Source organism: Bos grunniens, chromosome 9, assembly GCF_055505025.1.
Source record: "Bos grunniens cultivar Pamir isolate PY7600 chromosome 9, Bosgru_T2T1.0, whole genome shotgun sequence".
NCBI classification, from domain to species: domain Eukaryota; kingdom Metazoa; phylum Chordata; class Mammalia; order Artiodactyla; family Bovidae; genus Bos; species Bos grunniens.
In genome coordinates this window covers 8,196,031-9,349,463 of record NC_141173.1, presented here as the reverse complement: position 1 = coordinate 9,349,463, position 1,153,433 = coordinate 8,196,031, and the positions used below count along the sequence as shown (strand labels likewise).

General features: G+C 38.9%; 1 protein-coding gene, 1 long non-coding RNA gene and 3 pseudogenes across 5 annotated transcripts; 1 reads left to right on the top strand and 4 right to left on the bottom strand.

The window, feature by feature from the left end:
* Positions 1–216,081: 216,081 nt before the first annotated feature.
* ADGRB3 (adhesion G protein-coupled receptor B3) lies at positions 216,082–1,104,992 on the bottom strand. 3 transcript variants are annotated; one of them, XM_086316215.1, is made up of 32 exons: positions 1,104,301–1,104,992; positions 1,102,702–1,102,867; positions 1,100,855–1,101,626; positions 754,628–754,738; positions 748,672–748,833; positions 742,186–742,350; positions 723,440–723,604; positions 722,802–722,966; positions 705,906–706,007; positions 705,463–705,569; positions 675,181–675,375; positions 654,109–654,177; positions 648,777–648,885; positions 612,241–612,390; positions 611,360–611,435; positions 590,836–590,938; positions 578,060–578,103; positions 386,864–386,990; positions 385,144–385,247; positions 380,755–380,857; positions 282,077–282,227; positions 279,351–279,420; positions 276,418–276,484; positions 273,817–273,902; positions 266,137–266,235; positions 265,648–265,819; positions 252,313–252,408; positions 250,532–250,571; positions 244,813–245,456; positions 233,830–233,865; positions 223,737–223,841; positions 216,082–216,889 (listed from the first exon to the last, which is right to left on the bottom strand). In XM_086316215.1, exons 3-32 carry the CDS (start codon positions 1,101,609–1,101,611, stop codon positions 216,701–216,703), a joined length of 4,569 nt encoding a protein of 1,522 aa, XP_086172341.1. In that variant the 5' UTR covers positions 1,101,612–1,101,626; positions 1,102,702–1,102,867; positions 1,104,301–1,104,992; the 3' UTR covers positions 216,082–216,700. The 3 variants fall into 3 exon arrangements, with proteins under 3 accessions (XP_086172341.1, XP_086172342.1, XP_086172343.1); XM_086316216.1 differs by lacking the exon at positions 266,137–266,235; XM_086316217.1 differs by lacking the exons at positions 216,082–216,889; positions 223,737–223,841; positions 233,830–233,865; ... (10 more) ...; positions 385,144–385,247; positions 386,864–386,990 and adding an exon at positions 436,587–437,018.
* On the bottom strand, positions 764,461–765,497 carry LOC147365555 (elongation factor 1-alpha 1 pseudogene; annotated as a pseudogene). Its single transcript, XR_015132279.1, has one exon. The product of XR_015132279.1 is annotated as an elongation factor 1-alpha 1 pseudogene (transcript).
* LOC147365554 (elongation factor 1-alpha 1 pseudogene) lies at positions 765,485–766,198 on the bottom strand (annotated as a pseudogene).
* Positions 959,065–960,456, bottom strand: LOC147365553 (cAMP-dependent protein kinase type I-alpha regulatory subunit pseudogene; annotated as a pseudogene).
* Positions 1,015,688–1,021,189, top strand: LOC147365552 (uncharacterized). Its single transcript, XR_015132280.1, has 2 exons — positions 1,015,688–1,016,078; positions 1,021,048–1,021,189. It is a non-coding gene; the product is annotated as an uncharacterized LOC147365552 (long non-coding RNA).
* Positions 1,104,993–1,153,433: the final 48,441 nt, after the last annotated feature.

Genomic DNA, 1,153,433 nt, shown 5'->3' with positions numbered 1-1,153,433 from the left:
GAAGCCCTCTAAAACATATGAAAGTGAAAGTGTTAGTTGCTCAGTCCTGTCCTACTCTATGCAACCCCATGGACAGTAGCCCTCCAGGCTCCTCTATCCCTGGGGTTTTCCAGGCAAAAATACTGGAGTGGGTTGCCATTCCCTTCTCCAGGGGATCTTCTAACCCCAGGGATCGAACCCAAGTCTCCCACACTGGAGGCAGATTCTTTACTGTCTGAGCCACCGGTGTGTTATTTCGAACAAACAATGAGGGAAGGGAAAAAGGAAGGAAGGAAGGAAGAAGGGAGGGAGGAAGGGAGAGAGGGATGAAGCAGGAGGGCAGGAGTAGGTGAGAGAGAGAAAGAGGAAGAAAGGGAGAAGAAAAGAGAGAGTGACGGAGGGAATGAAATGAAGAAAGAAGAGTTCCGAGGGGGCAGACCCTATAAATCAGTAAGAAATGTATAAAAGACCTAAAACTCCAACAAAAGAATATCGACAAAAGACATGGAAAAAAGACGAGGCAGCGCAATCACAGCATATAATGGAATGATTAAGACCTTCACCCGCCGCAGAATATATCAACTACTCGTATGTGTTAGAGGATGCTGGGGTAGAGACGAAGGGGTGAGCTTTTCCTCTTAGGAGCTGAAATCTCCACCTCTTTGTCCTTACGGTGAGAATTGAACACCCAGCCTCACTTCCATTGACACGGGAGCACACCACCGAGGCTGATTAGGACTAGCTCGTGCTTCTGTGCAAAGCGATTGGTTCAGGGATGGACACATCATTGATACAGATTGATATGGATGCTGGGGGAGGCAGTGTGCCTCTTTTTCCTCTGGTTTTCTTAGCTCTAACCTGGAGGGCTTCTGTCTATGGGGTCGCACAGAGTCGGACACGACTGAAGCGACTTAGCAGCAGCAGCAGCAACCTGGGGTTGCTGGGGATCATCTTTGCTGTCATGTGACTGAATCTTCCCGGAATACAGCAGATGTAAGGGAAACCGGAGGGTAGAAATAGACAGTCTCAGATACGGGATGATATTGTACCTAGATTTTATCATGCTTGAACTATGTCAAGAGTCCCTTAGTTACCTCTGCCAATGTATCTCTTTTGTCCTTTGGCTAGTTTGATCTGGCTTCTGCCCTCTGCCACCCAGCGTTCTCAGCAGCAGGGAACCTTAGCCCCATTCTCCATCCCCTTCTCCTGGCTCGTTCACATCACCAGCTTCAGGCATCCAGAATTCTCTTTTGTGAAAATCCACATTCAAAAAATCTTCATAAACCTAGTTTTGAAAGCAAATTAACATACTATCTTATTTGGAGGTATCTGGATGTTGATATGGCATGAAATGTAGGTGAATATTCTGGTGTCTTTTTATTTTAATTTTTTAGGATATTTAATTTATTTATGATATTTATATCCTAAAGTATAGTTGATTTACAATAATATTAGTTTCAGGTATACAGCAAAGTGATTCATATATAGATATATACATATTGCTTAAGATTAATTTCCCTTATAGGTTATTACAAAGCATTCAGTTAGATCCCTGTGCTGTACAGTGATCCTTGTTGGTTGTCTGTTTTTTAAATAATTTATCCATGTCTGACAGTTCTGGGTCTTTCCTCACTGTGGGCTTTTCTGTAGTTGTGGAAAGCGGGGCTGCTGTCTAGTTCTGGTGCCTGGGCTTCCCATCACGGTGGCTTCTCTTGTTTCAGAGCACGGGCTCTGGGATGTGCAGACTTCGGGAGCTGCGGCTCGTGGGCTCAGTAGTTGCAGCTCCTGGGCCCGAGAGCACAGGCTCAATAGCTGTGGTGCATGGCTTAGTTGCTCTAACGTAAGTGGGATCTTCCCAGACCAGGGATCTTCCACATTGGCTGGTGGGTTTTTCACCACTGAAGCACTAGGGAAGCCCCGGTTATCTATTTTACATATCAGTTCAGTTCAGTTCAGTTCGACCCCATGAACTGCAGCACGCCAGGCCTCCCTGTCCATCACCAACTCCTGGAGTTCACTCAAACTCACGTCCATCGAGTCAGTGATGCCATCCAGCCATCTCATCCTCTGTCATCCCCTTCTCCTCTTGCCTCCAATCCCTCCCAGCATTAGAGTCTTTTCCAATGAGTCAACTCTTCGCATGAGGTGGCCAAAGTACTGGAGTTTCATCTTTAGCATCATGCCTTCCAAAGAAATCCCGGGGCTGATCTTCTGAATTAGTACTGCATAAATATTAATCTCATATTCCTAACTCACCCTTCCCCTGCTTTATTATTCATTTATATTTTCTTAAAAATTTTTGTATATTTACAGTGATGATTTAATAGTTTGATGCACACATACATAGTGGAATGTTTACTACAGTCAAGTTAATCAGCATATCTTCCTCCATACCATTCGTGTGTGTGTGTAGTGAGAGCACCTGAAATCTATCCTCTTAGTAAATTTCCACCTTAAATCCACTCTTACTAACCACAGCTTGCTGTACACTAGATCTCTAGACTCTTTCATCCTTCAAAAATGCAACTTTGTGCCCTTTGACCAATCTCTCCCATTTTCCTCACCCCCCTGGTAATCTCTGTTCTACTGTTTCTATGTATCTGACTTTTTCAGATTCCACATATAAGTGAGGTCATGCAGTTTTTTTTCTTTCTATGTCTGGCTTATTTCTCTTAGAGTATATCCAAGGGTGGAAGGAATGAAATTTGTCCATTGAACTGTGGTATATAATACCACAATTTCTCCAACCATCCACTGATGAACATGTAGGTTATTTCCATGTCTTGTCTATTATGAGTACGGCTGAAAAGAACCTAAGAGTGCAGATATTTTTTTTTCAAGATACTGATTTAATTTCCTTTAACTATAAAGCCAGCAGAGGTATTGGTGGATTAAAGTACAGCTATATTTTTAGTTTTTAAAGAAACCATATACTGTTCTCCATTGCAGCTGCACCAGTTTGCATTCCCACCAATAGCATCCATGAGTTCCCTTTCTCCACATCCTCACCAACACTCTCCTTTTTTCCATCCTTAGGATATGTTCACTGTCTGGCAATCTAGGTGATAATTAGTTAAGCTTCATAAAACATAAAGAAAGAAGTAGGCTTTAATTCTTGCAAACAACCTGAAATGTTGTACTCTGCATATAAGTTAAATAAGCAGGGTGACAATATATAGCCTTGATGTACTCCTTTTCCTATTTGGAACCAGTCTGTTGTTCCATGTCCAGTTCTAACTGTTGCTTCCTGACCTGCATACAAATTTCTCAAGAGGCAGGTCAGGTGGTCTGGTATTCCCATCTCTTTTAGAATTTTCCACAGTTGATTGTGATCCACACAGTCAAAGGCTTTGGCATAGTCAATAAAGCAGAAATAAATGTTTTCCTGGAACTCTCTTGCTTTTTCGAGGATCCAGCAGATGTTGGCAATTTGATCTCTGGTTTGAGCATTCTTTGGCATTGCCTTTCTTTGGGATTGGAATGAAAACTGACCTTTTCCAGTCTTGTGGCCACTGCTGAGTTTTCCAAATTTGCTGGCATATTGAGTACAGCACTTTTACAGCATCATCTTCCAGGATTTGAAATAGCTCCACTGGAATTCCATCACCTCCACTAGCTTTGTTCGTAGTGATGCTTTCTAAGGCCCACATCCTTGACTTCACATTCCAGGATGTCTGGCTCTAGGTGAGTGATCATACGATCATGATTATCTGGGTCGTGAAGATCTTTTTTTGTGCAGTTCTTCTGTGTATTCTTGCCACCTTTTCTTAATATCTTCTGCTTCTGTTAGGTCTATACCATTTCTGTCCTTCATCAAGCCCATCGTTGCATGAAATGTTCCTTTGGTATCTCTAATTTTCTTGAAGAGGTCTCTAGTCTTTCCTATTCTGTTGTTTTCCTCTATTTCTTTGCATTAATCACTGAGGAAGACTTTCTTATCTCTCCTTGCTATTCTTTGGAACTCTGCATTCAAATGCTTATATCTTTCCTTTTCTCCTTTGCTTTTCACTTCTCTTCTTTTCACAGCTATTTGTAAGGCCTCCTCAGACAGCCATTTTACCTTTTTGCATTTCTTTTCCATGGGGATGGTCTTGATCCCTGTCTCCTGTACAATGTCATGAACCTCAGTCCATAGTTCATCAGGCACTCTATATATCAGATCTAATCCCTTAAATCTATTTCTCACTTCCACTGTATAATCATAGGGATTTGATTTAGGTCATACCTGAATGGTCTAGTGGTTTTCCCTACTTTATTCAATTTAACTCTGAATTTGGCAATAAGGAGTTCATGATCTGAGCCACAGTCAGCTCCCAGTCTTGTTCCATCTTTGGCTGCAAAGAATATAATCAATCTGATTTCAGTGTCGACCATCTGGTGGTGTCCATGTGTAGAGTCTTCTCTTGTGTTGTTGGAAGAGGGTGTTTGCTATGACCAGTATGTTCTCTTGGCAAAACTCTATTAGCCTTTACCCTGCTTCATTCCATATTCCAAGGCCAAATTTGCCTGTTACTCCAGGTGTTTCTTGACTTCCTACTTTTGCATTCCAGTCCCCTATAATGAAAAGGACATCTTTTCTGGTTGTTATCCAACCAGTCCATTCTAAAAGAGATGAGTCCTGGGTGTTCTTTGGAAGGAATGATGCTAAAGCTGAAATTCCCTTACTTTGGCCACCTCATGCAAAGAATTGAGTCATTGGAAAAGACTCTGATGCTGGGAGGGATTGGGGGCAGAAGGAGAAGGGGATGACAGAGGATGAGATGGCTGGATGGCATCACTGACTCAATGGACGTGAGTTTGAGTGAACTCCAGGAGTTGGTGATGGACAGGGAGGCCTGGCGTGCTGCGATTCATGGGGTTGGACACGACTGAGTGACTGAACTGATTGACTGAACTGAAATGTTAGCAAAAGCTGAGGCTACTGTTAAAAGTCACTGACCTTGTGGTTGAATTAAAGAACTTATTTCAGTCAGTTATTTGCATCTTTTTAGAAACGAAACCATATGTTTAAAATGTGTAGATAGTCAAATAATTGATTTTTTCTTTTCAAAATTCAGATACATGCCACGTATATATGTAACAATACTTTTCAAATATTTCTCTCCTTGATCATTTTTTCATGCCTCCTATCGTCCTATCCTTGCTAGAAATTTTAAGCCAACCAGAGATAATTTGTTGTTTCACACTTTTTCTCCACCTCCTCTTTCTCCAGGGTGAGTACCTTGACTCTGAGCTGGCCATGGTGACAAGGCATGTGTGAGATGTTTTCTTTGGATTGGTACAATGTTTGTACAGATCGCTTTTCTGAATGAACTTTTTTTGCTAAAAAGCTAGCAGAAACTGTAGTTAAAGGAGCATTAATATATAAGGCACTTTGTGATCTCTGGACTCATCCTGTTAATCAAAAGGAAGTCACTGAATTGAGCCTCTTAAAAATTTTTAATTGGAAAGTTCTCAGAAATCAGCTGTAATATAAATTATCAAATGGAAAAACTGAAGATCAACAAAACTGAAAGTGCACTTAACTAGATAAATGCATTTGTGTTTATTTTGCACACCTTGATTATAATCATAAAATATCTGCCATAAATAGGGTGAAATTTTTGGTAACTTGGCACGATTGTACATATTTACTGCTGATATAGTCTTTATTTAGATTTTATGAACTCTTTAAATTCTCAGTGACTTAGCCTGAAACAACATTTTCTTTGTGAATGAGTAGCTTTCTATTCACAAGTATAGCATTTTTGCAGAGTACCGTTGTCACACAACCTCCTTCCTGTGCCAGGTGAAGGTCAAGCTCAGGAACTTCCTGTTGCAGTTGCAGATACTACTCTGGAGCCTTCATTACAGGAAAGATAAAGGTCGACCTGGAACTGAGCCAGCACACATGTTATGTGGAAGGATATGTCAGAACCAGATGGAGGACAGCGGAATTTATATCCATGATGTAGGGGTGACCCCATCACTCTTGAATGGTTCTGCAAATTGGCAATGAGGACATCTCTGTGTGTAATTAATGCCAATTCTTCAGCATGCAATATTTGTGACAAGTTCAATTATGAAGTTTTCCATGTTTAAACTTTTCCAGAGTTTAAATTTAGTGCTAACTGCTCCTAACTCCTCACTTTTAGGATTCATGCTGCATCAGAATTGACCTTCAGAAGTATGAGAGAAAGAAGAATAAAAGATACGCTTTCTTTACAATTAACCTATGAGCATAGGAAAGTTATCCTCCCCTCTTCTTCACTGCCTCATTTTGACATCTTGCTCTTTCTTTGCATCATAGAGATTTCTAATAATCAGCATTAGTGTTTTAAAACAGTAGCCCATATACTATTGAAATAAAAAATTGTTATTTTTAAGGAAAATATTTCCCAGAGTCACTGAAAGAAGATCACAGAATATCAATTATTAAGTGCAAACTGCTAGGATACTTTTCTCTGATAGCAAAGCAACCTGAGATAGATTATGATGCATCCTTCTCCAAGGCTCTCTGAGTATGGAGACTGTACTAAGGTCTATAGAAGCCTCTTTCTTTTACTGGAGAATTGATGCTTTTGAACTGTGGTGTTGGAAAAGACTCTTGAGAGTCCCTTGGACTACAAGGAGATCCAACCAGTCCATTCTGAAGGAGATCAGCCCTGGGATTTCTTTGGAAGGAATGATGCTAAAGCTGAAACTCCAGTACTTTGGCCACCTCATGCGAAGAGTTGACTCATTGGAAAAGACTCTGGTGCTGGGAGGGATTGGGGGCAGGAGGAGAAGGGGATGACAGAGGATGAAACGGCTGGATGCCATCACTGACTCGATGGATGTGAGTCTGAGTGAACTCCAGGAGTTGGTGATGGACAGGGAGGCCTGGCGTGCTGCGATTCATGGGGTCGCAAAGAGTCGGACACAACTGAGCAACTGAACTGAACTGAATTGCTTTACAATGTTCTGTTGATTTCTGCCATACTACAATGTGAATCAGCCATAAGCATTTACATATGTCCCCTGCCTCTTGAGCCTCTCTCCTACCTCCACCTCCCACCCCTCTAGGTCATCACAGAGCACCAGGCTAGGCTTGTGTTACATAGCAGCTTCCTATTATCCATTATACACATGGTGCTGTTCTTATGTCAGTGATACTGTCTCAACTTGTCCCAAACTTTCCTTTCCCTGCTGTGTCCACAAGACCACGCTCTATGTCTGTGTGTCTATTCCTGGTCTGCAAATAGGTTCATCAATACCATTTTTCTAGATTCCATACATATGCACTGACATGCGATATTTGTTTTTCTCTTTCTGGCTTACTTCACTCTGTATAACAAATTCTAGATTCATCCACCTCATTTTAACTGCCTCAGATTCATTTCTTTTCATGGCTGAGTAATATTCCATTGTATACATGTACAAAAACTTCTTTATCCATTCATCTGTTGATGGACATCTAGGTTGCATCCATGTCCTGACAAAGAAGACATACAGATAGCCAACAAACACATGAAAAGATGCTCAACATCGCTCATTATTAGATAAATCCAAATCAAAAGTATGATGCGGTATCACCTCAACATTAAAAATGGCCAGTCAGAATGGCCATCATCAAAAAATCTACAAGCTGTAAATGCTGGAGAGGATGTGGAGAAAAGGGAACCTTCTTGCACTGTTGGTGGGAATGTAAATTGGTACAACGATGATGGAAAACAGTAAGCAGATTTCTTGAAAAACTATTAATAAGACCACCATTGCAGTTACTGTTGTTCAGTCATTAATTCGTATCAGACTCTCTGCGATCCCATGGACTGCAGCACTCCAGGTTTCTCTGTCTTCCACTATTTCCCTGAGTTTGCTCAAACTCATGTCCACTGAGTTGATGATGCCATCCAACCATTTCATCCTTTGTCACCCCCGTCTCTTCTTGCCCTTAATCTTTCCCAGTATCAGGGTCTTTTCCAATGAATTGGCCATCAGGTGGCCAAAGTATTAGAGCTTAAGCTTTAGCATCAATCCTTCCAAGGAATAGTCAGGGTTGATTTCCTTTAGGATGGACTGGTTTGATCTCCTTGCAGTCCAAGAGACTCTCAAGAGTCTTCTCTACGACCACAGTTCAAAAGCATCAGGTTTTGGTGCTCAGCCTTCTTTATGGTCCAACTCTCACATCCATACGTGACTACTGGAAAAACCATAACTTTGACTATTCCGACCTTTGTCTGCAAAGTGATGTCTCTGACTTTTAATATGCTGTCTAGGTTTGTGATAGCTTTCCTTCCAAGGAGCAAGCATCTTTTAATTTCGTGGCTGCAGTCACCATCCACAGTGATTTTGGAGTCCAAGAAAATAAAATCTGTCATTGTTTCCACTTTTTCCCCATCTATTTGCCATGAAGTGATATGACTCAGCAATCCCACTACTGGGCATATACCCCAATAAAACTATAATTAAAAAAGACAATGCATGACATACTCAAGTGTTTATTGCAGAAGCCTCTCTTTGAATGTTATCTCTATCAACAAATCATTCTAATCTCTAAGTCTCTTCTTAATCACAATATGAGTCTACTTTCCACCTTATATAGCTCTCGTGGTAGGGGCAAACCTAGGAAGTGCCCTTTATATAAAAATTTCCTACTTTTTAAAGTAGTTGTCATCCCATTACGTTCTTTTCTGAAGATTAAACGATCCAAATGCTTTATTATTTCCTAATAAGCTTTATCATCCTACTCATAATTTTTAAATTAATTTTTATTGGAGTATGGTTGCTTTAAAAGGATGTGTTAGTTTCTACTGTACAGCAAAGTGAATCAGCCACGTATATACATATCTCCTCCCTTTTGCACTTCCTTGCTATTTAGATTACCACTGTGTAGCACAGAGAACTCTACCTACCCATAATTTTAATCTTCTTTTTCCAGCATCTTTTTCAAGTTATCCAAACTTAAAATACAGAGATCAACATTAAGAGCATGCAAGTATAGGGAAAACAGTGCTTCCTGTCATCTGGCTGACTCCTCTAAGTAGGAGTCCTTTAATAACCCATTGCTCACTCACAATGAACTCAAGGTCTGTTATCAGTTGCACCATTTTTAAACTGTGGTCCTGATGCTTAGCTAGTCAGTGATTTACAGAATTACAATAGTGTTTGGTTTGGGACAAAGTTTAACCAAAGCTTCCTTTATTTCTAGCCTATTAATGATGTACTGTACCCACCTTGTGGAAGTGTCAAATTTCTTTATCCTACATTGGTGAGTATAGCCTCATTAAGAACACAAAATGTGTAAATACTTCCGGAAGAGGAGAGCTATATATATGTCAGCTAGCTTGACACTGTTGTGTAGAGACACCTCCTCAGTCAGTAGAAATAGACCTGTGGTTATGTTTAACAAAAACTGCCAATCTGAAATTCTCTTCAAATTTCATATGCAATTACCTGCAATTTGTACTTTATCACATTTATAGCATACATGTATGTTTATTGCGTATCTTCAGTGTGCTAGGCAGTGTGTATAAAGGAAGCATGGTTCTAGTCTTTGCAAGATTTTGGGAAAAAAAAGGCTTCGCAAAATTGTAGCATGTCACAAACATAATATGCCTCTGTATAAATATGGTCACATGTGTTTAAAATATATAAATGCTACAATTCTACTTTTCTATTTTGGCACTTAAATTTTTTTTTTTTCTTATTAAGTTGTTTTTGTTTAGTTGCTCAGTTGTGTCCGACTCTTTTGCGACCAGTAGACTGTAGCCTGCCAGTCTCCTCTGCTCATGGGATTTCCCAGGCAAGAATACTCAAGTGGGTTGCCATTTACTTCTCCAGGGGATTTTCCCAATGCAGGGATTGAACCCGTGTCTCCTGCCTTGGTAGGCAGATTCTTTATCACTGAGCCACCAGGGAAGCCCCACTCTTATTAAGCAGACCCAGGTAGATACACAGTACAGTACCAGACACATGAATCAAAATTTGAGACTCACTGCTTCCCAGACTCATACTTTTTCTGAAATGAGCTTGAATTTTAAAAAGATTTTTTAATGAAGGAGGAATGATGTTTTAACAGATGGCAGATGGGAACTTGTTCTAGGTTTTTGAAATAGCATAAACTGTCCTATAAAGTATCTATAGAAAGAGAGACAGAAGGGGAAGGGAGTGTTGTTTCTTGACTAGTGCGCTGGAAACAGGTGGGGGAAGCGATCATGGTGATACAGGTAGGTGGGCTGCGGAGACTGATGTGGACATCCAGACTGACTGGCAGTTCAGGATAGAGTACCATCGAGAGCTGTAAAGGAGGAAGATCATTCTTTTGCCCAGCAAATGAAGGACTAGCTATTTTCTAAGGGAGAAGAGATAGAATACAGAAAGTGAAAAGAGGAGACTTAGCATATGGTGAACATTCAACCCCCTAGAAAGCACTGCAGCTGCCCTCTCTAACTTCCCATTATCATCTAAGCATCAGCCTCTGAACTGAGTGCAATGAGAAGCCAGTTTAAATGAAGACTCTACTTTCCGTAAACACACACCTATCAGCAGCCCCACGCAGGCATGCTTCAAGTCCACCGTGCTGTACTCACACTGCTGAACAGGAGATGCTGGCCCCAGTCCTACAGAACTTGTAGCCTGGGTAGAGACAAGAAAATAAGTAAGCAAGCAAGCAAATATCTAATCAATTATACTATTAATGGATGGTGTGAAAAGGAGATAAAGCATGCAGTAAGAGAGACTATTGAGAAATGTTGTGGGGGGTGATAAAACTGTTTTGGACAGCATCGTATTAATAGAAGGTGCCCTGGGGAGGAGACATTTGAAATTAGTTATGAGACCTGAGAAGTCTGCCATCAGAAGAAAGAGTGTTTCCGGTAGAAGGAACAGCCTTTGTGATGACCTTGAGGAAGGGAAGAGCTCAGTGTGCTTGATAACCTAAAGCAGGCCAGTGTGGCTGGGTCAGGAACTCAAGAAAAGGAACACGAGAGACGAAGCTGGCCTGATCACAGTCCTGTAGGCCTTAACAAACTACTTTATTTTGTTCTAAGTGAAATGGGAATCATTAGAGTGTTTCAACAGGAGTGTGACATGTTCAGACTTATATTTTTAAAAGACTGCTCTGGTTACTGTAGCAAAAATAGCTGTAGTAAAGTAGGAAGGATTATACATAGACTTTATAATAACTTAGGCAAGAGTCATTAAGCAGTGGCAGCTAAGAGAATCGAGACAGGTTTGTTGTTGAGTGGATAAGACTTGAAGATTGATTATACATAAGTGCTGAGAAAGAAAGAGGGATCAGAAACAGCCCCAGGGGAGTGGTGGTGCCACACAGGGAAAATTGTGGAATATATACAGCAAAAAACCTGGGGACTGAGTATTGTAGGCACTATATTTGAGATATATATGAAGTTTGAGGTGCCTGTAAGACATTCAGCTGGAGCTATCAAACAGACATCTGATATCACAATGAACATCTGCGTCTGGAGCTCAGGGGAGATGTCCGAGTTACAGATACACAGGTGGAGGTTACCAACGTGTATGCGATAGAGGAGACATTCGTATGGACATACACCTGTTCTGTGGATGCGAAACACCCAGGGCACGTAAATGGGTATGTCTTACTATAAAGTTAAATTTGCCATCTTTGCTATCCCAGGTCCCATAAACTTTGGATTTTACTCTAGAATGGGTTTTAGTGCCTAACAGGATTTTGTGGAAACGTCAGGATACATTTAAAGACGGAAGGATTACTTTGTTTTGAAGACTACGCTCTGCCAGGCAGAAGGTGAAGAATCCAGTTAGGACTGTTTAACAAGAAACCCCATCCGTCTTCAGTTCTGAGTTTGTTACCTTGCTTCTGCTGTTGGGCCCAAAAGATTTTTTCTTTATCCCTTTCACAGATGGTTGAGGGCATCTGCATTAAGTCACCAGTTAGAATCACTGCATTATATTATTCTTCTTGCCTTTTAGCTATTATGATAATAATCAAAATTAGCATTTGGAGTGATCTTTTATAGCTTCAAATTGTTTTTAAAAACATGAACTAATTATTCCTCAGTACATTCTTGTGTAACAGAGTTTATGGATGTAAAGATGGGAGAGCAGGTAAATCGATACTGTTTTGACAGATGTTGTTTATTCAAACCAGCACTGAAATTGCTGGGTGAAATTTCTTAGCTGATAAGTACAATGCATTTACTTTTAAAAGAATGACAAAGAATGAATTCATGGCCATAGAAAAGTTATATTTCAGTTATTCTGAGAACTAAAACTGAATCTTAAATACATAATTATATGGATAAAATTACATATAACTACATATTCACTTAAAGCTTTATAATGCTATTTTTATTATATTTAACTGTACCTTTATATGGGCTTCCCAGGTGGCACTAGTGGTAAAGAATCTGCCTGACAGTGGTGGAGACATAAGAGATGTGGATTTGATCACTGGGTTGGGAAGATCCCCTGGAGGAGGATATTGCAGACCACTGCAGAATTCTTGCCTGGAGAATCCCATGGCCTGAGGAGCCTGGTGGGCTGCAGTCCACGGGGTCACAAAGGGTCAGACACGACTGAAGTGACTTAACATGCACATACCTTAATATATGATATATAAAGTATAACTTTATATACAACTATATATAAATATAATTAAAAGTTTGCCTCTTTATGAGTCTTGGAATGTCAACCATTTCACATAAAATACCTGGAATAAACCTTTATGTATTCTTAATCAGAACAAAATAATAACATAATAAACATAATTTAATGTTTTCTAGATGACAGGATCATCATTATAAACATTTGTTGTCGCACTGCCCTACACTATGAGGCCCATGTCCCAGGAGCTGTAGATTTCCTTCTGGTTTGCCCACAAGAAGACAAAGAAGGGGAGGACTCTTGCCTTCATCAGCTTTTGGCACTTTGCTCCATGATCCTGCCTGTAACTATTTTCCTAAATTCTCCTTCATTTAGGTATTTCTCATCAGTCTCATGCTCAAGCCAATGCCCAAGGAACTCTATTGGGTAAAAATCAGTAAATTTTAGGAAAATGTAAACTTTTTTCTACATTTAAATATTCATTTTTTATTAAGTTCCTTAGCTTTGTTGGAAAAGTGAGCTATAATCAGAATAATAGAAATCCACTGTATTTATATGCATACATGCACAAAAAAATGATTCTAGATTATTAAATTCAGATGGCCATTTGGATTATCCTCCTGGTATCATAACCCCAAGCTAAGATGGTAACATAATAACTGCCTGGAAATAGTGAGCTCCATAGAGCCATGAACATGGCTAATTTAAAATTTTGCTTGCAAACATGGATAGACCTAGAGATCACCATACTGAGTGAAGTAAGTCAGACAGAGGTAGAGAAATATCATATAATATTGCTTATATGCAGAATCTAAAAAAAAAAAAAAAATCTGATACAAATGAACTTATTTGCAAACCAGAAACAGGCTCACAGACTTAGAGAACAAACTTATGGTTACCAGTAGGAAATAGTTGGGGGAGATACAGTTAGGGAATTTGGGACTGACATGTACACACTGCTATATTTAAAATGGATAACCAATAAGTTCCTACTGTTTAGCACAGGGAAGTCTGTTCAATGTTATGTAAGAACCTAAACAAGAGCAGAATTTGAAAAAGAATAAATACATGTATTTATTTTGAATTACTTTGCTGTACACTTGAAACTATTACAACATTGTTTACCAACTAGGAAAGAAAATGAAAGTGAAGTCGCTCAGTCGTGTCCAACTCTTTGCGACCCATGGACAGTAGCCTGCCAGGTTCCGCCGTCCATGGGATTTTCCAGGCAAGAATACTGGAGTGGCTGCCATTTCCTTCTCCAGGGGATCTTTCCAACCCAGGGATCAAACCCAGGTCTCCTGCATTGCAGACAGATGCTCTACCATCTGAGCCACCAGGGAAGCCCTTACCAACTATACTCCAATCTAAAATAAAAAGTCAAAATTTTTGCAGTATGGATTTGTTTCAGGTATATATGATTTAATAACTTTTAAAAAATTGATAAATACTGCAGCACTGTTTACAATAGCTAGGATATGCAAGCAACCTAAATGTCCATCAGCAGACAAACACCGATGTTGTGGTACACATACACAATGGAATATTACTCAGCTATAAAAAAGAACAGATTTGAATTAATTCTAATGAGGTAGATGAAACTGGAGTGTATTATACAGAGTGAAGTAAGCCAGAAAGGGAAACACCAATACAGTAGATTAACACATATATATGGAATTTAGAAAGCTGGTAATTATGACCCTACATGCAAGACAGGAAAAGAGACACAAATGTAAACAGACTTTTGGACTATGTGGGAGAAGGTGAGGGTAGGAAGATATGAGAGAATAACACTGAAACATGTATATTACCATATGTAAAATATATGACCAGTGCAAGCTTGATGTATGAAGCAGGGCACTCAAAGCTGGTGCTCTGGGACAACCCAGGGGGATGGGGTGGGGAGCAGGAGGAATGGGGTTTAGGATGGTGGAACACATGTGCACCCGTGGCTGATTCATATCAATGTATGGCTAAAACCACCACAATATTGTAAAGTACTTAGCCTCCAACTAAAATAAATTAATTAAAAAATATTAATAGAATTTACACCAGACCACTTTACCTGTCTCCTGAGACACCTGTATGCGGGACAATAAGCAATAGTTAGAACTGGACATGAAACAACAGACTGGTTCCAAATTGGGAAAGGAGCACAGTCAAGGCTATATATTATCACTCTGCTTATTTAACTTATATACAGAATACATTGTACAAAATACCAGGCTGGGTGACTCACAAGCTGGAATCAAGATTGCCAAGAGAAATAACAACAACTTCAGATATACAGATGATACCAGTTTAATGGCAGAAAGTGAAAAGAAACTAATGAACTCCTTGAGAGGGTGAAAGAGAGTAAAAAAGCTAGCTTAAAACTCAACATCAAAAAATGAAGAAAATGGAATCCAGTCTCATCACATAATGGCAAATAGATGGGGAAACAATGGAAAGAATAACAGACTTTATTTTCTTGGGCTCCAAAATCACTGAGATGGTGAGTACCGCCATGAAATTAAAAGACACCTCCTCCTTGAAAGGAAAGTTACAACAAACCTGCTGCTGCTGCTAAGTCGCTTCAGTCGTGTCCGACTCTGTGTGACCATAGATGGCAGCCCACCAGGCTTCCCCGTCCCTGGGATTCTCCAGGCAAGAACACTGGAGTGGGTTGCCATTTCCTTCTCCAATGCATGAAAGTGAAAAGTGAAAATGAAGTCGCTCAGTCGTGTGCAACTCTAGCGACCCCATGGACTGCAGCCCACCAGGCTCCTCCGTCCATGGGATTTTCCAGGCAAGAGTACTGGAGTGGGGTGCCATTGTCTTCTCCGACAAACCTAGGCAACATATTAAAAAGCAGAGACATCTCTTTGCTGACAAAGTTCAAATAGTCAAAGCTATGGTCATGTACAGATGTGAGAGTTGGTCCATAAAGAAGACTGAGCACCAAAGAAGTGATGCTTTCAAATTTTGATGCTGGAGAAGACTCTTGAGAGTCCCTTGGACTGCAAGGAGCTCAAACCAGTCAAACCTAATGGAATCAATCTTGACTATTTCTTGGAAGGACTGATGCTAAAGCTGAAGCTCCAATACTTTGGCTACCTGATGCAGAGAGCCAACTCATTGGAAAAGACCCTGATGCTGGGAAAGATTGAGGGCGAGAGGAGAAGAGGGTAATAGAATATGAGATGGTTGGATGGCATCAGTGACTCAATGGACATGAAGTTGTGGAAACTCTGGGAGGACAGTGAAGCCTGGCACACTGCAGATCATGGGGTTGCCAAGAGTCAGACACAACTTAGTGACTGAACACCAACATCCACATTAATAGATAAAAGGATGAAAATAATTTTATTATCTCAACAGATACCTATAAATAACTGAAATTCAACACATCTAGAAAACTAGGAATAAAGGACAAAATCTTACAAAGGTTAGCTATTAAAAACTCTACAGAAAACATACTTAATAGTGAAATATTGAGGGCTTCATCCTGAGGTTAGAAATAAGACAAAGATGTCCATTCTCACCATTTAAAAATAAAATAAGTCATTGGGAAGCCTTTTATCTGAAGGTACATTCCATCAGAGAGGAGATCACAGAAAGAAATTGCAAGGTATGCAACAAAGTCCATGACCAGGAGAGAAAGGACTTATTCCCAAGAACAGGAAACTGCACAGCAATATGAAACAAAGGTTAAAATAACTATGTTTAAAATCAAAAGGGTAAATCAAGGGTTTTTCAGAGAGAATAACCAAGAAATAGAATCCATGAAACAAGACAAAATATTTTATGTATGTATATTTGTAAGTATGTTGTTTGTATGTATCTATGTATCATCTTTCTCTCTCCCTCCATTCTTCAAGGTCTGTTTAAATCTAAAATCCATGTCTTATTCCTTTGTTTCAATAAACTGCCTCCAGAAATCATTAAAAAATTAGGGAAACTATTTCAATATCCATACTGTTGGTATTGAAGTATTTAAAGTTAGATTTTTGTGAAAGAATTAGTAAACGTAGATTAGAAAGTTGTACATTTGTTATTAAATCTAGAAAAGTGAATTTATATTCAGTTTTATATTCAAATTTATATTCACAATTAGTTTTTTTCAAATAATGAGACATAGCCATGAAATATTTTAAAACTGAAATAATTGAATCTGACCATTATAAAATTAGTTTTTTTTAAATCTTAAACCTAAGCTAAAAACCTCATCGTCTTTTGGTGCAGGTTGAAAAGTACAGGTTGACTTTTTAATTGTACTTGTTTAAACATAAATATTAACTTTCCCCATGAAAGAAACTAATAATACAATGAACAAATTTTGTAAACATGACCAATACAGTATTTTGCATTTTTCTGATATCTGTGTCCCAAAATGTTTCATCTACTCTGACATTCTACAAATCTACAAAGAAAGTTCGTGGGGTTAGCACCTTTCAGTTATTGCAAAGAAATATAAATAAAATGTTTATAAGATTCTAAGAGTTTATTGTTTGTATACCAGAATGCTAAACTCTAGGTCATAACAATCTAGTAAATGTAGCTATAAAAATGAGTCAAGATGGAAACATTGGCCTTTTAGCCAGTAAATGAATCACTTGATAGGCTCGGCAGTATAATAAGCTTACCATTCAGAAAATTCACCAGGATACATTTTTGTCTTATGCAGACAAGCCATAAATTTGGGCAATATGCTATATTTTACCTTTTGTTTTGTTTTGGAAACTGTTATTGAGAGTGATTTATTGACAATATTTAAGTTAAGTTTTTTACATTAAGTGATGGATTTTTTGACTTGAAGACAAAGTATAGCTTCAGTTCAGTTCAGTTCAGTTCAGTCGCTCAGTCTTGTCTGACTCTTTGCGACCCCATGAATCGCAGCACGCCAGGCCTCCCTGTCCATCACCAACTCCAGGAGTTCACTCAGACTCATGTCCATCACGTCAGTGATGCCATCCAGCCATCTCATCCTCTGTCGTCCCCTTCTCCTCCTGTCCCCAATCCCTCCCAGCATCAGAGTCTTTTCCAATGAGTCAACTCTTCACACGAGATGGCCAAAGTACTGGAGTTTCAGCTTTAGCATCATTCCTTCCAAAGAAATCCCAGGGCTGATCTCCTTCAGAATGGACTGGTTGGATGTCCTTGCAGTCTAAGGGACTCTCAAGAGTCTTCTCCAACACCACAGTTCAAAAGCATCAATAGTTGCTTTATTTTGTATCCTGAAGATTTTTGTGTTGAGTAAAGCCGCTCTCAGATCCGGAAAGAATAGAGCTAATCCCACGTGAGCTGACATCTATGCTCTTCTATTTCCTCCCTGACACTTCATTTATGATTAGTGTTAACTCTTCAACCATGCGGAGTTGCTACATTACAGAAAAGACAGCAAAGACTCATCCAGGGAGACGTGCAGGCCAGAGTTAGCTAGGCTGGGGATATATTCCCAGGTTTGGGAAAATTAGTCCAGCATTAGTCTGAAGGAAGCAAGGATCTTCGTGCACTAACAGCTGGTGTTGCAGTATCTGCCTGTATCACAGTAAAGAAAGAATTGATTTTAATTTTTTACCCATTTTGGAGTGGTATTCTGGTTGGATTACTTCTAGATGTCTAGTATCAGCTGGGAAGGAAAGGGCATTTATTATGGATCTGAGATTTGGGGTGATAACCAATCAGAGAACCCACACTCCTCATATTATTAAATTATCCTAAAGTTCACTGTCCATGTGTGCTAAGTCGTGTCTGACTCTTTATGACCCCATGGACTATAACCCACCAGGATCCTCTGTCCATGGGATTCTCCAGGCAAGAATACTAGAGTGGGTTGCCATGCCCTCCTTCAGGGGATCTTCTTGACCCAGAGATCAAACCAACATCTCCTGTGGCTTCTTCATTGCAGGCAGATTACTGCTGAGACCCTGAAGAAGCCAGCCCACCCCTCACAAAGCTCACTACTTTAATAATAATAATATTAATAGAAGTTATTATTTATTGAGCCTTGACTAGGAAAATTTTGTCCTAACCTAGTTGATTAAATGAAGCCAATGTGGACTTTTTTCAGTTTAAGGTATTTGTGCTTTCATTTGGTTTTTGCATATATTTATAAAATATATTCATATTTATGTTGCAAATATATTTAAATATCATATTTTAAAATTAACGTACTGTAGTTGTGCTGTGCTTAGAAAATTTGGCCCTTTCTGCTCTATGTGGGTCCAGGCCACTGTTGTTATTTGAGTTATATTTGAAACTGGTATCACGTATGATTAGTTTTGTATTACTGGGCCCACTGCCTTATCTAATGAAGATAATTGTGCCAGCTATGCTGGGTTGTTATGACACATTTAGGACAATGTGTGACAAAGAACAATATACAACAAGCAGCTGTTAAACTTCTTTTTAACATTTTAACAAGGCTTTGTTTTCACAAGGAAAGTTTCTAGACATCAGAGGTTATATTCTCTTGGTAAAATTCCCAATACTGGAAAGCATCCCAGGAGACTTCTGATACATGCTGTTCAGCTTCTTGATTCTGAATGATCAAGTAAGAAGGATTCAGAATTTAGGAGCTTTCTGGTGCCACAGATAAATGAGTCAGTAGAATGCAGTGATAATAAATTGGAAGATCCCATGGCATAATTTAGTACCCGTTCAATGATCTGCTAGCTGTTCATTGATAATGGTGTTGTCCTGCCTTAACCAAATTTACTACTGACATTAAGTGGGGAAATTAAATTCTTGTGATTATCAACATCCTATTGCTTAGCATCAAAAAAGCAGCTTTCTGGTGGGATTGGGTGTTATCATAGACCTTAGGCCTTAGAACAGGAAGGGCCATCACTTTTAGGGAAGCATCATGGAAATGTCTATTGATTGTGGAAGTGTCAGTAGGTATTTATAGATATTACTATTTTTTTTGCAAGACAGGCTCTATGCCAATAGACACACAATCTCACATTTATCAAATTAAAAAAAAAAAAAACGAAGTGAAAATACAGACCACTGGGGTGGCATGGAAGGCAATGTCACTGTCATATACTCAATTTCATCTCGGAAGAGATAGAAGACCTCCATGTTTCAATGTTGAGCGTCTTCTAATGGTTCTCTCCAGAATAAGCATTGTAGTTCTATTTTAGACCCAGTCATCAAATTCTCTTTGGAGTTTTGACCATTCTGTTAACTCAGAAATGCTAATATCTTTCTGTTAGCTAATCTACAATTTATGTAGGAATTTTTTTTCTTGTGACCTTTTCAGCTACATAACTGATAAACTGGGATGATCCTTTGTGTTTATTTAGTTTTAAGGCTTTCTGTTACTCTCTGTGCACCAACTTTTCTAGCATCATGTGCCTGATATAAAGTTCAACTTTTAACTTCAAGATAAAGTCAAAATCCTTTCCTTTGATAATTTCATAATATGTCATTGTGAAAATAGCTCATTATGGCTAGAAAAATTATATATATATATATATATAATACATATATTTTTATATGTAATTTTCTATATTTATATGTAAATACAGAAAGTGAAGTCACTCAATCATGTCCGACTTTTTGCGACCCCATGGACTGTAGCCTACCAGGCTCCTCAGTCCATGGAATTTTCCAGGCAAGAGTACTGGAATGGGTTGCCATTTCCTTCTCCAGGGGATCTTCCTGACCCAGGGATCGAACCCTGGTCTCCTGCATTGCATGCAGATGCTTTACCGTCTGAGCCACCAGGGAAGCCCAAATACAGAAAATTACATATCTATTATTTACATATAAATATTGAAAATTACATATAAAGATATATGTATTATTCATATTTATCAGGGAGAAGGCGATGGCACCCGACTCCAGTATTCTTGCCTGGAAAATCCCATGGACGGAGGAGCCTGGTGGGCTGCAGTCCATGGGGTCGCTAAGAGTCGATCACGACTGAGTGACTTCACTTTCACTTTTCACTTTCATGCACTGGAGAAGGAAATGGCAACCCACTCCAGTGTTCTTGCCTGGAGAATCCCAGGGATGGGGGAGCCTGGTGGGCTGCCGTCTATGTGGTCACACAGAGTCAGACATGACTGAAGTGACTTAGCAGCAGCAGCAGCATATTTATCAGCAAATTCATATGAAAAGCAAGAAATGTGTTTAATAGCAAGCATTGTATAGAAATGTTAACTCCATGGGGTAGGAGACTAATTGCACTGATATTTTTAAGATACAAATTATACATTATAGGAATTCTGGCCTTCTCTATTTTACACAGGGAGAAATGAAGAAACCAGACTCTAATTTTTGTTTTTAATATAAATTTATTTATTTTAATTGGAGGCTAATTACTTTAAAATATTGTATTGGTTTTGCCATACATCAACATGAATCTGCCACGGGTGTACGCGTGTTCCCCATCCTGAACCCCCCTCCCACCTCCTTCCCCATCCTAATTTTTGTGTATGTACTCTCTTCCCAAGATTGATTTCAATTCCTAGGAATCCCGGAAAGAGATAAGCAAGAGAGAATGTCATAGACCTTCAGATTTCTCTCTCCTTTTCAGTTTATTTTCCTTTGAATTTATTTTTGGAAAGTGGTACAGGTATGTTAGAAATTTAGCTTTGCTGATATTTGAATGCATTGCTGAGTCCTCTCTTTCCCCTCTAAAGAGTCAAAGTAATCTTTCATCTCGGTGATCCTTTAGTTTTATCTGCATCTCCTCTTTTCACCTCCATTTTTTTCTCATGTAGGTTCTTTTTGTTGTTCTGCCATCATCATACTTTACAGAAAGATTTAAAAGGCAGTTTTTTTTTTTTTTTTTTTTTATCAGTGTAGTACAGTCCACTAATTGCCTATTCAAATGCCATCTTTCCTACTTCCTTAGGGAATAACCCTGCATTTCCTCCAAGCTGTGATGTGTATTAGGTAAAGGCTCCTGGTCACAGCCTGCAGACCCAGTGGCCATGAGTGTTACTGGGCAGGACTCCCAGCAGGCTCCTCACAGGGCTTACCTTGCTATGAGGTGGGCCCTTTGCCCACCTTCTTTCATCCCTCTTCCTGCCAGGAAAACAGATGGAATGGACGGTAAGGTGACCCCAAGCAAGGAGCGCATGTTCTACTTGTAGAACAAAAACATATGAAGAGCCCTGGCCACCGGTAGCCTGGACCTGCCAGACTCCAGACTCCCTACCTTCAGACCTCAGTCAAGTGAGAGAAAAACCTTTGTCTTGCTTAGGCAATGTATTAGGATTTTCTATGGTGAGCTGCCAAATCAAATCCTGTATATGCATAAGTATACATGTATACAGGATTTGATTTGGCTGCATAAGAGAATATGCAAATATATCTCAAGTTTTAGAAATGTCTATATTGAATAGAATTTGTATGTGTGTATGGTGTGTGCATAACATATACCTGTGTAATACATATATTCATTGTAGAAATTTGTCAGAATATGAAAGAGCATAAAAAATTTATGTAGAAACCACTAATAACTCCATCACAAAGAGACCTACATTGTTAAAAATTTTTCCCTCCATTCTTATTTTTTAAGAAAATTTTTTACAAAACTTTATTTACTCTATATCTTTTTATATCCTGTCTTTTTTCACTTACAGTTATATCATTAAATTTTGTTCCAAAATCTAATTTTAATAATCACACAGTTGTCTGTCATTTAGAGTCACTGTGATTCATTTACCTAATCTCCAACTGTTGAATATATAATTGTCTCCCACTTTTTACTAGGCTAATTTTAAATCAATCTTTCTGTACATTTATGATTATTTCTTTAGAATAAATTTATGAAAATGACATAGTTAATCATATTTTAAAGCAGTACAAGCATTTCTAAAGTCCTTGACAAATTCTGTCAAATGGTCTTCTATAAAGAGCATTCTCTTCACCACTAGTACAGAGTACAGCCATTTAAAATACCTTGTGTAACTTGACTGATAAAAAGTGACCTCTCTTTTTTAAGTTGTGCTTATGTGATTACTAATGAAGTCAAATCTCATTTCATTAATTTCTAAAAAATCATCACTTTTTATTATCAGTTTATAAAAGTGCATTGTAGATTAAGAATTTTGACATTTTGGATTTGCATTGTATTTTCTGACACAATACTGGCACCTCGTAAGTACTAACAGATGTTTCCTTTTTTTTTCCTTTGGAGAGAAAACTGTTCTTTGAAATTTTATTCTTACATAACCATAATTACTTATTAATGAATATATGAGACTTAGGAAACTGCACAACTTCTTCTTTTTTCAGAATGTTGTTACTTTTGGGGGCTTCCCAGGTAGCAATGATGATAAAGAACCCACCTGCCAATGCAGGAGACATAATCCCTGGGTTGGGAAGATCCCATGGAGGAGGGCATGGCAACCCTCTTCAGTATTCTTGCCTGGAGAATCCCTTGGACAGAGAAGCCTGGTGGTCCATAGGGTCGCAAAAAGGAGGCCATGACTGAAGTGATTTAGCATCTAGTTACTTCACAATGTTGTGTTAGTTTCTACTGTACAGCAAAATTAATGAGCTATACACATACAAATATTGCCCTGGAGGAGGGCATGGCAATCCACTCCAGCATTCTTGCCTGGAGAATCCCATGGACAGGTCATGGGGTCGCACAGAGTTGAACTGAAGCCACTGAGCACACACACATGCATATACATATCCTCTATTTTGGGGGGATTTCTTTCCCATTTATGTCACCACAGAGCATTGAGTAGAGTTCCCTGTTCTATACAATAAGTTCTCATTAATGATCTATTTTATACACAGGATTGGTAGTGTATATACGCCAATCTCAGTTTCCCAACTCATCCCACCCACTTTTCCCCTTGGTATCCATACATTTGTTCTCTCTATCTGTGATTTGGAGCATTTTCTTTTAATATTTAAAGATAGGAACACAGGAAAGGGGAGCATTTTGGTTTGTGGCAGAATATAAAAAAGAGAAATTCTGTTTTGGGTAAACTGTTTAGAGTGTCAATAGGGCATCTAAGTTAGAGTTGTCCACTCAGCAATCTCCAGGAAGGGGTTGGGCACCACTTATGGTGCATGGAGAAAATATAAGAATCTCTGATTAAATTTATTTTTAATTTTTTTTATGAAAAGAATTAAAATTTACTAAATGTCATCATGGATGGGCACTGGGGTTCCTGGGTTGTCCTTCTGTTTTTTTTTTTTTTTTTTAATAGGATTGATTATACATAGTAAGTAAGATTCCCTGCATGTAGAGTTTAATTTTGCACTGAGACTGGGCTGACAGTGGCCCCTCACAAGTCTAATCAGGGCCTTGCCACACAGTAACATTATTGGATAAATGGATTTACCAAGCCTATTATGGAGTTTAATAAATATACCTCAGGGAACAGAAAAGAGGCTTAAAATATTAGTATGGAGATTACAGTTTGAAAATGATATCTATAACATAAGCACCCATGCACACAAGAAACTGTCAGAGTAACACTTGTGGCTGGAGCTCTGTGTCAGCCACACTCCGTGGTTAGAAACAGTGACAGTCTGCTCAGATCTAATAGAGTCTACCAAATGCATTCACATTATCCACATTAAGTTTTCTTTTTTTTAATTGGAGTATAATTGCCTCACAACTTTGTGATGGCCTCTGCCATCAACATGAATCAGCCGTAGGCATACCTGTGTCCATACCCTCCTGAACCCCCTCCCCCTCCCCCTCTACCCCTTCAGATTGTCACAGAGCTCCGGCTTTGGGTTCCCTACAGCATACATCAAACTCCCGTGGCTGTCTATTTTACATCTGGTAATGTACATGTTTCAGTATTATTCTCTCAAATCATCCCACTCTCTCCTTTTCCCACTGTGTCCAAAATTCTGTTCTTTATGTTTGTGTCTCTTTTACTGGACATAGGATCATTAGTATTGTCTTTCTAGATTCCATATAGGTATATACATGAAGTTTTGTAATAACATTAAGTGAGAAAATAACTGCCTTGTGAACTATAGAGAAAGTATATTCAAAGTGAACATCTGGATGTCTTTCAATCATTGAGCAACCTGTGCCATTGACATACACATATATACATACACTTATACACTCACATGTACCCCACACCCATTTTTCTTTTCCCCATACACATCTAAGAAATTTGGAAAGGGAATATTCTAAATACAGAAAAGATCTTCATGACCCAGATAATCACGATGGTGTGATCACTCACCTAGAGCCAGACATCCTGGAATGTGAAGTCAAGTTGGCCTTAGGAACCATCACTATGAACAAAGCTAGTGGAAGCGATGGAATTACAGTTGAGCTATTTCAAATCCTTGAAGATGATGCTGTGAAAGTGCTGCACTCAATATGTCAGCAAATTTGGAAAACTCAGCAGTGGCCACAGGACTGGAAAAGGTCAGTTTTCATTCCAATTCCAAAGAAAGGCAATGCCAAAGAATGCTCAAACTACCGCACCATTGCACTCATCTCACACGCTAGTAAAGTAATGCTCAAAATTCTCCAAGCCAGGCTTCAGCAATATGTGAACTGTGAACTTCCAGATGTTCAAGCTGGTTTTAGAAAAGACAGAGGAACCAGAGATCAAATTGCCAACATCCACTGGATCATGGAAAAAGCAAGAGAGTTCCAGAAAAACATCTATTTCTGCTTTATTGACTATGCCAAAGCCTTTGACTGTGTGGATCACAAGAAACTGTGGAAAATTCTGAAAGAGATGGGAATACCAGACCACCTGACCTGCCTCTTGAGAAACCTATATGCAGGTCAGGAAGCAACAGTTAGAACATGGACATGGAACAACAGACTGGTTCCAAATAGGAAAAGGAGGACGTCAAGGCTGTGTATTGTCACTCTGCTTATTTAACTTCTTTTTTTTTTTTAATGTTTTTAAATTTTTATTCCTTTATTTCTCATGTGTTCCCCATCCTGAACCCTCCTCCCTCCTCCCTCCCCATACCATCCCTCTGGGTCGTCCCAGTGCACCAGCCCCAAGCATCCAGCATCGTGCATTGAACCTGGACTGGCATCTCGTTTCATACATGACATTTCACATGTTTCAATGCCATTCTCCCAAATCTTCCTGCCCTCTCCCTAAGCCTGTTCTATACATTAGTGTCTCTTTTGCTGTCTCGTATACAGGGTTATCGTTACCATCTTTCTAAATTCCATATATATGCGTTAGTATACTGTATTGGTGTTTTTCCTTCTGGCTTACTTCACTCTGTATAATAGGCTCCAGTTTCATCCACCTCATTAGAACTGATTCAAATGTATTCTTTTTAATGGCTGAGTAATACTCCATTGTGTATATGTACCACTGCTTTCTTATCCATTCATCTGCTGATGGACATCTAGGTTGCTTCCATGTCCTGGCTATTATAAACAGTGCTGCGATGAACATTGGGGTACACGTGTCTCTTTCCCTTCTGGTTTCCTCAGTGTGTATGCCCAGCAGTGGGATTGCTGGATCATAAGGCAGTTCTATTTCCAGTTTTTTAAGGAATCTCCACACTGTTCTCCATAGTGGCTGTACTAGTTTGCATTCCCACCAACAGTGTAAGAGGGTTCCCTTTTCTCCACACCCTCTCCAGCATTTATTATTTGTAGACTTTTGGATCGCAGCCATTCTGACTGGTGTGAAATGGTATCTCATAGTGGTTTTGATTTGCATTTCTCTGATAATGAGTGATGTTGAGCATCTTTTCATGTGTTTGTTAGCCATCTGTATGTCTTCTTTGGAGAAATGTCTATTTAGATCTTTGGCCCATTTTTTGATTGGGTCATTTATTTTTCTGGAGTTGAGCTGTAGGAGTTGCTTGTATATTTTTGAGATTAGTTGTTTGTCAGTTGCTTCATTTGCTATTATTTTCTCCCATTCTGAAGGCTGTCTTTTCACCTTGCTTATAGTTTCCTTTGATGTACAGAAGCTTTTAAGTTTAATTAGGTCCCATTTGTTTATTTTTGCTTTTATTTCCAATATTCTGGGAGGTGGGTCATAGAGGATCCTGCTGTGATTTATGTCAGAGAGTGTTTTGCCTATGTTCTCCTCTAGGAGTTTTATAGTTTCTGGTCTTACGTTGAGATCTTTAATCCATTTTGAGTTTATTTTTGTATATGGTGTTAGAAAGTGTTCTAGTTTCATTCTTTTACAAGTGGTTGACCAGATTTCCCAGCACCACTTGTTAAAGAGATTGTCTTTAATCCATTCTATATTCTTGCCTCCTTTGTCAAAGATAAGGTGTCCATATGTGCGTGGATTTATCTCTGGGCTTTCTATTTTGTTCCATTGATCTATATTTCTGTCTTTGTGCCAGTACCATACTGTCTTGATAACTGTGGCTTTATAGTAGAGCCTGAAGTCAGGTAGGTTGATTCCTCCAGTTCCATTTTTCTTTCTCAAGATCGCTTTGGCTATTCGAGGTTTTTTGTATTTCCATACAAATTGTGAAATTATTTGTTCTAGCTCTGTGAAGAATACCATTGGTAGCTTGATAGGGATTGCATTGAATCTATAAATTGCTTTGGGTAGTATACTCATTTTCACTATATTGATTCTTCCAATCCATGAACATGGTATATTTCTCCATCTATTAGTGTCCTCTTTGATTTCTTTCACCAGTGTTTTATAGTTTTCTATATATAGGTCTTTAGTTTCTTTAGGTAGATATATTCCTAAGTATTTTATTCTTTTCGTTGCAATGGTGAATGGAATTGTTTCCTTAATTTCTCTTTCTGTTTTCTCATTATTAGTGTATAGGAATGCAAGGGATTTCTGTGTGTTGATTTTATATCCTGCAACTTTACTATAGTCATTGATTAGTTCTAGTAATTTTCTGGTGGGGTCTTTGGGGTTTTCTATGTAGAGGATCATGTCATCTGCAAACAGTGAGAGTTTTACTTCTTCTTTTCCAATTTGGATTCCTTTTATTTCTTTTTCTGCTCTGATTGCTGTGGCCAAAACTTCCAAAACTATGTTGAATAGTAATGGTGAAAGTGGGCACCCTTGTCTTGTTCCTGACTTTAGAGGAAATGCTTTCAATTTTTCACCATTGAGAATAATGTTTGCTGTGGGTTTGTCATATATAGCTTTTATTATGTTGAGGTATGTTCCTTCTATTCCTGCTTTCTGGAGAGTTTTTTATCATAAATGGGTGTTGAATTTTGTCAAAGGCTTTCTCTGCATCTATTGAGATAATCATATGGTTTTTGTTTTTCAATTTGTTAATGTGGTGTATTACATTGATTGATTTGCGGATATTGAAGAATCCTTGCATCCCTGGGATAAAGCCCACTTGGTCATGGTGTATGATCTTTTTAATGTGTTGTTGGATTCTGATTGCTAGAATTTTGTTTAGGATTTTTGCATCTATATTCATCAGTGATATTGGCCTGTAGTTTTCTTTTTTTGTGGGATCTTTGTCAGGTTTTGGTATTAGGGTGATGGTGGCCTCATAGAATGAGTGCTTATTTAACTTCTATGCAGAGTACATCATGAGAAACCCTGGGCTGGATGAAGCACAAGCTGGAATCAAGATTGCCGGGAGAAATATCAATAACCTCAGATATGCAGATGACACCACCCTTATGGCAGAAAGTGAAGAAGAACTAAAGAGCCTTTTGATGAAAGTGAAAGAGGAGACTGAAAAAGTTGGCTTAAAGCTCAACATTCAGAAAATGAAGATCATGGCATCTGGTCCCATCACTTCATGGGAAATAGATGGGGAAACAGTGGAAACAGTGCCTGACTTTATTTTCTTGGGCTCCAAAATCACTACAGATGGTGACTGCAGCCATGAAATTAAAAGATGCCTACTCCTTGGAAGGAACGTTATGACCAACCTAGACAGCATATTAAAAAGCAGAGACATTACTTTGTCAACAAAGGTCTGTCTAGTCAAAGCTATGGTTTCTCCAGTGGTCATGTATGGATGTGAAAGTTGGACTGCAAATAAAGCTGAGCACCGAAGAACTGATGCTTTTGAAGTGTGCTGTTGGAGAAGACTCTTGAGAGTCCCTTGGACTGCAAGGAGATCCAACTAGTCCATCCTGAAGGAGATAGATCAGTCCTGGGTATTCATTGGAAGGACTAGTGTTGAAGCTGAAACTCCAATACTTTGGGCACCTCATGCGAAGAGCTGACTCATTGTAAAAGACCTTGATGCTGGGAGGGTTTGGGGGCAGGAGGAGAAGGGGACGACAGAGAATCAGATGGTTGGATGGCATCACCTACTCAATGGACATGAGTTTGAGTGAACTCCGGGAGTTGGTGATGGACAGGGAGGCCTGGCATGCTGTGATTCAAGGGGTCACAAAGAGTCAGACATGACTGAGTGACTGAACTGAACCGAACTGAAATTTTATAAAAATATTTCATTTTATTTGGTATTTGAAACCCCTTGTTAAAAACAAGCTATACTGTCTAATGAGTTTCGAGCACAATTAGATGAGATCAAGGAAAAACATATTTAACAGTTGAGTATTTGCTTTTAATGATGGCCAGGGCCTAATGGAAAATGCCTCATGTAGATATCAAAATAAACTGAACTTAGAAACTGACCTGGAATCTAATTAATCATAACAAGATACTAAGCCAAGAGTTTAAAAAATAAGGCATTATATTTAATCATATTGTACTCAATATAGTTGGGCAGTTTTGGTAAATAAAACTTAAACGTACTGAAAATTATTACCTTGAAAATTTTAATTTAATCTCAAGGTAAAATATTGTATATTTGGACAACTGTCACAATGTATGTAACAGTTAATATATTAGTATAAAATGATCAATAAATATACATGTATTGGTATTGCATTGTCAAAAAATTATGGACATACAGGAACATTAAGCTCAGAGACCACTGATTCAGGAGACCACTGGCAATAAGAATGTGAGACTGCCCTTTTGAAGATAATTGGGTGATTAAGTCATCAGGGTCAGCATGTCAGACAAGAAAAGGGTTAATAAGAGCTCCTCTGTCTCATGACCATTTAGAATCAGTTTCTAGAGTAGAAGCCTAGAGGACACACAGTCCACAGAATTGATACTAGAAACCAGGGTGAAAAGATCTCCCCACATTCAGTTTTGCCCCCACCATCTCTCATTGCATAAGTCTGAGCAATGAATTCCTCAGAAATTTAGACTCTGTATTCGTAAAATGTAAATGATACCTAATTCTTATAATTACTCTGAGCATTTCTGAGACAACCTGTGCAGGATACTTCGCCTCTCGCCTGGCACACTGGCGGTGCTCAACCATAGCAGTATTTCTCACGGCATCTTTACAAGCACATTTTCAGTAGCCTGTTTGCTCAATGTGATGTTGTTGGAGAAATCGGGTATCTACTAATTATCAGAAAAGGCTGAATTTCGTCTGAGAATAGGAGTCACTCCCATTTTTTTGTTTGTTTGTTTTCATGACTCCAGCGATATGAATTGGTATTTACTCCAGTTTTGAGGTTTTTGGATGGATATGGTTCTGGTTGGTGGATAAGATTATACAAGGCTCATATTACCTATAGTGGGCTTCAAAAAGCACTTATGTTTAATGTCATCTCTGATCCCAGTCCGTCTTGAATTTAAATCCTTTTATTAGGTCCTTTTGCTTTTCCCCTGTGATGTTTATTAAATCATATTGCTTTATAAAAGCATCCCTGTGCACTCTTATCTCACTGCTGCGTCTCTCCACCCATCCCACTGTGCTCAAGATCCTACTGCTAGACCATCTGTTTCTGAGACAGAACACTGTTACTGAACAGTGCTGCTTCCCTACCAGGAACTCTCGAAAACATCTTTTGTAGACTTTCTAGTCTAAATACAGGGGCTGAGAAATTGATATTTTATCAGCCTCCAAAGGTCCAAATGGTACTCAGAAAATGCAGCCTTCAACCGATCTTTGTCCTTAATTATTGCTGTCAGTTAACTGTCAGAAGAAACGATGCCTTAACCTTTGGCTTTTCATCATACATCTAACGGTCTGGGGACTTCCCTGGTGGTTCAGTGGTTCCCTAGTGGCCCATGCTTCCACTACAGGGGGTGTGGGTTCAATTCTTGGTTGGGGAACTAAGATCCCACAAGCTGTACAGTGAGGCCAAAAAATAATAAACACATAAAAAATAAAATTCAAAAAATCTGCACTTGAACAAATGAAAGTCTGGATGAAGGCAATCAAGAGAATGAGGTTGAGGGTAATGGTAGCTGATCTGAGTTTCCACCCATGTCTCCTTCCCTCAAGTCTTTCCCACCTCCTGGAAGCATCCTTTTCTTGTGACTATTAGAGACCTCTGTGTTTGGACAGAGGCAGACTCTGTGTCTGCCTCCTCTGAAGCCCCAGGGCCTTGGCTGACATCCACACCTCAGACCCCATGACATACAGAAGGGGAGCAGAAATCACCTGTGGGAAGAGCTCTCTATTGTTTTTTATTGAAATATAATTTGCCGGGAGCCAGCATGAGGAACTCCCTCCGCCCGTGGCAAAGGTCATGAGGAAGGAGGCTCAGCATATGCAAAGGTGGGATCGAGCCTCAGGAGTCCCCCTGGAAATTCTCGAGCATCTTCCCCCAAAACCAGAGTCTGCCTACTTTACTACTTTGTGCTCTCACCTACACCTCTGACTTTATGGGGGGCTGTCCCCCACCACCTCTCTCTGAAAAAGAGTTAACTTACAGCTTCAGTTAATAAAGTTCCTAGGCGTGACAAGAATGTTTCAACCTACAAACTCCTTTGGAAGTCCTCTAGCCTGCCTGAACAGGTTCTTCCAGCCACATGTGATTGTTCACAGCCTCCCAACCGTGAGAGGCATGAGATGTTCTAAACTTTCTAAATACAGATTCCTTTGAGCAGTTAAAAGATTGATTAGAAATTGTATTGGTGAAGGGTTTTTCACTTGTTGGGCCAATGTTTGCTGCTAAGTTTCCATATCCCTTACCTACTGTGTCCCTGGGAGTGTATTGATTAATATAATTGGTGTATAGAAATGTAAGTAATAGCTTTAATGTTTGTAACCTTGGACCTTTGAGTTAATTCTTTTCTTGTTATAGCCCACCACAACTTTGCCCTATAGGAATGCAACTTTATCTAATGCTTTCGGAGGGTGGCGCCTGACTTTAGAATAATCACCTTTAGATAAAAATAAGTTTTCTGAAGAAAGGATCATAAAATGTTAACAGGCCTCCTGGCCAGAAGATGATGTAAATCACCTAAACTTTTGCATATGATTAGTTTGCAGGAAGAAAGCCTGGCTTACTGCTGACTCTACCCCTTCCCCCATTATCCTCTATGCACAACTTAAGGTATAAAAACTACTTTGGAAAATAAAGTGAGGGCCTTGTTCACCGAAGCTTGGTCTCTCCATGTCGTTCTTTCTCTCACCTTCTGGCTGAATTCCCATCTGGAGCATGGAGGCTCGTCAAGCCTACTAATTTTGCCTGGGCTTCTAAGATCTGACCGGGGAGGCCTTAGTGTCTCCATTCCTTCGGGAGAACGGGAGGATGCCTGCGGCCTATGTAGGTGACGCAAATTCCTTGTCTTGGAATTTAATTGACTTTCCACGTAAACCAAGTTATTCAGCCTCTTTTCTTCACTAAATTTCTTCGCTGCTCTATCCTTATTTAATCACTCTTTATATCTTTAATTCTATTGTACCCTGATCGCAGAAGCCGTCTCCCCTTCGAAACCCCTGAATCCTGCTGGGGCTGGACCCTGGTAATGATTGATGTAGAACGTCATGTAAGTTTACAGTATATGATGTGTGGAATCAATACATTTACATATCATGTTGCAGCAACCACTGTAGCACCAGCTAACACCACATCATATCCCATCATTGTCCTGTCTTTTTTGTGTGTGATGAAAACATTTAGGTCTAGTTTCTTAGAAACTTTGAAGTTGTTAGATACAATCACAGTGCTGTGCGCTAGATCTTCAGAACATATTTATCTTCTAACTGCAAGTTTATACGCTTTGACCAATATTTCCCCAGTTCCTCCACTCCCAGTCCCTGGTAACCACCATTCTATTGTGTCTCTGCAAATACAGTATGGTATCACTCATATGTGGAATCTAGAAATGCACTATATTCTATGGGAGGAAAAATATTTTTAAATTCTGTTTTTAAAATGTTCAAATGGAATGGCCTTTGCTTATTTATCTTTTAATATGCTACTAGTTTATTTATTTATATCTTGGTTTCTCCAAGATCTTAAGGCAAACTCTGTAGGATAGACTCAAGGGAAAGATGGGAGAAATGCTCATGCTGTTATACCCCCAAGGCAATTGTTCTTATACCTGGCTGCATATAAATATCATTGGGAAAAGGTTTTCATCTCTTCCACTGCTAACTGATTAAGCAATAAGTAAATTTTATTGAAGTATCATTGACTTACAGTATTAGTTTCAGGTACACAATTTAATGATTCAATATTTTATTGATTATACTCCATATAAAGTTATTATAAATTAATGGTTATATATCCCTGTGCTGTACAATATATCTTTGTTATTTATTTTATCCATAGTAGTTTGTATCTCTGAATTTCCTATACCAATCTTGCCCCTCCCCACACCCCCCCCCGCCACCTCTCCCAACTGGTAATTACTAATTTGTTCTCTACATCTGAGTCCATTTCTATTTTGTTATATTCATTCATTTCATTTCTTAGATTCTACATGTAAGTGAAAACATACAGTGTTTTTTTTCTTCTATGTCTGACATTTCACTAAGCATAACACCCTCTACGTCCATTCATGTTGTTGCAAATGGCAAAATTTTATTTCTTTTTATCCTGAGTATTATTACAGCATACAAATATATAATGCACCTATTTTATTAATTCCTCTGTTGATGAACACTTAAGTTGTTTCCATAGCTCAGCTATTGTAAATAATGCTGCTATGAACACTGGGATTCATGTCAATGTACTAAAGATCCCTTTGTACCACATCCTCATCAATGTTTGTTATTTGTAGACTTTTTGATGATAGCCATTTTAACAGATGTGAGGTCATATCTCACTGTGTATTTCCCTGATGATTAGCAATGTTGTGCATTTTTTCATGTGCCTGTCAGTCACCTACATAGTTTTTTAGGCGGGGCGGAATATCTATTAAAGGTCTTCTGCCTATTTTAAATCAGTTTTCTAATATTAAGTGAATTAAGGAGTGTTCTATCCTCTTTATTTTATTGGAATAGATATTAGTTCTTCTTAAATATTTGGTAGCATTCCCTTGTGAAGCAGTCCAGTCTTGGACTTTTGTTTGCTGGGATTTTTTTGGTCACAACTTCAATATCATCACTAGTGACAGATCTGTTCAGACTGTCTATTTCCCTCTTGATTCCATCTTGCAAGGTTGTATGTTTCTAGAAATGTCTCCATGTCCTCTGTATTATTTAATTTGTTTACATATAACTGTTTATAGTATTCTCTTTGGAGAAGGCAATGACACCCCACTCCAGTACTCTTGCCTGGAAAACCCCATGGATGGAGGAGCCTGGTGGGCTGCAGTCCATGGGGTTGCTAAGAATCAGACTCGACTGAGTGACTTCACTTTCACTTTTCACTTTCATGCATTGGAGAAGGAAATGGCAACCCACTCCAGTGTTCTTTCCTGGAGAATCCCAGGGACAGGGGAGCCTGGTGGGCTGCCGTCTATGGGTCACACACAGTCAGACACGACTGAAGCAAACTAGCAGTATTCTCTTATGGTTTTGGATACCTCTATGGTATCAATTGTTATTTCTCCTCTTTCACTTATTTTGTTTATTTGGGACATCTCTATTTTCTTCTTGGTGACCCTGGATAAAGGTTGATCAATTTTCTTTATCTTTGCAAAAAAACTTTTTCGGTTTCAGTGATCATTTCTAATTTTGTCTCTATTTTAATTGTTTTCTAATTTTTATTAATTCCTTCCTTCTGTTTACTTTGGGCTTTGGTTATTCTTCATTTTTCTAATCCCTTTAAATAGTAGGTTAGGTTGCTTTATGATATTTTTCTTATTTCTTGATGTATTGTTGTAAACTTCTCTCTTAGAAGCTTTTGCTTCACTTCATACATTTTGGACAGTGGTGTTTCCATTTTCATTTCTCTCAAGGTATTTTTTAAAATTTCCTCTTTGAATTCTTCTTTGACCATTTGGTCTTTTGGTAGAATGTTGTTTAGTCTCCATGTGTTATATGTCTTTCCCTATAATTTTTAATAATTTCTATTTTAGTGCTTCTGTGTTCAGAAAAAATGCTAATATAATTTATATCCTCTTAAATTTGTTGAGACTTGTTTTGTGGCTTAACGTGTGATCTATCTCAGAGAACATGCTGAGAAAAAAAATGTGTATTCTGCTGTTTTTAGGTAGAATCCTGTAGATATCTAAGTGCAACTTGCCTATTGTGTCATTTTAGACCAATATTTCCTTATTGATTTTCTTTCTGGATGATCTGTCATTGATGTCAGTGGTACATTAAAGTTCCAGACGATAATTGTTTTATTGTACATTTCTCTCTTAACATCTGCTACTGCTTGCTTTATATATTTAGGACCTCCAGTATTGGGTGCCTATATGTTGATAAGTATAATATCTTCTTCTTTTTATGTCTTTATCCATATATAATAAATACCCTTCTTTGTTATAGGCTTTCTTTTAAAGTCTACTTCATTGGATATTAGTATAACTATCCATGTTTTTGTTGTATTTTCCATTTGCATGGAATAACTTTCCTTTCATTCACTTTTAGTCTGTGTGTGTCTTTAGCTCTGAAGTGAGTCTATTGTAAGTACCATATAGAGTTTTTAAATAAATCATCCACCCTATGTCTTTTGTTTGGAGCATTTACTCAACTGACATTTAAAGTGATATTGATAGGCATGTACTTCTTGCTATTTTGTTCAGTTCAGTTGCTCAGTCATGTCAGACTCTTTGCAACACCATGGATGCAGCATGCCAGGCCTCCCTGTCCATCACCAACTGCCAGAGTTTACTCAAACTCATGTCCATTGAGTCGGTGCTGTCATCCAGCCATCTTATCCTCTGTCATCTGCTTCTCCTCCCACCTTCAGTCTTTCCCAGCATCAGGGTCTTTTCAAATGAGTCAGTTCTTTGCATCAGGTGGCCAAAGTATTGGAGTTTCAGCTTCAGCTTCAGTCCTTCCAATGAACATTCAGGACTGATGTCCTTTAGGATGGACTGGTTGGATCTCCTTGCAGTCCAAGGGGTTCTCAAGAGTCTTCAACACCACAGTTCAAAAGCATCAATTCTTCAGTGTTCAGCTTTCTTCATAGTCCAACTCTCACATCCATACATGACTACTGGAAAACCCATAGCTTTGACTAGATGGACCTTTGTGTTTTCTTCACAAGGGTAATACAGATTTCTTACAGGTCTATATCAGTCCCATTGGATTTTAACCAGCTGAGTGGACTCCTCTTCCCTGGTATTGGATCTCAGGACTTGGTTTCCAACACGTGGCTCCAACCACTCACTCTCCAGGTGGTCCTCAGGTGTGTGATAACCCTTTCCCTCTGAGCTCCTTCCCATGCTCCCAGAGCCATGGGTCCTGACCTTGTCACTTCTCCCTCCTTACCTGGATCTGTTTGAATCTTTCTTACAGCCTTGATTGTACAGGAGTCTTTCTCCCAGTCTCCAGTTTGCTATCATTGAGCATTGCTCCATCTCTAGATGGAGATGTATTTCTGATATGTTTGTTGAGGGAGATGAGCTTGCCATCCTCCTACACTGCCATATTGATCTCTTCAAGAAATTTTTCTTTAATTGTATGTTTTGAACCCTAAATTTAAGTTCCTGAAACTTACTGAATGCAAATGTCTGTGGTGGGTCCCAAGAGCCCACCTGATACTTCATCCATCAGTGACAATCAGTGTTTCTGAACTGCATTCAAGAACCATATTTTCCTCCTGCCCAAGAGCAAGGTCTATGCTTCTTTTCTCCTTGGTACCTCTCTTTGTTGTTGTTGTTGTTTAATTGCTAAGTTATATCTGACTCCTTGCAGTCTCATGGATTGTAGCATACCAGGTTCCTGTGTCCTCCACTGTCTCCCAGAGTTTGCTTAAATTCATGTCCACTGAGTCAATGATGCTATCTAATAGCCTCATCCTAAGCCACCCTCTTCTTTTGCCTTCAATCTTTCTGAGCATCAGGATCTTTACCAATGAGTCAGCTTTTTGCATCATACGGCCAAACTCTTGGAGCTCCAGCATCAGCATCAGTCTTTCCAATGAATATTCAGGGTTGATTTCTTTTAGAATTGACTATTTTGATCTCTTTGCAGTCCAAGGGATTCTCAAAAGGCTTCTCCAGCATCAAAATTCTAAAGCATTAATTCTTTAGTGCTCAACCTTCTTTATGGTACAACTCTCACATCAGGACATGACTACTGGAAAAACCATAGCTTTGATTAGATGGACCTTTGTCTACAAAGTGATAACTCTGCTTCTTGATATGCTGTCAGAGTTTGTCATAGCTTTCCTTCTGAGGAGTAAGCATCTTGCAATTTCATGGCAGCAGTCACTGTCTGCAGTTATTTTGGAGCCCAAGAAAATAAAAACCTGTCACTGCTTCCACTTTTTCCCTTTCTATTTGCCATGCTGTGATGGGACTGGATGCCATGATCTTAGTTTTTTTTTTTTATGTTGATTTTCAAACCAGATGTTTCACTCTTCTCTTCACTCATCCTCATCAATAGGTTCTTTAGTTTCTCTTCATTTTCTACCATTAGATTGGTATCATCTGCATATCTGAGGTTGTTGATATTTCTCCTGGCAATCTTGATTCCACCTTGTGATTCATCCAGCCTGGCATTTTGCAGGATGTACTCTGCATAGAAGGTAAATAAACAGGGTGACTATATACAGTCTTTTTGTACTCCTTTCCCAATTTTAAACCAGTCCATTTTTCCATGTCTGGTATAGTTGTTTTTTCCTGACCTGCATGCAGGTTTCTCAGGAGACAGGTAAGATGGCCTGGTACTCCCATCTCTAAGAATTTCCCACTATTTCTTGTGATTCACACAGTCAAAGGCTTTAGTGTAGTCAATGAAGCAGAAGTAGGTGTATTTCTGGAACTCCCTTGCTTTCTCCATGATCTAATGAATGTGAGCAATTTGATCTATGGTTCCTCTGTTTTTTTCTGAATATAGCTTATACATCCTGGAGTTCTCAGTTCACATATTGCTGAAGCCTAGCTTGAAGGATTTTGAGCATAACCTTGCTAGCATGTGAAATGTGTTCAATTGCATGGTAGTTTGAAAATTCTTTGACATTGTCCTTCTTTGGGATTGGAATGAAAACTGATCTTTTCCAGTCCTGTGGCCACTGCCGAGTTTTCCAAATTTGCTGACATATTGAGTGCAACACTCTAACAGCATCATCTTTTAGGATTTTAAATAGCTCAGCTGGAATTCTGTCACCTCCACTATCTTTGCTCATAATAATGTTTCCACTTGACTTCAGACTCTATGATCACATCATCATGATTATCCAGGTCATTAAGACCTTTTTTGTATAGTTCTGTGTATTTTTGCTACTTTTTCTTAATCTCTTTTGCCTTTGTTAGGTGTTTACCATTTTTTCCTTTAGTATGTCCATCACTGAGTGAAATGTTCCCTTGATATCTCCAATTTTCTTGAAGACAGCTTTAGTCTTACCCATTCTATTGTTTTCCTCTATTTCTTGCATTGTTAATTAAAGAAAGCTTATTTATTTCTCCTTGCTATTCACTGGAACTCTGCATTCAATTGTGTATATCTTTACCTTTCTCCCTTGCCTTTTGCTTCTCGTCTTCTCAGTTATTCTCAAGGCCTCCTCAGGCAAACACTTTGCCCTCTTGCATTTCTTTGGGATGCTTTTGGTCACTGCCTCCTGCACAGTGTTATGAATCTCTGCCCATATTTTTTCAGGCACTTTGTCTACCAGATCTTATCCCTTGAATCTATTGGTCACTTCTACTGTGTAATCATAAAGGACTTTATTTGACCTGCCCATCTCAAGTGGCCTTGCATGGCATGACTCATAGCTTCATTGAGTCAAGCCAGCCTCTTTGCCATGACAAGGATGTGATCCATGAAGGGGTTTCCTCTCTACAGTCTCCTTTTTGGAGCTTTTCCATAAGTGGCCTTCATACTTCTCCTCCCTCATTACCCATGACTGCATTAGTTAGAATAAGGAGATTAATGTTAAGGTATAATTGTCATGACAAATTTAAAATAAGAAGCCCAATTCTCTCTGCAGAAAATAAGAAAAGAGACATCCCCTCTCTAATTTATTTAGAGCACTTACTTTAGTAAGCTCTTTCTCCATTCTGTAAGATTTTGTAAATCCTTTTGAGTGCTAGATAGGCTTTTGGTCAGCTTTATGACACAGGAATGACTTTCTCAAGACCCATCCTTTGAAATGTAAACATCAAGAGTCATATGCCCAGGCTCTCCATCTCTGTGGGAAGGCTGGAGACTAATTTTGAGGGTGCCTGCCTCCAAGCTGCAAAATTGCCTCCTGTCACAAAGAGATGAGGAGATTATTTTTCCCCTGGATAAAGCCAATTAGCTAATACAAATGGTCACCCCAATAATCAGTTGAGCCAGGATGAAGTCTGTGTAACAGACGGTGCTGTCAAGCCCTCTTACTTAAGCACTAGTCACTGTTCATCCTGCACACACATGGAGCATGCTGTATCTGCACTGAGGTATAAAGGGTGAGATTTCTGTCTTTGTACCTGTTTGTGGACTGCCTGTGATGCACATCACACTCTGGTTTAATGCTTATTCCATAAGGAGGCTGTTTCTTTTCTCCTCTTCCTCTGTGGGAAGGTTTTCTGGGTTGGGAAAAGATTTGGTTTTTAATTATATTTTCCTAACATAATCAGTGAAGGGAGGACTCATGAAGTAAGGAAGAATATTTACAGTGAATAAGATAAGTTTTACAGCTGGGGAAGTCCCTGACAAAGGTGGGAGTGGAAATATGGAGAGTGGTCTATAATAGGGTATTGAGGAATGGATGGGAGCTGAAGTGTACACGTGACTTAAGGCACCTAAGAAGAACTGCTACCTTAAAAATAAAAGGCAGTGTGTAACTTTTGTTCCTGTTCCATTGGTGCTGAGGTCTCAGAATGCTCTGTGGGCTTCTGGCTTTTCTAATTTTCTAAAGTAGGCAGATCTGGGCTGAAAGTGAGAAGCCAGATAAAGGAGTATGATTTCTGTCTCAAAGTTGGCAGAAACAGTGCAAACAGTCATAACTTAATGGCATAACTTAATGACATATGTCATTAGGTCATAACTTAATGACTTGACATTAAGTCACAACTTAATGACATATTCTGTTTAAGAAAAAGAGAACTTCTGACAAGAACTTCAAGAAAGCAACAACTAATGAAGAAATCAAGACAATTTGAACAAAATGTTCAGTTCAACCTGGAGAAGAAGGCTTTGGGGATCTGGACAGGAACACTTTCACTACAATAAACAAAAGACTAGAGAGCTGTTCTGTTCCTGAGCCATCTGACAAACTGCTGCTTCTTCCATAATTTCACTCCCTCTACAGATAGGCAACTGTCTGTCTCCCCAGGAGGCTGGCCTTTGGGCTACCCTAAATGGTGAATGAAGAGAATTGGGAGCAAGCAGCTTTCATGTATGCAGAAATCAGGGTTCATGTGGTTTTCACTCACTTCTACCTTCAGCAGCTCCTGGCACTTATATGTAGGTAGGCTTTTGTCTGGCACTGAAATCAATTCATTTGTAAGAATGTTCTAAGGGCTCTGCTGTCAATTAATGTGAAGATACAGACTACACATCACCATTTAAGAACTGCAGGCTGGGTTTTTCATGAACGGCCCTATTCCTTGTAGATAAACAAGCTTTAACCTACCTTCCGTAGTTCCACAGGGAACAAGCTGCCCGTGTCTTGGCTCAGGAAACATTTGAGCTCTGCTATTCAAGTCCTTCACAAGTCAATACTTTCTATTTTCTTCATGAGCTGGGACAAATATAAACAGTACCTGAGTAGCTTTTTGTTCCAGCATTTAAATATATCTGTTTCATGTGCAATCACCTTGGCAGAAGGTATGGCTGTATAGCTTCCAGGGCTTCAGAGCATCTCATAAATAAAGGGAAGAATTTGAACATAGAATTGACTTACTCACTTCAGTGAGAACATGGCACATCTGGCCAGTTTATTATCCCTCAAGGTGATGTTCATTTTCTCATGATGCTGCTACTAGACAGCATACAACTCTGCCTAAATGTCCATCACATACATTTTCAAATGACTTATCCTGGGACAGATTTTCATTTGGATAGTTTGTACATTATGATTCAGGTGTTGGGAGACATCCAGTGTTTAAAGAATGAGAACTTGTGAGCTCATGAGTATGTATGACTACTTTTGCCAATATTTATTCAAACAAATCCACCAAACAACCTGAGGTTATGTATGGGGACCCTGGAAATAAAGATTAAACAACAACAACAAAAACAATCCCAATCTTTCATAAGGCTATGTCATCATTGAGCACAAAAGTTCAAAACACTTTACTCAAAGAATGTAATGCAGTGTATAATCTCAGTTGCCCAAATTCATTGTACTTACTCTTAAACAGGAAAAGAGAAGAAAAATACCTCAGGATGTGGCCAGAAAATCAACTGCTTTGACTAGTTCATACAATGTGGTCAGATGGACAGGAGTGAAGGACCAGTCCAGCATGAGCAAAAATATGGAGATGTGGGAGTGGGCATGGCTGATTCAGCAAGTTCTAAAATCACTGGCTCGTCTGCAAGAGAAATTTCCTCTTGCAAAGTGTATCACTTGGGATGAGTTATAAGTGTGGAGAAATCCTAATTATTGGAGGGCTTTGTTTAAAATAGAATTGCATGTGTCTCTCACGTAAAATCCCAGAGCTATGCGATATGAGGGTGGTTGAAACACTCTGACACCAAAACCCAGAATCTTTCTATCTTGTGGCTCTGGTTGTGCAAGCTAGATTTTCCAGTCATATTGGCATCATTCTAGCTGGAAGGGAGGAGGTAAAGAAACAAAAAAGAGACTTTCATTTTTAAAGACACTTTCTTCCTTTGAGGACAATTGCTGGAAATTGCACACAGAAGTCCACTGGATTCTCATAGATTTCATTGGGACACCAGGGAAACTAAAAAATGTGGTCTTCATTTCAGGCTAGCATGTGCTTAGCATGACAAGCACATGAAAAAAAAAAGAAAAGAAAATTTTCTTTCTGTTAAAAGTAGAAATAAATATAGGCATCAATAAGAATAAACTAGACATCAGTGCCACAAGGAATAATGTGGAGTAAAGTGGAGTATTTAGAGTGATTCTGGATCAGGACTCTGCAAATGTCTTCTCTCAAGGACTAGAGAGCAAATATTTCAGGCTTTGTGAGTTTCTGATGTAACTTCTCAACTCTGCCACAGACAGTAATGCAAAAGCAGCCATAGACAATAGGTAAGAAAATCACTGTGGCTGAGGTCTCAAAAAGCTCAGTTTCCAAAAAGCAGGAGGAGAGCAAAACTTGGCCAATGTACTACATGTTTTTTTTTTTTTTAATTTTATTCCTGGTCTAAATTATAAACTTTTCTTGGAAACGCTGTGTACAGGACAATATGAACAAAGAACTCGCCATGGTGGAAGGATCTCTGGAGAGATTTGGAGTATCCAATAATATCCAATAATAATTTGGATATTATTTGGAGACCTGGAGTCCAGTCCTAGTCTATCGGTTTAGATGTGCAAATTTAAGGAAGTTATTTTGCCAGTATGGACTTAACAGAAGAAGAAAATAGTAAGAAGAGTGGCAAAAATACACAGAACTGTACCCAAAAAAATGGTCTTAACAGCCTGGATAATCACACTGAGGTGATCACTCACATAGAGCCAGACATCCAGGAGTGTAACAGTCAAGTGGACCATAAGAAGTATTACTACAAACAGAGCTAGTGGAGGTGATAAATTCCAGGTGAGCTATTTCAAATCTGAAAAGATGATGCTGTTAAAGTGCCGCACTCAATATGTCAGCAAATTTGGAAAACTTAGCAGTGTCCACAGGACTGGAAAATGTCAGTCTTCATTCCAATCCCAAAGAAGGGCAATGCCAAAGAATGTTCAAACTACCACACAACTACACTTATTTCACATGCCAGCAAGGAAGTGCTCAAAATCCTTTTTTCTAGGCTTCAACAGTACATGATCTGAGAACTTCCAGATGTTCAAGCAGAGGAACTATAAATCAAATTGCCAACATCTGATGGCTCATATAAAAAGCAAGGGAATTCCAGAAAAAAAAATCTACCTCTGCTTCACTGAATATGCTAAAGCCTTTGACTGTGTGGGTCACAACAAACTTTTGACAACTCTTTAAGAGATAGGAATACCCAGACCACCTTACCAGCCTCCTGAAAAACCTGTATTCAGGTCAAGAAGCAACAGTTAAAACCAGACATGAAATAGCAAACTGGCTCAAAATTGGTAAAGGAGTACATCAAGGCTGTATATTGACACTCTGTTTATTTAAATTATATGCAGAGTACATCATATGAAATGCTGGGATGAATGAAGCACAAGATGGAATCAGGATTTCCAGGATAAATATCAATAACTTCAGATATGCAGATGGCACCACCCTAATGGCAGAAAGCAAAGAGGAACTAAAGAGTCTCTTGACGAAAATGAAAGAGGGGAGTGAAAAAGCTGATTTGGAACTCAATATTCAAAAAACTAAGATCATGGCATCTGGGCCTATACCTCATGGCAAAAATAGATGGGGGGAAATGGAAAAAGTGACAGATTTTATTTTGGGGGCTCCAAAATCACTGTGGATGGTGACTGCAGCCATGAAGTTAAAAGACGCTTACTCCTGGGGAGAAAAAGTATGACAAACGTAGACAGTGCATTAAAAAGTAGAGACATCACTCTGCTGACAAAAGTCCATATAGGGAAGGCTATGGTTTTTCCAATATTCATGTACAGATGTGCGAGTTGGACCATAAAGAAGGCTGAGTGCTGAACAATTGATGCTTTTGAACTGTGGTACTGAAGACTCTTGAGAGCTCCTTGGACAACAAGGAGATCAGAATAGTCAATCCTAAAGGAAATGAACCCTGAATAGTCACCGGAACAACTGGTGCTGGAGCTGAAGTTCCAATACTTTGGCCACCTGATTTGAAGAGCCTCAGCTTCTTGAAAGAGACCCTGATACTTGGAAAGGATTAGGGCAGGAGGAGAAGGGGGCAACAGAGGATGAGATGGTTGGGAGGCATCACTGAACTCAATGGACATGAGTTTGAGCAAACTGTTGGATATAGTGGACAGAGAAATCTAGGGTGCTACAGTCCATGGGGTCACAAACAGCCAGACAAAACAGAGTGGCTGAATAACAAGTTTTGCCTCAGAGAGTAACAGTGTCCTCATTTTTCAAATGAAGAGATTGAATAGAAAGTCTCTAAAGTTATTTTCAATTCCAAAAGATGAAGGAGATAGTGGAATTAAGATGTCTAATTGGAAAAGTGCTGCCCCTGCAGCAGTTTGTCTAATTGTGAAGATACGAATCTTGCAGGAAAAGTGGAAGAAACGGGGGAAAAAAAAAAAACAACTGATGATGAGTTAGATAAGGTGATTAAGGAAAATCATGAAATGCCTACCAGATTTTCAGCAGTGGGGCTGAGAGTTTGGTCCCACATCAAAGACAGAAACAGAGGGAGATTCCACCTTCAGTAAAAATGTCAGGAAGAATGATTCTTCCCCACTCAGATTTTTCCCCTCTTTGTCAAGGGTCAGCAAACTTCTTCTGCAAAGGGCCAAATAGAAAATGTTTTAGGCTTTCCATGCCATATAGTGTCTGTCACAGTCAACTCTGCCCCCTTGCAATGACAGTAGATGTAGACAAATGGGCGTGGTTGTGTTACAATAAAACTGTATATATAAACTCTGAAATTTAAGCATTCTATAGTGTTCAAGGGTCACAGAATATTATTTTTTATTTAGTTTCTTTTTTAGTTTTTAAATTAAGAACGTATGATAACACATTTACAGGAGACTTGGAAAACAGAAAGCTTGACTATATATTACAATTATTTTTAAGGAGATGAATTAAGATTTTAGTTGAAGTTTCAATATCAAACTCTCAAAAATTTGTAGAATAAATAGTCCGAAAAAAGTAGGATAGAGTAGACCTGAAAAGCACTATGAAGCAATTTAACGTAATTAAGATTTTATATAATTTCCACACAACTGGAAGATACAAATTCTATTCAAGTTCCCATAGACTTTAAACCAAGAGACACTGAAACACATCCAAGAACATAAAACAAGGGGAAAAGTTGTCATGATCTAAACGTCTTGAAATCATACAGAATTTGTTCTCTTATCACTGTGGAATTATGTTAGAAATTGATATCAAAAGATATCTTAGAATAACCTACATATTTTCAAGGGCAATGTGACCTTTACCAAGAGAGATCTTTGACTTAATCATTGAAAGCCTCAATAAAGTTAGAAGACTGAAAAGACACAGGGGGTGATCACAGAGAAAAAAGCATTTAAATGAAAAATTAATATCAGAGTGAGAAATTAATATCAAACATACTTTAAAATCCCATATTTTTGGAAATTAAATCTTCACTTCTAAATGATGGGTGTTTGTAAGAACCCTTAACAAGGAAAATTAGAAAATATTTGGGTGTTTGTAAGAACCCTTAACAAGGAAAATTAGAAAATATTTGTAACAAAATAAAAATGAAAGGAGAATTTATCAGAATTTATTGCATGCAACTGAAACTGCTCAATGCAACTAAATACAGTGTAGAATTTTGAATAAGATACGAAAACAAATAATGGACACACATAAAAGTTTGTGAAATTTGAACAAAATCTGTACTTTAGTTAATAATACTGCATTACAGGTTAATTTCTTTTTAACAGCAGAGTATTTCTTTATATTCTCAGAATTGAGTTAGAAGTTTCAAGCCTCATTCAATTTTTTAAAAAAGTCTCTAAAATAATAAACTTTCTAGACTTTTAGCAGTAATAGTATTGCTAGAATAAATGGAACTATATCAAAGTTTTATGTGAATATATATTAGAGATACAGCATTCTATTCATATTTAGTCAAACAGTGGAATCAACATATCATAATTCTTTAGCTAGGAAAAATTCATACATTTTCTAGAATATATATTATGCATATTTTATATGTATATACACACAAAAGCTTTATTACTATCCTTAATAAAGGCCTGAGAAAGAACAACAAAAAAAGAGACAGAAAACTGGCAAACATAAACTAAATGAAATGGGACCACTGAATATAAAATATAAAAAGTGAGACAAACTAGACAGAAGTAAAAGATCATCATATGGTTCAGTTGTTATTAAACATAGCTATTCACCAGAATCATATCTGGAGCTTTGCAGGAAAAAACAATATCTGGGCATTTGTATTTTTCAAAAAATTCCAAGATAATTCTGTTGTGCATCTGGATTTTAAAAACTGATTACAGGCTTTTCTATTAAATGGTAGTTTTAGTGATAAAGAATTCTATTATTTTCTCTTGACCAATCATCATACAACAGTAGTATTAAAAATACAAGTTACATAATCACAATAGTAAATAATACTTAATCAGTTTTCACAATCAATAGCCAGACAAAATATAGAAGATAATTACAGTTGCAAGTCATAATGGAGACCTGATTAACCTAAGAGTGTAAATAACTACTTATAATTTGGGGACTTAAATAGAGTGATGTAATAAGTAGAAGTGCTTACATGCACATGTTTTCACCCACACAGCCAGTCTATATCTTTTGGTTGGTGCATTTAATCCATTTATATTTAAAGTAATTATCAATATTTATGATTCTATTACCATTTTCTTAATTGTTTTAGGTTTATTTTTTTTGTAAGTCTTTTCCTTCTCTGGTGTTTCCTGCCTAGAGAATTAGCTTTAGCATTTGTTGTAAAACTGGTTTTATGGTGCTGAAATCTCTAAACTTTTGCTTGTCTGTAAAGCTTTTGATTTTTCTGTCAAATCTGAATGAGAGTCTTGCTGGGTATTCTTGGTTGTAGGTCCTTCCCTTTCATCACTTTAAATATTTTGTGCCATTCTCTTCTGGTTTGTAGAGTTTCTGTTGAGAAATCATCTGATAACCTTGCAGGAGTTCCCTTGTGTATTGTCATTTTCCTTTGTTGCTTTTACTATTTTATCTTTGTCTTTAATTTTTATCCGTTTGATTACTATGTGTCTCAGTGTTTTCCTCCTTGGGTTTATCCTACCTGGGATTCTCTCCACTTCCTGGACTTGGTTGACTGTTTCCTTTCCTATGTTAGGGAAATTTTCAGCTATTATCTCTTCAAATATTTTCTTGGGCCTTTTATCTCTTTTTTCTCCTTCTGGGCCCCCTATCATGCAAATGTTGGCATATTTAATGTTGCTCCAGAGGTCTCTTCATTTTTTCATTCTTTTTTCTATAGCCTGTCTTGGGGCACTGATTTCTACCATTCTGTCTTCTCTGTCTCATCCTCAGTTATTCTGCTATTGATTCCTTCCAATGTATTGTTCATCTCTGTCCTTTAGTTCTTGTATGTCTTTGGTAAATATTTCTTGCATCTTCTCCATCCTTTTTCCAAGATCGTGGATGATCTTCAATATCATTATTCTGAATTTTTCTTGAAGGTTGCCTATCTCCATTTCATTTAGTTGTTTTTCTGGAATTTCAACTTGTCCCTTCATCTAGGACACAATGCTCTGCATTTTCATTTTGCTTAACTTTTTGTGATGTGGTTTTCTTTCTGGCCACTGCAGGACTGTAGATTTTCTTGCTTCTTCTGTTTGCCCTCTGGTGGATGAGGCTAGGAGGCTTCCGTAAACTTTCTGATAGGAGGGACTGGTGGTGCGAAAAAGTAGGTCTTGCTCTGGTGGGCAAGGCTGAGTTCACTAAAACTTTAATCCAATTGTCTCTTGATTTGGCCTGAGGCAACCCAGCCCCAGAATCTGCAGGTTCTATGGTGGGATTAATGGTGAACACCGAGAAGGCTTATGCAGAAGAATGCCTCCCAGGACTACTGCTGCCATTGGCAGTGAGCCCCTGCTAACCCACACCTACACAGGAGACCCTCCAACACTAGCAGATCGATCTGGTTTAGTCTCCTATGGGGTCACTGCTCCTTTCCCCTGGACTCTGATGTGTGCAAGATTTTGTTTGTACCCTCCAAAAGTAGAGTCTCTGTTTCCCCTGTGAAAAGTCTTGTGGAAGTCCTGCAATCAAATCTTGCTGGTCTTAAAAGGCAGAGTCCACGAGGATTCCTATTCCCTTTGCCAGATTCCCAGGGAGGGAATCTGACACAGGGATCAGAACCTTCACAACAGTGGGAGAACTTCTTTGGTTTTATTGTTCTCCAGTTTGTGTGTTGCCCACCCAGTGAGTATGGGATTTGATTTTATCGTGATTATGCACTTCCTATCATCTCATTGCAGCTTCTCTTTTGTCTCTGGACACAAGGTACCTTTTTTTGGTGTGTTCTAGCATCCTCCTGTCCATGCTTGTAAACAACTAGTTGCAATTTTAGTGTCCTTGCAGGAGATGAGCACATGCCCTTCCACTCTGCCATCATGAACCAACTCCCCCACAAGATACTACTTTTATATTCATTTTTTTTCAATCATTAAAAAATAGACAACGTATTTTTAGTTTGTAGGCTGTAGAAAAACATGTGATGGGACAAATTTGGTCTGTGGACCATAATTTGCTGACTCAGTCTATGTGTAAGTAATTCTCTAGAAAGCAATTCTCTAGATTTCTGATCTTTCTCAACAGTCTTGGTTTGGAGCTCTGGAAAGAGAAACTGGGTATGTGTAGCTCTATCTCTTCTATTCTCTTTGCTCTTAGAAGCTAGTGGTACACTCTAGTTTGCTCCCACCAAACTGAGGATGTAATCAACACATAATAAAGCAAACTATTCTGGTTAAGACAAGGTAATTTTATTTATTTCATTTGCCTTCAGATGTAAAACACATCCTCCGACCCAGATTTACCTGCTTGCTTTCTGACCTGCAACAAATTGATCTTATTGGATCCAGAATTTGAACCGTAAGAGGAGAGCTATTTATCAGGCAACCTCAAAGAATTTGGAAGTGGACACATGTTCCTAGAGGACAACAAATCTTTGTTTCAGAGACTTGGTCCCAGACAGTAGTGACTGGACAAGTGCCTAGGACTTAGGAGTTACTGGGTAAAGGACTGAGTATGTGAATACAAAAGTGTGGGAATGTCCATCTTGATACTAGAAATAGGATTCTGAAATGGGGGTAGGGGACAGAGGTAGGTTGACTGTAAAAAAGAAAAGAAAAGAAAAAAACTGGGGCTATCCTCCTTCAGCTCCAAAGCTTCCCGTCAAATGATGCACAGAATAATCAATGATTTTGACTCAAGCCATCAGGATCAATAAGGAAGCCTGGGACAATTAAGAACTTAATGGAAATCATTAGGTTCTTCCTGTTACAGAAATACGGATTTGACTTTAGAGACATGAACATAATCAATATATATTTTTTTTAATTTTGAGGAGCTGTTTGACAAAAAAAATCGTTAACTCCCTTTTACTACAAAGCACATTTTTGTACATCTCACAGGAGTGAAAATCGCTCAGTCATGTCCAACTCTTTGCAACCCCATGGATTATAGAGTCCATGGAATTCTCCATGCCAGAATATTGGAGTGGGTAACCTTTCCCTTATCCAGGAGATCTTCCCAACAGAGGGATTGAACCCAGGTCTCACACATTGCAGGTGGATTATTTACCAACTGAGCCACAAGGGAAGCCCTCAGAAGGACAGAGGGAGAAAATTCATTAAAAGAGATTTATTTAAATTCTTAAGTAATGTGTATAAATACAACAGGCAAATTGACAGCAATTATTGGAACTCTTATGCAGATTTAAAACCAGTGCTAAATGAGCCTGCATTTTAGTTTTGTAAGCAATCTTATCTCTTGTTTTCATTCACCTTTTCTTCAGGTTTTCTTGCTTTTCTAGAGAAGCTGTTCTGGAAAAGACCGGGGGCCCGTGTCTCACTCCCTGCAACTGTGCATGGTGTTCCCCTTACTTGGTACACACTTCACATGGCTGATCCAAATGCAGCCCTCTCTTTAAAACAAAGTCCAAGTTTCACCTCCTTTAGGATGCATTCATTGACTACCCAACTGGCATTCATGTCTCCCTTCTCTAAACACTTACAGCTCAAAAAATCTATTCCTTTTGTTCAGCAAGATGGATGCTGTGAACATTCAAGTTCAGTCACTCAGTCGTGTCCGACTTTTTGCAATGCAATGAATCGCAGCACCAGGCCTCCCTGTCCACCACCAACTCCCGGAGTTCACTCAGACTCACGTCCAATGAATCAATGATGCCATCCAGCCATCTCATCCTCTGTCATCCCCTTCTCCTCCTGCTCCCAATCCCTCCCATCATCAGAGTCTTTTCCAATGAATCAACTCTCCCCATGAGGTGGCCAAAGTATTGGAATTTCAGCTTTAGAACCAGTCCTTCCAATGAACATCCAGGACTGATCTCCTTTAGGATGGACTGGTTGGGTCTCCTTGCAGTCCAAGGGACTCTCAAGAGTCTTCTCCAACACCACAGTTCAAAATCATCAATTATTCAGGGCTCAGCTTTCTTCATAGTCCAATTCTCACATCCATACATGACTACTGGAAAAATCACAGCCTTGACTAGATGGACATATGTTGGCAAAGTCATGTCTCTGCTTTTTAATATGCTGTCTAGATTGGTCATAACTTTCCTTCCAAGGAGTAAGCGTCTTTTAATTTCATGGCTGCAGTCACCATCTGCAGTGATTTTGGAGCCCCTCTTCCCCCCAAAAAAGTGACACTGTTTCCACTGTTTCCCCATCTATTTCCCATGAAGTGATGGGACCAAATGCCATGATCTTAGTTTTATGAATATTCAGCTTTAAGCCAACATTTTCACTCTCCTCTTTCACTTTCATCAAGAGGCTTTTTAGTTCTTCTTCACTTTCTGCCATAAGGGTGGTGTCATATTTGAGGTTATTGATATTTCTTCTGGCACCTTGATTCCAGATTGTGCTTCTTCCAGCTCAGCGTTTCTCATGATGTACTCTGCAAAGAAGTTAAATGAGCAGGGTGACAATATACAAACTTGACGTCTTCCTTTTCCTATTTGGAACCAGTCTGTTGTTCCATGTCCAGTTCTAACTGTTGCTTCCTGACTTGCATATAGGTTTCTCAAGAGGCAGGTCAGGTGGTCTGGTATGCCCATCTCTTTCAGAATTTTCCACACTTTATTGTGATGCACACAGTCAAAGGCTTTGGCATAGTCAATAAAGCAGAAATAGATGTTTTTCTGGTACTCTCTTGCTTTTTCCATGATCCAGCGGATGTTGCCAATTTGATGTCTGGTTTCTCTGCCTTTTCTAAAACCAGCTTGAACATCTGAAAGTTCACAGTTCACGTATTGCTGAAGCCTGGCTTGTAGAATTTTGAGCATTACTTTACTAGCATGTGAGATGAGTGCAATTGTATGGTAGTTTGAGCATTCTTTGGCATTGCCTTTCTTTGGGATTGGAATGAAAACTGACTTTTTCCAGTCCTGTGGCCACTCCTGAGCTTTCCAAATTCGCTGGCATATTGAGTGCAGCACTTTCATAGCATTATCTCCCAGGATTTGAAAGAGCTCAACTGGAATTCCATCACCTCCACTAGCTTTGTTCATAGTGATGCTTTCTAAGGCCCACTTGACTTCACATTCCAAGATGTCTGGCTCTAGGTGAGTGATCACACTATCATGATTATCTTGGTCATGAAGATCTTTTTTGTACAGTTCTTCTGTGTATTCCTGCCACCTCTTCTTAATATCTTCTGCTTCTGCTGGGTCCATACCATTTCTGTCCTTTATGGAGCCCATCCTTGCATGAAATATTCCCTTGGTATCTCTAATTTTCTTGAAGAGATCTCTAGTCTTTCTCATTCTGTTGTTTTCCTCTATTTCTTTGCATTGATCGCTGAAGAAGGCTTTCTTATCTCTTCTTACTGTTCTTCAGAATTCTGTGCTTAGATGCTTATATCTTTCCTTTTATATTTGTTTTTAGCTTCTCTTCTTTTCACAGCTATTTGTAAGGCCTCCCCAGACAGCCATTTTGCTTTTTTGCATTTCTTTTCCATGGGGATGGTCTTGATCTCTGTCTCCTGTACAATGTCACAAACCTCCGTCCATAGTTCATCAGGCACTCTGTCTATCAGATCTAGTCCCTTAAATCTATTTCTCACTTTCACTGTATAATCATAAAGGATCTGATTTAGGTCATACCTGAATGGTCTAGTGGTTTTCCCTACTTTCTTCAATTTCAGTATGAATTTGGCAATAAGGAGTTCATGATCTGAGTCACAGTCAGCTCCCAGTCATGTTTTTGCTGACTGTATAGAGTTTCTCCATCTTTGGCTGCAAAGAATATAATCAATTTGATTTTGGTGTTGACCATCTGGTGATGTCCATGTGTAGAGTCTTCTCTTGTGTTGTTGGAAGAGTGTGTTTGCTATGAGCAGTGTGTTCTCTTGGCAAAACTCTATTAGCCTTTGCCCTGCTTCATTCCGTACTCCAAGGCCAAATTTGCTTGTTACTCCAGGTGTTTCTTGACTTCCTACTTTTGCATTCCAGTCCCCTATAATGAAAAGGACATCTTTTTTGGGTGTTAGTTCTTAAAGGTCTTGCAGGTTTTCATAGAACCATTCAACTTCAGCTTCTTCAGTGTTACTGGTTGGGGCATAGACTTGGATTACTGTGATATTGAATGGTTTGCCTTGGAAACAAACAGATCATTCTGTCGTTTTTGAGATTGCATCCAAGTACTGCATTTCGGACTCTTTTGTTGACCATGATGGCTACTCCATTTCTTCTAAGGGATTCCTGCCCACAGTAGTAGATATAATGGTCATCTGAGTTAAATTCACCCATTCCAGTCCATTTCAGTTCGCTGATTCCTAGAGTGTCGACATTCACTTGCCATCTTGTTTGACCACTTCCAATTTGTCTTGATTCATGGACCTAACATTCTAGGTTTCCATGCAATATTGCTCTTTACAGCATCGGACGTTGCCTCAATCACCAGTCACATCCACAACTGGGTAGGTGCCCAATATGCTTCTGGAGATGAGTGAAGAAATAACTCCAGAAAGAACATTCAAGACCTACCCCCATTTGGCAAACATGAATCTTGACAAATCTAGAGGGGAATATTTTCTGAATGTGCAAACTTATTCTGTTGCACAGTATTTATAAAATCACTTAACATATGAGTAACTATAAATGGTGTACTGTTAACTGTTACTATTTGTGTGATTGTGCCTAATTAAGACAGGTTGTGACTCATGTTCATTCTTCAGGGTTTTGATGTAACTCCATCCCTTTTTCTATTGATGGAAGCCTAGCTGAATATGAGTGAAGTTTGATATTATGTGGTATTCCATGTATCTACTGCTGAGAAAGAAACCAGTCCAAATTTTGTAGCTTCAAACAACAATATTGATTTTGCTCACAAATCTGCAATGTCAGCATAGCTGTTGGGATGGGTCCACTTTGTGCCACTAGGGGTGGCTCAGCGCAGGGCTGAAGGGTCTGCAAGCAAGCTCATGGATGGAACACTGATGGCAAGTTTTTGGGGGCAACTGGTCAGAAGAGTAGACTGAGCAAGGAGGGGAAAGCCTCGCTTCCTTCTATGTGGGTCTCTCCACGTGCTGCTTGGGTTTCTCACAGGGAATAACTGATTTCCAAGAGCAAACATCCCAAGAAAATAAGGCGAGGGCACAGGACACTTTTATGACCTTGCCTCAGAAGTCACATGAGTCCCTTCTCCATTGGTTGAGGCAGTCTCAGAAGCCTACTCGGGTCCAAGGGGAGGGAGCAGAAATGTGGCCTCTTGATAGGGAGTAGCAATATTCTAGAAGAAGATGTGTTATAGGAGGTATTGCTACAGTTTTCTTCGGCGTGTATAGCCTGTCACAATGTGTTTATTTTGAATGAATGGATTTCAACCCGCTAGTATTTTAACCACACTTTAGCTGGTTTATAATCCAGTGTTCTACATTTAATTTTATATTGGCCTTAAGTTATTTTCTGCTGGTCTCAGTTGTATGTGGCTTATTCCCCAAAACCAGTTTAAAGAGCAAGGACCACATCTATAGTTTTTAACTGCTCACTAGGCTTGCTGGGATGCAGGACACCTAGGCAATTCAAAAGTACTCATTGAAAGATGAGCAGAGTTTTGTGCCATAAATTTTGTCTAAATAAAGAACTAGTGCTTTAAGCAAAATCTGAAGAAGTGGTTAAAAAAATAAAAAAGACTCTCCTACAGCCTCTCCCTCACCTCACTCACATCACACACTTGTCTCTTATACTCAGGAGTATAAAATGGTGCAGAATTCAGGAAGCAGTTATGATGGAGCAATGGTGGGGATAAAGCCCAGTGTGACTACACACCTTGAACCATTTGATAAATCCAGAAAATTGGGCAGAGGGAAGCAGTTATGAAAATCAGATGGTTTCTATCTCTGTCCTAAGCATCACTTTTTTTTTTAATTTTATTTTATTTTTAAACTTTACAATGTTGTATTAGCTTTGCATCACTTTTTAAAAAAATTTAAAGAAATGCCATACAATATTCTGCTCCTGTCTTGGAACTTCTATAATTTAAATCTCTCTGTCATATGTGTGTACGTTTAATACCTTGGAATGATTGTATACCTTTGAGGAAAGTTACTTTTTAAAATTCAGTATTTATTTCATCTGAGCAGGGTCTTTGTTGCAGAGCTCGGGCTCTTTGTTGTGTAGGCTTTGCTAGTTGCAGTGGTCTCAGCAGTTGCAGTGTGTGGGCTTAGATGTGGCATGTGGGATCTTAGTTCCCTGACCAAGGAACAGATCTGGGCCCCCTGAATTGGGAGCACAGAGGCTTACCCACTGGACCATGAGGGAAGCGCCCAAAATTACTTTTTAAATAGAGATTAAAAATTCATAAGGCCTTGGTTAAAAAAAAAGAAAAAGAAAAAAATTTGGTTCAAGATGATGGACTATAAGGACATGTGCTCATTTCTTCCTGTAAGAGCACCAAAATCACAACTAGCTGTTGAACAACCATTGACAGGAGGATGCTGGAACCCATCAAAAATAGGCACCCCACATCCAAAGACAAAGGAGAAACCACAGTGAGATGGCAAGAGGGGACAATCGTGGTAAAATCAAATCCTATCCCCACCTGGCAGGTACCCACAAACTAGAGAACAGTAATACCAAGAAGTTCTCCCACTGTTGTGAAGGTGCCAATCCCAATGTAACACCTGACCCCCAGCCTGGGGAGCTCGCAAGGGGACTGGGAATCCTCAGGCAATCTGACTTTGAAGGCCAGTGGGATTTGACTGCAGGACTTCAACAGGACTGGGGGAAACAGAGACGGCACCATTGTGTCATTATTGGTCAAACAAAGACGGTCACTACATAATGATCAAAGGATCAATCCAAGAGGAAGATATAACAATTATAAATATATATGTACCCAACACGGGAGCACCGCAATATGTAAGACAAATGCTGACAAGTATGAAAGGAGAAATTAGCAATAACACAATAATAGTGGGAGACTTTAATACCCCACTCACACCTATGGATAGATCAACTAAACAGAAAATTAACAAGGAAACACAAACTTTAAACGATACAATAGACCAGTTAGACCTAATTGATATCTATAGGACATTTCATCCCAAAACAATGAATTTCACCTTTTTCTCAGGCGCACATGGAACCTTCTCCAGGATAGATCACATCCTGGGCCATAAATCTAGCCTTGGTATATTCAAAAAAATTGAAATCATTCCAAGCATCTTTTCTGACCACAATGCAGTAAGATTAGATCTCAATTACAGGAGAAAAACTATTAAAAATTCCAACATATGGAGGCTGAACAACACGCTGCTGAATAACCAACAAATCACAGAAGAAATCAAAATTTGCACAGAAATGAATGAAAATGAAAACACAACAACCCAAAACCTGTGGGACACTGTAAAAGCAGTCCTAAGGGGAAAGTTCATAGCAATACAGGCATACCTCAAGAAATAAGAAAAAAGTCAAATAAATAACCTAACTCTACACCTAAAGCAACTAGAAAAGGAAGAAATGAAGAACCCCAGGGTTAGTAGAAGGAAAGAAATCTTAAAAATTAGGGCAGAAATAAATGCAAAAGAAACAAAAGAGACCATAGCAAAAATCAACAAAGCCAAAAGCTGGTTCTTTGAAAGGATAAATAAAATTGACAAACCATTAGCCAGACTCCTCAAGGAACAAAGGGAGAAAAATCAAATCAATAAAATTAGAAATGAAAATGGAGAGATCACAACGGACAACACAGAAATACAAAGGATCATAAGAGACTACTATCAACAATTATATGCCAATAAAATGGACAACGTGGAAGAAATGGACAAATTCTTAGAAAAGTACAACTTTCCAAAACTCAGCCAGGAAGAAATAGAAAATCTTAACAGATCCATCACAAGCACGGAGATTGAAACTGTAATCAAAAATCTTCCAGCAAACAAAAGCCCAGGTCCAGACGGCTTCACAGCTGAATTCTACCAAAAAATTAGAGAAGAGCTAACACCTATCCTGCTCAAACTCTTCCAGAAAATTGCAGAGGAAGGTAAACTTCCAAACTCATTCTATGAGGCCACCATCACCCTAATACCAAAACCTGACAAAGATGCCACAAAAAAAGAAAACTACAGGCCAATATCACTGATGAACATAGATGCAAAAATCCTTAACAAAATTCTAGCAGTCAGAATCCAACAACACATTAAAAAGATCATACACCATGACCAAGTAGGCTTTATCCCAGGGATGCAAGGATTCTTCAATATCCGCAAAAAAATCAATGTAATACACCACATTAACAAATTGAAAAATAAAAACCATATGATTATCTCAGGTTCGATGCACGATACTGGATGCTTGGGGCTAGAGCACTGGGACGACCCAGAGGGATGGTATGGGGAGGTGGGAGGGAGGAGGGTTCAGGATGGGGAACACATGTATGCCTGCGGCAGATTCATTTTGATATTTGGCAAAACTAATACAATTATGTAAAGTTTAAAAATAAAATAAAATTTAAAAAAAATAGATGCAGAGAAAGTCTTTGACAAAATTCAACATCCATTTATGATAAAAACTCTCCAGAAAGCAGGAATAGAAGGAACATACCTCAACATAATAAAAGCTATATATGACAAACCCACAGCAAAAATTATGCTCAATGGTGAAAAATTGAAAGCATTTCCTCTAAAGTCAGGAACAAGACAAGGGTGCCCACTTTCACCATTACTATTCAACATAGTTTTGGAAGTTTTGGCCACAGCAATCAGAGAAGAATAAGAAATAAAAGGAATCCAAATTGGAAAAGAAGAAGTAAAACTCTCACTGTTTGCAGATGACATGATCCTCTACATAGAAAACCCCAAAGACTCCACCAGAAAATTACTAGAACTAATCAATGACTATAGTAAAGTTGCAGGATATAAAATCAACACACAGAAATCCCTTGCATTCCTATACACTAATAATGAGAAAACAGAAAGAGAAATTAAGGAAACAATTCCATTCACCATTGCAACGAAAAGAATAAAATACTTAGGAATATATCTACCTAAAGAAACTAAAGACCTATATATAGAAAACTATAAAACACTGGTGAAAGAAATCAAAGAGGACACTAATAGATGGAGAAATATACCATGTTCATGGATTGGAAGAATCAATATAGTGAAAATGAGTGTACTACCCAAAACAATTTATAGATTCAATGCAATCCCTATCAAGCTACCAACGGTATTCTTCACAGAGCTAGAACAAATAATTTCACAATTTGTATGGAAATACAAAAAACCTCGAATAGTCAAAGCTATCTTGAGAAAGAGGAATGGAACTGGAGGAATCAACCTACCTGACTTCAGGCTCTACTACAAAGCCACAGTTATCAAGACAGTATGGTACTGGCACAAAGACAGAAATACAGATCAATGGAACAAAACAGAAAGCCCAGAGATAAATCCACGCACATATGGACACCTTATCTTTAACAAAGGAGGAAAGAATATACAATGGATTAAAGACAATCTCTTTAACAAGTGGTGCTAGGAAAACTGGTCAATGACTTGTAAAAGAATGAAACTAGAGCACCTTCTAACACCATACACAAAAATAAACTCAAAATGGATTAAAGACTTAAACATAAGACCAGAAACAATAAAACTCCTAGAAGAGAACATAGGCAAAACACTCTCCGACATACATCACAGCAGGATCCTCTATGACCTACCTCCCAGAATATTGGAAATAAAAGCAAAAATAAACAAATGGGACCTAATTAAACTTAAAAGCTTCTGCACAACAAAGGAAACTATAAGCAAGGTTAAAAGACAGCCTTCAGAATGGGAGAAAATAATAGCAAATGAAGCAACTGACAAACAACTAATCTCAAAAATATACAAGCAACTCCTACAGCTCAATTCCAGAAAAATAAATGACCCAATCAAAAAATGGGCCAAGGAACTAAATAGACATTTCTCCAAAGAAGACATACAGATGGCTAACAAACACATGAAAAGATGCTCAACATCACTCATTATCAGAGAAATGCAAATCAAAACCACCATGAGGTACCATTTTACCCCAGTCAGAATGGCTGTGATCCAAAAGTCTACAAGCAATAAATGCTGGGAGAGGGTGTGGAGAAAAGGGAACCCTCTTACACTGTTGGTGGGAATGTAAACTAGTACAGCCACTATGGAGAACAGTGTGGAGATTCCTTAAAAAACTGGAAATAGAACTGCCTTATGATCCAGCAATCCCACTGCTGGGCATACACACTGAGGAAACCAGAATTGAAAGAGACACGTGTACCCCAATGTTCATCGCAGCACTGTTTATAATAGCCAGGACATGGGAGCAACCTAGATGTCCATTAACAGATAAATGGATAAGAAAGCTGTGGTACATATACACAATGGAGTATTACTCAGCCATTAAAAAGAATACATTTGAATCAGTTCTAATGAGGTGGATGAAACTGGAACCTATTATACAGAGTGAAGTAAGCCAGAAAGAAAAACACCAATACAGTATACTAACGCATATATATGGAATTTAGAAAGATGGTAACAATAACCCTGTATACTAGACAGCAAAAGAGACACTGATGTATAGAACAGTCTTTTGGACTCTGTGGAAGAGGGAGAGGGTGGGATGATTTGGGAGAATGGCATTGAAACATGTATAATATCATATATGAAACGAGTCACCAGTCCAGGTTCGATGCATGATACTGGATGCTTGGGGCTGGTGCACTGGGACAACCCAGAGGGATGGTATGGGGAGGGAGGAGGGAGGTGGGTTCAGGATAGGGAACACATGTGTACCTGTGGAGGATTCATTTCGATATTTTGCAAAACCAATACAATATTGTAAAGTTTAAAAATAAAATAAAATTTAAAAAAAAGAAATAGAGTTTTATATCACTAAAAATATCATTTAATTTGAAAAAAAAATGTGTAATCACCTTTTAAAATCTAGATGTACATTAGAATTACCTTGGAGTTATTTGAAAAATGCAAATGTCCAGGTATTATTTTTTTCTCCAAAGCTTCAGATGTGATTCTAATGAGCCGCCATGTTTAAAATATACTGGACTGGATGATGATCTTTTACTTCTATTTAGTTTGTTTCACTATTTCTGGTATATTCAGTTCTCTCATTTCATTTAGCTTACATTTTCCAATTTCTCTGTCTCTTTTTTCTTGTTGTTCTTCCTCAAGTCTTTATCTAATATGGTAAAAACTCTTTTGTATATAATATATAAAATATATTTTTTAGAAGACTTGTGAATTTTTGCCTAGTTAAAAAATTATAATATTTTTATTTCATGTGTTTGACTAAGTATGAATAGAATGTTATATCTCTAATTTATATTCACTCAAAACTTTGATATATTTCCATTTATTCTGGCATCTACTATTACTGCCAAAATTCTAGAAAGCTTATTACCTTAGTCATTTTTTTAATTGAACAAGACTTGAAACTTCTAATCCAGTTCTGAGAATATAAAGAATACTCTGCTGTGAAAAAAAAAGAAAAAGAAAAAGAAAAAACAGGATATTAACATGTGATGCAGTATTATTAACTAGAGATTTTTTCAAATTTCACAAAATTTAATGCTAGTGCCATTATTCAAGATTCCACATAGTAATTGGAGCAGCTTCAGGTGCATGCAATAAAATCTGATAACTGTTCTTTTTATTTTTATTCTGTTACAAATATGTTCTAATTTTCCTTATTAAGGTCTTTGATACATTTTTCGTTTAAAAGTGGACATTTAATTTCCAAATATATGGGGTTTGTTAAGTATCTTTGATGTTAATTTCTCACTTTGATATTAATTTCTCATTTAAATGCTTTCTTCTTGGCGATCACACTCTATATCTTTTCAGCCTTTTAACTTTATTGAGACTTTCAATGGCTAAATCAAAGATCTTTCTTGGTAAATGTCACTTGCACTTGAAAATTGGTGGGTTATTCTCAAAAATCTCTTCATACTGATTTCTAACATAATTCCACAGTGATAAGAGAACAGACTCTATGATTTGAATATGTTTAGACCATGACATTTTTGCACCTTGTTTTATGTCCCTGGATGTATTCCAGTGTCTTCTGGCTCATAGTCTGTGGAAACGAATAGAACTTGTATCCTGCATTTGTGTAAAAATTGTATAAATGTTAATTATTTTGAGACTTCCCTGATATCTCAGTTGGTAAAGAATCCGCCTGCAATGCAGGAAACCAGGTTTCAACCCCTGGGTTGGGAAGATCCCCTGGGGAAGGAAATGGCAACCCACTCCAGTATTCTTGCCTGGAAAATCTCATGGACATTGGAGCCTGGCGGGTTACAGTCCATGAGGTCACAAGTGGCAGACAGTACTTACTGACTAAACCTCCGAAACTCAGCTGGTAAAGAACTTGCTTGCAATGCAGGAGACCCTGGTTCGAGTCCTGGGTCAGGAAGATCCACTGGAGAAGCAATAGGCTACCCACTCCAGTATTCTTGGGCTTACCTAGTGGTTCAGCTGGTAAAGAATCCGCCTGCAATACTGGAGCCTGGGTTCAGTCCTTGGGTTGGGAAGCTCTCCTGGAGAAGGGAAAGGCTACCCACTCCAGTATTCTGGCCTGGAGAATTCTACGGACTGTATAGTCCATGGAGTCGCAAAGAGTCAGACACAACTGAGTGACTTTCACTTTCACACTTAATTATTTTGAATTGGTTCATAGTGTTTTTCAGGTCTACTATATTCTTCTACATTTTTGCCTATTCATTCCATTAATTTTTGAGAGTTTGATGCTGGAACTCCAACTAAAAATCTTAATTTATCTACTTTAAAATAGTTGTAATATATAGGTGAAACTATATGTAAATTTTTTCCATATTTTTCAAATCTCCTGTAAATGTGTTATCATACTTTCACAATTTAAAAAATAAAAAGGATGAAAAAAATTTAAAAAGCCTCATGATGAAAGTGAAAGAGGAGAGTGAAAAAACTGGCTTAACACTCAACATTCAGAAAACTAAGATTATGGGATCCAGTCCCATCACTTCATGGCAAATAGATGAGGAAACAGTAGAAATAGTGGCTAACTTTATTTTTTGGGCTCCAAAATCACTGCAGATGATGATTGCAGCCATGAAATTAAAAGACGCTTACTCCTTGGAAGGAAAGTTATGACCAACCTAGACAGCATATTAAAAAGCAGAGATATGACTTTGTCAACAAAGGTCCATCTAGTCAAGGCTATGGTTTTTCCAGTGCTCATGTATGGATGTGAGAGTTGGACTATAAAGAAAGCTGAGCGCTGAAGAATTGATGCTTTTGAACTGTGATGTTGAAGCAGACTCTTGAGAGTCCCTTGAACTGTAAGGAGATCCAAACAGTCCATTGTAAAGGAGATCAGTCCTGGGTGTTCGTTGGAAGGACTGATGCTAAAGCTGAAACTCCAATACTTTGGCCACCTGATGCGAAGAGCTGACTTCTTGGAAAAGACCCTGATGCTGGGAAAGATTGAGGGCAGGAGGAGAAGGGGATGAGATGATTGGATGGCATCACCAGCTCAATGGACATGGGTTTGGGTAGACTCCGGGAGTTGGTAATGGACAGGGAGGCCTGGCGTGCTGCGATTCATGGAGTTGCAAAGAGTCAGACACGACTGAGCAACTGAACTGGAATTGACTTGTACAAAGTATGTACAAATATCTTTGCGCTATTGCAGGCTTAGGTCCAGACCACCAGAATAAAGCAAATGTTGCAGTAAAATTATCCACACAAATTTTGGGGGGTATATAAAAGTTATGTTTACACTCTAGTCTATTAAGTGTGTAGTAGCTTTATGTTTAAAAAACAATGTACATATCTTAAAACTACTTTATTTTGCAAAACTACTAACCATCCTCTAAGATTTTAACATTATGTCTAAAAAAACAACTTACATACCTTGATTAAAAAATATTTTATTGTGAAAGAACAGTAACCATCATCTAAGCTTTTAGAGAGTAAGAATCTTTTTGTTGATGGAGGGTCATGCTTTGATGTTGGTGGTTGCTGATTGATCAGGGTTGTGGTTGCTGAAATTTAGGGTTCAGTTCAGTTCATTTGCTCAGTCATGTCTGACTCTTTGCGACCCCATGAATCGCAGCACTCCAGGCCTCCCTGTCCATCACCAACACCCGGAGTTCACTCAACCTCTTGTCCATCGAGTTGGTGATGATATCCAGCAAACTCATTCTCCGTCGTCCCCTTCTCCTCCTGCCCACAATCTCTCCCAGCATCAGAGTCTTTTCCAATGAGTCAACTCTTTGCATGAGGTGGCCAAAGTATTGGAGTTTCAGCTTTAGCATCAGTCCTTCCAAAGAACACCCAGGACTGATCTCCTTTAGAATGGACTGGATGGATCTCCTTGCAGTCCAAGGGACTCTCAAGAGTCTGCTCCAACACCACAGTTCAAAAGCATCAATTCTTCGGTGTTCAGCTTCCTTCACAGTCCAATCTCACATCCATACAAGACCACTGGAAAAACCATAGCCTTGACTAGATGGACCTTTGTTGGCAAAGTGATGTCTCTGCTTTTCAATATGCTATCTAAGTTGGTCATAACTTTTCTTCCAGGAGTAAATGTCTTTTAATTTCATGGCTGCAATCACCATCTGCGGTGATTTTGGAGCCCCAAAAAATAAAGTCTGACACTGTTTCCACTGTTTCCCCATCTATTTCCCATGAAGAGATGGGACCGGATGCCATGATCTTAGTTTTCTGAATGTTGAGCTATAAGCCAACTTTTTCACTCTCTTCTTTCACTTTGATCAAGAGGCTTTTTAGTTCCTCTTCACTTTTTACCATAACGGCAGTTTCATCTGCATATCTGAGGTTTTTGATATGTCTTCTAGGAATCTTGATTCCAGCTTGTGCTTCTTCCAGCCCAGCGTTTCTCGTGACGTATTCTGCACAGAAGTTAAATAAGCAGGGTGACAATATACAGCCTTGACGTACTCCTTTTCCTATTTGGAACCAGTCTGTTCCATATCCAGTTCTAACTGTTGCTTCCTGACCTGCATATAGGTTTCTCAAGAGGCAGGTCAGGTGGTCTGGTATGTCCATCTCTTTCAGAATTTTCCACACTTTATTGTGATCCACACATTCAAAGGATTTGGCATAGTCAATAAAGCAGAAATAGATGTTTTTCTGGAACTCTCTTGCTTTTTCCATGATCCAGCGGATGTTGCCAATTTGATCTCTGGTTCCTCTGCCTTTACTAAAACCCGCTTGAACATCATGAAGTTCACGATTCACGTATTGCTGAAGCCTGGCTTGGAAAATTTTGACCATTACTTTACTAGCCTGTGAGAAGAGTGCAATTGTATGGTAGTTTGAGCATTCTTTGGCATTGCCTTTCTTTGGGATTGGAATGAAAACTGACTTTTTCCAGTCCTGTGGCCACTCCTGAGTTTTCCAAATTCACTGGCATATTGAGTGCACCACTTTCATAGCATCATCTTCCAAGATTTGAAAGAGCTCAACTGGAATTCCACACCTCCACTAGCTTTGTTCATAGTGATGCTTTCTAAGGCCCACTTGACTTCACATTCCAGGATGTTTGGCTCTAGGTCAGTGATCACACCATCATGAATATCTTGGTTGTGAAGATCTTTTTTGTACAGTTCTTCTGTGTATTCTTGCCACCTCTTCTTAATATCTTCTGCTTCTGTTAGGTCCATACCATTTCTGTCCTTTATCGAGCCCATCCTTGCATGAAATGTTCCCTGGTATCTCTAATTTTCTTGAAGAGATCTATGGTCTTTCCCATTCTGTTGTTTTCCTCTATTTCTTTGCACTGATTGCCGAGGAAGGCTTACTTATCTCTCCTTGCTATTCTTTGGAACTCTGCATTAAAATGCTTATATCTTTCCATTTCTTATTTGATTTTCTCTTCTCTTCTTTTCACAGCTATTTGTAAGCCCTCCCCAGACAGCCATTTTGCTTTTTTGCATTTCTTTTCCATGGAGATGGTCTTGATCTCTGTCTCCTGTACAATGTCACAAACCTCCATCCATAGTTCATCAGGCACTCTATCTATCAGATCTAGTCCCTTAAATCTATTTCTGACTTCCACTGTATAATCATAAGGGACTTGATTTAGGTCATACCTGAATGGTCTAGTGGTTTTCCCTACCTTCTTCAATTTCAGTCTGAATTTGGCAATAAGGAGTTCATGATCTGAGCCCCAGTTAGCTCCCGGTTATTATTTTTGCTGACTGTATAGAGCTTCTCCATCTTTGGCTGCAAAGAATACAATCAATCTGATTTTGGTGTTGACCATCTGGTGATGTCCACGTGTAGAGTCTTCTCTTGTGTTGTTGGAAGAGCGTATGTGCTATGAGCAGTGTGTTCTCTTGGCAAAACTCTATTAGCCTTTGCCCTGCTTCATTCTGTATTCCAAGGCCAAATTTGCTTGTTACTCCAGGTGTTTCTTGACTTCCTACTTTTGCATTCCAGTCCCCCATAATGAAAAGGACATCTTTTTGGGGTGTTAGTTCTAAAAGGTCTTGTAGGTCTTCATAGAACCGTTCAACTCCAGCTTCTTCAGTGTTACTGGTTGGGGCATAGACTTGGATTACTGTGGTATTGAATGGTTTGCCTTGGAAACGAACAGAGTTCATTCTGTAGTTTTTGAGATTGCATCCAAGCACTCCATTTCAGACTCTTTTGTTGACCATGATGGTCACTCCATTTCTTCTAAGGGATTCCTGCCCACAGTAGTGTGTGGCAGAAGCGTGCTGGCTGCGAAGAACCATGCAGCAGAAGGGCAACGGACCACACAGAAGCATGGCCTAGAGGAGTTACCCCACGTCTGAGGTCAGGACTGGTGGCCAGGAGGAGCTACCCCATGCCCGAGGTCAGGGCCAGTGGCCAGGAAGAGCTACCCCACGTCCAAGGAGCAGTGGCTGTGTGGGCACAGGAGGGCCGAGAGGAGCTACTCCACATTCAAGGTCAGGAGGGGCAGCTGTCAGGAGATATCCCTCGTCCAAGGTGAGGAACAGCAGCTGCGCTTTGCTGGCACAGCCCTGAAGAAATACCCTACGTCCAATGTAAGAGAAACTCAAATAAGATGGTAGGTGTTGCGAGAGGCATCAGAGGGCAGACACACAAACCATAATCACAGAAAACTAGTCAATCTAATCACACGGACCACAGCCTTGCCTAACTCAATGAAACTAAGCCATGCCGTGTGGGCCACCCCACCCCCCCCCCCACCAAGATGGGCAGGTCATGGTGGAGAGGTCTGACAGAATGTGGTCCACTGAAGAAGGGAATGGCAAACCACTTGAGTATTCTTGCCTTAGAACCCCATGAACAGTATGAAAAGGCAAAATGATAGGATACTGAAAAAGGAACTCCCCAAGTCAGTAGGTGCCCAGTATGTTGCTGGAAATCAGTGGAGAAATAACTCCAGAAAGAATGAAGGGATGGAACCAAAGCAAAAACAATACCCAGTTGTGGATGTGACTGGTGATAGAAGCAAGGTCTGATGCTGTAAAGAGCAATATTGCATAGGAACCTGGAATGTTAGATCCATGAACCAAGGCAAATTGTAAGTAGTCAAACAGGAGATGGCAAGAGTGAATGTCGACATTCTAGGAATCAGCAAACTAAAATGGACTGGAATGGGTGAATTTAACTCAGATTACCATTATATATACTACTGTGGGCAGGAATCCCTTAGAAATTTAGGGTAGCTGCAGTAATTTCTTAAAATAAGACAACAGTGAGGTTTGTCATATTGGTTGATTCTGTCTTTTATGAGCATTTCCTCTGTAGTATGCAATACTGTTAGATAATATTTTACCTACAGTAGAACATCTTTCAAAATTGGAGTCCATCCTCTCAAACTCTGCTAGTGTCTTATCAACTAAGTTTATATGGTAATCTAAATCCTTTGTCATCATTTCAATAATCTTCACAGCATCTCCACCAGGAGTAGATTCCCTCTCAAGGAACCACTTTCTTTTCTCATCCATAAGAAGCAACTCTTTATCCATTAAAGTTTTGTAATGAGATTGCAGCAATTCAGTAGCATCTTCAGACTCCATTTCTAAGTTCTCTTGCTCTTTCCACCACATCTGCAGTTACATCCTCCACTGAGGTCTTGAACTCCTTCAAAGGTTGAAATCAATTTTTTCAAACTTTTGTTAAAGTTGATACTTTGACCATGAATGTTCTTAATGGCATCTAGAATGGTGAATCCTTTCCAGAAGGTTTTAAATTTATTTTTCCCAGATCCATCAGAGGAATCATTATATGTGACAGTTATAGCTTCATGAAATGCATATCTTAAATCATAAGACTTGAAATTCAAAATGACTCCTTGATCCATGGGCTGCCAATCGGATGGTGTGCTAGCTGGCATAAAAACGAATTGCCAGTCCAGGTTCAATGCATAATACTGGATGCTTGGGGCTGGTGCACTGAGACAACCCAGAGGGATGGTACAGGGAGGGAGGATGGAGGGGGGTTCATGATGGGGAACACGTGTATACCTGTGGCAGACTCATGTTGATGTATGGCAAAACCAATACAATATTGTAAAGTAATTAAAAAAGTAAAACAACTCTAAATATAAAAAAAAAAAAATTCTCATTGTCCATCTCCATCAGAGCTCTTGGGTGAACAGGTGCATTATCAATGAGCAGGAATATTTTAAAAGAAATCTTTTCTGAGAAGCAGTAGACTTAAAATATTCAGTAAACCATATTGTAGATGGATGTGCCATCATCTTGGCTTTGTTGCTCCATAAATAGAGCGTGGGCAGAGTGGACTTAGCGTAATTCTTAAGGGCTGTAGAATTTTTGTATGATAAATGAGCACTGGCTCCAAGTTAAAGTCACATTAGCACCTAACAGGACAGTCAGCCTGTCCTTTGAAGCTTTACAGCCAATCATCAACTCCTTCTTCATAGCTACAAGTCCTTAATGACATTTTCTTCTAGTGGAAAGCAGTTTCATCTACATTGAAAATCTGTTGTCTGTGTAGTCACCTTTGTTAATTCTCTTAGCTACATCTTCTGGATGACTTGCTGAAGTTTCTACATTGGAACTTGTTACTTCACCTTGCACTTTCTTTAAACTTCATTAACCAACATCTTTTTGCTTTTTCATACTGTTCCTGGGGTTCTTAAGGCAAGAAAACTGAAGTGGTTTGTCATTCCCTTCGCCAGTGGACCATGTTTTGTCAGAACTCTCTACCATGACGCATCCATCTTGGGTGGCCCTACATGGCATGGCTCATAGTTTCATTGGGTTAGACAGGCTGTGGTCCATGTGATCAGTTTGGCTAGTTCTCTGTGATTGTGGTTTTCATTCTGTCTGCTCTCTGATGGAGAAGGATAAGAGGCTTATGGAAGCTTCCTGATGGGAGAGACTGAGGGGGAAACTGGGTCTTGTTCTATTGGATGGGGCCATGCTCAGTAAATTTTAATCCAACTTTCTGTTGATGGTTGGGGCTGTGTTCCCTCCCTGTTGTTTGACCTGAGACCAAACTATTGTGGAGGCAGTGAAGATAATGGAGACCTCCTTCAAAAGGTCCCATGCATGCACTGCCATACTTAGTGCCCCAACCCTGCAGCAGGCCACTGCCAGTCTATGCCTCTGCTGGAGACTCCTGGACACTGACTGGCAAGTCTAGGTTAGCCTCTTGTGAGGTCACTGCTCCTTTCTCCTGGGTCCTGGTGCACACAGTTTTGTTTTTGCTCTCCAAAAGCCTGTTTCCCCAGTCCTGTGAAAGTTCAGTAATTAAATCCCACTGGCCTCCAAAGTCAAATTCCCTGGGAGTTCTCAGTCTCTTTTCCAGATCTCCAAATTGGTAAATTTGTTGTGGGTCCTAAAAGTTTCTTAACAGTGGGAGAATTTATTTGGTATAATTGTTCTGCAGTTTGTGGGTCATCTGTTCAGCAACTCTATGGTGGGGTTAATGGCAACCTCCTCCAAGAGGGCTTACACCACACTCTGTGTGACCTCGGTCTACTACACCTAGAGCCTCTGTCCCTGTGGCAGGCCACAGCTGACTGGCATCTCTGCAAGAGACACTCAGACCCTCAAAGGCAGGTCTGGCTTTGTCTCTGTAGGGTCTCTGGGTCCTGGTGAGCACAAAGTTTTGTTTGAGCCCTCTGAACATCTCTGGCAGGTATGGGATTTAATTCTGAACAGGATTTTGCCCCTCCTACCCTCTTGCTGGGGCTTCTCCTTTGCCCCTGGACTTGGGATATCTTTTGTGTGTGTGGGATCCAACATTCTCCTGTCAGTGGTTGTTCAGCAGTGAGTTGTAATTTTGGAGTTCTCACAGAGAAGATGAGTGCACATCCTTCTACTCCACTATCTTGATTCAAAAAACGAATCCAAAATGTAGCACTAGGGTGCAATCTCAAAAATGACAGAATGACCTCTGTTCACTTCCAAGACAAACATACAGTATCACAGTAATCCAAGTCTATATCCCAACCACTAATGCTGAAGAAGCTGAAGTTGAATGGTTCTGTGAAGACCTACAAAACTTTCTAGAACTAGTACCCAAAAAAGATGCCCTTTTCATCATAGGGACAAGAAATGCAAAAGTAGAAAGTCAAGAGGTACCTGGCATAACAGGCAAATATGGGATTGGAATACAAAATGAAGCAGGGAAAAGGCTAACAGAGTTTTTCCAAGAGAACACACCGGTCATAGCAAACATCCTCTTCTAACAACACAAGAGATGACTCCACATATGGACATCACCAGATGATCAATACTGAAAGCAGATTGATTACATTTTTTGCAGCCAAAGATGGAGAAGCTCTATACAGTAAGCAAAAACAAGACCAGGAGCTGACTGTGGCTCAGATCATGAACTCCTTTATTATACAGTTCAGACTTAAACTGAAGAAAGTAGGGAAAACCACTAGATTCATTCAGGAATGACCTAAATCAAATCCTTTATAAAAAAAATAGTGAAAGTGACAAATAGATTCAAGGGATTAGATCTGATAGACAGAGTGCCTGAAGAACTATGGACGGATTCATGACATTGTACAGGAGGCAGTAATCATGGCCATCCCCAAGGAAAAGAAATGCAAAAAGGCAAAATGGTTGTCTGAGGAGGCCTTGCAAATAGCTGAGAAAAGAAGAGAAGGGAAAGGCAAAGGAGAAAAGGAAAGATATATCCATTTGAATACAGAACTCCAAACAATAGCAAGGAGAGATAAGAAAGCCTTCCTCAATGATCAATGCAAAGAAATACAGGAAAACAACTAGATGGGAAAGAATAGAGATCTCTTCAAGAAAATCAGAGATACCAAGAGAACATTTCATGCAAAGATGGGCACAAAAAGGAAAGAAATTGTATGGACCTAACAGAAGCAGAAGATATTAAGAAGAGGTGGCAAGAATACACAGAAGAACTATAAAAAAAAGAATTTTCATGACCCAGATAACCACGATGGTGTGATCACTCACCTAGAGCCACACATGAATGTGGAGTCAAGAGGGCCTTACCAAACATCACTAGGAACAAATGTAGTGAAGGTGATGGAATTCCAGTTGAGCTATTTCAAATCCTAAAAGATGATGCTGTGAAAGTGGTGCACTCAATATGCCAGCAAATTTGGGAAACTCAGAAGTGGCCACAAGACTGGAAAAGGTCAGTTTTCGTTCCAATCTCAAATAATGGCAATGCCAAAGAATGCTGAAACTACCACACAATTGCACTCATCTCACACGTGAGCAAAAGAATGCTCCAAATTCTCCAAGCCAGGCTTCAACAGTATGTGAACCATGAACTTCCAGATGTTCAGGCTGGATTTAGAAAAGGCAGAGGAATCAGAGATCATATTGCCAACGTCTGTTGTATCATTGAAAAAGCAAGAGAGTTCCAGAAAAATAACTACTTTTGCTTTATTGACTATGCCAAAGCCTTTGACCTTGTGGATCACAACAAACTGGAAAATTCTTCAAGAGATGGGAATACCAGACCACTTTATCTGCCTACTGAGAAATCCATATGCAGGTCAAAAAACAACAGGTAGAACCAGACATGGAACAACAGACTGGCTCCAAATAGGGAAAGGAGTACCTCAAGGCTGTATATTGTCATCTTATTTATTTAAATTATATGCAGAATGCATCATGTGAAATGCTGGGCTGGATGAAGCACAAGCTGGAATCAAGACTTCCAGGAGAAAATCAATAACCTCAGAAATGCAGATGATATCACCCTTATGGCAGAGAGTGAAGAACTAAAGACCCTTTTGATGAAAGTGACAGAGGAGAATGAAAAAGCTGGCTTAAAACTCAACATTCAAAAAACGAAGATCATGGCATCCAGTGTAATCACTTCATGGCAAATAGATGGGAAACAATCGAAACGGTGACAAACTTTATTTTCTTGGGCTCCAAAATCACTGCAGATGGTGACTTCAGTCATGAAATTAAAAGACACTTGCTACTTGGAAGGAAAGGTATGACCAACCTAGATGGCATATTAAAAAGCAGAGGCATTACTTCGCCGACAAGGGTCATCTAGTCCATCTAGACAAAGGTCCATCATAGTCAAAGACTATGGTTTTTCCAGTACTCATATATGGATGTGACAGCTGGACTATAAAGAAAGCTGAGTGCCTAAGAATTGATGCTTTTGAACTGTGGTTTTGGAGAAGGTTTTTGAGAGTGCCATGGACTACCAGGGGATGAAATCAGTCAATCTGAAAGGAAATCAGTCCTAAATATTCATTGGAAGGACTGATGCTGAAGCTGAAACTCCAATACTTTGGCCACCTAATGAGAAGAACTGACTCCTTGGAAAAGAACCTGACGCTGGGAAAGACTGAAGGCAGGAGGAGAAGCGGACGACAGAGGATAAGATGGTTGGTTGGCATCACCAACTCAATGGACATGAGTTTGAGCAAGCTCTGGGAGTTGGCGATGGACAGGGGAGCCTAGCGTGCTACAGTCCATGGGGTCTCAAAGAGCTGGACATGACTGAGCAACTGAACTGAATTGAGCTGAACCAACATCTGCTAGCTCCAAAATTTTCTTCCATCATTTCCTCACCTTTCTCAGCCTTTAGAGAAAGGGAGTTAGGGCCTGGCTTTGGATCAGGCTTTGGCTTATAGGACTACTTTAGCTGTTCTGGTCTTCCATCCAGACACTAAAATTTTCTCTATCTCAGCAATATGGCTATTTCCCTGTCTTATCATTCATGTGTTCACTGGAGTAGCACCTTTACCTTTTTTCCAGAACCTTTCCTCTGCATTCATCCCTTGGTTGTTTGGCACAAGAGGCCTAGCATTCTGTTTTGGCTTTTGACCTGCCTTCTTCACTAAAATTAATCATTTCTGGCTTTGATTTAAAGTAAGAGATGTGTTCCTTTTCCTTTCACTTGAAAAACATGGGGTTTTCAAGTATAGGGTTATTAATTGGCCTAATTTCAGTATTGTTGTCTCAATACTGAACAAGGGAACAGGGAGCTCCAAGGAAAAATGAGCTGGGTGGGAGGGCTAACTTGGGAGTAGGGCAGCCAGAACACAGGCAACATTTACTGATTAAATTTGCCATCTCACATGGGCACTGTTCATGGAACCACAAACAATTGCAGTAGTAACATCAAAGATCACTGATCACATATCACCATGATAAATATAATAAGAATAAGAAAGTTTGAGATATTGTCTACATTACCAGAAATACAAAGTGAGCAAATGCTGCTGGAAAGCTGGTGCCGATAGAATTGCTCCATGAAGATTTGCTGCAAACTTTCAGTTTGTGAAAAGCACAGTATCTGTAAAGCACCATAAAGTGAAGTGCAATAAAATGAGATGTGTCTATAATTGTAGGTGAAGAAAATTTTTCCCTTCTTCCTTTCTAGATTATTTGGTTGGTCTAATACTTTGGCCCTGGAGAAGGCAATGGCAACCCACTCCAGTACTCTTGCCTGGAAAATCCCATGGATGGAGGAGCCTGGTGGGCTGCAGTCCATGGGGTCGCTAGGAGTCGGACACGATTGAGTGACTTCACTTTCACTTTTCACTTTCATGCATTGGAGAAGGAAATGGCAACCCACTCCAGTGTTCTTGCCTAGGGACGGGTGAGCCTGGTGGGCTGCTATCTGGGGTCGCACAGAGTCGGACATGACTGAAGTGACTTAGCAGCAATACTTTGGCCACCTCATGGGAAGAGTTGACTCATTGGAAAAGACCCTGATGCTGGGAGGGATTGGGGGCAGGAGGAGAAGGGGACGACAGACAATGAGATGGCTGGATGGCATCACCAACTCAATACACGTGAGTTTGGGTGAACTCCAGGAGTTGGTGATGGACAGGGAGGCCTCGTATGCTGCGATTCATGGGGTTGCAAAGAGTCGGACACGACTGAGTGACTGAACTGAACTGAATGATTAAATTGACATAAGACTCATTGGAAAAGACCCTGGAAAAGATTGAGGGCAGGAGAGAAGGGAACGACAGAGGATGAGACGGTTGGATGGCAACACCGACTCAATGGACATGAATCTGAGCAAACTCCAGGAGATAGTGGAGGATAGGAAAGCCTGGCATGCTGTGGTTCATGGGGTCACAAAGAGTCAGACATGACTTAGTAATTGAATAAAAGTAACAAGACACATTAACGGGGGGTGGGGAGGGGAGAAGTAAATTTAATTTTGTAAATGTGGGAACTCGAAAGATAGGAGACTCTCAGACAATTACTCGTGGTTTATATATCATCCTGGGGCTTCCCTGGTGTCTCAGTGGTAAAGAATCCACCAGCCATGCAGGAATTACAGGAGACACAGGTTCAATACCTGGATCAGGAAGATCCTCTGGAGGAGGTCATGGCAACCCCCTCCAGTATTCTTCCCTGGAAAATCCACCGACAGAGGATCTTGGTGGGCTACAATCTATAGAGTCGCAAAGACTCAGACACGACTAAAGCAACTTACCATATGTACACATACCATCATGAGCTACAGACAAGGGGTAGGTGTCTGGGTGTTCAAAAGGGAGAAAGACAATTCAGAGGAAGTGGAAGGTGAAACGATCACTAAACAGATGTTTCTCATCAGGTGTTGTGGGGAGAGAGAAAATTAGCCAAGATGGCTTGGTCAGGCTTTCACGCCTCACGTTTTGTAAATAAGGACTATGTAACAGCTGAGATCATTTATAGCACTGCACATGTGCATCACGAGGTACTCACGTGGAATCAGGCAAAATTACTTTTATAACAAAAGTAATTTTTACAACAAAGTTACTTTTGTTATATGCTGCTGCTGCTAAGTCACTTCAGTCGTGTCCGACTCTGTGCAACCCCCGTAGACGGCAGCCCACCAGGTTCCGCCGTCCCTGGGATTCTCTGGGTAAGAGTACTGGACTGGGGTGCCATTGCCTGCTCCTTTGTTATATGAGCTCCACCCCAAAAAGTGGTGTCATTACTGCTGCCCCACGACTGTGTCCATTGGTCAGCCGCGAGAGGAGAGAATATAGCGTGTCTGCTGCTATGACTGCTGCGTCAGCCAGGAAAGAAGACTGTTATGGCCACTGTGCTAGCCAGGCCAGAGGTTGTGCTGTGTTTGTTTATGCCATGGCTGTTGTCCTGAGAGAATAAACATGTCTGCAGTTCCTACGGGTCCTCGAGTCTTCTTCCAGCCTCTTAGCTCGCCCCTTGCCTTCCCTGGGTTCAATGAACAGTGTGAACAGCAATGGCATCATGAGCAGATCAGCAAGACAGATGTCTTTCTTACATAAAAAGTTATCTTTGGTAATAGCTCTGGTAATAGTTCCTGGTCTAGGCTCCCTGTGTAAACTTTTTTAGGCAGTTAAAGAGGAGGCTAAAAAAAAAAAAAAAAAAACACAGAAATCTTTTCCTGAGAGGCATGTTTTAGGGTCACTTTTTCTGCTCATCTTCATAATACATCTCAATCTGAGCATTTTTTAATTCACAACTTCATGGTGGGCAGATTTCTAAGATAGTGTTCACACCTTTGCTTAATCCCCTCTTTTGAGTATGGACGGAACCTAGTGACTTGGGCCTAAAAAAGCAGAATGTATTAAAGTGATAGGATGTCACTTCCATGATTTTATCACCAAAGACTCTGCTGGATATCATGGTGAGATGTTATCTCCTGCTAGAAAGTTCTCTCTTGCATTCTTGGATTTCTCACTTTGATAAAACAAGTTACTGCATTAAAGAGTTCATGCCAAGAAGCCAAATGTGTCTGCCAACAACCAGGAAGGAAGACTCTCAGTGCAAAACCCAGAAGGAATTAATTCCTTTTGTCAAACTCACAAATAAGCTTGGAAGTAGATTCTTCTCCAGGTGGGCAGCCTGGCCGACACCTTGATTAGAGCCTGTGAGAGACCCTAAAGTAGGAAAAGTAGCTAAGTTTCATCTAGTTTTCTGACCTTCAGGAACAGAGAGAGAATGAATTTTGTCACTTGAAGCCACTAAATTTTGGAGTAATTAGTTATAACATGGCAATAGCTAAATAAAGTTAATGAATACACTGTGATGACTATAGCAAATCTTAATCCTAACTTCTATAAGAAAATGAAATGCAACTGTGTTTTGGAAAATATAACTACCCCAAATCAAGTTATTGATATGCAACTATATATTTATTTTCTTTTTCATGACTGTTATTCTCTTCTTGAAATGGTTCATTAATGAAAAGACTGGTATTGGAGTGAAAAGACAAAATATACTAAGTTTAAAAGCACTGGTTGCCGGTGTAAATTATTTCAAATTTCTTCAGGTGCTGAGTTTTGGTAAATGTTTTCAGTAGCATTTTCTTTTCACTCTACACTTAATGATACAAATTTATGTTTGACCTCAATGATAATTCTGTCAGTAAGTCTATATCATAAACAAATGCTGGTTGACTAGAAAGCAATAAATGTAAGAACAAGAACTGAGATGGTTTGGGGTTTAGGTCACTCGAGCAAATGAGCCATCCTGTGGGCACCAAAGTAATGTGTAGGATTGTAGAGTCCCCGTAGCAACAAGAATTTATATTTAGCATAAAGTTAATTGCAAATCTTTTTGGAAATCCTCCTGCCAAGCCCATGTTGAAGGAAAAGCAGTTAAATGAATTCATTTCCTTCATTAAGAAATAATTGTCAAGTGGTGTTAAAATGATGATTGTATAAAATGCCAATTAGTCATTATTTCTCTCAAAACTTTGGTCTCACAAATCAAATTTGAGTTTGTCAGGCTTACTTTGCTTCCTTTGGTGTGATGAAAGATAGCTTGTAACATGAAAAGTTGCTTATGGAGGAGTGGGAAGCCCTGAAAAGGCAGGAGTAAGTTACTTTTCCACCAACAGTTGACAGTAGCTTGCAGTGATCTTTGTTGTGTGCATCTTTTTAAGAAATATGGACCCCTTTATGGATTAGAAACATTCATCCTGTGCTATTTGTACCAGATTCATATTGTTTAACAGTTTTAGTCTATGAACTAGATGTTCCTGGGAAATACCTGTTATGAATGAGTTATTAAGATAACCTCATGGGAAAAATTAAAAAAGAATGATTGCTTTTCAATGATGACAATTTGTTTAATGGGGCAATATTTTTCCTTATAGAACTTACTGCTTTCTGACTAAAGGTAAGGAGTGAACACAGGCAGAGCTGCAGCCTGATGGTTATTTTCAGGTTGTAAGGGGTGGAAAATTGCTCCCAGCATCACCTGTAACTGACAGTGGGAATAAAGCTGCTGCTTTGGAATGGCTTACAACTTTTGATTTTTGTTTTCACAGAAACAATTTGGACAGGAAAATGTAAATCAATACAGAGAGTCTGTGCTAAGTGTCTGGAATTTGGTAAAAAAATTTATGTGAAGAGGGATATGCTTTTGCAATACCAATGATTAAGTAGGCTCTTTTCCTTCAACTCTTACAAGAAACATTAATATTCATCTTTATAGTTATACAATTTATGGGATTTACTAATAACTGCTCATTTGGGGATATTTGGAGAACAAAAAATATGCACAAATATGAAACAAAAATGATGCACACTCCCACTGCTTAGAACTACATGTTATTTTCTGGCATAAATGTGTGTATGTGTGTCCAGTTTTGCCTCTTACTGTCCAGTTTTAAGTGAATAACCTAATCTCCCTGAGCTTTGGCTTCTCTACCTATAAAATGATAACAACAGGATTTTCATAAGATTGTTGTGAAGATTAAATTTATACACAAATAAAAGCTATTTTCTTATGTACATAGATTTTGATTCAAATTGATATGTTCTACACATGATTTTTAAAGCATTAGAATTATGTTAGGAAAATTACTTCTAGTTCATGAAATAGCCTTTTAGGATATGATTTAAAATGGCTAGATAGTATTTTGTCAGATGAATGGATCATAATTTATTTAACAAATACCTTTTTGTTAGAGATGTCATTTTGTCATTATAAATAACACCCACTCCTCTTTTTACTCCATATTTACCACAGATCTGACTCTTTCTTTAAAATAGAGGAAATGTTTTCTTAAAATGTATTTATTTTTAATTGAAGGATAACTGCTTTATAGTATTGTGTTGGTTTCTACCAAACATCAACATGAATCAGCCATAGAAGAGGGGAAATTATTTAACCCAATGGTATTTATGTTTTTAAAGACTCTTTGTAAATATCGTCATTACTCACCAACCTATACTCCCATAGGAAATCTTTGAGACTTCCTTTTACCCAAACCCAAATATACTAAAAAAAAAAAAATCCCTCTTACTCTTCTAACTCCTTAAAAATCCACACAAACTCCAAAACCAGAAACTTGTAGCAATTTTAAGTGGATAAAAATGATATTTTAATTTCCATTTTTTGTTACTAGGGAAGCTGATTTTTGTCTTTATTGCTTATTTCTATTTATTATTGTTGTTTTGGTCTGAATAGTTACCTTAGAAAGCTTTATTTAGTTGCTTTAGATACAAGTTTAGAGACACTGATAAGGAAAGAAAAAGTAATTCTTTTCTATATCTTTGATTAAGGGCACACAGCCAATGCCACAGCAAACTGCTACTCTGTTAAAACACAGGTAAATTAAGTTTATTTCAGCTTAACTGAAAATTTAGCTTAAAATTTAACTTAAAGTTAGCTTTAAGTTAACTTAAAATTTAATTTAAAATTTCAGCTTAACTAACAACTGACAAAGTTTATTAAATCAGCTAATGTCTTTACTGATCTGTTTTAAAAACCAAACTATAAGTGAGATTTACTTGACTTGTGTCCACACGAGGGCTCTCATTGCTGTTAAACGTCACTTCTGGAGGAAACTTTTCCTTTTAGAGAAGATGCTTAATAGTAAATCTCATTTGATGATTAAATACCTTGGTCTTTAGGAATGTTCCACTATTCTATGTGAAATAAAATGTAAAGAAAAATGTTATAGATGATGTGATTAACTGCCTAGAAAATCCAAGAGAATATACAAACTATTACAACTGGGAAATGAGTGCGACAAGTTGGCTGAATACAGAAATCACTGTGTGCATTCACGCTAAATCGCTTCAGTTGTGTCGGACTCTTTGCAACCCCATGGACTGTAGCACACCAGGCTCCTTTGTCCATGGGATTCTCCAGGGAAGAATACAGGAGTAGGTTGCCATTTACTTCTCCAGGGGAACTTCCCGACCCAGGGACTGAACCAGCATCTCTTACCTCGCCTGCATTGGTAGGCAGCCTCCTTATTACTAGGGACAGAAATCACCACAAGAAATCAAATGCATTTGTATATACTATCAAAACCAGTTAGAATGTGTAATGTTAGAAGTTATTTTGATATACGAAAAAGCCCTAGGTAGTAAAATTAAAATATAAACTGAAGCACATTAAACTTTTCAAGAGTTATTTCAGCATACATCAGTTTGAGCTAGGAAGCTTGGCTTTCCCTGGTGGCACAGTTGGTAAAGAATCCACCTGCCAATGCAAGAGACACAGGTTCCAATTCCTGGGTCAGGAATATCCCCTCAAGAAGGAAATGGCTACCCACTTCAGTATTCTTGCCTAGAAAATCCCATGGACAGAGGAGCCTGGTAGGCTATAGTCCAGGGTGTCACAAGAGCTGGACCTGACTTGGTGACTAAACCAGCAACCACCACCAGCACCAAACCAGAAGTGGTTAAGAGTGTTCTAACACCAGGAGCTAGGGAAGAGATTTTTACAGAGAAAATATGGAAGTCAAGCCAGAAAATTGTTTGACTGACTGCAGCTTAAGCAGTTACCTTATTTGGGAAAGTCTAGTTGGCTGTCGGAGAGGGCAATGGCACCCCACTCCAGTACTCTTGCCTGGAAAATCCCATGGATGGAGGAGCCTGGTAGGCTACAGTCCATGGGGTCGCTAAGAGTCAGACACGACTGAACGACTTCACTTTCACTTTTCACTTTCATGCATTGGAGAAGGAAATGGCAACCCACTCCAGTGTTCTTACCTGGAGAATCCCAGGGACAGGGGAGCCTGGTGGGCTGCTGTCTATGGGGTTGCACAGAGTTGGACACGACTGAAGTGACTTAGCAGCAGCAGCAGTTGACTGTGATTGGTTTTTATTGTTTGATTTTCTCAGACTCCAGTGTGCTGAATCTGAGGTTTTGATTGCTTATGTAGCTACCAAGGTATTGGGGCTGCCTCAGTTTTACAGCCTCCTTCTTTAATTATGGTCACAGTATCTAGGGATAAATATAGCAAGTCATTTGGATCTATTATAGAGAAAATCTTAAACCTTTACTGATGATAGACCTTAATAAATAGAGAGAAATATCATGTTCCCCCTGGTTTCACTTTTTGTTGTTGTTGTTCAGTCACTAAGCATTTCTGACTCTTGCACACCAGGCTCCTGTGTCCTCCACTATCTCCAAGAGTTTGCTCAAATTCATGCCCACTGAGTCAGTGATGCTATCTAACTATCTCATCCTATGCCACCCCCTTTTCCTTTTGCTTTCAATCTTTCCCAATATCAGGGTCTTTCCAATGAGTCAGCTCTTCATATCAGGTGGCCGAAGTGTTTGAACTTCAGCTTCAGCATCAGTCCTTCCATTGACATTCAGGGTTGATTTCCTTTAGGATTGACTGATTTGATCTCCTTGCAATCCAAGGGACTCTCGTGAGTCTTCCCAGCACCACATTTCAAAAGCATTGATTCTTTGGTGCTCAGCCTTCTTTATTGTCCAGCTCTCATATCTGTACATGACTACTGGAAAAAATGATAACTTTGACTGTATCTTTGTATCTTTGTTTGCCAAGTGATGCCTCTGCCTTTTTGATACACTATGTTTGTCATAGCTTTCTTTCTTGCTTTCTTTCCAAGAAGCAAGCATCTTGTAATTTGATGGCTGTGGTCACTGTCCACAGTGATTTTGGAGCCCAAGAAAATAAAATCTGTCACTGCTTCCACTTTTTCCCTTCTATTTGCCATGAAGTGATGGGACCAGATGCCATGATCTTAGTATTTCGAATGTTGAGTTTCAAATCAGCTTTTTCACTCTTCTCTTTCACCTTCATCAAGAGGTTCTTTAGTTCCTCTTCACTTTCTGCCATTAGGGTAGGGTCATCTGCATATATAGGGATATTGATATATATCCTGTCAATCTTGATTCCAGCTTGAGCTTCATCCAGCCTGGTATTTTGCATGATGTACTCTGTATATAAGTTAAATAAGCAGGGTGTTAATATACAGCCAGCCTTGACGTACTCCTTTCCCAATTTTAAACCAGTTTGTTGTTCCATGTCTGACTCTAACTGTTGCTTCTTGATCTGGATGCAGGTTTTGCAGGAGGCAGGTAAGGTGGTCTTGTATTCCCAACTCTTTAAGAATTTTCCACAGTTTGTTGTGACCCATACAATCAAAGGCTTTAGCATAGTCAATAAAGAAGAAATAGATATTTTTCTGGAATTCTCTTGCTTTTTCTATGATCCAGCAGATGTGGCAATTTGATCTCTTGTTCCTCTGCCTTTTCTAAATCCAGCCTGTACATTGGAGGCTCTTGGTTCATGAACTGCTGAAGCCTAACTTGAAGGATTTTGAACATTACCTTGCTAGCATGTGAAATGAGTGCAATGGTGCAGTAGTTTGAACATTCTTTGGCATTGCCCTTATGTGGGACTGGAATGAAAACTGACCTTTTCCCGTCTTGTGGCCACTGCTGAGTTTTCTAAATTTGCTGACATATTGAGTACAGCATCTTAACAACATCATCTTTTAGGATTCCACATCTTTAGCCAAGACAATTTTAAAAGAGAAGAAGGATGAGGATTGTTTATTTCTTTCAGATTAAAGAAAACATAAGGAAAGGAAAGTGAAGTCACTCAGTCATGTCCAACTCTTTGCGACCCCATGGACTGTAGCCTACCAGGCTCCTCAGTCCATGGGATTTTCCAAGCAACAGTACTGGAGTGGATTGCCATTTCCTCGTCCAGCGGATCTTCCTGACCCAGGGATGGAACCCAGGTCTCCCGCATCGTAGACAGACGCTTTACCGTCTGAGCCACCAGTGAAATCTTATGCACATAAGACTTGAGACTTATGTTTATAAAAACTTGTTAAATGCTGAGTTTTCATTATAAATTAACTGAGAAACTAATATATGGTGCTGGAAAAAAATCACTACATATGAAAAACGATAGGATTTCATTTTCAACTTATACTCTCTTTACCTCAAAATTGCAGGTATAATAAAGCATCAAATATAAAAAAATAAATTCTAAAACTTTTGTTTGACAATTTTTTGTGACATACAAATAATGAAGAGCTTCTTAAAATACAACGTGCACAAATCATAAATGAAAATATTTATCAATTTCTCTATGTCAAAAGACATCATTGAATATGAAAATAAGTTATAGCTTTGGTTAAGATATTTGTAAACTATAGATCTAATGAAAGATAAGTTTCCCAAATATATAAGGAACATCTACCTTCCCTTAAGAATAGGAACACATATATCTGTTATCTAGCTAGTTAGCTAGCTACATACCTATGATTCAGAGAATACTGAAAAACCAGTAACTGAGGGTTGAAAATAAGTTCAACATCAGTCATTGTACAGTCAGGAGACATTATTTATACCAAACATTTGAATACAGAGATTTTAAAACAAAAATTTAACTCTTAAAGTGGTTAACTGATAACAGAAGTTAGAAAGGACTCTAAGGGCATAGAAGTTACTAATGAAGAAAGCAGCTACCACCTCCAGGCTGAGGGAAAATGAACAAGAAAGGAACTTAGGTTACTCTGTCTCCCTTCTCTGTAAAGTTGCCAACAGGAAGACATTTTCTGGGCTAGAAGTGGCCTATAAGAGTGTCCAGCCAGGCAGCTGAGACACTTGCCTAAGGGGAAGAGTAGGCTGGAGTCAGGCCACACAGGCCACTGAAGTGAGTACACACCATCAGGACTCTTTCACACCAGTGTGCTGGCTGCTGTGGTAGATAAGAAAAGCACACTGCCCTGAGGGAGGGACATCCCTTCCTCTTGCTGTGGCTTTACACTCCTTCCAGGGGCCTCTACAGATAGAGCCATAAGAGGATGAAAATTTAGAGGGTGTTGCTCCAGTCCCATAGAGTAGGATAAAAAGGGTGGACTTGGAGCTGAGAATCAGTAAAATTGGTGCACTGGTAATCAGGAAAATGTACATAAAACACGTGGTTACCACTAACAAAACTTCAAGTGGTTACCACAAAGGTATGGTAAGGATAGCAATCATGCATTGCTGATGAGAATGTAATCAATGAAGATGCTTTAGAACTCAAAAAACTGTCACTGATTTATTTTGGCTGTGCTGGGCCTTTGTTTCTTTGTGGGCTTTCCCTTGTGGTGGTGAGCGGGTGTATCCTTTATTGCGGTGGGCTTTATTGCATGGGCTTCTCATTGCAGGGGCTTCTCTTGTTGCAGAGCACAGGCTCTAGGCGTATGTTCTTCAGCAGTTGCTGCACACAGACTCAGTAGTGGTGGCTCACAGGCTTAGTAGTTACGGTGCGTGGACTTAGTTGCCCTGTGACATGTGGAATCTTCCGAGACCAGGGATCAAACCCATGTCCCTTGCATTGGCGGAGGAATTCTTATTCACTGCACCACCAGGGAAATCCAAGATTTTTTTTAATGTATTTCTTATTGAATGACAAATTCCTTAAATTCTGTAGTGCTTTACAATTTTCAAAAGGTTCACATACATGATTTCATATAATCCCATGATAATCTTAAAAGAAACTCCTACTGTGCTTGCCCACTCCCCTCTCCTCTCCCCACTGGTAAGCACTAATTTCTTCTCTATATCTATGGGTCTGTTTCATTTTTGTTTGGTTTACTACTTTTGTTGTACTTTCTAGATTCCACATTCAATATTTGTCTTTCTCTTCATAATACCCTGCAACTCCATCCATGTGGCTACAAACAAAATGTCATTCTTTTTTATGGCTAAGCAACATTCCATGATATTCCATACACACACACACACACATAAACAATGGAATGAAGAAGATGTAGTGTGTATATGTATACATATATATACACACATAGGAATAAAAATACACATAATGGAATATATAATATTATATCTATATAAAATATAGAATATTATATATATTATATATTATACAATAGAATATAATATGATATATAATATAAATATAATATTGTAATAAAATATTGGGTATTAATATTATTATATATTAATTATAATTAATTAATCTATAAATAACATATTAATTAATACATAATATATTAATATTATCACATAATGTATATAATATACATTATTGTTATATTAATATTACATATTATATATCTAGTATATTTAATATATATTTTATACATTTTATATATATTTGAAAATATATAAATAATATATAAAATAAAAAATATATAAATAAAGAAAACATAAATATAAATTATATATATTCTATATTATATATACATTAAATGTTATAATAATTGACATTAATATGTATTATATATATTGTGTATATATTATTTATATATTATAATATATTATAATTATAACAATATAATAAAATATTATATATTATATATAATATATGGTATAATATATATTATAGAATATACATAATAATTACAAAACATATATTATAATTATAATATATATAACATATAAATGTATATAACATATACATTATACATAGCATATATATAGTATAAATATTATATATGCTATATAATATATATTAATATATTAACATACAATATATAATTATATATAATAGATATATAATATATAAGATATATATAATACATAAATAATATAATATATAATATATATTAATATATATCATTATAATATATAATATATATGTGATATATATATTTTATAATATGTATATTATATATATAATATAATATATAATATGTATATGTAAATATTATATATTTATATTAATATAAACATATAAATATATTAATGTAAATATATATTATAATATTATAATATATTATATATATTCATACTTATATATTTATATATATTAAATACATAAAAATATATTTTTATATATGTGTATATACACATATATAATATTATATATTATATTATATTGTATATTATATAAATATTTCATATATATATAAACTAAATATGTTATATAAAATATATAATTACATATATTCATATAATATATTCATATTATATATTTATATTAATATATACACAAATATATATGTTATTTATATTTTTTATATAGAATACAATATATATTAAATATGTATTATATATCAGATCAGATCAGATCAGTCGCTCAGTCGTGTCTGACTCTTTGTGACCCCATGAATTGCAGCAGGCCAGGCCTCCCTGTCCATCACCAACTCCCAGAGTTCACTGAGACTCACGTCCATCGAGTCAGTGATGCCATCCAGCCATCTCATCCTCTGTCGTCCCCTTCTCCTCCTGCCCCCAATCCCTCCCAGCAAAAGAGTCTTTTCCAATGAGTCAACTCTTCGCATGAGGTGGCCAAAGTACTGGAGTTTCAGCTTTAGCATCATTCCTTCCAAGGAAATCCCAGGGCTGATATCCTTCAGAATGGACTGGTTGGATCTCCTTGCAGTCCAAGGGACTCTCAGAGTCTTCTCCAACACCACAGTTCAAAAGCGTCAATTCTTCGGCACTCAGCCTTCTTTACAGTCCAACTCTCACATCCATACATGACCACTGGAAAAACCATAGCCTTGACTAGATGAACCTTTGTTGGCAAAGTAATGTCTCTGCTTTTGAATATGCTATCTAGGTTGGTCATAACTTTCCTTCCAAGGAGTAAGCGTCTTTTAATTTCATGGCTGCAGTCACCATCTGTAGTGATTTTGGAGCCCAGAAAAATAAAGTCTGACACTGTTTCCCCATCTATTTCCCATGAAGTGGTGGGACCGGATGCCACGATCTTCATTTTCTGAATGTTGAGCTTTAAGCCAACTTTTTCACTCTCCTCTTTCACTTTCATCAAGAGGCTTTTGAGTTCCTCTTCACTTTCTGCCATAAGGGTGGTGTCATCTGCATATCTGAGGTTATTGATATTTCTCCTGGCAATCTTGATTCCAGCTTGTGTTTCTTCCAGTCCAGCGTTTCTCATGATGTACTCTGCATATAAGTTAAATAAGCAGGGTGACAATATACAGCCTTGACGTACTCCGTTTCCTATTTGGAACCAGTCTGTTGTTCCATGTCCAGTTCTAACTGTTGCTTCCTGACCTGTATACAAATTTCTCAAGAGGCAGATCAGGTGGTCTGGTATTCCCATCTCTTTCAGAATTTTCCACAGTTCATTGTGATCCACACAGTCAAAGGCTTTGGCATAGTCAATAAAGCAGAAATAGATGTTTTTCTATTCATATATATTATACAATATATATATAAATATATAAAGATATATATTAATATATAATATATATGCCTGGGAAATCCCAATGATGGAGGAGCCTGGTAGGCTGCAGTCCATGGTGTCTCTAGGAATCGGACACAACTGAGCGACTTCACTTTCACTTTTCACTTTCACGAATTAGAGAAGTAATGGCAACCCACTCCAGTGTTCTTGCCTGGAGAATCCCAGGGACTGGGGAGCCTGGTGGGCTGCCGTCTATGGGGTCGCACAGAGTTGGACATGACTGAAGTGACTTAACATAGCATAGCATAATATTATAATATAATATTTTAATATATATATATATAATATTATAATAGAAAATAACATATAATATATGATAATATTATAATGTATATTATAAATATCATATTATTAATATATATTAATATATTATATGTATAATGTATGCATTATATTATATATAATATATTTGACAATATAAAATTATATTATATATAATATATATTGAATATATAATATAATATATATAATATGATATATAATATGATATTCTATTAGAATATTATATTCTAATATATATTAATATATAATATTATATTCTATATTCTATATAATAGAATATATAATATATTCTATTATAGTCTATTCTAATATTTTAATATTATATTCTATCTTTTTTATCCATTCATCTGTTGATGAAGCAATCTAGGTTGCTTCCATATGTTTACAATTCTAAATATTGCTGCTATAAACACTGAGGTACATGTATCTTTTTGAATAGGTGTTCTTGTTTTTTTCAGATAAATACCCTAGTGGGATTACTGGGTCATATGGCAGTTCTATTTTTAGTTTTTTGAGAAGCCTCCACATTTTTTTCCACAGTGGCTGAACCAATTTGCATTCCTACCAACAGTGTTGGAGGGTTCCTTGTTCTCCGCATCCTTGTCAGTATTTGTTGTTTGTCTTCTTTTTGATGATAGTCATTCTGACAGATGTGAGGTGGTGTCTCACTGTGGTTTTGATTTTCATTTATCGGATGATTAGTGATGCTGAACATCTTTTAATGTGCCTGTTGGCCATCTGCATATGCTTGTTGGAAAAATATCTACTCAGTTTTTCTGCCCATTTTCAAATACCCAGGTTGTTTGTTTGCTTGTTGCTGAGTTGTTTGTTTATATATGTTTGATGTTAACTGTTTATCAATCATACCATTTGCTAATATCTTCTCCCTTTCAACAGACTGTATTTTCATTTGTCAATGGTTTCTTTTGCTGTGAAAAAGCTTTTACATTTAATTAGGTGCCATTTGTTTACTTTTGCTTTTGTTTCCTTTGTTTTAGGAGATGGATCAAAAAAAAATATTGGTGCAGTGTCAAAGAGTGTTCTGGCAATGTTTTTCTCTAGGAATTTTATAGTATTCAGGTCTTTAAGGCATATTGTTTATTTTTACATATGGTGTTATAGAATGTTCTAATTTCATTCTTAACTCTCATTCTTTAACATGTATTGCCATGGTTTCCCAGCACCATTTATTGGAGATACTGTCTGTTCTTTCCTCCTTTGTTTTAGACTAGTTGGTCACAGGTGTGGGTTTATTTCTGAACTTTCTATCCTGTTCAATGATCTATATGTCTGTTTTTGTGCCAGTACCATCCGTTTTGATCACTGTAGCTTTGTAGTGTCATCTGAAGTCAGATAACACGATTCCTCTAGCTTGATTCTTCTTTCTCAAGATTGTTTTGGTGGTTCAGGTTCTTTTGTGTTTCCATAAACATTTAAAAATTTTGTATTCTAGTTCTGTGAAAAATGCCATTGGTGATTTGCATTGAAATTGTAGATCCCTTGTACAGTACAGTCATTTCAACAATATTGACTCTTTGAACCCTAAAACAGTGCATCTTACCATCTGTTTGTGTCATCTTCAATTTTTTTTTTGTTTTTGTTTTGTTTTGTTTTTGGTCCATCATATGGCTGGCAGGATATGAGTTCCCCAACCAGACACTGAACCTATGCCCCTGGCAGAGGAATTGTGGAGTCTTAATTGCTGGACTGTCAGGAAATTCTCTTCAGTTTCTTTCATCAGCATCTGATAGTTTTCTGACCATGGGTATAATACTTTCCTAGGTGGGTTTCTGCCTAGGTATTTTATCCTTTTTGATGCAATGGTAAATGGAATTGTTCCTTTAAATGAAGTAACTTTGAATAGTAATTGTCAGTCGAGCAAAGCTGAAGATGTGCAGTTCTCATCACCTGTAATTCCACTTTCAGGAACACACAATGCAGAAAACCTCCCACATATATACAAGAAGATGTGTATGATGGTATATATTTCCAGATTTATCTTTGATAATGAAAAATTGGGCAGAAAAAAATGTACACAGGGGCATTACACAATAAATTGTGGCTTTTTCAGTATTTATGCAATAATTTGAAAGTATAAAATGTCTACAGATATCCATATTGATAATTTTTAAAAACAATGTGAGTTTAAAAAACAGAAGTCACAGAGGCCATCTTTAATATGACATCATGTATATATATATTTTAAAGATGCAAACTAGTCCTCTATATCAGAGATCAATAAACTTTTCTGTAAAGGGCTAAACAGTAAATATTTTAGTGAATATATATAGTCTTTGTTGCATATATGCTAATTTTTTTCAACCCTTTAAAAATATAAAAACTATTCTAACTCATGGGCATACGTAACAGGCCATGGCTGGATTTGATACACAGAGTATATATTTTGTATACCTCTTCTCTGTTTTGTTTATGGAAATGCATGCATGTGTGTATTGCTAGCCATCCTGTTTGTGACACCAATTGTCCCACAGTTGTTCACACTGTCCATACTGTTCGCTGAACCCAGGGTAGGCAAGACACGATCTAGGAGGCTGGAAGGAGATTTGAGGAGCCATGGGAACTGCAGGCTTGTTTATTCTCTTCTGGCCAGCATGGCAGCCAAAACACAGCCTCTCTCCTGGCTGATGCAGCAGCCATAGCAGTAGCCACAACATAACCATAATGTAGCAGTAAAATAGCCATGACATAGCCTCATATAACATAATCATGATACCACTCTAATGTGGCCCTAATGCTGTAGCAGCCAGGGCCCTTTGATGAAGCTCTTACAGGCATACCACACAAAGCAGCTGGTGACCGAGCAAGTACCTCGTGACTGAGCAAGAACCTCCTGATGTGCACGCACAGTGCTATAAGTGATTTCAGTTGTTACGTAGTCATTATTTACAAAACATGGAGTAAGAGGACCTGAACATGCCATTTGGACTAATTTGCTCTCCCCCTACAATGGGAAAGCTACATACATAGGTATGTGAGAAGGCTACATAACAACTTTACAATTTTAATATTTCCTAGTCTGGGGAAGCAAGCGCATGATATTTCTCCCTTATTTTGTATCTGTATTTTCTATATATTTAGTATGTGTTTCATAATTGAACATAACCTGAAGAAACTATAAAGAAAACCATTCGCATACTTAACTAACAGAGTGGGACTAGTATATTGCAGGTATAATCTAGTTGAAATAGGCAATTGAAAAGTATTTTTCTATTAATTTTTTTTATTATTTATATAACTATTAGAATTAAAACTGAAAGTATGTCTCATTTTTAATATGTTTGTAGTTGTTTCCCATAATATGTAAGAAGTGATAAGGGAAAAACTGCTTAAGAAAACAAAATGTGAAGAAGATAAAAGTGAGGTCTAGAGATAAAAGAGAAAATTATTTGAGACAGATAGAGCCCTTGTGATGAAAAAAGATAGAGAAGGCATAATAACAGAGAAAGCAACCATTTAAAAGGATGGGTTTAAATGGAGACATTATCTTCATAAACAATGCCCATATCATGCATTGGGGGATAAGAAAGTTATTTCTGTTCTCAAATCCTTATGGAGAAGCACTAATACTTGAATTATAGAGTAAAACTCATGACAGATTTTATTTAACAGTGGTAGTTATTTGCATTTAAAACTATTTTGGAATCCAGTTGTTTGTTATTGGTTTGGTAATAATAAAATTCAGGTCACAGAGATCCATGCTTTGCAGAAATGCCAAGGAGATAGTCATAGTTCCTTGTCAAATGGTTGGCATTCTTAAGTTTCTGTTTCATTTTTGCTGAAGGTCACGGCACATCCTTAACTTATGTGCAGCGTAATGTAGTTTAACATTAAAAATGAGTGTCTTCTTTTAATTGTAACTTACCTAATATCATTGTATTATCTGCCAGGAAAGCAATTTTAAAAGCAATTTTAAAAATATGACCAAGCCAAAAATAGAGATCATTATGCAGAAGCTAGCACATGTTCAAGGAGGTCAAATGCTCTTCAGAAGCATTAATTAAAAATTGTAGCCCTCTAGAGAAGTAAATAAAAATAATTTTTCCTATAGTGCAGTAATCTTGACAGAGTAGAAGACTGTATTAGTGTGAACCTTAGTTCAAAGTCAAACGATGAGTCATTACCAGGGATGCATAGAAAACTCAAGATTCTCATTTCTCTTCCCTTGAGAAGCTCCTGTACAGCTAAGTCTCTGAGTGCTAATAACCAAGGAGACAGACAAACAAATAAAAAGACAATGAAGTCTAGATCTAACTACAGCACTTACATAATGATACAGGTCCTACTCTGCTTTAATCACCGCTGTCCTGGCCCTCCGGGTTTGATTTCCCTGAGTATAGTTACTGCTAAGTACTCATAGGCATTCTCAGCTTATTACATGATATATGAGAAACATCTTTAGCCTTGGGGGAGAAACCTACTCCAGAAATTTGACATTTGTTTTGGGTGATGAAACAGGTGATTACATCTACCGATGTAAATGAATTGCTCATTAAGAGTACATGTACGGTTATGTTCACAGTAAAGTGAAAATCATTGTGCATGAGGAAGTTTAACCATTTACACAAACACTTGAAAGATAAGGTCTTTTAGAGCATTTAAAAATTCATATCATTATATTTCAAGATGAAGGGGTAATTGTTTTCAGGTTCTATGATATATGGACAATAATCCCTCAGCAAGATTATTAGCCAGATATGTAACTGATATGTTGCAAAATCCACAGTTAGTAATATGGAACAAAGGAAATATTAACCATACATTTTTGGTTGTAAATGGGACATCCCATTGTCAAGATTGACAAAGTGATCACTTATTAGTGGTCATGAACAAGATCAATTGTTCATTAATATATTTTTATTAAATCAGTAGATTCTGTTTAGAGGCTTCATTCAGGAATTTGTTTTCTTAAAAAGGTATTACAATTGCTCCAACCAACTTAAAAACTAACCATAAAATCCAACCAGCAAGTATAGGAAAATCATTCACATTTAGAGCACAATTTAGCAAATTTCCCCTTGTAATTGATTTCATGGAATATTGCCGGGCTGGCGTGTTTCTTTTTCTACTTCTACTGGAAATACTGGACAGACAGGGCAGCAACACTTAGTGCAGGGTTATAATAATAAGTCAAATTAAGTTAAAACAACATTTAATTAAGATAAAGCAACATTAATCCAATGGTTTAGCTTTGAGTTTGGCAGCACCTCTTCCTCCATGTTGCCAAAGTCGTAATCTCATGAGTGTGTCTCTCAGCTTGTATACAAGAGCTGAATGTGGGTAGTATCCTTTTAGGCTTCCTTGAGGATCACGTGCTTTCCTCTGTTCAGGCCATTTTCATGTTTACTCAATGCAATTGTTTCTAAGCCTCTTGGGACCAGTAAAGTCCCATAGTCACTATGTCAACCTCATAACTGTGATACTTATCTAAAATCTAGACTTACATGACAATGAACATTTCATGATTTGCCACAGGATGAGGAACTTCTCTTTCTGGGAAAGACTGAGGGCCGGAAGAGAAGAGGGCGACAGAGGATGAGATGGTTGGATGGCATCACTGACTCAATGGACATGAGTTTGAGCAAACTCCAGGAGATAGTGAAGGACAAGGAAGCCTGAAGTCCATGGGGTTGCAAAGAGTCAGACACGACTTAGCAACTGCACATCAACAACAGTAGTTGATTTACAATATTGTATTAGTTTTAGGTGTACAGAATTGTAATTTAGTTATATATATTATATAATGAATATATATAATTTTTGGATGCTTTTTCATTATAGCTTATTATAAGATATTAAATACAGTTATCTGTGCTATACAGTAAGTCTTTGTTATTTATCTATTTTATATGTAGTTCACTTCAGTTCAGTTCAGTTCAGTCGCTCAGTCGTGTCCGACTCTTTGCGACCCCATGAATCGCAGCACGCCAGGCCTCCCTGTCCATCACCAACTCCTGGAGTTCACTGAGACTCACGTCCATCGAGTCAGTGATGCCATCCAGCCATCTCATCCTCTGTCGTCCCCTTCTCTGCCTGCCCCCAATCCCTCCCAGCATCAGAGTCTTTTCCAATGAGTCAACTCTTTGCATGAGGTGGCCAAGTACTGGAGTTTCAGCTTTAGCATCATTCCTTCCAAAGAAATCCCAGGGCTGATCTCCTTCAGAATGGACTGGTTGGATCTCTTTGCAGTCCAAGGGACTCTCAAGAATCTTCTCCAACACCACAGTTCAAAAGCATCACTGACCTAGAGCCAGACACCCTGGAATGTGAAGTCAAGTGGGCCTTAGAAAGCATCACTACGAACAAAGCTAGTGGAGGTGATGGAATTCCACAGAGAAATCTTCTGGCATAGACATCAGAAGGGTATGAAGTGTTTGAGGGTCAGATGTATTATATTTTTACTTCATTATAATTTGTTTTTTTACTGTGTCGGGGCTTTCTCCAGAGGAACAGAATAAATAGGATGCAAATATATTAATATAAAGAGCTTTTTTTTTTTAAGAAATTGGCTCACAGGATTAGAAAGCCTGACAAGTCCAAAACCTCCAAGTTAGGCTGGCAGGTTAAAGATCTAAGGAAGCGTCATTGTTGCAATCCAAGTCCAAAGGCCATTTGCTTGCAGAATTCTTTGCTCAGGGGAGGCCAGTTTTTGTTGTATTCAGGCCTTAACTGATTGGATAAATTTCACTCACATTATGGAAAGCAATCTGTTTTAGTCAAAATTAATCCACCAACTTAAATGTTAATCTTACCTAAAATACACCCTCACAGAAACATCCAGTATAATGTTTGATCAAATATTAAAACACCATGGTCCAGACAAGCTGACATAAAATTAACCACCTCATTTACCACCATGACCATCAGCTGGAAGAAGACATGAAAAACCTTATTTGTGACTCCAGTTGCTTCCCTGGAAGAGGAAATTTTCCACTCCAGTCTGGAAAATACCATGGACAGAGGAGATGGTGGGCTACAGTCCAGGTTGTCATGAAGAGTCGGACATGACTGAGCAACTAAGCATGCACACGCCCAGACCACCCTACATAGAAAACCATGTAAGTAGTAGGAGAGACTCTGACAGCTGAGACTATTCTGGTATAACTTACAATCCTTTGTCCATATTGTTTTGAGAAGTTGAAGCCTCATTGCGTAGAGTCACCAAGGTGGGTGGGAAAGCATGTAAGAACAGTCTTCAAAAGAACCCTTGCAAAGTCTGAAAGGCATAAGGTTCTGTAGAAACACGTGGATTAATATCAAAATTTTTTTTTTACTCTACAGTGGGTAGGGGGGCTTCCCAGGTGATGATAGTGGTAAAGAACCTACCTGCCAATGCAGGAGACTAAGAGATACTGGTTCTATCCCTGGGTCAGGAAGATCCTCTGGAGAAGGGTATGGCAACCCACTCCAGTATTTTTGCCTAGAGAATCTCATGGACAGAGGAGCCTGGCAGGCTACAGTTGGTCCATAGGGTTGCAGAGTCAGATATGACTGAAGTGATTTAGCACAAATGCACATGGTGGATAGGAGATGGTGCTAGTGGTAAAAAAAAAAAAAAGAACTTGCCTGCCAATGCAGAGATGTAAGACACACAGGTTTGATCCCTGGGTTGGGAAGATCCCCTGAAGGAGGGCATGACAACCCACTCCAGTATTCTTGCCTGGAGAACCCCATGGACAGAGGAGCCTGGCGGACTACAGTCTATAACATCCCAAAGAGTTGGACACAACTGAAGTGACTTAGCACACACACATGGTGGGTAGGAAGAGGCACAAGATGAAGATTTTAACTCATGTTTTGTTCTCCACCTCAAATTTTATGGAAACTTCTGGCCATTTGATTTTTCAAAAAATCTTTGTGTATCCTCCAATAAATTTTGTATAACATCTGAATACCTTTGCTATAATTTCCACATACCCTTTAAAAAGTAGACTTTATTTTTTAGAGTAGTCTTAAGTTCACAGAAAAATTTAGCACACAGTATATTTATCTACTGACTCCACACATGCAAAGCCTCCCCCACCAACAGTCCCCATGAAATCATGGTACTTTTCAAGGGAAGTAAGACAGCCAACCTTGTGGGCAGTGAGGCTCCTCAGGGATGGTCACTGGGTGCCTCCTCACTGCCATCTTCTGCTCTCTGCCAGATAAGCTTTCCCCTGAACTTTGAGTCTGCAATTATCCAGATGAATCTTCCCAATACTGTGAAGGAGACTACCATCTATAACAGTTGTTAGGCATCAAGGGGATAGTTTAAAACCACTGCAATTAGCTCCTCCTTTCATCAATATTGGACTTCCCTGGTAGCTCAGACGGTAAAGCGTCTGCCTACAATGTGGAAGACCCAGGTTCAATCCCTGGGTTGAGAAGATCCTCTGGAGAAGGAAATGGCAACCCACTCCAGTACTCTTGCCTGGAAAATCCCATGGACAGAGGAGCGTGGTAGGCTACAGTCCATGGGGTCGCAAAGAGTCGGACATGACTGAGTGACCTGGGAGGTGTTGAGACATCAGTCCATACACAGCCATTTGAGGTGAACAGGGATCACTTTGCTTCCTCCAAGACAATACTCCAGGAAGATGGCACGCTTCACAGTCAGCCCTCAAGAGAGTTTTAACCACCTTATTTTGCTTTTCCTCCCAGGGGTGGTAATGAGACGCTATAGCTAGTGCCAAGGTGTTTCATTAAATATTGTTTCCTCATAATTTTTCAGAAGATGCATCCTTACCCTCTGCGGACCAAAACTCACAGTCGCTTTTAACTTGAGATTGTTTCTTTTCTTCCGAATCGCATTCTTTTCCTCTCTAACTTCTTTACACTGCCTGTGGTTCTCTCCCCTCCACAGAATCATTTTCTTCCTGGTTTCCTTTCCTCAATGGGCAGGACCTCATGGTTTTGTAGTGCATATGATAATCAGTGGTATAATTATTATAATTATTGGGCTGGATTATGGTAAGTGTCCATATTTGTAAAAACGATTTACTAGGTGTTCACTCTGTGTCTGGTCCTGTAAAAGCACCTAAAAAAATGCTCGCTCATTGTGTGCCTCCGTGTGTGCATGTGTGTTTGTTCGGCTGTGTCTGACTCTTTGCAACCCCATGGACTGTAGCCAACGAGGCTCTTCTGTTCATGGGATTTTTCCAGGCAAGAATACTGGAGTGGGTTGCCATGCCCTCCTCCAGGGATCTTCCAGACCCAGGGATTGAACCCATGTCTCCTGAATTGCAGGTGGATCTTTTCCACTGTGACATCTGGGAAGCCCACTATCTCATTATCTCATTTAAATCCTTACATCAACCCTGAGGGGTAGTTACTATTATCTCCCTGACAGATGCTGCAATCAAGGCACAGAGAAGCTTTTTAAATTTTAGTTATTTATAAACAATAATAGACACAGAACACAACATAAAAAAAACATCTTTTCATGCTGTGTGGATGGTGTCATTTGGTCTCCTCACTTCAATATCTTTTGACATGACTGCATGGATACATGCTATGAGAAGAACACCTGTGTCTTCTGTTGACAGGTACCTGTCCAAGGCCATCCATACTGCTCCACGAAGGGACTTGTGGTTACTGTTCTGACCTAGATTTCAGACCTCAGCAACAACAGTCTCTGTGCAACAGTGAATTCCATATCAGATAGAACTCTATTTAACAGCCTCAAATCACTTTCTTTCAATTGCAGGGGAAAGTCTCCATTCAAATGGAAGTTTCAGAGAGTTCACATTGCTTTAGATGGGTTGGAAAACACAGTTGGGTTTAAATGCTCACATGGTGCCTTTCTCTCTATCACTATGTAGTTTGATCTGTAAAGCCACTTTCTGGGAGGGATTGGTCTCTGTCGTAGTAATTAAGTGAGCAGGCTCTTGAGTTAGCCTGGCTCATCCTGTGCCTGCTTCATCAATGTCTGGGAAATGCGTGTGGATTGCAGAACCTAAGTGTCAGTGTGTTCCTCTGTGAAGTGGAAGCAAACTCATAAAATCGTATGGATTAAATAAAATATGTAAAGCATTTAGTGCAGTGTCTGATACATAAGAAGCACTCAAAATATACAAGAAGCTATAATCATTAATGGGCTTCCCAGGAGGCACTAGTGGTAAGAGAACCCTCCTGCCAATGCAGGAGACTTAAGAGATGTGGGTTTGATCCCTGTGTTGGGAAGATCCCCTGGAGGAGGGCATGGCAACCCACTCCAGTATTCTTGCCTGAAGAAATCCATGGACAGAGGAGCCTGGCAGGCAACAGTCCACAGGGTCACACAGAGTTGGACACAACTGAAGCCACTTAGCATGCATCATCATTAATAATAATTATTATATTAATGAATAACATTATTAACAATAAATATGTGACTTCATTCTTTTATATGCAACACAGTAGTTAAAAGTCTGGGCTCCAGAGCAGGGTCCACATTTTCTGTGACCCAGAAAACCTTCACTACCTGATACTTGGCACCCTCACCTGTATAATGGAGCCAATAAGAACACAGACTTTATATGGTAGTGAGAAATAATTTGGATTAGATAATATACACAAAACACTTGCTTAAAAACTCAATAATGATTGCTATTGTTATTCTTATCTTTCCTTCTTGCATTTATTTATCTGTGATGGTTTCCTCCTATAAAGAAAAAAATATATATCATTTATTTCAGCAAATAGCAAATGCGAAGCTTATCTTGTTATAGAAGTGCCCTTTCCCTAACAGGGGTCTAAGTCTCTGCACAGAAGGCTTCCTGCTAATGTTGCCATGTGCATAGACTGCCCCACATATAGCTCTATGTAATATTTGCATCTGATTGACAGCAGTGTGCATATCCTGTATGAATGCTCAGGAGATAAGTCATTTTGAGTGACTTATATATTATTCATTCTTTTAACATACATATTGAGAATTAGCCTATTAACACACTTGTAGGTTCTGGGGCCACCACAGCACAGAAAGGGGGTCTATTTCAAAGAAGAAAGTTTGGTGTATCATCAGTTCAGTTCAGTCACTCAGTCGTGTCCGACACTTTGCAAACCCATGGACTGAAACATGCCAGGCTTCCCTGTTCATCACCAACTCCTGGAGTTTGCTCAAACTCATGTTCATTGAGCTGGTGATGCCATCCAACCAGCTCATCCTCTGTCATCCCCTTCTCCTCCCGCTTTCAATCTTTCCCAACATCAGGGTTTTATCAAATGAGTCAGTTCTTCCTATCAGGTGGCCAAAGTATTGGAGTTTCAGCTTCAGCATCAGTCTTTCCAATGAATATTCAGGACTTACTTCCTTTAGGATAGACTGGTTGCATCACTTTGCAGTCCAGGGAACTCTCAAGAGTATTCTCCAACACAAAAAGCAATTATGAAAAGCATCAATTCTTTGGCACTCAGCTTTCTTTATAGTTCAACTCTCACATCCATGCATGACTACTGGAAAAATCATAGCTGTGACTAGATGGACCTTTGTTGGCAAGGTAATGTCTCTGCTTTTTAATATGTTGTATATGTTGGTCATAACTTTTCTTCCAAGAAGCAAATGTCTTTTAATTTCATGGCTGCAGTCACCATCTGCAGTGATTTTCAGTTCAGTTCATTTCAGTTGCTCAGTTGTGTCTGACTCTTTGCGACCCATGAACCGCAGGATACCAGGCCTCCCTGTCCATCACCAACTCCCGGGGACTACCCAAACCCGTGTCCATTGAGTTGGTGATGCCATCCAACCACCTCATCATCTGTTGTCCCCTTCTTTTCCTGCCCTTAATCTTTCCCAACATCAGGGTCTTTTCAAATGAGTCAGCTCTTAGCATCAGGTGGCCAAAGTATTGGAGTTTCAGCTTCAACATCAGTCCTTCCAATGAACATCCAGGACTGATCTCCTTTAGGATGGACTGGTTGGATCTCCTTGCAGTCCAAGGGACTCTCAAGAGTCTTCTCCAACACCACAGTTCAAAAGCATCAATTCTTCAGCACTCAGCTTTCTTTATAGCCCAACTCTCACATCCATACATGACCATTGGAAAAACCATAGCCTTGAGTAGACGGACTTTTGTTGACAAAGTAATGTCTCTGCTTTTTAATATGCTGTCTAGGTTGGTCATAACTTTCCTTGCAGGGAGTAAGCGTCTTTTAATTTCATGGCTGCAATCACCATCTGCAGTGATTTTGGAGCCCCCCAAAATAAAGTTTGGCACTGCTTCCACTGTTTCTCCATCTATTTGCCATGAAGTGAAATGGCTATCTGAGGAGGCCTTACAAATAGCTGGGAAAGAAGATAAATGAAAAGCAAAGGAGAACAGGGAATATATATCCATTTGAATGCAGAGTTCCTAAGAGTAACAGGGAGAGATAAGAAAGCCTTCCTCAGCTATCAATGCAAAGAAATAGAGGAAAACAATAGAATGGGAAAAACTAGAGATCTCTTCAAGAAAATTAGAGATACCAAGGGAACACTTTATGCAAAGATGGGCTCAATAAAGGACAGAAATGGTATGGACCTAACAGAAGCAGAAGATATTAAGAAGAGGTGGCAACAATACACAGAAGAACTGTACAAAAAAGATCTTCATGACCCAGATAATCTTGATGGCGTGATCACTCACCTAGAGCCAGACATCCTGGAATGTGAAGTCCAGTGGGTGTTAGGAAGCATTACTACAAAGAAAGCTAGTGGAGGTGATAGAATTCCAGCAGTGATTTTGAAGCCCCCCAAAATAAAATCTTTACTTTTTTCCATTGTTTCCCCATCTATTTGCCATGAAGTGATGGAACTGGAGGCCATGATCTTCGTTTTCTGAATGTGGAGTTTTAAACCAACTTTTTCACTCTCCTCTTTCACTTTCATCAAGAGGCTCTTTAGTTCGTCTTCGCTTTCTGCCATAAAGGCAGTGTCATCTGCATATAAGGTTATTAATATTTCTCCTGGCAATCTTGATTCCAGCTTGTGCTTCATCCAGTCCAGCATTTCTCATGATGTACTCTGCATATAAGTTAAATAAGCAGGATGACAATATACAGCCTTGGCATACTCCTTTCCCGATCTGGAAACAGTCTGCCATTCCATGTCCAGTTCTAACTGTTGCTTCTTGACCTGCATACAGATTTCTCAGGAGGCAGGTCAGGTGGTCTGATATTCCCATTTCTTTAAGAATTTTCCACAGTTTGTTGTGATCCAACAGTCAAAGGCTTTGGCATAATCAATAAAGCAGAAGTAGATGTTTTTCTGGGACTTTCTTGCTTTTTCCATGATCCAATGGATGTTGGCAATTTGATCCCTGGTTTCTCTGGCTTTTCTAAATCCAGCTTGCACATCTGGAAGTTCATGGTTCACATACTGTTGAAGCCTGGCTTGGAGAATTTTGAGCATTACTTTGCTAGTGTGTGAGATGAATGCAATTGTATGGTAGTTGAAGCATTCTTTGGCATTGCCTTTCTTTGGGATTGGAATGAAAACTGACCTTTTCCAGTCCTGTGGCCACTGCTGAGTTTTCCAAACTTGCTGGCACATTGAGTGCAGAACTTTCACAGCATCTTCTTTTAGAATTTGAAAGAGCTAAACTGAAATTCCTTCACCTCCACTAGCTTGTTCATAGTGATGCTTCCTAAAGCCCACTTGACTTTGCATTTCAGGATGTCTGGCTCTAGGTGAGTGGTTGCGCTATCGTGGTTATCTGGGTCATGAAGATCTTTTGTGTATAGTTCTTCTATGTATTCTTGCTACCTTGTCTTAATATCTTCTACTTCTGTTAGGTCCATACCATTTCTGTCCTTTATTGTGCCCATTTTTGCATGAAATTACTGTATCTTACTCAGTGGTAATTTGGGGTTGAGGACAAACTAGTGAAGTATGAATGTGGAAAAAGGAGTCTGGAAAATATCTGCTGATGAGAAACTGAGAATGGGAAGTGCAGATATTGATGATGTGGGGACGCCTGAGGTGTTTTATCCTGAGTCATGAATGGCTGTTCCCACTGCCTTAAACAGTGAGGTTTCTGTTTCCCTGTCTTATTACTGCAGTCCTGCTCTGGCCCTGCCTGTCTCCCTGTCCATCACCCATGACTGTGTAATTTAGTAGACTTCTCAGTGACTAAGATGTTTGCTAAATTGTGTCTCTCCTTTGATATTTGTCTGATATTTTCATAAGGGTCAGAGAGAGAACCTGATTTATCCCTTTTTCCATTTTTAAGTTTGGTAATTATTGATTAGAGGTAATCTATAAAAGAAAGGTGGAGAAGGCAATGACACCCCACTCCAGTACTCTTGCCTGGAAAATCCCATGGATGGAGGAGCCTGGTAGGCTGCAGTCCATGGGGTCGCAAAGAGTAGGACATGACTGAGCGACTTCACTTTCACTTTCATGTATTGGAGAAGGAAATGGCAACCCGCTCCAGTGTTCTTGCCTGGAGAATCCCAGGGACGGGGGAGCCTCGTGGGCTGCCATCTATGGGGTCGCACAGAGTCGGACACGACTGAAGTGATTTAGCAGCAGCAGCAGCAGCATAAAAGAAAGGGGAGGTTCAGATAATCAGATCCACTTTCTATGGTGTTTTTGTTTCTGTAATAGCCATCTGACTAGTTCATAAAGATCAATCTATGCTTAAAGTGCCTGATGATGAAGTGCTCAGGATTACATGTAGGTCATATGTACTCTCTTGTTTTATTAGGAATGAGGGTGGAGAGGAGAGATTATTAGGTATTGAGAGCTTCATCTTGAGCAGATATCTCTTTAAGCTTCTGACAAGTCAAGAATTAAAGCGGGCTTTTCTTTTTGTTACAGTTGTAAGAAATCTAGGTCAACAAAAAACCTGCACAGAGATGCTCTATTTTTTAACTTTTTATTTTATATTGGAATATAGCTGATTAACAATGTTTTGATAGCTTCAGGTGGACAGCAAAAGGACACATATACACACATGTATCCATTCTCCCCCAAACTCCCCTTCTATTCCAGGCTGGCACATGACATTGAGCAGAGCTCCCTGTGCTATAGAGGAAGACCTCATTGGCTATCAATTTTAAATATAGCAGTGTGTACATGTCAACACCAAATTTCCTTACTATCCCTTCTCCCCACCCTTCCTCCCTGGCAACCATAAGTTCATTCTCTAAGTCTGTGAGTCTGTTCTTTTTATAGATAAGTCCATTCATGTAATTTCTTTTTAGATTCTGCATATAAGGGATGCCATATGATATTTCTTCTCTGACTTTTTGCTCTGCATGACAATTTCTAGGTCCATCAATATCTCTGCAGATGTGATTATTTCGTTCTTTCTAATAGGTGAATAATATTCCATTGTGTATATGTACCACATCTTCTTTATCCATTACTCTGCCAATGGATATTTATGTTGCTTCCATGTCTTGGCTATTGTAAATAGCACTGCAATGAACATTGTATTGCATGTATAATTTGTTTATTTATTTTAATTGCATGATAATTACTTTACAATATTTTGGTGGTTTTGACATGAATCAGCCAAGGGTGCACATGTGTCTCCCCATACTGAACCCCCTTCCCACCTCTCTCTCTACCCAATCCTTCTGGGTTGTCCCAGAGCACCAGTGTTCAGTGCCTTGCTTCATGCATCGAACTTGCACTGTTCATCTATTTTACGTATGGTATTATACATCTTTCAATGCTATTCTCTCAAATCATTCCACTCTCATTTTGTTCCACATAGTCCAAAACTCTGTTCTTTACACCTGTGTCTCTTTTGCTGCCTTTCCATATAGGATCCTTGTTACCATCTTTCTAAATTTGGTTCAATTCAGTTCAGTTCAGTAACTCAGTTGTGTCCAATTCTTTGCAACTCCATGAACTGAAGCATGCCAGGCCTCCCTGTCCATCACCAACTCCTGGAGTCTACCCAAACCCATGTCCTTTGAGTCGGTGATGCCATCCAACCATGTCATCCTCTGTCGTCCCCTTCTCCTCCTGCCCTCGGTCGTTCCCAGGATCAGGATCTTTTCAAATGAGTAAGCTCTTCGCATCAGGTGGCCAAAGTATTGGAGTTTCAGCTTCAACATCAGCCCTTTCAATGAACAACCAGGACATATTGTATTGGTGTTTCTCTTACTGACTTACTTCATTCCGAATAATAGGCTCTAGTTTCATCCACCTCATTAGAACTGACGCAAATGTGCTTTTTTAAATAGCTTAATAATATTCCATTGTATATATATGTACCACAGCTTTCTTATCCATTCATCTGCCAATGGACATTTAGGTTGCTTCCATGTCCTAGCTATTGTAAACAATGCTGCAATGAACATTGGCGTACACATGTCTCTTTCAATTCTGGTTTCCATAGTGTGTATGTCCAATAGTGGGATTGCTGGGTCATATGGCAGTTTTATTTCCAGTTGTTGTTGTTGTTGTTGTTGTTTTTTCCCTTTGGGAATCTCCACACTATTCTCCTTAGTGGCTGTACCAGTTTCCAATCCCACCAACAGTGTAAGTGGGTTCCCTTTTTTCCACACCCTCTCCAGCATTTATTGTTTGTAAACTTTTTGATGGCAACCATTGTGACTAGTGTGAGATGATACCTCATTTTGGTTTTTATTTACATTTCTCTAATAATGAGTGATGTTGAGCATCTTTTCATGTGTTTATTAGCTATTTGTATGTCTTCTTTGGAGAAATGTCTGTTTAGTTCTTTGGCCCACTTTTTGATTGGGTTGTTTGTTTTTCTGGTATTGAGCTGCATGGTCTGCTTGTATATTTTGGAGACTAATTCTTTGTCAATTGTTTCATTTGCTATTATTTTCTCCCATTCTGAAGGCTGTCTTTTCACCTTGCTTATAGTTTCCTTTACTGTGCAAAAACTTTTAAGTTTAATTAGGTCCCATTTATTTATTTTTGTTTTTATTTCCATTACTCTGTGAGGTGGGTCATAGAGGATCTTCCTGTGATTTATAACAGAGAATGTCCTGCCTATGTTTCCCTCTAAGAGTTTTATAGTTTCTGGTCTTACATTTAGATCTTTAATCCATTTTGAATTTATTTTTGTGTATGGCATTAGAAAGTGTTCTAGTTTCATTCTTTTCCATTTGACCAGTTTTGCCAGCACCACTTGTTAAAGAGATTGTCTTTTCTCCATTGTATATTCTTGCCTCCTTTGTCAAAGATAAGGTGTCCATAAGTGTGAGGATTTATCTCTGGGCTTTCTATTTTGTTCCATTGGTCTATATTTCTGTCTTTGTGTCAGTACCATACTGTCTTGATGACTGTAGCTTTGTAGTATAGTCTGAAGTCAGGCAGCTTGATCCTTCCAGTTCCAATTTTCTTTTACAAGATTGCTTTGGCTACTGAAGGTTTTTTGTGTTGCCATACAAATTGTGAAATTATTTGTTCTAGTTTTGTGAAAAATACTGTCGGTAGCTTGATAGGGATTGCATTGCATCTATAGATGGTTTTGGGTAGTATACTCATTTTCACTATATTAATTCTTCTAATCCATAGACATGATATTTTTCTCCATCTATTTGTGTCCTCTTTGATTATTTCATCAGTGTTTTATAGTTTTCTATATATAGGTCTTTTGTTTCTTTAGGTAAATTTATTTCTAAGAATTCTATTCTTTTCATTGCAGTGGTGAATGGGATTGTTTCCTTAATTTATTTTCCTGTTTTTTTTTCATTGTTAGCGTATAGAAATGCAAGAGATTTCTGTGTACTAATTTTATATCCTGCAATTTTACTATATTTTATCTTTTTAAATCATGTTTTTCTCCAGATATATGCCCAGAAGTGGGTTTGCAGGGTTATATGGTAGCTCTATTTTTAGTTTTTTAAGGAAACTCTATACTGTTATTCATAGTTGCTGTACCAATTTACATTCCCATCAACAGTGTAGGAGGGTTCCCTTCTCTCCACACCTTCTCCAGCTTTTATTTGTGGAATTGTATGTGATAGCCATTCTGACTGGTATGAGGTGAGATAGAAATGCTCTGCTTCACTCACAAGACTTTTGGGTAAACTATGGCCTATCTTCCTCCAATCTTATCATATTTATTCTGTCATCCAGCAGTTTCTGTTTCCCAGGTTATTTTTCATTCATTTCTTTATATCCTGGAGTATTGGGATATGATGTTCAAAGAGCAGCTTAATACTTACTGAGAGAGTTAATAGTGCTGAATGGCATCCCTGTTGGTGACTTGGATATGTTTAATGGCAAAAACAGTAATGCTGGATTGGTGTTTTTTTTTTTTCCCCTCAAGTTTGACCTAGTCAGCCCCTGTATTTATACCCATCACACAAGGGATAAATCTTTTTTTATCTTTACCTATCTACTCCTTCTGAACTGGAATAATATCCTGAAAGGAAAGTTTCAGTGCTTTTAACATATATTCATTTTTCTTACCTCATTGCAAGCCCTCTGATTGAACATGGTGAATGCATGCATGCTTAGTCCTGTCCAACTCTTTGTGATGCCATGGACTGTAGCCCACCAGGCTCCTCTCTCCATGTAATTCTCCAGGCAAGAATACTGGAGTGGGTTGATATTTCCTACTCCAGGAGATCTTCCCAATCCAGGTTGATCTTTTCAACCCAGGGCTTGAACCCGCATCAAATGCAGTTCTTGCACTGGAGGGCAGATTCTTTACCACCTGGAACATCCAACTGAATATGGTACCATTTCCAAATGTACAATAGGTCTTCATGAAGTTAATCTGCCTTATGTATAATCTTGAAATCATTCCAGAGAACTCACAGAAATCTCACAGGAAGTAATCAAGCCAAGAAGCTTAATTTAACAACAAAAATAAAATAAAAATGAGGTTGAATGACTGTATATTAAATATATATATTTATGTATATAACACATATAAGTATATATGTGTTAAATAAATATATACATTTATATATATAAACACAACCAAGACTAGCCTGTTGTCAATCATCAGATATTTTCAGCATGGATAAGTCTGCCAATTCATTGAAAGTTTTATTTGAAAAAATGTAGTAAACTTAGGGTCTTGGGTTTGGGGTTGGATGGAGTGGATGCAACCTTGGGAAGTACAGGATTCTTCTCTTGTTCTATCATTGACTTTGAGAGATCAAGACTGGAGATGTTCCATCAAAACTGTAAAAACCCAGCTGGTTCTCAGATTAAGATTTTGAGGGATCAAATTACTCAGTAAAATGATTTATTTGGGGCCTTGGATGAGTGAATTGGCTGATAACAAAAATATCTGTCTTGTATGTGATTTTTAAAAATCTTCACTTGTGACTAATATTTGTGTATTTTTATGTTACTTTTAAGGCAATGATTTAAGACTTTTTTTTTTAATAGTACAGAGCATAAGTTTCAAAACCAAACATTTAAATGAAACTTCAAAATATCAGCAAAGCATTGTTCTGCCTGATATTTTGTCTCTACTGCTTTGCCCCAGGGGTTTGTAGACCCAACAGTTTGAAAGTCACTGTACTAAGATTTAAATTCCTAACAAGCTACGTAGACCAGTGGTCAAGAGGACAGGTCCTGAAGATAAATGAATTTAGGCTTTAATTTTATCTCCTAAGATTTATTAATCTTGTGAACTCATGGAAAGTTATTGAACTTTCCATGTGTCATTTTCCTTACTTCAGAAATGAAGATGATAATATTATCAATGTCATAAGGTAGTAAAATTAAATGAGACATTTTAAGTGTTCTTAACCTTTAGGTGCCATGGAACCCTTTGGTGCAATTGAAGATAAGATTTTTCAATTCATAACATAATACATATAGAATTAAAATAAATCATTTTGAAATAGTTAGCAAATATGAAAGATTGTGTGCCATAGTAATATTCATGATTCTTTACAAATTAAATAGAGACCTGATGACAAGTCTAATAATTCATAATTTCAATGAAGTAATGAGTGTAAATATTTCAAAGTATCTGTTGTAAGTGTGATGAAAATATTTGCGATTTCTATTGAAATAATTGCTAAACTTCTGTTGAAAGAAATTCCAAGTTTATGTTAAAGGCTAGTGAAAATAAAGATGTATTTTTTCCATTCAAATTTATATATCCCTGAATTATATTGGATTACTATTTAAAACCTTTGTATTAGAAGGTTTTAGCACAATATCTTATAGGTTAGTGGCTTAAGATACATCTATTGTTCTCACAATTATTATCATCATCATTGCCACCACTGTCATCATTTCAGAAGGCAGGAACATATATTTTGAATTATTAATATAGCAATAATGTTTGAAGGTTCTTAGCAGATACTGAAAATAGTTTAAAAGTTGAATATTCACTAATAATACGGAATAAAAAATGACAGTATAAATTTGGATATTTTCTTAAAGTCAAAACATAAAGGATTTTAGAAATAACAATTACATGACTTGCAATCTCAAAAACTTTTTTCATTTATATCTTGGGAAAAGTTTTCTTTCTTTTCAATTATAAACTAGTATGTTATTCCCATCTCATTACTTATTTCCACATTTTGTCACTTTAAAATAACAAATGGGACCTAATTAAAAGCTTCTGCACAACAAAGAAAAATATAAGCAAGGTGAAAAGACAGCCTTCAGAATGGGAGAAAATAATAGCAAATGAAGCAACTGACAAAGAATTAATCTCAAAAATAAACAAGCAACTCCTGCAGCTCAATTCCAGAAAAATAAACGACCCAATCAAAAAATGGGCCAAAGAACTAAACAGACATTTCTCTAAAGAAGACATACAGATGGCTAAAAAATACATGAAAAGATGCTCAATATCACTCATTATCAGAGAAATGCAAATTAAAATCACAATGAGGTACCATTTCACGCCAGTCAGAATGGCTGCGATCCAAAAGTCTACAAGCAATAAATGCTGGAGAGGGTGTGGAGAAAGAACCCTCTTACACTGTTGGTGGGAATTCAAGCTAGTACAGTCACTATGGAGAACAGTGTGGAGATTCCTTAAAAAACTGGAATTAGAACTGCCATATGACCCAACAATCCCCCTGCTGGGCATACACACCGAGGAAACCAGAATTGAAAGAGACATGTGTGCCCCAATGTTCATCACAGCACTGTTTATAATAGCCAGGACATGGAAGCAACCTAGATGTCCATCAGCAGATGAATGGATAAGAAAGCAGTGGTACATATACACAATGGAGTATTACTCAGCCATTAAAAAGAATACATTTGAATCAGTTCTAATGAGGTGGATGAAACTGGAGCCTATTATACAATATGAAGTAAGCCAGAAAGAAAAACACCAATACAGTATACTAATGCATATATATGGAATTTAGAAAGATGGTAACAATAACCCTGTATGCAAGACAGCAAAAGAGACACAGATGTATAGAACAGTCTTTTGGACTCTGTGGGAGAGGGTGAGGGTGGGATGATTTGGGAGAGTCGCATTGAAACATATATATTAGCATATGTGAAACTAATCAGTGATCCAGGTTCAATGCATGATACAGGATGCTTGGGGCTGGTGCTCTGGGATGACCCAGAGGGATGGGATGGGGAGGCAGGTGGGAGGGGGGTTCAGGATGGGGAACACATGTACGCCCGTGGGGGATTCATGTCAATTTGTGGCAAAACCAATACAATATTGTAAAGTAATTAGCCTCCAATTAAAATATATTTAAAATATTTAAAAATAATAATAAAAAAATAAAATAGAGCCACTAAGAAAAAACTAATAAAATAAAATTGAGTCACTTAGAAAAAAATAAAATGAATAGGTAAATGATTTGACTTTGTAAACAATTGAAAGTTATATAAATCTCTTCAGAAGCTTCTCAAAGAGGCAGCAGTGGGAGAATTCTATGGCAATATCCAGTAAAAATTCCTAAATTTTTCCTAACCATCTCTTAACCCTTAACCCATTTATGGGTATTACTCCCACCAGTAGATCCTTTCTTCCTGTGGTTCACAAGTCATAAGCATACAGCTCAATAAATTCTTAACAAATTGAAGTTACAAGCACTTTGATCAAGAAATAAAACATTACCTGAAGTCCCCTCATGCTCTTCGGTTCTGCTGGCCACCAAGAAGGTAACAAGAGCTGACTTTTAGCATCTTAGATTAATTTTGTCTGTTGTGCTGTTAGAAACACACAGAACTCTGGAGTCTAGTTTAATTTAGTCAACATCATGTTTCTGAGATTCACTCACACTAATTTATGTAAAGTTATTAGTTGCTGAATAGCATTTCATTCTGTCAACATATCATATTTTGTCCATTCTTCTTTATAAGCATTTGGATATTTTATAGGCATTTTGGATTAAGAATGATGCTATGAATGTAAACTCCTGGGCCTTAGCTGAATGTCTGAGTGATTTCTGTTTGGCATTTACCTGTGAGTGGAATTATTGTGTCTGATTGTATAAGCTAGCACACAGGAAGGAACTATCAAGTGAAGGTCACATAAATGACAGAGATCTTATCCCTAAAGCAAACTTGACGAAATAATTTCATTGGAAGATGACTGACAATTTCCAAAAGAGGAGAGAGAGGTCAGAGCATCAAGGATTGCTTCTTAGGACCTGTCTTCCCTTGCCCAACACATCCCACTGGCCCAGCATAACAGATGAGAACTCCATTACATTTGCAGGGTCGCCTCAAATGTTGGGAGCATTTAAACTGTGAAGCCACAGAGCTATGTTGCTTAGGTGAGATTCTCCAGAGGGCCATGGCTCATGTATCTTGGGTTCTTTTTCTATAGGTAACCCTTAACTAGGGTATCCTACCAAGGGCATATCAGATTTAAGATCTCTTCTCCCAGATATCATTCGCCTATTTATATGGAGGTCTTATTATAAAGGAGATTAGACTGGATGACCTCAAGAGCCTTTCTCCCAAGAGTTCTCCTTGGTAAGGGGCAGTGAATGGATTGAAACGCAGTTGCTTTAACTTCCTCCTCTCAGCACGGGCAGCTTTAATAGTCAATGAAATTCAGTCAATGAAATTTAAAAGTGGTTGTACTAATTTATGCAATGGCAACCCACTCTAGTACTCTTGCCTGGAAAATCCCATAGACGGAGGAGCCTGGTGGGCTGCAGTCCATGAGATCGCGATGAGTCGGACAGGACTGAGCGGCTTCACTTTCACTTTTCACTTTCATGCATTGGAGAAGGAAATGGCAACCCACTCCAGTGTTCTTGCCTGGAGAATCCCAGGGACGGGGGAGCCTGGTGGGCTGCCGTCTATGGGGTCACACAGAGTCAGACACGACTGAAGTGACTTAGCAGCAGCAGCAGCAGTACTAATTTACTCCACAACAGTACTGTGTGAATATTCCGATTGCTCTACATTCCCACCAACAATTACATTGCATTATTCTTTGCTAGTTTATTTTCCTTTTCACCATCATGGTAGGTATGTGATTAAATCTCCACACACCTGAAGTTTTCATTTCTGTGATGACTGATAAAACTGAACATCTTTTCATATATTCACTGGCATTTTGGATATTCACTTTTGTAAAAAGTTCAGGAATCTCTTCCCATTTTCTTTTTTGAATAGTTTACTTATTTTTAATTGGACGATAATTGCTTTCCAATATTGTGTTGGCTTCTGCCATACATCAACATGAATCTGCCAGAGGTATATACATATTCCCTCCCTCTTTGACTTTGTGGATCACAACAAATTGTGGACATTTCTTAAAGAGATTGGATACCAGACAATCTTACCTGTCTCCCAAGAAACTTTTATGCAGGTCAAGAAGGAACAGTTAGAACCAGACATGGAGCAACAGACTGGTTCCAAAATGGAAACGGAGTACAAGAAGGCTGTATGTTTTTCACCTTACTTACTTAACTTATATGCAGAGTACATCACACAAAATGCTGGGCTGGGTGAATCACAAGCTGCAATCACAAGCTGGGAGAAATATCAACAAATATTTCTTCAGATATACAAATAATACCACTTTAATGGCAGGAAGTGAAGAGGAACTAATGAACCTCTTGATAAGGATCAAAGAGGAGAGTGAAAAAACTGGCTTAAAACTCAAAAACCTAAGATCATGGCATCTGGTCCCATCACTTCATAGCAAAGAGAAGGGTAAAAAGTGGAAACAGTGATAGATTTTATTTTCTTGGGCTCCAAAATCACTGTAGATGGTGACTGTGGTCATGGAATTAAAAGATACTTGCTCCTTGGAAGAAAATCTATCACAAACCTAGAGAACATGTCAAAAAGAAGAGACATCATTTTGTCAACAAAGGTCCATATAGTCAAAGCTATGTTTTTTTCATTAGTCACGTAAGGATGTGAAAGTTGGACATAAAGAAGCCTGAGCACCAAAAGGAAATCAACACTGAATATTCATTGGTAGGACTGATGCTGAAGCTGAAGCTTCAGTATTTTGGCCATCTGATGAGATGAGACAACTCATTGGAAAAGACACTGATGCTAGGGAAGATTAAAGGCAGAATGATCAGGCTACAGAGGATGAGATGGTTGGATAGCATCACTGACTCAATAAACATGGGTTTGAGCAAACTCCTGGAGATAGTGGGGGACAGGAAAGCCTGGCACACTGCTGTCCATGGGGTTGCCAAGAGTCAGGCAGGACTTAGGGACAGAACATCAACCTTAATTCTTGAACCTCCCTCGCATCTCCCACCCAACCCCACCCATCTAGGTTGTCACAGATCACTGGGTTGATCTCCCTATGTCATATAGCAAATTCCCACTGGCTATCTATTTTACATAATGTAATGTATGTTTCCATGCTACGCTCTCAGTTCATCCCACCCTCTCCTTCCCCCACTGTGTCCAGAATTCTGTTATGCAAATAAACCTATTTGCAGTACCATCTTTATAGATTCCATATATGTGTTCATATATGATATTTGTTTTCCCCTTTCTGACTTACTTCACTCTGTGTAATAGGCTCTAGGTTCATCCACCTCATTAAGACTGACTCAAATTCCTTCTTTTTTATGGCTGAGTAATATTCCATTGTATATATACCATAGCTTCTTATCCATTCAACTGTTCATTGACATCTATGTTGCTTCCATGCCCTAGCTATTGTAAATAATGCTGCAATGAAAATTGGGGTATATGTGTCTCTTTAAGTTATGGTTTTCTCAGAGTATATGCCCAGTAATTAGATTGTTGGGTCACATGGAAGTTCTATTTCTAGTATGGAGATTCCTTACTGTTCTCCACAGTGGCTGTATCAATTTACATTCCCACCAACAATGCAAGAGAGTTCCCTTTTCTTCACACCCTCTTCAGCATTTATTACTTGTAGAGTCTTTAATGATGGCCATTCTGACCAGTGTAAGATGATACTTCATTGTAGTTTTGATTTGTATTTCTCTAGTAATGAGCAATGTTGAGCATATTTTCATGTGTTTATTAACCATCTGTATGTCTTCTTCAGAGAAATGTCTATGTAGATCTCCTGCCCATTTTTAGATTTTCTTTTCTGTCTCTCATGGAAGTTTTGCAGCTTTATACAAGTATACAAATCTTGTAAGTTTTGTTAGATTTAGTCTTATGTACTTAATTTGGGGGTTATTAATGTGAATGGTAGTATTATTTTAAATTCCAATTTTTCATTTCTAATATACAGGAAAGCAACCAACTTTTGTAGATAAGCCTTGTATCCAACAACATTTCTTTTTTTTAAATTTTATTTTATTTTTAAACTTTACAATATTGTATTAGTTTTGCCAAATATCAAAATGAATCAGCCACAGGTATACCTGTGTTCCCCATCCTGAACCCTCCTCCCTCCTCCCTCCCCATACCCTCCCTCTGGGTCGTCCCAGTGCACCAGCCCCAAGCATCCAGTATCGTGCATCGAACCTGGACTGGCAACTCGTTTCATACATGATATTATACATGTTTCAATGCCATTCTCCCAAATCTCCCCACCCTCTCCCTCTCCCACAGAGTCCATAAGACTGATCTATAAATCAGTGTCTCTTTTGCTGTCTCATACACAGGGTTATTGTTACCATCTTTCTAAATTCCGTATATATGCGTTAGTATACTGTATTGGTGTTTTCCTTTCTGGCTTACTTCACTCTGTATAATAGGCTCCAGTTTCGTCCACCTCATTAGAACTGATTCAAATGTATTCTTTTTAATGGCTGAGTAATACTCCATTGTGTATATGTACCACTGCTTTCTTATCCATTCATCTGCTGATGGACATCTAGGTTGCTTCCATGTCCTGGCTATTATAAACAGTGCTGCGATGAACATTGGGGTACACGTGTCTCTTTCAATTCTGGTTTCCTCAGTGTGTATGCCCAGCAGTGGGATTGCTGGATCATAAGGCAGTTCTATTTCCAGTTTTTTAAGGAATCTCCACACTGTTCTCCATAGTGGCTGTACTAGTTTGCATTCCCACCAACAGTGTAAGAGAGTTCTCTTTTCTCCACACCCTCTCCAGCATTTATTGTTTGTAGACTTTTGGATCACAGGCATTCTGACTGGTGTGAAATGGTACCTCATAGTGGTTTTGATTTGCATTTCTCTGATAATGAGTGATATTGAGCATCTTTTCATGTGTTTGTTAGCCATCTGTATGTCTTCTTTGGAGAAACGTCTATTTAGTTCTTTGGCCCATTTTTTGATTGGGTCATTTATTTTTCTGGAATTGAGCTGTAGGAGTTGCTTGTATATTTTTGAGATTAGTTGTTTGTCAGTTGTTTCATTTGCTATTATTTTCTCCCATTCTGAAGGCTGCCTTTTCATCTTGCTAATAGTTTCCTTTGATGTGCAGAAGCTTTTAAGTTTAATTAGGTCCCATTTGTTTATTTTTGCTTTTATTTCCAATATTCTGGGAGGTGGGTCATAGAGGATCCTGCTGTGATGTATGTTGGAAAGTGTTTTGCCTATGTTCTCCTCTAGGAGTTTTATAGTTTCTGGTCTTACGTTGAGATCTTTAATCCATTTTGAGTTTATTTTTGTGTATGGTGTTAGAAAGTGTTAGAAAGTATTCTTCACAGAGCTAGAACAAATAATTTCACAATTTGTATGGAAATACAAAAAACCTTGAATAGCCAAAGCTATCTTGAAAAAGAAGAATGGAACTGGAGGAATCAACCTACCTGACTTCAGGCTCTACTACAAAGCCACAGTCATCAAGACAGTATGGTACTGGCACAAAGACAGAAATATAGATCAATGGAACAAAATAGAAAGCCCAGAGATAAATCCACACACATATGGACATCTTATCTTTGACAAAGGAGGCAAGAATATACAATGGATTAAAGACAATCTCTTTAACAAGTGGTGCTGGGAAAACTGGTCAACCACTTGTAAAAAAATGAAACTAGAACACTTTCTAACTCCAACAACATTTCTATAATTCAGTTCAGTTCAGTTTAGTCACTCAGTCATGTCTGACTCTGCAACTCCATGAATTGCAGCACACCAGGCCTCCCTGTCCATCCCCAACTCCCAGAGTTCACTCAAACTCATGTCCATCGAGTCAGTGATGCCATACAGCCATCTCATCCTCTGTCGTCCCCTTCTTCTCCTGCCCCCAATCCCTCCCAGCAACAGAGTCTTTTCCAATGAGTCAACTCCTCGCATGAGGTGGCCAAAGTACTGGAGTTTCAGCTTTAGAATCTGTCCTTCCAAAGAACACCCAGGACTGATCTTTAGAATGGACTGGTTGGATCTCCTTGCAGTCCAAGGGACTCTCAAGAGTCTTCTCCAACACCACAGTTCAAAAGCATCAATTCTTTGGGGCTCAGCCTTCTTCACAGTCCAACTCTCACGTCCATACATGACCACTGGAAAAACCATAGCCTTGACTAGACGGACTTTTGTTGGCAAAGTAATGTCTCTGCTTTTGAATATGCTATCTAGGTTGGTCATAACTTTCCTTCCAAGGAGTAAGCGTCTTTTTAATTTCATGGCTGCAATCACAATCTGCAGTGATCTTGGAGCCCCAAAAAATAAAGTCTGACACTGTTTCCACTGTTTCCCCACCTATTTCCCATGAAGTGATGGGACCAGATGCCATGATCTTAGTTTTCTGAATGTTCAGCTTTAAGGCAATTTTTCACTCTCCTCTTTCACTTTCATCAAGAGGCTTTTGAGTTCCTCTTCACTTTCTGCCATAAGTGTGGTGTCATCTGCATTACAAGGGTTTTGTTGTCAATTCTTGGGATTTTCTACATAGACAATCATGTCATTAAAAAAGGTGGGGAGGGGCAGTGTTTTTCTGTGTTCCTGATCAGTATATACTGTATTTCCTTTTTTTGTCTCTTTGCAATGGCTAGGACTTTCAGCACAGTTTGAATAGAAATGATGAGAGACCATTCCTTCTCCCCATTTTAAGGAGATAACATCCGATTTCTCATTGTAAGTATGATGTTACCTGTAGGGCTTTTTTGTAGATGTCTTTAGTTTGGGTTGAAGAAATTCCCCTCTATTCTTAGCTTGCTGAGAGTTTTTATTGTGACCAGAAGTGATATTTTGTCAAATACATTTTTGTATCAGTTGATATTATCTTGTTTTTTCTACTTTATCCTGGTAATATGTTAAATTACATTGATTGATGTTTGAATGCTGAAACACTCATGTCTGGCTGGAATAAATCTCACTTGGTCTTTGTTGTATAATTTTTATATACATTGTTGGATATTATTTGGTAATATTTTTTGAGGATTTTTGCATATGGTGGCTCAATGGGTAAAGCATCTGCCTGCCATGTGGGAGACCCAGGTTTGATCCCTGGGTCAGGAAGTTCCCCTGGAGAAGGAAATGGCAAACCACACCAACACTCTTGCCTGTATTCCATGGACGGAGGAGCCTGGTAAGCTACAGTCCATGGGTTGCAAAGAGTCATACACTACTGAGCAAATTCACTTCTTCATACAAGTTATGGGTTTCAGTTTTCTTATTTCTTTCTTTCTTTTCCTTTTTTTCTATTAGAGTAATGCTACTCTTACAGAATAGTTAGGAAGCATTTCTTTTGCTTCTATTTTCCAGAAGAGCCTGAAAGACATTTCTTCCTTAAATGTTTATAAAATTTATCAGTGAAACCATCTGGTCCTGGCATTTGATTCAACTTCTTAAATAGATATGAAACAATTGAAGTTTTTCTTTTTCCTTATGTGTTTTCTGGTAATTTTTTTATGCTTTTATTTATTTATTTATATTATTATTATTTTTTTAACTTTACAATATATTGTATTGGTTTTATCATATATCAACATGAATCTGCCACAGGTATACACGTGTTCCCCATCCTGAACCCTCCTCCCTCCTCCCTCCCTGTACCATCCATTAAAAAGAATACATTTGGATCAGTTCTAATGAGGTGAATGAAACTGGAGCCTATTATACAGAGTGAAGTAAGCCAGAAAGAAAAACACCAATACAGTATACTAACGCATATATATATGGAATTTAGAAAGATGGTAACGATAACCCTGTATACGAGACAGCAAAAGAGACACTGATGTATAGAACAGTCTTTTGGACTCTGTGGGAGAGGGAGAGGGTGGGATGATTTGGGAGAATGGCATTGAAACATGTATAATATCATATATGAAATGAGTTGCCAGTCCAGGTTCGATGCACGACACTGGATGCTTGGGGCTGGTGCACTGGGACGACCTAGAGGGATGGTAATTTTTGTCTTTAAGAGAATTGGCCTATTTAATCTGAGTTATCAAATTCAGGGGTATGATGCTGTTTATAATATTTTACTTCCCTTTAATGTCCATGGGCTCAGAAGTGATTAATATTTTATATTTTTATTATTAGTAATTTACATCTTTTCTCTTTTATTTTCTTGGCTAGTCTGGCTAGAGATTTATGAGTTTTATTGAGCACTTCAAAGAACCAGCTTTTGATTTTGTTGATTTTTAAAATAATTTTCCGAGATGCCAGTCCAGGTTCGATGCACGATACTGGATGCTTGGGGCTGGTGCACTAGGACGACCCAGAGGGATGGTGTGGGGAGGGAGGAGGGAGGAGGGTTCAGGATGGGGAGCACGTGTATACCTGTGGCGGATTCATTTTGATATTTGGCAAAACTAATACAATTATGTAAAGTTTAAAAATAAAATAAAATTTAAAAAAAAATGAAAAAAAAATAAAATAATTTTCAGTTTTACAAATTTCTCTGCTAATTATTTCTTCTCTTCTGTTTGTTTTTAGTTTAAATTATTCTTCCCTCTCATACAAGTTTAGAAAGATTATAAATGCTTAGATCATTCTTCTTTTCTAATACTTACATTTAACGCTATACATTTTCTTCTAAGCACTGATTTTCTGTATTTCACAAATTTTGATGTTCTATTTTGTCACTTAAGTTCAAAATTTGTAAAAATTTCTTTTGAGACATTTCTTTGACCTACGTGTTACTTATTAGTGTGTTATTTAGTTTACAAACATTTTTGGATTTTCAAGCTTTATGTTCAGTTAGTTCAGTCGTTCAGTTGTGTCCCATTCTTTGCAACCTAATCAGTTCAGTTCAGTTCAGTTTAGTCACTCAGTCGTGTCCGACTCTTTGCGACCCCATGAATCGCAGCACGCCAGGCCTCCCTGTCCACCCCATAGAATACAGCATACCAGACTTCCCTGTACATCACCAACTCCCGGAGCTCCTTCAAACTCACGTCCATTGAGTCAGTGATGCCAACCGACCATCTCATCCAATGTCATCCCCTTCTCCTCCTGCCTTCGATCTTTCCCAGCATCAGTCTTTTCCAATAAGTCAGTTCTTCGCATCAGCTGGCCAAAGTATTGGAGATTCAGCATCAGTCCTTCCAATGAATATTCAGCACTGATTTCCTTTAGCACTCATTGGTTTGTTCTCCTTGCAGTCCAAGGGACTCTCAAGAGTCTTCTCTAACACCACAGTTCAAAAGCTTCAATTCTTTGGTGCTCAGCTTTCTTTATAGTCCAACTCTCACATCCATACATGACTATTGGAAAAACTGTAGCTTTGACTAGACAGACTTTTGTTGGCAAAGTAATCTCTCTGCTTTTTAATATGCTGTCTGGGTTGGTCATAACTTTTCTTGCAAACCACAAGCATCTTTTAATTTCAAAGCTGCAGTCACCATTTGCAGTGATTTTGAAGCCTAAGAAAATAAAGTCTGTAAGTTTCCATTGTTTTTCTATCTATTAGCCATGGAGTGATGGGACTGATACCATGATCTTAGTTTTCTGAATGTTGAGTTTTAAGCCAGCTTTTTCACTCTCCTCTTTCGTTTTCATCAAGATACTCTTTATTTCCTCTTCACTTTCTGCCATATGGGTGGTGTCATCTGCGTATCTGAGGTTATTGATATTTCTCCCCATAATCTTGATCCAGCTTGTGCTTCATCCAGCCTGGCATTTCTCATGATGTACTCTACATATAAGTTAAATAAGCAGGGTGACAATATACAGCCTTGATATACTCCTTTCCAATTTGGAACCAGTCTGTTGTTCCATGTCCTGTTCTAACTGTTGCTTTCTGACCTGCATACAGATTTCTCATGAGGCAGGTAAAGTGGTATGGTATTCCCATCTTGAAGAGTTTTCCACGCAGTAACCCAAGTCTATGCCCCAACCACTAATGCTGAAGAAGCTGAAATTGGACAGTTCTATGAAGACTTACAAGACCTTCTAGAACTAACACCCACAAAAGATGTCCTTTTCATTATATGGGACTGGAACGCAGAAATAGGAAGTCAAGAGATATTTGGAGTAGCAGGCAAATTTGGCCTTGGAGTACAAAATGAAACAGGGCAAAGGATAACAGAGTTTTGCCAAGAGATCGCTGGCAAGTGAAAACACCCTCTTTCCAACAACACAATAGAAGGCTCTACACATGGACATCACCAGATGGTCAACATCGAAATCAGATTGATTATATTCTTTGCACCCAAAGATGGAGAAGCTCTATACAGTCAGCAAAAACAAGACCTGGAGTGGACTGTGGCTCAGATCATGAACTCCTTATTGCCAAATTCAGACTTAAATTGAAGAAAGTAGGGAAAACCACTAGACCATTCAGATATGACCTAAATCAAATCCCTTACAATTAAACAGTGGAAGTGACAAATAGATTCAAGGGGTTAGATCTGATTGACAGAGTACCTGAAGAACTATGAACAGAGGTTCAAGACATTGTACAGGAGGCAGTGATCAAGACCATTCCCAAGAAAAAGAAATGCAAAAAGGCAAAATGATTGTCTAAAGAGGCCTTACAATAGCTGAGAAAAGAAGAGAAGGGAAAAGAAGGGAATGGAAAGGAGAAGAGGAAAGATTATACCCATTTGCATGCAGAGTTTCAAAGAATAGCAAGGAGAGATAAGATAGGCTTATTCAGTGATCAATGCAAAGAAATAGAGGAAAACAATAGAATGGGAAAGACTAGACATCGCTTCAAGAAAATTAGAGATACCAAGGGAATATTTCATGCAAAGAAGGGCACAATAAAGAACAGAAATGGCATGGACCTAACAGAAGCAGAAGATATAAAGAAGAGGTGGCAAGAATATATAGAAGAACTGTACAAAAAATTCTTCATGATCCAGATAACTACAATGGTGTGATCATTACCTAGAGCCAGACATCCTGGAATGCGAACTCAAGTGGGCCTTAGGAAGCATCACCACGAACAAAGCTAGTGGAGGTGATGGAATACCAGATGAGCTATTTCAAATCCTAAAAGATGATGCTGTGAAAGTGCTGCACTCAAATGCCAGCAAATCAGGAAAACTCAGCAGTGACCACAGGACTGGAAAATGTCAGTTTTCATTCCAATCCCAAAGAAGGATAATCCCAAAGAATGTTCAAACTACCACACAATTGCACTCATCTCACACACTAGCAAAGTAATGCTCAAAATTCTCCAAGCCAGGCTTCAGCAGTACATGAACTGTGAAATTCCAGATGTTCAAGCTGGATTTAGAAAAGCCCGAGGAACCAGAGGTCAAATTGCCAACATCCATTGGATCATAGAATAAAGCTTATGTTATTGATTTCTAATTTAATTGCATTGAGGTTCTAGAACATATTTGAATGATTTCTATTCTCTTAAATTTCTTATGGTATAATTATGGCCCAGAACATTGCTTGTCTTTAGCCATATTTCATATCAGTTTGAGAAGAATATATATTCTTCTCTTCTTTGATGGACTATTCTATAAATGTCAATTATGAACACATCTAGAGATAGAAAGTGCTATTAAGTTCAACTATATCCTTACTGATTTTTTGCCTGCTCATCTGTTGATTACTGAAAGAAGGATGTTGAAATCTCCAATCGTAATAGTGGATTTTTCTATTTTTCCTTGAAGTTCTAGCAGACATTTTCTCATGTATTTTGATGCTCTGCTGTTAGGTTTATCTGCATTTAGGACCATTAGGTTTTCTTTATGTTATTGTCTTTATGTTAATGTCTCTTTATATCCTTGGTTATTTTCTTTGTTCTGAGGTTGGCTTAGTCTGAAATTAATATAGCTACTCAAGCTTTCTTTTGATTAGTGTTAGCATAGTTTATTTTTACTTTCAACATATTGCTTAACATAAGTGGGTTTCTTGTAGACAACAGATAGTTGGATCATTTTTTTAAAAGTCTACTCTGCCAGTCTCTGTCTTTAAATTGGTGTATTTAGACTACTCACATTTTGTATTTAGACAAAGTATAATTTGATTATGGATATAATAGAATTATTATTTACCACACTTGTAACTGTTGTCTCTTTGTTATATTAGTTTTCTTTCTTTCCTTGTGGTGGTTTAGTCACTAAGTCATGTCCAACTCTTGCAACCCCATGGACTATAGCCTGCCACGCTCCTCTGTCCATGGGATTCTCCGGGCAAGAATACTGGAGTGGATTCCATTTCCTTCTCCTTATTTTCTGCCATATCTAGTTTGGATTGAGCATTTTATATATGAGTCCATTTTTCTCCTGTCTTACCACATCAATTATATTAAAAAAATTCAGTGGCTGCCTTACAATTTTCAGTGTACATATACAACTCATCTAAGTCAACTTTCAAATACAGTTTTAACACTTCAGGTTAGCACAGGTAACTTATAGTAGAATATCCCCAACTTCTCCCTCCTATCCCATACTACATTGCTGCCCATTTCACTTATCCATAGACTATTATCACTCTATACTATTATTTTGAACAGTTATTGATTAGATCAATTAATAACAATAAAAATTAAAAATCTAAAAGATTTTTACCTTCTTTTATGCTCTTCCTTTCTTTATGTAGATCCATATTTCCTGACCTATATTATTTTCTTCCTTCAGGAAGAACGTCCTTTAACATTTTTCATAGGCAGTTTTTATTTGTTTCAGAAAGGCTTTATCTCTTCCTTTCAAAACAGTAGATTTTGCATTCTACTCTCCCCTTGATACATATTTTCTGACAAGAAGTTCAAGATAGTTCATATCATTGTTTCACTATAATTATTTCTCCCTACATCTTGACTTTTGACTTGTTTTAAGATTTTCTCTTTGTCTTTGGTTTCCTGCCATTTGAATATGAAAAATCTAGGTTTGTTTATTTTACCTTGTTTCATGTTCTCTGAGATTCCTGCATCAGTGGTTTGGTATTACTAATGCTGGAAAATTCTCATTGCTCAGACAGTAAATAATCTGATTGCACTGCAGGATACCCAGGTTCAATCCCTGACTGGGAAGGATTCCCTGGAAAAGGGAATGGCTAGCCACTCCAGCATGCTTGCCTGGAGAATTCCATGGGCAGGGGAGCCTGGTAGGCTAAAGTCCATGGGGTCGCAAAGAATCAAACAAAACTGAAGGACAACACAAGTCATTTCTTTCTTATTTTTCCTCTGCTTCTTTCTTTCTTTTCCTTCTGATATTCTGATATTTCCTTATGATAATAGTGTATGCTATACCTTTTTAAAGTGACCCACAGTTCTTGAATGTTCTGTTCTTTCATTCTTTTTTTATCTTTGCATTTCTGTTTTGGAAGTTTCTATTGACATATTTTTAAGCTCAAAGATTCTTTCCCCTGCCATGTTCAATCTACTGATAAGCCCATCAAAAGCATTCTGCATTTTTGTTACAGTGCTTCTGATTTTTGGTATTTACTTTTGATAAGTTCTTAGAGTTTCTATCTCTCTGCTTACCTTGCCCATGTGTTCTTGCATATTTTCTAGTTTTTTCCTAGTTAGTCTTCAGCATAGTAATTATCCTAACATTGAATAAGTTATCTGATAATTACAAAATCTGTCATATTTGAGTTTGGTTCTAATTTTTGTCTCTTTATTCTGTTTTTTGTTTCTTAGTATAGCTTATAATTTTTTGTTGACAGTCAAACATAATGTATCAGGTAATTTACTATGGTTTTATGTTAAGCAGGTCAGGTGTTGGGCTTTAACTTTTGCTGTAGTTGCAGGCTCCAAAGTCTTCAGTTTCCTCTAATATCCTTGGTTTTGTCCCATCCCCTTCCTCTTTTGTTTGTTTCCTTAAGAACTTCTCCTAAAAAGACTCTGTTGCTTGTAGCTCCTTTGCTTGTGAACCACTGTTTTATTCACTGGAGCTTTGCTGAGGTGGTAGGTTTGAGGGAGGGGAGAAGGTCTATAATGTTGTGATTAAACCTCAGGCTTCCAGTGGACATGTGTCCTTCACAAGTGTCCCTGACTCTTTTCTCTCCCCTCAGGTAAGACAGGAAGGGTAGAGGAGACTGGAGTTGGGGCGTGCCCTTCTTCCAAGTAGGATAAGGAGCTTATAAAGTCTTTTTCCTTAAGGAGCAGCCCTTTGTTATGGGGGAAAACTCAGAATGTATTTCAGAATGGCTACTTTCCTCCTCCTTTCTCAGAAATGTAAGAGTGTTTTCTTTGAATCTTCCCTGTGAGAACCTGCTGGGGTTCCTGGAAGTAAAATTTGTAAACTTGTGTCAGGTATTCTTCTCTTCAAGTTAGTCCACACTCAGCCTCCAGCAACTCACCAGAATTACCATTTAACTGCTTCTACCAATTTATGGTTTCAGCTGCTTCTGCTCCAAGTGAATTGGTCTCTTCTGTGATTTTCTATATTCACCTTATTTCTCCAGATCTTGAGGTGGTGGTTTGCTCTGTGACCTCAAACCCGTAATGGGTCCAGGAAAAGTTACTAATTTTCAGGTTGTTTCGCTTTTTTCTTGTTGTAAGAATCAGAGCAACTACTTCCAAGCTCTTCACATGTCAGAGCTGACACTGGAAGTTCAATATATTTTTTATAATTAAAAATTATATCAAATTTTGTATTTTTTCAAACTTAGGACCAAGTAGAATATCTTTTTTATAATTAAAAATATACAAAACTCTGTTTTTTCAACCTTAGGCCCAATATAAAATTTTCACAGAGTTGCTTAGTTAAGATGATTTTAAGATGCATAAAACTGAACCTACTTTTCAGTTCAATTCAGTCCCTCAGTCATGTCCAACTCCTTGTGATCCCATGAACTGCAGCACTCCAGGCTTTCCTGTCCATCACCAACTCCCAGAGCTTGCTCAAACTTATGTCCATGAAGACAGTGGTGACATCCAACCATTTCATCCTCTGCCCTCCCCTGCTCCTCCTGCCTTCAACCTTTCCCAGCATCAGGGTCTTTTCCAATGAGTCAGCTCTTTGCATTAAGAGGCCAAAGTATTGGAGCTTCAGCTTCAGCATCAGTCCTTCCAATGACTAGTCAAGACTGATTTTCTTTAGGATTGACTTGTTTGATCTCCTTGCTGTCCAAGGGAATCTCAAGAGTCTTCTCCAAAACCACAGTTCAGAAGCATTAGTTCTTCTGCACTCAGCTTTCTTTATAGTCCAACTCTCACATCCATACATTCTAGAAAAACCATAGTTTTGGCTAGACAGACCTTTGTCGGCAAAGTAATGTCTCTGCTTTTTAATATGCTGTCTAAATTGGTCATAGCTTTTCTTCCAAGGCACAAGCATCTTTTAATTTCACCATCTGCAGGGATTTTGGAGCCCAAGAAAATAAAGTTTGTCACTGTTTCCATTGTTTCCCCATCTATTTGCCATGAGGTGATGGGACTGGATGCTATGATTTTAGTTTTTTGAATGTTGAGTGTTAAGCCAGCTTTTTCACTCTCCTCTTTCACTTTCAAGAGGTTCTTTAATTCCTCTTCATTTTCTGCCATAAGGGTGGTGTCATCTGTATATCTGAGTTTATTGATATTTCTCCCAGCAATCATGATTCCAGCTTGTGCTTCATCCAGCCTGGCATTTCACATGATGTCTGCATATAAGTTAAATAAGCCGGGTGACAATATACAGCCTTGATATATCCCCTTCCCAATTTTGAACCTGTCCGTTGTTCCATGTCCAGTTCTAATCGTTGGTTCTTGATCTGAGTAGGAGGTCATTCTTAGGAGGCAGGTAAGGTGGTGGTATTTCCATCTCTTCAAGAATTTTCCACAGTTTGTTGTGATCCACACAGTCAAAGGTTTTAGCATAGTCAATTAAGCAGATGTTTTTCTGGAATTTTCTTGCTTTTTCTGATCCCATGGATGATGGCGATTTGATCTCTGGTTCCTCTGGCTTTTCTAAATCCAGCTTGAACATCTGGAAGTCTTCGTTCAGGTACTATTGAAGCCTGGCTTGGAGATCATAATGTAACTACCAACAAAATATTAAGGTTTAGAAGTAATTATGCTTATCTTTAAAATAGACCAAGCTTTCTACCTTTGGGGGTTGTTTTTTAGGGGAGTGGGATGGGGAAACAGTATATCATTACCAATTTTTTTCACATTCACCATGTAATTGTAAAATGTACATAATTTATTAAACCACATACTTTAGGGTAGTCAAATTTCAATTATTCAAAGGCTGGTTTTACTTATAGATTGTCAGTAGCTATGCTTTCTCATATTTTGCTGGAATGTCTGATTTGGGTCAGTGTTCTTATTCAAATAAGACTTCCTAAAGTGGTTGGGAGTGGGTAAAAAAGAAGAAGGAAAAAAAAAAAACCCAAACCCTTTTTTCTCTGTTAGAAGCATCAGGTAAGAAGTGAAGAAGAAAATAGGAACTAATAAAGTGAAGTGTCGAGATTGTGGAAATGAGTTAGACTCTACCCTAGACTTGTTATTATCCTTAATTGAGTAAGGGATATAGAATTTAGGACTGGAAACAGTTTGGTGAATGTTATTAAGGGAAAGACCTTGCAAAGTATGAGATTCAGTCTCTTCACCTTGTGAAAATTTTCACTTCATTCACAATGGCTAGCAGAGTTTTCAAAGACTTTAAATAATTTTCATCATCAGAAAAGGTTATCCTATTCAAGATTTAACAAGTCTTCTAAAAACGCACTTCTGTGACTATATGCCTCCATTAAAGAGCAAGGGTTATACATTAGCATTTTGGGTGTTATCTCTCAGTCCCTATGAGCTATATAATGAGGTCTTAAATTATTTTCCTGCAGATGATCAGGTGAATCTATGGAGCTTTGTTTCTGAAGAGCATAGTATAAGCTAAGTTGGAAGGCAAATAAAATGCTTCTATAAGAATTAACACTTATTTGGCAAAGTATAGCTCTGTGATTTGCATTTACAAGAAAGTATCATTTAAAGCAATTCAGATATTAAATTATTGTTACTGCTTTCAAAACACCCCAAAGTTTAGTAGGTATAAAATGATAATAATTTTTACTGATTTCAAGTTTGTTCTACTCCCCACACCACAGGCCAGTAAAACAACAGATGAGTTACTGGGTCAAGGAATAGAGACTTTACTTGGAAAGTCAGCAGACCAAGAAGATGGTGGACTCATGTCCCAAAGAGCCATCTTGCCTGAGTTAGAATGCAAGCTCCTTTTATACTAAAAGAGGAGGGAGTAAAGTCAAACATTTCCTGATTCCAGTCAACCTCTGGAAGAAATGGGTTCATTGCATCCTTCCAGCAGCCATTGACAGGTGGGCCTGGTCAGGATGTTTCCTGTGAACTTAAGGTATTCTAGCTCATGCTTATTACCGAGGAGGAAGGGTTTGCAGAGATGGGCCATTTTAAGGCTATAGGCAATCTCCCTTTAGTGATAAACTCATACTAGAACACAAATCTTCTTCTATATTACATAATCTTTTATCTTTCATGGTTTTTGTAGGTCAGGGATTTGAAAAGGGCTCTATAGGGTAAGTTCTGTCTTGAGGATTGCAGGAAGTGGCGATCAGATGCCAGCAGGAGCTGCAGTATTATCAAAGCATGCATAGGGTCGGGGCTCACTCAGCTGGCACTTTAATGCTGGCTCCTTCCATGCAGGTTTCTTCAGCAGGCAGCTTGAGTGTCCTCATGGCACAGTCACTGGCTTCCCCCCAGAGTAAGCAACCGTCTTAGAACCCAAATGCCTAAGGTGGAAGTTGCAGTGCCTGTTATAACTTCACCTTGAAATTTATAGCAACTCCCACTGTGTGCTGTTGGTCACCAGTAGTGTGATTCAGCACAGGAGGGTGCTGAGCAGGGCATAAATTGAAGGAGGCATGGCTCGACGTTGCCTGAACTTCCATTGCTTGTTTTTATGAGCGTGCAATAATTGAGTTTTAAATTTTTATTTATTTTTGTAATAATTTATTTTTTAAATGTGTTATTTAAAATTACTTCCCCCCCACACAATCATTCCTTAGAAGTAAACCCATCACTATTATTCAATTTTCTTATACTTCTGCAATTATTTCATTTTTATATAGCTCAGTATGCATTGGAGAAGGAAATGACAACCAACTCCAGTACTCTTGCCCAGAAAGTCCCATGGATGGAGGAGCCTGGTGGGCTGCAGTCCATGGGGTCGCTAAGAGTCAGACACGACTGAGCGACTTCACTTTCACTTTTCACTTTCATGCATTGGAGAAGGAAATGGCAACCCACTCCAGTGTTCTTGGTTGGAGAATCCCAGGGATGGGGCAGCCTGGTGGGCTGCCATTTATGGGGTTGCTCAGAGTCAGACACAACTGAAGTGACTTAGCAGCAGCAGCAGCAGCAGCAGCAGCATAGTGGTGGGGGTTTCCTTAGTAGCTTAACTGGTAAAGAATTTGCCTGCAAAGCAGGAGATTCCAGTTAGATTCCTGGCTGGGGAAGTTCCCCTGAAGAAGGGATAGATTACCCACTCCAGTATTCTTGGTCTTTCCTGGTGGCTCTGAAGGTAAAGAATCCGCCTGCAATGCAGGAGACCTGGATTAGATCCCTGGGTTGGGAAGATCCCCTGGAGGAGGGCATGGAGACCCACTTCAGTGTTCTTGCCTGGAGACTCCCATGGACAGAGGAGCCTGGTGAGCTAGAGTCCATGGGGTCGCAAAGAGTTGGACAGACTGAGTGACTGAGCACAGCACAGCAGCCTAATGGACTAAATTTTATTCTCATTTTTCTCTCATCAATATTATATATATTCTTAAAAATAGAAGTAGAAAAATATTTCTTTATAATATCAATATGAAAAACTTGTCAGATCCATTGACTAAAATCCGGTTCTGTGTCTATAGGAAAACAGTCCACATCTGTATTTCCTAAGAGGTTATTCTGTGTGCAACAAGTTTCAAAGTTAGATACAATTGTGATATTTTGGGTCTTGCAAACGTAAACAGACTTTGTTTTATTTTGTAGCTGGATTCTTTCAGAGCACTAATCTTTAATATGCTACATTCACTGCAGATTTCTACAAAGGGAATATAATATGGACCATTTTTCAAAGTTACAGGACCGTGGGACAGTTTCCCCTTAGGACATTTTGCATTGGTGTTTTGTGAAATACATTCTATGAAATGCTTAAATATCTTATTTCACCCATGTGTTCTCTCTCTGTTTAAAGCAGTATTTGGGCTTAAATCCTTTTGCATGCCTTCCTGTAATTCATTTCCCCTTGCCACAGCCAGCATATTCTTTTAAAATGCAGCTATCCCCCAACTGCATCCAAAAATTCAAATCAAATTCCAGTTTTGCTTATGGTTAAGTCCAGTGTCCTTCATGAGCACTTGCATGGTCTGGCCCCTCCATGAGTGGGTGTGCCCCTGTCTTCACTGGGTCACACTGACCTTCCCTCGGTGTTTATTGCTTGCTATGCTTTTCCCACTGCGGGATATTTCATTGGCTCTATCTTCTCCCCTTTTAACAGCTCTGTGTATCTGATTCCAGCTGATCCTTCAGATCTAACTTCAGGTGTTAATTGAAATTTGCCTCACTAATCTTACTTGGTTAAATCTCCCAACTATAAGCATGTTCTACACTTTGAAGTACTTACAATATTGACAATTTTGTAATTATTTGTATTATTTGATTACAGCCTGTCTCCCACAGTAAATTATGTGCTCTCTTAGGGCAGGGACTTTTGACCACTGTATTAGATGTTCTATCACTATTTGTAAGAGACTGAAGGGACTGCTATCAGGAATCCCCCTGTTCCTTCTGTCAACACTCTGATGTGGGTTCAGGCTTTTATCATTTCTTCCTTAAATTGCCATTGACACCTCCTAGTAAATTTCCTTCATTCCAATTTATCTACTTTCTAGTTCTTATTGAGCACCACAATCAGACTCCTCTTCTGAAACTACAATAATCCATGTGTTACTCTTTCATGAAAATGCTTTAAATGGCTCTCCAGGATTCAGAGAAGGATTTACAAACTCAGAAACCATCAAGTGAGGTCAAGTGGAAAACATTTGCTGCCGTTAAAACCTTCAGACCACCAGTTTATGACCTCGATTTATAAATGTCTAAATATGATGTCTAAATCCCTCAGCTTTATACTCAGGACTCAGATGAGAATTTAAATTGAATTTCCAGTTCTAATCTGCTAAACTGATACATCAATCACAGTTTCAGTCAAAAATCGCCTCTCTGATTATCACCTCCTGAACAACTTTCACCCTAACTTCTAGACAACTCTCCGGTCACTACATTCCTTGGGCTTAGAATCCTCTTCTTCCAGATACGTACCTTTCAGAGCCTTCAAAAGCAGAAATGTTTCTTATCTCCTAAATCACTACCCCCACCAGGGTTTATTTCTCTCCCTTCATTGCTAATTAGCAACAAATATAATCCCTACTATCTGCATTTCCTTGTCCAAAATGTCCTTATTTAGAGTATGCATAATAAATGTTTATCAATTATTTTCTTTAACATTCATCAGCAGCTGTAGTTAACAGGCAAAAAGGTAGCAAAAGCTCCTGGGAGCATTACTTGTTAAACTGAGAATTTGTCATTTTTATTTATTTTCTTCAGTGAAGCCACCAAAGCAAGTTTCTTCAATTTCCCCCATTATTAACATCAACATGTATTCATTCAACTATGTTTAAGACACTACAAATATTAGAAAAATAAAATAGCTTTTAGGATGAAAGTACAGCCAAAGGGGCTGCCATCCTATCCCATAGAAAATAACGGAGAAATTTACTTAAATTATTTCTACTGGTTCCAGGGAAAAGAATGCATGAAATAAATTTGAGATAGAGCATTGTGAACAATGCTTGTCTGGAATGTATAGAAAATATTGAACAGAGCAGCAAACCGATTTCCAAGGAAAGTGCTGTGAAAATCCTGGGAATAATCCAGTAATGAAGCATTTCTGAGCTGGGTTGGCAGTTCCCTCAGTGATGGACTGGAATCTGAAAGGACCAGTGTGATGGTGGAGAAGAAATGCAGCCACAGCAGAACATAAGGACTTCATAGCAGAGTCAGGACTTCAGTGCTACTCTTGGATCCTAGAATTATTGAACTATTACGCTTGCCATGAAGAAAAGGGTAATATCTATTGCCCACTTTCATTTAATATACTCTTATTGTGCTTTATTTTGAACAACCAAAAGCTCTTCATTTAAAGCAGAATCAAGAATAGTCTTATGAATAGAGACACCAAGTTCTTGGAATTTCTTTCTCGCTGGGCACATAGCATGGAGTCAGTCATTAGGAATTCTTTTTTCACACCCAGAAGTAACCACATTAAAAGATCTCACCAGAAAAAGTTATTAAAATTGTGTGAGATTTTGAAATGGAAATTTTATGTTTCACTTCGGTAAGTGGTGAGGCAGCATATATATTGTATAAAGGATCTACTACATCTAGTATTCTGTTTGTATGATTCATGTAAGATTTATGTACAATACTATTCAAATTATCATGTGTAATTAATGTTATTGATTTTAATGTAAATACGCTACTTTATTGATTTTTGTGCCCAAAGGCAGCCTCTATATTTTCTTGCATTGATGTAGACTACATTATGACTAATTTCCACATTTTCTCTCCACTAACCTCTAGTCGATTTTCCATTCCTGTGGCATATTAACCAGATTGGCCTACTGAGCACCATTCCATCCCCTGCTACACCACAGAAACTAGTGGCTTGAATCACACCTGGAGATTCACTTGAAGCTGGGGTTCTGCATGTTTGTGGGTTCCTCCAAGCAGATAAACCCACAGAAAACTGGAGGTGGAAGTGAGCTATCAGAAGAAAGGGGCACCATAAAGGGAGAGGATTTCTGCTGGGCAATATGTTTGAGAAAAACTATGCAGTTCATATGTTGGAGTAGAACAGATGTCGGGGTGTCTTAGGTGGTAAAATTGGCAATCACATCCTGTAGGCACTTGCAAATGACTTTAAACCCTCTGGTTTTACATTGAGTAAGACTGGAAACCACAGAAGATTTTGAATAGAGACATCATCTGACTTCATTTTAGAGGAATTGCTTAAGCTGACATTGAAAACAGATTGTAATGTGGCAGGGTGGTATGACCCTTTTAGGAGGTCATCACAAAAATCCAAGAGGGAGGTGATGATGGCTCGAGTTGGATGTCAGCAGTGGAGTGGGGTGGAGAAGGAAATGGCAACCCACTCCAGTATTGCCCGGAGAATCCTGTGGATGGAGAGCCTGCTGGGCTGCTGTCCATAGGGTCGCACAGAGTCAGACACGACTGAAGCAACTTAGCATGCATGCATGCATGCATTGGAGAAGGAAACAGCAACCCACTCCAGTATTCTTGCCTGGAGAATCCCAGGGACAGAGGAGCCTGGTGGGCTGCCGTCTATGGGGTCACACAGAGTCAGACATGACTGAAGTGACTTAGCAGCAGCAGCAGCAGGAGAAGTGGAATGGAGAGAATAGTCAAAGCCTGGATATATTTTGAAAGAATGCGGAAGGGTTTCTGGGTTTTCTCATCCTAGATGACAGATCACATTCCACTGGAGAGTTGCCGAGTGTATCCAGGAGAGGGTACACACCCATGTCAAATGCCCACCAGCTGAGGAGGGGGTGGATGAGAAACTGACAATGTGGATGTTACAAGTGAGCAAGATAAGAGTGGTTTGGGCATAAAAGACACACTGGAATACATTGAGAGATAATCGGAGGGCAGTTGGAGGCAGTGTGGATGGTGCTGTCAAGGAATTTTGCTCTAGGAGAGCAGAGTAGTATGGTGTTATCTGGCAACAGGTAGACAAAGAAAATCCTTAATTTTTCAGTATGGGAGAAATAATAGTGCATTTTAGTGCTACCAGACAAGCAGAGAAAATGTACTGATGCAGGACACACAGAAGAAAATTTCTAAAACCATGCCCTCAAGGAGGAAAGAGGAGATGGAGTTCAGGTGGATGCCCTGGCTTTGGATGGAGGCAGGGATAGCTTGTTCCTAAATGAGAAGGCAGAACCCATGGGTGCAGATGCAGAAAGGGGCTGGAAGCTCTCTTCTGGTTGCTTCAATTTTGTCAATGGATGGATTCAAGGGCCTTTGAGTTTGAGTGAGTTTGAGATGATTATTGGGTCAATTAATGAGTAGTTAGACAAGCAGTGATGTATCGTTCTCAGGTTAGTTCAGGCTGAGTCACATCTTTGCCCACTGTCTGGGCGTGGATGGATGGAGAGCGGGAAGGGTGAGCAAGAGAATAGAGTCTGAATTTTGCTAGGAGGACATTTGGCAAGGAGTAGGGCCAGGCACCAGGGCCCGATTCAGGAAAACTGGGGCTCAGAAGAGGTGTGGATGGCAGCCATGGATAGGATCTGGGAAACTATGAAAATCAAAGCAAAGTGTGGGTGGTGTTGGATAAAGAGAAGGGGCTCAGCTTTGTGTGTGTGTTTAGGATCCAGAGACCCCATCCCAGGAACAGCTAGCTCCCAGCAGAGACCCTCGCTCCCATTCTGCTTCTGTCTGCTTAGGTGCTAGCAGGGCTAAACTGACTCCTGGAAGCCCTTTGTTACCTAGAGCTTGAGAATCCTGTTGAAACAAAGGGAAAACTGCAGAATTCAATTTATTTTTCATCTATCTACATAATAGTGGAATCCTATCAATTATTTTAATGTTTTTACACACAAGCATGTAAATTTAAGCAAATAACTGAACACTGGGCTTATTGCAATATGGCCTCTGTTATCTCAAAATAAGACAATAATTTCTTAGTAAAGCAGATAGTAAACTGTTGTGATAATATGTTGCCTCTAAACAACTCAAATGTTTGTATACACTATAACATGTTATTCTGGGAGGCATGCACCATGGTAGCTGAGAATGCTGTGTGTTAGAGAGTTTAACATCCAAGATCACAAAGAGATGATTGATGACGGATCCAGACCCTGATTCTGATTCAATGAACGCGTGTTACGTTGCTATGGGCCAGATACCCCGATGGGTGTCTTGTTTCAGCCTCTCTATCTCCAGCCTGCTACTCATTCCAAAAAAAGATCATCTCAAGAAAGCTCCATCACCAAAAGGACTATTTTTGCTCATGCCTTCTATTGACCAATATACTCCCATTATTTTCACTCTAAGTGATTTCAAATTATGTCTGCAAATATTTTCACAAGGAGAAGCTATAACTATTTCTTCTGCAGAACTGTAATTGCCTATGTTCCGATTTTTTTAAATATCATCTTCTGAAGAAGTCTTTTATAAAATGGAGACTATTTTTTATTTGTCTTTCAAAGGAGAAAAGTGTTGGTGTTTTTAGTGGTAAGGCAATTAATAGCAGTGAATTCATGTCCTGCCATTCCTCCAATGAATACTCTGTTCTTGACTTCAGACTAACGTGCATAACAGAAAAACCAGAGGCATAAGAGAACTGTGCCACTTCCGCACCTGCATTCATCTTGGAGGCAGGTGTTTATAGCTACTATATATGGGTGTTCAGATAATACGGTGCATTTTGTCATAACTATGTCAGAGCAAGTAATCAGACTTAAGAAAGAGATCTGTGCTTAAAGAAAACTGTCTACGTTGACAAAGTTGATCTCTATAAAGAGCTAATGGGTTTGACTCTTTAACTGCCTATGTGGAGAGCGTTATGAAGACAAAACTTTGAACAATGCCAGAGGCAGTGCAGGCTAAAGCTTCAATTATTTACTGTACTAGTGTTTTAAGATCAATATTCCTTTAATATATACAGTTTGGAGCCAGGATAGGACTTTATGTCTCAGTATTTCACTCTACCATCCATGGAGGTTTTTCTTTAAGAATATATGTGGCTATTTGAAAATTCCATCATGTGTGAGACTTGGTATGTGTGATAATAAAACATTTATATTAAAAGTCTTTCTTTAGGAAACATGGTGCCAGGAATTGGTACACTTGTTATGCTCTAAGTTTATTGATCACGTTTTCTGATTTTCCTCTGCCTAACCATGTTGCTTATCTGAAACTGAGCTTCTTAATAGAGAAGTGCAAATACCAATGGGCATAATTACTTTAATAAAGAGCTAACACATTAGAAAAATCCCATTGGAATTTTCAGAAACTCATATTTAAAAATCGGTTTTCCTTTAAAAAATCTAAACAAACTAGAATTGAGTGATTGCATACCACCTTCCTTTACATTTTTGTACCATTTTTATTTAGATTTTGAATGAATAATGCTTTCATATATTTCAAAAATTAAAACTAATATAAATATATACATAGAAACATAGGGAACTCTGCTCAAGGTTATTTGGCAGCCTGGATGGGAGGGGAGTGAGGGGGAGAGTGCTGTTGTTCAGTCACTAAGTTGTGTCCATCTCTTTGCACCTCCATAAACTGCAACACACCAGGCTTCTCTGTCCTTCACTATCTCCCAGAGTTTGCTCTAACTCATGTCTACTAAGTCGGTGATGCCATCCAACCATCTCATCCTCTGTCATCTCCTTCTCCTCCTGCCCTCAAACTTTGCCAGCATTAGGGTCTTTTCCAATGAGTCGGCTCTTTAAATCAGGTGGCCAAAGTATTGGAGTTTCAGCTTCAGCAACAGTCCTTCCAGTGAATATTCAGGACTGATTTCCATTAGGATCAACTGGTTTGATCTCCTTGCAGTCCAAGGGAAGATTGAATACCTGTATGTGGTATGGCTGAGTCCCTCCACAGTCCACCTGAAACCATCACAACACTGTTAATCAGCTATACTCCAATATAAAATAAAAAGGTTCTTAAAAAGATATACACAGAGAAGCTTTGCTACTATCTCTGTTTTCTTCCATCTCCAATAAGGAATAGTTGCAAACTATTATTTCCTTGATACTTTTTGTTAAGAATCTCTATGCTCTCTGGGAAGGTAGCCATCCTTTTCAAAGGAAGATCCATTCCAAGTGAAGCCAAGTGAGGTGTGTTCTTGTTTGTTGTTTCATTGAGTAATTACAACAAACACTATGCAAACAAAAGCTATAGAAAGCATATGTGTTTCTCTTTCCCTCTTGGTCTGCATAAACACATAGGCATATCCTCTCTAACAATGGATGAGTCCATCACTCCATGGATTTTAAGCACAATAAAATCACGGTGTATACTGGTACATAGGAAAGGATTCAGTTGTTCAAAGGAAGAAATCAAGTCAAGCAAAACAGCCCCTGCAGAACTGACCTCTTCAATAAAAATGACCAAGTTTTAAATAAATCTAATGTGTCTGTTCAACAGGACTCAAGGTGGTCTTGCGTTCATATAAACAGAAGAATTAGAAAGTGGGACAGCTTTATTTCAGATGACTTTTGATTACTGAATTTGAAAAAGCAGTCACTGAACAGGGTGTCCAACTCTTTGCGATCCCATGGACTGTAGTCTACCAGGCTTCTCCGTCCATGTGATTTTCCAGGCAAGTGTACTGTAGTGGGTTGCCATTTCCTTCTCCAGGGGATCTTCCTGACCCAGGGATCGAACCCAGGTCCCCTGCATTGCAGGCAGACGCTTTACCCTCTGAGCCACCAGGGAAGCCCGAACAGCAGATTAGAGACCATCAAAACCTGGATCAGTGAACTAGAAAAGCAGCACAGGAAGATCTCAGAGAAGATAAATAAAATAAATTAATAAATAAAGGACTAGGGTACAAAGAATGTGGAGGATAGATACAGAAAATCAAATATAGGCATAATGAAAAATACCAAAACATTTCCCTAATGTAAATGAGTGTGATGGCCACCTGGACACATTTAAAATGCTGTGTCCTGAGCCCTGTCTTCAGAGATGCTAGTTGAATATGTTGGGGATTGGACTGAGGTCAAGGCTATGGTTTTTCCTGTGGCCATGTATGGATGTCAGAGTTGGACTGAGTGCCGAAGAATTGATGCTTTTGAACTGTGGTGTTGGAGAAGACTCTTGAGAGTCCCTTGGACTGCAAGGAGATCCAACCAGTCCATTCTGAAGGAGATCAGCCTTGGGATTTCTTTGGAAGGAACGATGCTAAAGCTGAAACTCCAGTACTTTGGCCACCTCATGCGAAGAGTTGACTCATTGGAAAAGACTCTGATGCTGAGAGGGATTGGAGGCAAGAGGAGAAGGGGACGACAGGGGATGTGATGGCTGGATGGCATCACCGACTCGGTGGACGTGAGTCTCAGTGAACTCCGGTAGTTGGTGATGGACAGGGAGGCCTGGCGTGCTGCGATTCATGGGGTCGCAAAGAGTCGGACACAACTGAGTGACTGATCTGATCTGATCTGATATCTGTCTTTCAAAATAAGAACATGGAGTGATTTTAATGATATAAAAATTCAGGGAAACACTGCCACAAATAATGTATACATATGTATTAACCTATGTATATCATTTATATATGTAAATATATATGATATTATTTCCAGAGGTTTTAAAAAGACGGTCTTCATATTAAAGGGGTCATAAAATACCAAGCAAAATTAATGACGAGACATAGTCTAGTAAGTTGAATTTCAAACATAAAAGGGAAAGTCTTCAAATATCCAGTCAAAAAATCTTATACAAGGCAAAAATATCAGTTTTGTCATATTTCTCTTCTGACACTAAACACTAGAAGAGGAAGAAGAAATGTCAGCAATTGTGGCAAAAAAGCTTTACTCCCTGGAAAGCCACTCTTTCACTGCAGTAGCAGACAAACAATGGCTCAAGAAGTATTTTAACTGCTCACCTCTTCTGAAGTTATTGCACATAGGGGAACATTAATTATAAATTAGAAATGGGAAAAATGTAAGCCTAAAATTGTTAACATAGCTTAAAAAGCCAAACATAAAATGTACTGAATTAGAATATAAGTAATATCCAAAAAGAAAATAATAATAATGAAAATCTAGAATTTTTCATTTAATTTATTTTTTTAAACACTTTAAATAATTTCCAACTCTCAGAAGAGTTGCCTGAATAGCATCACGAATTCTGGAATACCCTTCTCCCAAATTCAAGTTTTGCGATTGTTCTAACAATGTTCTTATAGCAAAAGGTTCCATTCAGAACCACAGATTGTATTCAGTTGTGACATCTCTCTAGCTTCCTTCAGTCTAGAAGAAATCCTAGTCTACCTTATTTTCATGACTTTGATATTTTTGAAGGTAAACTATTTTGTATAAGCTTTCCAAATTTCTGTTTGATATTTCCTCTTGATTATAAGCGTGTTATGATTTTATTTGCTGAAATAATAGAGAAATGATGCTGTATTCTTCTCATTATTTTTTTTTTCTTTTAAGGACAGATTATTTCAACAAAATCTTGGAGATGGGAAGAAAGGAGGTAAAAATATACTAAAAATACACTAACCTTTCACTTTACATGTGGTTGTCAATAAACATGGTTTACTTTTTACCTTGATAGACAGTACATGTTAAAATGTAATTAAAATTTGAAGGTGATATGGGTTAGCTGGATGCACAGCACCTGAAATGAAGACTACATTTCCCATGTCTCTGGGCAAGTAGGTGTGGCCATGGCACCAGGAATGAGTGGGAGGAAATCCCGGAAGAGAAAGAGACACAAGGATGAGCCTCCAAATTTGTGGACTAATTTCTCAAATTCTTGCTTAGCTCCAGAACTGCACATGTTTGGAAGATGCCAGCATGCCCCAGGGGAAAAACAGCAGTTGGAAGGCTGAAAAAAACAAAAACAAGCAGTTCAGAAATTTTCACAGCTACCCTGATGCTGGAGAGATAGAGTTTGAAGTTTGATTCCCATCAGTTTAATGGTGTTTGGGAAACATCCCAGGTTTTCCATGGAATCCAGAAAGCAATGTTTAGGAATGAGACCCATGTCTCAGGAGTAAGGGCAGAAATCGAATGGACCTGCTTTATTTAGCAAAGCCTGATCAATTTAGTTGTTTTCAGCGGGGGAAAAAAGCCTCAATACTCTTCAGAGGAAGATAACAGTTTTTTACTGGAAGCCAAGTGCACAAATAAATCAGTAGGAGGGAACAGCTCAGAAATAAACCCAAATAAGCATAATGTATTAGGTAATACTAGGTTTGATTGCGTTTAACTGGAGAAAGAAACAAAACAAATTAAAACTCCTCAAGATAATTGCTGTTTAAAAGTTCTGCAGTTTACCACCTACCAGTCTTTGTTGCTGTTGTCCAGTCACCCAGTCATGTCCAACTCTTTGCAACCCCATGGACTGTAGCACGCCAGGACTCTCTGTTCCCCACCGTCTCAAGTTCATGTCCATTGCATAGGTGATGTCATCCAGCCATCTCATCCTCTAACACCTTAAGCTCCTTCTGTCCTCAGTCTTTCCCAGCGTCAGGGACTTTCCTGATGAGTCAGCTGTTCTCATCAGATGAACAAAATATTGAAGTTTCAACTTCAGCATCAGTCCTTCCATTGAGTGTTCAGGGTTGATTTCCCTTAAGATTGAATGATTTAATCTCCTTGCTGTCCAAGGGACTCTCAAAGGTATTCTCCAGAACCATAGTTCAAAGGCATCAATTCTTCAGCGCTCTGCCTTCTTTATGGTCCAGCTGTCACAACTGTACACGACCACTGGGAAGACCATAGCTTTGACTAGATGGACCTTTGTCAGCAGAGTAATGCCTCTGCTTTTCAGCACACTGCCTAGGTTTGTCAGCGTTCCTGCCAAGAAGCAAATATCTTCTGATTTCATACAATAAAAAAATCTCTAGGCCTATGATAAAACAGAAGTTGTAATTCATAGTCAAGAGGAAAATATGGTTAACAGAAACAGAACAACAGATCACCCAGACGATAAAATTAGCATGATTAAACTGTTAGAAAATCTACATGGAAAATATGGAAGTAATGAGAAGGAATTAAGAAATTTCAGGAAAATGAACCAAATGGAAATCCTAGAACTAAAAAATTACAATCTCTGAATAAAAATTTAATTGTATGATATTAATAGATTGTATACAAACCACTGTTCGGCAAAAAAAAAATTATATGATATTATAAAGCTCAACATCCAGAAAATGAAGATCATGGCATCTGGTCCCACCACTTCATGGGAAATAGATGGGGAAACAGTGGAAACAGTGTCAGACTTTATTTTTCTGGGCTCCAAAATCACTGCAGACGGTGACTGCAGCCATGAAATTAAAAGATGCTTACTCCTTGGAAGGAAAGTTATGACCAACCTAGATAGCATATTCAAAAGCAGAGACATCACTTTGCCAACAAAGGTTCGTCTAGTCAAGGCTATGGTTTTTCCTGTGGTCATGTATGCATGTGAGAGTTGGACTGTGAAGAAGGCTGAGCGCCGAAGAATTGATGCTTTTGAACTGTGGTGTTGAAGAAGACTCTTGAGAGTCCCTTGGACTGCAAGGAGATCCAACCAGTCCATTCTGAAGGAGATCAGCCCTAGGATTTCTTTGGAAGGAATGATGCTAAAGCTGAAACTCCAGTACTTTGGCCACCTCATGCAAAGAGTTGACTCATTGGAAAAGACTCTGATGCTGGGAGGGATTGGGGGCAGGAGGAGAAGGTGACAACAGAGGATGAGATGGCTGGATGGCATCACTGACTCAATGGACGTGAGTCTCAGTGAACTCCGGGAGTTGGTGATGGACAGGGAGGCCTGGCGTGCTGCAATTCATGGGGTCGCAAAGAGTCGGACACGACTGAGCGACTGATCTGATCTGATCTGATACATGTTTCATTGTCATTCTCCCTAATCATCCCACCCTCTCTCTCTCCCACAGAGTCCAAAAGACTGTAGATTTCTACCTGACACCTTATATCAGGTAAAAATATGTAAAGGAAAAAATATGTAATTTTTGTATAAAATTATAAAATATTATTATAAAATATTTAAAGTAAATCATGGAAGATTACACAAAATGTAGGTAATATTTGTATTATCTCAAGGTGGGGAAGGCTATTCTCAACATGGCACTAAACATATAAGCAAGTCTTTAAAAAGTGAAAGATTTCATGGATAAAAATGTTTTTATTATAAAATTAATAACCCCTCAAGTGTAAATACAAAGTATAAAAAAAGGAAAAGTATTGGTAGCATATATATGTTACTGGTTTTATTGGACTGACCAAAAATTTCGTTCAGGCTTTTGAAAAAACTTGAACAAACTTTTTGGCCAACCCAATATTATAAAAGTATCAATTAAAAAGTCACATTTCAAACAGAAAAGGAGGCAAAGAGCAGGGGAAAACTTGGTAAATGAAGAAGTATAAATGGATAAGTATAAATGGATTAGAAGTATGTGGGAAATGTCCCATCTCAACAATAGTGAAAGATGCCGCTGAAAACACAGGAGTTGCCATTACATAACTGTCAAGTTAGCAAGTTTATAATGTTTACAAGGTTGGTTGACAGCAGTGTGGAGACTGGGCAAACACACAGTGTGTTGAAATGTAGGATAATACAACCTTTCTAGAAGTCATTTGTGAAGCTGCGCATGAATATCACTATAACTACAGCATTCTTAGACTTAACATTTTATCAATAATTCTAAAAATTTATGCAAAGGAAAGAAATATGTGAAGATAGATATTCAATGATATACAAATGTGCATATTTATAGTACAAAAAGAAAAACACTAGCCATTAACATTTAAAGTGGTTATTGTTAAGTATATACTTATTGCCATGTTGCTACTTGTTTTTGTAGTTCTTTTCTGTCCTTTTCTTCTTTTTGTGTCTTTCCTTGTGGTTTGATGATTTTCTCTAGTTTGTTTGCATTTCTTTCTCTCTAGTTTTTGTGTGTCTATTTGTATTTGCAGTTTTTGATTTGTGGTTAGCATGGGCTTCATATGTGTTATCTAACTGTATCTACTCCTTTTAAACTGTCATTTAACGTAACATGGAAACTTACAAGGCCATTTGTAAAATAGATAGCCAATGGGTATTTGCTGTGTGACTCAGGGAACTCAAGCAGGGGCTCTGTGATAATCTAGAAGGGTGGGATTGGAAGGAGATGGGAAGGATGTTCAGGAGGGAGGGGACATGGGTGCACCTATGGCTAATTCTTGTTGATGTATGACAGAAAATCACAAAATTCTGTAAAGCAATTATCCTTCAATGAAAAAAGTAAAAAAATAAATAAAATGAATTAAAAAAAGAAAAAGCATATTATAAAGATCATTTTTTACTCTCCTTTCACATATTTTTGTATCTTAATGTTATATTTTATATATTCATGCTTATCCCTTCACTATATTGTAGTTATACAATTGTAGCTGATTTTACAGTTTTTGTCTTTTAACCTTGTCATGGCTTATTTAAATGAATGATCCACAGCCTTTACTATACATTTGCCTTTCCTAGTGGATTTTTCCTCTCCTATAACTTCTTCCTTTTTGTAGTAACCTTTTGTTTTCTATCCCAAGAAGACCCTTTAATGTTTCTTTCAGGATAGGTTTAGTATTGATGAATTCTTTTGGCTTCCGCTTGTCTGAGAATTTCCTTCTCTCTCCTCCTATTTTAAATGGTAATTATGCTGGGTAAGGTATCCTAGTTTGCAGGCTTTCTCTTTCAGGAGTGAATGTATTATGCTGCTGCCTTCTGACCTGCAACATTTCTGCAGAAAAGTCTTAGTATTATGGTCATGGGTTCCCTTGTAACTGACTCTTATTTTTAATTTTTTTTTCTCTTTCTGCCTTTAACATTCTCTCTTTATTTTTCAATTTTGCCACTTTAATTATGAAAAGCCTTGATGGGGATCTGTTTGGGTTCATCCTGTTTGGAATCATCTGTGCTTCCTGTACCTGGATATCAGTTTCCTTCTTCAGGTTCAGAGGGTTTCAGCCATAATTTCATCAAATGCTCTTTGGTCCCTTTTATGTTCTTTGGGGATCTTATAATCCAAATGTTGGTATGACTAATGTTGTCTCAGAGGTCCCTGAAACTGCTTTCAATTCTGAAAATTTTTCTTTCTTCTGTTCTGATTGGGTGATTTCCATTATTCTGTCTTCCAGGTCATGTATGTGTTCTTCTGTGCCACCTAGGCTACAGTTAATGAGACTGACCCTTGCCAAGTTGTGCTTCATTGACACAATGAATAAAACCATTAGTGATTATAACATAGATACATGCTTCTTGCTATGATATCTCTCATATGTTAAGTGAGGAAAATCAGGTTTCAAAGCAAAATGCATAGTATGATCATATTGTGTTAATAATTAACATTACACACATTCATACAGATGAGTACAGAAATAAGTCTCAGGTTTGCTAGATATACAATAAAAAAAACTTTTGTGATTTGAACACCCACAGATTACCATGTTTAATATTTTGAACCTTATTATTTAATGACTGAGTGACTTTTTCACTTTTACTTTTCAGGTTTGCTAAGCAAAATAGAATTTAAAGATGGTTTCTGTAGACTTTTTAGGCGCTTCTTAGGTTCTGGCTATATGCCTTGTTGTGAGCATATTGAGTAAAATAACCTTTAGAAAAATGAAGGTTACTGCCACATAGCAATTAGCATCACATTTGAGGGGCACTTTGGGTTGAATAGGTTTCAGTGGGTTGGTGTGCTTATTGCATATAATGCTGTCGGTAGGGGAAAATGTGTCAGGGTTCCAATAACATTCTCAGGGATAAAAAGCATTGCAGGACAAGAACTTCTCAATCTGTTCTAGTCACTCTGTCCCTTTGGCAACCATTTGCTCTTTGGGCCATTATGAGTCCCTGAATAAACAAGAGACAATCTGTGTTCATACTTTGAGTGGCAAGTTTAATTCAGACAATCTGAAAATTTAAGAAAAAGATCCCATCCACTCTCTCTGAGCTTTCTTTTCTGCTCAAGTCAGCTAAAATTCTTCCAACTTTCCACAGCCACAGTGGGGCTCAAACTTGTGTACACAGAGCTCTTTTGGCACAATTCAGTGCCAGCATCCCATGGAACTCAGTCCTAAGCTGTCAAGAGCTCCTTTTAGAATCACATCTTTGGTTTCCTGGGTGATGGAGGCAACTGCACTCATGTGAGAACAATACACAACTTTGTTACCAGGAGTGTGAGCTGCTTGAGTTCTGTACAGGAAGGAAGAAAATCAGAACCTGCACTGCATTTAGATTAAGCTTTGTGGAAAAAATGTGGGGAATTAAACTTGGAATATGGCATTTTGCACTGAAATATTAAAACAAATGTCCATAGGAACAATATAGTTAAAGCACAGTGAGTGAATAAACCTCTTTCTTCTCTCCCCAGTTTGGAAAACTACAGGCCCCTTTTAGCTATTGGTGTTGATTTTTTTAAAACTGTTATTACAAGTCATTCTTACTTTGTACTGCTGTGCAAGAATATTAAATGGCTGTGCAAGCTGACACCACGCATGGAAATCTTAATCACAGCTGAGAAAACTTATGATTGCTCTATGTGACTATTAGAAATTGTCATTAGAAAACTTATGATTGTTCTATGTGACTATTAGAAATTGTCATTAAAATTTGTTACTTTTGGTCTTAAGTGCAGAAGGAGCTGTTTTTAAAGACTAAAACTAATATTTGCTTAATATATTGCTATTTAAAATGTTAGAAACTGTTTCTTTATTTATATATATAAAAAAAACTTTTCAAGGGTAGCTTAAACAGTGATGCCGTTACTCTTGTTGCACACCTGCCCTGGCCAATTATCACATTCCTTTTTAGGTCTGGATCAACTTCCCATTTGTATTCTTTCAATGCTGTGAAATATCTCCAAGGATTCTTTTGGTAAGACATTTTGCCAGCATCACTTCCTCTCAGACATCATCCTTCTTTGCCTCACCACCATTTCCTCCTGTCTATCAATAGCCTCACCTCACCAGGCTTTCTGGCTGCAGGTCTGGAGCCTCCTCAGTGGTAGCTGTGCCAACATCCCCACAGTCAGTGAGACGCCATGTGAGTTCCAGTCAAATATCTCTCCCCATGTAATCACTTCTGGTTTCTTCGCTGTTCCTCCATTTGTGCTGATCAGTTCCCTCTTTGAGGATCCATTTTTGAAACAAGTCACATGAAAGGAGCTGGATGTCTTATGGATTCACCTGGAGACACCACTGCAGGAACAAAAGGGATGGCATGATGTTACTGCAACTACCCTGATGCATGTATGCATGCATGTATGCTCAGTCATGTCCAACTCTCTATGATTCTATGGACTGTAGCCCACCACACTCCTCTGTCCATGGAATTTCCAAGGCAAGAATGCTGGAGCAGGTTGCCATTTCCTTCTCCAACCCTGATGCATATATAGCCCGAAATATCATGTCATCTATAGGCTCATTCACCTCATTAACAGCAGTAAAGTCAATAATTTTCATAATTTGAGAACCATTTACATGAAAACTCCTCTACTAATGAGAAATTTCAGTAGTAGAACCTACTACTAATAACCTAGAATGGGAGACGAGGAGGCAACACAAGCATGTGCTTTCCTACTTGTGAACTGAATGGGCTCTACAATGGCAGGCTTTGAAAGAAGCGACATGACTGGTCATGATCATGAAGCACACCTGTGGGCTCTTATTTACTAGGTGATTTGTGGATGGCAGCTGGCAGCCAAGTGAGTGCTTCATGCATTTGCTCACAGTGATGACAACAAGGTAACTGGAACTTGAACTGTGTGGTTGGGGTCTGCTGCTTTTTAAACGAAACTGTGGTGACTAAAGTTCTTACAAAGTGAGAATGGCAAGTCCTGGATCAGAGTTACATCCTCAAAACTTAGGTGAGAGAAGACACAGCTCTGTGTGGAAAACTAGAGCCACTTCTGTATTTCTAGGGACAGGACTCTTCTGAACTGTCGAATCTAAAGTTGTGAATTCACTAACAAATCACTTTGGTAATCCTAAAGACTCAGTTGTGTGAATGAGCTGTCACATATGTGAAACTTTTGAAATGTGATGATGGAGAAGACTCTTGAGAGTCCCTTGGACTGCAAGGAGAACCAACTAATCTATCCTAAAGGAAATCAGTCCTGAATATTCTTTGGAAAGACTACTGCTGAAGCTGAAGCTCCAATACTTTGGCCACCTGATGTGAAGAGCTGACTCATTGGCAAAGATCCTGATGCTGGGAAAGACTGAAGGCAGTAGGAGAAACAGACGACAGAGGATGAGATGGTTGGATGGCATCACCAACTCGATGAACATGAGTTTGTGCAACCTCTGGAAGATGGTGATGGACAGGGAAGCCTGGTGTGCTGCAGCCCATGGGGTTGCAAAGAGTCAGACACAACTGAGTGACTAAACAACAGAAATCATGGAGTACAGCTGATATGAACCAAAACTGACACAGAGTGAGCCTGTTGGCAGAACTGTGGGCTTCCAATGTGGTGCTAGTGGTAAAGAGCCTGCATGCCAATGAAGGAGACATAAGAGAAGTGGATTTGGTCTCTGAGTTGGGAAGATCCCCAGGAGGAGGGCACAGTAATGCACTCCAGGGGAGCCTAGCAGACTACAGTCCATAGGTCACAGAGTCAGACACAACTGAAGTGACTTAGTAAGTGTTGGCAGAACTGTAGAAAGGGAAAAGAGTTGCTCATCTCTGTGTAATCAGAAGGAAATGAGGAAAATTGGAAAAAATGTGGAGTGGTTCTGAACATCATAAGTAAACTGGTTGTTGTACAGTAGCTCAGTTGTGTCCGACTCTTTGCAATCCAATGGCAGCACAACGAGCTTCCCTGTCTTTCACCATCTCCTGGAGCTTGCTCAAACTCATGTCCATTGAGTCAGTGACACCATTCAACCCCCTCATCCTCTTTCGTCCACTTCTTCTCCTGTCTTCAATCTTTCCCAGCATAAGCGCCTTTTCTAATGAGTCGGTTGATTGTATCAGGTGGCCAAAGTATTGGAGCTTCAGCTTCAGCATCAGATCTAATAAATATTCAGGAATGATTTTTTTTTTTATGATTAACTGGTTTGATCTCTTTGCAGTCCAATGGACTCTCAGGAGTCTTCATCAACACCGCAGTTCAAAAGCATCAGTTTGTCTGCACTCAGCTTCATTTTTGGTCCAAATCTCACATCCATACATGACTACTGGAAAAACCATAGTTTTGACTAGATGGCTTTTCATTGGCAAAGTAAAGTCTCTGCTTTTTAATATGCTGTCTAAGTTAGTCATACCTTTCCTTCCAAGGCACAAGCGTCTTTTAATTTCATGGCTGCAGTCACAATCTAAAGGGATTTTGGAGCCCAAGAAAATAAAGTCTGTCACTGTTTTCATTGTTTTCCCATCTATTTGCCAGGAAGTGATGGGACCAGCTGCAGTGATCTTCATTTTTTGAATGTTGAGATTAAAGCCAGCTTTTTCACTCTCCTCTTTCACCTTCATCAAGAGGCTCTTTATTTCTTCTTTGCTTTTTGCCATTAGGGTAGTGTCATCTGCATATCTGAGGTTATTGGTATTTCTCCTGGAATCTTGATGACAGCTTCTGCTTCATCCAGCCTGGCATTTTGCATAATGTACTCTGAATATCAGTTAAATAAACAGATGACAATATACAGCCTTGACGTACTCCTTTCCCAATATAGGACCAGTCCATTATTCCAAATCCAGTTCTAACTGTATCTTCCTGAAATTCATACAGGTTTCTCAAGAGACAGATAAGATGGGCTGGTATTCTCATCTCTTTAAGAATGTTCCACAGCTTGTTGTGATCCACATAGTCAAAAGTTTTGGATGTAGTCAATAAAGCAGAAGTAGCTGTTTTTTCTGGAATTCTCTTGCTTATTCTATGATCCAACGGATGTTTGCAATTTGATCTCTGGTTCCTCTGCATTTTCTAAATCCAGCTTGAACATCTGGAAGTTCACAGTTCACTGTTGAAGCCTGGCTTGGAGAATTTTGAACATTACTTTGCTAGTGTGTGAAATGAGTGGAATTGTGCAATAGTTTGAACATTCATTGGTATTGCCCTTCTTTGAAATTGCCACTGATGAGCTTTCCATATTTGCTGGCATATTGAATACAGCACTATAACAGCATCAACTTTTAGGATTTTAAATAGCTCAGCTGGAATTCTATCACCTCCACTACCTTTGTTTGTAGCGAGGCTTCCTAAAGCACATTTGACTTCACATTCCAAGATGTCTGGCTCTAGGTGAGTGATCACATCATCGTGATTATCTGGGTCATGAAGATCTTTTGTGTACAGTTCTTCTGTGTATTCTTGCCACCTCTTCTTAGTATCTTCTGCTTCTGTTAGGTCCATACCATTTCTGTCCTTTATTGTGCCCATCTTTACTCTTATTTCAACAAGACAGGAGTTTCCCACAGGGCCCCCTGGTATTGAAGGAAGTGGATTACACTAACATTTTCTTCTTGTCTTTTCCTTTGTAGTACAGTGAATGCTTTTTCTGGGGTCTTTATATTATACCAAAATAGAACATTAAAAAAAAATTAAATGGCTAACATACTATCTGAATAATTAAAATAAAATTTGAAAGAAGAATAATTTCTAATAAATAAGGCAAATATTGTGTAGTGAACAAGAAGACTTTTTAAAAATGACTTGTGGTCATTAAATCAATTAGCAAAAACATTTAAAACTTATTTTAGAATAGGAAAGAATTTGTCAAAATAGCTTTCAGGAAAGTAATGAGTATACTCAAGAATATTTAACACTCAAGATACCAGATCCTGATTTTGATGCATTTTGTGAATCAGTTTTGGAGATGATAAAATGCAAGAATTCCATGAAGCATACAGTTATTTGCAGCTTCATGAAAGGCAGGCAAAATAAAATACAGAAATAGTATGGACTTAACAGAAGTAGAAGATATTAAGAAGAGGTGGCGGGAATACACAGAGAGCTATAAAAAGAAGATCTTAATGACCCAGATAACCATGATGGTGTGATCACTCACTCACAGCCAGATATTGTGGAATGTGAAGTCAAGTGGGCCTTAGGAAGCATCACTATGAACAAAGCTAGTTGGGGTGATGGAATTTCAGCTGAGCTATTTCAAATCTACTAATGCTACTAAAGTGCTGTGCTCAATATGCCAGCAAATATGGAAAACTCAACAGTGGCCACAGGACTGGAAAAGGTCAGTTTTCATTCTAGTTCCAAAGAAAGGCAATGCCAAAGAATTTTCAAACTACCACACAATTGCACTCATCTCACATGACAGCAAAGTAATGCTCAAAACTCTCCAAGCTAGGCTTCAACAGTACATGAACTGATAACTTCTAGGTGTTCAAGCTGGATTTAGAAAAGGCAGAGGAAACTTTATTTTCTTGGGCTTCAAAATCACTGCAGATGGTGACTGCAGCCATGAAATTAAAAGGCACTGACTATAGTTCAGAAGGTAAAGAATCTGCCTGCAATGAAGAAGACCCGAGTTCAATCCTTGGGTCAGAAAGAGCCTCTGGAGAAGGGAATGGCAATCCACTCCAATATTCTTGCCTAAAGAACCCCATGGACAGAGGAGCCTGGTGGGCCACAGTCCATGGGGTCGCAAAGAGTTGGACACGACTGAGTGACTAACACTACTACTGTGCCTTGGAAGAAAAGCTTTGACAAAACTAGACAGCATAATAAAAAGCAGAGACATTACTTTGCCAACAAAGGTCCATCTAGTCAAAGCTATGGTTTTTCCAGTAGTCATGTATGGATGTGAGAGTTGGACTCTAAAGAAAGTTGAGTCCTGAAAAATTGATGCTTCTGTGTTGAAGAAGACTCTTGAGAGTCCCTTGGACTGCAAGGAGATCAATCCAGTCAAACCTAAAGGAAATCATTGAATATTCATTTGAAGGACTGATGCTGAAGCTGCAGCTCCAATACTTTGGCCACCTGACTCATTGGAAAAGACACTTATGCTGGCAAAGGTTGAAGGCAGGAGGAGAGGGGATGACAGAGGATGAGATGGTTGGATGACATCACTGACTTGATGGACATGAGTTTGAGTAAGCTCCTGAAGTTGGTGATGGACAGGGAAGCCTGGCGTGCTGCAGTCTATGGGGTTGCAGAGAGTCAGACACGACTGAGTGACTGCACTGAACTGAAAGAAAGGTAAACACATGAAGTTAACATCAGGTGAGATGATTATAGAAAAATGGTGCTAGTGGTAAAGAACCTGCCTGCCAATGCATGAGACATAAGCCACGTGGGTTCGATCTGTGGGTCGGGAAGATCCCCTGGAGGAAGGCATGGCAACCCATTCCAGTACTCTTGCCTGGAGGGCTACAGCCCATAGCATCACAAAGAGTCGGATATGGCTGAGTGACCAAAGAAGCTCGAATTGTACATGTAGGAGCAATAAGTAAAATACTGTGAGAACAGGTAAGAATAAATTCGGTTTCATCTTCAGCTTTGGTTCTCTCCCAAAGATATTGCATTAGAAAATACACAGAATGTGCCTCTGCATCTGAGGTTTTCTGGAATAATTGATAGAGTGCCTTGTGAATTGGATTTATTTCCCAAAATGGGTTTAGCAGGCTTGGAGAAAGGGCAGCTGGGAATACTGCAATCTGGCTGACAAACCAAACCCTTATGATGGATGTGAGTGGGTCCAGCTGGAGGGAGGAAGGAGGTGGTGGAGTGCCTTCCCAGTCACTATTAGATATGATCATAATTAGCATTTTTATTAAGGAATCTGAATAAGGAGTCAAATTAATGTAAAGGCTGAAAAATGAAGTAGGAGCATAGTTTATAGCAGTGGGGAATGTCATAAAATACAGGTAGGGGAAACTAAAATATCATGAGAAAAAGAAAAGAAAAAAAAACAAATAGAAATCTAGTTCTGTAAGATGAGTCATTTCCATAGAGAGTTTCATCTGAAGCTTAATTATAAAGTGCTCTGAAAATGCATAATAATAACTAAAGTTACCTGCATAGACAATAAACTTGAGCATACGTTGCGGTCAGGGTTTTGTCATCTGCAGTGAATTAATTATTCTGCCCGCCTACACCCGTATCTCATCTGTGCTGAGGAAAGGCTGGGATGAAATGCCTGAATTGGAGCCTCTGTAGCCAGAACTTCATATGTATTGTCACACACACACATCCAAATGGGATTTGACAACAAATCTCATAAATATTCCCATTGATTATGAGCTAACACTGGACTCCTTTTATTAATGTAATCACAGATGTAGCAAATAATCATAGCGTCGCACAGAGTCGGACACGACTGAAGTGACTTACAGTGAGTGAGTGAGTGAAGGCAAATAAAGGGTCTGTCCTGAGCATGCCCCCGGGTTGGGCCCTGAAGGAGAAGTCCTTTATTCGAGGGGTGACAGCAGACAAGCCCCTGAGGAATAGCTCCATGCCTTCCTCCTCTGTGTACCTCTGACAGTCTTTTTGTTTCCCCCTCATACATCTGGATATCCAAAGAAAACATGATGCTGGCTTTTTTTAATATCCAAACTCCCTTTTGCGATACAGTTTCAATTCTCTGATTAATTGAGAACCTTCAATGATAAAGGGATTTCAGTGTCTACACTTTAAAACCATAGATCTATCTTTTTAAAAGAGTGTTTTCTGAAGCTCTTGGTTGTCCAGGCATGAGCCAGCTTGTAGTAGCTCTTATTTAATACCAAATACAAATTCCAAACATTTTTCTAACATTTAACATTTATACAGTTGCTCTTGTGTTCATTTTGATAGTGGAATGGGCAGACAATGTTTTTAATTGAGCAGCAAATCTAATGTAGCCAGTGGAAACCAAATTGGAACTCATAAATTCACTTGAGAAGGCTTCCTAGGTTACAGCCCCCCTAGGAAAAAAGAGAAGCATTATCAGCAAGCTGAATTAAGGGTGAATGTTTTTCTGGTCTTTAAGGAAAATTTTTTCTTCAAATTTTATTTCATTTTTTGCCTTTCTGCTCTCAAGTCAGTCGAAATCGCAGTTACAAGAACAATTCTGACAACTTTGCCCCAACGGCCAAGGCATTCAAAGCCACTCAAATCCATTCTGCCCTACTGTAACACTTGTTCTATTTTTTAACCTCAGACTAAAGTCCACTCAGCCTGACAGATTCTTTTGTTTATCATTGTTGCCTCTAAACACACCATGCCGTTCTTTCTCTTGAATAAAAGCATTTTGTGAGTGAAAATGGTATGAAAGTAAACGTCTAACTCTCTAAAATCTTTACCTTTACATCTCTACTGGAAATAAAAAACAGAATGAAAGCAATGAAGTAAAACAAAATAAAATCCCAAGATAACCAATACAAACAACCAATGGCAACAATAGAGAAAACAATAGCAAAACATCAGGAATTTTACACTAAGAGTGCATTCAAATCAAGGGGGGAAATTAACACAAACCACAAAACTAAAATCTTTTATTGCTTATTTATGAATGCCTTTTTTTGTGTAATTACAACAAGCAGTTATTCTGCTAGTTAAGCCATATAGATATTATACAAAGAAACAGCTTATTTTATCAATCCTTATAACCTCACAAGAGTACAGTATCATTGTTCCTACTTTGCAGACAAGAAAGGAGACACAGAGAAGTTTAGAACTTGCCCAGAAACACAGAGCCTGAAAAGGTGTTGAAGGACCCACAATCAACCAGCTGTTCCCACTCAGCGAGTGCCTTTTATTTCCCATTTTTGGTAACTCCATACTTAAGAACTTAAGAAACATATCTCACTCATTTTTAAAGTGAGGCTCAGTGATGCAAAAGACTCAATGGCAGTGCAGAGTGGAACTTCTCACTGCTGGGAGAAGCAAAGTGTTTGCTCTGTTTTCAACTTTTTAGTTCCAATTTAATCTCGTACAGCACAAGATGAGTGTTTATGTTGAGCTGCCCATACTCTGCAGAGCAAGAAAAAAATACAGAAACTTAGTGGGGAGACATGCGAAGAGCTGACTCATTGGAAAAGACCCTGATGCTGAGAAAGATTGAAGGCAGGAGGAGAAGGGGACGACAGAGGATGAGATGGTTGGATGGCATCACTGACTCAATGGACATGAGTTTGAGCAAGTTCCGGGTGTTGGTGATAGATAGGGAGGCCTGGTGTGCTACAGTTGATGGGGTTGCAAAGAGTCAGACAAGACTGAGCGGCTGAACTGACTGATATGCTAAAATGTGGTTGACAGGAAGATTTCTTGCATTCTTTCTGATGGAGGGAAGACGCAAATTGATTATGGACCTTCATGACCACTGTAAGAATCTTTTTTGCCAAATAAAGTAACATAACCCTGGGAATGAGATCTCCCACATTCAGTCTTATCCATTCACAAGGGGAGGGGATACACACAGTGCTTGCACAGACAAGCCGGGATCTTGGGAGGCCAGGTTAGGATTCTGGTTACCACAGAGTAAGAGAAGCTCCTGTGAAGTTTGTTCTGGCTACGTACAATAGAGGGAAAAAAAACCCACTGATTATGACATGTATCTGTTGACAATGTTGAACTTTCCCCAAAAGATCCTGGGAAACAGCTGTGGTCAAGATAGCTTAACCTCCAGCTTTTTGTGTTTGGGAAACTAAGTGAAAAGACTCACTCTTCCCTGTATGACTTCAGTATATAGTTCAGGGATACTGCCTTTGTTTACCTATGATTAGACAGACAAAGACCTTCCAAATTCTCACTCTGCCTCGTAAATGATTGGCTAACCTGCTTTGTCTCTACTAATTGAAGCAAAATGCCCATGAATCTGATTTGATCAAATTTGGTTAGGTTTCTCTCCTTCCCCTAGGCCCTTGAACTTTGGTTCACCATCAGCTGACAGTGACTGCAGCCATGAAATTAAAAGACCCTTGTTCCTTGGAAGGAAAGCTATGACAAACCTAGACAGCATATTAAAAAGCAGAGACATTACTTTGCCGACAAAAGTCCATACAGTCACAGCTATGGTTTTTCCAGTAGTCATGTATGGATAAAGAAGGCTGAGCACTGAAGAACTGATACTTTTGCATTGTGATGCTGGAGAAGACTCTTGAGAGTCCCTTGGATTGCAAGGAGATCAAACCAGTCAATCCTAAAAGGAAATCAACCCTGAATATTCATTGGAAGGACTGTTGCTAAAGCTGAAGCCCCAGTTCTTTGGCCACCTGATGCAAAGAGCCAACTTATTAGAAAAGACCCCGATGCTGGGAAAGATTGTGGGCAGGAGGAGAAGGAAGCAATAGAGGATGAGATGGTTGGATGGCATCACCAACTCACTGGACATGAGTTTGAGAAAACTCTGGGAGATAGTGAAGGACAAGGAAGCCTGGCATACTGCAGTGCATGGGGTTGCAAGGAGTCGGACATGACTTAGAGACTAAACAGTAACAACAGCCTGCATCAGGTCCTCCCCAAGAGTAGGCCCACCCCCAGTAACGCCTCCTCTGACCTACTGTCCTCTCACTGCCGTGTCCAGCCCATCTTGACATCCATCCACTTTCCTGGAGCAGGCCCCCTCTGGTTAGCAGATCTGACAGTGGGGACATCCTCCCTACCACAGTAGCTCTTAGTCTTCTCTCTTGCAATAATCCTTCTGAATAAAGTCTCTCCTTAAATGAAATGCTGGTGTGTGGGGTTATTTTTATTTTAACATACATCTGTGCCTTTCAAAGGAATATTCTACTCAACTAATGCAATTTTTTAAGCCATTGCTCTGAGAGCAGGACAATTAATCCTCCATCTCAGCTGCTGTGCACTGAGACAATGGTCCAAATGGGTCCCACAGAAATCTCCACGGAGTCATAGTCCCTTTCCTTGGAGCAGTTAATTAAAAATCACCCCTCTCAGACTCCAGTGAATTTAATCTTGCCAGCTAAAATTAACACAACTGAAAGTAAGTAAGAATTTCAAGGAAAAAAACTTCAAGGAAAGGTCAGAACAGTTTTAAACGTATGAGATTGCCATAGATGTTGGCAGTGTGGGAAGACTATTTTTACTTAGAGGCTGAGATAAGATAGAAGTTATCCTACCCCTCTTACTCACTTGTGCCGTGGCATCCATAAAATAACAAGACCTCATAGCCTATCCAGAAACTATTAAAACCACTACACCTTCATTTGGAGCTTTTTAGAGTTCTGATGAGGACAATTTCAAGTTATAACTGGGTTTTAATATTTTTCACAAAGCATAGTAGTTAACCATTATTACTTTAATAATCAAATCTACTATGAGACACAAATAAAAGATGTCAGTTACATTTACAAGGACGAACTTATTCTTTGATGTTAGGTAGGTCCAGGTTTTCAAAACTTGGATTAAGAAAGCTCTTTGGACTATTGAGGAAATTTGGACCTTCTCTGTCAAAGTTTAAGTATTCGTTTCAAATTTTGAAAGCCTCATTTCTACCCAGGAGAGTTCACTTTTCAGATTAAGAGATTTGAAAAGCAAAATAGAACTCAAAGCTTAAAATGTATGGAGATAGGCAAGTTTTAAAATCTCTCCTGGGCTGAATTCTCAGTAATAAACATTAGATTTTTAGACTTGAATAATGTCATTTGCCATTCAACATCTATCATACAACATAGTTTATAAATGGAAAAGAAAGAAAAACAAATCAATTTAATGCATGTGTGATCTAAGACCTGATATATTTCTCTAACCACTAGCAAAACAGAAAATCTGCTTGATTTAACATCTCTTTTTCTTTGTTAGCTTCCCTCAGGGCTCAGACCATAAAGAGTCTGCCTGCAATGCAGGCACAGATTTGATCCCTGGGTTGAGAAGGTCCATTCTTGCCTGGAAAATCCCATGGGTGGAGAAGCCTGGCAGGTTTCAGTCCATGGGGTCAAAAAGAGTCGGACAGGACTGAGCTACTAACACTAACAGTTTTGTATGTTAGCGTAAGCAATGTGGTCATTTGATAAAGGATATTAAAAGACTGACTTAACGAGAATTAAGTGGGCCCATGTCAAGTCCTGTCATCATAATCTCCACCTATTTCTTGTTCACATAGGAAGGCTTTCTTATCTCTCCTTGCTATTCTTTGTAACACTGCATTCAGATGGGTATATCTTTCCTTTTCTCCTTTGCCTTTCTCTTCTCTTCTTTCCTCAGCTATTTGCAAGGCTTCCTCAGACAAGCATTTTGGTTTTTTGTATTCCTTTTTTACTGGGGATACTTTTGATCACTGCCTCCTGAACAATGTTACATACCTCTGTCCATAGTCATTCAGGCACTCTGTCTATCAGACCTAACCCCTTGAATCTATTTGTCACTTCCACTGTACAATTGTTAAGAGATTTGATTTAGGTCATACCTGAATGGTATGAAGCACAAGCTGGGATCCAGATTGTCAGGAGAAATATCAGTAACCTCAGATATGCAGATGACACCACCCTTTTGGCAGAAAGCAAAGAGGAACTAAAAAGCCTCTTGATGAAAGTGAAAGAGGAGAGTGAAAAAGCCAGCTTAGAACTCAACATTCAGAAAACTAAGATCATGGTATCTGGTCACATCAATTCATGGCAAATAGATAGATGGGGAAGCAATGGAAACAGTGACAGACTTTATTTTTGGGGCTCCAAATCACTGCAGAGGGAGACTGCAGCCATGAAATTAAAAGACACTTGCTCCTTGGAAGAAAAGTTATGAAAAACCTAGGCAGCGTATTAAAAAGCAGAGACATTACTTTCCCAATAAATGTCCATCTAGTCAAAGCTATGGTTTTTCCAGTAGTCATGTATGGATATGAAAGTTGAACTCTAAAGAAAGCTGAGCATTGAAGAATTGATGCTTTTGATCAATTGATTTTGGTATTGGAGAAGACTCTTGAGAGTCCCTTGGACTGTAAGATGATCAAACCAGTCCATCCTAAAGGAAATCAGTCCTGAATATTCATTGGAAGGACTGATGCTAAAGCTGAAGCTCCAATACTTTGGCCACCTGATGCGAGGGACTGACTCTTTGGAAAAGACCCTGATGCTGAGAAACATTGAAGGCAGGAAGAGAAGGGGATGACAGAGGGTGTAATGGTTGGATAGCATCACTAACTCAATGGAAATGAGTTGGAGCAAGCTCCGGGAGTTGGTGATGGACGGGGAGGCCTGGTGTGCTGCAGACCATGGGGTCACAAAGAGTCAGACATGACTGAGCAACTGAACTGAGCTGATACATAATGGCTTATCAGTTTTCCCTACTTTCTTCAATTCATGTCTGAATTTGGCAATAAGGAGTTCATGATCTGAGCCACAGTCAGCTGCCAGTCTTGTTTTTGCTGACTGTATAGAACTTCTCCATCTTTGGCTGCAAAGAATAGAATCAATCTGGTTTCTGTACTTACCATCTGGTGATGTGTATGTGTACTGTCTCTCTTGTGTTGTTGTAAGAGATGTTTGCTATGACCAGTGCGTTTTTTTCACCTAACTCTGGTAGCCTCTGCCCTGCTTCATTTTGTACTCCAAGGCTAAATTTGCCTGTTACTCCAGATATCTTTTGAGTTCCTACTTTTGCATTCCAGTCCCCTATGATGAAAAGGACACACTTTTTTAGTGTTAGTTCTAGAAGATCTTGTGGGTCTTCATAGAACTGTTCAACTTCTACTTCTTCAGCATTAGTGGTTGGGACATAGACTTGGATTACTGTGACACTGAATGGTTTGCCTTGGAAAAGAATTGAAATAAAATACTGCATTTTGTACTCTTTTGTTGACTATGAGGGTTACTGCATTTCTTCTAATGGATTCTTGTCCACAGTAGTAGATACAATGGTCATCTGAATTAAATTCACTCATTCCTGTCCATTTTGGTTCACTGATTCCTAAAATGTTGATGTTCATACCTGCCATCTCCTGTTTGACCACTTCCAATTTAGCTTTGTTCAAGGACCTAACATTCCAAGTTCATAAGCAATATTATTCTTTATGTGGAAAAGCAGAGGAACCAGAGATCAAATTACCAACATCCTTTGGATCATAAAAAAGCAAGAGAATTTCAGAAAAACATCTATTTTTGCTTCATTGACTATTATAAACCTTTTGAATGTGTGGATCACAACAAACTGTGGAAAATTCTTAAAGAAATGAGAATATCAGACAACCTTACCTGCCTCCTGAGAAACCTGTATGCAGGTCAAGAAGCAACAGGTAGAACTGGACACAGAACAACAGACTGGTTCCAAATCAGGAAAGCAGTACATCAAGCCTGTATATTGTCACCCTGCTTATTTAACTTATATGCAGAGTACATCATACAGAATGCTGGACTGGATGAACCGCAAGATGGAATTACTATTGTTGGGAGAAATATAAATAATCTCAGATATGCAGATGACACAACCCTTACGGCAGAAAATGAAGAGGAACTAAAAAAGCATCTCAGTGAAGGTGAAAGAGGAGAATGAAAAAGCTGGTTTAAAACTCAGCATTCAAGATGGCAGAGGAATAGGATGGGAAGACCGGTTTCTCCCCGACAAATTCATCAAAAGATCATTCAAATGCTGACCAACTTTCACAAAACAAATTCTGAACCCTGGCAGAGGACACTGGGAGCCCAGAAAGGCAGCCCAATCTCTTCAAAAGGAGGTAGGACAAAATATAAAAGAGAAAAACAGTGACAAAAGGTTTAGGGATGGAGACTCATCCTAGGGAGGGAGTTGTGAAGGAGGAGAAGTTTCCTCACAGTATGAAACCCTCTCACAGGCTTGTCTGTGGGGAGTTTTGGAGTCTCAGAGGGCAACATAACCAGGAGAGAAAAAAAAAAAGAAAACTCACAGAATACACACCTAACTGCAAATACAAGCAGAGAAGGAGAAGTGGCCCAGATGCTCACGTCAAATATCAGTGAGTTGGGGGTGGGCAGGCAGGCGTGGGCTGCATCATCGGTCCTTAGGGTAAGGATCAGGCCTGATTGCCCTGAGGACAATCTGAGGGAACTAATGTGAGATAGCAACCAAAATGATGAGATTGCCAGAAAGACAAAAAAAGAAAAAAAGCTTTCCTGCGAAAGGCTCTAATGATGCACAGTGACCCCTGGCACACTCACAGAACAAAGGATAGAGCAAATACCAAAGGAGAGCAAGCCAGTTGCATACAGGGCCCTCCCTCCCTGGAGGCAGAAAGGCAGGTGAGTGACAGCCAGAGCCAGAAGGCAAGGGGCTGCTGCAGTCTCAGCCTCAGAGACCTCATCTTCCACAAACTGTGAGCAGGCTCCCAGTTGCTAATCATGTCTTCCCGGGATGCTGGACGGTTGACCCTTGCCAGGAGTGTCACAGGCTGAGACCAGCTCTCCAGAGGAGACACATCTAGAACTGTGCTCTCAGGACACACCCCGGGAATTCGAGTGACCCAGACTGGGGCGGTGATTACGACACACGTCTCACCTGGGACAGTGCATTCTCCAAGCACCTGGACGCCTGAGCTGCTCAGACCTGGGAAGGGCACAAAACACACAGCACATCCAGGTCTATGCCCTTGCAGAGCACCTGAGACCCTGAGCAGCTTAGACCTGGGAAGTGCATGAAATGCAGGGACCACTTGGAACAGTGCCCTTGCAGTGCACCCTGGAGCCTAAGCAGTGTAGACCCGGGAAGCACACGTTGCCTTGGGGTGTGGCATGGTCCTTCCACTGTGAGCACTCCCCACACACGCCAGCATTATTTGTTTGCACTGTCCCTCCTGCCCCACAACACAACTGAACAAGTGAGACTAAATGAGTGGCCACCTTTGCCCTCTTGTCTCAGGGCAGAAATTAGACACTGAAGAGACTTGCAAACAGAGGAAGCCAAAATAAACAAAGGGGGGACTGCTGTAGAAGTTACAAGTGCAACAGATTAAAACCCTGCATTTAATACTGGAGACTGTGTATTTGATGGGCACCTATAGACCTTGAGAACAAGTACAAGCCAGAACAAGGGACTATCTGACACTGACCTGACCCCACACTGCCCACAAGAGCTCCAGACAAATCCCTAGATATATTTTTATTATTCAGTTCAGTTCAGTTCAGTTGCTCAGTCGTGTCCGACTCTTTGCGACCCCATGAATCACAGCACGCCAGGCCTCCCTGTCCATCACCAACTCCCTGAGTTCACTCAAACTCACATCCAGCCTATGATCACTTTTTAATTTTTTTAAAAACATTTTAGTTATTTATAACTCCTTTAACTTTCATTTTTAAGCTTTTCAAAAAACCTACTTTAAAAAAACAAATTCCATACATATTTTTTAAAACTTTTGTGATTATCTTTTATATTTTTATATTGTATTTTTGAGAGTCTAAACTCTATTCTAGGTTTTTTTTTTTTTTCCTAATTTTATTTTATTTTTAAACTTTACATAATTGTATTAGTTTTGCCAAATATCAAAATGAATCTGCCACAGGTGGTTTTTAATCTTTGTTTTTCAATATTTGCTATAAATTTTGTACCTCTAAGAATCTAATCTTCAGTATCCATTTTAACTTAAGGATTTGATTACTGACTAGATTGCTCTCTTCCCTTTTGACTCTCCCTTTTCTCCTCCAGACTTCCCTGGTGGCACAGATGGTAACACGTCTGCCTACAATGTGGGAGACCCAGGTTCAGTCCCTGGGTCAGGAAGATCGTCTGGAGAAGGAAATGGCAAACCGCTCCAGTATTCTTGTCTTGAAAATCCCATGGATGGAGGAACCTGGTAGGCTGGGGTCTGGTACATGGGGTCGCAAAGAGTCAGACACGACTGAGTGACTTCACTTCATTTCACTTTCTCCTCCAGGTTACATCTATCTCCCTCTTCCCTCTTCTCTTCTCTGTGTAACTGTGAATCTCTCTTGGTGTTCCTGGCTGTGGAGAATTGTTTCATCAATAACCTAGGGGTTTTATCTTCTATGCTATATGGATGGAGAAGTCTTGAAGCTACTGTAAGAGAAGGACCAAAAGCCAGAAGCAAGAGAGTTAACTCCAAAACATCAGAGAACTCCTGACTCCAGGGAACATTAATAGACACGAGTTCACCCCAAAGTCTCCACACCTACACTGAAACCAAGCTCCACCCAAGAGCGAACAAGATCCAGTGCAAGACACACCACACTAATTCTCCAGCAAAACAGGAGCACAACCCTGACCATTAAAAGACGGACTGCCCAAAGCCATACCAAACCCATAGACATGCCCAAATTCACCACTGGACACTTTTTTGCACTCCAGAGAGAAGAGATCCAGCTCTAACCAACAGAATGCAAACTGGGGAACCTTGACAAGCCATTAGTCCAACCCCATCCACAGGGAGCAGACTCCACAATTAAGGGGAACCACAAACTTCCATCCTGCAGAAAGGACACCCCAAAGACAGCAACCTAAACAAAATGCAGGTAAAGGAACATGATATAAAAAACAAAAACAAAAACAAAACAAACAAAAAAAAAAAAAAACACCAAACCAAACAAAAGAAGAGATGGAAAGTCTACCTGAAAAGGAATTCAGAATAATGATAGTGAAGATGATCCAAAATCTTCAAAACAAAATGGAGTTACAGATAAATAGACTAGAGATAAGGATTGAGAAGGTGCAAGAAATGTTTAACAAGGATCTATAAGAAATAAAGAAGAATCAATGAATAATGAATGATACAATAACTGAGATCAAAAGCACTCTGGAGGGAACCAACAGTAGAATAACTGAGGCAAAAGAGAGGATAAGTGGAGTGGAAGAGAGAATAGTGGAAATAAATGAAGCAGAGAGGGAAAAAAAGAGAATTTAAATAAACGAAGACAACCTCAGAGACTTCTGAGACAACGTTAAACACCGCAACACTAGAATCATAGGAGTCCCAAAAGAAGAAGACAAAAAGAAAGGGCTTGGGAAAATACTTGAGGAAATAAATAAATATAAATAAATAAATTAAAATTTCCTTAATATGGGGAAGGAGATAGCCACCCAAGCCCAAGAAACCCAGAAAGTCCCAAAGAGGATAAACCCAAGGTGAAACACCCCAAGACACATATTAATCAAACTAACAAAGATCTAACACAAAGAGCAAATATTCAAAGTAGCAAGAGAAAAGCAACAAATAACACACAAGGGGATCCCCATAAGGATAACAGCTGATCTTTCAATAGAAACTCTTCAGGCCAGAAGGGAATTGCAGGACATACTTAAAATGATGAGAGAGAAAAACCTACAACCACGAGTACTCTAACCAGCAAGGATCTCATTCAGATATTAAGGAGAAATCAAAAGCTTTACAGACAAACAAAAGCTGAGAGAATTCAGCACCACCAAACCAATTCTTCAGCAAATGCTAAAGGATCTTCTCTAGACAGGAAACAAAATAAAGGTTTATAAAAAATGAACCAAAAACAACAAAGTAAATGGTAATGGGATCATATTTATCAATAATTACCTTAGATGTAAATGGGTTAAATGCTCCAACCAAAAGATAAAGACTGGCTAAATGGGTGCAAAAACAAGACCCCTTTATACGCTATCTACAAGAGACCCACCTCAAATCAAGAGACACATACAGACTGAAAGTGAAGGGCTGGAAAAAACATATTTCATGTAAAGTGGACCAAAAGAAAGCAGGAGTAGCAACATTCATATCAGATAAAATAGACTTTGAAATAAAGACTGTGATAGGGGACAAAGAAGGACACTACATAATGATCAAAGGATCTATCAAAAAAGATATAAAAATTATAAATATATATGCACCCAACATAGGAGGACATCAATATGTAAGGCAAATGCAAACAAGTATGAAAGGGGAAATTAATAGTAACACAATAATAGTGGGGGACTTTAATACCCAACTCACACCTATAGATAGATCAACCAAACAGAAAATTAGCAAGAAAACACAAGCTCTAAATGATACAATAGGCCATTTAGAACTAATTGATATAGGGCATTTTACCTCAAAACAATGTAATTCATCTTTTTCTCAAGTGCACATGGAACATTCCCCAGGATAGATTACATCCTGGACCATAAATCTAGCCTTGGTAAATTTTTAAAAATTGAAATCATTTCAAGCATCTTTTCTGATCACAATGCGGTAAGATTAGATGCCAACTACAAAAAAAAAAAAAAAAAAGAACTATTAAAAATACAAACATAGGGAAGCTAAACAACAAGCTTCTGAATAAACAACAGGTCACAGAAGAAAGCAAAAAGGAAATCAATATATTCATGGAAACAAATGAAAATGAAAACACAACCCAAAACATATGGTATCCAGTAAAAACAGCACTAAGAGGGAGGTTCGTAGTAATACAGGCCTACCTCAAGAAACAAGAGAAACATCAAAGAACCTAACCTTACTCCTAAAGCAACTAGAAAAGGAAGTCATGAAGAACCCCAAAGTTAGTAGAATGAAAGAAATCATAAAAATCAGAGCAGAAATAAAAAAGAAACAAAGGAGACCAAAGCAAAAATCAACAAAACTAAAAGCTGGTTCTTTGAGAAGATAAATAAAATAGACAAACCATTAGCCAGACTCATCAAGAAACAAAGGGAGAAAAATCAAATCAATAAAATTAGAAATTAAAATGGAGAAATCACAAAAGACAACAGAGAAAGACAAAAGATCATAAGAGACTACTATGAGCAATTATATGCCAATAAAATGGATGACTTGTAAGAAACAGGTGTGGAGAAAAGCAAACCCTCTTACACTGTTGGTGGGAATGCAAACTAGTACAGCCACTATGGAGAACATTGTGGAGATTCCTTAAAAAACTGGAAATAGAACTGCCATATGACCGACCCATCAATCCCACTGTTGAACATACAAACTGAGGAAACCAGAATTGAAAGAGACACATGTACCCCAGTGTCCATTGCAGCACTCTTTACAATAGCTAGGACATGAAAGCAGCCTAAATGTCCATTGACAGACGAATGGATAAGGAAGTTGTGATACATATACACAATGGAATATTACTCAGCTATTAAAAAAGGAACCCATTTGAGTCAGTTCTAATGAGGTGGATGAAACTCGAACCTATGATACAGAGTGAAGTGTTTCAGAAAGAGAAACACCAGTACAGTATACTACTGCATATATATGGAATCTAGAAAGATGATGACAATGATCCTATATGCAAGGCAGCAAAAGAGACACAGATATAAAGAACAGACTTTGGACTTTGTGGGAGAAGGCAAGGGTGGGACGATATGAGAGAATAGCATTGAAATATGTATATTACCACATTGAAAATAGATAACCAGAGAAAATTCGATGTGTGAAACAGGGTACGCAATGCAGGTGCTCTGGGACACCAAAAAGGGTTGGATGGGGACGGAGGTGGGTGGAGGGCTCAGGATGGGGAGACACATGTACACGTGTGGCTGATTCCTGCCAATGTATGGTGAAAGCCACCACAATATTGTAAAGTAATTAGCCTCCTATTAAAATAAATAAATAAGTTTTAAAAATAAAAAAATAAATTTAAATGCAGGAAATTAAAAAAAAAGAAACCCAGCGTTCAAAAAACTAAGATCATGGCATCCAGTCCCATCACTTCATGGCAAATAGGTGGGGAAGCAATGGAAACAGTGACAGACTTTATTTGGGTTCCACTGTTGATGGTAACTGCAGCCATGATCCTTGGAAGAAAAGCTGTGACAAACCTAGACAACATATTAAAAAGCAGAGATATTACTTTGCCAGAGAAGGTCTATATAGTCAAAGCTATGGTTTTTCTATTATTCATGTATGAATGTGAGAGTTGGTCCATAGAGAAGGCTGAGTGCCAAAGAAATGTTTCCAAACTGTGGTGTTGGCGAAGACTCTTGAGAGTCCCTTGGACTGCAAGGAGATCAAACCAGTCAATCCTAAAGGAAACCAACCCTGAATATTCAATGGAAGCACTAATGCTGAAGCTCCAATACTTTAGCCATCTGATGGGAAGAGCTAACTCACTGGAAAAGACCCTAATGCTGGGAAAGATTGAAGGCAGGTGGAGAAGGGAACAACAGAGGATGAGGTGGTTGGAAGGCATCACCGACTCAACAGACCTGAGTTTGAGCAAACTCCAGGAGATGGTGAATGACAGGGAAGACTGACATGCTGCAGTTCATTCAGTCACAGAGTCAGACATGACTGAGTGACAGAACAACAACCTATTTCTTCTTTCCTAGCCTATGTTTGAAGACACTGAATAATAACACTTAATCATGAAAGCTGATATGATGGGTTAATATGAAATTCTTGTTATTAGGGTACTTATATATTTAAACATTTCTACAATTTACTGAATCTCATTAAACTTGTATCAGATAAATATCTTGCAGATCAAAACATGGAAGTTTTAGCATCATAGGATTTTGAGCACACTAGGACCAAGAAGGAACAGAATTTGCTCCTCAAATGTAATTCAGGTACCATTTCAAAAGAATAATAGGAGGAATCAACTTTGTTGAGATATTTCAATTATTAGAATATCAATACTATCAGTCTTTTAAAATTTTTTTAATTGTGGTAAAAGTCAAATAATATAGAATGTATAATCTTAGCCATATTTAACTGTACAGTTCAGTGGCACTAAGTACACACACATTGCTGTGCAACTCTCACCACCATCCATATCCCAAATTTTTCACTTTCCTGAACTGAAACTCTATCCCGATTAAACACTAGGTCCCCATCCCCATACCCCACTTCCCAGTCCCTGGCATCTACCAATGTACTTTCTGACTCTATGGATTAGACTGTTTTATGTACCTTGTATAAGTGGAATCAAACAGTATTTGTCTGCAGCTACACTGGCCTAAAGCTCAACATTCAGAAAACTAAGATCATGGCATCTGGTCCCATCACTTCATGGCAAATAGATAGGAAAACAGTGGAAACAGTGGCAGGTTTTATTTTTGGGGGCTCCAAAATCACTGCAAATGGTGATTTCAGCCATGAAATTAAAAGACACTTACTCCTTGGAAGGAAAGTTATGACCAACCTAGCATATTCAAAAACAGAGACATTACTTTGCCAACAAAGGTCCGTCTAGTCAAGGCTATGGTTTTTCCAGTGGTCACATATGGATGTGAAAGTTGGACTGTGATGAAAGCTGAGCACCGAAGAATTGATGCTTTTGAACTGTGGTATTGGAGAAGACTCTTGAGAGTCCCTTGGGCTGCAAGGAGATCCAACCAGTCCATTCTAAAGGAGATCGGTCCTGGGTGTTCATTGGAAGGACTGATGCTAAAGCTGAAACTCCAGTACTTTGGCCACCTCATGTGAAGAGTTGACTCATTGGAAAAGACCCTGATGCTGGGAGGGATTGGGGGCAGGAGGAGAAAGAGACGACAGAGGATGAGATGGCTGGATGGCATCACTGACTCGATGGATAAGAGTTTGAATGAACTCTGGGAGCTGGTGATGGACAGGGAGGCCTGGTGTGCTGCGATTCATGGGGCCACAAAGAGTCGGACATGACTGAGAGACTGAACTGAACTGAACTGAACTGAACACTGTATATTGGAATGCATTTTAAAGGTTAACTTAATATATGTCCTACAAACAGATTGTACCTTCTGCCACACTCCCCCTCCCCCACCCTGTGCTAGATAAATTATTGTTACCCAGTGTGGAACCACGATGTCAACATCATCACCACTTAGAGTCAAGACATAGCCAGTTCCACCACCAATTCCTATGACCTAATCTCAGTGGGACCCACACTTGCGTTCAGTAACTCTTTAAATGACCACTGGATGCATCTCTTATGGCATCCTGAGCATGGTGCTTTTCTGGTCTCTTCCATCTTCAACTTCACTCTTATTCTCTTTGCTCTTTATAACTGATTGCATATCAAGACTGAGATTCATGACATGACTTATTTACAGATTTTCTTTATCTCAAGCTTTCTGCATCTGTTCATCATATTCTTCACCTTCACCCCAGAACAAGTGAATTCTTTATTCCATTCCCTCACTCCCTCAGGCACCTTGTACATATTAAATATTTTTTCACTGGCTCCTGTCCATCTGCCTATGGATATTGTCAAGCCATTATTTTTTTTCACCTTTTACTTCAAGGTCATTTTTTTCCTTTAAGGCCTTTTTTAATAAATTTGCATATGTCTGTTTACTCACTGTTTATGCAAAAACTCTGTCCTCTGCAGTTTGGCTATTTCCCAACCATCAGTGACTGTCAACATCTCCATTGATATCTAGTTTACAAGTCTTGAGAAAGAAAAAAAAGAGTAGCCCCTAAGATCCAAAAACACTCCACAACAGGGCTTTGCTTATAAGCTAGTCTGACTCTCACAGCAAGGCCATGCTGGTCTCTTGTTGGACACAAACCATGTCAAAGAACATCAATATCAGAAAACGTCATTCTAAGACCGTCATAAATGGGATAAAAAAAAAGCATACAAAATACCAAACATCCCTCCTTAACTAATATGAATGACTACAACTTCTTTACCAACTACATTTTTGTTTATAGAAAGTTATCTATATGGAGAACTACATTCTAGTTTGCCTTCCTTATGGATAACAGTTATTGAGATACTCAATGAGGGTGTGTGTGTGTGTGTGTGAATTTCCTGGATCAAGTCACTGTAACCCATTTCCTGACAAAGATGTCACATTTCCTCTCCACATGGAGAAAAACCCCTGATAGTGAGAAAGAAGAATGAAGCTGATAAGCAGAAAACTAGGGTTAGAAATGGAGTGTGTCCTGAGGCTTCCATCGGGATTCCTGGCCCCAAAAGTTCCTGAGGCTTCATGCATCTCTGCCTTTGCAGGAGTTTGTGTGTTCAGCTGTTCCTCGGATTCTGAGGATTCATTTGTTTGTCTTACTTCCTAAGCTCCAGCTGGGTTCCTGTCCCATGGAATAGAAAAATTCCAGACTGATATAGTTATTCACATTCTTCTGCTGGGCTGCCCCTTGGTCTTTGTGACCAGACCTTTATAAAGAAGATGACCCATGTTCCTGGCTGAGAATTATAGAGGAGGATGTACTTCGAAGACAGACCCCACTGACTTTGACCCTGATGTGTAGTTTGGGTGATTATCATCGTCATGCATAGATAAGACCTATACTAGATCTTTCTATGATCCTCCAGACATTTTTAATTCTGGAAAGATATTCTAAATGAAAAATTACTTTTTTTGATATGTACTACCCTTAGAAGATTTACATGAGATGAATATGATGGGAAAGTAAATGGTACATAAACTTCTGGAAAGGAAAACAAGACATCAACATCTAGCTAGATAAATTACATTCTGATTTGAATTTCCACTTTTTTCTAAAGAAACACACTTACATTTAGGTTACAGTGCTGCACTTTGCAAAGATAGTAAACTGAAATCTTAGTAAATAAAAATGAATGAGATCACTAACAGGTTTCTTATTTTGTTACCAGAATTTTCCCTCATCATCTGGAAAAAGATCATTGGTGTTAGTTCTAACAAGTGAGTCAATGCAGGGAAAGGGACAAGTCTTCATATTTAATTCTAGGCAGTCTCTGTTTGTGATGAAAAATGGTGTTGCTCCAATCAATTGGTTCTTTCAAAATCTCATTATTTATAAACAAATACTTACCAGAAAGAGCGAAAAAGAAGACTAGAAGAAAAGATACTTGATTTCTTGAACACAGTCAATGTGGCATTTCAATTAAGGAGTAATAATTAGGTGAAAGAAATGTGTTTTTTTTAATATTATATTCATATGTAACATGGTCCACTAGAGAGTCCTGAAAGGTAGCACTGATTTCAGGAATCATTTATTCAGGAAGTTTTTATTGAGCACTTGCCCTATTCCATGGGCTATTCTAGGTATTCACAGTATAGTGCCCTGTCCTCAAGGAGATTACATTCTCAGGTGAACAGCAATCTATCAAGAATCCACAATATGATTGGTCTTCATATTTCTAGACAGTGCGTGTGAAAATGATCACCATCTTTCTACACACATGAGAAAGTTACACCATTCAGATGGAAGTACAAAAGCAGGTGTCACTCAGCAAATTTTACAGGAAGCAGGACCCTTTGGATATGCTCTTGCACCTGAATACCTGTTTTGCCAACATACTGAGGCTTGGTCACATGGGGTGAGGTCAACAGCTTTCTTTCTTCTATTTATAAGGGAATGATATAATTCATGTTCCAAACTAGGAAACATTAGAAAGTAAAAGGAGGCACTAATAATAATTATGTCCTGGCAGCCTTCTGAAGACCCCTTATTCCCATGCACTCCCTCTGCTGGTGAGGTCTGAGACTTTAGACAGCCATCCTGGGCTACCTGGCAAGACGCTGGAGCTTCCAAAAAAGCTGGCTGACTGTGGAGATACATATGAGACTCCAATTTTAACTTCCCTGGTTTGTAGAGCTAGACAAACTGTCAGCAAGGAGCCCTCGATATTTTGACAGCCTTGTCCCCAGTTCTACAAGGGGGATGACGTTCTCTCCAAAAAAAGACCAATCTTTCTTGCTTTATCAGCTTCCAAAAGGGCTAAAGTAGACGTTTGAAATTTGAGTCCCTGGGAGCCTGAAAATGATGAGTGAATTGTGTGAGAGCTCCCTACAGCGCCCCTGCTGGGTAATGGAGCACATAACAAACTTCCTTAGGCTACCACACCAGAGGAGTGGGACAAGAAGGTATGACTTACAACAGCCATTAAGTTTCTAATATTTATGATATAATATGTAATGCTCCATAAAGGTTACACTTGTGCTAGTCCAGGTAATACAACATGCAATCATTTTGCTTGACACATGTTAGTGCAGGAGATTAACAGCTCTGAATAGATTGTTATTATTTATTATGATTTAACCTTGATAGCATTCCACTAGGGGCTTCCCAAGAAAAAGAAATGAAAAAAGGCAAAATGGTTGTCTGATGAGACCTTACAAATAGCTGAGAAAAGAAGAGGAGCAAAAGACAAAGGAGAAAAGGAAAGGTATACATTTGAATGCAGAGTTCCACAGAATAGCAAGGAAATATAAGAAAGGCTTCCTCAGTGATCAATGCAAAGAAATAGAGGAAAACAGTAGAATGGGAAAGGCTAGAGATCTCTTCAAAAAAATTAGAGATACCAAGGGAACATTTCATGCAAAGATAAGCACAAAATAAAGGACAGAAATGGTATGGACAAACAGAAGCAAAAGATATTAAAAAGAGGTGGTAAGAATACACAGAAGAACTATACAAAAAAGATCTTCATGATCCAGATAACCATGATGGTGTGATCACTCACCTAGAGCCAGACATCCTGGAATGTGAAGTCAAGTGGGCCTTAGGAAGCATCACTATGAACAAAGCTAGTGGAGGTGTTAGAATTCCACTTGAGCTATTTCAAATTCTTAAAAATGATGCTGTTAAACTGCTGCACTCAATGTACCAGCAAATATGAAAATCTCAGCTGTGGCCACAGGGCTGGAAAAGGTCCATTTTCAAGCCAATACCAAGGAAAGGCAATGCCAAAGAATGTTCAAACTACCACACAATTGTACTCATCCCACACACTAGCAAAGTAATGCTCAAAATTCTCCAAGCCAGACTTCAACAGTACGTGAACTGTGAACTTCCAGATGTTCAAGCTCGATTTAGAAAAGGCAGAGGAACCAGAGATCAAATTGCCAACATCTGTTGGATTATCGAAAATGCAAGACAATTCCAGAAAACATCTACTTTTGTTTTATTGACTACGCCAAAGCCTTTGACTGTGTGGATCACAACAAACTGTGGAAATACCAGATAGGAATACCAGGTAAGCCTGCCTCCTGAGAAATCTGTATGCAGGTCCAGAAGCAAGAGTTAGAACTGGGCATGGAACAATAGTGTTGGGAGGCACAGTGCAAAATAGCCTTGAAGGAGAAAGTCCATGGGGAAAATGGTGAAGGGCCAGAAGTACCCAGGCATTGTGTACTGATTGCTGAAGAACATTTCCTGCCTTTGGCTATGCTCGGCGCCTAGATTTAACAATTAAACATTAAAGACGTTGCTTGAGAAAATGGGTCATAGATAAATACATGGGTCATTAAGAATGCGCTGTTCCTTGAAGTATCTTTTACTGATTATATCCTAGCCTTGTACGTGTTCTGCTGACTCTATGCTCTAGGCTCTTTGTTCCTTGCTCCTATAAAAAGGCTTGACTGCAGAAATAAACTTGTCAGTCCTTGCAGAGACTGTCCAAGTGTTGTTCTTTCAGGCTCACCATTTCCAAGTCCCAGAGACATATCTCCAACAAATAGACTGGTTCCAAATCGGGAAAGGAGTAAATCATGACTGTATATTGTCACTCTGCTTATTTAAATTATATGCAGAGCACATCCTATGAAATGCTGGTGGATAACGCACAAGCTGGAATCAAGATTGCTAAGAGAAATATCAACAACCTCAGATATGCAGATGACACAATTATGGCAGAAAGCAAAGAAGAATTAAAGAGCTTCTTGATGAAAGTGTAAGAGGAGAGTGAAAAAGTTGGCATAAAACTCAACAGTCAGAAAACTAAGATCATGGCATCCAGTCCCATCACTTCATGGCAAATACATGGGGAAACAATGGAAACAGTGATAGACTTTATTTTTTGGGGCTCCAAAATCACTGCAGATGGTGATTGCAGCCATGAAATTAAAAGACCCTTGCTCGCTGGAAGAAAAGCTATGACCAACCTAGACAGCATATTAAAAAGAAGAGGCATTACTTTACCAACAAAGTCTGTCTAGTCAAAGCTTTTGTTTTTCCAGTAGTCATGTATGGATGTGAGAGTTGGACTATAAAGAAAGCCAAGTGCTGGAGAATTGATGCTTTTGATCCATTATTTTTGGTATTGGAGAAGAATCTTTGGAGTCTTGAGAGTCCCTTGGACTGCAAGGAGATCCAACCAGTCCATCCTAAAGGAATTCAGTCCTGAATATTCATTGGAAGGACTGATGCTGAAGCTGAAACTCCAATACTTTGGCCACCTGATGTGAAGAACATTGGAAAAGACCCTGATGCTGGGAAAGATTGAAGGCAGGAGGAGAAGGGGACAACAGTGGATGAGATGGTTGGATGGCATTACCAACTCAATGGACATGAGTTTTAGTAGGCTCCGGGAGTTGGTGACAGACAGGGAGGCCTGGCGTGTTGCAGTCCATGGGCCGCAAAGAGTAGGACACGACTGAGTGACTGAATTGAACTGAGGGACTTCCCCGGTAGTGTTAGGGGCAAAGAAAGAATCTGCCTGGCAATGCAGGAAACATAAGCGACTTGGATTTGATCCTGGGTAGGGAAGTTCCCCTGGAGGAGGGCATGGAGACCCACTCCAGTATTCTCACCTGGAGAATCCCATGGACAGAGGAGCCTGGAGGGCTACAGTCCATGGGGTCACAAAGAGTCAGACATGACTAAGGTGACTTAGCATGCACGCACATGCTCCACTAGTATTGCTATTCAGTAAGACATTCTTTGTACTTTAAGAAAGATCTATTATGTTATTTAAACTCATACGCATATGTGAAAATCTGGGGGTGGGGAAAGGGTGGGAGAGATTTAGGGGGAAGCTTGCCTTATCTGGAGGTGGGGGGCTTCCCTGGTAGCTCAGAGATAAAGAATCTCTCTGCAATGTGGGAGACCTGGGTTTGATCCCTGGGTGGGGAAGATACCCTGGAGAAGGAAATAGCAATCCACTCCAGTATTCTTGCCTAGAGAATTCCATGGACAGACCATGGGGTTGCAAAGAGTTGGACATGACTGAGTGACTAACACTTTCACTTTCACACTTGCCTTATCTGGGGTCGGGGGTGGGGGGTAACCGTTCAGTAATTACCAACAATCAATTGCCTTCCTCAATCAGAAAAGTGTGATGTGTTGAAGAACCTCCTCCAGCCTATGTTGAATGTTCTGCAAAGACAAAGTATTTAAAATACACCGTGATAAGTCAAGGAAGTTTTAAAATGAAAATGAAATGTTCACCCAACAGGTTATAAAGGCATTGCAAAGCACCAACTGAATGATGGCTTACAAAAAGTTTAGAAAAATGTCTATGACATGGAACAAAAGGGTAAGGAGATATACAAAATTCAAATTATGAATCACCCTTTCTATATAAGTCACTTTAGCCAATTAACATTATGTAATCTTGGGCTGGCTATACATTGGCTGCAAAGCAAGACTATCTTCACCTAGAGTGTTGTTACCATTGTGATTTAGACATTCTCCTAGAGATCAGTTGGCCTCCGCCACACTTCACAAACCCACATGTTCATCTCTCATCCAAATGTAACAGATCCAAGACATGCTGCTCAACTAAGACACAGAGAATGTCCATCCTGAGCTCATCCCCTTCTGAGATTTCTTAGCCCCTCTGAAAAAAAGATAGGTTTGAAAAGATGTGATAGTATTATGGACAGGTCATTTCATACAGTAAATCTGATTTCATATCTCTTTATTAACATAAGATGAAGGATAAAGCAACACAGAAAACAATAATGTGAAGTGTAAAATAAAACACTTGTATTGCTAAGGATCATTCCTTAACATAAAATCTCAGTATTTTCCTGACTCTAATATAAAATTTCTAGTTTTTATTTTCTTTTACTTTTGAAATGTATGCATGACTCAATGCCCTTCAATCTGTCTTCTTCCATTTATATTATCATATTATGGAAAGAAAGATGCCAAAGATATGCAGAGGCCAAGTCCACCCAATTTGATATTCTAAAATAACTCCCAATGATGTGCAGATGAGAGGATTCCTGGTTCTGGGGCAGAAAACAGTCTTCAGCTGCTTCTCTATCACTTATTTCTCTGGGCTTGCTTAAAATATATAGTAAATACATATTTTTACAAAGGCACCACAAAGATTCAGAAATACATGGATAAGCTGAGCTGGAGAGATTTTATGCCTGCCTCTCTTTTCCCACGTTGTGAGCTTCTTCAGGGTTGCATTTATTTATTTAATTTTATCCCCAGCACTTAACAAAATGTTTGGCACGTGAAAAGTTGGTGCTCAAATATGTTTGAATGGATGAATATAAAATATGTAGAGATGAGAATTAATAAGAAAAACTGAGACGGGCAAAGGGACCAGTCAGTTTGCCATCCTTTACAGATACACGTTTTTACTGGAGGTACGGTGAACAGGAAGGTCTGGGTTCCCTCTCTTTCTCCTTCTCCCATTTATCATCATAGAAAAATAAAGCACATTTGCTATTCACTCCTGTTTTTGCCAACTGTCTGCTGCCTGAAGGTTCTGACTCCTGTTCCAAAAGAAAGTGCATTCTCCTGGTTTTGCTTTTTTTGGTAAAAGGTCTGTGCTTCCTACTGATGCTCAGTTGCTTCAGTCGTGTCTGACTCGTTGCAGCCTTGTGGACTGTATTCTGCCAAGATCCTCTGTCCATGGAATTCTCCAGGCAAGAACACTGTAGTGGGTCTCCATGCCCTTCTCCAGGGGATCCTCCCCACCCAGAGATCGAACCCGGGTCTCGTGTGTCTTCTGCATCGCAGGCGGATTCTCTACCACTGAGCAATGGGGGAATCACAATTACCTTGATCCCCATCTGAATGTGGCAGGTTCTCATGTTGGAGACTCAGGAGAGATCATGAACACACACACACACACACACACACACACACTGAATTACTGAATAAACCTAGTTTTGCTCAGGGTTCTCAGCGATCCATTTCCAGCTAAAATCTTCTTCCTATTTTTTTCCATATACTTGTTTAGCAAGGGGTCATGTATCTGGTTTTTATTCATCACTGGGGAACTTTATGATGAGAACACCACCTTGACTTCTTTGAGTTAACCATCTTTGCAATTATTTCACTAAGAAAAGCCATGACATTTAGTTAACTATATTTTTGCTCATATTTTATTATTTCTTAAAAAAAAACTTCATTGTAGGATAACTGGCATATAACAAACTGCACATATTTAAGGTGTATAGTTGGTTAAGGTTTGGTGTATACATTCACAAGTGAGGCAACCATACTCAAGAGAATTAGCATACTTGTCACCCCAAATTGCCGTTTGCTATCCAAGCCCAGTATCTTCAGGGTCTTGGATCATTTTTGAAAGAAGTGAGGTAAGAGAGTGGATCCATTTTTTTAAAGTTATTGTCTCTGTCCTATTCCATTCCTGGGGTATAAGTAAAACTCATGAGAAACACGTTGTTTTTACAGTTTGTTGTTGTTGTCGTCTAGTTACTAAGCAGTGTCCAACTCTTTGAGACCCCATGGACTGCAGCACACCAGGCTTCCCTGACCTTCACAGTCTCCCGAAGTTGGTTCATAACCATGTCCATTGAGTCGGTGATGCCATCCAACCATCTCATCCCGTCGTCCCCTTCTCCTCCTGCCTTCAATCTTCCCAGCATCAGAGTCTTTTCCAGTGTGCTGGCTCTTCGCATCAAGCAACCAAATTATTGTAACTTCTGCATCAGTCCTTCCAATGAATATTCAGAGTTGATTTCCTTTAAGACAGACTGGTTTGATTCTCCCTGCAGTCCAAGGGATTCTCAAAAGTTTTTTCCAGCACCACAATTCAAAAGCATCAATTCTTCAGGATTCAGCCTTCTTTATGGTCCAATTCTCATATCCATACATGACAACTGGAAAAACCATAGCCTTGACTATCAGTTCAGTTCAGTCGCTCAGTCGTGTCCGACTCTTTGCGACCCCATGAATCACAGCATGCCAGGCCTCCCTGTCCATCACCAACTCCCGGAGTTCACTCAAACTCATGTCCATCGAGTCAGTGATGCCATCCAGCCATCTCATCCTCTGTTGTCCCCTTCTCCTCCTGCCCTCAATCCCTCCCAGCATCAGAGTCTTTTCCAATGAGTCAACTCTTCACATGAGGTGGCCAAAGTACTGGAGTTTCAGCTTTAGCATCATTCCTTCCAAAGAAATCCCAGGGCTGATCTCCTTCCGAATGGACTGGTTGGATCTCCTTGCAGTCCAAGGGACTCTCAAAAGTCTTCTCCAACACCACAGTTCAAAAGTATCAATTCTTCGGTGCTCAGCCTTCTTCACAGTCCAACTCTCACGTCCATACATGACCACTGGAAAAACCATAGCCTTAACTAGACAGACCTTTGTTGGCAAAGTAAGGTCTCTGCTTTTGAATATGCTATCTAGGTTGGACATAACTTTCCTATATGGATCTTTTAATATGTTTAATAGGATTGAAGGTAGGAGGAGAAGGCGATGACAGAGGATGAGATGTTTGGATGGCATCACCAACTCAATGGACATGAGTTTGACAAGCTCTGGGAGTTGATGATGACAGGGGCCCTGGCGTGCTGCTGTCCATGGGGTGACAAAGAGTCGGACACAACTCAGTGACTGAACTGAACTGAACTAGGTTTGTCATAGCAGTCCTTCCAAGGAGAAGTGTCCTTTAATTTCATGGCTGCATTCACCATCAGCAGTGATTTTGGAGCCCAAGAAAATAAAATCTGTTACTGCTTCCACTTTTCCCCCTTCTCTTTGCCATGAAGTGAGGGGATCAGATGCTATGATCTTAGTTTAAGACTTCATTAGTTCTATTTTACAGCACTGCTGAGGGTTGCATTTGGTTCTTTGTGTGGCAGAGAGAGCTGGTTGTCTCCTAATATCCATGTTTCTGCTTTGCTTAATAAAAGCTACCCTGCATTGTAGCTGGACAGGCACATATCTTCTCAATTGACAACCAGGTTTTCCAGTTTTCCTTGCAGTTGGGTGTGACCAGGTTCAGTCCCATGGGGTGTAGACAGGAGGAGTGCCCAAGAGTGTCTTGAGGGAAGGCATGTACGGCTCCTTCAGCGTCCCTACTGGCCAGATGCATTTCAGACCAGGAGACGGAAGTTGGAAGCTGAAGCTGGGAAGCCAAAAAACAGAAGACACTATCTCAGCTTGGGACTCTTAGGAAAGTGTAATGTGGGAGAAAAACAACTTTCTGTCTTCTTCAAGATACCGTTACTTGGGGATTTCATTGTTGTTCTTGCTACCATATCCAAACATATTCTAATTAGTACCCTTCTATTTTATAAATAAGGAAAACTTGGACACAGAGTGGCTAAGTTAACAAAACTGCTTTGAACTATCTTATTATAATAATTATTTGTTTCCTGTAAAACTCAAGGATAAAGTCTACAATTTGAAATCATTCCAGTGAGGGTCATAGAATCTCAGACATCTATTTAGGAAAATGTTCCAGCAAGATTGGCAACTTGAAATGCTTGCATGGCTGCTTCTTTGCAGGCTTCAATATAAATCCATAAAGTCTGTTCCTAAGAATTTTCCTTTGGACAAATACTTGGCTAGATATACTAGCATCATTTATTATATACAGAACATTAATATTCTTATTTTTCTAGGCCTGTGCTGTTTGGCCTTCATGAGAGTGAAGTTAGAAACTTTTGTAGATTGATAACAAGTTGATTTGATATCATCAAGGAAATGGCCCCAGAATGATGGTTCCTTAATGCTCTGCCAGGAAAGACTGAGTGTTAAATATGTCATCATTTTATACTTTTTATACCCAGAAAGTCTCATCTGACATTATCTCAGTGCCACAGCTGCACTGATTTTCCTTGCTACCCTCACACCCCTCAGCATTTGAAGCTCCTTTATTAGAATGGTAGATATTATGTAATGAAGGTGGTTCTGAAAGACCGTAACATAACAGACGTTTACTGCTGCTGAATTGAAATATCAGGTTCAGCAGATGAACATGTTGCCTAGCAACTGATACTGCAGGCTCCAGCGACTGCTCATGCCCACTGAGATTGACAAGGGAGTCATCGCAGGCTGTCTGTACCTTCCTGTTTAGCAATTCTGACAGTGAGACCAAAGCCCCTGAAGCGAAAGGGAGTGATTAAATATTCACATTTAAAGAAAGAAATATATATGTATATATCATGTATATACAAAATGCACCATCTATAATACAGTTAGAAACTTTTCTTAAGGAAACCCTATATTAATTGAGAGAGAGCAGGAGTGAGAGAGAGAAAGCCTGGAGATGAAGGAAGTAGATTAGGATTTGAAAAAGATCAAGATGGAACAGGGACCTACCACGGCCTTTGGCTGTCCATCTTACACTGAAGTGCAGTTTATTTTGGCCGTGAGCCTTATCTGATGCATGCATGACTAGGCATGTCCAGGAAAATTTATCTTTGACTACAGCAACCATGAAATGACTGTTGAACATCTGAGCAGGTGGAGCTCCGTGTTCCGTGTGCTGCTTTATATGCAATCGTAGCTATGACGTGTCTGCCCCAATTGTCCAGCAGTATCAGCCATCTGACTTAGCAGTGCACATTTTCATCCAATGGGGATGAGATTTTATGTTTTCTTATCGTCCAAATAATTACTATGAAGGGTTTCTTTTCTAAACTGTTTCACAAATGGCGTTCATTCTCTGAAGTTTGTGAAACATGTAAACATGAAGCATCATTTAAAATGTATTTCTTTGAAATAAATATAGAGTTTATTGTGCATGACAATCCTTTTGTAAAACGTTCAAGCAGGGAATTAAAACCTCTTTTGTTTTAGGGGAAAAGAAAAATTCACCTTAAGATGCCCCATATTTTGGAAGTAAATCATTGATTATAAATTCTGTCTTACAACAAATAAAATTAAATTCATGTTTTGCTCTCTTGAAGTTAATATTTTTAACCTCATGGATATAACACACATAACACAACTAGAGTATTTTAAAAATACATATCCCTTCTGGCCTAACTGGAATTTATCTTAGAATGTGTTTCTGATTCTTAAAAACATATAAGTTCAAAGATCCTCAATAAAGTACTGATAATAAGAACAAAAATTTGATACCTTAATTGTCTATTAATAGGGTACTAGCGATGGCACCCCACTCCAGTACTCTTACCTGGAAAATCCCATGGACGGAGGAGCCTGGTAGGCTGCAGTCCATGGGGTCGCTAAGAGTCAGACACAACTGAGCAACTTCACTTTCACTTTCATGCATTGGAGAAGGAAATGGCAACCCACTCCAGTGTTCTTGCCTAGAGAATCCCAGGGACGGGGGTGCCTGGTGAGCTGCCATCTGTGGGGTCGCACAGAGTCGGACACGACTGAAGCGACTTAGCGGCAGCAGCAGCAGTGACATAATTATTGTATAACCATAAAATGAAGTACAAAGAATCTATTTTACATATACATATATATGTATAAGTGTATATGTGTGTGTTGCATGTACATATGTGTGTATATGTGTTTGTGTGTATTACATGTATGTATGTGTATATATGGGCTTCCCCTTGTGGCTCAGCTGGTAAAGAATCCACCTGCCATGCAGGAGACCTGGGTTCGATCCTTGGTTGGCAAGATCCCCTGGAGAAGGGAAAGGCTACCCACTCCAGTATTCTGGCCTAGAGAATTCCATGGACTATACAGCCCATGGGGTCGCAAAGAGTCAGACATGACTGAGTGATTTTCAGTATTATTCACTATGTATCTATATATTAATATACATACACATACCTACAACCTAAAAATATACATTTTTGCAGGAAATATATTCAAAATGCATTGTTAAGACAAAATTTGAAGAAGACAATATAAAGAGAAACAGAATACATAAAATGTTTATATGCCTTTACAGCAGTTATTTTTGGAGAAATTTTTTAGGGTGCACTGAAAGGTGAGTAGGGGGCTGTGTTTTGCTGTTTACCATAAACATTTATGCCTTTTAAAAAAGAATCACAAACATGTAAACCTTTTATAATAAAAAATGCTAAAACATGCATTGCTTAGTACCAATACATTGTTTCATTCCTGCTTTGTGCAGACATATGCAAACTGAAAAAAATTTTTTCATATCATTTCAGCACAGCATCTTTACAATCATCTTGTCCTCAATAATCCTATTAGGGAAAAGATCGTAGAGAATGTCTCAAGGTCTTCCTTGGGTCTTATGTGTGTTTCTGGGGTCTTAAGTAAATTAACTCATGAACTTTCTGAATTACAGGCAATTATCTTTTAAAAAGTCTTGAGAAGAGTTAGGGGATTAGGAAGGAACACATGTAATACTGATCTCTTTCTTTGGAGCACCAAAGCCAGTAATATAATTACCTTCTATTGAGTCTATTTCATTCCCCAGTAAAATAATGAAGCAAGCAGCAATGAAGTGGCCCTGGAGCCTTGATGATCTCTTGTGCAAAGAGCGATTATTCAGGGATCTGCAGAGTCAATATTCTAATTGGGAGGAAACCCTGTGTCCGCCTTGGATGGTGTCTCCCCACTGACTGCTCCTATGGAAACAGAGCTCAACGCATCTATTAGAGAAAAGCCATGGACGACTTTGGTGCTGGAATTTTGACTGCTTACGAGAAAGGTCTGATTTTTTTTTTGGTGGTTTCCTAACCCTGATCTAAAATGAGATGTTTCAAATACCATCAGTTTGGGTTTTTTTATTACTGCCAGAGCATCTAGCTTCTGATTACCAAAGGTTTTCCAGAGGGAATGTTTAAGTACAGAAGCTCCTAAAGGTATGTGGTAGCCAGTCAGTGGCAGGCTAAAGGAGAAAAGCGTGAGCTATTTAAGAATTTGCACAAACTAACTCCAGTTTCTTTGTAATATCCAGGTTACCCCGTGGAAAATCAGAGTCACCCAGTGTGAAATGAATGAATGAAGAATATAGCTTATTTATCCCAGTAATGGGGATTACTTCTAAGCAGGTTTTCTTGCGTATGGAGAGGTCTGTATTAAGCCAGATGCCACAGTGGACTGTCCCCTCCCATACGCCATCAGCACTTCCTGACTACTGTATTCATGGCATGCTTACTGTAGTGATTGACTTTTCCTCCCACACAGGCCCAGAAATTTTGCTTATAAAATCAAGTGTTGCTCTGTCCCAGTCATCACTGCTGTCTAACAAACAACTCAAAATGCAGTGGTTCGAATCCATTACTGTGGATGGTGGTCAGAGAGTCTGTGGGTCAGGACTTGGAAAGGGCACAGCAAGGGTGGTGTGTCCCTGCTCCTCGTCTGGGGCGGCAACTGGGGGAACTCAAGGGTTGGGGGGCACTGGCTTGTTTCGAGGCTCTTTCACTCGCATGACTATGCTGGGGGTCAAAGACCCACACCAGGCCCGGTGTGCCCATGATATGGCCTCTCCACGTGGCTTGTTTCCTCAAGGCATGGGGGCCGCAGGGCAGTCAAGCTCACATGGGCACTCGAGATTCTAAACACAGGCCTCCAAGCACACAGCTGAGGCTCGCAGTCCCTTTATGGCCCTGCCCCGAGTGTCACATGGTATCACCCCTACTGAGCACTGTTGGCCGAGGCAGCCACCAGCCTGCACAGATTCCCAGGCTAGAGATGCAGACTCTGCCTCTGGGTTGGAGGAATAGCATGGGGTTTTAAGATTGTGTTTTAAATTACCACATTCTCATTTACAGAAACATAGTGACATGTTTTTTTGGCCATGGAAAGTTTCTGAACACAAACAAATATCATCCACAACCAGACCTCTGAAGGCATAATTATGGAGCATCTGCTCTTTGCCAGCCCTGTGTGAAAAACCTGCTATGTAACACCTCTACTTAACTGCAGCATTTTCAAATTGGACTCTGAAAAACAAACCTTAGAGTGGGTAGACTGGACTGGAATTTAGGGAGCCATTTTGTGTAACCTTCCATGTAATACAGAAACCCTGTCTGCACGGCCCTCCCTGTCCTCAATTAAATTTCCCTTGAATCTCCCTGCCATGGGGAGCACATGCATTTACGAGAACTGCTCTACCACTATAAATACTGTGACTGTTTTCATTACATTGAAATGCATCTTCATTTTCATCTTTGGTCCTGATTTTGCCTATTACAGCAATACCAATAAGTACAGCCCTCTCCTGTGTGATTGGTTCTTCTTAAACAATTGAGAAAACTGATATATTTGCTGTGACTTTTCTTTTCTCCAAGCTAACTATCTTCAGAGCTTCGAGCTTTTAGTCAAATATCTGAATTTCAGGACATGTATATTCTGAATCAACTTCCTCTGAGTGCTTTCTGCTTTGTCCATGTTCTTTCTAAAATGCAGTTCCAATACTAAACAGCAATCACATTTGAATTGATCAGTGAGAAATTAGCTACAGCTGAAAATCACCTCCTTTGATCTGGACAGTATATTTCTATGAATACAACCCAATTTTGCATTTGCTATTTAAATTAGCCACATCCTACAACTGGCTTAGCATCACTCATGCCAGACAGCTCTGCCCAGTCATTGCTTGTACAGCCCCCGAGTCAGAAGCTTGATTTGACATCTTAGGTTCATTTTTTCTACCTATATGACCTTAGACTAAACACTTTGCACCTCAGCCTCCTCATCTGTAAAATTAAGATGGTAGTACTATGGCTGTGACACTGCATATAAAGTATTTAGTGCTGTGCTTGGAACAAAATCTATAATCTGTAGATATCAGCTATTCAACCAAGTCTAATTTACATAAATTGCTATTAAGCCAGCCCCCAGTCCTCCCAGAACACCTGCGTTGTGCAGGGTTTTGAATATGAAGTGACCAGGTGGGTCAGTGGTAAGGAATCTGCCTGCCAATGCAGGAGACACGAGAGGCATAGGTTCAATCCCTGGGTTGAGAAGATCCTCTGGAGTAGGAAACGGCAACCTGCTCCAGTATTCTTGCCTGGAAAAGTCCATGGACAGAGGAGCCTGACACGCTTAGCCCATGGGGTTGCAAAGAGTCAGACACAGCTGAGCACACAGAGACATACCTTCAAATTATCCCTGTATATTCCATTATGTTAGCTTGGACATCAAACCAACTGGTGTATATTTTATTCTTGTTCTGTGTTCTGTGTCTTAGGCATTTCCTCTGTTTTGTATCATCTGCTGACTTCTTTGCTGTGTCTTCTCTGTCTTTGTCAAAGCCACTGATAAAATATTAAATGTGCCGGGACATTAGGTCAAAGAACCAAGCCACTGCAAACCCTTCTCTCTTTCTCCCACCCCCTCACCCGCAAAGCCCTCCTCACGCTGTGAGTGACCCTCCTGGAGTGTCCTGTCCAACCACCAATACCGGCACCCAACAACCTCAACTGTATTATTCCTTCTAAGTCTGCATCCCTGAGGCTCTGAACAGCCCTGGTCCACTGCAGGCACTCAGGAAAGAACCAAGCCATCACTGCAATCAGAGTAGAGTTCCCTACTCTACTCAATACTCTGCAATGACCTATATGGGAATAAAATCTAAAAAGGAATGCATGTGTGTATATGTATAATGGATTCACTTTGCTGTACACCTGAAACTAACACAATATTATCAATCAACTAGACTCCAATAGAAATCAGATTTTTAAAAGTGCTGTGGACATGTGGACGAGACATCTATGAATATAGCCTTCAGGAGTCAGGGAGGACTTCTTGGTGGTGGTGATGTTAGAGTTGGGCCAGGGAATCAGGAGAATTGTTCCTGATGCTGGTGCTGTTTATAGACAAGAGTACAGTAACTTCAAACCCACAGGGACAGTCCTCTGCTGGGGCTCTGAGGGTAAAGGCTTGTTACTTATATTCAGAAAACTTAGCCCTAAGTGATTAGAGTCGATGGAAGGAGTGTGTGTGTGTGTGTGTGCGCGCGTCTGTGTGAAAGGAGGGAGAGAGAGAAGCAGGGAGGGAAGGAGAGGGTAGGAGATGAGGCTGGAAAAGCAGAACTCGATTTTTCAGGGCTTTAGTTCAGTTCAGTTCAGTCTCTCAGTCGTGTCCAACTTTTTGCGACCCCACGGACTGCAGCACGCCAGGCCTCCCTGTCCATCACCAACTCCTGGAGTTTACTCAAACTCATGTCCACTGAGTCGGTGATGCCATCCAGCCATCTCATCCTCTGTCGTCCCCTTCTCCTCCTGCCTTAGAGCTTTGCTGAAGAGCTGGGCTCCCTCCAGTGGGCAGAGTGGCGCCGCGGAAGGTTTTCTAAAGCATGGCTGTGGAATAATCAGGCATTGGTTTAGAAAGGTAACTGCAGACAGGAATGGGTAGAGGACCGAACTGGGGCAGTGGCAAAGGGAGAGGAGATGATGGAGCTGACTGATGCAAGAGGGTTTTGCAGGTGAAATCCACAGGGCCTGGTGGCCCACGGAAGCGGGGTGGGGAATGCAGGCAGAGAGTGGTGCGGGGCAGAGAGTGGTGCGGGGCAGAGAGTGGTGCGGGGCAGAGAGTGGTGCGGGGCAGAGAGTGGTGCGGACCCCGCGGGCCTCAGTGAGGGTGGGTGGGACCGGTGAAGGTGAGCGACCACAGACCAAGGCAGCGGCCGGGGCTGGGAAACACAGGGGCTTCAGTCCTGTTGTCTTGGGAGTCTGTGTCAGCAAAGGCAGACAGACAGCAGTCAGGCGTTCAGGACGGGGAGGAGGTGACTACCCATGGGCTCAGAGGGCCCAGCGTGGACCGGACGAGCCTAGAAAATCAGTGCCTGGACGTCTCCCCCCATTACCTGTCCTGCTCAGTCCGGACAGCAGACTCGTACAGCTTATACAGATGTGAGCGCCTATAACATCACCTACAGGGGGTCTTTCTTTAGGATGTTAAGAGGAGACTAGAAGGAGGAGTTGAAAATAGCAGCCCCCACGCTAGGAAAGGAGAACTAAACACGGTGAAGTTCAACCCAGTGATGGGAAATCTCTAAATAGCAAAGCTTGGCACTAAGCTACATCCAAGACTAGATGTTTTTTTTTTGTTATGAAACTGGTGAAAGTCTTCAGTCAAATGGGGCAAAGGTAATTATTTCTTTTCCTCCGGGTTCTACTGATCCTATTCTATATTCCCTGCTGTCTTTGTCCCACACCAGAAAGTGCTCAACACCAGCATTGAGCAATTGGTCTGTAACTGCTCAGATTTCAATCAGAACAGAGCCAGTATTGCATTCAGAGGTTCTTTATGTCACATGCCTTATGCTAGAGACATGCTTTCAGCTGTTACTCACTCCTGGGCTTGCTTTCCCGCATGACTGGTCTCTCCTCACCCTTCTGTCTTGACTACTTCCTCTTTATTTTGCCCTTGGGAGCTTGGTATTCATTCCCTAGGGGAGTAACAAGGAGCTAAGGAATACTGAATAGAGAATAAAGAAAGTATTCCTCCTCCCTTTTTCCAGAAACAGATGAATTCCCAATTGTAATCAAATTGTGTTACCCACACTGGCCTGACATTTGCCATATATGGCCTGACATAAATCCCTGCATGATTTATTAAAATGTTTTACTCTCTTCTGTACTTGTGGGGTTTCACCATTTTCTTTGCTACCCTCGAGTGATAGATAAAGGCAGAAGTGTGCATGGACATCCTGCTGAGCAGACTGTAGAGGTCTGAGGGGCCCTGGTAAACAATCACACGCACCTAAAGAGGAGCGTGCGGTTTTTTACTCTGATTCTTGAGAATCGTCAGTTCCACTTCTTTTTCTCTGAAATTATCATAAAGCCATTCACTTAATAACCTGTTCCAGAATTCTGTGGAGACAGATACTAAGCACACTGATGTATGGTTTTTGGAACTCCTGGGACTCTTGCCCATCTTGCCAGCCACATCCTGAATACACTCAGAAGCACTGAGTTCAGCATTTCTCTGCACCATCCATCTCTTCCCTGAGGCTTGTGTCCATGCAGAGGGTTGGTGCTCTATGACCATCTTCTTGCCTCTCCTGAAAATGAAAAGTGAAAGTGAAACTCACTCAGTCCTCTTTGCGACCCCATGGACTATACAATCCGTGGAATTCTCCAGGCCAGAATACTGGAGGGGGTAGGCTTTCCCTTCTCCAGGGGATCTTCCCAACCCAGGTCTCCCACATTGCAGGTGGATTCTTTACCAACTGAACCACAAGGGAAGCCCAAGAATACTGGAGTGGATAGCTTATCCCTTCTCCAGCAGATCTTCCAGACTCAGGAACCAAACTGGGGTCTCTGCATTGCAGGCAGATTCTTTATCAACTGAGCTATCAGGGAAGCCCTCTTGCCTCTCTTATGAAATCTACATCCTGAAACTTCATATTAATCTTAGAAGTTATCTTTTAACTCTATGCTAGAAAATGTTGGGGGGAAATGAGATGATCTTAAACTCTGTGAAAAACATATAATGCAAAAGTTACATGTAATGGTCTGTATAGTCAAGGTTATGGCCTTCCCAATGGTCACATGCTGTTGTGAAAGCTTAAACAAAGAAGAATGCAGAACGCCAGAGAATTGATGCCTTCAAAATGTGGTGCTGGAAAAGACTTCTGAAAGTCCCTTGGACAGCAAGGAGATCAAACCAGTCAATCTTAAGGGAAATCAACCCTGAATACTTGTTGCAAGGACTGGTGATGAAGCTCCAGTATTTTGGTCATCTGATGTGAACAGACAACTCATTGGAAAAGTCCCTGATGCTGGGAAAGACTGAGGGCAGAAGGAGAAGAGGGCACCAGAGGATGAGATGGCTGTATGGCATCACTGATGCAATGGACATGAACTTGTACAAATTTCAGGAGGTGGTGAGGGACAGGGAAGCCTGGCGTGCTGCAGTCCATGGGGTCGTAAAGAGTTGGACACAACTGAGCCACTGAACAACAGCAACAACAGTGGGAAAGTTATTTGATCCACTTATGTTAAATCTAATACTCTAACACTGTATTTTAGAGCATAGAGTCCTTCTCTAAATCTGTTTTACTTAATGTTCTTTTAGAACATTATTTTGTCAAACTATCAAGTTCCACCACTTCTCCTCACCCTTAAAGTCTCACCTGGATTTTACCTCTGCTGTAATTTTTTCTCAGGATCTTCTTAAGACCGTTACTAGCAAGTGTAAATGCATACACTCAAAGCCCATCAAAACAACGCTTAAACTACCTGGACCTTTGTCTTCCTTACAAGTCAGAGAAGTCCAGTAGCAGCAACAACTCTTCTGGGTGTTCAAGTTGTCAGGGACCTGGGTCCCTGCAGCATCTCCAGCTGTTCCTTTTACTCTTTGGATTTGGTTTCACAGTCCCTGATGCAGCTTCACACTTGTATTACAATCAGCAGAAAGGAGCCATGGGCAACCTGTCCTTTTCCTGGGGCTTTCTAGGAGCCCCAGGAAATATAGTAACTTCTCCTCACATCACATGTCCACACAGCTGCGAAGAGGTTTGGGACACATAACCCTTTGACCAGATAATACTGTAACCATTTAAAAATCTAGATTTTATTTAAGAAAAAAAAGGAAAGGGAATTCCTGGCAGGCAATCAGCTGTCTTTGCTATATTGTTGTTCCTAAAGTCACCTTATCCTTGTCAAGTGAAGTAAAGTGAAAGTCGCTCAGTCGTGTCCAACTCTTTGCGACCCCATGGAATTCTCCAGGCCCTCATTGCAGGCAGATTCTTTACCATCTGAGCCACCAGGGAAGACCCTCCTGAGTGCATTTTTTTTTTTGGTAGTCTTATTCTCCTTTCCATAAGACATGCAGCTTCAAGGATGCATCTTAGCTCATCATTGGATGTGTCATTCTCAGCTTTTCTCACAGCCCCTCATGGGAGTCAGGGATGTTAAGGGTGAGTGAGAGTCCCTTGATATTTATATTAAGATTCTCACGATGGACTGTATGTGATGGGTAAGCTCCTGTTTGGATTTGGTAAACACTGGAGAGCAAATCATTAGAGAAGAGCAACTTTAACTCTCACCTAGGGGTTCTCCTGTGTCGCTAGGGAACTCCAGACCTTCCCTATGTAGAAACACAGAAACATGGAAACCTATGCTGGCGTTTATTCCGTCGCATGAAGTTGCCATGTGGGAAGCACAGCGTGCATCTGACTGTTGCCTCAGCTCACTTCAGCTGTTCTGTCTCTGACACTCAGCGTTTCTCCCTTTCCTTCCTCATTGCATTAGAGGTCACAGTTCCTGAGTTCTCATGTCCCTCAACTCTGGGGCTGACATCTAGTTCACAGGTTCAGGACCTCCATGGCTGAATTTTCACACAGTGTCCCTGCAATGCAAGTCTTTCCACTGTGTTGCAGACTGAGGACCCCTCTTCTGTTGACGGTCCCCAGAGACATCTAAAATTAACTAAGCTGCCAATTAAACTCTCCAGACCCTCACTCATCACTCTACTTTACGACCTTCTTCAGGTGTCATCTATCCAGTGACTGCCACCACCATCCATGTGGCTGCAGAATCTAGATGTAAGGAAGCATCTCTGCACCTTCCTCTTTCTCCCAACCCTAAGTTCTGTTGATCTTACTCCCTTAAATCCAATCACTCTTCTCTGTCTTTTCAGCCATGTGACAGTCACCTTTCACTTACTCTGCCACTTCCTAATGCGTTTTTCACATCTACCCCTACCTAGCTTGTCTCTATGTCATGTCCAGAGTAATGCCTTCAAAAGACAAATCAGAAGACAATCACTCTCATGTTTAAAATACTCCAAAGCTTTCCCCATTTTCTCTTGGGTTTAAAGACATAGTTCCACAGCATCACTTACCACACTCCATTTAGTGGAGGCTCAAAGGCATCCTGAATGCTTATGTATTCTTCAGCACACGTCCTCCTCTGGATATTTCATTCTGGTTTACCCTTGAGCACAGAAACTTTGCACACACTGCTCTCTCTGTCTTCGGCCTCCACCCAAGTCACAGGAACCAGCTCTTCAGCGTCACATCACTGCTCCATCATCACTACGAACATGCTCTTGGAGTCTGCAACAAGGTCGAATCCTGCTTTTCTTTGCTCTCAGGGCACTGATACTAGCCTTTCCCTTTTTATGAAGCTTGTTTTAGGAATTCCTTTTCAACAGCAGTCTCCAACATGAGACTGCAAGCTCCCCAAGGTCTGGCACCATATTTGTTTTCTCCACTGTGTCATCAGTCCTTAGAACAGCTCCCAGCTCATAGTGGGCATTCAATACCTGCTTGTTGGATGCATGGACTGGTCTAGTAAATCCTTCATAATGATGAGAACACATTCTGTAAGACCTATGCTGCTTTTGGCTGATATGCAGGAGTTTAAGGCAATCTCCAAGCCAGTGGGCAGCACTGGGAGTGGACGTTTAGATGGGGCTGGGTGTCTACCTGTGGTTCATACTTGTCCACAGGAGTCTGATGGTAAACACAGCTGACTCTAAGCCAGATTGAGATGATTTTGGTCTCCTTCTGTGCCCCTTTTCTGCCTCTCTTTCTGTCCCTTTTGCTTCCTGTTCTCAGATTCCTTGCTTTCTGTTAAAACTGGAATGCACCTGACACCAGACACTTCACTTATCTTCATCACCAATCTCTGCTTTCTGTGCCATTTTTGCCCATTGGTATTGATCCTGTACCTTCTCAATTTCAGGCCCTGTTTTCAGGATCTGTCTTCTGTTAAAACAAGTATGGTTCTGAGTTGGGTCATGTCATCCTTCCTTGCCCTCCCCTTTCCTAAGTTTTGTTCTAGATGGGAGCTGGGCCCTTCATGGGCCAGAGGTACTGGACACTCATTGCAGGGGCGTGTGAATGATGAGAAGTGAAAGTGATAGTTGCTGCATGGTGTCCAGCTTTTTGTGACCCCCATGGACTGTAACCCACCAGGCTTTTCTCTGTCCATGGAATTCTCCAGGCAAGAAAACTGGGTGATGAAAAGGATGGGTCCCCTATTACAGACTCCTCCAGGACTCTGCCTTTTGAAGCAGCTGAGGATGGTTGGTGCAGGATTTTCCCTACAAGAGCATTTGGCCAAGTGGGAGCATGAAATTCAGTGCATACCCTGTGTGTGTGGGAGCTATCACCCAGGAAGGGGGGTCACTGTGAGAGTCACAGGCCCTGCCGTGGCCTCTGCTCTGATCCCAGGGGGGTTCCCAGCCAGGCTCCCTCCGGCTGCAACCTTCAGGCTGCTCCAGCCCAGTCCTCTCTGTCTTTCTCCAGCCTCCAGATTCCTCTCTTCAGCTCCTCTCCTGTCCTTTCTCATTCTTTCACCCACAGCTCCCACATCCATGCTCTATGTTTTTTTCCCACTTCTGATGTGATTTTATTTTCTATTTCTTCCTATAAATTTGCCTCTTAGCTTTTATTAAACTCATATGTACACATTTCTCCAAAGAAGACATACATATGGCCAACAGGCACATGAAAAATGCTTCATATTGCTAATTATTAGAGAAGTGCAAATCAAAGCAGCAATGACATATTATCTCACACTGGTCAGTTTGGCCAACATCAAAACGGCTATAAACAATAAATTTTGGAGAAGGTGTGGAGAGAAGGAAACCTTCCTACACTGTTGGTGGGAATGTAAATTGGGGTATCCACTATGGAGAACAGCACAGATGTTCATTGAAAAACTACAAATAGAATTGCCATATGATTCAGCAATCCCCCTCCCAGACATATGTCCAGAAAAAAATATAATTCAAAAAAATACATGTACTCCATGCTCAATAGTGGAATTATTTACAGTAGGCAAGACATGGAAACAACCTAAGTGTCCATTGATTGATGGATAAAGAAGATGTGGTATATATATGTGTGTGTATATGTATGTGTGTGTGTGTGTGTATATATACAATGAATGCTGTATACAGTGGAATACAATGGACTACAAATGAAGCTTAGGTTTTATATATTTTATAGATGTATAATATATACATATATATGCACAGTGGAATACTACTAAGCCATAAAAGGAATGGAATAGCATCATCTGCAGCAGCATGGATACACCTAGAGATTATTATACTAAGTGAAGTAAGCCATACAGAGAAAGACACATATCATATGACATCACTTATATGTGGAATCTAAAACATGATACATGAATGGATGTATCAGATGTAACAGATGAATGGATAAAGAAGATGTGGTACATACATACAATTATTCAGCCATAAAAAGGAATGAAATTGGGTCATATGTAGTCATGTGGGTCTGTCATACAGAGTGAAGTAAGTCAAAAAGAGAACAACAAATATTGTATATTAACATGTATGTATAGAATCTAGAAAATTAGTGCTGTTTGCAGGGCAGGAATAGAGACACAGATGTGGAGAATGGACTTGTGGGCACAGTGGGGGAAGGAAAGAGAAGGCTGAATCGAGGGAGTAGATTTGATGTGTGTACACTACCATGTGCAAGACGGCTAGTAAGAGGCTGCTCTGTAGCACAGGGAGCTTAGCTCAGTGCTCTGTGATGACCCAGAGCGAGACCTGAGAGGGAGGGGATGTATGTGTACTTACAGCTCATCCACACTGTGGTACAGCAGAAACTAGCACAACATTGTAAAACGATGTTTCTGCAATTAAAAAACTTTAAAAAAAATTAAAAGTGATACAAACAACTTATTTATAAACAGAAATAGATTCACAGACATAGAAAATAAACTGATGGTTACCAAGAGGAAAGGCTAAATTAGGAGTTTAGGATTAACAGAAACACACTACTGTATATTAGATAAACAACTAGGACCTACTGTGATGCATAGACTCAATATCTTGTAATAATCTATAAAGGAAAACAATCTAATATATATACAAATCATTTTGTTGCTTATCTGAAACTAGCACATTAGAAATCATCTATGTTTTAATAAGCACTTTTTAAAAAGTCATACCGACACACACTCAAATGCCAAACGGTTCTGTAATCTTCTTGTGAGAACCTGTAGACTCTTCCCTGTATACCTCACTCTTCTGCTCCCCATTCAAGCACTATGTGTGAGCACTTCCTGCAAGCCATGTAACACTCCAGGTGCTCTGGATACATCGGTCATAGAGGTCAGTCACTCAGCTGTGTCTGATTCTTTGCAACCCTGTGAGCTATAGCCCACCAGGCTCCTCTGTCCATCGAATTTCCCAGGTGAGAATACTAGAGGAGGTTGTCATTTCCTCCTCCAGGGGATCTTCCCGAGGCAGAGTTTGAACTTTCTCCAGATACATTAGTATGCAAGAGTTGAAACCCCCTGCCAGCATGGGACTTCTATTCTTTCAGACAGGGAAGGCACAGATGAAAAATAATACCAGTGGCAAGCAAGCAAATTATATAGGATGTGCCGTGGTGGGCAGAGCTGTGGGGGAGAAAACAGCAAGCAGAGGGGACTCTGAGTATGGGGGGGGGGAGGTGAGGCTAGAACTCCAAGACAAGCCTCACTGAGGAAGAGTTGAGGGGGTGAGAGGATCAGTTCAGCTCAGTCGTTCAGTCGTGTCTGACTCTGCGACCCCATGAATCGCAGCACGCCAGGCCTCACTGTCCATCACCAATTCCCGGAGTTCACTCAAACTCATGCCCATCAAGTTGGTGATGCCATCCAGCCATCTCATCCTCTGCCATCCCCTTCTCCTCCTGCCCCCAATCCCTCCCAGCATCAGGGGCTTTTTCAATGAGTGAGTTCTTCGCATCAGATGGCCAAAGTGAGAAGTTAGCCTGCAGGTAGATATATGGGTGAGGTGTGGCCCATGCAGACCAGACAAGGCAGCAAAACAAATCAGGCAGCAGAGCTGGTGCGAACAAGGGAAACTAGGAAGGCAGTGCAGCTGGAACCAAACCAGCAGAAGGCAGAGGAAGGGATGAGAACAGACATGCGAGGGAGGCGAAACCTCGGAGAGCAGTCCAAGTTGGAACAGCAACTTACAACTTTTGGAGCAGTTTCCTTGGTTATTGAGCAGGTACTGTAAAATAATAATCTGGTTAATTTTGATTTTTAGGTTTTAAATGGTTATTTCTTTACCCTCCATTTTAGATGCCAGAGTTTAACTCTTTCAGGGGCTTCCCCAGTGACTCAGATGGTAAAGAATCTGCCTGCAATGCAGGAAACCAGGGTTCAATCCTTGGGTCAGGAAGATCCCCTAGAGAAGGGAATGGCAACCCACTCCAGTACTCTTGCCTGGAAAATCCCATGGACAGAGGAGCCTGGCAGGCTACAGTCCATGGGGTCACAGAGTCAGACAGGACTAATACTTTCACTTTTTTTAACTCGCCTACCCATACCCACCACCAACATACACTTCACCCCCTCCCCTTTCCCAATATAGTTATGTTGTAATTTATTTAGATCTGTATCAATGACTTCATTATTAAAACTGTGAAAGTGCTCTTCACAGTTGAACTATGTGGTACATTTTATCATTTTATTTCTGTGGAGGGTTTGCTACTTCAGTGGTTTCTCTTTGCGTGGTTCCTATACCCTGAGGGTCCCCAAGATCCTTTCAGGATGTCCAAGAGACAAAACTGCTCTAACACCAAGATGTTATTTGCCTTTCCCACTAGGTTGATATTTGTATATTGAAGATGTAAATGCAACAGCAATAAAAATTCTAGTGATTTTCAGCTTAATTCTGTTTTTCTAACCTGCAAGGCATTCTTAGTAGAAAAACAAAACAAAAATAAGTAAAAGCAAAAAGTCCACAAAGCCAGTTTCACATGAGAATGGCATTCGTGAATGTGTAAAAATTAACTGTGTTAAATCTTGACCCTGAGCACATGTTCTTTTACTGTTGTGTAGGACAGAATCCCGAAGTACTAACCTGTAACTCACTTGCAACTGCGATATAAACTGAATGATCTACTTGATTTGGAAAGTAACATGTTTACTTGAAAGAATGAATTACAAATAGCTACCCTTGGGCATTTGGGAGACATTTTCTTGAAACTGAACAAAATGAGCCTGCCACTTCAAGGAAACCGACTGACAGTATTTGTTGCCAATGGTAAAATTTTAGTGTTCAAGTGAAAACTAGAATTCTGAAAAACTCAAGTCTGCCACGACAAACTTTATAGCTTCCCCAAACTTAAAGACTGACGGTGATATGAATAAATGTGATTTTTTGATAGTATATAAATGAAGTGTTTTATTTTTTAATAAATTTTATTTTATTTTTAAACTTTACAATATTGTATTACTTTGGCCAAATATTGAAATGAATCCACCACAGGTATACATATGTTCCCCATCCTGAACCCTCCTCACTCCTCCCTCCTCCCTCCCCATACCATCCCCCTGGGTCGTCCCAGAGCACCAGCCCCAAGCATCCAGTATCGTGCATCGAACCTGGACTGGTGACTCGTTTCATACATGATATTATACATGTTTCAAGGCTATTCTCCCAAATCTTCTCCCCCTCTCCCTCTCCCACAGAGTCCATAAGACTGATCTATACATCAGTGTCTCTTTTGCTGTCTCGTACACAGGGTTATTGTTACCATCTTTCTAAATTCCATATATATGTGTTAGTATACTGTATTGGTGTTTTTCTTTCTGGCTTACTTCACTCTGTATAATAGGTTCCAGTTTGGTCCACCTCATTAGAACTGATTCAAATGTATTCTTTTTAATGGCTGAGTAATACTCCATTGCATATATGTACCACTGCTTTCTTATCCATTCATCTGCTGATGGACATCTAGGTTGCTTCCATGTCCTGGCTATTATAAACAGTGCTGCGATGAACATTGGGGTACACATGTCTCTTTCCCTTCTGGTTTCCTCAGTGTGTATGCCCAGCAGTGGGATTGCTGGATCATAAGGCAGTTCTATTTCCAGTTTTTTAAGGAATCTCCACACTGTTCTCCATAGTGGCTGTACTAGTTTGCATTCCCACCAACAGTGTAAGAGGGTTCCCTTTTCTCCACACCGTCTCCAGCATTTATTGCTTGTTGACTTTTGGATTGCAGCCATTCTGACTGGTGTGAAATGGTACCTCATAGTGGTTTTGATTTGCATTTCTCTGATCATGAGTGATGTTGAGCATCTTTTCATGTGTTTGTTAGCCATCTGTATGTCTTCTTTGGAGAAATGTCTATTTAGTTCTTTAGCCCATTTTTTGATCGAGTCGTTTATTTTTCTGGAATTGAGCTGTAGGAGTTGCTTGTATATTTTTGAGATTAGGTGTTTGTCAGTTGCTTCATTTGCTATTATTTTCTCCCATTCTGAAGGCTGCCTTTTCACCTTGCTAATTGTTTCCTTTGTTGTGTAGAAGCTTTTAAGTTTAATTAGTTCCATTCATTTATTTTTGCTTTTATTTCCAATATTCTGGGAGGTGGGTCATAGAGGGTCCTGCTGTGATGTATGTCTGAGAGTGTTTTGCCTACGTTCTCCTCTAGGAGTTTTATAGTTTCTGGTCTTATGTTGAGATCTTTAATCCATTTTGAGTTTATTTTTGTGTATGGTGTTAGAAAGTGTTCCAGTTTCATTCTTTTACAAGTGGTTGACCAGTTTTCCCAGCACCACTTGTTAAAGAGATTGTCTTTAATCGATTGTATATTCTTGCCTCCTTTGTCAAAGAAAGGTGTCCATATGTGCGTGGATTTATCTCTGGGCTTTCTATTTTGTTCCATTGATCTATATTTCTGTCTTTGTGCCAGTACCATACTGTCTTGATAACTGTGGCTTTGTAATAGAGCCTGAAGTCAGGTAGGTTGATTCCTCCAGTTCCATTCTTCTTTCTCAGGATAGCTTTGGCTATTCGAGGTTTTTTGTATTTCCATACAAATTGTGAAATTATTTGTTCTAGCTCTGTGAAGAATACCATTGGTAGCTTGATAGGAATTGCATTGAATCTATAATTTGCTTTGGGTAGTATACTCATTTTCACTACATTGATTCTTCCAATCCATGAACATGGTATATTTCTCCATCTATTAGTGTCCTCTTTGATTTCTTTCACCAGTGTTTTATAGTTTTCTATATATAGGTCTTTAGTTTCTTTAGGTAGATATATTCCTAAGTATTTTATTCTCTCCATTGCAATGGTGAATGGAATTGTTTCCTTAATTTCTCTTTCTGTTTTCTCATTATTAGTGTATAGGAATGCAAGGGATTTCTGTGTGTTGATTTTATATCCTGCAACTTTACTATAGTCATTGATTAGTTCTAGTAAGTTTCTGGTGGAGTCTTTAGGGTTTTCTATGTAGAGGATCATGTCATCTGCAAACAGTGAGAGTTTTACTTCTTCTTTTCCAATTAGGATTCCTTTTATTTCTTTTTCTGCTCTGATTGCTGTGGCCAAAACTTCCAAAACTATGCTGAATAGTAATGGTGAAAGTGGGCACCCTTGTCTTGCTCCTGACTTTAGAGGAAATGCTTTCAATTTTTCACCATTGAGGATAATGTTTGCTGTGGGTTTGTCATATATAGCTTTTATTATGTTGAGGTATGTTCCTTCTATTCCTGCTTTCTGGAGAGTTTTTTTTTTTTTTATCATAAATGGATGTTAAATTTTGTCAAAGGCTTTCTCTGCATCTATTGAGATAATCATATGGTTTTTATTTTTCAATTTGTTAATGTGGTGTATTACATTGATTGATTTGTGGATATTGAAGAATCCTTGCATCCCTGGGATAAAGCCCACTTGGTCCTGGTGTATGATCTTTTTAATGTGTTGTTGGATTCTGATTGCTAGAATTTTGTTAAGGATTTTTGCATCTATGTTCATCAGTGATATTGCCCTGTAGTTTTCTTTTTTTGTGGGATCTTTGTCAGATTTTGGTGTTAGGGTGATGGTGGCCTCATAGAATGAGTTTGGAAGTTTACCTTCCTCTGCAATTTTTTGGAAGAGTTTGAGCAGGATAGGTGTCAGCTCTTCTCTAAATTTTTGGTAGAATTCAGCTGTGAAGCTGTCTGGACCTGGGCTTTTGTTTGCTGGAAGATTTTTGATTACAGTTTCAATTTCCATGCTTGTGATGGGTCTGTTAATATTTTCTGTTTCTTCCTGGTCCAGTTTTGGAAAGTTGTACTTTTCTAAGAATTTGTCCATTTCTTCCACGTTGTCCATTTTATGGCATATAATTGTTAATAGTAGTCTCTTATGATCCTTTGTATTTCTGTGTTGTCTGTTGTGATCTCTCCATTTTCATTTCTAATTTTATTGATTTGATTTTTCTCCCTTTGTTTCTTGATGAGTCTGGCTAATGGTTTGTCAATTTTATTTATCCTTTCAAAGAACCAGCTTTTGGCTTTGTTGATTTTTGCTATGGTCTCTTTTGTTTCTTTTGCATTTATTTCTGCCCTAATTTTTAAGATTTCTTTCCTTCTACTAACCCTGGGGTTCTTCATTTCTTCCTTTTCTAGTTGCTTTAGGTGTAGAGTTAGGCTATTTATTTGACTTTTTTCTTGTTTCTTGAGGTATGCCTGTATTGCTATGAACTTTCCCCTTAGGACTCCTTTTACAGTGTTCCACAGGTTTTGGGTTGTTGTGTTTTCATTTTCGTTTGTTTCTATGCAAATTTTGATTTCTTTTTTGATTTCTTCTGTGATTCGTTGGTTATTCAGCAGCTTGTTGTTCAGCCTCCATATGTTGGAATTTTTAATAGTTTTTCTCCTGTAATTGAGATCTAATCTTACTGCATTGTGGTCAGAAAAGATGCTTGGAATGATTTCAATTTTTCTGAATATACCAAGGCTAGATTTATGGCCCAGGATGTGGTCTATCCTGGAGAAGGTTCCATGTGCGCTTGAGAAAAAGGTGAAATTCATTGTTTTGGGATGAAATGTCCTATAGATATCAATTAGGTCTAACTGGTCTATTGTATCTTTTAAAGTTTGTGTTTCCTTGTTAATTTTCTGTTTAGTTGATCTATCCATAGGTGTGAGTGGGGTATTAAAGTCTCCCACTTTTATTGTGTTATTGTTAATTTCTCCTTTCATACTTGTTAGCATTTGTCTTACATATTGCGGTGCTCCCGTGTTGGGTGCATATATATTTATAACTGTTATATCTTCTTCTTGGATTGATCCTTCAATCATTATGTAGTGACCATCTTTGTCTCTTTTCACAGCCTTTGTTTTAAAGTCTATTTTATCTGATATGAGTATTGCTACTCCTGCTTTCTTTTGGTCCCTATTTGCATGGAAAATCTTTTTCCAGCCCTTCACTTTCAGTCTGTATGTGTCCCCTGTTTTGAGGTGGGTCTCTTGTAGACAGCATATGTAGGGGTCTTGTTTTTGTATCCATTCAGCCAGTCTTTGTCTTTTGGTTGGGGCATTCAACCCATTTACGTTTAAGGTAATTACTGATAAGTATGATCCCGTTGCCATTTACTTTATTGTTTTGGGTTTGAATTTATACACCGTTTTTGTGTTTCCTGTCTAGAGAATATCCTTTAGTATTTGTTGGAGAGCTGGTTTGGTGGTGCAGAATTCTCTCAGCTTTTGCTTGTCTGAAAAGCTTTTGATTTCTCCTTCATACTTGAATGAGATCCTTGCTGGGTACAATAATCTGGGCTGTAGGTTATTTTCTTTCATCATTTTAAGTATGTCTTGCCATTCCCTCCTGGCTTGAAGAGTTTCTATTGAAAGATCAGCTGTTATCCTTATGGGAATTCCCTTGTGTGTTATTTGTTGTTTTTCCCTTGCTGCTTTTAATAATTGTTCTTTGTGTTTGATCTTTGTTAATTTGATTAATATGTGTCTTGGGGTGTTTCTCCTTGGGTTTATCCTGTTTGGGACTCTCTGGGTTTCTTGGACTTGGGTGATTATTTCCTTCCCCATTTTAGGGAAGTTTTCAACTATTACCTCCTCAAGTATTTTCTCATGGTCTTTCTTTTTGTCTTCTTCTGGGACCCCTATGATTCGAATGTTGTAGCATTTAATATTGTCCTGAGGTCTCTGAGATTGTCCTCATTTCTTTTATTCGTTTTTCTTTTATCCTCTCTGATTCATTTATTTCTACCATTCTATCTTCTAATTCACTAATCCTATCTTCTGCCTCTGTTATTCTACTATTTGTTGCCTCCAGAGTGTTTTTAATTTCATTTATTGCATTATTCATTATATATTGACTCTTTTTTATTTCTTCTAGGTCCTTGTTAAACCTTTCTTGCATCTTCTCAATCCTTGTCTCCAGGCTATTTATCTCTGATTCCATTTTGATTTTGATTTCAAGATTTTGGATCAATTTCACTATCATTATTTGGAATTCTTTATCAGGTAGATTCCCTATCTCTTCCTCTTTTGTTTGGTTTGGTGGGCATTTATCCTGTTCCTTTACCTGCTGGGTATTCCTCTGTCTCTTCATCTTGTTTAAATTGCTGAGTTTGGGGTGTCCTTTCTGTATTCTGGCAGTTTGTGGGGTTCTCTTTATTGTGGCGTTTCCTCGCTGTGTGTGGGTTTGTACAGGTGGCTTGTCAAGGTTTCTTGGTTAGGGAAGCTTGTGTCGGTGTTCTGGTGGGTGGAGCTGTATTTCTTCTCTCTGGAGTGCAATGAAGTGTCCAGTAATGAGTTATGAGATGTCTATGGTTTTGGGGTGACTTTGGGCAGCCTGTATCTTGAAGCTCAGGGCTGTGTTCCTTTGTTGCTGGAGAATTTGCTTGGTATGTCTTGCCCTGGAACTTGTTGGCCCTTGTGTGGTGCTTGGTTTCAGTGTCAGTATGGAGGCGTTTGATGAGCTCCTGTCAATTAATGTTCCTTGGAGTCAGGAGTTCCCTGGAGTCAGGGTTTGGACTTAAGCCTCCTGCTTCCAGTAACCGGTCTTATTTTTACAGTAGTTTCAAAACTTCTCCTTCTATACAGCACCATTGATAAAACATCTACGTTAAAGATGAAAAGTTTCTCTACTGTGAGGGTCACCCAGAGAGGTTCACAGCGTTACATGGAGAAGAGAAGAGGGAGGAGGGAGTTAGAGGTGACCTGAATGAGATGAGGTGGAATCAATAGAAGACAGAGTGGGCTAGCAAGTAATCACTTCCTTATGTGCACTCCACAACTGGACCGCTCAGAGATGTTCATGGAATTATACAGAGAAGAGAAGAAGGAGGAAGGAGACAGAGGTGGCCAGGAGGATAAAAGGGGGGAATGAAAAGGAGGGAGACAGAACCAGCCAGTAATCAGTTCCCTATGTGTTCTCCACCATCTGGAACACACAGAAATTCACAGAGTTGGGTAGAGTAGAGAGGGGTTAGGGAGGAGACACAGGCAACCTGGTGGAGAAAAAGGAGAGTCCAAAGGGAGAGAGAGCAGTCAAGCCAGTAATCTCGCTCCCTAGTGAAAATAGGTACTGAAGATTGGGTTCTTAAAGGTACAAAATTGGTAACAAATACATAAAAGCAAAAATTAAAAATCTAGAGTAGAGTTTGGAATTTCAAAAATACGATGTTAAAGAAAAGAAGAAGGAAAAGAAAGAGAGAAAAAATGAACAAACAAAAAGAAACAAGGTCGCAAAAATTATAAAGAAAACATAGGTATAAAATTGATAACTAATACCAAGAAGCAAAAGTTAAAAATCTAGAGCAGAGTTTGGAATTTCAAAAATACAATGTTAAAAAAAAAGAAGAAGAAAAAGAAAGAGAAACAAACAAACAAACAAACAAAAACAAAGTTGCAAAAATTATAAAGAAAATACAGGTACAAAATTGATAACAAATACCAAAAAGCATAAATTAAAAATCTAGAGTAGAGTTTGGAATTTCAGATATACAATGTTATATAAAAGAAGAAGAGAAAGAAACAGAGAAAAAAGAAAAGTCACAGAAATTATAAAAAAAACTATAGGTACAAAATTGATAACAAATACCAAAAAGCTAAAATTAAAAATCTAGAGTAGAGTTTGGAATTTCAAAAATACATGTATACCTGTGGCGGATTCATTTTGATATTTGGCAAAACTAATACAATTATGTAAAGTTTAAAAATAAAATAAAATTAAAAAAAATACAATGTTAAAGAAAAGAAGAAAAAAAAAGAACAAGGTCAAAAAAATTATAAAAATATATATATATGAAGTTTGCTTAAAAAAATAGGGTTTGTTTGTTTGTTTGTTTGTTTTTTTGCAAAGTAATAAGTTATAAAAGTGAAAATTAAAGGACTAATAGAGGATTAAAATTTTTTTTTAAATTAGAAAAAAAAGAAAGAAAGAATGATCGTAAAAATAGTAAAAATATATCTAGGACTTTCTCTGGTTTTGTTGTGAGTATTGTGGGTTCAGTTTATTTTTGGCTAGTTTCTTGGTCTGACTTATATTTCTCAAGATCTATAGGCCCCTTCCTATGTAGTCCGTACTAACCACAGGGTTTTAATCTATTGCCTGTAGCTTCCAAGGCCGTTCCCTCTGTTATAGCTTCTTCTGTTTGCTGGTCTCTTCAGTGTCTGGTTTCCGCCCTGACACAAAGGGAATGGTGGAGGACAATTTTTTTTTTTAAGGCTCACTTGTTCAGTCGCGCTGTGGGGAGGTAGGGAGGGATGCTGCAAACAAATAACACTGGCGTGTGCTTGCAGTGCCTCAGCCACACTGGGTCTGCCCCTGCTCACTGCGCATGTAGCCTCCCTGCCCACACTGCTCAGGCTCTAGGTTGCTCCTCCAGGAACCATCCGTGGCGGGCCCTGGGCTGCCTGCACCTCCCAGGTCCAAGCCGCTCATGTTCAGGCACTCGGGTAGTCCTCAGAGCCCCAGACTTGGTTGGGCCTGCGTTTTGTGCCCTTCCCAGGTCCGAGCAGCTCAGGTGATGAGGTGTTTGGTGAGTGCGATTGCTGCAACTTATCGCCTCCCCGCCAATCGGTTATCTGGGTGTAAAACCGGCGCACCTTCTCAGGCAAATGTTGGCCGTCCAGACCCCCAAGAAGTTTTGGTTAGCAAAGAAGCCTGCTTACAGTTTTATAGATAATGTCTGTCTGGGGCTGCGATTGCCCCCTTCCAGCTCTGGCTGCCTGTCACCTGAGGGGGGATGGTCTGCAGCCGGCTATCTCTGTTCAGTCCTTTGTTCCCTGCGCAGGCCTGGTGGTGTCTTAGGTTAGGGCTGGCTTTTCGCGTGGTAGATATCCCACAGTCTGGTTTGCTAGCCCAAATTATTTTGCTCAGATAGCGCTCAGGGTATTCAGGCCAGATCCTTACTCTAAGTGATGCAGCCCGCACCACATCTCCTTGCCCAGCCCCCGCTTGCTAGTGGCGTGTGCAGGCATCTGCGCCGCTTCTCCACTGGGGGAGTTACCATAGGACTTGCAATCTGCGGGTTTTAATTGTTTATTTATTTTTCCTCCCTGTTATGTTGCCCTCTGTGCTTCCAAGGCTTGGCACAGATTCGGCAGTGAGAAGGTTTCCTGGTGTTTGGAAACTTCTCTCTTTTTAAGACTCCCTTCCCAGGACGGAACTCTGTCCCTCCCTCTTTTGTCTCTTTTTTTGTCTTTTATATTTTTTCCTACCTCCTTTCGAAGACTTGGGTTGCTTTTCTGGGTGCCAGATGTCCTCTGCCGGCATTCAGAAGTTGTTTTGTGGAATTTACTTGGCGTTTAAATGTTCTTTTGATGAATTTGTGGGGGAGAAAGTGTTCTCCCCATCTTACTCCTCCGCCATCTTAGCTCCTCCCTCCAAATGAAGTGTTTTAACATTAGGAAGAACTTCATAACTTGTCCAATATTTTCTAAATGATCAGAGTATGATATTACAAAACCATTCAGTGTGCAAGATACATTCAAAGTACAAGACAGACCAAGGCATTTAATGTAAGAGAATATGAAAGATTTACAGCTATGATTTCAGATTCCACATTAAACTAATTTTTAAGATACTCTTGCTGCTGAGTTTTGGTATAGTATCAAAGGAGAATATCCAGAATAATTGGAAAAGACTCTCCTTTTCCAATCACACACCTTTGTGGCCTTGATGTTTTTCATCTACTTCAACAAAAGCCATGTGTCAGAACACACTGAATGGGTGCACTGAAGGAATACAGAACAGATCTTAGAATCCAGCAGTCTTCTCTTCATCCAGGCATTCAAGATATCTGCAAAATATCTGAAATACCGCTATTCTTCTCATTAAATTTTATTCAGTTTTGGAAAATAGATTATTTCTAAAATATGTGACATGCTAACAGGTTATGGATTTATTATTATTTTTTTTAATTTTACTTTTTGCCACAGGATATGCAGAATCTTAGTTCCCTGACCAGGGATCAAACCTGTGCCCCCTACATTAGAAGCACAGCGTTTTAACCATTGGGCCAATAATAAAATATTATTGTTATTTTTAAATAAATAAATATCATTTGAAGTGATCACATTAGATTTCTAATCTGCATAGTTCAGATATTTTAACAAAGAAACGATTTGGGGAATGGTCAAGAATTTTTAAGAGGTCCTGAGAACAAGAAGAATTGGGAGCCAGTGTGTATGAAGGACCCAGGACTGGGTGTCCACTCCTCACACCCCTGCAGCCTGTCCTAGTACCCCGAGAACTTGACATGCCAGCTCTCCTCTGGTGATGCACTAAGGAACAGGTACTTTGAGATGGTTTAAGTATAAGAGGAATTGTTTTAATTTTAAGAAACCTGAAGATTTCTGTATGTGGCAGAATCATGATACAAGCCTCATCACTCTGGCAGCCACAGCTCCGGGGTTTGTATGGTTCCAGGTGGGTCAAACTCCCAGAACACAGGTGAGGGTCAGCTCCACGGCTAAAGCAAAGCAGAGATCAGAACCTTTTTTTTACCTTTAAATTTTCTTAAACATCTCCCTTTCTGTAGTAGGTGATGCTTCAGAAACAGTTGGCTGGTCAGTGTGTTTTCCTTCTTATTTTACTTGAAATACTTGGGCAATGATCAGGGGGAGAGTGAGGTACTTGCTATGGCAAATTTTTGTTCTACAGTAAGTTGTGCAATCAGTGTTTGGGGATTTTAATGAAACCTATTTTTTTTTTTTTCTTCTGGAAATTGAAGAATTCAATTGGAGTTTACGCTGATCATCAAATGGTGGTAAAACCATCTCTATGAAACTAATTTTAATCATTTGATTGGAAGCAATTTGCCAACAGAAAAATCTGTGAAAAGATTTTTCAATCCTGTTCTAAAAAGTCTTTTAGAAAAATCTGTAGTTCGATAACATTTTTAAGGGCAGCACTAGCTCTCATTGTTGGGCATTAAGTGGCTGAAGGGAATTCTCTGCATTCCTTGAGCAGATCAAGATCCAGGAAGCCTGCCCATGGGTGGAATTTCAAATCAACACTGGCAGAACTTTTTTCTTTCTGTACAATGTTCTTTTTCTAAGAAATCCTTGTGTTTGTTTTTAGAAATAACAGATCAAGCTCAGTTCAGTTGAGTTCAGCTCAGTCGCTCAGTCATGTCCGACTCTTTGTGACCTTATGAATCGCAGCACGCCAGGCTTCCCTGTCCATCAAGCTCAAAGGTCAACAAAACATGATTGCTGTGCTATTTGCAAATATTCCATTATGTCCGGAGAGCCTGGAGTCAGTCACTGAGGTGGAGGAGCTTTTCTAGAATGTTCCTGGACGTGGAGTGGTGGACAAGGTGAGATTCAGGTTTGGGGAGAAGTTGATGATGGCTGCCTTTGAGCCTCAGAGCTTGGCAAGACAGGTTATGCAGGGCTCAACTCATCAGGAACAGACTAGGTAGAAAGCAATTACTTAAGTGAACACGATCACTTTGTGTTAGAAGAATTGATTTGAGAAGCCAGATTCAACTTGTAATCAAATGGAGAACAGGCCTTTTAGAGATAAGGCAGAGGAAATAAACAAGCACACCTCACAGGGTCTGTTCTCCCTGTCACCAAGCAGTATTGGTGAGTCGTGGCATTCTGTCACTTCCAATCCTTCCCAGCCGATGTCCCCAAGCACCCTTTCAGCTTGCTGATCACATCAGGAAATGAGTTGGCTACCTGATAATCTGCTTTTTAATAACTTAGTTTCTAAATGCATTTGTTATCCTTGTCAGAAAAGAAAAAGATTTCTTTATTCTCAGGAAAAGGAGTAAATCATTGCTGCTAGTGGGTATGTGCACAGTCTTATCTTGTATTTTCAACAGCCTTTTACTCTCTCCAAAGAAACACAACATTTCCACATCACTTCTCCAGTAAGATTATGTAACCAGATTATGTTACAAAACAGCAATGGGCTCAGTGTTGTTTCCTGTAATGTGCTAGTGTGTGATGATGCTCTTAAAGTGTTTGCAGTCCAGTTTGGGAGCATTCATAGTTTCACTTTCATTAAAAACAAAAATTCAGTAAAGGAAAAAAATGTATAAACTTCCAAGGGCTTTATCAAATAGTAAACTGAGGCATGTACTATGAACTTCTCTCCCAAGGCAAAAACAAGGGGTACTTTTATACTACTTATAAGCCATGGGCTGGTAATGAGATGGCATAGTCCATGAAGAAAATTTATATTCCAGAAACTTCTGCAATGGAATAAAAAATCACATGGCTTCTTTAATGACATGAATTTCCTCAATATGATCTCTATGTGTTTTGATAAAATGATTCATTAGAGTGTTTATTTTCTTGGGTTCTAAAACCCCTGTCAACAGTGCCTGCAGCCATGAAATTAAAAGACTCTTGTTCCTTGGAAGAAAAACTATGACAAATCTAGACAGCATATGAAAAAGTAGAGATATCACTTTGTTCAAAATGATCCATATATGAATAGAATGGGCTGATTTAATTCAGATTACCATTATATCTACTCCTGTGGGCAAGAATCCCTTAGAAGAAATAGAGTAGCCATCACAGTAAAAAAAAGGAGTCTGAAATGCAGTGCTTGGGTACAACCTCAAAAACAACAGAATGATCTCTGTTCATTTCCAAGGCAAACCATTCAGTAATTCAAGTCTATGCCCAATCCAGTAATGCCAAAGAAGCTGAAGTTGAATGGTTCTATGAAGACCTACAAGACCTTTTAGAACTAACACCTAAAAAATACGTCGTTTCATCATAGGGGACTGGAATGCAAAAGTAGGAAGTCAACAGATACCTGGAGTAACAGGCAAATTTGGCCTTGGTGTACAGAATGAAGCAGGACAAAGGCTAATAGAGTTTTGCCAAGAGAACACACTGGTCAAAGCAAACACCATCTTCCAACAATACAAGAGAAGACTCTACACATGGACATCACCAGATGGTCAATACTGAAATCAGATTGATTATATTCTTTGCAGGCAAAGATGGAGAAGCTGTATACAGTCAGCAAAAACAAGACCGGGAGCTACTGTGGCTCAGATCATGAACTCCTTATTGCCAAATTCAGACTTAAATTGAAGAAAGTATAGAAAACCACTAGACCATTCAAGTATGACCTAAATCAAATTCCTTACAATTAAACAGTGAAAGTGACAGACAGATTCAAGGGATTAGATCTAACAGACAGTGTGCCTGAAGAACTATGGACAGAGGTTCATGATATTCTACAGGAGGCAGTGATCAAGACCATCCCCAAGAAAAAGAAATATAAAAAGAAAAAATGGTTGTCTGAGGAAGCCTTACAAATAGCTGAGAAAAGAAGAGAAGCAAAAGGCAAAGGAGAAAAGGAAAGATATACACATTTGACTGCAGAGTTCCAAAGAATAGCAGGAGAGATAAGAACCAACACAATATTGTGAAGTTGAAAAATAAAATTAAAAAAATAAATAAAAACTAGATTATTAAAACAAAAAGAAAGCCTTCCTCAGTGATCAATGCAAAGAAATAAAGGAAAACAATAGAATGGGAAAGACTAGAGATCTCTTTAAGAAAATTAGAGATACCAAGGGAACATTTCATGCAAAGATGGGCTCAATAAAGGACAGAAATGGTATGGACCTAACAGAAGCAGAGCATATTAAGCAGGGGTAGCAAGAATACACAGAAGAACTATACAGAAAAGATTTTCATGATGCAGATCACCACAACGGTGTGATCACTCACCTACAGCAAGATATCCTGGAATGCAAAGTCACGTGGGCCTTAGGAAGCATCACTAAAATAAAAGCTAGTGGAGGTGATGGAATTCCAGTTAAGCTATTTCAAATCCTAAAAGAAGATGCTATGGAAGTGCTGCACTCAATATACCAGCAAATATGGAAAACTCAGCAGTGGCCACAGGACTAGAAAAGGTAAGTTTTCATTCCCATCCCAGAGAAAAGTAATAATAAAGAATGCTCAAACTATACCACACAATTGCACTTATCTCACACACTAGCAAAGTAATGCTCAAAATTCTCCAAGCCAGACTTCAATAGTACATGAACTGTGAACTTCCAGATGTTCAAACTGGATTTAGGAAAGGCAGAGGAACCAGAGATCAAATTGCCAACATCCACTGGATCACAGAAAAAGCAAGAGAGTTCCAGAAAAACATCTACTTCTGCTTTATTAACTATGCCAAAGCCTTTGACTGTGTGGACATAACAAACTGTGGAAAATTCTTAAAGAAATGGGTATACCAGAACACTTTACCTGCCTCCTGAGAAATCTGTGTGCAGGTCAAGAAGCAAGAGTTAGAACCAGACATGGAACAATGGACTGGTTCCAAATTGGGAAAGGAGTATGACAAGGCTGTATATTGTCACACTGCTTATTTAACTTATATGCAGAGTATATCATGTGACATACTAGGCTGGATGAAGCACAATTTGGCATCAAGATTGCCAGGAGAAATATCAATAACCTGAGATACACAGATGACACAACCCTTATGGCAGAAAGGGGAGAAGAAATAAAGAGCCTCTTGATGAAACTGAAAGAGGAGAGTGAAAATGTTGATTTAAAACTCAACATTCAGAAAATGAAGATCATGGCATCTGGTCCCATTACTTCATGGTGAATAGGTATTGAAACAATGGAAACAGTGAGACTATTTTTGGGGGGGCTCCAAAATCACTGCAGATGGTGACTGCAGTAATGAAATTAAAAGACACTCACTCCTTGGAAGAAACGCTATGACCAACATAGACAGCATGTTAAAAAGAAGAGTCATTACTTTGCCAGCAAAGGTCTGTCTAGTCAAAGCTATATTTTTTTCCAGTAGTCATGTATAGATGTGAGAGTTGGACCATAAAGAAAGCTGAGTGCCAAAGAACTGATGCTTTTGAACTGTAGTGTTGGAGAAGACTCTTGAGAGTCCCTTGGACTGCAAGGTGATCCAGCCAGTCAGTCCTCAAGGAAATCATTCCTGAATATTCATTGGAAGGACTGATGCTGAAGCTCCAATACTTTGGCCATCTAATGGGAAGAACTGACCCCTTGGAAAAGACCTAATTCTGGGAAAGATTGAAGGCAGAAGGAAAAGGGGACAACAGAGGGTGAGATGGTTGGATGGCATTACCGACTGGATAGACATGAGTTTGAGCAAGATCCAGGAGTTGGTGAAGGACAGGGAAGCCTGTTGTGGTGCAGTCCATGGAGTCGCAAAGCATTGGATCTGACTGAGCAACTGAACCAAACTGCAGTAGTAATGTATGGATGTGAGAGTTGGACCAGAAAGAAGGCTGAGCACTGAAGAATTGATGCTTTCAAATTCCAGCACTCTAGAAGACTCTTGAGAAGCCCTTGGACTGCAAAGAGATCAAAGCATCAATTTAAAGGAAATCAACCCTGAATATTCACTGGAACAACTGATGCTGAAACTCCGATACTTTGGCCACCTGATATGAAGAGTCGACTCATTGGAAAAGACTCTGATGCTCAGGAAGGTTGAAGGTAGGAGGAGAAGAGGAAGACAGAGGATGAGATGGCTGGATGGCATCACTGACTTAATGGGCATGAGTTTGAGAAAATTCCGGGATACAGTGACGGACGGGGAAGACTGGTGTGCTGCTGTGCATGGGGTCATAAAGAGTTGGACATGACTTAATGACTGAACAGCAGCAGCAGCAGTGTTTATAAATTGAATGTGTCAAATCCTTCTTTGGAGAACAGATTCTGAAACATCCTCAGATTCAGCACACCCTCCCTTGGGTAGTATAATTATTAGTAGATCTAATTTGCCATCCCATTTTTTACATGAATAGAAAGCGATCATGTCCATGTACACATGGCCCCTCCTGTTTTCCTGTTCCTATTCTGTTTCTCCTCGGCCACATATTTTCCTGTCCAATGGACTCTTTTCATCTCTTACACACAAGAAATCAGAACATTTGTTCCTCTGGGCCACAGGGAATACTGGTGTTTACTTTTGTAACCCAGTCAAGAGTTTAGACTGAATGAACTCTTGAAGGTAAGAAACTTTATTCTTAATCTTGATCGGTACTTCGGAAAAATATAAAAATGGACTTCAAGCAGATGGAAGACATTCAAGCATTAGTTTCTAGATACAATATTTCTGTGGTGCCATAAGTGCGTTTCCCTAGTGAGTTTATACCATTTACTAGAGAACCAATTTTCTCTAGACATGGAGGTAAAATATCTGTATTGGAAAAGCAATTAAGATGCTTTATTTCTTGTTCCCAGCCACAGCTCGCCCACAGCTGGAAGTTCCCTGGACACCGGTCCTTACAAAGGATCTGTCGCTGACTATCCCGTTCAGTGTCTCGGTGTGTCCTCTGCATTCCGTTACCTCCTTGTTTCGTCCCTTCCTCCCCTGCCCTTTGCCTTCAGGACACTAACAGTGCTTCTTGCCTTTCTTTTTGTGCAGCATTTCACAAGGACTAGATTCTTTTTGATTCCTGTGAGTCTTCATGCTCTGGGCTAGCAGAGAAGGTCATGTTTGTTTGTTCATCCCAAAATGCTTTCTACATTTGCCTCTTCTATTTCTTCCAGCTTAGCTCTCAGTTCTCATCTCTCTCCCTGTTTTCCTACCTCCTTCTGCCTCTTCCATTTCCCCCATCTTCCTCCACCAGCCCCTAAAGTTAATGGTCGTGTTTTGAATCCATGTGTTGCTGGAAAACACAGGTCACCAGGCAAAGTGGCAAAGCAATATTCAGTCTCTAATTTACATTTTTGAGGCCTTCTGAAAAAAGCTTTTTATACATTTTTGAATAGCAGGAAAACTTTGATATACAAAAATTCAAAACATCTAGGCTTATCTAGGGGCTTCACTGGTGGCTCAGATGGTAAAGAATTTGTTGGCAATGCAGGAGACCTTGGTTCGATCCCTGGGTCGGAAACATCTCTTGGAGAAGGGAATGGCAACCCACTCCAGTATTCTTGCCTGGAGGATTCCATGCACAGTGGAGCCTGGTGGGCTGCAGTCTATGGGGTTGCAAAGAGTCAGACATGACTGAGCAACTAACATTTTCCTCCCCAACCTCCAACAGGCTGATATAACTTGAAACTTAGAAGAAAAAGGAGTCATTTCTACATGACCTGAATTCCTGCATTTGTGGTTGTGAACAGGAAGTAGACTGGCTTGTTTAAACTCCTTCACCATTTTTGAGGAGGCTCTGGTCAGACTACGCAATTTTGCAAGATTTTGATCTGTGACTAGATAGATGCCTGTGAATGCCTACTGGCTTTTCTTGGATGCATATTTAAAAGAAGCAAGATGATTTCTTTTAATGATGAAGTCATTTTTAGAGATTTTTCTCTTTGAATGTCAAATAATAAATTTTTTTTGGGGGGTGCAGAGGGGGAAACAAAACCTACCATGCTAGAATTATAACATTGGAAGTTAATTACGCTAATTCAGATGGGGTCAGAAAGGTCTCTGCACAGCTGCAGTGAAGTGAAGCATTGGAAATTATGGACAAGGGCTAGCATTTTGCAATATAAACACATGGTGTTTGTGATGTTGATGTCAACAGGAAGATGTGGTCTGCTGCCTCTCAGGAAACACATCAGGTAAACACTTAGAAAGGGTCTCTGCTTGGGCTCCTGAGAAATCTGGATGCTATGTGCTTACTTACCATTTCTTGGCTGCTCCAAAATAGCACATACACAATCACCTTTAAAAATCAAGATACAAAATAATCTCTAGGATATGATGGCCTTTTGATAACATAAAAATTATTTTAAAAAGCTACATTCCTCCTTACAATTCAAGTATTAATATTTTGAAGTGTCTAAATACAGGGTAAAAAAATCAGCTCAGTCCCAGGAACCATGCTGAGGACAAATGCCTGAGGCCTGCTCAGGAGGCCCCCAGGATGGTTTTCTGTGAAGTCGTCTCTAATTTGCTACCACACTTATCAGGGACAGAGGTGGTCTCTTCCCTGAGGCTTTTCCATGGCCAGAGGAGAGAAACTGACCCACATTGAGGCTGCTGCCTCACCCTGGCTCAGTCGGACTCTGTCACTCAGTTCTGGACAGTTTCAGAAGCACCTGGCAAGTGGGCTTCCCAGCCACTGAGGACACAGCTAGGGAAACTGGGGAACCATGATTTGGATGGGAGAGCCTCGGTTCACAGCGTGAAAGGGTGTGCTTTATATTTGCACCAGGCCCTGGGAAGAAAAGTGAATCCACTTTTCACCTGTCTGATAAATGACCAAGAGTGAAATTGTGCAAAGAAAGGGCTTGATCCAAAATCTTCCATGGGCTGGGCCATTTGATACGGCTGATCTGCCTGGAGCTTGAGTCTAAGGAACCCTGGAAGTGAAGAGGAAAGGGAAAGGTACCCAAAAGGTGGCTATACTCCAAGATCCAAAACTAAGAGGTAAGAAAAATCATCTTCGTGATGGCTTCAGCAGGGAGGGCATTTGCTCAGAGTGTTCTGTGGGATCATCTCTCTTTTTAAAGGGAGTCCGTCTGTTGAGATGATGAGATGGCTGGACTCAGAGACGAAGAGGCCTTGCCAGGAGTTCACTTTGTTCTTTCTTGTTTTCCTGAACTTTTATCTTTTGGTCTTGCTGTGTTGTCTGTGGGATTTTAGTTTCTCTGACCAAGGATCAACCTGAGCCCCCTACAGAGGCAGTGCAGAGTCTCGACACTGGACCACCAGGGAAATCCCTCCTTTTGTTCTTTACTCTGCTTTCCTGATCCTTAGGTCCCTAGGAAGTTTAGGCAACAAAAGAATATATATGTTGTTGTTTAGTCACTAAGTCATGTCCGACTCTTTCTGACCCCATGGACTATGGCCCAGCAGGCTCCTCTGTCTATGGAATTCTCCAGGCTAGAATACTGGAGTGGGCTGCCATTTCCTGCTCCAGGGGATTGTCCCAACCCAGGGATCAAACCCATGTCTCTTATGTCTCCTGCATTGGCAAGCAGGTTATTTACCACTCGTGCCACCTGGGAAGCCCCATGAGTATATGTGTGTGTATATATATATGTCTATATATATAGATAGATGGATAAATAGATATGATCTGCTTTAGTAACTTGATAACACTCTCTAAGCGAAGCTCATTTTGAGGTAAACCCTCTCTCACCTTGTGCATAACCAGACCCAGTTTTGTGTGCTGGGGAGATTTCTGGTGGTTCTTCCTTAGCATTTTCTGCGTAGAAGAGGAGAGGTCCTCTGGATGCCCATGTCTCTGCTTGAGTCTGCAGGTCTGTCCTTCATTCATTCCAAACACTTGCCAGTGAGTTTTCAGCAGAATAATTGGGAGCTTAGTCTCTGGGGTTTTCAGCAGAATAATTGGGAGCTTAGTCTCTGGGGTCAAACTCTGAGGACGTGTCCCGGCTCTGCCATTTGCTGCCTTGTGTGGTGTTGGAGGAGTTACGGATCCCAAATGGGAATAATGATAGAACATGCCTCTTAGGCTTGAGGATTAAATGAATATTTATGCATAAAGTATTCACAAGCATTCAGAAAGAACTTAAGATTATTACCAAAATCTTGGTTTTTGGAAAGTCATCTTCATGGGTGATTTTTGAAAGTAGAATAATGTTCTCCATTTTTTTTTTTTTATTCAACCAGATACTGGGGAAGCTTTGTGCTTGCAGAACAATGTTCTGACTGTGAGAAACTGGTTTTAGTGATTGTACTTAAGTCTTAACCATTTACGTGTATTAGGATTCTCTAAAGGAAGAGAACCAATAGGATGTGTGTATGTGTCTGTGGGTATAATTTTTTTTAAAGAGAGATTTGAGAAATTGATTCAGGTGATGGAGAGGGCTAGTGAGTCTGAATCTGCAGAGCAGGCAGCAGCTGGAGACTTGTGGAAGAGCTGGTGTTACAGCTCTAGTTCTGAAGCCATCTAAGGGAAGAATATTCCCTCTGTTGGGGAGCCTCAGTCTTGATCTCTGAAGGCTTCCCCCGATTACATAAGGCCAACCCACATTATGGAGGGTAATCTGCTTTAATCAAAGTCTTATTGGTTGGAATGTTGATCTTTTCCAAAATATACCTTCATCATGACTGGTGTTTGGCCAAATATCATGGTCTAGTCAAATTGAGAAATAAATCAATCATCACATTATCCTTTAAGAAGAGACATGTCAGACACAGAAAGACAAATACTCTATGATATTGCTTATGTGTAGAATCTAAAAAGTGCAACAAACTAGTGATATAACAAAAAAGAAGCAAACCCATAGATACAGAGAACAAACCAGTGGTTACCAGTAGGGAGAGGGAAGGGGGGACAGCAGTATAGGGGTAGGGGAGTGGGAGGCACAAACTATTGGGGTTAAGACAGGCTCAAGGATGTACTGTACAACAAGGGGAAGATAGCTGATATTTTGTAATAACTGTCAATGGAGTGTAATATTTTAAACTTTTGTAAAAAATAAAAAATATTTTCATGATCTCCTATATATGTATATTGGGCTTTCCAGGTGGCACACGGGTAAAGAATCTTCCTACCAAAGCAGGAGACAGAGGAGACATGGGTTTGATCCTTGGGTGGGGACGATTCCCCTGGAGAAGGAAATGGCAACCGATTCCAATATTCTTGCCTGGAGAATCCCATGGACAGGGAAGCCTGGTAGGCTACAGTTCACAGGGTCACAAAGAGTTGGACACAACTGAGCATGCATGCATATACATATGTGTACATTTAAAATAAAACAGGGTTTGCATAAAGACAAAAGGTGGGGGGATGTGAGAATTATGTCTATAATGTTCAGGAAATATATAAGGGTGTTATTTATATAGAATTCACCTGCAGCATGAGGGTTCATGAGAAACACCTCTTGGCCTTTTCTGTTTACAGAGGAGATGTTGGGTTTTATCTTAGGGACACTGTGAACTACAGAAGGAATTGCAGTTTCTGTATTTGCACAGGTTGCTAGGGAGCTCAGAGCTGTCACTTGTTTGTAGTTCCAGAGAAGAGTCTAGAACCTTGAGGCATATATTTTAAGTGTTAAGTTAGCCTCTGTATCACCTTGATTATCTTTCCTCATGTTTTTTTACTTATGTATCAGTGTCTTTTCCCAAGAGTTCGATAGCATAAATCCATCAAATTATTGTAATTCTCTTTCTTGGTCTGTCTGTTCTCAAAGATACTAAATCCCTGAAAATAGGGATCATGTTTTGTTCACTGTTGAATCACCACTTCTTAGATGCTATGTTAGTATCTAGTCTGCAACGGACTCAACTATTTGTTGAATAAATATATTAATGTATATATATTTTATAAACTATCCCAAACTCACTTCAGAATAAAGCACAATACAATTACTACATAAAATTACCTTTTAGTCTCTATGTAAAATTCTCTATGCGTTTGAGGACTGCAATTCTAGATTTGACAGGGAGAAAAAGAGAGCTACTGGGTGACGCCAGGCATTCATTTCAGAAGTTGACACAATAATCTTTGTGACTCTTTCATGGAGAATTGATTATTAAAAGTGAGCTGGCTCCTCTTCCTGGAGTTTAGTGGCTTTGGTGAGGAGGAAGCTCTAAGCAGACTCTCCTCAAGAGGGCTTGAGGCCTCTGACATTGGTGGTTGCCGCCAGAAGAGTCATTTTCAAGATGAATTGCTGTCTTTGGGAGGGATGAGAAGTGCTTGATGCTTTGAGGTGATGAACACTAGTGGATTAAGCTTGCGGATATCTTAACAGTTTAGTTAGTTTTCAGGTGTCAGTGAGTTTACCTGTGACCAGGAAGATCTTAACCTTCCCCTCACTTGACCAAACTTCAGACAGGATTCTCCTGGACTCTAGGTCCTTGACCTGCCTTGTCTCTTATTAGAGAGAACTTGGAATTCCACCTGTGCAGAGCTGACTCATTTGACTCCCTGATGCTGGGAAAGATTGAGGGCAAGAGGAGAAGGGGATGATGGAGGACAAGATGGTTGGATGGCATCACCGACTCAATGGACATGGGTTTGGGTGGACTCCGGGAGGCCTGGTGTGCTGCAGTTCATGGGGTCACAAAGAGTTGGACATGACTGAGCTACTGTACTGAACTGGAATTGTAAATTCTCTGCCTCTGTGAGATGTAGTTATTTTAAAAAGCTTCTTGCAGGTTTTACAGGCCAGGAATATATTTCTCAAGCACCTGCACCAAGTCTATGAAAGTGCAGGAAGGTGACCGCTCCATCTCCCAGTCTGGAGGGAGGGGGTTCAGGAACCTAGCATCACCAGGAGCCTGTGTCAAGGGAAAAGGTACCTCCTCATCTGTACCCATATCCCAGCTCTATCTGATTTACAAACCAAAGTGCCTTTTTTTTTTTTTTTTTTGCATTTTAGAAAGTTTAGTATTTCTAAACCAACACCTCAAGACCAGCAAGCTGTATGGTGGAAAGATACAAGGAGTCAAGCTGAACTTTAGCCCATCCTTGAGTTTAAACAACTATGAGATTAACAGGTGGTTCTAGTGGTAAAGAATCTGCCTACCAAAGCAGGAGATGCAAGAGACATGGGTTTGATACCTAGGTCGAAAAGATCCCCCAGAGTAGGAAATGTCACTTCACTCCTGCATTTTTGCCTGGGAAATTCCATGGGCAAAGGAGCCTGGTGGGCTACAGTCCGTGGGGTCGCAAAGAGTCGGACACGACTGACCATGAGCATGAGCATGTGCAGGAGATTAAACGTGGAAGATGGAACAACCTCCCCTACCTGTATGTCTGTCCCAGAATTGTCTGGCCACCAAGAAAGACACCCCCTGTTCAGTTGCCTGGTCCCCCCATCCGCTCATCCCACTCTCTGACCCAGTTCTTTCTTGTCTTGCTCAATCTTCCCTCCTGCATGATGTTTGGGATGCTCTGAGTCTCACAGGTGGAGTGTTCTCCCTGTGTCAGCAGTTCTCAGCCCTACTGCAATAGTTTTTATAAACAGAGGTACTCCGTACCTACATCTGGACTTGTTTTATGACACCGATAATATGACTGCCATTTTCATCAGTTGCCAAAAGTTCTTCAATCTCTATGTTCTTCTGGTTCTCTTATTAAACCTCTTTTCCGTTGTACCACACCAGTTACAGGTAACTACAGAAGTATCTCAGGAGGGCAAAGTGATTTTTTCATCACTTAAAACTCTGTGTAGATTGACACGCTAGAGACATGTTTGTCCTATGTTCTTCAATAAAGTGCTCCAACATGATAGAATTTCATGAATTAATTTTGACATAGATATCTCTGGAAAATTTAAAACTAATGAAGTTTTCTAAGAAGCTGAGAATGATTCAAAATTTACAAGTTGAATTTTCTGAAACAATGGCTTATTGACTGCACCTTTTAAAAAAAAAGTTCTTGTGACTGTGTATTTTTACCAAATGTCTGAATCCAGTCTGAAAACTCAGGTTGGATTCTCTCTTCTAACTCTGTTGCATGTGTTCAGGTAATAACACAATGCGAGGAAAACTAAATACATTTCAAGTGGGTTTGAGAAGTCAAGCAGGTGCAAGTAGAACCACACAATGGATTTTAGATCCAAATCTTTTAAGACCACCTGTTATTTTGGATCAGCCATGCTTTTCTACTCCCAGAAGCTCCCAGTCTCAGCATCCCAGGGCACCTAATGCATGTTTTCAGTTCTCTGCCTCTGTGACTCGCCTGAAAAATATCTCCACTTATCATTATTTGATTTGGGAACTTAGTAATCTAGAAGAAAAAAACTGGAAACATTATGGCATCATAGGAGAGGTCCCAGAGCAGAAGTCAGAAGACCTGGGCCCTAATATTGGGTTGTATATATTTATGGTGATCTTATGTCACCTGCTAAGGTGGTCAGCTGCTTCTGAGCTGCATCTTGGATAAGTGATTCTTTCCCATGTGGTAATCTGAAGGACAAAATGATAACATGGGGGTTATAGGAGCTTATTAATATTTAAATAATATAAATACTTGTTTCACACGCGATCTCATATTTATTTTTATTTCTTTATTTTTGGTTGCACTAGGTCTGCACTGCTGCCTGCGGGCTTTCTCTAGTTGCAGCGAACGGGGACTCCTCTTCATTGTGATGGGAGGGCTTCTCATTGTGGTGGCTTCTCTTGTTGCAGAGTGCATGCTCTAGGTGCAAGGACTTCAGTAGTTGTGGCACACAGGTTCAGTAGTTGCGGCTGTGGGCTCTGGAGAGCGGGCTCAGTAGTTAACATGGGCTTAGTTCCTCCACAGCATGTGGAATCTTCCTGGGCCAGGGACAGAACCCTAAACAGAGTATAGACTTACAGAAATACACACATAGTGATTGTTCAGTAAACTTTTGGGGACATGTGACTTGATATGTATAACTGTAAGCAATACTAAAATAAATTCCACAAATAATTCAACACATGTTTATTGTGTGCACATTATTGTGGTAGATCCCTTATGAGGTACAAAAATGCATCAGACATGAATCCTGCCCTCCAGGCACTTACAGTCCATCAGAGAATATCAGAAATGTGTATAAGTAACAAGGTAGAAGATCTAGATCTTAAAAGTCCTAGGAGAGGTACAGAAGCAATGCCATAAGAGTTCACAGGAGAAATTATTTTCTAGTTTGGTAAATCATGAAAAAGTTTATGAGGATGAAATATAAGGTGTAACTTGAAAGTGTTAGTCGCTCAGCCGTGTCCAACTCTTTGTGACCATACGGTCTGTAGCCTGCCAGGCTCCTCTGTCCAGGAATCTTCCAGGCAAGAATGCTGGAGTGGGTAGGCATTTCCTTCTCCAGGGGATCTTCCCCACCCAGCGATCAAACCCTGGTCTCCTGCATTGCAGGCAGAATCTATACCATCTGAGCCACCAGGGAAGCCCCGTAAGTCAAATCTGGTCATGAGGCAGGGACTGTCCGGCCCAAGGGCACCAGGACCCTGGCAGGTGCTGAGTGAGCTTTGAGGGACGTGTTCAGATTGTCAGGGGACCGCTGTACTTAGCACTGTGCCTGAGTCCATGTATGTATGTACAGTGCACACTCAGAAGGCACGGACTGCAAGAGGGCGGCCTTAAAATCATGATTCCGTGATACTGACTGATTTGGATTTTCTTCTTACAGATTAAAAAACAAACAAAAGCACCCCAAGACTTCACATCCTTCTTAGAGTAACCAAAACATTTACCCTAACATTTTTAAGTATGCAATTTTTGGTTAGGTTTCATGTATTACTCTAGTATTTAGAGTTATCAGAACTAGGGAAAAATGGTGAAAAAAAGTAAGTTTTTGTTTTATGCCCTTGAATATTACGATTTTAGAAGAAATATTAGTCTAATATATTGAATTTATGTTTTAAACATATATAATTTTCAAACCTATACTTGTGGTTTTTTATTTTCCATCAAGATTTCACAGTTTGGAATTGAGAACTGTGTATATGAATTTCATTCCCTCTAGAGGGTACTAAGATGGAGCAGAGTGTTATGGATTTTATATACATACATGTATATATATGTATATATACAGGTGTATTATACACCTATGTATAGGTGTATATATATACATGTATATATGCACACTTGCATATGTGTGTTTATACATAATAGAGAAAGTGAGAGAAATTACTAAATATTCTTGTCACCATAAAGTCACCTGATAAATTTAATAAGCATTAAATATTACAGTTACATTGTAATTAGCATCATTTATTTTATTAAAAAACAGTCCTTTGTTATATTATATGCTTTTTAGCATAATGATATCATTTTATTTTTAAAATCTGATTAAAAATATACTTCTCACACCTGGAGTACAGGAAGGGTGTCTGACAGGAGTTGGGTTTTAAGGCTCGGCTCAGAGGCGCGCCTGAGATTGAAGCACCTTGGCGTCTGCCTCGTGGCCCGTGGGCTGGGGTCCCCTGGTCACTGGTAGAAGGAGCCCACCACAGAAGACCACGGAGTGCAGGCTTAACCAGCAAGCTAATCTAAATAAACATCCGAGAAGTTTTGAAGCCCCCAATATCCTCCCCACTCCCTTTATTTTTCCCTCAGACTATAAAGCACAATCTCCTCATCTCCTGAAAGGATGAGGAAATTGCCCGAATCCTCCCCACCCCAGGGCTCCCAGGTTCCTCTGGTGCCGCTTTGCAGGGTGGGGGGCATTGCTGTGCAGCTCCAAAGCCAGACAGAACACCAGGGAGGCTTCTGCAGTTGGCTCATCTCAGACTCTTCACATCAGATAAAGCATCTGCCAAGTACATCCACTCCCTTTTCCTTCTGCTAGAGGATGTACAGATACGAGTTTTTTTTTAAATCCCAAGTTCATCTTCCCATATGCTGTGAAGAACAGTAGTACAAGTAGTTTCTTTTGTGGAACATGCAGTGAGCTTCATTACTTATAGCAAACACTGTCTCTGTATTATTTTTTTTGTACGGTAACTTACTATTTTCTACTAGCTTTTCTTTTTTTTTGCCACGAGATAGAAAAAACATGATATTTATGTAAGAATATGATGCCAGCAGATTTCTGACAAGCCCCATTTACATGGTACATTGTTCCACAGGGTGTTTGAGTAGAAAATACAGAAGCACTATACAAACCTACTATTACATTGGAGAAATCATTAGCCTCAAAGGAGTAATAACGGTATGCTATTAAAACCATGAATACATTTTCAATATCTGTAATGAAAAAAAAACTTTATAAATATGTAAATTTCTGTTCAACAAATCCAAAATAAAATGCACTAAAAAACTGATATGTAGACAAAAGTTTATTTACACCATACAACATTTTAAATATTTTATACACAGCTGCAGCAGAGAAAGCTACTCAGAGCTTTCTAGAGAAAACTGCAATAATAAAGATGTGAAATATATTATTCATATAAAAGTGAGATTATTACTTTATTGCATTTAAAGCAATGAAGAATGTAGCTCAACAAACATTCATTTAATGACAAAAACTTTGCTTTTATATTATAAAGTAAAAAGTGTAGTAATGGCCAAACAGACTGTTATAAACTTTAAAAACTGCATAAATATGTACATTGTGCTTCATGGTGAAGTTTTTTGAAAACTAAACCATATGAAGCGGTTACAACATGAATCGTTGCTTGAGGTTTATCTATAAAGATTACCTTACAAATCCATTCCACGGGTACTTACAACACAGGGCAGTCAGGACTGTACACCTGGGCCTCTCTCCACTTGCCTGACCAGGGAGAAGTTACCAAAGCAAACATCACTGACATTTGGCACGTGGAGATGCTGACGTAGGAGAGTCGCATTGTCTGGAGAGAAATGTCAGGCTTCCCAAGTCTTAAGCGTCAGTGCAAATACATTTTGTCTCCAGCGCAGTCCATTTTGATTCTGTTAAACTTCTGTTTGAAAGTCCCCCTCCTGCACGTCCAGAGGCAAACTCAGACATTTCTCCCACTCTGCTGGTCTCAGTTCCAAAGCATCTTTTGCCTCTGTGTCTAAGACATTGATTGTGGTGTAATGTTGGTATTCACTGGGGTTTTTGAAAGTGTCCCATGGATTCTTGTTTGGTGCTGGGTTTTCCTGTCAAGAAGAGAGGGGAAGGGAATCATTTATTTGATGACTTGGATGGCCGCTAGTTGAAATCTCCAGGAAGAGAGCCTGTTTTGAGCTTAATCCAGTTTATGTGGTTCAGAGATGATTGGAAATTGTGGCCAGCTGCAGGAAATGGTTTTGATTTCAGTTTTCTTTCATTGAACAAACTGATGAACACCTTCTTTGAGTTACCCTAAAATGTTCCAGCAATCAAAGGAAGTGAATAGTAATATAACAGGCAATGTAGATAATGTTTTGTTTGGGAGCATCTTGTAAAGTGTCAGGATGGCTATAGGTTCAAGTAGGAAGGAGCATTTACACAAAATGTAGAACACTTACATATTTTGGCAGAATCTTTGGTGAGATTAAAGCAAATTGAGGCTATGTCATAAGGAATGTTGTGTAATATTAAAAACTATAACCCAAACTAGCCTTACATTATAAAATAAAATTTTAGATCTCTATCTTTGCTTAGTTTTTCTTCAAGAAATTACCCGTTTTAGAATATGAAAATGCTACGTGCGATCTATTTTTTTCTGCTGTATATTCTTCACAATTTCCTATACACTTGCATGACACACTACCAAAAATCCTTTCAAAGAGCACAGCTTTTTGCAAGACATATCCGGCAATATAAGGGTTTAAAAAGAAATGTCTATAAGCTATTTCTTCTGAAGTTTCATAGTCCACTCCCTCTAATTACCTAAGATTTAAGATCTGCCTAATTATAACTCTGCCAAGAACTTCGATGTTGTAGGTGCTTGAGAAATGTATGAACAGACATCATTTGTGGTTTTTATATCCTGATATTGGCTAGAAGTTAGCAGTAAAATTGCTTTACTGTAGTAGCCAATATACTGTAAAGTAATTAGCCTCTAATTAAAATAAATAGGTTTATATTAAATAAATAAATACTACAAAAAATTTAAAAAAATGTCATTTAAAGATTTCTATAAAGTGAGGGGCTTTGAACAGGATTTACTACACTGAGTAATATCAAAGACAAGAAGACAATCATGACTGAAATCTCCTTAGGAAGAAGAAAACAGTTCATGGTTGTTGAATCCGTTCCTTACCCCTCCACACACAAATTCTGGCCTTCTACTAACTACAATCAATTAGCAGGGGGAATAGAAAACATGTACCTGAATAATTGTTTGGATTCCACTCAGTAGATTAAACATCATTCTCCAGTATAGTCAAAAGACACAGCTTATAGAAATATTTATAACTAGATTATTTTTCTTTTTTTAAAAATTGATTTATTTTTAACTGGAGGATAATTGCTTTACAATATTGTGTTGGTTTCTGCCATACATCGGCATGAATCAGCCATAGGTATACATATGTCCCCTTCCTCTTAAACCTCCCTCTAGAACCTCCCACCCCATCCCACCCCTCTAGGTCATCATGGAGCACCGGTCTGAGCTCCTTGCATCATACAGCAAATTCCCACTGGTTATCTGTTTTATATATGGTAATGTGCATATTTCCATTGTGTTCTCTCGATTCACCTCACCTTCTCCTTCCACCACTGTGTCCACAAGTATGTTCTCTATATTTGCATCTCCATTGCTGCCCAGCAAATAGGTTCATCAGTCCCATCTTTCTAGATTCCATATATATGCGTATAAGTAGAAATTACATTATTAAAATTCTCAATATGTTAGCTATTTTCAGCACTTGTTAGCCTTAATCATGAGGACATACAAGAAAAAAAATAGCTAATAGTGAAGATTTAATAAAATGTATAACTTTAAGGCATGTACACAGGGCTGATTCTGATTTAGTCAAATACCCTAATATCTCATGAATTATAGTCCTAGAACTCTACCCTTCTCTCTCTCTTTTCTTTCCCTTTCTCCCTCTTTGCTTCCTTTCAATCCGTGTTTATTTATCAACTGCTCTATGCTGGCATCATATTAGGCACTTGGGAGAGAAAGGCGATACATCCAATATAGAAAAGCACATGGTCCATGAGGGAACACAGATTTAGAGCTCGGTACACACAGGTCCAAATTCCAGTTGCTCCATTCCATATGAATGTGACCTGGAACAACTGACTCCATTTCTCTGAACCTCAACTTTAACATCTGCAAAACAGGTATGCTTTGTCTTTTGGGCCAAAGGATTTAGCAAAAGGTGCAGCTCATCACCTATTTTAAGGGTTGCAAAGATTAAAAAAAAAATGTGGAGAAGCTGAGCATAATATTTGATTTCAATAAATACTCAGTAGATAGTAATTATACTTGTTATAAAGGTATCAATAGTTAAGTGGAGGTATAAAATATATAGATATAAACACACCTACAATCCAGAAAAAGTACTGTGGGAGTTTGGAGGAGGGTGGAAATACAGCTTCCTTTTGTGGAGAGCACAGAGACCTTTTTGAGGAAAATGACTTTAGGCCTGGCAGAGAAGAACGCGCTTTGTCAGGAAGACATATGAGTGGCTGGAGGTCAGGTGGCTGGAAAAGTATGTGTACTAAGTTCAAATCCAGACAGCGTAGAAATGGGGCCTCTCAGAACACAGACCAATTTATTTCAGTTGTAGTGAAAAAGAATATTAGAAAAAAAAATCAAGCAAAGATGAAAGTCAGATCATAAGAGGCTTTGTCTGCCAGGCTACTTCTCAATTTGGAATTTATTTTGTAGGCAATGAGGAATGGTTGGGCCTTCGGGGGCACTATAGGGATCAGAATAATCAGTCATCAATGGAAGGGTTCAAGGGCAGAAATTCTTCTGAATCAAGCCATGGAGTGGATTTATCCATCTTGGAGGAGGGTTGTCTCAAGGAGCTTTAAGGGAATCCTAAGTTTGACAGAGAGCTAATTAGTTCAATCATAAAAGAGGTCAAAATATGTAAAGTGCTAGTTCATTTGCTTTAAACATGACTTCCACAAATATTGTATATTAATGCATATGTGTAGAATCTAGAAAAATGGTATATATGATCTTATTTGCAAAACAGAAAAAGAGAAACAAATGTAGAGAAGAAACATATGGATGCCACAGGGGAAGGGAGGGTGGAAAGAACTGGGAGATTAGAAGTGACATACATACACTATTGATATTATGTATAAAATAACCAGTGAGAGCCTACTGTATAGGAAAGGGGACTCCACTCAGTGTTCTGTGGTGACCTACGTGAGAAGGAAATCTGAAAAAGAGGGGATAGATATGTGTGTGTGTGTGTGTGCATAGCTGATTCACTTTTCTGTACAGCAGAAACTAACAACATTGTAAAGCAACTATAATAAATATAATTAAGTGTTTCTTCATGTTTAGAATAAGTGTGATTTTCCTTTTATATTTTAAAGATCCAGTACTGCGGATACAGGAAATAAAAAGGCTAATTTTAAACTTTGTCAGGATGTCTTGTTTCTAATTTCAAAGAGTATTGTTGCCTATACACAGCTGATTGAATTTCTGAGTTAGGAATACATTAATGAATGAGGTTCATCTCCTCTGGCATCCTACAGCACTCCCTGCGGAGCTGCGGTTCCCACCACGGCTCAAAAGCGTGTGGATACCCTTGTGTGGAGAAGACCACCACAGCCAGCAAGCAGGGCAGGAAGCGGGAAGCGGGGGATGCGGGCCACCCATCTTCCTCTGTGGTCGGAGGGTGATGGACTGTCATGGAGAGACTGTGACCTGTTCAATGGTCCAAGGAACGATCACCCCTGGAACAGCCTATGGGGGTTACTGAATTCAACAGGGAGAGCCACCTGGACCAGGAAAGCTTTCAATGGAGGCCTGAATCTTGATACAAAATTCAGTTAGAATAAGTTCCTGAATTGATGCAGTTGTATTACATTCATTTGTTTGTTTTTGAGCTCAAGTGTAGAATGGAGATGTACTTAAACTGAAGCACGTGTGATAAAGGACTAATAAACTATAAACTCAATATAAGCCAACATGCATAAGGCTTCCAAAAATGCTAATGTGGTCTTAGGCTGTATAAATAGAAAGAGAACATTCATAGAATAGGAGAATTCAGAGCCACCTGAAACATGCCTGTTTGTTTCCCCAAATTTCCTCGCCAGGGCAGACAGATAAGTAAGACAGGTGGGTAAGTCCCTCCCCGCCTCCATCCATCCTTCTTTTCCCCCTTCACTGATCTTTTCTTCCCTCCCTCTCTTCTTTCTTTCCTTCTTCCAACCTTTTTTTCTGGGGGGAAAGCGAAAGACCCCTATGCCTATTCTGTACGTTGATGGGGCTGTTAACCACACCTATTCCTTGGAGGAGATTCAGGTGCTGTCCTGCCTAGAGGCAGGGAGATAGATAGAGAGGTCTTCTGGTTTCCCTTTTATTCCCCAGATTCTACATAATTACAGTCATTTGCATTGAAAGGCAGGTGTTGTGAGTTAGTAGCCAGAAAAAAAAAAAGGAAACAGACTTTATTGAGGTTTGTGTTTTGAAAATCTTTCTCCACCCAATTAGGCACTGTTTCATTAGCAACATGCCACTATGAATTATAGGATAATAAATTCACTCACATGTTCCTTATTAATCAAAACGGAATAAGGATGTTTTTTCCCTCTGTTCACATGTATTTAGGACAATAGTGAAGCAGCAATGACAACTATCCTCCCCACTCCTAACCTCCCAAATGATAAATATTTATAAATCTTTTCTAGAAGAGGCAGGCTGCTGCAGAGATGTGCTGTAATTAGGATGCTATTTTGGTTGTCAGGAAACTGAGATACAGATATTTGTGCCATTAATGATTTAATACCCAGACCATACAAGGGGAAATTACAATCATATTATAGCAGTCAGCCAGCTGTATCTGTTGCATAAGTCTTTCAAATTTGTAAGCATAACCTTCTCCTTTTAAAAAGAAAACAAGAACTTTCTTCAATTCATTTCAATGTTAGCTTTCAGGATTTCAAAATGAATAGCTAATGAGTTTAGAGCTAATTTCAATGGTGCAATTTTCATTTTCCTGCTAACTAAAAATTGACAGTTTAATATTTGGTGGTGTTGGGGGGTGGGTAGATGAGAAAGAACACTACATGTAGTGTTCTCTGTATGCTTCGTGTTGATGATTCCACATAATGCATGATTCTTGCTGTATGGAGGAAAATAGATTGATATACACAAACTGTTTAGAGACCAGTGACGAGTTAAAGTCTACAATATTTCATTTAACAAATGCAGATTAAACTATTTGACATGTAAGAAATCAAGAGTGGCCATTTATTGATAACTTACTTTGTATGGCCATCATGCTTTTTAGTACTAAGAGGAATACAAGCAAAACACAGAGACACATAAATGCTTCCTCTTGATAAGTGAATAGCATTAATTAGAAAGCCAGGACTAAGACTCATACATGTATGAAAGAATTACTAGCATGAGAAGGTGACCAGAAACACCTCAGAGGATGTGTATTTCAGAACACCAGAGGCTGGGAGGAGGACAGCCAGCCAGGGTGAAGCTGAGAAAAAGTGCCACACTTGGAGAGAAGAGGGTCAGAGGGTGGGCCATCCCAGCTCTAATTCTCAGAGCTGAGTCAGAGAGTTAGCTAGTGGCTGGTAAGGCCCCTCCCACTTTGGCAAGTGTGAAGATCCAAGGGGCACATTATCAGACTACTTTCTATACTCAGTTTAGGAGAAAACTGAGCTTCAGAAATTGAGCTGGGTAACTTGCTGAAGCTCAGATAGTTCTTGGCTGAGCTTTCTGCTACAGGTCTTCCGCAACTTACCATGGATGAATGGTAAGTTCATTCCCATGAATCTCATCATAGTTGAAAATAACATACGCTCAAAGTGCATTCAGTACACCTAATCTACTGACCACCATAGCTTAGCCAGGCTTTGTTGTTGTTCGGTCACGAAGTCATATCCAACTCTTTGCGAGCCCAGGGACTGCGGCACGCTAGGTTTCCCTGTCCTTCACCATCTCATGTAATTTATGGAACACTGCACTGAAAGTGGAAAACAGGGTGGCTGTCTGGGTACAGAACGGTTGTCAACGTGTGGCTGTTCATCCTTGTGGTCTCAGGGCTGACTGGGAGCTGTGGATCTCTGTCCCTGCCCAGCATCATGGAAGAATACTGGACCACACATCACTAGCCAAGGAACACACCAACACTCAAAATGTAAAGTGTGACTTCTTCTGAATGCACATTGCTTTTGCACTATCATAAAACTGAAATATCTTGTTGAGCCATCATACTGATTTCTAGACCCATGATCCAGTGCTCTCACAAATAATGGCATAGCCTTCTCTGGAGCTCTGACCGTGCCATGCACACAGTAGTTGCCAAATATCATTGTATATGATTAAGTCCTATGCTAGGATTATAGTTAGAAGGACCAAGTGAAGAGAGTGGTCAAAACTAATGATCAAAGCCCCCAGCACTGATGCGTATCCTGAAACTCTGGGGGAAAACCTACCTCTCGAGTTTCAGGTAATAACTCTCTCTCTACAGATAGGTGTGCTTATTATCTATATGTTATATATTTATAATACATCTTATTTATATTATATAGGTTATATACATTACATGTTATGACTTTAAAATGCCAGGCATTCAAATGAAAATATTTAATCAACTCTTTGGAAATTTGAATTAACTGGCTTTTAGCTCTGATAATAAAAAGGCCAGGTGAATCCAGCACATTTATATATATATATAAAACTCATTCTCATTAGCCCTTATACTTGAGAACATTTGAACTATGAACAAAAAACTTTAAAATTCTGTTATTCCTAATTTGCCTCTGAGTACAATTCAAAGCACCACTGGGGGATTTTTTTTTTCTTTCTATTTTCCATTCTTGTATTCCCAAGACAGCATCAGCACCAATGAAGTGATGTACACTCACCAGACTGCTTGTATTTGGTATATCCCGAAATCTGTCCAAAGTTTGAAATTTCTGATTGAGTTCCTGAAACAGCTCCATGTGCCTCTTCCTTGTATGCATAACCTTCTGCAAAAGAAAGTATGATGGCTCACATTTCTAATCTGATTTATGCATTAAAAAAAGAGATTTAATATTTTATTACACTAATAAGGGAAATCAAGTTTTGCAGGTACTAGGAGGTCCCAGAAGATGCCACAAAGGCAAATGAGCTGCACCAAGCCCTTGTCTTATAGTCAGCACTTCCAGGACATGAAGAATTGGCTTTTTCTTCCACTTACAAGATTAGCAAAAAATAGTTTTCTCTTGTGGGTGAATAAAAATGTAGCAGTCATTTCTGTGTAAGATTTTTATCATTTAAAGTTAAAGCTGTTTTACAAAAATTGCTACAATATAAAGAATGTTTAAAAATTTCAGACTGTAAAGCACCAGAGTCTCTCAGTGTTTGTCATGGGAAATATTACTTTTTATGTTTCATTTCTATGAACACTAAAATCTTGGCTGGCTCTACTAAAGAGGGAGCAAAGTCCCAGGCTATGCCAATTAAGGCTAACTCAAAGCAATAAAGTGTCTGAAATATAATGCTGAACTAAAAATCTTACACTTTCCCTGTGAATAATGATTGAGCTTCACAGAAGGAAAATCTGACCCATAGGTTTCATATATTTGTTTACAAAATGGTACAGAATCTTAAGAATTAGAATTCAGAGCATAAATTGTGTGGTTGATGAGCTTCTAAAACCATAGATACAAATACATTAATACTCGTCATCCCCAATTATATCCTTTCTTCCAACTTCATCACAACTCAACAAATAGAGTCCGAAATAAAAACGACCTTGGGGGAAGTATCATGAGCTGAATCTTTTTCTATTACAGAGCATTTAAAAGAGCACTAACAAAGGAGGGATGGGTAAAAGTTCCCCTGTATTTAAAAGGGTTATTTTAAAGGAGAAAATACCTTCCTCAATTGTGATATTTGAAAGTTTAAAATATCAAAGTTTTGGTGGTTCTCCAAGATTATGCCTTCATGTTTATGTAAGATTTTATAGTCTTTTTAAGCACGGGCTTCATAACTCACCATTTGCTCTTGCAGACTGCGTAGGTATACCATATTCATGTCTGAGCTATGATTTGAACATTTGGTCTATTGTTTTAATTACCAAATATTTTCAAAACTAAGAATTTGTTTTGAAAAAGAAATGCAACTTTGGGGAAAGATTTATAATGCCCAATTTTGTTCTCAAAAGACACATGTGTAGAAAACTTTATCTCCTGGAGAACAAAAAAAGGCAAAAGAAAAATGCAAATGGTATCTTTAACATTTGAAAAAGGCTTGTTCTCTCTTACGCCAACTTTAATTTCTTATATTTAATGAATCTGTGTTTAGGCAATGCTTTGTTTAGCTAATTTTTCTTTTTTCACTAGCCGACTTTAATACGAGAGAAATTCGGCTGTTTTAAGTGTTGCTCTACTGGATTATTTCCACCTCGGCTCCTCTGAGTTCTAGGAGTTTGCTGTTGATGAATCAGGTGGGGAGGATGGGAACATGGCATCATCACTCATGAAAGGAGCATAAACACAGCATGAAGCTGCAGGGTGATTAACTTCTCTTCAGTTCGGGGAGAATACAAGAAACAGATCTGTAGGATTTACAGAGAAACACTGGGCATACACCACTTGACTAGTGATGGCTGATGCAGATTGCTGTGAGGCGAGGATTTGCAAAAGCAACGCAATGGAGGGATTCTGAGGACCAAGTAGCTGGCAAACAACGCCGTACATTCTATCCTGAGGGACGCAAATATTCCCAGGCAGCAGCTGGTCCTAAGACACTGTCTAAATTATGGGTCTGAGTCACAATGAGTGCTTTAAAACAAAACAAAACAAAAAAAACTATAGTTGTCAGTATATTGACTTCGGCTTGAACTACCATATAGTGCTTTTCCTGATAATGAATCTTATCACACAGTTATTTTGTGTTAGGGTGCAGTAAGAGTGATGTCATAGTAACGACATTTCTCTAAAGAGATTCATTCTGTCAGCTAATACATATTCATGACATCACATACTGAGCTAGACACTGGAGTAACAATACTGTGCAAAATCTGGTAGAGTCGCTGCCCTTTTATAGCTTGCACTATAATGGGGGACACACTTCAATCACATAGTTTAATTAGACTATGGTGAGGAAAAACAAGACATGCTGTTATAGGAGTAAGTGATTGGGGAATTTGCTAAGAGAAATCCAAGTGACTCAGATTCCAAAATATTTACATATTTAATTTTTTTTTTTTTTAATTTGGCCATGCTACATGGCACGTGGTATCTTAGTTTCCTGACCAGGGATTGAAGCCACATCCCCTGCACTGGAAGCATGGAGTCTTAACCACTGGATGGCCAGGGAAGTCCTACATATTCATTTTTAGGTTAAATTCTCAAATCAGTTATTCCTGCATTTTGTTTGTTTTCTTTCTTCTGTTTTATAAAAGAGAATTCCTACTGCAATTTTTAATCTTATGCCCCAATCCCCTTTCCTCAGGGAGATGATTCCTTTCTGAAGAGGACTCATTCTCTTCTAAGATGGTTGATGTTATTGGTATCACTTGCCCGCTCTGAGGTGGCTCTGTGCTGAGTTGGTCTGGGCTGTCTCTTTCCACTCATGTTTTATCTCATGAGAGGGGTCTGACTTTGTATTGGGAAACTGCCAATCAAGGTCCTGACCATCCCCTCCTGAGAGGTGAATTTTTACGTATCCTTCCAACAAAGTTCTCTTCTGTCTATCAGTCAAAGTCACTCTGTCTCTTGCAACCAGATATCTCTAACAGATAAATCATGTTTAATAAAGCCAAGTGTCAAATATATTCCATGGAAAGGAGGATACTGATAGGAGTTTTTAAATCATATGCTCTGATGGAATGAGGAGCACCTTTTTCTGAACCGGGTGGATTTTGAAGAGTTGGATTGTTATGACATTCTTGTGTATATGGTGGGCACCAATCTGATGTAACCAAAGAGTAGTTTATGATGTTCTCCAGAAGCTCATAAAACTACTCTGAACAATAAAGCTCAAGGACCCTGAAATGAATATAAAATCAAATGAAAAATTTAGATGCTGAAATCTGGGCCCCTTCCTACCTAGAAAGATAACTGCAAAAACATCCTCAAACCAGATCATCAGCCTAGTTTGAAACTGACACCTTGTCATGGCCTGAAATCACCATAGCAGTGATGGCCTACTGGTTCCGAGAAGAGTACCACATTATGGTTGCCAAGGGACAGCGCGTGAGTCTCAGTGTGACCTTCCAGGCATGATCATCTTGTTCAAAGACTCAACTACGTCTTTCCGCTTTTTTAGTGGGGAAAGATCCATTGGACAGCCAGCATCACAGTGAATAGTGGGTGGTTTCTAACCCAGTGATGTTCTGGGATAAAAGCTTAAGCTGAAGTTTTAGTTGTCACAGGTGATATGAGATTCACCTTATTTATTTGCTTAAATATTTAATTATTTGAAGCAATTACACCTTTGATGATTTTCATTACCTAAATAGAGTTTCATACTTATAAATCTTACTGATCCATTTTGATGGCTCTTTCTGAATTTTGCTTTTTTGCTGTTGTTTTTCTTGGGGTTTTTTTTTTTTTTTTCTGGACTTTTACTGACCTTAGGGTTTATCCATTTACCTTTTTCATTCTTTTTCATTTCTTTTGCAAAGAAATTGATTTCAGTGACAAAACTGCAACTTAAATAAGTGGAGTATTTAAATAGTCAAATATATTCTAATTGGCAACACCACATAAAAATCAGTTCCTTCAGTTATAATGCCTGTCAAATATTACAGGCATCTTTTGCAATAAAGACAAATACTAGACAAAGCTCACTTTCACTTAGATTATTATCACTCAGCCTTTTTTCAAAGCTGTGCTGCTATCCCATTCTAAAAGGACCAGCCACCTAACTGCACAAATGTAGTGTCTCCCAAATAGCTTTTTTAATAGGACTTTTATCCTTCATTTATATCTTTGTAACTCAAGGAAGGTAGTCTTTGTGGCCTTTTAATTGTTGAAATAAGGGGGGAATTGATATGCTGTCAAGCACTTTCATGAAATTTCAGATATTTGAGAAAAATTAGGATGTAAATAAACTTCATGTCTTGAGGTCCTACTATATTCCAGGCAGTCTCCTTGATTAAATGCTTGTCAAAGCTAGTAGTTTTAGATCTGGACAAGCTTGGATTTGGATCTTAGTTCCATGGCTTTCTAGTTGTATGGTAAAAGACAAAAAACTCAAATCTCCTTAAGCCAGAGTTTCAGTTGTCAGAATAACCTTGTAAGATTGCTTTGAAGATTTAAAAAGGGTTCTAAATCACTTATCACTGGAGCACACAGGTAAGAGCCACTTAAGAAAAGGTGGCTGTATTATCTTTCCTAATCCTCACAATAACACTGGGAGGTAGTGGTCATTACCTCACTTGACTGATTAGGAGATTTAACTTGAGAGGTCAGTAAAGCTTGCAGCTCACACAGGTGGTGGGAAGCTGAATACCGAATCCAAGTGAATTCTCTCTGCATGCTGCTGTTTTAGGTGGACCCCATGGATTCAGGGAGCATCCTTTATCAGACTATCCAAGTTTGTGATGATGCCATCTCATTTTTCAGATGAAAAGGAGATTAAAACATTGAGGGTGGATGAGAGGGCTTCTGTTGAGAGCTCATGAACTCTGTGGATATCAATCACCCTGCAATGGTCTCATAGCAAGCACTGCAATTTTGGCTTGAAGGCTATTCTGCTCATCTTGTTCTCTGAACATCTTGTGGGCAGTGACTTTGAATCCCTGACACCCAGCACAGTGCTTGGCATTCAGCTGGTGCTCCACAGACAGGTACGGAATAAATTAAATGAATGAGGTGTCATAGACACATAGGTAGACAGACACAGAAGGCCATCACCAACCTCGCCTTCTCTCCTTCTGTTTGAAGGTTTTCTCTTCCAAATTCAGAGTCTAGAATTATAGAGTTGGAATCTCTTTAAGTTTGAATTACAGATAAGATAGGTATTACCACTGCATATATTAATTTTTTAGAAATGGAAGGAAGTGGTTAGAAAAAGTTGGAGAATCTCCCAACTATAAACTTTAGACTATGGGGCTGGGAAATCGTGTGCTGTTAGGAATTAGACACCGCTTGGCCTTATAGAGTTCTTCTGCCATTGTCCATATAATTAGTATAAAATTAGGGTTATTTTTCTTCTTCTTGTTGCTTTGAATGTGAGCCTTTAATTCAGCTCTTGCTGCTGCTGCTAAGTTGCTTCAGTCATGTTCGACTCTGTGACCCCTAGACGGCCGCCCACCAGGCTCCCCCGTCCCTGGGATTCTCCAGGCAAGAACACTGGAGTGGGTTGCCATTTCCCTCTCCAATGCATGCATGCATGCCAAGTCGCTTCAGTTGTGTCTGACTCTGTGCAACCCCATGGACAGCTGCTCTCCAGGCTCCTCTGTCCACAGGATTCTCCAGGCAAGAGTACTGGAGTGGGCTGCCATTAATTCAGCGTGGGCTGTTGAATACTAGTCTGCAGTGGTGTTAAAACTCATGTGAAGGAAACAACACATACTACAGGAATTAAACTTGATTCTCAAAGTCATATTGTGGGAAGGGGATGATTTAAGTACCTTTCTTTGGTCAGAGTCCCAGTGTACCCATAAGACAGAATCTGTTGACCCTTGAAATGCCTGGCATTACAGTGTCAAATATGTTTCTATCTGAATAAATATGTACCCAGGGCTTAAAAGAAACCAGACAAAAAAATGAAAGAGGTGTGTATATATATATACATACATACAAATATATCTGAGTGACAATTGCTGTCACTCAGAGTATACTAGCTACAGATAAATAATTTTGCAACAGTAGTTTAAATTTAGTAAGCTAAAAGAGAAGGATATAGCCAAGTTTTCAGTGCACAAACTCTTCCCCCCAAAATATACTGATTGCATAACAAAAGGCACACACGGCTAGGGGTTGGGTCAAAGCACGAAGGGGTCTTTTGTGAATAAGACATTTGTAAGAAATCATGCTTTCAATTTAGAAATTAATATAAATATTTTCTTTTATATCACAGCTTAGCTGTGTTCATAAATGATATAAAGTTAGTATAAAATAATATTTTATCTTACTTGACTATGTTCCCCCAAATCGTCCAATAAAATCAAGTGCCCACCAAGACAGGTCACAATTACCCTGGGTCTGTGCTGCCTTGTCCCCTCTGCCAAGTGGGAGAAGCGTGGATTGACTGGGTGTGGGGGCTCACCAGGAACTTCAAAGGAACATTCTAAGGTGTGTTTAAGAGGCTGCATGGTTCCCATGTTAGAATGTGACAAGGTTTATCCCCACATTTTTGCAAGAGAAGATACACAAAAGACACCTCTCTCTATGTATTTTTAACATGGAAATGATAAAAATATATATTACAGTTTCAGGAAGGAAGTTTGTATTCCTAAGAATTCTTTGAGCTTTGTCGTCAATCCAAGACAGACAGTTTAAACCACCTGCCAAATATTTTTAATTTCACATAATAAGAGGCACCTTTATCCCCCAAGTATTAAAATACAATTCATCCTAGCTAAATGTCTCCTTGGCTTCCCTGGATGTGTTTGTGGTACTAGCAGAAGCTCAGGCTCAGACCTGCAGAGCTGTCTTTCTTTGGCTTCCTTGCCCTTTGACCTTGACTCTTCAGTGTCCTTTTAGCCTACCACCTCTGCCCTCCTGGGCTTCCCTGGTGGCTCAGAGGGTAAAGCATCTGCCTGCAATGTGGGAGACTCGGGTTCGATCCCCAGGGCAGGAAGATCCCCTGGAGAAGGAAATGGCAGTCCACTCTAGTACCCCTGCTTGGAAAATCCCGTGGATGGAGGAGCCTGGTGGGATACAGTCCATGGAATCACAAAGAGTCGCACCCGACCGAGCAGCTTCACTTCTGCTTTCCAACACCTCCAGGAGGTAGATGCTCGTTTCTTCTTTCCTAGTCTAGTCACTCCCTAGTTTATATTTCAGCTTCCTCCCTCACCACACTACCATCTCTCCTTCCTATTACTGCCACATTCATCTTTCCATAGCCCAAATCAGAACTAAAAAAATTCCTCATTAAAAGTAAACAAAACAAAATACAACAGAAAAAACTCAGGGACTTTTAGCAATGAATTAGGTAAAAATTGTTCCTAAGGTATACAAGCCCTTCACTAGATGGTTTATAAACCGCCTCCTCGGTCTGTTCTTGTCTTCCATACGACCCAGGTTACAGTGAATTTTGACGTGCTTCTTGCTCATTAAACATGCAAGGGCAACCTCCACGCCTTTTCCCCTTCTGGGGATTTCTATCTGACATTACTAGCTCCTTGAATTATACATGACACGGTATCTTTGAAGTCTAATGTGGCTATCATCTTTGAGGTGTTGCCTCCACTGTGGTCCATTTTCTATATTGCTCTCTGCTCCAACTCAGATATAGTGTTTGACCATGTTTTATTAAAGTGGATCAGATTAAAAATTCAAATTTTCATCACTCACTCGACAAACACTTACTGGAGGGTTACGTATGCACTGTACCACCTCTCTGCTTAGAGTTGGGAATACAAACTCAATAGACAGTTTGGTCACAAAACATAGGGTCAATACTAGAGTAATTTCTGTATACTTTCTAGAAAGTAAGAATCTATATTCCACAATTTTATGACCAGTTTACTTGCCGTGTTCTTTGCTCAATGCTGTCTTGGAGATCGGCACTATGAAACGGCTCCTCCCATGTACGACACTTACCCACAGGGTTTTTGGATATGTGAGTTAAGAGAATGTTGTTATCATGTGTGGATTCTGGGGAGTGAGTGAGGCCTTCACCTGAAGGGAAGATGCTTTTAGGTATCCAGGAGGCAAAGTTTGTCTGGCAGTGGTTTAAATGTCTGAGTTGGCCATTGTGTGGTAAAACTAGCAGGCTCAGGTGGGTGTTATCAGAAAGTTTGACATCAACATTGTTTAATTTATCCAGCCTGAATTAAAACAGGGAGGAGACAACTTGGACTCATCCTCAAGGAGTATCCATAGAGAACAGATAGATTGTATTAAAATTTGTCATCATTTAAATGCAGCAACAATTTCTCTGAACACAGTCCATGAAACATCTGTTATATAATTATAGTTGCACATATACTAAGGGGAGTAGTATTAAACCATTCAAATCATGAATCAAAGACATTTTCTGGCAAAACCTGACACCAATAGAAGTCATGCAAGAACCAAAGTAATTAAAGAGCACAAGAAAATATCCAGAGTTGCAGTGTTGCAACTTTTTGTTGTCTTTTTGTTATCAGCAGATGTTTTCATAATACCCTGGTTATATGTTGGAATCCAAAGCACAGGAAGAAAGATCAGCTTAAGGAGTCTGTTACCAGTTGCCACAGAGAAAATTTTTAAAAAGAACAGTTTTTCTAATTTTCCAAAGGACACAGATTTCTTTTCAGTGCTGGCAATTACATAACTTTAGTTGGTTGCACTGAGGCTTAATTTTAGATCTAGATTTTTACTGTATTTTATCAGTGATGCCTAGTGGGTTAATCTCACTTCTTCCCTTCCCCCTACTAATAACTAACTGCTTTCAGGAATATGTGTATACACACACACACACACACATATATATGTATAAATATATACACACGTATACATATATCAGGAACATATACATATACAGGATGATCCTCTCTTTTGGCTACCTGAAGAATTAATAGGAAAAAACCCTAAAATATCTGTTCCTTAAAAGGTACTAAAGAATCTAAAAGTGAAGAGTTTTGCTTATTTTCTCTTTGAATTTACAGTCTTGATACTTATATCTTAAAATTTAGGCTATAATGAAATATCTGTCCTGTGCCAGTTTAATATTGATGCAATTGAGCCACATCAGTACTAAAATGTGCCATATCATCATTGAGGTCAGACTCATCATCACTATTTTGTATCTTGTACAAATTCTACTAAAATATGTCTTTAAAAAATCTAATTCTCCTTAGACTCTATTCAAGGTAAACTCTGGGCTTGCTCACCACTGTTGTAAACAGAAACTTCCGTCTCCCTTTTGACACTTGATATGCATTGCTGGGTTACAATTTTCATCTACGTAAATGAAATGATGGAATTATGAATTTCCATGTTCTGGGAGGCTTCTAAAATTTTAGGATATCAGCTAAGAGTATTAAGTTCTATGTAGGCATCACAACAGTACAAATATGCTGGAAAAAATTGATAATGCTTTATATCCAATTATGTCAGCAGGCTATGAATCATATCCAATTATCAAGATGCATAAGTGCATTTTATGTGATGCTCAAACATCATTAATTTTGTGCTTAGCACAAGCTGCTCAAATGGTATGATTTCAGTAATTTCTAGCATCAATATTACAGCATCAATATAAATTCAATGCAAATCGGAAAATGAACATCTTCATCTGTTTATATCTGTGAAAAAGCATTTACCAAACAGAGGAGCATGTTGAAACAACACTTGCTATTGGAAAAACGAGTCTAGAATGTACCACAGGGAGCCTGAGTCTGGCAAGTCAGTCCCAAGGAAACCTAGCTACCCAGCCAAAGACCCCTCACAGGTGCTCTTCACATCATCACTGAAGTAGAACAAACATGACCATTTTAAATATGAAAAATATTTAGAATATCAAGAAACCAAAATTCCTACTTCCCAACAAACTGAGGGATTTAAACAAATTGACCAGATTCAACTCTCACCATAAATAGCCCACATGTCTTAGCATTATGAAATGGAATCTTTAATTGTATGTAATATCTCAGACTCAGCACACATTTAAAGCAATCAGAACTTACATTTTTTCTCTAAAACTAGTTATACATTATGGATTTTAATGAAAAACATGACTCCTCGTTGTAATTAAAAAACGTAGAACTCTTACATAGCTGCACAGAGTAATATGCTTAAGTAATTATACACCAATTTCAAATTCAAATAATTAAAGTTAAAACAAAAATAATTCTTAGACACTTACCTCAAAATCAAGGTCTGAATATCGTGATTTTCTTCTCTGTTAGATATTTTTTAAAAAGAGAAAAACCAAAAAAGTTATATTTAGTATTAAAATAAAAATGATTATTTTCAATAAGATAATCCTGTTTCTTTGTGATATAAACACTTCCTTCACAAAAGAATCTCAACATTTTTATGATCTCAAACTATGCCATCCACATTATTCCATTTTCACTTTGGATTTCCTTTAAAATTGGAGAATATAAATTTATAATATATTCCTTATCTTGGCCTCAAGTCTTTTTTTTTTTTCAATACAGAGAAATTTTTAAGGGGAAATTCACTTAAAAAGTTCAATCTTGAAGGAGACTTTAGGCCTGCTACAGCAAAACTACTTTACAGACACAAAGGATTCAAAGCTGTGGAGGAAAGGCATCCAGTCATCTCAACACTTTCCAGCCATTACCCCCTCAACCTTCATTTCTACCAAATTCTACCTAACCTTCTGTCTACATGCCAAAATTCTCTATGGGTCTCATCCACAAATTTCTCCGTGCTTGGTAATCTTCCTTGACAGCACAATCTTTCTCAGAGCTAGGCATGAAAGTATTTGCTCTTATTTTTCTTGCCTGCAGATTCCCCACAGACAGAGGAGCCTGACAGGATGCAGTCCATGGGGTTGCAAAGAGCTGTACACAACTGAGCAACTAAGCACAGCGCAATAAAACAAGTAGCAGTCTGCACCCCAGTAGAACACAGATGTAGACGTAAATACCTCACTATGCCTCAGAATCCGGAGAAGGCAGTGGCACCCCACTCCGGTACCCTTGCCTGGAGAGTCCCATGGACAGAGGAGCCTGGTAGGCTGCAGTCCATGGGGTTGCTAAGAGTTAGACACAACTGAGCGACTTCACTTTCACTTTTCACTTTCATGCATTGGAGAAGGAAATGGCAACCCACTCTGGTGTTCTTGCCTGGAGAATCCCAGGGACAGGGGAGCCTGGTGGGCTGCTGTCTATGGGGTCACACAGAGTCGGACGCGACTGAAGTGACTTAGCAGCAGCAGCCTCAGAATCTGTTAAACACTTCCTGAATCTAGTTACAGATAAATGTCTTGATAAAATCAGGAAATGGTTAAAATGAAATTAATGTGATTATTTAATATTAGTATAGGGCAGGTATTCTTAACATCTTCTCTCAATCATTCACTGAATTCGTAGAATTATTAGGTATAGAAGGAGCTATCTGATAAATATAGACAATGTCCACGAAATTATTGGCGCTCAAAAGTTTCCAATACAGGCTTTTTTTTGTTTGTTTGTTTGAGAAAGTAGGAATGAAAAACAGAGGAAATTAATAAATATTAAAAAGATGAACTATACAGGCAGTAGGGAAGATATATAAAACTTCTTCTGTTTTTTTTTTTTTTTCTTTCCTCTTCTCCTATCCAAATAGCTATAGTGTGAAGTTCAATAACCTGAGGGAGTCATGTCCAAGATAATGGAGAGATTCTTGTAACTGTTGAATATTAGGAGAGAAAGAAAGGAACTAATGCAGTTCATTGGAAAATATGACTAAATTTCTGCAGCCAGAGTTAAAATTGTCCCTATAGACCCTGAACCTTCCCTAACCAACTTTCCAAAGCATGTTGCAGTAAACAGAAGGTGATACACCCAAAGAAAGATTATGTTTAAAACAAAAAAAAAAGGTTTACAAGTTCTGAAATAATTTGATTTTGGTGGAGCTGCTTAAGACTTGAGAATCAAATCCTTCAGTACGGTCAAAGAGAGGCAGAGAAGGAACTGCTTTATTCAAAGGAAAGTCACCCTGCTGACCCCACTCTGCTTCATGTCCCGGTTCTGGGGGCATCCTGGAAAGAGAGGTGTGTGGGGAAAGCCGTGTAACCCAGGCTTCCTTGGCCACCCCCTGCCACTGTTATCAGCTGCCCATGATGTATGAGCCAGGCCTCAGCGCCCTGCATCCTGCTTTGCTCTGAGATGTTAGACCAAAGGTCAGGGCATCCCTCCTGTTCTTGGGCGCTTTGCCTTCTCGGCACTGTGACTCACCAGGACACTTTTGCAACTGTACATTAAGCAAATTTCTTTACTAATACAGCAAAATTCAAGCATGGAAACACTTAGTGTTAAGCAATTACTACAGAACATTAGTCACGCGCTTTGGGTTTCATTTGAAAATTAAATAGTGAGACCTGATGGAAAAGGTTCAGTTATCCAGCAAAGAGGCCTGTCCACTGCATGGGCTGAGGGCTTCTCTGTTGAAAAGATCCTAACAGCCATATGCTGCTCTCTTGTTTCTGAATGCAACGATGTGTTGCCTAAGAACCGGAAATGCGGATGGATACATATTGCTGTAGACCTTAGATTTCAGGCCCAAGATGGGAACCATCCCAAGATGGGAACCCAGAGGAGCAGCAGAGAGGGGTTGTCCCTGCGAGAGCAGGTGCCAGTTATGTGGCTGTGAAATATGGAAAATAAAATGGATATACGCCCATAAATAAGTTTCTGTTTCATTTCATTAATATCACATTATAATGTAAGGGATTAGGCTAAGAAATGAGCACATGAAGCAGACTTCTCAAAAGATAGTTGGGTGGACGGGGGTAGGTAGGCTGGAAAATCCAGCAGTGAAGACTTGAAATTAAAGAGTTGAAAAAATATGGCAGATTTTTAGAGTCCAAGGGTAATAAAATATGTGTAATATTGACCAAGTGTTTCAACCTTTTATAAAGTGCTTTCACGTTAGAACATGCTAGCTGGCCTGTAGGTTGGTTAGGAAAGAATTATGCATTTTCCCGGTTTATGAATGAGGAAAACTGAGGACCGGAGGAATTCAAATAACTCGCCTGCTTCACCAGGGTAGTAATCGCGTGAGCTAGGATTCCCACTCAGCTCTCTGACTGCAAAATCCTGTGTTTTTTCTCCACTGTTGCCCAGTGACTATCCCATGGTACAAGGTTCATAGCCAAGATGGTTCATAGCCAAGATTCACGTGATAGTTTGCTGACTTTACCTGGAACTCAGCAAGAATAACATTGTAGGATCCAGTCAATCCCAGGATGACAGCAGGAGCCTGAATGCTTTGCAAGCCTGAAGCAGCATCAAGCATATCAACTGCTACATGTCAATTATATTTTAAAAGAGAAAAAAGTCTGATAAAGTGATTCTAACATGGGCTAGTTTATGAGCCAAGATGCAACAACACAGTGGCAGACTTCACTCCACAATGGGTTTCCCACTGCAAAATCAATTTTATCCTAAGGAAGTATTTGCATTGGAAAATCTGTGATGGAATGGAAGGACCAGAATGTTAACTTCTCTTCTTCACTTCCTCATGATAACACTCACCATCTCTCAGTCTGTTTTGCAGTGTGTGGAAGAATCTTTCAAAGCACTGAAATCTGTGGAAACTGTGACTGCCTTACATGCTTATTCAAACATACCTCTGAGCTCTCTGAGTATTATTATAAGGTAGGAAAGTGGTTAGAAATAACCGTTACATGTTTAAAAGATGAGAATCAATGAAGAAAAGTGATCAAGTCAAAACAACTTTTCTGATAAGTTGATAATTGAAGAAATGCTACATATAAATTTAAAATACGTCAGGATGTGGCTGCATGCATACTCAGTCATGTCTGATTATTTGCAACCAGATGGCCTGTAGCCTGCCAAACTCCTCTGTCCATGGGATTTTCCAGGCAAGAATACTGGAGTGGGTTCCTATTTCTTACTCCAGGGAATCTTCCCGACCCAGAGATTGAAAAGTCAGGATGGTGCCAACATATTTTATGAAGATAAAAATATCCCTCTCTCTATGGCCCCAAGTTCCCAAATAACTTGATATAATTTATCCTTTTTGCCATAGTAGACGATGTTTCTTCTATGCTCTTTCCTTTTCTTAATTTCCCACTTAGAACTCATCCCAACTTGTATTCTGTCCTCAATATTCCATTAACATTCTTCTTATTGAGGTCTCAGAAGAGATCCATCTGGTCAATTTCCAAGGTTATTTTTCTCTCATCTTACTGGACTCTCAGAAGCTTTTGAGAGTTAATCACTTCCTCATTAAAGCACTCATTTGTCTCAGCTTTTCCATTTATTTTCTTTTCCTCCCTCTTATGTACTGCAGCTCAGCCAAGTCTCCATCGCTGGCTCTTTCTCATCACCCTGCTTTTAAATGTTGAGTTGCATAGTTGTCTTTTTTTCACATATTCTCTTTTGGATGAACTCATCCACTCCCATGGTTTTAAATACCATCTCTTAAGTTGCAAACACCTTATTCCCAGGTCTTCCCATCACAGGAAATGTTGCGTATCTAGTTCGTCGAGTGACGCTCTTTGGCATCACTGTTCATCCGCCAGCAGTGCCATCTGTTCATCATGTGAACACAAAACACATCTTGATCTGCCCAATCTTCTCCACCTCTGCTTCTCCTCCATAGTCAAAGGCATCCTTATCTCTCATCTGGATGACCTCAGTGGTCTCCTAACTGTCCTCCAATTTTCTGTTCTACACCTTCTCCCATTGCCACTGGATCCTAATCCTCTCTTCCACACTATCAAAGTGATGGATGAATGGATGGAGAAATGACCATGAGAAATGCTTATCTGTCTCATTTGCTTCTCTTCTTTTACAAGGCTCTAAAAAGTCTCGTCTCTTCTTCCTACTCCAACTCTATAAGAAGCGTGCCCCTCACTTCACAAGTCTTCTAACCCTATGGGATTTCTTTGGAGGGAATTATGCTGAAGCTGAAACTCCAGTACTTTGGCCACCTCATGCGAAGAGTTGACTCATTGGAAAAGACTCTGATGCTGGGAGGGATTGGGGGCAGGCAGAGAAGGGGACGACAGAGGATGAGATGGCTGGATGGCATCACTGACTCGATGGACGTGAGTCTGAGTGAACTCCGGGAGTTGGTGATGGACAGGGAGGCCTGGTGTGCTGCGATTCATGGGGTTGCAAAGAGTCAGACACGACTGAGCGACTGAACTGAACTTAACCCTATGAGAACATTCCAAGCTCTTTCCTACCTCAGAGCCTCTTCACTTGCAGTTTCTTTTTCTTGAAACATCACCTGATCCCTTAGCACCTCACAAACCATGTTCCTTCTTAACTTCACTTTTCAATGGAGGTTTGGAAGTCTTCTCAGTTCTCCTCATCTAAAGAAGCCTCTCTCTCACACATTCCACGGTTATTGCCCAGCACAGCACACTTTCAGATTATTCATTTGTTAACAGTTCACCTTCTATCTCTTCCATAGGGTTTATTCACCAAAGGGGCAGGATCCACATCTGTTTTGACCACTTTTATATCTCAAGCACCTTAGCCTAGAGCCTGGCACAGTAGTAGACATTCACAAAATTAGCTGAAAGATTGAAGGAGCTACACTATGGAAGCCAAACAAATTCAAAACAATGTGACTTGTTTTTCTGGTTTTATTTTTCTCAGGAAGACTCCAGGAGAATTTGTATAAGCAGGTGGACTATATACACAAAGAAAACCATTTTGAATAGATCAGCTGACAGCCAAGTGGATCAAGACCATTTAGAGGAATTCAGGCCTATCACTAATAGAAGGAAACATTCTTTAGGATGAATTCTGAGTAAGAAAATGCCCACCAATATGGGGCTACTCAGGGGAATAGGATGTGCACAGACGTGTCTCTGCACAGCGAAGTCTTGTAGAATGATAAATAATTTCTCAAAGGGAATACTTCATTGTCTGTGTCTTTGCAGATTAAGCTGGACAAGATCTTAGAATATTCACAGTGAGGAATAAATTCCATGGACTAATAAATGCCAATATGAGTGCCATTAAAAGTTTCCATTACAAACTGAGCAATGAACTCACTCAAGTGAGAAAGCTTTGATGTCATATCCATTCAAAATATCTGAGTAAATGAAACTTGAGAATCATTCATTTTGAAAAATGACTTATTAGAGCTAATTTTGCTTGCCTAATTTTGTGTGCCTGCATAAAAGACAAAATCCCCTAACCCAGCAGCAAAAACAAAACACTGAAGAAGGAAAAGGCTTTCTTTCACCACAGCTACATGAGGGAAAAAAGTTTACATAATAAAAAGATGCTTCTGCCCAATGGTCAGTTCTATAATTGTTTCTGTTAGTGACGGAGTCTCCAGTCCCCAAGCATGGCCATAATACTTTGTCTAATATCTTGAATATTGACTTAATTATAGCAATCAAGTTTCTGCAGCAATATTTAAGGTATAATGGTAATCAAATAATAATCACACCACCTTACATCTAAAGCGCTCTTTACAATTTTCAAAGGATTTTTCACACACATTATCCAATTTGATATTCACCGCAGCCATAAGGGAGGCACCTGTGATGTGACATTATAGCTAAAATGTTTTACCTTTCAAAGCCATTATATTGAGATCTCCAGAATTCATGTCCAGAGGAAAATTGGCATATAAAACGTTAGCACAGAATGCTGTCCCTTTTTATGCACTTAGAAACAGAGAGAGATTTGGCTGAGCGTGTTTTGAGATACATCGTTAAATTTATACCTGAATACTCAGAAAACCTGGAGCAGCAAAACTTTGTTTAAAACAGCAATTGTGCGATTGACTATCTAATTCTGTTTAGTTACAAGAAAAGCTTAGGCCAGATATGTCAGGAGAATAAGAGAAACCACTTAAGTGCTGACACTGGAGCAAAGCGTTTCACAGGAATCCAAGTGATGGAGGAGCCGAGAAGCCACATAAGGGGCCACAGAGGAACGCAGGGATTCACAGGAGAAGAAGCTAGTGCTCCCCTCCCACAGGGACAGACAAGGGAGATGGCACAGCGACCTGACCCCGGGGGCTGAGGCATCTAGCCAAGGCTGGAGGCACCACAGAACTGCAGATAAAGACGCAGGTGCTGCCCAAAGCAGAGCGAGGAGAAACACCTTGGCTTCCCTCTTCTGACCAGCCTCCAGCCTCACAGTGTTTCCTCGTGGCCAGCCCTCTCACCTAGCCAGAAGCCTGCATCAACCCCCAAGAGACCCAGGGGCACAGGGGTCTCTTGACTTGGAGCCACATCCAAGTTGAGAAGACTTTTGAGTGAGGAAATATGTCCTATTTAGATATACCAGCTACCAGACACAGAGTAAAGAGTGGTGTGGCCATGAGTCCAGACAAATACTGACCTATCTTCTTATACTGATATATCTATAATTAAAAAAAATAAGTAAGTGGAACCACAGCCCAAGGTTTAAACTATATCTCACAGTCCTCAGTGGCTTGAGAACACAGATCCTCCTTTTCCCTCACTTGCTTCACAGGGGCTTGTAGTTGTCTATATACACACCATTCACTCGACACATTTTGTTCCTTAACTGAAAGGAAAGGACTTAAATCCTAATAACAACCTCATCTTTCTTAGCTTTAAGGAAAGCAACTAGATGATATCCAGGCCTGAAGCCATCATGAGAAATTCTACCATGGGCATATTGCAATGAATCCATAATTGTGGAAATCTAAAAATTTTCAGACTTGCTTAACAAGTCCGTTCTGGGAATGGATACAGTTTGGAAAATGGCAGCTAACATATTTCGTGAAAGAAAGAAACCAGAGAGTTTTAAGAGGGGAGAGAAGTTGGATGTACTTTTATGCCAAAAACAAAAGAGAACAAAAAACACAACTTGATGCATTTATGAAACTTTCTACACGGAATAATTGGGGGTTAGCTGCACAGGCTCCCCCGGAGGTCGGAACCTGTTCTGCGGGCACAGTCTTGGGGTTGGGGAGTCGCCCTCTCGCTTTGGTGCCTCCTGCTTACTTGAATAAACACTTCCACCCACTCTTTGGCTTTGTTTTCTCTCCTTTGCCTCTTGCTGTTCCTCGCCTGCACTTTTCCTCAGCAACACTGTATTCTGTGCAGCACTGGCAGCTTCCACCCTCTTCTTTCTTCCCCCCACCACTTCCCACCTCGGCAAATTGCGAACACCCACTCCTCTGGAGGCGACTTTCTGAATCACTGTGAACATCTTTTCATGACACCCTTGAGAAGCTCTGGTGGCATCTGGCTGTCCTCTGCTGCCCCAGCTTCCTGGGCAAGAGGCCCCTGCGGCTGGGCCCTCCTTTCTCACTCCAGGAAGACTCAGACTGCGCCAGGGCCTCATGTCAGCCAGAGGGCCACTCCCTTCTGTCTTCCTACGCTCTTCCAGGTCTCAAGACACCTCCTGGCTACTGCTGCTCCCCACGCTCCATGTTGATGCTCTAGGCATCTTTCTGCTTCTCCTCTAGTGTCAGAATATCATCTTCCCTGATGGTTGGCTACAGACATTGTGGCAGTTAACCACTCACTCTGCCCACAGAGGAAGTCACACCAGACTGGACCTTCACGGCCATAGTCCTGCTCCCAAACTTGGCTAGCTGTACACATCTACGCTTCATCCATTCCATGTCATTATTCCATATGACCAAGTGTCTGACCTGGGTTAAATGAACTTTATAAAGTGATTCTCATGTTAACATTCAGGCACATGATTGTCTCTTTGAGTCAGTGTAAAATTGGTGAGGATAGAAAGATTCAGGTCCTATACTCTCTGTGCACTTGCATGGTAACCTTGAACAAATGACTTTACTTCAAGGATTAGAAAAACTTATGCATTGTACAGAGGTGTTGTGAAGATTAATTAATTCATATTTTAAGGTGATTTGATGATCAGCTAATGAAAGATGCTATATAAATGCTAATTTTATTATTCATTCCCACATCTATATATTCAGCTGCCTCCTAAAATGGTCACCCTAAGCAATTACTCACTATTAAACTCTTTGAAAGAATGAAAATGAAAAACTGAATTTACATTCTGAATCCTGAATTTTCTTCCTTTTCAAGATGTGAGCCTTGTGATTTCTAAGTCATTTAAGTGCAGAGCTTTTGGCTGAATCATACTGATACATGATGCTTATATTTAATACAGAGATTTGGAAAAATTACCATGGAACAAAGCAGCACTTGGAAATCCAGTCTATTGTTCAAGCATACACAATCTATACAATATCAAACCCAGAAAGGTTTTTAGACATAAAACATTTTTAGAACAAGCAAAATATTGTAATGTTTCCATTCTAATCCCTCTAGCACATTTTAAAGAGTCATTCTATGTAGAAAAACTTCATATGGTCATTATGATTATTTATGGTATTATGTTCTTATATTCATAATCACTGAAATTCTTTGAGAAACTTTTCTGACTTTGAATAAATGTTATGTAGTTTGTGTTTACGTGGTCATTATTGTCATAGACCTGCGACTGTTGGGGATATGCAAGTTAGAGACAGACACAGTAGCCCTTCTGCTAGTTCAGAATGATAGCCTGTTTTTGTCTTGAGGGAGCTCCAGCCACTCAGGACTCAACTTGGACTCACTGCCCCTATGCCTATGGTTCCAAGGAATGATTTTCCTCAGAAACTGTCTTTTGTTTAACACTGATTTAGAATTTAGGGATTTATCCTAGATCTTGTCTGCATGCCTATTTTGGTCTAGAATTCCCTCAACTCAGTTGGGAAGAACCTCAAAATTATACCACACAAGTTACTATAAACTTTCAGGATCTCTCTTCATCTTGACATAGTACAAGGCACAGCTTTGTGGGGAGAAGGGAGGGGTAATTTGCTCTGGGCACTTTTGAACACTAGAACCTAAGATTATCAGCAAACATCTGATAGAAAGAGCAGGCAACCAATTATAACGTATTGTGAGATAATCTGTTATGTTAAAACAATTGGAAATGCATATAAAATAAGGCATGTATTGCACTGTATACTGAACATATGCAATATATCAGTAATGTTGTTGTTGTTGTTTAGTTGCTAAGTCATAACCAACTCCTTTGTGACACTGTGGACTGCAGCCCACCAGACTCCTCTGTTCGTGGCAAGAATACAGGAGTGGGTTGCCATTTCCTTCTCCAGGAGATCTTTCTGACCCAAGGAATAAACTTATGTCTCCTGCACTGCAGGTGTACTCTTTACCACTGAGCCACCAGGGAAGCCCATATCAATAGTGCGTTTATAGAAAAATTTTAAGGTAAAGAATATAAAAGTCACATACAAAATAGCAACAGGGTGTCTATCAAAGACTATTATACATGAGTTGTCTTATTTGACTTAGATATTACTTGATTAATTGTTATAAAATATGAGCAATATTGATACCTGTTGACTACTCTTTGCATCACTTTGTGGGTAAGAAAGAAGCTGAGGGGAGCTTGCTTTATTGCAAAAATCATGTGGTTGGACCTCAGGGTCCTGTCTCTTGGCCTGCTTAATTTATATGCCTCCCAAGAGTTCACAATTTAAGACCAAAACATTTAGTGGTCATAATTCTTCAAGAGCTAAAAGCAATATACTTATTCTGAAAGATATCAATCTATGGTAATCATACGTTTATAATAATCAGTGTAATGGTAGACCTCATTGAGACATTTCAATTTTGTTATTTCAAGAGCTGCCCTCAAACAAAAAGTCCAGATCTTGGTTAAAGTCTTCAATGTCATCCAGAAACTACTTTAACCATCAAAAACCTCTGGTACCTGAGAAACGTCAGGAGGATCTTCTGTTTGTTCAGGAATGCTCTTATTGGTTCCCATTATGACAAAATTATTACATATAAGTATCTTTTTAAAATAAAGAGGGTTTCTTTAAAAAAATATAGTCTTGAGAAAGGGGATTCTGATGCTCTACTGGAAAAAAACAGAATTTTAATCCCAACATAGCAATATAAACGCGCAAAAGCTAAAGCTAAGGGTGCTGCACTTCTCCCCAGTGCAGTGCCCCGTGACTCAGTTTATCTAGCTATCTATATCTCTCATCTATCAGTCAGTCTATCTACCAGTCTCTCTATTGCTCTATCAATCTATTTATTGATCTGTCTACTTATTTATCTATCAGTCTATGAATCTATCAGTCAGACTGTCTATTAGTCTATCTGTCTTTCAAATATTAAGGGAAGACTTGGTCCATTGCTTACTTCTAAAGAACTCATCGATATCGTTGATCCAGTTTCACTTCTTGATAATCCTGCATTTTCATCCAACTCAGAGGCCATGAAGTTCTTCACAGCTGTGCGAGGCTCAAAGGGCAAATTCTGCATATGTTCCTGGGGTGCGAGATGTTGCTCTAAGTTCATATTGAACTGGTCCATGACAGGAGGATTCATGTTGAATTCAGGATTCACTTTGTAGTGCAATAACCTTTCGTGGGGCAGGGTTTCCATGCCGATATTCATTTTGCTTTCTTCTTTCATTGATGGCTGGGTATTTACAGAACTTCTGGGCATCACAATATAGTCACTCTCCATCATTCTCTCTTGAGGATGGACGATGTCCATATCCGCCCCTCTCAAATTATCATCCGTACATAAGTACACAGTTCTCCGCAATTCACTGTTCTCTTTTTTCAAACATTGATTGCCTAGCTCATTCATACCCATGGGCATGTGTAGACCTGTGGGCTGCTGAATAATGACTTTGGAAATGACGTTTCCAGGCAATGTTGAATAGCTAAGTGCTTCAGTGTTTGTTCCTTTTTCTTCTTCATCATCATTCAGAGAAATCCTGGAAAGGGTGCCTGTTATTGTTGCTGCTCGGCAGGGACCAATATCCTTATGAAGAACTGTGAATCAGAACATAAAAGCAATAAAAGAAAGTTAATGCATGCTTATCGTTTATTATTATATTCTGTTGTTCCTTGTTTTACTAAACATTTTCCTTAATAAAATAAAAATTATCAAAAATTACATTTCTATTTTTTGTACCTGGTCCAGATAACTGAATCTTTCTATATTGATTCTGATATGCTCTGATTCTGATATGATAGATCTCAGGTGGCTAAAGCAGATCTGAAAACTGATAAAAAGATTTGCAAAAATCTCAGTGCCCTAACCTTAAATAACTCTGCCTTACTTTCACAGGAAAGGAAGGTTCCCTGAGAAATTTTCTCCATCAGTGTACTGCAAAGGGCTTTATAAAATTATGGATATATTCACAAGAGTTTGACTTTTTCTTAAAGGGTTCCCCTCTGCAGTATTCTACAAGTTCTACTCATTAAAATACTTCTTGAAAGAGGTAATCAATGAGAATTTCATCCCACGTTGTCAGAAATACCTTCAAAATTTATGCATGTTGAAAACTAAGGAGTATTTATCTATGAAGTCCATATGGTCAGGTAGATACAGGGTTCAAATGTATTTATCATTTTCAGTCCCATGAAAAGCAAGGTCTTTTCTTTTTACAAGATCAATTCATCCATATGCTCCAATGCTCATGAGTGGGTATTAAAAGTGCCAACTGACTTTAAGCAGAAAAAACTGTATAAGTCTCTAAAACTTCCAGTTTAAGACTGTGAAATACTGGCTTTGAAAAGTTAAAAAATGCACAATAGCTTGTAGCAAGAAAGAGAACAAAATGAAAACATAAACCACATCAAAGAAAAAACCATCAACAGAATAGTTCAGAATTATTTATTAAAATATATTTTAGTTTCTCTTTTCTGCCTCTCTATAAAGAAGGAAGCCATAATTTATGTGTCGTGGAGGCAGAATGACTTGAAGCCTGCTTAGTTGTGAACAGCTGTCAGTTTCAAAGTCTAAGAGAATGACATTCTGAAGAAATATTCTTGGTGATGGTCGTGTTGAAAACAGACAGACCAGCTCTGTGTGCTCATTGGTACAACAGGGGCTCCCAGCGCTGCCTTATCAACAGGCAGAGCCCTTTTCACTGATTGCTTTGTTAGGCATGGAGAAGGCAGTGGCACCCCACTCCAGTGCTCTTGCCTGGAAAATCCCATGGACAGAGGAGCCTGGTGGGCTGCAGTCCATGGGGTCGCTAGGAGTCAGACACGACTGAGCGACTTCACTTTGACTTTTCACTTTCATGCATTGGAGAAGGAAATGGCAACCCACTCCAGTGTTCTTGCCTGGAGAATCCCAGGGACAGAGGAGCCTGGTGGGTTGCCGTCTATGGGGTCACACAGAGTCGGACACGACTGAAGCGACTTAGCAGCAACTAAAGTATTTGGTTTATTGTCTCCTTGTGAGAAGTCTCAGACATATTCAGGGTTACCCATCATTACCAAGTTTTCAAATAGCATCTTAATTGTTATGCATTAAAGCAAGGGTTGAAAATAGAAAATTCTGAATGTTTTTCCCTATCACAAAGAAGAGACGCTTTCAAATTATTTCAAGACAGGTATCATTCACGTAATATCTCTTATCTTAGAGTTACTGTATTTAATTTTGCACTAGGTTTCTCTCTCTTTTAATATATTAAAGATGTTATTCAATTATAGTCCAATAAAAGTTTTTTTAAAAGAGCAGAAAAAAAGCTAAAAACAAAACAAACAAAGATATTAAATCTACTCTACATCGCATATTTTTATTAATCCATAATTTGGTGTGACTTTTTATATTTAACTATTCTATTTAAGAATTAGAATAATTCCATTAAAAAATTATTTCCAAACATCTTAATGTAAGGAATTGGGATTGTCAGGAGCAATTTACATAAAAATATTCAGAGATAAACTATGTTAAATTAATGCATTTAGTAATATTCCAAAAAGTAGCCCTTAAAATAATTCCAAATTCTGGCAAGAATCTTTAAATCTTAAACTGTAAGCAAATATTAATCCAAAATTTATAGCAATATAATTTAAAGGCTAGTTATGGGGACCTATTATATTTTATTAAGTACATATAGATAAGTTTTTACTTTTGTGATATATCATAAACTACAATTAAATCTTGGTACTGGATATTGATTGCATAATCTGCATTTCCCTGGTGTCTCAGTAAAGAATCTGCCTGCAGTCAAGGATACCCAGGTTCAATCCCTGGGTCAGGAAGATCTCCTGGAAAAGGAAATGGCAATCCACTCCAGTATTCCTGCCTAGGAAATCCCATGGACAGAGGAGCCAGGTGGGCTACACTCCATGGGGTCACAAAGAGTTGGACACAACTGAGTGACTAACACTTTCAATTTCAATCTGGATTTGTATAACATATATTTAGTTTGTATAAATATAATTTGTAGTTATAGTAGCACACTTTTATCAGTGATACAGCCATCTTTACTGAAAATTTGTATATCAAATATTTGGGGAAATACAATTCATCTTATGAAGCAGTGTTGACTCTATATGAGAAATGTAACTATTCCTTTGACATGCTCAAAATGTAGATATCCAAATTTTGAACACACAACATAAACAAATCAACACCACCTACACATACAGACACGATGTTGAAGTGATGAGACTTTTGAGAGAAATAAATCAAGTAGTGAAAGGCAAAATGCAAACAAAACCAAAACAAAGCAAAAAGCACTTGAATATTTTGCATAATCAGATACGTGCCACTCTTTGGGAAAGGAAATTTCAACAAAACTTGGAGAAAGATTACTCAGAGACCAGGAATTGAGGCTTTGACACTGAATATACAACGTGGAAGGAAATCTTCAGAAAAACACAAGAGCAAGTTCTTGATAAGCTCAGCTAAAAAAGGGCACAGACCGAAAGTGAAAACATTAAAAGATTTTTTTTCTAATAAAATAATGGTACTGGCCTAATATTAAGAATACTAAATCTCTGGATGCAATGAATCTGGGGAAATGCATATTTTAACAAAAGAGAACAAGATGAGTATCATTCCTTTATTTGTAAAGTTTGGAAGAAGACTTATTTAGAAGGCATTCTTATCAAAGTTTCAATGGCCAAAAAATTTCAAATGGATAGAATGGTAACTTATAACTAGTAAGATAATAGCAAATAGAGATAAATGCAAAGGCTAGTTTTTCTTTAAGGGAAAAAGAAAAAAAGCAGAACCTTTACATAATCATAGCCTAGGAAATCCCTGACAGCTACTACAAAAAGTCTTGGGATTATTATTTTACCAGCTGCTATGAAATCAGATGTGAATGTACACAACATTAATATAAGGAAAAGAGCCAACTGTGATAAGTGCTGGCTAAAATGGGCACCATACTTAAAATTTGGGTACCATAATTTTAAATGACTGACCCCAGGGGGCACGATGTCTGCCTGGGAGGATGCTGAGCAATGAGTGAAGGAACACAGTTTGCTTAATCTTAAAAAAAAAAAAAAAAAAAAAAGACCGGGATTGGGCTAAATAGTATTTGCTTTCAAATATCTGGATGAAGGTTATGTGGATATTCACTGTTATTCTCAAAGGTGCCATTAGAACAAATGAACAAAAAATAAAAGAAAGTGTATTTTTTCCCAGTATAAAGAGGCATTATTCATCTGCTTTTGGTGGTATTCACAGGCTGTATATTGCCACCCTGCTTATTTAACTTCTATGCAGAGTACATCATGAGAAATGCTGGGCTGGATGAAGCACAAGCTGGAATCAAGATTGCTGGGAGAAATATCAATAACCTCAGATATGCAGATGATGCCCCCTTTATGGCAGAAAGTGAAGAATTAAAGAGCCTCTTGGTGAAAGTGAAAGAGGAAAGTGAAAAAGTTGGCTTAAAGCTCAACATTCAGAAAACTAAGATCATGGCATCTGGTCCCATCACTTCATGGGAAACAGATGGAGAAACAGTGCAAACAGTGTCAGACTTTATTTTTTTGGGCTCCAAAATCACTGCAGATGGTGACTGCAGCCATGAACTAGAAAGATGCTTACTCCTTGGAAGGAAAGTTATGACTGACCTAGACAGCATGTTAAAAAGCAAAGACATTACTTTGCAAACAAAGGTCCATCTAGTCAAAGCTATGGTTTTTCCAGTAGTCATGTATGGATGTGAGAGTTGGACTATATAGAAAGCTGAGGAGTGAAGATTCGATGCTTTTGAACTGTGGTGTTGCAGAAGACTCTTGAGAGTCCCTTGGACAGCAAGGAGATCCAACAAGTCCATTCTAAAGGAGATCAGTCCTGAATGTTCATTGGAAGGACTGATGAAGCTGAAACTCCAGTACTTTGCCCACCTGATGCGAAGAACTGACTCACTGGAAAGGACCTTGATGCTGGGAAAGATTGAAAGCAGAAGAAGGGGACAACAAAGGATGAGATGGTTGGATGGCATGCATCACTGACTTAAAGGACATGGGTTTGAGTAGGCTCCGGGAATTGGTGATGGACAGAGAGGCCTGGTGTGCTGCAGTCCATGGGGTGGCAAAGAGTCTGACACGACTGAGCGACTGAACTGAACTGACAGGCTGGAGGACAGCTACTGGGGACATGGTCACAGGACCCAGGTCTCTAAGCAGGGCGTGTGCATGCTCTGTCGTGGTCCCCTCTGCAAATACAGCAATAAACCTATAGTACACACACACACACACACACACACACACACACAGTGGTGTTTCATCCTTCCTACATGGATGATGAACCTGAGGCACAGAGAGACACCAAACTGACTGGACTTGCACCTGACAACCAGTGAGAGGTGGATGGAAGGCTTCCATCTCCAAGTCAGTGCTTTCCTGTGATCTGTGCTCCCAGTCAACCATTTTCACCTCCTCCCATTCCCCATTCATATTCTCTCTCTCTCATTCCCTCCTCCTCTCCCACATTTGCTATTACAATGCTTCCAGGTGACTCAATTTGCTCATCTATAGGAATATATGATGTGTAAACTACAGCACTTTCTTTAAAACCAAAAAAGAAAAACATAAAAATGATTCAACATCTAATGATTGCATTTTCAAAATTCAAATATTCTTACCTGATCGACAAGCAATGTCTACATCCTTTTCAAAGTCTGTCTGTAACAAGAAATAATAAGACATAGAATCATCATTTAATGAAGACCTCAAGCTTATACTGACCAGAGTATCTGAAGTTAACAAATATCTGACTAGGCAGTACCAGGATATTGTTAATACTTTGTGCAAAGGAAGTTTCTCAAGGAATAATCAAATGCTTTCAAGAGTATTTTCTAGCAACCATATGTTGGATAAAATCAGTTGGAAATATGTTGTACAGTTTTAATAAGGCAATATTGTACCTATGGTCCTCTAACACCAGATATGAAAGAACAGAATTTTAAGGCAATTCCTTAATGAAATTAATTAAGGAATTTCAATTTCACAATGAAAATACTAGAATGTGAAATATTGTGAAGATACGTAAATAAATGTCCTTGTTATTTACATTTTAAAAAATTCACTTTGAATATATTGTTAATACTGTAATATCTTACTATATAGCTTTGTCAAACCCTTAAAATCAAACTAGGGTTTTCTGATGCAAATCTGACAAAAGCCTTAGGGTTTACGGATTAAAGTTGAAGATTAAACAATACTAATCTGGCCCAGAGCCTGCTAGAGTTTAGCTCCATCCTCATATTTTCTCCAAACTTTTATTGTAAACAAATAGTTGTTGCTGTTCAGTCACTAAGTTGTGTACAATTCTTTGCAACCCCATAAACTTCAGCATGCCGGGCTTCCCTGCTTCACTATCTCCTGGAGTTTGCTCAAACTCATGTCCATTGAGTCAGTGATGCCACCCAACCATCTCATCCTCTGTCACCCTCTTTTCCTTCTGCCCTTAATCATTCCCAGCATCAGGGTCTTTTCCAGTGAGTCAGCGCTTCACATCAGGTGGCCAAAATATTGGGGCTTCATCTTCAGCATTAGTCCTTCCAATGAATAATCAGGGTTGATTTCCTTTAGGATTGACTGTCACTATTTAATGGTGAAATTATATTAGCCTGTTTTAATCAATATTTAGATTCAAGATATCAGTATTTATCTCTTTATTTTTAAAAAGAAATTACTCTTTCTCCTGTTTTAGTTACTAGCATATCATTTAGGCTATTTTTGTGTTGCTTAATACAAACACATTGATAATAAATCAGGTATATTATGAAGAAAACTCTATTAAGCCTTGCTGTTAATGACATAGCTTAAAGCTCACTTCATTTCTAAAATATATGGAAGTGATTATGTGTAAAGTATCCCTTATTTGAACAGCAGTCAGAACTCATGCACAGTGGTTGACCATTCTGCTGGGAGCATGTTTGCCCTTCCTGCTTTTAGGGTGGTGGTCTTTGTCGTGGGTCTCCCCCCAGGCCAGGTCCCACCCCAGGGATCCTTGTTTCCTTGGTCTGGAGTGCAGCTCCTCTGAGGAGTTTGAAGGGCAGGCAAGGTGAGGACCACGGCAGGTCTGGCTTTCAGGCCAGAACTGCAGGTGCAGCATGTTTTGATCTGTAAACAAACATGATCCTACAGATATACTGCTAACCCTAATTCTGTGTGAGGATGAACATACCCCCCGGGTGTTGCCCAGAAACCCCACACTCAACACACCAGTCTGCCAGTAACACATCCAGGACTCCCACCCAGTCCGGACGCAACCATCATCTGGTACTGAAGCTCCAAGTCTGTGACTGAACTACAGTCCAACTCAAGAGAAATCTGACACTATTTTACTAGTAAGAACAATTGTTTATTCCCTTGAGAAACCATGACTGAATCAACACTCAGAGGGGAAGTTAAAGCTCACCATGATTTGAGCATGCCCGTTGGGAAATGAACTGGAAGAATCAGCATTGATTGGGTCCTGACAGTTTCTCAATCGACATCTAAATGCATCCTGAACCTGTGAAAAAAGGACAAACGTTCATTTTCATCTCTCTTGGTAATTACCAAACACTGTCTATATTGGCAATTGACTGAGAAAACCGTTATTGCTATTTTCATGATCTCACACACATTTTGTTTGCTGTTTTCTATGACCAGAGAATTCATCACTTGCCATCATCATAGACGGAGGTGCTGGGGACTCCTGAGCTGTGCCTATGGCTGTGTCTCGCTCAATACTAATCATTCTTGCCAGAGGGCAGGCTTATTTCCATTGCTACAAACAATATGCCTGTCTTTCAAGGGGGGATTTACTATTTGGTATGGCATCATCTTCATAATGGCTTTAAACACTGTGAAAAACGAGATGATCTGTTGGCCAAAATTGATTTGGGAGTTTCCTTTTTTTGCCTTATGTAAGACATACTGGGGAGAACCTTTCTTGTCTCCCTTCAAGTACTATATGCCCTGATGTCCAAAACAAACAAACATATAAACAACGACACAAAAAGATAACAAAAATGACTGTTTCTGGTTGAGCGTCATAAAAAAAAAAAAGAAGAAGAAGAAAAGAAAAAGCACTTTAGCAAGACCAGACTTATTTACAACTGGATTCTGAGCAAAGAGCAAACACATCGACAGGAAATGAAGATCGTTAAAGCCGTCATTAAACACCATGTGGGTAAACCTGAATAGATGAAAGCAAACCCACAAATCAACTGACAGCTACTCTGATCCCCTGGCGCCCCCTGGCCAGCCAGTCCTCTAGCTCCTGTGACTCACCAGGTCCCTAATGATGGGTGGGCGTGAGCATAGGCTGAGTCAAGGGCAAGGTCATTTTATGAACATCTGGCTTTTCCAACCTCATACCATTAATATTTCCTCCTTGTTATGATCTGTCTTTTGCGGTTACAAAACAAAGCACAGATGATGTGGCATTCTACTTTCCCGAAGCACATGGTAGAGACCACCCAGGGAAACACATAATGATGTCCAGTTTTGAGAAGCACTGGAATAAAATATCCTATCATGGTTTTGTTTTTGAGATGTGCAGAACTTATCTATTGGCCATGAAAAACTCTAAGCCTATTAAGTTGTTTTCAGCTTCTCTCATCCATTTCATAAATTGTTAGCAGCCTCCTTCCCAAATGGCAAGACTTGGAAAGTGATATGAAGCTTAGTCACCACTGAGCCCTGGCTGAGCTCCATCATGAAAGCTCCACCCACATGGATTTCGCCCCTCAGGTTCTGATCCTGGTGATGCAACCACTGTGGTGTGCTCAGTCACTCAATCGTGTCCAGTTCTCTGTGACCCCCATGGACTGTGGCCCACTAGGCTCCTCTATCCATGGAATTGTCCAGGCAAGAATACCGGAGTGGGTTGCCATTTCTTCCTCCAAGGGATCTTCCCGACCCAGGGATCAAGCCCCTGTCTCTTTGTGTCTCCTGCACTGCCAGGCTGATTCTTTACCACTGTACAACCTGTTCTTCCCAGGTTGTACTTAATACATGCTTACTTAATACATTGCTCTGTGTTATTATGTTATAAGGCTTCCCTAATAGTTCAGTTAGTAAAGACTCTGCCTGCAATGCAGGAAACCCGGGTTTGATTCCTGGGTCAGGAAGATCCCCTGGAGGAAGGCACGGCAACCCACTCCAGTATTCTCACTGGGAGAATCCCATGGACAGAGAAGCCTGGCAGTTTACAGTCCATGGGGTTGCAAGAGTCAGACACGACTTAGCGATTATATTCTAAGGTGTGTGCTAATCAAATCATTTTGAAAAGCAATCTGAGTCACTGGCAGTACCAGCTATGATTTCATAGATATGTTTCAAACTTACATCTGCTGCATTGGCAGGTAGATTCTTTACCACTGCTCTATCTGGGAAGCCAATGTAACCACTATAGCTATGAATTAAGAGAGGTGGGGATGGGCTCCACATCCTCTGACCTCTCTTTCACTCTCTAACTTTTCTTTTTTCAACCATTTTTAATTGAAGTACAGTTCATTTACAATGCTGGGTTAGTTTCAGGTGTATTGTGGGGTGATTCAGTTATACATACATATGTGTATACGTGTGTGTTAGTCACTCAGTCGTGTCCGACTCTTTGCGACCCCATGGATAGTAGCCTGAAAGGATTCTCTGCCCAAGGAATTCTGCAGGCAAGAATACTGGAGTGGGTTGACATTTCCTTCTCCAGGGGATATTCCCAATCCAGGAATTGAACCTGGGTCTCCAGTATTGCAGGCAGATTCTTTACTGTCTGAACCACCAGGGAAGCCCATATTTATACATACTTTTTCAGGTTCTTTTCCATTATAGATTATTACAAGATATTGAGTATAGTTCTCTGTGCTATACAGTAGGTCCTTGTTCATCTATTAATATTTTATATATAGTAGTGTGTATATTCTGAGAGGTTTTTTAGGTGGCCCTGGCGGTAAAGAACTGACCTGCCAATGCAGGAGACATAAGAGACACTGGTTTGGTCCCTGCGTTGGGAAGATCCCCTGGAGGAGGGAATGTCAACACACTCCAGTATTCTTGCCTGGGGAATCCTATGGACAGGGGAGCCTGGCGGGCTACAGTCCATAGGATCGCACAGAGTCAGACACGACTGCAGCGGCTTAGCATGCACACATATTCTAATATTTCTAAATCTGGAATTTTCTGGAAAAAAAAGAACAGGGAATTGCCTCACACAACCAGGTGAGGCAATTTCCCAGAGTCTCTTTCAGACACATCAACAGAAGTTTAGGCTCAGTGAGATTTAGCCTGAACGTGTTTTCCTGAAGATCTGGATAAACATTGGGAAATAAATCATCCAGCTTCTCCTTTGAAGGAGACATCATGTGGACAAACTAGACTCTTTAGAAGCAAATACTTCTTAGATTAAGAAGTCATAGCTGTAGGTCACAAAAAGACACAATTAATAATCAAAAAAGATCATTATACACTAGGGTAATGAGTCTACTGTTAGATGATCTGTGTTTCTGTTTCACAAAAATTTGCATTTGGGGGAGAGCACTAAGAAAGCATATGTTTGTAGAAGAAAAATTCTAAGTACTAATGTCAGAAAAATAGGTACTTGCTAATTTTTTGTTTGTGCCCCAAGGCAACTGTTAAAGAAGAACAGTTTATAAAGGAAGATAAGCAGTATGTTAGAAATGTTGCCTTCCAGGGGCTGGTCACACAAATGTTTTTCAAGTCTGCTTCTAAACACCAGCATATATAAAATATGAAAGTGGCCCCTGGTAAAACAAAAACGTTAATTTAACTCTTCTTCACCAGCTACTCTTAGGTCTTTGAAGTGCAGCTGTCAAAGATATTTTTGTCTGACAATGAAATGTGGAAAAGCAACTCCTCTAAATTTCTCAAAATCCACCCTCTGATTGCTTGAAGGAAATATAACAGAAATCTCTTTTTCATAACACACATACAAAAACTCGATACCTTAAACCACCAAACTTTCAAATATGACAATGGATTAAGGGTATGTCTATCCTGGAGAATGATGTCAGCTGCATGAGTCAGTCAATGCTAGTCACAAGAAATATAGAACAGAAAAGCATAAGAATTCTGCAGTAAATTCAAGGTTATTTTAATGGTCATATATCAATAAATGCCATGATTTAAGTGTTGAATTCTCTGACACTTTTAGTGCCTCTATTCCTTTTAATTCAGAAAGATCGGTAGCAGAAATTCCTCTGATTTAAAAAAAAAAAAATCTTAAGATTGCATTCAGGCAAGCTAGATGAGCTAACCTTAAATATTTATTGAATACTGACAGGGAAGAATTATTAGACTAGATCTCACACCACATACTTTTATCACAGAAAAGGATGTTTCAAGCAAGACAGTACTTGGAAGATGCATCTGTAGTTATTTGGAAACATTTTGATAATTAAATGAATATTCTATCAAGGAAGCAAAGAGACTTTTATCTTTGGTGAGTTAATTTAAATTGTTTTTGTGAAGAACAACTAAAAGTTAAAAAAAAAAACAAAAACAAGTTTCTGAGGACTTTAATTCCAAACAAGGAGAAAGCATAAAAACAAACATAAGACAGAATTCAGATATGACTACTGCATGCTGAAATTAAAGTTTTGTGTCAAAAGTCATATTTACAAGACTGGACAACAATAGTCCTTACGCTTTTCCTGCCTCATGATTAAGATGGAAGAAAAAGAATTGTTAGAAGATTCATATTCACTATTTAAGCAGAGTCCTCCCTCGTGGCTCAGATGGTAGAGAATCCACCTGCCAATGCAGGAGACCCAGGTTTGATCCCTGGGTCGGAAAGATCCCCTGAAGAAGGGAATGGCAACCCACTCCAGTATTCTTGCCTGGAGAATCCCATGGACAGAGCGGGCTTCAGTCCATGGGGTCGCACAGAGTCTGACATGACTGAATGACTTTAACTTCACTTCACTCCTTAAGTTGACTATCTGTGGAAAACAAGTCACTTACTTTAGGTACCAATTTAAAGGTTCTTTTTAGATACTAAAATCATTATACCTCTGAGTTCTTCCAATATCAATCAATTTTTAAACTTATGTAGGACCAGTAAATATAATTCTTAAACAAAACTGTCTAGAATAATTATTTAACACAAATTGTGGCACAGTTAATATCTAGATTTCAAAACGTCTTATTTTTATAATACTCTGCCACAGATATTTCACCTTAATTGACAGCCAGACAGAGGGTTAAAAAGCATCAGTGGTGTAGCAAAGAAGAGATATGTGAATAGCCTTGGAATATTTAGGAGACTTTACAGAAAGCTGACATCATGTTGTGAAATAAAAAAAGAAGTGTCAAGAAACATCTTCAAATATATAGTGAGGTGACCACAGCAAGCTATCAGGTGTCTTCTGAGACGACCCGTCAGGCACAACCAAAGTTACCTTGGCCAAATCTTTCTGGGGGCAACTCTAAGATCTCCTGAGAAAGCTATCCCCCCTTTTCCTGTGTATGGGTTCCTGGGAAAGAACAGCGTTCGGAGGTCTGCAGGGTGTATCTCGCTCCTGCCCCTCCCCTGGGGACACTGACTCAGTTCATCTCAGCAGCAGCTAGCAAGAGCATTTCTGCTGGGCTTTGCTCTGAAGACAGCGGGCAATGCCACGATGAAAGTCAGTGCCAGATTTAGAGTCTGCTGGGGAAGAACACGGAGCAATGCTTGGCGGAGCTGCAATTTAGAGGGAGCTCCGGGAGAGAGCTGCACTGCTGGAGACTGGCTCTGTATTTAGCTACAGGCCCCAAATCTTCACCTTTTAAGAAGACAGCTTTACCTCCGGGTTGTCTCCCTTACTTTCTAATTTCCGAGGATCGTTTATTTGAGATTGTTAGACTAGGAGAAGAGCTTAACTTTTTTTTTTTCTTTCTGAATCTAATATCAACTATTGTTTCTATTGATTCATAGTTGAATGGCTTTTAAATTACATTAAATTTCATATCATTTCACCAGTAAATGAATGAGTGTTGTCAGTTTCATGTGTATTATACCAGTTCACAGAAGCACCATGAATAACTACACATAATTAAAGTATTATTTGACCTCTCTGATAGGAAAGGAAATGAACAAACATGGTTAATCATTTCCTATATGTTGAAGGAAAAATATGGACTTTGGTCCCAGATTTCAGTCCTAATGACTTTCTATTGGAATTCTCTAACACTCAAGGGATTGTCACTTAGTCTCAAAATTGTTGCAGAGTTTTACGTTTCCTTGTATCAGATTTAAGTGTCACAGAAGCTGCCCTCGATAACATTTCACATGTGTGATCTGAAAAAGTGTAACAGCATTTCTTTAGCACAGGATGAGAAAAGAAGGAAAGGGAGTCACACACCAGACACCTCCACCCACGCCTTCCCGGAAGATACTTTGAGCCCCCTGCTGTCCATGTCAAGGCAGAAAACAAAAGCTTTATTCCTGACCTCTTCTTACATTTATCTTAAACCTTTATTCCAGATGTACTCAACTTCTCCTCACCAGTTTAACACTGTTGCAAGCTGGGGCTCTGTGGTCTGAAAGGAGAGAGAAGGGAGCTAGAAAGCCGTGGCTGGATGCTACCTGGCAGACACACCAGAGTTTGCCAATCTCTGCCATGACCTCTCTGCGTCTTAACTTGTTCACTGATGCTATATCCTATGAGTCAACCTGGTTTCACCCTCTTGCGAAGCTCCCTGTATGGAGTTGGAGAACCACAATGTGGATCAAGATGGACAGAAATATTCATGACAGAACTGAAATTATGCTCCAATCAGAAAAGCTGAACTTGGAAGGAAAGATAAGACTAACAGTCTATTGACCAAGAAACGGGATGACTCCTGAGTGCAAGGAGGCTGGTGATATCTGGGAGAAGCATATAGGGCTACACATGGTCCTTGCCTGCTCCTGTACACGTGCCTATTTAAAGGCATCTCTGTGTTTCCTACCCTTTGTTCCAACTAAAATCCAGCTTTATTGTGGTACCTTTAGCCATTCTCCCATTTCCAGACACACATTCTGTCTTATTAAAAACTAGACAAACAAAATAAATCTTTAAATGAAAATTTTTTTTTGGAAGCTTCAATTCAACCTGACAAAGATGAAGCTCTTAGCAACTCACCTCACTCTCTTCAACCCAACTCCCCTCCAAGCAAGAACCCTGACCCTCCCCACCCTGGGCTACTCACTCATTTTCTGAAATCTCTTCCTTGTGACATACAGTGGCCTCTTTTCAAGGCCTCTGCTCACCATCAAGAGAAAGCTCTAAAACACCACTTAGTGCTGCACCCTTAAATGTCGACGGTTCTGTTTTTCTCTAGGCGCCACGGTCAGAGCCATCAAAAAAAAAAAAAAAAAAAATCATCCTGTTTTCCAGGATCATGTTATCACTTGCTTTATGCCTCCATGGGCCCCAGGAGGTCTCAGAGGAGAAGCAACTCTTTGCAACTCACCACAAGCTTCATTTCTAAGAAGCCATACGCCCATGGCCCTCTCTCCATTTTCCTCCACGTGAAACTTTCACTTTCTTCCTCAGGACCCCTACAGGTTCTGAAGTCTTCTATCACCCACCCCCTCATCTTCCAAGACCACTGAAGCCCCTGCCCTCTTTCCACTGAGGACTAAGATGTACCTTCTTCTGTAGTACATGGGTCCTACCAAATTTCCCTGCAACTCAATCTGGGAGAGTCATGCAACTCTCCATCTGAACTATATTATGTGCAATACACCTCTTTTCAAATTGCCATCAAGTACCATTACTGGTTTCATTTTTTAAAAAAATAATATATTTGGGAGAGAATATTTGTTTTAACTGAGATAGTTAAGGTGGCTTGTCTGCCTTGTATATTCACTGTTATATGCTTGTAAATAACTTTGCTCATCTGTATTTTTATGAAAATAATAGTCAAAATGGGAATTTGACAAAAAAAAAAGGAGGGGGGACTGGAAGGGAGTGGGAGATTCAGAAAGAAAGAAAACCCTGTTCATGTTTATTTTAAGCATTTGCTACAAAATCGCTTCCCAGGTTTGGATGAAGCTTCTGGGACCTCATCTGGTGCAGCCCAGCCCTCCTGCCAGCAGCAGGGAAAGAAGAGAGACGAGCTTGGCCCTGCCACTGAAGCTTCGGAGCCGCCCCAGCATCCTCATACACCGACACGACAAAATGATCCATTTAGGCACTCTCTGTTCCCCCTTCCTTTCAGCGAGAGGGTTTTATTGTAGCTTATTTCGTACCACAGTCTTGTTATTTTCCCCCTCTGCCATCAAGCTGTACGATTGTCTCAGATCCAGGCACAGCCAGAGACAGCAGCCATGAGAAGAATGCAGCACCAGGGAAGCGGTTTCCTAGCAACCGGAACTATTTCAAAGCGTTCATGGCTCTGGTGTAGTTAGGCTTTCCATAGCAATGCAGAGAATAGTAAACAGTGGGTATGTCGTTATGTGCTTAATGCAAATGAATTCTAATCAAGAAAGCACACGGAACTCTCCTCCGTGCTCTGTGGCGACCTAAATGGGAAGGGAATCCAAAAAAGAGGGGATACATGTAAACATACAGCTGATTCACTTTGTTGTACATCAGAAACTAACACAACATTGTAAAACAGCTCTACTCCAATAGAGATTAATAAAAAACACTTAAGATGGAAAAAAATGACGGGTAAATGAAGGAAACACCTACATTTTCTATTTTCTAGTATATCATTATTTTCTATTAGATCCTTATCCTTATCTTATTAGGTATGACACATTAGCTTTCAAGATGTAGGTTTCTGAAAGTCATGTGTTGTGATCAGATAGTTTAATTTTTAAAAAATTCTCATTCCCTCTTTGCATTTTCTCTTTTGTCAGAGACATCTGCTAAAGCAATTTAAAAGAGAAAGGGGCTTCAGAAGAAGCCATACTTCAAGAATATACATGTTATGAAATTTAAATATTAAGATCTCAGTCTGGAGTCACAACCAATTACTAAGCAAATAATCAATCTGATTTATTTTTTTAGAAAAGTGAAATATAATTGAGATCATACCAGAATGATCCTTTCTCCTTTCTTTCTTGACATGTAATAGTTTAGAAAAATTTGATCCATTGAAAGCAGTGGTGCTTTAAAAATGAATGAAGAGAACCCCCCATTAACATTTAAAATGCCAGTGTTTTACAGTATTTTATTTCTTTTCTCCTTCTTAACCTGCAAAGCTCCTTTCCTCCCCTGTGCACACCCACCTGCTTCAGAGAAGACTGTAGAAATAAACACGGGGAAAGCCTTTTGAATCATATTGGATGAAACATTAAAGACTAAAGACAACCAAATTATGTTAGCATGTACCAAAATACACAGAAACAGAAATATGTTTATTTGTATCCAGCCTCTCTCTAAATTGAAGGAAATATTCCTTAGTTTGCTCATATACTTTTCTTGTTTGTTTTTTAAAACAGCTTTATTGGGATGGGATTTACATATCATAAAGGTCACCCATGTAAGGTGTATAAAGGCTTTTAGAAACTAACCTAGAATCCAATTTGAAAATCTTTTCATCACCCCCAAAATAAACCCAATACCCACTGACAGTCATCCCTTATTTTCTACCAACCCCCACCCCAGCTCTAGGCAACTACTGTTGTCCTTTCTTACTATATACTTTTACAAAAGAAGTCCAGGGAATTCCCTGGCTGTCCAGTGGTTAGGACTCTGTGCTTTCACTGCTAAGGGTCCAGGTTTGATGGCTCGTTGGGGAACTAAGACCTTATAAGCCATGTGACACAGTCAAACAAATAAATTAATTAAAAAATAAAATATAAACATCTAGCATAGATGCTGGCACATAGCAAGGACACCATAAATTTTAAAGAAATAAAAAAAACAAAGAGTACATACAAATTATTTTGAATTGTTGTGAAGGAAATGTTGTAAAGTGAAAAAAATCAGTAGATAAAAAACTCCTATCAGATTATCAAGTAGAGTGATAGATCTGAGTCATTACCCAATATTTTACAGGTAGCTATTGAGTTCATCTGCTCTGGTGTTTGTTTTTATGAAATGTTTGTTCGCAGGAGACACTAAGGACATGGAAAGGTGCCTTGTTCTCCTGGACTGTGGTTAATGCTAGGGCTGTGTGTCCACACACAGCCAGATAGACCCATCGCTAGTGTCTGGCAGTTTACATTTAGAAGGTCAAAAGAAAAAAAACCTTCTATGAATTCAGTAAGATACCCTTATGATGCATTCTTTGGAATTTGCAAAATTTAAGAGGCTCTTGGTTTTTCAGTAACAATTTCCACTGAAGAATTCTGAAAGAGACTTGTATTTCTTCTCTGTGTATTTTAGCAATGTTACAGGGTATTTTTAAGGGTTAATGCAAAACTACTGAATATGCAATTTATGATTTCAGTGTTAAAATGAGAGACATGACACTCTGTTATTAATTTATCAACAATAAAATTATTCAATTTGAACTAATCATTGAAAATGGAACAACAGGGCCAAAAATCCATATTTTGCTTCCTATTAATACAGAAAATATATATTTACAGACACGTATTTAACAGAAGTATTTCTATATGATTTAATTTAATTACTCTTAAGAGAGTCCCTCTTAAGAGATCCAACCAGTTCATCCTAAAGGAAATCAGTCCTGAATATTCTTTGGAAGGACTGATGCTGAAGCTGAAACTCCAGTACTTTGGCCACCTGATGTGAAGAACTGACTCCTTGGAAAAGACCCTGATGTTGGGAAAGACTGAAGGTGGGAAGAGAAGGGGATGACAGAGGATGAGATGCTTGGATGGCATCACTGACTCAATAGACATGAGTTTGAGTAAACTCTGGGAGTTGGTGATGGACAGGGATGCCTAGCATGCTGCAGTCCATGGGGTCGCAAAGAGTCAGACATGATGGAGTGACTGAAACTGAACTCTTAATTCATGTTTTTGATAATTTTTAATCCAATTAGCAAGTATGGAAAAGTTCTGGTGGAACTGAATTTTTGTGCCAAGTATTTTTCTTCATGTAAGCAGCACAAATTTGATAATCAGCCAACAAAATATCTGTCACTTTAAAACCTGAATATTTTGATCATAGCCTAAGGCTTTTTAGAGAGCTTATTTTTGAAGAAAAATAAAGACTTAATTTAGAGATGGGACATTTTCTCCTCTTTAACACCTAAAGTATTAATATCTTCTGAAAATCTTATGCAGATAAATCATGTATCTTCCTTACAACCCACATTGTTCATCCTGAATCATCAATCAAAAAAGTATCATGTCCACACACTTAGAACAATTTTGTTACATAAACATTTTAGAGATAATATTAACACAGAAGACTCTCAGGATAGTGAGTGAGTCAATTCCTAGGCAGATTGAGAAGAAGTCCAGGGTCCCCAAGGAGGAGAAAGGGGCCTGGGGCTCTTGAAGTGGAAATGCTATGCTATGCTATGCTAAGTCACTTCAGTTGTGTCCAACTCTGTGTGACCCCATAGACGGCAGCCCACCAGGCTCCCCTGTCCCTGGGATTCTCCAGGCAAGAACACTGGAGTGGGTTGTCATTTCCTTCTCCAATGCATGAAAGTGAAAAGTGAAAGCGAAGTCACTCAGTCGTGTCCGACTCTTAGCGACCCCATGGACTGCAGCCTACCAGGCTCCTCCATCCATGGGATTTTCCAGGCAAGAGTACTGGAGTGGGGTGCCATTGCCTTCTCCGTGAAGTGGAAATAGGGGTCTGGAATTCTCAAGGAGGAGAGAAGGACAAATGTTTTTCCCCTCTATATTCCTTAGTCTTAGTCAATTACACAACTCAGTTTAAACTGTACTGAGGAAAGTTCAGTCGTGTCTGACTCTTTGTGACCGCATGGACTGTAGACTACCAGACTTCTCTGTCCATGGAATTTTCCAGGCAAGAATACTGGAATTCCCTTCTCCAGGAGATCTTCCCAACCCAGGGATTGAACCCAGGTCTCCCGCACTGTAGGCAGACGCTTTACCATCTGAGCCACCGGGAAATCCAAACTGTACTAGGGATTATAAAACAACAATGTATTGGGCTGGAGGACAGTTTCTCCTTCCTGAAAACCTGACTAATCCTGATATCTTAGAATGTATTATGGGAGTGGGTCTGCCAGGATCTTTCTATTGTTAAATTCTAATCTTGTTATCCTAAAATGTAAATTGTGGGAGTGGGTCTGGTAAAATTTTCACAAACTTGAGACATTCTTTTGATTCATTGTAATAACAAATTAAAAGGTATATAACTCCATTGCTAACACTAGCAAGGGGGTACTCTTTCTGCCCCCTTCTGATGCCTATGTCAGAAGCTTTCTCTATCTTCTTTATACTTTAATAAAACTTTATTACACAAAAGCTCTGAGTGATCAAGCCTTGTCTCTGGCCCTGGATTGAATTCTTCTCCTCTGGAGGCCAAGAATCCCAGCATCTTTTCGTGGTTCAGCAACAACCTTTCAATAGTTATGGTCGGAGAAGAACATTTTTATGCAACTTTGGCCTATGAAAAATTCAACACTTAAAAGGGTTTTAATGCTGATATTCTAGGTAGTAATTTGTGATGTCCTGGCAACGGTGAGCTAGATCAGATCTTTTAAATGATGAAATTCCCTTTCCCCTTGCAATGTGAAGTCATTCTTCTGTTTTCCTTGTTTTTCATCATACAATATTCTTGGAATACACTTGTGGGTTTATGGCTGACATCTGTATTATACTAAAGGAACTCAGAAACGTTGTTCTCCTCATCTGGTAAATGAGGTTAAAAACTTTGCTTACCTTCACACATCACTGAAGAAGCTATGGGATGTGTAGTCAGATGACATGTGTCATTCTGCAATATGCACATCATAATAAAGTTCTCATGCAAGCTAGATAATACAAAATGACAGCGGATACCACCTTCTCAAAATTACTAGCATGGCACTGTGTCACTCTGTGTTTTAGTCACCACCATCCCCAGAGTAAATGCTAAAATGACTCAGAAACCTTGTAAACACTGTCGGTGCTTGCAAGCACTCAGAATAATTTTTGCACCAGTTGGAAAACAATATTTTATCCCTAAATAATTTAAGTGTGAACTCCATCACTCATCTGGATAGATTTGGTGCATGTCAGTCTCAGTTCATGAAGGATGACTTCCTTCTGTCAGTGCTATCAGCAAACCTCACCAGAACCTGGAAAAATGCTGTGATTATAGACCTACAGTCCTTGGGGACTGTCCATCATGCTCCACTGTGGCCATTTTTTTGGAGGGGGGTGGTGTGTGTGTGTTTTCTAAGCATCAAATCCATATCAAAAGCATCCCTTTTGAGTAACCTTAACCACACCTTAGTACAGAGACAAAAGAATTGCTCATTCATCTTCAACATTTTCTACTTAAAACAAAATTAGTTAAGTATGAGGAATGGGGTTACGCTGTGTGTAGAAGCACAAGTTAGGGAACAGCTTTAAGAAACAACATCATATTATTTTTTACAGATAGGCTGCCCACCCTCTTATCTATACCTGTGATTGCATCATAGCCTCTCTTGGCACCTCTGCTGATGTTTTCCCTTGCTTCATCCCATTTGTTTTAACCTGTCATTTTCAGAGTCCAAAGAGTCCCCTTTCCCTTAACCTTTTCCTTTAGCATTGACTCTCCAACAATTGTCTTTAGAGGAGACCAGCTTTAATCTCAAGATCCAGTTATTAAAAGAAAAGATCCTATTTATTAACACGGAAAATACTCTTCTAAGTATCATTCTTCATTCCTGCAAGAATGATCTTTCTCACCTCTCTTCGAAGAATGCAGTGGACCATGACTATCACAAAGCCTTGTAATGAATCAAACACGGCAAAAAGTATCTGAAACAGGATGGAGCGTTTGTCTGTCATGGCCAGAACTGCAGACATCCACGTCAGAGCCAGAAGGGGCAACACCACACAGGAGCTCCAGAGAGATGCCCTGTTGGAAGAGAAGAAGGGACGTTATGTAGCTGCACGTCCACCTCAGGCCATAACCTAATCCCCGTTCAACAAAGCATTCTTGTATGTGGCACCAATATATTAACTTGGAAGCCACAAAGCATATAAGATTCCACAGTTTTACTTATTTTTTGATAAGCAATCCCACAATAGTTATAAAAACAGTTGCAAATTACAAACATTTAAGTATGATCTTAGTTCTAATATTAGTGAATATGATTTATTTTCCATCATAGCATTTTCTCACATGCATGGTAAAAGATTTGTAACAAGAAGATGTAAATGATTGGGACTAACATGGCGTTACTGGCGGTGGTGGCTGATAAAGCTGTTGTTGAAACTACTCCACACTTGGCACATTTGAGCGTCAAACCGCTATGAGGCTCACTCATCTGACTGCAAACAAACAGAACACCCACAAAAAGAACAAAATATTGAATTGTCACCAAAAAAAGTTGCTGCTATAAGTTAGCTTTTAAATATGATTTCATGCAGAAAAACATATTTATCAAAGAGGAATTCTCTTGGTTGTGTTTAAAGATGCATTTATACTACACAGTATTTTTGTAACATTTACCTCTTAATAATATGGGCCTTTGTTACATGTAAAGCATATTTCAATCATTTATACCATAAATGGCCCTTGTATCTACAGGTCAAAGTTGCCCAATACACTGAGTTAAACATAAGCATGTATTTGTGTGGAAATACAGTGAAAACCCTTTATTCAGAACCTTGATAATCAAACAGGTAAGGATTCCTAGTTTCAAAGATTTTCAATGTCATTTACAGGAGGAACATAATATCAACTAAAACCTTCTGAAATACACACAGGTATCTCAGAACTCCAACATAAGGAGATACATATTATAAGCTTTTAGTCCTATGAGGAAGATGTAGCCTTTAACCCAACATATTTACATTTTGAAATTTCATTTAGCATCAATGTACTGCCTATATTTTAGGATGATCTGAATAGAGAGATTGATAAATTTGATGAAGTATTAGTTGCTAATAAATAGAGTGGTAGCTTAGCTTTAATATAGTCACTAAGTTCAAAATGTTCTTTCTTTTTTTTTTTTTTTTTTAATTTTATTTTTTAAAAAAAAATCACATGCTCCCCATCCTGAACCCTCCTCCCTCCCAACCTCCCCATACCATCCCCCTGGGCCTTCCCAGCGCACCAGCCCCAAGCATCCAGCATCGTGCACTGAACCTGGACTGGCATCTCGTTTCATACATGACACATTTTGTCACAGACATAAACCTAATAGTTTTTAAATGGTATATTCAAGTCTAGAGGATTCTGCAGGCAAATTCAGATTCAATCTACTATCTCATAGAAGCAAGTCACACGATGTAGAAAAACTTGACATACATTTCTTTAGAAAAGAGTATTTTTTAAACGAAAGGTTTAACAGAACCTTACCCTCTTAGGAGAAACGAAAATGGAATTATTTGAATCAAACTTCAAAACACCTTGAAATAATTTTCTGTGGTCTCTCATCCATTACCATGTGATGTTTATGTGTAAAATACAGGCTTTCCCTATATTTTGACATTTTAGGAATCAGTGAACTAAAATGTATTGGAATGGGTGAATTTAATTCAGATGACCATTTTATCTACTACTGTGGGCAAGAATCCCTTAGAAGAAATGGAATGGCTCTCACAGTCAACAAAAGAGTCCGAAATTCTGTACTTGGGTGCAGTCTCAAAAATGACAGAATGATCTCTGTTAATTTCCAAGGCAAACCATTCAATATCACAGTAATCCAAGTCTATACCCTGACCAGTAATGCCAAAGAAGCTGAAGTTGAATGGTCCTATGAAGATCTACAAGACCTTCTAAACTTAACAGCAAAAGAAGATGTCCTTTTCATCATAGGGGACTGGAACACAAAAGTACGAAGTCAACAGATACCTGGAGTAACAGGCAAATTTGGCCTTGGAGTACAGAATGAAGCAGGGCAAAAGCTAACAGAGTTTTGCCAAGAGAACACACTGGTCATAGCAAACACCCTCTTCCAATAACACAAGAGATGACTCTAAACATGGACATCACTGGGTGGTCAACACTGAAATCAGACTTATTACATTCTCTGCAGCCGAAGATGGAGAAGCTCCATACAGTCAGCAAAAACAAGACTTGGAGCTGACGGTGGCTCAGATCATGAACTCCTTATTGCCAAATCCAGACTTCAATTGAAGAAAGTAGGGAAAACCACTAAACCATTCAGGTATGATCTAAATCAAATCCTTTATGATTATACAGTGGAAGTGACAAATAGAATCAAGGGACTACATATGATAGACAGAGTGCCTGAAGAACGATGGACAGAGGAAATCATGAGGAGGCAGTGATCTAGACCATCCCCAAGAAAAAGAAATGCAAAAAGGCAAAACGGTTGTCTGAGGAGGCCTTACAAATAGCTGAGAAAAGAAGAGAAGTGAAAGGCAAAGGAGAAAAGGAAAGATATACCCATTTAATGCAGAGTTTCAAAGAATAGCAGGAGAGATAAGAAAGCCTTTCTAAGTGATCAATACAAAGAAGTAGAGGAAAACAATAGAATGGGAAAGACTAGAGATTTCTTCAAGGAAATTAGAGATACCAAGGGAACATTTCATGCAAAGATGGGCAGAATAAAAGACAGAAATGGTATGGACCTAACAGAAGCAGAAGATATTAAGAAGAGGTGGCAAGAAAACACAGAAGATTTTCATGACCCAGATAACTATGATGGTGTGATTACTCACCTAGAGCCAGACATCCTGGAGGGTGGTCAAGTGGGCCTTAGGAAGCACCACTATGAACACAGCTAGTGGAGGTGATGGAATGCCAGTTGAACTATATCAAATCCTAAAAGGTGATGCTGTGAAAGTGCTGCACTCAATATGCCAGCAAATTTGGAAAACTTAGCAGTGGCCAAAGAACTGAAAAAGGTCAGTTTTCATTCCAATTCCAAAGAAAGGCAATGCCAAAGAATGTTCAAACTACCACACAATTGCACTCATCTCACAAGATAGCAAAGTAATGCTCAAAATTCTCCCAGTGAGGTTTCAATACTATGTGAACCAAGAACTTACAGATATTTAAGCTGGATTCAGAAAAGGCAGAAGAACCAGAGATCAAATTGCCAACATCTGTTGTATCATAAAAAAGTGAGAGAGTTCCATAAGAACATCTACTTCTACTTTATTGACTATGCCAAAGCCTTTGACTATGTGGATCACAGCACACTGTGGAAAATTCTTCAAGAGATGGGAATACCAGACCACCTGACATGCCTCCTGAGGAATCTGTATGCAGGTCAAGAAGCAACAATTAGAACTGGACATGGAACTATGGACTAGTTCCAAATTGGGGAAGGGGTATGTCAAGGCTGTATATTGTCACCCAGCTTATTTAACTTATATGCAGAGTACATCATGAGAAAAGCTGGACTGAATGAAGCACAAGCTGGAATCAAGATTGCCGGGAGAAATATCAATAACCTCAGATATGCAGATGACACCAAAATTATGGCCAAAAGAGAAGAACTAAAGAGCCTCTTGATGAAAGTTAGAGGAGAGTGAAAATGTTAGCTTAAAACTCACATTGAGAAAATTGAGATCATGGCATCTGGTCCCATCACTTCATGGCAAATATATGGGGAAACAGTGGAAACAGTGACAGACATTTTTTTGGGCTCCAAAATCACTGCAGATGGTGACTGCCACCATGAAATTAAAAGACGCTTGCTCCTTGGAAGAAAAGTTATGACCAACCTAGACAGCATATCTGGAGAAGGCAATGGCACCCCACTCTAGCACTCTTGCCTGGAAAATCCCATGATCGGAGGAGGCTGGTGGGCTGCAATCCATGGGGTCGTTAAGAGTTGGACATGACTGAGTGACTCCACTTTCACTTTTCACTTTCATGCACTGGAGAAGGAAATGGCATCCCACTCCAGTGTTCTTGCCCGGAGAATCCCAAGGATGGAGGAGCCTGATGGGCTGCTGTCTATCAGAGTCGGACACGACTGAAGCGACTTAGCAGCAGCAGCAGACAGCATATTAAAAAGCATTAAAGATATTACTTTGCCAACAAAGGTCCATCTAGTCAAAGTTTTGGTTTTTCCAGTAGTCATGTATGGATATGAGAGTTGCACTATAAAGAAAGCTGAGCACCAAAGAATTGATGCTTTTGAACTGTGGTGCTGGAGAAGACTCTTGAGAGTCCCTTGGACTGCAAGGAGAGCAACCAGTCCATCCTAAAGGAAATCAGTCCTGAATATTCATTAGAAGGACTGATGTAGAAGCTGAAAGTCTAATATGTTGGCCACCTGATGTGAAGAACTGACTCATTTGAAAAGACCATGATGCTGGGAAAGATTAAAGACAGCAGGAGAAGGGGACGACAGAGGATGAGATGGTTGGATGGCATCACCGACTCACTGGACATGAGTTTGAGTAAATTCTGGAAGTTGGTGATGGACAGGGAGGCCTGGTATGCTGCAGTCCATGGGGTCACAAAGAGTTGGACTGAACTGATCAGGTTTTCCCAGTAGTTTTTTAAAAAACTAATATTGTGGTGGACCATATTTAAACTAAAAATGGTAGAACAGAGAAAGTGACAAGGGTCTCATAATTTAGAATGTCTGGTTTCTTTTAAAGAGGTGCCTTAAGGAGGGTTCGGGATGGGGAACACATGTATACCTGTGGCGGATTCATTTTGATATTTGGCAAAACTAATACAATTATGTAAAGTTTAAAAATCAAATAAAATTAGAAAAAAAAAAAGAAAAAGAAAAAAAAATAAAGAGGTGCCTTCATTGGTGAATTGAACTTTGATAAGATGATAAATCTGAAATTTATTAAGTAAGCAGATTAATCAGCAGACCCCATGAGAAAGATCAAAACTCTGAGTTAGATGTGGGGGTAGAGAATATGATTCTAAACTATTCACTTTACTGATTCAACTTAGGGCAAAGGTATTAGCCACAAGTATCCAGACTTTTCCAAATAATAACTAATAACAGTCTACCCAGTTTGGCTTAGGAATGCTTCAGTGGCCAGTGTGTTTGCATCTGCTCCCAGAAGATTGCCTATACCAATATTCTTCACATTATATGCTTCATAATAGTAGATAAGAAAGTTTCATTGCAGGAAAAAAGAAGAAAATGAAATATCTTATTTGAGATGCTCTAAAAAGACACGTCATTTTATCTTATTTTCACTCTTTTCCAAATATCACTTTATATATGATATGTTGACATTTGCAGTAAATTCCCCCTTGGTAACTAACTATCCTTTATGTATTAGAAAACGTTATTCTAGTTTGGGTATTACAAAACTTGTCAAATTATTGTATTATTGTTTTAATATGCATTCACCCATTCTTTTATTAATCTTTATTGAGCATAAACTATTTGCTTGTCAGTTTCTAATAATTGATTATGAAAAGAAGAAAGGAGATTAAGAAGTAGGTAAAATGGGAAGAGGAATATGTTGATATAATAGAATATGTTGGTACTATATTTGATTCCAAATTATAATGTTTCAAAGGAAACATATGCATATGTATATATATTCTAATAACCTGAAATGGTCTATATTTACAATTAGAGTATCAATTAAATTAATCAGTTAGCTTCTTTACTAATGTTTCTTTAGATAATTCTGATTATGTTCTTCACTGAAGTCTGTGTTATTGGTCTCACTGCTTCTCTGGGAACTAAAAATTAGCTGCAAATGTTCAGGTATGAAAAATTCATTCAGTCACACATTGGAATAGAGAGCAAATTTCAATCTTTAAGCTAAAATAGCATTTTCTATTATAAAAAATAATTAAGCCTAGAATCATTAATTTATTAATAGTCTTTTTCTGCTGTGGACAGTAACCAACATTCTGCTGCTTTAACTTGTATTAACTTTATTTGTATTTCTCCAGTAGTGGCCTTTCAACAAGGAAAAAAAAAAAAGTTTGACTCAGTTTTCCCAGTAAAATAGATGCAACTTCTTTGACATTTTTAGAAACAGGTATTTTAAAATTAATATGTAGACTGAAATGGATACTTTCTATATTCATAAGGATAATGTCATTTCTCCTAAACCTATGTTATGCCTTACAAAGAGTTACATGAATCAAACTGCATATTACATATAAAACAATCAAATGAGAAAAACAATACTGCCTGACTTTAATAAATCCCTAGCATTATGCTTATTCTGATAATCTCATCTCTTTTCCTGACCTCAGTGTCATGAATGGTGGAATCACGGGTGCTTGCTTGACAGAAGTTCAGGGTCCTTTGCAAACAAACTGTCCAGCTTGGCTTCTTCATGTCACCCATCATAACAAGAGTCACCAGTGCTGAGTGAGTGCTTGCTTGCTACTTGCTAGATACTTGAGTGAATGCTTGCTTGGTATTTGCTAGATACTCTAGTGAATGCTTTACACACTTTTTTTTCCCATATACTTTTATCATAAGGCAAGAGTTATTACCCCCATTTTATAGGTAAGAAGATTGAGCTTCAGAAAGATGAAATAACATGCCTAAAGACACACAAAGCTAAGAAATTGCGGAGCTAAATACTGAGCATGATTTTCTCTTTTACCTCCAAGCTTTATCTTAACCACTAACCCACTCCACCCTCAATTTCAGCAAGTAATTATACAACTTTACATCACTAGTGGCAGAAATGAGTTTCTATATCCAGTACCCAGTATGAACAATTTATTCTAACATGATTAACCTAGGCAGAAATAACTGAAGTAGCTGTTGCTCCAATTCTAACCATACATCAGACTATTGATTAATAGTGTGAAAGTTTCAAATTTAAATGGCATAGGAAGCTCAGTGTCTATCCAAGCTCAAGTCTGCCTGTTTAAAGTTGCTTTAAGAGACTTATCTGAAGTGAAAGGGGTCTCCAGATGGGAAGTGATTCCCCCTCAGAAAGGAACCACCAATTATGTGTTTATTACATCATTGCAGTTCTAATGTTTGATTTGAATGATATCCAACTTCACACTGAAAGCCATTAAACCTAATCTTTTAATAGGGGAAAATGCCCAACCTATCTTGTCTATTATTACATAGATTATAAACACATAAATGACTTAAAATTCCCACCAGCCAGTGATAAAATACTATGACCATTAAGGATACCACAGATTATTAAAGAAATGAGAACATCTGGGGTAAGCTTTGAATGGGGGTACAGTTAAACAGAAAGGAGAAACCTATAAACATTTTATAAGAAAAGATACAAAGGGAAATTCAAAGACATTACTATTTAATTCAAGGTTTTACAAATTTATGAGTTAATGATATAACTTTTAAAAGCTGCTATCAACCTGCTTATGAAATGTTATTAAGTCATTAGATATGGTGATATTATAATACAGTAAAATTAAAGGAGATACTTTGCAAAATTTTATAAGTGGTTAAAATGTACAAGTGAAAATTATGAGTAACTTTCTAGCAAGTTATAGTGAAAATGTCATAAAAATGAATGTATGATAAAACTAGTGTTTCCTGACTATTTCGAGTGAAGAATTTTTCTGATATATACAATGAACAAATAAAAGGCAATATTTTTGCCCTACTAAGGTTTGCTTGTCCTTATTCTGTTGTGTCCCATGCTGAAATTAGGTTCAATCTACCCTCCTTTGTGACCAAAACTAGGAGGTCTTTGAAACTCTCACCCAAGAACAATTATTCAAGTCTAGCCTTAATATTTAACCTTCTTGTCTTACAAACAGGCAATACACACAAACAAATCCAGATTTTCTTAATGGACTTTTTAATTATTTTCAGATTTTGCTGACACCTCTTAAGAATAGCCCATTGGAAGCTCGAATGGCATAGTCCACCATACACACCGGTTTTTCAAGAACAAAATCCAAGGCCCAGTCAAATGCAGGCGGTGATCTGGGACTGGTGTGTGGGACGTGCTGTAAAGACCCTTCAAAATCCACCAATTGCAGCTTACCCGGCTCTGTGTTTGAGCTTTTTATCTAGGATCCCATCTCTTGAAACAAGTTTATTAAATACCAAAATGCCAATCACCATGTTGACCTGTCAGACAGAAACAAAGGTTGAAGGGAATCAGGTCCCTGATTTTTCTCAAGAACCCACTTTTATCCATTCACAACCTTGGCAGAATTATGTACTCACAATGGTAGTGACAGGAAGCCCTTCTCAAACATTTCATAAGTGCATACAGGAAAATAGGGCAATTTACCAGTAGTGTCAGTGTCCATCTCTTAAAGGATTCTCGTGAGTTGGCTAGGTGGGTTACTTTAATGTTCTAAAGTACATTCAGCCCATTTACTGTCCATGCTTTGCAGTTAACATTGAGGAAATTAATATTGCACAGGCTAACTTTTAAATTGCCATATTATGCCAATCTAGCATTCTTTTCTCTGACTCATCCTTGAATAAAACAAATGGACTAATGAGCTTTACACTGTGTCTGGGTATCAGAAGATTATGTCTTGCAATGTGCAGCCAGGGTAAGTCCTGCCAGGCAGAGGTGCTAAGGTTTGTCATTGCCCGCAACTGGGAGAACAGAATGACTCTATCCTTCATGCTGTGCAACTATTTTCTCCCATGAGACTGGGGGCATTTTAATGCACCTTGCTTTTCTGGACAAAGGGGAAAGCCTATTCAATTCACCAGCAACCTTTCAGATGGACACTTACACTAATTTTTATACTGTGCTCTATTGAACCAGTCTCAGCATCTCTAAGACTCTTCTATCCATTTAAAAGGTCTCTTGCATAACACAGCTGAGACGAAATCAGACATATTCATCTTTCTCAAGTCAAATTGTAAAATGCTGCAGAGAGAGCTGTGGTCTAGTTGTAGCGGCTTTATTATAAGTGCGCTGGGTTCTCTAACCTACTGGCACTTCCTGATAAAGGAATCCAGTACAATGCTGAAACCAAGATAATCAAGGAAAAATATTTTCTCCTTTTTGCCTTCCTGTTCCTTACCCTCCACAGTCAAAAGAATCTTGGTGTGATACCCATTGCAAATGGTGAAGCCTGTACATTGCAACTAGTAGCTTGCGAAAAATCTGTTTTAAATGAAGCAGGATGACTGGTTCATAAAAAAGAAACTTCTACTTTTCCAATATACTTCGAGCAGATGGAATATAAAGCTAGAGTCTGCTTAATTACTGGTGTAAAGAAGATCCAAAGAAACTGTTAGGTAAAGGCTTAGAAGGGGCTACTCTTCACAGCTTCTTAACAAGATACCATTTGATCAAGCGAAAGACTGACTCATCTTCGTATATCTATATTTGAACTAAAAAACTGTATTCTGTGGATTCTATTAATCTATAATTTAAACATGAGAGAATTCATCACCACTCCAAAGACCTTTTGTCTTTCAATTACACACATACTCATTGTTTCTTCACTTTAGGGTTATATGTATATTAATCTAGATGCCTAGGGAAATAATTCAGTTGATTAAATAAAAATTCAATGCAGTGGATAGAACTATGTCTGATAGTTTTAGTTTTCCTATGCTCTTCTAACACTCATGCCTAGATTTTCTTGTAAATCACCAACAATTTCTGCTCCCTTTTATAATGTAGAGGAGGAAGAACAAACTTTAAAGAAAGAAAACCACATAGAACTATTAAGAAAGATATCTCCAGCTTCCAACTTATTGAATGATTTGTTCAAGAATCGAAAAGGTAACTTTTCAGTTAGAAATCTGATTGTACAGTGAAATGCATCTTTGTATTTAATTCAGATTGTTTCTTTTTTCTCTGACATTTTTCAAAGATTTATTACATAAGAAAGATCTGTAATCAATAAATTCAGAGACACACAGAGGAAAGGCAAGTTTGTGGAAAATTTTCATGTTCCTATAAATAAACATGCAAAGGAATTATTTTGTGATTCAAAAAAGAAAAATTTGTAAAACTTCATGCATAAATATGGTAGGGGTTCTCAACTAGAGGGGGGTGATTTGTACCCTCAGTGAACATTGCAAAATCTCTGGAGACATTTTCTGATTATTACAACTTGAAGGGTACCATTGCTATTTAGCAGGTAGATGCCAGTGGTGCTGATAAACACACAGGATAGCCCCACAACAAAGAAATGTCCAGTTCAAAACATCTGCAGCAGTGAGGAGGAGAAACTTTGACACATGAACATACATTTTCTTGTTGATATTTGGTGTCAGCCCCAGACACCAAATTAAGAGATCTGAATAATTATGTAGATCATATTACAAAAGTATAAAGGTGTAATAGTGTAAAGGTGAAATAATAATAAATGAGGAAATTCTATATGTTAACAAGGAAGAATTTACCAAAACTTACTCAAACTTCTTCACAAATGTGAAATTCCTGAAACAGAAATCCCATACTCTCATGCTTAATATTCTTCAGGCTTCAAAATAAGAGTATTTTAGTGTGATAAAGCGCTGGGTAGACATCAACATTAAAATTTAAGTAATGATTCATCAAACTTTAAAATTTCTGCACAATCAATACGAAAGTGTCACTCTAATGGAAGCAAAGTAGACTTTCTTTGTTAAGAAAAACAATTAAGCTGATTTTGGTGTTTACCAGGACAACAGCGGCTGCAGGTCCCACAAAGGCGTAGAGCAGACCTCCTTCAAGAGAGAGCCAGCAACTGGAAAGAACATCAGATAAAAACTAACACCAATTAGTGACACGTATTACATCACTAACGTGTGACACAAACAGTTTGGACTATGTGCTTAGTCTTGGAATTCTGGCATATTTCAAGGGTTCATAGTTTTTTAAAAAAAATACAAGGAAGATATGGAAAAAAGCTAAAATTAGCGCACTTCGTGAGTAGCAAATACCACATACCTCTCACAGACAAGAAACTTTGATTATGAGGCTTTACTGTCAGGCAGTTAAAACATTTTAGACAAATTACTGTTGCAGTGAGATTTTTACAGTGACTTTCAGTACAAATGTAACTATTAAGTTATGCAAAATGCTGCTTTATATCCATTATGGAATTTTTCAAGTATACTCTGAAGCAGAAACAGTGTGTTTTTAGAGACTTATATGTGCCATTTACCTGTTCTTCCTTGAGGCCATTGAGATAGTGGAAGATATTGGTTTAAAAGCCATCATTGCAGGGAACAGAAAATCTACATTTTGTATGTTTTTTTTTTTCTTTCTTCCAATTTTACTTTTTCCCAGACTGCTAAAAAATCACTAAAGATAAGCTTTTGAATGAAAATAAGTATATCTGTGTTTGTTTCAATTAATAGATTCCCCAAGAGTTGCAGGTTTTCATGGACAAAGACAGTAAACATTTAGGTACAAATGCTCATTCTGTCACATCAAAGGACTGTCAAGAGGTCTTCCAGATGCAGAGTCGTGTCTACCACTTCATGCACCTCTCCTTAACCTCTGACCCTTTCATATTAGTTCTCAGTCCCCTGAATCAGCATGCTGCCTCCAAAATGAACAACAATCAACAATAAACAATACCTGGGGCTTCCTTGATGGCTCAGTGGTAAAGAGTCCACCTGCCAATGCAGGAGACACAGGTTTGATCCCTGACCCAGGAAGATCGCACAGGCCACAGTGCCACCAAGTCTGTGGGCCACCACTATCAAGCCCGTCCTCAAGAGCCCAGGCGCTGCAACTGTTGACCCCACATGCTGAAACTACTGAAGCCATTGCTCCCTAGAGCCCATGTTACGGAACAAGAGAAACCTCTCAGTGAGAAGCATCACAACTCGAGATGAGCCCCTGCTCACCGCCACCGGAGAAAAGCCCGTGCAGCAACAAAGACCCAGCACAGACAAAATAAACAATCTTATTAAAAAGAACACTTAACAATACTCTTCTCTCCTCTTCTAAGAACTTTTTTATATTGGCTGTGGTGGTGGTTCCATGATTCATGCATTTGATAACTCACAGGATTATATACATTTAATAGTGCATGCTACCATGTAAATCAGTGTGTGTGTGTGTGTGTGTGTGTGTGTGTGTGTTTTCAAAGTCTGCATCTAGTTATTGCTCCTTGGTCATAACAGCAATTGATAAAATTCTACTTTCCCACTTTGAGATCAACAATGTAATGTCTATTAAAAAAAAAAACACAAAAACCACCTGGAGGAAAAGCCCTTAGGTATGATAGAACACTTCAGTTTGGCGTCTCCAAGACTGCCACTAAACTTCTCCTGCAGTTTTGTGTAAATTCATCTTCAAATTGGTACTCTCCTGCTTGTACTGCATTCATTTTCAAATACACTCCTTGAGAGCTGGAACTGTGCCATCTATGATCCTACTTCTTTCCATATCCCCACCACAGTGGATTTCAAAAAGAGTCATGCTATTTTGAAAAATAACAGATTAAAGGCAACGGTGCTATAGGAAGACAGCTCTACAGTATACGCTCTCAGCTCATCCTGTAGGTTGTATGAGAGAAACAAGCGCTCTGATGATGTGAGTTCTTGCAATTCTTTGGAAGTTTCCTTGGGATGGCAAGTCCAGTGGTGTCTCTTGGCACACTTTCCACTTAGATGAACCCACCAAGGGCCTAATAAGCCCCAATTCCTATCTCAAACCTGAAGACAATTAAACAGGACACCTCCTTTTAAGACTTACACTTCTAACAAGATGCCATCCTTCTCCCCATTTCTCAGCTGTCTCCTCTACTTTAAAGAGCAGATGAAGCAAAATATGAGACTGTACTGCTTTACATTTGAAATATTAAATATAAACTTGACAAATTCTCCCACAGAATGTTCTCAGTTTTACAGGTCTGATTAGGGTAGGCTGGTACCACATCCCCCTTTTACTCCCTTCTAGTTTCTTCTGTAGCCCAGGCATTCTATAATGTGGTCTACTGATCCCCTGGCCTTTGAATTTGAATACATATCTCCCTAATACAGCAACAAAACTTGAAGTAACATGACAAAATATGGTTGCTGCCAGTATATATTATCATCTGTGAAATCAGAAGCTCAGATCAGAGTCCTATTTTAAAGTGTAAACGTGTCAAGATTTATCCAGGTCTTTAAAAATGCATCTGAGATGGAACATGCAATGTAAATATAGAAATATTTTACAAATTATGATTCTACTTAACCATTAATACTGGAATGACCTATATGGGAATACAATCTAAAAAAAGAGTGGAAATGTGTATATATATATATATATATACACACATATAACTGATTAACTTGCTGTATAGCAGAAACTAACAGAACATTGTAAATCAGCTATACTCCAACAAAAATTAATTTCAAAGAAAGAAAGAAATTAAGACTCTGGTGTTCCAAAGAAATGGGAAATTAAAAGAATTCTGAACAGCCCTGCAGCATTTAATGCCGAACTTTTGTGCATTTAAGAAACCTTATATCATTCCTCGTAATGTGACTTCAACCACCGTTAATGACTCAGTGACAGAGTACAAGCCATCAGCAGTGCCAGCCAAGACTAATGAAGCATATTTGACAGTTTACTTAATTATAAATAAGATTTATCACCGTGGACGGACTTACTAGTGATCAGTGCCATATCCTTTTGTCCTGGTGAAGCCTACGGATGTGGCCACCACTAACGCTGGTAAACCTGCAAGAAAAGCATTGTCACATTTCACATTCAGCTTCCGCCACTGTGCACACGGGCTCAAGCAAAGCCAGGACAGACCCGGAACACCGAAACTGGAGGAACTACCTATGGATGGATCACTTCATAAAACATTATAAAATTTTTTCCAAGTACAAAAATATGAGCGTGATAGCTGGGTTTTTAAGTCAGTGCATTTCTCTGATGTTGCTAGGTTACCACTGCATTTGACATGGGTTTAAAAGAAACTCATAACAGAGATTTAGTATATATTTTTAAGTTATTTTTTCCCTAGGGGTTTACATTCCTATAAAGGAATTTATAGTTATAAAATCAGAAAGGCAAAAAAAAAAAAAAAAAGGATGTTCTGGGGTGATGGAATATCACAGAAGTGGAATGTACAGTTGACCTCATATTGATCCACATCAAGCTGTACTTATAATAAGACAGAAAAAAAATATCTCATCATTTAACTCTTTATGATTTACTTATACTAACAAGAATGTAGGAACAAGGTTAAAGGCCCTGAGGATCTTTAGGCTTCCCACTCATCCTCTTTTCACAATCCTGAATGAAGGTCAGCGATTTATGCCAATTTTTCTTCATGAACCTCTAGGTAGGTAACACTCCATGCCTTAGTCCCTCTTGGCATTCAAGTGCCAGCATCCCTGCAGCAACTCTGACCCGACATCTTTTACTCTATGCTTCTACGAATCATGCTTACCTTGCTCAAGTTCAACAGAAACTCCCTGTGTTTGGTGAGTGGGATTCAGTCTGACCTAAGTTGCTAGCTTTTTTTTTAAGTTCTAGAAGACCGTGCTTTTTTTTTCAGGAAGCCCATGCTTGTTTTTTTCCGATTGAAAAGTTCATCTTCTGATCATCTACCTGTGTCCCCTCCACTCATCATTTTCCCTCCTATCATTTTTCCTTATTCTGGCTATTTTCTTCTGGAAATTTTCACATGATACCATACCCCTTCAGGAGGTTTAAATTATGGGAACTCCAAGGGACACAACTTTTTTTTTAAACAAATACTGGTCTGTGTGTGTGCATATATATATATATATATATATATGTGATATGTAATATATAAAGTACATATGTGTGCATGTACATTTATACATGTGTATACATACACACGTGCATGCATGTGCACACACATATGTAAAATACCTCTTCTTCCCTTTCTCTTTTCTTCCTTCTTGTCCTTCTTCTTTTCAATATAGGTGACTTTTTTGATTGACTAGACCAAGTTTGTCAGAAAAAAATATCCTCTTCTGGGTCCTAAGCTGAAAAGCTAACAGTCTTCATTCCATGTAATTTAGATTAACTTCTTTCTAAATTATTATGTTGCACTTTGCCATCATGAAACTCATATGCCACTCTTCTGCCCACTCTCAGACCTCCTCACAGTCTAGAACCATTGGTTTAGCTTTTTCACTACCCAGAATAGTTTAATATTAGCTGTAAACCTGGAGACCCTGTAAAGCTGTACACCCTTCTCTTCAAGATCACCTTTGGTAATGATGTTAAATAATTTAGCTAAGGTTCCTGTAAATTGCTATTCTTTATACTTCAAGGGAAGTCTTCATTTCCCTACATACTGTAGTTCTTGGATCTAGTCAAAGCCTGATTCAATACCATTCCAGCTTTAGATGGTCTTTATCATGAAATTCAAACAAAAATTGTAACACAGTGTAAGAACATTGCATTCTCCAGTCTCTTCTTAATGGCTTTCCCCCTTGCCTGTGCAGACACAACAGCCCTTGGCTGAAATCTGATGGATAACCTTGGTGCTCCTGGTCTTGTGTTTTTCTAGCATGGATTATTCTGACATGGTAATAAGTTCACTTATTTGTGATTCTTTAGGCTACCTCTAGCATTCATTTGTTATATCTTTGGTCCAAATTTCCTCATTTATTTTTAGTGCAAGTCTTTTGAAACTCAAAGGCAAACGTGAAAAAATCCTGAGCTTTTTCTAAAACTAGTTCTTTAATTAATTAATTCTAATTAAACTAAATGAATTCATTAATTTCAGTTAAACTTTAGAATTGGCCCTTTGAAATGTATAAGTCCAAACTTTAGAATTGGCCCCCTGAAATGTATAGGTCCTCCAGATTCCCATTTCATACGGCACTGTGAGAGGAACTTTTATTAATGAAAAATTAATTCATCCTCAGCCTGTCAGCAATTTTTGTGCTTCCTTTGAGAACTCCATGGACTAGCCATGTGGCTTCATTCATGGTCTAGATGACTTTCTCTTGTGTCGTGAATAGCTCTCTTGAAATAGACACTTTAAAGCTTTCTGAACTTTGCACTGAACTGAACTTCTTAAGACATTTTGCGTTTTCAGAACCTATAGTAGAGAATACTTTTGATTTCTTCCCTGTAGATACCTTACATCTCATTTACTACCATGTGAGCACTATTGATTACCAACTGACCAGCTATGTGGCCATCCAGTATTCACTCTTTTTAAAGTTCCACAACCTCAAAGAATGTTCCAATATGACTAACATCCTATATTTCCACTTCGACATACTGAATTAGACACAAAGAAAAGTAGCCTGGGGATAATCACAGTTTCCAACTTCATTCATTACAGCAGCGTTCAAAGTCATTTTAACAAGAGCATAAAAGAGAATAGCAATACGCTTACCCCATCCAAGGCACAAAAAGCGTTTCCTTATAAGCCGTGTTCTAATTTTTCCAGTTACAGCCATATATGATTGCCACGCTTCAGTCAAAACCCAACAGAATGAAGCCAGGAAGAAAAAGTGCAGAAATGCTGTGGTGGTCGTACAGATGCTCTGTGGAAACAGAAAAGACTCAACTCAACCCGGGGGGATCATGTGTCTTTCAGAGGGTTGTTAATCTCCAACTCATTGCTTTTACTTCAAATATCTACTTCTTCTTTGTGCCAGAGTAATTGTTTACAGAAATTAGAAACCCTGGAGTCTTTAAGCTGTACAGTGTCTTACAGAATAAAAGTTCTAATGTCATTTGTGTGCTCAATTTTTTATGAGAAGAAGCCTGAATGTAAATTTAAACTCAAGGGAGATTCAAGTTACTACTTTCCTTGATTTTTTTTCTTGAATCATAATTATGGGAATGGTCCTTTCTCTGGTTTAATATAAGTTACAGACATCTTGCATAATTCTTTTGGCTACACTGTTCATCCCTCCTTTTAAACCAATAATGCTTTGCTGTTTTATCTGCTGATGTTCAGATTATATCACCACAGTCTCTCAAAAGAAAAAAATTACTTTGCTTTTATACAATGTGATATTCAAAGTATAAGAGCAAAGTACAAAAGGAGGTTTGGCTAATAGCCTAGAACAAAAATAACATACGTATTTTAAAGTACTTAATACATTGTGTGTGTGTACACAGTCGTCAGTCACGTCCAACTCTTTGCATTGCCATGGACTGTAGCCCACTGCTGCTAAGTCACTTCAGTCGTGTCCGACTCTGTGCGACCCCATAGACAGCAGCCCACCAGGCTCCGCTGTCCCTGGGATTCTCTAGGCAAGAACACTGGAGTAGGTTGCCATTTCCTTCTCCAATACATGAAAGTGAAAAGTGAAGTCACTCAGTCGTGTCCAACTCTTCGCAACCCTGTGGACTGCAGCCCACCAGGCTCCTCTGTCCATGGGATTTTCCAGGCAAGAGTACTGGAGTGGGGTGCCATTGCCTTCTTCAAAGGGGTGGAGGGTTACTGAGATATATATAGGAAGCCCACTAGGCTCCTCTATCCATGAAATTTTCCAGACAAGAATACTGGACTGGGTTGCCATTTCCTTCTCTAGGGGATCTTCCCGACCCAGGGATCAAACCTCTGTCTCTTTGTGTCTCCTGCCTTGGCAGGTGGATTCTACCATTGCATCACCTGGGAAGATACTTAACACTTTGCTCTGTGTTATTATACATCACTCTGTGTTATTATATTATAAGGTGTGTCATAATCAGATCATTTTGAAAAACTAGCCACAGGCAGTACACAGCCGTGATTTCACGGATATGTTTCTTTGTGTAACTTAATCAATTAAATGTGTCACCATTAGTTACTTATGACTCATCTGCAAAGACGAGCAGCTTCATTTGGGTAAAGGCTGCTACTTACTTCATTACTAGTATAATTTCTTTGTGTAAATCTTGCTAAAATGCAAGTCTTTGTAAACTTTCCTTTGTCAGTTTCAGTCTTGGTTATTTCCAAAAATTGAAAAAAGGAAAACATGGAGCTACAAAAAAGATCACTAAAAACTCCTAACAAAGAATTAAAAGTATTAATACAATCCCACCCTTCTCCCTCCACTCTGATCCACTGTCTTTAATCCCTTAGCCCACATTATTCATATTTTTAATTCTTTCAAAATTCACCAGATGTTCAGTCCTTCTTATCCTACAGAAAGACCTTGATCATGTTTATCTCATCAGGTTGTTTTAATGAGGAGGGATAATATACAGATGCTGAGTAGGACTATAGTAGGCACTCAGCAAGTGCTTAACCGATTACAACCACAGTCATTATTTTAAGTAGAACAAAAACAGGGTGTTATCAGTTTTCAGCATGGGGTTCCTTATCTCATGTGGTACTTAAATATACTTGGTGCTTAAGTTTATTCTTATAAAACTAATAATTTTCAGTCTGAGAAAGTCATGGATTTCCAGCATCCTCTTCCTCATCAGTTTACTCCTGTTTCAGCCAGAAACAGGAGTAGGAGATTTACCCAACTCTGATTCCTTCTGTACTTGAGACACTGAGACTTTTTCCAAGTTTGAAGTTTAAACATCAGCAGGCTGATTACTTTGCTCATTCCTGATCTGCAGTCTCTTGCAGATTTGAACTTCAAAGATAGCTTTTCCATTCAATTCCTGAACTAGTTACATATTCTAATTCACCTGTCATTTCTTTCCATCCTTTTGTCTCACCTCAGTAGCTTGTGTTTATTGATTTATAAACTATCAATACAGGGTTATCTAAAACAATGTAAAAATGCTGAATTATTTAAAGGCTAAGTGCTAGATGCATGGAAATTTTGTAAGAAATAATAAAATGCTCAATATCTCAATATAGAGACTTTTAATTTGCTATCTCTATATTATGTTGATTACTTTGGGACTTCCTTTAATTCTGATACAAATTGACATACTAATAACAAAAATAATTTGGGGCTATTGACATTCATATTTTAATAATTCATGCCTCTCTGGACAAAGATATGGCCACAACATGTAGGGGGAATAAATGGTAACAGGAGAAGTAAGACCCTATGGGTGGATGTATTCTACTATGGTCAGGTCAGGTGAATATTCATAAATGACTAGAAAGTGCTCCAAGTATGGAGTTAAGCTGTCTCAATCTAAGCAAAGTGTATATGTGAACTGAGAGGTCTAAAGTCAAGCGTGCAGCAAAAACCTATGATGCCGGGAGAGAGAAGGAGCTACATTCTGCTTTATTATCATATGAAGGGTCAGTATAAAGTCAGATACTGCACTTCATGAAACACACATTGATCTTTCTACTGATACATTCGCTAAGTTGTCTTTTAAAGTACAACTTTTACAAACAGCAGTCTTCAAGTAAAGTCTGTTATTTGCACATTTGTTACATCAGTTTCCACAAAGTGGCTATTCTAAGTTTGGTGTTCAGGATTTTTTAATTTCTTCTCAGGTAGAACCTAAGTCCCATCTCAGTAACCCACAGAGATCAACCATCCTTTGGATCCTGCAGTACTGGGATTTTTTCACTTTTTAAGTCAAACGTTGATGTTCCTTTTATGTAAGTGTTGATATCATGCCATCTGCTCACCTCTTCCTACCCAGACACACTAAGGTGACCTCTGCTCTCACATTGTCTTCTTATTCAGCCTGCGTGTCTGCTCTAAGCTCCACCACAGCTGGGAGTTCACAGCTCACCACTCCAAACACAAGACTCACTAGCTCCTCCAGCTCTTCAGTCAATTCTTCGACTCCTCGCCAAACCTCAGTGTGGTCCCCTCTACAAATGACGAGTGTTGCTGACAAATACTAGAAAACTTGAAAAGGTACTTAAATTGGCAAACTGATGGTGGTTTATACCTATAGACTTCACATACACTCTTCATCCCAAGTCCATAGGAATGATAGAAAATGTTTCATAAAATAACTGGAAAGAAAAATATGTAAACAGTGGTAGACTAGCTACTACAAGGAGTGCCTGAAAAACAGAAAGCCAATGAAAGTAGGATGAATACCAGGGTTAAAGCTACCCATTAGGAGCAGAGATTAAGACATGGAAAGTAGGAGATTTAAGATATATGGATGGCACAGAAGTTCAACATCTGTTTAAAAGTATTTTCAGAGGGAAGAAAAAGGGAATTCTGGGAAAATGGAGCATTTAAAGAAATCTTATGGGGAAATTTCTGAATAACATTAAAGATTCTTTAGCTGAAAGATAGCTAACACACACACACGTACACACACCCTAAGATATATTGCAATGAAATTTGTGAACATTAAGAATAAAGAGAAAATCTTAAAAGCTGTCAGAATCAAAAGAAAGATCACTTACAAAAGAATAAGAATCAAACTGACATTGGACTCTTTGTGAGCCACCCAGGATACAAGAAGACAAAAGACTATCTTCAATATTTTATGGGAAAATAACTTTGTTGAATTCAACACATAGCAAAACTATTATTCAAGGAGAGGTAGAAATAAAGACATCTTTAGAATGGTAAGGAACTTTGAAGTTATTACCTTAAGAATTGCTAGAGAACATAAACCAATAATAATAAGAAATCCAGAAGTGCAGAATGAGACAAAAGCTAGTCTCATGAATATCAGTATTAAAATATATTAAGTCTAAACAAATGCTTATTAAACAATAAAATATATATTGATAACATAGCCACTTGGATATAAAACTGAATTTATATCCAAAAATAAACTCAGTCTTATTTTATTTGCAGGAATATTTCAGATACTGATTAACTCTAGATTAGAAAAGGATGTTTGAACATCTATGTTAATAATGTTAAGGTTACCACAAAAAGCAGAAACAAATAATATATTTGCAAAAGAGTAGAAAAATAGAACTAAGAAAAATTTATCAGTCCAATTAAAGGCAAGCAAAAGGACAACTAGAAAATACAATAAACAGAAAAATCAAATGATGATACAGAAATTTCCAATTACAGAAATCACAATAAGTGGGAATGCTTTAAATTCACTAGTTAAAAGTTAAGAATTTTTATCCCAGATAAAAAAAATCCAGTAATGAATTTATAAGAGACCTCAAATGCAATGACATAGGAAGACTGAGAATAAAGAGATGAAAGAGCTAAATTAAGCAAATGCTAATATGCAAAAATCAGATGTCACAATGTTAATATTGAAAAGAGCATTAAAAAAGATGAAGGAGTTTTCATACTGACAAAAGGAGCAAGCCATAAAGAAGTTTCCAAAGTAACATATTTCTATGAAACTCATAAAAATTTTCCAAAGTATATGGAACAAATACACAAAAATACTTAGAAAACTGCAAGGATAAATGTCAAACTAAGTTTAAAATGAAAGACAACCTATAGCTCTCAGAAAGTCATGGAAAATGTGGAGAAAAATAGTAATATGGAATTCTATGATGATCATAAAAGTGATTAATCTTTTTTAAATATTGTAGATAAGAAACAGAGCATGTACAATTCTTTAAAATACAAATAGAATATTTACAGAAGTTAACTAGTCCTAGGACAGAAAGGAGAATAAGATAAGCTTAAGAAGTTTGATAACACATAGAATATTTTCACAAACTATAGTACAATTAATTTAGAAATCAACATTAAAATTCTGTACATCTTCGGGGGGAAACTTTTAATAACTAATGATTTAAAGAGAAATTAATATCCAAATTACAAACTATTTAGAACTGAAAAACAAAAGAAAAACTTGTGCAATTTTGGTATGACAGTACTCAGGGTTATAAAAGCCTTAGATAGAAAACAATACAAAATGAAAATAAATAGGCCACTTAAATCAGAAGAAATTTAACAAAGGCAAAAGCAGAAATTACAAACGAAAACTCTTAAAGACAGTAAAATTGATCCATAAAATCTAAGCTGATTTGAGAGGCTGATAAAGCAGCTAAATCTTTGGGTATTGTGATTTTTTTTTGAGGGTAGAGGAGAATGAAAAATAAGTAACATTGAGAATATAAAAACTTTTTAAAATTATCATAAAAACAGCAGGCACTGTATATATAAAATTGAAAACTTATGTAAGATGGACATTCTTCAAGGAAAACATAAATGATCTAAATAGGACTGAGATAAAAAATTAATCCTAGATAAAATGGAAAGTTAATAAAAAGTAATAAAAAATCTTCAAAAATGATAAAAATTGCAGAAAATTTTACAGGCAAATTCTAACAAATGTATATATAAGCCCCATTTTATAAAATATTACCAGGTCAAAAAAAAAAAAAGATTAGATGTACCTGACTCATTTGACAAGGCTGGTATAACAATGACACCAAAATGAACAAGAAAACTATAAGCTTTGATTCTTTCATTTTTCTACATAAATGTGAAAGTATTAAATAAAAGATAAAATCTACAAATACAGAAAAAAGATAATAAGTCACTATCAAGTAAAAGTGTGTTTACTAAAACAGGATGATTTCAATGTTAAAAATGACCTCAATATAATTTATTATATTAACATTAATGAAGACAAGTTATCATATCAAGAAATGTGAAAGAATTTGATAAAATTCCAGTTATCACTTAAAATATCTTCATTGTATATTAGAAATAAAGGAGAACATTCATACTTCATAAATGTTATATCTCCAAAACTTATGATTAAAATTGTATTTAACAGTGAAATATCAGAAGCATTCCCATCACAAATAAAAGCAGTATGGCCAACATCACCTCAACTATTCTAAATTGTTATACGAGGTCCTCACCAAAACAATACAAGAGAAAGCAATACAAAAGGAAGAAATAATATTGTCATTATTCTATAAATATATCTCCTTACTAGAAAACACAAGAAGATCCATTTTTTTTTAAGTAATGGAAACAATAAGGAGAATCAAGAATGTGGCTGGAAATAAGATCAGCATACAAAAATTGTGTTGTACAGTGAGATCAATACACAAAACTAACTTCCTAATGCACCAACAATGTCTACCGGAAAATGTAATATAAAATTTATAATGAATCATGAAAGATTCATATCTCTTCTCCTTCCCAAGCCATGTTGAAATGACAAAGTTTCAAGCCCCAGGAAAAAAGAGAATAGGCTGTAGATAGGAGTGCTGACATTCAGAAGATGCTGAGAGAAGAAGGGGTGACTGACTTAGAGTGGCAGAGAGAGTTACATCCTAAGTGCTTAGGGGTAGACAGTGGGGGTGGAAATTATGATTGTAATGGAGCCAATTCACTCTGAAGACCTTCTGTGGGTTTAATGCTTTTAGATAACACTTTACTCCTCCAGAAGCAGAAGGAGGACCTAGTTTTGCATGGGACTGAAAAAGAGCCAGGTTGGCTGAAAACTCTACATACAGAAGAGCTGAAACTGTTTCCTTCCAGCTCAGGGCAGCCTAGTATAGTCACAGTGAGGTTTAGTTTCTGGAAAATTCAGTGGCTGGGTTCTAAACTCAGACACCAGTTTCATTAGGGGTACAAGGCAGATACAAATGTATGCATTAACTATTGGCTCCTCACTCTAATTTTCCTTCATTTCTACTCTCAAATTGCCAGCAGGTCAGAGGTTAAATTTCTCCCCCAAAGGGGAAAAGTCTTCATACTCTGGCTCATCCTTGATTAACATACTACACAACCTTTCAAAAAGTCTATCTACCCTAGTAGAGAGCTTCAGGTCACTTTTGAGGACCTTGCTTTTATATATATAAATATAACAGAGAAGAAGAATCAGATAGCTGAGGTTATCTTCCAACATGAGAGAAAGAAAAACAAAGCCAGCAAAGAAAAAAAAAAAAGTGAGGAGTGAGGAGAGATAATAGGGGCAACCAAAAAATAAAAACTTCTAAAACAGATTAAGTCATTCAGAAGCTGAGAAAAGATATTGCACCAAAAACTAAAATCACTAGGGAAAGATTATCAGATGAAAGAAAAATTCCTTATTCATATTAACAACTATAAAACACCTCAAATACATTTAACAAAATGTACAGGAGGTTTATAGAAAATTATAAAATTTAATAGAAGAACATAAAACAAGACATTACTAGTGTGTGAGATGAGGGCAATTGTGCGGTAGTTTGAGCATTCTTTGGCATTGCCTTTCTTTGGGATTGGAATGAAAACTGACCTTTGCCAGTCCTGTGGCCACTGCTGAGTTTTCCAAATTTGCTGGCGTATTGAGTGCAGCACTTTCATAGCATCATCTTTTAGGATTTGAAATAGCTCAACTGTAATTCCATCACTTCTGCTAGCTTTGTTCGTAGTGATACTTCCTAAGGCCCACTTGACTTCACATTCCAGGATGTCTGGCTCTAGGTCAGTGATCACACCATCGTGATTATCTTGGTCGTGAAGATCTTTTTTGTACAGTTCTCCTGTGCATTCTAGCCACCTCTTCTTAATATCTTCTGCTTCTGTTAGGTCCATACCATTTCTGTCATTTATTGAGCCCATCTTTGCAAGAAATGTTCCCTTGGTATCTCTAATTTTCTTGAAGAGATCTCTGGTCTTTCCCATTCTATTGTTTTCCTCTATTTCTTTGCATTGATCGCTGAGGAAGGCTTTCTTATCTCTCCTTGCTATTCTTTGGAACTCTGCATTCAGATGCTTATATCTTTCCTTTTCTCCTTTGCTTTTCACTTTTCTTCTTTTCACAGCTATTTGTAAGGCCTCCCCAGACAGCCATTTTGCTTTTTTGCATTTCTTTTCCATGGGGATGGTCTTGATCCCTGTCTCCTGTACAATGTCCTGAACCTCCATCCATAGTTCATCAGGCACTCTCTATATCAGATCTAGTCCCTTAAATCTATTTCTCACTTCCACTTAATAATCATAAGAGATTTGATTTAGGTCATACCAGAATGGTCTAGTGGTTTTCCCTACTTTCTTCAATTTCAGTCTGAATTTGGCAATAAGGAGTTCATGATCTGAGCCACAGTCAGCTCCTGGTCTTGTTTTTGCTGACTGTATAGAGCTTCTCCATTTTTGGGTGCAAAGAATATAATCAATCTGATTTCGGGGTTGACCATCTGGTGATATCCATGTGTAGAGTCTTCTCTTATGTTGTTGAAGGAGGGTGTTTGCTATAACCAGTGCATTTTCCTAGCAAAACTCTATTAGCCTTTGCCCTGCTTCTTTCCATACTCCAAGGCCAAATTTGCCTGTTACCCCAGGTGTTTCTTGACTTCCTACTTTTGCATTCCTGTCCCCTTTAATGAAAAGGACATCTTTTTTGGGTGTTAGTTCTAAAAGGTCTTGTAAGTCTTCATAGAACCGTTCAACTTCAACTTCTTCTGTGTTACTGGTTGGGGCATAGGCTTGGATTACTGTGATACTGAATGGTTTGCCTTGGAAACAAACAGAGATCAAAGAATGCTCAAACTACTGCACAATTGCACTCATCTCAGAGGCTAGTAAGAAATGCTCAAAATTCTCCAAGCCAGGCTTCAGCAATACGTGAACCATGAACTTCCAGATGTTCAAGCTGGTTTTAGAAAAGGCAGAGGAACCAGAGATCAGATTACCAACATCCACTGAATCCTCGAAAAAGCAAGACAGTTCCAGAAAAACATCTATTTCTGCTTTATTGACTATGCCAAAGCCTTTGACTGTGTGGACCACAATGAACTGTGGAAAATTCTGAGAGTGGGAATATCAGACCACCTGACCTGCCTCTTGAGAAACCTATATGCAGGTCAGTAAGCAACAGTAAGAAGTGGGCATGGAACAACAGACTGGTTCCAAATAGGGAAAGGAGTACATCAAGGCTGTATATTGTCACCCTGTTTATTTAACTTCTATGCAGAGTACATCATGAGAAACGCTGGACTGGAAGAAGCACAAGATGGAATCAAGATTGCCGGGAGAAATATCAATAACCTCAGATATGCAGATGACACCACCCTTATGGCAGAAAGTGAAGAGGAACTCAAAAGCCTCTTGATGAAAGTTAAAGTGGAGAGTGAAAAAGTTGGCTTAAAGCTCAACATTCAGAAAACTAAGATCATGGCATCTGGTCCCATTACTTCATGGGAAATAGGTGGGGAAACAGTGCCAGACTTTATTTTCTTGGGCTCCAAAATCACTGCAGATGGTGATTGCAGCCATGAAATTAAAAGACACCTACTCCTTGGAAGGAAAGTTATGACCAACCTAGATAGCATATTCAAAAGCAGAGACATTACTTTGCCAACAAAGGTCCATCTAGTCAAGGCTATGGTTTTTCCAGTGATCTTGTATGGATGTGAGAGTTGGACTATAAAGAAAGCTGAGCGCTGAAGAATTGATGCTTTTGAACTGTGGTGTTGGAGAAGACTCTTGAGAATCCCTTGAACTGCATGGAGATCCAACCAGTCCATTCTAAAGGAGATCAGTCCTGGGTGTTCATTGGCAGGACTGATGCTAAAGCTGAAACTCTAATACTTTGGCCACCTCATGGGAAGAGTTGACTCCTTGGAAAAGACCCTGATGCTGGGAGGGACTGGGGGCAGGAGGAGAAGGGGATGACAGAGGATGAGATGGCTGGGTGGCATTACTGACTCGATGGACATGAGTTGAGTGTACTCCAGGAGTTGGTGACAGACAGGGAGATCACGTGTGCTGCAATTCATGGGGTCGCAAAGGGTTGGACATGACAGAGTGACTGAACTGAAGTGAAACAAGACATAAGTAGATGGAAAATATGTACATGAATTGGGAGCTTCAATGTCATGTAAATGTCAATCTTCTCCAAATTGATAAATATGCTCAGTGCAATTCCCATCAAAATTTTTTTAAGTTGGCAAGTCACTTTTAAGTCATGGAGAAAACCAGATACAGAGAATTGTCTAGAAGTCTAAAATGAAGAATAAAGCAGGATAGAGGTTTTCCTAAAGGCATAAAACAGAGTAACATGTAGTCAGATGATCACTACCCCCACCAAGCATATGATGCTTTAGAGACACTAAATAACTTGGCCAATGTCTCACGGTTACTAAATAAGGAGGAGGGGTTAACACTGACTCCAGAGCTTGTGAAAATCGCTCAGTTGTGTCTGACTCTTTGTGGACCCATGAGCTGTAACCTGCCAGGCTCCTCTGTCCATGGAATACTCCAAGCAAGAATACTGGAATGGATAGCCATTCCCTTCTGTTGGGAGCCAGCGTGAGGAACTCTGCCAGTGGCAAAGGTCATGAGGAAGGAGGCTCGGCAAACTCCTTGTCTTGGAGTTTTATTGGCTTTCCATGTAAACCAAGTTATTCAGCCTCTTTTCTTCACTGAATTTCTTCAATGAGCTATCCCTATTTAGCCACTCTTTATATCTTTAATTCTATCATATCCTGATCGCCGAAGCTGTCTCCCCTTTGAATTCCCTGGATCGACTAGGGCTGGACCCTGGCACCCTTCTCCAGGGGTCCTTCCCAACCCAGGGATCAAACCCCAGTCTCTTGCATTGTAGGCAGATTCTTTACCATGTGAGCCTGCAGGGAAGCCCCCAGAGTTTGTGCACTTCCTCAACTACCATAACTGCACTGCTTTTAGATGGTATTTTTTGCTCATTAATAGCCTAATCCTCAGTTTTTTCATTCTTTTCAGGCCTCAATTTCCCTCCTAACTCTTATATCAGATGAGTTTGCCTTCAACATTGCTGATGAGGTACAGACCACAAATAGTACTGACACTCTTCATATTCCATGGGACCCTTAACTTCCTCTACACTCTCCTCCTTTCCAGAGCTGACATAATAGAGCTAAGACAAAGGTTCACACACTGCTTCGTTGACTGTAAAAACGAGGATACTGACAGCACCTACACTGTAGGATTGTTGCAAAGATTAAATTAATATGATCTATGTGAAGAGCTTGATATACAGCAACCACTCTGGAACTTACATTTGGTCAACTCTATACTCTTTCCCTTTAATTAGCTCCTATATGCTTATAAACATAATCTCTTAGCCTACAAATCTGTTAAAATATTTATCTTCAACCAACAAACTAATCAATCAACCTTCTTTTTATTGACTTTTTTTGCACTGGTTCTCATTGGGTTGTTTTCTCTCTTTCCAACTGTCAAATTTCTTGAAAGGTTAATCTGTTTATCAATTTATGACCAGCTCACGCATTTTCTTCCTATCATCCAGCATCAGCCCTGAATTGCCCTTCCACAAGAATCACCCACAACTTCCTAATTTCCAAAGCTCATGAATGAAATTTCTTTTTAGTTTGCCACAAAAACTCTGGACCTCAACATTCTCACCTGTAAGAATGTCTTTACTATATGACCCTTAAAGGCTTCCCTAGCTCTAAAATTCTACAGAACTATGAATACTCTCTAATGAAAGATTTTATCAGGATACTTTTTCTTGAACTAATTTAGTTCTTAATTAACTTTGGACATTTATGTTTTCCCAGTAAATTATTGGGACTTCCCTGGTGGCTCAGTAGTAAAGAATCCACCTGAGAATGCAGGAGGCACAAAAGATGTAGGTTTGATCCCTCGGTCAAGAAGTTTCCTTGGAGTAAGAAACATCAATTCACTCCAGTATTCTTGCTTGTGAAATCCTATGGACAGAGGAGCCTGGCAGGCTTCAGTCCATGGGGTCACTAAAAAGTTGGACATGACTTAGTGACTAAACAACAAATTATCCATTTCATACATATTTTCCAATGTCTTACTATCTGATTGTATATAAAGTTCTCATAAGTTTTAAGAAATACCATTTGTTTATTTCTAAGATTGCATATCTGTTTGTTACTTCTTACTAGGTTTATCAAAGATGTCTGTTTTACTAATTTATTTCAAACCTTAATGATTCTTTAATTCCAACTTGAGAAATATTTTACATTATTACAGTGATGAATTTTTCAAAGTGTGAAATATAATTATATACTCTCTTCATTTGGCAGATCTTCAAAAATTCTAAGCACAAAATACTGTGTTTACCTTATTTTCAGCATTCAAATAAATCAGAGAGAAGGGTGTTAACTCTGAAAAGTAATCTTAGAAAATTATTTTATAAATGCTTCAAAAAGCTAAAGAGAAAATGCTTTTGATGAGAGATATATGATATAATAAAACACCCATGGAATAGAGAATGCAGATAAACCTGATTTTGTTACAAACATGAAAACCAGAATATTAAGATGAAGCATTCCAGTAAAATACTTATAAACTCTCAAACACTATCAATATCTGTATACTTCAATTGCAGTATTTATGGAAAAATCAAGAATTATTGCAGTTATCACAATACCTTAGCAATCTTAGACAAAGTGAAATAATCCTTAATATAAACAAATTCTTGTTTGAATTGTTTTAACTTTCCTGTATTCACATACAGAATTGTCCATAATAAATGAATTATAAATATGTATATTTTGCTGCTGTTGCTGCTGCTAAGTCGCTTTAGTCGTGTCTGACTCTGTGAGACCCCATAGACGGCAGCCCACCAGGCTCCCCCGTCCCTGGGATTCTCCAGGCAAGAACACTGGAGTGGGCTGCCATTTCCTTCTCCAGTGTATGAAAGTGAAAAGTGAAAGTGAAGTTGCTCAGTCATGTCTGACTCTTCATGACCCCATGGACTGCAGCCTACCAGGCTCCTCCATCCATGGGATTTTCCAGGCAAGAGTACTGGAGTGGGGTGCCATTGCCTTCTCCAGTATATTTTGCTATTACCATGCAATAAAACATGTACAAGACACATACAATATAATTTTTGGATGCACCTATAACTCTTTCCATATGAATATTGCTACAGCTTATTACCATCACGATTTTCAAAGACAGTTCTTTAGAGGCTACACTAATAATTTCCTATTTATAGTATTCAGAAAGTGGTAGTTCTTAGGCTAAAATGGATTATTGTCAGGGTGAAATAAGATTATGAATAAAAAGGGATTTATAAAAGGAAATAAATAACCACACATACAGTAAGTACACAATAAAATTCTAGGTGCTAATTGGCAAAACAGACTTATTTAAAGATGTTTTACTACATTGTAAAAGATGAAGAGAAAACTAACTCGTCAAGAATCTCCTCGATCTTAAACATTAATTTTACAGCAATGCTGCTGCTGCTAAGTCACTTCAGTCATGTCCAACTCCGTGTGATCCCATAGACGGGACCAGGTCAATATTTATAATGAGTACATGAAGCCCCAGGAGGTGGTGTCTGTAGCTGCACAGGTAGCAGGTGAAGAAGCACGGCATCTTTTCATGCAATACACTGCCTTGTGTTGCAAAGAACCTGCTTTCACTAATATTTATAAATATAAATATGGTGTTACCATATCATTTCAAGCCACCAAAAATTCTTTTTGAAATAAGTGTATAGGTTTTAAATAAACAGATGTTACTAGAAACTAACAAGATGATATTATATGATTTGCCCTCACTGTTCAAATCACTATCAACTCAAACAGAAAAATGCACCATTTAAAAGTATAACTTTTCAGTAACAAACTTTGGTGAGGATGTAGAAGAGGGAACCCCAGGATACTGTTGGTGGGAATGTAAATTGGTGCAGCCATTGTGGAAAATAATATGGCAGTCTCTCAAAAACCTAAAGTAGAGCTGCCCTATGATTCACCAATTCCACTCCTGAGTATATGTCAAAGAAGATGAAAACACTAATTCTGAAAGATACATGCACCCCAATATTCACTGCAGCATTATCTACAATAGCCAAGATATGGAAGCAATCTAAGTGTCCATCAACAGATGAATGGATAAATACTACTCAGCCATAAAAGCATATGAAATGTTGCCACTTGCTATAATATGGATGGGCCTGGGGTATCATGCTTAATGAAATGTCAGATAGGTAAAGACAAATAATGTATATTACTACTTATGTGTGGAATCTAAAAAATAAAGAATATATAAAACAAAACACAAACAGATTCACATATATAGAGAACAATCTTGTGATTAAAAGTGGGGATAGTGTTGGGGCAGAAGCTGGGGATTAAGAATTTGGCAAGCTACAAACTTAGTCAAACTACAAGGACATATTGTACAGCACTGAGAATCCAGCCAGTATTTTTAAGTGGAGTGTCATCTATAAAAAGATTGCATCAGCATATCGTACACCTGAAACTAATATAGTAATGTAAATCAGCTATATTATAATAAAAAGAAAAAAATTGCTGAGAGAGTAGATTTCACATTAAGTCCTCTATTAAAGAAAACAACAACAAAGGGACACAGGCAACTTTCGAAAGCGTAGGGTGTATCCACGACCTTGATGGTGCTGATGGTATCATGAGTATTTGTGTATCTTTAAACTCATCATATTGTGCACATTAAGTATGTACAGTGCTTTATTTATCAATTAGATCTCAATAAAGCTATTTTATAAAAGCATAATTCTTCTTATACAGATTTCATTGACACATATGCAAATATTGAATGGGATGAATCAATAAAACCAGTAAGCACTATGGCCTTAAACATCATCATTTCACACAGTTAAATGAAAATTTTATTGTATTAAGGACTCAATCAGAAACTTTCTGTTAATGTCACTTTATTTGACCTCCCTCATTCTATAGTTGCCGTGATGTGCTACATCAACAGCAATATCACTTGTAAATAAGAGAAGAATGTCTCTCATAGGCCCAAATACTTAGATTATGCATTGTTCTCCTTGGATGCAATGGAAAATATCAACAGAAGAGATGTGATGGACTTCAGTTCTCTCTTGGAAACTCTTGGCTCACCATTAAAAGTTGTAATACTCACTCAAAACCAGTGGCACAAAACTATGAGGAAACATTACATTATTATCTCTCTGATTCATCTTCTCTGACAAAACATTGAAGAACAGAAGACATTGCTAACAGAAGAAATTGCTAAATAGACATGTATGATATGCAATAGTTGATGACTACTGCTGCTGCTGCTAAGTCGCTTCAGTCGTGTCCAACTCTGTGTGACCCCATAGACAGCAGCCCTCCAGGCTCCTCTGTCCTTGGGATTCTCCAGGCAAGAATACTGGAGTGGGTTGCCATTTCCTCCTCCAGTGCATGCATGTGACCCCACAGATGGCAGCCCACCAGGCTCCTCCATCCATGGGATTCTCCAGGCAAGAATACTGGAGTGGGTTGCCACTTCCTTCTCCAATGCATGCATGTGACCCTATAGATGGCAGCCCACCAGGCTCCTCCATCCCTGGGATTCTCCAGGCAAGAATACTAAAGTGGGTTGCCATTTCCTTCTCCAGTTAATGAGTAAAGAAACCATATCAACATTTGCTAAACATGAATACCCAAAACAATGGTAACTCTTATTTCCTAGATTTATATAATTTCATTTTAAAATAAAGCAGTACTATTAAAAAGAAAATAAATGCTAGATAGATGTCAGAGACACAAGTGTATTCCACAGATGTCAAAAATATGGATCTTGCAAAAAATATGCTCATAATTTGCAGACCTTGGAAAGTTTGTCACAAATAACACGGAAATCTGGTTCTTTGAAACATGTCCATTGGGAATCCAAACATTTGTACATCACACACAGCAGATGCTTCATTATATACTGTTATCTCCAGGCTTAGGAAATAAAAATTGTATTCAAAATAAAATTTAATTAGGCCACTTACTATATAAGGCCAAGAGTCATCTAAAGCCTTACTAATAACTTGAAATCTTCAAAATGTGTTAAAATCTCTATTACAATCTCTTAAAAATAACTCACATTATATTCTGTATCTGTAGAGGAAATCATTCATCAGTGAGTTTGCATCCTCTGGTGTAAGCAAGCACCATATACAGTTGCTCAAAAAGGGGTTATAGTAACTCTAGTGTAAAGTTGCCTTCAGTGTATAATAGCAGAGCAAATAAAACCCTATAGCCTTGTTGCTAAGGTTTCTATGTTTTGAAGACATTTCTTTGATGACTTGGAAGGCAGAGGACAATGACAAGAAAATATTTTTAATATCAAGAAGACATTTATTTATTTACTGTTTATCAAGTTTAATAAACAGTCTATTTTGTGTTATGAGACTATTTCAATGTGGACTGAAAACAGTTTTTGATCCAGAGACACCATGATGTGAAAGGGTCCCAGATTTTGTAAGCAGGCTAGTATTTATCAACCTTGAGTGGACAGAGTTATCTCCTAGGGAGCTCTGAAAAAAATATGCATCTATTAGTGCTATTCCCTAAGACTCTGATGTAATCAGTCTGGGGTGTAACCTCTCCATTTTAGAATTGCTAAGGCCCCCCTTATGATTCCAATGTGCCTCCAATATAGTCAATGGCTCCAAACATGTGACCTTGCACCAATTACTCAACCTCTCATAGCTTCAATCTTTCATCTGTCAGATAGAGGTGAAATATCCAGTACATAGGTTCATAAAATTACATATAATAGATGCAAAGTGCTTAGCTCTTTGTGGGTTCTAAAAAGGATTAGTGACAATGACTATCCATGAGAATTCTCAACCCATTACAGTAACTTATCTAGTCTTAGTTGGTTCCTAAAATTCTAGAAAGACTAACAAAAATGGACCCCTCTGCTATGCATTCATGTTTTAATTTATAATGCCATTAGAACTGATACACTTCTTTATAGAACCTCTTATGAAAAGAGAATCAAGCACCTAACAATGAACAGTGTGGAAAAAAAAAAAAAAAAAAAACAAGCAGAGTAACGCCATCCTTCGTGGCACTGAGGAGGAAGCCACACTCTGCAAATACCTAAGGGAAGAGGCCTGATGCTGAACAACAGCCCCCACAGGTAAGTTGCGCAGTTCACTCAGCCAGTTATGGGACTCTGGGAATGATGAGTTACAGAAATCCCAATTCTCCACAGGACCAGTTTTGACCTTGAGATTGATTGCATGGCTCCTTTTGTGCTCGCCTTTTAGATATCTATTTCCTTATCTCTGAGCCATCCAGCTCCAGATATTGCAAGTCCAGTATGTCTAAAAACAAACCCTTTTACCCTTCCTCTCTAGTTAGCTTCTCTTTCTGTGTTTGCTATCAGTGAAACAACACCCTCATGCTCAGGTAGAAATCTAGGTATCATCCTCATAATACCACATCCAACCAATTACCCATTCCTCTTTGAATACATTCAATTGGGAATATCTTCCCTTTCTTGCTTGCCTTTTTTTTTTTTTTTTCTCCTCAGCTATTTTTAAAGCATCCTCATACAACCACTTTGCCTTCTTACATTTCTTTTTCTTGGGGATGGTCTTTCTCCCTGTCTCCTGTACAATGTCATGAACCTCCATCCATAGTTCTTCAGGCACTCTTCTACCAGATCTAATCCCTTGAATCTATTTGTCACCTCCATAGTATAATCCAAAGGGATTTGATTTAGGAGGTCCAGGGAATAGCAAGGAGAGATAACAAGGCCTTCTTCAACGTACAATGCTAAAAAATAGAGGAAACCGATAGAATGGGAAAGACTAGAGATCTCTTCAAGAAAGATATCAAGGTAGCACTTCATGCAAGGATGGGCACAATAAAGGACACAAATGGTATGGACCTAACAGAAGCAGAAGAGATTAAGAAGAGGTGGCAAGAATACACAGAACTATACAAAAAAGGTCTTAATGACCCAGATATCCATGATGGTGTGGTTACTCACCTAGAGCCAGATATCCTGGAGTGCAAAGTTAAGTGGGCCTTAGGACATGTTGCTACAAAAAAAAAAAAAAAGCTAGTGGGGGTGATGGAATTCTGGCTGAACTATTTAAATCCTAAAAGATGATGCTGTTCAAGTGCTGCAATCAATATGTCAGCATATTTAGAAAACTCAGCAGAAGTCACAGGACTGGAAAAGGTGTTTTCATTCCAATCTCAAAGAAGGGCAATGACAAAGAATGTTCAACTACTGTGTCATTGTGCTCATTTCACATGCTAGTGAAGTTATGCTCAATATTTTTCAAACTGGGTTTCAACAGTACATGAACGGAGAACTTCCAGATGTACAAGATGGATTTAGAAAAGGCAGAGGAACCAGAGATCAAATTGTAACATGGGTTGGATCATAGAACAAGCAAGAGAATTCCAGAAAAACATCTACTTCTGCTTCATCGATTAAGCTAAAGCCTTTAATTGTGCGGATTAAAAGAAACGGGAAAATTCTTAAAGAGATGGCAACATCAGACCATCTGAGAAACGTGTATGCAGGTCAAAAAGCAATAGTTAGAACAGCTGACTGTTTCATAATTGGGAAAGGAACACAACAAGAATATATATTATCACCCTGCTTATTTAACTTCTATGCAGAGTATATCATGCAAACTGCCAAGCTGGATGAATCAAGCTGGAATCAAGATTGACGGGAGAAATATCAACAACCTCAGATATGCAGATAGTATCATTATGATGGCAGAAATTGAAGAGGAACTAAAGAAGCTCTTTATGAGGGTGAAAGAGGAAAGTGAAAAAGTGGATTTAAAACTCAATATTAAAAAAAAAAAGACAAAGATCATGTCATCCAGTCCCATCACTTCATGGCAAATAGAAGGTGAGAAAGTGACAGATTTTATTTTCTTGGGATCCTGAAATCACTGTGGATGGTGACTCCAGCCATAAGATTAAAAGACACTTGCTTCTTAGGAAAAAAAGCTATGACAAAACCAGACAGTATATTAAAAAGCAGAGACACCACTTTGCTAACAAAGGCCCATAGAATCAAAGCTATGGTTTTTCCAGAAGTCATGTACCAATGTGAGAGTTGTACCAATGTGAGAGTTGTACCATAAAGAAGTATGAGTACAGAATTGATACCTTTGAACTGTGGTGCTAGAGAAGACTCTTGAGAGTCCCTTGGGCAGCAAGGAGATCAAACCAGTCAACCCTAAAGGAAATCAACCCCGAATACTCACTGGAAGGACTGATTCTGAAGCTGGAGCTCTAACACTTTGGTCACCTGATACAAAGAGCCAACTCATTGGAAAAGACCCTGATGCTGGGAAAGATTGAAGGCAGGAGGAGAAGGCGGCAGCAGAGGGTGAGATGGTGAGATAGTATTGCTGATTCAATGGACATGAATTTGAGTGAACTCCAGGAAACAGTGCAGAAAAGAAGAGACTGGTATGCTACCATCCATGGGGCCACAGACAGTCAGACACAAGCTAGTGATGGAACAACAACAAAAATTTGAATACATGAAATAACATGACTCCACTGACTTCTTTCTCCAACCTTAGCTAGGGCCACTATGCACTCTCTCCTGAACTCCTAGTGATGGAGTGAGCTCTCCCTGGAGAGAGCACCCTTCTGCTGGCTGCACCTCCAGGTCCTTCAGCAGCTCCAGAGTAACGTCAGCAAGATGTCCCTGTCCCCTCCCCTCAACAAATTAATCAAGGAAAGGTCTTAGGATATCCCGGGCAGGTACAAAGAGGAAAGACGAGGTGTAGTTCTCAGTACTTTCATATTTGTTCAAAGGGAGTATGAAGACAAGATTTATTTTCACAATCAGAAATACTAAATTATGTGTGAATGTTATGTGAAGAATCCAATAGAGAGAGCAATTGTGAATCTGGAGTGACAGAAAACTGATTACATCAAGTTTGGGAAAAAATTTGACAGAAATGCAATCTGAAGCACACGAGAACAAACCTTTGAGAAGGTCCTGGTTTAAAACAGGGAAGAGAAAGACTGAGTGAAATGTAGATAAGGTGGCATACTTGTGGTGGGAAGGTAAGATCATTCCTCTCTGTGATGGCTGGTGGGTTCTTTCTGGAGGAGGGGTTGAAACAGTTGCTGAAGTTACAGAAGTAGGAAGGAGGTCAGAGGTTTGAGTACATTCAAAGAGTCTAATTCTCTCTATTGAAAACTGGAGAGTGAGATAACATGGAATTGCTAGACAGCTCTGAAGCCTCTATCCAGCTGAATGACCATGCATTTATCTGCTCATCACCACCAGAAAACCAAAGACCTAGAGCGTAGACCCCTGTCCAACTATGAAACAAGAATTCCAGCCCCCTGCAAAGGCTTCTTTCTGGGTATTTTATTGGGTTCCATCTTCCATGGACCACCCAGTACACACAAGCTTCCGTTTCCTCCCCCTTGAACTTCTCATTCCCCTCCCCTTGCTGCCGTGCCCTCAGAAGACTGAACCCAGCTCCATGGAAACAACTCACACTACTGCCAGGAGCAAATCGAGATTTCAGTCCACGGGCTGGGGTATTCTGAAATCACACTGTATCAAACCCCTCATTCTGAAGCAGGACGAAGATGTGTCTCAAGCTGCTTCTTATCTTTTAATAAACAATTACTTTTGAAAGTTCGGAACCCTACCAGGCTCGGTTCTCAGCTTCTCAGCATGTGGGACAGACAACTATGGTCAGAGTGCTGTAGTCCAGACTGGACAAAAATAACAGCTGGCAGAACAAACTATTTCTAGTACCATCACTTTTACAAGAAATGACTAGTATTTATGGAACACACTCATATATTAGGAAAGAATAGTTTAGCCCAGACAAAACCAAGGTAATCTTTTCTTTTTCTTTAGCATGTCTTAATAGGCTTTGCTGTTGAGGAATTTAGGGTCAAATATTTCTTGAGGATCCAGTGTATGCAAAATCTTGTATTAGGCAAGTTACAAGCATTTTATACAAGAACATAAACATATAAATTATTTAAGTATAACATACACCTGCAAGTAGTTATTACATATGTGTGTATTTAGAAGGATTTCTACAAGGAGCAAGATCAAGAGGGTAAGGACACTTCAAGTACTGAATTTAAGTTGTTGGGTTTTTTGTGTGTGAATAAAACACATTCTTAAAATCACTTAATTTCTTTTGTCAATACAGAATAATAGCTAAATTTTATGAGGACAATTCACTTTTAAATCTGGAGCTCAAATGATACTAGCAAAAAGTTGATTGAAAAAAAGGAAGTAAAAACATTATTTTGCTTTATTTTCTGGGCATTAAAAATTAGCAGCATATTACATAATAGCCTCACATTTTGTTTAGAAATGGTGACAGCTGAATTACAATGTTTCTGGGTTGGCCAAAGTTTTGTTATTAAGCTCCTTTGGTTTTAATATGACGTGTCATACCTATACCATTTGCTTTTATCATATTTAAATTTTTTATGTAAAACCAGAAAAGCAAAAAAGTGTCAACAGGAAGAGAAGCAAAATTCAAAAGGCCATTAAGTCAAAAATAGGTCTCACTAAATATTTTAAGTATAGTCCTTTATTCTTATATCATGACTTTAAATTACACAGTTTAAAGTAATGTGGATGAGCTGAGAAACTCCCTGTGTTTTTACTGGCAAGCAAGAACACAAATGAGCGAGATACGGGCTCAAGGCTGAGGGGGAGAGTGTGAGGAGGGGAGGAGGAGTTGAAATGTGTTCCCAGTCTCCTCTGGAGAGCTATAATTTCATTCCCCTCATTCTGAGAGGGTGAAAACTGCTCCTCTCACCCCACCTCCGACCTTGCCGCCTCCTATTCTGCTGCATGCATTTTTGCCTTCTGAGGAGAGGCGTGGCAGCAAAGTTAGTATTGGAGGAAGAAAGAGAGAAGAAAGAAAACGCAGTTACATCCGGCAACCTGTCCTCCTCCTTTGACTACAATGTCTTAATGCCAGGATTCCTCAAGAAGAGAGCTTTGCTGCAGAATCAACTCAACTCCAAGAAACCAAATATATAAATAATGGTATCATTTCAAATCCAGCTAATATTACATAAATAATATCTGTCTTTTCTAAGTACCTACTTATTTACCTTATTCAATTCAAAATGAGTCGCCAAGTGTATGTTTCTAAGAGAAATCAGATTATGATTCATATTCAGTTCTGAATTACAGGCTCTCAGTGCTTGAAATATTCTCTTGTAGTAAATGAAGCATTTTCAGAGGAATACACATTCTTTCAGGTTTCTAGGATCCCATTTAATCCATGACTATAGCAAATAATGATTGTATCTCAGAATAACATAACACATATGAATTGAAAATAATTTTGTCTTGTTTATTATTGCATGATCTTCTGGAAACATATTTTTATGGCAATTTCATAGATTATAGCTTATAAGGGGAGAAGGCAATGGCACCCCACTCCAGTACTCTTGCCTGGAAAATCCCATGGATGGAGGAGCCTGGTAGGCTGCAGTTCATGGGGTTGCTTAGAGTCAGGCACGACTGAGCGACTTCACTCTCACTTTTCACTTTCATGCATTGGAGAAGGAAATGGCAACCCACTCCAGTACTCTTGCCTGGAGAATCCCAGGGACAGAGGAGCCTAGTGGGCTGCTGTCTATGGGGTCGCACAGAGTCGAACATGACTGAAGTGACTTAGCAGCAGCAGCAGCAGCAGCAGCTTCTAAGGATCAGGGATTTTTCATTTTTTTAAATGTTCAGTGGAATATCTGACCCATAGATTTTATCTACTAATTATTTGCAATATTAAAAAGTTAAGAAAATAGCTCTGTTATCAATAATTTTAAAATTATTGGTCTGAATATTTAATCTGTTCCTTGGTGGTGATTAAGTGTGAGGAGTTACCTATCATTACTTTGTGGGGATGATAAGCTTCCTTTGATACTTGTTCATTCCTTGCTTTCATAACAGAATCTCAAAAACAAAACAAAACAACAACAACACATGTGGGCAAGTGAGGCTCCAGAATAAAGACTGAATTTTTCAATCCTTTGTTTTAAGGTTATATGATTAATCTTATAATCATAAGGTTATGATTCTTGCCAATGGAAGATACATAAAAGTACTGTGGGAAAATAGTATGGAAAGTGTGGAAAATGTCTTTTTTTTTTCCCTTTTCCTTTTTGTTGTAAGATGGAAGGTTTACCTCATGGCTAGAGTTGGAGTAGCCAGCTTAGGCATTGGAAGGAAGTTGCAATGACAGAAAATAGTTGGTATGACAGAAAATAGTTTGAAGGAATTTGGTTCCTAATGACAAGGAGCTGCCTATACTTATATTAAATATGGAATAAACTTTTATATCTTTTAAATCACTCTTGTTTTGGGTTTTCCCATAACTTAGAGCCAAATTTAAGTCTCAATATTACATTTGGTTGTCGCTGTTCAGTTGCTCAGTCATGTCTGACTCTTTGTGATCCCATGCACTGCAGCACTCCAGGCTTCTGTGTCCTTTACCAACACCCAAAGCTTGCTCAAACTAATGTCCATTGAGTCGGTGATGCCATCCAACCATCCACCCTCTGTCATCCCCTTCTCCTCCTGCCTTCAATCTTTCCCAGCTTCAGGGTCTTTTCCAATGAGTCGTCCCTTTGCATCAGGTGGCCAAAGTACTGGAGCTTCAGCTTCAGCATCAGTCCTTCTAATGAATATTCAGGACTGATTTCCTTTAGGATTGCCTGGTTTGATCTCCTAGAGGTCCAAGGGGGTCTCAAGAGTCTTCTCCAACACCACAGTTCAAAAGCATAAATTCTTTGACTTCAGCTTTCTTTATTGTCTCACATCCACTTCTGACTAGTGGAAAAACCACAGCTTTAACTACGAAGACTTTTGTTGGCAAAGTAACGTCTCTGCTTTTTAAAACACTGTCTACGTCTGTCATAGATTTTCTTCCAAGTAGCAAGCATCTTTTAATGATATGTGGTATCAATATGTAAAAGAAAGACTTATATTACCATGCTCTTAATTTATAAAATACTATATATTGCATTTAATGCACTCTGTGAACCAGTTAGAATGAATTTCACAAACTTGCCAAGCACTGAAGTAAATCCAAATATTTGCACCCCATTTAATGTACTCTGAATCATATCATTCTTGACTCCAATAAATCTCTCTTTACTTAGCAATAAATTATATTTGTGAAGTTTGGTAGGCTTTACATAGTACATTAAAACCCAGTATCTGTATTCATGTACAGATGTAAGAGTTGGTCCATAAAGAAGGTTGAGCACTGAAGAATTTGATGCTTTTGAATTGTAGTATTGGAGAAGACTCTTGAAAGCCGCTTGGAAAGCAAGGATATCAAATCAATCAATCCTAAAGGAAATCAACCCTGAATATTCATTGGAAGGACTGATGCTGAAGCTGAAGGTCTAACACTTTGACCACCTGGTGCAAAGAGCTAACTCATTGCAGAAGACCCTGATGCTGGGATAGATTGAGGGCAGGAGGAGAAGGGAGCAACAGAGGATGAGGTGTTTGGAAAGTATCACTGACTCAATGGACATGAATTTGACCAAACTCTGGGGGATGGTGAAGGACAGGGAATCCTGGCTTGCTCCAGTCCATGGAAACGCAAAGAGTCGGACACGACTTAGCAACTGAACAACAACATCTCCTTTGATTCTTTCACTTCATAGAAAAAGAAGATATAATTACTATAATTTTTATTTTTGTTAAAAAATAAAACATGCCCAGTGAAACTGAGTGACTTTTCCAAAGTCACACAGTAGGGGCTAAGTGAGGATCCAAAGCCATGGTTTTTTATTTATTCCAGATCTCATTTGCTTTCCTGGATTTGTTTCAGTTGGAAATGACCAATATCATCTAACATTTATACACTGGAGCAGATCCTAGACATCTAAAACTTCTTGCTAAGCAAAATTCTCACCTTGTTACTCCCTGCCTTTCTAGCAGATGGAAGTCAAGATTCCTGGGCTTCATATTTTTCCTAGTGTGATACTGCCACCAGAATTTACACGTAGTTTCAAATTTAGTTCATAACTTGGGATGAATATTTTACCAACATATTTGAGACTGGGTTCTCTGCAGCAAGGAGAATAACATTTGTGCAGCCACATACCCCAACTATTCCCCCATCTGCAGGACCAGTGACCTGAGTTCTTCCAGTGGGGTGACCAGTTGGGTTGGACTATTGTAATAGATTAGAGCAGCTGGGTATGTGATCTTTATTACAGATCTCCAACCCAGAACTTGGTAGGTTCATAAGGAAAAAAGTTCTTACTTGCTTTAGCATATCAAGGCAGAACTAGGACAAGTAGAGAATTTCCAAAAGGGTCAGGGAAGGGTGAAGAAGAGCCATCCAGAAGATGTGGTTACAATGCAAGCCCCCTTAAGCTATTAGTTTAAATAGGATGCTGCAGGAACTCAAAATGTATCAGTGTTCAGATTATTCAAAAACCAGAGATTATGATACTTGATACTTTTTTAACCTGACTTATTTTTAATGTGGATTACTCAAGCATGAAGACATCTCTTAGCTTTGCTTAAAATGTAGCAGTTAGCACAAGTGTGACTCTGAAATCCATAAGAAATTTCACTACATTTTTAATCAGTTTCCATGTAATTGGTTCTTCAATATGATAAGTTTACAGAAGATAATGACATTAAGAGATTTTTGGAATCAAATACACATCAATGAAAAGGAGCGATTGCTGAGAATGCAATGAGACTGGGCTTAGAACTCCAGCTTGAAACTAGAGCAAGAGCACAACTAGGAAAGCAAGAAAGTTGTCAGTGGCATAAAAGAGATATATTTACAAATATAACCTATACAACACCTTGAGAACAAAGCACAGAGTAAGCAGAAGGATGGGTAGCACTGCCCTACAATGTGACAGGGATATAGCAAGAAGCTACAATCTCACAGTGAGTAGGAATGAATGAGATGGGAAACTGGGAAACCTCGCTGGCTCTTCCAAGTCTACCACCTGTCTTTCTATGTTCCCAGGCCCCGTCCTCCAGGATAAGCACCACTGTGTTATCACAGCTTGTTTAATTTTCTGTCCACCCCTAGCCACAAACACATAAAGATGACAGGACCAAAGAGGGAGCTTATGTTTGCTGTAACTTTATTGCTGTTCATCATGATTAGCCTAGAATCAAGCCTAACCTGTGTTAAGAAATAAAGACCCCCAGTTGCTGAATGAATGAGTGAGTGAGTGAGTGAATCACTGAATGAATGAGCCCCTTCTCTTTTCTTGCTTCTCTGTTTCTAGCTGCTAAGGTGCCTGGCTTCTCTCCCTGGATGCAAACCTCCTGAAGCAGCTCTATCTCTAGTTCCCTTCTTTATATGTTCCTGAGTCTAGCATACAGGTTCTCAGTTGATGAATTCATGATGAGAAGATATTCTTAGCTTTCTCATAACTGAGAAGAGGCAGCATTTTATGTTCTATGTTTGACAAAGACTGGTGACTTTGGATAAAGGCAAAATGAAAGAGAAGTGTTATTGGTCTTGCTTTTACAAAGAAACTATATGCTGGATGACAATACATCAAGACATCACTGAGCTTACGGAGATAATATTATGATGGTGCTGGGTGATTACTGACACATTCCTGATTTCTATGGAATAAAAGAAAATTCATGGTGATTTACCAATCTCCATTCAAACAGCAAAAAATATTTAGAATCAATGAAAACAGACTATATGAGGAATTGAAGAGCAGGAAAAAGCTCTGTGGTCAAAGAAAAAGCCTGATAGAGATTACTCTGAGGTCAGATGGACTGTTCACCTGCAGCTCCACAAATGTGACCACAACCCTACGTCTGGTCCCTATGTGGGCTGGTTGACTCTGTTTTACTCTCCCACCGCTTCACACACTCTGATACACGCAAACTTGATGGGCCCAGCGTAACTATGATGGAACTTATGTGTAGAAAAGTGTAAATCTAACCTGAATTCTAGAAGAAAGATTAAAATGACCTGGGAGCCTCTCCTTTTCAGCAGAAGGGCTACAAGCGAAGAGAAATAAAAGATGACTTGATCATTCAAACAGAAAAGTAACTCATCTTCTATCAGCCAGTCATCTCTATCAACCAGGAAAAAAGCAGACTCTGGAGTGGTCACAATTTGAACATCTTGTAGTTAATAATCAGTTCAGTTCAGTTCAGTCACTCAGTCGTGATGGATGTTACTTTCTCTTAGGATCAGACATATTTGGAATAGGTATAATTTAGGAATATTGTATATTCATTAAATGTCTTTGTTTTAGTTTTATTTTATTTCATTTTGAATGGCTACTCTGGGCTTAGACTTTACAATGGTCCTTCAAGGAAGTATTACCACTTGTTATTACTATTATCATATACAGATGGGGATAGTGAGGTCAGACAGGTTAATCAACATGCTCAAAGTCCAGTAAATTTAATGATCCATGTTGAGATTCAAATCCAGATGCACAGAACTCCTTAGGCCATGCTCTTATATGACTATACTTCCTCTGAAGTATTTGAAAATTATGATTAATGTATGGTACACAACAGGCTTAGACACCAGAACATGCTATTAGCTAGAATACTTCATTTGAAAACCATTTTAGAAAATAGACTAGTACATGCCTTCAAAACTGACAATGCTGATAGAAAGAGCTACCCTTACTCTAGAGGCAGATAAACTGAGAAAAACAAAGAAATACTATACCTCCAAATATGCAGCAAGCTAAAATAGGAGTATAATTCATTACCAACTTCTGAATAGTCAACTGTAGCATTCAGTATGGCAAAAAATGGAATAGTATAAGAAACAACTGTTTGGACATACAAAGACTGAAAGAAGAAAAAAATTAACTTTCACTTGAGTTTATAGTAGCTAAGATTTCAAATCAATAGCCAGCTGGTTCCAGACTTATGGTTCAATTTACAATTTTTAAACTTTATGATGGCGTGAAAATGACAGTATTCACTTCACTTTGAACCTTACTTCAAAGTTTGGTTTTGATCTTTTTCTGGGCTAGGGGCATGTGGTCTGATCCTCTTCCATGATGCTGGGCAGGGGCAGAGATCCACAGCTCCCAGTGAGACCCAAGGTCACGAAGGTGAACAACTGATACATTGACAACTATTCTGTACCCAGACAGCCATTCTGCTTTTCATTTCAGTACAGTATTCCAGAAATTACATGAGATTCTCAGCACTTTATTATAAAACAGACTTTTCTTTACATGGTTTTGCTCAGCTGTTATAAATGTCTGAGCATGTGTAAATTCGGCTGGGCTAAACGACGATGGTCGGTAGTTTCGGTGTATTAAATGCACCTCCAGTTACAATATTTTCAATGTATGATGGGCTTTCCAGGACATAAGCCCATTTTAAGTCAAGGAAGACCTGCAGTTAAAACAGAAAAAAGACAGTTGCAGCATCTAAGATATCTATTAATAATTTCATTTTAAGCTCCAGGAGCTGTACTTACACTCCCATGTGAGTAGGAAAAGAGTCTCAGAAACAGACTGTCCCAGGGAGAAGACAGAACATTTGATTAAAAAAAAAAAATTCTTTGAAATCCTAATATCAGAGGATTAAATTTACTTAATATGTTCAAGCCACATGGATGATATATTTTTGTTTTGACTCAAAGTCTGGAGAAAACAAAGGAGGTTTTCTACAAAGATTTAATAATGCACTAAATAAAATTTTGAGAAGAAAACCTACAACACTAATAACCCAAGGATTAAAAGTTTGAGTTGCTTTGCTATTCAGTTATGAAAGTGGTAAAAATGTGGTTAAACTTGGAAATTAGAAGTGTATAAACCCCTTTTCTTTAAACTTATGATTTGTCTAAAATGTTTTAATTAGAAGAATATTATTGAATGGAAAAAAAAATAGAAAAGTCAAAATCATATAAAATTAAAAGTCTACAGTGGAGCTATAGCAGCATTTGAACCTTGAGAACAATTACAGTGTGAAGAAAAGTGTGTTGAGGTCAAGGACAATGTCCTTCAGAGAAGAAGCACAATTCATAGATTATAATTAAGCTAATGATGCGGTTCCAGTTTATGACTAAAGCAAACACCAAAGTCTCGAAAATAAAAGCTGTTATTCCTAGGCCTCCCACGAAACAAAGGTCATCTAGAGATAGGTCAGTTTTACAGATCATTTTAAAAATAATACTTTTTATTGCGTAGGACAGAAGACCTAGAATGAAAGTCAACAAAACAAAACAACCAGGAAAAGCTGAAGAAAAAATGCACTCCAAAAGAATCAGATGATGTGAAAGGAAGTGAATAAAAGCCACAACTTTGTGAGATGGAAAAACGCTGAGTGTGAGGTACCCAGGATACCCATGGTGAGAAGGATCACCAAGGTCTTCCCACCCCATCCTCGACTCAATGTCAGACAGACTTTCTCTCACTGCAGGAGGCCCATTTCCCTTTCCTTAGAGCATTCACTTTAAGAAACTTGGAATTGCAACTGTTTCTCTGACCCCTGGAGATGTAAATCTTTTCTGCCACTCAGGATGTCTTTCTCAAGGACCAGGGAGCCATGTCAGGAAGGCAGCACTTGCTCCCAGTCTCTGTGCGAAGAACAATTAACCTTCCCCACCATCCCCCAGGGCTTCTCCAGTCACTAACCCCAGTGTTCAATAATCCTCTCACTTTTTGATTCAGCAGAGTTGAGTCAATCTCTTTGTCCCGTTGCAAGTGTCTTTTTCCTCTATTTCCATAAAAAGTCTTCCTTGACATTTTTAATGATTGTCCAGTGCATTTCTTTCTTTTTTTTTTTTTTAATTTATTTTAATTTACAAGAGGAAGAGACTTAGTGCCATGGACTGCCTTGTATATGGTTTCATATGACTCACAGTAACTCCTGAGTGGCCTCAACTCACAGAAACTTCCCGAGACCAAGGAACAAAACTAAACATACTTAATAAGTGGAGGAACAGGGTTTAAACCATGAGCTCTCTCTATGGAAGGCCAAAACTAATGGCAGGAAGGATACACATTAAAAAAAAAAGTAAAGTGACAGAAATTTACTTGGAATGTATCTTTCCTGTTAAAAACAGTGTCATAAATAAGCAAAACTAAAATGCCTATTTCAAGTGCAACTCAGAAAGGACCCCTCCTGTTCATTTGCTTGGCTCTTTCTCCGGAACACCAGCCGGTGCCCTTCCTTCTGAGTCCATCTTATAGGATACATGAACCTCTTGCAAACGTGCAGTTCTCCTCTCATTTAAGGCCAAACCCAACATCCATCGTCCCTCTCTCTGTACCAGCTTTAGCCACCTGATTGCTGTGGGTGAGGGGAGATGTCAGAGCTTTTCTTTGCCTTCCTCACACCCTAGTGATAGGAAATAAATGAACTTTAAGTAACTTAACCTTAAAAAGTATCCTCAAATAGAGTTTTCTTGAGGTAGAGTTTTCCAAAAACTTTAAAAAGTGATCTATAGTATTTTATTAATAAAAAGCAGGCAGGAATTTACAGAGTCAAATTTCCTTAGTATTTATTGTGCTGGATTATATTGGTTCTGTCAATGTCACATAATGAAAAACGCTGGACTGGATGAAGCACAGGCTGGAATCAAGATTGCTGGAGAAATATCAATAACCTCAGATATGCAGATGACACCACACTTATGGCAGAAAGTGAAGAACTAAAGAGCCTCTTGATGAAAGTGAAAGAGGAGGGTGAACATGTTGGCTTAAAGCTCAACATTCAGAAAACTAAGATCATGGCATCTGGTTCCATCACTTCATGGCAAATAAATGGGGAAACAGTGGAAACAGTGGCTGACTTTATTTTTCTGGGCTCCAAAATCACTGCAGATAGTGACTGCAGCCATGAAATTAAAAGACACTTACTCTTTGGAAGGAAAGTTATGACCAACCTAGACAGCATATTCAAAAGCAGAGACATTACTTTGCCAACAAAGGTCCGTCTAATTAAGGCCATGGTTTTTCCAGTGGTCATGTATGGATGTGAGAGTTGGACTATAAAGAAAGCTAAATGCTGAAGAATTGATGCTTTTGAACCGTGCTGTTGAAGAAGACTCTTGAGAGTCCCTTGGACTGCAAGGAGATCCTACCAGTTTATCCTAAAGGAAATCAGTCCTGGGTGTTCATTGGAAGGACTGACGTTGGAGCTGAAACTCCAATACTTTGGCCACCTGATGCAAAGAGCTGACTCTTTTGAAAAGACCCTGATGCTGGGAAAGATTGAGGGCAGGAAGAGAAGGGGACGACAGAGGATGAGATGGTTAGATGGCATCACAACTCAATGGACATGAGTTTGGGTAAACTCCAGGAGTTGGTGATGGACAGGGAGGCCTGGCATGCTGTGGTTCACGGGGTTGCAAAGAATGGGACATGACTGAGTGACTGAACTGAACTGAACATATTGACAAATAATCTCCATAATCTCTACTGGGGACAGCTATGATCTCCATTACCATCACCACAAAACTAAAAGTACCAAGTGTTGTTGACCAAATTTGTAGTTTCTATGGTTGATTCAGATGTGCATCAATCAGGTTGATCCAAGTAAAGACACAAAAAAGATGGGAGTTGTGCCAAATGCTGTTTCAATGTGGCAAGACAATAATCTAAGCCTGTGATAACCAGGTTTCCCAGGTGGTGCTAGTGGTAAAGAACCTGCCTGCCAATGCAGGAGACGTAAGAGACGTGGGTTCAGTCCTCTGGTTGGGAAAATCCCCTGGAAGAGGTCATGGCAGTCCACTCCAATATACTTGCATAGAGAATCCCACAGAGAGAGGTGCCTGGCCAGCTACAGTCCACAGGGTTGCAAAAAGTCAGACATGACTAAAGTGATGTAGCATGCACACATGCATTATATAACCAAACTCTGATTTTACTCTGTGGACATGCACTTGATATCCTCAAAACAACTTTTTAAAAGGTCACAAATTTTCACAATGAAGAGTGTATATGAATGGGTCAATTATAATACTAGTATGGGGTCTAATGAGCCATGAGGTCCCATGAAATTGAGGACAAGTTGCAAGGTGGCTTCAGACTATTCTCTTGAGGGTACCATCAAGTATCATATCTTGGTCTCCTCTTCCTTATGAAGAAGGAGGATAGGACAGGTATGAGGAAAACACAATTCAAGTTTTTTTTTTTTTTAAGCTTGGTAAGTAAGGGGAGTTATTTTTATTACTTTGAGAGTGGCCATCTGTTTTTGAGGAATTCAAGTGAGAATATGACCATTCACTTGACACGGAGTAATTTTCAGATAATAAATTTTCATCACCTTCTGTGCTGGAATGTTACTTGAGCTAAAAGATACTACTCTGTCTCATATTTCTCTGACATGTTGAGGGATCTAATTATTTTTAAGAAAGACATAAATTCCTATTAAAGCTTGAAAAATATTGCCATGTCCCAAAATGTGCATTTGGGAGAAGTGGGGTTAGCAAGAAGAAATAAGATAAGTAAGAAAATAATGATGAGACTGGAAATAATGCTGAGTCTCTTGTTTGTAACATTATTATAGGAAATAAACATCTATGCTGGTTATTTAACATGATTAATCTTCATGAGTTCATTTAATTTCTTGAAATGTGTAGTGCAATTTTGTCGATTGTACTTATTACAGCTATTAACAATAATAACCCCATCTCACTTTGACAATTCAACTTAGTTAACATGGATATTATGATAGGCGGTTCCATGTTTGGTGGGAGTCACCAACAAAGCACAATTTATCAGTTGGCTTAAATTTCAACAGAAGTAGTGAGGGTAACACAGCAACTCAGACTAGCTGGAAGATATCATTAACACTCTATATATGCAAACATGATGCTACTAGTCCGTCCAATAGGAAACACATTCTCTGATCCCCCACCAAGATGTCAACATGACTTCTGGCCAACATTTGGAATAGGACAAACAACTGGAGAAAATAAATACAAGCACACAACTCTTCATGATTTTGCAGTTGATTATATAGCTTATAAATTATTGATTTTCCTTCTTTGACTCTTTGAAGAACAGTCTAGTACTGTCAACAGTAAAGGTAGAATATTGCATATCTTTAACAGTTCAGGGAGAAGGAAATGGCAACCCATTCCAGTGTCTTTGCCTGGGAAATCCCGTGGACAGGGGAGCCTGGTGGGCTGCTGTCCATGGGGTCACAACGAGTCGGGCATGACTGAGCGACTATCACACGCTTAATAGTTCAGATACAAGTGCTATGGAGCTCTGCCCTGGTGTTTGCATGAGGAAGCATCTTCTCCCAGGACGGAAGAGTAACCATGGTGATGATTGCAATCACCTCTCTTCTCTCTCTGCTGAGTGGTTTAAGGGGTTAAACATTATTGTTCCCATATGGTATGCCTTCTCTCATGCCTTCTCTCTTGGGCGCAGGTTGCCCACTCTCAGATCGCTCAGCCCTCTGGTGAGAAAACGCAGGCCCTCTCTCTGATCTGCCTGTGTGTCCAGGAGAGGAAGTTCAGTTTGGAGACGGTGGGGGGAGCAGGATTACTAGTCACCTAAAAATTAAGGCCAATTTCCTCAGGCCAGTTTTACCTGCCTCAGTCTTGACCTATGGCTCAATTTGTTTCTCAACCACAAGGCTCTGATGACTACTTCAGAAATCCTGACTAAAAAGAACAGGAAAAGTCTGTGACTATTGATCACATGCAGCTCTAGTTGTTTTGTTTCTATTGTTGTTTGTTATTTATAGATTAGGTCTTGATTTCAAAGATCTTTTCATCTCCTAACATGGATAATTAAAAATTGGCTGCAGTTTTTAGTATCATCCAGCAGTCAAGCTGATTACTTTCCTTTTACCTCTATTGTCAAGTCTTGGCAGTGTCTGCCGGGTCAGCCAGAGCATGCATGATGCAGTGAGAAAGGGTTATGAGCAAAGGCACAGAAGAGGAGAAACAGTACAGGAAAAACAGATCGTGATTTTTATCAGTAACTATGTTCCCAGTGATGATGTGGATATGGTGACATAGAATACAGAATAGAAGTTTTGGCACTCAAATTAGGATTTTTTAAAATATAAAATCTTATTCTTTAGTAAAAAAAAAAAGATCAGAAGTCAGATATATGTCAAATTCTTGTGCCTTCCAGGAAAAAACAAAGAACAACAAATCTAGGAACTAAATCATTATGTAACTCAGGCAGCATATCTCCTGAAGCGTTATCAAGAGAACAAATGTGAACATTTCCAGGCCCCACTGCACAGGTTTTATTTCCATTATATAAGTACCATATGTGTAGGTCTTATTTTAAGAACTAGCAGTGCACTGCCCCAGTAGAATGACACGTGAAAGAGGGCCAATGTGGGAAGTGTCAGAGCGAGTTGCAGAGAACCCAAAGGCTGCTGCTCACCATCAAAGGCTCTATATTAGGTAAGAGGCAGCATTTAGTTGAATCACTACCACTTCCCCACCCCTCTGCCTGGCATGCTGAAATATCCCACTTCTATTTTTCTCCATCTGTCCTATTTACCTTGTAACTGCACAGCAAATTTAGGTACATCTAAATATATAACGCCTTCTGAAATATGAATTATGAAATGTGCATGTGTTGGTAAAAGATTTCAATTGTCAGAAAACATTTTATATCTCTGACTCTATCAGGGGGCCTGTTCTCTTTAGTTCAGATGCATGCACAGAATGACCAACTGTGCACAGGAAAGATCACTGCAATCTATACTTTTTAAAAAGCTTTTCAATGAGCTATATCAATGATAGTACAGTCAGGAAAACAGAAAACTTTCTAGGTGTTGCAAATAGAAGTAATTCAATACAGGGGACTAGTCAAACATGGGTGAGACGAGCTGAGGAGACCAGCAGAGGACAGTGATGTGACCCAGATGGGACATGTGTGGGAAGCTTCCATCATCACCATACTCAGGGGACTCCTCAAACCCTTAGACCTGGGCAAAGTGAAAGCTGCTCTGGGCTCTTCACGTTAGAACGCCTCTCTCTGCTCCTCCCCAGTGATATTTCTTCCTAGCTGGAGGGAAGTTTCCTACCTTCCAGAGAGAGAGAAAAAAAAAAGACCTCTGAGTCAAGAAGACATACCTTCCCAGAGAACAAGCTCTGCCCCTTCCTAGACCATGTCCTAGGTCTTGGCCTTCTCATCTGAATGGACAAAGCTTTCCTCTAGGGCTGGAAGGGGTCTTTTTCCTGGGTCTGTTCTCTCTCAGATGGCACAGATACCTGGAGCCAAGAGCATGCGGTTATTCTCAGGAGACGAGTTGCTGGTAGTGTTGGGCAGGGTGAGCGTGGGGTCTGCAGTATCCATGTAAGTGCACTTGAAGCTCCTCACCGTGTGGACAGGAACCAAGAGAGGCAGGAGAGGGGGTGGGTCGCAAGCTCGCGGCCTGAGAGTTCTGAACCTGAACCTGGCCTTCCAGCTCTAGGTTCCTCTGAGGAACATAAAGCGTCAGTGTCAATGTGATTAGGGGATTAGTGGACACCTGTGGGCAGATAATTCTTGGATTGGATTGGCTAGATTAAGGCAAAATCTCCACTTACGGGATTCTCAGAGATTCTAGATGTGGAGAAGAGGAATGACAGACATAAGCTGCAGTGTGTGGGAAGTAAATGCCCCACCCTAAGGAGCAAGGGAAAAAGGTATTTATCCTGTGGATTCCCAAGAAAATGATTTTATTTTTAAATCTGTCATCATTGAGGTGTATTTGTCAAACAGGAAAGTGGGAAATGCTTTGAGCTTGTATTTGCTTCATATAACTTTTGATTATTTTACATATTTGGAGGCATCCTTTTGCAGCCTCACCGTGGGTCCTGCAAATGTTGGGACAGGCTGGCCAAAGACCAGTGCTGGAGCCTTCCAGTGGGAGCTGAACACATGTGAGGGCTGCTGGGTGGGAAATGGGACAGCCCAATGCGAACCAGAATCCCAGAGGCAGTGCAGCCACTGTAAGCAGAGAAAGACTGTCTTCTCACCACCTCCTCTCTCTAATCCTCCTCCAGAGTGTCCCACGAGCCAGCCTGCCCAGGAGGCAGGAGGCAGTGGAGTGTGACAAGTGCAGTTCCCTGAGATCTGGAGCAGAATAGAGTGGAACCAGGGGCAAGGAATGGAAGTGAGAGCTGACAAAGGATATCCCACAAACCAAGCAAATAAACTAATGCATTCTGTTCAAGACTCCTTGATCTGCTTCAGAAACCTTCTGAGACCAAAATGGATACTATGTACACACTCTTTTCAAGTCTACATTGGAGCAGTCTCCAGGAGAGATCACATGCTAGGCCACAAAACAAATCTCAACAAATTCGAGAAATTTAATCAAGCATTTTTTCTCTGGCTACAATGGTAGGAAACTCGAACTCAATTACAGAAAAAAAGAGGAGAAGAGCAAACATCTGCAGACTAAACATGCCACTAAAAAACAATAGGTCAAGGACAAAATCAGAGAAGAAATCACTTATACGGGGTATCTAAAAAATAAACTGTATGTAGCAAAACAGAAACAAAGTCAGAGAAAAAAAACTACTGGTTACTAGCAGTGGAGAAAGCAGGAAAGGGCAAGATAGGAGTACAAGATTAAGAGATATAAACTACTGTGTATAAAATAGATAAGCAAGAAGGATATATTATATTAATACAACACAGGAAATTATAGCCATAATCTTATAATAATAATTTAATGGAGTATAACCTGTAAAAATACTGAACTACTATGCTGTGTACCTGAAATTAATGTAATATTATAAATCAACTATGCTTCAATAGACAAAAAGAACTGTACATATACATATATATATACATATATATATATACACACACACACACACACTCAGACACACATATACATATACTATGTCTTCTATATTGTTTTCTAAACAAGGGAGAGAGTTGGGGTGACCTCGGGAACAATCTGCAACCTCTCTTAATAAGAAGATTTCATTCTATTTCCACTATCTCTAGGAAATGTTTGCCATTAGGTTAGGGATTGCTATAGGCTTACCTCATTGAAGAAACCACAATCTATACAAAATTGGGGAATTCTGTAAACTGGGCTTCATGTTAGAAAAATATGGAAAATATTGTGAGTCACTCCATTCTGAATATTAAAAAATAAATGCAGTTATTTAATTCTGATGGTACTAAGGAAGCTAAATTCATAATAATAATAAAGGAAATGTGAAATAAGAAGCAGCAGAGTCTTTGGGGGAAAACTATGTATTTCTATGTTTGAATCCTAGTTCTGCTGCTTAATAGTGGGCATTATATATCTTTCAATGAAATACTGAAACTCCTTTAGCCATTGTTCTCTACTCCTTCAAATAGGGTTAATAACATCCACCTATTTAGTGACAAGTTATAATCCATGCATGTAAGCACACATCTGTTATGTAGCAGACACACTCAAATGATGGTTACTAATATCTATGATGGTAAGAATCACATTCATAATAGAGATCATTGATAGAATTCTGAGGTTTATCACAAGGAAGACACATACCCACAGGCTAAAATAGCCTTCATTTCTATTTTCCAGAAAAGTAAATGAAGACATTCTCACAAAAATGTGAGAAACGTTGAGAACAGGATGACCAAGTTTCCTTAGAAATCCATTTCCAGTGTTCAATATTTTATTTCTCATTGCTAATCTTAATGTTTCAGTCAAAGCTTTTTCTGTCTATACAATCAGTTTTGACTAAAGTGAAAGCTTAACATAAATGGAATATCTGCTATCATTCCAGTAAAGGTCATAAACTTTGGCTTAGAATACTAGATGTTTAGAAAATGTATTTTGAGTAAAGGTCAGCCTTTTTAGGAGCTTGCTTTAGATATTTTCATGTTAACGTTAACTTTACCATATCTTTGACAAAATTATATTACTTCCTTAATGAGTGTCACAGGATTTTGCCTGTGGCACTGTTATATATGGTAAACATATAATGGCTAGAAAATTCCTTAGCTAGGGTTTTAGATTTTGCTATGAAATGTATTTACTTATTTGTTTGAAACAAAGACTCTGTTTTTATTACAACACTAATGCTTGCCAGAGAGTAAAAAGGAGATAGAGCTACATAAGTGTATTTGAACATCACATACTTTTGAATTTAAGGAGCGTTAGTTGTATACTGATGAATAGAATTAAAAACTTACTCAAGTCAGGAAGTAGTTATCTGTATCTGTAGGACAAGCAAAACATGAATTGAAGCCACTAGTGACCTATGCTTGAGGTGTCCTACCTGTCTCCCGGGCTTTTTCTTCTGCATCTCCTGCCTTCAAGGGTTAATGTTTTGACAGCTCCACCACCAACCTTGTTACTAAGTATTTTAGAACCACTGCTGCAGCACTTCTGCTGGGTGTGATTGCTGCTTTCCTGTTTCTGTCACTCCCTTCTGTAATTAACCTTGCTATTTTTAGCCACAAAGCTCAAATCTCGTGCCAGGCTCCTCCAGGATTCTATTTTCTATTTCAATGGCCTGTTCCTGTCTGATTTTCTCCTGGGAAAGGATCTGTAATCACTCAGTTATATTAATGATTTTGCCCCATCACACACTTTTCACTCTGATAATCTTCCACACAATTCATCCTCTGAATTTAGCAACTGGAACTGAGTCGTTGACTTGCAGCCACAACTCTGGTTCTGAGGTGTGTGAGCATTAATAACTGGTGACAGTTAAAGTGCCTACTAAGAAAATTCAGTGTTTCCGTGGGGTTTTAACAGGCTTCTTTCCTGTTAACCAAGAAGATGAAGTCATTCTGCAATGACCGTATCTTGCACAACCATGCATCACGCAGCTGCTGACCTTCTGTAAACGAGGTGCACAAGATGCAGGGCAATTCGTTACAGACAGAAGCATACCTGAAGGCCAGACCTTGCTCTGGGCTTGGGCTGCAAAGCCCTATTTGCAGTGTAGCCAACAGTGCATGGCTGGGAGTGATGGGGGAGGTTATGGGATAGAAAGGCACACCTGCATTTGTCGCAGATCCTATGCTGAGGCCTGGGGGAAGGGGCGTCAAGACCATGCACACCTGGCAGAAACTCTCTTTGGTGCCATGTGCATGTAAGTATCAGTGAGTCACAAACAGGCTGTGCAAACGGGTGGCTGGGAGATACAGCTGCAAAGAAGTCTGAGGCAGAGCTACAAAGCTTGAAACAAATCTATTCTTATGGAATTATGAAGGGGAACAGGCAGTGAAAAACATCCCCCCCACCCTTTTCTTTTTCCTTTTGGTCAGAGCAATATAAAAGTGCTAAGATGGAATTTTAGCGGTTTTGACAACTTGGGCCTTGACTGAAGCCCACCCTTGTCTAAGGAATGGCAGCTCTGTGGGGGCTCTGGTGCCTGGAGGTATATTCAGGTGACTTAGGTTGTGATGCGTGTGGCAGCTGAGGCTCTAACAGCTGGCAGGATCTGATTCCCTCCTTCCTCAGTGATTGGTTTAAAATTCACACAATTGATGTCACACTCTTGGGGAGAAAACTGGGCTCTGTATTGGGAGGGAAGTCAATGGTGGAGTGTCCTCGTCTTACTTGGGGGCCATAGGACAGACAGTTCTCTCAAGCTATTTTAGTATTTCATTAGCTACTTGCTTTTTCCTTTGGTTGTTGTTTGGGGAGGCTGCAAACAGACCACAAAGGGAATGAAGGTATGCTGGAGGCGGTTTGCTTTGGGAGTAGGGGTGTGCATAGGGACGGGGGCCATGGAGATGAGGAGGAGGTCAAACAGAGTGGGTTCGACTGCAGGAGAGACGGCTCTGCTTGTACCAACCATGGTGCCTCGACACAGTAAGAAAAGTAACTCAGTAGAAGACATTTTTTTCTAGCATCCCATGTACAGAGGTGCCATCATTATCAACAAAAATTGTGAAGCAGGTCTTTAATTTCAAACAAATAAATGAACAACCACAGTGGGAAAGGGAAAACCACAACGTTGCCCAGAAAGTACACCAGTGTTTAAGCTAATGACTCCCTCGGGAAGATAGATCTGCAAGAATTGTCATTAGACTGTTGAACCTTAAGCCGATCCATCAAGATGTAACGATGGAAGAAGATTTGAGGGAAACTTCATTTCAGCCTGTAGAGAATGGTCACAGTGAACCTGAAGGAAAGCAAACGTTTTCAGTCGCAATGTAAAAGGTACGGTCAGAAACCACGTTGGATTGCTGCACATGGAGAATTCAAATATCCACCTTTTTTTTTTTTTTTTTTTTAAATGCTGTTTCTGAAAGTTGCCATGTGTTTTAAAATAACTTACCCTAGACATTAGAAAACAAAATGATTGCACTGAGACTTTTGGAGATATACTTTTGGGTTTCGCAATTACAGATTCACACAGAAATTCAGGCAGTCATACAATTTACTTTGATCCATAAGACCACAATTTGGTTTATTGGAGGACAGACTGAGGCAAATTTATATTCAGAGAGGAGTGTACAGTAGAAGAGAGTGTGGGGTTGGGGTCCTGGTGACAGGTTTAAGTCTTGACTCTCACATGTATTCCCTCTGTGACCTTGGCCTTTATGAGCCTCAGTCTCCTCAGGAGGGAAAAAATGGGGCAATTACACTGACACTGGGTTGTTGTGGAGTTTCAATAAATCAACATTTGTGAAGGTACTTGGCTCGATGCCCACCACATAATCACCTCATTTTTCTTTCCTACTGCAATAGTTTCTTCCACAAGAAATGGTGGTGAGTGCTGACGCAACTTATTTCATTTTTTAAACAGAATCCACATGTGAAAATGTTCCCATTATCGCCTCTGCTCAGAGGAAACTTTAATCCACTTGGAGACTGGAGAGCTTGTGGCCCCTCCTCACCCAGTGTCCTCTCTACTCTGGGGCAAGTGTCCAGGGGCAGACACGGCACGCTCAGTCAGTGAGGACACAGCACAGCCTTGCCAGAAAGAGCCTGCACACGCGCACCACACACACGTCAAACCACACTCACCACAGACACACCGCACCCCCACACACATTACAGACACACCACACACACACACACACACCACACACACAGCCCACACCCCCACACACGCTACAGACACACCACACACCACAAACCACACCTCCCACACACATGCCTTATGCCACACACACCACATAGCACACACACATGCCTCATACCACACATACCACTCACCCCCCCACACATATGCCTCATACCACACACACCACAGACACACCACACACACATCAAACCACACTCACCACAGACACACCACACACACACACTATACCCCCACACACACTACAGACATACTACGTACACACACCACACCCCCACACACATGCCTCATACCATACACACTACAGACACATCACACACACCACAGACACACCACATACACACACCACACCCCCACACACATGCCTCATACCATACACACTACAGACACATCACACACACCACAGACACACCACATACACACACCACACCCCCACACACATGCCTCATACTACACACACCACATACCGCACACACCACACCCCCACATGCCTCATACCACACACACACCACACACATGTCATACTACACACACCACACACACACCACACCCCCACACACATGCCTCACTATTCACCCCCCCACACATGCCTCATACCACAGACACCACACACACGTCAAACCACACACACCACACCCCCACATGCCTCATACCACACACACACCACACACATGTCATACCACACACACCACACACACACCACACACACACACCACACCCCCACACACATGCCTCACTACTCACCCCCCCACACATGCCTCATACTACAGACACCACACACACGTCAAACCACACACACCACACCCCCACATGCCTCATACCACACACACACCACACACACGTCATACCACACACACCACAAATACACACACACACCCCCACACACATGCCTCACTACTCACCCCCCCACACATGCCTCATACCACAGACACCACACACACGTCAAACCACACACACCATACCCCCACACATGTGCCTCATACCACACACACAACACCCCCCACACACTACAGACACTCCACACACACCACAGACACACCATACACACACACCACACCCCCACACACATGCCTCATACCACACACACCACACACACGTCAAAACATACACACCACAGCCCCCCACATGCCTCATACTACACACACCATGCACACGTCAAACTACATACACACCACACCCCCACATATGTGCCTCATACCACACACCACATACCACACACACTCCACACACACCATATACACACCCCTCCCACACATACCACTCATACCACACAAAGTCTCATACCACACACACTGAAAACCCCACAAATCCCACACACACCTCAAACCACGCGTACCACACACATCCCCCACACACCACACATACCACAAAATCTCCCCACATACATAATCTCATACCACACACATAGCTCATATCACACACAGTACACACCACACACACACCTCACATACCACACAATCTCCACATCCCACACATCCCACAAGTATCACACACACCTCAAACCACACAAACCAACACATGCCCCCACACTCACATACCACACAATTCCCCCACACCCTGTATTACACACACACACACACACACACACACACACACACACACACACACACCATATACACCTCTCACCAACACATGTACTGTACACACCCACATACTCAAAAACTACAGCCTTCAAAGCATTTTAATTTTTCTTTGAGCGCACCTAATGTTCATATATTATGAACAAAACATTCTGTGATGTGGGTATAGGATCTAAAGCTGCAGACTTTGAAATGGTTGCTCATGTGTAATGATTGAACAGATTTCACAGAACCTGTGTGTTACATGGGCTTGATAAACAGTCAGTTAAAGAAAAATGAGCAGAATGTTAGTCATGCCAACTTTAACCTCATCAGAGAGGTTAACAGAGTTGGCCACTAACATTATGTATGTAATAGAACAGGTATTATATGGTCATTTAATTCCAGAGAAGACTGTGAAGATTTTACAGGAGCTCAATTCTACCTCCCTTTTTTGAGTTATATTTCTGATTGATTCCTTTTGCTTATAATAAGTTACTCCCAAATGAACAGTAAAATGGATTCCATGGTGGATTTAAATACTAGGGCTTTGAAAACAAAGCATTTATACACATTTCAGTTTTGAAAAGGCTCCAACACAATTTCTCCTGGTTTAATGCTTGTAGGGACAACAACTGCCTCCTCCACTTGGATCCAAGGGTGCTCTCTGGCAACCCCTTCTCTGGATCATTCTACCTCACCTGACAGCCCAGTCCCCTGCACTGGGGGTGTCTGGCACACACGGCCGTGGTGACAGCAGCTAAAAAGGCACAGGTCAGCAGCATCTCCTTTTCAGCTTGGGGTTCCCACAGTGCCATCAGAAGTGAGCCCTTGTGACAAGGAGGAAGGAAGATGCCCAGCATTAATCGTGGAGGAATTAGGATAAACAAGTAGGTGAGGAGATATTAAAGCAAAGGGTTAAGAGAAAGGAAAAAAGATGTAAAGTGTATGAGGGACAGTGAGATCAGGCAAATGTTAAAGAGAGATGGGAAAATACAAGGTTTATAAATGAAGGGTATATTTCTGAAAGGTGTCTAGAACCAGAAGGAAAAAATCATGATTAAGAATGAGGACTGTCAGGAAAAGCTAGCCAATGTCAGCCTTTCCTTGGAAACCTTTTTTTGTTTGTTTATTTATCTATCCCCCTCCTTTTTTTTTAGCAGCCTGTCTTGTAGAAGCATCAGTGGAACAAGAGTGGGCCAGGGTAACAGGGAGGCCCATGATTCAGAGGTGAGAAACCGAGTTTGGGCAGAAGCTGTATAAGGAAGCAGAAGCATGATTCCTTTGCCTCCTTTCATCAGGGAAGAATTTAATCAATGTAAAGCTCTTGATTTGCTTGGGGAGGCCAGTGTTGGTGGTAGAACTAAGCTGGTGTCTGCCTCAAGATAACAGGCAGGCAAACAGGCCCAAGTCCAGGAGAAGGTTCATGTAAAGAAGAGGTAAGAGGCAAGGCTGGATAGGGGAGGTGTGGACGGTGATGCAGAGTCTCAAAGCACAGAGAGAGGCTGGAAGGTGCCGTCACCGGTGCTTCTGGGGAGGAGACCATCACATCGAAGTCCCACTTTAATAACCCAAGTGCTCGCTGAGAAGGGAGTCGATAAAGAAGATGTGGAACATATATACAATCGAACTCAACACAAAAAAGAATGAAACCTTGGTATCTGTGATGACATGGACCTAGAAATTATCGTATTGAGTGAAGTAAGTTGGTCAGAAAAAGACAATATGATATCACTTATATGTGGAATCTAAAAAGTGATACAAATGAACTTATTTACAAAACGGAAAAAGACTCATACACATTAAAAAAAAAACACAACTTATGGTTAAAAAGGGAGAAAAATGGGAGAGGGCTAAACTAGGCATTTGGGATTAATAATATATACACTACTATAAATAAAACCAACAAGGACTTACTGTATAGCACAGGGGACTAGTCTCAGTATTTTTAAATAATCTATAAGAGAAAAGAACCTGAAAAATTTATATATTCAGTTCATATATATAAACTGAATCACTTTGCTGAACACTTTAAACTAACACAGCATTGTAAATCAACTACATTTCAATTGAAAAAAAAAAGATTGGGGAGTGAGTGGGGTGGAGGACTGTGTGGAAGCAGGGCTGTGTTGAGGCTGTTGCAGGAAGACGGGTCTGTGGGGATGCAGGTGAAGGAGCCAGGCCACAAATGAACTTATGAGAGGAGGTTCACGTTCTCTTCCCTCACCACTCACTCTCTAGAAGCAAAGTCACTTCTGTTTCCTTTGGCAGAATTTCTCTTTAGGCTTCTTAATATTGGAAAATGGTACCACTCTCTCAATCTCCATGGAATATTTTAACATTTATGCCTCTTGAGCAAACAGACCTAAATGAAGAACCCATAAATTGTAAAACTTTCTGTGAGTATTTTATTACTCCCCAAGGTGTTAATTTTTTTATTGTCAATTTTAATCATTTTTTTTCATATTCAGTGAGTAACTATATTCTTAATGCTTTTTTCTCTGCAATTTCTTGCCAGTTTCATTTATCAAATCCAACTTTTTATTTCCTTAGTGTTTTTCTTATAATTCTCCATTCTCTCGATTGGTTTTACACACCTATCACAAAGCCTTAATAATAATCTTTTTTTTCTTTTCTCCGTTTTTAATGATTAAGGGTAACCTAAGTCACACTAAATATTGGTACATACCCATGACTAGACATTTCAGGAAGCCCCTTTAGTCAGGTTAAGTGGCAAAGTTCAAATAAATCTAAATAAACCCAAGTTACTTTTGAAAGCAAGATACACAATGCCAAGAGAAAGTTCCACTTCAGTTTGCATTTCTTCTCCTTTAGAAAGATTCAGAGAAAGGGACAGATGTTGAAAAGCCATAACCAGGACTCTTTGCCCAATTTCATATGATGCCGACTCGGTCTTAGCTGGGTAAGCTGTCTTCATTCTGACAGTCTGCAGCCCTCTCAAGTTGCCCGGGTGGGAATCATGATGCTGCTAGTTAAGCAGTTCAAGTCAGCTGATATGATTCTATTCTCTGACCTTTACCAAGAATACAACAAGGATCAATTATTTTCATTACCCAATAGAGTGCAAAGAAAAGCTGGACTACACATGTAGTGGAAAAATATGATGACTTTGCATAAATTATATGCCTAAAGGCAGTGGCCAGAGAAAAGAGGTGGAAAGTGGGAGCAGAATGAGGGCAGCCAAGGAGATCTCGGGACTCCATGTCAGGCCAGCACTGCCAGCTCATGAGAGGGCAGATGGACCTTCAGTTCTGCTCTGCTGGACAGGCTCCAAAGAGAAATCTTAAGAACAAAGGGGATTAGAGCTTCTTTGTCACCTACGGATAATAGAAGCAAAAGTAGTCTTGGGTAGAAGCATCATCATTCCAGAGCCCCTTTTTGTGGAATAAACCAATAGCTGATGAGTCACTGTTATTTTTCTTTTCAGGGAAGAGATTACAGATTCTAGGAAGTGTATCCTGCTCTGGATTTTAGTAGGGGAATATATGTGAAGTTCAGCTGTTGCTTGACACCACTCTGCCTGAATATGCTTGCTTGGTCTACTAATGTCACACTTCAAAACGTGAAGGCCTTACCCACTTGGATTGAGACTTCTTTGGAATATCTGAGAATCTCTTGGAATCTGTATCAAATTAAGGAGAGTGCAGTAAACACTGAGAGTTCAGTAAACACTGGTTTACTGAAAAGGATATTCATGGACCCAATGTAAATTTACTGTCTATAGTTCCTACTTGTAGTCATAGCTGCTACAAGTAGGAACTACATAGCTGCTAGCTACTGACTTTTCTCCATATGCCAACCAATGTGCAAAACTTTCTGAACAGAAGGAAACTGAGGTGTGAAGAGCTCTGTAACCTGCCCAAATTCAAACAGTCATGCTCTGTCTGAATATAGGCTCCACCATAAGAAACCAATACAAGGTCCAGCTTCTCTGGCAGGTCTTCCCTTGTGGGCTGGAGAAGCCCTGCTTCCTGCTGCACCTTGTCTGTCTGCACAGACACGGCAGTTGTTACACAAGTGGCTGGGTGGCATGATATTCATGCTCTGACCCCTGAAGAGAAGGCTGAAGCGTGCATTGTCTAAGCACCAGGACTTGCCAGCTCTTCACTGATATCATTGGCAGATCAATCTTGATTTTCATTACAGTCTCATCTCTTGCTCAAAGCATTTTCTAATTGTGTCACTACCCTGTTACCAGGCAAAAGCAAAAAAGATATATCTTTTAATATGTCTCCCAGTCCCTTTGGCAATCTTCTAGAGAGTAAAGTTCCAATAATTTTTCCAGGTGCATCTCCCTTTGTCCCGTTTCTGACACCCTGTGTCTGAAACAGCCACCAGACTGCTAACCATAGCTCTCTTCCTGCCTTGTTTTTCTCCTTTGCACATTTTCCTCATTCATCTACCTCAATATATTTATTTTTTGTCTACCCTTTCTTTGCTGGCTCACGGAATTTTACCTGAACCACCCAGCTTCCATGTATCTTAAGATGCTTGGAATTGCAATATCACTTTGGTTCTGTATTTTAAGCTACTTAAGGGCAGATACTGTGCTGTGTTCAATTTTCTCTCTCTTATATGGTTCTAATCTAGTGGTTGGGAAATATTAACATAATTACTTACTAAAGCTTCCACCTCATAAAGTCAGATTTAGTTTTGCAGCTTATGGTCATCTGATAAATACTGGGCAGTTTAAACCTCAATAATCCCATTATTAATTCTTTTACATATTTTCCCATTGTTAATCCTTTTACATATTATGTGAGGCTTTATGTAGGCTGGGACTCTTTCATTGCTCTAGAATCTCGTGTCTATTATCCTTTTATTCTCACAAAGGCCATCTCTTTATTTGGTTCTGGGAATAAGTATCAAGCATCTCACAGCTTCCTAAAACAGTGGGTGCATTTCTATGTTTAAGCCACTTTTTAAGTCAGATACTGACATCTGTCCCCTTTTCCAAGTGATTCTCATCTGGTGCCCTTTTTTTGGGAAAACTGAAGGGGAAGTGGAAGCAGGACCCTGCTGGGGGGCTGGGAGAGATGGATCGCCATCCTAAGTCTCCGAGTTCCTGGTACTCAGGCAGGGTCTTGGTGGATCCATGCTGTGAACTGCCCTTGACGCCTCGTGAGCCCTGCTTGCTGAAGGCAAGTCCCCTCAGTGAGCCCCTATTGAGCTCTACTTGTTCCCTTTCCCAAGAACACATCTGGATAGGGACCTGAATAAATTCACAAGGAGGCTAGCTTATCCTCACCATCAGGGAATTTATGTTTTGTTTCAGGGGTATGATCTGCCATGCAGAACACAACACATTTCATCCTTGGTCATAGCTTTCCATCATGTAGCTTTATTTGGCATCCAACACAGGGCAAGGCTTTTGTATTTGTCTAAGAGTGGATTCTCCCAAAAGGAACCCTCCCACGCTGTGGGTGGGAATGTAAATTGGTGCAGCCACTATGGAGACAGCATGGAGGTTCTTTAAAAAACTAAAAATAGAGCTACCACATGATCTAGCAATCACATTCCTGGGCATATATCCAGAGAAAAGCATAATTTGAAAAGATACATGCACCTCGATTTTTCACAGTAGCACTATTTACAAGAACCAAGTCATGGAAACAACCTAAGTGTTCATCGACAGATGAATGGATAAGGAAGATGTGGCACATATCAACTATTACTCAGCCACGAAAAGAGTGAAATGATGCCATTTGTAGCAATGTGGATGGACCTAGAGATTATTCTAGTAAGTGAAGTAAATCAGACAGAGGAAGACAAATACCATACGATCTCTCTTATATGTGGAATCTAAAAAATGATACAAATGAAAATAGTTGCAAAACAGAAACTCACAGATTTCAAAAGCAAACTTATGGTCACCAAAGGGAATGGTAGGGGAGAATGGAGATAAATTAGGAGTTTGGGATTAACAGATAAACACTACTATATGTAAAAGAGGAAAACAACAGGACCTACTATATAGCACAGGGACCTATACTCAACATCTTGTAGTAATCTATAATGGGAAAGAAACTGAAAAAGAATATATATACGTATGTATATGTGTGTGTGTGTGTGTGTGTGTGTGTGTAACTGAACGCTTGCTGTACACTTTAATAAAAAAGGAGTGGATTCTCCTAAAATGAGCCTTTCTCTGTAGCCCCCTTTATCTGGCCTTCCCTGGACCTGCTCTCTCATACAAAGCAATTCTGGAGGGCCACGGGTGGTTCCCGTTTAGCGGAGCTTGGAGCTGAGAAGCACAGGCACTCCGAGAAGGTGCTACAGGGGCTTGTTGTTGCTAAGCCACATCTGACTTCTTGTGACCCCTTGGACTGTAGCCCACCAGGCTTCTCTGTCCATGGGATTCTCCAGGAAAGTATACTGGAGTGGGTTGCCATTTCCTTCTCAAGCGGATTTTCCCGACCCAGGGATCAAACCTGCATCTCCTGTGTCTCCTGCATTGGCAGGCTGGATTTTTACCACTGAGCCACCAAGGAAGCCTACAGGGGCATGAATGCTTCCCAGCCTGAGTTGGGCCTCTGGGGTCTGCAGAGAGGAGACACCTCCACGCTGGTGACAGCTCTTCTATATGAAGTGCTCACAGCCACAACACATTCACTGTGGGTGCCACACTTTCAAGACACTCTTTTACCAGTTTCCTTCCTTAGTCCCCACATGCTCTATTACCTGTTTCTTGGAAAGCGAGTCAAAGCACTCACACTCTGAGAATCAGTATATGTGTCTGAAAGTGGGTTCACTGTTGTTTAATTGCTAAGTCATGCCTGACTCTTTGGGACTCTATGGATTAGCCTGCTAGGCTCTTCTGTCCATGGGATTTCTCAGGCAAGAATACTGGAGTGGGTTGCCATTTCCTCCTCCAGGGGATTATCCCGTCCCAGGCATCCAACCCATGTTTCCTGCATTGGCAGGCAGATACTTTACCTCTGAGCCACCGGGGAAGCCCATATCCCCTTGTAAGTAGGTACCAGAGCCTGGTAGTAGATGCTGTTGGTCCCTATGGGTGAGCAGAGAGCGCCAGACAAGTGAAAAGCAGACCGGAGAAGGCCTGCCCTGGAGCCCACGCTTCACTGGCCGAGGATGCTCTAAATTACTATCAATGCTCTTCCTTGGTCTGTAGCTTAATTAAATGCTGCAAGGCTGCCTGAATTGCTTAGTTCTCCAGGTAGCATTGTCCTTTCCACTGAGCTTCATATTAATTAATTGGCCTGCTGCTGTATTTCAGGAGGGGATTCAGATACGCCAGTTACTAGGACATTTTAGTTTGATAGAAAGGAGATCCCACTGAGATTCTGTTTCTTTTTACAGAGAATTCTTTTTCTCCCCCCACCCTTTGTTTTTTCCCCATTTTCTTTCTTATAGATTTTGGGCTTTTTTTCTGGTAGTCACAGAAACATGCAATTTTATTTTGCCGTTGAAGCCTGCTGGGGCGTTTGCTGTTTGGAGTTCGCGGATAGCTTTGTCTTTGAGAACCAACTCTGATACTCATTGTGTGCCAGTCATCATGCTGGTTTCTTGGGATGAGAGAGATTGATTAAAATCTGCTGCTTTCCAAGAAAGTAACACAGATCCTTGGCTGGCACTTACTGTGTGCCAGGCACTCTTCTAAGTGCTTGTCACATATTAAGTCATTTCATCTTCACATTAATATTAGATAGATATTATTCCCATTAGAGATAGGTAGATGGATAGGTAGATAGGTAAATGGATGGACGGACAGACAGACAGATGGATAGACAGACAGACAAGGTAATTGGGCCTAGAGAGGTGAAAACACATGCCCAAGGTCACATAGCCAGGGGTGACGGAGCCGGGGATCCAAAACCAGGCATTCTGAGGCCAGAGTCCTCAATTTTGTAACACAATACTGCCTCTCAGGAAGACACAGAGAAACGAACATCTGTATAGCACTGATTTTGGTTCCTCAGTGGGATGGGACCCCAAATGAGAGCTGAAGGGTCAGTTCTACCTGGCGAGGTCAGGAAAGGCTTTAAGATTTGTGAGCTACAAATGTGAAGTGTTTTGTGGCTTTGCCCATTGAGATCCATAGGTGATCTGGCCTCGGCCTCCTATTATAAGGAAGACTATTGCTCTGCAGAAGCAGAATAGACAGCCAAAGTGAAAACCAGGAATGCTTACTTTTAAAAGTCCCATATCTTGCCCCTGCTCCTTCTCTGGCCATCAGCTGGCCCCCAAAGAAGGCATCTCCTGCTCATCTCTAGGGGGTCTGGCCAGGAACCAGGGGCACAGACACCCCACAACCATGGGAGGCTGGTGACTCAAGCAGCAAGGGGCTTTTCTCTAATATATTTTTTCCTCCTTGGAGGTTTTGTGGAAGGACAAGATACAAAGTGGGAGTACTGGCTGCCAAGTGTAAGAAGATGAGACACAAAGGTGGTTTCAGTTTAATGCAAGTGAACAGATCCTTCTCAACCTCACATGCTGCCCTTTAATTCTGGGCACAGGAAAAACTTAGCATCTTTCCTTTAAGAGGGCTGCATTCTATAGGCATTGCAATTTTACTATGTGGTCAAAGGGGTTCATATTCCAACTGAATTGGTTATGTTAGCAGGTACTAACCTTGACATTGGTAATGTCAGGATGAAGCCCTTTTATCACAAATTTCAAAATCAGTTGCCCTTGGAAGTACAGAAATATATATATATATATATATATATATACATACATACATACACACACACCAAAAGATCAGAATCAGAGTCAAATTTTAAATGTAGGCAAGGGGACATTATTTGAGAAACAGCTAGATAAATATACACATATATTTTAAATGGCATGTGAGGTATCGAGGAATCAAGGAAGGGAAGTGAGAAGTGAATTCTTGGAATAGAATTCTTGTTATAGGACTGTGAAAATCAGAACACTGAAATAAAATGCTTTCATTTTCTTTCCTAAGAATTCCATGAAGTTCCTTACTTTGGGATCATATCTAAATGTGCTATTAGTGAGAGTTTAAATACAGTGAGTACTTTTCTCCATGCCAGGGACTGCTAGGTATTTTATATATCTCTTTGATTATCTTTAATCCTCCAATAACTCTCTAAGACAGACAGTAGTAGTACCCCTACTTTACAGATGAGGAAATTGAGACCAAATCAGAGTAGGAAAGCAAAGATACAGGAGTTTGAACCTGGAACCCACACTCTTCACTAGAATGCTGAGTTAGCTCTCATAGCTGACTATGAACACATGTTTACTAATTTTTGTAAATCTGGTTGTCATATCTTAAGTCCAAAAGAATTACAGATGCAAGAAGGTTGATACAGGATTTATTAAATTTATGCTTATGATTAGCTAAGTACTATTCAGCAAAAAAAAAAGATTGGATGAGGTACAGAACAGTGCATGCATGTGTGCATGCTGAGTCACTTCAGTCCTGGTCCTGTCCAGCTCTGCGACCATATGGTCTGTAGCCCACTGGGCTCCTCTGTCCTTGGGCTCTCCAGGAAAGAATACTGGAGTGGGTTTTACATGACTTCCTCCAGGGGCTCTTCCTGACCCAGGGATCTAACCCACATCTCCTGAACCTCCTGTATTGCAGGCAGATTCTTTACTGCTGAGCCACCAGGGAAGCCCAAAGAGCAATACAAGGTATCAAACAATGAGAGGAACATAATTCATGAGATAACACAGGAAGTGTAATACACCAATTGTCAAAACAAATTAATTCATCACTAATATTCTACTGTTTTGCATCATGAAGAATTTATCAAAGTTTACTAATTCAAATGTGTGACGGTTAACTCTTTTCTAAAACCTTGAAATGAAGAAGTTACAGTGAAGTTACTTGCTTTATCATAAATGCAACTGATCATAAGGTATGAATAATTTTAATGCATGAATATATAAAACTGCCTTTCCAGAATTCCACAGGGTTGGAAAATGTTAAACATCAGCCATTTTTGCACAGTGTCTGCATGGTGCATTGACATTGGAATTCTGTGAAAGTGGTTACGAATTTCGTATTGCAAAACCCAATTATTTGAAGAAACATCTTATTTTCCCTCAAAAACAGCTTTGTCAACCCTTAATAAGAAAAAATGACATAGTGTGTGCAGAGCAGGATACTAGTAAAATGTAGCATGAATGTCTCCAAGGATAGAACATTATTCATGTTACATGATAAACAGCCATAACAGTAATCATTAACATCCATCAAATAAATTCCTGCCACATTCCAGATATGATTTAAGCACTTCATTGAATTATTTCATTTAGTACTTAACACTACTACAGGTGAGTTCTATAATCACCTTCCTTTTACAGCTCCTGAAACTACAGAAAGGGTGACCAATAAGTTGCCCCAGGTCTCACTGGTGCAGCCAGTGAGCCAGACCGCTGGCTTTGTTCTTAATCATCATTTCTTCTGTTTCCTAATGATAATGATGGGGATGATGATGGTGGCGATCAGGGGTGAGAGGCGCATTAGCCCCCTGGAAGTCATCATTAGCAGACCACAAGTCTAAAGCACGACTACCGTCCTACCCAAAACTCATACTGTGGCAGTTTCTGAGATGACAGTGACAAACCCCTATGAAGTCCTTTGGAAAAGCTTACACTCCAAATCCACAGTCCCACTTGAACTGAGCCAGCTCCATGACAGGCCATACAATCTGATGTTCTCTCTCCATAAGTGCATAAAATGTGTTTATGCCGATACTGGACATGAAGGACAATGATCCATTCAGCTCATGAGAGGAACAGTGCGACCAGTTAAGAACAGTGTTCCAAAATCCATTCTGGGTGCACAGATGGAGCAGAGGTTTAAGACTATAGTAATGATTTTGTGTTCCTAAAGCATCCTATAAATAAGAAGACGCCAGAAGGCCAGAAGGTCCTTAGGCGGATAGATGATGAGGGGAAAGCAGTGAGGTGAACTAATTCACATCATCTGCATATGAGCAATGAATTCATCCTCAGAAGAGCCCTATTGATTCCCCACTAGTGGCTGATAAAAAGATCCTGGAAAGTCTTCTATGGGCTCCAGAAGAAGAAAGGTTAAATATAATCTGTGGTTGCTGTTCAGTCACTAACTCATGTTCAATGCTTTGCCACCTCATACATAGATTGTAGCATGCCAGGCTCCTCTGCCCTCCACTATTTCCTGGAGTTTGCTCAAACTCATGTCCACTGAGTCAGTGATGCTATCTAACCATTTCATCCTCTGCTGCCTTCTCCTTTGGCTTTCATCTTTCCCAGCATCAGGGTTTTTCCAATAAGTCCTCCCTTTGCATTAGATGGCCAAAATATTGGAGCTTAGCTCCAACAACAGTCCTTCCAATGAATATTCAGGGTTGATCTCCTTTAGGATTGACTGGTTTGATCTCCTAGCAGTCCAAGGGACTCTCAAGAGTCTTCTCCAACACCGCAATTCGAAACCATCAGTTCTTTGGCATTCAGCCTTCTTTATGATCCAATTCTCACATTCATACTTGAAAAGACTACTTGAAAAACTATAGCTTTGACTACAGGGATCTTCATTAGCAAAGTCATGTCTCTGGTTTTTAATGTCTCTTCTTTTTATGACAAATGCTGTCTAGGTGTGTCATAGCTTTCATGCCAAGGAGCAAGCATCTTTTAATTTCATGGCTGCAGTCACCGTCCATAGTGATTTTAGGGCCCAAAAAGAAAATCTGTCACAGCTTCCACTCTTTCCCCTTCTATTTGTTATGAAGGGATGGGACCAGATGCCATGATCTTAGTTTTCATTTAATGTTGAGTTTCAAGTCAGCTTTTTCACTCTCCTCTTTCATCCTCCTCAAGGAGCTCTTAAGTTCCTCTTCACTTTCTGCCATTAGGGTGATACCATCTGCCTATCTGAGCTTGTTGATGTTTCTTCAGCAATCTTGATTCTGGCCTGTGACTCATCCAGTGCAGCATCTCACACGATGGACTCTGCATCTATACGGCCTTGTTGTACTCCTTTTCCAATTTTGGACCAGTCAGTTCTTCAATGTAAGGCTCTTACTGTTGCTTCTTGACCTGCGTACAGGTTTCTCATGAGACAGGTAAGGTGCTCTGCTGTCCCCATTCCTTTAAGAATATTCCACAGTTTGTTGTGATCCACACAGTCAAAGGCTCCAGCATAATCAATGAAGAAGACATAGAAATTTTCCTGGAACTCCCTTGCTTTCTCCATGATCCAATGAATGTTTGGCAATTCAATCTCTGGTTCCTTTGCCTTTTCTAAACCCAGCTTGTACATCTAAAAGCTCTAGGTTCAGGTACTAGTGAAGCCTAGCTTGAAGGATTTTGAGCAAAATCTTGCTAGCATGTAAAGTGAACACAGTTGTATGATAATTTGAACAATCTGTGGCATTGTCCTTCTTTGGGATTGGAATGATAACTGACCTTTTCCAGTTGTGAGACCACTGCTGAGTTGTTCAAATTTGCTGATATATTGAGTGCAGCACTTGAACAGCATCATCTTTTAGGATTTGATATAGCTCAGGTAGAATTCCATCACCGACACTAGCTTCATTTGTAGTGATGCTTCTTAAGGCCCATTTGACTTTGCACTCCAGGATGTCTGGCTCTAGGTGAGTGATCACACCATCGTGGTTATCTGGGTCATTCACATATTTTTTGTATGGTTCTTCTGTGTTTTCTTGCCACCTCTTCTTAATATCTTCTGCTTCTGTTAAGCCCTTACAGTATCTGTCCTTTATTGTGCCCATATTTGCATGAAATGGTCCCTTGATATCTTGAATTTTTCTGAAGAGATCTATAGTTTTTTCCACTCTATTTTTCCCTCAATTTCTTTGCACTCTTCATTTAAGACTATTATTTCTCCTTGCTATTTTCTGGAACTCTGCATTCAGTTGAGTATATCTTTCCCTTTCTCCCTCATCTTTTGCTTCTCTTCTTTTCTCAGCTATTTGTAAAGCCTCCTCAACCACTTTAGCAGTGTGTGAGTCCTAGTCATGTCTAATTCTTTGGGACCCTAAGGACTGTAGCCTGCAAGGCTCTTCCCTCTGTGGGATTCTACAGGAAAGAATACTGGAGTGAGTTGCTAATTCCTCCTCCAGGGGATATTCTCGACCTAGGGATTGAGCCTGTGTCTCCTGTGTATTCCTCATTGAAAGCTGAATTCTTTACCACTGAGCCACCTGGGAAACCATGGACAATTACTCTGCCTTCTTGCATTTCTATTTATTTGGGATGATTTTCTTTGGGATGTTTTGCCTCCTATACAATGTTATGAAGCTCTATACAGTAAGCAAAAACAAGACTGGGAGCTAACTGTTGCTCAGATCATGAACTCTATTGCAAAATTCAGACTTTAGTTGAAGAAAGTAGGGAAAACCACTAGACCTTTCAAGTATGACCTAAATCAAATCCCTTACGATTATACAGTAGAAGTGACAAATAGATTCAAAAGATTAGGTCTGAAGAACTGTGTGTTCATCAGAACTCACTGAGGAACTTCTTAGTGCCTGAAGAACTATGGGCAGAGGTTTACAACAATGTACAGGAGGCAGGGATCAAGACCATCCCCAAGAAAAAGAAATGCAAAAAGGCAAAATGGTTGTCTGAGGAGGCCTTACAAATAGATGACAAAAGAAGAGATGCAAAAGGCAAAGTAGAAAAGGAAAAATATACCCACTTGAATGCAGAGTTCCAAAGAATAGCAAGGAGAGATAAGAAAGCGTTCCTCAGTGATCAGTGCAAAGAAATAAAGGAAAACAATAGAATGGGAAAGACTAGAGATCCCTTCAAGAAAATTAGAGATACCAAGGGAACATTTCATGCAAAGATGGGCTCAATAAAGGACAGAAATGGTATGGACCTAACAGAAGCAGAAGATATTAAGAAGAGGTGGCAAGAAAACACAGAAGAACCATATAAAAAAGATACTGATGACCCAGATAACCACGATAGTGTGGTCACTCACCAAGAGCCAGACATACTGGAATGCAAAGTCAAGTGGGCCTTAGGAGGCATCACTACAAACAAAGCTAGTGGTGGTGATCTAATTCCAGCTGAGCTATTTTAATCTAAAAGATGATGCTCTTCAAACACTGTACTCAATATATCAGCAAATTTGGAAAACTCAGCAGTGACCACGGGACTGGAAAAGGTCAGCTGTCATTCCAATCCCAAAGAAAGAGATTGCCAAAGAATGTTCAAATTACTGCACAATTGCACTCATCTCACATGATAGCAAACTAATGCTCAAAATTATCCAAGCTAAGCTTCAACAGTATGGGAACTGAGAACTTCCAGAAGTTCAAGTTGGAATTAGAAATGGCAGAGTAACAAAAGATCAATGGCCAACATCCATTGGATCATCAAAAAAGCAAGAGAGTTCCAGAAAAACATTTACTTCTACTTTATTGTCTACACCAACAACTTTGACTGTGTGGATCACAACAAACTGTGGAAAATTCTTAAAGAGATGGGAATACCAGACCACCTGACCTGCCTCCTGGGAAATTTGTATGGATGCCAAGAAACAACAGTTAGAATTGGACATGGAACAACAGACTGCTTATTTAACTTATATGAAGAGTACGTCATGTAGATGCCAGGTTGGATGAGGCATAAGATGGAATCAAGATTGCCGGGAGAAATAGCAATAACCTCAGATATGCAGATGACACCACCCTTATGGCAGAAAGCGGAGAGGAACTAAAGAATCTTTTGATGAAAGGAGAGTGAAAAAGCTGGCTTAAAACTCAGCATTCAAAAAACTAAGATCATGGCATCCAGTTCCATCACTTCATGGCAAATAGAAGGGGAAACAATGGAAACAGTGACAGACTTTATTTTCTTGGGCTCCAAAATCACTGCAGATGGTGACTTCAGCCATGAAATTAAAAGAAGCTTGCTTCCTAGAAGAAAAGCTAATGCAAACCTAGAAAGCATATTAAAAAGCAGAGACATTACTTTGCCAACAAAGGTGTGTCCGGTAGTCATGTGTGGATGTGAGAATTGAACCATAAAGAAAGCTGAGCACCGAAGAATTAATGTTTTTGAACTGTGGTGTTGGAGAAGACTTTTGAGAGTCTCTTGGACTGCAAGGAGTTCAAACCAGTCAATCGTAAAAGAAATCAGTCCTGAATATTCACTGGAAGGACCAATGCTGAAGCTGAAGCTCCAATACTTTGGCCACCTGACGCCAAGTGCCAACTCTTTGGAAAAGATCCTGATGCTGGGAAAGATTGAAGCCAGGAGGAGAAGGGGACAACAGATGAGATGGTTGCATGACATCACTGACTCAATGGACATGAGTTTGGGTAAGCTCCATGACTTGGTGATATACAGGGAAGCCTGGCATGTTGCAGTCCATGCAGTCACAAAGATTCAGACATGACTGAGTTACTGAACTGATACTGATACAATGTTATTAACCTCCATCCATAGTTCTTCAGGCACTCTGCCTACTGGAATCATCTATTTGTCACCTCCACTGTATAATCATAAGGAATTTATTTTAGGTCATATCTAAACGTCCTAGTAATTTTCCCTATTTTCTTCAATTTAAACCTGAATATTTCAAAAAGGAAATCATGATGAGCCACAGTGAGTGTGGAGCTTCTCCACTTTCATGTGCAAGAATATTATATAATCTGTCTCATTTTAGTGCTCACCATTTGGGGATGTCCATTTGTAGAGTTGTCTCTTCTGTTATTGCAAAAGGGTGTTTGCTATGACCAGTGTAATCTCTTTACAAAGCTCTGTTAAATGTTGCCCTGCTTCATTTTGTACTCCAAGGCAAAACTTGACTGTCATTTTGGGTATCTTTTGACTTCCTACTTTTGCATTCCAATCTCCTGTGATGAGAAGGACATCTTCTTTTGGTGCTAGTTCTAGAAGGTATTGTAGGTCTTCATAGAATCGGTCACATAATATGATGTATGTTAAAAAAAATTAAAAATAAAATAAAATAAAAAAAAATTCAAGCCATGTATTTAGAGGAAAAAAAAAAACTTTGGTCATTATTAAAATGTCTACAAATAACAAATACTGGCAGTTGTGGAGAAAAGGAACTCTCCTATACTGTTTGTGGAAATATAAATTTGTGAAGCCACTATGGAGGTTCCTTAAGACACTAAAAATGAAGTTGCCATATGATCCAGAAATCCCACTTCTGGGCATACATCCAGACAAAACTATGCTTTGAAAAGATACATGCACCCTTATGTTCATAAGCACTATTCACAGTATCAAAGACATGGAAGCAACCTAAATGTCCACTGACAGATGAGTGGATAAAGAAGCTGTGATATATATACTATTGAAGATATACTATGGACGATAACTCAGCCATCAAAAAGAAGGAAATAATGCCATTTGCAGTAACATAGATAGACCTAGAGACTGTCATACTAAGTGAGGTAAGTCAGAGGAGAAAGACAAATACCATATCGCATCACTTATATATGGATTCTAAAATACAGCAACAATGGTCAACAACAAAACAGAAACGAACCCACAGAAACCTGTGGTTGCCGAGGGAGGAAGGTGAGGGAGGGAGGGACTGGGAGCTGGGAATTAGCAGACGCAGACTACTATATACATAGGATGGATAAGTAACAAGGTCCTACTGTATAGCATGGAGAGCTGTATTCCATATCCTGCGATAAACCATATGGAAAAATATGAAAAATAATATTCATATATTGAGTCATATAACTGAGTCACTTTGCTGTACAGAAGAAATTAACACAACATTGTAAATCAACCCTACTTCAATAAAATTCAAAAAAACAAAGCTTTGACAATAATTCAACCATCTTCCTCTTTAACAGATACTCCCTTTCTCTCCACCTGCCTTGGAGTATTTTTATTTTGGATTAACTCAAATGTGAACTAATATATGCCTGAGAGGTTGTTTACTAGCTTCTTTTTTAAACTTCTTTGAATGCCACCTAATCACAACCCTGATTTAATAAGACAGCTTATTTCTTTTCTTCTCCTCCATTTGGCCCTTTGCTAATTTCTAGCTTTTCATGTCATTTGTGGACGTACTTAAAATGATTCTAGTTTTCCTGATGGTGTCCACTCTCCCTCCTAAGTATAAATGAAGACATTTTATGGAAATAAGGTGAATACCAGATGCGATAGAAATCTAGGGGAATCCTTTTCCAAATCACCATTATCTTTTTCTATGTTCTGTCTACAATTTTTACTTTACAAGAATGTTCAGTGGGATATAAAATTTGAATGAAGGGATATTTTATAATGTAATACAATTCAGGGCCATGCAAAAGGCTATAACTAACACTTGATTACCACGAAGATGTTGCAGTTGGAGTAAAAAGGAAGAAAGAATGGCTAGGACTTATTTACTTGGATTTGGTGAAATGATACTAAAAGAAATTTTATAGCATATGTATTGAATATGCTTATCTCATTTTTTTTGTATTCTTCTTTCCTCCATCAAGCATTGACCACTGAAACTCAGGAGAAATTATTCCATTAACCTCAAAACACTCAGAGGTCACTATAAATAAGTATTTTAATATAATCGCATGTGCCGATAAAATGTCTGCACATCTGCTGAATTTTGTAGAGTTTCATCCAGCCCTGGACACTATTTGACTTACAATTATCATTTTTTATCTTTAAGGTCTTCTTTAACCACAATATATCAAAGATAAATGAAGGGATGTATCATGGCATATATTTTATAGGAAGAGATTTTCTGACTGTGTTTCACAGTGGTATCTAGATCATACAGACCACAAACTCAGATCCTTCCCCTCCTTCCCCCAACCCTAAGAAACTGAAGTTTAAAAAGCACGCTACACAGAGGCTACTGTTGGGATTTCTGGACCAACGAGGAATTATCATTACTTATATAATAATATGGCTTCCTCCCCCTCTCCCTTTTTATTTATCATGCAAATTTAAGTCTCCTGAGCATTTTTTTCCTAAAGAATTGCAGTTGAAGTAAAGACGGATGAGAAAGCTATAAAGTAGCGACAACTCAAGATCTGAAACATTTGAGATTTTGAACAAGGATTTTGAATTTGATCTATTCCATGTAGCGGTCAGTAGGATTCTGGAAAGAGGCAATATTGGTCAGATCTCAACGTTCTTGGCATGCCAGGTGTACACTGCAGCACTGGGTTGCCTACTAGAAGCATAGGATGGTTAGTCTCTATAAGCCCATGACAGCCCACAGTATTCACCTTCTCTGTCAAGAAGAACTCTCCTCCAAATCAAAGAGGACTGTGTGAGATCTAATTAGGGAGTCCACTGAATGCAGAATCTAAGTGGGGAGGAGTAGCACAGTGATACATTTCTAAGAATTGGTTTCATTCCTCAGTGAAGGGTTCCACTGATGTTTTACTGTGGCTCTTTCCAGACCCTCCTCAGTGAGTGCTACGTGGCTTCAGTCATGTCTGACTGTGCAATCCTATGGACTGCAGTCTACTCTGTCCATGGGATTATCCAGAATACTGGAATGGGCTGCCATTTCCTTTTCCAGGGGATCTTCCTGACCCAGGGATTAAACCTGGGTCTCTTACATCTACTTGCATTGGCAGGCAGATTCTTTACCACTAGCACCACCTGGGAACCCTGCTCAGTAAGATGATGCAAAAAGCATTCCCCTTTCTTTTGCCTGATTGACTTCTTTCAGAGCGCCACCTCATCTGTCCAGTTGGATTTAGCTCCACAGTTCTTTGCTTCTTGGAATGAACATTGCAAGTCAGGTAAAAACATTTAGCTGCGCATGACCTGGGGATGGAAGGGTAAAATCTCACAAAATTGGTTTGGCTTAGAACCCAGAGAGTTTTCCCAGAGGTAAAAGGTTTGTGTTCCAGCATCACAAACATTGATTTTTGTTTCTTTCTTCGAAGACATTTTAAAATGCAACTTGGAACTGTGAACATTTCAGGGTACGGATAATGTTTTCATCTCCTTCACCTTGTTTTGCTCAAAATGCCCATTTCAGCTCCCTTTAGGTTTAAATAGAAATTTGAGAACCTGGGATGTCTCTATTCACAATTTTACTCCAATGTCTAAAGAGACCCACCAGCATCACTCCTCCTAGCTGACTCCCACAGACACAGCTTAGAATCCAGAGCTGTCCTTCCTATTCTAATTTAATGCATCATCATCTGTGTCACTGGGTAGTAGGTGAGTGATGTGAATTTACCCCAGGAAGACATGGTTTTCCATAATCACAGTCCATATGGAGATAAAGGTCCATGGACCATGACCCTGTCCTTCACCAGAAACAGAACCGTGTCATATCTGAAGTCTCTGTAAAACCTTCCACAACTACCCAAGGCTGTCTTCTTGATTTTCCTCAGCATTAGTGATTGCACAGAGTGACACAAAAAACCCTTGAAAGTCATCGTATTATTTTTAAGTGTTTAACATGCAACATTTCCAAAATGGGGCACCAAAGATAATGACCAAAACCAAGGGAAGAAACGGCTTCTGAGGCTGTTTGCCCCTACACCCACTCACTGCCCAATTCTGTCTTCTACACACTGACCCCAGCTGCTGGCCTGAGTCTTCAGATTCTTGGGTAACACAAATGGCCCAGATGAAGGATTTCCAGGTGTATAATAAAACCCACATGAAACTAAATTTTCCATTTTTCTAAACTGCAAGCATTTACCTTTCTCATCATGCTGGATGTGGTCAATCAAACTGCAATTCTAAGTGGCCTCCTTTTCTTTTAGAGAGAACTGAATGTGATAAATGGGTTTTATACATGTTCCCATAGGTAAACTGAAACTTGAATTAGCAGAACCCTGGTGGCTCAGACGGAAAAGAATCTGCCTGCAATCCAGGAGACCTGGGTTCAATCCCTGGGTTGGGAAGATCCCCTGGAGAAGGGCATGGCAACCCACTCCAGTATTCTTGCCTGCAAGATTTTGTGGACAGAGGAGCCTGGCGGGCTAGAGTCCATGGGGTTGCAAAGAGTTGGACACAACTGAGTGACTATGCATGTGAGGCACAGAAGTGGGTTTTGACGGAAAAAAAAATTTTTTTAATGGTAATAAAGCAAATAATTATCAGGAATGTAATAAAGGGGAAACCTGACTTATGAAATGACTGAAAATTATTTGTTCTGTGCCCAGATCATACCAGATGCAGGGGAACAGGTGAGGGTCCAGGCTGATGGTGAATCTTTCCGTCCACTCCTCTGCTCCCCAGGTACCCACCCCTCTAGCCACTCAGCCTGAGGCTCATCTCTCACCTTCCGTGGCACAGGCCGCCCTTTCCTTACCCGTCTCTGCTCTCTCTTGACTCAAGTTCCTGCCACATACTGCAGCGAGCTTGGTTTCTCTCGAGTTCACTTCCCCCCTACATCTGTACCACGACACAGGGATCATGTAAACCTGGCTCCCCTCCTTCCCTCCAACACACGCTCTGGGTCCTGACTGCACTTTGATGCTGGGGAGTGTTTACTGTTTACCCACCCCGCCTTTCTTTCTTGTCAGGGAAATTGCCATGGATATATGTCGGGTGAAAGTGTTAGTCGTTTCGTTGTGTCCAACTCTTTGCCACCCCATCAACTGTAGCCCTCTAGGCTCCTTTGTCTATGAAATTCTCCAGGCAAGAATACTGGAGTGGGTAGCCCATTCCTTTCTTCAGGAGATCCTCCTGACTTGGGGATTGAACCCAGGTCTCCTGCATTGCAGGCAAATTCTTTACAGCCTGAGCCACCAGGGAAGCCCCTTTGATATGCCGAGTCCTTTGCCAAATACCATGCCCTGCGTGGAGTGTTCCCTAACATCTATCTCCTCCCCACTCCCACTTGTGCTGTGCAGATTGACTTCCTATCTTCTCTTTTGAGCTAGAAAACAGCCATACTGTGTCCTAATTATCTGCTGACCAGCCTGTCTCCTCCAGGGCAGGAAGTAAATCCACTTGTTTCTGCACACTTAGCACCTGAGAGAAAGGAGAGCTAAAACAATAATTCTCAGCACACGTTCCAAATTCAGATGGAAATTTCTACAACTATTTGGAAAAGATTTTCCTGTACCTATCTACTGGCCAGGATGTGTGTGTGTGTGTGTGTGTGTGTGTGTGCATGTGTGCCCACGCATGTGTGCACACACATGGGCATGATTGCTTTTGGTTTATATCGATTTTTCTTTACTTCTTTTTATTCTTAATTTGTTCAGAAATATTTTTGTGAGTCACTTTTCACCTTTCAGATAAAAAGAGATGTGTGGTATCTGCAACAATAAGAAATGCTGCAATTTTGCTAATAAACAAGGAAAGATTCAGATTTTCTTACTATGCTGTGCTAAGTGGGGAATGAATTCATATTTAAGAAAGAGAGACCAAATAACAAGGCTGAAACAAAAAGGCTTTCTTATGAATCTGAAACCCTAATTATAATATTTTATCCCTATATTTGAAGGATGTGGATTTACCTGAGCTTTCAAACAGAATAGACATATTCAGCCATAGTAAGGAGAAGGGGTGAAGGGTGGGGAAGAGAGAGACATAGGGTGGGAGAGGCATGGTGGGGGAGAGGGATGAATTCATTTACATCCTTTCTGATCTGAAATAAGTTAGATAATATATTTTACATGATGCCTTGGCTTTAAATAGAAAACTAAATTTCAGAATAAAATGCCATACTGCTACAGAATTAAGGGAAAGCTGATGCTATCTTGTTGACTTATATTCTACCCCAAATATTATTTATAAACAGAAAAAGAATCTGGATGAATACATTAAAAAAAATTTATTTAACTTTTTGGACCTCTTGGCTTAATCTTAATCTGTGGTCTACAAAACAGTCTCATCACTGTGTGGTTCTCTCTTTTCATTCATTGATCCATTCATTCATGAATGTATTAGTAATGTAGCATGTACTCATGACCGAGCCACCCAACACAAAAGACAAAACCTTTAAAATACTTTTTATACAGCCATCTGGTCGTCTACCAACTGACCCCCTTGATTCTTACCCTATGGTAACCAAATCTAAACACATGTTTACTGTGATCACCCTTTCCTTATTATTCAATTTTATTTCATATTAATACTTTCTCACATTTAATACCTCTCTTATGGGCAAAGGATGCTCTTTCAGTTTTTACGACAATACTGAAGAATTCTTCCATTAATGACACAATTTGTAGCTTTTCTGATTTAAGGCAAATTACGCATGCCTTTATGATCACTTAGCATTTGAAGGAGATTGCTGTCAACTGATCTAAAGCCAAGAAAGAGACTTTTCTCTGTGTCAGCCTTTCTTCTTGTCGCTGTGTAGCCAACAGAGTGCTCCTTTACCATTAATTCATTTAACTGGTGAATGTATTTGACATTATGTACCTGAAATTCTAATCTGAAAAGCCTGGTGATCTAAAACCCAACTTTGACAAGAATTCACTGCTGGAAGTCTAATATCAAAACGTCAGCCACAGTGGAGGAACCGTGCTCATTAAGAGTAGCAGGCCCATCACAGACTCCAAAAGCTGCCACAATCAAGCACACAACTCTGATGAACCGAGGTGTATAGAAAAGAAACAGTGTCTTTTATACCTTTGCATTCTAAAATACTGTCCCTTAATTAACAAAATTGCTCTCAAACCTTTAATTTTACATGCTACTTCTAGTATTTAGAGAAAGGATTCTATAGGACATTGAAGTGTGATGTAGCTTCTAAAACACATCAGTTCTTTGTAAATTTCAGAAGGAAGTTATTATATAGAGAATCCTATTTAATAAATGTAAAGTACCAAGGATATGATATAGTAACTAAATGAAACATTTTAGTGATATAAATTTTACTTCTTGGACCATTTCTTAGTCCTTTCCCATAAAAATCACACAATACTACAAAATGATTATTCCTGTAAGCACAGCAATAATGAAAATTCTGGATTTGTTTGGAGATATAAATGATTTAATGCTAGTATTGGCTATTTTAGAAATGTCAAAGCTAATGCAAGCTAAAGAAATATAAACCTATTTGATAGCTGTGCATTTATGCAATTCAAATTCTGATAAAGGAGAACCACTTGAAATATAACTAATGTTGAATGAATGATTATAAGTGTAAACTACTTTGTCAAAATGTACACATCAGCTTATTTCAAATTACAGGAACAACTATCACTTTTAAGATGAATTTTTTTACATTTAAAGACATTTTTACATGATGGATCTTTTTAATATTTTTTTTTAATCCTCTTCAAATGAAATCTCAAGGAATACCTGCATTTGATGAAGACAATTTTCAATACTGCATTTTTCTCTGTACAATCTAACCAGCACCTTGGTGTTCTGCTGTAGCTAGACAACTGTTCAGCTGTTTCTGGAGTTCCACAAACTTAAGCTTAACACTTGGTTCTGTCTGAACAGCTGTATGACCTTGGGAAAGATTGTTAACATTTGTATGTTTCAGCATGTTTATTTATAAAAGGGGGGCGGTGAAAGAACCTATTTGAATGGATAGTTGGAGGACAGAATGTGATGATTTATGAAAATGCTTAGCATCGTATGTCACAGAAAGTAAATGCTGAATACATATTGGGTGTAATAACAATGCTTATGGTGATGATGATTATAAGTAGCAGGAGTAGCAGACCAACTGCACATTTGAAATATTTGAACCAAAAGAACCTTTTGACCATCTGTTCATCTCCTTTTAGAAATGAAAACATCAAGACTCAGACAGCTTCAGTGACAACCCCACCATGTCAGCCCTTGTGTGCTCTGTAGAGCGCTCTGTTAACTAACCAGCCGACCCTCTGCCAGTCCAAGGGTTTCTCTGGTGGCTCAGTTGGTAAAGAAATCTGCCTGCAATGCAGGAGACTACCTACAATGCAGGAGACCTGGGTTTGATCCCTGGGCCTGGAAGATCCCCTGGAGAAGGAAATGGCAACCCACTCCAGTATTCTTGCCTATGAAATACATGAAGGAGCCTGGCAGGCTACAGGCTATGGGGTCATGAGAGTGGGACATGACTTAGCAACTAAACCATCACCAATGCAGGGAAATCAGCGCTAATGTTAAGGTAACAATAGGTTTTACTCTAATGAACAAAGAGAGATCACGTATGACGGAAGAGCAAAGTTAAATCATTCCATAGATTGCTCAGAAAATCAACAGAGAGTTTCTATCTAAAGAGCTGGTTTAGAGCTCAGAAAAAGAGGTCGCAAAGACTGAGTAATAAAGAGCACAGCACCTCCAGGACAGGACATGTCAGCAGTTGGCATGGACGCCCATGATGCCCTGGGTGTCTGAGAGCAAACCCGTCCTCTGGCTGCTCTGAACTGTGGGGTCATCTTGTCAAAATGGTGATGGCTTAGAGAGAAGTCTAATAGGAACAGTAATAAATTCAACTGGATATAATGTCATAACCATTTAATGTAATACACTGGGCCTGACTTGGACTTCCTACTTAACCAAAAGGAAGCAGGCTCTTTGAGAGTATAGCTCTTCTTCAGTTTATGATGGCGTTACCTCCTGAGAAACCCATCATAAGTTGAAAATATCGTAAGTCAAAATGCATCTAATCCACCTCACCTACCAGCCATTATAGCTTAGCCTAGCCTACCTTGCACTGTGTTCAGATACTTACATCAGCCTATAGCTGTGCAAAATCATCTAACATGAAGCCTATTGTATAATAAAGTGTGAAATATCTTGTGTGATTTTTGAATACTGTACTGAAAGTGAAAAACAGAACAGCTGTTTTTGGTTGTCATAATGGTTGTCAGCGAATCAACTGTTCACCCTCATGATCTTGGGACTGACTGGGAGCTGCCCAGCATTGTAAGAGATGACAGGACTGCACAGCACCAGCCCACGAAAAGATCAAAATGCAAAGTACAGTTTCTACTGATTGCACATGGCTTTCACATCATCTTAAAGCGGACAAATAGAAATTCAAAACTGTAGTTGCGGACTGTTGGTGCTTAGTTCAACACTCAAGAAACTAAGATACGTTCATTACTTTGGCTTTCAAATAATTCTATTCAGAACTTGGATTTAAATATTACAATTGGACATTAGGAAAATATAAAAATAGACTCTCACATTTAAAAACATGAAAATTATATAACAAATCTTCAGCTACTTATCCAAATGCTATCACTGGACTATTCAAATTCTTGTTGTCTGATTTTTAATAAGACTCAAAAAGTTGAAAAAAATAACACAACCACACATCGATCTAAAAACATTCTAAATGCTTTCCAGGGTCAGTTATTTTCAAAAAAGGGAATCTTCACATCTTCATATTTTACAAATTGAGAGACTTGATTATGCTTTTTGCTTTGTAAATAAATACTCTACATTCCTGAGTATTTTAATACAAATCAGAAACAGACAACAATAGTGAATCAGGATTTATTTACTGATGAATCAAGCATTACACAAAAGTAACATTATTATCCTCAGGCCATAATTCTCAGAGCTACTCTTAAGATTTTACAGTCATCAAAAGGTGACGGCAACACTGCCAACCCTGCTGGCAGACAGATTCACTGCTCGGTGGCCAGGCGGTAAGCATCAGTGCTTAGTGCAGGATGACCTGAGTTCCAGACCTAGTGCAAATTGCTTAACCTAAATCTCACTGAATAGTAAATGGAACTAAAATCAAGTTTTCAATTGTGTTAAACAACATTGATTTTATTACAGCAATAGTTTTTAAGTGTCCAGTGGCTTCTACATAAAATAAGCATTTTACTTGATATTTCAGGTTATATGATTATATATAATTTATGCATGTATACATATATAAATAAAATGTGGCTCTTACAAATAGTTTAATGGGAAAAGATTATTGACTAGCTTGCTGTTGAATAAAATGTGACATTGAAACTGGTGAACAGATTAATACCTGGACAAGTACAAATGACTCTTACGTTCTGTCTGCCACAATAAATCTTTTGTAGACAGAGATTAGCCTATTGTGCCAAGATCTCCAGAGAAAATAATGTGCACTGGCCCTCAAGGAGAGATGTTCCATCTATATCTCAGTAATGCTCCCAGAGACTCTGGGCTGTTCCCCAACTGTTGCAAAGAGTACATAGAACTGAAAAACGAAAATAAGTACCCTTGAATTAAAAACAAGCAAACATGCAAACACACTCAGATTCTGCTTTCTTTTTTTTACCATTACAGTCAACACAAAACAAGGAACACCATTCACAGCCCTTTGACACACACAAATATCTAATTATATTCTTTATCTATCCAGTAAATATTTCAAGTCAGTCAGTAGCTCTGAACCATATTTTCCTTTTCAATTTCCTCTCTTTTTGAAATTATCAGGCAGAAAAATATAAACATAAAACTTATCGACATAAAAGTACTACTCTTTCAAAAAACTGTTTCTGTAAACTCTCTTTTTCTTAATATATTTTTTGAAAAATTAAAGCAACTTGAAATATTTTTTTATGTACATTTTTTTTTTAAATGTAATTTTTTTCAGTTACTAAGCATGTAAATAATAGGCCATGGAATGAAGCAGGGACTGGGGTAAACAAGCTGTATTTGCCTTGAAGGAGTCATTTGTCTTCTGTAGAAAAGCAGGTTATTTCCAAAAGGGAGGGCAATCCGTTTACTTCAGTCCATCACAGATTTGGGTTAAGCTAATTGAAAATGTGCTTCAGGACACATGTGGAGATAGCATTTGCAGAAAACAGAAAGAAAGGAAGTGACCAGGAGCAATTTCTATTTTTAAAATTAACCATTAAGCTCAGGTTTTTTGAGATCTTGGACTAGAGAAATCATATTTGGGAGTTTTAAAAACATTTGGTCAAAATTATTTATTTTTGGAACGAGTGATTTGGTAATATTCATCTAAATCGGGGTTAAATGTAGAGATGTTTTCATAAGTAGGTTAAATTTTAATAATAAAATTTACAGATTTTCTTTTAAAGAAATACATCATGTTAGGCAGTTTTTTCCACCTGGAAAATGGGGGTTGTTGGAGGAATGAAATGTGAGAGAATTTTCAGTCCTGCTAATGAAGATTTTCCTTGTGGAGGCTGGGTAGGTGGTGAGGGATGCTATGTGTGGCTCTCTGCTCTATAGATAACTGACTATCCCATCCGTGTCAATCATGCGTGTAACCTTATAGGGTCTGTTAATAAACTATGTGCCCCCCTGGCTGCAGAGCAGCAACACTTGTGATGCTTTGTACGGCCCTCATTCCCTGATCTCAGCCCCACAGGTTCTAATTTAGACAACTTCATGGATCAGTCCCAGGACTCCCAGCTTTAGAAAGCTCAGTGAGTTAACTCCAAGGAGTAACCAGAGCTGAGAACCACTGTGGAAGGCAATGTTTCAGTTTATTTGTTCCTGCTGAAAGGCTATTATTTGGACTTCAGCAAGAAATAGAAAGAGGGAGAATGAGGGAGTAAGAAGGCTAATTATATTTTGGATAGTGATCTTACAAAGAGAGAAACCAAAGGAACCATGTTTCTTGAAACTCACGATTGAATTTCCAGAAATTTAGTGCATCAATAGAACACAAAAAATGAATAAAAAGTTGAGAATGCCTTTGGACCTCTAGGTTACAAACAAGTGGATATTTTTCTGGCAACTAGGAAACGATGTTTCGTTTTCATGTTGGAAAGAACTCTCATCTCAGTCCATTGTTGTTATTTTACATCCTACAGGATAGCTTGGTGAGTGTATGAGGCGAGCTGTGATGCCTGCCATTAACAGGCACTTTTGAGAGAAGATCTAGAGAAAAGATGCTAGTAAGAGTTCATGCAGCAATCTGCGATAGAGAATGTAGCACCAAATGGGTTTTGTAGCAAAATATTCAAGTTATTGTATAAATCCCAAAGAAAGGGAAGAGGGAAGACACGCCTGTCTAGGGAGAAAGATGGTCTTAGGACAAAGAAGGACAGAAAATTAAAAAGGTGAAAGATATACTAAGAAGATACAGTAATAAAAACAGAAGTGAGAAAGAACATATTTTTCAGACTGACAGTTCAAGTTAAGACTGATCACACTGAGAGTTTTTAACGCACGAAAGCAAAGCCCCGCTGGGCTTGAAATAGCCATGGCGGTTTCCAGGTCTAAATTTCCTTAGTCTATGGATCACAGATGTACTACTTGTAATTTAACTTTTGTACTACAAGTAAAATAAATTTCCCTAGAGAGATTTCCTCCTCACTTTGTAAATTGGTTTTTCCAAGAAATTTTAATTGGATATAGTTTTTGCATAATATCTGTCTTAGATTTGATTTAGAAAATGGGGAGAAGCAGCGAATAACGATAGCAGTGAATAATGATATGTCCATTCCTGATGAGCACATTTCTGTGTCCAAGGATGTTGTTCCTGAGCCTTCAGTTTTGACTTCAGAGTTAAACTGGCTGCTATGAAACATAAGGACATCAATGGAGTGGGAGGAATATTTTATTTACACAGCAGATACCTAAGTGAGGTTCACCTGGTCCACATGCAGATGGAGGAAGAGGAGGTTTTTTTTTTTTTTTTTCTGTTTCTGTTGCTGATTATTTCCTTTGATCAACTATCTACCTCTCTGCTTACTCATTTGTAAAGTGCAGTGATTTGAGCAAAGTTAACTATTAAGACATTACAGTTAACCCTTGATGATGTGGGAGTGTGGGGTACTAAGCTTCCTCACTGCCCCAAACCTCCATACAACTTACAGTCAGCCCTCTGAATGCACAGTTCCTCCATACTGGGGATTCTTCATCTGCAGGTTCATCTGACTGTGCATGGAGTAGTACTACACTATTTACTACTGAAAAAAAATTGCTTTATAAGTGGACTCAGGCAGTTCAACCCATATTGTTCAATGGGCAACTGTATGTAAATTCCTGTGAGACATCACATCTACTTCCTTTACCATTCAATATGCCCGGAACCTCACTTTCCCATGAAGCTTCAAATTAATTAAAAAGCAGACAAGTGACCTGTCCACATTTTAACATGAACCTGGAACTTTGAGGGCTGCAGTTCTTGAATTTAGCCTTAACTGTGTTCTTGCCTGGAGAAGCCCAGGGACGGGGGAGCCTGGTGCGCTGCCGTCTATGGGGTCGCACTGAGTTGGACACGACTGAAGCGGCTTAGCAGCAGCAGCAGCAGCTAAACATAAAGGTAACGTACACAAGACTGACATATAGGCGACCACAAAGCAAGTATCTCCGCCGGATCGTGTGGGGTCCAGAACGGGCTGCACTGAGAGGACCTGAGAATGCTGCTTAAGAGAAACTGGCTCAACCCAGGACTCATGCGATCACCCTGTGTCAAAATGCAAAAGTCCTTTAGGGGCCACTGTGCAAAAGTCTCCCTTCTCGTCATCATGATCTTGGAAAGAAAAACTTGAAGTTTTTTGGAAACATAATTATCAATCTTAAGTGTTAGTCACTCAGTTGTGTCCAACTCTTTGCGACCCCATGGACTGTAGCCTCTGTTCATGGAATTCTCCAGGCAAGAATACTGGAGTGGGTTGCCATTCCCTTCTCCAGGGGATCTTCCTGACCCAGGGTTCAAACCTGGGTCTCCCGCATTGCAAGCAGATTCTTTACCATCTGAGCTACCAGGGAAGCCCACATCTATCTTAAACACCTACCTTAAATATCTATCTTAAATATCTTAAATTCCCCGGTGGCTCAGTTGTAAAGAATCTGTCTGCCAATGCAGGAGACACAGGTTTTGATCCTAGGGTTGGGAAAATCCCCTGGAGAAGGAAATAGTAACCCACCCCAGTATTCTTGCCTGGGAAATCACATGGACAGAGAAGCCTGGCAGGCTACTGGGGTCCATGTGGTTCCCAAGAGCAAGGCATGGCTTAGCAACTAAATAACATCAGTCTTAAATTCAGCAGATGCATGAGAATGAGGATTTGTGTCACCTACAGGCATCAATAGTACCATAAAGAATACTCACTGAATCAGTGACACATTACTGCGTAAAGACAGAGCCGCTTCCTTCCCTTGTCTTATAGTGAACTGAAGAAAGTCCCAGAAAAGTGATGTCCATAGCTTCCCAAGAGCTACTTTCCACTGAAGATAAATGATACTTGCAATTAACTCTAACTTTAGACTCTACTTTTTAATAAATAGATTCATTATACTTCTTGAAACCTTTTCAGTCAACCAAATGGCTCCCTTTGGGGGAAATTTGACATGTGTATTTAGAAAATGCTATGTGCAAAGTCTCAGATACACTTAAAACAGCCTCGGATTTACTTAAAACAATTGTTGGAATTTTCATGTGAGACTGATGAGAAAAACTGATGACCTGCCAATAAGTGATAATTTTTTTTGGAAAGATAGTTAGAAGCAATTAAAAAGAACATGTCATGAAAACATCCTGATCACCCACAGAGAATATCATTTGTGTAAGGAAAGAACTGGTATTAATAAGAACAAAAATGAAAAAAAATATATAAAAGTTCTCCTCCTTGAAATAAAAAACAAAGCTCATCATTCATATGCTTTTAAGTCTGCTTATCTTTTGTACTGAAGACTTCTGGTTTCTAAGGTACCAAAAATTTATATATGTCTAGGGAAAAAATGAAATAAAATGAAGATTCAAGAATTAATACAATAATGAAATTATCCATGTTTCTTTAAGGTAGTTCTATGACCCACAATGAAATTCTAAAGAAGAGCACTCTCTTCTATTCACCAGAATTCATGTATCTTGGACCCCATCCAAAGTGTGATGATTACAGACCAGAAAGGACTGGTTATGTCTGATCCTCTATAACAAATTGTGTTACCTTTCCTCCTACAAGTTACTTTTCCCCCTATGTATTCCTAGGAGGTATGGAATGCCTTTGAAGACAAGGCATGCTAACACTGACTATAAATGCTTATAATCTATTAATACAGACCCTCTAATCTCAATTGTGTGATAAACATTCATTGACACTATATTTTTCTAACACTAACAAATAAATGCCAATGTACGTAAGGAGTTCTCAGTTAACCTTGGGTTCTTTCAATTCTGGTCATGTTTGACTGTATACTATAAAATCTTCCTTTATTCAAAACCAATGCAATATTAGAAAGCAATCCTCCAGTTTAAATAAATTAAATTTCAAAAACCTATTAGAATGCTTTGGCCTTCATTGGCAATTTTCAATATGAGTGATTCAAATAAATTCTACATAATCTAAACCTGGGCTTTCCAGGTGGTGCTAGTGGTAAAGAACCTATTTGCCATGCCAGAGATGTAAAAAAACATGGGCTCAGTCCCAAAGTCAGGAAGATCCCCTGGAGGAAGGCACGGCAACCCACTCCAGTATTCCTGCCTGGAGAATCCAGGATAGAGGAACTCGGCAGGTTACAGTCCACAGGGTCTCAAACAGTTGGACAGGACTGAACAGACTTAGCATGCTTGCATGAAATATAAACCTATCATTAACGACCAGTATAAAACATCATTATATATAATGACTTGGAAAATCATTCCATGGCATGAAACATGGATTCACACATATGCATGTGTTTATTCTTTCAGGGTTTTGTCATTTTACATGACATCTGAACAGAAGTATAAAAAGGTTCTTGAATAAAACACTTGAATGATTTAACTGAGACTCCACAATTTTCTAAAAGATGAAATAAACATATAGAAATTGGCCTATTTATATAATAGTTGGAGTTATCCTGGCAGCTCAGACAATAAAGAATCTGCCTGCAATGAGGGAGACCCTCATTGCAGGTTCAATCCCAGGGTCAGGAAGATCCCCTAGAGAAGGGAATGGCAGCCCACTCCAGTATTCTTGCCTAGAGAAGTCCATGGATGGATTCAGCAGGCACTGAATCTATATTTTGAGGTCAAAGTTATTTTCAGATCCATACAACTGATAGTTCTTCATTCTAGATGAACTTTGATTCCAAAGGAATATATTAAAAGTTTTTCATTTCTGCTAATATAACCTAAAAAAAAGAGTCCAAAATGCAGTACTTGGATGCAATCTCAAAAACAACAGAATGATCTCTGTTTGTTTCCAAGGCAAACCAATCAATATCACAGTAATCCAAATCTATGCCTCGACCAGTAATGCTGAAGAAGCTGTAGTTGAACAGTTCTATGAAGACCGAAAGATCGTCTAGAACTAACACCTCAAAAAAGATGTCCTTTTCATTATAGGCGACTGGGATGCAAAAGTAGGAAGTCAAGAAACACCTGGAGTAACAGGCAAATTTGGCCTTGGAGTACAGAATGAAGCAGGGCAAAGGCTAACAGTTTTGTCAAGAGAATGCACTGGTCATAGTAAACACCCTCTTCCAAAAACACAAGAGAAGACTCTACACATGGACATCACCAGATGGTCAATACCAAAATCAGATTGATTATATTCTTGCAGCCAAAGATTGAGAAGCTCTATACAGTCAGCAAAAACAAGACCAGGAGCTGACTGTGGCTCAGATCATGAACTCCTTATTGCCAAATTCAGACTTAAATAGAAGAAAGTAGGGAAAACCACTAGACCACTCAGGCATGACCTAAATCAAATCCCTTACGATTATACAGTGGAAGTGACAAATAGATTCAAAAGATTAGATCTGATAGAGCACCTGAAAAATTATGGATGGAGGTTCATGGAATTGGACAGGAGGCAGTGATCAAGACCATCCCCAAGAAAAAGAAATGCAAAAAAGGCAAAATGACTGTCTGAGGAGGCCTACAAATAGCTGTGAAAGGAAGGGAAGTGAAAGGCAAAGGAGAAATGGAAAGATATACCCATTTGAATGCAGAGTTCCCAAGAATAGCAAGGAGAGATAAGAAAGCCTTCCTCAGTGATCAATGCAAAGAAATAGAGGAAAACAATAGAATGGGAAAAACTAGAGATCTCTTTAAGAAAATAAGAGATACCAAGGGAACATTTCATGCAAAGATGGGCTCAATAAAGGAGAGAAATGGTATGGACCTAACAGAAGCAGAAGATATTAAGAAGAGGTGGCAAGAATACACAGAAGAACTAGACAAGAAAGATCTTCATGACTGAGAAAATCACGATGGTGTGATCACTCACGCTCACCTAGAGCCAGACATCCTGGAATGTGAAGACAAGTGGGCCTTAGGAAGCATCACTACAAACAAAGCTAGTGGAGGGGATGGAATTCCAGTTGAGCTATTTCAAATCATAAGGGATGTGCTGCACTCAGTATGCCAGCAAATTTGGAAACTCAGCAGTGGCCAAGGGACTGGAAAAGGTCAGTTTTCATTTCAATCCCAAAGAAAGGCAATGACAAAGAATGTTCAAACTACTGCAAAATTGCACTCATCTCACATGCTAGCAAGTAATGTTCAAAATTCTCCAAGCCATGCATCAACATTATGTGAACTGTGAACTTCCAGATGTTCAAGCTGGATTCAGAAAGGCAGAGGAACCAGAGATCAAATTGCCAACATCTGTTGGATCATTGAAAAAGCAACAGAAACTTCAGAAAAACATCTACTTCTGCTTTACTGACTATGCCAAAGCCTTTGAATGTGTGGATCTCAAGAAACTGTGGAAAATTCTTAAAGAGTTGGGAATACCAGACCACCTAATCTGCCTCCTGAGAAATTTTATGCAGGTCAAGAAGCAACAGTTACAATTGGACATGGAACAACCAACTGGTTTCAAATTGAGAAAGGAGTACATTAAGGCTGTATACTGTCATCCTGCTTATTTAACTAATATGCAGAGTACATCATGAGAAATGTTGGACTGTATGAAGCACAATCTGGGATCAAGATTTCTGGGAGAAATATCAATAACCTCAGGTATGCAGACAAAACCACACTTATGGCAGAGAGAGAAAAAGAACTAAAGAGCCTTTTGATGAAAGTGAAAGAGGAGAGTGAAAAGCCTGGCTTAAAACTCAACATTCAGAAAACTAAGACCATGGCATCTGGTCCCATCACTTCATGGCAAATAGATGAGGAAACAATGGAAACAGTGAGAGACTTTATTTTTTTGGGCTCCAAAATCACTGCAGATGTTGACTACAGCCATGAAATTAAAAGACACTTGCTCCTTGGTAGTAAAATTTTGACCAAACTTGACAGCATATTAAAAAGCAGAGACATTACTTTGCCAAAAAAGGTCCGTCTAGTCAAAGCTTTGGTTTTTCCAGTAGTCATGTATGGATTTGAGAGTTGGACTATAAAGAAAGCTGAGCAACAAAGAATTGATGCTCTTGAACTGTAGTGTTGGAGAAGACTCTTGAGAGTCCCTTGGACTGCAAGGAGATACAACCAGTTCATACTAAAGGAAATCAGTCCTGAATATCCTTGGAAGGATTCATGCTGAAGCTCAAACTCCAATTACTTTGGCTACCTGATGGGAAGAACTGACTCACTTGAAAAGACCCTGATGCTGGGAAAGATTGAATATGGGAGGAGAAGGGGACGACAGAGGATGAGATGGTTGGATGGCATCACCGACTCTATGGACATAAGTTTGAGTAGACTCTGGGTGTTGGTGATGTACAGGGAAGCCTGGCGTGCTGCAGTCCATGGGGTCACAAAGAGTTGGACACAACTGAGCGACTGAACTGAAATGAACTGAATAAAACCAAAAAATCTAATGCAAGCTAAACTTATGGAATTTCTGAAATTCTATCTGTTCTAACAGCTTGAGACCTTTGCGTTACAAAAACATGCATTTCCCTGCAGGGTTTTGAAAAGTTTCCCAGCAACACTCATTAGGAAAGGCCACAGCTATAGATTAGCTTTGCTGCTACTATTTTCCTTTAAAAATAGACAACTTTCTATTCAGTACTGCATCTGCATATTATTATTCAAATACAAACGTCTGTTGTAGAAGAATGTGAAGATAATGCAAAATCACCAAAATCAAGTGAACTGCTATGACTTTAAGATAAAATTTTGTCCTTCACTGTATTTACTGACAAATACCATTAGGAAAGATTTTTGTTTAAGAGAATAGGGCAGATTTGGTCCATATATAGGTAGACAATATTCCTAAATAAATTTTAGATTTAGGAACTGATTCAGATGTATAAGAAATAAAATAATTTGCATCTCTAGTATGCTGATATATCATGACCAAGTTGTTAGGAAAATGAAATAGCAACTACTAATGTCCACATTTTAATACCAGGACACAGGGAAATTAGAATATATGGATAAAACATGCTAAGATGGAGTTTATAGAAATCACAATAAAAATGTTAGACAAAAAATCATTTTTGCTTCTAGGCAGGAATCCTAGACTCTTAGAGCCATAAGGAAATGAAAGGCAGGTTCCATTTAACCCCTCCAAGCAGAGTCCAACCCTGCTTTCATCCTGGCCATCCAACCTTCACCAAACATATACCCACACATTTCCATTTTGCTGTTAGGCAAACTGCTGTTGAGATGAGCTAGACTTGCCTAAGATCATCTCTTGATGAGTGACAGGGTTAAGATTTGGGACTGGGACCCCTTTTTGCTGTGCCAAGCTTACTGTGAAAGGACGTCTGGAAGGAGGTCTAATACTAAGTAAGACAAAGCTAAAAGACTTATTTCTGCTCCCAATGAGTCAGGTCACTCCTTAGAGAAAGCCTGGTGAAACATATGGAGGTAAATGGCCTCACTATATAAAAACACAGACATGATGGACTATAGCCCACCAGACTTCTCTGTCTATGGAATTTTCCAGGCAAGAATACTGGAATGGGTTGCCATTTACTATTCCAAGGAATCTTCCCAACTCAGGGATCAAACCTGTGTCTCCTGCATTGGCAGCCAGATTCTTCATCACTGAGCCACCTGGGAAGCCCCTTAAACACCAAACAATTCCCCTCAAATCTGCACTAATCCAGTCTGGTTTGCTATGTATTAAAAGAAAAAGATACTTTAAAATTTATTTTTAAGTTTAACTTTTCATATGTTCCTCCCTCACATCCTCTCTCCCTCTGTAATATAATTACCAAGAAGAAAAAAAAAAAAAATCCTATAACTCAGCACAAAGTACAGCACACATACATACATACATTCATGAATATTATATTTAAAAATAGACTTTATACAAGGTATCCCAAGGAAGAGATGGTTTCTGTTCTCAAGAATTTGAGTTTAGAAAGATTAAGTTTTTTTAACTTCTAGTTAACTTTTCTCCAATTGCCAACTATAATTTTATAGTCAGGAAAATATGGATTATCATAACCTAAAAGCGAAAGATTACCCAGCTTAAAAAATTCTAGAACTTATTTTTATTCTCTGCTATATTCAATGCCTTCTTATATCTGATTTCAGAAGCATATATAATATTTATATGTGTATATAATATTTACATATTTGGACATTATTGAAAACAGATAAGTAGGAATAAAAATCTACCAATATATTCTTGTTAAACTTTTCAAGGTGAAACTAAACATATTTCCCTGAACACAGGCACAGGAGAAATATTAATAAATGTAGTCAGAGGGCTGCCAAAGTTGGCTGCAACAAGGTTAGTCATTGAAGACGTCTATCTTTTACTTAAAATTATTCTCCATGTAGGCCCAGCTATTGTAGAGTCTCATTTGCTTGGAGCTTAGAATTTGCATTAATTTTCTGTGAAAGTACTGACTCACTTTCTTATTAAGCAAATTTGAAATGCTATGATATTTTTGGCTTTGCCAAATTCCTTTGTCTTAATACCTAGTGTTTTCTCCAGGAAGGTCAAAGAGTTAATATTAATCTTCATGACACTGCTGTGACATATTCTTATCCTTATCTGACACATGGTAAAGCTGAGGTCAGTAGAAGATTACACAGAATTGACCAACACTGGAGAAGTACTAACAGCAGAACTTCAGCTTTGCATTTCTTACTCACTTTTCCCCTTTCTTATACAAGCTCTTGAGACTAGTAATTCTGAACCAGGATGCTCATCAGAACCACCTGCAGGGTATTTTCAGTCTATTCATGACATTCTTGAGGGCAAAGTCTGGGGAGGATTCAGGGACAGTGAAGACCCTCCATGTGGTTCTAAGTGCCTGAGCTCCTTCACCGGAGTTGACCGCCACTGCTGTCTCGGTAGTTCCCTAATATTCGCACTTCGGTTCTTTGCGACTGACATGTACATTCTAGTATATTTTAAATGGATAATCAACGAAGACTTACTGCATAGCACAGGAAACTCTGCTCAAAATTCTGTGATAGCCAAAAAAGGAAAAGAATTTGAGAAAGTAATAGATACGTGTAGATATATAAAACCGAATCTCTTTGCTGTATATCTGAAACTAACATAACTGTTAATCAACTATACTTCAATATAAAAGTTTAAAAAACATATTTCCCTTTATAAATCATCTTTTAAATGCTTATCCCATTATGACAATTTAATAATTTCTACATTGGGACCCTGGACTATATACTGTTTAGTCTTTGAAAAATGGTTGTGAAATCTAATATTTTTGACATATAAAGGTAACCTATTTTTTATTGACTTTATAATATTCACTTTATTGAATGCATTTACTTTAATATTTTCATAATCTGCATAATTCTCACGGAGAAGGCAATGGCACCCCACTCCAGTACTCTTGCTTGGAAAATCCCATGGATGGAGGAGCCTATTAGGCTGCAGTCCATGGGGTCGCTAAGAGTCGGACACGACTGAGCGACTTCACTTTCACTTTTCACTTTCATGCATTGGAGAAGGAAATGGCAACCCACTCCAGTGTTCTTGTCTGGAGAATCCCAGGGACGGGGGAGCCTGGTAGCTGCCGTCTATGGGGTCACACAGAGTCGGACACGACTGAAATGACTTAGCACAGCATAATTCTCAACCTTTTTCATTTCTATATACCTGTGGATTGAACATGCAGACATTCCATATGTCGACAAGTTGTCCCTTATGTGGCTCAGCCTCAGTTGTGTCTGATTTTTTTTCTGACTCAGTTGTGTCTGATTCTTTTACGATCCCATGGACCACAGCCCACCAGCTCCTCTATCCATGGGATTCTCTCAGCAAAAACACTGGAGTGGGTTGCCATTTCCTCCTTCAGAGGATCTTCCAGATCCAGGGATCGAACTCATGCCTCTTGCTTCTCCTTCATTGGCAGGTGGATTCTTTACCACTAGTGCCACCTGGGAAGCCTGTTCCTTTAACTGGCATTCTATGAAAAGGACTCCAAAATTATATCTTATTCATGTTCCCTTAAAGTTCCAAGAATAAGAAATAAGCATGGCTGGGTGGGATTACTCTTTATATTTAAAAATATAAAAAAGAAACTCTTCTCTATTAACAATATTTTCAACTCTGAAACTTGGTAGTTGTTCTGTAATCCTCAAGAAGTTCTTTACTGATCTTAGAATTCTCTCTACCTGCAGAAGTAGTTGTCTCTTTTCTCTCCTTCCTTGTGAATACAATTCCATTTCTGAAAATGGAGTCTGAGCATTTTCTTTATGTTGCTAGCTATGGAGATTTCATTCAAATTCTCCTCTTTTCCAACAAATGGGCCCTGGAGGCTCAGCTCGGATACTCTTCATGGCTGGACTTGACTGGAGGCTGGGGAAGAGGCATAAACACACTCCAGCAATCTCTACTGTAAGCTAATCACCACATCTCTACAAATGGATAGATTTGCCAACAGGCGTTAAGGATACTGTTTGAGTTGCATTGCGTGAATCCCCAAAGAATCTCATTTTCCCTTGATGTGCATGCTGCTACTGCTAAGTCACTTCAGTTGTGTCTGACTCTGTGTGACCCCATAGACAGCAGCTCACCAGGCTCCCCCGTCCCTGGGATTCTCCAGGCAAGAACACTAGAGTGGGTTGCCATTTCCTTCTACAATTGATGTGCATAGCTGAGCTCTATTATCACCACAAGAAATTACACGTGGGTATCCAGGGGAGAATGCATGCTGAAAATGCACTTTGCTCACAAAAATCACACCATCTCCTTTGGAGACACAAAAGCAGACCAGTCAACTCAATCTTGAATATAATCAGCAGACAAAAATGGAAAATAATTAACTTTTCCCCCATCTTTGGAATGCATTTTTGTCATTTGTTTTCAATCGAGTTTATCACTGCTTGCAAGTCGTGAAAATAAGTAAACAGTATTTTGTTTACTTCAGATGGCATTTCTTTTTTACTTACAACCAATAGTTAATAAACCCCCAAATGAGAGGACTGCTGGATGCAGGACTGCCATTGATGCAAATGAGTGCAAGATGGAATCTTTGCACATTTCAGGGGAAAAAAAACATATGTCCTTATTGAATAACAAAAAATATTCAACAAAGAAAATCTGGGAAATAACTATGAGTTTTTTAGCTGTAGGATTTAATGATCAAAGAAAATGCATCACTTTTTCTTGACCATATAGAAAGCAAAAGGAAAAATGATAACATAGAAATAGCTATGCTACATATTCCTATTTCTGTATCTCTGAAACAGCCTCTGAGGGGAAAATAGAAAAGGCTTTCTCATTGTAAAACACAATTTATACTCCACAAGGTCCTTTCTAGTATTTGGGAAAAAACAGGCACACTCATGGTTGCACTTTATTAGGAAAGAAGGAGCAAGCCCTATTAATGATACATGGGTAACTGTCTTATTTTACCTTTTGAATAACAACATTAATTATGTTTGCATTAATAGACAAAGAGTGGCTATTTTCAAATATGTGGATGCTGAGCAATTTAAAGGAAGTCAGATAGCAAAATATTACCTACACTTCAAATAAAAAACCCAGTCAGTGAAATTTAAAACATCAATGGTCTCCAGACCGAACAGTCACTTACTGGATTTTTAAGCTTATTCTCATTCATTGGAAATGAAGTGAAAGGTGGTGGTCTGCTTGGCACCGATTCTGTTTATTATGCTCTTTTCTTCCCCTCAATCTGAGAACTGCTTTGCTCCCGTGCAAAACTGTGCCTCTCACTCGCTGGAGGGGAACACAGACGCTCACTCTCTAATTCTCTGCAAAGACTTTTTGTGCCTAGTCATAAAAGGTATCAAGAGACAGGCCTTCATGCCTAAAGACAAAGTGGTCTGTGAACTTTTGATCTTAGACACAATTTTGCCTCAGCTGGTAATTAACAAGCTCAGGAAATGTAAAGAAGATAAATTCAGTCTGTAATTGCATATGTTTTGATGAAAACAGATGCCATCTTGGAAGGAAAATGCGCCACATTTTAAAGAAAACATATGTAGGAAGTAATCAAGCGAAAAGTCCCCAAAGAGTGAAGGATTAAAGAACAAAAGCAAGGGGAAAATTGGTTGGAGAAGAATATTTTCCCTAGAGCAGGACACAGATCCCCCGATGGACCTATGTTCCTCTCAAATGTTTCTCCCGTTGAAACAGGAACATTACATCAGAGCCAAAACAAAACTGCAGTTTATAACTCTAATTTCTTTCTCAACATCCTATCCAACTGGTCAAAAAATCCCAATGATTCTGCCTCATGAAGTCAATCCATACCCACTGCTACTAATTTAATAACAGTCATTGAAAGCAGATACCGGTTCTTTCCTACATTAACCAGTAGCGTCAGTGCAATGCCAGCAAAACGACAAGCTTTTTTGTTGTTGTTGAAATTGACATGTTGATTCTAAAGTGTATTTGGATATTTAAAGTTTCTGGATTAGGCAAATCTAGGAAAGGATCTAGATTAGACAAACAATCTTGAAAAGGAATGAAATTCGGGAACTCAAACTTTGATTTCCAGACTTACTATAATTTTATTTTCTACAAAGGTACCAAAGTAATTCAAAGGGAAAAGAAAAGTCCTTTCAACAGACGGTGCCAGACAGTTGGGTATCCATACAGAATAAAACTAGACTCCAACCCCTATATGTACAAAATAATATAAAAACATTATTTTGTTGTACCAAAGACCTATATAAAAGCTATGACTATAAAGTTCACAGAAGATAATATAGAAGACTATCTTTATGACCTAGAGAAGTAAACAAGGATCTCTTACAGAATACTCACAAAATAATAACTATGAAAGAAAAATGTGATAAACTAGACTTTACAACATTAAAAGCTACTTAACTTAGCAAAAGATGCCATTAGTAAAATACAAAGGCAAGCCACAGACTGAGATAAAATAATATGCATCTATATATATATCATATATGTGAAAAAATATACCCAGGTCTCCTGCATTGCAGGCAGATTCTTTACTGCCTGAACCATCGGGAAAGTGCCAAAGTGAAAATGTTAGTCGCTCAGTCATATCCGACTCTTGGGACCCCAGGCTCCCCTGTCCCTGGGATTCTCCAGGCAAGAACACTGGAGTGGGTTGCCATTTCCTTCTCCAATGCATGAAAGTGAAAAGTGAAAGTGAAGTCATGCAGTTGTGTCCGACTCTTTGCGACCCCATGGACTGCAGCCTACCAGGCTCCTCCATCCATGGGATTTTCCAGGCAAGAGTACTGGAATAGGGTGCCATTGCCTTCTCCATACAAAGCAATAATAAAAAGACAATCCAATTTTTAAAAGGAAGGAAATACTTAGAGACTTCACAGAAGTGGCTCTAAAATGGCATAAAAGCACATGAAAAAGAGCTAAAAGCTCTTAATAAGCTACTACTTATTAGGATGTAAATTTAAATGTTCACAAGGGTGAATACGAACTATCGTGACTGCTGGTGCAGTGTGAAACGGTACAACAATTTTTAAAAACTGTTCTGCAGTTTTGTTTTGTTAAAAAAGAAAACTCTAATTTATCAATATTCTGTGGTAAACTATATGAGAAAATAATCTGAAAAAATGGATAGATGTATTAACTTTGCTGCACACCTGAAATTAACACAGCCTTGTAAATAAAATATACTTCAATAAAATTGAAAAAAAAATACTTTACTTCTTTTTAACCCAGCAATTCTATTCCTAGGTATTTAACCAAGAGAAATGAAAATTCTTGTCTGTCCATAAGCTTTTATAGGAAATTTAAAGCAGCTTTATTAAAAAAAAAAACAAACAAAAAAAAACTAAAGCTGGAAATAATCCAAATGTCTCTTAATTGGAGAATGGGTTAAAAAATCGTGGTACAGTCACACAATGGAATAACACTCAGCAACATAAAATAACTAACTCCTAACACACACAACGTGCAGCTCAGAGACACTGAGACGAGTGGAAAAGGGCTGAATGGAAGGCACTCATTCTTAGATTCTATTTACATGAACTTTCAAAACAGACAAAACTGAGGTGTGATGACAGAAACCAGACCAATGGCGGCCTCTGGCAGAGGTGGTTGGAGGCAGGCAGAGAGCGTTCCAGGTGGGGGGAATGTTTCCAGTCTTGACTGTGGTGTTGCTTACTTGATGCATGTCGGTAGTAACGCCCATTCCATCATTCACTGTACCTTCCCCTGTATGTACACGGCACCTCAAGTAAAAGCTTGCTGTTTGCCAGACATTGTCTCAGGTGTCATTTTATTTGATCCCTATAACGTCCCATCCCCAACTCTAGAAGGGAGTGCTAGACCTCCTTTCCATCCATTGAGGAACATTCGAGAAGTGTCTGCTATTGTGTCGCAGGCGCTATACTGGCACTGATTACACAGCAAATGATGTCCCCTCCCTTCTTATGGAAAGATAAGATGACCAGTCATAGTGATTATGATGAAGAAAAATAATGAGCTCCTTCAAAAGAGCATTGAGCAACTGTACTACAGTGAAGGAAAAAAATAAATGAGCGAGAAGAAAACGTGAGAGTGTTCTGGGTTGAGGAGTGGCATTCTAAGGAAGGTCTCTGAACAGGTTAGATGTGAGCTGTAGCCCTCTGTCGGTTTGCTCAGCTGGTCCAGGAGTGAGAGGCCGAGAGAAGGGCAGGGACCCAGCCCCGAGACGGCAAGAGAGCAAGGGCAGGCCCCGCAGACAGAGGTGAAGGCGTGTGAGTGGCCTGCGGGCCACTGGGCCAGGACTGGAAGAGAAGCGTCACTTCTTAGCCAAAGGATTTAAAGCAGACAAGTGTCACAGTCTGATCTACAACTTTAAAACATCACTAGGCTGGTGTGTGGAGAACGGTTAAGCAACTGGACAAAGGACGCAGAGCCAGTGTGTGACAGAGCTTGAAGACTGAGGATGAAGGAAGCTTCCACTCCACCTGCAGGGACGAGCCAACTCACAGCATGTCCTCCAGCCAGGCAACCTCCAGATGACCGCGGGTCTCACGTCTGACTGCACCCCCAGGACAGAGGCTGAGCACAGTGGCCCACTGAGTGAAAGTGAAAGTCACTTAGTCGTGTCCGACTCTTTGGGACCCCATGGACTATACAGTCGATGGAATTCTCCAGGCCAGAATACTGGAGTGGCCTGTCTCTTCTCCAGGGGAATATTCCCGACCCAGGAATTGAACCGGGTCTCCTGCATTGCAGGCAGATTCTTTACCAACAGAGCTATCAGGGAAGGCCGGCCCACTTACGTCATGCCCAAATTTGTTACTCAGAAACTGGGAGGATGGCAAGTAATTCTTTGTTGTAGGGCCATTAAATTGGAGGGAATTTGTTTCACAGCAATTTCATCTTACAGAAGGTGCTCTTCCTTTGGTATGCAGGATTCATTTTGCAGCTTTCTTTCAGAAATTACGAAAATACGTAATAAAAGTTTCTAAACAGAGAAACAGATGCTCTTATTTTTAATAAAAAGAAACAAAAGTAAGTATCTGTTTGAGTAAAAAAAACAGAAAACCAGAACCAATTTAGATGTTGTAAAAGTAATATACATCATTCTTTTCTACTAGGAAAAATCATTTTAAAATACAAATAGAATTTAATTAACAATAAGAATGTAAAATAGACACCCATAAGATTCATTCAAAATTCTTTATAGTCCTATGGGTCATCTACCACAGACACATCTATAGAGATATGCAAAAACTACGTGTATTATAGTTTGACATAGAACATATATCCAGGTCCTCATCATGAATATTTGCGAATTGAAATTTAATTTCACATATAATTTAATATTATATGTTATTAAAATGATCATTTTATCATACAGTTCTACTGCTTAAACTAATGATTTCTTCTTTACATTATAGTTGAAACTTTAATTTTTTAGTTTGCTAGCAGCCTAGATAACTATAAATATTTTAATTTATGCATTTTGAATGTCATAAATCTTAAATTTCATAGTTAGGACCTAAATGCAACTCAGTCATATGCCTAATTCATTTTTTTAAGGCTTAAGATTTTAAATGAGCCAACTAGCATCACAAAAGAAGTTTAATCTTCAAATGCATTCATGTTTTTTGGTAAGAGGCATTACTGCTTGTGCTTTAGTTCTAAGTTTTGCTATAGTAATGCTTATGATCTAATATACATAATAATTATTCAATTTTTAGGCTAGAGTGAGGACCAGAGGCTGGGAGGTGAAAAAGGCCATTTATGGTTGAATTCAGTGGGATTAGCTGGACTCTGCCATCCCTCCTTCCTGCGTCAGCTGTTACCTTTATGCCCAAGACTGTCAGATAAGAGACACTCTCTAAAAGGGGCTTTACTACTTATTGCTGTACTGTAAGAAGCTTTCTTTTACAAAAAGCTAGCTTTGTTGCCTGATGCACGGGCGACTGTTAGCTGCTTTCAGCTTCTTCAATTCATAAAAGGTCCTGGTTGGTTGAGAGTGATTTGATTCTAATTTCATTCTAATTTTGTATATACTGGTAACCAATAGTCACCATATGTGAAGAAACTCTGGGTTTAGTCATTGCTCCAAAGAAGGAATTCAAAGTGCTTTCCCCTCCTTTATCTCTGCAGAAGCCTTTTCAAAAACTGTTAAAACTCTCCTGTTCTAGTTCTGCAGGTGGAGATTCAGAACTGAAGGTCATTTTTACATAAAAGTATCAGCCTAAAAATGGATTGGCCTCAGCTGACATTGTAGTTCTTCCATTCACTTGTATGGTAGATGCTTCTAGAAAACTCAAATTGCCCACAGTCAGCAAACGATGACTTCATGCCGAATCCACCACATCCATGTCCTAATGCACATGTTGATGTAGTTTTTGAGCTACAACAGCTATGCTAAGAGTTGTGGTGGAGGGTACATGGCTCACAAAGTCCCAAATATTTATCACATGGCCCTTTACCTTCCAGACTTACAAACCTTTGAATTAGATTCTGAATTATTTATGAAAGGAGTTCTCTTTGGACACAGAGTTAGCATAACAGAATACTGAAAAATTTGTTATCATCTTATCTCAAGGGACTTTCACTTTTGTGAGAATGTGATTTAAAATGGTTCATTTTAAGGGGTCATTTTTTTAGTACTTTGGGAGGTATTCAGAATTCTCATAAACATTATCAGTCATAAAGATACAACACAGTTCTCGTGTTGACATTAGACAAATTTCTGACCATTTCACGTTATGTACCAAGAAGAGGGAAAGTGAAAAAATCATACATTGGGATAAACTTGTTATTCATCTGCTGGTTTGATTCTAGGAGATAAAAACAGACACTCTTTAACCTTTTGTCGTACTTTTGGAAAATCATTCAACATCTCAAATTCTCTCTTAGATAACTCAGCGTCAAGTTAAAATCTGACTTACGGTCATCATTTAAAAACCATAAATAACAAATGTTGCCAAGGATGGGAGGAAAGGAATCCTTGTACATGGTTGGTGGGAATGCAAATTGCTGCAGCCACTATGCAGAGCAGTATACAGGTCCCTCAGAAAACTAAAAATAGAGTTACCATATGATCCAGCAATTCCACTCAATGGGCATATCTGGAGAAAAGATACAAGTACCACAATGTTCAGAGCAGCACTATTTCTAATAGCCAAGATATGGAAGCAACCCCAGTGCTCGTCAACAGACGACTAACCTAGGAAGATGCAGTGTGTGTGTATATATATATATGTATATATATGTATATGTGTATATGTGTGTGTATATATATACACACACACATAATTACACACACACAATTACAAAAGAACGAAATAATGAAAAAGCCATAAAAAGAATGAAATAATACCATTTGCAATAACATGGATGGACTTAGCATATTACGCTAAGTGAAATGTTACACAGAGAAAGACAAATACTATATGATATCGCTTATATGTGGAATCTAAAGAATAAAATAAACCAATGACTATAACAAAATAGAAGCAGAGTCACAGATGTAGAAAACAAACTAGAGGTTACTACTAGAGAGAAGGAATGAACGGGGGGCAAAAAAAGGGTAGAGCACTTGAAGGTACAAACTGCAATGTATAAACTTAACTACAAGGATACATTATACCACACGGGGAATATAGCCAATATTTTATAATAACTGTAAATGGAGAATAATCTTCAAAAATTGTGAATCAGTATGTTGAATGCTTGAAACTTTCCTAATGGTGTATATCAACCACACTTAAATAAAAAAAATTTCCAAGTAAGCACCAAAAAAAAATAAAAAAACATTGACAGCAAACCATAGTACTATAAGCTGCCCCAATATTTTGCAAAATATTTTAGCTCTCTTTGGAGAGAGGACACTGTAGGAATGTGGAACCAAGTCATTTCTAAGATTATTTGAGACTTAATCACAATCTCTTTCCTACTGCCTTGCCATGCTCTAATCACTGGAGAACTTGGCATTGCTTATTGTAAATCATATGACCTTTAAACCAAAAAGTAGATGAGATTCAGAATGTCAGGGAACTCCCAAATTATTTATTTTCCATGTATGCAAGGCTAGTATATCAAAAGAATATACAACCCAGTATTATCAGCCATGATATGTCTCCCCCTCCAAAAACAAACAAACAAACAAAAACAAAAAACCCAAATTTATCAAAAACAAATTAAAAATTGAACAGAAAACAGATGACTCCAGGGCACCTGGAGTCAGATGCCCTACTGTTGAGCCACAAGGTCCTTAAAATATGATTCAACTAATCATCTCTTATCAAAGAAAGGTCTCAGAACAAGCCTTTAGTATTTTTCTCAAGCTCTTTCTCTCATCATAAAACAACAAAAACATAAAAATTGATCTAGGCTGAAATTATTCCAAATAAGTCCCCCAATGTACAAGTGACTTTACTGCTGTTATGTGACCCCTCATTTCATAGATAGAGCCACAGCTTCATTCATTCAACATTTATTGATTCCATACCACGTTTAAACAAGTACTAATACTAGTGGTCTCACGGTAAGTGGGCAAAGTCGATCAGTAAATGAAAGTTATAGAATAATGTTGTTGGTGCTAAATACAGAGGTATGTATATACCACATGCTAGGGCTTCCCTGGTGACTCAGAAGGTAAAGAATATGCCTGCAGTGCAGGAGACCTGGGTTCAATCCGTAGGTCAGGAAGATGCCCTGGAGAAGGGATACTACTCCAGTATTTTTGCCTGGAGAATGCTATGGACAGAGGAGCTGGACACAAAGAGATAGGCATGACTGAGTGACTAATATGTTCACTGACTTTCCACCACATCCTATGGAGGTGTTGCAGGGCTACACAAGGATGATTTACCAACTTCCAGAGGGTGGTAGGAGTTTTATCAGGCAAAGTGAAGAGTAAGCACAGAGGCAAGGATGGGTCCAGTGCACATGGGCTAGGGTGCTCCGGGAAGCACAGAAATGGGCCTGCAGAGCGGGCTAGAGAGCAGATGTAGGAGGCCAGATGCTCTGCTGGAGGCCATCTCAGCCTGGAGAGACATGAGTGCTTTCATAACTCATCAGCCCAGAAAGAGTGCCCTTTTTTATGTCCTACAAATCCAGTTTACATACTAGAAGCAGCTCTGAATGTGTGTAATGTTCAGAATGTGGGGTTAACCTCATGAGTCCTACAGACCCACTGTACAGTTAGGAGAAAGACTTAATCGGGTGGGTGCTTGCTTTTCCTTTACATTTAGGAACTTTTGCATAGTAATATGTTAATACAAACAAAGGCTAAGTGAGCAGACCAAAGCAAGAAGAATGTTCTAGCATTCTAGAACTAGAAATCATGAAAGCCAGGTCTAAGGTGGGATGGCTGGGATAGACACCAGTGATTGGCCAATTTGAGGAGTTTCTAGGTTATCTGGAAAATATTTCTGTACAACTGCCTAAGAATAAATGAGCAGAAATAGCTGGAGTATGTTTGACACTCTCCAAAGCCCTGCCAGCACACAAGTCTCCCTGATTATTTCTTGGGGAATTTTGTCCAGCTCTGGAGACTGACCCAATAACACAAATTGAATGTCCAAACTGGCTTCCTTGTCCTTCAAGATAATCTGCTTTCTGATACTGCAACCATTTGAGTCACTCCTTATTGTCAAATTATTCCTCTTTCATCTCCGGTGCTTGTTCCAAACCCATTCTTCACATTGATCTTTTGCTCTGTGTTGAAGTTGACTTCGACAATGTGATCCTTGGCTCATAACACACAAAACTGGAACCATAGAGTCAGGGGATAAGAAGGTTGAAGTGGGTCAAGAGAGTCTCTCTAATCCCACTGCCTCCACTCTGTGAGCCCCACACCAAAAGGATACAATAAACCTGACTGCCAGGAGCCAGAGGAAATCAGGAAACTAACCTACTCTTCAGTTCCGTGGTCTAATGGTTTTCAGGAGCCCAGGAGAATCCTGGTAGAGTGAGTAAGATATCTCAAAATGGACTCAAATGAATCACATGTAAGCTTACTACATCCAAATCCTTTTACAAACATCATAGCAAGTCAATAAATGGGATTAAAAAAAATCTAAATAAGAAGCTTTGACCTCAGCCACAGAGATCACAAACAAATTTGAGACAAAATAGACTGGCATTTGGGACATTCTTGGCAGGAAGTGACTTCTATGAGTGAAATTATGAAAAAGCACATTTCTTTTGAAGGATGAAAACATTATTTTACATGACTTCTCAAGTGAGAATATTCACATTTGTGGGCTTTCAGAGTTTCTTTAACTAAAACCCAGAAACCAGATTGCCTTTAAAGTAAGCCATCAATCACTTGGAGCTTAAATCAGGCCTTAAGAAAATAGTCTTGTTCACCATGTTGGCCTAGATTCTGTCTAGAGTCAGGGACCCTGATCCTCTTAAAACTAACCACAGCTATTAGCTCCATAGATACAAGCCTAACTGATGAATTCAAATAAATGCATTTACTCATTCATTCAATAAAGGTCTATTAGATATTTGCTGTACTTAGGTCCTATGTTGTCAGTGAATTTAAGAATGAATATAACCCAGCCTTGCCCTAAGAAGTGGATAACCTGGCTGGAAACAGGTAATAGAGTACAAGATAGCAGTCTTGCACCAGGAATCACAGAGTCTCAGAGCTGGTGAACCTAACTGTGGAGGACAGTGAAGGACTTCCCGCAGGAGGAAGAGTATCAAAGGATGAGTACGAGTCAGAGGAAGATGTTTTGGAAATCGGATGGGGTGCAGGGGAGTAACAGTGTTCCAAGTAGGGGGGGAAGCAAGAAATAAGCTACCTCCATGATTCTGATGAACTATAAGTAGATTGGTATTGCTACTGTGATAAAACAAAAGTCAATAAAGTAGAGCAAAAATGGAAAGGTCAGCCTAGGTCATGTTTAGCATTTCTCAAGTTTGATAAACTGCAGAGCTATTTCTGAATACAATTTATTCCTGAGCCCCAACATATTAATGCAAGAAAATCAGTGACTAGAAACCTTCATAGATAAATAAAACATGCTCATTTCTTGTGTCTGAGCAGAGTTTGAAAATCACTTCTGTAGTAAGTGAGACAATAACAAATATTTGTCCAAGGCAGTGGAGTGGTCAGATTTCACTTTTAGCTCCATGACCTGTGTTACAAGGTAAAGAGTGGGGTTAATGATGCTGGAAGCAGTAGACTAGTGAAAGTGATTCATAGCTGATGGAGGCAAACATCTGGATTTGAGAAATAGGTGAGGGTACACCTGGCCCAGGCCTGGTTTATTCGATTTACCAAGTGAGGGAGAAGGAGATAACTCTCAAGAGTTCCAACACATGTAGCTGGGTTGGAGAGGACAGAAAACACATACAGTTTATATTGTATAAAACACATACATTTCTATATAATGTGTTTGAGTGTGGGGTGGAGACAAAACGGGGGAATTCAGTGGTGAACAGAAAATTTGACACAAGGCTATATGAAGCTCCAGTGTATGTCCATGAGTCATCATCGTCACCATCACTATGATCACAGCAACTGTTTAAGGAGTCTTACAAAGTGCCTCATATATACAGTCATGTAACCTTGACAGAAATACCATAAGGGAGATACTGAGAAGAAGCTAAGGTGTATCGAGCCCAAGATCACAGAAATAGAAAGCAGGAGAGGTAGCGTGCTTGGGTCCCTCTGGCTTAAAATGCCTGATCTTTACTTTTACCCCAAAGAGATGGATGTCTCCAGAGAAACCTGGAGAGCTCTGACCTAAGGATGGGCAGACTGTTTCAGAGGGTAGCAGGAGAGACAGATTGGTGGATGAAAACACACAGTCAATATTCCTCCCCAGAAGCTGAACACGTATACATTCAGAGGCCAAGCACGGAAGTAAACGCGTGAAGAATGTGGGTCTCTGGCAAAAGGCAGCCATGGGAGAAATGGCTGAATTAGGGAGCGCTTCAACCAATGAAAGTATTAAAATTCAAGACTTTATTTTAGAAGAACACAGTTCTGACAATTCAAAGACATCTTCCATTAAAATAATCACAGCCTTCTAGTTTGGCTCAGTTTTACTGATTATCTCTACACAAACTATATAACAAAAATATGACAACATTGATAAAGGTGAAGTAAGCACCAATGTAGGAAGAAAACTGTGTACAGTTTGTGACTTTTAAAAACTGCTCCAACACAGTTTTTGTATTTTTCGCAAGACCGAATTAAAAGACACGGCTTATTATGTAATTCAGTGGCCCAAACATAAAGAACTATGAGAGAAATTCCTTCCAAAGAGTGATAAAGATGTGTCTGCATATCTGAAATAATTTGTGAAGTTTCCCTTGACCTGTCAATGAGAACTTTTGCTAAGTCTCCTAGATCTCCTGGGATTAAAGTTAGTATGTATCTTCACCCTCTTACATTTAACTATTATTTTTTAGAATAAGGATGTCTATTCAGGATGTCTGTAATTTATTTTATAACGCGTTGGTGTTCTTGGTATGATACTATATTGGTGCCTGTTATTTTAATCTTTAATTCTAGGAGCTGTCTAGGAATGCACAGAACAAGGTGTTCAGCTGACCTTGTATTTGAAAGGGTCATACTCCAGAGTCTAGCAGAGTCAGCTGAAAGACCTTTTGATTTGGGTAGATCTGTCCACAGTCAACACTTCAATTATGAGCTAAATACAAAAGATTGATTTTTACTGATGAACTAGTGTCTAGGCAATTATTATGGTGGATGTATCAGTGGCTTCCCTTTGGTGAACATAAAGGTAGTCGACATATGCAGATGAGATATTATAGCTAAACGTCTTAATCTAAATGGACTGAATGGAAGATTCCATTGGTGCCTATATCCTGTACCTTTTAGAGATGAGGCCCATAGTTTTATCCCCAGGTGTACTGAGTCCAGACAATGGGTTAGGAGGATTCCTGATTGAAAGATGCTGACTAAAGGCACAGATGCCTGCTTCTAGAGTGTTGCTCTGTCCACCTCAAGGGAGTGTGCTTATAAGATGTGATGAAAGTATCTAAAATGACAGAGACCCACAATTTCACTATGTTTACAGAACAGGTTTTGCTCTTCATTTGCTAATAAATGTTTATCTAATAAATACCTGACTGTCTGATTGAAATTAGACTTGGCTTGCTTTCATTATAACCTGGTACTGAGTTTTTGGTTGTGGGGAGAAGCTCTCTCAGAATCTTCTTGGGTGTTCACTACTATATAACCAAAATAACAATTTTGCTAATTTTGGCTTCCATCAGTAAAAAGAATGCTGCTGCTGCTGCTAAGTCACTTCAGTCGTGTCTGACTCTGTGTGACCCCATAGACGGCAGCCCACCAGGCTCCCCCGTCCCTGGGATTCTCCAGGCAAGAACACTGGAGTGAGTTGCCATTTCCTTCTCCAGTGCATGAGAGTGAAAAGTGAAAGTGAAGTCACTCAGTCGAGTCCGACTCTTAGCGACCCCATGGACTGCAGCCTACCAGGCTCCTCCATTCATGGGATTCTCCAGGCAAAAGTACTGGAGTGGGGTGCCACTGCCTCCTCCGAAAAGAATGCTATGAAATGGTTAATAAGATAAATCATCTCAAAGTGTTCTAGAAAAAGATAGGTATACATTTTTCTGATAAAAAAACTATTCTCTGAAAATATGTTTCCAAAATACTAGGTCCAAAATAATCTACATGGCTCAACAGAAAACATTTGCATACTTTAAAGTACAAAGGAAATTCTAAAAATAAACAACATTTGAGTGATAAAAGAACATCCTGGTTGAAATTTAAAATGCACAAAGAAATCAAAGGGCAGAGACATTTTATGAGATAACTTGAAATACAACGAAGTCAGTTATAATTACATTTTATCACTGCATTTTAAGAAGAGATATAAGAAATTGCATTTGATTCCTCTCTCTGCTGCCAGCAATTGAATCTATAGTTCAAAGATTTGAATACATCATATTTTAAACAATGGATCATTTCAGCTTGTTTCTATCCCAACTCAAAAGAAGGCAGAGATACTCAGTAGTGAGATAATTGAATCAATTATAATTCGGAAAGCAATTTAGAGAAAAATCACAGTCTGACACTTCAAAACTATTCTGGACCTCAGCATCAAATACCAGTTTCAACACAAACTACCCATGATACCTCTCAGAGGCAATACCAAAGAACCTGTTCATCAAGAAATCCTCTCAGATGTTTCCAAGTATGGAATGGTAAAGCATTAGTCAGAGCTTATCAGGGAAATAAAAGATAGGAATTTGATCAATTACAAAATGCCCAGGGCAGTGATGGGATCCTACACACAACCTAAAAAATACACTGTACTCACTGATCATATATTACTTTTTAAAAATATTCTTTTGAAGTTTATACAGATCATAAGTTCATACAGATATTTCATTTTGCAAGTTTTCTTTTTTTTTAATCATTGATCTCATAACAGTGAAGCAGGTATAGCTTTTCACAAACTGCTATTTCACATAAAAAATAAAGTGAGGTCGATTAAATTGAATTCAGCACGTGTATCATAATCAAATATACAATTATTTCCCCTGGAAACCTGATTTTGTTGAGAGTGATTACAAATAAAATCCTAGTGGGTTACATTTTTCTTTCAAAGTCACTCCATAGTGGATTATCCTAAGCTAAGAAGATCATTTACTCAGACTTAATAAAGCAAAATTAACATAGCATGAGAAAAAAACCCATAATTTTTCATTTTCTTCATCACCACCACCACTTACCACCCGCTCCTCCCCACAAGCATAAACAACTGTAGGAGCAGAAATAAGCACAGTCTGTCTGGAACAGAACCACCAGGATCCCAAAACCACATAGAACCTATTCTGCAAAAACAAAACTATGCTGACTTTTTTTTTTTAAAACCAAGCCCAATGTCAGTCATGCTGCATAATCAGAAATGAAAAATAAAATTAGACTTGTCTTATTTTGCCTTTGATGTTATAATAATCACAGATATCCAAAAGACATTCTAACTAAAAACCAAAAAACAGGACATTGAGAAACTGGAAAAGCCCAAATGGGCAAGTAGAATGGAATTTCTCAAGACTACTCTAGTTTCTAAGTATTACTATGATTTAGACCTATTCAACATAGGACTCACTTGCTACATGTAGCCACTGAGCACTTGAAATTCACCGGGTTCAAACTGAGATGTACTATAAGTATAAAATACAAATCAGATTCTGAACACTTCATTAAAAAATGTTTTAAAATATTGTATTAACATCTAAAAATGTTACTTATATGTTAAAATGGTCATCTTTTGGATATACTGAGTTAAACACATTATTAAAATTGATTTGGCTTATTTATTTTTACTTATTTTAAAGTGGCCACTAACATATCACTATCAGATAGGTAGCAGGCATGTGTGGCCAACATTGTCTTTGTATTGTACAGCAATGATCCAAAAGACATAGACAATAGCCATTACAACATGTAGAAAACCTCGTGGGAAATTCTACTAGTCAAACCATTTGGCTCAGAACTTGTAAAAACTTTGGCACATAGTATAAAACAGTTTTTACAGCATATTTCCTAAGGAAGACCATGATGTTGGGAAATAAGAGTGTTTGGAGGGTAAAACATGACAGAAAGGGAGGCTCTGGTGGGGAAAAAAAAACCAACTTCAACCACCAGCTAAAGCTAACTCTAGCTCAACTTTTTCTGGTGCCCAGATCCAGTAGGTGACTTCTGCTTCAGAGGGAAACTCCTTTTGCAGGGAGGTTCAAAGATGAAGAGTTAAAAGAATTATGACCAGGTGAGAACAAGTATAGGAGTTCTTCTAAGATCCTGCTCAGGGAACAGTAAGAACAGGGGTGATGTGGGCGATGATTGCCTGCTCAGTATTCTTGGGCTTCCCTGGTGGCTCAGCTGGTAAAGAATCCGCCTGGAATGTGGGAGACCTGGGTTCAATCCCTGGGTTGGGAGGATCCCCTGGAAAAGGGAAAGGCTACCCACTCCAGCATTCTGGCCTGGAGAATTCCATGGACTCGCAGAGTCGGGCACGACTGAGGACTTTCACCCTACTTGACTTCCAGGCCCCTGGGGGGTGGGTGTCTCCCACGCTACACCCGCACCCTTCCCCCTCACTGCCCCTCTCTCCTTTCCTCCCCAGCTAGTTTGAGCCCACCCCACTGCCCTGTGGCGCCCAGCGTCCCCTTGGCTGGCTGCTTCTCACACTTCTTTCTCCTCTCAGTTTCAACTGCACCTTCCTCACTCTGGCCTTTCTGTCTGACTTTCCTTTTCCGGTGCCTTTCTTTGCAAACTTATGTTTAACAGTCAGAAGGGAGACCTGAAATATATTTTAATAAACTTTGCATTTTCTTATCTCATCAAAGGAAAGAAATGGGGCAGGGGGAACAAACCCTAGGCACTCAGATACATGAAAGGTGGATGCGCCTTTTACTTTTGCAGGGCCCCTTTCTGGACGCTTACTGCTGTTCCCTGTTTTGTTTGTCTGACCCTTCACTGTCTTCCAGTCTTCCTGCAGCCCAGACAGAATACAGGTCAAAACAAATCTTCATCAGAATCATCTAAGTAGTTTTCCAGGACTCTCAAGACCCAAAATCAGATCCTTTGGGTGGGAATCAGATTCTAAGGAGTGCAAGTTTAGTAAAATAATAAAACTATCTATAATTTTCTGATGTTGATATCTGTCCTACAAATACCTAATATATTAAAAGAACCAATTGAAAAGTATATTGGATGTTCCAAGAATAACAGGGTATAGGGAAAAAATTCAATTATTGACCTTAGTATTTGAAAAAAATTAAGAACAGGCCCAAATTGACAAATATTATCAAAGCATTTTTCAACATAATTTCTTTGAGATTATGGCCATTTAATTTAAGATTTCTATTAGTGGTTTCTTGGAATGTATTTCAAAGTCATATTGTAAAAAGACTGACAATCATTCCTCAAAACACACAGTTATTTAACTCAAGTCATACATTTTTACATTCTGCTGAAAATGATTATTCAGTTAAAGAACTACAATACTGTTGAAGTGTAAAACTACTTTTTAGTTAAATTTTTTTGAAGGGCATAACATGTAGAGTCATTTTCACCTAATGTTCTCTTCGATTATTGTCTAAAAAAGCTTTTTAGTGGATTTTCGAGAGCTATGTTACACTTGTTAGCAATTTACATCTGAATTTAGGAATCAAAATGTTAATCAATTAGGCCAAAACACAGGAAATCTTATTACAATTAGGATAATGAATTAAAAATTCGTGCTTTTGATGTTTCAAAGTTTTGAACTCATAGAGCTTTGATATAATGTTTAATAAACACATATTTCTACTATTATAAACAGCCTCTCAATCCCCAAGAAATTAAGTCAAAAGCATGTATTTCTATACTGGAATACATAATACTTTTATTCAGAACAAGATATTTTTACTTTTAAAAATAATTTTGTCAGAAATTCCCCATTTTATTAAGAAAAAACATTTAGATTATCAATAAGCAACTTTAGGTCACAACATAAACACAGAAAGAGAATCAAAATCATCACCAACCATACCTTATTATGTGTCTGAGTTTGTCCAACCAGGATGAGGATGTTGGATGAGATGATAGACAGGCAGAAGTTAATTAGAATTATGGACCTCTCAGAGCGGATGTACCTAACCAGAGAGAGAAAGAGTGCCCGACTTTAAAGTTCAAAGGAAAGAGGAAAAATTCTCTATTACACAAATTGGCGGAACTCATCCAGAAAAAGATACACTAAGCTGCAGGCTTTACATGAGAAAACATATAAAAACCAATCATTTTTAAGAAAGACTATGGCAAAACCCACCACAATATTGTAAAACGATTAGGCTCCAATTAATATAAATAAATTAATTTAAAAAAAGAAAGATTATTCTTTGAAACTCAATTTTATAGTGACATGTGATATCCAAAAGACCTTTAAATTTTCTTTTCTTTAGACCTTACTGTAGACAACATGGCATTTCTGACAGAGGCTAAGTTGTACCTCTGTTATCACCATACAATTTTTTTACTAGAAATAAAAAATTTCTTTGAACTATGTAAATTAGTATAAGAACTTTTACTATATATGTATATATAATATGCTAATTGTCACCAGACTCATCAATGGGTGAAACTCTAGAACCAAAAAGAAAAAAAATCCAGACAAATTCTGAAATATCCCCCCAGCCCCACACCATTTACTAGAAAGATGCCATTATTTTCATGAAACCACATTTGCATCCACTACGTTATTATCTCAAGTTTTTTAAGTACTTAGGTTGTTACTCTTTACATTTTTCTTTTCCTGAGTAATTGTTCCAGAAATCAAGAAAAAAGAAAAGGAATCTTTATTGCTAAAGATCCCTTTCACTTTCATGAAACTACATTTTCATCCACTACGTCACTGTCTCAAGTTTTTTTAAGTACTTAGGTTGTTACTCTTTACATTTTTCTTTTCCTGAGTAATTGTTCCAACCAAGAAAAAAGAAAAGGAATCTTTATTGCTAAAAACTAACCCCGGTCCACAAATTATTCATCATTAGGCTAGAAAATTACTTGGCATCTGGCACCCCACTCCAGTACTCTTGCCTGGAAAATCCCATGGACGGAGGAGCCTCGTGGGCTGCAGTCCATGGGGTTGCGAAGAGTCGGACACGACTGAGAGACTTCACTTTGACTTTTCACTTTGATGCATTGGAGAAGGAAATGGCAACCCACTCCAGTATTCTTGCCTGGAGAATCCCAGGGACGGGGGAGCCTGGTGGGCTGCTGTCTATGGGGTTGCACGGAGTCTGACATGACTGAAGCGACTTAGCAGCAGCCATATTTTACCCTTATGAAGAAGAGTTTATATACGGTCTGTCACATAATTTTTAAGTGCATCAAGAATGTAATTCATGGAGAAAACTGCTCAGAATCAAATATTCTACCAGCTGTTTACCCTAACAGGGTAGTAGCTATTTCGCTTTCCTGTACCCAGTGGCAAATCACTGAGTGCCAGTTAAAAAAAAAAAAAAAAAGATGTATTTGTTCTTGCTGTGTATTTGAGACTGTTCGATTTGTATTAGAACATGAAATCACTGTCCACAGCAGGCGTGGGCTTCCCTGTGCAGGTTACATGCAGGTGCGAGAGAGCAGGAGACACTTTAGAAAGTAAAATCTATCAAAGTTCTTTCTCTCTGCTGTGAGGAATATGAAGGCAGAGGCCCTACATTCCACCACATAGTTCCGAAAAGAGTGCAGAACAGAAACAAGAGTAACAATAAAATATAAAAAGCAATTTTTAACATAAGAGAAACTTCCTTTCTTCACAGAACATAGAAGGAGCCTAAGTTGACTCTCAATTAAAAAATAAAAATGGGCTCAAGAGTAGCTTAATCTTGTCCCTGCATTATCAATATCTAAAAATATAATAAACCACACACTGGGATACTGAAAACATCATCAAATGTTAAGTTGCTTCTTATTTTGTGGGTGGGATATGTATCACAAAAAGTTTAAGGACTGCACAAACTGACCCTTTATGTGATATGAAAGGCTTCTATGACACCACAAGTACATAGATGTTATTTAAAAGTTTTCATTGATATTATTTAGTCAGTAAATAGAAGAATCAGGGTAATAAGGACCTAGACTGACCAACCTGCAGAGTTTTTCCATTTTCATTTCCTTTGTAGTATTGTTGCCTTAAAATTTTATTAGTTATCTCAACTTTGAAAACTTTTTATAAAAATGTTTTATGTTTTAAACAAAATTTGTGAATGCATCATTTCAATATATGGGCTGAAAGACATGCTCAGTTGCTCTTTGATATAATAACATAACTCCACAGAATATATTTATAGGTGGAGAGAACGTCACAGTGGATTCATTTTTTGATGAACATTTCTAATAAGCTATGCGAGACATCAACACATTTCAAAGTAGTAATTATATATAAAATAATTCTGATGTTCACACATTTTATATATTAGGAAAGCAAAAATTATAAATCTCTTAATTAAAAAAAAGGCAGCTGGATCCTGAGCATTCATGCTATAAGAGCCACTTAATATCAATAGTTTTTGAATCTTGAAACTTCTATCAAATTATTAATATTACTTCAATTCTTCTACCTGTAGACAATGAGCTGATGGCCACTAACTGTTAGGAATTCAAATTTATGTTTTTTCTGGGTACTGTCTTTTATACTTCTAAGTGTCATGTCAAAATTGGGTAGATACTTTCAGCTGGTAATTCCTGGAAAACTCTTACAATAGGTGATTTTCCTGGATTTTCTGTACTACAGAAAACTTTACTAGGGACTAATTAATCCCATACTTCTTGGATAAACTTTTTATATCATTTACACCAGCAGTGTTTGTGCTAGCATTAGCCATATGTGTTGAGGTGTGAAGAAAAGGTGAAACTGGTGACTGAACTCCATGTAATGAGAAATGGAACTTAGTCCTGAATATCTCAGTGAATATGAATTATGATGCTATTGATGAACTGTGATACCATTACCTAGTATCCTGGCCTGTAAACACTGCCTCATTTCCTTAGAAGAACCTTTTAGGCAACTATGGGAGAGAAAGGCTTCTTTCCAGTCTTTGCCTGTCTTGCTCTTATATTATCAGGACAATGCCTGATTGACTGAGCCCTGAACCCAGGATTCTACTGTCTACTATGCTATGCCTAGACCAAGCATCTCTTTCGTTTCATAAGACTGATCATAGATTATTAGATTGTCTTTCTTAGCATTTCACTACCCTTCATGGGAAGGCAGAACTTCTGTTACCTATCTACACCAACAGACCAAGAATGTATACATACTTTAGTTTTGTATGAAGCATAAAAATTTTAATATCTTTGACAATATACTATCCTGGACAATTAACTTTTGTCTTCAAAAGAGTAAAAAATGTAACAAAAAACTTTTTTTCGAAAAATAGATGTCAATCAAATGACTTTTCTTTAATAAATTATAATTAATTTTTGGATAGAATTTTTTTTGTATTAAGTGAAAGATAAGTAAAATACTAGGGCTGGCAATCTTTGCAATTTTAATATTTCAAGTATTCAAACAATAATATACAATTATCTAGTTATTAATATAGCAACTGTTTTTAGAATATTTTTAACTAATAAAAATGGATATAAAAATGTTTAACATTTAAAAATTTATTGGGAAGTTTTGTTACATACTAGCTAACAATATGTCAGTAGACATAATAAGCCTTACAAGTCTAATATTCTCATTAATAGAATAAGAAAAATCTTAGGAAAATACTATATTTTCACATAATATCAAGCAGATGCAGTTTCATATATTATGGAACAGTATTTTTCAATCACTTCCTCTTGTCTATGTATTTTTTCTGACTTCTTTTAATCAGTTTGTCAAAATCTGACTTATTGGAAACATTCAACCAAGAAACCTTTTCTAAAGCTTTATGGTATTTATTATGTTAATATATTAATATTATAGAAGATTTTACTCATTGTCTGGGACACATTGACTTTATGTGTTTAAAACAAGAATTGGTAGACCATATTTCTATAACAGAGAAATTAATTTGACTGTATCAATTAAACTCTCAAACTCAATAGCAGTTGGGATAAGTATAAACCACACATTGACTGAATTTTGGGTATTAAGAATACTTGGGGATAAGCAACTTGTTGAAGACTACCATCATTTGAATTGAGTATGTGTGTGTGTATGCTTCACTTATTTTCTTATCATAGGAAAATATGGAGAAGAAAATTAAGTAAACACTTACTTAGCACTTTTGAGTTCATTTATTATAGTTCAAGCAAAGCAATTATAGCTGTTTTAAAGGTACTTTTTTCAGTAAATCAAGAAAACATGAGACATATAGCAGTTATCATATTCTCTGATTTAACTCTGAATAACAGCATTCCATTTGAAGTGTGTTAACTGATTACATACCTCCATAACGCTGCATAGACAACTGCTAGGGTGACCAAGGCCAAGCAAGAAAGGCCACTGCCTACGATTAGGGTAACTGAAGGTGTACTGGAGGATTCCATGATCTGCAGATTAAACAAAAGAAGCACACAAAAAAGAGAGAGAGAAAGAGGATTTTTAAAATAAATTAAAATAACTTCTAAACTCAACCAAACTATCCTAACACTCAAAAATAGCCAATATAGTTGTTATAGTAATCAGATAATTATCCAGTAACCACTCTGTTCACATATTCTCAACCCCTAAAATGACTAATTCTAGCTACTCCCTCTCTCCCACTGTGAAGTAATGAAGGCCTTAAGAGTTTTCAGTGCTTGATTGTGGCATATACCCACTTATTGCTTTCTAAAATAAATCACTGAAGTTACAACTTGGTCAGCATTAACGTGTTAAATTTTCTCTAGCTGATATTTGAAGCAGTATTCATTTTTCTTCAACTTACAACAGTTCAGTTATTTTACAATATGTGCTTTTAGCGAAATGTACCTTGATCCTCCTATTTACAATCCATTATGTTATACAAATCTGGTAACTAGATATTTTAAAATGTTCAAACTTTCTGACTTTTGACAACTTTGCTTTAAGTCAAGTATCCTCTCATTTAATTTCAGTAGCTTGGCCTCCTAGAATATAGAGGAAAATCAAATTTCAGATATAAGACCTAGAATATATTTTGTGATTCTTTTTTCTGTGAACAAACTATAGAGTTAATTTTCACAGTCAATATCATTCTCTAAATATATGACCTTGAAAAGTAAAACCTTATGTTTTTTAAAAAATGTATAAAGATCACAAGCAGTCACTGATTTGAGAGATTTCTTTCTTCAGACACTAACATGGTACTAACTAGTAAAATCTACTGTTTTTTCATATTTTTAGTATTAGAAGTTTAAAGAAATATACTTTAAGATCAAGTGTGTTCCTAATCTTAGATATGTACAATGAATTTTATAGATATTTTTGGTTATCAAAATAAGTAAGAGTGATGCATATTTAGGCCAGATTTAGACAGAAAGTCACATTTATCTTAATAATTATATCTTACCATTTCAATTTCTGAAATAATTTTTCAAAATACCTTTGATGAGGATATTGTTTTTCTTTCAGACAGTTTATATAGCTGCCTGTTTCAGAAACTAGTTTTGCAAACCTATATACTTCTAAGGAATGATTTTACAGTTTCTGATAGTCCATACTTTCACAAAAACTTCATTTAATGTTTTAAAAATAAATACCCAAGGACATCCCAGAAAACCTGTACTGAAAATATCCAATGCAGATATGCAATGTGTTTGGCTATAGTGTCTGGGGTCTTCATTCTACTACTAACAGTATCCTTACAAATCCCCCAGAACAGATTTCGAGTTCTAAAATAAAGGTTAAGCTGACAATTATTTTTATTTGAAAGTTTGCAGCATATTAGCAATATGATTGGACTACATACTTAAAACTATACTGCAGAAATTTCAAGTTAGAAGACATAAAATTGAGTAGAATTTAGTTATAGCACACCAACTAGAATTCATTTCACCAAGCCACTGTAGCTAAGGAGGAGATGAACCCAATTTTGCCACCCTGCAACATTTTCCATTTCCCCATTTAAAATGCAGTTCCCTGGAGAAACACTCTCCACAACGTCCCTGCCTTTGCATTAAAGCCGTGTTTTCCCTTTGTTACTTACTATTTCTCTAGGTTGCTGAGCCAAAATGGCGAAGGTAGAGAGACGATCACATAAGCATTTCGTATGGGATGCATCGGTAAGCACAGTTTTACATCCCTGGGTGGACCACGTTCCCAAAGAATCGTTCCTGCAAAGTGTGGGGGGAAGATCGGGATAAATACGCCTGACGGCCAATTCCGTAAAGAAGCAAATGCAGTTTAATTGAGAGAATCGTCTACTGTAATTCCCGTACAGGAAAAAGGAAAAAAAAAATCTACTTGTTGTTGAATAGGACGTAATTTAGATGCATCTCCAGTAAGGCAAAGCGAGAGTGTTTGGAGGAAGCAGGCGGGCGGCGGTGCAGCGTGCAGAGAGCTGTCCAGCGCCGGAGGTGCTGAAACCGGGACTGACTCTGTCCAGCCCTCTGCGAGGAACGGCGGCAGCGGCGGCGGCACGAGCAGCCGCCAGAGCGTTGGCAGCCACTTCCTATGCTCATCGGATCGTTTCAAACACTCAGAGTGTAAAGAGGCTTTTCACATTTCATACCAGCTCTGATTCCCGTCCCGTATTTTTGGATCGTGAATGTTGGCTTTTAAAACGAGGATTTCTCTGAAAAGCCTGCCTAAAAGGTTAGATAGCTCGTGTTGGGTGATAGAATCTTCTCCGCTGTTGGTTAGGGATTTTTTTTCCCCCTCCCCTTAGAATTAGCTGCTGTGAAAATTTCACCCTGGAAATGGGAAGCAGCAGCAGCAGCAGCAGCAGCAGCGGCATCAGCTGGTTCCGACTCTCATTGCCTTTGCCTGGTATCCAGGGGAGGGGTGGGTCTCAGACAGAAGCTTCCCACTCCACACTTCACTCAGCCCGAGCTCCTCTGAAGCCCTTGACATTGCTCCCCCCATCCCCACCCACCTCTCTTCCCGGGGTGGGGCATTAAGCGTTAAGCTAACCTGGAGTCTGCTACAACATATAGCAGAATAACTCCACCTCAAAGTCTGGTAGGAAAGGGGAAAGAGGGCCTGCTTCAATGTTCCCTTTGGTGTAGCCATTCAAAATTCTAAAGCATATGGTTTATTTCCCACCCCAGCAGAACAATAAAAATGGTATCAACCTACGCCTTCTTGAGGGGGTTAAAGATGGGGGAGAATCCACCCCCGACTGAACTACTCCACAAGAAGAGGAAGGAAAAAAAAAAAAAAAAAAGCTATGGAGTTCAACCAATCAACTTGATTATCATTACACGTGTTATATACTGAATGCACCAATTGTCACCTCCCCTCCCTTAGGCATGGAAACTCTCCGATTAGCAAACCTGTGTGTATATGTGTGCTTAAATTTCAAACCAAGTTACTATCTATGTTAAAAATGACTCTAAAACTCCAGAAGCAGAACACATGGCTTGATGTTAATTTTGATAAGGTACTTTTTATTTCACCTACTCTATATCTATGAATGCCTAAAGCTATTGGGCTAAATACGAATGCAGTCTATTTCAATGACAGAGGTTTCACTGTGATAGCTGGACCTCCAGGTTGAGTTGTAGAATATAATTCACACTATCCCTATTTTGGTATTTAGATGCAATATCTGTTTAACATTCATTAATTTTATTTTAATATTGACTTGATATCATTAATATTCATGACTCAAAATACTGTTAGTTACAACTTTTTTTAAAGAGAAAGTATAGACTATATTTGGGAAGAGGCACATAAAAATTATAACTAAGTTTACCCGAGTACTTCTAAGTATTAGCCAGCTAATATGAGTCAGTTAAAAATTTGGTAGGTCTCTTTTCTTTCTCATGATGTCATAGAACCATATATATATATAATTGACTGTCTATCTCTTATGTCTATCTTCTTGTGACAAACAGTTAAGGCCAAATAAAAAATGTTTATCTCAGTAGATTAAAGTTTAAAGAAGAATGATACATTTAAGAGAATCTGACAATTTTTAAAGCATAACATTGCATTATTCATCCTGGATAGCAGCTTATTCATCCTGGAAAGCAGTATTTCTACTCTCAAGATGCAGTCCGATACTTACACTTTTCACATTATGTAGCTATGACCAATAAACCAAAACAAAGTCTTAACCAGGAAAAAAACTTTACTGCAAATAAGGCCTCATAAGAGACAAAGTGGCGTGTTTATATTTAGGTAGCAAAAGCTTGTTTACTCAAAAAATGTTAGCTATCACTAACCTTTGACTGTCAGATATAGTCTATGTTCAATACAATGTTGCCATACTCTGAAGATCATGTAAATTTTATATGACATCTTTAGAAAAGTAGGTCAATTTACTTTGCTCTGTACAATGATGTAGTGCTGACCTGATCCAGCCCCAGGCAAAACTGGGAAGTAAGTGACACTGGTTTCCATTTTTTAATCTTTCATTCCCCCCAAGCATGAAATGTTTCTAATCTCACTGGGCCCCTTTTGATGGGTCCCCTCTTAAGGTTACATAACCTCTGTCTTTAGTTTTCTTTGGAATTATTATCCCTTTGTTGACTTTATCTGATTAAACTAAGATAATAAAAGTGACTGAGTACAGTTTGATGTGTTCTCTTCAGTTTAACACAAGTCATAAAACACAAATAATGCATCTGATGGCAGAACACCAGAATATGATGATGGGTAGGAGTGAAAATTTTGATAGGTGAGGGGTAACTAGCAACTTCTATACTTGGTCACTTCCAAGAGTTGAGTAATAATAAGTGTGATGCCATCAGATGTTAAATTTTATATTGTTTCATAAAACCTCTTGATATTATAAAATCACTAGCATACACATTACTATTATTACAAAAACCATATATGTCACCATATTTCCAAACAGTTCATAGCTATTCCAACTGTACAAAATTCTTTGAAAGCATGGCACATGTATCTGATTGATTTCAGGGAGACCTTATAAAACAAACTGTTATGGTGGTAGAGATAATGTGAAGCAAAACGGCTTCCTTAGTCTGCACAGAACAAGGTTTTAAAACACGTGGACTATTCCAGCAGTCACATTATTCTTCTAATTTCAGAGATTTGCATGCCATGATTAATGGTATAACTGTGAATTATTTTTAGTTATTAAGTGTACCTTGTCATCAATGGGGCAAGCAAATACAATGAAATATGTATGAACATTAAAGATATAATAAGACTAACAGACTGAGGACGTCAGAAACAAACACAAAATTGTGATACTGAAAAATCACATCTTTTTTTTTTCATAGTGTCTTTTCTGGACACTAATTTTTTTTCAAATAGTTTTCAAAAATAACTAGGCCTGCAGAAATTTCATATAACCAGCACATTCTTTGTTGGCTACACCTACATTCACCCATGTTAGCCATTAGCTGTCATCTATACCTATTTTCCTTCTTCCTATTATTAGGCTGGATAAAAGAAGAACAGAGTCTGCCTGTCACAAGTACTCGAAAATACATACTCACAAGCACAGAATTCTGTGAAAATACAAGACCCCAAATCTATTACTTCCCAGCTTACTATTTATTTGAGGCCTTTCCCAATTTGCTAAGAGTTTATATGATATTTCTTTGGCTCTGAATTCATTGTTGGGTTCTTGATTTCATGGGAGAACTAAGTAATATAGCAAACAATTATTTAGCATTTACAATTAAAGAAAAAGATTATCCATTCACTCCAATGAAAAGTTGTTAGTAAAAAACTTGACAGCAATAACTCACAGTGACACATTTCAAAACTGTGTCAAGAAAACAAACTTGTATCTTTTGAAATACCAATACAGCTAAATATTCCTCTCAGATCAGTCTTTTATAAACTGTTTATACTGCTTCATGGTACATCAATATGTAAAGTGTTTATCATGAATAAGTGACACACTTTAGGAGATTTATTATAAAATCTCAGGATGTTGACAGTCAGTTTATTCAAAATCAAAATAGCTACATTATCACTTCAACTGGCATGCTTCAATTTATGGGGTCGCAAAGAGTCAGACACAACTGAGCAACTGAACTGAACTGAACTGAAAAAATTAATACATAGCTTCTGAGTACACTGTCCTTAAAATGTATGTGCACTGAAGGAACGTGCTTCCCGATCAGAACGGTCATTAATGTCTAAGAATTAGGTGAATCTGTATCACTTTTAATGTATATGCTACACTCAAATGAATAATATATATATGTCTCTTTGTATAAATTATTCTCATAATACAGAAATTTTGGAGTACAGATAAGGAAATGTTCTCAATTTTGAGCAGAAACAGTCTTTAAGGGCAATCTAGTTTCCAGGACATTGGAAATACTGAGAGATTTGTTATCTCTAGCAACCATTACTATGCCAGAATACAATGAATCATAAAATTAGGAAGTTTTGTGAGAAGTAACCTTAGTGATCACCTAGCCCATTGGTTTTCACCACTTATTGTATATTAAAGCCATCTGGAGACCTTTAAAAATTAAAGTCTGAGGTGGGGCCTGGAATTATTTATTTTCCCCAGATGATTCTAGTGTGCAGTCAGGGTTGAGAAGCCCTGATCTTTCACCAAACACTTACTTTTACAGATGAGGAAAGTGAAGCGCAGTGAATCTAGGAAGCTTGTGGAAGGCACAGAGTGAGACATAAGGCTGTCTTTCTCATTCCTAGAGATTTTACAGATGAGGAAAGTGAAGCGCAGTGAATCTAGGAAGCTTGTGGAAGGCACTGAGTGAGACACAAGGCTGTCTTTCTCATTCCTAGAGATTTTTCTCAATACTAAATTTTAGATGTAATCTGTTTTAAAACAGAATTAATGAACAGTCCTATGAAGTATAAGGTCTGCATGTCATGTTATCTACACTTGCAAATAACATGGCCCTTGTGTAGTGGTTTTTACCAAGTATGATTTATCAGTGGATGAATTTAGCTAAACACAGATTATAAAACTGTTGTGTTCATCTTGTTTTTTAAGCGAAATATACTATGATGTGTCACAAACACTATTTTATACCAGTTTTTCATGACATAAAGCATCTTTCATCTCTAGTGAGGTCATTTATAGTTTTGGATGATATAAAAGTTGAAATTCAAAATACTGAAAACATGATACTAAGTAAAAGTAATAAGCTCCTTTTCTTTCTAAAAGTAATATCTTCTGTATTTAGGTTCAGTAGGAGATGATTTAAGATTTCATAAATTATCATAATGGCTGCATACAGTATTATATACTAGTATACACATACATATATAAATCATTTTTACTGCAAAATGAATAAAAACAACAAAAAACATTAATATTTCATTCACTGTCATGAAATTTAGGAGTGAGTACTTTGCAACAAGAAAGAAGAGCACTTATCATCCACTAAGGAACCTGAAATTAGTAGTGACTCCTCTTAAATACCACCAGAATCCCAATGTTTCACCTCAGTTCAGTTCAATCGCTCAGTCATGTCTGACTCTTTTCAACACCATGGACTGCAGTACGCCAGGCTTCCCTGTCCACCAACTCCTGGAGCTTACTCAAACTCATGTCCATTGAGTCGGTGATGACATCCAACCATTTCATCCCCTGTTGTCCCCTTCTCCTCCTGCATTCACTCTTTCCCAGCATCAGGTCTTTTCCAAGGAGTCAGTTCTTTGCATCAAGTGGCCAAAGTACTGGAGTTTCAGCTTCAGCATCACTCCTTCCAATGAATACTCAGGAATGATTTCCTTTAGGATTGACTGGTTTGATCTTCTTGCAGTCCAAGGGACTCTCAAGAGTCTTCTCCAACACCATAGTTCAAAAGCATCAATTCTTCGGTACTCAGCTTTATAGTCCAACTCTCACATCCGTACATGACTACTGGAAAAACCATAGCTTTGACTAGACAGACCTTTGTTGGCAAAGCAATGTCTCTGCTTTTGAATATGCTGTCTAGGTTGGTCATAACTTTTCTTCCAAGGAGTAATCATCTTTTAATTTCATGGCCGCAGTCACCATCTGCAGTGATTTTGGAGCCCCCCAAAATAAAGTCTCTCACTGTTTCCATTGTTTCCCTATCTATTTGCCATGAAGTGATGGGATCAGATGCCATGATCTTAGTTTTCTGAATGTTGAGCTTTAAGCCAACTTTTTCACTCTCCTCTTTCACTTTCATCAAGAGGCTCTTTAGTTCTTCTTCACTTTCTGCCATAAGTGTGGTGTCGTCTGCATATCTGAGGTTATTGATATTTCTCCCAGCAATCTTGATTCCAGTTTGTGCTTGCTTCATCCAGTCCAGCATCTCTCGTGATGTACTCTGCATATAAGTTAAATAAGCAGGGTGACAATATACAGCCTTGACATACTCCTTTCCCGATTTGGAACCAGTCTGTTGTTCCACGTCCAGTTCTAACTGTTGCTTCTTGATCTGCACACAGATTTCTTAGGAAGCAGGTCAGGTGGTCTGATATTCCCATCTCTTGAAGAATGTTCCACCTAGATATGAACTAGTTCTAGGAACACCCTACACTTAGATCTTCCCAGCACTTCTCTGTGCCTATTCATGCTTTCTGTCCAACACTAGAACATTAGTTGATAAATTCACCTTACTTTATTTATAAAATTAACACTCTCCATGCCACAATAAAATGTTAGTGCTTTTGAGAACTGTATCCTGTATGAATTTGAATCACTGAACTACCACTTTTCACTTAGTAAGGACTTAATGACAATTTTTTGTTCAGTTAATTTAACAATCATTTATATTTCAAGGGATGGATTTTTAATACTTTTGGACCCAGACAGAATGTCTTAGCTCTAAATCATCTGCTGTCCTTCAGCGTATCGTAGAAATGCAATCTGAAGAGTGTCAATGAATCTTAATAGGCTTATGTATTTGCTTAAGGTCGTTAAACATCATCTGTTGATAAATTCTGAAAGATTTGGCATCCTGCAATGATTATGCTCAATCCAGCAGTAAGGCCTAAGTCTTCACTAACTAGCCAGTGAGTGTTTTTCAAATACCAAAGTGGAAGACACATACAAAAAAAAAAAAAAAAAAAATCTAACATTTTCTTTCCTAGGAAAGTCGACCTTCTGGTTGGGAAGACTATACAATCCAAGAATGTTTTCTATCTGATTAGTTTTACAAATTGTTCCAGAAAATTCTTCCAGTACTGCCCTTCTAATTTAAGGCACTATCATTTTCTCTCCAGATAAATATTATTATTGGGCTCCCTGTTCCTTCCTTGCTGAACCTTATTGAACCCTCAAGTTCAATTTCAACACAGCAACCAGAGATCCTATTGACACATACGTGAACTTTTGTTGCTCTGTTCAAGACCCTCTCAATGGTTCTTCTCACCTCACATGGAGTGAAAGACAAAGCCTGTAAGCTTGTTGTTTCCTCACCGTGGCATTTTTGTGCTGTGAATTCTCAGGGCTCACAATGCATTCCTCAAAGACAGTCATGTTGCTGATGTTCTCTCACATCCCAGAGGTCTCTGCCTTTATGTCATCCTTCCAGAGATGTCACTGACTATCCAATTTAACATAGTAACTCCTCCTTTGTAGTAGGCTATAACTAGCTCAACTCCTATACAGTTCTTCTCATCAAGAGATGGAGGTTTTCCTTCCTCTTGCTGTGAATCGTGGTAAGCCTGTGGTTTGAATTGGTCAGAAAAAATGCAGTGAAAGTGATCTGTTTGAGCTGAGGGCTCAAAAGGTCTTACGGTTTCCAGCCTCATCATCCTGAAAGTCTGCTTTCCTGTGGGGTGGCACGGGCTAGCTCCACTGAGGGTGAAGCAGCACCAACCACCAGGTATGCGAGTGAGCCCATGTTAGGTCATCCACCCCTAAGTAGAGCTGTCAGTCTACTGTAGCCTCGTGAGTGACACCAGATGAAACTGCAGAAGAACCAACCAGCTTAACTGAGTCAAAGAGCTGAATCATGGAATTACGAACGACATGAAACAAAGCCACTAAGATTTGAGGTGGTTTGTTATACAGGAAATGATGTGTTACCCAATACTTTCCTACATGCCCTGCTCTTGACCTTATTATTGATCGACTCTTGCCTGTAGCACTTACTACATCTAACACATTTATGTATGCACTTTTTAATTCACTTTTTCCTGTCTTTGCTTACTAGAATGCAAAGTTGCAGAGAATAGTGATATCTATACATTCATTTGTCTTCTTAGATCCTAAACAGAGCTTGACACATAGCAAGTGCTCAATAAATATTTGTTGAATGAATACCTGGTGTAGATTTTGACCTAGAGTAGCTGGACTTTCTGACCTCATCACTTCATTTCTCAACAAATATTATTAATCTTCAAAGACATTCAAACACTGTGCTAGATTATTTTATGGCCACACAGATTTCCACTTTGCCTTTTGGAGCCTGAGAGCTTCAGTGGTAATTATTTTGCAGGTGTAGCGTCATTGCCATTTTGTCATAAAATACACACTAAAATCAAGAATATGTTGCTCTTGAGGGTGACTGAATATCATTTGCAAGAATGGTAGCACCAGTTTTATTTCCAGTAATGGCATCTGTTCATTTACCTACTTAATTTTAAAACTGTGGTAAGAACAGTTGACATGCGAGGCACAGAATACACAGCTGACAATAGCCAGAATGTTGTACACAGATCTCTGGCACATAATTATCTTGGATAACTGAAACTTTACCCCACAGAACAGAAACTCTCCATTTCCTCCTCTCCCAGCTGCTGGCAACCACCATTTCCAAAGTATAAGCAACAAAAGCAAAAAAAATGACAAGTAGATGATATAAACCAAAAAAAAAAAAAAAATTCTACTTAACAAAGGAAGCAAGAGAGTGAAGTGGCAGCCAACAGAATGGGAAAAAATACTCTTGAGCCACATAATGATAAGGAGTTAATATGTAAAATATATAAGGAACTCTTACAAATCCAGAGCAAAAAGAAAAACAATTAAAAAAGGTATAGTAGTATCTTTTTTGTTGTTTTGTAAACTGGAAGCACTGAGAATAGAAAGGAGTATGGGAAGTAACACCATTAAGGGAATCAATCTACTGGCTTATAAATATGTATAAACATCTTCACCATGATGTATTAATAACGAAAGGTTAAAATATGCAAGATGCCATCATTAATTAGTCAATAGGCAAATAAAAATAATCATGCTAATGAAAATAACAGCTAACATTTATTGAGTGTCTATTCAATGTTAGGTGCTGTGGTGGATACTTTAAACACATTTACAAAAAAACCTAAAATGAAATATCAAGGTTGATAATATTGACAAAGAGACTTAGTGCCTCCGTTCAGGACCATGAGGACCCTGGAGACAGAAAAAAGCCTACAGTTGGAAGGTACCTGGATATCTCCATCTGCCTAGGATCCACACAACCATGGAGGCCTACCTTTGTCCTTATTACATATGTTTAAAATAAATAAATGTCACCAAGAGATGGTGACATTCTTAACGCCATCCAGCTGGTGCAGAGGTACACCAGGAGCTAAGCCTGAGCCTGTATACCTTCAGAGCAGATTCCCAACCCTCAGTTCTCTCAGCGAGGGGAAGACAGGGGAGTGCACAGCTTGAGCTAGGAACATTCAAGGGGATACTCAGAAAGGGCACCGTTTTGGGAACTGAAGTCTCAGATCATCATACTAGTGAAGTGATTCAGATGGAGAAAGAGAAATATCATACTGTATTGCTTGTATGTGGAATATTAATGGTACAAATAAACTTACTTACAAAACAGAAATAGAGTCACAGATGTAGAAAGCAAACAAGATTATCAAGGGGGAAGGAAGGGAGGAATATATTGGGAATTTCAGGTTGACATTTACACACTACAGTATATGAAACAGATAACAAAGACCTACTGTATAGCACAGGGAACTCATTCCTTAAGACTCTGAAGGGGCCTATATGAGAAAATAATCTAAAAAAGAGTGGACATATGTATATGTCTAACTCATTCACTTTGCTGTACAGCAGAAATTAATACCACACTGTAAAGCAATGGTACTCCTTGCTGTTGTTCAGTCACTAAGTTGTGTCAAATTTGTCGTGACCCCATGGACTGCAGCATGCCAGGCTTCCTTGAATTTCACAATCTCCTGGAGTATGCTCAAACTCATGTCCATTGTGTCAGTGATGCCATCCAACCATCTCATCCTCTGTTGCCCCCTTCCTCTCCTGCCCTCAATTTTTTCCAAGCATTAAATCTTTCTCAATGAGTCGGCTCTTCGCATCAGGTGGATAAAGTACTGGAGCTTCAGCTTCAACATCAGTCCTTTCAATGAATATTCAGGACTGATTTCTGTTAGGATTGACCCATTTGAGCTCCTTGCTGACTAAGGGTCCCTCACGAATCTTCTCCAGCACCACAGTTCAAAAGCATGAATTCTTCGGCACTCAGTCTTCTAAGTCTTCAGGACCTTAAGGTCCTGCTCTCACATCTTACCATGCCTACTGGAAAAACCATAACTTTGACTAGATGGACCTTTTGTCAGAAAGTGATACCTCTGCTTTGTAATATGCTGTCTAGGTTTATCATAGCTTTTCTTCCAAAGAGTAAATGTCTTTTAATTTCGTGGCTGCAGTTACTGTCTGCAGTGATTTTGGAGCCCAAGAAAATAAAATCTCTCACTGTTTCCACTTTTCCCCCATCTATTTGCCATGAAGTGATGGGACGAGATGCCATCATCTTAGTTTATTGAATGTTGAGTTTTAGGCCAGCTTTTTCACTCTCCTTTTTCACCCTCATCAAGAGGTTCTTTAGTTCCTTTTTCTGCCATTAGAGTGGTATCATCTGTATGTCTGTACTTTTGAATTAATTTAATTAAATTAATTTTTAAAAATCTCACAGAAAACATGTGAGAAGGGTTTCATGAAAAGGGCCTGGAAAGGGCAAATACTTAAGAGAATAAAAAGAATTGTGTTGAGAATGGTCACTGTGGGCACAGAGGCCATTAAGAACATTTTAGAGAATGATTTTAGCAGAGGGCTCATATGGAGACTAGATTTCTGGAAGTTAAAAAAGGAAGCCTGTGATATCAAAGAGTTTAGCAATAGAAGAAAAAAGATTGCATGTGAGTCAACATATAAACATAAAATTTTATCAATTATGTTTTTACTTTGAGGTAGGACTAAATCTCCTAATGTCTTCCAACACAGACCTTAACAGTTGAGAGATGATTCTGATAGGATGTAGCAATGGTGAAATAGTCGTTCAGTCGTGTCCAACTATTTGAGAACCCATGAACTGTAGCCCGCCAGGTTCCTCTGTCCATGGAATTCTCCAGGAAAGAATACTGGAGTGGGTCATTCTCTTCTCCAAGGGATTTTCCCAACTGGGGACTTGAACCCAGGTCTCCTACATTATAGGCGGATTCTTTACTGTTTGAGCCACCAGGAACCAACACGTTCCACAATTTGTTGAAATAGAGGTTCCATAATTTGATTCAGTGTTGGGATTAGAAAGGAAGAAGGAAAAAGAAAACAAACAAACTACTGAACCTCCACAGGGAAAAGTATTATTCCTGTCAATAAAATGAAAGAACATTCAAGAATAAAATCTCATTGATATCATTTTAAGTCTTTTTTGTCCTCAGAAATTTCCCCAAAATTTGTTTAGACAAATTTAAAAGAAAAAAAAAAAAAGAGTCAAGAGTAGAAGCAATGGACAGAAGAAAAAAGTGAGAGAGTGAGGCCATTTGAGGGATATGGAGTTCTAATTTTGAATGGAACTTAAAGGGGCTTGCTTTAACATATTTTAGTTTATTGATAAATTATTTATGGTATGTCTACTAAAATAGCAAAAAGACAATTTAGTTCTATCTATAACTAATTTAAAAAAGATTTCCAAAGTCATTCTAGGGTGTGGGTAAAGAAAGCTCCTAGAAATGATTTTTCTCTGCATTTCTTTCTAAAATAAACATTTCTTGAACCACTGAGGGTGAGTTAATCTCAAAATCACAAAACAATTCATTGTATTTGGATATTTTCCTCCCTCAAAAAACAAAACTGTTTACCTAGGCTAGTAACCAGTTTTTAGTCTGATATAATCTACAACAACTGAGTGTACAACCGTGAAACAGGAGTATAACTGAAATAAAATAGAGCAGATTTAAACATAAGTTCCTTTCCCCACTAGTTCTCAGATAATCTGGACACAAAGCAGTCCTGTGTATCCATCTAAATTGATCTTTTCCTGATTCTAATGGCTTTTGTTTCTTTTTGCAGAGGATTAATTCCAAATATGTAAAATACACATATAAAAAAGACTAAATGTATATTTGACAAATTAATTACAGTAGTTGCTTCAGGATATTGAATTATAAGTATTATTTATTGCTTCTTTATATTTTTTGTACCTTTGTATTTCTCCCATTACTATATTACCTCTATAATAAAAAATTCTTTTGTAATTCAAAAAATTATCTGAAATAAGAGGAAGCTAATATATTATTACCATAAGATTAATTCTTTCATAGTCTTTACTTGTAAAAAATGAATATTTATTTGTAAGTACTTTTATAATTTGAACCAAAATAGTCCCCTTACCAGAAAGCTAAAAGGACAACTTTAAGAAAAAAAAATATATATATAGCTTTCAATATGTACACATATTAATGTGTGACTCAGGAATATAAGAGTTTCAATATTAAATGGATTATCTAAGTCTTTTATTCTCAAGTCATTTTGTAGTATATAAATATTTTCTCTTAAACTAAAGTAGCATTATGGCACAATGAATTGAATTAATAATGACTGGGCTCATAAACCAATATTTAGTTTTATTACTTTTCACTATTTACCAAGGAGGTGTAATATTATATAAACTTTTGCTAAAGTTAGATAAATAATCTATCCAGATTTATAGTGATAAAGCAGAGTTTGCAAATTGATATTTAACCTCTGACTTACAATGGTCATCTTGAAGCTTTAGCCAGAACATCCAGTTATTACTATTTTGCAGAACATGCAGTAAAAAAGAGACAACTTATAAGAGAGCATGCAGTCCTACGCTTGCAAGTGAAGGTCTGCTGTTTATCCTGGAAATTTATGCTACATATTTTGGGATGAGATGATAAGTGTAGAGAGTTCTTAGAGTTCCTAGCACCTTGAAGTCAAATCACCATACTGTTAACAAATTATCAACCAAAAACAGTTCATAAAACACTGTGAAAGGTACAGTAGCCTTCTATATGTGGAAATCCCGGTTTAAAAAAAAAAAAAAATTCCACAGCAGAATCACTGAGTAAGCATCTAAGGCAGCTATTTATATTACATTAATTTTTTATCATATTCTATTTGAGATTATAATTATGACATGGTTTGGCTGTAACCTGGTCTAGTCATGCTTTTGGCACTGGGTCACAGGTCAGCTGGTTTCCAAGTTAAAAACTGGAGCACATGCCTGCAATGTTAATCCAAATTGGAAGAGCAGTTCTCAAAAATTTACAGTTGAGACATGAAACTGAAGCACCACTTATGAGTGGGAGCTTAATTCACTCAAAATTCTGATGCATTAATTCTGGGACAAAGCTAGAAATCTTTTTTTTAACACTAGAATTATCATTTCTAAGAAACTGAAATTTTAATTATTAGGTTAATCATACATCAAAAATTATGATTCATCATTGACTGCCTACACAAAAAATGAAAAAAAAATGAGAATTCACTGAACATATATATATATATATATATATATATATATAGTCAAAGTGACTATCTGGGTGGTACAATATTCTCAGAACTCTGAGAAAGGGAGCCCTGCATATTGGCGGACTGTTTCTCTGCTTTCTTCCCCATGGTATTATGTGCAATTAGGGAACCTGGATATTAGTAGAGAGGAAATAGAAATTACTGGAGTGGCAGAACAAATTATTAGTATGTACAAACATGTGTCCATGAAATTACCTAGTCTCTGAAAAAACTGAATTCGATTAAAATATAAACTAAGAAAATAATTGGTTAACCTCAACCAAGTGGTTCCTGAAAAGTGAAAGTGAAGTTGCTCAGTAGTGTCCGATTTTTTGTGACCCCATGGACTGTAGTCTACCCGGTTCCTCTGTCCGTGGGATTTTCCAGGCAAGAATACTACAGTGGGTTGCCACTGGTTTCTGGTCATACATTTATTCAACCAACACACTAATTTTGCATCAGCCTCCAATTCCACTCATTTGCAACTATTGAATTCTTTACAAACAAATCAATATCTCAGCATTGCAGTGTTTAAAGTGAAAAATCTCACTCAATGAAAACCACGCTGCAAACGTTTTATGCCTACTTGATGACAGAGATGAGTTCTTATACCAAACCAAACTTTGTAATAATGGCTTCAGTAAATATTCTTTTCATCCGTTCTTTTCCCCTTCTAATTAAGATTACACTTAGAATTTACTTATGACCAGTTTCAAAAGAGCTTGCCAGTTTTCCTCCCTTCTGTATCATTTATAGACTTAATGGGAAAATCAATGTCCTTGTCCTTCATAGTTGCATTGTTTTTGTTTTTTAAAGTCACAGATGTGGCAACAGGAATCATGGTTTCTGATGTCAGCACCACCATAGTCTTATTATCTGGAGGAAATTCTTAGCCTAAATTGGGACTCAGTACTCAGGGAGTTGGTGATGGACAGGGAGGCCTGGCGTGCTGCGATTCACGGGGTCGCAAAGAGTAGGACACGACTGAGCGACTGAACTGAACTGATCCTCACTGATAAAGTTAAACAACTGTATGTTCTATCTATCTTTTGGGGATTGCTGCTGAATACAAAGAAGATAACAGACATTCTTGTCTTCAGTCTCTTCAGTTGTGTCCAGCTCTTTGTGACCCCAGGGACCACAGCTTGCTAGACTCCTTTGTCCTTGGGGTTTTCCCAGCAAGAATACTAGAGTGGGTTGCTGTGCCCTCCTCCAGGGGATCTTCTTGACCCAGGGATTGAACCCATGTCTCCTGCATCTCCTGTACTGCAGGTAGATTCTTTACCACTGAGCCATTTATTTAGTGGTTATATTGCCCAAGCATTATTAATGGGAACAAAAATACTTTTCTGAAAGCTAAACGCTTTATATAAATGTTGTACCATCACAATGAGGACATGTATCATTTTACCAACAAGAAAACCATATCAGAGGAGTCACGTGAGATGAACAAGATTATTGATTAAGGATTATTGTTCTTGTCATGGCGTCATAACATTTCCAGGCTTCAGAGTCCTGGTTTGGAAGACCAAAAGTTAAAAGAAGTAAAGTCATTAATGTCCTCTATGAAGAAGAAAAGAGATGATATGATCTGATTTTTCATGAATTTTTTGATACTGTAAAGACCTTAAGAAAACAGAACCCTGAATTAGCAAATCTCTTTGTGATTACAGAATCACACAGCCAATAGCTAAATTACATATTGTTTTTAAGTCTCGGGTGGCTAATGAAACATCAAGACAAAATATGTATGTACAACCAGGGAAAGAAGCCATGTCAAATCCTTAAATGAAATGCAAAGGATGTGATCTTTCTATCTCCTAAACACTGCCAAGAAATTATTAATGGAAACCTCCTACTGAAACTAGTCTCTCTGGAAATTATGAATATTTAAAACAAATGCCCTCATAAGTATGGTCAAGAAGAATAATGTGTAAAATTACAAAAATGTAGTAATATCTACAAAATTCTGGCTTTATGGGAATTTGAAGATAGAGCTCTTTTGTGCAAGGCCATAGATTACCCACCCCTCACAAAACAAAAGGGTGCTAGGATAGAAGACTTCTACTTCTGACCACAGTTCGCAGGGAAAGCGTTGTTCCCAAAACATCCTGGATCACCCACCTGGCCAGGCATTTGCCAAGCTGACCACTCCTGACTGTGTGTCAACGTGACCAGAGAGAAGCGATGGAAGCCCGTGCTTAATTTCTCGGTCATAGCACAAGCGAAAACGACAGTAAAGAGGCAGGAGTGGCTTTGTATGAATCATGTAATGTGGCTTTTTAAAGTTCAGTGCTTAATGATGCTTAATATGTAAGTTGATTTTTAAATTCTGACATAAAATGTGAAAGAATGGTATTTTATGAATTCATGGGTAGGTGAGATTAAGGCTTTTTCAGTGCTGATTTAAACACCATAAAATACTGACTTTTGTAATTTAGAGAATATGAAATTCTTCTTTAACCTCACTCATTTGTAAATTTATATAAAATGTTTTAATGCCTTTTTTGTGCTCTGCACAGTATAGGTTATAGAGATTGCAGAGACTGAAAGGTACACATTGTATAAAGTGAAGACAAACATGTAGCCTGTCCACTCGCACCCCCAGTTAAGAAAATTTCAAAACTCTGTAACCCAGTTAGAGTCTGTAATGGTGTGGTGAGTGAACTGGTGATAAAGGGGAAGAAGTGCATGAATTCATTTCTCCAAAGATTGGCATTTAAAGAAATATACTTAAATGTATACATACTTAAATGCACATAGTTTAATAAGTGTGTACTATCTTTCTCTTATGCTGTGATTCTGCTGGTACTATGGTTTCTTTAACATTAATAGGTTGAGATGTGAAAATTCATGGTTGAAGGACAAGCCCTGAACCCTCCATTGCATAATTAACATTTTAATGAGCAGTTGAGACCTTTCGTGTTTTGGATCTCAACCATTTGTCCCCTGAGTGGAACTCAATCTGTTGAGCTCAGAGCGTGCAGTGATTCTATCTTTGTGAGACTTTTAAACAAAAGTAGATCACACAGGCCACTGTTTTAGCTTGATACTGCTCTCTCCTTTGTCAGCAGAGCTCACTTATATTCAAAGGGGCCATGTCAGAATCCAACAACTAGTCTTCAGCTTAGCTTCTTTTTTAATAGGTACAAAAACTGTATCTACCACACACATTTTAGAAGTGGCTAATTTTCAGTTACTGACCAACTAAATGCAGTTCCCTTCATTTGCAAAGTGTACTGGGCAACTGCTATTTGGAAACCCGGCAACTTGAAGAGGAAGCATTGGGTGATGCTTGTAATTTAATTATTTGTAAATCAAACTTTGCCTCACACATGAAAGGCAATAAAATTCTTCATTGGAGATAAGTTTGAAGGTCACTAAAAATCTATTTGGTTTGAGGTTTCAGAATACAAAGTAACTTAAAAATGTTCTAAAAGAACACTTTTACTCCTAGATAAAATCTTTCAAAAACATTAAAAACCAATCTCCTGTTTTCATTACTATGCAAAAAAATGTCATGAGAAAAATTCCTGTGGGAAAGTTTCAAGCATCTGAAAAATGAAGCCTATAATAGGAAAGCCTTCTCTGTCATAATTAATACAACATCACTAATATAAAATTCGGGTTGCATCTCCTGTCTTCCTGTCTCATTTCTGACTACTGCAGACCCATAACTATAATGCATGTTACACGTATAGCACAATATTTGTTATATTATTATTCTTATTAGATAAAGGCTGCAGAATCTCAGGGAATTTTAACATTTATTTCTTAGTGACAAGAAAGCATAGCTCTAGTTATCTCTAAAGATGTGAACATTAATAATGCACATAGATATCGAAGCAGTTCAACCACCGCTTTAAATTTTGCTTCCTGATTCAGGCATAAAACCAAGGACACTGTGCACATTTTACCCATGAGTTACATAATCTTTTAGCCAAGTTGCAGACTCCAGGTGTGTTCATTGTACCCTTTAGCTTTCCTTTTTTCCTTTAAACCACAGTCAAGGATATTAAAAATTAAATAAATAAATAAAAACTTAAAGTATAGAAACGTCTGCCATATTTAGTTGACTGATTTTATGAAGAATAGTTGTCACATGGTATCTGCCACTGAAGAAATACCATCTGGAGAAGAAGATTCCAAGTTCTCCAAAGAGAACTTCAACATAATGCTCCACAAGACAAACTACCAATTTTTGTAGCCAACTATCTAGGATACATAGGAGATTCCAGGAAAGCAGAATTGTTCCTATTGAGGATGCAGTTGGGAAGACTGGTATGAAGACTGCTCATTCTCAGAATGGCACATAAAATTCACTTTGTACAATTTCCAACACTGCAATTCTAAAACAAAGAAATTACCTATATTAAAACTTCTCTAACTCAGGCCATTATATGTATCTTCATGTTCTAGGGTTTAACTGTGGTCACGCAGAGGGACAGACACAGGTTCAAACACAGCCCTAGACAGTATAATAAACACAGTCTGGAACACTAGTTTTACATTAGTAAGGTGGTTTCTGGACACATGAGACAAATGCTGATAGAAATACGGTCACTTCCAAGTAAGAGTAATGGTATTCCATGAATCGGTTTGGGAAAATATTTAAGGACCCAGTAAATGTACAGAAAATCTGTTTTGGGTGACCTTGCAAAGTCCTGTAGACTCCAACTGTACCTGCTGAGGGCTACCTCCTCCCCTTCCAGAGTTGTCTTCACTTAATTAGGCTACTTTTGCTACCAGTCTTGCCCAACAAAGCCTCCTCTGAAGGCAACAGATTCTCTATGGAAAGTCAAGCCCAGAAGAAGAGGAAGGAGAGGGAGAACTTGCTTTTGGAATCCCATGTCTATATCCCAGGAGTTCAGTATAATTTCTTTCAGGTTCTGAGTACAGACATCTTATGGTAACTTATTTATTCATATCCTTGTGAGTTCACTTTCTTCCATATCTTATAAGAACTGCTCACTGCTACTCAGAGCCAAAATACAGATTAAATAGAGTCTTGTTCATCCATCTACACCGGGAAGCCAACTACCCAGGGCTGCGGTGTAAACAGAATGTTGGCACAAATGGGGCTTTAGAGATGGTAAAATATTACTAATGGATTCTGAGAATGGACTGTTATTTAAAATAAGAGCAACCCCCATTTGTACAAGACTCAGTCTTGATGTTAATGGGTTCAAACATTCAAGGACAAGTACTTATGGACCATTTTGGACAGAAGAGTTCATATTAATTTAACAATGGCTGCTTCTTTTGCAATATAATATTTGAAAGACCTAGATTTTTTTTTAGAAGGAGATAAGGTTTTTATAAGCACACCAAAAGATATTGAAGTTAAGTGCAAAAAGAAGTGTCTCAGACCATCTCCTAGTTATCAGAGGCCTTGAATCCCTATTTGAAACTAAATACCTATGTACTCCAGGGCTTCCCTGTTGGCTCAGTTGGCAAAGAATCTGCCTGTATGCAGGAAATGAGGGTTCGATCCCTGGGTCAGGAAGATCCTGTGGAGAAGGGAATGGCCACCACTCCGGTATTCTTGCCTGGAGAATTCCATGGACAGAGGAGCCTGGTGGGCTACAGTCCATGGGGTCGCAAAGAGTCAGACACGACTGAGCGACTATCACTAACTAACTAAGCTATGTAGCTGCAAAGGGGCACATGGGGAAAAGGGCTTAGCCTTTGAATTTTTAAAATTAATTACTCTTAATTCTCCCAGATTCAAATCTCACTTTCAGATACTCCTCAGGGAAGACTCAAGGACAGAGAACTCTCTCCCACCCGATGGCCAGGGGAGCTGTGACGAGAAGCAAATTGGTTTTTGAATCAACCTAGCAGCACAAAGGAGGAAACATGCTAATGCCAAATTGCCCACGTTGCCAGGCCTCTTTCAGCCTAATCGAAGGCCCTGCGGGGCCAATGCTGAGATCCATTCCTGCAGCTCACGGATGCTGCGTGACACCCTGACTCCTTTGCCTTTCTGCCAGGCCACCGTGAACAAACCACTGCCTTCCTGCTGCATCACACAGCCCTCCTCACCAGCCCATGTTACTGGCTGGAGGTAATCTATGACTGTCACATTCAGGAGTAAGCGACAGGAAAAAAAAGAGATGCTCAAGGCTGGATTTTCCCAGTTTTATTCTGTGTGCGCTCTATTGCTTCATAGAAACTTTTCCCCCTAAGTTTTAACTGCAATCACTGAAAAGATGTCTCTAAGACAGTAGGGGTGAGGAGACCAGCCACTGTCACAGACTGGCCTTGGACACCTTGCTGACAAGCCTTTGCAGGCTGCCTCCAGAAATCATGCAGAGTCTCAGAGGCTTTGTCTGTGCTGATGAGGGCCAAGTCTTTGGAAAGACCCTTTTGGACACAGTATCTACAGCCACTTGGGACTCAGAGAAGCTGAGGGCTGGCTGGACTGGATCCAGAGTGGCTGCAAGGAGATATGAAGATTTACATATCCCTCTTGTTCCAGGAAGGACTGTGCTCCTTGATGCTTTGGCCTTTTCATGAGGCCCTTCCTGGTTCCAGGACAAAACAGGCTGCGGCTTCCTTGTGAGGCTAGCTGTCCTGTGCTGTCCCAACTCTAAACCTGATGATCTGCAGTTTCTCTGTTGACTGACAGCTGATTCCATCATCCCACTGAAGACCACTAAACATCAAAGCCCCTGTGATCCCCCAGGCCCGAAATCTAAACACAGTCACTTTTAGGACTTTCAGGTGGACTCTTCCTAGTTATTCTGTCCACACAGATTCTTTATACCTTGGGATTCCGTGGAACCCTTCTAGGGCTTTCTAGGTTATTTTTCTATTGACACAGAACTGGCACCCACAGGAGTCTCCATTTATATGTGCTTGTAATTCCTTTGCTCAGAGTACTCCATATCCCAAGGTTTTCCTGTCCTCTGGTCTTTCATGGTGGACATTCACGCAGCCCTGGGCTCACCAGGCATCGCACACAGTGTTGGCAAAGCTCACTCATCTCTGTGCCTCTCTCTGGACCGCTGCAGCAGGCTTGCATGATGGAGGGGAGCTGCACCACCTTAACCCCAACTAGCCCTGCTCTTCCCTCAACAAGGTGTTAAAATCCCTTCAAATCACTTAGCCTTGTGATTGGAACCTTGATCTTGAAACAGAGGAAGCAAATTTTCTCACTACTTCTGGGTATTCAAATGCAAATGACCCAGGCAGTAGTCTTTGAGGATGTCAAGTAGTTCTGTTTAGACCCATTAGCGCCTCTCAATCAAGCCGATTCTTTGGCCTAAGGCCTCCCATCCATCCATCCACTTAAATGAAGTGTCCACTATTGTCAGGCATTTACAAGACTTTGGGGAAGATGAGAAAGATACTCTGTCACCAAAATCACTATAATACCTTAAGGAGAGTGAAAAAGTTGGCTTAAAGCTCAACATTCAGAAAACTAAGATCACGGCATCCGGTCCCACCACTTCATGGGAAATAGATGGGGAAACAGTGGAAACAGTGTCAGACTTTATTTTGGGGGGCTCCAAAATCACTGCAGATGATGACTGCAGCCATGGAATTAAAAGACGCTTACTCCTTGGAAGGAAAGTTATGACCAACCTAGATAGCATATTCAAAAGCAGAGACATTACTTTGCCAACAAAAGTCCGTCTAGTCAAGGCTATGGTTTTTCCAGTAGTCAGGTATGGATGTGAGAGTTGGACTGTGAAGAAAGCTGAGCACCGAAGAATTGATGCTTTTGAACTGTGGTGTTGGAGAAGACTGTTGAGAGTCCCATGGACTGCAAGGAGATCCAACCAGTCCATTCTAAAGGAGATCAGTCTTGGGTGTTCTTTGGAAGGAATGATGCTAAGGCTGAAACTCCAGTACTTTGGCCACCTCATGCGAAGAGTTGACTCACTGGAAAATACTCTGATGCTGGGAGGGATTGGGGGCAGGAGGAGAAGGGGACGACAGAGGATGAGATAGCTGGATGGCATCACTGACTCGATGGATGTGAGTCTGAGTGAACTCCGGGAGTTGGTGATGGACAGGGAGGCCTGGCATGCTGCAATTCATGGGGTCGCAAAGAGTCAGACATGACTGAGTGACTGAACTGAACTGAACTGAAGGTCAATATTTAGCAACAGCTTAAAAATATGATGGGCAGAATATACATTTATTTCTAATATAATCTCCTTTGCCAGTAGAATATTTTGCATATAATCTTTGTATTCTAGAAAGTCAAGACAGATAAATCAGTTCAGGAGATTTAAATTTATTTTAACAATCTAGGTCAACTGTGAAAAAGAATTAATGTGTAGGCAACATTCTGCTTGAATATTATTGGGACCTAAGAAATTTATTTCAGTGTGTTATAAAAGACAGCTACCCACACGTCTCCTCTAATAAGAAATGACAAAAATTTTGTTTTAACTGTGGGAGGAGGTCTTTAAATCAGTAATAAAAACCACCACTAATAAATCCTATTATGATTTTTTGCTTTTTTGTACTTTTTTTTCCATAAGTCTTTAAAATGTTTAATGAGAGAATATATTAGGTCTCTTGTAGGTTTTATAATCCTTTGTTCAAGCAAAATAAGCTTGAGTTTAGTCAGTATTTTCCTGAAAAGAAAATGCCCAACTTTGGAAAGCAATGCACATTTTATAAGGTTAAAATTTGAACAAAATATATACATATATATATGTGCCCACACACACACACACACACACACACACACACACGCATGCATACACACACATGCCATTTCCTCCTCCAGGGAATCTTCCTGACCCAGGGATCGAACCTGTGTCTGCTGCACTGGCAGGTAGATTCTTTACCACTGAACCGCCTAGGAAACCCTCAAGCCAGGACTAAGAATAACAAGAAATAGGAAGGATCATAGTTTATTTGTTCTCTCTCTTTAGCATTTTATTTTGAAACAATTTTAGACATAAAAAGTTGCAAAACAGTACACAGACTTCTTTTTTTCCCATAGAATTCCTGTTTATCCTTCACCCAGCTTTGCCTAACAGGTTCATCCGACACAACCACATGAAATTAACCTGAATCATGAAATTAACATTAGAACGCACTATTTCTATGCTACCAGAACATACTGGTCTGCAAAGCTTATTCAACACTCAGCACTTGTACCCCAGTGTCCTTCCTGTGATGGGCCATCCCGTCCAGGGTTCAGCCCTGCATTTAGTTATCCTGTCTCCCTCGTCTTTGGTCTGTGTCCGTTCTCACCCTTTGTCTTTGTGATCCTGACCACTGTGGAGAGTACTGCCCACTGACTTTTCAGAATGTCCCTCAATTTAGATGTGTGTGCATTTTCTAAACAGTAGGTTGAGGCTGTGCATTTTTGACAGGAATGTCACAGAAGTGATGTTTTGTCTAACTTGGTACACCGCTTCAGAAAAGCACATGACGTATATAGGTCTTATTACTGGTGAAGTTAACTCCAATCACTTGGTTCAGGTTGCATCTACCAGATTTCTCCACTTTTTCCATTTGTAATTAAGAAACATCGTTGAGGTGATATACTTTCTTTTGAGACATGTATGCTTCTCTTTTTGAAATTAAAACATGGATGATTCCAGGGCAACATTTATAGGGAAAGGAAGCTTATTTCCTTCTTAACACCTAGCATGCCCCACAGTCATCCTTAAGGCTCACCAGAGAGTATTTGTCTTAATTTTAAACCTCAACAGATTTGGAAGTCAAGTCACCAATCTGGCTGTCGTTTCAGTCACTTTTTAGGTTGATCTTTGCCAGAAATTCCTTCCACAAATAGGGTGGAGCTCTGGAATAGAATCCATGGCTCAACAATATAAAGGTAGTCTCTTTGGCCTAGCATGAAAATAAAATAGATCTGAATCAGGAGGAACTCAGTATCTAGTCAAGCAGTCTGTCGACAGTGTTCAAGGGCTGCTGAGAACGGTACCTGATCTTGTACCCAGATCAGGTACAAGACATGGTCATTTATTACCAAGCTAACAATCCAATGCAATACTAGCCCCAACTGACAACTGGCACGAAAAAGGGAACTGAAGATTTTCACATCCACTGTGAGCATGCACGTCTCTATGTCTTTGCTAATGCTGTCCTTCCTTCTCCCCTCTGCGTTGGTCAGATGACATCTCCTCTGGGAACCTTCCTTGACCTCTCACTTCAAGGATGCTGGGACCCTCCACGTCTGGAGAGCATTTATAGCAAATCACATGCTGTACAGTCGTTGTTTACTGAAGCCTGTTTCACCCCTACTCAGCTTTCAGGTCCTTAGTATCAGAAACTGTATCATTCTACTTGGAGCCACAATAAATAGCTTGGAACATATCAAGTGGTAAATACTGAGAAATTAACTACATACTTCAAAACCACTGAAACAACAAATCTTATACTTTTGCTAGGAATGGGGTCTAAATTAAGCCTTATGATAAATATGAAATACTTTTTTTTCAATATGAACTACTTTTTGTTCAAAAAATGCCATGAAACATAAGGAACCATGCTGGGCAGCTACAGAATGTTCTGTTTGACGATGTTATAAAAAATTAACAAACTGAAACCTGACTTAAATAGAGGGGGTAGACTAGAAGAGGAACTCTCATTCTTTGTGATGATATGAGAGTCCCACAGGAAAGAGAAAATCTTTTCTTTCCTGGCAAGGACTCAGCCAATGCAAAGCCATGGACGATTTGTTCATTCCAGCCCTCCGACCTTCCTTTTCCCTCTATAAAAGGGTTTCTTTCTCTTGTCAAGAGGGAACTTGCATATGTCTCACTGTGGTGGCACACCCTGAATTGCAATATGCTGCTGATCCTGAATAAATTCATCTTTGTTGGAGAAATATTTGGCAGTCTATTTATTTTAGGTAAACAGTTTCTTTATCCCAAAGTCAATATATGGTAAATGTTAACTTTTAAAAACAAACACAAAAATAATCCTGTATTTGTGTAAAGGTGTTTAGAGATTGCCAGTCAAGGTTGGTGAAACAATGTACACACCTGCCTCCCATTCACAACGATGAATTTGGAACAAGGCTTCCTGGAAACCAGACAGAGGAATGTCACCCATGCTGATGCTGCTGCTAAGTCACTTTAGTAGTGTCCGACTCTGTGCGACCCCAGAGACCACAGCCCACCAGGCTTCCCCGTCCCTGGGATTCTCCAGGCAGGAACACTGGAGTGGGTTGCCATTTCCTTCTCCAATGCATGAAAGTGAAAAGTGAAAGTGAAGTCACTCAGTCGTGTCTGACTCTTAGCGACCCCATGGACTGCAGCCTACCAGGCTCCTCCATCCATGGGATTTTCCAGGCAAGAGAACTGGAGAGGGTTGCCATTGCCTTCTCCAATGTTACCCATAAGTAAATGCGATATGAGAGTTAAAAGCAAAATGACTCTCTGGTTTGTTGGACTGTTCTCATTCCTAGAATGAGTATATAGGGAAGAAAATTGTAAGCATTTGAGAGCTTTTTAAAAAGAGAATGGGAGATATGAACAAACAGCCTAATTTATTTACATATGTTCATTTTAATCTTGTGCTAAATATTCACATTCATCACAATATAAAGTGATTTCTCTATGAAATCAATGCTTACCTATAACTTGTAGCTACTCAGGTATCTCATTAGATTCCTGGATTAAAGTGGAACATTATTTCATCACACTAAGGTACATTTTTGTCAAGTTATATGTCAACTCTGTTACACAAGATAATATAATTTTTTCCTCTCCTTTATAAATTTAAAACTAAAATAATGTCTGCTACCTCCTACCACCGAACTATTGCTGCAAAGAGGCATCTCAGGGCCACAGGTCAATGAGATATTTCTAAAACCAGCAAGATGAAACACTGGTTCAGTCTTGCAGATAAAGGTTACTCGCAAAGACCCTCAATCAAACACTGCCCATTCTTCTTTTCCAATCATTAAGTTTTCTTATCAAACTAGTACTTTCATTGTCTGCAATGGGATCTGAAATATGGATAACTAGCCAATTAAATATTTCAAATATTCTGCCTAACAAATCAAGGAGAAGCACAGTCAAGGAGTGTAATTTTACAAATGTTCATTAGTTTGGAGGAATAAAAGGGCTTCAATTTCTACTGGGGAGTCTTCCTTTTTCCCCTTCTTCAAATAAAACTTTTATGGAAACAGTTGTAAATTAGCCCTCTCTTGTTAGGCCACTTTTTGAAAAATTCATTGCTCCACATAAAGTGAGAATTCAGAATAGTGTGGTTTGAATTACTCCTAAATACAAACTCTAGCATTTCTTCCATTTCAGGCTGAGGAATTCAATGCATTGACTTAAATTTTTAAATGTAGCTACATGTGATTTATGCTTTCACCTATTCAGCAAAATAACTGGAGGGCAATACTGGAAAAGGCCAACATCAAGCACATTTCACAGGCAAATAAGCAACAAGTAGGATGAGTTTTAATTTTCTTTTTAAGATGTTTTATTGTTCTCAGTGTGGTTACTTCGAATTTATTTGATTTTATGCAAGTTTACTATGTTAATATTGGAAATTAATTGTTCTCCTACATCAGAATTTATACAAGTCAAAAATATTAAACTTCTCTTATATCTAAGAATAAAAATAACTCCACTAAATAGAATAATAAATGATGGTCTTGGGTTTCTCTCTACTTCTCTTGATACATCTCTCTAGATTATGTAATTTCTGAACATGTATCCCCAAATCAAAAAATGCTGAGATATGTAACATGTGCAGCCAAGTTGTAATGCATAGAGAATTGGTCTCACAAAATCACAAGATGGAATGTGATATAATTTGGTGGCTAAGTATTTGGCTTTTAAAGTCATGTACTCGTATAAGCAACAAATATTGCTCCAGGCTCAGCTGTAGATTCTGAGGATATGGTAATGAACAAAGAAACATTCCTGACCATACATTTGAGTAGGAAGAAGATGATACTATAAATTGATAAATATTTAGTATAATGATACATACAGAGCCGGTATGAAATTAAAATGATACATACAGAGCCGGGTATTAAATTAAAAGACACGTGCTCTTTGGAAAAGCTATGGCAAACTTAGAGAGCATGTTAAAAAGCAGAGAAATCACTTTGCTGACAAAGGTCCATCTAGTCAAATCTATGGGTTTTTCATAGTCATGTATGGATGTGAGAGTTGGACCATAAAGAAGGCTGAGTGCCAAAGAATTAATGCTTTCAAATTGTGGTGTTGGAGAAGACTCTTTGAGAGTGCCTTGGACAGCAAGGAGATCAAACCAGTCAATCCTAAAGGGAATCAACCCTAAACATTCATTGGAAGGACTGATGCTGAAGCAGAAGCTCCAATATTTTGGCCACCGGATGCAAAGTGCCAACTCATTTGAAAAGACCCTGATGCTGGGAAAGATTGGAGGCCGGAGGAGGCAGGGACGACAGAGGGTGAGAGGGTTGGATGGCATCACTGACTCAATGGACATGAGTTTGAGAAAGCTCTGGGAGATAGTGAAGGACAGGGAAGCCTGGCGTGCTGGAGTCCATGGGGTTGCAAGAGGTTGGACACCAAATAGGAAAAGGAGTACATCAAGGCTGTATATTGTCACCCTGCTTATTTAACTTCTATGCAGAGTACATCATGAGAAACGCTGGACTGGAAGAAACACAAGCTGGAATCAAGATTGTTAGGAGAAATATCAAAAACCTCAGATATGCAGATGACACCACCCTTATGGCAGAAAGTGAAGAGGAACTCAAAAGTCTCTTGATGAAAGTGAAAGTGGAGAGTGAAAAAGTTGGCTTAAAGCTCAACATTCAGAAAACGAAGATCATGGTATCCAGTCCCATCACTTCATGGGAAATAGATGGGGAAACAGTGGAAACATTGTCAGACTTTATTTTTCTGGGCTCCAAAATCACTGCAAATGGTGACTGCAGCCATGAAATTAAAAGATGCTTACTCCTTGGAAGAAAAGTTATGACCAACCTAGATAGCATATTCAAAAGCAGAGACATTACTTTGCCAACGAAGGTCCGTCTAGTCAAGGCTATGATTTTTCCAGTGGTCATGTATGGATATGAGAGTTGGACTGTGAAGAAAGCTGAGCGCCGAAGAATTGATGCTTTTGAACTGTGGTGTTGGAGAAGACTCTTGAGAGTCCCTTGGACTGCAAGGAGATCCAACCAGTCCATTCTGAAGGAGATCAGCCCTGGGATTTCTTTGGAAGGAATGATGCTAAAGCTGAAACTCTAATACTTTGGCCACTCACGTGAAGAGTTGACTCACTGGAAAAGACTCTGATGCTGGGAGGGATTGGGGGCAGGAGGAGAAGGGGACGACAGAGGATGAGATGGCTGGATGGCATCACCGACTCGATGAACGTGAGTCTGAGTGAACTCTGGGAGTTGGTGATGGACAGGGAGGCCTGGCGTGCTGCGACTCATGGGGTCGCTAAGAGTCGGACACGACTGAGAGACTGAACTGAACTGAACTGAGCGATTAACAACAACAAGAGCAGGGTAGGGACCCAGTCACTGACAGAGAGGGTCCAGGCTTCTACGTGGGTGAGACTGGCCTCTTTAACACAGTCTTCACATTGTTTACAATATGCCTACCTCGCAGGGTTGTTGTTACACATTAAATAACATCATCCAGGAAAATGTTTTGGCAGTACCTAGCACTTAGATGAACTAAAAATGTATACATATATTATAAACTTACAGGATTAGGTTTGGCAGAAAACCCCAGATAATATTCCTTTTCACTTACAAACTGATGGAAGGTTACCCAGGGCTATGTCAGGGACCCCAATCCCTTCTTTTTTATTACTTCATCATGTGTGACCTCTGGTTCAACACAAAGGTGCCTGATCCAGCCCCAAGCAGACCATCTCTGTTGCAGTCAGCATGAAAAAATAAGTGGAATCAGAATTTTCTCTCTTTCCTGAAGGATATTTCCTCAGAGTCACATACATCACTTCTGCTTGTGTCTTCTTGACTAGAATGTGTTCATATTTAGGTGAAAGTGAGGCTGGGACATGTAGAATTTTTGTTGTTGTTTGTTTTTAAACCTTAATATTGTGTTCCAGCGCAAAAGGAAATTGGCTATTTATCACAGAAAAAGGGGAGAACAAGGGTAACAGTTAAAATATCAAATACGGGTAGACTGTATTACTGAAAATATTTTACATAAGAACCCAGGCAAGAAGAGCCTCTGGAGCATCTGAGAACCTCCTAAAATCTTAGAGAGAAGAGAAATGTTGTAACAATGAGGACCCCAGATGGTGTGAGTTAAATAAAGCTTTCTTGCATGGAGTGGACATTAGCTAACTATTTGATTCAGTGTTTTTATAGTAAGTGCACTAAGCAATCACCCATTATACAATGATGTTTCACTAAGGCCTATTTCTAGCTGGGTTTGCTGTAACAATTACACAAATTATTTCCGTTAACTTGAGGGATGTTTTAAATGAAGAAAATATTTGAACATATGATATGAAAACATAAAATAAAATCAATTCAGCTTTATTATACTAGATTTTGCTGAATATTATATTAGGTACATGTTAACAAGCACATCATAATTTTTAGAAATTGAAAATTCTATAAAGTACATGACATTTACTGTCTACTTTTAGATGTTCTTAACTTTGTCCATTAGTACCAGAACTGTAAAAGAAACTGGTGGTAATTTACAACAATCCCATAATTTTACAGTCGTAGAAACTAGGGGTCAGGGAGGTTAAAAGTCTTGCTCAAGGAAAAAACAACTAACGGTGGCAACTGGAGGGTAAGTCTTCTGATTTTTTAGTTGTTTTGCAAAAATAATAGACATAAACTAGAGAAAAAAATAGACCAAGCAGATGAATTTCATGAACCCAGTTCTTATCAGTTTCCTTAGAACACTTAATTCAACAGCAGAGAGCACACAGATCAGATCAGATCAGTCGCTCAGTCGTGTGCGACTCTTTGCGACCCCATGAATCGCAGCACGCCAGGCCTCCCTGTCCATCACCAAGTCCCAGAGTTCACTGAGACTCACGTCCAATGAGTCAGTGATGCCATCCAGCCATCTCATCCTCTGTCGTCCCCTTCTCCTCTTGCCCCCAATCCCTCCCAGCATCAGAGTCTTTTCCGATGAGTCAACTCTTCGCATGAGGTAGCCAAAGTACTGGAGTTTCAGCTTTAGCATCATTCCTTCCAAAGAAATCCCAAGGCTGATCTCCTTCAGAATGGACTGGTTGGATCTCCTTGCAGTCCAAGGGACTCTAAAGAGTCTACTCCATCACCACAGTTCAAAAGCATCAATTCTTCGGCGCTCAGCCTTCTTCACAGTCCAACTCTCACATCCATACATGACCACAGGAAAAACCATAGCCTTGACTAGACATCCATTTATCATACATATACACATATACATGCATATATATAGCTCAATTTCTTATGAATACATTGTTGAGATCTTTAAATATTTTGAGCTTTTCATAAATAAGAATTTAACCATTTTCATTAGTATTACAGGAAAAAAATATGATTTAAGTGCCAACTAAAAAATATAATGTCCAGTGAAAATATTTTTGCCTCATGGGAAAGGGAAAATATTTTGAGGGCTCTGGGCTTTTGTATTGCACACAGAATATTCAGGCTTGAGAGCCAAGATAAGATGCAGAGAGGCTTTGGAAGTTTAAGTTAATGTATCCAAGATAAAGGACAGGCTCGTTCTTAGTGCACTGCTGGTCAGCCAGCCAGTTGGTCCAACACCATTTATTTAAACTGAATATGTTTGGGGCACAGCTTTGGAATGTTAAAAAATATGAGAGTTCTGTTTCTTCAATCAGAACCGTTAATCATTGTAAAGGTAACTGAGAAATTTCTCAAATGAAAAACCACCAGAGGCAACATATATATAAAATTAGTAGCAATCCTCTTAGCCTCTGTACCTAAGACCAGAGGGATCACTGGAATTTCTCATATACAAAATTTTGGCAGTGAAGTGAAGACAATTAAACCATGAGATTGAAATGGCTACATCTCACCAAAAGAGATTTCCAGGTCTTCAGAAGGAGGCATAATGTTCAGTTTACGCAGAGTTGTGTGTAACAATACTGATATGACTGTTGGTTAGAAGAAAGATGTGTGAGACATGAGAAGGTAGGGGTCTTAGAGAACAATGCAAGCACTGGAAGTAGAAAGCACTGTCCCTGGAGAAGTGATCAGGGGCTAGTTGCTGAAGGAATTTAAAGGCCACATTTCTAAGACTGGCCACCTTTTACATGACTGGTCAGCACTGAGAGGTTTCAAAGGAGAAGGACATGACTTCCACCAACTCCAGTAACTCCTATAACTCCCAACATGTGTGCAATCCTAGTATACTTAATCATGGGTAGAATAAAGGGAAGGATGAAGACAGAACATTGAAAAAACTAAAAGCAAAGACAAGAGAAAGGGCTCTGTCATTGTTTTGACCCTAAAGTCAAGGTCTCCACTCAGTCCTAACAATGCCTCCTTTTGCTGATAAATGATGTTGAGCAAAGTATAGTTGTTCAAAATCTACTCAAAGATAGTAACAGTAAAACCACGGCACCAGACAATGCCCTTGTATCCTCCCAGATTACAGCATGACTTAAAACGGTTTCCACAATGTCTTTGCATAACACAGTGCTAATTTCACAAGAAATTTTTGATGAAATACATGTTTTCTTAACTGAGCTCCTTTCAGGCCTCTGCACTCATATCCTTCAGCACTTGGGATCAATATGTTACATTACATGATTACTATCTGTCATGGTGTTAGTTTTCACATACTATTGGCTGTTATGATTATTCACTAGCAGCTGGGAAGACTAATTTATTACTTGGCTATTTTCATTGAAGGTCATGTAACTCCAACATACCGTCAAAGCATTTTATCACATTCTGCAGGCTCTGCCAGAGAAAGGTTTTCTTCTACAACACCTCAGGTTTCTGTGGAATGTATAATTTTTTCAACCAGCAAAGTTAAACAAGTAAGTACTTCTGGTGGCTGTCAATAAAGTATCTGATTTCTCAAATGCCTCTGCTCTCATATGTAGCTTTTTCTTAATTCAATTAGTTGTAAGAAATGGGGTTTATAAAAATTCAGCTATCTATGCCCTCAACCTTTACCTATCAGTTGGAGACTACCTTAGTTTTAAATATTATATGAACTCTCAACTAGTAAAATTCACTTTATTATTTCAGTACGTAGAATGCTTTCAACTCTGCCTAATAAAAAGTCTATTGATATTGCAAGTATAAATTTTGGCTTATAGGATTTTGAGACAAGCAGAGAAAGGATTTATCTATCTACCTATATAAATAAATGGAATGGAAAGTATGGATTGGAATGTTGTAGAACTTAAGTGAAATAATGCAACTGGTTAAGTGTTATTGTTCTAGATGCAAAAGACAAAAACAAAATCAGAATCCACTTCAGGAGATGGAAAAAGTATGGAAGTTCTTGGGATATGTCATAGAAACTATAGAAAACTTTGCAATTAGATGTTAGTTCAGTCTCAGAATTTCTAATATTGAAAAGCAGATGACTCAAAAGCATCAATTTCATGAGATAGCTTTCCCATAAATATTAGGATATTTATAAATAAAACATGGCCTCACTAGATGAAACATGTGAGTTAACATAAGCAATATATCCTCAAAACAAGCCCAAATTTAACTTCTGAATAGAGAACCCTCATGAACCTGGCCTCATCCTGGTAAACCAAGTTGGAATGTCAGAGTCATGTCCTGCTGGCATACTCTGAACAGAGTTCAACACACAAAGAATATGTTTGTATTCAAAACAACATACAACATACAAACATATAATAGAATTCAGCTTTTTACATGGAAAAGATATTTGATTATGATGGTAGTGTCATATTTCTGGATACTTCATTTGTGTAATTTTAAATTAAAAGAAGACAATAGAAGACATATTGGTCCTGGGCATACCTGGAGAAAACCATAATATGAAAAAATACATGCACCCCAATGTTCATTGCAGAACTATTTACAATAGCCAAGGCATGGAAGCAACCTAAATGTTCATCAGTAGAGTAATGGAAAATGAAATATGATACATATATACATTGGAATATCAATTCAGTTCAGTTCAGTCACTCAGTCGTATCCGACTCTTTGCGACCCCATAAAGTGCAGCATGCGAGGCCTTCCTGTCCATCACCAACTCCTGGAGTTTACCCAAACTCACGTCCATCAAGTCAGTGATGCCATCCAGCCATCTCATTCTCTGTCGTCCCCTTCTCCTCCTGCCTTCAATCTTTCCCAGCATCTGGGTCTTTTCAAATGAGTCAGCTCTTCACATCAGGTGGCCCAAGTATTGGAGTTTCAGCTTCAGCATCAGTCCTTCCAATGAACACCCAGGACTGATCTCCTTTAGGGTGGACTGGTTGGATCTCCTTGCAGTCCAAGGAACTCTCAAGAGTCTTCTCCAACACCACAGTTCAAAAATATAAATTCTTCAACACTCAGCTTTCTTCACAGTCCAACTCTCACATCCATACATAACCACTGGAAAAACCATAGCCTTGAATAGACAGACCTTTGTTGGCAAATTAATGTCTCTGCTTTTTAATATGCTATCTAGGTTGGTCATAACTAGTCAACCATAAAAAGAACAAATTTATGCCATTTGCAGCAACATGGATGAACCAAGAGGTTGTCATGAGTAAAGTAAGCCAGATAAAGAAGGATAAATATCACATGATAATGCTTATACATGAAATCCAAAAAAGGATACAAATGAACCACTTTACAAAACAGAAATAGAGTCACTGGATTTGAGAGAGGTGGGAATATTATGAGGTGGTTGAAATAGTCTGTTTGGGGAAAGAATAGGCTCCAAGCAGGAATTCTGGTATGTAAGTAATCTCATGGAAAGAGAGATACAGAACAGGGGGACCTGAAGCTGATGTTATCTGTGTAGCTATAATCCAGAGTGGACAAGAGTATGGTAATGCTGACAGTGATGGAGTTAAGAACACAGCATATAAAGAAGGTAAAAGGGTCTACTTTTGATAGTTTAAATCAATAAAGGAAAGATGTATAGAAGAGAACGAAGCCAAGAACAGAACTCCAGAACACAGACACGTAAAGGAGTTAGAAAACAAAACAAAACAAAAATTGTAGCAATCAGAGAAAATGAGGAGGAGGAAAGGATCAGAGACAAAATACTATGAACGGGGCAAGAGACACACACATAGATACAGACACAAAGGAGGATGGGAAAAGGCAGCAGAGAATTTCAAGGCCCAGTAGTCAACAGGTCTTACATGTCCCAGAGGAGGGTTCAGAAAGAAACAGCTGAGACCAGGTCCCGGGAGCTGGGCACTCTAAGGAGTCAGAGGAGGAAGTGAGATCCAGCCAGTGTGGGGACAGTGGGAAGGCAGCAGGCATAAGACCATCTTGGGAACACTGCTCAGTAAAGCCCTTTCAGAAATGGGGTGTTAGTTCACGAGGAGCCAGGGAAATGTTTTAAGATAACTGAGAAACAATGAAGGTGCTATTTATTGTTCATGTATTTCTTCTGAGGGAAAGAATGTGGAAGTGTGTGAAGAAATAGAGTGATTTATGGGGCAAAGTCCTGTAAGGAAAGACTCAGTGGAGGCAAAGCAGTGATCTTTGTGTTAAAGCTACAAAGAGGCATGCTCTGTGAAGCATTTTTGTCATCTTACATCATGTAAACAAATGTATATATTTCTCATTTCTTCAACAAATCAATAACTATAGGAAAGCATGCTCTCAGTCCTCTGGAAACTACATAGGTACTGGGTTCTAGCTTTGGCTTAGCAAAACTTCTCTTCCATTTCTTCATCTCCAACCACTTTAAAAATTTCACTTTGGGCATATAGGAACTGGCTTCTTCTAGTTTTCCCAAAGCCACCTGCTTGCAGATTTGGGAGATCTCCCAGGAGATACAGCGAAGCAGTCTTTCAGAGGCTGCCATAGATCCACCTTCAGCTGCTCTTCTTAGATCACAATGGCCACTTGCTTTTCTACAGATGCTTAGGTTTCCATTTTGAACAGAAACATTCTATCTTGAATCAGAATTTTCCACTGGATAAAAATTGCATTTAGCATCTTTTTGGGAGCTTAGACTCTGACACAACTTTTTTTTTTTTTCAGGTGTCATCAGAGTTTCTGTTCTCAGACCTCTGCTCCTTTCTACTCCACACATGTCTCTCTTTAGTAATTTGGTCTGTCAACGTGGGTTTAACTTCATTTGTATACTGATGACAACAGATTGATGTTATAAAATTAGCCTTAATGTTCTCTCTGCCACATCTGTGCTACATGCTCGCCAAACTAATGTCAAGGATAGGGTATCTAGAGATTGTCTTCAACTGATCACTATAAAAATAGTTGTTTTCATGAAATGCAGGCACATTCTTATTCCTTGGTTTCTCCTTCCCAGTTTCTTCAAACTTCATACTGTAAACCAACACTTTGAACATGAGAATACCAGGCCCAATTGAGTTTTCTCTTTTAATTTTTCTAATTAAAAATTAATTTCTGGTTTAAAAAAGAAAAAAAAGCAGTATGCATAGAGCAGAAAACTGGTGACATCAAGTTTTAGCAATTTAAATATAAAAACAACACTTTATTTATATTTCAGAAAGCAAATACCAGGGAGTAAAGCCAAGATGGCAGAGTAGGCCCTAAGCTCATCTCCTCCCAAAAGCACACCAAAATTACAATTATTTGCAGAACAATTCTCTATGAGGAGGTTCTGAAGACTACCAGGAAATATTTCCCACGGCCACAGGACTGGAAAAGGTCAGTTTTCATTCCAATCCCAAAGAAAGGCAATGCCAAAGAATGCTCAAACTACTGCACAATTGCATTCATCTCACACGCTAGTAAAGTAATGCTCAAAATTCTCCAAGCCAGGCTTCAGCAATACGTGAACCGTGAACTTCCAGATGTTCAAGCTGGTTTAAGAAAAGGCAGAGGAACCAGAGATCAAATTGCCAGCATCCGCTGGATCCTCGAAAAAGCAAGAGAGTTCCAGAAAAACATCTATTTCTGCTTTATTGACTATGCCAAAGCCTTTGACTGTGTGGATCACAATAAACTGTGGAAAATTCTTCAAGAGATGGGAATACCAGACCACCTGACCTGCCTCTTGAGAAATCTCTATGCAGATCAGGAAGCAACAGTTAGAACTGGACATGGAACAACAGACTGGTTCCAAATAGGAAAAGGAGTACGTCAAGGCTGTATATTGTCACTCTGCTTATTTAACTTCTATGCAGAGTACATCATGAGAAATGCTGGGCTGGAGGAAGCACAAGCTGGAATCAAGATTGCTGGGAGAAATATCAATAACCTCACATGTGCAGATGACACCACCCTTATGGCAGAAAACGAAGAGGAACTAAAAAGCCTCTTGATGAGTGTGAAAGAGGAGAGTGAAAAAGCTGGCTTAAAGCTCAACATTCAGAAAACTAAGATCATGGCATCTGGTCCCATCACTTCATGGGAAATAGATGGGGAAACAGTGGAAACATTGTCAGACTTTATTTCTGGGGGCTCCAAAATCACTGCAGATGGTGACTGCAGCCATGAAATTAAAAGACGCTTACTCTTTGGAAGAAAAGTTATGACCAACCTAGACAGCATATTAAAAAGCAGAGACATTACTTTGCCAACAAAGGTCCGTCTAGTCAAGGCTGTGGTTTTTCTAGTGGTCATGTATGGATGTGAGAGTTGGTCTGTGAAGAAAGCTGAGCACCGAAGAATTGATGCTTTTGAACTGTGGTGTTGGAGAAGACTCTTGAGAGTCCCTTGGACTGCAAGGAGATCCAACCAGTCCATTCTGAAGGAGATCAGCCTTGGGATTTCTTTGGAAGGAATGATGCTAAAGCTGAAACTCCAGTACTTTGGCCACCTCATGTGAAGAGTTGACTCATTGGAAAAGACTCTGATGCTGGGAGGGACTGGGGGCAGGAGGAGAAGGGGACGACAGAGGATGAGATGGCTGGATGGCATCACCGACTCGATGGACATGAGTTTGAATGAACTCCGGGAGTTGGTGATGGACAGGGAGGCCTGGCGTGCTTCATTCATGGGGTCGCAAAGAGTTGGACATGACTGAGTGGCTGAATTGAACTGAACTGAAAGACATAAAGGAGAAAGAACGCAAGACGGGCAGGAGGAGCAGAGGGAGGCATGGTGTAGTCAAGACTCATGCTCCTGGCAGCAGATGACTGGCCAGTGGGAGGGGAATCACAGTGAAGAGCCCGGAGGAGTGAGGGACTCAAGGCTTCCACTGGGCTCCCCAGCTCAGAGTTCCAGCACCAGGAAGGGGAGCCCCAGGACGTTAGGCTTTGAAGGCCAGTGAAGCATGCATTCAGGAGAGCCAGAAGGCAGTGAGAAACTGTGACTCTGCTCTTAAAGGGCAAAAGGAAAATTTCACATGCCCCAAGTTCCACTGCTTGAAAGAAGCCTGGATCAGATGCATTCTCTGGCATTGGAGAGCCTTCCTGAAAGCCAGGAGGCAAGAGAGACTCCTTCTGGAAACAATGATCCTAGTGGCAGTCATTTCTGGGAGCTTTTTCTGGGAGCATGAGGACACTGATACTGGAAAAGACCATTCTGGAGACCTCTCATCAGTCTATAGTACTCCCTCCAGCAGGCCAGAACCAGCCCGTGCCCCACTGGCCCTACAGTCAGCTTCCGTGAGACTCAGCCCCATTAATCAGTGAGCTGGCAGGTACTGCACAAGACGCTCTGGCAACCAACTGGGCCAGGGGAAGATCCAGGCTACCAGTGCACCCACAGTAGTCAGTACCACCAACAGAAGGGCCCCTGCAGCCAACATGAGGGGCATCCTTAGAGCACAGATCTGGTAACCAGAGGGGAGGGTGCTTCTGGGCCCCATCGGATGTCTCCTCCAAAGGGCCACTTCTCTAGGTTGAGAAATGTAACCAAGCTACCTCATACATAGAAATAGACCCAGAAAATCAGGCAAAATGAGGAGAAAGAGTAACATGTTCTGAAGGAAAGAACAAGACAAAACTCCAGAAGACCTAAGTGAAGTGGAGATAAGTAATCTGCATGATAAAGAGTTCAAGTAATGATCATAAAGATGCCCAACAAACTCAGAAGAATGAATGAATACAGTGAGAATTTTTAACAGAGAGTTAGAAAATATAAAGAAGAACCAGAGACTGAAAAATACAATAACTGAAATAAAAAATATACTAGAAGGAATCAACAGTTGATTAGATGACACAAAGGAGTGGAAGAATTAACTGGAAGACAGAGTAATGGAAATCATCTAAGATAAACTGAGTAAAGAAAAAAGAATGAAAATAGTTTAAGAGACCACTGGGACCATTTCAAGCACACTAACATTTGCATTATAGGGATCCCAGAAGAAGAAGAGAGAAAGGAGAAGGTAATTTATTTAATAACATAATAGCTGATAAATATCCTAACATGGAAAAAGAAACAAATACCAGTCACACGAAGAAAAGAATATCCCAAATAAGATAAACCCAAACAGGTCCACATGAAGAAACACTACAATTAATTATGAATGTTAATTATAATTAATTAAAAATGAAAAATAAAGATTAAAGGAGAATATTAAATGCAGAAAGATAAAAGTAACTAGTTATTAATACATACAAGGCTACTCCCATAATGCTATCAGCTGACATTTCAGCAGAAACTTTATAGGACAGAAGAGTGCAGTTCAGTTCAGTTGCTCAGTCGTGTTCAACTCTTTGCAACCCCATGGACTGCAGTACATGACGCTTCCCTGCCCATCACCAACTTCCAGACTTTACCCAAACTCATGTCCATTGAGTCGGTGATGCCACCCAACCATCTCATCCTCTGTCGTCCCCTTCTCCTCCTGCCTTCAATCTTCCCCAGCATCAGGGCCTTTTCCAGTGAGTCAGCTCTTTGCATCAGGTGGCTGAAGTATTGGAGCTTCAGCTTCAGCGTTAGTCCTTCCAGTGAATATTCAGGACTCATTTCCTTTAGGATGGACTGGTTGGATCTTCTTGCAGTCCAAGGGACAGAAGAGGGTGGCATGATATATTTAAAGCGATGAACAGGAAACACAGCCATGAATACCCTACCTGGCAAGGCTATCAGTCATATTTGAAGGAAAGAAAAACAGAAGCTAAATGAATTCAGTACGACTAAACCAGCATTACCAAAAAATTATAAAGGGGTTTATCCAAGTAGAAAATAGATAATAACAACTAGAAATATAAAAATTATGAAAGGATTTTTCATTTGCTAAAAGCAAATGTACAGTAAAGGTGGTAGATCATGCACTTACAAAACTGGTAGGAAAGCAAGAAAGACAAAAGTAATAAAATCATCTATACACACAGTAAGTAGTAAGATCAGATCAGTTGCTCAGTCGTGTCCGACTCTTTGTGACCCCATGAATCGCAGCACGCCAGGCTTCCCTGTCCATCACCAACTCCCAGTGTTCACTCAGACTCACGTCCATCGAGTCAGTGATGCCATCCAGCCATCTCATCCTCTGTCCTCCCCTTCTCCTCCTGCCCCCAATCCCTCAATAAGTAGTAAAGGGATTCACAAAACAAAAAGATGCAAAACATTAACAACAAAGATACTAATCAAATCACAAGAGGAAAGAGAAGAAAAAAGAACACAGGAAACTACGATAACCATCAGAAAAAAGTGAATAAAAAGACAGTAAGTATGTACCTATCAATAATTACTTTAAATATAACTGAACTAAATGTTCCAGTCAAAATACACAGCGTTGCTATATAAATAAAGAAACAAGACTCACATATGCTGTTTACAGGACACTTAATTCACATCTAAAGACACACATAGACTGAAAGTGAACAAACGGATAAATGGAAAAAGGTATTCTATGTAAATGAAAACGAAGAGAAAAGTGGGGTAGCAATAGTTTTTATATCAGACAAAACAGACTTTAAAACAAAGACTATAACAAGAAACAAACACTGTAACAGAAAACAGAGACCAATGCATAACGATGAAGGGATCAATCCAACAAGAAGGTTTAACAACTGTAAACGGATATGCAGCCAACACAGGAACACCTAAATGCATAAAGCAAATGTTAACAGACATAAGGGGAGAAACTGACAGCAACACAATGATAGTATTGGATTTTAACACCCCACTTACATCAATGGACAGATCATCCAGACAGAAAATAAACAAACTTTGGCCTTAAAGGACACATTAGACTCCATGAACTTAATGGATATATATATATAACATTCTATCCTGAAGCAGGAGAGCACACATTCTCCTTAAGTGCACCAAGAACATTCTCCAGGATACATCACATTCTAGACCAGAATACAAGGCTCAGTACATCTATAAGACTGAAATCATATCAGGTATCTTTTCTGACCACAATGCCATGAGACTAGAAATCACCTTAAGAAAAAAAAAAAGTGCAAATAACAAACATTCGAAGACCAAACAATATGCTGCTAAATAACCAAGAGGCCACTGAAGAAATCAAAGTAGAAATTAAATAATACAAATGAAACTGAAAACACAATCAAAAATCTATTGGACGAGGCAAAAGCACTTGTTAAGAAGGAAGTTTATAGTGATTTAAGTTTACCTCAGGGAATGAGAAAAGTCTCAAAAAAAAAAAAAAATAATAACCTCACCTTCCATCTAATGGAACCAGAGAGAGAACAAAGTAGAAGGAGACAAACAATAAAGATCAGAGTGAGAATAAATGAAATAGACATAAGATAACAAAAGAGAAGATCAACAAAACCAAGAGCTGGCTCTTTGAAAAGATAAAATTGTGCCCATCAATGGATGAGTAGATAATGAAGATGTGGTAAATTATATGCAATAGAAATTATTCAGCCATAGAAAAAGATAAAATCTTGCCAGTTCTGACAACATGAAGACGTGGTGACCTATATACAATATAATATTATTCAGCCATAGAAAAGAATAAAATCTAGCCAGTTGTGATAACATGTTTGGACTTACATTAAGTAGAGTAAGTCAGACAGAGAACGACAATTACTTCACGATTTCACTTCTATGTTGAATGTAAAAAAAAAAAAAAAAAAAAAACCCAAAGAACAAAACCAACGAACAAACAAAAGAGAGACCAACTTATAAATACAGAGAACACACAGATAGTTGCCAGAAGGGAAGGGAGTGTGGGCTATGAATTAAGAGGCGCAAACTTCCAGTTATAAAACAAATAAGTCGAAACATAGGAATATTGTCAGTAATACTGTAGTAACTTGTATAATGACAAACAGTAGCTAGACTTACTGTGATATTCATTTGTAAAGTACGAAAATATTGAATCACTATGTTGGATGCCTGAAACTAGTACACTATTGTAAGTCTATTATATTTCAATGAAAACAAAGAAAGCAAATGCCAGGACTGATTGGCTATATACCTTTTCATCTTAAACTGTCTTTTGATCAATACAGAAATGGTCAAACACTTTAATAACAAAATAACTAACATTTGAATAAGGTTATAAAGATTTCCAAGGACACTGATGAAAACGCTCACTTTGACTTCATATAAAAGCCTTGCAAGAGAGATGTTATTTTTGCCCTCGCTTTACAGCCAAGAACAAGGAGAATAGAAAGGTCAGATAACCTTCACAAGATCAACAATAAAGCAGGTCACTGATAAGGACCAAGTCCAGTATTTTCGGGTTCCAAGCTTGAGTTGCTTTTATAATTTCACATACTCTGCAAGTCATGTGTACAGTTTCTGAGAATGGTCATGGCTTCTATCATGGTAATGCTTTGTCCCAAACCACTGAACCTGAGAACAGGCTGATCCTTCCTCTCCTTTAAAGACTCGGATCCAAACTTAGCTTTTAGAATATCAGAGGAGTTACCTTGGTAAGGCTGAACATCAGGAAAAACATTATCTTTTCCTGGTTTTAATAAGAAAGGTTAATGTTTATAGAACAATAACCTCATACCAGGAACACTATTAAGGGCCTTACATGAATTATTTAATCAGCACAATAATATTTTGCTATTATTATCCCCAGCTGGTGGTTCAGATGGTAAAGAATTCGCCTGCAATGCAGGTGACCTGAGTTCCATATCTCACTCGGGAAGATCCCTGGAGAAGGAAATGGCAATCCACTCCATTATTCTTGCCTGGGAAATCTCATGGACAGAGAAGCCTGGTGGGCTACACTCCATGGAGTCTCAAAGAGGTGGAAAAGACTGAGTGAGCAACACTTTAACTTTCACCAATGCAGAAAGTGTGGCATTGACAATTTAATTTGCCCAAGACCATTCAGCTGACTTAATAAACAGGCTGATTCCAGAGTCTGTGTGGTTAACTTCTGTATATATTCCCTTTTAGCTAAAATACTTGGAATGCAGTTTCTCTACTAAGAAATCTTCTCTAGAATAGTAATGTAGCACCTAAGTAAGCACTGGAAGAGACGGACTAATCAATGGAAAAAAAAAGTGAGAGGAAAAATGTTTTTGGTGCAAGTCTCTCCCCTGCAGAGATATTTACTGACATACTCATTGCTGCCGGGGTATTTCTGCTTCACATCCATGGGTAGCCTTAGTATTCTGGCAGAACCAACACTGGACCTGTCTTCAGTTACATACTTAGTTGCTTGAGGGTTCTCATCATTTGCTCCAATGAGTCCAGATCTTGAGTCCAGATTCTTATAAAATGATCAGACTTCTTTTGTTTTTAGGGTATGATTAGCATGCATAAAGTGGTATTTTGGTAACTGCTCTGAAGTAAATGTACTTGGATCACACTGTATTTATTTATTCATTGAGGGGATTCAAAGTACTCTCAAAATCTAAACTCCTTCTAGACAACAGGCCCTATGTAATCCTACCCTGTTAATCACTCCAGACTTGTCTCACAACTTTCCCTGGTGCTCTCTTATTTGAATTTTTTCTTTTAAGCCAAATCTATTCCGGTTTCAGAGCCTTTCTAGTTAGTTGCTTGTGCCTTTGTCAGAGCTGAAGTAAACTCCCCAGTCCGCAGGTGCTCACTTCATTCAAGCATCTGCTCAGAAGTCACTTCTTCCCAGAGTCCAGAGTCCTACCTCATTGCCTTATCTAAACACCACTCCACCTATCACGACATTACAAAGTCACACCCCATTACAAGTGCTTTTCCTGTATACCACTAAGTAATAACAGTGTGTGTTCACTCTCATTTTTCTACACTAGAATACAAACTCAGGGGAGTAGGGGCCCTGTCAGCTTATTGATCTCTGTAGTTACCAGCACCCTAAACAGTAACTGGTTCCCTGAAGGTGCTTGAGAACCAGTTTTTCCAGGCATTTCTCTAGATTCTGGACATAGCAATGAACAATACTGATAAAGCCTTGCTCTTACAGAGCTTATACTCTGGTGGAGAAGACTGATTAAAATTAATGATTTGTTATGTCAGATAGCAATGAATTAATAAACTGCATACCTATAGTACATGCCACCGTTAAGAGGTTCAGAAACATGGAAGCAGAAAATAGCATCCTATGTGACAAATTTACAACTATTCATACAAATATATAAGAATAAAAGACTATGAAAAGACAAAACAGTGATTACGGAAGAGTAAGAATGTTAGGGAATCAGAAGGGGAAAGTTTTGAATTAGGCAATGGAAGATGGGGTGGGTGGATGTGAGCAAAGGGAGGAAAGGCTTTGTGCACATGAGATTAATTTCTTTCCAAAATACTGTGTGAATCCTTCTTTATTTTGGATTCTCTTATTTCCTCCCAGCCTTTCAACTGCCTAGCCTCCCACCTTTGGTTGGCATTATACCCAAGTCAATAGAACACCCACACTTGATGCCATTATAATATGAAGGTTTAATTTATACCTAACTCCAAACTTTTTTGGTGCCTCAACTAAAGATCCTCAATTAGATGAGAGAAGAGGATCAGGAGTCCTACATTTAGAGCAGGTGAGTGGAAATGTAAATTTGTAAAAATCAGTGGAGATTTACACTGAGCATCTAATATACCACAGTTATTCCTTTTCCATGAAATAGCATGTCCAAGGATACATGTGTTTATGCATATTTTCTTATCCTAAAGCCCAGAATTCAAGTTTTTCATTTAAGTGTATAAGTGGGTAACTGAAAAATCCAAGTGTAAAAAAACATCCTTAGAATAATGTTCATAAGAAGAAAGAACTTCTGTTAACTACTCTTATTCTACACACAAGAATAATAAATAAGATGTTGGTAAGAACTTTTGGAGGTGATGGATATTTTTATGGCATGGATTACGGTGATGGTTTTAAAGGTTTATACTTATCTCCAAAATCATCAAGTTGTCTACATTCAATATGTGCAGTTTTTTGTCTATGTCAATCATACCTCAATAAAGTAGTTTAAAAAAATAAAGCACATTGCTTTCAAAATTTAGACCAAACTTAAATCTAGTTACTCAATGTAATATGCATATATATGCAACATTATAAGCAATTACCATTTGTAAAATACATGAGTTGGTATGTAACAACCAATACTGGAATTGGTGATGGACAGGGAAGCCTGGCATGCTGCAGTCCATGGGGTCGCAAAGAGTTGGACATGACTGAGTGACTGAACTGAAAATATATACATTTAAAAATAAAAATGCTAATATATTTTTGATTTGAAAAAGTAGCAAATAAACTAGTTGAATAATAGCATCATTGAATATGAAAATAGAGAATTAATATTAAGTTGACCAGTAAAAGTTCAATTTACACCAAGACCAACTATCATAATTGTCATCTTTTATCTTCTGTCTTGCATTCAAAGGACCCCAGTGTATATAGTATTAATATTAACAGTATGACAAAAGAGCGAGGGTAAAGAGCAATTATTTCAAGTTCTCATAGCAACCCAGCAGGACAGTAGTAGTCTCTCTGTTGCAGTTGAAATACTGGAGCTCTGAGAGATAAAATATTTGCCTGCATTCAAATACAGGTCCGTCTGATCCTAGAGTCTGTGCCTCTTTCATTCTCCCTTACTGCCTTTCATTAGATAAAAAATAACCATTTGTGAAAAACCAAGGATTTCTCTTTTTTAAAGAGAAAAGCCAGAAGGGATAGCAAATATGTATGAAGAATTTCGCTTGTGGCAAAGCCTTCCCCATGACTAGGGTGCAGACAATGAGAATCTTACACGCCAAAATAAAATGTTTGGGTTTTACTACATGTAGAGGGTTGTCATTGATCAGTGGCACCACCTCACATGTCTGTATCGGGGATAGTTCACAGGAGTTAGTGTTTGTGAGGTACTCAGAACAGAACTTGGCACCTAAAGCTGTGTAAGAATTAAACAAACAAATCCTTAATCTTGTGTTTTAACTATTCACTAGAGGAACTCTCTTATGCATGTCACTTTTTTCCTCTAGGAAATCTATCCAGCTAAATATAAAATAGTATGCCCACCTAAACTTTAATTAGTTAATCATGTGTTAATTTGTTTTTAGTGATGTATCATTGACCTATGATATCATATTTTTCTCAGGGATACAATGCAATGGCAATATTTGCATATATTGCAAAATGACCCTCACAGTAAATCTAGAGTATCTTTTTAAACAAAAACAGGGGAACTACAGAGACCTCATTTGCTCTGCTCGTCCATCATGAAAATGTTATGGACTGAATCTTTTACTCTCCAAATTCATATGTTGAAGTCCCAAACCCAAGTGTCTCAGAGTTTTATTTGGAAAGAAAGACTTTCAATAGGTGACTAAGTGAAAACGAAGCCCTTATGGTGAGTCCCTGATCCAACAGAAGCAGAGGCCTTACAGGAGGAGTGAAGGACACACTGAAAAGGCCACAAGAAGAGACAGTGAGAGATGGGACTGTCTACTGGAGGAGGAACCAAATCTGCTTACACCTGGATCTCAGGCTTGCAGCACCTGGAACTCTGAGAAAAGCGTCCGCATGTTTGAGCCACCCAGCTCGCGTCGTTCTGTGACGGTGGCTCTAACAAACACCAGCAACAGACTTAAGCTGTGTGACATTTTATGAAGATTGACATGATGGATCTATTATTACCTGGAATGAGAGTTAGGACTTTAGTTCCCACAACATTAGCAACGGAGAAGATCTTTGCTACGCAATTAGGAGTTTACATGCTGGTGCTTACACTATACGTGTCCTAAAAAGGGAAACTTCTGTTTAGCAGTGACTTGAGATTCTCTGGGCAGTGTGCAACTTTTATCAGAAGAATATTCATTTTTCCTTTGAAATCAATAGCTGTTTCCTAAACTCCAAATTTCTCAAGATAAATAAGACCCTGTGACATGTTTATACTTTCACGAAGCATTTAAAAAAGGGAGTCATTTAGACTGGTGTTTAGAAAAATGGTCAAGGCCGGGAAGAAAGACAGGGACTGTATGTTCAGCCAGTATTGGCACAGTGCAGCCTTGTCTGGCCTTGTGTATGGAAAATCTCTTTGTGCACTAATTGCTCCAAACAGAAACCAATTGGTGCAAATCTGACTTCCCTGGGTCCAAGAAGCATGAAGAAGGGGTGGAAAGAAGAATGAGAGAAAGATAGGTAAGATCTGGGCTTTCAGCTGCTTCACGCTGTATGAAGACCAGCCAGTCTCTTAAATTTTGAGGAGTACAGTTTGCCATTTGTACAGTTTTGAAACGGTTCCACTAACAAAACTGAAAACTGAAAAAGTCTGATGTTTCCAAGTTCAGTTCAGTTCAGTCGTTCAGTCACGTCCAACTCTTTGCGACCCCATGAACTGCAGCATGCTAGGCCTCCCTGTCCATCACCAACTCCTGGAGTCCACCCAAACCCACGTCCATTGAGTCAGTAATGCCTCAAACCATCTCATCCTCTGTTGTCCCCTTCTCCTCTTGTCCTCAGTCTTTCCCAGCATCAGGGTCTTTTCAAATAAGCCAGCTCTTTGCATGAGGTGGCCAAAATATTGGAGTTTCAGCTTCAGCATCACTCCTTCCAATGAACATCCAGGACTGATATCCTTTAGGATGGACTGGTTGGATCTCCTTGCAGTCCAAAGGACTCTCAAGAGTCTTCTTCAACACCACAATTCAAAAGCATCAATTTTTCAGCGTTTAGCTTTCTTTATAGTCCAACTCTCACATCCATACATGACCACTGGAAAAACCATAGCCTTAATTAGACGGACCTTTGTTGGCAAAGTAATGTCTCTGCTTTTGAATATGCCTGTCTAGGTTGATCATAACTTTCCTTCCAAAGAGTAAGTGTCTTTTAATTTCATGGCTGCAGTCACTATCTGCAGTGATTTTGGAGCCCAGAAAAATAAAGTCAGCCACTGTTTCCACTGTTTCCCCATTTATTTGCCATGAAGTGATGGGACCAGATGCCATGATCTTAGTTTTCTGAATGTTGAGCTTTAAGCCAACATGTTCACCCTCCTCTTTCACTTTCATCAAGAGGCTCTTTAGTTCTTCTTCACTTTCTGCCATAAGGGTGGTGTCATCTGCACATGTGAGGTTATTGATATTTCTCCCAGCAATCTTGATTCCAGCTTGTGCTTCCTCCAGCCCAGTGTTTCTTATGATGTACACTGCATAGAAGTTAAATAAGCACGGTGACAATATACAGCCTTGATGTACTCCTTTTCCTATTTGGAACCAGTCTGTTGTTCCATGTCCAGTTCTAACTGTTGCTTCCTGACCTGCATACAGATTTCTCAAGAGGCCGGTGAGGTGGTCTGGTATTCCCATCTCTTTCAGAATTTTCCACAGTTTATTGTGATCCACATAGTCAAAGGCTTTGGCATAGTCAGTAAAGCAGGAATAGATGTTTTTCTGGAACTTTCTTATTTTTTTGATGATCCAGTGGATGTTTCCAAGGATGCAGTGAAAAGCAGGTATAAGAGGGGAGGCTTACCCCTTGATTCCTAGGACATCGAGATGTCTCTCTCTCCACCACTCAAGCAGAGTGGGGCCAAGGTGCCTGCCAGCACCAAGTTCTCCCTATAAAGAAGCACCCATCTCTGCAATGGAATCCAAGCGTTTGTCCACCGGATGAATGAGAAACATTAACAGCTAACATTTAACATTAACAGGTGGTGGTCCCAGCACTTTACACATAAAAGCATGTTAAAGTCTCATAATCTTGTTAGTGCATTATTACGATTACTCATTATATGATTGCTATTATGTATTATTATTACAACTCCCTGTTCAGAGATGAGAGAAACTAAATGCCTAAGGTCACACAGAAAATAAGCACCAAGTTGGTCCCAGAACCAGGCAGTGTAGCCCCAGAGGCTCTGCTCTTAAATATCAAGCTCTATAGACTCTAAGAGGGGCTACCCAGGTGGCACAAGTGATAAACAATATGCCTGCCAATGCAAGAGAGGTAAAGAGATGTAGGTTTGATCCCTGGGTCTGGAAGATCCCCTGGAGGAGGAAATGGCAACCCACTCCAATGTTCTTGTCTGGAGAATCCCATGGACAGAGGAGCCTGGAGGGCTACAGTTTATGGGGTCACAAAGAGTTGGACACGACTGAAATGACTCAACATGCATGCAGACTCTAAGAATAGTGAAGTTCTATTTATGAGCACCCAAATACCTCTCGTATGGTTGAGGGGTTACCCTACCTAGGGATTAAGAGAGTTGATCACCATTACTGAAGCCATGAAATTAAAAGATGCTTCCTCTTTGAAAGAAGAGTTATGACCAACCTAGATAGCATATTCAAAAGCAGAGACATTACTTTGCCAACAAAGGTTCATCTAGTCAAGGCTATGGTTTTTCCAGTGGTCATGTATGGATGCGAGAGATGGACTGTGAAGAAAGCCAAGTGCCGAAGAATTGATGCTTTTGAACTGTGGTGTTGGAGAAGACTCTTGAGAGCCCCTTGGACTGCAAGGAGATCCAACCAGATCATTCTGAAAGAGATCAGTCCTGGGTGTTCTTCGGAAGGAATGATGCTAAAGCTGAAACTCCAGTACTTTGGCCACCTCATGTGAAGAGTTGACTCACTGGAAAAGACTCTGATGCTGGGAGGGATTGGGGGCAGGAGGAAAAGGGGATGACAGAGGATGAGATGGCTGGATGGCATCACCAACTCGATGGACATGAGTGTGAGTGAACTCCAGGAGCTGGTGATGGACAGGGAGGCCTGGCGTGCTGCGATTCATGGGGTCGCAAAGAGTCAGACATGACTGAGAGACTGAACTGAACTGAAACCGGCTCTTAAAAAGTAGAACCAAATCTAGAAGCTAATACCTCTCACACTCACACTCCTTCTCACACAACCAAAATCTATTTGGGGCAAGAGGGTGGAACTCAATGCTACTTCATGTCTTTGCCTTAAGCTGCCAAACCATGCCCTTACTAAGAAGGAACCAGATAGGTATTAAGAAAGCCTGCCTATCTTCATTCTGGAACACCTGGAGAGGATGTAGTGACAGCATCCGGGCCCAGAGAGAAAGGCCTCCTCAGCAGTGGTCCAACCCAGCCAGCATCCCCATCGCCCCGGGTCCCCATGGGAGACAGGACGGAGTACCAAGTCCTGTCACGTGCAGCCCCACGCTCTCAATGCAGGTCTGCATGGAGATGCTCGTTCCCACCAAACTTGGGTTTGGATGAAGCTTCCTTCCCTTTTCTTAACCATCAGTCATATGCCTTATATGTCAAAGAATTAAAAGGGAATCCGCATTTCTTCTCTTGTAGACATTTACAGCAAATCCTCGGGGCTTCCCTGGGGGCTCAGACAATAAAGTCTCTGTCTGCAAAGCAGGAGACCTGAGTTCAATCGCTGGGTCAGGATGATCCCCTGGAGGAGGAAATGGCAGCCCACTCCAGTGTTCTTGCCTGGAAAATTCCATGGACGGAGGAGCCTGGTGGGCTACAGTCCATGGGGTTGCAAACAGTCAGACATGACTGAGCGACTTCACTCACATAGCGAGTCCTCAGGTAAATGGAGAAGCAAGAAGGAGAGAAATTCTAAAGTGGAATTTGTTGCCTTGAAGATTTACAGAGAGAGTGAGAAGGAAGAGAAAGACAGGGAGAAGAAAACATTCTGAAAATGCAATGAATACAGTGGATGGAGGAGACGGATAAGGGAGGTACTGGGAGCTGGAAGGACAGTGAGCACCAGGGGTCAAGGACCAGAACACACTAAAGATTGATCTCATTCACTGGCTTTATTTTTCCCAACCAGACTTCACCCAGGTTTCCCATGGGTCAAGTTCTGAAATAGTGTCATCTTAATTTATGTTATATTTCGTAGTTCACATAGACCTTCTCATTCCTTAATTTACAGAACAAATCTATGACATGCTCAAAGTAGGTCATTATTTGATTTCCAGGGTAGAAAAGCAAGATCCAAAGGGTCAAATAGTTTTACAAAGGTCACACAGCTGGTCTGCGGACCAGCTCAGGTATCCCACAGTCCAATATTTCACCAAGCTCGGGTTCTCTTTTCCAAAGGATGCTCCCTTGGGGTGGTGCTCTTCCATGTGGTCTCACAGTGGCAGGAAAGGTAACCAGCATCTCACTGTTTCCAATTGTCTCTGTCTCTCCTGATGCTGTATGTGATTGAGCTGAGAAGACAGAACTGAGAAAAAAGTACATATACCGAAGTGCACCTGCATCCACCATCTGAGCTATTCCTTCATAAAGTTCTCCTTTTCAGGACAACAAAGTTTAAGGGTCATGAAGTAAGAGAATACTTAATTCATTTCAGGTTTTTTTTTTTTTTTTTTCTTGCTGGTATGTACCTCCCATCTTGCCATCAAGCTGCTTCATCACACTCTGGCCTACTCTGGGAGAAGAGGGAGCCACAGAAGTGGGGTTGCTGAGTCAGGGGGAGCAAATGGCCTATTCAAGGAATGCAGAAGGTAGGAGCAGGCAGAATGGGTCTCACAATAACCTTGAAGAGTCAATTCAAGTCTTGATTTAAAAGTGAGAAGAAATCTAGTTTAAGGTAGCTTAACTTCATGGTTTGCTTGAACTCATGATATTGAAACATAACAAAAAGGATGATCATCAAATATGAATTTGCAAGAAAAACCTTGCAGTTGGCAGTGAAAAGTTATAAGCATCTGTAGACAAAAGCTCTCAGTGGGTTGGGAACATGTCTGTTTTGTTCATAGTTGCTTCAGTCCTACCAACATTAGTGCAGAATATAACGAGCTCTTGAAAATCTCTCTTTAATAAAAATGAATAAATGACTATGAAGGAAACAGAAAAAAATTTCAAAATATAAGCAAGATCTCATAAGTGAGAATCAGCACTACAGACACAAAGAAATGGATAACCCAGCTTGGTCTTCTTTGAAATAAGAAAAACCAATCATTGAAAGACTTCAAGGTTTAGAATCATTTCACTGTTTCCTACTATAGATGAGAGAGGACTTGCAGGTCAGAATTCCTGAGGCTCAGATGAAAGCTGAGGATTATTAGGATGCCAGGACCATGCCTGTCAAGTTGCCCTTCCCTGATCCTCACAACCTAGTTTTAAGTTTCCAACTATAGACTTAGATAAGGAAATATTCACTCACAGTGGTCCCAAGAGTGCATGGAGCTTACTTTCCAGGCAACAAGGTGGGGTGGAAAAAACATTTAACTAGGAGTAGGAAGCCTAGGAAATGGCAACCCACTCCAGTGTTCTTGCCTGGAGAATCCCAGGGACGGGGGAGCCTGGTGGGCTGCCGTCTATGGGGTCGCACAGAGTCGGACACGACTGAAGTGACTTAGCAGCAGCAGCAGCAGCAGCAGCAGGAAGCCTAGATTCTTGTCTTAGTTTCACCACTACTGACTATATAAATAGATATAAAATTCTTAATATTTGGAGGCCAGTAGTATTTCATTTCAAGGAAGTAGCAATATTTGTTGAGAGAATTACATGCAATCAAGTATATGAAAACATTCTGTAAATGCAAAAAGCACCATACAAATATAAAACACTATTATGATTATATTCTGCAAAGGACCTCTCTATCTTAAAATAGGATTAGATGCCATTAGTAAATAAGATTAAATAAGTTGTATGTATCTTACAAAGTAAAGAGACCAGAATTTTATTGATGAGCAGTCTAAGGTCAACTGCTGACTCACTTTAGCAGAAATTGGCCTAAATTATAATAGATGTGTCTATTTATAATTCTGAGAGATTCCCTAGGGAGACTCATATTGAATAAAATGGTATTTTTACCAGACAGAATTCTTTTCCACAGAAATTAATGTGAATATTAATATGAGCTACTCTGGTGCTAGTCACTTTAATAATTCCACAACATTTCTAACAAAGCAATAATAATAGATGTTTATGACTTTTCTTGTGCTAAGTCAAGATAAATCCTGAAATCTTTCATTGCTGATGAAAAATCTTTAATATGAAACAACTCCATTGTGGACAAACAGTAGAGAGAATTCTATACATAAAAAGTGCTGGTATAAAGGCAAGCATTAAAACATAGTTGGACCAATAATTTTTAGGTGAATATTTCCCAAAGGGACTGACCCTCTGGTGGTCAATAATGAACCATTCAAGTCTTGTGACTTCATGAGAGAAAAGATGTTCTTGATAAATTTGACAGTTTTTGACATTCCTGTATTATCCCCCATTGTGGAACTGTAGTTATTCTTCTATTTCTATGTGTTTCTAAAGTACACACAGGGCAAAAATAAACACAACATTATAAAGCAATTATCCTCTAATTGAAAATAAAAAAAAAAATAAAGTACACACAGTTCTCCAGAACAAATGCTATTAACTTCAATGGGCATCATTTCATGAGTGACCGTGAGGAAAAATACAGACATTATTTCTGTCCCATTAAATTCAACAATTTACCTTTTACCATAAAAAACCACAGAACATTTGTGATATTATTTTTATCTTACTATATGTACTTAATTATATTATGTATGAAGAAGCATTTAAAATTAAATTCCACTTATTTGTGAAGTTCAGTAAAGATAAATGGAGGCAAATGGTTTATTCAGAGGAGCACCTTTCAAATAAACTTTGTTATATATTTTTTTAAAAATTAAAAATGCTTAATCTTGACCACATAGATAATTTTAAATGAGTTTTACGATTTTTGTTTTTAATATGATTTGGACATACAATGGCACCCCAAACTGTACCTGTTGTGAAACATCATGAATCATAAAAAGAGACTCTGGGAGGGAGACATAATGAAAATGGTCTTCAAATATTTCATGGATAGTAATCCCCAGAGTAGAAGGCATTTTTTTTTTTTTTTTTTTGGCTACTCCTTGAAGCATGCAGTCTTAGTTCCCCAGCCAGGGATTGAACTTGGGCCCCCTGTAGTGGAAGTGCAGAGTCTGACCCACTGGACCACCAGGGAGATCTATAGTAGAAGGCATTTCATGGAGAATGCTCCTTGTTCTATCAGGGTAGAAAGCAAAAAACAAGAAAAAAAAAAAAAAACCCTTACAGTTTTATGAAAATAATAATTCACTGAATCTGGACCTCACTCCCTTCTGCAGCCACAGCCAGAACAAGGCAATATTGATCACTTAGCCTTCCTGAGAACAGACGCAGAGAAAGACAGGAGTCTTATAAAAGAAATCACTTCTCAACAGGACTGTTGAAAAGAACCAGTCTGAGTTCCTTTGGTTTACCAGCACTTTGGTCATCACTTGGACAAGCCATAGAACAATTCATTTTCTGAATGACCCCAAACTAAAGGGAGTCCACAGCCTCCAGCCTCCTTGCTTTTTGCTGATGTCAACACTGTTCTGGAACAAGGAGCTTGGTGAGCGGCCAGGCTGGCTCATTCCGGGTCTCTCACAGCTTTTCCCTTTCACATTTGCTGTGCTCTCCTCTCAAGAGCCTGTTCTGCAAAGCTGTGCAAGCTTCATAGACAGGTGGGCTTGTGGGAATGCCTACACGCAGAACATCTCCCTAGACAATGCTCTTCTTTGATTTGTGTGAAAAGTGATTTTCATTCTGCTTTGAAACTGGCTAAGTTCCAGGAAACCAAACTCATCAGGTATCAGCTTCAAAGGGGACGTGAAGTCGCAATATGAAAATGTTATTGATGGCACATGACTGCCTAAACGTCGATACTACATGAGTCATGTAATTTCAGTTGACAATCGTTTTGTTGCTGTTTTATTAGGTCACTCATTTGAAGAATGACTTGAATGCCCAATGGAGCATCACACCCAGCTTCCTTTATCCTTCTGAACAGGCTTTCCCCAACTCCCTCTGTAGAAGAAACCTCTGACAAGGCTAAGTGATTACCTTCTCCCCTTATCAACACACATGCATGCACATTCACACACACACAGAGATTTACTCTGTGTATTTTAAAATCTAGTATTCTGATTTCCTTTCTCTGTTTGATCACTTTGGTCCTTCTGGGCTATTATGACTTGATGTGTTTGTTATTAATAAAGGCATTTCTTACACAAAGATATATATATATATATTTTTTTTTTTGGAAATATAAGTCCAAAATGCATCAGCTGCCAGATTCTTGTATAGGGCTGTCATTTAACATTTGGGAGTTCACAATATGCTAATTGCTTCTCAGATCATACAGAACTCATCTGTATTCTTTGCATCCTAAGAGTCAATGGTAAGTAGGTTCTGCCTTTGAAAGATAAGGCACAGACATATTTTATTTCTTTCAGTTACAGGAATAGAGCCCTAAATAGAGCCTCATGAAATAAGATCAACATATGCTTCTTGTAAAAGAAACGATAAGAATGAGTAAAGAGTTCAGGAAACTCTTCACTATTCAGGGGGTATAGACAGAACAGAGGGAGATAAAACGCAAGGAGAAATTCTGAGAGAGAAGGCTCTGGTGCTTGTATCATTATGCCATGTTCTGTTCTGCACTGTGCTGAAAATGTTCCTGGATCAGTTTAACCTGATGCCTTAGCTACATAGCAGTTTTTCTTTCATGAATGACGTGGGAGGGTTTATACACTCTCCTACCAGTCCTGTGGCCAAGGAGAGGTACAGTCCAAACTTTCAAACAATACATCAGTGAATAAAAATCTGTGAATCTTTAAGAAGAGTTTTCATGCTGTATTCTTCTCTGTTCTGCGTTTTGTTAATACTAGAGTTAGATGAGGCAGGTTACATGTATAGTATAATCATAGATTCTTGAATTTTCATTACACCCAACTTCCAAAATGGCTATACAATATATTTTTTGCCCTGTTTTCCCATACATGTTGTTTTCCTCTAAAGAAGCATTTGGGGGCTAAATCCAATTTAGAAAAAATAAGAGAATTTATGTAATATTAAAAAATAAAACAATGAAGTGAGAATGTGAGTGCTTCAAGTCTATGAGTGTGTAGTGTGTGAATGGCTCCTGTGCTTAATTTAAAAGAATGACTGTGATTCAGAAAACAATCTTTTTGCTAGACTGTGTATGAAGAAAATAATTTAAAACTTCCAAATCATACATTTAAAAATTAAATCTCAAGTATTCTTCAATGGCATCTGGTCCCATCACTTCATGGTAAATAGATGGGGAAACTGGAAACAGTGACAGACTTTATTTTCTTGGGCTCCAAAATCATTGCAGATGGTGATTGTAGCCATGAAATTAAAAGATGCTTGCTCCTTGGAAGAAAAGTTATGACCAACCTAGACAGTTTATTAACAAGCAGAGACATTACTTTGCCCACAAAGGTCCATCTAGTCAAAGCTATGGTGTTTCCAGTAGTCATGTATGGATGTGAGAGTTGGACTATAAAGAAAGCTGAGCGTTGAAGAATTGATGCTTTTGAACTGTGGTGTTGGAGAAGACTCTTGAGAATCCCTTGGACTTCAAGGAGATCCAACCAGTCCATTCTGAAGGAGATCAGTCCTGACTATTCATTGGAAGGACTGATGCTAAAGCTGAAACTCCAATACTTTGGCTATCTGATGAGAAGAGCTAACTCATTTGAAAAAAGCCTGATGCTGGGAAAGATTGAAGGTAGGAGGAGAAAGGGACGGCAGAGGATGAGATGGTTGGATGGCATCCCCGACTCAATGGACATGAATTTGAGTAAGCTCCGGGAGTTGGTAATGGACAGGGAGGCCTGGCGTGCTGTAGTCCCTGGGGTCGCAAAGAGTTGGACACGACTGAGCAACTGAACTGACTGACTGATTCTTCAAGTACCCCAAAAAATACACCCCATGTAAATTGTTGATTTAGAATGACAAGGGTATTTCTGAAAACATTTTCATTTACATTGTTTTCTCTTCCATCAGCAATCATTCTTCTGGGTTCATATGAAAGCATTTTTTATCCTTTCTACAGATCCATGTATGCATTTTTTTAAAAGAAATCAATAAGATAGAAATATATCTTGAAAGGTCAAATTCTTCCAGTAAGGCAACAATGTCAGGCCAGTTTATAACGTTAAACATAAAAATAATGCTTCTTTGAACTTGATGAATATTTTAGGATGGTAAATTCTATATGTGACAGAAAATTACAAAACTCCATGTATAACTAAGGTACACTGGATTAATGATGTATTTGGTATAGGTTTTTTTTTTTCTTGTACATTATTTTTAATTTGTTACAATTTTTCTTGATGGTGGTGGAAGCTACGATGGCAACAGTCATTTTTATTTGGGATGGAGGAAAGAAAGATTACATTTGCATTTTTCCAAGTCATATGAGAAAAGTCAAACTGCCACATTCATTTTCCTGTTTCTTAGAGCACGTAGGACAGATACAAACAAATGATGAACATGACACTGAAAGCTGGCGGATAGGGACCCGTTTCTTTGTAATGGATGGACCTACACAGAGTCACTGGTTTCAATCATGGTTTGTTAAGGTTATTAGGATTCAAGAGTGCCTTGAAACCGCTGCATCCATTTCTTTATGGACAAACTGTCACGGTCAGCAGCCTCAATTGTTATTTGATTTATGAAGAGTAAAATAGTATTACTCCCTTTTGTCTACATACCCTAACATTTTCTAGAGTTATTGCACCAGCTTTTATTGAATTTATTTTTATTTCAATGGGAACAAGATGGCCATGTTAATTAATTTTCATAATAATTTTATCATAGCAGCATGGAGGGTGGAAGGCACAATTTTTTACATTATCTATATTCATAAGGCGCAAGAAATAATATGAGGATGTTTACTTCCATAAAATGAGTTTGTTCAGACCTGTGAAGTTTGTTTTCATTCCTATCTCTTCAAATCTATAGTATTTCATCCTCCTCCAGCAAGTGCTCAGTCGTGTTCAGTTCTTTTGGGCCCCCATGGACGATAGCCCGTCAGGCTCCTCTGTCGTTTCCCAGGCAAGAATACTGGGGGGTTTGCCATTTCCTCCCGCAGGCAAACTTCCCAACCCAGGGAACGAACCCACGTCTCCTGCATTGGCAAGCAGATTCTGAGCTGCCTGGGAAGCCTGTAGTATTTCAGAAATACAAACCTCTATATCTCAAAGGATCAGAATTTAAGGATGTGAGTTAACATTTAAGATTAAAATTGGATCCATGTTTATTTTTCACACATATCGTGTAAGTTCTTAATTGCAGATTGAGGAAGAAAAGAGATTAGTAATGTGACCATGTCCTCTGAGAAGTAGCTGAAGGATTTTTAATGTATAATACTTCTTTGGTAAGGAGCTCTGTACCAGAATTTTGAGTCTACAGCATTCAGCAATTTAAACTTACTGGAGCACTTCACAAATTGGAATTCCAATTTGAAAGAATGAAGGTCTTCTAAAACTCCAAAGCACTCCAATAATTTTAAATTATTTTCTACTTCATAAGTTCAGAGTCCCTACTGCTTATAAAGAGGCACTTATAATGAAAAGGAAAGTACCACAATAATTTCAAATCACCATGTATGGTGTAGGACAATTTTAAGACTGAAGTACTTACAGGTTTTCCTGTTTCATTTGAAGACTTTCAATTTGAAAGTAAGTCAAGCAGTTTTTACAATGGAACAATGCAAAATACACTCAGTGATTTCAAACTGAAACAAAATCTATGGCAAAAAATAGAGTGCACAAGGTTATGGAAAAATATATACATATCGTGTATCCCCTGAAATACAAAGGAAACTTAAACTGCCTTATAAATTAATTGGTATAAAATAGTGGGAATTTGGGAGGGCAACATTCATGTAACAGAAATGTCATGTTTTAAAGTGATAACTCAGAGGCAGCTACTGAATTTTATGATGACGGATTAGAAGAACAAGATCTACATGCCAAGATTGAACGTTTGATCCAGTGCTGCGCTGGGATCAGCTCCTTCAGGCTCACGAGAACTGATCATGCACACCTCTTCCTCATTCTGGGCTGTTACATAACATTATGTTGGTAGCTTGAAAGAAGTCATGGTAGCAGTATTTATACCATGGAAATTGATAAAGGCTACCAATGAGTTCCTTTTTCTCTGAAGAGTTAGTTGTTGGACATGTATCAACACACCACTGGTGCATTATATCCAATTCATTTCTATGTTAGGCTCTTTCAAGTGACAGGAGCAGGGACCCATGCAGATTGCCTCAGATAATGGAAAGGATAATGGTGCTTATGCGAAGAACAAGGGGGAAATGGCTCTCAGCCAACTGAAGAGTCCCAGGCCAACTGGGACAAAGTGACCCAAATAGTGAAGAATCAAGAACATCACACAAATAAGCGAAAGGTCCATAGCTAAGAATCCAGGGTAGCCTAGAAGCCTCAGCAGATGCGTCTTAGCTTAGCTTTCCTCGGCTAGATTTCTGTTTCTGCATGCAACTCCATGCTCATCTCCCCTCCATACCTGGTTTCTTCAGATGCTACTTTGCAGTTTTTCTCTATGTCATAATTTATGCTTACTCATGGTTTTGAATTGCTCACATTTCCATCTTACATGCCTCAAGACCCCTCTTATCTTATGTGTGTGTCCATGTGGGTCTATCTTTTCATCTTATGTCCCTGCTGCTGCTGCTGCTGCTGCTAAGTCACTTCAGTTGTGTCCGACTCTGTGTGGCCCCATAGACGTCAGCCCACCAGGCTCTCCCGCCCCTGGGATTGCTTCCTACCAAACACAATTATTTCTGTATTTCCAAGTCAAAATTACTGAGTTTGGAAATCTGTGAGCCAATTTCTGCCATGAATATCCTCTTAGTGGAATCATGGAATTTTGTAGAATTGAATTGTTTATTGTATATCTTCTTTAGGTATTAATGGAAACACAATGCCCACTAAGAATACCCTTAAACAAGAGAAATCATCAATATTTTTGACTATAAAAATCTACTTGGCTAAAGAACTATAGTAAAATGTACATGTAATAAAATAGAAGAGATGCAAAGATAGTGCTCTGGACATTCAAAAGAGGGAAAATATATTTCTGAATACATGAAGGCAGTTTTAAAGGAAATAGTTTAAATGATATTTGCAGATGGATAATTTGGAGTAGGAAATGGCAATCCACTCCAGTATTCTTGCCCGGTAAATTCCATGGACAGAGAAGCCTGGTGGGCTATGGTCTCTGGGGTCACAGTCAGACATGAGTGAGCACACACACAGATGGATAATTATTAATAAAACAATGCATCAGAAGATGGCATCCTAGGCAGAAGGAGGAATCTGTAAATTTTGGGGGTGAGTGCATTTCTCCATATGTCTGTCACATTTCTGCATACATTGGGAGCGAATCACTGATGGCAATTTTTTCTGGAATCTGTTCCAAGATAGAGACAGAATCCCACTTTGGAGCAAGGGGTGGGGATTCCCCCTCTTCAGTGTAAACTACTGAAGCTTCCTAAGCTCAGGGTTGGTGCCTCTCCTGGAACACAACCCACCTTTACTGTCCTACTCTCTGTGCCGACCTGTATGAAGTGGGGCTTGAGGAGTTAGCCCCCAAAATGCTGACACTCCACAATTTTTCTGCACTGAAAAGTCAGGTTTCCTTTGTTTCTCTTCCAAAGTCTCATGGAGCCCACCAGCACTTATGAAGCTATAGTAGGCCACCTTACTTGGCTGCAACTGGGAGGGAATCTTGGATTCATTACAGTTCTTGACAGAAGCATGATGTATAGGCCATGTTCCACGTACAGACCAGAACCTGCCTATGTATACAGGAGACCTGGAAAGAAACACTGAAAAATCCACCAGGAGCCCCTCTGCCTTTGACTGTCAGGATGAGGTGTTTGCATTCAGTTAAATAGTTGGTGCTGAGCCACGGAGAGTTTTTTGAGAGATAAATGGTTTCAGAGACATACCTGAGAAAGGTTAGTCTGAGATCAGTGTACATATAGGACTGATTTGAGTGAGACAAGGAAGAATTAGGGAGGAGAGAAAAGAGACAGCTAAACAATGATGACACCCTTGTCTTTCAGATCTCTACTGGACCTGTGGCAAGGTAAATAAAGAGGTGGCTTTGACTTGAGGCTCAGGGCAGAAGCAGGGTTTGCAAGAATTCATTCTCTATTGGCCAGACTTAAAAAGGAAGGAAGAACACAGAGTCAATCCCAGGAGAGGCTTAACAGAGCCCACATGTTTGCAGTAATTCTTCTTTTGCAAATCAAACCTAAGGAAATAATCTTGAAGATAGAGGTTTATACAGAAAGTTAGTACCTCAATATTATTTATTACAGAGAAAGACTGAAAATAATTTAAATATTCAAGTTTTAGGAAGTGATAAGAGAATTATGCCATAACCATTCAACTAAAATATTTACTAAAATATTCAAACTAAAATATTTTGTGAAATATATTTCCTTAATGAAATATTTAAAACCATATTTACATGTAAACTATTTAAATATTAAAAGTATATTTATTTGATAATAATAGAAATAAAGGAAAAAATGGTATGATCTTGTATATGCTGTGTGCTTAGTCGCTCAGTCATGCCTGACTCTTTGTGACCCCATGGACTGTAGCCTGCCAGGCTACTCTGTCCGTGGGGAGTCTCCAGGCAAGAATACTGGAGTGGGTAGCCTTTCCCTCCTCCAGGGGATCTTCCCAATCCAGGGATTGAACCCAGGTCTCTCACACTGCAGGTGGATTCTTTACTGTCTGAGTCATCAGGGAAGCCCATGAATACTGGAGTGGGTAGCCAATCCCTTCTCCAGGGGATATTCCTGACCCAGGAATCTAACTGAAGCCTCCTGAATTGGAGGCAGATTCTTTACCAGCTGAGCTACCAGAGAAGTCCCTCAATTGTATAAAACTCTTCAAAAACTTCTGAGGGAATTTAGCCTCTAGATAATGAAATTAAGAGTATTTTCAACTCTACACATCTTTGCATCTTAGATATTTTTATAATGTATTTTCAATACCTTTAAAAGCTTAAAGTTATTTAAACCAAAAACTGAGTTTATGAATTCAACCTGTGTGACTGTCAAAATGTAGTCTTATCTGTTAAAGAGATATATTATACAGGAAGAGTAACGAAGGAGGATATACATCATAAATAAAACATCAATAAACCTAAATGAACCATTTCATTTAAAATAATGAGAGTTTTACATATTATTTATTTTCCAGTAAATGACAGAAAATCCTTTTCTTCAGTTGTCTGGATTCTGCAGCCTACCAGCTAAAGTATTTTCTGTGAGAAGGGCTTAGATAAAACATGGAAGTGAACAAATGCCCCTTCTCCCGTGTCCACCCTCAGTTCAGTCAGTTCAGTCGCTCAGTTGTGTCCGACTCTTTGTGACCCCATGAGCTGCAGCACACCAGGCCTCCCTGTCCATCACCAACTCCCGGAGTCCACCCAAACCCATGTCCATTGAGTCGGTGATGCCACCCAATCATCTTATCCTCTGTTGTCCCCTTCTCCTCCTGTCTTCAATCTTTCCCAGCATCAGGGTTTTTTCCAATGAGTCAGCTCTTCGCATCAGGTGGCCAAAGTATTGGAGTTTCAGCTTCAGCATCGGTCCTTCCAATGAACACCCAGGACTGATCTCCTTTAGGATGGACTGGTTGGATCTCCTTGCAGTCCAAGGGACTCTCAAGAGTCTTCTCCAACACCACAATCCACCCGCACTTTCTGCTTTATCCTCTTTTCTCCTCCTGGCCACAAAACCCTCAGGGGTGCTCCCAGCATTGTTTCGTTTGCCCCCCATCCTGAGGTTTTCTCCTAGTAGTGAGGATTCACACACTGTTCCACTCTATGACCTTTTTTTTAATCTACTTCCAATTATTTTTTCAGTATTTCTGCTGCTCCTTCCAGGTCCTACTCTCTGTTAGGTAATAATGAATAGTAATGACTTAGAAAAAAAAAATAAATCCTATAAGATTAATGAACTATTGGAATATCTCTTCCATTTACCCAATACTTTCATTGTATGAAAATATATGTGTCCATAAACTTATGGTTACCAAAGGGGTGGTGGATAAATTAGAGTGTGGGATTAGCATAGGCACACTACTATATAGGCAAACTATGCTGTGCTGTGCTGTGATAGTCAGTCAGTCGTGTCCAAGTCTTTGCGACCCCATGGACTGTAGCCCACCAGGCTCCTCTGTCCACAGGGATTCTCCAGGCAAGAACACTGGAGTGGATTGCCATGCCCTCCTCCAGGGGATCTTCCCAACCCAGGGATTGGACCCAGGTCTCCCGCATTGCAGGTGGATTCTTTACCATCTGAGCCACCAGGGAAAACCAATAATACTGGAGTGGGTAGCCTATTCCTTCTCCAGGGGATCTTCCCCACCTGGGAATCAAACCAGGGTCTCATGCACTACAGGCAGGCTCTTCACCAGCTGAGCTACCAGGGAAGCCCATATAGACAAAAAACCACATATAAAATGAAAACCTATAAGGACCTACTGGATAGCACAGGGAACTGTATCTGTAGTAACCTGTAGTTTATAAGGGAACTACAATATCTCAAACTATAACTCAATAGCTTGTAATAACCTCTAAGGGAAAAAAATCTAAAAAGAATAGTTACATATATATAATTGGATCACATTCCTTTTCATCTGAAACTAACACAATATTGTAAATAAGCTAAATTTCAATAAAAAAATAAAAGAAAAAAATATAAAAATAAGTAAATAGGGTTTTCCTTGGTAACCCAATGCCTAAGACTCCATACTCCCAAATCAGAGGGCCCAGGTTCAGTCCTTGGTCAGGGAACTAGATCCCACACATAGCCACTATGAGTTCACATGTTGCAACTGAAGATCCGTGTGCCATAACTAAGATCAAAGATCTCATGCGCCTCAGTTAAGACCTGGCACAGCCAAATAGATAAATAAACATTAAAAAAATTAAATAAGACTCAAAAAAAGAAGATACATGTATTCATCTTCATCTCTGCCATTTCCATCTTAGTCCAAGATGTAGCTATTCTTCACTTTCTCCTACACATAGTTTTCTTACTCCTGTCTTATCCACTAAATGATCCATCAAAGTATAAATTATAAGTAAATAAAAAGTTAATTTAAAAACTAGATCACTTATTCTCCTGTTTAAAAGATTACTTAGTGGCTTCCTGGTTTCCTTAGGAAAGAATCTGAATAGCTTTCCTGACCTGGAGGGCTCGATACGGTCCATGCATTCCAGGCACACTCTTATGCTGTCTTCTCTCTCCTGTGGTGGGCTCCCCATCGCCCTGCAAACCACTGCTCCCATGGAGACCTCCCTAACTGTACTGAGCAGCCTTTCTCTGCTGTTAAGTCCCTCTTGAGCTTGTTCACTTATTATCTTTCTTTCCCCCAAAGTGGATCACGTTTGTGTGGGCCACTGCTGCCCGCCCGAGGAAGGGCAGGGCTAAACAGAGGTGGAGCTGTCCTATAATGGAAAAGACTCGAAATACCAGTGGTTAAAGGAAAATGGATGTATATCCCCTCTCCTGTAAAAGGAGTGTGGTTAAAAGTGATACGGAGGCTTAGGCGGTTAAGAGTGATTTGGAGATCCCATGATCGCATCAGGAGCCCAAGCTCCATGCTTTCTGCTCTGCTATCCTCAGCATACAGCCTCCAACCTCAAGGGCACATCACAGTCCAGAAGGCAGCTATAATCAAGCTATGAAGTACGAGACCTCCAAGAAGTCACAGGGGACGTTCTTGCAGCTCACTGGCCAAACTGAGTCACATGGTCACGTCTCTTCAAAGAGGACCCGGAAATGTAGTGTTAATTCTATGTGGCCATGTGCCAGAATCAAACATCAACTTGTCTTTGTAACCTTGCTAAAAGCCCCCTAATCATCACTAACAACCTTCCTGACTCCCAATTAAGATGCCCACTGCAGTAAATACCCTATAGTGTCCCAACCAGTCACTTAAAACCAAACTTCCAGCTTGAATTTTCTTTGTCTTGACACTATAAAAATTGGCTATTAACCCATGAAAATGGTCAGCTTCCCCTGGTCTGTCAGGAGGTTGGCCGACTGTATTTTCAGGGCCCATTTTATCTCTGCTCTTTGCTCTTAATAAATTCACTCCCTTCTGGAAAAAAAACAAAAAACAAAAAACAAAACTTGTCCATAACTAACGAAAAAGAAGAAACTGGATCCAGGGTTGCAATCTCTCACATGGGATACAGAGTTAGACCAGGCTTCTTGAGGCAAGCAAGGCTTCTCTCTACGTTTTATCCACAGCTGCTTAAAATCCTGTTGTTCACACTGAGAGAGAAACAGAGTGGGGGGAGAGACCGAGGCATGCACCCGGGCTGCTTTCTCAACAGACACAGGAAGCGCCTTTCTTCTCCATCCCAGGAAATATCTCCTCCAACCTCAGCAGTCACAACCAACAACTATATCCAGGGGAAACGACTGAACGCGTTAGCATGGGACTAAGTCTTCTGCACTTTTCTATAGAACCAGATGTTGAATTACCAAGGCTGTAAGCAAATGGACTGTGGCTGGCAGCTGAACAATGAGAACAGTTACCCAGAGCAGGACAAGACGGTGAGCAGGCCATTTTGGAAGCTGCATGTATTTCTCAACATATCACACAATATATACATGATGAGCAAAAATGTGTGTTATCTTTATTTTTATTCAATTTATATATTTATTTCTTGTCCTCATTAATTAAAATCCTCTCAAGAACTACATTGTTTAATATGCGAGCCACCAGCCACATGTGATTGCAGGAATTGATATGTGTTTTGAGTGTAAGCTACATACTGGCTTTCAAAGACTTAGGGTGAAAAACAATGTAACTAAATATCTCCTCAATAAATTTTACATTGATTGTGTGTTAACTATTACAAGTTTAGATCTATTAGGTTAAATGAAAGTTATAATTAAAATTAAGTTTACTTTTGAATGTAGTTACTAGAAAATGTTAAGTTACATAGGGGGCTCATGTTGTGTTGCTCAGTCGTGTCCAACTCTTTGCAACTCCATGGGCTGCAGGGCACCAGGCTCCCCTGTCCTTTAATATCTCCCAGAGTTCGCTCAGATTCTGGTCCACGGAGCAGGTGATGGTGGCTCATATTATATTTCAATTAGCATTCATCAAAAAGGTTTTCAATTGTCTTCTAAGACCCTGTCTTACTTGAGCTTTCCACCTGGACTTCCTCTATCTTCAAGCAAACGTGAGCTACTTGCAGCTGACAGGCTCTAATTCCATACCTAAAACCCACTCCCTACTCCCTTTTCAAGCTCTTTGCGCCAAGGCCATGTCTTCCAAAAAGTGGTACTGTGATACCTTTCCAACTTTCTTCCCTTTCTCTGACTACCATCCAATTTACCTGTGCAGGTTATGGCAGGGAACACCACTTACTATCTATTACAGTGGATTGTTTACATGGTTCAGCACCTATATAGACATCATGTTTTCTTTTCTGGGCAAAAGTTTGGCTTCTAAACATTTGTTGCTGCTGCTGCTGCTGCTAAGTCACTTCAGTCGTGTCCGAGTCTGTGCGGCCCCATAGACGGCAGCCCACCAGGCTCCCCCGTCCCTGGGATGCTCCTTTGTATCGCCCCTTTAATCCCTTCCTTAGGCACAGGGGCTGCCGCACTTGCGCTCATGAACTCCAGAGGTTGGGCTCGGCAGCTGTGACGCATGCGCTTAGCCGCCCCACGGCATGTGGGGTATGCAGGGATCAAATCTATGTACCCTGCACTGGCAAGTGGATTCTTAACCACTGAATCACCAGGGAAGCTACTGAGAGTCCTACTCTTGAAGAAAAGCAGTGAAAGTGTTAGTGGCTCAGTCATGGTTGACTTTTGGTGACCCCGTGGACTGTAGCCTGCCAGGCTCCTCTGTCCATGGGATAATACTGGAGTGGGTAGCCATTCCCTTCTCTAGGGGATCTCCCCGATCCAGGGATCAAACCCGGCTCTCCTGCATTACAGGAAGATTCTTTACCGTCTGAGCCAGGAGGGAAGCCCGCACTTGAAGAAAGGCGAGAGTGATGCTAAGGAAAAGCAAGGGCCTCGAGGGATTTGAAAGTGATAAAGTACTAGTTATGTGGCTTAAAGGAAAAGCACTTGCTATGAAAGCTAAAAGTATGCAGTTAAGAATCCACATTATATGGAGCATACAGATTCAGATTTTCAGCCAAATGCCCTATTTTTCACATACACTTAGACTGAAAATGGTTCAAGGGAAAGAAATCATATACTTGGCCTTGTTATAAAAATTTGGAAAATTACTTTTGAGTGTCTCAAAGCAATTCAGTCTAAAATACTAGTAAAAACGTTCTGGGCCCCTTAAGAGCAAGGTAAAGAAAATCCATCCAAAGCTTCTCCTTTGGGTCAACTTTTGCTCATCAATGATACTTAGAAATTGCTGTGTTCCCTGAAGTCTGAATGGTCTTCTTGAACTGACTTTCTCGTAGAATTATCAGGTTTCAGAAGTGCACCAGAGAGCCTTCTAACCAATTCTAAATTTTTCTGCACTTAGTCAGTCAGGGACCCCAAGGCTGCTAAGACAGAATAGAAGCTGTGAGAAGGATGCAGCCCAAGGTCAGGCTGTAAACTATCATCTAAGCAGGCCATAGCTGCCAGGAAAAAGTTCATGAGCCACACTGCATTAGACAAGGTTGAACCTCCCAGAGCTTTAAATTGGAAACCAATAGTTCTAAAATATTATCCTCATTGTATTTTCCCCAAATCTTTATATTTAAGTTCAAAACTATCATTTGTAGCAGATACAACTGGTAAGGTCCTTAATACCTATTGTATTTGATTTTTTTTTTTCATTTATAGCACACATGTTTTGAGATAGCTTACAGCATTGTACAACATAAATTTAAAATAAATAAGAGAAACAGGCAAAGAAAATAAGGGTAGGTAAACTATAGTAGACACATTGAGCACACTGTACATGCCAAGAAACCTGAAAGCAAAAGTCACTCAGTCCAGTCTGACTCTTTGCGACCCCATAGACTATGCAGTCCCTGGAATTCTCCTGGCCAGAATACTAGAGTGAGTAGCCTCTCTCTTCTTCAGGGGATCTTCCCAACCCAAGAATTGAACCGGGGTCTCCTGCATTGCAGGCAGATTCTTTACCAGCTGAGCTATCAGGGAAGCCCCTAAGAAACCTAGATAGTTGCTAAATGTGGGTGACATCTCAAAAGAATCTGCATTTCTAGTAGTCAGCTGTAAAACTGTATAATGAAGATTTATGGTAAGTGAACAATTTTTACCAGTCCATCCATCTGATCTTGTTTCTCCTACAATAGTATTTCCTTCCTTTTAAGGTATATTTGTACCCTGGATAGAATGTCTACAAAAGAACTGTCTTTTTTCCTGCATAAACTTAGATGGAAGTTTATTCACTACTGTAGGTATACATTACAATATTAGAAAAAGCCAGTGAAACTGAATTCCTTTGAAACATATCAAATTTTCATGCTAAATATCACAAAACAAAAACATCAAGTTGAGATATTATCTTACAGTAAAATAATTAGTGATATGCTTTTTAAATAAATTTAATTTATAATCAATGTATCACTTCTTATAACCACTGTAGACTGATTTTTCAAACAGAAAATTAAGATAGAGCAAAAGACATTCTGTTAATAATTCTGGTATGATATAAGCAATTCTGCAACTTTGCTCACAAAAACTACATGAAATCAGTTCTTGCAAAATTTGAAATTTCAGTTTGTGATTGATTTGCATCAAAATTAAATTTTAAGTTAGATATTTAATATGTAATAACCAATGAGAGACTGACTTATTAAAAGGATCTGACTGTCCTGGTGCAGATAGATGCTGCTGTGAAGTGGGCAGGTTGTTTCAATGGGGACCAATTTCATAGAACATGACTTTATTGAGGAACATTTTCCTTTAAGCAACCCATGGTTCGCTATCATCATCACCATAACTTGGGTATTCAGATGGTGAAAGTTTGGGTAATTAGTATGCCCCAACATTAAATAGTCATTTAACTTCATTTGTTGCATCTCCATAGATTTTGCTCATCCATGCTAGAATTCTGCTTTTACTTCCACATTTAATTATTCTGATAACTATAGTCGTCTTAGTCTGACACTGCATTTTAATTGGTGAAATCAAACTTGGCTTTTGCCCTGTTCTTTCCTAGTTGGTACTGTGCTATAACATTCCATTGATTAAACATCTTTCCTTGATGGTCACTTGGTTTTAGTTTATTTGATTCTAAAGTGTGCATCAAGTCAGAGTTTCAGGCCACATAGTGAGGTACAGACAATGTCAAACTTCCGGAATTTTCTAAGAATTGACTTGTAATATGAGTCTTGATTTTGCATCCCTGCTCCAGGGATAAAAGTAATCTTTAATGCGAGCAGATCATGCATTGTCCTGCACTCTGGACTGCAAGGTGATTCCAATCCAAGTCCCTACCAGTTATTTCTCTGACCCTTCTTGGGCATACAGCAAAAACTCTGCTGCTGTGAGGACCTCATTGAGGTTGGCTTCAAACTTGAACCCTGTCAGTACTAGGCACCCCAACCCCTTGCACTGGCAACTAAGAACTCTGGAGACCGCCTTAGACCCTCTGCCCAGCTCCTGTCCGGGCTGCGCAGCATTTCCATGGTACAGCCTTTGGACCTGCTGGGGGACAGAAGAACCCTGGGCTCTGGTTACTGCATTGGACTTTCTTCAGGAATATGGCCCATGTCCCTTCTGTTCACAAACAAATCTGAGGAGATGTATTCTCCTCCTAGCTTGGAAGAGCTTATTTAAAATCAGAGGAAACCAGAAAAGCCCAAATTACTAAATCTAGATGTTTGGAAAGAAATCCAGGGAAAAAAACAGTCAACAATCCTAAACAAATAGGGATTGAGTTTTACACACTGGAAAGATGGAGGCATGAAACAGAAAGGACAATTAGCTTTAGAAAAAGAAAACGTATGTCTTGTATATCTGAGTTTTTGTCCTGAAATCTGTACCTTCTAAAAATTCGTATCGCGTTGTGTCATTTGTTTTCTAAAACCAGCAATGACTTTCTACCAAATACAGACTGAAGTTCCAACCCATACTGGTCCTCAGAATCCTCCTGACTTGGCCCAAAGCTTCACTTCCAATCCATTCTCTCTGATTATAAGCTAGAAACACAATTATCTATTTGCCAATTTGCAAACATGTACAGAGCACAGTTGTACTCGAGCTGCTCTGTAGGTAATGCATAGCCCCAGCAACAAAGTATGAAAAACTTGGAAAGAAGGAAGTAAGGTTTCCGCCTTTCTGACAGTTAAACTCTAAATAAATATGCAACAGAACAGAGAAGGTATGCCAAAAACAAAACAACAACAACAAAAAAAAGAGAATGTCATCAGATCAAGACTTGAGTATAAACTAATTGTTAAAATAAGCATCCCTCAAGAAAGAATTTCTTTTTTTAGTATATATATTTTATTGACATGCAGCTATACAATATGTACAAGATGTGCAATACTATACAAGTTACAGGTATTCAGTTCAGTTCAGTCGCTCAGTCATGTCTGACTCTTTGTGGCCCCATGGACTGCAGCACGCCAGGCCTCCTTGTCCATCACCAACTCCCAGAGTTTACTGAAACTCATGTCCATCGAGTCGGTGATGCCATCCAACCATCTCATCTTCTGTCCTCACCATCTCCTCCTGCCTTCAACCTTTCCCAGCATCAGGGTCTTTTTCAATGAGTCAGTTCTTCGCATCAGGTGGACAAAGTATTGGAATTTCAACTTTAGCATCAGTCCTTCCAATGAATATTCAGGACTGATATCCTTTAGGATGGACTGGTTGTATCTCCTTGCAGTCCAAGGGACTCTCAAGAGTCTTCTCCAACACCACAGTTGAAAAGCATCAATTTGTCGGCACTCTTGCTGCTGCTGCTAAGTTGCTTCAGTCGTGTCTGACTCTGTGCGACCCCATAGATGGCAGCCCACGAGGCTCCCCCGTCCCTGGGATTCTCCAGGCAAGAACACTGGAGTGGGTTGCCATTTCCTTCTCCAATGCATGAAAGTGAAAAGTGAAAGTGAAGTCGCTCAGTCGTGTTGGACTCCTAGCGAGCCCATGGACTGCAGCCCACCAGGCCCCTCCATCCATGGGATTTTCCACGCAAGAGTATTGGAGTGGAGTGCCATTGCCTTCAGTATGCAATGGAGTTATTCACAATTTTTAAAGGTTTCACTCATTGATAGTTATTATAAAATATTAGTGTATTCCCCATATTGTGCCCTATAATATCCTTATAGCTTATTTCATACATAGTACTTTATATCTCTTAATTCCCTTCTCCTCTTCTGCTCTCCCCACTGATAACTACTAGTTTGTTTTCTGTATTTGTAAGTTTGCTACTTTTTTGTATTTTATTCACTAGTTTGTTGTATTTTTTAGATTCCACATGTAAGAGATGTTATGCATTATTTGTCTTTCTTTAACTTATTTCACTTAGCAAAATAGCCTCCAAATCTACCCACGTTGTTGCAAATGGCAAAATTTTATTCTTTGTGTGGCTGGGTAATACCCATTGTGTGTGTGTGTGTGTGTGTGTGTGTGTGTGTGTGTGTATATATACACACACACATACACACACTTGGACACCTAGTTTGCTTCCATATCTTGGCTATAATAAATAATGCTACATTGGGGGTACACAAATCTTTCTGAATTACTGTGTTTGTTTTGGTTTTGTTTTTTGGGATATATTCCCTAGAGTAGAATTGCTGGATTGTATGGCAGTTCTATTTTTAGTTTTGTGAGAAATCTCCATAGTGTTTTCCACAGTGGCTGCATAAATTTACATTCCCACCAATAGTGTACTAGGATTCCCATTTTTCCACATTTGTGTCAATGTTTGTTATTTCTGTTCTTTTTAAAATGTATTTATTTTTTTAAATTAAAAAAATTTATTATATTATGTTTTTACTTTACAATATTGTATTGGTTTTGCCATACATCAGCATGAATCCGCCACAGGTGTACACGTGTTCCCCATCCTGAACCCCCCTCCCACCTCCCTCCCCATACCATCCCTCTGGGTCATCCCAGTGCACCAGCCCCAAGCTTCCTGTATCCTGCATCGAACCTGGACTGGTGATTCGTTTCATATATGATATTACACATGTTTTAATGCCATTCTCCCAAATCATCGCCCCCTCCCTCTCCCACAGAGTCCAAAAGACTGTTCTATACATCTGTGTCTCTTTTGCTGTCTTGGATACAGGGTTGTCATTACCATCTTTCTAAATTCCATGTATATGCATTAGTATACTGTATTGGTGTTTTTCTTTCTGGTTTACTTCACTCTGTATAATTGGCTCCAGTTTCATCCACCTCATTAGAACTGATTCAAATGTATTCTTTTTAATGGCTGAGTAATACTCCATTGTGTATATGTACCACAGCTTTCATCAAGACAGTATGGTACTGGCACAAAGACAGAAATATAGATCAATGGAACAAAATAGAAAGCCCACAGATAAACCCACGCACCTATGGACACCTTATCTTTGACAAAGGAGGCAAGAATATACAGTGGAGAAAAGACAATCTCTTTAACAAGTGGTGCTGGGAAAACTGGTCAACCACTTCTAAAAGAATTAAACTAGAACACTTTCTAACACCTTACACAAAAATAAACTCAAAATGGATTAAAGATCTAAACATAAGACCAGAAACTATAAAACTCCTAGAGGAGAACATAGGCAAAACACTCTCCAACATACATCACAGCAGGATCCTCTATGACCCACCTCCCAGAATACTGGAAATAAAAGCAAAAATAAACAAAAGGGATCTAATTAAAATTAAAAGCTTCTGCACAACAAAACAAACTATAAGCAAGGTGAAAAGACAGCCTTCAGAATGGGAGAAAATAATAGCAAATGAAGCAACTGACAAACAACTAATCTCAAAAATACACAAGCAACTCCTGAAGCTCAATTCCAGAAAAATAAATGACCCAACCAAAAAATGGGCAAAAGAACTAAATAGACGTTTCTCCAAAGAAGACACATAGATGGCTAACAAACACATGAAAAGATGCTCAACATCACTCATGATCAGAGAAATGCAAATTAAAACCACACTGAGGTACCATTTCACGCCAGTCAGAATGGCTGCGATCCAAAAGTCTACAAGCAATAAATGCTGGAGAGGATGTGGAGAAAAAGGAACCCTCTTACACTGTTGATGGGAATGCAAACTAGTACAGCCACTATGGAGAACAGTGTGGAGATCCCTTAAAAAACTGGAAATAGAACTGCCATACGACCCAGCAATCCCACTGCTGGGCATACACACCAAGGAAACCAGAAAGGAAAGAGACACGTGTATCCCAATGTTCATCGCAGCACTGTTTATAATAACCAGGACATGGAAGCAACCTAGATGTCCATCAGCAGATGAATGGATAAGAAAGCTGTGGTACAAAATTTATTTTTAATTGGAGGATAATTGGTTTACAATGTTGTGTTGGTTTCTGCAGTACAACAACATGAATCAGCCGTAAGTATGCACACATCTCCTCCCTCTTGAACCTCTCTCCCGCCCCCTCACACCCCGCCTCTACGGGTCACAGAGCATCAGGTTGAGCTTGCTTTGTTTTACAGCAACTTGTAATGTCTCACTGTGGTTTTGATCTGCATTTCCCTGATGGTTAGTAATGTTGAGCATCCTTTCACATGCCTATTGGCTGTCTGCATTTCCTCTTTGGATAAATGTCTATTCAGCTCTTCTGCAATTTTCTAATTAGGTTGTTTTCTGGTATTGAAATGTATGAAGGTGAAGTGAAAGTTAGTCGCTCAGTCATGTCTGCCTCTTTGCGACCCCATGTTCTATTAGTCCATGAGGCTCCTCTGTCTATGGAATCTTCCAGGCAAGAATACTGGAGTGGGTTGCCATTCCCTTCTCCAGGGGATCTTCCCGACCCAGGGATCAAATCTGGGTATCCAGCATTACAGGCAGATTCTTTAACATCTGAGCCACTTTAGATATTAATCCTTTATTGGTCAAATTGTTTGAAAATATTTTCTCCCTGAGTGTAGATTATCTTTTCATTTTGTAGATTGTTTCCTTTGCTGTGCAAAAGCTTTTAAGTTTAATTAGGTCCCATTTGTTTACTCTTGCTTTTATCTTTACTTTAGGAGGCTGATCAAAAAAAAAAAAAAAAAAAAACTGCTTTGATTTATGTCAAAGAGTGTATTGCCTATGTTTTCCTCTAGGAGTTTTATGATTTCCAGTCTTACATTTAGGTCTTTAATCCATTTTGAGTTCATTTTTTGTGTATGGTGTTAGAGAATGCTATAATCTCATTCTCTTACACACAGCTGTCCAGTTTTCCCAGCACCACTTATTGAAAAGACTGTCTCCTTTCCATTGTATATTCTTGCCTCCTTTGTCATAGGTAAACTGACAAGAAAGAATTTCTTAAATCTCACGTGAATCTGTGATCAGTGACAGAGCCTCGATCGAGCAGGCAGTCAGGAGCAAACGCTGACTGAGAGCTGACTGTACTGCTCGCCAGACGGTTCCCTGTCATCACACCAGCACAAGATGGGGCTGTCCCTATAATGCAGATGGAAGGACAGGTATACAGCATGTAATGCAACCCCAGGATTTAGTATCTGTGAGCGCAGATCTTTGCCTCTTTTGATCACTGTTGTAGTCCTCAGTGCGGTGAGTGGCACACAGAGGGACTCAACATTTGTCGGGAAATTATGTGCTCCTGGTAATTTTTTAGTTATGATGTAACTTCTTGTGAATGTATACATCAGGGAATGAATGATGAATTAATAAAGTATCACTTTAATTTATGTATTAATATATTGGTTTGTGATGAATTTTAAGTTGAACAAATCTTCTAAAAACTGATGACCCCTAGAAGTATTAATATTCAAGTTTGTGAACCTATAAAGCTCAGAGTAAGACCATGTGCCCACACCGAGGTCCTCTTTACTGTGGGAATCTGAGAGGTCAATTGATCTTCCCTATTCAACATCCCTTCTCCAAGCTACCAGGTGGTGAGAGTGCTAAAGAACTCCCTCGCCTATGCAGGAAACCTAAGAGGGGCGGGTTCTATCCCTGGGTCAGGAAGATCCCCTGGAGGAGGGCATGGCAACCCACTCCAGTCTTCTCGCCTGGAGAATCCCATAGAGAGAGGAACCTGGCAGGCTAGAGTCCACAGGGTCTCGTAGTCCAATATGACTGAAGCTACCTAGCACAGCACATAAAGAAGGAAGTGGATGAATAATTCCATTAAATATTTAATAACAAGTATACACACACACAGGGGCTTTCCAGGTAACTCAGTGGTAAAGCATCTGACTGCTAATGCAGCAGACATGGGTTGGATCCCTGATCTGGGGAGATCCCCTGGAGGAGGGCATGGCAACCCACTCCAGTATTCTTGCCTGGAGAATCCCGTGGACAGAGGAGCCTGGCGGGCTACAGTCCACAGAGTTGCAAAGAGTCAGACACAAGTGAAGCTCCAAGCTACAGAACCTTCCATTTTCATCATTATTTGTCCACAGACCAGGCTCTCCTAGTCTTCCCAAGGTTCAATTCTTCCATATTCAGATCGCATAGGAAACACTCTGTCAAAGAGTTAACAGAGGGTGTTCTCCCCACACTGTTACAGGCAGAAACTAAAGTGTGCCTTGCTGAAAGATGATTAATATTACTGATGACATAAGGTAAACTTCCATGTGCACTGAAAGTATTTGGTACTCAGCAAATGGCAGCTATTATAAGTATCATTTCAGCAATTTGCTGGTATCCCTAATACTGCTTTTTAATTCAGTTCATTCTAATAAGCTTTTTAGATAAACTTCTTGACTCAAGGAATTAAAATTTAACTTCTCTGTGCCTGTTTTTTTTTTTTTTCAACTATAAAATATACATACAAATAATACCTACCTCATACATTTTTGTGAGGTTTAAATTGTTACATGTATGTATGCATCTATATATTTATATATACGGCTTCCCTGGTGGCTCAAATAGTAAAGAATCTGTTAGAACAGAGCCTTACGCAATTACAAGCCTGGAATAAATATTAGCCATTACTATGAGTACTATTAGCAATACTTCTAAAGTTTAGAGAACTGGCATGTGAGTAAAGATAATTATGAATATGACAGTTATAATAGTAAGACAGGGAACTGCAGAGCTATGTGAAAGGACCAGAGGTAACTCAAAGAAACAAGAGATGACTTTTATTAGGGCCCATTGAAGGAGACTTCCTGGAAGAGGTGAAATGCAAGCTTGTTTGTGAAGGGTGATTAAGGTTCGCCTAGCAGATAAGTGAAGGGATTACAAGATGACAACACCAATCCAAGGAAGACACGTGGAGTCTAGGAGACCATGGTAAGGCTGTGTGCGAGGTGAGCTAGGGGGTATGACTGCTGGGGCAGAGGGTCGTGCCTGATGGCATAGAAGGGACATCTAAACAGCTTGTGTCCTACTAAACAGTTTGCATTTTATCTTGGAATTCTTAAGGTAAAATTCCTAGACCTCTATCAGGCGTAGGAGATGGGTTTCAGGAAGATCACAGCCACCTAGAAATTAGGTACAATGTCTTGTGTTGTAAATGCATTTAAGTGGGAAAATGATACTTGGCTTTCATCAGCATTCAAAAGGGTTTGCATGATCAAAGTGAAGGACCACTGTTACCTGCTGAAGATAAAATTAAGATTTTTAAGCAGGATCACACATCGTTTTAGAAAGGCCCCTCTATTGGCAGCGAGAAAGAAGTCTGGTTAGAGATTTGAGGGATGAGTGAGAGCCTCTGAAGGGTCCAGGCAGAGATGAGGGCCTGTGGGAGGAGACAGTGGGCATGCCCCAGAGAAGATGGCCAAGTTCCCTTGGTTTTAGAAGGACGCATCCATTCTGCAAGAACCTATGAATGCCTTAGATAGTCCAGTCACTGTGCTAGCTGCCACAATAGAAGATCCTAGTCCTCATAGAGCTTTGAAACTAAAAGAAGAAACAGACAACAGAAAATCACCTAATTATTACTGTGATAGGTGCTATGCCTAACCCTTAGATAGACATTTCCAGAGTTCAGGGACTATGTCTTAATCCTCTGTTTTCTAACAATGACTTGCTCACAGGAAATGCTTGATTAATGCCTGTTTCATGGAATAAATATCTCAATTTATCCCTGTGTGGTGACCTGTTCTGAGGGCCATCTTTCCCAACAATAAATACATCCCCCCTTCATGGATTATAGCCTTATCGTGGTGATGGGGCTTGAATCTCAATGAAGCTATGGCCCATAGAAGGGAGAAAAGTGGAAACAGTCACAGATTTTCTTTTCTTGGGCTCCAAAGTCACTGCAAACTGAAGCTTCAGCCATGAAATAAAAAGATACTTGTTCCTTGGAAGGAAAGCTATGGCAAACCTAGAAAGCATATAAAAAAGTAGAGACATTACTTTGCTGATGAAGATTTGTATAGTCAAAACCATAGTTTTTCCAGTAATCATGTACAGATGTGAAAGTTGGACCATAAAGAAGACAGAACTGAAGAATTGATGCTTTTGAACTGTGGTGCTGGAGAAGACTCTTGAGAGTCCCTTGGTTTGACTGATCAAACCAATCAGTCCTAAACGATATCAACATGGAATATTCATTGGAAGGACTGATGCTGAATCTGAAGCTCCAATACTTTAGCTACCTGATGCAAAGAGCTGACTTATTTGAAAAGACCTTGATACTGGCAAAGATTGAAGGCAAGAGAAGAAGGGGGCGACAGAGGATGCTGCTGCTGCTGCTGCTAAGTCGCTTCAGTCATGTCCAACTCTGTGCGACCCCATAGATGGCAGCCCACCAGGCTCCCCCGTTCCTGAGATTCTCCAGGCAAGAACACTGGAGTGGGTTGCCATTTCCTTCTCCAATGCATGAAAGTGAAAAGTGAAAGTGAAGTCACTCAGTCCTGTCCGACCCTCAGCAACCCCATGGACTGCAGCCTACCAGGCTCCTCTGTCCATGGGATTTTCCAGGCAAGAGTACTGGAGTGGGGTGCCATTGCCTTCTCTGGACAGAGGATGAGATGGTTAAATAGCATCACTGACTCAATGGACATGATTCTGAGCAAACTCCAGGAGTTGGGGAAGGACAGGGGAGACTGGTGTGCTGAAATCCAGGAGGTCACAAAGAATCAGACATTTAGTGACTGAACAACAACAACAACAACACAAGCTTCCTAGCTGGTGCCCATACTTGCCTTCCTATCCTTTCGGGGCAGTGTTTTGCTTTGAGAAAAATATCTTTCCCTAACCTAAAATTTGCAAGTTATAAAAAAATAATGAATTCATTTCTTCAGGTATATCATGAAATCATTTCAATGGCTGGATATGTGATTACATCTGCATGCCTCCTTTCTACTTTGGGGAAAAAAAATATAAGAGATATAGAACTGAATTAGACATAACTTCTACCCTCAAAGATCTCACAACCACATGTGGATGATTCTGCCTTTAAGTGAGACAGGTAATACTGAAGAAGGAACACGTTCATACCTGTCAGTTGTCTCATTAAGCACTTAGAAATACTGGTCTAGACTTTAGGAAACATTAGAAGAAATCAGGGGTGAAACTAGAAATGGCTCAAATAATGCAATATTTGCTCTTAAGCTTACTTACTTACTCAAATAATGGAATACTCTCTCACTTTTATTGAAAGGGTTATGCAATATTTACAATTCAACCAGCCCCTTAATCTACCCTCAGGTGATGGGAATCTATCTTACCTGGGCTTAGGGTTGCTTTACAGGAGTGGTTCTACTATTTCCTAAGTGAGTTGATTAGCATCTATAAGGCCAAACTAAAAAATGCATCTTGTCTCTCCCTCTTTTAATTTTTTTTGTACGGTTTGCATGGTTTCACTTGGTGATTTTCTGAATAACACTTGACCTTTTCAAACTTATGTCCATTTGTACTTTATTGAGCATCAATTATCCATCTCATGGCAACATGGGGAGTACTTGGTTTCAGGGGAGGTAAGAAACGTTGCTTGGTTAAAAAAAAATCGGGTCTTTGAAATATTTTCTGACAAGAGCTAACTCTTCTATTTATTTTTGCTAAGTCTGAAGTAATGCTAAAGAAAACGCTCCCTTACACTCGGGCTGCTGTCTGCAGAACAGATTACCTGAACCTGTCTTGTGCTGACATGATGGGTAATGGTTAGGGCGTCTCTGCTCCTGTCTCTCTTTTGGAGATGGTTTAAAAAAAAAAAAAAATTGAGAACACAGTGAACTAAATGTCAGCCAAAATCAATGTCTAGGAGGTGAGAACAGACTGAAGCAAATAAGCAAGCCAAAGAAACTGAATCCTCAGCCAGAGGGGCTAACCTGCCCCCTGCTGCCGTGAAACTACTGAATGTCTCAACATTGGGCATTACTGATGGGATGAGGCAGGCTGCTCACCTCAGCTTATAGGATAGTTTCTTGGTGCAGAGTCTCATCAAACTGCTGAGCTTTCAAAAAAAAAAAAATTAGAACATCATGTATTCCCATGCAAAAATAATGTTATTAAAATAACATTCAAGTCTACTTATGACTTTCTCACACTTTGAAAGCCACTTATTTCTACTTGTAAATTAAAATCACTTTCCCTTTATTTTATGAAATGTTGTTCCATTTTTTTATGTCCATTTTCTTAGCAAATTTAACAGTCATTGTGTCCTTGAATATATTCCTAATTCACACCCTACTCTAAGCTTTCAGAGAGACAGAGATGTGTTGAATGTCTGTACTTAATGTATTTAAAACCATCAATTGCCTTTATCTTGGAATGCTGTTAGTGGTCAAACTTAAAGTACCTTTTCTGATAGTCTAGGTTGAAGCCTCTCTAGATTTAAATACATGCTTAATGGTAAATAAGGGGACAAAAGTGTACTGAAACCCTTAATGGAATATAACTCCACACAAATCTTTTTATATAATCTTGAAAGTTGTTTTCAAATATCTCATTTATAGAGGAAGTTTAGACCAAAACTTGGAGGCATAATTATTAAATATGTTGATTAAAAAGAGCTAATTTTCAAAACAAAAAAGAAGGTTAATTATACACAAATAAAACTCATCATGTAAATTATTGAAATAGCTTTCAGAAGTCTCACCTCTTCCTTCACCTCTTCGTCACGTGGCATGCTTCCCTGTCACTCACTAGCTTAAAATTATTTACAGCAATGGTTCTTAGAATATTGCCTCTAGACCAGCACAACCATAATCACCTTGGCCACCAAAATCTCCCACCTCCTGGTGTTCACAGCCTTCCACTGACTATGGCTGGATCGAGTGACTTATTTCTAGCAAACAGAATATGGCGGATATAACGGGATGCCACTTTCAAGATTAGGTTAGAAAACACAGTGGCTTTTACCTTGGGGCTGCTCTCCCGTTTGCTGGCTCTGAAGAAAGCCAGTTGCCATACTGTGAGGTGTTCTGTGGAGAGTCTACATGATGAAGAATGAAAGGAAATCTAAATAACAAACAATGCAATCAAATAATTGGCCTAAGACCCCAGAAAAGATATTTTTCCAAAGGAGACATACAGATGGCCAACACTGCTCATTATTAGAGAAATGCAAATGAAAATAACAATAAGATATGATCTCATACCTGTCAGAATTGCTATCATCAAAAAGTCTACAAATAACAAATGTTGGAGAAGACATGGAGAAAAGGGAATCTCTGTATACTCTTGGTGAGGATGTAAATTGGTGCATCCATTATGGAAAACAATAGAAAGTTTCCTCAAAAAAAAAAAACAAAACAAAAAAAAACCAAAAACAGAACACCACATGATCCAGCAATTTGACTCATGAGTATATATCCAAAAATATTAAAGCACTGATTTGAAAAGATACATGCACGCCAATGTTCACACCAGCATTATTTATAGCAGATAAGACAAGGAAGCTACCTAATTGCCCATCAGCAGGTGAATGGGTTAAGAAATGAACAATGGAATGTTACGTGACCATGAAAAGGATGAAATTCTGCTATTTGCAACAATGTAGATAGACCTATAATGTATTATGCTTAGTGAAATAAGTCAGACAAATACTGGATATCACTTATAAGTGGGAGATATAAACAATACATAATGTATAAGCAAAACAAACAGATTCACAGAAAGAGAAAACAAATTTGTTGTTACAAAAGGAAGAGTGAAAGAAGCAGGGACAAATTAGGGGTAGGGTTAACAGGTACAAACTCAGTTGAGTTCAGTTCAGTCGCTCAGTTGTGTCTGACTCTTTTCGACCCCATGGACTGCAGCACGCCAGGCCTCCCTGTTGATCACAAACTTCTGGAGCTTACTCAAATTTATGTCCATAGAGTTGGTGAGGCCACCCAACCATCTCATCCTCTGTTATCCCCTTCTCTTCCTGCCTTCAATCATTCCCAGCATCAGGATCTTTTCAAATGAGTCAGCTTTTTGCATCAGGTGGCCAAAGTATTGGAGAGTTTCAGCTTCAGCATCAGTCCTTCCAATGAATTCAGGACTGATTTCCTTTAGGATGGTCTGAATGGATCTCCTTGGAATCCAAGGGACTCTCAAGAGTCTTCTCCAACACCACACTTCAAAAGCATCAATTCTTCAGGGCTCAGCATTCTTTATAGTCCAACTCTCAAATCCATACATGACTACTGGAAAAACCATACCTTTGACCAGATGAACCTTTGTTGGCAAAGTAATGTCTCTGATTTTTATTATGGTGGCTAGGTTGGTATTAACTTTTCATTTCATGGCTGCAGTCACCATCTGCAGTGATTTTGGAGTCCCAAAATATAAAGTCACTGTTTCTACTGTTTCCCCATCTATTTTCCATGAAATGATGGGAACAGATGCCATGATCTTAGTTTTCTGAATGCAGAGTTTTAAGCCAACTTGTTCACCCTCCTCTTTCACTTTCATCAAGAGGCTCTTTAGTTCTTCTTCACTTTATGCCATAAGGGTGGTGTCATCTGCATATCTGAGGTTATTGATATTTATCCCAGCAATCTTGATTCCAGCCTGTGCTTCTTCCAGCCCAGCATTTCTCATGATGTACTCTGCATATAATTTAAATAAGCACGGTGACAATATACAGCCTTGATGTACTCCTTTCCTGATTTGGAACCCGTCTTTGTTCCACGTCAAGTTCTAACTGTTGCTTCTTGACCTGCATACAGATTTCTTAGGAGGAAGGTCAGGTGGTCTGGTATTCCCATCTCTTTAAGAATTTTCCACAGTTTATTGTGATCCACAGTCAAAGGCTTTGGTATAGTCAATAAAACAGAAGAAGATGTTCTTCTGGAACTCTCCAAAATCACTTCAGATGGTGACTACAGCCATGAAATTAAAAGATGCTTACTCCTTGAAAGGAAAGTTATGACCAACCTAGACAGCATATTAAAAAGCAGAGACATTACTTTGCCAACAAAAGTCTGTCTAGTCAAGGCTACTGTTTTTCCAGCAGTCATGTATAGATGTGAGAGCTGGACTCTAACAAAAGCTGAGTGCCAAAGAATTGATGCTTTTGAACTGTGGTATTGAAGAAGACTCTTGAGAGTCCCTTGGACTACAAGGAGATCCAACCAGTCCATCCTAAAGGAGATCAGTCCTGGGTGTTCACTGGAAGGACTGATGTTGAAGCTGAAACTCCAATACTTTGGCCACCTGATGCGAAGAGCTGACTCAACTGAAAACACCCTGATGCTGCGAAAGATTGAGGGCAGGCGGAGAAGGGGACGACAGAGGATGAGATGGTTGGATGGCATCACCGACTCAATGGACATGAGTTTGGGTGAACTCCGGGGGTTGGTGATGGACAACCGGGTGTGCTGCGATTCATGGGGTTGCAAAGAGTCGGACATGACTGAGCAACTGAGCTGAAATGGACTTGCTTTTTCTATGATCCAGCAGATGTTGGCAATTTGATTTCTGGTTCCTCTGCCTTTTCTAAATCCAGCTTGAACATCTGGAAATTCACAGTTCACATACTGTTGAAGCCTGCTGCTGCTAAGTTGCTTCAGTCGTGTCTGACTCTGTGCGACCCCATAGACGGCAGCCCACCAGGCTCTCCCACCCCTGGGATTCTCCAGGCAAGAACACTGGAGTGGGTTGCCATTTCCTTCCCCAATGCATGAAAGTGAAAAGTGAAAGTGAAGTCGCTCAGTTGTGTCCGACTCTTAGCGACCCCACGGACTGCAGCCTACCAGGCTCCTCTGTCCATGGGATTTTCCAGTCAAGAGTACTGGAGTGGGGTGCCATTGTCTTCTCCGGTTGAAGCCTGGCTTGGAGAATTTTGAGCATTACTTTGTTAGTGTGTGAGATGAGTGCAATTGTGAGGTAGTTTGAGCATTTTTTGGCATTGCCTTTCTTTGGGACTGGAATGAAAACTGACCTTTTCCAGTCCTGTGGCCACTGCTGAATTTTCCAAATTTGCTGACATATTGAGTGTAGCACTTTCACAGCATTATCTTTCAGGATTTGAAATAGCTCAACTGGAATTCCATCACCTCCACTAGCTTTGTTCATAGTTATGCTTCCTAAGGCCCACTTGACTTTGCATTCCAGGATGTCTGGCTCTAGGTGAATGATCGCACCTTCATGATTATCTGGGTCATAAAGTTCTTTTTTGTACAGTTCTTCTGTGTATTCTTGCCATCTCTTCTTAATATCTTTTGCTTCTGTTAAGTCCATACCATTTCTGTCCTTTATTGTGCCCATCTTTGCATGAAATGTTCCCTTGGTATCTCTGATTTTCTTGAAGAGATTTCTAGTCTTTCCCATTCTATTGTTTTTCTCCATTTCTTTACAATGATTACTGCAGAAGACTTTCTTATCTCTCCTTGCTATTCTTTGGAACTCTCATTCAAATGAATATACCTTTCCTTTTTCTCCTTAGCCTTTCATTTCTCTTCTTTTCTCAGCTATTTGTAAGGCCTCCTCAGACAACCATTTTGCCTTTTTGCATTTCTTTTTCTTTGGGATGGTCTGGATCACTGCCTCCTGTATAATGTCATGAACCTCTGTCCATAGTTCTTCAGGCACTCTGTCTATCAGATCTAATCCCTTGAATCTATTTGTCACTTCCAAACAGATACAAACTACTATGTATAAAATAGGTAAGCAACAAGGTTACACCATCCAGCACATGTTATCTTCTAATAACTTATGTGTGTGTGCCAAGTCAGAATTTAATCGTGTCTGACTTTCTGCAACACTATGTACCATAGCCTGCCAGGCTTCTCTGTCCTTCGGATTCTCCTGGCAAGAATACTGGAGTGGTTTGCTCTGCCTTCCTCCAGGGGATCTTCCCCACCCAGGGATTGAACCTGCGTTTCTCAAGTCTCCTGTATTGGCAGGCAGGCTGTTCACCACTAGTACTACCTGGGAACCTTGTGATAACCTATAACAATCTGCAAAAATACTGCATCACTGCATTTTACACCTGAAGCTAATATAACATTGTAAAGCAACTTTAGTCCAACTGCAAAAAAAAAGCAAAATGAGAAGGAAGTCTTGAAAGAAAAGAAGCAAGTCATCCAGTCAAGCTTTCCTTTCCAATAAGACCACAGCACTAGCTGACACTTGATTGCAATCCTCACTGAATTCTTCATCCACAAATCTGAGATAATATATGTTTGCTGTTTTCAGCCAGTCAGTTTTGAGATGGTTTGTCATGCAGCCATAGTTAATGAATATATCCTGACACTTGTTATATATGCAAATTCAAGGATCTACTGCACACCTACTGAACCAAAAGTTATGGGGGCAGAGCTCAGCAATCAGTGTTTTCACAAGTCCTCCAAGTGATTCTAATGTGCTTTCAATGTGGAACCACTGCATTACAGGAGAAAGCCTAAAATCCTTATCGAAGCCCACAGGACCCTTTCTATGGGCAAAATACATTTCATAGAGAAAAGTAACGTCCCTAAGATCACGAGGATAACTTAGAGTGATGACCCGGCAGGAGTCTAACCGTAGCCTTTGCACATGGAGCCTCCTAGAACATGCACTGACCGTTCTGTGAGCTCCCTGTATTCTCTCAAGTCCTGAGGCCCCTTCCCTCTTGACGGCAAAGATATGTGCTCATTCATTTATATTTATTGAAAGCTTATTATATGCCTGGAGATATTCCAGACATTATAAATTTAGCACGGGAAGAAAAGTACACAAACCAACAAACAAAAATTATTCCTTTAAAGCTTACATTCTAGTTGGGTATTGGGGGAGACAGCCTGAAAGAAAATATGTGAAAAACAAATAGTTATTCTGGATGATTATTTTAAAATAGCATACAGTAAATCAGCGAAAGTATATAAATGATCTGGTGGTGGTGGTGGAGGGAGGGTGTTAAAAATAATAACTTGGAAGGCTGACACTAAAATATAACATTGGAGCAGATTCCTGATGTAGGCAAGGGAGGCATTTTCTGGCTTGGGTAGGTAAAGGATCTCCATAGTTAGAAATAAGCAAGTCATGTGCAAAAGTCCTGAGGTAGAGATGCCTGCCATGTTGGGAAAACACAAAGGAGACCTGAGCAACTGGACTTAAGGAACAGATAGCAGGAGAGAAGGACAGAGAGAGAAAGACAGATGCCAAGAAGGGTCACATAACATATTGTAAGGAATTCTGGGTTTTCTCTGCTTGGGATGGGAGGCTGTGGAAGGGTGTTGAGCAGAGGAGATGGCTCAGTTTAACGTACAGTTCAGTAGATCACTTAGGCTGACGTGTTGAGACTTAACGGATAAGGGCAAAAGCGAGAAGCACAGTCAGAGTAGGTAGAAACCTATTTCAGTAATCTGGATCAAGGAAGCTTGGGTCCTTCAAAGATCATGGAAGCTTGGGTCATGATGACAGCAGTGGGATTCATAAGAAATCATCAAATTCTGGATACATTTTAAAGACAGCTGATAGTAATTACTAAATGATTTGATATGGAGTGGGAAAGAAAAAGGGTCAACTTTTCTGGTTTGAGCAACTTGAACAATAGAATTGGCTTTTACTGACATAGAGGAGAATGTGTAAATTGTAGGTTTGAGGGAAAAGTTCAAAGCTATGGGTTTGTAATGTGAAATTTGTGAAGCACAGTAGCTACCAAAGAAATGTCCAAGTAGAAATCAGATATACAGAGACATTCAGAGGAACAATTGATGATGCAGATATAAATCCAGTAGTCATCTGTTACTAAATAATATACAGTATTTAAAACCACAAGAGTGGCTGAGGTTATTAAGAGAATGAATACAGATGATATCCTTGGGACTCTGAAAACAAACATGTCTACTCAAATACAGCCCTTTCTCCCTGCCTCCTGTCCTTCCTAGACATCTACATAGCAAACATCTACTATCTGCTCAGCAACCAGCTGGACCTGCTTGTTCATTTCTCTCCCCAACTATAGCAAGAGCCCATCGAGCTGGAGTTCATTTATATCCACCTTTCTATTCCAGGTAACTGGCATATGCTGCTGCTGCTAAGTCGCTTTAGTTGTGTCCGACTCTGTGCGATCCCATAGATGGCAGCCTACCAGGCTCACCCATCCCTGGGATTCTCCAGGCAAGAACACTGGAGTGGGTTGCCATTTCCTTCTCCAATGCATGAAAGTGAAAAGTGAAAGTGAAGTCGCTCAGTTGTGTCCAACTCTAGTGACCCCATGGACTGCAGCCTACCGGGCTTCTCCTTCCACGGGATCTTCCAGGCAAAAGTACTGGAGTGGGGTGCCATTGCCTTCTCCGAATTGGCATATAATAAGCCTTAATTCCATGTTTTTTTGAACATGTTGTTAAATATAATCAACATTACTAAGACTTAAGGTAAGAAAATAAAACACAAAAACTTAAAAAAATCAGTTATAGTCTGTACATAAGATTATGACCATGGTTAAAATGCTGGTGGCATGTAAAGGAAGGCCATTCATTATTACTTTAGAACCTCTAAGTTCTACTAAATGATGGAAGGCTTTTATTAGGACATGAAACAAAAGTGGGTCAAAAAGTTATGGAAAGAATTTCAGGAACAGTGAAAGAGATACATCAGAGGGAGTTGATTTATAGTTACTTATGGGCATCTACATTTCAAATTCTCTGTCGAAGACTAAAGGATATTTTGGAACTCTAGACTTTAGACTAAAGCCATATTTCCTCAGTTTCCTTCACTTGCAAACAGGGAATAATTTCACAAGATGAGGGGGCTTGGAGCATGAGAGAAATAAGAGGAGATGAATAATGTTGTAAGAAAACTGGAATTAGGAGTTTGGTTCTGACTTATTCAGATCTTCGAAAGACTGAAAAATTGTGATAATCAAATGATATTATAGTCTGTATTACTGTATTATTTACTTTGGTGTTGGGAGAAAACCAGCTCACTCTGGAAAGTGCTCTTATGTTCACTTTGAAGTAGATGAGAAAAAGCTGAGTGGAAGCAAATGAAAAAAAATGATGTCTTCAAGCAGTTTTCAGAGAAAGCTGTCCTGACAGTTTAGTAATGTTGAAAAACCTATAGATAGGAATATTTCTTTCCTCATAAGATCCTCCAATGAGTGGTATCAATAAGAAAAGCTTATTAGTAAGGTAAACTCAAAATAAATTTTCTTTTTCTTTCCCTACTTTTATAAAACTTTATTTATAAGTGAAGCATAATTCTTAGTTGTAATGTCTTTCAATTAGAACAATACTCATCTATTTACACTCTTCCTGAAACTGCTCAAGCCTTGTTTATATTGCTTTCTTTGACTGAACTTTAGCTGAGGGTGAGAAAATTAATACTTAATGTAATGTGTGTTTTTCAATCTAGGTTTAATCATCTTCGGTTATATGGAATTAGAGATGGGAGAAAGCAGATTCAATTATCCAAAGCTATTCAAACAATTCAATAAACATTAATCAATATCATTTAGTACCCAAGGAATTTTATTAGGTGTTATGGAGGGAAAGGGGAGGAAGAAATGAAGAAAACAACTCATGTCTTCAAATTATTTACAATATAATACAGAGGAATCATAGACTTAAATAGTGAATAAGAAAAGCATCATAAATTTTCATACCTATTTTACTTGTATGATAAAATTAAGTATAAGATGGCATTAAAGAGGTTCAATTACTATTTGCTGAAAAAAAATGAATGCTTTTGGAGAATATTTCAGACAGGATGATTCTACTCCAAGTTAAAAAAAAAAAAAAAAAAAAAAACTAGTTGAAAGAGGTCCAGACAAGAGAAATTTGTTAATAAATTGCACTTAGAAATAACTTCAGATATAGGTAGTTCTCTGGTTGAAGACTTCAGCAGTTCAGTGATTGCAGGACTTCAGTTATTCTTTGATATACATGGGCTTTCCTCATGGTCACAAGGTGGCTGCCACCACTCCAACCATTGATCCCTAATTCATAAACATTCAAAACCATGCATGGATGGGAAAAGAGAATCTTATCAGGAGGATTTATCTTTCTCTCTTTTTTTTATTTTTTAAATATATTTTATTTTTTAACTTTACAATATTGTATTGGTTTTGCCAAATATCAACATGAATCCACCACAGGTATACACGTGTTCCCCATCCTGAACCCTCCTCCCTCCTCCCTCCCCATACCATCCCTTTGGGTCATCCCAGTGCACCAGCCCCAAGCATCCAGTATCGTGCATCAAACCTGGACTGGCGACTAGTTTCATATATATTATACATGTTTCAATGCCATTCTCCCAAATCAACAAACCCTCTCCTGCTCCCAGAGTCCAAAAGACTGTTCTATACATCAGTGTCTCTTTTTTTATCAGAGAGAAAATTTGTTAACAGAAGCTTGAGCCTCCTCCTCCTCAGCTACACACACACACACTCTTTCCTGCAATCCCTTACCAGAATCAGATGGTCAAACCCAGAAATGAAATCGGAGAAAGAACATGTATGGCATTTGAGCTTTTGTTGTTAGACATGAGCTCCACCAAAAAAAAAAAAAAAGGAAAGGAAATTGCTGCTGGGTAGGAAGCCAATAGGGGATTCTCTCAGAAATGGCATCATAAAGTACAGTAGTTGCTTTGAGCAATGTACAATATCCCTTCCTCTCCTTGCTGCCCACCCCCTCCCAAACTCCCTCAGGGAGTATACAAGCTCCTACACATCCATGCACCCCAGGGCCTTGGTGCCTGGTGCTTGCAATATTTCACACATCTGTACTTCTGTGGCCTACCTTTTAGTATTTTTTGTGACCATTTAACAGTGTATATCAAGTACTGTTCTTAGCATTTTATAAATTTCAACTCATGCAATTTTCATACCAACTCTATTAAGTAGAGTTTTGCTTCTATCCTCTCTGCTTATAGACAAGGAAACAGAGGCCCAGTAAAGTTAAGTAACCTTCCCCCTCTTACATAGCTAATAAAAGTGCAAGGCAGGATGTGAAGAATAGAGTGGACCCAGAGTGGGCAACTTGACCACTATGTTGGGCTACTTCCTCAGTGGCTGGAGGAGACCTGGTATCTGCTCTGATCTGAAGCTGAGGCCTCCTGGAAGACAGGTTGGTTACCTGTTGCTAAGTCACTTCAGTCGTGTTCGACTCTGTGCGACCCCATAGACAGCAGCCCACCAGGCTCCCCCGTCCCTGGGATCTCCAGGCAAGAACACTGGAGTGGGTTTCCATTTCCTTCTCCAATGCATGAAGGTGAAAAGTGAAAGTGAAGTCGCTCAGTCATGTCCAACTCTTCACGACCCTATGGACTGCAGCCCACCAGGCTCCTCCGTCCATGGGATTTTCCAGGCAAGAGTACTGGAGTGGGGTGCCACTGTCTTCTCCGTTGGTTATCTAGTGATAACTAATAGACATGATGATGACACAGCTTGATCAGGAAGTAAGTTGTGCCACCTAACATTCTTGGGCTTTATTTATTCATTTGTAAAGTGAGGAAAGAAACGTGACCTCTAAGATCACTTCCTTATTAAATATTCAGCAATAGAATTGACAATTATTAACAGGAGTAAGTTTGACAAAAGTTGAAAATCAGCCTTTAGTTTCTTAGCAACACTGGTCTTTCTGATATTTCCACTTCTGTCTCTCTGTTGTCCACACAGCAACCTAAGGGATCTTTTGAAATTAAACCTATCATGTTGCATCTTTAGCTGAAGAGTTCCTGCTGGTGATGATGTGGAGAACAGGAAACCCTCCTACACTGTTGGTGGGAACATAAATTGGTACAGCCACTACAGAGAACAGTAGTTTCAGAAATCTAAAACCAGAACCACCACGTGATCCAGCAGTCCCACTCCAGGGCATGTATCCAAACAGAATTATAATTCGAAAAGATACATGCACCCCTATGTTCATAGCAGCACTATTTGCAATAGCCAAAATACCAAAGCAATCTAAGTGTCTATCAACAGACGAATGGATAAAGACGATGTGCTAATGCAGCATTACTCAACTATAAAAAAGTATGCAATTTTGCCATTTGGCCAACGTGGATAGACTTGGAAGGCATTTTTCTAAGTGAAACAAGTCAGAGAGAGAAATACAAATACTGTATGATATCACTTATATATAGAACCTAGGAAAACAAACTTATGAATATAACAAAGAAATAGACTCATAGAGCACAAACTAGTGGTTACCAGTGTAGGGAAGGATGGGGGAGGGCAGTAAAGAGGTGGGGAATTAAGAGGTACAAAGTACTGTGTGTAAAATAAATAAGAGACAGGAACATATTGTTCAATAGAGAAATGTCACCAATATTTTATAGTAACGATAAATGGAGTATAACATTAAAAAATGGTGAACCTTGATGTTGTCTACCTGAAACATGTAAGTCAGCATACTTCAGTAATAATAAAAATGCACACATGCACACAGTACACACACACACAAGTATCTTCACAGAAGGAAAAAAAACAACTGATCGTGTTGTTCCTTTAGCTAAAGGGCCCATGTGACTTCTCATTGCTTGTAGAAAATATCCAAAACCCTTGCAATGTCCTAGAGATGCATGATCTGATGCCAGAGAAAACCATTCTCTTACCTAATGTGTCACTCCCCACAGTGGCTTGTTCTGACCTGCTGTCTCAGCCCTGCCCTCTCCCCCAGCCTCTCTGCTAACTCAGCCATTCTGCATCACGCTATCCTGCCTCTTCCTTCACAGAAGCTTTCCCAAATCATCTTGTTCATTAACTTGAGGACACAGACAGTGTCCATTTTTAAACCAACACCTTGAATAATAATACCTTGTTGAAAAGGAGCTTCTCATTACTGTGAAAGATAATTACAATATTTGGAGACTTAATTGAGAATAAGTTCTCAATTACATATTTTTAAATTAAATCAATCAACATACATAAAAATATGAATGTATCCCCAAATTATCTTTATATTTTTGTTTATTTTTGACTTTCATTAAATATTCATAAAAAACCCAAGGACATAGATAGTGTCATATTGCCAAATTAGTGAAAAGGACGAATTTGCCTTGAGGTTTTGGTCCTATTTCAGTATTCAAATAACTACTATCATGCCATTTCTCTCATTTGCAGCTTCTGAATGAAGAAAAAACTATTCTCCATCTTAATTATGTCTTTCTCTTCTCAGAGCAGTTGAAAGTTTTGCAGTTTTTACATACAGATTGGTTTATGAAAAATTTTTAACTCATTGTGATTATTTGTACTAGCTACCATGGCTCAGAATCTGGTAAAGAATCTGCCTGTAATACAGGCGACCAGGGTTCGATCCCTGGATCAGGAAGATCCCCCGGAGGTGGTCATGGCAACCCACTCCAGTATTCTTGCCTGGAGAATCCCATGGACAGAGGAGACTGGCGGGCTACGGTCCATGGGGTCACAAAGAGTCAGACACGACTGAGCGACACACTTTCACTTCTTTTCGTGCTTCAGAAACGGCTCCCTTATGAAATGCCAGCATTATACTGATTGGGACTGATGGCTGCTCTCAACTCCCTACTAGTGATGACTCAATTTACTCCTGCATCGAACAATCCTTTAAAGATACTATTGGCTTCAATTTTATAATAATATAGAATTTATAATGTACCTTGGCACAGGGCAAAAAGTATGTACACTGAGATATTAATACATGATGGCTTAATGTCAAATTTATATTTTTTTGGAATTTGATTTCTTGAACTCAAAACATAGTGAACTGTTATTTTTATTTTGTCAGATAGAAAGAGCCCACACCACCTATCTGGTGGCCAGCACCAAAATGTAGAGGTTTCTATTGCCTTAAAGTTAATGGAGGTAGGATTTGGGGGAATGTGTCTGCAAGGGGAATGCTGCCAAGGAGTGAGGTATTCAATTGCTTTCTTTCTTCCTTCTTCTTAAATATATTGGACACATCCTTCCATAGGAGACAGTTTGTCACATTAGGGTATTAGCTACATGAGAATTAGCTCTCAAATCCAACTTAATAAATTAGCTCTAGATTTAGAACACTTGTAAAGACTATTAAGAGTTTCAGAACTACTTAAGTAACCAGATGCCAGCGAAATGCACTTTCAATGTTCTCTGTTCTCTTTATCACTTTGAAATTGTCAAAGCTACTACAATTTTAAAACCTTTACACTAGGCGTTCTTTACTTATAAGAATATGCCATCTCAGCAAGGAGCAAGGGCCTTGATAAACATGATGAAATTCAATACCTGTTGTCGGAATGAGTGGATAAATGGATGGATGGATGGAGACTGTTGGTCAGCTCACGTGCACCGTTCACTCCAGCTTAGCAGACAATGAGCATCTAAAGTGAGTCCTCAGGAAATTGAGTTGAAGGGTCTTTTGGCATTTAGACCTGCCCTCTAGGTTGGAGACTGCTGATAACACAGAAGCTCCTTACCACTTGCTGTGAGCTAAATTAGTGGTCGGTATAAGCTCTGGAACCTTCCCAGGTGGCTCAGTGGTAAAGAACCACCTGCCAAACAGGTGATGTGGGTTCGGTCCCTGGGTCACAAAGATCCCCTGGAGAAGGAAATGACAACCCACTCCATTATTTTGCCTGGGAAATCCCATGGACAGAGCCTAGTGGGCTACAGCCCATGGGGTCACAAAAGAGTCAGACTAAACAACTAAACAACTAAACAACTCAGCAACTAAACAACAACAAAAACAATGTAAGTTGCTCTGAGCAAGCAGAGGGACAGACTGAAGGTGTGACCTGAATTTGCCAAGAACAGATAAAGTATATGGAGAGAGCCACTGACAGCAGACAGAACAGCAGGGAGAAAAGTGTGAGTCAGCATGACTGCTGTGGAAATAACAGCTAGTTGACTGCTGGGAGGCCGAGGCAGGTGCAGCAGGAAGAGAGAGGAGGATGGAGCTGCCGCTGGACCACAAAGGCATCCTAAACCACACTGAGGAGCCTGCTTATTATTTAAGGAGCAAGAGGGGAACCAGAGAAAGAGAAAATAGTATGGTGGAGAAATGGAAGAAAGATTCAAAATCCAAAGACCACGGGTCAAATCACGTGTCGTACTGCGCCTGTGGATTATAAATGCAGGTCTCTCACCATCACAGAGAGAGTAGGAACTGTCCTTAAACCCCAACATTGATCTATTAGGCAGACAACGAATAAACAAAGAGTCCAGTTTTGATGTGTGGATGCAGTAGTGAGGGTCGTCAGTAGGTCATTACAGCTCAATTTGCTTTACTAACATTTGGCAAGGCCTACTTTCACTATGTCTGTATTGCAGCTTATTATTATTATTATTTTTTTATTGGAGCATAGCTGCTTTACAATACTGTGTCAGTTCTGGTTGGACAACAGAGTGAATCAGCTCTATGAACACATATAGCCCTTATCCCTTGAGCCTCCCTCCCATTCAGCCGCCCATCCCACCCATCTCGGTCATCACAGAGCACTGAGCTGAGCTTCCTGTGCATTACACCAGGTTCCACCAGCTATCTATTTTGCACATGGTACTGGACATACGTCAATGTTGCTCTCTCAATTCATCCCACTCTCTTCTTCCCCTGCTGTGTCTACATGCCTTTTCTCATATCTGCATCTCCATTGCTGCCCTGCAAATAGGTTCATTTATATAATATTTCTAGATTTCACATATATGCGTTATTACACGATACCTGTTTTGCTTTGAGTTATTTCATTCTATATGACATCTGTGTCTCTACAAATGACTCAATTTCATTCCTTTTCATGCCTGAGTAATTCTCCACTGTGTGTAGGCACCACAGCTTCTCTGTCCCTTTTCATGCCTGAGTAATTCCCCACTGTGTGTAGGCACCACAGCTTCTCTGTCCCTTTTCATGCCTGAGTAATTCTCCACTGTGTGTAGGCACCACGGCTTCTCTGTCCCTTTTCAAACCTGAGTAATTCCCCACTGTGTGTATGCACCACACCTTCTCTGTCCGCTTTTCTGTGGATGGACACAGGGTGCTTCCATGTCTCGGCTGTTGTGAGTGGTGTGGCTGTGAGCACTGGGGTGCATGTGTCTTCTTACCAAACTCCAACGCTGGACTTTTCTTGGGGTGGGGGTCTGAGATAAGTCAAATGACATTTGTCTGTTAGAGTCCATTTGAAATTTCCCTATTTTCATAGAGGCATGACTTGACTAATCCTTCTTGAGGACAAAGATACTGTGTTGTACACCGCTGAAAGAGCTTTCCATTTCTGTGAAAGACAATCACAACTTTTGGATGCAAAGTGCCACCTCCTCTCTTCTTGATTGTTCCCTCCATTTACCTTTCAGCCTGCTTTTCTATATTCCTTCTCAGGCTTTAAAAAAAATCCTCAACTTCCCCTTCTCCATATTATTCCATCTGCTGTCAACCTTGACAAAATACCCTATACGATTTCCTGAACCACAATGCTTTGTGTATAGAAGCAGGAGGAAGGTAGAGTCTTGAAGGACAACTGCCTCCCACCACAGGTGGATCTCTGTCTCTATGCTACCCTTTCTGGCTTTTGTAAAGTTTTTACCTTTTCATAGAGCTTATAATTGAAGATCCAATTCTGTGCTGGGTTTCTTGGTTTTTTATCTTTTAGACATACTTCTTTCAGTATCTGGGAGGACTCTGTATGCAGATTTCACTTCTAGGGCTACATATTGTTGATTATGACTCTAAACTCAGCACCTGAATTTGTTTTATTGTCTTTTCCTCAAAACTACAGCTAAAATATATATTAGAAAATAAGTGTGATCATAAATTGTCTCAGTGCAACTCCAGGACCCTTGGTTCAGCCAGAGATACATAAATGATCCCCTTTAAAATTTACTAAGACTTTACATATGTTATTACAGTATAATATTAAACACATAAACTCAATTTCTCTACTTGCTCACAACCTGTCTAGATATTAAAGTAGATACTATTGTAGAATACTATATAAAATAAATGTAAATGTGTCACTGAAAATAACTGTGTCTCAGTTGTGAAGGGTCAACTTTGATATCTATAAAACAAAACGAATACTGAATTCTGCTTCTGAATTCAGGCACTTAACACTTGTAGCTTGAAAAACTGTGTAGCCAATACAACTTCCTCTCTGAGTGACTTGGGACATACAGAATTAGCTATTCGTTTTTGTGATCAGGGGCAAGTCACTAACTGCACCTGTAATGAACCACCTGTTCACCTAATTACAGAATCACAGATCAGGTATTCTGGAAAGCAATTCACTTTCTACATTTCAGATTAAAGATACAGATTTACATAATAGGAGGACATTTATCCCACTAATGGTTTCTAATAAATTCACACTCAATTTGCATTCAGGAGAGTCACATTTGGGACATGAATTTAAACTCTATGTTTCCAAGATTTCTCTCTGGTGGTAGCTGTGGAAGCTACAAAAAGTAATGGCTCCACCAGATAAATCCATTTTGAAGAATTAAGCGTGGAATAATGCCTGTATTTTTGACACATAAAAATAAGATTTAGAGCTTGAAAAGAAGTACAATTACTCTCTCCTCACCCCAGAAGGCCAGCTTTAAAAATGAAAAAGAAAATTTGCTCACTTTGGTTGGGCCCTTCCAAATACATAATGTAAACAACTAGCCAAACCATTCACAGTATCAGAAATATATGAACAAGGGCCCCTAGACAGAGATTAGCTGCATTCATTCATTCAGCAAACACTTAATGAGTACCTGCTCCATACCAGGCACTGGTTTAAATGTAGCTATAAATATTAAGACAGACACAAATTCCTCCCCTAATAGAGCTTGCATGAGGGCAGGAACAAGCGAAAAACAAAATAATTAAGAAAAATAATCCAGTATTTGGACAGTAAATGGTAAGAAGAATAGAGAAAGTGAAAGAAGGGAGATAAGGAGCCAGTGTTGGGGCAGAGATTCATATTTCCGAAGGGTGGCAGAGAACGTCTCCCTGAGAAGGTGATGTGTGAGAAACTGCTAACAGAAATGGGAGAGCAGGTCCTACAGCATCCAGAGGGAAAACCGTCCAGTCAGTGAGAAGGTTGCTCTGGAAGGCGCCAGTGTGCAGGGCAGAACCAAGGAGGCCAGAGAGACATGGAGAACAAGGAAGAGAGAAGTAGGAAACCAGGAAGAAGAGGACATAACGGAGAGGGGTTCATGTACAGCCTTGAGGGTCACAGCACAGACTAGACTTAATATTTCAGTGAATAGTCTGCGAGATACTTTGTCAACTCAAAACAGGATGAAGGAAAATGTAGTTGTAAAGCTTTAGAAATTGAGAAATTGGGGTATCTGAGCTGTGAGCAAACCTGAGTCCTTTAAGACGATGAAATAAAAACTCAGAGCAGGTGAGATTTACCCACATATTATCAGTCAAAAGCTAAATTCTAATTAGACCACATATGCTGTCTGAGCGTCTGAGAGAGGTTCAGGAAGGTGTGTGTCTTAGCTTCAAGGAGCCTCAAGATTTGAAGGTCAGTATCGATGAATTTAGAATCAGCAACCTAAGCTGAACAATCACAGTAATAAAGTATTGAGGGGAGAAGGAATTCTCTAACATTATGCTTTGATCTTGCTTTTGGCAAGTACTTCCTAACTTATTGAAAGTTTTTAATCAGATCATGTTCCATGAGGAGATTTCAAATAGTTAGATTGATCTAAGTTGGATTGATCTATCCCTACATTTTCTCTCCTGGACTTAACTCAGACTGGTCTCAAAAACTGTTTACAGGACATATGACAGTGGTTTGCACGTGCAGAGTGCATTTGTCTTGTCTACAGTTAAGAATGAGTGGCATGCGTAGATGTGCAGAGCTTTCTGGGGAATGCTCCATGGCCGTTTGGCTCAGTGTGTGAGGCTTAAAGCTAATTAAGTTGAGAGCGTGAGTTCCATCCCATGTGGGCATGTACCTTGGCCCCGTCACAGCTGTAGAATGCATCCCAAACCCTGGCCAGCTGTCTTGAAAATGTATGTCCTTGATCAGAAGGACAGAATCACACAAGTCAATCACTGTGGATGAAAAAAAGATTGCTCAGCGCACATGCCATGCTGATAGTGACAAGCAGCATCCTCGTAAAGCTCACGGTGATCAGTCTTGACTTGGAGGAAGCTGGAGACTTTCCTAGCTCATGACAACAAAGGCAGACGAGCAGCAGCACTGGTTCTTGGTGTGGGTGCATCCCCTCCTGTGCGGGGCCTCTGCTGAGAGTGTCTTTCTCAGTGGGTCTCTTTCTGTTGGAGTATGTACATGTTCTAATCTGGGATGCGGTCAAGTAAGATTGCATATTTGTTTGTTTTCCTCGATGCTCTACTTAAAAGTCTGAGTCCAGTTATTGTTTTCATGAATTATCCTATTTAATCTTATTTATGAGGCTCTTGAATTCAGAGTATAAAATTAATGATATAATATTACCAATTAGTATGTTGCTATGAAGCTTAAGAATATTTTCACTAAGAATCTGAAAGGACAAGGTTTGAAAGAGATCAGATTCTAAAATGGCATATTCACTGAGTCATCTAGGTTATAGTACAGGAGCTAACATGTTATAGCAGCAAGAATATTCATTCTAGTTCTCGTCTGTGCTGTGTGGCTGACTTATGGTAAAAGGGGGGCATTTTATTTCTGTGCTTACTGCTACTGCTAAGTCGCTTCAGTTGTTTCCGACTCTGTGCGACCCCATAGACAGCAGCCCACCAGGCTCCCCTGTCCCTGGGATTCTCCAGGCAAGAACACTGGAGTGGGTTGCCATTTCCTTCTCCAGTGCATGAAAGTGAAAAGTTAAAGTGAAATTGCTCAGTTGTGTCCGACTCTTAGTGACCCCATGGACTGCAGCCTACCAGGGTCCTCCATCCATGGGATTTTCCAGGCAAGAGTACTGTAGTGGGGTGCCATTGCCTTCTCCATTCACTTCTGTGGGTCTCAGTTAAAAAACTGCTTTAGATGAAGTGATCTCTGTTTCCTTCAAGATATAAAATATTTCTAGTTTGTTCACTTCATATTGAGAGTAAAGTGAAAAATATGTAATTGAAGTCAAGATATACTACTCATTATTAACACAATGGGCATTGGCCCTAGACAATCCTGTGATCTAGGCTTGTCTCTTAGTTAGTACTGGGTGAGCTTGTGCAACTTACACAACTTTGAAAACTTACTTGTCTTCTCATCTGTAAAACAAGTATACAAATATAAAAATGCAGAAACCATTTTTGAGAGGATTAACTTAGGTAACATACTTCAATAATTGAATGGAACATAAAAGTAAACAATGGTAGCTATAATGATCTTTGCTCACATATTTCCACATACAGTTTATGAATATAAATCATTTCATCATTAAGTAAGTTACAAATCAAAACAATTCTTCAAGACGACCATATCTAACAGATGGGTCATAGCTGAGTTACAATGAAGATACACCCACAATAAAATGCCTCAGTGAAAGCAGAATGCCCTGAAATTCCGAGTCAGCAGGTACTCTCGACATAGTAAAGAACAGGGCACAGAAGGACCAGGCCTAATGTCAGTGGATGGCACTGTCATTTTGGGCATTGGACCTGCCGCAGAAACAAGTCTTTGTGGTGCTGCCACCGGGCAGAGGGGCAATGACCGAGGGGCCAGGGGGCATGGGTGAGTGGAGGAAGCTTGCAGGACACTCCTTGGGGAAGCCCAGCTGCCCGGGAAACCAAGCATCTGCTGTGGGGAGAGGCTGAGGTGAAAGAGGCATGAAAAAGGGGTTGAACAGTTCCAAAATCATGACAGTCACGATATTCTGAGAGGCTGAACCTGGTAAGGTACCTGCTTTCATGACCCCATGAGACACGAGGGGCCCTTGTCCCATGATGAGTCATCTTTCTCAGTACTGCTCGGTTTTCAAGTAGAAATTCCTGGACTTGTAAACTCACAAATCAAGGTCTGCTTGTTCTGCACAGCGCCATGCACTGGTTAATTTTAAATTAAAGTAATATTTTCCTCTAGAGTCTTCTGATGGGCGTAAAGCAATTTTTCTCCGCGAACATTTTGCCTCTTATAACCTTTGCTTTCCTTAGTCACTTGAATTACAATGTGAACTTAATCACAGAGCTCTCTCTTTCAGTCTTAATGGCAACTTTACAAAAGAATATTCTTATTCCTCATTATAATTCATTAGCTTAGCATTTTATAAACTTAATTTTAATAAATCTCATTAATTTGGAATTCAAGGAAGAAAAAAAATAGCAACCATCAGTTAAAAAAGAATTCATAGTATACTGTAATTCACTTTAACCACCAGAGAGCCAGCCTCTTTTCTCCAAGGAAAGGACTTATGAAATAATCAAGTAAGTTGTAGAAGAGTGTGTGGAAGTCTGGGGTCGTTAAGGCAAACTTTAAATCTCACTCTCACTTGGGCACATTTATGTGTGAACACTGGCTGCCACTGAATAAGTTTTTCAGTAAGCCATGATGATGCCATTATGGCACCAGGTAAGGACAATTAGAGAGCTACACCTGAGCCCTAAACAGCTCTGGAGTTGGCAGCTGAATACACACAGACACATGGAGACACAAGGAGAACCCTGAAATAGTTATACACAAAGTGCCCACAGCTAGTGTCTTCCAACTGTGCCTTTCCTGATGCTGAGACAGTGTCGCTGAACAAAGCAGATGTGACAGAGACTGCCAGCTAGCTTCCAAAAAGCTTTTCTTTCTTTCTTTCACCTTCGTGGGGATGGAACCAATTAGGACCCTATAGGGACTTCCCAGGACAGACCCCCTTTCCCACCCACAAGTCCTCTGCCAGCCTTCTGTCTGTAGAAAAGCTTTAGTCAAAGAATCAATTTAATCAGAGAAGTGAGACGTGCAGAAAGGAAAACAGTCAGATTAAGACAGAATAATAATAGCTTCAGCCACTGAACAAAGTTAAGGACCTTTAGTTTCTCCTCAAGGGCTACAGATATTCTGAGCCATGTCCTTGAGTTGCTTTGCAGATTGTGAAACCTCCATCAGGTGGGAGAAATGAACTGAATACTGCCCCCAGACTGTCCAGAAATAGAAGGTTGATGATGTTGACTCCTGATTACCTCACCACCAACCAATCAGAAGAATGTCCAAAAGCTGACCACACATCTCACAACAGTTTCCCTCACCTTGTCTTTAAAAACCTTTCCTTGAAAGCCTTTGGGGGAGTTTGGGCCTTCTAAGCACTAGCTACCTGCACTCCGTCCCTGGTGCCCACAGAAAATGTTGTGCTTTCCTTTACCAAGATCTGGTGTCACTAGATTGGCTTCACCGAGCATGCTGGCAAATGAATCCAACTTTGGTTCAGTAAAAGGAACATAGTATACCATAAATTTCTAGCTTCTTCCTTGTAGCTGGGTATGGTCATTATTTTGTCATTATCTCTCATACATCATGCTATGATGTTACTTTATATTATATTTATCATTGTTTTTGTTTGTGCACTTGTATGTATATTGTATATTTGTGTACTTTATTTAGGTTTGATACAGTTTTCACCAATAAAATGTACCTAGAAGTGGTGGGTACCTCTTTCAGGCCTGGGTCATTAAAACCTCCCATGCTTGTTCTTCCCTGTTATTCTCCATTTTATCTTGCACCAAAGCAACTTCTGCAGATACGTTGCCGGTGGAAAAACATCCTCCCCTGTGTTGCTGCATGACTGGCTGGAGGACGGTCATCCTGTTAGCCTCTTCATTTGTCTTCACCACATGAACTTTCAACAGAAGGGGAAAGGGATCTATTGGGTCTGCTGCTAAGTCGCTTCAGTCATGTCTGACTCTGTGCGACCCCATAGACGGCAGCCCACCAGGCTCCCCCGTCCCTGGGATTCTCCAGGCAAGAACACTGGAGTGGGTTGCCATTTCCTTCTCCAATGCATGAAAGTGAAAAGTGAAAGTCAAGTCACTCAGTTGTGTCCAACCGTTCGTGACCCCATGGACTGGAGCCTACCAGGCCCCTCCGCCCATGGGATTTTCCAGGCAAGAGTACTGGAGTAGGGTGCCATTGCCTTTTCCCATTGGGTTTGAGCCATGGTAAATTAAGGGATTCTTTCCTACAGCAACTAGCATAATGAGCCTAATAGGGAGAATACTACTATTTGAGAAGCTGTTCTTTTAAGTTTCTGATATTTATTTGTGTGTTTGTTTTAACTTACCATAGCATAACTGATCATATAAACTAGATAACTAACCAGAGGAAATGTATGTTCATTGATTCACTTTAGCATTTTATGAAATGATGGTAACTTAGAAAAGGATAAAGCTACTACATAGAACTTACTGGGCAAAGAGTAACATAATTGAGAGAAAAACAAGTCTGTATAGAGACAAAGGAAAAGTATTCAGATGTTTGTCAACACTACTGAGCCACTGAACTGAACTGAATTGCTTTATAGAATTTTGTTGTTTTCTGTCAAACCGCAACATGAATCGACCATAGGTACACATATATCCCGTCCCTTTTGAACTTCCCTCCCCTCACCCCACTCCAGTACTCTTGCCTGGAAAATCCCATGGATGGAAGAGCCTGGTAGGCTCCAGTCCATGGGGTCGCTAAGAGTCAGGCACGACTGAGTGACTTCACTTTCACTTTTCACTTTCATGCATTGGAGAAGAAAATGGCAACCCACTCCAGTATTCTTGCCTGGAGAATCCCAGGGACGGGGGAGCCTGGTGGGCTGCTGTCTATGGGGTTGCACAGAGTTGGACGCAACTGAAATGACTTAGCAGCAGCAGCAGCCCCTCTCCCTCCCCATCGCACCCCTCTAGGTTGATACAGAGCTCCTGTTTGAGTTTCCTGAGACATACAGCAAATTCCCATTGGCTATCTATTTTACATAAGGTAATGAAAATTCCCATGTTACTCTTTCATACATCTCAGCTTCTCCTCCCTTCTCCACTTGTCCATAAGTCTATTCTCTATGTCTGTTTTTCCACTGCTGCCCTGTAAATAAATTCTTCAGTACCACTTTTATAGATTCCATATATATGTGTAGAATATATATATATATATACACATATATATATATATATTAAAATAGAAGGAAACTAATAGTGAGGAATTGAAATCTGTTCTGTGAGGAATTGGAATCACTGGCCCTACAGAAGATACTATCTTTTCATATTAGTTAGTATGTTTATTATACAATAATAAAACACCACAAAGAGCTGGGCATTATTCAAAGTAGAGAGATAAATAATTTCCTCTAGGTTTACATAAAAACAAAATAGGTTGTTACTTGAAGTCCTAAATGTAGTTCTAAATGAAAGGTTCTAAATCTAAAGGTTCTAAATGTAGTCTGGGTATTAAAATAAATAAAGACAATTCGAAGAGGAACCAAAATAATCAAACAAAAAGTTAAAGACTGAAGAATTCTTCATTATGAAGATAGAAAAGGATAGTAGGTAGGGTAAAACCAAAAGAAATACAGTTATGAAGGGAATTTTTAAAAGAAAATAGATGTGCTTGTGGAATTCCAAATTTATTGACCTATAGAAGTCTACAGAAAGTTTAATATTAAATATTAAATAAAAGAAGGCAATTACTTTTAAAAGAGTAGGATGCATATTCTGTAGTGAAAAGCATTGTAAGTATTTCCTGTGGACCGGCCACTACATAAAGAAGGACTTATTTGCAATTGTAAGTGATACACTCGTAGAGAAAACTAGATGTTAGATACATATTCCTAATTTGAGGGCAACTATAGATATATAATCCAGTTCACAGGGTTGCAAAGAGTTGGACACGACTTAGCAACTGAACAACAACAATCGTGGGTTATAAGCCTTTTTCCCCAGAAATTATTTTATGATGAATATGGGAATGGGGAAAAATACAATTCTTTACTCATGATGATTTTTCTTACATTCTACAGTAAGTCTCCCTCATACGAACTTTCAATTGTGAACTTCCAAAAATGTGAACGTCCCCTTGTATATCAGCTGTTGTACGGCACTGCTGTACTTTTTAAGGTACTGTGGTGCTGGTTTAGTTGCTAAGTCATGTCCCATTCTTGCGACGCCATGGACTGTAGTAACCCACCAGGCTCTTCCGTCCATGGGATTTTCCAGGCAAGAACACTAGACTGGATCGCTGCTTCCTTTCTCCAGGGGTATTCCCAACCCAGGGATCGAACCCAGTGTCCTGCACTGCAGGCAGATTCTTTACCAACTGAGCTCTAGATGTGCTGAACTGTAAGTTTAAAATGTTTCTTTGTTTTCTGTGTTTGTTTTTTACTATATAATTTGTGTGAAAAGTATCATAAACCTATTATAACATGGTACTATATAGCTGATTGTGTTAATTGGGCACCTAGGCTAACTTCATTGGACTTATGAACAAATTGGCTTACAAATGGATTCTTGGAACTGAACTTGTTCATACACAGGGCGCTTACTGTCATTTTTTTATAGCAACAGTAGTTTACATCATATTTACAATAATGCAGATATATTTTTATATGCATTCACACACTTGTATACAGACACACATGCACACATGTGGATACAATACACAAACATTTAAATATATATGTAACCCTTGTGTATGCTCAGTTATGTCTGATTCTTTGCAACACCTCTAGGCTCCTCTGTCCATGGGATTCCCCAGGCAAGAATACTGCTGCTGCTGCTAAGTCACTTCAGTCGTGTCCGACTCTGTGTGACCCCATAGACGGCAGCCCACCAGGCTCCCCTGTCCCTGGGATTCTCCAGGCAAGAACACTGGGGTGGGTTGCCATTTCCTTCAATGGATGAAAGTGAAAAGTGAAAGTGAAGTTGCTCAGTCGTGTCTGACTCTTTAGCGACCCCATGGACTGCAGCCCACCAGGCTCCTCCGTCCATGGGATTTTCTATGCAGGAGTACTGGAGTGGGGTGCCATTGTACTGTAGTGGGGTGCCATTTCCTTCTCCAGGGATCTCCCCATCTCAGGGATCAAACCTGTGTCTCCAGCTTGGCAGGTGGATTCTTTACCACTGAGCCACCAGGGAAGCCTCCATATATGCATACATACACATATATGTATACTATGCTAACTAAGAGCATATTTCTGAAATTGTTTCTTTTCATTAAAGAATATGCTAGGAAAGGCATATCACACAGTTATTATTCAGTTTTGCTCCCTGTGATTTTCTTCCCTCTTCAGTGAAGACTAAATCAAAGTTATGTCTTGGTATATTTCCTTGTATTTCATCTCAATTACACAGGGAATTTCTTGTAGAGGGAAAGTTTTCTGTTTTACATTCGGTTTATTGCTGCAGACTAACCTGTTATGACTTTACCAAATTCAACATTTGGCATATTTTTCTTCTCTTAATTGTCCCTATCACCTCTTTTCTTGGTTATTATGGGCCTTTTTATCCTGAGGCAGATTTTGATAACCATAAGTCAAAAACTACAAGTTGCTGAATTTTCCAAGTCAGACTCGAAATTGGTCCTTTGGTATCATTTAGACACAAGATACTGCAAATTCCTAGTAATTAAGATGCTTTAACTTGCTGGATTTTTCTGTGCAAGGACATTTTTTTTTTTTTAATGACATAGAAACATAAATACCAGGTAATCTGTATTTACAAAATTTGTATGTAGAAATTAATTCTTTCTCCTTGCTTAATATGACAGAACATTTATTAGGTTGAATGAAGAGAATTGTTGGAAAAATAACTACACTTTTACTGGCATTAAATTAGCTGATAAAGAACATTTTTATGGGCCTTATTGAAATCGATGTCAGAAGGTAAAAATCTGAATATACTTCACTTAAAAAGGCCTGATATAATTTATCAAATCCTTTCCACATAAAATGTAGCTGTTATTTTTGCTTAATAGTACTTACATAACTTAGGCTACTTCTGGAAGAAACCAGAAGATAAGCCCATAATGGACAAAAAAAATCTCTAACTTAGCATAACCAGTTTTGCTTCTTATTTGGAATTTACAAAGCTCCTTCCTATTTTGCTTGCCTGGAGAATCCCAGGGACGGGGGAGCCTGGTGGGCTTCCGTCTATGGGGTTGCAGAGAGTCGGACACGACTGAAGCAACTTAGCAGCAGTAGCAGCAGTTCCTATTTTGACATCTGTTGATAACCCTTTAATTGGCTAAGTACTTTAAGTCTCCTCTTAAATAAAGTTCTCAATGTGTTGAACTTTATACCCCTCAGAATACACTGTAAAAAAAAGATGATCTTTCGAGAAAACCAAAAACAACATTGTCAACAGGATTGTTTGTATGCCAAAGGTGCAGTTTACATTTAGAAACATACACATTAAAATACATGTAATCCACCTTGTCTGACTGAACGTATTCTATGGAAACGCTACTCTTAAAATTCTTTTGATACTAGCTTGTATTTCCTTATTGTCCATCTGTTCATATATGCTCTTAAGTTAATTATTCTCCCATTATATTAGTTATGTATATAGAGATGCCCCCTCAATAAGAGAAGCCACTTTACTATGTTCATTAGGGCAGAAAATGTCCTTTTTATCAACCTGTATCCTCCTGTCCTCTCTTTTCAAAGTTGTTAATGTTTACTACTATACTTTAAAAAATGCAATAGAAATCATATGTGGGACATGACACAGGAAGAGACACGATAGTTAAAGAGAAGCAAAACGGTCTTGAATTTCAATTGTGTTCTCACAATTCAGTTGGCAAATAAGACTCACAAAGCTATCTGTCAACAATGTAGTGTCTGGTGACCAGAATAAACCACAAGTGCTCTAAAAGATATAGAATTTTATGGTGATGAGGAAAAGTTTTCAGAACAAGTGGGACTAAGCCTGACCCCTCAATGGAAAGTAGGACTTGAATATACAGGGAAGAGTAGAGAACATAAATAGTGATACCAGTATGTGAAGGGAGAAGATGGTCTGTAGGGAGAATGTTTATTTGAAGGATATGCATGAGATGGAGATAAAATAGTGGAGTAGAAGGATTGAGCTCACCTCTTCTCATGAAAGAGGAGCCTGGTGGGCTATAGTCCATGGAGTAGCAAACACTTGGACACAACTGAGAACCAACTTTTTCTTTCCTCTCATGAAAACACCAAAATCACAACTAACTCCTGAAGAACCATTGACAAAAAAAAACTGGGACCTACCCAAAAAGATATTCTACATCTGAAGACAAGGAAGAAGCCACGAGAAGACAGCAGAAGAGGCTGGAAAATAATGACATTACAGAGGTTCTCCCAAAGGAGTTAGAGATCCATGCTCCACGTCAGGCTCCCCAGGCTGGGGCTCTGGCACCAGGAAGAGGAGCCCCTCAGAGTACTGGGCATGGAAGGCCGGTAGGGTTTGATCACAGGAATTCCACAATACTGGAGGAAATAAAAACTCCACCCTTGGAGGACACACACAAGGTCTTGTGCACATTAAAATCCAGGGGAAAAAGGCAGTGATTTTACAGAAACCTGGGCTAGACCTACCTGTTGGTCCTAGGGGGTCTCCTGGGGAGGTGGGGGAGGGCAAGCAACTGCGGCTCACTGGTGGGGACAAGGACACTTGTGGTGAGGTACTGGTGCTCTTTAGTATGAGTCCTCCTAGAAGCCACCCTCTTGAAAACTAGATCTGGCCCAACCCAGTGGCCTGAAGGCTCCAAGGCTGTGATGCCTCAGGCCAAACATAAGAGGGAGAAGCACAGCCCAAGCTGTCAACAACTCAGGGCTGCCCAAAGTATTCCTGAGCCCACAGCTACCTCCAGACATACCCCTTTACATAGCCCTGCCCAACTGAGGGACAAGACCCAGTTCTACCCACCACTGGGAAGGCACCAGTCTCTCCACCAGGAATACTGCACAAGCCTCTAGACCAGACTCACTCACTTGAGGGCAGACAGCGTAAGCAAGAAGAACTACAGTCCTACAGCCTGCAGAACACAGCTTGCAAACACAGATGTTAGACAAAATGAGATGGCAGAGAAACATGTTCCCAAAAAAGGAACAAGATAAAACTCAAGAAGAATAAACCAAGTGAAGTAGAGATAGGCAATCTTCCTGAAAAAATAATTCAATGTAGTAGTACTAAAGATGATCCAAGATCTCAGAAAAAGAATGGAGGTACAGACTGAGAAGACACACGAAATATTTGACCATGAGACAGAAGATTTAAAGAACAAACAAAACTGACTAATACAGTAACTGAAATTAAAAATACACTAGAAGGACTAGCAGAATAAATGAGGCCGAAGAATGAATAAGTGAGCTGGAAGACATAAGGGTGGAAACCATTGCTGCAGAACAGAAAAAGAAAAAAGAATGAAAAAAAAAATGAGGAGAGTATAAGAGACCTCTGGGACAACATTAAAAGCACGAACATTCACATTTTAGAGGCCTCTTATAAGGAGTTGAGAGAAAGGACTTGAGAAAATATTTCAAGAGATAATAGCCGGAAACTTCCCTAGCATGGGAAATGAAACAGTCACCTAAGCCCAGGAAGTGCAGAAAGTCCCATAAAGACTCACAAGCTCCCCAACCTTTTTGGCACCAGTTCTGTGGAAGACAATTTTTCCAAAGATGGGGACAGGGGATGGTTCAGGTAGAAATGCATAGACCAATACTGGCCCATGGCCTGGGGGTCAGAGACTCCTGCCAAACAGGATAAACACAATGAGGCACACACTGAGACCTAAGGTAACTGAATCGACAAAAGTTAAAGACAAAGAAGAAATATTAAAAAGAAAAAGGGGAAAACCACAAATAACACAAAGGGAATCCACGTAACATTATCAACTGATTTTTCAGCAGAAACTCTGCAGGCCAGAAGGGAGTGGCACAGTATATTCAAAGGGATGAAAGGCAAAAACCTATCATCAAGAATACTCAGAAAAGCTCTCATTCAGATTCAATGGAGAAACCAGAGGCTTTATAGACAAGCATAAGCTAAGAGAATTCAGCACCACCAAACTAGCTTCACTACAAATGCTAAATGAATATCTCTAGGTAGAAAAGAAAAAGCTGTGACTAGAAACTATAAGATTACAAATGGGAAATTTGTAATCTTAAAAGTAAAGTCAAAATATACAGCAAAGGTATGAAATCCTCCACACAGAAATATGATATCAAAATTGGCAATCATGAGGAGAGCATAAATGCAGGATATTAAAAATATATCCAAAATTAAGAGACCAGCAAGTTAAAGCAATTTTGTGTGTGTGTGTGTGTATAGTATAATTACTATAGACAGACCAGCAATTTAAAACAACCTTGGGTGTATGTATATATATATAGTTACTATACTATATCAAAACTTCATGGTAACTGAAAACCAAAAATCTACAAAAGATATATACAAAAAAACAAACAGGATTACAAACTCAACATTAAAGATACCCATCCTATCACTGGACAAAATAACAAAAAAAAAAAAAAAAAGAGGAAGGGAAGAAAAAAGACCTTCAAAAACAAACCCCCAAATGGCAATAGCAACATACATATCAATATTTTCCTTAAATGTAAATGGCTTAAATGCTCCACCCAAAAGATATACACTTGTTGGATGGATACAAAAACAAACCCATATGTGTGCTGTCTACCAGAGACCCACTTCAGACCTAGAAACACATATAGACTGAAAGTGAGGGCATGGAGAAAGATATTCCATGGAAAGAGAAATCAAAAGAAAGCTGAAGTAGTAATACTTATATCAGACAAAATAGACTTTAAAGTAAAGACTTTTGTGAAACAAAGGGCAGTACATAATGATCAAAGAATTAATCCAAAAAAGAGCTATAACAATTATATATGCACCCAATATACAATCACCTTAATATTTAAGGAAAATGCTAATAACCATACAAGGGAAAAAAATCAGTAACACAGTAATATTGAGGGACTTTCCTCAATGGACAGATCATTCAGACAGAAAATCAATCAGGGAACACAGGCATTAAATGAAGCATTACAGCAGATGGACTGAGTTGATGTTTATAGAGCATTCCATCCAAAAGCAACAAAACACACATTCTTCTCAAGTGCACACGGAACATCCTCCAGGATTCACCATTTTCTGGGACACAAAGCAAGCCTTGGTAAATTCTTTTTTGAACACAACACTGTGTATGAGATTGGAAATCAACTACAAGGAAAAAAAAAAAAGCTAAAAAACACAAACATAGAGGTTAAAAAATATGCTACTAAACAGTTGATGAGATCATAAGAAATAAAAGGAGAAATTTAAAAAGGATCTAGAGACAAATGAAAATGAAAGCATGACAATCTCAAACCTATGGGATACAGCAAAAGCAGTTCTAAGAGGGAAATATTTAGCAATACAGTCTTACCTCAAGAACTAAGAAAAATCGCAAATAAACAACCTAAATTTACACTTAAAGCAAGGAGAGAAGGAACTAGCAAACCCAAAGTTAGTAGAAGAATAAAAATAATAAAGATCAGAGCAGAAATAAATTAAATGGAGATAAAACAATAGAAACGATCAATGAAACTAAAAGCTGATTATTTGAAAAGAAATAAAATTGATAGACCTTTAGTGAGATTCATCAAGACAAAAATGAGAGGACTCAAATCAATAAAATCAGATATGAAAAAGGAAAAGTTACATCTGACACCACAGAAATACAAAGGATAATCAAAGATACTAAAAGCAACTATATACCAACAAAATGGACAAACTAGAAGAAACACATTTTTGAAGGTACAATCTCCCAAGACTGAATCAGAAAGAAATAGAAAATATGAACAGACCAAATATAAGTACTGAAGTTGAATCTGTGATTTTATTTTTTTAAGTAATTAATTTATTTTAATTGGAGGATGGTTACTTCACAATATTGTAGTGGTTTTGACATACATTGACATGAATCAGCCACGGGTGCACATGTGTCCCCCATCCTGAAACCCCCTCCCCCCTCCCTCCCCACCCCATCCCTCAGGGTTGTCCCAGTGCACCGGCTTTGAGTGCCCTGTTTCATGCATCAAACTTGGACTGGTCATCTATTTCACCTATGGTAATATACATGTTAAAATGCTATTCTCTCACATCATCCCTCCCTTGCTTTCTCCTAGAGAGTCCAAAAGTCTGTTATTTATATCTGTGTCTCTTTTGCTGTCTTACATATAGGGTCATCATTATCATCTTTCTAAATTTCATATACATGCATTAATATACTGTATTGGTGTTTTTCTTTCTGACTTACTTCACTCTGTATAATAGGCTCCAGTTTCATCCACCTCATTAGAACTGATTCAAATGCATTCTCTTTAATGGCTGAGTAATATTCCATTGTGTATATGTACCTCAGCTTTCTTATCCATTCGTCTGCCGATGGGCATCTAGGTTGCTTCCATGTCCTACCTATTGTAAACAGTGCAGTGATGAACACTGGGGTACACATGTCTCTTTCAATTCTTATTCCTCGGTGTGTATGCCCAGCAGTGGGATTGCTGGGTGATATGGCAGCTCTATTTCCAGTTTTTTAATAAATCTCCACACTGTTCTCCATAATGGCTGTACTAGTTTGCATTCCCACCAACAGTATAAGAGGGTTCCCTTTTCTCTTGAATCTGTAATTTTAAAACTCCCAACAAACAAATGTTCAGGGCCAGATGGCTTCACTGTTGAATTCTATCAAATATTTAGAGAAGAGTTAACACCTATCCTTCTGTTCCAAAACACCTATACTCAATTTCAAAAAATTCCAAAACATTGCAGTTGAAAAAACACTCTCAAACTCAATCCATGAGATGACCATCACCCTGATACCAAAACCAAACAATATCACCACACACACACATAAACAAAATTACAGGCCAATATCATTCATGAACATAGACACAAAAATTCTCAACATGATACTAGCAAACTAATCTAACAATACATTAAAAGGATCATACACCCTGATCAAGTGGGATTTATTCCAGGGATACAAAGAGTCTTCAATATATGCAAATCAATAAATGTGAGGACACCCCACTAACAAACTGAAGAATAAAAATCATATGATCATCTTAGTAAATGCAGAAAAGCCTTTGGCAAAATTCAACACCCATTTATGAATAAAACTCTCCAGAAAGTGGGTATAGGGGGAGCATACCTCAACATAATAAAGGCCCTATACGACAAACCCACAGCTAACATCATATTCAATGGTGAAATGTTGAAATCATTTCCTCTAAGATCACTAAAAAGACAAAGATGTGTACTCTCACCACTTTTATTCAAGATACTTTTGAAAGTCCTAGCCACAACAATCAGAGAAGAAAAAGAAATAAATGAAATCCAATTGGAAAATAAACTGTTATTGTTTTCGATGACATGATATAGATAAAAATTCTAAAGATGCTACCAGAAACCTACTAGAGCTCATCAATGAATCTGGTAAAGTTGTAGGATACAAAATTAACAGATACAAATCTGTTGCATTTCTCTACACTAACAATGAAAGATCAGAAAGAGAAATTAGGAAACAATCCCACTTATCATCACATCAAAAGTAACTAAATGCCTAGGAATGCTGCTGCTGTTGCTAAGTCGCTTCAGTCGTGTCCGACCCTGTGCGATCACATAGATGGCAGCCTACCAGGCTCCCCCATCCCTGGGATTCTCCAGGCGAGAACAGTGGAGTGGGTTGCCATTTCCTTCTCCAATGCATGAAAGTGAAAAGTGAAAAGGAAGTTGCTCAGTCGTGTCCGACTCTTAGCGACCCCACGGACTGCAGCCTACCAGGCTCCTCCGTCCATGGGATTTTCCAGGCAAGAGTACTGGAGTGGGGTGCCATTGCCTTCTCCAATGCCTAGGAATAAACCTACCTAAAAGGAGGCAAAAGACCTGTACTTCACAAACTATAAAATTCTAATGAGAGAAATCAAAGATGACACAAACAGATGGGATGATACACTATGTTCTTGGATTGGAAGAATTAATATTGTGAAAATGACTATACTACTCAAGGCAATCTACTAATTCAATGCAATCCCTATCAGGTTACCAATGCCAGTTTTTTGGCAGATTTAGAAAAAAATATTAGAATTTGTATGGAAATACAAAAGACCCCGAACACCCAAAGCAATTTTGAACAAGCAAAATGGAGCTGGAGGAATCAAACTCCTTGACTTTAAACTACCCTATAAAGCTACAATAATCAAAAAAGTGTGGCACTGGCACAAAGAGAGACTTACTGAGCAAAGGAATAGGAATATAAAGCTTAGAAATAAGGCCATGCAATTATGGTCAATTAATCTATGACAAAGGAGCCAAAAATATGCATTGGAAAAAAGACAGCCTCTTCAATAAATGGTGCTAGAAAAATGCACAGCTACATGTAAATAATGACATTAGAACATTCTCTAACTCTAAACACAGAACTAAACTCAAAATGAATTAAAGATCTAAGCATAATGCTAGATGCTATAAAACTCTTAGAGGAAAATACAGGCAGAACACTGTTTGACATAAATCACAACATGATCTTTTTTGATCCACTTTCTAGAGTAATGAAAATAAAAACATAAACAAATGGAACCTAATTAAACTCAAAAGCTTTTGCACAGCACCTGAGCTATCAGGGAAGCCTTTGCACAGCAAAGAAAACCATAAACAAAACAAAAAGGCAACTTACAGAATGGGAGAAAATATTTGCAAATAATGGGACTGACAAGGAATTAACCTCCAAAATATAAAAAGAAGTTCATACAGCTCAATATTGAAAAAACAAACAACCCAATCAAAAATGGGCACAAGATTATTTTATAAATAGATATTTCTACAAGGAAGACATACAGATGGCTAGAAAGCACATAAAAAGATGCTTACATTGCTGATCACTACAGAAATCAAAGTCAATGTACAATGAGGTCTCACCTCATTCTGGTCAGAATGACCATAACCAAGAAGCCTACAAACAAAAAACGCTGAAGAAGGTGTGGAGGAAAGAGAACCCTCCTATACTGCTAGTGGAGCTATAAACTTGTCCAACCCCTATGGACAACAGTATGGAGCTTCCTTTGAAAACTAAAAATAGACCTGCCATATGATCCAGCAATCACACTCCTGGGCATATACCCAGACAAAAGTGGATATATAATTAAAAGATACATACACCCCAATGATCATTGCAGCACCATTAACAACAGCCAAGATATGGAAACAACATAACTGTCCATCAAAAAATGAATGGATAAAGAAGGCGTGGTACGTATACACGATGGAATATTACTCACCCACAAAAAGCATAAAACAATGCCATCTGTAGCAACATGGATAGACCTTGAGCTTATCATAATTTATGAAGTCAAACAGAGAAAGAGAAATACCTTATGATATCACCTGTATGCAGAATCTTTAAAAATATAGAATGAACTTATATACAAAACAGAAATGACTCACAGACATAGAAAACAAATTTGGTTTCTATGGTTATCAAAGGAGAAAGGTGCTATGCAGGGGGTTAAATTAGGAGTTTGGCATTAACATATATATACTACTATATATAAAATAGATAAACAACAAGGGCCTACTGTACAGCACAGGGAATTCTATTCAATATTCTGTAATAACCTATATGGGAAAAGACTATGAAAAAGGATAGATACATGTATATGGATAAGTGAATCACTTTGATGTACACCTGAAACTAACATAACATCGCAAATCAACTACACTCAAAGATAAAATAAAAAATAAAGCATATGTGTGAATGACTTTTCAAATAGTCCCATTTTAAATTTTTGTGCTTTAACTGCTAAGACCCACATGGCACTATACTTATTGCTATTACACACACTGTGAACTTGTATTCAAATTTAAAGCTACTTTTTTCAATACCATTTGGTGCTAGACATAATGAGAATATTCAGTGTCATCTCTCTACTCTATTTTAAATATAATTTCCAATATTAACTTTCAGTACTCTACTGTTTGACCTCCATGATAATGCCATGATTTTTAATTAAATGTCTTATGCTGAAAGGCTATTGAGTTAAACACTCTTCTTTTTTCTGATTTTGAGCTAATTTACATTAGGTTTTAACTTTGAAATAATTAACGGCTATCTTCCAACACTTGAAATGCATGGCTTCTTCTCAGAATATCTTCTATTTTAATGATTCTTAATTCTCATCTGGAGATTTTCATAAAAATATAATTATAAATTGAGGGAAAATTAGCAAAAAACTATATCTTATATCTTTTGCTATTGAACAAAGAATAAAAACATGTTCCAGAAATAGACGGAGAGAGGTCTCTCAGTCTTCTTGGTGGAATATCTAGTGAAGAATGTATCTCAAGAAGAAAATGATACAGAAGGAAGAAGTAAATTTAGAAGGAAATAATGAGTAAAGAATTTGTTAATCAGATGTAAGTAATTTTACTAAGCATGACTTTTAAAAGAAAAATAACAATGGCTATATTTGGAACATATAAACATAAGGTAGATATAAAAGTCTAGAACAAAATAATGAGTAAGTGAGGATCGTGTGGCAGGAGTTAACATTACAAGTCTTTGTAATGTTCTGGAAAAGGGCTGAGATACTGAACACAATAGATTCTATTAAATCAAGTTTATAATTTACAAATAATGGGCAACCATTAAATGAAAAGAACGTACAATTACTAAAACCAGAGGTAGGGCAAAAAGGGATTATAAAGGTTCAAATTATCTAAAAGAAATAAAAAGAAGGAGAAAAAGAAGTCAAGGGTATAGGACACTTCTAAATCTACTAAGTCCATTCAGGAAGCACCCTCCGCTTCTTTGGCAGGGTGTTGGTGTCAGTGGGTGATGTGAGCATGTCAGAGGGCACATGAGCGTTGAATAAATTTGAGTTGTGAACCCCGCAGGCCCAGGTAGTCAAGATGACACACAGCAAGAATGATAACCAGGGATTTCTCATCATCTTTCAGGCCAACTGATCTCTACAAAAACTGGTTACATAATTAGAGTAGATTACTTACTGGGCTTCCCTGGTGGCTCAGAGGGTAAAGCGTCTGCCTGCAATGCAGGAGACCCGGGTTCAATCCCTAGGTTGGGAAGATCCCCTGGAAAAGGAAATGGGAACCCACTCTGGTACTCTTGCCTGAAAAATCCCATGGATGGAGAAGCCTGTAGGCTACAGTCTATGGGGTCGCAAAGAGTCGGACACGACTGAGCAACTTCACTTTCACTTCACTTACTGGGAAGGGAACCCTGTATTTAGACAGAGTCTGGAAAAGGTATTCAAGTTGAGGATAGACTGCGTTTCTGCACTGAAAAGGATCCTTAGCAAACATTTCTTTTTCTGATTTTATAGAATATAAAGACTCAGTGAATAATAAAAGGCCATTGTTCAGTGAGACAATTTTCCTAGCATCTCACATGAACTGTTGTCTGATATTGACTGACATGGGACCAAGATTGGGAGTCTGAGCGATTATGGTGGGTGTAACTCAGGTAGCAATAATGTAACAAGTGTGTAGCTGTTTAAGAATAAATTGACGTTCCAGTCCCACCGACACTGATTTCTCACTTTTCCTGTTTAGTTTTCTCTTTTTCCAATATTCCTTTCCCCTATCCCCCAGTACTCCTTATTCTTTTTGCAGTGCTACCCTCCAACTTCCATACATTACCTTTTTCTCTTTCACTTTTGTTTTTAGCCCGTCTGCATCATCTACAATCTAGTGGCCCAGCTGGTAAAGAATCTGCCTGCAATGCAGGAGACCTGGGTTTCATCCCTGGGCCAGGAAGATCCCCTGGAGAAGGGAATAGCAACTCATGCCAGTATTCTTGCCTGGATATTCCATGGACAGAGGAACCGGGCAGGCTACAGTCCATAAAATCACAGAGTTGGACATAAGTGTTTGACTTTCACTAAAAGTTCTATTAGGTTCCAGAGGAGTTTATTTAATTGCACACATATACTCTGAATTCCTACTTCCACTAGCTGAAGTAGTGGAAGTATAAGTTAGAAGGTAGAAGGTAGAACTCAAGAGTTGCCTAGTTTCAAATTTTTGTTACCTTACATACTAGCTGTGTGGCTTTGGCCAAATCACCTAGTGTATTTCAGATCAGGGCTTCCCTTGTGGCTCAGCGGTAAAGAATCTGTCTGTCAATGCAGGAGATTCAGGTTCGATCCCTGGGCCGGGAAAATCCCCTGGGGAAGGAAATGGCAACCCACTCCAGTATGCTTGCCTGGGAAATCCCATGGATGGAGGAGTCTGGTGGGCTACAGACCATGGGGTCACAAAGAGTCAGACTCAACTTAGTGACTAAACAACAACATTTCAGATTAACTCAACTGTAATGATAATAATAATAACACCTATTTTATTAAGTTGTGAAGATTAAGTAAATTAATGCATGAAAACAGAGCAGAACAGTACCTGACATACAGTCAGCATATACACGCTATCTTTCCTCACATACTCTGTGTACTGTTTCAGTCTCTTGGTACACACAGGATTCAAATGTAGTTCATGTCATGGGGAATTTATAATCTACTGATGTCCCAGAAAGCTAAATTATCTAGCCTAGGAGGAGGCTGGCTGAAACAAGCACTACATGGAGAAAAGAACTGATCTTCTAAGTTCATTGCATCATTATTCAAGAGAGGGAAGCAACTTAAGTGTCCATCAAAAGGAGAATGGATAAAGATGATATAAAGTATTATTCAGTCATGAGAAATAACAAAATTCTGTCACTTGTGACAACATGGATGGCCCTTGAGTGCATAATGCTAAGTGAAATAAATCACAGAAAGAGAAATACTATATGAGATCACTTACATTTGGTATCTAAGAGAGATGACCTCATATAAATGGAGAGTAGATTGGTGGTTACCATGATGGGAGGTGAGAGAAATGGGGTGATACTAGTCAAACAGTACAAATTTCTGATTAGAAGACTAATTCATTCTGGGGGATCTATGCACAGCATTACGATTAAAGATAATACTGTACTATATAACGATTAAAGATAATACTGTACTATATACTAGAAAGTTGCTGAGAGATTAGATCTAAAATGTTCTTATAACAATAAAAAGGTAATTATACAATGTGATGGAGGTGTTAGCTAACACTACAGTGGTAATTGTATTGCAGTATATCTGTATCAAATCAACACTCTGTATATCTTCAAATTACATGACCTTATCTATCAGGTATATTTCAATATACTGGGGTGGGGGGAGACTTAGAAGTGACCCAATTGACAGCAACCCAGAGTAGGAAGATACCTCAAGTTTATCCTTAGATTTTATGAATGTCAAGTTGTGTTGTTGAGTTGCTAAGTAGCATCTGACTCTGTGACCGCATGAACTGCAGTATGCCTGGCTTCCCTGTCCGTCATTATCGCCTGGAATTTGCTCAAATTATGTCCACTGAGTCAGTCAGTGATGCTATCTAACCACCTCATCCTCTGCTGCCCCTTTCTCCTTTTGATGAAAGTTGAGTATTGTAAAGCAGTAAGAATTGTGGAATTATGATTAATGTCAAACTGGGGCAGTAAGGCCCCCAAACTGGAGGAACTACGTTCTTTGAAGATAGTCTGAAAATAAACAATTTAAACAGCATCAAACTTGCACACTGAAAAAAGGTGAGAGAAGCAAGTAGCTCCATTCCATTTACATTTTTATTGTGTGGCTTGTTGAGAAAGTACTAAAAATAGATTGCTTGGCTTCAAGCCTGGATCAATGATTCTTGGAGCTTTTTTTTTTTTTTCTCTTTTCCTTTGGGGAAGAGGTAGGTTTATATCTGCTATGTAGTTTGCCAAAAAGCAGAAAAAGACTTTAGAAGAAATTCTATGATTATAGTTACTATCTATTAAAGGCAAAGAGGGAACATTTTAAATTATCAGTATTATCCCTGCAGAATAAATAATTGTCTTCAAATCATGGACTACAGGATCCCCTAACAGCTTTCTTCATTTAAATCGAGGGTTTAAATTTTAATAAATGACTCTAAGCTGTGGATTTTGTCATTTTGGCTTTGGAGAATTAAGTCTTTTAAGTAAAATTGATGTAGCAAAGATACAGAAATACATTTGACTTTCAAATAAAGGGTAGCCCTCAGATACTTTTTCTTAGGAGCAGACAGGTGACAGTGAGGATAAGCAGATGTGCCTTAAATACTGATAATAAGCACACAAAGTGTTCACAGGCAGCTTGTGCTTTTCACAGATTGGGTGCAGCCTAGCTACAATGTCTCACTGGAAACAGAATACCTGGATTTTTTGCTAATGGAGAATCTGTCCATATGTGAACACATTATGCTGATGCTTAGCATTTGATTTCTTTTTTCTGTGGGGAGACAGCTCTAGTGTCTCTTTAGGTGTGAGTATGAAGGAGACACTCAAAGGCACCTGTGTTGAAAAACCATGCCAGAAGAAACACTGTTACCTTGGCTGTAATCTTGCCCTCACCTCACGCCAATTCCCAGGCACTGGAACACATCTGGAGCAAAATTTTAACATTTTTCTGTTGGTAGAAGCTGATACCAAGGTGTTCACAGTATCAAAAAATTTTGGAATAAGTAATCACACCTAAATATGAGGTTAATATATTCTGGAATAAAATATGATCTGTAATGCAAACAAATAAAGGAAAAAAGGTTGCTTTTTTAAATATAAATACACATTAATTGGTTGATATTATACCCTCCATTTTATAACAGAGCGAACGTAGACACAGAAGGCTAAGTGATACGTCACAAATCACACAGTGATTAAGTAGAAACCAGATTAGAAGCTACATTTGTAGTTTCAAACCTAGAAATAACTAGACCATCATAATAACCATCACAATAAGAAAGGATCACAATAACTGACTTCATGTATTTGAAGATACCTGGGAAATTGTCTAAGACTCAGAGTTTACTCACGTTCGAGAATGAGAAACTAGGAAGCCACACATAAGTGACATAAATATAAAACAGCATAGTTTTTTCTTTTAGGATAAAGAAGAAAACAAAAATTACAGAAGTTTCCATTTAGGTGTAAGTATCAATAGTTAGACTGAAAGTGGGAGGAAAAGGGGACGACAGAAGATGAGATGGTTGGATGGCATCACTGACTCGATGGACATGAGTTTGAGTAAACTCCAGGAGTTGGTGATCGACAGGGAGGCCTGGCGGGCTGCAATCCATGGGGTGGCAAAGAATTGGACACAACTGAACCACTGAACTGAACTGATCAGTAGTTAATTTCCAAAAGAAATACACTATGTGATTTATAAAACACATTTTCTCTTAGCATTTTCAAAGCATCACTGCCTATCAAGACTTGAATATGATGATGAAGGTGGTAGTAATTACTGACAGATAGCACAAAGCAAAATTTAATGGCAGATTTAGACATTATCTGGTATTGAGGCTTCAGACCTCAAAAACAATTTTATGTAGTGTATGGGTCAGACTGACTTGTACAGGATCAATTTTAACAGGAGTCAGAGATCAGAAATAGACTCATAAAGAGATAGAACACAGCTTAGGAACTGTCATGATAGAAACACCTAATTTTGAATCAGAGATTTGCAGACCGCCATGCACTCTTCATACAACAGATGGCAAAGAATCCAGTTTGAAAATTGCAATTTAGGAATACCATCTTCAATGACAAATAACTCAATTCAAAGGCAAGAGTCGTAAAATTTGCTTTGTTTCAAATTCATGTCAGCCAATACATGGATTAATCATTAATATGAAGATGTCAAGCAGGAAATGATGCCAGCAGCACTGTGTTATCATTTTTCCCTCTAGTGCTGAATCAATTCATATTTACTGATTTGCCTAAAATACGTTAATGCAGAACCTGATTCAAAGTCTAAACAGAAATTATAATAAACAAAATGTGTCTTAGTGAGTCTGAAGTGAATGTTTTAACACTACTTCTAAGCTTTGGAATTTAGGATTGAGAATGGGAAGAAATCTGTTTCTAACCTACTCTTCAGTTTGTAAAGGTCTGAGGCAGATGACTTTGGGCATGCTGTGAGCGACTTTTGATGAGTCCATGTGATAACCACGTTTGGGCCTCAGAGGTTGCTGGGACATTGATGAACCGCCATGGTGGTACCTAAACCCAATCTCAGAGGGAGACACGTGGAATATTTTACCTCTTAGCACTGAAGCACAATTACTGTTTACTTAGTGATAAATTAGGCATTTTATCAGACAATATTTGTAAAGCACCCTACTATAATGTACATTACTAGGTATGAAGAGCTCAAAAGTTATATAGTTAACATTAAGCTATGGGTAAACATGAAACTCTTTATGTATTTATGTTAGAATTGTTCTTGGTTTTCTCTAACATGGGCCCTGTCTTTTCTCCAGCCCTACAGTTTCCTCAGTCACTTCCAGATTAAAACAGTGTCCTTTGGGTGAATACAGTCATATTCAAACATTTCCAGGATCTCTTTCTCGTTCAAGTCTCTCCCCAAATTCCCTTTCCTCCTACTCAAGCTTGATGTAAATATGTATCAGAAAAGTCCAAGGAATGTTTTCACAAAAGGAGCCTATAAACAAATTGGTGACAGGCTGTGAGTCTGGTTCGGGCCACTTCTCTGTTGGCCAGTCTTCATCTCATTGGCCCTGTGAGTACATCCAGCTTCTGACTCCAGGGTGGCTCATTTGATGGCTTTGGGGCACCCAGCTAAGTGACCATCTACAGTCTCCTGATCTCATGTATCTCCCATCTCTCTACAGCCTGCTGGTGGTGTTAGGAGAGTAGATTAACAGGCGAGGTCCATTCTAGCCAGGGAATAGGTGGCTAAACTTCCTTTGAGTTGAAATCCTGAAATTCGCTTTCAGGATTTCACATCCACAGGTGGGAACAGGGAAGACTAAATGTCTCACTTCTCCTCTCCATACACTGTTCTCAAAATTTCTTCTCTTCTCTCCAGCCTCTGACACCATCTCACTTCCCTGTGCTCTATCCTAGGTTTAATATCTTCCTAGCAGCAAACTCCAGAAGAAGGCGATGGCACCCCACTCCAGTACTCTTGCCTGGAAAATCCCATGGGCAGAGGAGCCTGGTAGGCTGCAGTCCATGGGGTCGCGAAGAGTCGGACATGACTGACTGACTTCACTTTCAGGCACTGGAGAAGGAAATGGCAACCCACTCCAGTGTTCTTGCCTGGAGAATCCCAGGGATGGGTAAGACTGGTTGGCTGCTGTCCATGCGGTCGCACAGAGTCAGATACGACTGATGCGACTTAGCAGCAGCAGCAAACTCCAGTGAAACCACCCTGCCTTACTTCACCTGTGGAAAAAGGGAGTCTGGTCTGAGGGGATTAAGGTTCTCTGATCTTGGAGCTGAAGAGGTAACGGCTATTGTTCTCAGCTTGGAGATCCCACTGTGTAATCAGGGAAACTCATCTTAGAGGTGAAAGGTCAAACTGTATGGGAAGAGGAGGAAGGGAAGCTCTTGATGATCTGACCCCCTTGTGCTACAAACTACTATGTTAGCCGCAGACCTCTGCCACTCACGGTCCTGATTCTGAAACCCAGGCTGCGGAGTGCAGGTTAAAAGATGTGGACTTGCCTTGTGTACCCAACTGTGGGATACAGTGCAAGCTTTTCATCATTGTGCGGTCTCCCCCATTCACTGAAATGACATCAGATATACTCTGAGCACAGGTCCTGAAGTCCAGGTAGGAGTTCTGATACCACGGGTGCAGATGGGATGAGACTGGAAGGGGAACCAGCAGAACCAGCTGCCTTCAAGGTGAGAGGTGAGCCTTGTTGTTTTCAGAGATGCTCTGGGCAGCTCTCAGAGTCACAGGAGAAATTAAATCAAGAGGGGCTGGTCAGGTCCCTCTTCCTATTTAGATACACATGGAATGATCTGGTTACCCTCTGAGAAGTCCCCAAGGAAACTGATTAATCTGCCTGGGGAGGGCTCCGAGACGGGGTTTGAAAGCTGGAGCAAGAACAGAGTGGAGGCAAAGGGGAATCTGGGTTCCCACAAGTGGTGCAGATGGAGGGCTCAAACAGGGAAAGGGAGCCCCTCCAAGAGGGACGTCAGAGGGCAGCTGCTCGCTTGGTCTGCCTGCTTGTCCTCCCCCGGCCCTTGGAGGAAGCCTGCCTTCCTGCTACAGTCCGCTGGTAATGGAGACCCTGAAAGGAGTCTTCCCAGCCAAGGGAGACTATCCAGAGGACTCCCCTGTGTCAGATATCTGTATACAAGATAAACCTTTGTCTTTCTCCCATTAATATGGACTGACAACTGAGCACTTCAAGGCATGTGAAGAAAACTCATGGCAAAATGAAAAAAAAAATACTAAGGAATACACATAGATTGGCAGACTCTTGAGGAAATAGAAACAATCTGGGGAAGAAAATAACTTCCCATTTTTCTAATTGTTTTCCCCAGGGGATTTGATAGCATATTGCATACAGAGAAAAAGGATAGGCTTCTATGTAGAAAGAATGAGTCAAAAAGAGAGAAAATATCCTTGCAAATTGAAATCATAATTGCTTGAATTTTTCAAAAAAAATAACAGGAACTTCTCAATGATAGAATGAAGTTACCGAACACTGAAGATAAAGAGCTAACATTAATTTATCATTTTCTATGAATTAATTCATACCAAACAACATTCCTACAAGGCAAGTATCATGGTTATTATTCTCTTGTTATAGATGGAGAGTCACAGACAACACGGAGATTAAGTAACTAGCCCAAGGTCATAGAGCGAGTAAGTGACAAAGACGAAAATTCTAACTGGCAGTCTGTGGTGTAGAAACAGATAAATATGTGGAAATTATAGCAAAGAAAAGTTAGCAGACATAGGAAGAGCTAGAAAATCCATCACCCCTTTTTTTAGGAATGTTAGAAAGGATGAGATAATGAAGAGAAAATAATCCAAGAAATTTTCATAGAATTGAAAGATTAGAATCTTTAGCTACATGAGAACTTTTGGAGGCCAAAAGAAAAAAAAAGAACTAAAACCCCTACCTGGGCACAAACTCTATGTAAAATATAAAGATACTGAGAAACGCTAAACATGACAGGGAGATGGAAGTCTCATCCACTAAAGACAACAAACCAGAGCTCCCACGTGATGATACATGGTTTGGAGCAACTGTGACTTCAGAGTTTATGGGAGAATGACTTAACCCCAGAAGCTTATTTCCAGGGAAGTTCTTGGTCAAATGAAAATACAAAAGAAAGAGATCCTTGGATGGAAGCCAGGTCGTGTAAGCCCTCTGCCAAAACTCTCGAGTTCCTATTTCACACCAGGTATTTCAGACCTGACAAAGGCCCACAGGGCTCTTTATATTTTGCATCTTGTCCCCATCTCTGAAATCTCAATCCCCCTCTCTGATCATACTGGCCAACTTGCTGCTCCGAGATCTGCTCCGATTCCAGGACTTTGCAGTCCCTCCTCTGAGAAGTCTCTTCTTCAAATATGTACCAGGCTCACTCCTTCACACCCGTGAGGTCTAGACTCAAATGTCACCTTCTCAGAGATTCCTTCCCCAGGCTCTGTATGTAGAATTACCTTTGCCTTACCTCTCTATTATTAATATTCTTTTCCTTGTTTAATTTTCCTTCATAGGATGTATTACACAGCACATACAGCCTATTATAAAACCTACTGATCTTACTTATCGTCTGCCTGCATACACTGGAATATAACTTCCAGACGTGTATCTATTTAGTTCCCAGTTTAGTTCATTGCTGGGCTCCCAGGTATCCAGAGCAGTAACAGAGATACATGAGATGTTCAACATTCTTTTTCTGAATGAATGTTGAACACATTGCAAGCATATTATTAGAGAATTCCAGAGGCAGGAAATAAAAGTTTCCAAACCAGGCAGGTAAGTATTGACTTAAATTATACTTGTGTAAAACAAAACTTTTTAACACTATTATCTAATATCTATTACCTTCACTGTCTACTGAATATATAAAAATAAAAAGTGGTAGTTAATTCTTAATTTCCCAGACTAGTGATGTTAGTCTATGTTCTGAAAATTTATTCATTTCTATGCAGACCATAACAGCTCATCAATCAAAACCCTAGATTAATTAAGATTAGCATAACCAACTATGAGGTGACACTTCTGTCTGGTAATCAGTCTGGTCAGCTGCCATGGCAAGAATATGTTCAGTTCAGTTCAGTCACTCAGTCGTGTCCGATTCTTTGCGATCCCATATGTTAGTGACTTCAAATATAAAAACTCATGCTATATGACAAGTCTTTCAAACTTTAAAACATTGCTTTACCACCATGTAGACTTGGTTTTAGCAGATAACCTGAGTATCTTATAACAAAATGAAAGAAGAATGAGTTTTCCTGGAAAAAAGCGGTTCCAAGACTACATCTCTCTTTATTTTTAATTTATATGAAGACTTCTGTAAAATTCATAGACGTCATACCCTGCATTGTCTAGAAAAGTAGAAAAGTAAACCTCAAGTTTGCAAACTAAATGTAAACAGATGCTAAAAGATAAGCACATACACTTAGAGAAGCCAATTCATATTGAAGTAGGTGTTTCTATTTTGTAGTAAAAATACAGACTTCTATTTTCTTCCCATATTAATTCAACCAATTCTTCTTTCTATTGAGTCACACAAGTAGCATCATCAATCTGAGATTTGTTAAGCAATCATTTTTACTTGAGTGTTAAAATCTAGCAAAGTTTCAAGAAAAATTCTGATCTTCCATGTAATCATTACTATTTCTTCTTGAAAGCAAGAGGATATTAGTGAAAAGTACTATACCAGTTATGACCAACCTAGATAGCATATTAAAAAGCAGAGGCATTACTTTGCCAACAAAGGTCCTTCTAGTTAAGGCTATGGTTTTTCCTGTGGTCATGTATGGATGTGAGAGTTGGACTGTGAAGAAGGCTGAGCACCGAAGAATTGATGCTTTTGAAGTGTGGTGTTGGAGAAGACTCTTGAGAGTCCCTTGGACTGCAAGGAGATCCAACCAGTCCACTCTGAAGGAGATCAGCCCTGGGATTTCTTTGGAAGGAATGATGCTAAAGCTGAAACTCCAGTACTTTGGCCACCTCATGTGAAGAGTTGACTCATTGGAAAAGACTATGATGCTGGGAGGGATGGGGGCAGGAGGAGAAGGGGACGACAGAGGACAAGATGGCTGGATGGCATCACTGATTCGATGGACATGAGTTTGAGTGAACTCTGGGAGTTGGTGATGGACAGGGAGGCCTGGCGTGCTGCGATTCATGGGATTGCAAAGAGTCGGACACGACTGAGTGACTGAACTGAACTGAACTGAACTGAATTATACCTCCCCATTCCCAGCCTCTTGTCTCCCTTCCTAATTCTTTGAAGATGCATAGGGTTGTTAGCCTACCTTGTTTTATTAGGTTTCTGATAGCAATCCAGTGGCGCAGATATCAGTATCTACCCTTGAATGAAGTGAAGTGAAAGTCGCTCAGTCGTGTCTGACTCTTTGCAACCCCATGGAATTCTCCAGGCCAGAATACTGGAGTGGGTAGCCTTGCCCTTCTGCAGGGGATCTTCTCAACCCAGGGACCAAACCCAGGTCTCCTGCCTTGCAGACAGATCGTTTACCAGCTGAGCCACAAGGGAAGCCCATCTATCCTTTACTGTTACTGCTGCTAAGTTTCTTCAGTCGTGTCAGACTCTGTGCGACCCCACAGATGGCAGCCCACAGGCTTCCCCGTCCCTGGGATTCTCCAGGCAAGAATACTGGAGTGGGTTGCCATTTCCTTCTCCAATGCATGAAAGTGAAAAGTTAAAGTGAAGTCACTCAGTCGTGTCTGACTCTAGCGACCCCATGGCCTGCAGCCCACCAGGCTCCTCTGTCCATGGGATTTTCTAGGCAAAAGTACTGGAGTGGGGTGCCATTGCCTTCTCCGATCTACCCTTTAGCGATAGAGAAATTAAGACTCAGGTAGAGAGACCATCTTGCCCAAGTCAGGTGGGATTTTAACCCAGGTCTTCTAACTTCAGAACCCATGGTGTTCCCATTCTGTGACAGTGGCGCAGGGTCCTTGTCAACAACACACAGTGTTTCTCAAACTTGAGAAAGCATCAGAATCTCCTGGAGGGCTGGATATCACACAGACCACTGAGTGCCATGGCTCAAGTCTCCCATTGAGAAGGTTTAAGCTGGAGTTCAAGAGTATGAGTCTCTAACAGGTTCCTAGGTGACGCTTCTGCTGCCAGTCCAGGGACCACACTTTGAGAAGCACTGCAGTAGACAAAACATAACCTCCCACCTTCTGGATTCAAGGTCCTGTTCCCATCCCACAAACCCAGTCCATGTGTCACTTTCTCCATCCTGCTTAATGGCAATGCCTTTGGTTCATATTTCTGACCCCAGCCTCTGAGGTCATTCTGGAATCCCCTTCAGCCCACGTACTGTGAATCCAGTCTTTCAAACATCCTATGGTTTCTGCTGCTACCATCCAGATAGGGACACCCAGGTCACTGAGACGGCTTCACATTTGGCCTCTCTGCTGATACCACCCACAGCCTGTTGTAAACACAGTAGCTCCAGCAAGATTCATTTAAAATGGAAGTCTATATCACTCTTGTGCTCTAGGCCATGACATTTTCCCAGAGCCAAGCCCTGAGCCCCTGTGATGGCCTGGGAGGCCCTACATGACGTGGCCTTCAGAGTCCCTGAACCCCGCCTCCGGTTGGTCTCCCCGCGGTGCACTCCTGCCGCCCGGGGCTCCTTGCTCTGCTTGGGCAAGCCTGCTGCATTCATACTTAATACCTTTTACCCCAGGGCCCCCCCTGGCTGAAATGCTCTGCTCCAGATGACCACAGGAATACATTTCCTCGCTGCCTTTGCGTCTGCTCCACTCGGCCATCTCCATGAGGGCTATGCTGACCACACCGCCCCATGATCCCCACCCGTGTCCCACTGCTCCTTTGCCCCCCACCCTTTTAGCTTCTCCACATCGTGTGTTGCCTTCTGTAACCCAGTCTGCTTGTGCATGAGGTTTCTTATTGCCTCTCTACCCGTGTTAGAGTCAGTGCTCGGGGAGGACTGAAATCTTTGTCTGTCTTGCTTACCGCTATGTTCCAAATCCTGACTAGGGTCTCACACGAATCAGGCATAAATAAATATTGTTTAATGAAATGAATGAATTTCAGAAGGAATTCCTATGTGTATACATTCCTATACACAATAGGAAGGAATTCCTATTCACCTAACATGTCATCAGATTGATAAATTCCATGCCAACAATCTGCTCTAGAATCAGCCCTCATCAATATTCTCTCTGAAATAAGTTTTTTAGCTCAGCTAGACAGAGAAAATAAAATTATCAATAATTTGTGACTTCTACGTAAATCAGAGTTTTCCTGTGACAGTGATTAACTGGCAAAAAGGCATCTGTATAGGGGTATGTAGACTCAAACTACTATTAATAACAAATGCCAGTTTTGAGAAGTCTATAATCTAAAGTATCAGAATATGTCCATTACAGCAGCAGCTCTAATTCTTTTTGAGCAGAATAAAATATGAGCAAATTAAAGCTCAATTCATATTACTTTAGGGCCTATTTATCATATGCTCTTCATTTCAAGGCAAAAACAACATTAAAATATTGTCACAAAAAAACAGTTTTATTATAGACAGACCAAATATAAACTTGATTATTACATAATCACTTTGAAAACTTTGTATGGTAATATATTCACATGTAAAATAAGTATATCCACATATTCAGGCATATTTTTTGATAAAACAGTGGTCTATGGGTTTCTGGTACCAATCAGGTATTGAGAACATCTGGGACTGTAGTCTGACTCCCTAAACAACGAATCCATCCTTCAGTCTGGGGTGATACCTTCTCCTGCAGCAGCTGGAGACCTGAAATGAAACATGTCGGAGAGGCCTACAGGCAGAGCTGAGAGTCACTCAGGTTTCATCAGTCACTCGCCCTCACATGAGGGCTGAATTTAGAAGTGAGGGGAAGAAGAAGTGCACCAGCTGCCAGGCATGCAGTCTGTGGTACAGACTGGTGTCTGACTTTCCTGCAGGCAGCTTCTCAATCACGTTAGAAGCATCACTTAACCCAGATGGCTGGCTAAGTTCTGTGCTGAGTCTTTGACGATCTCTTCTAGGAACTCAGCCAGTGGATTCAGTAAGCCATTTAATATCACATGCTAACCTTGGGAAAGTGAACAGTTTCCTGGTAGTTTGGCTCTGACCAGAAAAGAATCCCAGGTCCAGTATTCAGTCACCAGTGCTTGAGGTAGAAGAAGCTTCTGGCCTCCAAATGGGTGAATCATACTACCTGGAAGGTTCTCAATGCTCGTTTAGTTCAACTGTTTCATTTTACACATAATGAAAGTGGGAGCCAACTGCTTTCTCAGTGTGATTGATGACCAAGCCACAGCTAGATGTCAGGTACGCCTGACTACCTGTTCAAAGTAATTCTTGCTATAATCACATAGACTTGGGCCCAGATTATTCATTATACTGCTACTCTGTGACTATGTAAAATGCATATATTGGTAGAAGAGTCAGAAAAATAGGAAAGGAAAATCTGGATGTTGCAATGCTGTTATCTTTACATGTCAAGAGAGGTATTCTGGAAATGAATGATTCAGCTTTGCACTGACGACATCAGTAATTCCTGAAATAGGCAGTAGTGAAGGGGCCTGCGTGACGGGATGGTGCACTCTTTCATGACAACTACATCATAAGTTCCTGAACTTAATTTTCATACAATTCAATGAAACACATCATACTCGGACACAGGAAGACAACTGTTACAGGGCATTGAAAACTTGTCTTGGGTTTGAAGCCTGCTGCCGTAAAGCTCGAGATAATAATAAAAAAAAAAATCTGAAAAGCAAGTTGTTCTTGATTTATCACTCTTATTTTGGAACTGGTTGAGATAATTAAATTTTAAACTAATGTTTATTCCTGAAGTATTACCTATATTGCCAGTGAGAGTTTGGCTTACTGTAATATGGCTGTGATATTACTTATTAGAGATGATGATTTAGATGACAGAGGTGTATCTTTTCTCTTTCCTGCTTTCTAAAGACAGAAAGAGAAATTAATCTATGCCTGATGGTCTGGGAATCAGAAAAACATCAGGAATGTATGCTCTGGAGGAATAACATATCTGCACTTTATCAAGGGATTATGCAGTTCAACAGTACTGGAGACTACAAATATAATGGAATTCTACACACCCCTACCAACAGTTGTAGAAATATATCTATTGTCATGGAACTATATTAATGGTACAAATAATTGAGAAAGCAGGGCATAAAACTGTATATAAAGCACAAATCCATTTTTGTAACTATATTCTCCTTGTATCCATAGCCAGATCTATAGTAACATTCTGGCTAAATTTAGAAGTTTTGAGACTGTGCATCAGCATAGGTGATGGGACTACAGGCAATTTTTTGTCTGGATTTTTTCCAGGTTCTTTCAGACAATATATATTGCTTTTGGAATAAGAAACAAATAATAGTTGGAAATGAGGAAGGAGATTTAGAAAAGGCAGAGGAATCAGAGATCAAAGTGCCAATCTGTTAGATCACAGAAAAGGCAAGGGAATTTTTTAAAAAATCTACTTTTTCATCTACACTAAAGAGTTTCACTGTGTGGATCACAACAAACTGGAAAATTCTTCAAGACGTGGCAATGCTAGACCACCTTACTTGTCTCCTTAGAAACCTGTATGCAGGACAAGAAACAACAGTCAGAACTGGACACAGAACAATGGACTTGTTCAAAAATGGGAAGAGGATGTCAAGGCTGTATATTGTCACCCTGCTTATTTAACTTAGATGCAGAGTACCTCATACTAAATGCCGGGCAGCATGAAGCACAAGCTGGAATCAAGATTGCTAGGAAAAATACCAACAAACTCAGATATGTAGATGATACCCACTTTAATGGTAGAAAGCAAAGAGGAATTAAAGAACCTCTTGATGAGGGTAGAGGAGAGTGAAAAAGCTGGCTTAAAACTCAACATTCAAAAACCTAAGATCACGGCATCTGGTCCCATCACTTCATAGCAAATAGATGGGGAAAAGGTGGAAACTGACTGATTTTATTTTCCTGGGCTCCAAAATCACTGTGTATGGTGACTGCAGCCATGAAATGAAGACATTTGCTCTTAGGAAGAAAAGCTATGACAAACCTAGACAGTGCCTTGAAAAGCAGAGATATCACTTTGCTAACAGATGTCCAAATATTCAAAGCTATGGCTTTTCCAGGAGTCGTTTATGGATGTGAGAGCTGAATCATAAAGATTGAGTGCTGAAGAACTGATGCTTCAAATTGTGGTGTTGGAGAAGACTCTTGAGAATCCCTTGGACAGCAAGGAGATCAAAGAAATCAATCCTAAAGGAAATCACCCTGATATCATTAGAAGCATTGATGCTGAAGCTAAAGCTCCAGTACTTTGGCCACCTGATGGAAAGAGGTAACTCATTGAAAAAGCCCCTGATGCTCGGAAAGATGGAGGGCAAAAGGAGAAGGAGGAAACAGAGGATGAGATGGTTGGATGGTATCACTGCCACAATGGACATGAGTTTGAGCAAACTCTGGGAGATGGTGAAGGACAGGGAAGCCTGGTGTGCTGTAGTTCATGGGGTTGCAAAGAGTAGGACACGATTTAGTGACTGAACAACAACAATAGTTGGAGGCGGAGGAGGCTTTGACCAATGGCTTTGACTTATGAGGTCAGCACAGCCCATCTGGAGTGAAGGCCAGGAGCACATCAGTCGAGGTCCAGGCCTTCAGTGCCCCTTGAAGCAGTAATGCGGCTGCACATCAGCCAGGCACGTTAGAGCAACTGGCCTGCCTGCTGCCGTAATGCGCCCGAGGAGTTCTGCCGCCTGCCCAACAACCGTCTGTCCGTTAATGAAAGCTGTCTTCTGAAAACCATATTCCCTTATTTGTTTGTTTATTTGCCCTGGCAACAAAGTTTGTTTCTTTAATTGTCCATTTATTTTCAAATTACATTTTGTTGGGGTCTAGTTGATTTATAATGTTGTGTTAGTTTCAGGCGTACAGCAGAGTGAATCAGTCATAGTTATACCCCCTCTTTTTTTACATTCCTTTCTCATATAGGTCATTACAAAGTATTGAGGAGAGGTCCATAGTTTCAGATTACACATATCATATGATAGAATCTGGATGGAAAGCAATATCATGTGATATTTCCCTGTTGAACTACTTCACTCATTATGACAGTCCCTAGGTTCATCCATGTTACTGCAAATGGCATTATACCTTTATCTCACTCTAGAGATGTTACCCCTAAGGAATACTATAGCTCTCAGAAACCCCCCCTTCCTCATACTATCTGGGACAAAAAACTGTCTCTAGCTTTTACCGCAATCAGTGAAACCATGATTCACAATCCCTGTTTTCTCCTGTTCCCTCCTATAGCTTGTTTGGTCTCATCACAGAAGCAACCAGCCGCACCCACTGGGGCCTCTCCCGCCCTCTACAGGACTTGCGGTTTCTGAAGGAAACCCCGCACACCTGAAGTCTCTTTCTCTGTTCCAGTGTATCTGTCAACATCCTATCGGTTCTGTTCTTCTGGAGAACCCTGACTGACATATCCACACCCACCTTGACTTAGATGTAGTAAGAGCTGGGTAATATTCAAGGATTTTGGAGCCAGAGAAAGGAGAGCAAAACCATGGTCTTGAACGAGCTCATCACTTTTCCAAGCCTCAGGGTCTCTACCTGTGAAACGATGCTAGTAGTCCTCACCTAAGGGTTGTTGATCCTGGAGAAGGAAATGGCCACCCACTCCAGTATTCTTGCCTGGAGAATTCCATGGACAGAGGAGCCTCACAGGCTACAGACTATGGGGTCGCAAAGCATCAGACATGACTAAGCATGCAAAGCCTGTCATAAGGATTAAAGTGAAATACTTAGGACAAAGCCTGGGACAGGGGACAATCCCTTGAACCCAAGGAGTAGTGGTTCAAAAAGAAAAAAAGAAAGCCATGTTGAGGAGTTATTGGGAGGCTCCATTTTTCCTTCCAAAATGTCACTGTTTGGGCCCGTCACTCTCCTAGGCACCAGAAATCTGCAGGATTTATATGCTAGTGTTATACTAGGGGCCTATGAGACCAAGTAATGCAACCGTCTGTTTTAAGATGCACTTGAAAGAGCTTCCTTGCTCCATAAATTCCAATACCCAGGCTGACTCAGGTGACATGATTAATGACTATCTAAATCAGATCTAAAGTAACAGTCATTGAATTATTTGAGACTGCAAAACAATATTAGGAAAAGCTGTACAGATAAAAACTAAGTTCACTGTCGCTCAGAAAAAGACTTTGAATACATCACTTAGCAGAACAAAATAATTGACTAATGGCCTTAATCATGTAAGTTTACCCTCTCATTTTCATGCCAGGAAATGTTGCAACAGTTAATATAAACTTCAGAACTAGGTGATATGTAAACATATTTAGTCATTTTGTATAAATATTTACAATCTATTGAAGTGAAAACTTGCTTTCTCGTTTAATTTACTCAGAATTATAAAGAAACTGGAGTTATGCATTCTATTGCGGTTATTAATTATAACTGTTACTTATCTTAGCTTTTTTAGAACTTGAATTTTTGTTAGTTTGTAAAATCACATAAGTATTAGAAAAATATTTCTCTGGGAAGTAACTGGAAGCGTGCATATATGTATGTGAATGCTAAATGCATGATACATGTAATATACACATAGATATGGGTATACAGATATGTACATGAATAAGACGAATATTTTATGGTATTAATGTTATGGAAACATGGAAAAATATGAAGGAGCTCCATACTTAAATTGTTACCAGCGCTCTCATTTCTCTAGTATTAGAGTCCTAGAAGGTTTTAGCCAGAGACTACAGTTCTCAGCCTTATGGCTACCTGGTGGGACACGTGGTTTTGAGTGAGTTTTGGTCTGGTCAGTGGGATGTGATGGTCAGAGAGGAAGCAATCAGACCAACAGCTCCATCACATTCCGTAGAGGAAAGTGTTTACCATCTACCTCTTTTCTTTCCCTTTCTGCTATTCTGCTGGGTTAAATGGAGTTTCGGTCTTTGGTGCAGAGACGGAAGGCAAGCCAAGGACGACAAAGTGGTACCCCCAGTTTGGGAGTGGTCCTCAGGTGAACTCCTGGACTGAGGCAGCTACTCGCTCTGGACTGCCTGCCCATTCACAGACTCTTAGGAACAGACAAGGTAACTTCTTCCTTGCTTGAACCCCTGCACTTTTTATTGTGTTGGTTCTGGTACCTTACTCTATTTCCTAAACATCACAGAGCCCATCTATAATCAGGAGACACCCAAGCCAAACAATGAGATCACTGCTGATTCTGAGAGAGTCCCAAGCCCCTGGGATCTAGAACTGGTTACTCCGTGGCCACTGCAAGGGACCCGCTCCCCAGTGCAAACCAAGAGGTCAGCCAGGTGGAAGGTGACTCTGTCATCGAAGCTGTCACAGACAGGTTTTGAAACTGATGCTTCTTATGTGCTCAGTGGTTCTGTTTCTTCTTTTGTTCACAAGCCGGAAGTGAAATGCCATTTTCATTAAAAACTCTTCACTGCATCAGCTGCAATTATCTTGGTTTCATGTCACAGAAAACTCAACCCAAACTGAGTAAACAAAGGGTCAAGCATGTTGAGCTATTTAGCTGAAGAATCCACTGTTAATGGAAAGTGCAGGGGTGGCCTGAGGCAGACACTCACGATGTTACCAAGGATATACTCACATTCTTCCCTTTTCTCCATACTGTTTCCTACATGGCAGTTTTATCCCAATGCTGGCTCCCCGAGGTCACAGGACGGTTGCAGGCAGCAACCTGGGCTCCATTCCATCTTATTCAGGTCACAGAAAAGGGAGGCACATTGTTGCAGAAAAAGCCATGAGGTGCAGTTTTACAAATAACGCTCAGTCCAGTACCCACACCCCATCAGTCAGTTAACTTTGATTCAGGCTAGTCAGCATATACCATTGCCTTGGTCAGGAATGAGGTCAAACTGACACAAAACCTGTGGCTTTATCTGGTGGAATGAGTGGTTTTCCTAAGGACAGTGCGATATTCGTCCCAGAAAGAGTGAGAGCACATGCTGGGCAGCAAAGCAGCACTTAATGTATTTCAGCCCCAGCATGTATATCTGGAAGGTCCCTAAGTGACTGTAATGTGCCTAAGTGAGATATGATTCTAATAATGCTTCTGTGTGGAGAACATCCTATTTGTTGATAAAAGAGAGTCTCTTTATACTACAATATTATTTCCTAAAAATAATATTATTTTCTAAAGATATTAAATCATCAAAGAGAAACCAAATCCATTTGATACCCTGAATAATGATAAAAAACATAATGTATTTTCAAGAAAATTTTGCTAAATATATTCAATTTCTGTGAGGTTGAATGTCCCACAAATGGAAAGTTTAATGATGCATATTCCACAGAGAAGCTTAAGAGCAAGATTTTAAAATGTTCATCGTATGTACACTGAAGATAACAAGTATCAACATTAAGAAGGTTGTTAATTTTTCTGCTTTCTTTGTATACCTCTGGTGCTATCAACGGCCTGAAAATTGGGTAGTAAATGTTTATTGTTTACCACTTTTGATGGCTTTTGTATTATTATACAAAATAAATGGGGTTTTAAAATTACTGTAACTTTAAAAACAACTTATCTTCTACCATTTTAATAAGAAGAAGGGAAATGATAAGGATGAAAGAGTTGTTTAAAGAAAAGTGTTAGTGACATGATTACATGCTATGCTATGCTATGCTAAGTCACTTCAGTCGTGTCCGACTCTGTGTGACGCCAGAGATAGCAGCCCACCAGGCTCCCCCGTCCCTGGTATTCTCCAGGCAAGGATACTGGAGTGGGTTGCCATTTCCTTCTCCAATGGATGAAAGTAAAAAGTGAAAGGGAAGTCGCTCAGTCATGTCCGACTCCTAGTGACCCCATGGACTGCAGCCCACCAGGCTCCTCCGTCCATGGAATTTTCCAGGCAAGTGTATTGGAATGGGGTGCCATTGCCTTCTCTGGACATGATTACATACTTGGTATCAAAATAAATTCTATGATAATAAGATTTCATCAACACAAGGTATTTTTAAACTTCTTTATTGTAAGTTCTATAGCAATTTCCTATGTAAATTATGGTGACTTAACTAAGTCACAGCACAGGGTACTATGTTCAATATTCTGTGACAAACCATAATGAAAAAGAAAATAAAAATAATGTGTGTGTGGGTGTGTGTGTGTGTGTATGTGTATATATATATATATATATATATATATATATATATATATATATATATATATGAATGACTGTGGAGAAGGCAATGGCACTTCACCCCAGTACTCTTGCCTGGAAAATCCCATGGACAAGGTGCCTGGTAGGCTGCAGTCCATGGGGTTGCTAAGAGTCGGACATGACTGAGCGACTTCCCTTTCATTTTTTACTTTCATGCATTGGAGAAGGAAATGGCAACCCACTCCAGTGTCCTTGCCTGGAGAATCCCAGGGACAGAGGAGCCTAGTGGGCTGCTGTCTATGGGGTCGCACAGAGTCAGACATGACTGAAGTCCTGAAGCAGCAGCAGCATATATGACTGAGTCACTTTGCTATAAATAAGACATTGTAAATCAACTATATTGTTGTTTAGTTGCTAAGTTGTGTCGACTCTTTTGTGACCCCATGGACTATAGCCTGCGAGGCTCCTCTGTCCAAGGGATTCCCCATGCAAGAATACTGGAGTGGGTTACCATTTCCTTCTCCAGGGGATCCTTCTTCTCGACCCAGGGATCAAACCTGTGTCTCCAGCATTGGAAGACAGATTCTTTACTACTGAGCCACCTGGGAAGCTGAGAGAGTCATTTCCTAGGCAGGCTGATAAGAAGTCTAGGGGTCCCCAAGGGGAGAGGGGTCTGGAACTCTCAAGGAGGAAAAAAGGACAAACTTTTTTTTCCCTCTACATTCCTTAGGATTATATAACAATAATGCATCCTGCCTGAGGACAGTCTCTGGATTAAACCTTCTGGCTAACCCTGTTATCTTAAAATGTAAATTATGGGAGTAGGTCTGGTGAGGTCTCTACAACCTCCAGACATTCTTTGGATTCATTGGAAAGCATATAACTCCATTGCTAACACTAGCAAGGGGGTACTCTTTCTACCCGCTTCTGATGTCTATGTCAGAAGCTTTCTCTATCTCCTTTATAATTTAATAAAGCTTTATTACACAAAAGCCCTGAGCGATCAAGCCTTGTCTCTGGCTCCAGATTGAATTCTTCTCCTCTGAAGGCCAAGAATCCCGGCGTCTTTCCGTGGTTCAGCAACAACCTTTCAAAGCCCGTAAATCAATAAAGTTTTAAAAAAATTATAATCACTTTTTTTCCATTTTCAACACAGACTGACTTGGCCATTATAAATTATTCACTGCTACTAGGGATATATATCCAAAATATGGGCATATTCCATCTTCAGCTCAATATGTGGAATGTTTTAATCTCATTGTTTAGCATGGGAGCTATTCTAGAGTGCATACCATAGCCTAAAATAAGTAGCAACAGTTCATATGATTTTTTGAAAAAGAAGGCCATCATAGAATCACTGTGCCATTTCCATTTTGAACGTACCACGGCTATTCTAAACAACAGTAACAATAACACCTTAAGACAGCGAACTTGCACATAGAATCGCCCTTAGAAACTAGACTAGGTACACCAATCTAGTTTAGTTTCTAAGGTCGATTCTGTGTACAAGTTTTCACTTTCACTTTTCACTTTCATGCACTGGAGAAGGAAATGGCAACCCACCCCAGTGTTCTTGCTTGGAGAATCCCAGGGATGGGGAAGCCTGCTGGGCTGCCGTCTATGGGGTCGCACAGAGTCGGACACGACTGAAGTGACTTAGCAGCAGCAGCAGCAGGTACACTAAGCCTAGCAAATACTAGTTAATCTTATCACCTTCTTTCCCCTACTAGATCACCAAAACAGAGCTCTGAAAGTCACTCACCTGCCATCCCCAATTCAGGGAACTGGAGCAGGGAATTTGCCATCAGACAATCTGGAATGAAGCTCAACTCTTCCCTTGCTGGTTGGGCAAGTCACCTAATCCTGAGAAAGCTCAATATTCTCTTCTATTAAATAAGGCTAATAATACTTACCTCACAATTCGAGAATTAGATAATGAATATGACACCCAATAGTATGCTTTTTGGTAATCAACATTAGCTATAACTACTTTATTATTCACTTTATTGAGTTATCTCATGTCTAGCACAGTCACATACTGAAATACAAAGGAAACTGAGGGGCTGGGATGGGTAGGGCTGGAGACAATATTGATTCTCACTGGCCTTCGGCCACTGATTTTGGAAGCATACCCAAACAGTTGTCAGCAGAAAATGACTTCTCCACCCCTCTAAAACACAAAAGACACTTCTTCTTCTTGACTGTTTCATTAATGAAATAGAAGAAATCCATCCTTGGCTAAATCATGTCATTAAACTGGCTCTTACTTTGTTTATGCAAAGAGAAATAAAATCCCAGAATCTTATACACAGGCGTCTATGGTGGGTCGTTTTATTAAAGCACAGATCCAATGTGTCACCCTCTAAGTGAATGCCCTCCAGCGGCCTTCCATCACCCTTGGACACTGCCAACCAGGAGGTGCTGTGCAGCCTGTGTGCCCAAGATGTTTCCTGTGGCTTCATAATGACCCACAGCACCCCTACCACAACATTTACTCTTTACTGAGTTTCCCAGCTCAGAACATATATTATGCAATCAGCTCCAAATGAGGCCCAATTTCTTCCCCACCACACTCCATCCCCACCACACACACAGCTAGCATCTCTGATTGCTGAGGTTAACAAACCCTTTCCTGCCTGAAGGCCTACCTGCACTCTACCAAATCCCTCCCAGGATAACTCTTACCTATCATCAGGCCTCAGTTTGACTTTATGTCCTCAAAAAGACCCTTGGATTTCCCCAAACTAAATTGTGACCTGCACTGCATTCTCTTCTCCCCTCTCATCTTGTCTTTACTGTCCCTGCCCTTAACACAATCTCCCACTTCTGTCTGTCCATCAGTCTCTCTCTCATACACACACATCAGACGTTGAGGGCATGTCTTTCTCATTTCTATGCTGTATTCTCAAAATATGTTTTGCATATGCTATTTGATTTCCATCTCTTCAAATCCATTGCAGAGAGCTTCATATCCTCATTTCAAATACAAGACTCAAAAAAAATGAGAAGTTCACCAGCTACAGATGGAGCTCACATTAGAACTCAAGTTCATTTGACTTCATATCCCTGCCATACATGCTAACATGCTGATCTGATACTCTAGGTACATGCTCAGTTTTCCTACACTCACTGTACCCAATCTCAGGTGTATAAGAATCACAAGGTCAGGGAATCTCTTGGCCAGGTTTGGCATTTACAGTCCTTCCTAAAAGAAGGAGATATAACAGCCTCTGTGATCTGGAGCTAAGATTCCTAGTCTTTTCCACTGATTTACTCCTTCAGTTAAGTTCAGTTCATTTCAGTTCAGTTCAGTTGCTCAGTCGTGTCTGACTCTTTGTGATCCCAGGGACTGCAGCATGCCAGGCCTCTCTGTCCATCACCAACTCCTGGAGTTTACTCAAACTCATGTCCATTGAGTCAGTGATGCCACCCAACCATCTGATGTTCTGTCGTCCCCTTCTCCTCCTGCCCTTAATCTTTCCCAGCATCAGGGTGTTTTCAAATGGGTCAGTTCTTTGCATCAGGTGGCCAAAGTATTGGAGTTTCAGCTTCAGCATCAGTCCTTTCAATGAATATTCAGGACTGAATTCCTTTAGGATGGACTGGATGGATCTCCTTGCAGTCCAAGGGACTCTCAAGAGACTTCTCCAGCACCACAGTTCAAAAGATTCAGTTCTTCGGTGCTCAGCTTTCTTTATTCTCCAACTCTCACATCCATACATGACTACTAGAAAAACCACAGCCTTGAATAGACGGACCTCTTTTGGCAAAGTAGTGTCTCTGCTTTTTAATACACTGTCTAGGTTGGTCATAACTTTTCCTCCAAGGAGTAAGTGTCTTTTAATTTCATGGCTGCAGTCACCATCTGCAGTGATTTTGGAGCCCCCCAATATAAAGCCTGTCACTGTTTCCACTGTTTCTCCATCTATTTGCCATGAAGTGATGGGACCAGATGCCATGATCTTAGTTTTCTGAATGCTGAGCTTTAAGCCAACTTTTTGCACCTTAGTCTACACAATCAAGCCAATGTCTTCTTCCTCGGCTAATGCTTTTTAGCTCTATGATATTAAAAAAAAAAAAAAAGTATATATTTTGTAACTGCTAGTAATCCACACACTCTTGGTTCACTTCTCACAATGACAAAGCTAATATAATCTAAGATGGGCGTAAGTAAGAAGGAAAACTCTTTTACTCCTGCATAATGCTTTGCACACATTAGATACAATGAATATTGGTTAAGTGAATAATTTTCAAGGATTCTAATATATATTTAATGTGATAGACTAAAATAATGTAGGTTTGAATGTGATCTTTTTATACACATTCAGTGTACTTTAAAAAGAAACATCAATTTTAAGAAAGCTGGATTTTAAAAACTCTTGCTTTTTAAAAAACTCATACCTAAGCAGAAATGTATTTAAGGTTTTTACTATTTTAAAGAGCCTAGTTAATAAGAAAAAAACACTTCAAGACACCATGTAATTTTCCTGTAGAAGGTTAACAAAGATTAGTCATATTCTATTGCTTTGCTATTTATGAAGAGCATCAAAGATTTATTTAGACATTCTTTGATGAAGGTAATTATTGAACAGATTCATGAATAATAGTAGCGTGAAGATCCTCGAGGAAGTAATACAAGTTTTGAGAGACTGGAGAATCGGGCCAGATTTATGTTCACATGAGTTCACATGATTGCATCTAAACTGCTTCCACTTGTTTCTTTATAATAGGAAGTTTTTATCCTGGCCACACGCAGAGGCCACAGATACAGGGTAAGGATCCTTCTTGGGGCACTCTGCTGCTGCTGCTATGTCACCTCAGTCGTGTCCGACTCTGTGCGACCCCGTAGACGGCAGCCCTCCTCCGTCCCTGGGATTCTCCAGGCAAGAACGCTGGAGTGGGTTGCCAAAGCACACTGAAATCCTGACGTGACCTCCTTCGGCTCTGCAGACCACTCGGTTCCTCTTTTCCGTGGCCGTTGGCATGCCAGTCATTCTTATACTACTGCACAGTTCAGTGTGAACAGATAATTCATGATGAACGTTTTCCAGTCACGCTGGTGTGTGCTCAGTTGTGTCCGACTCTTCGCAACCCCATGGACTACAGCCCACAAGACTCCTCTGTCTATGGAATTTTCCAAGCAAGAAATATTGGAGAGGATTGGCCTTTCCTGCTCCAGAGGATCTTTCTGACCCAGGGACCAAACCCACGTCTCTTGTATCTCCTGCACGGGCAGGCAGATTCTTTCGCACTAGCACCACCCGGGAAGCTCACAACAGAGTCCCTCGAGGAAAGTCCCTTTTCTGGCTTTCCAATATAGAATACCACTAAAGCCTTGGAAAACAGCTGAATCCATTGAATTCTCCTGGGGAACAAATAGATCTGACCATCGACGATAACTGAAAAAAGCTGACTGAGGAACAAAAGCTTTCACTGACTTAGATACCCTTCAAGCAGTGACTGACTTCCTCTTGGGAGGGAGGGGGAAATACAAACGCATTTTCTCACATTTTTGGTGCTGCTGGGACAGGAAAAATAAGGCCCAATAAAAGTAACAGGTGGCAGAACTATGACTCTACCTCCGCCTGTCAGGCTCTGCATACCAGCATCCAATTAAATGTAATTTACACCTTTTTACAACCGTATGACTGAAACCGCACGGCTAGATGGGCACACCTCAGCCAGGTGATGAGGACCATGGCAAATGCCAAAATGTGAAATGTAAACAATGTCAACATATGTAAAAATGAAACAAAATCATTATCAGATTTGATAATACTGCTATGAAATAATGTCCTTCAGCTTATTGCTATTTTTGACACAAAACTTAACTTTTACAGATGTGTTTGGTTCTCATAGCCTGGTTAAGAAAAAACCTTCTTAGAATCACAGTTACCTGTGTTTTACTTAAACAAGACTATTTCCATGTTCTCTACTGAAGTTTGCTTCATTCTGTATTTATTGATTTCATAGTATTTTAACAACTGAGGAAAAAAAATAGTGAAGAAAAAACATATATTAAAAGTGTTTGATTTTCTGCAAACTGATCTGCCATGTAGGGAGGAAAATCAGCTCATGGCAAGAGGCTGACGGATGGTAAAATCAACCTTAGATTATTTTAGCTACTATGCTGAGACACATACATGGAGATGTGAGCTTTAGGTGAGACATTTCTTGCAATCCAGAGTGTAGAAATTATACCAACTATACAGCCATTCCCAGTACTGTTGCCTGGAAAATCCCATGGACGGAGGAGCCTGGTAGGCTGCAGTCCATGGGGTCACTAGGAGTCGGACACGACTGAGCGACTTCACTTTCACTTTTCACTTTCATGCATTGGACAAGGAAATGGCAACCCACTCCGGTGTTCTTGCCTGGAGAATCCCAGGGACGGGGGAGCCTGGTGGGCTGCCGTCTCTGGGGTCGCACAGAGTCGGACACGACTGAAGCGACTTAGCAGCAGCAGCAGCATACAGCCATTCCATTTATCACTACTATTAGTATCAACTGGCTTCCTACTTCACTTATTTAAGGATCAGTTCTTAAGCCATTTGCTATAAACCACAGCATTAAAGTAAATTCACCTTCCAAATGTTATCAAAACCATAGAAAACTCATCTGTTGTGATATTCTGCTTCTCCCAATAAGAAGGTACTTTATTTTCATTTTTTAAAGTTAATTGTATTGGAGTATAGTTGCTTTACAATGTTGTGTTAGTTCCTACTGTACAGCAAAGTGAGTCCATCATACATATACATATTTCTCCTTTTTGGCAGATTTCTTTCTCATTCAGGTCACCACAGAGCATTAAATAGAGTTCCCTGTGCTAGACAGTATGTTCTCATTAGTTATGTACTTTATATCCAGCATCAATAGTGTACATATGTCAATCCCATATTGTATTATTAATGCATATATATGGAATCTAAATGGTACAGATGATCCTATTTGCGAAGCAGAAATAGAGACACAGACATAGGGAACAAGTTATGGATACCAAGGGGGATAGGGGAAGGGTGGGAGGAATTAGGAGACTGTGAAGAAGGTATTTTAAAAGAAAAATATCTTTTAGATAAAAATGGATGGATAATAAAACAGAATATACATATTTGCATAAAATTCTTTGAGCAGGCAATAAATAACTTGTTTAAATATAAATTTTTGTAGAAATTTCCAGGAAAGTAAATTACCAGAAAATGGGTAGATTAAAAAAATATATTGACTTATTGAGTTACTAGGGAAGTTGTACTGAAATAAATATTATGTTTTCAGTGTTACCTTTTGGTATCTTATTACAAATGTGTTTGGTTAGGAGTTGCCATGTATTTTCTTTATTATATTATAGAAAAGGGAAGAATATTCTTCACACAATAATTTTATTATGTTCATAGATTTTTATATCAAAGGCTTCAAGAAATCAAATAAAAACAAACCAAAAAAATCTCAAACTAAAATTTAACAACAGGCAAAATTTATGTTCTGTCTTAGACCTTTAACAAAATATAAAGTTTCAGGGAATATCAGATACAAATAAAAATTTCAATTTCATAACATTATTATCTAGTGCATGCATTTTCAGGTGTAAGTTAAATATTAATAACAGGACCCACAAACACCTTGAGAGATAGGTCCTAATTGTTAATTAGTTTGCCCACAAGTTCTCCCCCTGTTACCACTTGGCGATTGTTAAACACAAATACTTCTGCCTTAATATACACTTCTTTGTAATTATAAATACATTTTGCAGAAGTTCACTTGGAACTATAGATGACAAAGAGCTTTTCTGAGTGCAAATGTAAGAAGATCCATGCAATTTTCTTCTTCATGATTTTCACAGTTCATTATAGGGTGGAACTAAGGATGGCAGCTATAGGAAAGACTTTAAAATCTTTAATCCATTTTAGGAGCTCAGAAAACACTTTTAAAAGTTGGAGAAATGCCATAGATTTGTCATAATTAGTAAATATCCAAGGGTTCATTGCTAAATGAGATTTTTTTTTTCTTAACCATGTATTAAGAAAATGTGATTATGGAGGCAGAAGGTAAGGGCTTTTTTACTTGATTGACAAGGGGCACACTCTAGTTATGTTGTGTATAATTAAATCTATAAAAATAACCCGTTTAATGTAGTCATCTAAGCAGAGCTATATAAAAGTTTTCTTGATGCCTACTTTGTTTAACAAAAATTAGCTTCTCTTGACATACTCTGTGTGTGTGTGTGTTCAGTCTCTCTGTCGTGTCTGACTCTTTGCAACCCTATGGAATGTAGCCCACCAGGCTCCTATGTCCATGGGATTTTCCCTGTAAGAATACTGGAGCCATTTCCTCCTCCAGGGGATCTTCCTGACCCAGGGATCGGACCCATGTCTCCTGCATTGCAGTTGGATTCTTTACTGCTTAGCCACTGGGAAGTTCCCTTGACATACTGGCATGATCTAAATTCCATTTCAATAAATAATGTAACACTTTCATAGTTATGACTTATTTATTTCAACTGAATGAAATATAATTTTAGTATACCAGAAATACTTGAACTCTTCTAAAGATCAGTTTACCTGAATTTCATATTTTATGCTCAAAAATGAATTGGGCCATTTTCCTTACAGAGGTCAGCAGCTTTTTTATTTGTTAGTTGTTTTGAAGACAATCTCTGAGCACTTTGTAATTTCAATTTTGAGAATACCATGGAAATGAATTCAGTCTGAGCATATTTTCCCTGTTGGAATTTTTGTCATGAGAACAAATATACAATATAAATAATGCTTTTTTTTAAAGTAAAAAATACAAGAGGAAAAGAACAATAGAAGAATGAAATGAATTACACTTTGGGTTCTATGGGTTGTCTATTCTTATGGAGAAATTTGAATACATTTAAACATAAGAATAAGCCTCAGTATAAAATGAAAAACTGCATAGTGATAATTTATTCATGAACCGACACAAAGTATATCAAAAAAGGTTACAAGTTTCTTTGAAAGAGGTCAGCTATATCTGGACTCTCATTACCAGTCCAATCTGTTCCGTAAATCAGATGTGGCACCAGGTAGCGTCTTTTCTACCAAGTAATCAGTGCAAAATTATAGAAGCTCTCTTTTCCCTTTGGGCTCCACCAGGCTACCTTATTTGTCCCACTGTTCAGTGATCCGTAACTTAATACCACCTTATACTTAGGTGAGCCCCTCCGCTCCTGTTAGCCCAGGAACTCGGCCTCAGTCATGGAGCCGGAGACCTCTGATCCCTAACACCATGTATTCAGATGGCTATTTCTTAAAACCTAAAACACATCATAGACACAAGTTTGGATTTCTTGCAGGGAAATTCAGATGTACATGTAAAACATGAAACATATACAAAAACACACATTATTTGTAATATCTTTGCAGGTTTATTCTAAGGTGCTCACTATACTGACTTATTTAACTTTATTTGTAAAAATTTCAGGACAGGTGCATCTCTTATGTTTGGGATCACTTTATATAGTTCACTCCAGCAAATTAAATGATTCTAATGGGAAGGCTTCAAGTTGACTGACTGGGAAAATTTTGTACTTAAGTGTTTTCAAGATGGAGAGTCTTAATATGGTATATCAGGAGAAAATATAATATTCGTGCTGGAGTAGGTTGTTTGGGTTCAAATCCCATTCTATCCTCACTAGCTTAGTGATATTGTAAAGGCTTTTTAATTCTCTGTGCTTCATTTTCTATTGTATAAAATGGAGATGGTACTACTTTATCAGGCTTTATGAGATTAAACATATTTATATACAAGAAACATTTAGAAAAGTATCCTGCACCTAGGAAGTACCATATAAATGTTTCTTGGAAGTATGGTAAATAGAAGTTTGAGTCTATTCTTTCATAATCTGTTGAAAGAAAGCTATAAACAGCATGAAGACCCAAGGCTCAGTTCACCTCCAACTCCTGTGTTTCCCTCTCTAGCCCATTTTTCTGTAGCATACCTTTGTGATACTGACGGTATCCAACATTTGCACTTCAAAACAAGCGGATAAAGTTGTTTTAAGAAAAAAATACACAAAAATTAATTTTGCTGTAAAGAGCTATAATCCATACGCCTATATGTATAACCCTCAGTGAACCAAATTATTCAAGTAAAATTTTTCACGCTGTAAGCATTTTAGATTTCTTGAAGGGCACTGTTAAAAGTGATCATATCCAAGCTGTCCTTAATCTACCCAAACAAAGTAGGAGATGAAATCTCATTTTGAATTTAGAAACTACTCTGTCTTCTTCGCCAACTTTGAGAGCATATCAGTGGTTTCTACACTTTGGGGGTGCTCGCCCAGGTCTGCAGCTGGGACTTCACAAGCCTCCTTCTCTCTTCCTCCCTCCTTCCTTCTCTCTCTCTTTTTTTTCCTTCCATTAAATATACACTTTTTCTAAGAAGGAAATTGATCTTAAAGTCTTCTGATATTTAACAGTATTTATCTCTGAAATTATGATACCAATTTTTAAGATATCTTCTGAAAAAGTTCAAGCAATTGGAATAGTATCAAGGCCTTATGTTACTTGAAATTAGAAACCAGTGTAATCAAGGAGACATCTGTTTATGTTCCCCTGGCCCATACACCACAAAGCATTTATTTTAGGAGAAAGGCAACTGTTTTATTTGAGTAAAAGCTCCCCAGTTATTAAAAAATTGGATAATTTAGCTTTTGCCTTTCTTTCCTCTTCCTTCCTTCCTTAACATGAAAGCAACTTTACTTAGGAATCTAAGTCACACACACACAATATTAGTTTAGAAAAGCAGGCATTTTTCTTCATTCATGTTAGATGCTGACATTCATAGCTGTGAATATCACTGTTTCTCTGGTTATCACTCCACATACAAAGGACATAATATACACTGCAGTAAATTGGATATACCTCTTAACTGTACAACAGAATAAGCGGAAGCATAAAACACAGTTATTTGTTGGAGGTTATCCGTGCCTCAGTATACAAATAACTTTTTGAGATTTATTATGAAGACATTATTTTCTCAGTGAACACTTTATGGACTGAAACAAATTTGTTGTTTGTTTTTATTTTCTAGCTATTCTACATCCAGTTACAGCCCTTCCAGTGAATAATGAATATGTGTTTTTTTCACAGAATATAAAGGACAAAAGCAATCGACACCCAAAATAAGAAAGATTGAAGGAAAACATTAACATATGAGATACATTTAAGAATTATAGATGTAAAAAGAATGATTTACAGGGAATTCTGCACCACAGTGGAGCAAAACTCATCCACACATATTCCTCTGCAAATGATTATTTCTAATAAAAGTTAAAATGATATCTAGAGGGAGATCAGTAGTTGTTTATTTTTTTTATAGGAGATACTCTTTCTTAATTTATTCAGGTAAATGAGTTATGTGTCTAAATCCAATAACAAAGTTGATAAAATTGACTTTAGAAGAATTATCTTCATTTGGAATGACTGCATTTTTTCCTTCCTTGTTCTTTATGGATATTAATTCAAGAGCCACAAATATTCACATAAGGAAACAAAGGACTAAGATATTCCATATGTCATGTGTAGATCTCTGTGGTTGATGATTTACTTAGTTCAGCTTACATGATACTGGGCAAGGACTAGTTAAGCAGACCAGCCCTTGGATGGTCTCACTCAGAGTATGGCCTTGCATCTAATGGTTATGAAGACTGCATTTCTGCCTTGGGGGAATGAAGGAAATGTGTTTTTATCTCAAATCCCCATTGGAAGCACAAATGTGTTCAGAGTGCATGGGGAAACAGTGGAAACAGTGTCAGACTTTATTTTTTGGGGCTCGAAAATCACTGCAGATGGTGATTGCAGCCATGAAATTAAAAGATGCTTACTCCTTGGAAGCAAAGTTATGACCAACCTAGATAGCATATTCAAAAGCAGAGACATTACTTTGCCAACAAAGGTCCGTCTAGTCAAGGCTATGGTTTTTCCTGTGGTCATGTATGGATGTGAGAGTTGGACTGTGAAGAAGGCTGAGTGCCGAAGAATTGATGCTTTTGAACTGTGGTGTTGGAGAAGACTCTTGAGAGTCCCTTGGACTGCAAGGAGATCCAGTCTATTCTGAAAGAGATCAGCCCTGGGATTTCTTTGCAAGGACTGATGCTAAAGCTGAAACTCCAGTACTTTGGCCACCTCATGCAAAGAGTTGACTCATTAGAAAAGACTCTGGGAGGGATTGGGGGCAGGAGGAGAAGGGGACAACAGAGGATGAGATGGCTGGATGGCATCACTGACTCGATGGACGTGAGTCTGGGTGAACTCTGGGAGTTGGTGATGGACAGGGAGGCCTGGTGTGCTGCGATTCATGGGGTCGCAAAGAGTCAGACACGACTGAGCGACTGAACTGAACTGAACTGAATGAATGAGCACCAAGTGGTAGGAAGTGCAGCAAAATGAAAAATGAAGAAGGTCACCCTTTTGGGGAACATGTTGGAAAGAAGCAGGGCCGCCCTTGGAAACTAAGGATGAAAGTTTTACTGAAACTTGAGACTTTCTGCTAAGGGTCTATACTTGCCATATACTGATATAAGGAAATCAGAACTAGATGTAAGTTTTAGTAGAATCTGAAAGCAAAGAAATTTAGGTTCTGCCAGAATAGAAGCTGTCACTCTCTTTGGCAGTTTGACTCTATGGTATCACCAGCACCTTGAGTTAAACTATAACAAGGGTTCAGAATCCTGTCACTATTGCCTTTTAGACTAGATAATTCTTCCCCATCGGGGACTCTCTTGTGGATTGCAGGGTATTCAGCAGCATCTCTGTCCTCTACCCAGTAAGTAGATGCCAGTGCACCCTACTCCTGTGTGACATTGTCAGAGGTCCACTGGGTGGACCTTCACACCCTCAGCTGTGAACCTCCGGAATTGATGCTAATATCGAAACTGCATACAATATTTTTATAGATATAGGAATTTAAAATTAAGTTAGTTACAGATTCCCCAAAACTGGTTCTTAGCGAGGGCACTGGTGAAGTGCCCTAATGAAGTGCACCAATGAAGTTTGCACTGAAATGAGATTAAATGAGAAAAATATAAGACAGCATAGTAACCTTCTGTCCTAAATAAACGTACTTCACTTTTTTCATTAACAATTTAAAGTTATCATTTTATATGAAAATTATCCTTTCTTTAATGTTCTTATCATAATAATGTACAATTTTATTTGGATTTTAATCTAGTAAAATAAGAAACTAATAGTTATTTGTTGGGAGCCAATAATATCCCAAGCTAATACCTCATAAGTATGATTATGTATCTCATGATGGGAAGGTATCTCATGATGCGTTTCACTCATTCTTAAAAAAATTCTTGTGCAGTTTTCCTAGAGTCCCAAGTGAATAACACTTGAACTTGGTGGTTCATTTTAGTCATGATTCTGGTACTTAAAGTAGTAAAACTCAGGTAAAGCTGTATTCCTAATTTAATTAAAGTTTGACTTGTAGGTTCATGTGTGTGAACAACACAGAATAAAATAAAAGGCTGGGGGAAAATAACTGAGAAAGTAGAAGTAGTTTATTCAAGTCAGAATTCATTCATTTGGCAGTTCAAGAAAATAACCTGTTCTACCTAAATGAACCAGCTGTGTAAATGAGGCCACAAAATATGTTTCATTTGCTAACATAATTATGCTTTTTATTTTTATATGGATTATTATAACTACTTCATTCAAAATAACTCATAAATGTTTAAATCTGTTTTCTAGGTTCTTTGGAGGGAAGACTATAATTTTTACCTACAGTGAATATAATTGTGTATTAAAATAATTCTGGGAAACAGTTTCAAAATACTTCATAGTATATGTAGCAGCCTATGAGATACATACTTACATCTCAGGGACAAACTGTTTCAAGCACATAGACAGGATGGGTTAGGTATATTACATTGATTTCCATAGGAAATGCTTCTTATTGAACAATTCTAGGGATCACGAAAAAAATGCAAAATGTTTTCAGCAAAAAATTAGTTATTTCATTCATGATCTAGCAATTATTTAAAAAAAAAATGCATTCTTTAAGTAAAATCATTTGACCTAAAGCTGTTCATTGAGTAATATTGTTGTTCATTTGAAATGTTTAAATCCACAGAATCATTTATATTATTCTTATTAATTTGACCATTCTACAGAGCTTAACCCGCATCATAGATATTCTAATATCATGATGTGGTGATACCCACATGACCTATCTTTAAAAATTATTCAACATTCTCAAAGATAAAAGGAAATAGAATGTAATATTTACCTCTTATTACTAGTTAAAGCTTTTAAAGTGAAATTGCATTCTTAGTGTCCTCTTTTAATCTAATACTTGAGGACATCATTATTTATATACTGCAAAAATTCAAATGGCTCACAGAGAGAGCTTGTGAGTTTCTTTGACTCAATGCAAATTCCATTTGGATTCCTGAGAGATCTTGCATTTCACTAAACATGTCATTTGAAATGCAGTGTGGTTAAAACACAGAACAGAACCTCTGGGTCTCTGAATGGTTCCTTCAGATTAAATGAGGCTCTTACAGAGATCAGAAAGGTATTACCCTCTTCTATGGCAAAGATGAGATTTAATATGTTTGAACAGAGTGTACCAGTGACTTTCAAAACTGGGTAGGAGCTATGACAACAAAGTCATATGAATAGAAATGACCAGAGAAAGATTTTTACAAAGGAGAAAGTTAAGCACAAACAATAAGCAAAGTTACATGGCTTGAGCTTAGGGAAGTATCAGATTTTAAGTCAAAAAGCTGAGAGTTTAAGTACTTAAGGCAATGGGAAAGCTAATATTTAGGGTTTTAATAAATTATAAGCATTTTAGTGGCATCAAATAGTTACCATAATAGCTAATGCTCCTCTTAGTCTAGGGGAAGTCTGTGTGTGTGTATAGATGCATAGAATAGATATAATAGGTGATGACCACAGAAGTAGAAGAAGTTCTCCTCTTTTCTGAGCAGAAGACCATCATCAGAAATTAAAGCAAGCTCACAGAGCTCCAGGATTTGTGTTGGTTTTATGTCCTGATGTGAGGCATTGTCACATTAAAAAATAAATAAATAAATAAACATCTGACTATAGCAGTTTACAGTGAAAAGTTAGGAAGCCTAAGATGTTAACTTATGACCTAGAGAGACTTTCTAGACTTTGTCACATTAGAAATACTTCAAATGAGGTCTTTAGAAAGTTCCAGAGACAATGAAGATGTGGTACGTGTATACAATGAAATATTATTCAGCCATTAAAAGGAATGAAATAATGTCACTCAAAGCAGTATGGATGGAGTTAGAGATTATCATATAAAGTGAAGTAAGTCATACAAAGGAAGACAAATATATAATATCGCTTATATGTGGAATCTAGAAAAAGGGTACAAATGAAGTTATTTGCAAAACAGAAATAGAGTTACAGACATAGAAAACAAACTTAAAAGTTACCAAGTTGGGGAAGGGGTGTGCAATGAATTAAAAGATTGGGATTAACATATATACACTATTGATACTATGTTTAAAATAGATAACTAATAGACAGGAGCTGTGTGGCACCCCACCCCAGTATGCTTGCCTGGAAAATCCCATGGACAGAGGAGCCTGGTGGGCTGCAGTCCATGGGGTTGCAAAGAGTTGGACACGACTGAGCGACTTCACTTTCACTTTTCACTTTCATGCATTGGAGAAGGAAATGGCAACCCACTCCAGTGTTCTTGCCTGGAGAATCCCAGGGACGGGGGAGCCTGGTGGGCTGCTGTCTCTGGGGTCACACAGAAGGACTGAAGCAACTTAGCAGCAGCAGCAGTGTATAGCACAGGGAACTCTATTCAATGCTTTATGGTAACCTAATGGGAAGGAAATCTTAAAAAAAGGGTGAATATCTAATTCTCCCTGCTGTACAACAGAAACTAACCATTGTAAATCATCTATATTTCAATAAAAAAGTAATTTTAAAAAATAAATAAAAACGTAAATTTCCAGAAAGAAATGGAAAATTCCACTAAAAGGTGCAGTCAGTCACAGAAAAGTCAGACAAAACAATGAATACAAATGTTGATTTTTTTAAAAATAATCTTTAGAGGTGTTCTAGGTATCCTGATCTTTATTGTATACTATTGTTCATTATTTATATCTGTTCTATATGTCTGCTGCTGCTGCTGCTGCTGCTGCTGCTGCTGCTAAGTCGCTTCAGTCGTATCTGACTCTGTGCGACCCCATAGATGGCAACCCACCAGGCTCCCCCATCCCTGGGATTCTCCATGCAAGAACACTGGAGTGGGTTGCCATTTCCTTCTCCAATGCATGAAAGTGAAAAGTAAAAGTGAAGTCGCGCAGTCATGTCCGACTCTAGCGACCCCATGGACTTCGGCCTAGCAGGCTCCTCCGTCCATGGGATTTTCTAGGCCAAAGTACTGGAGTGGGGTGCCACTGCCTTCTCCGGTTCTATGTCTACACAATATTAAAAAATAAATTGTCTCAACTAGTGTCATATGGGACATATAGAAAAGGAAAAAAAAAATACTCAATATAACAGTACAAACAAGGGAAAGTTTGTGGGGAGATGGGGGTGTGGAGGGTGTACCATCCCAGGTTATTGAAATATTAAAGTAATAAATTGCAGTGGGCATCTGTTTGCCAGGTTTGGGGAACCACTTTTTCTTTCATCAGCCCAGAATTCATTAACTAAAAAGTGAAAACAATACTAAAGTATGACACTTTTTTTCCAGACAGTCAAAGCTATTAAAACATTTTGGTAAACAAAAAATCTTACTGCTAAAACCTATTTTGTTAGCCTGGACTTTAAATTTACTCATTAATCAGTCTTCTCTGACTGATCATCTTAACTATCATCGTTTTCACTAGCTCAATATGTTGGCTGTGACTCTGAGCAAACTTAATGACTACCCAACCCCCAATGTCACATATAAGCTATTGTCAACCATGCCTGCAAGGACCTCGCCCCTGTGCTTCTGCAGGGCAACACTCAACCTTCATAAAATTTAATTCAGAACTCTTTGCTGAAAGCCTTCCATGACCAAACTTTGCACTCTTACTGCCTTTTTTTTTTTTTTTTTTAAATTTTACTTTACAATATTGTACTGGTTTTGCCATACATTGACTTGAATCTGCCATGAGTGAACATGTGTTCCCCATCCTGAACCCCCTCTTACTGCCTTTTTTTTTTAATTAGAAATTGCAAAACCAATTCAGTACATCTACTGTTCTGCTTATTCTTGGCATTTAATCCAGATTTTCTTGATTGTTAGAACAGAGTGAGTGCCATATTTGAAAAGTAACCTGCAGAAAACCACAGGTCATTCAAAAACACAGAGTTTATTAATTCTGACTTGGATAATTAGAACAAAGGCATACACACTAAAGAGGGAGTGAGTAATGAAACATCCCTGTGCTTAACAAAAGCCTGAATATAAGGCTGGGCTGATGCCTTCTGAGACACCCGCAGCTTTGGTTTGCTTCATGTAGCTCACTCATGTCAGAGGCAGCTTGGGATCTGCATCATTGTAAGCCCTCCTAAAAGTGTGTTGATACCTGCATCTTGAAATTCTCTAGTTTTCTGCCTCACACAGGAGAGATCCAGGCTTTGGTGACTTCTCTGCAAATGGGCAGGTATCCAAATAGAGCCCCTAAGCCACATTATCTGACTAGAAATTTATATTTTTCAATGTACATAAGCCATTTACTTAAAAAATAAACTATGATCTTATGTGCTATATAGTCAACCATGAATATCTGATTGATATATCAGAAAGAAAGTGTATTTGAAGGAATAGTGAAAGCCAACATCTGATAACCATGTTAAAAACACAGAAGGGTACATTGCTTTCAGTATCTGCTGAGTATTTCAATCTTTTCTCTTCTGGGTACCAACTTAACTTGGGTTTATACATCCAAATGCTCAACATTAGCATCTGTGAGTTAGTCTACTAACTAATTTGGGGTTTATGCTCAATCAGAACATAGTCTAGACTAATAAACACCAGTACTAGCACCTTTGTTAGCAAACACAGTAACAACTAATAAAAAGAGTTTTGAAAAGAAAAATCTTCATCTTTAATCATTTAAATAATTATTAGGTCATTTAAATAATTTAATATTTAGCAATATGATTTATTTATTAAATCATTTAATACTATTTAATGATTTATTAAATCATTTAATAATATGATTTAACAATCATTTAAATAATTATTCGAGTATGACAGAATCATCAATTTGGATGTCAAAGTAAAACATATCAATTACACTTCCCTCCACGAGAAAACAATGGTCCTCAGAGAGAAGGTGAGGCATAGACCCTCTGCTGTGGAGCTTAGAAGCATCCTCCACTGTTCTCCGTCCCTCTGCCCTGTGTCCAGGTGGTCACCAGGTCCTGTTGGTTTTCAGTCACAGGCACTCTTCCTACCTGTCCACACCTCCTCATCCCCTTCTGCTGTCCAAACTCCTTCCTGTCTCACCTGGAGTTCTATGGGGCTCTGAAAAAGTTTCCTGCCTGCTATCTTGGTTCCTCTGGTCCAGGTTCTTTCTCCATCACTATCTAACTTTAAAAAAAAAAGAAGGTTTCTTTGTATATTTCTCTGGTTTAAACATTTTTTGCGTGTGATTTTCTGTACCTTTCAAGAAAAAGTCCTAACTCTGTCACAAGGCAAACACAGCTCTCCCCTCTCTTTTTCTGACCACCCTTAATTCTTGATCTGTTTATCTCCTGTACTTAGGCTCCAAGCATCCCTGAGAGGCTGGATGCTCCAACATCACCATCCACACCCTTATACATGTTGCTGACTCTGTGTTGTAAACTTCCTTCCTCTGCTCCTCACTCAACACTTCCCTACTTAATTCAGGAAACAATTCAGGCATCACACCCTCTGAGAGATCATCCCTGGATCTCAGAATCCTACAGGTTCTGTATGCACAATTCTGCTTAAAAATGTATCCATGTGTTCACTTTTCTGTTTTCATCACTAATGATAACTTCCTGAAGGAAGGGTACATGATTCAGTAGATATGAGTTGGGGCAAAATCTGTGTTTTTAACAAAAGTTCTCTAATATCAATGGTTCTCAATCAGAAATGATTCTGCACCTCCCCATCCTTGGGAGCACTTGGCAACATGTGAAGTCAAGTGGGCCTTAGGAAGCAGCCCTACAAACAAAGCCAGTGGAGGTGATGGGATTCTAGTTGAGTTATTTCAAATCCTAAAAGATGATGCTCTGAAAGTGCTGCACTCAATATGCCAGGAAATTTAGAAAACTCAGCAATGGCCACAGGACTGGAAAAGTTCTGTTTTCATTCCAATCCCAAAGAAAGGCAATGCCAAAGAATACTCAAACTACGGCACAATTGCACTCATCTCACAAGCTAGAAAAGTAATGCTCAAAATTCTCCAAGCCAGGCATCAACAGTATGTAAACTGTGAACTTCCAGATGTTCAAGCTGGATTTAGGAAAAGGCAGAGGAACCAGAGATCAAATTGCCAACATCCACTGGATCATCAAAAAAGCAAAAGAGTTCCATAAAAACATCTACTTTTGCTTTGTTGACTACACCAAAGGCTTTGACTGTCTGGATCACAACAAACAGTGGAAAATTCTTAAAGATATGGGAATACGAGACCACCTGACCTGCCTCCTGAGAAATCTGTATGCAGGTCAGGAAGCAACAGTTAGAACTGGACATGGAACAACAGACTGGTTCCAGTTGGGAAAGGAGTACGTCAAGGCTGTATATTGTCACCCTGCTTATTTAACTTATATGCAGAGTACATCATGAGAAGTGCTGGCCTGGATGAAATAAAAGCTGAGACAAAGATTGCCAAGATAAATATCAATAACCTCAGATATGCAGATGACACCACCCTTATGGCAGAAAACAGAGAGGAATTAAAAGAATCTCTGGATGAAGGTGAAAGAGGACAGTGAAAAAGCTGGCTTAAAACTCAACATTCAGAAAACTAAGACCATGGCATCTGGTCCCATCACTTCATGGCAAATAGATGGGGAAACAAGGGAAACAGTGAGAGACTTTATTTGGGGGGCTCCAAAATCACTGCAGATAGTGACTGCAGCCATGAATTTAAAAGACACTTGCTCCTAGGAAGAAAAGCTATGATCAACCTAGACAGCATATTTAAAAGCAGAGACATTGATTTGCCAACAAATGTCTGTCTGGTCAAAGTTATGGTTTTTCCAGTAGTCACGTCTGGATGTGAGAGTTGGATTATAAAGAAAGCTGATTGTCAAAGAATTGATGCTTTTGAACTGTGGTATTGGAGAAGACTCTTGAGAGTCCCTTGGACTGCAAGGAGATCCAACTGGTCCACCCTAAAGGAAATCAGTCCTGAATATTCATTGGAAGGACTGATGCTAAAGCAGAAACTCCTATACTTTGGATATTGATGCAAAAAACTGACTCATTGTAAAGACCCTGATGCTGGGAAAGATTGAAGGTGGGAGAAGCAGGGGATGACAGAGGATGAGATGTCTGGGTGGCATCACTGACTCAATGGACATGAGTTTGAGCAAACTCCGGGAGTTGGTAATGGACAGGGAAGCCTGGCATGCTGCAGTCCATGGGGTCGCAAAGAGTCGGACACAACTGAGAGACTGAACTGAATTGGAGATATTTTTGTTTATCACAATTAATGAGGAGTGGAGGGCTCCCCTGGTGGCTCAGAGGTTAAAGTGTCTGCCTCCAATGCTGGAAACCTGGGTTCGATCCCTAGGTCGGGAAGATCCCCTGGAGAAGGAAATGGCAATCCACTCCAGTACTCTTGCCTGGAAAATCCCATGGACAGAGGAGCCTCGTAGGCTACAGTCCATGGAGTTGCAAAGAGTTGGACATGACTGAGCGACTTAAGGGTCGGGGGGTGGGGAGGGCTCCCAGTGTCTCATGGGTAGAGTCTGAGACACCACTACACATCCCATAGTCCAGATGGAGAGAAGCTGTATGTTGGGAGAGAGAGCGCTCTAGGGGCTCAGCACTATCACAGCCTGGATCACATCCCTGAGCAGATAGGAGGAGGTGAGGTGCATTCTAGAAAGATGTAGCTTAAATGAACATGACTGCAAAGTGCCTCTTCAGGTAACCATAAATCTTTAACCAGGATAAATGAGGTGTCAGTAAATCATTAATTTAATTAATGCTCACAGTAGAGGCTCAGAAAAGTTTCCGATATTCCCAGGTATACTGCACGGGAGATACTGGTTCAGACAAAAATGATCTAACTGTTCATTCATTGATTCTTTCAACAAAAATTCCTTTTGATGTCCATTTATTGAGTACCTAATTGACATATTTCAGAAAAAACTGTAATATTCCACTTTATTTATAAAGTTAATGATTGTGCTTAAGTTCAGGATGCATCTCAATAAATACCCTGTGTTAATAATTTTTGACATGTTTAATGACAGTTTTAACTGATTTCTGTCCTGTTAGCATCTTATAGTGCTATTTGTTTTTTTTTTTAATCCCTTACTTTCAATAGAAAGTATGAAATTTCAGATAGAAATCTGCAGATGACTTAACTGAGCATTGTAAACTTCAGAGAGCAATACAATGCTTGATATTTAGGACTTGAGAGAGTTTCCATTAATTAACCCTTTCTCTCCATAAAGTGAACATATCACTCCCTGGCATTTCAAGACAACTGTAAGCCTCCTTTTCTAAACCTGTAATATCAAAACATAAGAATCATTTCTTTCACCAACTGTGGTTGATTTACCATTTAGCAGAACAAATTAAGAACTTATCCAGTAATTATGAAAATAATTTCCTTCTTTTATTGAAATGCTTTGCAGCCGCAGCAGCTTAGCACATTATTATTCTGGGTGGCGTAGGTGTTGTTGAAAGGCAGTGTGAAAATAAGAGTCTGAATTATGAATTCTTCCCATGAACACTGAATACAAAGTGTTGTATTTTCTGTGGCAAAAGAGAATGCATTTCTTTCTTGAAGAGAAAAAAGAATGAGAACATTTTAACTTTTAGGAATAGATAAGACTGCTATATTGAGCTAGATGATCTATCAACACTGAAATAATATTTTATTATTTATGTCATAAAACTTACATTATTTAACATATCTATTTAGACAAAGGAATAACCTGCACAAATTTACTATAAAATTGAACACTTCAGTTAAATGCCTTCTCTGTCTAGGAACTGTTCTAGGTGCTGAAAAAGCTGCAATGTATGATAATGGGATTCTCAGAAACCAGGGATGAGGAGAGATCTCCTAAGAAAGTGAATGAAACTGTAGAAAATGTACTTTCTTGTCCTTAGTTTTTGAAAGGTATCTTACCTTTCAGGAACTTGTCATCTGTACACAGAGCAGGTTGAAAAGATCTGTCAGGATCAGACCTACATTTAGCCAAGGCATAAATGCCTTTTAATTACAGTGATTACTCAAAGGAGAGCTGCTCAGCTGTGACCTACACTCATGCATGGTCTGAGGTCATTTCAGAGGTGTTATATTTCTTTAGCTGCAACATAGGCTAATTGTCCATAAGTTGCTTTCCATCTCTATCTATACTGTTTACATAGTTTCTTTTATTTTCCCAGCATCAGTTCAGTATGTAATAGCTATTTAGAAACCAGATAGTCTATTTTCCACGTATTTCTAACGTGAGACCGTGTATGGTAATGGATTTAGAACAGTGACGTTAAATTCTACCTTGTAGAATTCTACCTCAGCTGTCTTGTCCTGAGACTTTTAAGTTGACAAAAATTGAAGAACCTAAATCAGGTTCCCTCTGTAGGCAGCAGATATGGAGGAAGACTAGGTCTGTTCTCTGACTTCAGTTTTAGTACAGGCTCAAGTTTCAAGTTTTAAAGGGCCCATATATGTGTATGATTCCCCAAAAGGAGCTTACTGGTTGTAGAATTTGGTAAGTATTATTTTATTGAGACTACAAGTTACATTACAATTATGTCTCTAGTAAAATAGCTCAGCAGTGTGCAAAATTTTCCTTGCTACTAGAACACTTTTGTGTGTGTGTGTTGGGGGGGTGCCCTGCTGGATTAATATAACTTTAAAATCTGCTTAGTTGCATGTTTCAAACACACAGGAATCCACAGATAGTGATTCTCTAAGTGGTCGCCACTATGATCCTGGAAATAGTTTAAAATGTACTCTATTGGAAGACTTCCTTCAATGCTACTGTTATTCTTCTCTTCCCACTCTCCATTACACCCCAAAAAAGCCCAGCACCGGGTTTCAAAACCTAACTAGATTCTCAAATATGGTTTCATAAAACCTAGTAACCTAAACCACACTTTTAAAGACTACAACCACTCCGACTAGTGAGATGGAACAATACCACTCACTTTGACTTAGCCTTCTGAGTAAGCCCCCTTAGAAGAGTGCTCTTATAACACTTACGACAATGCAGGGCAGTGAAACTCGTCCAGTTCTTGCCAAAGCCCAGTAGTATAAACAGTGTTAAAAAGCGATCACATAACAACAAGACATACAAAAACAGCTGCTTTGTAGAAAGCACAGAGCGTCCAGAAAAATCTTCTGTGTATTTTATATTCCTATACAGTGTTTAATCTTATATTTAAGATATTAACCTTGTCCTTTATATATTTCCAAATTGCTTTCCTTTCTATAGGCCACATTTACACATATTTTTAAATGAGTTCTTTTGTTTTCCGTCTTTTCAAGGTAAGGCAACTTCAATAAAAACTCCAATTTGACTCCAAATAAAAATTTTAAACTATTGTGGTCATAGTTGTTCCTTGATTTATACCTCTTAAGTATACTTATGTCCATTATATCAAACAAATAAAAATGATTAGAGTAGGTTTAACTTTTTAATGAAAATCATAACTACTACACATGTTCTTATCCTGTTGTTTCTCCTCAGTGTTCCCCACAGTTCAATCAACAACTGTGTATTTATTATCAAATCTGAAAATTATTTTCCATACCTTGATCTCACATTCCCTAATGTTCACTCACACCTATATTTCAGATAATTTGGAAGAGAATATTATTTTAAAATTTTAAAGATATTAACAGATATATACTGAGTGTCTTGGTTAATGGGGTCTAAGGAGAGATGACATTACCTATCTTTAATTACTGAATGTCTTTAACACAGAAGTTGGCAAACAATTACTAACTATGGTACAATTGAACAGTTCTGAGACTTAAATTTTTTTAATTAAATAGCAAATTAAGAAATGTCCAGCCTGTTGTTTATAGGATATATAAGTTGGAGAAAATTTTGCTTACGTCATGCAAACAGCTGGGAAAAAAGTGGGGTTCTAAAATTATCTAATACAGATAACTGGTAATTTAAACCTGGACCTTTTCAGAAACAGAACCACCGACATTGGTGAATTAAGAGACGTTCAGTAGTGGTCTGTCCTTACCAGCCAGCACACTGTTAATCCCAGGAATATTTTAACCTAATTTAAACATAATACTTAAACCTAATTTTTAAAATCCTGTCAAAAGTAATTCCTGGAATCATCCCAGGGCCTGTAATAGCAGTATAAATTGGAGAGAAATGTTGGATGAATTACCAATTTTGCTATTATTGATTTTTAAAACATTTAGTTTAAGTAAATACTTTGAAAACTGACTTCAGTGACTGTGAGGATGGCTGGGAAAAGAAGGAGCTATGGGGAAGGGGCAGAGCAGGTACAAACACCAACGAGAGTTTCCATGGTACAGACAAGTCTCTGGGCAGCATTGCTTGGTTTTACTTCATTCAGGCTTTTTTTTTTTTTTTTTCACTTTCTGTCCTATAATCCTACCCAAGGTATCTTGACATCTTAAAAGACTATTTTTCCAGATACATGAGGCCCAATGTTGAGAAATGGGAGTATGCATAGTTATCCTTCCCTGCCAGAATAGCCCACTAACTAACCAGTAGACCAAACAGCTCACCCACCCCTCCACAAAACTTTACTGAGCTTCTGCCACATTTAAGTTACTGAACCAAGCATGTTAGGGCAGTTTTTCTGTTGATTCTCATGATCCTATGCAATAATCAACATTATGCTCATTTTAACTTTTTAATCATCTGGGTTTTAGAAATATTTAATTTTATTATCATATTTTTCCTAAATTATTGATTAAAAAGTTGAAGTTAATTTTCAGTTTCATATCCTCAAATAGGTAGACAGCTTTCCAGATAAACTGAGAGCCCCTCATGGCTATAATACTTTCAATGAACTTTAAAGAGGAATATTGCGCAATATTTGGAGTAGGCAATGGCAACCCACTTCAGTATTCTTGCCTGGAAAATTCCTTGGACAGAGGAACCTAGAGGGCTACAGTCCATGGGGTCGCAGAGTCAGACGCAACTGAGCACACATGCATTGTGCAATATTCTTCCTTCAAAAATTATAGTCTTTCGAGTGGGTCTGAAAAAAGCATATATGAGCCCTTGAAAAGACTAGCGAGGGGGGGGCACTTTCCACCCCCTTCTGATGTCTGTGTCAGAAGCTTTCTGTGTTCCTTTTCGTACTGTAATAAAACTGCTGCGCACACACACACACACACACACACACACAATTGCAGTCTTTTGAGATCATTATTCATATAATAAATAATTGACTGTAGAAAATTGTAAATCTAGAAATCATTTGCAATATTTTGGATCCAGAATGCCTATGGATAAAGTCAAGGAGTTTTTCATTTCTAAATTTTAGTGGAAAGTATAAAATGAATTGATTCTGCCCCTTTAGTAATTTTTGAAAAATTTTCAACTGTTTCAATTTCAGAAAATATTTAAATTTAATAGCTTATGTCTACTGCTTCTAAGGCATTACACAATGTATAGTTGGGATAACGACTGTGGTGGGGCCAGAGGGACAGACATTCAGACCAAAGACAGAGTGTAGATGAAGAAAGGACATTCATCGATATCACAGCTATTCAGGTAACCTAGAAAAGCATCTGGTCAAACCTGAAGACCCAGGGATAGATGCTGAAGTGCTACCTTGGAAACTTGTTAAATAAATATTATATAACAAATGGTGGCATCTTGGAATAAGTCAAAGGAATATAAACAAATCAACTGAATTAAATGGCATGCTCTATTCTCTTATCTTGATAAAAGCCACCATGACATTTTTACCTTTTAACACACTATATAATTTATTTATAGATTATGTTCTTATCACCCCCTACTTCACCCATCCTCCCATTTAAGTTCCATGATTCAGGTATTTTTGTCTGTTCACTAATACATGTGTCAGGCACCTTGAGCATCAGAACAAATAATAGGGTCTCAAGAAAGATTTATCATATTAATTAATGAATTTACTCAGCACTATTTGCAAATCTTTTTGCTATGCATAAAATCTAAAAAGGTGAATAAGACACACTTCCAGTCCTCTAGATACTCAACTCTAAGGAAATATTAAATTGCTATAATGAGGCAGAAAATATAGAGTTATCAAGAGCAGACAGAAAATACTTCAGGCAGTGCTTCCCAACAAACGTACAAGGGGATAAGGTGAGCTGTTCAGGGATTATAGGTGTGATAAGGCATTGATTTAGAGTTCCAATTTCCAGCAATAAGTTCTTTTTTCAGATCAGTCCTTCCATGTGAATACTAATAGAAATGCTGGGATACATGAGGAAAAAATGTGACAATGATCCAGCCCTCGTGTAGAATCGGAGCTTGTGTTGACATTACCTGGATAAATCAGGTAACCTCAAGACTGAATTGAAATCCTGGTTAGTATTATCACCAAGTGCTCAGAAGAGGCAAAAACAAATCATCCTTGGAAGATGATACCTTAATAATAGGCATCAATCCTCACAAATAATATTTTAAGAACAGATAGCATAATATAACCTAGCACATTTGGAAATAAGGTCCTATGAGTAAAAATTAAGAGAGAAAAAAAAAAAAAAAAACAGAACAGACCCACGAAAATTCAAATACAGAAATCACTAATCACCAATTATGAGACTGTACTTACTAAGTTAAAATAAATAAAACATAAGTTTAAAAATAACTGAATAAGCTAGGAAAATCTAAAAAGTAACCTAAAAGATAAAAATGGAAATTCTAGAAATGAAAAATGGCAATAACTTAAAATCAAAACTCTGTGGATAAACAAATAACAAATTAGACAGAAGTGAAGATAGAGATAGTAAACTAAATTGTTAAGATAATTTTTTCCCCAAAATACATTACTGAGAGAAAAAAGAAACCAGAGCAGAAGATCAGGAAGAGAGTTTATGATACAAGGAAAACAGGAAAAAACATTTTCAAAAGCTCTAGATACAATGAAACATTATAGGTGAATATGTATTTGAAATCAACAATGATGGAGAATTCTCCAGGATTAATAGAGTAATGGTCCCCTCACCCTTGGGCACCTTAACCTGACTCAGCTTGCAAACATTTCATTTGTTTGTCCCAATGTGTTGAGTAATTATTTTTTATGTGTGCCAAGACATGAAAAATGCTGGGGAACATTTTTGGGGGCAGGAGTTGGCAATTTTTTTTTTTTTTAAAGGATTAGATAGTAAATATTTTAGGACTTGTGGGCCACATGATTTCCATTGCAATGACTCAAGGCAACAGATGCAGGACAAAAACAGCCATAAACAATATATAAACAAACAGACGTGGCTGCGTTCCAATAAAACTATACTGAAACGGCTATCAGTCTGGGTTGATCCCACACGCTGCAGGCCATACTTTCTTGAACTTGTCCTGTGCGTGTTCAGTTGCGTGTCTGACTCTTTGTGACCGAATGGACTGAGTCCACCTGGCTCCTCTGTCCATGGAATTTTCCAGGAAGGAATACTGGAGAAGGATGCCATTTCCTACTGGAGAGGATCTTCCTAACTCAGGGATCCAGCCCAAGTCTGTTGTGTCTCCTGAATTGGCAAATGGATTCTTTACCAGCAGCACCACCTGAGAGGCCCCAGTATACTTTGCCAACCCGCACTTTAGAGCATCAAGGATTGCAATGAAGAATATGTGGTGTGATTTCACTCCCAATATCAGTCCTGATAGACAGAATACCTGAAGAACTGTGGACAGAGGTTCATAACATTGTACAGGAGGTAGTGATGAAAGGTATCCTTAAGGAGAAGAAATGCAAAAAGACAAAATGGTTGTCTGAAGAGGCCTTACAAATACCTGAGTAAAGAAGGGCAAAAGGCAAAGGAGAAAAAGAAAGACATACTCATCTGGATGCAGAGTTACAAAGGATACCACGGAGACATAAGAAAGACTTCCTATGTAATCAATGCAAAGAAATAGAGAAAAACAATGGAATGGGAAAGATTAGAGATCTCTTCTAATTCGCCAAAATGGACAAATTTAATTCAGATGACCATTATATCTACTACTATGGGCAAGAACCCCTTAGAAGAAATGGAATAGCCCTCATAGTCAAAAGATTCCAAAATGCAGTACTTGGATGCAATTTCAAAAACAATGAAATGATCTGTTTGTTTCCAAGACAAACCATTCAATATCACAATAATCCAAGTCAATGCCACAACCACTAATGCTGAAGAAGCTGAAGTTGAACGGTTCTGCTGCTGCTGCTAAGTCGCTTCAGTTGTGTCCAACTCTGCTACCCCATAGACGGCAGCCCACCAGGCTCCTCCCTCTCTGGGAGTCTCCAGGCAAGAACATTGGAGTAGGTTGCCATTTCCTTCTCCAATGCATGAAAGTGAAAAGTGAAAGTGAAGTCACTCAATCGTGTCCTACTCTTCGTGACCCCATGGACTGCAGCCTACCAGGCTCCTCCATCCATGGGATTTTCCAGGAAGAGTACTGGAGTGGGTTGCCATTTCCTTCTCCATGAGTGGTTCTATGAAGACCTAAAAGACCTTCTAGAACTAAGACCAAAAAAAAAAAATGGATGTCCTTTTTATCACAGGTGACTGGAATGCAAAAGTAGGAAGTCAAGAGATACCTGGAAGTAACAGGCAGGTTTGGTCTTGGAGAACAAAGTGAACCAGGGCAAAGGCTAACAGAGTTTTGCCAAGAGAATGCACTGCACATAGCAAACACCCTCTACCAACAACACGAGACACGACTCTACATGTGAACACCACCAGATGGTCAATACCAAAATCAGACTGATTATATTCGTTGCAGACAAAGATGGAGAAGCTCTATATAGTCAGCAAAAACAAGCTGATTGTGGCTCAGATCATGAACTGGCATGCAACAGCCAGAGTGGAAGGCAGCGGGCAATCTCGGCCCCAGAGACCAGCATCCTCCACCAAACTGTGAGCAGGCTCCCAGTTGCTAACCACGTCTTCCTGATATCCTGGACAGCTGACATCTGCCAGGAGGGTCACAGCCTGAGATTAGCTCCCCAGAGGAGGCACCTGGCACACTTGAGATGGTGCTCTAGCGGCGCACCCAGGAAATCGAGCGGCCAGGACCAGGGAGGTGATTAAGACGCACTGTCCGCCAGGGACAGTGCACTTGCCAAGCACCTAGTCACCTGAGCTGCTCAGACCTGTGAAGGGCACAAAATGCACACCCAACCGAGTCTCTGCCCTTGCAGAGTACCTGAGAATCTGAACCTGAGCAGCTTAGACCTGGGAAGTGCATGAAACACAGGGCCTGCTTTCAACAGTGCCCTGTAGAGCACCCTGGAGCCTGAGCAGTGTAGACCCTGGAAAGCATACACGGCTGTGAGCTGGGGCAAACCCAGGGTGGTCCACAAATTGCAAGCACTCTCCACACATGCCAGTCATATTTGTTTGCAGTGTTCCTCCCTCCCCACAACACAACTGAACAAGTGAGCCTAAATAAATGACCACCTTCGCCCCCTTGTGTCAGGGTGGAAGTTAGACACTGAAGAGACCTGCAAACAGAGGAAGCCAAAATAAACAGAGGGAAACACTCTGCAAGTGACAGCTGCAACAGATTAAAACCCTGTAGTTAACATTGACTAAGCACTGAAAGGGGCCTATAGACCTTGAAGATCCCCTGGAGAAGGGAACGGTACCCACTCCAGTATTCTAACCTGGAGAATTCCATGGACTGTATAGTCCATGGGGTCACAAAGAGTCAGACACGACTGAGTCACTTTCACTATAGACCTTGAGAACAAGTATAAGCTAGAACAAGGAACTATCTGAAACCGAACTGACCCCACACTGCCCACAACAGCTCCAGAGAAATTCCTAGGTTTATTTTTACTATTATCAAACTTTTTAATGATTTTTAACTTTAAGTTCTTTATTACTCCTTTAATTTTCATTTTTATAACCTACTATTACCTTGGAAAAAAAAAGACCCTATTTTTAAGGAAAATTTCATCTATATTTTCATATATATTTTATATATTCATATATATTTTATAATTTTTGTGATTTTGTTTTGTATTTTTAATAGTTTTTTTTTTTTTTTTTTTTGAGAGTCTAACCTCTACTCTAGATTTTTAATCTTTGCTTTTTGGTATTTGTTATCAATTTTGTACCTTTAAGAATCTAATCCTCAATATCCATTTTCACTGAGGGGCGATATTACTGGCTTGATTGCTCTCTTGCCTTTTAACTCTCCCTTCTTCCCCCAGGTTATCTCTATTTCCTCCCTCCCCCTTCTCTTCTCTACTTAACTCTGTGAACCTTTCTGCATGTTCTGGGTTGTTGAGAACACACAGGGAATTGATTACTGGCTAAATCGCTCTCTCCCCTTTTGATTCCCCCTCTTCTCCTCCTCAGAGAAGGCAATGGCACCCCACTCCAGTACCTCTTGCTTGGAAAATCCCATGGACGGAGGAGCCTGTTAGGCTGCAATGCATGGGGTCGCTAAGAGTCAGACAGGACTGAATGACTTCACTTTCACTTTTCACTTTCATGCATTGGAGAAGGAAATGGCAGCCCACTCCAGTGTTCTTGCCTGGAGAATCCCAGGGATGGGGGAGCCTGGTGGGCTGCTGTCTATGGGGTCGCACAGAGTTGGAAACGACTGAAGTGACTTAGCATAGCTTCTCCTCCTGTTCACCTCTATCTCCCACCTTCCTCTTCTCTTCTTCATATAACTCTGTGAACCTCTCTGCGTATCCCTGGCTGTGGAGAATTGTTTCACCATTAACCTAGATGTTTTAACATCTGTGCTGTATGGATGGAGAAGTCTTGAGGCTATTTTAAGAATAAGGCTGAAAGCCAGATGCAGGTCTGGGAACATCAGAGAACTCCTGATTCCAGGGAACATTAATAGTCAAGAGCTCACTCAAAAAACTCCAAACTTACACTGAAACCAAGCTCCACCCAAGAGCCAACAAGTTCCAGAGCAAGACATACCATGCTAATTCTCCACCAAAGCAGGAACACAGAATTGAGCATTAAAAAGACTGGCTGCCCAAAGCCATGCCAAACCCATAGATACCCCAAAACTCACTACTGGACAGTTCATTGTACTTCAGAGGAAGAGATCCAGTTCCACCCACCAGAACATAGATGCAAGCTCCTCTAAACAGGAAACCTTGACAAGTCACTTGTCCAACCCCACCGACAGGGAGAAGGCTCCACAATAAAGAGGAACCTCAAGCTTATGAACTTCCAGCCTACAGAAAGGGCACCCTAAACACAGCAATCTAAACAAAATGAAAAGGCAGAGAAACATTCATCAGGTAAAGGAACACAATAAATGCCCAGCAAACCATACAAAAGAGGAGGAGATAGGGAGTCTACCTGAAAAAGAATTCAGAACAATGATAGTACAGATGATCCAAAATCCTGAAAACAAAACGGAGTTACAGATAAACAGACTAGAGACAAGGACTGAGAAGATGCAAGAAATATTTAACAAGGACCTAGAAGAAATAAAGAAGAGTCAATCAATAATGAATAATGCAGTAAGTGAGAACAAAAGCACTCTGGAGGGAATCAACAGAAGAATAACTGAGGCAGAAGATAGGATAAGTGAGGTGAAAGATGGAATGCTAGAAATAAATGAAGCAGAGAGGAAAAAAGAAAAAAGAATTAAAAGAAATAAGGACAACCTTAGAGACCTCTGAGACAATGTTAAATACCTCAACATTTGAATCATAGGAGTCCCAGAAGAAAAAGACAAAAAGAAAGGGCATGAGAAAATACTTTAGGCAATAATAGTTGAAAACATCCCTAAAATGGGGAAGGAGATAGCCACCCAAGTATAAAACGCTCAGAGAGTCCCAAACAGGATAAATGTTTAGGACATTTACAAGGTGAAACACACTAGTACACAAATTAATCAAACTAACGAAGATAAAACACAAAGAGCAAATATTAAAAGCAGCAAGAGAAAAGCAACAAATAACACACAAGGGGATCTCCTTTCAATAAAATGTCTTCAACCAGAAGGGAATGGCAGGACATACTTAAATGATGAAAGAGAAAAACCAGATTACTATACCAAGCAAGGATCTCATTCAAATATAAAGGAGAAATAAAAAGCTTTACAGACAAGCAGAAGCTGAGAGAATTCAGCACCATCAAATCAGCTCTTCAACATATGCTAAAGGATCTTCTCTAGACAGGAAACACAGCAAAGATTTATAAACCTGAATCCAAAACAACAAAGTAAATGGCAACAGGATCCAACCAAAAGACAAAGACTGGCTGAATGGATACAAAAACAAGACCCTTATATATGCTATCTACAAGAGACTCACCTCAAACCAAGGGACATATACAGACTGAAAGTGAAGGACTGGAAAAAGATATTTCATGCAAATGGAGACCCAAAGAAAGCAGAAGTAACAATACTCATATCAGATAAACTAGACTTTTAAATAAAAGCTGAGAAAAGAGACAAAGAAGGGCACTACATAATGATCAAAGGATCAATATAAGAAGATATAACAATTATACATATATATGTACCCAACATAGGAGTACCTCAGGACATAAGGCAAATGCTAACAAGTATGAAAGGGGAAATTAACAATAACACAATAATAGTGGGAGACTTTAATACCCTACTCACACCTATAGATAGATCAACCAAACAGGAAATTAGCAAGGAAACACAAACTTTAAAAGATACAATGGACCAGTTAGACCTAATTGATATCTGTAAGACATTTCACCCCCAAACAATGAATTTCACCTTTTTCTCAAGTGCACAGAGAACATTCTCCAGGATAGATCACATCTTGGGCTTTAAATCTAGCCTTGGTAAATACAAAAAAAACAAAATCATTTCAAGCATCTTTGCTGATCACAATGTGGTAAGATTAGATGTCAACTACAGGAAAAAAAAAACTATTAAAGATAAAAACATATGGAGGCTAAACAACATGCTTCTGAATAACCAACAAATCTTGGAAGAAATAAAAAAGGAAATAAAAATATGTGTAGAAACAAATGAAAATGAAAACAGGACAACCCAAAACCTATGGGATTCAGTAAAAGCAGTGCTAAGGGGAAGGTTCATAGCAATACAAGCTTACCTCAAGAAACAAGAGAAAAATCAAATAAATAGTCTAAATTTATACCTAAAGCAACTAGAAAAAGAAGAAATGAAGAACCCAAGGGTTAGTAGAAGAAAATAAATCATAAAAATTAGAGCAGGGATAAATAAAAAAAGAAAGAAAGGAGACTATAGCAAAAATAAAAAAAAACTAAAAGCTGGTTCTTTGAGAATATAAATAAAATAGACAAACCAATAGCCAGACTCATCAAGAAAAAAAGGGAGAAGAATCAAATGAACATAATTAGAAATAAAAATGGAAAAATCACAACAGACAACACAGAAATGCAAAGAATCATAAGAGACTACTATCATCAACTATATGCCAATAAAATGGACAACTTGGAAGAAATGGACAAATTCTTAGAAAGGTATAACCTTCCAAAATAGAACTAGGAAGAACAGAAAATCTTAACAGACCTGTCACAAGCATGGAAATTCAAACTGTAATAAAAAATCTTCCAACAAACAAAAGCCCAGGAACAGATGGTTTCACAGGTGAATTCTACCAAAAATTTAGAGAAGAGCTAACACCTATCCTACTCAAACTCTTCCAGAAAATTGCAGAGGAAGGTAAACTCCCACACTCATTCTATGAGGCCACCATCACCCTAATACCAAAACCTGACAAAGACGCCCCCAGAAAATAAAACTACAGGCCAATATCACTGATGAACATAGATGCAAAAATCCTCAACAAAATTCTATCAAACAGAATCCAACAACATATTAAAAAGATCATACATCATGACCAAGTGGGCTTTATCCCAGGGATACAACAATTCTTCAATATTGGCAAATCAATCAATGTGATACAGCACATTAACAAATTGAAAGATTAAAACCATATAATTATTTTGATAGATGCAGAGAAAGCCTTTGACAAAATTCAAAATCCCATTTATGATAAAAACTCACCAGAAAACAGATATATCTCAACATAATAAAAGCCATATATGATAAACCCACAGCAAACATTATCCTCAATGGTGAAAAATTGAAAGCATTTCCCCTCAAGTCAGGAACAAGACAAGGGTGCCCACTCTCACCACTACTATTCAACATAGTGTTGGAAGTTTTAGCCACAGCAGTCAGAGAAGAAAAAGAAATAAAAGTAACCCAGATTGGAAAGAAGAAGTAAAACTCGCACTGTTTGTAGATGACATGATTCTCTACATAGAAAACCATAAAGACTCCACCAGAAAATTACTAATCAATGAAAATAATAGAGTTGCAGGATATAAAATTAACACAGGGAAATCCCGTGCATTCCTATACACTAGTAATGAGAAAACAGAAAGCAATAAAGGAAACAATCTCATTCACCATTGTGATGAAAAGAATAAAATACTTAGGAATAAATCTACCTGAAGAACCAAAAGACCTAAAGATAGAAAACTGTAAAACACTGATAGAAGAATTCAAAGATGACACAAATAGATGGAGAAATATACCATGTTCATGGATCAGAAGAATCAATATAGTGAAAATGAGTATACAACCCAAAGCAATCTACAGATTCAATGCAATCCCTATCCAGCTACCAACGGTAATTTTTCACAGAACTAGAACATATAATTTCACAATTTGTATGGAAACACAAAAAACCTCAAATAGCCAAAGCAATCTTGAGAAATAAGAATGGAACTGGAGGAATCAAGCTGCCTGACTTCAGATTACACTAAAAAGCAACGGTCAACAAGACAGTATGGTACTGGCACAAAGACAGAAATATAGATCAATGGAACAAAATAGAAAACCCAGAGATAAATCCACACACCTATGGACACCTTATCTTTGACAAAGGAGGCAAAAATATACAATGGAGAAAAGACAATCTCTTTAACAAGTGGTGCTGGGAAAACTGGTCAACCACCTGTAAAAGAATGAAATTAGAACACTTTCTATCTCCATACACAAAAATAAACTTAAAATGGATTAAAGATCTAAATGTAGGACCAGAAACTATAAAACTCCTAGAGGAAAACAGAGGCAAAACACCCTCTGACATAAATCACAGCAAGATCCTCTATGACCCACCTCCCAGAGTAATGGAAATAAAAGCAAAAATAAACAAATGGGAACCAATTAACCTTAAAAGCTTTTACACAATGAAGGAAACTATAAGCAAGGTGAAAAGACAGCCTTTGAAATGGGAGAAAATAATAGCAAACAAAGCAACTGACAAATAATTCATCTGAAAAATATACAAGCAGCTCATGCAGCTCAATACTAGAAAAATGAAATACCCAATCAAAAAACGGGCCAAAGAACTAAACAGACCTTTCTCTGAAGAAGACAGACAGATGTCTAATAAACACATGAAAAGATGCTCAACATCACTCATTATCAGAGAAATCCAAATCAAAACTCCAATGAAGTACCATCTCACACTGGTCAAATGACTGCTATCCAAAAGTCTACAAGCAATAAATACTGGAAAGGGTGTGTAGAAAAGGTAACCCTCTTATACTGTCTGTGGGAATGCAAACTAGTATAGTCACTATGGAGAACAGTGTGGAGATTTCTTAAAAAACTGGAAGTAGAACTGCCATACGACCCAGCAATACCACTGCTGGGCATACACACTGAGAAAACCAGAATTGAAAGAGACACATGTACCCTAATCTTCACTGCAGCACTGTTTACAGTAGCCAGGCCATGGAAGCAACCTAGATGTCCATTGGCAGACGAATGGATAAGAAAGTTGTGGTATATATACAGAATGGAATATTACTCAGCTATAAAAAAAGAACACGTTTGAGTCAATTCTAATGAGGTGGACGAAACTGGAGCCTATTGTACAGAGTGAAGTAAATCAGAAAGAGAAACATCAATACAGTATACTAATGCATGTATATGGAATTTATAAAGATGGTAACAATGACTCTATATGTGAGACAGCTAAAGAGACACATATAATGAACAGACTTTTGGACTCTGTGGAAGAAGGTGAGGGTGGGATGATTTGAGAGAATAGCATTGAAACATGTATATTACCATATGTGAAATAGATGACCAGTCCAAGTTCTATGCATGAAACAGGACACTAAAAGCCAATGCACTGGGAAAACTCAGAGGGATGGGATAGGGAGGGAGGTGGGAGAGGGGTTTGGGATGGGGGACACATGTACACCCATGGCTGATTCATGTGAATGTATGGCAAAAAGCACCACAATATTATAAAGTAATAGGCCTCCAATTAAAATAAATTAATTTTTTAAAAAATTCTTCAAGCTAGGCTTCAAAATTATGTGAACTGAGAACTTCTAGATGTTCAAACTGCATTTAGAAAAGGCAGGGGAACCAGAGATCATATGGACATCATCTGTTGGATCATAGAAAAATCAAGAGAATTCCAGGAAAGCATCTACTTCTGCTTCATTGACCATACTAAAGCCTTTGACTGCGTGGATCTCAACAAACTGTGGAAAATTCTTCAAGAGACGAGAATACCATACCACCTTAGCAACCTCCTGAGAAATCTGTATGTAGGTCAAAGAGAAACAGTAAAAGCCAGACATAGAACAATGGACTGGTTCCAAATAGTAAAAGGATTATGTCAAGGTTGTATACTGTCACCCTGCTTATTTAATTTATATGCAGAGTACATCATGCAAAATGCTGGGCTGAATGAAGCACAAGCTGGAATCAATATTGCCAGGAGAAATATCAATAACCTCAGATATGCAGATGACACCGCCCTTTTGGCAGAAAGCAAAGAGGAACTAAAGAGCCTCTTGATGAAAGTGAAAGAGGAGAGTGAAAAAGTTGGCTTAAAACTCAACATTCAGAAAACTAAGATCATGGTATCCAGTCCCATCACTTCATGGCAAATAGATGGGGAAACAACAGAAACAGTGACAGACTTTATTTTCTTGGGCTCCAAAATCACTGCAGATAGTGATTGCAGCTATGAAATTAAAAGATGTTTGCTTCTTGGAAGAAAAGTTATGACAAACCTAGACAGCATATTAAAAAGCAGAGACATTACTTTGCTGACAAAGATCCAAAGATCAAAGCTGTGGTTTTTCTAGTAGTCATATATGGATGTGAGAGTTGGACCATAATGAAGGCTGAGCATTGAAGAATTGATTGTTTTGAACTTTGGTGTTGGAGAAGACTCTTGAGAGTCTGTTGGTCTGGAAGGATATCAGACCGGTCAGTCCTAAAGGAAATTATTCTGAATAGTCATTGGAGGAACTGATGCTGAAGCTGATACTTTGGCCACCTGAGTGAAGAACTGACTCCTTCGAAAAGACCCTGATGCTGGGAAAAACTGAAGGCATGAGGAGAAGGGGATGACAGAGTATTAGATGGTTAGGTGGCATCACTGACCTGACAGACACAAGTTTGAGCACGCTTTGGCAGTTTGTGATGGACAGGGAAGCCTGGTGTGCCACAGTCCATGGGGTTGCAAAGATTCAGACATGACTGAGTAACTGAACTGAACTTATTAGTCCTCAGAATGCATATTAAAGGCAAATGCAATGTATCTTGAACTTTACATCTCACAATAATGGACATAATGGGTTGTTAATAGTATTAGATACACATGTAAATTTTATCAGTTAAAAATGATACTTTATACACTAACAAATCCAAAAATATGCTTTAGGAAACTAGATTAAATTGCTTAGAGCTTATGATGTAATTTAAAACCTTCTAATTTTTTTTTTATTGAAAAGGATGAAACAGGAAAAAAAACCCTAAATAAAGGTGAAAAATATAATTTTAAATTATAATGGGTTTATAAAAAAACACACATCTGTGGATACATGGAACTTCAAAAAGTAATGTACAGTCTAAGAAAAGCAAAAGTAAAGAAAGCATCACTTAATTTCATACCAATGAATCTTTAATTATATTGGTAGTTTCTCAGAAAATAAGCTTTTTCTATTGCTTTTTGCAGTGCTTTTAGAATAGTATTTGTGTTTTGTGAACAGAGGCAAAAACTTTATCAATTATAAATCTGAACACCAGTAACTATTATGACTTTGGGCATGGTTGTTATTGACCACAGTAATATATTTAGTTTTTTAGAGATTGGTTAAATTTTAATTTATAAAACTCATATTTTGATAATGTAAGCATCTAATAATCTTATTTATGTTACCATGTGAATATTTAAGGGGAAAAAGCACATTGGTTTTATTTTACTAGAGAACTGATCGTTGAATCTGAACAGAAAATGGTAAATTCCATGAAATCCGGACATCTTAAGACACAAACACTGGTAATATAACTGCTTCTATAGGTGATCCATATGGGCCCTGAATATATCAACTGAGGCAGAATTACATCAAGTGCCATTCAGAACTAGCTATTTCTTCCAATTCTAACTGCAGAGAAGCAGACATGTACTCAGACACTGTCCAATAAAATTTAACAAACTGACACCTAGGACTTACATTGGACATATTAGAAATTGTGAATAACAAAGTCAATTTGGAATACTGAATGTCAGACATTTATTTTATACTCATGTAATTTCTTTCCAAAGTACTGACTTTATGAGGTACTCAGTTAAATTTTAACTAGTTTTCAAAGATAAATCTATTCAAAAGAGTAAAAATGCTTCTTGAAGCTAAATAGTTTTAAAATCCTGTCTCTGGTTAACTGTAAAAGAAATTCTAGAAGTACTGATGTACTAGAATCATGACTGTAAGTATGCAGAATATTTTGAAAATAGATTTTCTTTTTTTCATTGCTTCTGAAGAAAATGTTTCAGTTAGATAGCTGCAAGTCTGTAAAAGATGCTTCCATTTTACCATAACAAGAAGAGCATACATTTACTGTTTTACATAGCAGTTCTTGTTCTTTTTTTCTTCCAGTTTTACTGACATACAATTGACATGCAGCACTATATAAGTTTAAGGTGTACAGCATAATCATTTAGCTTTCATACATCATGAAATAATTATCACAGTAAGTCTGGTGAACACCCATCATCTCATACAGGTACAAAACTAAATAAATAGAAAATAATTTTTCCCTTGTGATGAGAACTCTTAGGATTTGAACTCTTAGCAACTTTCATAATAACATCTAGCAATGTTAATTACATTGATCACATTCTACATTATATCCCTGGAATTTATTTACCTTATAACTGGCAATGTTGTACCTTTTGACTGCCTTCATTCAATTCACCTTCTCTTCACTCCCGCCTTTGGTAACCACAAATCTGATGCCTTTCTTGTATAATTTTGTTTGTCTGTTGGTTGGATTTTGAAGTATAATTGATCTCTTTTCTTTCTTAACTATTTTATAAATTTTCTCCAATAAGATCTCTTCGTTCTTCCTTTGGTTCCCTTATAATAATTGTAAACCATTGCTATTATTAAGTTCTGCCTTTATCAGTTTTTCCCAAGTCTATCTGTCAGTTCAAAGACAGCAATTTGAGTAGAGCACATAAACTATGCCTTATCATTCAGTTATTATTCAGAGGATAAAGGTTGGTCGAAGAAGGCCTTCTTGTCTCTCCTGCTATTTTCTGGAACTCTGCATTTAGTTTGGCATACTATTCCTTTCCTCCCTTACTTTTCACTTCTCTTCTTTCCACTGTTATTTTTAAAGCCTCCTTAGACAATCAGAAAGACTAGAGATCTCTTCAAGAAAATTAGAAATATCAAAGGACCATTTCATCTGAAGATGGGCACAATAAAGGACAGAAATAATAAAGACCTACTAGAATCAGATGAGATCAAGAAAAGATGGAAAGAATTCACAGAAGAACTGCACAAAAATAGTCTCTCATTTAGAGCCAGACATTCTGGAGTGTGAAGTCAAGTGGGGCTTAGGAAGCACTGATGCCAATTAAGCTAGTGGAGGTGACAGAATTCCAGCAGAGCTATTTAAAGTCTTAAAAGATGATGCTATTAAAGTGTTGCAAACAATATGTCAGCAAATTTGGAAAACCCAGCAGTGACCACAGGACTAGTAAAGGTCAACCCTCATCACAGTTCCCAGGAAGGGCAGTACTAACCAATGTTCATGCCACCAGATAATTGCATTTATCTACCATGTTAGTAAGATTATGCAAAATCCTCCAAGCTAGGCTTCAGCATTACTTGAACTGAGAACTTCTAGATGTTCAAGCTGGATTTAGAAAAGGCAGAGGAACCAGAGATCAAATTGTCAACATTCGCTGGATCATAGAAAAAGCAAGGGAATTCTAGGTAAACATCTATCTCTGTTTCAAGGACTATGCTAAAGCCTTTGACTTTGTGGATCATAATAAACTGTGGAAAACTCTTAAAGAGATGGGAATACCAGACCATTTTACCTGTCTCTTGAGAAACCTGCATGCAGGTCAAGAAGCAATAGTTAGAACCTTACATGGAACAACTCACATGGAACAACAACTAAGAAGTATGACAAGGCTGTTTATGGTCATCCAGTGTATTTAACTTATACACAGAATACATCCTGTGAAATGCTGGGCTGGATGAGTTACAAGCTGGAATCAAGATTGCTGGGAGAAATATCAACAGCCTCAGATATGTGGATGATATCATTCTAATGGCAGAAAATGAAGAGGAACTAAAGAGTCTCTTGATGAGGGTTAAGGAAGAGAGTGGAAAAGCTGGTTTAACACTCTATTTAAAAAGCTAAGATCATGGCATCCTGTCCCATCTCTTCATGGCAAATAGGAAGGGATAAAGTGGAAGCAGTAACAGATTTCCTCTTCTTGGGCTGTAAAATCACTGCAGATGGTTACTGCAGCCATGAAATTAGAAGACAATTACTTCTTGGCAGGAAAGCTACGACAAACCTAGACAATGTGCTAAAAAGCAAAGACATCACTTTGCTGACAAAGGTCTGTACAGTCGAGGCTATGGTCTTTCCAGTAGTGACGTACAGACGTGAAAGTTGGACAATAAACAAGGTAGAGCACTGAAGAATTGACGCTTTCAATTTGTGGTGTTGGAGAAGACTCTTGAGTATCCCTTGGAAACAAGATCAAACCAGTCAATCTTAAAGGAATCAACCCTGAATACACTTTGGAAGGACTGATGCTGAAGCTGAAGCTCCAATACTTTGGCCACCTGATGTGAATCGCTGACTCAATGGAAAAGACTCTGATGCTGAGAAGGCAGGAGGAAGAGTGTGATAGAGGATGTGATGGTTCAATGGTATCACCAATTGGATGGACATGAACTTGGGCAAACTCTGGGAGATGATGAGGGACACAGAAGCCTGACATGCTGCAGTCCACTGGGTCATGGAGTTGGTCATGACTTGGAGACTGAACAACAACAACAAAGGTTGGTTATCCAATAGTAGCAATGTTTTATATAATTGCTTTGAACTTCTAAGAGCTAGCATATCTTTATTAAAGTATATTTCCTGACAGTATATGTTTCCCTAACAACACAGGTATGTTTGTCACCTGAAGATCAAAAACAGGGATAACAAGCTCCCTGGAATGATGGGATTTGGCTAAAGTGTTAGTTTTATATTTTCTAGGAATCATACTGTGAGATCAATGAAATGATGGCTTACAATATGAATAAGAGAGAAAGATTTCATGGGTATTAAGAAATAAGGATAGCAAAAGTAAAAGAGAAGAACACTTCAATTACATGATTTTGAGATAAAACAAGCCAGTGTCAGTCTCAGTCAAGATGTGACTATTGCAGCTTGCAACTCCAATAAATCAATTTGAAATGTAGAGAAGTAAAAGTCTAGTCTACAAAAGCTTTTGGCTTCAACTATGAGGCAAGAAAATAAGTTATAAATTGATTTATGAACTTGTTTATCAATCATTAATAAGTTACAATGAAAAGTCATGCAATTAAAACTCTGGAGAGGGAGATCACGATTGGCGACTAGGAAAGTGTGGAACTCACCTTCCAGGAACACATCAAAAAGACATCTACATGTGGAGCGATTCTTACTGAAACTAGCAGAAAGGCTCCTGCACCACCAAGGCTGTAAGAAAGATTCCTATATAATCAGGTAGGATGGGGACAGAAGAGAGTGGGTGGCGGGGGGCAGGGAACACAGAAGTTAAAAATTTATCAGATGAAGAGTTCAAAGCATTAGGAATGATAGCTGAATTAGGGAAAATAATAGATTAACACAGTGAAATTATAACAAGGAACTAGAAAATATGAACAAGAACTAATCAGAACTTAAGAATATGATAACTAAAATGAAAAACACATTAGACAGTATTAGCAGACTAAGTAATATAGAAACACACTTACATGAACTGGAAGACATAATGATGTGAATCACCAAATAAGAACCAAATAAGAGAAAAGATAACTGACAACAGTTTAAGGGACCTCTAAGACTCCACATTCAAGGTTAGGAGGGGCAGCGGTGAGGAGATACCCCTCATCCAAGGTAAGGAGCAACAGCTGCGCTTTGCTGGAGCAGCCATAAAGAGATACCCCATGTCCACTGAAACCATAATCATAGAAAACTAGTCAATCTAATCACACTAGGAACACAGCCTTGTCTAACTCAATGAAACTAATCCATGCCCTGTGGGGCCACCCAAGACAGGCGGGTCATGGTGGAGCGGGCTGACAGAATGTGGTCCACTGGAGAAGGGAATGGCAAACCACTTTAGTATTCTTGCCTTGAGAACCCCACAAACAGTATGAAAAGGCAAAATGATAGGATACTGAAAGAGGAACCCCCCAGGTCAGTAGGGGCCCAATATGCTACTGGAGATCAGTGGAGAAATAACTCCAGAAAGAATGAAGGGATGGAGCCAAAGCAAAAACAATACCCAGTTGTGGATGTGACTGGTGATAGAAGCAAGGTCCGATGCTGCAAAGAGCAATATTGCATAGGAACCTGGAATGTCAGGTTCATGAATCAAGGCAAATTGGAAGTAGTCAAACAGGAGATGGCAAGAGTGAATGTCGACATTCTAGGAATCAGCGAACTAAAATGGACTGGAATGGGTGAATTTAACTCAGATGACTATTATATCTACGACTGTGGGCAGGAATCCCTTAGAAGAAATGGAGTAGCCATCATAGTCAACAGAAGAGTCTGAAATGCAGCACTTGAATGCAATCTCAAAAACGACAGAATGATCTCTGTTCATTTCCAAGGCAAACCATTCAATATCAGAGTAATCCAAGTCTATGCCCCAACCAGTAATGCTGAAGAAACTGAAGTTGAACAGTTCTATGAAGACCTACAAGACCTTTTACAACTAACTCCCCAAAAAGATGTCCTTTTCTTTATAGGGGACTGGAATGCAAAAATAGGAAGTCAAGAAACACCTGGAGTAACAGGCAAATTTGGCCTTGAAAAATGGAATGAAGCAGGCCAAAGGCTAATAGAGTTTTTCCAAGAGAATACACTGGTCATAGCAAACACCCTCTTCCAACAACACAAGAGAAGACTCTGCACATGGACATCACCAGGTGGTCAACACTGAAATCAAATTGATTATATTCTTTGTAGCCAAAGATGGAGAAGCTCTATACAGTCAGCAAAAACAAGACTGGGAGCTGACTGTGGCTCAGATCATGAGCTCCTTATTGCCAAATTCAGACTTAAATTGAAGAAAGTAGGGAAAACCACTAGACCATCCAGGTATGACCTAAATCAAATCCCTTAAGATTATACAGTGGAAGTGAGAAATAGATTTAAGGGACTAGATCTGATAGATAGAGTGCCTGATGAACTATGGACTAAAGTTCGTGACATTGTACAGGAGACAGGGATCAAGACCATCCCCATGGAAAAGAAATGCAAAAAAGCACAATGGCTGTCTGGGGAGGCCTTACAAATAGCTGTAAAAAGAAAAGTGAAAAGCAAAGGAGAAAAGGAAAGATATAAGCATCTGAATGCAGAGTTCCAAAGAATAGCAAGTAGAGTTAAGAAAGCCTTCTTTAGCGATCAATACAAAGAAATAGAGGAAAACAATAGAATGGGAAACACTAGAGATCTCTTCAAGAAAATTAGAGATACCAAGGGAACATTTCATGCAAAGATGGGCTCGATAAGGACAGAAATGTTATGGACCTAATGGAAGCAGAAGATATTAACAAGAGGTGGCAAGAATACATAGAAGAACTGTACAAAAAAGATCTTCATGACCCAGATAATCATAATGGTATGATCACTCACCTAGAGCCAGACATCCTGGAATGTGAAGTCAAGTGGGCCTTAGAAATCATCACTATGAACAAAGCTAGTGGAGGTGATGGAATTCCAGTTGAGCTAGTTCAAATCCTGAAAGATGATGCTGTGAAAGTGCTGCACTCAATATGCCAGCAAATGTGGAAAACTCAGCAGTGGCCAGAAGACTGGAAAAGGTCAGTTTTCATTCCAATCCCAAAGAAAGGCAATGCCAAAGAATGCTAAAACTACCGCACAATTGCAGTCATCTCACACACTAGTAAAGTAATGCTCAAAATTCTCCAAGCCAGGCTTCAGCAATACATGAACCTTGAACTTCCAGATGTTCAAGCTGAATTTAGAAAAGGCAGAGGGAACCAGAGATCAAATTGCCAACATCCACTGGATCATGGAAAAAGCAAGAGAGTTCCAGAAAAACATCTATTTCTCCTTTATTGACTATGCCAAAGCCTTTGACTGTGTGGATCACAATAACTTGTGGAAAATTCTGAAAGAGATGGGAATACCAGACCACCTGACCTGCCTCTTGAGAAACCTATATGCAGGTCAGGAAGCAACAGTTAGAACTGGACATGGAACAACAGACTGGTTCCAAATAGGAAAAGGATTACCTCAAGGCTGTATACTGTCACCCAGCTTATTTAACATATATGCAGAGTACATCATGAGAAACGCTGGGCTGGAAGAAGCACAAGCTGGAATCAAGTTTGCCGGGAGAAATATCAATAACCTCAGATATGCAGATGACACCGCCTTTATGGCAGAAAGTGAAGAGGAACTCAAAAGCCTCTTGATGAAAGTGAAAGAGGAGAATGAAAAAGTTGGCTTACAACTCAACATTCAGAAAATCGAAGATCATGGCATCTGGTCCCATCACTTCATGGGAAATAGATGGGGAAACAGTGGAAACAGTGTCAGACTTTATTTTTTTGGGCTCCAAAATCACTGCAGATGGTGACTGCAGCCATGAAATTAAAAGATGCTTACTCCTTAGAAGAAAAGTTATGACCAACCTAGATAGCATATTGAAAAGCAGAGATATTACTTTGCCAACAAAGGTCCATCTAGTCAAGGCTATGGTTTTTCCAGTGGTCATGTATGGATGTGAGAGTTGGACTGTGAAGAAAGCTGAGTGCTGAAGAATTTATGCTTTTGAACTGTGGTGTTGGAGAAGACTGTTGAGAGTCCCTTGGACTGCAAGGAGATCCAACCAGTCCATTCTAAAGGAGATCGGTCCTGGGCATTGTTTGGAAGGAATGATGCTGAAGCTGAAACTCCAGTACTTTGACCATTTCATGCGAAGAGTTGGCTCACTGGAAAAGACTCTGATGCTGGGAGGGATTAGGGGCAGGAGAAAAAGGGGACAACAGAGGATGAGACGGCTGGATGGCATCACCGACTCAATGGACGTGTGTTTGCGTGAACTCTGGGAGTTGGTGTTGGACAGGGAGGCCTGGTATGCTATGATTCATGGGGTCACAAAGAGTTGGACACGACTGAGCGACTGGACTGAACCGAGGGCAACACTAAGCATACCAATATTTGTATTATAGGAGCCCCAGAAGGAGAGGATCAACCAACAGGCGGGGGGGCGGGGGGGGGTTGTGGGGGTGTGACTGCCAAAAATGTATTCCATGAAATTATGGGTAAAATTTTCCAGAGCTGAGGAATCAAACAGATATCCAGGCATAGAAATCACAGAGAGTCTCAAAGAGCATAAACTGCAACAGGCCCAGATCAAGACATATCATAATTAAAATGGCAAAAGTTACAGAGAATTATAGAGGCAGGAAGAGTAAAACAAAGAACCATACAGAAGGTAACCCCCATAAGGCCACAAGCTGATTTTTCAAAAATGTTGCAACCCAAAAAGCGTTGCTTAAAGGGAAATACTTGTAACCTAGGATAATTTACCCAGCAAGATTATCATTTAGAATTGAAGGAGTGTTAAAAAAATACCTCTCATTCAAGCACAACTTAAAAGTTGTTATCAATAGTAAACCTACCTCAAAGAAATGTTAAAGGGTCTTTTATAAGTGCTAAAGAAAAGGTTATAGCACAAAGTAAATATATATATACATATATATATGTATATATATATAAGAGAGGAAAAATCCTGCTGTAAAAGTAAGTATATGATAAAGGCTGAGGTTCAACCACTTAAATAAGCTAGTACAAAGATGTATAGAAATAAAGAATAAAAGCAACTATAACAATAATAATCAGTATAGGGATAAACATGAAGAAGTAAAACATGTAGACAAAATGTGAGGGAAGGGAGTTAAAAATGTAGACCTTTTAGAATGTGTTTGAACTCGAAGGACAGGTAAGGACTACCTGTTTAAAACAAATAGATACAGTTATAAGACAACATATATGAACTTCATGGTAACCACAAATCAAAAAATGTACAATAGATATACAGGAACTATAGGAGAATAAAAAAAAAAAGCATACCACAACAGAAAATCATTAATCCATAAAGGAAGAAATTAAAATGAATAAAAGAGCAGTGAAAAAAGAAAAATAGTCAGAAACACGTAATACATGGCAATAAGTAAATAGTTACCAATAATTACATAAATTTCAACAGACATTGCTCTAATCAGAATACATAAGGTGGTTGATTGGGTTAAAAAGACAAGACCCATCTATATGCTGCTTACAAGAGACTCACCTGAAATCTGAAGAAATATACAGGATGAAAGTGAGAAGATGGAAAAATGTATTTCATGCAAATGGAAATGATTTAAATAAGAATAGCTGTACTCATATCTTATAAAGATAAAATACTTTTAGAAACTCAAAACAGACAAAGAAGAGCATTATATAAGAATAAAGTGATCAATAAAAGACAAGGTTATATTCATTAGCATATATGCACACAACACAGGCACAGCTAAATATAAAAAGCAAATATTAATAGACTTAAAGAGAGAAATTTACAATAGTACAATAAAAATAGGGGACTTTAGCACCCCAGTGCCATCAATGGACAGACAGGTCATCCAGGTAGAAAATCAATAAGGTAACAACGGTCTTAAATGACACAACAGACCAATTGAACTTAATAGATATGTATAGGACTTTACAACCAGAACCAGCAGCATACACATTCTTCTCAAGTGTACATGGAATATTCTCCAAAACAGACCATGTTAGACCACGAAACAAGTCTCAAAAAATTATACAGAGTGAAGTGAGTCAGAAAGAGAAAGATAAATACCATATTCTAACACATATATACAGAATCTAGAAAGATGGTGCTGAAGAATTTATTTACAGGGCAACAGTGGAGAAAAAGACAGAGAATAGACTTATGGACATGGGCAGAGGGGAGGGGAGGGTGAGATGTATGGAAAGAGTACGTATTACCATATGTAAAATAGATAGCCAACGGGAATTTGTTGTATGGCTCAGGAAACTCAAACAGGGGCTCTGTATCAACCTAGAGGGGTGGGATGGGTAGGGAGATGGGGGGAGGTTCAAAAGGGAGGGGATATAGGTATACCTATGTCTGATTCATGTTGAGGTTTGACAGGAAGCAGCAAAGTTCTATAAAGCAATTATCCTTCAATAAAAAATAATTATACAAAAAAATTGGAGTGTATAGAAATTACATTAAGTGTCTTTTCCCCAAAGAAAATAATACAAAACTAGAATTTGACTACAGAAAGAAAAGTAGGAAAGAATGAAAATACGGAGATCAAACAACATGCTACTAAAAAAGCAGTGGTTCAATGAAGAAATCAAAGGTGAAATCAGAAAACATGCAGAGACAAATGAAAATGGAAACATGGTTTCCCAAAACTATGGCATGCCCAAAAGCAATTCTAAGAGGGAACTTCATAGTTGGCCTTCCTCAGGGGCTTATTTGGTAGCTCAGCACTAAAGAATCTGCCTGCCAATGCAGAAGGAAATGGTAATCCACGCTAGTATTCTTGTCTGGAAAATCCCATGGATAGAGAAGCCTGGCAGGCTTCAGTTCAGAGGGTCACAAAAGAGTCAGATATGTCTTAGCTACTAAATAACAAAAACACCTACCTCAAGAAACAAACAAAAATCCCTCAAATAAATAACCTAATCTACCACTTAAAAGAAGTAGAAAAATAAGAACAAATAAAGCCCAAAGTCAGCAGAAAAGAAGAAAAATTTAAGAATCAGAGAAGAATTAAAAAAAATAGAGACAAAAAAGAAGAAAGAAGAAATAAAAATAAACGAATCCAAGAGTTGGTTTCTTAAAAGGATTACAAAAATGAGACATTTTTAGCTATCTCACCAAGAAGAAATGAGAAAGGAATCAAACAAAGTAAGATATAAAAGAGGAAGAGTAACCAATATTACAAAAATACAAAAATTATGAGAACATACACCAACAAATTGGACAACATAGAAGGGATGAACAAATTTCCAGAGACAAACACTTACAAAGATTGAAACAAGAAGAAACAGACAATTTGCACAGACCAATTACCAATAATGAAATTAAATTTGCAGTTAAAAAAACATTCCCAGCAAACAAAAATCTAGATCTGGACATCTTCACAGGTGAATTCTACCACACATATAAAGAAGAACTAATACTTATCCTGCTTAAAGTATTCCAGAAAAACTGAAGAGCACAGAACACTCTCCAATTCATTCTATGCTGCTGCTGCTGCTGGTAAGTCGCTTCAGTCGTGTCCAACTCTGTGCGACCCCATAGACGGCAGCGCACTAGGCTCCTCTGTCCCTGGGATTCTCCAGGCAAGGATACTGGAGTGGGTTGCCATTTCCTTCTCCAATGCATGAAAGTGAACAGTGAAAGTGAAGTCACTCAGTCGTGCCCAACTCTTAGCGACCCCATGGACTGCAGCCTACCAGGCTTCTCCGTCCACTTCATATCAAAACCAGGCAAAGATACTACAAAAGCAGAAACTTAAAGATAATACCTGCAATGAATATAGATGTAAAAGCAAAATATTAGTAAGACAAATTCAACAATATATAAAAAGTATGGCACACCATGATAAATTTTGGATTTATTCAAGGATCATAGGACAGTTCAATATTCACAAATCAACCAATGTGATAGACAACATCAACAAAAAGAAGGGTAAAAATTACATGATTATTTCAATGGACACAGAAAAATCATTTGACAAACTTCAGAATCCATTCATGATAAAAACTCAGAGTGGATATAGAGGGAACATATCTCAACATAATAAGGGCAAGTTACGGTAAACCCACAGGTAACACTCAGTGATGAAAAGCCTTTCCCCTAAAATTAAGAATAAGAGAAGGATGCCTACTCTTACAATATCTATTTAACACAGTACCAGAAATCCTAATTACTGCATGAGACAAGAAAAGGAAATAAGACACATGTAAATTGGAAGAAAAGAGGTAAAGCTGTCAACTATTTGCTGATGTTATGATGATATACATAGAAAGCCCTAATGTTTCCACCAAAAAATCTATAAGCATTAATAAACAAATTCAGGAAAGCTGCAGGATAGAAGGCTATAGTGAACTATTTAAAAGAGGAAGCAGTAAAATAATTTCATTTAAATTATCCTCAAAAAGAAATAAATTTAGCACCTAGACTCTGAAAACTACAATATACTGATTAAAGAAAATAAAGATGATACAAAGAAATGGAAGTATACTTCATGTTCTTGGGTTGGAAGTATTGTTAAAATTGCCACAGTATCCAATGAAATCTACAGATTAAATGTCATACCTATCAAAATCAAATTTTTCACAGAACTAGAAGAAATAATCCTAAAATTCATATTAAACAACAAAAAAAATCCTGAATTGCCAAAGGAATCTTGAGAGAAAACAACAAAGCTAAAGTTATCATGGTCCCTGAATTCAGATAATAATACAAACCTACAGTAGTCAAAACAGCCTGATACTGACACAAAAATAAACACGCAGATTAATGGAACAGAAGAAACAAACTCAGGAACCTATGGTCAATTAATACACAACAAAGGAATGAAAAATATACAATGGAGGAAAGACAGTTGCTTCAATAACTGCTCCTTTGAAAGCCTGACAGCTAAGTGTAAAAATATGAAACTAGAACATTTTATCATACCATGTACAAAAATAATCTCACAATGCATTAAGACCCAACTATAAGGTCTGAAGCCATAGAACTCCTGGAAAAGAACACAGGTATAACACTCTGACATAAATTATAGCAATATTTTTTTTGATCTGTCTACTAAGGAAAAAGAAACAAAAAGGAAAATAAATAAATGTAATCTATTAATAATTAACCTTAAATGTGTTTGCACAGGAAAGGAAACCACTGACAAAACAAAATGACAACCTATGGAATGGGAGAACATATTTGCAAGTGATGTGACCGATAAGGTGTCCATTTCTAAAGTATATAAATAACTCACACAATTCTATTTTTAAAAGCTAACAATTTAAAAATGAGTAGAAGACCTGGATAGACATTTTTCTAAAAAAAAAAAAAAATAGATGGCCAACAGGCAGATAACATCACTATTTATTAGAAAAATGAAAATCAAAACTAAAATATGGTATCATCACCTCACACCTCTCAAAATGGTTATCATCAAAAAGTCTACAAATAACAAATACTGGTAAGAATGTAAAGAAAAGGGAATCCTAGCACACTGTTGTAGAAATGTAAGGTGGTATAGAAACTATGGAAAACAGTATGGAAGTTCCTCCAAAATCTAAAAATAAGACTACCACATGATCCCACAATTTCACTCCTAGGTATATAAAAAAAAAAAAAAAAAAAGCCCCAAATACTAATTTGAAGATACATGCACCACAAATGTTCATAGCAACAATATAAATAATAGCTGAGACATAGAAGCAACCTACATACACATCAAGGGCCTCCCTGATGGTTCTGTGGTAAAGAGTCTGCCTGCCAGTGTAGGAGACACAGGTTTGATTCCTGGGTTGGGAAGATCCCCTGGAGAAGAAAATGGAAACCCACCCCAGTATTCTTGCCTGGGAAATTGCATGGACAGAGGATCCTGGTGGGATACAGTCCATTGGGTTGCAAAGAATTTGACAAGACTTAGCAACTAAACAACTGCAACAAGTTCATTGACAGATGAACGGATAAAGATGTGAACAATGAAATACTGAAATATTACTCAGCCATGAAAAAGGACATTTGCCATTTGCAACAATGTGAGTGGAACTTAGAAGGCATTATGCTTAGTGAAATTAGTCAAACAACTCTGTTTTCATTTATATATGAAATATAAAAAATAAATCCAATTATATGCATATAACTGAGACTCACAGATACAGAGAACTAGTAGTTACCAGTGAGAAGAGGGATGAGAGGACTACAAAATTGGGGTACAAGATTAAGAGATACAAACTATTGTGTACAAAATAATAAGTAACAAGAACATTTTGTACAGTACAGGGAAATACTGCCATTATTTTATAATAAATTTTAATTGAAAGTGAAAGTGAAGTCGCTCAGTTGTGTCCGACTGTTCCTGACCCCATGGACTGTAGCTGACCAGGCTCCTCCCTCCATGGGATTCTCCAAGCAATAGTACTGGAGTGGGTTGCCATTTCCTTCTCTAGGGGATCTTCCCAACCCAGGGATTGAACCCGGGTCTCCTACATTCCAGGCAGACACTTTAACCTCTGAGCCACCAGGGAATCAATTTTAATTGAGTACAGTCACAAAATGTTGTATCACTATGCTGTACTACTGAAACTAATATACTATAAATCAACTGAAATAAAATAAAGAAAAAAACGAATCTCTAAAACATTTTCTGAGAACAAACACAATATTTCACAGACCTGTTAGCAACAAATGGTGTTGCTGAGAACAGGATAAATATTATAGCTTCAGATGAAAGGAAGACTTACGGATTTTCTAGGGAATGTCATCAACACAAGATTCAATACCCAAAAATCCAAATTTGGAGTAGTACCAAAAATGTGCAAATTATTAATCACACAAGTGTAAAAACAAACGTTTTTGTAACTAAAATAAGCCTTTTTGTGATGTGAGCAAAGTATTTTCAAGTTATTCCTTGGGTCAGCCACAAAGAAGCAAGTGCCTTTTAATTTCATGGCTGTAGTCACCATCTTCAGTGATTTTGGAGCCCCAGAAAACAGTCTGTCACTGTTTACATTGTTTCCCCATCTATTTGCCATGAAGTGATGCGACCGGATGCTGTGATCTTAGTTTTCTGAATGATGAGTTTTAAGCCAACTTTTTCACTCTCCTCTTTCACTTTCTTCAAGAGGCTCTTTAGTTCTTCTTTACTTTCTGCCATAAGGGGGTTGTCATCTGCGTAACTGAGGTTATTGATATTTCTCCAAGCAGTCTTGATTCCAGCTTGTGCTTCATCCAGCCTGGCATTTTGCATGATGTACTCTGCATATAAGTTAGATAAGCAGAGTTATACAGCACTGACATATTCATTTTCCTATTTGGAACCAGTCTGTTTTTTCACGTCCTGTTCTAACTGTGGCATCTTGACCTGAAAACAGATTTCTCAGGAGGCAGGTAAGGTGGACTGGTATTCCAATCTCTTTAAGAATTTTCCAGTCTGTTGTGATCCACACAGTCAAAGGCTTTAGCATAGCCAATAAGGCAAAAGTAAATGCTTTTTGGAACTCTTTTGCTTTTTTGATGAATCAGCATATGTTGGCAATTTGATCTCTGGTTCCTCTGCCTTTTCTAAATCCAGCTCGAACATCTGGAAGTTCATGGTTCATGTACTGTTGAAGCCTGGCTTGGAGGATTTTGAGAATTACTTTGCTAGTGTGTGGGATGAGTGCAATTGAGTGGTAGTTTCAACATTCTTTGGCATTGCCTTTCTTAGGGATTTGAATGAAAACTGACCTTTTCCAGTCCTGTGGCCACTGCTGAGTTTTCCAAATTTGCTGGCATATTGAGTGCAGCACTTTCACAGCATCATCTTTTAGAATTTGAAAGAGCTCAATGGAATTCCATCACCTCCACTAGCTTTGTTCATAGTGATGCTTCCTAAGGCCCACTTGACTTCCATTCCAGGATGTCTGCCTCTATCTAGGTGAATGATCACAGCATCATGGTTATCTGGGTCATAAAGATATTTTTTGTATAGTTCTTCTGTGTAGTCTTGCCATCTCTTCTTAATATCTTCTGCTTCTGTTAGGTCCATACCATTTCTATCCTTTATTGTGCTCATCTTTGCATAAAATGTTCCCTTGGTGTCTCTAATTTTCTTGAAGAGATCTCTGGTCTTTCCCATTCTGTTGTTTTCCTTTTTTTCTTTGCATTGATCTCTGAGGAAGGCTTTCTTATCTCTCCTTGCTATTCCTTGGAACTCTGCATTCAAATGGGTATATCTTTCCTTTTCTCCTTTGCCTTTAGCTTCTCCTTTTCTCAGCTATTTGTAAGGCCTCCTCAGACAACCATTTTGCCTTTTTGCATATCTTTTTCTTAGGGATGTTGTTGATAACTGCCTCCTATACAATGTCACAAACCTCCATCCATAGTTCTTCAGGCACTCTGTCTATCAGATCTAATCCCTTGAATCTATTTCTCACTTCCATTGTATAATCATAAGGATTTTGATTTAGGTCATACCTGAGTGGTCTAGTGGTTTTCCCTACTTTCTTCATCCCACTTTCTCATCATAAGAAAAAAAAGTTTGCAACTATATAATGGTGACAGATAGCTTCCCAGATGGCTTGGAGATAAAGAATATATTTCTAAGCAGGAGACATGGGTTCGATTCCTGGGCATGGAAGATCCCCTGGAGAAAGAAATTGCAACCCACTCCAGTATTCTTGCTTGGGAAATTCCATGGACAGAAGAGCCTGGTGGGCTACCTTCTATGGGGTCACAAAAGAGTCACACATTACTTAGTGACTAAAAAACAAAACAACATTGGTGACAGATAGTAACTAGACTTTTGATGGTGGTCACTTAGCAGTGTAAACAAATATGGCATCATTACGTTTCATACCTGATACTACCATAACGTTACATGTCAAATACTTCTTAATAAAAATTTAAGGTAATCTGATTACTACACCAAAATTTAAAAAATGAATTCTAATTTCAACTGTGCTACTGCAGTCTTGAAAGCATCATTTAGATCAATGCTTTTCTGATTAAAAAAATGAGCCATATCTCTTCATTATTAACTATGCTTGGTGTCTTATACTCAAAATTAACATAACTGCATCGATAAAACTATTGTGTATGTGAACATTATCAAAATAGAAGAACAGATGTGAAAAAACAAACAAAAATTTGTCTTAACCTTCATTGTTTCAAATTCACCCAGAAAAACAATTTAATGATGAAGCAGTCTGTTAAAAAGTATGACAGGATGGAATTTCTGTCACAGAGGAAAGATTTTTGATCATTCTTCAGATACATCAAGGAAATATGAACTGCACTGATCTCTGGAGATAAGATGATTTGAAAGGCAGCTAAACACACCTCTCACTGAATAGTTTTCTTCAAGGACAACTACAAAGTTGAGGTTTGTAAAACCAAGACATGTTCTTTGTGATGGATAAGAGTCAGCAGATGTTAGAGAAAGTAAAATGTGATTGATTTGTAAACTCAGTGCTGACCTCAAGCACCAATAGTTCCATAAATTAAACTTAACACCTTAGAAAAACTGAGAAAACAAACCAAGAGAAACAAAAAATAAGGGAATGCCACGTTTTCTATAATATTCCTGTAAGTCCCAAAGATCTTTTGGAATAACCAGTGCATTCTCCTACTTGGATCAATATAGAAACATATTCTATCCACTAAAAAGATAATGAAACTAAACAAAAGTTGGTTATTATTCATGGAGATATGCAAATGCCTATAATCATGTGTGTAAGATGGCATGCTTTTCTTGAGTAGAAAACAATTAGTTTTTTTTTGGTAGACTTTTATATTCCCCTTGGCTATACAACATACTAAACAGTGACTTAGAATATACTATGAACATCTTCTCTGGCTACTGGTAAAGAAGAAATCTTGCAGAAATTTTACTACAGTGGATTTCTTCATGTGGTTTTAAAAAGAAAAAAAAAAAAAATCACATCAATGAGAGCATCCAACTCATGTTATTACCAGGGCAAGTTGAGACTCTCTTTATGTACTAAGGTTCCTAGGAAAAGAGGATCCTAGAATATCTGACTCTAAAGAAAAAAAACAAACAAACATGATTCATACCACTGAAAAGAAAAAAGGAAAGAAAAAACATGATTCATATCATTGATTTTTCACCCACTATTTTAACCTGCATCACTCTCCTAAGAATTAGCACATTTCCAATAGGTTTGTTTTTTACCTAGAAATCTAAGAACATCCCTCTTCTAAACTCTCCAATAACTACAAATAGGAGACAAGCAACATCATAAAACCCTGAATACACATCCAATTAAGCGGGGAGAACACTGGGAAAATTCTTAGAATACATAGAATGTGGTGTGTTAACTGACAGCATACACGTGGTACTACTTTTTGAGATTGATTGACATTAATTTCTCCTCCATGCAAAACAAAGAAAAAGAAGATTGTATAATCTGGCTACTACACTGAAAAAAATGCACACAAGTACTTAAAGTATGGGAGTCTAATTAAGCCTTAATCATGGATTTTTCTGCTCTTTGAGACCTTAAAATCTCATAGCATTACCAATGAGATTAAGATGATTTTGACCAGATATATTGCAAGTACTTGTACAAACAAAGCAATACATGGAAGAATGATTCATCCTTATTTATTGAAATTATTTTCTTTTGTCTTCCTGAATTCATAAAATATAGAAAAAGAAAATTAAATGTCACTCAACATTTTCATAAGAAAACACTTTGAAGGGCCATATAAATATTGCATTACTCTGATAATAGATTCAAGGTTATGCAAGTAATGTATTGGCTAAATGACCATAGAGATTGCTATTTTATTCTGCAATGCTAAGCAGAATCACTAGGGCAAAATGTTGAAATAGCATTTGAGCTACTATAATTTTAAAACAGTAGAGCTTTTTTCAAAACCTCATGGAATTCACATTGCAATGTGCCTTACACATGAGGTAATGCAGTCCTATCTTGGGATATAACCTGATGGCATCATCACACACACAAACACATTCATCATGCTGTCTTGCACCTTCAAAAAGGAGACTCTTCTCAATGAGTGTAACTCTATCCCACTAACTTATCATATTCCTGTGGACTAGAAGGCAGCTGAAATAACTTAACGTGCTTTGAATATTTAGTCCAAAGTAATGTAAGGAAACATCTGTCACTTACGTTTTTGAGTCATCCCATAACACACAATAGGGATTCAAAGTACCCTAAAAGTAAGAAGAAAAAGAATAAATTATCTTGAGTAGGTGTATTAAAAAACTGAAGTATTCCGTGAAATGCAAACGGAATGGCACATTTCTTATCTCGCAGTAAGATACTTTAAAGATTCCACCTCTGTTTTGCATAAAAATTTGCATGTCCTTCCTCATAGTTTTAATGGCTCATTTAATGAAATTCTACTCAAGAAAACTTACATCTATTCCAAATATCATAACCCATATTTCATTTTTTAAAATTATAAATGAAAGTTTAATTTACCACACAGTCTATACTTTTATATTTATACTTTATTTTCATATACAACATGGTTTATACTTTTATGATTTCTATTTGATTTTTTTCTCTAAAATACTAACTGCTGGATTATTTCCTTTAAGAAATACTTGTAGTAGTTAAATCACAGTAAAACATTCTGTATTAGGTACCCTCCTTGCCATGTCCTATTCTGTTTCCAGGGGTGTAGCTTCTAAAAGACAAGAGCATTTCCAGAGAGTCTGTGGACTTGCAATATTTTCTTAACCAACAGAGCATAGTTCTATAGAACCACATCTAATAAAGCTATGGGGGAAACATGCTAAATTTTTATTTAGTTTAATGATTATGTACTGAGTAGCCACGATGACCTTCAGGATGACACAATGAGTTTTCCACATTGGATAATCCACCGGGCACACAGTTTTGAAGAGCTCTGATTGATGGAATGTTTTACTTTTGGTTTTTCTGTCACATTCATGGGGCCTTATCGTTCCCTTTGAAACTAGCCTAGTAGTTCTTCTCTGTGATATCTTTAGCTATCCACAGATCCTCTTGTCTTTTCTATTAAACATACTCTGCTGCTTTCAAGTTCTCTCATTCTCCATGACACTCATCTTCTGGAGTGCTTACTTTACAGTGTGCCTAGGAAAACATCCACCTGAGCTGCATGCACAGAACAAAGCGGAAATTTGCCTCTCCAGTATAGGTGGCCTAATCCTAATAACCCACACCAACAGTGTATGGGATATTTTGGTAGTTTTCTCCTGAGCTTGACACATTGTATTCTCTCAGGAAAGATTTCTAAATCCTGATATTGACATCCCACACACTCACTACTTCTTCTAAACTTTGGGTCACTGCAGGATGAAGACGCATCACGTCTATGGGCTCATCCAACAAGTCACTGATATCAAAATGATGAATAAGCCAAGACAGGTGAAAGTTCCAGTCCTGAAACAGACTACAGGCACCTTCCCACAGGTGGACAAGCTCCTTCAGTGATTGCCAGCTATGAACTTGCCCTCAGTCTTGTTTCCAAATAGATAATTACTGGGGTAGATCTGGCAAAGCAATATCTTCAAAAATCTAGGCAAGTTCTTTGGGAAACATTGCCTCTCTAAGTACTATTCACTATGTTCATTCTAGAATTATATTAGAAAAAGAAAAAAAAAAAACACAACTTTGGCTCATTATTCTAAAGTTGGTGAAATCTATCCCTTGGACTGCAAGGAATCCAACCAGTCCATCCTAAAGGAAATCAGTCCTGAATATTCCTTGAGAGGACTGATGCTGAAGCTGAAACTCCAATACTTTGGCCACCTGATGTGAAGAACTGACTCAATGGAAAAGACCCTGATGCTGTGAAAGACTGAAGGTGGGAGGAGAAGGGGATGACAGAGGATGAGATGGCTGGATGGCATCACCAACTCAATGGACATGAGTTTGAGTAACCTCCAGGAGTTGGTGATGGACAGGGAAGCCTGGCGTGCTGCAGTCCATGGGGTCGCAAAGAGTCGGACATGACTAAGCGACCAAACTGAACTGATCCCAATTTTATTAGCATTTTATTTGGGATTTGACTAACTCCCATATGTTAGCACTGTTACCATTCTTCAGAATCCCTCATAGACCAGATCTCTAAGATATCTTTCTTCTAATAAGACACTCATACCTATAAACCATGCTCTCAGAGCATAAAAACATTCCCTTCCTTGAAATGGGGTATAGTCTTATAGAGATTGATGAGGAACATGTGGAATGTTCATGTAACAATAGAGACATGCTCAAAATAAATATAGCTAGTCATAATTTATTTTTTAGGGGACAAATGATGGACAGAGCATCATGGCCTGTGTTACAGCAAGTTCCATGGAAGAAGTGGGTTCTTATCTAGTCATTACGTGAGGCAGAGATATGTGGATGTTCATGAGATGAAGAGGTGATGGCATCTCAAATTTGTTTCTTTCTCTGTCCTATGAGACCCTTTCTAGTTTTACCTGAAATTCTGACACAGCTTCTGACTTCCTAACAAGTCCTCAGCAGAAATACAATATTGTATCATAAAGTTATTTTATATATATCTAGAGTTCTATTGAAAAGAACTCAAGGCAATTTATAGAAAAATTATCCTTGGAATATGACAATGAAGGGCATGGCCGTGTGTACACTGGATATAGGCAATAAGCATAAAACCTTGAAATTACAGGTCCTCTATATTGAGCTTGTTTCTTTAGGAATGGACAAGTGAGATTAAGGTCAATCTCTATATAAAACAGCACAGGATACTGATGATAGGATTAATACTTCATAATTATAATTCATAACAGGTTACAAGAAAGTTAGAAAAGAAATAGAATATAAGCTTAATTGTTTAGATATTTCTTTCTGTTTTACCCCTCTAAGAAAACTAATTTTCACTTAGGATGAAAGTATGAAGGTGAGAAATGCCTTTTCTACTCTTACCCATACCTCTGTCAAATCTTAGTTTCATCCCTACCTTCCTCACTCTAACTGCTTAGAGCTCATGCTTTTCTCTCTCTCTGTCCTTTCGAAAATTTAGAAACAATCCACATGAGAAATATTATAGGTTCTGATATGCACCACTCCGTCTTGCTTTTTACTGTACATTCTGGGACCTACACAAAAGACAGATACACCTCTGTGAATGTTCATTCCAGAACAGTCACCCTGTGGGGCCGTGGGCTGAGGTCAATTACATAAACATCTGAAGTTTACAGAAATATGCAGAACAAGCAGATTAGAGGATCTTAGTACCTCGACAGACCAGTAACTTAAGGAATAAGAATGTGAGATGGTTATAGCACCCCAATTTTTTTTAATTTAAATTTATTTATTTTAATTGGAGGCTATTACTATGGAAGAAAAAGAGAATAAATATTGGAATGCATATTTGGTTATTAAAGTTATGAACATGAAGACCAAAAAAAAAAAAAAGAATGTGAGATGGTAAACAAAGCAAAATCAATGATGAATGAATTCTATACATGGAAAAAAAAACTGGCTACAAGAAACCACTTGTAAAATATTTGTTATAATTTTAAGATACTTTTCTCAAAGGCACTCTGCTGTAAGATCTGTTATGAGGAATTTATGGAAAATCAATAATAGGAAATGGTGAGCTTGACAGAACGGAGGAACATAATATAATGGCAGAAGCAAGGGGAAAACAGGCTGTGAACTAACTCACAGAAGGGGATTTAAGAAATTCATGAAACTAAAAAAACAAAGATTGTCTGGTAAATGAGCTAAATGGACTAGAAATTAATCTATAGAGCAGTCAATATAATGGATACTTAAAATATTAAGACTGAATGTGTTTGAAAACTTTTTAGAAAGAATATGCTGTTCTTTAAAAATAAGTTTTTGGCCAAAAAAGTGTCTCCTGACTCCATTCAAAACTGTAAAGTTGAACAGTACAGTTGAGTTAAACATTACCACTCACCCAGTTTCAAGCATTTGAAAAGTGTACCAAGGGTCACATTTTCTAGTTACCATAGATGTTCTAAACATATCATTTGTACTATCTTTAATAGTCTTTGATATTTTATTTTACTTCTTTCCTCTGTCTCAACATCAAGCAAATCAATACAGAGCATCCTTGACTGATGATGAGCAGGTTACATTCTGATAAACCCATTGCAAGTTGAAAATACTGTAAATTGACAATGTATTTCATACACCTAACCTGTCGAACATCATTGCTTAACCTAGTCTACCTTAAATGTGCTCACAACACATTAGCCAAAATTTGGGCAAAATCATCTCATGCAAAGCCTGCTGTACTGAAAGTAAAATCAAGATGGTTTTATGGGTACAGAATGGCTGTATCACAATTGCCCACCCTCACGATTGTGTGGCTGGTTGGGAGCTGTGGACCACTGCCCAGCATCACAAGGGAGTAACTGCATTTCTCTAGCCCAGAAAAAGACTGAAATTCAAAATCCTATGTGTGGTTCCTACTGAATGCGTATCACATCCCACCATCAAAAGGTGAAAAATCATGAATGAGGGGCTATCTGTATATCTATTTAACAGTATAATACATCACTGGCTTTGTCTATGTGTTTCCATACATGGTCCTCTTTTCCTTTGGTCTTACGTAACTTCCCTAGTTTCTTGTTTGTAAAAAGGGGAATTTAGACATCTTTTCTAGCACTACCCCGTAGAATTACCCTAGAATGACATTTATTAATGACTTCCTTTTCTTTTTGAAAACTCTCATCCAAGTCTTTTTTTTTTCACCTATGTAATATTTTCAGTACATCTCACAATGGTAAATCACTCTCACAAAAATAAGTCAGGAGAGAGCTAAGATGATGAACAAGTTCATCGACTCATGCAAAAATCGCTTAGCAAATATCTGTTACATTCCAGATAACTTGGAGGCACTGGGGACACAGCATTGAACAAAACAAAGCCTTTGCCTCACAGACTTAGCTATAATGAAGGGGGCAGGGAGAGAGACAAAGAAAAACCCAAGGAAATACACAATATGCTAGGGGGCAATATGTGCTGTGTTGAAAAGTAGATTACACTGAGTAGGAAAGACTGGGAAGTGAATGGATTGCAATTTTGTACATTGAGAAGGCTTAACCAATAAGGCTTGCCAACAAAGGTCCATCTAGTCAAGGCTATGGTTTTTCCAGTAGTCATGTATGGATGTGAGAATTGGACTATAAAGAAAGCTGAGAGCCAAAGAATTGATGCTTTTGAACTGTGGTGTTGGAGAAGACTCTTGGGAGTCCCTTGAACTGCAAGGAGACCCAACCAGTCCATCCTAAAGGAAATCAGTCCTGAATATTCATTGGAAGGACTAATGTTGAAGCTGAAACTCCAATACTTTGGCCACCTGATGCGAAGAGTTGACTCATTTGAAAAGACCCTGATGCTGGGGAAGATTGAGGAGAGGAGGAGAAGGGGACAACAGAGGATGAGATGGTTGGATGGCATCACTGACTCAATGGACGAGTTTTGAGTAAGCTCCGGGAGTTGGTGATGGACAGGGAGGCCTGGCATGCTGCAGTCCATGGGGTTCCAAAGAGTCAGACATGACTGAGCGACTGAACTGAACTGAAATGAACCAATAAGATGATATTTGAATAAATACCTGAAGGAGCTTGTTTACAGAAAAGATAATAGTCATAATAAACATGAATTTTGACCAAGTTACTTCAATTTTTCCTTGGAGTTTTTAAGTTCTGAATAAATTCAATTCACATGAAATCTTAATTATGTTCTTGTTACCTTAATGTTTTCAAGGTGTTTTCTCTGGACTTACTCTAGAATCACCTGGGATGCTGATTAAAATGGTAGGTTCTTTGGCTTCAGGAACTTTGAGATTGGGGCTTAACCTAGGAGGAGGCATTCTTACAACTACTTCTTCCACTCCTCATAATTTTTAATCCACATTACATTTGTAGAATCATGGACACAAAAGAGGGGCTTCCCAGCTGGCTCAAGTGGTAAAGAATCTGCCTGCCAATGCAGTAGCCACAGGAGATACAGGTTCAGTTCGATTCCTGGGTCAGGAAGAGCCACTGGAAAGGAAAAAGCAATCCACTCCAGTATCCTTGCCGGGATAATCTCATGGACAGAGCAGCCTGATGGGCTACAGTCCACTGGGGGCTGCAAAAGAGCCGGACATGACTGAAGTGACGACTGAGCATGCATGCATGCACGCACACACAGACACACACCAGAGATAACATGGCTACTTCACTCTGCTTTTCTTTGAAGTATTCAAATGTTTAGATCTCATATTTCACAGTAAATTCCTAATCTGGAAACCTTTTAACTTTCCTGTACCTTTCATAGCCCTCTTGAAACAAAAATGTCCTCTCATCTGTAGAGGAAAAGCAAGCTTGTAGACAACGCTTCTAAGGACGTGGAGAAGGGCAGTGACCTTCTTAACACTGTTCCAACATTTCCAGGGCTCTGGGTCATATGTTCCAGGGCAAGTTCTTCTGTCTCATCTTCCCATGATTGAGCGCGTTGAGTTCTTGTATATATGGAGAGGAGATAGACTGTTCAACTGACATTACAAAGCCTCTATTTCTGAAATTTTATATGTAAAGGCATTACATTAAAAAGACCTGGATTTTGCTAAGCTTATCCTGCACTTCCATCCCACTTTTAATTGTAATTGTTAAATAACTGCACAAACAAAGTTTGGGAATTCCTAAGAACATTCCCAAAACACCTGATCTGACCCACCAAAGACTAGTTTATATCTTGCCTATAATTCAAATACTTCTTGAGAAGAGCGACATCTTAAAATGCTCAGGAATGCATTCTAAGGGAAGCAGAATTCTAGTAGAGGTAAATCTTTCCACACTCATATCTCTGACAGGTCACTAAAACGGATCAGTGAGCGGAAGCCCTTTCTGGAGCCCTTTCTGTATATCTTTTAACAAGTAAACATCTTTATAATCCCTGAAAGTATAATACACCACCTAAGGGGATGATGCCATTGAAAATAATATGCAGCTTAATAACAGGAAATCGTTTGTTGCATGTTCTCCACACTTCTTAAGGTTTTCAAGAATATTTTAGTATTTTTAAATGATACTTAAAAACATCTATATCTGGGTCTAACTCTCCTTTTTTGATAGGGTGGCTGAGATACACCTGGAGCCCAAAGAACTTCACTGAGAATGCAGCACTGTGTTATTGCTTAAAAGGACATGGAGACATAGAATTTTTCCATTTATTTGCATGAGTTTTATAGAAAGCAAAGCATTGAGAATATTAGCTAAATCAAGAAGAAGGAAAAGAGCTGTCTTTAGGTAAAGCAGAATGGTATATAGGGCAGTGAAGTGAGAAATGCAGAATATGGTTCTATCAGGACAAGTCATGTCCTCCAGAAGCTGGCAGCTGTTCAGTTAGTACATGGGGAGGGCATGCTTCTGCTATCTAGGTACTCAAGAATCCACATTACCCAGATGACACTGATTTTGTGGATGTGATAACAGCTTGCTTCTCTGATTCCTTAGCTATATCACCAATCACAGAATGTACATTATTTCCTGACACATTTTTTTTATTGAAATAGAGGAAGTAGTAAAAGTAGAACCAGTATCAGAAATTATTTACATGTATATCTTTCAAAGAAAACCACTATCTCCACATCTATGTGTTAGTCTTCTTCATATGTGACTGCGAACTAGATTCCGTATAGATATAGTATACAGCTTTTCCTTCTTCCTTTAAATCCAAAACGATGTAACAATGTGTCCCAGTAGTATTTTCATGGGGTCCTGGCAGAGACAAGAGCTGGATGGACTGTTTTGGACAGTTTCAATGTATCAGCTGCCAGCAGAGAAATTTCTTCAGCTGCTTTAAGAGCACAATACATCTACAAATGTCAGAGTTGCTCCTGACATCCTCCAATTTTCCCTAACATCCCACTACCAGCTTACAGTGGCCATTCTCATTGTCTGGCATGATAATCAGCAAGCCGAAATGTAATCTGTAGTTGCTGACTGACTTTCACTGAGAAATATATGATTATTATTGTAGTTTATCTGTTAAGGTACACACATATATTATTTTCATAATAAAAACTTGATTTTGCAATATTCCAATGCAAATACAGGTTATTAGTTTTCTATTGCTGCTACTACAAATTAACACTCTTAGCAGCATAGAACAACACAAATTTATTATCTCACAGTTTTTCTGTGTCAGGAGTCTTTGTGAACTTAGCTGGATTTCTGCTCAAGAGATTCACAAGGCTGGAATGCTAACAGGATTGGAGTCCTTTCTGGATATGAGGATGAATCTGCATCTAGCTTCATCCAAGTCTCAGCATAATTGAGCTCCTGTAGTTGTAGGACTGAGGTCCATGCTTTCTTCTTTGTTGACAACCAGGGGTTGTTTTTAGCTTTTAGAGTCTGCCCATATTCCTTGGCTTTCGGTCCTACTCCTTCATCTTCAAAGTCAGCGATGGCAGGTTGAGTCCTTATTACCTTGCTTCTCTCTGACCATAGCTGGGAAAGGCTTTCCAGTTTTAATGGTTAATGTGAATGGGACCGACTCACATAATTTAGGATATTTGCCCCATCTCAGTGTTCTTACCCTTAATCACATCTGCAAATTCCCTTCTGACCTATAATATATTCAAGTTATGAGGGCTAGGATGTGGGCATCCTGGTGGGGGCACACTCTCTTTACCATACAGGGGGTGATAATATATGCAGTCCAGGGACTGAATCTGGCTTGCTACCTACTTTGGTAAATCATATATTGTTGTAACAGAACCACATCCATTTTTACATACTGTGTACGATTGCTGTCACACTGCAATAGCATAACTGAGTAGATACGACAAGGACCATTATAACTCATACGCCCCAAATGCCTGACTCAACTGCAACTGCTCCAACAATAGCATAATTAGTCTAAAACTTTTTGAAGAATAACAATGTTGTATTATGAATAAAAATAAACTGAATTTGAGATGTAAGTGGGAAGCATGCTTACTCAAGTTTAGGAATTTAGGATATAACCAAAAAAACTGTAGCTAAAGAATAATTTCTATCTCAATTTTAGCCGCTGGCAGAACCATCAATCTGCTTGTCTAGTTAGCATTTCAAGACTCTCCCATTAAAACTACCAAGAGTTTTGAGCAGGCAAAACATCAGAAATCTCTTCCAACTGGACACAAGCTAGGGTAGAAAGTAACTTAAAAAGTAAAGGGATACAAATATCCTTCTGTGGAAATTACAATCGCATAGACTGAACTTATTCTTTAAGCTTTGCCAAGTGATTTTTAATTCCTTGGATTGTTATTGGCCTGTGCTATTCATGAAAACATCCACTAACGAACGTGGGGATTTCTCTTTATTGTTTCTCATGCTTCTTAATAGAAAAAGCATATTCATTAGTTTTCCATTGTGTTTTCCACTATGATTTACAAAGCCATGACTCATGACTAATTTTAGTTTATAAACATAAAACAAACTCCTTAATTTGTTAGGTAGATCCTATTAGTATTCAAGCAATATGGCAAAGAGAATAAAACCTACAAGCCTGATTCCCATGAGGTCATTTGTAAATATGATCAATTTGAGAACTACAAATAAACCCAGTAGATTTTTCTTAATACTGAAAGATAGCAGGTTCACCCTACCTAGACCATGAAAGCTGTTACTCAGGGAAAGAAAGAAAAGGAAAGAGAAAAACTGACTGCAGAGACTGCAGGCTAGTGTGGGCCAATCTACCCCTCTACAGAAATGGAACTCTATTAAGACATTTTGTTTGGAAAAAGGGGACTACAGGCTTGCAAAGCTGATAGAGCACAAGATAACTGAAGTTCTTCAAACTCATCTTTAAAGATAAGGATGTTATATATCTTGGACAGTCAGCAGGCCCAGATCAGTCAGGACCAAGGAATCCTATTGGTGGGTGTATGTGTGTGTGTGTGTGTGTGTGTGTTTCCTTTTGTGTGTACTTACAGACCCACTCAACTCCCCTTATTTAGGTCCCAATAATTACTTTCAATAAATGTATTAACTTTCCTTGCACATTATGGAGTCTAATAATACTTAAGTAATATAACATGGAAAACAAAATTACTTTTCTCAGAAAAGCAAATTTGGTATTTCTAATAATGAAGCAATTTCTGTGTTCAAGCGCTAAAGACCACAAAACTGGACTCTGCAAATTATAATAATAAAGTCATGAGCCTAGAAAACTGAACTAAAAATAGTATCTTACTCTTTAATGACTTATGAGCTGGTTAAAACTGCAAATGGCTTTGCTGAATACAGTATGCAATTTCAAGATTCTATGTTCTTTTACCTAGTCCTACCAGTTCCCAAGGGTCTCATTATACCTAACATGCTTTAAATGCTATTTGTTAAAAAGCCTGTTTTTAAAAAAAAAAACACTTTTTTTTTTTAAACAAACACTAACAGGCTTTTCCCTAGACTCATTAGAACTATTAATTTTCATTCTTCCTTTTTCTGCACATGGTATATGGAACAGATACAATTTGTTAGTCATTATTCTCTTCTGAGCTTAGTAAAGTGCAGCAGATACATTTGCTGTAAGAAAACAGGTGAAAGTAGACAGTGTTGATATTAGCAAGATGTCATATTTGAAACAGGTCAACTTTGAAGGCAACACCAGTGATAATGTATCTGTGTCAATATAGTTATAATGAAATTTGTGTTTGTTGTAATCCACTTTAACTTCATGTTTGAGATACATCTTTTCTTCACATTTTAGTGAAGAATACTTTATGCTAGCGTAGGCTCTTCTGACTACCTCTTCAATGAAAATATAACAAAGTCAGAAGATACTTTATAAGACATTCAATAAACCAGTCATATATTCCTTCCCTCAGGGAACAATAAAGTCTTTGAGACAGTCTCATCTGCATGGTGAGTATAAATACAACAGGCACGGAGACTTCAAGCAGCAGAGCGTGAAGAGGTGTGTGAGGGAGGGATTTATAAAGTGGAGGAAAGACAAGCGATGAAGCAGCAAGAGCACCTCCACTGCGTGGCCTGGAGTCAGGTGGCCTTCAAGGACACGCATAGGTGGGTGCCGCTCTGACCCAGGAATGCCTCGAGGCATTTCTTCTCCAGAGTAAACTTCTCTTCTCCCTCAGCCCTTCTGTGTAACAGATTTGTCTACATTATCTCAGATCCAGGCCTTTGGCGGTGGGATAGTATTGTTTTGGGAATCTGGTCAACTCAGTCAAAACACTGAAAGAACCAATTCGAAGTCACTTGGTAATCAGCTCATCCTGCTTATACTCTTGACTCAGTGCCACTCCAGAATCTAGCTAGGGCTTCATAAAACGTATTGACCATATACTCTAGTTTCCATACATAGAAAATAACTTTTTAGATGTGCTGTATCTCTTTGAAATTGAATTGACAAAATATGCTGCCAGAAAAGTGTGACTCAAAAAAGTTTAAATATGTTCATTTCAAATAGTTTTATTCAATTGAAATAATGAGACTGTTTTATCAACACTATTTTACAGTTAATCTTTCTTCAATTTATGATAAAAATACCATTTAATTAACATGTTCTTTGAATTCTCAATAGTGATTTAACCTTTATTTTGCAAAGTTTTGTGAATGCTCATTTAGAGAAGTGTTTTCTCCCTAATAAAAAGGGAGCAATGTAGGCAATTAATATCTCTTAATATTCTTCACCGATGCTTATAACTCAATAGACATTACCATGATAAAAATATATATACAAACAAATATGTAAACAAATATTTTATAATACATGTGGAACAAGCAAAGGAACAATTTCCTTATTCAAAAGTAATGTTGAAAGTATCTCTTAGTTTTCAGTTCAGTAGTGATATTAGAGCCATTATAAGTTATGAAGAAGTACATATAATAGAAATAAGACACATTGTCAAAGTTAGAACCAGTATGGACACATTTTGGCAAAAGTGCGAAAAGACCTGATAGTTAAAATACTAATCATAATGTTTAAAAATCAGTGCTGAGAGATGTGAGGTTTACATTAAACAATCTAAGAAGCCAGAACAGCTTTTTAAAAACTGGTTTATAGGAAAGATGATTGTCATTTTTTAATAAAATGTATCTGAGTTCTTTAATATCAGAAATTATAAAATACTAGGAAAAGTACAGGTTTTATAACTAAAGGATGTGGGAATAAATTCCATTATGTCATTCACTTTGGGAAAATGACAATCACTCTGTGCTTTCATTAACTGTACTTAAAAGCCAAGTTCATAGAAAATTTGCAAGGAGTAATAAAAAAAAAAAAAGAACTATGTATGTGCAACATAGGAGATTGTCTTACTTGAACACAAGTATTGTAAAAGCATAATTAAGAAAGCCTTAATAGGAATCACCTTCTTTGCCCCTTAAATCAATGAGTTAGGTATCTGAGGTGAATGTATAAAGGATAAGTATATGGTTTAAATTTCCGTCTATGGCCTAAACAAGGTCTGAAGAATTTCATTTGCATTTGGATGAATTCTTGTTACAAGGAGCCTCCTCTGATCCTGAGTGTAGAACATTAAAAAGCCACTCCACCCACTCTCCAACCCTGGGGTACCCTGCAGGACAGCACTCCCCTTTGTATTATGTCTGTAGCTTCTGCTGCTGCATGCATCTTACATCGTAGTCTTTCTCACCAGGTGGCGAGACTGGTTCTCATCTTGACATCCCCCATTGCCTAGCTTAGAGCCCAATAAAGATGTAGGCACTGACAAACTATTAAGTACTATATTGGAGAAACTGAGAGTTCTATTATGAACAAAAACATAGGATAATATGTCATCTTGTTTCTATATAACACATATCTTCATAAGAGAGAAATTCATTTGCAACTCTGAAGAGTTTAGAAAATGTGTTCTGGTCTTATTAGTCCACAGAATGACTATTAACCTCTTTAAAAGGTCAATTCTATAAGAAACTCAAAGCTAAATGAATGATACTTACATTAGCCAAATGAGCTAGCTCTATCTCCAGGAATGAATCCGTTGTTTTGGGTTCAGGCCTTATGGTGACCACGATGATTTTGGAATTGACGACAGTATAATTTCTGAAACAGAATAATTATGATTAAAAGGAGAAAGGATTGAAAAGGAATATTAATTCATATGCTCAGTACATGTTGTGATGACACTTTTAATAAATGTATCTAGGCAAAGACATAGAAACTACACGAACAGATTTAAAACATGATCCTTGAAGTAGTATTCATGGAAAGATATAGTTGATTTCTTGTTATAAATATACCCTACCTGGAACTAGAAAGCTTTAGAGGGAAAAAGCTATTGCTGACTGTTACCATTTTAAATGCAGGAAAGATAGAAGAGCAATAGTACCGACAAGCTTTCGATTACTTAAATCTGATTCACCTGTGAGATAGATGCATTGTGAATTCAAACCTTCAGGCGATCTTTAAACGAATATAATCCATTTATCTCAAGGTGGACTTAACAGTTTTGCTATCCAGGAGACCAGATACTTTTCTTGCAAAGTGCTGTCTTTGCATTTTTTTAAACTTTTTCAAAATTCATTAAGATGAATGACTGGTAAGTAGTGTAGAATGAAAACAAGTAGAATTTAAATATCAATAAATGTTGTTAATTACTGACCATCATTTATTTCAATAAAAGATATTTTCAGGCCACTTCTTTATCTCAATATGCTAGATATAAGGAACACATTTGCATTTTGAAATATCTCACCAATATAGTTCACTCACAAAGAAGTTTTCAAAACAATTATAAGCTACAAAAAAATATCTATAAGTATAAACCTATAAAACCAAACCAGATGTTTCTTGCACATGTTTTTATCCAACAGGTATAAAGTGTTTTACACCTTCTATTATATAGAAATTTAAAGATTTTATTATATTTGAGCTATTTGAAGATGTATATATTCCTTCCTTCTTGATTTGAAATAAAGCACCTGCTCTTCCATAGATCATTTACTATTCTGGGGAACTCATAACAGGTATCAAGACAAACTCACTTAATTTTTCCATCTTTTTTTGTTGTTTAAGGCAATATTTATAGTTAATAAAATTCATCAGTTTTAAGTCAGTAGTCAAAAGCTTTCAGTAACTGTACCAGCAAATCCAGACAACCCTCCAGTTTCCTTAAGACTCTTTATACTTGATCCTTTCCCATCTCCATGGTTCCAGGAAACCACAGACAGGTTGTCATTATAATTATGCCTTTTGAGAATTTCATTTAAATAAAATCATACAGTACATACACATGTGTGTTTGATTTAATTCACATACCATAATGATTCTGAGATGCATCCATCCTGTTTCTCTTTATAGCTAAGTAGCATTTCATGACATGCAATTTCTGATCTACTCATCATTTCAATGAGCAACATTTAGGATGCTTCTGATTTTTAGCTTTTATGATTTTGAGTAGCTATTCCATATTTGCCTATTATGAATAACTGGTATGCATACATTCTGGATGACACATATTTTCACATTCTTGAGTATGATTAGAATTGCTTGCTCATGTGGTAAAAGCATGTTTAATTTTTTAAGTTACTGCCATATGTTTTCTAAAATGTCTGTATCATCAAAGTCATATAATTCCAATATTGTAGAATCATGTTGAACCTCACATTCTTTGTGAAAATCATTTCTCTAATGAGATAATCTTTGCCACAAGATTTCACCAGAAAAAAAAAACCAAGTATACTACACTTGGAGGAATATTTAGTAGAATATTTAGTAGCAGAGAGACTATAAACAAATTTTGAGTGGGATAACATTTTAACCCATCTCTCATGTATTTAGCAATGTCAAATAAGAAAATTCTTAAACACTCAGGAAGTTTCATTGTATCCAGTCTAACAACAAATAGTAAAAAAAAAAAAAATTTGTTTTTAATATTCTTTAGAGGAGTGTGTTTGCAAACAAAGAAGGCTGGTTCACTGTTATTTATTTCATTTAATATTAATGAGCCAACTGAAGATAAGATATATTGAGAAGGATATAAAAGCAAGCTCTAAATGCCAAACTTCCTTTGCAAACTGACTTTTTCCTGTTTTTTCATGAGCAGAAGTGATCAGGGGACCAAATGAGAGTAGATGGAATTAATTGTGAGTTGATGCTAGGTGATTAATTATATTAGAAGATCTGACAGGATTCCCAGAAACAATATATACATATATATCTCATCATACATATTTGTGTGTGTGTCTGTGTGTGCATGTGTGTGTGTGTATAAAACACTTGGAGTTGGGGAAAATACTCGGGTGTCACCACCAATAAGAACAAAAATAAAATAAAATATGGAGATTTCTCCCACAGGACAGTCCTAGGACACAGACACAAGTTTCCTTCTCAGGAATGAATATATTTCAGTTCAGGGAGTTTACCTGAAACAAAAATATTTACACATTACTCAAATTCAGTCTACTGCTTTATTCTGGTCTTGTTTATAATCCTGTATTCCTGCTATAAATAAAACCAAAAGATTATAAAATGTTAATTTTAACAACTGTTAAAATGATATTATACAGAAACTGTATTATTTTAGAAGATGTATAAGTGAATAATTTATTGGAATATACAGATGTGAGGATTCCAAATAATGTCAAGATATTTATGAAGTTCTCTTTGTCTTTTGGCTTGTGGAGATTTTAGCCTCAGGAAACTGAGCTGTAGACAACCAAGTGGCTTAGAGAAGCTAACTTCTGTAGGGTATTTAGTCTGTTGCTAAATCAGCCTGGTGGAGAAGGTTCCTAGAAGATTAATTCCACCTATGGTTTTTGGTAAGTATGTGTGTATGTGTTAGGGTTAACTTATATGCAGAGTACATCATGAGAAACGCTGGGCTGGATGAAGCACAAGCTGGACTCAAGATTGCCAGGAGAAATATCAATAATCTCAGATATGCAGATGACACTACCCTTATGTCAGAAAGTGAAGAAGAACTAAAAAGCCTCTTGATGAAAGTGAAAGAAGAGAGTGAAAAGTTGGATTAGACCTCAACATTCAGAAAACTAAGATCGTGGCATCTGGCCCCATCACTTCATAGCAAACAGATGGGGAAACAGTAGAAACAGTGGCTGACTTGACTTTCTTGGGCTCCAAAATCACTGCAGATGCTGACTGCAGTCATGAAATTAAAAACCGCTTGCTCCTTGGAAGGGAAGTTATGACCAACCTAGACAGCATATTAAAAAGCAGAGACATTACTTTGCCAACAAAGGTCTGTCTAGTCAAGGCTATGATTTTTCCAGTAGTCATGTATGGATGTGAGAGTTGGACTATAAAGAAAGCTGAGCACCGAAGAATTGATGCTTTTGAACTGTGGTGTTGAAGAAGACTCTTGTGAGTCCCTTGGACTGCAAGGAGATCCCACCAGTCCATCCTAAAGGAGATCAGTCCTGGGTGTTCATTGGAAGGACTGATGCTGAAGCTGAAACTCCAATACTTTGGCCACCTGATGTGAAGAGCTGACTCATTTGAAAAGACTCTGATGCTGGGAAAGACTGAGGGCAGGAGGAGAAGGGGACAACAGGGGCTGAGATCATTGGATGACATCACCAACTCAATGGACATGAGTTTGAGTAAACTCTGGGAGTTAGTGATGGACAGGGAGGCCTGGCACGCTGCGGTTCATGGGGTCAGAAAGAGTCGGACAGAACTGAGTGACTGAACTAAACAGTGTATGTGTAGCAGGGAGAGAAACTATGTGTTCATATGTACAATAACTTTATTTAGAATACATTTGGGAAGGGATATGCATTAATGTATTTATGCAGTTGGATGGTCTCATCACACTTATGTGAGCACCCCCTTCACTTTGCATCATTAATATGTACTAGCTCTATCACAGCATCCACTGATACTATGCATGTCTCCTCCCATAAGATTTTAGTTCAAGGAGGACAATATTAGTATCCAGCATTTATGTATCCTGAGTACATTACGTTTGGCACATTTTAGTGATAACACATATTTGAATGACACTGATAATATACCAAAAAAATATTAAACTTTTGACCAAGTTTTAAAAAATAATGTCAGTATCACAGTATCCAAATATTTAGTGAAGGAAAAGCAAGCAAATACACATTATTCAATAGTTGCTTTTAAAAAATATGCAGTGTACAAAATTAATTTATTCCATCAACTTATTCTAGTTTGCATAAGTGAATAGCTGGCTCCTCGTGTGTCATGTCAGACTTTGTGATCTACTAATGCCTCCTGGCTGGGTTCACATTTGTATTCACTGCTGGAAAAGCAGATCTTACCGCTAAATGGATTTCATGACTAAAGTAATAAAGTTCTTTCTTGTCCTTGAGATTTGTGCTAGTCAGAACCTGAAACATTTTAAAATGTGTAGAGTTCTTTATTCAAACAAGGCTCAAGTTATTCTTCACATTATTAAAAAGGCTTAAAGTGCAGATGGTACATAAAACATATCTTAAAGAGAGTAAAAAGTGAGAACAAAATGCAGTGCAGCTCTTTACAAGAGACTCACTTTAGGTATAAGGTCATAGACAGGCTGAAGTTAAAGATGCAAAATGATACTCCTTAGAGATGGTAACCAACAGAGAGCAAGAATGGATATATTTCTATTCACAAAACAGACTTTAAGCAAAAACTATAAGAGACAAAACAGACTTTAAGCAAAAACTATAATAAGAGACAAAGAAGAACATTAGTTAATGATAAAAGGGTCAATTCACCAGGAGGATATATAACAATTATAATGTATGTACCTAAAAAGAAGTTCTCACACTATTGTAAAAGTTCTAGGGCCCACAACAGATTCCCCAACCTGGGGATCTGGCAAAGGGACTGAGAACCCCCAGGGAATTTGACTTTGGAGGCCAGTGGAATTTGATTATAGAACTCCCACAGGACTGGGGAAACAGACTCTTGGAGAGCACAAATAAAACCTGTGCACCAGGACCAAGGAGAAAGGAGCAGTGACCCCACAAGAGACTGAGCCAGACTTGCCTGTGAGCATCCAGGAGTCTCTGGTGGAGGCGTGGGCTGACAGTGGCCTGCCATAGGGTCAGGGGCCCTGAATACAACAGTCGGGGGTTGTGGGGAGTGCTGGCATAAATCCTTTTGAAGGAGGTCACCTATCATAGTTTGGTCTCAGGCCTAACTCCCGGGAGGGAACACAGCCCTGCCCATCAACAGAAAATTGGACTAAAAATTTACTGAGCATGACTCCCCCGCCCCCTCACCCCAGATCAGAGCAAGACCCAGATTACCCAATAGCCAGTCCCTCCCATCAGGAAGTTTCCACAAGCCTCTTATCCTTATCCTTCAAAGGGCAGACAGAATGAAAACCACAGTCACAGAAAAGTAACCAAACTGATCACATCGATCACGGCATTTCTAACTCAAAGCAACTATGAGCCATGCTATGTAGGGCCACCCAAAATGAACAGGTCATGGTGGAGAGTTCTGACAAAGCATGGTCCACTAGAGAATGGAATGCCAAACCACTTCAGTATTCTTCCCTTGAGAACCCCATGAACAGTATTGGTAGGTAGTTAGAATAGGAAAAAGGAATCCAAAATGGCGGTAGCTAAAAGACACAGGGAAAAGCATGTGAAAAGGGAACAGAAGAAAATCCATGACCTGGAATTAAAAACCCAGATGAAACAAACACAGCCCCTTCCTGGCTAACCCTAATTTGCATAGAGCAAGAGAAGGGGAAGGAAAAACAAACTTATAACAGAGGGAGCCAAGTCAGGTTGAGGCCTCTCCTTTGGGGTTGACCCGCCCTCAAGCCTTGGAGACGTACTATCCTTTGTTTGCCGAATAAAGCTCTGAGCCATAAAAAAGCTGTAACAGTGGTCCACCATTTCAAATCTTTGTTGCAGTCCAACAGAATCGAGGAAATTAAACCACTCACCCAACAATATGAAAAGGTAAAAGGATATGACACTGAAAGAGGAACTCCCCAGGTCAGTAGGTGCCTAATATGCTACTGGAGAAGAGTGGGGAAATAACACCAGAAAGAATGAAGAAACAGAGCCAAAGCAAAACAACACCCAGTTGTGGATGTGACTGGTGATGGAAGTAAAGTCTGATGCCGTAAAGAACAATATTGCATAGGAACGTGGAATGTTAGGTCCATGAATCAGGGTAAATTGGAAGTGGTCAAACAGGAGATGACAAATGTGAACATCGACATTTTAGGAATCAGTGAACTAAAATGGACCAGAATGGGTGAATTTAATTCAGATGAAAATTAAATCTACTACTGTGGGCAAGAAGCCCTTAGAAGAAATGGAGTGGCGCTTGTAGTCAACAAGAGTCCGAAATGCAGTACTTGGGTGCAGTCTCAAAAATGACAGAATGATCTCTGTTTCCAAGGCAAACCATTCAACATCACAGTGATACAAGGCTATGCCCAAACCAATAAAGTCAAAGAAGATGAAGTTCAATGGTTCTATGAAGACCTACAAGACCTTCTACAACTAACACCAAAAGAAGATGTCCTTTTCATCATAGGGGATTGGAATGCAAAAGTAAGAAAGTCAAGAGACACGTGGAGTAACAGGTAACTTTGGTGTTGGGAGTATGAAACGAAGCAGGCCAAAGGCTAACAGAGTTTTGCCAAGAGAACGCACTGGTCATAGAAAACACCCTCTTCCAACAACACAAGACAAAACTCTACACATGGACATCACCAGATGGTCAATACTGAAATCAGATTGATTATATTCTTTGCAGCTGAGGATGGAGAAGCTCTATACAGTCAGCAAAAATAAGACTGGGAGCTGACTGTGGCTCAGGTCATGAACTCCTTATTACAAAATTCAGACTTCAGTTGAAGAAAGTGAGGAAAACAACTAGACCATTCAGGCATGACCTAAATCAAATCCCTTATGATTATACAGTGAAAGTGACAAATAGATTCAAAGGATTAGATCTGATAGACAGAACTATGGATGGATGTTCATAACACTGTACAAGAGGCTGTGATCAAAACCATTCCCAAGAAAAAGAAATGAAAAAAGGCAAAACGGTTGTTTGAGGGGGTCTTACAAAGTGCTGAGTAAAGAAGAAGGGCAAAAGGCAAAGGAGAAAAGGAAATATATACCCATCTGAATGCAGAGTTCCACAGAACAGCAGGAGAGGTAAGAAAGTCTTCCTCCATAATCAATGCAAAGAAATAGAGAAAAACAATAGAATGGGAAAGACTAGAGAGCCCTTCAAAGAGATTAGAGATACCAAGGGAACATTTCATGCAAAGATGGACACAATAAAGCACAGAAATGGTATGGACCTAACAGAAGCAGAAGATATTAAGAGGTAGCAAGAATACATAGAAGAACTATATAAAAAAGACCTTAATGACCCAGATTTCCATGATGGTGTAATCACACCTAGAGCCACACATACTGGAATGTGAATTAAGTGGGCCTTAGAAAGCATCACTACAAACAAAGCTAGTGGAGATGATAGAATTACAGCTGAGCTATTTGAAATTCTAAAAGATGATGCTGTGAAAGTGCTGTACTCAATATGCCAGCAAATCTGGAAAACTCAGCAGTTGCCACAGAACTTGAAAAAGGCGGTTTTCATTCCAATTCCAAAGAAAGGCAATGCCAAAGAATGTTCAAACTCCTGCACAAAATGCTCAAAATTCTCCAAGCCAGGCTTCAACAGTACGTGAACCAAGAACTTCCAGATGTTCAAGCTAGATTTACAAAAGGCAGAGGAACCAGAGATCAAATTGCCAACATCCATTGTATCAAAGGAAAAAAACAAGAGAATTCCAGAAAAATATCAACTTCTGTTCTACTGACTACGCCAAAGCCTTTGACTGTGTGGATCACAACAAACTGTGGAAAATTCTTAAACAGATGCGAAAACCAGCCCACCTTACCCACCTCCTGAGAAATCTTTATGCAGGTCAAGAAGCAACAGTTAGAACCAGATATGGAACAATGGACTGGTTCAAAATTGCAAAAGGAGTATGTCAAGTCTGTATATTATCACCCTGCTTATTTAACTTATATGCAGAGTACATCATGAGCAATGTCAGGCTGGATGAATCACAAGCTAGAATCAAGATTTCCAGGAGAAATATCATAACCTCAGATATGCAGATGACACCACCCTTACGGCAGAAAGTGAAGAGGAATTAATGAGCCTCTTGATGAAAGTGAAAGAGGAGGGCGAAAAAGTTGGCTCAAAACTCAACATTCAGAAAACTAGGATCATGGCATCTGGTCCCATCACTTCATGGAAAATAGATGGGGAAACAATGGAAACAATGACAGACTTTATTTTCTTTGGTTTCAAAATCAAGTGGATGGTGACTGCAGCTGTGAAATTAAAAGATGCTTGCTCCTTGGAAGAAAAGTTATGACAAACCTAGACAGGATATTAAAAAGCAGAGACATTATTTGGCCCACAAAAGTCCATACAGTCAAAGCCATGATTTTCCAGTAGTCATGTATGGATGTAAGAGCAGGACAATAAAAAAGGCTGAGCAAAGAACTGATGCCTTCCAACTATGGTGCTGGAGAAGACTCTTGAGAGTCCCTTGGAAAGCAGGAGATCAAACCAGTCCATCCTAAAGGAAATTAGTCCTAAATATTCATTGGAAGGACTGATGCTGAAACTGAAGCTCCAGTACTTTAGCCACCTGATGCAAAGAGTTGATTGATTAGAAAACACCCTGATGCTAGGAAAGATTGAGGGCAGCTGGAGAAGGACGACAGAGGAAGAGATAGTTGTACAGCATCACCAACTCAATGGACATGAGTTTGAGCAAGTTCTGAGATGGTGAAGGAAAAGGAAGCCTGGTGTGCTGCAGTCCATGGGATTGCAGAGTAGGACATGACTGAGTGACCGTACAACAACAATAATTGAAAGAACAAAAACTACATGATCATCTCAACTGACGCAGAAAATTCAGTTGAAAATTTCAATACTGTATCATGATAAAAAACTGGAAATAGAACTGCCATATGACCCAGCAATCCCAATGCTGGGCATACACACCAAGGAAACCAGAATTGAAAGAGACACGTGTACCCCAATGTTCATCACAGCACTGTTTATAATAGCCAGGACATGGAAGCAATCTTGATGTTTATTGGCAGACAAATGGATAAGAAAGCTCTGGTACATATACACAATGGAATATTACTCAGCCATTAAAAAGAATGCATTTGAATCAGTTCTAATGAGGTGGATGAAACTGGAGCCTATTATACAGAATGAAGTAAGAGTAGAAAGAAAAACACCAATACAGTATACTAATGCATATATATGGAATTTAGAAAGATGGTAATGATGACCCTATATGTGAGACAGCAAAAGAGAAACAGATATATAGAACAGTCTTTTGGACTCTGTGAGAGAAGGTGAGGGTGAGATGTTTTGAGAGAATAGCATTGAAACATGTATATTATCATATGTGAAACAGATCACCAGTCCAGGTTCGATGCATGATACAGGGTGCTCGGGGCTGGTGCACTGGGATGACCCAGAGGGATGAGATGGGGTGGGAGGTGGGAGGGGGATTCAGGATGGGGAACACATGTACTTCCCATGGCTGATTCATGTCAATGTATGGCAAAATCACTACAGTATTATAAAGTAATTAGCCTCCAATTAAAGTAAATGAATTAATTTAATAAAAAATTTTAAAAATTAAAAAAAATAAAAAGGAAAATCAATGTAAACCTTAAAAAAAAAAAGTTCACCCAATTATGGTTTAGAAGGAATGTACCTCAACATAATAAAGGCTATTTGAAAAGCCCTCAGCTAACATCATTCCCAATGGTGAAAAACTAAAATTGTTCACTGTAAGTTGATGAAGAAAGCAAACATGCAATATATTGTCACTTCTATTCAAGCTAAACCTAGAATTGTTAACAGGTAGGGGTTCTGTAATAGCCTAACAATCAGGCAAGTAAAAGAAACAAAAAGCAACCAAATTGGAAAGGAAGAAACAAATTTATCTCACTTTGCATATAAAATGATCTTAACATGTAGAATACCCTAAAGATTCCACAAAAACCCTCTTAGAACTAATAAACACATGAGCAAGGTATAAGATGTAAAATTAACACACAAAAATCAGTTGCAGTTATGTACACTAACAATGGGGGTTTCCTGGTAGCTTAGTGGTAAAGAATCCACCTGCCAATTCAGGATCCCTGGGTTGGGAAGATCCCCTGGAGAAGGAAATTGCAACCCACTCTAGTATTTTTCCCTGGGAAATCCCATGGACAGAGGAGCCTGGCAGGCTACAGTTTATGGGGTCACAAAAGAGTTGGACACAAATTAGCAAACTAAACAACAACACCCACAATGAATAATCCTAAAAGGAAATTAGGAAAGCAATCACATTTGAAACAGCATCAAAGAGAATAAAATACTTAGGAATAAACTTAACCAAGGAAGTGAAGAATTGTATGCTGAAAACCAAAAAACATTGTTGAAAGAAATTAAAGACGATAGGAGCAAATGGAAAGACATCCTGTTTTTATGAACAGAAAGACATAATATTGTTAAAATTTCCATAATGCCCAAAGCAATCCACAGATCAATGCAACCCATATCAAAATCCTAATGACCTTTTTGTAGAAATAGAAAAAAAATTCTAAAATTCATATGGAATCTGAAAAGATTCTGAATAGTCAAAACAATCTTTAGAAAGAATATGAAAGCTGGAGGTACTATACTTCTTGATTTCAAAACATGTTACAAGGTTATAGTAAGTCAAAACAGTATGGCACTGGCATAAAGACAGAAGATAGAACATATAAACATCAGTTGAATAGAATAGAGAGCCTAGAAATAAACCCTCACATATATGGACTAATTATTCTTGACAAGGCTGACCATAAAATTTGAAACAATAAACTCCTAGATTAAAACATAGAAGAGCTTTATGACGTTGAATTTAGCAGTGATTTCTGATATGACACCAAAAGTACAGGCAGTAAAAGTTAAAATAGACATATGATTCTACACCAGACTTAAAAATAGTATCGTAAAGGAAATAACTGTCAGAGTGAAAAGTCAAGTATGTAATAAGACAGAATATTTAGAAGCTATATATATGATAAATGATTATTATTGAGAATATTTAAATAAATTCTAAAGTGAAAACAAAGAATAAGACTGAGAAATGGACAAGAGACTTAATTATCTCTATGAAGGTTATATGTGAAAGGCCAATAAGTATATGCAAAAGTACTCAACCATCACTAATTATCATGGAGAGGCAAATCAAAATCACAAGGAGATATCACTTCACATCCATTAGGATGGCCACTGTCAACAAAACAGAAAATCATAAGCGGTGAGTAGGTTGTAGAGAAACTGGAAGCCTTCTGCACTGTTGGTGAGAACGTGAAATGGTGTAGCTCCTATGCAAAACAGTACACAGATTCTTCAAAATTCAAAAGTTTAATTACAATATGATCTAGAACTCCCACTCCTAGTTATATATCCTAAAAAACTGAAAACAGGATCCTGAATAGGTATTGACACACCCATGTTCACTGCATTACTATTCACAGTAGCCAAGAGGTGGAGGCAATCCAAATGTCTATTGACAGATGAATGGATAAAGAAAGTAAGTTAATACAGATGATGGAACATTATCCAGCCTTAAAAAAGAAGGAAATTCTGTCCTATTTTACAACATGGATAAGCTTTGAGGACATCATGCCAAGTGAAATAAGCCAGTAACAAAAAGACAGATACTGTATGATTTCATTTATACAAGGTTATCTAAAATAGTCAAATTTTCAGAAGCAGAAAGTAGAATCATGGTTTTAGGGGTTAGGAGGAGGAGGTCAAAGTGGAGTTGCTGTTTAAGAAATATGCAAAGTGAAAAAATTCTAGAAATCTGTTGCACAATACGCATCATAGAGTCAACACTACTATTCTGTACACTTTACAGTGGTTAAGATGGTAAATATTGTGTGTTTTTACTACGTTTTGGGCTTTCCAGGTGACACTAGTGGTAAAGAACTCCCCTGCCAATGCAGGATATGTAAGAGAGGTAGATTTGATCCTGGGTCGGGAAGATCCCCTGGAGGAGGGAATGGCAAGCCACTCCAGTATTCTGGCCTGGAGCATCCTATGGACAGAGGAACCTGGTGGGCTACAGCCTATGGGGTCACAAAGAGTCAGACAGGACTGAAGTGACTTAGCACTAAAACAATGTAATGCAGTGTTACAAAACAAATATCAGTAGAAGGGATTGTGGAACTAATTGTGCAAATAACATATAGCCAGATAAGGTACAGTAAAAAGGAGTTAATGAGGAACTCCGCCCGTGGCAAAGGTCACGAGGAAGGAGGCTCAGCATACGCAAAGGTGGGATGGAGCCTCAGGAGTCCCCCTGGAAATTCTCGAGCATCCACCCCCAAAACCAGAGTCTGCCTACTTTACTGCTTTGTGCTCTCACCTATACCTCTGACTTTACGGGGGCTGTCCCCCACCACCATCTCTCTCCTGAATAGGTTCTTCTGGCCACATGTGTTCACAGCCTCCCAACCGTGAGAGGCATGAGATGTTCTAAACTGTCTAAATACAGATTCCTTTGAGCAGTTAAAAGATTGATTAGAAATTGTATTGGTGAAGGGTTTTTCACTTGTCGGGCCAATGTTTGCTGCTAAGTTTCCATATCCCTTACCTACTGTGTCCCTGGCAGTGTATTGATGAATATAATTGGTGTATAGGAATGTAAGCAGTAGCTTTAATGTTTGTAACCTTGGACCCTTGAGTTAATTCTTTTTCTTGTTATAGCCCACCACACCTTTGCCCTATAGGAATGCAACTTTATCTAATGCTTTTGGAGTGTGGCGCCTGACTAATCACCTTTAGAGAAAAATAAGTTTTCTGAAGAAAGGGTCTTAAAATGTTAACAGGCCTCCGGGCCAGAAGATGATGTAAATCACCTAAACCTTTGCATATGAAGAAAGCCTAGCTTATTGTTGACTCTACCCCTTCCCCCATTATCCCCTATGCACAACTTAAGGTATAAAAACTACTTTGGAAAATAAAGTGCAGGCCTTGTTCACCGAAGCTTGGTCTCCCCATGTCGTTCTTTCTCTCACCTTCTGGCTGAATTATTCAGCCTCTTTTCTCCACTGCATTTCCTCACTGAGCTATCCTTATTCAACCACTCTTTATATCCTTAATTAACGTTTAATTAAGCAATTGTTTCCTGATCCTCGCCGAGGCTTTCCCCACTTCGAATTCCCTGGATCCACTGGGGCTGGACCCCGGCAGTAAACATATTAAAATTACTGTAGCCTCTTTCTATTTTTAAAGTATAGTTCGTGCAGCTTCTAACCTGAAAGCTTTCATAATTGTTTTAAATGAGCTTTTCAATTAAAATAAAACCAAAATAAAATAGGTGATTTCATATATTCCAGGAAATGGAGACTGCATCAAAATCATTAAGCTAAATACATTTACTTAAAAAAAAATAGTTTCATATTGAAGTATAGCTGATTTACAATGTTATGTTAGGTCAGGTATACAGCACAGCGATTCAGTTATACATATAAATACACCAATTAATTTTCAGATTCTTTTCCCATATAGATTAGTACAGAGTACATTGTATATCTCCCTGTGTTATATAGTAGGTCCTTGCTGATTATTTACTTTATATGACGTAGTGTGTATGTCTTAATCCCAAACTCCTAATTTATTTCTCTTCCCCTTTCCTCTTTGGTTACTATAAATTTGTTTTCTATGCTGTAAGTCTGTTTCTGTTTTCTAAATAAGTTCATCCCTATCACTTTTTTATATTCCAAATATAAGTGATATCATATGATGTTTGTCTCTGACTTATTTTACTTAGTGTGATAGTCTCACTTATGCCTAATACTAAAATCAGCTGATGGCTGCTAAAAGTAGTTGGGCTAACTTAGAACTTGGAAAACAAATGACAATTTCAAATTAGGTAACACCTAGATCCACAATGAAGCCAAGGGATCAGAGGTTTAAACTAACTTTAAAACAGTGTGCCCAAATTAAACTCATTTTTAAAAAAAATAATATACTGACTTTGTAATAGTACAATAATTTATAGCATTAGTCATATAAATTTGTTACCCCATGGATAATTTTAATTTCTAATGTCCTTACCATAGGACATTATTAAAAGATACAGACTACTACAAACTACAATATTTCATTGCAAACTCAGAATGAAGAGGCAAAGTTCAAAATCTGGTCCTCAAACTGAAGAAAACATGTTCTTGGTGCAACTCAGTATTTCAGATCGATTACGTTCAAGATGTATTGGTATAAATGTGATTATGTTTTTGTTTTTCTATTATTTACACTATTTTCTGGTTCATTGCTATTCTTGTTTGCTTTTAATTCCTATAATATTAGGAACTCAGTTCAGTTCGGTTCAGTTAAATGGGCTCTATTTCCTAAATATGAAAAAAGTTAGCATCATTTATCTTTTATGTTGGTGTACTTGACAGCAAATTTATGTGATTTTGCATTATTGAAATGTTTTCTTCCTTTTTGAAAAAATAGTTCTCATGTTACTGGCTAATGAAAATGTTAGTTAGTTTGGTTTATCCATATTTTTTCTAGCACTTTAATACTACAGTGTAATTTGCATATAATTTTAATTAGGTCCTTTATAATGAATATTAATAGCTTCATTTATGCACATTTTTTCTTTTTTTTAAAGCAGGACTACGTCTTCCATCTGGAGGAGGACATGGCAACCCACTCCAGTATTCTCGCCTGGAGAATCCCATGGATAGAGGAGCCTGATGGGCTACAGTCTATGGGATCACAAAGAGTCAGACATGACTGAGCGACTAACCACAGCACAGCACATCTATACATCCTATGAGGAAAAGTACACATTACTCCCATACTCAAAAGTATTGTAATTTTCCTATATAGCTGGAACTTGGCTTTATTAGATGAATTAGAAAATGGGTTGATTACAACTGTTTCTTGAACTCTTTGGCTTGAATGCATGCTTGGATATACTTTTCTTCCTTAGAGATAATTTCTATTAGATAATCATGCATTTTTACAGGCTCCTGGATTTACCAAATTGTCCTACTAAAATGTACTACAGTTAAACCCTCAACAGGGTAAGAACTGTGGGTGGTTATTAGTTCCCTAATGTGCATAGAGCCTGTGTGGATGCTCTCAGCACCCTCAAAGGATCCCTGACCTTTGCTGGTCAGCTTTTAGCAATCAGTCTCAAAAGTGGTCATGAGGGGTAGGAAGAGTCCAGCCCTTGGTGTTAATAGCCTTGGCTGGGGCCACCAAATTGACCCCTAGCACTTTGAGGTACCCATGCATGGCTACCTCCCCCTGGGCCTTTCAAGTTTTTCTGCAGAAGATACACATGTATCCAAAGGAATGTAGAAATCTGTACTACTCAAAGAAATAGATATGTGAGCATCCAGAGGCAGCAAGAGAGTGAAAGATAATGGTTTTGGAAAACCAAAGACTTGAGATGGATTAGAATCCACCCACCTTCGGGACACAACATCTTGGGCTCAGTTCCTCTATTGGCAGAATCAGATTGTGGACAGAACTAACTTTTAAAGGGCCTGTGGCACTGGCTCTATGCTTTTTACTGTGAGATATTATTCTGAAGAATACAACTGGGAGGCTGAGAATAGCCCTCACTTAGTTTGGACTTGAGTAGAGCACATTTCCTTCAGATAAAGTCACAATCTGAATCCACTTAATTGTAAAAGGAAAAACAATCCAACAGTAAAATTGAGGTTGCAGTTTGAAGAAGAGTTGAAGGTATATTAGGGCAAGAGAGGAAAAACAAATATCTAAATGAAAGAGTCAACATGCAAAGTTATTGCTATCTTTATATTAAGGCAAAATTCTAAATGATATCTATTCGAAACATTATCAAGTTCTTCTTGGTCTGCACCAGGGCAATTATGCAAAGTATTGTTTTAAAAATACTGTATTAAAATACAAAACTCCTGGAGATTTAACAGCAAGCCTGACATTATTCTGTGTATGGGAAAATTGGCTTCAAAATATTCAACAGATAATTATTAGTAAAATGATCACAGAAGAAAATGTGTCATGAATATCTGATAAATAATAACTAAACATATAGAGTAAATTTGTGTATTTTCATGTTGAATTAGAAGATATGTCTTTTTCTCTTGGATTCAGATCGCATAGTCAAATTTTACAGTGAAGCAACAAAATATATGTATTTTATTCCTTTGTTCCTAAAATATTTTAATAGTATAAAAAGAAGGCAAAAAGCCAAAGAATTGATGCCTTCAAACTGTGGTGTGGGAAAAGACTCCTGAAAGTCCCTTGAACTTAAGGGAGTCAATCTTAAGGGAGATCAACCCTGAATACTCTTTGGAAGGACTCATGCTGAAACTGAAGCTCCAATATTTTCGTGTAAACAGCCGACTCATTGGATGCAAACAGCTGACTCATTGGAAAAGACCCTGCTGTTGGAAAAGGTTGAGGGTAGAAGGAGAAGCAGGCATCAGAGGATGAGACGGCTGGATGGCATCACTGATGCAATGGACATGAACTGGGGCAAACTCTGGGAGATGGTGAGGGCCAGGGGGCCTGGGTGCTGCAGTCCATAGGGTTACAGAGACTTGGACACGACTGGGAGATGGTGAGGGACGGGGGGCCTGGGTGCTGCAGTCCATGGGGTCACAAAGACTTGGACACGACTGGGTGACTGAACAGCAGCATAAACACTAAACTTCTTTGTACCTCAATTTTTAAAAAACTGGCTTTTTATATAGAATATTTTATCAAAGACAATTATTCCAGTAAACATTTCTTATGCATTTATTATTTATAATAATAAATATAATGCACTGTTCTGGGAGTTCTGAGAATAGAGGAGACTCAAAAGAATTAAGACAGTTGGGTGAGGAGGGATGTTGAATAGTGAATATTTGTCGAGTGACTATGTAACAAAAGCATCACTCTTGTCTTCTGAAAGGCTTCTTCTACTCACTAGACTTTCTGAAACAATTTTTTGGAAAGAAAAAAACAAACAAAACTTAGTGGTTCATCATTGTACAGTGTGAAATGAAAGAAAATGAGGAGGAAATGCTAATATTTCACCTTTCAAACAGTGCTTAAACAAACTTTTTATCCTAAGCATTCTATGGTCATTATTTCTAATGAAGCTAAAGGTGAATATTGTCTTCCTATAGTCGTTTACCTAGTTACTTTATCCTTAGGAAGTGTAAGTGGGTGTTGGAGAAGGAAATGGCAACCCACTCCAGTGTTCTTGCCTGGAGAATCCCGGGGATGGCGGAGCCTGGTGGGCTGCCGTCTATGGGGTCGCACAGAGTCGGACACAACTGAAGCGACTTAGCAGCAGCAGCAGTAAGTGGGTGTACATAGTCACAATTCTTATATAAAGGTTATTAAGAACTTCAAATAAATGTGCCAGAATGCTAAAATTCTACAATTTTACTGAAATAAAGACAAGGAATTTTTGAAGTTAAAAAGAACCTTTGAGTTCAACTGAACGATTTACACACAGTCAGTGACTTGCCCAGAGGCTAATCTGAATCTCTGTCACAGGTCGTACCAGTGGAGTACAGTTCTGGACTTTTTCAGTTTATGCATTAAACTGCCCACAATGTAGCCATTAATCCTCCCACAAGTGATCACTGCTTCTGCCATGATGTAAAAAATGTTGAAAGTTTTTTTTTTTTTTTTTTTACAAAAAGGCCCATTCAGTTCAGTTCAGTTCAGTTCAGTTCAGTCGCTCAGTCGTATCTGACTCTTTGCGACCCCATGAATCACAGCACCCCAGGCCTCCCTGTCCATCACCAACTCCTGGAGTTCACTCAAACTCATATCCCTAGATAAATTTCCAATTCTCTTCACTCTGTGAATTTATGAAACTTAGACTAAAACTTAGATGTGAGAGTTGGACTGTGAAGAAAGCTGAGTGCCGAAGAATTGATGCTTTTGAAGTGTGGTGCTGGAGAAGACTCTTGAGAGTCCTTGGATTGCAAGGAGATCCAACCAGTCCATTCTGAAGGTGATCAGCCCTGGGATTTCTTTGGAGGGAATGATGCTGAAGTTGAAACTCCATTACTTTGGCCACCTCATGCGAAGACTTGACTCATTGGAAAAGACTTTGATGCTGGGAGGGATTGGGGGCAGGAGGAGAAGGGGACGACAGAGGATGAGATGGCTGGATGGCATCACTGACTCGATGGACGTTGAGTCTGAGTGAACTCCTGGAGTTGGTGATGGACAGGGAGGCATGGCGTGCTGTGATTTATGGGGTCGCAAAGAGTAGGACACAACTGAGTGACTGAACTGAAGTGAATTAAGACTAATCTGACTTTGTGTAGGTGAGCGAGTTCTATGGTGTTATTCAAAATAAGATCAACCATAATGCAGCTCTGTTTGACACGTAGCAGTGAAACTAATTCACAGTCTAAAGCATTACACACTGAGTATTTCATTTGCATTCACTATGTCCCTCTGCAGCAAACAGAATGAATGTTGCACATAAAGGTGCTTCTATTTTAAAGTTGAACTGAAGCAGATGATGACTGAGTGACTGAAAAGCTTATAAATTTCTTGTTATGTTCAATTGAAATTAAAACCCAGATCATCTGATTTTGAGTTAGTGCCTAATCTAGAATTCTTGCAAGATTAGGTTTACACAAACAAACTGCCAATGGAAATAAGGGGCTAACTTTGAGTATCTTTTAACTTTCTCCTCAAATAAATATACACAGAGATAGATGCAGTGTAACTCCAAATTAGTTTTAGCTGTGAGTAACTGTGCAGACCAATGTGTTTTAATAAAACCCGTGGAAAAACTGAAAGTGAAAGAATTGGCTTTGAAAAGGTATTAGCAGAACCAAAAGCACCACAAACCTATTTAAATTCAGGAAGCCCAATTTCCATCCAGAGAAGAACAGAGTTAAAGAAAGCTAGATTTCTGAGTTGTCTCTGTGGTTGAAACCTCCCCTTGGATGACAACCAACTCTATCAATTTGCTCCATAAAGATTTTCTCCAAATAATCTTGCAGCCACTGCAACTGTTGCTTCTTTCTTGGGAGGTCTTTTCCTACTGGACTGAACTCTAATTGTTTTTATTTATTAGCCCATTTGTTATACCCCTGGTATAATGTACACATCAATTTGCAGTCTCTCCCCTCGAAAAACTTAGCGCTTTACTCAGATGGGAGTGAGGAAGTGCTCACAGCCCTGGGGCTGTATTTAACTAAAATACAGTTTTGTCTCAGTTCTCCACTGCGAGCTCTGCTGGAGGAAACAGATCATCAAGAGTGAGGACAGCATCATCCAGACAGATGGACACCTTGCTTTCCGTGTGCGTTAAGTGCTCAGTAGTTGAGTCCTGTCAGACTCTTTGCGACCCCATGGACTGTAGCCCACCAGACTCCTCTGTCCATTGGTATTGTCCAGGCAAGATTACTGGAGTGGGTTGCCGTGCCCTCCTCCAGGGGATCTTCCTGACCCAGGGACTGAGCCCGCGTCTCTTGCATCTCCTACATAGCAGGCAAATTCTTTACCACTGCACCACCTGGGGAGCCCATGTTTTTCTTTCTTTTTTTTCTGTGAAAGTGAAGTGAAAGTGAAATTCGTTCAGTTGTGTCCAATTCTTTGCGACTCAGTCCATGGGATTCTCCAGGCTTGAATACTAGAGTGGGTAGCCTTTCCCTTCTCCAGGATATCTTCCCAACCCAGGGATTGAACCCAGGTCTCCCGCATTGCTGGTGGATTCTTTACCAGCTGAGCCACAAGAGCAGCCCAAGAATACTGGAGTGGGTAGCCTATCCCTTCGCCAGCGGATCTTCCAGACCAAGGAATCAAACCGGGGTCTCCTGCATTGCAGGCGGATTCTTTACCGATCTGATAAACCAGTTAAGACAGCAGAACAAATAAATTAATGTTGGTAGAATTACTATTTGTAATTGTTTCTTTTTAATGTCTGGGAGGAAAGAAATCAATGGATTTCTTCCAAAATTACTCCTCTAATTGAACAACAGCATTCTTTCTTAATGTAACTGTAATTGGATATTTATTTAGAAGCAAATTGAGATCTTGTGCCAGTGAACAAAACGTGTGTTCTCAGCCATCATGACACTGCTTTAATTTCATGTCATGCTGGTAAACAGTAACATTAAGTACAAATAAAGCAAGAAGACAGATTAATTTTAAAATGACCCATTCTATTATAGAGCCTTGAGGTTTTCTTTTTCTTACGTTTTTTCCCTCAGTCAAGGCAAGTCAGAATTACAGGGCTATAATCAGGAACTAAAATTGTCTTTCCTACTTGTTTTGCAATGCCATGATATGCTAATAAGCTGTTCATTAAATTGGTATTTTCTATTTCATTTAAGAAAAGCCCTTTGTATTACCAAAGCTTGTTTGACTATTTTCATAGAATGAGCTATAATCACATTTCTGGAATAATTTACAGAGATTACAACAACTTATTACTTTGTAGCTTACCTCAGAGTGGGCAAAATTAGATCTAAGTTTTTGTACAGGACTGCTCCAAGAACAAAGACCGATGATTCATCTAATTCTAGAAAGAATAAAATTTAAACATATTAGCAAAACAGCAAGAAAAATACTATGTCCTATAAAACTTTTAATCTCCTAATTACAAGGGGATTCCAGTATTTACCGATGCAAAGTCAGGAATAAGAAATGCTTTCTTAACCGTGCCGGGCAATTGAGCCCACACACTGTATGTGTTAATCATGACCCAGAAGACATGTTTTCAGTGGGTTTTGTGTCATGAAGTAACCTTCCTTCAAGCTGAGACAAGAAGTGACTGTAGTTATAGCAAAAGAGCTTAAATTCCAGGTGATGTGGGGAGACAGCCTATGCTCTTTGGAGCTCTCAGTTAAAATGTCAGACCTCCAAGGTAAGGATTGAGACCCCACTGTCACTACTGAAAAGGGTCATTCAGTTTAAGAGGCTACCTAAGATGTTCTTAAAACTCAATTCTTTTCTGAGATTTGGTTTTATGTATCAATTTTTTTAAGTGAGGCAGAAATAATTTATTTTTAATGGAATAGAAAACACAACCTATTTCAATACCTGAATTTAAAATAGTGTGCCACATGCTTTACACTGGGGTGAGACTGTCAACACTGAAAATCTGACCATGTCATCAGCAGGTCTACAATATGCACTTGTATTTTTTTTTTTTTTAACATTTTAATAGATCTTTTACTCAAGTAAATTAAGATTTTAGGTGACACCAAATTGAGTTTTCTATAGTAACAAAATGACCTTAAGATCATGATTACAGACTAAATTGCTAGTGTAGTATTGAACTCGTATATTTTTTGCTCAAGGCCTAAATCGCTTCACATATTTACCTTTTGATGACACAGGAGTGAAGATGCTTTTTGGAATGACCACCCTGTCTTCTGAGTTTCTTGCCCAGTCAACCATCCCCTTCCTTCCTTTCATTGGGAAGTTGATGTCTGTTAGAACAGAGGCTGCAGGAAGCTTCTGAATGCTAGCCACTATTAAAAAAGAAGTAATGATGTTAACTAAAATCTTTCAGTGTTATCAAAATTGACCAAATTAAACCTTTCAGTATAGTCAAAAGAAAATTTCTAGTCCAAATTATGTTTATCAGAGCTATAAAACATACATACTTATTCCTCCATATTAGATGATGCTCATTAAGGCTGTGACTGTTTTTCTTATTAATTTGGTTTCTGTTGCTCTCAGCGGAGATCATACAATGATGTTCAGTGGTGCACATTCAGAGCACAAAACGTGCAGACATACTGGTTGTTTAGGATGGGCCTCCATTCTAATGGTTAGAAGCCCATGCCATATTTTTTGTTAAATATTTTGATTAACACACTCAACTCACAGACTGACATTTTCATTTAAATCTGTACTTTGTCTTCAGAACAAAGTTTTCTGTGCTCACCTCTGAACATTGCCATTGGAACAATTATTTCACGGATTGGATTGGGTATCATGAACATGAAAAACAAGCATATTGCTCTGGGAGACAGAACTGTCAGATTCAAATAACCAAGCACCAATGCCAAAACCACAGAGACAATATAATATGCAGAATTATTCAACAAGTAGAAGAGCAATAACAAACAGTTCTTAAAATGTACACCCATAATTGAAGGTAATAAATGTAATAAATATGTGAAAAAAGAATTCTGTGTTTACTCAATGAATAATATGTTTGGTAATGCCTTGGTTGGTTGGTGGTGGTGGTTTAGTCACTAAGTTGTGTCTGACTCTTGTGACCCTGCCAGGCTCCTCTGTCCATAGGATTCTTCAGGCAAGAATACTGGAGTGGGTTGCCATTTCCTTCTCCAGGGGATCTTCCCAACCAAGGAATTGAACCCAGGTCTTCTGTATGGTAGGCAGATTCTTTACCAACTGAGCTATGACTTAATATATATTTTATTATACATATATATATATACATCAATATATAACTATATGTAATAAAACTATGATAGTAAATACTCAAGCACTTATTGATTATATATATCTTCAATGATTACTTAATTTGTAAATTTTACTTAGGTCCATACTTGACTTAACATTAAAGTTTCAGATGTCCTATGTATGATTTAAATGGAAAGATAGTGGGGAAACCCTAAAAGCTATCACAACAGAAAAGCCGTAGTAAGAAACCATTAGGCTCCTCATAAATGTATTTCATTTGAAAGAAACTTGTAATTTAAACAAGAGAGAATGAAAATTATGAATTTAACAATATTAGTTGTATAAACATATTACTTCACCACTGGCTTAGTTGCAAATTAAATTGGTTATATATTACTATACTTTATGAAAGCTCTTTCAGACTATTATACACATCCATTATCAGAACAGAATAGAATTTCATTTGGCCTGTAATTTGACATAATAATGTTAAAAAAGGATTTTGTAACTAAATGTTGAAGGAAAAGGGTGCCGGGTAACATTAATTGTTATGGATGTGAAATGCTATTTTGGGATAGCATCTCTAATTATTTTAGTCTCTTTAATAATTCAAACAACATAGTCTTTATGCTCCAGAAGTCAACCCAGTTTATCTGTCCTAAAGGGTCCAAACACTCCAGTGCATGTAGATGGACAGACCAGCACATTGGCAGCATGCTCTTTCTTAAGGGTCTTCCAGGCCTCATTCAACATGCAAAGCTAAGTGCATCTACTTCCAAATTCCTTGATTCTAACTTTGGTTGTCTTGGTGTTGAGAGGAAATTTATTTCACTTCGTTGGTCTAAAAACTGATGAAAAATAATAAAGCCTTTTCTGATTTCTGGTTTCTATTTTAAAGGAAAACAAGAGATAAACTGTTGGATTCTGAAGTCTATTAATTCCTATGGCTTCTATATACATTGAAAAGAAAATAAAACAGAAAAAATAAACAATCAAAAAGAAATAGATGTCATATGGAAGAAGCTTATTCTGTATCAATTGTATATCACTTTATCCTAAACAAATGCGGGTTCAATACATTACTCTTAAATATATAAAAATGAGATAATTATACATGCATGCATCTCACTTTATGAAGTGCATTCATTCTTCAGTTGGAGGTACACTGGGTGTTAAATGACAACCATATAGATTTAATTGATTACTGATTCTAGACTAAAGGAATACAAAAACCACTTAGAATCACTTATCTAACTTCTGTAGGAAGTCCTTTAAATTGTGCAGTATTGCGCATAGGAAGTGTATAAAAACAAACATGTATGCATTAATTTTATAGAAATGCAGTTCATAAAGTAAGATGGCATTTTAAATAAATACATGATAAAAAGAGATATGACTTCATAGACTGACAAGATTCAAATACAGCCTCAATTACCAGTATACAAGTTCTTTAAAATAGGCAGTATTTAAATGTGCACATTTTTACCTTAAACCTACGTAGGAAGATGCTTAAGGTGACACTGTCGTTCTTTATGTTGGTGCCGTGATTAACAAGAAAGCCTATTTCCATACAACAAAAATGATTTAAAGACGGCTTTTATTTTTTCCTTCTTTCAGTCCCTGTAACAGACACTTGGACCAACCCAGTCCTCAATTCCTTCCCTTTTTCACTCAGTTTCTCTAAAACCTTCATGTAAAATTTAAATGCAATTAGTCTTTAGGGAACTAGGGAGCTCAAAAGAGGTAAGATTAAAAACAAATGCCTTATATATATCCAGAGAAAACCATAGTTTGAAAAGATACATGCACCCCAATGTTCACAGCCGCACTATTCACAACAGTCAAGACCCGGAAACATCTTATATGCCCATGGATAAAGAAAGCGTGGTACATTTGTACAAGGCAATATTACTCAGCTATAGAAAAGGATAAAATGATGCCATTGCAGCAACATGGATGGACCTGAAGATCATCATACTAAGTCAGACAAAGACAAATACTGCATGGTACCACCTAAATGTGGACTCTAAAAAATAACACAAATTAACTTACTTTTACAAACCAGAAATAGATTTACCGACATAGAAAACACAGTGACAGTTATCAAAGGGGAGAGAGGTGGGGGAAGGATAAACTAGGCAGTTGGGATGAACAGGCATAAAATACTAATAGATACTCCACAAGGACCTACTGTATAGCACAGGGAGCTATATTCAATATTTTATAATAACTGATAAGGAAAATAATCTGAAAAAGATATATATATATATATGTATATACTAATATATATTTGACTCACAGTGTTGTATACCTGAAATTAACATGACATTGTATGATGTCTTAAGACATGTCTAGAGTATATACGTGTCTAGTGCTGACAAAGAGCATCAGTGCAGAGCATGAGGCACAACCTGCATGCTTTGCTTCCATAAGTTGCTGCATAAAATCCAGTCGTGAGGATTCAAATAATATAGTGTCTTTCCTCAAAAACTGAGAAAATATCTTTCTTACAGAAGACTAAAGTGGTTAGAAAAAAATCTCAAAGGACATAATGTCCCTGAACACATAGGCGAGTCTTGAATGCTCCAAGAATTAGCCTAAATTCACTGTATCGTGTCTTCATTACAACACTAGACCTCATTTCTCATGTAATAAAAATAGGTGACTTACCATGGATAAGCCTTGGAGCAAACCCAGCTGCCTTTCATTCTGCATGTTCACTGCTTTCCTTCTGCATTTGGAATACAGCATAAAACCCTCTGGGAGCACCATGTCTGTTACTGGCCAAGCTCTCAGAGGGTTCGAGTTTCGTATAGATTTTTGCTCATCAGAAAGCATAAGGGAATTTATACAAAGGATCTAAAAGCACATGAGTCATTCTTCTGTTTTTGTTTTTGTTTTTTTGTAACCACTGAGTTCTCCTTTGCTTCGTCAAAGCAGATAGGGTGCCTCTAACTTGTTCCTGAGAAAAATCATGATGTTTTAGCCCTTTGTCCTTATTGACTGAGGTCCTGGACAATGGGGATTCTGTCTGATTCATCCTTGTAATGTGTATGGTCCACTACAAGTTGAATCAGCTGCATTATGAATAAGAAAAAAAATAAGGAATAAATAAGGAGCTTGGGCTTAACATATACACATCAATATGCCACCAAATTTGGAAAACTCAGCAGTGGCCACAGGACTGGAAAAGGTCAGTTTTCATTCCAATCCCAAAGAAAGGCAATGCCAAAGAATGCTCAAACTACCACACAATTGCACTCATCTCACACGCCAGTAAAGTAATGCTCAAAATTCTCCAAGCCAGGCTTTAGCAATACGTGAACCGTGAACTTCCAGATGTTCAAGCTGGTTTTAGAAAAGGCAGAGGAACCAGAGATCAAATTGCCAACATCCGCTGGATCCTCGAAAAAGCAAAAGAGTTCCAGAAAAACATCTATTTCTGCTTTATTGACTATGCCAAAGCCTTTGACTGTGTGGATCACAATAAACTGTGGAAAATTCTGAAAGAGATGGGAATACCAGACCACCTGACCTGCCTCTTGAGAAATCTGTATGAACGTCAGGAAGCAACAGTTAGAACTGGACACGGAACAACAGACTGGTTCCAAATAGGAAAAGCAGTACGTCAAGGCTGTATATTGTCACCCTGCTTCTTTAACTTATATGCAGAGTACATCATAAGAAACACTGGGCTGGAGGAAGCACAAGCTGGAATAAAGATTGCCGGGAGAAATATCAATAACCTCAGAGATACAGATGACCACCACCCTTATGGCAGAAAGTGAAGAGGAACTAAAGAGCCTCTTGATGAAAGTGAAAGAGGAGAATGAAAATTTGGCTTAAAGCTCAACATTTAGAAAACTAAGATCATGGCATCCAGTCCCATCACTTCATGGGAAATAGATGGGGAAACAGTGGAAACAGTGTCAGACTTTATTTTTCTGGGCTCCAAAATCACTGCAGATGGTGACTGCAGCCATGAAATTAAAAGACGCTTACTCCTTGGAAGGAAAGTTTTGACCAACCTAGATAGCATTTACCAACAAAGGTACGTCTAGTCAAGGCTATGGTTTTTCCAGTGGTCATGTATTGATGTGAAAGTTGGACTGTGAAGAAAGCTGAGCACTAAAGAATTGATGCTTTTGAACTGTGGTGTTGGAGAAGACTCTTGAGAGTCCCTTGGACTGCAAGGATATCCAACCAGTCCATCCTAAAGGAGATCGGTCCTGGGTGTTCTTTGGAAGGAATGACGCTGAAGCTCAAACTGCAGTACTTTGGCCACCTCATGTGAAGAGTTGACTCATTGGAAAAGATTCTGATGCTGGGAGGGATTGGGGGCAGGAGAAGGGGATGATAGAGGATGAGATGGCTGGGTGGCATCACCGACTCAATGGACAGGAGTTTGAGTGAACTCCGGGAGTTGGTGATGGACAGGGAGGCTTGGCTTGCTGCAGTTCATGGCGTTGCAAAGAGTCGGACATGACTGAGTGACTGAACTGAACTGAACTGAACATATAAAACAGGGGTCTGCCTAGATGGCTCAATGGTAAAGAATCTGCCTGCCAATACAGAAGACACAGGAGACATGAGTTTGATCCCTGCGGGGGGAGGATCCCTAGGAAGAGGAAATGGCAACCCACTCCAGTTTCTTGCCAGGAAAATACCATGGACAGAAGAGTCTGGTGGGCAACAGTTCATGGGATCACAAATACATATATATGAACTAGATAAACAGCAAAGACCTATAAGGGTAAAGAATCTGAAAAATTATATACATATATACACACACACATATATGAATTACTTGGTTGTATACCTGACACTAACACAACATTGTAAATCAACTATACTTCAATTGAAAAAAATACACAATGAGAAAAAATAAGGCCCCTGGAAAGAAAATGCTAGGGACTGAAATGCACAGATAAAGGCTGCAGGAATGAACAGAATGGGCAAATGAGAGCCAGTGGAGGAAAGGGGCAGTTTACTAGAGTCAGGTAAGTGTAGACTCTGGATCTGGGCCTGGATTCAAATTCTGGGTGTTTTAGGCTAACTATGATGTCCTGAACTTTTAGGGCCAGTCCCAGTTCATTTCTGTTATTTTATACGATTATGATTAACACCACCTATCACCTAACACCACCTATCTCAAAAGTCTCATTTTAGAAGATAAATTTCAAGTTCATTTTACATGCTGTGTGACCCAGGGCAAATTGTCTAACCCCTCTGTGCCTCCATTTCCTCTTCTGTACCATGGGAATAATAATATTATCTATCTCATTGGAATGTTGGAGGATGAAATAACTATATGTCAAGCAGTGAGAGCTGGGGGCTGAATCAGTACCTGAAGCACGAGTGGTCCTAGGGAACTGTTGGCTATTCTAGTAGGTTTCCTCATAATTACTTCCAAGGGAACTAGGGAACCACCTCATCGTACATCCATAGGATGATAAAGCATTTGAATTTTGCATTAAACATTCCTTTTTGGTTGTCCTTCAGTGACCTTAGGCATGAAATTACATAGTCAAAACTTAATGTCGAATATATTCAGACCAAAGGCAGGAAGTGCACTTAAAATAAATACAGGTCATTCTTCAGTACTTTAATGCATCAACTTTAATGTACCACCTCAGGAGTGACTAACAGTTCCCTTTAAATTCATCCTTTCCCTTCCTTCCCTCCTCCACTCATCCCTTTCTGTCTCCCTTCCTTCTTTCCTTTATTCTAGTAGCTTCTGACAGAGGCAAGGCACTGCCTTCTCTGGTTATTTGGTTACCCAAGGTCAGTCACATTAAAAATCTATCTCCTCCATTGAGAAGGGAAATGACTATGTTGTGGATGACAAATTCAGTATTTCTGTTGCAGTCATGGCCATTGCCTGCACAAAGAACTTCAAAAGCACTACTTTTAGGCAGTGACCTAAGTGCTAAATTCAATGACCCAGGTCCTGTAATGAGTAGAGGAAACTCCCCAGGGAAGGCACGTCATAATCATAAACACAAGCGGAGGGGCATACAGAACCTCTTTACGGGATGCCCTAAAAGCTGTCTTTCTCACTGCCTTCTACTACTGATGCTTCCAATATATTTAAAATTCACAGTGTATTTCATGTCAATTAAGACGGGACAACTTACAAACTGGATCCTGACTCACTAGTATTAGAAAACTGGCCAGTTATCCAAATGAAAGTGCTTGTGGAAAACATCACTCAACATTACTGGATGGTTACCCGCACGGTTTCAAAGTCCCATACATAATACTTGGGACGGAGGGAATGGTGCATTGCCTAAGTGTGTTAGAAAGCAACTCAACAATGGCACCCCACTCCAGTATTCTTGCCTGGAAAATCCCACGGACGGAGGAGCCTGGTAGGCTGCAGTCCACGGGGTTGCTAAGAGTCGGACACGACTGAGCAACTTCACTTTCACTTTTCCCTTTCATGCATTGGAGAAGGAAATGGCAACCCACTCCAGTGTTCTTGCCTGGAGAATCCCAGGGACGGCGGAGCCTGGTGGGCTGCTGTCTGTGGGGTCGCACAGAGTCAGACATGACTGAAGTGACTTAGCATCAGTAGCAACCATAATGGAAAAAATATGAAAAGAAAATGTATATATATATATATATATATGTATAACTGGATCACCTTTTATATGGCAGAAATTAATACACGACTGAAAAATCAATGGTACTTCAATAAAATAAATTAAGAAAAAAGAACGTGACTCAGTTTTGCTCAGGAGCCCATAGCAAGCACATGGGAGCTGAGCAGAGCCTATATGTAATGTGACTTCTGTGGCACTTAGCAGCTTAAGAAGCCATTGCTTTTATACTTCTTTGGCAATGCTGAGTGGCTTGCAAAACACTGAGGGTATTTGGGAGAGAAGGGAAGGACAGCTGACTTTTATTGCATGCTTGCCATGGTCTTGGCACTTGCCACTGTTCCTTAACTGATACAGCATGCATTAATATTTATTATGTAGTTCCTCTGTGTTAGGCCCTGTTCCTAGTATAGTACTTGGCTCAGATGCCTTAAACATGATACACTATTTAATATTTAAAACAACCCTAAGAGGTACTGGTGTTATCAGTATCTGTATTGTTATTATCTGTGCTTTCAGTTTAAATGAGGAAGAGGGCTCTAAGTGGTCACATTGTGATTCAAATCTCCGCTTGCCTACTCAGAAGCACAGGATTTTGCGCTGTGTGGTGCAGTTTGTACCTAACGCATAACAGAAAATTTACTTTGCCTTACTCTAATATTTTTGTGCTAAATACAAAAGACAGACATAATGATTCAATTAGAGGAAATAAAACAATCTTATTTGCCCAACAGAAGATCAAAACTAGATATCACTGAAGAACCGTGGTTAGCAAAAGGGGATGCAAAAACCGTGGTTAGCAAAAAAGCATAAACTATACACACACATAGTTTAATTCATTCATCATAATCTTCATGTTCTAATATCTTTATGAACAATCACATTTCAGGTTTCTTCAACACTGTTTATAGGAAACAGACATTCAAACGGACAGATTTTTTGGTTTCCCTTCTCCCCATCCAACTTCCCTCATTTATGCTGTCTCCTTCCCAAAGGCTGGGACTGGAGCGTTAAGGGTCTTGGGGAAAGAACAGGCAACCCTGGAGCAGACTGCAGCTTCCGTTTCCTGGGAAACAGAGCTGGTGGGCGGGGCGTCTGCAAGGAGAGGGTGCTGAGCGCTGAGAGCATCGATCAGTTCGGCCTCCACCATCCCTGCTACAGGGAGTAACAACCCCACATCCCAGAGCAGCACACAGAGATTTAGGTGAGAAACATCCTTCCTATTAGAGAGTTCACTGACTTGTTTGACGAGAGATTGCAGGACCCTCTGATATTTAGAAATAGACAAACTCAACAGGCAGCTGAGAAAGTGGCAAGTCAAAGATCGTATTCAACATGCTACTTTCTAAATACCTGCTGTATATATAATGAAACTTTAACCGTTTTGTATATTCCTTTGTGGCATTAAAATCAAAAAGTTTGTAAATTAATTGTGGATTATCAGCTTCAGATTCTATTTTTTAATCCTTAGCCATTTCAAAGCCTGGGAGTCTCTGCACTGCAGGGCACTTTTCTGATTTCTGCTTTTGAACTTCTGGCCGAACTTCAGCGATCTCTGCAGAGGCTCCCCTCAGCTTCCTCTCAGATACTACTACTCGGCATGTATTCCTGCTGATACACATGGTCACCCCCAGCCAGACAAACACATGACCTTGTTCAAGCTGAACTCTCTTAACTAGGGGCTGGCAGACTACAGCCCATAGGCTGGATCTGACCTCGCAGCTATTTGTGTATGATCTGTGAGCTAAAAATGGTTTTCAGACATTTAAGTAGTTGAAATAATCAAAAGAAGAATCGTATTTCTTGGCACATGAAAATTAAATAAAATTAAAATCTCAGTGTTCGCAAATTAAGCTTTATTGGGATACAGCCACACCATTCATCCACGTGAAGCCTACAGCTGCTCTCAGGCCACAGTAATACACTTGGACAGTTATAGCAGAGACTGTACTGTCCACAAAACCTTAAATATTTAGTACGTGGCCCTATACAGAGAAGGTTCGCCTACCCCTGTTACAGACAAATGTTGGAGAAGCTATTATTAAATATTATAATCTTTCTTTAAAGAGAAATACATTGTAAAAGCATTTTAATTTCTGTACTTTTTCTGTTAACTACTGCATGTTCTGACTGCCGTTTTCTTTCTATGCTATGCAAAATTTAATGAGGGAAATTTTAAGCTGATTATATCAGTTCTATTTCAGTTTTTAAAAAGGGTATGTTTTGTGTACTTTTATAAAGAGGCACTTATAAATGGTAATCTTCTCTACACAAGTAGTTCATTATTTCATTCCTAACATAAATAGAAAATAAAATATGATATGCAGAAAATTTTTGCATGTATACCTGAATTTTAAAGCCAAATCGATAAAGAAAATGCTTTACGAAATAAATTTTCTCTCTTCTCTGAACCTGTGAAATGAAGAGCAGTATTCTTGCAGAGGAAGGACCTTCAGATGATAATAAACCAAGAGCAGAGAAATAGGCGTGCTTGTGTATGCATCATTGTGTGTGTATGCCTGTGTGATGTATTGTTTTGAGATCTATGGGTATTTAAACCTTACTAGAGGAGTAAGAATCAGGCACCCATATACGCAGGAAACAGCAACTGAAGTCCAGAATCCCAGGGCTTCCCAAGATAGTGAATCATCCATCCCCAGAACAGTAACAGCATTGCCAAGTGCCAAGACTTGACAAGTGAATGATCATTGTGGACTGGAGTTCTCTCTGGAAATTCATTCCTCTAGCAAACTTCTTTTGAGCCCTGAGAGTATTCCAGAAACTGTCCCACCACTGAGGAACTAGCAAGTGAGCAAGAGATGCCGAGTCTTTGCCTTTAACAAGCTTGCAGTCTAGTGGGAAACACACATTTGGTAAGTGAAGAAACAATTTGGATGATTTGAGGTGTGACAGGTGGTATGAAAGAAAGAACCAATGAGGTGGCATGTGATCAGTTTGCCAAAGATGGCCTCTTTGAAGAGGTAGAACGTGAGCTGAGATCTGATGGATGAGCATAAGTGAGAGGAAGAAGAAAGAGCCAGTGCAGACTCAAAGCCTGGAAGAGAGCCAAGATGTCCAGGAGCATCAGAACAGCAGTGTCTGGGTATAAGGTGGGGAAACTACAATGCCCTTGAAAAAGAGTAACATTTTTAATAGAGTATAAAGGTTTAAGTAGACAAGTAATCAAAGAAAAGGTTGAAAATGAAATTTTGGACTAAGTGACCTGAGATCTACAGCATGATCAAATTTAGTACTTGGAGATATGAACTGGATGTCTTCTAGTAAGAAGTAATAGTTGATAATGTAAACATGGATAAGTTCCCCCAAAGAGAGAATACAATGAACAGATTAATTCATTCAACAGATATTAACTGAATATCTATCACATGCCAAGCACAGTTCTGGGCAAAGGAAATACACCAGTGAACAAAACAATCCAAGCCCCTGCCCTCATGTGACCAGCATGGTATCAGAGGAGAGCAGACAGGGTACAAACAAACAAAACCAGACCAGATGTCAGTAACAGTAAGTGATCTTCGGGAGAATGGTGAGTGGGTAGGGACCCTTCCTAAGTACAGGAAGCTTTGGTGGTCAGGTGGCTTCTCTGCAGACATCAAGGAGATGGCAGAAAAGAGGCTGCAACGTGTATAGGAAAGATTCACTCTTAGAGGGTAAAGAGAAGCAAACAAGGAAAGATACCAAAAATAAATGGAGAGCAAAAAAAGAAAAAATAAACAAACCACAATAGTAAAGTAGCTGTGAATAATAATGACGTGTGATAAGTTGCTTCAGTCGTGTCTGACTCTGTGCAACCCCATGGACTAGAGCCTTCCAGGTTCCTCTGTCCATGGAATTCTCCAGGCAAGAATACTGGAGTGTGTTGCCTTGCCTTCCTTGAGGGGAATCTTCCCAACCCAGGGATCGAACCTGTATCTCTTATGTCTCCTACATTGGCAGGTGGGTTCTTCAGAATGAGTGCTACCTGGGAAACCCTTAACAATGACAGACTGGCTTTATAAGGAGATAAAGCCTTTATAAAGATTATTGAAAAGCACCACTGGTTTAGAAAAATGAGAACCATACTCTAAAATTAGGTTCCAGCCATGCTCTACTGCAGAGCTAATCAGTTTTTTAGACAGAGCCAAATAAGTAAATATTTTCAGCTTTGAGGGCCAGCAAACTTACGTTGCAACTACCCAACTCTTCTAGTAAGATGTGGAAGGTGCCACAGACAATTCATAAATGAATGGTCATGTAAGAAAACACTGTATTTAACTATAGAAGAAAAAATATCTGATGTGACCAACATAGTGGCTCTTTCATTTAGTAAACAGTGTTTTGGATCAAAACTCTAGATTTTCTGCCACCAAGCATTTTGTCTCCACAGAAGGTGCTGCCAGGTACTCAGATATTCAAATAAAAACCTAAGGGTTGTTCCAGTTTTCCTTCACTTCCTAAAACCATAAAGCAACACCTCCTCTCAATATTATCTCTAGCAAGTGTCTTATCACCTCTCTTCCCTCTGTTTCCATTCCAGATCCCTCTTGAAGCCTCCAGAATGTCACCTATAAAACTCTCACTGTTTGCAGATGACATGATCATCTACATAGAAAAGCCTAAAGATACCACCAGAAAATTACTAGAGCTAATCAATGAATAAAGTAAAGTTGCAGGATATAAAATTAACACACAGGAATCCCTTGCATTCCTATAAACTAATCATGAGAAAATAGAGAAATTAAGGAAACTATCCCAATAACCATTGTGATAAGGGAATAAAATACTTAGGAATAAATCTATCTAAAGAAACAAAAAATGTATATATAGAAAACCATAAAACACTGACAGAAGAAATCAAAGATGACACAGATGGAGAAATATACCATGTTCATGGATTGGAAGAATCAATATAGTGAAAATGAGTACACTAACCAAAGCAATCTATAGATTCAATGCAATCCCTATCAAGCTACCAATGGTAATTTTTCACACAACTAGAAAAAATAAATTCATAATTTGTAAGAAAAAAAACTTCGACTAGTCAAAGCAATCTTGAGAAAGAAGAATGGAACTGGAGGAATCAAGGTGCCTGACTTCAGACTATACTACAAAGCTACAGTCATCAAGACAGTATGGTACTGGACCAAAGACAGAAATATAGATCAATGGAACAAAATAGAAAACCCAGAGATAAATCCATGCTCATATGGACACCTTATCTTTAACAAAGGAAGCAAAAATATACAATGGAGAAAAGACAATCTCTTTAACAAGCAGTGCTGGGAAAACTGGTCAACCACCTGTAAAAGAATGAAACTAGAACACTTTCTAACACCATGCATAAAAATAAACTCAAAATGGATTAAAGATAGACCAGAAAGTATAAAACTCCTAGAGGAAAACAGAGGCAAAACACTCTGACATAAATCACAGCAAGATCCTCTATGACCCACCTCTCAGAGTAATGGAAATAAAAAATAAACAAAAGGTATTATACATGTTTCAATGCATTCTCCCAAATCATCCCACCCTCTCCTGTGGTGGATTCATGTTGATATATGGCAAAACCAATACAATATTGTAAAGTTAAATAATAAAAAAATAAAAATAAACAACAACAACAACAAAAATAGAACTAAAAATAATAATAATAAACAAATGGGACCTAATTAAATTTAAAAGCTTTTGCACAATGAAGGAAACTATAAGCAAGATGAGAAGACAGCCTTTGAAATGGGAGAAAGTAATAGCAAACAAAGCAACTGACAAAGAATTCATCTCAAAAATATACAAGCAGCTCATGCAGCTCAATACTAGAAAAATGAAAGACCCAATCAAAAGCTGGAATCAGGATTGCCGGGAGAAATATTAATAAGATATTTCTTATATCAATATCAATAAGATATCCTCAGATATGCAGATAACACCACCCTTATGGCAGAAAGTGAAGAGGAACTAAAGAGCCTCTTGATGAAAGTGAAAGTGGAGAGTGAAAAAGTTGGCTTAAAGCTCAACATTCAGAAAACGAAGATCATGGCAGCCGGTCCCACCACGTCATGGGAAATAGATGGGGAAACAGTGGAAACAGTGTCAGACTTTATTTTTGGGGGCTCCAAAATCACTGCAGATGGTGACTGCAGCCATGAAATTAAAAGACGCTTACTCCTTGGAAGGAAAGTTATGACCAACCTAGACAGCATATTCAAAAGCAGAGACATTACTTTGCCAACAAAGATCTGTCTAGTCAAGGCTATGGTTTTTCCAGTGGTCATGTAAGGATGTGAGAGTTGGACTGTAAAGAAAGCTGAGCACTGAAGAATTGATGCTTTTGAACTGTGGTGTTGGAGAGGACTCTTGAGAGTCCCTTGGACTGCAAGGAGATCCAACCAGTCCATTCTGAAGGAGATTAGCCCTGGGATTTCTTTGGAAGGAATGATGCTGAAGCTGAAACTCCAGTACTTTGGCCACCTCATGTGAAGAGTTGACTCATTGGAAAAGACTTTGATCTGGGAGGGATTGGGGGCAGGAGGAGAAGGGGATGACAGAGGATGAGATGGCTGGATGGCATCACTGACTCGATGGACATGAGTCTGAGGGAACTCTGGGAGCTGGTGATGGACAGGGAGGCTTGGTGTGTTGCAATTCATGGGGTCACAAGGAGTCAGACGTGACTGAGTGACTGAACTGAACTGAACTGAACTGAATCAAAAAATGGGCCAAAGAACTAAACAGACATTTCTCCAAAGAAGACAAACAGATGGCTAACAAACACATGAAAAGATGCTCAACATCACTCATTATCAGAGAAATGCAAATCAAAACCACAATGAGGTACCATCTCACACAGGACAGAATGACTTCTATTATGTAAAGTTTAAAAATAAAATAAAATTTAAAAAAAAAAAGAAAAAAAAAGTCTACAAACAATAAATGCTGGAGAGGGTGCAGAGAAAAGGGAGCCATCTTGCAATGTTGGTGGGAATGCAAACTAGTACAGCTACTTTGGAGAACAGTGTGGAGATTCCTTCAAAAACTGGAATTAGAACTGCCATAGGAGACAGCAATCCCACTGCTGGGCATACATACTGAGGAAACCAGAAATGAAAGAGACACATGTATCCCAATGTTCACTGCAGCACTGTTTATAATAGCCCGGACATGGAAGCAACTTAGATGTCCATCAGCAGATGAATGGATAAGAAAGCTGTGGTACATATACACAATGGAATATTACTCAGCTGTTAAAAAGAATGCATTTGAATCTGTTCTAATGAGGTGGATGAAACTGGAGCCTATTAAACAGAGTTAAGTAACTCAGAAAGAAAAACACCAATACAGTATACTAATGCATATATATGGAATTTAGAAAGATGGTAACGATAACCCTATATGCGAGACAGCAAAAGAGACACTGATGTATAGAACAGGCTTATGGACTCTGTGGGAGAAGGCGAGGGTGGGATGATTTGAGAGAATAGCATTGAAACATGTATATTATATGTGAAACACATGACCAGTCCAAGTTTGATACATGAAGCAGGGCACTCAAAGCCAGTGCACTGGGACAACCCAGAGGGATGGGGTTCAGGATGGAGGACACATATGCACCCGTGGCTGATTCATGTCAGTGTATGGCAAAACCCACTAAAAATTGTAATATTTTAACATACTTAGCCTCCAACTAAAATAAATAGAATTTTTTTTAAAAGAAATAAAAATGTAAATGAGACCGTGTTGTTTTCATACTGGGAGTAATTCAATGGCTCACCAGTGCTTTTAGAGTAAACCCACACCTACCTGAAGGTCTTCATGTAGCTGGTGCCTGCCTGTTTGTGAGTCATGACTAAAGCACCATCCACTGCTCCCCCCGGTTGGCTGCACACTGTTTTTCCTCTCCACCACAGGGCTCTCCCTCTCCACCTAGAAGATTCTTTCTACTCTTATCCTTGAATCTCTGCTAAATTGTGCTTTCCTTAGCTCAGTCTACCTGAACCACCCCATCTAAAGAGGTTCAACTCCCCCATTTCCTCTCTATCATATAATGCCGGGGTCCAGCCCCGGTGGATCCAGGGAATTCGAAGAGGGGACGGCGTCGGCGAGGATCAGGAAACAACTGCTTAATTAAACGTTAATTAAGGATATAAAGAGTGGTTAAATAAGGATAGCTCAGTGAGGAAATTCAGTGGAGAAAAGAGGCTGAAATAAGGATAGCTCAGTGAGGAAATTCAGTGGAGAAAAGAGACTGAAATAAGGATAGATCAGTGAGGAAATTCAGGGGAGAAAAGAGGCTGAATAATTCAGCCAGAAGGTGAGAGAAAGAACGACATGGGGAGACCAAGTTTCCGTGAACAAGGCCCGCACTTTATTTTCCAAAGTAGTTTTTATACCTTAAGTTATGCATAGAGGATAATGGGGGAAGGGGTAGAGTCATGCAGTAAGCCAGGCTTTCTTCCTGCAAACTTATCATATGCAAAAGTTTAGGTGATTTGCATCATATTCTGGCCTGGAGGCTTGTTAACATTTTAAGACCCTTTCTTCAGAAAACTTATTTTTCTCTAAAGGTGATTAGTCAAGCGCCACCCTCCAAAAGCATTAAAGTTGCATTCCTATAGGGCAAAGGTGTGGTGGCTATAACAAGAAGAAGAGTTAACTCAAGGGTCCCAGGTTACAAACATTAAAGCTACTACTTACACCAATTATATTAATCAATACACTGCCAGGGACACAGCAGGTAAGGGATATGGAGACTTAGCAGCAAACATTGGCCCAACAAGTAAAAAACCCTTCACCAATACAATTTCTAATCAATCTTTTAACTGCTCAAAGGAATCTGTATTTAGACAGTTTAGAACATCTCATGCCTCTCACAGTTGGGAGGCTCTGAGTAATCACATGTGGCCGGAAAAACCTATTCAGGCAGGCTAGAGGACTTCCAAAGGAGTCTGTAGATTGAAACACTATCACACCCAGGAAATTTATTAACTGGAGCTGTAAGTTAACTCTTTTTTTCAGAGAGAGGTAGTGGGGGACAGCCCCCTGTAAAGTCAGAGGTGTAGGTGAGAGCACAAAGCAGAAAGTAGGCAGACTCTGGTTTTGGGGGTAGATGCTCGACAATTTCCAGGGGGTCTCCTGAGGCTCGATCCCGCCTTTGCGTATGCCAAGCCTCCTTCCTCATGACCTTTGCCATGGGCGGAGTTCCTCACGCTGGCTCTCTGCAGTGATAGAATTCCAGTTGAGCTATTCCAGATCCTGAAAGATTATGCTGTGAAAGTGCTGCACTCAATATGCAATATGCCGGGAGATGGCTCCCGGCAATATAACTTATTTATTTTTTATGGCTCTATTAACAGGTAACCTGGAGAAGGAAATAGCAACCCACTCCAGTATTCTTGCCTGGGGAATTCCATGGACAGGGGAGCCTGGTCGGCTACGGTCCATGGGACGGCAAAGAGTTGGACAAAACTGAACACGCAGCACATTAACAGGTAAATACTATTCAGTTTTACATTGATTCATATATTATCTGCCTCCCACAGTAGACTATACGCTCCAAAAGGAAAGGAAGTTTCCATTTTACTGCTGTGTACCAGGATCATAACATCTAGTAGTTTTGACACAACTCTCCATGTTTTTAATGAATGAGGTGTTCCAAAGGCTCACTAGCATGCACTGGAGTTTAATGTGATATCTTTGGGCTGTGAAGACAAATACACATGGTTTTCCAATTACTTTGTGATCTTTGGCAAGTCATTTAATTGCTCTTGCTTTTGACCATCTGTAAAAAATAAATAACCTTTCATGAGGATTAAGCCAAAGAGAGTTATCACTTAGCAACCTTTTGGCTAAGATCAAGCGAAGCCAAAGACAGCTCATTTTTTATACACGGTAGGACATGACATATGCCAATTTCCTTCTATCCTTCACTTCAACCATTCTGTACCTTGTGTAAAATACTGTGGAAGATCCAAAATTTTAGAAGAAAATAACTCTTATACAGAAAGAAACTACAATAAATGCTGGAGAGGCTGTGGAGAAAAGGGAACCCTCCTACACTGTTGATGGAAATAGGCATATTTACAATGTGTGCATATATATATATATATATAAAACATATGTATGTTATATATATATATGTATAACTGAATCACTTTGATGTACATTTGAAACTAATATAACGTTGTACACCGACTATACTCCATTAAAGTTATTTCTTTTTAAATGAATACATAAGTTCTATATTTGTGAACATCATTTCTTTCTCTTCAAGCTCCAAAAAAACATTTTGGTTTTTGGATTGTGAAATCAAAAACCCAAAAATAATCCCTAAACAACAATGTACTTTTATTCCCCGTTTGCATGCATGCACAAATAAAAATGTACACTCTGAGACTGAGTGCTCTATTTCACTACAGTAATCTATGTTATTAAAAACAGCATACAAACCAATTACAGTTTTGCTTCACCTATGCAGTCTAAATTATACTGCTCAATAATATAATTACTTTGCAATTAATAGATATTTTAGAAGTAAATATTATATACTTTAATACACTATGATATTTTTGAAATATTAAGGAGTCTTAGAATAAGTTTTAAGGATGATTATCCTCTTTAATAAACACTAATGTATTTTAGGGAATGTAAAAGAAAAAAAATGAAGGAGTTAGGGAAATTTAAAAGAGAATTAATTAGGCAATGAGTCTGGGGAACACAAACGGAGATTGTCTAGAAAAAAAGGAGGTAGAGATTAATGTTCTCAAATAATGAAGACCAGATGCTTCAAAAGGAGGAAGGTTTATAATTCTAAAAATAATAAAGTAGCTCAAATGGATATCAAAGTTGATAATTAAAATGTTTTGTAGTGGCAAAGACAATGTGTAAGTGTCTTCATCTTAACTATATTTCCCTTTTAATAATTTCTATGTATCAACTTTATTTCATTTTAGAACATATATTTGGATATATAAGCTATTGTCCACTATAAATCATTCCTTTATGAATTGTTAAGTCCCTATTATAACATCCTACTTTGTGGTTATCAGCTACAATTTGAACAAAATACTGTTCAGCATAGAAAGGTTTTCAAAGCCTGTGACTATTGCGTTTTCAAGTCAGTGTAACTTTTTTTAAAAAATATCTTTAGTGTTTGATGTAACTTTAAAGGAAAAAAACACTAATTTTCTCCTAAGCTCAGAATATCTTAGAACATATACACACAAGCACATTCCTTCACATCTGCTCTCTCATATTCATAAGCCACACACAAAAACAGAAGATAAAATTAAAGGGAACACATTAAACTAGCCACATGTCATTACTTACATTTCTAAAGTTAAAGTTCTTCACATGAAAAATTTAAGTGAATAACTAATGCAAAAAAGTAGTTTTTGACTATTCAAAGATATCATTTAAGAATAAATGAGAACTAATTCACTTATGAATGCAGGAGGATTTAACACTGCAGAATTATTTAATGCATCTACAGAGTTGGTTTATACATTTTTGCAAACAACAGGTGACGTATTACATGTTAAGGGACAGAAATTATAAAATTAAAGCTGAAGAGATTTGCCTCTCTAAATCATTTACAAGAGCTAGGATTTGACTAATGAGAAATAAATACATGGAAGAGAGGAGCTTCTTAAGATAGCGAAGTGCAAGTACCACTGAAATGTTTGTGGATCATTAGTGGCATCCTACTACAGAAGACAGCCCTGGAACTAACACACTTCCAAACACCCAGACACAACTCTAGTGACTTTCCAGATTTAGTTATTGCATAAACCTGTAAATATAGGATCTGGTTGCCTTGTGAAATAAACAGTATATGTACTCTTGAGATTAAAAACAACTACAACCATTCATCTCTCAGTGGACATTTAGGTTGTTTTCGCGTCCTGGCTATTGTAAGTAGTATGCAATGAACACCGGGGTACATGTGTGCTTATGTACTGTGGCTCTCTGAGGGTATATGCCCAAGCAGTGAGGTTGTTGGGTCATATGGCAGATTTAGTTCTTAAAGGAACTAACACAACATTGTAAAGCAATTATATTCCAAAACGTGTTCATAAAGCAAACAGAACAACAATCAAAAACATAGAGTCTTAAAGGGTAGATAGGTTGTAGAGCAATTATCCTTCAAATAAAAATAAATTAAAAAAAAAAAAAAGAGAGTAGGTAGGAACTTTAGAAGCTCCCTAGAGGGGAAGACTGTGCCTATGGGAATGGAGGGACCTAACCAAAGTCCCATATTCCATCAGCCAGATGATGTGTATATATGTGTGTGTACATATATGTATATATATAGATGTGTGTGTATCTGTGTCTATATCTACATATCTTTAATTTTTACTGTAACTCTTCAGGAAAGAGACCGTTACTTCTACTTTTGAAAGGAGCACCCTGAGGGGTTTGGAGATGAAATGGCACAGAGAAGTTCAGCTAATTGCAACACAGCCAAAATTTGCAGCTGGTCAGGTTCCAAAGCCAGCAAGTCTTTCTAGGTACAAAATAGCATCCCAGCATTCACTGAAATAAAGAGCATCAGTCTTTAATTTGGGTCAGAGTTTTCTGTCAGACTCAGATGACAACATTTTTACTTATATTTCTGGAATTCAGTGAAGGAAACAATGGAGACGAGGAACAATTTAGTAAATAATTCTTGGTCTGATCAAGTAAAATATTTGCAAAGGTGAAACCATAAAAAGAAAAAAAAATTAAATGATAAAAGGAATTAGCACTTCTTTTCACTGGTTATTGTTGTAGAGGCAAACCAGTATTGCCATAGAGATAAGCAATTATTTCCATAGAGACAGTTAAAATAGGACTGTTTTTCATATTCACACAAACTCATAGTAACATCCTTCTAATTCAGTTGAACAGCAAAATAAGAAAGATGGCCTGTGTGTGACAAATTTAGTGATTCCAAATCCTTACTGCATAAACCAATAGAGACCAGACATACACAAATGTTGCTTTTAGTTAGCTTTAGGTTTTCTATTTCTAGTCCAGTCTATAAATGAGCCTATCAGACTCTGACGTTACTGTTTCAAACAGAAGAATGAAGTCAGACTGAGAAGACCTATCATTCCAGCATCATTATATATATTCTTTTTCAAATTCTTTCCCATTTAGTTATTGCCGAATGCTGAGCAGAGTTCCCTGTGCTCTACAGCAGGTCCTTGTTGGTTACCTATTTTACATACAGCAGTGTGCACATGTCCCTCTTTTAGAGGCAGTGTCTCAGGGCACTAGGAAGCGATTCCGTCTCCAGCATGGGCCTGTGCTAATCTGAAAGCCTTTCCCTGACTGGAATCTTCCCCCTGATGTCCAGCTGAAGCAAAGAACTGATCCCTTTGGGCAAAGCTCTTCACAGCTTCCAGAGGCCACAAAAGGGACAGCAACTTTTTTGCTAAAACTCATGTTCTTTACCAAGAACAGTTAAAATTCAAATCCAGAATGTCTGTGGTTAGGTCTATGTGCCAACACGTGTGAAACCCAAGAAATCTCAGTCTCGTTCTCACCAGATAGCTTAATTTCTGAAACTGTGGCTTTCTATCTCAGGGCAGCTTTTACCATCCGTGTCTAATAGACAAAGATGTAGCCCTAGGAAACACTTCTTCATGATTCCTGTAACATGCCTTTCATACTTTCAACTTTTTTAAGACAGAATTTATTGAAGTGTAGTTGATTTACAATGCTGTATTAATTTCTTCTGTACAATAAAGTGACTCAGTTCTACATATATATGTATGCATATATATGTATATACATAAATTTACACATATATTCATATTTTCTATTAGAGATGATCACACTAAGCAAAGTCAGACAAAACAAATATTGCATGATGTCACTTACATGTGAAATCTAATATATAACACAAACCATCCTTTAAGCTTTAAACTCTTCTTTCACAGACACACACAGTGATGCTAGAAGCCAGTTTGTCCTCTGCTTTTCCTGTTCCTGCTTCTACATTGCTGAGCATCCCTGTGATCCTATACGTTGTACATTTCCAACTGAGCTTTGTGTGACCTCATTAGATTTTTTCAGACAATGAGCATTTTCCCAGTACATACAAAAATCCAAAAGAAATGACAGGACTAGGCCAAAGATTTGGTCTTTATCTGGGCATTCTCTCCTGGACAGTTACTGAAGGGATGGAGAATGAATGAATGACAAATAAGCTTACGAATTTTTCTCCAGCCAAGATATGTTATAAAAGATTCAGAAAAAAAGCATTATTCAAGCATCCTTTAAAATGTGCAATTGGTCAGAAAAACAATTTTGAATTTTCTAATAAAATAGAAATATATGAAAAATGATACAATAAAAGAATACAAACATTAGAGCTCATTTTACTTTGATGTGTAATAGAGACTCTATGAGTAAGATTCCCCTAGAGTCATATCAAAGGCTACAGTGAAGTTCTTTATATAAGAGAAGAAGGTTAGAACGTGGTTGGCTGAGCAACATAATCCAACCAATCCTTAACTTTCAATTACTAAGATGCCAAGGGATAAAAATGCATCCACTCTGAACAGGAAGCACTGATGAGATCACACTGCGTGGGTGCCCTTAACGCTCTGGCAGCAAGGTTGCATTGGGAGCATTTGTGAAAGAGTTAATTTGGGAAACACTCTAATACTAAGGATGCTTTACCAAAACATTTCCTGGAAAGCCTGAGGAATAAAAGTAGAAACAAACAAAAACATTTTCCTATGTATTGTACTCAAATGGCACCACTGAAAAGAGTTCCTTAGAATAACAGTCGCTTTATGGCTAGGGAGTTTTCATTAAAATATGTAGAGATCAAAGAGTCAATCTTAAAGGAAAGGAGTCAATCAAAGGAAATCAACCGTGAATATACACTGGAAGGACTGATGCTGAAGCGGAAGCTCCGATACTTTGGTCACCTGATATGAAGAGCTGACTCATTGGAAAAGACCCTGATGCTGGGAAAGATTGAAGGCAGGAGGAGAAGGGGTGACAGAGGATGAGATGGTTGGATGGCATCACCGACTCAATGGACATGAGTTTGAGCAAACTAAGGCAGAGAGTGAAGGACAGAGAAGCCTTTCGTATTGCAGTCCATGGTGTCCCAAAGAGCTGCACAGGACTTAGCCACTGAACAGCAAGTGTTACTTTTGTAAAAAACGCTATTAAGTAACAAATGCTATTAAGTAACAAATCAGGAGACCGCATGAGAGATTTATAGCATGGCAGTAGTTAGGATTCCTGAGAAGGCAATGGCACCCCACTCCAGTACTCTTGCCTGGAAAATCCCATGGACGGAGGAGCCTGGTAGGCTGTAGTCCATGGGGTCGCTAAGAGTTGGACATGACTGAGCGACTTCACTTTCACTTTTCCCTTTCATGCATTGGAGAAGGAAATGGCAACCCACTCCAGTGTTCTTGCCTGGAGAATCCCAGGGATGGGGGTAACCCTAGTGGGCTGCCGTCTGTGTGGTCACACAGAGTCGGACACGACTGAAGTGACTTAGCAGCAGTAGTTAGGATTAGAGCGAAGAGCTGGCACAGCACAGGGACACTGGAGAAAACGTTAGGATATCTGGGTTACTTGAAATGAGAAAGAATAGTTATTAACAAGGTTTTCTAGCTTGAGTTTTTTCAGGGACAAGAAGCATTATTTTAAAATGACTTCATGAGTATGGATGTATAAAACATAGATAAACAGATAGATAAACCTGCAACTATGTAACTATTATTATATGTTCAGAAAACGAAGATCATGGCATCCGGTCCCACCACTTCATGGGAAATAGATGGGGAAACAGTGGAAACAGTGTCAGACTTTATTTTTCTGGGCTCCAAAATCACTACAGATGGTGACTGCAGCCATGAAATTAAAAGACGCTTACTCCTTGGAAGGAAAGTTATGACCAACCCAGATGGCATATTCAAAAGCAGAGACATTACTTTGCCGACAAAGGTCCATCTAGTCAAGGCTATGGTTTTTCTTGTGGTCATGTATGGATATGAGAGTTGGACTGTGAAGAAGGCTGAGCACTGAAGAATTGATGCTTTTGAACTGTGGTGTTGGAGAAGATTCTTTAGAGTCCCTTGGACTGCAAGGAGATCCAACCAGTCCATTCTGAAGGAGATCAGCCCTGGGATTTCTTTGGAGGGAATGATGCTGAAGCTGAAACTCCAGTACTTTGGCCACCTCATGTGAAGAGTTGACTCACTGGAAAACACCCTGATGCTGGGAGGGATTGGGGGCAGGAGGAGAAGGGTACGACAGAGGATGAGATGGCTGGATGGCATGACTGACTCGATGGACGTGAGTCTCAGTAAACTCTGGGAGTTGGTGCTGGACAGGGAGGCCTGGCGTGCTGCGATTCATGGGGTTGCAAAGAGTCAGACACGACTGAGAGACTGATCTGATCTGATCTGATAACTATTTTAACCCCAGTTAACTTATAAAAGAATATAGATCTACTGTTAATTTGAAACACAATCACATGTTAAGAGTTTTCGGTGTTAAGGTCCAGGGTTATAATTATGACAGTATTACTAGTAGAAAATAATATTTTTTTTAATTGGAGAGAAAAAAAGTGCCTTGCAAAGACCTTTCCAACTCAGATAATAAACCTACTTATTTTTTATATTCCAAAAAATTTTTAAAAATTACAAAGTACTTGAAGATGGACTGACAAGTTTATGGCTGGACTTAGTTGATTCATAAGTGTTCTTTCATTCTTGAGCTCCCGTGACTTTATAAAGAGAAAAATACAAAAATGGTAGGAAAGGTGGAATTTATTAAATATGTTAACTGGCAACTCAATCTGACGGCTTTAAAAAGTCATCTTAAGGAACAGTTTCATTCTAGATTTTGACCAAGGATTCAGAGGTTTTAACAATGACAGAATACTGATGGCTTCAACGGGTAAAGCTGCTTAAGCTGTAAGAGCAAGTATTTGTGTCGGCCTCAGGAAGCAAGAGTACGTAAAAAAGAAACAGCATGGTGACTAAACAACCTCTATTATATATGTAAATTTGCTAAGAGAGTGGATCCTAAAAGTTCTCATCTCACACACACACACAAATTGCAACTGTGGTCATGAATGTTAACTGAAATGATTATCTTAATCATTTCATAATACATATATCAAATCATTATGTTGTATACCTACAACTGATACAATGTTATATGTCAACTATAAAATGAAAAGGATTTAGGAAAAAATAAACCAAACAATTTTTTTTGGATCCTAAACTGTAGAGACATTTACATGGTCACTGAAGTAAGTTTTAGATGTTTGTTTATAGTATACAGATTTGGAAATCAACTTGTCTTATTTTTGTTGTTGGGTTCTTGGAGACATAATGGAGACATTTCCTTGACTGTCTCTTTCACACCCTATTTCTAACTGTCAGGACATTTAGATCAACCATTGAAATACCTCCAGCATCTGACTTCTTGTGTTATTTCCACTGGCATTGGGTCCAAACCATAGAGCTCTCTTGCCTGGCCTATTACAATAATTACCCTCCCATCTCCACATGTCCATTCATAACCTCAACTGTCTCCATAAGTCAGAAGGGTCCTTTCAGGACAGGCATCAATCTGGTCTGGTTTTTCGGCTCAGATTCTTCAGTGGTTTTGCATCTAGTTCAGACTTACGGTCAAAAGCCCTCCAATGGTCTGGTCCTCAGCCCCTTTCTGACTTCAGCTCCTCCACGGCCCCTCTGTCAGCCACCCCACCATCACTGGCCTCCTTCAGGCCTCTAAGATGTCGAGCACAAGGACACATCAGGGCCTCTGTACTTATTCCTTCTGCTGGAAAAGTCTGTCACACACTCAGGGCATCTCTGTTCAATTAGCACTTCTCCACCATCCACCCCCTCCGCTCTCCCCTTTCTGACCCCTCCTGATGGATTCTTTTACTTGTCTTCATATCACTTAGTATCACTGGGCGTGTTAGATGGTGCTTGATTGACCTCTGTCTCTGCTACAAAACACAGGTTCCACAGAACAACAGCTTCATCTGATCTGTTCACTGAGAAATCCCCAGAACCTAGAACAGAACCTGACACTCTCTTAACACCAATTACATCTACGAGTTATTACCAGACTAGTATACTGACACTAGAGAGCATCTGAAGGGGTTTCAGTTGGGTTGAAAGGAGAGCATGATATCCCCAGGAGGAGTAGGTCTTTCCTGCCACTAGAAGCATCAGGTATGACCTTTTCTCAGCAGCCTCCCCAGACACTCACCGCTGACCATTTGGAATAATTGGTCATAGAAAATGCAATAAGGTAATTCCTACTAAACAAGAAATTATTCAAAGAACTCAATGCTGCATAGCGTTCCAAACCATAGTTTTAAAAACAATGTTTGAACTATCTATTTTCCCAAGGAAACTGGTGTGTTAGTATCATTAAAAAAAAAAAAAGACAAGTATTTTTAGTTTGTTCTTTCTGACCTAAGGAAACACATACCACATGCTTCACATGTCTAGCAGGAAAAAGTATAGTGAGCCAGGCAGATGAGGTAGAATCTGATGCTTTCAGACTCAAGTCTCGCTGACTTAACCAACATCAGGTGCTACAGATAAACAACCAAAAAGATGTTAAATTATGTATTTTTCAGGCTTGATGTCAACTGACTACAGGCGTCTGTTTTTTCAAAGAAACAAAGCTAAGCAAGTGATGGAGATGTACAAACAATGAATGGAAGCAGGGATAGGAAAATAAACCTAGAAAGAGAAGCCACTTTATTTTTATAATTACATCATCAGACTGAAGGTAGGTTTCTCAATGGAAGAACAAGATATTCTACTAAAGAAATGATTAAACTTACCTGTGAGTGTAAGAAGGAACATAGATGTGATGTTGATGAGACAGCGTTGTGGAGAGAAAGGAGATGCCAAAATTGTATTATGCCATTCTTGAGATTGAATTTGGATTCGATTCCAGAAAATATCAAGTGTGAATGTTCATTATGAAAAGCCCAGTGTCTTATATTTCTAAACCAAGAACAGACAGCAATATCTAGCTTGGCAAAGAAAAGTGTTTTAACGTTAATATTTTAAAGGCATTGGCCTTATTGGATTAACAAGGGAAAATGGAAACTATACTTTCCAGAATATTCTATGTCTTAGGGTGTATATCGGAGAAGATGATGGCACCCCACTCCAGTACTCTTGCCTGGAAAATCCTATGGATGGAGAAGCCTGATAGGCTGCAGTCCATGGGGTGGCTAGGAGTCGGACACGACTGAGCGACTTCACTTTCACTTTACACTTTCATGCATTGAAGAAGGAAATGGCAACCTACTCCAGTGTTCTTGCCTGGAGAATCCCAGGGACAGGGGATCCTGGTGGGCTGCCGTCTATGGGTCGCACAGAGTCAGACACGACTGAAGCGACTCAGCAGCAGCAGCAGGGTGTATACAGGAGTGACTTCTGAAATTCCTTATTAAAGCTAATAATTATAACATATATTTTGAAACTTTTTTAGCCTAATAATATTCCTTTTTTATTTGATATTACCAACTTTGAATAGTTTTGAAGGAACAGCTGTGAGACAGCAGTAAGCAACATTGATCTGTGCAAAGTAAATCCTTAGAGATAACTGTATCAGAATGTTAAGGGTGAATCCATTTCCAAGCTAAAGAGCTTGGAAATATAGATCTTGTTCATTGGGCATGCACTTTTCCTATAGAACTTTTATGTTACACCATCAGCTATCATGCAAGATGTTTCTTAACTCTACTGTTCTGAACTTTATTAGCAATTCATATTAACTACAGTATTCATTTTGACATGTTCTCTGTCTCCTATTAATTACATGACATTGATTTTTCTACTGTCTTATTCTGGAACATTTTATACTGACTATCTCTGACTATTATTCTGACACCAGCAACCATTCTTTGGTTTTTTATTTTCCCTGTCGACATTGATTGCTGTTCAATAACTTACATGATTTCCTTCCAGTATAATGTGTAAATCTTATCTGACCATAAAGTATATTTCTTAACCTGGTTTATTACTATACCTACTTTTCCAGGTGAGAATGTATTCTAGAGATCTCTCCATAGTCATACATAGAGATATTTTTTCTATTTGGATATAATTGAAATATAACATTAGTTTCAAGTGCACAACATAATGATTCAATATTTTTATATTTAGTGAAATGATGACCACAACAAGTATAGTTAACATCCATCACCACACATAGTCAGTGGTACTGTTTTTCTGGAGAATCCCATGGACCAAGTAGGACCAAGGCCTACTCTCCATAGGGTCGCGAAGAGTTGGACATGGCTGAAGCAACTCAGCACCCACGTGCACACACAGGTATCATCTTCCTTCTTACCCTCTTCCTGTTCTGAGAATTGAAAAAGCTTCTTTGGCTTCAACTATCACTTCTCTGCAGTTGACTACCAAGCGTATATCATAACTATTACTTCTCTACCAAAGCCTAAGACTGTTAAGTAGAAAGTTAGGCATGAGCAAGGAGGGGTAGCCTCGCAGATTCAACCTGATCTTTAAACCCCATCTCAGACAGGTCCCAGTGCAGCCCAGGAGAGCTCACAGATACCCTACAAAATAACCAGAGACTGTTCCAACTCAGGCACAGGTGCCCTAGGCACACAATGGATACAATCTAACCACAGGGGCTTCTCCAACATCTGGACATGTGCCCTTGATCACTGCTGTGTTCTCCAGTGACCTTAGACAGCCAGGAGCCCATTAAGCATTCATAAATATTCTATATATACATATACCTTATATAACAGACTGAATTATGGGAAAAGCATGCACAATAGAGCCTGTTGTTATGTAGCTTGCAACTGTCAATCCAAATGGTCAGTCCACACCTGCCTAGATGAATATGTAAAAGCCCTCTCTTGAAAACCCCCATACCTCATCCTTCTGAAGCCAGTGCCTGTCTTGGCTTGGCCTACCTCTCCCTTGAGGTGTTCTTTCTCTTCTTTCCTTAATAAACTTGTTTTTGCCACATGTAAGACCTCAGATTCTTTGCGTTCTTACCAAGAGCTAACATCCACAAAGGAGGATCCTCTTTGACCCTCCTAAAACTGGTAACAAGACCACATTTTATTTTTCACTGGAGAGGTACATTTGCATTTAAACATTAATATGTGAAAGACACTCTCAAATGCTTGTTGAATGAATAAGATCCCAGTTCCTTCCTTCTTTATGACACCTTGTTCAGTTATGGAATGCCATCGTTTCTACCTTCAGAGTCTCAAACTGGTGACCATGTTTTGGGTTCTTTTCTATCACCAACTCTTAATTATCTCCTGCATGGAGATATTATAAAATATTATTTTAAAATATATTATAAAAAACCTTCTAGTCTTCAAGTCGTTCTCAATTTCAACAAATTATATTGCTGATGTAACTGGTGTCTCTCCGGAGCACAACTCTCGCATATGGCCAAGCCTAAGGAGCTCCCTATGCTCTTCAGAACCAGAAACTGTCTTACACCAGGTCTCAGCATGCCTCTCCAACTTAGTCTCATTTCTTTCACTTCTGTAAATGGGCATCTTTATCAAAATAGACCACTTAGCCTATAAACGCTATCTCAACTTTGAGAACTCTATTCTGTTTTTGCTAGAAGAACATTCTGGAATGTCACCACCTCCTTGCCACTCACTGTCCCTCCGACTGCTGCCCTGTCAACAATCCAGCCATCCTTCACAGTATACTCTAAATGATTCTTTCTTAAGAAAAATTTCTAGTTCTTTGTGTGGAACAGCATCTCCAAGAATGAATTTCTGTAATGTTGGTTTACATGACACCACATACCAATGCATACTTGGTATTTTATTCATCTATGAAATCCTTTTAGGTGTACAACTAGACTGCAAAATCCTTGTAAGATCACTCATACATTTTAATGACGTGGATCACTGAGGAAAGGCTTTGCTTAAGAGATAAATTCTTATTGTTTTTAATTGAACACAGTCAGTAGACCGCAACATGCCTCACATCACTGATTATTGAATTCAGTTTGGTGAACACAATTCAGGTTTTAAGTCCAAAATTAAAACAAGTAATTTCTAAAGAATAGGGTATTCTTACCAATAAATAAGGCAAACACAAGGTGTTCCTTGAAGTGGTTATGGAAATGACTAAAAATATAAAAGAAAACTATAAAACATTCTGCAGTGACTTTATGCAAATCTAGAGCATGCAGAAAGGGAAGAGGAACTAAAGAGCCTCTTGATGAAAGTGAAAGAGGAGAATGAAAACGTTGGCTTAAAGCTCAACATTCAGAAAACTAAGATCATGGCATCCAGTCCCATCACTTCATGGGAAATAGATGGGAAAACAGTTGGAACAGTGTCAGACTATTTTTTTGGAATCCAAAATCACTGCAGATGGTGATTACAGCCATGAAATTAAAAGACGCTTACTCCTTGGAAGGAAAGTTATGACCAACCTAGATAGCATATTCAAAAGCAGAGACATTACTTTGCCAACAAAGGTCCGTCTAGTCAAGGCTATGGTTTTTCCAGTGGTCACGTATGGATGTGAGAGTTGGACTGTGAAGAAAGCTGAGCATCAAAGAATTGATGCTTTTGAACTGTGGTGCTGGAGAAGACTCTTGAGAGTCCCTTGGACTGCAAGGAGATCCAACCAGTCCATCCTAAAGGAGACCAGTCCTGGGTGTTCACTGGAAGGACTGATGCTGAAACTGAAACTCCAATACTTTGGCCACCTCATGTGAAGAGTTGACTCATTGGAAAAGAATCTGATGCTGGGAGTGATTGGGGGCAGGAGGAGAAGGGGACGACCGAGGATGAGATGGCTGGATGGCATCACTGACTCGATGGACATGGATTTGGGTGAACTCCGGGAGTTGGTGGTGGACAGGGAGGCCTGGCGTGCTGCGATTCATGGGGGCGCAAAGAGTCAGACATGACTGAGTGGCTGAACTGAACTGAACTGAACTGAGAGCAGCTGGAATGCATGCACTTGCCCTCTCACTCTGGGTCAGGTGAGACTGCACACGCCCTGTTCTGTCTGGGACTGCAAACAACGTCACATCTCCTGCTCAGTGACTGGCTTTATGCTACTGCCTCCAAGAATTCTAAATAGTTTTGAGTCATGAGTTTGACTTTCATCCCCAAATTCTATTTTCTACTATAATAAATATGCAAATGCTAAAAGAATGGACAGTTTCAAGAGAGAATGGCTAACAAGGCACAGGGGACCTGAGTCTGAAGTATGAGAAGAGGTTTGATTTGACAATAGGGAGATTCCAGAAGGCTTTTCTGAGAGGCATTTCAGGAAAGTGATGAAACATGGGGCTGAAAGGAAGAGAGGAGAAAATGTTTGAAGAGAAAGGGTAAGAAGTCAGTTTAAACTCTTCAAGACATATTTTTCTTGACCAAAAATAACTTTAATGCAAATAATAGTAAGATATAGCCACACTGAGGTAACTGACAATATTTTTAAAAATATATTTAAAAATTCAGATTTTTACTCAAAGTCAATTACTTCCTATTCAGTATATTTAGAACATATACAGTATATTTAGAATACAACAGTTTGATAAACTAAGGCATAGTGAAATTTAAGTCTCTCTGTAGACATCAATGTTTCATATTCATTCACTTATTCAGTAATTATATAAGCTATTTAATAGTGTTTACTATGTGCTCACTAAATTTTATTCACTACAACTTATCATTTGTCTATTTGAATGTCATACTCACACAAGACATACAAAAAATATTCAATTATCTTATAAATTCATTGGCTTGTTTAACATCTTTGTTCATAGAATATTTTTCCCAAGTCTTGTGTTAATAAACTTCTTGAGGTCACAAGTCTTTTGAGAAAGCGATCAGGGCAATGGACCTGTTCCCTCCCACAATGAACATGCTACATTTATACGAAAAAGTTCATAGACTTTTAGCATGTAAGAGCATCTCAGTTATCATTGATACAGGTAGGGACACTTTTCACATAAAAGGAGCTTCAAAAGTTTTCATGTGAATTATTTCCGAAGAAAGTCTAAATCTTTCTAAGACATGTCAGTCATTTTCCTGCCATCTTAATCGATTGCAGGAAATTTTATCCTGATAAACAAGTGTTGCTCCCACAGGCAGTATCGGCTCCACCCTGCTAGTTTCTTTCAGAGCTTCTTTTTCATCATCTCAGCTATTCCATTTGCTATGTATGTGATCCTAACACCACCATCTCTGCTCCTAAACCGTTCTACCTAAACCAGGAACCAGGAAAAACAGAAATACTGAACCTATATTTAAAGTTGAAATAAACTAAGCTATCAGCAAGGTTCTGAGACTCTTAATCATATGGTCTTTCTTTTATATGTGGTTATTCAACTCTTTTTTTTTTTTTCCTCAAGAGTTTATCTCTATTCCCAGAAAAGTGAGGAGGCTGGGCATACTGGCTTTATTTAAAAAAAAAAAAAATTGTAATCTCTGAAAACATGATGATCTTTTAAAATTCTTTGTGGAGTCTTACTCTAACACACTAAACAAGAATAGCCAGAAGGAATAGCAAACTTTATTAGTTACTACTTTATTTTTCACTAACATGCTGTGTGTGTGTTTGGAGGCCTGCAGGCATGTGTGTGTAAGTTCCATGTTGAATAACTAATATTTGGACTTAGGATATAAAATGAATGCTAACTCACACATTTCACAATTTGTCACTGCAAATTATTCTCTCTGGGTGTCCTTGTCCTAAAACATTGGACATACCTGACAAGACAGTATAGTCATGTTTTATATATATACTAGTATCAAATATGATAACATGAAGAATATGAATAGTAAGTAATTATTATTGGTATCCTCTAGCTTGATATAACTGGGTTGTGATGGCTAATTTTATGTGTCAACTTGACTGGGCTAAGGGATGCCCAGGTGGCTGGTCAAACAACATTTCTAGGTGTGTCTGTGAGTGTATTTCTGAAACAGACTAGTATTTGAATCAGCAGACTAAGTATAGATCTCCCTTACCAATGCAGGTGGGCATCATACCATCCACTGAGGGCCTGAATAGAACAAAAAGGCAGAGGAAGGGAGAATGTGCTTTCTGTTTAAGCGGGGACATTCATCATCTCTTACCCTTAGACTCCAGCACTCCTGATTCCCAGGTCTCTAAATTCAAACTGGGACTTACCCCATTGGCTTTCTTGGCTCTCAAGCCTTCAGGTTTGGACTAGAACAATACCGTCATCTTCCCTGGCCTCCAGCTTGCATAGGAAGATCTCAGAACTTCTCAACCTCTAAAATTGCATGAACCAGTCTCCCCAGATAAATCAATTTCCATGTATCTACATATATCCTACTGATTCTGTTTCTCTGGAGAATTCTCACTAATATATGGATATTCTTTGGAAAAATCTTAAATATTATTGAGGATAACCTTCTTCTGGTCATCAAACAACAGTAAGTCAGTTCCTGTGCTAGTATTTGGAACAATAACAATGAATAAAATCTCTTCTGGCTAGTGTAATAATTGGGGGATATTTATGCACAGGACATAACTTTTTCTTATATGGACAGTCAGTGATGCATAAGTGAGCAGAAGGCCAGACAACCACACTGTCCTTACACAAGGCTGAAGGCAATATAGGACGATATTGGTTTTATTTGCAACATTAAACTGCTTTGAGTTACCATGCTTAATATACTTCTTTAATAATGATAAAGGAAGTAGGTGGATCTAGGTAAAGCTTAATTTTAATACAAAAAATACACAAAGTTTTCAAAAATCTATTTGGGAAGTCAAAAGAAAGGTAAAGAGGAATAAACATCTGCAATTGATGGCTATTTTTGGAATTTTTGTTGTAAATAATACAAGTAACACAGGGAATTTGACATGCTACTATTCAAACAGCCTAGTTACTACACTCTGAGACTGGCTCTGTTTTTTAAAGTTTTCTTCCAAACACATTCTGAATTGGTGCCATGTTTTGATCCGATACTTTTAGCCAGTAATGCATTTTAGAATTAGATGTTAACATTTACAAAAGTCAAGAAAACAATAGCTCTTTGCTTTTACCCTTTAGTTTTTTTTTTTTTTTTTTCCTTTGTAAATTATTTTGCAAATTGTCCAATTTTGCATAGCACACTTCCTGGTTCCTTCCTCCCCTCAAAATTCATAGTCCCTTAGATGAGTGGTTCCATCTTGAGTGATCAGCAACCCCAAAATCTCTCAAGGGTTTTCCTTTCATTTGCCCCAAATTCACAGCCCAACATGGCACCCCCTTTCCCCAGAGACATTACCTTTCCTCTCTTTGCCCAGACAAATTTGAATGGATATTTAATTTGAATTTTCTCTGATTTCTGAATCCGTCCTACTGAAAAGATACTATTTTCAGTCATTTTTTTTTCTCATTGCCCATAGCAAAGACTGCTCCCTTCATCCCTGAACCAGAACAAGATGCTAGACATGCACACTGGGGAGAAGTCTGGGGTCTCCACCATCTCCAGAAAGTGGACTAAGACATAAGTCTAACTCAGAAGACATAAGTCTAAGCCCAGGTTTGATTCCAGGGTCGGGAGGATCCCTTGGAGGAGGAAATGTCAACCCACTCCAGTACTCTTGCCTGGAAAATCCTACGGACAGAGGAACCTGGTGGGCTACAGTCCAAGGTATCGCAGAGTCGGGCGCGACTGAGCAACTAACACTTTCAGTTTCTTTCTAACTCATAAGACCTCGAGCTGCATAAAGATGGCCTAAGGGCAGGGAACCCTCTCCAGACCTTTGAGTACTCCAGTACACAGGTTCTTATCAACTGAAGAATACTCCCGGTAGTCAGCCATCCATTACCTGTTACAAGTTGAGGCTACCCTGCTGGATGATATCTCAGAGTCAAATGAGTCCCTGTAGTTCTAAAGGACTCAAGTATAGAATGAACCACCACACCATAACCATAAGGAAGTTATGTTCTATAACAGTTGAACTCCCCTGGTTAATCCCTCTACCAAGTTAGGCCTCTTTCTGATCTGCAAACTAAAACTTACATAGCCTGTAAATACGAATGTGAGGTAAGATATCTAGATTTAAGCTCATCATTACCTACAGTTAAGGGTCTTTATGTGAAGACTGCAAAAACATGACAAATGAAAGAAAACGAGAGTCCCAGTAACATCATGAGAGAAAACTTTAAAGAAACAAAACTGTAAACAGTGCTGTGATGAACACTTGGGTACACGTGTCTCTTTCAATTCTGGTTTCCTCTATGTATATGCCCAGCAGTGGGATTGCTGGGTCATATGGCAGTTCTATTTCCAGTTTTTTAAGGAATCTTTACAATAGCCAGGACAGGGAAGCAACTTAGATGTCCACCAGTAGACAAATGGATAAGAAAGCTGTGGTACATATACACAATGGAATATTACTCAGCCATTAAAAAGAATACATTTGAATCAGTTCTAATGAGGTGGATGAAACTGGAGCCGATTATACAGAGTGAAGTAAGCCAGAAAGAAAAACACCAATACAGTATACTAATGCATATATATGGAATTTAGAAAGATGGTAATGATAACCCTATATGCGAGACAGCAAAGGAGACACAAATGTATAGAAGAGTCTTTTGGACTCTGTGGGAGAAGGCGAGGGTGGGATGATTTGAGAGAATAGCACTGAAACATGTAAATTATCATATGTGAAACAGACTGCCAGTCCAGGTTTGATGCATGAGACAGGGTGCCCAGGGCTGGTGCACTGGGATGACCCAGAGGGATGGGATGGGGAGGAAGGTGGGTGGGGCTCTCAGGATGGGGAACACACGTTCTCCCATGGCTGATTCATGTCAGTGTATGGCAAAAACCACTTCATGTTTAAATGCCATTCTCCCAAATCATCCCACCCTCTCCCTCCAATCCAGGTTCCATGTACCATCTGGTGCACTGGGATGACCCAGAGGGATGGTATGGGGAGAGAGGAGGGAGGAGGGTTCAGGATGGGGAACATGTGTATACCTGTGGCAGATTCATGTTGATATATGGCAAAACCAATACAATATTGTAAAGTTAAAAAAAAAAAAAAAACCCACTACAATATTGTAAAGTAATTAGTCTCCAATTACAAAAAAAAGAAACAGAACTATAAACCTGTATTTGCTCAATGCATATACTATTTAGGAAGAATATTTCTTTGTTCTTGCAGTTTTTCTTTTAACCACAAAGAGAAATATGCCATTCAGTTAACATAACTGCTGGAGGCAACAGCAGCCAACAGACCTGTGGCTTTGCTTCTCTGTGTAATGTCCCCTTATGAGAGACAGTGTTACAGGCGGCTAAAGAAGGAAAGATGCTTCCGTTTTACCTGTGCTAACATTACGGAACTACTACAGAGGGATCCGAGAGACACACGGTGTCCAAGGACTCACTCAAGAAAACTTCAGTGGCAGCAGCACTGTGACAATGACCCCTAAAGGTCTCTCAAATGTTGTCCCAGCCCCATGGAGACTGAGCACTCCCTTGGGACACTCAGCAAGAAAGTGGCTCCGCATCTTTGAGAACAGTGTTCAGAAGCCCACGAAGGTTTATTTTTTATATAATCACATAGCATATACTGTATATTTTCAACATGAGATTGGACAGTAATAAATGCTTGGTATATTTCTGTGCAGATAAATACAAGTAGGCCTATGTAAATGTATACATACACACATACACGTGCAAGTGTGTGTGTGTGTATGTGGGTATAACACACATGTTGTTTGGCCCATCGAAAAATCAGACACGAAGTATCCATAATACATTAGCCACAATACTCAAAGATATGAGCAATGGGTATGACAATTAGAAACATATGGCTCAGATACCTGCAATGATTTTTTTAAATTTCAGTAAGATTTTGGGAAAACATCCTATTTCTTACCTACATTTCCAGTCATTAAGTATGAATTCTGAAAGTCCATCATCCCCATTCCAACAATGTGTATAAAATCTTCAATCACCTGCATTAACTCTATCGAGCCTGGATAAATCTACAAAAATAAGCAAAGGTTAGATGGAATAAAAAAAATCTACATAACAGAAAACATAACGAGTTAAAAAATGACACAATGAAATAATAAATCAGCTCTGATTTATTTGAACATGTTTCTACAACTAGCAAAGCTGTAATTTTTGTTTACTTCTTAAATTTATGTTTATTAATTTTATTTATTAATATTTTAAACCATCTAATATTTGTATTTCTTGCACTAGTAGTTGAGAATAGTAACAAACATCACACAGCAAGAACTCTGGAGATGATAGGATACCATGATTGACACTTCATAAATCTAAGAGACTCAGACACCTAACACATTGTACACTTAGAAGTAGCATGTCTTCACTTTTGATGGGCTCCTTTCCTCACTTAATTACAACATAGAACAACCACTGAAATTTGAGGGCTTTTTACATTTTCTTTTCTTTTCTTTTTTTTTTTTTACTTAGGATCTACATGATGAACACTGAGACAAAAAAAAAAAAAAAAAGAATTATCAATACCATCATAAATATTTACATACTGTGACGTTCACTGCAAAATAACTATCTTGGGAGAGACACATTTCTAATAATTATAATAGCTACTGTATCAATAATAATGTTGGCAATACTTGCAAGATAATAACAGCTCTAGTGTAGGTATCTTACACGTACATACACAAGATACCCAACACCAGACACTTCACAACACTAGAAACAGATGTATGTTTGCTAACAGATGACCTGATTCTGGCAATAGCTCATAACGAGTGGAATGTGAGGTCCATTTAAAAAGACACATGAATTTTAGCATGTGTAACCCATCATGCTGAAGAATTCAGCCCTCATTATATAACCATATTAAAGCAGAAAGTCTTTTGAAGTTAGGTTCATTTCTTTTAGTCATTCAGCTTCACTGCAGCTTCTAGCCATAAAAAAGTTAAGTGGATTAGAGAGTCTTAGTGGCTTCCTATTTGCAAAAGCTAGTGCAGAAGGGGAGGACATACTCTAATTAGCAGAAAGACACCTTGGGCAGGGTGGCCAGTAGAACCGTATGTATATTTACAGGAGCTGTGGCTGCACCAATCCAAAAATCAGACACTTCAAATGCATCATAGACTTACATATAGCTGAGGACAAGAACAATGGCTGATAGTTCAAAATGTATGCCATAGATAGCTGTAATTTTTTTAATTATGGAAAGATTTGGGGAGAAATGCTATTTCATTCCTACAGTTAGTCATAAACTATGAATTTTGACAGTTCATTCCAAAAATGTACAGGACATTTCCATCAACTCCAAACTTCCTCCTGCTACTGTATTTTTCCTTCTGTTTTTGTATAGGTGTATGTGTCTATGAGTATGTGTAATATGTGTAAATACACATTAAATAGAAGAGGCTTAATTCTCCCTGTTGAAAATAGAGAAGAGACTCCCTCTGTAATTAACCCCTTGCTCCCCTCCCTTTTCTTAGGGGCATTTACTTTAGAAAATGTTGTTCAGTTGCTAAATTGTGTCTGACACTTTGCAACCCCATGGGCTGCAGCACACCAGGCTTCCCTGTCCTTTACTATTTCCCGGGGCTTGATCAAGTTCATGTCCATTGAATCCGTGCTGCTATCTAACCATCTCATCCTCTGTTGCCCTCTTCTTTGCCTTCAGTGTTTCCCAGCATCAGGATCTTTTCCAGTGGGTCAGCTCTTTACCTCAGATGGCCCAAAGCATTGGATTATTAGAAAATGAGTAACTGTTAAATCCTCTCTATGTCTTCTTTGAAATGTATGTAAACATTTTTGAAAGCTAAATAGCTTCTTCCCAACTTAAAGAACCAGGGATGTCTCTCAGTGGAAAGTGGTCATCAAGGAAGGCAGGACTCTATCTTGCATTGCTGTCGGGGGTGGGGAGGATCCTAATTCAGAGTTGCAAAACTGTCTGCAGGCATTAAGATACAAGAGCTTATTTTTTCTTTGAAGAAGTGAAGTGAAGTCGCTCAGTCGTGTCCAACTCTGTGTGATCCCGTGGACTGTAGCCTACCAGGCTCCTCCGTCAATGGGATTCTCCAGGCAAGAATACTGGAGTGGGTTGCCATTTCCTTCTCCAGGGGATCTTCCCGACCCAGGGATCGAACCCAGGTCTCCCGCATTGCAGGCAGACGCTTTAACCTCTGAGCCACCAGGGAAGCATTTTTTTTTTTTTTTAAGTCAATTAAGTAACAAGATGGTAATCCCAATTATCAAGTGAATTTAGGATGAACTGCCTGTGACAAATGGTGTTATCAAGTCCTCTTAAGCAAGAACTAGTTACTGTTTATCTTGAGGACAGAGTGTAATGACTTGCATCCTGTTTGGATGTTTGAAAGGGTGAAGTTACTCTATATCTCTTAGTGAATTGTCAGTGATACACACCACATTCTGGCTTAATGCCTGTTCAGTAATAAAACTGCTTTCTTTGTCATCTACCTTTGGGGAGAGGTTTTCTAGGGTGTAGGCAGATTTTGTTTGTAGCAGATTTTGTTTTGTTTATATTTTCCAAGCAGATTTCAAATATCATAGAACAAGGGCTGATATATATATATATATATATAAAATATATATATATATATATTTTTTTTTTTTTTTTTCCCCATAAAGGGTCAGAGAATAGCTCTGTGGCTCGTGGGGTGTCTGTTGTTCCAACACCCAGATGTGTCCTTGCTGTACCAGAGCAGCCATAGATCCTGTGACTATGCTCCCAAACTATTTACAAAATAGGTGTCAGGCTGGATTTGGACCAATGGTCACAGTTTGCACACTCCTGTAGAGACACACGAGCTTTCAGTATAACTAAGAAATGCCAGTCACAATATTATGATTGAAAATGACCCGTCCATTCCAACTACGATCTTAGTCTATAAAACAGTGCTATGTAAAATGCAGCCTTTTTCCCCCTACTTTAGTATCCTGAGATTTTTGGGCTTCCCTGGTGGCTCAGATAGTAAAGAATCCACCTGCATGAAAGAGATGTAGGTTTGATCCCTTCGTTGTGAAGATCCCCTGGAGAAGGGAATAGCAAGCCACTCCAATATTCTTGTCTGGAGAATTCATAGACAGAGGAGCCTTGCAGGTTACAGCGCAAAGAGTTGGACATGACTGAGTGACTAACACATATACTGTGGTTTTGGTAGGATGCTTTAGCAAAACATAATTTGGTCCTTCATAACTGGGGCTGATGTGCCATAAAAAAATTCTGGAATGACAGTTTGTTGTCCAAAAGTGTGAATTCTTGATGGCAAAACCCTTCTGACTTCAATATTCACCATTTTATGCTGCTAGTTTTCCAGGTGCACCCAGAGCTATGTTTTATTGAGCTATTCCTCTAAAATAGATAAACGATTCTCTCTGTAGATTTTAAACAGCTCTTATTTTCAAAGAGTTCACCCTTAGTGTAAAAAACCTGAAGATTCTTTTATTACGTGGGTACATTTATGACAATACGGCTACAAAATAGTTGATTTATTTCAAATAGTTGTTTCAAAGAAGCATTAAAGATAATAACTACTGAAAATATATTTAAAATATAAGAATATAGCTAACTCACAATCACAAGTAAATAGGGAGATTATGAATGTAGGATTTTCCATTGACAAAAAGTTCTGCCAATGTTCACTGATTGTTCAAGTTGGGATCTCATAGTAAATAATACCATCTGATGAATTATAGTCTTGTTTTAAATAGGGTAGTATTCATTTGATCTAAATATATCCATAGTGAATAGTGACCAGAATTCTGATGCACTCAGCCTTTGCAGTGTGTTCTACCGAGAGACACCGTTTTCTCACAGTGAGTGAAGGAGGTTCTCCTCTAGAAGGAAGCCAAGGGCAAGTATATAATTCAAAGTAGTAGGAAAAGATAGATTTAGGGTCTTAGACTAAGCAGTGATTTTTTTATTTTTTTCTTGCTATAGCCAGAAGCACAGCACGTGTACCTGATAATGAGGTGGACCATGCGGGACTATTTTTAGAGTTCCTATGATAACAGACATAGTGAGCTTTACTGCTGAAGGCCCAGAGCATGATCACAGAAGGAAGAGCAGAGAGAAGAGGAGCTCCCTGAACCTCAGTAAATACTCTCAGTTTCAATACTGCACTGCTGTCTTGGATTTTTTAACAAGGATCAAGTATCAAAAGAAAACTTAAAGCCATTTAACATTCAGTTAAATTAAATTTCCACAGGGTTTATAAAAATATGCTTATTCTCCCTTTGTTAACTTCTAACCCACTTTTTTTGTGTTTAAGAAAAAATATTATTAACCACGCGTCAGTCAGTATGGCACAAATGGCATTTTTCAAATAATAACTAGAAAGATGGTAACGATAACCCTGTATGCGAGATAGCAAAAGAGATACATATGTATAGAACAGTCTTTTCGACTCTGTGGGAGAGGGAGAGGGTGGGATGATTTGGGAGAATGGCATCGAAACACGTATAATATCATATGTGAAATGAATCGCCAGTCCAGGTTTGATGCATGATACAGGATGCTCGGGGCTGGTGCACTGGGATGACCCAGAGGGATGTTATGGTGAGGAAGGTGGGAGGGTGGTTCAGGATGAGGAACACATGTACACCCGTGGCGAATTCATGTTGATGTATGGCAAAACCAATACAATATTGTAAAGTAATTAGCCTCCAATTAAAATAAATAAATTTATATTAAAAATAATAACTAAACCAGTAAGGCTATTTGCTACAGTTTAACGCTTAGCAGAAAGAGAAAAAAGCAGAATACATTTTTTTTTACTAAGAATTCATTTTTACAACTCTTGGCATTGAATCAAAACAGACATCTGTATACATAATTCAGATTACACGTAACATTGCAGTAAATACAAATGATGTAACTAGTTAGTACCCCACAGTTTAGTTTGCAATACCTCCTTTCAGATTTGTTGTTTTCCCTATAGTCTGTAGACAGGAAAGAAAATGATGGCTGAGCTGCATAGTCATTATCTGTTAATACCTTAAAGTTAGATATTAAACCTACACCATTTTTTCACATTGTAAATATCATTCATTCCATAGATTGTCATGATAAAGGAGCTTATTTTTTTTCTCTAAATTTAGTATGAAATAATCTAGAATGACTTAAATTTTTCACTTTATGCTCTTGGAATAGCAAGCCGTTCCTTTTTTCACAGATTAAGAAGCTTGATTTAGCCACTTTCACTTTAAGTTCTGAAATAACCTGGTCTTACCTGCTGTGCATCTTCCCATTTTTCCTTGTTGTCTTCATCGAGAAGGTTGCTAACTATTTGAAAGAAGTTCTGTAAATTAAATTAGAAAAAAAGATTTAATGTTACATGAGGGAGCATACTTGCTGACAACATCTATTTGGACTGATAATGCGCTGAAGGTCTAAACACTGCCATATTGCTCGATGATACCAACATACTATCCTGGAAGATCTCTGAGGATCCCTCAAGATCCTGGGATTTCCAGTGACCTTCCTACATATATATCCACCTCGGAAGATAGCAGAATAGGTACAACAGTTCTTTTCTCTCACAGTTATTTGTCCCTGATTCTGCTGTCTCATGCCACCATATGATTATTCCTTACAAAGAAGCCCTCTTTGCGAGCGCCTGTAAGACAGCCCCGTGCGTGTCTTATTCAAGTGGCCCATTTCCCTGGGACCCAAGTTCGCCTCTCACATGGCTGTGTCGAAGGGCATGACAGTGAAGGCACAGCTGATGAGTGAAGCCTTCCTCTGCGGACCCGGGCTCTGCCCTTTTTGCTGGCTATATTATTTTAACGGTTACAACTACATATCGTAAAGATGGCATGCAACTTTTCAACAAGCACTCAGTAAATCTTGGCTATTTTCAAATCCTTGCTTTTGATTCCCCTGTCCCTTGCAGCAAGTCAGAACCAAGAAAGGAATGGTCACGTGGTCCTGGGGATGTTCCAAATCTTTGCCCTTCCCCATGTCCCTGATGACCCATTGGAAACCCACTGACAGCACTGTGTCCTGGGAGTGCTCACCGCCAGTTTCAGCGTCCCCTTTCCAGGCAGGCAGGCACCTTGCAGGGTTCACTTTCTGTGTCACACACCCACACGGGCGGTGTTAATGCCTGGCACCTACACAAGGGGTGGTTACCAAGGATGGACCTCCCCGTCCTCTCATCCTCTCTCTGTCCTCAAAACACAGGGGCCAGGAGAGGAAAGCCAGGGTGCCAGTGACAGGGGTCACGGGAGGCCCAGGAAGTGTACAGTGAACCTGCGACATCTGTGTAAAGCGACACAGATGGTGGTCCCCGCTGCTGTCCTTGGAGCCCACCTCTTCCAACTAGTCTGCCTGGAGTTAGCAGGAACACTGCCTCACTGATCCACTCAATACATTTGCTTGGGGCAGGTCTCCCTTTGGGGGGTTGGGGGTGAGAGCCAGAACTTTTTTACCTCCTTAACCCTCCTCCCTCTCCAGCTGGCTTTTCAAAACAGGCCTTTATTCGAATTCTAAATTAATTGACCTGGGTGTTTTTAGAAGGAAAACAAAGCTGCTCCATTTCCTCCTGTGCTCTGAATCTGTTAGTATCTATATTTAATTGCCCTATTTGTGCTATTTATTTTAATAGTTCCTGGCAATCACATGGTTGAAACATGTTTTGAGTCACAGCCTCAATAAAAGTTACAGAATATTTTATGCAACTCTGGGAAAGAAAAAAAAAAAAAAAACAACGGGCAAGTCTGTGTGAGACTGGTTTTCTAATTCATTTAACCTTTTTGTACTACCAGCCATTTTTTCCACTTAAAATGTCCTGGTTGGAGTGATAACATTTTAAGAGCTTTGTCCATTGAGCTGTAACTCTACATAGGAGCAGAAAGAATTAACCTTCAGAGTTCTCAGATTGCCTGTGGCTGGTGAACTCAGCAGGGGATGTGATGCTAATGAGACAAAAGTTGCAGACTGTATCCCTGTTCACACCAGTGAGCAGAGCTGAGGTCCACAACCGAGCCCCTGCCAGCTCTCACACAAAATTCATGCCGCTCCTAACGAGGGTGCCACGCGAATGGGAAGCAATTTGTGCAAATGCATCTCCATTTCTGGGAAAGCATTTCACAGAGCGTGTTTTACTAACAGAGGGTCAGCGACTCCATGCTGTACGCCAAGGCCAGTGCGAGCACACGTGATTCTTGATCAAAATGATACATCCAGAGTTAGGTTTTTCAAAATCACCAGAGAGCATAATGTAAAAAACACAGATTTTTAAAATATACGTTCAAGCAAGCAGAGAGTCTATGAAAGGCTGTTGGACCACTCTCCAAGGCCAGTAAATAGTACTTGACTCTATCGGCGAGGAGAAATAGCACAGAATAAAGCTCTCATTCCATCTTCCTGTGGCTTAGGTTTGGAAATGGCCAGTTGTGGGGCCATGCAGGTCACAGGACTTTTCACTTTCATGCATCGTAGAAGGAAATGGCAACCCACTCCAGTGTTCTTGCCTGGAGAATCCCAGGGACGGAGGAGCCTGGTGGGCTGCCGTCTATGTGGTCGCACAGAGTCGAACACGACTGAATCAACTTAGCAGCAGCAGCAGCAGCAGCAGCTAAGGTCACAGGGGCTAAGTCAGAACATCCCAGGTGAGGGGGTGGGTAGGCATTTATGGGGATACTGGACTTTTCCTGTTTCTTAGAGTATCTTCCTCACATGCAATGCCTTTTTCACAGCAGGTGGTTAATAGGAAATAACAGAGTTATAAAGTCAGTATACCTGCATTTCTCCAAGACTCAAGCATCATTCCTTGGAGTTGACCCTGCTCTAATCTGTCTCACAGACACTGGGGAAGAGGTATATGTATGGAATCTGGAAAATTGGGGAGAGACAGACATAGAGAATGGATATGTGAATGCAGGAAGGGAAAGGGAGAATGAGTTGAGAGAGTGGTGTTGACATATATACACTACCAGGTGTAAAATATAAAACAGCAAGTGGGAACCTGCTGTCTAATACAGGACTCAACTCTGAGCTCTGTGATGACCTAGATGGGTGGGAAAGGGAAGTGAAGGGAAGTCCATAATGGTGGGGATATATGTACACATATGGAGGATTCTCGTAGCTCAGTCGGTAAATAATCTGCCTGCAGTGCAGGAGACACAGGTTCGATCCCTGAGTTGGGAAGATCCCCTGGAGAAGGAAATGGCAACCCACTCCAGCATCCTTGCCTGGAAAATCTCATGGACAGAGGAGCTGGTGGGCTGCAGTCCATGGGGTCGCAAAGAGTTGGGCATGACTAAGCGACTAACACTTACTTAATTATTTACGGCTGATTCATGTTGTTGTACAGCAGAAACCAACACAACATTATAAATCAAGTATACCTTAATTAAAAAAATAAATATGGAAAAATGTATTTCAATACATCAATTCACCTTGACCTCTGCTAAAGACCAGTGTGAGAGAACAAGGCAAAACCAAACAGAACAGAATTCTGAAGAGGGGACTCATAACATTTAGGTCACTGAATTGAATTTTTGAGAAAAATATTAAGAAACTTCCACAGCAGCAGATGCGCTCCTTGTAGTTTTTTTAGGAGTGCTGCTAACTGTGGTCAGATCACTCATTTGATGAATTATGGATCAAGTCCCTTAGCCCCGGAACTTCGTCTGACAGTGGGTTTCTGTTTGGTTTTGATCAAGCTCTGATCTCTATGACTTACACCAATTTGAAAATTGAGAGTCCTTGGCAGAGTCTGAGTTTGGAGCTTGAACTAGCTGACCTAGTTTAAAATTCCCCCATTACTTATTACTTGTATGGTTGTGGGCTTACGTGGCCCATCACCGCTTGCCTTCTCTGTAAGGCAGGGATGCCAACAGCTGCTGGGCAGAGCACTTGTGAAGCTCAGAGCTCGTTCTCCACACAGTAATCGGACACAAGCTAAGTACTCGATATATGGAAGCTTTATGATTTTATTCCCTTGGTGCTATCATTTTTATGACTGGCTGCATGATTTGTATTTACAGCCACATTATGGCCCGTGATTTGTTCAGCAGAAAACTCTCCTTCCTGCTCTCCCCTGGGAGGGGTTTCAGAGTTGTGATGGTGAGACACCTGCTGCGTGGCAGGCCCTGTGCCAAACAGCATGGGCACTGAGTTCAGGAGGCAGGACTCTGCTTGTCCTGGGCAGGAAGTATTCTGAAAATCAGCACAAGGAATGCACGTCACAAAGAGAAGTGCCAATGTCCCTGCCACATTCAAAGTGCAAGTCCTAGGTTTAGCCACACGAGACTAAAAGGACACTCACTTTTATGGAAAGCAGTAACTAACAAATTCTTTGCTCTGTGCCTGTCTGGCTTCCACTTGACAAATTTCTTAGGGACAATCTATGATTTTCTATAAATATACTGAGGCACATCTCAGCACATGCCTTTAACTGAATTCGTTAGAGAAAGAGAGCTGTAGATGAGGCTCCTAATCTGAGATATCTGAGCCACGGGAAGCATGTTCTCCTCCCTTCAATCCAGCAGCAAATGCCTGGGCACCAAGATGCAGAGACGGGCCCCAAGGAGTAAGAGTTAGTTAGCAGAATGGAATGCTTTCATGGATTGTGGTGATCCGACTAGAAATATAAGGGGATTGTAAGGAAAGCTTCAAAGACAAGCAGGGACACAGGGACACTCCACTAGGATTGAGATAAACACCTCAGGACAGTCGTGTATCCCCAGTCCAGACAGCAGATGCAGGTCAAGTGTGATCCAGCTCCTTCCTGCCTCTTCACCCCCTCTTGAGCTATCCTGCCCCCAACTCTCTCTACTCCAGGCTCAGCAGACTACTCAGAGCATCTCAAACACGATTCTACCCAGCTTCTGGATCCATACAATGTGGCTCCCTTTCTTCAACCATTTTTCTGTTTGTTTATTCAAAGAGCTGTTTTTTCTTTTTTTTTTTTCCCTTGCCCTCCACACATAGATTTACATGCCATTTCCTCAAAAAGGCTTTCAGATCACCACCACCCCCTAAAGCACATGAGGTCTACATAGACTCTTTATTTATTTATTTATTTCTGATTAGTGACCATTTTTATCTTTCACTTACCAGTACTGTTATCCTTCATGACTGGCAAAAAATTCATGGAAGAAGGAAATAGCCAGTATATGGAAGTAATCACCTACAAGAATGTGATGTGAAGGAAGGGGTCCTATCTACTAGAAGGGCTCCTTGTTCTCTGTTCTGTGAGCTGGTGTTCCCCCAAACCTGGAGAATCAGTATGACAGTCTCTGCAGCCAGGCATGAGCACCCCAGCAAAACCACCATGAGCTCACCCAGAAACAGGTAAGAGCTCCTTCACCCTAACGTCAGGCAGGCAGCAAGCAGTCGTAAGCACCACACACAGGGCAGCAAACACGATGAGCTGCAATTGTACTCTGTAGGTTTTTTGTGTGGTTTATCACATTTCTTAATTATGATGCATTTATGTGATGATCAGTGTAGGGCTTTTTCTTGACCAGCCTATCATTTAGTTCAGATTATTTCTATTTTGCTCACTCTCATGCCCCTAGCATACAGCACAAGGCATAGGCAAATATAAATACTCAAATATTTCAACTTGACTGGCTTCATTCCTACTGTGTAGAAGACCCTGGGATGAGCACTGGGGGAATAAAGATCGTGGATAAATGGTCCCTTCCCCAATGTGCTGCCTCCTTTTCAACACCGTCCTCTGCTCTATACACAGGGCTCTTGTATGTTTGTATGTCCAGGGAAGGAGATAAGAGTGCTTAGTTTTGCAAGTAAGGAAGCTGGTTTTCCTGATTAAATATAGGACCAGACTCTTCCTATTTCAATGGCATTTTAAAATTAATTTTTCTTGGAACATAGTTGCTTTAAAATGTTGTGTTAATTTCTGCTGTACAACAGAGTGAATCACCCACACATATACATATATACCCCCTTCCTTGTATTCCCTTCCAATTTAAGTTACAACAGAGCACTGACTAGAGCTCCCTGTGCTATACAGTCTGTTCTCATTAGTTTATTTTATCCATAATATCAATATTATATATATGTCAATCCCGATCTCCCAATTCTTCCCACCTCCCACTTGGTATCCATAAGTTTATTTTCTACAGCTATATCTCTATTTCTCCTTTGCAAATGAGATCATCTATATCATTTTTCTAGATTTCACATGTACGCATTAACAAAAAAACATTTACACACTACTATTTATAAGCTGGGCTTCTCTTGTGGCTCAGAGGGTAAAGAATCTGCCTGCAACGTAGGAGACTCAGGTTCAATCCCTGGATAACCAACAAGGACCTACTGTATAGCAGAGGGAGTTCTAGTCAATATCCTGTAATAATCTACAAGGGAAAAGAATCTGAAAAAAAATGAGTAAGTATGTATGTATAACTGAATCACTTTGCTGTATACCTGAAACTAACACGACATTGTAAATCAACTATACAAATTCTTTGAAAACGTCATTTTAAGTCTCAAGGCCATCATGAGCACAGACACCCACTTTTGGGCTCCAAAATCACTGCAGATGGTGACTGCAGCCATGAAATTAAAAGACACTTAAGAAAAGTTATGACCAACCTAGACAGCATATTAATAAGCAGAGACATTACTTTGCCAACAAAGGTCTGTCTAGTCAAAGCTATGGTTTTTCCAGTAGTCATGTATGGATGTGAGAGTTGGACTATAAAGAAAGCTGAGTGCTGAAGCATTGATGATTTTGGACTGTGGTGTTGGAGAAGACTCCTGAGAGTCCCTTCGACTGCAAGGAGACCCAACCAGTCCATCCTAAAGGAAATCAGTCCTGAATATTCATTGGAAGGACTGATGTTGAAGCTGAAACTCCAATACTTTGGCTACCTGATGCTAAGAACTGGCTCATCTGAAAAGATCCTGATGCTGGGAAAGATTGAAGGCAGGAGAAGAAGGGGACGACAGAGGATGAGATGGTTGGATGCCATCATCGACTCGATGGACATGAGTTTGAGTAAACTCCCGGAGTTGGTGATGGACAGGGAGGCCTGGTGTGCTGCAGTCCATGGGGTCACAAAGAGTCAGACACGACTGAGCGACTGAACTGAACTGAGGTGCTATATAACTTTTAGACAGTGATTTAACCCTCACATCAGCACTATACATGGGCACCAGCATTCCACATGATGGAAGAGAATATGGTGGCATGCAGAGATCCAGTCACCTGGCGAATACAGAAGAGGATGTGTGGCCCTGATTCTTTCCCAGGAAGGAGCCACCTCTCTCACACACAGCTTGCTCTTTGTCCAATACTGTAGGCCTCACCCCACACTACATCATTGCCCATCCCTGGTGGAGTGAGAGCTGCCTTGTTTAGCAGCAGAAGGGCATCAGGAGAGAGAGAAAAATCCACTGCAGGTAGCAAAGCCGGGGCTTTGGGGAGTAAGAAGGCTGGAGAGAGGAATGTCCCTGGGAGAGTTTATAGCCCAAGGGAGAGGCTATGAGGGTGTAAGGGGACAATGGACGTGGGATGGGCGTGCGGAAAGACGCAGGGGACACTTGTGAAGCAGAAGTGCATGTGCTTTTTCCAGAATACTTCCTGCATACCTGCTATGTACTTGTCCCAATTCTGAGTGCTGGGAAAACAACAGTGAGCAAGACACTCACAGGTCCGCCCTCGTGGACCTTACACGGTACTGTGTAAGGAAAGTAAACTTAGGAGTAAGTAATCATCTAAGACATGACTTAAGGCGATGATACAAAAATAAAGTAGTGTATGGGGCCAGGGAGTCACTGGGCCGGGGAGGGGTATGCGTGTGCATGCTTATGTACACGTGTGTGTGGATGGTGAGGGCGTGTGCTGTGCTAAGTCACTTCAATGTTTCTGACTCTTTTGTGAGTCCATGGACTGTAACCTCTCAGACTCCTGTGTCCGTGGGAGTCTCCAGGCAAGAATGCTGGAGTGGGTTGCCATTTCCTCCTCCAGGGGATCTTCCCGACTCAGGGACTGAACCCGTGTCTCTTCTGTCTTCTGCACTGGCAGCCGGGTTCTTTACCTCTAGCACCACCTGGTGTGTATGTGTGGGTTTTTGTGTATAAATGTATATATGTGTATCTGTGTGTGTATGAATGTGTATATGTGGTGTTTGTGTATATGTGTGTCTCTGTGTATGAGTCTGTGTATGAGTGTTTATGTGTGGATGTTTGTGTATAAGAGTGTGTATGTGTGGGTGTTTGTGTATATGTGTGTGTGTATGTGTATGAGTGTGTATGTGTGGGTGTTTGTGTATATGTGTGCCTGTATGCGTGCATTAGTGTGTGTATGAGTGTGTATGTGTGGGTGTTTTTGTATATGTGTGTCTGTGAATGTGGATGTGTGGGTATTTGTGTATATGTGTGTCTGTGTGTGTATGAATATGTGTACATGAGTGCGTATGAGTATGTGTGGGTGTTTGTGTATATGTGTGTATAGGTGTGTCTGTGTGTGTATATGAGTGTGTATGTGTGGATGTTTGTGTATATGTTGTCTGTGTGTGTATATGAGTGTGTATGTGTGGGTGTTTGTGTATATGTGTGTCTGTGTGTGTGCATTAGTGTGTGTATGAGTGTGTGTATGAGTGTTTATGTGTGGGTTTTTGTGTATATGTGTGTCTGTGTATGAGTGTGTATGTGTGGGTATTTGTGTATATGCGTGTCTGTGTGTGTATGTGTGAGTGTTTGTGTATAAGTGTGTCTGTGTGTGTATATGAGTGTGTATGTGTGGGTGTTTGTATATATGTGTGTCTGTGTGTATGAGTGTTTATGTGTGTGTGTATGTGTATCTTTGTGTGTGTATGAGTGTGTGTATGAGTGTGTATGGGTGTTTGTGTATATGTGTGTATGAGTGTGCGTGGGTGTTTGTGTATATGTGTGTCTGTGAATGTGGATGTGTGGGTGTTTGTGTATATGTGTATCTGCGTGTATATGAGTGTGTATATGTGGGTGTTTGTATATATGTGTATCTATGTGTGTATATGAGTGCGTATTGTGGGTGTTTGTGTATATGTGTGTCTGTGAATGTGGATGTGTGGGTGTTTGTGTATATGTGTGTATAGGTGTGTCTGTGTGTGTATATGAGTGTGTATGTGTGGATGTTTGTGTATATGTTGTCTGTGTGTGTATATGAGTGTGTATGTGTGGGTGTTTGTGTATATGTGTGTCTGTGTGTGTGCATTAGTGTGTGTATGAGTGTGTGTATGAGTGTTTATGTGTGGGTTTTTGTGTATGTGTGTGTCTGTGTGTGTATGTGTGAGTGTTTGTATATATGCGTGTCTCTGTGTGTATGAGTGTGTATGTGTGGGTGTTTGTGTATATGTGTGTCTGTGTATGTATGAGTGTGTATGTGTAGGTGTTTGTATATATGTGTGTCTTTGTGTATGAGTGTGTATGTGTGGGTGTTTGTGTATATGTGTGTCTGTGTGTGTGCATTAGTGTGTGTATGAGTGTGTGTATGAGTGTTTATGTGTGGGTTTTTGTGTATATGTGTGTCTGTGTATGAGTGTGTATGTGTGGGTGTTTGTGTATATGTGTGTCTGTGTGTATATGAGTGTGTATGTGTGGGTGTTTGTATATATGTGTGTCTGTGTATGAGTGTTTATGTGTGTGTGTGTATGTGTATCTGTGTGTGTGTATGAATGTGTGTATGAGTGTGTATGTGTAGGTGTTTGTATATATGTGTGTCTGTGTGTGTATGAGTGTGTATGTGTGGGGGTGTGTGTATATGTGTGAGTGTACATGTGAGGCTGTTTGTGTATATGTGTGTCTGTGTGTATGAGTGTGTATGTGTACACATGGTTGGATGTGTGTGTACAGTGTCTGTATGTGTGTGCATGTGAAAGGCTGCATTAGGTTGAAGAGCCAGTAGGAAAGACCTTTCTGAGGAGATGAGGTGTGAGCTGAAAACGGGGTGAGGAAGGGGCCATCAACCAGGGGCAGGCTCAGGACGGTGCCGGGAAACGACAGGCAGGCGGGCAACCTGAGGCGTTCAAGAGACAGAGAGGAAGCAGACGCAGCCGTGCGACCTTCAGTAGGAGCTGAGGGGTGGAGGAGGAAGACTGTTAATACAGGATGCGAGAGAGGCAGGGGTTAGTTCAGAGGGGCCCAGATCCCACCAGAGTCTTGTCACACAAGTTTCAGGAAAACACAAAATCTAACAGTGGCAAACAGGGGACAGGAAAGTGAGAAAGAAAACGAGGGGTCCCAGAAGGAGCCTGTGTCGTCCACGGAGGCCGGGGGCGGTGGCTTCACTAGGGGGACAAGGCGATGTGGCGATGCTGGTGATGCCCCCTTAATCAGGGGACGAGACGATATGGCGATGCCTCCTTAATCAGGGGACGAGGCAATGTGGCAATGCCCCCTTAATCAGGGGACAAGGCAATGTGGCGATGCTGGTGATGCCCCCCTTAATCAGGGTAAAAGGCAATGGGGCGATGCTGGTGATACCCTCTTAATCAGGGGGAGAGGTGCCCAGGAGGCAGACGGCAGCAATGCCAGGCCCAGGCTCAGGCCCCTCAAGGACGGGCAGCCCCACGCGCACACGGCAGACCCTGCGGGGCGTGCCTGGGCCAGCTGGCAGCTCCGCTGCAGCGGAGCTCAGGCTCCAGGGTGGAGCTGAGAGCACGTGTCCAGCCTCCACCGCCCCATAAGCCTGAAGCTCAGAATCTGTGTGTCCTGAGCCTTAGTGGAAATCTGGAGCCTTTCGCAGAAAAATAAAATTACCAGGAATAGAGCTAAATGGGATAAAATCAGGGTGCAAACACTGGAGATAAAGCAGACAGGAAGAGGACCAGGTGAGGGAGGTGACAGAGGAGGCGGGGAAGGAGAGAAGACTCTTCCCTGGGGAAACTGATCCAGATGAGACAGGCCAAGCCTGCAGCAAGGCAAGCATCCAGAGAGACTTCAGGCTGCAGTCTTGGTCACCTGGGAGGGTGCATGGCACACACCTTTCTTGGCTAAACGGGAACTCTGCCAGTCCTGCAAGATTCCCTGTGGTGGGCTCAAACTGGTCTGCCTCCTGATCCTTACCCTGAAGCTTTCAACCCTCCAAACGTCAGAAGGCAACTGTATTTGAAGACAGGGCCTTTGAACAGGTGATTAAGTGAAAATAAGGTTGGGTCCTGACCCAGCCTGACAGGCATGCTTGTGAGAAGAGGCACTGAGAACACACAGCAACATCAGGGGCGATGCACGCAGGGACGAGAGCCCTGGGAGGCCACAGGGAAAAGGCAGCCACTACATGCTGAGGAGAGAGGCCTCGGGGAAGCACACCTGCCCACACCCTGACCCTGGCCTTCCAGCCTGCAGAACTGCGATGCAACACACTTCTGTTGCTGCAGAACTGCGATGCAACACCCAGTTCATGGTATTTATTACGGTAGCCCCGTGACCTGACACATTCCCTGATAATTTAAGAGGAAAATTTGATAATAAATGAAACCACAAGAAAAGACTATCTGTACACTGTGCTTGTGCAAATGCCAATGTTTTCTTGCATCTGAAGGAAATAACGAGGGATTCCAAAAGGGCAAGACTGCTTATCAGATGCCTCATCATTTTTTCTTGAGCTCCACCAAAGCCGTTCATGTATACCACATGACAGGTACCAGTTGATAAGTGGCATTCCACAAACACCCAACTTTCCTGAGTTCCTCTCAGCTTGCAGCCATCTCCCAAATTCTGTGCACAGTAGGTTTTACTCGTGTTGATGGGTGAAGCAAGATGCGTTCCTTAATATCTCCCTCACTGAAGGCAGGTATTCAGCATTGAATTTCTTCTTTCCTTCTTTATAACAGGGGAACACCCTCAACACTATCTAGAGATAGCTTTGAGTTGCATAACTTCTCTCTACCCTGGAGAAAGAATAGGGAACCTTCTCAGGCTTCAAGCATTGAAAACAGCATCTGTTGTGACTCAGACTGATTGTCAGCTGGACTCAAACTGGCTCTCACAGGGCCAGGAATCCTGGCTACTGATTCAAGCCATCCTCTTATCCACTTGCTGGTTAACTATGAAATGGTCTTGGGGTGTCAGCCTTTCGGACTAATTCTTCTTTTCAGACTCCCATGCTTCTTGACATATTCCCTGCCTTTCTCCTGTGTTAAGAGTAGGGAAAGAAAAGAAAAAAATCCAGTAACCCATTCTTGCTTAGGTAGTGCTGTGAGGAACACTTGACCTTCCTTTGTTCCCAGGAGAGACAGCAAAATATACGTCTGCAGCAGCAGCAGACACGTGTGGTCCAGAGATGCTTCAGGTGTTTGCTCCGTCAGAATCTCACCTTCCCCAATCATAAGGGTCGGCAGGTTTCTTGACCTTTTACTGTGTGCCATGTGCGAAATTAAAAGATGCTAACTCTTTGGGAGAAAAGTTATGACCAATCTAGACAGCATATTAAAAAGCAGAGACGTTACTTTGCCAACAAGGTCTGTCTAGTCAAGGCTATGGTTTTTCCAGTAGTCATGTATGGTTGTGAGAGTTGGACTATAAAGAAAGCTGAGTGCTGAAGCATTGATGCTTTTCAACTGTGGTGTTGGAGAAGACTCTTGAGAGTCCCTTGGACTGCAAGGAGATCCAACCAGTCCATCCTAAAGGAAATCAGTCCTGAAGATTCACTGGAAGGACTGATGTTGAAGCTGAAACTCCAATACTTTGGCCACCTGATGTGAAGAACTGACTCATCTGAAAAGACCCCGATGCTGGGAAAGACTGAAGGCAGGAGAAGAAGGGGACGACAGAGGATGAGATGGTTGGATGCTATCACCAACTGGATGGACACGAGTTTGAGTAAACTCCGGGAGTTGGACAGGGAGGCTTGGTGTGCTGCAGTCCATGGGGTCACAAAGAGTCAGACATGACTGAGCAACTGAACTGAACCGAAGTGAGGTGCTATGTAACTTTTAGACAGTAATTTAACCCTCACATCAGCACTATACATGGGTACCAGCATCCAGTCACCTGTCCAGCATCAGACAGGGGACAAGTAGAAGAGCCATGACCAGAAGCTCAGGACTCTGCCTACAGAGCAAGTTCTCTGAGTCATCATCCTCTACTACTTCCCTACATCCCCAGGAAATTATTAATTTATACTAATTATTATTATTATTAATTATAGGAAATAATTAACTATAGGAAATATTGTAGTTATTAATTAATTACAGGAAATTATTAATCCTCCTGGTTGCCTTCTCTGAAAGAGTACTTACTAGATTGTATTTGGTCAAGAAAATTAGGCTAATCATTACATGAGGGCCTTGGATGATCACAGTCATAGATGCATCCCCATCTGTCAATCCACTCTTTTGTACACAGAAAACAAAAGGGAAATGAAAGCAGAACAGAAATGCTACTTAAGGATCCTCGCCTACTTCTTGATGGGTACATGAGAAAGATCCAACGTACCTTCTTTCTCATCAAGTGTTTTAGGAGAGAAGATGCTTACCTTATCCAAAATCATCAGCTCTATTGAGAATTTAATTTCTTTCTTTTTGTTGTGTTGGATCTTCCATGCCACACTGGGGCTTTTTCTAGGTGCAGTGAGGAGGGGCTACTCTTCATTGCGGTGTGTGGACTTCAGCTTCCCATTGTGGCGGCTTCCCCTGCTGTGAAGCACAGATTTCTTCTCTTGTTCTCTGGTGCTTGGGCTCAGGAGTTGCAGCTCTCAGGCTCTAGAGCATGGGTTAGTTGCTGTGCAGTATGTGGTGTCTTCTGGACCAGGGATGAACCCTGTCCCCTGCACTGACAGGCAGCGTCTTTACCACTGAGTCATCAAGGAAGCCCTCGATGTGATTTCTTGACCTCCTAATTCTGAGAATTTTCCTAAGAAGATGGTTTGCATTTAAGAAACAAATTGGAAGTGGAAGTTTTCGGCCTCCTATTTAATCTAAGTTATTGGAAAAATGAATTTTCAAGCCTCAGGAGTATGTCAGGCAAACAAATGATTTTCAAACATTGAGAGGGGAACCTGTTTGAGGGTCCTGATCAACGTTTCATAACATGATAGACAAGAACAAAAAATGCAAGAGTGCATTACCTACAGAATAGTTAATGTTTTGTAAAAGTCTATTTTTCAGTTATATATTGATGTTAACTGTGTGTTTTACACAGTAAAAAACATTTGGAAAACACTGAGTTGGGCCAATAGAAGTTTCATCAGGAAACTAAAAGATGCTTGAAAAGAGACAAGTCCTCATATTCATCAAGTTTGAGGGCCACTGTACATGAGGAGTCTCTGTGGATACTCCATGTGCGTATTTTTTCCAGTTTTTCTTTCTTTACTTCCAATGATAAACCATCTCAGAGGCCTGCCTTTCATTCCATTAAGCGGATCTTGCCTCCTTTTCTTATCCACTATTGCTGAAACATGCTTGCCTTCTTTTCTCTGAACCTCTAAACCAGTGATGTGGCCAAGTCTTCCTCGACTCACGGATCCCCCTTCTCTACCTCAGCCAGACCACCTTTCAGAAACAGCACTCAGGTTTAGTACTTTGTTTATAGAGAATCACATCCAAACTCTTCTCTAGCCTTGGTTCTCCTGCCTTCATGACTGACATTTTCCAGTATGAATCTCATTTTTTACAAAACTTGGTCTTTTGAATGTGTCACATGCATACCATTACTATGTCTTTTCTTTTTTCTTTTTTTTTAATAAACTTTTTGGCCACAGCCTGTGGCTAGTGGGATCTTGGTGCCCATATGAGGGATTCAACCCATGTCATCTGCATTCAAAGCATTGAGTCTTAACCACTGGACTGCCAGGGGGGGGTCCCAATTTTTACACCTTTTATTGGAGTTTGATGATTGTTTCTGCCCTAGCTTTCTTCTCCAAATTCTATCTCAAAGCCTAAGGTTTTTTTTTTATTGCTGCAGTTCAGACTCTATGTTTTGAGAGCTCCTGGAAGGGAGATACTGTAATCTCTCTTCCTCATTACTGGCCTAGCCTCATTCCTAAATTATCTTTTCCTTTAGAAATATTGTAAGCAGCCTGAGAGCAAGGCGTTAAGAGCTACACCACCAGTACTAATGGCATTACAGAGAACCTGCTGTCTGCCACATGATTCACAAATGGGTTGTTACATGTATAATCTGCATTTTTTCTAAGCCTCTCAACAACCCTGAAAAACAGATATCACTGGGCTTCGTTATTCATGGATTTCATATTTGCAAGTTCAATTACTCACTAAAATTAATTTCTAACTCACAAATCACAGTTCATAGCTTCAAGAACATGCATAGCATGGTGAGTTTGAGTCACCCCATGCACATGTACCCCGCTCAGGTCACAGGACCATGCAGCCCACATACTGTAAACAAGTGTGTTTCATGGTCGATTTAATGCCTAGGTTTTTTTCCCCCATATATTTTGTGCTTTTTGATGGTAATATCGCTGTTGAAAATGGCTCCCAGCATAGTGTTGGAGGATTATCTAGCATTCCTAAATTCAAGAAAGCTCTGGTATGCCTTAGAGAGAAAATATATGTATTAGGTAAGCTTTGTTCAAGCATGATATGTAACAATAATAATGTTTTATATAAACAAATATATAATAATGAATATATGATAATAACATACATATTGTTATATATACATAAATAAGTCAAACAAAGTCATGTATTAATTGGTTGATTAAATTATACTACCAGATTCTTGTAGGAATCCTTCCTGTATTTTCCCGGCTAGTAAATGATTCAGTATTCTTTCACTTATAGAATATAACTGCCATGATTAATGGAATAGACTCTACTACTATTTATTCTTTAGATATGAAGAAATAAGGTACATAAAGATTAAGCAATGTGTCTGAAAACATCAACATAGTTATTGGACAAATTTCAATTTGCATGTCTGATTCAACTTTGTAAGTTCCATAGTTCCAGGCATGGGTGGTGTAAACTCAACTTCCACTGATTATGCAACTCGGTATGAATTATCCCAGGGGTGAAAAAACAAGTAAACGGATAAATCTCTTTTTTTCTTTCTTTCTCTTAATTGGAGGCTTAGGGTACTTTTCTTTTTTGTAAAGCAAATTCCTCAAATATTACTATATTATTCACATTCACTAATTACTTGAACAAATATTTGCATGTCTACTATGCTCCCAGTGCCAGATTAAGCCCCAGGGACCTAATTGTCTTCTCAACAAGTTTGAAATTTACTGCTGAAAAGAGGCCTGGAAACAAATAATTTCACTGTTATGTGAAACACCTGCTCTAATAGGAGTACTTTGTTGTTTTTTCGGCACTAAGTTGTATCTTAGTACCAACAAAAAGATTCTTTGTGACCCAATGGACTGTAGCCTGCCAGGATTCTCTGTCCATTGGGTATTTACAAGGTTTCAAAAGGCAAGACAATTAGGAAAACACTGAATTCTGCCTGAGATCTGAAGAGAAGATTTTTGGACTAGAAATGCTTTTTGATCTGCATCTTGAAGGAATCTGCATCAGATTAGAAACAGGAAGACCAAACTACAGCAGAGAACCAATAAGAGCGGAAATATGGACATAAGGCCAAACCCCAGGGTTTGGAAAGAATATGCCTGAAGGGAAAAGGCTTTTGGAATAATTTTATACTAACCAGATACCCAAAATAAAACTACTACTATGCTCTATACTTCCAAGAAATAAAGGCACACCTTATTTTTCCCCTAATTTCAACAGACTGTGGCTATTCTATCTCACTTTCATCAATGTATCAATGGAGATAGAAGATTGATCAATGTGTTACTCTTTTACTGAATCTAGCATTAACTAGGCATTTTACACGGAGAAGGCAACCGCACCCAACTCCAGTACTCTTGCCTAGAAAATGCCATGGATGGAGGAGCCTGGAAGGCTGCAGTCCATGGGGTCGCTGAGGGTCAAGGGTTGGACACGACTGAGCGACTTCGCTTTCACTTTTCACTTTCATGCATTGGAGAAGGAAACGGCAACCCACTCCAGTGTTCTTGCCTGGAGAATCCCAGGGATGGGGGAGCCTGGTGGGCTGCCGTCTATGGGGTCGCACAGAGTCAGACACGACTGAAGCGACTTAGCAGCAGCAGCAGCAGCAGCAGCAGCAGGCATTACACATAAAAAGCCTTGCACAGAACTACACTTAAAAGAACGTATTCTCTCTAAACAGTTTTACTTAACATCTCTTTGGTCTTTGCTCTTTCCCCAGTTAAAAAAAAAAAGGATAAAAATTCAGTGGTGTCTATATAATTATTAATTTTGCTGTGAATTCAACAAATATTTGTTACACACCTTGTATAGTAAAGAATCTGCTAAATCCTATTCGGATGAGGGGGACTTGGAGCTAGGCTAGGATCCAAAGATTGATCAGGACTATTTTTTCTTTTGCAAAGATTCACACATGACTGCTAATAACTCAGGATGTAAAGAGATACAGGAGGAAACGTGTTTCTGGCATGCAGAGGCTGAGTACTGAGAGATTAATTTAGAAGATGGAGAGAGACTAAGCCAGTCTGAAAGCAAACAGAAAGCTAAGGCCTGGAGCCAAGAAACACAGCACATCCAGGAGGCAGGAAGTGGTTGATTTAGCTCTAGGTCAGGTCCATCTAGTCAAGGCTATGGTTTTTCCAGTGGTCATGTATGGATGTGAGAGTTGGACTGTGAAGAAAGCTGAGCACCGAAGAATTGATGCTTTTGAACTGTGGTGTTGGAGAAGACTCTTGAGAGTCCCTTGGACTGCAAGGAGATCCAACCAGTCCATTCTGAAGGAGATCAGCCCTGGATGTTCTTTGGAAGGAATGATGCTAAAGCTGAAACTCCAGTACTTTGGCCACCTCATGTGAAGAGTTGACTCATTGGAAAAGACTCTGATACTGGGAGGGATTGGGGGCAGGAGGAGAAGGGGATGACAGAGGATGAGATGGCTGGATGGCATCACCGACTCAATGGACGTGAGTTTCAATGAACTCCGGGAGTTGGTGATGGACAGGGAGGCCTGGCGTGCTGCAATTCATAGGGTCGCAAAGAGTCAGACATGACTGAGCGACTGAACTGAACTGAACTGAACTGTGAAGGGAGAGAGTGGTCCATGCTCATGGCTGGAGAGATAGGTTATCCAGGTACCGTGGATACACTAGAAGGCAAGACACAGGCTTTGGGTTGTCTTTCAGGCAACCTTGGAGCCCAGGTGAAGGGTTCTGACTTAATCATGACATAATCATGGCCATCCTAGGATAGCCAATGGGGCTTCCCTGGTGGATCTGCAGTAAAAGAATCCGCCTGCCAATGCAGGAGATTCAGGTTCAATCTGTGGGTTGAGAAGATCCCTGGAGAAGGAAACGGCAACCCACTCCAGTATTCTTGCCTGGGAAATTCTATGGACAGAGGAGCCTAGCCGGCTACATTCCACGGGGTGGCAAAAGTCGGACCTGACCTAGCAACTAAACAACCAGGACAACGGACATGAGTAGGGATGAGTAGGGATGTAGGGAGAGATCTGAGGGAGTATGGAAGGAAAAAGGCCATGGAACTAATGCAGGCTGGGGTCACTGAAAGAAGGCAAAGTTAGGATACAGCAGTGGGAAAACAGGAAAGACAGATGGAAGAGGCACAGGATCGGCTGCCCATAAGGAAAGGAAGAGAAGGGAAAAGTCCAGACGATATTACAGGAGCAGCCTAAGGACCAGTAATTCTACCAAGGTGAAAATGCAAGAGAACATGGCACTTACGATGAATTTAGTTTATGTCATATGAAGTCTGATGAGCCAAGCCAATCACAAGTGCCCAGAGGCCCTGGGGAGTAAAGGCATAGAGGTTCTGGGTAAGGCTGTCATCAATTAAAGACAACAAATACATCCAAAAGGTTTGTGCAAAATGGTTTGTGGAAGGTAGAATAAAAGAGGTGCAAAGTCCCCTGGGATTTTAGAGATGAGAAAGGTCATTTTCAGATCAAGTCTGGGGCTTGCAGGACTGGCCTTCAGAAAGACTTGCAGCAACTTCACCTGGAGTGGGACAGGCAGAGATGAAGAAGGACTTCCAGAAGAAGAAGGCTTCAAAGACTGCAAAGACACCAGTCAAGACAGCAGAGTAGAAAAATGCAGCTCCTTTATGTGAGAAATGACCAGAACAGCACCTGCTGAGATTTTGTGTGCATGCCAAGGACTAACTACCGAGTAGGACAGAAAATCAGCAAGGTGTTTCTGACCAAGATAAAACAACACAATCACATTGCTCTATTTAAGTCAAACCAGCTGATGTCCATGACAAAGCCTCTGGTTACACTAATCGTTCACGGAGTCCGTGCCCTCCAATGAGAAGTTCATTCACAACATGACCCCAACACAACCTGGTAATTGTAATTTAAGTACGATTAAAACCTTAAAGTCCTACATTCTTGACGGTACAGAGAGGCCCAAGAGCTCAATGAGTACAGCTTTCTGCCTGATGTTTCCTTTGTAAATACAAGAATCTGACGTGTTTTGAAATTACAACTTGTACCTTACGTGAAGGAGTTCACATGTAATTTTTACAATGTAAACGCTAATGGATAGAAGTATTTCAGAACTAAGGAGAAAAGTTGTACTTGGCTTACTTTATTACATTATTAAAACTGGAAAACTTTCATTCTTTGTAAAGCAGCAAAGTGTTAGTTGATTAGTCATGTCTGACTCTATACAACCCCATGAGGTAGCCCGCCAGCCTCCTCTGTCCATGGAATTCTCCAGGCAACAATAGTAGAATGGGTACCCATTGCTTTCTCCAGATCTTCCTGACCCAGGGATGAAACTGCATCTCATTGGAAAAGACCCTGATGCTGGGAAAGGTTGAAGGCAGGAGAAGAAGGGGGCAACAGAGGATGAGATGGTTGGATGGCATCACTGACTCAATGGACATGAGTTTGAGCAAACTCTGGGAGACAGTTAAGGACAGGGAAGCCTGGTGTGCTCCAGTCCATGACTTAGCCACCGAATAACAACAAAGTAATAAAAGTTTTGGGAGTTCCCTGTTAGTCCAGTGTGTTAGGAACAAGTACTTTCACTGCAGGGGCCTGGGTTTAATCTTTGGTCGTGGAACTAAGTTCCTGCAAGCACTGCAGTGTAGCCAAAAAAAAAAAAAAAAAGAATCGAAATGCTCAAATGACAGTATCTTCTACTCTTCCTCCCTGTAATGCATTTTTACAGTTAGAAATGTATTCCTGGACACAGGTAATATAATATTATATATACCACAGCCCCTCTAATTCTTATCGCAGCTACTATCAACAGAATATTTATATAATTTAAGTACTATATGAATCTCTATACAAATTAGGGCACAGGTATTATTTATGAATAATTCCATGATGCCAAAAAGCATTCTATTCCTCTTTCCCTTCAATCTCTGGTCAAAACAAAGCAAAACACAAACAAACAAACAAAAACACTGAAAAAGCCCACCCTCTGCATTCTCTAAGTGAAATGCAAATAAAACTCCCAAAGGAAGAGTGGGCTGAAAGAAAATTACCTGATGTGGGAGTTTTGCCAAACTTTTATGTTAATGAACTTCATGCAGAGATACAGAAGAACATTATGCTGGAAACACAAAAACTAACTCAAAAACCAACTCAGTATTCTTGGCAGGAGTACATCTAGCCTACAGCACAAGAAAACTTAAGCTGAAATCCAAACTAGTGTTGCATCAAATATGCTTTGTTTGCCATTCCACAAGCTTGGTCTTAATGGCAAAGACAATTCTAAAATTGGATGAGTACTTAAACTGTACTATGGGAAAAAAATGATGCCGTTCTAGAAGTTTGCCATAACAAGACAAACAGGCTGTTGAGGAGTTACTGAACTTATTTTCCTATCCAGGACAATTCTCTACTCGCCCAGCATTTTCAGGCAATAATTCCACAAAATTAAGTATGGCCTTCCCCCTTCTAATAACAAAACTCCGAACAAAACTTAAACCATGTCTTCTTTGCATGCTATAGTCAATGTGCTTTCATTATGCTTAATGTACTTTTAATAGTCTCCTATGGCAAGATGGTGTTATTAAGTGTGGGAATAAAAGATCCATGCCTACAACCTTGAATTTGCTATAGTGTCTTTTAGCCGATGGCTCAAATCACTTCACACACATTCTTACTCGCTCTCTCATTGAGGTGCATTATGTTTGTTGGGGACACTGAAGGGTAGAATGACTAAGGAATTGGGGTCACTTCCACAGCTCATACTGCACACAGCTTGGATTCTTCCCCAACAGGAGGGAGCACACCCCGCTCCAGACCAGGAATCCTCCAAGGTGGCTGTACCAGCTTCTCAGGCCCATAAGTGATCCCAAGGTCACTTGGTATTCCTTCATGGAATTGCCTCCCTTACCTGGACGCCATCAGAAGCAGGGATGTAACTTGCCCTTTTAAAGGTGTCCGTCACATTCCTGAGGATTTCAACCGACATCAGAAGATCGCCTGCATAGAAGTTTTTCCTCTGAGTTAAATCCAGCAGTGTCTTGGTGACCTGGGACATCCCATCACCCGCCAGCATTCTTTGCCCCTTTGCAAGGTGTTCTTTGATCTGTGATGGTCAACAGAACAGAATAAACATCAGAATCTTCATTACTGTTTCCCCACATAGCTTCATCAAACAAATGTGTTTAAAACTAAAGAGCTGACTTTCCAATAGCACTGCAAACCTTGGGAAGGTTTCAAGACTAAGTTGAATGTTTCCCACCGTAGCAAGGATGAACTGCCAGAATCTGTGTCCACATTTTGGCAGGCTTGATGGACTTGCCTTTTCTAGTTTTCAGAAAACATAATTTAGCGTTTCGCAGGAAGCATGTATTAATTTAGGGTTTTAACTGAAATAAAAATTAAAAATAGCTTTGCACATGGTAAACATGGGAGGTTGTTCAGTGAGGTGTGAGCAGAGACGGGAGACTATAAACACGTCAAAATATCCTTTTGTATTTAAGAAGCTGAGTTTAATGACTTTTGCCTTACTTCTTAAAGTAAACACATCTTTATGTAGCAGCAAAAAAAGTTTTCACAATAACATTTAGCTTAAGATAGACATTTAGTTAAACTTTAGAAGTCTACTATGATGAACATGACTGAACACTAGATTAATTTAGCTTTATTTTAAAAAGGAATAAACAACAACAAAATAAAAATCTCTCAGCTAGGTTTTCAGCAGCAGAATGAATCATTGAGGTGCAAGACTTAAATTAGTTTGATGACCAGAGAAATACACTGTCAGTTTTCATATTTGCTTATCATCCAGTCCAAGGGAAGAAAAGCATCTTATCACATGGAAGAATGTTACAGTAAAAGTATAGCAAGGATAAATTTACTTATTTAATAGATACACTAGCAAGGATACACTCATAGCAACGATACACTATATGTTTACTTATTTAATAGAAGGTTAATCTTTATCATCCCATTGCTAAATTTGTGATAACGTTAACTTATCAAAAGATCATGAAATACTTAGGAACTAACACAGCAGAGAAAGACTGGCCTAGAAAGGTTCAAGTATAATACTATAACCATCAATTTCCCATTAAGAAAAGTGTTAACAAATCCTTTGAGGTACAGCAATCAATCTGAATTAATTTTGGAGTTAGGAATTTTCTTTAAAATGTATTTTTAGGTGCTTCCTTGACACTTCAGACATTTAAATTTTCCTTAGCCTCTAAAACTCTAAACATATTTTGGGAAAATAAAAATCTTCAGAGACATGCTCTGTTATTTGTGTTACATTAAAAACATAACATGTTAATGGAGTTTATTTCTTCCCATTTTCTTATTCCTCTCCTGGTCTCCCCTCAGTGCCAGCCATCAACACCTGACCCAGAGAATGGATGGTCCAGCAATGATTCAGCGGTTGCTTATCTCTGTGGTCTCAATGCTCGTCGCTATAGAGTGATACTTAATCTAAGATGCAGACACTGTGTTGGCCAATCAGAAAGAACGCTGATCCCCCAGTAGAAGCAGACTGGGGTACTATGAAGATATGTGCTACCAGGTTGAACTCCAGGCCTGCCTCTAAACTAGTGATAACTCAGAAATTTTCTATTCAGGTTACGTGTGCCATAATGTCATATTGTTTGCACTGGATATGCCACCCATTCCTCTCTTTTTTTTTTTTTTTACCACTCAGATAGTCCTGGTTCTTCTAAATATCTGAACTGAGTTAATCAGCTCCTTCTGTGTGGTCTTAACTCATACATCCATCAGCTACTCTATCACACTGAATTAAATATAATAATTTGCTTATATGTCTTCTGTCCCAGTAGTCTTTCTGGACTTTAAGGGTAGGCTTTCTGCCTTGTTCATAGCCTTAGAATATAGAACAATAAAAGTATGCTAGAGTGAACTCAGCTATGATATTCCGACTATATCTTTATGATGGAATATGATAGAATGGGCTGTAAAGCCAGGGTTGCCTAGGTTTTTATTTAAACATTTCAACTTACTATTTATATAATTGAAGTCATCGGAGACTCAGTTTGTCATGTCTCTTCTCAGCCTTGAAAAATATGCCTATACGGTTTCAAGTTTTAAAAACATACATATTTTTAATTAAAATAAACCCACACAAGCCTCCATAGTCAGCACAGCTATAGCATACAGAAAAGCAACTAGTTCATCGTGATCTGCATGCCTAAGAGATCTAGTTCCTGGAGACTCACACTTGTCCTCTGATTCACTGTGTTCTGGTCACTCTGGTCTTTTTCATCTTCCTCAATTTTAAGTACATGCTTGTCTCAGGGTCTTTACCCTGCTTCTCCTTTTGTCTGGAACAGTCTTCCCACAGAGATCCACATGTGTTCTTGTCATTTCCTCACAGAAGTCTTACCTGACTTCCTATCTAAAAGGCATCCTTATCATTCTCAATTATCTTACCTTTTTTTTTTTTTTTACTTAGGTATTAATTTAGCTTTTCAAAAAATACCTTACCTTCTTTGTGCTTAACCTTAGCCTACCATTGTGCTAGATCTAATGTCTCATTGAGATCTTATTTCTCATTTATTTTTCTGCTTCCCACATTAGAACAGAAGCCATGTGAAAGAAGAGATTCTTGTGTATTATGTTTACAGTTATACCCTCAGTACCTAGTGGACTTAATATGTTGGACAAATTAGTAAATGAATTATTGAATGATTCCTCCTAAGCTCATTAAGTTTTTGGGATTAAGTTGTTGTTCAACCGCTAAGTCGTGTCTAACTCTTTGTGACCCCATGGACCGTAGCACACCAGGCTTCTCTGTCTTCTACTATCTCCAGAAGTTTCCTCAAATTCATGCCCATTGAGTCCAGGATGCTGTCTAACCATCTCATCTTCTGCTGCCCCCTTCTCCTTTTACCTTCATTTTCCCCAGCATCAGGTTTTGATTTTTCCCAATGAGTTGGCAAAAGTCCTGGAGCTTCAGTTTTAGCATCAGTCCTTTTAATGAATATTCAGGGTTGTTTTCCTTTATGATTGACTAGTTTGAACTCCTTACAGTCCCAGAAACTCTCAAGAGTCTCTCCAGCATCACAATTCAAATGCATCAATTCTTTGGTACTCAGCCTTCTTCATGGTTTAATTCTCACGTCTGTATATGACTACTGGAAAAACCATAGCTTTGACTAGATGGACCTTCTTTGGCAAATGGATATCTCTGTTTTTTAATATGCTATCTAGGTTTGTCATAGCTTTTCTTCCAAGCACCAAGTGTGTTTTAATTTCTATGGGATTAAGTTAGGCACACTTGGAAAGTTGTCCTAAGCTGTCCCACAGCATAATCCATAGAAAACACTGGTATCAGAGAGCATAAGATAAATAAACTCCCTGACCTGCAGAGACAGTGCAGCTCTTGGACTCAAAAGTATCTGCTTCAGTAGGTACAGTGTGAAATGGTAAAGAAAAATGAAGTTAATAAAGTCTACCCTAAATAATTTTGCAGACCTCAGTTCTCAGTTTGGTGCTCGCAGTACAAATCACAGCTGAGATGCTCAAAGCCAAGGAACACTTAGACAGTTCTCCACTAGGAACGTGGGGTAGCAATGATTGCCAAGGTAAACATCTGATTATTCAACTCAGCTGCCCATCTATTATTTTGTCAATCCCCTCCTATGCCCTGGAGGAGGAAATGGCAACCCACCCCAGTATTCTTGCCTAGAAAGCTACATTCATGGAGGAGCCTGGTGGACTATGGTCCATGGAGGCACAAAGAGTCAGATACGGCTGAGCAACTGAGCATGAGCACCTATACTGGTGAGAGTGTGATTCATATGGACATAATGCATCCTTCCCCTCAGACAAAAGCATCACAACATTGACTTGAATCTTGGGGAATGCACCATTCAGACATGTTTTCTGTTTGCAATAAAAATAATACAGAGAGCTTCGGATGTCTCAACTAATCAGAGCTAGGAAAGGCAGACTTTCATGTGTGGGTCAGCACCAAATTTGGCCCAGTCAGTAGAAATTAGTCATTGCCAGCTGACAGCTGCTTAGCAGGCTTATGTAGAATGAGCTGTTCTCAGTCTTGATCTTTGAGACAGATGACCAGACCACAAACCAGCTCTCACAACTGATACTAATTAGCATCCTTCCTGGCATTGTCTATATATGGAAGGCATTCAGAACAAATACCTTGTAATATTGGTACCCAGTAGCATAGGCTACTGGTAGCGTTTTTAAAGGATATAAAGGGTATTTGGGTAAGACACATTCAGAATGTATTTAGGTGAAAAACAATTACAGTTTCTTGACCTTCCTTCCATAACACAAGAGTTCCTACCTTGGGCCTACCCTTTCACCACTTTTTTCCAGAGTGATGAATCCATGTTTATCTCCTGGACTTTTTTCTCTTTTCTGGATCATGAAGAAATAGAGTTCAAAGTGGGTTTGCTCACCTCATCTTTCTTTGTTTCATACTGTTCCTCATTTGCATCTTCTGTTCTCATCTCCATGATATAATCCTTTGGTTAAACCTCAATGATTTTGAATCCCACCCATTCTTCAGTCTTCATTCTTTTCCAGTCTTTCCTTCTCTCAAAATATAGCCTGACTTTGGTACCTTATTTATATACCAATAACTTATCTTGTTTGGAGAAAGGCATGGCAACCTACCCCAGTATTTTTGCCTGGAGAATCCCATGGACAGAGGAATTTGGTGGGCTACAGTCCATAGGGTCGCAAGAGTCAAACATAACTGAGAAACACACACACACACACCCCTCATCTTGCTATTTCCTTTGAACTAATCTTTGTTTGTCTTCAAAATCAAAATCAGAAGTATGAAATTTGACTTGAATCCCACAATTCTTTAAGCTGAAAATTAAACTCAACAATTACCTTCTAAGCATTCTCTCTGAAAATCTTAGGCACACACTAGGTTTAAAGAACAGTTGGAATCATCAAACCTGGATTTAAATGTCGTCCAAGGGCTTCCCAGTTGGCTCAGTGGTAAAGAATCTGCCTGCCAATGCGGGAGACATGGGTCAGGTCCCTGATCCGGGAAGATCCCACATGATTCACAGCAACCACTAAGTCTGTGCGCTAGAATCCAGGAGCCGCAACTACTGAGCCCACCTGCTCCAACGACTGAAGCCCATGTGCCCTGGAATCCCTGCTCCACAGCAAAGAGGAGCTGCCATGATGAGAGGCTCTCACACCATGACTAGAGATCAGCCTCCACTTGCCTTAACTAGAGAGCAAAGTCTGTACAGCAAGAAAGATCCAGCAGAGCCCAAAACAAATAAATTAATGAATCATTTGATTTGTCTGCTAAAACAACCAAATATCTTCAGTTGCTAGGGTGGGCTAATACAAAGAGATTAAAAATGGATACAGCGACTGTTTTCCCTTCTTATCTTCAATTTCTAACTTCTCTAAATACTAGCTATGTTATGTTTCTCATATCCATCCTTCTTACCTGTGGGCAAGATGGAATCTGGTACAGGCTTCAAGGCCTATCATCACACTCTTAACAATACTCTCCTAACTGGTTTAACTGAGTGAGTCTTTCCCCAAGCTAATTATCCTACCTTTCACATCTCTGAACAAGTTGCTTCTCTTCTGGGGGAAAAAAAAAAAAAAAAAGTCCACCAAAAAATCCATCCATTTTCATATTAAATCAAATATGCCCTTTATTATTTAACTTACAAGGCCAAACAAATATAATCCTAACCAACAATTCCAATCTTTTATCTGTCTCATTTTATTCATCCAACCCTAATCTCCTATTATTTCTATCCAGTGAGTTATCGTTTCAGTCTTTACATCTTTATTGCTCATTAATAATTCAATCCACTTTAATTTTGAACTCTTCATACTAGTCTTTACTTTTATTATTGTTGACTTTTAAAACCAGCAATATATTTAATCTATTAATTCACTATTGCTTCTCAACCACCGATTCTTTAATTCTCTTCTTCTTTCAGAGCATATTTTCCTTTTTTCTAATCTTTTAGTAAGGTTCTATGAATGGTAACTCATTCAATCTCTGATGTACTTTATATAAAAATTATACTCATTTTCAATTGATCTTTTATGTGAGAATGTTTTTATTTCCCTTTTAGCATTTTTATAATGTGATTCCGTGTCTCTCTCGTTGCAAATTACACAGTTGATCTTTTGTAGATTCCCAGTCTTTTCTTAATGGTAGTTTTTAGTATTTTTCATTTTGTTTTTAGCACAATACAGATTAAGTTACTATGGACTTGCATATATTTATTCACAATTCTTTTAAATCTGAATATATTATCTGTCTTCCACATTGGAAAATTCTTAAGTATTAATTCATAATGCAGTCTCTATGTACTCTACTTCTGGATCACATTTCCGTTACATTATATACATTTCTATTAAATGTACACTAAACTGTCTCATTTTACTCTTATTTTTCTAAGTTCTCTATCACTCTTTTCATTTCTGTATCTATTCTGGCTTCTGCGTGATCTTTTTCCAAACTAACTTCTAATCACTAATTCTTTCTTCAACTATATCTAACTGGTTCTTTATTCTGCTCATTCGTTTCAGTGACATTATTTTCCACTTATAGAAGTTCTAGATCATTTTTTTCACAGTGTTGCATTTTTTAACTGTGCCTTCTGTTCTTTTATTGCTCAAATTATTTTCAACAAATACATGATCATTTCTTTCATACTTTCTAATATTTCTACTTGCATCACTGATTCCCTTGATTCTTGTGTTTGCTAACTCTCCCTCATGATATTTGATATTGTCAACTCATATTCATTGAGGTGTGTTTCATGCTGTTGGTTTGTGAAAGAGTTGTTAGGGACTAGCTTTGAGTGTGTTTCTCTGAGGGTGAGGGCCTCAGGCAATTCAATGATACTGTATCACTTTATGTTAATCTCCATGTTAATTCCTTCTATTTATAGTTCAGCTAGCCTTTCAGTTTCTGAAAGGTAATTTCTTCCCTCTTCTTCCTAAAATCTTGTATAAACTTAATTTTTTTAGACCCATCATAGACCTATAGAGTTTGTTTCATCCATGAAGCCAGAGAAGTCAAGATAGTGCCAGCTTGTTGCAGGGAGCTTGGATCAGCTTGTTCCACAACTTAGCCTTGTGCAGGCCATGACTCATGTGGAAGGCGCTCTTGTCACCAGCTTTAGAAACTGGTGACAAGTTTAGAAACCTGGTTTAGAAACAGGTTTAGAAACTAAACAAAGCTTTAGAAACTCAACTTCCAGTACCCAGGACTCATGCATAATCAGAAATCCTCCCAGGCTGCTCCCAGGAAGTATTAACTTCCCCCTATGACTCTCGCATTCATTTCTTCTTTTCCTTCACTCCTGATATCTAAATATTTCTGTCTTTCTTTTGAGCTCAGTTATCATGCACCTTTTAAAAACAGTCTTGATGTAGTTTATGCAGAACCTCAGCATGATCTGTGAAGTATTATGTTGGTCCACCCCACTGTTCCTCTACTGCCGTGGGTCCCTAATGCCAAACAGAATAAACTACTCACCATTCCCAAAGAAAGCCCAGGGATTCTGCTGTTACTCCCTGAATTATGTGCTTCTATGACTTTAAATGTTTTCTCCAAATCCTTTTGTTAAATTGTTATCTTTCTTTTCTCCTTCCTGAATTCTTTTCAGATAACTGCAATCATGATATGATCTGTACTTTCAAACCTCATAGAAGTGATCTTGCTCTATCTTACAATATTATAGTGTTTGTGTTCTTATCTCATCCATTCTATTAGACTGTAAACTCCAAAGGGCCTGCAGTTTCTTTTTCAATTTGTTTACCCTGTAATTTCCAGCACATTGTCTGAGGCACAAAGGTATCTTCTCAAAGTGCTTGTTAAATGAAACCAAAACCATAGAAGAATTTTCTTTTTTCCTTCTGTAACTGTGATCTTCAAAAGTAGACAATGTAAAAACATAGCTGTCCATGATTATTCAAAACAAAGAAGTATGTGATAATTAGGGAACATTTACATTTCCTGACAGAACTGCCTTTTAAGAGCTATTCAATTAATATAAGTAGGCAAATTTTAAATTTCTACAGTTGTTAAATTTCTACAGTTGGAAACCTTTTGAAAAATAATAGCAACAATTACCACAAAATATAATAGCATTTATTAAGTGCCTATTTTATGGCAAACATGGGACTAAGCATTTTACCTGATTTATCTCATTTGAGTTTTAAAATAATTGGAGGTGCTGTAATTACCCACATTTAACACAGACATGCTGTGGTGAGATGCCTTCCTGAGGAACACACAGCTCGTAAACTGTCCCAAGATTTGAGCTCAGGCAGTTGGATTCCAGGGTCCATACACTTAACCATTACACATTTAACTCAGGTTTTATACAACACTTTTGTTAGAAACTGTTAAAATGCTTTAATATTTAGAAGTTATCCTCAAACATGCTTGTTTTGACACTAAATCTTTTTCATATGAAAAAAGAATATAAAAATAAAGAGGCTTGGCAAGCAACTTTCCAGGCTGCTGAGATGCTGTCAATTATTAAGTAGTGGTCGTTAATTTGAAATGCAGTGTGGAGGTGTTCCTAAAGTCATTTACCAATCTCTATAAAAGATTTTATAGATATTGGAGTGGCAGCTGCATGGTGCTGGAGCAGCACCTGCGTGGCACTGGAGTGACTTTGAGGAGATACCCCACATCCAAGGGCAAAGGAGAAGCCCCAGCAAGATGGTAGGAGGGGCGAAATCACGTTAGGATCAAACCCCACACCTGCCAGAGACGCTCAGAGGGCTCAAACATAGCATGTGTGCACCAGGACCCAAAGATCCCACAGAGACTGAGACAGACTATGTCTGAGTGTCTTTTGAGGAGATACAGGTCAGCAGTGGCCTGCTGCAGGGGCAGGGGATCTGGGTGCCGCAGACGTGGGTATGGCATAAGCCACCTGATGGAGGAGGTCGCCATTAACCCTGCCATAGAGCCACAGAACTTACACAGGACTGGGAAACAGACTCCTGGAGGGCACCAACAGAACTTTGTGCACCAGGACCCAGGAGAAAGGAGCAGTGACCCCACAAGAGACTGACCCAGACTTGCCTGTGAGTATCCAGCAGTCTCCCGTGGAGGCGTGGGCTGCGGTGGCCTGGTGCAGGGTTGGGGGCACTGACTGGGACCTTCTGAATGAAGTCACCATTATCCTCATTATCTCCACCATAGTTTGGCCTTAGGTCAAATAACAGGGAGGGAACACAGCCCCACCCTTTAACAGAAAATTGGATTAAAGATTTTCTCAGCCTGGCCCCACCCATTAGAAGAAGACCCAATTTTCCCCTCAATTAGTCCCTCCCATCAAAAGCTTCCCTAAGTCTCTTATCCTTCTCCATCAGAGGGCAGACAGAATGAAAACCACAATCACAGAAAACTAACCAATCTGATCACATAGACCACAGCCTCGTCTAACTCAGTGAACCATGCCAGGTAGGGCCACCCAAGACTGAAAGGTCATGGTGGAGAGTTCTGACAAAACGTGGTCCACTGGAGAAGGGAATGGCAAACCACTTCAGTACTCTTGCCTTGAGAACCCCATGAACAGTATGAAAAGGCAAAGAGATAGGACACTGAAAGATGAACTCCCCAGGTTGGTAGGTGCCCAATATGCTACTGGAGATCAGTGGAGAAACAACTCCAGAAAGAATGAAGAGACAGAGGCAAAGCAAAATCAACACCCAGTTGTGGTTGGGAATGGTGATGGAAGCAAGGTCTGATGCTGTAAAGAGCAATCTTGCATAGGAACCTGGAATGTTAGGTCCATGAATCAAGGCAAATTGGAAGTGGTCAAACAGGAGATTGGAGAAGGGGATGGCACCCCACTCCAGTACTCTTGCCTGGAAAATCCCATGGACAGAGGAGCCTGGTAGGCTGCAGTCCATGGGGTCGCAAACAGTCGTACATGACTGAGCGACTTCACTTTCACTATTCACTTTCATGCATTGGAGAAGGAAATGGCAACCCACTCCAGTGTTCTTGCCTGGAGAATCCCAGGGACGGGGGAGTCTGGTGGGCTGCCGTCTATGGGGTTGCACAGAGTCGGATACGACTGAAGTGACTTAGCAGCAGCAGCAAACAGGAGATGGCAAGAGTGAACGTCAGCATTCTATGAATCAGCAAACTAAGATGGACTAGAATGGGTGAATTTAACTCAGATGACCATTATATCTACTACTGTAGGCAGGAATCCCTTAGAAGAAATGGAGTAGCCATCATTGTCAGCAAGAGTCTGAAAGGCAGTACTTGGATGCAATCTCAAAAATGACAAAATGATCTCTGTCCTTTTCCTAGGCAAGCCATTTAATATCAAAGTAATGCAAGTCTATGCCTCGACAAGTAATGTTGAAGAAGCTGAATTTGAACAGTCCTACGAAAACCTAAAAGGCCTTCTAGAACTAACACCCAAAAAAGAGGACATTTTCATTATTGGGGACTGGAATGCAAAAGTAGGAAGTCAAGAAATACCTGGAGTAACAGGCAAATTTGGCCTTGGAGTACAGAATGAAGCACGGCAAAGGCTAATACAGTTTTGCCAAGAGAATGCACTGGTCATAGCAAACACCCTCTTCCAACAACACAAGAGAAGACTCTACACATATACATCACCAGATGGTCAATACTGAAATCAGACTGATTATATTCTTTGCAGCCAAAGATGGAGAAGCTCTATACAGTCAGCAAAAACAAACCGGGAGCTGACTGTGGCTCAGATCATGAACTCCTTATTGCCAAATTCAGACTTAAACTGAAGAAAGTAGGGAAAACCACTAGACCATTCAGGTATGTCCTTAATCAAATCCCTTAAGATTATATAGTGGAAGTGGCAAATAGATTCAAGGGATTAGATCTGATAGAGTGCCTGAAGAACTATGGACAGAGGTTTGTGACATTGTACAGGAGGCAGTGATTAAGACCATCCCTAAGAAAAAGAAATTCATAAAGCCAAAGTGGCTGTCTGAGGAGGCCTTACAAACAGCTGAGAAAAGAAGAGACAGGAAAGGCAAAGGAGAAAAGGAAAGATACAGTCATTTGAATGCAGAGTTCCAAAGAATAGCAAGGGGAGACAAAGCCTTCCTCAGTGATCAATGCGAAGAAATAGAGGAAAACAATAGAATAGGAAAGACTAGAGATCTCTTTAAGAAAATTAGAGAGCCACGGGAACATTTCCTGCAAAGATGTGCTTAATAAAGGACAGAAATGGTATGGACCTAACAGAAGCAGAAGATATTAAGAAGAGGTGGCAAGAATACACAGAAGAACTATACAAAAAAGAACTTAATGACCCAGATAATCATTGGGTCATTGTGATTGTATGTGACTGGTGTGATTACTCACCTAGAGCCAGACATCCAGGAATGAGAAGTCAAGTGGGCCTTAGGAAGCATCACTATGAACAAAGCTAGTGGAGGTGATGGAATTCCAGTTGAGCTATTTCAAATCCTAAAAGATGATGCTGTGAAAGTGCTGCACTCAATATGCCAGCAAAATTGGAAAACTCAGCAGTGGCCTTAGGACTGGAAAAGGTCAGTTTTCATTCCAATCCCAAAAAAGGCAATGCCAAAGAATGCTCAAACTACCACACCATTGCACTAATCTCACATGCTAGTAAAGTAATGCCCAAAATTCTCCAAGCCAGGCTTCAACAGTACATGAATGGTGAACTTCCAGATGTTCAAGCTGGATTTAGAAACGGCAGGGGAAACAGAGAACAAATTGTGAACATCCATTGGATCATTGAACAAGCAATAGAATTCCAGAAAAACATCAACTTCTGTTTTATTGGCTATGCCAAAGCCCTTGACTGTGTGGACCACAAAAACTCTAGAAAATTCTTCAAGAGATGGGAATACCAGACCACTTGACTTGCCTCCTGAGAAATCTGTATGCAGGTCAAGAAGCAACAGTTAGAACTGGACATGGAACAGACTGGTTCCAAAAAGGAAAAGGAGTATGTCAAGGCTGTATACTGTCACCCTGCTTATTTAACTTCTATGCACAGTACATCATGAGAAATGCCAGATTGGATGAAGCACAAGCTGGAATCAAGGTTACTGGGAGAAATATCAATAATCTCAGATATGCAGATGACACCACCCTTATGGCAGAAAGTGAAGAACTAAAGAGCCTCTTGATGAAAGTGAAAGTAGAGAGAGAAAAAGTTAGCTTAAAACTCAACATTTAGAAAACTAAGATCATGGCATCTGGTCCCATCACTTCATGGCAAATAGATGGGGAAACAATGGAAACAGTGTCAGACTTTATTTTTTTGGGCTCCAAAATCATTGCAGATGCTGACTGCAGCCATGAAATTAAAAGATGCTTGCTCCTTGGAAGAAAAGTTATGACTAACCTAGACAGCATATTTAAAAGTAGAGATATTGCTTTGACAACAAAGGTCTATCTAGTCAAGGCTATGGTTTTTCCAGTAGTCATGTATGGATGTGAGCGTTGGACTATAAAGAAAGCTGAGCGCTGAAGAATTGATGCTCTTGAACTGTGGAGTTGGAGAAGACTCTTGAGAGTCCCTTGGACTGCAAGGAGATCCAAGCAGTCCATGCTAAAGGAGATCAGTCCTGAATATTCATTGGAAGGACTGATGCTGAAGCTGAAACTCCAATAAATTGGCCACCTGATGTGAAGAACTGACTCATTGGAAAAGACACTGATGCTGGGAAAGATTGAAGGTGTTATTAGAAGGGGCAACAGAGGATGAGATGGTTGGATGGCATCACCGACTGAATCAATAGACATGAGTTTGGATAAACTCTGGGAGTTGGTGATGGACAGGGAGGCCTGGCGTGCTGAAGTCCCTGGGGCTGCAGAGAGTCGGACATGACTGAGCGACCGAACTCAACTCAACTTATGAAAGATATTTGTAGTTTTATTCAAGTGGAGAGAAAGAGCCCACATGGGTACATGAAGGCTTCATTTCCCTTGGCCTGTATTTTTCAATTCTCTTCATTTAGTCACAGAAGTAGTTTAGAAATAGTTATAATTTTAACATTTCTTGTAAAGTTACTATTATCAGTGATTATATCTGCACACATTGCAGTACTTTGTGTACAATTTTGCTCCAAAGGACAATCCTTAAAAGTTTCTGTGTCATTCGCATTTAATAGTGTTGACAAGAGCAGCAGTGAAGGGAAAACATATAAACAAAAAACCTGAAGTCTAAAGACGGTAGCTTCTTATAGTTCTGGATTAAGCCTCCTTGCTATTTATGTAGAGAGATGTGATGAGGGTCATGGTTTAAGGAGTAGCTGTGTTCCTGAAATAACCTTATTCTTTTCACTTTATGCCTCCTTCTGGCAGTCACAGTTGCCTCTATTGTGTGAATCCTAAAAAAAGGTTTATCGTAGTTGCTCTGTGCAAACGACACACTTTAAAATCATATATTTATATATTATTTTCAGCATCAACTCCTACAGTCCATCTGTAAGGTATATTAAAGGTTTTTGCAGCTCTAAGTGGCTTCAATTAAAAGATAATTATAGAAGAAACTTCTTTTCCTAAAGCAACGGTCTAAATATGTACTTTTTGCTTCAGTTCATAACTGCCCACTTTTAAGACAAAAATCACTCCCTAGATGGTGGTCTTAAGTGGTTTACAGATCTATCTGATGTCTCCAGGAAAGATAGAGATCATCCTGCATAAAAAAGAGGGCAGCTCTTTTGTTTTAGTTATGTGAATACTTCTTTTTTTTTTTTTTTTTTCTCTAATTTTATTTTATTTTTAAACTTTACATAATTGTATTAGTTTTGCCAAATATCAAAATGAATCCGCCACAGGTATACATGTGTTCCCCATCCCGAACCCTCCTCCCTCCTCCCTCCCCATACCATCCCTCTGGGCCATCCCAGTGCACCAGCCCCAAGCATCCAGCATCATGCATCGAACCGCAACCTAGTTATGTGAATACTTCTTAAGTTGCTCTATATTTGATACAAAAACACATAATCATCTTAGGCCTAGGAGTTCAAATTTTAAGAGAAAATTGTTTAATGACAACATGATGGGGAGATTTAGCTAAATATTTCCCTGCATAAATTAAAAATGTACTGCCCAGAACTCAGGATGGACAGTATTTGACCACAGTGCATCAAGTACCCCAATTTCTTGCCCCAGGAATTTCTGAAATGAGAGAGAAGATGCCATGAATTTGAAGATTGCAAGGTACTATTATGAGAACAAACTGAGTCTTGAAAACGGAGCCAGGTATATATCCACTGCCTCAGTTCAGTTCAGTTCAGTCACTCAGTCATGCCCGACTCTTTGTGACCCCGTGAACTGCAGCAAGCCAGGCCTCCCTGTCCAGCACCAACTCCCGGAGTTCACTCAGACTCACGTCCATAGAGTCGGTGATGCCATCCAGCCATCTCATCCTCTGTCATCCCCTTCTTCTCCTGCCCCCAATCCCTCCCAGCATCAGAGTCTTTTCCAATGAGTCAACTCTTCTCATGAGGTGGCCAAAGTACTGGAGTTTTAGCTTTAGCATCATTCCTTCCAAAGAACACCCAGGACTGATCTCCTTCAGAATGGATTGGTTAGATCTCCCTGCAGTCCAAGGGACTCTCAAGAGTCTTCTCCAACACCACAGTTCAAAAGCATCAATTCTTTGGTGCTCAGCTTTCTTCATAGTCCAACTCTCACATCATACATGACCACTGGAAAAACCATAGCCTTGACTAGATGGACCTTTGTGGGCAAAGTAATGTCTCTGCTTTTGAATATGCTATCTAGGTTGGTCATAACTTTCCTTCCAAGGAGTAAGCATCTTTTAATTTCATGGCTGCAATCACCATCTGCAGTGATTTTGAAGCCCCCCAAAATACAGTCTGACACTGTTTCCACTGTTTCCCCATCTATTTCCCATGAAGTGATGGGACCAGATGCCATGATCTTCGTTTTCTGGATGTTGAGCTTTAAGCCAACTTTTTCACTCTCCTCTTTCACTTTCATCAAGAGGCTTTTATTACTCCATAAAACCTGGACATTTACAAAGTAAGAATAAGAGTACAATAAACTTATCTACTTGTGAAAAAAAAAATTAATAGTCTTAATTTCTAGTGAAAATGAAGAAGCACCATTCCTGGGCAAAGGCTACTGGTAGGTGAAATTTCTTAACACCAAACAAATCTAGAATGATTATTATATTCTGAGCTAGCACTAGGGCCTGTGCATGAGCTGAAAGCACTTTAGTGGTCACAGGCGGGGACCTAGACTTTCAGAGACCTGCCCAGTGGGACGCAGGGCAGTAACTGATCTTCCTTCCTGGAGGCTTTTTCAATTCTGTTTCTGTTACTGGAGTTTCCTAGTTCTAGAGACACTGCATGAGTCAGAATGGGACAGGTTATGCTGTGACAACAACTCCAAAACCTCAGTGCCTAAAAGCAAAGCAATCTATTTCTCAGTCACACTACATACTCAACTCAGATCATCAGAGAGGCTCTGTTTATCCTAGTCACTCCAGGGCTTGGCATGACAGAGGATGAAGGAGTTTGCACTGGCAAGGACATTCTCAGGCCTGGAATAACAAAGGCACCTCCACATACAAGCAGTTGGCTGAAACTAGTCACATGTGTATGCCTAACTTCAAGGGAGTGAAGAAGCACGATCCTTCCATGTGCTTCTAGGGATCACTTCACATAGCATGTCTTGCGATGGTACAGAGCCAGCCAGAACTCACTTCTCTGAATTCATCTACCACAACTGCAACCCTAGGCAAAATCTACTACAGTGCATCTTAAATTTTAATGTGTATATGAATCACAAAGGCAAATTTTCAAAGTGCGGGTCTGGTACAAAGTGCGGGTCTAAGAGTCTGTATTTCTAACAAGCTCCCAGGTGCTGCTTCTACTTGCAGTTTTGGGAAAACATGTTAGTTCTACCACAAGCATTCACTGCATTTGAATCCCAGAAACTCAAGTTTGCTGGAGAAAAGTCACGTCTCTTCTGGCCAGCTGTACCCTGAGTTCTTCATGTAACCTGTGGCAACCCCTAAACCTACTTGTTTCAAACTATCCATAAGGTTTATCACCCTGCCTTCTCGTTTCAGAAAAGGACACAGCGTCAGTTGCATGTGCTCACTCAGCCTTAATAAAGGGCACCGTCCTCACTCTTCTGGATTTTGCAGTGAGCTCCATAGCTTGCCATCCTGCTCCTTCAGCCTATCTTCAAGAGCCCTACGACCCTCTTTCATTATTGAATCACATCCCTCCTTACTGTCAATGGCTTCCACTGCCCTTAGAATAAAATCCATACTCTCAGCAAAGGTCTTTAAGGCATAGAAAAAAATAATTTTTTCCCTACCTAGTTCTCCAACTTCATCTCATGGCACTCTCTTCTTGCTCACTACCGCTGGCTACTGGATCAAGTTCCACTTCCTTAAAGACCTCAAGGTTTTCCCACGTGCTATTCTCAACAGAGGGCTGCCCAGGTGGCACACTGGTAAAGAGTCCACCTGCCAATGCAGGAGAGGGAAGAGATACAGGTTCGATCCCTGGGTCGGGAAGATGCCTTGGAATAGGAGACTGGAACTCCAGTATTGTCTAGAAAATTCCATGGACACTCTCCGCAGTAGAATATGCTCATGCCCTGAAAAACTCATTCTCTGCACTCTTAGTATATCTGAATCTATCTCATCTTTCAAGTCACAGTTGTAATGTCATTTTCTCAATGATACATAACGCCTTTCTTATCCCAGTCAGTCCCCAAACTTTATTCCCTATGTTGGCACTTGGTTAAGTTCAGTTCCTGACATCTTGTCGTTTGGAATCATTTTCTCTCTTTTCTGGTCTACTTTATTTTGTATTTGTTGTGTGTGTCACACTCATGTTGCATCCTTACACTGTGCTGCACCTCAATAAAGTTCAATGTGTATTTGTAGAATAACTTATTGGGTAGTTGAATGGATGGATGGACAATTAAATAATAGAGTAGGCTTTCCTTTACAATATTTTCCTTTGGCATCAGCCTAAACAGGCTGTTCTGTACAGGTTTATTCTACTAAATCATTCCGTGGATAAATTTCAAGTCAGTAGATTTCAATCCCTAAAGACTAACTCTAACATTTCTTCATCAAGCCACTAAATTCATAACTGGGGCGAAGCTTCAAATTCTCCTGGGATTTATAGATATGATCAGTAATATGTTATAAGTTTTTAGAAAAGAGGAAATAAAGTATAACTTTAGATATATTTAATTATACATCTATTTAATATACTCCCTTACTATTTCCTAGGAAACACTATCATATGTGCCTAAAATATTTTTATATTTTATTAATATAATACAGTGACAAATTATTATTTTAGTAGAGTATAGAATATATACAGAGTGTATATTCCTGTACGGCCAATGTATTTGCCACTATAACTAGAAAAAAATATTGATAGATTACAAAAATCATTTTCTTTAGAGCTTCAGAAATTTATGGAAGGGATAAGTTACATTTCCAGAAAGAAGAGATCCTTTTTGAGATAGGAAAACAATTTCAGCCAGTTTTCTCCCCGCTTTGGAATCTCTGCTAAATTTTGGCAAGAAATGAGGGGCAGGTGCAGCCCAGGCAGAGGCTCTGTAGGGTAGAAAAGAAACTAATGCTTTTTGGTTGCTCAGGGCTGGAGCGCTATAATGGGAATTGGAGGGCCCCTAAAAAGTCTAACTGGGATTTTTCCCAATGAAACATTTGCTGTATCTTTGGAATGTGTAGGAAGCTGAGGAGTAAGGATAAACACTTTTAAAAGGTGGACTGTAGTTTTCTCCATCCTTAAGTATGCCTTTTTCCCCTAGATCTGAAGAAGGAGTCCAGCTTTAAGCAACCAGTTGTCTCCACTCATGATATCTGATGCATTTGAAGTTGCCTGGACAGAAAGCTTGGACCCTCTGAAGGGTAGAGCTGAATCTTCTACAGTTTCTCAGGGCTGATGGGATGGCCACACATAAGCTCTCTGTCTAAAGTGTATAACACACACAGCGGAGAAAGGAGACTAAGGGGATATAGTCTTAAGAAAACTGAGAAACTTCTTGACCCAGATCAATCCTTGGCTGCATTAAAATTTCAGTTCCTCATTATATTTGAATAACCAAAGAAAACAGGAATGCTTTTTGGTTGACCTCAATATCGTCCCCAAATCCTACATTTGTTTTACACAATGCCTGAGATTTAATAAAAAATGATTAGATATGACAGACTATATGATGAAATAAAACAAGGCCTTCACAGATTATTCAAATAATAGATTTTGCTGATAAGAAATGTAAAATGATTGGTTAAAATCTTTTAAAAATAGAGAAGAAAAGAAGAAAAAATAAAATCTGTCCATCCTTTGATGGAGAATTCTCATAGAATTGAAATGTTACAAAAGAAAAATAAAAAAACTTAAAATGTATACTACAGACCAGGAGTTAGTGAACTACATATAGCCTGTGGGCCAAAGCCAGCACACTGCCTGTTTTTGTAAGAGTTTTACTGGAACTTAGCCACGTTCACTAATTGTCTATGGTTGTTCTTATGCTACAAAACCAGAGTTGAGTATTTAGAACAGAGACCATATGGAATACAAAGCCTAAAATATTCTCTATCTTGTCGTCCTTGAAATACATTGTAAACTTTGACATATGAATTGCTTAAAATAACAAGATTTAATTAACATCTTCCTTCTGATTTTTTTTTTCCAGTCAGCTCCCTCAGGGCAGATACCATTCAATAAATGTTAACTATTATCATTTGATGAACACTCAGGAAACTCATAATTTTATTCAAGATCTCATGTTAAAAATTTTGGGATTGTGAAGTTGAACTCAGATAACAAAACCTTAACATGTGGCCTTGAATAAAATTAAAAGCCTTCTGTCCATTTTAAAGGTAGTAATGTTTTTCAACTTTTCCTTGGCATTGTTGGATTATGCAATAATTATCTGAGCTCTGGAAGTGAGGACTCCGACAAACTTGGCAGAAACTTGAAACTTCTTGAAACTTGGCATCAAAAATAGAAAGGCAGTCACATGCCATGTCTTGAGTACTTAAAAGGAGAGAAATAATGTGAACATCCATTTTTTATACATGTAAATAGAAATACATTTATATGAATGCCAAATTAATGTAATTAGTAATAATAATAACATACAGCTACTGAGTGTATTCTGTAGACTGGTAATAACTCCATGTTATTGGCCTTGAGTGAACTTCCCATTGGTATTTTTTTAAGAACCCCCACATGGTTGCAATGTTCAGCCAGGATTAAAAAGCTATTGATCTAACTTCCCCCAGAATTACCCCCATTGTTTGCTGTGTTCCAGCCACATAATACTGCAAACAAAACAAAACAAAACACTGGCAGAACAAATTCTTGTTCTCTCAGGCTCACTCACCTTTATTTAATTAGTGAATATTCAAAAATTAAAATCAGGCTAGTTCCCCTGGTTGGCTAGACCATGCTGCTACTGCTGCTAAGTTGCTTCAGTCATGTCCGACTCTGTGTGACCCCATAGACGGCAGCCCACCAGGCTCCCCCGTCCCTGTGATTCTCCAGGCAAGAACACTGGAGTGGGTTGCCATTTCCTTCTCCAATGCATGAAGTTGAAAAGTGAAAGTGAAGTCACTCAGTCATGTCTGACTCTTCACGACCCCATGGACTGCAGCCGATTTTCCAGGACAGAGTACTGGAGTGGGTTGCCATTGCCTTCTCCAGGCTAGACAATAGCATGAGGTTATTTGTCCCAAAATTACTCACTCAAAAAAAAAAAAAAACAAAAAAAATAATAAGCAAATGTAAACAAAACTATGGTACCTATTGTTTTCTTCCTTTACTGTAAATAAGCTGTAGTCATAAAATGTATTGTTCTTTTTTAGGCAATGTTATGGATATTTGTGCAATGAGGTGGTAACCAACAAAGTGTGATATGTAAGAAGTTGTGTTGCAATGGAGCAAAATTCACCTGGAAGGCAGGGAAAATATATTTATATAAAGCAAAGGTTATGATGTGATTTCTTTTGTATTATGACTCCTACTCAGCTTCTATGAAATGGAAGGATTCAAGCTACCAAGGAATGGTATGGGGAGGGAGGAGGGAGGAGAGTTCAGGATGGGGAACACATGTATACCTGTGGCGGATTCATTTCAATATTTGACAAAACCAATACAATATTGTAAAGTTTAAAAATAAAATAAAATAAAATAAAAAGACTCAGTGGAGCAAAAGATGATCATAAATAGTAATTTACGCAAATACTGTGCAAATGCAGTAGATTAATTGTTTAATAAAATAAACCATAACAACAACAACAAAAAAGACATGATGAGAAACTCAAAATGAATCAGTGGCCAGTGTGAACTTCTACACTAGTAGTTTTGAAACATCCTCTACAGGACTGTGATCATCTTGGAGTGATAAAGACTGTTACTTTAGATCAGAAGATTAATGGGTAATGTACCTCACTGGAAGAGAGGGAGCAACTGGCAAGACCCCTTTTCCTGGAGTAACCACTACTCCTTAAAAAGAGACCACTAAAAACAAATATAAGATATTAACACATACATATGGAATCTAGAAAAATGGTATTGATGAACCTATTTTCAGGGAAGGAATGGAGACACAGATGCAGAGAACAGACTTTTGAACACAGTGCGGAGGGAAAGAGTGGGACGAATGGAGAGAGTAGCATCAACATACATACGTACATACACTATCAGATTTAATAGGCATAGCTGGTGAGAAGTTGCGGTGTAGCACAGGGAGCCCAGACTAGCACCCTGTGATGAGCTGAAGGGATGGAAGAAGGGGAGGGGAGGGAGGCTCTAGAGGGAGGGGATGGATGCATAATTATGGCTGTTTTGAGCTGTATGGCAGAAATCAACACAACATGGTAAAAATTAAAATAAAAAAAGGAGTCCACTAAGTTGAGTGATGTGAATTAACACTCTTCCGTCGAGGACCTGAGAGATGTTCCTGCTGGGCAGATGGCAACTTCCAATTCACAGTGACTCCCAATTCACACTGTCCAAGACCTGCGCCAGACCAGAGACCATTGCCTTCTTCGTGGACTTTTCCAGGAGAGACTTGTTACCCCCTTTCTATTTTCACATTTGAGGAATCAGTGGACTAAAATGGACCAGAATGGGCACAACTTAATTCAGATGACCATTACATCTACTACTGTGGGGAAGACTCTCTTAGAAGAAATGGAGTAGCCCTCATAATCAACAAAACAGCCCAAAATGCAGTACTTGGGTGCATTCTCAAAAACGACAGAATGATGTCTGTTTCCAAGGCAAACCATTCAATATCACAGTAATCCAAGTCTACACCCCAAGCACTAATGCTGAAGAAGCTGAATGGTTCTAAGAAGACCTAAAAGACCTTCTAGAACTAACATAAAAAATGGATGTCCTTTTCATCATAGTGGACTGGATGTGAAAGCAGGAACCCAAGAGATTTCTGGACTAACTGTCAAGTTTTTGGTCTTGAAGTACAAAATGAAGCAGGGCAAAGACTAACAGAGTTTTGCCAAGATAATGCACTGGTCATAGCAAACACCCTCTTCCAACAACACAAGACTCTAAAAATGAACATCACCAGATGGTAAAAATCAAAATCAGACTGAATATATTCTTTGCAGCTGAAGATGGAAAAGCTCAAAAAGTGAGCAAAAACAAGACCAGAAGCTGACTGTGGCCCAGACAATGAACTCCTTATTGCCAAATTCAGACTTAAATTGAAGAAGATAGGGTAAACCAGGAGACCATTCAGGTATGACCCAAACCAAATCCCTTACGATTATAAAGTGGAAGTGACAAATAGATTCAAGGGATTAGATCTGATAGACAGACACGGAAGTTTGTGACATTGTACAGGAGGCAGTGACCAAAACCATCCCCAAAAGGAGAAATGCCAAAAGGCAAAATGGTTGTCTGAGGAGGCCTTACAAATAGATGAGAAAAGAAGAGACGCTAAAGGGAAAAGAAAAAAGGAAAGATATATCCACCTGAATGCAGAGTTCCAAAGAGTAGCAAGGAGAAATAAGAAAGCCTTCCTCAGTGATCAATGCAAAGAAATAGAGGAAAACAATAGAATGGTAAAGACTAAAGACCACTTCAAGAAAATTAGAGATACCAAGGGAACATGTCATGCAAAGATGGGCTCAATAAAGGACAGAAATGGTATGGAGCTAACAGAAGCAGAAGATATTAAAAAGAGTGGCAAGAATACACAGAAGAACTATACAAAAAAGATCTTCATGACCCAGATAACCACAATGGTGTGATCACTCACCTACAGCCAGACATCCTGGAATGTGAAGTCAAGTGGGCCTTAGGAAGCATCACTACGAACAAAGCCAGTGGAGGTGATGGAACTCCAGGTGAGCTATTTCAAATCCTAAAAGATGATGGTGCTGCACTCAATATGCCAGCAAATTTGGAAAACTCAGCAGTGGCCACAGGACTGGAAAAGGTCAGTTTTCATTCCAATCCCAAAGAAAGGCAATGCCAAAGAATGTTCAAACTCCTGCACAATTGCACTCATCTCACATTCTAGCAAAGTAATGCTCAAAATTCTCCAAGCCAGGCTTCAACAGTATGTGAACCGAGAAATTCCAGATGTTCAAGATTTGGAAAAGGCAGAGGAACCAGAGATCAAATTGCCAACATCTGCTGGATCATCAAAAAAGCAAGAGAGTTCCAGAAAAACCTCTACTTCCACTTCACTGACTACGCTAAAGCTGTTGACTGTGTGGATCGCAACAAACTGTGGAAATTCTTCAAGAGATGGTAATACCAGACCATCGTACCTCCGTCCTGAGAAATATGTATACAGGTCTAGAAGCAACAGTTAAAACCAGACATGGAACAACAGACTGGTTCCAAATTGGGAAAGGAGTACGTAAGACTGTATACTGTCACCCTGCTTATTTAACTTCTATGCAGAATACATCATGAGAAATGCCAGGCTGGATGAAGCACAAGCTGGAATCAAGATTGCCAGGAGAAATATAAATAATTTCAGATATGCAGATGACACCACCCTTATGGCAGAAAGTGAGGAGGAAGTAAAGTGCCTCTTGATGAAAGTGAAAGAAGAGAGTGAAAAAGCTAACTTAAAACTCAACATTCAAAAAATGAAGATCATGGCACGTGGTCCCATCACTTCAGAGCAAATAGATGGGGAAACAATGAAAACAGTGACAGACTTTATTTTCTTGGGCTCCAAAATCACTGCAGATGCTGATTGCAGCCATGAAATTAAAAGACACTTGCTTCTTGGAAGAAAAGCTATGACAAACCTGTATTTATTCACTGTTAAATGACAGCATATTAAAAAGCAGAGACATTACTTTGCCAACAAAGGTCTGTCTAATCAAAGCTATCGTTTTTCCAGTAGTCATGTATGGATGTGAGAGTCGGACTATCAGGAAAGCTGAGGGCCAAAGAATTGATGCTTTTGAACTGTGGTGTTGAGGAAGACTTTTTAGAGTACCTCGGACTGCAAGGAGATCCAACCAGTCCATCCTAAAGGAGATCAGTCCTGGGTGTTCATTGGTGGGACCGATGCTGAAACTCTAATACTTTGGCCACCTGATGTGAAGAACTGACTCATCTGAAAAGACCCTGATGCTGGGAAAGATTGAAGGCAGGAGGAGAAGGGAACGACAGAGGATGAGATGGTTGGATGGCCTCAACCACTCAATGGACATGAGTTTGTGCAAGCTCCAGGAGTTGGTGATCACAGGGAAGCTTGGCAGGCCGCAGTCCGTGGTTCACAAAGATTTGGACACAACTGAGCAAATGAACTGAACTTCTGTTTTCACAACTCTGTGTTGTGTGCTTATCGTGTGTAATAAACTGAGGGACTAGTGAACAGAGTGTCAGCATTGTTGGGTGAATCTCCCACCTTCCTTCCCCTGGGCCCTCGAGATCCAGCAAGTCCATTCTCCCCCTCAGCCTCCCTGCCTCTGTCGTGCTCTATCTCCCCTGACTTCCCATTCCATCCATCTCCATCATTCTCTCTCTCCTAATAAAGAGTCATAAATGTAGAGCAAAACAGAATAAACAAAGTCCTTAAACCACAAATCAAGCTCCTTGACATCACTTCCCACAAAGTCAACCTTTTCGTGACTAGACAGATTATTGCTCCAGCCTCTGTATTTATTCACTGTTAAATGACAGCTTGAAAAATAGAAAGCAGAGGTTATAAGGCAGAATGACTTTAAAGGAAACATTTATACCAATTCTTTCCATTTCTGTGAATATAGAGGAATATCTGTGAGCTTTTTCAGTCCCCTATCACACACTCCTCTCCATGGAAGAAGTGACTTTTCTGCCTGATGAATTTATGAGATGGCATTGGCATGTTTGATTCAACTCCTTTTGTTCTAGAGCTGCTAGTTCTATGTCATCTGCCATTTCAGGTGTGTAAGTATGAACTCGAATGTGAATAAAACAGAGTGAGAGGGAGAGAATGAGAGAGAGAAATAGAGAGGAAGAGAGAGAAAGAGTCATCTTGATTGTTCAGTTGTAAGAAAGACTAAACGATCTGTTTAATTTGGGGGGTGGGGAACTGGCCCACTTGGCCCACAATATCACCCATTTTCTCCAAATCATTTAATAAGTTTAAAAAAAACTTAATGTATTCTTAATGTCCCTGGCCCCTGTACCTAGTTCTCAATAGGTTCTGAAGTTCTTTCTTTGTTGCTGGGTATAAATTCAAAAAATATCCCAGAGTATGAAATTAAATATTACAATATGGGAAAAAAAAACCCTGAATTGTCCAAAACTCCCACTACATTGAACACTCTATTCCTTTATTCTCACTTTTTAAAATCTGTTCATTTGTCACTTTTTTAATAAGCAGCAGTTGGATCACAGTGTTCAGTTTTGTATCTTACAAAGTTTCCAAAAAGACTTCATGAAGTTGAGCTTATTGAAATTCTTCTTCAATGACCAAATTATTTCATAAAGTAAAATTGTAAAGCCCTCCACATTTCTAGATGGTTTTGGACTAGGAAAATTGCAGGTGAGGGATAATCCTATTAATTTCATGTGGTTAAAATTCACAAACATGAAATTTTGTGTATCACCTTCTTAGAACTCTCCAGCTGGCACATCCCCTTTCTGATAAGAAAAGGTGCAGTCATTTATGGAATATCTAGAACAATTTAGCACTGTGTTGAACACTAGAGAAATAAAGCTTAATAGAAATGATTTCTGTCCTCAAAGAATTCAATAAACGTTCAATATGACAGATGAGTAAGTTCCTATATTTAGCTAATTAATGATTCCTTTTTACCTCAACTGGTTTATAAGAGGTCAAAGAATGCACTCAACTAATGTTTGTTGACAATATGTCATTTCAAACTTAGTCTTCATATAATTTTATAAAATGGGTATATAAAATATTGTAATCTATGTATGTGTACATATATTGTGATCTATATGTGAAAAGTTGGAAAATACAGGTCTACTTATTTTAAATAAGTCTCTGCAGTGGGTGACAATTAACATTTAATGAGTTTCACAAATGTAGAGCAGCAAGAAATTAAATACCCCAAGAGAAATAGGACATTAAATTGTGAACCAACAAACTCTACTAGAAGAGAAGGTGCAGAATCATCAAAAGCAATTTCAGAAGTCTGGGGAATTAGAACTATTCTACATTGAAGTACTACCTAGCTTTGCTACTCAAAGTATGTGAAGCCATAAGCGTACAAGCATGCAAAGAAAAGGATTTAATTCCCATCTCCAACTGACCTTTGAGAGTACATATGATGAGCTCCATGTATTAGGTAAACACTCTTTAAGGCATCCTTCAGTGCTATACTTCCCTGAATTTGTAAAGGAGAAGACCATGGTCCCCAGGGAAGTACTAGATGAGTGTTTGTATGCATGTATAACTGTATGTATGTTTCTGTATGTGCATATAAACCAAATTCATGTGCAAATATACATATGACATCAATCCTATCCACCTATCTATCCATTCAGTTATCCACCTGCCTGCCTTTCTATCTATCCATTCATCTGTATTTGTCCATAATTTTTTCACATGTACATTTCAAGTTAACTTAAGCTCTAAATTTTACTCTTAATTTTTTTAACTCAACGCATTTTCTGTACCTGTAGATATTAATACCTCATAGTTACATAGCACATTGCAAACATCTCACATACAGTATTTCATCTACTCTTACTCAAAACCTCCAGAGATGCTAAGACGATGCTATCAATTTCATCTTGCATAGCAAACCAAGACTTGAGTGAGATCACATGACTTTTCCAAAGGACATGCAATCAGAAAATGGTGCCTATAGCACCAGATTCTAGGGCAGAGGATTTCAAATCAAAGACTCAGAAGGGAGCATGACTTCCAGAAAGAAGGTTAAGCTTTGGAACAATTACACCAGGGATGCAGCTTTCACTCTTGCCTCACTTAGCTGGACTGCTCCCAGGATCTTCAATTTCTTTCCATGTGACTAAGGCAGGGATGCCCATATTGCAGACGGTGGTGGGGACTGGAATTAATCTGTGAAAGTGCCCAGCGCAGTTTGCTTTGGTCGTCTGTGGGAGCTGAATGCCCTGAGGCTATTTCTTATTCTGCAAAAGCGTGCACTTGATTTCTGCCTGCAAGTGAGCAGGGGCACAGACACATGGGCTGTCCAATCACTAACTGAATGATTTCTACGTGACTCACAACATGAGACCATCTCTCCTATTTCACAGTGGGTTTCTATTTCTCTCCATTAGCAGATGACCTGCACTCACAGAAGGCAAGTACATTTAAGTATTATTATATAAAATGATGAATTTAAAAAGCAAACATTTTACACCAAGTGATATTATTCATTCTTAACAAATTTATAAGGCTTGATCTACGATTTACTTAATACAATTATTCTCATTCATTACCAAGAATAAATAAGAACTAAACATGAATATTAAGATTAAGTAGACAAAGTATCATGTCTAAAATTATGAGAAAATAAAATTCATTTAAAATTAAATTCACAATTTGTATGGAAATACAAAAAACCTCGAATAGCCAAAGCTATCCTGAGAAAGAAGAATGGAACTGGAGGAATCAACCTGCCTGACATTAGGCTCTACTACAAAGCCACAGTCATCAAGACAATATGGTACTGGCACAAAGACAGAAATATAGATCAATGGAACAAAATAGAAAGCCCGGAGATTAATCCACGCACATATGGACATCTTATCTTTGACAAAGGAGGCAAGAATATACAATGGATTAAAGACAATCTCTTTAACAAGTGGTGCTGGGAAAACTGGTCAACCACTTGTAAAAGAATGAAACTAGACCACTTTCTAACACCATACACAAAAATAAACTCAAAATGGATTAAAGATCTCAATGTAAGACCAGAAACTATAAAACTCCTAGAGGAGAACATAGGCAAAACACTCTCCGACATACATCACAGCAGGATCCTCTATGACCCACCTCCCAGAATATTGGAAATAAAAGCAAAAATAAACAAATGGGACCTAATTAAACTTAAAAGCTTCTGCACATCAAAGGAAACTATAAGCAAGGTGAAAAGACAGCCTTCAGAATGGGAGAAAATAATAGCAAATGAAGCAACTGACAAACAACTAATCTCAAAAATATATAAGCAACTCCTACAGCTCAATTCCAGAAAAATAAATGACCCAATCAAAAAATAGGCCAAAGAACTAAATAGACATTTCTCCAAAGAAGACATACAGATGGCTAACAAACACATGAAAAGATGCTCAACATCACTCATTATCAGAGAAATGCAAATCAAAACCACTATGAGGTACCATTTCACGCCAGTCAGAATGGCTGCGATCCAAAAGTCTACAAGCAATAAATGCTGGAGAGGATGTGGAGAAAAGGGAACCCTCTTACACTGTTAGTGGGAATGCAAACTAGTACAGCCACTATGGAGAACAGTGTGGAGATTCCTTAAAAAACTGGAAATAGAACTGCCTTATGATCCAGCAATCCCACTGCTGGGCATACACACTGAGGAAACCAGAATTGAAAGAGACACGTGTACCCCAGTGTTCATCGCAGCACTGTTTATAATAGCCAGGACATGGAAGCACCCTAGATGTCCATCAGCAGATGAATGGATAAGAAAGCTGTGGTACGTATACACAATGGAGTATTATTCAGACATTAAAAAGAATACATTTGAATCAGTTCTAATAAGGTGGATGAAACTGGAGCCTATTATACAGAGTGAAGTAAGCCAGAAAGAAAAACACCAATATAGTATACTAACACATATATATGGAATTTAAAAAGATGGTAACGATAACCCACAAGACAGCAAAAGAGACACCGATGTATAGAAGAGCCTTTTGGACTCTGTGGGAGAGGGAGAGGGTGGGATGATTTGGGAGAATGGCATTGAAATATGTATAATATCGTATATGAAACGAGTCGCCAGTCCAGATTCGATGCACGATACTGGATGCTTGGGGCTGGTGCACTGGGATGACCCAGAGGGATGGTATGGGGAGGGAGGAGGGAGGAGGGCTCGGGATGGGGAACACATGTATGCCTGTGGGGATTCATTTTGATATATGGTAGAACCAATACAATATTATAAAGTTTAAAAATAAAATAAAATTTAAAAAAATTAAATTCATAAGAAAGTCTTTGGTTATACTTAATTCTGAAACATTTTAATTTTGACACAAGTAAAGCTCAGCGAGGTCAAATATCACCAAATACTTATATGCACATAAGTATATATTATTAAATATATGTATTTGTGTATAATTGTATTAATGTGTATATATATAATATCATGTATGTATATACACATATGTGTGCTGTGCTTAGTGGCTCAGTCATGTTTGACTCTTTACAAGCCCATGTACTGTAGCCCGCCTGGCTCCTCTATCCATGAGGATTCTCCAGGCAAGAATACAGGAGTGGGTTGCCATGCCCTCCTCCAGGGGATCTTCCCAACCCAGGAACTGAACCTAGGTCTCCCACATTGCAGGCAAATTCTTTACCATCCGAGCCACCAGGGAAGCCCATGTAGGTGTATACATAATAGGTGTATACATAAATGTATATACACACAACAACAGAAATAAGGCTCTAGGTAGCCAAATAAATCATCAGTTTGATTATTGATTTGGAAAGTAAACATACTAAACAGCATTTGGTTTTCAGATATTTTAAAAATGTGCTTTTTTGGTTTTCTGATAATGAGTCAAACACATTCACTTCATTAACAAGGGTTCTACAAGCTATTTCTCCGTCCACGAATGAGAATGTTCTTTAGTTTTTGGTTTTTTTAAATTATGTTTACTTGTGAGCAACAGTAAGAAAATGAAAGAAAATATAAGCACAACAAAACTTCAGGGCTCTTAACTGCACAGCACCCCTCCAATGTTGGGTTCTCCAAGGCTCCACCTTGTACTTGGTTCTGAGCCCCGTAATGTGTGTTCACACAGGAAGCTTTCTCGACTGTCAGGCTGAATGACAACAGTCTCCGAAAATGACAATGACTTGCACTGGTAAAAAACCTAGCAACACTTAACTGTGCTCAAAATATTCATACAGCATATTCTGAATAATTCAATGATGTGTGGGAGGAGAGGGGCTATTTCTGGAAATTTGTCCCATGTCATCTTTTGTGAGCAACTAATTTTCTCTGATAAAATAACACTGTCTTTTTGTTTTGTTTTTGGTGTCTTAATGTCAAAATGCAGTGAAATTTTTGATACCTATATGACACAGCTTTATTATTTCCTGAGTACTAAAATATTAAAGAATTTAATTTTAATTTTAAAATGTATGGTATTTTGAAATAAGTCTTATGCACTAGGTAACTGATTTGTGCCAGTCATGATATATAGTTTAACTCATATAGATAAACCCAAGTAACAGATTTTATTCAGGACTTTTTCCCCAATAGACAAGGAATCTATTCATTTAAATAGCAGGATCCAAGCAGGATCCATAAAATCCCAAACCCTTGAAATAAAACAGTTTAGCACTGATTTATAAAAGTTAGCTTTTTAGCACAGACTTTTTTACTTCAGGTGTTATTTTCAGAGATTTTATCAATTTGACTATATAGCAGCAGACTAAACTCTCACACAGAGATCATTAACAGGAATTAAACAGAGCAAGTACTAAAGCTGGCTTTGCACCTACTGAATGCTGCAAGTGTCTGTACTCATTTGATATGCATCTTGCAAAGCTCGGCTGTTCCCAGAAGGCCACTCCGTGAAGACTGAGCGAGCAGCGTCTGCTAGCGGTGCCTGCGAGTCACAAAAACAGAGAGCTTTACGACAGGGAGGCTTGGAGGCAGGCTGAAAACCTGGGTTTGTACATTTTCACGCTCTAAACATGCAGGTAGATTGTTCCTTTGATTATTTTCACAATGCATATTACTCACACTGAGAAACCATTGAATCAGCAAAATTTTCCAGATCTCTTCATAGGCTCCACTTAGGAAATCTTTTACTAAAATTGCTTTATTAACTGCTTATTAGACAGACTTAGTTTTAGATACAGGACAAAACACAACAGAAGAACACAGCAGGCTGCTGTTGGTGGGTGGTCATTGTCTGGGTTTGAGGGTCATCCTACATTACCTGTGGCATTCATTGGGCACTGATTGAAGGCAAAGTCGCCTGCCGGAGTCCTCTTCCACACCATTGACATCAGATAATCCTCTGGGCATATTTCATAAGGTGCTGCAATTTAAAACAAAGGGACTTTAACACCCGTGGTGTTTATTTTTTAAATGCTGGCAATAAACAATCCTGAAATGCAGCTATCTGACTGAAGAGAGCTCTCTTAATTTAAGTGTGGTGTTTATTGAAATGTTAGAGATGTCTTCAGAAACAAAACACCACTAGCCTTCATTTCATTCCCTACAAAATCCTCACAGGAAAAAAGCACTTTCCAAAGAAAGCTTAGGCTTAAAAAAAAAAAAAAAAAAAAGTCATTTGACTAGTCAAGGCTATGGTTTTTCCTGTGGTCATGTATGGATGTGAGAGTTGGACTGTGAAGAAGGCTGAGCGCTGAAGAATTGATGCTTTTGAACTGTGGTGTTGGAGAAGACTCTTGAGAGTCCCTTAGACTGCAAGGAGATCCAACCAGTCCATTCTAAAGGAGATCAGCCCTGGGATTTCTTTGGAAGGAATGATAGTAAAGCTGAAACTCCAGTACTTTGGCCACCTCATGCAAAGAGTTGACTCATTGGAAAAGACTCTGATGCTGGGAAGGATTGGGAGCAGGAGGAGAAGGGGACGACAGAGGATGAGATGGCTGGGTGGGATCACTGACTTGATGGACATGAGTCTGAGTGAACTCCGGGAGTTGGTGATGAACAGGGAGGCCTGGTGTGCTGGTATTCATGGGGTCGCAAAGAGTCAGACATGACTGAGCGACTGATCTGATCTGATCTGATCTGATTGTGGGGAAGAGAGCAAACTAACCAAGATGGTGTGCTCAGGCTCTCTCACTCCACGTTTTGTAAATAATGACTATGTAACAGTTGAGCTCCTTTATAGCACTGCCCATGCACGTCACGAGTTACCCGCTCAGTCACGGGCTACTTTGTGAGGTTTGCCTGTATATGCTTCACCTGGAAAAGCCCAGAAGGGTTGTGTGTGGTTATGCTGTGTTATGTATGTCTGCTGCTGTGGCTGTCGTGTCAGTCAGGAGAGAATAAACGTGTCTGCAGTTCCTATGGATCCTCGCATTTTCTTCCAGCCTCTTAGCTCACGTCTTGCCTACCATGGGTTCAGTGAACAATGTGAACAGTGAGATGATGTCATGAACAGGATCAACAATACAATTGATGTAGTCAACAGGAAACCCAGCTGGTAGAGGAGCCTGAGGCTCCACAGAAGAGGCGGAAGGATATCCAGCAGGTAGAAGAGCTGGAGACTCCACTGGCTGGAGGGAGCCAGCGGCCCCCACTTAGCATGTCTACCATGTGGCCACGATCCTTTCGGCATGGGTTCCAGTAGAAGACTGGGAGGCAGTGGACGGTTCACCGGATAGCACTGAAAAGGTGAACAAGGCAGCAAAGGCTGCTGCTGGCACCGTGGAATACATTTTCTTGACTACCCTGCAGGTGAATATGGATAGTACTCCCCATGAGGCTGCATCAGTGTGCAATGTGCAGTCACTTGGAAGAACTAGAGCAACATATATTGGCATTAGAGCAAGAACCCGGTGGCCCTGAAGAACCCAGCATCTCTGACAGCAAGGCGGTAAGTGATGGTGATAATTAATGCTATGAGACCATGGATCCCACTTGGCAACAAGGCCTGTTGTGCAGCAGAAGGTGAAACATGAGCAGCCTATGGCCCGGGGTGGGCATCCTCAAGGGGCCCCAGATGTGACTGAGTTCACAACATACTGACCATATACTCAGGCGGAGTTGGTCGACTTGGTACACCATTTCGGCAAAGGCGAGGGGAACCCTTGGCAGTATGGCTCTTGAGACGTTGGGACACAGGTGGACAGTATCCTGTGCTCTGGGGATGGGGCAGAACGGCTGGCATCTATCACCATTCACCCCTCGTCGAGACAAAGGCAGCAGAATGCTAGGCGGCTCGCGGCTCACGCAGGGGGCACCTAACCCAGTGCACACCCTCATGGAATGGATTAACACTGCCATCTGCACCTTGTGGGTGAACGTGGGAGAGCCCCAGCATACCGGAAGTAAACGGTGTAACTATGCCGTGTTGACCCAAGTGGTGAGAAACCTGGGCATGAGGCAGTGGATATGTAACCCAGATGCCTGAGGTCCAGATGATGAGCGTTTTACTGGCGGCACTCCAGACGCCATTTGAACAGTGCCCATTGACCTCTTCTGGATCCCTGACTTCTATTCCCGCACCCTGTGTGGGGCGCCCCATCTACGAGGTGAACTCTATGGTGGCTAGCTTGGGAGAAGAGGGATGGCGTGCCAGACGCCATTTTGAACAGTGCCCGTTGACCACTTCTGGATCCCTGACTGCTGTTCCTGCACCCTGTGTGTGTGGGGGGTCCCATCTACGAGGTGACCTCCATAGTGGCTAGGTTGGGAACAATAGAGGGATGGCGTGCCAGACGCCATTTTGAACAGTGCCCGCTGACCTCTTCTGGATCACTGACTGCTATTCCTGCACCCTGTGTGGGGGGTCCCATCTACGAGGTGACCTCCATAGTAGCTAGGTTGGGAGCAGTGGAGGGATGGCATGCCAGACGCCATTTTGCAAGTGTGAAGACCCTGAAGGGGGCCTGAGCTAGCAGGGCTTCCATCAGGTATGCAGATGCCAACGTGGGCTGATTTGTGCCGAGGCATACCGTAAGGGCTGTGTCCTATGGTGTATAATGTAAATTTAGGCTGTGTGTTCCATGCTGTAGATTCAGTAGAACAGCTCTATTGCTAATCCTGTTGGGGCCGCCAACTGTCTCTCTGTTCACACTGCTGAAAGCAAGGCGTGAGCTAAGAGGCTGGAAAGTCTCTCCCCACAACAGTGTATAAAGGCTGTGTCCATGATGTGCTACTAACCTCTGACACTCTTGCAGATTTACAACACTGTGAAAGCATTTGGAATCTTGTGGGTGAGCTGTGAATGCCCTCCTCGAAGGGGTAGGCCTGGCGCCTGTGGGGTTTTCTGAGTCCTTAATAAAAAAAAAACCCATGGGGTAGAGTTGCCCCTTTGGAGGTGTTCCTGCAATTTCACAAGGACAGATGGTGGACTGGACTTGGCCATGCAAGATAAAGGCACTCCACATATGGTGGGTGGTTCTTCTAACCCCATGAGGGCAAGGACTGCAACATGAGTTCCAGGCGATACCTGGCATTGGGTTTTGCTATGTATTGGGGATGTAACTGTTTGTTGTTGTAGCTAATGCTGCTGCAAGAGGTAAATCCAAGGGTCAGTGTCACTCACCAAGGGAATATCACATCAGATGGACTGCATGTAGAATGTAAGGTGAGGGAGCTTGAAGAGGTGGACTGTGGGGAGAGGGCAAATAAGCCAAGATGGTGTGGTCAGGCTCTTTTGCCCCATGTTTTATAAATAATGAGATCCATTTGTAACCGCTGAGAGCCCTTATAGCAGTGCGCATGTGCGTCAGGAGGTTTAGGCTACAGCTGAGCTCGCTTAAAGCACTGCGCATGTGCATCACGAGTTACCACTTGGTCACGAGCTACTTTATGTTCACCTGTATATGCTTCACTTAGAAAAGCCCGGAAGGGTTCTTTGTGGTTATGTTGTATTATGTTATGTCTGTTGCTAAGGCTGCTATTCCAGCTGGGAGAGAATAAATGTGTCTGCAGTTCCTACAGTTCCTCGCATTTTCTTCCAGCCTCTTAGCTCGCGCCTTGCCTACCGTGAGTTCAGTGAATGGTGTGAACAGCGGGACAATTACTGTCATGAACAGTATCCGCAATACACCTAAAAACTGAACATTATATCATATTCAGATGTATAAATAGTCTTTCCAATACTCATCATTATTCATAAAGTTCTGGGATGTTACAAAATAAAATGATTTCTAATAAACTGAAAGTCATATCAGAATTATTAACTGTAGGTGTCAACAGTAAATAAAGGACAAAACATATAACTTTGTTTTTCTTCATATAAGAGCAATAATGGCAATCACACTACATCATATAAAAATAAATGAATTATTTTCTTTTCCTTCAAAAGCTCAATTTGATTACTAAGCCAAGAAAGATAAACGGAATTTCAAGAATAACAGATGCATACTAGAAATGATAGAATCTGTGAAAGAAAAAAAGCATATGTTGTACTAAACCTGACACCTTACTCCTGGAAAGAGCAATTGCCACTTTTCCAGACACACCTACTGTTCTGCTCCCACACAGCACTAACATTTATATGTTCATATATTTATCCTCACAACTTGCCTGGGATGTTAGGTCCTTTCTATCTTACACATAAAGGTGTGTCTGGCACAGAGATGGTGTCCAATGTTGAATGAATACATGAATGCCTATATATGAGTGCGATACCTGTGAGAAATTTCTTGTTCTGGGGACAATATACTATATAAGTCATTCACAATAAACTATTGAGAAAACTGTATGCAGGTCAGAAAGTAACGGTTAGAACTGGACATGGAACAACAGACTGGTTCCAAACAGGAAAAGGAGTTCGTCAAGGCTGTATATTATCACCCTGCTTATTTAACTTATATGCAGAGTACATCATGAGAAATGCTGGACTGGAGGAAACACAAGCTGGAATCAAGCTTGCTGGGAGAAATATCAATAACCTCAGATATGCAGATGACACCACCCTTATGGCAGAAAGTGAAGAGGAACTCAAAAGCCTCTTGATGAAAGTCAAAGTGGAGAGTGAAAAATTTGGCTTAAAGCTCAACATTCAGAAACCAAGACCATCCATGGCATCTGGTCCCATCACTTCATGGCAAATAGATGGGGAAAGAGTGGCTGACTTTATTTTTGGGGGCTCCAAAATCACTGCAGATGGTGATTGCAGCCATGAAATTAAAAGACGCTTACTCTCTGGAAGGAAAGTTATGACCAACCTAGATAGCATATTAAAAAGCAGAGACATTACTTTGTCAACAAAGGTCCATCTAGTCAAGGCTATGGTTTTTCCAGTTGTCATGTATAGATGTGAGAGTTGGACTGTAAAGAAAACAGCACTGAAGAATTGATGCTTTTGAACTGTGGTGTTGGAGAAGACTCTTGAGAGTCCCTTGGACTGCAAGGAGATCCAACCAGTCCATCCTAAGGGAGATCAGTCCTGGGTGTTCATTGGTGGGACTGATGTTGAAGCTAAAACTCCAATACTTTGGCCACCTAATGTGAACAGCTGACTCATTTGAAAAGACCTTGGTGCTGGGAAAGATTGAGAGTAGGAGGAGAAGGGGCCGACAGAGGATAAGATGGTTGGATGGCATCACTGACTCGATGGACATGGGTTTGGGTGGACTCTGGGAGTTGGTGATGGACAGGGAGGTCTGGCATGCTGCGGTTCATGGGGTCGCAGACAGTCAGACACGACTGAGTGACTGAACTGAACTGAATCTAGATACTAATTCTACTTCGGAGTTCAGGAGATCATTAGGACCTATTAGAGTTGTTAGTAGATTAAGAGTGCACTTTATTTGTCATCTTGAAATAATACTTTCTTGAAATAATAATTCACTGAGATGAGTGGTTTAAATGTGGGCATTTAGAACTGAGAGTTACACTGAAGAGCACCTAATCTATCTCCTTGTTCTTTATGGTTGGGGCACCAAGGTCCCCAAAGAAGAGGCTTGTCTAAATGATGGGACTGGTAGAGGTATCAGCAGGACTGATTCTGGAACTCTGACTCATGCACATCTTCTCTGCTACCTTGATAATCTCCCTCATATTGAGTTTATATGTGTGTGTATAACATATATATATAATCTAGATTCTCATTAAAACCCACAGGCATCTGTCTCTGAGTCATGGAATCTTTGGCGGGTGGTTTAGCCGTTGATCCAACCTTCACCAGCCCCATATTCATAAATGCCCTGTCCTCACCCACCAATGATCTCCTAACAGCCAAACCCAACACACTCACCTTGGTCATCACTCTCAGAACCTTATGCATGGCACTTGTTCCTTTGACATCTCCCTCCTACCTGGAAACACTTTCTTTAAGATCTTAAAAGGCTCCTTTCTCTCAAGCATTTGTACCATTCTTTCTCCCTGTCTCATTCACTGCATTTTTGCAGAATCATCGACCCCTTACATTTTTCTTATGTTAAAAGCTTTCCTTAGACAATTTCAAACTATTAATAACAGTAACATTATTGAGCCCTTACTAACCGTCTTACATGAATGGACTCATTTAATTTCCTCAACAACTTTATAGGATAGAGACTATTAGCTGCATTGATCAAATGGGAAAACATGCTCAGAGAGGTGAATTTATTTTTTATTCCAAATATAGATGTATTTATTACATGTAAGATGCAGGATATAAAGTGCTTCTATTCTTTAGCATCTTTCCTCTTCAATGCAATTTTTTTTCCTTTTATTTTAAATTCATTTTAATTGGAGGCTATTTACTTTATAATATTGTAGTAGTTTTTGCCATACATTGACATGAATGTTCAATCCAATTTTTATACCACATCAATAAAGTAATCTCTAAAATAGAGAGTAATCCCATAACGTGCTGCATGAAATTTTCCATGGTTTTCCAGTCATCTGATAGGATAAAAATAACTGTTCTGGCTGTGACAGAAAAGGCCCTTCCAGCAAGCCCTAACCCACTCTCCAATTGCAATTCATATTTATTCTCCCATGAACCAGCCAGCCACATAGAATCGTAATCCTCCAGATACTCCATACAAATTCACATTTCCTTGACTTTGCAGAAGCTATATCCTCCACTTAAAATACTCACGTCCCTCCTTGATTTTTGTTAATATTCCTGTTTATCTTTAAAACACATCTTAAACTGTGGATCGTCTGGGAAGCCTCCTCAGTACCTCAGTCACTGGATGTGCAAGTATTATAGCTCTTCTCACAGTGGACGGAAAGCATCTGGTTACATTTGTAAACCTTCTCAACTCCAAAATTTTGCCTTTTAGGAGACTAATTATGTTTTATTTATCTTTCACCTGCTGTAATGAACTGTTATGATGTCTAGCATGTAGTAAAGACCCAAAATATGTTTGTTGAGTAAATCAGTTTTACTGAGGAAACAATATAAGACTAGTGTCATACAGTAGAACTTTCTGCAATGATAAAGGAGAATTTCACTGTCCAGTATGGTGGCTTCTAGTCAATGTGGCCACTGAGCACTTGGAGTTTGGCAAGTAAGACTGAGAACTGAGTTTTAAATATATCTAATTTTTATTAATGTAAGTTAAAATTTTAATATCTACCATCCTGGACAATACAGTAACAGATGATAATTGTGTTTCTGTAAATGTCAACCCAAACTACTATAGAACATGAAAAGGAAAATTATGTGTTAAAATGCACAGAATGCATCTATTTTAAGAAAGCTATAGCAGTAATCAATCTAACATTATCATGACGTTTGACTATTCTTTTTGCTTATCTATATACCCAGCTTCTGCTCAACATCACCTAATTAACTCTTCCTTTGTAATCTTTCACTTCACTTGTACCTTTTTATTATTTTCAAACCCAAATTTTCATCTGTTCCATTGATGAAATTTGAAATACATTTCATGAAACTTATTGCTATAGCTTTCAGTTTTCTTTCCTGATTCAGTCTTGACATAAGTCAATGATAGAGCCATCTGCACCCTGATTTCTTCATTTCCAGGTAAGGTTTCTGAAAGTTTCTCACATCCATTGTTATTCCCAAGAGCGTCCTGCCCCAGTCCACCTTGGGAGTAAGAAAATCTGGCAATTACAAGTACCCACCGATAGCTCAGATGGTAAAGAATCTGCCTGCAAAGTGGGAGACCTGGGTTCGATCCCTCGGTTGGGAAGATCCCCTGGAGAAGGGAAAGGCTACCCACTCCAGTACTCTTGCCTGAAGACTTTCACTTTCCCCACTAGATGGCAAGAGTGGGCCAACAGGGTGAAACAGTTACCCAGCTCACACCTGGAACTGATGAAGTTCAAAATCAAGGTGGGCTAGGATCAGTGCTCAATTTTTTAAAAAGGTACATTACTTGGGGGAAACTTCTCTCCATAAAAGTGCAACGCTGAGCGATTTAAGGAGCATCAGTTACAAGGCTCTACAGCCTTGCTCCTTCTTCAGGTCCTCCACTTCCACTCTCACTGCCCCCTGGAGACTTCTCCAGCTTCAGGAGGACCCCACTCTAGAGCCTGTGCACCTCTTCTTTCTGCCCAGGACACCGCCCAGCTTCCTTCCCTAAACCTCCTCCTGGCTCCTCTCCACTGCCTTCAAGCTCCTCTGTAACCTGTCTTCTCAGAGACAGCCTGCCTGCCTGCCCTACATATCCAGTCCTTCCTCTGCCCTTGTGTTCTCCAAGACACTCCTAACCACATACATCTGCATGATTTTCTGCTTTATATATTATTTTTTGCCTCCTCCTGGTAGAATGTGAGCACCATGAGGAAAAGGATTTTTGTTTCATCCTTAGGACACATAGCATTTACAGGTCTGCTAAAAGATAGTGGAAAACTACTCCCTGGTAGCTCAGTTGGTAAAGAATCCGCCTGCAATGCAGGGGACCCCAGTTTGATTCCTGGGTCTGGAAGATCCGCTGGAGTAGGGATAGGCTACCCACTCCAGTATTCTTGGGCTTCTCTTGTGGCTCAGCTGGTAAACAATCTGCCTGCAAAGCAGGAGATCTGGGTTCGATCCCTGGGTTGGGACGATCCCCTGGAGAAGGGAAAGGCTACCCACTCCAGTATTCTGGCCTGGAGAATTCCATGGACTCTGTAGTCCATGGGGTCACAAAGAGTCGGAAACTACTGATCGACTTTCACTTTCACGACTACACACACACATGTATTAACCCAAAGCTACCAAATATGCTCAAAAGGTCTATTTTCCCATTACTCCAGTGTCTAAGATGACAGAGAATACAGATGATTTTGCAAAGTACTGAGGACTCTGTGTATGTGTGTGTGTGAAATAGGTCAGTAGTAAATAATAAATTTCATTTAGAACCAATAAGAGTGAGCAGTTAGTTACTACACTTTTCCTAAAAATTAGCCAAAATGGGTTTCCATGGTACTGGATAATTACAAAAATTGATCTTGTATGGCTGTGCCTGACTTGGTAAGAGTCCCGGGGACCCTATTCAGAATCCTCTGATATGATCTGCATACAGTCTAACTGGTTAAAGAAAAAGCTGATTAAAAAGCTATTTTTCCAACCACACCACTCAAGTAAGTACTAATTCCCATTTGCCTATGACAATCACAAGGGGGTACTTCAGCCAATTCAAAAACAAAAACAAAAAAAAAAATCACAGTAACTTTATAAACCCAGAGAAGTCAACAAACTTTGTTCTCTGCCCTGCAAATTCATGAAGCTTAGCATTCATCATGCTTTTTGTACTGAGTTTCTACTCAGCACACAAGTGATAAGAAAGGAATATGCCAGGGGAATCAGAGATTCAAAGTTGCAAATTGGTCCAGGATTCTCAGCTTTTTAGAAGGAATGTCGAATCCCTCAGCTGTTTTAAATATTTCATCAAAAGTTATTTGACATCTTTGAAGATTAAATCTTTAAAAAAAATTAGTTCAGAAAATAGTTCTATTGCGGCTCATACCTAAAGCAGAACAGTGTAGACAGTAAAATGACATTTTATTTTCTTCCATCTTAGGTTGATGAAGTTCGCAGGAGTGAGAATCTTTCTGGGGTCGCCTCAGTGGCAGGTATGGAACTCATTCATTCTATAAATATTTGAGCCTCTATCATGCCCCAGTCTCCTTGCTAAATACTATACACACACAAAACCAAACAAGAACAGTCAGGGCTTCTCAACTCCATGATAGTGAAGGACACGTAAGTAGAGAAACTGCAATGCAGCTGGGCGCCCACTATGATTTGGGAAGTCTGGGCTGCTCTAGGAGCACATCAGGGCAGGACTTCCTGAAGGATGATCAAGTGGAAGTGTGAAGAACAAGGAAGTGCCAGCCAATGAGGATGGGGAAGTCCTCAGGAACCCTGTGCAGCAGGATCAGCGGGGAAGGAAGAGCCTGGTCCATCCAAATCTTGGGGAACCTTTCAGGATGGCAAGGAGAACTGGGGATGGTCAGAGAGGGGTTACTGCAGGAGGGGGACAGGGTGAGATGAAGAGCTAAAATAGGGCTTTGAACTTAAGGGGAGGGACACGTATTGTCATGTTTTGAAAGCCATCCAGGCAGTTTGGAGAGCGGGTCGAGGGAGAGAGACACTGAAGTCAGGCAGGCCTGTGACAATTGAAATGGGGTAACCAGGGAAGTAGGGCTGGGGGATCACAGGAAGTGGCCAGGGAAGTGGGTGGATTCCAACCCCCTTAGGAGGATGGCAGGCTCTGCTCCACAGCTCATGTGGGAGGTGAGGACAAGAGAGAGAGCAAAGATGGAACTCGGGTTTCCGGGAAGAATGTCTGGTGTGCTCTGCCCTGAGTTACAGAACACAGGGAGGATGCGGCTTAGGAGAGATGCTGAAAATAGTTTTGATGTGGAGTTACCTAAGCACATCCTGGCATCAAAAAGCTGGCTGGTGCATTAAACTAAAGTGCAGGAGAGAAAGAAAAGCTGGAAATAGAGATTCGTGTTATTTTTTTTTTTCTGTTTAATGCTACCTGTGTGCATTTTGTAAATTATGAAATATATAATTAGTTCAGGCCACGGTTCTGTGCTCAAAATAAAAAACATATTATTGTGTAGCAATGTGAACCATTTGCTTTTTTATGCCTCAGCAAAATGGAACCACGACTCCGTTTTATCAGCTGAAAAATCCCACTGTTTACTCTCACTAGTGTAAAGATATAAAAACCCATCTGTAAGATACAACTGTACTTGAAGGCACAAGTACACAGTTAGCATGCTCCCTTAAAACAAGGTAGCAATTACCTAGTGATTAGCTGTTAATCTGTCTATTCAAACTGATTTTCTGTCTCTTAAAAATAGCAAAAATTATACAGGACTTAAATCAATTTGATGTGGAAAATTAGTTTTCCCCACTTATGCTAGAATTTCAGCATTAAAGAGAAATTGATTCTACACTGCAGAGCTGCATGCAGAAAACAGAAGAAAAAATATGCATGATGCATGACCCCACATTTCAAATCTGACTTGCTACCAACTCTCTAATTCTAATGTTTCAGGAACCCCCTATCCTGGGGGTGCAGAGGTAAATGAGATCGATTCTGCCTTTGTGCTCACACTGCTCTAGTTCAGCAGCGGAACCAACACATATGAAGACTTCATGGTGCTGCTAAGGTATGAGGGAAGAAGAGGGGTATTTATCAAATATGTTTCTTAAGAGCCTTCCTTATATGGAGAATGACTATTATCAGTCTCAAGCTGATACACCGTCACAACAGCAATATTTACACACCCCTATGAATCAGGCAGTCTTCCAAGTGCATTAAATATTTTTAATTCAAATAACTCTCATAACAACCTTCAAAGTGGCTGCAGTTATTTTCGTCTCTGTGATCATGGGGAAAATAAGGCCGAGAGAAATCGCTCTGTGAGGAGGTAGTAGACCTCAGTCCATCAAACAGCTCTTTCAGCCTATACCACTTAGAAGTCTGACTTTTTAACTTGTTAAACTTGTCTCTAACAAAGACACAATATTTGTATTGATAGTGATTAATTAATCCCCAGTCCTCCCCCTGGGAATGGAGGAGAATGTAAGTCGATATGAGGCCAGACTCCATCCTCCTTCCTGATACTTCCCTGATCCAGATATTACACAGCTGTATGTGTGTGCACAGAGTAGCTCTGAGCATGGAGACAGGCAGTGAAAAAGCACCTCTGCTACAGAGGATATGTGTCCTTGAGGCACACAATTCACCTCAAACGGGTTCCGGTGACACCCCAGTTCTTCCTGCACCAGGACTGTACAACCATGTGCTCTGCATAAACCATTCTTCCTTGTCCACAACAGCTGGCTAATTGCCCTATGTTTCTCTTTTATTTTGGTTGAAACAAGAGTTGGGTAAGGGAATGTGAAATGCATTACCTGTATTTTTGTTATGAGCAGATTTCAGAAATAATCCCTCCTTACTTATGAAGTGTGAATACAATAAAATCCTGCAATCTTATTAAGGGGATATTGCAACTTGCAACAGTGTGGCTGAGGGTGAGAACCATTTTCCATTCTTTGCTAGTTTTGTCACCTGTATTTACTTACTTATACTCAAGGCCAGTGCAGCCTACTGGGTCATCCGCAGCATTGCCACCAACACCTGGGAGCTTGTTAGAAATGCAGATTCCCAGGCCTAGACCAGACCTACTGAATCAGAACCTTGGGACAGGACCGGCCCATGAATCTCCATCTTAACAAACTCTCTGGGTGATTATTCTGTCCACTAAAGTTTGAGGTGCATGTATCTTTTTGAATTATAGCTTTGTTTGGATATATGCACAGGAGTGGGATTGCTGGATCATGTGGTAGCTTTATTTTTATTTGTTTTGAGGAACCTCTGTACTGTTTTCCACAGTGGGTGCACCAATTTACATTCCCACCAACAATGTGGAAGGGTTCTCTCTTCTTCACACCCTCTCCACCATTTGTTATTTTTAGTAATAGTATTTTTAACTATGGCCATTTTGGTGTAAGGTGGTATCTCACTGTAGCTTTGATTTGCATTTCTTTAATAATTAGTGATGTTGAGCATCTTGTCATATGCCTGCTGGCCATCTGTATGTCTTCTTTGAAGAAACATCTATTTAAGTCTTCTGCTCATTTTCTGATTGGGTTGTATTTTTTTGTTATTGAGTTGTATAAGCTGTTTGAACATTTTTGAAATTAAGCCCTTGCCTCCTTTGTTGAATACTAATTGTCCATAGGTGTATGGGTTTATTTCCAGGCTCTCTATTCTGTTCCATTGATCCATATGTCTGTTTTTGTGTCTATATCATGTTGTTTTGATTACTGTGGACTTGTAGTATTATCTGAATTCTAGGAGGGTTATGCCACCTGTTTTTAAATTTTTCCTCAGGATTGCTTTGGCAATTCTGGGTCTTTTAAAGTCCCATATACATTTTAGGATTATTTGTTCTAGTCCTGTGAAAAAATGCCATGGTAATTTGATAGGAATGCATTAAATCTATAGATTGCTTTGGGTAGTATGGTCATTTAACAATATTAATTCTTCCAGTCTAAGAGCATGGGATATCTTTCCATTTCTTTGAATCATCTTCAATTTCCTTTATTAATATTTTATAGTTCTTAGCATATTTTTTCACCTCCTAGGTCAGGTTTATTACTAAGTGTTTTTTGATGCAATTTTTTTAAAGAATTTCTGTTTTTCTTTTTTTGTTTTAATATAAATTTATTTATTTTAATTGGAGTCTAATTACTTTACAATATTATATTGGTTTTGCCATATATTGACATGAATCCACCACAGGTGTACACGTGTTCCCCATCCTGAACCCCCCTCCCACCTCCCTCCCCATACCATCCCTCTGGGTCATCCCAGTGCATCAGCCCCGAGCATCTTGTATCATGCTTGATGCAATTTTAAAAGGCATTTGTCAACTAAAGTTTGAGGAGCACAGCTCTGGACAATTCAGAGAGGCACTCAGAGAAAATAAAAACTCAAAAAATGCAAGTATGGTGATATTTTCTTCCTACTAAAAGAAAGTTAGTCAGAAACCAAATAAGTGGCTCTGAATATCTAGAGTTCAGAATCACAATAACTGCTCCATCTCTGTTTAAGTTGCTATTACAAAGATTTTCTCAGCACATTCCACCTGCAAGCTTTGCTCATCATTTGTAGACAAAGCAATGGTGACTCCAAGAAGAACATTTTATATATAAATTAAGTGTAACATCTGCCTGTGAATGGCAGGTTCCAAGTTCCAATTTAGCAACCACTGACTAAAGATTCATGGATCCTAGAACTGGGCTCTGGGTAGAGCAAGCCCTTCCCTGGAACAGAGCAGAGAGGCCTTGTGAAGCCTAGGCTAACACAGGTGAATCCAGGGGAAAATTGGGGGAGAAAAAAACAACCAAACAAAAGACTAAAAATAGTACGTTTTCACATTGTAGCAATATAACAAAATTATTCCACTAGTTTAAGCCAAAAAGCTTGGGTATATAACGAGACTGAGATCAGTAAAATCATTATTTGGTGAGTTTGATCAATTTAAAATTTGGGCAACTTAATTATCTCCCCTGTAGCTCTTTTATTTCTTAACTAGCAGTAGTTTTTAAAATAATAATAGTTTTCTCGTTCTCTTTCTTATGAAGACAGGGACATTGATGATGCTCTTTTTAATACTTTTTGTTTATCTATTTACCAGGAAAGAAATATCCTAATCTTGTTAGGAAAATATTTCATATTTTCCATTTTTAGTAGATGTCATAAGAGCTTTTGATTAAATCCAGATAATTAATCGTTATTTTCATTAATTACCCAGAGATGTGCATATATTATACTTTACTTTCTTGACAACAGAGGGTCTCTTGGCAAACTTGATTAATTTGTTTTGTATCCAAATTAAGTTAAGCATAAAAATAAATACTAATTTGTTTCCAGCAAGATGAATAAAATTAAGAATGAACAATACTATAAATAGCACTAGAAAAATCAAATTATTTCAAGAGAAACCTTCAGCTTTGACAAAACGAGAAAAAATGACTTAGCAACTGTTAAGATAATTTGAAAGTTTTCTCAATTTATATTGCCAGTGTGCAAATTAGGAGCAATCTAGTGGAAGAAATTAGAAAACCTAGGCTCCTAATTATAAAAGGAATATATACTGACCATACAGAAACAACTGCTCTGAGTTGAAAAGCCAGTATATCGTATAAATAAAGTCCACTGTGGAAAACTAAGTTATTTATTATCCCTGCCTTTTTGAAAAAAATAATCTGGAGATGACATTGATGTGCATGGAAAAGTTAAAGGATAAATATTAAAAGAAACCTACTTTTATTTTGATAAAATTTCTATACAGAGGCAGAAGTATTGTTGAAATTAGTCACATTATAGTCCCATGTTAATGGACAGTGTGATTTGTATGAAGGTGAAAGATAAGGATATATTTTCAAAAGCTTGGTCCATATGATTATCTTTTTACCCCTGTACAAGCATTAATTTGTGAACTGTTTAGCTAACTCAATAATTCATTTTAATTAAAAAATGTTAGTTACATACTTGGAGATGATTTAAATCATAGTTTTGAATAGAGAAAAATGAAAGTATCAAGGTTAATGTCAAAAGTATATATTTATATAATCTAAAAAGTGTTTACAGTTTTATATAATTTTTCAATCTCCCCGAAATCATGAAAGCCAGCAAATAAGCCTAGCAAACAAGGTGTAATATCTTTTTTTGTAAATAGGTATGTAAAATGTTTTCCAAACAGCAGGCGGCAATCTTTATAAATCTGGTTACAAGCAGCACCATCTTCTATCTGTATTTGCAGATGAAAGTCAGTGTTAAAGGACTGGTTAAGAACCTTGGCATGCTCAGACTAGTTTAGATAACTTCAAATATTAAAAAGGGTCTTATTTAATTATGCTTACTGTTCCAGTGAAATTTCTCCCAGGGCAAAATAAATGCCTTTGTTTAATGCTTCTTAATTTTTATGACGCACAGGAGAAATTTCACAGTGCTAATTTGTGTAGATATCCTTCTCAACAGAATCCTCCATGCTGGTTACTTCTTATCATTCAGGATTCATATGGCTTTAAGAATGAACAAAACTAATTTTAGATTTTTTAAAGCTCTACAAAGAACACAACTGACTTATTGTTGCCCTCAGAGTCTAGTTTCTGTTGCTATTATCTCTGAACCATGAAAAGTCTTTAGAATTCTAAATATGGAGAAAAAGAAAGTTTTGATCCCAGATAACTCTTAGAATTCATTGAGTTTTTTCTAAATTGAAGTAGTCATGTTAGATAAGAGACAGAAATCCATAGTTGTTGTCTGAAAAGGAATCTCAAACAGGTGCAGTCATCACACTCAGCAGGACCAGACAGCCAGAGTTGGCGAGCTTGCCCACAATTAACAATGGCAACATCAACTCTAATTGGGTCTTCGAATCTTTAAGTTCAGAGTTTTATACACAGCAATGAAATCTTAAAATTCCATGCTATTAGCTTTTCTGTCATGTTTACAAAATTTTGCCAATGATATCATTCTAAAATCCTAATTTTCACTTATTTATTGAGTCTTGAGTATTAACAGTGTTTTATGAAATATACACACTCATAGGAAAGAGTCTCTGTTCCACATGAACTTTCAGATATATGTGATTGATAATATGGTCAATTTCTGACCTTTCCTGTATGCTATGCTTATGTGTAAAATCCTCTAATGTAGCAATACTTCCAGGTTTTCTCTATGAATTAAGACCTGATGCTGTCATTTTAAAGTGAGTTCCTCATAGGGATTTCCTTTCGCAGTGAGAATGGGGCAGGTAAACCGAGGTGTCCAAGGTCACACATCAGGATGGATTAACAGTGAAATTTACAAGTTTCTGAGTTTCAGTCTTATATTTGTATTTTCTCACGTATCTATTTTCTACTAAATAATCTAAGGCAACTTGTTCTCAGTAAACAATATTTCATAAAGATAGTTACAAAAATGATACCCCAAACTATTAGTAATTTTAAACATGTCTACCCATGTTATTGTTCAATATGCCTACTCATTTTGCAGCAAACAATTTAAAAACATACAGAAAACAGTCTATGACACAGAAACAGAGGAAACTTCATACATTAGGGAAAGAAGGGAATCACCATTTATCAACACCAATACTTTAACTGAGGAAACATTATCTTTAACCAACGGCAATATTTTTCATCTTTTTTTTTTTTTTTTTTGAGGGACCAGTGTATGTCCCCGGGGACACTGAGCGCACTCACCAGGACAGCGCTGCTCACTGCATCTTCGCACTTCCTCGCCTGTCCCTTCGCAAGGCTGCCCGGTCACGGCCGCGCCCTGGCAGGTCCTCATCCTTCTCTCCCAGCCTCCGTCACAGGACCTGGAGCAGCCACTCCAATGACCCCATTGATTCCACTGCCCATTGGCTGAAAGAAACACACCACCATGGTCAACAGCAGAAGTGCAGTGCTAACCGCTTTAGGTATTCAAAAATCTGAGGACCACGATTGTTCAGTTTTCATTAGTCTACCACCACAAATAACGTATACACAAATATTTGACTTTCTGGCCAAATTTAGAGCACTGTGATGAACAGAAGCTTCTATAGGTTTGTCAGGATCTGGACAAATGGACACTGAGTTTTAAAAGAGTACAAGAGCAGCTCTAGACTTCATCGATTTACATCAATATTTAGTATAATCTAATTAATTTCATCTAATTTAAGAAGCTGCTGAATTTTGTTGCCTTCTTAATACAACATACAGTAGAATGAGTTTTGGTACAATTGGCTTCATTGAGTAGAAATGTATAATGATCGGTTTATCCCATGACTGTCCTGCATGGCTCTGTCACAGAACTTAATGGCAGGCATCCTTAAAATGCAATCCTCAGGCCTCACCTGTGCACTCGGGGTTGTAACACTCTCTGCTCTCTGCCCAAGGCCCCCTGCACTCCGAGCCCCCGTGTGCAGCTGCAGTGCACAGCCGGCTCCTCTGCTGGGTCCCATTCGAGCAGGTCGCCGAGCACTGGCTCCAGGAGCTCCACTCCTGCCACTGTCCATCGACTGCAAGGCAGAAGCAGAGATGGTATGAGGAGGTTTCCAGGAGACAAGGCTGTACACAAAGTAGACACAGGTCTTTACTGCACTTTTCAGATGCTGCACTTGTGACAAATTAGATTCTTTAGTGACCTTGTGTACAGCAAGTGTATCAGTGCCCTTTTTCCAACGACATTTGCTTCCTGTGCCACATTTTTAGTAACTCTGACAATAATTCAAACTTTTTATGATTATTATATTTGTTATGGTGGTCTATGATCAGTGATCTTTGATGTGAATGTTGTCACTGCCTTGGGGCACCAGGCACATACAAGACAGGGAACTCAACAGATAAGTGTTTTGAATGTGTTCTGCCTGCTCCACCCGGCAGCTGATCCCTCATCTCTCTCCCTCTCTTTGAGTCTCCCTATTCTCTGAGACCCAACAGTAATGAAATCAGGCCAATTTGCAGAAGGAAATGGCAACCCACTCCAGTACTCTTGCCTGGAGGATCCCATGGACGGAGGAGCCTGGTAGGCTACAGTCCACGGGGTCGCAAAGAGTTGGACACGACTGAGTGACTTCACTTTCACTTTCAAAGGCCTCTAAGCGTTCAAGTGAAAGGAAGAGTCATACATTTCTCACTTGAAATCAAATCCCAGAAATTAATAAGCTCAGTAAGGAAGGTGTGTTGAAAGCTGAGGCAGGCCAAAAGTCAGACCTCGTGACAGTCAGCCAAGTTGTGGATGTAAAGGAAACTCTTAAAGGAAATTAAATGTGCTACTCTTGTGCACACTGGAATAAACAAAGCCTTCCTGCTTATACAGAGAAAGTTTGACCGGTCTGGAGAGAAGATCGACACCACCATACCATTCCCATATGCAGAAGTCTCATCCAGACATAACAGGGCCCTGAAGTGAAGTTGCCCAGTCGTGTCTGACTCTCTGTGACCCCTTGGACTGTAGCCTACCAGGCTCCTTTGTCCATGGAATTTTCCAGGCGAGAGTACTGGAGTGGGTTGCCATTTCCTTCTCCAGGGGATCTTCCCGACCTTGGGATTGAACCCAGGTCTCCCACATTGCAGGCAGACATTTTACCTCTGAGCCACCAGGGAAGCCCAAACTCCCTTCCCTTCAATGAGGGCTGAGCGAGGTGAGGAAGCTGCAGATGAAAAGTCTGAAGCCGGCAGAGACGGGCTCATGAAGTTGAAGTAAAGAAGCTGTCTCCCTAACATCAAAGTGCAAGGTGCAGCAACAAGTGCTGATGTAGAAGCTGAAGCTAGTTATCCAGAAGATGTGGCTCAGATAATTCATGAGGGTGGCTACCCTAAACAACAGATTTTCACTGTATACAAATAGCCTTTGATTGGAAGAAGATGCTGTCTAAGACTTTCATATTTGGAGAGGAGAAGTAAATGCCCAGATTCAATACTTCAAAGGACATGCTGACACTCTTGTTAGGGGCTAATGTAGCTTTAAACTTGAAGCCAGTTCTCATTCACCATTCTGAAAATCCTAGGGCCCTTAAAGTATGCTAAATCTTCTCTCTCTGTGTTCTATTAATGGAACAACAAAGCCTGCATGACAGGACATCTGTTTACAACATGGTTTACTGAATATTTTAAGCCCACTGTTGACCTACTGCTCAGAAAAAAGATTTTTTTTCAAAACATTACTGCTTATTGACAATGCACTTGGTTACCCAAGAACTCTGATGGAGACAATGAGACTAATGTTGCTTTTTCATGCCCGCTAACATAATGTCCATTCTTATGGATGGAGATCAAGGAGATATTTTGACCTTTAAGTCCTATTATTTAAGAAACACATTTTGTAAGCCTATAGGCACCAGATATAGTGATTCCTCTGATGGATCTGGGCAGTGAAGAAGAAACCTTCTGGAAAGGATTCACGATTCTAGATGCCATTAAGAATATTCATGATTCACAGGAAGTGCTCCAAACACTAACAGAAGTTTACAGGAAACTGACTGCAATCTTCATTGACTTGAAGGGGTTCGAGACTTAAGTGGAGGAAGTAACTGCAGATGTGGAAACAGCAAGAGAATTGGAATTATACGGGGAGCATTAAGATGTGACTGCTGCTGCTACTGCTAAGTTGCTTCAGCCATGTCCGACTCTGTGCGACCCCATAGACGGCAGCCCACTAGGCTCCCCTGTCCCTGGCATTCTCCAGGCAAGAACACTGGAGTGGGTTTCCATTTCCTTCTCCAATGCATGAAAGTGAAAAGTGAAAGGGAAGTCGCTCAGTCATGTCCAACTCTTAGCGACCCCATGGACTGCAGCCTACCAGGCTCCTCTGTCCATGGGATTTTCCAGGCAAGAATACTGGAGTGGGTTTCCATTGCCTTCTCCCAAGATGTGACTGAATTACTGCAATTTCATGATAAAATTTGCAGGGTTGAGGAATTAGTTGTTATATATAAGTAAAGAAAGTTTCTTGAAGTGGAATCTACTCCTGGTGAAGATGCTGTGAAGATTATTGAATGACAACAAAGGATTTAGAATATGACATAAACGAAGTTGATAAAGCAGAATAGAAGTTTGAGAGGACTGACATCAATCTTGAACGTAGTTTTATTATAGGCAAAATGCTATCAAACAGGATTACATGCTACAGAAAAATATTTCATGAAATGAAGAATCAGCCAACGTGGGAACTTTTCTGTCTCATTTTAAGAAATCCACTTCCATCTGAGCCCTCAACAACAACCACCTTGACCAGTCAGTAGCCACCAACATGTGGGCAAGACCCTCTACCAACAAAAAGATTACAATTTCCTGAAGGCTCAGATGGTGGTTGGCATTTTTTAGCAATAAAGTATTTTAAAATTAAGGTACGTACATTGTTTTTAAGACATAATGTTATTATGACACACTTAAGAGAATACAGTATAATGTAAACATAATTTTTATGTGCACTGGGGAACCAAAAAATTGGTATGACTTACTTGATTGTGATATTCCCTTTATTGAGGTGATCTCGAACTGAACCTGTGATATTTCTGAGGTGTGCCTATACAAGGGTAAACCAACCTTGAAGATGAAGGCCAACCAAGACACTCTACATGAATCCAATTAGATGCTATTACCCTCCAAACAACTATTACCTCATTCTTCATTTCTATTTACTTTTATGTGTCTATTATTTCATTTATTGATTTATTTCTTCAAATATATTTATTGACCACTTAAAAAGACAAGACCTTGATTTTGGAGATGGGGACAGGTAGCAATGAATATAATAAATAATGATAATTACAGAGCTCATATTTTAGAAAAGGACTCCCCAGAACAAGTTGAACAGTTAGTTACATGCCACATAAGTTAATTCTATAGCATTGCTGCAAAGGATGATTTCAAGACAGAGTGAGACAAGAGTTTTCAGGGTCTTGGGAGTCTTCCCTGACAAAGCAAGTTTTCAAGTGCACTTGAAGGATAATAGGAAGTCCCTAAGAAAGCGCTTATTCCATGAAGATACAGAGGTGCTAGGCGGGACTGAATAAGGGGCATTGTGAGCATCACCCAGACAGCCAGGTGAATAACTACCAGGGAGGTCAGGGAAGAGACAGGGGCCAGATTTCAAACTTTTTGTAACCATGTTAAGGATTTTAGCTCTTTGCTCTGATCGTTCAGCAGCCATTGGAGAATTTCAACGGGACTCGGATCGTATCTGGTGCAGGAAAGCAGAGGAGGGTCTGAGCTGGAGGAGGAAACCTGCCAGGGTGGCATCCTGGGGAGATCAGGGACGCGAGGGAAGGGCCCTGAGCAGAGAGAGGGCCAAGGGGACTACCCAGGTGTCCAGGCTGGGATAGAATACAGATGGCTGAGCCTTTCTTTGGAAGTTCAAATTGAGATGCATTTATTTATTCACTAATTCAAATGACTACTGAGAATCTTTCAATCACCAGACACTGATAGGTGTTACAAGAAATACTAGAATTTGAATTCCAACCCCTCAAAAATCTTTTAGAACTCACCAAAGGAATTACTTTATGCACACAAATAAGTAAATAAAAAATGAAAAGCAATACCAATTTAACACAACAATAAAAACACTCAGAAAACTCATCACATCTACTAGGGGGTAACTGTGTTAGACTACTATGGTAAGATTTGGATGGTTTAGACAAAGGAGAAGCGTTCATGAAGGTATAATCCCATAGGCCACAAATGAAAAGTGAGCAAAGGAACCAGGCAAAATATTTACCTGAAGGCAATAACTAGCATTTAAGTGTTAAAAATGCACCAGGATATTACTGTCCACTTTTTTCCAATGTAATTCCATTGCTTTTCATCTATTTCATAAATCCAAAGTTATAAACTAATGCTTCTGTGAAGACCCACCCTGGCAGAATAGGAATGAGTACTTTCAACCTAATTTCAGATTGTGCAGGGAGCTATTAAAAATAAAGTTATTTAATATGTATCTAGTGGTACTGTGTGATTTAAAAAATCATAAAAGGCCAATTTAATCATCCCATTCATGTCATTAAGCATCTCACGCTTAGCACCTGACACAGTCTTATTGACTATATAATCCATTTGCCAGACAAAAAAGAAGTCTAGTGAATCCATTTCCTCTAGATGTTGGCTTTGAAGATGAGTGTGTTTTCCATTTCAGAAGTTTGCTTTTCTAAGATAACACTTATTAAGTCTGCATTCGGAGGAGAGAGGTTTTTAAAAAATAAGATTCATACCTGCACTGTAGATACCACCTATTTGGCCAAAAAATGTACAGGTATTCAACTTACTGAGAACATTCAGAAAGCAACACAGAAACAAAGATGAATTAAGTGATACCAATCAGTTTAGTGCTAAGTGACTAGAATAAAGGAATATCTGCTATCCTTAAGAATTCTGCTTTAAAGTAAAAAATTTAGTAGTTTTTAGGAACGTAACAGTTGTACACTCACTACAAAGAAGAGAGGGTAAGTGTCTACAGCTAGGAAGATGTACATTTAGGAATGAGTGAGATAGACAAAGAGTAGATAATTCAGCAGGGGGCTATATTATGGGTGAGGAGAGAAAGTATCTTGCTGAAGACATCTTAGACGTATTAGAAAAACAGATTATTTGTGAAGTGTTTTGCTCATGAGAAGTTTTTTTGAAAGACTGCATAATCATTGTAAAATTTTTTTTAAACATTTTTAATCCATACATTTGTAATATTATCTCAGTCTTTCTGTAAAAGTACACATTTTATGTTGTGGCTGGAGTTCAAGAACGAGTTAAATTAGATATTTGAGGGAATTTTGAACTTTGACACCACTATAAACATCAGCAAAACATACACTTTACAGGAAGTTTTGTTTATAAGTCAGTTACAGAAAACAAATAATAATGAAAATGTATCAAGTGTAAGTTTTCGATGTTTTATTTTACACTGAGAACTAGAAGTCTCTTTTTGTGAATATTCCCTGTCCATTATGACAGAATGGCTGTGACAAAGTAACTGATTATATACTTTCTTAAAAAGAAGAAAAGACCAATATTCCCTTAATGTTACATTAAGGGAATATATAGTGTGTTAAGTCAAATTCCCATTTCCAGTGGGAAAATGGACAATTAAGAAGTTAGAAAGAGAGGGGTATGTGAATTTAATTTAAAGAATTAGATAATTGACCAGTTGTATACAAAAGAATTTCTTTTAGTGTCAAATGTGGAACATTTATTTTGTCATCTTGGAATTAAAAAAAAAAATCACTGATTATGTTCTAAGGTGGCGGAAAAGGTCACTTTTCATTCCAATTCCAAAGAAGGGCAATGCCAAAGAATGTTCAAACTACTGCACAATTGCACCCATTTCACTGGCTAGCAAAGGAATGCTCAAAATCCTTCAAGTTAGGCTTAAACAGTATTTGAATTGAGAACTTCTAGATGTACAAGCTAGATTTAGAAAAGGAAGAGGAACCAGAGATCAAATTGCAAATATCTGTTGGATCACCGAAAAAGCTAGAGAATTAAAAAAAAAATCTGCTTCATTCACAATGCTAAAATCTTTGACTGTGTATATCACAACAAACTGAGGAATATTCTTAGAGATAGGAATATTAGACCACCTTACCTGTCTCCTGTGTGCAGGTCAAGAAGCAACAATTACAACTGTACATGGAAAAATGGACTGGTTCAAAATTGGGAAAGAAGTATGTCAAGGCTTATATTGTCACCCTGCTCATTTAACTTATATGTAGAGTACATCATGCAAAATGCCAGGATGGATGAAGCACAAGTTGGAATCAAGATTGGCAGGAGAAATATCAACAACCTCACATATGCAGATGACACCACCCTTATAGCAGAAAGTGAAGAGGAACTAAAGAACCCCTTGATGAAGGTAAAAGAAGAGAGTGAAAAAGCTGGCTTAAAACTCAGCATTCAAAAAATGAAGATCATGGAATCTGGAATCCAGTCCTATCACTTCATGGCAAATAGATGGGGAAACAATGCAAACAGTGACAGACTTTATTTATTTTCTTGTCCTCCAAAATCATTGCAGATGGTGATTGCAGCCATTAAAGACACAAACTCCTTGGAAGAAACGCAATGACAAACCTAGTCAGTGTGTTAAAAAGCAGAGACATGACTTTGCCGATAAAGGTCCATATAGGCAAAGCTACGTTTTTCCAGTGGTCATGTATGGATGTGAGAGTTGGACTATAAAGAAAGCTGAGCACAGAAGAATTGATGCTTTTGAACTGTGGTGTTGGAGAAGACTCTTGAGAGTCTCTTGGACTGCAAGGAGATCCAACCAGTCCATTCTGAAGGAGATCAGCCCTGGAATTCCTTTGGAAGGAATGATGCTAGAGCTGAAACTCCACTACTTTGGCCACCTCATGCGAAGAGTTGACTCCTTGGAAAAGACTCTGATGCTGGGAGGGATTGGGGGCAGGAGGAGAAGGGAACGACAGAGGATGAGATGGCTGGATGGCATCACTGACTCGATGGACGTGAGTCTGAGTGAACTCCGGGAATTGGTGATGGACAGGGAGGCCTGGCGTGCTGGGATTCATGGGGTCGCAAAGAGTCAGACACGACTGAGCGACTGAACTGAACTATTATATATAAAACAGATAAGCAAGAAGTACCTACTGTATAGCAAAGGAAACTATACTCTCCTGGTGGCACAGTGGTATGAATCTGTCTGCCAATGCAGGAGACACGAGACACAATGTGTGTTAGTTCTCTGAGTCAGGAAGATGTCCTGGAGTAGGAAATGGCAACCTGCTTCAGTTTTCTTGCCTGGGAAATCCCATGGTCAGAGGAGCCTGGCAGGCTACAGTTCACAGGGTCACAAAAGAATTGGGCATGACTTAGTGAGGAAACAACAACCACAATAATAACGGACAAGAGGGAAGAATCTGAAAAAACACTGGTACATATGTACATATAACTGAACTACTTGCTGTACTCCTGAAGTAAACTAAATCAACTATACTCCAATAAAACTTTTTTTAAGAAAAGAGTATCACAATATCATGAAAATATCTGAACCAAGAAGAAAAAAAGAAACGTCTTTCTGAAATGGTAGTGTTATTTCACTAAATGAAAAAAAAAAGTTGGTTTCTGAGAGGTGGAAATTAAGAGCTCTGTTTTGGACATTTAAGCATTTCCCAATCCGACCTGTACATTACACTTCAGGGATAAATGGTGAGATACTTGAAAACCAATTATCATATGATACACCTTAGGTTTTTGTTTCATAACCACTTAGCTAAGTACCACACAAGCCATGAAGAGACTTTTTTCTTCTTATCTGATGCTTGCTGGAGAATCCGAGGCAGGGCTGATGCTGCCTCTCCCAGCTGCATTTAGGTTTGCTCTTCACCCGGGCGAGCTCAGACCAGAGACCATCAAAGTACTCCCCACCCCATCTCCACCTACTCAGGTGGGACTGTCCTACACACTTACAGGGACAACCCCAGACTCTGCAAACCCATGAATGTGAAAACACCTCAAAGCTTTCTTTCTAGAAATCTGTGCTTGCTGCTGCTGCTGCAAGTCGCTTCAGTCATGTCCGACTCTGTGTGACCCCATGGACAGCAGCCCATCATTTTCCCCTGCCCACAGGATTCTCCAGGCAAGAACACTGGAGTGGGTTGCCATTTCCTTCTCAAAAATCTGTGCCTATTGCAAGCTAATTAGGATCTTGTCGTTCTGTCAGAAAAGTCTTCCTGATGATTTGGGGAAATGTAAATAATCCAACAGACTGGTTCCAAACAGGAAAAGGAGTACGTCAAGGCTGCATATTGTCATCCTGCTTATTTAATTTATATGCAGAGTACATCATGAGAAACGCTGGGCTGGAAGAAACACAAGCTGGAATCAAGATTGCTGGGAGAAATATCAATAACCTCAGATATGCAGATGACACCACCCTTATGGCAGAAAGTGAAGAGGAACTAAAAAGCCTCTTGATGAAAGTGAAAGTGGAGAGTGAAAAAGTTGGCTTACAGCTCAACATTCAGAAAACGAAGATCATGGCATCCGGTCGCATCACTTCATGGGAAATGGATGGGGAAACAGTGGAAACAGAGTCAGACTTTATTTTTTGGGGCTCCAAAATCACTGCAGATGGTGATTGCAGCAAAGAAATTAAAAGACACTTACTCCTTGGAAGGAAAGTTATGACCAACCTAGATAGCATATTCAAAAGCAGAGACATTACTTTGCCCACTAAGGTCTGTCTAGTCAAGGCTATAGTTTTTCCAGTGGTCATGTATGGATGTGAGAGTTGGACTGTGAAGAAAGCTGAGCACCAAAGAATTGATGCTTTTGAACTGTGGTGCTGGAGAAGATTCTTGCGAGTCCCTTGGACTGCAAGGAGATCCACCCAGTCCACCCTAAAGGAGACCAGTCCTGGGTGTTCATTGGAAGGGCTGATGCTGAGGCTGAAACTCCAATACTTTGGCCACCTCATGCAAAGAGTTGACTCATTGGAAAAGACTCTGATGCTGGGAGGGATTGGGGGCAGGAGGAGAAGGGGACAATAGAGGATGAGATGGCTGGATGGTATCACCAACTCGATGCACATGAGTCTGGGTGAACTCCGGGGTTGGTGATGGACAGGAAGGCCTGGCGTGCTGAGATTCATTGGGTTGCAAAGAGTCAGACACGACTGAGCAACTGAACTGAACTGAAACAATCCAAAACAGGCTTCCGAGGTGGCACTCATGGTCCAAAATCCACCTGCCAATGCAGGAGACATAGTGGCCTGGGTTCAATCCCTGGATGGGGTGGCTCCCCTGGAGAAGGAAATGGGAACCTACTCTAGTATTCTTGCCTGCAGAATCCTATGGACAGAGGAGCCTGGTGGACTGCAGTCCACGGGGTCGCATAGAGTCAGACATGCCTGAAGCGACTTAGCACGCAGGCATGCATGCAGACATTCCAAAACTGGTCTTGCAGGCTGTGGATGCCCTCCTTAGAATCCACACTGTGACTGGCGTCCTTCTCCTAGACTCATGGACAACTGTGCTGATGAAGACGCACTACGCTCTGCCCTCCTGTAACCCACAGTCTGAGCGGCTGTGGTGGAGACAGATGACGGTAAACAAGGAAACATAGGAGAAACAACAGTCTCATCCGGAAGAGTTCTGAAGGCAGAATGACCACAGAAGAGCTGAGTTCCCATCACTAGGAGGAGCCAGAGACCTGAGCTCCATGGAGGGCTCCACCCAAGGAGGGCTTGGGGGCAGGAAGGCTTTGTGCATTTCAGGAAAGAGATGAGTCTGGGGCTCATGAAGAGGGCGACACAGCAGGAGGTGGGTCCTGAGGGCAACAGAAGACAGATCTTGGGGGGTCCAGTAGGTACAGGACCAAAAAGCTGAAACGCCATGAGAGGACTTGATAGTTGTGAAGAGACGTGGCGTCATTCATATTTGAGCCCTTCTATTTTGTGGATTTGTGCAGACTGGGTTGCACAGGGGCAGGAATTGGTGTGGCAGATGTTAGTGGACTAGACTACAGCCCAGACAGGGGTAAATGGTGGGACCTGTTACTGAACTGGGTTAGAGGAACTTTCAAACAGGTCAGCAGGCATATAGCCCTGAAATAAAAATGTTTATCTGGAACATGTTGAACCTGCAGTGCCATTATAGACATAACCCAGGGAATCCTGCATTGAATAAACTTTGTTTAAAGTTGTCTCTCCCAAATTTCCTCCCTCCCTCTTTTCTTCTTATTTTTTCTTTCATGGAACACCATTTGACATCACATTATAAGGCATAATTTCTTCTGTGAAGAGCCAACATTTTCTTGGGCTTTTCATTTTCTCTTTATTTCTATCATCAGCATTTGCAGTTGGGCTTTTTCATTGTCATTTTTCAATTTAAAAACTCCAAATGCCTATCACCTGTGAACCATCACACAGAGGCGTCTAAGGATGGAGAATGGGAGGCCATATTTTAAATCTGGGAAGATGCTAAGATCGGCCAGTCCTACCTTCACAGCAGTACTTCCTTATAAAACAGAGCCACTCTGCAGACACAAAGTTTTTTTTTTCAGTAATGTGACACATGAGACATTTTCTGGACACAGAAAAATTAAAATTACCATGTTTAAATTGTTAGATTCCTGGGTTTTACTTTGTTATATAAGCTTCCTTCTGCAGTTGTGTTCACTTGGAAGAAAAATCTGTCTCCCATATGCAGGGAGTTAGTTCCTATGATATATTTTATTTTACTTTATAACTTTAAAATTTTTATTGAAGCACAATTGATTTAACTGTTGTGCTAATTTCTTCTTACACCAAAGTGATTCAGTTATACACAGATATACATACTTTATTATATTCTTTTCCATTATGGTTTATTCAAGGATATTGAATATAGTTCCCAGTGACTATGATACATGTTAATGAAAATACTATGCTTCAGTCTATTTTCTCATCTTGAGAATAACTAGTGACATTCTAGAACTGGTTGGATAACAATAAACACAAGTTAAAGTCATGAGTATTTTGGACACGAAAACCATCATTTCAACAACTGTTCTGGGTTGATTTTTGCTGGCTGATTAAGTTACTGATAGGGAAGAGTTGGGGGACAAAAGCTGCTTTTTAGGCTATCTGACTTAGGAATGGCAAAGTGGGAGAGCCTTGATTTTTATTGAATTGAAAGTTACCCAGAAAATGGGAAAGACTCCTTTGGAGTACAAGACTGAAATATGGAAGAACCATATGCTGAAGAGCTTAAACTTATGTTTCCTATCTGCCATTTTTATATAAATGACAAGAGAGGAGACATCAAAAGGAAATATGCTTTAAAAAAATAGAATTAAGGATAGTCTTACCAAGTTATCATGGTAAGAGTAAGGATTTAAAAAAGTAAGATGAAGTTAAGATAAAGTTTAAATGAGAAAAATATTAAATAGTAAATGAAAACAATCCAGAATTAACACAGACATAATGATTTTTTTAAAAAATTTCATAAGCTAAGCACCGAAACATCACCAGAATAGTGCTTAAACATCTGAAATGACACAAAATGAATACAATCACCACATAATAGACCAGAAGGTTAAGATTATAAACTACAAATTAATTAAAGACCAGGTTAATGAGGTATCATTTGTGTTGTAAATTATAACGTCCTCATGCTGGGAGATCAGGGACCTCTCAGGTCCTGAGTCAGATAGGGCCAAGTCTCCGCACCTTTCCACTCACTGTCTCCCCAGGAGCTCCCTGCAGAGGGACAGTGGGAGGTCACCCTCTCACAGATGCTGAAGAATCAAAATACTAGCACCGCAGGAGACTGAAGCCTCGTGCTCATGGTAACAGACATTTGGGTCCAGCTCTATTGCTCAGGACCTACCATCGGGTGGTTCTTTCTTTCTTCTTGGAGTTTATAAGAGTCTGCAAATGTATCTGGAAAGTACAACCAAATCAGATCTCTCTAGAAAGGTTCTGGATCCTAAGGAATGGATTTCTCAAATGCAGGACTGCTCAGTCCCATAGACTGACACTTACGTACCTACTTCTCCTTAGAAAAATCCTGCCCAAAGAATCTCTTTTGAGTATCTGGTTAAGCCTGTCCATAAGAAGCAAAGCTCAAAAAGTATCATAATATCCTGAGTTTATTACACCAAATCCCTCACTTTTCAAGTAATGCTGCTGCTACTGCTAAGTCACTTCAGTCGTGTCCGACTCTGTGCAACCCCAGAGACGGCAGCCCACCAGGCTTCCCCGTCGCTGGGATTCTCCAGGCAAGAACACTGGAGTGGGTTGCCATTTCCTTCTCCAATGCATGAAAGTGAAAAGTCAAAGTGAAGTCGTTCAGTCGTTCCCGACTCTTAGCGACCCCATGGACAGTCCTATCTAAATCATGATAAATACCCTCAACTTTGTTATTTTATACTCATAGAACATTCCTAAAATATGAAGGGTAAGGAATACTGGCTCTACTTTAAAAATGAAAGTGGGGAATAGAAAACAGGAAGAAGTTGCCAAAGTAAATATTTACAATTAAGGACTGGGATGAAACCTTCATCCATGTCTTGTGGATTCCAGACTACTGAACCATATTCATTCATTCAGACATAGTTCTTATAGATAAATGAAAACTTGTCAATAATTCCTTATTTCAGTCTCTCATCTGTCACTTACATATTATTTACCCCTGCCTATCTTCGATATTATTTGTCCTCTACTTCATAAATATATATCAGAAGGAGAATTGTTAAGACAGAAACAAGTAGGGCCAAACTTGAATCACTTGTTCCTCCAGTCTTCAACTTTGGACAAAGGGAAATAATTATTACTATTAATATAAAGCCAAATACTATGAAAGAAATTATAATGAACCTTGAGACTTTGAAGTAAACACTTAAACATTTATTTTCCCCAAATAATTTAATTTTGGAAAAGATAAGGTAGATTTTATTTTGCATATACACATCTATATAATGTTAAGGGAGGGCCTACCTGGGAAATGCAAACATTTCATAATGCCTGTTAATTTTCTCCAGATGAATATTAATCAAAATCACTAACAACAGAAACCTCTGAAGTCACCATGGAGGAGGGGTCACCATCCTGACAAACTTAGCCAAACTTCAGTGCTATTGGCAGCCTCCCTGGTGTCATAATGATGTGTTATCTCTTGTTGGGCCTAAAACCATCACAGCACATGAATACCAGACAAGGTCACTTGGAGACTGTGATCAAAATGAGGTAAACCAAAACCACTTCATGGACAAAGACAGGTCGCAGTGGAACACACAATTCTCAGAACACACATTCTGAGAGAGGAGTTGTGTTCTCCTCTCAGCTGAGTGACACACCAACTCAGCTGGTCTTCACTTGTCCTAGATATTTACTAAGATACTAAATCCTAGAGTTGCCCCCCTCACCCTGACACCATCAAATGTGAAGCAAAGTCCTACTTTAATAAACTTTCTGTGAAATCACCCACCACAAGCCCAAACCATTGGTAAGTCTTTCCTAATACCCTCTTGGGCTTCCCTGGTACCTCAGAGGTAAAGAATCTCTCAGCCAATGCAGGAGACTTGGGTTTGATCCCTGGGTCAGGAAGATCCCCTGGAGAAGGAAATGGTAACCCACTCCAGTATCTTGCCTAGGAAATCCCATGGACAGAGGAGCCTGGTGGGCTACAGTCTATGGGATCGCAAAAGAGTTGGACAGGACTTGGTGACTAAACTGCAACAACAACACCCTCTTACTAAGATGCCCTGCAGTTCCCTATGTTAATTCCCCCTCACTGTGGAGAGTGACAAACCCAACTTGTTCAACGACAAGTGTCATCCTGATGGACTCTCACTGGAGTGCACTGACATGATAATACTACTAATATTTATTAACAGCATTTGCTAGTTTGTTAACTACCAAGTTCTCTCCTTTAAAGCATCTCATGTGGCCTTCTCATGAAGAGGGTGTTACTATTCTGTCCTCAATGTGCAGCTGAAGAAACTAAGACCAGAGGAGCAACACAGATGTGAAATGTGATATCTAAATTCAAATATGTTTTCGCTTGCAAAAACCAAAGATCTTTCCACTACAACACATTAATGTATTTTTAAATAAGAACAGAAATGCCCTACAAAACATCTGGATGAGCATTAGAAATTTGGATATGTATAGGTGGAAAGAATCCACTTAATAATTGGATACAGCCAGGAATAAAGTTGCACAGAGAGATAAACAGGAAATACAAGAGCACTTCTTTGTTGTCAAATATATCAACTAATATCATTGTGAACTTGATGCTCAATTAGTGACTGCAATGAAAATTCAGAGAAAACAGAAAGCACAGGTTGGACTTCCAGAAATTCTGGGTATGGTGAGGTAATAGAAACAGATCACAAAGACCACTGGACACACAGATACATACATACATCCTTCCATAGTATGACACTTGATTGGTACTGTAGATGAGAAAAGAGGCTCCTCTGTCTATGGGGATTCTCCACGCCAGAAACTGGAGTGGGTTACCATGCCCTCATCCAGGAGATCTTCCCAAGCCAGGGATCAAACCTATGTTTCTTATGTCTCCTGCACTAGCAGGTGGGTTCTTTACCACTAGCACCGCCTGGGAAGCCCTGAAGAAACACATTTGCTGTGCTAAGTCACTTCAGTTGTGTCTGATCTGCGACCCTATGGATTGTAGCCCACCAGGCTCCTCTGTCCATGTTCTCCAGGCAAGAATACTGGAGTGGGTTACTGTGTGCTCCACCAGGAAGAAACACATATCATCCCCATAATGAAGTGGATGCTATGTAGGAATGAAGAGTGTTGTTCACACTAAATGATGAAATGTGTTTGATCTATGCAAATTCTGATCAGTTCAGTTCAGTCACTCAGTCGTGTCTGATTCTTTGTGACCCCATGGACTGCAGTATGCCAGGCTTCCTTGGCCATCAGCAATTCCTGGAGCTTACTCAAACTCATGTCCATAGGGTCAGTGATGCCATCCAATCATCTCATCCTCTGTCATCCCCTTCTCCTCCTGCCTTCAATCTTTCACAGCATCAGAGTCTTTTCCAATGAGTTAGTTCTTCAAAATTAGGTGGCCAAAGTATAGGAGTTTCAGCTTCAGCATCAGTCTTTCCAATGAATATTCAAGATTGATTTCCTTTATGATGGACTGGTTGGGTCTCCTTGCAGTCCAAGGGACTCTGAAGAGTCTTCTCCAACACCACAGTTCAAAAGCATCAGTTCTTCAGCGCTCAGCTTTCTTTATAGTTCACCTCTCACATCCATACATGACTACTAGAAAAACCATAGCTTTGACTAGATGGACCTTTGTTGGCAAAGTAATGTCTCAGCTTTTTAATATGCTGTCTAGGTTGGTCATAATTTTTCTTCCAAAGAGCAAGCATCTTTCAATTTCATGGCTGCAGTCACCATCTACAGTGATTTTGGAGCCCCAAAAATAAAGTCAGCCACTGTTTCCATTGTTTCCCCATCTATTTGCCATAAAGTGATGGGACTGGGTACCATGATCTTAGTTTTCTGAATGTTGAGGTGTAAGCCAACTTTTCACTCTCCTCTTTCAGCTTCATCAAGAGGCTCTTTAGTTCTTCTTTGCTTTCTGTCATAGGGTGGTGTCATCTGCATATCTGAGGTTATTGATATTTCTCCCAGCAATCTTGATTTCCTACTGATAATACATGACATCCTATTCTTATCTGATACTTTCCTTAGTCAATGTCCAACTTTCTCCCATTCCTTTTGAGCAAAGGTAAATCACTTGCCTCCTTGCCATACGAGGAGAGAAGGAAGGAAGGAAAAGTTAGATCTGGTATTTCCTAGTTTGAGTCATTAGTAACTGATTTGTGTACTATATCTAAACAGTGACTGGTGTTGGCTGGGGGCAGTCGGCCAGAAATATATAGAGCAAAATGTGTTTCTTAAAAGCTGGGAGGCTGTTCTCACATGACCCTACACTAAAACATCACTGCCCATGATCAGAACTTGCACGATCAAATCTTGCAGAAGTGGTGACCAGAGACGCAATTTTTTGTTGTGAATGTTTCCCCTGTTTTCTTCTGCTCTGTGGCCCATGTCAGCCTAACCAAGGAGAACCAAGTGTGGGTCTTACCCACACTCTTCATCACGGTCACATTTCTTATAATGGTTTTTTTCTTTAAGAGGATATCTTAGGAATCTCAGGTAGGATGGCTATAAGAAATGTAGGTTGAAATCACTTAATATTCAAATTGCTATCTTTTATTAAGACTAGAGCATTTATTTGTGTTTTTCAGAATTGCATTCTATTTTTCACATGCCTGGGTTTCCCTTGTGGCTCAGTTGATAAAGAGTCCGCCTGTAATGCAGGAGACCTTGGTTCAATCCCTGGGTTGGGAAGATCCCCTGGAGAAGGGAAAGGCTACCACTCCAGTATTCTGGCCTGGAGAATTCCATGGACTGTATAGTCCATGGGGTGGCAAAGAGTCAGACATGACTGGGTGACTTTCACTTTCATTTTTCACATACGTGTTTCTAAATCCTCAGAAGAGATTGCAAATTTCTAGAGATCAGGGATTCTACATAATTCTCAGCCGTGTTTTACATCTAGTTGATAGTTAATAATGCTTTATATTCAGTGAAGATCCCTGAAATTAGTCATAATTAGTTCTACTTCTTCTTATATGTCTGGATATCCAACTGTAATGATCTTAGAGTGATTTCAGTGATAGTACGATACAGGTAAAACACTAGTAGCTTGAAAACACACATGGTTACTACGTGAGTGATACGTGGTGTATGTGCCTGCAGAGGAGCCAGTGGGGCAAAGCTACCATCTGTGGAATTATGACTGAACACCTCTAAGTCATAACTGGATCAGCTTAGAAAAATGCATTTTCTTATCTGAATTCTAACAACTTAGCAGCTCTATGTACTCATATCTAAGCTTTTCATGTCTAGATAAATTAATGGAAAATGGACTATGAAAAATCCGGCTGACAACATTTTATTGATCGGTGCCATTTTATCTTTGTACTTATGGGGATCAACTGAGGTAAAGAATTAATTAAAAACAAATATATCCAAAGATATTCCATAGTTAGCTATTATTCTTTACTTCCCAGTGTTGTCTATTTTTTTTCACATTCCATAGAAAAATGAGTGAACTCTGACTACCTATAAATATCACAGCTTAGTTGTTAGAAAAAAATTCTAAAATGTGCATAAGTTAAATCTTTGGGGAAAAGGCAGAGCATAAATATACATGGATATGTCTGGTGTGCCTATCTGTATATTTACATAGAGATAGACAAAAGAACTTAAATAGATTTTCTGGGAATGATTTGAAAATAAGGAATCATGATTTTGACACCTTAGTATTCATAATACCTGAATACTGAATCATACAGTTATATTCGCAATTCATAGGATTCATAAAATTCTAAAAGTAAAAAGTATATTACTCAGTATAACTGCTACATATTTACATGTATACTCCCAAGTGTAGGAACCCTAGTCTTCGTCTGAATTAAAAGAGTACAATTAAGCTTGTTAGATGACTGTTTCTTCTCTGCATTTTGAGTGTTTTTCATAGTCCTCAGATATTTTAGATTCTTAAAATTTCCAGAAGAACTTTAAAACATTGTATTATAAGATAAGATATTAATGTGGGGAATTTAGAGGGCAAATGGGACTCAATGTGAGTTAAGTAATGTGTCTGGAGTTCACTACTGGGATCCCAGCTGTTTATTGCATGGAGAATATGTGAGTGCATGGGTCAGTGAGAAACTCTCCCAAACGGAAGATGCTGCTTATTAATACTGGTCTGCACATTTTTGTTAGACTTTTCCATTTGCTACTCATACCTGTGTCTTCTTCTAGGAAGTATCTTTGCTTTCCTGGGAGATTCTATCATTGTTTGTGTTCATTTTCTCCCATAAATTGCAAACCCCTTCAAGCTACAGATCAGTCTTTTTCATTTTGTAGGTATTTGTTTTATGTGTGAATGTTTCAGCATCCTAAATAACAGCATTAGGAAGACTTTTCTCTGGAGCAATGGTGGAAATTATCAAAAGGTAAAACAGAATTGAAACATTTTAAAAGAAAAGAAAAAAATGTAAATACACTTGAAGAACAGATTTTACAGTCCTTATAATCATATCAGGATTATATATCACTTATGATCTAACCATTTTGAATATCTAGCAGTGAATGCAGAAAGTCTGATTTTCTAGCAAATGTCTATAATCCTCTTATTGAAGGACCATCTCTACACCAGACTCTATTTACAGTGTGGAAGCAACAGTCCATTCAAGTCTTTGGGAAGTCTTATAATTTTTCCAGGAGAGAAATCCATGTGTAGGATAAAAGTCTTAGTGGGAATCATTAATATGCATATTTATAGAATTTCAATAAAGGTAAGCATCCCCTGGTACACAGTATTAATTATTAATACTTCAAAATTAATGAAATATTAATATATACAACTGCATACAATAGAATCAAGGAAGGCAGCTGGCTTTATTTAAGCAAGAATCAATAAAGAAAAGGCTCATTTTCCAATGCGGCTAAATGAAGGTTGTACTCTTAAAATCTCTTAGGTATCCTGGGGACCATATACAAAGATCAGAAACACAAAGCTCACCAAATGCAGAACAGGCTCACCTGGGCAGAGGGCGATATTACACGGCTTATGATGTGTCTCTGGCCCTTCGCACGGCCTCCCCCCATACTGGGGCGGAGTGCACGACCGCGTTCTGGTTCTCTGGCCTCGACCACAGGTGAATGAGCACAGACTCCACGGAGACCACTCCTCCCAGACTCCATGGACTGCAATAAAGCAAAGAAGCTTCAACAACAGAAACCGAGACGCAAAGTCAAAGATTACTTTTTTAAATACATAACTAAGAAAAAAAAAACTCATCAAATAGACAAGTATGAAGGTATTTTAAAAATTCATTTGAATTACTCTTATTTGCCACAAGATGTAAGTTAACTCAAAAATCATTAAAATAATATAAACTTGCATGTACCTTTGTATTTGAACAATTACTTATGTCATATAGTTTATTATTATTTTTTTAATGGAAATGTACCTCTCTATGTCATGGTAAAACAGTCATGAGTTACTTCACATCTATGTAAAACTAACTAAATTTCTTAGAGTAACCCTCTGGAGTTAAAGCTGAGTTTAAATAGAGAGGGTCAACTTAATTTTTTCAACATTTAAAAAGTTTCAGGATTAATAAATTTGATTAATAAATTTTATGATGTCAGAGAATCGAAGGTACATATTTTAAACAGACCTCACATTTTATAAAATGTATTTTTGCCATTTAAAATCTGTGGGTGTTTAAAGTCACTGTTTTTTGAATAAGAGGTAAATTTCAAATTTCTATTTATTTGCTAAGAGTCCCCTCTTTCCCTAGGTTTAACATGAGGGGCAAATATGAAGACCTATTTCTAATAGCCAGGAAACCAGAAGACACCTTTCCTCCTCCAATAACTAAATGACACTGGTAATTCTCCTACTAAGTAAAACTTCTTGAAAAAACAAATGATTTAATTAAGATTATGCTTCATATAACTATCAATACATCAGTACTTCAAATATGCCATCATGATGAATTCAAACTTGACTGGAAATACTAACATAATTTGTGTTCCTCCATAATAAACACTTCACATAAATATTGATAACTTTTGCCAAAAGGCCATTAGGGTTCAAAGTTTAGGTCCCTTTCTTGAACTGTCAAATCACCAGTTCCATCCCAGTTTTTAACATTTGGGGCAGTAAGCAGTAGCACTCCATGGATAATACATGTATTATATCCACTCCATGGATAATACAAATCAAAATAAACCAGGCAAAATGTGCTCTTCAGGTCAAAAGTTCTTGTCTTGATACTGAAACTCTATCTTACTCTTGAAAGTCCATGAGCAAATGCTTGATATAACACCTACAGACATGAGTAGGGGGAGTAGAAATTTATACTTAAATAACAACAAAAAAAAGATGCTCATTTTCTCTTCAACATTGGTCAGGGCAAGTAGAAGTAACAGAAGAGTTATTCAAGTAAATATAGTACGTCTAGAATCTCCTTCACGTATCTGCTGACCAAGTTGTTATTTTAAAAACACAGATACAATATCCTTAATTATAAGGCAGTCTGTTCTATTTATACTATTTGCCCCAACTTGTGAAAATGTGTTCAAATATTGGAAAAATTAGCCAAATTTAGGCAATAGTCAATGAAATATTCTTTAAGATACTGTGAAACTAGCTGGCAAATATATTTCAAACACACTGTATAGAAAAAGAGAGAGTGAGAGAAATTAAGATGTTTGCATTTTTCCCATTTAAGTTTAGGAACACCAAAAATAATTTGTATCTATTGGTATAAGAATAAATAGTATGTCTATATTTAAAGTCTAAGGAAAAAACATATACAAATACCTATATTTACATATGGGAATATATGATTAATTATAGCAGAATATTTTAAAGTAACATATACAAACATTTAGTTATGTAAAATGCATACCTTTAAGCAATTTTTGCATTTATGTTTAGTTACCAAGTTTCTTCATTTAAAAAACACCATTTCTCCCTTATTTTCTGTATAAGATGTTAATAGTCTATATAGTATTTTTATTTCTCGTTCTGTTCGTTTTCTCTTCTATCAAACTGCATTGTTCCAAGAGCAGTGAACAATCTCAGAAGAAAAAGCTGCTAAACTGCCAGGTTTTTCTCCAAAATCTTACTGAAATGTTAATTAATCTTGATGACTTAGTTAAATTATGAAGCTAGAATCCTCTGAAAAGTAATCTTACCTCCTACTTTTTAAGTCTTTATTGTTTCATGGTGAAATTTCGTGACTCCTCTACATCATTTTTAAAAAGCAAAAATACTTGTTTTTTATTTGAAAAGGACATAAAATTATCAATAATTTTTACGATACTATTGAATTAGGAAATTAGGGCACAATTTTTTTTATAAATTTTATAAATTATCTTCATAAGATTTAGGATAAAGGTTAAATATTTTCATTTTAATGAGAATTCATTATATAAACTTTTCTTTTTAGAAAAGTATGAAAAGTGATCTAGTGCATTTGAAAAATATGCCTAGATGCAAATCAAATCAATCTATTTTTATAGTTTCCTCTTTAGATACCAGCTGTAATATTTCTATTTCATCTCTATTCTATCTAGAGATGAAATGAAGAATATACAATATGCAAATTATATTACTACCAGATTTTGAAATAAGTATACAAATTATGTTGTAATTTATATTGGGATGTATAAGATAACTCTAAGTGAAAGTTTTCTTTTTTTTTTCTTAAGAAAATAAATGGATATGAAAATATGACCTTAAAAAAAAAATTCAAAACCACTCCTTAGCCTAAATAAACATTTATTCTAAAATACTGCAGTACATATAGAATAGATTAGTAGTTCTCAACCAGCGGCAACATTGCCTCCCCAGGGAACATCTGGGAACATCAGAGACATATTTGGTTGTCACAGCCTCAGGGGAAGAAGGAAGTCTCCTGGCATCTGAAGGGTAGGCGTCAGGGATGCTGCCAGACATCCCTGCACCTTCAGGCCAGCTCCCCACAATAAAGATTTATCCACATCAAAATGTTGATAGTACCAAGGTTTCAGAAACCCTGGAAGAGATCATAAAACTGTAAGTCAGAAAAAAGAAAGAAAGTTGCCCAGTCATATTTGACTCTTTGCTACCTCATGGACTGTAGCCGACCAGGCTCCTCCATCCTTGGGATTTTCCAGTCAAGAAATTGGAGTGGGTTGCCAAAACCAGGTCAGTAAATACACAGTCTCACATAGCTCTCTAATTTTCTCAATTTACTTTCTGTTTATCTCTAGCATTTTCTTCTCTAAGCAATAAAAGTTTCTAAGAAACTATGATGTCAAGGCAAAACTTTTGTAAAAGGCTGGATATTTTAGGATTCATATTAGAAATAACACATTATTATGCAATTTAATTTTAAAAAACTCTTTAAATGTGAATAATATGGGTGAATGGTAACTAATATATAACACTATTGATTAACCTTTAATAGCACAAATAAATATAAGCTCTAGTTCTATCATTCCATACATTTTGTGAAAAGTGACATTTAACATTCAATTTTTCCTTGTGTCATTTTCATTAACTAAATGGCAAATGCACTTCTTTATACACAGTGTGACAAGTAGGTTATTTATTTCTGAGGTAACTTTCTTCTTGGGAATAAGCTATTATTTCAGAAAAAAATATTTACACTATTCCAAGTACTATCTCAGATTTTAAATTCATCTTTTTTTTTTTTTAGTGTTTTCATTGTATGTTGTATAAAAACATACATATTTACCAGCATGGCAAATAAGTGAACAAAATGTTGAACACAAAATATTTCAAACAAGCACAATCACCATCTGAAATGTATCACAGTTTCCTGTAGTGGGATAATTATTGCACATTCAAAAAATAATAAAGTTGCTAAGTTATTCTTCATGTTTGGAAAATTAAAAAGAAATCAACAAAACTCTTGTCAAGATCTTTGATTCAATATCAGAACTATAATAGTGGTTAGATGATTAGAAGATACAGATTTCTTATCATCCTTACTATTTAGAAAGACAAACCTCTATGTACGTGGAGGTGAAGAGGAACCAATAATTAGTATGTACTTCTTCAGTAGGCATCACGGTAGGAGGTTTAAGAAAATGAGGACAAACTTGACCATCATAGAATATTATTGTTTTCTGGACCTGAGACACAGAGTGAAAGGGAGAACATGCTGGTCCCACGACAGATGGTCTCCATGCCCAGGGATGGGTGAATCAACATCGTCTGGCAGGAAGATGGAGGTTTTCATTTGCCAACCAGGTGAGTGTTTATGGCTAGTATCTGGAAAGTAAGCTCTGAACAGAGAACTGTGGGGAACTCCTCAGCCCCACTCAGACCTGCACTTAGGGATCTGTTAGCCATTAGATTTTATTCCTGTACATTGAAAGGATCTTGACTCTTCAAAAGGATGCTGACAAGGTAAGTGTATAGGTCAAGTACAACCTAAATTTCTCTTGACAGTTCTCTCCTTGTCCAGTACAGAGCCCTTAATGTAAACACTGTTAAGTAGAGGCCGGATTTAAGTACTAGTCCAGACAGTGCACTGTGCACTTAACACACACTCAGCAGAAATCCACTAGCATTTTTCATGAGCTCCTTTTACCTACAAAATTTAGAAATGTTATAATTCCTAAAATGCCCATCTCCTTACTATTTGCTTTTCTGCTCTTGCCTAATGTGTATTAGAGTCCACTTTGCTCTGTGACTCCTGTTTTTGTCTTTTTTTTTTTTTGGTCTTCCCCATCCACAACTTCCTTAAGCATTTTTCCCTCACTTTATAATTTTCATTTGATGTTCCTTCTCATCTAGTCTGATTCTCTCTGATGCTCATTGACTTTTCTTGTTTTTAGTGGATTTATTGCTCTTTTCCTGCTAATTCTACCTTCCATTCCTCATAGATTTCTGCCCTGTTTATCTTTTTTTTTTTAATTGAAGTAGAGTTGATTTACAGTGTTTCGGGTGTACAGCAAAGTGATTCAGTTATATATGTGTGTTATGTATATATCTATTCTTTTTCCTGTTGTTCTGCTCTGTTTATTTAGTTATTTTTTACTTTTTGATTTTGGCTGCGTAGTGGGGCCTGTGGGATTTTAGTTTGGTGACCAGGCATCAAATCCACTGGCCCCTGCAATGGAAATGTGGAGTCTTAACCACTGGATCGCCAGGGAAGCCCCACTGTTTATTTTTTAATTCTACTGCTATGTGCCTTCCAAGCCCCTGACAAAGGGATCTCCCAGCTCACCAAAGCATTCCTTTTTCAGGACTGCTTACCACTTTCTTCCCTTTTTATTTTTACCAGTGTGTCTTTCCTTTTATTGTGATAAAAATATACCAAATGGAAAATTTATCTTCAGATCTTTTCTAAGTATACAATTCAGCAGTATTAAGTATATCCATATTGTTGGGAAACAAGTCTCCAAAAAATTTTCATTCTGCAAATCAAAACTCTGTCCCTATTAAATAACTCCTCCTCCAACTTGTTTTTGAATGGGTTGCCCTTGCCCCTTCTGGGAAATCCGGACTATCCCTGCCCTGGGCCACCCACTTTGTACTTTTGCTTTTAGCAACTGCAGAATCAGCTTTCTCTGGAAGTGGAACTTTCCAGAAGCCTTAAGCACACTTCACCAGATGAAAGGCAGTGCAGTGCCCAGCCCTTTCCTTGTGCCCATCTCACTCCAGAGGATCTACATGGGCTGTGAATGCAAGTCCATTGTCAACTGCAGGAAATGAGTTTGCATCACCCATCCGTCAGATGGCTGAGCATAAGTATAAACCTGGAGATTCACAGGATTATGTGCTTTGGACTTCTTGAAAGAATCCTGTTGGTACTCATTTTACAGGAAAGTCAGAGTTCTGAGAAGAAGAAATGCTCATAATATGCATATATGCACTGCCTGCCAAAAAATGAAGCAACATGGAAAAATTGGATCCTAAGTGGGTAAGCTATTATGCTATAAAGAAGACCATCTTTTTCCATTAGTGACTTTAAGTTTACAAAGCAGAGGATAGCTTTGATGAGGGCAGTCACTTGAATGAAATAAACTAACAGAAAGTCCTTTGGTTAGGGGCACTTTTTTTCTGATGGGTTAAATAAGTGGTAGGAAAATAGCTGACTCCCTTAAAGGTTGTATTGCTGCATTAACCACTGCCTAAACAGTGCCTACTGATCACATTCCAGGATGCTGGCAAATTTCACTGTTCATCCAACATTCAATTGGACTTTTTCACCTTTTAAAATAAGACTTTGAACCTTAAATACCATGAGAAACAGATACAGAAATATCAAGCTTATAGTTTCAAGTGGGTAGGGAGTCACTTATATAATTGCTTGACTGCTCTGAAAGCAGAAAGAAGCACATACATAATAAAATTTCACAGCTGAAAACAAATTACACTTATTCACTCTTATTAAAATGTCTATACCCAGTTCATATGAAAATAACACATTGTTCCAAATGCGTAGCATGACACAATTCAATAACATCCACAGTTGTAGTTGCTGCTAACACTACCTGGACAGAGGGCAGTGTTATTGCAAACCCTTGATTCTCTTAATGGGCCGCTGCAGTGTGTCCCGTAAGGTGATACACAAGTTCTGGTTCGCACCTGCGACCCCTGACCACAAGTAACTGAGCATGTGCTCCACTGGGACCACTCTTCCACGCCAGATTCACCTGTGAGCAAGACAACAAACAAACATGAAATACCGTCTTGAATATTCATCTAGTAAGCATTATACCACAGTGACATTATGACATGCAAGGATAATTTCAATGTAAAAACATGACAGTACATCAAAGCCATACAAAACCATTTCAGAGAAAAAGAAATGTAAATAGAGATCCTATAACACTGATGCAAGGTTCACCTTAGCTATAACCTTGTTAGCAAGACTCTACTTCACAAATCCACTGGGCCATGGATGCTATGAATGGACCAGTCGGTGTTTTTCAACAAGGAATGAATGATTGTTGGAGCGATTCTTTTCAAACCAGTCTAAGGCTCTGTACTTGCTTGGAAGAGAAAGCAAAATGCATCGCTAAACTTACTCTGGCTTTGATGAGCAGGCATATATTGATGCATCCTTCCCCAATTCTTTGTTGCATAATCTCCTTTCTAATGCTGAATTAGGTAGGGCCCTGGGAGTTTGGGCATATCTAATTTTTATTGTGTTGAACATTGACACTTATTTATAATTTATTCCTAGTTCAATTCCTAGTTTTTCATCCTATAACAGTTATTCATTTGTGATAATGTTTTAAAATGTTCTGCTCACAATTTTCCTCAAAATGAATTTTAATTGAAATAAAGGAAAATTTCTCTATGATTTCTGTTAATTTAACCTGGAACTAGTTTTTACTAAAAACTAGGGTTTTAAAAGTCATTGAATGTCTGAATTCATTAATTTTCTTGGAGTAGATATCACCCTGAAACTATGTCTCCCTTCTATTATTATCCAAAGTCACGTCCCAAGGAGATGTAAAATCAAGAATTTCTAAGACAATCCCAAGAGCTCCTATTGATAATTATATTCTGGTCATGGTGTTCAGAATAGATTTTTGAAAACTGGTTGGAAAAGTTGTAGTTGCTTTTCTCCAAATACAAAGTCAGGCCATTTACCTACTGGAAGATACTAGTTAAATTTAGACTTTGTTGAACAGTACTTTTCCATCATTTGGCAAAGTGTTTCTGAAAGCTTTGTATCACTGATTATATAAACCAAGGAGCAATTTATATTTTATAGGTTTCACTTAGAATTTGCCTTGGGAATAGAATTCAAAGGATAGAATGTGATAATCCATGTGTCCACCTTCTGTGGAAAGGTTAGTAAATGACTTAGAAATGATTTGCAGTGTAACTCAAAGCAGCTGATCCACAGGCGGGGACTCTAGGACAGAAGGAGATTGGATCAGAATGTAACTCAATGTTCTGATTTCTTCACTGAGAAGTTATTTTTTCCAAGAAAAAGAGAATCAGCTGAAATAAAACGCGCATTTGATAAAGTAGTTCTAGTTACATTCTGTTGTAAGCGTCTTATCTCAAGGCCCAGGACAATTAGGTCACAGACAAGCATGGGTCCACCACCCACACTTTGTATGTAGGAGAAACATTTGTTCTTATATTGGTCTGCATTATGCACCCAGAGGTATAAATAATAGAATGCATTTATAACTGGATGTATGTCATAGGGTACAGTGGTAACTGGGATGACAGTTTATATTAAGTAGGACATCTTTTCAGTGTTGTGATCAATGTTTGTCTTGGTCATACTCTAATCACCACCCTTGATTATTCCAGTATTTTTTGCCTCTACCAATTTATATATTCTAGTCCATAAAATGTTATTGAATGACATTTGAATAATATTTAAAGCTATGACTAATAGTTTATGCATTTACGTTAAAGAATACTCTATCAAGGTTGAAAATCATTATTTTAGAAACCAAATAATATAACAATGGTTAAAAATATCTACACATGTATATATAATATATACGTATATAGTAATCAAAATTTAAACTTAAATTTGGGGAAAATATAATGAAATTTTTTTTTCTTGTGATAGTTGAACTGGTGTTTATGATAAGACTAAGTGAAGTAGAAATATCATGGTTGAATATTATTAATTAAAAGCCAGAAAACTTTGAACATTGTGAATTCTATAATAAGTAAATGATAAAAGTTATGAATACAATTAGTTCTATTTTTCCACAAAAGCATTGCATTGTTATGATGGCAGGAAAAAATGTTTTAATTTAAGTGAGCAATGAATCAGGATCACAAACTACTTTTAAGTGCATTTTTGTACAAATATTTGAAAATTTAGGTTGCTTCTGTATGTATGAAGCTACAATGTTGTTGAAAAAGCTAGACAGTGATGCCTAGGTTGGAGGGACTGATAATTATTCTTCAGAATTGGCTAATTCACTCTCTCAAACTGATGGTTCCTTTTGCTGATCGAAACCAAAATAAATAAATGGATAACATATATATGGGCTTTCAAATTACTAATCAAACCTTGCCATTAAAATATTGGTCAACCTATAAAAATGACCTTGTTATATCTCCATCTATAATTTCAAGTAATACTTCCATGCAGTAGTTACATTTTCCATTCTGCCCATGGCCTCATCCCAGAAGGGCATGAAGGCTGTTCTAGTCTTGGGGCTTTGTGAGAAACACTTTCCAGCAAAATTATTTTATAAAAAATGCACTGATATTAAAATAGTAAAGTATAACACAATGTATACTCTTTTTAATATATGTGTCTTTGGAGAGAGCACAAACTACTATAATTTGGTTCCTTAACTTGTAACTGAAGGCACATTACACATGGTGTAGAAGGATTCAGTATCTACGGAACTTTTAAGGCCCTTTATTCTGACATAAAACATGAAAGGAAACTAGAAAGCACTGCACGTAGAGTCAGAAGACCTGTGTTTGATGGAAATCTAATGCATATTAGCTCTGAGACCTGGAGAAAGTTACTTTATTTTTCTGAATCTCTCAGTCAGATGTGTAACATATCTACCTCAAAACCTATTTGTGAGAATTAAATGAGATAATGTATGAGTGCATTTTAAGCTATAAACAAAAGATTAATATAAAATGTTGCTAGTATGTAAAAATTATGAAATTAGAAATATATTTACAATTTTATTTTTCTGTCTTAAATAACATGCAACGTATTAATGTATTCTATTTTCTCCACTGGAATAAAAGACTAGTTTCCTAAACATTTTTATAAGATCATTTTATAACTATGACGTTAAAAAAGCATCAGTGAGTATAATTAAAATGGCTTAAGCCATTTTGTTGGCATTTAATTTAGATGTCTATATATCTTATCACAGCATTTCATTTCATTCGAACATTGTACATGTATGCCCAAACTAACCTATCTCAATTACCTAATTGACTAAAATGATCGAGTTAGTTTGATAAAGTAATACAACCTTACTAAATATTACTCTTCTAAAAAAATTGCCACTTAATTATTATTTCATAAAAAGGGTTGACTGATCAGACTGGTTGAAGAGGCCAGGTTACTCATTTTGAAAGGAATTCTTAAATTTTAAGGTCTGATAGCTGCTGCTTTGTTTTCCCTCAGGACTAATATACAAATATATTGTATTTTATTATTCAGCTTTACATCTATTTTATTATTCTTTGTTTTTAAATTAATGTTAGCAAATGATTATCATTGTTTATATGTAACACTCATTTATTTTGTTTTATAAATAGAAAAGTTTTATTTGGTGAAATAGATGTTTTATAAATAAAAGTTAACTTTCATAAAATTTTATTGTGTGATACTCAGCTGTATTTATCCCAACTACCTAAACATCTAGAGAAAGTATAACTCAAAAAATATTTAAGGGGAAAAAACCCTCTCCGTTTAGCTTTACAACTGTGAGTGTCAAATTATGCATTTTAAAAACTAATAATGCAGTTTTCTAGTCTTTTATCAGTATTATAGTAATTTAAACTTAAAATCAGTCTTATACCTGTATTTATAGTTGCTTATCTTTGGATTAAAATGAAATTAGAAATATATACTAGCTATCAAATCAAGCATTCCATCAATATTTTCAGAAGTTTAATTCTGAAGTTTATTGACATTTCCAACTTATTGTTCACAGCATGGAGAAACAGTTTTAAAGCTCTTCATGTATCTATTTAATAAGCATTTCATCTATTTTACCAAATCATGTGTTACTATATAGTAGATACAAAACAATGCTTGGAAAATAATGAGTAAATTAAAACAGAAATTAGTAATAAATCACTAAGAAACCATAATGTTCCTTGTGATTTGACTTTGCAAAAAGGTTTTTGGCTGAAAACTCTGAATTCTCTTGGTATGTGTCAGGCAAATCCAAAAATTAAGTTTATATAAAAAACTTGTGCTACATTCTTGGAAAATTAAAACTATGGTTCTTCATTTTATTAATAAGTGACCGTAGTTTTAGGAATTTTAGTAAGCCAGTGTCTGCCACTTCTTTTGCAAAAAGTCAAGACACCTCTAATCTTAGAAGGCTGAGTAGTCAGCCCATGCTCTATGCTTTATTTAGAGACAAACACTCCCTAATCTCTGGTCAGTAGTTGAATTTTTGATCCCTGTAAGGGAGAAAAATACATTTAGAAATTTGAAAATTTGCCAAAACCTAGTCATGCACTTTTGCTTTTGCACAATCAAACAGTAAAAACATAAATAAGCTTTTCTTAAACAAGAAGCTGCACAAAAAGCAATCCAGATAAGCAAGCTTTCTTCATTTCTGGATTTGGCTGTAACATGTAGTTTTACAAAGCTAAAAATATGTTCTTAATTGTAGAATTCATTCTAAATGTTCTTTCTGTTCTGAGAATTCATTGACCTATTTGCCACTAATATATTCAAGTCTACGACTACTAACCCATTACTAAGAGCACAATTCATTAAGAATATTTGCAGTTTTTAAGCTGTAGATAAAAATCTAGTGTTCTGAATAAATATTATCTGAAGAATATATGAACTAAAGGACATATTCATTTTTCAAGAGAATTTCATCAAAATTTCTCTGAATGTTATGTCAAAAGTTGATCATGTACTTGAAACTTCTGTAAAAATAGTAAAACACATCATCTAGATTGGGACATATAAGACTTTGTGAAGACATAGATAAAACTGTTAGTTTGCAATTTCCTGAAATAAAAGTGATGGCTGAAAATAGTCACAATACAGTTTAGTCATATTTTCATCTAAGAACATTCTACATGCAGTACAAAGAGGTGGAACTATAGCCCACTTATTATGATGAGCCAAAAGAGGAATGTATCTATATTTGGAGGGGATGTATTTAAGAATAATCTGATTTATTTAAAATTAAAATGTTATAAACCAAAAAAGTTATTCTATTGATATTAAATTACTAGGAGTGTTTTACAGCTATGAATAAAGACTGTCAACTTTTTATTATTTAGCTCATATAAGAAAACTCTTCAAATTAAAAATATTAAATTCTAAAAAAATTTCTAATTGCTATACATTTTAACAATCAATTAATAGTTAGATGGTGCAAGACATTTGAAAAAAATATTAAACATATTAAACATTAAATTTCATCATCTAAAGTCCTACTTCAAATTTTAATTCTGAAAAGTCAAAATAATCATTTGTTGATGAAATAACTTTGTTGACTTTCTGTAAAAGTTTAATAATACATTTTAATTAGTTAATTAACATAAGTAATAATATGTAAATCCTAAATGTCTCACGCCGAAAGCAAAATAAATCTTACACATTTTTGTGCACTTTCAATTCACAGCTACTTCATTTATGGACTTTAACTGGTGACAAAAAAAAAAATGGCTCAAAAAAAATATCAGCTCCAAAAACTGACAAATGTGCAGCAAAAGATTATGAAAACATGCAGTGGTTTCATTAAATTAACAACAATAAATAGAAAAATGTAACTAACGTATTACCAGTTTGTGCCATAAATTTAGCAGCATCAGCTTGTTCCTGAGGGACCCTTTTTTCATGAACAGATCGAGGTCGCTGACTTTTAATTGTATGATCTCCCATCATTCCAAATTCTAAAGACAGAATAAAGGTATATGAAAGCTCGTGTGTAGACATTTCTCACAAATCACATCACTGTCTCATGCAATATGTTCCTACACAGATCTAGAAGTTACTGATTCATTCCATGATTCTAAATTTTCTAGGCTCATCTGCTTGGAATATTTCTAAACTCCAGTCAAAAAAAATCTATAAACAAGAGCAAGATTTCAAGAGACAATAATAACAGTCAGTGAAATGAAACATCGGGTTTTAAGTCAGCTTAATTAACAGAAGTAGTGTATTCTTGTCTGATCATGTTTTGAAGCAATGCATCCGAAAAAATACAACCACAGTGCTAACTTGTTCTTCAGAGAATCCTGACTGCAAAGCGGTTGCTGCTTTGCCGAAGAGTGATCACGCCCACAGGTTTTTTCAGCACTTTCTTGTGGAGTGAGTAATCCTGTAACCTAGCTCACCTACGGCAAACATTCACTTGATGAACTGTTTTTCCAAAGATGAAGTTGACCTTGGTGTCCTCCAAAGCTTATAGAAAATGGTAGCTTAAATAATTCTCATCTTCTCCTGCCTTGTCCCCACATAATTCTTCATCTCTTTTCTAAGCACTTTTAAATGTTATGTTTAAGAATGAGAATGACTCCAGGTTTTTTCATTTAATCCTTTCAATGTATACCTCCTAAGAAAGGAAGAAAAATCTGGGCATAACTCAGAGACAGATGGGGGAGAGAAAAAAATAAGCTGAACAAAAGAATAGATTCCACATAATATATATTTTTAATCTATACGCTTAGAACTCTGTAAGAGTTCCATACTTTTCACTGCTACTATAAAATAATTTTTGTAGCCTTCCAGGCTCCTCTGTCCATGGGATATTCCCAGTCAAGAATACTGGAGTGGGTTGCTATTTCCCCCCACCGTGGGATCTTCCTGACCCAGGGATTGAACTGGCGTCTCCTGCACTGGCAGGCAGATTCTTTACCACTGAGCCACTAAAAATAATTTTAATAAAAACAAAGCCTCATGAATGGCATGTTTTGTTCTGGCTCACCGGAGTGCAGGTGTTGGGAGGGCATTGCTGAGGGCCAGAGGTCAGTGGTGCTCAATGTTACAAGAAAATTGCTGGGCCTTTAAGACCAGGTCTTTTCTACATGACACAGATGATTGGGTAAAATACGTTCTAATGATTGTGCAGCTCTATTGCTAGAACTAATAATCTCAACATTTAGGAATGGGTAATTTCACCAGCTTATTGTTTTGGCTTTTCCCATCCATCTTTAAATAATCTTCTGCTAAAATACTACGGTGTACTTTGTGCAATTAAGCAGTGCATTTTTGTATGCACAGCTCTGATCTTTTGTGTGAAGAGAAAACATTAGCATGTGTTTTGTCCAGCCTGGCAGCTTTCCTCATAAATATTAAAAGTATGGCACCTGACAGATTGATTTATCAGAAATCCTTGCCAGACACTCTACACAAGTGAACATCCCATGAGAAATTTGAGAAATTTAAATGTGTGTTTTTGTCAGTTTAGATAGAATCCAAGGCAGGAAACTGAAATTTTCATAAAATGTCAGTTGGTTTAATCTTGTAAAATCCATCACTGTTTCCCATTGCTGCCAACGACCTTTCAGTGCATTTGTTTATGTGCACTGTAGGTTCTGCCTAAATCATGCTTCATTCTACTAATAAGAAGCATCTAATCACATATCATTTAATGATTTTGGAAAGTGACTACTTTGAAAATTTATATCTAGATTCATGCACTACCCAATATTTTAAAATATTATATATAACTGAAATTTCTCTGGATCTGAAATAGCAAAGGAAATGGAGTAGTAATTTTTATTAACAGTATGCTTTACCTTCTGTCCCCTTGAATTTATCATTTAAATTGTGTATGTGTCTGTGTCTTTCACTTAGGGCATCTGAATCAGAGTACAGGTTCACGAAAATAATCTGGAGGCTCGGACACCTAGACTAAGGCAGTTTGGGCACCCGGAGAGTGAAGGACAGCGAAAGAAATTATCCCATGCCTACAACATCCTAACTACTAGGTAACTTTATTACCTGCTTTAGAAAAGGCAATTCTTCAACTCAGTGGCAGTATGATAATAGCCTGCAATTTGTTTTCTAAGGAAAAACAGTTTACTGTACAGGGACAATGATGCTGAAATTTAGGAGTCTGAGGATATAAGCTGACACTGCTGAGATCATTTTAAAAGTATCATATTCAATTTTGAATAATTCTGAAGTTTAAACATGAGTTTACTTATTTTTTTAAAATAGGCATTAGTTATTTCAGTGAATATGTCATATTATTAGCTGGAATGTAATTGAAGTCTCCTGAATATATTTATATTACAAATTAGATTTCTATATTCTTCAATCTAGTCACTTCTACTTATTAATCACCAATGTTATAAAATATTAGTGCTGATGCCTTATCATGGGTCATAGTATTTAAAAAAGTCTTCAATCATATATGGACATTATTACATAATTTTTATACAACCAAAACTTTAAATGAAATTTTTATTATTGCCATCAAAACAACTTATCTAAAATTACTTTAAAAATTAAAACTATTAAGAAGTATTGATGTAACCAAATTCCTTATAAGACAGATGACATGTTAGCCATTTATTTATTTTTCTCAGATGGAAAAGCAACACTATGGTGGTATTTTTTTTAATGTTCTAGACTGACTGTTTCAGACCTAAAATAATCCCAATTTGTAAGTGACATATGTAAACTCTTATCTAATTAAATGACTTTCTCTTGCTAATGTTTATGTGCCAAGTGTTTGGAAAAAAATAAACATCTTTGTTTAACTGTTATTATCAATGGTGAGGTTTAACAACAAACGTTATGGCTCCATCCATATCTCACAATGGGATACTTTCAAATATCGGTATTCTCTTTCAAGATGATATTATCTTCTTGACTTCTTATGAAAATAAAGGCCAATTAAATCATCCAAACTTTAAAAATAACAAGCTATTATGTTTGCTATTATTCTCTTACTTGGTGAGTATGAGAGAAGGTAAACCTTTAGAGTGTTATACTTTCTGAATAAGTAAGTTCTTCATGATTGTTGATCCATATTCAAATGATTCAAAGATCATATACTACATTAGTTACATGAGAAAATAGCATAGCCAAATAAAAAGATGATCTGCTTTGGTGAAAGCAATGAAAAGCAAGTTATGGAATCAGATGAAGTCATGTATAGCATAATATTGTGTATATACATATGGTATATGGCTTATGAAAATACAGGGTTATTTCCTATATCTTTATACTGATACTATCAATGAAGGGGTCAATAAACAACTGTGTTCATGTATAAAACTCATATGGCTTCCATGTTTAGGCACATTTTCTCATACAAACTCTTTCGCTGCACTTCAAAAAAAAGCAGTAGCCTCTGGAAGTTAGATACAAATTTGTTGCTTTAAATATAGTTTTATGTCTTTTATTCCCCCACCCAGGACTTATAAGTAGATGACTAAGAAACAAATACACTCGTAAACTGACTCTTGGTGTTCAATTTTCAGTTATGAATTTTTTTCTGGAAATCAAGGGTTATAATAAAGTGAAATCATCAATAAGTTAACACACACATAATTCATTATTTTACCATGTGTTTATTCTTCAATGTATGGACAAGTAGAACATCAGATTATTTGATAACAATTGTTACTGCCATCTAGCTTGCAATATAAATATTAACTTCATGTTGTCAGATAGCTTTCGCTCACCTTTCCACAGAAACTATTCTAGCTCACTATTGCTTCTCAAGAAACTCTCAAAGTTATGCTGTACTTTTATGCTACAGCCCCATTGCACGACTTTTGGTCATGAAAATGGTCAGGCCAATACACCCTTTCTCTTAATTTCCTCACCTGAAACATCTTTTTCTCCAGGCATGCCTGCAACAAAGCCACTGCAAGTCCCACCCCCAATGGCACCACCACGATGAACTAACCAACCAATCAGCATCAGCTTCCATATGCCTTAGCTTCTGTCTGTTTTATGTCAATAATGGATTTTCAATTATTAGATTAGGTGCCTTATTCCCCCAACTAGATTATAAACTTCTATGAGAAGGAAGTACACCTTATGAGATTTAAAACCACCTCCTGCTTTGCATAGCTAGGGTTCAATATTTATTCTATAAATAAATTTTATTCTATGAATTGCTTCTTCAAAATGCAAATTTTTAGATGCTGAGAATCATTTCTCTAATATTCTTTGGTGAACAGTTCAGTGGGTAAAAAATAAAATTCTTATAAAGTACTTAAATGTTAGGTATGCATGATTATGATGGTCAACATTTCTTTAGTCAACAGCATTTACTATATATTTTAATGTATAAATATACTCAGGTTATGAAAATAATTAAAATACTATTTTATTTAGGACTTAAATCTCAGTGTCCTAAAACAAAGCTTAATGTTTTAAAAAACCACTTAATTTTTGTCAATTATTTACTATGTTAAGTATTAAAATTGCAAAGATAAGTAAGAAATAGACTCTGATAATTTCACACCCAAGAAAAGCCAGTAAACATGGCCTGAGCCTTTCAAGTACATAAATTACTTATCTTAATTGAAGTAATTAGCTACACTTACATGTTATTAAATTTATTATTTTTACACTTATTGGAAATAGAGTTGGCACAGTTCTTTTTCATGCAAATTCTTTTGTGTGCATAAGACTGCTTGGAGTTCTCTAGGTAGTGACAAGGAGCCAGATTATCAGTCATTATAATATTCTTCTGTTTTCTGAGATTTTTTTTAAAAACATTTAATGTGATTAGACTTAAAAATTGAATTCTCTCCCTCACCAAGTATTTGTTGAGCGCTTGTACAAGCAGGTGATTTATGGAAACAAATAGATGATTGAGGAAAAGACTATTATCTTTTGTAGTCTGTATCATCAAAGACATTTCTAGAACTTACATGAACCATTGGAAACAAGGAATTTTAAGATTAGGCATCATTAGTTGAAATTCTAAAGGACACCGGTTACGAAAAACCTTTTACTGTTAGTTATAAATGTTGTTGTTCAGTCACTCAGTCGAGTCCTATTGTGTGCAACCCTTTGGACTGTATAGCCCGAGAGGGTCCTCTGACCATAGGATTTTTCAGGTAAGAATACTCCTGTGGATTGCTACTTCCTCCTCCAGGGGATCTTTCTGACCTAAGGATTGAATCCATATCTCCTGCCTCTCCTACACTGCAGGAGTCATCACTGAGTCAGTGAGTCATCACTCAGTCATCACTGAGTCATCGGGGAAGCCCCAATTTTAAACATACTAATACTTTAATTTCCCCAAAGAACCAAACAGGAATAGACTAAGTGAATAAATGACAATTTCCAAAGAATTAATTCAAGAATGACCATTACATAATAAATATCAGGAAATATTTAAGTAAAATACATTTTTAGAGGATCACAAAATTAACGCTAATGTCTAAAATAAATTAATTTCTATTAAGAAACACTAGAAATCTGAGCAATCCATTATTAAAAATTAAAAGATTACTTGATATCCTTTCCTTCAAATTACTTCTTGGTTTCATTGCCATAATCAGATACTTGGTTATAGGAACCAAGATGCTGTTTATTATAAAAATAGAATCTTGCTTTTGAAAATACTACCACAGAAATGATACTTTTCAACATTGGCCATTTCTCTGTTAAGTAAATGGGTGATTTTACAGCACTTCTAAATTGGACAAAAGATAGTATAATCAAAGGGTATGCTGTTAGTATGTCCATAGAAAAACTAAAAATGATCAGGTGTTTTAAGTTTTTAAATTACAAAACCCAAACTATTTTATAGAAACAATTGTCAAATATATTTAGTATCGATACTCTTAGACAACAATGATATATTTTAATTTACTGTATTTCCAAATACAAGCTTTGAAAAATAATTACATATAATAATAGATTTTTTAAATCTCTTCTCAAACATGTATTCAAAAATTATATTATAAAGCATCTTATCTAGAATGATTCCAGGACATTTGGGGTATAAACCTTTGCATCATTATTTTTATACTAACTCTGACTTCTGGGAAATGTTAGTAAATTGGGTACACCATTCCATGTAAGAAATCATCAATGTCGGAATTATTTGTTAATATTTAGTTAGTATATATTATCCAATTGCATTTTATGATCTCATCTCTTTCTAAGATAAGTTGAATTTTTATAAACTATCAGGAGTGATTTGCTTGAAAAATACTTTATTTGTTGGAGATGAGTAAAATAAATATAGTGTGTGTGTTAGTTGCTCAGCTGTGTTTGACTCTTTGTGACTCCATTGACTGTAGCCTGCCAGGCTCCTCCATCCACAGGGTTTTCCAGGCAAGAATCCTGGAGTGGACTGCCATTTCCCTCTCCAGTGGGATCTTCCCGATCCAGGGATAGAACCCGGGTCTCCCGCATTGCAGGGAGACTCTTTACCATCTGAGCCATAGTAAGGCTTAAAATAAATATAGAAACACATAAATAATAAAAGCAATTCTACTTCCAATATCAAACTAGTAGTATTCATCTCTTCTTGTTGACCTGCATCAGAATTTAACATTTTAGCACAGCAGTGGCAAAATAAGATGCTATGCTGTGAGTTCCAGCACCTTTGTAGGGAACTAAACCCCTCATACTGTAAAATGAATCTTATTGCTAATGTGACCCAATAAGATCTTAGGGAATCTGAATGAAAAGAAAGTGAACTGGGCTGTCCCTGGATGAACCATTTCTGTATTTTCCTAACAATAACAGGGCTGACTGGCTTTCTGCCAACCTCTCTGACATGACAGGGAATCGGGCGCATAGAAAGCCTTTTTTGGGCCTTATGAAGAACCCTGGAAAGTATCTCTCTCTAATAAAATGAGAAACTCTTGTAGGATTTTAGAGGCAATGAGTGAGAAATCATGGTTTGATTTGCATTTAGGTAGATTATGGTAACTGAAGAATGGAGAGCAGACTGTAGGGAAAAAGAATTAGAGGCAGCATAAACTATGAAGAGTGGTTGCAATTGTCCACATACAACCATCTGTGATTGGGCAGAGGGTCAGGTTCGACGGACAGGTTTCTGGCAGCTCCTAAGGGTAGAGGAGCAGATAGATGGGGTACCCCCATTAGATAAGAACCAGAAGGACACACAGAATGCTGGCCAGCCCCAGCTTACTGCAGGCTGAGTACATCTTTGGGGTCCAAATCATTGGCAATTAGAGTGCATTTCAATGCCCCAAAAGCTTACAGGAAAAGTGTTTTATAGAAAAGTTTATGTTTACAAAAGTCACACATTTTAGTATAATATTTTTGATAGATGCTACCTTTATGTACATACTTATATATTATACATATTATATAATCTATATATTATATATTATGTATTTGTTTAAAATGTTTAAGAAAAATAATCCCTTTATGATTTTTTATGGTTTTTCTTTTTTTTTATTTTATTTAACTTTACAATATTGTATTGGTTTTGCCATATATCAAAATGAGTCTGCCACAGGTATACATGTGTTCCCCATCCTGAACCCTCCTCCCTCCTCCCTTTTATGATTTTTTAATTAAAGCTCATATCCATTTGGGACTTTTCAACTTGCTAAAGTTCAATCTCATTTACTATGACAATATACGTGCATGTGTGATCAGTCGCTTCAGTCGTGTCCGACTCTTTGCCACCCTATGGACTACAGCCTGCCAGGCTCGTCTGTCCACAGGATTCTCCAGGGAAGATTATTGGAGTGGGTTGTCATTCCCTCCCCCAGGGGATCTTCCCAACTGAGGTATCCAACCACCAAGTCTCCTGCGTCTCCTGCACTGTGGGAGGGTTCTTTACTGCTGAGCTACCAGGGAAGCCCACTCTAACAGTAGAGCACAGAATAGTTTAACTGAAAGAAATATCACCCTATGCATATTTACTGAAAGAAATAATTTAATAAGATACTCCATGAAAAGAATTAGTGCATTCAACATTACAACTGAAAGTTAAAAGATTAGGTAAGTGGTTGTTTGACCAAAACAGTTCAATATATATACATAGTGGGTATTCCATGAAATGACTGTTTTTTTTTTTCATAAGCACTGATAATTCAGAAACATCTTTATTGCACTTAATTACATTCACTTGATTCACATGATCTCAAGGATGTATCTGGAAGTAAGAAAAGAGCATTTCCTCTGACATTTACACTTTTTGACCTATTTTGTTCCTACATAATCTATTTTTTAAGTAAATAGTTCTATTCATGTTTTACCATTTATCTACTGCTATATTTCTACATTTTATTACATTTTAGTTTAAAGCATTATTGTATACATAGTTACTGAAATAATAAAACTGACTTATTTAATGAAAATGATTAAGATGTACATAGAGTGTTTATAATTATTTCTAAAAATAATATAATACTATCTTTACTAATCCCTTAACACAGCTTATTTTTAAGGGATATGTGAACACATGTGAATGATATTTTCAGAATTTTTCTAGGATAAAAACTATCCTTATAATCAATTAACATATATTCAAACTTGTTTCCATAGGTTGTCCTTATTAGTATTGAAGCCCAAGAGGCATTCAAAAAGAGAACTAAAAACAATTTGCAGTATCATAGAAGTGCTTCATATACTTCCAGAGAAGGAAGACCACTGAAACTCAGGTGGAAGCTGCAACTTAATGTCGCAGTGGACAAGTGAATGGTCAACCAGCAGAAGCAGCTTCTGTTTGAGCATCACACCTGAGCTTCTCTTAACCTGCTTCCTCCTCTTGCAAAAGGGGATTCTAGAACAGGTTTCTGAGGTCTTCTGAAGCACTAAAACTGCATCATTTTCTCAGGTCAAAAGTTGGCAAATGGACCTGTGGGCCATCTCTCAGCAGACCCAGAGGCCTAGAGGCTGTGCCAAGTTTGCCTGGGGTGCTCAGAAAAAACAGGCCCCAGAGTCTAAGGAAAACATGGAGCTGTAGCTGCTTCTATACCTTTGCTCAAGTCACTCAGTGTGGAATGGAGACAAGCCTGGGGCCTGGAATGCTTTGCTGCAATGCTACACCTGGATGCACCTCTCTTGGGTAACAAAACACAAAGAAACTGTATGGGACTAAAAGTAACTGTGTGCATGCACATTTAAGGCAAATTCTGGACCCCAAAGATACAAAGAGGTGGAAAAACCCAACTGCCACTTTTGAAGAGACTGGAGCAAAAACCAGGTATCAGAAGCAAAAGCAGGGTACCATATATGCCCCTGCACTCAGCAGCACCTAAGGGGTGGGCAAAGCACCTAAGCCCCTCTGTGGGTGGACTCCTCTACACACCCCTTCCCTCACCCCATATAAGGAAAAAGCTGACTCCCCGACCCGCCTTCTGAGCAAGCAGGGAAACTGTTGTTTCTTTTCCCAACCCTCTGACTCAGCAGGGGCCCCTATAAAGTTTGCCTGAATTTCTTGTCTGGCCTCTAACAAATTCCTTTAAGGAAGTCAAAAGTCCTGGACTGTAACAGAACAGGTCCCTGGGTGAATGAGGTTCAATGGCTCACTCTTATCTGACTATTTGCAACCCCATGGACTCCAGGACACCAAGCTTCTCTCTTCTTCACCATCTCCCAGAGTTTGCTGAAATTCATGTAAATCAAGTCGGTAAAGCCATTCAACCATCTCATCCTCTGTTGTCCCCTTCTCCTGAATTCAATCTTTCCCAACATCAGGTTCTTTTCTTTTTTTTTTCTCATTAAACTTTTTTAATGGGTCTCAAATTCTGTGACAGGTTTTTGGTCAAGTTGTTTTCATTAAAAAGTACTGATTTTAAAAATAACTTAAACTGCCACACACAAAACACATGGTCCACAAAAACATTCTCCTTTCCTTCTGAAGGTTTTACGATGCATTGTTATCATTAACCAGTCTTTTACTCTTAAACTTAAATGGCCAATTGAGACAAACAGTTCTGAGACCGTTCTTCCACCACTGATTAAGACTGGGGTGGCAGGTATTGGGGATAATACTCATTTAGCCTTCTGAGCTTTCTGGGCAGACTTGGTGACCTTGCCAGCTTCAGCTGCCTTCTTGTCCACTGCTTTGATGACACCCACAGCGACTGTCTGTCTCATGTCATGCACAGCAAAACGGCCCAGGGGAGGATAATCAGAGAAGCTCTCGACACACACGAGCTTGCCAGGAACCATATCAACGATGGCAGTATCACCAGATTTCAAGAAATCAGGGCCATCTTCCAGCTTTTTCCCAAAACGACGATCAATCTTCTCCTTCAGCTCAGCAAACTTGCAAGCAATGTGAGCTGTGTGACAATCCAGCACAGGTGCATATCCAGCACTGATTTGGCCTGGATGGTTCAAAATAATCACCTCAGCTGTGAAGCCAGCAGCTTCCATGGGTGGGTCATTTTTGCTGTCACCAGCCACACTGCCATGATGGACATCTTCCATAGACACGTTCTCGACATTGAAGCCCACATTGTCCCCAGGAAGGGCTTCACTCAATGCTTCATGGTGCATTTCTACAGACTTCACTTCAGTTGTTACATTGACGGGAGCAAAGATGACCACCATGCCAGGTTTGAGAACACCAGTCTCCACACGACCCACAGGGACAGTACCAATACCACCAATTTTATAGACATCCTGGAGAAGCAAACGCAAGGGTTTGTCAGTTGGGCGAGTTGGTGGCAGGATGCAATCCAGAGCTTCAAGCAGGGTGGTTCCACTGGCATTGCCGTCCTTACTTTCCATCCCTTGAATCATGGCATATTAGCACTTGGCTCCAGCATGTTGTCACCATTCCAGCCAGAAACTGGCACAGATGCTACTGTGTCGGGGTTGTAGCCGATTTTCCTAACGTAGGTGCTGACTTCCTTAACAATTTCCTCGTATCTCTTCTGGCTATAGGGTGGCTCAGTGGAATCCATTTTGTTAACGCCAACAATCAGTTGTTTCACACCCAGGGTGTAAGCCAGAAGGGCATGCTCATGGGTCTGCCCGTTCTTGGAGATACCGGCTTCAAATTCACCAACACCAGCAGCAACAATCAGGACAGCACAGTCAGCCTTGGATGTGCCTGTAATCCTGTTTTTGATGAAGTCTCTGTGTCCTGGGGCATCAATGATGGTCACATAGTACTTGCTGGTCTCAAATTTCCACCAGGAGATATCAATGGTGATACCACGCTCACGTTCAGCTTTAAGTTTGCCCAAGACCCAGGCATATTTGAAGGAGCCCTTTCCCATCTCAGCAGCCTCCTTCTCGAACTTTTCAATTGTTCTCTTGTCGATCCCGCCACATTTGTAGATATGATGGCCAGTCGTGGTAGACCTCCCTGAATCTACGTGCCCAATGACAACGATGTTGATGTGGGTCTTCTCCTTTCCCATTTTGGCTTAGGTTTAACGGTGGTTTTCATGACACCTGTGTCCTGGCAGCAAGCCCGTTGTGAAAAAGCAAGACTTTTCTAATTAGTCAGTTCTTTGCATAAGGTGACCAAAGTATTGAAGCTTCAGCTTCAGCATCAGTTCTTCCAGTGAAGATTCAGGACTGATTTCCTTTAGGATGGACTGGTTGGATCTCCTTGCAGTCCAAGGGACTCTCAAGAGTCTTCTCCAATACCACAGTTCAAAACCATCAATTCTTTGGCACTCAGCTTTCTTTATGGTCCAACTCTCACATCCATACATGACTACTGGAAAAACCATAGCCTTGACTAGACAGACCATTGTTGGCAAAGTAGTATCTCTGCTTTTTAATATGCTGTCTAGGTTGGTCATAGATTTTCTTCCAAGAAGCAAGCATCTTTTAATTTCATGGCTGCAATCACCATCTGCAGTGATTTTGGAGCCCAAGAAGATAAAGTCTGTCACTGTTTCCATTGTTTCTCATCTATTTGCCATGAGGGGATGGGACTGGATGCCATGATCTTAGTTTTCTGAATGTTGAGTTTTAAGCCAACTTTTTCACCTGCCCCTTTCACTTTTATCAAGAGGCTGTTTAGTTCTTCTTCACTTTATGCCATAAGGGTGGTGTTATCTGCATATCCGAGGTTATTGATATTTCTCCCAGCAATCTTGATTCCAGCTTGTGCTTCTTCCAGTCCAGCATTTCTCATGATGTACCCTGTATATAAGTTAAATAAGCAGGGTGACAATATATAGCCTTGATGTACTCCTTTCCTGATTTGGAACCAGTATTTTGTTTCATGTCCGGTTCTAACTGCTGCTTCTTGATCTGCATACAGTTTTCTCAAGAGGCAGGTCAGGTGGTCTGGTATTCCCATCTCTTTCAGAATTTTCCACAGTTTATTGTGATCCACAGAGTCAAAGGCTTTGGCATAGTCAATAAAGCAGAAATAGATGTTTCTTTGGAACTCTCTTGCTTTTTCGATGATCCAGCAGATGTTGGCAATTTGGTTCCTGGTCTCTGGTTCCTCTGCCTTTTCTAAAACCAGCTTGAACATCTGGAAGTTCATGGTTCGTGTATTGTTGAAGCCTGGCTTGGAGAATTTTGAGCATTACTTTGCTACCTTGTGAGATGAGTGCAATTGTGCAATAGTTTGAGCGTTCTTTGGCATTGCCTTTCTTTGTGATTGGAATGAAAACTGACCTTTTCCAGTCCCGTGACCACTGTTGAGTTTTCCAAATTTGCTGGCATATTGACTGCAGCACTTTCATAGCATCATCTTTCAGGATTTGGAATAGCTCCACTGGAATTCCATCACGTCCACTAGCTTTGTTCGTAGTGATGCTTCCTAAGGCCCACTTGACTTTGCAAAGAAGTCTGGCTCTAGGTGAGTGATCACACCATCATGATTATCTGGGTCTTGAAGATCTTTTTTCTATAGTTCTTCTGTGTATTCTTAGCACCTCTTCTTAATATCTTCTGCTTCTGTTAGCGCCATACCATTTCTGTACTTTTTTGTGCTCATCTTTACATGAAATGTTCCCTTGGTATCTCTCATTTTCTTGAAGTGATCTCTAGTCTTTCCCATTCTATTGTTTTCCTCTATTTCTTTGCATTGATCACTGAGGAAGGCTTTCTTCTCTCTCCTTGCTATTTTTTGGAACTCTGCATTCAAATGGGTATATAGTTCCTTTTGTCCTTTGCTTTTCACTTCTTTTCTTTTCACAGTTATTTGTAGGCCTCCTCAGACAACCATTTTGCTTTTTTTCCTTTCTTTTTCTTATGGATGGTCTTGATTACTGCCTTCTGTACAATGCCACAAACCTCTGTCCATAGTTCTTTAGGCACACTCTGTCTATCAGATTTAATCCCTTGAATCTATTTCTCACTTCCACTGTATAATCATTGAGCGATTTGGTTTAGGTCATACCTGAATTGGTCCAGTGGTTTTCCCTAATTTCTTCATTTAAGTCTGAATTTTGCAATAAGGAGTTCATGATCTGAGCCAAGTCGGCTTCCAGTCTTGTTTTTTCTGACTGTACAGCTTCTCCATCTTTGGCTGCAAATGATATAATCAACCTGATTTTGGTATTGACCATCTGATGATGTCCATGGTAGAGTCATCTCTTGTGTTGTTGGAAGAGGTGTTTGCTATGTGCAGTGTGTTCTCTTGGCAAAACTCTGTTACCCTTTGCCCTGATTCATTCTGTACTCCAAGGTCAAACTTGCTAGTTTTTCCAGATATCTCTTGACTTCCTACTTTTGTACTCCAGTCCCCTAGGATGAACAGGACATCTTTTTTGGTGTTAGTTCTAGAAGGTCTTCTAGTTCTTCATAGAACCTTTCACCTTCAGTTTCTTCAGCATTAGTAGTTGGGGCATAGACTTGGATTACTGTGATACTGAATGGTTTGCCTTGGAATCAAACAGAGATCATTCTGTCGTTTTGGAGATTGCACCGAAGTACTGCATTTCAGACTCTTTTGCTGACTATGATGGCTACTCCTTTTCTTCTAAAGGCTTCTTGCCCACAGTAGTAGATATAATGGTCATCTGAATTAAATTCGCCCATTCCACTCCATTTTAGTTCACTGATACCTAAAGTGTCAATGTTCACTCTTGCCATCTCCTGTTCGACCACCTCCAACTTACCTTGACTCATGGACCTAACATTTCAGGTTCCTATGCAATGTTGTTCTTTACAGCATCAGACTTTACTTCCATCTTCAGTCACATCCACAACTGGGCTCTGTTCTTGCTTTGACTCAGCCCCTTCCTTCTTTCTGGAGCTATTTCTCCACTCTTCTCCAGTAGCATATTGGGCACCTACTGTCCTGGGGAGTTCATCTTTCCATTTGATAACTTTTTGCCTTTTCATACTGTCCACAGTGTTCTTAAAGAAAGAATACTTAAATGGTTTGCTATTCCCTTCTCCAGTGGACCACATTTTGTCAGAACTCTTCACCATGACCCATCCATCTTGGGTGGCCTTATACAGTGAGGCTCATGGTTTCATTGAGTTAGACAAGGCTGTGATCCAAGTGATCAGTTTGGTTAATTTTCTGTAACTGTGGTTTCCATTCATCTGCCCTTTGATGGATAAGTATAAGAGACTTGTGGAAGCTTCCTGATGGGAGGTACTGGCTATGGGGGAATCTGGGTCTTGCTCTGATGGGCAGGGCCACGCTCAATAAATCTTTAATCCAATTTTCTGTTGATGGGTGGGGCTGTGTTCCCTTCCTGTAGTTTGGCCTCAGGCCAAACTATGGTAGAGGTAATGGTGGTAATGGCAGCTCCTTTGAAAGGACTTAGACCAGGACTGTTGTATTAAGTACCCCTGACCCCACAGTATCCCACTATTGACCCACACCTCTGCCACAGACTCCTGGATGCTCACAGGCAAGTCTGGCTCAGTCTCTTGTGGGGTCACTGCTCCTTTCTCCTGGGTCCTGGTGCACACAAGGTTTTGTTTGTGCCCTCCAAGATTCTGCTTTCCCAGTCCTGCATGTGGAGAAGGCAATGGCACCCCACTCCAGTACTCTTGCCTGGAGAATCCCACGGATGGAGGAGCCTGTTGGGTTGCCGTCTATGGGGTCGCACAGAGTCGGACTCGACTTAGCAGCAGCAGCAGCAGTCCGGTAGGAGTTCTGTAATCAAATCCCATTGGCCTTCAAAGTCAAATTCCCTGGGGGTTCTCAGTCCCTTTGCCAGATCCCCAGGTTGGGAAATCTGTTGTGGGCCCTAGAACTTTCACAACAGTGTGAGAACTTCTCTGGTATAATTGTTCTTCAGTTTGTGGGTCATCTGCTTGGTCACTCTAAAGTGGGGCTAATGGCAACCTCCTCCAGGAGGACTTAGGCCACACGCCACACCTCCCAGGTCTGCTGCAGCCAGAGCCCCTCTCCCTGTGGCAGGCCACTGCTGACCTGTGCCTCCACAGGAGACACTCAAAGGCAGGTCTGGCTCAGTCTCTTATGGGGTCCCTGGGTCCTGGTGCATACAAGGTTTTGTTGAGCCCTCCAAGTGTCTCTCGTGTGTATGGGGTTTGACTGGATACCTGATTTCACTCCTCTCACAGTCTTGTTCGGGCTTCTCCTTTCTCCCTGGGTGAATGTCTGAGCACTAAAGCAAGGTTTACTTTGCAGGTGAGGCTTCAGATTATGCAGTTTGAAAAGCTGTAGCCAGCATCCTCATTGGAGAGGGATTTTTTTTTTTTTTTTCTTTAGAAGACAATATGTTTTCAAAGGCTTCTGAGCACTAATGCATTCCATTCATTTAATAAACATTAAATTTGCACTTATTATAATCCAGTCAGGACTCTAGACACTGGTGATACACAGACATGAACTGAACAGACAAGAATTTGTTTTTGTGAGAGAAAATTTTATAGTTATTCCTAGTCTGATATACAAGGCTTATAAGTCTTACATAAATATTAAATTTATTAGCCAGTCCTTGGACAGCTTCATTACAAGTGGTCAAAAATACATTAGTCAGATTCATAACTTTTAATATCATTGTTTCATTCATAAACTGCTGCAGATAAAGGGAATTTAAGTAATATTTCATCTGTATCATTCGATGGAGGATGATTAAGAGATCACTGAGATGAAAACTTGACACAAAAGCCAGGTTACTATGTCCAAATTCATGCTGTGGTCTCATTGGCTTCTCTTCTATTATCCCAGAGCTTTCTTTCCTTTCAATTTTAATTGATTTTGTTATACATGGATCTAGTCTTTATGTGCACTATGCGAAAATGCTTGTTTCCTCATTCCATTCACTATTGTTATATTATACCTCTTAAATGCTTTTATTTTTGTAAACTACCCAAGAAGACATAAATATAGCTTCATTATAGCATGCCTCTCTATTTTCACGGGGTCATACATTTACATTTATGCAGCCATCAAAGGTTTGCTCTCAGAGGAAGGAGCCATAGACACAGTTTTGATGTCACCTCCCCTCCCAAAAATACTTCACAACTCATAGTTCAGGGAGGGAAAATGTTAGATTTTTTCTTGGTCTACTATCTCTCAACATACATCTCTCTTCAACCTGAGTAGTGCTTCTCCTTGTCCAATTTTGCTTGATATTAATACTGTTACTGCTGCTTTGTTAACACCTTTGTCTGCTACATCTTTTTCCATATGTTTTCTACTCTTCAGTATCATTTTGCTTTAAGCATATATCTTACATAAAACATGTATAGCTGTATTTTAAAAATCACATTGATCCTCTTCCTTTTAGTAGGAAATAAAATCATCTTAATTTATCATATTTATCATAATACTGGACTTATTTCTTATATCTTAAATTTTTTACTTAGCATATTTTCTTGTTTTTTCATTTTCCCCCTATTTAATTCTTTTGGATTGATAGCAATTTTCACTGTAATAGTTTTTATTTAGATATCCTTAAATTATTGGTGTTCACCAATTTTATCACATGTACTTAAATAAAGCTTTAAATCTATCAATATCTATAGTTAATTAGTGTTTGTACTCTTTCCCAAACCAAGACAAGAATTTTAATGTGTCATCCATGCTCCTCTGTCTTGATACTCATGTATCATTATTTTCCATATTCATTTTCAAATTATTGTACATCATTCTTCAATAATTAGACTTGACTATTAGTCTCAACTTAATCTAACTCTCATTAGTCTCAACTTAATCTAACTCTCAGTATCAGTTTCTGTGTTGATCTCCTTTCTTAGATTTGCTTAATTCTGTTCAAGTACCTCTTTTAACAGAGAATGGTCTAACATTGACCCATCTGGCTGTCACATTTGAATGCTGGTTTTACTAGACCTAGAAACTTAAGGTCAAGGATTTTTATCTTAGTTCCTGAGGCAGGGATTGAACCCGGACCCTGGAAGTGAAAAGCACCAAATCCTAACCACTGGAGCACCAGGAATTCCCGAGGTTGAGTATCTCTTTTCCTCAGTGAACACTGACGATAACTTGTACACAGAATGCAGGTATCCATTGTCGCCTGTGAGATGTCTACTGGTAAAATGGCACCCCACTCCAGTACTCTCGCCTGGAGAATTCCATGGACAGAGGAGCCTGGTGGGCTACAGTCCACGGGGTTGCAAAGAGTTGGACACGACTAAGACAGTAACACATACAAGAGAATCTGCTTTTCTTTCTGGAAGTTTCTTTGGAGATTTTTCCTTTTATCATTGGAGTTCTGAAATTTTACCAGTGCATGTCTAGATATGGGTCTTTCTCACTCAGCTTACTTGGAACTCTGTTCCCTTTCCATACAAGGACCAGCCCTTTAACTGAGCATACTCAGCAATTCTCTCTTAAGCCAACTTCCCCTTTTCTTGGTTTCTATCCATATCTGGTGTGGAGGTTTGAAGGTGCTGCAAGCTGCCCTTTGCTTGCATTCCAGCTTCTCTGTATCCCTTAAGAGCATCCTCTGAGAAAACTGAATCCTGACTTCTGACTATTAAAGTTAAGTGCAAACCATATTACTTTCCATGTCATTCTCTGAAGAATTCTCTCTCCTACTTACATAAACCTTTCAAAAGAGTGTCCTCTGATTCTCCACTCTCCCCTCGTCCAATAATGTCAGGCATTCTGACTTCAAGCCTCCTTCCCTGAATGAAACCGCTTTCTGGAAAGGCAATTGCCTCAGAAACTGTCACATTCATCTTGATTCCTCCAGCATTTGACACCATCCCACTCTGCCCCATCCCACAACTTTTCCTAAAATGTTCATCCCCCTTGGTTTGCAAAGCTGACGATTTGATTTTATTCCTCCTCCTGACTGCTTTGTTTCCTTCACTGCCTTAGTGAATCTTCATCCTCTAAAGCTAAGTCTTCCCCTCAACATTCTCTCCTTGAGAAATTCCACCCATTCCTACAGACTCCGGTATCACTTTTGGAAAAACAACCATCAGTCTCCCACTCCTGTAGGCTGATCTACATCTTGAGGCCACCCACACTATAGTGCCTCCTAGTTATAGTGATACAGTTAGGATATATGAAAACAAGCTTATTACCACCTTGGTGAGAGCTGGTCCTAGACATGCATTCCAAATTTATTTTTAAATAAACGTATGGCGCTCAGGATAAATCATTCATGAATAAATAAAGAGCAAAATAAAATAAAAGTTGACTAGAAATAATGCAGAAAATTTTCTTAGAGTTATCAAAAATTTCTTGATGAACCAGTTTGATTATGTAAAGATAAGCCCTAAGGTGAAATCTGGAAAACTGACAGTGATAAAAGAGAGAGATTAGTTTGCATATTAACAAGTAATAATTTGAACTTTACTGAGGCTCCCAGGGAGACAAGGTGAGGCTTCCTGAGTAAAACAGAGGAAGGAGGTGAGGTTAAAAAGAGGATTAAGGAGTAAGGGGAGAACCATCCAGAAAATGCTTGAAAACTGAGACCGCAGGAGGAAACTGTGAGATTCCACATGGAAATAATATCAGAAGCAATTTTAATAACAGTGATATTTAAGTATAAAGGTATATACTGTGAAATAAAATCCTTCTACACTACAACTAACTTTTATTAAAAGCATATACCTTATATTTGTAATATTTAAAAAGAGGTGTTACAGAAATTAAAGATTGATTTCACACTGAGGTTGGCAAGGGGCAGAATAAAGAACAGCCCCACCTACAAAATACAAAGCAATGGCCTAAATACATCTAAGATTGAACAGGCAGGAACACACATAACCCCTCCCTCAAAACATCCCTCGGGATATCGAGAGTATAATAAATTTATAGCTGCAAATTAGGCAGAAGATCAAGCCATGTGTTTGCTTAAAAATTACACTAAAGCTAGCATTTGAAAGGATGGAGAATTTGGAAACATATTGATGGTAACTTTAGGATTACAACCTGACATTCTTATATTCGGCTCTTATATATGGCTCATGCTATAATATCCATTATACACAGTCTCTCAGCTGATTTTGTACTTTCTGTACCAAATGCAAACACCACCCTGATATAGAAGGGAATCTAAAGTTGTTTACTAGTCATTGCTGGGTTCTACTGAACTGGTGGCTAAGTGGCCAAGTGGCCAAGGATTGGCAAAGGGAATTAAGGATGGCATCTCTTATGTGCTAAATTCTTCCTGACTTTGGTTTTGGGCTTTTTCTTCTTCCCTGACCCCAACCTTCACAGAGCACAATAGTTCTGATTAGCTAATTATTGCAAACTGCTCCAACAAGACTTAAGTGGGAGATGTAATTAAAATTTTGCTTCTCAGAAGGAAAAACAATGTCATCTTAGTGCTGTAGCTTTAAGTTTTTAAATGTTTTCCAATTAATTATAATATCTCTTCAAATCTATGTATTATATAAGTTATTATTCCTTTGCCAGAAGTCTATATCAGGATATGTCTTCTAGGCTGGCATACACCTGGCGTAACAAGTTATTTTACAGTGAATATACTGGGGTTTTTGATGACTAAAGTCTGATGAGTCAACATTGTAAAATAGCTGTGCCAAATCTCAATTTAAACTTTTGTTGCATTTTGTAAAGTATAGAATTCAGAACTTTTGGTCCATTTTATATTCAGATGTGGACATTAGTGTTTTTAATGGAAACACTGATAAAGTATAATATGTGGAAAGAATAGTGCTCAGAGTGTCAAAAAACAGTGAGAATTTTCTCAAAAATTATAGTCTCATTTTGGAAATAAATTTTGAGTGCCTAATGGATAAGGTGCTTTAGAGAAGAGAAACCGTCTAACTTCACTATAGAACTATAGGGCTCCAAATGTGATAAAAATAGATTCTTATAATACTTTAAAAAAAAAACTGTGTATACTTAACTTGGGAAAAAAATTCAGGAAGAAACAGTGATTTTCTTTGAATATTTGGAAATTCATGTGCAGAAGGATTAAAAATAAGTGAACAAATAAGAAAGAATACAGGGGAAAGGGTCAAATCCATAGGAAGAATTTTCTGACAACTGAGAGTCCATAAAAAGGAGTGAGTGTCCACATGAAGTACCAAAGTGTTGACTAGCAGAGGTGCTTAACTAGTGGTGTGACTAGTCAGTTCTCCACAGGGATGTATCTCTGATTCCTAGAATCTATGATTCTCCCCATTCCGCAACACTGTATTCTGTCAATTTTTCAACTGTCCTGTGTCCATCCAAACAATTTCCAAACTTGTCAAGGTCTCTTGAGCGCCACCATCACCACACAGGTACACATCCGACTAGCTTCTCGCACTGGGACCATTGCAATGACTGTCTAACTGCCTCTTTTCCACCACCACTTCTGCTCACCATGCAGTCTCCTCATGGCAGAAAGGCAGACCTTTTAAAAGGTAAAACAGATAATGTAAACCTCCTCTCTAAATTCATTTCATATCTTTCCAACTCTTAGAATAATATCTAAACTCCTTACTCTGGGTCTTACTAATAGGCCTGTGTAATCTGCCCAGCCTACATCTCAAAAAACCATCTCACATTCTTCTCCCTATGATTAACCATGTTCCAGCCATATTGACCTTTTATTGCCTAAAACATATACTGATTTCTTTAATTGGGAAATTTTTCTTATCTTTTCATGGTTGTTTCATTCTTGTCATTCTTCAGTTCAGTTCAGTCACTCAGTCGTGTCCAACTCTTTGCAAACCCATGGACTGCAGCATGCCAGGCTTCCCTGTCCATCACAAACTCCGAGAGCTTGTTCAAACTCATGTCCATGGAGTCGATGATGCCACTCAACCATCTCATCCTCTGTCACCCTCTTCTCCTCCTGCCTTCAACCTTTTCCAGCATCAGGATCTTTTTCAGTGAGTCAGTTCTTCACATCAGGTGGCCAAAGTTTTGGAGTTTCAGCTTTAGCATCAGTCCTTCCAATGAATATTCAGGACTGATTTCCTTTAGAATGGACTGGTTGGATCTCCTTGCAGTCCAAGGGACTCTCAAGAGTCTTCTCTAACACCACAGTTCAAAAGCGTCAATTATTTGGCACTCAGTTTTCTTTATAGTCCAATTCTCATCATCCATACATGACTACTGGAAAACCATAGCTTTGACTAGATGGACCTTTGTCAGCAAAGTAATGTCTCTGCTTTTTAATATGCTGTCTAGCTTCATCATAGCTTTTCTTCCAAGGAGCAAGCATCTCTTAATTTCATGGCTTAATGCAGTGATTTTGGAGACCAAAAAAAACAAAGTCTGTCACTGTTACCATAGTTTCCCCATCTATTTACCATGAAGTGATAGGACTGGATGCCAAGATCTTCATTTTTTGAATGTTGAGTTTTTAAGTCAGCTTTTTCACTCTCCTCTTTCATTTTCATTAAGAGGCTTTTTAGTTCTTCTTCGCTTTCTGCCATAAGAGTGGCGTCCTGTGCATATCTGAGGTTATTGATATTTCTTCCAGCAATCTTGATTCCATTTTGTGCTTCATCCAGCCCAGCATTTCACATGATATATTCTGCATATAAGTTAAATAAACAGGGTGACAATATACAGCCTTGACATACTCCTTTCCCGATTTGGAACCAGTCTGTTTTTCCATGTCCAGTTCTAACTTCTTTTTCTAACCTCCAGTTCTAACTGTTGCTTCTTGACTGGCATACAGATTTCTCAGGAGGCAGGTCAGGTGGTCTGATATTCCAGTCTCTTGAAGAATTTTCCACAGTGTGTTATGATCCATACAATAAAGGCTTTGTCATAGTCAGTAAGTCAGTAGTAGATGTTTTTCTGAAATTCTCTCACTTTTTCAATGATCCAACGGATGTTGGCAATCTGATCTCTGGTTCCTCTACCTTTTCCAAATCCAGCTTAACATCTGGAAGTTCATGGTTCACACATTGTTGAAGCCTGGCTTGGAAAACTTTGAGCATCACTTTGCTAGCGTGTGAGATGAGTGCAATTGTGCAGTAGAGTCATACAGAATAGTAGAATGTTTGAACATTCTTTGGCACTGCCTTTGTTTGTGATTGGAATGAAAACTGACCTTTTCCAGTTTGTAATTCTTAGTTAAAATCTCACCATTTTCCAAGAGGTTCTCCTTGATCACCAAATACAAATACAGTCATTCTCTAAGACCTGATTTTAATTCTTCACTGAACTTATCATTATCTGTATTGTGTTTGTTTCTGTTTTGTTTAATAACTGTATCCAACAATCCACTAAAATGTGAGCTTCATAAGACTAGGAGTCTTTTCTGTCTTGTCCATCACTGTATCATGTGCCTTGTAAGTGACTGCAAAGTATGCTGCAATGTTGAGAGAGAGGAAAAACAGAGAAAGGAGAGAAAGCTATTATTATTGAGTATCATGATCTTAATCTTACTGCGCTCTGGGTGACATCCTCTAAATCTATTTTCTGTTATGTTGCTCTGTATTTCTTCTTTATTATTTCTATTCTTTTAGAAAAATCACTTTAAACGTATCTGTTTAACGTATGCTATTTAAAGATTTTGCTTGTGTGTTTTCTCATTCAGAGTGTGCTCCTTGCATTACATCTGCTGATTCTCCTGCATGGTTTTTGCTTTCTCCTGTATTTTATTTTGTATGATTCTGTGTTATTTCTACTGAGGGCTCATCTTGCACAGCACTTTCCCCCTCCATGAAACTCATATAATCCTCACTGTAAAAATATCCTTCACAGCCATAAATTTCTTGGCTGTAGGTTGATATATCACAAAACCATAAATGTGCATCATATACTTGCATGGCCTGTGCTAGTGTTTGCTTCTTTTGTTGGGGTGGAGGTACCTTTTTTCTTCCCACCAAGGCTCTTGAGGAAGGCAAGCTTCTTTCTCACTCTTTCCTGCAGCTATTGAATAAAATTTCTCTAAACTCCCTTTGATAGAAAAGGGAATTCAGTGAGGCCTCCAGCTTTACGTAGTTGTTTTTTTTTTCCCCGAGCCTATGCTGGCTGAGCATACTCTCCTCTCCATGCAGCAACACTGAAGTCATAAATTCTTAACCATCTAGAGCTTATAATGACCCAAAACACTCAAAAGCGCCAACTGACCCTATACCTCACTTTTGTCTTTTTGCTATTGCTGCTGTATTTTATGGATACCTATATATATATATATATATTTTTTTTTTTCAGGATGGCTCATGTTTGTTATCCCACATTTATTCAGCATTTCTATGAGTTTTCATTAGGGCTGGGGTCCATCCACATCAGATCATTCTGCCATATTGTTCAAATTCTTTCCAACAAGTTAGCTACTCTATTTAAGTGCTATCATGAGTTAAGTTCTAGTTCCCTCTTAGATATTGAAATGATGAAGTTTCAAGAGAGAACTTGACTTGTCCATCATTATACAGTTGAAAGTGTTTGGGGTCTGGGATTAAAAAAGTCACATATAATCGATGACCACAGCAGGCTCTCAAGTATAAGGCCATATAGTTAATATAAACCCTTTCTAACTTAAAATTAATTTGATATCCTTGCACTTTGAATGGCTTATTTTCCTAAGTTGGAATATGTGGTTTCATGGTGTTAATCATGGTGGAATACATAATCAGGCTAATGTTTGCTCAGAGCTTTTATAATCTCAGCTGCAGATCCCTTCCAATTGCTTTGTGGATTTTCCATGATACACCATGGGAAGGAAAATATGTCAAATTAACAGTTTCACTATGTGAATTAATATTAAGATGCCTCCCCAAAACTGTAATCTTATAGTGTCATTAACATGAGTTTGGATAATGGAAATATTTTAATAGTAAGTAACATATCATACTGCTCCTTTCCTAAAATTTTTACCCTTCACAATATTAGTCATTTTAATTTGTGTCTAACAAAATTTTCTTTTTTAAGTATGAATAAAGAGATGCATTTATATTTTCAATGAAGAATTTAGAAGTGTGAGTACTAGGCCACATTAGATTCACTCTGGAAGAGGCACATAAAAAAATCAGAGGAATTTATATATTCAATCTTTAAGTTACTGAGAGTGGAAAGGCTTTAGTTTTGGTTCCTCTACAGACTGTAAAGTTTTTCTGACTCCAATTTTAATACAAGAATTAAATTCTCACAACAGTACTCAATTCTTCTTAGTAAATGGCTGAGAAAGAACTGAACATTTTTACCAGACAAGCAATCTGTTAATCACTTGTAAAGGTCAGGACTGAGCCACACAAGAACTTGATTTTTCACTTGTGACAATGCTCTATGTTCTTTTCATACCCTATGGTTTCAGAGAACCAGAATTTCCCACTACCTCAAAACACTAGGTTAACCTCAAAAACAAGTCTGAAAAAAATATTCTTTCAGACATTAAAAAACATGAAACATGAACAACTACCAAGTGATGTTTGACATTTAAGAATGACCTTTGTGCAGCAAATAAAGCCATTTTCCAAAAAGCCAACGTTCAAATATTCCCAGAAACACATTTGCAAATGAAAAGACATCACCAGCTAAAAAAGTAATTACTAGCCATAAACCTTTTTTTTTTTTTGCAAACACCATTGAAATTAGTGAAGTTAAATCCTCAGATTAAGTAGAAATTCTCCATCAATTCTCATGCCACTTTTGTAACACTGCTGAATTAGATTTGGAAACTTCACTGAATCAACATAAACCACCTTCTCTTGCAGCCTCCTCTGAAGATGGAGAACACGTTTTGCTGGTATCCAGAGAATCTCAGTGAATTTACTGACTTACAGATTTAAAGTAGCTTCATGGTTGACTGTCTTGACCACAGGTTTTGAGGTCAAAATCTCCTACTGCTTCCATAAAAGGCAATCTCCAGGCTTCCTGGAACAGACTGTCTGGAAAACTGTAGATAGAAGCATTTTGGTCCTACCCTAAGACCAGCCAGTAAGTGATATCAATAAATACATTAACACAGTTACCATAAAATGATTATATGAAATTAATTTCAGAGTCCACATACATGTGTCAATGTTTTCTTTCTCTGGTGCTTAAATGAGGATACCTACATTTCTTTGGCATTTACTATGTCACTACCCTTTGGTGGAAAGATGGAATTTGTTACCTCTTTTATATTTAAGAATTATGACCCCCTCACCCATGTAGAGATGAGAAATCAAATGATAATGTAATAGAATCACTTGCACTATACAGAGTGGTCATTCAAAATCAGGTGTGACTATGTTCAATGCCTATGTTTTCTTCTTTAAAGTATTAAACTAAAACAGAGGGCACAGTATCCATCCCCTGAGTAAAAGCAATTCAAGTTCATCATGATAAAGATGTCAGAAAAAATATTATGTTTATCCCTATTCCACCACCAAAAAATTCTTACCACCATTATTTCCAAATTTTAAATGCTCTTTTGGGGAGAGGCATGTGTAATAAGATGTTATGAGGTTTTCTTGAGAACTTGTACCAGAGGCAAATTAACAGTGCAAAGATTTCACTGTTGAGAATACATTCACTGAATTAAAATCTCCAATATCTCCCACAGACACAAGGACAGATTTACAATTGAAAGTCATCCCAAGGTAAGAGTATTGACAATTTTTTTTTTCCAAAAGGAGAAAAAGAGGCCTGTGGAGAGTCACTAATAAATTTAGGGGTGACTGAAACCTCTCCTGATTGGACATTCACTTAAATCATCAGGCTCTCTTATCAGCTGGGTGCTCTCAGATAAAGAGGAGGAGTTACCAGTGGAAGACACTTCTGTGAGGCCACATCAACCACAAATGCAGAGTGTATTAGATTTTGCAGCTGAAGGAGGTGAATGAGGATCTGGATAACCTCAGGGTTTAAGGATAAGATTTAGAAGCAATGGAAATGGTACAGTCAGCAATCAGGAAGTCACAACATGGAAGTACTTTTGAGAATTTTATGACTTCACTTTGAGCTTAAGGTGAGAGTGAAACTTCTTAGTGGAAATGCTAGCAGATGAACTAAGGAAGTCAATATGAGGATATAGGTTTATTGACTTTTTGCTGTGATAAAGGTTGGGTGAGGTCTACAAAGCAAAGAAGGACCAGGAGCTGCTTTTGGAGAGAGCCCACATTGGGGTTTGGAAGAGGAAAGTGGAACACTGAAATAAGATTATGAGAAACAGCGAAAGGAGACAGAACTTAAGAGGGTGTTTCATCCAGGGAAGCCCAGCCTTCAATTAATGAAAGGGAGTTGAGAAGGTTACTGGATTTGAATATTAGATAATCACTGGTGATCTTTAAGAATCAAATAATTTCCAAAAAAGGTAAAAGAAAAATAACTTGATAAGAAACAGAAATATTAGAATTGAATACTGATCAATAATAGAAACTCAATCTCTTTTTATGATTCTAATGAATGCAGTGAATAAATAAAATATGAATAAATTAAAAGGGGAAGAGATAACTAACATTGATTTTAATATTAAGGAGACTATGATATTTGTAAATATTAACATTACAATTTCATTGAAATTAATAATTTTCAGAAAAATTTAGCAATGTTAATTCAAGAAGCAGGAAAAATATTTAATTGTCCAATAAACAAGGAGGACAGAAAATGTTGTTAAAGGACTATATGCCAATAAGGACCAGCTTCATATACAATGGGAAGAGGTAGCTTTTAAATTTTTATAACGAAATTATTTCCTAATATAGACAAAATGTTATAGAACTTGCAAAACATTGAAAACTATCTAATTTGTTTTATAAAGTTAGGGTAACAAAGGTAGTAACATATAACAAATATGGTTAAAAATAAAAAGTGTAAAGCAAAATAATTTATGTGAAAACCCTAAATAAAACACTAGGATGAAATTAATGGTACATGAGTGGAAAAATCTCTCATAACTGGGTAGGGTCCATTTGAAGAATTAATTATGCATCAATGTTGGAAAACATTTGAGAAAACGTATAACTGAAACAGATCTAGAAAAGCCTAAAATTCATCAACTTCTTGTAATTAAAATTATTTCAAAACTAGTATAAAACAAAGACTGTTGCCCACCCTCCAGTTCTCCAACGATCAAGTCATTAGCCAAGGCAGTTGGCTAATGTCACCAAGGCAGTGACACAGTGCACTTGGAAAGGAATTCAGGATAAAAAACAGATGAGGTTCTCTGTACTTTGAAAAAACAGACCCCTAGATAGTTAGGATGTATTTCTCAGGAAAAAAATCAGGTGAGCCCTAGGCTTGCATCTTCTGATACCTAGAGGAGCACTGAAACTATTAACTGAGATACCTGTTACTCATGGCCAGCAGTCGGAGAAGGCGATGGCACCCCACTCCAGTCCTCTTGCCTGGAAAATCCCATGGACAGAGGAGCCTGGTGGGCTGCAGTCCATGGGGTCGCTAAGGGTCAGACATGACTGAGCGACTTCACTTTCGCTTTTCACTTTCATTCTTCACTTTTATGCATTGGAGAAAGAAATGGCAACCCACTCCAGTGTTCTTGCCTGGAAAATCCCAGGGACTGGGGAGCCTGGTGGGCTGCCGTCTATGGGGGTCGCACAGAGTCAGACACGACTGAAGCAACTCAGCAGCAGCAGCAGCAGCATGGCCAGCACTAATCCTTCCCTGTGATGTATGCTTGGCTTCATGTGCCCTCTTCTCCAAGATCATATAGACACTGGTCTCTCCCCTTAGCTCTGGAGGAACAGCTCCTCTAAGTTATTGACCAGCTGTCTCCCAGGCTATAGTCCTCAATAAGGTCCCTGAATAGAACTAAAGCTCACAGCTCTCACATAGTGTGGTTTTGTTTTGTTGTGCTACTTCAGTCAAAACTGAGAGTCTTCAGATAAGGAAAAATAACTAAAAAAACATCAAGTCAATTGTTCCATCATACTTAGAAATGAGACTCTAGAGACACCCTCATAAGTAAAAAGCACAAAACAAGGATGCTTATAATAACAATGACTACTTTGCATTCAGTTCAGTTTAATCGCTCAGTTGTGTCCGACTCTTTGCGACCCCATGAAAGGCAGTACGCCAGGCCTCCCTGTCCATCACCAACTCCCAGAGTTCACCCAAACCTATGTCCATCGAGTCGGTGATGCCATCTAACCATCTCATCCTCTGTTGTCCCCTTTTCCTCCTGCCCTCAACCTTTCCCAGCATCAGGGTCTTTTCAAATGAGTCAGCTCTTCGCATCAGGTGGCCAAAGTGTTGGAGTTCCAGCTTCAACATCAGTCCTTCCAATGAACACGCAGGACTAATCTCCTTTAGGATGGACTGGTTGGATCTCCTTGTGGTCTAAGAGTCTTCTCCAACACCACAGTTCAAAAGCATCAATTCTTCAGCACTCAGCTTTCTTCACAGTCCAACTCTCACATCCATACATGACCACAGGAAAAACCACAGCCTTGACTTGACAGACCTTTGTTGGCCAAGTAATGTCTCTGCTTTTTTGCACTGGTTTGGAAGTATTAATAGAATCAGCACAACTAGACTCAAAACATTTATACACCACAAAATAATGGAAAAAAAAAACTGTCTTTATTTGCAGACAAAATTCTTTACCTAGAAAGACCAATTTTAAAACTAGTAGAATTAATAAGATTTCATTATGTCTGCATATGTGATAAAAATATCCAAAATAATAAATAGCCTTACTACAATAAAAATAATAAAGTAGAAATATTTTTTAAAATATACTAAAAATAAATTATAACACAAGTAGTTAATTTAACAATAAATATGCAGAGGCTATCTGAAACAAAACTACAAACGTCAATCAGAATTATAGAGTGTGCTAGACATAGTGCTTCATAGTATGATAATATGACATATTTATTCCTTACAATTACCCTCTGTATATTATTCCTGAGAGGCTTATAAAGATGAATAGACATGCCTAATATCTCAGAGTTAAGTGGAAGGATGAAGAGAATGGAAGTAAGAAAAAGGGAGGAAAAAGATAAAGTGGAGATTACAAAGGCAAATATACATGGACATAATAGATTTTATTGTAAAAGACTTTCTGAACACAATATTTTGTTTATCATAAACATAATCAATATAACCTAAGGTTTGGCAACAAACCAGTGAACATAATTGTGGTGCTATTATATGAATACACAATTAACAGACAAAAAATGATAATAACTAATACACATGCTGACTCCATTAGCAACCTAGATACAATAAACTGTAAGAACAAAAAGTTATTTTAATGTATTAGATTAGCAAAAATTAAATGTTAGACAATCCTTTTAAAAGCTCATTTCACAAAATGAGCACTCAAAGAATGCTATTGGAATCCAAATTATTTCCAACTTTGTCTTTAGCAATGTGGCAATTTTTATCAGGAACATTAATACTGTCAATATTGTGTATTGACTGGGAAATTCCATTTTTCTGAATATACCTGATTAAAAATATTGGAGATGTTGTCAAACATTATGATCAAATTTTTGTTAATTTCTAAAACTGAGCAATTAGAAACTAAGGAATTAGTAATTAATGAAATTAATGTAGCAAGTAAAAACTATTTCCAAGAAATTTTAGTGGCAAAGGAAAATGATCTTGCTATATTTATAAGCACAGTACAAAAACAAACAAACAAAAAACTTAAACAAAAAACCCCAAGGACAAAAATATGCCTATATCTACTCTGTGACATTATAAACAATTTTTGTGTATCTTTATAATCAACTGTCTTTTCCAAGTGATCCACAATGATTACATGTTATTTCTAAAAGTCAGGAAGAGAGCATTTAAAAAAAGTTTGCTTTCAGCACAATTTCTCTAGAATATACAGAGGAAAACTAAATTCATGTATTTAAGGAGGGTAGGTAGGGAGAAAATGGAGACTGGTCAAGTTTGTGCCTTCTATAACCATGAAAAGAAAGGAGGAAATTGGGACAACAGCCAGAGGAAAGAACGGAGTCTGAATATTTGGGAAACTTTTTAACCTAATTTATAAAACTCATTTCCAGATTGAAGACAATCAAAGAACTGCTGTGAAGCCAGGAGCCATGGGGAGGCTCTCCATCCCTCTCTGAGCTGAGCAGTGATGACGTGGGGGATGGAGGTCATGGACCAGCCTGCAGCAGGTGTCTCTGAAGTGGGACACCTGTAATTATTTGCTTGACCAGCCAAGCAGAACAAGAAGCCTGCTGGAGGCCTCATTGCTTAGTGATTAAAAGAGATCACAGCATATTTTCTACAAATGTATCCATTCCCAAGTAGCCTTACAGCTTAAGTCCATAATAAAGGAAGTGTTTTTGCTCAATCCTTATGGACAGTAAATTATGAGATCTCATGGAGTAAGAAACAGGATGAATTTATTCATTATTCTTAATGTCAAAGTCTTGGGAAGAGGCTTTGTGGAGTTTAGGTCAGCTGTCAGAAAGGGTAAGAGTAGCATTAATAACACAAGCTTAAGGACTAACAATGGAGAAGGCGATGGCAACCCACCCCAGTACTCTTGCCTGGAAAATCCCACAGACGGAGGAGCCTAGTAGGCTGCAGTCCATGGGGTCGCTAAGAGTCAGAAATGACTGAGCTACTTCACTTTCACTTTTCACTTTCATGCACTGGAGAAGGAAATGGCAACCCACTCCAGTGTTCTTGCCTGGAGAATCCCAGGGACAGGGGAGCCTGGTGGACTGCCGTCTATGGGGTCGCACAGAGTCAGACACGACTGAAGTGACTTAGCAGCAAGGACTAACAAGGGTTTCCCTGGTGGTTCAGCAGTAAAGAATCTGCCTGCAATGCAGGAGACACAGGAAACACAGGTTCGATTGCTGGTTCAGGAAGATCCCCTGGAGGAGGGCAAGGCAACCCACTTCAGTGTTCTTGCCAGGAAAATCTTACAGACAGAGGAGCCTCACAAGGTACAGTTCACAGGGTCACAGAGTCAGACAAAACTGAAGCGACTGAGCACACAAGGACTAGTAAGAGAGGCCCTTATTAGTATCCTAAAGCATATGCTGTCCACTTTTAGGAATGGAGCTCTAAAAACACAACATGGCATGGACCTATTATTTGGGACTATTACTAAAGATATAATTATAAAGTATAATGATGCAGTACACTGGCCAGATTTTAATAACTAAGATATAGGAAACAGCAACAACAACCTAAACAGACATTCTTCTTCATTACAATGTCAACCAGTATGAGCTAAAGTTGGCAGCTACACACAGTGGTCATGTCCCTCTTCACAAATGGAGCAAAATTCAATTCTCATGTAACATCAACAATGTGATAAACATGCCTTACTTTAAACTAGAAGAAAAGAAAGATCTACGTTCTTAAGTGTCCTAACATCACTGAAGCGATGGAAATCACAACATCTCATCAGGTTGTATGCTTGAAGAATAGATGACTCTGAGGACTACTTTCAGTATTTGAAAGAGAATTGTGAGAGAAATGGTCAAAACAGAAAATCACAACAGAGGGGTTTTGGACACCCATGGTTGGAAGTATGTCCATGAAAACATCCTAAATGTCCATCAATAAGCAAGGGTGAAATTAGGATTCAGCTAAAATACAGACTATTCTGGAAGCCATGAACCATTTAGTAGATGCATGTGTATGGACTTGGAAGGACCTCCAAAGTACACTGTGAAGTGAATAGTGTCAGATAATTTGCACCTGATTCCATTTATTCAAAACTTCACTAAAACCTGAGTGCACTCGTGTGTGTGCTTGTGAGCACGTATAAATGTCTCTAAAGAATCACACCAACTGTTAACATTGGTGACTTCTTTGTATCGAGATCAGATGGAGAAATACCAAGGTATGTGATCAATATATTCTTGTACTGTTGGGGTTTTTACAATAAATGTTACAATAAAAATTTTACAAAAAAATACTAATATTCAATGATTCACTAGGATAATAGCATTTAAAAACTGTCACTGAACAGCTTTTGAAAAACAGTCCATGGATTACATAAAAAAAGGTCAAGTACAGGAAAACTCAGAAAGGTTCTAATCTTTGTAAATCTGCATAAAAGAATGGGACACTGAGCATCTCACAGGCAATTAACTGTAAGCTGGAGGTGGCTCTGGACTGCAGGTACATACAGGAAACATCTAAAAGCTGAGCTTTAGGGAACTTAACTGAAGAGGGAGGTTCTCAGACAAGGAGGCCATGGTGCAGATTCACTCTTCATCTCTACATCACTCCCCTCATTTCACCAATGATGTGGATATTTCTTTCCAGTGAGACCAACTCATTTCTCCAGTGAAAGTAGAAAGAAATTCTGATTCCAATGAGCCCTGTGTCACTTCCACAGATGTGGTTATACACATCATTTTGTTTCTAGCATAGGTGTACTTATATGGACATCCTCACACAGTTCTTTGCAAGATATGATTTTCAAAATGAATAATTTCATGCTTATTTTGGCACTTTTAAAACATTTTTATTGGAGTACAGTTGACTACAATGTTGTGATAACTTCAAATGTACAGCAAAGTGAATCAAACATATACATATATCCACTCTTTTTTAGATTCTTTTATAAAATATTGAGTAGAGTTCCCTGTGGGTACTTTTCTTAATGTTTAATTAAACCAGGCTGATATGTGCTTCATCAGAGATTGTGTGATACTGAAATCACTAAACCAGAAATGTGAGCTCACATAGAAGAATGTGACACTCCCAGCATATCTGTGTAAAACATCCTAAGACTTAAATTTTGCTTTATCTCCTTTCATTTTCAAATGTTTAGAAGAAATAAACTTACACCATGTTTTTAAAAGGTTACATTGCCAGGGAAATATCTGTTATAGTTTTTTAAATGCCTCTCAGTGCCTAAGTCAAATCTGTTGAATTTATGTTGGGGAGCCCCAGGAACAAGGATTTGTAACAAGTGCCTGGTGATTCTGCAGCCCATCTCTACATCCAAAGAATCATCTGCTCCTGAAAATCATTTATCAACACCACACACTGTTTACAAAATGATTTTGTTTGGTTTAAAACATGCCTTAACAATTTCACATGAAATCTGTATTTCTGACTTCTACTTATATGTCTGATATCTGGCAATTAAACCTTCTTCTATGAAAAAATAAAATCTTTAGACTAAATATACCCTTTTCCAGTCCCTAGTGTCTCTCAGTTCAGTTCAGTTCAGTCACTCAGTGGTGTCCGACTCTTTGTGACCCCATAAATCACAGCACGCCAGGCCTCCCTGTCCATCACCAACCCCAAGAGTTCACTCAGACTCACGTCCATTGAGTCGGTGATGCCATCCAGCCATCACATCCTCTGTCGTCCCCTTCTCCTCCTGCCCCCTATCCCTCCCAGCATCAGAGTCTTTTCCAATGAGTCAACTCTTCGCATGAGGTGGCCAAAGTACTGGAGTTTCAGCTTTAGCATCATTGCTTCCAAAGAACACCCAGAACTGATCTCCTTCAGAATGGACTGGTTGGATCTCCTTGCAGTCCAAGGGACTCTCAAGAGTCCTCTCCAACACCACAGTTCAAAAGCATCAATTCTTTGGGGCTCAGCTTTCTTCAAAGTCCAACTCTCACATCCATACATGACCACTGGAAAAACCATAGCCTTCACTAGACGGACCTTTTTGGGCAAAGTAATGTCTCTGCTTTTGAATATGCTATCTAGGTTGGTCATAACTTTCCTTCCAAGGAGTAAGTGTCTTTTAACTTCATGGCTGCAATCACCATGTGTAGTGATTTTGGAACCCCCCAAAATAAAGTCTGACACTGTTTTCACTGTTTCCACATCTATTTCCCATGAAGTGATGGGACCAGATGCCATGATCTTAGTTTTCTGAATGTTGAGCTTTAAGCCTAGTGTGTCTACCAGTTCCTAAATGCCTTTCTTCTTTCTTACTAGTTTCACTAATTAATTTTACCTGTTAGAACTTGTGATTGCCAAGGGGAAGGGGGTTGTGGGAAGGATGGATTGGGAGTATGGGATTAGCAGGTGCAGAGTAGTACATAGTAGTATATAGAATGGAAACAGCAAGGTCTTACTGTATAGCACAGGAAACTATATTCAGTAACCTGTTATAAGCCACAATGAAAAAGAATACATGTATGTGCATATATATGCACATATTATATATATATATTAAATTACCACACAATTGCACTTATTTCACATGCTAGCAAGATTATACACTAAATCCTTCAAGCTAGGCTTCAATAATACTTGAACCAAGAACTTCAAAAATATATAAGCTTGATTTAGGAAAGGCAGAGGAACTAGAGATCAAATTGCCAACATATGCTGGATCACAGAAAAAGCAAAGGCATTTCAAAAAATCATCTACTTCTGTTTCATTGACCATGCTAAAGCCTTTGACTATGTGGATCACAGAGAACTGTGGAATATTCTTAATGAGATGGGAATACCAGACCACCTTACCTGCCTCCTGAGAAACCTATATGCAAGACAACAGTTAGAACCTTACATGGAATAATGGACAGGTTCAAAATTGGGAAAGGAGTATATCAAGGCTGTATATTGTCACTCTGCTAATTTAACTTATATGCAGAACACATTGTGCAAAACACTGGGCTAGATAAATCACAAGCTGGAATGGATTGCCAGGAAAAATATCAACCTCTAATTTGCAGATGACACAGCTTTAATGGCAGAAAGTGAAGAGGCAGAAACTTCATCAAGTTGATGAAGATCAAAGAGGAAAGTGAAAAAGCTGTATTAAACCACAACATTCAAGAAACAAAGATCAGCATATCCAGTTCTATCACTTCATGGCAAACAGATGGGGAAAAAGTGGAAACAGTGTCAGATTTCATTTATGTGGCCCTCAAAATCAATGAGGACAGTAACTGCAGCCAAGAAATTAAAAGACGCTTGCTCCTTGGAAGAATAGCTACAGAAAACCTAGACAGTGTATTAAAAAGCAGAGACATCACTTTGCCCACAAAGGTCCATCTAGTCAAGGCTATGGTTTTTCCAGTAGTCACGTACAAATGTGAGAGTTAAACCATAAAGCTGCAAGCTGAAGAACTGATGAGAGAGTCCTTGGACTGCAAGGAGATCAAACCAGTCAGTTCTAAAGAAAATCAACCCTGAATATTCATTGGAAGGACTGATGCTGAAGCTCCAGTCCTTTGGCTAACTGATGCAAAGAGCTGACTCCATGGAAAACACCCTGATGCTGGGAAATATTGAGGGCAAGAGGAGAAGGGGGCGACAGAGAATGAGATGGTCGAATGGCATCACTAACTCAATGGATACAAGTTTCAGCAAATTCTGGGAGATAGCGAAGGACAGGGAAGACTGGCATAGGGCAGTTCATGGGGTCGCAAAGAATCAGAGAGGACTTAGCGACCGAACAACAACCATAACCATATATATATATACACCATGTGGCACTAGTGGTAAAGAACCCGCCTGACAGTGTAGCAGGAGACGTAAGATACGCGGTTTGACCCCTGGGTCAGGAAGATCCCTTGGAGGAGGGCAGGGCAATTCATTCCAGTATTCTTGCCTGGAGAATCCCCATGGACAGAGGAGCCTAGAGAGCTATTAGTCCATAGAGTCCCCAAGAGTTGGACATGAGTGTAGCTACTAGGTGCATGTACTCAGTCGCTCACCCATGTCAGTAATTCGTAGATATATATATAAGAAAATATGAATTACTTTGCTATACACAGAAATTAACACATTTTAAAACAAGTTGACATAACAAAATTCATTATTTTTTTTAACATGTTAGCATCTAGACTTGAAATTTCTCATACCTACATATGATGTGGCTATTCTATTTTATAACTCAAACCTAATGCCTGCCTTTCAGACTGAACCTGGTAGTTCAGTTCAGTTCAGTTACTCAGTTGTGTCCGACTCTTTGCGACTCCATGAACTGCAGCATGCCAGGCCTCCCAATCCATCACCAACTCCCGGAGTTCACCCAAACCCATGTCCATTGAGTCCGTGATGCCATATAACCATCTCATCGTCTGTTGTCCCCTTCTCCTCCTGCCCTCAATCTTTCCCAGCATCAGGGTCTTTTCCAATGAGTCAACTCTTCGCACGAGGTGGCCAAAGCATTGGAGTTTCAGCCTCAGCATCATTCCTCCCAATGAACACCCAGGACTGATCTCCTTTAGGATGGACTGGTTAGATCTCCTTGCAGTCCAAGGGACTCTCAAGAGTCTTCTCCAACACCACACTCCAAAAGCATCCATTCTTCTGAGCTCAGCTTTCTTCACAGTCCAACTCTCGCATCCATACATGACCACTGGAAAAACCATAGCCTTGATTAGATGGACTTTTGTTGATAAAGTAATATCTCTGCTTTTTAATATGCTATCTAGGTTGGTCATAACTTTCTCTTCCAAGGAGTAAGTGTCGTTTAATTTCATGGCTGCAGTCACCATCTGCAGTGATTCTGGAGTCCCCCCAAAATAAAGTCAAACACTGTTTCCACTGTTTCCCCATCTATTTGCCATGAAATGATGGGACCAGATGCCATGATCTTCGTTTTCTGAATGTTGAGCTTTAAGCCAACTTTTTCACTCTCCTCTTTCACTTTCATCAAGAGGCTCTTTAGTTCTTCTTCACTTTCTGCCATAAGGGTGGTGTCATCTGTATATCTGAGGTTATTGATATTTCTCCCAGAAATCTTGATTCCAACTTGTGCTAAAAGCTGTAACTAAATTATTTGGTTTGATTCATCAAAAGGGCCTTGGGAGATGACTAGAATTTCTTCAGATCGAATGAGTGAGATTTAGTTATGGCTTCTAGGGTGTTATAATTATTGTAATTGTTATCAGTATTATAGGCAGTATTATCATTTTATCAGGTTTCAGATAGAAGCCCTATACTTGCAGGTATCTTAATTAAGTAGGACTTCCATTAAAAAATACTAGTAGGCATTGGGTGGTTAGCTCTTTTATAATGATTAAGTCTGATCTCTAGAATAATAAATACATAATGAAGCAAATAAGTATGTGTTGGATAGGTTATAACGTTTTTAAATATGAAGATGAAATTTGCCCTCTTGTTTTTCTGGGCTCCAAAATCACTGCAGATGGTGACTGCAGCCATGAAATTAAAAGACACTTATTCCTTGGAAGGAAAGTTATGACGAACCTAGATAGCATATTCAAAAACAAAGACATTACTTTGCCAACAAAGGTCCGTCTAGTCAAGGCTATGGTTTTTTCTGTGGTCATGTATGGATGTGGGAGTTGGACTGTGAAGAAGGCTGAGCGCCAAAGAATTGATGCTTTTGAACTGTGGTGTTGGAGAAGACTCTTGAGAGTCCCTTGGACTGCAAGGAGATCCAACCAGTCCATTCTGAAGGAGATCAGCCCCCGGATTTCTTTGGAAGGAATGATGCTAAAGCTGAAACTCCAGTACTTTGGCCACCTCATGCGAAGAGTTCACTCATTGGAAAAGACTCTGATGCTGGGAGGGATTGTGGACAAGAGGAGAAGGGGACGACAGAGAATGAGATGGCTGGATGGCATCACTGACTCGATGGATGTGAGTCTGAGTGAACTCCAGGAGTTGGTGATGGACAGGGAGGCCTGGCGTGCTGCAATTCATGGGGTCGCAAAGAGTAGGACACGACTGAGCAACTGATCTGATCTGATCTGATCCACTCATTATACAAAGAAAACATACAGATAACCAACAAAAAGATGAAAAACCGCTCATCACTCATTATTAGAGAAATGCAAGTCAAAACTACAATTGAGGTATCACTTTACACAGGTCAGAATGGCCATCATCAAAAAATCTACAAAAATAAATGCTGGAGAGGATGTGGAGAAAAGGGAACCCTCTTGCACTGTTGGTGGGAATGTAAATTGATACAACCATGATTATCACCCTGCTTATTTAACTTATATGCAGAGTACGTCATGAGAAACGGTGGACTGGAAGAAGTACAACCTGGAATCAAGATTGCCGGGAGAAATATCAATAATCTCAGATATGCAGATGGCACCACCCTTATGGCAGAAAGTGAAGAGGAACTCAAAAGCCTCTTGATGAAAGTGAAAGAGGAGAGTGAAAAAATTGGCTTAAAACTCAACATTCAGAAAACGAAGATCGTGGCATCTGGTCCCATCACTTCATGGGAAATAGATGGGGAAACACTGAAAACAGTGTCAGAATTTATTTTTTTGGGCTCCAAAATCACTGCAGATGGTGACTGCAGCCATGAAATTAAAAGACACTTACTCCTTGGAAGGAAAGTTACGACCAACCTAGATAGCATATTCAAAAACAAAGACATTACTTTGCCAACAAAGGTCCGTCTAGTCAAGGCTATGGTTTTTCCTGTGGTCATGTATGGATGTGAAAGTTGGACTGTGAAGAAGGCTGAGCACCGAAGAATTGATGCTTTTGAACTATGGTGTTGGAGAAGACTCTTGAGAGTCCCTTGGACTGCAAGGAGATCCAACCAGTCCATTCTGAAGGAGATGAGTCCTGGGATTTCTTTGGAGGGAATGATGCTGAAGCTGAAACTCCAGTACTTTGGCCACCTCATGCGAAGAGTTGACTCATTGGGAAAGACTCTGATGCTGGGAGGGATTGGGGGCAGGAGGAGAAGGGGACGACAGAGGATGAGATGGCTGGATGGCATCACTGACTCGATGGACGTGAGTCTGAGTGAAGTCCGGGAGTTGGTGATGGACAGGGAGGCCTGGCGTGCTGCGATTCATGGGGTCATGAAGAGTCAGACATGACTGAGTGACTGAACTGAACTGAACTGATGATGAAAAACAGTAAGGAGATTCCTTAAAAAGCTAGGAATAAAACTACCATGTGACCCAGCAATACCCCTACTTGGCATACACTCTGAGAAAACAGTAATTTAAAAATGCACAGTACCCCAATGTTCATTGCAACACTATTTACTTAGACATGGAAGCAACCATCAACAGATAAATGGGTAAAGAAGATGTGGTACATCTATACAGTGGACTATTACTCAGCCATAAAAATAAATGAATTTGAGTCAGTTGAAGTGAGCTGGATGAATCTAGAGCCTGTTATGCAGAGTTAAGTAAGTCAGATAGAGAAAAACAAATTTGTATGTTAATGCATATATATGGAGTCTATTTAAATGGCACTGATGAAACTTCTTGCAGGGCAGGAATAGAGATGCAGATGTAGAGAACGGATTTGCAGACACAGCAGGGGAAGGAGAGGATGGAACAAATTGAGAGAGTAGCACTGAAATATATACATTACCATGTGTAAAACAGATTGCTAGCAGGAAGCTGCTGTCTAACACAAAGAGCTCAGCCTGGTGCACTGTGATGACCTAGAGGGGTGGGATGGGGTAGGGTGGAAGGGAGGCTCAAGAGGGAGGGGATATAAGTATACTTATGGACAATTCCCACTGTTGTATGGCAAAAACCAACAAAATGTTATAAAGCCAAAAAATATTATAAAGTATTTTAAAACAATAATATAAAAATATTATAAACCAAGAAAATATTATAAATTTATAATAAAATTATCCTCCAATTAAAAATTAATAAAAAGACATGTGTTCAGTACTTTTATGATAGCTGTTCATTACAACATAGACCATCTTGGCTATTTCTCAATTTTAAGTAATAAGATATTTAGAGATACAGTACTCTTAAACATCATCATCATTCTATTATAACCTTGAAGCTGTTTAACTTCAGAATATTAGATCTGTTATGTACTGTCATCTTTTACCACTGACTGTTACTTCGAAAGTTGTTCTTTCCCCAGACAATTCATCTCCTTTCCACAAAGACCATTTTAATGTTGGATCACTGGGCCTATTTATAGGAAGCTCGTCAGAATTGGAAATCATGGGCCAATTAGTTTTTCTTAATCTTTATCCCAGATTAAATTATATGCCCTGGATTTATAAAGAAGTCCAAATTTAAAAATTGTATAATCATAAATACATATCAGAACATATGGATTGATGTGCTGTACAAACCTGCTTCAGTTGTGTTCAACTCTTTGAGACCCTATGGACTGTAACCTGCCAGGCTCCTCTGCCCATGGGACTCTCCAGGCAAAAATACTGCAGTGGGTTGCCATGCCCTCCTCCAGGGGATCTTCCCAACCCAGGGACCAAATGCATGTCTCTTACATCTCCTGCATTGGCAGGCGGATTCTTTACCACTAATGCCACCTGGGAAGCCCCATATGGATTGATGCTTGTTTCTACATTCCATATTCAGAGAGCCTCCACAGGCAGCAGAGATCTTGTAAAGGACTACTCCCTGATATTAAACAATGTAAAAAGTACACTGAAAGCATATTACACGAGGCTAGTTGTTGTCGTTCAGTTGCTAAGTCGTGTCTGAATCTTTGTGATCCCATGGACTGCAGGATGCCAGGCTTCCCTGTCCTTCGTTATCTCCTGGAGTTTGATCAAACTCATGTCCATTTGTCAGTGATGCTATCCAACCATCTCATCCTTTTTTACCCTATTTTCCTCCTGCTCTCAATCTTTCTCAGCATCAGGGTCTTTTCAAATTAGTCAGTTCTTCACATCAGGTGGCCAAAGTATTGGAACTTCAGCCTCAGCATCAGTCCTTCCAATGAATATTCAACATTGATTTCCTTTAGGATGGACTGGTTTGATCTCCTTGCAGCCCAAAGGACTCAAGTCTTCTCCAACACCATGATTCAAAAGCATCATTTATTTGGTGCTCAGTCTTCTTTATGGTCCAACTCTCACATCCATACATGTCTACTGGAAAAACCATAGCTTTGACTAGATGGACCTTTGTTGGCAAAGTGATGTCTCTGCTTTTTATGTTTTTATTTTTTATTTTTTTTCCAGCTATAATGTTTATTTTTTTTAAATTTTATTTTCAAACTCCACACAATTGTATTAGTTCTGCCAAACATCAAAATGAATCCATCACAGGTATACATGTGCTTCCCATCCTGAACCCTCCTCCCTCCTCCCTCCCCATACCATCCCTCTGGGTTGTCCCAGTGCACTAGCCCCAAGCATCCAGTATCGTGCATTGAACCTGGACTGGCATCTCATTTCATACATGATATTTTACATGTTTCAATGCCATTCTCCCAAATCTTCCCACCCTCTCCCTCTCCCACAGATTCCATAAGACTGTTCCATACATCAGCGTCACTTTTGCTGTCTCGTACACAGGGTTATTGTTATCATCTTTCTAAATTCCATATATATGCGTTAGTATACTGTATTGGTGTTTTTCCTTCTGGCTTACTTCACTCTGTATAATAGGCTCCAGTTTCATCCACCTTATTAGAACTGATTCAAATGTATTCTTTTTAATGGCTGAGTAATACTCCATTGTGTATATGTACCACTGCTTTCTTATCCATTCATCTGCTGATGGACATCTAGGTTGCTTCCATGTCCTGGCTATTATAAACAGTGCTGCGATGAACATTGGGGTACACGTGTCTCTTTCCCTTCTGGTTTCCTCAGTATGTATGCCCAGCAGTGGGACTGCTGGATCATAAGGCAGTTCTATTTCCAGTTTTTTAAGGAATCTCCACACTGTTCTCCATAGTGGCTGTACTAGTTTGCATTCCCACCAACAGTGTAAGAGGGTTCCCTTTCCTCCACACCCTCTCCAGCATTTATTATTTGTAGACTTTTGGATCGCAGCCATTCTGACTGGTGTGAAATGGTACCTCATAGTGGTCTTGATTTGCATTTCTCTGATAATGAGTGATGTTGAGCATCTTTTCATGTGTTTGTTAGCCATCTGTATGTCTTCTTTGAAGAAATGTCTATTTAGTTCTTTGGCCCATTTTTTGATTGGGTCATTTATTTTTCTGGAGTTGAGCTGGAGGAGTTGCTTGTATATTTTTGAGATTAGTTGTTTGTCAGTTGCTTCATTTGCTATTATTTTCTCCCATTCTGAAGGCTGTCTTTTCACCTTGCTGATAGTTTCCTTTGATGTGCAGAAGCTTTTAAGGTTAGTCAGGTCCCATTTGTTTATTTTTGCTTTTATTTCCGATATTCTGGGAGGTGGGTCATAGAGGATCCTGCTGTGATGTATGTCGCAGAGTGTTTTGCCTATGTTCTCCTCTAGGAGTTTTATAGTTTCTGGTCTTATGTTTAGATCTTTAATCTATTTTGAGTTTATTTTTGTGTATGGTGTTAGAAAGTGTTCTAGTTTCATTCTTTTACAAGTGCTTGACCAGTTTTCCCAGCACCACTTGTTAAAGAGATTATCTTTAATCCATTGTATATTCTTGCCTCCTTTGTCAAAGATAAGGTGTCCATATGTGTGTGGATTTATCTCTGGGCTTTCTATTTTGTTCCATTGATCTATATTTCTGTCTTTGTGCCAGTACCATACTGTCTTGATAACTGTGGCTTTGTAGTAGAGCCTGAAGTCAGGCAGGTTGATTCCTCCAGTTCCATTCTTCTTTCTCAAGATAGCTTTGGCTATTCAAGGTTTTTTGTATTTCCATACAAATTGTGAAATTATTTGTTCTAGCTCTGTGAAGAATACTGTTGGTAGCTTGATAGGGATTGCATTGAATCTATAAATTGCTTTGGGTAGTATACTCATTTTCACTATATTGATTCTTCCAATCCATGAACATGGTATATTTCTCCATCTATTAGTGTCCTCTTTGATTTCTTTCACCAGTGTTTTATAGTTTTCTATATATAGGTCTGCTTTTTAATTCATTGTCTAGGTTTGTCATAGTTTTTCTTCCAAAGAGTTTGTGTCTTTTAATTTAATGGTTGCAGTCACTGTCTGCAGTGATTTTGTAGCCCAAAATAAAAAATAATGCGATCAGAGAGACTGAAATCATGTTGTCTAAGTCCTTCATTCTACTCAGTCACACAGAGGTTAAGTTGAGAGTTCCAGCACCAAGATCACTAGGTGGAACGTTTTTTCAGTTCATCAGCCGTATGGGAAAAGAAGCATATAATTATATTTGGAATTTCTTTCACATTTATAGCAAATAATATAGTTAGTCCCTCTGATGCCTTATCTAAACAAGATTCTAGGATTTTTCATTGTTTTTTCAATATTATCATACAAACAAGTATATTAATCACAATTTGGTGCTGAAACTCAATGACCAGTATCTTATTTGCTAACTTTTTCTTTATTTTATTCTACATGTAAGTTTAGGGACATTTCTGAATTTTTTTTTTGGTGTAGTATGTAGAAGGACAGTGGGCAAAATTATTTGACTTTTTCACAGTGAATAAAACAGAGTCTCCAGGCTACTTAAGACATGACATGCTATTTATTTCTTGCTTAACAAAAGATAAATTAAAATAATTTGACACTGCCATATGTTAACAATCATATTCTAGACAGAAAAATAATTACTACAGATGGTTTGATTTAGTGTCCTACAGAGGTTGAGGGAATAAACTCTCTGTTGTCAGTACAGTTTTTGGTGTAATAACAGACACACTATTCAGTGAATAAAATATCCAAAGTACACGTGGCTCTTCCTGTCATTTTGAATCAGAGGTGGCAAAATGAATAACGCCTAATTACTTGGAGACTGGCTTCAGAATATAGATAGAAAACATGTGGTACAAAATATGGATTCTATATACACCAGGATAATGTTACTAAAATCCTGATGCCATGAGAGATAAAAGGTGTGTTGAGAATCATCTTTACTCCATCATGTCCACTTTATGCCAGTTCTTATGCTGAACTCATGCATTAAGGATAATATGTTTCTTACCCTTAGGACAGATAAAGGAAAGTGAAGTTGCTCAGTCGTGTTTGACTCTTTGCAACCCCATGGACTGTAGCCTACCAGGCTCCTCCGTCCATGGTATTTTCCAGGCAAGAGTACTGGAGTGGGCTGGCATTTCCTTCAAGTTAATATTAAATATTATCAATAGAGTGGGCTTCCCAGGTGGTGGCTAGTGGTAAAGAACCCACTTGCCCATGCAGGAGGCAAAGAGACACAGGTTCAACCCCTGGGTCAGGAAGATCCCCTGGAGGAAAACATGCCAACCCACTCCAGTATTCTTGCCTAGGGAACCCCGGGGACAGAGGAGCCTGGTGGGCTGCAGTCCATAGGGTCTTAAAGGGTCAGACAAGACTTAAATGACTTAGCATGCATGCATTATCAATATGGTACCACTTCTCTCATTTTATAAAGTATTTAAAATATTTTTGAAATGTTAAATATTTTTGAAGGAAAAAAAAGCACTTAACCATAATACTATCATTCTAATTCAATACATTGTATTGCCTTTTGTGACTTGCCTTCCAAGTTTTGTCCTTTGGAATGTCATAGCAGTGGATGGTGGCGGTGGTGGTTTAGTCGCTAAGTCAAGCCCAACTCTTGCCATATCATGGACTGTAGCCCGCCAGATTCCTCTGTCCATGGGATTTTCCAGTCTAGAATACTGTCATTTCCTTCTGCATGTAACAGTGGATAAACAAATAAATAAATCCACAGATGACAGTGTTGGCAGGAGCCTTGTGTCTGTTCTAGGAACAATAAGTGCTGCCTCTTCCATGATGGATGTGTTTCCACTGGTAATCCTTCTGAGGAATCCTGGCACACTGTAGCCTCAGCGCTGGTCTCTACTGCTGGCAGCCAGGTGCACACACTGTTAGTGTGTGGAGGCCCACGTTGCTGAGCCCACGTACAACCTCCTTCCTTGTCACTGTGGCCACTTTAGTCATAAGGCACTTTGGCAAGGAAAGGAATGGCTGGGGATGGAGACTGAAGTTCACAGAATGAGCCATTCTATCCACTTCTTTATTAAAATTCATCTCCTCTGAGTTCACCCTTTAGTGAGCCTTGCAGTGAGAAACACATATCTTCAGACTCGTCTATCTTGAGAGGTCTATCCATGTACCTCTTCCCCAGACGTTGTTGTGATCAATTTTTCAGGTACATTTCTCCCAAGTCCCTGATAACCTAGTCAAGAATTTAGCCATGATCTGTGGATCTCACTTGACTTGTACTTCTGGTTATATAGTACTAAGTATCAAATACACTTAAGAACATCCTCAGAAACGGGATTACAGGGCTGAAGGTAATAGCTAATGACTTTGAGTTATTATTTTCACACTACCATCAAGTTTTTTCACTGCCACCAAACAATACATGAGCATATTCATTTTACTGCCTTCTTATTGGTAATTATTATACATTTTTAAAATTGACCAAACCATTGTATGCCAGGCACTGTGTTCAATGTTTCACCTTTTAAATTTCCTTTATTACTTTCAAGACAAAATATCAAGTTTCATTTTTTGCTGTTTACCCTCAGCATAGTGTTCATGTCTTCTTAGTCATCTGTTGAACTCTTGATTTAAAATTATTAATTCACTGGAGTCTTTAAACAGTGTATTTTAAATAGTGTTACAAATGTTTCACATTTTTTAGTCAAAGGTTTAAAAATAGAATTTTTCACAAAAATTAAATTACAAATATATAAATTATACTTACAACTATATAATTATAAAATATAAACATACAATTCATTTAAAAGGGAATCATTTATAACTTCTCCTTTCTAAGATCATGTGTTGCCCTGTGCTTAGTTGCTCAGTCCTGTCCAATCTTTGCAATCCCCTGGACTGTAGCCCGCCAGGCTCCTCTGGTCATGGGGATTCTCCAGGCAAGAATACTGGAGTGGGTTACCATGCCCTTCTCCAAGGGATGTTCCCAACCAGGGGATCAAACCCAGGGCTCTTGCATTGCAGGTGCATTCTTTACCAACTGAGCCACCAGGGAAGCCCTTGTGACAGATTTAAACTTAGGAAAATATTTTTCTGAGACATATTTGATCCTATTATTGTTATATTTAATTTTTTTTACATTTACATTTTACTTTTTTTTTTTTTTTTACATTTGGCCTACAGTTTGCTTCCTAATGATATAAGAATGGCAGATGCATTTATCTAGGGAATTTTGCTGCACACAATTTTTTTTTTCCAAAAGGCTTTTAATATTAAGTTGTAGGTAACTGTCAACTAATTTCTTAAATAAATATTTTTAGAGTAGTCTTATTTTTACAGAAAAGTTGGGGAGACAGAACACAGGGTTCTTACCACCACAGACCCAGTTTGCTCTGCCATTAAAATCTCTCATTACTATGGTACATCTGGGACCACTAGTAAACCGATGTTGTTATTAATACATTATCTATAACATTATTAGTCTATCTATAACATCATTAATAAGTCCATGTTTCTCAGATTGCCTTAGATTTTTAACGTCTTTTTTAACATCTGTCCCAAAATCCTAACCAGGACACCACATTTGTTTTATACGTCAAATCTCCTAAGGGTCCTGTTGTTAAGATAGTTTCACAGACTTTCCTTGTTGTTGATGACATTAGCAGCTCTGAAGAGTTCTTGTCAGGTGTTTTATAGAATGCTTCTCAATTAGCATTTGCCTGATATTTTTCTTACAATTAGACTGGAGTTACAGAACTTGGGGAGGAAGGTCGGAGGTGAAGCGCCATTCTCAAAACATCATACCAAGGGTCCAGGACATGAAAGTGCCTGGTCACTGCTGGAACTGACCGTGGCCACCGTCTGGGGCAGTGCTGACTAGTTCTTCATCTCCATCACGAAGTTATTCCCCTCTGCTTTTCATACCGTGCTCTGGAAGAAAATCACTATGTGCCATCCACACCTAAGGAGTAGGGAGTCACAGTCTAGCTCTACTCTTTTTATTTTTATTTTTTAAATAAATTTATTTATTTTAATTGGAGGCTTTATTACTTTACAATATTGTATTGGTTTTGCCATACATCAACATGAATCCGCCACAGGTGTACACGTGTTCCCCATCCTGAACCCCCCCTCCCTCCTCGTACCATCCCTCTGGGTCATCCCAGTGCACCAGCCCCAAGCATCCTGTATCCTGCATGGAACCTGGACTGGCGATTCATTTCATATATGATATTATGCATGTTTCAATGCCATTCTCCCAAATCATCCCACCCTCTCCCTCTCCCACAGAGTCCAAAACACTGTTCTGTACATCTGTGTCTCTTCTGCTATCTCACATACAGGGTTATCGTTACTCTTTTTAAAATAAGAGCCCAAAGTAACTTTTCTCTCAAAACAAATACTCTGGGACTTTGCTATAATGTGTTTCTCTGCATTTCTTGTAGTAGATATGTTAAATATCAAGTGCCAATGTTTCACAATGATATTATCTTCACTCCTTTTCCTTCTGCAATCCTTTCTTTACAGTATTTAACCATGCTTCCACCAGCAACACACACCAGTTGAGATCACTTGGTGGGCTTATTGCTAAATGTGTCCTAACCTGGGAAAAGCAGAGCTGAGATTAAAATCTAAAACGTCAAAGAAGCTGGGAGAAAAATTTAAGTCAAAGGTTGATCTGGGAATCTAGGTGAGGTACCTGTAGCAGAAGCTGGGTGAGGCCAGGGGACCAGGAGATTTACTGACTTTCAGTTAAATCATTTTTTTTGCCTTGTTCATTTGTTTATTTAAAGCTATTGGCTCTGATTCCACAAATCATGTGATAGAAACCATTTTCCTTATTGTTGAGGGCAGCAACAAAACCAAGGTGCCTAGCCCAACAGACAGGTATTTTTATCTCTGATGATCAGATGGGATCAGGTGACAATTTAGAACATCATTTTTCTTTAAAATTCTTAATAAAACATCAGATATTCAATCTTCATATACTTTATCATTCCCTTTACTGATTATCTCCTTTACCCATATATTTTATGCTTTCCACTCAAGAAATAGGTTTGTGTCTGCAAAACTTCACACCTACAAGATTTTACCTTTGCAAGTAGGATTAATTAAGGCAGGATGACAGCTGGGAGAAGTTATAGTCAATTAAAAAGAGAAGAATTGGTTCTTGACTAAAGGGAAATTCATGTCATAATTTTCTGCTTGCTCCATAACTTTAGAATTGCAACTGTTTAAAAAGTAGTTTCTTTGTTTCTTTCTCTCTCTGATCTCTATGGACAATCTTTTTCTTTAAAGGCCAATGAATTGTCTGGATTTATTTTATTAATGCCACCGGCTTTCTGTTATATATCATATTAATTTGCATATTTTATCCATTAAAATATAAAATATGTAAATATTTTATAGATACACATAAAGAATTTTTGAAAAGAGAAATTTCTACATCATTTTATGGTAATCTCTGACCATGGTCCCAGGGTAATGTGGATTTTTCATCTGGTCTTCCTTCTATAAAGTGCATATCAAGATATAAAGTACTTTAAAAAACAATTTTAAATTCTCCAGTTCTTTCATATATTTTTCAAAACCCTTTGTGATTATTAGCTGCCAGGTCAACCATTTCTAAGGGAATTATAGCTTTCAAGGGTTACTTGAACCTGAATCCTTATCCTTCTCTTACCCATCATTAGGACTTTATGTTCCCCTTAAAAGAAGCTTCCAGTTCCATTAATCTTTTCAATCCACAGAAAGGCTGTCCTAATCTTATTTCTGACTCGTATCTTTATACCAGAACTTTAAGTTCCCTGTGAAACTGCTGCCCATATAAAGATTTACTGCTGTTTTCATTTTTCTCAACTCCATGCTAAGCTGCTAAGTCGCTTCAGTTGTGTCCAACTCTGTGCAACCCCATAGACAGCAGCCCATCAGGCTCCCCCATCCCTGGGATTCTCCAGGCAAGAACAAGGGAGTGGGTTGCCATTTCCTTCTCTAATGCATGAAAGTGAAAAGTGAAAGTGAAGTCACTCAGTCGTGTCCAACTCTTTGCGACCCCATGGACTGCAGCCTACCAGGCTCCTCCATCCAAGGGATTTTCCAGGCAAGAGTCCTGGAGCGGGGTGCCATCACCTTCTCCGGCTCAACTCCATAAATTCCCTTTAATAACAGATGACATATTTTGTTTTTAAAGGTATTATTTTGATTCTTTATACAGCTTTTTTTTTTGTCTGCTAATGTAGTACAGTTTTATTATAATATAAACTGTTTCTTCAAGAATATATACACTGATGACCATTCAGCAAAGAAATGGCATCACAACATTCCTGGCTACCACTCCACCCCCAATGTGTTCAGATCTCACTTACCTGCTGTGGGTCTTGGATATGTTGTGTTCGTAACAAGTTTCTTGGTTACTCTATTCACCAGGAGATACTGCGAAACAGTAATCTGAATATCTGGCATACTGTGTAATACATTCATTCTCTACCAATATCTTAAGACTTGATTAATGTTTAGAGAAATGGAGTATTTTCTATATGAGAAATTCAGTTTAATCCTCTTAAATGACCTAGTGCAACAAACACTCCTCCCCTCCTATAGAACACATGGCAGATCTATGGGGTAGATCACAGACAGATTTGTTCAATTTCATCCTTCTGGTACATTCTAGAACCCCAGACTAATAAAGATGCCTTCTTAAACATCACAAAAATTTGCAAAATCCTGGACACTAAATACACATTCCATAGAACTTGCAAAAATAAAACAAAGAAAAGTTCAAATGCAAAAGACATTATATTTCAAATCAGTGTGACTAATTACAAATATTTAAACAGGAAGTGTAGTCTGCACATATTGAACTTAGGAAGAAAATCAGTCTCAGCAGAATCAGCTTGTGAAGTCAATGAAATATTTTCTGAATTAAGAAAACGGGGATGTAAGTACAGCTACATCTGGGAAAGGACTATTATGCTAATGATTATTGTATGTTTCAGAAGGGAACATCTTCTAGAGTTTTTGTTTCCTGTGTTTAAAAACTATGTTTAATGTCACTTCAGTTATTTTTCCCACTAACTCCCTTTACCTATGAGACCCAGGGTTTGACAACAGTGTTGTTGTTTATTTCCAAAATGATCCTTTTTGATAAACTAAAGATGAAGTCCGTTAGGATTCACCAAATGATGATGGACTTCCGTCTAATTATTTACACAATAAAACACTGAAATAAGAAACATGTTAATTCACATAGCAGTTGAATTAATTGCTATTTGAAGTAACAAATTAAGCTTCTATTTTAACTCTTATGATTTGAAGTGAAATGTTTATGCCAAAATGACTGGGGTACACCACATGTTCCTCAGACTCATTTAAATTTTTGAGATCAGGATGAGTTAGTATTTTGACAGAGTGATCTAAATAATTACCTCATCTGCATTTCACAAGCTATTACTGCAATTTTTTCATACTAACCAATCCATCTGTGTATATAACATGGGTTCACAAGGTAATTATCTACTTTCTGACATGCCCCTTTGGGCAAGGGAGGAAGATAAAGGAAACACATGAGTCTTTTGAGGGCTCATGTTGTAATTCTCACCACTTGAAAGTCATCTGCCTTTTATTTACTCAAATTCTCTACCTAAGGAGGCACAGTGTAGCAAGAAAATAATGATACAAAATTTGTAACTCATGCAGCACAGAGAATCCTTCCCCAGAAGAGACATTCTAGAAGTTAACTGTTACATCAGAAAAATATTACAAAGCTCATAAAATATGTCCCATTTTTATGTCCCAAGTTATCGTTCAGAATTCTAAAACAGAGACCCATTTTGCTTTCATTCTTTAATGTAGGACATTACCAAAATGTACCATATTCCTATGGGGGGAGGTTTCATGATTATCTAATTTAATAGGCACTACCTGGTAAGTAATGGGTCATGCAGTAACTATGTTAAATCCACGGGGAAAATGAAGGAATTAGAAAAAGATTTCAAATGAAAGGCTATTTTACAATATTATTCATAAGAGTGTCTTCAATTTGGGGACACGTTTATTGGAATATTTTTTATACTTAGGCTTAATTTTATATTACTAAAATATGTCATTTAAAAATCACATATTTTATTTATACTTAAAGACGCTTGAACCTTGGAAGAAAACTTATGACCTAGACAGCATATTAAAAAGAAACATTACTTTGCCAACAAAGGTCCATCTAGTCAAAGCTATGGTTTTTCCAGTAGTCATGTATGGATGTGAGAGTTGGACTATGAAGAAAGCTAAGTGCCAAAGAATTGATGCTTTTGAACTGTGGTATTAGCAAAGACTCTTGAGAGTCCCTTGGACTGCAAGGAGATCCAACCAGTCCATCCTAAAGGAGACCAGTCCTGGGTGTTCATTGGAAGGAATGATGCTGAGGCTGAAACTCCAATACTTCGGTATTTCGCATCGCAATACCTGATGCAAAGAACTGACTCATTTGAAAAGACCCTGATGCTGAGAAAGATTGTGGGCAGGAGGAGAAGGGGTTGACAGAGGATGAGATGGTTGGATGGCATCACCGATTCAATGGACATGGGTTTGGGTAAACTCTGGGAGTTGGCGATAGACAGGGAGGCCTGGCGTGCTGCAATCCATGGGGTCACAAACAGTCAGACAGACTGAACTGAACTGTCAGTTCAGTTTGGTATATTGTTTATACCAATATAAGGAAATTTTATGCTTTTCAAACAAAATTGTATGCTTTTCAAACTTCTGGAGTTACTTATTTGGGTGTGGGTCTAAGTTTCAGATGAAGGAAGATATTTAAGTTTTTGAATAGAGTTCTGATGTCTCAGTGGGTAAGGAATCCACCTACACTGCAGGACACATAGGAGACGCAGGTTCGATTCCAGGGTTGGGAAAATCCCCTGGAGAAGGAAATGGCAACCCATTCCAGTATTTTCTTGCCTGAAAAATCCCATGGACACAGACTGGCAGGTCACAGTTCAAAGGGTCGCAAAGAGGTGGACATGACTGAGCACCTAATCAACTTTGCATGCACACAAAGTTAGAATTAGAAGGCGTTTTTTAAATCCAACTTTATTTCCCAGAGACTTCCCTATTTATAAACACTACACATCAGCATAAAAATTAAATACACAGGATTTAACTTTTAACTTAGATTTGGAAATAAAATTAGAATTCAGTAAACATATTCTTTTGAGATAAAATGTTCATACTAGCATATTCAGTTAAACTTCTGTTTTCTCCTTTATTTCCTTCTTCTTTCACTGTCCTTTTCCTTTTGTATTTTTAAAACATTCATAGCAATGAAACAGGAAGCATAACAGGTGGGGGGTAGGGAAGAGCTGCTTGCCCTGGAGGGGGATTTCTTCTTCTTTTAAATCCATAGATATGAACCATCATTTTAAGTACTAAGGAAAAATACTAGCTTTCATATACATAATTTCTTTACATTTGACTTAGACAAAGGTCTTTAAAAACAGAAAAAATGTACCATCAATTTCATTCCTAGTGAAATAAAATTTTATTAACAGTATCATTCTCTGGTTACTTAAGTAGTAGAAGCAGTTCAACAGGGTAGCACTTTATTTCACTCATACAATGAAGGTAAACAACTCTTTTCTGAGCGATAAATTGGTCCTTATTTCTCATGCATTTTCAAGCCAAAACAGATCTTTCTCTAACAAACTGCCAATCTGGGACCCAAAGGTTTTATTTCATTTTGTTTTCTAATTGGTAATAAAAGCAATGTCTACCTTCCATTATTACTGACAAATTAAAAAAAAATACCCTGAGAAAATGTAGAAGTGCTTTCAAGGATCGTAGATGTCTAAAGAATAGATCAGAAATAGGCATTGGAGGGGTAGCTAAGAAATAAAATCTTCCTCTGGGGTAGGAAGAAACTGAGAGGCTGGGAATTCCAGACTTGAGGCTTTTATGAATATACCATCTTATTCGACATGAAGTACTACTCAAATTGTATCATTCAATACATTATTATCTTAGTTTCTTCTTTTTAATGGACTTTACAGGTACACAATTTAACAAACTGTCTGTGTAAGTTGCTCTGAGCATTTGTCTGCCGAGATGGGCTCATTCCACAGCAACAAGAAGTTATTTACAGAAACTTGCTTGCAGTTGCATAGTCTTTGTCAGGCAATCCTTGTCGGTACTTGATCAACAATGGCCCAATATTTGTTGCACACACACTATGTGCCAGGTGTTCTGAGAGGTTTGAGAAACAGAACATCTGCCCTCAGAGTTTATAGTCCAGTGAGGAGGGTGAGGGAAATATATAGATTGCTACTGCTGCTAAATCACTTCAGTCGTGTCCGACTCTGTGCGATCCCATCGACGGCAGCCCACCAGGCTCCCCGTCCCTGGGATTCTCCAGGCAAGAATATTGGAGTGGGTTGCCATTTCCTTCTCCAATGCATGAAAGTGAACAGTGAAAGTGAAGTCGCTCAGTCGTGTCTGACCCTCAGCGACTCCATGGACTGCAGTCTTCTAGGCTCCTCCGTCCATGGGATTTTCCAGGCAAGAGTACTGGAGTGGTGTGCCATTGCCTTCTCAGAATATATAGATTATTGAATACCAATTTTGACCAGTGGCATAAAGGAAGTAACACCTACATAGAGACGTGAAATACCAAGAAGTGACACCAGAAAGGACAGGAGGAAATGGAGGATGAGGAAGGGGTAGGCATTCAAGAAATGAGAACACAGGCCAGGCCTGGAAAGTTTCAATCTGCGCCAGAGAGCTGATGGGTTTGGGGCTTTGGCGAGGAAGGCGAAATCATAGATTTCTCCTTGCAGCCATGATGCAGTAGCTTGGGTCTTACTCCAGACACTGAAGAGCCTTTGGGGAATTTTAAGCAGGGAAAGGACACATTACACTTTATATATTTGGAGTGTCACTTGGTGGCTGAGTGGAAATGTGATTGCAGTGAGATAATAGTGGGGGAGAAGCCTCAGAAATACTTATCAATGCAGCAACCATCAACCTCATGTGGCTGTTAAGTTTAAACTAACTGAAACTAAATTCAATGGATCATCGAAAAAGCAAGAGAGTTCCAGAAAAACATATACTACTGCTTTATTGACTATGCCAAAGCCTTTGACTGTGGATCACAATAAACTGTGGAAAATTCTTCAAGAGATGGGAATACCAGACTACCTGACCCATCTCCTGAGAAATCTGTATGCAGGTCAAGAAGAAACAGTTAGAACTGGACATGGAACAACAGACTAGTTCCAAATAGGAAAAGGCGTACGTCAAGGCTGTATATTGTCACTCTGCTTATTTAACTTCTCTGCAGAGTATATCGTGAGAAATGCCAGACTGGATGAAGCACAAGCTGAAACCAAGATTGCTGGGAGAAATATCAATAACCTCAGATATGCAGATGACACCACCCTTATGGCAGAAAGTGAAGAACTAAAAAGCCTCTTGATGAAAGTGAAAGAGGAGAGTGAAAAAGTTGGCTTAAAGCTCAACATTCAGAAAACGAAGATCCTGAGATCCAGTCCCATCACTTCATGGGAAATAGATGGGGAAACAGTGCAAACAGTGTCAGACTTTATTTTGGGGGGCTCCAAAATCACTGCAGATGGTGACTGCAGCCATGAAATTAAAAGACAGTTACTCCTTGTAAGAAAAGTTATGACCAACCTAGACAGTTTATTAAAAAGCAGAGACTTCTTTGCCAACAAAGGTCTGTCTAATCAAAGCTATGGTTTTTCCAGTAGTCATGTATGGATGTCAGAGTTGGACTATAAAGAAAGCTGAGCACCAAAGAACTGATGCTTTTGAACTGTGGTGTTGGGGAAGACTCTTGAGAGTCCCTTGGACTGCAAGGAGATCCAGCCAGTCCATCCTAAAGGAAATCAGTCCTGAATATTCATTGGAAGGACTGATGCTGAAGTTGAAATTCCAATACTTTGGCCACCTGATGCTAAGAACTGACTCATTGGAAAAGACCCTGATGCTGGTAAAGGTTGAAGGCAGGAGGAGAAGGGGGAGACAGAGGATGAGATGGTTGGGTGGTATCACCGTCTCAATGGACATGTGTTTGAGTAAGCTCCTTGGAGTTAGTGATCGACAGGGAGGCCTGGCGTGCTGCAGTCCATGGGATTGCAGAGTTGGACACGACTGAGCGACTGAATGAACTAAACTAAGATTTAAAGCTCGGGTCCTCATTTGGCACATGCTGGCCCCCAACCTGGACGGCACAGATGGAGAACACTCCCATGACTGCAGGACCTTCTCCGGGCAGTGACATTCAGGGACCGCATCCACGTCTTCCCAGGCTCCATCCTCAGCTCTCCACCTTCCATGGAACCTGCCGGTGGTAAGATCCCTCTGGAAGTCCCCACCTCACTCCCTACTTCCCCACTCTTCCACTTCCATGCCCCTTCCTATGCCTCCTGCCTCATCAGCTCTTTCCTCTTCTCTTCTCTGTTCCAGACACAGCTTTCCAACAGCCTATTGTGAGCTTCCTAGAGCTTCTATGATGGCAGTGTAAATTCAAGATGTCCATTTGCTGTTGTTTAGTTGCTAAGTCATGTCCAAGTCTTTGGCACCCCGTGGACTGTAGCCTGGCAGGCTCCTCTGTCCATGGGATCTTCCAGGCAAGAATATTGGAGTGGGTTGCCATTTCCTTCTAAAGGATATCTTCCTGACCCAGGCATCAAACCTGGGTCTCCTATATTGGCAGGTGGATTCTTTACCACTGAGCCACTTGGAAAGATGTCCATAATCATATTTTTCCCCATGACTACTAACTCCTCCTGATCTATTTTATTAATGGCACTACCAATTTCCTAGTCACCAGATGCAAGTGCTCTGCATCCCTTTCTCAGGCAGCCATTCAATCATACATAATCTACTTTCATGATTTCTCTTACATACTTCTCATTTCCAATATTGCCTAATTAATTGCTGCCTGGGCTAATTTAAAATTTCCCTAATAAAATTCATTACAAATCAGCATTGGAAGATTAATCTTCTTGAATTAAAAGAACTCCTTGCTCAAAGATACATACTCTTCTTCCAGTACAGCTTTGAAAATAATGTTAGATTTCCAATTTTACTACTGTTTTGACCTCTTTTCAACAGCTTGTTTCCTGTTGCAGGAACTTGTCCCCTGCATTCCACCCTCAGACTCCATTCACTCAATCCCTTTTCTATCCACTGAACATCTCCCCTCCACTCATGACTATCCAAACTCGCCTTTAAGATCCATCGTATAACAAATGCTACTTGCTCTCTGAATTCATTCTTTAGATTAAAAACCTGATATTTACTCTGTTTAATCGCCAGTAAAATTTTAATGTCCTTTTCTTGAATTTAAAAATTTTCACTCACCATTACAGAGTTTATTAATATACTATGTTTGATAATTTCTAAGCTCAAGAATAGTGTAGACATATCTGAGGCAACATCTAGCACCCATTGCACAGAATTAAGTAGAATATACACACACCTCCACATTTATATTTCATTGTGGCTCTCAAGCAATACTCTGCCTTGATTTATACAGGTATCAAAAAAGTCTAACATCCTTGTAAAAATTGCTCAAGTATAGTGTCGATGAGCAGCACTGATATGCATCAAGATATGCTGACATCTTGATGAACCAAGTGTCTTATTGTTTCCTTAGGACTTTACTGAAAGAAAGGATTTAAAGAACAAATACCTTCATCATTTACATCGTAACACATACAGAAAATATCACTGAAGTTTTATTATTTGCATATTCCTTCAAAGAATTCACTTGGACAATTTTGAAATTCATAATTAGCTGATGGTCATGTGTAAATGAGCTTCCCAGCTGGTGCTAGTGGTAAAGAATCCACCTGCCAATGCAGGAGATGCCAGAGTTGCGGGTTCAATCCCTGGGTCAGGAAGATCCCCTTGGTAGGAAATGGCAACCTGCTCTGGTATTCTTCCCTGGAAAATTCCATAGACAGAGGAGCTAGAGGAGTCCATGGGGTAGCAAAGAGTCCGCCATGACTGAGCATGCATGCACACACATGTAGACAGATGGACAGACTGACAGATAGATACAAAAGAATATGGGAAGTTTGCTCCATGATGTTAGGTTAATCTTGCAAATACTATTAATGCCATCAGCACTGCTCATTTAGATGCTAGGGATATTTATTTGTTGACAGCTGGAGCACCAAAGTATAGACTCGAAGGCAGATATCATATACCTGGTTCTGTTCGGTACTACTGGATAAACTCATAGTCTCAGGTCAATTAACTGTCCATCAAAATCCAGGAATCCAATGTGGATACAACTTTATAAGACTTATTGTTCCAATATGCTACTTTTTGTTGTTATTATAACTTAAATTAGGCATGGAAATCAAAATATTAAGTTGAAATAAAGTCTCAATTTCAATATTTGGATAAGCAGAATAATGTTGATTTATTTAGTCACTACAGGTCATTAGTCATGTCACCAAAGCATTTTTGTTAAAATTTATACACTAATCCTACTTTTGTCCCACTATTTTACCTATCCTATTTAAGCATATCTTCTCCTGATATCTACCTTACCAGTCTTGCCTTTAGTCATTTCTAACATTAAAAAAAATATATACCTAAAAGAACATACATTATTGAATATAATTTTTATGTTTATTACTTTCTATTTATTCATTTGGGCCCATTAATGGATTTCAAGTTAAATGTGAAACATTAATTTGATAAGAAATTAAGGGAGTAATAAAAAGTTTCCAATCTCTGAACATGCACACTCCTGTTTCCACACCTCCCCATGTGCTCTTCACTCAGACTTCGATGCTCTTCAATCCAGAAACCTGCAGAGTCCTCCCAGGACGAGCTCCACTGCCAGTTCCTCCAAGTGACCATCACTGACGTCCACACAATACTAAGAACCTCAGTCCCTCTCTAACTCCTTACTGTGTAAATTTTTCTTCACAGCTCTTATCATCACCCTTCATTATCTTTTGTAACAATTTATCAGTCTGCTTGTTACTGACTTTCCACTTAGAATGCAGGTAGAGGTCAGAAGCTTTATTCTTTATCATGTATCTGACAGCCAAAATGTGTGTTTGACACCTGACAAACACAAACTGAATAAATAAGGAGAACAAAATGATTTAATCTTTGGACAGTGCAAATCTACATGATTTCTACCTGTTCCAGAATCAGGAAATCTATGTTCCTGAATGGATTAAACTGTTAATTATGGAGTGGATCATTTTATACTATTACCATATCTCTTATTAACACATGGAAACAATTATTAAACTGCATTAATAAGTCAAGGCTGTATATTGTCACCCTGCTTATTTAACTTACATTCAGAGTACATCCCTGATATCTCAGTTGGTAAAGAATCCACCTGTAATGCAAGAGACCCCGGTTCGATTCCTGGGTCAGGAAGATCCGCTGGAGAAGGGATAGGCTACCCACTCCAGTATTCTTGGGCTTACCTTGTGGCTCAGATGGTAAGGAATCCACCTGCAATGCAGGAGACCTGGGTTCGATCCCTGGGTTTGGAAGATCCCCTGGAGAAGGGACAGGCTACACACTTCAGTATTCTGGCCTGGAGAATTCCATGGACTGTATAGTCTATGGGGTTGCAAAGCGTCGGACATGACTGAGAGACTTTCACTTCACTTCAGAGTACATCATATGAAATGCCAGGCTGGATGAAACACAAGCTAAAATCAGGAGTGCTAGGAGGAATATCAATAACCTCAGATACGCAGATGACAAACACCCTAATGACAGAAAGTGAAGAGGAAGTAAAGAGCTTTTTGATGAAGGTGAAAGAGGAGAGTGAAAAAGCTAGCTTAAAATTCAACACTCAAAAAGCTAAGATCATAGCATCTGGTCCCACCACTTTATGGCAAATTGATGCAAGAAAAATGGAAACAGTGACAGACTTTATTTTCTTAGACTCCAAAATCACTGTGGACAGTGACTGCAGCCATGAAATTAAAAGAACTAGAAGAAAAGCTATGGAAAACTTAGCATGTTAAAAAGAAGAAATATCTCTTTGCCGACAGAAGTCTGTAGAGTCCAAGCTGTGGTTTTCCCAGTGGTCATGTACAGATGTGAGAGCTGGACCATAAATGAGGCTGAGCACCGAAGAACCGATGCTTTCAAACTATGGTGCTGGAGAAGACTCTTGAGAGTCCCTCGGACTGCAAGAAGATCAAACCAGCCCATCCTAAAGGAAATCAAACCTGGATATTCATTAGAAGGACTGATGCTGAAGTTCTAATAATTTGTCCATATGATGCAAAGAGCCAACTCATTGGTAAAGACTGATGCTTAGAAATACCTGTGGCGGATTCATTTCGATATCTGGCAAAACTAATACAATATTGTAAGGTTTAAAAATAAAATAAAAAAAAAAAAGAAATCTGAAACTAAAAAAAAAAAGAAAAGAAATACTGAGAGAAGGAGGAGAAGAGGGCAACAGAGGATGAGATGGTTGGATGGCATCATCGACTCAATGGACATGAGTTTGCACAAACTCTAGGAGATGGTGAAGGACAGGGAATCCTGGCATGCTGCAGTCCATGGGGGTTGCAAAGAGTCAGACACAACTGAGAGAATAAACAACAACAAGCCTCCTTTGTCACGAATCTCCTGCACATACTTGAGAAGTGTGGTTATGCATGCTTTGCAAAAGTATTTTCTTCCTACCCCTTATTCTGTCTCCTCTTTTTGCACCTCACTGGTTCCCGAACACCATCAAATTCTGATCTCCCACTGTCAATCTCACACTGTTCCTCTACCCCCAAATTTCCACCTACAGCTTCAGTTTTAACCAGGACACATTTTCTTTAAGAAACTACAGTTCTGTGTAAGAGACAGAAAGGCCCTCTTCTGTCCTGCAGGAAGCAGAGCTCTTGGAAAGGGGGCCAGAGAGAAAAGGGAAAACTTAGTTCTTGTCACCCACCAGGTAGGGGAGCAAAGATTTCAATTTCTATGATTACTCACGCTAACTAACTTGGAAGTTTTCCACATTATGCTGGCTGTTCAAATACTGGTGAATATAAGTTCTACCTTCAGTGGCAGTGCAGGGCGACCACTTAAATTTTGGCTTTTACATAAAAATCTCTGTTGATATGTTTGAGGTGTTTTTGTGACGACAATCCCCATAAGAGAATGGTAAAATACATTACATAAGATACGTTGGAAATATCACCACATTTTTCATTTTAATTAAAACATACATTGAATAAAGAGCTTAGGAAAATGAGAGCTACTGATGTTAAACAATACCAGGTGCTTAACACCTGGAAAATACAAAATCATTCTTTTGCAATAAAAGAATAGAAATAAAAATCTAATTATTTAAGTAATCTTTTAAAGCTAGTTGTGTTGGCTGATGCTCATAAAAACATTTAAGAAATTGGTTTTAACTCTTGTGGAAAATGGGCAAAGAATAAGAACAGGCAGTTCAAAAAGGAATAATACTAATGACCAATGAACAGAAGAATATAATGCTCACCTACAAATAACTTACAAATGCAACTTAAAACCCTGAGATACATTTATTCAGCTAATAGACTCCTTATGGTTTTATTGTTGAAAGAGTGAGGAAATCAGTACTTACATATTCTACCCAGGGGATTATGACTTCTGTAAGACAGTTTGAAAATATGTATGATAAGACTTAAAATTGTACAACTTTGAAGTAGCATATTCTTTAGAAATTTACTCCAAAGAAATAATCAGACAAGTGTGTGAATACATGCACACGTGTGTGTATATATATACATATATATATGTATCTATACGTGTGCCTTTCTCTATATGTGAGTATGTAAACATTTTATGATAACATTTACAGTAGAATATATTAAGAACCATGTAAAACATACTAGAAATGTACTGAAATAAAATTTAACACAGGTTATAGGAATGATGATGCTTACAATTTATTCACTGAAAAGACATTCAACAGCTAATTTTGATTTGAGAAAAGCAGGTCACACAACAGTAGATACAAATACTACATTTTCAATACAAAAAATATGATCACATTTCTGTAATAAAAGATATTTTATGTGCATTCAGAAGCTATAAGCTAACCCAAATCAGTGGTTATGTCTGGATGGTATGATGATAGCTGATTTCAATTCTATTTCTTTTTCCTGTTTCAGTTTGCTTAATCTGGATGAATTTTTAAAAAATAAATTTAAAGGCACTTTGAAAAATTGCCTAAAAAATAAACAAGATATTTTGGTTGGAGACAGTATGTTAAACAATGAACTGTTAAACTCATTGTTTGGAAAGGAACTGTGGATAGTTCCAACTATGATTTTGGAAAGCTATTACTAAAGGAGAAATGACAGTGTATATGTGACACAGTCCATATTTCTGACCAGTGGTCCATTTTACTTTCCAGGAAGAGAAAGGTTATCACACTTAAGGGTTATCATGGCCTAAGCCATGTCCAATGGAAGAAAACCATATGGAGGACCAAGTACAGCCACGAAGCAATGAGCAGTCCTTCTGGTTTATGAAAAGCATGAGTTAAGCAGAGAGACTGTCAGGGAACGACGCCAAGCAGGTAGACACCAGCCACTAACACTAGCGAGGCTGAACACCCGGATTTGACAGCAGCAGCAGTACAAGGGCTCTTCCCTACCATCCTCACAATTGGGTGGCGATGCAGGCTAGGACTAGACCACGTGTCTAGGTGATGGGTAAGCTCTATATCTTATTGGACAGCACTGCTCTGCTCAACTTACTGAACTAGATTGTGTCCAACACTCCAGTGGGTTAAACAGTGACAAAACCGTTCCCCAAATTTACAAGGTGCAGATTTTTGCTTTCTTGGACTCCTCACTTTCCCATGAGTTCCATATCTAAACAATTATCCAGTCCTGTCTCATCTTGTGTTGTTACTTTCATTTGATCTGTCAAAAATTCTCCTTACTTTCCATTTTCATATTCATCACTTCAAGCTTTATTGACGCAGGCCAGGATTCTGACTCCAGGCTTCTAAATGTGATGACAATTTCTTCCTTCCAATCCGTTTGTTAAGGTTTTCACTGAATCCTTTTGACCAACTTGATTTTAGCATCTCCTGCTCCAAAGGGGCAGATCACAAGGGGTCCTGTGATCTGTGTCATGACTTGATATGATTTGCAGTCAAACTGCCTGACTTCTGATTATTTCATCAAATTGCAGTGATCTCAAAACGTCTTCTGATTCCCCCTTCTATAATCTCCACTACTATTAGCTCTGAGATGTCCTAAGTCCTCCACTCATATCATTCAAATTCTGTTTTTCAAGATCCCAAAAGAAATGCCTGACCACTGCAGGCCTCTGAGGCATCATTATCTGCTCAATTGACTAAGGCATTGTACATGGCTTGCATATTATACTTCCTCTATGCTTGTCCTGAATTGTGCTTTAAATTGGTTATGATTAATTACCATTCCCTAAGTTCCAGTCTTTTCTATTCAATGAGATTGCAAACCCTCTGAGATCAGCACAGTGGTCTTCACATAGGGTATGAGGAGTCCCAGGTGGGAAAGGAAGCCTTTGAAAAAACATCTTCAGATGATTAAATTCTTCACATCTGAAAGGATGTCCTTGAGAACCCCACCTTTTCAAAAAGGTGTATCTTCACAAAGCAAACCACCAGCGTCTCTGTTCCTCTCGGGCTGCCCCTGTACTTAATGAAAGCCCTAAACTGGCCTTAGCCATCCCATGACATACTCTCTGTCCTCTCTCCACACACTCGTCTTCTTAGACACAGACTAGGTCCTGGATCTCTAGGCGATTTCACCGCTCTGCCTGGAACCTGGTTCTGCTTCCCTCTACCCGCTGCGGTGTCTCATTGCTCAGATTTCTATGCTGTCAGAGAAAGTGCCAACTCTCACTCAAGTTCGGGTCACCCCACTATTGTCTCAGGACATCCCTGTGGCACTGGTCGCAATGTCCATGCAGCGGCTCATTTCTGTGATGCTGTGCTGTGTCTCTTCCTGGATCCCGGGCCCCATAGCACAGAAATTGTGTCTGTCTTGTCCACTGCTTCATCCCTGCACCCAGCAAGGCCGCTGGCAGGAAGGAAGTACTCAGAGGATAGAAAAGGCTAGTGTGATTCCTAAAATTACATCTGACTTAGATGAACTTTGGAGACCATGAAAACCAGACTGAGTAAGAGATTCAAATGCAGCACTTGAGTTCCAGTCAAATCCTCTTTGAATTCTGCCACTCTCACAATACCTCACTGAACAAATATCCATTGACAGAACACCGATCGAAGCAGTTTGCTTGACTTCTTGTTTGAATACAAGCCTCATTAATTCTAATGCAATTAAATAAATGCAATGTCTATGCTACGGAAACACACATTACTATAGGTAATATGAGACAGTCAATGGAAATTTACTGTATGACACAGGGAACTCAAATCCAGTGCTCTGTGATAAGCTAGAGGGGTGGGAGAGAGATTCAAGAGAGAGGGGACATACATATATCAATGGCTGGGTCATGTTGGTATATGGCAGAAACCAGCACAATACTGTAAAGTAATTATCCTCCAATCAAAAACAATTTTTAAAAAATGAAATGTCTACATTTTTAAAGATATCTTTAAAGATATCATGGATATCAGTTATTTCCATCTGTATACTATGGTGATTCTTCTAGAAAGCAGCTTGGGGACAGCTTATCAGAAGTACAGGTTATAGCGTATCTAATTTCTTTATCCCTTATTACTTGGAGAAGAAGGGTTTTGATCTTTCTTTTAATCATTTGCCTGAAAGAAAGATAAACATTATAACATGGTCAAGTAAGAATTAAGGATAATGATTCCTCACATATGCCTTTCTATATGAACAGTTTTGGAGCATCTCAGAAAGATACATTTACCATCCTGAACATTTTTCCTGCTCTCAAGGCTGGTTCTTCACACCTAACTCACAAAACCAGTAGTAGAAGCAATAGTTAATGGGCCTATATTCTTTCTTACCAAATTAATCTTCCAAGGAAATAAACTTTAGGGGTCTCTTTGGTATTCCATTATTTCAAAAAGTCTTTTTAGGTGTTGTTTAAACACGTTTACAGTAAAAGCAATGAAGAGGAGGAAATCTATATTGCCACAGAAAACATCTGATGTAATTTGTACAAACTAGCATAGTCCATGAGGTCCATGGGATCGCAGAGAGTCAGACACAACTTTGTGACTGAATAACAACAAAAAGCATAATTGAAGTTCCTTATGTCACAGGATAAGGGAGAAGCCTACAGATCACTCAAAAGAGGGGGTAAGCCCATCTACAGAGAAAATTCAATTCAGAGAGAGAACATAAAGGATATTATCACAGAATAGAATAAGGTGATGCAATGTGAAAGAAGGGCAACATTCTTTTAAGGCTGGAAATAATCTATTTTTTTAAATCACAACACAGCATTAGCATTCTACTGCTCATTTTATACAATAAAATGGAAACCTACAGCTGTTCAGATGGAAGAACAGCATCGCATTTACATGGAAAACTCCCAACAGGAAATGAGACTTCAGTATCCTGTGGCTTAAATGTTACACATGAAAGAATAATAACTATTATTTGCATGCAAACTACATGCATTACCTATATTGAATCACTACTTCAAAAGATTTTTCTGAAACACCTCAGGACTCTACAATCTAAATATACTTTTCCCTTGTGGTAATGGAGCAATTACTGATAATATCCATAATTTTCTGGGAAATAAGATCCATATTATGTCCCAGGTTTAGAAACAGCATTAGAGGAATATTTATGAAATTAATGGGAATGTAACATTTCTAAGTCAAAGTCAAATAACCTGTAAGAGAACATTAAAGATTTTTAATGGATCCAGTTTATCAACACTTAAGAGGATACAATAGTGTACGGAAAAGGATTCATAGATTTCACACAAGCAATTATGAATGGATTATCATAATCACAGACCTGCATACATAAAATCGGGATGTAACTTGTCTAGTGAAATAAAAACCATAATTATAGTAACACTTAAAAATATACATCAAATATTTTGTTTATTCCAGGATGGAGCAGATGAAGATGATAATCATTTTTACCATTTTAAACTGAAACACAAAGAAAAAAGAAGCAAATCCTTGTTTTATTCATTTATCAAAATTGCTAATTAAAACCTATCTATCAAAAGAGAGTGCTACTTTCCAAAACATAAATCAGAATGTTCCACAATGAACTCTAATCTCCAAGAGATTCCATGACCTCTAACCTTTGAGACTAAAATCTTCTAGCCCTTTGTTCAGACTGCAGTGTTGCCTTTTAATAAGATTTATGTCATGACTTATCCCCAAACACTTAGGCACACTAACTGGAAAACTTCATGAAGAAAAGAAATGTGTCATAGAATAGAGCCTTATGGACCCAGGCTCACTTAGGAAGTATTTCCTGAAGGAGTCATTGTTCACCATTCAACATATACTAGCCAACCACTTACTTGGTGCCCAAATGTGCAAATCACTGAACAAAACAAACATTGTCCTTGCCCTCAAGGAGCTGTTATAGGGAAGAACAAATCTGACTCCATATTCGATCTGTTCCTTTTACTTTAACCCTTGCACTCTATTGCCTGACCACTGCACCTTTTGTAAAAGAATGTTGCCTATAGCCTGAAATACACAGGATAGCCCATTCTTTTTTTTTTTTTTTTAGTTTTTCTTTTTTTTTTTTAATTTTATTTTTAAACTTTACATAATTGTATTAGTTTTGCCAAATATCAAAATGAATCCATCACAGGTATACATGTGCTCCCCATCCTGAACCTTCCTCCCTCCTCCCTCCCCATACCATCCCTCTGGGTCGTCCCAGTGCACTAGCCCCAAGCATCCAGTATTGTGCATCGAACCTGGACTGGCATCTCGTTTCATACATGATATTTTACATGTTTCAATGCCATTCTCCCAAATCTTCCCACCCTCTCCCTCTCCCACAGAGTCCATAAGATTGTTCCATACATCAGTGTCTCTTTTGCTGTCTCGTACACAGGGTTATTGTTATCATCTTTCTAAATTCCATATATATGCGTTAGTATACTGTATTGGTGTTTTTCCTTCTGGCTTACTTCACTCTGTATAATAGGCTCCAGTTTCATCCACCTCATTAGAACTGATTCAAATGAATTCTTTTTAATGGCTGAGTAATACACTATTGTGTATATGTACCACAGCTTTCTTATCCATCATCTGCTGATGGACATCTAGGTTGCTTCCATGTCCTGGCTATTATAAACAGTGCTGCGATGAACATTGGGGTACACGTGTCTCTTTCCCTTCTGGTTTCCTCAGTGTGTATGCCCAGCAGTGGGATTGCTGGATCATAAGGATAGCCCATTCTTAAGGCTCTGACCTTTAAAGGTATAATACTTTTCCATTCATATAAAGATAAAATGTTTCAGAACAGAGAATAATATTTGTCTTGGAGGTTTGTTTACAGGAACATTGTGGCCTGACCTACAGGGACAATCGCAAGAACAAAGGATTCCTACACCAAGAGGTTTGCAATAACCAGCTACTGCCTACCCACTCCCAGCCCCTTGTAGTATAATAGAAGAGTGAATTAACCTGGGTAATTTGGTTCTTTGGGACACTAGTCCACCATCTCCTTGGTCTTCTGGCTATTCCTAGGCCCTACAACTGATCTCCAGATTTATTGGCCTGTTGTGTGCAAAAAGAACAATTTTGGACTTGGTAACTGCTACTGCTAAATGTTGCCAAGAAGTAACAGAGAAATTGGAATAATATGTGTTAGGTGCTCTGATACATGAACTGTGGGATGTCAGGGATACGTTTCTCAAGGCAGGCATCATGGCAAGTTGAACCCTGGTGAACGTGAAAGACCTTGACAGGTAAAGGTGGGGTGCTTAGTGCAAATGATAGGATGCTGTATTAGTGGACCTAACAGAATGCAAAGGAACAGGATTTGAGTGGAGAGATGAGATCTCAGCTGAGGCTGTAAGGACGGGCCTTGCAGTACACACTATAGCACACACTTGTTCTACAAACAAGGAGCCGATATTAAAAGCCAAATGTATGTGTCTTCTGATGTATCTTCATAAAAACAATAGAAATCATGAATATTGGGTAGTATCATTGAAATAAAGGCATCTTCACGAATACGAAGGTAATTTAGGTAATTAACATAGGTAATTCTTTCCTAAAAGGTCATATTTACTAGAAGGTAAATCTAATAATTTTAATAATGATAACCAGGTTGGTTTTTGAGAGAAATCACCCTGCCATGTAGAGAAAAGAGAGCAAGGAGGTAGAATTTGTATTTTTTAGTCGTAAAACTGTGGATTTGACAACGAATATGTAAAAATATCCAATGCATACTTTTTAGGACTCCTTTTAAAGAACTTTTAAAAGCTGAGGCCACAGTAGTGTGGGCAACTTTCCCCCAACTCAGTCCCCAGGCAGTAGGGTGCCAGCTTACAAGCCCTATCAGTGCCCTTCCTGATGAAAATGGGAAATCAGATACTCCTCCTATTTTCTAACCAATAAAAGTTAGGAAAATAAGCAACAAAGATGTCTTTTTTCATTATTTAAAAAATTATTTTCCTTATTAATTACATTTATTTTTCTCTAATTTAAATGAAATTTCAAAACATTCTATGTTCATTGCAGACAACTGGAAGAACACAAAAGCATAAAGTAAGAAAATATTAATTGCTTTTCATCACCAACCCCTCAGAGATAGCCACCACTAGTATTTTGATGCACCTTCTTGTTAATGTCGCACAAACTTGACAAAGATAGTATTGAACTATTGACTAGCTTTATAGTCCTTTGTCTTTTTACCTTTTAAGGTAAGATCTAAATTTGTATGATTAAAAATAAAAAGATCAACAACAATGCCTAGAATATTACAGGTAGCCAATATTTGTTGAATAAATATATGCATGAACTAATATTAGATTTTTCCAGAGGATGATGGCTCTTTTGACTTTCATTTTCCTGTAAATATACTGTAAAAAACGCCCTGCCTTCTCTCTGAATTGCAAAGTCCCTTCTGGTGCCTTCTTTAAATTTCTTCTTTATACAATGCACACTCTTCAAAAAGCATTGATTTGGTAGCTAGTATGAATTAGCAGAGTGGGTTTCCCTCATGATAGGGTATCTATCTAGCAAGCCTGAAATGACAGTGTTGTTAGATAGCGTGGAAAGAGTGGCTTTGGAGGATGGGGTAGCAACAAAGATAATTTAATGCAATGGAAGCTTTGACTGTATAAATTTTTTTAAGAAATTTAAGGGAAAAAACTGACTTTCAATGTCCTCTTTTTAAAGTGATAACATTATGTAATAGTACAAGAAACAAGAAGGGATGATGCAGGCCATCTTTAACACTACAACTTATGGCCAAGACTCAATTCAGTTGCAGGAGTTGTTATCAGTGGGGGTGGCCCATCCTTCTGAGTCAATGTCCCAGCCAGAACCCAGTCATATCCTCCTCTTAATCCCAGGGAGCGGCCGTGTAAATCTGGAGGTCAAAAGTCAGGACCTCTGGCGTACTAAACCTTTTGGTTATATAACAATATCCCATGACTTAGAAATCTCTCCTCTTTATATAGTTCCAAGCAGTCTGATCATAGCTGACTACTGTTATGAATGTGCAACAACTGTACATGGCCGTTTTATAGGAACTAGTTTGCATCTCACAATCTGTGATGCTGTCATGTAGACATGCTTTGAATTCAACTGGCCTGGGTCAGCATGCCAGTGGGAAGCGTGAAAAGCCTCAGTGTCTGCTTTGGCTCAATTGGCCTAAATTTTATTGAACATAAGAATTAACTAGTATCCCAAGATGACTCGGATGGTGCCTGAGCTATAATTTTTCAAGGCCTGATCACAGTTTGTATTCAGAAAAGATGCACATTGAAAGACTGACTCTCTGATTTATTCTTCTAATAATTGTTTTATATATACTGTAATTTTATTTCAATCACCCAAAGTTAGCATGTAGGAAATTTAAATGAAACAGTAAGCTAGAAACAGTAAAGAACCAAAAACTCTAAAAAGGAAGTATACCTAAAGCATGAGAATTCAACATTCACTAGAGTTTCATATGTCAGTTTTGATAAACACATGACTCTTGCAAATTTTGAGACAAACTTCGAAATCATGATGACTAGTCTGAAGAGATTTCAGAACCAGCACTAAGATTTGCACATTCAGTTGGTTTGCAATTGACTTGTTATCTATTTACATAGTGTATAGTACAGATTTTTACCAGTCAGATCACATTTTAAGGAAAGAAGTATCTTCCTGCTGGTATTTCTTAGCACATAAATTTCTAAAGTACATCAGAAAACCAAAGGCTTATTGACACAAGGTTCTTTTAACATTTGGAAAATAGAGACAGAAATATAATGACAGGAAGCAAGTGACTGAATGCGGAGGTCCCTGAGTAAGAAGTTCACCCATCAGTAGTGTCCCTATGTAATTTCTCTTCTTCCCCTCTCTCCACCACTCTGCCTGTTGCTCTCTTCTTCTTTTCTATAAAAAAATTATTTATTTTTTAATTGAAGGATAATTGCTTTACAGAAAATTCTGTCGTTTTCCATCAAACCTCAACATGAATCAGCCATAGGTATACATATATCCCCTCCCTTTTGAACCTCCCCCTCTCCCTCCCATCCCACCCCTCTAGGTTGATACAGAGCCCCTGTTTGAGTTTCCTGAGCCACACAGCAAATTCCCGTTGGCTATCTATTTACCTGCTGCTTTCTAATCTTGACTTTAAACAAGTCAGCTACAAAAAAGAAACTGTTTAATTTAGATGAGTCCAAAAAGGTTCTGACAGGTTTACATTTCAAGAATATACTGGATCTTAATTTTACTGTTATTAAGTATTAATTTTACTGTCCTTAATTTTATATATGTATAATTAGGCATTAGTGGTAAATAATCCACCTGCCAATGCAGGAGACATAAGAGACACGAGTTCGATCCCTGGGAAGATCCCCTAGAGAAGGAAATGGCAATCCACTCCAGTATTCTTGCCTGGAGAATGCTATAGACAGAGAAGCCTGGTAGACTTCAATCCATTAGGGTCGCAGAGTCAGACACAACTGAAGTGACTTAGCACACACACATATTAATTATACATATATAAAATTTTGTTTTTTAAACTGATTTAAACTCTAAAAGGTGAGTCTAATAATTTTTATATACTTTATCACAAAACTGTTAACTCTGTCACTACCATTAAGGAAAATGTTCAGTGTATAAGTTTTTTTGAACTCATATCTTATTTAATCTTTATCTATATATTCTTGCATTATTATATCCCATCTTGCTGAATAGGAAACTGAGTTTTAATCTAAACACTGTATGTAGCTCTATAGCAATTACAGTTAAAGGAGATGAAAGTGAATTTGAATACTGTACTTTAAGCCTCACCAATTTAGAGGATATTATCTTCTGCCATTGCCAGGAGAAATATCAATAACCTCAGATATGCAGATGACACCACCCTTATGGCAGAAAGTGAAGAGGAACTAAAAAGCCTCTTGAGGAAAGTGAAGGTGGAGAGTGAAAAAGTTGGCTTAAAGCTCAACATTCAGAAAACGAAGATCATGGCATCCGGTCCCACCACTTCATGGGAAATAGATGGGGAAACAGTGGAAACAGTGTCAGACTTTATTTTTCTGGGCTCCAAAATCACTACAGATGGTGACTGCAGCCATGAAATTAAAAGACACTCACTCTTTGGAAGGAAAGTTATGACCAACCTAGATAGAATATTCAAAAGCAGAGACATTCCTTTGCCAACAAAGGTTCTTCTAGTCAAGGCTATGGTTTTTCCAATGGTCATGTATGGATGTGAGAGTTGGACTGTGAAGAAGGCTGAGCGCCGAAGAATTGATGCTTTTGAACTGTGGTGTTGGAGAAGACTCTTGAGAGTTCCTTGGACTGCAAGGAGATCCAACCAGCCCATTCTGAAGGAGATCAGCCCTGGGATTTCTTTGGAGGGAATGATGCTGAAGCTGAAACTCCAGTACTTTGGCCACCTCATGCAAAGAGTTGACTCATTGGAAAAGACTCTGATGCTGGGAGGGATTGGGGGCAGGAAGACAAAGGGATGACAGAGGATGAGATGGCTGGATGGCATCACTGACTCGATGAACGTGAGTCTGAGTGAACTCCGGGAGTTGGTGATGGACAGGGAGGCCTGGCGTGCTGCGATTTATGGGGTTACAAATTGTCGGACACGACTGAGCGACTGATCTGATCTGATCTGGTCTTCTGCCATCATGCCCCTTTTACAATAATTATATTAATACTTGCATGGAATTCTCATAGTATACATTTTTTAAAATAGTATTCTGAACCATAACTTTTAGCATGCCAATGGATATTAAATTGTTAAATTTAATTAAACAATTAAATTTAGTTAAAATTGCCACAAACTGCTAATCATAAGTTTAATATAAGTATAGTGGAACTTTATTAAGATTTGTGCATTATAGTAATATAGCATGATATATACAAACATGCATTGTACTCTAATTATGCTTGACTTCAGCTAACTGTCTTGCTTTTGGAGCTGGCTTTAGTCATCAATATTTGATTTTTATACTGGCTATGTGATCATAATGAAGGGCTCTCTCTCATCTCTGTCTCTGTCTCTCTGATGGTATAAAAGAGTCTGTTATTTCATTTTATAGGTGCCGTGGTAGACACCTACTTTTTTACTTCTCTGCTATATACAATATATACTCCTATACACCCATTCTCCAGGTGAAAATTCTCCTATTTCCTCTGGGGAACGAATTTACTCCTGCTTTAGTCCATGTCGTCTGGGTAACACTGATGCTAACTGTCCTCCTCGGGTTGTGGAGTGGATGGAGGCCTGGGATCCTGGCCCATCCATCAGAGACTTCTTGCTGGTAATGGTAAGCTCAGGGATGGGAATGAATCTCAGGCTGAGACAATGAAACCCTCCCTGGAACTTTCACTGAGGTCACTGGGAAGAAGCACGCTTGGGTGTTTTCTGCCAGGGATGCCAGCCAGAGTGGTGGAAAACTGCTTTGTCACCAACTGGAAGAGATTCACAAGAATGAAGCCAATCAAATGGCAATCAGAGGAGAGAGAAGGGAGAGTCCGATTTCTGAGCGCTGGCCCCAGTCAGTAAATAAACAAATCCTCTCTCTTGTTGAAGCCATTTTAAGTAACTCATGCAAATGAAAGAATTCTGACTAAAACTGAGGTGGTCACAGAATACATACATTTATACACTTTTGTACCCTGGATTTATCAAGACTACAAACATCTCATAAAAGTAATTAAAGGATTATCCATTATCCTACATCTGCTTCTTTAGTTATCTTCCTAAGTTTCTTTAATATAAATAGCACAGAAAAAAAAAATCTAAAACATGAAAGACTTCCTATAGTTTATCTTATGTCTATAAATTTTTATATAATTCTAGGTAACTATTTTTTTTGCAATTTTCAACAATCCATCAAATTCACTGCAAACACTACACCCTCGGCAAAATTACTTAATTTTTTTAGACAGACAAAATAAACAGATACACATTATTTAATCTTCTGTACCAGGCAGCTGTATATAAACACAGTTTTAATTAAGTTCCTTGAAATTTTATCTCTCTCTTATAATAGAATAGGCACTTAAAATCCTCTGAACTTAAATTAGGATAAAAATATTGAAACATTTTCAAATAAGCACAAGGATCAAAGAATATAAAACTATTATTTAAAAAGTTACTCTACAGAGGAATGGATAAAGACAATACGGTAGATTCATACAGTGAAATACTACTCAGGCATTAAAATGAATGAAACAATGCATCTGCAGTGTCATGGATGAACCTAGAGAGAGTCATACTGAGTGAAGTAAGTCGGGCAGAGAAGGAGAAATATATGACATGCTTTATGAGTGGAATCTGAAAATAAAGAGTACAAATGAACTTACTTAAAATCCAGAAAAAGACTCACAGACTTACAAAATAAATTTATGGTGCTGGGGGCAAAGGATAGTTAGGGATTTGGGGTAGGTCATGTCCACACTGCTGTATTTAAAATGGATAATCAACAAAGACCTACTGTGTAGTACATGGAACTCTGTTCAGTGTTATGTGCCAGCCTGGGTGGGAAGGGGCTTTGGTGGAGACTGGATACATGTGTATCTATGGTTGAGTCCCTTCCCTGTTTGCCTGAAACTACCACAACACTGTTAATTGGCTATACCCCAATACAAAATGTTTTTGGTGTTAAAAAAATTAAAATTAAAAAAAAAGTTACTCTAAAAAATTCTCTTGAATATATTAAAATCTAAAAGGAGTAAAATAAAAGAAATTTCGAGTTTTAATATAATGAGAAGTTATAGCAATGAGAATTATAGCTATCGTGGAACAGTTGACATGATCCTATGTGAATTAGACACTGAAATTCCACTAAATATCATAGCCATTTCTTCTGATCTTGATCTTCTGATCTTGATCAGGTACTTGAATTGTGAAATAAAATTACTTGATCCAAATTTTTTAAAAAGGAAGGAAGTTTAGAGTGATAGATTAACTGAGTTATCAATCTTGCAAAACAATTTATCTTTGTGATGATAATTCTAGTTAACAACTAAGATGGTCTATGACAAGAACTGTTATAAATTAGTTGTAAACTATATTTTCCCCTTCCCTCTCTTACTATACATCAATGTAAAATGCTTGTCAACCAATGAATTGCAAGGAAGGAAATATCATTTTATCTTCAATTCTTCAGAAGGAATATTCAGATACATGTAATGAGGTAAAATTCATTAAAACTGGGGCTATGCTGGGAACAAAGGCCACTTAGGAATCTCCATTTGGAAATACCTTCCCTCCGCTGCCTTCAATGAAATCATGATCAGTGAAGAAATATCAGTTAAAAAAAAGATTAAGGGCTTTTTATGGGGATAAAATAGTCTTATGTGGACAGGAAATATTTTTTTATCTATCTCCAAATTATGAGATTATGCTATGGCTTGTTTAGGGATTGTCTTGAATCTAAATAAATAATAAATTTTAAGTAATAATAAAATTTAAATAATAAATGAATCCCTAATCCTTTCTTTTGAATTTATGTATTATGCTTCAACATGTTTTTCTCAGTGGTGGCAACTTTCTATGTAGACATATAACTGTTCTCAAATGCTGCCACCTAAAGGTTAAAATTGGGCACAGCCTAATAATGTCTGGAAATCAAAAAAGTATCTTTCTTTACCTAAGATACACAGAAATCCAATCACTTCATTATATCCAAGTACCAACTTACACATACATGTATCTATATGAATGCTTCTGAAGAGAAATATAGAAGTCAAATATTAAATAATTAATGAGTATTTTATCAATGGCCTTACCAAAAAAAGGAAAAAAATATTTTAAAGAATGACTTAAATATGTACCAAAACAGTATTACTACTACTACTACTACTAAAAATTAATGCTTTGCAAGTCATTTTACAAATGAAAAAGTTTGAAGTATGTTTTCTGATTAAACATGTAAGGTTACATTATAAATAAATGAGACCCATTACTGGTGCCGGTTACAAATTGATATTTCAGATTTTCAGAAAAGGTCAGAAAAATTCATTTTTGCAAACTAGTTAAAATCATCAATAAAAAGCAACCTTAGCCATATGCAAAAATATTGAGGACACTCTGAAAACATTTTGCAGAATACGAATGCCCAGGTCAAACCCAGCTGACATCCAGAGAAAGACAGTACTGAAATTTAACTGTTAACCTATGGAATGTTTTTATAATGGTGTTTTTGGTAACCCACAAGAAGAACGATAATACAACACAGTATTCTTACACAATGGTATATGTCAATTATAACTCAATAAAACCTGGAAAAATAAATTGTGTAAACTTACAATTAAATTATATCAAACATGAAAATAAGCAACAAAGCTAAATAAACATTTTGCAGTGTTTATTCATGATTTCTCATAAGGACTAACATTATCTGGAAAATTTTGGCTAGCAAAAATGTATTCTAGCAATAGATTGGTGATATTAATATACAACTGTTGACACCATCAAAAACATTTGGTATGATTATTTACCAAAATCTTCTCCAATAATTTCAAGTCCCAGGCACTACCTATGAAGATATTACTTAGTGTCACTTTTAGAAATCAATAAAATATTGTTTTGGCTTTTATATCTCTGTCTTATGAGTTCAGTTAAGACAAGTTTATTTATCAAGGATTGATCATCTCCTGGTAGAATAATACATTCAGCTTCAGAACTCATAAAGAATGCTCTGCAGACTGCACCAAGGGAATAACACACCAAAGAGCAGGTCACCTTTCGGTTGGATGTCTTTTTAGCTGTGAGTCATTGTGTGAATGTGACAGCCATCGTGAGACAGGAAGCTCCTTGAAGGCAGAGACTGTCCACTTGGTTCATTCAATCTCTAAGCTCTGGTACACTCCATACACATTTATTGATTGATTGGATAAATAAATATACTGTTTATATTTAATAATTAAGTTTTTAACTATATCACATATGGATGGAAATAATTTTCAAATATAAAATTTGTATCCAAAATAACTTTTACTAAGCTTCAGTTGAGCTTATGCTTTAGCACTGAATATTAATGGAAAACATTGATAAATTACTTTCCACATACAGCATATGGACAATAATAGTGCTTGCACTTTTCTTGGGCAAACATGACATACATTATTAGCAAACTTTCTTATTTCCCCCCTTCCTATTTTTATTCTTTTAAAAATTATAATTGCTTGCCTAATAAAATAGTCTCAGAAAAAATTTCACTTATTGACCTCAAAATAATTTACTTGAAATAAGCTAATTTTTCTTAAACGTGATTAAAATAGTATCAACAGAGCTAATACCTAAAATACTTTAACCCTTTGAAACCCAGAAGGCATAGACTCAAATCCCTCTTTTCTGTTATCCCAACAAAATACTCAATTTCCTTAATTCTTAAAAGAGCAATAATAATACCGTAACCCACAGGAAGGTCGTGTCAGCAGAATGACTGAAACAAAATAAGATCTGAATAAATAACAGGCATATATTAGGAAGAAGAATGTCTGGAAACTGGGGCTCTTTCTCATAGTTCTAAGCGGACTGTGCCCTTGCTGCTAGATGTGGTCCTAAAACATGTCATCAGCTGGGGGAAACCACTTGTTTTAAGAGCAATGGCTCATTTTCAAGCTTCCCATTGAACTCTAACAAAAGTGTCACCTGATTTAGGCAAGTACTGATAAGAAAGAGAGCTAAGGCCCATTTTTTTTGGTAACAGTTTTGCTTTGGAGAAAGGAGAAAAAACATTTGTATCCACATTGATACTTGTCATCAGGGCACTGCTCTGCCTCAGGACCAGCCATTCTAACATCCAGGCTCTTACTGGCAACATGAGGCATCATGGGACCAAGACTGTTCTCAGCGAACACCCTGGCTCCACTAAAAACAATGTTCAATCATCAACATACTTTATTCATGACTCTTTAATTCACATTTCTGAAGAGCCCATGTACTCTGTGAATCATGATCACCAAGCCATGACACATTTGCATGGATGGACTGATTAATTGAACAATTTAAGGAAAAATTCCATGAAAGTCACTAAAAGCTATTTAATACATATTTATCAATGTTATGTTAGTAACATAACATAGTCATCATGTTAATAATTAATGGACTGTGACTTCATTTGAATCTCATGTATGGAATTCTGCTAGGATCTGGCTGTATACATATATGTGACTAAAATATTAATACTGACCTTCTCAATCTTCCTAAAATCATGTTGTTTTTGTTTTAGGTACATAAAGAACATTTCCAAGTTTGCCTAAATATGAAGCTTAACATACCAATGCACAGAAAGCTAATTCAGGGCACAGACAAATTTTTATTTATTATTAACTTTCTAAGAGGCTGGGTGTAATCCGGACTAACTGCTCCATGAGGTAGGAATTTCAAAAAGCATATTTAAGAGTCTACATTGAAATAATCCATAATCCATAACTCATAGATTTGAAAAATTTATAGTCATGAGTCAAGCTTAGAAACTTGAGTGCTACCTGAAAGAGCAATAATTTGTCATAAGGTTGTAACATGTTATTTCCCAGAAGGTTATGTTTTAAGAAAACAGTTACAGTAGTAATATTTATGTGAATTCATACATTTTCATTCTTGTCAAAAGCACCTACATAAAACAGAATATTATCCCATCCTATTAGAAAGCCCTGACATTAACAATAATGTCACCTGACATAAAACATATGCACAGGCAGCATTTCTGAAAGTGAAATCTCAGAGTTGTACCTACTGTGATGAGTGGTATGTTAGCACCCAGAGATCTTCAGTCTGGAATCATTACATTTATACTGCTGAATAACCAATATAATTTAAGCTTTCATTTAATATCTAGGATTTTCTGAGTTATGTTAATGAGCTTGGAATGAAGAAAGAATACATGCTAAATTTTATAAAATAATTTTTAGAGAAATGTAATACAGCATTTTGAATATTTAATAAATTTCCTAGTATCAGGAAGTTATGACTCCTTCACACTCCCCTTCCTAAGAGTGAATATTTTATGAATGCTGCTTCTTTGGTGAAAAAACTTAGATCTTGTAAGATCTTACGCTTTTCACTGCTGGGATTTAGAGTTAAAGATTTAAGGTCAAATCTTCCGTATTATTACTTCAATGTTATTGAAAATAACAACTGAAAGCACTGGGTTATCATGACATTGCCCTCAGGGCAGACAGAACCCGCCTGCCCCCATTTCTCAGCTTCACTTATTTAATCCTTCCTGCTGATGAACTGACTCTTGTCTTATCACTGGTACTTACAGCACCCACATCTGTTATCCTAAATGTTGCCCCAGTTATTTCTTCTCCAGGGATTAATGGCATTACATCCACAGGATTTTCATTAGCTTTCCGGGAGAAAAACACATGAAATACAGCTGTAATCCAAACTACAATCTTACACATAGTAGCCAAACCTAAATCAGACTGTGTTCACCTGCTCTTCAGAAATGATTTGCATCCATTTTCTTTGCTGAGACTGGTTCAGAATTAAACAAAGCTAATGCATTTATCATACTAGATATTAATACTATATATTTTAAGACATCTTGAAGGATTTTTCATAATTTTAGTCACTGCAAACTCTTCATTTGTAAAGGGCTAACTCAGTTCTTTTGATTTCCAGCAATGCCATTTCCCCAAATCCTGCATGTCTTCCAGGAGCTAAGGACACAGAGAAACATGTGGTCGTGGGTTTGTTGAAACTAGAGAAGGATCAGTCTGTGGCCATTAGGTAAGTGCATTTATGAGTCCAAACACCCAAATACTCAATACATTTCTCTCCTAATTCCCTTTCTTTAGGAATATACACATATATCAATATAATTTTCATTATATATATATATGTAGTGCTTGTGTTTGTGTGTGTTGTGAATTGATTCTAGAATATTTGAGCTTCCTCAGTCAAGAATCAAATACATTAAAATTCTAACTGTGGTCCTGGAACTTGGCAAAATGTCTCCAAATGGGTCACCAATTCAGAACCAATGTGTCTTTCTTGTTCAGAGCAGCTAAGCATCACAAAGTCCATTGGAAGTCATATTTTGGGTTACACTTAAGAGCAAATATAGCCACATAAACCACAGCTTGACTACAGTTATTTTTTTTTCAATTTCAAGAAGTATATCCTTAATTCAATGACAAAATTAAACCACCAAATTAATAAAGAACCCATCCTCAATGTGACCAAAACTTTTGATGTATTCAAAACAGTAAACACTAACAAAGCCTAATCTGGACACTTGGAAAACACTATATGTAGGTGAATAAAAAAAATGAAGCTTAAAAATTATGACAGACTTTTGATGCAAAGAATTGACTGCTCTTCTATTCCTTGCTTGTCTCATATACTTATTTTTTTTAAAAATCCCTTTTCTAGTTGTTTCTTCTGTTCAAACCGTACCTTTCTGACAATTGTTTTCACCTTCCCCATTTTTTTTCCTGTCAGTAATTCAACTTAGCTATTGCATCATTTAAAGTATGTAACAGGTGGCTAAGTTAGCTCCCAGTATTTCCACAGGCAACAAATGGTACCTAAGCCTGGCATGCACTTAGCTTCAAAGAGGCCCTCATTTGCTGCAACTTGACAGGAGGCACTGACTGCTACAAATACAATACATATTGCCTTATCTGAATTATAGTAAGCTTTCCAACCACTATCCAAGTGTCAGAGCCTCATACGTAAGGATATTTATAGCTTTTTTAAACCACTTTTTGCAGTTGATTTACAATGTCATGTCAGTTTCAGGTACACAGCATAGTGATTCAGTTATATATATATACATATATAAATTCCTTTTCAGATCCTTTTTCAGTATAGGTTGTAGTAGACTGAATACAGTTCCCTGTGCTACACAGTAGGTCACTCTTAATCTGTTTTACAAATAGTAGTGTATATATGTTAATCCTAAATTCCTAATTTATCTCTTTGGTTTACACAGCTTTTATTTATATGGAAAGTACAGGAAGAGAAAATGAATTTATCAAATGTAATTAAAATTATAAAAATTACTTATAATCATTGAAAATAATTTGTTATATAAAACCTTAGCACAAATTTAGGCATCAGAGATGATCTTAGGAAGACACATGCTTAGTCGTTCATTTGTGTCTGACTCTTTGTGACCCCATGGGCTGTAGCCCACTGGGCTCCTCTGTCCAAAGAATTCTCCAGGCAAGAATATTGGGGTGGGTTGCCATTTCCTTCTCCATGGGAAGACACAGGCCTTGTCAAAAGAAGAAACAGATGAACTCAAGTGAAGTACTATTTACTCCACAAAAATGTTCGGTCTTGCTTCCAGGTAGATGTCAGGGTGATAAAAGCTAATCTGACCAGAGGGTAATGTGGAGTCCCACTGAGTATGACATAAGTCTGATACGGTTGCACATGTACCCAATATTGGAATTTACTGTTTGCAAGGTTAGGGGGATAACAGGGACTGTGTAAACCTGACGGGAACACATCCCCCGACAGGGCTCAGCTGTGGACTCAGCTTCACCGGATGGCTACACAAGCCCATTGTGTTTTCATGCTGGTTTTGACTTTTCAAAACAAGCTGAGAATCAAGATTTCTATGTCAAATTTCCAAATATTTAAAAGGTTTTTAAATTTATTTTTAATTGGAGGATAACTGCTTTACAGCGTTGTGTTGGTTTCTGCCATACAGCAATGTGACTCAGCCATGAGTATACATGTATCCCCTCCCTCAAGCACAGCTACTGTTGAAAGCTGCCTATGAGTCACCCGTTGGTTTTTCACAGAGTCAGTCCCCCAAACCCCTTCTACGATACCCATTTGGTGGTATATTTAATGGTTATTTCTCATGGGAAACTCAAGGCAATGATACCACTGGTTTCAGACACAGGATGTATACAGTAAAAGTCCTGTGGGTACTTACATCAAGGAAGATGGGCTTGCCTTATACGGCACAAGAATATTGTTGTTGTTTTTTTTTTCCAAAGCTCTGTATATGTCTCTTACATAAAACTGGATTTTAAAATAGCTCTTTATGATTTTCCATATGCAAGAGTGATTTCAGAACTCTAAATAAATTGAAAACATAGATGTTTTTTCCTATTTTCTGTATATTAGAAATGTAACTTTTGCTTTTATATTGTATCCATAAATTGAATGATTTAGCTGACTTGACTATACAAACATTGTTTACTAGGTTTTACTGTCAGCTTTTACTCTGTGCATCATAAATGCTCAATTTGATCTTTGATTTTCCTGCATGATTTCTCTCCTTGTTTCCAGTCTAGAAAATTTAAGCTTCTATAGATATAATTATCACTCTAAATTTGAAGTATGCATATGGCATACTCAAAAGCAACCAAGGGTACTCCTTAAAATTTCTACTGCAGAAAATCTCTCTGAATAATTTTAACTGTAGTTTTAATCATAGTTAAAATGATAAATATATAAAGAACTCTATATGTCAACTATAGGCTACTCACATTTCTGAAATGACTATGAATGTGAGGGTGTTTTTCCTACTCCTATATTTAGCAAGGAAATGATAGATGGAATTAGTAATTGCAATGATAAATGCAGAATAATTGAAATGTAAGCATCTTGTGATTAGCTTCTCTCTGATGTGCTTTAGCTTCCAGTTGACTGCTGAGAAGGATAAAATCTTTGAGGTTAAACTCATTACATTGGAATCTTCTGGAAATGATTCATTTTGCTTTGAGAGGCATCAGGAAAGCCAAAACATAAGAGTTTTAGAGCTGGATGGGATGCTGAGATGAAGTTAAAATGTGTGTGCATGTGCACGCATGCGTGCGTGCTCACACACACACACATACACCCCCCACTATCTGCCAGTCTTGTCTCCATAGTTAAATTCAGAATATAAAACACTTCGCGGTTACTGCCCTTCCAGGAGTTTGTATTTTTGGATTGCAAAGCTGCATGTCATCTCACATCTGGCATATGCCGACACAGAAATATTGCACAAATGTGTATCATAATATTTATTCAAAACATCTCAGAGAATGATAATAGTAGTTATCAAGGTTATGACAATTCCTTAACTAGATTTTCTAAAATAAACCTAAACATAGCAGCACTTTATGCTCCCTTCAAAGCAGGCATTTGGGGAGCAAGGGAAAATAAACATGTATTTTAAATGTGTGTTGTGAAGCTACTGAATAACTGCTGAAGCCAATTCTGTGGTTTTGGCTTACAAATTATATTCTGCATAAAATGATATGTGGTCCCCACAGAGGAACCTCATCCTAGAAGCAACAGCATGGGAAGGGGGACCAGTGCCAAACCTGGGAGGAACTCCTCTCTCTGAAGAGAGGGCCTGGAGCTGGGGGAGATAACAGGATCCCGCCTGTCCCAATTCTGGAAACAGAGGGGCAGAAGGGAGGTGGAGTGCCTGTGGGGAGGTCCTGTGAAAAGCTGGTGCTATTGCTAAGGAGTCACGGTGGAGAGGAGGTAGCTGTTGTCTGACCAGCAAATCTGGCCAGATTTACTCGTCTGACTCAGACCCTTTGGACAAAAGAAAACCAGAGGGAGACAGCAGGTAGGGTGAGTGGAGGGGGCAGGACGGGCAGGACTGTCACGCTCAGCATCTGGCAAAGGAAGGTGCCCATGGCCCGTGTGGACACGCAGAAGGTCAAGGACCGGAGTCCTTGGCTGGCAGCCCGCTCGGGACGAGCCTTCATCCCCTGGATGCAGGCACCTCTGTGGCTGGAGGGCGACAGTGCCCCACAAGGGGTGTGGGGTCACGTTCCAGAAGGCTTTCGCCCTGCCTCACCAGGGAATTGAGCTGCAGGAAGGCCCTGCAGGACCTTCCCACGAGACACCAGCACTGTTTCCTCCCATCAAGGAGCAGGTGAACTCTCAGAGTGAGATGGGCTAAGAAAAGCCAGGCCCATGCCTTCCACAACACTCCAGGCTCCTCAGTCGGGCCCAAGTTTGTGCTTTGGAAAGAAAAGAAATGAAACTTAAGTTTGAGAACTGAACCACGCTTTTAATTACCAAATTCACAGGAAAAGCTAGCAACATCTCCAAAACGTTGTTAGGGGCCAGGAAAGGGTCTGAGGGCAATTAAAAAGATTAAAGAACTTAAAACCACTTATTTTATTTTTAATTTCCTGCTGGGTTAAATGTCTCTAGAAACTGGGATTTCAGCAAGAGTCAGGTTACTTTGGGTCTCTCTTCTATTCTATTCCATTCTATTTTACTCTTTTCTGTTGTGTTCTAGTCTTTTAATCAAAATCTGAAGAGGCAGCTGAAACCAGAGGTACAGGTAACTTTGCAGACCAAGGTTCATGGGAGGCAGGCCAATCTGTCAGTCCTTTGAATCATTCAACAGGCCAAATATCAAAAAGAACTTAGGGTATAGGTTTACTTTTTCAACTGGAGTCAGAGCCTAAGAAGACTAAGAAAAATAGTCTTGCTCTAAACAGCACTTCATTCACGCAGTGCCTGCTTTATTTATCATCTAGCGAATTAATAAGCTAACGACAACCAACTATCTTCAGAAAACTAATGTTTCAAACCTCAGGGCCTGAGCAGATGAGACTGAAATAAAATCTCCTGCGTTTTCACTCAGAACAGATGAACCGGCCAGTAGCTTGAGCAGAGAAGCCATCTTTACACACTTAACCTTTCAGTTGCACTAATTAGGATTACGAACAGAAGCACAAAAAGACTCCAACTAATAGTGGCTTAAAGAAAAAAGATGACATATACTTTGCCCTTAGTTTGGGGTATCTTTGTCAGCTTTCTGCTCCACTATCCTTAGGGATGGTGTGACTCTCATACTCTCCTCGTCAGTGGGGGAGTTGTGAGTTCCAAGCAGCTGGGCAGACAGAGGCAGAAAAGCACACAGCTTGCTTTAAGGCTGAAAACGGTACCCTCTCCCTTCACATCTTTGCCCAGAATTAAGGTGCATGGCTGTCCCTTCCTGGTAGCCAGGGCTCAGCTGAAGGTTCTACTACGGTAGAAGGAGACAGCGTCTAGGGGCCAAGTAGCAACCGATAGTTGCTACACACATACACCACTTTTACAACAAAGTTAACTAGACACAGATAAAATCGTATTTAGGGACTAAGTAACCATAAATTCTGGGCAGTCCAAATAAGTATTACAAGCCCTGGTACTAAGCTTTTATTCACACTAGAGCCCTTATATCCATACTACTGGCTTTTAATCTGATCAAATAATTTTGATGATATGGAATAAAGCCCACAATTCAAGAGAAGCAACCAATTGTGAGAAAGAACAGGAGATGAAAAAGGAAGAATTACTGAATTATAATGAGCATTGGTAGCCTGAAAGTAAATGTAATTAAGAAAAATGATTAATGAAGTTCATTATGAACTTTCAAAAAAGGCTGGGCTATTTTATAGAAGGCAGGGCTGAATATGATACAGTTTTGGAGTGACTCAGTTAAGCTTATTTCTGTGCTTACAGACAACAATAATCAGGCATTTCAAAAACTCAGTTATTCAGAAAAGTTCATTCTCCATCTGAGCGTTTCACCTTAATGTGTCCCTGTGTACATTCTTAAATGTGTTCATCACATTTATGTTTATGTTTTTGGACATAGAGATTTTTTTAAATGCTTGAGATTGTAAATTAATTGCATTACACTTAAGGAAGATTAAAAATTATATTGAATGTTAGTAACTAGGATTCATAATCATTATAATAGATATATTCATTTTACCCCAAAATGACATTATAACTTATTCTAATTGCTAAAATATTCAATTACCTTACACTTGTCAATATGCAATGAGAAACATTACAGACCATTCTTATTTTATAAATATAAGGTAGTTTTAATAGCAAACATCTTTTTACATTAACCTAAGAGAGAATTTCTATTAATGCATTTCTTTTCAGTGAATACATGTGATCATTTCTTCTCATCCAAACTGATAAAATTGGATTTATGAGTATCTAAAATATCTCTGAAAATCCAAATAGGTGGCAAATACAGTGTGTCAATTAATGAAAAGAAAAGGACTAATTTATTTGCACGTCCGTTATAGAATGTCTTGTGGGAAAATGTAGACAACTGGGAGACACTTGGAGATTAAAATGGTAGAAAATATGCACCAAACTTACAATTTCAAAATTGCAATAAAAATGAAAATTATATAATTATTAACTTCAGGGAAGGCAAAAAGTAGTGAATATAAGGAAAAGTAATCACACTGTAAACAGCTTATACATACTCATAATAATGTATACATTTGACACTAACCTACACCAGAATTATGACCCATCCTATAAAGAATTTTGGGAGGGTGCACATTCGTGATGAAGGGAAAGGGTACCTATCCTAATCTTCTATAGTGAAAAGTTACAAAATCATTTCTAAACCTGCAAATCAAGAGGAAGCAATGCAAATATGCCCTACAAAGACTTGAAGGTAAACACTGAGTGGATCATCCAAGAAGTGGTGGCCTTAATGGTAAGGGGAGGGAGAAGGATGCTTATTGTCTGAACAAGCTTATTTTAAATGGGGAGGGAGGAGGGAGGAGGGTTCGGGATGGGGAACACATGTATACCTGTGGCGGATTCATTTTGATATTTGGCAAAACTAATACAATTATGTAAAGTTTAAAAATAAAATAAAATTGGAAGAATAAAAAAAAAATAAATTCCATAAAAAAAAAAAAATGTTTGTCTTTTTTTATCTTTTATTTATTTTTAAAATTTTTTAAAATTTTATTTTATTTAACTTTACAATATTGTATTGGTTTTGCCATATATCAAAATGAATCTGCCACAGGTCTTTTAAACTTCCTTTGTGGCTCAGCCGGTAAAGAATCCACCTGTAATTCAGGGGACCTGGGTTTGATCCTTAGGTTGGGAAGATCCCCGGAGCAGGGAAAGGCTACCCACTCCAGTATTCTGGCCTGGAGAATTCCATGGAATGTATAGTCCATGGGGTTGCAAAGAGTCAGACACGACTGAGTGACTTAAACTTTCACTTCACTTTAAAATAAAGGCAAAAATAAAGGAAAGTGGTTGTTGTTCAGTCACTCAAGTCTTGTCTGACTCTTTGTGACCCCATGGACTGTAGTACTCCAGGCTTCCCCGTTCACCACTATTTCTAGGAGTTTGCTCAAACTCATGTGCACTGAGTCAAATATGCCATCCAACAATCTCATTGTCTGTCGCCCCCTTCTCCTCCTGCCTTCAATCTTTCCCATCATCAAAGTCTTTTCCAATGAGTCAGCTCTTCAGCTCAAGTGGCCAAACTATTGGAGCTTCAGTTTCAGCATCAGTCCTTCCAATGAATATTCAGAGTTGATTTCCTTTAAGATTGACTTGTTGGGTCTCCTTGTAGTCCAAGGGACTCTCAAGAGTCTTCTCCAATACCACAGTTCAAAAGCATCAATTCTTCGGCACTCAGCCTTCTAATGGTCCAATTCTCACATCCATACATGACTACTGGAAAAACCATAGTTTTGACTATATGCACCTATGTTAGCAAAGTAATGCTTCTGCTTTTTATTATGCTGTCTACTTTGCATAGCTTTTCTTCCAAGGAGCAAGGGTCTTTTAATTTCATGTTTACAGTCACTGTCCACAGTGATTTTGGAGCCCAAGAAAATGAAGTCTGTCACTGCTTCTATTTTTCCCCCTTCCCTTTGATTTGCCATGAAGTGATGGGATGGGATGCCGTGATCTTAATTTTTTGAATATTGAGTTCTAAACCAGCTTTTTCACTCTCCTCTTTCACCTTCATCAAGAGTCTCTTGATGAGATGAAATATGGGGAGGGAAATTTAACACATAGAAGCCAGGTGAGCTTGGCTAAGGTAGCTGGGGCAGACACGGGCACCTGTTGATGCTTTCCATGATGGGGAGCAAGTTACTCAATCTCTCTATCATTGGTGTCCCACTCCCCCCACCCCCCTGCTGTGAGTTGTGATAATACTGTCTTCATGGAATCATGCTAAAAATGAAAGGAGGTTATGTTGCTAAAGAGTTAGCACTGCTTGCTGTCCAGTAAATACACAGGGTCTTGCTCAGTTTCATCTGCTTTCTCCTGAGTTGTTATTATTGGTACAGGATAATACACAATATTATTGAATACCAGGATGAAACACTGACTGTTCCCATTTCATTCATGGTGTCTACAGAGACACTACTTTGCCAACAAAGGTCTGTCTAGTCAATGCTATGGTTTTTCCAGTAGTCATGTATGGATTTGAGAGTTGGACTGTGAAGAAAGCTGAGCACCGAAGAATTGACTCTTTTGAACTATGGTATTGGAGAAGACTCTTGAGAGTCCCTTGGGCTGCAAGGAGATCCAACCAGTCCATCCTAAAGGAGATCAGTCCTGGGTGTTCTTTGGAAGGACTGATGCTGAAGCTGAAACTCCAATACTTTGGCCACCTCATGTGAAGAGTTGACTCATTGGAAAAGACCCTGATGCTGGGAGGGATTGGGGGCAGGAGGAGAAGGGGATGACAGAGGATGAGATGGCTGGATGGCATCACCGACTCGATGGACATGAGTTTGGGTAAGCTCCGGGAGTTGGCAATGGACAAGGAGGCCTGGAGTGCTCCGTTTCACGGGGTCGCAAAGAGTTGGACACGACTGAGTGACTGGACTGAACTGAACTGAACAGGCTAAAAGCAAGCATGTATGCTAAGTGGCTTCAGTTATGTCTGATTCTTTGGGATCCTATGGACTGTAGTCTGCCATGCTCCTCTGTCCATGGGATTCTCCAGGCAAGAATACTGGAGTGAGTTGCCATGCCTCCTGCAGGGAATCTTCCTGACCCAGGGATCAAACTCGGATCTCTTATGTCTCCTGCATTGGCAGGAAGGCTCTTTACCATTAGCACCACCTGGGCAATTATATAGTGTCATTTCTGCTTTATTTAATTGGTCACACAAATCAGTCCTGATTCACTGAAGAGGGGGCCACACAGGGAGTAACTAGCAGGAGGCTGGTTACTGTGGGTTTCTAGGGAAAAATTCATCCCCTATGGGGATTTATACTTCCCTGGTGTCTCACACAGTAAAGCGTCTGCCTACAACATGGGAGACCTGGGTTTATCCCTATGTCGGGAAGATCTCCTGGAGAAGGAAATGGCAACCCACTCCAGTATTCATGCCTGAAAAATCCCATGGACAGAGGCAGCTGGTAGGCTGCAGTCTATGGAGTCACAAAGAGTCAGAGACAACTGAGCAACTTCACTTCTTCACTTCATAGGGATTTAAGAGAGAAATGCATAGAACAATAGCTTCCAAACTATGTTGGGAAGCATCCATTGACTGGACAAGCAGAAACATTTTAAATGTCTTTCTTATTTTATAATTTCCCATTAGGCTCGTTTGTCTGTAACTTTTTTGCCAAACATTCTAAAACCCGTAATAAAACTTTGTCCTGATATAAAGGTGGAAATTTCTTACAAACCTGTAAATCAAGTCATATTTGAGCATTAACAGAGAGTTTTGCTTTTGATATGGAAGAGTAAGCTCTCAGTTCAGTTCAGTTCAGTCGCTCAGTCGTGTCCGACTCTTTGTGACCCCACGAACTGCAGCATGCCAGGCCTCCCTGTCCATCACCAACTCCCAGAGTCCATCCAAACTCATGTCCGTTGAGTCAGTGATGCCACCCAGCCATGTCATCCTCTGTCGTCCCCTTCTCTTCCTGCCCTCAATCCCTCCCAGCGTCAGGGTCTTTTCAAATGAGTCAGCTCTTCACATCAGGTGGCCAAAGTACTGGAGTCTCAGCCTCAGCATCAGTCCTTCCAATGAACACTCAGGGCTGATCTCCTTTAGGATGGACTGGTCTTCTTCTGAAACCCAAAATCCACATCTTCTCAGAGATGTAAATCAGAACCCTAACCCGCAGAGTCAGGCCGGGCCACAGGGTGGGTGTGGCTCCTTGCCGTGATTTCTGGTCCAGAGTGAAGCTACACAGTGGAGGAGCACTTTGCTGTGCTCCGGGCAGAGGCTGTCCATTGACTGGATTGATTCGAGGCTCTGTTTCCTGAAATTCCCATACAGGTTTTACCACCTGGTGGACAGAGCTCTCCAAAACAAACAGGCTCCCGCCTCCCAGCATTTAGGTTTGTGTTGAACTCTGGCAACAGAGATGGACCATGGGCTTATCATCAATGGAAGGAAATATCAGTGCTCCTTAGGTTCTACATTTGCTAAGTCCTTGCTACCAGAGGTCAAGTTCCAACTACAGAAATCAGGTAAAACTCCCAAATCTAAAGAGGTGGCATTGAAAGAAACCAGGGAAAAGGAAATAGTAGCAACTGACATGCTGAGCTTTATTTCTCAGCCATAGACATACCCTGGGAACCCAACCCTTATCTTATAGTAAGAAGTCTTTTTAGCCATTCAAAAAATGAAATAAAATTACAGTGCTATGGTATGTTCAAAAATAACAGTGCTCTGCATAGGGAACTCTGCTCAATGTTATGAGGCAGTCTGGATGGGAAGGAAGGTTAGAGAAGAATAGATGCATGTATAGGTATGGCTGAGTCCCTTTGCTGTCCAGCTGAAATAACTACAACATTGTTAATCAACAATCAACTATACTCCATATTGAAGAAACATTGTATATTTGTTACTAATGAAGTACATTTTTAATATTTAGTAAAACAATGAAACCTATAATGTTATCATTTTTCCATTGCTCTTTGCAGAATACTTTGTCATCATGTAACACCCTCTTACAAAATTATTTTGTTTAATAATGGTGCATATTGGAGAATAAAAATGTCTGATCATCTCATATAGAAAGGCAATACACTTTTAGCATAGTATATTTATTTTAAGAAATCATTAATAATATAAAGGCTTTAAACTAGAAATTATAAATGCTTTTAGTTGTCAGATTTTTTTTTATTTTTTGGTTTTCTTTTATATTTAAGTATTGAAATTTTAATTTTATGGTCACACATCCTATGTTCTGGCAGACTCTCATTCAGATAGTAGCCATGAAGCTATTTGAAGACACATAAAGCTATATCTGCTCTTTGGCAGTGGGGGCTTAGTCTCTAAGTCGTGTCCAACTCTTGTGACCCCGTGGACTGTAGTCCACCAGGCTCCTCTGTCCATGGGATTTCCCAGGTAAGAATACTGGAGTGGGTTGCCATTTTCTCCTGCAGAAGACCTTCCCAACTCAGGGATCAAACCCATGTGTCCTGCATAGAAGGCAGATTGTTTACCACTGAGCGACCTAAGAGATTCTATATCTGCTACTTATAAGTATTCAAAATTAGAGTTCTTATTGTCTTTAAACAGCCTAGTCCACAATCACCTTGATTATAGATATTTAAAAATGTTCAGAGTTTGTATCTACTAAAAGGCAGCAGTCAAAGAGTTAAACAGAAGACCTAAACTTTCTTAAAGGAAATAATAATGAAACACAAAGCAAAAGACATGGGACTCAAGGGAAGTTTTTATGTCAAAATAAGTTTGGAAGCAGGTAACTTCTATACCCAAGCTGCCCTGCTTGGGTCTAGCTCCCCAGGCAGAGACAGGAGAAGTGAGAAGCTATATGCAGGTGGAGGGTACAGGGAGTGGTTCCCGGGGCAAGTTCAGCAAGAGCCAGGATGCCCTCCTCGGATATCCTGCCCCGAAGGAGAAATGCATCCAGCTGGGGAGAGCCTGAGTCTGCATCTGTGGGAATGTGATGGTGGAGGGCAGAAACTGGGTCACGCTCAGATCAGAAAGGCAAAGCAACCAACAGAGAGAGAAATGCGCCCCAGCTTCAAAGCTGGAGAGAAAGAAGTTGAATATACAGCAGATAAGAGGTGGCAGTTGAGACTCTAAATCTGCAAAAGCCTAGCACAGACAGTACATTACTTTTCTGCATAGCCAAACCCTTTGCCAGGATGAAAACAGTTCCTGATGGGCGAATCCTCTCTGCACCACCCAACCCAGCTCTAAAAACTGAGTTCTTGAACTTGCAAAAATGAAAGCTAAATAGAGAAAAAAACTATTTCCAGAAAACTAGCAGCCACGGGCAGAGGTCTGCAGAGATAGCTCAAAAGAAAGAAACAATAACAATAAGTGCTATAGCGGGACTGTTGACAGAGTGTGTGTCCATAGACTCTTTCATCATACCAAGACAGAAAACCTTTAGAATGCGTCTTGATAGGAAGAAGTAGCTGTCCTTATATAGATCACTACAAAACAAACACAGCAAGAAACGAGCAGATGGTGCAGAATTAAGAATCAGGATGATTAATAAAAGGTCTGTAAAGGATGAGGTTGAAGAAAATTCCCTCTGCACACGCGTGGTTAAGGATTTCAGCAAGACTGAAAGTAAACATCACAGCTTTACTGTCTGTCATCTATGCTATTCTTATTCATGTTTCAGTGAACTCTAATAAACTGTACACATTATGTTCCACGTGTAATTTCAGTCATTCTCACGTCATTTACCTTGTATTTTGCAAATCCAAGTTAGAACAATCTGTACAGTTAGTGTTAAATAAAGACATAAAACAGATTCCAGGTTCACAAATACTGAGAACATTCCCAAACATAGCATATAGCAGTGCTGTTCTCCTCACAGAGCTATTAATTACGTTTCTTTACTCAAAATATTAACAGAAATATTTCAGATTTTAGTTAGTGTCCCCACTGCCCGCATGTTTCTCTGTATAATAACATCTTGATTTCTTTGTTTCTCCAATAACAAAATCCAGCTTGTATTTTTACTTACAAAGATAAAAATCACTACAGAATGAAAAATGTTATAGAGTGTTTTGCCAACAATTGAATGAAACCCCTAATTTATTTCAAATTTATGGTTATTAAATATTGGTATTCAAAATATTGGTATTCAAAACCTGAAAACAATACAGGTTATGAAATCTCTACTCAATTATAACATAAGTTAATTGCATTTTTCCCAAATGCATTTTTCTTTTTATTTACTCTGGGTGATTCTGTCAGAAATTACTGTACAAAGATATATCATAATTTGTTCTGCTTTGGCTTGTCATGATTGCAGCAAAGATTAAAAGCTAACCCATGGGTAAAGATAAATTATATACACTAATGAATTACAGTTTCAGGAGAAAAAAATATCTGGGCTCTAGAAGGTAGAGAAAGCAAAGGATACATGATTTCAGGGATGAACGTAAATACTGATCCTGGTCAAACTGATCCCATCTGCACTGAGGACGTTTTTGTTGCTGAGTGATTACACACAGTGCCTCATTTAATATTCTAGTCACAAAGGTAACATGGTTTCCATTCCTGGCATTTTACTCAATTGAGTCTAAGAAGCAACTCATTATTCCATACTCAGAGCCAACATTTTCTACTTGAGACACAATTTTAACAAAATTAACGGGAGAGGAGGATGGTATTAATTCATTTCCAGCTAAATTAGTTCTCCCACCTCTGACAGTCTGCATTGTCACCATGTGCATCAGTGAAAGCTACAAGGCTTTAGTTAAAGAAAAAATTAGCACTTAAAAGACACGAGGTCATGCTTTGGTAGCATTTTTTGCAGAGGGAGACCATTAAAAAGATGCCACTAATGATGTTGACATAAATCCTAAAAGGTGGATCTTTTTTTTAGATGAACATGTCCAATCAAGTCAAAATGCATTTATTTACCTCTGAAAGAAAACAATTTCAGATGACCTTAATGAGTTTTTTGTCAACAACTCAAATGTTTATCAACAACTCATTTTGTCAACAACTCTTTAAAGACACACAAGTTATTGGGTATACACTGACAGAGTTTTCTACCAATTATATAAAATAATTTGAGCATTTTAATCAGAGATCCATTACCATAATTCTATTTTTCTATATTCAGTTCAGTTCAGTTCAGTCACTCAGTCATGTCTGACTCTTTGCGACCCCATGAATCGCAGCACGCCAGGCCTCCCTGTCCATCACCAACTCCCGGAGTTCACTCAGACTCACGTCCATCGAGTCAGTGATGCCATCCAGCCATCTCATTTTCTATATTAGGCTAACTTAATGTGTTCAACATATACTAATTTAACTACTTAAAAGACTCCTAGATCCCTGTACAAAGTACTTTTATCTGTAGAGACCTTACTAACTAAATATAATACACATGAAGTACAAATATGATTTTTCAAATATAGAGTTTAAGGCTCTAACAAAATAGCTGATAAATCTAGACACTTGTGATTGGAACATTTTTGTAAGTCCCTGATCTTTGAATATGATTTTTAATTTCATTTTTTTAAAAAACAAGAAATATAAACCATCAGTTTATTTAAAAAGTAGAATAGTAACCACTGGCTTAATGCTAAAGGACTTAAAAATCTACTGTAATAGATTATAATAATCAATGTTAAAATGAATAATAAATAGAGATTTTATATATGTGCTCTGCCTCGCTCAGGTAAGAAAAGAAAACTTGGTCATTGTACAATGCAAATAAATAGCTTATGTTTTTATGAATCAGTCAACAATACTAAGAAGAGTATAAACTGTCTCCACGAAAGTCATGTTTCGTACAACTTGTATGTATTATGCTGAAACTCTGCAAAGTCATTTTACCTGCCTATCAGAGGAAAAAAATTCAAACATATATTTGAGGATCACCCACATACACTATGATAAACCTGTCATTAATGAAGGACTATTTTTTTTAATGCAAGGTGTTTTACTTATTATTTAAAATTATCTATTAGTTTCTTTTTGGCTGTGCTGGGTCTTTGTAGCTGCGTGTGGGCTTTTCACTAGTTGTGGTGAGCAGGGGCTACCCTTCATTCGGTGTGCAGACTTCTCTGGCTTCTGTAGTTGTGACACGTGGTTCCTTGGCTGTAGAGCACAGGATCAATAGTTAGGACACACAGCCTTAGCTGCTCCATGGCATGTGGGATCTTCCTGGACCAGGGTTCAAACCCATGTCTCCTGTATTGGCAGGTGGATTCTTTACCACTGAGACGCCAGGGAAGCTGGCAGGTATTTTAAAATGCCACAGTCTGTGTAGCATAATTGTCTCTGAAATATAATGACCATTAAAAATCACATGTGGTGTTGGGAGAATCATTTGACGATGTATTGCAAAACATTAAATACTAAATAGGGACCTCAAGGTTAAGAGCACTAAAATAACTTCAGTTTTAGAATTCCCTTCACCAAAACCAAATATTGAACAACAAAGGGTCATACTAAGAAAAAAATAACCAACATACCCAGACAAGAAACTAGGCCAACATAATATAATAATCTTCAAAAATTAGCAAGCAAAACAGGGAGAGAGGGAACGCTTAGATGAAGAAAACAAGGAAGGGGTGAAGAAGGCAGTGGGGAGAGAGAGAAAGAGTAAGATGAGCCCTGCACAAGCCCTCTGGAGAGTCGTTCTGATATCAGCACTGGTACCTTCCTCTGCCTCTGAGTCACCACTGAGTCACACACACCCTTGATCTAAACATGCTTAATCTGCAGAGAAGCAAACTTGAACTGCCATCCCTTCAGGACTACCCTGTAGCTCAAAAGGTAAAGAATCTGCCTGCCATGCAGGAGACCAGGGTTCTATCCCTGGGTTGGAAAGACCGGTGGAGAAGGGAATGGCAACCCACTCCAGTATTCTTGTCTGGAGAATCCCATGGTCAGAGGAGCCTGGTGGGCTACAGTCCATAGGGTCACAGAGTCGAACACAACTGAGCGACCAACAGTTAGCAAAGTGGAGTAGAAGTGAAGATTCTGGAAGGTATGAAATAATTGGAGGGATGATTGAAGTCCAAGGATTAACTTTTTGAAAATCATATATGCCCTCATTCATAGTTAGATATAGTGAGTCCATACTGAATAACTGACAACATTTCAGATGGAGAGAAAATCTAACAAAGACTGTGGGCCACCTCATCTCACCCTCCCACTTCCACTCACTCTGTCATTACCTCAGGTTTTAAAAATTAGCCTATTTTTCAATAGATTAAAGAAGGCAAGAATACATATAAAGAAACGACAGTCTCTTCAGTAAGTGGTACTGAAAAAGCTGGAGAGTTACATGTAAAAATGAAATTAGAACACTCTCTAACACCATGTACAACAATAAATTAAAAATGAATTAAAGACCTAAATGTGAGACTATAAAACTCCTAGAGAAAAACAGGCAGAATACCCTTTGCAATAAATAGCAGCAATATTTTTTGGATCCATCTCCTAAAGTAAACCCAGAGGGATAGAGTGAGGAGGGAAGCGGGAGTAGGGTTCAGGATTAGGGGACACATGTATACCTGTGGCTAATGAATGGCAAAAATCATGATAATGTAAAGTAATTACCCTCCAATTAAAATAAAATAATTAATGAAAAAATAAAAACAAAGTTATTCTTTTCACTCCAAAAAAAGAAAAGAAAAGCAGGAATTAAACTTGAAACTAATTAAACCAATTAAACTTGAAAGCTTTTGTACACCAAAGGAAAGCATTGAAACAATGGAAAGACAACCTACTGAATGGGAGAAAATATTTGCAAATGATATGACTGATAATGGGTTGATATCCAAAATATATGAACAGCTCATATAATTCAGCATCCAAAAAACCCAAACAATCCAATAAAAATGGGCTGAAGAACTGAACAGACATTTTTCCAAAGAGGAGATGCAGATGGCCACCAGGCATATGAAATCAACAGGCATATGCTAATTATCAGGGAAATGCAAATCAAAACCACAATGAAATATTACCTCACACCTATCATAATGGCTGTCATCAAACAAACAAACAAAAAACACACACACACAAAAATGTCAGCAAGGATGAGTAGAAAAGGGAATTTCCTACATTATTGGTAGGAATGTAAATTGGCACAACCATTGTGAAAAACAACATGTAGGTTTCTCAAAACACTAAAAATAAACTACCATATGACTTAGCAATTTTACCTCTGAGAATGTAGTCTTAAAAAAAGAACTAATTAGAAAAAAAAAGCAAAAACAAAAAACATGCACCCCTATGTTCAAAGCAACATTACGTAAAATTGTGAAGGTATGGAAAGAACCTGAGTACCCATCAACAGATGAATGGATAAGGAAGAAGTTGTATATTTACACAATGGAATAATACTGTAATCTAGTGAATAAAACAACAACAAAAGACAACAGACTCACAGAGAACAAAATGATGCTTATCAGTGGATTACCAGTGGTTACCACAATACAGAAGTGGGGGAGTGTGAGTCACAAGCTATTGTGTGTAAGATGAGCTTAAGGATATATTGTACAGCATGGGGAATATACCTAATACTTTGTTGTAACTGCAAATGAGAAGCAATCTTTAAAATTGAATATATATTTTTAAAATTTTAAAGTACATACAACTAAAATAAGGGGATAAGAAAACCAAAGGTATAGCCCTTGATCTGCAGCTCTGAAAGAAAACTTAACTGAAGTCAGATATAGCAGGAAGAGAGTAAACATGTCCTACATATTTTATCAGAGCAGAGAACACCTCTGTAGAATTCCCAATATGGCAAATAAAGACAGAAGGACCAAGTTTGTAACAACAAAGAAAAATAACTCATGGAACAAAATGAAATTCCTCATAATTATCTCATGATATAAAATAACATTGAGAATGAGAATTCTGCAAAAATGAGCTCAAAGATGAGATGAATGGACTACATAAGATTTAAATGTCTATAAAAAGCTTGATCATACAAATCAAGAATCACAATTCCACCACTACATAACAATACACACAACTTAAGAACAGTAGAAACAAAACTAATTAAAGATCAAATAATTGATATTTAGGAAACAATGAGGTTTATATAGCGAATGCTGACTTTTTTTAATGCAAGGAATTAAAATGATTAAAGTAAAACAAATATGGAAGCAAGACTATAATCGCAAGGGAATTTTACATAAAGATCAATAATGTTTGTGCAGTACTGAAAAAGTGGAAGTGTTAATGGCTCAGTGGTGTCCAACTCTGAAACCCCATGGTCTGTAGCCCACCAGGCTCCCCTACCTATGGAATTCTCCAGGCAAGAATACTATAGTGGGTTGTCATTCCCTTCTCCAGGGGATCTTCCCAACCCAGGGGTAGAACCCAGGTCTCCTGTACTGCAGACAGATTCTTTACCATTTGAACCACCAGGGAAGCCCAGATGCCCACAATGCAAGAGAACATGCATTTTAGCAAATCTGCAATATAAAATAGTCCCTTCCATGAAGAAGTGAATCTATACATTAAAGAATACACTGTCTTTCAAACAAATTTAATACAGAATAGTCAAGGCCAAAGCATGGCCCAGTCAACTGACTGACTCTACAGTCCTGTATCCACCCTTAAATAATTTCTTAGTAAACCTCATGCTGGCAGCAAATATTTCCAACTTTCAATGCGAGAGGTAGTAAAGCAATGTCTACAATGTTCTAGGGTAACAAAAGTGAAACCTGAGAATTCTATAACCAGTAACAATATTATTTATGTAAAAAGGCAGTGAAAGTTAAGTCACTCAGTTGTGTGCGACTCTTTGTGACCCCATGGACTGTAGCCTACCAGGCTCCTCTGTCCATGGGATTTTCCAGGCAATAGTACTGGAGTGGATTGCCATTTCCTTCTCCAGGAGATCTTCCCAACCCAGGGCTCGAACCCAGGTCTCCCACATTGTAGACAGATGCTTTACCATCTGAGCCACCAGGGAAGTCACATAGGCAGTAGGCAGACACTATTCTTAAACAGGAAAACATTGAGATAATGCCATGCTCAGAAGCCCTTGTTGAGAAAGCAAAAAAGAAACAGACAATAAAAGGTAGACCATTAATTTTTCCAATTAGGAGATAAATGAAAATTAACAGCGAAGAACTGGAAACCTATGGGAAAAGTACTGGTGAGGGAAACGAATCCAGTTACACGCAGATCACTCCATGGATCTGAGGTTATGGAACAAAAGATGAAAAAGGTAAAAACGACCTGCTATATGCTTGTTAACATATGTATATATATATATGTTAATATGCCTTGTTAAAACAAGTGGGAATAGATTGATCTTTTAATACAGCATTGAGAAAGTTAAAATGGAAGTAGATATTGGATTGGCCAAAAAGTTTGTTCAGGTTTTCCTTAACAGCTCACGCAAAATCCCAAACACACTTTTTGGCCAACCCAACAGTTTGGAAACAATGACTCTACCTTAAAAAGGGTACACTTCCTTTTGCCTTCTCTCCTGGCTTCTCCTTTGCCTTTTCCTCCTTCCCTGACCTCCTCTCCACTTCCTCTGCCCCCTCTCTTTAACCTTACAGGCATATTTTAACTGGTACTACACTGTAGTGTAGAATTGTTAAGGGAAGCACACTGACTCGCCCACCCTGGATAGACCCCACAGCCATTTGCATGAGTTGCTTTATGACAGGTAGTCCTGGTAAGGAACAGGGAACTAATAAGCCTCCGCCAACCGGAAGAGTTCAAGAAAGGTCAAAAGGAGACACCACATGTCCAACCACCTCCCAGAATCCTCCTCTCTGGTGTCCATCTTGGCTGAACAAGGCCTGCACCACCAGGAAGGACTCTGAGTCAGAACGACTGGCTAAAGACAACCAGGAGCCTAATCCTGTCACCATAAAACCCAAGACTGCAAGCCATATGGCAGAGCTATTCTCCTGGATTACCCTCCTGCTCTCCACCCAGGCGTCCTTTCCCAATAAAGCCTTTTGCTTTGTCAGCTCGTGTGTCTCCTCAGACAATTCATTTCAAGTATTAGACAAGAGCCCAATTTCGGGCCGTGGAAGGGGGTCCCCTCTTCCTGCAACAGAATCATCTGCTGCTGCTGCTGCTAAGGCGCTTCAGTCGTGTCCGACTCTGTGCAACCCCATAGACAGCAGCCCACCAGGCTCCCCCATCCCCGGGATTCTCCAGGCAAGAGTACTGGAGTGGGTTGCTATTGCCTTCTCCAATGCATGAAAGTGAAAAGTGAAAGTGAAGTCGCTCAGTCGTGTCCAACTCCTAGCGACCCCATGAACTACAGCCCACCAGGCTCCTCCGTCCATGGGATTTTCCAGGCAAGAGCACTGGAGTGTGTTGCCATTGCCTTCTCCACAGAATCTGGGTGCATGGGTGGATGGATAGATGGATAAAAACATGGAAATATTTTTATAACATGGGAAGCCTAGTATAAATAGTTTTTTAAGTTAAAAACTCAACTTTAGTTTCATTTGAGTTTCATAGAAGAAAAATACACTGATATGAAATTGAAGAAAAATTTTAGTGTTCACAGAATCATCTACTGAACACTAAAATTTTCCTTCAATATCATATCAGTGTATTTTTCTTCTATGAAACTCAAATGAAACTAAAGTTGAGTTTTTAACTTAAAAAACTATTTATACTAGGCTTCCCATGTTATAAAAATATTTCCATGTTTTTATCCGTCTATCCATCCACCCATGCACCCAGATGTTTGGCTGTATTTCTGGCACAGAGAGGAAACTGGTGAATTGAAAGATGAGCTGGTGGTCAGTTCATGTTAAAAATGATTATTTTAGAGTGGTAGAATTTAATTTTTCATCTTTGATTTTCAGTATTGGTTGTATTCTTTAAGCATGTATAATTATGGCCAACAACAAACTTTTTTTTCTTTAAAAACTGGAAGCAAACGTGTCAGCTAATTTTCAGCAGCTGACTCCTAACGGAAGATCAGTGACAGGTTTGACTTGGATAATGTGGGTGCTTAATCCCTATGTGTTTACAGCTTAGCTACTCATCCCTTGATATTTCCTCTTTTAAGGAAGAAATCATTTGAAATTTTATCAAACCATTGTAAAAACTGTAAGTCTGAATTTAACTGTGCAATTTAGCTGCCAGTGCCTGTATTCTGGTCATTCCTTAGACTCTACTGCAAAATCCCCAGACACAGATTCTAAAATGATATTAACAAGAATATGTCATAAAGTACCTCCACTGGGAAAGATTTAATTTAAGGACATTGATGTTTTCCAAAAGCCCTTTTTCATGATTCAAGAACCATTTTTCACCTACAAAACATGAAAGCAAATATCATTCCTTTTCAAAAACTGCCTGATAAAAACTCAAACACTTCATTCACCACAACAAGCCTGACAGAGCATTAATATTTTAAGAAATTAATCAACCTTAGAGAACAATCTTCTGTTTTACATCTAAAAAGATTAAGTCAGGTTATGGCCTTTTTATTTACCAGGAAAATACATAAAGAATTGGGTTAGCCTTTGAAGAATCAATGTTCAAAATTCAACAGACAATGCACAGGATGCTAATATCACTCAGAAAAAGCTTTTTAATGTTATTGTATGTGTAATAATTGTTATATTTTATTAAATTTTGGTAGCATTGATCATGGAAAGAGTAATAACTATTAGGGTGAAATAAATTTCAGCAAAACAAACGAAAGCATTTTAACATTATTTTGTTCCTCAGAATTTTCCTTTTCCCTGTTGATTTCAAAACTGTGAGTCTATAAACCACAAAAACAAGCATATTTTAGTAGAATTATGTAAAACATGGTAGAAAAAATGTTTTGAGTCAGAAAGAAAAGACCCTTTAAAAATAAAAATGGCATCTTTGGCAGCTAGTTTCTTGGATTAATGCAAAACAGTAGCCATTATGTTGTTTCTATGACCTTTTACTCTTAAGAGTTAAACTTGACTTTCTACCTGTCTTCCTAGTTAGTACTTCTTAAGAGTAAAAATCAGCATTTTCCATCCTTTTTTTTAGATGAAAGTATTTGTCACTGTTAATGGGAATAATAACATCCCTTTTTTCATATAGTATTTACTAAAGAGCAAGATAAAGTCAAGAGACCCTGGGGAGTGAATATCCAGCCTGGAAGATTTATGCTTTTCCTTTTACCTCTCTTTATTGCTTTTTAAAAATGTTGTTTTTTTTAATAGTTATCACTGTGTTGTTTTATGTTTTAATTGCCCTAGTCCTTTTTAATGTATAAACGTTTTTCAATTCTGTTCAAAATCATTTAATTTTACAATACAGTTAACAAGTTTTAGCTCTTTCATTTTTAAAAACTATTTTATTTTGAGATCTTTTTTGGACTTAATTTCTCAGTTGACTCAAGTTCTTAAATTTTTACTTTGTTAATACCTCTTTTCTTATCTTCTTTCTTCTTCTGTTTTGCAAATGTCATCCTCTGGTTCCTGTTGAACTTGTCTTTTACATTACAGTTATGCCTCTGGATTTCACATGCTTTAAAAGTGGCCAATTTGGAACAGGATTGCAAGCCTACAACTAGACAAAGTCTACACCACCAACAGGAAATTCGAACTTTATTCTACAAGGATTCGAACTTTCTTCTAGAAGCATCTGTCTAAAATTAGCTCATCAAAAGTTATATCCCTGGGTACTGGGAAGAATGATAGAGCAAACATCCTCAGGACAGTAACTGCTGTTCACATATAAATGGTAAATTTGACCTTTTAGATGGCACTGCTTCTGACATGCTACATAATCAAGTTACCATATAAGAAGCTGTACATTCTGAAGTTCATGGTTTCAGATAAACTTGGAACAAATGTGCTACTAAGGTGGAATGATGGCAGATTAATATATACAACTTCACCCGACGTTCCTGAGAAGCAGGGTGATGACTAATTCCTACGAGAAAATGACATAAGAGGGTCTTGTATTTCTATCATAGGATGGATATAAAGATCATATTTCTAATTTGCACCACTCTGTTCACAACTCGTCACAGCAAGGGACAGAGAGACTCTGAGATCATGTGTCCATTTACCCTTTCCTTTTCTGTTGACTTCTCAGAACCGACAGTACGTTTAGACCCACTTTTATGCTAGTCTTTACCTTGACTTATTTTTGTTCCGTAGGCATGGCTCAGATGGTAAAGAGTCTGCTTGCAATGCTGGAGAACCAGGTTCAATCCCTGGGTCGGGAAGATCCACTGGAGAAGGAAATGGCAATCCACTCCAATATTCTTGTTTGGAGAATTCCAAGGACAGAGGCACCGGGCAGACTACAGTCCATGTGGTCGCAAAGAGGTGGACACAACTGAGTGACTAACACTTTTGTTACAATTATCTGTTCAAATTCTATACATCTCTCTAAGCTGTTTCAAACAGATTTTGGAATATAGTACGGTTACTAAAGCAAGCACACACAAACCCATGAAATCGTCACCAAAGAGCCCTTTAAATTGGTTGATCCAATCAAAAAATGGGCCAAAGAACCAAATAGACATTTCTCCAAAGAAGACATACAGATGGCTAACAAACACATGAAAAGATGCTCAACATCACTCATTATCAGAGAAATGCAAATCAAAACCACTATGAGGTACCATTTCACACCAGTCAGAATGGCTGCGATCCAAAAATCTACAAATAATAAATGCTGGAGAGGGTGTGGAGAAAAGGGAACCCTCTTACACTGTTGGTGGGAAGCAAACTAGTACAGCCACTATGGAGAACAGTGTGGAGATTCCTTAAAAAACTGGAAATAGAACTGCCTTATGATCCAGCAATCCCACTGCTGGGCATACACACTGAGGAAACCAGAAGGGAAAGAGACACGTGTACCCCAATGTTCATCGCAGCACTGTTTATAATAGCCAGGACATGGAAGCAACCTAGATGCCCATCAGCAGATGAATGGATAAGAAAGCAGTGGTACATATACACAATGGAGTATTACTCAGCCATTAAAAAGAATACATTTGAATCAGTTCTAATGAGGTGGATGAAACTGGAGCCTATTATACAGAGTGAAGTAAGCCAGAAAGAAAAACACCAATACAGTATACTAACGCATACATATGGAATTTAGAAAGATGGTAACAATAACCCTGTGTACGAGACAGCAAAAGAGACACTGATGTATAGAACAGTCTTATGGACTCTGTGGGAGAGGGAGAAGGTGGGAAGATTTGGGAGAATGGCATTGAAACATGTAAAATATCATGTATGAAATGAGATGCCAGTCCAGGTTTGATACACGATACTGGATGCTTGGGGCTAGTGCACTGGGACGACCCAGAGGGATGGTATGGGGAGGGAGGAGGGAGGAAGGTTCAAGATGGGGAACACATGTATACCTGTGGTGGATTCATTTTGATATTTGGCAAAACTAATACAATTATGTAAAGTTTAAAAATAAAATAAAATTTAAAAAAAAATGGTTGAAGCATCTTTTCCACTTCGCTTATCAAGATAACAGGTTCGACACAGGACACTGGATGCTTGGGGCTGGTGCACTGGGACGACCCATAGGGATGGTACGTGGAGGGAGGAGGGAGGAGGGTTCAGGATGGGGAACACGTGTATACCTGTGGCGGATTCATGTTGATATATGGCAAAACCAACACAATATTGTAAAGTTAAAAAATAAAATAAAAAAAAAAGATAACAGATGTAGAGAGGTGAAACTAATTACATAAAAGTCAGCATATAAGTAACAGATCTAGGATGCTAAAATTAGGACCCTGATTCCTATTTAATGAATGAGCTATTTCAGTAGCTCATTTGGCTATGCTACAATTTTAATTTTCTTTACAAAACAGTTTACCAAATCAAAGAAATACATTGTTGTTTGCTGTTAAAACCAATCTGAATAGGTAGTATTTGCCAAAGGAGGTAATGGTGGAATGAGAAATGGGAACAATGAAGTAAATCCAGTTGAGTTCAGGAATTAAAGTTGCTGTTAATGTTTGTTTCCTTCAATACTTTGTTAAGAGCAAAAAAGAAAGTGAGGCAAATTGATGCATTATGTGTTATGTTAGTCGCTCAGTTGTGTCTGACTCTTTGCAACCCCATGGACTACAGCCCACCAGGATCCTCTGTCCGTGGAATTTTCTAGGCAAGGATCCTGGAGTAGGTTGCCATTTCCTTCTCCAATTGCTGCATATGCCCCCCAGAACTACATTTCTGCATCTTGTGTGGTAAACAGATGAGCTACAAGGAGAGACGGGACCAGGAATGGAGCAGGCTGCTCGTTCTGACAAGAAATTGTCACGACAGAGCTGGCGTCACTTTCTCTGTTTTGAGGGGATTGGGGGAAATGAGCCTGATAACACACGAAGGTTCTGAAAACCAGGTTTACTGCAGCATCTACGGACTGACAGGCTGACGGACTGACTGACATACTGGTAACAGTCTGCAGAGACCCTGGCATCCCTTTACCTATCATAGTTCATAATGCAGGTTGGCATTTCTCTGTATATATGCATCTTTTTCTGACTGCTTCTTTTTCCCTCTATTTTTTTTTTTCACATAAAAGTGAAAATGTAGGTTTTGAAAATTCAAAATCCAGAATGAAAGCAATGACTGTCAGAATGGCCTTGGAGGTTAACATGGACGGGAGATCCAACAGGTCAGCTTGAGATACCGTTTGGTAGTTGCTACTACAAATAGCTACTGTTAAGTCACTTCAGTCGTGTCCGACTCTGTGCGACCCCATAGACGGCAGCCCATCAGGCTCCTCTGTCCCTGGGATTCTCCAGGCAAGAATACTGGAGTGGGTTGCCATTTCCTTCTCCAAACAAATAGCTATTAAACCTGGTTAAATCCTCAGACAGCAGCATCCTCCTTAAAGAGCATGAGTGGGAGTCCTAGTGCAAGAGTGGCTCTAAATGAAAAATCCACTCAGACAAAGCTGGGCCTTCAGAAGCCATGCAACAGACTCCAGGTCACCGAAGCAATTTTTCGAATGAGAAAGAGCATAATCCTGCTGTGGAAGGCTATCTTTAAGCTCATATTTATTTCCTGGGCTAGGACCATAAGCGATCCCCGAATGATATGACTCAGTTTTTAGCCTATTTCAAGTCTTCAAGAAGAGCAAATGAAACTTTTTATTGTTACCCTTCTATCTTTAAAGGACATGCACTTCAAAGAAATTCTGGCACTTATCTACCTTACATTGTACAAATTACAGATTAATTCTACCATATTATTTCATAAAATATTTGAATAGTTGCAACAAATAGCATACACATGCTATATATAAAATGATTAATTATATAAAAGTTAATTTAAGGCAAAAATATATCAACTATTACTGACTTCTACAACCTTTGGTGCTTAAATTATAGTTTGACTTATTAGCATCTTTATTCATTCTTTAATGCTCACACATCTCATGGTGCATCACATGACAAAAGGAGTGGTCCTAAGAATCAAGACTGGTAATTAATTCCCACACCCCAGGAAAGCTTCATAGCCAGCAAGTTAGTTACAGAACAAAGCTCTTTTTGTTTATCATCTCATTCCTGTTTTCTGGTGTGTATGATTCTAGGAAGTCATGCATTTCCTTCCTGTCCAAAGGTCTGAGCAGGAAAGAGCTGGTGAGGTGGCACGGTCAGTGGCTGGATTGGTGAGTGCAGAGTTGCAGAGAGGAAAGCTAAACACTTTTTCAAGTTCTCTACATTAGGGTCCTCACAAAGAAGCTTCCTTTTTCTAAGACACATGGACTTTGAACACCCCGAGTTCACAATCAAATGAAAACGAACATTGAAGTTAAACACAGCAAATCTGTGTGTTCACTCACTCCACACATCCTCTTTCACAGACATTTTACTCTTGAAATAAGGTCTATGGAGATGAGGAAAGAGATTATGCATTGTTAATTGTTATTCTTTAAAAGAGACTGAGAAAAATAATTCTTCCCCAGGAGGCTAAACCGCTATCAGCACCTACAGCAAGTAACTCCTAAGAATTGCCAAGGGCCCGATGTGTGAATGTAACCTGGAACGTCCAGTTAAAGATGCAGAAGTAAGGCTCTGCTTTCTGAAACTAACCAACAAGAACACAAATACAGGCAAGAAAAACGTGTCTTGGTGAAGCTAGAAAATGGCCACAGTCCTGAACCACAATCTAGGATGATGAGCAGCAAATTGGAGAAGTAAAAACCGGTCCAGGTCCAAGGAAGAGGTAGAGTGAGTCCCTGCCCCTGCAGCTCTCAGACAGCATAGAGCCCGCAGGCCAGCCCGGCATCCGTCATCTGGAGAGGAGACAGAGGTGGGTAGGCACATAGGAGGGAAATCCCTGAGCCCTCATCACAGATGGGAAGACACTCATCTGTGCCAACTCCAACACCCCAAGTTCCCAACACAAGGAAGGCCTTCGACTGGTCACGCGGAGGAGAAAAGTCACCTCTGCACCTGTGTTTCGGTGCATTAGCGAAAAGCAAGGTGAGATGCCCAGGACGGGCGATATGTAATGACTCACTAGGAGCCTGCTCACAGGGCCACTAGCCAAGAGCAGAGAGCTCTCCCTGCTTGGTGGGGGCTGGAGAGGTGCAGCTCTGGCAGGAAGGAGCTAATAATATCCCGCCAGCCCACCTCCCCCACCGCAATAACTACAAAATTGCTGGGCGGGAGAAAAGAAACAACCTCCACCAAATGATGAGAAATATTTGAGAAGAAAATTGATCTCAACCAAAATCAAATTTTACAAATGCCACAAGAAAAACAAAGAAAAGGACATGAAAAACTAAAGACAGATGAAGAAGCTATGGCAGGAAACTTATGTTGTAAAATAAACAAAAAAACTATAAAAGACTCCTTGAAATCCAAGAAATCGCAGAAGTTTATGACCTCTCTAATACATGGGAGAGAAGAAAAAAAAGAACAGGAGACAAAATTTGAGCTGGAAGAGCCAGAGTAAAAAGAAAAAAATGGTAATAGGATTATACCTCATGCTATGTGGGGTGTAATTTGGTTTCTTAATAGCTCATTTAGACAATTTTCATTTACATTTAGGATAGTTATTTTTTTCCTATGATAATTGAAAAAGAAACACAACACACATTTCTTTCTTATGAAAATAAGAGAACAAAGAAGCACTGCACATCATTTGCATATATTTTATCTAAAAATAAGCTCCATGGGAAGATCAATCACTTCAAATCACCAAGCAACATCCTAAGTTGATTCCAGTGATATCAATTCAAGATGAATCAGAAAATTAGTGCCAGACAGTGATAGTAAGTCAGTGTTTCTGCCTGCTCTGTGCAGCCTGGCAAGATCCAGCCCTGTCCCCAGAAAGCAGCACGTAGGTACATGGAAAACATCTCATACCTCACCTTACTTTAGCAGACCCAACAGCAAGCATCTTATCTTGAAGTCCCTTGGTATAAGGTCATAGTATTTTATGTATATCTAAACATAAAATTTACTTTTAAAAATAAAAAATATAAAAGGTTTAAGGTAGTCTGATGATATCATTCTGTAACTAGTGTTGACAAAAATTTTTGAAGTTTCTTTTAGGTATGCTAAATATTCTGAGGGTTGAAATTATATAAATAAATATATTTTTAAAACCTTATATGGCCTAGATGTTGGATTTTTCAACTGAAATATTTTCAATCTAACCATACAGTAATGCTTAGTTTGAGGGAAAAAATAACATTTATGCCCGATTTCTCCAAATCTTAAAGGCTTGAGGTCTGACCCAGATCTTCAAAACAGAATCTTGAACTTCATTTTATAAACAGTATTTCACAAGCCCTTCTGATTCCGGACGTGATGTTAGTACTTTCTTGCTTTAGTGACTCATCAGATTGAAGCAAGAGGCCACCCATAAATATATCCTTCTACGGTCCCTCCGCACTGAACAGATGGGAGTATCCATGAATAAATTCAGCAAACTTAACTCAGAAAATAAAAGACCACAGAAACACTGGCTGAAGTATTCTCCTGAAGGAGTTCAACTTGGCTGCAATCTTCTAGATTTCTGTTCCTCCACGCAAGGTGGCTATTTTTTTAATGTGCTGTGTTTTATAACTTTTGAAATCAGATACACTAGTTACAGAATGGAACCATCAGACTACCCTGAAACCTTTGTATTATTGATTTTTAAAAGTAAATTTCATGTATAGACAAACACAAACTCTTAAGCACAGTGTCATTTATTTGCCCCAAATCCAGAGACTTTGAAGTTCACGTGATTATTCATACAGGGTTGGTTATTTGTGTTGATCTGCACCTCGGCCTGGTTGAAATCTGACCCCTGTACATTATGAATGAAAGGCAGAAGAACCCGGGGACGTCAGAGCCTGCTGTGAGAGCCTGTGACTGGGTATGCTACAGAAGGGAGCTAGACAGAGCTGCACAGAATGATAGCGTTTATTAGTCTCTGTTTACGCATTACTTTTCTTTGTATGGCACAATTATATTAATTTATAAAAAGGAGACAGTTCCCAGATTGTCAGAGTCGTTTGTATTTATTCATTGATTCTTACTAAATGCTTGTATATAAGCACTTTCCTTGGTGATGAGGGTACTGCAGAGATCAAAAAAGATAAAAATCGTGCCCACATGAAGCTTACACTCGGGTGCAAAGGAAAAGGTCTTCCTCTTGACTGCTTATAATACCAAATAAATTAACATTTTTTCTCATTTTTAAAAATAATTTATAATTCCAGAAAAAAAATTGCTTTAAGTTTTTGATGTAATAACTATATCTTTTCTTCCAACTATACCAGAATTAAATCATGTGTAAGTTATGAATCTTTTAGCAGAGTAATTGTCAAAAAACTAGTTATTTTTTCGTTTTTAATAAATTTGCAATAATATTAATAAACTTCTGTTTTAGTAAGTTAAATAATATTTACATAGTGATATACTGATTTCAGGAAAATAGAGATGATAAAAATTTTGAGTTCAAATACATTTTCATGTAAAAATGCTTAACTAGCTAAAATAATAATGAATATTTTTCTTTTATCTACTTGAAAATATAAATATAATAATACTTTAGTCCAATGCTTAGATTTCAACTTTTGAACTTGATCAAAACCACACTGTGAATGACTTGATATATTGTACTCCTTTGGCAGTAAAAGGCCTTCAAAGTACCAATAAAATAAACTTAATAACTATAATATTTTCAAGTTTTTGTCCCCATACTCATTAAATTTTTTAGTTTATGTACACTTCCTTAACATTATTTTTAATAAAAAGTTTTGCATTCTATCAACTTGTTTCATTTATAAAATAATTGAAATTTTTTTAACTAATTCATCATGAAATGTTACATAGAACTGGATCAAGAAACATTACAGTATCTTAGATTTTTATATTGCCTACATATACCCTTTCCTGTACAAAATGGAGATGGCTATTTTGGTTTATATACCCTTTCCTGTACATAATGGAGATGGCTATTTTGGTTTAAAATTAAAAGCCTTTGAAATAAACATGCATTTTTTAAAGTCATGTCTTAAAACTTACATTTTTATAAGTTTTAAGGAATATAAGGAGACATCTTTATATTCCTTAGGTGTGGGCTGAATGAATTTTGAGCACTCTGCTGGAAACCGTACCCAGGAAGGTACATGGCAAGCAGATGCTAGCAGGTCAATACTGGAGGATCGTCAATACAGGAAATCCAGATATCAGGCAGAACAAAGATAAGGTGCTGCTCCTCAGAACAAATGTGCTACCGACCAAAAAGACAGCATTCTTTGAATTCATTTTCCAGCTATATAAATGGATTTGTAAATAGTCTCTCCACTTCTATCCACGCACTGCCCCTTTATTTTTAATCAATAATGCAAATATGACCATGGCTAAGACTTAATTTGTGTCTCTGAGCAAAGAGTTAAAGTTTCACGCAGAACTCAAACCTTAGGTTGGTCGCATTAGCACCATTTTAACCAATCAAATCACTAGTCAAAGTTGTAACAAGAAAAATGAAGAAGCTAATTTTTAAAACTGTAAAACATTCACTGTGCTTTGTTTTAAATTCATTTGCTGTTTCAGGAGCAAAACTTAATCTTATTCAATTAGGTAACTAATGTGTACTGATATTTTGTTGATATGATACATTGAGAAATATTTTACTGTATCTCTAATTTTGGACTTTGGGTGTGGAGGCAAAGCAATGTGGGAAACTCAGAGATGAGTCAGAAGACTCCTCTTACCATGGAAATTAAAGATTGGCTGAAGAAGTAAAATACCTAAATGATTACAAAACAAAGTATAAACATTATGCATATTTATTAAACACTGTAATGATAGTGACTTTTAAATAAATGGTAGCTTAATCAATTATACTTTATTGATGTTTTTATACTTTATTCATGAATCATAAATAGTTATTTTAATAACTGAGTTGGATTTAGATGTAACGCCATTATTTTAAAATGCTTTTTGGGGACTTCCCTGGTGGTCTAAGACTCTGTACTCCTAATGTAGGGGGCCTGGGTTCTATCCCTGGTCAGGGAACTAGATGCCACATGTCTCAACTAAGACCTGGCAGAGCCAAACAAATAAGTATTTTAAAAATAAAATAAAATACTCTCTGAATGTCCTCAGTCTTTTTTTTTTTTTTTACAAATACTGTTAGGACAAATAACTTTCAGGGTTCTAATGTTAATTCTATTCAATCCTATTGGTTCTGTTGTTGTTCAGTCATTCAGTCATGTCTGACTCTTTGTGACCCCATGGACTACAGCACACCAGGCCTCCCTGTCCTTCACCATCTCCCAGAGTTTGCTCAAACCCATGTCCATTAAGTCGGTGATGCCATCCAACCATCTCATCCTCTGTTGTCGCCTTCTCCTCCTGGCTTCTATCTTTCCAGCATCAGGGTCTTTTTAAATGAGTCAACTCTTTGCATCAGGTGGCCAAAGTATTGGAGTTTCAGCTTCATAATTAGTCCTTCCAATGAATATTCAGGAGTGGTTTCCTGTAGTACTGACTGGTTGGATCTCCTTGCTGTCCAAGGGACTTTCAAGAGTCTTCTCCAACACCACAGTTCAAAAGCATCAATTCTTTGGCACTCAACCTTCTTTATGGCCCAATTCTCACATCCATACATGACTACTGGAAAAACCACACTTTGACTAGACAGATTTTTGTCAGCAAAGTAATGTCTCTTCTTTTTAATATGCTGTCTAGGTTGTTCCTAACTTTTCTTCCAAGGAGCCAGCATCTTTTAATTTCACATCTGCAGTCGCCATCCACATTGATTTTGGAGCCCAAGAAAATAAAGATTGACACTGTTTCTACTGTTTCTCCAGCTACTTGCCATGAAGTGATGGGACTAGATACATTGATCTTTGTTTTTTAAATGCTAGGTTTTAAGCCCGCTTTTTCACTCTCCTCTTTCACCTTCATCAATAGGCTCTTTACTTTAGTTCCTCTCCACTTTCTGCCATAAGGGTGGTTTCATCTGCATATGTGAGGTTATTGATATTTCTCCAGGCAATCTTGATTCTAGCTTGTGCTTCCTCCAGCCCAGCATTTCCCATGATGTACTCTGCATATAAGTTAAATAAGCAGGGTGACAATATACAGCCTTGACATACTCCTTTCCCAATTTTGAACTTTCCACTGTTCCATGTCCAGTTCCCACATTATAGATCATAACCCGCCAGTCTCCTCTGTCCACAGAATTTTCCAAGCAAGAATACTGGAGTGGGTTGCCATGACGTCTTCCAGGGGATCTTCCCAACTCAGGGATTGAACCCAGGTCTCTTATGTCTCCTGCACTGGCAGGCAGGTTCTTTACCATCAGCATCACCTGGGAAACATTCAGGGTAGATTTCCTTTAGGACTGACTGGTTTGACTTCCTTGCTACCCAAGGGACTCTCAAAAGTCTTCTCCAGAACCACAGTTCAAAAGCACCAATTCTTCGGTGCTCAGCCTTCATTATGATCCAACTGTCACATCCATACATGACTACTGGAAAAACCAAAGCTTTACCTATACGGACCTTTGTTGGCAAACTGATATCTCTGCTTTTTTAATATGTTGCCTAGGTTTTTCATAGTTTTTCTTGCAAGGAGCAAGCATTGGATACTAAGTCCAATTTAGACTATACACTTTAAAGTATGCACAAGTTACTAAAATGAAAGGCTCTGATTTAAACTCCTTAATATTAGGCCACCAACAAGAAAAAGGTAGCCACAAAGTTCATATTCAGTCACTGCCCATGATCCTGTTAGCAATGTCATCACTGACTCTCCAGTCCATCTGGGCTTAGATCACAGTAGGAATAGTCAAAAGTGATCTGTAAGAGGCCCTGGCATTCTAATGATGGATGGTTGGAAATATTCCTTTGGGGCTGCTGCTGCTGCTAAGTCGCTTCAGTCGTGTCCGACTCTGTGAGACCCGATAGACAGCAGCCCACCAGGCTCTTCTGTCCATGGGATTCTCCAGGCAAGAACATTGCAGTGGGTTGCCATTTCCTCCTTCAATGCATGAAAGTGAAAAGTCAAAGTGAAGTCACTCAGTTGTGTCCGACTTTCAGCGACCCCATTGACTGCAGCCTACCAGGCTCCTCCGTCCATGGGATTTTCCAGGCAAGAGTACTGGAATGGGGTGCCATTGCCTTCTCTAGTTCCTTTGGGGCAGGGGACATAATTTACAACATAATTAGTTTAAGTATAGGTTATTTTTTCCTAATTTTTGAAGTACAACTTTTCGTTTCATTTGACTTTTTCCCTCTTCTCAACACTATCCCCCTTGACTTCCCAACTTCATCTCTCCTGGTCCTCTTCCCACCATTGGATAACTTTCTCAACTAAAAGCTTTCCCAGGGATGCACACTTGACCATCTTCTCCCCAGAGCCCCATGGGCTGTCTCCAGGAGATCTCACTCATTACCTTATTTAAGGACTCTGAAAACTTAACAAGACAGACTGCTGTGTCCCATAGACAGAAAATCATAGTTTTGAGTAATCTGATGAATACAACCCAGTCTTCTCTCTTGGGTTCTGCCCTCATGCTCTCAACTGCTCAATGACCTTTCACCTAAATATTCCACACAAATTTGCAAGGCTTCAAAGTCAACTCATCTAAAATCACGGAAACAAGGCTTTCCTTCTGTCTTGTCCATTTTAACATTCATCATTCACCTCAATGAGAAAGCAGCCTTGGGGTCACTGTGCCATTTTTGCTCTCTATGCTCACAGCTGGTTCATCACTGTGGTTCTTATCATGTCTCTATAACTTTTCCAAGTGTGTCCTTTCTCTATACTCCTTTTTTGATTGGGCAGTCCATTACTGACATTTTCAGGACTATGGTATTTTCAAGTATATCATTACTGGCTACCTAGGCACAAAAAGGAGATCCAACCAGTCCATTCTAAAGGAGATCGGTCCTGGATGTTCTTTGGAAGGAATGATGCTAAAGCTGAAACTCCAGTACTTTGGCCACCTCACGCGAAGAGTTGACTCACTGGAAAAGACTCTGATGCTGGGAGGGATTGGGGGCAGGAGGAGAAGGGGACGACAGAGGATGAGATGGCTTGATGGCATCACCAACTCGATGGACGTGAGTATGAGTGAACTCTGGGAGTTGGTGATGGACAGGGAGGCCTGGCATGCTGCAACTCATGGGGTCGCAAAGAGTCGGACACGACTGAGCAATGGAACTGATCAATGGAACAAAATACAAAGCCCAGAGATAAATCCACGCACATATGGACACCTTATCTTTGACAAAGGAGGCAAGAATATACAATGGATTAAAGACAATCTCTTTAACAAGTGGTGCTGGGAAATCTGGTCAACCACTTGTAAAAGAATGAAACTAGACCACTTTCTAACACCATACACAAAAATAAACTCAAAATGGATTAAAGATCTCAATGTAAGACCAGAAACTATAAAACTCCTAGAGGAGAACATAGGCAAAACACTCTCTGACATTCATCACAGCAGGATCCTCTATGACCCACCTCCCAGAATATTGGAAATAAAAGCAAAAATAAACAAATGGGACCTAATTAACCTTAAAAGCTTCTGCACATCAAAGGAAACTATTAGCAAGGTGAAAAGACAGCCTTCAGAATGGGAGAAAATAATAGCAAATGAAGCAACCGACAAACAACTAATCTCAAAAATATACAAGCAACTCCTACAGCTCAACTCCAGAAAAATAAATGACCCAATCAAAAAAATGGGCCAAAGAACTAAATAGACATTTCTCCAAAGAAGACATACAGATGGCTAACAAACACATGAAAAGATGCTCAACATCACTCATTATCAGAGAAATGCAAATCAAAACCACTATGAGGTACCATTTCACACCAGTCAGAATGGCTGCGATCCAAAAGTCTACAAATAATAAATGCTGGAGAGGGTGTGGAGAAAAGGGAACCCTCTTACACTGTTGGTGGGAATGCAAACTAGTACAGCCACTATGGAGAACAGTGTGGAGATTCCTTACAAAACTGGAAACAGAACTGCCTTATGATCCAGCAATCCCACTGCTGGGCATACACACTGAGGAAACCAGAAGGGAAAGAGACACGTGTACCCCAATGTTCATCGCAGCACTGTTTATAATAGCCAGGACATGGAAGCAACCTAGATGTCCATCAGCAGATGAATGGATAAGAAAGCCATGGTACATATACACAATGGAGTATTACTCAGCCATTAAAAAGAACACATTTGAATCAATTCTAATGAGGTGGATGAAACTGCAGCCTATTATACAGAGTGAAGTAAGCCAGAAGGAAAAACACCAATACAGTATACTAACGCATATATATGGAATTTAGAAAGATGGTAACAATAACCCTGTGTACGAGACAGCAAAAGAGACACTGATGTATAGAACAGTCTTATGGACTCTGTGGGAGAGGGAGAAGGTGGGAAGATTTGGGAGAATGACATTGAAACATGTAAAATATCATGTATGAAACGAGATGCCAGTCCAGGTTCGATGCACGATACTGGATGCTTGGGGCTGGTGCACTGGGACGACCCAGAGGGATGGTATGGGGAGGGAGGAGGGAGGAGGGACCAGGATGGGGAACACATGTATACCTGTGGTGGATTCATTTTGATATTTGGCAAAACTAATACAATTATGTAAAGTTTAAAAATAAAATAAAATTAATTAAAAAAAACTGAACTGAACTGAACTGAGGGATAAAAATTGTCAATGAAATTACAGAAAGTTCAAGAATGGAATTCACTTTGCTTTTCCAAATTTTTATACACCAGTTGCTTTAATTCAAACTAAAAGACATCACTGTTGTCTCTAAAAGCAAGTAACATCTAGATGTGAAAGCTGGAACAGGAAGTCCAAGTTCTATTAATATAGATTGCTTTCAGACATCGCCTCTGTGGATAGAATTGAAAGATCTAGGTTACAGAAAAATTTGGCTGCCATTATAAGTTCCAAATCTGAATATGAACCTTTTCTTACTTTGAGTATTTCTGCTTTTCCCCCCTTTATCTAGCATTGCCCACTGGAAAGTAAAAGGCAAGGTATTTCCAGGTCTGATACCATCATAGATCTTAAAACGTCGAAAGTAATACTTGTTAACGGAGACTGTTAACTGGCTCTGGTTATGACATAATTATGATTCACAAGAAATCAAAACTTTTCTTCAAACCAGACTCATATATCACTAATCTGTTCAAAGGTGAAAGTTCAGACAGCTCTTACTACATCTGCTGTGATAGTAAAATCTTAGTAGTTTATTGTGCTTCTTAATCAAGGTATAATTATACTCACTATGGATAATTTTGTAAACTCAGTATATCTAAAGAGCAGATGTAACTATTTCAAATATTCATTCTTGTCATTATGTTCTATTTCATATGAGATTAATTCATCTTCTAATAATAGCAAATTTCATTTAGAACTTGCTCTAATCAATGTGCAAAATAGTACTTCTGTTTTGAGATAGTCATTTAGATATGAATGTGGTAAAATTAATAAAAACCTGAAAAATCTGACTTCTAAGTAAGCTCTTTTGACTATACTTCAATTCAAAAGCAGACCCCAAAAAATAAGTGCCTTAAGTTACTAAGTGTATTTATTTGTCAATAAAAAATGCTTTCTGTTTTATATTCATCAAAAACAGGACATGCTAAGTTGATTCAGTCACATCCAAGTCTTTCGGACACTTGGACTGTAGCACACCAGGCTCCTCTGTCCATGGGACTCTCCAGGCAAGAATACTGGAGGGGGTTGCCATTTCCTGCTCAAGGGGATCTTCCCAGGGACTGAAGCCCTGTCTCTTATGTCTCCTGCATTGGCAGGTAGGTTATTTACCACTAGTGCCACCTGGGAAGCCCAAACACAGGACACTAGATATTAATACAGTTCTACAAATGCACGTTGAATAATTAGCATTTTCTCTGCCTCACAACCTATTAACTTCTAACAAGAAGGCACTGCTAAGCATGATGATTTTGGCATGTTGATATTCTTCACTTTGAATCAACACAGGTCAAAGAATGCAACCGGCACATGACACACCAAAACACTCAAATGAACAAAATTAATACATTTTTGAAAGTAGACATGTCTTTTTTATGTTCTTTCTAAAATATTAAATTAGTTCTAAATTAAGGAGAATACTGGTCCCATCACTTCATGGCAAATAGATGTGGAAACAGTGGAAACAGTGACAGACTTTATTTTTGGGGGTTTCAAAATCACTGCAGATGGTGACTGTAGCCATGAAATTAAAAGACGCTTACTCCTTGGAAGGAAAGTTATGACCAACCTAGACAGCTTATTAAAAAGCAAAGACATTACTTTGTCAATAAAGTCCATCTAGTCAAAGCTATAGTTTTTCCAGTAGTCATGTATGGATGTGAGAGTTGAAGTATAAAGCAAGCTACGAGACAGCAAAAGAGATACTGATGTATAGATCAGTCTTATGGACTCTGTGGGAGAGGGAGAGGGTGGGAAGATTTGGGAGAATGACATTGAAACATGTAAAATATCATGTAAGAAACGAGTTGCCAGTCCAGGTTCGATACACGATACTGGATGCTTGGGGCTAGTGCACTGGGACGACCCAGAGGGATGGTATGGGGAGGGAGGAGGGAGGAGGGTTCAGGATGGGGAACACATGTATAAATGTGGTGGATTCATTTTGATATTTGGCAAAACTAATACAATTATGTAAAGTTTAAAAATAAAATAAAATTAAAAAAAAAAAAAAAAAGAAAGCTGAGTGCCAAAGAATTGATGCTTTTGAACTGTGGTGTTGGAGAAGACTCTTGAGAGTCCCTTGGGCTGCAAGGAGATCCAACCAGTCCATCCTAAAGGAGATCAGTCCTGGGTGTTCATTGGAAGGACTGATGCTGAAGCTGAACCTCCAATACTTTGGCCACCTCATGCAAAGAGCTGACTCATTTGAAAAGACCCCAATGCTGGGAAAGATTGAAGGCAGGAGGAGAAGGGGACGACAGAGGATGAGATGGTTGGATGGCATCAATGACTCAATGGACATGAGTTTGAGTAAACTCCGGAGTTGTTGATGGACAGGGAAGCCTATAGTGCTCCAGTCCAGGGGGTTGCAAAGAATCGGACATGACTGAGCGACTGAACTGAACTGAAGGAGAATACCAAATTTTCCTCCCCTCCCTCTATTAATGCTAAAATAATATAGAATTTTGTATTAAATTTATATAACACCTCACCCTATCTCAAGTCCTTCATTCTCTTGACTTTTTGTCATACATTTCTCTACTCATTTTATATGCCAGAAACTGACAGGACTGAATTTTGCTTGGGTACCACCACAACAACACTAGAGCAGTTATTTAAAAGGCATGTGGATTAAAGCTTCTCTGTTCTACCTGAGACGCAGGCTATGTGAGGGATCAATGAAAGGGATAGCATGGACCCTGGGGCTGCATATTTAGGGATGGAACATTTTTTAACTGAATGAAAGACTGTCTAAATTCTGTAGTGCTTTGCTTCCTTGGTAGCTCACCTGGTAAAGAATCTGCCTGCAATGCAGGAGACCCTGGTTCGATTCCTGGGCTGAAAAGATCTAGTAGAGAAGGGATTGGCTACCCACTCCAGCATTTCTGGGCTTCCCTGGTGACTCAGATGGTAAAGAATCTGCCTGCAATGCGAGAGACCTGGGTCAATCCCCATGGTGGGAAGATTCCCTGGAGGAGAACACAGCAACCCACTCCAGTATTCTGGCCTGGACAGTTCCATGGTGTGTATAGTCTATGAGGCCCCAAAGAGTTGGACATGACTGAATGACTTTCACTTTAGTTTGCCCTGTCTTTTTGATTCTACACATATATGGCATCCTACAGTAGTTGCCTTTTTCTGTGTGACTTATTAATACTTTACTGGGCATAATGCCCTCCAAGTTCATCTGTGCTGTTTAATTCTCTTTTATGGCTGAGTATTTTATTGCATATATATACCGCATCTTCTTTATCCACCCACCTGTTAATGGAAATTAGCTTGTTTCTATACCTTGACAGTTGTACACAGTGCTACCACAAACACTGTGGTGTCTGTATCTTTACAACTTAGTGTATTTGTTTTATTCAGATATATACTCGGGCATGGGATTGATAGATCATATGTTAATTATATTTTCCATTTTTTGAGAAACCTCCATACTGTTTTCCATAGCAAATACACCAATACCACCAACAGCATATAGGAGTTCTATGTTCTCCAGATCCACAGAGCCAACACGTGTGGGTTTTTTTGATAACAGCCATGTTGACAGATGTGAGCTAATAGCTCACTGTGGTTTTCATTTGCATTCCTCTGATCATTAGTGATGTTGAGAATCTTTTCATTTGCCTGTTGACCATCTACATTCCTCCTTGGCAAAGGATCTATTCAGTTCTTCTGCCCGTTTTAAAATAAACTGTGAGTTCCTTTTTTATGTTGAGTTGTATGAGCTATCTATATATGTTGCATCATAATCCCAAATATCAGTCATATTTACAAATAGCTTCTCCCATTCAATAGGTTGTCCTTTTCATTTTGTTCACGGTATCCTTCATTTTTAAAAAGTTATACAGCTAAGCTAGTAGGCAATCTCTTTCTGTGGAACTCAATACTTTTAATTTCCCTTTCTATCTTGTAAACTCAAACTCCAGTCACACAGTGAGCTCACAGAGAAGACCAGTGCAGCCCCCACTTCAGCTGCAGAATTAGGTCTGTCTGTCTGCTGCTGCTGCTGCTGCTAAGTCGTTTTAGTCGTGTCCAACTCTGTGCGACCCCAGAGACGGCAGCCCACCAGGATCCCCCGTCCCTGGGATTCTCCAGGCAAGAACACCGGAGTGGGCTGCCATTTCCTTCTCCAATGCATGAAAGTGAAAAGTGAAAGTGAAGTTGCTTCAGTTGTGTCCGACCCTTAGCGACCCCATGGACTGCAGCCTACCAGACTTCTGTGTCCATGGGATTTTCCAGGCAAGAGTACTGTCTAACCCTCTGTTGATAACCACACAAGGAGCAAGCCTCGGAACCCACACTATTATTTGATTCCTGACTTCCCTGGTGGCTCAGACGGTAAAAGCATCTGCCTACAATGCAGGAGACCTGGGTTTGATTCCTGGGTTGGGAAGATCCCCTGGAGAAGGAAACAGCACTCCAGTACTCTTGCCTCGAAAATCCTATGGACGGAGGAGCCTGGCAGGCTAAAGTCCATGGGGTCGCAAAGAGTCGTACACGACTGAGCGACTTCACTTAACACTTAAGGTTTTAGTTATTGTTGAAATTCTCCTGATTTTGGGGTATCAGTAAAATCTTTTAGCTACACTGTTTTATTCCTCATTTTGTTGTTTGTATATCATTTGAATCAATGTGAAGCCACTGATTTAATTTTTGTTTAAATATAAACACGTTTTCAACCACTTGCTCCCGCAGGCCAGCACACACTTTAAGCTCAGAATCAACATGCTCCACTAAAGGTGTACTTTTACAGGCCAGTGAATGCTTTATTTCAGTTGGAAAATATTCTACATATTTAAGGCAGGGCTATCTCTCAGTTGCAGAAGCACAATTAAAAGTTCTTAAATTGAAGCTTACTTTTGGATGTCTAAATAACTTTTGCAGGGTGCGTGCTTTTCTTTCTTCTTTGAACAAAGTGGTGGAACATCTTCTTCCAGTGTAAACAACTTGCTGGCTTATTAAGACTGCATTTTACTCATTAAAATATGTTATCCAGGAAGCTCAGAACTAAGTACAATTATGAATATAATGAGCTTAATCTGTATACCTCCTAGGCAGCCAAACTGAATAGCAGGAAGCACCTGCCTCATGTACCTTGTATAAGTTAAAAAACAGACTAAATTAAGTACATTTTTAAAAAACAAAAATGTATTTCATTCATACTATACTTGCTAATAAATAACGAATGTCACTGTTTGCTACTTAATATACACTTATGCTTTTTAAACATTTTAAGAGATGTGGTCCAGCCTCATGGGATTAAAGCCTCATGGTAAAGGCTATTGTTAATCAATAAGCCCAGGACTGCATAGACGGTTATATCTGAGGAAAGTGCTCTGAAGATCTGAATGAAGCCTTGGAGTGGGTGCCCTTGCAGGCAGATGTAACTGACATGCCAAGGTTTATGGTGAGTAGGAGGCTCTCAGAGACTGAAAGGTCACTGTGGTTGGACAACAGAGGAGGCTGGAGTACACGGAGGGCTTCATGCTGTACTACCGAAGAGGACGCATTACATTCGTGAAAATACATGTCCATTTCTGACAATATTATAGATTATACGAGCAAAATATCCATCCGTGAAATGCCTCGGAACAAACATCCATGTAAACTCTGGGTCCTGAGCACAGGCTCCTCCACTCAGGCTGTGCTGTATCCACACCCTCCTGTATACTCCTGATCAGAGTCCTGGAAGTGTCTGCTCTCTCCTGCACCATTGATTTTTCTCTCTCTCCACTTTTCTCCATCTACAAACATGCCACCTGAATTTTCACCACCTAAGCAATACCCTTTTTCACCCCCACTTCCCTCTCTAGCTAATGGTCCCATGTTTTGCTCTGTTAAAAGAATCTTTCTTCTCCTCTCTTGCACTCACAGCGATCAGCCTGGAACACCCCTCCAGCTCGAACACTAAGGTCAGGTCACACCCTCTGGTCCACACCCTCAGCTGCTTGTTCACTTGTCAATGCACCACTACCCTCGCTTCCAGGACACCTGTCTCCTGGGCTTCCTTCTAACACGGGGCCTGCTCAGTTTCAATCCTGTACCCTGTGCCTTAAAAACAGCTCCAGAAGCTGGCCCCTCCTCTCCACCTCCACCGCTCGCTCCAGTAAAGCCACCGCTGCCATGTGGGCACTATAAGGACCCCAGCAGATCTTCTCACTATGCCTTTGCTCAATTCCAGCAGATCTCGACCTAGCAAGCAGGTAAATCCCTTTAAAATAGACCAGATGACACCATTTCTGTTTTCAAAACCCGCCCAAAGCTCCCCGTCCCCCTAGGAGATGATGCCTACCTCCTACCAGTGCCTCTGGAGCATGGCCCTGTCCTGGCTCTGAGCTCACCTTCTCCTGAAGCTCACTCCCCTCCAGCCACGCTCTCTGTTTCCTGGTCCTAAAGCACGTTGGGGCTGTTGCTCTAATGTTCCCTCTGCCTCGGGTGTCCTCCCACATAACTTCCCTACTCAGTCCCTCACTCCCTTCAAGTCTCTCTTCTCAGAGAGGCCCTCCCTCTCTCAGTATAGTTTTCAAAGCATAATTCCTGTTGTGGCTAACACTCTCTCCATTCTGCTGTTTTCTCTTCTGTAACATCTGTCCCATCGGACAAGGTCTGTGTGTTACCTACTCCCTCTAAGTACAGCCGTGGCCCTACTAGAGTACAAACTCTCTAAGGACAGAGGATTTTGTCTGTTTTGCTCATTTCTGAGCTTGGAACACATAGGATCATATCTGGAACACAGTGGGCATTCAGTAACTACCTGCTGAACATGTAAACAGATGAAAGATTTCCTTGTGCGAGAAAAACTGCTGGCACAAACACAGGGAGGAAACACCACCAGTGTGAAGTGTTAGTGCTGAGAAGTTACTGTAAGTGGTGGTCATTCTGCTTCTTAACCTATGGGGAGTGGAAAATGTATTAATTTCATTATTCTATTTTATTACTTATATATTACATATGTATGTATTTCCTTATATATTTGAAAATCCTGTATTATATATATGAAAATCCTATATTGTATAGATATGTGAAGTATTACACAATGTGAACTCTAAAGTGATCTTGGATACCTGTGGAGTGCTTAGAGGAAAAAAAAAAAAAGTAAACTATCCCTCAAAGACCACTTCCACAGCAAATGTCAGACAACTGACCAGAGAAAATGTGCAAAATTATATACTCACAGTGCACAAGCAGTAAAGCCACCATGAGCATAATTCATCAATAACAACCAAATAAAAATCTGACCATAATTAGGCCACAAGAGGTTCAGACTATAGCACCAACTGGATGTCCATCACAAAACAAATACATCTAATATTAAGAGGGTGAGTTAATATTTGTAACATACTTGGACCAGGGCTTAATACAGAAGTACTATTCAAATATCTGTTACATAAACTTAAATATACGTTATATTCACTAACTTACCAATCACCTAGACATTTTAAAATTTATTTTTAATTGGGGAAAAACTGCTTAAAAAAAACACATTTAAAAGCAAAACACACAAAACAATGAATGAAATATGTGAAGGTAATAAGATGCCATCAGAAAAATGTTAGAAAAAAACACAAAAATAAGCAATGAAAATGATTTCCATTATGTTTATATATATATAAATATATATGTATATATAACTGTATACTTGAAATCTGTAAAGTTTATTTGATATAAATTATATCTCAATAAAGGTGACTTTAAAGAAAGTTATAGAAAGGAAAAACTGCCATTGAAATAAAGATGCAGTTCAGTTCAGTCGCTCAGTCATGTCCAACTCTTTGAGACTCCATGAATCGCAGCACGCCAGGCCTCCCTGTCCATCACCAACTCCCAGAGTTGACCCAAACCCACGTCCATGGAGTCAGTGATGCCATCCAGCCATCTCATCCTCTGTCATCCCCTTTCCCTCCTGCCTCCAATCCCTCCCAGCATCAGAGTCTTTTCCAAAGAGTCAACTCTTCACATGAGGTGGCCAAAGTACTGGAGTTTCAGCTTTAGCATCGTTCCTTCCAAAGAACACCCAGGGCTGATCTCCTTTAGAATGGACTGGATGGATGCAGAGAACGGTGTAAACTGTAGGTTAATCACGATATGAAAAGTAGTGAACTAGAAATGAAGTTAAAGATGCAACTCAGAATTCTTCGAAGAGACCAAAAGAAATGGAAATATAAAGAACGGTTAGGAGACATGGAGAACAGGTACGTCCTGCCCAGCTCTAGTATGACTTTCACAAAGGTTGGTACAAGGAAAGATGGGACATATTCAAAGTTAAAATGGATGAAAGTCTCATAAACAATGAAAGACATGAAACCTCAAATGTAGGAAGACTCAAGTCCACAGCAAGTCAGACAATTATAAAGAATTCCACATCTAGGCTAAAACTTTGACACAATAGGACAAAGGGAAAAAACTGTAAAAAAAAAAAAATCCTATGAAGGAATAACTATTAGACAAGAAAGAAACAATAGAAATCTAAAGATAGTGGAGTAAAATCTTTTTTTCCAAGAAAATAACAAAATCAAATACCACACTAAATTGTCATATAACAATGAGGGAATCATTATGAGTTTTTTAAAATATAAAACCCAAGAAAGTTTACCAGTAAGAGAAACTCATTTGGAACTTCTAATGATAGAAGCAATGGTGACTTAGTTTAAGAAATTCATTTCTTATTTTATGACATGACCCCTTATTCAAAACATCTTTTCAAATTTTTCCTCACATCATCAAACAGAGAACATCAAGCATGAATGGTTTTACATGAAGATTGCTAGTCACTGACATGGTTATTAACCAAAATATGACTACTTCTTAGAAAAATCATCCCATAAACAACTGGAAATAATATCCATGAGAGAAAAAAATGTCCATCATTATTTATAATGAAGGCCTTTAAAAAAACAGAGAACAAGAACATCGAAGGTAAACATGTTTCCTTCCATATTACCTCAGCATCTGACGGCTTAAATAAATCATGGAATAGAGAGTCAGGAGAACTGCTGTAATATTTTTGAGGTAAATTCTTCTTCCATCTTCTTTTCCAGCATAAAAGTAATACTTCCAAGTGTAAAAACATATGAAAAGTACCCGTACTTCTTGACTTGTTCCATTTTTCTCTATGCCCAGGTTTTCAGAATCGTGATCATATTGAATTTTGTGCTCTAAACCTTTCAATGAACGTTAAGAGTGCTTTTTAGTGGCTCCATGATATTCCACCGAGCAGACGAATGAAACCTGCCTGCCTCTGCCCCTCAGGAAACCTCTTTAGTTGCCGTGAATTATCTAAGAGTAGCAATCATTTTGGCGTCTAAAACATTTTGTGCTTAATGTTTATTTCTTCCAGTCAGATTCCTAGAAGTGGGATGACTTATTCTTTAGCTCGGAAACCAATACAGCTTTCCTGTCCAATGTAAAAGGAAATGATGCTTCCAAAGACTCTTCACTTAGTGGAAACATAGCCTCTTTGAATTATTACTAACTCCAGTGAGCAGAAGGTCATTTAATTCAGGGTCTAAAATGAAATGCCTCACAAAATGCTTGGATGACAATTTATATTTCTCAAAATCACTTATAGAGCTTCTTAAGGTACAGTCCAAGGCTCTAAAACTGAAACTTTACACAGAACCTGTTAAAATTGTGTTTATCTATGACAAGCTATTCCTTTGGCACATCCTTGGGGATCTGGTTCAAATAGAGATCAAATGGACCTTGCATGGCAGCTTTTGAATTTTAACAAGAAAAAACTGCTAAACAATAGGAATATTACTTTTCAGAGGACACAATAACTCTATTTGAAGACAGATCTTAAACTATTCTTATTTGACAATGCACCTCAAATATAGCAAACAGTAGGTATTTCAAATGGAACAAAATGTCAGAAAAGAAGGAAGTACTCAAAAAGGAGCCAGATCCTCTAATATCAGAAAGATCTCACCAGGCTGCTGACGACCACTGTGTCCTGACAAATTCTAGAATTGTATACATCAAATTATAAATAATTATTTCTTTTACCCCTAACTTCTCTTTTTATCCTTCTCCTTAACTTTATTATTCATAGATTTGGGGATGATGAAATTGGTTACATAAAAAGCTGTCTGTTAAATTGTGCCTAATATATTAGGAACATACTTGAGATCAGCCTCTCATCTCTTCATTTCCTTATGGCCATCAGCGGTGCTTTTCCTCATCTCACAGGCACATACATCCCTAGGCAGAGCCAGGAGAGCGACTTCCTAACAGCACAGAATCTGAAGTTACACTTGGTAGATTCCCGAGTTCTCTAAAATTGAACAATTAACATGAACTCCTGGTACTTATGAATTCTCTATCTGTTAACATGAACAATAATAGTTCTGAGCATCTAGGATTGCGGTAAAATATTAAATGGGTTAATATTTGTCTTAAGAGTATAAGACACATATACAAAGTACAATCTTCATTTTAACTAGTAATACCAATATCTTTCCAATTACCCAATTGCATTATGGAACTAAATTATTTTGCTTCTTAATAACATACATGTCACAAATTTATAAATAATTTCATGAATGCAACAAAAGTTTAGATAAAACACTGCAGCTTTGCCATCAATTGAGTTTACTAAAATTATCAATCTTAGCCTAAGATTTCTCAATTTATACAATAGTGGATTTTATCAAGATTTTAAAAATAAGAAGCAGATTATATATATATATATATATATATATATATATAGTTCGTATCAACCACACAAGGGCTTCCAAGAACTTCCAGATGTACAAGCTGGGTTTAGAAAAGGCAAAGGAACCAGAGATCAAATTGACAACATTCATTGGATCACAAAGAAAGCAAGAAAATTCCAGGAAAAACATCTACTTCTGCTTCATTGACTATGCCAAAGCCTTTGACTTTGTGGATCACAACAAACTGTAGACAATTCTTAAAGAGCTGGGAATACCAGACCACCTGACCTGTCTCCTGAGAAACCTGTATGCAGGTCAAGAAGCAACAGTTAGAACCGACATAGAACAACAGACTGGTTCAAAATCAGGAAAGAAGTATGACAAGGCTGTATACTGTCACCCTGCTTATTTAACTTATATACAGAGTACATCAGTGGAATGCTGGGCTGGATGAAGCACAAGCTGGAATCAACACTGAGGGGAGAAAAATCAACTACCTCAGATATGCAGATGACACCACTCTAACGGCAGCAAGTCAAGAGGAACTAAAGAGCCTGTTGATGAAGGTGATAGAAGAGAGGAAAAAGTTGGCTTAAAGCTCAACATTCAGAAAACTAAGATCATGGCATCTGGTCCCATCACTTCATGGCAAAAAAAGGGGGAAAAGTGGAAATAGTGACAAACTTTATTTTCTTGGGCTCCAAAATCACTGCTGATGGTGACTGCAACCATGAAATTAAAAGATGCTTGCTCCTTGGAAGAAAAGTTATGACAAACTTAGTGTATTAAAAAGCAGAGACATCACTTGCTAACAAAGATCCATAGAGCCAAAGCTATGGATTTTCCAATAGTCATGTATGGATGTGATAGTTGGACCATGAAGAAGGCTGAGCACTGAAAAATTGATGCCTTTGAACTGTGGTGTTGGAGAAGACTCTTGAGAGTCCCTTGGACTGCAAGGAGCTCAGACCAGTCCATCCTAAAGGAGATCACCCCTGAATAATCTTTGGATGGGATAATACTGAAGCTCAAATATTTTCTTCACCTGATGCGAAGAAGTGACTCACTGGGAAAGATCCTGATGTTGGGAAAGATTGAAAGCAGGAGGAGAAGGGGATGACAGAGGATGAGATGGTTAGATAGCATCACTGACTCAATGGACATGAATCTGAGCAAACTCCAGGAGATAGAGAAGGAAAGGGGAGCCTGGCATGCTGCAGGCCATGGAGTCTCAAAGAGAGACTGAAGAACAACAATCACAATAAATTTTTATAGAGACAAATAGTAAACAGATGAGGTCATTAACTCATGCCATCAAAAATGTATATCAAGCTCCAAAATGAGGCCACTTCCAATATATGACAACAGTATTGACTAATATTTTATGTAAGTAATAATATTTTATCTATTATTCTAAGCCTTATTCTAAGTTTTGCATGAATATTGCTTAGTCCATTTAATAAATATTTCAGAGCATTTTATACTGGGCTAACCATTGCAAGGTTAGAAAAATAAGTAAAATGTAGTCTCTGACTTTTTGGTGCTTACCTACTGAAGGGGGGATGAAATAAATACAAAAATAAACACAGATTTGGGAGAATGACATTAAAACATGTATAATATCTTATAAGAAACGAATTGCCAGTCCAGGTTCGATGCAGGATACAGGAAGCTTGGGGCTGGTGCACTGGGATGACCCAGAGGGATGGTATGGGGAGGGAGGTAGGAGGGGGGTTCAGGATGGGGAACACGTGTATACCCATGGTGGATTCATGTTGATGTATGGCAAAACCAATACAATATTGTAAAGTAAAAATAATAATAATAATAATAAAATTTAAAAAAACAAAAACAAACACAGCATAAAGCCTTTGACTGTGTGGATCACAATAAACTGTGGAAAATTCTGGAAGAGATGGGAATACCAGACCACTTGATCTGCCTCTTGAGAAATTTGTATGCATGTCAGGAAGCAACAGTTAGAACTGGACATGGAACAACAGACTGGTTCCAAATAGGAAAAGGAGTTCGTCAAGGCTGTATGTTGTCACCCTGTTTATTTAACTTATACGCAGAGTACATCATGAGAAACGCTAGACTGGAAGAAACACAAGCTGGAATCAAGATTGCCGGAAGAAATATCAATAACCTCAGATATGCAGATGACACCACCCTTATGGCAGAAAGTGAAGAGGAACTAAAAAACCTCTTGATGAAAGTGAAAGTGGAGAGTGAAAAAGTTGGCTTAAAGCTCAACATTCAGAAAACGAAGATCATGGCATCCGGTCCCATCACTTCATGGGAAATAGATGGGGAAACAGTGGAAACAGTGTCAGAATTTATTTTGGGGGGCTCCAAAATCACTACAGATGGTGACTGCAGCCATGAAATTAAAAGACTCTTACTCCTTGGAAGGAAAGTTATGACCAACCTAGACAGCATATTCAAAAGCAGAGACATTCCTTTGCCAACAAAGGTTCGTCTAGTCAAGGCTATGGTTTTTCCAGTGGTCATGTACGGATGTGAGAGTTGGACTGTGAAGAAGGCTGAGCACCGAAGAACCAATGCTTTTGAACTGTGGTGTTGGAGAAGACTCTTGAGAGTCCCTTGGACTGCAAGGAGATCCAACCAGTCCATTCTGAAGGAGATTAGCCCTGGGATTTCTTTGGAAGGAATGATGCTAAAGCTGAAACTCCAGTACTTTGGCCACCTCATGCGAAGAGTTGACTCATTGGAAAAGACTCTGATGCTGGGAGGGATTGGGGGCAAGAGGAGAAGGGGACGACAGAGGATGAGATGGCTGGATGGCATCACTGACTCATTGGACGTGAGTCTCAGTGAACTCTGGGACTTGGTGATGGACAGGGAGGCCTGGCGTGCTGTGATTCATGGGGTCGCAAAGAGTTGGACACGACTGAGCAACTGATCTGATCTGATCTGAAAGCACTATAACATAGATGCCATAAGATGGGGTAAAAAAAAATAACTAGAAGAGTCAATTATTTATTTGTTCAATTAATATTTATAGAGCATTCACTACAACCTCTTAAGGTATTTGAAGTTTTATAAGAGAGAAAAATGATACAAGTCGAGATATATAGAGCTACAATAAAAGTAACTGGGTTAAATTAAGTCAACATGAAGGCAAGTAGTGGGTACAAGGTAGATCAGCTTTTCTGTGTAGGGCCTTGAATGCTAGTCAAAGCAGAAGGTCATGGAAGCTACTCTGAAGGAAAATTATACAATCAATCTGAATCTTCTAGCCTAGCAGAGATGCAGAATGGCCCAGGATAGGAAAAGAGATGATGTGGAACCAATTATAACGGTTTTTATTACAACAGCTCAGGCTAAACATAATAAAAGATGGAAGTCAATAGCAGGGGGAAAAAACAAGTAATTACTTTGAAAACCAGTCAAAGAGGAAAATTCCATAGCACAAAGCAAACAAGAAGCAAAAGGGAATGAGAAAGTAAGGTTTGCTTTGTAACTTCAAAGCTGTTATCTATTGCCAAAGTGAAAAAAGGAAGGAGAAATCAATTTCTATGGGGATATAGTGAGTTTTGCATTGGGACTTTGGGTGTTGAGGTGTCCAGTGGTACATCCTGGCAGAGATCCCCAGAAGCAGCTATTTAGACACGGGAGATGTCAGTACTGCATGTAGATATTCAGAAGACATTGCCCTAGAGGGACTGGCTAAACTCAATTTATGGGCATGAGTGAATATACCAAGAAGGAAGGTTATCGAGAGAGCAGTCATCTGAGGATGCAATCTGATTGCAAGAAAGAGAAAGGCAGGGTAACAAAGGAGACAAGGAGTGGAGAGGAAGTGCACAGTGTGCAGAGGAGAAAGTTTGTGTGTGCTGAGTGGAAGGAGGCCAGGAGTGCAGACACGGAGGAGAAGCAGCAGAAGCAGCATTCAGGCAGCCAGAGGGCTGTGGCAGTGGGGATGATCGGTTTTAATGGAGTGAAGCTGGCAAAAGCCAGATTTAAAGGGGTGGGTGAGTGCCATGGACATGCGCATGTAATTGACAATAAGCAGCTAGTTACACATGAAGCAAGGTATGTCCCATTGCTTTCAGACATCAAGGTGAGAAAAATGAAAGAAGTCTTTATATTCTGAAGGCTGGATAATTTCTTTAGTGAAATAAACAATACTCTACTCATTCAACCATCATTACTGTAACAGATGACAGCTGTGAAATTCCAGGATAAAGAAGCATCTGCCACGTGCTTTGTTCCTTTTAAGTCAAATGTTTTATATACTGAAACATGTACTTATCAAACCTTTATAGAAACACTGTTGATTTATTTGAAATACATCTTTCCTAGCAGAGCTGGCTTTCTTTAAGAATCTGAAAGAGAGAAAGTCTGGAAGATTAAATAAAGAATGGAGAGACCTTCTCGTCCTCGAATTTTCCATCTTTCAAAATTTTGTTTTGGCAAAATAGTGTAACATTTCTTTGGGTCTATCAGTTGGGGATACAAAGACTAGCAGCTTGTTTATTCTGGAATGGTAGATGATGAGAGTTGCAACTAGTAAACTGACATTTTATGGGAAGAAAATGAGGTCCAAAAAAATCTGAGGGTCCAAGGTCACAGAGCTAGGGGGAGAAAGCCAGGACTTGAACTTGTTTTCTTCTCCCAAGAAAGGTTTCAGGCTAGTTACACAAATTCTAAATTCTCCTCCTTAGTCTTCCCCACCAAAGCAAGCTGTTTCATTTCTCCAGTAGTGTATTCATAGATCACCGCAGCTTGGGCAGAGGGTCAGGGAGAGAAAAGAGGAGGGAGAAACACTGGAGCGTCTGCCCCCTGCCATGCTGGGTGCTGGGTGCGTATGTCTTGGTGTTTATGTGTCTCCCGCTCCTTCACCTCTCATTCGGGGAGGTGGGCACCAGCTTCTGATTTTATGTAAAACAGTGGTGACATTAAAGGTGTGAACCAGTAAGCGGTTTGTGTGGAATTCCACTCACACTGCAGCCAGGGTGTGCAGATGGAGAGGCTGAGGGCCCAGGGAACCAGACCTGAGATTTGCATTCTTCTCCCTCTAAAGTCTTTGTTCTATTCTTTGCCCTTCTCTCCAAACTTAGCAAAGGAGGAGGAATGGGCCGCAGTTGCTAGTAGAAAAGCTACTCGATTCCTCAAAAAAATAGTAACTCAGTTACTCACTTTCTTTTCTACCACCTTTCACCTCCAGCCAAAGATAAAATCATGATGCTAAACATTTCAATGACAAGCACCACAGTCATTTTGCAGTAATAAGCAGGTTGTTGTTGTTGTTGAGTCGCTCAGTTGTGTCCAATTCTTTTGCAACCCCAGAGACGGTAGCCCACCAGGCTCCTCCATCCATGTGGATTCTCCACGAAAGGACACTGGAGTAGGTTGCCATTTCCTTCTCCAAATAAGCACATCAGTTCAGTTCAGTTCAGTCGCTCAGTCACGTCCGACTCTTCTCGACCCCATGAATCGCAGCACACCAGGGCTCCCTGTCCATCACCAACTCCCAGAGTTCACCGAGACCCCCATCCATCGAGTCAGTGATGCCATCCAGCCATCTCATCCTTTGTCGTCCCCTTTTCCTTCTGCTCCCAATCCCTCCCAGCGTCAGTCTTTTCCAATGAGTAAACTCTTCACATGAGGTGGCCAAAGTACTGGAGTTTCAGCTTTAGCATCATTCCTTCCAAAGAAATCCCAGGGCTGATCTCCTTCAAAATGGACTGGTTGGATCTCCTTGCAGTCCAAGGGACTCTCAAGAGTCTTCTCCAACACCACAGTTCAAAAGCATCAATTCTTCGGCGCTCAGCCTTCTTCACAGTCCAACTCTCACATCCATACATGACCACTGGAAAAACCATAGCCTTGACTAGACGAACCTTTGTTGGCAAAGGAATGTCTCTGCTTTTCAATATGCTATCTAGGTTAGTCATAACTTTCCTTCCAAGGAGTAAGTGTCTTTTAATTTCATGGCTGCAGTCACCATCTGCAGTGATTTTGCAGCCCCAAAAAATAAAGTCTGATACTGTTTCCACTGTTTCCCATCTTTTTCCCATAAAGTGATGCGACCGGATGCCATGATCTTCGTTTTCTGAATGTTGAGCTTTAAGCCAACTTTTTAACTCTCCACTTTCATCAAGAGGTTTTTTAGTTCTTCTTCACTTTCTGCCATAAGGGTGGTGTCATCTGCATATCTGAGGTTATTGATACTTCTCCCGGCAATCTTGATTCCAGCTTGTGTTTCTTCCAGTCCAGTGTTTCTCATGATGTACTCTGCATCTAAGTTAAATAAGCAGGGTGACGTACAGCCTTGACGTACGCCTTTTCCTATTTGGAACCAGTCTGTTGTTCCATGTCCAGTTCTAACTGTTGCTTCCTGACCTGCATATAGATTTCTCAAGAGGCAGGTCAGGTGGTCTGGTATTCCCATCTCTTTCAGAATTTTCCATAGTTTATTGTGATCCACACAGTCAAAGGCTTTGGCATAGTCAATAAAGCAGAAATAGATGTTTTTCTGGAACTCTCTTGCTTTTTCCATGATCCAGTGGATGTTGGCAATTTGATCCCTGGTTCCTCTGCCTTTTCTAAAACCAGCTTGAACATCAGGAAGTTCACAGTTCACATATTACTGAAGCCTGGCTTGGAGAATTTTGAGCATTACTTTTAGCGTGTGAGATGAGTGTAATTGTGCAGTAGTTTAAGCATTCTTTGGCATTGCCTTTCTTTGGGATTGGAATGAAAACTGACCTTTTCCAGTCCTGTGGCCACTGCTGAGTTTTCCAAATTTGCTGGCATATTGAGTGCAGCACTTTCACAGCATTATCTTTCAGGATTTGAAATAGCTCAACTGGAACTCCATCGCCTACACTAGCTTTGTTCGTAGTGATGCTTTTTCTAAGGCCCACTTGACTTCACATTCCAGGATGTCTGGCTCTAGGTCAGTGATCACACCATCGTGATTATCTGGGTTGTGAAGATCTTTTTTGTACAGTTCTTCTGTGTATAGATGGCAACAAAACTGGTGAAACCAGATTATTCTTTTTTTTTTTTTCAAAGTTCTATCATAAGCTCTTTTTAATTGACTCTCTGCTACTCACAAATGCACTTGGCTTGAAATACAATCATAGCTACAATTTTATTTTTTAAAGTTTTTATTTAATTATATTTTTCTTCACAATGTTGTGTTAGTTCCTGTTGTATAACAATGTGAATCAACTATATATATATATATACACATATATATATATACATATAACCCCTCTTTTATTATGCAGCCATAAAAAGGAATCAAATTGTGCTGCATTTGCAGAGACATGGATGGACTTAATGACTGTTAAACAGAGTGATGTAAGTCAGAAAGGGAAAATAAAATATATATTAATTCATATATGTGGAATCTAAAAAATGGTACAGATGAACCTATTTTCAAAGTGGAAATAGAGACAGAGATATAGAGAACAAACATGTGGATACCAAGGTGGGGTGGGAACCATTCAGGATGAATTGGGAGATTGGAATTGACATACACAAACTCCTACGTATAACATGGGGCTTCCCAGGTGGCATAGTAGGTAAAGAATCCACCAAGGCAGGAGACGCAGGTTAGATCCCTGGGTCGGGAAGATCTCCTGGAGTAGGGAAGAGCAAACCACTCCAGTACCCTTGCCTGGAAAATCCCATGAACAGAGGAGCCTGGCAGGCTTCAGTCCACAGGGTCGCAAAGACGCAGGCAGGACCGAGTATGCACGCACGTGTATAAAAGGGATAACCAAGGAGACCTAGAGTACGGTGCACAGCTAGTTCACTGAAAGCTTCCCACAGGTGCTAGACACTACCCCAGAAACTTGGCATAAATATTTTACCTGAAACTTGTAACCATCTTAAGGATTATTAGAAGACCCATTTTGCAGAGGTATTTTGAGTGTTGCTAGGTGTTTTGCTAGATATTTTCTACACACAAGACTTGTATGCTTTAACTCAACAGTCTTCATTTCACATTCCAGCAGCAGCCTACATTCAACACTCTTTTTATACTATACAGTGGTACCAGCTGGAGATGCATAGCGAGAAAAAACTAGCTAGAAAAATAAAAGTAATGCCTTAAAGGAAACAAAAGTGAAATACAGCATCGCAGGTCTTACACATACAAGGGCAAGTATAAAGAATAAATACCTTTTCACCATTTGTTATCTCATGGTTGATTAAATAAACAGATCCTTGGCATTTATATCAAGATAGTTACTGAGTCTTTTCTTCCACTCATTTATTCAACAAATACATATAAAATGTTCACAGTGGCCAAGAGCCTGGGGCTCCTGTGGGGTTAGCCTCCGAGGAACACAGAGATGAGGAAAACAGGTTTTTGCTGTTCAGAAATGTTTAGTCTAGCAGGGAGGAATGTATGGAACACAAGGATATTTTATAAAAGATATAAAAAGTATGTTGTGACAATTACAGGAGTTATCGTAACGAGTCTCTTTGGGTTAGGAAATCATCTCTGTGTATTTCTCGAATAATATTTGAGAGGATAGCACTTGGTGAATTCACAGTGGAGGAATGAGCTGCCAACAAGAACTCTAGAAGGACACAGAAGGATGGTATTCAACAGACCTTTCAGTTTAGGCGGGGTCATGGGCATCGTGAGAAGCCTGCAGGCCTGGCTGAGGGATGTGGGCTGGGTGCTCTTGCAGGGAGCTGGAGCTGATGCCCAAGCCCCGGAAGGCAGCCTACAGGGAAGGGCATTGGACACAGGACTAAAGCGGGTACAGGCAGTGTCAGCGCTGTCAGAAGCAACTTACAAACATTTCTGGATTTAGGTTTGGGTCTGTTTTCGTTTTCTCATTCACTGTAGCCTTTGTGCAATTCATGAATAACTTCAAGGCCAAGAAGGGAGAAACAACTGAAACTTTCTTGCAATAGAAAAGGTAGCTTGGAATCCATACCCGTTGAGAGGAAAATAAATAATGTATTTGTGTCATCAATAAGAATTTGCAAACCAAACTAATTAGGAGAAAAAAAGAGCTTTCCTCTTTAATCTGGTTGTCATTAATACTACAGGAATTACTTTTGCACTCCTGTAGAGCTAATTGCAAATCAATTTTATATAATTAGATATTAATACTGTTATGTTTTCTAATAACTCCCCATTTAACAGTGTCATAACTCAGTGCAGATTCTTAATCATTTTCATAATAATAAATAATCATAACTTTTATTCCAATAAGCATTGGATACTTATTTTAAACTAAATATTTCTAGGTTTATTTCAGATTTAAATATATCTCAGTATATTCAAGAGTGCTTAAATTAGTTATTCCAAGTCAATTTAACTTTGTTTGCTAATTTAAAATCAATTAATAGCATTTATTTTCCTGTATCAACTAATTTTTATATTTTCATGAAGAGGCTGTGTGCACTGCATTTAATATTACTTGATCTTTGCCTTCTTCCAGGGATGGGTCCTTGTTCTTCAGGAACTTTCAAAGCTAAAATAAGAAGAAAAGATGTTGGAAGACACCTCCCCGTCTGCCTACACTGTTGAGGGTTTCCTTTCAAGACACACAGTTTTATCACAACTAGTTTAAAACCAAAAGCACATATGCTCCAAAAAATAGGAAAGGAAGCTGAAATACCATGAATAGATCCTATTTTAAAGGCTTCTTAACTTTTAAAAATTGTAATGTCAAAAGGCAATTGCCTCTTATTATCATATTCTTTTTAAAAATATTTTGTTCCAAAGTACTTTTACAGTTTAAAATTATGACATACTGGACCATTACTACTTCCGAGAAACTGCAAAAGATTTTAGAAGTTCTTTATTCTGAGGAGAATAATTTGCAGCTTAAAGCTTAATACTGCACTAAAAGAAACTACATAAAATAATTCTGAGTCTGGTAAATAAATCTATCAATGTGAGTGTGATAAATATGTGTAATATTATGATATTTTAAAAAAGCATCAGATATAACATATATCAACCAAATTCTTACAATTTTTTGGAAATATGTAAAGCAATATTAAAGTTTTGTGGAAGATTTTTGGCTGTGTATCTTTAACATATGTCTATTTTGTGCAATTATATATGCAAAAAAGTTTAAGGGCAGTGATTATTTTCTTTGGCTGAGTTTCATAATGCAAGAAGAGTGTTCAAGGAACCATTATCTTAAGCAAGGATGACACATGCATATATTCTCACATAAGTTACATGTGGGTATCATGAAAATTGAAAGTGGAAAGCACTAATATTTTTTGTGGATTAACAAAAAGTACACTAAGAAAATAAATATTTCTTTTGGGAAGTTGATAAGAAGCATCTCCTAACTCAATTAAATTAGAGAGAATGCTGTTTTACTTTTTCAAAAAAATTAGACTATTTCAGTTGACTGACAAATTTAGCCTGTTGGCTAATAATGCCAATGCTATAATTAGCTTATATAAAGCTTCAAACTATATAAGGTTCATCTTTTGAGATTCAGTATCTAGTTTGTGAAGACAGTAAAGACAGAAAGTAAGAATCGAAATTTCAGTCCTGACTTAAATCCTGTATTGAACACTTAAAGCATCTGAGTAACACTGTGAAGGGTTGGCTAAAGGGTATAAAACAAAGCATCCCTGGTTTTTCCAGTGGTCGTGTATGGACGTGAGAGTTGGACCATAAAGAAAGCTGAGCACAGAAGAATTGATGATTTTGAACTGTGGTGCTAGAGAAGACTCTTGAAAGTCCCTTGGACTGCAAGGAGATCCAACCAGTCCATCCTAAAGGAAATCAGTCCTGAATGTTCATTGGAAGGACTGATGTTGAAGCTGAAATGCCAATACTTTGGCCACCTGATGTGAAGAGCTGACTCATTTGAAAAGACCCTGATGCTGGGAAAGACTGAAGGCAGGAGGAGAAAGGGACAACAGAGGATGAGATGGTTGGATGGCATCACTGACGTGAAGGAAATGAGTTTGAGTGAACTCCAGGAGTTGGTGATGGACAGGGAGGCCTGGCGTGCTGCAGTCCATGGGGTCACAGAGAGTCGGACACAACTGAGCGACTGAACAGAACTGAATTCATGGCAAGTCAAATTCTTTCCAGCATCTGGTTCCTTCATGTGCCAGGTTAATGTAAGCCTATATACCTGCTACAAGGTGATATTAGGTCCACTATCTGGTATTTTTGTAAGCCTAATTATAACTGTGACTAAGATATTTAGCTGACACTACATAGCACAATTTAGCCCAGCATGTACAAAAGTTGTGTGCTATATTCAGGACGCTAAGAACCTTTAGATTCCGCGGGCTCAATTCTTAAAGAACACTGGGGAGCAATCGTTGTATGTGCCTTGGTGCAGGCAAGGTTCACCGTTAAGTACCCAACAAATGACTCTTTGTGATGTGAATAAGCCTTCATGTGCTACACAGGGCACTGACTTGTATACATATTCAGAAATAAGAATTCAGGCAGACTAATCTACCCTCATCATATTTAATAATGTAAATATTTCTATTATCCGTAAGGCTTTCTTCTGCCCACAGGATAAATTTCAAGTCTACTAAGCTGGCATTTAAGGCTTTTTCTACCTCGGTCCCAGACACATATACCGTCCCTCATACGAGGTCACTGCAATAGCCAGGTTCGTTTGCTAATCTCCTCCGTGTCTCCCAAACCACTCTGAGTTGCTGTGTCCGACTCTTTGCGGCCACATGAACTGCAGCATGCCATGTTTCCCTGTCCTCCACTATCTCCCAGAGTTTGCTCAAACTCATGTCCATTGAGTCAGTGATGCTATCTAACCATCTCATCTTCTGTCATCCATTTCCCCTCTTGCCCTCAACCCACTTTACACATTGCACACTCCTACTTTTATTCATGCCTTTCCCTTTGCAGCTTTTGGCACCTGTTCAAATCCCAGGTTTGACTGGCCACATACTTCTAATTTTGCCATTAAATATTTTATTTACTACAACTGAAAATGATTTCATCTTCACTAAATTCTTATTTATTGACTCAATCACTCAAAAATATTTATATGTTTAATAACAGATCAGTCTTGTGTATGGGCTCCCCTTGTGGCTCAGCTGGTAAAGAATCCACCTGCAATGAGGGAGACCTGGGTTCACTCCCTGGGTTGGGAAGATCCCCTGGAGAAGGGAACAACTACTCACTCCAGGATTCTGGCCTGGAGAATTTCATGGACTGCATAGTCCCAGGGGTCACAAAGAGTTGGACACGACTGAGCGACTTTCCCTTTCTTTTTACTTTGTGTATGTGTGATTCTGTCTGTCATCATCATCGATTTTGGTATCTGTAGCATATCACACTTCTCCCACAACATCTTGAAAAGTACCTGGTCCATTCTGATGTAAGTAACTGCTTACAAGTAACTGCTAAAAAAAATAATTGATTTGGCATGATGGAGAGATATAAGAGTAAAAACTTATAAGTTTTATAATAAAAAAACATGAAATACAAGCCTTAGTCAGATCCACATGATTTATGCCATACATAAACTTAGTACTTTGGTTTGTTTGCACACAGATGTAGAAAACTCAAAAGGTTTCCAACATACAGAAAATGCAAGTGCCTAGAAATTAAAATTTTCTTATCATTATTATCTTACAGATATGAGTGTAGTTCAAAAGAATGGAAGTAGAATTAGATGTTAAATTGTATCAAGATTGGATATAGCAGAATATTCTGACATCAAAAAAATTATTGACCATGTGAGGTTAAGTGGAGTTGTTTGTTTTTAATTGATTTTGGAAATTTGTTTTTAATATTGAATATAACTTCCATAAAAAAGAAAGGGTGAGAAAATACAAAATGAATCCACATTGCTATTTTTGTTAAATAACTTTAAAAAACACAGTTAAAATTCCTAAAGCGTATGTGTTGAAAAGCACACTTTAAAATATAATTCCATTAGTCTTCTATCTACTTGCATACAAGCTTGGAGAAACACACTGCTATTCTTTTTTCTTAACGTGATCCCTCTAGCAAACACTGTCTATCATTTTATACTTTTAAAGACACTCTGGTGATACATTTTCCTATTGTTCTCACTCTTATCTCTTTCCTTTCTACCCCAACATGTTTCATATTTAGATTTTCATAACATTTTTCTATCTTTTCTTAATTTTTATTCACGTTTAACCTAATTATGATCTAATCATTGTTTATCTTACCACCACATACTTTGCACTTTTCTTATCAACTCAGGTGTATTGTGCAACCAAGAAAAATTCTCAAAATTGCCTATCTCAAACCACTTTCCCTAAAATGAGGAAACGGAGGCCTGGCAAGATCCGTCCCGTTTCTCAGAATCAAAACATTAGTGACAGTGTGACCCAGAAATGAGTCTCCCCACTCTCACAACCCCACCTGCCCCACGAAGCAGAACCCAGTCATTTTGGGATGAGCGCCTGTTTTGTTCGGGAGGGGTCCACCGTAAGTAACTAAAGGTCTTGTCATTGCTGGTGGTGTTCAGGGCAGTGATTCTAAATGGGCTGGTGTTTTTGACAGTGTGATAGTTTTCAGAAGCATTTACGGGACAAGCTGAGTTACAGACAACATTACTCCATCCTACCCTAAGGGCATGACATGGCTCACTCCTCCCAGGAAGCACAGTCTGCATTATCGGTCAGGAGTTAGGTGCATGTCAACCACTGATCCTTTGAGTAATTTTCCATTTATGCTCCAACATGAGGTAATAATAACAATAACAACAGAATGAAAATGAAACCGGTACAATTCCAGGGAAAAAAAAGTCAGATGCCAACATCTTTAGACATCCATGAGGAAGTAAACACTCCTAAAAAAATGTGGTAAAACCAGGAACCCACAAAATTTTCTTACTCCAAAGCTTAGAGCACTTTTGCATAAAAAATAAAAATGAACTTTTCACTAAATTATGTATGCTAAAATATGTATTTTTTGACATTAAATTTTCAGAGCTGTGGAAAGAATTGTCTTGATTTGCATAATATCCTTGTGTTGTGATTCAGCTTCAAACATTGGAGGGAAAAGAAGCAGAGACTAATATGTTTTTAACAGAGATTAAAATGTACAAGTCAAAAAGAACACCATAGGAAATGGATTTTTCACTAATAATCAATAGTTTCGACACTGATATTGGGAATATTTTTTTAAAATGAAGGAAACCCAAAATTAGCATTTGACCTTTGGGGCTGTGAATTCATTTCTCGTTTTTTTATGCTATTTTTTTCTTAGATGAGAAAAAAACTTTTAAAGTGTATAAAGAAATAAGCTTATGTTGTCAGAAGTTATAATTAAAATATTCCCTCAAATATATTGTAATTTAAAAATCCATATTAGCAATGATCAATCAGCACTAACTGTTATTTAGATGATATTTATAATATTTGCCTGGGCAAATTATATTTCACCATCAATAGATTTATAGTAAACATGTTGGCATGCAAACAGCATTTGGTATTCAAATTCTTCAAATAATTTGTATGCTTCAGCAATTCAGATACCTACACCTTAATTATTGTGTTACTTAAACATTAATTATACTTATCATTTGGGTTCACTTGAAAGAAAAACACTCTGTAGGTAAATAGTCATTCTATCCTAATATGCTCCTGCTTGCATTTCAAGGATGAGCCTTCTAACAGGAGTGAACAATATAGGGTGAATAAGTGCTCATCAGTTTCTGCTTTCCAACGCATTCCCCATGGAACATTTATTTTCTTAGCAGGTTCTGTGCATTTACACTGTTCTTAATGCTTGAGAACAAGTCATAATATATGACTAGTTTTTCTAAGCCAATATCATCTTTCTAAATCAGGTTACGGGTCAGAATTTTCAATTAACTTTATTTACACTTTAGTGCAACAGATTTCAAACTCTAGAGGGCACAAGATCATCTTTGGTGCTCCTGGAAAATACAGGTCCTTGAGTCCCATCCCAAGGGGAGCTGACTTTGCAGATATGGACCAGCATTCAGGAAGCTCTGCTTCTAACAAGCCCAGTTGCAGGTGGTCCTCCAACCACACTTGGAAAAAAAAAAAAAACTGCTGTAGCTGATTCTCTACAACTGCTATGCAAGAACCTTCTTTTATTCATTATGCATTCATTCTATTCCTCTCTCCCCTTGTCTTTTCTCTTTCCTCCTTTTTGCCCTTTCCTCTGCCCTCTTCCTTCCAGCTGATATCCACACTGAATGTATACAAAATGCACTTTTTGTGAGTTACCTAGTAGAGTATCTAAGGATGGTGAGGCATTCTGAGGGAAATTACGAAATATACAAATATTGAACCTGGAGTCTAACTTGATATATCCCATTTTATCCATTCCTAGTATACAGTATTTTGGGGCAATAGTTCAGAGAAAGAAAAAAAAAAAGAAAAGAAACCATCTGCTAGTATTGAAAATGGATTAAAAAAAAAATCTTAAGTGTAGCCAATGTACAGTTAGGGATAGCAAGCGAGAAGTTTTGAGAAGTAAGGTGGTTTTCTCTTGCCAGACGTATATACATAACAGTGCCGTGGGACTGAAACCAGCTTCAGAGGTATTATCTGAAACAGAAGCCCAATTTCGACTTTGTGTCCAGCTGACAAGGTGACAGATGACATCACCAAAACAAGCACTGCTCCCTTTGATTGATCTGGCTGGACTTTTGACACTTCTAAATGTCAGTTCAGAAACTACCATACTGGAATCCTTGGAAGCCTGATTTAATTTTATTAAATTAAAAAAACTGTAATGGCTTCATTTTTTTCAGAGATGAAAAGAAAATCAGATCCAACTGACCTTGAAATATTCTTACTGAAATAATTTTACAAATATTTTAGAGCTTTCTTAAGGTACAACAAAGTTTTCATGACTAGGTGTTAAAGGAAATGCAAGCTGAAATTTACATACTTATATGTTTTTTTCACTCTCAGTCCTGGAAATTCTTTCAACTATTAATTAATGATACATTTAACTCACCGAGCTGTGTAAGTGGTTCCACTTATAAAGTGGCACAGTGTCCTAGACAAAAAGCTCTAGTTGCTTTTTTAAAACGTTTCACTATTTCTGAGTCCTTACTTAAGTGAAATACAGGTTTAAAAATTAATTTGGAAAAACTCTGTCTACAGCTTATGGATAACTGAGATACTACTACCTGGGCATGGTTACTATGTCTTTATTTTTATTGCGGAATTTATGCTCAAATGGCAGAGACTACATCACTAATCACTGTTGTGTTAAGAGAAATTAATATTTATTTCAATTTGATAAGAAAAAGTCCAATATAACCATTATCTAACCTTATATACAACTAAAACTGGGTTTTATTTGAGATATTTTGTAACATGTGTAAGCAAATTTAACAGTTCATGCTAGAAGAGTTCTTTTAAAATGTTCAAAAAGGCTAAGCTGTGTTACATCTTTGATGTCAGAAATATAACTTCACATAACCTTTTCTTAATCCTTTCTGGTGCAGATAGTAAAGCCTTAAAATATGCATACCTTTAACTATATTAGAATTTATTTTAAATAACTAATAAGACAGCTGCATAATGATATGGATACTTAACCACTGCAATGCAACAAAGTATATTCTAAGTGTATAATAACATATTCCAAAAAGGAAATACTATGCAGATAACTGTGATTTGTAAGTGCAAAATTGGTCATAATATACTATCAATAAGATTTCTGATTATAACTTGTATATTCTTTTATATATTATATAGTCACATTAAAAAATACACAGATAATATAAATTTATGTGCCTGTTTGTATGAATATTTAATAAACTAACTAGATATATAAATATAATATTCAAAATATATTCTAATATATTAATTGTGATTGTCTGCAGGAAGTGAAATTCTAAGTACTTTTTCTTCTTAATTCAGGTTGCTTGCTGATTTATAATTCTACAATAAACCTGAATATTTTGTAAGTAAACAGTAATGAGAATATTATGTAAATTTTAGAATATCAGATCTCTAGACTACTATGTCGGAGAAGGCAATGGCAACCCACTCCAGTACTCTTGCCTGGAAAATCCTATGGATGGAGGAGCCTGGTAGGCTGCAGTCCATGGGGTCGCTAAGAGTTGGGCACGACTGAGCGACTTCACTTTCACTTTTCACTTTCATAAATTGGAGAAGGAAATGGCAACCCACTCCAGTATTCTTGCCTGGAGAATCCCAGGGACAGAGGAACCTAGTGGGCTGCTGTCTATGTGGTCGTACAGAGTCGGACACGACTGAAGCGACTTAGCAGCAGCAGCAGTTACTACTATGTAACCACTAGAATAATAATATAAAAGATTCTGACAATGCAGACAATTCTGTTTGGCAATATATTAATACACAGAACACTAATCCGTATATATGCTAAGATTACAATGTAGTGTTATTGAAAGGTAATACCAATGATTTATAGGTTCTGAAATTGTAAGGGCTTTTTAATATTTTAAATGTTACTAGTATAATAGTTTTTTTAAAAAATCTGAACTCAGATGCATAAATCCAGACATAATCTATAATATGAAATGTCTATCCTTAAGTTCAGACATTGAGAACCTAATTATTCTGAAACTCTGATAAACAGGTAAGGTCCTTACCGACTAAGAAGAAGAACATGGGCTGCGATTACATAAGTCAAAGCGTTCAGATGAAAGTTAACAACTGTAATCATGAGGACATTTTATTCATATTATGCTTAAAGGAAATGCCACAAGGTCTGCATTTTTTGTTTAAAGACAAAAACAAATCCTCAGGAGTTAAAAAATAATCCATCTTAACTTTAATACTTTAATTTCAGCAAATCATGAACACTGATTTTGCAAACATTCTAAAACTACATAGGAAATGTAATGAATGTAAGTGGGTAAAATAATTACCATGATCATCATTCATTCATTCACATCTATAATCACAGCCCCTCTGCTGAGCTCTGGCACGTAACTGCCTTATGCAGTCACGTAAGACTTGGTTTCTGCAGTTGAGATGTGACCTGGTTGGTGAAGGTAAGCTCCAAACACCTCCTCAGTGGCTACAGATAATCTGAACTTTTATCTCTGGTCTCTAGGATGCAGTAGGCGAGAATTTCAGAATGTGGGAGTTTCCCTTTCATGGGTTAAGGTAAAATAAGATGGAAGTTGCCCCATATTAGGCTTTCTTAACCATTCAGTCCCATCATTACAAGACAGTTTAATTCAGTAAATCCAATAAAATTACACTGAGAAAAGAAATAGCTATCAGGTGAATGATCAACATTCGGGAGAGAGTAAGAGTTTCTAAAATGTTCACATTCTGTTCTGTAGAGTACACAGTCAGTATAAATTCATTTTAAGCTGGCATTTTTCAGAACTATGGTCTACACATTTTAACAGAACATGACAAACCAGAGAATAGTCAGAGGTAAATCATGAAAGATGGAAAAAAAAAAAACAAAACACAAGAGCTACAGTTAATATTAACTGAACTTGAATGATTGGACTGTAAACTAAAAATTTAGAAATTATATTTTAAAATACTAATTTAAAATATTTAATTCTGTTGTTGTCATTACAACAAACACTTTGTCCCTAATTACTTCAAATTCACCACCTAAATTGTAGAAAAACTATTTTTTATCCAATCTCTTTCATCAATTTATTTTATAGAGATACGTAATTGGAGGAATATGGCAAAATTGTCCTCACCAAAGAGCTCTGATTGAAGACAAACTATCATTAAATAAATCAATATTTAGTGACCACTTACAGTGTGCTAAGCATTGTGAATGTAAAGGTAAATACAGACCGTAACCTGAGGAAATAGCATGATAGGAAAGAGAAAGTTTTAAAAACACTTTCAATATGAGACATGTACTATTATCGAAAATTTGTAATGCACATTAAAAAGTGTAAAAGCAACAGAGGCAGTTACTAATTTTCCACGTAATAATTAGAGAAGGCAGGTGGTACGGTGGGAGTGACATTTGGGAGATAATTTGCAAGATAAGCATGACTTTCTCAAGTTGAAAAGTGTGAAACAGCATTCTACACAGAGAGCAACAGCATTATCCAAGGCCGGAAGGTATGAGTGTGTGTGATATTTTGGAAGCCTTCTGGTGTGGTTCTAAAAGGCTGTGCAAAAGTTAGATTGTATTAAGATTAAGAAAGTCCAGGATATTCATTATGTAGGTAATCGGGACCTGATAGTTCAGGAATGGCGTGTCCAACTATATTTTCAGCTCCTAACAAACAGGAAAAAAAATCAGAAAAGTAGGAGAGGAGAGTGGATAATCCATATTCTTCAAACCGGAAGAGGGTACTATTTCATGAAAGAATGTTGGCGAAATGTGCAGAGAGTGATAACAAAGTCAGAAAGGCCATGGGTTTGGACTTCAGAAGCATGGCAGCTGTACAGGGTGACTGACATCCGAGTGCGTGGACTGGAGGAACACATAGAACTGATGTGGTGTCACAGATGCCCACTCCAGGACTCTTGGGCTTCCCTTGTGGCTCAGCTGGTAAAGAATCTGCCTGCAGTGTGGGAGACCTGGGTTCGATCCCTGGGTTGGGAAGATCCCCTGGAGGAGGGAAAGGCTGCCCACTCCAGTATCCTGGCCTGGAGAATTCAATGGACTGTGTAGACCGTGGGGTCGCAAAGACTCGGACACGACTGAGTGACTCTCACTTTCATAGATACCCACTAGTATTCCCACACACTTGTAATCAAATAAAAAGCAAGTACTAAGCAACACTGCAGTTGTTTGAGAAAGAAGCTGAAACAGGCGGAAACACTGCGGTTTGAAATGAACAAAAATAAAAACCAGGATAGTGCAGGTTGACAGGAAGAGGCCAATGGTAAGAAGGTACAAAGGTATGGGAGAGTAAAGGGCCACGTCCCGGACAAGGAAAGGGGTGCGGGGGGAGCACAGGCCAGTGATCTGGAAGGGGACACCGCGAAGTGCAGGAGGGAACCGGCGCGAAGGCGTGCGTGGACCTGCTGGGCGCAGGTACAGGTTAGTGGGGCTCGCGTCTCACAGCGGGTTTCTCAGTGAGTCGTCCACTGAACGAGCCATCAGGGCAGTAGGGCTGAAAAAGGGGGTACCTGTGACACAGCCGCTTTAGAGAATGAAAACAGAATGCAAGCTTGGACAGGGAAAGGGAGAGCTGAATAACCTGCAAGTCCTGTGAATGAGAGTCGACGAATTATAACGGGGGCCAGAAGGAGTCATTGGAGTCTCAGGTAAGTTGACATCTGATAGGAGTGTTTGGTGTCAGAAGCTTTCAGCTGGTCAAGACGAATTAGAAGAGCATTCCAACAGGAGAGAGAAAGAGAAAGAGAGGCGGGAGGCAAGCGTGCGGTGTACACACGCGAAATAACTTGGAGGCAGCTATTAACAGGCATACCTGTGAATGAAAGGTAGGTAGTAGAATAATATAAAGAAAGAAAAAAAGGATTTGGCTAGGAAAAAACCTGAGTAACAGGGGCCAGTGACACCATTAGAAAGGTAAGTCCAGTTAGACGGAGAGGACCCTGACTTCTTTAATGCCATATAAAGAAGTTTGACATTCATTCTGCGGCAAACAGGGACAAAGTTTTACATAAAGGGACTGGTTAAACAAAGGATTTTTAAAAGGTAACTCTAGTAGGAATGTGGAACCCAGATAGGATTGGTGGAGATCGAGTTTATAACCACCTAGCAGCAAAATCTAGTCCCCAGCTATTTACACAAATAAATTTGAAAATCTCTAACATTATCTGTACAAAGTTGATTCCTTAACCAAAAGTTCAGTTAGATTTATATTTCGCCTAACCAGTTGTTTCTGTAAATACACATCTCTATGATTATTGTGATACTCTGCTACCCTACACAAGATTCATGAACTTCAGAAATTCAAGATTTTATACTCCTTTTCAATATTTATTGTTTCCCATCCTCTAAGCAAATCTATTCAAAACTATTGCTTCTCCATTATAAGTTGATACAATTTGAAGTTTGAAACATAAAGAGAAATTAGCCAAGCATTATTGTCCTTCTCTTTCTGAGTCTGCAGTATGATACATCCAATTATCACCATGTTTGTCTCCCAAATAGTTCTCTTGTTTCCAGGAGTACAGTAAAATTAATCGATCTACTCAATGGAAACAGTTAGACCGTATTCAAAATTCAATTACTGTGGTATTTCTGTGTATATTTGTGTGTTTTTGCTTTATTGGAAAAGGAAATAGCCCAAGGTTTGGAAACTTGGATACATGTCTGAGTTCTAGAAAATTCGGCTTTGTGTCTTTAGATGCATCAGTTAACATTATTGGATTTCAATTTCTTCAAGTGAAAGATAAATAAGTTGGATTATTTCTTTTTCTTACCTAAGAAGAGAAGATACTATTCATGTTTGTTTTTCCTATCTGCTTCATTTTCTATCTGCTGTAGTTCAGACATGTCTGGACAGATTTGTCAGGCGAGGGGGACTGGAGAAGAGTGGATTTATCCATGCCATGTGCACCTCTTTCTTTGGCTTAACAAGGAAGGCGCCAGTACTGTGCTCTTGGCAGAGAGGTACTGGGGAGGGCAAACATGAGGAGGGCAGGACAGACACACTCTGTTGAATCTGAAGTCTGTTTGAAGTCCTAAACTGAAGAACAGTGATGCTAACACAGCCTCCAGGGAAAAGCATGACTCTAAGCAGGGGAGAGAAACATTTCTGTAAAGGAGAGAGTACCTGATGAACTCATGTTCTCTGAATGCCCAGAAATAACACAGGACAAAGGTGACTGAGATTTACCATCGTGCACACGGGTAACAGCAAGTAAAATATGGACCACAGCCCGCCAGGCTCCTCTGTTCATGGGATTCTCCAGGCAAGAACACTGGAGTGGGTTGCCATGCCCTCCTCCAGGGGATCTTCCCGACCCAGGGATGGAACCCACGTCATTTATGTCTCCTGCATTTGGCAGGCAGGTTCTTTACCATTAGGGCCACCTGGGAAGCCCAACTTAGCACATGCGGGAGCTGAAGAAAAGCAAAAGGAACTCTGGCTATTATCTCAGTAGCACAGAGAGTCCTTCTGTCTCAGAATCAAGTGTTTGCACCAGGCAGCTGGTGAAGTGGAGGCAGGTCTCCGTGGTCCCAGGAGCCCTGTGCTCTGAAGTCGGCTGCTTGCTCCTTCTTACCCACCAGCTGCCTGTTAGACACATTTCCCTCTTTCCTGTGCTCCGAACACAGAGGTTTGTACACATCTGGAGCAATAATACTCTTCTTTTTGTATAATAATTTTACATGCACTGTTCTTAAGTAGTTTTGTTTTTTTTTTTCATTTTTAACATCTTCTGTGATAATTTTTTCTAAGAGAAATTCTAAACTTAAAAATGAAAACCAAACACAAAACAGCTATGGTAAGGACATAGGAAAGCAAGGGAATACTCTCCCAAATATTCTTGGGTAAGAGCCAAATGCTTCTACTGCTGCTAAGTCCCTTCAGTCGTGTCCGACTCTGTGCGACCCCATAGACGGCAGCCCACCAGGCTCCCCTGTCCCTGGGATTCTCCAAGCAAGAACACTGGAGTGGGTTGCCATTTCCTTCTCCAGTGCATGAAAGTGAAAAGTAAAAGTGAAGTCATGTCTGACTCTTAGCGACCCCATGGATTGCAGCCCACCAGGCTCCTCTATCCATGGAATTTTACAGGCAAGAGTACTGGAGTGGGGTGCCATTGCCTTCTCTGAAGAGTCAGATGACGTCTTATTGTATCATTAAGTTATCAAGTATAGTTAATTTACAGTGTTATATTAGTTTCAAGTGTACAGCAGGGTCAGGAGATATATATATATATGTTTATACACACACACATATTCTTCTTCAGATTATTTTCTATTATAGGTTACTACAAGACATTGACTATAGTTCCCTGTCTTGATATATACCTGTTTTATATATAGTAGTGCATATATACTATCATAATTACAAATTTTTAAACTAGCTCATTCAAAGGCAGAGTTCAGCTAATTTTTAAAATTCTGCAGGAACTCAAGATTTAATGATCTGACCTGTCAGTAGCAATTGATATAACTGATACATACCCTCTTTCCCGTGATATTCTCATCACTGAAATTCATCAGTAAGACGCCTCAATCCTCTCTGTGTTTCTCCCCACCCCCCACTGCCAGCACCTTCTCTGACTTCTGTGTGCTTCCAGGCTCACTCTCCCCGCCCTCTTCCGCCCTCTGTCCTCCAGTCCAGAAGATTCCATTCACATTCAGGCTGATGATTCATAAGTTCACACATACAGTTGGGACTCGCTCAACACTCCTGGTGTCATGTTCCAACCATGGACCCGACATCTCTCCATGAATGTCCAAAGGCACCCCAGGTTTCACAGGCCCCAAAATGAACTGCTCATTTCTCTCTTCCATATTCCGCCAAAACTCTTCCCACACCTTAACTGCTGAGTTCAACCATCTAGCATTCCTCCTCGAATGGTCCTTTTCCTCACATTGGAACTTATCCATCCATACGGCCATGTGCTGAAATACATACGGAACCTAAAGACTCCTCAAATCCTCACCATCCCCCTAGTCCAAGACATCATGATATCCTCCTGAGCTGCTGAAACCACTTCCTAACTTTTCTCTCTGCGTCTACATTACCTTCCGACAATCCGTTCTCTGTGCTCAACAGCTTGATATTTTGAAGACATAAATCAGATCTTGTCACTCTGATGGCCAAACTCTTCAGGGTTTCATTTCAAATGACATAAAATCCCAACTGTTCTCGACAGCAAGACCACTTCCTCTCTGAAACCCGCTTACCCGTTCCCCACACTGGCTGTCTCCACGGTCTGATGCAATCAGTCCTGCTCCCCAGGGCCTGGAGTCACTGTGCTCTCTTCCAGACCTTCATGCTGTTTTCTGCTTCCTACATTTCTCCAATTAAATATCACCACCATGGAGAGAAGGTATTTAGTGATTTTCTAACCATCTTGCACATAGACTGTTGTAACAGCCTTCCCAGCCTACAGCTGCTATTGGCTCACCTGCTTTAGATTTCTCTATGGCACTAACCACCACCTGGAATTACATTATACACTCTTTTTGCACACTACCTGTTTTGTCTACAGATTGTAAACTAAGAATAGGAAATTTGCCTTTTTATTATTTTTTTTATATGAACAGCACATAGCAACGCTAGCATTTAGTAAACACTTGATGTATTTGTTTTAATCACGGGTAATTATTCCCTCTACAACTGCTTCACTCCACACCCCCTGTCTTGGTGAGTGGTACCACTTCCTAGTCTTCCTCCAGGACCAGAAACCTGAAAGTAATCTTGGGCTCTGTCTTTCTCACTATTCAAATCCAAAGAGCCACTAGTTTCTGGAGATTTTTCTTCCTAAATACTTTTCTTCTCCCTTCTCCACAGCACTGCCTTAGTGGAATGGTGGCTGTGCTGGAAGTTTATGTGTATTTGAGTTTTATATTTTATTATCTGCTTTGGGATTTTATAACCATTCCCTAACTCAGCGGTCCCCACCCATTTTGGCAGCAGGGATTGGCTTTGTGGAAGACAGTCTTTCCAAGGATGGGGTCAGGGTGGAGGTTCAGACAGTAATGCCAACAATGGGAGCAGCAGATAAAGCTTCTCTTGCTAGCCCAGGGCTCATCTCCCGCTATGTGGCCTAGTTCCTAACAGACCAAGGACGACTGCTGGTCCACAACCCAGGGTTGAGGACCCCTGTCTGAATTAGTCTCCCTTATGTAAAATGGCACATCTTTCCCCTCCATTTGTGCTGTGCTTAATCACTCAGTCGTGTTCAACTCTTTGAGACCTCATGGACTGTAGCCTGCCAGGATCCTCTGTCCATGGCATTTTCCAGGCAAGAATGCTGGCATGGGCTGCCATTTCCTACTCCAGGGATCTTCCTGACCCAGGGATCGAACCTGCATCTCTTGCATCTCCTGCATTGGCAGGAGGATTCTTTACGACTGCGCCACCTGGGAAGCCCCTATTATGTAAGTTTGTTCAATTACCTTTCTTGCCTTAAACCCTCCTGTCTTCCCACAGCCCAGAGGGTAAGGTTAAAGCAGTCAGGTGGGTATATAAGATGTTCACTCAGCCTTGCTAGGATCCTACCTCTGCCTGTTGTCCTTCCACAGTTGGAGTTTAAGGCTAATGCACTTAACCATTCCTGACCAATTTATGGCATTTCACCCATCAATGTAATTTTTTTTTATTTAAGCATAGTAGATTTACAATGCATTGTTAGTTTCAGGCATATAGCAAAGTGATTGTTATGTGTGGGTGTGGGGGTGTGTGTGTGTATAGTTGCAACTGAGCAGCTTTCCACACATGTGAAAGCTGCTCAGTTGCATCCAACTCTTTGCAACCCCACAGACAGTAGCTCACCAAGCTCCTCTGTCCATGGGCTTCTTTCTCCAGGCCAGAATGCTGGAGTGGCTAGCCATTCCCTTCTCCAGGGGATCTTCCCAACCCAAGGATCAAACCAGGTTTCCTGCATTGTAGGCAGATTCTTTACCATCCGAGCCACCAAGGAAGTCCAAGAATACTGGAGTGGGTAGTCTATCCCGTCTCCAGCTGAACTTCCTGACCCAGGAATTGAACTGGGGTCTCCTGCATTACAGGTGGATTCTTTACCAGTTGAGCTACCAGAGAAGCTTATATATATATTTACACACACAAATAAAATTTCAGATTATTTTCCATTATACGTTATTACAAGATACTGAATATTATTTCCTGTGTCACACAGTAAATTCTTGTTACTTACTTGTTTTATGTATAGTAGTTTGTATCTGTTCATCCCATTTCCTGCTGCTGCTGCTGCTAGGTCGCTTCAGTCGTGTCCGACTCTGTGAGACCCCATAGATGGCAGCCCACCAGGCTCCCCCGTCCCTGGGATTCTCCAGGCAAGAACACTGGAGTGAGTTGCCATTTCCTTCTCCAATGCACGCATGCATGCTAAGTCGCTTCAGTCATGTCCGACTCTGTGCAACCCCATGGACAGCAGCCCACCAAGCTCCTCGGTCCACAGGATTCTTCCTGCTAGGATATCCTAATTTATCCTTTCTCTTATCCCTTTTCCCTTTAGTAACTGTAGATTTGTTTTCTGTGTCTGTGAGTCTATCGCTGCCCCATTTCTTAGATTTTACGTATAAGTGATATCATATAATACTCGTCCTCTCTGACTTAGTATGTTTTCTGTCTCCATCCATGGTGATAATTGCTTAATTAGTCCTATTATATTTATCTCCTTTAAAAAAAGCTTATATTATGTATTGGATCAATACCTAATAATATTGTCTATAAAATTTAAATATTCAATATATATTTCTTTAATTTTTGACAGGTCCGCATATAAGCATCTACATATAAGTGATATCATATGGTATTTGTCTTTCTCTGTCTGGCTTACTTCATTTAGTATGATAATATCTAGGTCCATCCATGTTTCTGCAAGTGGCACATTTTCCCTTTTTATGGCTGAGTAATACTCCATTGTATATAGGTACCACATCTTCTTTATCCACTCCAGTCATCACTCATCAACATCTTTACAAGATGTCTTTCTGCTGGGAAGATCCTATTCAGAATAATTTGCTCCTCCTAAAAAACTCCTTTGCTCAAAGTTTTGAAAGCATAATTTTGAGTTCCTTTCCCCTGGAAGCTTCTCCTTCCTCTCCAGGCTGAGTCACCGTCTCATCAAAATCCTCTCTGCATTTTGAATGTGTTCCCACTGCTGCACTCTGCATTCAGGGTTCCAATTCACTAGCTTAAATATTTGGTTTCCCTACCCATCTCAGAGTCCTTCGAGGGTGGGGACAATGTTTTATTCATCTTTTAATCCTCTACATGAAGACAGAACGGACTCAAAGCATAGAAAGCTTGTGAATGCATGCATATTTGCCAAATGTAATGAAAATATACTTCCGCAAAATTTATATCATGTATAGGTTCACTGTTTTTCAATAAACCATCCATTTTAATGAGTTTATTTTAAATTTTATTTAAAATGTTCAGCCTTGACTTGAAAAGCAAGTCTGTCGCTGAGGAAGGGGCAGCAGGAAAGATGTTCTTTAATCTTAAAAGTTCATCTTGTAGAGAACTGCTTACAACTAGAAAGGGAACAATGGCAATGTCACACTGAGAAAGGATGAGTAGGTGGAAGGAAGCCTGATGGGCACAGAAAACACAGAGGTACCTCCACTGGTGACAGGTTAGAACCCATCAAACCGAAATGCTTTTAAGTGGCTCACTGATAAATCAAATGCTATTATATGGTTTCAGCTCTCAGCTTAAGGCCTACAGTCCAACGGAGATGAAAGGAACAAGACTGAAGAGAAATACACGTTAGGAACATCTTTGGCCAGAGGAGGGCCGCCTGCCCCTTGAAGCCACAGTGGTAGGAACACCCAGTGAGATGACCATATCACGAATGCAGGACCTGGAAGTCTTGAGCTCAAGGTCAGTGACTTCACAAACAGAAGTCAAGCCCACCACTCAGAACCTCTACCCCCACACCTGTCGAAAAGGAATGTGATTCCTAGGGGTTTTGCAGCTGGACCCGGTGCCCTCCCACCAGTGGATGGATGGCTTCCATGTTTCGGAAGCAGCAGGACGCCCTTTTTTCCTTCTGCTGAAAATGGTATCCTGACGCCAATCTCCACCTTCTGAGACTCAAAGGGAGAGCAGCCCCAGAAAGCTTCCCCTTGCAGCTCTAGGAAGGACGGAATGCTTCTATATGTGGTCTGTTTTCCCCAATGTGCCTGTTTGTACATCTGTCTCCTCCCCCCCATAACCAGAAGCTTCTATCTCAGTGTTTGAAGATGCTAGACAGCCAAGCCACGTGTGTGGAGAGAATGGAATCAGGAATGACAGATATAAGTGGCCATCATCACGGCTCATTCCTTTCTAAGAATGTCTCACTCCAGCTGCCAGACAGGCCTTCAGATAAGGACAGGCAGACATTCTCGGTATAGAATATATCCCCTAAAAACCCTTGAAAATTAGGGAGACAAATACTCTGTGTCTCTGAAAATATTTTTAAGTAGCTCTTATCACCTGTGAGATTCCTTTCTCTTAGTTTACAAAGAAGAACGTACAGCAGAGACACAAGCATACATAAAATGTGTATGTTTTGTTCTCCTGTAATAATTTTCTCCACAGAGGCTACCTGTTTATAAGCACCTAAGAAACTGCACCCTGTGGTCTGGCAAACTCATTCTACTTTATTTTATTTCCAAAAAGAATTATGCCTAAGTTGTTATAAATGGGCAAAGGTATTGCCTGGACTGACTGTATCAGAAGATATAGAAGCAAACATTTCATTTCACGGTTCTCTGAATCAGGGCCATAATAGTAGGACTGTCACTGAGAAAGCAGAGACGGATGGAGTGAACCTCCAAGACGGGCCAAGCATATTCCCAGAAGATCCACATTCAGAAAGTGCTTCAGCTAGGCTTTTGGAGAAAACAGGGCATTCCCAGAAATCACTTGGAAAGACTGGTGGCAAAATGACTAAAGACACTGGACAAATCTAGACACCTTGAAAGAAGAGGAAAGAAAATGGGAACACTTGTACCCCAGAATATGAGGAAAGAGTGGAGCAGCTGTCAGGCAGAAGAGGGTTTAGACTTGCAATCTAAGAATGCAGTGCTTCAACAACAACACTGGAGGCAAATGATATTTCTGCAGACTCCAGTCAATAGAGTATAAAAAAAGAATATTCTGATAAATGGTAAAACACAGAATGGAATATGGCATATCTTGGACTGAAATGAAGTTCTGTCTGGATGCCAAATGGTATCATACATATGTGTGTGTGTGTGTGTGTGTGTGTGTGTATACACATATATGTATGTGTATGTCTGTATATATATATATTCCAATGCAATGGACATGAACTTGGGCAAACTCTGGGAGATGGTGAGGGACAGGGAAGCCTGGCGTGTTGCAGTCCATGGGGTCATGAAGAATCAGACACAATTTGGTGACTGAACAAATACACGTGTTTGTGTGTGTGTGTGCACGCACGCTCAGTCGTTCAGTCGTTGTCTGACTTTTTGCAACCCCCTGGACTGCAGCCTGTTAGGTTCCTCTATCCACGGAATTTCCCAGGCAAGAATACTGGAGTGGGATACCATTTCCTACTCCAGAGGATCTTCTCCACCCAAGGATAGAACCTGTGCCTCTTGTATCTCCTGCACTGGCAGATGGATTCTTTACCACTGTGCCACCTGGGAATACATATATGTTCAGTCACTAAGTTTTGTCCAACTCTTTGCAACTCCATGGACTGTACGGAGCACACCAGCTCCTAAGTCCTCCACTGTCTCCCAGAATTTGCTCAAATTCATGTCTATTGAGTCAGTGATGCCATCCAACCATCTCATCCTCAGCTGCCCTCTTCTCCTCTTGCTCTCAATCTTTCCCAGCATTAGGGTCTTTGCAATGAGTCAGCTCTCCACATCAGGTGGTCAAAGTATTGGAGCTTCAGTTTCAGCAACATTCCTTTCAATGAATATTCAGGGTTGATTTCCTTTAGGATTGACTGGTTTGATCTCCTTGCAATCCAATCTCAAGAGTCTTCTCCCACACCACAACTTGAAATTATCAGTTCTTCAGTGCTCAGCCTTATTTATGGTCCAACTCTTACATCCATGCACGACTACTGGAAAAACCATAGCTTTGACTAGACAGACCTTTATCAATGAAGTGATGGTCTCTGGTTTTTATTATGCTACATAATCATCATTATTATAAGTAAGGAATGATGAGATTCAAAAACTTATGAAATCTAACCAAGTAGCAGGGGGAAGTTCTGAACACAAATCTACCTGGCTCAAAAGCTTTTTTCTCCTTTCACAAGCATGATTCTTAAGCATAGGCTTATTTTCACTTGGCAGCAAAAGCAGAAGTGATTCACAAAAATGGAACCTGAAATTCTAGGAGCCCATGATTACAACTTTATATAAAATCATCAACACACATTGAATATGAAGACTTCAAGCCAGTCTAGTTCACGGCCAGGTAAAAAGGGGAAAAAAATACTGTTCTTAAGCAATAATTATTAACAGTTTTTGGACTCTATTCGAAATCTAAAGAAAGAGACAGACTTTCTCTTCAGACGCTTTGCATTTTAATTCAAGGTGTTCTTGGACACCTTCAAGCTCACTCACAAGCATCTTCTGTTTACTTATTCCTTAGCTTAACCTTTTCCCAAGGACTTACGACAATTTCAGCTTTTAGATTCCCCATAAATATTCAACCTTTAAAAATTAAAATTGACTGAGGAAAAATTCTGATGTTTTGATTTGAAGAAAAACATTGATTTAACCTCTAGCTAGCTAAGAGCACCTTAAGATTTGCATTTCTATCACTGTATACTTGCAGCTGATTATTTTAAGAAATATATAACAGCTCCTGTTTCTCAGAGCATCCTCTAGCTTCTAGAATGTCTTATCGATCTGTATTTTAAAGGAATCTATTTCATTTACCTTAGCATTCTGTGCCTTTCTATACTACATACTGTGTTTTATCTCAAGATACATATGTTTTTTCCTTCAGGACTATTTCATTTGCCTTTAGTTTATAAAAGAAGACTTTAACTTTCTATTTTTATCTCTCTTTTTTCAAAATGCCACGGACCGTTACAAGTCTTAAGATGTTGTAAGTCTCACCACACCAGTTACAAGTCAAGACTGTGGAAGTGATGAGTCCCCAGGGCACGTGCACGAAAGCCCAGGTAACAGTGAACATCCCTGAGCTCACCTGATGGTTTAGGGACTGAGGTTCTCAATGCTACACACATGTTCACTTTCACGTTCATGGAAATGTTACTGAAAGGCCTAGCCACTTGGCTTCACCTGGGTACTTTTGACTTTAGTCTATATTTTACATAATTACAAAGTTGGCAAAAATAATGATGGTCAAGAATAATAAAGTTTATGATATTTTTCATAAACTTTATGAAAAGTTTATAACCTTCCCCAGAAAAATCAATTGAGAATGCTCTTGTTGACATATGGAAATTGAAGGAAGATATATAATATTATGCCATCTAAGGACTCCAACAGTGCCTGGTATTAAATGTTTAAATTATCTGAGCAGAGTTAACACTCAAATACAGGATTCACTCAAGCTGGATTTAAGTGATGGGTCTCCAACACCTCTGTGATCCTTCCTGCACACAGACCTCTTGGGGAGGAGCATCTATTGGACAGGGCTTCCAATCCCTGATTCAGGGTCTTCCTGAACTTCCTTACGTTCCTAACAGGCATATAGTTCTTCACTGTAACTCTCACTGCCTTCAAAACTGCAACGGAAATAAAGCCACTAAAATAGACAACTGGGTGGTGGATGTGCTAACTGCCGTATCTTGGGTGAAATACTTAATTTCTTTAGGGCTTACCTCATATGTAAAGTGGGAATAAGAACAGTACTCGCTTTACAGGGTTGTTGTGAATATTAAATAGACGAGCATATAAACTGCTATGTGCTCTGAGCTCAATGTGCTGGAGCTATTACCACAGCATCAGTTTCTTTCCCAGGTAGCATCTCATTCTGCAGAAGAGTAAAACATAAATGCTTGCATTTCAAAATGACTCTACAGCTTTTCATAATTCTTATTTTTCATTGATCTATGTTTATGTTACTATAAATACACACATAGTATCAAAACACGAGTTAATATCACACAGCTCTCCCTTAAGGGACTATACTTTGATTCACCTATTCACTCTGGCTAGAGCTTTGAATCATTTCCAAATTTAAATGATACATAAAATCTGCTAATATACATAAGCGATTTTTACCATGGAGGACCTCCAATGTTGGATTGGTTATATTGGATAAAGTAAAAAACAGGACATTTGAGCTGAAATACTGCTTCTCACATACAATTCCCATACTGTGATTTTTTAACACAGAATCCGAATGACACAGGTTTACACACATCTTGAGAAAGCAGCAGTGGAAAAATTCACTCTGTCCTGAATGCAAAGGTAGTAAATAACACACGAACTGCAAACAGTTTCCAGATTTAAAACATGAAAGACTGTTTTCGATGATGAGTGAGATTGTAACTAATACAAACTCGTGGGTAAAAGGGTGATATTTGTATCCAATTAAATTTTAAAGGACAGTGTATAACCTTGAAGAAAATTATGACTGTCCTAAGAATAAATTCATGCATAGAGCTAAGAAAGCAATTCACACTGGACTATGGAGATAAAGGAACAACCTATGGTTGTAAATAGAGTTGACCCTTGAACAACACCGGGGTTAGTGGTGCTCATCTTTCATGTAGCCAAAAATCCGAATATAAATATAGTCAGCCCTCTGTATACATGGTTCCTCCGTATCCACGGTTACACATCCCAGCACTCAATCAATGCTGTGTAGCAGTGCCGTCTTTGCTATTTAAAAAAATCCACTTAGAAGTGGACCCATGTAGTCCAAACCCATGTGGTTCAGGGGTCAATTGTAGTATGTAAAAATAGACACACACACACACACAGAATACAAAAGATACCGACTAATTTACTTAGCAAAACACTGAATGTAGACACGATGTGTGATCTGTGGGTTGCTAGAATTACAACAACAGACAGCGAATTTTAAAGATCAAAACCCTAAACTCCTATGGGGCTGGGATGCCGGCAGGGGCAGTAAGAGCCTGGAAGACCCACGAGGCAGGCTCCAACCGCCTCCCTCTGTTCTGTCACAGCTGTGTGCCCGTGAGATCTTCTTTTAGGTTTAACAAGGATCCCAAAATGAATTGAATCATAAAGCCAATTTTTTTTTTCCATGGACAAATTTACCAGAAATAATTTCAAATGCTTGATCACGAAAAATGAGGCAGAAAAATAAACAAAAGAAAAGCAGTCACTACCTAAAATGACCAGGAATAAATACATTCCCTGGAAGTAAATGACTGCATTGCTGAGGGTTTCTTTCCTGGGTCTCCTCGGCCTGTGGGTAGTGACCTTGTCAGGAAGCGGGGAGCCCAGGCCTTTGCTCAGCTCTCTGAATGTGAGCACTCTGGGTGATAAGTAGTCTTCTTAATAAGGTAGGGGAGAGTGTACCTGGAGCAGGACTGCAGCCATCAACCAGGGTAAGAGCCAACGGGGCCCCACAACGGATTACATGATGGCATCTCCTCCTTCTTCCCTCATCCCGGTCTTGCAGCTTCACGGGGCCCATTTAGCTCCTAAATAACAAGGAGGCATATAGCTGAACAGGGAGCAGAGATGCTCCACCTGGGATACATCTCAGCTATCACCAGGGGGAGGGGGAGGGGCACAGGGGAGAGCTGTTTATTGTTGATAGAAAATGTGTCATCGGAATGTAAGTGTCATTGTTTCTGCTCAATGTGAGACACGTTTACAGTAAATTGCTTCTGCTGAGGGGGTTTAAACAGTGAGAGGAAATGTTGACTGTGCAGAACAAATGAAGCCAAGCTGCCAGGACATCACAGATACAGACATGGGAGAATTCATATGGGAGGGTGGAGGGCTTCAGAACTATGGACAGCATCACTGGGTAGCTCACAGAGAAAGAAAACCAAGGGTTACTCAGGTTCTATACCATTAAACAAGAGACTAGGCACTTACTGTAACTTAGCACTGAGAGCCCCGAAGCAATCCCGGGCATCCTAGCTCCCAGGACAGGGGCCACACTGGCCACTGTAAGGACCATGAGCAAAGCCAAAGTCCACCCTCTTCTCAGGAAGAGAGGAAGAGAAGGGGGCAGACAGAGTCACAGCCAGTTAGCACATTTCTCCAAGAAGACATACAGATGGCTAACAAGCACATGAAAACAAGCTCAGCATCACTCATTATCAGAGAGATGAAAATCAAAACCACAATGAGGTACCATCTCACGCCTGTCAGAATGGCTGCCATCAAAAAGTCTACAAACAATAAATGCTGGAGAGGGTGCGGAGAAAAGGGAGCCCTCTTACACTGTTGGTGAGAATGCAAACTAGTACAGCCACTATGGAGAACAGTGTGGAGATTCCTTAAAAAACTGGAAATAGAACTGCCTTATGACCCAGCAATCCCACTGCTGGGCATACACACAGAGGAAACCAGAATTGAAAGAGGCACGTATACCCCAGTATTCATTGCAGCACTGTTTACAATAGCCAGGACATGGAAGCAACCTAGATGTCCATCAGCAGATGAATGGATAAGAAAGCTGTGGTACATATACACAATGGAGTATTACTCAGCCATTAAAAAGAATACATTTGAATCAGTTCTAATGAGGTGGATGAAACTGGAGCCTATTATACAGAGTGAAGTAAGCCAGAAAGAAAAACACCAATACAGTATCCTAACGCATATATATGGAATTTAGAAAGATGGTAACAATGACCCAATATGCAAGACAGTTAAAAAGACACAGATGTAAAGAACAGTCTTTTGGACTCTCTGGGAGAAGGCAAGGGTGGGATGATTTGAGAGAGTAGCATTGAAACATGTATATTATCATATATGAAATAGATTGCCAGTGCAGGTTTGATGCATGAGACAGGGTGCTCAGAGCTAGTGCTCTGGGATGACCCTGAGGGATGGGATGGGAAGGGAGGTGGGAGAGGGGTTCAGGATGGGGAACACATGTACACCCATGGCTGATTCATGTCAATGCAAGGCAAAAACAACACAATATTGTAAAGTAATTAGCCTCCAATTAAAATAAATTAATTAAAAAAAACACCAATAGCCAAGGTGTTATAGAGTGTAGAACAAAGTCACTGGTTCTCACAAATATGCTTACCTTAAAAAATTTTTTTAGTAAAATAATGTTTACTCAAACTCCAGAATACTCCATATAACACTTTTACTCAAGACTCTAAAGTCTAGAGGTGATAAAATAGGAAAACAATGTTCATCTTTCTACCAAATTCTCTTTTTTTTAATTGGAGCATAGCTGCTTTACTGTCTGAGCCAAGGTTGTGTTAGTTTCTACTGTACAGTAAAGATAATCAGCTATACGTGTACATATATGCCTTCTATTTTTAGATTTTCTTCCCATCTAAGTCACCGCAGAGCATTGAGTAGAGTCCCCCGTGCTCTACAGCAGGTCCTTACCAGTTTTCTATTTCATACCGAGCAGTGTATATGTGTCAGCCCTGCTCTCCCAGCTTACGCCACCCGCTTCCTTCTTTGGTGTTCATATGCATGGCCTCTATTTCTGCTTTGTAAATGAGATCACCTATACCATTCCTCTAGATTTCACACATACACATTAATATACGACATTTGCTTTTCTCTTTCTGATTTACTTCACTCTGTATGACAGTATTTGCAGGGACCTGATGGGCCTAGAGACCAAATTCTTTCTTAACACAGGTTCTTTCTCTGGCCAAGCTACAGGTTCTGCTGGCCCTGCTCCAGTGGACCGCTTTTCTAGCCCTTTTGCATTGACTTTTCAGACTTTGGACTCTTGATTTTCATTCCTAGAACTTGTCTTTCTGGCTTTCTAAACCATAATTTGGATTTGCTGACAAACATTATTATAATACCCTTGGCTTATATTATCACATTTAAGTGATTTCTAATTGACGTGGTTTAAACTATATTAAAAAAATCCAAAATGTAACGTGAATATTTTGTTCATCAAAGTCTCACATTTTTTAAATATAAAAATATATATATATATATATTTACCTTCAAAAAACCATTTTAGGTCATAAATGTGATTACACTCTTATGTGGAAAATGAGGCACAGTTTCCTCATTTAAAGTCAGCCAGCTCGTCTTCTAACTCAGAGGCTCTGTCTATACTATACGGCATTCAGTCTTTCCCAGTAGGAAATTAAATTCTAAGGCAATTTCCATAGAAACAGCAGCAAACAAAGGAATGAAAAAAGGAATACAGAGCATCAACTAGCTTTCTTTATATTTTATATTGTAAATATTCATCATACTCATATGCATATATTTATAATTTGTACACAGAATTTTCACTCTTTTTAAATCAACACTTTCTAATTGTTACCTGCACAGTCATGAATCACTCTGTGAATATATATGCATATGAACACAGTGTGGAAAAGACAGAAATGAAAGTTCATTTTAGAATCATGACACTGACAATTTTAACTCTTTCCTTTAAGTAAAGCCTACTGAACATTTGATGAAGCTATTACCAAGGAAACTGGGACAGTAGAGATATAAGCTGTCATTTAAGGAGCCAAGGTTTTTCTTTTTTTCCCTTTTATCAGGCATGAAAAGTGAAAGTGAAAGACTTAGCTGCTCAGACATGTCCCACTCTTTGCAACCCCAAGGACTGTTGCTCCTCTGTCCATGGACCTCTCCAGGCAAGAATACTGGAGGGGGTAGCCATTCCCTTGTGTAGGAGATCTTCCAGACCCAGAAACTGAACCCCGGTCCTTGGCATTGCAGGCAGATTCTTTACCATCTGAGCCAAGTCAATTCCAATATAAGCTCATTAATACTGAATTATTTCACTAAATAAATAGTGCTGATGAGGGTATAAGAGAATCAGAATGTCTTGCATTCCCCAGAACTGTGGTTATTGACCATAATTAAATCCAGCCACTTCCATTCTCTGCTCACCTAAACAACTTTAATCACAATATGTGGCAGCTATTAATATCTAGAGAACTTTGACATTCAAATAAATAAAATGGACACTATTAAATTCTGTGGAAAAAAAAACAAGAAAAGGACATGCACTATTTCAATACTAAGAATTCTCTCTGCTTTGCTGATATGAAGCTGCCTACATTATAACATAAATGATGTATAACTCAAATGAGTGCCTACAAGGAAGTAAATCAAAGAAGCTAGGAAAATCATTTTTCTCATGTGGTAGTGAGCAGGCCAGAAATGCATTTCTACCTCTAAAGCACCTTGCAACATAATGGAAACCAGGTGAAGCTAAGTTTAAAGCTCATATAAAAGTATTCAATAGCTTTCTATTTGCTGAAGAAATTGATATCCTTGACAAGTGACATTTCTGAGATGTAGACAATTGCCAAAGGAAAAAAAATTAAATCCATCACAAAGTCCATTACTGAGAAGTAATAAATGTGTATGTGGATATAAAAGGAAATCAATATCCAGAAAAATTGGAGGAGTTATATGGAAATTTAATTTCTTTAAATAAATACATGGCATAACAGAATAATGAGGGATAATTCAGTTTTGAACAAAGTTAATAAAGAGCACAACCTAGCACTTAGCAGAAGCCTATTCAAATATCACCAACACCTTATCAAGAACATCTATTTCCAATGATAGAGAGGAATGAACAGTCAGTGGTCAGATGGAGCTGGTGGCATTTCTACTTGACTAGCCTAACACTTAGGCTCAAGTCTGTCTTTCCAGGATTTCCTCTGACATTCACCCAGTGCCAGAACAATGACTACACATTATATGAACATGTCATAACAGCCACCTAACTGCAGGCAGGGGAGATCTAAAGCAAAGTGGGCCAGGGGCTAACATCCCTCCCTGCCTCTGACTGCCCCTGCCTCTTGGTCCCCCTGGAGAAACCCTCCAAGTTCAACTTGAGTGCACTGCCTCCTATGAAGTCTCCCCTGCCCCCTGGGACAAACTGGTCACTTATTCTTTGGCACCTACCCTATACCTTGAACATAGACAAAATCCTAGAAGTTGATTTTATCACACTTAGGGAGGCAATGTAGCATAGGCCAAGGAGCATGGATTTTAGGTTTAGAAGGTTTGGGTCAGAATGTCGGCTATGCTGTGTTGTGACCCTCAGTAATGCATCTGACCTCTGGAAGCCTCAGTCTTATCATCTGTAAAATGGGAATAATAAGTACAACCCAAAGGGTTAAACAAGGAACTGCATTTCAATAGTTAATTATCGTTCCTGGCACATAAGTGGTACTCAGTGGGTAGTAAATACAAGTTGGATAGTAAATACAACTGGATAGTAAATACAAGTTGGCAGCAGGAATAAGGATAGTTGTTGTTTATACGGTGCCCCCTCCCTTACAAAACGGAACCATTTCTTCCCTGCAGAGATAACGTGCAGTTCACTGCTGACCTTCAAGCTGAGCAACATGCCAACATGTGGTGTTTCTGTTTACGAATGAGTACACCTGCCCAATACTATTTGGCCCATGTGCTCTGAGATCAGCTCCCCACACTTCCTTTCTTCCACTTAGAATTCCTGTGGGTGTGAAACTCCATTTCCCTTCCTCACCAGCCTTTAGGCTTCGGCTGAGCTTGAGCTTCCCGGGTGGTGCAGTGGGAAAGAATCCACCTGAGAATGGCAGGAGTTACGGGTTCAATCCCTGGGTCGGGAAGATCCCCTGGGGTAGGAAATGGCAACCTACTCCAGTATTCTTGCTCATGAATTCCATGAACAGAGGAGCTTAGTGGGCTACGGTCCATAGGATCTGCAAAGATTCAGACACAATGGAACGACTGAGCACAGCAGCAATCTTGGCTGGTGGGAGACAATGGTCTAACAAAGTACCTCTGCTTCCTGGGACCAGCCACCCCATCTCGGCTTTTAGCCACTGCAGGGAAGGCAGACAGTCTCTGGTGCCTGCCAACCTGTTTGCTTCGCTTTCCCCTCGTGTTCTTGTTGCTCTCCCATCTAATTTTAGCTATCCTATTTTAAATGCTCCATATTAAATTTCCTCTATTGATTTATGTGGCACATATATGTCTTCCTAACTGAACCCAGTTTTTTTTTTTTCTGAATGGATCTGATATTTAGTCTCAGGGGCCCACAAAGCTTAAGTGGAAATAATAAAATATTTACTCAGCCTATTTCACAAGGTCCTTGTGTGGGATCCAGGAAAAGGCTGCCCATGAAAGTATTCTGAAACTATCAATCGTTGCACAAATGTAACATTTTGCTCTTGATGTTTTCAGTTGCAAAGGAAAAACTTAGCTTCACTGATCTATAGCGGCAATGTTCCAAATGATACTGGTGGCTTCCAATGACATCATGCTTATAATTTGCACAGTTGAATAAAGGGGAGGATGCAGTCCAAGAGATAACTGCGTTTGGCATAGCAGAACTCCTATGAGCTCATAAGTCAGAAGACACTGATAGAAACAGTGAAAACCATGGTTTTGCGGAAGACAAGGAATTATTTGGAAGACAGCCACCTTAGAGGTTTGCTCCAAGTCTTAATTTTGCAGATGAGCAATCTCATTAAACTCCACAAGAATTCAGGCAATGTCAGGTTACAGTATCTGCTTATTTGAGAACAACACAAGAACAAAGGCAAAACATAAATGCAGATAGGAAAGATTTGCTCAGGAAGTCCAGCTTTCAAGCAAAGTTTTGAGTTCTGAACCAAGGTATATTAGTTTAAGCAGCTATCTGAAACACAATAAAATAATTTAAAAAACAATCATTAAGACATGCTAAATAATGTTTTCTAAACTGCATAAGTCTGAAATCTAAATGAAGTCTGTAGTTAATGGCAGTGTACCAATGTCACTGTCCTTGTTTTGGTAATATATTCTGATTATATAAGATGTCATCACTAAAGGAGCTTGGAACTCTGTACTATTTTAAAAGCTTCTTTTAAAACCAAAACTATTTAATTCAAAATAAAAAGTTTGTGTGTGTGTGTGTGTTTAAGCTTCTTTGTATGCCAAGGGGAATGTATCACACAAGAAAAAATCCATTAAAATCTGAAGTGCAAAGTTTGCAGCATTAAAAGGACTATCTGGATGAAATTAGAAATATAGTTCTTACTCTGCTACACAACCAAGCTACTTATGCATTTTTCGAATCACTCCACAAACACATACCATCAAGTCATTAAGCGTGGTACTTTGTCACATTTTCCTCCTTAGGTCTTTTATCATTCGGGAGACGTCCTACCTTCTTTAATGAACCATCCTTCAGTTGGCCATGGGGTTCAAGTAATTTAAACTCCTGTGTTTGAAGTTTACTCACTTCCCCCAGGAACAACCAAGGACAACCTGTCACCAAATACCCTAACTCACTTCTCAAAATGTCAAACAGACCACCAACCTATCAGTCAAACGTGAGGCTCTGACCATTTCCCACTGATATTTACCTCTTGGTTCATACGGAAGATTTGTTTGAGGCCTAGGAAAATAAAACATCTGGACAAATAGCACCGCTCCATTCTCAACCATGTGGATGTTTGGGGACAGACTCTTAGGGAGGGTCCGCCCTGGGTCCAGAGATGCCCGCAGTCACTGGGAAGGATTCCTGGAGTCCGGCTCCGATGGGAAACATGGTGACGTGATTTCTTACAACCATCCTGACTTTCCTCCAGATGAAAAAGCTACAGCATCCTTTTCTTTGTACAATGAAACCCTTCAACCTCAAAGACATTACTTTCAAAGAAACAACCATACTTTTCGGGAAAACTGCTCTATAGGATATGAAAGTGTCTGTCCTGGGGCTTTATCTCCTTCCAAATGTTACTTTCCCACACAGCACAGCTTGGGCAAGAAGCAGGGAGAGTGAGAAGCCAGCAGTTTCCCTCTCATCCCCTTCCTCAGATACAGAGTTGCAGAGGGTTCACCACATCCAGCATCGTTGCTGCCGTCTGGCTGGGAACGTTTTTATCTCAAGTACTCTATGTTTAGTATCTGTGATTAGCTCAGATGTATTTGTTACAGTGCTTGGCACACAAGATGCCGTTTGCTTCCTGAAAACTAGGCAGTAGGAGGTAGACCTATTATTCAGAAATACCTGGGCCCTGTCTCCGCTTTCTCCGCCCTGATGAGAGATCCTGATTTTAGTGTAAGATGGGTGTGCCGTGTGCTGTCGAGGATTCCCTCCCCTGGCCCTCCACCATGTGTCAGTGCAATTCTTGTGCGATGTCTACATTATCCCTGAGAGTCACTGGGATGCATATCTAGAAGGGAACCCTCCACGGCTTCAGAGACCCCCTGTTGCTCAGGCAGCATCACATGGCCAATGTGGGGATTCCGGGGAGTGGGCCTTGGTGGCGGGGGGCGGTGCATGTTTGTGGGAAGAGAAAAGGGAGTAGGTAACTTCGCTCTATCTAGCTTTAAGCGTGCTTTGCTTCTACTGGGATTGCCTTTGCCTTGTCGAACACACAAACACATATATAATGTATTTACACATGCACTGTGTGTGGATCAATATAGAAAAATTTTTTAAAATCTTGATAGTAAAGTTGAGCATGTGATCTCTTCTCACCAGTCCCCATGCCCCCACCATAGCCACTGAGGCCCTCAGAGATAGTTTCAGCTGCTCTCATCTGTACCACTGTCTCCTTTCTTCACTGCAGGCTCATCTACATTGGAAGGCTCCCATTTTTTATGCCAGTCCTTAAGACTTGCCTGGTGGTTCAGATGGTAAAGCGTCTGCCTACAATGCGGGAGACCAGGGTTCGATCCCTGGGTTGGGAAGATGCCCTGGAGAAGGAAATGGCAACCCACTCCAGTACTCTCGACTAGAAAATCCCATGGACGGAGGAGCCTGGTAGGTTACAGTCCATGGGGTCACAACGAGTCAGACACCACTGAGTGACTTCAGGTTCTTTCTTTCTTTCTTTGGAAACCTGAACAATCATGATCACAGTTTTGACAAAGTCCAAACCAGAAGTGCCTTCTGTGTTCCACCAGATGGCAGTCCCGCATCAGGGAAAAGGGGGGGTGATGGTGGTGGTGGTTGTATTTTGGATACAGAAGTATGCAATTCTGGTATTTTCTGTGATGGGAAATACTGACAAGTATACAGGTTGGTTCAGTACAAAATGAAGTGTAGGTGTTTTGTACAAACTCATCACAAGTGATCTGTAAAAATACAAAAGCAAACCATGCGAATTCCCCGAATTAAAAATATTTTGATGACTAACCTAAACTTCTGGTACATGACACAGAGTTGAAAACAAAACCCACGAAACATAGAATACGTTCTTATAGTCACTATCCGGATTTGGTTAGTATCCTAAGTATACCTCTGCTTCATAGCTACAAACTGGTTCAACTTTTTCCTTTGGAAAGTGTTATGACGACATATTGCATAGCGCTAAGTTAGAACGCCGGCACACGTATGAGCAAGCAGCAAGGAATTATCTTTCTGTGGTGATAAAGGGATTCTTTAAAAAAATCTAGTTTTACCCAGCCACATGGGTGAATGAAACCTTTCCATCTGTCTCTCACAGCAACCTTTACCAAGGACCGCACAAGACAGTTCTCATCCATTCCTGGGGAATCCAGTCCAGAAGCGAACGCATCTCTCGTGCCAGAAGCCTGGCTCTGCTCCAAGACCGTGTCACTCTCTGGCAGTAAGTGATGCTAATGAAATAGCATCTACTTCAGAATGCCTGATGTGATGTCCATGACGGGCTAAAGGGCCAGCTCCACAGATAAGAATGGGCAGGCTCACGCTTGCAGCTTCTACCTGCAGAAACTGAACATGGCACTGGACCCGACAGGCTCTCTGGGTGTGTTGCCTTCACGATATGCTAAGCTGACTGGATCCAGGTGGTCTGGCATTATCCTGTTTATCAAGATAGCATTTTTCAGGATGCTATGGACATCAGCTAAATCAATGTTTAGCCTCAGCTTCCAGTTGGGTATTTTTGAAGCAAACTATTATCCATCTCTGTGCATGAGTCTTCTGGATCTTCATCTACTCTTAGCTTGAAGTCAGCTGTAAACCCCTGTGACAGATGGTTCAAAATCTTTTCTGTGGATCGGTGTTAACATATCATGCTTATCTTTAGTCATTTTCTTACTTCCGGAAGAGATTATTTAATTGTTCCCTATTCCTTTTGTTCCCACCAGCAGCTTTCCAGTAATAAAGAAGTTTGTGTTTCCTTTTTGTAGCCATTTGCCACCATTTTTTCACGTGTCCAGAAACACTTTTCCCTTGATCTTATGCCTCTTATCATGGATTATTTATTTATTCTGTTTATCAGTGGTAGGTAATATAAGTTTGTACTTTCGTTTCCTAATATACATTTATCTTGTAGGATCCAAGTGTATAGATATTTAGAGAGGGAAATTGTTTGGAAAAAGAAGTATTTTTATATTTCTTCCAGAACTTTGAGTCAGGCATATTTCTCTGTTTAGGTTATTAACAACCAAAATGTTAATTTCTACAGATACTTGTAATTTGCATCATTGCACAAGTGAACTAAAGCTAATTAATTTAACACAAACTCTATGAGCAATGGTAAAAGTACTCTACCACTATGTTTTTGGAGACAACACACACTTTTGTGCACCATTACAGTGCATGGTTTAATCTGCCCTGCACATACAGAAGGCATTAAAACAAAGCTTATCAAAGCCTACATTTACGACAATTGAATTACATCATATCACAAAAGCAAATTTCACATACTAAAGATTCAATCTTAACAAAGGAAAATGTAGGTCTGCTGGCTGTTTGGAAAGATTACCTATAATCAAGTAGCTAAATGGGTCACAATGTAACATTTTATATATTTTTCCTAACCCAAAGGCCCTGTAGAAAATTGACCTAATTAAGGCTCTGTAGAGAGCTTTTAATTTTTCCACTACTGTGAGTTTTACTTAGTTATGAAATGAAGCTTAATGATTTCTTTTTGATTATTTCCTATAAAAATCTTCAATAAAATCAAAGTAGATGAATAGCTTTAGAAACAAAAGTGCTACCCAACAGACTCCAGCCTTTCATTGTGAGGAGCCATTATAATCAGCAGTATCATTCTCCTTAGATTTGTTTACTTTCCATTACTCATAACTGCTTCTTTTAATTGGACCAAGCTAGCTTCCTTTAGACTCCCCTCCAGAGTGATGTTGGCAGAAATGATTGGCAGTTCCTTCTCCCACACGGTGTCATCCTGAAATTGCAAATGTCAGTTAACAGGCTTCTTTCTCTCTCCAATGTTTAAGAGTGGGAGTCTGCATTTAGCAGAAAGTAGTCTGGGTGCACATACTTCTGAATAAATGCATGTGAATCTATGCATTCAAATTCTGGAATCAAGGGCTTAAAAGAAGCCAGAAAGGTCAACCACTCCATCCATGGCTTGCGTTCCCATCTGTCATCTATTTGTCAGCCACTCCAGGCAGGTGAAACTATAGCCTACTTTCAAAAATCATTACATTTAACCCCTTCTCAGTTATTTGTAGTAGAGGGTTAAGAAGAGCAGCACTGACTTAATTTTGCAAAGCATTTTTTTGTTTATACCAGGACTTTTTGCACTAAGGCTCTTATTAGATTTTATGGCCAGGAATAAAGTGGCATTTCTTAGTCCCTCACCTCCTTATTTTTTGTATCCAATTAAAATTGAGGGACTATTAGCAGTGAAATGGCCAATAAATGCAGGTAGTGTGATAAGCATAAGCTATCAAGGTAACAGAGTCTGTGTTTGGCCCAACATCTGGCTCCTAACTGAACCTGTGCTCACCATGTACTTAAAGCATGTAAGGGAGCCTCAGTCATGCTGGAGTGACATTACAATTCCACCCTAATTTCCAAATTCTTATTTATCACACCACTAAAAAAAAAAAAAAACAAAAAACCTAAATCTATTATTAAATAAATGCTACATGAATAAAACATTTTTATAATAAATCAGCTAGATGTTTCTTTTAAGGAAAATAAGAAAAGAAAAAAAAATTATTTTGGTGGCCAGGGTGCCTTAGCTCAAAATGAACTAAGGTTAACAGAAGAGGAAGCTCCCCAAGTTTATGTCATAATTAGCGGTGTCTTAAGGAGAGAAATCCGTGACCAGGGTGGATAAAAAGCAAGGAGATGCACAGAAAGGAGCCTTGCTATCTTTGCCATCATGGATGACATCAGGGACAAGCCTTGATCAGTGACTGTTATTTTATTTGAAACGGTTCCCACATCATGGCAGCAACTGTCTTGAGTACTTTACACACAGTAAGTCGTTTAATCTCGGGCCTGAGGATGAGGATGAGGTTCAGGGGCTTCCTGCCGCCATGTGCAGAGGACCGCAGGCCCGGCCTTACGCTCACTGCTGCTTCTGGAAGGCAGGCACTGTCGGCCAGCACGCCCCGTGGCCCTCTCCAGGGGCCTGCGGCGGCCGGGGCCCGTAAACGGCCTGTGAGGTGCAGGGTCAGCCTCAGTCTGTGCCCCAGGAACGGGGTAGTGTCCCCTTAGGTCACACACATGCAGAAAGGCGCGAAAGCCCCGCCGGTCCCCACTCTTTTCGGCTCCTATTGCTCTTCCCTCACCCCCCTCCCCCACCCCACGTCAGAAGCCACTAGAAAATGCAGGCTGGAGCTTAAATGGATGAAGGAAGGCAAAAAAAAAAAAAAACATTTTTTCTTCCCCCTGAGCAATTAGCTTGTGAGAGGCATGGATAAGGGTTTGTGGGATTTATCTCATTTAATCCTCATAAGAAAGGTTCTTAGTCCCGCTTTACAGGCAAGGCCGTGTTAGTCATGAGCCTTTCTTTCCCACCCCCTAGACTTCCCTGTCTCCTGCCCAATTACTCTCTTAAAAAACTGAAATGTCTCTTGCCTACAAAATAAAAAATATGCTCCTTTCCAGAACTCCTCTTCCCAAAACCTTACAAGAGGAGGGCATATTTATAGAGCAGGATTTTGCTTAGGGGCCTGAATATATTTGTTGAATCCTGAACAGGTTTCTGCTAGAATTGTGTTTACTGCTATGATAAATACACTTGTTGATAAAATGTTGCTGTCGTAACTTTCACGTGGGTGAAAAATGTTTCAAAACAACATATTTGGGGAGCCAATTGGGATACATTCCCAGGATGCCTATTATATTTCACATCTTCAGAAACGTTTCTGAGAAACAAATGTGTCCTGGAAGCATGACCTTTTTCTGAACAGAATAATCATTGGAAAAGAAAATAGCAATCAACGTTAAAAGGCCACATTCCACTGTATGTCCTGTCTCCATAATCCTTTTCCTGTAATTAAAAGCATCCGAAAACCTGCTACAAAATAACTACAAAAGCAAAATTGGGGGAAATTAATTCCATCTGAGGTTGTTACAGCTAAATTCACCTGTTCCAGGAAGGGATCCTGAGAATACTGACACCAAGGATGTTTAATCAAAACTTCAGTGATTTTACAGCCTCCCCACCCCGCAAGAAAAAGGAAATGTGACAAAGCAGAAGGTTCAATATTGGTCTGCTGAAAAAAGGCATTAAAATACAGAGGCAGATCATTACAATTCTGAATCCAATTCTCGTCCTGTTCCCTACCCTTCTTCGGTTCCTTTTTTTATGACCTATGACTTAGCAGATGATAATACAAGGTATCACAGGGACACCTCGCTTATTCAGGAATACCTTATTTCATACAAGGTCATTTTCCAGAAAAGTTAAAATTTAACAATAGGCTTCACAAACTTAAAAAAAAAAAGAAACCTGAAATGTATTAGACACCATTCAGTTCTCTTTAGAGAGAACCCATCACATACAGTTTTATAAATTTACCTGTAGTTTAGGTGTCAAGGCACCACTTTGTCTTCCCTTCTTATCTCTTTGAGTTCACATGTGGACAGCTCACCATCCAACCTTTTAGGTTCCTAAGCCCTCTTAGGCTTCCCATCTTTATGTCTTGCTGCTTCTTTAATAAACCCAACTCGTCACATCACACTTCTGGTCTCAGCTGTCCAAGACACTGGTTGCTGCTGCTGCTGCTAAGTCGCTTTAGTCGCGTCCGACTGTGCGAACCCATAGACGGCAGCCCACGAGACGCTGGTTAGACACTGTCTAACCCAGCAGGACCCCACAGAGCCTTCCCAGGACAGATTCCTCCCCCATAACTCCTGCTTTAGTTCCTCTATCAAATAAACAGATAAAAGTGTCTGATGCACACCTCTGAGAAGTTTTACAAATGCAAAGACCCCCACCAAACAGAAGAACTTAATTTCTTGACCAGGAGCATGTAGCCCCCCTACTTGTTAGAGCCAGAGGACTGATGATGTTAACCCCTGTGACCCCACTCTGTTACCTCACCATCAACCAACCATCAGCTGGGCATGAGCAGATCATATATATCATGCAACCCCTTCCCTCACTTGGCCTTTAAAATGCTTCCTGGAAGCCCAACTGGGAATCCAGGTGTTTGGAGAACTAGCTGTCTGTTCTCCTTGCTGGGTGCCTGCAATAAATGCCATACTTCCTTCACTACAACCCAGTGTCAGTAGACTGGCTTATTGTGCACGGGAGAGTGGACCCAAATTTGGCTCTATAACAATATCTCCTTCCCTGAGAAATCTTCCCTGACCTTCCGAATCTGGGCTCCAGGTTATTCATGAGTTCTCACAAGCACCATGGACTTTCCAGGAAAGAACTGACCACACAGTCCTTATAACTGCCTGTTTACTCCTCGGAACATTTCACTGAACACCAAGCAGACCAGGAAAGGATTAATTTCTATCTTTCTATCTTAATTTCTATCTTACATGCTTTCAAACCTCTAGAGTTAGTACACTGCCCAAAGCATGGATATTCAACAAATGCTTGTTGAATGAATGAACACATCAATGAAATAAGCTACCTCACTATGCACTAATACTGGCTTCTATCAAGGTTTGTGAACTGGACAGGTTGGTATTGGTTTAGCTGATATGTTCTAATTCAGGAAGCTGGCAGTGTTTAGGATGACATCAGTTGTGTGAGGACAAGTCCTAACTCCGCCACATATGAACTGGGAAACTTTGGGAAAATTGGTCCGTTTCTTCAAACCTCCATTTCCTTCTCGGGTAAATGAGAAGTCATACTGAACCCACAGCTTGCTATTGTGGAAAGAATGAGACAATTTATGCAAATTTTAATAAACTACAAATAGCTACTTATGTCTTGCCTGTAATTACAATTACTAATATAGGGCTATCTTTGCCTACACTACCCTGAGCTGCCTTAGTTTTATTCTAATATTTTAAATGTCTTGACTTCTCCCATTAGAGTAACTGACACAATAGCTTCTCTCAGAATTGATTGCTTGTATGGTAAATCATTACTGGCACTTTTGTTCCTTTTTTTTTTTAATCACATGTCCCAGCTATTTCTTTTTATGCTGAGCGTCTTCAATTTCAAATTTGCATCCTGAATTCCACACTTTCTCACAAAATCCAGCCCATAATTGCATGGTCCTGGGTACCTCAAGTTAAGAGCCATATCACTACCTCAAAAATCTGCACTGAAAATGATCTGTCACGTTTCCAGAAACCTGCTCCGGTGTCCACTTTCCAAAAGTCCCCTGATGGTTTCACAACCCCTTCCTGTGTTCAGGCTCAAAACCTCAGACGCACTTCCGGTGCCCTTGTGCACACATCCAGCTTCGAGACTCTCAGTTTCAGCCCTCTCCGTGATGGCCTTACTACTCAACTGCCTGGGGAGCCACTACACCCTCCTAACTGATCCACCTCAGTGGGCTTTCACAACTCTAACTTCTCCCACAAAGTGAAATGGAACACTTTCCATTTCTTGGTAGAGCTCTCCTCACAGGAACCCTCCACTTATAAACAGAAGCGAGCAAAAGCAGAGCTGTTAGAGACTTTCCAGGCCCTCGGAAGGGCCACACTCCATACCCAAGCACTTAGGATCCCAGGCAATCTGATCCACGGTGCCTGCGAAACAACCTCTTCTCTTTCAAGTTCCATTTACTTTTGTCTGTGCTTCAACCTTCCCTTTGCCTGCCAGTCAGATGCTGAAGGGCTTGGAGACCCCTTCCCTACATATGTTATCTAGCCAAGCACACCAAGAGCATACCATCTCCATCTCCTTTTGCTATTAAATTTCTCTTCATGGCACTGGAAACTACATGATATGAATAATCTGTTTACTTGCTCCTTATCTGTCTCTCCTTGTTAGAATATAAGGTCCCTGTACTTTGTTTCATTCACTGTTGTAGTCTCAGAACTCAGACCCAGTGTAGGCACTCAACACTTTCTGGATGAATGGATGCACATGGCTATTATCACAAGAGGCATTAAAATACAATAGCTGCTGTATTTAAATCTCTTTAAATATATGACAAATCTCTTTATTTTTTGAGTTGTTGTTCAGTCGCTCAGTTATGTCTGACTCTTTGCAACCTCATGGGCTGCAGCACGCCAGGCTTCCCTGTCCTTCACCATCTCCCGAAGCTTGCTCAAACTCATGTCCGTTGAATCAGTGATGCCATCCAACCATCTCATCCTCTATCATGCCTTTCTCCTCCTGCCTTCTATCTTCCCCAGCATCAGGATCTTTTCCAGTGAGCTGGCACTTTGGATCAGGTGGCCGAAGTATTGGAACTTCAGCTTCAGCATCATTCCTTCCAAAGAAATCCCAGGGCTGATCTCCTTCAGAATGGACTGGTTGGATCTCCCTGCAGTCCAAGGGACTCTCAAGAGTCTTCTCCAACACCATAGTTCAAAAGTATCAATTCTTCAGCACTCAGCCTTCTTTATGGTCCAACTCTCACATCTATACATAACCACTGGAAAAACCATAGCTTTGATTATATGGACCTTTATACGGACCATTTTTGAGTTAAATCTTTTTAAATGAATCATTTATTTAAATCATTAATTCCAATGATTTAAATAAATGTTTAGAATGTAATCTACATATAAGCATAGGCACATGTCTTACTTATATATCCGTCAATACTCAGCATGGTCTTAGCATGTTACAGATGTTCAATAAATGGTGAATTCAATCAAATCATACACAGACCTTGGTTATTTGATTTTTATGACTGCTCACTTTTCAATCCCTTAAGGGAAAATATTTTCCACACTCTGCTTATTCTGTTTTTGAAGTCACCAAAATCTGACATGTGGAAACTGAAACAGTTCGATAATTAAAGTAAAAGTTTACATAGCAAAAGTATAAGTTAAATATTTAAGATAATTCATTACAATCTGCTCATGGCCGTGTTCTTCACTTGATCAGTGTAAAAGAGCTTTCACTCGGCATCTGTGGACTAAGAGAAAGAAATGCGCTGTTCCAGCCGAACCGCACGATCACCTCTCCAAACGCAGAGCAATGGTAAGATGACCACCAACAGGGGCAATTTAGCTTTTCGGTGCCTAATAAGGAAGTCGTGCAAAAATGTTTGCTGAATGAAGTCCCCAGTGTAAAAGCAATGAGTCAAGGATATGAAGCTGGGCGTCTCTGCCTCCAGGAAAGATTCCCCGAGGCCCCCACCCCACACCCGTCCTCAGGGGTCACGGTATGCAGGTTCCAGCAGTAGGCTCACGTCTCATCTCAACTTCTCTGAACTCAGTTTTCTCTTATTAGCAACTAACAGGCTGGTGATATTTGGTAAGTACTTTTGTAGTTATAATAAAATGAGACCCAAAGAATAATGTTACATTATAGTTTCAAAATGGTGTGAATAAATTTTACTCTTTTTCTAAAGATGTTCTATAATTTTATGAAGATAGGATTATTTATAATTCAAAACAATTTTAACTAAATACTCATATTATATTCATATATATCATATATTCACCAACCAGAAATGAATTAATAGCTGCTCCCTTTGAGGGCCTTTTTTAAAAAGCTGCTTGGCAGTCTATGTCACTCGATTCTTAGAATTCAGCCTATCAACTTCATTGCCTAACTTACTCTTACGGTAAAATTAATACTTTCATATTTACATGTTTCCTTCAACATCTTCAACCCTAATTTAAACTATTTGAATTATAGTCTACACAAGGTTATTATGGCATTTTTCAAACTTGAATTTATTTTTTTTATTTTATAGAGGAGAAATTTCTTTGCATTTTTAAAAAAATTCTGAGCTATTTACATAAATTTGATGTGTTCAATGTCATAGAAATAAACCAATGTCTTCTGAATTTTCATTAGAATAATCTTCAAATACATGTTAATTCTGAGAAACTAAGGTGAATAATGACCAAAACAAAATTCTTTTTGAAAAACAAGAGGGCAAGTCTGAGTAACAGAAGAGCAAAACATGACATCTTCCTTGTCAATTACCAACAGCCCATCTGAGTAACAGGTTCTCTCACTGAGAAAACAATTTCTTATTCCATCTAGATTGCTTATGGGTGTGGTATTAGCAGTTATGAATCAAGTAAAAAAATATATATAAAGTTTGCCAACTGTTCTATCAAAATTTTAGTTCCTTTTTTTTTTTTTTTTCTGGCACACATTCTAGATTGCAGATGCTAATGAGAGGCAGAAAGGCAAAAGATAATGCACAGAGTGATTAGAGGAGGGTCTACACACTCCCAACCTTATAACCTGAGACAGAGACATGCATCACCAAAGTGATACAATATCAGTGATTCTGGCAACCACTTATCAGACAGTGAGTGTTGCTGTTCCCTTAATGTATTCCTTCCAGAGTGCCTATCTTACTGGCCAAAGAATCAATAAGAGCCCTGGGATAAAAATGAGAATGAAGTCTCAGAATCCAATTACTGAGGTTTGTGTATAAAACAGCAGAAAACAAAATATGCAGATTTCTTTTTCTCATTCTATTAGGATGATAAAGACAGTAGTTGTCTGTTCACAATGAAGACAGCCAGAGTAATTCAAAATACTGAATGCACAAAGAAATGCCATGCCATATTTTTAATGAATGAGCTTCAGTTAATTTCAATAGGAAGCCATTAAAAATTTTAGGCATTTTCTCAAGGGTGAATTCTCGGCTTCCCGCAACCAGACTTAGAATACATAGAGTTCAGAAATTACTTCTTACCTGATGGATAGCTATACTTTTCTATTTCTTTAATAAAATCTATTTCAAACATTGTTATCAGAACTTCATTTCCTAAACACAGCAAGAAAAAAATACTGTTATGTGTTATTTGTTTTCATAAAATTTAGAACTTAATTTTGAATATTTAATACTTTCAAGAACAATAAACTGAGATTATACTAGATCAAAATTCATATCAATATATTTCAAATATATTATGAACCTCCATGTTAGAGTACTTAATGTAGACTGAAATGTCTTTTATAAGTTTAATTATGCCACATATCAAGTGAATTTGTTTTATAAACAAAGGGTTGCATTCAGAATAGGAACAAAAAATTGACATTTGTGCTTGTAGATATTTTATTTGAATAAATGCTTTTTAAGTTTTGACAATGAATACACATTTTCTTCTTCATCTTCTCTAACCTAAAGGAGATTTACACACAGTCGCTAAGAAATAAACTGAAATACAGGCATACCTTAGAGATTTAGTGCAGGCTCAGTTCTTGACCACCACAATAAAGCAAATATCATAATAAAGACAGCCTTTTTGCAATATCTGTCTTTTCTTGTCTATTTGGTAAATTTTTACTCATTCTTCTATATAGCACACCTTATATATATACATATATATAACCCTAACCCTAACCCTACATTATGCTGTAGTCTATTAGAAAGACGATGTGCATACGAATGTTAAAGTATTTTATTGCTAAAAAATGCTAACCATCATCTGAGCCTTCACCAAGTTGCAATCTTATTGCTGGAGCAGGATCTTGCCCTGAGGTTGATGACTGCTGACCAATCAGGGTGGTTGGCTGCTGAAGGGTGGGGTGGCTGCAAAACAAATTCACTTGATATATGGCATAATTAAACTTATAAAAGACATTTCAATCTACATTAAGTACTCTAACATGGAGGTTCACAATACATTTGAAATATATTGATATGAATTTTGATCTAGTATAATCTCAGTTTATTGTTCTTGAAAGTATTAAATATTCAAAATTAAGTTCTAAATTTTATGAAAACAAATAACACATAACAGTATTTTTTTCTTGCAGTGTTTAGGAAATGAAGTTCTGATAACAATGTTTGAAATGCTATTTCCTGTCCAAAAAAATTTGGACACGAAACAGCATTTATTGGTGAGCATGATTACGGAGGGGACAGTGCTGATGCTCTCCTGCATGCAGGGCCGGCATCTGTCCAGGGGACCATGATTAGGGATGTATCTGACCCCACAGCCAACCAGGAGGAGCAGCTTTTCTGTCACCATGTTTTCAAACTAATCTGTATTAAACTGAGTAAATCCTCAGAAGATGTGGATCTTCTGGCGCCCCGGGAACTTGAACTCGGCCCGGCGGACGGCTTGGATCACATGATCTTTGTTCTGCAGCCTGGTGCAGGCGGGCATTATCATTTGGCCAATGTGGACCCTGGCCACTGTGCCCAGGGGCTTTCCAAAGACACTGCGCGTATCTGTCTGGAGTCTATCAACTCTAGCACAAGGCAACATCCTGTTGATGCCGATAACCTGGAAGAGGTGGAGCCACAGTTGGATGTGAAAACCGTCTTTACCACCGCTTTTCGCCATGTACGGATGGCACAGATATGGGCAACCTCCAGGGCTTCAGAGGAGAGCTGCTCATGCGCATCGGACGCTGTGGGCCACAGAGTGGGAACTCATCCAGTTCGGCCTTCTTATGCCCCAATTCGAAGATGCGGATCTCAGCATCAGGGACACCTCGGCAGAAGCGGGACTTTGGGTACAACTTGTTCTTACAATACCAGTAACATCGGGCGGGGCGGCGGCCCATGGCGACACCAGATCTTCAGCAACATGCGGAAGGGAAAAAGCACACCTTAGCCAATGGCACTCCACTCCAGTACTCTTTGCCTGGAAAATCCCATGGACGGAGGAGGCTGGTGGGCTGCAGTCCATGGGGTCCCTAAGAGTCGGACATGACTGAGAGACTTCACTTTCACTTTTCACTTTCATGCATTGGAGAAGGAAATGGCACCCCACTCCAGTATTCTTGCCTGGAGAATCTCAGTGACAGAGGAGCCTAGTGGGCTGCCGTCTATGGGGTCGCACAGAGTCGGACAGGACTGAAGCGACTTAGCAGCAGCAGCAGCAGCGATACTGGGGGAGTGGCTCCTCACTACTGCAATACGGTGGATACTGCAATAATGTGAATCACAGTAAATTTTTGGTTTCCCAGTACATATAAAACTTATGCTTACATTATGCTGTAGTCTATTAAGTGTGCATTATGTCTAAAAGACAATGTGTATACCGAATGTTAAAGTATTTCGTGCATACAAATGTTAAAGTATTTTATTGCTAAAAAATGCTAACCATCATCTGAGACTTCACCAAGTTGCAATCTTGTTGCTGGTGCAGGGTCTTGCCCTGAGGTTGATGACTGCTGACCAATCAGGGTGGCTGGCTGCTGAATGGTGGGATGGCTGCAACAATTCCTTAAACTGAGACAGTGATGAAGTTTGCGGCATCTTTTCCTTTCAGGAATGATTTCTCTGCAGCAAGCAGTGCTGTTTGATAGCATTTTACATACAGGAGAAGTTCCTTGAAGTCAATCCTCTCAAACCCTGGCAATGCTTTATCAACTAAATTGATGCAATATTCTAAATTCTTTGCTGTCATTTCAGCAATCTTTACAGCATCTTCACTAGGAATCATTTTCTGTGCTCATCCATAAGAAGCAACTGCTCAAATGTTAAAGTTTTACCATGAAATTGCAGCAATTTAGTCAACACCTCAGGCTCCACTTCTAACTCTAGTTTTTTTTCCATTTCCATGACACCTTCAGTGACTTCCTCCACGAAGCTTTGGACCCCTCATCCATGAGGGGAGTCATCCATGAGGATTGAAATCAATCTGAAGTCCCTGTTAATGTTGATATTTGGACCTCTTCCTGTGAATCACAAATGTTTTTTAATGGCACCTAGAATGGTGAATCCTTTCCAGAATGTTTTCAATTGATTTTACCCAAATATATTAGAGGAATCACTGTCTAAGGTAGCTATAGCCTTAAACATGCATTATTTAATATAATCTGAAAGTCAAAATGACTCCTTGATCCATGGGCTATAGAATAGATGTTGTGTTTCCAAGCATGAAAACATTCCTCTCGCCCATCTCCATTGGAGCTCTTGGGGACCAGGTACATTGTCAATGAGCAGCAACATTTTGAAAGGAATCTTTTTCCTGGGCAGTAGGTCTCAGCAGTGGCCTTAAAATATTCAGTAATCTACGTTGTAAACAGATGTGTTGTCATGAAGACTTGTTACATTAACAGAGTTCAGGCAGAAGACTCAGCATAGTTCTCAAGGGCCCCAGAATTTTCAGAATTGGTGAGTCAACACTGGCTTCAACTTAAAATACCAGCTGCATTAGCTCCTGACAAGAGAGTCAGCCTATTTTTTGAAGCTCTGAAGCTAGGCAGTGTCTTCTCTTCTCCCGCTATGAAAGTTTTAGATGGCGTCACCTTCCAATATCAGACTGTTTCATCTAAATGGAAAATCTGTTGTTTGGGGTCACCACCTCCATTTATGATCTTAGCTAGATCTCCTGGGTGACTTGCTGTTTCACCTTACACTTCTGTGTTATGGAGATGGCTTCCTTCCTTCAGCCATAGGAACTGACCTCTGTTACCTTCAGACTTTTGCAACTTCCTCAGCTCTCTTAGACTTCATAGAATTAAAAAGAGTTTGCTCTGGATTAGGCTTAAGGGAATGTTGTAGCTGATTTGATCTTCTAACCAGACCACTAAACCTTTCTCCATATTGGCAATAAGGTAATTTGCTTTCTTATCTTTTGTGTGTCCATTAGGGTTACACTTTTAATTTCCTTTAGGACTTTTTCTTTACATTCAAAACTTGGCTAACTGTTTGGCACAAGAGGCCTGCCTAGCTCTTGGCCAGTCTTGGCTTACAACATGTCTTCCTCACTAAGCTGAATCATTTCTAGCTTTTGATTTAAAGTGACAGACATGCGACTCTTGCTTTCAACTAAACACTTGTAGGGTGATTAATTGTCCTAATACAATATTGTTGTATCCCAAGGACAGGGAGAGAGACAGGAAATAGTCAGTGGAGCAGTCACAACAGGCATGATGTTTATCATTTAAATTCACCATCTTACATGGGTACAGATTGTTATGCCCTAAAACAATTACCATAGTAACAACAAGAATCACTGATCACAGATCGCCATAACCAATAATAAAAATGTTGGAAATATGAGAATTACCAATATGCAACAAAGATGCAAAGTGAGATGATGCTATCGGAAAACCGGCGCTGACAGACTTGCTAAATGCGGGGTTGTGAAGGTTTCTTCAACATGTAAAAAACACACTATTTTAAAAGACAATAAAACAGGCTTTGTCTGTATTATAGGATAAATTCAGCTTTATCTCTAGAAAAAGGAGTTTTAGTGTGAGGCAGAGATTCTGAAATACACCAAGCATGATATTTTAATACAGATTCTCTTGTCCAAGGTTACATGTGCTGCAGATCAGGACAGGCTGCCCCCAAATGTGCCAAAGTGGCATATTGATTATTTTGAATCAAGATTAAAGGAGAGCCAGCTGGAACAAAAAGAACACTCTGGCCCTCCTTTGTCCCCATGAGAGCAGGAAACAAAGCTCCCATGGGAAGGTGCCCTACCTTTGGCCGTGGATGGAGGGCATCCTTATTGACAGAGAGAGGGGATTCAAGGTCCCGAAAGCTGTCTGAACAAACTGTGTTACCTCTTCATTTATCTGCTACCCCAAGGAAGACCTCTTAGTTTCATCAAATATTCACAACTACTTGATTCTTCGTCGAAAAAGGTACATTAACAACCTGATGCATTCACTTCTTAGCTCCCTTACCTATAGGGCCTCCACATTTATACAAATTAAATTCGTTTTTCTCCCTTTAATCCATCTATGTCAATCTGATTATTAGATTAGCCAAAAGACCTCAGAAGGGTATAGGAACACCCCTCCCTCAAAACGTAACCTAAGCTTCACAGTGGAACTGCTGTATCTACTAACACTTTACAATTTCAGTTCCTTTTCTTTATTGTCAAAACATAGAAAATAACCTTAACAAACAAAATGTAACAGTCATGATTTTTATCATACAGGTGCATAGTATACATTTTTAAGTTTAATAATTTTTAATTTAAAGAACCGCAGATTTTTTCAACAAAAAGTTTTATTACACTATTATTTTAAAGGGAAAGATTATGCACAACTTTTCCCCTGAAAATCTTTTAAGCTGCAACTTCCCAAAGTGTAGCTAAATCAGTATTGTAATGTTATTTATTCTAATTCATAAAACTTAAAAGATGGGCCAACATATTGATTATTTTGACATCAGTGATGTAAAATAATTTATGCTTCTAGAAACATACAATTAAGGAGCTAAAAATAAATAACCTTTAATAAAGCACTTATTTTAAAGAAAGCCTAGAGTTTCAGAAAATATAGACTATTAGAGAGAATGTAATTCATCCAGCATTGGAAAATACGACCATGTGTAGTCAGAGTGTCCATGAGAAACCTAGAGAAGCTATTTATGTTGGGAACCATGGATTATAAACCAGTGCATTATGAATGAATTATTGTTCCTTAATCAGATTTCATCAAGTTGATCTCTCCATCAGTGGCTGATTTATGTATTTATGACTCACAGTACTGCATATTTGCATCATGAATAAACTATAACTTTTTTCTATAGACAACTTTCTATTGATATACCTCTTTTGGAGATTGTTCAAGTAGGATCAGTGGTTGTAGCTAGTAGTGAAATATCTAAAGAGAAGTTGGACAAGAAATAATAAAAATATTTTTTAAATGACTACTGATTGGGATCCTTTCATGGACTTGTTAACAGTAGTCTTTAAGGGAAATGGTTCGTTAAAACAATCAAGAAAACATAAATCAAGTAAGTATACAATTATGTTCAAAATAGCTTTTTCTAAGGCTTAGAAATTGCATCAAAGGAAAATAATGTTATTTTTGTTCATTAGGTGGCAAATTGTCTATCCAATCCATAATTCCAGGTCTAGAAGTAATGCAGTACCAAAAATCCATGCATTTCTATATGTAGAGCTATTGTGTATGAACTGGTGCAGACTCTGTAAAACAGTGCTCAATATGTGTATACTCCTGTGAAAAGTTCATACTACATAGGAAGCAGCTAGTACAGTAACCCCAGGAAAAGGTTTAGCCAAAAACTCATTTAATAGAAAACATAAAAAACTGAAAATAAATAATCTGAGCATTCAATAGAATAAGATATAAAAGAATACAAGACATGTAAGGAAGAGAAACGACTGAGGGAAAAAGTAATTAAATGAAATAGAACCTGAAAACAAAACAAAAACATACACAATTGATATGGTCAATAAAAATAATTTCCTGTATTTTGAAGTAGAACCCAAAATATATCTAACAAAATTGAACAAAAATAACATAATAGCTCATATAATATAAAAGTGTAAAATAGATACGTCCTATATAAACTTTTTATTTTAAAATATGTAAGTTATCATTAAAATATTCACTATGTTTGAAAACATGAGTGAAACAATATGTTTCTAGAAATTTCTTAATATTTAGAAATACACGAATTACCAAAATTGACCAAAGAATAAAAATAGGTGTCTCATCCAGAATCATTTTGCAAAAATTATTTTTCTGTAATTTCAACAGATAATCCTTATACACATTGTTCCATAATATAGAAAAAATCCAATATTATCAAAATGTATGAAACTACTATAACTTGATCTTAGGATGATATAAGGCATCTCATGTAAAGAAAATTATAAGCTTGTCAAACTTATAAATAAAGATGAATTAAAAAGGTCAAGAACCTTGCAGGGGTTGATACTGATAACACACCGTCAACTGTGCAGCATGATTGACCCAACCTTCGACTGCAGTCATATATTTAAAATATTTATATATCATAGACAAGAAAGTTTTTTTCAATAATGCTCCAAATTTAGAAAATCTACCAATGTTATTTCATCACATAAATGATATGATCAAAGTAAACAGATGAAGAAAATATAATTGATAAACCTTAATGCCTATTCATTGGAGAAGGCAATGGCACCCCACTCCAGTACTCTTGCCTGGAAAATCCCATGGACGGAGAAGCCTGGTAGGCTGCAGTCCATGGGGTCGCGAACAGTTGGACACGACTGAGTGACTTCACTTTCACTTTTCACTTTAATGCACTGGAGAAGGAAATGGTAACCCACGCCAGTGTTCTTACCTGGAGAATCTCAGGGACAGCAGAGCCTGATGGGCTGCCGTCTATGGGGTCTCAAAGAGTCAGACACGACTGAAGTGACTTAGCAGCAGCAGCAGCAGCAGCAATGCCTATTCATGACTAAAAGCACCATAAAAAAAACTAGGAGTAGAAAGTTACTTCCTTAGTCTATGAAAGATAGTTCTCCCTCTTCCTCAAGAAGACAAATCTAAAGTAAAGATCATCTCTGACTGGTATAACTTTACTAGTATTCAGTAAGAATAAATGCATGAGTGCCTGGTATCACTTCTACTGTTCAACACTGTCCTAGAGCTCCCTCTCAGAAAGACAAAACTATGGCGAAAGTAAAGAAAAGGTATGAGAATCACAGAGCAGAGTCAAAACTGACATGTTCTACAGAAAACATATATTAAGCCTTTGACTGTGTGGATCACAATAAACTGTAGAAAATTCTGAAAGAGATGGGAATACCAGATCACCTGACCTGCCTCTTGAGAAACCTGTATGCAGGTCAGGAAGCAACAGTTAGAACTGGACATGGAACAACAGACTGGTTCCAAATAGGAAAAGGAGTATGTCAAGGCTGCATATTGTCACCCTGCTTATTTAACTTCTGTGCAGAGTACATCATGAGAAACGCTGGGCTGAAAGAAGCACTAGCTGGAATCAAGATTGCCGGGAAAAATATCAATAACCTCAGATATGCAGATGATACCACCCTTATGGCAGAAAGTGAAGAGGAACTCAAAAGCCTCTTGATGAAAGTGAAAGAGGAGAGTTAAAAAGTTGGCTTAAAGCTCAACATTCAGAAAATGAAGATCATGGCATCTGGTCCCATCACTTCATGGCAAATAGATGGGAAACAGTGGAAATAGTGTCAGACTTTATTTTTTGGGCTCCAAAATCACTGCAGATGGTGATTACAACCATGAAATTTAAAAGACGCTTACTCCTTGGAAGAAAATTTATGACCAACCTAGATAGCATATTCAAAAGCAGAGACATTACTTTGCCTACAAAGGTCCGTCTAGTCAAGGCTATGGTTTTTCCAGTGGTCATGTAAGGATGTGAGAGTTGGACTGTGAAGAAAGCTGAGCGCCTAAGAATTGATGCTTTTGAACTGTAGTGTTGGAGAAGACTCTTGAGAGTCCCTTGGACTCCGAGGAGATCCAACCAGTCCATCCTAAAGGAGATCAGCCCTGGGTGTTCTTTGGAAGGAATGATGCTAAAGCTGAAACTCCAATACTTTGGCCACCTCATGGGAAGAGTTGACTCATTGGAAAAGATTCTGATGCTGGGAGGGATTGGGGGCAAGAAGACAAGGGGACGACAGAGGATGAGATGGCTGGATGGCATCACTGACTTGATGGATGTGAGTTTGAGTGAATTCCGGGAGTTGGTGATGGACAGGGAGGCCTGGCGTGCTGCGATTCATGGGGTCACCAAGAGTCAGACACGGCTGAGCAACTGAACTGAACTAAACTGATGATCATTATATGAGCCCAGAGAATCTAAAAACTCTTAGAATGAATAAGAAAGTTCAAAAGTTGCTGGATATCAGGTCAGCATGTGAAATTTAGTAGTGTTGCATTAAACCAGCATTCATCAAATAGAAATTTTAGTAGAGAAATGTTGAGGAGTAAAATTTTGTAAAATAAAATGGGATGAAATTTACCAAACTGTGATACATTTTGGAAAGGAAATTTAAGAAAATAAAGGGAGACATGATTAAATTAGGCATTGCAATATGTTGACATATTTAAAAATGAATTAATCAATGAACTCTATTCTAATCAAAATCCCATCAGGATTTATTTAGAGAACTTTTTTTTTTTTCTGATACAGGAAAACATTATTAAAGCAAAGAATGGAATAGAATTTTATTTATTGTTTTGGCCATGCTGTGCAGCATATGGCATCTTACTTCCACAACCAGGGATATAACCCATGCTTTCTGAATTGAAAGCACAGAGTCTTAACCACTGGACAACCAGGGAAGTCTCGGAACATAATTTTAAAGGAAGTTTTTAAGGGGATTCCATCTCTAGCACCTTGCTTCTTACATCTTCCTTGAGGAAGCATGCAAGATTTCTTCAACCTTTTCCAGTGCTGCTGCTTTGCCTGCTCTTAGTAAAATCATCTTCCTTTCTGATTCTTGTTTGTCAGGAGTCATATATATTTCTTTACTCTTTTTTCATTTTGAATAATGGTCTTAATCTGTTTGGCATCCTACAATGTTACAGCTCAGTTATCATATTTTGTATTTCTTTTTTTCTAACTGAATCTTGATTTTCTCTAAAACGCTGACATGTTTTAACTTTTACTTGCTCTAGAACTTTATTCAATAAAACTGAAAGATATTTTGCAGGCAAGCCTTTGCAAGAACATTAAATATTGATTATAAGAATTGTATGGGAGAACAATTGTACACATAAATTTTATAAAGCCCAATTTCTGCTCATATCTAAAAATACTATTTTAAAAAAGGAAGAGAGACAACTAAGGAAAAATAACTTTTTTTTTCCAAAACAAGTAAATAACATGAAATGATCCTTAGTAATCAATCCTCAGGTGCACTTCTATTAAAACCAAAAATATGACATAAATACTTGCTATCACTGCTAATAAAATCTCATTAACATTTAAAATGTGCATCCCCAACATCCAGTAATTCTTGCAGCAGGAAGAAATCCTTAACAGGTGGGTACATGAAAATGTTTCTTTGTAATAAGGAACATAAAAAAGCAATATAAAAGTCTACCAATATGACACAAAAGAATAAAATAAGTAGTTCATTTCTATGAATCATTAAAATACAACAGTTAAATGCAGATTTCTCTCTTAAACATGTGTTTGTGTGTGTGTATCAAAAAGTTCATCTGAGTGTCATAATATTAATAAAAAAGTAAAACAACCTAAATAGCTATATACAGGAGTGTTTTATAGAAACATAAAAAGTTAGGCTAAAGTTTAAATTATGACAGAATTTAGTGAGTTACCTGAAATCTAAGATCTGTGTCCCTCTCCTGGAAAACACAGAGACTGTAATGTGAGAGTCACAGAGGATTAAATGTGATATTACAAGTAAACCACTTATTAGAGTTTCTGACACTCTGATAAGGTTTCAGAAAAGGACAGGTGCTATCATTATTGTTAATATAATTCTTATTTTATTATTTATATCTGTAAGTCAAATTATTTGATCATTTTATTTGGATTCCAAGTATCAGTGATCATATGATATTGCATTTAAAATATATGCAAATATGTTTATAATTTATTTAATTGCTTTCTTGTTTAGGTGAAAGGTTAAAATACATTCTTACCTTTTTTTTTACTTCTGTTTACTTTTCAAATAGTTATTTACCAGTCCTACTTATTAAACAATTCATTGATTCATCAATTTTGGGGCCACGTCTATTGTTATATGTGTACTCATACTTGGGCTTATGATGCGGTGGATTTATTTTGATGGAAGCTTAGGCTTCATCTGTATAATACCAATTTAATTATTGTGCCATAGTAGGTTTTAGCACTGAGATCAAGTTGCTTATTATTACTTTTTTTTTAAAACAAAACATAGATGTATTTCTCACTTGTTTGTTCTTCCATATAAACTTCAAGGTTACTTTTACAAGTTCTTAAAAAAATAAATCTAAAAAAAAAAACAGAGAAAAGGAAGAATGGCAAAAAAGTAGAGAGAAGGTTATTAAAAAGAAAAAGGAGAGGAGAATGGGAAAGAGGGCAAAGATAAAAATGCTGCAATAATATGTAGGGTTCGGCTTCCCAGGAGGCGCAGTGGTAAAAATACAACCATCAGTGCAGGAGACTCGGGACACACAGATTTCCTGGGTCAAGAAGATCCCCTGGAGAAGGAAATGGCAACCCCCTCCAGAATCCTTGCCTGGAAAAGTCCGTAGATAGAGAATCCTGGTGGGATGCAGCCTATGGAGTCACAAAGAGTCAGACACAACAGAGCGACTAAGCACACACACAAAAACGGGGTAGTTTGGAGAGCAGTGATAGTCGTACAACACTCAGTTTAACCAGCAAGGGACGTGGTAAATCTCTCTATGATATTTAAATAGATTTGCATAGTTTAGCTTAAAGTGGATTTTAAATGTGGTGCTATGGCTTAAATCACTAGATGAATGATGAGAATAAAAATCTGTCCTTTAAATACCACTTGATATATTGCACATCACTCACATGTGGAATCTAAAATATGACACAAATGAACTCATCTTTGAAATGGAAACAGGCTCACAGGCACAGAAAACAGACGTGTGGTTGCCACGGGGAGAGGAGTGGGTGAGCTGGATTGGGAGTCTGTGATTAGTGGATGCACACTAGTATATACAGAATGGATAAACAACAAGGCTTTACTCTATAGCACAGGGAACTATCTGCAACATCCCGTGAAAAACCAAAATGAAAAAGAACGTGAAAAGGAGTGTATATGTACGTATACCTGAATCAAATACTCTGCTGCATAGTAGAAATTATACAAAACTGCAAATCACCTCTACTTCAGAAAAACAAAGAAATAAATAGGTCATTTTTATACAAAAGTATTAGGCAATAAAATGTTCATATACAGTACTTCTCAGGTAACCACAAACTTGACTTACATATTATCTGCTGCTGCTGCTGCTAAGTCGCTTCAGTCGTGTCCGACTCTGTGCGACCCCATAGATGGCAGCCCACCAGGCTTCCTCATCCCTGGGATTCTCCAGGCAAGAACACTGGAGTGGGTTGCCATTTCCTTCTCCAATGCAGGAAAGTGAAAAGTGAAAGTGAAGTCCCTCAGTCGTGTCTGACTCTAGCGACTCCATGGACTGCAGCCCACCAGGCTCCTCCATCCATGGGATTTTCTAGGCAAAAGTACTGGAGTGGGGTGCCATTGCCTTCTCCGTACATATTATCTAGCTGGTCTCATAAAAACATTTCCCATCTTTCCATTACTATTTTGGAAGACAGGCAAGTATGATGATAAGGAGAAAAATCTGACAGTAAAATAGATTAGCAGTTTCATATTTAAAAAACTTAAGACTTAATCTGAGGAAAGACAAGTTGGATCACGCACCAGAAAACAGAACCTATAAGAAGATTAAGGAGAAAATAAACAGGCTACTTAACACCAACTGCAGTCTATACAATAAAACAGACCATACATTGACATGAATCAGCCATGGGTGTACATGTGTCCCCCATCCTGAACTCTCCCACCTCCCGCCCCATCCCATCCCTCAGGGTTGTCCCAGTGCACCAGCTTTGAGTGCCCTGTATGGTAAAAACCAGTATAATAGTGTAATTAGCCTCCAATTAAAATTAATTAATACAAAAATTAAAACAGAAAATGTATGGCTGAACCATACACAATGTGATCACAGAAGCATAGTAACGCTGTGGACGCCTTGAAAAAAACCTACTCAATATTCTCTAATAATCTATATGGGAAAAGAATCTGAAAAAGAATGGATATATTTATATGCATAACTGAATCACTTTGCTGTACCCTGAAGCTAATGGCAACATTGTAAACCCATTATGCTGTTGTTGTTGTTATGCTTCTCTGGTAGTTCAGTTGGTAAAGAAACCGCCTGCAATGCAGGAGACCCGGGTTCGATTCCTGGGTCGGGAAGATCTGCTGGAGAAGGGATAGGCTGCCCACTCCAGTATTCTTGGGCTTCCCTGGTGGCTCAGCTGGTAAGGAAACCACTGATAGTGTGGGAGACCTGGGGTCAATCCTGGGTTGGGAAGATCCCCTGGAGAAGGGAACTTGCTACCCACTCCAGTATTCTGGCCTGGAGAATCCCATGGACAGAGGAGCCTGGCGGGCTACAGTCCATGGGGGTCACTAAGAGTCAGACACAACTAAGTGACTTTCACTTTCTCAGTTGTTACTTAGTCGCTAAGTTGTGTCCAACTCTTTGACGACCCCCTGGACTCTAGCCTGCCAGGTACTCTTCTGTCCATACTTCAATATAAAATAAAAACTAAAATTAAAAAAAAAGAAAAGAAAACCAAGCAACGCCCATGCAGGTACTCAGAGGGGCTGCCAGGGATACTGAAGGACTGCCCAGACCACAGGAGATGTGGAGAAGATACATCAGTGGATGCAGAGTCCAATTCCGGCCCAAGGGAGCCAGCACCAGAGACTGTGGGCAGACAGAGCCTGCCCCCAGGAGGTGCCAACTAAGTCCTGGTTGAGTCAAAAGATGGAACCGAATAGGGAAGTTTACGGTGTCTGTGTAAAGTCACAAATCCAACTGGGAGGAGGGGAGCCCTGCCCTGAAGGGCATGGAGCTGAGCTGGCTGCAGGAACCTCCCCAGAACTTGCTGCCCTGAGCAGTAACCTCAGGACCACCGGGCAGGAGCCAGAACGCTGGGGGAGGTTGCTGGAAAGGAAACCTGGTGAACTGACTTCTTTTTTCCCAACATGGAAATAGCCCAAGCTATTTAGCTAGAAGTCAAGGTGAAAAAAAAAAAGCTGATATACTTTAAAAATTATGTTTGGCAAAAAGAAAAATGAGAGCATTTGAATAGTTTCCCTTGCTTCCCCTCTATATTATACATCTAACTGCAACTGGCAAATGTATTCAGGGAACTGAATATGCTGCTCTTACGGCGTCAGTGCACAGGCTCCAATCGGACACCAAATCCTGTTAGATTTCATACCCAGTTAGGTCTTACGAGGGGAATATCACAGCAAATGGCACCGTCTTCTCTCGCTGGAATGCAATCAATAAAAGAGTCAAGCCCACCTGCACTGCAGCTGCTACTTCACAGACTCTTTGCCAGAAGCCACTATTTAATAGAGCTGTGGGTATGTTATGTTTGTGGTTTTCCTTCTGACAAAAAGTAAGATGAGTTGGACTGAAGGTTTGCCTTGACTTGCTTTTATAGTTTCTATTGTTTTGTGTTTTATTTTAGGAAACAATACTTGGTAGTGTCATTTTATTTAGTTCTCTTGAAAGCAATCCTTTGATATTTTATGAATTACTTATCTCATTCTAATAAGGCTGAACATGTAAAATTAACCTCCTATACATTCCTAATTAGTTTTTAATGAATTTTAGTTTCTCTGTTAGGAAAAGATCTATCCAACTAACTACTAGGAATTTAATCTCCATTACTGAAGCATATGACAACCATCCCAAGGGGAAAAATGTCCTTGAAGTGTGTGTGTGTGAGTGAGTGAGAGAGAGAGTCAGAAAGAGAGTCATTCTCAGAAATAACTAAAATACCTAATTTTTTCCCTTCAACTTTGATGGCATATGGAGCCAGGATCATTTACAACTAATGAATGACTTCATTATGAAACACTGAGAAAAACAAAAATTATGATATTCAGGTATACTGAATTGCTTGCTTCTGCTTATGCCCTATGCTTTTAATCAAGATTTAATTTAAAAAAATGGAACTAACTAGCTAATTACATAATTAAATTGAATTTTCCAACTTAAAAAGACATTGACTAGAAGGAAACCAATGGTACACATAGTGTAGTAAAGGAATAATTTTTTAAAAAATTAAGACATTACTTTAGTTAATGAACAAGCATTCATGGGATTTTCTTAGGCTAAATTTTATAATGTATGGTAATATAATGAAATAATTTGTGCTATTAACATTCATTTTCTTCAACTATAACCCTTGTCTTTTACCTCTCAATTGACCTAGTTTCTTTGACTTTTCTGGAAAGAAAAGTTCTTACATATGGAGAAAATTTTTGTTAATACAATAATCTATGTTTGAACTGTATTTGAGTTTAAGAAATACTGGATATGCATTTTGGAAATATCTTGTACACAAAAGAATCAATTTGATTTAAAGACTTCATAAGGACCATTTATATAACATTAGGCCACGTCAAAAGTGAAATGTAAAAGTAATCTGGAATAAGGAAAGCAGTAGCCAAATGTTTCACACACTACACTAAAAATAAAAAGAGGCCAGACTACAACTAATACAGACAATGGAGAAAAAGGATTTGTCAAGAATGCTAGTTAATGAGGAGCACATGTTTTTTTAGGCAAAGATAGGTGAATTATCTTTTAAGAACTGAATAGAATATCTTAAAAAAGTTCAGAGTAATAATATAAATCTTTTCTACTCATAAATAAATAGAAAATTAAATATTTTGGAATATATTGATTACATTTTCATTTTGTCTCAGATATATGGAAAATAAATGCTTTTATTGAATAGATATGTACTCTATATAATTATAAATAATAATAGGGCACAAGCCATCAAAAAAACACATATTTAAATTACCCAGATTGTGTGTAATTTAGTTATTTTCTCAGCTGGTAAGGAAAACGTCAAGGTAGGCTGACACTTTATCATGGGAAGCCTCTCTCAACTGAATAATCTTTCTGGCTTTGTAAGCCATAACAGCTCACAGCATAGGATTTCATATTCTGGGTACCTAGTATATTTAAATAACTTTGAAATTATGCATGTTTGCAGGTATGTATATATAAAACTGTAAGTCTCAGAAATCACTCATTTGAGATAAAAAAACTGGTTGAAACTCAAAATGAATGAATCAATGTAGTTACCCTAAGCAGCTTTTAGGATTAGTAGAGGGGTGTTCCGGAGAAGGCAATGGCAACCCACTCCAGTACTCTTGCCTGGAAAATCCCATGGGCGGAGGAGCCTGGTAGGCTGCAGTCCATGGACTCTCGAAGAGTCGGACACGACTGAACGACTTCACTTTCACTTTTCACTTTCATGCACTGGAGAAGGAAATGGCAACCCACTCCAGTGTTCTTGCCTGGAGAATCCCAGGGACAGGGGAGTCTGGTAGGCTGCCGTCTATGGGGTTGCACAGAGTTGGCCACAACTGGAGCGACACAGCAGTGCAGCAGAGGGGTGTTCAAACAGACAAATAAGTGACTCATAATCCCACAAGCAAACTAACATACATGTCATAAAGCTCAAAACAGTTCTGAATACACACAAGGGAAGGAACACTTAATCATTCATTCAGTATGAGGAAATAAGTTACAACTGAAAGTTTTTTAACAATAAAAGTGATACAATGAAATTAGTTCTCAGTACTGATTTTGTTACAGTTGTGTTCCTGTAAGTGGACACCTGTCAGCAAACAAGGGATAACGAGTGAAAGAGAGAAAACTGGTGCTCCAATAACTAAGGTGCTGAAAATGCCAGTGGTGATGATAGTGGTTTGACAGGGATGCTGGGATGCTGCTGCTGCTGGCGATGCCTGGACTGACTAGTTACTGAGTGCTTCATGTGTATCAAGAGCTTGCTAAGAGTTAATATCCATTACCTCTAATCTTGATAGCAATTTAGCAAGGACAATTTTTCTCTGCTACGTGAACGAATGAGCCTTAGAATAATTAAATAGCTCTCCTTGGGTCACATTCATGTATAATCAGAGGCCAGAATGGAAAGGTGAGTATGCAAAGCTCCACAGCCCACATATGTAATCTTTCACCAGGATATTTTCTGTTAGTGCTAGGAGAGGGACACATTACCAGGAACACATAATAAGGAGTTTCTCATCAAAGCTGCAAGTGAAATCAAGCAGCCAGTAGCATAAATATTGTAAACAAATAACAAAATCAGTAACTTTAGAGGTCAGTGGTAATACCAGAGAGCATAGCCATGAGTGGTAACCATGGCAACCAGACTGTACGTGACTAAAATGGTGGTAAGATTCCAAGTAGTTCCAAGAGATAAGGAGACGTGGTATTATTTTGAGGGACTTGAAAGCAAGACTAAAAGAAAGTTCTTTCTTTCTTTCTTTCTTTCTTTGGTTTTGCTTATTATAATAGGAAATTCTCAAGCATCTTTAGAGTTCGCAGAAAAAGAGCTGTAAAAAGCGAGGCTGAAACTTGAGGAGCATATAGGGAAATGAAGGGGCACAGAATTAGAGAAATGAAACTGCATGTGAATAAAAGCACTGGTAGATAAGCTGGTGAAACCCAAGGATTTAGAAACTCTAGGTATTTTATTTTCAAATCAGTGGTCAGGTAGATAAAGAATCTTAGATTAAGAATCAGACAGATCAATAGATGGAGATCAGGAAATATCAAGATTCAGACACTAACTTCAGAGGTTCCACTTAGCAAATACAGAGTGCCCAAGAATGATGTTTTTTTTTAAAGTACAGACAAACAGAGAGTCCATACAAAGATGAAGAGGGTGAACAAAACACAATGATGGGGGAATCGGGTGATGCTCACACATCTGGGCAGGTCAGGGTCCTGGTTGAGATTCTGCTCTGGAAGAGGTTGTGCTCCTTCTGATACAGAACAGAAAGGCAGGGAAGGATGACTACACACAGATCTATGACCAAATTGGAGGGGCGCTGACGGAATTCTCAACACTTTGTTGTTTCTAAAAGCACAGGGTAGCAGGGATCCGGGAGTGTGCAGAAGGCGTGAAGATGGGAGAAGAGCCAGGAGGTGTGTCCCAGCCATCCTGGGGACAGAATGACAGCCCCAGGCGTGAGAAATGGAGCTCAAAACGGAAAGCACATGTTCTGTGATTAAATGTCCATTATCACACTGCAAGGAACACTGTACCCAAACAATCATAATCACTCCTGAAAGTAAAAGTGTCCTCCGCGCAGAAGCAGTGTGTGTGCAACTATTAGAAGACTGGGGTTTGGGAATAAACAGTCAGTGTTCCTTGTAGCAACTTCTTCCAGCATTAGATACAAACGTGTGAGAAACAAGACTGTCCTGAGCTCCCATCTGGTTTCTGGGCAGCGTGGGTAGCCCATGCAGACCTGGAGAGGTTTGTCTGGTACTGAATATGGCCTGCCGGAAAGCAAGCACCTTCACGACATCCTAACGAACAGATTTCCTTTTTTTTAAAGACTTTAAATTATTTTTATTGAAATATAGTTGATTCACAATGTTGTGTTAATTTCAGGTGTATAGCAAAATAAATTTCAGTTTATGTGTTTTATAAATATATATATATGTGTGTGTGTGCGTGTATATATAGGCTTCTCTTGTGGCTCAGCTAGTAATGAATCTGCCTGCAATGCAGGAGACCTGGGTTTGATCCCTGGGTTGGGAAGATCCCCTGGAGAAGGGAAAGGCTACCCACTCCAGTATTCTGGCCTGGAGAATTCCAAGGACTGTACAGTCCATGGGGTCACAAAGAGTCGGACACGACTGAGCAACTTTCACTTCACTTTATATATGTGTGTGTGTGTGTGTTTTAGTCTCTCAGTTGTGTCCAACTCTTTGCAACCTCAAAGACTGTAGCCCACAAGGTTCCTCTGTCTATAGGGTTCTCCAGGCAAGAATACTGGAGTGGGTTGCCATTTCCTTCTCCAAGGGATCTTTCCAACCCAAGTATTGAATCTGGGTCTTCTGCACTGCAGGCATATTTTTTCCCATCTGAGCCAGATTTTATACATATATATATATATATGTATAAAATAATGAATCCATAGACTGAACAATATATATATATATATATATATACACACATATTATTTTGTAGATTATTTTCCGTGATAGGTTATTACAAGATATTGAGTGGCATTCCCATGCTATATAGCAGATCCTTGTTGATTATCTATTTCATATATAGCAGTGTGTATATATTAATCCCAAACCCCTAATTAATCCCTCCCACCTTTTCCTTTTAGGAACCATAAGTTTGCTTTCCATGTCTCTGAGTCTATTTCTGTTTTGTAAATATGCAACCCACCATCACTCCAGCAAACAGATTTCCTAAACAATGAGCCTGAGCACTGAGTTCCCATTTTGTGTCCATACCTGAGCATTCGCCTGCTTCCACAAGCCCAGCTTTTGGTGCTGCCTCTGTGGCCACTGTTCCCCCTGGACTGCAAGTGCTCTGTATGCGCTTGAAATATTATCCTATTAAATTGTTTTAGTTCTTAACTCTCATACCCATGGGGTAGATAGGAAGGAAGCAGCGTTATTTAATTATAAAGTAACTCTCCCCTTAACCAAATGCTTTAAATTATACCAGGGCAATTTTTTCATTGGTGGCATTTAAATGAAAGTTATATACAGCTGTCTCCTCAGCAGGAATACTCTGTCCCCTACCCTTAATTTGACCTGAAGAGATTTTCCAGAGCTGAGTTAGCCAGCATGCCCATCAACCAGAACTCTAGACTTGGAAGACACATCTATCAGTGTTTTCTAAAATCTCTTTCTAACAGGGCCTGGGAAAAGGTAGAGGGGTTTTTACCCTACCTGAGAATTACCTTCCTTGAATGTGCTCATATACGAAAAGCATTTTATTTTAGTGGAAATTTAAATAAAGGGACGATGTCTACAGCAGAAGGTTGACACAAACAACAAAACACCATTTATCAGAAAACAGGACGTCTTAAGAGGCAATGTTCCAAAGCAAATGCCCTCAGTTAATTCTTCAGAAAAAACACTTCCCCTGTGGCTGCAACCTTCCCACTTCCAGACAAGCAAAGCGCTCAGCCCCTGCTCTCCTCTCTTCTATCATAAAGATTTTGAATCTCCTCTTATTCTTGTGGTTTCTGCCTCCTTCCTTCAATTCCCACGCGCTCAGCTTTATCTGGGCTGCTCTGTGTTCCCTTCAGACTCCAGCCATCTTTTTTCATCTTCAAATGGCCACCTCCCACGGGGCTCCCTGCTGACGTTTCCTTCTCCTTTCAGGTGTGTGCATCCTGGGCAGGCAAGGGCAGGGGACCCCACCATTTAATTCTCCAAGAGAGACCGAGATGGACCATCACATCTATCATGAGCTCATTCCTAGAATCCCCCCATTTCAGTCAGTGACCCTATGGTTTCTCACACCCTTCTCTCCAAGGTCAAAAAATACAGACATCCTTCCTGTTTGCTGGGGCCCAAGTTGCCACACACTGGCCAAACCCCCTCCCCAGGGCGCATTTCAGGGAAACTCATCAAAGGCAGGACATTCGCTGTCTTATTTGTCTTGCTCCTTCCTTCACAGTTTTTTTTTTTTCCATAATGTGCATCTATTTATTATTTTTAAATTCATTTTATTTTATTGAAGTACAGTTGATTTACAGTGTCCTGCTAGTTTCAGTGCACAGCAACATGATTCGGTTATGCACAGGCGTGCTCAGTCTCTCAGTCTCTCTTTGCGACCCCATGGACTGTAGCCTGGCTGGCTCCTCTGCACACGGGATTTTCCAGGCAAGAATACTGGACTGGGTTGCCATTTCCTCCTCCAGGGGATCTTCCAGACCCAGGGTATTCAGTTATATATATCTATGTATCTATTCTTTTTCAGATTCTTTTCCATTATAGGTTATTACAAGATATTGAATATGGTTCCCTGTTCTAATCAGTAGGACCTCATTATTTATCTATTTTATATATAACAGTGTGTATATGTTAATCCCAAACTCCTAATTTACCCCTCACTTCCCCTTTGTAACCATTAGTGTGTTTGTACATAGTTCAGTTCAGTCGCTCAGTCGTGTCCGACTCTTTGCGACCCCGTGAATTGCAGCATGCCAGGCCTCCCTGTCCATCACCAACTCCCAGAGTTCACTCAGACTCATGTCCATCGAGTCGGTGATGCCATCCAGCCATCTCATCCTCTGTCGTCCCCTTCTCCTCCTGCCCCCAATCTCTCCCAGCATCAGAGTCTTTTCCAATGAGTCAACTCTTCGCATGAGGTGGCCAAAGTAGTGGAGTTTCAACTTCAGCATCAGCCCTTCCAATGAACACCCAGGACTGATCTCCTTCAGAATGGACTGGTTGGATCTCCTTGCAGTCCAAGGGATTCTCAAGAGTCTTCTCCAACACCACAGTTGAAAAGCATCAATTCTTCAGCACTCAGCTTTCTTCACAGTCCAGCTCTCACATCCATACATGACCACTGGAGAAACCACAGCCATGACTAGACAGACCTTTGTTGGCAACGTAGTATCTCTGCTTTTCAATATGCTATCTAGGTTGGTCATAACTTTCCTTCCAAGGAGTAAGCGTCTTTTAATTTCATGGCTGCAGTCACCATCTGCAGTGATTTTGTACATCTTTACACATAATCATATCAGCAAACAACTCGAGGAAATCTCCCCCTCCATCCTCACAATGTGCTTGAACCTGCTGTCCACTCACTTGTCCACTTAAGGACACTCAGCCCTCAGATCCATTCTCATTAGTGCCCACAAGCCAGCTCTGCACCTTGTACCAGATGCAAAGGAGCGTGTAGGTCTGTTCCACAAGCATGTGCAGTCACACGGCACACATGAACTCCTGAGTGCATGCACATCCTGTCTTCTGAGGACTGCACCTTTGATGCTGTCACACCGACTTGTCTCGTGTCCTGTGACACCTTCAAAGCCTCATCTGTGCAGCTGGAGGTTCTCGTTAGTGATGTCAGCCTGAGAGGTCAGCCCTCGTTTCTCATCCAGGCTCCTAGCCCTTCCATCAAGAAAACAGATCAGCGCTCTGCACCCACAGTGAACACCCACACGTGTTACATGTCTACAGTCATGAAACTTCCCAAGTGCTGGTTTGTCTAACTGCCCTCCTCCTATTCCCAGCACATAACATTCCACACGGAAACTCCCTCCTAGATGAGGGTCTCCTTTAGATTTCCTTATGAGCTATTGGAGCTCAGGACCCATATTTTCTATTTCATACACTTCTTACTCCTCAGGTCCCCTTTGCAGACTGCGTAATAAGGAAGAACAAATCTGACTCCATGTTGGGTCTGTTTCTTTTATTTTAACCTTTGTGTTCTGTTGTTTTCACTATAAGTTAATCCCTAAAGGCAGGTTGTCTATAGCTTAAAGCATACATAATGGGCTACCTCCAAGAACCCTGCCTCCTATGCAATGAGCATTAACCTAAATATCTTTGTTTAGCTCACAGCAAACATTCTGACCAGGCCCACCTGTGAATGGCTGCAGAAAAGAAGAAATTAACACTTCCCCTCTGGAGTTCGCAGGAATCAGCAAACATTTCCACCACTTACCACCTTGTTTTTGCTTTGCCTCCTCACCTCCCACCTCTTTGTTCTATTAAAAACAAAACAAAACAAAAGCAACAACTAGCATCCACAGCCAGGGAAGACCGTTCTTTGGGACATTAGTCCACTGTCTCCTCAGTCTGCTGACTGTCTGAATAAAGTCACTATTTCTTGGCCCAATAACTCCTCTCTCGATTTATTGGCCTGTTGTGTGGCAAGCAGTAGGAGCTTAGACTTGGTAAAAATAGTGCATATTCATAAAAATTTGTGAGCCATCTGAATAGTACTATGTTAAGTGCCAAGAAGAGAAGACAAAACACGGAGCATGGGTGGTGAGTCCACAAGCACGGATGCAGCTCTGGGGATGGTACAGCCCTGTGCAGAGCCTGCGGTGAGAAGGAGCAGCAGGCACAGCCCTGTGCAGAGCCTGCGGTGAGAAGGAGCAGCAGGTACAGACCTGTGCAGAGCCTGCGGTGAGAAGGAGCAGCAGGGCAAGCCCTTTCTCCTACCTTCTCAGTTAGAGCTGGTCTCCGTCATCACCTTTAATTTAGATTCCCTGCCCCCTGACCCCCAACTTCTTGGTCCTTAAGATTCTTTTCTGCTATGCAGAGGGCTGACAGGAAAGATGAAAAACGTCTGCATTTCCTAATCCAACACGGGGATAATAGTGTTTGTTCTGCCTTAGTCATGATTAACATGAAGATCAAATATGAATTGTACCTGAAAGCAGTTTGTAATGTTTTATCCCTGGTTTTAACCTCTGACTTTCAGAGAAAAGTAAAGCTTGCTTCCTAAGTCACGGACCCAAACCACAATGTGACACTAAGCTTTCCCTCTAGGGACTTGCTCTTTTATAGAATTCACACCTCCTCTGGATTTATATTCACTTCATATTTTCATCCGTTACCTCAAATAATATACCTTCTCGGGATACCACAGTCCTTCTATTTAAAGTGATTTAATTTCTAAATCTCATTTTTAAATGACCTTGTGCTTTTAAAACTTGCCTCTCTGAGAGTCTAACCAAAATTTCCAACTTGGTACTCTTCTAAGACCTCCAACCAAATTTGATATGTTGCCTTAGGGATACGCCAGCCCCTCCAATCAGCACCAGGAAGCTTTGCTTTTGTCCATGACATACTACCTTAAAAACTCACCCAGTTAGGAAAAAACAACTTCACATTCACTCTCCTACTTTCAGTTGGTTACTGAGATTATTTTTTAGACTGATTTTTTTTTCTTTATTTATATTTTAAATATACATATCTGCTTATTTAATCTTTTTTATTACTTGACCTACTGTTAATACAATCGATAACAAAAAGAAGAGAGTGTATTAGCACGCACAGTGTAATCAGATGAGTAGCCAGGAAACAATATAAAATGGTCCTTTGTCCACTGTAATTTCTAGAGAAGTAGATCTCATAAACTCACTTAGCAGGCCAGAAATAATGACTTCTAAAGCCTTAAATATCTACTGAGACAAACGATGCCAATTGTAATCTCTCATGCATACTCAAACTGCACTAAGATAAAGCTTTAAATGTGATCATTTTAAATTCATATCTAAATTTTCTTAGATTAAAACTACAAGGGAGTAAACGGCAAAGCCAAATAACTTAAGAGCAAAACTCGTTTAAACAGCACTGTATGTATCTAAATATCATGATCACGATAACATAACATGTCAAATTGTGGAAGTTGGTGGCATTGTAAACAATTTAGTTAAGTACAATTTTACTATATAAGCAAAGATCAAATCAAACTTTAAGTTAATAAGAATATAATTTTTATTTTTAATTTTTTAAATATAAAAAGTAATGAAAGTAAAACACAGATCACAAAATCCTCATTTAGTACAGATTATTTTGAAAAGTAAAAAATTTGTAATAAGGTAGCTTTCTACCCTACACCAAAAGGTAAATAAAATATTTTCCCCAGATTTATACTCCAAACTTGGGCTTCCTAGGTGGTGCTCAGTTCAGTTCAGTTACTCAGTTGTGTCTGACTCTTTGCAACCCCATGAATTGCAGCATGCCAGGCCTCCCTGTCCATCACCAACTCCTGGAGTTCACTCAGACTCACATCCATCAAGTCAGTGATGCCATCCAGCCATCTCATCCTCTGTCGTCCCCTTCTCCTGCCTCCAATCCCTCCCAGCATCAGAGTCTTTTCCAATGAGTCAACTCTTTGCATGAGGTGGCCAAAGTATTGGAGTTTCAGCTTCAGCATCATTCCTTCCAATGAACACCCATGACTGATCTCCTTTAGGATGGACTGGTTGGATCTCCTTGCAGTCCAAGGGACTCTCAAGAGTCTTCTCCTACTCCACAGTTTAAAAGCATCAATTTTTTGGCGATCACCTTTCTTCACAGTCCAACTCTCACATCCATACATGACCACAGGAAAAACCACAGCCATAACTAGACAGACCTTTGTTGGCAAAGTAATGTCTCTGCTTTTGAATATGCTATTATCTAGGTTTGTCATAACTTTCCTTCCAAGGAGTAAGTGTCTTTTAATTTCATGGCTTCAGTCACCATCTGCCGTGATTTTGGAGCCCAAAAAAATGAAGTCTGACACTGTTTGCACTGTTTCCCCATCTATTTCCCATGAAGCGATGGGACCAGATGCCATGATCTTCGTTTTCTGAATATTGAGCTTTAAGCCAACTTTTCAACTCTCCTCTTTCACTTTCATCAAGAGGCTCTTTAGTTTCTCTTCACTTTCTGCCATAAGGGTGGTGTTATCTGCATATCTGAGGTTATTAATATTTCTCCTGGCAATCTTGATTCCAGCTTGTGCTTCCTCCAGCCCAGCGTTTCTCATGATGTACTCTGCATATAAGTTAAATAAGCAGGGTGACCATACACAGCCTTGACATACTCCTTTTCCTATTTGGAACCAGTCTGTTCCATGTCCAGTTCTAATTGTTGCTTCCTGACCTGCATACAGGTTTCTCAAGAGGCAGGTCAGGTGGTCTGGTATTCCCATCTCTTTCAGAATTTTCCACAGTTTCTTGTGATCCACACAGTCAAAGGCTTTGGCATAGTCAATAAAGCAGAAATAGATGTTTTTCTGGAACTCTTGCTTTTTCCATGATCCAGCGGATGTTGGCAATTTGATCTCTGGTTCCTCTGCCTTTTCTAAAACCAGCTTGAACATCAGGAAGTTCACGGTTCACATATTGCTGAAGCCTGGCTTGGAGAATTTTGAGCACGACTTTACTAGCATGTGAGATGAGTGCAATTGTGTGGTAGTTTGAGGTGGTGCTAGTAGTAAACTATTTGCTGCCAATATAGTCAGTGAAGTTTCTCAATCCTGTCCAACTCTTTGCAATCTGATGGACTGTAGCCTACCCAGCTCCACCATCCATGGAATTTTCCAGGCAAGAGTACTGGAGTAGGTTGTCATTTCCTTCTCCAGAGGATCTTCCCGATCTGCGGATCAAACCCAGGTCTCCCGCATTGCAGGCAGACACTTTGCTGTGTGAGCTATCAGGGAAGCTCAGTACAGGAGACTAAGAAATGCAGATTCAGTCCCTGGGAAATGGCAACCCACTCCAGTATTCTTGCCTGAGAAATCCCATGACAGAGGAGACTGGTGAGCTACAGTCCACAGAGTTGCAAAGAGTTGGACATGACTGAGTGTCTGAGCAAAAAACTCCAAACTTAGTATAACCTAAAAATTGTTCAAATCTGTGAAAAAAATCTGTTCAAATCTGTGATTTAAGTTACCTGGGAAAGGGTAAGGAGAGGAGATTAATAATCAGAGTCAGTTGCATACAGATGGAAAAAAACACTTGCAGTCACTTCCAAATATAACCCTACACGTTATACAAAAGCATTAGTGTCAGTCGCTCAGTCATATCCAAGTCTTTGAGACCCCGTGGACTGTATCCTCTCTCTTTGGAATTCTCCAGGCAAGAATACCAGAATGGGTTGCCATTTCCTTCTCCAGGGGATCTTCCTGACCCAAGGATCAAACCCAGGTCTCCCGCATTGTGGGCAGATGCTTTAATCTCTGAGCCACCTGGGCAGCCCCCCACAATGCAAATAAAAGTGCCTAAATTATGGAACTGTGACATTCATCTAAAAATAACACTAATAAAAATAAACGGAAATCATTGGTGCATAAAGACTAATGTAATGTTGATAAGGCTGGGAAATACTGAAATACAGTTAAGACTCAAAACACAAGTTTACCCAATAAAAAGTTTTCCAGAGAAATAAAATGGTAGATAAGAAAGCAGAACTTTTCACCAGGATGGCCTTTTAGACCAATTTGAAACACAGACATATTCTGAAAGTGAAAGTGAAAGTCGCTCAGTCACATCCAACTCTTTGGGACCCCATGGACAATACAGTCCATGGAACTCTCCAGGCCAGAATACTGGAGTGGATACTCCAGTATACTTCTCCAGGTGATCTTCCCAACCCAAGGATCAAACCCAGGTCTCCTGCATTGCAGGCAGATTCTTTACCAGCTGAGCCCCCAACCCACCATAAATCCTAGTTGATGTAAAAAGATAGGGGGAGGTTAAAGCAAAGTAAAAACTTCTCCCCCAATCTCCTGCCCCAGTGAATTTAGGGGACAAAGTCCCCAACACTGATCTCTGTCCACCTGTCGTATTTCCCTTTAGCAATCCCACCTCCCTTTCTCTGTTATCACATTTTGTCTGTTTCTCCCCAGCAAACCCTGGCTCCTGGAATCAGTGCTTAAAAAGCATATGAGATTATTATCCCAGAGTCAACTGAAGGATGTACACTAACCAAAAGCTCTAAGTTAACTACCAAGAGTGCAAACCTCAAATTCTTATTCTGAGTCCAGCATCTGATGATCGATATTTGGCACTAACTAGATAAATGCAGGTGTAATCAGAATTTATGAGCTGAGTCAGATGTAGTTAAATCAGAACCCAATATTTGCAGCTTATGATCTGGTGTGAAAAGCAAAAGACAGGAATAGACAGCCACACCTTAAATGCTTTTAGAATTGGAGAGGAAACATTAAGAACAAGATAAAAACAAAACGAGGCAAATTAGTTTGACAAATAAAAATTCTTGTTAAAAAAAAAAGCAAACATGTCATATCCATCTGATAATTAGAAAAACTGCACATTTTTCTGCCCTTAAATTAAACACAGGCAGAGGTCTTTCTACTATGCTAAAATTTTTCTACATGTGTTTTTCCTAATTCTCAGAGCTTAATGAGACATCATTTATTCTACAAAGAAGTACAAATATGGCCATATATATGGCCACAGACTAAAATATGCTTATGATAATATGAAACTTCAGTCACTTTAAAGATCCTGCACTATTACATCATGGGTCTATGGTAACCCATGTGGTGCAGGGTCTGATCTCACCAGAAAGCGTCGCCGGCAGGGCCCAGGGTGGATACTAACACTGTACACAGAGATGCAGGAACGGCAAAGACTCTATAGAACTCATCCTATTTATTTTACTTTGTAGGCACACTCAGTTAATGTTCCCAAATAAAAACAGTGCTGTAAATCCAACTTTAATGGAAACCAAGAAGCTGCAATACCAGAGGCCACCTGTCCCTGCAAAGTGGGACAGAGCCCATCTGCATTAAGAATCTGGATGGGGAGAGGCAGGCAGGGAGGCACAGGAGGCAGACTTCAGACAGACAGGGACACAAAACTGCTGTGCTGCTGGCGGTTTCACTTGAGCACGTCCGAACTCAGGCTGAGAACACATTCCAACCTCTGCAGGTCCAGCCTGACACGCTTCAACAAGCCACGCGCATCCAGGGTGGCAGCAGGTGAACAACTCATCAGCAGAGCAATTTCGCCAAAACAATCTTCCCACTTCAACAAATTCTCCATTTTCTGACCGATGGCTCAGCATAGCAGCTGAACCCTCTAAAACAAAGAAGAACTTCTCTGGTTCTCCCTGCACCAGTCTTCTGGCTGTCTTCAGTCTGGACCAGTTCCATGGCATCAGCTACCCTGAGATGTTTCCACTTGTCCAGAAATGCTAAAATAGATCCCTTGCTAAAAGACTCCTCACACATCTTCAGCTTTCTTGGCACGCTTCCCGGTAGGATCCTTCTAGAGTTGTCTTGGGACGATGCCCCACAACTTCACATCTGTCTGGGCCTTGAAGGTAGCTGCTCTAGGTGCTCCATGATCGAAGCAATTTCCCCAACACTCCTTCCTTCCCCGACACTGGTTGCCCATTCACTGTTGACACAGACTTCCATTTCTCCTTGATCAATCACAAAGAAGTTATTCCTTTCATGACCTTGCTGAATGACAATCTCTCCAGCAATAAAGGAAACTGGAAACATGGCATCAAAATGATTGCTTCTCTCACTATCATCAAGATGTGCAAACAGCACATTCTTTTCAACAGCTTTAGCTAAAGCAGTCATTGTCTTGTAACCTTCTGGTCCAACCTTCCTAACATAGGATGTGGCATCTTGCTTAGTGTAGACCTCAGCGTAGATGGCACCTTGTCGCCCCCAGCCCCTCACCGCTGGGTTGGTTGGAGGGAGAGAGACTTCATCCTTCCTTCAGTCTGCACAAGAGCTTGCTTTCTGCAGATTCTGGATCCGTTTTGCCTCCTTCTTCTCCAACCTCTCAAAGTATTCCCTGAGGAATGTCATGGCCTCTCGGGCCGTGCAGTGCACAGCTACATGATGGAGTCTTTGAACAGGGCCTGGATGTGTGCTTCTGGTCGTAGAGTTCACGTTCCCAGGAGCTGCGCTCCTCCTCAGCAGAGGTGCCACCAGGAGCCAGGGCTCTCTTCCGTCCTGGCGGCGGCCAGCGGAGCACCCTCTCTTGTCCTGTCTCCACTTGGTGAGCATCATTGATATTTGTGTGTATGGATTCTGTTCTCCCCATAAATCATGGATGGTGCACGAATATTGTTTATTAATTGGCTTCTTGTTTCTCCCATCACTAAAAGGTTTTGCAGGTATATACCAGATTTACTCATTGCACTATAATTTAATCAGTCAAGACCAGTAAATCACACATGTATAGCATATGCTTGACTCTTGGGGCAAAAACATCAGAGGTGCATCTTGAACTTGACCTGCAAAGTTCAAGAGCGCCAGACAACTGGACCTATCTTCCCATTTCATATATTTCTCTTTATTTAGACTGTATATTCTGAGACTCCCTATACCTTCCTATATCAGGAATAATCTACTATAACTGAAAAGCCTTTTTTAGGCTAAGTCAATTCTTAAAATTCCAAAAAACCTTTTTAGCCAAAAAAACCTTTTTGGGCTAAGTCAACTCTTAAAATTCCTAATTAAGTTAATTCCCTATGCTAGTTTTAATTTCTTATAATACTTATAATGCATAGCTTGTGATTTATTTATAGATTACCTACAGATCACCTTAATTTTTCATGTACACATTTTTATCCAATTACATAGGTTCCTGAAAGCTAGAACTTTTGTTATAAATATTAATTTTCTATGCTCTCTGGCATAGGCTGATGTGAGATGAATAGTCAGTTAATGATAATTGAATTAACACAGAATTATAGGAAATACATAATTAGCACCCAGTTATTCATGTCGCTACATCACATCCTTAGGACCTTTATGTTACACACACAGAGGATTTACAGTGGTGTCATACACAAAGTTTGTACTCAATAAATATACACTTAATACATACTTATATACTTATTAGCAATACTTAATAATAGAATGTGAAGACACTCAGTCATGTCCAACTCTGTGACCCCATGGACTATAGCCCACCAGGCTCCTCCATTCATGGAATTTTCTGGGCAAGAGTACTGGAGTGGGTTGCCATTTCCTTCCCCAGGGGATCTTCCCAACCCAGGGATCGAACCCGGGTCTCCCGCATTGCAGGCAGATGCTTTACAGTCTGAGCCACCAGGGAATCCCAATAATAGAATATATATTACTTAAAAAAATAATTGCAATATCTCTTTTCCCTTAAATTCTCTCTGCACTTGAAACAGATTTTTTCTAGCAGTGAATGGGCTGCAATTTTGACAATAGCTACAAACAGATGTGGTAAAGAATCCTCCTGCCAATGCAGGAGACATAAGAGAGGTGGGTTCGATCCCTGTTTCAGGAAGATCTGCAGGAGAAGGAAATGGCAACCCACTCTGGTATTCTTGCCTGGAGAATCCCATGGTGGGAGAAGCCTGGCGGACCACGGTCTATAGAGTCGCAAACAGCTGGACATGACTGAAGGACTCAGCACACACATAGTGCAAACAGATGGGGGACTACGGATAGGATGTATTTTTCTTTTTAAAACTATCAGTTTTTCCTACTTCTCTACAGGTTGTACTTTAAATGATTTCACTGCAAAATGCTTCCTTGATATGGGGGAAATTTTAATAAGCCTTTTGGTTATGTAAATGTGTTATAATACCTAGGAGACAGGCATTTTGCATAATAATATGTTTTAAATAAGTTTCTTCCTTTCTCCATTAATTTACATGTCTGCCGTTTTATCATTTTATTTTATTTAACTTGGAGGCAGAGCTGTGACTGGGCAAAAGGGAAGTGAGATGGGGACTTATTTTCCTCTGCTTAGGCTTGGCAGATTAAGGTCAATGCAGCAGGGGGTGGGCATGGGGTCGGGGTGTGCACAAACTGGGGGCAACCTGGGTAAGGACAGTCTTATCGACAGAGGATGAACTGGCCTCTGAAATACAAGAAGACTCAGCAAGGGGTGCCCAGCAAGGGACAAGTCTTGTTCTATGCAGCCTGAGAGCAGCGATATGTAGCCTGGAGTTGGAGTCATTCTTGCCCATGTGGCACTTTCTGGAAGTCATGTGAGACAGCAGAGCTAGGATTCAGCTATGCACTGAGTCATGGGCTTGGTGAGAAAGCTGTCCAGGAGAGAAACAGCCACCCGGGAGAGAGAGGCTGAACATGAGGGGCAAGAGAAGCTTCCAGAAGAAAGGGTCAGCTCTCGGTAACCCAGTGCAGATGGGTGGGATAGGGTAGAACTCCAATTTCCAGAAATACATGGGGAATGGAGCCTGGTAAAGGCCCCACTTCCTGCAGCCAGGCCTGCTGCAATTCAGACAGTGGCTGTTCGGGCATTAAAGGCTGAAGGCTACAACTTGAGTTACATGCTTTGAAACTGTACATTTTTCTGGCCCATGTTATCACATCATCCACCAACCCATACCTCCCTTTAGTCAGCTCCTGCACCACCAGTCTCTCCCTTTGTCAATGGTGGGTAAGAAAATACACTGAAAGAAGGCCTGAATGAATCATCCTCATGATTTATTTACAGATACCATACAGCATTCTGATTGCAAGATCCCTATATTATCCATTATAAATATTTCAAGGCAAACACACTCCAAGGGTTCTTTAAATATGGGTCCAAACTAACAAAACAGGTTATAAAAAGAAAGGCAGAGGTGAATGGAAGTCTCCCAGAACAAAGAAAATTGTTAAATGCCAGAGAGGAAAAAAATGCTATGGCCAAAGTTCTATGCAGAGACAAAATTAAAAATTAATTGACAAGGTATCTGTTCATACATATCTGCTACAGTGCAAATACACAGAAGAACTATATCTGATAACACAGACAAATAAAGGTTACTGTAATCTATGCATTCATTTATTTATAGGCTGTAAACAATGGGAATGGGTTTTTCCTGGTGACTCAGTGGTAAAGAAACTGCCTGCCAATGCAGGAAACTTGGGTATGATCCCTGGGTTGGGAAGATCCCCTGGAGAAGGAAATGGCAACCCACTCCAGCATTCTTGCCTGGGAAATGCCATGGACAAAGAAGCCTGGCAGGTTATAAAAGAGAGGGACACAACTTAGCTGCTAAACAACAACAGCAGCAAACAAAGAAAAGAAAACAAAAAGAAAAAAAAACCAAGAAAGCAAAGGCATTCTTCTTGTGGCAATAAATAACACATATGCCCTATTTTGATTGACCTTCTTCCACTAATTCCTCTGATCCTCAGTCACGTATGCTGAAGCTGTGTACTCAATATTGTATAGTTCAGAAACATATAAAACCTTTTATAGCAATTCAGTGATCACAAGCCTCCATATTTAATGAAAGACCCTTGTTTAATATGAACTTCAATATAAAATATTCAGAAACTCCCTACTTCCTTTTAGAGCAATGGTTTTTATTCTTACCACAAAACATGTGGATAGTGATGTTTATGGCAGCAATGTTAATTGCTGAATTTCAGTAAAGCCAGTTTCATAATACATATGCTGAAATTTTAATGTAATTTTTTTCAGTGAGTAGCATGGCATAAAATGGAAATTCAATCAAATATTCTAACTACCACAGATACTTTACATCTGTTAATTGGGTTACCAATTAGTCAAGAATTAGAGCACACTATTATAGAAAATTCTTTAATTTTGATAAAGTTTCATTGTTTATGAAAATGATTGTGCTTCAGGAGCTTATATTACTATACCATCATATATGTTTATCAATGTCCTTACAGATGTTTAGAAATACCATACACCAGGTATCAAAGGCTTTACCCTAAGTTGACTATTCTGACTTATTTTTCAGTAGTCACAAAATTTGACTTGGAATGCTTTATATTCTGCAACTCTGCAAGTACTATTGCTGCAAATGTTAGCAGTATTTCTTTTTTTCCTGACAGCCAGCCTGTCCAGTGTTACTGGACAGATTCACACAGACATAAAACTTAATCATGATACACGTATTTGCAACCAATTTTATTCAACATTACAATACTAGACTAATTTGCATGCAGTATTGCCAACGAAATGCTAATACTGCTAATGACAATTTTTACCAAATGATAATATGAATACTGTGGGTATTTCATTGCCAAGAAAATGCTCAGCTAGATAATTTTATTTCTAGGTTTCACAATCTCCCATGAACTATTCACAGATTCTTTCATTACACACGTTTTTTTTTTTTTTTTAATTAACATTCTTACCTACTCTGACTACTGCCAAATGTGCAAATGCCATTGGCTAAAATGGTTCCATTTATAGTACTTAGATGAATTATACTAAAGTATATGGAAATGGTGTATCAGTTTCTGAGTCGATTCTAGGAAAGTCCTTCTGTCACTTGAAAATGCATAGGTTCAAATGAATGAAAAGAATAACTGATTAAAAAGCATGTCATCAGGCAGCAACACATTCTTAATGAATTGCTCCATTACCACAAACTCTGCCTTGAATATGCATGTTATATAAATGCTTGCCTTTGAGTGACTTCACTACTTTTGCTGCTCACTGCACATGTATGGATGATTCATTACCCTGAGAAGCAAAGGAGAGGCTCACATTCTCATAAGACTATTTTCTGTCCACATGGCCAGAGTCTTCAGTTAGATAGGCTATTTTACACCAAAAGCATTTTTTCATATATAAAATACAGATTAATATATAAATTCATGCATCACATATGACTGGATAATTTAATTCACAGAAGGTAATTTAATGTCCTGTTTCCATGGGCCTCCCTGCCTCCTGTCCTGACCAGCTGAGCCCTGTGTAAGCCACCCTAGTACATGCTGCCGTAACAAGACAGTGACTTATGGCAGCTGTGAGATGACTCGGAGCCTGCTGCTTTCACGACCCATATATTCTGGCCAATAGACACAACAGCCCAATGACAGAGCAAGCTCAGTAATCCACGGGGAAAAACAACTGGACCACTGGGCTAACAGCATGGAGTGGAATATTAGAGGATGTGAAAGTCAAATTATCTTCAAAGGTATTAAATAAAATTAAAATGTGTTTAAAATGATTAGAGAAAGTCAAAAAAACATTACTAAAGAAATCAAATGGAAATAGAAGAAAGCCCAGGGATAAATAATAAAATGCTCTACTAGAAATAGAAGAATGAAAAAGGAGAACATTTTCACAGCAAAGAAAGTGGCTGAGGGCCACTGAGAAAACATCCATGTCCCAAGACCCTGTAGGGTGAGCTGTATTAAGATACCAGAAATAGAATTCTAATTACAACTGAGTATCACATGTCCCATTAAGCAAACTCCGATTTCATTGATTATATAAAGATCACAAGCATTTCCATAAACATTTCTAGATAAACTTACATAAAGGGTTCCTATAAACTAATAAAGAGACAGTAACAATCATAATTCAGAGCCCCTTGGACTGGATGAAGCACAAACTGGAATCAAGATTGCAGGGAGAAATATCAATAACCTCAGATATTCAGATGACACCACCCTTATGGCAAAAAGCAAAGAAGAACTAAAGAGCATCTTGATGAAACTGAAAGAGGAGAGTGAAAAAGCTGGCTTAAAACTCAACGTACAGAAAACTAAGATCATGGCATCTGGTCCCATCACTTCATGGGAAATAGATGGGGAAACAATGGAAAACAGTGAGAGACTATTCTGGGGGGCTCCAAAATCACTACAGATGGTGACTGAAGCCATGAAATTAAAAGACACTCCTTAGAAGAAAAGTTACGACCAACCTAGAGAGCATATTAAAAAGCAGAGACATTACTTTGCTAACAAAGCTCTGTCTAGTCAAGGCTACGGTTTTTCCCGTGGTCATGTATGGATATGAGAGTTGGACTATAAAGAAAGCTGAGCACCGAAGAATTGATGCTTTTGAACTGTGGTATTGGAGAAGACCCTTGAGAGTCCCTTGGACTGCAAGGAGACCCAACCAGTCCATCCTAAAGGAGATCAGTCCTGGGTGTTCATTGGAAGGACTGATGCTGAAGCTGAAACTCCAATACTTTGGCCACCTGATGCGAAGAACTGACTCCCTGGAAAAGACCCTGATGCTGGGAAAGATTGAAGGCGGGAGGAGAAGGGGACGACAGAGGATGAGATGGTTGGATGGCATCACCGACTCAATGGACATGAGATTGAGTAAACTCCAGGAGTTGGTGCTGGACAGAGAGGTCTGGTGTGCTGCAGTCCATGGGGTCACAGGGTCGGACAGGACTGAGCGACTGAACTGAACTGAACAGAACAATCATAATAAAAAGGCATAAGTTGGAAATGAACAAGAGGTATCCAGATAATACACAAATCATGATACATTAAAAATTACATTAGGAAACATTTACATTATGTTTCATTTAACCATTTATTGATATTATCCAATATTGGCAAGGTTATACCAAATATTCTCAGGTTTTTGGAGGTTAATTTTTAGTACTTCTTTTTTTTTAAAAAAAAAAAAGAAAAAAATTATAAATATACATATCTGTGATTGAGAATCACCTTACAGGAATGCATCAGTAAGAAAATTTGTACTGAATTGTTGACTACAATAAGACTTTACAATAAATATGCCCATCACTAGAGGAATGATAGACAAATGCTATGCTGTCAGTAACTGTGACATCACTATCATCAGTATCATCTTTCTTACAAACTGTAATAAACAGACGTAGAAGGAGAGCTGTATTATATTGTCAAGTGCAAAAGGCCAGCTGCAACACAAGGAAATAATAAACTCTCACTGGGAAGAAAAGACTAACTAGATAAATGTGTGTGTATATGTATATATTTGTGTATATATATATATTCACATGTGTATATATCTGTGTGTATATATATATATTCACATGTGTATATATTTGTATTTATATATTCACATGTATATATTTGCATATATACATATTCATATTATATATTTACATAATATATAGGGATTTTCTAAATTCATTTCAAAATATACAGAGATATAAGTATATGATGTAAGATATATAGGTGTATATATACATATATGTGTGTATGTGTATATATAAATGTACAAGTATTTATACACATATATAAAAATGACATCATATAATGAATAATGCAATAAATGAAATTAAAAACACTCTGGAGGCAACAAATAGTAGAATAACAGAGGCAGAAGATAGGATTAGTGAATTAGAAGATAGAATGGTAGAAATAAATGAATCAGAGAGGATAAAAGAAAAACGAATTAAAAGAAATGAGGACAATCTCAGAGACCTCCAGGACAATATTAAATGCTACAACATTCGAATCATAGGGGTTCCAGAAGAAGAAGACAAAAAGAAAGACCATGAGAAAATACTTGAGGAGATAATAGTTGAAAACTTCCCTAAAATGGGGAAGGAAATAATCACCCAAGTCCAAGAAACCCAGAGAGTCCCAAACAGGATAAACCCAAGGAGAAACACCCCAAGACACATATTAATCAAATTAACAAAGATCAAACACAAAGAACAAATATTAAAAGCAGCAAGGGAAAAACAACAAATAACACACAAGGGAATTCCCATAAGGATAACAGCTGATCTTTCAATAGAAACTCTTCAAGCCAGGAGGGAATGGCAAGACATACTTAAAATGATGAAAGAAAATAACCTACAGCCCAGATTATTGTACCCAGCAAGGATCTCATTCAAGTATGAAGGAGAAATCAAAAGCTTTTCAGACAAGCAAAAGCTGAGAGAATTCTGCACCACCAAACCAGCTCTCCAACAAATACTAAAGGATATTCTCTAGACAGGAAACACAAAAATGGTGTATAAACTCGAACCCAAAACAATAAAGTAAATGGCAACGGGATCATACTTATTAGTAATTACCTTAAACGTAAATGGGTTGAATGCCCCAACCAAAAGACAAAGACTGGCTGAATGGATACAAAAACAAGACCCCTACATATGTTGTCTACAAGAGACCCACCTCAAAACAGGGGACACATACAGACTGAAAGTGAAGGGCTGGAAAAAGATTTTCCATGCAAATAGGGACCAAAAGAAAGCAGGAGTCACAATACTCGTATCAGATAAATTAGACTTTAAAACAAAGGCTGTGAAAAGAGACAAAGAAGGTCACTACATAATGATCAAAGGATCAATCCAAGAAGAAGATATAACGATTATAAATATATATCCACCCAACATGGGAGCACCGCAGTATGTAAGACAAATCCTAACAAGTATGAAAGGAGAAATTAACAATAACACAATAATAGTGGGAGACTTTAATACCCCACTCACACTTATGGATAGATCAACTCAACAGAAAATTAACAAGGAAAAAAAAAAACAAAAAACATGTATCTATAAAGTTCACTAAAGCAAAGCACAGTAAAATGAGGTATGGCAATAAAAGGCGTTAAATTTATCAAATAAAAAAAAATAAATAAAGTGCTGAAAAATTTAAAAAAAAATGACATATATATATGTATATGATTTACAAAAATCCTGTAGGATACAAATACTTACCAATTTTTAAAGTTTATTTTTTTCAACTTCACAAAAATATTTTATCTATTTTTTGATGTTTATAACAGCTTTATTCATAATCATCAGAACTTGGATGCAACCAAGATATCTTTTTAAAAATTTATATTGGAGTATAGTTGATTCACAATGTTGTGTGAGTTTCAGGTATACAAGAAAGTGATTCAGTTATACATATATATGTATCAATTCTTTTTCAAATTCTTTTCCCATTTAAGTTATAACAGAGTATTGAGTACAATTTTTTATGTGGTTAAGAAACACACAGCACAGAATGGACCATCTTAACTTCTATCAAGTATGCAGTTCAGCAGTGTTAAGTATATTCACATGGTTGTGAAATTGCTCTAGAACTTTTTCATCTTGCAAATCTGAAATTCTATGCTTAATGCTAATTCCAACAGTAAACAACAGTTCCCCTCTTCCTATGTTCTTTCCATTATACCAACTCAATTTTCAAACAAGAAACCCTATTTCTGAGAAGGAAGCATACAGATAGTATTTTTATTTTTCTCTTCTCCCTCTGTCAGAGTCAGGTCCCAGAAGAGGCAGGAAAACCATCAGATTCATTGTTACATGTATATCACCTGCGATTGGAAGGCTCTGAAGCCCTTTTACATCATGAAGAAGCTGCTCATTAGCAATGATCTGTGTTAAGACTGGGAAAAAAACACCCAAGTAATTTATTTTCTAGGATTTCTCCAAAAGCCTGTTGCAAGCCAACAGTAGGGAAAGAAATCACTGACTTTTAACTCCTATTTCAGAGAAAGTGTTGCTGTGTTATTTTCTTCACATGTTAGGTGAAATTCTTCACACAAGATATATGTGTATTCAGCCCTGTCACTAAACTTTCAACAAAGGAATCTGTTTAAAATCTTTATGAACTTTTTCATGTTGCCCTGCTTACCAAAGCAGTATCACCCATGAATGATGATGGGAGAGTTTACACACTTAGGTAAAATACCATAAGGAAAAGAATGGAAAGAAGATGGGAAAGATTTTTAAAGAGCATTTCATCAGAAGGAGAAGGACATGGCAACCCACTCCAGTATTCTTGCCAAGAGAATCCTGTGGACGGAGGAGCCTGGTGGGCTGCTGTCTACCAGGTCACGTACAGTCGGACACGACTGAAGTGACTAGGTGTGCATGTGTGCATTGGAGAAGGAAAGGACAGCCCATTGCAGTGTTCTTGCCTGGAGAATCCCAGGGGCAGAGGAGCCTCGTGGGCTGCCGCAGAGTCAGACACAGCTGAAGTGACTTAGCAGCAGCAGCAACAAAAGCAAATATATTTAGGCTCTGAGGAATTAGCAACATGAATTCACAATGCTCCCTCAAGAAGCCAATTTGCTGCAGTAGCCCTTTTGATCTGGTTTCAAAAAAGGGACATGCCATGCTGTGTAGGAAGGCCAGGCTGCTTGTGTTCAAATGCCAGCACCACTCCATGCTAGCTGTGTGACCTGTGTGACCTTGTGAAGCTGCCTTTATCTCCTCTGCCTCAGTTTCATAATCTGCATCATGTAGATAAAAATAGTATTTCTCAGAAAACCAAAATAGTTCATTTTTGCTGACAATTCAGTTCAGCTCTCCAATTCCTTCAGCTAAACTTCAAATCATTGCTGCCTGATGGATTGGGAAGGCTAAAAAACCACCAGCATCCTCTCCAACTATGCTTCAGGTTCTACAAACATACTCTTCGTTAAGAGTGTAAGAGAAACGGAAGACAAGGTTGTGTTCCAAATTAAATTTTATATATTAAAAAAAGTTACTTCTGTTCTTCTACAAATACACTGAAGCTAGTTTTCCAAAACACACAGACACAAGTAACTAGTACATTTTAATAACACATGATCTTGTAAAAGGATAACATTGCAACTATCGCATACATGGTTTTAAAACAAAAGCTCATGTAAAAATGGACGCCAACATTGGGGTCCATACAAGACCACGGTTCCCTGAGGTTAATGGTAAAAGTTGATTTTTTTATAGATTTTATTATTTTATTTTAGGTCATCATTAGTTGATCTTCTTCATCTTTCTTCAAAAGATAGTTTATCTCTTTTTTCCTGATTGTTTTTGTTTATGTTTTTATTGAGGTATACTTGATTTATAATGTGTTAGTCACTCAGTCGTGTCTGACTTTTTGCGACTCCAGACTATAGCCTGCCAGGCTCCTCTGTCCATGGGATTTCCCAGGCAAGAATACTGGAGTGGGTAGTCATTCGCTTCTCCAGGGACTCTTCCCAACCCAGAGATCAAACCCGGGTCTCCTTTACCGCAGACAGTTTCTTTACCATCTCAGTGTACAGCAGAGTGATTCAGTTATACATACATATATAGAAATTTTTTCAGATTCTTTCCCATTATAGATTATTACAAAATATTGAGTAGATTTCTCTATGCTATACAGTAAGTCCTTGTTGGTTATCTGATTTACAGTAGTGTGTATATATTAGGAGTTTGGGTTTAACATACACAAGTTGATTTTTAAGGTGTCTTTATTATCTAACTATTATAAGAATGCTTATGTTTGTTTGTTGTTGCTATTTGTTTTCTGTTTATCACTTTATGGATTTGTGTACCCAGAGCCCTGTGAAAAGCTGGCCCAAACATTTAACACTGTATATAACTATAACCCTGAATATTCATTGAAGGACTGATGTTGAAGCTCCAATACTTTGGCCACATGATGCGAACAGCCACCTCACTAGAGAAGACTGTGATGCTAGGGAAGATTCAAGGCAAAAGGAGAAGATGGCAAGAGAGGATAAGATGGTTGGATGGCATCACCAATACAATGGACACGAACTTAGGAAAACTCCAGGAGATGGTGAGGAAAGGGAAGCCTGGTGTGCTAGAGTCTGTGGGGTCGTGAACAGTCGGGCACAACCTGGGGACTAAACAACAACATGATTTTAAGTAGCACAGACTCCCACTCACTACAATATACCTTGAGATCTGTTTTGAAAAGAATTCTTTATTGATCAGCAGAAAGCAGTAGAAACAGAAACCATTATCCGTGCCCCGTCAAGTGTACAACATCTGATAAAACGGAGATGTTAGCAAGCTGCATGAGGATCTCCTACTCCTGGATATTGGAATTCGTCTCCTATGGTTGTACTTGTGTAGATGAATATTGTTGTTCACTTGAAAATGTTAAATCAGCATCTCCCTTAACAAGCTACAAACTTTGGCTATCAGTAGTCCAAAAAGTTGAATAAGAGTAAAGAAAACTATAGTAAGTCTCCTACATACAAAAGTGTTTTATTCTGAGAGCACATTTCTAGACCCAATTGGTTCCCATGTCCAACAAAGTTAGACTAGGTATCCAACTAGCACAACCAGCTAAATAGTACTGTACTGTAATAGGTTTGTAACACTTTTCACACAATTAATACATTAAAAAATAAATAAATAAATAAATAAATAAAATATTTTTAATCTTACAGTACACACCTTGAAAAGTACAGTAGTACAGTACAACAGCTGGCATACAGGGACTGGTATTGAGTGAACAGGCAAGAAGAGATACCGATTGAAGAAGGGAGAGGAAGTGGGAGATGGTAGAGCTGAAGGATTGTCAACTACAATTGCAAGCTGCAATTCAACTCCTGCCTGACATTGATAGCACAAGTTCTGGTTCCTTGCTGGATTCAATTCTATCTAACCTTTTGCAAAAATGATCCAATGATGCCTAGGTAGCAGCTCTTTTTGTCCTTGTCATAGATGACACAGCTGTTGCGACCTTCGTGTACTGTTCTGTGTTCAGGTCCAGTGCCTCAAAAACTAACAGCACCTCTTCAAGTAAAGAACACCCCCTGCCATTTCCTGCATCCTGAATCTCTTCAGTTCTTCACTCACTTCTTCTTCCTCCTGTCTCCCTTCATTTTTCCTCTGGGCCTCCAATTCCATCAGGTCTTCATCAGTAAGCTCCTTGGGTGCACAGGAAGGAGATCAGGGAAGTCTTCCTCTTGCAGTTCTGGCTCCAGCTTCTTGCTGAGGCTCCATGAGTTGCTCAAGACCTCTTTGGCCTCCTCGCCCACCTTCTCAAATCCACAAAAATCGTGTACAAACTGCAGACAAAGATTCTCCCAAACCCCATTCATGGTGATGGCCATAACCTGACACCAAGCAAAGTTAATGTTTTTATCACCTTGTAGTTGTGATAGTCCTTCCAAGTGAAAGTGAAAGCCACTTAGTCACGTCCGACTCTTTGCGACCCCATGGACTGTAACCCATCAGGTTCCTCTGACCATGGGATGTTCCAGACAAGAGTACTGGAGTGGGTTGCCATTGCCTTCTCCACGGGATCTTCCCGACCCAGGGATCAAACCCAAGTCTCCTGCATTGCATGCAGATGCTTTACCATCTGAGCCACAGGGAAGCCCATAGCCCTTCCAAAGCTGTTGCAAAGTTGCTCCTGATTCATCACTCACCTTTACTGCCTGACAAAAAGCATGACCTGAATAATATATCTCCAAAGTCACTGTAACTCCCTGGACCACAGGTTGGATAGGCAATATAGTATTCTGTGGCGGACGCACTGCTGTGACGTTTGCATGAGTCATCCATGGATGGGGGATAGCCCGGAGCACCGTTGAGCAGCAAAGCGGTGTTGAACGGGGTGTCCTTCTCCAAGCAGTCCTTCTCTACCTTAAAGATAAAGTGGTAGAAAAACAAATCCTGGAAATGGCTCTTATAACCCCGGCTTTGGGGTGACTCTGTCACAACAAGAAGAGAGCCCTTGGCTATGTTTTCAGGGCTCCTGGATTCTCTGAATGATAAACTAAAAGAGGCTTCAGATTCACATTGTGGAAGCCTTGTCACTAAACTATACAGTTAGCATACCCTTTGCTGTTTTCAGCCTGGCGTCAACTTTACCTCCTTACTGATGTAAGCGGTCTGGTATCTTCTTCCAGTACAGTCCTGTCTCAGCCACATTAGAAACCTGCTCAGGTAAATATGTGCCTTCATCAGCAATTTCTCAAAGCGTTTCAGGACGCTCTCTGGCAGCTACCAAATCTGCACTCGCTGCCTTGCCATTTACCTTTACATTGTGAAGGCTGGCCCTGGCCTTGAACCGATGAAACCAGCCATGGCTGGCATTAAAAGATGCTCTGATGCTTCACCGTGTCTCTTCTTCAAGTCTTCATGAAGGCTTTCAGATTTCTCTTGAATCAGCATTAAGCTGAGTAGGACTGGAGACTGATGCTGACCCTGCATCTATGCACTGAAAAGTTTCTCCATCTCTTCCGTCACTTCTCCAAGCTTCTTTTATATTATTGTGAACATCATTGGCACAGCAGACTTCACATGTTCCATGATTGTGTCCTTGTTCTTTAGAATCTTGCCAGTGGTTGAATGATTCATGTTATAAGAACAAACAACAACTACCATCTTTTTGTTTCACACTCTCTCAATCATTTTCACTTTTATTTCCAAGAGCTTCTTAGCAGTACCAGCTACATCACCATTGCATTTACACTTGCTTGCATACATCCTGGGCTTGAAATAAAGATACTGTACTATTGTACTCTATACAGTAATACACAGTAAAGTACACAAAAGCACAGCCACTTATAAAGGATGCACACACACGTGACAATGCATGCCAGAGACGTGAACTAATTTACATGATTAGACATGCAAATGCATGTTCTCATCTCTGAAAGTCTGAACTTGAAGGTTCGTATGTAGGAGAATTACTGTATTTAAAACCAAGCAGGGGATATAACAAAACAAAATGACCACTGATATTTTAAACTCTCCAACAAATAACAAGGTATGGCATGAGATCTATTAATAATTAACCTACAATTTGAATATGTTAACATATGTTATGTATTTTAGTCCTATGATTTTTTAAAAATAAGTCAGAGTTAAGGACAATTCACATCCCCAGACAACTAACCATATCATGTCTTTTTTCCCTAGAACTTCAACATCTCCCTGCCTCACTTGCAGCTGAGTTTATAATCACAAATTATAAATAAGCAAAAAAGAGTCCAAGGGCTCTTATCTGTGTATCTACCATCGACATGCACACATACCTACAGACTCGGGTTCTTTCATCTCCTGCAAGCTCCTAACTGAAGAAGTTGTACACCAGGATACATTCTCTTCTCATCTATTTAAAAATAAGCTTTTATCCTCTTGACTCATTATATCACCAAACTCTTCTCTAAGGAAAATTCTGATCAGCATACTAAAGCATGCTCAACTTTCTCCCACCTTAAAAACAAATCACAACAAAACTTCTGCATGACGGTACATATTTTGCCAATATCTAGCTCAGTGTCCCTTCCCAACAAAATGCACAGAAGGAGTTGGTTCTTCCAATCACTCTCTTCCTATTCATTCTTCAAGCTAATCCACTCAGGTAGTGGAGATTTCTGTCCTTCTATGATTCATCTCATTCAAAATACATGCAACAAAGAAGGAAAAAGGGACATTTTCAGGGGTGTCACCCCAGACGTCATAAAGGCGCTTCCTGTTGCATATACTGGCTATGTAACATTTGAAAAGGAGAAACAATATTTGGGATTCACTTACAAGTTGAATCAATTTTTTTTTTCATTACTATAATCACCTATACTATAAGCACTCTTATGGCAGAAAGTGAAGAAGAACTAGAGAGCATCTTGATGCAAGTGAAAGAGGAGAGTGAAAAAGCTGGCTTAAAGCTTAACATTCAGAAAACTAATATCATGGCAACTGGTCCCATCACTTCATGGCAAATAGATGGGGAAACAGTGGCTGTATTTATTTTTGAGGGATCCAAAATCACTGCAAATTGTGACTACAGCTGTGAAATTTAAAAGATGCTTACTCCTTGGAAGGAAAGTTATGACCAACCCAGACAGCATATTCAAAAGCAGAGACATTACTTTGCCAACAAAGGTCCATCTAGTCAAGGCCATGGTTTTTCCTGTGGTCATGTATGGATGTGAGAGTTGGACTGTGAAGAAGGCTGAGCGCTGAAGAACTGATGCTTTTGAAAGGTGGTGTTGGAGAAGACTCTTGAGAGTCCCTTGGACTGCAAGGAGATCCAACCAGTCCATCCTAAAGGAGATCAGTCTTTGGTGTTCATTGGAAGGACTGGTGCTGAAGCTGAAACTCCAGTACTTCAGCCACCTGATGCAAAGAACTGACTCATTTGAAAAGACCCTGATGCTGGGAAAGATTGAAGGCAGGAGGAGAAGGGGACGACAGAGGATGAGATGGTTGGATGGCATCCCTGACTTGATGGACATGAGTTTGGGTAGACTCCAGGAATTGGTGACGGACAGGAGGCCTGGCATGCTGTGGTCTGTGGGGTTGCAAAGAGTCGGCCATAACTGAGCAACTGAACTGAATTGATAATCACCTAATTGTAAGGTAATACTTGGGTTGTAAAGAGAAATTTCATTTTTTCCTGAAAGGAAAGAAGTAACAAATAATTGTTAAAACATCTCCTCTTTATCTATTACAAAATCTACATATTAAATAATCACTTTGGTTAAAAAAATTGCATGGTAGAGAAGAACACTTAGTGAGGTCCTCACTGACCAGCATAATGCTAGGTCATTGGTCACTGTCCTCATTTTACTGACCAACAGCAGAATGTGAAATGTTACCTCACATCCATTCCCTGGTCTTCTCTTTCTTTTCCCCGTGGAGGCGCACAGCCTGTTTACTGCCAATAATTTATGTCTTGTTCATCACCATTTTCTTGGAACCTAAAGCACCCATGAATGGCTTCATGCTGCTCAAGGAATATGTTTAGTACTTTTTCTTTGGGTTTTACTGAGATAGAGTTGACATACATAACACTGTGTAAAGGTGTATTGCATAATGATTTGACTTAAATAGATCATGAAATGATTATCCCAATAAGTTTAGTGACCATCCATCATCTCATAAAGATATGAAATTAAACAAAAATTATATTTTACTTGTCATGTGGTCTCTTAGGATTTACTCTATTAAAAACTTTCACATACAACATACAACAGTGTTAATGATATTAATCATGGTGTACATTGTATTCCTTTCTCTTTCTTGATTGAGTACAGCACAGTACACACTTAGTTTTCTATCTTAGGAAGACTTTCTGTCTCCTTGGCTGTATCCTCACAATATCTCCAAATGTTAACGTTGGACAGACCCAGCTCATAGTTCTCACAGCTCTTCTCTATTTAAAGTCATTTTCTTCTTAACACCACACAATTACATTTTAAATTTTAATCTTAACTATGCACTGACAATGGCAACAGCATTGCCATGGTAATGTCAAAGAATGTTCAAACTCCTGCAAAATTGCACTCATCTCACATGCTAGCAAAGTAATGTTCAAAATTCTCCAAGCTAGGCTTCAACAGTATGTGATCTGAGAACATGCAGATAGTCAAGCTGGATTTAGAAAAGGCAGAGTAATCAGAGGTCAAATTGCCAGCATCCCTTGAATCACAGTAAAAGCAAGAGAATTCCAGAAAAACATCTACTTCTGCTTCACTGACTATGCTAAAGTCTTTGACTGTGTGGATCACAACAAACTGTGGAAAATTCTTAAAGAGATGGGAAGGAGTATCAGACCACCTTACCTGCCTGCTGAGAAACCTGTATACAGGTCAAGAAGTAAGCGTTAGAATAGGACAGGGAAAAATGGATTGGTTCCAAATTGGAAAAGGAGTACATCAAGGCTGTACACTGTCACCCTGCTTATTTAACTTACATACAGAGTACATCTATACTGTCACCCTGCTTATTTAACTTATATACAGAGTACATCGTGCAAAATGCTGGGCTGGATGAAGTACAAGCTAGAATCAAGATTGCCGGGAGAAATATCAATAACCTCAGATATGCAGATGACACCACCCTTATGGCAGAAACAAAGAGGAACTAAAGAGCCTATTGATAAAAGTGAATGAGGACAGTGAAAAAGTTGGCTTAAAGCTCAACATTCAGAAAACTAAGATCATGGCATCTGGTCCCATCACTTCATGGCAAATAGAAGGGGAAACAATGGAAACAGTGAGAGACTTTATTTTTTGGGCTCCAAAATCACTGCAGGTGGTGACTGCAGCCAAGAAATTAAAAGATGCTTGCTCCTTGGAAGAATGACCAACCTAGACAGCATATTAAAAAGCAGAGACATTACTTTGCCAACAAAGGTCCATCTAGTCAAAGCTATGGTTTTTCCAGTAGTCATGTATAGATGTGAGAGTTGGACTATAAAAAAAGCTGAGTGCCAAAGAATTGCTGCTTTTAAACTGTGGTGTTGAAGAAGACTATTGAGAGTCCCTTGGACTACAAGGAGATCCAACAAGTGCATCCTAAAGGAAATCAGTCCTGAGTATTCATTGGAAGGACTGATGCTAAAGCTGAAACTCCAATACTTTGGCCACCGGATGCAAAGAACTGACTCATTTGAAAAGACCCTGATGCTGGGAAAGACTGAAGGTGGGAGAAGGGGATTACAGAGGATGAGATGGTTGGATGGCATTCCCGACTCGATGGACATGAGTTTGAGTAAACTCTGGGAATTGGTGATGGTCAGGGAAGCCTGGTGTGCTGTAGTCCATGGGGTTGCAAAGAGTCGGACACGACTGAGAGACTGAACTTATTCACTGACAACTTCCACATTTTCATCTCTACTTGGACCTTTGTGAAACTCCAGACTAGTGTACACAGGGACCTCTGTTATACACAGACAATGTGAAATGTGTTTCCCAGATTTATTATGACCCAAACCAAATAGAATCTTCTTGCAAAGACTGGGCTTCCTTATCTCATTAAGGTCAACTTCATTCTTACAGCTGCTCATCCCAAAGTCCTCAGGCCCTTCCTCATGGGTTACTCTCTTTCCTCTATATTCCATATTGAGCATTCAGGAAATTGCTGGCTTTTGCTTTTAAATATAGTCAGTCTCTCGTAATGTCCCACTGTCTCCACCATGTCTTATTACCACAGTTATTGCTCTCATTCAGTCCATCACCATGTTCTGTCCTGGGTTATGGGAATAGTCTTCCAGCTGGTCTCTTGGCTTCCACTGTGGTCCTTCAACTGTTCTTAGCTCAGGGGCCAATGCAATTAAAATGTTTGTCAGATTACATCACTTCTCTGCACAAAATACTTGGAGAATTCACATTCTACTGGCCCACTACCGGGACCTGCAAGATGATACAAGTCCTGGACTCCACTCATTACTCAGACTCCACCTGTGACAACTCCCTCCCCTACTCAGGTCATACACGCCATGCAGCTGCTGCTGCTGCTGCTGCTGCTGCTGCTGCTAAGTTGCTTCAGTCATGTCCGACTCTATGCGACCCCATAGATGGCAGCCCACCAGGCTCCCCCGTCCCTGGGATTCTCCAGGCAAGAACACTGGAGTGATTTGCCATTTCCTTCTCCAATGCATGAAAGTGAAAAATGAAAGTGAAGTTGCTCAGTCGTGTCCGACTCTTCTCGACCCCATGGACACCAGGCTCCTCCACCCATGGAATTTTCCAGGCAAGAGTACTGGAGTGGGGTGCCATTGCCATGCTGACTCCCCTTCAAATCACCATCAATCCTCTTATTTTATGTTTTTACACTTGCCATTTCATAACCATCTACCCCAAAATCTATCTGTCACATCTACTGTATAATCCTAAGGGATATGATTTAGGTCATACCTGAATGGTCTCATGGTTTTCCCTACTTTCTTCAATTTCAGTCTGAATTTGGCAATAAGGAGTTCATGATATAAGCCACAGTCAGCTCCCAGTCTTGTTTTTGCTGACTGTATAGAGCTTCCCTATCTTTGGCTGCAAAGAATATAATCAATCTGATTTTGGTATTGACCATCTGGTGATGTTCATGTGTAGAGTCTTCTCTTGTGTTGTTGGAAGAGGGTGTTTGCTATGACCAGTGCATTCTCTTGGCAAAATGCTATTAGCCTTTGCCCTGCTTCATTCTGTATCCCAAGGCCAAATTTGCCTGTTACACCAGGTGTTTCTTGACTTCCTACTTTTGCATTCCAGTCCCCTATACTGAAAAGGACATCTTTTTTGGGTGTTAGTTCTAAAAGGTCTTGTAGGTCTTCATAGAACCATTCAACTTCAGCTTCTTCAGCATTACTGGTTGGGGCATAGGCTTGGATTACTGGGATATTGAATGGTTTGCCTTGGAAACGAACAGAGATCCTTCGGTCGTTTTTGAGATTGCATCCAAGTACTGCATTTCGGACTCTTCTGTTGACTATGATGGCTACTCCATTTCTTCTAAGGGATTCCTGCCCACAGTAGTAGATATAATGGTCATCTGAGTTAAATTCACCCACTCCAGTCCATTTTACTTCACTGATTCCTAAAATGCCGACATTCACTCTTGCCATCTCCTGTTTGACCAGTTCCAATTGGCCTAGACTCATGGACCTCACATTCCAGGTTCCTATGCAATATTGTTCTTTATAGCATTGGACTTTACTTCTATCATCAGTTACATCTACAACTGGCTGTTGTTTTTGCTTTGGCTCTGTTTCTTCATTCTTTCTGGAGTTAATTCTCCACTGATCTCCAGTAGCATATTGGGCACCTACCAACCTGGGGGGCTCATCTTTCACTGCTATATATTTTTACATTTCTATACTGTTCATGGGGTTCTCTAGGCAAGAATACTGAAGTGGTTTGCCATTCCCTTCTCCAGTGGACCACATTTTTTTAGAATTCTCCACCATGACCTGTTTGTCTTGGGTGCCCCTAGACACAAGGGCATGATCATAGCTTCATTGAGTTAAGACAAGGCTGTGGTCCATGTGATCAGATCCATTAGTTTTCTGTGACTATGGTTTTTATTCTCTCTGGCCTCTAATGGATAAGGATAAGAGGCTTATGGAAGCTTCCTGATGGGAGAGACTGAGGGGGAATCTGGGTCTTAATCCAATTTTCTGTTGATGGGTGGGCCTGTGTTCCTTCCCTGTTGTTTGACCTGAGGCCAAACTATGGTGGAGGTAAGGAAGATAATGGTAGTTCATAAAGGTAATGGTAATGAAGATAACCTCCTTGAAAAGGTCTCATGCATGCACTGGGGCACTCGGTGTCCCCAACCCTGCAGCAAGCCACCAGCCACCCATGCCTCCACCAGAGACTCCTGGACAAGCACAGGCAAGTCTGGGTCCATCTCTTGTTGGGTCACTGTTCCTTTCTCCTGGGTCCTGGTGCACACAAGGTTTTGTTTGTGCCATCCAAGAGTCTGTTTCCCCATCCTGTGTAAGTTCTGGCAGCTGTATGGTGGGGTTAATGGCAGCCAAGAGGGCTTATGTCATACCCAGGTCTACTGCACCCAGAGCCCCTGCCCCTGTGGCAGGCCATTGTTGACCTGTAAATCCACAGGAGACACTCAGACACAGTTCTGGCTCAGTCTCTGTGGGGCCTCTGGGTCCTTATGCACACAAGGTTGGTTTGAGCCTTCTGAGCATCTGTGGCAGGTAAAGGGTTTGAATCTAAATGCGATTTTGCCCCTCCTACAATCTTGCCGGGGCTTCTCCTTTGCCCTTGGATGTGGGGTATCTTTTTTCGGTGGGATCCAACATTCTACAGAGATGGTTGTTCAGCAGTGAGTTGTAGGTTTGGAGTTCTTTCAGGAGAAGATGAGCACACGTCCTTCTACTCTGCCATCTTACGCCAGATTAGCTCTGATAGACAGAGTGCCTGAAGAACTACGGATGGAGGTTCATGACACTGTACAAGACACAGTGATCAAGACCATCCCCAAGAAAAGAAGGAAAAATGGTTGTCTGAGGAGGCCTTACAAATAGCTGAGAAAAGAAGAGAAGTTAAAGACAAAGGAGAAAAGGAAAGATGTACCCATTTGAATGCAGAGATCCAAAGAACAGCAAGGAGACACAAGAAAGCCTTTCTCAGTGATCAGTGCAAAGAAGTAGAGGAAAACAATAGAACGGGAAAGACTAGAGATCTCTTCAAGAAAATTAGAGATACCAAGGAAATATTTCATGCAAAGATGGGCTCGATAAAGGACTGAAATGGTATGGGCCTAACAGAAGCAGAAGATACTAAGAAGAGGTGGCAAGAATACACAGAAGAACTGTACAAAAAAGATCTTCATGACCCAGATAATCACGATGGTGTGATCACTCACCTAGAGCCAAATATCCTAGAATGGGAAGTTGAGTGGGTCTTAGGAACCCTCACAACAAAGAAAGCTAGTGGAGGTGATGGAACCCCACATGAGCTATTTCAAATCCTAAAAGGTGATGCTGTGAAAGTGCTGCACGGAGTATGCCAGCAAATTTGGAAAACTCAGTAATGGCCATAGGACTGGAAAAAGTGAGTTTTCATTCCAATCCCAAAGAAAGGCAATGCCAAAGAATGCTCAAACTACCGCACAATTGCACTCGTCTCACACACTAGCAAAGTAATGCTCAAAATTCTCTAAGCCAGGCTTCAACAGTACTTGAACTGTGAACTTGCAGATGTTCAAGATGGATTTAGATAAGGCAGAGGAACCAGAGATCAAATTGCCCAACAATAGTTGGATCATCAAAAAAACAAAAGAGTTCCAGAAAAACATCTATTTCTGCTTTACTGACTACAGCAAAGCCTTTGACTGTGTGGATCACAATAACCAGTGGAAAATTCTGAAAGAGATGGGAACACAAGACCACCTGACCTGCCTCCTGATAAATCTGTATGCACGTCAGGAAGCAATAGCTGGAACTGGACATGGAACAACAGACTGGTTCCAAATAGGGAAAGGAGTACGTCAAAGCTGTATATTATCACCCTGCTTATTTAATTTATATGCAGAGGACATCATGAGAAAGGCTGGGCTGGATGAAGCACAAGCTGGAATCCTCAGTTAAGTTTACTCCTAGGTACTTTTTGTTTTGATGGATACAAATTTAAACAAGTTTATTAATTCTTTTTTTTTTTTTTTTTTACTTTCTCTTCCTGGTGAAAAAGTATACAACTGACTTTTAAACAGGGAAAACATGCAACATCACTAATAATAAAAGAGATAAAAATAGTATTGATAGTATTTTTCTACTAAAAAACAAGCTACAAAATACTCAGTGCTATGAAGGATGGGGGGAGCTGGTTCCTATTTGAAACAACTCTTCTACTTTATTCATAACTCCTAATACAGTAATTCCAGTTATGAACAATAATAAACTGCTGCTGCTGCTGCTGCTAAGTTGCTTCAGTCGTGTCCGACTCTGTGTGACCACATAGATGGCAGCCCACCAGGCTCCCCCGTCTCTGGGATTCTCCAGGCAAGAACTCTGGAGTGGGTTACCATTTCTTTCTCCAGTACATGAAAGTGAAAAGAGACAGTGAAGTCACTCAGTCGTGTCCGACTCTTAGTGATCCCATGGACTGCAGCCTACCAGGCTCCTCCGTCCATGGGATTTTCCAGGCAAGAGTACTGGAGTGGGGTGCCTTTGCCTTCTCCGAATAATAACTTGCTGCTGCTGCTGCTAAGTCACGTTAGTCGTATCCGACTGTATGCAACCCCATAGACGGCAGCCCATCAGGTTCTCCTGTCCTTGGGATTCTCCAGGCAAGAACACTGGAGTGGGTTGCCATATCCTTCTCCAATGCATGAAAGTGAAAAGTGGAAGTGAAGTTACTCAGTCGTCCCCAACTCCTAGTGACCCCATGGACTGCAGCCCATCAGGCTCCTCCGTCCATGGGATTTTCCAGGCAAGAGTACTGGAGTGGGGTGTCATTGCCTTCTCCCAATAATAACTTGAGACTTACATAAAGATTTAAGCATAGAAACAGTCATTGTTACATTATAAAGAAATGTTGGAAAACATCAGTATTTTTAAGTTAAACAAATTATGATGTATTCACAGGCTAGAGTATCATAACCACATGTAGCATTTCCTATTACATAGAAGAAAGCCCATTATGTCTTGTTGAGGGAAATATTCTTATATAAAGATATGAGACATTAAAATGCTATACATGACTAACTCAAGTATACTTTTAAAAAGACAGACTGACAGACAATACAACAACTATTAGCAGTAAGTGATTTTGGGTGCTGGGACTACTTTACAAATGAACATAGTTTAATATATTTTTATTTTCATGGAGATATTCAAAGTGATCTATATTATAAAATTTTATTAATTATTTTTCAACTTCCTGTTACTGATAATAAGGACAATAATCACTCTTGCAATCATTATTATCATGATATCAAATATAATTAGTTTCATTTTGTTATAAAACATTGATAAGCTATTTAAAGTCAAAGCATTCTCCATCCATAATAAAAATTTCAATGCCAATAATTGTAGTAAAATATTTTTAGAGGAAAAGGAGAATTCAGTAGTCATTTTATTATAAAAATTTTTAAATCTTTTCACTTAAATGCTTTCATTAAAACTGAAGCATTCATCTATTTTAAGACAGAAGGACAAAAAACAGGTTTCCAGAGTTTGCCCCTAATATGGGATTATGCAATATCCAGTTCTTTTTCTCCATAAATTAAATCCAGTCTAATGCCTTAAGCCTCCATTGAATAGCTGTTTCAAGCAAGGCATGGTGATAGGATAACTCTTAGTATCCAGGCTAGAAACCTTCCCAGAGAATAAATTTGAAGGTGGAATTTTCCCTTCCCAATTTTGTTACATAATTTCAAAGCTTAACATGCTAAGAAAAAACTTTATATAATCAATTCAATTAAGCTAAAATTTAGTTTCCAATGTACTTTATTTTTTTCCAATATATTTTAATATAGACAAAATCACACTGTTCAACCATCACAACCTTCTCAGTACTTTCCACATTAATAGATGTATTTCTATTTTTAATTTGTAAACTTATGTTTACCTGTTTTCTTCTCTATCATATACATTTGTTGTTCAGTCATCAAATCATATCCAACTTTTTGCTATCCCATGCACTGCAGCATGCCAGGCTTCCCTGTCCTTTACACAACCTATAACTGTAAGGCAATTTAATCAATTTCTCAGATGCTAACAAATCGTCATTGTACCCTCCGTCATAGAAAAGCAAAATTGTGTTAGATATTCTCAGCAGGCTTTTAGAAACTGGGGTAAGCCTATTTTTTTCATGTCAGACACATCTTAGATTTAACTATATATATTTTATAGTTTAATTAATAACCTCAATTCTAGAACTTGATTATTCATTCTTTCAAGTAACTTTGTATCACATGCTATGTGTGTACTAAACATGACATGTAGAGCAGTAAATTAGATAGAAGAGATTATTTCCTGAAAGTATCAGGCTAGAAGTGAAAAAAAAAAAACAGAGCAGATATTCCCAGGTATGTTGTGTGTTATAGAGATGGTTATGGAGCTCATAACCAGTGACCCTAGGTAGATACATCAGTCTCAGGCAAGAGGTGAAGTCGACGGTATCCAAAGCAAAGAGAACAGTAAAGACCATGAGGCAGAAAAAATCTCCATGAATTTTTAGTACCTGAAATGAGTCCCAGATGGTTTAAGCACATTATTGTGAATGAGGTGAGGAGTCAACAAGATTGAGGATGCAGATATACAGATTTTTTTTTTTTTTTTCAGTTTTTACCTGCAATGGGAAACTAAGAACAGTAATTAGGAGTACCGTGGGCAGTGAGATAATCATCACAGTTTTTGAGATTTTTCTTGAGCTTTAGCATTAGCATTAGCCATTTTCATAGCAGTATTGACCTTGTGTGAGTTCTGTATTTTATCACTTCATTTCACTCAGTCAAGTATCAGATGTCCCAGAAGAAGCCCAGGTTAAACTCCATCAATAGGGTAAGAAGTAGGAGGCCTCTCATGTGGCCTGATCAACAGACCTAATCTGAACCAAATCCTGGACTCTCCTTCCTAAATCATTCCTATAAACACTTCCAAGTTGAAAAGCTGACTATTCTTCCAAAAGTCTTGTTAAAAGGGCAATCCAGCGTCCTCCTCAGTCTTCCCTGGTGGTCTTTCAGTGATAAACATGCCTCTGGGTAGACTGCTGAGGAGCCTCCACTCCACGGAATGTCCTTGTCCTCTGTATACATCCACCTGTTCCCATTTTTAATTACCATCCTCCAGTATCTGGGACAATCCTCAGTGTTCTTACAGAATGTTCTTATAGAATCCACGTTTTTCTTCTACATTACCATCACCCTGATATGCATTTAAATATCCATATGGTGCTTTCAAAATTTCATATCAAATTCAGTGTCTTCTTGTATCTACTCCTTTTGCACATCCCCAAAGCTTCCCTGTTGGCTCAGAGGGTAAAGCATCTGCCTGCAAGGCAGGAGACCTCGGTTCGATCCCTGGGTTGGGAAGATCCCCTGGAGAAGGAAATGGCAACCCACTCCAGTAGTCTTGCCTGGAGAATCCCGTGGACGGAGTAGCCTGGTAGGCTACAGCCCACAGGGTTGCAAAGAGCTGGACATGGCTGAGTGATTTCACTTTCACAAGACTGAAACCACATCTTTGGATAACAGGCAGAACCTCTAGCACTCAATGCATTTTGATCTTTTGCCCTCTGAATTTTCAAAAACCTCAGAACTCCATTACCATTAACTTCTTTGGTATTCTTGATAAGTTATAGCCTTGCTAAGTATTACTTTCTCCAAAGGTATCCCCAGCATGAGTAAACTCCAGTCAGGATAAAGGGGAAAGATGCTAAATTTCAATATGAATGCCTAGCTATGAATAGGTAGTAAGAACTTGACAGAAGATAATCTGTAGGTTCGCAGAGCTCAAAAAGCAAAAATGGGAAGGAAATGTTTAAAAATGAAACGCTCTGAAGCACACTGGAAGAAGAGGGACTAAAGACATCCTCTTTAGTCCTCTGCATTTGTATTCTACATCCGTCTGATACAAGCTGTCGTTAATAGTCCTTTCTTTCTCAAGTCCTGTGAGAAACTTCTGCCCACTCTACAATTTATTTAATTAGTTTTCTGGTACTAAATATTTCTATGAACCTCGTTTTATTTTCAAGTTCATATTTATATATCTATTTGTGATCTCCCCTTCTTCCATGAAAATCCCATTGGTAGAAGAGCCTGGTAGACTGCAGTCTGCAGGGGTCCCAAAGAGTCGGACATGACTTAGCAACTGAGCGTGCACGCACATACACTTCTTCCACGAAGGATCTGAGAAAGTTCCCTCTCTGTTTACTGATTAGCACTCTCGCATCTTCAAAGCAAAATTCTCATAAGGGTGGCGAGTAGTGGTTCTCAGACTATGGACCCAGACTAACAGCAAGTCATGTATTTCTGAGATGATATCAGAAACATAAATTTGGTCCAGTCCCAGGTCCGATCAGAAACACTGGGGTGGGGTCCTGTAACTTTTACTCCGGCTGATTTTGATGCTCTCCAAAGTTGGAAAACTATCAATTCTTTTCCTTAACCCTGATGGCACATTAAAAACATCTGGGCTATTTATTTATTCTTGGTTTCACTGGGTCTTCATCACTACCCACAGGCTTTCTCTAGATGCAGTGAGCAGAGGCTACTCTTGTCACGGTGCATGAGCTTCTCATTGTGGTGGCTTCTGTTGTGGAGCAAGGGCTCCAGGGCAGGTGGGCCTCACTGGTTGTGGCACACAGGCTTAGCAGTTGTGACACAAGGGCTTTTAGGTGCTCTGCATGCAGAATCTTCCTGGACCAAGGATCGAACCCACATCCGCTGCGTTGGCAGGCAGAGTTCCATCCACTGTACCACCAAGGAACTCCCCCGGGCTCTTTCAAGTAAGACCTTTGCCTGGGACTCACCACGGACCATGCGAAGCCCAATATGGTGGCAGCCCAGGTTCCCCAAGACTCTGATACGAGGGTGGAATCTCGCCTCTGCTTCAGCCCTGTCCCCCACAGAGCACTCCAGCCTGAACCCTGTCCACTCAGAGACACACTCTGCGAATCCTCCTGGACCCCCTGACCCCAGTCCTGCAGACCTCTTCTCCGTCTGCTTGTCACACATTGTCTCTCCAGTCCCACACCACATGTGATAGGACGGTATTTATTCATCTCTGAATTTCATTTAATTGTTATAACTCAAAACAACTTCCTTTAAAAATAGTTCAGTGTTTAAATACTTTAAAACAATTAAAATTTTAAAACTAGTAAATTGTTTTTAAATTATCAATTATGTAATAAGGAATTATTTCACTATTATAAGGCCTAATACTCATATTAATTGATTTACAAAATACATCTATAAGGAGATAAGCTAAATATAACCATGAAGTTCGTACTGCATGTTTTTTTTACACTATTAAAAAATAAAGTCTTAGAAAACAACTTGAAAGTACAGAATAGATATGAGTATATATGCACATATCGGTGAAGGCAATGGCACCCCACTCCAGTACTCTTGCCTGGAGAATCCCATGGACGGAGGAGCCTGGTGGGTCACTAAGAGTTGGACACGACTGAGCGACTTCACTTTCACTTTTCACTTTCATGCATTGGAGAAGGAAATGGCAACCCACTCGTGTTCTTGCCTGGAGAATCCCAGGGACGGGGGAGCCTGGTGGGCTGCCGTCTATGGGGTCGCACAGAGTCAGACACGACTGACGCAACTTCGCAGCAACAGCAACAGCATGCACATATGGCAAGGTATATTGATATGCATTTAAGTTGTCAATGAACACTATTTAATTTATTCAAGTCTATTACTTTTATAAACAGTGATCAATATCTGCATATAGTGATAATATGATCCACACATCTGTAAGTTGGTAATATCCAAATATATCTCATTTCTTTTTCATTCTTGGAATTAAATCTAATTTTACATTGTAGAAGTGACTAAAATTATATTATTCATTGTTTTACTATAAATGAAAACAACTTAATTTAGGCATATGGTAAGCCAAAAAGTTCATAAATATCATGAGTTTGATCATTAGTGTTACTTCATATTATTAGAAAGTACATTTACTTGAAGAATATCATTTTTCAAAACATTTATGTTTTGATCTTGAAGCTTCTTAATAAAAGAATTGGTACTGTAGATAACATTGTAATGTCATAGTTTTAAATTTTAGGCTTTTGTTTTTTTCAGAAGTTCTTTTTGTGTGACTGGTCTATACTCATCTTGACATCTTGAAATGCAACTTAAGTTATGCATTAAAGTATAAGTACATTATAGCTGATGCTATTGCCTTGAAGCATAATGCATAAATCCTTATAGAAGACTCAAACAGAAATAATGTAAACCCTAGTGAAGCCATGTGATTTTAATCACTAAATAGTTGACTGATAGTAAATCAGTACCATAAGAATTAAGATATCTATGGGAAAACACTCTTTTAAGAAAAAAGAAAGATAAGTTATGAGATTACTAATCAAATATTCACTTATTTATATGTCTATCTTATCATCACTATTATTATCAAGTCTCTTTCATCTTTAGCAGACTTGGAAGAAGGACTTCTATCTACATCATTTGTATTTCTTTCTGATACTTTCTTAAACTTGCTCAAACAACACATCTGACTTACTTTTTACTTGGCTGTAATCCAGATAAACCATTAATTCCTTCTTAATTTCTTCCTAAAGATTTGTTTTTCCCTTGTTTATGTGACTAACTAAGATTTTTCTTCTTCCTTTCTGAACATTACCCTGCAGGTCTGTGATTGACATCAAAGCAGTGTGCTGTCTCAATCTGTGGATTAACAAATAGGGAAAAAACTAACTCGGCCTCATGACTAACGAAAACAAGGACTCTCATGCATCAAGGAAAGCTACATATAATTTAAAAGCCCCATTTAATCCATTAGTTTTAGCATCTTCTACTACTACTTCCCCTTGTAACTGAGCTGTTGAAGATTATGGAATCTACCCTTGAGTATTACCTCCTCCTTTCCACGTCTCCTCCTAGAAAGGTGAGAGCCCAACAAGGACCAAAAAGAAGAAAACAGGAGAACAAGAGAGGACTGCATAGCCACAGCCCTTCATCAGCCAAGAGGAACGTGTAGCGTTCCTCTGGGTGGCGGGCAGCATTTCAACCCTGACGAACAATGATGTGCCCATGTTTCCTTCTTCCTTTTGGCTCCACAGTGCCTCTGTATTGGATGTGTGCTAGATGTGTGTCATAACACCAACATCTTAAAATGCAAATTTCTAAAGGAAAGAGACATTAGAGTGTTTAAATTCTATACAGCAGCACAGACATATATATAGAAACAAAATGCTACTCCTCTTGTGGGATTAATTTCATTCTCTTTCCTGATGTGTTATCAACCTCTTATCATGGATCATTCCAGAAGTTTAGGGAATGGGAATGACTTGTACAAGATCAAGATTCATTGTTTACAGTTAAAAAGCTACAAAATTTTTAAGTATAACATTACTACTGTACATTTAATTGAATGTAAGAATTTAGATATGTACCTGATTCAGCTTTGAAAAGATTTTAAGTGCCAGTCATTTATAAAGATAAATAAGACAATGGCCCTATTTCCCCAAACTTTACTGTTTAATCACAGAAGGAGACAAGTAAACAAATAGAATAGGATACAGTCTTATTTCCAAATACCAATTGCTTTATTCTTCAAGCATCCTTCTGCTACCAGACTATAAACCTCTCTAAGGCAAAGGCAATTTCTTATTCATTTTTATATTCCCAGAGCCAAGGAGACGGCTTTTACCAGTTCATAACTTGGCACAATAGATTTTTGGCTTCTAGAAGTGGGATCCATACTATAAGAATAAAGAGGGAAAAAATGTGTATTTGTAAATGGAGAATCAATAAAGCAAGGAGAAAAGCCATTATCTGACTATGCTTCCCTCAGCATGGCACTGATGTTAACTGCTCTGAAAAGTGCTACCATATCAGCAACAGTAATTGCAAGAACTACAGTTGAACAATAATGGAAACTTTGGCCCTGATTCTGTAAACAGTGTGGGAAATAGATTCTCAGGGACTCTTATGCCTGCATAAGCTAGCTCAGGGCCCTTCACTGCCTGCCCCAGAGCACAGAAGCCCCTGGGTCTCCAGAAGTCAGAGACATCCCTCCAGGCTCGGCTTCATGATGGTCACTCAGACCCCCCCACATGCAGCTTTCATCTGCAGCGTCCACCCCAATCTCAAGCACTGGATAGGGCACTCTGCATTGGAGATTACTTGGTTGAGAAATCCGATGGTGTATGTTTCCTTAAAATGACCAAGGTTCCTAAGAGAAACAGGGTCCTAACAATAAATAACAAAAGCTCATGGATTCATCAATACCTCGATACTGATTCCTAGGGTGAATTGAGCATTTAGAAAGGATTTTAAGTTCAAGATGACACTTTCCAAAGAGACATTATATTTTCTGGATGACTCGTCCAAGAGGTTCCAGGGACTGACCTCTAGACTGAGCATCAGCAACACCAACGCTTCTAACAAGGGGAGCTTCCAGGGCAGCTCTGCTATCCAAGGGTGTGGCCAGGGCAAGGCAACCAAGTGGATGGACAAGAATTCCCGTGGGGAGACTAATATCCCCATTAATGCTTTAAAAAAAAAAAAAAACTTGATTACAGTGCAAAAATGTTCTCAATTTACTTCTAGTTTAATGTTTGAATTACTCTATGTCTTCTTGGCCTACCTCAGAGTGGCTTAGCTTAGTATGTTTCTCCCTAGTGGAAAGGAGAAAGGTTCATCAACGTCTATTAACGGAAAAAAGAAAAAAAAATAGTACACTGTGGAATTCTGGTTTCAGTAAAAACTTCTGATAGTTCTTTTGTCTCACTGGGAGCTACACACTATTTTGCTCATTTAAGTCAGAGCTGCACAGCACTGTTTAGTGATTAGGTTCAGAGGCCCTGGGGTCAAGTGATCCTGTTGACTCCTGCTCTGTCTCCTGCTGACTGTGCCAACTTGAGCTTCAGTTTCCTCACCCGAGAAATGGGGCAACAACAGTCCCTATATCCTAGGGATGCTGTCGAAAACAAATGACATGAATTACATACATAATTTAGAAGAATGCCTGGCACACAGTGCTATGAAAGTGTTCATCTCTGTGCATTTGTGTGTTTTTGCAAAGCAAAATATTTTGAAAAGCAAAGTAGACTCTATATTGTCTAGAAATTCAGTGGCTGCGAAAAAGATGACTTCATGGTTTCAGAAAGGTTTTTTTGTTTTTTTTTTTTCAGTCCCACATTGCTAGACAGGGAGAGGAGGACTTTGTGGTATTCATAGACAGCCAAGCACTCAATTTGCATACAGAAATCCAGATACAGAAAGACGTACTACAATATTACCCAATATCATCTGGACACAGAGTGGGAAGTACGGCTCTGGGAGCTACCAGACAGCAGCAAATATGTTATCAAGCTGCAAAGGAAATCAAAATGTACTTTAAAATGTCCCTTTGGTGTTCTCTGTCAATATTTTATTTTTCAAAGAACACAGCCTATCTTCTAGAAATTTCATTAATGTGTTAAACCATCAAAATGTCAATTTGAGTGAAACTTACAAGCAAAAAGCCATTCTCATAGAAGAGATGGAAAAATCAAATCAAGTAAAATTCAATAAAAATGCCCAGATAAAATCAAAAGAAAAAAATTTATATTAAGCTTCTGACAAATACATGCCTGATTATTTCATTCTCAGAAACTATTAAAAGTTCAACAGTCCTCTTGGCGAAGGAGCTCAGCTGCACTTGGAGAATTGTTTTTTGTCATCTGATTGAAATGACAACCATTTTATCACCAAGAAAGATGTGTCAACTAGTTGGATGCAGTACACTTAAGGGAATTCACAGAAACCATTCCTAGCATCAATTTCTAGCTTTTTCACATTAGATTTTTTATTTCCAAGGAACGTCTAGAGAACTAAAAGCTCCAATGTTCCTTGTAAGACAAATCTTATGACCCTTCAAAAGTAAACTGAGAAAGTCCCAATGATAGAAGATACAGAACTGTAGTAACTCCTTACAATGAAAAACCATTCCTTAGCCTAAAAAGTGAGTTTTGGGAAAAGAGGGTTAAATTACAATGTACCGCCACAGATTTCTGTCTGTACTTCTTTTTTGTTTGTTTTCCCTAATTTTATGGAACAGTATTGAAAATAATTTGGAAAGTCTCTTTAAAAACAATCCAACTAGGAAAGAGCATCCTGCTGATTACATTGTGTTACCATTTTTTGATAACCTTTAATGCTCTTTTTTTTTTCAAAAATTATGTATCTATCTTTGGCTGCACCAGGTCTTCATTGCTGTGAGTGGGTTTTCTCTAGCTGTGGTGAGCAGGGACTACTCTGCAGCTACAGAACATGTATTTCTCTTTCTAGTGGCTTCCCCTTGCTGTGGAGCAGGGGATCTAGGGTGTGTAGCTTCAGCAGTTGTGGAGTGTGGGCTTAGCTGCCCAGCAGCAGCATATGGAGTCTTCCCAGAGGAGGGCACGAATCTGTGTCCCTTCAATTGGCAAGCCAATTCTTAATTACTGGACAACCAGGGAAGTCCAAATTTAACGTTCTGATGACCTTTGATAATTATATTAAATGATATATGCTTCTTTAACCTAAAGGATTTTTTAAAATTTTTATTTTATTGGCGTATAGTTGACTTACAATGTTGTGTTAATTTCAGGTGTACCAAAACATGATTCAGTTATTCAAATACATGTATCTGTTCTTTTTTCAGGGGTTTCCCCAGTGGCTCAGTGGTAAAGAATCCATCTGCAGTGTAGGAGAACCAGGTTCGAGCCCTGGGTCGGGAAGATCCCCTGGAGAAGGGAATGGACACCCATTCCAGTATTCCTGCCTGGAGAATCCCATGGACAGAAGAGTCTTGGAGGGCTACAGTCCAAGGGGTCCCAAAGAGTCAGACACAACTGAAGTTACTGAGTATGCATGCATGCACATATTCTTTATCAAGATTTTTCATTTCTAGTCTTAAATCAGTTTGCTAGGAGTTTGCAACTCTGTCATTATGGGCATTTTGGGCAACAAATAGCAAGCCTGGACAACAGTTCCAGGACTCTGAACGCTGTAATAAGGAATCATGGAAAATCCAAGCTGAAAGGGGACTGGACATCAGGGTTCACAAGCTCAAGCCCTACAGAGGCCGTTACCTGGATACATGACAACGGGACCTAAGGTAACCTAGGGGGAGCATTTCTGGTTGAAGATATTACAACTCCAACAGGTATGTGGGTTGTACCAAACAAGTCTTCAAGGGACTTCAAAAGATCTCAGTTTCAAATGCTGACCTAGTGCAGCAAGATAACTAAGGCCCACAGAGTGTGAAGGGCCCACGGGCACAAAGTACCACACCTGGGGTCAGAATTCAGCTTTCCTGAATTCCACCCCAATGCTCTCTCTGCTTCATCTGTTTCTTCTGCTAAAAGCAATGCATTCTGCTCCGTTTTTAACACATAAAAAGCACAGCAGGTCTAATGAGAAGACACAGAAGTCCAGAATCATATACAACAAGAAGTCAAAGGCAGTCCTCAAAAATCCCACAGCTCTAGGAATTTTCTCATAAAGATTTTGTATCTTCCATATTCCGTATCTTGAAATAGCCAAACCCCTCAAGTACAAGAGTTTCCTTGCCCTGTCCACACGGTCCATCTAAATTCAGCCCAGCAGTCTCAATTCCTAGGAGTCCAGACTGAGCTTCAAAACAGATGGCTGGAAACCATGCAGAACATTTCTGCAATGACACAGCTCATTTGTTTTTCTCTGCATAGAAATGACCTCTATCTTTCTGTTCACGGAGTAATGGATAATATACCAGACCAGGAATCAAGAGGATGATTGCAGAATTGGTTTTACAACTGACTGTGCACATTCTGGACAAGACCCTTAACCTTTTTCATTCTAATTTCCTTCTAAGTTGAATAGGTAGATAAGGTAATCCATAAAGTCTTTTTCTGTATCCCTCTTTTGTTTTTATGTGGGTGTACATACCTTTGGGTGAAAAATATTCGCACAGATGACAACAACAAAAAAAACTTTCTAGCAAATAATCCTCATTGCTGCTGTTGCTGCTAAGTCGCTTCAGTCGTGTTCGACTCTGTGCGACCACATAGACGGCAGCCCACCAGGCTCCTCCATCCACAGGATTTTCCAGGCAAGAACACTGGAGTGGGTTGCCATTTCCTTCTCCAATGCATGCATGCATGCTAAGTCGCTTCAGTCGTGTGCGACTCTGTGCGACCCCATGGACAGCAGCCCACCAGGCTCCTCCATCCACAGGATTCTCCAGGCAAGAACACTGGAGTGGGTTGCCATTTCCCTCTCCAGTGATCCTCACTAGAGAAAATCTAATCTAGACAGCATCCCTCTAACACTTACACTAACTCAACAATCTGCCTTTTACCCACAGATGTTATGGAAATATTTATAGTCAATAATATGAAGCTTCTAGCTGCCAAAACCATAGGCCTCTGTCATAGTCTTGATCTTTCTTAGACTTCTGCAAAATTTAGTACTGCTATTCGTCCTCTAGTTTTCCTTTATTTCCATCTTGATGTCTGTGCAATACTCCTGGAATCTATTTCCTTAATTAATTTACTTTCAGACTCTCAGGTCCTTTCTGTCAGCCCTCCCCTTAAACTTCTGTCAAATCTTCCCCTTCTCACCCTGTGCTGGCGACAGACTCACCCCTCCTCAGCATCAGCACTGCTATCTGGAGATACTAATGATTCTCAGATCCGAGCCCCTCACTCTGTCCTCTCTCCTAAGAGATCCTCCCAACTGCCCCCTAAATGCTGCACAGTTCAGTTCAGTTCAGTTGCTCAGTCGTGTCCGACTCCTTGGAACCCCATGAACCGCAGCACGCCAGGCCTCCCTGTCCATCACCAACTCCTGGAGTTCACCCAAACTCATGTCCATTGAGTCGATGATGCCATCCAACCATCTTATCCTCTGTCATCCCCTTCTCCTCCTGCCCTCAATCTCTCCCAGCATCAGGGTCATTTCAAATGAGTCAGCCCTTCGCATCAGGTGTCCAAAGGATTGGAGTTTCAGCTTCAACATCAGTCTTTCCAATGAACACCCAGGACTGATCTCCTCTAGGATGCTACACAGACACTGCTGCACAAACAACTGAAAACCTGCCATCTAGCAAACAGGTCTTTGGTTCGCATCCTCCACATCACCCAAGCTAAATCTACGGCATCATTCTCAAGTTGTCTTGTTCTTAGTTCTGACATCTAGTTGGTCACCAATTCTTTTCAATTTGTGACAAAAATGTTGAAAAACTCCCCTTCTGGGCACTGTCTCCTGACTTTGTACTTATCTTCAGCATGTGGATAGCTATAATAAGCTCCTAAATAATTTCTATCATTCTAGTTTTTCTCCTGTCTAACCCATCAACTGAACTCCTTAATTATCATTCTAACACAAAAATCTGATCATGCCACTCCCACTGCCTTAAAAATTTAGGACTCTAAACTCCATGAAGTAAATCCTAAAACTCTCACTGCATCCTATGTATGTGCGCAGTCGCTCAGTTGCATCCAATTCTTTGCAGCCCCATGGACTGTAGCCTGCCAGGCTCCTCTGTCCATGGAATTTTCCAGGCAAGAATACTCGAGTGGGTTGCCATTTCCTATCCAGAGCATCTTCTGGACCTAGGAATTGAACCTGTGTCTCTTTGCATTTCCTGCGTTGGCAGGCAGATTCTTTATCACTTTGCCACCTGGAAAGATAATGCATCCTATATCATCCTTCAGATTCTAGACTGAGCCCCCATTTTGCTTCCTCCTGCTTCTCCAGTGGGTAGAGGGGCACAACTTTACTCTTCTTGAAATTTGTGATGCATGATTCTATTACACTTTCCTTGAATGTCACATCCCTCTGCCTAGAATACTCCAACCCCTTCCTAATCTATGAAGCTTTCTTAAGCTCCCCAAAGCAGTTGATGGCATGATTCTCTGACTCCAGCAGCACAACCAGGAGATCTGACAAATATAAATATATTCATGGAAACTAAAGATTGAGGGAAAGAGGAGAAGGGAGTGACGGCATATGAGATGTTTGGATGGCATCAGCGAATCAATGGACATGAATTTGAGCAAACCTCGGGAGAGAGTGAAGGACAGGGAAGCCTGGCATGCTGCAGTCCATGGGGTTGCAAAGAACTGGATACAGCTTAGTGACTGAACAGTAAGTCAGATTATTACACATTAAGGTAGCACCATCAGTGCTGGGATAGCAGCTGCACACGGCTGTGTGGCAGCACTTGTAATGACTGTATTTCTGTCTAGCGTACAGGCCATGTCTCACTGTGGTGTGTGCTCCCTCGACTAACAAACTGCCTAGGCACCTTCTCCATAAACTAAAGAAAATGGTTCCTGGATAGTTTCTTCCCAATGACCAAAGTTAAAAATAGAGATAAATTGGAAAGACTCTTCCTAAGAACTCATAAAGAACTGTGAGTTTTTAAAACTGCAAGTTAAAAAAAAAAAAACCTTAAAAAAAAATCACCTTTTAAATAAAATCTGTGCATCTTTGTTATATGCTCTAGCCTGAATCTGCCATGATCATAAATCTAAAAAACAAAAGGACACACAAAGTCAGTAATCAGTTCTCTTCTTTTGACATGTAAAAGTTCAAATCAAAATTTTATAGTTATTTACAATTTTGTGTGTGTGTATGTGTTTAAAGACGTGTTGGTATCCAGGAAGTAGAAAAGCTTGTTTTCACCATGAGCAAGAATTATTAAATTAGACAGTTTTTCCCAGGACAATGAGCTATTGAGATTTAGAGAACTGACCTACAGTTGACCGATATTTTGGCCATTCCTAAAAGTCAATAAAAGTCCACTGAACCTCTAATTTAATTTCATAGTCCTAATTTTGCAGTTAAAATCTGTTTCTAGTCAGAAATTTGGAATCCATGCTGACTAAAAAGAATTAGTATATGAAATCTGAACTTCTTAAATGTGATTCCAGGACATCTGTACAGTTCTTGAAAGTATTTTTCAAGACTTCAGTGTTTATTGGACCAGAACATAGTAAGAAAAATATAAAATAATCAACCTGATAAAAACAACCTTTCCACTTACACTATTTCCTGAATACTTCACATGCAGAAGCTTAACTACATTTTAACATTCAGGTCAAGGTTTCTCAACCTTGGCACTACTGGGCTGGATATCTTTTTGATGTAGAGGGCTGTCCTTTGCATTGTACAATGGTTAGCACATCCTTAAGTGGTACTAGATGACAATAAATGTCAGTACTTCTCCCAGGTGTGACACTCAAAGATTTCTCCAAACGTTGCCAATTGTTTCCTAGGAGGCAAAATGCTCTCCAGTTGAGAATCATTGCTTCAGATAGTGAGCAAATTGGCTTCTTTTGGTATCCACCATATAGCACCTCATTTAGCACTTTATAGGTATTCAATAAATAGTTCCTGGAATAAATTAGTAAGTGTGAATTACACTTAAGACTATGTCATATTCTATCTCAGCAATCCTATAATTATATATGTCTTAGCCCCAATGAGTATCCATGGCCTCCCTAGTGGCTCAGAGGGAAAAAATCTGCCTGCAATGCAAGAGATCTGCAATCAATCTCTGGGTTGGAAAGATCCCCTGGAAAAGGGAATGGCAACCCACTCCAATATTCTAGACTGGAAAATTCCATGGATAGAAGAGCCCGGTGGGCTACAGTCCATGGGGTCATAAAGAGTTGGACATGACTGAGTGACTCACACTTTCACTTCACCTTAGCTCAAGGAATATCCAGTCCATATATACTGATGAAAAGTGAGCGACCCCCGCCCCACACTCCTGGGAATAGTTAAAAAACCAACAACATTTGACTTCCTTATGTGTAAGTATACCGCTAGGACCTCCCTGGTGGCTCAGACAGTAAAGCATCTGTCTACAATGTGGAAGACCTGGGTTCGATCCCTGGGTCGGGAAGATCCCCTGGAGAAGGAAATGGCAATCCACTCCAGTACTATTGCCTGGAAAATCCCTTGGACAGAGGAGCCTGGTAGTTACAGTCCATGGGGTCGCAAAGAGTCAGACACAACTGAGCGACTTTACTTTCTTGTATGCTGTGTAATTTTTTATCTGAGCGAGACCACCACTTACCATCATTCCTCTTCAGAGATTACAGACTCCTCGTGCAACTGGGAAATAACATTGCCTTCTGAGAGTCAAACCGTCAAACCATCACTGAGCAGATACAACAGAAGTCATAGAAAGTCATCTTAAAGGGGTCAGATGCCTCCAAGACTGGCAGACCTTGGCTGTAACTTCACTGAATATATTAACATCAATGGAAGATGCCAGGGAAGAGAGAGCTGCTGACGCTGGGGAAACATCTTGAAGGTAACCATGGGGTCGGAGCAATCCAGAGACCGACTACATGTAGTGTAGCTCTCTGCCAGTCACATCTTCATATTATGGTTTTACAAGTAAACTACACGGGGAGGCAAATTATTAGAAGTTTGCTTGTTGAGCATAAAATCTGAACAAAAGAAGTTGTTTATACAACAGAAAGCTTAATATCTGCAAACACTCTTATTTGAGTATAGCCTTGGCCACAGGCAAAAATTTACCAGATGAATGTCACCGTAGAGAGCCCTCCAAAGACCACAGGTTGCCCCCCAAAAGCACGGTGCCCTACGGGCCTTTTCTGCAAGTAATTTCTTTCTTGGGGCTTCTAAGATATTTTTCCTTGCTTTTTAAAACTGCTTGCTTGTTTTCTTGGCTCATTTCTGAATGAACATCATCATATGCAAAAATTAAATATAGACAAGGTGGGGTCACTCCTTATATTGTCTTTTAGGAAAGAAAGAATTGATTTCTATTTGAGACATTACACACTGTCTCATATTACGGGGCAATTTCTAATCACTATTTTTTCAAAATAAAGAGCTGTTTGGGAACACACGCCAGCCTGAAATGAGGTCAAGCAGTGACTTTGAAACACAGAAAGAACCTGATAGAAGCAAATAAAACAAGGGAAAAATTTTTAACACAAGTCATTATTCAAGGCACTATAACTTCATCTTTGAATAGTAATAACATTCTGGGTACCTATGAACATATATCTCACGATCAATTTTTTAAATCCCTACACTATGCAAATTGATATCTGTGGTTTGCACTGAAATTATACATAGATCCAAAGAGTGCTGTATTTCAAATAATTTGGTAGGAAGCAATCATATTGTCAATCTCATTATATAACTCACAAAATAACCTGGGTGATGATAACGAACACACAGCTCTGCACAAGATGCATATAAAAATTGCTATTTCATAAAATATGAGTGGAGAAATTATAATAAAATTTTATTGCATAGTCAGTCACATTAATAAATATGATGAGTTAAAGAGATGCTTAATCTGTATTTCTAAATGTTTATTCAATGTGTCCTTCTCTTTCCGATTTAAACAGTTTCACAGTGGAAAGGGAGAATTTACCTAATATTAGGGGATGGCACCTCTTTGAGCTCATAGATCAATTTATGTATGGCCTTCCCTTCTGATTTACTTGAATGACTTAGAGGAGACCAGAGCACTTTATTTTACATACATACATACATATATTTTAAATATACATATTAAATGATAAGAGATACTTGCATGGTAAGTTGCTTTAGTTGTGTCTGACTCTCTGTGACCCTATGGACTGTAGCCTGCCAGGCTCCTCTGTTAATGGGATTATCCAGGCAAGAATACTGGAGTGGGTTGCCATGCCCTCTTCAGGGAATCTTCCCAAACCAGGGATTGAACCCATGTCTCTTATGTCTCCTACACTGGCAGTCATGTTCTTTACCACTATTACCACCTGGGAAGCCCCAGTGATAGAGATACCTATCAGTTCAGTTCAGTCACTCAGCTGTGTCCTACTCTTTGCGATCCCATGAACCACAGCACGCCTGGCCTCCCTGTCCATCACCAACTCCCGGAGTTTACCCAAACTTATGTCCATTGAGTTGATGATGCCATCCAACCGTCTCATCCTCTGTCGTCCCCTTCTCCTCCCGCCTTCGATTTTTCCCAGCATCAGGGTCTTTTCCAATGAGTCAGCATTTTGCATCAGGTGGCCAAAGTACTGGAGTTTCAGCTTAAACAGTAGTCCTTCCAATGAACACCAAGGACTGATCTCCTTTAGGATGGACTGGTTGGGTCTCCTTGCAGTCCAAGGGACTCTCAAGAATATTCTCCAGCACCACAGTTCAAAAGCATCAATTCTTCAGCACTCAGCTTTCTTTATAGTCCAACTCTCATATCCACACATGACTACTGGAAAAACCATAGCCTTGACTAGATGGACCTTTTTTTGGTAAAGTAATATCTCTGCTTTTTAATATGCTGTCTAGGTTGGTCACAGCTTTTCTTCCAAGGAGCAAGCATCTTTTAATTTCATGGTTGCAGTCACCATCTGCAGTGATTTTGGAGCCCCCAAAAATAAAGTCTGCCACTGTTTCCCCATCTATTTCCCAAGAAGTGATGGGACCAGATGCCATGATCTTAGTTATAGATAAATACAAATGTGTTCAAAAAACAATTCAGACAATGACTGCAGCCATGAAATTAAAAAATGCTTCCTCCTTGGAAGAAAAGCTATGATGAACCTAGACAGCATATTAAAAAGCAGAGACATTACTTTGCCTACAAGGTTTCAGTCAAAGCTATGGTTTTTCCAGTAGTCATGTATACATGTGAGAGCTGAACTATAAAGAAGGCTGAGCACCTAAGACTTGATACTTTCAAATTGTGGTGCTGGAGAAGACTGTTGAAAGTCCCTTGGACAGCAAGGAGATCAAACCAGACAATCCTAAAGGAAATCAACCCTAAACATTTATTGGAAGGACTGATGCTGAAGCTGAAGCTCCAACACTTTGATTCGAAGAGCCAACTCATTGGAAAAGATCCTGACGCTGGGAAAGATTAAGGGCAGGAGGAGACAGGGGAGGCAGAGGATGAGGTGGTTGGATGGCATCATCAACTCAATGAACTCGAATCTGAGCAAACTCTGGGAGACAATGAAGGACAGAGAAGCCTGGTGTGCTGCAGTCCATGGCATGGCAAAGAGTCAGATATGACCGAGGAATTGAACAACAATACGTAAAAGATCTATATATAGGTATATCTACATCTGTAGATACCTACTAAGATTGAGTTGGAAATTCAGGTAGAAGCCTCACCTAATTTGAAGAAGAGAAAACATTCAGAAAGCTTGAATGCCATATTATAATGACCAAGACATGAAAATGACTGCTACAAAGGGAAACATCATTCTCATTTTTCCAATGTGAGCTTTGTCTACACTGGTTGACATGACAATTCTAAGAACCCTGTGAAACACAATATTCAGTGGATGTTTGACTGCCCTACTTACTCTCCAAAGTAACATCAGGAACAGCATCCCTTCCACCCTTCTCTTCATGTGCTGGACAGGGCTCTGAAACAGGTGCATACGCTTGATCCATCCTTTAATTTGTACTTTTCCACACCTACACAGTTCTCATTAAATGCATTCATGGCACAGGGAAGTTTAATTCAAGTTCAGTGAACACAAGTGCAGAGACGATAACTACACGTGTGAGAGCCCCCCTTTCTTCACCAGCAGTGACAATGCACACAAGCCCTGGGCCAGCCTCTCCACCTCCTTCTCACTTTGCCTTATGGTTACTGTGCGTGCAATCTTAGCACAAGCACACAAACTCACACATATAGTTTATGTGTGAATCTTTAGGTGTCTCTAATATCCTTCTTTCATGTTTATCTTGGCACATTTCATCTTTGAAACATGCCAGTTCTGGAAATGCTGAAGAACCCTAGAAAAAAAAAAATGCTAACTTAAAGACTTTTTATCTGTAAGAGTGGTGGTCTAACTTCTGAAATCAATTTCTTCGTTTAATATCCAAATCATAGAATTCATAGCCAAAATACATCTAGGGATCATAACAGAGGCATAAGAGCTATCTTGTCGATTTTCAGTTAATTCTTCTCTCCCTCTCCCTCTTATGCGGGCAGTTTGTCTTTGGGCAGGACTATTTTTAAACCTCTATGTTTTCCCTCTGCCTACATGGTCCACTATGCCTCAACTAGCTATCATATATTAACTGTGTATTAACTTAAATTAAAATTCAGTTATTAGGTTACACTAATCACATGGCAACTACTCAACAGCCACTTGGGCCTATGAATTTGAAGCACATACAAAGAATACTGTCCAACATCACAGAGAGACAGAAGCACTGAATGACACCAAGGACAGGGACTCAGACACAAACTAAGGCAGGAATGGGAAAAGGCGTTAAGTCTGTGTTATCTTTGCTGCCATAATAAATTTATTTTCCAACTATTTCTTCATTCTTTTCACCAATTATTTTATACAGACTGTGTCTATGCTCAGTGGCTCAGTCATGTCTGACTCTTTCACTCCCCATGGACTGTAGCCCTCCAGCCTCCTCTGCCCATGGATTATCCCAATAAGAATACTGGAGTGGGTTGTCATTTCCTCCTCCAGGGGATCTTCGCAACCCAGGGATCAAACTCACGTCTCCTGTGGCTCCTGCATTAGCAGGCAAGATTCTTTACCATTAAACCACCTGGGAAACCCTTTATACAGCTCACAGGATAGCAAATTTCTACAAAACATTCTCTTAAACACTAATACATAATTAGTATTCTGTATTATATACAAATACAGCACATATTCTTGCTCTGGGTTTGCCAAACTCTAAGAAACCATGTAGTAACTACCTGACTTTGAGGACCACTGGCCCCTGTTGATACTACTCAGCTCTACTGTCTTAAATGATGTGCCATCAAATGGGCACAGCTATGTTCCCAAAGAAAGGCAATGCCCAAGAATGCTCAAACTACAGCACAATTGCACTCATCTCACACGCTAGTAAAGAGATGCTTAAAATTCTCCAATCCAGGCTTCAGAAATACGTGAACTGTGAACTTACAGATGTTCAAGCTGGTTTTAGAAAAGGCAGAGGAACCAGAGATCAAATTGCCAACATCTGCTGGATCATGGAAAAAGCAAGAGAGTTCCAGAAAAACATCTATTTCTGCTTTATTGACTATGCCAAAGCCGTTGACTGTGTGGATCACAATAAACTGTGGAAAATTCTGAAAGAGATGGGAATACCAGACCACCTGACCTGCCTCTTGAGAAACCTATATGCAGGTCAGGAAGCAACAGTTAGAACTGGACATGGAACAACAGACTGGTTCCAACTAGGAAAAGGAGAATGTCAAGGCTGTATATTGTCACATTGCTTATTTAACTTATATGCAGAGTACACCATGAGAAACGCTGGGCTGGAAGAAGCACAAGCTGGAATCAAGATTGCTGGGAGAAATATCAGTAACTTCAGATATGCAGATGACACTACCCTTCTGGCAGAAAGTGAAGAGGAAGTAAAAAGCCATTTGATGAAAGTGAAAGAGGAGAGTGAAAAATTGCCTTAAAGCTCAACATTCAGAAAACGAAGATCATGGCATCTGGTCCCATCACTTCACGGCAAATAGATAGGGAAACAGTGGAAACAGTGTCAGACTTTAATTTTGGGGTTCCAAAATCACTGCAGATGGTAACTGCAGCCATGAAATTAAAAGACGCTTACTCCTTGGAAGGAAAGTTATGACCAACCTAGATAGCATATTCAAAAGCAGAGACATTACTTTGCCAACAAAGGTATGTCTAGTCAATGCTATGGTTTTTGCAGTGGTCATGTATGGATGTGAGAGTTGGACTCTGAAGAAAGCTGAGCACCGAAGAATTGATGCTTTTGAAGTGTGGTGTTGGAGAAGACTCTTGAGAGTCCCTTGGACTGCAAGGAGATCCAACCAGTCCATTCTAAAGGAGATCAGTCCTGGGTGTTCATTGGAAGGACTGATGCTGAAGCTGAAACTCCAATACTTTAGCCACCTCATGCGAAGAGTTGACTCACTGGAAAAGACCCTGATGCTGGGAGGGATAGGGGGCAGGAGGAGAAGGGGACAATAGAGGATGAGATGGCTGGATGGCATCACCGACTTGATGGACATGAGTTTGAATGAAATCCGGGAGTTGGTGATGGACAGGGAGGCCTGGCATGCTGGAATTCATGGGGTCACAAAGAGTCAGACACGACTGAGTGACTGAACTGAACTCAACTGATGTTCTCATAAAATATAATTTATAAACCAGGCATGGGCTAGATTGCCCACAGACCACATTTTCCCAACTCTGACTCTAGTTGATGGATAAGCACTTACATAATAGGTATACAATTCTATATAGATGTAAGATACACTGTGGTAAATGCTACTGCATGTTCAGTATCTTTAGGAAACTTAGAGTTGAGAGACAAATTTTGATTGAATGAACTGGAGATTTCCCAGAGGAGGGGAGATACAAAATGGTCTTGAAAGATGAACATGAGCTCAGTGAGTAAATATGAAGAGAAGGGGATTTCAGGAGGAGGAAACAACTTGCAGAAAGGCTTAACAGCACAGGACTTGCTCAATGAGTTGGCGGCAGATCACTGTAACTGGAGCTGACAGAGGCACTGGGACACATACTAGTAGGAGGCCATCAGGCTGTCTAAGACTATTCCAGGACGTTCTTTCCTAGCATCAACAGGAAGCAGGATTTCTCTAAGTGGTCTATGGCTCAGCTGCATCATCTCTGTTGTTTATTAAAGTTTATAGTCGTGGCCCCAAGCCCCCAAAATGTCAATTTAGTGGATTTGTAGTGCTGCTTAGAAAGTTCTATTCTGAGCAAGCACTGCTGATTCTGAGACACATTTTTTACATGTGAGAACCACTGACATACATGGTTAGTTAAAATATCTTTAACTGCAATTCCTAAATCATTTAACACAGGCTGAACAATTTTAACATTTTACATGGGCTGAACATTGAAAACAAGCTGAAGAGTCTTAGAATTATTATTGAGCTTGTTTTCAGCCTTCATCCTCCCTTCAATGAAAGTCAGTTTACTCTTCACTGTTTAAAGGAGTTTCAAGAAGTCTCTCCTCAAGCTAACTCATTTCAATTCACTGCATGAGCCTGTGTGTACTATATCACTCCACTCTACAGATGAATTTTTATAGTTTAGCTATTCCCTGTTCCAGGTTTCAGTTTTCTGAACTGAAATAACTCCTTAAAATGACTCTCACTTGCATCCCTTACTCACATGTTCTTGATCAACTGATTTGTCCAACGGAATTTTTCCATAAAACATTCTTGGAGTTTATTGTACACGACACAACATTACTGGAGTTTATCGTACATGGCAGAAATACACTATGCTTTTTATTAATTCACAAAATCATAAGAAAAATACAGTTGAACTCCATAGCTTCATTAAAGATAGCTAGTGATGTGAAGACCTCTCTAATCAATAAAAATCCATCAAATCCTTTAAAAAAAGAACAACTTCTTCCGGCCATCTCTTGGTACAAAAGCTCTCTTGGACCTAGGTATCTTCCAAGTAGAATCACTTTGCTGTAAAAGCATCACCTTGCTTATCTACATTAAAACTCGTTTTATCTTACCCACTCAGGAAAACTTTCTATAAAATAAATTCATTTTAATCATTTTGAACATTTAAGACATTTATAGACCAAAATTTGTTATGATGGTGTAGCATTCTAAAATCTATCATTTTTAAGGCAAAGGCTTTCATTTGAATTGGAGAAACTAACATCTGCAACCGGGGCTCTAAATTTGAAATTATTATGAACTACAGTGAATTATGTATAAATCTATTGCTATAAGGACCTTCTTAGGAGCTATGCATACTTAACATTTAAAACTGTTGATACAGCAGAATTAAGAACTTTCCTTAAAGATGGTCCTTTATTGAAAGGCTGTTCAGGCAAATTGAAGCATTTATAAATATGTTCTAAAACACAGTGGCACTTTTTAAAAAAGAAGGTCCTTTCAAACAAAACATTCATGGGGAGAACTTGAAAACTGCTGAATATCCCACATAGAGAGATAAGCACCTAAGTGAGATGTGAATAAAGCCTATCACCAGGTCTCTTCATGGAAATAAAGAACATGAGAAAATTAATCCTATAATAAAGAAAAACATTTGAATCTTAAGTTTACAGGCTCAGAGAAAGTAAATCACTTCCAAAAGTCAGAGCTTATCTCTAGGAAACAGGAGGGAAAATTGTTTTGCTTAGATGCAGACTCTTCACAAACATCCCAAATAGTCTAGCGGACTCCCCAGCAAGAGTTAAAAGCAGGGATGAGCTTGAAAAAGTTTAACATCTGGTTCTCCTGGGAAGTGAGGAAGTAGGAAGCTTGGATTTGCAATGTCTGCCAATTTCTGTGGTATAAATATTCCTAGTGGGTGATTTCAAGCCACCAGTATGAGGTCACTGAAAGTGGAGTCAGGAAGAAATGCCAGCTCTGTGAGCTGGTACACAGTGGTTCCACTACACCTCTAGAAAAGAAACCAAGATTAAGCTGTGACACTAATTTTAGCATGTCCAAATGAATATGGAAAATGCAGTCTGCATTATAAGACCAGTAAAACATAGGTCCACAATTGAAGGGGATTTTTAATATCTCCGGGATTCTTTCATGAGCATGAACATACTAAGTCACTCAAGCAGTTGATCAAATAGAATAATATTTCAAATCTACTAGACTGTACTTACATATACAGTACTTTTTAATATATATATGTATACACACACACATATATGTGTGTGTGTGTATGAAAGTGAAAATCACTCAGTTGTGTCTGATTCTTTGTGACCCCATGGATTATACAGTCCATAGAATTCTCCAGGCCAGAATACTGGAGTGGGTAGCCTTTCCCTTCTCTAGGGGAATCTTCCCAACCAGGGATCAAACCCAGATCTCCCGCATTGCAGGTGGATTCTTTACCAGCTGAGCTACAAGGGAACCCTAAGAATACTAGAGTGGGTAGCCTATCCCTTCTCCAGGAGATCTTCCTGACCCAGGAATCAAACCAGGGTCTCCTGCATGGCAGGTAGATTCTTTACCAACTGAGCTATCAGGGAAGCCCTATGTGTATATGTACATGTATGAACTGTTCAGTTTTTTTTTGTTTGTTTGTTTTAGTTGCTAAGTCATATCCAACTTTTTGTGACCCCATGGACTGTAGCTTATCAGGATCCTCTGTCCATGGGATTTTTGGGGCAAGAATACTGGAGTGGGTTACCAATTCCTTCTCCATGTATATTAATACATATTATATATTCAAACAAAATAAACAATGAAAATTTACCCTACAGCTTAATGAAGCTTCCCTGGTAGGGTGGCTCAGATGGTAAACCATCTGCCTGCAATGCAGGAGACCTGGGCTTGATCCCTGGGTTGGGAAAATCCCCTAGAGAAGGAAATGGCAACCCACTCCAGTATTCTTGCCTGGAAAATTCCATGGACAGAGGAGCCTGGTAGGCTACAGTCCATGGGGTTGCAAAAAGTCGGACTCAACTGAGCAACTTCACTTTTCACTTTAATGGAAGCAGATGACTAGATTAACTCCAGGTGTTTCCAAGGCATTGTTATAGAAGAATGGTGGTATAGTCACTGGAAGAAGCACAGATTTTAAAATCAGAAAGACAAATTGGAATGCCCTAATTATCAATCATGATTTGTGTAACCCTGAACTCATTTGACCTAGTTGTACCTATGAGTTCCTGTATTTAATCTAGATAATGCCAATTCTGATGGGATTATGCTTGGCACTAAGAGCTCATAAAGGTATAATGCCTAAACTGTCAACAAGCCCCAAAAAACACACACATCAACACACACATTCCAGGAAAGAGTACTTAATCTCCACGTTGTCTACCATTAGTCATTTCTGCTTTTACTTCTGGATGCCTTAATATGTCAAACAGCTTCTTTTTTACAACACCTGAGTTCATTTGTTTTGTCAGATGTAGCCAATACTGTCCTATTAGAGACCAGTAGGAATAAAATGGCTGATTTATAGGATCCTGGTGAGATTTATCACTATACTCGTAAAGCGCTGAGGGAAATGCCTAAAATACGTTATACTAGGTGCCACACATTTACCAAAAACTTCCGTCCTTCCTTTATACATCTGGAAGGATTAGTGGCAGAAAGACTATGCATGAGAAAAGGCAGGGCCCTAGCATAGGTACACCACGTATTAGTCCCATGACCTTCTCCAGCCCCTCAGTTGTTAAATTATTTAATAGAATCCAGTATTATCGACTGCAAAATATGATTGTGAGAATTAAACAAGAAAAAGCAAGTGAAAAGGTCTTCAAAATTGTTGGTGCTTGATAAACATCAGTAAACTTACTTCTTCAAGGCCGCCCCTACATAGATGGGCACAGAAGCTGGATAAAAATACAGTCGGCTCAAGGATGTACTGTACAACACTGAGAATATAGCCAGTGTTGTGTAATAACTGCAAACGGAAAACAACCATTAAAGATAATAGAAAGGTTAAAAAAAGATTTTTAAAGAAAAATCAATGAAATTGCACACATATATATAACTAAACACACACAGAAATAAAAAACAATGAAAAGCAAACTTGGGATAAAAAATTCTGCAGAGCTACCAACTAGAGGCTTATAGAGACATTTACAATTCCTGGTAATTCATTCAAGTCTCTGATGCATTTCTATGCAGAGGATTTAAGGTTTATTAATATTAAAGCACATCCAATTATTTTATCAGTTTACAGCTTTGCCCTCCTACCTGCTCTTTGCCATGAAAGAAATAGCTTCAAGGTCTTGCATTTTTTTCATAAATAAATATCATTTATTTAACGTATAAGTTTAATGATAAAAATTTTGTGCACTTTGCTAATACACTTTGTATGCTTTAACTCATTTGATTCCTTACAATTTCAAATGTGACATGAGTCATATTAAGCTTATTAATATAACCAGATAATATTTTACATATTAACCTTATTTTGTAATTCCTGAGAACTTACTTTCCAAGGATTACATAGCTGGAACTGTCAAAGAAACAGAAAGGAATTCAGATCTAACTCCAAAGTCTATATATCTTCAAACACTGACTACAGTATAATAGAAAGCATTTTAAAATTCAAAAAACCAATGTTTTTATAGTTCCCCATGGCTTAGAAATAACTCATTGCTATTCCTCAGACATGCCATACATCAAACTATAAAATATATCTCCCATAAGCCTGCCATTTTATAGACTTTTCAGTATTTTCCCCTTTATCCTGATTGCATGTACATTTTAAATTGAAACACCCTCCAGACAATGTTTCAACATGCCAACTGTATTGTGGTACACTGAACATTCCATCAAGCTGGGTTTTCCTGTCTGATCATTATTTTTCATTGCTACTTTCCAGAATGTGTACGAGGGAAAATAAACAAAGGAACCTAAGTGTGGTTAGTGCACACCTGTGCATCACATCCCACAACCACCAACTGGTGATAAAACTTTTGTGTAAACACTGACAGCAGTGCCACATGACTTGGACAGAATGAAAAATACCATGTTTAATAAGTTTTAGACAAAAAGGTCTTTCCATAATTGAAATTCTATTTATTGTTTTGGATATAACCTCTCTTCTATCTTCTTGTCTTTTGGAATCAAAGAGAAAAGCTGCCTAGACTGCACTGATGAATGCTCAATTTTTTTGAAAATAATATACCATAAACAATAACTTTTTCAAATTCGAAGGACTGTATCAGAAATTAGAGCCTTAAGTATAGATTAAAACCACACAGGCACTCAAGTATTTTACAGATGTTCCCAAGCAACTGCTTACAGAATATAAATAAGAACAAAAGTACAAAATGTTTAGACTCTATGTAACCAAAGAATACTCTTTTAGACATCACTTAGCAAGTAGTTACTGCCCTACTAATGAGCAGAAATCATTCCATAATGTTCCTTCCACTGAAAACATATTATTCATATTTTCAATGTGTAATATATATTACATATCTCTGCAAATAATAATATAAAAGTTTTAATGCATTAAATGGATATAGACAAATTTTATTGGGATTAGAGACATGAATTTCAACTTTCTAGATGTAAAAACCCAATTTTAACTTCAATTTAGGTTAGATATGTGAATACCTAGACAGAAAGCAGTTGCCTTTGTTAGCCTTGGACTGTTCCAACTGTAGACGCCTGCTGGTAGCTTATAGCACAAGGGCCAAAAGCAGGCCATCTCTCAACAACAAGGCTGGCAATGGAAGACTCACAACGGGTAATGAAAGGAGAAGTCAAGTTGGCAAAGCAAATGCTAAAGTAGAGATGAGAAGTTTCTATTTGATCCAGAAAGCAACAGATAGTCAGAGACAGAGACACAAACACACACAAGGTGCAGAGATAGAAAGACAGGAAGGCAGAAACAGAGCAGTCACTCTGGACAAAATGCATGCAGGAGTCCATCTGGGAATGATCTGGTTATCATATAAAACATACCTAATAATTAAAAAACATGAACTCCCAGGGTACCCAGTGGAAAGGGAACTGGAATCTCCCAGGTATGAGGGCACAGTGTTTCAGGGGGAGAAGGTAGAACAGTATCTGGCTCTATGACCCAGAACAACATTCTCTGAATGATTTGTTCACAAAAATTGAAAACTGTGGAAAAGTGCCCAATCCATTTACCTCTGAGCCTTTCTGTTTCCATCAAGGTGTCGTTTTGTTATTGCTGTTCACACCACATGTTATCTATAATTAGACCGTAAAACTGAATTTGATTTGAAAGAAAAGGCTGAGAAGTACAAAGTATCTGCTGATTCAAAATATAACCTTCAGCTATTTTTGGTACAAGGTAGCCTTAATAATCCAAAAACAAGAACAATTAAAAAAAAATTCTGCCAGTGTTTGAAACCCAAAGGTATTTAAGTTCATACAATAACCAAAATCTATAAAGTTCCAAAACTAATTCATAAAAATTTTTTTCTCATTCTTCAGCAAAACCCATCAGTATTCAATAACATTTAATTTAAAAACATAAAAATTTTGAACTCTGGAAGTTAAAGCTGGCAAACTGCTTCCAAGGAAGAAAGCGGTATTTTTAACTATTATTAAGTGACTATTCCAAATAAGTGATTAAAGTTAAGACTCATTACTATCCATGTAAATCGGAAAAAGCAAAACCCATTCAACTAGTCTAAACAACCAAAATCACAATTTATTGAACTTCCATGTTTTTCTCTGTTTCTTCTTGTCTCTGTAGTTCTCCTTTTCCCCAAGTCCTTCTTCCTGTATTTCTACCTCTTTGTCTCTATCCATCCTCATTTTCACAATACTCTATTTCATGCCCTCTCATTTTTATCCCTATATTCCTTCTCCTCCTGAAATTCTGAGTCATGCACGGTACTAGTATTAAGAATATAGATTCCTAGTGATTTTGAACTGGTAAAATAGAATACGCCCCAGGCAAAAATTCACATTTGCATTCTAGTGTTAGAAGTAGAGCTATTAAAATGCAAAAAAAGTACGAGTTAAAAAATGAATTTTAAATAGTAACTACTGAAATGCCTGTGGTGAAGATCAAGACCAAAATTGCTAATATAGCTGTGCCCTTGAAACTGAGCAAGACCCTAAGAGGCCTTGCCGATGACAAATCTTTGAGTCCCTTTGCAGAAACGAAGACCCTAGCCCAGGTGGAGGTAGCTGATTACACGTTAACACTAAGCAGATAGGACTCCAGACTGTTTGAAACCAGAAACACCACCCTGTTACCTCATCACCAACCGACAAATTTATGATTACCAAAGAGTATAGCAGTGGGGGGAGGGGTAAATTAGGAGTTTGGCATGAATAAGTAACATTAATACACATAAAACAGGTAAACAACAAGGATCTACTGTAGAGCACAGGAAACTATATTCAGTATCTTATAATAACCTATAATGGAAAAGAATCTGGAAAAGATTTTATATATATATATTTATGTATCATATATATACATACCATATATATGTATTTATAACTAAATCATTTTGTTGTACACCTGAAATCAACACACTGTGAATTAACTCTAATTCAATTTAAAAAATTATAACTTTGAAGAAAGTCTAAGACCTGCAACGCTTGTCCCAAATCTTGCCATTAAAAACCCTTCCCTGAAACCCATTGGCGAGTTCAGGTCTACTGAGCAGTGTCTGTCCTTCTCCTTGCTTGGTGCCCTTCAATAGATGCTGTACTTTCCTTCCCCACAACTCCATGTTATGCCTTGCTACACAGCCAATGAGCAGATCCAAGTTTAATTCAGTAACACTAGTCACCAGAAATTGCTACCTCTTTAAAACCTTTAAAAAAAATTTTTTTTTTAACCTCTGCTGAACTTGACAAGTTGCAAAATAATGATACTCCACATATAAATTAAGCCTCTGTTCGACTTCTATTTCATAAAAAATCTTGTGCACTTAGAAAGTCAATGAATGTATTAAAAATATTTTGGCCTCAATTATTTTTGAAAGTCTAATTCATACTTTTAAAGGACATTTACCCCGGAGTTATTTTTTTTGTTTCCATAGCATAATAGTTATGCCAAGGACAGACAAAATCTTTATGATATAGTCACATTAAAGTTATTAATAAATTGGAAGACTGGGATAGACATATACACACTACTATATATAAAACAGATAACAAATAAGAAGCTCCTGTATAGCACAGGGAACTCTATGCAATACTCTGTAATGGCCTACATGGGAAAAGAAGGTAGAAAAAAAGTGGATGTATGTATATGTATAACTGACTCACTTTGCTGTACAGCAGAAACTAATACAACAGTACAAATAAATTATATTTCAATTATAAAAAACTACACCTTTCCAAACTAATGTATTATTGTAAGTCAACTACACTTACATAAAGAAAAATAAAAATTAACAAAACAAACAAAAAATATGCCTTCTCAACAAATCACGTTTCCCTTAAAAGCCACTCCTTCCAACTCTATCTCATTAAGTAAGGTATTTTCCCAGCATTTAGTTCACCACGAAAAAAGAACATTCGTGCTAATAAGGGACAAGAAGCATGCTTCTTAGGGTGATGTCATGATGATATATATATGCGCAGATATAAGTTGGATGGTGACTAGGGCCATGGTTGTGAACTAATCAGAAAGGCTGCAGAGAATGAAAGCAGCAGTGGGCCACAAGCACTCTGGACAGGAAGGGTTAACAGCTGACCCAACAGCCAGGTCAGCCTCATTCTGCTGGAGCCAAAATCTCATTGGCTTTGCTACACTGGCTGAGCCCCAGATAAAAACCAGAGGCTGGCAGAGGCACCAGTGCAGGAAGTCAGTCGTGGGGAATAGTAGAAAGCGCACTTAGCTCTTATTTCAATTTGAATTAAGACTTCAGAGGGTATGCATCTCTATGATACTCATTATTTACTAATTTTGTAAATTCTGTTTGCTTTCCTATGAACTAACCATAAAAACTCATGTAAAATAAAAATCATCTTGTGTTGTTTATAAAAAAAACTGCCTGGTGAAAGAGGGATTTGAAATTATAAACAGTTTACCAATCTTCTGGAGGGGAAAGGAGTCCAAGACAAAGAAAACGCTTGAACAGGTGTAAAAGAAGGAGACAGAAATGCAAGCAGTTCACAGCCTTGGTGGAAGGAAGGAAACAAGGCCCTGAGTTATGGATCTGGGATCTGGAAAGATAATGATCATATCAACTGTCTTCATTCACAAAGATGAAGAGACCTGGCCTGGGTGGGAAACAAAGAATATACAGCTACAGATGGAGAATCCTGGGGTTAATTCACAGCAGTGTGAGGGGTCAGAATGGAGAGCAGGAAAGACAACAGTGAACTTTCTCACCAAAGTCTTTCGTTTATTTCAAGAAATGGAAGGGAAGGAGGAAAGACAAGGAGGTCCCAGAAAGCAAACTACTGCAGGAGACTGGGGTGAGGCCTCTGCTGCTGCTGCTAAGTCACTTCAGTCGTGTCCGACTCTGTGTGACCCCATGGACAGCAGCCCACCAGGCTCCCCCATCCCTGGGATTCTCCAGGCAAGAACACTGGAGTGGGTTGCCATTTCCTTCTCCAATGCATGAAAGTGAAAAGTGAAAGTGAAGTCGCTCAGTCATGTCTGACTCTTAGCGACCCCATGGACTGCAGCCTACCAGGCTCCTCCGTCCATGGGATTTTCCAGGCAAGAGCACTGGAGTGAGGCGTCATTGCCTTCTCCTGGGGTGAGGCCTCAGGAAGATTTAAAACGATCAGTGCACACATCTGGGAGTTCAATTTCCACGAAGTGCAGCCAGCTGAACCTAAGGTAGGGGAGGGATGGGAAGCCTGCCGGCAGAGCCATCCCCTAATCTAAGGCTCTGAAAGGAAGGTGGAAGCCAGGGATGCCCTCTGATCATTAGCAGCTCCTGTAAAACAATGGCCTACAACGGGAGTCCCCAGCCCCTGCTGGGGCCTGTCAGGAACTGGGCCACCGCAGAGGTGTGAGGGTGAGAAGCTTCACCTGCACATACAGTTGCTCACCAACTCTTGCATTACCGCCTGAGGTCCGCCTTCTGTCAGATCAATGGAGGCATTAGATTCTCCTAGTAGTGTGAACCCCTACTGTGAACCACACAGGCACGTGAGGGATCTAGGTGGTGCACTCCTTATGAGACTATAATCCCTGATGATCTGAGGGGGTTGATGCTAGTGCCAGGCAACGGCTGCAAACACAGATCATTAGCACAATATTGTAATGTACTTGAATCATCCCCAAAACATCCCACACCCCCAGTCCTTGGAAAAATTGCCTTCTAGGAAACCAGTCCCTGGTCCCAAAAAGGATGGGCACCGCTGGCCTCCGGGAAGATCCCTACTGACGCACCTTCAGGGGTAGGGCGGTGCACCAGCACTCTTCCCAGGCCAGCCCTTCAAATTTCTTGTGGCAGCAAGAAAGAAGATTCTGCCTTGAACTAGAAACATCGTAACAGTGGTGTACACGTGGGAAACAAAAGCTCCACTCTTCTTTAAACAAAAGGAAAAGCACATCCACCACCAGGAGAAGAGCCAGATAAACCCAAATAACAGATGGCGCTAATCACTAGGATGCTACACTCAAAACAAACGGGAGTAACAAGAGCAGAGACTCAGAAGCACTCAGGATAAAAGGTGCTGCAGACAGAACAGGCAGGACGCAGTGAGCCAGGGGGCAAAAAAATGGAATCCACGAAGAGAATCGGGGAGAAGAAGGGCTTGCAGGGGATGAGGGTTCTCTGATTCTTCTGATAAGAGTGTAGGTTAAAGGTTACATTTGAAACACTTTTGAAAAAACACCACCTCCATCTTTGATTCTGCTGTCTCAGCATCCACCCGCCCCTGTCAGCTCAGGAAGATGGAGAAGTTGACAGCTGGAGTCCTGGAGCCAGGCTAGCTCTTTGCACATTTGCTGCAGGACATCAGGTAAGTGACTCCACCACCACTGGCCCTGGGTTCTTTGCTTAGAAAATACAGATAATAAGAATATCCCTTTTATGTGTTTTTTTGTGAGGACTGGGACGGTAAGCTTCCAAAGCATTAAGCACAGAGTCCATCACTCAGGAAGTATTCAGTAAGTGTTAATGTGTCAGTTATTTTTTACTATGGTTTTCATTATTACTAAGGTAAGATTTGAGATAATAGGGCATAAACAAGCATTAAAATAAGGGGCAGGAAGAACTAAGTGGTTTTTAGCTTCTTAGAAAACAAAGAGCATAATAATCTTCACCGAAAGGAAAACCGATTTACCAGAAGTGTTAATAGTTCTTTAAGAAAAATCACATATTTAGGTCACTTCTATAAACAGAAACTTCCGTTTGCCTATGTAGTCTGATATAAACAACATATCCAAGTTTAGTATTTTAATATAGGAGCTGTGTCCCTGATGAAAATGATATACCCCCTCCAAAATATCACACTATTTTGAGAAAATAGATGCTTTCTCCTTTTGGCATAGCCAACCACACACCCTCCAAGTCCATAGGCTGTGTACTCTCAGCCGAAATGCTGAGACCCATTTTAAACACTGAAAGTTTCTGCAGCTTGACAAAGCTAATAAAAAGCCTCCTGATTCTACCAACAAATTCATTAGTGAGAAAGCATGCACTTAGTATTCAAGTAACCTGATTGTTATGTAAAATTATTTTCTTAAATCTGATGCATATTTGCATGGGATGAAAGCAACATGTCATATAATTATTATAATTTTTGCAAAGTTAGATTAATTTAAAACAGTGTGATAGGGCTTCACACACATTTTGCCTCTTATAAAAGACATTAGAATACAATTAGTATGCAGTACTTCTACCTCAACTGGAAAAGAAAGGAATCACTGTGACCAATGGGAATGCGAGTCCCTATTAACAGGCAGACACAGCAGCGGGGCTAATGTGTTGGCATCTCATTTTGGATTTAATTATTGAAATAACATCTCATTTGCTTTAAGGTATTACAATGATCTCCTGTTTTAAATTGAAAAGTATTTCAGAATGAATGCGATTAATGAAGCAAAGGGTTCAAAATGTTCAGAGCAGTGAGCTTTAAAGCAGAACCACCTACATTTTAAACAAATCCCCACTCAAGGAGTGCCTGAGAAATGCATTTCCTTTCATTCCAGCCGCAGTGTATGTGCCCCTGAGTGAGGCAGAACAGTTTTTTCTTGCTGCTATTAAGTAAAAAAATTAGGTACAGATTGATAATAGGCACTGATATGAGCCAAGATCTTTTAAAAAAAAGCTCACTTTCAGAAGTTAACACACCAGTTATGAAACATTTGCTTAATTTTTTGTAAGATAAAACTATTTTAAAAATGAGAACAAGTGAAGCTTCAAATCTGACATTTATCAAGAGTCAGCCATTATCTTTTCTTTAGTTACTCTTGAAATAATTCAAAATATTTTTTAAAATATTCAGCACAGGTGTCAGTGGTTAAGATCTTTCAAAAGGCAGAACTCTTTCATTAGAAGTATCTTTAGTTTTTGTATTTTAAAAACTCACTGGGAGATGTTCCAGACTTCTGCTAATTTTACGGACTGTACGTGTCCATGAACGGAGCCCTTTAGAAATGTTGGTGGAATGTTTTTCTCTTAGGTGTGCACAACAGGCTAGTGCTCTTGAGGCAGACTGGGACCGGGGACTGGGGATACTGCAGTGCTCTACCTGGACAAAGTCTCCTGAGTCCACAGAACACAAAGAAACTAAAAGGGACTAAAAATAACTGTGCGCTTGTGCAGTCCCGGCAAATTATGGGCAACAAGATACAAAATAGTCCAAAAAGAAAAAAATCCGTCACTTCTGAAAAGCGGGGACAGAATCAGGGTATTGGGAGCGGAAGCAGGGTACTATGCATTTGTCTCTGCACTCACCACTGACCCCTGGAAACACTCCTACCCTCACCCTATAAGGAACCCACTCACCTCACCCTGGGGTGAAGGCAAGGGAACCTGCTACTCATTTTTACTGCCCTTCTGCTGGGTGGCTCAGATGGTAAAGAATCCACTTGCAATGCCGGAGGCCTGGGTTCAATCCCTGGGTTGGGAGGATACCCTGGAACATGGAATGGCTACCCACTCCAGTATTCTTGCCTGGAGAATTCCATGGACAGAGGAGCCAGGGGGCTACAGTCCTTGGGACAGCAAAGAGTCAGACACGACTGAGTGACTTTCGCTCACTGCTGCAGCGGGGGTCCCAATAAAAGCTTGCCTGAATTTCTTGTCTGGCCACTTAGCAACTTCTACTGACCGGGTGTGATCACTCTGACCAGGGTGCAAGTGGGGCTGGGGGTGGGGGTCAGAATAATTTCTTACAGATCGTAATATTGCTAGAATTCCTCCTAAAACCAACTCACCCAACTTTATTCTCCCATTTATTAGTTAATACAATTATAATGACTTGATAAATTTATTTTGAATAAGAACAAAGGTTATTTCTTAATAATTTATAAGTATAATTACTTACATGAAATTATATTTTAATCTTTAGCCTATTTGACTGGATTATATTAATTGAACATGTAAACTAGAAACAACTGATATAAGGGTAAATATAAACTCATTTTCAGAGTGTAGTTTTTTATAATAATAAATTATATATACCTGAATATCATCCCTTATAAACATACACACACATATACATACATATACATGTATGCATAAATACACAAATGATTTTACTTCACATTAACAGAAAAATATTTAACCAAAGGAGTTTCTTAAGGCATTTGGATATACAATACAGATGCAATGCTAGAAGAAAAATATCTACAGAGCACAATTAATCCAAAAAGATGTAATTTAAACTCTATTTCAGCTTTGTTTCAAGGCTAATGTCAATATAATCCATCAGATGATCAGTTCAAATAGCCTATATAGAAACAAAAAGAGACCTTTATTTGTTTACAGTTATTGTCAGCAAAATCCTTTATTCAAAACAAGCTTAATTATAACTGAATTACTTATGGGTGGATCTATAACAACATGTATGCATTAAAATAATTACATATCTGTGGAATAATAATAATATCAAATAAATATTCATTACATCCCAGGACTTGTCCTCAGAACTTGTATATCTTATCTTATTCCATGACAAACAACATTGTTACCCGTATTTTCAAAGATGTGGAAATAAGCCCACAGAGATGTTAAGTAACTTGCTGAAGGTCACAGAGGTAGTAAGTGGCAGATCCAGGATGTGAACACCCCAAGCCTGGCTCAGAGCACCATCCAAAAGCCCCAGCCACACAGACAGACATCTATTCTGTACACACACAGAGCCCCTGCCTTGTTCACAATCAGCATCTCTTTCTCATGGGCTAGGTAAAGCAAAAGTTTAAATTCACCAAATTAAATTGTTTTTCTGCGTTCACCACACTGCCGTATCTTTAACTTCAGCCCATTCTTGATATTTTTGAAGTATGTGGTAACTCTCCAATCAGAGGAAAGTTCAAAGTTTAGAAGCTCAGAGATTCAAAATATGCCTATGCTCAGAACACCAAGAACTAGGAAATTATAGTGACTTATGCTAAGTGAGAGTTGGACTATAAAGAAAGCTGAGCACCAGAGAATTGATGCTTTTGAACTGTGGTGTTGGAGAAGACCCTTGAGAGTCCCTTGGACTGCAAGGAGATCCAACCAGTCCATCCTAAAGCAGATCAGTCCTGGGTGTTCATTGGAAGGACTGATGTTGAAGCTGAAACTCCAATACTTTGGCTACCTGATGCAAAGAGCTGACTCATTTGAAAAGACCCTGATGCTGGTAAAGACTGAAGGCAGGAGGAGAAAGGGACGACAGAGGATGAAATGGCTAGATAGCATCACCGACTCAATGGACATGGGTTTGAGTGAACTCCGGGAGTTGGTAATGGACAGGGAGGCCTGGCGTGCTGCAGTCCATGGGGTCGCAAAGAGTCGGACACGACTGAGAGACTGAACTGAACTGATGCTAAGTGTCTTATATATTTTCTTTCTTTCAACCTTTCAATTACAAATTAGGTCTTACTGTTCACATTTTATTGACAAGAAAATAGCTTTCAAGGCAATGAACAATCTGTCTAAAGGCATCAGCCAGTCAGAGTATGCCTGATCCGTCACCACAAACCTCTCCAGTCTCCTGTGTCCTCCTCTCCTTGGCTTTCACTCCAGAGAATGACCTCTATGCCTGGGCTTCCTCGCTGCCTGGCCTCCTGTTGGGTTGGCCAACTAGGGTTATCTACTCTCCACTCCCCAATCTCCCATCCTTACTGGGCCAGAATTCTGGCAGTGGTTGCCTCCTATAAGCCCCAGCTTCCTGCAATGACCTTCCCTCTGCCTCTCAGGTCTGCAGATGGTAACAGCCTCCCTTCGGCCAGATGCCTCCAAAACCTCAACTAGACCTCGACTTTTAGACTTCCACGTCCATATCTGTGTTGTCCATTGTAGCAAAGATTCTGCTAAGTCACTTTACGGAGAATTTCCCATCCTCAGTATCTGATCACCTCGATATCTGACCAAGTTCCTCATTCTTAGATCCCCTAGGTGATACCTGATCACTCAAGCCCACCTTCAGGAAAAATCTTGTTGGGTCAGTTGAGCCAAACATTCCCCTTCCTCCACTTAGTAATATTACATCAACTGACCCCACCCTGGTCAATAAATCCCCATTGTCCATGCTGCATTCAGAGTTAAATCCAGCTTTGTTCTGAGGACCCTCTTCCTCTATTTCAACAGTTCCTGAATAAAAGCTGGTTTTGCTGCCGTAAGTATTGTCCAGTTTTTTTCCCTTTTAATACTAGTTTAGTCCCTGAGTGAGCACTTCCCATCTCAGGTTGGTCAACTCAACCCTTTCCACCTCTAAATGACCCCTTCCTTAAACTTTCTTCCATGAAAACTTCACGTATGCATCTGCTTCCTGGAAGACTCAGAGAGACGTAGAGTCATATACCCAGACTCCACCATGGCTCTTCAAATAAACACACACGTTATGCAGAAAGAAAGAGGAAGACCCTGATACTAGTTTTCTCTCTTTCGAGACCACTGCAATGCTGCTTGACATCAAAATGACCCTGGAGAAGAGGGAGGCTTCAGAGGGTAAGTCAGCCCTCTGGAACACGAGAGGGCATTCCAAGTCACTGAGCACTTACTGTGTTCAGAGGGCTGGAAACAGTGACCAATGAGCCATGCATAAAACAATACCTGCCCAAATCGGGCTTAGGTTCTAGTGCAGAAAATACAGGAGTCAACATGGTAGTAAGCACTACAGGGTGCTTACTTGGGAGAAAAAAAAAAAAAAAACATAAATGAGCCACGGTTTCCTTCAAGGACAAGGAGACAGACCAAGAAAAAGTGACTCTAAGCTGGTACCACAGAACAAAGCAAGCACATTCCAGATAAAGGGAGCCAGAGATCCATGATCTGGTCCAGCCATAACATTTCAAAAATATAGCCCAGTAACTATTTTTAAATGTATTTGTGATCTCAAAAATAATTTCCAGTACTGATAAATACATGTAAAAGATATTCTGTGATATCATTAAATTACTAAGAAGATGTTACAACTTTCAGTGACTGGTTTTTATTTTTTTCATTTAAATTCAAGACAAAAGTATACTTCTTGTTACGAGTATAGGATTTTATTTTTTAATGGAATTTAAAACTTTCACTTTTAAAAGGAGCCCTTTGCCACAAAGGGAGGCTTCTACACGGCAAAATATTTTTACCAAATCAAAGCATAAATATATACAGTTGAGGACTGTCAATTAACTGAACATTCTGAGACTTTGGTTGTTTGCTTCTTTGTTATCTAAAGCAAACCTATATACTCTGCTTCTCTATCTGGACTGCCCTTGAAGAGAAAGAATTTTGGTTCTCATGAATTTAGCCAAGATGCAAAAATGTCAGATCATTGTGAGATGGGTCTATAAACTGTGACCTCAATAGACTTATATAATCTAAAAATTATTGATGGAAATATTTTCTAAAAAGACTGAAAAGCTTTAAAGTAGGTGAATTCAAATTTGGTTCTGTTAAAAATAGCTGCTTCGTAGAGCATGCTGTTCTCATCTTAACTTTTAATGAACTCTTGAAAGCTCACTTGAGAATGATAATCAGGTTAACATTATTCTCTAAATGCCCCAAATTTAAAAACAGAGCAAAATTTTTACAACAACAAAGATATATGATACATGAGGTTAATAAGCCGTGATACTTGATGCCATACTTACCTCAGTATTCCAGGGGTATATTTCTTATATTTTATTTAAAAAAAAATTTGGGACTACCTGTAAATTAAATGCAGACAAACAGAAAACAGTATGGCAAGCCCTCAAAAAATTAAACAGAACTACAATTTTCCTCTAATTTTTAAACTGTCTGTAGTGTGTGCTCATCACCTTCATTTTTATATCTTAATTTTTTCTGACTATAAAACTAATACATTGTAAAATGTACCACATGTATATTATAAAATATTTCAAGAATTCAAGCAACTATAAAACATTTCATTTAGAAAACTGAGGACTGGTATTTTAAAACTTAAAAAAAAAAAAAAAAACAAAGCTACCTTACGATCCAGCAATACCACTTCTGGGTATACAACCAAATGGGATGAAAACAGGTTAGTGAAAAGATATTTGTACTTCCATGTTCATGCAGCATCATTCACAACAGTCAAACATGGAAACAACCCAAGTGTCCACCAGCAGATGAATGGATAAAAAGGTCCTCAGTTATAGCCATAATTGCTCTGAGAAATTATGTGAAATGAATAATAATGTTAATTTCTTACATTTCAATTATGAATCTGGCCTTGATGAATATATGATGATACTCCCAAAATTTCAAAGTTACAGTTATTTGAAGTCCTACAAAACAGTGGTAGTATATAAAAAAGACTGTTTAAATTGTATTTAAGCATGCTTTTCTTATTAACTTTTAGCTAATTAGGGGCATTACTGGTGACTTAGACAGTACAGAATTCGCCTGCCATGCAGGACACCTGGGTTCAATCCCTGGGTTGGGAAGACTCCCTGGAGAAGGGAATGGTGACCCACTCCAGTATTCTTGCCTGGAGAGTCCCATGGGCAGAGGAGCCTAGTGGGCTACAGTCCATGGGGTTGCAAAGAGTTGGACATGACTAAGTGACTAACACTTTTGCTTTTCTTCCAGGAGAACAAAATATTGATTATGAACCATAAATCATTGATTCTGAGTGTCAAAACTGAACTTGTTTGGAATCTACAAAATTTGACTTTTTTCTAGAATTTTATCATGAACTTTTCAAACATACAGCAAATTTGAAAGATTTTTCCAGTAAACAGCTGCAGCTGTACCTTAACTCTACCATTACTATACTTGTTTTATTAATATCATGCCCTATCAATCTTTCCCAACAACTATCAAACCATATCATTTTTATGCCTTTTAAAATAAACTGAAAATATAAAATTATAAACATAATGGTTTATTGTGTGTGTGTATGTATGCTTAGTTGTGTCTGACTCTTTGCCATCCCGTGGACTAGCCCATCAGACTCCTCTGTCCATGGGATTTTCTAGGCAAGAATACTGGAATGGGTTGCCATTTCCTTCTCCAGGGGATCTTCCCTACCCAGGGATTATAACTGCATCTCCTGCATTGGCAGCTGGGTTCTTTACCACTGAAACACCTAGGAATCCCCAATAATGACTTTTTTACATTTATTCAATTCTTTGAATTAATTTTAAAATCCAGGTGTTACTATAAGGCACTTTCAATAATACTGCTACAAGTTCAACTTTACATATTTTTAAAAAATCATCTATTCTAAGTACTCTGTGAAATAATGGTCAAAAGGACACAAATGGTATGCCAGTTCTAACTACACATAAATGTACCCAGAATTCTTACATATTTTATATTTCAGCCAAGTGCATCAGACAATTTCCAAAACAGAAACACTATTAGGAAAACAGAAACCACTCTAAGTGGTTCCAAAAGACAAAAATATTAACATGAGAAATTTATGATATTAATACTTTTACCTTGGCTGATGAGCTAGAGTCTCTCAGCTTCATACACATTAATGGGTTGGAAATATTAGAGGACTCTTAACACTGAACTCTAAAGAAGCTCATCAGTGTTCCCTTTTGGCCCTCAGGTCCCTCCCTAGCCCATTCCTGTGCTAGGCTGGATTGTGGGGGGCAGTGATGGAAGGACTGAGTATCCCCACAACAGGCTGCCTCTCAACAAGCAATTCTTTAAGGAGTTTAAAAATAATTGGATGAATCAAGTAAATGTACTCAAAGACTTATATATAAAGTACACTGTGCAGATTGAAAGACAACTTACAGCTGCTTACAAACCAGAATCAATCCTCCCCAGCCTCTTTCATTTCTTCCAGTTTGGAACAAAATTAACACAAACTAAAAACCTGGGCTGGATGGCATCACCCACTCAATGGACAAGAGTTTGGGTGAACTCTGGGAGTTGGTGATGGACAGGGAGGCCTGGCGTGCTGCAATTCATGGGGTCGCAAAGAGTCGGACACAACTGAGCAACTGAACTGAACCGAAAAACCTCAAGTGTGTAGGAACACCATCTCTATCTTTAAAGAGTGACTAGGACAACGGATGAAAGTGGAACAGGTGAATTTTCCTGGTGTCATGTGTCTGTGGCATTTGATCTGGGAAACTTATGATTTCCCTTTTTTTTTTTTTTTTTTGAGGTAGAACAATAATGAACAGCCAATTTAAGTGGCTTTTACAGCACAGGAAAAAAATGAGTTGCCAATCAAGAACTCCGAACCAAGATGTGGTTAAAAGAGAGAGAAAAGTGAAAGTGAAAGTCGCTCAGTCATGTCGGACACTTTGCAACACCATGGACCGTACTGGAATTCCAGTCCATGGCATTCTCCAGGACAGAAAACTGGAGTGGGTAGCCTTTTCCCTTCACCAAGGTATCTTCCCAACCCAGGGATCAAACCCAGGTCTGCCACATTGCAGGCAGATTAGTGGAGCCACAAGGGAAGCCCCTCCCAAGCCATAATTTACATAAATAGATACATCAGTCTAAAATTAGCCTGAAGTGTCTGCAAATTGTACAGTATTAATTCAAAGAATAAGTTTCCCCAGCTGTATTAAATAGGGAAGAGCTTGTGTCCATTCATATTATGGAACTCGATTCTTCAGTATTTGTGGTCCAAAATACATAGTGTGTAAGGAAATTATTTCATTATAGGTAAATCTTTTCTTTTAAAACAATATTGTTAATATTCATTTGTTCTTCTGGAGGGAAAAAAACTACAGAATAGTTAGAGATTTCTACGTTGAACTGCACTAGACAGGCATAAAAATCACCTGGGAAGCTTAGCACAAATTATATATGTGCCCAGATATACTCCTATGCCTGTGTCCGTCTTGCTGCTTTGTTTTACCAGAGTCACGAAGGCTGATCACATCATCGTATCCTCCATGGACCTTTCCCTAATCCACAGACTGGAATAAATACCAATGCTATTTGCTTTCCTACCAGCCTCTCTCTCCAGCACACTTTTATGCCATTATTAATAACCACATTCTCTCTATATTACCGGTTTAATGCCCCTGTGGCCATTGCTAACCCTCAGAAAGGTAAAATGTTGAGCTATGTCTATCTCATGCTATGATGTTCAATATCATTGAAATAAACAGGAAGATTGAAAAAATAAAATAACAAATGATCTAAGATGATTAAACAAAATAGAATGATTAATAAGACAATCTTATCTATGAATCAGAGTTTTCTATTTCTTGTGAAAAATTTAAGTCACCATGGTATAAATGAACTTTTTTACAATTGGTCTTTTCTCATTAATAGCAATTCTTTGTATTATAATCTACCACATTCTTAAAGGATTAATGTCCCATTTCAACTTTGTATACGACTAGGTTTTTCTGTTTTGTTGACCTCTCCAGTATTTCTCACCTCCAATCACATAAAAGCTTTAAGTTCAAAACTGTTCTACACTGGAAGGCAATTCAGTAAAATTAAAATATAATTAGTTTTCCACTGGTTAGTTATAAACACAACACAATTATAATTATGTCATCATTATAATATTATACTATAATTTAACTGTAATAGCTGTAACAGCTTGCACTTAGTAATCTATATATATGTATGTGTGTGTGAATCTATATACCCATTTGACCTTTACAATAACCTTAAACAGTAGGTATTATTCCAATTTTACAGATGAAGAGACTCAAGTTTACTTTACAAACAACGTCCACAATATTATCTGAATATTAATTGGTATAGCCACAATTCAACCTCAAGTTCCTCTGATTACACATTACATGAACTTGAAAATATTCAACAGCAAAGAAGAGTAACATGTCTGGGAATCAGGGTAATATGGAAAATGATGAAAGTGTCTGTTAAACAAATAGCTAGGTCAGTCCACTAGGATGATTGGAATTATTAATAAAATAACCAGTATCTTTTATTAGAATGGCCAAAATGCAGAACAGTGACGCCACCAAATGCTAGTGAGGAATGGAGCAACAGGAACTCTCACTCATTACTGGTGGGACTGCAAATGGTATCGCCACAGTGAAGAGCACTTTGGCAGCTCCTTAAAAACCTAAATATAGTCCCACCACACTGTCCAACAATCCTACTCCTTGGTGTTTACCCAAAGGAGCTGAAATTTTGAGCCAATCCAAAAACCTGCACACAGATATTTATAGCAGATTCATTCTTAATTGCCAAAGCTTGGAAGCACCCAAGATGTCCTCCGGTAGATAAACAGATAAACAAAGTGTGGTCCATCCAGACACTGGGATATTATTCAGGGCTAAAAAGCAATGAGGGCTGCACTGGTGGCTCATCGGTAAAGAATCCGCCTGCAGAGCACGAGACATGCGTTCAATCCCTGAGTCGGGAAGATCCCCTGAGAAGAAACTGGCAACCCACTCCAGTATTCCTGCCTGGGAAATCCCATGGACAGAGGCTCCTGGCGGGCTATAGTCAATGGGATCACAAAAGAGTCGGACATGACTTAGCAACTAAACAATAACAATGACAAAAAGAAATGAGACATAAAACAAACTTAAATGCATACTAAGAGAAGGAAGCTAATCAGAAAAGGCTATATGCTCTATAATCCCAATTATATGACACCTAGAAAGGGAAAAACTATGAAGACAGTACCAAAAAAAAAAAAAAAAAAAAAACCAACAATGTCCAGGGCTGGTCAGGGAAGACTTGAACAGACGAAGTACAGAGGATTATTAGGGCAGTAAAAATAATTGCCATGATACAATAATAATGGATAATTGTCATTACACATTTGTCTAAGCAAAAAATGTATGACACCATGAGTGAACTGTAATCTAAACTATGGACTTTGGGTGAACATGATGCGTCAAAGTAGGTTCACCAGTTTTAACAAATGTGCCCCTCTGGTGTGGGATACTCATAAAGGGGGTTATGCCCCTGAGGGCAGTAGAAATGTAGGAAATTTCCATGTCTCTCTCTCAGAGGCATAACCCCCTTTATGAATATCCCACACCAGAGGGGCACATTTGTTACAAATTGTTGTAAATCTAAAACTGCTCTAAAAATAAAAGTCTTAAGAAATAATAATAATTTTAAAAACCCACAGATGGGTCAACAACAAAGAATGTTATTATGAGGGACTGAGCCTCCTAAAATTAAGATAAATGAGAGAAAAAAAAGAAAACCAGCATAGAAGGGCATTTCATGTGTTTTAAGAGCACAAATAATGTAACTAAACACCATTTTGCATGCTTAAAGAGAAAAACTTGGTCATTTAACACCTGAATTAATATAAGTAAGAATATCAATTGCAGATGACAAAAAGCAGATTTTATGTAAAATCTTTTAACTTTAAAAATAACAGAGTCCTTACTTTCAGAGGTCCATTCTGAAATAAACCATGAAACCAATGGTTAATTAAAATGAAACAGCAATTTTATGAAATTTACCTGTGTCAACATAAATGTAAAAATGATGTCCCACCAAAAATAATAGTATTAATTTTTAGGTTTAAGTACTGAAAGCTGTATTCTTCTTAACATAAAATCATGGTTGGACATTTTGATCTCAGGCTTGATCCATCCCATGCTCAGTCCCTCAGAGTGTATCTTCATAGGATTCTTTACATCATCTGAAGCCTTTTTATTATTCTCCCACTGACTAAGCTGACAGGTGATAATTCTCCAAAATAAGAAGCACCATACTATGATGGCACCGATTTACAGGAGAATGAGCTGTCCTTTAATTAATCAAAACAATCTGGGGTTTTCTAGACTTACTTTAAAGCTCAAGTACAGTTAACTACATTTTGGCTAAATGTGCTTTATATGAATCTTCTATAATGTACAAATAAATGGCTAATTTTCTCAACAAAGGGACTATACACTTTATGATCTCTAAAACTGTTTAATGTTCAACTCTTTGGAGCCAGATTGGAAATTATCCCTTAATTACTTATAATCATTAGGACTAAAATTACATGTTTATGATTCAGAATTTTTCATGTAATGTGAAACATTTGACTCTCAACATTTTAAACATTTTAAAATGAAGCTCAGAAGATCTGCTTTTTGTCACAACAATAAGATATCAAATTCCAGGAGCTTCTTTATCCTGTTTCATTAATTCAGTTGTGGTTTGTGCTTTACTTTTAAATGAGGTGGCAAAAAATTTCATAACTTTCACTTTTAGATGTTCTCTTTTTTTAGGATATAAAAGTGACAAAAGTCAATCTTCAAAATATAGCAAAGTATAAAATATTTCAAACCGCAAATTCAGAGATTGCATTATTAATATCATTGTATATGTCCTTTTTCTAATGCAGGAAAAACTATTTACTTTTAATTTCAAAAACAGACAGCTTATTTCACAGTGACACAATAATTTGTGGAAAAAAGAAAAAAAAAAAAACATGCTTTCCCTAAAGAGAAAATGATAAATTTTAGCAGTTCCCTTTGAGTATTGGTTGCTCAAAAAGTTCATTCAGGTTTTTCCATACATTGTTGCAGAACCCAACATTAAGACTCAAGCTTGGCTAATTCAGATCATGAAAGGTTACTATCAACCACTGACAACAGAATTTCAGAGAAGTTCTACCCAGGTAGGAAGATGAAGACAAAGCCACCAGAGGAGAAGAGGAGATTCAGATAAACAGACTCCATCAACTGACCACCACTTTGACCTCAGCCAGGTATCACAGGGGCTGAGAGAAGCCACAACAGGAATTCCAGAGGTGTAGATGCCAAGAACACCTGAGCCAGCGGCTCCTTCTCCCACCGCATTTAATGTGCTACAGACTGTTTTTTGCTTCTATAGGATCCAAAACTCTGGGAAATGATGCAGAGACTATTTGGACTCTCAGAGATCTTCACCGATGCCGACCAAGACACCAGCAGTCTGATCCCCTCAGACTGGCAGAGGTGACCAACAGTGAGAGCCACCAAGAACAGACTGGGAGTCCCAGCTGCTGTGGATTTTGGCAGTGGGGGGTAAGCCGTGCCCAGACACCAGACCTCTCCAGTCCCAGTGTCTAGGAGACCAAGAGACACAGAGATTGCATGCAATCCAGGGGACCCGTTCCCAACCCGAGGACACCTATCTGTAGGCTTTCTTTCACATCCTGAAACCTTCTTGGAAAATAAAGGAAAGGAGTCTCATGAAAGATGGGGAATTCAGTCAGAAGAGATCTTTCCCTGAAAGTTTAGGTTTGTTCCCATCTGCTCCCCTTCCCAGCCGCCTGCACCCATCAGTGACAGAGGAGCACAAGGAGTGACTATCTACTGAGAAACAGAGACAAGGTTTTCTTGCAAAAGCAGTCTCAGCCGCAATGAGTCAAATTCACATCTGACACGCCATATAGCACGTCCCAGACATGATTTTAGGACTGCAAGATATTTAGAAATCTAGTCATTTCTTTAAAAGCTTTGTCATCTCTCCACATTCCAGCAGTTACCTGTGCTAGACACTGGCCACATGTGGCAATTTACCTGTAAATTAAAACCAAGCAGAATTAAAACTTCAGTTTCTGAGTCACACTTGGCACACTTCAAGCGACCAACAGGCACACGTAGCCAGGGGCTGCCATACTGGACGGTTCAGATAGAGGATCATCAGAGCACATCGAATGGACAGCACCATGACAGACTATGAAATTAAAAGACGCTTACTCCTTGGAAGTAAAGTTATGACCAACCTCGATGGCATATTAAAAAGCAGAGACATTACTTTGCCAACAAAGGTCTGTCTAGTCAAGGCTATGGTTTTCCCAGTGGTCATGTATGAACTATAAAGAAACCTGAGTGCAGAAGAATTGATGCTTTTGAATTACGGTGTTGGATAAGACTCTTGAGAGTCCCTTGGACTGCAGGGAGATCCAACCAGTCCATCCTAAAGGAGATCAGTCCTGGGTGTTCTTTGGAAGGACTGATGCTGAAGCTGAAACTCTAGTACTTTGGCCACCTGATGTGAAGAGCTGACTCATTTGAAAAGACCCTGATGCTGGGAAAGATTGAGGGTGGGAGGAGGAGGGGATGACAGAGGATGAGATGGTTGAGTCGGATGTCATCACCGACTCAAGGGACATGAGTTTGGGTAAACTCTGGGAGTTGGTGATGGACAGGGAGGTCTGGAGTCCTGCAGTCCACAAGGTTGCAGAGTCAGACATGACTGAGCGACTGAACTGAATTGAACAACAGACTATACTATGCCTGCTGGCTGATAACAGGAGATGGAAAATAACCCAACATAGAAAAGAAGTATTCCTGATTTTAATTTTTGAAAGTTTAAACACATGGGCACATAGAAGTCCCAGATGTACCCACAACATTGAGGAGAAGAGAGCTTAACAAGACTGATGCATTCTCTAAAGGCAGAAACCATGGTCTGGAGAGGAAGAAGATTCCAATTCAGGGATCCAGGGATGCAGCGGAAGTAGGATATTGCCGGGATTTTGAAAAGCACAAAGGCTGTACTTCCTTTCCCTGATGTAGCTTGGGAGCAGTCAAATGACTGCCAACTATGAAAAGGGAGAGGGCACCAGACCTGAAGAGGCTGATCTGACACAAACACAGCATGTCCCTGAGGTTATCTATGGGAAACATAATCGAGGGCCATATGGCGTGACGGCCATCTCAGCAGACCTCTGTGTGCGCAGGCAGAGGACCGAAAACAAGACGGATAAGCCCCCACACACATCTTCCCTCCACCCCACTTCCATAACAATATCTTAACACCATTTACCTCAAACTTGGATAAATCTCAGGGAGCTGAGAGGCAAGGGTTGGATCAGAAAGTCACTGAAATTGGGTTTCTGCCATTCTAATTGATGGTGATTCCAAATGGGTCTATATGTCTTACCACCCAAGTTGAGAAATGATACTCATACCCTTCATACTTCCTTACAAATAGGATTTAATACGTCAATTCACCAGGCCCCTGGCATTATGCCTTGTCCAAAAAAAAAAAAAAAGGCCATTTTGTCAACAGTGCCAAATTCACAAATGATACTTTTGAATGCTTTCCAAATTTGGGGGTAGGTGCCATGTGTTCCTGGTGATTAATGTGCATCTAATTTGTCGATTAGTATAGAACATCCAGTCCTGCTGATATCATAAGTTCAGGATGGAAAAAAAATTATTTTAGCAGTTCACAGGCACAAATATACATGAAAATAAAAAAACCAATGTACATAATTGGAAAAAACACTAAAGAATAGAGGGTATCATAAATTACTTAATTTTAATCAAATCCAAAACTGTTCCTAAGGAATCAGGAGTGACTGTGCTATGTTCTAGTTAACTGATTAATATTATAAAATATGGAAGATTCTAGCACTGTCTTTTCAATAATTTCTTAAATGTTGAAGACTATCCGTAAAATACTGCAATGTTCTTCTCATGAGACTCATGACATACAGGGTATGTTTCAATAGATGGCCAAATCCCAAGCCTGGTAATTCATTTCATTTACTCTCTCTGTTACACAATTCATTTTCATAAGCTGAAGCCCTAGAGTTGGAATTATAGGGACATATGAGGAAAAATGCGGTCAATGAACTATATCACCCATTAAACTCACAACAGAGTGGAGATTTTTATTAAGAAAAATCTGATCTACAGCAATTTCCCACTATTATTTCCTTCCTTAAACTCAGTTACCTTTAAAATTGAACATGCTGTCTGTTTGCAGCTTCTAAATTTCCTTGAATTGATTCCATGAAGCTGAGCAGTCACAGAACCAACCAACAGCTTTTTTTTTCCTGTATGTGGTTTTAGATATGTCATCTCAAGAGCCCTTTTGAAAACATTATTTCATTGTTGACATTTTTAGGGAGGGAACGCTCTCTGCACGAGTAGCATCCACTTTCATTTCGCTTTACAGCCCCCTTTGCAGTAAGGAAAATCATTTTCTAAAATCTCAAAGGAGGAGTGAGAGTGAAAAGGCAAACTTTTTAAAACAATGATATTGAGTTTCAAAATTCTGTCAATTTCAAATTCTAGTAACACATAGAGCAATGAAATGTCTGATAAATTCCAACAGATATATTGGTCTCAAAAAACCATCGCAAAATATCCCTAAGGCTTCCCTTGCTAGTTTGATTTCAACATTAGTTAAGGATCATTGCTGATGAATGTGTATTTCATGGGCTTTTGGGTAGCTACAGCACAATTTTAACCTCTGGCATATTTCAGGTATTTTCTAACCAGAAATGGTATAACATCTGGAACATTTCAATGTAGTTCCTAACTTCTTTAAAAAAAAAAAAAAAGCACTTGAGAAGTTTAGTAGCATAAACAGCATTTGAGAAGCATGGATCACATTTTTTCAATATCCAAGCTTTCAGTAGTACTCTTCTTTGCGTTTTTTTTTTTTTTCCCTCTGCAATTTTAAATGTGGAAGAAAGCAGATTTCATTACTCTAAACACAAAATTAACATCCTAGGGAATAATCAAAGTAGTTATTCCATATGTAAACAGCATTTTAAATGACATCAAAGTTAATGGACTCTAAAAAAAACTGATTTCAAGAGATTTTGCATAGTTACTTGAAACATTAGGAAATGTTTACCCTATTTTAAGTTTCCTAGGGAATATATTTGAAATTATTCTAGGAATAAATATTAAAATCCTCTTTCTTTCATAATTATAGTATGGTCTAAATATTGGAATACATCATAGATTTAGTGTATATGCGTGTGTACATACACAGGTGTGTAATTGTGTACATATAGCAATTTTTTGTCAATCCTCTTTGTGCTATCATTTATGCATTAAGATCTAGCTTCTTTCAGTGAATTCATTAGTATCTGTTAGAAAAAGATACTGCACTTGAAATTTGTAAGCAATCCAGATATGTATTTTAAATGAGGGCGAAATTTACTTAGATATTTATAAATTCTGGTCCTTTTAATTAAGGCCTAGGATAGTACTCACTCTCAGACATAGAAATTGGCATTTTAATAAATGCTTGCTATTAAATGCTTGCTATTATTATTTCCTGTTAACATTAGACCCTATTATAGCTCTCCATGTGCTGAAATAATCTGTAATTTAAAATATGTACTTATGAATTTATTAATGACATGAAATATGAATTTAAGAAAATTATATTAATGTCTTTCCAATGACTGCCATCATACCTAAGACTGCTGAATATGAAAGTAACAAAGAATCGATGCTTTTCAAATCCGTTACACTTGGGTGGGTGCATATTTAATACATTAAATTTAAATATACGGTCTTCAGCCTGGGAAGTCCACTAACTGAGATAGTTGGAGGTAACGAAATTTCCACCAGTGTATATAAGCTTCTGAGAGTCACAGACACATAAATTTTAAAATTTTCCCTAGAGGAAGAAAACTCAGACACTGAATATTCATCCATCAATTGACCAAATTCAAGTTCCTTGCTCCGAGGCTCTGGAAGGTTCCTGCAGCTGTGCCTTAGGTGCCTGCAAAGTCAGCAGCTATTTTCAGAGAGAAGACAGCAAACATGATGAGAAAACCACCACAGTGACTACCACGATTCAGGCAGTATTTAAGAAAAACAGTCATGTCCTCTATACAACACATTACATTTTAAGATCCATTCAAGTATTCAACAGATACCCCAACAACTAAGGTGGGCACATGATTACATCTAAACCTATGAGTATTTTAATCTACTTTGTCCTAAAGTCTACAGCAATGATAAATGAATGAAAATCAGTTAAAAGAATTTTTGGCAAATATTTATCAAGACCTTAAAAGATATAAAATAATGTGGCATTTTTAAAGTACCTACTTGTCTAGAAAAAAATATTCTCTTCATTTCATAAAAGGATTATTGCTACTCTTTTTAATTGTTTGAATAATTTATTCCTTTCGTTAAGAAAAGTATAACCCAGAGGTGGAGATTAAGATGGTGGAACAGAAGGACGTGGAGGTTATCTTCTCCCAAAAATACTCAAAAATACATCTACGTGTGGAACAGCTCTCACAGAATACCCACTGAATGCTGGCAGATCTCATACAATCAGTTCTGCAAGAAAGATCACCACGTAACCAAGCAGGATGAAAGAAAAAAGTAAAATAAAGCATAACACAGAGTGGCTTCTTTATGAAATGAATAGGAAAACAGACATAAAATAATCAAACATGGTGAAAATATTAAAGAAGGGAACTGTCATATTTGAGGTGCCCATTGTATGCTACATACCAAATAGAGTTATCAATAGTTTAATCTGTGTAAAGGTATTTATTCCTACACAAGGGAGTTCCTATCCAAGCGCATAATATTAAAGTTAGGCTTGGGGGTCAAACTCAATGTCCGAAAACCAGTCAAGTGAATCAAATTGAAGCTTTTCTAAATCAAAGATCTACATTCATCCATAACCCCAAGTGAACCGATGATTTAACATTATTCAGGGGTTAGAAATGCAAACTTTTCTTCTAAGTTTTTCTATATATTTAAAACACAAAGGAATTTGATTTTGTTTATGGAAAGCATAGCAATGGGCACAAACATTCATTCTGATGGCAGCAAACCTATTATTATGTCACCCAAAAAGGAGTCCTTTCAAGATTTAAATTTTTAGAGGAGGAAACTTGTAGCCCCTAAATATATGTTAAGCTATGTTTCCATGCTTCAAAAACACACAAACAAAGGGGCATTATAATATCTCCAAACCTTTCGGGGACAAACCTCCCACACACACACCAGAATTGCAGTTAGCCCCACACACTGCTCCCAGCAGCTCAGCAGCACATGAAGGCTAAGATGTGCACCCTCACTAATTATTCACTTCTCAGATTGCACCATCCAGGAGCTCAGGGAGGAAAGGCAAGGCCGCCTCTCCCTGGCTGAGAAGGGTGTTTCTGTCACACCCACGAAAGCCCATCCTCATCAACACACTGGACAAGGACTCAGGAGTGATCTCTAGGAAGTCGATGGTACAGGTCAGACCCTCAGTCATGTCCGACCATTTGCAATGCTGTGGACTGTAGCCCACCAGGTTCCTCTGTCCATGGAATTTTCCAGGCAAGAATACTGGAGTGGATTGCCATTTCCTCCTCCAGGGATATTCCCCACCCAGAGATCAAACATGCATCTCTAGCATCTCCTGCATTGGCAAAAGGATTCTTTACCACTGCGCCACCTGGAAAGCTGATGGTGCAGGAGCTGTAAGTATAAGGACCAGGAATGTCAAAGGACATGAGAAGAGGCCATCAAAATGCTGTCCGAAGGCTGGCCAGGATGTCAGGGGTCTGTGTTTGCACGAGGATTCATTGTGTGCTTAAAATATAATTCACCACCCTTTGACAAATATGCATTCTTCACAAACATGTTTAGTAATAAATCCCTCAATATTGCATGATTGTATGACTTCATATTATAACCGAGCAGGCCCCTATGGGCCTTCCCAGGACAGGCGTCTCCCCACATGTCCTCTTGCCTGCAGAAGAGCTGAAGTCTCCCGGGCCCCACCTGAGTCACAAAGTCTTGCCTCCATACTTAATGACTGAAAGGATGTGAACAGGTAGTGAACAAGAGTAGCAGTCAGATCAGGAGAATAAATAACAATGCAAACAGGCTATCAGCCAAATGCAGTCACAGGATCTTTGGTTCCTCCATGAAGTACACAGATAACAGTATATGATGTACATTTCCTTGGTTGTTTTATAGATGCTAAAACCTCACCCAGTGGAAGAAGTTAACTACTTGACCATAAGCATGTAGCCCCCAGACTTACTGGAGCCTGATGTTAACCCCTGTGACATCATCCTGTTACCTCACCATCAACCAGTCAGAAAACTGTGCATAGCTGATCACATACCCTGCAGCCAGCCTCCTTCAACTGGCCTGTAAACATGCTTTGGCGAAACCCCATCAGAGAGTTTGGATTTTTTGAGCAATAGGTACCCCACGGAGAAGGCAACAGCACCCCACTCCAGTACTCTTGCCTGGAAAATCCCATGGATGGAGGAGCCTGGTGGGCTGCAGTCCATGGGGTCACTAAGAGTCGGACACGACTGAGCGACTTCACTTTCACTTTTCACTTTCATGCACTGGAGAAGGAAATGGCAACCCACTCCAGTGTTCTTGCCTGGAGAATCCCAGGGATGGGGGAGCCTGGTGGGCTGCCGTCTATGGGGTCGCACAGAGTTGGACACGACTGAAACGACTAAGCAGCAGCAGCAGGTACCCCAAGCTCCTTTTCAGGTACCCTATAATAAACGCTGCCCTTTCCTTCACCACAAGCCCATGTCAGTAGACTGGCTTTACTGGGCACTCTGGCAAGTGGACCCAATTTGGCTGGGTAACAATACCACCTATGAATTTTTTATATGTTTTTCTTTTAGCCCCCATCATCAAAAAAAAAAAAAAAGAATAGGCAACAAAATAAACCAAATAAAAACTATAACAGTTTGCTTTCTTTTTCATGGAGTTTCAATTAGTGGTGTGCATGTGTGTGTGCTCAGTTGTGTCGGACTCTTGTGTGACCCTATGGCTCCTCTGTCCATGGAATTTTCCAGGCAAGAATATGGGATTGGGTTGCTATTTCCTACACTAGGGGATCTTCCAACTCAGGGATGGAACTCCTGCTCTCACACAGGCTGATTTTTTAACTCTGGGCCACGTGGGAAGCCCCTCGATTATGGTAAAGAGAGCTTAGTTATTGGTAATATTAAAAATTCACCTAGACATGTACCCAGGTAATCCAATAGTAATGTGCATTATTCGAGACTTACTTTATTGTAGGGTATTTGGTACCTATGCTGGTTAATTCTGGTTTGTCCCCCCCAACATTTCATTACCTGCCCTTCTCCTGCTCTTTGTACTCAATGAACAGCAGCATACAGGGTCCCCGACCACTGCAGCAGCCAGTCAGGGGGCAGCAACAGGAGACTGCAAGTCTGGGTTCCAGTTCTAGGTGATCCACCTTTGCCCCCTTAGGGGCCTCCGCCTCCCAAGCTCTGGGGCTAGGACTGCTGTCATCGACCCTACCAGACCTGGGGTGGTTGTTGACAACTTCCCTCCGTGCTAGACTGGGCACTTTAACTTGAACCCTGACCATACCTCCCTTCCTTAAACTGCATCAGGAAAAAACTCTGAGGGTGTCTTTTGTGTCTGCACACAAAGTGATAGAAGAAAATAAGCAACAATTAAGACAATGGGAAATCATCAGTAAAAGGATTACATAATCGTGGAAAAAAGCTTGTGTTTCTGTGTTAGTTGCTAAGTCGTGGCTGACTCTTTGTGACCCCATGGACTCTAGCCCACCAGGCTCCTCTGTCCATGGAATTTTCCAGGCAAGAATACTAGAGTGGGTAATCATTCCTTTCTCCAGGGGATCTTCCCAACCCAGGGATCACACCCAGGTCTCCCACATTGCAGGCATATTCTTTATCATCTGAGCCACCAGGAAAACTGGAAAAAAGCTTAGACTTCAGTAATAAACTCCAATCAGGTTCTACAGTCCATTTATAAAGGTAGGTTGCAAATCTGATTTCAAACTTTCAGAGGCCAGAGAAAATTTCAGCTTTTGGGTCCCTTTCTTTGCAGGATCTTCTTTTTTTTTTTTTTTTCCATTATCTTTAAATTGAAGTTTAGTTAATTTACAATATTGTGTTAGCTTCAAGTATACAGCAGCAGTGATTAGTTATGCACGTATAGTTCTTCTTCAAATTCTTTTCCTTTATAGGTTATTATTAACATAAGACATTGAGTATAGTTCCTGATGCTATACAGCAGTTCTCCATTGTAAATTAGGATTTTGTGACTAACATGTAATCATTACTGCCTATCTCTGGAGTAGGAAAAGACAAGCTACTCCAATATTCTCGCCTGGGAAATTTCATGAATGGAGGAATCGGGAGGGCTACAGTCCATGGGATCCCAATGGGTCAAATTTGCATAAATAAGATACTTCAGTGGCAATCAGTTAAGACCACTGTCTCTTGGTAAGACAGTCTTGCCTCTATCATACTGGGTGATAATATAATGACCACAGGCAATCTGAGATCCAGCTATGATGAAGGTAATTAAAGGATTCATTTACTTTTGGTCTTCTGGGATCTATGCACGCAGTCAGAATAACCAATATATTATCATTTCCTTCCTCAGGTAGAAATGGATTCCTGGAATCCTCCTACTGGTTACTTTCTAGGCATTGTGACACAGAGGTTTTATCACAATAAAAGCATTTCCTACTGTGCCTAGCAATGGAAGGACGTGGGTAGTGGAGGAGAAAAAAGATTTGGAAAAAAGATTTGGAATTGTACAGACCGTGATATGACTTCAGTGGAAAATTATTCCAATCATCAGGCCTATAAAACTCTAAGTGGAGAATTTGGTTCTCATCAATGCCTAGTCAAAACAGAAGTTCTCTGCTATCAGCAATAAACTTGATAAACAACCATACTTACTCTCTTATGGATGGGAATTGTATGAAATAGAATTTATCATAACCCCAGGGTTTTCGGAGCACAAACCTGAAGCAGTACTACAAACAGCATGTCTGACGTTGTGCAAAGTTGCATGTTTTATTCATCTTGGCTATCAATAATAAAATACATGCTAGAGGGAAGATTGAATTAAGTTTCTATTTTTCTCAGGGGGATAAATATAAAATCAGTGTCTTATGAAGAGGAGATTAAAAAGCATGCAGTCAAAAATTTTGGAAAAAGTGTTAAATCTATCTCAGTCATTTAACTTCTGAAATGATTAAAGTATTGTTCTAAATTTCATGACATTTGTGGCATTTATCAGTTTTCAAATTTGCATTTTCTTATGAATTTGTTTCCTTGTCTCAAATATTCACATTCATATCTGTAGCTTCTTAGTCTTTCTTTTAAAGAGATTTCAAAATTAATCAAGGATGCAGATGCCACAAAACCCATTTTGTTCTGTTTCTTATTTCTCCCTGCCATGGTAAAGCTAAGATTACCAATTACATTAAATTGTTCTTAATATTTTTTTTTTAATATTTATTTATTTGACTGTGTCAGGTCTTAGTCACAGCATGTGGGATCTAGTTTCCTGACCAGGGATTGAACCCAGGCCCCTCTGCATTGGGAGCTCAGAGTCTTAGCCGCTGGACCACCAGGGAAGTCCTTGTTCTTAATATTAAAAATTATGTGTATTTTTGTTAAGAGGAAGTATATATTTCCTTGCATTAGTGTCTAATCCACAATGGTGCATTAATAAAGGAATACAGAATTCAGATCAGTAATAATGATTATATTTTTTAAAAAATTTAAGAATGAATATATAATACCCAGGAGAGAAAAATTAAGTTAAAAAATTCCATGAAATTAAACATGGAATGTTATATTTGGGGCACCCCTCTATTCAACATCCACTTGAATAACTTGTTGGGAGTTATTAGAGACATAAATTTAGGACAAGCTCTCGAGGGAAGGCGCCAAGATGGCGGAGGAGTAGGACGGGGAAAACACTTTCTCCCCCACAAATTCATCAAAAGAGCATTTAAACGTCGAGTAAATGCCACAAAACAACTTCTGAATGCCGGCAGAGGACATCAGGCACCCAGAAAAGCAACCCAACTCCTCGAAAGGAGGTAGGAAAAAATATTAAAGACAATAAAAGAGACAAAAGAGGGAGGGACGGAGTTCCGTCCGGGAAGGGAGTCTTAAAAAGAGAGAAGTTTCCAAACACCAGGAAACCTTCTCACTGCCGAATCCGTGCCGAGCTTTGGAAGCACAGAGGACAACATAACAGGGAGAAAAAATAAATAAACAATTAAAACTCGCAGATTGCGAGCCCTACGGTAACTCCTCCAGCGGAGAAGCAGCGCAGACGCCTGCATCCGCCATTAGCAAGCGGGGGCTGGGCAGGGAGGCGCGGCGCGGGCTGCATCGCTGAGAGTAAGAATCTGGCCTGAATACCCTGAGCACTATCTGAGCGAAATAATTTGGGCTAGCAAACCAGACTGTGGGATATCTACCATGCGAAAAGCCAGCCCTAACCTAAGACACCGCCAGACCCGCGCACGGAACAAAGAATTGAACAGAGATAGCCGGCTGCAGACCTTCCCCCTCCGGTGACAGGCAGCCAGAGCCGGAAGGGGGCAATCACAGCCCCAGAGAGACATTATCTATAAAACTGGCTTCTTTGCTAACTAAAACTTATTGGGGGTCTGGACGGTCAACATCTGCCTGAGAAGGTGCGCCGGTTTTACACCCAGATAACCAAGTTGTGGGGAGGCGATAAGTCGCAGCATTGGCGCTCGCCAAACACCTCATCACCTGAGCTGCTCGGACCTGGGAAGAGCACAAAACGCAGCCCCAACTGAGTCTGCACCTCTGAGGACTACCTGAGTGCCTGAACCTGAGCGGCTTGGACCTGGGAGGTGTATGCAACCCAGGGCCAGCCTCGGATTGTTCCCGGCGGAACAACCTAGAGCCCGAGCAGTGTGGGCAGGGAGGCTACACGCGCCGTGAGCAGGGGCAGACCCAGTGTGGCTGAGGCACTGCGAGCGCACGCCAGTGTCATTTGTTTGCAGCATCCCTCCCTCCCTCCCCATAGCGCGACTGAACAAAGAGAAGAAATACAGCTCCACCCACCAGAACACCGACACAAGCTTCCCTAACCAGGAAACCTTGACAAGCCACCTCTACATACCCACACACAGCGAGGAAACGCCACAATAAAGAGAACTCCACAAACTGCCAGAATATAGAAAGGACTCCCAAACTCAGCAATTTAAACAAGATGAAGAGACAGAGGAATACCCAGCAGATAAAGGAACAGGATAAATGCCCACCAAACCAAACAAAAGAGGAAAAAGAGGAAGAGATAGGGAATCTACCTGATAAAGAATTCCAAATAATGATAGTCAAATTAATCCAAAATCTTGAAATTAAAATGGAATCACAGATAAATAGCCTGGAGACAAGGATTGAGAAGATGCAAGAAAGGTTTAACAAGGACCTAGAAGAAATAAAAAAGAGTCAATATATAATGAATAATGCAATAAATGAAATTAAAAACACTCTGGAGGCAACAAATAGTAGAATAACAGAGGCAGAAGATAGGATTAGTGAATTAGAAGATAGAATGGTAGAAATAAATGAATCAGAGAGGATAAAAGAAAAACGAATTAAAAGAAATGAGGACAATCTCAGAGACCTCCAGGACAATATTAAATGCTACAACATTCGAATCATAGGGGTTCCAGAAGAAGAAGACAAAAAGAAAGACCATGAGAAAATACTTGAGGAGATAATAGTTGAAAACTTCCCTAAAATGGGGAAGGAAATAATCACCCAAGTCCAAGAAACCCAGAGAGTCCCAAACAGGATAAACCCAAGGAGAAACACCCCAAGACACATATTAATCAAATTAATAAAGATCAAACACAAAGAACAAATATTAAAAGCAGCAAGGGAAAAACAACAAATAACACACAAGGGAATTCCCATAAGGATAACAGCTGATCTTTCAATAGAAACTCTTCAAGCCAGGAGGGAATGGCAAGACATACTTAAAATGATGAAAAAAAATAACCTACAGCCCAGATTATTGTACCCAGCAAGGATCTCATTCAAGTATGAAGGAGAAATCAAAAGCTTTTCAGACAAGCAAAAGCTGAGAGAATTCTGCACCACCAAACCAGCTCTTCAACAAATACTAAAGGATATTCTCTAGACAGGAAACACAAAAACGGTGTATAAACTCGAACCCAAAATAATAAAGCAAATGGCAACGGGATCATACTTATTAGTAATTACCTTAAACGTAAATGGGTTGAATGCCCCAACCAAAAGACAAAGACTGGCTGAATGGATACAAAAACAAGACCCCTACATATGTTGTCTACAAGAGACCCACCTCAAAACAGGGGACACATACAGACTGAAAGTGAAGGGCTGGAAAAAGATTTTCCATGCAAATTGGGACCAAAAGAAAGCAGGAGTCACAATACTCGTATCAGATAAATTAGACTTTAAAACAAGGGCTGTGAAAAGAGACAAAGAGGGTCACTACATAGTGATCAAAGGATCAATCCAAGAAGAAGATATAACAATTATAAATATATATCCACCCAACATGGGAGCACCGCAGTATGTAAGACAAATCCTAACAAGTATGAAAGGAGAAATTAACAATAACACAATAATAGTGGGAGACTTTAATACCCCACTCACATTTATGGATAGATCAACTAAACAGAAAATTAACAAGGAAAAAAACAAACAAACATGTATCTATAAGGTTCACTAAAGCAAAGCACAGTAAAATGAGGTATGGCAATAAAAGACGTTAAATTTATCAAATAAAAAAAAAAAAAAAAGAAACTCTCCAAGCCAGGAGGGAATGGCAAGACATACTTAAAGCGATGAAAGAAAATAACCTACAGCCCAGATTATTGTACCCAGCAAGGATCTCATTCAAATATGAAGGAGAAATCAAAAGCTTTACAGACAAGCAAAAGCTGAGAGAATTCAGCACCACCAAACCAGCTCTCCAACAAATACTAAAGGATATTCTCTGGACGGGAAACACAAAAACGGTGTATAAATTCGAACCCAAAACAGTAAAGTGAATGGCAATGGGATCATACTTATCAATAATTGCCTTAAACATAAATAGGTTGAATGCCCCAACCCAAGGACAAAGACTGGCTGAATGGATACAAAAACAAGACCCCTGCATGTGCTGTCTACAGGAGACCCACCTCAAAACGGGGGACACATACAGACTGAAAGTGAAGGGCTGGAAAAAGATTTTCCATGCAAACAGGGACCAAAAGAAAGCAGGAGTAGCAATATTCACATCAGACAAAATAGACTTTGAAACAAAGGCTGTGAAAAGAGACAAAGACGGTCACTACATAACGATCAAAGGATCAATCCAAGAAGAAGACATAACAATTATAAAAAAAAAAAAAAATTTAGGACAAGCTCTCAAAGAAAACCAAGACAGAAACACAAGATGCATTTCTGCAATCTTACTGTGAAACCTATGATTGAACAAAAATCAGTGCAAAGGACAAGCTAAGCTGTCAGCCTAAATGAATATGAAATAGCCTGGGATTTGGGGAAGAACAAACTGGAGTGGGTGAGGTGGGTGCCCTCCTTCTAACAGAAATTCCAGCAGGAGTAGAAAGATAAACATCATGACTCAGAGTAGGTATCTTAGGCGCTGTACCTCCACTGAGTTTTTCAGGCTTGGGTGACTACCAAGAATTACACCCAATAGATGGACGAAGAGAAAATTATTCTCTCTTACAGAATGGAATACTTAAATTTAAAGAGAAAGTAAAATCTTCAAAAATTAGATGAAATCTACAATTAACCTTATTGATTGTGGCATAAGGTCACAGAAGAGATCAAAAGCCTTAAGATGAAGTCACCTTCACACCTATTCAGCTCCTGCACTTTTCTGATAGCGGGCAAGTTCCTTGATGTAAACGTTATCATCTGCAAAATAATGGGGCTACAGTTGAATTTCTTAGGTTCTTTCTCTATCCAAAAGCCAAGCCTGACAACAAGGTCCTATGACTGGTGCCTGGATCTAAAGAGCCACAGCTTTCCTGACTTAATTTTCTTTGACAAGTTACTCAATCTCCCCTTGACTCAACTTCCTCAAGGGCCAAACAGAGATAACAATATCTTTTTCTCCTTCTAATGTATTTGACAGGAATGGTGAAAAATTACACTGTTCTTAAACTAAAAGAACACACTAAACTTAGCATGCCATGGTGAATACTGCACCTCAGAAGGTCACTTTACAAATGCTAGTTTTTAGGGGAAAAATATGCTTGGGGACTTGCAGGTATTTTACAAGTGAAATTGAAGTCTATTAAAGCACATTTGTTAGCAGTCATAGCACTCTCTCACAGAACTTAACAAATTGCTAGTTATATAATATACGTTTAAGTTATTAATATGTATTCAACATCTTCTCCTCTGATAAAGGTAAGATACACAGTCAGTTGTTCCTTGTTGTTCTTCAGTCGCTCAATCGTGTCCTACTCTTTGGAAGCCCATGGACTGCAGCACGCCAGGCCTCCCTGTCCTTCACCATCTCCTGGAGCTTACTCAAACTCATGTCCATTGAGTCAGTGATGCCATCCAACCATCTCATCCTCTGTCGTCCCCTTCTCCTCCCGCCTTCAATCTTTCCCAGCATCAGAGTCTTTTCCAATGAGTCAGCTCTTCACATTAGGTGGCCAAAGTGGTATATAATAAATATCCAATGTGTTTTTACAAACATACATGGTTGAAGACATATGTTACATTTGAAGACCTTCAGAAAGAGAAATAGAACAATCTTCCACAATAATCCATTTCATCCAAAATTTTTAAAAAAATTTTTATCTCTGCAAATTGCAGCACAGAAATGTTAGATTTCCACCTTGTACACAGGATTCTCAGCTATTTGAAAATCAGCTTTATGCTTCTGTGTATGTGTGTGTGCCCAGTTGTGTGTGACTCTATGCAGCTCCGTGGACTGTAGCCCTCCGGGCTCCTCTGTTCATAGAATTTTCCAGGCAAGAATACTGGAGCAGGTTGCCATTTCCTACTCCAGGGGATCTTTCTAACTCTGGGATCAAACCCACATCTCTTGTATCTCCTACACTGGCAGGCAGATTCTTTACCACTGTGCCACCTAGGAAGACCATCATCTATCCTAATTATATCTTTAGTTACATCTGAATTCTGCAGAAGTCCCTTCACCTCCCCACAAATTTCCAATTTTACGGATCCCACATCTTCCTTTCTCTTGGTTTACATATCATTTCACTGTATACCACTTAGAAACTTCCTGAGAAAGAATACTGGAGGGCAAATTTTTTCAAATACTTGGCCTTAGGGTGTCTTTAGGCAAGCATTATGTGGGATTGACCACTTAGTTGACTACAGAATTCTCAGTGGAAAATCATTACACTTGAAAATTTTGAAGGAATTTATCTTATACACAGTTTAGAATGTCTCCATGAAGTGACATTCTTCTTTTATTCACTTGATAACAAAGAATTCTTTGTCTGTTTATTTGAATGTATTTTTTAAATCTTTTTTAGAAATCTATTTTTATTGAAGTATAGTTGATTTACAATGTTGTGTTAGTTCAGGGTGTACAGAAAAGTGATTCAGTTATACATACATATTTTTTTCAAATTCTTTTCCCTTAAACAAAATATTAAGTAGAGTTACCTGTGCTAAACAGTGAATCTTTATTGGTTATCTATTAGTACATAGTAGGTGTATCTGTTAATCCAAAATTCCTAATTTATCTCATACACACACACCCATCCCCTTTGATAACAATAAGTTAGTTTTCTATGTCTCTGGATTTGTTTCTGCTAAATTCATTTGTATTTTTAAGATTCGACATATAAGCACCATCATGTGATATTTATCTTTCTCTGTCTGACTTATTTTGTCGTTGTTATTCAGTTACTCAGTCGTATCTGAGTCTCTGCGACCCCATGGACAGCAGCACACCAGCTTTCCCTGTCCTTCACCATCTCCTGGAGTTCGCTTAAACTCATGTCCATCGAGTCAGTGACGTCATCCATCCGTCCTGTCCTCTGTCTACCCCTTCTCTTCCTGCTCTCAATCTTTCCCAGCATTGGGGTCTTTTCCAATGAGTCAGTTCTTCACATCAGGTGGCCAAAGTACTGGAGTTTCAGCTTCAGCATCAGTCCTTCCAATGAGTATTCTGGGTTGACTTCCTTTAGGATTGACTGGCTGGATCTCCTTGCAGTCCAAGGGACTCTCAACAGTCTTCTCCAACACCACAGTTCAAAAGCATCAAATCTTCGGCACTCAGCCTTCTTTAGGCTCCAACTCTCACATCCATGCATGACTGGAACAACCATAGATTTTACTATAGGCACCTTTGTCAGCAAAGTGATGACTAAATTTGTCATAGATTTTCTTCCAAGGATCAAGCAAGTCTTTTAATTTCATGGCTGCAGTCACTTTCTGCAGTGATTTTGGAGCCCAAGAAAATAGTCTATTTCCATTTTTCCCCATTTATTTGCCATGAAGTGATGGGACCAGATGCCACAATCTGAGTTTTTTGACTGTTGGGTTGTAAGTCAGCTTTATCTAGTCTCCCCTTTCACCGTATTTTGCTTAGTGTGATAATATTTTGGTCCACCCATGTTGTTGCAAATGGTATTATTTCATTCCTTTTTTCATGGCTGAGTAACATTCTACTGTATTTAAATACCACATCATCTTTATCCATTCATCTGTCAGTGGACATCTAGGTTGCTCCAGTCTATTGGCTACTGTAAACAGTGTTGCTATAAACACTGGGGTGCAAGTATCTTTTTGAATTTTAGATTTCTCCAGATATATGCCAGAAGAGCAGGATTGTGGACCATAGTTTATTAACTAAAAATGAAATAACATTTGAATTTTCCATTGTCTCTACTGTTTATATGCCAGTTGTTTCTCTGTTACGCTTTTTTTTTCCCCTGGAAATTTTTAAAATCTTGCTTTTATTCCCAATGTTCAGAAGTTAATAATGATGCACTTATCACCCACATCCTTCAAATCACTGTCCTTGGAAATTGGGCCTAAATCTGGATACCATGTCCTGTACTCTTTATTTCTGAAAAAACTAATAATCAATTACATACTTATCTATTTATGTATTTTTTGCACATGATATTTTTCTATTTTTGGAATTTCCATCAACCATTGTTTCTTACAGATAGACCCCATACCTTTTTGATTCTTTCAGTTCTCACTATCCATCTTTGTACTTTTCCTACTTTCTATTATCTTATTTTTATACTACCTTATATTTGAACTTCTATTTTGCTTCTCATATCTTTAATTTCTGAGAGACTTTCAGATTTGTCAATTTTTTAAATTATTATTATAGAGAAACAATATATTCTTCCATTCTCTCAGGATAATAATTTATAGCTTTTCTGAAGCTTTCTTTTGCTCTCTGAAAGTCTTCATTTTCTGTGTTCCCTTCCTTTTTATTTGGATTTGTAACATTAGAGGTTTCCCTTAACTCACTGAGGAGTAAAGCACTGAATGAGTGGTCTGTCACTGCAGCTTGTGTCCAATCAACGGGGTTCACAAGATGCACTTCGAGCTTTTCCACCAGAGTTGAAGCTCCATGTTCAAGTGTGTGAAGGTCTTTTGTCTGAGCTGGGTCAGTTCCTGCTCAGTTTCCCAGAAGGCTGTGCAAGTGTGAGAATCAGGAGTCTTGTGGAGACTGAAGCACCATCTCTTTGTTGACAAATTTTCATGCTCTGTTTTGCAGAGCACATCACCCCACCCCACTCCATAACTGTGAGACCAAATCCAAATATTCCCTGGTTCCATATTTGTTTATTTTTAAAATACACAAAAGTATAGGCTCCTATTTTAAAAGAAAGATTATTTCCAAAAGGACATTTTATGATTATTTTAATGACAAGAATTAACATAAAATTAAATTATATGGTATATAGCATCAGTTCTACTCCAAAAGAAAATCTATTTACGTGTGATTGTCTATTATTTTAAACATGTCCTCAAAATTTTTCTGAAAAATTACCCATTTATTCATATTACAATCTTTCATAATTGCAATTTATACCATATTGCTCTCATTTTCCTCCCAATGGAATCAAGTCCCTCTTAATAAAGGCTATATTAAAAGAGTAAGCCCTCATTAAAAGTAGGCCAGACATCTCAATTCAGATTTCAATGACCCCATTATACAATGCAGAATTAAATCTTAAGAAAGGGCCATATTCTGCATTTTTTAAGTGCTGGGAGGTCTAAAATATACATCTTTTGTCCCTGTTTTCTCCCTGAGCTAAAAGGTTATTATTAAAAAATCAGATTGAGTTTTGTCTTTTTTTCTAACTGACTTCAAATGAACTGAAATAAACAATGCAGTGTAATTAAAAGTAAGATTTGCAAAGCAAAAAATCATTGCAGAGGCTCAAGAACAAGCCAGATTAATAACTAAGACAGACTGGTAGACAAACCAAGTACATTAAATCCAGAGTGACAGAGAAAACTGGAGGCAGACATGAGAGCTATCAGGGAACTACCGGAAGAATACAAATTATTGTAAAACACAAGGAAAAAGAACAAGACAAAGCCTGCAAACCCACATTCCAGAGCTAGATTTCTCCCACATCTGTGTCACCACATATTGCAAGATTTTAAAGTCACAGAAAAATCTAGATTTTTTCAGCTCTTCTTGGTGGTATGAGATCAGTCAACACTCGTCCCATTTCCAACCAGGGATCAAACCTGCATCCTCTGTATTGAAAGGTGGATTCTAAACCACTGGACCACCAGAGAAGTCCCATTAAGTCATTATTTTTAATATGAATATTTACTCAATAAAAAGAAATGCACACTCACTGCAGAAATCGTTAAAAATATAGAATGTGTAAAGGAAAAATACTCATAATTTCACAATCTAAAATAATCACTATCCTGCTTGTTTTTAATACACATGTATTTTTGTTAACTTGCTTGCTAAAATTTAATAGCAATTATACAAACAGAATTTACCATGTCAGTAAAAGTTTTTGAAATAATTTTTTTCTATGACTGTATTACCTCATATCGTGTCATAATTTATTGCCCAAGGTTTGAGGACTATGTTTCTAATACAGCTTATTATAAATATTGCCATCATAAAAATATGTACTAGCATCTCACATTATTTTTGTAGACAGATGACGGAAAAAAGAATAACGAACCAATTCGTTTGAAACTATACAGGTAAACCAACTTACATAATTTTAGCCGTGTATACCTTAAGTCATAATCTGACCAGCGTTGATTAGTTTTGTTTTAAAATATTTAATTATTTGGCTTTCAAAAATCACTGAATCAGCTACTCATGTGTTACCTGTCATTTATTTTATTTACGGTATTTAGTATACACGGAATGTGAAGTCAAGTGGGCCTTAGAAAGCATCACTATGAACAAAGCTAGTGGAGGGGATGGGATTCCAGTTAGAGTTCTTTCAAATCCTGAAAGATGATGCTGTGAAAGTGCTGCACTCACTATACCAGCAAATTTGGAAAACTCAACAGTGGCCACAGGACTGGAAAAGGTCACTTTCATTCCAATCCCAAAGAAAGGCACTGCCAAAGAATGCTCAAACTACCGCACAATTGCACTCATTTCACACGCTAGTAAAGTAATGCTCGAAATTCTCCAAGCCAGGCTTCAGCAATACATGAACCGTGAACTTCCAGATGTTCAAGCTGGTTTTAGAAAAGGCAGAGGAACCAGAGATCAAATTGCCAACATCCACTGGATCATGGAAAAAGCAAGAGAGTTCCAGAAAAACATCTATTTCTGCTTTATTGACTATGCCAAAGCCTTTGTGTGGATCACAATAAACTGTGGAAATTTCTGAAAGAGATGGGAATACCAGACCACCTGACCTGCCTCTTGAGAAACCTATATGCAGGTCAGGAAGCAACAGTTAGAACTAGACATGGAACAACAGACTGGTTCCAAATAGGAAAAGGAGTACGTCAAGGCTGTATATTGTCACCCTGTTTATTTAACTTATATGCAGAGTACATCATGAGAAACACTGGGCTGGAAGAAGCACAAGCTGGAATCAAGATTGCCGGGAGAAATATCAATAACCTCAGATATGCAGATGACACCACCCTTATGGCAGAAAGTGAAGAGGAACTCAAAAGCCTCTTGATGAAAGTGAAAGAAGGAAGTGAAAAAGTTGGCTTAAAGCTCAACATTCAGAAAACAAAGATCATGGCATCCGGTCTCATCACTTCATGGGAAATAGATGGGAAAACAGTGGAAACAGTGTCAGACTTTTTGGGGGGGGGCTCCAAAATCACTGCAGATGGTGACTGCAACCATGAAATTAAAAGATGCTTACTTCTTGGAAGAAAAGTTATGACCAACCTAGATAGCATATTCAAAAGCAGAGACATTACTTTGCCAACAAAAGTCTGTCTAGTCAAGGCTATGGTTTTTCCAGTGGTCATGTATAAATGTGAGAGTCGGACTGAGAAGACAGCTGAGTGCTGAAGAATTGATGCTTTTGAACCGTGGTGTTGGAGAAGACTCTTGAGAGTCCCTTGGACTGCAAGGAGATCCAACCAGTCCCTTCTAAAGGAGATCAGCCCTGGGTGTTCTTTGGAAGGAATGATGCTGAAGCTGAAACTCCAGTACTTTGGCCACCTCATGCAAAGAGTTGACTCATTGGAAAAGACTCTGATGCTGGGAGGGATTGGGGGCAGGAGGAAGAGGGACAACAGAGGATGAGATGGTGGATGGCATTACCGATTCAACGGACGTGAGTTTCAGTGAACTCCGGGAGATGGTGATGGACAGGGAGGCCTGGCGTGCTGCAATTCATGGGGTCGCAAAGAGTCGGACACGACTGAGTGACTGGACTGAACTGAACTGAAAATATTTTATCTTGAGGAGTCAAATATATTTTATTTTGTTAATGGTTTCTTCCTCTGCTTTCTGTGGTAAAATGTCCCAATGCCACTAAAACCAGAGAATCAATAAATTTGTTGAAGAATTATAACTATTTGTTCTTTTTTGAAAAAATTTATTAATACTTCTGAATCTTTATTTGGTATATGATGGAAAGCTTCTATACTACCTTTTTGTTTGTGGACATTAAATTTAGAGTATATGGCACAACTGAAAGTTAACAATATAAATAAAAATATTAAAGTAATTTATTATTCTGAATTTATTTTCTTAGGCTTAATTTCTATCATCAGGCTACCCTTATTGTTATCTTCATTTATGTAATAGGTTTTATGTTTAAGGATATTCCCAATTTGGAGTAAAACAAAAAATAAGATTATGTTGAGTATAACAGGCTGCATTAATTGAACACTTTAAGTATTCTTTGATCATCCAAGTGTCTGAAATATCACTGTTACGAGATTCTTGTAAAATATGGTCAAAAGCCAGTAGAGTATATGTACCACATCTGGGTTCAGGAAAGAGAACTTTACCTGTCACGCACTGAATAGAAAGACACCCATCCATACCTGGTTCCCCAAGCACAGTGCCCAGCAGTTTCATCCCTGGATCCTTGGTTTCATGGTAAGCCTTGACAGAGGAACTGTCCTTGCTGGGCTAGCAAAATCTCCCAGACACCTGCTTGTATTTGATCTGCCTGCCTCCAAAAGCCCTTCTTTACTATTCATGCCTGTTTCCTCCTTACCTGGAACCCAACACTTCAATACCGTGTCACACTAGGGCAAACATCTGACAGTATCTAAATCTGAAATGGATAGCTATAGAATCTCTCCTGTATTAAATGGAAAAAAGTTCTACAGTGCACTAACCTAGAATCTAGTCCAACTGCAGTCTGATTGCTAAGGTTGTTGTTATAATTATTATTACTTACTGCCAATATGCTACTGGGGAAGAATGGAGAAATAGCTCCAGAAAGAATGAAGTGGAGGGGCCAAAGCAGAAATGACACTCAGTTGTGGATGTGTCTGGTGGTGTAAGCGTGTCTGATGCTGTAAAGAACAACACTGCATAGGAACCTGGACTGTTAGAGTCTATGAATCAAGGTAAATTGGACATGGTCAAGCAGGAGATGGCAAGAGTGAAAATCAACATTTTAGGTACAAGTGAACTAAGATGGATGGCAATGGGTAAATTTGATTCAGATGATCATTCTATCCACTTATGTAGGCAAGAATCGCTTAGAAGAAATGGATAGTCATAGCCCTCATAGTCAACAAAAGAGTTTGAAATGCAGTACTTGGATGGAATCTCAAACACAACAGAATGATCTCAATTTGTTTCCAAGGCAAACCATTCAACATCACAGTAATCCAAGCCTATGCCCAAACACTAAAAAAGAAGCTGAAGTTGAATGGTTCTATGAAGACCTACAAAAAGAAGCTGAAGTTGAATGGTTCTATGAAGACCTACAAGACCTTCTAGAATTAACACCAAAAAAAAAAAAAAAAGATGTCCTTTTCATCATGGACGAATGGAGTGAAACAGTAGGAAATCAAGAGATACCTTGAGTAACAGGCATGTTTGGCCTTGGAGTACAAAATGAAGCAGGGCAAAGGCTAACAGAGTTTTGCCAAGAGAACACACTGGTCATAGCAAGCACCATCTTCCAATTCCACAGGAGATGACTCTACACATGTACATCACCAAGTGGTCAATATCACAACCAGACTGATTATATTCTTTGCAGCTGATGATGGAGAAACTCTACAAAGGCAGATCATGAGATACTTACTGCAAAATTCAGGCTTAAATTGAAGAAAGTACAGTGAATCACTAGGTCTGTCATGTATGACCTAAATCAAATTCCTTATGATTATATAGTGAAGATGGCAAATAGATTCAGGGATTAGATCCGGTAGACAGAATGCATAAAGAACTACAGAAGGAGGTCCGTAACACTATACATAAGACAATGACCAAAACCATCCCCAAGAACAAGAAATGCAAGAAGGCAAAGTGGTTGTCTGAGGAAGCCTTAGAAATAGCTGGGAAAAGAAGAGAAGTAAAAGGCAAAGGAGAGAGGGAAAGATATATCCAACTGAATGTCCAGATCCAAAGAATAACAAGGAGAGATAAGAAAGCCTTCTTAAGTGAACAATGCAAAGCAATCAAGGAAAACAATAGAATGGGGAAGACTAGAGACCTCTTTAAGAAAACTGGAGATACCAAGGGAACATTTCATGCAAGGATGGGCATAATAAAGATAGAAACAGCAAGAACCTAACAGAAGCAGAAGAGATTAAGCAAAGGTGGCAAGATTTCACAGAAGAACTATACCAAAAAAGTGTTAACGACCTGGATAACCACAGTGGTGTGGTCACTAATCAATAGTCAGACATTCTGGAGAGTGAAGTCAGGTGGGCCTTAGGAATCATCACTACAAATAAAGCTAGTGGAAGTGATGGATTTCCAGCTGAGTTATTTAAAATTATAAAAGAAGATGCTGTTAAAGTGCTGCGCTCAATACGCCAGCAAATTTGGAAAACTCAGCAAGGGCCACAGGACTGGAAAAGGTCAGTTTTCATTCCAATCCCAAAACAGGTAATGCTAAAGAATGCTCAAACTACTGTACAATTGAACTCATTTCACAAGCTAGCAAGGTAATGCTGCAATCCTTCAAGCTAGGCTTCAACAGTACACGAACCGAGAACTTCAGATGTTCAAGCTGATTTTAAAAAGGCAGAGGAATCGGAGACCAAATTGCCAATATCTGTTGAACCATTGAAAAATGCAAGGGAATTCCAGCAAAGTATCTACTTCTGCTTCATTCACTATGCTCCTCCGTCCATGGGACTTTTCAGGCAAGAGTACTGGAGTGGGGTGCCATCGCCTTCTCCATATGCAGAGTACATCATGGGAAATGCCAGGCTGCATGAATCTCAAGCTGGAGTCAAGATTGCTGGGGGAAATATCAATAATCTCAGATATGCAGATGACACCATCCTAATGGCAGAAAGCAAAGAGGATAAAGAGCCTCGTGATGAAGGTGAAGAGGAGAGTGAAAAAGCTGGCTTATAGCTCAACATTCAAAAAACCAAGATCATGACATCTGGTCCTATCATTTCATTGCAAATAGAAGAGGAAAAAATGGCAACAGTGACAGACTTTATTTTCTTGGGCTCCAAAATCACTGTGGACAGTGATTGCAATCACGAAATTATTGAGTCCGCATCACAGACTAAAAAGACATGAGTTTGAGCAAACTCCGGGAGATAATGCAAACATGTAAGCCTGGCCTGCTGCAGTCCACGGGGGTCGCAAAGAGTTGCACACCACTTAGTGACTGAACAAGAACAAAAACAACCTGCCTAAAGGCCAGTCTGAATTTAGTCCAGCTCTATAATGAATACTCTGATACCACATTTAAAAGGGAAAAAGGAGAAAAGAGAAATAAAACATCTTGAGAAAGTCATTTTTAATTGAAAGTAGTGATGAATAGTAACCATCTTTACTCTGAAAACTAGTTAAGTATATTTCTATGTTGAGTGTTTAATACTGTTCTATAACTAGATCCATAATGACTCAAAAGTCAGTACTGATGCAAATTTTCCTACAAGTTTCTGATGGTTAATTTTATGTGTAACCTTGACTAGACCACAGAGTGACCAAATATTTGAAAAAACATTGTTCTGGGTGTGTCCCTGAGGGTGTAGCTGGGTGAGATTAACATTTGAATACACAGATTCAGTAAAAAGCCTTGGTCCTCCTCAGTGTTGTTAGGCTGCACCCAATCCACTGAAAGCCTGAATAGAAAGAAAAGGCAGAGTAAATCTCACTCTGCCTGACTATCTAGTCTTGTCCTGCCCTAGGACTCAGATTGGTACTGGAACTTACACCATCTGCTCTCCTGCTTGTAGACCATGCATCCTGGGACTTAACCTCCGAACCATATGAACCAATTCCTTATACATATGCGCGCGTGCACACACACACACACATGAAAATATATAAAAGAACAAATCTCTCTATACATACATGTATATATAATAGAAGGAGCAAACAAACACTAATGGTGCTGTTGCTCTGAAGAACCCACACTAACACAGAGTGAATAGTAACAACATGAAAGTTTTTTTAAAATACTTAGATAAAATGTGCCGGAGAAGGCAATGGCACCCCACTCCAGTACTCTTGCCTGGCAAATCCCATGGATGGAGGAGCCTGGTGGGCTGCACCCCATGGGGTCACTAAGAGTCGGACACGAATGAGTGACTTCACTTTCATTTTTCACTTTCATGCATTGGAGAAGGAAATGGCAACCCACTCCAGTGTTCTTGCCTAGAGAATCCCAGGGATAGGGGAGCCTGGTGGGCTGCCATCTATGGGGTCACACAGAGTTGGACACGACTGAAGTGAATTAGTAGTAGTAGTAGACAAAATGTGTAATTATTTTTTATGCAGGCTCAGCTGCCCAGCTGGGTCCAACTCTTGCAGCCCTAAGGACTATAGCCTGCCAGGCTCTTCTGCCCATGGGATTATCCCAGCAAGAATATTGGAGTGGGTTGCCATTTCTTCCTCCAGGGGATCTTTCCAATCCAGGGATCTAACCCAGATCTCTTGTGGCTCTGGCATAGGCAGGTAGATTCTTTACCATGAGAGAGTTGTTGAGTGTGCTTATACATGTAGTAGTCATGAAATGTGCTTTTTTATCAATATAAATGTCCCAATTAATTGGAATTTTCTCATTTAAGTGCCAACAGATTGCATTCAACTTAAAATATTTTCTACAAAAAGTCCTTTGGAAATGCATTTCTTCCTTTTTAAAACTATGCATACCAAGTATACCATAGATATTTCTTACTTCACGTCAGCATTTTGCCCATGCACTAATGAACTGTATTGTAACGTGAGCATTGTTCTCAGACTAGGGAATACACTGGTGTCATTGCAAGAGTTCAGGTTCTGGGTACAGACAATCCTTGGTTGTAAGTCCAGATACCACCTCTGGGATTTAGGAAGTCACTTACTTCTGGAATGGCTCATTTTCCCTTCAAAATTATGGAAACAGCATTAGCCCTAAACTGTAGAGTGACTAGAAAATTTCAGATACTATATAGACAATACGTCTCACATTACATGACATTATTAGCATCACAGTTTTCCATTACCTCTAATCTGAAAAATCAGATGACCAATACTATTAGAACTTTTAGAAATTAAGTTAATCAATCAATCAATCATCAAAACAGCTTTAAAAGCTCCTCTGATAAATTAAAGAATCTTTAGTAGCAACTATTATGATGATAATTTCAGCCCGATTAGAAACTTTTTTCCCTTCATGCAAATATCCAGGTATCTTTCAAAAGGGCTGAATAGCTAGAAATTCAACTTTATTAAAAGATCCTAACTTTATTAACTAATTTTACTTTAACTAATGTATTAAAGATATTAACTTATTACATCTCAAAAGATTTTGGAAAAGTTTTATGTTTTAGAATAGTGACACAATTCATAAAGAGAATTTGTTTTAGAGAAAAAAAATAAAACAAAAAAGTAGTTTTAAAAATGTCCTAATAAGTTTCCAACTTTATCACCCAGACAACTTATAATTTCTGTTAAAATAATAACGTCACAGAATTTGAACAGAATTTAACTTTATTTAGATAACAGATTAAGAAAGCAGTAAAGATTGAAATAGCATTACTTCATGGAATAGTTTAGAGATTTCAAGGGCAGCTATGTAACTCATTTAACTATCACGTGTAGGCAAGAAAAGTTGCAAAGGTAATAAATAAGAAAACAGGAGCATTATTCCATAACTAGAATCTCTTTCCTTTTTGGGTGATTTTAAAGCATTGTATTGAAATCACTCTTTCTCTGTGTGCTATGTCCATATATTACTGATAAACTGATCCCTTACATTCTATCTAAATTATGGGATAAAAGCTCTGAGTTCTTGATGGTAACCCTACAACTTTGAAATAGAAAATAAATTTAGCAATATCTAGCTTAATTGCCAAGTTTTATTTATTTATATATATTTTTATAAATATGAATTCTATAAATCCACATAAGATATATACAAGTTATATGTATATAAAATATTCATATTTTGTTGATATTATTCACTTGTATTCACCTGTTAGTAGGTATCTGAATGTATGCTTCAAGAGAAGGGTAAACTAACTATGAGACCAGTTTTAAATGATTTCATTCAGTCCTCCTGGCTCCAGATCCCCAGGCTTAGAAATTAATTTCTACCCTGTTGGGTGGCCTTGTGATTCCATTCAGAGTGGCCTAAAGACTTCAGGATGAAAGGAGATGAGGCACTTGGCTGCGTTTCAGACATAGAATCTCCACGGTACACAGCAGAGGCTGTGCTCAGGCCCTCGCTCCAGAACTTCCCTTCCTATACCCTGTCCGCTGTCGGCCTTTCATTCCCCTCTTTGCTTGGTTTGTGGAGGTCTATTATTACTGCTTCTATCCTTCCTTCTTTGTTCTCTCTTTCCTGTTTCCCAGTTCATTTTTTCCAGCTTTATTGTGGTGTAATTGATAAAATAAAAAGTGTATATATTTAAGGCATAGAGTGGGCTTCCCATAGAATGGGCTCAGATGCTAAAGAGCCCACCTCCAATACGGGGGACCTGGGTTTGATCCCTGGGTTGGGAAGATCCCCTGGAGGAGGGCATGGCAACCCACTCCAGTATTCTTGCCTGGAGAATCCCACGGACAGAGAAGCCTGGTGGGCTACAGTCCACGGGTTGCACAGAGTCAGACAGGACTGAGCAACTAACACACAGGCACACAAGGCATAGAATATCCTTTTTCATATATGGATACATATATGTGTATGTACATATATGTGTACATGTGTGTTCAGTCATGTCCAGCTCTTTGCAACCCCACAGATTGCAACCTGCCAGGCTCCTCTATTCATGGATTCTCCTAACAAGAATACTGGAATGAGTTGCCATTTCTTCCTCCAGGAAACCTTCCAGGTATCGAACCCGTGTCTCCTGTCTCTCCTACATTGTAGGTGACATCTTTACTACTGAGCCACTTGGGAATCACTGTTTCACATATGTATACCTTGTGAAATGATGGCCACATCAAGATAGTTAACATAGCCTTCACCTCACATAGTTACAAATTCTTTGTGTGCGATGAGAACAAACAGGATCAAGACCCTTAGAAAATTTCAAATCACAGAAAATAAATAAAATCATATTAATAACTGCAGTTACTATGCTGCACAGTAGATGTTTAGATTACATAACCAAAACATAGTACCCTGGGACCAAAATCTCCCCACTTCCACCTCCTAGAATCTGGCAACCAGCATTCTGCTCTCTGCTTTTAGATGCTCCATATTTTTTTTTTTTTTGGATTTCACGTGTGAGATCTTACATATTTGTCTCTATTTGGTCTATCTCCTTTAGCAAAATCCAAGTCCATCCATGTTATTGCAGATTTATTTCTTTTTTAAGGCTGAATAGATACATGTATGGATGTGAGAGTTGGACTGTGAATAAAGCTAAGCACCAAAGAATTGATGCTTTTGAACTGTGGTGTTGGAGAAGACCCTTGAGAGTCCCTTGGACTGCAAGGAGATCCAACCAGTCCATTCCAAAGGAGATCAGCCCTGGGTGTTCTTTGGAAGGAATGATGCTAAAGCTGAAACTCCAGTACTTTGGCCACCTCATGCGAAGAGTTGATTCATTGGAAAAGACTCTGATGCTGGGAGGGATTGGGGGCAGGAGGAAGAGGGGATGACAGAGGATGAGATGGCTGGATGGCATCACCGACTCAATGGATGTGAATTTGAGTGAACTCTGGGAATTGGTGATGGACAGGGAGGCCTGGCATGCTGCAATTCATGGGGTCGCTAAGAGTCGGACACGACTGAGCGACTGAACTGATATACATATATGCGGGCTTCCCAGTGGCTCAGAGGTAAAGAACTCATCTGTAATACAGGAGGCACAGGAAAGGCAGGTTTGATCCTTGGGTCAGGGGGTCAGGAAGATCCCCTAGAGAAGGAAATGGCAACCCACATCAATATTCTTGCCTGTAGAATCCCATGGACAGAGGAGCTTGGCAGGCTACAGTCCACTGGGTCACAAAGAATCGGACATGACTGAAGCAACTGAGTATACACACACACACACATATATATATACATACATACATATATATATATATATCTCTCTCACATTTTCTTATATATTCATCTATCAACAAACATTTAGGCTGTTTCCATATCCTGGATATTGTAAATATTTCTGCAGTTAACATAATGATGCAGATATCTTTTCAAGATACTAATTTCATTTACTTTAGATAGATACCCAGAATTGCGAATGCTGGATTATATGAAGTTTAATCTTTAATTTTCTGAAGAATTGCCATACTGTTTTCCATAATAGCTATACTAATGTACATTCCTACTAACAGTGCAAAAAGGTTCCCTTTTCTCTACATCCTTGCCAACAAACTATCTAAAAAGAAATTAAAAACGAGTTCCATTCGTAGTAGTGAACAATAAGCATAAAGTATTTAGGAATAAACTTAACCAGAGTTGAAGGAATTAAATAAGAAACAAACAAATTAATGTCTTTACATTTACCCCTGTCTTCTTTAACTCCTTCGTTAGTATTTTATAATTGTCAGTGTACTAGTCTTCCAACTGTTTGAACATTTCATGGATTACAAAATTAGTATTGTTAAAATGTCCATACTACACGTGGTGGTCTACAGGTTCAATGCAATCCTTATCAAAATCTAAATGACAGTCTTTACAGAAACAGAAAAAAACAATCTTCAACTTCATGTGGATCCACAAAAGACCCAGAATAGCCAGAGCAATCTTGAGGAACAACAGAGCTGGAGGCATGATACAAAATACATTACACAGCTATAGTAATGAAATCAATATGGTACTGGCATAAAGACAGAGACCAATGGACCAGGATATAGAGCCCAGAAATAACAACATACATCTACAGTCAACTGTTCCTAGACAAGGCGCCAAGAACGAAAAATAGGGAAAGAATAGTCTCTCCAATAACTAGTGTTGGGAAAACTGCACAGCCACCTGCCGAAAAATGAAATTTTATTCTTATCTCCCATTATATAGAAATTCAACTCATAAATAGTCTTAAATATAAGACGTGAAACCATAACACAGAAAAAAAATACAAGGAAAAAGCTTCTTGACATTTGCCGGGGCAATGATTTTTTTTTTTTTTTTTTTTAAGCTATGACACTAAAAAACACAGGCAGCAAAAGCAAAAATAGGCAACTGGGATTGCACCAACCTAAAAATCTGCAGCACAAAGCAAACTGACAGAATGAAAAGGAGAAAATATCTGCAAACTAAGATGTCTGATAAGGAGTCAATAAGCAAAATATATAAGGAACTCAAACAACTCAAAAGCAAAAATAAATAACCCAATATAAAACCATGGGTTTTGGACATGAATAGACTTTTCTAAAAAGAAAATCAAAAGGAATTTCCCTGGCAGTCTAGTGGTTAAAATTTCACCTTCCAGGGAGGGAGGAGGGAGGAGGGTTCAGGATGGGGAACACATGTATACCTGTGGTGGATTCATTTTGGTATTTGGCAAAACCAATACAATATTGTAAAGTTTAAAAATAAAATAAAATTAAAAAACAAAATTTCACCTTCCAATGCAGTGGGTGCAGGTTTGATCCCTGGTCAGGGAGCTAACACCCCACCTGTCTCACAGACAAAAAATAAAAAGGCAGAAACAATACTGTAACAAATTCAATAAAGACTTTAAAAGGAAGATAGACAAATATGTAAAGATTTCTCCTTTTCTTGCATTATATTTTCCTCCTAAATATATCTACCAACAAAACACCTATGAAAACTAAATGTTAACATTCACCGTTCTCAATATTTTCTTATAGGACAAATAACTGAATTCAGTTTTTTTTTTTTCTTTTGATGATGTCTTTCTTTTGAGTGTGTCCTGAAGTTGCTTTTTATTTACTTGTTTCTCCTCAATAATGTTGACCTCTTTGCTTATCAGAGCCACTGTGATCAGTATAGAATGAGATTTCAAACAGAAGGTTACAGGAACAGTCAAAGGTAGAAGTAACTATTTCTGCCAATAAAAATGTAAGCAGAAGTGATACTCCTAGTCTATAACAAACTTACAAACTTTCCCTTTCCTCTGCTTGGGTACAAGAATCTCCATGTCCCTATGGGGTGCAGAGCCACAATAAAGGAATCTGAATCCTAATATCACCTCCTGAAGGAAGTGAGTGAGTGAAGTTGCTCAGTCGTGTCCGACTCTTTGCGACCCCGTGGACTGTAGCCCACCAGGCTCCTCTGTCCATGGGATTCTCCAGGCAAGAATACTGGAGTGGGTTGCCATTTCCTTCTCCAGGGGATCTTCCCAACCCAGGGATCGAACCCAGGTCTCCCGCATTGCAGGCAGAAGCTTTAACCTCTGAGCCATCAGGGAAGCCCTAAGGAAGCCACCCACAAAACAGGAACACCTTCACTGAACTGTTCTGTGAATAAGAAATAAATTTTTATTGTGTTCAGCTACTAAAACTTTGGAGTCTGTTTGTTTGTTTTTCTTTGTTCATTTTATTTTTTTAAAGTTTTTATTTATTTTTTATTTTTTTAATTTATTACAACAGTAAACATTATCCAATTAACATACTATCAGTCTCTTTTTTGGTCTAGACTTAAACATATTCATAGTAATCTAACAAATATTTAATTTTATGCAAGTGCCTTCTATACAGTTGAATACTGAAATCCCAGCATAAATATTCACAAGATGATTCATAGAAAAGGTGAAAATCTAAACAATAAATAAACTGGAATAAAATTTAAAAGAAAAGGAGGTTATAAAAGTCATTCACTTGTATTTATGTGCATAATACTAAAACATCTGTCAGGTAAGTCACTGGAGACTTTAAAATAACATCCTTTGAAGTTTTTTATTATAATTATAATGTTTGTTTTATTTGTTATTAGCATTATTGTTTTAATTTACATATTCTGATTTTCTGAATCCTGGAATTAATGGAGTGTTAAGATTGTTAGCCTACTGACAACCCTGAATATTAAAAAATCATACTAAAGTTCAAGCATATGAGAAATGCTAACAAAGGTAGATGAGAAACTGGCTATTAGACTCAATAGGGAAGAACCCTGAAAATAATGATCCAAACCTGGATGTACTCCCCAATGTCATACATTTCACTCTACCTAATTTTCTTCTGATCACATCCACATTCCAAATTCCAAATGAATGCAACTGTTTTTTTAACCACCATTTTTCATTCTATACACCTGTTATTAACCTGTTCTACAGCAGGGCTCACAGATCCAAAAGCTTACAGTGTGTAGTGGCCTTGCCCAGGACTTCTGGTTATACTTCCAGGATAGCAGTGAGTCTGTGATGAAACGCGGGAGGCATTTCTACAAGGAGCAGATATGAGGCTCCAAGCAATGCTTGGTGGAAATGCCTGTCTAGCGATTCTGAATCTTCTGATTTTTTTTTCCAGAAAAATGAACAATTCAGAGCTCCACATGAAACTAACTTTTGAGACACTGCAAAGCAACCAAAATACATGGTGAGCACAGCCCTGACCTGTGTTCTGAAGATTCTAACTGCCTGTGAATGAATGAGGGTATATTTTTAATTGCTGAAGAAAAAGCAAAGCAATGCTTTTGTTCCTCATTCAGGGGCAAAGATACTTTGGTCTCTCTTTTGATTCAACATGACCTAGAGAGACAAGATGGCATTTTCCATGATGATTTTATTAATGAAAGATCATCCACAAACAGGGGAGCCTGGTGGTCCATGGGGCCACAATGAGTCAGACACGACTGAGCTACTGAGCACACACATCACTACTGTTAACTTTTTCAGTGCTATACACCTGATGGCATCACTTTTTTTTTTTTTTCACATAACTGAGCAAAAAATTTGGATGCATCTTTTTGTGTAGTCCCCTCTATTATGACTTGAAATTACATTTTAAATTCCTATGACTCTATGTATATCAATAAATTCTGAATGTTCCACTGAAACATTCAGGTGGGGAAAACACACAAAAGGGAAAAGAAGTGACATCCCATAAAAAATTCTGAGCTAGTGTCTGCAGTGACAAGAAGAAAATAACTTCAGAAAGTAATTCTTCAGAAAACTCAGTTATCAAAGATTTGTTTTGAACCAAAAGCCAGTAGAAATGCACTGAGGACAGCAAATATTTCACCAGTTAAGAAAAGAAATCTATATGCAGTATAAAAAATAGACTTTCAGTTTTATATACAGTTTTTGATCTGTTGTGAACCTCTTAAGAAATGCAAATGTCTGAATAAAAGTAAGGACAGAATGTTGCCATATAAAGAAAACATTCTTGCCAAAAATTAATGTATGGCATACTTCCTGTTTACGTATTCTCTTTGCCAAAAAAGGAATGATGAGCACTAAATAGGATTTATTTAATATTTCCGGAGTCAAACAGCAAAATTCACTTAGAACAAACAATATTCTGAAATGGTTGGGTCCTGAGTAACTGCATCATTTTTTCTGCAAATTGAATTAGGGACTCTCGGAATTTTTAAAAAAGTATCCTTTTAAGAAAGCTATTTGTATTTAAACGCAGGAGTACTCGACTGGAAATCCTTGGCTGCCTGACTCCTTATATGCACAGAAGAAATGTATAATTAATTCAACAAATATACATTAAAAAGCACATGGTACGCATCACTATACCAAGAGCTATGGAGAACATAAAAGCAGTAAGATACTGAACTTGTCCTGGGAGATTCTACAGTCTGTTCTGTGGGAACAGAATACTACAGAAATATTAGAAAATAAAACAAGTGCCTAATAATGTAGCTTGAAAGAGATTCACAACATAGGTAGGTGCTTAAAGCGCAGTTCTTCGGCTGTGAGTTAGCTTTATTACAGTTTCACTACTGTATTAGCATTGCAGAAAGACAATACCATCCATAAAAATGGCACACTTTCCTTTAGGAAACAAACAACAAAATGTTGGAAGATAATTTTAAAGGAAAGTACTCTGTAGGTCAAAACATTTTGAATAAACAAATACAAGTTTTCTTTAAATATATAAATGATAAAATGGGACAAAGAAAGTAAAGCACTTTGGGGAGGGGGTGAATGGTAAACAAAATGATGAGTTGGATAAGAGAGTGGACCTTTCTATAATTTTATATACATGTTAAATGAGGATAAATCTAACCAGAAAAAAATAAAACTAAAGAAAATCATCAAAGAGCTGAAGTGACATTCAGAAACAATGAGTTTGTCAACTACTACATATCTGGGGATTGGGTGATTAGAAAGGGTCCAAATAACAAAGAGAGGACTTTTCCTAAGCTCCCCTCAGGGAGAAGGAGGGGCCCCCAGCTAGGTAAGGGGCTCCATCACCCAGGGCCTCTACTATCTGCATCTTATAGGCACGTTTTAGCCTCTTCACTTTGGTTTCATTTTTTCTTTGAATTATAGCATTTATTTCCCTCAACTTTATTTCTCAGCTCTAACTACTATTTTTAGATTTTAAACTCAGTTGCAGTTATTTTTTTCCTTCCTTGCTTTTGATCCTTTAGAAAGCCTATCTTAAATCTTCTGTGTACCTGTTTCTTTCACTACATTTTATTCTGGCTACTGGTTTTAAGCCTGAATTTAAATTTCATAGCAATAATTTATTATTTACCTCCTTTGCTTTCTCATCTTCTTTGAATTGACTACTAGTGAGACATAAGCTTAGATGAAGCAATGTCAACATATCAGACAAAGGACAATGGAGCTTATCTTACTCCCCACTACCCCGTGCTTTGCAATCATGGCTTCAGAAGAAAATGTTAAATTTTCTCTGACAATACCAACTGTTTGTAACTGCCAAATAAAAACTGTTGCTCCCCATCTAGTTCTTAAAGAAGGAAGTCACTGGCCACTGTAGTCACAGACCTTCAAAACCATCTGAAAGGACTTGAGAGAGGAGGTCCGGAGTAAGGCACTCTGTGCTCTGAGAAAAACTGGCAGAAAAGGTCTTCAGACAGTTAGATATTTTCAGAATATTTTATGAGCCCAACTTCTTGCCTCTTCTCATGTCTAGAAAAGCACTAAAATCATTAATGATGATATTGGCTCTTTGTGACTGGCAGCAAGCCTCTGCCAAATGTGTGGTTGACTGCAGGCACCCTATTCACCAAAATCACATGTAACACTGATTTCCACCCCTGCCCCCTCCACCGGAACTCCACCCCCTCTATGGAGCAATTCCTCAGAGCTACCTGAGAGGTTCTCTACTGGGCTATAGTCCGCAGTTCAGTTCAGTTCAGTTGCTCAGTCGTGTCCTTGCAACCCCATAGACGGCAGCACACCAGGACTCCCTGTCCATCACCAACTCCCAGAGTTTACGCAAACTCATGTCCATTGAGTTGGTGATGTCATCCAACCATCTCATCCTCTGTCATCCCCTTCTCCTCCCACCTTCAATCTTTTCCAGCATCAGGGGCTTTGCAAATGAGTCAGTTCTTCGCATCAGGTGGCCAAAGTATTGGAGTTTCAGCTTCAGCATCAGTCCTTCAAATGAATATTCAGGACATTTATAAACAATGATATCCTTTACCATTTACTGGTTTGATCTCCTTGCTGTCCAAGGGGTTCTCTCTCAAGAGGCTTTAGAGTCCTGATTAACTAATCTCTTGCCCTCAGGGAGTGATTCATCTTCCCTGCGGGAGTTTGGGGGAAGGGGCTGGTGTTGGCTACAGAAACTTCTAATCTTGCAATCACACTTTCTCCAGGCAACCAGCCCCCTCAGGTTACCTAAGAGTCATCTAATTAACCTAAAAAAACATCTTTTCCTGCTCTAATCACAGAAATTCTAAGGGTTTTAGGAGCTCTAACACCACAACAGAAGACTCTACAGGGCAACATCACCAGTTGGTCAATAGCAATATCAGATTGATTATATTCTTTGCAGCCAAAGGTGGAAAAGCTCTATCAGATCAGATCAAATCAGATCAGTCGCTCAGTCGTGTCCGACTCTTTGCGACCCCATGAATCGCAGCACGCCAGGCCTCCCTGTCCATCACCAACTCCCGGAGTTCACTCAGACTCACGTCCATCGAGTCAGTGATGCCATCCAGCCATCTCATCCTCTGTCGTCCCCTTCTCCTCCTGCCCCCAATCCCTCCCAGCATCAGAGTCTTTTCCAATGAGTCAAATCTTCGCATGAGGTGACCAAAGTACTGGAGTTTCAGCTTTAGCATCATCCCTTCCAAAGAAATCCCAGGGCTGATCTCCTTCAGAATGGACTGGTTGGATCTCCTTGCAGTCCAAGGGACTCTCAAGAGTCTTCTCCAACACCACACTTCAAAAGCATCAATCCTTCGGCACTCAGCCTTCTTCACAGTCCAACTCTCACATCCATACATGACCACTGGAAAAACCATAGCCTTGACTAGATGGACCTTTGTTGGCAAAGTAATGTCTCTGCTTTTGAATATGCTATCTAGGTTGGTCATAACTTTCCTTCCAAGGAGTAAGCATCTTTTAATTTCATGGCTGCAGTCACCATCTGCAGTGATTTTGGAGCCCAGAAAAATAAAGTCTGACACTGTTTCCATTGTTTCCCCATCTATTTCCCATGAAGTGATGGGACCAGATGCCATGATCTTCGTTTTCTGAATGTTGAGCTTTAAGCCAACTTTTTCACTCTCCACTTTCACCATCATCAAGAGGCTTTTTAGTTCCTCTTCACTTTCTGCCATAAGGGTGGTGTCATCTGCATATCTGAGGTTATTGGTATTTTTCCCGGCAGTCTTGATTCCAGCTTGTGTTTCTTCCAGTCCAGCGTTTCTCATGATGTATTCTGCATATCTCTTCATGCCCAAGGAAAAGCTCTATAAACTCCGCAAAAACAAGACTGGGAGCTGACTGTGGCTCAGATCATGAACTTCTTATTGCCAAATTCAACTTAAATAGAAGAAAGTAGGGAAAACCACTAGATCATTCAGGTATGACCTAAATCAAATCCCTTATGATTATATAGTCAAAGAGACAAATAGATTTAAGGGACTAGATCTGATAGACAGAGTGCCTAAAGAACTATGGATAGAGGTTCCTGACATTGTACAGGAGGCAGGGATCAAGACCATCCCTGCTGGGCAGTTAGAATAGGAAAAAGGAGTCCAGAATGGCAGTGGCTAACAGACAAAGAAGGGAAAAGCCCACAAAAATAGAACAAAGGAAGGAGTGAGGAGGTCCTCACTCCAAGGACCTGAGTGAAGACCTCAGGTAGAACAAACAGCACTCCTAGCTAGCCCAATTTACATAGGCAGGCCCAGAGAGGGGGGAAAGACATATAAAAAGAAGAGCCAAAGGGCCGGGCATCTCTCTCCAGTGAGCACACGTGCTAGCTCCCTCGCGCTCTCTCTCTCTCCCCCTCTCGCTCTCGTCTCTTCATATCCTTTGGATCGGCATACCCTCACGCCTCTAGGATGTATTTTCCTTTATTTTCTAAATAAAACTGATCTGTCCGAGAGCTATAACACAGACTGTCCGAGAGCTGTGACGCGCCGAGGGCTTTAACATCCGTCACTTCAAATTTTTGTTGTAATGAGAGAGAACCAAAGAGATTACACAGCCATACCAATTCCCAAGAAAAAGAAATGCAAAAAGGCAAAATAGTTGTCAGATGAGGCCTATAAAAAGCTAAGAAAAGAAGAGAAGCTAAAGGCAAAGGAGAAAAGGAAAGAGATACTCACTAGAATGCAGAGTTCCAAAGAATAGCAAGTAGAGATAAAAAAGCCTTCCTCAGTGCAAAGAAATAGAGGAAAACAATAGAATGGGAAAGACTAGAGATCTCTTCAAGAAAATTAGGGATACCAAGGGAACATTTCATGCAAAGATGGGCTCAATAAAAGGACAGGAATGGTAGGGACTTAACAGAAGCAGAAGATATTAAGAAGAGGTGACAAGAATACACAGAAGAACTATACAAAAAATATTTTCACAACCGAGATAATAACAATGGTATGATCACTAACAAAGAGCCAGGCATCCTGGAACGCAAAGTCCAGTGGGCCTTAGGAAGCATCACAACAAACAAAGCTAGTGGAGGTGATGAAATTCCACTTGAGTTATTTGAAATCCTAAAAGATAATGCTGTGAAAGTTTTGTACTCAATATGCCAGCAATTTTGGAAAACTCAGCAGTGGCCACAGGACTGGAAAAAGGTCAGTTTTCATTCCAATCTCAAAGAAAGGCAATGCCAAAGAATGCTCAAACTAATGCATAATTGCAATAATCTCACATGTTAGCAAAGTAATGCTCAAAATTCTCCAAGCCAGGCTTCAACAGTACGTGAACTGTGAACTTCCAGATTTCAAGGTGGATTTAGCAAAGGCAGAGGAACTAGAATCAAATCGCCAACATCTGTTGGATCACTGCAAAACCGAGAGAGTTTGAGAAAAACATCTGCTTTATCAACTACACCAAAGCCTTTGACTGTGTGGATCACAAAAACCTGTGGAAAATTCTGAAAGAGATGGGAATACCAGACCACCCGACCTACCTCCTGAGAAATCTGTATGCAAGTCAAGAAGCAACAGTGGGAACTAGACATGGAACAAAAGACTGGTTCCAAATAGGGAAAGGAGTACATCAAGGCTGTATACTGTCACCCTGCTTATTTAACTTATATGCAGAGTACATCACATGAAATGCCAGGCTGGTTGAAGCACATGCTGACATCAAGATTGCTGGGAGAAATATCAATAACCTCAGATATGCAGATAATACCACCCTTATGGCAGAATGCGAAGAATAACTAAAGAGCCTCTTGATAAAAGTGAAAGAGGAGAGTGAAAGTGTTGGCTTAAAACTCAATAGTCAGAAAACTAAGATCATGGCATCCGATTCCATCATTTCATGGCAAATACGACGGGGAAACAATGGAAACAGTGGCAGACTTTATTTTGGAGGGATCCCAAATCACTGCACATGGTGACTGCAGCCATGAAATTATAAGATGCTTGCTCCTTGGAAGAAAAGCTATGACCAACCTAGACAGCACATTAAAAAGCAGAGACATTACTTTGCCGACAAAAGTCCATCTAATCAAAGCTATGGTTTTTCCAGTAGTCATGTATGGATATGAGGCATGAATGGGATATAAAGAAAGCTGAGCACAGAAGAATTGATGCTTTTGAACCGTGGTGGTGGAGAAAACTCTTGAGAGTCCATTGGACTGCAAGGAGATCCAACCAGTCCATCTTAAAGGAAATCAGTCCTGAATATTCACTGGAAGGACTGAGGCTGAAACTGAAACTCCAAAACTTTGGCCAGATATGAAGAACTGACTCACTGAAAAAGACCCTGATGCTGGGAAAGATTGAAGGTGGGAGGAGAAGGGGACGACAGAGGATGAGATGACTGGACGGCATCACCAAGTCGACAGACAGGACTTTGAATAAGCTCCAGGAGTTGGTTATAGACAGGGAAGCTTGGTGTGCTACAGTCCACAGAGTCACAAAGAGTTGGGACACGACTGAGGGACTGAACTGAACTAGGAGCTCTGTGTCAGGAACTGGGTCTAAGAAAAAATGAACGTTTCTTATTATAAATTATAATATCACACCTTCCTCATATGAATTCCTGCACTATGATTCTGGAGTACTAAAATCTACATTTCTCAGACTTTTCTATGTGTAGAGTTTTTGGTTTGATTTAGTTTCACATTATTAGACAGCTGTATACAGTATTTGAAAGAAAGGTGCTCTCTGCGATAAGGATGCCCATGAGAACATCTGCCTTCAGGGCCCTGGTCCCTCAATGATCGTTGCTGAGAGACAGCATCAAGCTTCATATTATGGCTTTAGCAATTGCTGCACAGTTTTGAGCCAATATCTGATTCAGTAAATTCCTATTCTCTTACTCATACCAAAGGGATTATCTTGAGTTAGCTTATGCTCTACAGTATTTATCAGCTTAAAAACACAAACATTTATAATTTCTCAAGATTATTTGGATCATCTGTGTGATTCTTCTGAACCTCAGGCAGTTCCAGCTTAAGCTGGATGGTCACACACCTGAGCCCATGGTGGGGATGGCCGGGAAGGCTCAATACCGGAGGGATCACCAGCGTGGCTGGATCCTGTCTCCTATGGTCTCGAATTTGCAGGAGGCTAGATCTAATTACAAGCATTTTCAACGCCCCACTGGCCAAAGCAAATCACACAGCACAGGTGATGAAAACACAGGAACACTATCTCGCAGCTTCTCCCATCTAGCATCTGTTTCCCTAACTCATGGATCTGGGCTGCCCACGATGAGATGCTTATTCTGACAAATAAAATATGGCAGAAATAACATGCTTCTTGGAATCCTAGGCATAAAAATGTCGTGGGCACACAAGCCTTTCTGTGTTCCCAATTTATTGATTATAAGCAATATGCTTCATTCAGCCTTATTGACCTTCCCCTGAGTTCCGAGAGGCAGGCTCAGATAGTTGTTAATCACAGAACAGAGGGGATGCCAAACAAAAGGAGGAACAGTAAGGAAACAATAGCGCAGCCTTGGATGCAAACTCAGAAACGACAGAATGATCTCTGTTCATTTCCAAGGCAAACCATTCAATATCACAATAATCCAAGTCTATGCCCTGACCAGTAATGCTGAAGAAGCTGAAGTTGAATGGTTCTATGAAGACCTACAAGACCTTCTAGAACTAACACCTAAAAAAGATGTTCTTTTCATTATAGCAGACTGGAATGCAAAAGTAAGAAGTCAAGAGGTACCTTATGTAACATGAAAATTTGGACTTGGAGTACAGAATGAAGCAGGGCAAAGGCTAATAGAGTTTTGCCAAGAAAACACAATGGTCATAGCAAACACCCTCTTCCAACAACACAAGAGAAGACTCTACACATGGACATCTGCTGCTGCTGCTGCTGCTAAGTCGCTTCAGTTGTGTTGGACTCTGTGTGACCCTATAGACGGCAGCCCATCAGGCTCCTCTGTCTCTGGGATTCTCCAGGCAAGAACACTGGAGTGGGTTGCCATTTCCTTCTCCAATGCATGAAAGTGAAAAGTGAAAGCGAAGTCACTCAGTCGTGCCTGACTCTTAGCGACCCCATGGACCGCAGCCTACCAGGCTCCTCTGTCCATGGGATTTTCCAGGCAAGAGTACTGGAGTTGGGTGCCATTGCCTTCTCTGTGCATGGACATCACCAGATGGTTAATTCTGAAATCAGATTGATTATATTCATTGCTGCTGCTGCTGCTGCTAAGTTGCTTCAGTCGTGTCCGACTCTGTGAGACCCCATAGACAGCAGCCCATCCAGGCTTCCCTGTCCCTGGGATTCTCAAGGCAAGAACACTGGAGTGGGTTGCCATTTCCTTCTCCAATGCATGAAAGCAAAGACTGAAAGTGAAGTCGCTCAGTCGTGTCCGACTCTTAGTGACCTCATGGACTGTAGCCCACCAGGCTCCTCCATCCATGGGATCTTCCAGGCAAAAGTACTGGAGTGGGGTGCCATTATTCTTTGCAGCCAATGATGAAGAAGCTCTACACAATCAGCAAAAAAAAAAAAAAGACTGGGAGCTGACTGTGGCTCAGACCATGAACTCCTTATTGCAAAATTCAGACAAATTAAATAAAGTAGGGAAAACTACTAGACTATTCAGATATGACCTAAATCAAATCCCTTATGATTACACAGTAGAAGTGAGAAATAGATTTAAGGGACTAGGTCTGATAGACAGTGCTGATGAACTATGAATGGAGGTTCATGACATTGTACAGGAAGCAGTGATCAAGACCATCCACATGGAAAAGAAACGCAAAAAGGCAAAATGGTTGTCAGAGGAGGCCTTACAAATAACTGAGAAAAGAAGACCAGTGAAAGGCAAAGGAGAAAAGGAATATTACACTCATTTAAATGCAGAGTTCCAAAGAATAGAAAGGAGAGATAAGAAAGCCTTCCTCAGTGATTAATGCAAAGAAATAGAGGAAAACAACAGGATGGGAAAGACTAAAGATTCTTCAAGAAAATTAGAGATACCAAGGGAATATTTCATGCAAAAACGGGCAAAATAAAGGACAGAAATGGGATGGACCTAGCAGAAGCAGAAGATATTAAGAAGAGGTGACAAGAATAAACTGAAGAACTATAGAAAAAAGATCTTCATGACCCAGATAACCATAATGGTGTGATCACTCACCTAGAGTCAGACATCCTGGAATGTGAAGTCAAGTGGGCCTTAGGAAGCATCACTATCAACAAAGCTAGTGGAGGTGATGGAATTCCAGTTGAGCTATTTCAAACAGATGATGCTGTGAAAGTGCTGCACTCAATATGCCAACAAATTTGGAAAACTCAGAAGTGGCCACAGGACTGGAAAAGATCAGTTTTCATTCCAATCCCAAAGAAAGACAATGCCAAAGGATGTTCAAACTACCGCACAATTGCACTCATCTCACAAGCTAGCAAAGAAATGCTCAAAATTCTCCAAGCCAGAATTCAGCAGTATATGAATCATGAATTCCAAATGTTCAAGCTGGAGTTAGAAAAGGCAGAAGAACCAGAGATCAAATTGCCAACATCCATCAAAAAAGTGAGAGAGTTCCAGAAAATCATCTACTTCTGCTTTACTGACTACACCAAAGCCTTTGACCGTGTGGATAACAACAAAATTAAGAGATGGGAATACCAAACTACCTGACCTGCCTCCTAAGAAATCTGTATGTAAGTCAAGAAGCAGCAGATAGAACTGCATATCAAACAACAGACTGGTTCCAAATTGGGAAAGGAGTACGTAAGGCTGTATATTGTCACCCTGCTTATTTAACTTATAGGCAGAGTACATCATGCGAAATGCTGGGCTAGATAAAGCACAAGCTGGAATCGAGATTGCCAGGAGAAATATGAATAACCTCAGATACGCAGATACCACCACCCTTATGGCAGAGAGTGAAGAGAAACTAAAGAGCCTCTTGATGAAAATAAAAGAGGAGAGTGAAAAAGTTGCCTTAAAACTCAACATTCAGAAAACTAAGATCATGGCATCCGGTCCCATCACTTCATGGCAAATAGATGGGCAAACAGTAGAAAACAGTGGCAGACTTGATTTTTATGGGCTGCAAAGTCACTGCAGATGGTGGCTGCAGCCAGGAATTTAAAAGCTTGCTCCTTGGAAGAAAAGCTATGACCAACCTAGACAGCATATTAAAATCAGAGACATTACTTTGCCAATAAAGGTCAGTCTAGTCAAAGCTATGGTTTTTCCAGTAGTCATGTATGGATGTGAGAGTTGGACCATAAAGAAAGCTGAGCACCTAAGAACTGATGCTTTTGAACTGTGATGTTGGAGAAGACCCTTGAGAGTTCCTTGGACTGCAAGACCAAACAAGTTCATCTTAAAGGAAATCAGTTCTGAATATTCAATGGAAGGACTGATGGTGAAGCTGAAACTCCAATACTTTGGCCACCTGATGGTAAGACCTGACACACTGGAAAAGACCCTGATGCTGGGAAAGATTGAAGGTGGGAAGAGAAGGGGACGACAGAGGATGAGACGGCATCACTGACGCAATGGACTTGAGTTTGAATAAGCTCTGGGAGTTGGTGATGGATAGGGAGGCCTGGCGTGCTGCAGTCCATGCGGTTGCAAAGAGTCGGACACCACTGAGCGACTGAACTGAACTACGGCAGGGTGCTGGTTCCCCCTCAAGGGCTACATGTAAAGATGTCTTTGAGCAATTTCACTGATACTAAAGCCCCCACCAGGTGGGAGAAGCTAACTGTATGCTCCCCATAAGCATGCAGACATCGAGCCATTGGAATCAGAAGGTTGAGGATGAGGACTCCTACTTACCTCACTGCTAATCAATCAGAACCATGTCCATAAGCTGATCACTCCCTCCTCTTTGGACCATTGCTATAAAACTCCTCCATACCCTCTCCAGGAGGGGACCCACAGTTTTAGGGCATTAGCCCGCGTGGCCCCCTTTGCCTGGTAAAGCAATAAAGCTACTCTTTTCTACTTCATTACCCAAAACTGTGTCCTGGGGATTTAATGTGGAGTCAGGGTACAGAGGAGAAGGCAATGGCACCCTACTCCAATACTCTTGCCTGGAAAATGCCATGGACGGAGGACCTGGTGGTCTGTAGTCCATGGGGTCGCTAAGAGTCAGACATGACTGAGCGACTTCACTTTCACTTTTCACTTTCATGCACTGGAGAAGGAAATGGCAACCTACTCCAGTGTTCTTGCCTGGAGAATCCCAGGGACGGGGTAGCTTCGTGGGCTGCCGTCTATAGGGTCGCACAGAGTCAGACATGACTGAAGCGACTTAGCAGCAGCAGCAGCAGCAGGGTACAGAGGCCGCATTTGGCTTCAACTTCCCCCATTGCTCTTTTGGGGCCTTGAGAATCATGCTGTGATGAAATGCGATCCAGTCTACGAGAGACTGAGGGCACACAGGGGAGAGTCAAAGTGCGGTCAATCAGCTGATGTAGGAAAGTTACCTTACCTCCTCCAACTCCGTCGGGACATCTGAAGAAAGCTGTTGTACCCTTAGGTTAGCTGTGTAACCATCGAAACTTCTCAAGCCATTTATGCTTAAATTGCTAGTTATTTAACTAAACTTATTGCAACTTTTATCATAATATATATGTATTTCAGCAACAAAGTATGTCTTCTGGGATTGGAAAATTTTAACATTACTACACAGTACTTTCTTCTATACTCTTTGTATTCATAAGAAAAAAAAAAAAACGAAACACATGGAAGCAAATGAAACTGATCCATAATCCTAGTAGAAGACAATTACATTTATGTGTGTTTCTATATAGTCTATACATGTAGCCATAATTTAAAACCAACCTCTGGTATCATAGTTACAATTTTCTATCTTTCTTCACTTAACATTATATCATGGGTCATATTACATTTTCTAAACCATGAATTTGAATATTCATATTCATATAAAATATAACTGAATTAATCATTTATTTATTATTGGGTATATGAATTTTTCCAGGTACTGACAAGTATAAAAAATACAGAAGACTATTACAGAAAGAGTTCTGTGAAAATTCAGCTAAATTCTTACAATGACAAATTATTGGTTTAAATCTATTGGTACATACTGCCAAAATCCCTTTTATATATTTTCCACTAATAGTAGTCTAAGAAAAGGCACCTATGACTTCACTGTTATTATCAGTATTATCTTCTTTAACATTTTTTTTCACAGATTATAAAATTGGTATCCTAAATGGCATCCTAATTACTGTATCAGTCATATTCATTACTAGTGATGTTCAGTATTCTTATATATTTACTGCCCATTAGGATTTAGTTTTTTATTTTCTATTCATATCCTTTATTCTGTCATTACAGTATTTTTTGTCTATATCAATTTAAAATAATGCTATCCAAGCAGAGTGAAAAGCAAGAATTTGATTTAAAAGAGAGCTACTTATGCAGTAAGGACATTAATCTATATATTTAAAATATCTTTCCCATTTGGAAATTTGGCTTTTAAGTTTGATTATAATGTATTCTGATATGTATTAGTTTTCTTTTCCTTTTTTTTTCAGTTTTTGGTGGCCAATTTTATTAAAATTTTCTTTGCATTTACTATGTGTTTTCTAATATTAAATATCCTGAGATTAAATATAAATATTTTCTTACAAAGTTTGAAGTTATTTTTTTACATTTAACACAGTGACTTATTTACTCCATCTATACATTTTTTTCCATTAGCATAAGATTTGAGGGGAGATTTTAAATTTGTAGTTTTCCAAATAGCCTAGCCCTCCAACACTATAGGTTGAATCTTTGATTGAATGTGTATTTGTTGGCAGTGCTTCTCTTACTGAATGTTAAATTTCTAAGTACATTAGGGTTTTAGAGCTTTATATTAAATATCACTGATAAATGTAAATTGTTGGGTAAATACAGACACTTTTTACTTATAACTTCACAATTACCTGATAATTAAATTCTCTTCAGAGCTCTTTCAATAAGAAGAATGTTATTAGAATAACATTTGCAAAGTTTACATTTTAAAATCCACCAGATTAGTAATTTGACTTTGGAAAAATTTACATTTTCATAATTCTTAGTTATATCACCTAAGAAAACAGCATAGTTTTACATTTAAAATATTGTATTTTCTCCAAAGTGGTATACTTTTTCTTCAAATTTTCCTAATAAACTTTTATTAAGGTTGTCTGTAGTTACGTTATGAAATTTTGCTATTGTTGCTATTGTGAATGGACTCTTTATCAAGTTGATTTCTTTTAAATTTGACTTGGAAGACATATTAATTCTAAGAATTGTTTGATTCTCTAAGGTTGCATGGGCTTCCCTCATAGCTCAGTTGGTAGATGCAAAATTCATATTGTCAGAGTTTCTAAAGTTTGCTTTATGAGTTTGTTGCCTTGAGTTAAACAGAGGAGGTACCACTGCTGTTTGAGCAGATAAGGATCTATGAATTAGCATTTTCACATTTAAATTCAATTTCACTAGCAGTGTGAAATCGCCAAGCAGTTTGATACATTCTCCTTCAATGTGTACTATGAAATGTTTGTTTGCATCATACAATGAGCAAATAATCACTGTAAAACTTAGCAAATTCCCCATTTAAGTAATTTTTAAGCCATTCTAGAATTATAAATCAAACTATAACTTGATCTCAGCTAACAAAACCAAGTCTGATATTCCTGTTTTAGTTATATTACCTTTCCCTCAAAGTAAAAAAAAAAAAAATCATATCTATATGGAATACTGTCATTTGTTACAAGGTAATTAATGACTATAAAATAATCCACTAGAACCAGATAAACACTCTTTAATTCTACAGGTAGTACTACTAACAGCAGTGGGTCAGCTTCACATTTACAGAATACTAAAAATAATCGATCATTAATTTGCATATGACAACTTCTTTTCCAAAGAGTATAAACCACACTTCCTTTTAAATTACCTCATTATTTTGACCTTTAGCCTAACAAAATTCCATGACTTTTATATCAAGATATTTTACCATTCTTCTTAGGGTAATTATACTTATGGACTTCAAAAAAGAGTTTTGACATTCACAAGTCTTCAAAAATTAAAAGAAAAGTGAAAATAACTAATGGCAAAATTAATAATGTTAAGATAAAATCTACAGTTGTTACTTTTTTATAGCAAATTAATAACACATTCTTTTCCTTGAAATACCTTTATAGCCTGAAAGGTAATGAGCACTTACAAAATCATAATATGTCACTTTCTGGTGCCCCTGACCAAAAGAGAAACAGCTATTCTTCCCAAGAGAATTGTGACAGGTACAGGTATCCACCAAAAATTGTAACAAACAGGGCAGATGGGCACAAATAAAGACCTATTTGTTCACTTCTCTACCACAGAGGAACAGTCACATAGATACACAAAATCTTTAAAGTAGGAAGTGACCTCCAAAATATAGGTGTAGGAGTCAAAACCTCTATTTTGGCAGTGGTCACACACCTAACATAAATGTATAAAACAGCTGTAGGTAAGCTGTTGAGTGTGAAAAGAACCATGACTCCATGCCCTGATGAAGGCATTTAAACTAAAAAATGCTTTGAACATTGTGCTAAAACATCAAAACATTTCTCCAGGCAGATTCAGGTCTGTTAGTCTATGACTCTAGAACTCATCTATGAAACATGTCAATAACAAAGAACATGAGACTCACAGAAGTGTCTCATTTAAGGTGAGAATAAATAAAGCCTATAAATATATTGTGAGATAAATTATCAATAATTAAATGATAATTATTAATGATATTAAACCTTAGAATACATCTATTCATCTGTTAATGTTAGATAAACTTTCAAGAGATATTGAACCAGTAAACTTGGGAATACAGAAATTAGACACTAATATATTGATGCTTCTGTGATATAAATTTACATCAGTATGGCTGCAGCTTATAATAATATCAAATTACACTTTATGTAATATACTTCATGTATCGATCCATTGACATTAACTGCCACTCCAAAGATTAAAGATGAACTATTAGAATTATTTCATCAAGTATTACATTCAAAATATTTAGTTACTTATTTGAATTGATTCAGAATTTAAAGTGAATTCAAACAAAACAGACATATGATATTAGCCCCCAAAAGTTCCAACCATCATCACAATGATGGCGATGATGGTGACAGCTAAACATTATTGTGCATTTATTACAGTACGTGTGTGCATGCTCGGTCACATCTGACTCTTTGTGACCCCATGGACTACAGCCCAACAGCTTTCTCTGTCCATGGGATTCTCTAGGCAAGAATACTGGAGTCTGTAGCCATTCCCTTCTCCAGGGGATCTTCCAGACCCAGGGATCGAACCTGCGTCTCCTGAATTGGAAGGCAGATTCTTTACCACTGAGCCACCTGGGAAACCCATTATAGCATATGGTTCTTGGCTAAGCCTCAATGCAGTTTTGGGCTATAGCTACTGTTACATTTTTTCGTTTGTTTTTTCCCTCCAGAGGTATACAAGTTGTACTAAGATATTATAATTTTAATTCGGGGAAAATTCTTCTGAGAAAAATATTTTGGACTACAGTTAAAGGCTGCAGGAGAGCTGCATTTTTCCAAACCTTTCCTCAATCCCTGAAATCCAATGAGCACAATGAAACATATATACAGGGCAAGACTGACTCCATTTTCATCAAAGAAACCATCATAAACCCCAAACACCAGTCACAGAGAGCCTACTACAAATACCACGAAGTGGGGAGTGTAGAGACAGAGTGATACTTCACTCCTCACCCTCCAGCAGGACACAGAGTTCCCTAGAGGGTCCTGGCCGAGACAGAGGGCTGAGCTGAGGCCTGGTGTGAGATCCAATGATTTAAATGATCTCATCTGATCCACACACTAGGCATCTGAACACAAAAAAATGAAAGGCCCTCAACCAACCATTGAAAAGGAATTAAATAAAATTATTAAGGATTAAATAAAATCATTAAGAATAAAATTACTAAGACTGTGAATTCTGATGCTGCTCCAATAACTCGCTTGCAACCACAATCTCTCCACCCCCAAAATCAATCACTAGTCCTCCTCCTAGGAAACTTTTCAGCAAGTATCTGGGGGCAGTGAAGTGTGGAGTGGTGAAGACGGACTGCCCTGGTGCAGACCAGCGTTCTGCCCAATGAGTCCGACATTAATTATCACACAGAACCACTGGGCCTCAACTTTCTCATTCCAGTGTTGTTGCCTGGAGAATCCCAGGGACGGGGAGCCTGGTTGGCTGCCGTCTATGGGGTCTCACAGCGTCGGACACGACTGAAGCGACTTAGCAGCAGCAGCAGCAGCAACATGAAAACACTAAGAGGACAAGATATATTATTCTGAACACCAAACACATCTTACATATTTTCATACTGCTCAAATAAATACAGTTTTGAGAATGATGGTCCATCAGCTTTATGAACTGATGATATTGTAAAATATAAAAAATGTAATTAAGATTATTCTTTTTTTCAAATGTAGAACACACTAAGAGAATTAAAATAAATTAGGGCAAATGAGAACCCTGATCATTAACAAAATGACAAATATCACTCAGCATATTTTGCTCCATTTACAAATAATCCTTTTATCCCATGAATGGAACTTCTATGTTCAAATTCTGCTGACAGGGTGATTTTCCTATTGACTCTCATGCTTTTAGTGAAAATTAAATTTCAAAGAAACTGCCACAGTGCAGATGTTTTAGTTGGATTACTTGTAATATACAGATAATGTAACTCTAAAGATCACAATCTGTGCTATGCTAAAATGCAACACTTGAATCATCTGGCTTTCACTTAATACTGAAGTTTCTAAATGAAGAAGGCACAGCAGAAGGCCAAGGACTCAGTTCAGCTCTTTATATTTAATTCTGGTTGAAATCAAGGCAATGCACTCATTGATAGCTGGAAATTTCTATTTTAAAATTATTTCTATTCAAAAGCCTTTAACAACTTCCAAAGAAAGAAGGAAAACATTTCAAGCAGGCAACACTAAATCCTATCTTCTTTAAAGGCAAAATGTGTCTTTCAAAAATAACTCTCAGGCAGAACACATACAGATATTAATGGCAGATTTTAGCAAACGTAGGCAATTTAAGGAGCATAAGAGTAGCTGCATAGGTTTGGCTGGATAATTTAATTCTACCAACCTCAAATTGAAAACTCCGAAAATATAAAGATTTCTTCAAATATGAAAATGTGATATACGTGTATGCATAATTTACTGTGCAAATTTTTGGTAAATCAAGTTTTTAATTTCTAAAAATAAAAAAACTGTGATTCCAAAATCAAGAACTACTTTCAACAGAGTTTCAAAACACAAAACTGATGGGGAAATGGTAGAGTTCTAGGTATAAATTATGTAATGAATACAAACTATATTGTATAAAAAAAATCATTAAAATTATTTCCTAGAATCTAAGTAGTATACTTCATATTTATGAAGCTCTGAAAAATTGGAATAACAGAGGTAAGTTAAAAGAAAATATAAATTGTTTAAATTTTTTCTTATCCATTTTAGTTTTTTATTATTTTGAATAACTTGTTGAAAACTGATAAAATTATCAAAATAAAAATTTCTTGTTTGACAAACAGGATTATATCATATGTGGGAAGAAACTTGTAACATCTTCTTTCATGATATAAATAACACCAATTCTTAGAATCCCAGGTGTTAACTTTTTTCTCTTTACATTTTTCCCCTTAAAGTGACTAGTAGATCTAAAATAGTGATTTTTTTACTTTATGAAAAAGTGCTAATAAAGAAAGGCAACAAGCACTATTTTCATGATTCCCTTGTAATAAAATTAATGTTTATGCATAAGATACTTTTAACAAGACTAAAAATGATATTTTTATATATGACACATTGTAGGATAAACTTTCTATAATGAATGGATTTTATATACTAACATTATTTGAACAGTACTTTTGCAATTTCTATATAGTGTCATAAGAATAAAACCTTTAACTTAATTCAGTGACCCTTAAAACATGGTGTTTAAGAAATACTGAAATTTTGATTTGCATTTCTCTAATAATTAGTGATGTTGAGTATCTTTTCATGTGTTTATTGGCCATCTGAATATTTTCTTCGGAGAACTGTCTGTTAAGGTCTTCTGCCCAACTGTTGTACAGCAGAAACCCATGCAGCATTTTAAAGTAATTTTCCACCAATTAAAAAACAAATTACAAAAATGACAAAAGAAATATATTTTGACTATTCTCAGCTCTTTTCACCTTGCATAGCACCATTTTGATTTTAAACATTAGATTTTAAAATGCTTCGGGAAAAAACATAATTTCTGTAATGAATGTCCCATGATAACAACTCCAAAATCCTCACCAAAAATTCTTTTTACCTATGCCTTAGCATCATTTTTTACCTCTCACCACCTTGCCACCCTTGAAGACTTTCACTGATCTTGCCCTAGACTCTAGACTTGACCTTGGCTCTCTAAGTTATTGCCAATTTTGATAATATGAAATAAATTATTCTTGTGAAAATTAACTTAGAGTACTTTCTCCAATTATTTACTGTTTTCACCAAAATTACTAAGCAGAAATTACATGCAAAGAACCGTTCTAAGCTTCTTAGATTAACTGATTACTTGATTTATGTGGTAAATACCATAGCTATTAAGTGACTGAGCTACAATATAAAAGTCTAATTGCTTTTTCACAGAACAAGGCCAATTTAATTATCTGCCAAAACCACAGACTCATCATTTTTGAACCATACTGTGATTGAACTTGAACCAGGTCCCCTTTGAAAATTATGAACCTGTCCCAGGGCCACAACCATCAAAAGTCAAGCCTTTTCTTTCCCTCTGGTACTTTATTTGAAAAACGTATCACCTCATGCCATTTTAAATCTCTCAGATTGATCATATAGTCTTCACCATTTTTTTGTTTTTTGGTTTTGATTCATCTTTGCCTTGGGGCTTCCCTGGTGGCTCAGACAGTAAAGACTCTGCCTGCAATGCAGGAGACCTGGGTTCGATCCCTGAGTCAGGAAGATCCCCTGGAGAAGGAAATGGCAACCCACTCCACTCCAGGCATGCAGGACCCAAGCTCCCCATCCAGGGACTGAACCTGTGCCCCCGGAAGTGGAAAGACAATCTCAACTACTGCATCGCCAGGAAAATCCCCAAAGGCCATATTGCTCCTTCCTTTCTGACTTCCTACAGTGTTTGCTTCTTCTCAACAGTGGCAAAATCTTAAATACTCTTCTCATCTGTGATATACTAAGTGTACTCTCTACTTCTATTGCATGGCTCTGATTTTGAGGCCAAGAACATGATACATGCAGTAAGTACCTGTTTACCCTTATCAATACATGTGGAACCTTACCTAGAGACACTTCTTAGAAAGTAAAGTTTCAAAAGAGATATTTTGCACGTAAGATAATTCAACTCAGCAGACCACCTTGAGATATTATATATATGTCAATAATTATGTACTTGTGAACTATGATATAAAAACTACATATAATCTTATTTTTGAAAAATTGTTTTAGGGAAGGAAAACTCCAAGGATCTTTTCCCCCTTTTTTTTTTTTTTAGCAAATCCCTATAGCAAAAGGAAGCAAGAATTAATAGTACTTAATACTTCCTAGTGTTTGTGAGTGCACGGGAGATCAGTGTAAAAGACGGTCACTGCTGCGTTAACTCTCATTACTCCAGCTGTTAACCAGATGCTCAAAACAAGCAAATTGTCCTGAAATGTTTTTCTAAATTCTTTTTCTTAATCTGCTAAATTATCCAAATGCTGCAGAGAAGGCAATGGCACCCCACTCCAGTACCCTTGCCTGGAAAATCCCATGGACGGAGGAGCCTGGTGGGCTGCAGTCCATGGGGTCGCTAAGAGTCAGACATGACTGAGCGACTTCACTTTCACTTTTCACTTTCATACAATGGAGAAGGAAATGGCAACCCACTCCAGTGTTCTAGCCTGGAGAATCCCAGGACGTTGGAGCCTGGTGGGCTGCCGTCTATGGGGTCGCACAGAGTTGGACATGACTGAAACGACTTAGCAGCAGCAGCAGCAGAATATTTTTAATTATGCACCTAAAGTCCTGCTACAAAATTTGCATGATGTAAGAATTCAGAAGTAATTTAAATATATTTTTTGAAATAATGTAGTATAAAAATAATTAGTATTGGAGCTGATAGGATTTAAGATATATTAATATTGTAATAAGACTATAATATTATAAAATTCAATAAGAAACACAGAATAAAAAGTTATGGGGGAATATGTTTTCCTAGCACATACAAATGTGAAAGAAACTCAGGGAAATATAAATGGTAAAAGGTAAATGAAAAGAAAATGGAAATCAACCTTAAATCTTCTGATGTGTCTGAACTTTTCAGAGAATTATTCTGCAGTTATCTTTTCCTTTTTGTTTTGTGACTGACATTTACCTACATAAACTCTGTGAATTCCTCTTTTTAGAATAAATGGAATAGCTGTTCTTTTTAAGAAGAAAAATAATTTTATTTTGATTACTTCCTCTCAAGAAACTCTTAAATCCCCAAGACACTGAATCACTACCATTCAGAAGGAAAAGTTAGCATCAGCTTGATTTTCAGTATTTGAATATTATCACAGCTAAGAAAATTCCACAGAGGATGATTTTAGTCAGACTGGATCAGGATTTATTCTTCTTCCTAGTAGGATAGTATTCATTTTCAATGCCCAAGCATATGAAAGTTGAGAATTTCAAAAGAACATATCAAAATTAATTTAAAGACAAAGATCAAATATTCTCTGAGCAAGGAATTGAACTTTTCACCTTTGTTTCTTTTTTATAAATATTCTGTATTTTCTAGTATTAGAGACGTTTAATCTATTACCTATTTTTGTCTAATATAAATGACATCTTCCCAACTTAAAATCATTAACTTATACAAAAAAAGATAATTGTCATTCTAATTTTATTTTGATCTTCTATGATCATAATTACAGAAAAGATTAAGCACCTCATTGTGTTAATATGGTACTAAGTAAAGTTCAAGGTAATTAAGCTGTAGTTTTTACCAACCATACACTTGAAACCTAAGAAATTCATATTTTATAGAAAACTATTAAAACAGATTATACATAAATCTAAATGAACATTTTTATTGTTGCTCAGTCCCTCATCGTGTCTGACTCTCTGCAACTCCAAGGACTGCAGCCCACCAGGCTTCCCTGTGGGGAAGCCTTTACTATTCCCTGGAGTTCGCTCAACCTCATGTTCACTGAGTCGATGATTGCAAATATAAACATTCAGATTTGTATATTTATGAGTAGAAAGGATTTCATAAGCATTGGATGTCTCAGAGCAAGACAAAATCAATACTCCTATTTTCATCACTTGAGGTTTCCTGAGAGAGTTGAGATTGAAGGGTTCTGTGAATAATGGACTCGGTTGGAGAAGAAAGCTCCTTTACTAGGGAGTCTCTGACACAGGCAACAGCTTAGGAAAGTCTGAGGGCTAGCAGCATTAGCAGAGCAGAGGCTACCCAAACACAGGAGGAAACGGACTTTGGAGGAATTAAAATAAAATGTTATACTCTTTAAAAACATCCTATAATTCAAGGATTCTAAGAGTCAAGCACCTTTGCAATTATTCAAAATGTCAGACTGTATTCGTCTGCACAGAGTGAAGGTATATTGTAAGGATTAAAAGAGGGATTATTTCAGCTATTGCCCTTCTCAGTGTGATCCTGGCAGGTCACTCAGTCAGCCCTGCTGTGTCCCAGACACCTCATCTGGAAACTGGAGGCAGTAATAACAATACACATCTCACAGGACTCTTAGAACCTCGAAAGAGTTGAGATCTAAAATTATACTGGACACACAGTATTCATTACTACTATAATTAGAAAATAAACACACAAATAGATTAAAAAATTTACAAAAAACAAAGTTAAAAATTATATAAGCTTGGTGGACTATTTTGTTCCATTTGGATTCTCTTCAAAATATCCATTATGCACGGTACCTTTCTATTAATGGATTTCTAAAGTATACACCCCCTACTGAAGTCAGGCTAACTGAAAAATTTACATTTAGTGGTTAGGTTGTGCTATGCCTGGTGTAGGAAACTCTGAGTCAAAATAAATACTTTGTTAAACCTGTATTAAGGTTCATTTTAAAAATCTGAATATAGTTTTAATGATTCAGTTTGCTATACTTGATCAAAAGCACAAAACTGAATGTTTTTAAAAACTATTTACCAAGTATTAGGTTTGCCCAAACTCTTTACAAGTTGATAAATTATTGTAAGTCAGCATTTTACCTAGTAAATTTGATGCCATCAGAACAATTGCATGTCTGGCTACCAGATCACATTTGACCTTGGAAATATTCCCAGCTGTGACCTAGAGAAAACAGATTCCAAACTGCCGTCTTTTCAGGACGGATACAAAAATACTTCAAGAAATTATGAAGCTCTCTCCGCATGTTTCTTTCCATATTTTACTCTGTTTCAAAATCCACCTTGATGCAAAATTTACCTAATTTGTATTCCTCAAAGATTAATACATTTAATTTCAATTACTTGTATGGCATAGAAATCTTTGCTTATTTACACATAGCCTTCTCCCCTTGAGAAAATAAGCAGTTCTGTAAAATTCCAATTTCTCCCACAGTATTTTTGGCACTGGGCATAAGGTTTTGGGCAAGCATTCATCTACTCATTCTCCTCCAATGCTAACTCTTGACACAAAAGGGAAGAAAGGATGTGTTTATTTTCAGACTATTTCTTTGACCAACATGGAGTGGAAAGCTTATTATGAAGTGATTCAGTGTACTTCTGACCTTCATCTACAGAACAGGAAAGCCAGACCTGAACACAATTGAACTCAAACTTACAATGAGCAGCTGAAAACTTAAAGCTTGATTACCTAAAAACCAGCATTAAGAGAAACTGACCACTTCTGCATTTTTCATGCATTTATCTTAACAGTGGGTTTGTTTTTTTTTTTTTTGGTACAGAATACATTTTTTAAAAAGAAATGGCATAGAGATGATCTCTCTTTCACAGATACAGAAAATGTGATTTATATATATGAAGCAAATTGCCAAAGGTCACCAAGCTGGCGGAAGGCAGGGCTGGGAATCAAACTAAAAGGTTTGAACGTGCAGCTCAAATTGTCACTGCTTCCACTGACATCGAAAAGAAAAAGAAGAGCCAAGGGAACAGGGTTTTCCCAAGGACAAATCAGTCTCATCTGCAAATAAGTCCAACAATCCACCCAACCATCTATGATATTTATTATTGCAGGACAGGGCCGTTATTTCATATGCACATATGCCAATGAACTAATGAATTTAATCAAATTTACAAGTTAATACCATAAATAACAATAACATTTTTGGATGCCACTGTTCATTTTCTTAATGGCTTTCATATATGGTACAGTTTTACTTGCCACAGAATCCTATGAGTTTCACTCAACCAATTTTATTTTCTATAACTGAGTAAACTGGAGCTCAGACTGACTTGCCTCAAGTTATGGCAAATCTCATCCAAAAGGCAGTTATTCAGTCTTCTAAGTGCTCTTCTAAATACAAAGGATTCTAGAGTGTTAAAAATATTAATATCTAATGCCACATTGCTAATTCTCTTGTTTATAAAGGCAAAAGTAAAAGTTTCAGAAAACTGAAAGTAAAAAGATATGATCTTTTGAAAAATATAGTATGAATTTATATTTTATTGATATTTTCTTACAGTAAGCCTTAGAATAAATGTTAAGAAGCAGGCAGCAAGCAAGATATTTTTCTAGGAGATCTGACTCTGCTCAGAAGAAAAAAGGGATTCAATGCAGGCCAGGAGGTAATTACAGCTTGCTTCATTTTTAACATGCATGCCAGTCGTGAGAAAGAAATCAGAGTACAGATTTTAACTTGACTTAACCAAAAAAATGGGAATTCATTTAGACCATAATGTTATGAGGAAAGGACTCACCCAAGATACAAAAATATTTTCAGGAAAATACCCAGAAGTTGAAGCTGCTTAGGCAGACAAAATACAGTCCATAACGCTTTCTGATTCTGATTTAGAGTGGACCCGGGCCTTTGAGAGAAAATCATCTGGGGGCAATAACCATTTGTCAAACAATCTGTGAATATCACTGGCTAGTCTGTTTTAAGAGGAAAATGATGTGGGGAACAGAGTGATTCATTTCTGAAATGAGGAAGAAAGAAGAAGAGATATGGCAGCTTAACTCAGACTACTTTTCTCAGGAACGTGAAGATTCAGAGGGAAGAAAGGTTAAAGATACAGTGCGTTTTTCCAGACTGAATGACCCAGAAGGCATTTTAGTTTCTTGGAGGTCAATTAAATGAATTACTTTTTATTACAAATCAAAGTTTTATTTGTTGCACTAAAGAAAAAGCTTATGCAGGGTTTCTAAAGGGTTCCAAAACCATCCAATTAATGGAAGTTCATATGTATTGAGCCTCTATTAAACAGTCCAGGAATCATGTTAATTTTTTATGTTAATTACCTCAATCTCTCAAAGAAACTGAGGTTTAGAGAAATATGTAATATTCTCCATTAGAAGTTGAGAAAATGAGATTTGAACCCAGGAAGTCTGACTCTTAAATCACTATGAAATGTTGACTTGAAGCAATTTTCATTTTATATTAAGCTCTATAAGGAAATATCTAAATTAATGGCCATCAGATGTGTGGGATCTAATATGGAACAAGTTCCAAAGGAAGAAAATAATCAATGATTAAAGAGAATTTGAAAGTGTTAATTTGTTATGACATGATACATGTGAATTTCCCAGAAATGGCAAAGTGTACACGTTTATGAATTGACATTTGTTTTCAACTTTTAGAAACCTGCTTGGCAAATGATTTTTACTCTTAAATCCTAAGTAAAAAAAAAAAATTAATTTCTGATAATTAAGAAGATCCACAGAATACTGATCTGAATGTATTTATTAAAAAGGCTCCAAGTGAATTTTCAAAATATCAACTTAAATGTTAAAGCTTACCTTGCAAAAGGCATCTTTATTCTTTGCCATTCCTGTGATCTTCTCAATAGTGAGACTAGTTAGATTTATATCTAGTAAATATTTAGTTAGTAAATACAGTTTAGCAGGGAATATATCCTCAAGCTATTGAAAAAATGTTCATCTTTTCAAATCACATTGCATATAATACCTGTGAGTGTTTAATGCCACAGATCATACATAAGTGACTATGTATGTGTATGTGTCCCAAAGATCAGATATAAAATACAGGGAAAGGGAAAAAAATTGATAATTCACTGCATACCTAAATTTTCTTCAGAACACAATATAAAATGGAAAAAAGAATATATTTGTGTTCAATTTTTTTAAACTTCTCAGCTGCTTAGTATTCTGTATACCCCCATCGGAGTCTTGGAATGTGTCTAAGTAACGAGCATATTATAATGAAAACTTGAGGACAGGAGAGTCAGGGAAATAATGCAAGGCTCAGGCCAGTATAGTAAGATTTTCCCGAGTACTACCAACATTCACTCCTGCCAAGTAGCATTCAGAGGCACGTTTAAAGTTCACAGCAGCCCAGTGCTCCCTCCCACCTCTCCTGGAAGGGAAAAACACTTCTCAACATGGCAAAAGCCCACCTACTCACAGGGGAGGTTAATTACCGCTACATAATTAACCTCACAAGAAAATTGTTAAGATTAATGAGGCAGTGCTTACTAAGTGTTTATAAGCTCCCCTTCAACACCCATAGAAATATTTGTTTACCACAAACACCTACATGTATATTGATAACAGATTCTGTGCAAATTGTTGCAGTACAAGATCTGGGTGAACACATATATATCATGGCCTATGTATCTGGAAGGAAAAGAAGTACCCAAGGAGAAAAAGAGGAAGGGGGGAAGGAGGAATGAAGATAAAGAAGGGAGGGTGAAGGGCAGGTAACGGGCCAAGTTTTCACCTGTCAGTAAGAACCACCAGACCACAAGGAATGTCTGCTACTCAGTTCTTTGACAATCATGACTCAGCAAAAGACCACGAACCCTCGCTAACCTGGGTGAGTTTGAACATATATAAAAATCCAGTAGCTTCTGAGTGTATGTCAAAAGAATGGTCTCGTTATCTAAACGTACAACAGTGAGTGAAGTCGCTCAGTCGTGTCTGATTCTTTGTGACCCCATGGACTGTAGCCTACCAGGCTCCTCCGTCCATGGGATTTTCCAGGCAAGAGCACTGCAATGGGTTGCCATTTCCTTCTCCAGGAGATATTCCCGACCCAGGGACTGAACCCTGGTCTCCCGCATTGTATGCAGACACTGTACCGTCTGAGCCGCCAGGGAAGCCTAAACATACAATGCCTGTATTAATTTACACTTTTAATTAGGCTAGGACAATTAAATATTGATAAATTAATACTTAAAATGAGGTCCAGAGTGTCGTTAACAATAAATTGAAATTCAGCTACACCAGAGTACACTGTAGAATATTCAGGTGGGCAAGATCCTCCCCACAAAATATCACAGACCTGTCTGGCCACCACATCTTCACACCTGAATTACACAACAGGTCACCAGTGTGCCCCGTCACCTTTTAAAACCATCAGTTAACGCCACTGTCCCCCAATCCTACGTAACTGGACATTTTGTTATCAGCCAGAATATGCTAGGTTAGGCTGTAGTAACAAAGACAAATCTGAATACCCAGTGTCTCGAAACAGAAAAAGAACTTCCTGGCTCAGCCTTCAGGCCACAGAAAGGGGCTCGTCTCAGCTCACATGTTTAAGGACAGAAGCTGCCTGGGGAGGCCCTTCTCTCTGGCACAGGTACCCCTGCCAGAGGCAAAGAGACCACTCTGGTGATCTTACTCCAGCAATGAAATAACCCAACTCAGAAGCAAGCATAACACTTCTGCTTACCACCCATTGGCCAGAACCAGTCACATGATCCCATCCAGGCACAGCTGGTCCAGAAATCAGTCACGACCCATGCCCAGAGAGAGGGAAGGCTGACACTACTGGAAGAGCATTAATAACACTCCAGTGTCCACTCGTGTCCATAGAACAGATGCTAACGTGGTGAACAAAGGACCTCCAAAAAAATTTATGCCCTGATAACTTTAGTGTACTTCAAGATGTTTGACAGTCTGCAGCTGAACAGTTTGGGGAGTAACTAAACAATCAGGAAGAGAATCAGAATGAGTAACACCCCAAAACAGTACATTTGTAACGATTTAACACGAGGGCTTATAATTATTCATCAGATAAAGATCCAAAAGGATCCTAATACAATATTCGTATTTATCTGGGTAAACTCCAGTCTATGAGCAAGAGGTATGATTGCAATAAGCGAATTTGCAGGTTCGGAAACTTCAGGCGAAGAGGCTCAGAATCCAGATGATGCGACAGAAAGATGGACAATTCAGGTACTAGTCCTGAAACACGACATGCAGCCCCAGGACAAACTGACCCCAAGGAAAGAGAGATCCCAAGGAAAGTGTTCACAGGACAGGCAGTAGGGGATGGGGTGTGAAACACACATGGTTCACCTCTGGAGGTGGATAAGGCAAGCTCTGGGCTTCCTGCTCACTTCACCAAAGAAGTCCTATTTTTAATAAACTTTTTCATATATTGACTTTTTATTTGGAAAATAAATTTCCATTGCTAAGGGGGAAAAAAGCTGTATTAATTCATATCCTATACATACTTACTTCTTTTGCATTAATCAGTTCTTGTTACTTAATGGATTAACTTCTAGTCAGCCATATCACTGTGGTTTCTCTCCCCTCAGGATGCAAAGACCAGTGGCAAGTTTATGTAATATTTATTACTGCCTAGAATTCACTTATGCCCTTTATCACCAACTGGACACCAAAGTATGGTCATAAGAAAATTCCAGGAAAACCACTAGACAAAGGGAAGCCATACATTTTTAAGAGAACAGACTGTTAATATATCACAAGCTAAGGAAGGCAATTAAAATGCTCTCAGTGGTACAAATGGAACCAGCAACCGTGCTTCATGGCCATTTACTTCATTGTAGTTGGAAGTAAAGCCGATTGAAAAGGCTGCATTTGGTTAATATCTCAGGCACCACTTAAAAAATATACATAGTTTGCCCTCTAAGTTACAAAAACCAAGGCCAGCCAAAGAGAGCCGACCACAAGCTGACATTTCTGTAAAGGAAGCTGACCTCTCTGGGAAGCCAAAATAAACTGAAATCTCTCAGGCCAGATACAGAAGCAGATCGTTGAAAATTTGCCAGATTTATGTGGAAAGATTATATAAAGTAAACAGATTTCTATCTTCTCAAGGTGCCCTCTTTTCCACATTACAATTAGTATGAGGAGCCAACATTAGAAAAAAATACTTCCAAAAGCATTCACTGTAGAATAAATATTTGTTATGTATCACCTACTCAGAAAAATCAGAGCTGTATATCAACAGAAGGTCAGAAAAAAATAAAGGTTAGTCCATTTGTTTCTTTGGAAGTTATTTTCCTTTTTCCTTCTCAGGACTCTTCTGTGACGTGAAAGGCAACCTAAACACAGAAAGAGTTAAAACTGTAATTTTCTTAATGAAATTATAAGGGTAAACTTAGCTGCCTTGGTTTCTTTTTGCAATGAAATGAAAGAAAAAAAATAAAGTTCTATATTAGTCTTGTTTTTTTTTTTTTTTGTCTTTGCTTGGAGTAGGAAATGTCAACCCACTACAGTATTCTTGCCTGGAAAATTCCATGGACAGAGGAGCCTGGTGGGCTGTAGTCTATGGAATCATCAAGAGTTGGACACATGTACTTGAGATGTATAATGAAATCAACAGGCAAAAGGATACTTACATTAGCAACCGAAATTGTTTTTTTCATTTTATATTTCCACTATTATAATGATATAAAATGAAAACTAAATATTAACCTGCCAGGGCTTTTTACATTTTATATGTGAGCCTTGAAATTACCAACTCACAAAACTTTCCTCGAATACCCAGGCCAGTTCAAATGTTCTGTGGTCACATCATCACTGAAAAATTGTATATGAATGTACACGTTACATGATTTTAAAACAGGCTAAGTAGTCAACAAGTCAACATGTACATATAGAAAGACTATTGGAGGAGTTCCTAAACTCAATGTAGTTATGAAGATGAACATATACTGATCCTGAGTTAGGATCAAGTGTAAAATAAACCATGTCAATTGAGCTTCTTAAAAAATGGCCAATTGGTTTTTACTTTGATTAGCTCAACTCTTTGAAGTGAAGTGAAAGTTGCTCACTCATGCCCAACTCTTTGCGACCGCATGGATTGTAGCCCTTCAAGGCTCCCCTGTCCATGGAATTCTCCAGGGAAGAATACTGGAGGGGGTTGCCATTCCCCTCTGCAGGGGATCTTCTGGAACCAGTGACAATCCCGGGTCTCCTGCATTGCAGGTGGATTCTTTCCCATCTGAGCCACCAGGGAAGCCTAGCTCAATCCTTTCAATTAGTAGGGTTAGCCAACCTGCAACTCTGCAAATGGCTAATTATTACATAAGACTGTTAGCACATTAAAAGGAACGATTTCAGACCAAGCTCAACGTAATGAGTTAACAAAATCACATACTCCTGTACCAGTAAATGTCCCAATAAGAAACAGACGATGTCTTGTAGTAAAGTAATGTGAGAAGAGAGTAAGGCATGGATAAAGCTTGGAGAAATCAGGGAGACAGAGTACAGTCCTAGGGTGAGAATCAGGGCATGGGCCTCAAGAGTGAGAGAAGAGAGGGGTTTCCAGAGAATCCAGGGAAGCCCACCTACAGGGGCTGTGACCTTCACAACAGGAGTGGGTTCTGGTCTGTTTCCCCCTGTAATAGCATTTCTCAATGTGCAATGGGGTAACTAAAAAATAGAACATGTTATTTTCTTTAAAACACAGATTGCCCTAGAGAATGATAATAAAACGAAAATCCAAGATAGACCTTGGTAAATCATCTTTCTAAATCTAGACAGGCTCTGCACTTGAAACACACTGCTCTTTAAACTTAATGTGCTTAGACTGAAAATCAATAGATTTTTGAAACTTACATCACATTTGTTTAAATAATATATACCACATATAAAAAAAAAAAAACCTAATGAATGAAAGTTCTGATTTGTAAAGACGAGTCTATATTCAGTAGTAGAGCAATATACTCTGATTATTGTTCCGGCTGGATACCAGGTAATTTTTTTTTTAATAATTAGATCTATCCAACCATCCTAAATGACCGTGTCTCTTTTACATTATAGAAATGGCATTAAATATAAACTCCAAGAACACTTATGTTCAGTTGAAATAATATTCCCGTGATACATCTGCAGATTGGAATTCTTTTAGTCAGGTAAGATTTGGACGAGATGATGCTGAGAGGCCCTTATGAATCTGAGAATTTGTGATTCAGGTGTTCCAGAAACAGAAAGAAACTCATAGCTCTAAAATTCTGTAGTTTTTCATTTGGACCAGTCTATAGTAAAATGATGAGAAAGGAAAGCCATGGTCTTTAAGGTATAATCGGCCCATGTTGATGGAGCAAATAATAGGTGCCTCACACAGTTACTGCTCAAGTAGAATAATCTGTGCCACAGACCTCTGTGAACTGGAAAGCAATTTCTCAATGTCGGGTTTCCTTACATTCTTTTAATTTATAAAATGTTTAACAAAACACTCCACATCTTTCTTTTCTTAAAAGTGATACGTAGTTGAAGTTTTCTCTTTAAAAATAGTTATTAGAGAACAAATTATCTTTATATATGTGGTATAGATATTTTTAATAAATTTTTAATCAAAACTTTAAAAATTATTTTTAAACGGAAGAACACCAGTAGAAATGTCATGAAATAGATACTCTATACCATTGACCCAGGAAAGCAAATATTTCTGTGTGCCATTTCTATCTTTTTAACCCATTCATTGCTAAAAAGTAATTCACCAAGGTAGACTCTGGTTAGGTCCACAATTGGTTTAATGCTTTTGATTATATCTAAGTGCATGTAAATTGCATCCTCAACACTGTAATCTGGTTCCATCAGTGTTTCAATGTCTTTTCCATGCACATATTTGCTCTGTTTTCCCAAACAATTCTCAGTCTTTAAAGAATCTTGTTGTCTAGAAGTAATTTGAGAATATAATATCCAAGATTAGGTTAGCAGATAAATTATTTCACTTAATATGGGAGAAACTAAGCAGTAACCATTTTGCCTTCATATTTTATAACACGCTCTAAGCATAAGGGATGTGTCATAAGGGGAAAATGCATATCAGCAAACATGTCCAATTTCAGAAAAGATTCCTATTCAGGGAATTATTTTTGAGAGAAATAGCTCCACACTAATGTATTTACTATGCATTTGTTACTCATGGCACTTTCTGTGCAAACTAGAAACATATTACTTTATTAAGAATATCTTATTAATAATAAGAAGAAATATATTAACCTTTAATAAATAAGTATTAGCTAGGTCATTCTCTGCATATGAGCAAAATCCCTGAATGACAGTTGAAAGATAATTGAAAATAGAGCATTTAGCATTTAATTGAACACAGAACATTTTATGCAGTCTTATAGTTGGCATTCTGTAATTCAACTTTAAGAAAACATTAGAATCTTCAAATGAGGTCTAACAAATTTTTACATTTGTTTTCAATATCTGAATATGTAAGCCTTTGGAGGACTCTGAGGGCTCATTAGTCTATAACAACTAAACACAATTCAGTGAAAAAAATTCCAAAAATGTTCTACTTCTTTCCAAATGATTTAATATAGATTTAATTGTTTCAGGATAATTCCTTTTCAAAACAGAACTCAAAACATGAATTTAACTTTGCATAATGCAGCAAAAAGTAAAACACTTGGAAACTCCTTGATTTACATTTAGATTTTACAGACTTTAAAAAGGATCAGCAATGATATCCAGAGGACAGCTTTCCAGCCCTGGGATGACTCACATTCACTGGCTTGATCTATCTGATGTATTAGTCATGCCTCCATCAACACAAAGGTATCCAGATGCGACCTTTTCTTTACATAATACAAAATAGACATTCAGTCAACTAATGACCCTTTGTTAAATGCCCTAAATTCCTAAACAAGTTCAAATAATTATATGGTAATCTACTTCATTAGTTATTATCAATCATCTATCATTTATAGCCAAAAGATAAGAATAAAATAGAGGTTTCAAAAACTGAATTGAGGGCCTAACAAAACTTGAGGATTAGACCAAGTGTCTTCCATATGCAATCTCATCTAATTCAGCACTTCACTACAGTACAGTCAAGCTCAGTGAAGCACTGTCCCTTGTCAAGGATGCTACGAGGTGGCTGAGTCACTCTCAGGACCCAAGGGCATCTCATACCAAAATACACCTTTCATTTCAATGAACTGACACACTTAGAAAAACTGAATACCTCTCTGATCTGTATTAGTTAATTGAATTGGTAAAAGTTTCCACAGAGCTGACAGGAACTAAAATATTCCAAGCCATTAATTTCATTAGTTTTTTGGGATAATTTTTTTTTTAACTACATAATGTCATATCCTGTTCTCTGGTACCCTGGGGAATAAGCATTTCTAACAACCCAAGAAGGGAAGCGGGGATACAGAACAGGTTCTCAGGTGAAGGTGTGGATTCAAACCCAGCTGATGGTATTTCAAAAAAGTAACAAATGTTGATTTTTTAAGAAACTATGATTTCAGATCCAAGGGCCAGATGACTTGATCTGAATTTGTAGATAATACAGATCAAACTGACTCTAAGGAACCCTGTATTTTATTAAAGTATTTCGTTTAACAAGAATATCACTTCTATTAGGAAATGAAGTATAGGAATACATGAAGTTGGAATCTAAGTAAATGAAATTCCCATCTCAGTTTTGAAGAAAACTAATGTGTAGCACATTTATCTGCAGCTAACACTGAAGTTGGAATGACACACATGTGTACACAAGATTTTTCTGTTAATATTTTTAATTTACTGCCTCCAAAAAAAGTTGCCATATAATGGAGTTTTCATTAATACTGCATATCTGAGCCACTCCCTAAATTGCTTGACAAAATTCTAAAATGGCAAAAGTAAAAATTAGGGCCTGTTACTTGGCCAGGCCTAAAATTTTAGTAGTATTCTACTATTACTATACATATAGATCATAATCAGGAATAAGTAACAGAAGCTCTAAACGACATGCAAATATTCCTCTTTCTTGGAAAGACTTTGCATACGTTTCTCTTCAAACTGTGGAAAAAAGATTTGGAAAATGTCATTTCTGGATAAGAACTGCTAAAAAACGTAGATAGAGATGAAGAAAATTAAAAAAACAGGTAAAAATTGGCACATTTTCTTACTACTGTTTTTGTAGACAGCTGTATATAGAAAGCTATATTTATCACTCATCTATTATAATAAATGCATATGGAACTAACACTATTTCTCAATGACTCCATTCTTCTTGTGCTTTTAAAAATGTTATTAAACAGTACTTTGAGATAAGGAGCTGGCTAAATAACACCTTAATTGTACTGGAAATGTTATAAATGGTATTAACCTCAATTTATTGGTATAGTCCTTACATTTTTTATTTTGTTTAGCTCATTTAACATTCATTTCAACCAATCTTTATTGAAGCTCTGTTTAGACTGTGCTAGACAGCTGGAAGACCAAGTCTGTACACCTGAAGACCTCACAAGACTAGCAGAGGAAGACGGAAAAATAAATGGAAATTTCAATGCCATACGACAGATGCTGGAACAGAAGTACAGTGTGTGCAAAGGGCTATGGGTCCACCAAGGGGAAGGACAAACGGACAAGATGCCACTGACTCAGGAGATCTCTGTACACCCTGATACAGGGTGGGATCACAGCATTCACAAAGGAAGTAAGAGCCAGGAGGCTAAAGAAGCAAGGGAAAAGTGACTAAAAGAGCGATGAGGCAAAAAAAACCCCACAAGTAGAAAGAAATGAAAACACCTGAAAATGAAGAGACACACAAATTGCTCTGGATGTGTGCCTACAAGTTCAAACACACACACACATACAGGCTAGACTTTATACAGGCACATGGTGAGACTTCCTTTGGGTGGATGATTATCAAGGATTAGCAGGGGCAGAATGAAAAGACAAGGAAGTGTGTGTGTCCAGATTTCCTGGAATCTATACAGGGATCCCAACTCCCTGCACATAAGTAGCGCCATTGATGTTAAGTAGGAAACAAAGCTTCCATTAAGGCTTATTACGTGATTTAGACACTCTGGTATGCAATTTCTCTCTCTTAACTGTTTTAATTATTTAAGTGAAGTAGTAAGAAATAAGATCATATATGATCTTTTATACTTTAGCTATATAGTCCAGGATCATCTGCGGTAAAAGAAAGCTATAAAAAATACTAAAGACCTCATGAATAAATACCAGTCTTGCCCCTACTCACATCTGAAAGCCAGGTAAACAGCAATGTTACTTTAGTTTTCTTTTAAAAACAGGTATATAGACTGTACATAAAAAGTTCTTTAATAACTGCCTGAAATAAGATGACATTATTTTCAAGAGAGTCCATTTTGCCAATTTACTAGACTTTCAAAATTAAACATAAAAATTAGGAAATGACAGCTAAGTTTCTATAATCACATGGCACCCTCAAATAAGTGAAATATGATCTTAAATAAGAAAATATTTAAATATAATAAAATTTCACAATTTAATGAAGCATCATTTAACAATTTACTTTTATAATATATTCAAGATAACACCTGTAATTGTTAGTGTTGTCATTTCAAACAGTAATAGTCTTCTTACTGTTTTCTGGTTATGAAATTCTTAAGTACATGAATGTTTGTTAACAAATATCTTAGTAGAAATCCTATCTCAAAACTGACATTCCATTGCTGAGAGCCCATAGTTTTCTCAAATACTGACTAAATATGATAACTCCAATGGACAGATACAAAATATTCAGTATTCAGCATATCTTTACCATCACTAGCAGCATTACATTAAAAATTCTGAAACTGTATCTACTGAGCATAAAGACCACTCTGTCAAATTTGTGCCACCTCTGTGACATAGTACACTGGAAAATACTTCTACTCAAGGCTTCTGAGTCAGTACTGATAACAGCAAATAACATGGGAGGCAAAAACCATGGAGGATGAACTTGTAAATATTCCCCTTATTCTCTTTTCACAGAGAACAGAAATCATAAAGTAATATACAAGTGGGACTTTTAAAACCCCATTTTAGAAGTTGAGATTACATGTTACCAAATAAAATGAAGACATTTTGGAATTAAATTAGATATGAGTAGCACCACCGTATGTAATTATTACATATAGCCCTCAAGCCCTGTGAATATCATTATGTGGTAGTTTATTCAAAACAGTAAGATTTTACATATCATTTGTATTGACTAAGATTTAATGTACTTTTTGCATAATTTGACTAAATTAAGCATCTGCAGATTTTCACATTCCTTTCCTACAATGTAACATGGCCTGAAAGGTCTTCTTTGAATGAAGTAAGGAGTACTATATACATATTTTATAGGAATTACTTACAAATGCATCAGCCACAATTATGTCATCAGGAATTACTTATCCTTACCTTTCTGACTCAGAACACCTAAGCAATTCAACAGTACAAATTTAGAAGACAAAGGATATAGGCTGTGCAATTTTACTGATACAGCACATATTCTTCCCCTATTACATAAACTTTTCCTCTTCAGCTCTATTAACATGTTAACAATTTTAAAACAATCACTGATTTCTCTATGGAGGCATTTCTTTCTCATTTCACCAGCTAATTAGCCAAAAGAAGCGTACAGCCTCCCCCAGGATTCAAACATCTAATGTCTAAAATCACTCTTAGTCATTTACTGAAACGAATGGCCATCTAGTCCAACTTCTATAAATCTCAGCCCTTTCCTAACCCACACCTCATGATCATGACTAGCAAAATCTCTAAAAATCATACTCCGTGAGAACACAACAACTTTGTTTTTGTCACTTGCTCTCATTCACACACACACACACACACAAAAGGTTGTATATATACCAAGATTCTTTTTCCACTGTCATCAGCAGTCAGTTTGATGATAAAATTTTAACCACTGAAGATACAAATTTTCTCCATTTTCTTAGAACAGCAATAGAACAGACAAGCAAAACCTGGATTCTGGTGTTAATTGTCTTATTAGCCAGCTTATAACATCACACTTTCCTCATGTACTATAGCTTCTTATTCTAAGGGACACTAATCGGTTTTAAATGGTGTTAAATACCATCCCTGCAGTTGCAAGTGCTTCTCTGGGATTTTTACTAGAGAAAAGAACTCCTGTAATTTAAAACCACTTTGCTTTCTTCAGTCACAGCTGTTAGGGAAACACTGACCTGTAGAAATCTTAAAGGTTTTTTCACCCTTCTCCCAGCGCCATTAGTCTGAATTTATTTTCTAAGGCTTCTTTGCCCCGGGTGCCATGCCTCTTCCATAATTCCCATCCCCCAAAAGGCTTTCAGCAGAAAAGTCAAGGCTTTTTGCTGGTTAAGCCGTTTTCTCTCTCTTTCCCCACTGCCCCCCACCCCCTTACAAAACCTTGGCTACTCTTAAAATTCTCCAACAACGTGTCAATTTTATGTTGGCCACAAAGACAACTTCTGTTGGGGGAGGAGAGCAAGGAGGGGCTGGAGCTTGGCTGTCCCTTTCCACAGACAGAGATCTTTGTGGCAATCAGAAAACATTTCCTGCATAAAAATTCAACATGCACTCTGGGTACAGGGTTGGGGAGCAAGAGAGGCTAGATACCAGCCGTGCCCTCAAATGAACAGAATGCATCCCCTAATCTTCCAAAGGGGAAGGCCGTTTTCTCAAAATGTGCCAGCTTTCCAGCCTTATTAAACGTAATCCACAGTCTCAGATCCTGGGGCAGCTTCCCCACTAGTCTGGGTGAAGCTATAAATCACTCCTGTACTTTTCCCTTTTCTTCTGCATTTCCGCTGCATGGCTTTCCATCTAGCTCGGCTCTGACAAGCTCAAGAGGGGACTAAGAAGACAGAACCAAAAGTCATGCTAACAGGGTACCAGGTCTTGCAGGACCTGCCTGTGTTCATTTGTAACCTTACAGTCTGTACTTCCAGTGGGCTTCCGTTGACCACAGAGCCAGTGTCGGACTCACTGTGCAAAGCATCTTTAACACAATGATGGGTCTCTGGGGGAGGGGCACCCTTGCCATCCCATGTAGGGGAGTAATTTGGTCCACATCGACATGCCATTGAATCTGTGTCACCTCTCAGCTACACCCCAAGTTCCAACCCAGAAAGGGGCCACAGATGAGACAGTGGGCTGAAGCCCCAGCGAGAAGCCTACAGATCCACTCCCAGGTCTCTGAGTGTCTCCATCTCCCTCAGGGGCTGCAGCCTAAGAAAGCAATAAAGCATCACCTCCCCAGCCACCCACCTCCATCTCAAACTGACTCCACATTTTTGCACCTATTTTCCCCTGAACACTCCCACTGGCATCTAAGGGCAGGTTGCTGAGCACCACCCCACCCTGCCACCCGTCTAAAACCTTGAAAAGTAAAACTAGCTTGAGAGACCAGTGAGGACCACAAATCAATCCAGAGGTGACCCAGGGATGTGGCAAGGATCCAGCCGGCGTGGGACACAGCACATTTCCGCCCTGTCGCCCCCCGCCCCCACCCAGGCACCCCTCTCGGCTGACCTTACCTTCTTTGGGCGGTCGCTTGGCCTCCCTGGTAAGATTGCAGACCTGGGTGGTTTGCAGCTCTTGGGTCAGGCAGCCCTCGGTCTGCTCATTCAGGGGCAACACCACGTTATTTAACAAAACCAGCGCCTGGTCGTCGAGCCCCCACTCTCCCAAGTGCTGAGGGCAGGTGCACTTTGTATACATGATCCCGCAGGACTCCGTTCTCCCATTTTCTGACTTTAAGCAGCTCTCCAACCAAGTGCATAACACATGGCAACCAAACTGGCTCGGGCTCACCTTGTTCAACACCAAAAACTCAAAAAAAGATTTCTGATCTTCTTCCCCTTTTTTCTGTAATCCTGGGAAATCGGTTGGAAAGACCCGACGTATTTGAATAAAATTTTTGTCATACTGTAGAAAAACGAAAGCATTCTTGGATTCGCAGAGTTGCATTATAGAATGATTCTTTCTTAAAAGATCCTTGATTTTTTCATGGGAAAAATGATCAAACTGATAAGCCAGGAGGGAAAAGTTAGAGCAGCTAAGGTCCTTTTTGGAAAATTTCAGGTAAATGCTATATTTGGTTGGATCTGGATTTTCCAGCGTCCAAGTGCAGTTTGTAAAGTTTTTGGGAAACATTTCACTTACAGAATACGATCCATAAATGACTCCCTTCACCAAAGTTGAACACCAGAAGTCTTGGGCAGCATTAAATCCAAACATAACCAGGAGATAGGTGGAAAATATATAAATCAGCAGGTTACGAACAGCCTTCATCCTATGTCATTTGGCCTGTGAAAATGGCAATGAAAGTAAAATGCAAGTAGGAGTCTATGCGCATTGATAAAAAGAAACTCCTTCCAATATTACAGCCAGCTGTTTCCAAGATTTCAGTAAAAAAGCCTTTTTTAAAAAGGGCAGGTAATTTTTTTATGCCATAAAACTATCTGTTGCTGTGTGAACAGCGCCCTCACGTGGCCCTTCGCAATGGCCAAATTCTCTACATTCAATTTTAAAATAATATTCAATAGATTACTAATAGGAATGCTCTTATCTACCAAGATTTCCTTCAAGTGCATTATGATTCTAGTGAAAGAAGAGGAAAACTCAGCTTTTTAAATATAACAACCTAAATTTTAATTTGAGATATTTTTAAGCAACCTAGACAAACCTTTTCTCCCCCTCAGCTCTCTGCCTGCAGTAAACAACATCACACAAAATCTGATAATCTAGGAACAGCTGTCGTCATATTATTTCTTTTCTTTTAAATGTGAAAAGCACGTATGACAAATGATAGCCTCAATTTAAAAAGCACAAATGATTATTTGTTGCAGCTGAAACACCATCACCCAAATGCTCCTACTAGCCTTTGCAGGGGCCACTATGTGAACTGATGGGAAATTCCTATGCAAAACTACAGGCATTCATGTAGATTAATAGAATTTGTAAACTATCACCCGAGAAAGGGCAGATACAGAAGGAAGACTAGCTTTCGGACATCATCATTGAGAACCACGATTTAAGGCAGTCATTTCAATGTGACATGCCTCCTGGGATACATAAAGTAGACCATTGTATTAGTATCTGTTTCCAAAGGCGTTACTAGTGAATAATCCCAGAACCACAGGAACTGAACTGGTTTCAGTCTTTTTTTTTTTTTTTAATTAGGGCTATTTTACCTAGAGTTATCTACTGTAATTTAACATTTACACATGGTAGATACACTAATTAGCATTGTCTCTTCTAGCAGATTTCAATTACTGAATTGTTGCTACCTCTCCAATAACAGCTCCAAAGCTCTTTTCCTTTCCCCCTCTATTTTTTTAACCTGGTCTTACATAATACGGTAATTCTTGGTTATATTTACCTCTGTAAGTTGTTATCCAAAAGTAACTTGAATATTTTTCAGCTTTAACCTTTAAGAAGTTATTTCTTAGAATAAATGACACTGCTTTTTTGCTTAGCCTTTGAGCTGAGAAAAGTGATGCCAAGTTAATTTTAAAAGTCTTTAGGCTGCAGTCTCTTCCACTGTTCTGTAAACAGAGACAGACATACAGACATATAGATAGTTAAGAGTTTTCATGTCTTTGCCTGGGTCCTCTCTGAACCAAAGGATAAAATCCTCTTCCTCCCCATTGCATAACACACACCAATGCATGCACACAAAATCCAGTTTTGAAGTCCCTGAAGACAGATCTGCAATCCCCAGATCATGATTCCAATTCTATGTCTTCATATAAGCAAAAACAACTCTAATTCTAAATCTCCATATAGCAGCAGTTTAAAATAACATCAGAATTGCTGGGACTATCAAAACAGTGTTCTCAGATTCAAACATACAGCTCAATGAATAATGCATTTTCTTCTTGAGAAAATAAAGCCAAAGAGGATGTAAAGGTTAAAAAATAGGGAAAGTTATAGGAAATTCTAGAAATAATCCCCCCTTTTTCCCCCTGCTGTAGCACTTTGCAGGCAATGCAGGTCTGCGCAGTGTTCTTCAGGATAGAGTGTAGGCGTTGAGAGCCAATGTGACAGTGAGTGTCTAAATTAGGAATTCCATCCATGAAAGGGGGCTTCATTTTATAATCACTAACTCAAAAAGAGGTCGTATTTCTTTTCCTAATGAAACCCGGTACTTTTGCTTCCATCTATTTGACAGTGCATGTCTGCATTGCTGTGCTCATCAAGGATGAGAAACAGTGGATAAAAGGCTCTGATTTCACTCTTCGAGCCTGCTCAAGAAAGCCCCCTCAATATAACGCTCTTTATTTCGATCACTGGTATACTCCTTCGTGTACGGAGTCTTCTTTTATTCTACATAATCACAAATGGATCGCCGAACTCTGTCACCCCCACCACCACCCCCATCCCCCGCCAGTCCCCGACTGCAGGGCCACTTCCAACAATTATATCTTTCTCTTTAAGAAAGAAAGAACCGGGTTGCGGGTGTGTAAGGGACCCGGCCACCGAGGATTCAAGGATGCCATTTATTTATTTATTTGTCTCCTGCTGAGAGGCAAACTGGCGTTTAGTTTAGCTCCCCTCAAAACTGATTTTCTGGGTGACACTTTAGTCGAACATAGACGGCGCCATCACTCCACTGATTTTTTTTTCTTTCTCCCCCAATAGAAGACCCACGGCCTCCCCTTATCTTAACTTCCTTTTAACCTAACATTTCCCCCCACAAAATGACCCCGATCACACACAACCGCCAGATGTTCCAGGTCTCTCAGCCTATCCCTCCTGACGGAGCACATCTCTGGAAAACGAGACTTGCCTAACTTTTCAACTGCGGCGTTTAAGTCAATGGAGACCGTCAGGTCTGCTCGCAGCCCCTCCATCCGCCAGCAACAGCCTTGCCTTTCCCGATCCTTCCTCCGCAACTCCCCCACCCCGGGGGGGGGGGGGAAGCTGGTGGCTGGCGACCCTGGCGGAGGGAAGGTGACCCCCGGACCCCCGTCCTTACCTTCCTCTCGGAACACTCGGGGCGCCTAAGGCAGCAGCGCAGGCACGCGTCCCAGCAACAGTGACGGAGAGACGCCCCTTCGGTCCCGAGCCCCGGAGCCCATCTTTCCCCGGCTAAGCTTAAAAAATCAGGATGGATTTTTTTTTTTTTTTTACGCGCACATAAGAGAAGTAAAAGAACGCGGGGATCGGGGGTGGGGGGAGAGAGAATCAAAGAGGGGAGGGCTGGGGGAATAAAAGCCCCCCAGGAACCCGGAGCCTACGCCGTAGCCAAGTGAATCCAACCTCCCACCGAGGCGCCGGCGGGAGCGGGGAGAGCCCCCGAAGACAGACGCTAAGGAATTTAAAAAAAAAAAAAAAAAGGAAGTGGCTTCACAGCCACTGGAGCTGTTTTTCCAGACCTGCCCCCCCCAGCAAAGCAATCGGCCAGGAAGCCAAGGAAGCGCGCCGAGCAGAGGCGGCGGCGCGGCCGATGCGCCGGGGCGGCGGGTTCACTCCGCGGGCGCCCGCGGCCGCTTCGGGAGGCTGGGGCTCCTGTCTTCCCCTCTCCCCGCTCTCCTCCCGCCCCTCCGTCTCCTCCCGCCCCACAGCCCGCAGGTACTGAGGAGAGGAGGGGGGAAGAAAAAAAAAAAAAAAAGAGCCTTGGCTGGGGATGCTGGTGATGTCGGAGAGCCGTGTGAATGCCGGGCGAGGAGGGAGGCGAGAGGGGAGCCAGATAGTAAAGCTCTGTGTCGGGCGTGCGCGCGCGACGCTCGCTCTCCCGGGCGCGCGGCGGCCGGAACGTGCGGCCCCCCAGGCGCGCGCCGGGCCCCGCGAGTGCTCGGCGGCGACGGAGAGAGCGCGCGCCCCCGGGCGCGCGCCGGGCCCCCGCGTGTGCTCGGCGGCGCGCGCATGAAGCGCGGTGCGCCCGGAGGCGGCCCGGGGCCCGCACGGAGCTCGGCCTGGTGGGGCGCGGGCGGCGGGAGGGGCGCGCGCGGGGAGACGGCGGGCGGCGCTCCAACCCCCCGGCCGCGGTGCCCCTCACGTCACCGCTGCTTCCAGCCCGCACTTCACGGGAGCGCGGCTGTCTGCGCCTGGGAGGTCTGTGCACCTGCAGTTCCCAGCGCCGCTGCCGGCGGGGACTGATCGCCCCAGGGAGGCCAGGCCGGGGCTGCGGAGCGCGGGAAGGCGACCCCCGGGGCTAGGGGCGAAACTGCCGCACTAGGTCGCTTTTCTCTCTCCTTTTTTTTCCCTAGCGCCGACCTGTCGCAGCTTTTCTTTTCCGCACCTGGACTCGGAGGGATGGATCTCCCACCGCGGAGGGGGCAGGTCTCGCTCCCCGCAAACGGCGCGCGTACCCGGGAGGAACAATACTAGTTTTTTTTTTTTTTTCCTCTGCGAGTCTGCAATTAACATCTTACTTGTTCTGGCTGATACGGCGACCGAGGTTGGGCGTCTGCGTTGCTTTCTGCATGGCGATGGGATCGTGCCTATGGGGTCGAAACTTTCGTTTTCGTAATGCATCCAGTTCTTTTTCGAGTTTCCCTAGTAACAGTTTGGGCACGGGGGTGACAAGGAGGGAAGGACTGGAGAAGGAGAAGCGACCAGATTCTCGATTTAGCAGGGAAAGAGGGGTAAATGTCTGCCACTCCCCACCTTGGTGTTCTTGCCTCCTGGACAGTTGGCTGACAAGTACTTGATGAACTAGCTTCCAGTACGTGCAGCAAAAGGTTATTTGCCTACCGGGTATGCCTCTACTTGTAAACGCAGTTGGTGCTTTGCAAAACAGGTGATAAAATAGTGCGTTGATGTAGGGGAAGAGACCATGCTGGGGTAATTCATACAACGTGTGGAGTCTTCCTCTGGGTGAGTTGCTTGAGCGGCAGGTGAAGTTGAATAAAACACATTTCCATCATTTTCTGTCCTTCTGCATTTTTTTTTTTTCTTCCTCATGTTGTTCCTCACCCCTGGGTCGATTGGATAGCCGGGAACATCGTTTTTTAAAAGAGGATTGTAGTGAAAACAGAAAGGTGTCCACGATCTGTTCACAGGAGTTGTCTGAAATGTTAAAACTGGTCCTTTACTGCTTAATATATATTAATAGGGTGACCCTCTTTAAGGCTTTTTCTTTTGGGACAAATGTTCAGAATAACACTCTGTAAGGGAAACAGTTAATCATTCCCCATCCAGCCGACTTTAACCGTGTTCCAGGAAAATTCACTGCTGAGAGCTGCTTGGGTGGCGTTTTGGTTTTGTGTCGTTTTGGGTTCGTTTCAATATTTTTTATTCATTTAAGAGAATGTGAAAGGAAAATAAGGTTTATGTCCGGGGCATAATCCAAAACATTGTGTCTTCAGCAAACACATTTTTTAAAATTAAAAAAAAAATGCATTTAACAATACAAAGAAGCAGCACACATTTCATTTATTTCAACTTCCACAGAGATTGTGATTATGATACTTGCAAGACATTTTGGTCAATTCTGTTATTTTGCCAGAAGCGAAAAATAAAGAGACTAATGGCATGCAAAATAAATGGAGAAAAGGAGAATGTTGCATATGATTTGTACATAAAAAGGAACCAATGTGAGGTTTAAATATACTTTGCAACTAGAGGTTTCTCACATTTTCTCACATTATCTTGAATAGTGATTTAGTCGTTTCTTTCAAAATCTTGTGAGTCTCACAACAGTGACAAAAGAATAACAGCCAAAAGGAACAATTTAAAAAGCCTTAATCCTGAAGGGAAAGGAGCACTCACTCCCAGGGTCATTTATATTCCAGAGCAATGCGGGGCTGGGTTAGGGAGAAAGCCACCCTTAATAAAGCACTTCACCCTTCACACCGTTTCCCATAACCTTCATAAATTGCAGGCTACAGAGCCGGCCTGATGATCATCCTGCTGAGGTATATTTATAGCAGATGATTTGTGGATGATAAATATGCCAAGCAAGTGGCGGGCTCCAGTAACCCTAGGCTAGTCTGATTTGCTCAGGGAGTCAGAATCCAGAATCACAAAAAGAACGGTACATGGAGAAATCTGGTCTCTGGCCCCTGACAACAGCACAGTCCCAAGAGAAGCCGAGGGAGAACCACCCTGCTCCCGTCTGCAGAGTTCTACCAGGCGACGGCACTGCTGATACACAGACTCCAGCCCCCACCCCAAAAAAGGAGCGCAGCAGTTGAGACTCTGTATCCTGTCTCCCTCTTGAGACTGGACTATTTCGTACTTTAATGCAATTTAAATTCACCATTTCAAAGAATAATCATCAGCCTTCCTGTGGCCTTTCACAAGAGACACAGTTTCAGTCCCTGGGTTGGGAAGATCCCCTGGAGAAGGAAATGGCAACCCGCTCCAGTATTCTTGCCTGTAAAATTCCATGGACAGAGGAGCCTAGTGGGCTACAGTCCATGCATGGGGTCACAGAGTCAGACATGACTGAGCAAGCACTCATGGTACTCTTGCCTCCAAACTGCCAGATTAATGTATAAAGTAATTTTCATTTAAGTAACCCAGATAACCACAATGATGTGGCCTTTCACCTATACCCGGACATTCTAGAGTGTGAAGTCAAGTGGGCTTAGGAAGAATTACTATGAACACAGGATTGTTGGTATCTAAAGCCTAACTTGAAGGATTTTGAGCATTATCTTGCTAGCATGTGAAATGACTGCGATTGTACAGCAGTGTGAACATTCTTTGACATTGCCGTTCTTTGGGATTGAAATGAAAACTGACCTTTTCCCGTCCTTGGCCACTGCTGAGTTCTTCAAATTTGCTGACATATTGAGTAGAGCACATTAACAGCATCATATGTAGGATTTGAAATAGCTCAGCTGGAATTCCATCACCTCCACTAGCTTTGTTCATAGTAATGCTTTCTAAGCCCACTTGACTTCACTCCAGGATGTCCAACTCCAGGTGAATGACCACACCGTCATGGTTATTTGGGTCATTAAGAACTTTTTTGTATAGTTCTTTGGTGTATTCTTGCCATCTTCTTAATCTCTTCCTCTTCTGTTTTGACCATACCATTTCTATCCTTTATTGTGCTCATCCTTGCATGAAAGTTTCCCTTAGTATTTCCAATTTTCCTGAAAAGATCTCTAGTCTTTTCCACGCTATTATTTTCTTCTATTTCTTTGCATTTTTCATTTAAGAAAGCCTTTTAAAAATAATTTATTTTAATTGAAGGCTAATTACTTTACAATATTGTGGTGGTTTTTGCCATACATCATCATGAATCAGCCATGGGTGTACATGTGTCCCCTATCCTGAGCCTCGTCCCTCCTCCTCCCTACCCCATCCCTCTGGGTTGTCCCAGAGCACCAGCTTTGGGTGCCCTGCTTCATGCTTTGAACTTGCACTGGTCATCTGTTTTACATATGGTGATATACATGTTTCAATGTTATTCTCTCATATCATCCCACCCTCACCTTCTCCCAGAGTCCAAAAGTCTGTTCTTTACATCTGTGTTTTTTTTTTTGTTTTTTTTTTTTTGCTGTCTTGCATATAGGGTCATCAATGCCATCTTTCTAAATTCCACATATACATTAATATACTGTTTTGATGTTTCTCTTTTTGGCTTACTTCACTCTGTATAATAGGCTCCAGTTTCATCTGCCTCATTAAAACTGATTCAAATGTGGTCTTTTTTATAGCTGAGTAATACTCCACCGTGTATCTGTACCACAACTTCCTTATCTGTTTGTCTACCAATGGACATCTAGGTTGCTTCCATGTCCTTGCTATTGTAAACAGTGCTGTTATGAATATTGGGGTACACATATCTCTTTCAATTCTGGTTTCTTCAATGTATATGCCCAGCAGTGGGATTGCTGTGTCCTATGGCAGTTCTATTTCCAGTTTTTGAAGGAATCTCCACACTGTTCTCCATAGTGGCTGTACTAGTTTGCATTCCCACCAACAGTGTAAAAGGGTTCCCTTTTCTCCTTACCCTCTCCGGCGTTTATTGTTTGTAGACTTTTTGATGGCAGCCATTCTGACCAGCATGAGATGCTACCTCATTGTGGTTTTGATTTGCATTTCTCTGATAATGAGTGATGTTGAGCATCTTTTCATGTGTTTGTTAGCCATCTGTATGTCTTCTTTGGAGAAATTTCTGTTTAGTTCTTTGGCCCATTTTTGATTGGGTCATTTATATTTCTGGAATTGAGCTGCAGGAGCTGCTTGTATATTTTTGAGATTAATTCTTTGTCAGTTGCTTATTTTGCTATTATTTTCTCCCATTCTGAAGGCTGTCTTTTCACCTTGCTTATAGTTTCCTTCATTGTGCAAAAGCTTTTAAGTTTAATTAGGTCCGGTTTGTTTATTTTTGCTTTTATTTCCGTTACTCTGGGAGGTGAGTCATAGAGAATCCTGCTGTGATTTATGTCAGAGAGTGTTTTGCCCTTGTTTTCCTCTAGGAGTTTATAGTGTTACATTTAGATCTTTAATCCATTTTGAGTTTATTTTTGTGTATGGTGTTAGAAAGTGTTCTAGTTTGATTCTTTTACAAGTGGTTGACCAGTTTTTCCAGCACTTGTTAAAGAGATTGTCTTTCCTCCATTGTATATTCTTTCCTCCTTTGTCAAAGATAAGGTGTCCATAGGTGTGTGGATTTATCTCTGGGCTTTCTATTTTGTTCCATTGATCTGTTTTTCTGTCTTTGTGCCAGTACCATACTGTCTTGATGACTGTAGCTTTGTAGAACAGTCTGAAGTCCGGCAGGTTGATTCCTCGAGTTCCATTCTTCTTTCTGAAGATTGCTTTGGCTATTTGAGGTTTTTTGTATTTCCATACAAACTGTGAAATTATTTGTTCTAGTTCTCTGAAAAATACTGTTGGTAGCTTGATAGGGATTACATTGAATCTATAGAGTGCTTTGGGTAGTATACTCATTTTCACTATATTGATTCTTCCAATCCATGAACATGGTATATTTCTCCATCTATTTGTGTCATCTTTGATTTCTTTTATCAGTGTTTTGTAGTTTTCTATATGTACCACAGCTTTCTTATCCATTTGTTTGCTGATGGGCATCTAGGTTTCTTCCATGTCCTGGCTATTGTAAACAGTGGTGTGATGAACATCAGGGTACACATACCTTGTTCAATTCTGGTTTCCTCAGTGTGTATACCCAGCAGTGGGATTGCTGGGTCGTATGGCAGTTCTATTTCCAATTTTTGAAGGAATCTCCACACTGTTCTCCATAGTGGCTGTACTAGTTTGCAGTCCCACCAACAGTGAAAGAGGGTTCCTTTTTCTCAACACCCTCTCCAGCATTTATTGTTTGTAGACTTTTTGATAGCAGCCATCCTGACTGGCGTGAGATGGTACCTCATGGTACCCCAATGTTCATCACAGCACTATTTATAATAGCCAGGACATGGAAGCAACTTAGATGCCCACTGGCAGATGAATGGATAAGAAAACTGTGGAACATATACACAATGCATTATTACGCAGCTATTAAAAAGAATGTATTTGAATCAGTTCTAATGAGGTGGATGAAACTGGAGCCTATTATACAGAGTGAAAAAAGTCAGAAAGAAAAACACCAATACAGTATACTAATGCATATACATGGAATTTAGAGAGATGTTAATGATGATCTTATATGTAAGACAGCAAAAGAGACACAGATGTAAAGAACAGTCTTTTGGACTCTATGGGAGAAGGCGAGGGTGGGATGATTTGAGAGGGTAGCGTTGAAACGTGTATATTACCATATGTGAAATGAATTGCCAGTCTAGGTTCGATGCATGAGACAGGGTGCTCAGGGCTGGTGCACTGGGATGACCCTGAGGTATGGGATGGGGAAGGAGGTATAAGGGGGATTCTTGATGGGGAACACATGTGTGCCCATGGCTGATTCATGTCAGTGTATGGCAAAAACCACTATAATATTGTAAAATAATTAGCCTTCAATTAAAATATATAAATTAATTTATTAAAAAAAAAGACACCAAGTATCTGCTGCTTCCATTTTCAAGTTTTGGGATAGCTTGTTATGTAACAATAGATAACTGATGCATAACCCTATAGATTCCATACCCATTACTATAGTAATTTATTTAAAACCTTCAGCTCTTGCTTATATTTTCCTGGCTGAATGTACTGTAAAACTGCCTTCCTGAGCCAGCATCCATGCAGCAGAACATTGGTGAAGAAATCCACACCCTTGGGCACCCTAATGTCCCTGTGTATACACTGGGTTCACATGGCCTCACCCTATGGGCTGTTACTCTATCATAACTTAAGACTTGTAAGCTGACTTTCCCATTACACCCCCATATGAATATTTTGCTTTATCATTAAAGGTCCGTCTAGTCAAGGCTATGGTTTTTCCAGTGGTCATGTATGGATATGAGAGTTGGACTATAAAGAAAGCTGAGCACTGAAGAATTGACTCTTGAACTGTGGTGTTGGAAAAGACTCTTGAGAGTTCCTTGGACTGCAAGGAGATCCAACCAGTCCATCCTAAAGGAAATCAGTCCCGGGTGTTCATTGGAAGGACTGATGTTGAAGCTGAAACTCCAATAGTTTGGCTACCTGATGCGAAGAGCTGACTCATTTGAAAAGACCATGTTGCTGGGAAAGATTGAGGGCAGGAGGAGAAGGGGATGACAGAGGATGAGATGGTTGGCTGGCATCACGGACTCAGTGGACATAGGTTTGGGTGGACTCCGGGAGTTGGTGATGGACAGGGAGGCCTGGTGTGCTGTGGTTCATGGGGTCGCAAAGAGTCGGACACAACTGAGTGACTGAACTGAACTGAACTGATGAATATTTTGCAGTTTTTACTTAATCGTTAAAACATAAAACTTCAGTTCAATACATCAACTCTGATAACTTTCTTCATTCTTCATTGATAAAGAGATGTGGTTGGATGGGAGCTCCCTTATCTTACAGAGCATATGAATTTTGAGGGGAAATTAACCCATGCATGTGTGCATGCTCAGTCACTCAGTTGTGTCAGATTCTGTTTAACCCCATGGGCAGAGGAGCCTGACAGGCTACAGTCCATGGAATTTTCCAGGTAAGAATACTGGAGTCGGTTGCCATTCCACTCCAGGGAATTTTCCTGATACAGGATTGAATCTGTGTCTCCTCCATTGGCAGGCAGATTCTTTACCTTGTGCCATCTGGGAAGCCTATATTCAACCCATAAAACATTTCAAAGGCATGTATCTCAAATCTAACTAATTCTGCTTTCACTTACATTTTTATTTTCCAAAGCATGTCATTTTTACTCAGTTGACTGTAGTAAGCTTCTACCTGGTATCAAATATTCTTCATTAATCCACTTTCAATCAATTATGCTCAAGGCAAAATGTGTTCTTTTAAAACATAATTTAAAATAGTCTTTTTGTTTAAACCCTAGTTGCTTTCCATCGTACATATATTAAATAAGTCCAAACCCTTAATCACAGCCTACAGACCTCACATCATGTGACTCCTGTTTCCCTTTCATCGTGCTTACTTATGCTGCCCACACTACTTAATCTTTCAGTGTCTCAAAGACACCAAGCTTTTCCATTCCTTATAGCCTCCCCACATAAGGAATGGACTTCCCGTCCCTTGATGTGTGGCAAAATTTTATTAGCCTGTCCTATTCTCATCCTTCAGGTTTCATCTGAAAATCATCTCTTTAGAGAAGCTTTTTTTTTTTTTTTAACCACCCAATCAATGGGTTCTTACTTTATATTCTTTCCAAGATACTTATTTGTCTGTTTCTTAGTATTTGCTAATTTAGGCAGAATGCCAAAGAATTGATGCCTTCGAACTGTGGTGCTGGAGAAGACTCCTGAAAGTCCTTTGGGCATCAGGGAGATCAAAACAGTCAATCTTAAGGGAGATCAACCCTGAATATTCACTGGAAGGACTGATGTTGAAGCTGAAGCTTCAGTATTTTTGTCATCTGATGCGAACAGATGACTCATTGGAAAAGTTCCTGATGCTGGGAAAGATTGAGGGGAAGGAGAAGAGGGTGTCAGAGGATGAGATGCCTGGATGGTATCACCAATGCAATGAATATGAACTTGGGCAAACTCTGGGAGATGGTGAGGGACAGGGAGGCCTGGTGTGCTACAGTCCATGGGGTCACAAAGAGTCAGACACCACTGGGTGACTGAATAACAACAACAGCAATTCTTAATTATTTAATTGTTCTTTGATTTTTTAGTAGCCTACAAACTCCATGATTGTATACTCTTCCCTAACACAGCACGAGGCACATGGTAAGTGATTGCTAGATACAGTGAATTCCCTATATGATACTTCGAACTTTCAAAGATAAGAGCATGCCTTCTCATGTCAGATCACATAAGTGAATCCACATGGCTGGTGTATATTGTCAAGTATTGACAATACACATGTGATTTTGTGTATTTTACTGTATAGTACTACATAAAGTACAGTAGTATAGCATCTTTAATTCATGCCCAGGATGTCTGGAAGCAGGCGTAAAAGCAGTGGTATGTACTTGGTACTGCTAAGAACTGCCAAATGATAACAATGGAAAAAAAATGAAAATAATAGAGTGGGGTGAGGCAAAGAAGATGGTAGCTGTCACTCCTTATAACATGAATTGTTTAGTGATTCTAAAAAACAAGGACAAGATTATGGAACATATGAAGCCTATTGTGCTGATGATGTCAGCAATAATATTGAAAAAGTGTGGAAAAGTGATGGAGGCGATGGAGAAGCTTCTCTGTGTATAGGTGCAGGATCAGCGTCAGCACTGAGTCTCACATAGCTGAATGACAATTCAAGAGAAAGCCGGAAAACTTTACAAAGACATGAAGAAGAAACACAGCAAAGAATCAGAGGGCTCATCTTTTAATGCCAGCTGTGGCTGGTTTCATCTGTTCAAGCGTAGAGCCAACCTTCACAATGTAAAAGTCAGGGGTGAGGAATCAAGTGCGGATTTGGCAGCTGCCTGAGAATTTCCTGAACTGCTTCAAGAAATTATTGATGAAAGTGGATATTTACCTGAGCAGGTTTTTAGTATAGATGAGATACGACCAAATGGGAAGAGGAGAGGTTAATGCCAGGCTATAAAGCAGCAAAGAATAGGCTAAATCTGTTGTTTGGTGGCGATGCTTACAGTGATATGAAGCTGAAATCTCACTTAGTTTAATGAGTGGCAAGGTGGTAAATGCAGATTTGGGAGCTGCAGAGGAATTTCCTGAAATGCTTCCTGAAATTATTAATGAAGGCACATATTTACATGAACAAGCATTTAATGTGGATGAGGCAGGACTATACTGAAAGAGAATGCCAGACCAAAGTTATATCAAGAAGGAAGAAACATTGATGCCAGGCTAGAAGCAGCAAAGGATAAGCTAACTCTGTCACTTGGTGGCAATGCTTCCGTGATATGAAGCCAGAGCCTCTCTTAGTTTATCATTCAGAGAACCCAAGAGCCCTTAAAACATAGCCAAGGGCTCTCTTCCTGTTGTGTGTAAGAGTAACCCCAAAGTCAGGTTTACACAGGCCATTTTCCAGGACTTGTTTTTCCAGCACTTAATCCTGGAGGTAGAGAAATATTTCTTGAAAAATGACATCCCATTCAATATTCTTTTGTTGCCTAACAATGCTGCAGGCCACCCTCCATTCATGGACAATATTCATCCCAGAATCAAAGTAGTATATTTGCCACCAAATACTATGTTACTCATCCCACCTATGGACCAGGGAGTTACAGCAACTTTCAAGAAATACTATTCACATCACACTCTTTGTCAGGCAGTAAAGGTGAGCGACAAATCAAGAACAGCATTGTGATAATTTTGGAAAAACTATAAAGGTCATAAAAAAATTGCTTGGTGTGAGGATATGGCCATCACCATGAATGGGGTTTGGAAGAAACTTTGCCCACAGGTTATTCATGATTTTCATGGATTTGAGAAAGTGGGTGAGGAGTCCAAAGCGGTCTTCAGCAACTCAGTGAGCCTCAGCGAGAAGTGAGAGTCAGCCTCAGTGAGAGCTGCAAGAGGACGACTTCGTTGAACTCCTTGCTGTACACACAAGGTGCTTACTGATGAAGACCCCATGAAATTGGAGGCCCAGAGAAAGGATGAAGAGGGACAGGAGGAAGAAGAGGTGACTGAAGAGATTCAGGATGCAGGAAATGGCAAGATAGTTTTCTTTATTTGATGGGGTATTGTTAGTTTTTGAGGCACAGGGTCAGAACACAGAACAATACAGAAAGGTTGCAGCAGCCATTCAGAATGCAATCCAGGCCTACCGTGTTATCTATGATAAGAAAAAAGGAGCTACAACCCAGGCATTACTGGATCATTCTCTCTCTCTCTCTCTCTCTTTTTTTTTTTCCAAGAGAGTCGATAGAATTGAATCCAGCAAGGAACCAGAACCTGTGCATCAACCTCAGGCATGAGTGAATTTGCAGTTTGCTCTCCATCTTCTGGTGCTGAGGATATTTCAGCTCCAATACCTTCCTTCTCTCCCTCCTCTAGTCGGTATCTCTTCTTGCCTGTTCACTGGGTGCCAGTCCCTGTATGACAGCTGTTGTACTGTACTACTGCACTTTTCAAGGTACTGTACTGTCAAATTAAAAATGTTTTCTTTATTTTTTTTTACTTGCTTTTATGTGTTATTTGTGGGAAAAGTATTGTAAACCTACTACAGTACAGTGCTATATAGCCAGTTGTGTTAGTTGGGTACCTAGGCTAACTTTGTTGGACTTAAAAATAGATTGGACTTACAAACATGCTCCTAGAATGAAAATTGTTCATATGTAGGGGCTTACTTTATTAAGCGAATGAGTTGGTTGGAATTTGCAACATGATAAACCCCATAGGTTGATATTAGCTGCGCCCACTGGAGTATTTTCTGTTTTAACAGCTGTGTAACATATATATGTGTCACAGCTCAGCTAGAGTTCTTTCTTCCCTGGACTTTATTTCTTGCAGTCACTTCTCATGTGCCTTGTCTCCATCTATATGGCTGCTTTCAGTTGACTTTATTTCAGTTTGCCACATTTCTTGGATGCCCTGATTTTAAAAATTGCTCCATACTTTAACTTTCTCATGTATAATAAGGCTGTTTATTCAGTTTAATTGAATAAATATTTGCTGAGCACCTACTTAACCAACCTCTGTAGTTGCAGAATGAATAATATTTCATGTTCTACCATTTTCAGAGAAGAAGGCTTTAAAGATCCTGAAACAAATCAAGCATTGATCTATTTTACACACAATCACTAAGCAGGTACTCCCCTTAAGGCATGTTGTAACATGTTTGGGAGTCAGAGGTGGTAAGAGTCCCACCATTGCTATGATTGTCTCTGTTGGTAGAGGTAACCAGTGAAAAACTAGCCACACTTAATTATATGTTGAAAATGTATCGAATGTCTCAGAGGACAAAGAAAGCACATTCTGAAAAGTGAGAAGCACGTGTGGTGGGGGCGGGGGGCATACAACCAGGTATTGGTGGGCAGAGAACAGTTTTCTGAGGAAGTGGCATTTAATCAAAGAGCTGAAGGACAGTGAGAGGTGACTAGTCATCTTCGCCAAGGGGAACAGAAGGTGGAAATACACTGAGGTGGGTGGGAGCAGAACAGGTTCAGAAAAAGAAAATAAAAGTGTGGAGAGTGAAAAACAAACAACAAACAAAGAAAAGGGTCATGGCAGTTGATGCTGTTGATATACATGAGGGTAAAAATCAGTAGGTGTTTATCCGATAGCAATGTTGATTAAAGAATTGTAAACAGAGAAGTAAGTCATTCATGTTTACATTTTCAATAGCTCATTCTCACCTCAACTTGAGCGGTTTGAGGAGGGTAAGAATGGACATGAGGAATCAACTTAGGAGGCTACTTTGTGACAATGGTGGGTTGAGTGAAGATGGAGAGAAGGAGAGGAATCCAAGAGACATTAGGAGGTAAAATCAATAAAATTTGTCAATGATTATATGTAGCAAGAATGATGATTTAGATAAGGGCAAATTTGCATACTGCTGGTTCATATTCAAGTGACAGTTTGATCAATGCATTTGTGTTTGTTTTTATTTATACAATTGAGTATTTATAAAATGTGTGTGTCTGCGTGTTTCTATGAGAGAGAAGGCAGGGGGGCCCACATGTGGCTTAATAACAGTCACTTCTTTTCCTCATAAAGACAGTCTGAGGAGGGCTTGGCTGGCGGGAAGTCTTTCCTCTGGGCCCTGCAGTGCCCACTGGGATGGACTGTTGGCCGGTATCGAGAGACGCTGCTTCCACGATGGCGCTCTCAGTAACTGGCGTTCGGTGTTGGCTGGAGATCAGGGCTCAGCAGGAGCCCTTGGTAGAAGGTGTCAGTGCCTCTTCGCATTGGCCCCCTCAAGGCTGCTCGGTCTTCCAGGCAGCGTTGCAGGGGTCTTACCTGAGACAGGAAAAGAAAACTGTCGGGATCTCAAGGCCTATATCTGAAAACATTACATCTAACGTAATTCTACTAGTCAAAACAGTCACTAAGCCTGCCCGGATTCAAGGTGCCTGTGGAACTGGTGTGGGGGATAGATAAGAGGAATGTCTTGGCTTAATCACCTCTCAGTGGAAGGAGTGTTAAAGAATATGTGACACGTGGTGCCCACTCTGTTTATTGACATCTTGTGGGTGGATAATATCATTCAACACCGTTCCACACTCAATGACATCTGTACATCTGATGTGCTTATCAAGTCAGTGGACTGTGTTAAATTGATCAAGTTCAAATAGAGTGTCCAATAAGATACCACTAGAAGCTTCTCCCCTTTAGAGTGTAAATTTCTGGAAAGAAGGGATATTGTCTTATGCTTTGATGAGGATCACCTGATGATTGTTTGTTGGCTAGTCCACTAACTAGGGTTTCCCTGATGACTCAGTGGTAAAGAATTCGCCTGTCTACACAGGAGACTAGGGTCTGATCCCTGGATGGGGAAGATCCCCTGGAGAAGGAAATGGCAACCCATTCCAGAAATATTGCCTGGGAAGTTCCATAGACAGAGGAGACTGGTGGGCTAGTCCATGGGATTGTAAAAGAGTCAGACACAGCTTAGTGACCAAACACCACCACCACCCAACTAACTGACATTCTTTTAGTTGTTATGGAATGCTTTTTAACCAAACGACCAATGCTTATCTTTCATTCCTCCAAGAATATGCCAGATTATGCCAAAAATCTTGTAGTCACAAGCATAGGCATTATTCTAATGACATTCCTCTCCTGCAACATCCTAAGAAGTAACCTTTAGATTAACAATATTGTTTCTTAGTATATCTAGGTTGGTTTCTATTTGTCATCATTTTATTTTCTATACAAATCACCTATTCAGTAATTTATTCTATAATTTTTCCAGGGATCAATACTCAATTTGTTAAACTATGATTTCTAGGAATTAGTTCTTTTTCCCTTTTAAGAGTCAATATGTACCATTTAAAGATGTATTCTTCCTGTGCCTATTTTTACTTTCCTGTTCAGTAAAGTTCAGTCTCTCAGTCATGTCCAACTCTTTGGGACCCTGTGGACTGCAGCAAGCCAGGCTTCCCTGTCCATCACCAACTCCTGGAACTCATTCAAACTCATGTCTATTCAGTCGATGATGCCATCCAACCATCTCATCCTCTGTCGTCCCCTTCTTTTCTTGCCTTCAATCTTTCCCAGCATCAGGGTCTTTTCCAATGAGTCAGCTCTTCTCATCTGGTGGCCAAAATATTGGAGTTTCAGCTTCAACATCAGTCCTTCCAATGAACACCCAGGACTGATCTCCTTTAGGATGGACTGGTTGGATCTCCTTGCAGTCCAAAGGGACTCTCATGAGTCTTTTCCAACACCACAGTTCAAAAGCATCTCAGCTTTCCTTATAGACCAACTCTCACATCCATACATGACTACTGGGAAAACCATAGCTTTGGCTAGACAGACCTTTGTTGGCAAAGTAATGTCTCTGCTTTTTAATATGCTGTCTAGGTTGGTAATAGCTTTTCTTTGATGAAGCAAGCGTCTTTTAATTTCATGGCTGTGGTCACCATCTGCAGTGATTTTGGAGCTCAAGAAAATAGTCTCTCACTGTTTCCATTGTTTCCCCATCTATTTGCCATGAAGATCTTTTTTGTACAGTTCTTCTGTGTATTCTTGCCACCTCTTCTTAATATTTTCTGCTTCTGTTAGGTCCATACCATTTCTGTCCTTTATTGTGCCCATCTTTGCATGAAATGTTCCCTTGGTATCTCTAATTTTCTTGAAGAGATCCCCAGTCTTTCCCATTCTATTATTTTCCTCTATTTCTTTGCATTGATCACTGAGGAATACTTTCCAGGATTCTTCAAAAATCACTGAAAATGCTTTCATATGAACACTTATTCCTTCTTTATACTGTGATGCAATTTTTCTAGACTAGGACATTTGAATCAATATAAAGGATTTAAGGGTCCTTTGAATATTTTCTTGATTGCTTGAGTATCATTTCACTCAAATATTGTCATACCATACTTTCAGGGTGAAAGATCATTTTCTTTTTAGTAGGAGATAAAAATCAAGGAAGAGATTTAATAATGCTGTTTTTCCTCTATCTCTATTATCATTAAGCATCCTGGGCTGTGAAGGCAGTATCTTCTTCAGACTTTTTATTATTACACATTTGAACATTTTGTTTCTTTTATCTTTCTTTATGTGGTCATCTTTTTCTCATCCTTACAAAATTTTATTTTATTTTGTCCTAGTGATGCAACTGACTGTCTCATTTAATTTTGGCCTTACTGAACCAGAGTTACATAGATTACCCACTGGGGCCAATTTACTTTCTTAATACATTTTTCCTTTTCTCTTGAAGTATTGTTGCTTCACAATATTGTGTTAGTTTCAGGTGTACAGAGTAATGATTCATTTGTGCATATACATATATGTGTAATATCTAGATATTCCTTTTAGATTCTTTTCCTTTATAGGTTATTACAAAATATTGAGTATCATTTCCTGTGCTGTACATTAAGTCTTTTTTGGAATTTTCTTAATACTTTAAAAACATTTTTCCTGGAAGATAAAATGATCTATTAAAAATTTCAATGTCTTTTGGAGCGAGATTTGTTTACTGAAACCTCTTGTGCATTACCTGCATTTTAATACTGTATAGCATTTGACAGTTCCAACTTACAGAGAACGCATTTCCTCACCTAGGCTGTTCTTTGATTTTGCTTTTGGAATTTAAGTCTCAGGCAAATCTTCCATTTCCATATCAACACTGTCTCTCTATGATCTTAGTTGCTCTACTAAGGTAAAAATTGGTAAACAACTCCTTCCAAAATTCTCTTTTCAAAAACTACCTAACCTTCTTAATTGATGCTTTCAGTGTCAACATCTGGAAGAATTTCTTTACATCCCAGAGTCTGCTCAGCAGTTTGATTTCCAGATTGCAGGCAGGGCACCCAGGTGACATGTTAATCCTTAGAACACTAACTATAAAGGAATTATTCAGCAACTTAAAAAGACAAACAAAATACGAATATGATATCAGCTATCTAAATGCATCTTCATGTTTTCTTTTTAGGAAAGGGAATAAGACACACCATGGATTTTATTAATCTTTTTTCTCTGTGCCTTTCTTGAATCACACTGAATTAGAACTAGTAAAACTCAACTTAATCTTCCAAAAGGATATAAAAATGCAGATTCCTACCAATATATTAAGTTTTCTAATAGGCTAAAAATGAAGTATCCTCATTGAGTATATTACCCTCTGAATTATTGAACATGTCAAACATAGGAAGAATTTGATGCTTCACACATTCAACTCTGTTTTATTTTACTCAAAATTTCATGCTGTCCATATGTCAGAAACTCCAGTAACAACAGAATATATACTGAGTCTCAATTTTGTTTTCTTCAAGAAATTAATTTATAAAATATAAAGAAAATCTAGATTAAGCACAAGTATTAGCAGCGATAAATCCTTCAGTTTATCCACTCTCCATTTTTCTACAGAAAACTCTATGGAATTATAAGATAGATTATGGATTTTCATAAGTATAAGCAACACCAGAGACAATTTACTCCTGTATTTCTGAAACTTGCCCCATCATTAGTGTCAATGAGGGTTTTCATTAAAATGTACATTCCTAAGACCCTTCCTCAAGGATTCTGATTCTCTAGATTATACAGAGTTAAATTTTTGACCTCAAACTCAAGTGATTCTTATGATCAGATAGTTCAGTTCAGCTCAGTCACTCAGTCATATTCTACTTTCTGTGACCCCATGGATTGCAGCACGCCAGGCCTCCCTGTCCATCACCAACTCCAGGAGCTTGCTCAAACTCATGTCCATTGAGTCAGTATAATGCCATCCAACCGTCTCATCCTCTATCATCCCCTTCTCCTGTCTTCGATCATTCCCACCATCAGGATCTTTTGCAGTGAGTCAGTTCTTCTCATCAGGTGGCCGATGTAATGGAGCTTCAGCATCAGTCCTTCCAATGAATATTCAGGATTGATTTCCTTTAGGGTGGACTGGTTGGATCTCCTTGCAGTTCAAGGGACACTCAAGAGTCTTCTCTAACACAACTGTTTTCTTTATAGTCCAACTCTCACATCCATACATGACTACTGGAAAAACCATAGTTTTGACTAGACAGACTTTTGTTGGCAAAGTAATGTCTCTGCTTTTTAATATGCTGTCTAAATTGGTCATAGCTTTTCTTCCAAGGAGCAAGTGTCTTTTAATTTCATGGCTGCAGTCACCGTCCACAGTGATTTCAAAGCCCAAGAAAATAAAGTCTGTCACTGTTTCCATTGTTTCCCCATCTATTTGCCATGAAGCAATGGGACAAGATGCCATGATATTTTTTTTTTTTTTTGAATGTTGAATTTTAAGCCCACCTTTTCACTCTCCTCTTTCACTTTCATCAAGAAGCTTTTGAGTTCCTCTTCACTTTCTGCCATAAGGGTGGTGTTATCTGCATATCTGAGGTTATTGATATTTCTCCCACAATCTTGATTCAAGCTTGAGCTTCATCCAACCCAGCATTTCACATGACGTACTCTACATAGAAGTTAAAAAAGCACAGTGACAATATACAGCCTTGACATACTCCTTTCCCAATTTGGAACCAGTCCATTGTTCCATGTCCAGTTCTAACTGTTGCTTATTGATCTGCATACAGATTTCTCAGGAGACAGGTCAGGTGGTCTGGTATTCCCATCTCTTTAAGAATTTTCCACAGTTTGTTGTAATCAAAGGCTTTAACATAGTCAATAAAGCAGAAGTAGATGTTTTTCTGGAATTCTCTTGCTTTTTTGATGATCCAGTGGATGTTGGCAATTTGATCTCTGGTTCCTCTGCCTTTTCTGAATCCAGCTTGAACATCTGGAAGTTCTTGGATCACATATTGTTGAAGCCTAGCTTAGAATTTTGAGCATTACTTTGCTAGTGCGTGTGAAGAGTGTAATTGTGTGGTGGTTTTAACTTTCCTTGGCATTGCCTTTCTTTGGGATTGGAATGAAGACTGACCTTTTCAGTCCTGTGGCCACTGTTGACTTGATCAGACAAATTTGGGAAATAACAGCATAGCTCAAGGTCCTCACTTTACAGATGAGGAAACAGACACAGGTTTGAACAGTGAACTGCCCAACGTTACCCAGCTGGGCGATAACTGAGTTGAGTTGGGAAGATGGTTATTCATGGCCTCTTACTCTTTCCCATTTCCAAAATCATTTCTGTTTTGACATTTATATCTCAATTCCTGAAACATGATTATTCATCCAGTTCTGCTAAGTAGACTTTTTTTTCATTATATAAGATTATTTGAACAAAAAATATACCATATTATTTTCTCTTACTTGATGCTAGGATATAGGCACTGCTTATCTTGTTGCACTGGAACCTGCATTATAGCTCCGGATAGTGGACAACCTTCACATGGCAGGAAGCCATCTGGTGACCCCTTTTAACCGAGCCTGGATAGAGAGTTGCATAAATATCTTGTAACCTCTGAGAGCTTTGATGGTGCACTTTGAAATTAATTAAAATTGTTGATGGAATTCATGGAAGTAGAAGAAGGCTATTCTTAAAACTAATAAATTTTTAATGCTTCCATTTAAGAAGAATATTTATTATGTCTTTGTTCCTGAAATATACTTGCTGTATTTGAAATTATCAAAAAGATCATTATAACCTACAAGGCAAAGATAACCAAATGCATTAGTGCTATAGTATGGGTTTTGAGACAGACCAGTGTTTGAATTCTGACTTGGCTTTCTAGTGACTGTTTAGGCACAGGCAAGTCACTGCACATCTGAATCTTAGTATTTTCAAAAATCAGTTATTAAAACAATACCGCTTATTTCACATCATTGTCTTGTAGATTAGTGATGACGTGGGACGTGCTAAATATGGTGGAGGAAAGGAGAAGGGCTTCATTTATAAGAATACATGATTATTATAATTATGGCTTATATAATTGTAATAAATTACTATTATAATAAATTGGAGAAAGAAATGGCAACCCACTCCATTATCCTTGCCTGAAAAATTCCATGGACTGAGTAGCCAGGCCTGCTACGGCCCATGGGATCGTAAAGAGTCCGACACGACTGAGCAACTTAACTAACTTAACTTATTGTAATAAATGGTAATGATTAGCACTATTTACAAGCACATTGTATAACTCTGAGTCATCTATATTGATGCACTCATGCTGAGTCAAGCAGTGGTGATATAAGTCTGAGAACAAGAGTTTCATGTTCTCAGGGCCAAGGAGAGGTTAGACTCAGAACACCAGAGCTGAAACCAACTAGGCAGGAAAAGGGGCCCATTGGACTATTGTATGAGTCCTCAGTTATATTTTTTTTAGACAATAGGCTGGGCTTGTTGTATCAAATATTCCAAGCACTTGACAGAGAAAAGTTAAATTGAGCTAACATCACACTGTTAAAATATAATTATTTAAGATTATTTGGTTATATATATTTTTTCCTTGAAAAACAAAATAAAATCCATATATAGAAAAATATTTGAACTATTTTTCTAGAGATGGTAACATTCAGGTAATAAACTTTGCCATCTGAATTATTATCAATAAATCCTAAACATATTTAAATTCTTTTCAAAAATATTACTTGTATGATAGGATATAAATTAGGTTTCATAGATCTAAATATCTAAACATAAATCTGTCTTCATACATGGATATAGTATTCAGTTACTGTGTGCTTGCTCAGTCGCTCAGTCATATCTGACTCTTTGTGACCCCATAAACTGTAGCCTGCCAGGCTCTTCTGTCCATGGAATTCTCTAGGCAGAAATACTGGAGTGGGTTGCCATTTCCGTCTCTGGGGATCTTCCTAACCCAGGGATCGAACCTGCATCTCTTGGGTCTCATGAATTGGCAGGTGGATTCTTTACCACTGAGTCACCTGGGAAGCCCATTTAATTATTAGTGACATATAAAACCAGCATTCAGATATATTCCTATTTATGTTGAATATTTTTATATAATCAGACTTAGCTAACGAATAATAATTCAGGAACAATGTTGTCATTTTAAACTTAAATTTAGTTTTATATCTGTGAAAATAAGAGAAATAAAATATCAAGAAATCTATTAAAATTCTTCTACAGGTAAGAAAATGATACTGGACTCTTAACCTACTTTTCATTTCTGATTATTTAATTATTTAATAAAACCTTAATTTTCAAGGTGGCAGAAGAATGGATTCAAGACATATTTTTAAATTTTTATATTTTTCAATCTATGTGATTAAAAAGTTTGCTTGAAAGAGGGTATGAAAGTAAAGTTCTGGCCTGAGATGAGCATTTCCAGCTAATGTCAAGCTATTCATAACCTCATGAAAAACTTTCAGAGAATGTGACTTTGGTGGTATAATTGAGTGCTTCCATAATAAAATCCAAGTGATTGGAAAATTAAATTTCCATAGTGTTCTTACAGTAAAAAGTACATTCTAATAATCATTGAAAACTTAGTTTATATGAATTAAAATTTAATATTAAACTCTAGCTGTTTTTAGGTATGACTTTTAGAAGATGTTAGATGGTGTTAAGTGCCCACTGTTATGTGCTGCTAAATAGTGATGCTTTTCAAGCAGTTACTGGGTATAAGTGTTAATTGATATAACCACCAATATTTTGTTTTTATAAAAATTGTTAAATGTATCAATTATTTTAGTGTGAAAAGAAAAAAAATACTCATGGGCACTTTTGAAAAGAATGTTTTAGAAATTGTGAGGCAAATACTTCTTACCCTTCTGCTGCTGCTACTGCTGTTGCTGCTAAGTCGCTTCAGTCGTGTCCGACTCTGTGCGACCCCACAGATGGCAGCCCACCAGGCTCCCCCATCCCTGGGATTCTCTAGGCAAGAACACTGGAGTGGGTTCTCCATAAATAATCACCATGTAACCATGACATTAAATTCTTATCTCATTGATTGTGGAGTTCATAAGATTTCAGAGCTTCACTGAAATGCAATATGAATTTTAGAATCAGGTTGTCTCCCTTGTTACCTAAAGAAAATTAACATTGAGATCTGAATAGCATATCAGATCTAATATACTGCAGCAGAAGACTTTTGTTCTTCTTTGTAGTTTCATGTCTGTTGGAATATGGACTGGAGACAGATTTTAGGTTTAACAGACCTCATTTTTTATTAAATTCCTAAAACATCTGTTTGTTATTTTCAGTATTTTAATTTATGCTTTCTTTTTAACACAGATATTTTATTTCCACTTTTTCTCAGCTTGTTTAGCTATAAATTTATCTAAGAGATATAGTTATCAGATAAAAGAACACTTGAAACCTATGTATGAGAAGGGAATATTTGAATAAACTGCTAGAAACGAGAAAGAGCCAGTTGGCTTAAGTAATCTGGTGAATAAGGTAGCTTGAGCTTTGTTACCATAGGCTCTGCTATGACAACGGCTAGAGAAAGTGATAGGTGAGAGATAGGTGATGGATAGAGAGATGAGAGATGGGTGGCAGGTAGATAGATACGTATGTATATACATGCAGACAGATGGATGATAAGCAGATGATAGACATAGACAGAGAGCCAGAGCAGATGTCATTAGGAGTCTTCTATGGCTCCTCATATCTTAAAAGAATACTTCAAAAACCCAATTTCACATCTGTGAAGTGTTTATATATCGCAAACCACCCAACAAACAATTTGACATTACACATTCATGAGGGCATGGAAACCCACTCCAGTATTTTGCCTGGAGAATCCCCATGGACAGAGGAGCCTGGCCAGCTACAGTCTATGGGGTTGCAAAGAGCTGGACATGACAGAGCTTTGGAGTATGGAATGAAGTAGGGCAAAGGCTAATAGAGTTTTGCCAAGAGAACACACTGGTCATAGCAAACATTCTCTTCCAATAACACAAGAGAAGACTCTACACATGGACGTCACCAGATGGTCAACACCAAAATCAGATTGATTATATTTTTTGTAGCCAAAGATGGAGAAGCTCTATACAGTCAACAAAAACAAGATTGGGAGCTGACTGTGGCTTAGATCATGAAGTCCTTATTGCCAAATTCAGACTTAAATTGAAGAAAGTGGGGAAAATCACTAGACCATTCAGGTATGACCTAAATCAAATCCCTTATAATTATACAGTGGAAGTGAGAAATAGATTTAAGGGCCTAGATCTGATAGACAGAGTACCTGATGAACTATGGACAGAGGTTCGTGACATTGTACAGGAAACAGGGATCAAGACCATCCCCATGGAGAAGAAATGCAAAAAAGCAAAATGGCTGTCTGAGGAGGGCTTACAAATAGCTATGAAAAGAAGAGAAATGAAAAGGGAAGCAGAAAAGGAAAGATATAAGCATCTCAATACAGAGTTCCAAAGAATAGCAAGGAGAGATACAAAAGTCTTCCTCAGTGATCAGTGCAAAGAAATAGAGGAAAACAACAGAATGGGAAAGACTAGAGATCTCTTCAAGAAAATTAGAGATACCAAGGGAACATTTCATGCAAAGATAGGCTCGATAAAGGACAGAAATGGTATGGACCTAACAGAAGCAGAAGATATTAAGAAGAGGTGGCAAGAATACATAGAAGAACTGTACAAAAAAGAGCTTCATGACCTAGATAATCACTGTGGTGTGATCATTCACCTAGAGCCAGACATCCTGGAATGTGAAGTCAAGTGGGCCTTAGAAAGCATCACTATGAACAAAGCTAGTGGAGGTGATGACATTCCAGCTGAGCTATTTTAAATCCTGAAAGATGCTGCTGTGAAAGTGCTGCACTCAATATGCCAGCAAATTTGCAAAACTCAGCAGTGGCCACAGGACTGGAAAAGGTCAGTTTTCATTCCAATCCCAAAGAAAGGCAATGCCAAAGAATACTCAAACTACTGCACAATTGCACTCATCTTACACGCTAGTAAAGTAATGCTCAAAATTCTCCAAGACAGGCTTTAGCAGTATGTGAGCTGTGAACTTCCAGATGTTCAAGCTGGTTTTAGAAAAGGCAGAGGAACCAGAGATCAAATTGCCAACATCTACTGGATCATGGAAGAAGCAAGAGAGTTCCAGAAAACATCTATTTCTGCTTTATTGACTATGCCAAAGCCTTTGACTGTGTGGATCTCAATAAACTGTGGACAATTCAGAAAGAGATGCGAATACCAGACCACCTGATCTGCCTTTTGAAAAATCTGTATTCAGCTCAAGAAGTAACAGTTAGAACAGGACATGCAACAACAGACTGGTTCCAAATAGGAAAAGGAGTTCGTCAAGGCTGTATATTGTCACCCTGTTTGTTTAACTTATATGCAGAGTACATCATGAGAAATGCTGGACTGGGAGAAACAGAAGCTGGAATCAAGATTGCTGGGAGAAATATCAGTAACCTCAGATATCCAGATGATACCACCCTTATGGCAGAAAGTGAAGAGGAACTAAAAAGCCTCTTGTTGAAAGTGAAAGAGGAGAGTGTAAAAGTTGGCTTAAAGCTCAACATTCAGAAAACTAAGATCATGGCATCTGGTCCCTTCACTTCATGGGAAATAGATAGGGAAACGGTGGAAATAGTGTCAGACTTTATTTTCTGGGGCTCCAAAATCACTGCAGATGGTGATTGCAGCCATGAAATTAAAAGACACTTACTCCTTGGAAGGAAAGTTATGACCAACCTAGATAATATGTTGAAAAGCAGAGATATTACTTTGCCAACAAAGGTCCGTCTAGTCAAGGCTATGGTTTTTCTGGTGGTCATGTATGGATGTGAGAGTTGGACTGTGAAGAAAGCTGAGCACCAAAGAATTGACGCTTTTGAACTGTGGAGCTGGAGAGCTGGTAAAGAATCTGCCTGCAATGTGGGAAACCTGGGTTTGATCCCTGCGTTGGGAAGATCCCCTGGAGAAGGGAAAGGCTACCCTTCTCCAGTATTCAGGCCTGGAGAAGTCCATGGACTAAGTCCATGGGGTCGCAAAGAGTCAGACACGACTGAGTGACTTTCACTCGCTAACTCACTCACAGAGTCTCCATTTCATAGTTCTTAATGTCCAAAGCATTATTTAGCAGTAAGTTTCATGTTAAGAAAAAAAGATAATCTGTGATTCTTATTATCTATTCAAATATTTATAAAAGAATTATAATATTCTTGATATAGTCTTCATGAATTACTGTTTCTTATGCATATGTATGTATGTGTGTTTATCAAGGCTAACAGGGGGAGCAATAAAATAGAAAAAATATATCATCATGATAATAAATTATATCAAAATGGTTAACTTAAGAAAGTATTGGTGGTTTTAAAGGTATCATAAAAGAAGATTCAGGCAAGTCTAGCATCTGCCAAATAGTCATCAGAAAGGAAAATAACTTTAGTGATATTCTAACTAAATCCTTTGGCTAGGTTCATAGTCAGTTGCTTAGTTTAGCTTTTGAAGTAGTAACCTGGAAATAATTCATAAAGGTCTTTGCTTATTAAAAAGATTTGCTATTATACCAACAACACAGTCTCATTCTAGATAACATCCACATGAATAAGTGCAATGCTCTCCCTGTTGCCTCCAAGCCTTGGATTAAAAAAAAATTTTTTTTTTAACTCATAGCTTTATTCTCTTAGCTAAGTTCATATCCGCCTGGTTTCAAGCCAATTTTTAATTGAATTCAGTTAGTGTAACTGCTCCTTAGAGATGTCCATAAAATGTGCTTTCCCAGATTTTTTAGCAGAAGCCCCATTATCTCTGTTCAGCATTCCCAAGCAGACAGCAAAATTGCCATCAAGCTCTATCTTGCTCAACAACGACTCTTTAATGTGGTCACCTCATGGGCTTTGTGTTTCAATTATAATTTAGAATGAATTAAAATTCATTTAAATGGATAGCATCCTCTCTTACTACCCCAATGGAAATCCATTTCAGAATGTTCTATCTCTTTAAGGTAATTCAGGATAAAGTAGGTTATATTATATATCCTTAATTTTATGCCGTCAATCTTACTCTCCTTTATAATCCTCCATTTTCATTCATCAGCTGAATAAAATACAGTCAAATGTTTAAGACATATACTCTGCAAAGATAAAACATCAAAAATTTACATATAAGATAATATTTTTAAATTTAGGATTTTTATTTCAATATTTGAGTACATCAAGGCTGTATATTGTCACCATGCTTATTTAACTTGTATGCAGACTACATCATCAGAAATGCTGGACTGGATGAAGCACAAGCTGGAATCAAGATTACCAGGAGAAATATCAATAACCTCAGATATGCAGATGACACCACACTTATGGCAGAAAGTGAAGAAGAAATAAAGAGCCTCCTGATGTAAGTGAAAGAGGAGAGTGAAAAAGTTGGCTTAAAGCTCAACATTCAGAAAACTAAGTTCATGGCATCTGGTCTCATCACTTCATGGCAAATAGATGGGGAAACAATGGAAACAATGATAAATTTTATTTGGGGCGGGCTCAAAAATCACAGCAGATGGTGACTGCAGCCATGAAATTAAAACACAGTTGCTCCTTCGAAGAAAAGTTATGACTAACCTAGACAGCATATTAAAAAGCAGAGACATTACTTTGCCAACAAAGGTCCATCTAGTCAAAGCTATGGTTTTTCCAATAGTCATGTATGGATGTGAGCGTTGGACTATAAAGAAAGCTGAGTGCCAAAGAATTGATGCTTTTTTTTTTTTTTTTTCTATTAACCATATTGCAATTTTATCAATGGATGGAACAAAGGCCTATGTAGCATTTTTTCATTAAGTACAGGATCCAGTCTAGGGTCACACACAATACACTTAATATTCAGACTTCTTGAATTTCCTTTAATCTGAAATAATTTCTCGGCTTTTCTTTATCTTTTATGACATTGACATTTTTTATACAGTACATACATCCTTCCTCCCTTTCCTTCTCAGTAGAAAGATCATCATTTGGAGCTTCTCTACTGTTTCCTCATGATTGGATTAAAATTCTTAATATTATTCAAGTAATTTTATGTCCTTTCCAGGGTATCATATACAGTGGCACATGATGTCCATCTGCCCTTCATTGTTGATGTCAACTCTGATCTCCTGGCCAAGTTATGGTCCAGTTACATGGTCACGTGGTCACTATTTTTTTCTCTTGCAGCTAAGAAGCAATCTGTCAGGAGATTGCTGATCTCGTCAGATCTCCTGACGAATTGATGCTTTTGAACTGCAGTGTTGGAGAACACTCTTAGAGCCCCTTGGACAGCAAGGAGATCAAACCAGTCCATCCTAAAGGAAATCAGTCCTATATGTTCATTGGAAGGACTGAGGCTGAAGCTGAAACACCAATTCTTTGACCACCTGATGTGAAGAACTGACTCATTTGAAAAGACCCTGATTCTGGGAAGATTGAAAGCAGGAGGAGAAGGGGATGACAGAGGATGAGATGATTGGATGGCATCATTGAATCAATGGACATGAATTTGAGTAAACTCTGGGAGTTAGTGATGGACAGGGAGGCCTGGCGTGCTGCAGCCCAGGGGCTTGCAGAGTCAGACACGACTGAGTGACTGAACTGACGGTAGCACAGATTTTAGAATCAAGTTGTTCACGGAAGTGTGTAAAGTTATTTGCTACAGATTGAAGGGGCTTCCCTGGTGGCTCAGAAGGTAAAGAATCTGTATCTACTGCGGAAGATCTGGGTTTGATCCCTGGGTTAGGAACATCCCCTGGAGGAGGATCTTCGTGGCCACCCACTGTGGTATTCTTGCCTGGAGAATCCCCATGGACAGAGGATTCTTAGGTGTCATATTATGGTGTTTCAGCATATTATACAAGTATCTCATAGAATGAATTCTAAGGTTGTGAAATCATTGATAGTAACATCATGCAAAGGTATAGAGATTTACATTTATGTTAGAATACATTCCCATGTATTAAATCATTTATGTCAACCCTGTGAAAGACTGGTATTTTTATTCTCATTTCATATGTCACGAGTTGGCATACTGCAGGCTGTGGGCTAAATATGGCCAGCCACTTGTTTGTGTAAATAAAATTTAATTGGATAACAGCCATGTCCAATCATTTACATATTTTAACGGCTGCTTTGGAGCTACAAAGACTGAGTTAAATAGTCATGACAGAGAAGAATAGCCCACAAAACCTAAAATATTTACTTTCTGATCCTTTACAGAAAAAATTTGTCCAACCTATTATAAATGACTAAACTGAAATGCAAAGTTTGACTAATGTTACAAATTTATATATCTAATTGAAAACAAATGTGCAATCACTCAAATCTAAATCCAACTCTTTGAATCCAAATCCTGGTTTATTTTCTCCTTAACATCATGTGACTATTAGTCTAAAACACCTGTCTCAACAGTGAAAAGCCTTAAGTTATATTTTTATTTGGTGTGATTACATAGATGCTATTTCAGTGTATAATTACTTAAATATCTGAACTCTACAAGGAGTAGAAATTATGTGAGGGGGAAAACCGAGACAACAGGAATCACATTCCATAACCCATGTATCGGTGCCCAGGAGCTGGCAGTACGAGGTTATATGTTTGCCTTAGGGAATGCAACTTTTCAGAAGCCCAAACTTAGGGACGAGGTACTCAAACAGAAGGCTATTGCTGGAACATGGAGTCAGAGGGAACTCTGAAGACCAACACTGAAGTTCCAAACAAACAAATAGAAATATTCTGGATTCCAGGGCACTGCGATGCCATCTGGTCAAACAGCTGCTTTTTAAACTCTTTGAGCACTTGGAGGCTCTCCTCTGGTTATTGAGATAGATTTTACTGTGCTAATAATAGCTGTCCGAGTTTTTGTCATAGAACTCACTTCATCATTTTAGCAATTACTCTGATAATTAAATACATTTACTTTCTTATTCCAATCTCTGTGCATGGCTTGACAATTTTAAAGAATTTTACTGGCTTATTTATAAAGTTCAGATTTTTTTAATGTCATTTTTCTTAAATATAAGCTACATTTTGTGTTAGCCCATTGCTTTGTTATACTTTATTCAAATATTTTCTTTCTCTTTAGCGGACTAATATGCTCTATTATTATTATTTTACTTTTTTTTTGCTCCAAGTTCACTTTATTTAATATACGTCAATACAGATCTCATATGTGTTTAAATCACTCTGGCTTGTAAATTAAGTCCTTTGCAAAAACTAAAAGTTCTGGACCCCATTCTCACTTGCATAATACTAACAGATGAATAAGTCCCTTAATTTGTATGTTCATATTATGGATATGATATACAAATAATATATATCATTTAATAAGAAACATATTTTTGTTAAGACTATGATCAGTTTGAAGAATAAAATATTGAGAACTAAATATGGTAAAATTTGTATTTATAATTATTCACATTGTTGCCTATGCATAAGTACATTTAAGTACCTTCACACGTTGTATCATCCTGTGTATAATATTTTATATTTTTAATTAAAAATATTTTGAAATACATTAATAAAGTGAGTGATGTAAAGAGATATCCTTTTTGAATTTCAAAGCAATAAAGGGGAGAAACTAGCATTACATTATAAAACAATTTATGTAAAACTTCAAAATCATATAATACCTAGCAAAGAATAATAAGGGTAAAGGGTAATCAGCACAGTCAGAAAACAAATAGCAATTTCCAGGTAAGGGTTAACTCTGAATAAGAGGCCAAAAGTAAAGGATAGTGATAAGAGGGATTTAAAACTGTATCTAAGTTTTATTTCTTTGTAAGATAACCTGTGGGATATATTGAAAAAATTTGACATGTTAAATCTGACTATAGTTGGCCTTCAAACAAAGATTTGAACTGTGGCAAATTCAATTATATGTGGGTTTTTTCCAATAGTAAATTCTTTAGTACTACACAGTCCACTGCGGATAGAGGAACTGATATTTGGGAGCCAACTACAAATTATATTTCGATTCTCAGTTGCATGGAGAGAAAAAAGCACCTGGTCACGGCATTGTTTCAGGGTTGACTGTGTTTTTATTGTTTTGTTTTTATGCCACTGCCACACAGTGTTGATTACTACAGCTTTGTAATAACGTTTGAAATCAGAAAGAGTGCTGCCTACATTTTTGTCTTTCTTTCTCAAAATCATTTTGGGTTTTTAGAGTCTCTGTTGATTCCATATGAATTTTAGGGTGGTTTTTTTTCTGTTTCTGTGAAAAATGTCTGGGATTTTGATAAGGAGTATGTTGAATCTGCAGATGTTTTGGGGTATTATAAACTTAACAAGATTAATGCTTCCATGAATATGATATATTTTTCAATATATTGAGGTCTTCAGTTTCTTTCATCATCTTATAATCTTCAATGTACAGATCTTTCACCTTCCTGGTTATATTTATTCCTCAGTATTTATTCCTTTTAATGCTATTAAAAATTGGATTATTTTAATCTCTGATGCACATTGTTGTACATTAAAATGCAACAGAGTTTTGTACATTTATTTTGAATCATTCAAATTACTGAATTTATTTTTTTGTTCTAACTCATTTGTTGGATTTTTAAGATTTTCTGTATATAAGATCATATCTACAAACCAGTAATTTTACATCTTCCTTTGTAATTTGGATATCTTTATTTACATTTCTTGTCTGATTACTCTGGCTAGGAGTTTGAGTACTGTATTCAGTAGAATTGGCAAGAATGAGCATCTTTGCCTTATTGCTAATGTAGAGGAAAAGCTTTTAGCTTTTCACAGTTGAGTGTTATGTTATCTGTGAGTTGTCATATGTCTTTTATTATGTTGAGATGCACTGCTTTTGAATCAATTTATTGAGAGGTTTTATCATTCAAAGATGATGAATTTTGTGAAATACTTTTCTTTATTATTTGAGATGATCATAGGATTTCTATCCTTTATTCTTTTAATGTGGTGGATCACATTGTTGATTTGCATTATATTGATTCATCCTTGTGTCCAGGGATAATAACACTTGATCATGATGTATGATCCTTTTAATGTTCTGTTGAATTCAGTTGCTTAGTATTTTATTGACAATTTTTGCATCTATATAAAATAGGGATATTAATAATTTTTTTTCTTTAGTGTATTAGGCTGACTTTGATATCAGTATATTCCTTGCTTTAAATTTTTTGGAAGAGTTTGAAAAGAATTGATATTACTTCCTACTTAAATATTTGGTAGACCTCACCAGTGAAGCCAACTAGTCCTAGGCTTTTCTTTTTTACTTTGTTAGGAGAATTATGACTACAGATTTAATTTCCATACTCCCTATTGGAGTATCCATATTCTCAATTTTTTATTGATTCAATCTTTGTGGTTGTATGTTCCTAGGAACTTATCTGTTTTTCTCTAGGTTATACAATTTGTGTCATATAATTTTTCATAGTAGTCTCTTATAATCTTTGGAATTTATACATTGTCAGTTATTGTAACTCCTGCTTCATTTTTATTTTAATTCTTCTCTCTTTTCCCCCTTAATTAGTTTCACTAAATTTTGCCCAAGCAGTAATGCTGAAGAAGCTGAAGTTCAATGGTTCTATGAAGACCTACAAGACCTTCTAGAACAAACATCCAAAAAAGATGTCCTTTTCATCATAGGGGACTGGAAAGCAAAACTAGGAATTCAAGAGATACCTGGAGTAACAGGCAAATATGGCCTTGGAGTACCAAATGAAGCAGGGCAAAGGCTAGCAGAGTTTTGCCAAGAAAACACACTGGTCATACCAAACACCCTCTTGCAACAACACAAGAGAAAATTCTACACATGGACATCACCAGATGGTCAATACTGGAATCAGATTGATTATACTCTTTGCAGCCAAAGATGGAGAAGCTCTATACAATCAGAAAAAGACAAGACGTGGAGCTGACTGTGGCTCAGATCATGAACTCCTTATTGCAAAATTCTGACTGAAATTGAAAAAAGTAGGGGAAAACCATTAGAACATTCAGGCATGACCTAAATCAAATCCCTTATGATTATACACTGGAAGTGACAAATAGATTGAAGGGATTAGATCTGATAGACAGTGCCTGAAGAACTATGGATGCAGGTTCGTGACATTGTACAGGAGACAGGGATCAAGACAATCCCCAAGGAAAAGAAATGCAAAAAGGCAAAAGGATTGTCTGAGGAGGCCTTACAAATAGCTTAGAAAATAAGAGAAGATAAAGGCAAAGGAGAAAAGGAAGGATATACCCATTTGAATGCAGAGTTCCAAAGAATAGCAAGGAGAGATAAGAAAGCCTTCCTCGGTGATTAATGCAAAGAAATAGAGGAAAACAGAAGAATGGAAAACACTAGAGATCTCTTCAAGAAAATTAGAGATAAGGGAATATTTCTTGCAAAGATGGGCACAATAAAGGACAGATGTGGTATGGACCTAACAGAAGGTGAAGATGTTAAGATAAGGTGGCTAGAATACACAGAAGAATTATACAAAAAAAAAGATCTTCATGACCCAGATAACCACGATGGTGTTATCATTCACCTAGAGCCATACATCCTGAAATGCAAAGTCAAGTGGGCCTTAGGAAACATCACTACGAACAAAGCTAGTGGAGGTGATGGAATTCCAGTTGGGCTATTTCAAATCCTAAAAGATGATGCTGTGAAAGTGCTACAATCAATATGCCAGCAAATTTGGAAAACTCAGCAGTGGCCACAGGACTAGAAAATGTCGGTTTTAATTCCAGTCCCAAAGAAAGGCAATGCCAAAGAATGTTCAAACTACTGCACAATTTCACTCATCTCACATGCTAGCAAAGTAATGGTCAAAAGTCTCCAAGCCAGGCTTCAGCAGTATCTGAACTATGAATTTCCAGATGTTCAAGCTGAATTTAGAAAACGCCGAGGAACCAGAGATCAAATTGCTAACATCTGTTGGATAATCATAAAGCAAGAGAGTTCCAGAAAAACATCTACATCTGCCTTATTGACTGCACCAAAGCCTTTGGCTGTATGAATCACAACAAACTGTGGAAATTCTTAAAGAGATGGGAATACTAGATACTTCCCTGCCTCCTGAGAAGTCTATATGTAGGTCAAGAAGCAACACTTAAAACTGGACATGGAATAACAGACTTGTTCCAAATTGGGAAAGGAGTATGTCAAAGCTCTATATTGTCACCTTGCTTATTTAACTTATATGCAGAGTACATCATGAAAAATGCCAGGCTGGGTGAAACACAAGCTGGAATCAAGATTACCTGGAGAAATATCAATAACCTCAGATACGCAGATGGCACCACCCTTATGCCAGAAAGAGAAGAAGAATTAAAGAGCCTCTTGATGAAAGTGAAAGGGGAGAATGAAGAGACTGGCTTAAAACTCAACAAAGATCCTGGCATCTGCATCATTTCGTGACAGATAGATGAGTAACTATGGAAACAGTGGCAGACTCTATTTTAGGGGGCTCCAAAATCACTGCAGATGCTGACTGCAGCCTTGAAATAAAAAAAAAAAACAAAAAAAAACACTTGCTCCTTGGAAGAAAAACTGTGACCAACCTAGAGAGCATATTAAAAAGCAGAGACATTACTTTGCCAACAAAGGTCCATCTAGTGAAAGCTATGATTTTTCCAGTAGTCATGTATGGATGTGACAGCTGGACTATAAACAAAGTTGAGCACCAAAGAATTGATTCTTTTGAACTGTGGTGTTGGAAAAGACTCTTGAGAGTCTTTCCCTTGGACTGCAAGGAGATCCAACCAGTCAATCCTAATGGAAATCAGTTCTGAATATTCATTGGAAGTACTGATGCTGAAGCTGAAACTCCAATACTTTGGCCACCTGATGTGAAGAACTGATTCATTGGAAAAGACCCTGATGCTGGGAAAGATTGAAATCAGAAGAAGAAGGGGACAACAGAGAATGAGATGGTTGGATGGCATCACTGACTCAATGGACATGAGTTTGAGCAAGTTCTGGGAGTTGGTGGTGCAAAGGAAGCCTGGTGTACTGGAGTCCATGGGGTTGCAAAGAGTTGGACATGATTGAATGACTGAATTGAACTGAAAGTTTTGCCAATTTTGTTTATATCTTCAAAAAACAAGTTCTTAATTTCATTAATTATTTACATTAATTTTTAGCCTCTATTTAATTTGTTTCTGCTCTGATATTTGTTCTCTCCTTTCTGCTAAGTTTGGCATTAGTATGTTCTTTTCATAGGTCCTTTAGGTGTTAAGATAAGTTGTTTATTTGGCATCATTTTTGGTGTTATTAATGTAGATATTTATTACTGTAATCTTTTCTCTTAGGATACTCTTTAATGTATACCTTAACTTTTGGTATATTGTGTTTCTTTTTTGTTTATGTTTTTTTCTATTTTGGTTGTTTCTGGATATTTTTAAAATTTCCTTTTGACTTCATCTTTGATCTATTGTTTTTTGAGGATTGTACTGTTTAATGTCTACATACTTGTGAATTTTCTAATTTCCCTTTTGCCTTTTATTCTAGTGTCACACCAATGTTTTTGGGAAAGATACATGATATTAATTCAATCTTCTTGAATTTCTTAAGATTTGTTTGTGACCTAACATATGATCCATCTATCATAGAGAAAGTTCCATGTAAAGTTGAGACAAATTTGCATATTGCTGCTTTTGGATACAATATTCTATAAATGTAGGTTAGATCCATTTGGTCTCAAGTTTAAAGTCCAGTGTTTATTAATTGATTTTCTGTCTGGAATATCCATTCATTGTTAAATATGAGTTATTGAAATCTCCTGCTTTTATTACATTTATATCTACATCTCCCTTCAGAAATGTTAATGTTTCTTCAGACTGTCTCTTCAATAAGTGGTGCTGGGAAAACTTGACAGCTACATATAAAAGAATGAAATTAGAACACTTCCCAACACCATACACAAAAGTAAACTCAAAATGGATTAAAGACTTAAATTTAAGGCTGGACACTATAAAACTTAGCAAAAAACATAGGCAGAACAGTCTTTGACATAAATCTCAGTGAGATCCTTTCTGATCCACCTCCTAGAGTAATAAAAATAAGCAAATGTGACCTAATGAATATTAAAAGCTTTTGTACAGCAAAGGAAACCCTAAATGAGATGAAAAGACAACCCTCAGAAAGGGAGAAAATATTTGCAAATGAAAAAACTGACAAGGGTTTAACCTCTGAACAGTCCATGGAACGGAATATCAAAAAACAAATGAACAAAAAAGGGGTAGAAATATAGACATTGCCGCATAGAAGACTTACAAATGGTCAAGAGGTACATGAGAAATGCTCAACATCCCTAATTATTATAGATATGCAAATCAAATATTACCTCACACATGTCATAATGGCCATGATCAAAAAATCTGCAAACGATAAATGCTGGAAGGGTGTGGAGAAAGGGAACCCTCTTACAGGGCGTAGAAATGTTGATTGGTGCTGCCACTATAAAGAACAGTATGGAGCTTCCTTAAAAAACTAAAAACAGAACTCCCATATGATGCAGCAATCCCACTCTTGGGCATATACCCAGAGAAAACCATAATTCCAAAAGATACGTATATCCCAATATTTATTGCAGCACTATTTACAATCACCAGGACACGGAAGAAACCTTAATGTTCATTGACAGAGGAATGAATATAGAAGATGTAGCACATATATATGCATACAGTAGAATATTAGTCATATAAAGGAACAAAATTGGGTCATTTGTAGAGATGTGGATGGATCTATAGACTGTCACACAGGCTGACATAAGTAAGAAAGAGTAAAATCAAATATATGTTAATGAATATATGTGAAATCTAGAAAACTGGTACAGATGAGCTTATTTACAAAGCAGAAAATAGAGACATAGATGTAGAAAACAAACATATGGACACCAAGGAGGAAGGGAGGGTGGGATGAATTGGGAAGTTGGAATTGACATATATACATTTTGTGTGCTCAGTCAGTCATGTCCAACTCTTTGTGACTGCATGGACTGCATGTAGCCTGCTAGGCTCCTCTGTCTATGGAATTTTCCAGTCAAAGAATACTGGAGTGGGTTTCCATTTCCACCCCATGGGATCTTCCTGGGCCAGGGATCAAACCAACATCTCTCACATCTCCTGCATTGGCAGGTGGATTCTTTACCACTGTGCCACCTGGGAAGCCCAATATAGATACACTATGTACACTACTATGTACAAAAAATAGATACCTAATGAGAACCTACTATGCAGCACAGGAAACGCTACTCAGTGCTCTGTGGTGACCTAGATGAGAAGGAAATTAAAAAAGGAGGGACTGTGTATATACGTATGAGGGATTCACTTTGCTGCACAGCAGAAACTAGCACAACATTGTAAAGCAACTATAATCCAATAATATTTTTAAAAGAAAAATGTTATTGTTTCTTTAATACATTTAGATATAACAATGTTGGATGCATATATATTTACAACTTTTATATTCTTTTGATGAATCGACTGCTTTTCATTATATAATGATCTTCTTTGTCTCTTGTTATAATGCTTAAAGTCTATTTTGCCTGATATAAATAGAGTTATACCTGTTTTCTTTTGGATTCCATTTGTATGAAAAATCTTTTTCCATCCCTACACTTTCAGGCTATATGTCCTTAAAACTAAAGTGAGTTTCTTGCAGGCAGCATAATGTTGAATCTTTTAAAAAGAATTTTATTCATCCACTTCATCATTTGATTGGAGAATTTAATGCATCTATGTTTAAAGCTTTTATTATTTATTATTTACCTATTTATCAACAGATGATTACTTGTTATTACTATCTTGTTAATTATTTTATTTGTTTTATAGTTACTTCCTCTTTCTATGCTATCATAGTGGTATGATGATTTTCTATAGCAGTGTGCTTTGATTCCTTTATCTTTACCTTGTGTATATCTAGTGTTGGCTTTAGATTTGTGGTTACCATGAAGTTTACATAAAACATCTTATTGTTACACTACTCTATTTTAACCCAATCACAACTTAACTTTTATTGCAAACAAAACCTCTACCCTTTTACTTCCCCCATTCCATGTTATGTTTTGATATTATATTTGCATCATTTTATATTGTGTATTCATTAACAAACTATCATAGCTATTGTTACTTTCAATACTTTTATATTTAACCTGTTACAAGAGTTAAGTAATTACATACTACTGTCATGTTATTAACTTGAATTTGACCATTTACTTTTACAAGTGTATATTATACTTTCAAATGCTCACGTGTTATGATTTTGCCTTGACGAACTCGTTTTAGCATTTCTTGTAAGGTGGCTATAGTGGTCATGAACTCCCACAGTTTTTGTTTGTCTGGGAAAATTTTATCTTGGATTTATTTTTGAAAGTTCGATTTGCCAGATAAAATATGTTCGGTTGGCAACTTTTTCTTTCAGTTCTTTAAATCTGTTAGTCCACTCTCTCCTTGCCTGCAAGGTTTCTGTAGAGAAACTCATCAGTAGCCTTAGGGAGGCTCCCTTGTACATGCTGTTCCTTTTTCCTTGCTGCTTTCAAAATTCTCTATTTTTCTGATTTTTGGTAGTTTTTTTATAATGTGTCTCTGTGAAGTCTTCCTTAGATTGAATCTGCTTTGGACCTAGGAGCTTCAGTCACCTGGACAACCATATCTCTCTCAAGATTTGGGAAGTTTCCAGCCATCATTTTTTTACATAATCTTTCTGTTCATTTCTATCTCCTCCTCACCTTTTGAGGCTTCTGTGATATGTGTATATATATATATATATATATATATATATATACACACACACACACACACACACATATGTATACATATACATATATCCAAGTTCGATCTCTGGGTTGGGAAGATCACCTGGAAAAAGCAATGGCTACCCATTCCAGTATTCTTAATAGGAGAATTTCAGGGACAGAGGAGCCTGGTGGGCTACAGTCCATGGGATCACAGAGTTGGACACAGTTGAGCAGCTAACACTAAAAGTCTTCTGTGATGGTCTATTTTATTTTTCATTGCTTACAGTGTTTTCTTCAGCTTCGGAATTTCTTTCTGCTTATTTTTTTTTTAAGATTTCTGTCTCTTTGTTCAACCTCTCATCTTGTTCATGTATTGTTTTCCTGATTTTATTGAGTCATCTGTGTTATCCTATAGCTCACAGATCTTCCTTAAAGCAATCAATTTGAATTTTTCCTCAGGCAGTTAGTAGATCTCCATTTCTTTGAGGTCAGTTATTATAAAGTTATTTTGTTCCTTTGGTGATGTCATGTTTCTTTGACTCTTCATGTTCATTGGAGTCTTGCATTGTTGTCTTTGTGATTAAAGAAGCAGTCATGTCCTCCAGTCTTTACCAACTGGCTTTAGAAGAGAAATACTTGCCTCAGGCGGTTCACCTAGTGATTCTGAGGCTTTATTTGGCCTTATCGATGGATATGCCCGCTCCAACACTTCTTGTTCTCTCTTGGGCCTTCCCTTGATCCTGCAAAGTGAGAGGATTTTAGAACTTCCAGTTTGTTTTCCCTTGGGCAGTGCCTCAAAACGGTCAAGTTTGTGAATCTTCTTCCAGTTTCACAGAGTTGGGAGGCTTTCTGTGTGTGTTAACCAGCTGCCTGGAAAAGCTTATACGTGCTGTCCTCAGGAGTATGTGCTGGGACCTGACCATGGTAGAAGAGATGTGCAGGGCACTGAGGCATGCAGAGCACTGAGGCATTGTGGATGTATGTATGCCAGTGTGTAGAAGATGTTCCCAGGAGCTTGTGGACTGGCTCTTGGAAGCAATCCATGAGGAGACTGATAGAAAAGAATTGTGAATTGGTGAGGAGCATCGCTTTCATGAGTCCTGAACTCTGGTTGCTCTGCTCTAACTTCTCCTGATCCCTCAATTTTGCAGATCACCTCAGTATTCTGAGTAGGGCAAGAAAGAATGGCGTCTTTGTGCAGTGTGCTGCTACAGGCACTCACTCAAATATTCTCATTTCTCCCCACGGGAGAAATCATGGGCAGAGGGCTTCTCTTTTGGCACTGACCTAGGACACTTGGAGAAAGGACTGATGTGGGTAAAGTGAACTTGTTTTCTTACCATACTCAAATCCTCTGTCTCAGACTTTTTGCTCCAGTGATGCATTGGAACTTCTCCACTGGACTCTTGAACTCCCAGAAAGACATTCTCATCTGTGAATGATTGTCAAAACTGATGTTCTGCTCAGGGGCGGGGAAGTGATGGTAGAGAACTGTTCTGTCATCTTGCTAATGTCCCATTCTTAATCCTTGTTATGACATTTGAGACTTTTGTCTAACAACTGTTTAAAAAAGAATATGTGTTTGGCTGCTTTTAGAAAACATTATCTTCGTGATTACATTTAATGACAATATAATATTACATTATATGAGTGCTCCATAATCCATTTAAACTTTCTCTTATTGTTGATAATTTTGAAAGTTTCCACTATTTTGATACTATAAACCATATCGCCATGATCAAACTTTTTGCACATTTCTAGCAACATTTTAAGATAAATCCCTTCTGAGTGAAACAGATGAAAATTTGTAATTATTTCTGTACATATTGCCAAATTATCAAATGTCGTAAATGAATTTGTTTACTTTGCATACCAAATAACAATTGGTAAAAGTGAACAATTCAATAAGCCATCTCCCACTGCAGTATTTGTTTCTAAAAACATTTTTCTATTGATAAATAAGTAAGATGTATTATGGTTTCTTTAAGAAATTTTACTTTTGGTCATTAGTAAGAATTATTTTAAATATGTATTGACTATATATCTTCAGTGTAGTAGAATGGTTAAGGATACAGCCTGCCTCAAAGAGAGAGATGAGTTTGAGACCAAGCCCTGATATCATTGGTTATATTTCCTTTGACATGTTATTAACCTAAGTCAATATTTTCTTTTATGTATTACTTTGTTGAAAGTTAAAGTGTTAGTCACTCTGTGCTGTCTGACTCTTTGCAACCCCATGGACTGTAGCCTGCCAGGCTCCTCTGTTGATGGAATTCTCTAGGCAGGAATTACTTTGTTCAGGCTGCTGTACCAGAGTACCACAAATTGGATGGCCTATAAACAGAAAGTTATCTTTTCACAATTCTGAAGTTAGAGATTTGAAATCAAAATGTCAGCAGTATTGATTCCTTTTGAAGGTTGTGAAGGAGATTCTTTTGAGGCCTCTCTTCTGGATTATATATGGCTGTCTTCTCAATGTCTCTTCACATATTCTTTCTTCTATGTATATCTATCTCTATATCAAGATTTTTCATTTTGTAATGCCACTGGACATATTGAATTAAGGCTCACATTAATGACTTCATTTTAACCTGGTTACCTCTCTAAAGACCCTAACTCCAGATAAGCTTACATTACAAAGTACCAGGGTTAGCACTCCAGCATCTTTTTGGAGGGGATGCAAGCAACTCATAACAGGAATAATATTATCTTATCATAAGCTCATTGTGAAGATTAATTGCTGCCATGTACGTAGCACAGAATGTGGCTGAGTAAAATCAATATCAATATCAGCTAGTATTATGAGTTAAGGTTCTTGCTCATAAAATCATTCCATTTTTCCACTAAGGTTATTTTTTTGAATTAATTTGTAAGAGACGTTTCCATATGAACAATTAAATTATAAATGTAAACATATTTTCCTCAGTTTTCAAGTCTTTCTAGTCTCAATTTACATATTTCAAGTGTATTTTATAAACAAATTTATTGTCCTCTTTGTGTGTGTGTGATTTCTGTCTCTCTCTTTTTTCCTTTTTTCTCTTTTTACATTCAGGGAATGTTTTCCCCGTAGTAGGATGAATTTTACATGTGCATCTTTATTTTAATCTGATTATTTAATTATTTGATTTTCTCCTTGCATGCACATCTCCTCCACTTAACTGTAAGATAATCCAAATCTTTGATTGTGGGTGATACCTGTGGTTATAATAAGAAAGTACTCCAATGATTAGATTAGGTAACGGGGCAAGATGAAAGTATTAATATCTTGAAGATGAAATTGGGATTTCTAATCAACTAAGTTAATCAGAAAAGAGATTGTCCTGGATAAACTGGACACAAATGAGCCCTTTGAAAGAGAGTGTAGAAGCCAGAGATGGAAGAAGTCAGAGAGATTTCCAACAGGAAGAGATTCTGTTGTCCTTAAGTGAATGATCTGGCATCTTGTGGAGAAAGTCATGTGCCAGGAACCACGAGTGACATCCAAGAGTGCGGACCTCAGTCCTACAGCCGCAAGGCATTGAATTCTGTAACAACCAGTTAGCTTGGATGAGCACCATGAACATCAGATAAGGTAGCAGCCTGGGTTGTAGTTACAGTACAGCTTCCCAAGATCCTGAACAGAGTAACCAACGTGTATACAGTCTTCACATTCAAAGAAACTGAGATGATACATTTGTGTTTTGTAAAGCCATCAAACTTGTGGTAATTTGTTACATCATAATGGATAATTAATACTCCTTATCATATACTTTCAGCACTATTCATGGATTCCTAATAGATAACCAAAATCCCACATTTTCAATTTTTGAATATTTATATATCCTTGAGTCTCTTGGAAGAATCAATGTGTTTAAATTGCTTAACCTTATAATTATGACTTTGTACATATATAAATCATATTATATGATTTAATCTGGTGATTCAGATTACACTTTGGATCTCTTTTCTAAAACATCTAGGCAATTTTCAACAGTTTATTCAGTTCAGTTCAGTTCAGTCACTCAGTCGTGTCTGACTCTTGGCGACCCCATGAATCACAGCACATCAGGCCTCCCTGTCCATCACCAACTCCTGGAGTTCACTCAAACTCATGTCCATCGAGTCAGTGATGCCATCTAGCCATCTCATCCTCTGTCGTCCCCTTCTCCTCCTGCCCCCAATCCCTCCCAGCATCAGAGTCTTTTCCAATGAGTCAACTCTTCCCATGAGGTGGCCAAAGTACTGGAGTTTTAGCTTTAGCATCAGTCCTTCCAAAGAACACCCAGGACTGATCTCCTTCAGAATAGAGTGGTTGGATCTCCTTGCAGTCCAAGGGACTCTCAAGAGTCTTCTCCAACACTATAGTTCAAAAGCATCAATTCTTCGGTGCTCAGCTTTCTTCACAGTCCAACTCTCACATCCATACATGACCACTGGAAGAATCATAGCCTTGGTATTAGGTATAGATAAAATAGTGGATAAAGTATTCTTAACAATACAATAGCAGTAAGGAAATGAAAATGCAAGCCATGAGCAGGGAGAAATTATTCACAATATACATGGGAATAGTATTTACTAGCAGAAGTAAGTATAACATACAAAGACTTTTAAATGTTTGTACTAACAACCTTCCCCGGTGGCTCAGTGGTAAAATCTGCCTACAACGCTGGCTACACAGGAAATGCAGGCTCAGTCCCTGGGTTGGGAAGATCCCTTGGAAAAGGAAATGGCAACCAACTCTAATATTCTTGCCTGAAGAATCCCATGGACACTGAGCCTGGCGGGCTACAATCTATGGGGTTGCAAAGAGTTGGAAACAACTGAAGCAATTTAGCATGCTGCTGCTGCTGCTAAGTCACTTCAGTTGTGTCTGACTCTGTGCGACTCCATAGACAGCAGCCCACCAGGCTCCCCCGTCCCTGGGATTCTCCAGGCAAGAACACTGGAGTGGGTTGCCATTTCCTTCTCCAATGCATGAAAGTGAAAAGTGAAAGTGAAGTTGCTCAGTCGTGTCCGACTCTTAGCGACCCCATGGACTGCAGCCCACCAGGCTCCTCCATCCATGTACTAAAAAGCTAACATCAATAATTTCCTAGCTAATTGAACTTTGGAGCTTCTCTGGTGGCTTAGATGGTAAAGAATCTGCCTGCATTGCAGGAGACCCACGTTCAAGGCCTGGAACTTTTTCAATGATTTAAGAAATAATCTGATTAAAATAATTAGCATAGTGCCTTATCTTTGATATCAAGTTGCTTTAAAAGCAACTTTTAGAACTTTTGTAAAAAGTTGAGAAAAAATCAGGTGTGACTATTGTTGAGGTCCTTTAATGGACCGGAACCTGGTGATCCTGAGTTGACCGATAAGAAAGTAAAGGTGAGAGAAAGAGGTTGATATTCCTTGGTTTTTGCAGAAAGCCAATAAAGTCCCTAACACGGGGCTTGCTGTGTTCACAAAGGCCTCAGGCACCCTCTCGATGGTGTGAAAGCACAGGGCACCTTCTCAAGAGGGTCTTAGAAGCCTGGGCAGGAAAGTGAACTCAGAGAGCCTCTGCGCTCCAAAAAAATAGCCTGAGAGAGAGAGAAAGAAAGAGAAAGAAAGACTCGGGGACCAAAGCTCTGATGGAGCAAAGGTGTTTTATTCAACATTGTGTAGGTATTTATACTGTCTTACAAGATAGCTATTTTCAGCAGAGATAAAATAAAAACTTACAAGTTATCAAGGAAATATGAGGTCATCCATATGAAAGAGAGAGGGTTGTAAATAATCACTTTTAGCATATGGTTCATAAGAAGGAAGAGTGTACTTATCACCATGTAGAAAAAGTAATGAAGGAAATCCCTGGATTCCTCAGCCCCCGGGAGAGGCTTGCCTCTCTTCTTAATTCCTGAATATTCAGGAATTAATACGGAACAGAGAATTCCTGACAGATCCAAAACAGCACACAGGAAGCCTCCTGTTAAATGCTTCCTGACAGACTATGAAAACTTTGATATGAGTAAAGGAAGAGATGACCAGGGTCTCACCTTTACCAGGGACCTAGCGTTATTAAAGTAACTCACACAACCTCTGACCATACAGACAAAAGAGAAACTGGCAAAGGAACATCTTGAAGCCAGGAGAAGATTGATAAATTAGGAGAGATGGTTTTCTGGATTATGCAAGAGCTCCCAGTAGGCCTCCACTATACTCTCCTCCAATCAAGATCTCTTGGTAAACTGCTGTTAAGAATTATATTTAGAATGTTATTTCATAATGTTATTCATAGAAATTTAACTACATCAAATGTATAACAGAAAACCACAAAATTCTATAAAGCAAATATCCTTCAATTAAAAAATAAAGTGACAAAAAAGAAGAAAAAAATGTATACTTTTCTGCTACTTCTTTAAGATGTTCAGAATCTTTCTTCACCCTATCTTCCCAGGCACAGTTATGTTTCTCTTGAGTCAGACTATTCGTTTTACAGCCCATAACTGCATTATGATAATTTCTCTCTCCATTTCTTTTTTTCTGGCTATTTCTTAGCCATAAATTAAATTGAGTGTAATAAATATATTCACTGAGCTCCTCTTCTATAGAGGAAACTGTGAGAGAAGCTAAAATGAATTCAAATACTGTCTTCATTGCTGCAGAGTCTTTTACATGCTGGCTACTGAGAAGATGTACAATATAAAGAATGAACAAATTAATAATGCTAATATAAATATCTTTCTACCTTTCCGTCTGCTCCTTCACTTTGAAAAAGAGTTATCAAGATTCATTTCCTCTCCAAAACCTTCTTTAGTTACTCTAATTGGTTTCTTAAAAAAAAGAAAAAAAATACATTTTATGCCTAAATACCACCATTGAGCTCAAATAATTTATACAACTACAAACATTAAAATATTACCAATGGATGTAATTCAAGCAAGTGTAGGAGAGGCTGCTGTTTGTTTAAAAGTTCTTACCTTTTAACAAATGCAAACTATGAGTAATGAAAGTCAAATTGCTTTGCGTTTTTCAAATAGTTGTACTGTATTGGCAAAGGATTTTAAAGAAATTGAATTAATCTGTTAGCTTTAATTATAATTTGTTTTTAAGAGACCCAATGATAGTTACTCTAATTCCTAAAGACTTCTTTCTTCTATAACTTACATCCGATACTGGCTACTTAAATTGTGATCGAAGGGCCACAACTAATTAGAAACAAAGACTATCAGGCCCTACTACAGGTCTATGCAATCCGAGTGTGCCTTTTTAGGAGATCCTTGGTAACTAATAGGTACATAAAAAATTTGAGAAGGTCTATACCTTGAAACTTGATGTTTTGGGAGTTATATCATCTGTGTGTAATTGGTTATTGTTTCCTACCTAGGTAACCTTTTAGCTGTCAGTCACAGAGATTGTCACAATGCCTACGTGGCAATTGTTGACCTGGTACATAATAGGCTCCGAATAATTGCTTGTTTACTGATCATATTCAGACATTGCCAAGACGTTTATAATTCATAAAACTTGTCTTACTTGATATACAATACTTGGCAACAATGGGAATTGTAGTTATGAAATTCTATCACAATAACCAGAAGAAATATTTAACATTGACACACTCATCTAACATACAATTCATTTTGAAAATTTTTCATTTTTCTATCAGTATTCTTTTAGCTTCAAAAATATCCAGAATCCAATTAAATTGAAAACACTGTCTTTAGTTGTAAAGTCTCCTTTTATTTAGAAGAGCTATCATCCCCTTTTTTAATGCCTTTCATGATGTTGGCATTAAAAAAATAACATTTCAGGCCAGTTGTTTTATAGAATGACCCTCAATTTGAATTTGTCTGATTAGTACCTTATTAGGACATTTGGATTTAATATTGGTTTGAAAATAACATTAAATATGTAGTGTCCTTCTCAGTGTATCACAGCAAGAGGCACACAATATTTGTGTGTTCTTTCTGTATTGAAAATCTTTAATTTTGAAGGCTTTCCATTACAAAGGTGTCCTTTTCACTTTTTAATTAACAAGTAATATATAAATATAAAAACTTTCAGACCTATGTGAAAATCTTATTCCCAATACTCATTCACATAATGGCTTTAGTATCAACTGATGAATCCTGTGTACATCATTTATTATTTTTGTGGTTTCTAAAGGTAATTTTTGCATGCTAGCAAGGTAATGCTCAAAATCCTTCAAGTTAGGCTTCAGCAATATGTGAAATGAGAACTTCCAGATGTATAAGCGGGATTTAGAAAAGGCAAAGGAACCAGAGATCAAATTGCCACATCTGTTGGATCATAGAAAAAGCAAGGGAATTCCAGAAAAACATCTACCACTGCTTTGTTGACTATACTAAAGCCTTTAACTGTGTGGGTCACAACAAAATGTGGAAAATTCTTAAAAAGTTGGGGATACCAGACCACCTTACATGTCTCCTGATATGCAGGTCAAGAAACAACAGTTAGAACCATACATGGAACAATGGACTGGTTTAAAACTGGGAAAGGAATATGTCAAGTCTGTATATTGTCACCCTGTTTCTTTAACTTCTATGTAGACTACATCATGCAAAATGCCTGGCTGGATAAAGCACAAGCTAGAATCAAGATTGTTGGGAGAAATATCAGCAACCTCACATATGCAGATGACATCACCCTAATGGCAGAAAGCTAAAAGGGACTAAAGAACCTTTTAATGGCAGTGAAAGAGGAGAGTGAAAAAGCTGGCTTAAAACTCAGCATTCAAAAAATGAAGATCATGGCATCCAGTCCCATCATTTCATGGCAAATAGAAGGGGGAAAAAGTGGAAATGGTGATATACTTTATTTTCATGGGCTCCAAAATCACTCTGGATGGTGACTGCAGTCATGAAATTAAATGATGCTTGCTCCTTGAAATAAAAGCTATTACAAAACTAGACAGTGCATTAAAAAAACAGATATCACTTTGCCAAGAAAGGTTCATATAGTTAAAGCTATGGTTTTACCAGTAATCACATACAGATGTGAGAATTGTTCCATAACGAAGACTGAGTGCTGAAGAATTGATGGTTTTGAACTGTGGTGCTGGAGAAGACTCTTAAGAGTTCCTTGGACAACAAGGAGATCAAATTAGTCAATCTTAAAGGAAATCAACCCTGAATGCATTTTGGAAGGACTGATGCTGAAGCCAAAGCTCCAATACTTTGGCCACCTGATGTGAAGAGCCTACTCATTGGAAAAGACCCTGATGCTGGGAAAGATTGAGGGCAGGAGGAGACGAGGACAGAGAATGAGACAGTTGGATGGCATCATCAACTCAATGGACATGAGTTTGAGCAAATTCTGGGAGATAGTGAAGGGTAGGGAAGCCTGGCATGGTGCAGTCCATGGGGTCACAAAGAGTCAGACAAGACTAAGCAACTGACCAATAACAAAATGTAATTTTTAATCCATCTTCCTTCTACAATGATGATTCATCATTCTTCTCTTACCCTTCCATTGCATTTTTAACTATCACTAATGACTCAGTTAGCACACAAACACATTCCATGTATGATGCTTCATTAGTGTCAATATTATTTGTGATGTTCAAAGTCTTTTGGATAGAAACTCCTTCAAGCTGGCTTCTGTCTTATGACATATCCTCTTACTCTCAGCATAGTAGCATGATATTCTGGCTTATCTTACTTTGCACCATTCACAGTTCAGTCCCGGAATCTGCCTTTTCTCCAGCATTCCTTCCCCACTCCCTTTTTCCTGATGAAAGGCATATAGCAAGCAAACATGGGCCCTGGATGTGTGCATTGCAATTGTGATATGACTGCTTGAGGCCTTTCCAGGGATCAGAGCATGGGGACTCATGTTCATGTTCATATTTCCAAGTCCAATGCCAAAGTGATGGTATTTGGAAGATAATTAGGTTTAGATGAGGTGCTCATCTTCAGTCCTCATGATGGGATTAATGTCCTTTCAAGAAGAGAAAGAGATGAGAGTTTGATTCACCTATTTCATGTGAGGACACAGAGAAAGAGCGGTCATCCCCATGTCAGGGTGAGGGCTCTCAGCAGGACTTGACAATGTCGGGTTATTATCTCAGACTTCCAACCTTGAGAACTGTGAGAAAATGAATTTCTGTTGTTTAAGCCACCCCGTTTATGGTATTTTGTCATGGCAGCCTGAGCAGCTTGAAACAAGGTCCTTCTACATAATTACCATGCTCCTTATCTTATGCTAAAGAACCATGTTGCATGTTATAAATTACCAGTAATAAAAATGTGTTTTCTTTTCCCATTGCTTAACCATGCAAGAATGTAAGAATAAAATCTCTGAGTACCTGTTTCAAAAAAATCTGTAATAGTTAATAAATAAATAAACTATGAGGACATATTATTGTACAACACATAGAATATAACCAGTATTTTGTTGTAACTGTAAATGGAATACAAGCTTTAAAAATCGTGATTAACTATGTTGTGCCTGTAACTCATGTAGTGGTGGTTGTGGTTTGGAAACTGAGCTGCTAGGAAAACCCCAATTGATGTAGTATTGTACATCAATTATACTCTAATAAAAAAATATATAATCAGTTCAGTTCAGTTCAACTGCTCAGTCATATCTGAATCTTTGTGACCTCATGGACTGCAGCACGCCAGACCTCCCTGTCCATCACCAACACCCGGAGTTTACTCAAACTCATGTCCATTGAGTTGGTGATGTCATCCAACCATTTCATCCTCAGTCGTCCCCTTCTCCTCCTGCCATCAGTCCTTCCCAGCATCAGGGTCTTTTCCAATGAGTCAGTTCTTCTCATCAGGTGGCCACAGTATTGGAGCTTCAGTTTTGTCATCAGTCCCTCTCATGAATATTCAGAACTGATTTCCTTTAGGATGCACTGATTTGATCTTGTTGCTGTCCAAGGGGCTCTCAAGAGTCTTCTCCAACACCACAGTTCAAAAGCATCAATTTTTCAGTGTTCAGTCTTCTTTATGGTCCAAATCTCACATCCATACATGACTACTGGAAAAACCATAGCTTTGGCTAGATGGACCTTTGTCGGCAGAGTTATGTCTCTGCTTTCTAATATGCTGTCTAGGTTTGTCATAGCTTTTTATCCAAGGAGCTGGCACCTTTTAATTTCATGGCTGCAGTCACCATCTGCAGTGATTTTGGAGCCCAGGGAAATAAAGTCTGTCATGGTTTCCATTTTTCCCCATCTATTTGCCATGAAGTGATGGGACGAGATGCCATGATCTTAGTTTTCTGAATGTTGAGCTTTAAGCCAACTTTTTCACCCGCCTGTTTTATTTTCATCAATAGGCTCTTCAGTTCTTCTTTACTTTCTGTTATAAGGGTTGTGTCATCTGCATATATGAGGTTATTGCTATTTCTCCTGGCAATATTGATTCCAGCTTGTGCTTCCTCCAGCCCAGTGTTTCTGATTATGTACTCTGCATATAAGTTAAATAAGCAGGGTGACAATATACAGCTTTGACATACTCTCCCAATTTGGAACCAGTCCATTGTTCCATGTCCAGTTCTAACTGTTGCTTCTTGACCTGCATACAGATTTCTCAGGAGGCAGGTCAGGTGGTCTGGCATCTCTTTAAGAATTTCTATAATAGTCTGGATTATTCAGAAGATTTTGACTCTCTTCTGTTCCCCCTTTGGGTAGACTGTACTTCCTGTCTCAGTATGTACTGTATTTGGCCACGTGTTTTTTCTTGGCCTCGTGGTAGGCTGAATGTAACCCTTGACTCTAGGTTTGGCCATCTGACTTGCTGTAACCATTGGATTAGAGTAGTCATGATGCATGTGAAATTTAGATTGTGTTCTCACAGTAGGGCTTGCTGTTCCACCACTGCCCCCTTCATCTCAGGCCTCTGAATGAGAACATGTTGAGTGGAGGAGGCATCAAGAAGCCGTAGGAGACCCCTATGTGGAATCAGTTTAACATAGATCCTCAGTGCAACTAGAGATTATCGTATCAAACAAAGGCAGTCAGAGAGACAAACGTAATGATATCACTTACATGTGGAATCTAAAATTTGCACAAATGAACTTATCCACAAAACAGAAACAGACTCATAGACACAG

Bases quoted from the DNA above. Each gene is read 5' to 3' on its own strand.
- ADGRB3 (XM_086316215.1), bottom strand. From the start codon at position 1,101,611: ATGAAGGCTGTTCGTAACCTGCTGATTTATATATTTTCCACCTATCTC. The intron at 590,939-611,359 runs GTAAGCTACAAA...ATTCTGTTTCAG, and splicing joins CTAATTTTGCCCACTCTGAG to AAATTATACTGTCGTCAATT. The intron at 578,104-590,835 runs GTAAGTATCATT...TCTTACTTTTAG, and splicing joins AGCTAGCTCATTTGGCTAAT to GGTACTTTGAATCCCTATTG.